The sequence below is a fragment of the Anabrus simplex genome, chromosome 1, assembly GCF_040414725.1.
Source record: "Anabrus simplex isolate iqAnaSimp1 chromosome 1, ASM4041472v1, whole genome shotgun sequence".
Taxonomy (NCBI): domain Eukaryota; kingdom Metazoa; phylum Arthropoda; class Insecta; order Orthoptera; family Tettigoniidae; genus Anabrus; species Anabrus simplex.
The window spans coordinates 257,628,240-258,781,672 of NC_090265.1; the positions used below are offsets into that span (position 1 = coordinate 257,628,240).

Here is a 1,153,433-nt window from a genome sequence, read left to right on the forward strand (position 1 = left end):
CTGACTCGGAATTCTGACACACAATGATTCGGCTTAGCACATCTGGAACAGACGTTAGCAATTCCTAATCTTCTGAAATCAGGTCAGATTCTTCCACTAGAGTGAGATCATTGACCATATCGGATACTTTGATTCGGTGAATGTGTGTTGCAGGGATGGTCAGGGCTCGACGAATGGTTACTCTTGCTACAACTCGGGGTCGGAGAACGAAACAGGTAACGAAAACTGTAATCTCGCCAGGAACGGCGATCCGAGCCAGCAGTAACCTTATATGTATCGCTGTTTTTGAATTCAGATGCTGACGAAGAGGCTTGTCTGGTTAATTCCCTACTTTCGATTCTAGACGTTCCCAATAATGTTGCCTGAGCTAGTATTTCATCAAAAGTGGTGACATTAGGTTGCAGTAGCTGTTTTCCTAACCGATTGACCCGTAAACCTCTTATGAACTGGGCTCTTAGAAACGGATCCGAAATTGAAAGTGTACGTTGACATTGACACTTGACTGTGAATTCGCACTCACCCAAATCGTGTTCAAGTGTTGCGATGGACAGTTCTGATAGACATTTAGAAATAATGCTGGGAAACAACGGCACTTTGCTTGGGAACAAGCATTTGGGTGAACAGTTTAACCAGATCTGTAAATTACTGAGTTCTAATCGATTTTCGGGGCTTAGAAGCGCAGAGAGACTGTTGTAATGCATAGAACGTATAGAGATGCATATCATCTGTGCTTTCTTTGCTTCATCTGGAATATTTTTCATCGCTACGTAATTCTCCAATCTCTCCATATAGCAGGCAAATTTTTCCTTCCGAGAATCAAAACAAAATTTTCAAATGGTTCTATGCTTGAACAGTTACCGGAATGCGAGACTTCTCTTCCTCATTCTCTTTGGTATGCTGTTATAACCTGAGTAAGCAAGGTTTGTTGCCTTCGGTTGAATGCATCTAATAGTTTAACAAATTGTTCTGCATCCATTTTCCTGTGCATAACAAAGTCGTTGGCGTCAAAACAGCGGTATATATTTTCGGTGGTCGATTGAAAGTACCGGTACTGTGTGGGATATCAGCAATACTTATTTATATTTTCGGTAATTTTTTTACAACCCTCACCAGGTTAAATAACATAATAATCTTGGCTGACGGTGGGGTGAATATACTGTGCCATTGGTTGAAGATTACGCCAATGAAACGTTGCTCCCATAATTCAAGACAGTGAGAAGTTATGACATGGCCAACTTACGCGGTATAAAAAGACCTAAAACAATGAGGCAATGTTACCGACAAGATAATCATCCTTGTAGTCCGGAGTAAGAATGGAAAGAATAAGCATATGAAATTAATAATAGTAATAACATCTCGCTGTCTTGAATTATGGGAGTAACGTTTCATAGGGCAAATATTCAGCCAACGGCAAAGTCCATTCGTGCCACCACCAGCCATTATTTAATATGAATAACAAAGACAAATAACAACATGTTTAAATAGTTGAGAGGTACGATGCAGTAATTACGGATGTCAACACTGCAAAGCATAGATTGCGCTACTTATAATTTAATGTGAATATGAAAGACAAAAAATAACATGTTGAAATGGTTCAGAGCTAGCGGTACAATAATTACAGATCTCGTCGCTGTAAAGCATAGCTTATGCTGTTGTCACTCTTGGAATTCATACGACCTAAATAATGGAAACAGAATTATACGTACACAAGAGAAGCAGATGCATTTGCAAGTGGTCTAGACGGTAACGTAAAATTCGACACAGTAAGGCGTATATTGTGCTGATATTAAAAGGTCTAAAACCGCTTCGCGGCCCTAACCTGGGAGCTTATGCCCCCACACCCACTTTGCTTGATCACAGTCCAATGGGTTTGCCATTAGCCGGATCTAAACAATCCAGACAAATAGTTTTGTCACTAGCTGGACCTAACCTACCCAGACCAGTGGTTTTGTCACTAGCCGGACCTAACCTATCCAGTGAAATGAATTTCTGACTAGCCGGGCCTCTGAAAAGTAACACTAATGGACAAGGGTAGACGAATGCTGAAAAATCATTTCATACACACACATAAACAAAGTTTAACGTAGGCCTACATAGGAGGAGGGAAGGAAGGAAGATTTATATCAAAATTTAGCATACCGTTACACCGTTTGGTTTATTAATGTCCCCGCGGTGACTTCCTCTATTGCGCCGCGTTGGAGGATTTATTAAATATACACCTGTTTAAACATTGCTCCGGCTACGAAATTCATAACATAGGGTCAAGAATCATACCTAGATTTTGTATTATATCATTTATGGATAATTTACATGAAAATGGGGATATCATGTATGAACACGAGCAATAACAATAAGGTGCATTTTCGTTTCTCAGGGTAAATTACTTCCATTATATTCCCATATACTCTAGATAAGTCGTAGGTTCCGTTGAAGAGTAGCTATATGTTCAATCAGTCATTCAGTTTTCATATATTTAGGTAATTGCCTGATAAACGCTTAGTATTCGGCATAAACAAATTCAATTGATCCATTAACTGTCTTATTACTACGTATTATAAGTTACTTTAAGAATAGAAACGCAATAGTAATACAATATCTAGTTTATTAACATGCTAATATATTATAAAGTGGAATATCAATGCATCTATCGGCAATAAAGAAAAGAAAGTCGTACGAAATCACAAAAATCATTCTTAAATTCTTGACTTCTGAGATAAACACAGTTGAAAATCTTTAAATTACCATTATATTTGTTTACATTTACGTTAACCTTCAATAATATTTCATATTTTCAGTATTTAAGTTGATTTATGGGGAAAGGATGGGACCAAAAACTTTATTCATCAAGGGGGAGTGGAATATCTTCCTGTTATTACTGTTTGGGACTGTCTTTGGGGCATCATTTGGGTTTTCATCTTTCCTTTTGGTCTATTTGTCTGAATTTATTTGGATACTTGTTTGGATTCTCACTTCTGACTCATCACGTCACGAGATAAGTATTACTTTGTTTAAATCTGGGTTCAAAAACACCAACACAGTTATTAACATTCCTATCATAGCCAAATTGAGTAAATTAAAACTGTACACCATCATATGTACATAATAACCAAATATCCTTACTACAGAGTGCCATAGATATAATAGTAAATCAGTCTAACCTGCGAAAAATCGTGTCATGTTAATTCCTAATCATATGCCAATGTATTTACTTATATTCTAAAATATCTCTTCGCTGTGCCAAGATTTTGCCAAAGAAAACCGTTCTTCATATTAGTGTTGACGCGCTGAACTTCAAATATATATATATGCGAGACTCCATTTTATTCTTGTATATTTATATTACGTAACGTATAATAAACAAGTAACCCATCAATACCTTCAGCTTGAAAGTCACTACGAAACATATTATGTTTGGCTCAAGTCATACACTCAACTTAACATGGCCTAAATCCTTCACTTGCAGTGCTAATTCTAATATAAATATTATATGTAACACAGGAACTCGCAATTCAATCAGCTATCCCTTACTCATGCGACGAACAGAAAACGTATCTCCTCATACTAACAACATCTTGCCATACTATTATTCCATTTCCTTTATATCCCTCCATATTAAAAAAAACATATTCATTTAACTCCATTTAAATAACCTCTGTGTTACGGTAGAAATACTTAATAGCCTGAATATTCTTTCACACACTGCAACTCCGTAATATTTCAACATTTCCTTACAATACAATTATCGTACTGGCCATGTCTGCAACTCATATTGACCTCAAATATTAGGTTACGTCTCGTATCTCGCATGCATTTTCTATAACCACAACTGGTTTAACGTTTCTCGGTCTGCTCGTATTGATTAGCACTACACATGCATATGTGCTCAATATGATCTTGTTTCCATTAACCTAAAATTATCTCATAAGCACCATAGTTATACTGCAGAAAATGGCACATATCATCGGTTAATAATTGGCATTTATACTCTAGTATCCGTTCATTGGCACTAAATCTCTTACTTTTAGCACTCCTGCACTCATACGAAATATTCTTCATCAACTAATTTCAAATTCAATACGATGCAACTCATAATACTTATCTCGTAACGGGTTTTTGCTGCTGGATTTCTCCTGGTCTAGGACATCTTGGAACAGGCAGCCCTTGCAGTCCAAAGATTACGTCATCTGCGGCATCAGCTGCGAATCTTGGCTTGAGCTATTTTCATCTTCAGCGATCAATCCATCTGTTTAGGCTGACTCCATCTTGTCACCAGTTCTCATGAAATGACAAAACAACAAATACATGGTAAAATGCATATTTCACTGGTGAATAGTAGGTTATTCAATACGTATTAATTGCCTTGTGATTCTCGTATTAGTCGTAAATATCTTTCTTAATTTGATAATTTCTTTAACTCGGCCTATTTTTGTTAATTCTTTAGCCTAAACAGATATTGTTTCCCACTTGGAAACAATAAATTATGTCTTCCTTCGCATAAATTGGCCGCTATAATATTGATTTCGGCAATGTTCGACTCGGCTGTAGTCTCTTTTTGCTTCTGTATTTAGCTGTTGCAATAATAAATATTTTTCTTCAAATCTTCGTTTTTTCCTGCCGATATCTGCAGTTAAAGTCTTCAACGATGTCTGTATACTATTACTTTAATATTTAATGTTGCGCTAATCCTTTTCTTCTCCTTCAGTAGGTTGTGCTGATCCTCTTCAACTTGTAACGTTTCTCAAGGTAGTCAAGAATCGGTTCCATTCAAATTTTTTTTATGGTCCACCATTATTTAATCTTGAGACCATTCTCTTTGCGACCGGTCGATATTGATTTACTATATCTCTACTCTGTGCATTTGCACATTGCCTGAAGCTATTGTACGCCATATTTGTCCACTGTTTCCATGACATTTACGGCCGCTAATGTAACGTAATGGTACACCGTATTGGAGAGCATCTAAAGAATAATTCGTTCCCTCGAAGATCAGTACATCCGACATAGCAACCTCCGTACGGAACAACATCCATTTTTAACAATACCTTGTGGATTATCATAGCAATGAAGAGTTTATTTATGACTGCAGCAATTAACCACGAATAAATTAAACAGCCCGAACAAAGTTGGTACTAGGAACTAATTACGTCACATCAGTTGGTACCAGTCGCCAAGAACGTATTTATTTATTTATTTATTTATTTATTTATTTATTTATTTATTTATTTATTTATTTATTTATTTATTTATTTATTTATTTATTTATTTATTTATTTTGTTTTATATGGCGTGGCGCATGCTTCGAAGGCTGCTGTTATGCCAAACCATCTTCTATGTGCTATATTGTACAAACTACAGAGTATTAAAATTTCTAATTACATATAATTACATTATAAAATGAAACTTAAATAATAGTTATAAAAAAGGTAAATTTCTGAGAGTTACTATAAAAACACTAAATACCATACTAATTTCTTAAGTCTATGTAATATTTATCACATATTTTTAAATACATTTCTACTAAGTATGTCTCTAATTACAGCCGGAAGGGAATTCCAGGAGCGTATGGTTTCAGGTATGAATGAGTTGTCGTAATCGGTCATGCGGTAATCAATATATCAATCAATACTGATCTGCACCAGGGCAGTCGCCAAGGTGGCAGATTTCCTATGTGTTGTTTTCCTAGCCTTTTCTTAAATGATTTCAAAGAAATTGGAAATTCATTGAACATCTCCCTTGGTAAGTTATTCCAATCCCTCACTCCCCTTCCTATAAACGAATATTTGCCCCAGTCTGTCCTCTTGAATTCCAACTTTATCTTCATATTGTGACCTTTCCTACTTTTATAAACGCCACACAAACTTATTCGTCTACTAATATCATTCCACGCCATCTCTCTGCTGACAGCTCGAAACATACCATTTAGTCAGGCAGCTCGTCTTCTTTCTCCCAATTCTTCACAGCCAAAACTTTTCAACATTTTTGTAACGCTAATCTTTTGTCGGAAATCGCACAGAACAAATCGAGCTGCTTTTCTTTGGATTTTTCCACTTCTTGAATCAGGTAATCCTGGTGAGAGTCCAATAAAGTGGAGCCTTACTGAGGTCTTACCAGAGATTTATATGTCCTCTCCTTTACATCCTTACTACAACCCCTAAACACCCTTATAACCATGCGCAGAGATCTGCACCCTTTATTTACAATCCCATTTACGTGATTACCCCCAGTGAAGATCTTTCCTTATATTAACACCTAGATACTTACAATGATCCCCAAAAGGAACTTTCATCCCATCAACGCAGTAATTAAAGCTGAGAGGACTTCTCCTATTTGTGAAACTCATAACCTGAGTTTTAACCCCGTTTATCAACATACCTTTGTTTGCTGTCCATCTCACAACATTATCGAGGTCACGTAGCAGTGGCTCACACTCTTGTAACTTATTTATTACTCTATACAAAAAAACATCATCCGCAAAATGCCTTAACTCTGATTCCACTCCTTTGCTCATATCATTTATATATATAAGAAAATATAAAGGACCAATAATACTGCCTTGCGGAATTCCCCGCTTAATTATTACAGGGTCAGATAAAGCTTCGCCCACTCTAATTCTCTGAGATCTATTTTCTAGAAATATAGCGACCCATTCAGTCACCCTTTTGTCTACTCCAATTGAACTCATTCTTGCCAGTAGTCTCCCATGATCTACCCTATCAAATGGTTTAGACAGGTCAATCGCGATACAGTCCATTTGACCTCATGAATCCAAAGATATCTGCTATATCTTGCTGAAATCCTACAAGTTAAGCTTCAGTGGAATAACCTTTCCTAAAACCGAACTTCCTTCTGTCGAACCCGTTATTAATTTCACAAACATGTCTAATATAATCAGAAAGAATGCCTTCCCGAACCTTACATACAACTCATGTCAAACTTACTGGCCTGTAATTTTCAGCTTTATATCTACCACCCATTCCAATATACACAGGGGCTACTATAGCAACTCTCCATTCATCTCGCATAACTCCTTCAAACAAACAATAATCAAATAAGTACTTCAGATATGGTACTATATCCCAACCCATTGTCTTTAGTATATCCCCAGAAATCTTATCAATTCCAGCTGCTTTTCTAGTTTTCAACTTTTGTATTTCATTGTAAATGCCATTGTTATCATATGTAAATTTTAATACATCTTTAGCATTAACCTCCTCCTCTATCTGACAATATCCTTGTAATCAACAATCTTTACATACTGCTGACTGAATACTTCTGCCTTTTGAAGATCCTCACATACACACTCCCCTTGTTCATTAATTATTCCTGGAATGTCCTTTTGGAACCTGCTTCTGCCGTAAAATACCTATACATACCCTTCCATTTTCACTAAAATTTGCATGACTCCCAATTATGCTTGCCATCATGTTATTCTTAGCTGCCTTTTTGCTAGATTCAATTTCCTAGTAAGTTCCTTCAATTTCTCCTTACTTCTGCAGCCATTTCTAACTCTATTTCTTTCCTACCTTCACCTCCTTCTTAGTCTCTTTATTTCTCTATTATAATAAGGTGGGTCTTCACAATTCCTTACCACCTTTAAAGGTACAAACCTGTTTTCACATTCCTCAACAATTCCTTTAAACACATTCTACATTCTGTTTACATTTTTATTTACCGTTTTTCACCGACCTTAGTTACTTTTTAGAAACTGCCTCATGCCTGCTTTAACAGCCAATGGTACTGCCTAATATTCCTATTTTTAAGACCTTCCTTTCTAACACATTTATTTTTAACTACGACAAGAACAGCTTCATGATCATTAATACATCTATTACTTCAGTTTCTCTATAGGGCTCATCTGGTTTACCAGCACCACATCCAGGATATTTTTCCCTCTGGTTGGTTCCATCACTTTCTGAATCACCTGTCCTTCCCATATTAACTTATTTGGCTTTTGTTGGTCATGCTTCCTGTCGTTCGCATTCCCTTCCCAATTGACATCTGGTAAATTCAGGTCTCCCGCTACAATCACATTCCTTTCCATGTCGTTTCCCCCATAGCTGATTATCTTATCAAATAAGTCTGAATCCGTGTCAGCACTACCCTTTCTCGGTCTGTACACTCCAAATATACCAAGTTGCCTATTGTCTTTAGAAATGAGCCTCACACCTAGAATCTCATGTGTGTCATCTTTAACTTTTTCGTAGCTTACAAATTATTCTTTCACCTGGATGAATACTCCCCCTCCCGCCATTCCTATCTCTACGATACACACTCCAATTCCGTGAGAAAATTTCTGCATCCATTATATCATTTCTCAGCCATGATTCAACTCATATTACAATATCTGGTAAATATATATCTATTAAATAATTCTATTCCTTTCTTTACAACAATTCTAAAGTTCAACACTAACATTTTTATGTCATCCCTACTTGATTTCCAGCTCCCTGTTCCCTTATCACCGCTCCCTAGGCTACACCGTTTCCCTGAAAGTACCTCCCTATTACCCTTCCAAACAAATTTCCTAACTTATACGTACCAACGCGGTTTAAGTGAAGGCCATCTGAGCGCTCCTAAACACCCATTAGGATCTAGAAATTTCACTCCCAATTTCCCACATACCCACTCCATAGTCTCATTTAAATCCCCAATCCCCCTCCGGTCAGTATCCCTCTTACACAGCATTCCACTTATAATAATCTCCGCTTCCTTACACTTCGTCCGTGCTGCATTTACCAGATCCCACACATCTCCAACTATGTTGGTACTTATATCAGCTTGCCTTACGTTGTTGGTACCAACGTGAAACACTACCACCTTCTTCTTCCCCCTCCCCCCTCCCTTCTACTTTCCTCAACATCTGCCTCAACCTAATTCCTGGATAACACTCTACCCTGGTTCCCTTTCCTCCACACACTTTCCCCACATGTCTAACGATGGAATCCCCCATGACCAGAGCCTCAACCCTACCCACCTCATTTGGTCCCGTCCCCTCCTGATCAGCCCTATCTTCTCTCACTGCTGCAGAAGCTACTTTCTCCTCCCTTTTCTCCTTCCCCTGACCCTGTTCCACCTGTCTTTTCCTAACTTCTACTCTACATTTTTCTTTCCTACCTCTTCCCTGTCCCCTACTTCCACACATCTCAGCAACAGTTCCCTGTTCCTCATCTTCCCTTTGTTGTTCTACCTGGTGTGACTCGTACCGATTTCACACAGACACCTGTCCTGAATTTTGATTCTGAATAGAGCCCTTAGCCTGCAGCCCCCTTTCCTTCCCCTTTCCTTCCCCTTACTCTTGTACACCTACTGTAACCTGCACATTGTTTGAGGGAGTCCTATCTTCCTTCCTGCCTTCTGTGAGAATCCTAATTATCTCCCTCAAACTCTCCAACTCCTCCCTCATACCCCTCAGTTCCTCGCAAACCCACAGTTCCTACACCATTCCCTTAGCCATTTTTAAGGAAAAAATAACAATAAAAGAATAAATAACTTATTTGCAACAAATAAATGAACGGAGGGATATTTGTCAGAGGTAGTATTCAAAGATCACACGACAATAAGGTAATTAATATACGACTACATTACAATACTACTTAGCCTATTCTATTTTTATCTCCAACCCCTAACAGGATAAAAACTGCTGTTAATTACTGAATACCGACAGGAATACACAAGAACTACATAATTCCAAACTGCAATGAAGCCTATCCTAATTACAAAAACAGAATTTAAGTAAGAGTTTCTACGGATAACTCTGCTACACCGGTACTACACAAATATTTTACAATAATAAAATAAGCACACTAAATTCTAATAGGATATTGCTCGTATACTACTGTACAGTACACTACAATACTTTTTAAACTACGTTCAGACGTATCCTAATTGGGAAGTTCAGCAGGGAAGAGGTTTCTGTCCTTGTAGGTATACTGTTTTGGGATGACAAGTTTTTAAGATCCATTCTCAGATAATTTGGTGTGTCTGTACGGAGAATGTTGTGAACAAGCGAAACAGAGTGAAGGTTTCTTCCCCTCCGCCAAACATAACCACGACAGCTGTTCAAGACAAGGTGATATATGACAATACCTGGGCATATTTAATACAAAACGGACGCATGTATTATAAGCCCGCTGAAGTTTAGCGTTAAGTGTGGTGTTTAGGTTGTTGTATATTACGTCACCATAATCGAAGATGGGTAGAATTAAACTTTGAACAAATAACTTTCTCGGATTTAGTGGTAGGTGATCCCGTAGACGTTTAAGGTAGTGCAAAGAAAATAATATTCGTTGGCAAATTTTCGTCGTGTGCTCCGTCCAGTTTAACTACTTCTAAGAAATAAGACCAAGGTTTTTTACAGTTTCGTTTATTTATATTGGTGTTGCGTGGAATACGATTTGAGGAATGTTAACACTTTTCAGTTTAGTATGATTATTTTTGGATGCTATTATGAATTATTTTAGTCCAGTCTTTTATATTTTCCAGTTCATCATTTAGTTTGTTAATGTCTTGTTGGATGTCTTTCGGGTTTGTATATATAGTTGAATGTCATCTGCGTAGAAATGGTATTTACACGTTTTATATGTTCTGGTAGGTCATTTAAGTACAGTAAAACTAGCAGTGGCGCTAGAACACTGCCCTGAACTACGCCACCTTCAGTTTGTTGCCAGTGTGATACTTTCGTATCTGCTGACACGCACTGCTGCCACACAATTAAATAAGTGTGCAGCCACGTCAGTGCGCTTGAAGAAAATATTTGTGCTTGTAGCTTAGCTAATAATATTTCCCTGTCCACACAGTCAAATGCTTTACTTAGGTCTAAAAGTACAAGGATAATCATTTGTCCGTTGTCCTTTCCTACTTGAATGTCATTTGTAACTTTTAGTAGTGCTGTGGTAGTGCTGTGGTTAGGTCTAAATCCTGACTGGTATTTGTCGAGTATATTGCCTTTGTTAAGATAATTTGTTATCTGCTTGTGAACGACATTTTCTAATATTTTACTAAGACAAGGAAGTATGCAAATTGGTCGAAAGTCTTCGGGTTTTGTTGGATTATCGATTTTTCTTATCTGTCGTATTATGGCAGTTTTCCATATATTGGGAAAGATTCCTGTAGTGAGTGAGGTATTTATTATGTGTGAAATTGTTGGGAGAGCAATTTCAGAGAGTCTTTTAATTAATGTCAAATTTATTCCGTCACATCCAGTAGCCTCTGACTTTATTTTATGAATTGCTTCTCTGGCGTCATTAAGAGTTACCTGTAAAAAAAACTCTTCTCCATCGTGCTTTCTTTTCGTATGTAGTCTGTCGATTGTTTCCCTTTTAGTTTGTTCGTCTGCATGTGAACTTTGTGAGCAGAAATATGTATTTAATTCGTCTAATGGCAAGTCAGTGTTGTTTTCGTCGGTTTTATTTTTTGTCAAACCAATGTTCCGAAGAATTTTCCAAACATTGTCAGATTTTTTTATTTTTTTAAGATTTCATGTGTATGGCGTATCTTAGCATTCCTGATGGTCTGAGTTGTTGTGTTACGCAATTTTTTATACTTTTCGAAATTGTCTGCGGTTGGATTATTTCTATAACATTTGTAAGCTGCATTTCTTTCCTCCATTTTTTCCGTATGTCTTGCGTCAGCCAAGGTGATGGTTTTAGTTTCACTCGTGCTGTCCGTATGGGGGCATGTTTGTCATACAGTCCTAAAAGTAGTTCGTTAAACAAGGTTATTTTGTCGTTAATGTCATGTACAAGCTGTATGTTGTGCCACGGTGTTTTGAATACGTCCTCAATGAACGCCTCTTCGTTTAGGTTTTTGAAGTCTCGATAAGAAATTAAATTAAGCTCATATTTTGGGCATTTTAGTGAGTAATTTGCGTAAATAAAGTCATGTTGGGAAAGTCCTGGAGCTGCCCGTTGTCCGTAAGTCTGCATTCTATCAGTATTGTTTGTAATAATTAAATCCAGTAGTGTATGGGAAGTAGCTGTGTTGTGTGTAGAATTTAGAGTAAGGATCGTCATATTGAGTGAGGTAAGCATGCTTTTGATTCGTCTAGATTCAGCAGAGTCACATTTTATCATGTCAGAAATAAAGTCACCCATTAAAATAGCATGCTCACACCTGGATAATAGATCCTGTAGTGCTTCCTCCAGGTCTTCGATATATCTCGTCTTCGGTGCACGATACACAACACCTAGTAAACACTTACCACTGCGAATTTGTTATTCATTAAATAGAAACTCCGGCCCGTTGTGAAATTCGCTTGGTGTTTTGCGTATTTCTTTGAATTCCATATCGTTGCGCAGATAATTCCCTACGCCTCCCCCACCTTTTCCTACTCCATCGTTTCTTATCAGCGTGTAACCCTCCATATGTACTAGTGAAGACGGGATACTTGGTTTCAACCACAACTCAGATATTAATATGGCATGGAAGTTGTTGTTAGAGAATATGTCTGAAAATTCCGTGAAATGGGAAAGAAGGCTCTGTGTGTTCACGTGGCTCATCTGCAGAGATCCTGGGGGTACAGGAGGAATGTCGCTGGGGCAGCCAGCAGTGGTTTGGGAAGGGGTGGTTGTAGTTTGAGTGGTCTGCGTTTGGGGAGGGGAAATTTGCAGGCTATAATTAGAGACATTTGTTTCCTTTAATCTCAGAAAAGCCAACTTAATAGTTTCTAAATGCTAACTGAACTAGTTCCCTGGAATTTATTTAAGCCTAATCTAAGTTATCAATTCAATTTAACAGATATTTACAAATCTAGATATTTTCCTATTGAATTACAGTTTTCGCCTAGTTTTAGCTTAGGCCCATGATTAACTAATGCTGTTTAGTTCTTGGCGATTTGTGACCCGAATTATCCTGTCACTTTCTTTCACTCTCATTGTCCCGTCCTTCGACCACGTATTTTTCACGCCGTACTTCGAAATCGCCTCCTGGAGAAGCTGTAGTCTCAGGGGAGTGAGACTTCTCAGATAGTTTTTTTGTGCCCTTCAGTTTTTCTTTTTTGTGAACATTGCGTTCCTCTACCGATAGGACACAAACTTCACTATTATTGGTCTCGGACGACCGTCGTCTCTTTTCCTTACCCTGTGTGACCTATCAATGTCTTCTAGACTGAGATCGACCCAATTTCCTCGGCGATATTTAAAATTATGTTGTCCGTGTTCCCATGTGCAGACTCTGCTGCACCGAACACTCGCAAGCACTGGCGCCTCGTGTACTGTTCCAGATCATCGGTCTTCTCCTGTAACTGGGACTCTAGTCTCTTTGTGATTTTGTCCCTATCTTAGAGAGCACTCCGAAAGTCTTCAATTACCTTAGTATTGAAGTCTATACACTCTTGCAATTGTTCTACCGCTACCTTTGTCACTTGCTCCTGTATTAGGTTGGTAAGCGTGCTCAAGGGGTCCTTGCTACACAGCGCGCATCCTGGACGGCTTGCTTCACAAAGTTCTTCATCGGCACCTGCTCCACTTTGCGCTTCATGATATTTTTGTCTGCTGGTAGATGTTAATCACACATATCACGTCACTAACACTTCTGCATCCGCACAACAGTGCTAGGAAAACGTTTCAGCGTCACAAATCGTTTACACTGCAAAATTACACTTTCAAACTGAACGTTAATCAGGAGCCTTGCCTTGCCCGACTATGCACTGTCCGCCATCTTAGAAATCTTACTTCTCCAATGACAAATGAATATTAAACAGCGGTTCATGTGCTGGTGAGTGTTAGAGAAAGTTGTACATTAATTAACTTGGATATGCATCTGCTGCACATCATGGTGTATATATTCATTATAATGAAAGTCCCTATAAGAAGAAAAGTTCTCTCCAGAGAGTATACATCTGTCGATCTGTGTGTCCTAACGCTGATGATACCAGCGCACTCGATGGTTCGACAATACACTACAGGAAGATAACTAACTCAGAAAGAAAATAAATAGAAGGTTTTGAAATGTGGTGTTATATAAGAATGCTGACGGTGAGATGGGTTGATCGAATCACAAATGAAGAGCTATTCAATCGAACTGGTGAGAGGAAAACAATTTGGCGAAATTTGACCAGAAGAAGAGACAGAATGATACGGCACATCTTAGGACACCTGTTGGAGTTTGATGGAAGTGTAGGTGGTAAGAATGACAGGTATAGACTGAGTTATGAATATACCAAATAAATTAGAGTAGATGTAGTAGCAACGTAGAAATGAAAATGTTAGCACAGGATAGGGTGGCATGGAGCACTGCATCAAACTAGTCTATGGACTGATGACCCAACAACAACATAAGAAAAGAACTGGAATTAGAGATGAGGCTATTTGCGGATACTGTTTTACTGTATAGAGTAGTAAATGACTTCGAGGATTGTGAGCGACTACAGGTGGAACTTGATATTATTGTTAGATGAACAGTAGACAATGGTATGTTGGTAAACAGGATGAAAAGTGAAGTTGTAAGTTTCACGAACAGGATAAATCCTCTCAGTTTTATTTACCTTGTTGATGGGATGATAGTACCACATGGCGATAACTGTGAGTACCTACAGTAGGTGTTAATGTAAGGAATTGGGGCAATTATATTAACGAGGTTGTTAAAGATTATGGGGGTATTTAGTGGCTGTAGTAAGGATTTAAAATAGAGAAAATATAAGTTTCTGGTAAGACACCAATTAGAGTATGGGTCCAATGTATGAGATCCACAGCAGCATTACTTAATATGAGAAATGGGAATACCGTAACTCAAAGGAAAGCTCCAAGATTTGTTCTGGGTGACTTTCGGCAAAGGAGTAGTGTTACGAAAATGTTGCAAACTTTGGGCTGGGAAGACTCGGTATGTTCGGAGCTGTGAGTGGAGAGATGGCATGGGATGACCTCAGTACACAAATAAGCTTGAGCAGAGATCAAAATATGAAGAAAATGTTAGAATTCAAGAGGACGAATTGGGGAAAATATTAATTTATAGGACGAGGAGTACGGAGTTGGAATAACTTATCAAGGGAAATGTTCGAAAAGTTTCCAAGTTCTTTGAAAATGTTTAAAAACAGGTGAATCTGCCACCTGGGTGACAGCCCTAAATGCAGATCATTGATGATCAGAGGCATATCCAGGCTTCCGTAAATGGAGGGATTAACTTTTTAAAAACACACACCACAGAGCAAAAACAACAATTAATTGGGATATTTTACTTCCGTAGCCATGAAATTTCCCAAGTTAATTTTAAGGAAATTATTATAGTATAGTAAACGTTAGTTAAGGTAATTTACTGATATATTTCACCAAAAGTTCCATTAAATAATTTTTAAAGAACTACATCCCCTTTACTGTGTTCAGTTAGGCATTAACCGTTCACTCATTAAACACCATTTAAAATAGTATTCTGGTTAAATTGAAATAAGTTTGTAAGGTCAATGACGAAGAGGATATTTTTTGTTCTCCTAACATGCACGATGAATAAATAAGATTCAAGGCAATTTAACTAGAATACTATACTAAATAGTTTATACAGATCAATACAGAAATAAACACCGCATATTATGGTCAAATTTGCACAGAAAATAGTTACATGTTTTGAACCAGGTTCTGGTTCTTTCCTCGCAACCTGGTTTTTGGCACTTTTATCAGACTTTAAAATTCACTATCACTGGCATTTTCGCTGATCGTGATTTCCTTACATTAGCTAGGTTATAGCAACTGGTACGTTTCTCTTCTTCATAGGTGGTTGTTTCTCATTATAATCTTCAGCATCACCTAGATGCTCCTCTTTATCAGAATAGATCATGGACTCGCCAAGAGTGTTTAAATTTCCTAATTTGCTAAATTAATTTTCTGGGCATATTATTCTGAATCGGATAGTTTTAAAACTGTAACCATCCATTAGCCAAGACCAAGTTCAAGAGAATGAAATATTCTCCTGATTTTCCACTTTACGGTTCAAGTCCTCAAAGGGCAATGCGACAGCATTCTTCCAGATAAATCAACATCACCCATATTTCTTTTCTACGATGCTACAATAGTTGGTCTGTCGACTTCTATACACACTGGCGGAAAATAATATCCAAACACCAAGAAGGGGCTCTGAGAGATTAACGAACATTGGTAGGTGTACTTATACATCTAAAAGATGACGTTGATTCAAATTTTTCGCAAATCACATTAGCGTGGTGCTAGTAGCGGCCTCATGACGTTGGATATCAGGTTTTCTTTAAATATGGGCAGTACTGTGCGAGAGCTATAGCTACCTGTCAGATTGGACAGAGTGACTGTCAGTAGGTCAAGAATGCTTTTATGACGATGAAGAGGCCAGTATCAACAGCTCACTGCGATGGAACGAGGCCGTATACTAGGGCTACCTGAAGGTGAATTTTCTTTCCGCGCTATACAGAACGACTTGGCAGGAATGTCTCCACTGTGTATGCGTGCTGGCAGCAGTAGTCACGAGAAGGTACGCTCGCAAGAAGACCGGCTTCCGAACGTCCCCACGACACCACGGAGAGGGATGACCGCCGTATACGGCGTATGGTTGTGGCGCAGTGGACTGCGTCTACAGCAGCCATTCGAGCGGCAGTTGACACCACATTGACGCAACAAACTGTTCCAAATCGGTTACCTGAAGGACAACTACGATCCAGATGCCGTGCGGCATGCATTCCACTTACCCCAAACAACCGCTGCCTGTGACTTCACTGAGTCAAGCAAGAGTTCACTGGAGGATGGAGTGGAGGTCCGTTGTGTTTAATAACGAAAGCTGGTTCTGCCTTGGTGCCAGTGATGGCCGTGTGTTGGTCAGAAGGAGACAATGAGAGCGCCTGCATTACACCTGTCTGCGGCGTCGACACACTGGACCTACACCGGCAATTATAGTCTGGGGAGCAATTTCCTATGACAGCAGAAGCACTCTCGTGGTTTTCCCACGTAACCTGACTGCAAATGTGTACGCCCGTCTGGTGATTCGACCTGTTATGCTGCCATTCATAAACAGCATAGCCGGGGGTGTTTTCTAACAGGATAATGCACGCCTCCATACCGCTGTTGTAACCCAGCATACTCTACAGCGTGTGGACATGTTGCCTTGGCTTTCCCCATCCCCTGATCCGACCTGAGTCGAGTACGTATGGAAAATCATTGGACGACAACTCCAGCGTCATCCACAACCGGCATTAACCGTCCCTGTAATGACCGACCAAGTGCAACAGACGTGGTACTCCATCCCATAAGTTGACATCCGGTACCTGTATGACACAATGCATGTACGTTTGCATGCCTGTATTCAACAGTCAGGCGATTACATCGGTTATTCCTGGACCAGCATGGCACATTTACGATGGCTTTTCTCGCGCGGATATTAACGTGTAGTCTTGTACCTTTAATCAAATATGTTACCTCGGCATGCGTATATATTGCCAACATTTCCATATCCTACATTCCTTATTTCATGGAGTTTGGATATTTTTTCTGCCAGTGCATTCTTTTCTACCTTACAGTACCTTCAGTACTTGTCAATTGGGTGAGTGCCTTTTGCAGAAGACATCATAAATATCCCCTTTTTGTCAAACCACTAGACCACAGCTATTCTGTAGTCGTGCCTAACACGTATGTCACAAGATCCTCTTCCTTGTTTCTTTAAGTCTTTGTCGTATTTCAGCTGGGCCTCCTTAGGCACCCGTCTGCAATAATACAGTCCATGCTTTAGCAGCTTGTCCACCAGTGTTACATTTGTATAATACCTGTCATGAAATATAGTGTATCCAGTTGTTATACTTTCTATTTGGAGAACTGCATCTTCTACCAGCCTACATCCGTGTTCTATATATTCAGGGAATGCCGTATGTCCCTGATAAAAAATTATATCGAACACACCACCATTTGGATTTTTCTAGTATGAAAATCTTACCGGGCTGGGTTCCTTGGGAACATACTGTTTCAAACTAAACACTATTGAAAGAGGAACCATCATTTCATTCCCAGATAGTTCTGCCTTCTGTCATGCCGTAGACAACACCTTCTTTTCCTCTCAATCATAAGCATTATTTTCCACAACCTGTCCTGTTTCCTTTCTTCCAGAGGTATGTCAACATCAAAAACGAATTCAAGGAAGCTGTTACGAGACATGTTATCACTAACAATAGCAACTCTCCATCATTGATCCCAGTATATCCTGAGAATAAGATATTGTAAACATGTCAATACCATACTTAAGCCACAAATAAATCATTTCCGTAATAGTGACTTCAAGTAATCGAGTAATCGTCCATATTATAACCTCCCAATGGTCTCTGTATCACAGATAGGGGAACCACTGAAAGTTATGAGAACGAGGAAATCAACGGAAAATATACGGAGGTATACGTCCAGTCATCATACGTCCAACTATGTCTGTATACCGAGATATATCGCTCATTTGAACAGAAATATTGATGGAGATGGGATAAATGCGTAAATTCATCAGCTCGGAACCCCTTGGTTTTCGGATAATTATGTCCAGAAGCGTATTATCTAGTTTTCAAGCAAAAACCAGTAAATGAAAAGATCACATATCAACGGGAGAATAAAGCAACTCTTTATATGCGACATTCAGGTCCAGCAATGACATATACGGCGGAGGCCATGCAATGGTTTGAATGATGCAAATTCGGTGATCAAGAAGGCGTTCATGAAATAATCGATTGTACATATTGAACCCTTTGGTCCACCCTGAAGGATACCTACCTTCGTTACCTATCAGCAAAAATTTCATGAGCTCCGTCTCTTGGTCGTATAGGGTTCTTCGTCACTTGCTGAGGTAGAAGGTAGGGTTCAGTAATTCTAATCTATCTACTCAAATGAAAGGTCTGTTTAAAATATTCCTATTTATTCAAGTAATTCCTGAACCATTTATGATTGAACTCAATCGTGTCCACTGGACACCACAATCATTTTTACATAGAAGGTCAGAACACTGGTAATAATAATAATAATAATAATAATAATAATAATAATAATAATCGTATGGCCTCAGCTACCGTATGCAGACATTTAAATTTGACGCCATCTGGCAGTCTGCTCGTCAATTTCAACGTTCCGTTTTACTCTAGGCTCATTAGATGGCAGACAGAGTAAACCGGATCTCTCTTGGGCGTCTATGGCTGAGGTTTTAATTAATTTTGTCCGGTAAATACCAAATGTATCACCAGAGATCTTTTACATACCGACATCGTACGACATGGAGTGTCGAGTGGGCTCTTTTCCGCCCTTCAAATATCCGACAACCTCTGCCGGGTTTGAACCCGTTATCTTTGGATACGGAGGCCGACACTCTACCACTGGTCCACAGAGGCAGCTAGAACACTGGTGTGAGCCTTTGACGTAACTGCCTGATGGGTATCCTTACTAGAAACCATTGTCTCAATTATTAATTAAAGAAAGGAAAGTTTGGAAATCCTTAAATTCGGCTTCCATATGAGACTACATATACCATCATAGTGATTCTTTATGGTCCAGCCCTCGTAACACGAACTCTGGATTCTGGGTATAATTAAGGCAGTCCAATCGGTGTGTGCTACACAGTGGTTATACGGCATGGACCCTTAATTGAATCGATGTGACCTGCGACTATGTCATGGACCGACATCTAAACTTCTAAGTTACTTTAAAGTCATTGTGGTTGATGACCGCAAGGAAAATGATGCTACAGTGGCATATGGCCCTAATCTAAGTCACTGAGGTTGGTGACCCCTTGACCATCCAAGTTTCTAAGCTGAAGGCTAAACACAATTAAGTTACATCGGTTGATGACCAAAGTTTCCACTTTACTATCCCCAGCACATTTACTGCTCAATCAATCAAAGTCAAGTCAAATAATGCAACAACAACAATGCTCACAATACTTTGTGGCAGTAAAATCCATTACCTTCGGATATGTCCCCTTAATCGTTACGTTAACATTTACATATACCCCAGAAAATAAACTACAATTTCCAGAATGCATCTTCAAGTTATTCGATTGATTTAAAGTTATTTCAAAATACGGTCTTCACTGAATTTAATAATTAAAGAAATTTAAATGATTTAATGAAATCTTAAAGAACAACAAAGTCTATTTCCACGGACGAATGGTTTCTTCACAGGTCCCTACACAAGTCTTGACGTAATTCTTTTAATCATGTTGGATGTTTATCTGTTGATTCCTGTAGCTGGAAAAGAACTATTACATCATTCATGTCCAGTTTGATATCTTGTTCCATGACATCACACCTTAAGTCTAATTTAACCCTAACCATTATTAACACTTGGATAACCCTAATAATTACGTACAAAACAAAAGTAACTCGCCGTATAATGTAAGCCAATTACGATGTCATATCTCGTCATAACATTTCATAAAGTTTGCGCACCCCTCACAAACAAAACAATCATCAATCCCACCGCTCTATATTTTGGACAACCCTGAAAGTGGCTAACCTTACTTATTATACTCTAAGTTCATGGTCTCAAATGTACATTACGATCTCAGTATCCAACAACTCGCACGTTACTCCCGGATGAAAATTTCAACTAGATTCCGTAATTATTTATCTCCGTTACCAAGAATGCAATCTCCATCCTACACGTAAACCACTACACGTTCCGTTATATAAAACTTTACCCCCTCGATCAGCTGGCGGTCTCGGCACAAATGACCCTCCTCTGTCTGTCAGTCTCGATATGAAACATCTGTTCATCTTGCCTGACTGACCTCAAAGAATGAAATATTTAACTTCGCAAAAAGACTAATTACAAATACAATATATTCTGACAACCAAATATGCACATAGATTTACTTTTATAAGTCCCACAATAATTGTACACGTCGCAAATTAATACCGGCGTGGATTCTCGTATTCTGCTTTCCATTCCCAACATTATAAAATTTTCCTCGGTCTCCCACAAGTCCCGGCTTCATCGACAGGTTTCTAAACACCTGATTCACAAATCCTATCTCGACTCACACGACAAAACTAACCTCTGTTTCCCAAACTCAACGACTATCACTGACAAAAGAACTGGAATAAAATTCCTTACTAGAATCCACGACGTCTAATAACGCTCAATGCTTTAATAATGAATAACTTTGCATAAAATGATATCGTATTTTAATAACTGGATTTTCACGAAAATGACTGACAAATTTCCTGATATTATTGTCACTCAGACACGTTTTAAATTTACATAGAATACATTACACTCATGACAAATTCACCGACATGCGTTACTCAACACTACGTACAGCGCTTCCATCCGATTGGAAATGGGTAAACACGGATCCCTTTTGCACTAACTCCATCCTAATTCCAACTGAAAATTTTACGTCGAATGAACATCTTAATTTGACATCACAAAATATAGGTAATAAACACATGAAAATGACGATCTACATTGGACGTGATATCACTTCGAATCCCTATTTAATAACGTTTTACAACATCATACGGCACTCGCAAGACTTCAAAAATTTATCCAAGTGGAAAATAAAACAAGTGACCCTTTTTTGTCGTATTCTAACATTTACAAAAACCACATAGGGGCGACCAACTGCGTCGTATATACCCCCTTCAAATACATATAAGTTAGACATCATGAAACAAGATATAGTAGGCGCTAAGATGGCAAGTCGCATACCTTAACTCACGCCAGCATTCATCTTAGGGCTCACCTGTGACCCTGGCTTTTTATTCAGCCATTTTTACATTTCTGGCTGTACAAATCATTTTATCTGCCGGTTTCCTGGAAGATAAAGCATATAAAAAAGAAAATGCCCTTCACTTGTCGTTCTTGTTGATCGTACACGACGGATTGTAATTATTCCCCGCGCACGAATTACTTTCTTTACCACACACAATTTATACAAATTTCTTCGGTACCTCGACCATCCTTTTTGTACAATTACTTCCGCTCAAAAAAACTATCTCCACATGGAGTCAAGACCCCAGCCACATCGGCTAAAATCTGTTGGTTGGACTTAGTCTACTTTTGTCGTTCGATTTTACAGAGCAGTTCAATCCTCTGTCTTCAGCCTCGTGATACAAAATGCAGGGGTTTCAACATGACGCCCCTCCTATATTTATAGAAACTACCCCCCTCTCTCCAGGCATTTTCCCTTGCCGCCAAGAAAATTTCCGTAACTTTTCTGACTTAACTGAACTGTAATTAAAAGAGTTTTGAAGGTAACCACATACTTGCTACATTGCTGGCGGTAGTGTTCATGGGCATTTAAAATTTATACCTGTTAAATTAGCTGGATAAATGACCTCATTTGATAGGCACTATATTTTTGTAGACTTAGCGTGGGTACGCCATACACACGCGCTCTTCTGAAATAACCCACCAAAATGGCTCAGCAGTCTCAAACTTTCTTCTGTATCCTTCCACGTACGACACGTGCGGATGACGTCACATATCCCAGAGCGTGGGACGGAAAGTAGCTATCCCCTTGCCACGTGTCACTCCCGTGATATCGAGAAATCGAACTTCTTATTCCAATTGAAAATTTAATACATAATATTCTTAGGGCACATAGGTCATGGGTTCAATATTAAGAAGATAAAGAGATAATAATAGTTTTATTGGAGCTAAATGGCCATGTAAGCAAGTACATTAATTTTAACTTTTCCAAGCCACATGTGTCTCATTCTTCTGAACAGAACTTAATAAACGATTTTCCTCTATTAGGACATGTTAAGTCGTGGTATCTATCACATTCACGATCGCACAATTTACATACGCATCCGAATTCAGGTTAATGAAATATTTTGGTTCTGAAAATCTTAAAGTGAAAACCATGAACAGCCAATCTAGTCACAATATGTCTTAATTCGTAGTTCGCTTCCATCCATACCCGCGTTGTCATAACATCCGTTGCATAGAACTCTAACCAAATGTTTTCACTTTTCTGATTCAGTTCGGTAAGTAGTCGATCGTAATTTGTCGTGAATGGTAGAGACATCTTGAAGCGTAACTCTTCGATCAGGAAAGATTCCCTCGTCAGAAAATACACAAGTCGAGACAGTGTATATTTCTAAAGCCCCAGAGGTCTCTTTAAGTATGCGGCTTTTACTTCCTCTATTCGTCGTAGACTATTAATGTTTAGGTATTCCCAGACGAGTTGTAGACCATAGGTGATTATAGGCACAACTTTAATATTAAAGAGCTATACCGCTGCTTTAACTGACATCTTACGTAAACCTTTGATTTCGTTCACTGCTTTAAATGCTAAGATTGTCCTGTTCTCTATGTGTTTTGTGTAAACATCACCTCTGGTTTTGAATATGTCTCCCAAATATTTGAAATGACTAACCCTTGTTAGTTCTCTACCATTGTAAACAACTCTATCAGTCACTGCTGGTCTTTCCCCTTTTCTGAAAAACATGTAGACGGTCTTTTGGTCATTTATCCTGAAATCGATTTCATGTGCCCATGCTGCCAAAAGATCAAAAACTCTTTCAGGTTCTCCAGTCGTTCTGCAGCGAGAACCATATCATCTGCATACACATATAGCTTTACACCATTTTTGATGCACTGTGTGACATCCGAAGTGATTATTTAGAACACAAGAGGACTTAGTGGATCTCCTTGTAGTACACCATTGGTCTGTGCTATTGCATCTGATATTGATATGTTATCCTGAATAAACACAGAATTGTTGGAGAGAATGTCTTTGATTATAACTGGCAAGTAGTGACTCTTGCCAATTAATTGTTCCAACTTTGCCAGGAGTATGTTCGTAGTGAGCATATAGAAAGCTTTAAAAAGTCAACAAAGATTGCGTGGAGCTTCCCGCCTGGTACTCTTAGTGCTTTCTCAATATCTTGTTGCAAACATTCCACTCTTTGCAAGGTAGATCTACCTCTTCTAAAGCCAAACTGTTGCTCTGGTATATGTTGATCCACAAGTGTTGTTAGCCTATTAGTGAGAATTTTGGTCATTACCTTAAAACGAGTGCATCCGAGTGCAATACCTCTGTATGTGTCTGGATCTCCCATGTCGCCTTTGCCATTGTATATCATTTTGATGTAGGATCTTCTCCAACTATCTGGTATTCTACCTCTCCTAAGACATTCGTTCATCAAATAAGACCACGTTTCCTTTAAAACTGGGATCACCGTTTTTAAATGTTCGTAGTAAATCTGAGCAGGTCCACAAGCCCTTCCATTACCCATGTTGTGTATAGCGTCCCCGATATTCATTACTGTTATAGGCAAAAAGTCCTTTACACCTTCTGATTGTGTCTGTAGTGGTCGAGTATTTTTTACCTGTAGCACATGACACATATGCTTTTCCCAGGTTTCTATTAGTATGTCTCTAGGGAATTTTAGTTTCTTGGGTTCAATATTTTACAAGGATATCGTTGAGTTACTTCTATCTTCTTTATATCTAGCATTTCTTGGTACTCTTTCTTCTTTTGTTTTATTAGCTGCTTATAGAGCCTACGAGAAAGTGGGTATAATTCAAAGTTTTCTGAGGACGGATAATTCAGGGAAATGTGTAATTTATTCAGTGTTTCTTTCCTAGCAATATAGCAGTTTGAGTTGAACTAGGGCTTTGTTTTCCGTTTGTATGGATCTATATACTGTATAGCCTCCTGCATTTGGCGTTCTAATTCTAGAACAGTTTCGTCCAACATACCATCACTGATCAGTTCCTGTACTGTGTCAAAATTTGCTACTTGTATTTTGGCAAAGTCAAGTGTCCTTGTGTGGTAGAGTGCTGGAATTTTCTTTCTTCCATCATGTCATAAAAGATTAAAGTTTGTTACTATTGGCAAATGTTTTCTAATAGCAATATGTATGACCTGTTGGTGTGTTGGATGGATGTTTTGCATGTTCGTAAATGCAAGATATATTGTACTCCTCCCGTTATAAGCTACGTATGTAAATTGATTTCGCTGGTTGATTAATTGCAAACCTTCTTCTTCCAAATATTCCAACACGCTTAGTTTTAAAATCTGGCTTGTCAATTCTACAATTCATATCACGAGCAAGTAACAATGATTCATCTGGGTCTATCTTGTTTAAGATAGTACATAATCCTTCTATTATGTCATTCACTGAAGAGTGTGGTTGGTAGTATAGGCATGCTATGGAAACGCTTTTAGTTCTTATAAACATGATAGGCTCTGAAGAGTGTATTACTTGAAAAGGTGAGAAATCGCATTTTAAGAGGCACGTGATTCCACCTTTTGGTCTGCCTACATGTTCCTGGGAGGTCAAATTATGGATTGTATACATACCTTTTGTGGACCATTCATATGTTAGCATTGTCTCAGTTAAAACAGCAAAATCGTAAGTCTGGAAGAAGTTATCAGGGAGCATATTGCTTGCATTTGTCAGGCCTTCTATATTCCAAGGGGCTGCATGGCCGAGGCGGTGAAAGCGTACTCGGTTCACCCGCAAGGACGTGGGTTCGAATCCCCGCCAGGAAGTCGTAAAACTTAAGAAATGAGATTTCCAATTCCGGAGGTGCATATGGCCCTGAGGTTCACTCAGCCTACACCGAAAATGAGTACCAGGTTAATTCCTGGGAGCAAAGGTGGCCGGGCGTAGAGCTAACTACTCTACCCTATCAAGTGCCGAGGTTACGAGTAGTGGAAGCCTTTACCTTCCACCAGGCCTTCGTGGGCTGTACGGAGATGACTTTGCTTTGCTTTGCTTTTTTATATATTCCAAAGTAATGTCCTAATTTGCATCTGTGTCGTGCATCCTCTGCATTGGTTTCCAATATTTGCAACATAATAACTGTTAGTCAAGATTTATTCCCTCGGTTCTCCTTCTCTGAAACTGATATTGTCGTACGAGCACACCTTTAGGCCAGAAAGCGGGCGAGCTTGTTCGTTCTAGTTCATCGAACCACATTCCAATTTTAAAAGCTCTTAAATAGCCTTTACTTTGCAGTTCATCACACTGTACTTCACCTGTTATACCTTGTTTCTGCATATGCCTTTTATGTTTATCATTTGTGGTATCCCGATGTAACTTTACTACGTACAGCCAGGCACGCCTTTCTCCTGCTTGTAATTCTGTACTTGAAGGGTCCATTGTGCCCACAACGGCAATACTGTTCTCCCTGACTCCTTGTTGTCTTCTAGTTACACCTTTGTATCCCTTTCTAAATTCAATTTTATATTTGCCATGAACTTTCTCTGCTGTGAATTTACACTACATTCTTCAATCTCAAATTTCTCTGTGTTGTTCTGCTTCTTACTTTCCCGCCTTTCTCTAAAGACTGAGGAGTGAGAATTGTTGGGAGCTTCAAGGCTTCTCTGCTGTAGGATTACGGATTCATCATATAACTTCGCAGTTTCCTTCACTGTAGTCAGTAGCTGTGCTTGTTCTAACTGACTTTCTAGAATAAGAGACATTTTCTGCATCAAACTTTCAGCGACATCATTCATTTCTTCTTTTAGCTCCTTACAAGACAAGATATAAAGCTAATGGTTAAGCGTGTTCCTTTGCGTAAATTCTCCGTTAAGGGAGTAATCTTGTCACAGAAGTCAATCCTCAAATGTCAAAAACGGATGGAAAAGAAATTGCAGACCAGCGATTTGTTAAGAAATATGAAAACGCGAACCAATGTTATTAGTGAAATATTAAAATAGGATTTTGTTTTATATGATCAATGATATGATAACTATAGAGAATGAAGGTCGTGTAAAAACTGAAACTGCTACACGTTAAGAACGAAGCTGATCTAAGTTATACGAATTGAGAAATTATTGTATGAGAATAAGGAAAGAACATTGCATTATTATAAAATCTAGCGATTAACATAAGCGAACAAGGCGAGTGTAATAGATTAACAGTGGAATATTGTGCGTGTTATATATTATTGTACTAATTCCAATTGTACAAGTTTCATGTGAGAATGTCTACGAAGGTGAAAGATTGTCAGCGTGATGCTTCAGTTAAGACAATCATGCCGGCTTAATCAGGATTGGTGTCCTGACAGGCCTGGAATTATGAGAGATGGAAATAATATCTGATTTTCGAGCAACTGAGAAGATGGAGATTATCTACAAGAATCCGTCAACGATAAGTACCCCGAAATATTGTATTTCTTCTAGTCTATCATGCAGAATGCATTGTAGTAGTGTAGATTTTCTTAATGTTGTCATAAGGTGACATGGTTGAGGGACAACGTTAGTAACATAATGTGATCGTCATAAATATTTCATAATGTCCGTGAATAGTGGTTAATTTCCTGATATGGAGATCTTGAAGCTATAGATCCCCGTGCAATATTCAACTGGTAATAGGCACGCAATCTTGTTAATTATTTCGGATTTTCTAAAGATTGCCCGTGTGTTCAAGGGATATTGTCTTCGTAACTGAGGTGACATACTAGTTACTGTGTGGACAATTCTTGTGAAATGATAAGAAATGGTTAATATATGTCGAAGCTGAGGTTTTCTTACAGGATAATTTTCGTGTGACGTGTATGATTTAATGAGATATGATTATGTTTACCAGGTTAATGTTAAGATGGTTCTGACGTATTTGGTTATGAGATAGATTCTTCGGACATGTGCTTCTATATTTAGGATGGATAATTATGAAGAGCATGGTGCACATATAAGGTGATAAAGAATCGTGAATGATAGGATCGTCGATAGAAGGTTATGGAGATATATGCGGTTGTTGTAATAGTAGGGTTCGTTGAAAATAAGCATTACGGAAATGTAGTGTAATTTTCGAGAATTTCAATGAATTTAAGGTTGATAATAGTTAAACAAGATGTTCATCATGTGAAGTTTTGAATGGTACTGAAAGACGAGTACTAAGAGTGGATGATAGTGTTTAAAATGATATTCCAAAGACTATGAGTATTGAAATGTGTGAACAGTTGTCAGAATTAAAGTATGAAGGCTTTCACGGCCGGTGTCAATATAATAAAAAAATTCCGGGCTATTATGCCGTGGTCCACTCCTCTCGCTTCTCCCAGACATTTCGACTACTGCTGCGGTAGTCATCTGCCAGTCGCCAGCGGGATACAGGAGAGCGTATCTACACGACGCCACAGAAGATGACTACCGCAGCAGTAGCCGAAACGTCTGCGAGAAGCGAGAGGAGTGAAGCACGGCATAATAGCCCGGAAGATTTTTGTTATAGTTGTCAGAATGTTAATCCATGGCACGCTAAGCATGCGACTGTTACCCATTTATATGGATGATCATTGTTAAAAGATCTTTGATACAAAACAACACCAACGTGAAATAATGAGATGTTTCATATTTAAACGATGTTTTTGTCACCTGAAGCAGTGCAGACTTATATTTATTTTGAGTAGTTGCTTTGTAGTATTTGCATTTCGTAGGCAACAGTATATCTTCATACTTTTTAGGAGAATCTTCGGATGAGGCCAGATACTGTGGGATCGGTTCAAAATCTTCTGATCTCTTAATAATGTTAGAAGCTAGATGCTGTATATTTAGGTGCGGCATAACGTAGGATGCCAGGAGTGTGCTTTTTCTGCCATATGATTGAATAAATTTGTTGGATTTAGCTACAGTATCTCTGAATAGCATACGATTACATTATTAAGAAGCGACAACGTTGGACATAGGTTATTATGGGTAACTCAAGTTGTCAAATTGATAATTAATTCAGGCGATGAATTATGATATTGATGGAATATGGGAGGACAAGTTCTTAGATTAATGAGTGACAAATATGAGTGAATAAATTAAATGTTTATTATTTCATTATTAGCGGACAGTAAAAAAGTAATATAATAATATAAATTTTCTTGATAATTAAGCTCAAGATTCGAATTGGATTTATAAACTATAGAAATTGGAGAAGTTGGTTCAATCGCCAATATATTATTAATTTTATGATGAGCAAAACCAACAAAGCATATAATATTAATTTAATGTTCTTATTTTCTATTAATGTTGTCATGTCAAACATTATTATTGTTATCTTCTTTTACGAATGTTTAATTAAATAGGGATATCCTTCCAAAGAAACTAAAATTCTCGATATTCTCATTTTTTCCTAATTTAAGATTTAGCATAGTCTTTCAAAGTTAAGTGGAATAGATTCTCGTTATATTAATAAGAGCCTGATGTTAAATAGAAATGGATTGTAACCATGCCTGTGAGCGTAATCTCATGAAACTCCGTTGACACCAGCCGAGGCGCATCTACATTATTTCGAACAATAAGTGAAACCACCCACGAACGGTTACAGAGTTTATCATATTTTTGGCGACCAACGAGCAGGCCATGAGCATATTTTCTTACGTCCACCGGGGTAACAAGAATACAGACATTTACGATGTCCGAAATTAAGGCTTCAGTACAATTATTTGACGCAATGAAAGGCTCGTATGTATTCTTCGAAATCATGCGAAACATGAAGAGTGGAGATTATATTTAAACAGTAAGGCTTAATTCCAATCCTACGAGAGATTGTAAGGATATACCAATAGCTTGCACTTTGCTGGTTACGAATTAAAAATTTGTTAAATTTGGAATGTCTGCAAATTCATTCCTTTATGTTTGTCGTCTCTGTTGTCGTTCATTTCGATATAGATTTCAGGCCTAGAGGGACCTAAACATTCAAGTGGTTGAATTGTGTATTTGTACTTGGAGGAACTAGATCGAATAGTTGTGCGAGGGTGATCAACACTGACATTTGAGGAATTACCAAAACGTATAGGTTGCATAGGCAATTTAGAGAGTATAGTTATTACGTTTAGTCAGTGGATAGACAAGACGAATATGGCATCACTAGCTCAGGTTAAAGTATTGTTAGAGGAGTTAGCAGGAAGAATGACAAAAGTGCAAGAATCACAAGAGGCGACCACAAAGAAAATTCGTGAAGCTCAAGAAAGGATACAAGAAGCCACCACGAAGGAAATTCATGAAGCTCAAGAAATGATATAAGAGGTTACTAGAAGGAAAATCCAGGAAAGCCAAGAGCTAATTCACAGCAAGTTGCTTGTAACGCAGAATACGCTCAGGATATAAGAAGTCACCATGAAGGAAATTCGTGAAGCTCAAGAAAGAATACCGGAAGATGCGTGAAAAGGGAATCAAGAAATGCGAGAGGCCACTAGAAAGGAAATCCAGGAAAGCCAAGAGCGCATTCAGAACAGGCTGCTTGAAACGCAGAATACACTCAGGATAGAAATGCAAGAAGGAATTAAGAGTGTAATACAGGAACATTTACGCGAGATTACCGAGGTAGTTCAGCAAAATTTGAAGGCGATGCAGGAGGAAGTAGCTTCATTAGGATCGAGGATATCTGAAGTGCAGGGAGACATGAAGAATTTAAGAGAAGTAAATACGGCCATTAGCGAAAAAAGGACATTCATGAGAGATCCATCTAGTTAAAGGCCGAATTTAGATTGAATGTTAATGACCTCCAAACGCAGGTAGATCAAGAAATAAAAGAACTCCCATTCGGAAGTCGGAAGGCCGAAGTTAAAGAAACTGTCACTATTTATGTTGATGACATAGTACCGGTAACAGCGGCATTTGAACATCATGTGGTTAAGTTGGAACAATTACTAGCCAATCTAGATGAAGTGGAAATTCTGCAACCAGAGATTTTATTCGTTGGATACATAATTGATGGAACCGGTATAAAACCTAATCCCTTCAAAATTCAAGCTATTTGCGAATGTCCCAAACCAAAAAGGATTAAGTATGTTCGGCAACTTTTGGGAATGACGCAATCAGTTGTTAACCATTGCTCGGGTTACATTGCAGCAGTAGCACCTTTGCAAGACCTATTGAAAAACCAGAAGTCGATGGCATTAGAATGAGCATTATGATTACGATTTCATTAAAGCAAAGAGTTTAACGGCTAATAATATCAAGTTAGGATACCAAAATTTCAACCTAAAATTTATCATACAATCGGATGCTTTATTGATGGGAGTTGGAGCTGCTTTGTATCAGGAGGACGAAAATATAAATGGTGAATAGATTTACTTAGCGTTCGTAAGTCGAAAACTGCATTCTCATGAAATGAAGTACACTACAACGGAACTAGGAATGATAGCGATTATTTCTGCACTTCAGCAATGGAGAAAATGATTTATAGAAGAAAATGAAAATCCATAGCCTGTTTCCAGTCATTAGACCAGATCGGGAATGGAATTAATGAAGCCCCACATAGCGGCGAGGATAGGAAGTGTGCCGGCTGCCAAAGCCAGTCGCACTCCTCTGGGGCAATGATTAATGAATGACAGATGAAATGAAATGACCTTGATACTGGAGAGTGTTGCTGGAATGAATTATAAGAAAACCTGTCCCGCCTCCGCTTTGTCCAGCACAAATCTCACATGGAGTAACCGAGATTTGAACCACGGAATCCAACGGTGAGAGGCTGGCACGTAGCCGCCTGAGCAAATAAGGTTCGAATCCGATATTAATAATAATAAATGATCATAAAGACTTGACCTTAGTGTTAAAGTCATCATTGTCAAGTGAGAGAATATCAAGGTGGGCTCTGTACGCACAGCAATTTGATCACCAGATAGCCTGAGTCAAAATCCGATGGAGGACACACGAGAAGTCATTATGATACAGATGAGTATTGAGGACGAAGGATGTCTTGAGGATTTAAATCGCTTATCGGACTTGCAGCTTGAAGATCAATCCTTAAAAACAATAAGAGAATGTTGTCAAGAAAGAAACGCCAATAGTAACCGTGAAAATTAAGAATTTGATATACCAAAGGCTGATTACGTTTTGTAACAGCAACCTACTATATAAGTTTGTAGACAAAGAGAAAACGAAATTAAGGGTGGTAGTTCCACGTAACTTAGGATTGCAAGCTCATTTGGTACATGCATCGTATTATCAGTCATGGTGGAGTAGAAAGGTTGATTGCGACCATCCGAGAGACATTTACGTGGGTTGTATTCCGTAGGACCATAAGTAAAATCATTAAAACCTGTGATACGTGACAACGCGTAAAGCAAAATGCTACTCACTTGTACCAACAACCAATCACTGTAATACCAGAAAAACCCCGAGACATATTTGCAATAGATTTGTATGGAGTGCTACCAGTCGGCAAACGTGGGAATATTTTTATTCATGTTGTTCTAGATATTATGTCAAAATTCATGTCATTACAACCCATCAGAAAGACGAATTCAAAAATGATTATTAGAAGTTTGGAGAGGAGTATATTATCTCAGATGGGCAAGCCGAACTGTATTCTAACTGATCATTAGACCTGGGATTTTAGGCTCTAAAAAATAGTTTTAGGCACCTAAAATAGGCTTTTAAAGCAAGTAAATAGGCACTTAAAATATGTTTTTAAAATGTGTGGATGGGCAGGAAATAGACTTTAAATACTGCACCCTACGGGTCAGGGTGACCACAGTATTTTTCCCAACTAGTCAGTTACATATCTCAGGGTATTCATGCCTCCAGAAAAATGGTTAATTTTTCTATGTTTTGGTTTAACGTGCGTTCAAAGAGAAAATAATGACACCATATGCGGTCCAGCATTACGTAATTCAACGCTCAGTAGTGGATTTGCGTACGCAAACTTCAGTCAACCTTTCGACAAACACATCTGCTTAACGAGAACCTTACTCACTAAGTATAACTACAGACTATCATTACAAATGAAAACTCATTCCATTCTATAAAAAATCAATCAAGAAACACATTTATTAAATTATCAACACTTGCGAAAGAAATGGTCAATGTCAAATATTGCTCATGATCTTCCAATTGTCAACCTAATAAAAAATATTCTAATTCCTAAATCAAATATTCTAAGTCAGCGCTGGCTTATTCCTAAACTAAGTTTTCATATCTTAACATTCTGGGTCGCGTATTCCTGAAATGTTGTTGCTTTGTTTCATCTTCCTATTAAAATTTACATCTGGTCATTTAAGTATATAGTATATCATAGACTTCTGATCACGGTCAAAATTCGGTATATCAGTAAATTATTCCATCACTCACGGTGATAATTATACACCCTCATCAAAAATACAATCATTACATTGTTCAAATTATCGTGGAAATGAACTGAATATGAATAAAAGTGTTCTGAATACTAATATCAGTGACCTAAGTTACATTGAAAATTATCTGAGTTCGTTGGTGCAGACTACAGTGAAGAAAATGAAATATTGAATGACGCACTAAGCTTCTCGGTCCAATTGCCACTTAAGTATGGCTCCTAGCTAAATATTCGCTCTAATAATATTTCAGATTAACAAAGCATCGATGATATCCTACGTAAATCTCAAATAATTTCCCTACTCTAGCTATATAATTTCTTATGTAACGTATTCCAGTTCAATATGCACGTAGCCAATAAGCATTTTTCATATATGGATGTGCAAGTGCCTACATTAAGATATTTCAACACTACGCTACCATACTAGTTACATCCTAGTTTGATCTTCCACGCCATTAACATTCATTCAGAATACGACACAGTCATGCATTCATATACCCATCACCGGTTGTTATAATAGTCAAACCACTTTCACACTTCATTAAAATATGCGTAATTTTATTGTCCATACCATGCTATAGTTCCTCCCTGGGGCATACTTATAATCCGTATTCGCTTTACTTGTGCTCCTATATCGCACATTATATATATATATATATATATATATATATATATATATATATATGTTTTACTGCCTGTTAATCTGCGCAATAATACATTTAAAGTATCATGTATACTTCATTATTTCATTACTAACCTTCGTTTCAACCCATATTTAATTCATTTAACATCTATAATTATCGCGTTTAACCTCCAATATTAATTAAACACAAGATACGTATCACTCCAATAGCGCAGTATTCGTTCCTCAAAACGCATTTTGTCATACAATTTAACATATAACCCCAAATTCAGTATCTATTTTTTTAATATAATAACACAGCAAAGAGTATGGTAATTTAACTTAACCAATTCAAACATGCGCCCTCTGTGACGTAAACTGGGTTTGACTGGTATTACATCATTCATGGATCTTTCTAACTAACCGGGATTCTATGAAACATATGTTACACTACGTCGCACTTTTAAATCGTATTATCACTTCCTTGGATAAGATGATATAGTAAATACGTTACCAATCTGTCACGAGATATCGTCTTAAATATTTCACACTGCACTTTCTTGTATTCACTGCACACTTAATTATCTCACGTTTAGGCTATTCAGATCTATTGCATATACTGGTAATATTCTACATAAGAAATTATACTACTTAATACTATTACTTAGCTCGCCATTCAATATCTCGGGCCTTAGTTGCTCTTCGGTCTGGTCACAGGCCTTGGATTGAGAACTGGGCAGGTTCTCCATCACTGGTATCTCGGGTAGAGTGACCTCCTCCACACGGGTCGGGTGGTTTTAACTGCCAGGATGACATCTCCCTCCAGGTTGGTCTATGCCTATTTAGAAAGCAATTATCTGTTCAGGAACACAGTAGACAATATCCATCGATACTGAAAAATGTGAATTCATCATGGTTCTGCGAAGTATATATATATTTTTTTATAATGATTGCCTCTTTATTTAGGCTATCGTTGCTATTATTTCCACTTAATATAGCTCAATTTCAAGCTCTCGCGACTCAATCAACTTCTTGTTTCCGAACGATTTTGCGTCTAAGTATTTTGACGACCTTTTCGAAATTTCTGGATTTTATTTCTTCTTTACTGTATTTCAACGTTTATCTCTTCGTTTTCTTCAATATTACCAACCTCTGAGCTTAAAATTCACGTGAGATACTGCAAATCTTGCTTATTTTTTAGAGCGATGTTCAGGAAGTATTATCCTTACGAGATCAATTTTTTTAAGTCAGTTTTTATAATAATCCGATTGACCCTTCTTATTTTTTAAAACAATTCTATCGATTCTACACAATTGTACACCGCCTTCATAGTGGTAGGTTTAAGTTAGTCATGGCCTTCTGACATATATAAGTATCGATATCCTACTACACATTTCTTTGCCTTGGCTGGCCTCTATCTTCCGTAGGGGCCATTTTGTAATACGTCCAGTAAATGTATCGGGTACATTTTATTCCCCCAGCACAGATTAAATATATTGCTTGCGATATATTTATTCTCTTGAACTATGATCGACAAATGTGACGATGCATTTCTGCTATTTCTCCATGGTTCTTTGATCAATTAATGGATTTTATTTCTCTATGGAATCGTATCGATTATTCTGTTATTATAACTGATGTTGTTTAGCTTCTCCAAGCCTATCTCTTTGCATATCAGCTGATTCACCAATATATTTATTCTGGACTTGATTCGTACTTCCGTGGGTCTTATGTTATGGTTTCTCCAGCTCTGTTTTCTGGGAAATATAGCTTCATGTTACTTGCATTGTGAACGATTTTGTATTTCCCGTTCATGCTTACAATAAGATACGCGTTATTTCCGTAAGCTTGCTCAATTCTGTACGGTCCTTCATGTAAGTGATTGAACTTAGCGCATATTTTGGCTGGTGCGTTCGTTACTGGTGCCTTTTTAATCAAAACGAGATCGTTTTTCTTAAACGGTGCGCGAAATCTCTTATATCGTAACCTTCTTAGCCTCTTCTCAGACTGTTGTTTTAGCCTCTCTTGGACCATTTTATTGATCTGCTGGATGTCTGGTTTCTCTTCAAGTGATATGTTTATTATACTGTCCCATGTTCTCCGTGATTCTTTATTGTGATGCACACGGTTTGGTATCTGAGCAATTGATTCATTTACGGTGTTATTTGGGCATTCCTCTATTATCTCTATTACATCAATCCATTTCCAGTGACAATGATTGCAGTATATCCTACAGAATTTTGCTATCTCCTTCATGTATCGCTCCACTGGATTTGCCGACGGATGCCGTACTGAACATAATACGTGTTTTATGCCCATACTTTTCATCTTTTCTCGGGCTTGCCCATTTGAGGAAATACCTTCTCCACTAGTCTGTGTAGAACTTGCTTTGTATTTGCCCGTTGTACTGGCTGTAGTGATATATACTTTGAAAAGGTGTCAATTACTACCAATATGTATTTGTTTCCCTTTTTGGCTGTCGGTAATTTTCCAAAAATGTCAATTGCATATTGAAACCGTACAGTGTCCGGTACAGCTCCATGGGAATGATATGGGCTTTTCTACTCCATTAAAATTACTCCTAAAGGTCGCGTCATAGGTAGCAGTATGGGCGAAGGGGATCGAGCGGCGTCCTGCCAGAATGGAACCCGCGAAAAGAGCACTTGCCAGACAATGGAAAGACAAAGGAACAGCCAAGCCCTCGCGGAAATACGCTCTCAACGTGCAGAGAGAGATAGAAAGGGGACGCGATGCTGGAGTAGTCAGATACGCCCCGAGGTGGGGCCTAGCTTCCCAGAGTTCCAAACGAACATAAGGAACTTCCGGTTTTTTATGCACATGTCACGGGTGCCAACGTCGCGTAAAACGGGGCGATATTTTAATCCAGACATAGGAAAATTATGTGAGACACACCATTGAATAGAGCGGAATTTTCTGCGTTCTCCAGACTAAAAATATGTAATAACTTATGCAGGGGAAGAAATGAGGTCACCAGCTGTCAAGATGTAACATATCGCTAACACATGTGGATATAGCGGCGTCACCCACGCCAAGAATCGCGCTTAGGAGATAGCTCCACCCCCCAGAGGACGCTATGAATTAATCAAAGGCGGGAAGCAAATCACATAAAAACTGCTGATCGGAGATCCGGCACGCCTGGCTCAAATGAAAGAGGAGACAGAGGGCTACAAGATGCACTATTCAAATATCGTCAATTCTTGGTACGAAAGGAGCTCTTGTTCTTAATGAACCGTGAACGTTGACGCCCCCGAGCTTCCGGCGGGTAAGATAATATAAGCCGGGCAGGCCATTGTAGAGACAGTTGTTCTTTCACGGGTCGTGAGACGGACACTGCGTCCCGCGGTGCTCCAGTTACAGTCAGAAACCCTTGTACAAAAGCCTTTGTGTAGTGAACGGGAGGCCAAACGAGCCTAGGTGAATCGTTTCTGTGCTGCGTGTCAAACTAGTAAAAACCGCGAGCATAATTTTCGAACAAGTATTAGAATTCGGCTGAGAAACTGCCGGTTGAATGAGTCAGTGAAATTCATAATTAGGTGTCACCCAAAGTGTTACTTCGAATCAGGGGCTCGAGTCTCGTGAGCCACCCGATTCTTACTGTGAACGCGCTCGCCGTGGTTTGAAAGGCCGTCTTATTCGTGGGTGTAAACTCTGAAATAGAGGACGTGTGACGAGTGTAAAAGTGTTACCCAATTGGATTACTGTAAGATTTCAGCTGTGACGAGTTCCCCAGGATGTCGGACTTGTATGGACCAGGGATGAAGGACTGCACGCCCGCCACCTGCCGAGTGGTCATGGAGTACTAAGAACTTCACCATGGGTCTCCCGTGGCGGAAGAGACAACGGCCACCAAACAGATGAGTGATGTCCAAATTTAATTTCTAAGCATGACATAACCCGGGGATAGGATTAGCGTTCTTTTGTAAATATCAAATGTTGTAAGTTAATGCATGTCCTATATGGAATTTTTATTGATTTTTATAATGTTGAAGTAAAAATTCAAGGGGCTAAATTCCCGGACGACTCATATTTCTTTCTTAATGATTAGCTTATCGTGAGGGTTATATTTTTAGTAAAATGTAGAATGTCCTAGCAAATATGGGAACAAGGTTAGGAGAATATTCGAGTTTCCCGTAGGGGCGGTTGGAAAAATAGTGTTGGCAAGCAGGGAAACATGTCGAAATATTGGTAGTCACTGTCCCACGAGGTTGTCAAATATGCCAGGGAAACTCATGGGTCAGTCAGATAATGCATGCCTAGCTTACAGATATAATCCGTGCATGTACATCAAGAATGAAGAAAATCCCGACCGGGAGAGGTACATATTGTGTGATTTAGATAAGTGTGAGGAACCATGTGCAAGTCTCCCGTGATTTTTGATTAATTGGCCATAATGGTTTGGAGTGTTTTCTTTTAATCTATAGCCGGGGTAAGGCCCAGAGGCGGGAGCCCTTAATCTTTGGTCAGAAGGTTCAAATATAAGTGTATTGATGTGGTATGAACGAGGAGCCATGAGAGCCAGAGGCCCAAGGGAAGAAGATACGCGATATGAGACGTAGCGAGAAGGCCGAATAGGGATTTACGATGAGATGATTGAGAAGTGATCGTGCCCCAGTCTCAGTGATAATAATGAGAAGGGAGTGAATAAAAAGAGAATTTATGGGAATTCCACGATAATATAAATAAGCAAATGAAATGGGCCAAGGATGTGTCCCCGAGACGAGAAGGGGAACGTTTGAGGGAGAGAAGAATTTGAATGGCCGGGCGAAGTGAATGGCCGGCCTTCCTTGTTGTGAGTGTCTAGCTCTCGCCTTCGTGACAAAAGGGTCCCGTATCCCATTGTGAGGGCTTGGAGCCCGGGTCTGCTCGCGTTCTTTTGTTTGGGTTAAATGGCTTAGCTAAGAATACTTGTGTAATGATAATATCACGGTAACTTCTTTTAAAGGTATTTAATAAATGAGTAGGGATCTCCCCAGATATCCGGCGATATGAGATTGTAACTATTCTAGGGATCTACAGAAACCCACAGTACCTCTCGGTCGGGAGTCGGCCAGTTCGACTCCGGATTACTTGGCGCCCTTGAGCGAGCTGCTCCAAGCTTGCGCTCTGGGCCGGAGACAGTGATAACCATGTTGTTTCTTTTCTAGGAATGGTTCTCCTGTGTGCATGAAGTGTATATATCCATATATCTGTGTATGTTTCGTAATTATGTGCACATATTTTTGAGTTCAAACAGAACCTATGTGCACATTGTGTGGTCTTGGTGATAGATGAGTAGTCCGGGGTTTAGCAAAAATGGTATTTGTGTTTGTTTGTGCATTATGCAAATGTGTCTTTTAATATGATATTATGTAGTGTAGGCCCCGGTTATGTTCGTGCTTAGAACAGCTAGTAATATTTGTGAATAAGGACATCAGGTCATCCCACGGTGTGATAGACAGAATAATGTACAAAATTTCATGAACGGTATGAATTAATGAGGACAAATGAACGATAGCAAGTCGCAAAACCTCAATCATGCCGTTATGCAGGCGACGCCCATGGGCGATTCGTATTTTTAAAGTGATTATTATTTTCTTTTCCTCCCATATGTGGAGAGTCATTGTATAGAGAGCTGTATCAACTTCTTTTAATTGTCATGTTTTGATTAAATTCATATTCGTAACCCCTATTTTATGATTCTTGTCATTTGTAGCAGTGTTAAGCAGTATCCAATAGGCATTTGAACCCAGAGATCCTACTTTCATATTATAGACATAAGACTCCATCTTAAGTATTTGTTGTTTTTGTTTTTCTTGAACGTACCACTTCCCCAAGTGCTCAGGCTGCCGGGCCGGCACAGAAAGTAGGAAGGGGAGCGGTCCGAAGCTCGTTAAGCAATTCGACCCGCTCTTCAATCCAATCTCATCCGTGGGTGTTTACCCCGTTACGTGGAGGCATTCTTATGCGTGGGTCATCCATTCGACGCCCGGTAGGGTGTATACTTGGCGCCCAACGTGGGGCATTGTTTATAGTTTACGCTGGAGCATTTTGAGTAATAGATAGGCCGCCCACAGGGAGGATAGTGTGCGATGATGGAGTCAAATTGCCAGGTTCGTGCCACAATCTGATTACATTTGGTATCGAACGGGTTGGCAATTATTTGGAATGGAGTACCCGCCACGTAACCGAACGGATGGAGACGTTAAGCACATGTCCGAAGTGCTAAGATTCATAATTATAGATTGGATACTGCAAGGGTTGTTCAGATTGTGTGATACTCAGCAGGACTGTAATGGTCATCGTACGGGCGTGCGTAAGTCACGACTCGTGATGATAACTCACACAAGATCAGCCATGAAAGGGAGCGACGTGAATAATAAATAGGATAGGAAAATGACAAGAACAGAAAAATCATGTGTCCAGTTTAAGTGGAAATCCGCATGAGTGTCGCTCATAAAAGTAAAATGGATACCCGTGACAGACTATGAAGCTGTCATTTCTTTGGGAGACAACGTTATGGTTCTCTCAGTGTGAGGTTAAAACGGCCGGCAAAATTCTTCAAATTTCGCCAGTTACGGGTATCGGCCAAAGATTGTGCGCTGAAGTAACAACATTTGGCAGATATAAATATTTTTTCGAGAGGGCTTTAGACGCCGCGGATAGAGCAGGGTACCTCAACCCAGGCTCTAATTTTTGCGCAGTGACAGATGCGATGTTGCCAGTTTGAGACGGGTAATCGTCTGCTAACGTCATCTTACCAATCTCAAGGTGATAACATCCATTTGTGACTGGGGTATGCCATGTTTCCGGCATACGTAAAATCGAGCCCACGGTAGGCCGCGCGCGTGACCGGAAAACTTATTCCAGGATAAAAGGGCTAACGTAGAATCAGTATTATTATTGTTATTATTATTGTCAAATGATATGACGAAATTTCCTATACAATGAATTATGACATTAATATGGTAGGGGGCGTGACACAAGCCGTTTGTAGGCCCAGTTTGGATTGATTTGTTGGAATTTCGAGTAAAGTTAGGTCACGCTGAAATTTGTATTAAATATTTGAATGTATCTATGCTTTCTGTCGATCACCGGTGGTCAATTTTCTGCCCACGGGAGATCCGCTTTCTCCAAAATTGAATTTAATATGGACATGGAGGCCATGAGGGAAATGATGTGCCAGTTATTGGCAGAACGCAAGGAAGACAGGGAACTTTTAAAGGAACGGTTAGAGGTAATGACGGAACGATTAAATCAGCAGGCGGCAGACGTTAAAGCGGATGTTAAAGCGGAGTTCGAGAAGCAGGGAGAACTTTTAAAGGAACATTTCGAAGAACAATTAGGCAAGCAGGCGGCACTTATGAAAGAACAATTAGACACGCAGGCAGAGCTTTGCCAGGCTCAGGCGGCTACGAATAAGGCTTCGTTAGACGAGCTCGCAGAGGATATGAGACTAGGTCGTGAACGTAGCGACGAAAACGCCGCGAGGCTGGAGGCAAAGATGACCGAGGCGATAGAGGGGAAGTTAGAGGACGTCATCCAGCAAATGAAGCAAGTGGAGATTCGGGTGACAAAGAAGATCGACCTGACGGACACCAGGGTAAGCGCGTGCGAGGAAGAGATGGAGAAGGTGAGCACCCGCGTAGAGGATGTTGCAAGAGACGTGCAGGATACAAAAGCGGAAGTCCGAGAACTAAGGACGCAGACGACGGAGTCCCTCAACAAAGTGGCAAATGAACTCAGGAACAGCATAGCCCGAGTGCAGGATATTGCGACAACCCAATTCAAGGAGGTCCAGACGCAGATGTACGATGAGGTCGAGAAGCTACGGAAGGAGATGACCGAAGAAATGGGAGTCAGGCGAATTTGTAAGGTTTCTACAGAACATATAGTGAAAGCAGAGGGGAACGACGGAGTAGAGAAGGTGGCCACTAAAAGGGATACCGAAATAAATGCATCCGAGACCCAATGTGACGCCGAGATGGATGAAACTGACATACGGCGACCATCAGGCTTGGAGATGAGTGACATGGATGGCGGAGTGTACTCAAGAGTGGAAGAGATAATGGAGATAAAAGGTGACGTCGCGATAAGCCATATGGAGGCGAGAGAAGAAGTAGAAACTGAATTGGTAGGAGCAGGAACAGCGAGAATGGCTAAGGACATAGGAGCGTCAGTTGAAGATACTGGGGAGTCGAACTCAGGACTAGAAGATATGGAGTCACGCGTACATCAGGCAGGGATCGAACCCAAACCAGAAGACTTAGTGGAAAGAGATGCGACCCCAGATGTCGAAAGGAAGTGCGAGATGGAAAGGTCAAAGAATGAAGCCAGGGAGTGTGGCTCGCTAATGGACGTAGCAGTAGCCGTGGAACAGAGGGACACGAACTGCTGGGAGCAGGTAGAGAACTCTAAAGAAGAAAGGAAGCCATTGGGTCATCGGGGAGCAGAGCTGAAAGAAGGGTGCGAGCTATACTTAAGTACCCAGGCCATTGTGAGTGGACAAGAGGCGACAGGCGTATCCCTAGCTTATAATGAAAGAAAGGTCGCTAATGTAAATGTAATGGGAGAAGTAAGTACGAGCGCTAATTCTCGTACGGAGCTCAGTGAACAGGTGATGGAGAACAAACAGTTTCAACCAGCTGGAGAATCGAACTGGGTATCTCAGCCCAGAAGAAGGAAGAAGAATGTATTAGGTCGACGTAAAAGACGATACCGCTACAAGTACGGATGGTTCACTAGACGGAGGAAATTGCTGTCAGGAAGAGAGGAACGACGCTACGGAAGGACCATGAGATCGCGACCCGTGCAGCGTACCTTACGTAATAATAGATCTCGGAAGAAGGAGGACCGGTGCAGCTACGGGAGCGTTAGCACAGGAAAGAAGAAAGAAGGGAAGAGTTGTGAACCTCATCCTAAGAAATGCAGAGGCAGGGGCATCCAATTAGACCCCCACGTCTCAGATTACGATCCCGGAGGGCGAAGAGAGGATCTACAGGATTGATAGCGAATTGTGGTCGCATGTGGAACTGTATATTATGTAAATAAATTTCACCATAGGTGTGAGCAATTTTTTTTTTTCTTCGCCACATATTTTTAAGGGGGCACGAATATATTATTAATTATGCATCAGATGAGACCAAGTTGGAATCAGCGGAAGCCCAGGAAGAGCAAAGCTGAACTTGTGGGAAGACAACGGTGCAAGATGTCCAGGCATAGGCCGAGAAGAGTCTGACAGCGAGGAATTATTACCATAGTTTACGGAACCCTACGGTGGAACCTAGAGAATAACACTTACGAAGTACGGCCAATGGACGGAAGAACAGAGACCACATACGACGCTGCGGATAACCAAATTTTACCACGCACCAGGACAACACCCTGAAGAAGGTCCGGAGGAAGAAGAACCAGGAGAAGCCGAGGATGACGAGGACAACCCGGATCCAATGGAAGAAATGGAAGCCGATGAAGAAGATGATGCCGTGAATCACATTGTTTTGGAAGAAGGGAGCGAGTCCGAGGCATCAGCCTGTGAAGATTGTCCAGAATGTTTTGAGAGGACCGGTCTTAGGAACGCTTTAATTAATCTATGCTACCAGATACAACTGGAGAACACAGAGTTGACCGAGAAGGTCCACCAGTTACGCGACCATCACCAATGACTACTTTCCGAGCCAGTTAAAAGGGAAAGAAAAATCCCGAGTTCGTGATTTTTCTTTGATGAAGTAGGAGGAGAATGAAACCGTACAGTGTCCGGTACAGCTCCATGGGAATGATATGGGCTTTTCTACTCCATTAAAATTACTCCTAAAGGTCGCGTCATAGGTAGCAGTATGGGCGAAGGGGATCGAGCGGCGTCCTGCCAGAATGGAACCCGCGAAAAGAGCACTTGCCAGACAATGGAAAGACAAAGGAACAGCCAAGCCCTCGCGGAAATACGCTCTCAACGTGCAGAGAGAGATAGAAAGGGGACGCGATGCTGGAGTAGTCAGATACGCCCCGAGGTGGGGCCTAGCTTCCCAGAGTTCCAAACGAACATAAGGAACTTCCGGTTTTTTATGCACATGTCACGGGTGCCAACGTCGCGTAAAACGGGGCGATATTTTAATCCAGACATAGGAAAATTATGTGAGACACACCATTGAATAGAGCGGAATTTTCTGCGTTCTCCAGACTAAAAATATGTAATAACTTATGCAGGGGAAGAAATGAGGTCACCAGCTGTCAAGATGTAACATATCGCTAACACATGTGGATATAGCGGCGTCACCCACGCCAAGAATCGCGCTTAGGAGATAGCTCCACCCCCCAGAGGACGCTATGAATTAATCAAAGGCGGGAAGCAAATCACATAAAAACTGCTGATCGGAGATCCGGCACGCCTGGCTCAAATGAAAGAGGAGACAGAGGGCTACAAGATGCACTATTCAAATATCGTCAATTCTTGGTACGAAAGGAGCTCTTGTTCTTAATGAACCGTGAACGTTGACGCCCCCGAGCTTCCGGCGGGTAAGATAATATAAGCCGGGCAGGCCATTGTAGAGACAGTTGTTCTTTCACGGGTCGTGAGACGGACACTGCGTCCCGCGGTGCTCCAGTTACAGTCAGAAACCCTTGTACAAAAGCCTTTGTGTAGTGAACGGGAGGCCAAACGAGCCTAGGTGAATCGTTTCTGTGCTGCGTGTCAAACTAGTAAAAACCGCGAGCATAATTTTCGAACAAGTATTAGAATTCGGCTGAGAAACTGCCGGTTGAATGAGTCAGTGAAATTCATAATTAGGTGTCACCCAAAGTGTTACTTCGAATCAGGGGCTCGAGTCTCGTGAGCCACCCGATTCTTACTGTGAACGCGCTCGCCGTGGTTTGAAAGGCCGTCTTATTCGTGGGTGTAAACTCTGAAATAGAGGACGTGTGACGAGTGTAAAAGTGTTACCCAATTGGATTACTGTAAGATTTCAGCTGTGACGAGTTCCCCAGGATGTCGGACTTGTATGGACCAGGGATGAAGGACTGCACGCCCGCCACCTGCCGAGTGGTCATGGAGTACTAAGAACTTCACCATGGGTCTCCCGTGGCGGAAGAGACAACGGCCACCAAACAGATGAGTGATGTCCAAATTTAATTTCTAAGCATGACATAACCCGGGGATAGGATTAGCGTTCTTTTGTAAATATCAAATGTTGTAAGTTAATGCATGTCCTATATGGAATTTTTATTGATTTTTATAATGTTGAAGTAAAAATTCAAGGGGCTAAATTCCCGGACGACTCATATTTCTTTCTTAATGATTAGCTTATCGTGAGGGTTATATTTTTAGTAAAATGTAGAATGTCCTAGCAAATATGGGAACAAGGTTAGGAGAATATTCGAGTTTCCCGTAGGGGCGGTTGGAAAAATAGTGTTGGCAAGCAGGGAAACATGTCGAAATATTGGTAGTCACTGTCCCACGAGGTTGTCAAATATGCCAGGGAAACTCATGGGTCAGTCAGATAATGCATGCCTAGCTTACAGATATAATCCGTGCATGTACATCAAGAATGAAGAAAATCCCGACCGGGAGAGGTACATATTGTGTGATTTAGATAAGTGTGAGGAACCATGTGCAAGTCTCCCGTGATTTTTGATTAATTGGCCATAATGGTTTGGAGTGTTTTCTTTTAATCTATAGCCGGGGTAAGGCCCAGAGGCGGGAGCCCTTAATCTTTGGTCAGAAGGTTCAAATATAAGTGTATTGATGTGGTATGAACGAGGAGCCATGAGAGCCAGAGGCCCAAGGGAAGAAGATACGCGATATGAGACGTAGCGAGAAGGCCGAATAGGGATTTACGATGAGATGATTGAGAAGTGATCGTGCCCCAGTCTCAGTGATAATAATGAGAAGGGAGTGAATAAAAAGAGAATTTATGGGAATTCCACGATAATATAAATAAGCAAATGAAATGGGCCAAGGATGTGTCCCCGAGACGAGAAGGGGAACGTTTGAGGGAGAGAAGAATTTGAATGGCCGGGCGAAGTGAATGGCCGGCCTTCCTTGTTGTGAGTGTCTAGCTCTCGCCTTCGTGACAAAAGGGTCCCGTATCCCATTGTGAGGGCTTGGAGCCCGGGTCTGCTCGCGTTCTTTTGTTTGGGTTAAATGGCTTAGCTAAGAATACTTGTGTAATGATAATATCACGGTAACTTCTTTTAAAGGTATTTAATAAATGAGTAGGGATCTCCCCAGATATCCGGCGATATGAGATTGTAACTATTCTAGGGATCTACAGAAACCCACAGTACCTCTCGGTCGGGAGTCGGCCAGTTCGACTCCGGATTACTTGGCGCCCTTGAGCGAGCTGCTCCAAGCTTGCGCTCTGGGCCGGAGACAGTGATAACCATGTTGTTTCTTTTCTAGGAATGGTTCTCCTGTGTGCATGAAGTGTATATATCCATATATCTGTGTATGTTTCGTAATTATGTGCACATATTTTTGAGTTCAAACAGAACCTATGTGCACATTGTGTGGTCTTGGTGATAGATGAGTAGTCCGGGGTTTAGCAAAAATGGTATTTGTGTTTGTTTGTGCATTATGCAAATGTGTCTTTTAATATGATATTATGTAGTGTAGGCCCCGGTTATGTTCGTGCTTAGAACAGCTAGTAATATTTGTGAATAAGGACATCAGGTCATCCCACGGTGTGATAGACAGAATAATGTACAAAATTTCATGAACGGTATGAATTAATGAGGACAAATGAACGATAGCAAGTCGCAAAACCTCAATCATGCCGTTATGCAGGCGACGCCCATGGGCGATTCGTATTTTTAAAGTGATTATTATTTTCTTTTCCTCCCATATGTGGAGAGTCATTGTATAGAGAGCTGTATCAACTTCTTTTAATTGTCATGTTTTGATTAAATTCATATTCGTAACCCCTATTTTATGATTCTTGTCATTTGTAGCAGTGTTAAGCAGTATCCAATAGGCATTTGAACCCAGAGATCCTACTTTCATATTATAGACATAAGACTCCATCTTAAGTATTTGTTGTTTTTGTTTTTCTTGAACGTACCACTTCCCCAAGTGCTCAGGCTGCCGGGCCGGCACAGAAAGTAGGAAGGGGAGCGGTCCGAAGCTCGTTAAGCAATTCGACCCGCTCTTCAATCCAATCTCATCCGTGGGTGTTTACCCCGTTACGTGGAGGCATTCTTATGCGTGGGTCATCCATTCGACGCCCGGTAGGGTGTAATATATTTCTCTTACTTTAGATGGCAATATGGCGATAGGTTGGTTACTAGTGATAAAATTGTTATGTTTAACCCGCTGACAAATATCACAGGTTTTAATTGTGCTTCTGACTGATTTCCTCAGCCCTGTCCATGTGAATTTTTCTGATAACGTTCCAATGACTTTATCGATTCCTGCATGTCCTGTTATTTTATGTACGTGCCAAATTAATTCACATTGCAGTGCTCGTGGTACTACTATTCTTTTTTTACGCGTGGTCTCATCCACGACCTTTGTTAATATGCCGTTCAACATCTTATATTTATTTTCTATCAATGGTTCCCTCTCATCAGCCATTAACTTGTCCATGATGATCTTTAACTTTTCATCCATTTTCTGATATTCAGCAAGGTCTTCCAGTTTTGTTAGCAACTCCTCGTCTTGACTATCTAACGTTAACTGTAAAATATTCTCCTCGTGGTCTGCTGGATTTCTGCTCAATGCATCGGCTAATACATTTTCTTTCCCGCTGCAGTGTTCAATTCTGATGTTAAATTGCTGTGTATAAAGCATCCACCTAACTACTCTTTCACTGGTCATCATTGCTTTTAACCCAAAAGTTAGTGCCTTGTGATCCGTTCTGATGATCACGGGGTATCCATAAATAATCCGTCTCCATTGCTGCAGTGCATGTATTATGGCAAGGAGTTCGAGCTCCGTCGTTGTATAATGTAGCTCGTGTTTTCGCAGTTTTCTGCTCGTAAAGGCTAAGTACGTTCGTTTTTTATTCTCCTCTGCCTCTTGGTATAAACATGCTCCAACACCAATGTTTGACGCGTCTGCCTGGACAATAAAATCTTTTTCGAAATCAGGGTACCCTAGTTTGATACTTTGCCTAAGCAATTCTTTCATTCTTATGAATGCGTTTTCAGTTTCTTCGTTCCATTTACAGCGGTTATTTGCCTTTAAGAGTTTCTGGAGCGGTGCAGCTATCTCTGTATAACCTCTACAGTGGTCTAAAAAGAACCCAGTCATTCCTAGGAATTGTCTTATGTGCTTCACTTTAGAAGGACGTGGGAAATCACAAATTGCTTTGATCTTTACGGGTTTGGCTTAACTCCTTCGCCGTCTATTATATGTCCAAGGAAAAGCACTTGATTTTGGCAAAATTTTGATTTCGCTAGGTTAATTTTAAATCCGGTTTTCTGCAGGTTACTCAACAATTTTTCTAATTTTTCGCAGTGTTCCTCGAAAGTTGTACTGCCAAATACTAGATCATCAACATAACAGTTGACAAATCCTTTTACATCATCTGTTAGGTTCTTATCTAAGGCCCTTATCAAAACAGCAGAACTATTCTTCAGACCAAAGGGTAATCTGCAGTAGGCGTACGTTTGGTTATCAAACATAAACCCTGTTAGTATCCTTGACTTTTCTTCCAGCACGATGTGATGGAAGGACGATGTACAATCTAAGCTTGAGAAATACTGCAGACCTCTAATTTTTTTTATTATATCCTTAATCCTTGGGACCTTATTGTACTCTGGGATAAGGCTTTCATTGAGGACCCTGGCGTCCACACACGGTCTGAGTTTTCCGTTGCTTTTCTTTACTATTACCAGCGGATTTAAGTAAGGTGTGGTTGTCTTTACTATTATTCCGTCAGCCATCATCTCCTGAATAATTTTTCTTACTTCTGTTAAATACCTTTCTGGTACATCGTATAACTTTCCCTTATATGGCGTCCAGTCGTTAACTAATATTTTGTATTTAAAGTTGGGTATTTGACCCGGTTTATTGTCGAAAACCTCGACATGCCTTTTCAAAATTTCAAAGATCTTCCGCTTTTCTGTGGATGATATTGTAGTTACGGCCATAGTTTTCCAAATTTCAGTTTTCTCTTCCTCCTCCTCTTCGATAGCCATTATCTCTTCGAACCTTTCAATCAGTTCTAAATCTATCTCTTGTTCATATATGTCTTTATTTTGATCTCGGCCTTCCATGATTTCAGGATCAATTTTCTCCACCATAATCTTCAAGTGTTCCCTTTCTTCCGTAATGTTGTTAAGTTGTATGGTTTCCATAGATTGCGTTCCACCACTTTCTGTTACTGGGAACCGGACTTCTCGTTTTTCCATATCAATGGTCATTCGAGTCGTTAACATGAAATCTATACCAAAGATGATATTATATTTTATCCTCTTCATAATCATAAATGGATGTTCAAATTTGTGCTTTCCTATCATGACTGTAACATATGCTTGCAGCTTGCAGTCAACAGATTTATCTGGGATTATTCCTCTTATTTTAATTCCTGATACAGGGATTGTAGGTATGTAGATTCTTTTAGTAAGCTCTTGGAAAAACGTTGATGCCATTACACTAATACTTGCTCCAGAGTCCACCAAGCAATGCAACTTTATGTCGGCCACTGTTACTACAATTACGGGTAAACTAAATTTTGTTCTTTCTTTGCCTCGATCATTTTCGTCAAGCAGATCACCAGGTCGAATATCCCAGTGGTCTACTTGCGCAATTATCCAACTACGAATTTTGTCGAATCTACCATTTCTTTCGCTATATGATATCTCCTCACTTCTCAGTTGGAAATCGGCGTGTTTTTTCTTTCAGGTGGCTCCGAATTTCCTACAAATTCAGGAGTATTTGGATTGAGTCTCCCCTCTTCTGCTTTCCTTCGTTTATATGACTGCAATTCGAGGCTCTCCGCTCCCTCGATGTCTCCATTTATATCTTTGTCTTTTATTGCTTCTTCCCATCTGTTCTTATTTCCTCTTTCCTCTCGTAGTTGTTGTATATACCTTCGGTTTTCTTCGTTCCTGCGATAATTATTCTGTCCTTTCCGGTTATTAAACCATGTTCTGTTTCTAAAATGCTGTTGGTTCCTACTGCCTCGAAATCTTGGATTATTCGTATAATGTGGATTATGTCTACTACTATTCTGTCCATATTCTGCATTAGAATTTCCACTGCCTTGGCAACAACATCTCTTTCTGCCCGTCTCTCTTTGTTCGCCATGGTCCTCTGGTCTATTCATTGACTTATGATTTTCCCTATGGTTCGTTTCCTCGGGACTAATGATGTTTATTGCTTCTTCTTGGGCCGTATTCCGTATATTTTTATTCAATGGATATAAGAATGTCATATCGATCTGCCTTAGCTTCCTCTCCATATCGACTGCGGTTTCAACATCTGAGGCTGCTAATAATCTCTGCACCTCCGGTGGGAATTGTCTTTGAATAGCTTTTATGGCCTTTAGCTCGCTTGGTGCTGAGTCTAAGTCCTGAAACCAATGAAACTGAAAAGAAAAATAGTCGCTGTATCGGGTTTGACCCGTTGACGAAAACTTTCTTGCGTAAAGTTCGATTCTTAGTTGTTGTTGAATTTATGGACCCCAAAATTTTCTTAGGAATGCTGCCTTAAATTCCTCATAGCTGTGGAAAGAATATTTAAAAGCTTGGAACCAGATGTTCGGGTTTCCGTCTAGATGTTTTTCTATCACGCGCAGCTTCTTATCCTCTTGAATTCTACCTTCGCGAAAATGTTCCTCAATATCTCTGAGAAATTGCTTGGGTGATATTTTTGACGTGTTGTCAAAATGCTTTGGGCGATCGTCGTAAGTTTTTATGACGTTTATTATGGTTGGACTTTCATTCTGACTGCTTCCATTTACTAAGTCTATGCTCTGCCTACTTGGATCCAGTGTTCTTGACGGTGTGGTCTCCCTCTCATTAATCTGAATTTCTATCGCTTTTTGCCTTTCGCTATAATTTGAAATAACGGATTTCGTTGTCTGGTTTTCTATCCTAATTTCTTGCATCTCCTTCCTAATCTGCCTTAATTCCTCTTCCGCCTTCTCCATCTTCTGGTCCGTTTCATTCTTATCGCTCTCGATCCTCTCTTTTAATTCATTAATTTTACCGGCCACCGTGCCAGCAGCCTGATCGAATTTCTCCTCCAATTCGTGATGTCTGACCTTCAATCCTTCCATGCCGCTTGTTATTTCCCTCAATTCGTCCCATTTCTTCTCATTACTGATTTTTAGTTCTCGGAGATTGTTGGTCAGTTTGCTAATCTCCTCATCCTTCAACTTCTTGATGATTTCCTGGCTTTCTGTAACCTGTCCTTTAATTTTGTCCATTTCTTCGTGTATCTGCTTGTTTTTATTTTCCATACTCTGAGTCATTTCGGTTAGCCTATTCTGTATTTCCAACCGAGTTCTTGTGGTGTCTTCCTTTATTTCCTCCTGTTTCCTTCTGAGTTCTTCTGTCAATTCTCTCAGTTTATCCTCTTGCTTTCTATTCAGCTCTTGCAATAATTCTTGCTGTTCCTCTTTCCTCTCTTCACGTTGCTTTTGTTGCCACTCTTCCTGCTCCTTTCTTCTTTCTTCACATTGTTTTTGTTGCCACTCCTCCAGTCTCTCTTCTTGTTCTCTACGGAACTCTTTTAAGAATACTTGTTGTTCTTTTTTTCTCTCTGCCCGTCTCCTATCCTTCTCTTCTTCTTGTTCTTTTCTTTATCTACACGTTCTTTCTTCTCCTTCTGTCTTTCTTCCTCCTGTTTCTTTATATATTCTTGAAACCATAACGGTATTCCTTCCTGCCTTTCCTGTGCTCTTTTCATTTCTTCTTCTTGTTCCCTTCTGGTTTGCACTCTTCCATGAGTTGCCATTATCTCGTCAATTTCAGTAAATATTTCGAGTGATTTTCTAATTTCCTAACCAACACTAATTTTTATAAAGTTCTCTAATATCACACAGTATCAATAAATATGTGAAATATTTTTCAATTTCTTATACTAAGATACTCTTAAAGCTAGCAATCAAGTCTTATATACTAAATATTCACTTAGTTTCTCAAATTATTTAAAATATAGACCTTCCTGAAGATCGACATCATCCCACCAGTTGAAGTATGAGCAACTTCCCAACGAAATCAGATCACTTTCCTTTGAATTCATTTCAGAAATAGTTTCCCAAAAAGAAAAATAATTATCCACCAGGTGGTATTCATCATTCACTTACATACTAACTATTAATCCAAATATCAAGAATAAATTCAATCATATTTTAAAATAAAGAATGAAATGTGAAGACCTACAATCATTTCAATAAAAAGGATAAAATGTCCTCCTATCACTCCATCTAACAATCTACTTCTGAAAAATATTCCTACTTAAATATCATTTTCTCAATATTTAATTATTAGCTTCTCATCCGAGCCTATTTTCTTGACAAATCTCCAAGTATCTTCTTCACCAACCGCATGTTGAGCTCTTTTGCTTCCCTCAACGTTTCGCGATATCACTCTCTTTTGACCTCAGCACAGAGTGTCAAAAATAACTGGCTTATTTTTGGATGTCCATTACATTGCAGTCTTCGGTGCCTTTCTCCATCTATCTCTTTATCAACTACTACCTTTCTCTTCAAGCCCCATGTTGGTTCAGCAGTAAGTTATCGGGCTATTTTCTCGGGTCTAACTCTCAATTAAATAATCGTTCCCGCGGTGTCTTTCTCTTCTTGTGCCAGGTTGAGTGACAATTAGATAACTGGCTTATTTTTGGTGACTGATACGTTTCTTTCTCCGGTATCTTTCTCTTTAATCGCCCCACGTTGGAGCGGCAATTAAATACTGCACCCTACGGGTCAGGGTGACCACAGTATTTTTCCCAACTAGTCAGTTACATATCTCAGGGTATTCATGCCTCCAGAAAAATGGTTAATTTTTCTATGTTTTGGTTTAACGTGCGTTCAAAGAGAAAATAATGACACCATATGCGGTCCAGCATTACGTAATTCAACGCTCAGTAGTGGATTTGCGTACGCAAACTTCAGTCAACCTTTCGACAAACACATCTGCTTAACGAGAACCTTACTCACTAAGTATAACTACAGACTATCATTACAAATGAAAACTCATTCCATTCTATAAAAATCAATCAAGAAACACATTTATTAAATTATCAACACTTGCGAAAGAAATGGTCAATGTCAAATATTGCTCATGATCTTCCAATTGTCAACCTAATAAATAAATATTCTAATTCCTAAATCAAATATTCTAAGTCAGCGCTGGCTTATTCCTAAACTAAGTTTTCATATCTTAACATTCTGGGTCGCGTATTCCTGAAATGAATTGTTGCTTTGTTTCATCTTCCTATTAAAATTTACATCTGGTCATTTAAGTATATAGTATATCATAGACTTCTGATCACGGTCAAAATTCGGTATATCAGTAAATTATTCCATCACTCACGGTGATAATTATACACCCTCATCAAAAATACAATCATTACATTGTTCAAATTATCGTGGAAATGAACTGAATATGAATAAAAGTGTTCTGAATACTAATATCAGTGACCTAAGTTACATTGAAAATTATCTGAGTTCGATGGTGCAGACTACAGTGAAGAAAATGAAATATTGAATGACGCACTAAGCTTCTCGGTCCAATTGCCACTTAAGTATGGCTCCTAGCTAAATATTCGCTCTAATAATATTTCAGATTAACAAAGCATCGATGATATCCTACGTAAATCTCAAATAATTTCCCTACTCTAGCTATATAATTTCTTATGTAACGTATTCCAGTTCAATATGCACGTAGCCAATAAGCATTTTTTCATATATGGATGTGCAAGTGCCTACATTAAGATATTTCAACACTACGTTACCATACTAGTTACATCCTAGTTTGATCTTCCACGCCATTAACATTCATTCAGAATACGACACAGTCATGCATTCATATACCCATCACCGGTTGTTATAATAGTCAAACCACTTTCACACTTCATTAAAATATGCGTAATTTTATTGTCCATACCATGCTATAGTTCCTCCCTGGGGCATACTTATAATCCGTATTCGCTTTACTTGTGCTCCTATATCGCACATTATATATATATATATATATATATATATATATATATATGTTTTACTTCCTGTTAATCTGCGCAATAATACATTTAAAGTATCATGTATACTTCATTATTTCATTACTAACCTTCGTTTCAACCCATATTTAATTCATTTAACATCTATAATTATCGCGTTTAACCTCCAATATTAATTAAACACAAGATACGTATCACTCCAATAGCGCAGTATTCGTTCCTCAAAACGCATTTTGTCATACAATTTAACATATAACCCCAAATTCAGTATCTATTTTTTTAATATAATAACACAGCAAAGAGTATGGTAATTTAACTTAACCAATTCAAACATGCGCCATCTGTGACGTAAACTGGGTTTGACTGGTATTATATCATTCATGGATCTTTCTAACTAACCGGGATTCTATGAAACATATGTTACACTACGTCGCACTTTTAAATCGTATTATCACTTCCTTGGATAAGATGATATAGTAAATACGTTACCAATCTGTCACGAGATATCGTCTTAAATATTTCACACTGCACTTTCTTGTATTCACTGCACACTTAATTATCTCACGTTTAGGCTATTCAGATCTATTGCATATACTGGTAATATTCTACATAAGAAATTATACTACTTAATACTATTACTTAGCTCGCCATTCAATATCTCGGGCCTTAGTTGCTCTTCGGTCTGGTCACAGGCCTTGGATTGAGAACTGGGCAGGTTCTCCATCACTGGTATCTCGGGTAGAGTGACCTCCTCCACACGGGTCGGGTGGTTTTAACTGCCAGGATGACATCTCCCTCCAGGTTGGTCTATGCCTATTTAGAAAGCAATTATCTGTTCAGGAACACAGTAGACAATATCCATCGATACTGAAAAATGTGAATTCATCATGGTTCTGCGAAGTATATATATATTTTTATAATGATTGCCTCTTTATTTAGGCTATCGTTGCTATTATTTCCACTTAATATAGCTCAATTTCAAGCTCTCGCGACTCAATCAACTTCTTGTTTCCGAACGATTTTGCGTCCAAGTATTTTGACGACCTTTTCGAAATTTCTGGATTTTATTTCTTCTTTACTGTATTTCAACGTTTATCTCTTCGTTTTCTTCAATATTACCGACCTCTGAGCTTAAAATTCTCGTTAGATACAGCAAATCTTGCTTATTTTTTAGAGCGATGTTCAGGAAGTCTTATCCTTACGAGATCAATTTTTTTAAGTCAGTTTTTATAATAATCCGATTGACCCTTCTTATTTTTTTAAAACAATTCCATCGATTCTACACCATTGTACACCGCCTTCATAGTGGTAGGTTTAAGTTAGTCATGGCCTTCTGACATACACTGACTGACAGAGCAAATGCAACACCAAGAAGGAGTGGTCAGAACTTTATGCCAATTGCAGGGTAGGCTGACGTCACTGAGGTATGCTCATGATGTGAAATGCGCCGCTGTGCTGCGCACGTAGCGAACGATAAATGGGACACGGCGTTGGCGAATGGCCCACTTCGTACCGTGATTTCTCAGCCGACAGTCATTGTAGAACGTGTTGTCGTGTGCCACAGGACACGTGTATAGCTAAGAATGCCAGGCCGCCGTCAACGGAGGCATTTTCAGCAGACAGACGCCTTTACGAGGGGTATGGTGATCGGGCTGAGAAGGGCAGGTTGGTCGCTTCGTCAAATCGCAGCCGATACCCATAGGGATGTGTCCACGGTGCAGCGCCTGTGGCGAAGATGGTTGGTGCAGGGACATGCGGCACGTGCGAGGGGTCCAGGCGCAGCCCGAGTGACGTCAGCACGCGAGGATCGGCGCATCCGCCGCCAAGCGGTGGCAGCCCCGCACGCCACGTCAACCGCCGTTCTTCAGCATGTGCAAGACACCCTGGCTGTTCCAATATCGACCAGAACAATTTCCCGTCGATTGGTTGAAGGAGACCTGCACTTCCGGCGACCGCTCAGAAGACTACCATTGACTCCACAGCATAGACGTGCACGCCTGGCATGGTGCCGGGCTAGAGCGACTTGGATGAGGGAATGGCGGAACATCGTGTTCTCCGATGAGTCACGCTTCTGTTCTGTCAGTGATAGTCACCGCAGACGAGTGTGGCGTCGGCGTGGAGAAAGGTCAAATCCGGCAGTAACTGTGGAGCGCCCTACCGCTAGACAACGCGGCATCATGGTTTGGGGCGCTATTGCGTATGATTCCACGTCACCTCTAGTGCGTATTCAAGGCACGTTAAATGCCCACCGCTACGTGCAGCATGTGCTGCGGCCGGTGGCACTCCCGTACCTTCAGAGGCTGCGCAATGCTCTGTTTCAGCAGGATATTGCCCGCCCACACACTGCTCGCATCTCCCAACAGGCTCTACGAGGTGTACAGATGCTTCCGTGGCCAGCGTACTCTCCGGATCTCTCACCAATCGAACACGTGTGGGATCTCATTGGACGCCGTTTGCAAACTCTGCCCCAGCCCCGTACGGACGACCAACTGTGGCAAATGGTTGACAGAGAATGGTGAACCATCCCTCAGGACACGATCCGCACTCTTATTGACTCTGTACCTTGACGTGTTTCTGCGTGCATCGCCGCTCGCGGTGGTCCTACATCCTACTGAGTCGATGCCGTGCGCATTGTGTAACCTGCGTATCGGTTTGAAATAAACATCAATTATTCGTCCATGCCGACTCTGTTTTTTCCCCAACTTTCATCCCTTTCGAACCACTCCTCCTTGGTGTTGCATTGTCACTGTCAGTCAGTGTATATAAGTATCGATATCCTACCACACACTTCTTTGCCTTGGCTGGCCTCTATCTTCCGTAGGCGCCATTTTGTAATACGTCCAGTAAATGCATCGGGTACAAAAATATTACAATATACACTTAAACTGTAACGTGATACTTTCTTTACTTTAACAAGTGTAGATTCCCTATTCTTAACCGAATAACTGCAAAATTAAGACAGAATAAAAAAGACATTTAAACAATATTAAAAAGTCATGTGTAAAAAAGAGTTATGGATTATGTGATATATCATTATCAGTACTGATCTAAAACCTTAATACTAAAATCACTGTACACAATTGCAGCACTGTAGGCATCCAATAACGGTGTAAACGCGAATGGAGTATGTGTTTATTATTTGTGAGGAACATTCCTACAGTACTTTCATTCGTAGTTTGCTTTACAGTACATAACAATAATGTTATCGAAATTTTCCACAGTCAGGCTGTGTCTTTTGTCTGTTAAAATCATTTTGAAAGCCGAAAAAGAGCGCTCCACACTCACAGATGTTAGAGGGGCATAGGAAAATTTACCCACATTTTTCAATTCAATTTCACTTGGTAAGTCTACCTTTTCCCCATCCATTACCTGATGTACCCTTTTCAGCACTGAAAAACCTAGGTTCTTCTGCAGTACACTAGACCACTTGTCTCTTATTTTATCCCCTACGTTGCCCCTAGCACTTTATGTTATTCTCAGCTTCCTCAATTACAGAAAATTGCTGTTTGAGACGGTTTCCGTTTTCCTCCATTTTTGTAATGGTGACTGGAGGAAATGAAAAATTTGCCTCAATATAGGCAATGTCTCTCTGATCACTGGAACAATCATTTAACAGCTCTTTGACAGACGACAAACATGCAGAGTTGTCCGTTAAAGGCAAATTGTCTATCACAGTCATGATTTCCTCAAGATGTTCTGCAATATACAGGGCAGCTTCCATCCAGGAACCCCAACGGGTAATGATTGGCTGTAGTGGAAGGGGAATAGAGGGAAGTTTCCCTCTAAAGATGGCTATTCTTGATGGAGCCTTACAGAACACTTTCTTTATTGTTGAAATGAGAGTACTTACTGCAGGAAACTCGGCCCTAACTGTTTCTGCGACTCTATGAAAGGCATGGGCCATGCAAGTAACATGAATTAAAGAAGGATAGAAAGTTTTGAGGAGAGGTGCAGTGGCAATCATGTAGGGAGCAGCATCGGAGACAAGGAGAAGGACTTTAGAATCATCAGCACTCCCAGGATACAACAATTGCAACCCCTTGTTGATGAAGTATGTAATGCTTTGACTATTGACTTTCTCAAGCTGTTTAGAGCAAAGAAGGTGAGCGGTAGATGCCTGATTGGGTTCCAGTTTCCTTACTATAAGGTTAGCAATGTACCTGCCCACAGAGTCAGTGGTTTCGTCCACACACAACCATATGCAAGACTCCCCAATATCCACCCTGACTGACAAAATTACCTCATTGTAACAAATATCTAAGTAGTTTTTATTTAATGTAGATGCTGGTGGGATGTGCTGCTTGGTGTATTTCTGTAAAAAATCTCTGAAAACCAGATTATGCATAGCATTTCAGGGGATATATGCTGCAACTAGGGCTCTACACATATCAGCATAGAAACCATTATGGGTTATAGAAGATACGGTATAGTTTGTGTGAGGAGAGTCTGTCTAATGTTACGTTTCATGGCTGCTTTCGCTTTGTGACTGGCAGTATCTGCATGCTGCTTAAGGTGGCATTTTTTCCCACGTGAAATCTAAACCACAATAAAGTGATGCCAATTAGAGATCAAGATGAGGAATAGAAAAGGTGAGCTATTGAATAAAATTTGTAATTTTGAACTATTTAAATTAAGCCATTAATACTCTAAAGTTAATTAAGAACAAGAACACTACAGTCCCCGAAGGGCGTCGGCTTTCAATAACGGTTGCTGCCCAGCTCATGGCCTGCAGACATTGGGTTGCGTGTGGTCAGCACGAAACATCCCTCAGCCGTATTGCCTTGCCTCCGTGACCCCTGCCCACTGTAGCTTCTCAAATCTCCTCACGACGCTGGGTCAACACCGTTCCAGACCTCATAGATTTCTGAATTACTGCCAGTACTGGAAATCGAACCCAGGTCGCCTGGACTAGGTCTCTACAATTAATTAGAGGAGCCAATATCAAAACCTTAGTTTTAGATTAACATGAAATTTAAGATATATACACATACCTGTTTATTGCACTACTGGTAGAAAATAATCTTGCCATCAAAAGTCTCCCTAGAAATTGTACAAGCCATTGTAATCTTAAGATGATTTCGTTTTAGGCATGATGCACTATATTCACTTAAACAGATGTTCTTTCACTGGCGACTTGACACAGTATGTCCCTTCATACTATCTGCTCCTTGTTCTTCCTAGATAATCCTCCCCCTCCACCCTTCACTCAGCATTCCTTTGGTGACAGTTGTCTGGGAAGAGCACATTTCTGTGAAAAACCCACTCTCTGCTGTTTTGCTCATTCCAGGGATATCCATTGTGTGATTGTAAAAATTACAGAAGTTAAATTTTATTTTAAATGTAGAAAACAGGCATTTTTAGGCACTAAAATAGTAAAATAGGCTCTAAAGGTCCAAATAGGCATTTTAGGGCACTATAAAACTCTATTAATGTAAGGGATTTATCATGAAACGTCAACATATTTAAAAAAATCATGTTATTTCGTAAGGAACAAAATAGGCATTTGCCTTAAAATCCCAGGTCTACTGATCATGGAACACAATTCACATCGAGGGAATTTTCGGAGCATTGGAGTGAATGGGAATACAACACAGATTTAGTTCAATAGGTCATCAGGAATCAAACGCTGTCGAAAGGGTCATGCGTGAACTATCAAAGTATTGTAGAATTTTCTGTTCGGAACGTCATTGGACGTGCGTCACATTTTTGCTAACGATCACCGAATGTATAAATGGTACCTGCCATGGGTCGATAGGAAATTTTCCAAGCGTGGTTCACATAAATAAGTATCCAAAGCGCCCGTGGAATGACATTAATGTTAGACCCATAGAAGAGTTACCCGATGTTGAAGAGAATATACGACAAGCTCGGTTGTGTATGGAAAAACAATTAGAAAGACGACTCAAAAAGTTGAGGCACAAGAGGTTTCGCAAACCACTGGAAATTGGCTCTTTTGTGCTGGCAAAGAAACCAGCAACATCAAATCCTGTGGCTAGATTTTACTCGAAGTACGCTCGCCTATACATTGGGCCATTTAATATTATATAGACCTTAGATAACAACGCTTAAGGAAACCAAAGCCAAGACTCAGGCAATGTCTGTACATTCAACGCTTCTAATCTAAAACAATATCACATTCCCATTACCAGTGAAGAAGAAGTTAATGTTATTTTAGGAGACGATGATGTAAATTATTATTTAAGTGCATATACGTCCATAAAGGAATAAAAGATTACTGTCAGATGCATCGTAAGGGATATCTGAAAATAAGGAGAATGTGGGATGTATTTTAGAATGTGCTGTAATAGCACATAACGATCAGGCCGACAATGAATCCCGAGTTACTGGGAAATTTAATATCGAATACATGGACTGGTGCCTCCAGAAAGAACAAAAGTTTGCAAAAGATGTGCATTTAAGGAGAAATTGCTCACGTCGTTCGAAATTTCTTTCCAAGCAAGGGGAGAATATAACCTTTCAGTGGTCTCCGGATCAGAGATAGAGGAACCACTGAAGGTTATGAGAACGAGGTAATCAACGGAAATTATAAGGAAGTATATGTCCAGGTGTTATACGTCCAGACACTTACATCCAGCTGTTATACGTCCAGTCATCATACATCCAGCTCTGTCTGTAGGCTGAAATAACTCGCTCATTTGAACAGAGATGTTGATGGAAACGTGATGAATGCAAAAAAATCATAAGCTCAGAACTCCGTGGTTTTCGAATAATTATGTCCAAAAGCTTATTGTCTAGTATTCAAGCGGAAACCAGTAAATGAAAAGATCGCATATCAGCGGGAGAATAAACAACTCTTTATATGCGGCATTCAGGTCCAGCAATGGCATATACGGTGGAGGCCATGGAATGGTTTAAATGATGCAAATTCAGTGATCAAGAAGGCATGTATGAAAATATCGATTGTACATATTAAGAAGATAAAGCGAATGGTTAAGCGTGTTCCTTTGCGTAAAATCTCGGTTAAGGGAGTAATCTTACACCAGACGTTATTCCTCAAATGTCAAAAATGGATGGAAAAGAAATTGCAGACCAGTGATTTGTTAAGAATTATGAAAACACGAACCAATCTTATTATTGAAATATTAAAATAGGATTTTGTTTTATATGAACAATGATATAGAAAATATAGAGAATGAAGGTCGTATAAAAAGAGAAACTACTACACGTTAAGAAGGAAGCTGATCTAAATTATAAGAATTTAGGAATTATTGTATGAGAATAAGGAAAGAATTGTATTAACATAAAATCTAGCGTTTAACATAAGGGAACAAGGCGAGTGTCATAGATTAACTCTGGAATATTGTGTGCGTTATATAATATTGCACTAATTCCAATAGAGATGTAGGCGGAGAAAGTTCGCGCCAGATAGTGCCCTTATATTACCGGGTAAGCGCAAGGCGATCGTCTTAAGTTTCTCCCAGTCAGCTGCGAGAAATGTACAGATTGTGACCGAGTTTTTGCTAAGATAAAGCCGATTATGTCTTCTCTAATTTTACTCCAAGGCTATATTAATTAATTGTACAGGTATATTCCCTAGTATATTATGGACGATTTTCAGCGTTTAAGCGTTAAACAGCTGCAAAATGAGCTACGGACGAGAGGCGCTAAAACTAGCGGGAGGAAGGAAGAATCAGTACAGCGGTAATTACAAAATTCTAACACGATTTATTATCTAATTAATGAATAGGAGTCAGCATGCCTTTTCCTAAAGATTACAATTACTTTAATATTGTAGCCTACACTGATAAATATACCTCCACAAGACGTAAATCATAAATAGAGATTTAAATACGCACTTGCTCGACTTGCTTACAGACTTCAATTCACGTATATTTTTATGTTGATGGCATACATGAAACTGCAGAAACTGCCTTGTCGACCACCAAAGGCACGTGAAATTCTTGAGTTTCCCTGTACCGGTTCCTTTGAAGAATTGACCATCAGCCATAAGGTGAAGATCACTATCACAAATATGCATTAAATGGATTATTTTGTATTTAGAAAATCGAAAATAGATGGAGCACATCCTTCTTACTACAAATCATTGTGTGATGCTGAAATAAAGACTTTCAGTGAAAAGTTTGTTTTGTTTATAAATTGTTTATTTAAATCGGGTGAAATTTGAAATTCTAATATGCAGTGCTGTGAAATCCGAGTACACAAAACATAAGACCTATAATGTGAAGCTTACTGTAGGAGAACCTAGTAACATTATAGGAGGGGAATGTGAAAGTGTTGCTGGAGCAGATCCCAAGGCATGTTGTAAGCATATTACTGCTGTAAGCTATGCATTAAAGCACTTCTCCAAGACTATTCAGTGTTCAGAAACATGCACCCAAAATTTACAAATTTTTCACCATCCCCTTCCAAACGGTTGAGGCTGGTTAGCCCTATGAAAGTAGAATTTTTGCCCTTGGAACAAGTTTTCCAGGCACCCTGCCATGACGTTAGGCCATTGTCAGGAGTTAATCAGCCTGGATATGAGAAATATATTGAAGGAATTATGAAAAGTTCCCAACATAACATTTCTTTTGTTTTGCTCTCAAAAAAGAACAGACCAGCTGCTTTGATGTCATTCATGACCACCATTATGGTGTGGATCTACGTGCAACACAAGCTGAATATCTTGCAAGAGTCAATGATGAGGAAAGGAAGAAAATTGAGGAAAATACTAGACCACAATCCCAGCAAAGTCTATGGATCAGAGAGAGGAAATATCGTTTGACAGCAAGTAATTTTGGGAAAATCTGTCACTCAAAGACTCCTAACGCCCTAGCAAAATCCTTATTCAAGGGAAGTTTGTTTTGCTCCAGTGAAATGAAATGGGTACTTCAAATGGAAGGCTCAGCAAGGGACAGGTATTCTCAGCTAACAGACCATGTAGTCCAAAAGTGTGGCCACATTATTAATCCTACCTGATATTATCTGGCAGCATCTTGTGATGGATTAATTGGACAGGATAGAGTCTTGGAACTTAAAGGGTTGCCAAATAATAAAAATGAAGCTATTTCAATCAAATGTGTTCCATACTTGGGAGAGAACAGTGGTGCAGTGATACTCAAGAAAAATCACAAGCTTTACTTCCAAGTGCAAGGCCAGCTGTTTGTTGCAGGCAGACATTATTGTAGCTTTCTTGTGTACACTGCTGTTGACATGCTAGTGTTGGAAATAGAGAGAGATGACATTTTCATTCATGAAATCCTGGCATAATTAGACAAGTTTTACCATGAACATTTTGTTCCAGTCATCCTAACCTGAAATGGCATAACGTAGAACATACAGATGTTATCCTCCCTGAAAGGCAAATTTTACTGACATGCAATTTGGACTGCGTTATTTTGTAAGTTTTAGCAAGTGCTATAGCCCGTTCTATGTGTATTTTTAGAGGCTATCCTCCTTGTTTCAATGTTTTCTGATGGAGTAAACTGCCTTTTGCCTTTCAGAAATGGTGGGATATTTAATGTTACACCTTGCGCATAACAGATCCTGAATGTTGAACTCCCTATCTGCCATAACTGAATCTCCATTTTCCAAGAGATCCAAAATTCCTGATCTGATAAATAACTGCCTATCTGATATTGCTCCACAATATACATCAAGTATGAAACTTATGAAACCAGATGATTTTATACCTATTAATACCTTTGTTGTTTTTGCATTTTTGTATGTAGAAAATGTAGCTTGCTGTGCTGTAGGGTTCTTAGGTTTTGCTATTATAATCTCAGTTGCATCAGTTATTACTCTAGTCGAGGGGTATTTCTGTCTAAAAGTAAGGGGGCTGTTATCAAGGACAGTTTCTCTATCAGGCCATATGTTCAACTCTTTAAATTGGCAGTACTGCACCCGTCATGCCGGGCTCAGCTCGGCCGGTGAGCGAAGATCTCCAGGGTGTAGACCGTTCGCCTATCGGCTGTGCGAAAATTTTAAAGTGCAGGGATAGATGATGAACTAGTGGCAAATGAGAGAAAGCTAAATAGGTTTTACACATTTATTATAACGACTGCTCTTCTTAAACTGTACAATAATTTACAAAATCTAGGTATTTTGTTTATATGATTTGTCTTCTTTTATGTCGTAATCACATAGACACTTCATCGAAAAACGGAACAGCAAATGGCTGAATCTGCAAATATAATATTTATATTTTTAGTGGAAAATTAATTAAATAATTAATAATAATTAATTTGAGATGATCTCTCCCATTGATAATTTAATAACTTGAAAATAAACTTCCTTCCTTCATAGATTTGATTTTAAACAAGTTTGAAAATGATCATTTTCATTCCTCTTTGAAAATTAAATAAAAAATTTTCTCCCATGTAATTATAGTTAAATCGTCTTCCTTGATCTTTAAAGTAATTAATCAACTCTATTTTATAATTATTTAGTAGTTGATTCTCACATAATAGCTTGGAACTTGACCTTATGTCAATGTATGTTTATCCATTAATTGAAATAATTAATTAATTAACGTTTACAATTTTTGATTTTGTGAGTTCAATCCACTGACATGGCCTATACTTATTCATGTGTATTCGTCAAATAAGATCCCATTCTTCCTTAAAAACGAATAAAATTCACTAAAGGTTTAAATTCAATCAAATGGTGAAGCACTAAAGTTGGCGTAAAATAGGCCAAAAATTCCACGAAACAACGAAGAGCATCATCACAAATATGGATTGGAAACTTATATTAAGCAAAATACAGTCAAATCACACACACTACACTCACACAAAGATACACGGAAATATTATATACATATTTACACGAACGCTAGCCCTTGACTATTAATTTTCATGTTTAGACAAAGTTAGGAAAATTATTCTCATGATGACACTATCGTGGTGACCTCCTCTCATCAACTGGAAATGTGACAGAGCAATGATTATCACTTTATTAAAGAACATGGTTATACGACGATGCTCAGAGAAAATTTACGAACACAAAATCATCCAAAAATCATCGATAAAATTGCTTAAACATAGGCCAGAATTAACATTCCGCGCACGCGGTTCATGAGCTACGATATTTATTTTTACTTCTCCACTATAATTGTGATTCTCGATTAATCTGCACTCACAACGAAGAAATTACGTCAAGCAACATATTTTCTTCTTAAATTGACTCACTAATGGATACACAGCGCAACTGCTGAATTCAATAATATCCATCTACCAGTCAACTAATTATCACAGCACATCAAATATATAAAAAATTGTATCGGTCAGATACTGCCATTTCCCAGGCCTAAATTACTATAAATGAGCGCACATCAACCATATTCAATAATAACTAATATTATGCTCATGACCTTAGGTATTCTTTTACGCGATAATTTAGTTAATTTATTTTTATTATTATTATTATTATCATCCCTGGCCGCGCAAGATCATACGTGCGGAAGCTACTGCACAATAATATTTCAGATGACTCTATTGCACACAAAATTCAACCATACGTCGCATAATTGAAGAATGAACTCTGACATAATAGAATCCACGAAATTACTGTCCCATTTGATCTCATATTAAGTCTAAAAATACTCAAATAGTCCTAGTTTAACGTTGAGGTCATTTTACATTTATTTCTCCTGCCACAATGAACTCGGGACAGTTGAAACACTTCTCGAAGACATTCACTCAAACAAACTAATAGGTTCAAATACTCACACATCCTCAATCTACTATCACCAAGAAAGAAGAGATGGAAAAATTCTAACTAATAGAGAATTTCTAAACAAATAAGTAGAGGCTATGTCATTACAATTATATTACAAAAGGAAAGAAAGAATAACAAAGTTTAAATATTACTTGGTGGTGACTGTCGGTTGTAGAACTCGGGCTGATGACCTAGTACATTACCACATTACGCACCATCGACCCTGGTCACGACCGCCTGGACTGCCTTACATTTTACTCGTGCATTGGAGACATGCTGGCGCGCTGGAAATCACACCATTCACCAAGAAAGAAGACTGGCATCCTGACTTGAACTCGAACCGGTGATCTCTTCTGTGGAATTTCTTGTGAAGCTGAAACTGAAAATCACGTCTGAGACAAGGTCCAAAACTCACACCGATGTTTGATAAGATGGAAAGGAAACTTAACTTTTAAGATCTGTTGAATTATAGGTGGAATCCGTAAATATCTGAACTGCTGTTGCAACAAGTTGTTGGCTCTGAATGACGAAGTTCCCTCAGCAAGCGAAGTGCGTCTTCTTCCGTCCGTAGTTGAAGCTAGAGTAATTCTCCTCACGACGTGTTCAGAGGTAGAAATTTCTGAGTAAATTTTCCCTAGGAAAATCCATAATTCACTGTCTTAAGACAGGGGTGCGTCTTCTCCTTATAAGCGATTGGTTAATTTATTAACTTCGCACCAAATTAATCGCTTGATTGGCTGCCATAGTCAGACGTCATGCACCTTCACTAATATCGATCGAGCACTTGACACACATTCTGCCTGGTCACGTGGCATTCACGGCTGATTTGAAGGTTATTTGGCTAGCTGTATCTGCGCTCTCCCCTCGTTTGCCCTTGAGTGGAATTCCCTGACACCTGGCGTATCTCGCTCAGCCGACTCGATGTGATAAAACTCCATTCCTGGTTCACGAAATAATGTTTCAACATACAGTAGAAATAAAATATTTTCCAATAAATGATTTTTACCAATTTTGAAGGGGACAGTACATGAAATTAATCCAAACATTAATAATATTCTCCCAACAGTAGTTTTATGGATTCCGAAGTTAAGGTCTAGTTCCTGGTCAGATTTGTTGGTCCTTAGCTTCATAACTGTCAAGAAGGAACACAGTCTAGCTTCAAGAGGGAATATCTGTAAATTGTATCTGTTTTATCCCAAAACAGAAAACACCAAATTTAAATGTTGGACGTCTACAGCCCCTGTATAAAGCATCAGGATTATTCATTAATGCCCAACAACCAAATTACCTGTAGTATTTGTCTGAGAACTGATGTTTTGAAAATGGGAGTCACAGATGTTATATTTACTTGTTCGGGTATATTCACGATTTCTTCCCGTAGTTCATTGGGGATGATTTCTACAGATTCCGATATTGTAGGCCTATCGTGGTAATCCGGCAATTTTCTGGAGTATGGCCTCTTCCTTCTTTTTGTTGTATTCGTGGTCCACGGAAAAAGCGATGGAACAGCGCCCGGTGGTTGTTATCGAAATGCCTAATCACTTTTTAGGTAGAAAATATGAATTATTTCCGTTCGTAAGTCGCACTAACCCAACAAAGTTTTCATGAAGTCTCCGGGTTGAAAATGATGGGAAGACACTTTAATATTTTCGGTCAGATTCTTCTCACCAAAATATATCCTTCTAATAGCATGTAACCATTTCTTCCTCATTTATTTATTTTGTGGAAACTGATGAAACGAAAACGAGCTTCCCTGATTTTTTACAAAGAGGAACACTGCAATAGCTCGGCATAGTCACGAAAATAAATATTTAAACAACTTAAATTCGTCGATATTAGCGGCCATGAGTACACAGGAGACAAATGAAGAGCGCCTTGCGCTTACCCAGTACAACAGCAGTGCGCTCTATCGGTGCTAGTTCTATACATCCCTATTGTACAAGTTTCAGGTCAGAATGTCTACGAAGCTGAAGGATTGTCAGTGTGATACTTCAATTAAGACAATCATGTAGGCTTGATCGGGATTAGTGTCGTGACAGGCCTGGAATCATGTGGGATTGGTTATGAGATCGTTTCTTCGGACATGTGCTTCTATATTTTTGGATGGATAATTATGAAGTGCATGGTGCACATGTAAGGTGATAAAGAATCGTGAATCATAGGATCGTCGATAATGATGAAAAGCAAGAAAGGACTTTTACTGCAGACTTCGTAAGAACGGCAATCTTTATCTAATCAATCAGCTGCTGAAATAAGGCTAAATAATTACTACTACAGTTACTAGGACTGCTACTACCACAGTCAGATAATAATAATAATAATAATAATAATAATAATAATAATAATAATAATAATAATAATAATGATAATAATAATAATAATAATGGCGCATGGTCTCAGCATAGGTCAGGTGCAAGTCTTTCGAGTAGATGCCCTATACACGACCTGCGTGTCCGTGAGGATAGGACCCAACCTAAGATGGCACAAATACCCAACACCCAAACAAGAGGAAGTTACAATCTCCAACTTGGCAAGGAATTGAACCTGGAACCCCTTCGACCAACGGCTGGCATGTACACCTACCCACCTACCTACCTATCTACTGTGGACCGTTCAAAACTGGCTAGAAACTGCTAGGAGCTGAATCCGGGCCCCTTAGACTATAGAATAAAGTATAAAAGGCATGTACCCATAGCAGAGATCAATTAAAAATGAACGAGATTTATTAACATACGTTTGGTTAAAGAATTAAAATGTGTGTACAAAGCAAGCAGAATGAGGAGATACATGTGCGGTAAGCGGATACTCACATATCGACAGCTTACTTCTAAAACCTCGTATCTGGCAATGCTCTTTCTACCCATTATTTTCCTTAAGGCTGGTCACTCCTCCCAGCCACATATTGATATGCAGCCCATCAGAACACTTTTCGTTGTGTTTATTTTACTATGCTGATGTGTAAAGGAAATTGAACCTTAAATGCATTATACTGTAGGAGTGCGTAAATACGTGATGCAGACAACATCCCTACTATACGGTATGGTAATTGCAACGAAATTTCTCTCTATAGAGGCTGTTATTTACAAGCAGGGTGGAAATATTAGTAGCAATAGTCCAATATCGGGAAAAATGTCTTCATTACTTACAGCTAATATTTATGTCATTATTTACCTTTCTATTTTCTTCCGGATGAGACGTTGTCCAATTATTTCTCCATGGTGATATTTCTGCTCTTAATTCAGCACTTGTTGTTGTGGAATCTGCTTTATACATGTTTACTGCTTTAATAATTCCGTTTATTGAAAAATAAAAATTACTGGGAATAAGCCCTTCTAAAGCTTATCACAAAGACGTTATTCTAACTGCCTTATTAAGAGGTACACAGAGGGCAAGAATACCACATTCCTGAAGTATTCCTCAAGATCCTTTGTTGAGATATTCATTCTTTGAGTTTGCTTGCCACAAATATAAGGGAGACGGATCTATTTCACTCGTTGCAGCAGCCAAATCACTTGATGGAATAAAATGCCTTTACATTTTTCGTCGGTAAGTTTTCTCATTATATTCAACCTTCCTATTACGGCGCCATTGTAAGACAATACACATGAAAAATATTGTTTAGGTTCTTGAAATAACTTGCTTAGTTTCACAGTGGGGCCGATTATCTACATCTTAAGCCTCTTTAAACAACAAACTTCATAATTAATTTGACAGTGTGGGCCAAACAGTGAGCAGCTGTTTCCATACCAATGATGATTTCACTTCTTCTCAAAGCCGCGCCTAAGGCAACAGCTTTACTTGACGACTCACTCTGTAGATCTTCTTCTATTTGTTGAAAAAGTATTACAATATGTAACATTAGTTCCTGAAATGGAATGAAGCTGCCATGTCTTTCTAACCAATGAGTAGAACAAAATGGTTTTAACTTGGTCTTTTTTTTACTTACTGATTACACGTTTACTAATAATTCATTGAAGAGCAGGCATTCTTTTCGCAGAAGCAGAAACAAACTTTGTAACTGATGAAATAATCACTACCATATTCCTGAATGGCCTAATAACACAGCCTTTTGTAATGCACAAGCTCAGTTGCTGGATGAAGCAGTATTGGTAAAATGCCAGAGGATACTCATTCAAAATCAGTGCTTGGATTGCAATATGTTTACCTGACATATTTGATCTGACATCAAAACCCTGAGCCCGAATATATTGAAAGTTTAATAACTTACAAGTCTGTGTAACTCAGCGACAATGCTTTTTTTTACGTCCACTCCAGTCCTCAAGGGAGCAAACTGTACAATGTATGTTCATTAACAGCCGTATCATTCTTCGCTGTAGGCAAGTCACTTAAATTTGTCTAAACATTCCCTCCTGAATTTGCGTGTCTGCTTGCCCTCCAAATCTCTAGCGAGCGAAGAATTAGCTGGAAGTTGCCATGTTTCAGTCAAGGAATGTAATGTTACAAATTCATGCAATGTCTTCCCAACAGCATGAGCAATATCATGAGTAATAATCTTCGAGGATCCCCTGAAATTTGAAGACGTGCCATACCATTTATTGTAACATTTTATTGGCAGTAAAAGGGCTGCTTGTATGAAATAATTAAATTCAGAGTTTATAAAAAGAAACAACCAAAAAAGGCAGTTCTATATTATGTATATCCACTCATGAACGATATTGTGGGTATAAAACGTAAATACGTACCGGTACTCACAATGAAAAAATATGTATCAGTGACTTGACAAAACATATTACTATTTTATTTGATGAGAAGTGTGGCTAATATTAGTATTATATTTTTTTCAGAAATGTGGCATATCGCAATTTTCTGATAAAGTATTTAAATGTCTGATACATAATAATTGGTATTAATAAATTAAAATATATATGTATGTTGGGTATTCAGCCCAAAGGCTGGTTTGATCCTCCACAGTTTCACCAACAGCTGTCATAGATAGCCTAGGCATCACTGTAGAGGCGAACTAGGGAAATGAGGAGGTAGTTTCCCGTTGCTTTCCTCACCGAGCCAGAAGTTGCTATTACATATCAGTCTGCCAAGCCCACTGAAATTCGTGCACCAACCGACCCTATGAGTGATATTTTCACATCATTCATAATAGGGACTGGCTGCATAAGGAATGGTATTACTAGCATCACTCATACCTCGGTCACTTTCATATTGTCAAAGCCAAGGGTGAGACTGAGACAGGTCAATGAAAGTAACAAATTTCTTCTAGCCCATACCAGAAGACATAGTGCATTGCAAACAATACGTCTTACCTGCAAAGGCAAAAAATATTTATAGTAGGCCTATACTAGCGTGCCCGTGAATTGTACGGGTTGTAAGGTAGTGATAGTAAGTAACCTAAAATCAATTTTGGGTCAATTTTTTTAACTAATAAGTATCTAAAACATTAATTCAAAATAAGAATTGCCCATCTCGAAAGTGGAACACGGGATTTCTGCTTGATAGACTCTAAAACCACTACCCACGAAAGACGCATGCAAAGTTATGCAAGCCACCGATACCAACTGCGTACTCCCCTATTTTGGTCATGTATCACTTAGTATAGTAGTCTTTCAAATATTACATTTCAGTAATTTTATTACTCAGTTTTATAGTAAAGTTTTGCTCATCACTGACTAACGGCTTAGCGCTATTTGAAATGTTATTTTCTAGAGAACATAACACTAGTTTGATTAGACCTACCTCTTTTCCTGTAACAATCTCAACATAATTTGAGATACGGTAGTGGAAATGTTAGTTGTTTCGACTAAAGTACTAGGAGCATTTATCCACGGATAATTCTTATTTTTCAGTAGTAATCAATAATGCCAACGCCAGTATAATAAGCCTTTATCTGCAGACATTTTATATGTTTTATATTATGCTTCACATTCTATCCTTTTAAACTATCATAAAATTGAAACACCGGGCGAGTTGGCCGTGCGATTAGGAGCGCGCAGCTGTGAGCTGCATCCGGGAGATAGTGGGTTCGAACCCCACTGTCGGCAGCCCTGAAGACTGTTTTCCGTGGTTTCCCATTTTCACACCAGGTAAATGCTGGGACTGTACCTTAATTAAGGCCACGGCCGCTTCCTTCCAACTCCTAGCCCTTTCCTATTCCATCGTCGCCATCAAAGCTATCTGTGTCGGTGCGACGTAAATTACGTTAGTTACTTATTGCGTAGAAAATAGTATACTTTCGGCTAATATTTCAAGTATTTCTTGTGAAGTAAAACTAGTTTAGAAACATATTCACTATGAGTGTTAATGCACGGCAATCCACAAGCTTGTCGTGACATGTTGTGAAGCCCTGGACTCGGCAGTCGCTGAGGTAAACGGCATATGCCAGCATGCAGCCTATTGTTGCCAGTCCTCCATTCACTGTTAGGATGAGTTGAACATTTTTTTGCTGTTTGCTTTACGTCGCACCGACATAGATAGGTTTTATGGCGACGATGGGACAAGAAAGGCCTAGGAATGGGAAGAAAACGGCCGTGGTCTTAATTAACGTACAGTCTCGGCATTTTCCTGGGGTGAAAATGGGAAACCACGGGAAACCATCTTTAGGGCTGCCGACAGTGGGGCTTGAACCCACTATCTCCCGGATGCGAGCTCACAGCTACGCGCCCCTAACCGCACGGCCAACTCGCAGACAATGCAAAAATACAACTATTAAGTATAATTTCATTAAACAAAAACAACTTTGTAAGCTTTTATATGTAACCTGATTTAGGGGAGGGGGCTAAAGCCCCGCTTAGTCTCTCCCTGGATCCGCCTCTTTTGATGATTGAGAATGGTAATGAAGTAACATGAAAATTATGGCTTGAATTTGACCTCTAAAATGGCAACAATATACCGCTGCCTGTCATAAAAATGAAGTGTGACAACTCCCTCTGAATCACATGTTAACAGACACGGTGTACATGTTCTCCTGCAGCGCTGCCTTTGATAAAAGTCCAAATACGCGCTTTTTGTCGGCTTAATGTGGAAGTGTGTAAACAGTTTGTGGTCTTTTTTCGGTAGTTTTATACGTTCTTCAGTTTTAAACATGCAAAATATCTAGTGTTAACTTTTCGTGAACTAAAAAGTGAAAAAGATAAATAAGCATTTGAGAAGTAGGACGTATACTTTGGCATATGCATCAATTTACTAACGCATGTGAACTTGCCTACAACTTGCTATGTCCGGGGATGCAAGTCGGGTTACGATAAACATTCAAATGAAAAAGACATTTTTCACATCCAAAATATCCCACTCTTTTCTCAAAGTCAAAGTGATCTGCCCTTAAGTGATAGTACCCTTCATATAATTTTTCAGTCAGATTAGAGCCATGGCAAAAGCTGTTGTCAAAGAGATTGTCAAAATCATAAGTACAGCTCAGGAAAAAATTACAGCAAACTTACCTTTGATCAGCCACTATCATCAAGTTGGGAAGATGAACAAATAGTTCCTTTCACCAGTTCAAAAACGAATGTCATTCATCACTTCTGTGGGGATACTGTTAAACATGCAAGCGAAGTGACAGATTTTACAGCATGTATTGGATCTCTGCAAAACAATACAGATGAGTCCGGCTCCATGGTTAAATGGTTAGCGCGCTGGCCTTTGGTCACAGGGCTCCCGGGTTCGATTCCCGGCAGGGAATTAACCAGAATTGGTTAATTTCGCTGGCATGGGGCTGGGTGTATGCGTCGTCTTTTCATCCTCATTCCGACGCGCAGGTCGCCTACGGAAGTCATATCAAAATACCTGCATCTGGCGGGCCAACTTGCCCTCGAACACACCCGGCACTAAAAGCCATACGCCATTTTCTTTAATACGGTGGAGGCAAAAGGCAGTCCGTCTTCAGTCCTAACAAGTCTTACCAGTATATAATAACTCACCCAACTATCCCATTTACCCATCGAATTAATTATTTATGTTTTCTCATGTAGAGGAATTTGTAAGAAATTTTAGTGAACAAGAAGCGTTATGGGGAGAAATATTTCAAGAATGCCTGGATAGTTTACTTCCAATGACTGTTTCTCATGGACTTGGGTGCTGTACTGAATATTGCTCAGTACTTGGTGCCAAAATTAATTTTCCATTACAATACGATGCCGATTTTATTTCCGAATAAAAGAAGTAAGGAAAGAATTGCAAGCTCGTACAACCGCAAAACATACCCGGAAAATATCAAAGGTGTCCAGTTAACTGACTGATGGGGTGAAGAACTGGCAAGATTCATTAAGCTAAGCATGTTAATATATTTTTAAGTAGTTATGTAGGAATTAAATGTGTATGTCATACCGGTACGTAACAATCATGTGGGTGCCTGCAGAGTTATAATACGTTTATATTACGTGGCATGTACACTAACAGTTGAACATGGGTTTTTACGATTATAATTGATAATTGCAACTGAGTTTGATTTCGGGATCAATTAATGAAAGATCACTTAGGTCTATAGACACATACACGTTTGAGATATTCGTTAAGATACTGACGAACGAATTTCAGAAGTAATGTCCTTAAATCATTACTAAATGCAAAATATTTCCTATGTACTTTTTACCTATTAGTTTCAAAACAAGGAACACTATATCTTAATTTGAACGAAACACAGATCGCACATAAACACAGTCATCGGTCAGTAAACAGAATACTCAGTCCTTAAACATCACAATAATTAACACACGGTTTTAAATCATTTATTTAAACGATAAATTCCTAAATAAGTCACATCAGATCTCATTTAGAATCACATGCTCGGAGACAGCTGATTACCTTCTATCTACACCAGCGCCGCGTAGTGTAGGAACATATCAAACAGCAGAAGTCATCACACTGCATTTCTATTCGTCCTGGTGTGCGTGTGGGTGAGTGCGTAACTTCCTTGCTATCTTGTTTTCTGGGCCTGTATGGAGAATTCATAATTTCACTCCGGACCACAAGATAGCAGCCTAAGGAGTTTCGTGAGTGAACATGTGATATTATTTTCCAGTTCCGTTTTGAGTTAAATATATTTTAATGTGAAATGTTGGTAAGGGAATGTATTAAATCACCGAGTTGAACTAAATTATTCATTTTCTAGCCTAAACATTACCGATGATGTGTTGGTAGATAGACAAGCAATGTGTGGGAAATAAAATATTTACTGTTATAAATTGTTATTTTAGTACCAAATTATTCGAGAACATTTCTTATTATAGATGTTTTTTTATCGACGTTTGTACACGGTAGTTCACCATCTACATTTGGGTGTTTAATTTTTCTGAGCGTGTTCGATATGCTCCCTTCGTTTGTTTTCGTAAACTGCATCATGGATCCGTAAAAGCTCTCGGTTCGTCGCTAGGAATTATGGGTCTAAGGGACGGCAACCATATTTTCTGACATTAACGTATGTGAAAATATTGTGGAGGGAAAATGAGTGTAGTGTCGTTATGTGTTATCCTTCTCCTTTGAGACGAATTTGGATGAAATTTACACCTTTGATTTTTTATTGACCGGAGTGTTCATTTTTTTAGTGCCACGTAGGAAAGAAGGCGATTGAAAACAGTAGTGAGATAGTGCAGGTGTTGACCAGTTTACGAGTTGTGTTGATGACATTGATATCAAAACAACAGTGTAATACCTGGATAGGTTCCGAAAGTGGTGCTCGGTGTTAGTGTAATGTCAAGACGGAAGTATTCCCATACAGGAGATACATATGTATCGAATACGTCATGCAGGTTAGTTTTCGTGCGTATTTACGCCGGAGCGAAATGAATGTTTATTTTATTATATTGTGGTATTGAAAGTGTTACAGTCCTTTTGGCAGTTCATTGGGTGGTATAATATAAATTGAAGGACTTTTTAAAGTCTTGTGGTCTGTGTTTGTTATTGATAAACATGACGTCCCTTCGCAAATTCAATTAATTCAGAGAAGTTATATATTTGTGCTTGGATGTTTCTTCACATTTATCTTTTTATTGTTCTCTCGGTTGAGGTATTTTTGTGGGTATATTTAGATTGATAAATTGTATGAATTTACTTAGAATAATTGAGTTTTGTTGCAGATTTATTTTAACCTGGCTGTTTGATCTTTTTTTTTTTTTGCAGAGATTAATGGTGTGCGTATGTGTGTCTCATGTGCCAGTGATGGTGGTGGCCCTTTTATGGATAACATTATCGGACGATGGCTGGCAAGCCTGAGCCTCCTCACATCCATCACCAACAGCATCAGCAACAACAACCACAACCAAGTGTTCAAAATGTTGTAGTTTATGTGTCGAATGATAACTTTGCCCAAGCGTATGCAACAGCTGTTAATCATCAAAATGTTGCTTCATACCAAAGTCAACAAGCCCAGCAAAATTGTGGTCCAACACCTGCATTTACTAATACATCACAATCATTGGCCTCCTTAGTGGTACCAGGTAAAAGTGTTAATAAGCCTGTGACTAAATCACAAGATTTTGCTACCAATAACCTAGTTGGAAATGTTACACCACAGGCTGGATTCTATGCAAATAGTGCATCAGGTGTGCCGCAGACTAATGGTTTCCACCATTGTCATAGTCCTAATGTCATTAATAATATAGCATATAACAACAGTGCTGGTCATAGTGGTAGTGTTTTGAATCAAGGTTTTGGTGCAGCTTCCATTAAAAACCTAGTGAATATTGGAGGGCATGGAATAGGGCAGCAGCAGGCTGTGTGCTCTAATAATATTGAATCATCAGTGGTTGGAAATGGTAGTGATCTCTGTAATGGTTACACTCTCAGCTCACAGCAAGCCCAAGTTCATACTCAGCAACGAGTTTCTGTGTCGTGTGCTCAGTCATTCTTCAGTGGGTCAGAACAGAAGACTACAACACACAGTGATGCTGGGAATGGCACTGTCCCTCTTTCGACCAATAATTATATTGCTGCTCAGAGTGGAGATGGAAACTTTGTGGCTGTGATGGGTGGGGACACAGCCTCTGGTGGTTCCGTTGTCTTCCCGCGGTGTGACTCGGTGCGGTCTGAGACAGCCGAGTCAAGTTGCAGTAGTTTGAGTTCTGCAGACAGTCAGCCCGATCCCAGTTCCAACTCATTGCCGTTGCTCTTGCCACCTCCAGGTGCTAGCCATCAGAGTACTCCTGTAAACCAACATCATGTAACAGCAAGTGGAAATGCGGGTTCAGTGCATCAAAATTCCGGTAGTTCTGGTGTAAATAATTCAGTGATGGTGAATAATAATAATAATAGTAATAATAGTAGTAGTAGTAGTAATAATAATAATAATAATAATAATAATAGCAGTGTAAACATTCAATCTAATCAGCAGTCTGCGAGCTTAGTGAGAACATCTAGTGGTGCCGTATCTTTGTCTCAGCAACAGTTAGGAAATATAGTGCTGGCAATGACGGTGAACAATAATCAACAGATACCTGTGCCAACAGTGAACGCATCTCCAGTAAATCCACCAGTGACTGTATCATCAGCTCCTTCAATTCATCTAGCAACCATTACAGTGCCATTTGGCTGGAAACGACTGAATATTAATGGTGCAGTCGTCTATATCAGGTAAGCTTGAGAAAATGATACAGTTTAGTAATAAGGTTTTTACTGAAAGGTAAAATTTTACTAACGTGCAAAAGAGGTTGGGTCTGGTTATAGTGACTAAATTAATACAGTGTGGCCCAAACTGTGCGGCTGCCATGTTCGTCCCAACCACTCCAACAGTTGATTGTATCACGGCAAGCTTAGAGGCAAAGAAAATATGAATTTATTAAAAGGAAACACACTGAACCTATGATTATAATTTCTTTTACATATTTATTACTTTACAAAACAGGAAAATATTGAGGAAGAAATTCAGTATCTGCACCTTAAATTTTAGAGCATTAGTACAAATCTTATGTGGAATAGTTTGTAGAGGAGAGATAGCAAGGAATTCCACCACGTACCCTACAAAGTGAGCTTTTCTCCTGCCATATCCAGGAATGGAGTACAACCTGTGGTTTAAATGCCTACACTTTTTCTCTCAATATTATGAGTGTGCACTGGCGGTCTGTTGCTTGGCATTACCCTCCTATTTCCCCTGTTGACATGACCACTGTTCCTACTACTAATAAATTGAATGTAGTGGTTAACATGAAGGTGCACGAATCTTTCGTGTTCCAGGCAGTCTGTAAGCCTTCCAACAATCAGATATAATGATTGTGCCTGGCAACACCCACTCTTTAATAACTGTGAGCAATGTCTCCTTATCCCTGTTGTCCACAGGGACAACAAGAAACCATTTCTATGGTTGTCTTGCTCCACCCTTCAAAGTAACCACCATCCTGCAGTACACCTCCCTCTATTGTATTTCGGCTTTCCAAACTTATTTTCATCAATATCAGTTATGTCAGTCAGGACCACCTATCTTTTTCTTATTACACCAATCAAGGAAAGTTGCTTGAGAAAAACTCAACTCCAGCTTGATAGTAGAGTCCAGCGGTTTATATGCAAAATACACACCACATAACTGAAAAGTAACCTGTTTCAAACAAGAACACCTTTGAATCAACAAAGAAAGTATTTTTCCGTGCACTCTCATACCAACGGCATCGGCATATTTTGAATTCTTACTACTTTGCCTTTCCAACAACACCTAAAAACAGTGTGATTGCTATTGTTATTCAGATTTAATTTTACATCTTGAGCACACTTTTCACACACCCTCTTACTTGAAAACTGAACAAAATCATTGAATATCTCCTCATAATTAAATACAAAACTGTGAATGTTAATAACGCACCCACCACACTAAGCCATATCAATATCCAACATAGGTAAGGAAAAAAACAATTGACAGTCATTGACAGGCACGTCACTGCACTGCACTCTTGATCCCGAGAACTTACCTACCCAGAACAAATTATTCATTTGTCATTACCTACATGTAGCGAACAGGTATACCATTATCAGCGTTTTGCCACTGTCCAATATAGAACGTGCTGCTATCTCCCTACAAGATGCTAGGGAACAGCCGCTTTATGGTCCTAACCTGGTGGCGTCCCCTTTGCTTGATCACAATCCAATGGTTTTATCACTAACTGGACTTATTCAATCCAGACCAATGGTTTTGTCACTAACTGGACCTAACCAATTCAGACTAATGGTTTGGTCACTAGCCGGACCTACCCAATCCAGACCAATGGCTTTGCCTCTAACCCAAATGATAAATTAATTCAGCTTTTCACCACTGTCCAACATAGAATGCACTGCTATCGTCCTATGGAATGCTACAGGCTCATTAACCGGACCTAACCAGCCCTATTGGTTTTATCACTAGTCGGACCTAGCCAATTATTCAGACCAGTGGCTTTGTCACTAAACTGAATGATTAATTAATACATCTTTTTGCCACTGTCCAACATAGAATGCACTACTATTGTCCTACGTAATGCTAGAGGCCTTATTGTCATTAACTGGGCGTAACCAACCCAGAACATTGGTTTTGTCACTAGCCGGACCTAACCTGTCCAGACCAATGGCTTTGTCACTAACCTGAATGATTAATTAATTCATCTTTTTGCCACTGTCCAACATAGAATGTGCTATTGCCCCACAGAATGCTAGACCTAACAGCCGCCTTGTGCCCTATCCTGGGGCTTTACAGACCCCCCGCCGGCCCCGTGGTGTAGGGGTAGCGTGCCTGCCTCTCACCCGGAGGCCCGAGTTCGATTCCTGGCCAGGTCAGGTATTTTTCCCTTGATCTGAGGGCTGGTTCGAGGTCCACTCAGCCTACGTGATTATAATTGAGGAGCTATCTGACGGTGAGATAGCGGCCCCAGTCTAGAAAGCCACGAATAACGGCCAAGTAGTGCCGTTTGGTTTGATTCTTACATGCCCCCCAGACCCACTTTACTTGATCACAGTCAGTAGAGTTTTGTCATTAACCAGACCTAACCTATCCAGACTAATGGTTTTTTCATACTCCACCAGTAAGCAAAACTTCCTAACTCAGCACAATCCTTTTAGAAGATATCTCGAGGTCAAAAGTGTGCATGTAGTGCTAATACATCATCATACCTGCCAACTTTCCCGATTTAGGCGTGAGACTCCCGATTTTCGACAGTTTTACCCGCCTCCCGATTATTCTATTATTTCTCCCGATTCTAGCTTATTTCTTATGAACTTCAAACATTTGTTTTCAAATCCCGCCATTTCACCTTTGTGCGCCAGTGGCCGGAAGTCCTTCGCTTATTAGCCTCTTTCAAATGAAATATTGACGTTTATTAATGCGAGAAATGCGCACGAATGTGCAATGTTTATTGAAACCTGTTCATAGTGACGCGTACATCCATTGTCAGTCTCTTATTCTCGCATGCTATATTCGTCTTCATTCACACCACTCTAGTCGATTCTACAGATTAGTCGCTAGATTTGGAGTATTTTTTAGTAATTTAGTGACTGAATTTCAAAGATAGCAACTAGCGAGATTGTAGAAGCCATTTGGAGATAATTCTGGCGAATTTAATTTATTACTTGATAAAAATAGCATCGCGCTTCGCATAATAATGTAATATATTGATCTATGGATTTGATTAGTAATGGCATATAAGTGCATGACTGATTCACATATGTGGAGCATTAGTTCATACTGTTTTCGGAAAGCTTATCAAGATGGTGAGGGAATAGAGAGACCGGGTGAGTGGTTTCCCCTTTTCACACCAGGCAAATACTGGGGCTATATTAAGCCACGGCCGCTTTCTTCCCACTCCTATCGCATCTTCGCCATAAGAACTATCTGTGTCGGTGCCACGTAAAGCCAGTTGTAAAAAAGAAGGGGGGGGGGATAGAGATGTGGAATTTTTAGTCTTGTGGCCTCGAATAGCAAAAGTCGGGTTTTGAGACATTAAGTGTTGTAATACACCATAGTACTCCTGTATTGTGCAAGACATGTAGAATAAGCAGTTTTGACCGATTGTATATGCTGATTTTTCCTGATTTTCATATCAAAACCTCCTGATTTTTGGTTGTGTAAAGTTGGCAGGTATGCATAATTTTGATTGAGTTAAATTACAGATGTCCAGTTATGTTGCTTGCCATGGTTAGCAGTTGCATTAATAGGAAAAGGAAATGGGTAACATTTGGGTGAAGATTTTGGCTAACTCTGAGGATGAAGGAGAAGTAGCGAAGACAACACATGTGTTCGTCTTCTAGGAGGTGTGGCCTGAGACGTTGCGCACTCAGAGGCCACTCCCAACTCCATTTATTCGGGAACTGATTAAGATGTTTCTATGGTTAAATATTCTGGCTATACTGGCTTTTCCTAATCAAGGAAACAATTAACTAACTGTAATTTAATTGCGATGAAGTGTGCACAATGTAATCCCACCCCAATATATGGCATTTAATTGTTTGAGCAGCGCTGATAATAACTTCATAGGAGCGATTTTCCAAACGCCCTTGCGCCTCTGATAATCATAATTACTTAATGCCAGGTTGTTTTTACTTCGGTTTTCGAGGTTAACAGTTATTATTTTTAGTAGTAGTATTTAACAGGGCCTATATTGGCGAAAATAAGGGTCATGCTTTCTTACAGTGGTTGAGCGCGATGCCATATGATAATGAAGTCATAGTCGAGACCGCTAACACTTCAGCCAGTCCTCGGACACAAGAATTAGCGTACAAAAAAAAAAAAAAAAAAAAAAAAACTGGAGAATTTGACCCTCAATGAGTTGACAACACATTACGTCTGTTGCCTTGAAGGAGGCGTGTGCTTCCTCCCTTCATTCCCTTCTCCCTTCATTGTCGAGCCAGTGGGATGTGTGGGCAGGCGGGGAAGAGAGTACCTTCCCCGTTGCGTGTGTTTTGTTCATGCTAGATATCCTCGTACTTCAGTTTTCTCCACCTCCCCTCACTCTTCAGATATGTGCATGTGTTAACGCGTCTGATGGATGTGACTAATGAGAGAGAGTGTAAGCAGGTACTGGGTGGTTCTGAGGGCTGTACTGATTTCTTGCCTGAAATGAATATTTCTGACCACGAGATACTAAAGATTTTGAGTGTACCACTAGTTGTTTTAGCTCAAGAGTTAGTAGTCTTGTGCATTGCACTTTACGTTTACCACAAGAAGGAAACAAAGGACAGTGCAATTGCGCCTAGATGTCTGCGCTGAAAAAGTGGTGCAATAACTTAACTAATGCTAGTGATGACACTAGCAGACACATAATAATACCCAAGTTCTCTATTAGGTTGATAACATGTTGTTTACATAAATTGCATGAGCTTATAACTGATTCTGCTGTAGGCTACATATAAACATACATACAAACTGTATGTAGCCTACATAAGTTATATGAGAAGACGTTTTAATTAGAATAGATGACAGCGCAAGTTCACAAATTATTCAATACCAGATAACGTTGAATGGAAAGAAGTCTCTCGGACATCTGGCTTTCCTAATCATTAGGTGATGACATGGTGATTCACAGCGATTGAAATAGGTCTCTTTTTCTGCAGGCTACATATAAACATACATACAAACTGTATGTAGCCTACATAAGTTATATGAGAAGATGTTTTATTTAGAATAGATGACAGTGCAAGTTCACAAATTATTCAATACCAGATAACGTTGAATGGAAAGAAGTCACTCGGACATCTGGCTTTCCTAATCATTAGGTGATGACGTGATTCACAGCGATTGAAATAGGTCTCTTTTTCTGCAGGCTACATATAAACATACATACAAACTGTATGTAGCCTACATAAGTTATATGAGAAGATGTTTTATTTAGAATAGATGACAGTGCAAGTTCACAAATTATTCAATACCAGATAACGTTGAATGGAAAGAAGTCTCTCGGACATCTGGCTTTCCTAATCATTAGGTGATGACAGGGTGATTCACAGCGATTGAAATAGGTCTCGTTTTCTGTTATTGCACAAGCGTTCGTGGAGTTAATTTCTTCAGTACCTGTATACTGTGTAATTCAGGGAGACGGGCGACTTCTCCATGTGGTGATTAGATGGATTATGTTCATCTGCTCGTATATGGGTTAATTTATTGTGTATTATTCTCTTATGTGCCCCAATCTTCTGTTACACTCTTTGCCTGTGCAAGTGTGGTGGAATATTTGTAGTCGCCACTGAGGTGTGTGATTAAACTGAAATTGAAGATGAAAGTTATCTATAAAGTGTTCGGAGTGACAATTAGAAAGGAGTATCTCAAATTACTGGAGGTGGCAAATTCTCCCAGAAATATTAAAAGTGAGTGTCCAATGTTATTAACTATTTGCATGTACATACCATTTTAAGTCACGCAAAGTTAAGCAGGTACATTTTACAAAATTCTACAATATTCACATTGATTTACCACACTATTTTGTGTCTTCCACATTATGTAGATTCAAAAGAATACTGGTCACCTTAGTGTATCAAGCAAAATTTAAATTATTGATGCATGTGCTGCCTCAGATCTGCTGCAAAATGTAGTTATACTTTTCTTTCTTCTCAAATCCTTTTTTAGTCTAAATACAATGTACCTCATTATGAATGTGTTCAACAAATCATGACAGTCAGGTATCGGAATTGCAGAAATTCCGTTCCTCACTTTACATAGGCCTCTGCTAAAAACCTTTTTATGTCAATAGGCAATACATCATTATAGTTAGAAAACAATTCTTCCATTTCAGATACAAACTGAAATTTAAGCTCATTTACAAACCATGATATGCTGTCTTTGAAACAGTTAACACTTACCCCTCGAATTAAAGTTCTCTCTGTTGTCTCTACTACTCATATTTTAAATGTGAATTTTTATGTTATATGACCTGTATTCATCTTCTGCGATTTTGGAGATGGCACTTGCTTTTAGCTACACTGGAACAAATAAAAGCAATATGTGCATTTTAAGACAAATTATTTTGTATTTTTATTATTATTACTATCATTATCACATACAGATTGGTTTAGTTAATTTCACTGAACAGCTTATCGGTAAAAAGCAATTGCTGAACTCTATTCAGTCTCTGGTTCCATACCTTGTGGTAGTTTGTAGGCTGAAACCGCTGTAAACGGCAATTTCTTGAAACCGGGATCTGATCATTTATAATTGTGCCAGCCGTCAGCATCGGGCACATGTTGGGTTACGGTACACAAGCCGACCATCGCCAGTTCACGTTTAGGCATTGTGAAATGCTATTAGATATATTCATTAGGGTACAAGGAACGAGCAGAGGTGCGAAAATACTGTGGTTTTGTGTGTTATCTGACATATACAACATTGAACAGTACACTATATATGACTAGAAGAGCACATGGCAACCATGTTTGTTTACTATCACTTGAGCTTTCCTGTGCGTGAGTGGACGGCTGATGGCTACACTGCCACCTAAATAATAGATTTTTGACTGAATGTCAAATAGTATCTGGATTTTACAAAGTTCCATGCTGAATCAAACGATGGCAGTAGAGTATAGCATCATGTATTTTGTTGGCTAAGAGACGATAGATGAGCGGTGGGGGGTACAACGTCATGTCGGGTTTCGCCCGACATGTGACCGGAACAGGAATATCGTAATGTCGGGCCTCACCCGACAGACGAGTGGTAAGGGTTAATTTAAGGTAAGCCAGAGGGCTCTAAAGTACTGGTATCTAAGCTCTTTAAACATTTCTCACAGTCCTTGGAATTCTTCTTAATGCTCTTAATTAGATAACCTAACAAACAATACAGAAAATTCTTTTCACTGAAGGTCAAGCTTGGGCTCATTTTGCTGAAATGGTGAGGTATTTCAGGTTCTAGCACTTGCACTTTCTGCTGACACTAATTACTTAGCGCAATCAACAAAACTTGTTAGAGCCTCCCTATCATCTTCTTCATAGCTTCCTTTTCTCACATCCTTCATATATTGAGAGAGAATGATCAGCTTTAAGTTCAGTTTGAACTGTAATGCTGTAGGAATGGGTTGCTTGGCCCTTACAAACTAAAAATATTCTCTTATGAGTCTTGTGTGAATCTGGAAGTTAGAACAAAATGATACTGATAGTCATTCAGTAACACAGGCTGCAACTCAAGTATGGATTTTGTGCAGAGAGTAATTCCAGTTTGTACAGATTACCAGGGACCTCTCAGTCCTATTTTAATATTGGAAAAGATATCCACAAAACGGTTGAGGAAGGAAGTTGCATCAGAATCGTCTTTGCTGAATGCCATGGTTATGCTACAAGAAGTCGTAAGTGCAAACCTTTTTTCAGTCAAGTCTACGAACCAAGCAGTAATGGAAAATTCTGGACGATCTAATTCTTCAGCCAGAAACTTCAGAGCTCTACTGTCAGAATGGCTTATCACCTTGGTTGAAGTTGACACATGCATCTTGTTGAAGTGAGATGGTTACTGAGTAACTTTCAGTGCTAACTTAAAATTGAATTCCTGTTGGTATGCAATTATTTTTTAAATAATTTTTTTTTTTTGCTATTTGTTTTACGTCGCACTGACGCAGATAGGTCTTTTGGCGACGATGGGATAGGAAATGCCTAGGAAGTGGAAGGAAACGGCCGTGGCCTTAATTAAGGTACAGCCCCGGCATTTGCCTGGTGTGAAAATGGGAAACCACGGAAAACCGTCTTCAGGGCTGCCGACGGTGGGGCTCGAACCCACTATCTCCCGATTACTGGATACTGGCCGCACTTAAGCGACTGCAGCTATCGAGCTCGGTGGTATGCAATTAGTTCCTCTACATGGGATACCTCAACTTGAACAGAGTGTAGGCCAAATTCTTAAACAATTGATGGTGGGATCACTGTGTTATTACCGAGCATAACTTTAATATTCTTGAAAAGGTGAAGAGGATCTGGAATGACATAGATATTCTTGTTTTCGTCGCAAGGATGAAGGAAATAATTAACTCGTGTCCTCTGACGTCCTGCAGTTACAGACACTCCTTCAAAATCCTTGATTTGGTGCACCCATATCTGACACAACTGCCAAAATATTAAGACCCTTTTCTTCCATACACAGTGCCATCTGTACTGTCTCCAATGAAAAGTATGCAATTGTCTGTTTCCATGTAGGCCAACTTAATAATCCACCCAACATAAACACTAAAACATATGTACCTTGCCCATTGTGACCAGGTAAGGTGCCTTTCAGTGAATACATTGCATGAATTGCCATATTCATTCCCTGGTGTAATGAACATTTCATCCATTAATAGAGCACATTGTTTTTCATGACTGTTAAGGAGATCAGACTTTATTTTGAGGAACTTAATAACACGCTTTAGAATGCCAGGCTGAAAAGGAATATTCTGAACTTTCCTACGAAAGGTTTTTATGAAAGGAAGCAGCTAATTTTGTTCTTAAAGCTCTTTGTAGCCTCTATTTCCACACGAAAATTTAATTTGAGAGAGTTTTTCATTGTCACTCCACTCGTCCTGCATATTTCTTTTTTGGACTGCATGGTTTTCGGGTGATGGGAGGCTTCTTTCTTTTCAGAGGCTCTCAGTGAGAGAAATTGTGGGATCGGCATTATGTCTTTTTCCCGTCCTCTCGTACTTTACCCTGCATGTACGGCTCAAACTGTGCCTAGTGAAATAAAATAACATGCCGGTCATTCCAAAAACTACATTGTGAGTACTTTAAAAAAAAGTATTGTGGACTTCCTTCACATAAATGTGATGCATCAGTAGGAGACCACCCTTTAATTTAAAAAGTGGGATCTTATAAATCTTACCTTGTATTACATGTAGGAGGAATATAACTGTTCAGTGCCACTGATGGGGACGTACTAGTGTAACTTGCCCTTAATAATATATTTATTTTTATAGTAAAACAATATAAAACAGAGGACATTTTCCAAACAAACCCAAGACCAATTACAATATTTCAGACCTAATATCAAAACCAAATTGGTGGACATCATATAGGGATCAGTGGCTGACTGTTCAGGGTTAGGGGCATTATCTACAGTAACTAGCTTCATTTTGGTGCAAAACCTTTGCACATTAGATTACTTTCCTCCATGAACTTGAAGATTAATGTCAAAAACATGTTCTTTGTAGACAGTAATGGAAATGATACACAATAAAAAGAGGAGGTTACTAATGAATACATTAGTTAGGTTAAGTCATTATTTTACCATTGTTTAAAATATTAGTAATACAACACTGATGTTAAAAAACATGTAAATACCACATACAGTAGATGTTATGTAACAAACAGCTTTGCCTAATTGAGCAGTTACAAAATGTATTACTAAGACAGAATTGCCAGAAAATTCAAAGTAGGCTAAGTTAATGTGAACTTATAGGCACATCTCTATCAATCCACTGTTTAGATATTAAATTCAGAAATAACTACCCTCATATAGCTTCTCTAATGTCACAATTTTATGATAAATGCTCGTAGCTACAGCAATTTTCTTTCTCTTGATAGCTGTGGGATACAAGGCTTTTCTTGTCAAATTTAGAGCAAGTTTTTTTTTCTTTCTTTACATCGCACCGATACAGATATGTCTTACGGCGACGATGGGATAGGAAAGGCCTAGGACTTGGAAGGAAGCGGCCGTGGCCTTAATTAAGGTACAGCCCCGGCATTTGCCTGGTGTCAAAATGGGAAACCACGGAAAACCATCTTCAGGGCTGCCGGCTGGGGCTCGAACCCACTATCTCCCGATTACTGGATACTGGCCGCACTTAAGCGACTGCAGCTATCAAGCTTGGTACAGCAAGTTTTAATGACATATATATTGTTCTGAACCAAGTTTTATTTTCCTACCTCTCGTTACATCCATGTCACTATCAATATCTATAGCATCCTTTTAAAGAATTTACCAGCATAAAAATCCTATCATGGTTGGGAACATGTTCATCATTGTAATTTGAAAGATGACTCACCAAATTCTCCAGCTTACTCCACCTGTTAAACTTAAGATTCCCTATTTCTTCACACTGCAACATCTACTTAAATTTCTCGGTAGGCAGCCACTTCTTCTCTTCAATACGCTATGTAAAAATAACCATAAAATACATACAATACTTTTATGTTAGCCTACACCTCTCACATTATACAGTGTTAAAAACTTATTATGGACTGCATATATACTTCAATAACGCTATTGAAATAACACTTCTTATCCTCTATGAACAATGTAAACGTGGTGGTGATGATGATGATGATGATGATAGAAACACTCGTAATCAAGTAGGTTTATCTTCCAGATAGGATGCCTCTTCATCTATGTGTTCGGAGGTGACTATACAGTCCAATGCGGGAGTTACACAATTTGCCACAGTGATGACAGGTAGTCCCACGTGGAGCAGTCATGTTGTTTCTGTTTCTCCTCAGCACTTCTCTTTCTTTTCAACGTTGCCTGTAGCCATTCACTGTATGTCAGTGGTTTTCTTCAAAAGATAGTGTGCCATGATGGACTAGTGATTTCCAGGATGAACGGTCAAGGGTTAAGTTCTCCCAGTTATCAACATCAGTGTTACATCTCTTCAATTTAGCCTTGATTACATCTTTAAATAGCTTCCCCTGACCGCCTACACAGCATTTACCTACTGATAGCTCAGAGTAAAACACTTGTTTGGAATGCGATTATTGGGCATGCGAGCTACATGCCCTGTCCATTGTAGCTGGCATATTAAAGCCATCAATTCTATACTGGTGGTGTGTGCCTTTTCAAGAACGCTGATATTATTGTGTGCCTGTCTTGCCAAGTTATTTGCAGTATTCTCCTCAAGCAACGCTGATGATATTCTTCCAGCTTCTTAAGGTGTCGACTGTAGCATGTCCAGGACTTAGATCTGTAGAGTAAGGTTGGAACTACAACAGAATTGTACACAAGAATCTTTGTTGCGATATTCACATCATGATTGTCAAAAATTCGAGATCTTAACTTAGCAAAGAATGCTCCTGCTTGGTTAATTCTGTGTTGGATTTCTGAATCTATATTTGCGCTTGATTAGAGGGTGCTGTCAAGGTATGGGAAGGTGTTTACAACATGAAGGCTCACTCCATCAATTGTGATATTGATATCTCTTGAATCTTCCCCAGGGGCTGGTTGGTATAGGATCTGTGTTTTGCTGGTATTTAGTTTGAGTCTAATCTTGTACGCAGCGGAAAAAGCATTCAGGATTATCACAAGCTCTCCTTGTGTCTGAGCTACGACAGCATTATCATCAGCGTACTGTAACTCAACTAATGCTGCAGAGAATGTCAGAGTTCCTGCCTTTAAACGGCTCAAATTAAAAAGTTTACCATGTGCTGACCACGTGCCCCTTACGACTATCTTCGAATTCTACACCTCTACCACTACACAATATTAATAACTCGTTTAAGACTGCAAATACACTGTATACTTCAATAACACCATTAAAATAACTTCTCTTATCCTCTATATACGATGTAATCATAAGCTTGTCCAAACAACACATACCTTACGACCAACCACAAATTCTACCATTTTCCCAACAATTGATAGTTGCGACTTAAAAACCCACTAGCAGAAAAAGAAATAAATTGATAGTAACATTAAGATCTGAGATGTTATAGTTGGTCTTGCTTAGCCGTTATCTCCTCATTTCAAGTACCGTACTGGTATCCTGTTGTCATTCTCGTTACTTTTACTGTTACTTCTAACTTACGAAGTTTTTATGATATGAAGGTGATAGCCGACATATTGACAGTCCGTAGCGTGGAGAAAGACCCATCTTTCAGCAAAGCAATGTAAAGATAGTTTCGTCCAATAGTATGGCAGCTGCTTGTTTGCAGTAGCAAATTGGATGAATTTTGAAGATAATGATACCAAGCACATACCTGGAGAATTTAAAATAACTCCAATTCAAAGCGTTTTATGGTGCTCTCGAATTTGCCCTGTTAGAAATTCGGATTCAGTTAGGAAAGACAATTTACTAAGACAAATTTTTCATGTTGGAAATCTCTGCACAGGCCGACATACAGTGAGTCACCTTAATATTCAGACACCATATTACATGTGACACTCTGAACATTATGTTTGTATTTTTTTGATACATACAGAAAAGAAAGTTTGGCAATACAAAACCCCAATGTTTCCAATATGGTTACATAATAATGCAAGTGTCTCAGAACAAAAATGACACGTAGGCCTAGACTTAAAATAAGTCATCACTTTATCACATAACAAAACCACTTTAATATTCAGACACAAGGATCATAATGACCGAAACTGTATCGTAACATGGAACTCAAATCAATCTAGCACTTGGTGGCATTGTCACGGCTTTCAGTCGTTGTAGCATAGAACAAACTAACTTTTCCGTGTCCTTAGGGCTAATATTAGCCCATTCTTGTATCAGTTTTCGTTGCAGTTCCTTCTTTGACGTTATTCTGGATTTCTTCACTCTCTTGTCAAGTTCAGTCCATAAATTCTCAATGGGATTGAGATCCGGGATCTGGGGTGGAGTTTCATGCACCTTTAGGCAATTCAACAACAGCCACATTCGGACATTCCACACTTTATGCTTGGGATCATTATCTTGATAGAAATGAAAAATGTCCCTTATCCCAAGCTTTGCTTCACTTTGGTGTAAATTCTGCTTCAGGATGGCTAGATACCGTTTATGGTTCTTTGTATGTTCAATAAACGACATTTCACCTACTCCAGCAGACGAAAAGCACGCCCATACCATTGCATTCCCGCCTCCATATTTGACAGTTGGTTGCAAATGTTTCAGTTTTAATTCGTCATTCGGTTTGCACCAAGCCATTCTCCTTCCACCCGATCCATAAATATTAAATTTTCTCTCATCACAAAATAACACAAGTTTCCACCATTCTGTGTCCTTGTGTACATATTGCAAGGCAAACTTCAGTCTTTTACTTCGGTTCACTTCACTGATAAATGGCTTCTCCTCGACACCCTCCCGTTAAATCTGGCCTTTCTAAGAGTCCTGAGCACAGTTTCAGGGTGCACTGATTTACCAGCTTCCTCTTCTAATTCCCTTGCAAGTTGTGGCACATTCAGTTTAGGATCGTTCCCTATTTTTCTTAAGAGAAGTCTCTCTCCACGACCAGTTAGCTTTTTCAGTTGACGCGTTTTGCGGTATAGGCGCAATCCTGTCTTCTTCTTTAAATCGCCGTACAATGTCATTGGTAGTACTCTTATGAGTACGTACACAACATTTGCGCAATATCTCTGCAACTACGCTCCTTTGCATCGTGGAAAATAACCAGTTGGCGCTGTTCAAACGCGTTTCTGCAGTGAAGTTCAGGGAAACGTATCCTACTCCTTACGTTTCTCCCTTGCTGCAATTGGGTAATAAATTGGGTGCAAATGGAGTAACGACCACGTGTCCGAATAATAAAGTGATGTGTAGTATCTCATGATTTCCTTTTCTGTCACCATCAGAATACTTCCACCAATTCGCCTGACATTTAATTTTGTTGTGATACGTGGGGTAAATATTCATGAATTGTTGGACATGTGTTTGTTGTATATACATTTGTTTGCGAACGCATTATGTCAGGAAATATTCCATTATCTGTGTTGTCCGAATATTAAGGTGACCCACTGTACGTTCACCACGCTCGGCACGTCAATCAACATAGATCGCTGCTATGTTCACATAAACCATGTGTAGTATCCTGGACCTTTAAATATTAAATACATAGGATACTTTTTTAAGAATGCTCATTTTTATTAGCATAGGCTATATAAGCAGTCTTGATCTCTAATAATCCAACAAACATCCGAAGATCCAAAACCAAAGTATTGCCATTAGACGAATCGGTACATCAGTTGTCTTCATGATCGATATACTGTACATCATCTTTCCCCCACTTGAATATATATATTTTTTTAATTATAACACTCATATTTCCTCGAGCCATTTAACTTTCTTTCTGTCCCTCTTAGGTCGTTCAGTAGTGCTAGTAGGGACTAGGGGGTTGCACCTCCGCAGAAACAGAGGCAGGCATGGCGGTGATGGCCAGAGTGGTCGGAGAATTCATAACAGTAGAAGGAGGCTCTCCGTCCTTTGAACTAAGCGTTGGAGAAAAAAGTTCATCAGTTGTTGTTCTTGGTATCACTGAAGTCGATGTAAGGTCTGTTGGGTTCCTATCAACATGGAGCGAACCATTATAGTTCATCAGAGAATGTGCTGTATGAGAAGATAAGTCATCTTGGATGTGTTCATCATCCTCTGAAGTTTCAGCTATGTCCGATCTTTGATCCTTTGATCCTGACTGAGTTCCATCATATGAAACAACTTGTTCCTGTTGTTTGTCATGAACCTTGTTCGTTGTTGGAGAAGGTAGGAGTAAATCTAGTGTACTTCTCAAAGTGCATCCCATAAGAGCTCGTGCCAGTGACACTCCTGTTGTCACATGAGGAGCATTACAAAAATCCAATAAAAGCCCTTGAAGACATAATTCCAATTTCTCCACAGAATATTGTACAACACAGCTTGTAAAGCTCTTTTTGTAGTCTTCACAGATTTTTCAGCCGCACCATTCGTTTTTGGGGGAAATGGCGCGCCACAGTTGCAAATTACCATTCAGTAAAAAAAAAATAATAAAAAAATAGCGCCTTCAAACGCGGAGTAATTGTCAGCTACTAGAACTTCTGGTAGACCAAATCTGGCAAATTCTTGATGCAGTAGCTTAATGGTAGTTGAAACTGTCATTGACAGGGCCTGGAATACCTCTAACCACGTTGAATGACTGTCGGTGATCGCCTAAAAATATTGTCCAAGGAAAGGTCCGAGATAATGAATGTGGAATCTTTGCCATGGTCATTGTGGTCATTCCCTGGCACCATGGAACACCTAGGAGGCTTATCACAATTGGCATTATGGTACATGAATCATGAATTTTTTACAATGTCAATTCCTGAGTGTAAATTTGGCCACCATACATATGAGCGAGCTGAAGCTTTGAACTTAAAAATTCCCATGTGGGAAGCATGAATATCTTTTAAAACTTTATCTCTTAAAGTGGAAGGTATTATAACCCTCTACCCGCCAAAATAATGTATCTTTGTCAGCATGTAGCTCATATTTTATTCTAAAATATGGTAATAAGTCATCGGGTTTTAAAGGCCACCCAATCTTAAGGAAGTCATTATTTTTTGAATGACCGTATCTTTTCTTGTAGGCCTACAATTTAAACCATGTATATTATGTTAAAGGTAATTCTTCCTTTTCCTCAAAAACATGGACCGGGCGAGTTGGCCGTGCGGTTAGGAGCGTGCAGCAGTGAGCTCGCATCCGGGAGATAGTGGGTTCGAACCCCACTGTCGGCAGCCCTGAATATGGTTTTCCGTGGTTTCCCATTTTCACACCAGGCAAATGCTGGGGCTGTACCTAAATTAAGGCCACGACCGCTTCCTTCCCATTCCTAGGCATTTCCTGTCCCATCGTCGCCATAAGACTTATCTGTGTCGGTGCGACGTAAAGCAAATAGCAAAAACATGGTGGATAGCAAAGTCAGTGTCATCATCGACTTGACTATGACAGAGAAGCGGAACACGTGACAACCAGTCTGATTGCAAATAATGGCTGGTTGTCATTAACTAATATCCATTTCGCCCATATAAATATAAATGATAATGCAGCCGCCTCTTTATGGAGTGGGAAGTACCCCTCCTTTGCTTTAGTCAGGGTGCAACTAGCAAAAGCTAATGGTTTTTCAATTCCATCTATTTTCTGAGAAATAACCGCTCCCAGTTGGCGGTCAGAACCGTCGACCACAAAACGGATAGGAAAGTTAGGGGTCTTAACAATGTCCTTAAATGTTAGCGAATGCTGCATTACATCGCACATCCCAGTTCCTACATTTCCCGTTTTTAAGCTCCTTATACAGTAGTTGCAAAACGGAAGCAATGGATGGTAAAAACTTACTCAAAAATTTGTTAATCCTAAAAAGCCTTGAAGTTCCTTATCATTCTTAGGAACAGAGGCCTCAGTAATAGCTTTAACCTTCTCATCAGTAGTATGCAAGCCCTTAGAAGCACTTCGGAAACCAAAGTATTCTAGTGACTTACAGCCAATTGCACACTTTTTAATGGATAAAGAGAGACCTGCATCGCAGCTCGTTTCTTTACTCCAGGCAACGAATTAGCACTGATACATACATCATCTGTTAAGGCTGTTACCCCCTGCAATCCCTTCAAGAGGTCGTTTATTTTCTGGAATTTAGAAGGTGTATTAGTTACACCAGATGGTAATCTTTCTTATCCTTTATGCGTTGTTATTGTCACTAAATCTCTTGACGCCTCATCTAATTCACATTGTTGATAAGCTTGGGATAAATCAAACTTGCCATAATATTTATTTCCACCTATCGCTTGAAATAGATTCTCGATTCTGGGTAGAGGATGATGGTCCATCTTTAAATAAGGGTAAATTGTTAACTTGTAATCCCCACATATTCTAATATAACCGCCCCTTTTTTCTAAACCGGAACGATCGGAGACTCATCGGGACTATAATCAACAGGCTGCCGTATGCCTTCTTTGACGAGCCTATAGATTTCTAAATTAACAATGTATTGCAACGCATAGGGGGCATTCCTGGCTTTTATAAATCTAGGTTGGGCTTCTGGCATCAACTCTAGATTTATTTTTCCCTTAGTAAATTTTCCGAATTTATCAGTAAACACGTCAGAATAGAGCACACTTAGCACTTTCATGATCGAATATTCGTTGTCTTGAAAAAACGCTTGATCACTATCGGGTCGGGCTATAGAAAAACCTAGGTTTTCAAACGATTAGCACCCCATTAAAAGTGGGCCTGTGGAGTCCACTACATACAGGGTCATATCGGTGTATGTTACATCATTGTAAACCACAGTAACCGTTGCTCATCCCAACGGAGCTGATTTATTGCTAAAGTAAGTTACGAACATTTTATCGCATGCTTCTAGTACTAAGCCATTTGAAAAATGTTCCTGAAATACTGAAGTCGGTATTATTGTTGATGATGTTTGTTGTTTAAAGGGGCCTAACATCTAAGGTCGTCGGCCCCGGTGTTATTGTACTGTTACAACCCGTATCAATGTCAAATTGTACGTGTACATTGTTCACAAGCAAGGCAACCTAATAATAATAATAATGATGGTATAATGTGGTCTGATATCGGCCTATTACGTGTGTAATAATGTTATTTGCTTTACGTCCCACTAACTACTTTTACGGAGACGCCAAGGTGCCGGAATTTAGTCCTGCAGAAGTTCTTTTACGTGCCATTAAATCTACCGACACGAGGCTGACGTATTTGAGCACCTTAAAAAACCACCGGTCTGAGCCAGGATCGAACCTGCCAGGTTGGGGTCAGAAGGCCAGCGCCTCAACCGTTTGAGCCACTCAGCCCGGCAGTCAACCTTGTAACTCCCACTTAAAGTTAACGCCTGAATGAAATAGACCTTCATTATCTAAATCATCCGTAACGAAATGGGACTTCTCTGTCTTATAAAAGTTATTTTCTTTGGGGTTGTGATTTATATTGACTTTGACATTAGGTTTGACAGTTGTTGACTTGGTAGCAGTTCATACATTCACAATATACCCCTTAACATGACTTTTTTTTTTTTTTTTTTTTTTTTTTTTTTACAAATATAATCTTTATATCTACTAAAACGAGTTGTATGATTTTTGCCCCCACAAACACGAGAAGTAGTTTTATTAGGGAAGTTGTTTGACTGGTAGGTGCCCTTAGGCTTCATATAATTTACATGTTCACTTTTCGATCCATCGAGAACATTGCGGTCTTTCAACAATTCTTTAGAATTAGCCAAGGTTACTAAACTCTCAACGGTAGCTTTCTCGCCATCCTTCTGATGAAGCTTATCACATATAGGACCTTGACCTAAACACATAACAAACCTACCTTTAATAATAAATTACAAATTACTTTTGTCAAACTTACAGTTTGCCTTACATGAAATTAACTTCATCGTAAAGCCCGCATTGACACAAGCAACTACTTGTGCAATTCTTGATCATACACTCCACCTTTACAAAGGTTGCACAAGTAGTTACAGTTTTCCGTCAATGACCTAATCCTTGCCAACCACAGATTTACAACTCATTAAGTTCTCTTATTGCATAATCAAATTTAAACATAGCGGGGGGGGGGGGGGGGGAACAGATTGAGCTGGTAAATAAATGTCTATCAAACAAAGCTACTAGCTCACCGTATGATTTCGTCTTGGGTAAGTCTGGAACTGTAAGGTTAGCGATCAACCTAATATGCCTTCTCATTGGGCGAATTGGGAAATGGAGCTCTCATGTGCATGTTGCTCGTTATTTCATTCGATGTAAAGAAATTCTCCATTCGTGCCTTAAAATTTTTCCATCATATTTTGACGAAAACTCACGAAACTGTCCATCCATGGAACTCATATTTGTAAGTTTTATGCCGTCCTTTTTACCTATGAAACGCTACTTTTATTTCGTACGTCATTTAGCACAGATGGATCCCATAATAATCCTCGTCGCCAATTTGTAGTATCCTGGACTCTTCAATATTAAATGCATATGATACGTTATTGAGATTATTGCTCAATTACATTAACATATATAAACGATCTTGATTTCTAATAATCTGACATACTGGAGATTAGAGGGACCCCGGGGTTGTCAAAACATCGAGAAGTAATAAGTGAGGTGGACAGTCATAAGGTTATCCAAAAAGGCAACCTAGTCGAGGCTGGAGCTTCTAATGCATAGTGCTACTTTGCCCGTGGTCTGTGTGAAAAGACAATCAAAACCATGGTTCAATGAAGTTTGTTACATGCCCCGTTGGTCCACACTGGAAGCTCTACACTTAGCACTAAACCTTCCAACTGTTGAGCATTTACAAGTTTATGCCAAAATGAGGAAGGGGTACAAATATATCATAAAAGAAACAAAGGAAGTCTACCAGGAACAGGAAAAACGACGTCTCGTTGAGGAGTCGGAACGGGACCCATACAGAACACTCAGTCCAAGGCAACCTAAATACCCTAGAAACATTCCAGTGGAAGTTTGGGAGAATCATCTTATTACTGTTCCACAAAAGGAAGATACCCGCCCATTAGATAACGAAGCAAGGAACTCTGAAATCATGGAAGATCTAGAACTTATCACAGTTGAGGAAGTGTCGTACGAAATAAAAGTAGCAATAAGGCCCCTGGCCCTGATCGTATTTACAATGAGCAACTCAAAAGTGCGCTGCTAGTGCTTTAAACAAGCCATTGCTTCAACCCTAAATGGATGTATTCAACAGGTAACGTACCCTTATCATTGGGCGAGGTCTACTGTTAGAATGCTCTATAAGGGAAAGGGAAATACGGAAGACCCAAATGCATGTGGAGGTATAGCTATAGATTGCACCAGTTGAAGACTTTAACAAAGCTCCTTTGTCAAGGTATGATTAGAGAAGTCGATGCCAGACTCCTGGAGGCACAGTTTGGATTTCGGAGGGGATCAACAGTACTTGCTACACAGTGTCTTCAAAATTATATAGAAGCTGCTTTAGCAGTCCCAAGAGGAAATTTATATGGCATTTTCATAGATTTTTCCAAAGCGTTCGAGACAATTAACAGGAAGATCCTGTTAGAGAAATTAGGACAATTGATAGGGAATAACAGTTGCATAACAAGCCTCATTAAAAACATACTGGCTTCAAATTACATAGTGATAAATGACGGAATAACATCTGACCCTATAGAGCAATCCACTGGTGTCTTACATGATGATCTTTTGAGGCCGTTGTTTATCATTGCGACTGCGGATGTTGCAGAAATTTTTCCACAAGTAATTTTGTATACATGTGCAGATGGGTGTTGGCTTCAAGATCAGAGCAAAAGCTGCAAGTAACTTTCGACCCCTTGATGTTATGAGCGGAAAAGAATGAGCTTCGTCTAAACGAAGAACAGAAGTCACGATGCGTTTAGGAAGGCCGGAAGCGCAAGGGACGGACCCCTGAGAATTGTAAACAGCTTCAAGTACCTGAGCGTTACCTTTACAGATTTCTGGCAAGAATTTTACACTGCACATTAGAGATCGAGTAAATGCAGCAATCAAGGGAAGGAATGACATCCGTCACCCAAACAGACACTCCCTAAAGACAGCTCTGAAATTGTTTCAGCTGAAGGCAACGCGTTGCAGCATACGGCCTCGAAATCGTCTGGCCATATCTAAAGAAGAAACACTTAGCGCTATTAGGAAAAGCTGAAGCGACTTTCTTGAAGTTATTTGTGTTTCAAAGTACACACTCTCACGACTGGTTTACGAGCTGGCAAGGAAACTATTCTACATAGAGGAACGTCGTCTCCAAATGCCCGTACAGTCCACTCCAAGATACGAACAACAATTGCAAGAACTACAATTAAAAAAGAACACATGGAGATACTTTTATGCCACTGATGCAATGATTTATAAAGACTGGATGCGCAAAGGGTACGACTTATGGCTTATAGTCATTAGGTTCGTTGTCCATGGTTTTCATTGAAAAGTGTGTGAAACAAAACGGTTCCATGAGCCAGGTCTGGACTGTGTATGTGATCCTTGTGGAAATCTTTTTGAAGGATACCACGCAATGTACTGCATACTCCGGTGTGAATCCTGGAAGAAATTCTGTTCTGACGAGTGTTAGTGAAATTTAATATTTTATTATTCTGTGTTATATTGGAATTGTAATAATATTGTGTGTAATTCTTTATTCATAATGCACATTGGCTGCAATAATCCATTTTTATGCCCCTTTAAACAACAAACATCATCATAATCCAACAAACATCCAAAACCAAAATCAGAGTTCTCCGCAGAAATGTTCGTCAGCCGGGTGGCAGGAATAAGTAGCCTGCCGGGGAATATTACATAAAAAATGAAAATGATAATGTATTCCCCTCAGGGCATTAACAGCAAAATTGAACTATTTTAGTGTTATTGCGACCAAGACACGATAGGGTAGTTTTGAATTAGCGTTCTACTGCTCGTTTATAATCACATAGCACATGGGCTTACAACTCTGTTGCTGTGGAATGCCCTACGGATTTGTGACGTCATGTGAAATGGAGTCCTCGCTTGCGATTCCACGCCATCCAGACACCGCTCGCGCATGACACTACGTCGCCCATTAAAGAGGTCCTATGGAGAACACTGAAAGTATTGCCATTTGATGAATCGATACATCGGTCGCCTTCATGTTTGATATACTAGCTGGTCTATGAATAATCATATTATGCTAGTTTTTACAAACATGTCTTCAGGTCTGTATTTTGAAATAAAACATAGTCGTGTGACAGGTCCATCTGAGATTTTTTTGTGCAAAATTACATGAAATTCTACCCTGTAGTTTAGACGTGATGCCGTTTCGGAATAATATTAATTATTGTCTTTACGTCCCATTAACTACTTATGCGGTTTTCGGAGACGCCGAGGTGCCGGAATTTTGTCCCGCAGCAGTTCTTTTACGTACCAGTAAACCTACCGACACGATGCTGTCGTATTTGAGCACCTTCAAATACCACCGGATTGAGCCAGAATCGAGCCTGCCAAGTTGGGGTCAGAAGGCCAGCGCCTCAAATGTCTGAGCCACTCAGCCTGGCTTTTGGAAGACATATTTCATTTATATATATTATATATATATATATACATACATACATACATACATACATACATACATACTAGCATGTACCCGCGGCTGTGCCCGCGTTTATTAATTCAACTGTTTTATATAATAAAAACTAGTTTTTCCTTAAATAGACTTTCCGGTTGAACTATATTAGTGTCCTTCCAAATGGAGCTGAGATATATAGTGCGTTTGCCTTTCCAACTCTTGAACAAACCACGTACAGTTGGCAATGGGAGAAGCACCCTTTTCGAAGATGGAGTCCTACACAACTTTAAGAAATTGTTCTTGTGCCTTGTTGATGTTCATAGCGAAACTGAAACAAACGGGGAACTGCAGACTACACTTGAACTGTATATCCAAGAAATTATTCGAATCCGAGGAATGAATATTACTTTGCTCGCGGCATGCCCAATCATGAGAATGGCTTCAATAATATTAGTTTCAGAGTCGTGTTCATTGCAGAGGGCAGGATTCTTATTCTTAAGAAGGATAATCGGTGCCACAATCGTTCGCTCTAAGATGTTGGAGGGTACTCCAGGTTACTCCAAGTCTTTCAAAAGCTCTGCTGTGTAGGCGATAGACTTGTAACTTTGTAGAACATCGGGTAATTCTTGTAAAAGTTGCTTGTTGATGACGTTGACAGCTTCACTTCTTGAAGTACGAATTGCTCTTTGACATAGCCATGCGTAACTGGTGAAATGCTTTGGTCACGAATGTTAAAAATTTCAGATCTCTGCGTGTTTATTATAATATAATCTTCTTTACTATAGCCTATGTTTTCTCTAAATAATAAAACATGAGATTGGGATAGTTGAAAGAAAACATGGTAACCGGATAATTTTTGTGAGTATTGCTTATTGATGAGGTTGACAGCTTCATGTCTTGGTGCAAGAATTGCTCTTAGACACAGCCATGCGTCTTAGGTGAAAACTTGTGCCCACCTATGACAAACATTTCAGATTTGCCGTAGATTTGGCTGGGCATCGCACACATGCACACAGACAGAGAGACATCATGGACCGAAGGAAAATGGCTTCCTATTCCACGGACTTAAAATGGGATCTTGACTGATGTATGTATTATTCCTTGTTCATTCTTATCGTCTGTCTTATGCCCCTTGCTCTACGCGGTTTGGGTATGAAGTGAGATGAATCTTCGTAGCGCGTTTTTACGACCGGGTATCTTTAATGCCGTCAACCTAATGAGATGAAATGAATGGCATGATATTTGATGGTAAGAATGGGATGAAACCCGGCGCCGGCACATAGCCCACTTCTCTCGAATAGCTCAAGACTTTACGTCCCCATCCGACGGACGAATTACCATCAACAGCATCATATGCCCTCACTCCGTATAAGACCAAAAACAACTTCCTACGCCATGGACGTAAAATGGCTCCTTGAATTGTGTTCTCTACGTACCTTATGTACGTTGCCTAGCGACAGTGACTCTGTGCATATAATCTTGGTGACAGTACGTTGGATTGTCATATTCCAATACACGTTTTCCGATGGTTTTTCGTTCATAACTCACCAACGAAAGCGAAAATGAAAATTCCGGCTTCGAGGTGCATTCGGACCCCTTCCATCTACCTATGTTCAAAATTTCAGATCTCTGCGTGCTGTAGATTTCGGTGGGCATCGCGCACAGGCAGACACACAGATAAACACTTCCTTTTATTATTAATATACAGTATATATATACCGCTTTTTCCACACCTGTGGGGTCGCGGGTGCGAACTGTATAGCACATGTACATTCGTCCTGTTTTACGGCCGGATGCCCTTCCCGACGCCAACACTCTGTGGAGGAATGTAATCACCAGGGCCCGGATTTTGTTGACCTAAAATGTTTAACAAATGACCTATAAAATGACTGCATAAAATGACCCGAAAACTTAAAAAAATGCCTTAAAAATTGAATGAAATTGACATAATTTCATCATTGCAAGTGATAAATATCATTATGGATCCGTATTGAAAATACTATATTGCATGCTAATTAGTTTATTAATAATATCACCTATTCAATATATTTAGGTAATATTATCAGTAAACTAATTAGCATCCTACAGTATAATTTCATCACACAAAAAATGCAAACAGACCACTGTACGTCATTGTATATTGAAATGATTTTAATAGGTACCTAACATAATTTAATTATTATTTGACAAATACGAATTATTTGCACACAAATACTGGTTATTTCAGTCTATTGTTTGGCACTCCAAGTTCAGTTTTTTTTTTTTTAAGGAAAATAACACTTCATGGTATGTGGAACTTTAAGGCTGCAACCTCTGAAGAACAAAAAAAAAAAGAAATTCGCCGTTAGGTAGTCGAATTATTTTTCGGATTAGAGGTAATAAGAAAAATGTACACTTAAAATACATGACAGGCTATACAAACCTACCTCACTCCGCGTTAGAGTAGATGTTTGTGACCATTCATAGATTCTCACAGGAAAAAGAACGACGATTGTTGACCAGCACGTTTTTGTACTTTGAAAATCTCCTTTCAACATCTACGGATGCTATTGGAGCATACTTGAAGTGCACTAAATCACTGAATGTAAGTTCTGCCAATAATGCTGAAATCTTCACCTGCCAAAATCCGATAGATGGAGCACAATACATTAAAACCCGAGTTCTTGTCAAGAACACGTTTCAGTTTGTCTGACACTGCCACACCAGAATCGCCACGATTGTATTTAAATTCGTCTGTAACTGTTGTGACTAAATTGATTATTTTTTCTAGAGCCAGGCCTTTCTCCTGAAGACGTGTAATAATTGACGACAAGAACTGAAATATGCTTTGATGCATGCTAGTTTTCTCTCCATTTGCGTATCCGAAAACAATTCTTGAACCATCTGAATGGCTTTGGCACCTTGTACGTCTAAGGAATCTATTACATGCTTCACTGTCTGAAAGTTGTCACAATAGTAAATACAGGCGTCGATCCAGGTATCCCACCGTGTGATGCAAGGCTGCGGTGGTAATGGACTCTCGGGTGCTTGGGATCTGAAGAGTTCCCTGCGTGCTGGAGCCTTAGTAAATACATTCTTAGTTAGGGACACAAGCTTGTCAGCTTCAGGGAAATTTGATCTGACTTCTACGGCCACTCTGTGAAAAGCGTGAGCTAGACAGGTTACATGCACCATTTTTTAGTAAAATGCTCTGATTGCATTGGTAGCTTTAACTACTGTATGTAAGGCGCTGCATCAGTCGCAAAGAGCAAAACATCATCATACCTTACACCCTCAGGCCATAGTAGTCCCATCGATTTATCGAAGAGGCGACATATTGCAGAATGCTTCACAGATTGCAAAACCGGTCGTGAGCAAAAATATTTTTCCAGGCCTATCTACTTCTAACGTACGCACGATAACATTGGCAATGGAACAGTCCTGTACATCACTGGTTTCATCGATTGAAACTAATATTTTGTTTCCACAAACTATTTATCTGATATTCCTTACTGTGTCTTCATAGCATAGGGATACATAGTTCTTTCTCAGGGTAGACTCATCCGGAATTACACGACCCGTATACCTTTCTAAGAAATATCTCAGTTTAATATTTGTTCAGTTTCCAGAGTGGAATGTTCGAAGAAACCAAAGCTTCGCACAAATCTTTACAAACACAGAGGAAGTACCGCCATCGGAGGATGACTGTGAGAGTAACAGTTGAGAAACTTTTCGTTTGCTACTATTTTGGACTCCATGTACTTGCTTCTTTCGACCGATATGTTGCTGAACGGTAAATCTCCTATCTCCTGCCACTGTCACTTGACTTATTTTGCAGAAAAGAATTTTACCATCGGATGAAAAGATATCCTCGACATATTCCGAAATTATTTGAAACGGACAGCCCTAGATGGCTTCAACTTAGGTATTTTAAATACACTCGAAAAACAATCGTGGATATCGAAGTAAATTATTGTACACGCAGTGAATAAGACTTTTGTAAATGGCATGTATCTTAGTGTTATCCAAGAAACAGAATGGGGAGGTCCCCATACGTTGTTTCCAGTGTAAAGTGCGAGTTGCGGAGTTGTGATGATAACGGCAGGCTCACTTCAATACTGTCATTCACAATCGAGTTGGGAAGTTTTCATTACAATAGAAGGCTTCCTTGTCTGCTGAGCGGTCACAGTCGATTTGAGTATCTTTCGTTATAATGGCAGGTCCCCTTTCCCAGACACAAATCCACTTACCACACGTATGGTTGCACTGAGGTACTTAACCAGACTGGCATTACTGGGCCAACTGTTGTCTGTTTTCCTACCCCCTCGATTTCAATATCGCTTCCGGATAAGCTGCAAGCGTAGGTGTGTCTTCTGGAATGTGGATATTCCAAGAAATAAGGGTTGAACAAAGTTGTGAAGATTCTCATGTCTTCGTATTCATCCTCAATTTCACTTTCGTTAATATCCAGTACCATACGCAAAAAATGCATCTTAAACCATTAAGAATGTGAGAAAATGACTCAAAACGTATAACATACTAGCAAATGCACCCGTGCTTCGCTACAGTATTCTACATTATATACGGATATCGAAGTAAACTACTGTACACGCAGTGAATAAGATTTTTGTAAATTGCACGAATCTTAGTGTTATCCAAGAAACAGAATGGGGAAGTCCCCATACGTTGTTTCCAATGTAAAGTGCGAGTTGCGGAGTTGTGATAATAACGGCAGGCTCACTTGAATACTGTCATTCACAATCGAGTTGGGAAGTTTTCATTACAATAGAAGGCCTCCTTGTCTGCTGAGCGGTCACAGTCAATTTGAGGATCTTTCGTCACAATGGCAGGTCCCCTTTCCTATATCCAGACACAATCGGGTAGGAGAGGTTTGAAGAAAATTGCATGCTCCCATGCCTTCTGCCAGTAAATCGAGAAGGGAATTATTGATAAGTGGTAGGCCCTCCTTATTAATGTCAGTTACACGCGAGTTGGAGAAGGACCCCATTCCTACTGCCAATCAAAGTCGATATGAGGAGTATTGGTTACGATAGCAGACGCCCTACTGCTGACAGTCACTATCGATTTGTAAAGTATTAATTATAATGGCAGACACACCTCTTCTAGATCGCTACAAATTGGCTTCAGTGAATATACATAGATCGACATACGAAAGTATTGCAGACCTTCATTTACAAATTAACTACTGCTAAACGGTACGTTATATCGACAGACGGATTGCATTATAAGTCGCCTCTTTGAGCGCTCTCAATAGTTGATCCTATGACATCTCTATTTTTCGGTTAGATTGAGAAACTTTGAATAGGGAGAAATTTGGGTAAGGTTTTCACACTGCATTACTTTTCGAATACTTACGTGACAGCTAGAAACATAGAATTTGGCTCACATATGGCTACTGGAAGGGCCAGTGTTCGTGCAGATTTCGATGATACTGTCTTTTCTATAAGTGACTCAGACTATGAATTATACGTGTAAAAACTGCATAATTTACGTACAATCGAGAAACAAAGCCAAATCCAAAGTATAAGGGATAGAGAGACGACAAAATGTCATAGGACCAAAGTTGTAGATCACTCCAAATTGAACTGTGCCATCCGTTTTTGTGATACGACTTACTGTTTAGCCACGAAATACATCGAAACGAAGGTCTGCACCGTCATCATATTTCGATATTTTCCGGGAGTAAAAAGTGAAAATGTTAAACATCTTGGAATTTGTGCTTCGGTTACAGGCTTAGGCCTAAACTTGTAATTTTGCCAAATTTCAAATTTCTAGGTCGTCTGGCAGATTGTGCCGCCATCTTGATTTTGGGATGAGGGGTAAAAATAAGGACTTTCAGGAAACGATATCTAAAATATATGCAGATGGTCATTATTACACCTGAAAGGGATAACTGTACGAAAATTTCGCCAAAATAGTCAATGTACAGACATACGGTCGTTACGATTTTATTTGTATATAAGTGTCGTAATAAAACTATTTCAACCCCACTTTCACTTCTTTTCAAGCCCCTTTAAGTGGATTTTCCGAAAACAAAAAAGACGTTTTTCTTTATTTTTAAAGGAGCTTCCAAATACCAACTTTCATGCCTATAAAGACTTCAGTTTTTGAGATATAAGTATCCAAATTAAGGGTATTCAACCCTTTTTTCACCTTCACTTAAGGGAATTTTCCGAAAACAAAAAAATACGCGTTTCTTTATTTTTGAAGTAGATTCCAAGTACCAAGTTTTACGTCCGTAAACTGTTAATTTTTTGAGCTATAGATGTACTCATTTAAACAGTTCATCCCCCTTTTCGTCCACTTAGCGACGGAATATCCAAAAATCCTCTCTTAGTGAGCACCTACGCTGTAATATAAATGTATCCACAAAATTTAATTTCTTTATGTCGAGTAGTTTTGGCTGGGCGTTGATAAGTCGGAGTTAGCCTTTTATATAGAGAGACTCGCTTTCGCTCGTTGGATGTTCCGCCCCCAAACCCCCAATTCCTCTACATTAGAAGTGGTCATTTTGAAAATTACTGTGACGAACCGGTACGTCGCACAGTGTGTCGAATCCCATATCTAGGTTGAAAAAATTCACGTCTTCCTGGCAGTTATTAGCTGAGTTGATAAGAGATGTCGGAGAGAACCGAACCTTGTGTTTCTAGGGAGTTCAACGAAGTTTGTCTTCTGTGGCTCATGGAATAGTGAAAAGAGATATGTGTTCTCACTTTTATGCGTAATATAAGCGTTCTGCACTAAATTATTTACAATGCGTTGTAAAAGGAAGCGGTTGTAGAAAATTAGATTGTTTTTAGGATTTGCTCGAAAAAAATGGCAATGTACAAAATGGACGTAAAATCTGAAAATGCAGCTCTGTCTAAGGCATACGGGATCTAGATACGACTAAATGTCACAGGACCGAAGTTGTACATCTATTCATGATGGGTTCCGAATGTCTTGTCCATTTGGCGAAACGACTTACCGTTTAAAAAAAAAAAAAAAAACACTCGAAACGGTTGTCTGCACAGTCATGAAAATTGCCTCCACATTTCGATAATTTTTGGAGGTAAAAAGTTAAACATTGGAACTTTTCGGAATTTCTCCCTCGGTTGCAGGTCAAGAGCTATAACTGTGCCAAATTTTAATTTTCTGGCGCACTGCAACGTATCGTCCACCATTTAGTTTAGGGAAGGGAGGTAAAGAAATTGAACATTTGGAACTTTTCCATAGGTTTCAGCCTAATAGCTATCACATAGACAAATGTCAAGTTTCTACCTCATCTGGAAGTGGTCATTTTTTAATGTCAGTCAGCCGTACGATTTTATATAATATAGATAACCGTTGAAGATGTGCACGTTTATAAATGCAGGCCTTCATTTAGAAATTTATTGTGGCGGAACGGTTGGTCGTATCGGCAAACGGATTGCGGCATCAGACGGCCCCTTTCGTACCCTACATTTTTGGTCCTAAAACATTTTATATCTCGGCTATTTATGGTGTAGATACGGGTAAAGGTTTCGATCTAGGTCAAATTTCGTACGTTTGTCACAAGTTGAGAAATTATTTTGCCATCTTACCAGACAGCTACAGTCTTGAAACTTGGTAGGAGTATCAACCACGAAACGATCTGTAATTTTGGTTCTTTGACGTTTTGTTGTATCGTTTTTTCACCTTAGATTGCTTTGGAAACATAGATAAGGCTGAAATTTTAGTTTTTTCCACATATCCCTTCCGTTTTCCCATAGCTACATGACGGCAGGAATAATGAAAGTCGTTTTGCGTATGACCAATGGACGTGGCATGGGGCCTGCTGAATTTCGTGATCCTGTCTGTCTTATAAGTGTTTCAAGCAGTAAAATAATATATATGGAAAATAAACAAAATTGACCCCAAATCGGAAAATGAAGTTCGATCTAAGGTAGATGGACTCGAGATACCACAAAAAGTCATAAGACTAAAGTTGTAGATCTCTTCATTCCAGGGATTAAAAGTGCCATCCATTGTTTAGTAGGAATTACAGTTTAGGCACAAAATATCTCGAAAGGAACGTCTGCACCGGCATGAAAATTGCCTCAATATTTCGATATTTTTGTGGGGTAAACATTGGAACTTTTTATAATTTCTCCGTCGGTTACAGGGTAACAGGTGTAATTTTGTCAAATTTCAATTTTCTAGGATACCCGAAATTTGAGTCCGTCATTTTGTTTCAATATGAAACTTTAAACTTTTTGGAATTTTTCCGTGGGTTACAGCGTAATAGCTATCAGATTGCCGAATTTCATGTCCCTAGCTCATCTGGAAGTGGGTAAACATTAATGTCAATGAATGAGTGAGTGAGTGAGTTAGCCTTCTGGCTTTATATAATAGGGATAGATTACATAGACTCGCCTTTGCTCGTTGGGAACCCCCAGTTGCTCTTCGTTAGGAGTGGGTAATAACTCGTGTCATTCTACTGATTATATTCTATATTTTTCACAGTTTCTTAAATATTTTACACATCTAATACGTAGCTACATTCTTCAAACTGGGCAGACCTATCAAAGTTGGTCCTATGACATGAAGGTACATCTCGAACACGGCATGTTGAATTGCTATTTCCAAATAACAGGAATAAGAATGAAACTCCTATCAATAAAGGTACTTTATAAAACATGTTGGCGTCTTCCCATCCTTCTATATACGACGGCATTTATTACCTGATGACTATCATGATATAGCGTAAGCTGCTGTCGCCTAGCGAGAATTCGTCCATCAAATCGATCCAATCTTGGCGCGGCTTTGTAATTTAATAAAATTGCATAAAATTACTCACAATAATAAAAAAACTACCTATCCGATTTCGTTCAAATCACTTCATAAACCCTCTCAGAAGTAATAAGAACAAAGTGAAATTTTCAGCGAAATCGGTCGAGTAGTTTCCGAGTCTATTAATCTCAAATATACCATCATCCAATTTGATATATATATATAGAAGATACTAATATATTCCATAAAATAACACAATTATGACGCGAAAAGCGAGAAAATGGCCCAAAAATAAAATACTTAGAAAAATGACGGGAAAAAAACGTAATAAATATCCATTTCTGTAATATGGCGGCCATGAACAGGATTTGTATATAAGTTAGCAATGTCTGTGTTGAACCACTTAAAAGATTACATGTCATCAGAATCCTCGCCCTGGTAATCACTATTGCATGTTCCTATGGTGGTTGGTAGTGTGGTGTGTTGTCTGAATTTGAAGAGGAGAGTGTTGGGAAAAACACAAACAGTCAGTCCCCGAGCCAGAAGAATTAATCTGTATCCTTTTTTTGGGCCATGATTACTTCCCAAATTTCTCTACGATTCCTTTAACACCTGCTTTGTAAAAGGAGAGACGTCGGGTTTTACATTCCAGATCGCTTTTCTGTGGACAGTTTCTTTTACATTCCTTTTCTCTGTCTTTTTGTTTTCTACTTGTGGACAATATGAATAACCCTTGTTTCTTTCCAGTTGATTTCCCCTTAAAGCAGTAACCACCACCGCCACTATCCACTTGATTCCAATTATTTTCATTCTCACAAGAGGTTGGCTCAATCGTAAGTTATCAGTACTTTTTGATAGTCGTTCAAAACTAAACGAATGGTATTGCTTGTATTTGATATTTCATCATATTTAATTTTTACTATTATTAAAATATAATTCACCTCCCGTGTAGATAAAAACCCTGTGGACACCCTCAACAAACATCAAATATATAGGTTTAGTTGTTTCTAAGAAGTGTGCTTGCAAGGAACAATACAATAAGATGTTTTTTCTTTTTTTCTTTCAGTGACTGTGCAAATACTACAAACAGGAGTTTGTTCAGTTTGATTATATCAAGTATATAACAAGTGGCGGCTCACATTGCCCCTATTCTTCTTGAAAACCAAACTGATCTTTGCCCAGTTTTATAATCTCAATTCGGGCCGATGACCTCGATGTTAGGTCCCTTTAAACAACAAGCATCATCATCATCATATAATCTCTATTCATCTATATAGATGATTTGGGCAGAAATGATTCCTATTAGAAACGCACCACACGTGTCTTTATGTACAGTGCATAACAGTCTTGTTTGTACACCAACTTATTGCAACGAAATACAATTAGTGTGTTGTTTTTTATTGCCCATATCGTAATAGATACACTAATAATGTCAATAATAATTTAAAAAATCAGATCTGCGATCTTACAATTTAACACAAATACAAACAGTGTAATAAAACCGGGCGTTTCATCGTGCAACAATCGTGTTTGTACACTTACGGAAGAAAATGAAAAGTTCGCTCAAAAACACTTGTTGCCTTGGATTTAATACCCCAATGAGTATCCTCTGGCCTTGAGAACTGCCTTGCACCTTCGCTGCATGGAATGAATCAGTTTTTCACATCTTTCTGGGTCGGTTTTACCCCATTCTTCGTTAACTATACTTCTTAACTGCTCAAGTGATTGAAGTTTCCTTGCATGCACCCTTATTTTTAGATCGACCCACAAATGTTCTCTGGGGTTAAGGTCAGGGGATTGGGCAGGAGTTCGCAGTTGCGTTGGTACGTTCCATATCAGCCACTGCCTACAAATATCAGGTGTGTGCTTGGGGTGTGCTGAAAGATGTAGCGAGTCCCCAACCCCATTTTTACTGCACTCTGTTTGACATTGTTCTTTAAAATGTTTAAATAACATCATCTGTCCATGATGCCATTGACGATTTTAATATTTCCCACTCCACAAGACGACATGCACCCCCAAATCATAATTGATCCATCTCCATGTTTTACATTGGGTAGCGTATTTGCAGGATCATTGGCTGTACTTTTCTCCATACATAACTGTTTCCGTCCGAACCGTATAGAGATATTTTGGTCTCATCTGACCGAATAACTTCGTTCCAGAACGTCCAGTTCTTGTTTTCTTACTCTGCAAAATTTCATTCTAGCTTTTAAATTTGTTTTCTAGTAACAAACGGCCTTTTCCGTGTTTGCCTACCGTGATAGTCGTATTTCCACAATACCCTACGAATTGTCTGACTTGACATTTTCTTCTTCGTACTTCCTTCCAGCATTACGCGGATCTTAGGCGCACTTAATTCTGCATTCTATTTTACTTGTTTCACAGTATAACTTTCATCTTTGCTTTTCTTGGCAAATTCTTTGTGGTTCCTCTATATCTGAATTTGTTCAACACACAGTGTATTGTGGAATACGGTTTATTTACTTTGTGTCCAGTTTCACGCAGAGAATACCCTTGCAATCCAAGAGATACAATTACATTTTTAGTTCATCACTTAACTCTGTTCTTTTATTCATTATGTTACTCACGGCCTGGTGCACTAACTGCGAAACTATACACACTAGCACAGCACAGATACACACCAGCGAACTAGGAGTGTTCCCGAGCGAATACGAGGTAGTAAACGTGTACAAACAAGACTGTTGCAAGCAAATAGGCCACTACAGAACATATTTCACTCCTATTCTTTTAAAATGATGTACCGAGACTTTTGATCGCTCACATAAAGTTCTCAACACCTTGTCCAATAACTCATCCAAGTCTCGTATATTGGTTATATACTATTTAGAAATTATAAAGACATTATATCAGCTAAATGGGGTGTACAAACGAGGCTGTTATGCACTGTATGTATTATATGGGAACATCAAAATACTACTCAAAATACGGTGATATTCTCCCGTCTCATTTGACTAGATGAAGAACTTTAATTATGGCAGCTCCTTCCAGTGCATCTAGTAATTATGAGGGTGTATTATCATGTTCAGGTGCTTTGCTCCTTTTTTTTTATATCTTTCAATGCTTTATCAAATATTAAATTCCGTCTTATAATGTGTCAAGTTGACAGTCATTGGTTCCCTTCCTTAATACTTCTGACCTGCGTTCCTAAACTACTGTAGCACATTTTTTGTATTGTATTCTTTGCTTTGTAGCACTTAGCTTGTGAGTTCCAGGTGGGAGATTCGGTTTGACTCCGGAGGGTTATCACATTTTCAACTTTCCCGGTTTAGATATAATATTCCATATTGCCAGATATTATATTGACATTAACGTCTAAGCTGGTTTTAATACTGTAAATGTACTGTAGTCTCAGACCCAGCTAATTTTTCTTAAGAATGTTCCATAGTGTCGGCTTTTCATGCTCTGCTCGTGTGTGATTTTGCTCTTCTTGTACGTGATGTATAGAAACGGGTCGAGCGGAGATAAAATTAGATTGACCTAAATATTGCGAAGCTCTGGTTGATCAATATGACAAGCCAGGTTAAACGTTTTTTTTATAGTTTTGTACCTTTCTCCTAAGAATTCAATAGGAGACAAACCCAGCTTCTCATTTTTATGGTGCTGAGCAGTTGCTGGCTGGCTCTTGTTAACTAGAGACTAGTCTTCAGAATTTGAATGCCTGTCTCTTAGGATCGGAAGTTGATGGACTCTGATATGGAGAGCATGTTGAACCGAGAGGTTGGGATCAGTTTCATATTTATCTGTTATGTGTATTTCATACATTCGTCGCAAAATATGTGAAATTTTTGAAATGAAAATTCACGCCCCCGCGATTTGAATTCTATGAAAAATTAGAAGTTCCGAGGCGTGAAACAAAGTCTTTTCATAGCCATGGCTATTGAGTTCGATCTGCCATAGAACAGGGAAGCTGTATTGTTCGGAGTCAGAGGCTTTGACAGTAGCTACTCTGAGCGTGATTTTTCCCATACTGACCACACTTTACTGTCATTTTGCGGATAGTTACTGACATTTATCCGGATTGTCCTGATATTGGGTTCGCAGATTTGTCTAGCGATTCGAAGGTGCTGAAATACCCGAACCTCATCGGTTTAAATGTACTGTGTGGGATACAATTGTGGGCATCTCGGCGTTTTCGCAGACCGTAAAAACAGGTAGTGCGACGTAAAAAAACCCGCCAGGTTTGAAGGTTTACGCCTAAGGAGAGTTACATCATTGGTTCATATAAACGCCCTGGCTGGAGAAGGTTAAAGGTTTCTGAGACCCAGGAAATGATCGGTAGTTACTATAAATCAGAAGAAAAACAATTGTTTCTTTAAAAATTTACATGAAATATTTTCCTAACACGCGCAGGACCATATAATTTGTATAATGGGATGTTAAATTAATGTTTTTGACAGGGAGCTCTAAAGGACGTTATATCGCGCACTTCGTTTGTTACGCCGACCATTATTGGGAGTCTGTTTGCCAATTGTATGGACTTTTTGACTAGATGTGACCTAAAAGTAATGACATTTAAAAGAAATACATACGCTTCACTCGCAGAAGTCCAACCCCATGCAATGTTTCTGCGGAGACGTTAGGAATGGCCTCGTGTGCGGAGATGTATTGTTTGATGAACCTCTTCCTTTTCTCCTTCCTGCAGTCTTTTACGTCATGCAAGTCAGTCAGTCGTGCTATTACGTTGCAAAATAAGCAGGTTATGCGGTTTGGATTTCAGTTTGCATTTAAAAAATGCGATACCGGTATGGGAGTTGTAATTTGATCGTTGTTTCTAATTGAAAAGGGAAAGAAATGCTAGGGAGGATCGGAAAACTAATAGACAAAGCTGAAAATAGAAAATAGGGATGCCTAACAAGAAGAATTTAAAAAGCACTAACTTTATTTTATTACGTGTTATATGTTCGTTAACGAACTCTAGCCTTTTTCCATAGGCCTACTTGATCTTGTGTTAGAATGTCTGTAGTCACCTGAACAGAAGGCCTGTTTTTCCTGCGAAGGGCCTATGTGAGGTACATCAAACTTTGTCTATCCATTTCCCTTTCGAGATCCTCTAACCTTCCGAAACGATTCAGACTTCTAATATTCCATGCTTCAACTGGCAAAATGTCTGCATTCATCTTCCTGTTGATCGCTCCCTCTCGTACGAATGTTGGCTGTTTTATCTCCGGAATATTTTACCCAGGAGGAAGCCATCTTCATTACATTATTCATTCAGATAGAACTGCAAGTTCTTGGGAGTTAGTTACAGCTGTAGTTTGCCGTTGCTTTCAGCCTGTAGTAGTATCAACATAGTTGGGCCATGTTAAATTTTATTACAAAGCCAGTCATCCAGACTATCGCCCTTACAACCTCCAAAAGGCTGCCACCCTTCTTTCAATGATCCATTCTTTAATCTGTTCTCTCGACGGATAGGCTACCCATGCAACATTTTTGCACTTACGACTCTGCTGCTTACTTCATTGGGATCCACAAGCCTCTCCACGAAGGCAAAGTCGCTTGGTTCATATAGAAGGGTGAAACAAAATATTGCACTTAAGGTCGCCAATTTCAGTGTCCCTTTATTATACCAGCCAATGAAAACTTACCATTCAAATCTATTTCCACTTCATTTCTTAACTCCAGCAACCTGGACAGTACACTCCCGCGACTCAGCCAGTATACTTCAGAATGCGGCAGTCAAAGAGGAATATTGAACTCCAGCTTCAGGACAGAAAACCGCTAGTCTGGAGGTTTTCCCAAGAGAATGAGCTTTTAAGCTTTTAATTCGTGCACTAATACCAGAATACTGTTCAACCATTGCTGCTGACCCGTCTGCTCAAATCAACTCAATACTTCCATTCTAAACCTTCGGAATTAAATTATATGTTCAAATGAAAATCCACAGCCTCTTTCCAGTTATTCGACTGGGTCAGGAATGGAATAAATGAAGGCCCCATCTAGCGGCGAGGATAGGAATTCTGCCGGCTGTCGAAGCGTGTCGCACTCTTGTGGGACAATGATTAATGACTGACAGATGAAATAAAATGATATTGGAGAGTTGCTGGAATGAAAGATGACAAGGAAAATCGGTGGAGCCGGGATTTGAACCACGGAACCTAAGATTAAAAATTCCCTTTGCATTAGTATTGGCAAATTCAAGACAATACAGCATTTAATCTGTGTTCGACGTAGTTGTGTGGTTTATAAATCTAACACACGATCGGCATAGCACGGCCAACAATATCAGTGGATTCATCTGTCACTTTTGCAAACCACAGAGTTGAACTTTTATTTCATTGAGACATTGTATTGTCTGTCATGCTGATGGTGTCGTTAGGTAGTGGAAGATATATTTTACTTTCTTTCCCTGTGAGTCTTCAAACAACTCACAACTTGTATTGAACATGGCTTGATCCACCTAACGTGAATAATTCCTCCTCGTTTTTAGCCCTTTTCGTATGGCTATGAGTGAGGACTTTAAAAAAAAAAAAGCAGCACAAGTAGAAGAACCTTCCATGAGCACTTTCTGATCATGTAAGGATTTTCGTTTTCATTCAGTAATGCCAGGTGGTTTATTACTAAAACTAGCAAGGTAACCGTGCTTCGCTACGGTTTTAAACTGAAACTTATTATTCAAAGTTTTACATTTAGGCGAGTCTACTGTCAGTTGAGCCTGCAAACTACGCCCTCAGTTCGTACGTCAAACGGAAGTATTTGAATGTTTTAAACCCTATCGTATTTAACATCCAGGATGTAAAAACGACCAACCTGTGAAATTTTGATTTTGTACGTCGAACAGTAATGGATGAATGAATACTTTTTAAGGTGAATGTTTATAAATATTTCTTAACACACTAGCTGATGTACCCATGCTTCGCTACGGAATTTTACATTGTATACAGAATTTTAGGTTAGGTAGTGTACACGTTGTGAGCAAGATTGTATGAAATTGCATAGCTCTTAGCGTCGCCCTAGAAACATCTTTTCTCGTATGAAAATTGAGTTCGGGAATTTTCACTGTAATGGTAGACCCGCTTGCATACCATCAGTCACAATCAGGTTGGGGAGCTTTTACTCACTTTCGCCTTTTTACATCCTCAGAAAGACTGTCTTAGTGGTTTTCCCAACTGGAATGAACATACATTACAATATCAATCGGAATGGCGCAATAAAAACCTATGATTTCATGTGAAATACTCGATCGAATGCAAAACCACACATTTTCTCACTTTTAACGAACAGGACTGCGCTGCCGATCTAACAGTTCCAACTCCTAGAGCTGGAATGACCAAGGTGCAGACTGCCGTGGGCCGTGAGCACTCTTCGTCTCTTTTCGATGGGGAGAGGGTCGAATAGTGGCGACTCCCAGGGCAAAAACTATGCCCTTTTACTAATCTCTTTCCTAGGAGTACCGATGAGTTGAAAAGTATCAATTCACTACACTGGCGGCGGATAAATCTATCTGACTTGTAGGTAAATTTTTCCTCCAAGCCAGAGGAGAAACCGCCTCTTCACTGCTAATTTGGAATAAAATGAATGTAGAATTTAATAAAAATGAAGAGGAAGAAGCTTTTCTTAAGAAAAGGCTATTTTCAGGGTTGAATTTTGAGTTATTTTGTGAATTGTGCTGCTATAATTTGGAATAGCACTAATTGTTGTTCTAGACCATGCCATGCTACTACTACTACTACTATACTAAGTGAGCCTGCTCCATCAAAACAGCGCGTCAGAATAGGGATCGAATAGCTAGAATACTATGATATACCACTGTGTGTTACGTACCATCTGTATCAGAAAATGGCATAGTTGCCGCTGCTGGATCCGCAGTCGTTCCATCGCTGTATGTAGACGACTTAGCTCTACATTACAGCTCCGGAAGGGTGGCGTTTGCTGAGAGACAGCTACAGCAAGCTATTAACCGAGCCGACAGATGGGTCCTGCAACATGGTTTTCGATTTTCAGTAGCGAAAACATCAGTTGTACACTTCTGTCGACGTCGGCCAGTGCATCCCGAACCAGAGCTCCGCTTGCGAAACAGTGTCTTACCAGTGGTTGACATCTGCAGATTCCTGGGTCTCCATTTTGATAAGAGACTTACGTGGCAGCCCCACATCCGTCTGTTGAAGGCTGCCTGCATGAAGAGACTTAACATGCTTAAGTTTCTCAGTGGCACTTCGTGGGGGGCTGACCGTGCGGTACTGCTACGATTTTACACGGCGACGGTCCTCTCCCGAATTGACTATGGAAGTGCGGCTTATGGCTCAGCATCATAGTGGAGTAAGGCTGGCAACGGGTGCTTTCCGTACTAGCCCCATTCCCAGCCTACTCGCTGAAGCGGAGTTCCACCTTTACGGATAAGGAGGCAGCAGTTACTCCTCACGTACGCTGCCAAAATTCGTGAAATGCCGCTACATCCAAGCTATCAATGCATCTATCGTACCGAATACCATCTGCGGTGCCAAGACCGGCCGAATGCCACACGGCCGGTTGGGTTTCGGATTGATAGCTTGTGTCATGATTTGAATATTGATATCGGTGGTTGTCTTGAACGAACACTTAGCGAGGTACCTCCGTGGTTGGTTCCGCGACCGGATATACGTCTAGATCTGCTCCGTGGACCCAAGGTGAACACGGATTCCTCCGTTTATCGGAGGTATTTCCAGGAATTCGTTCACCAATATCCGGTTACGAGACATATCTTCACGGATGGTTCCAAAATCGGAGATAATGTTGGTTGCTCTTTCGTCATTGATGATATAAGCACGAAGATCTCGCTTCCTAAAGTATGTAGCGTGTATACTGCAGAGCTTTACGCCATCTTAGAGGCTCTGCAGTTTGCACTGCGTGACGAAAGAAGCCACTTTCTTATGTGTACCGATTCGTTAAGCTCTTTGCAGTCTATTGAAACCTGTTTCTCGCAACACCCACTGGTACAGCAGATACATGACCTTCTAGCCAGGTTAAGGGATGCTGGCTCCAGAATCACTTTCGCGTGGCTTCCAAGCCACGTTGGGATTGCGGGAAACGAACTTGCGGATGAAGCTGCAAAGGAAGCTTTACTTTTACCTCCAAGACCGGTCAGTGTACCTGCTAAGGATATTTGTTCTCAGCTACGTTGAACCATCTTGGCGTCCTGTGAATCGGAGTGGCTAAGATATCCGAACTCCCAACAAGCTGAGAGCAATTAAGAAGACAACTACCGTGTGGCAGTCTTCTTTCTGACCTTCACGGAGAGAGGCAATAGTATTGTGCAGGCCGAGGATAGGTCATTTACGATCTATGCACTCTTATCTCCTAAAGAGGGAAGACCCCCAGTGTGTTCTTGTGGTGCCGCTATCACCGTGGCCCACATCCTCACAGAGTGCGCCGATCTCTCTGGCCTGCAGGAAACACTCGAACGCATACTGGCCGATGACGCGACTACTGTTGATCTCGTCATCTGCTTTATGTGCGACAGTGGACTTAAGGGTATATAAATGACAAGAGTACTGTTACTCAGGGAACGTACGTTCCCTTTTGATTCGTTAGTAATCTTTTCGGCCTATTTGTATAATTGTTTGTTTTATTTTATACTGCGTTTCCAAATTCCTTTGTTGAATAAATAATTTTGTTTTATATTTTAAATTTCTTTTCCACTAATTTGTTCAGAGAGGACGATTACCTCGTTGTACTTCCGCTTAAAACAAAAATCACCATCACCATCACCACCACCACCACCACTGAACCTGTCAATGGGACGAGATTTACTGCTCCCACAAAGCCTTGTACGCGTTTACCTGCTCGATTGGATTTACTGGAGTGCTAGACTAACTACATGCAGTTTTCTTTCTGTTTTGACCCTGTACCGTTCGGAAGTCAGGCTTGGAATATTGGCATATCACTTCCCGCGTGCGTGTCTAGAACACCTAACCTTCTGTTACTGTTCTTCATCCAGTATGGTAAATCTTCAAAATTGGCCTAGGAAACATTTTGTTTGTACTTCGAGTTCGCCCCTTTTCACTTGGCCTTCCTTATTTCTGTGTTATAATTGCGTTAAATAAATCAAATATCGAGTTTTCGTTCATAAATTTCATACATAGTAGTCGGAAACAACGTAAACCGGGTATTTGAGGGTTGGTCATACTGATAAATAATTTGAAAAAATCGATGTCTTGCACCGTTCTCATTTTATCAGCTCCTGAAGTTAGCTAATCATGTCGCTTCGCGGGCGAATTCAAATGGATTTTGCGAGGCAGTGTTGCTAAATCTGCAAGTGGCATAAGACCGGCTTGAGAGTGCCACTCGAAGAAAAAACCTTGCTAGGGGAGGGTTTTGAACACAGACCTGCGAGCTAACAGCAATTGTTTTACCTTCGTACCCCCGAAATACGAATACTGTATATTGCGAGTGTATAAAAATTACCAAATGATTGTTGCTGAATGCGAAATCATATTAACAATAATAATAGTCATCATCATCTTCCACAGCATAGCCAGCTTGCGCAGGGTCCCTGCATACATAGAGGCATGAACGAGTTGTGGCCGGGGATTTAAGGTCGCATGCTCTTCCTGACACCATAGGATTTTCAACTGAAAATTCCACTCCAGCCACCCCGGAAATCAAACCACGGTCGCCTGGATGACAGGCAAGCCGCTACTCCATCCTGTTCCCCAATAATAACAATAATGTATTGTATATACATCGTCGGTGGGCAAGTGAAACTGCGTAACTCCTTCGGAATAAACTTTAGTGAAGAAGCACAAAACTGAACGGCGAGCAATGGACGAAGAATTGTTCATGCCATTTTCAGTGCTTAATAATAGCCCAATTATTCGACTGAGTCGTCTTCTGCTGTACGGCCAAAAAAAATTTCATATCCAGGGATATCGTTCCCAATGCCTTTCTCGGCATTAAAATAACGGACAGTTTGGTTACATATCGCACATAATGGGATCTGAGTATTCCACAACTACGAACTGAACAACAAGAGGATTGACTTAAGAAGCGAAAATTCCTGTATAGAGATGGGTCATGTGAGTCTCCACATCCTAACATTTAAAAGTTTGTGAAGAAAGGTACAAACTGATACAATTATATTGTGGTTGATGGTGATTTCTCGGCATTGGTAGCTGCTAGGCGATCGGTCATTTACGGAAATGTTCGTTAAGCAGCTGAGTGGCTTGCGTACAGTAGACATAAACCAAGTAAACAGAAGACTTGGTGTTCACCGGGTAACCTGAATGGTGAGAAAGAGATTGACCATGTTGCAATCTGTAGAAGACGAATAAAAGAGATTATGAACGTTAAAGTTCAGAGAGGTGCAAGTTTAAGATGAATTTAAGTCCTCTTAAGAAGATTCCGACCATCTATATATATAAAATAAGAGTTTTGTCTGTACATTGCTCAGAATTTGAAAAGAATGGTATTTCTGTATCGGTCATGTCCATAGTAACAAGAAAATGTACTTTTTTACTTTTCCGTAATTTCTGTCTGTCTGTCTGTCTGTCTGTCTGTCTGTCTGTCTGTAGGCCTATGTATGTACACGCATCACGAGAAAACGGCTGAAGAGAATTTAATGAAAATCGGTATGTAAAGTTGGGGGATGAGCCGCTACAATCTAGGCTATAAATAATTTTATTCACGCCGAGTGAAATGGTAGTTTAGGGGAAGGCCTTAAATTTAATTCTCGAATATGTATATTATTAGCGGTCCTATCGATAAATACTGTATAACTAAGGTTATATGGAATTAAATTTCCAATCAATTATGTCTTATACATTTTTACCGTACCGGCTCTGATAACACAGATATTAATGAATTTGTAGTTTTGATGCTAAGTCCATATCAACGCCTAGCCACGAGAAAATGGGTTAACAGAATTTAATGAAAACCGCTATATAGAGTCGGGAAATAAGAAACTACAGTCTAGGCTGTAAATAATTTTATTCGCCCGAGATGAAATGGTAGTTTAGGGGAAGGCGCCTAAAATTTAATTTGTAAATACCGGTACCTATGTTACTGGTGCTATCGAAAAGTACTACATAACAAATGTTATAGACAATACAATTTCCGATCATTTATGTTTCATTCAATTTTACTGTACCGACTATGATAAGAGTGGTATTTCAGAAGGCCTACAATATCGAAAGCGCATAACACTGATCAACAATAACTTTGCATTGACCATTGTTTGTTGTGATGTTCTTCGTTTCTTATGGTCCCGCTCAACTCCGATAGATGGGATTACTACTACGTACCGAGTATAACAGCCCGACTGAACATTGGCGGGAAATAGCTGGGGAGTTGGAAAACTTTCTTCTCTAGCATGCCATTCCTCTGGTTCATGTAGCCTCCGTGGCTCAGACGGCAGCGCGTCGGCCTCTCACCGCTGGTAACCGTGATTCAAATCCATGTGAGATTTGTGCTGGACAAAGCGGAGGCGGGACATGTTTTTTTTCCCGGGTACTCCGGTTTTCCCTGTCATCTTTCATTCCAGCAACACTCTCCAATATCAGTTCATAGCATCTATCAGTCATTAATGTATCACTGGGAGTGGCGACCCCATCGTACTAACAGCCTATATATATGCTTCATTTATTACATCCCTGACCCGGCCAATGATTGGAAAACAGGTTGTAGGTTTTCATTTTCATTTTCATTTTCCTCTGGTTCATACATTTTCTGATACTGCAGGTTCGTAACACACTGGTTCATCAAAGTATTCCAGTTATTCGATCCCTACTCTGACGCGATGTTTTGAATGAGCTGTATGCACACTTACGGCAGAGGCTCACTTAGTAGTAGTAGTAGTAGTAGTAGTAGTAGTAGTAGTAGTAGTAGTAGTATGACCTGGTCTAGAATTACTATTTAAGCCTGTTTCAAATTATAGCACCACAATTCACTAAATAACTCAAAAGTCAACCCTGAAAAGATCAAATCCATGTGAGATTTGTGCTGGACAAAGCGGAGGCGGGACATTTTTTTTTCCCGGGTACTCCGGTTTTCCCTGTCATCTTTCATTCCAGCAACACTCTCCAATATCATTTCATAGCATCTATCAGTCATTAATGTATCACTGGGAGTGGCGACCCCATCGTACTAACAGCCTATATATATGCTTCATTTATTACATCCCTGACCCGGCCAATGATTGGAAAACAGGTTGTAGGTTTTCATTTTCATTTTCATTTTCCTCTGGTTCATACATTTTCTGATACTGCAGGTTCGTAACACACTGGTTCATCATAGTATTCCAGTTATTCGATCCCTACTCTGACGCGATGTTTTGAATGAGCTGTATGCACACTTACGGCAGAGGCTCACTTAGTAGTAGTAGTAGTAGTAGTAGTAGTAGTAGTAGTAGTAGTAGTATGACCTGGTCTAGAATTACTATTTAAGCCTGTTTCAAATTATAGCACCACAATTCACTAAATAACTCAAAAGTCAACCCTGAAAAGAGAAGTTTATTCAGAAAAGCTTCTTCCTCTTCACTTTTATTAAATTCTACATTCATTTAATTCCAAATTAGCAGTGAAGAGGGGGCTTCTCCTCTGTCTTGGAGGAAAAAATTGCCTCCAAATCATATAGGTTTTTCCGTTGCCATTGTAGTGAATTGAGATTTTCCGACTCCGGGTACTACTCGGAAACAGATTAGTAAAAAGGCATAGTTTTTGCCCTGCGACTCCCCACTATTCGCCTCCACCCCCCCCCCCCCCCAAACTCCCTCCGCACCGCAGAAAAAAGACGAAGAGTGTTCGTGGATCAGAACTGTCTGCGACTTGGTCATTCCAGCTCTGGAATTCCAGCATAGTACTGTTCGTTAAAAGTGAGAAAGTGTGTGGTCCTTCATTTGATGACCGAGCTCGATAGCTGCAGTCACTTAAGTGCGGCCAGTATCCAGTATTCGGGAGATAGTAGGTTCGAACCCCACTGTCGGCAGCCCTGAAAATGGTTTTTCGTGGTTTCCCATTTTCACACCAGGCAAATGCTGGGGCTGTACCTTAATTAAGGCCACGGCCGCTTCCTTCCCACTCCTAGCCCTTTCCTGTCCCATCGTCGCCACAAGACCTATCTGTGTCGGTGTGACGTAAAGCAACTAGCAAAAAAAAAATCATTTCATGGAGTTTTTCATATGAAAGTATTGCTTTTAATCGCGCCATTCCTACTGACGTCATTGCAATGACCTATGTTCATTTCAGTTGGAAAAACCACTAAGACAGTCTTTCTGGGGATGTAAAATGGCTGGTGGAGAGTGAGTGTCTCCCATTGTAATGAAAACTCTCCAACCTGGTGGTGACGATGGTAGGCAAGCGGGCTTATCATTACAATGAAAATTCCCTAACACAGTCTTCATATGAGAAAAGACGTTTGGTGACTTCCCCGTCGCGTTTCTAGGGTAACGTTAAGAGCTATGCAATTTTATACAATCTTGCTCACAATGTGTACACTACCTAGCCTAGAATTCTATATACAGTGTAGAATTCCGTAGCGAAGCACGGGTACATCAACTAGTTGGAAATAAAATTCGGAGATATGATGTGACGAAACTTAAGATTAGTCAAGAAGTACGGAGCAGTATCACCAGAACATGACCTTTGAATCTTAAGAATTGGATTGACATCGCATCTAAGATCCAACAGGTAGCTAACGCTACAGTCCTGGCAGCTCCTAAACAAAAACGTCAATGGTGGAACGAAACTGTGATAATACATGAGCTCGGAGAACTGATGCCAGGAGAAAATGAAATTCGACCAAGGATCAGAACATTTTGATACATTCCGCGATGCGCGGCAAGCTGCAGCCCGAGTGTTTCGATATGCAAGGCGATCATATGAGAAACAACAGATGGGACAGATCGATCAGGACTTCCGGAAGAACAACGCCAGGGACTTTTATCAAACCTTTAAATCTAATCTGAAAGGTTATCAAGCCCCTAGTCTATGCTTTAGGCTGCTCGTCCACTGGAAGCGACTATGCGCGAGTACGGGATGAGGCGATTACGTGCGTACTAGCGCGACTGATCCCACTGCATAGAGTTAAACCGTTAAACGAAACCGCGTCCACAGCTAGCGACCTCGAGCGGCCAACTTCACGCGACTACAAGCGACAAGCGACTGATCCCCCTCGAATTGGATTTGTCGCTTGTAGTACAGTACACTACGGTTCCTACAAGCACTTGGTTGTCTCCCGTCGTCATGTAAAACATTCTTCTTCTTCTTCTTCTTCTTCTTCTTATTATTATTATTAAAACACCCTGTCTGTCTGTTAGGTCATCAGCCCAGAGGCTGGTTGGATCCTCAAATAGGAAACCGCATAAACCAATGGCAGCACCAAAATGAGGCGTACTAGGCAAGACGAGGAGTGAGGTAGTTTGCCATTGCATTCCTCATTGGGTCAGAAAGTGCTATTGCAGCTCGACTGACCCTATGAGCAACACCTTTCATAACACTCAGATGCACTAGTCGTGCTCTGAATGTCATTACTCAGCACCACCCATACCCCAGCAGCTTCCATATTGTCACAGCCATGGATGAGACTGGGACTTCGGTGGAAGCTACACTTTACTCTGGCCTGTGCCTAAAACACCCTATGAAAGATAAACACTATCATTTTTGAAATATACAACGCAAGCTATGGGTGAATGTTACAGAACAAATGGGTATTGATAATGGTATTGTGTCAACCCCTCATTATTGTTATTGTTCTCTTGACGTGGGGTGGGGTATGAAGTGAGATGAATTTACATGGCGTGTTTTACGCTAGATCCCTTCCTGACGCCAACCTCAGTTGAGGAGCTAACGAAAATGACATGATGGTGATGAATGGAACTCTGTAAGGAAGTGGAAGGAATCGGTTGTGGCGTATGAATAGGAATTGTCCCGCCATTTGCCTGGAAATGATACAGGGGAAACCACAGGAAACCATTCTTAGGACGCCCGGTGGTGGGGTCGAACCCACGCCCCTCCCGAATGCACAGCTTGGCTCCACAGCCTTAGAGCGTTAAGACGCGTGACCACGCTGCTCAGTGAGTGTTGATAATGGCAAGTAGTAGTTATATTAAATGGTTATTTATACTATATTTATAATTTCAGTAAGATGCTGTAATTGATCCACATCACCGTAGCTCTTCTGCTGAACAAACGAATTGAGGCTTCCAACAATTAACAACAAACGGCATAAGCAACGGAAAACGAACGATTAAAAAAATGAAAAGTTCCTTGAAATAAAGAGAGAAAAAGTACAGTTGCTTGTCGAAAGTGCCGTTAAAGACTGCAGCGATTACTAATTTTTGATAAGCCTCCTTCCGTATATGAGGAAGTTTCCTGATAAACTGGCTGTGAGAAATGAGCTCCAGCACGTTTTAAATAAGGACATGGATTACGTCGAATTTCTCTGCACATGCCGTCTCCGCATAAATACACACGATCCCCGTCATCCTCAACCATCAAACCAAAACCAGAAACAAGCCCACCCAACGACACCCTAGAAAACTGGAACCGGCCCTATGGATGGTGGGCTTACGACAATTGTTTGGTAACTGTTCAGGTGTGTCGTAACAAACACAATGTTAAAGTGATGTGTGTTGCGGAGTTCCAACGAGCGTTTCTTGAGGATTACAACATTTAACAAAGAGGAAAATGGTTGAATATAACACAATTTTTCAAAATTTTACCATTCATAAAATTAAAAAAGGAAAATGGTTGAAAATAACACGACTTTTACAAAATCTTACAGTTTGCTTTACATCGCACCTCACGGACATGTCTTCTGGCGACGATGGGATAGGAAAGGGCTAGGAGTGGAAAGAAAGTGGCCGTGCTTTTAAATACAACCCCAGGATTTGCCTGGTGTGAAAATGGGAAACCATGAAAAAACCATCTTCAGGGCTGCCGGGCTTCGAACAAAACACAACGTGTAGAGACTGTTGAAACTAGAAATAAAGATTTTATATTTCTGTTTAACTCTTCTTACGTGGATCTTACTGACGGATGTGTACCTTCCTTATTTTTGTATGTTGCACTGGGTGTCCGGACATTTCGTACCACTTGATTTTTGAGGACATTTCGTACCACCTAGGTCGTTATCTACCTGTGAACTGTTTTCCCGTAATCTCCAAATATTTACGCCAGGATAATCCGTACCACTTGTCAAATTGGAATTCCATTTCCTTGCCAGCGGGTTGAATTTCACTTTAGAATTCAGAAACAAAAATAATTTAAAACATTTACTACAGAAAACTTCTATATTATATCAATAATTAAAAAGCAAACCAAACCCCATAGCACTACAGCCCTTGAAGGGCCTTGGCCTACCAAGCGACCGTTGCTCAGCCCGAAGGCCTGCATATTACGAGGTGTCGTGTGGTCAGCACGACGAATCCTCTCGGCCGTTATACTTGGCTTTCGAGACCGGGGCCGCTATCTCACCGTCAGATAGCTCCTCAATTCTAATCACGTAGGCTGAGTGGACCTCGAACCAGCCCTCAGGTCCAGGTAAAAATCCCTGACCTGGCCGGGAATCGAACCCGGGGCCTCCGGGTAAGTGGCAGGCACGCTACCCCAGCACCACGGAGCCGGCATTATATCAATAATTGCCCTTTAAAATATACTTATCACTTATGTTTAAATAAATATTATCATAAGAAAGTCGATTTTTAAGTACCGTATAAATTCTGATACAAACTAATAGAATAGAAATATACATCGTGTTCGGGCGCAATGTGCCTGACGAGCATAAGGATGGATAATATTATTATTATTGTGGATATTTATAAACAACTACATTATTTCATTATCAAGTAAGTAAAATAAAATATTCTGATGAACTGGCAGTTATGGGCTTGAAGGTCACGCGGAAACAAGAAACTACTGAAAGGTGGAGGTAGCTAGGTCCCCGCGAATGACGAATACGAGATAAGAATTAACACTCGTGCTAGTCACATCAGTTGGGCCCGACGGAAGATTAACATCGGTAGTGGTCACACCGTGCGGAGGCTTCTGCGCCAGTAGTGGACAATGGATAGCCTATATACTATTGAACACATTCATTAGGATATCGTTTTTACTTCGCAATACTTCCCACTCTTTCAAGTGGTACGGAATGTACTCTCCTAAATATTTTAAAGTCATTAGCTGGAAGTTCGCAGGTAATCAGCCGGTCAAGTGGTACGAAATGTCCGTGGTACGAAATGTCCTAGAACCGTTGCACTGATGTCTTAAATTACATACTTATTTCGATCTTTGATTCTTTTAAAATTCAAAGCTGTTAAAAAAGGCATTCATATCGCTTATTATCGATTCTCAGTTAAGCGTTTCAATGACGTTGTTTTCTCCTTGAAGTGTGGCATTTTGGCTATTATTGGTCTATTGGATTCAAATGTACAGTGGTTTCTGGATGTTATTGGACCCATCCGACAATAATCAAAGAACTTCGTACAAATCATCGAACAGATGGTGGAATCCTCCATTGGCTTCCTTTTAGCCAGTCAAGGAAGACAAGTGGAGGTTTTTTTTGGGGGGGGGGGAGGGTTAGATCCCCTCCTCCCGCCGTGGATGTTTTACAAAAGAAAATAAACGGAAACTGACAAACAAGTGAAAGTCGACTCAAAGTGTTGGCCCTTTTGAACATTCAGATACATAATTGTAAAACCAACAGATTTCTTGAATCTATTTTCTAAGAAGCCTCGAAAGTTGCATTTTAGATTGTAATCTGAACATACCATTTGCTGTACAACTGTTGACCTTGATCGTATTGTTCTTGTTCTGTATTTTAATGTAAGATTTTGTAGTGTACTGCAATCTGAATTTCAACATAGTTCACTTGTATTTGTGTCCTTATAATGACTAGTCATGCATGCGCACACCACACACTCACAAGGACCTTCATTATGTTCTGTGATGATTTTGTAACTATAAACACTCCCACCCCCCCACTCTCCACCCGCCCATCGGTTGATCTTAGCTACGCTACTGGCTAGTGTTAACTACTACTATTCCTGAAATGTTTTCATTCCTCCCCTGAAGGAGGAGTCGGGTCTCTTAGGCGGTGACGCCGTCTCTCAGGCCGGGAGATTTGTTCGGTGAAGGAGATGTTCGGAGAATATGAGGGTTGGCGGCCGTGGCCTGTACTAGGAACTCTCCGGCATTCTCGTTAGTACAGGAGAATGGAAAACCACGGAAAACCATTCTTAGGACAGCCGACGGTTGGAGCTAGCCGTGAGGTCCAGCCCTGTCCCGAATCCCGAATACAGAGGCGTAGAGCCACGGTAGAGCCATGGCCACCCCTTCTCTGCTCGGTTGCCCGGTCAGAGTACAGAGCTGTTGGACCACGGACTAGCTGTGGCCACGTATGGGCAGAGACCCACTCTGCATCTGCCTACCTAGTGTTAACACCGATGTCTTCTTTTGTGATTTTTCCTTGGACGCCACATCAGGTAGTAAATCTCCAAAAAGGAAACTAAAGCCTTAGCATCCATCTCACAGAATATTTAATGATCTTATTAACTTGACAACGCCTATTACAGAAACTCACACAGACCTGTACGGAGTGCAGACATCAACTGACAGCCGCGCGTAGTCGCCTGCATTGGACGACCCCAATCACGTGTATTCGCATAAATCGAAGTCGTCTCTAGTCGCCTCATCTCGTAATCGCGTGTAGTCGCTCCCAGTGGACAAGCAGCCTTAGATATGCTATTGGAAGGCTAGGCTGTACAACAGGGAAAATTACAACATTTTGGCTCAATAGTACTTCAAGTTGCTCAACGTGATGAGCCAACGCAAAGACTATCCATCTCCCCTTCTATTCAAGGCCTGTCCAAGTCTCAGCTACCTTTTAAGATGGAAATTAAGCATATCATAGACAGTCTGAAAAATAATAAAGCAGGTGGGGAAGATTCCATAGTGGCGGAACTATTGAAGCTAGTCGAATTAGGAGAACTAGTCTGTCTCTTTCAGGAAATTTGAAAAACGGGTACTCTACCAGTTGAATGGCAGTCAGCACTAATCCATCCTCCTCACCATAAAAAAGAAGAACGTTACAAAGCTATATCGATAGTGCCTGTTCCTTACAAGATTCTTTCCAAAGCACTCCTTAACAGAATCGAAATTCATATTGATAAACCGATTGGCGTATACCAGACTGGTTTCCGAAAGGGCCGTTTCTGTCCAGAATGAATTCTCAATCTGAAGAACATCATCAGATACAAGATAATTGGGAGGTTGCAATATGTGGCCATATATCCGGACTTCAGAAAAGCATGCGACTCGGTTGACGGACAGTCGTTATTGAATGTTCTGGAAGAGTTTGGGGTGGATGCTACATCCAGAAACTTGATTAAACAAACTCTCACCAACACAGTATTAAAGGTGAAATTCAAGAATGAAATCTCAGAGCTCTTTGAACTAAAATCTTGGGTCAGACAAGGTGATGATAAATAAAAATGTAAACAGTCTATGGGATGGGTTTAAAGCAATTGTTGATGAGTGTGAAAACAGATATGTACCTTTAAAAGTGATAGGGAATAATATGAACCCATTATATTATAACTGGGAAATAGAAGATTAAATTCAGCGACAAAATCAGCTAAGGATAACATGATGGCAAACATAACTGGTAGCCACATGAATTTTAGGGAGCAATGGAAGGACATGTATGGGTACTTTAAGGCAGAAACAGGTTCCAGGAATGACATTCCTGGGATCATTAATGAACAAGGGGAGTGTATTTGCAAGGCAGAAGTATTCAGTCGTAAAGGTAGCTTTTGATAAAATTTCTGGGGATATATTAAATACTATGGGTTGGGATATAGTATCATATCTGAAATACGTATTTGATTAGGCTACTGGTTGCATGAAGGAGCTGTACCAAATGAATGGAGAGTTGCTAAAATAACCCCATTGTACGAGGGAAAGGGTGACAAACATAAAGCAGAAAATTGCAGGCTAGTCAGCTTGACATGTGTAGTATGTAAGCTCTGGGAAAGCATTATTTCTGATTATATTAGACACGTTTGCGAAATTACTAACTGGTTTGTTAGAATGCAGTTCGGGTTTAGAAAAGGTTATTCCAGTGAAGCTCAACTTGTAGGATTCCAGCAAGATATAGCAGATATTTTAGATTCGGGAGGTCAAATGGATTGTATCGCTATTGACCTATCCAAGGGTAGATCATGGGAGATTACTGACAAAAATGAGGGCAGTTGGACTAGACAAAAGAGTGGTTGAATAGGTGACTACATTTCAAGAAAATAGAACTCAGGGAATTAGAGTAGGATAAATGTTATCTGATCCCGTAATGATTAAGAAAGGGATCCTGCAGGGCAGTATTTTTGGAACTTTCTGTTTTGTTGTATATATATAAATGATATGAGTAAAAATCTGGAATCACAAATAAGAATAGAATAGTAAATTAGTTGCAGGATTGTGGCCGACTGCAGGGGGACAGCAGACAATGGTAGGAATGTAAATGGGATGAAAAGTCAAGTTGTAAGTTTCACCGAGAGGCGAAGTCCTCTCAGTGTTAATTATTGTGTTGATGGGGTGATAGTACCTTATGGGGAACAATGTAAGTACCTAGGTGTTAATATAAGGAATGACCTTCATTGGGGTGATCATATTAACGAAGTAGTTACCTAAGGTTACAGTACTATAACACCATCCGCAAATGTCGAGATGCTCGACTATGTGGTATGTTCCGAGCTGTCAGTGGTAAGTTGGCGTGGAATGCCATGAGTAGAAGAATAAGCTTGTGTTGAGCGTTTTAAAATAGAAAAGATCATAATGTGAAGATACAGTTGGAATTCAAGAGGACAGATTGGGGCAAATATTCATAGGACGAGGAGTAAGGGATTGGAGTAAATTAGCAAGGGAAATGTTTGATAAATTTCCGAGTTCGTTCAAAATATTTAAGAAAAAGCTAGATAAGCAAATATAAATAAATGTAAATATTAGGTAAACAGTTGAAGGGAATCTGCCACCTGGACAACCGTCCTAAATGCAGTTCATTGATGACTGATAGATTGATGAACTTTCTCCACTTCTTTTCAGTTGTATCTTGGCAAAGGTAATTCGAGAATGGAGAAAATCGCTGAACAGAGAATAAGGAGATGAAGATCTGTTTCGATTAGGTCCCAAACACAAAAGTGTATGTTGACTCTCTGGCTTTCGCTGATGGCTTAGCCATATTTGCCAGCAACATCAGTTCAGCAATCAGGAATATAAACCGTCTTAAGAAAACAGCAGAGGAAGTAAGACTACAAATCTTCTTTGAGAAAACGAATAAGACGTACATCAATAATGGTCCAGAATGGATGTTAACATACCATGGAGAGATTGGAAGAGTCAAGAAGTTTAAGTACCGGGGTGGAGTAGTCCAGGAGAATGGTCTAGAACAAGAATCTGCCAGTATCCGCATCCGAAAATTAGAGCGAGCGTTCCAATTGACTAAAAGCATGTATATCAAGAAGATGCTGAGTTTCGGAGCCAAATTAAGATTTACAGCACTGCTGTTAGACCAGAAGGCTTATATGCTTTGGTGACCTTGTTCGTGAATATAAAAGAACAAGTCAATCTGATACTTAAAAGAGACCGCAGGCTACTACGGAAGATCTTGGGCAAGGGATGGGTTGACGGGCAGGTTCGACTGAAATTCAATAAAGAAGTGTACAGCAAGATGGAACCGATAACAACAGCAATTAGCATGAGATGGTTGTTGTTTTATGGGCATATCTTCCCTATCGATATTGACCGGCTCACAAAGAAAATCTGGAATTTTCTCAAGCCAAAGGCATCTAAATTGAGATGGTTCCAAGAGTGTGAGAAGATCTGAGAGAGGTGGGCATTACAGAGGATAAAATCAATGGCAGGAATAGTTTCAGTAGGATGGTGAAAAGCTATCAGGGTTTTGTGGTGGAGACAGAACCCAGAAGACGGAGAGGCCCTTCACTAGAGGAGCGGAAGAAAGCGCTGATCGATGGGCTCAAGAGATGTTGGCAGGATGTCAAATTCGGCAGACGAACAAGACACAGACAGTGAAAATGAGATTAGGTTATTAACACACGGTCCATAGAGGCTCAATTCGAAAAATATATCCTGAATAAGAGAACACGCTTTATCATACTACATATTTTGACCGTACAATTTGTGATGCTAGATTAGTACGTACATTCTAGAATCTTTGTTGGCAACGCTGTCTGTACAATGAATTCAAATTTCTCCTATTGTTGTTTGGAATCAACAGCTTGTTCTATTTCTTCTTAGATATCAATATTGTATTTGACAAAGCATAATTCGGGTTTTACATAGACTGATACAATGTTTAAAGTATAAGAATATACCAAAAGTTCCCATCTTTCAGACTGGAGAAACGGTACAATATTTTCACTGTGTCATAAAAGGACCTAATTACTTGAATCCCGCATACAGTATCAGATTTTAATTATGCACTGCATAATGCCCATATTTTGCACTTCTTTACCTTTCTTCAATTCTCGTTTTGACACCTTTGGATACGCATGACATAATGGCACATCCGTCATACCCCTGACACGTCATTTAGTTAATAAGAATTCCTTCTCTGTTCCTAATGCAGTTTGATCTTGTATTTCGCAAAAATCTAAGAATTTTTAATTGATTTTCACGTCACAAGGCTTTCTGGTTACATAATGTGAAACCAGATACGGTAACGTATCTAAATATATGAGTTACTTGATTTCTCTCTGTTATGTCCCGGGTTGTATAACTTATGTATTGATAGAAAAGAAATGGGAAGCTTTAACGTAATTAACCATTTCTTTTCAGCTGCAGGGGATAGAACATGTATTAACTTATATTTAATTGAACGGCTTAAGTACTTTTGAGTGTATTTTGATTTATTTATGGGATCACGTAACACAGGATCGTAATGATACCATACCATTCATGTCATCAGTAAAAGTCCTAGGCGTTACTTTCGATGATGACATGTCATGGAAAACGCATATTACGAACATCACCCAGAAAACGTTCTCTGCCTTGCACTTGCTGCGCGTTTATAAATACTTATTTCCTGCAAACTTTAAAAAATTCTGGTAGAAGCTCTGGTTTTCCCTCATTTCGTCTATTGTGGCGCGCTTTATAGAGACGCTCGGCGCAAGTTATTGAGCAGATTACAACGTGATCAGAATGCATGTGTGAAATACGTCTGTATCCTGCGGTAATATGACCATGTGAATCCTTCATATAACTATCTATCTTGGCCCCAATTAGAAATCCATCCCACTGTGCATACTCTATGCCATCTCCATAAAAATCCTTCATTCTTCACAGCTATTTTACCTTACTTTGTATTCCGAATACCTCTCATCCTATCACGGTGTTAACACTAGATCTTTCGGGAGATAGTAGTTTCGAACCCCACTGTCGGCAGCCCTGAAGATGGTTTTCCGTGGTTTCCCATTTTCGCACCGGGCAGATACTGGGGCTGTACTTTAATTAACGCCACGGCCGCTTCGTTCCCACTCCTAGCCCTTCCCTGTCCCATCGTCGCCATAAAACCTATCTGTGTCGGTGCGACGTAAACCAACTAGCAAAAAAAAAAAAAAAAAACCACTAGATCTACTAATAATTCCATCCTTGCTTTACCTACCCATAGAACTGTCATTTACGATAATTCATTCACAGTAAATGTCTGCTGTTAGTGGAACCTCCTTCCCAAAGGTATCAGAGGGTTAAAAGTTATTTGCACTTTCAAACAAGCACTTTAGAGACATTTTATGCACCAAAAAAGAACATATGTAAATTTGATGCTGCTACTCACAACCATTCTATTGTTATGGATGCCCTGGTAGAAGATTAGTTAAACATTGTTAATCGTTCAATTTTTCAAATGTAATTAAATGTTATGCACTACCTCTCTTATTTTTTTTAATATAGGATATGTTTTAAGAATTTTTCCTCTTATTAGATTTAATTTATTTCAACTTAGTTTAATTACGTCACTCCTCAGTTTTGTATTATTAATTTAATTTGTATTTAACCTAATCATTGGAATGTAATACAATGTAATACATGTATATTTCAGTGCCGGGTTAGATGGAAGAGAAGGCCTTAATCTTGTCGCGTAAAATAAAACACTACTAATTACTTTGCGAGCAGTTCGACGATTGCTAAAATGTTTTCACTGTTTGATTTTCCAGTTTCTTCCTTATGTCCCCGAAAAGCTGATTTATTGGATGCCAGTGTTAATGTTACATTCACGATACGCCCAAGGGCCTGTTTCCGTATGTTCTCACTTTTCTTTAGTTCTGAATCCATACTTCCACCAACTGTTTTTTCTTACGCTACGAATTAAAAACATGTGCGTTCAAATGTGCGTAACGAAAAAGAAAATCGTTTTATGTTGCACTATACTTTCAGTTAAGCATCTCCAATCTCAGACCCCTTCCCTCCAAGCCAAAGGCGTTTTCTGTCCTTCAAAGAGCCAGCTTGGTTTGCAGTGAACGAAATCATTTTCAGATGAATAACACAACCATTCTCTCCAAATTCTTTGCCCTGTCAATGTGAACTTTTCAAAATATTTAGTGGAAAAGCGTCTGTTATCCTGTTTATCAGCTTTCAGGAGAGAATCCACAGGCTGATACAGGTTTTGTCTAACAAAGAACTGTTGAGTTTCATTGTCTACATCTAAATCACAATCTGCACGATCATGTGAATACTCACAGATTTTGACATGCCTAATTATATTTATGGCGATTTTGTCACAATCTTCTTTTTCACTTTCACATACTGCTGTCATTACTGCTATCTATTTCTAGATAACTTTTCACATTAGAAGTGCACTCATCTGTTACACAGGAGCGCGCAGCTGTGAGCTCGCATCCGGGAGATAGTGGGTTCGAACTCCACTGTCGGCAGCCCTGAAGATAGTTTTCCTTGGTTTCCCGATGGCGCTTGTCTTTGGCAGACCTAAGCAGTTCCTGGATTTTCTTCGTCGGCCTGTATATGGTTTTGTTTGTTCTCTTTTCAATCCATTTAATCCGTAGCATCGATTACAACACAGAAAAATGTACGAATATTAAATCAAAAACTCTTCAAATAAAGTTTGAAAAATATCACACCTCACAATTCTCCGTGCAAACACGAGCTTGTTTGAAACTGAGTTGACTGATTGTTACCACAATTTATTATTAGCATTATATATTGTCGTCGAGTAAATGTGTGACAGAAGTTAAATGTTCAGCAACTTTTTTGTATTATACGATCACAGCATTATTGTTTTGAAATAATTTGGTGCAGCTTTCTTATGAGGAGCGTGCCTCGATGTTACGAGAGACGGGGAGGATTGTTTACGACTGTGCTTTGTTACACTCAACACAATTACTGCTGCTAGATACAACCACATGTTAATTCCTCTATGTACAAATTGTAAAAACAATTTCCATTGATTTCGCGAAACCGCCTTCATCTGGCCTGGCCATTTCCGTGCAGAGTGGTATTAGGCTAGATATATAATATTTTATTTTTTGCGAGGAATCTTCGGGGCCGCTTGAAAGCCCTGGCCCTCTGCGTTGCAGGCTCTGCAGGCCCTAACTTTACCCCCTGTCACCACTCTATCGTTCTGATACACTAGTATTCCTTTAAACTGCGGTTTCTTCTGTTTAAACATCCATGTCACCAGACATCCTTGATATTCCCTTACCTCTAATTCGTCTCAATGAACTTGCCGTAAGCATGATGAATAGAATATCTAGTGTGATCACTCCGCTCTCTTTAACATTGTTGTTGGTGGCCCCGCTGGAGTATGGCGCTGCTGTCGCAACGAACCAGCTGCAACAACACGTGCGCCAAATTGTCGATGAAGGTAATATCGTGCATTCGTGCGTGAAGTACTGGTATTAATATCTGTGCAGTGCTTTGTGTGTGCAATCAACTAGTTTTCTAATATTTCGAGAAAATGTGGTACTGTTTCGATTCTGGTTATAAATCGAGTTACGGATTTTTTATACCGCCAAAAGAAAATCTTTTGCAAAGTGGACGAGAGTTATTCGGCGGAAAGATAAGCAATTGTCAACCAAAAGCAGAATATGACACCTGCATTTTTCAACAGATTTAATTAACTTATAAAGGTTGTGAACGGTAAAAACGCCGAACTTCCTCGTGTGAGGTGGAAATTAAAACCAGGAGCGGTGCCTCATATTTTTTCCAAAATTTACCGAAATATCTATCCATTGAGGTAAAATCGCGTAAGACACCCAGTAGGAAAAGGAATGAAGATAGTATCAAGAGGATTAAGGTACGAACATACCGAAGATGCATCGCAGCTCGCGGTCGCGGTTTACATCGCGGTCGATGCCTCGATGTCACCTCCTGGTAACACAAACACACAGTTTTAAATGGAACAGTTCATGTCAAAAGATGCTCGCTTCCATTCACCATCGCGATTTACCAGGAGGTCTAGCGCGATGACAAGAAAGTTTTTGTTTCCATCGCTGTAGAACGGATGGCATCGATGCAGCTTGCTCCTGATTGGCTTGTCTGGATTGAGATCACGTGATATATCCCCCCCCCCCCGCTCTACTGTGCCGTTGATCCGGGTGTTCACAGAGCCCGCGTGTGTATTCGTGCGGTATAGGTATTTACTTCACAGTATCAATCCCGACTCGTTGGCTGAACGGCCAGCGTACTGGCCTTCGGTTCAGAGGGTCCCGGGTTCGATTCCCGGCCGGGTCGGGAATTTTAACCTTAATTGGTTAATTCCAATGGCACGGGGGCTGGGTGTATGTGTTGTCTTCATCATCATTTCATCCTCATCACGACGCGCAGGTCGCCTACGGGAGTCAGATAGAAAGACCTGCACCTGGCGAGCCGAACCCGTCCTGGGATATCCTGGCACTTTAAATGCCATACGACATTTCATTTCATTACAGTATCAATTTTTGATTCCACATTGTTGTATATGTATTGGAACGTCTCAAGGGACATTCTCATGTATGAATGGAATCTGTCTGCGTGGTGTTTCAATTCTTCAAATAAGTTGTGATATTCCCCCAGCGCCTGCCTTCTTTTATTTATAGGATGAGCATTCCACTGGCGGGTTTACTGATTTGAAAGTAGCCACCATCGTGTGCTTATGCACAATGAATCACTATCTCCACTGTCACTTGAATATGTACTCTATACCTGTAAAAGCTCAGTAGTAGAGAATAAATTTTCTTTAACTTGAACGCGGAGATCTAAAGATAACGTCCACTCACTGTAAACACATCTCAGAACACTGAAGGGTAAACCTCCCCGGTATGTTCACCCTCCATCGACCGCGACGTAAACCGCGACCGCGAGCTGCGATGCATCTTCGGTATGTTCGTACCCTTAGGAACAAGAATCACGATGTGAGTGAAACAGTGATGGCAACAGTGAGCGGTAAGGTTCAAGGTCTGCCTAGTTGTAGTCAAATTTACGGCCAGTCTATAGTTCTCTTGCCGATGGCCAAAAACCAATAGTTTCTTTCAGAAGGCGACTAAAGGACGCAACTCGTAACTTAATGCGAGCTAAATGTCTCTTTCCTCGATCAAAGCTAGGATTAATTTCCTACAGGGGCAGATTAAGAACACGGAATGTTTGTTTTATGTGCTCTGTTTAAAAAGTTTTTAAAAGTATGTAAAACACAGTGTTGCTTTCACTTTGCGTAATGCTCCTTTTTATCTCGTATGTACTCGTATTAAAGTCCAAAGATATTTCCTCGTGGGGACTGAAAATATTATTTACAACTCCCTAACAATATTACTCATAAGTAGAGCTCGGATATTTAGGAAAAGTCATAACTTTTTCTTTGCCTCTATTTCCTTGCCTGATTGGATTTTGGTGCAAATCAGGTGATTATCGTCACAATTAAGTGCTTTTTATTTGTCATATAAATGCACATTTTGGCTATTTTTGTCATAAGGTCATATTTTGAGCTATTTTCGCAGATGCGTCATATTTCGGTCATATTTTGGCGGCTTGACGACAGCTGTAGCTGTGCAAAATCATCTTTAACGTACCGAATCCGAAGTAGTGTTCATAAAACTGCTTCTCGGTATCACATCTGCAGTTAATACAAGCGGAATACGGTGCCTCTTCTACCAAGATTGGGTAGGAATTGTTTTGGAACAGTTTGTCAGAAAGTCTGGCATATATACAGTATATAGTCGAACTTTGGAATTATATCGAGCGCAATTACTCGTTTAGAAACTGCTAGCTCAGAAATTCATGCAAGTATTGAAATCCAGTACAACAATCACATGGAATAGTTGGCGAGAGTGTAAAATGGAATTTTTAAAACACTCTCGCCATCTATTTTCGAGTTATATTTTGTAATTTTTACGTCATATTTCGTCACGTTTGAGGTGATATTTGCTTGCTTATTTGGGCTAGTTTTAGGTCTTAAACATCCGAGCCCTACTCATAAGTCTAAACAATTGGGTGTTGTATTTGGTTATTTGCGTATCAGAGTAACCCCCACTATAAACCGTGTAGTATTTGTGATTTTCTCTGCGAGAACACGCTTGAAGTTGGTAAGTGATCTGCACGGCCGACTTGATGCGTCGCTCTAGGTTTATAAAAATTGCCGTGACTGCTAAGTAGCTCTATGTATTCCTAGATGTCCAAGTATCTGTAGTTAGACACTGGGATCCATATTATAAAATATGTTGATGAACGAGTGGAATATACACTTCAGATGCTGCCGGAATGAGAGATTAGGAAACAGTCCTTCTATCATGCAATACGTAAACAGAGTTTAATCTAGCACTTTCTTTGTGTCTCGCCGACACAGTCTGATCTTACGGTGACAATGGGATAGGATAGGGTAGGACTAAGACGGAAACGACCATAGCCTTACGGGGACCCGGAATGCCCTATCCCTAAAATGCTCATTTATCAATGTTGCTGTACCTTTTCTTAAAAACTATCCATGACAGATGTATGAAATTTTTGTGTGTTTAGGAGATGGACCTTGACTAGTTACTGAAGCGTACATAATTAAAAATGTGCCTCAGATTTAGTAAATATACACAGTTTACATAACATAATTTTCATTAAGGCGACTAGACATTTGAAATCAAACAATTAAAGACCTTTAGTACACGTAGAACACTTGAATAAACAAACTGTGAAAGTTTCAGGCTCCCACATTTAGTAGAAGTTGAGAAACGGTACATTAAGTAATAAATAAATTAAACTGGGAAATCCGCCTTCAAAATTAGAATGTCAAAATAAGTCTCTCCCATAACATGGGTCATCCTTCCCCACATCAAACCGTTCGAGTAGTTTTCTTTTCGTAGCTCTGTTGTTTCCTGGCCTCCTTGGTTAAACTCTGTGGGCATGATGTTAACAGTTCGACACCCGATACCCACTCCTAGTTTTTTCAAAACTTTACTTCTTGTTACACTTTCTGCAATGAATGTTGCCACTGCATCAAATACTCCGAAGTGAAGGGTATAGATACCCACAAACAATATCTTGGGAATCCGACTCCAGATGACAATGTTTAAACTCTCGTTTGGGTTTTGTGTCCGTGTTTGCCGATATTTTTTCAGCAGATCAGGGTGTCCTAAGTCTCAGAAAACCTGCTTTATTATTTTCGTCACAGCTAGAAGTAGATACTGTAGATGGTTGTACTTTTTCACTGTTATAAAATCACAGATTTCATTACAGAAGTATTACGAGTATTTTAACTCCGTCCTCCATGATGGCTAATAGCCGACTACTTTTCATGCATTATTTATTTTAAATTAAAAAAACACTTCCACTTATCGTTGAAAAGTGATATATTTACCATTTTAAAGATGGGATTCCAAAGTTATTTTTAGATTTAAAATACGAAAATTGATTTTGTGTCCCTACATCTCAATTCCGGGTCTTCTTAACTGAGGAGTATAATTTTCTTGTTGTGAAAATGGGAACCCACCGAAAACCATCTTCAAGACTGCCGGGAGTGGGATTCGAACCAACCATCTCCCGAATACAAGCTCACGGCTACGTGACCCAAACCATGTAACCAACTCGTTCTGTAAATCCAGTATAACAGGCTCCGAAATATTCGTCATAGAAAGAAGGTTGGGAATATGCTGCAAACAACTGTGTAAGTGGCTTCTTTTTCTGGACCCATATCACTCTTTTCTTTTGTACTGGTAAATTATGACACTGATCCCCAACGTCCGGGAGACTGGGCAAGGCATATATAAGAAGAAAGAGAAGAAGCAGTTGCTGCAATGCCTCACAGGTTGCAGTGGATGACGAAGTTTCAGGAGGCACAGATACACGTGATGGTACTTGCGATGGCTTTTCAGGACCGGACATTTGAGCACCATATACATTATCAGAACGACATGAACCGGTACATTTTTTAAGTTATTGTTTATATATATTCTTTTTTTGATGGTTCATGTGTGGGTTACTGTGGTCACGTCCTAGTTCGTGAACCACGGACAACGGCTGAGTGGCCTAGTAAATGATCCTGAGAGTCGGGATACCAGTTGCTGCGGAATGGGAGTGGGCATCTCGGACATATTCTGAGTCATGGCGGCTAGGACTATACAATCCACCGGTGGTCCCTAACCGTTAGAGGAGAGATCCTCACTTGGACTATGTGTAAGTAGGGTAGCATCCTGCTTCATGAATTTACCGAGCTCAGAACATTTTAAGCAAGCCTATGGAGTAACGGAGTCCCACTCCCATTTGACAGGCGAGGGACTCATGGAAACAACTTGGCGAATGAAATGGAATTCGATGGGGAGCTATAAATATTAATGGGGCTTATGGAAGAAAGAAAGTAGAACTGGCTGAGTCAGCAAAGAGGATGCATCGGGATGTGCTAGGAGTAAGTGATATTCGGGTAAGGGGAGATAACGAGAAGGAGATAGGAGATTATAAAGTGTACTTGGGTGTTAAAGGGAAGGGCAGAGTCAGGGGTAGGGGCTCTTCATCAAGAATACTATTAAAGTTTCTGTTAGGCACGTAAACGAGCGAATTATGTGGGTAGATTTTGCAGTTAGCACGAGAATACGAGAATTGTCTCAGTGTATTCACCATGTGAGGGAGCAGATGAGTATGGAATTGGCAAGATTTATTAAACATTGAGTGACATGTAGTCAGTGTCAACAGCAAGTATAGGATAGTGCTAATGGACGATTTCAATGCAAGAGTTGGAAATAGAACTGAAGGATACGAAAGGGTGGTTGGTAAATGTGGGGAAGATAAGGAAGCTAATAGGAATGGGAAGCGTCTGCTGGACTTCTGTGCTAGTGTGGGTTTAGCAGTTATAAATACATTCTTCAAGCATAAGGCTATTCACCGGTACACATGGGAGGGTAGGGGGTACCAGATCCATAATAGACTATATTTTAACCGACTTCGGTTTCAAGAAATTTGTAAGAAATGTGCGGGTTTTTCGGAGATTTTTTTAAGAAACAGATCCCTATCTGATCTGTAGTGAACTAAGTATCCCTAGGCCTAGGATAGAGAAAGTGAAATCTGTCTGCAAACGAATAAGGGTAGAAAATCTCTAGGACGAGGAAATTAGACTGAAGTACATGGATATAATTAGTGAGAAGTTCCAAACAGTGGACAGTAAGCAGGTTCAGGATATAGGAAGAGGGTGGCATACAGGGATGCTACTTCCTCAAGTGTAATTTCACCAACATCATTTTCCTCCTCCTCATGAGCTCCGTTGTTCGCGACACCACTATATTTCCTTTTACGTTGAGAAGATTTTCAAAATATTCCCTCCGCCTGTCCAGTGATTCCCTGGGATCTGTTATGAGTTCACCTGAATTACCCAAAACACGGTTCATTTTCAGTGATTCCCTGGGATCTAGTTCACCTGAATTACCCAAAACACGGTTCATTTCCTTTTTCCCTTCCTTGCTAAGATTCTATGTTACTGTCCACAAAGGTTTCCCTGCTGCTTGACCTAGCCTGTCCAGGTTATTACCAAAATCTTCCCATGACTTCTTTCTGGATTCAACAACTATTTGTTTCGCTCTGTTTCTTTCATCTATGTACACTTCCCTGTCTGCATCAGCCCTTGTTTGGAGCCATTTCTGATAAGCCTTCTTTTTACGTTTACAAGCTGCTCTCATTTCATCATTCCAGCAAGATGTTCGCTTTTTCCCATCTTTACACACGGTTGTTCCTAGGCATTCCCTGGATGTTTCTACTACAGCATCCGTGTATGGCACCCTTTCTCTTTCTGTATCCTGAATCTGCTTACCGTCCATTGTTTGAAACTTTTCACTAATCATATCTATGTACTTCTGTCTGATTTTATCGTCGTGTAGATTTCTACCGTTATTCGTCTGCAGACAGATTTCACTTTTGCTATCCTAGGCCTAGATATACTTACTTCACTACAGATCAGATAGTGGCCCATATCATAAAAAAATCTCCGGAAAATCCGCACATTCCTAACAGATTTCCTGAATTCAAAGTCGGTTAAGATATAGTCTGTTATAGATCCGGTGCCCCTACCCTCCCATGTGAAGCGGTGGATTTATGCTTGAAGAATGTATCTGTAACTGCTAATCCCGTACTAGCACAGAGGTTCAGCAAACGCTCTCCATATTAGCTTACATATCTTCCGCGCATTTATCAATTACGCTTTCGTATCCTCATCCTCTCGTCCTAATTCCTCCAACTGCCCATCCCTTTTTAACACCCGTCAAGTACACTTTATAATCTGATATATATCCCTCGTTATCTCCCCTTACCCGAATATAATTTACTCCTAACACATCCGGATGCATCCTCTTTGCTGATTCAGCTAGTACTACTTTCTTTCTTCCATAAACCCCATTAATATTGATCGCTCCCCATCGAATTCCATTTCGTTCGCCAAGTTGTTTCCAGTGGGTCCCTCGCCTGTCAAATTGGAGTGGGACTGTTACTTTCACAGGTTCGAGGCATGCTTAAAATGTTCTGGGCTGCTAGGTGAAAATTTTGTGAAGCAGTATGATACCCTTACTTACACTAGTTCCAGCGAAGGAGGACCTTTCCTCTAATGGCTTAGGGAATATTATCATTAATCTATTCTCGTAATTGAAACTCTTCGTCTGGCATTGCCGAGTAGAACATGTGTCACATAGGTTTAACTGCTTGGCTAAAGGGACATGTGCTCTTTAATATGAATATCAGGGAACATGCTTTGAGATAGATTAAATAAGCTGTGTGGTGGTGGGTTTTTATGTATTTATATTTTTGATTTATGTTTTTACTGACCGCAGTGTGTCGAAGCCCAACATAGAATTGGCTTTGAAACGTTAGACAAATTGGATGTGGAGTGGATTTGGATTTGCTTTTCGGATTGATAGAAAGTATACCCGGAAGGATACAAAAATGTATTACTACAAAGGGTTGAGTAGCCAGTTAATGAAAGTGCTGAGGTTTCCGTGCCTAATGCAAACTATGAAACCCATGCTCTGCTCGTGAACAGACATTCGTTTAATTATCTGTGATGATTAGTGGGTATTGCATAATTGCATACACAGTATGTTACATTTACATGTTTCTCGTTTGTATTAAATACTATGACTCTATGATTAATGCATAGATGATAGCAAACTTAGGCCTTTCATATTTGTTTCTGTTAGACTAGGCTTATTTTACTTTCTTGCATGTCGCCGACCTCAGTTAGTCGCTATCTCCCATTCGTACTGTTTTATATATATATATATATTAGACCATTTCTGCCGAACAAACTTCCGATTCCTGACGTCGTATTAAATGTGTGGTAAATGAAGTGATGTTAAGCATTTCATGTTCTTGCATGTATTTATTCATATCTGAAAACCTATTTTTCCCTATTTTCGTTACAAATGGAAGGTTTTAAAATTGATTTGCTACAACAAATGTATATACTGGATTTGTAAATCTAAAATTTTGCAAAGGATCTCCTCTGCTTGAAATACAGTTCTGCTAGTTCCTGAATCAGAAAGATAATGGCTATCTTTTATTGTTACTGAATATCGTGAAGAAACTGCAAGATACAAAGCTACAAACCTCAGAACTCTTAACAGAAACAGGCTTTAGATATGGCTATAGCTAATAACAGGATAATTTACAACAGGAATAATGTTGGTTTTCAAAAATCATAGAAATATAATGATTGTCTCAGAAGCCTCCATAAAGCGCATCCGATTTGTTTTATTGCTACTAAATAAATAACAAATAAATAAACAAATCAGTCGTTGGAAGCTATCAAGTATGCAACCTTACCACATCCCAGGCAACGGGCTATTCAAAAAATTCCTAAGTGGGATTCCAACCTCCTACCTCGAGCACTGTCCACTATCACATATCTCCCCGCCTGTTTGCCGTGTGAGCTACTGCGACACTTGACCTACGGCGCCCACTTTCCAGCCTATACAGTATCGTGCTCCCGGTCTGTGCATCCACCTCCTGTTTTAAAGTACGTGTTCTGCTTATCTGCATTCGTTTTACGGGTTCATTCGAGGTATCCATAATGAATTAATAGTGGCGCTCACGATTCCCACTGTCTTCTAGCCCCGTAAACACACATCTCGTTATATTACCCCGGTTTAGGGAGAGGGACCGATGTCTTTCAGTATTGTAGTAAATGTGAAGGGATGCGTAAAAGTGGATCCGCAAGGGGCTGGTGGACCACCCGGTATACAGTAAGTATAGGGAAAGTCAACATGGAGAAGAAAAGGTGTAAAGGACGGCTGAGGGCAAGAGGTGAAGAAATTCTTCACACCGTCGACGATCATCAGTGTGGACCTCGTGAAAAAGCGTAGAAGCAGATTCGAGAGGCAAATAAGAAATCAGGAGAAAAAACGACTCCACTCTCACAGATTTACGTGCAGGAGTTGGGTGATCTGCACAATAGGGGCTACGACTTTGTCACTGATATGCCAGCCCAAGATAAAAAAAAAAAAAAGAGCAATGCGTCGGCAATGAAATCTGTGCATGCGGACTTCATGCAGAGCCAGAAACAAATGATCAGATAATTCTTAATGAAGAAGTGTTAACGATGAATAATAGCAGCCCGCTTCGTTGAGCTGATACCTTAATAGTAGTAAAGCTTGATGTGAATCAGGATTTTCAAACACATAATTCACTGTCGACCAAAATAATCTGTGTACTCGAGTTTGGAGATTATTATTTATTTATTTTTTTGCTACTTGCTTTACGTCGCACCGACACAGATAGGTTTTATGGCGACGATGGAACAGGAGAGGGCTAGGAATGGGAAGGAAGCGGCCGTGGCCTTAATTAAGGTACAGCCCCAGCATTTGCCTGGTGTGAAAATGGGAAACCACGGAAAACCATTTTCAGGGCTGCCGACAGTGGGGTTCGAACCTACTATTTCCCGAATACTGGACACTGGCCGCACTTAAGCGACTGAAGCTATCGAGCTCGGTGGAGATTATTCATTAAATAACCAATAGGCATAAAGAAAATTGAATAACGTCATTTAATTTCCTCGTTTAATTTTACGTTAGGTCTTATAGGTTTGGAATTTTTAACACGTTGACTGCCAGGACACATAGCAAGAAATGTCCCGGTGGCCAAAGCATTTTTTTCTACTATGCATGTAGTAAATAAGCAGTAAAGAAAAATTCGAAGTGATATTTCACTTAAGTGTTAAATGTACGTACGAAATACAATAAAAATTCTCAGCACCCCGAGGTACCGCCGTGGCCCCACAGAAAAGTTCACTGCATGATTTTGCCTAGACGGCCAGAGCGGTACAGTCTAGCGGTACCAGAAGCTTGCATCGCTTGGTAGTACACATTGTAGATAACAGAGCGTGCCACGATTTGTTTACTAGCGCATAGAACTACAATCGCAAGGCACTTATTCTTTTACAGTAGGGTGTGTGTGAAATACTTGCGAGATATTTCTAAGGAATTTTACCAGTGAACGGAGAGGTTATAAAAATGAAACCGTTTTCTTCTCGAACTCGGAAGATAATGACGCTAGCCCTTCAGTATGAGATCTCTGGTAAGTAGTGTCCATGTCAAACTGATCTATTGCGTTTTGCAACACAAAAAACTCTTCACCAAATTAAATTTGAAATATATTTATTTCCTGTTTACTCCTCGCCAAATGCTCAACGGTAATGTAAAATTTTGCTATGTTGTCAAGGAATTTTGTCAATTTAGAAAATACAAATACACTCATTTTTACGCTATATTTATTGCGATAAGCTTAGAAATCAGCTCAGGTATGGGTGCAACAATTTGGAAGGAATCGGTGTGGCCTATTGATTAGGTAAGCATAAGCTTGGGGTGAAAATGGGAAATCACAGAAATCCATAACCAGGTTTCCCGACAGTAGTATTCACGCCCACGATCTCCAAAATATTGAGCTTGTGAGTTAGCTAATCCGGCATACCTAAGCGCATGGCTAAACTGATTGGACAAATACTCAAATATCGCCAATAAAAGGAGGTTGGATTATTAAAAAAACAAAGACTATATTTTGGAAACCAAGCACGCCAGGATTTGCTCCGAGGCCATGGCGGTACGCTAGCATAGCGAATTCAACGGCTCAGCGGTCCGCCGGCCCGGCAGGGAAAGTCAGATAGCAACACCTGTCAGCGGTACTTTGTACCGCCGTGACCTCGTGAGACACACACTCAGCGGTACAATGTACCGCTCTGGCAGCCAACGAGTTAATTTTTATTTTAATATTTTTTATCGCAGGTGAAACGCAAAAAGGTGTCCGTTTTTAAACGTATTTCAACCATGCGTTAAATTTAAGATGATATTGTTTGTCAAAAACCCGTTATCTGGTTGAATCCAAATTTCAACACACACCAGGCGGCTCGCGAGCGCCGCACTTTCTACTTATAAATGTCCCGCATGCTCTAACGATGAATGGGATGTCTGCTAACTGATTTCCACACTACTGCCAGCAGGCAGGTTACGTCAGAATGTGAAGAGATAACAACCGGATGGTCGCTTGCAGCATGTTCCTCAGCGCTACCCGTCTAATGCAACTTCTTGTAATAGTAAGCCTCGTTTTCGACCGCATAGTACTAGGCGATGTATGGTACAGCAGCACTACATTTGTTGTATAATATCGGCAATGGCTAATGTGTTCAGAAACGATGATTACACAGACATAATTTTAATCTATGGAGAACCTGGTCGGAATGCAGCCGAAACTCGCAGACGGCATGCACTGGAGTTTTCAAACAGATGTGTGCCTTCTATATACGTATTTCGTTGAACAGAGTTGCAGTTAAGGGCTAAGGGATCATTCGAGGCACATATCAGCAGGAACAGACCCGTTCGTGACAATGCTGACATGTAGAATTAACTGCAATACTCTGAACTCAGTCCTTCACGCGGTAAGTTGAACTTCACCTAACTGTGGTGATAAAATATAATAATAATAATAATAATAATAATAATAATAATAATAATACAAACCATTATTGTTACAACGTACACATGTCTAATGTTACATAGGGCAGAGATGAACTTTGGATGAGCTAGGAGTATCCTGAATGTGTCCGGCTCCATGGCTAAATCGTTAGCATGCTGGCCTTCGATTCAGCGCGTCCCGGGTTCGATTCTCGGTAGGATTGGGGATTTAACCTTAATTGGTTGATTCCGATGGCTCGTGGGGAGGGGGGGTGTTGTGTTGTGTTGTCTTAAGCAGTGGAAATCATCCTAGGTAGGGCTCCATCCTTACAGACGCGCAGGTCGCCTATACAGCGTCAACTAGAAGGACCTGCACCAGGGCTCTCCACAGGCCACATGCCATTATTAAATCCCGGAAGTCAACACAGAGGATTCTGAAGGACAGAATGGGACCCATGTAAGGTGCATCTACATCAGCAACTCTAAGGAGACTATTTTGATCGCAGAAGAACATATTGCCGAAGAATGGCCGCGGCATTACAGCGAGATACACATTTTATCCGGAATATCCTGTGGCGCGATGGAGATTACTTTTCGAATAATTCCATCAACACTCAATCTCTATTATTTGGCTCCAGCTAACCCCCACTGTTACTGATTGTTCTAGCTAAACAAGCCTTCAGTAACAAGAAACAGCTTTTGACAAGCAGGAACATTAACATTAAAATTAGAAAAGAATTTGTCAAAATGTTTGTGTGGAGTGTTTTGTTATATGGTTGCGAAACATGGGTCTTAGCAAAACAGGATTTAAAACGCCTGGAAGCAATGGAAATGTGGATATGGAGGAGGATGCTGAAAATTAGTTGGACAGAGAAAAAGTCAAACAATAGGGTCCTTAAGGAAATAAACGAAACAAGGGAATTGATCAACACTGTAGAAAAGAGGAAAACCAAATTCCTTGGCCACACACTTCGACATAACACATTCCTCACGACTCTGATGGAAGGAAAAGTTCTGGGTAAGAAGGGAAGAGGAAGACCGAGGAAGAAGTATCTGGATTCCGTGATGGACAGGCTGAATTTGAAAAAATATGTTGATCTGAAACGCTCAGCAGATGAGAGACAAATGTGGTTGTAGCGACAAGGCCTTGCCTTTAGGATATGAATGAATGAACCCCCACTGGGTTCGAACATACCGTATGCACTTATGCAGCTCCAGCGGGGGGGGGGGGCAGTGGCGGACATTGCGGGTAGGCTAGGTATTCGGCACCTACCCAGCAAAGGAATATATTGAAACTAATTAAATGTATATGAAAAGTAACATTACTTAATAAAATCCTCAAATATATTTACCACTTTCAGTGGACGTTGAAATCTTAATTTCCATTTCGTTTTGGCCAGTGTTATGTACCGATTTCGCATGGGTGTTATCAAATGCGTGGTCCGCACAATAAGCGGTCGCTGTGATCGCTTACACAATTCCTCCGCTCGGCTGTGAAGAGAGTTGTGCTCCTTCCTCTGAGGTGCTGTAGGCGCCGCATACGGGCCCCGCAACGAGCATTGTGTTCCCCTTCATACCAAGTACATTACATGGGCTGGCGCATGCGTTTTGATTTGTGTACGTAGCAACTTGCCGTGATATGTTCTCTGGTAGATGCTATTGGAAGCGCTTTTGGTGGCAAGGTGACTGTGGTTATAGCGTTTATTTCAACAGAGTGAGGGATAATTAGGTCGATATTGCTTGATTATGACAGAATATTGTTGTAGCCTATCACTGACGATTATTTTTACACATATTTCGGCCCTCGTTCCTTTAATAAAACTGAAAATGTCCAATTATTAAACAATGAATGGAAAAGTGTTCAACACTTTGGTATCATTTTTGTTTTCATTTATTTTTCAATGGTAATTACTGTTATTACTTTCATACCTATACACTTCTAATTCAGAGTGGACTAAGAATTTAAATCCGGGCGAGTTGGCCGTGCGGTCAGGGGCGCGCGGCTGTGAGCTTGCATACGGGAGATAGTGGGTTCGAATCCCACTGTCGGCAGCCCTGAAAATGGTTTTCCGTGGTTTCCCATTTTCACACCAGGCAAATGCTGGGGCTGTACCTTAATTCAGGCCACGACCGCTTCCTTCCAACTCCTTGGCCTTTCCTGTCCCATCGTCGCCATAAGACGTATCTGTGTCGGTGCTACGTAAAGCCACTAGCAAAAAAAAAAAAAATTAAATACTGACACCAGTAGTTTGGCCAGTGATGGAACGTAAAGAAATTAAATGTATCTTACGTATGCACAAAAGTTCAGGGGACCAAATGTTTATTCTTGCTTACAGGGCGAGAATGGGAGGAGGTTATAAAATACTACAAATTAATATACTTGAATAATACTTGAACGGTCGTTAAGTAGCATGGAAACATGAAGAACCTTCCCTGCAGAAGGTACCGCACGCACGGGGTGGGGTTAATGTGTGGTGCGGTATTCTGGGAGACATCATCATTGGGCCTGCTTTTATAGCCCCCAGGCTCACCGGCAGGCGTTATATGGAATTTTTAGAGAACGTGTCTCTAGAAAACCTAGAAGATATTCCACTGCAGCTAGTACTGTAACATTGGCTCCAGCATGATGGTTTTCCACCGCACTAGCCTACTTTCGAATCATCAGGGAACATTTTGATGCACGAAGATGGTGAATCGTCGACTAGTGTGGTGCCTGGAGGAAAGGGGACTTTTGTCCGAGTACCAATGCGGTTTTCGAGCCGCTCGCTCGACTACTGACCACTTGGTATGCCTGGAACGTTCTATCCAGGACGCTTTTTTCCGAAAACAACATTTGGTGGCTGTTTTCTTTGACTTAGAAAAGGTATATGACACCACATGGCGATATGGCATCCTATCAGTCCAGCATCAACGGAATTTGGAATTTCGTAGGTAACTTGCCGGTATTTATTGCGGTTTTTTTTTTGTCCCTCTGTCTATTCTGTGTCCGAATAGGGAGGGTATATTTGCAATACCACATTCAAGAAAATGGAGTCTCACAGGGATCGGTTCTCAGTGTCACTCTGTGCGCGATTGCCGTGAACGGTATTGCCGCTGCTGCTGGTTCAGCATTAATACCGGCGCTATATGTAGACGATTTTTCGCTGCATTATAGCTCGCAAAATATGACCGTCGCCGAGCGACAATTACAGCGAGCAATTAGGAGAATGGAACAGTGGTCCTTAGAACATTGCTTTCGGTTTTCAACCGGAAAGACCTCTGTTGTGCACTCTTACCGGAAGCGCACTCTTCACTCTCATCCTAAACTCTATTTAGAGAATGTCGCCCTTCCCGTAGTTGACACCGATTTCTTGGGTTCCTTTTCGATAGCAAATTATCGTGGGAGCCACACGCACGGCAGTTAAAAGCGAAATGCGCTAAGAAGCTTAACATCTTGAAGTTTCTTAGCGGCACTACTTTGGGGGGTGGGAGGGGCAGATCGCACGGTGCTCCTACGATTTTATAGGACACGTATTTTATCCAGATTAGACTACGGCAGTGCAGCATATGGATCAGCAAGGCAAGGCGTCCTAGCCAAACAGAATAGCATTCACCACAGCGGAGTTAGATTGGCAAACGGAGCTTTTCGTACAAGCCCCATTGCTAGCCTGCTCGCTGAATCTGGTGTGCCGCCTTTACACCTGAGACGCTAGAAAATGCTTCTGTCCTATGCTGCAAATTTGCGACAGATGCCACTTCCCCAAACTATCCTTGCGTATTCCGCAATGGAAACCGTCGGCTGTACGCTGCCTACCCTCGAGCAACGCAGCCGTTTCAGATACGCTTGGATAGCAGTCACAGATTTTATTTGATGTACCTTCGGTTCCTTCTCTTGTCAGACGACCAAGTAGGATACCTCTTTGGATAATACAACGACCTGAAATCATTCTAGATTTGCACACCGGCACGAAGGAACACACGGACCCTTCCATTTTTTGGAGACTTGCCTCCGTTGTTGGCCGGTACCCTGATACGGTTGTTGTTTTCACGGATGGCTTACGCTAGATTAGCTAAGTGTTCTTGTAAGGTCTCAGAAAAAATATCATCATCATCTAGATAATGGTACAGATATTCAAATTTAATGTTGGAGAAGACCCTATCTAGCAGCCTAGTAAGAACAGCCGCGCCAGTGGGGAGCCCGAAAGGCACGCGGTTGTATTCATGCAGGTTCCAGTCGGTAGCGAAAGCAGTCAGATGTTTCGATACTTCCGCCAGAGGTATCTGATTATATGCTTGGTTAAGATTCAGGATAGTGAAAAACTTAGCCTTACGAAACCAAGAAAAACATGAATGCAAGTTAGGAAGGGGTACTGATTGTAATACAATCTTACGATTTAACGCCTGAGTGGCTTAGACGGTTGATGCGCTGGCCTTCTAACCCCCAACTTTGCAGGTTCGATCGTGGCTCAGTCCGGTGATATTTGAAGGTGCTCAAATACGTCAGCCTCGTGTCGGTAGATTTACTGGCACGTAGAAGAACTTCTGCGGGACAAAATTCCGGCACCTCGGCGTCTTCGTAAACCGTAAAAGTACTTAGTGGTAGACGTAATATAGAATAGCATTATTATTATTATTATTATTATTATTATGATTATTATTATTACGTTGGTCGAGTCATGTCATGGCAACTATTTTTTTCTTGCGAACAGGAAACAACACGGAAAATCTAAGATATGCATTTGGAAACTTACGGTATGTACTTGCGTATGATGCCACTAGATGGTGTATGTAAACAACAATGTAGGTCTAAGCATGCCCCCAAGTTCAGTGTGTGAGTGAGAGCGTCACAAAATGGAAGTCAACGATCAGGAGCAACGATCATATATTAAAATAGCAATTCTCCGCGGCAGAAATGCACGCCAATGCCATGCAGAGCTGCGGGAAGCATTAGGTGTTCATGACATGCCCTATAGAACAGTGGCGAGGTGGGAGGACATCGTAACAGCTTTTCGGAGAGAGGTGTCACACGTTAGCGATACACATGCAGCGAATGGTATTCAGCGCATGCCCCACCGCTGGCAACGCACAGTGAAAACCTTGAGTGATTATTTTGAAGGTCTGTAACCAGTGGAGACCTGTCCTTTGTCTTGTGTATTTGCTGTCTGTGCCATAATAAGATAATGTTTATCAATGATCTGTGTTCTGTCACTTTCCTACGAAAATCTCTTGAAGTAAGAATTTGTCTTCAGGCACTATGCATAAGTACATGCCCTATATTTCCAAATGCATATCTTAGATTTCCCGTGTTGTCTCCTGTTCGCGAGAGAAAAAAATTGCCATGGCATATGACTCGACCCTCGTATTATTATTATTATTATTATTATTAATAATAATAATAATAATAATAATAATAATAATAATAATAAATTACTGGCCTAATGCCGCCTTGGTTTCGGCAACAAAAAAATGGGTGAAGAATACGCTCACTTTGAATGTCGAATGATACCATCTTTCAACATTTGATCTATAATTTCCTTGAGGGCCTTCATTTTAGATGGATATAGCCTATATGGAGGAAATCGTATAGGAACCGAATCCGTAACCTCGATCTTGTATTCATTTAAATCAGTGACACCAAGAGTTTCCGAAAACACGTCGGGAAATGACTGACATAATTTAGGAATACTATTTGCCTGATCCTTAGGTGGATGGCTAAGGTCTAATGACATCTCGCTTTGGGTAGGCGAAATCATAGAAGACGATGCAGAACTACATTTAAAAAGGGTATATTGGGGTATAGTGCGCATTGGTATCACCCAAATATCACTATAAAATTTGTCACAAATGGAACATAATAATTGCTTTTACACATATCAAGTGAAAAATCCCTGGCAAATTAAGAAATATTTGATTTTTGGAGAATATTATGTATACGTACTTTACCACTTTACAAGTACATTTGGTGTTGCGCTCACAGTGACACACGTATGTCTTTTGTCTTACACTTTCAACGATTTCGTGTGTGATATCTGTGTTCACTGAAGTTCTTTGCTTTCGTTTCATTGCTTCACTTGTCAAACATCATCATTTCGTGAATTATATCGCGATATGCAATATTTAATATAGGCGACAAAATGGTATGACCAATGTACATAAGAAAAATTCAGCAGTGGACTAGTGATTTATTGGTCCTGGGATCGAGCTACTTTCGTTCGAACCGAAATAAAAATATTTATTGGTCCAGGGATCATGCTATTTTTCGGTTGACCTCCATTTTGCTGTTTGAACTGGCCGCTCTAGTCATATGGACAAAGATAATGAGAATCTACAGACATAGCACTCCCATTCCACGGTGCTAGCCCTGGACCTGAAGAAAGTAACAAAAGACGGCACCAGCAGCGCAGTACGTCATAAACTAGTCCTGTCTATAAGCCTTAAGTATGTTTTCATATTTCTCAAATAACGACGGTATTTCTTAATTTGCCAGGAATTTTTCACTTGATATGTGTAAAAGCAATTATTATGTTCCATTTGTGACAAATTTTACAGTGATATTTGGGTGATACCAATGCGCATCGTACCCGTATATTGAAATTACTCTTAAATTTGATTGTGCCGGATTTACCTTGAAGATCGAGAACAAGACCGGAATATGACATGAAATCTGTCCCGAATATCACGGGACATGACAAGTTTTTAGCCACATACAGCTAAAACTTCCATGTAAATTTGGGTGGTTCCCTAGCGATTCGCAGTGTATCTGCATATCTCGCTCCTTCCGCGGACACTGCCATAGCCTCCAGGTCAGAGAACGTTTGCGGGCGGGAAGCAAAATATAGGTTACGATGTGTAAGGTGGAGAAATCCCTTCAATAATTGTCTGTACTGTTTGGCCTTCAGAATAATGCAAGGCAAACACTCTGGGGTAAAATTTAATGTCTGTATGAAGTCTGCTAGATTTTCATCTAGCCTTTGGACTCGGAAGTAATGTTGTTGAATTAAAGATGACAAGGCCCTAGCAGGGATAAAATTTTCTTACAGATAAGCGTGAAAAGTTTCGATGGAAATTCTTTCCGTTGTGGCCTTGACGATTTTATCCGAGAGGACACCAACATAGTAGGGGTAAATAATCTGTAATATTTGTGAATGCGAGAGGGCAAACACCTAGGGCATGGTCCTGTGAAATTCTACAAGAAATCTTAGGAATGCTATAACATCATTAGTAGAATTAAGCGATAATTTCGAAATCTCTTTAAGCAACACATGGCTAAAGGGTGAGGTAATCTACTAAAGCCCGGTGGTATGACCGGAAAGGGCGTCAGAGGTTGAGGAGTTTCGAAAGCGGCATAACTGATAAAAAATAAAAAACGAGGAAGTTGTTGTGGATTACTAATGGGGTTTACGACTCGTTCGGATGGGGCAGAAGCTTGTTGTGGGTCAATCGATTCCCCACTCTCAGAAGACTTGTTAGCGTCCTATTCTGTATGGACATTTAATGGGACAGCGTAGTCACTCTTTCCACTCCCAGACCAGGATAACAATTGATTAACTTTATTAGACAAATCGGATATATGTTGAGCCAGGGAGTTTGCCGTACTGGAATGTTCATCATTGAGTTTCAGAGACAATAGATCCCCCACTCTATTGTAAAAATGAAATAACCTAGCTTGAACCCGTTTAAATTGGTTACGAGGGGGTTGACCTCTCTTAAAAAAACTGAGAACAGAGGCAAGTTCAGTAATATTAGCGGTGATTGTGGATAGAGCGTCACCAGTTTTTCTTTCCATACACAGAGATACTAATAGTCTAGATGCGTCTGTTGCAACCGTGCCACCAGACTGGACCTTTCTAATTGATAGTTCATAAATTAGTTCTTCCTTGAGCAAATACCAAGGAACAAGGACCTCTCTAGCACCATACTTCTTCTTCTTCTTCTTCTTCATAAGATGCCGTCTCCAAGCGGAGGTTGGCGATCCACGTAACTAGCTCTGATCTTGACAGTGCAGAATGGAATTCCACTTCTGAAGTACTGCAGTGCCATCTTCGAAGGTCTTTCAGTCATGAATTTCTTCTTCTCCCAACAGATCTCTTCCCCTGTATCTTTCCTTCGATAATAAGCTGTAATAACTGATACCTCTCACCTCTCGTGATATGTCCTAGATATTGTGTTTTGCTCTGTTTCATGGTGAGCAGTAGTTCTTTTTGCTTTTTCATCCGACTAAGGACCTCGACATTTGAGATTTTCATCACCCAAGATATCTGCAAGAGACGGCGATACAGGTACATTTCAAAGGCATCAATACGTTTTTCTATGATTGGATTCAGAGTCCAGCTTTCACATCCATATAGAACAGAAAATATCGCACACTGAGAATAACACGGCCACAACTCAACAAAGGTAAATTTTACAGGAGAGAGATTTGAAAGTTTACTTCTTGTATATAAAATCAGATTATTCATAAATCAAAGTAACTGTTTATTACAATTACTTCGGTATATACACTTTTTACTTTGGTATACGTATGCTTTGATTTATGCAATTGTATGTGAGATAATCTAATTTTTATTAATAAAATTTGCACTTGTGGCTTTATAATACCAGCAAAGTAGAAGATTCACTAACATTATTTCGAAATTGTAATGGAAAGTATGAATACCAACTTGCATATAATTATCACAAGCACACTTTATTCTGCAACATATACTACATAATAACTTAACCAAAACCAATTTTATTGTATTCAAAGTACAATCATTTTGTCAATATAATTCTACAGCTCCTCACATTAGTAATCAGCTTCCGTAAGATACTCTTGTTTGTCCTCTTCATTTTGATCATGAGCTTGTAGGCTATGAAAGAACTGATGATGAACTCTAGAATAACACCAGTTGAACACAAGTCGACGAGGTCCTTAAGCTTGCTCAAAGATATTTTAGGTGGACATGAATAAGCCTGTTCCAGAAGAGGTAATCTTCGACGTCCTCGCAGTTTTCCTCTTACGTGTATTGTTTTAAAGTCCTTTCTTGTTTCGATGATTTTGAGGGAATTCCAGTTCACTTTCTGGCCATCTTCGTTGACTGTGAAATTCTTACCTATATTCTTCACCAGTTGTTTAAAATCTTTAATGTCCTCCGTCGCAAGCTCTCTTACAATGTGTAGGGCTTTCCTTCTTTCTTAGCTAACTGTATCAGAGGCACCCACTGCGTTGGTGTATAAATTGGCCCTGATTTCAAACTCCTTGCTTTCTGCTTCTCGATTGTAGAATGCATACTATTTCCTTCGTTCTGTGTATGTCCAGCTATCAAATATTTATGGGTAATTTGTGGAATACTAAGGGTCTGTACAGCAAAGAGGTACAAAGATGCTATAAATTTATTCTTATTTTGTCCACCAGCATTATCTGAATAAAATACAACACGTTGATTCTGGCAGTGTTCTTATAGAAAAGTTAAAACACAAGTTCCAATTTCATTGACTCCACGGTTAGCTATTGATTCGCTCCAAAAGAAACAGTACCCTTCCTTCTTTCCGATATCATAAACAGTAAAATTATAACAATTCAACTTTCTCTTATAGTACAAAACCGAAATATCACCACATGGTGCTTGAAGGACTGCCTGTAAATCGAAGCATGATAAAGTCAATGACCCTTCCTTAGCAAGAACACTATCTTTGGACTTATCTTCTCTACTTAGAAGTTTGTTTCTGCATTGATCTTCAGATAATTCTCGTTTCTGTTCATTTTCTTCATCACTGGCATTTTTGTAACTTTCACAGAGGGCACACTGATCTTTCTTTGGCACAAAAAAAGAAAGATTGAAGTCTGTATTGAAAATTACCCTATATAAACTGAGCTCCACTGAAGGAAGTCCGCTTTTGGTTTGATTTTCCAGATACAGTCGGTACATCTCAGCAACTGTTAAGCTCCCATCTAGATACTCTTTATTTGTTTGAGCTCGAAGATAATGAGACTGTTCTGGGGAACGAGCGTGTATGGTTTCTAACCTGTTCCTTCAACGCCTCCTCAACTTTATGCTTTGTGTGTTTTCCGCGTTTCTCCTTCTCTAAAACTCCATATTTGTCAACTTTATTCCAGCAGTTCCTTATGAACTTATCTCCTACATCATCCTACATCATTTTCATTTTGGGTGATGACACAACTTATCAAATGACAATTTGCTTGTCAACGCCGGTCGCATCCGGCACGGTTACAGATTATGCGGTCGCTAGTGGCACGGGTCGCATGCGGCACGGTCGCATCTGGCACGCCACCATGTAAACAGTCATGATATCTTGTCAAGATTACTGGGTCATAATTTATAGGAATGAATATACAGTGTAATATGTACTTTTAAATAAAATGTAAATCCCACTCTGCGTTATAATTTTTAGTGATTCCTTCATTCCCTTGACTGAGTAGTAGTACGCTAGACAGTTTTGAAACTGCATAAATTAAACTATAACCGCTTCCATGAAATTACACCGATGGAATGGCATGTCTAAGTATGTAAATATTTAATATATTGGTGCATTTAATGTTGTGTCAATTAAGTCGCGGGTTTGTTAAACTTGAAGTTCACCGGGCGAGTTGACCGTGCTGTTACGGGCGCGCAGCTGTGAGCTTACATCCGGGAGATAGTGGGATCGAATCCCACTATCAGCAGTCCTGAAGATGGTTTTCCGTGGTTTTCCATTTCTACACCAGGAAAATGCTGGGGCTGTACCTTAATGAAGCCACGGCCGCTTCCTTCTAACTCCTACGCCTTTCCTATTACATCGTCGCCGTAAGACCTATGTGTGTCCGTGCGACATAAAGCCAGTAGCAAAAAAAAAAAAAAAAGAACAACAACTTTGAAGTCTATTACGACCATGGATTTACTGATCGTTATGTCTTACTGTAAAAACATGTATTCAGCTGAGCTAAACACTGTTAAAATAAGATTAAAATGTCCGTACCTGAGAGTGAGTGCACGTTTCTCAGCTTGGCTGATGAGCTTCTTGTACCGATTGCACGGGGGTTTCAAAATTTTACTTTTTATAAGTTCGAGAATATAACTAAACAAACACTCAGTCTGAAATACTTCCTGAACTTTGTCTCATCACTTAAAAGTTGCATGTTAATTTAAATGTTATAGCATCCTTACTCATAGTGCGATGCAAATATACTGTTGACTTTCCTTTTTTTCGGGCCGAGATACCACATTAATAATATTTCTTCTTCTCCTTCTTCAATTAAGTGTCAAGGAAAGACCTGCCACTAACGAAATCGCCCGTGCTCTGGTCCATTTCTGACGGACTGGACTGCGCGACTGGCGACTGGAGTCGTGTCTAAGAAAACACTCCACGTACCCGTCGCTTGCGGCTGCTGTCGCCAACGTGTATGGCGACCCAAGTCGATGCGGCTCTGACCGCTGTGGCGGCTACAGTCGCACCTTTTAGTGAACGCGCGTACGCATCCAGGCGGGCCAAGCCACTTCACGACCGAGAACAGGCCATACTCCGATAATGGCCGGTTTTGGATTCTACTGCATTAACTTACAGATCCCTCGCTAGCTTAGGTAGTTGCACGTTACGCAGAGCCACGCATTCACTGTGCCTATCGATAGAGCCCTGCACGGATGCGGATATCCGCTAAGTTTGTATCTTGGTGGATACAAACTGTATGGCAGTGCGGAAAATTTTGCTGATACTTTCTAAATAATGACGTTTATTGATTTTCACTCAGGTATACTCTTGTTTTTGCTTGTGATTAGGCGACCCTTGACAGTGGTATGGGAGAATGGTGATATATAAAGAGCCTTGAGACGATAAGGCCGTAAATCTGACCTTAGCCTAACTGGCTCCTGTCCGCAATTAATGGAAGGAAGGAACAAAGGTCAGTACGTCGGTAGTTGTCGCAAGAGAAAATCTGTCATAAACCTGTGTATTATGTTAACAATTTCAATACCTTGGGTGTAATTTACTGTAGTTAAATATTTACAATATCCGCGGATAACAATTCTTGGATGCGGATAACCATTTGCGGGTGCGGATGAAGGAAGTGCGGATGCGGATATTATTTTGTATATCCGCGTAGGGCTCTACCTATCGACATAGTACGGGATGGAAGCTACAAGGTAGTAGCCAAGATTATAAATGAGGACCGTGGGTTTGGGGGCGCGCAGCTGTGAGCGTTCCATTTGGGAGTTAGTGGGTTCGAACTCCACTAGCTCTGAACATGGTTTTTCCATGGCTTCCCATTCACACCAAGCAAATGCTGGGGCTGTACCTTAATTAAGGCCACGGCCGCTTCCTTCCCACTCCTAGCCCTTTACTATCTCGTCGTCGCCATGAGAACTATCTGAGTCGGTGCGACGTAAAGTCAATTGTAAAAATATATATTGAGGGGGGAGGGGAGTGTGTTCCATGTTGGGAAAGCTTTCGGGTAGGAATTTGTAAGATTTTTGCGCTCTTCTTCATATTTAATTTTCTGTATATATGTTGCAACATATTTCTCATAGTTATATTCGGACCACAAATAGTCCTTCATTTACTATCAGCTTGTATTCTTCACAGTAGTTCTCTGAACATTATACAGCACACTAAGTCATAAAGTATGTTTATATCAGATGTCTTTTCATAACATTCCAGATGATGGCTGACAGTATGACTAGTGATTGTTGGTTGATCACTCGCACCGTAAGGCGAAAAAGGGGCGGGGGGGACGATTTGTATGCTTCCTGTAATAACTCCAATAGTTTTTAAAAATATATCGCTAAAGTGCTAGTATTATCTTGTACAGCACCTCTTGTCAGCGATCTATAACGTTTCAGGACGCGGGAGGAAGTCATACACAGTGACTCACAGTGAAAGTTGTACACCGACCCTTGGATATGAAATTTGAGTGTGTTTGTGAATAAACGCGTTTACAACCATTATACAACATATACAAAAAGCAAATATCTTCTCTAAATAATTTACAAATTTACTACAAAAAGACGCATGTTTAGGTCAGGTTTTACACCTCAATGAAAATGATAGTCTGTATTTTCTGTCGATGAAGGTCATCTGTGGACGGTTAGTACCTAGTGTGACGGCCACCTTTCCTTTTTCATCTCTTTATCGGTATAGATCGAACCAACCTTTCTCAATAAGAATCTTATCCCATTTCGTCTGAAGGACAATTTTGAGGTCATTCCAATTAACACACTGCACATATTTTCAATGACATTGGTGTCTGGAGACTGGAGGGGTATCGAATGCGTGCGGCGAATTATAGAGTTAACCACATGCGTTGTCCTGGTAGATCGTGAAACAGTCCCACAGAAATTACGTGTATCTTTATAGTCCTTAAAAGTTGGATATGTATTGAATTATTAAGTTATGTTACCAGTGATTTTTTATTTATAGGGAGTATTAATTTCCAATCAGATATCAGTTCGTACTGAGTGTATTCAAGTGCTACGGTTGGTAGCAATCAACCATTCAGTCAGTAAACGGTAACAAGCTAGTATCGGTTTTTGTTCGTTGTCGATATTGGCTATTTTTGATAAAGTCATTATCATTGAGACTGTTCCGAAAATAAAAGCAATTGCTATTTTGCGTACATACCACAATTTCCAGTTTTAAACTTAAAAGTGACGTGAATAGCTGCCGACCTGACCAGTAAAATGTGACACGTTGAATCTTAGAATTACGGCCGTGTTAAATACTGCGCCTTGTATTTTTCGAAGTACACTGGTATTGTGTCTGATCTAAGATCCAAAACTCTCCAAGATGATGTCTCTTTGATAACCTTGTAGTGAGCAGCCAGTGAGAGAGAGAGAGAGAGAGAGAGAGAGAGTGACTGGAAGAAAAGAGATGCAGCATATACTTTATAGAGAGCGTGGCAAGTCCAGAGAGAGAGAGAGAATAAAACTGGTCTGAAAGGTTACTCATGGCTATAATAACGCCCATGTCGTCTTATAAATCTCTTACATGCTTTACTTCCAGTGCTACATTTTCGTTAAAGGAATGTAAGCACCAGCACTTGAGAACCGGTTTGCGTGCGCCTGAAAGCTTCTTATTTATTTCATAAAATGCTTGGTTTTAATCTAGTTTGGTCTCTAGAAATGCATTAGAATTACTTGTGTGGGGTCTATGGAGAAATTATTTCACTAAAGCTCCAAATGCTACTAAGCTATCAATGGAAGTTTTTTTTTTGTAATCTGTTTGCGATCTTTAGAGATCATTGAAGAAAAGACTAGGTAAACACCTGATATGGAATCTGCCACCTGAGCGACAGCCGTAAATGCGGATCAGTGGTGAGTGATTTGTAAATCAATTGCCTCCACCGACAGAAGACAATGGGCTATTTCTTGCCTTGAAACATGTGACGCAGTATGGTGTGTTTATGAAGACAGTTTTTTTTTTTTTTTTTTTTGCTAGGGGCTTTACGTCGCACCGACACAGATAGGTCTTATGGCGACGATGGGATAGGAAAGGCCTAGGAGTTGGAAGGAAGCGGCCGTGGCCTTAATTAAGGTACAGCCCCAGCATTTGCCTAGTGTGAAAATGGGAAACCACGGAAAACCATCTTCAGGGCTGGCGATAGTGGGATTCGAACCTACTATCTCCCGGATGCAAGCTCACAGCCGTTCGCCTCTACGCGCACGGCCAACTCGCCCGGTGAAGACAGTTTAACGCTACGGCCAGGGATGTATAGAGATCAAGTTAGTGGCTAAACATACCACCGTCATATGTGGAAATAAATCATTTTAAGGTATTTCTGGAAGCATTGTGTACTTGCTGGCTTTAGATGATAGATATGAATTGGAAAGAGCACAACTTCTTGAATACTTCCTTTCCTTTTTCTACCTTCCCCTCCCTCTGTCTGTCTATCTCTCGGACGCAGACACACATATGTTTAATGCACGTTGGTAGTGAGTCGTGAAGACATTCGTATGTTTACTCTTTTTTTACAACTCCCATGACGTCTTTCGTACTCACATTTCTGACACTAAAGAGCCCTGCTGAACCGGGGGGGGGGGGGGGGGGCGGAAGGGAGTAGACAGTAGAGGAAGTTGTGACCAGTTCTACATGGAAACGATCAACAGAGTAGCCTATAGCAAAGCAAAGCCATGCTCATGCAGGCCATGAAGGCCTTTGGAGGAGTAGAAGGTATCGGCTTCCACTATTCTTTACCTCGGCAGTAACAAGTGGGATAGAGTGGATAGCTCTGTACCCGGCTAGCGTTACTCCCAGTAATTAACCTGGCAGCCCCTAACCGTCTTACTAATAAAAAGTCCTTATACAGTTGTTTAACACTTGTATAGTTATACAGTGAACAAACCCTGTATAAGCGTTTTATATTTTTCTTACTAATAAACGTGGTATACGGATTGCATTACTATACAGCACGTATACACTCGTTCCAAGGCGTAGGAATCTCTTCCTGCAGTTCACTGGCGTTTTTCGCACGTTCACCGCCTTTATGATCGCTTCTGCTGTTTATCTACGAGCAAAACTTTCCGGAAAGTCGCGCGGTAGCACGGCATATCGAAAAGGCAGTGGCAACACAAGGTGAGACAGCTGGAAATTGGCTTATACTGATATCAACATTTATTCAGCTTGCTTGTGTAATGAACGCCAAAAAATAAATGGAAAAGCTTAAAAAAAAAGATCAATAGCTCCTAAGTGGGATAGTACGGAAAACGTAAGCAATTGTAATTGAATCGGCAAGTTGAAAAGTGTACACATTCCAAAATCCTTACTTTTCAGGAGAAAGGAAAACCTGTTTTGTAGCTAAAAGAAAGGTTTGATCAAAAAAGTTTCTATTAGGCATTTATATTTCTGCGTATTCAAGTACAAAGTATGGAAATTATATTACGTACAGTTTTCAAGTTATACCATTTTTTATGTCGAGGAATATGTCCCTTTAAAGGGTACTCAAATTTGATAAAGATCTTTGTATAGGCAGATAATGTACCAGGTGGCTCGCGGACGCCGTACTTTCTACTTATAAATGTCCCGCATGCATAAGTGATGTGTGGGGTGTCTACCAACTGATTTTAACAGGGGAACTACTGCCAGCGGGCAGGTTACGTCAGAATATGAAGAGATAAGAAACAGAGTCACACTCGCAGCATGTTACTCAGCGTTGGCGGTCGAATGCACCCCTTGCATTAGTAAACATCGTTTTCGACCGCATAGTTCTAGGCTGGTGTATGGTACAGCCGCACTATATTTACTGTCTGCTTATCGCCAATGGCTAGTGTGATCAGCAGCGGTGAATACATAGATATTATTTTAAACTGGACAACCTGGTCGGAATGCAACAGAAGCTCCAAACAGACGTACGACTTCTACACACATATTTCGCCGAACAGTATTCGTTTTTGTTCCATGCAATCATCTCTTTTATCGAGTTGAATGTCTACACGTGTCTAAATTAATAAGTGATTAAATTTCATTTTCTGCATCTTTGGCGAGTTAACAAACAGTAGCGGCGATTAGGGGTTGGGACGTGAAGGGAAAGTCGCCCCCGCCCCTCGCCACTTTGTGGAGTAAACATTACATATTCACTTTAGCCACCTGGAACTAGGAATTATTATTATTTGTTTTGCTAATTGCTTTACGTCGCACCGACACAGATAGGTCTTATGGCGACGATAGGATAGGAAAGGCCTTGGAGTTGGAAGGAAGCGGCCGTGGGCTTAATTAAGGTACAGCATCAGCATTTGCGTGGTGTGAAAATAGGAAACCACGGAAAACCATCTTCAGGGCTGCCCACAGTGGGATTCGAATTCACGATCTCCCGGATGCAAGCTCAGCGAATTATTTGTAAAAGAAACGTTATCTGTACAAGCCTTTGTGTCTTATCTGCTAATTCTTTCCTTTATTTTCCTTAATTATTAACATAATTTTTGGCGGAAATAAGCACCACATGCCGTTCGTCGCGGCTAACCGATTTGTATAGCGCTACGGCAAGTAGTGGAGACTTTGCATGTGCTGTGGGGAAGGGTAGTAGGGGTACAATGTTTTTGGCAAGGTCTTGGACACTGAATTATAATTCACCGGTATGCCGCACGCATTCGTCAGCCTGGCAGCCTCTTCAGTGTCTGTTAGTTAGTGTGTATTAAAATACTAAATAACTTTTAATTGCATGCCGCGCTGCTGCGAGCTCGCACCCGGGAGATAGTGGTTTCGAATCCCTCTGTGGGCAGCCCTGAAGATGGTTTTCCGTGGTTTCCCATTTTCACACCACGCAAATGCTGTTGCTGTACCTTAATTAAGGCCACGGCCGCTTCCTTCCAACTCCTAGGCCCTTCCTATCCCATCGTCGCCATAAGACCTATCTGTGTCGGTGCGACGCAAAGCAGTTAGCAAAACAAATAATAATAATTCCTAGTTCCAGGTGGCTAAAGTGAATATGTAATATTTACTCCACAAAGTGGCGAAGGGCGGGGGCGACTTTCCCTTCACGCCCCACCCCCTAATCGCCGCTACTGTTTGTTAACACGCCAAAGATGCAGAAAAGAAAATTTAATCACTAGTTAATTTATACATGTGTAGACATTCCACTCGATAAAAGAGCTGCTTGTATGAAACAAAAACGATACTGTTCGGTGAAATACTTGTGTGGAAGGCATACGTCTGTTTGAAGCTTCGGTTTCATTCCGACCGGGTTGTCCAGATTAAAATAATGTCCATGTATTCGTCGCTGCTGAACACACTAGCCATTGGCGATAAGCAGACAGTAAATATAGTGCGGCTGTACCATACACCAGCCTAGAACTATGCGGTCGAAAACGATGTTTACTAATGCAAGGGGTGCATTCGACCGCCAGCGCTGAGTAACATGCTGCGAGTGTGACTCTGTTTCTTATCTCTTCATATTCTGACGTAACCTGCCCGCTGGCAGTAGTTCCCCTGTTAAAATCAGTTGGTAGACACCCCACACATCACTTATGCATGCGGGACATTTATAAGTACAAAGTACGACGTCCGTGAGCCACCTGGTATAATAAACTCGCAATTTCAAGAGTCTATTAAGCAGTAACACATTATTACACGAAAATACGCCCAGCCATCATTTCTTTTATACTGTAGTTATTCATTGTCATTCCGTGAGACAGCTGGAAATGGGTTTATATTGATATCAACATTTCTTCAGCTTGGTTGTGTAATGAACGCCAAAAAAGAAATGGAAAAGCTTAAGAAAAGATCAAAAGCTTCTATCTGGGATAGTACGGAAAACGTAAGCAATTGTAATTGAATCGGCGAGTTGAAAAGGGCACGGTACACATTCCAAAATCCTTACTTTTCAGGAGAAAGGAAAAACTGTTTTGTAGCTTAAAAGAAAGGTTTGATAAAAAAAAGTTTCTATTAGGCATTTATACATCATATTTCTGCGTATTCAACTACAAAGTATGGAAATCATATTACAAACGGTTTTCAAGTTATACCACTTTTTATATCGAGGAATATGTCCCTTTTTAGGGTACTCAAATTTGATAAAAATCTTTGTAGATGCAGATAATGTATAACAAACTCGCAATTTCAAGAGTCTATTAAGCAGTAACACATTATGACACAAAAATACGCCGTCATTCATTGCCATTCCGTTTTCTTTAAAGTGTTTTACTTTACGGACATGTCTAGCCTCCATAACCTCTGAATGGTGTATGTCTTCTATGTTGAAAATACCGTGAAGATCATCAACGTTATCGTCCATTCTTTCAATGTGTGTTCAATGTTAAATGAGTAAGTCGAATATTTCACCACGATAATATTACTGTAGACAATAAATGCCACGAAAATAAACTGCTCACTCGTTTCTTTTTCTGCTACTCGCTGCTATACAGTGCTTATACAAGGGTCCTGGTCTGTATAAGCAATTCAGTGAATAACTATAACAGATGTATACACAGGAGGCTTATGCGCGGTTTATTAGTAACGAATTTCACATAAACGGCGTATAAACCGTGTATAAAAGTTATACACCGTTTGTTATTAAGACGGTAAGCCTATAATGAACATATATGCAAATTATGCATTATCTGCAGTAGGCCTATACGTTTCGGCACTTTTAAAATCAGTTAAGATTATTGTATCTTTTATACAGTTATTCTTGTGTGGTGAAACCGAGTCCAAAAATGGATATAATTAATTACAATATTACTGTAGTGCTGATATTAATAATGTTGGCATTCTTGATTCAATTCACCTTACCTTGAAATAATTCGATTCTACGCAAAATTTCAATCTTCACTGGTCACTCAGTTTTGCTTCCAATATAAATACAACCCGTCAAAGAACCGTGACTTATCGACATTCCGCCGGATAGCCATGATCGTTAAAGGCGTCAAGTCTATGTTGTCCGACACCGTGGTTAGTCGGTTCGAGTCCCGTTGGTGGAAACAATTTCACCATCAGAATGTTGGCCGGCAGAATAGGAGAGATATACAATTTCTATTCATTGTATTGCGTGCTAAGAGCCTGGATTCAATTCCAACCTCTCCGCAGTATTCATGTGGAGTGAAGGTATATGACGCTGTTCATAGAGATGGCAATGTTAAACCCCGAGTAGACTCCGTAGTGTTATTTGACAGGCGTGGGCTATGTGCCGGGTTTCACCCTGTTCCTACCTTATCATAATCATCCCACATCCAAACGCGCAGGCCACCAATGGGTGTCAATAGAAATACCTGCACCAGACGAACCGAACATGTCCTCGGATACTCTCAGCGCAGAAAGCCATACGATAAATAAATGAGTACGTATACTATAATTTCTCCGTATTTTCGTTAAATCGGAATCTGAATTACTGTTGAATTAATTATTAAAAATACCGTACGAGTTGGCCGTGCGGTTAGGGGCGCGCGGCTGTGAGCTTGCATCTGGGAGATAGTGGGTTCGAATCCCACTGGCGGCAGCCCTGAAGATGGTTTTCCGTGGTTTCCCATTTTCACACCAGGCAAGTGCTGGGGTTGTACCTTAAGGCCACCGCCACTTCCAACTCCTAGGCCTTTCCTATCCCATCGTCGCCATAATACCTATCTGTGTCGGTGCGACGTAAAGCCACTAGCAAGAAAGAAATTAAATTACTGTTAAATTAGGTTGCAGAGGATAAACTTTGTCACGTTTGAAGTTGGAGTTTAGCCTAGAGTATTTTGTACTGTTACGATTTATTTTGTAAATGGTTCAGCATTCAATTCCAAATATTCCGGTACTGGAGAGTGAGAGAGATCCATCGTAGACCTATAAATCGCTCCATGAACGAAACATGTCCAACCCGAGCAATATCGGCGTAGATTTCGAGCAACTGGGGCATCCCACGGTACGCGCCAAATAACTGATAATCGTTTGCGTGCGATTGGCTATATTACTGCAGTAACTGTTCCATTGGCCCCACAAAACCGTTGCGTAAGACAGGCGTGATGTCGGTAAATATTACACTCGATCCACGAAATGGCACACTTACTTGTGCCAGGCTCCTCACTTTCATCTATCCTATCCGACCTCCCTTGGTCAACTCTTGTTCTTTTCCGACCCCGACGCTATTAGGTTTGCGAGGGCTAGGGAGTCTTTCATTTTCATGCCCTTCGCAGCCCTCGTCTTCCTTTGGCCGATACCCTCATTTTTCGAAGTGTCGGTCCCCTTCCATTTTCCCCTCTGATTAGTGTTATATAGAGGATGGTTGCCTAGTTGTACTTCCTCTTAAAACAATAATCACCACCACCACCACCACGAAATGGCATAGTGATGAATCGTGCTTTTGTCTAGGCCACAATGATAGTCGGGAGTCTTGTCTAGCGACGTTTTGTGGGGACGGGTTGAATCGGATGATCTTAGAGGCAGATGGAGTCAACCGGGCAGTGTGGTCTGCGGAGCTATTGGTTTAAGTTTCAAATCGTAATCGGTAATCGTTGAGGGCAGTTCGACTGCTCGATAGTATGTTGACTGGTTGTTCAATCCTTTGGTTCTCTCCCTTGGCGAACGTAGCAAATGGAATGTTTCAGCGGCTATGTGTTCGAGGCGTACAGTCTGTTCGTGGTTGATGTCCACAGTACTTCGCAAAAACACGACGGTCCGTGGGTGAGACATACAGCGATTTTCGGGTTCAAATAAGAAACAAGATAACGAGAAAAACCAGAATTAACATTTCCTAAGGACGCTGCGGACGATGGGAAAGGTTATTCCTTACCTTTCTAAGGACCGTCAGACAAAGCACAGTTAAAATTTATATCTTCATGATATAGGCGTAAAATGCAAGTGTTCATTTGGAAACATTGAATTTTTTCCTCGTATGGATACCGTTATGGTTGACTATACTTTACCGTACTGTAAGGAACTTTTTATTGTTATACTTGGCCGTTGGATCGGTGGGTATAAGATAGAATCGTCGAAACAACTTCCCTTCACAGACTGGCTATGTCTGTAAACTAATTTTTCTACATAGTAGATCAATCGTGCGAAACACGGGAACAGGAACGTACCAGCAAACCACATGGCTTTCTTACATGAAATGTTCAAAATTGTGATAGTACATATATCACACCCCCGAATTATATGTAGAAGTTAGAGATATTATTATTAGTATTATTATTATTATTATCAGTATTTCATTTGTATGTTTTGTCATTTATATTGGTAAGCTGGAAGATATCCACATATGTAGGTATGAGTAATTTGTTTTGCACGAGTGGGAAAACATTGCTGTAATAACTCTGGTAATTTGAATGAGTCATCTGGTTACCCCAGTGTGTGTTGTGATGTACTTGTGTCAGGAAATTCCATTTGTCATGTATATATCCCAGCCTGATGAGATGAGCTTGTTGTTGTACCAGGGAAAGTTTGGTGATTCATGAAAACTCCCCAGAGTTTGTTATTGTCTTGGGAGAAAGGAGAAGTTCAGGGCTTGGTCTTGATTTGAGATCACTCATGATTGGCTGGCAAGCACCAATCCAGACGTCTCATCTGAGAGGAGGGGGATGTTGATGTCTATAAAGGTTGGTCATACGGCGGCAACCAGATGATTGTATGAAAGATGATTGTATGAGAAACATTGTAAGGGTGATTGTGAAGGTGATTGTATAGGAACGAGAAGGAAGATAACTACAACTACAACTGACGGACTGTACGGGAAGGAAGTGGTGCTGAGACACGGTACTGGATTGACATGGCTGCAATGGACTGGACTTCAAACGTTCGTGGAGCGTAGTATTGTGACTGTTTGTGGAGAGTGCTTGCGCATTAAGTATTGCAGCACTTGTGGCGGCCTAGCATTATATGTTGGTGAAAGCTATCTCAGACTTTCCATAAATTTATATGTTGAGGATCGACAGACGTGTGTATATATCTTTACAAGTGTTAAAATATGTGAACACAGTAGTACAAGGTACAGTATCTGTGTGAAGTGATAACTGCCGATTATGAGAATCGGTAAGTCGAATTGATATAGAGACAGTGAAGGGTATTTATCTTCATACATGTACATTGTTCATCGGACTATCTGCAAATGGTAACTTAGTTCTCACTTTCGTTTTCCCACGGTTTTCATTATTGTTGTTGTTGTAAATATGGAGTCTTCCAGCAATATTTTATGTGTGTATTATATGTATAATGTTGTATGTTGATGAGGTGCTCATGCACGGAATTTGTTCAGAATATAGTTAGCTAATTTAGAATCAGTGTTATTGATAAACCTAGGTGCAGTTCCTACCTAATTAGTCGTTTTCAGGAGGTTGGGTAAGGCCTGCAGCAGATGTACCAGTACGCAGCATTATGTACACGCCCTGGGATATAAAGTTTATCATGCTCTTATCTAAATTCGAGGGATCCATTCTGGTGAACTCTGGCGCCCATACTACGGACATTTTGGTTAATTATGCTTATTAATTTTATTAAGTTTTTGAGTAATTTTATTTATATATTTTTATTCATGATTTTAGTTATTATTATTATTCATCAAAAAATAAGTTACAATTGGCTTCCCAACGTGTGGCTGAATGATTGGTACATCTGTTAGGCTTATAAGCGTAGGTGCACTTGTCAGGTGTGGATGGAATTCTACAAACTATGTCAGTGAAGTGTTTTATATGTACGTGATATGTATGTTGGAGTATGAAGAAATGTTATAGCGAGTCGAGTATTATAAAATTGAGAAGTAGAGAGGTTGTTAAAGTTGCTGGTACTAAGAATCAGGAGAAGAGAAGGCAAAAGAATTCCACCACATTGAGTTTATCTAATTTAAGTGAGAGTGGCAAAATGGCTGATAGTAGGAAGGATCTATTGGCAACGATGGGTGAGGAACCGAGCAATCCGTCTCAAACTCAGAATTTAGGGGATTTAGAGGAGGCTTCCATTCGTAGTTTGCTACAGTTGATTCTTATCCAAAATAAAGAGTTCAAGGATGAATTAAATGTTGTTAACAATAAGATTGATAATCAAAGTGTTGAATTAAATAGTAAGAGTGATGAAGTGTCCAGTAAGATTGATAGTCAAAGTAAGGAGTTAAATTCAGTGAGTGTTGAATTGTCCAGTAAGATTGATGGTCAGAGTAGAGAGTTGAAGAGTGAATTGAGTTTTTTAAGCAATGAAATATACAGTATTAATAGTGAATTAAATTCAGTTAGTACGGAATTGTCCAGTAAGATTGAGAATCAAAGTAAGGAGTTAAATTTAGTGAGTGTTGAATTGTCTAGTAAAATTGATAGTTTAAGTAGTGCTGTGAATGGTAGAATAGATGAATTGAACCAGAAGTTTGACCATCAAAGCAGGGAAATTCAGGAAGTCAATAATAAGGTAGAAACTCAACGCTTGGAACTGACCGAGAAAATCGAATGCCGATTTAATGTAGTTAGGAAGGAATTTGTTGAAAACAGCAAGGAATGCGACAAGAGAATAAAAATAGTGGAAGATAAAGTCGAAGAAATAGATAGAATTAAAACCAGCCAGAATGTTTTAGTGAAGCGAATAGATGAAAAGACTGAGAAATTGGAGAAAGACCTCAAGTCAGTAGAAGGAAATGCCAAAATGGTAGTTGAAGAAGGAATTAAAGCATGTCATGTAAAGTTAAGGCAGGAGATCAGTCAAATCCAAGTAGGTAGCAGCATATGTAATAGGTACGTATCTTGTACGAAGGACTCTGAATTACCCAAGTTTAATGGTCGGCAGTTTAATCCGATGGAATTCTTGAAAACGGTGGAGAAACGGTTTTCCAAGAATCTTGACGATGGTTTGATTGATTGGAGTATGGTTGATGAGCTGTTGGATGTTGCATTTGTTGGAGAAGCGAGATCTTGGTTTCAAGTTTACAGACAGGGTATTTCGAGTTTGGAGGAATTTAGGGAGAAATTTAGTTCTAAATTTTGGAGTGAAGCTATTCAGGGAAGGGAAAGAGATCGCGTGCTATTTGGCAAATATAGACCTCAGGAAGGTGTATCTATGACGGAGTATTTCTTGGCGCATGTTCTGATCAGCCAGAATATTGAAGGTCTAGCATCGGAGAGAGATACAGTCCGCCAGATGTTGAGGCATTTTCCTGGGAAGGTCGGATTAGCTGCATGTATGCAGAATATTGTTACGATTAAGGAATTAGAGCAGCTGTTAGAGAGGTTTGATGCTTTGGAAGGGCAGGGGAGGACTAGGCAAAGTGAAGGTAGAAATTACGGGGATAATGGGAGACAAGGTAATCAGGTAGCGGGAGATAGGAATAATCAGAATTTCAGTCATTCTAGGCAAGGGAATCAGGGTGGTAATTCCGGAAGGGAAAACAGACACTCTAACCAAGGAGGTAATCACCAGGAATATTTTGGCAGAAGACCTAATCAAGGGGAATCAGAAAGTAGGGGGCGTACGGATCAAAGACCTCCAGATCAAGTGCCGAGACATAATAATGAACAGTCCACGTCAAGTAATTTAAACCGGAATCGGACTTCTTAGTTGGGTCAGATAGGCAGTCCGATACCGAAATTCCTATTCACGCGATGAAACAGGTAAGTTACGAGGTAGACGTGAAAGAGGAATTATTGTATGACCATGTGTTTTGTGATTTTGAGAATAGGGGGTGTGATGAAGGTAAGAAAGCTGTGTCGGATGACTTACTTTGTGCTAGTGGTGATGGTAATAGCAGTGTTGCGATCGATAATCTTGTGGAAGTTTCTGAAATTGAAAGTGAAGTTTTTTGTGAAGTTGATGAAGGTTGTTTTGTAAGTGAAGAGTGTTCACGGAGTATACATCATGAGGATGTTTTTGTTGATTTAAGTGTACGTGAGGAGAGTAAAGTTAGGTCCATTTTGGGTGAAAATGGTGACTTTGAGATTAATGAAACTTCTGATAAGAGAGTCGAAAGTAGCAGTGTTGTTGGCATGAAGGTGGTGCAAGTAGAAGCTGATATGGAAGGTGGTGAAGATGACTTGATTGTTGGGTCATTAAGTAGTAATGACAGCAATTTCGAAGTGTATTATGGTAAGAATTTTAGTAATAGAGTGAGCGTGTGTGAGAATGGAAGTGTGCGTGAGATGAAAGAAAGTCTATCCAAGCGGGTGTGTAATGTTTTATTTAATACTGAGAGATGTGTGAATGATTGGAATGACGTGCTGAGTGATATCGATGTGGAATGTGTGAAAAAGTATGTGATATGTTTGCTTGCATTAATTATGGTTTTGTGGAAGAGTCAACGTAGTGAGATTCCCGCGCATTTCAGAAATAGGGATTTCTTGGTTCTGAATGTTCCGAATGAAAGTTTGTATAATTCTTGTGTGACTGGCTGGTATGAATGTTTGTGTGTGAGATAGAGTGTATTCTAGAAGTAGTTAGTTTTATTGCGGTACGCATTCCTCGCTTATCGATGCCAATGTTAAGTTTATGTATAGTTTTTTTCAATTCAATCAGGGTCCGTATACTGTGGACAGTAGAATAGGCAAGTGTGCTTATAGGCTCCTAACCGCTGAAAATAAGGTCCTTGGGACATTTAATATCTATAGCCTTCGCAGATATAAGAGATAGGATCTGCACCATGGATGTGTATATTATCAATTATGAGTTATGTGTACAGTAGCAAGAAGGGATTGTGTTCAATGCTATATGAAACAATCAGAGTTGTGTGTATATAGCCATATTATTATTATTATTATTATTGTTTGGACAAATTGTATTTCGTGTGTGCGAATACAATGCAGTAGACGCAATGTATATATCATTATTACAGTAAATTATGTGTTCAGTTATGCCATTATAAGGTTATGTATGAAGTTCTGTTTTATGGTGAATCATAATATGTGATATCATCGATTCACCAAGGGGGCGTTATGTGATAGTACATATATCACACCCCCGAATTATATGTAGAAGTTAGAGATATTATTATTAGTATTATTATTATTATTATCAGTATTTCATTTGTATGTTTTGTCATTTATATTGGTAAGCTGGAAGATATCCACATATGTAGGTATGAGTAATTTGTTTTGCACGAGTGGGAAAACATTGCTGTAATAACTCTGGTAATTTGAATGAGTCATCTGGTTACCCCAGTGTGTGTTGTGATGTACTTGTGTCAGGAAATTCCATTTGTCATGTATATATCCCAGCCTGATGAGATGAGCTTGTTGTTGTACCAGGGAAAGTTTGGTGATTCATGAAAACTCCCCAGAGTTTGTTATTGTCTTGGGAGAAAGGAGAAGTTCAGGGCTTGGTCTTGATTTGAGATCACTCATGATTGGCTGGCAAGCACCAATCCAGACGTCTCATCTGAGAGGAGGGGGATGTTGATGTCTATAAAGGTTGGTCATACGGCGGCAACCAGATGATTGTATGAAAGATGATTGTATGAGAAACATTGTAAGGGTGATTGTGAAGGTGATTGTATAGGAACGAGAAGGAAGATAACTACAACTACAACTGACGGACTGTACGGGAAGGAAGTGGTGCTGAGACACGGTACTGGATTGACATGGCTGCAATGGACTGGACTTCAAACGTTCGTGGAGCGTAGTATTGTGACTGTTTGTGGAGAGTGCTTGCGCATTAAGTATTGCAGCACTTGTGGCGGCCTAGCATTATATGTTGGTGAAAGCTATCTCAGACTTTCCATAAATTTATATGTTGAGGATCGACAGACGTGTGTATATATCTTTACAAGTGTTAAAATATGTGAACACAGTAGTACAAGGTACAGTATCTGTGTGAAGTGATAACTGCCGATTATGAGAATCGGTAAGTCGAATTGATATAGAGACAGTGAAGGGTATTTATCTTCATACATGTACATTGTTCATCGGACTATCTGCAAATGGTAACTTAGTTCTCACTTTCGTTTTCCCACGGTTTTCATTATTGTTGTTGTTGTAAATATGGAGTCTTCCAGCAATATTTTATGTGTGTATTATATGTATAATGTTGTATGTTGATGAGGTGCTCATGCACGGAATTTGTTCAGAATATAGTTAGCTAATTTAGAATCAGTGTTATTGATAAACCTAGGTGCAGTTCCTACCTAATTAGTCGTTTTCAGGAGGTTGGGTAAGGCCTGCAGCAGATGTACCAGTACGCAGCATTATGTACACGCCCTGGGATATAAAGTTTATCATGCTCTTATCTAAATTCGAGGGATCCATTCTGGTGAACTCTGGCGCCCATACTACGGACATTTTGGTTAATTATGCTTATTAATTTTATTAAGTTTTTGAGTAATTTTATTTATATATTATTATTTATATTTATTAATAGTCATCAACTTATTACAAAATGCCCTCCGTCAGCATTGATAAAAGTATCAACCCACCGTTGCATTGAGTCCCGAGTGCGCGGGTTGATGCATGTATTGCACCCGTCCCGGGCTCAGCAGGGCTTTATTTAAACAACTTAGCTTCACAAATAAATATTTGAATGACAATATGTTGGATGAAGAACTTTGGAAGTAAATCCCGAACATCGAAGTCCCATCCTCCCTACTTTCACTGTCTCAACGGCTTCGCTCAGGAGGATACGAGTCAATGGACTGTTCGATATAAAATGGGCACGTAATTTAAATATATTGAAAGAAAGGTGTTCTATAACATGAGAGGAATAAACTATACTACGGAAATGAGAAAAATGTTTGTTCCCAAATCAAAACATAAATTTAATGAATGATAGTAACAGAGAGAAAAAAATCAACACGCGCGAGAAAATGCCATATTATCAAATTACAAGAAAATAATTTATGTGGACAATGCCTGCCTGTATGTCCGTCAGTTCATTTTACTTCTGCATTAATCATTTTGGCATTTCCAAATCACTTGCTGACACGCACATCTGTAAATCACACGTCACACTCCATAAGGTGTATTCCTTTACCAACTGTCGGTATCCGCTGATATTCGTTATATTAGTGCATAAAGAAACACATAATACATACAAAAATGGCATTTCTCGTGAGGAAACAATATTCTGTTACAATAATTATCATTGTATTGAGGTGTTGTCAGTACAGTTCCGTAACCATGAAAATCATTGTCGCTGCTTATCGCACGCCATATTTACTCAACTACATTAATCATCTATATCAAGACCGCCTATACGTGTTTCTCCGGGACATTTGTCTTATCCTACTATATTACAAAGCGGATCCATCAACGTTGGTTGGTTCCCTGTAAATCTCCGTAAATCACCATAGAGTAAAATGCACCTGAATATAAACACACGAAGAATGAACAATCACCTGCAAATACATCAATATCCATTACACTACACTACACACATAATAAATGCACTCTGAAATTGTGACCCTTTCAGGTCTCATGGTGTTGATCAAGGTCGTCGATCCTGCACGGTATCGAACCCGTGTTCGTTGGACTTCGAGGTGCGAGTCTGAAAGTCCTATCCGATCTCATTTAAATATAAAATTGGGGAGGATCACGTCATCTATCGCATCGTAGAATCTACAACACTGGCTGTATTATACTATTGGCATGTGAATAATTAATACAGTGTCAAAGAGAGAAAGAATTGACAGACGATCAGTCCCACTGCAAAGCTCGACATTCCTTTCCGTCCTGAGGGTCATAAATCTTCTAATAGGTAGCCAGTTCAGCCAGTTGGGCGAAATACTTTCACTTGTTCCCCAAATACACGTACGGAACTCTTGTCACACATTTTTTCGTCCTGTTCTAGACGTGTAATTATTCATGGCTACAAATTATTAATTTCTCACTGTTTCACATATATTTAGCCCTCTTCATTACATCGTTATGGTCGTGATTATTCTTATCCTCATTTTTTCAATCTATCATTTTAAACATTGTCACACATACCGTCCCGCCTCTCCTTTACACACCGGTATCTCAAATTCACATTATTTATGTATTAAGAAGATTCTATTCAACAGGGAAGTTAAGTAATACCACTTTACTCGCGTAATATCTAAATCATGGGTTTGCACCTCGAGCCAATATATTCTTCAATGGTTAGCATCCTTAAATTAAGGGAGGTAGTTTGAACACATGCATTACCTTGTGAAGCACTAAAATAAGATATGCTTGAAATATTGTGAAGATCCATATCGACTAATGAAATGAATGAATTACAACATCTGTTGAAGTAGCAATTCCACCCTTAAAATATGCTTCACACACAAATAAACACAATGGGCTCTTATGTACTAATTCATGCAAGAAAATTCACAGAATAAAATCACAAAGAAAAACCCAAATAAATTAATCCAGAGCTTCCCCATTGAAACACGCATATGGCATTCACCTACACATGATAAAATTACATATTAGAAAAAGTGATATTTACAAATTTTACATTTTTATGCGGTTACTCTGAATCTCATGCTTGGTAAAATGGAGTGTACTCAACGTTTCTGCGTGTAGCCGTGATGTCATTCAGGGGTACACCTCGGGATTTAAGCTTCCATCACTGAAGCCTCGCTAGTTGAGAGTCCTTGGTTCAGCATCTTGGGGTCGCGTACATGACGTCTTGATCTGCAATCTCCTGCGACGGAAGTTCCGGATCGTCCCTGAAGATTGCAGGCACAAAGGCGCGTTTCTAGTCGGTTCCACTCCTGGGTTCGACAGACATTCACATATATGTGGACAAAGCAAAACTGGTTAATGAAATACTGTCTGCTTGTATTCAAATACCGTAATATAGCTAGACCCACTCATTGACTGAAATGGACTACCCGAGTAGCGGTTATAGTCCTTGAAGATCGCTACTCATTTTCCCAGTGCCGTTATTCTCAGATGAGCATCACTTGTCTAATCACATATCACTCCCTGTCTAACCTAGCACTATCTATTGTCTCGAATGACATTTCTTGCTACTGCATGTGCCTTAATGATGGCAAGTTAATTATTCTTAGACTATAGTCACATCTCACCACGTTTGAGCGATAATCGTAAGTTTTACCCGCTCCCTGTTAGTCATGTGAGCCGCTGCTAACTTTAATAATCTACGTTCCCTTACTGTATCTATATGGGAGTTCATGGGTTAAAACACTGTTAATAGACTCCGCCTTCTGACCTAAATGTTCTTTGCGCTTGGCGTGGCTGTTCTCTTCTCTCTCTGCGAAAGGAGAGCGCGATTCCAAGGTTCCGCTGTACTGAGCTCTCTTCCTCTCTGTACGCGTAACTAGACCTTCGCCTTTCGAGCTGGCGCAACGTCACTCGTATCCCGGACTGGGCGAAAACAATGCTAATTACGACCAAATATGTCGTAGAATGACACGGGAAACGGCATATGTTATTTGTTGGGCCTCATGACATGCCTATTAGCATGGTGGTGAACGATTATAGTATCAGTGCCAACGGAGGGCATTTTCAGCATTTCATGTAAGAAAGAGTTCATGTGGTGTGCTGGTTTGTTCTGTTCCTGCGTGTTTCCCATGATTAATCTATTATGTAGGGTTGTAGAAAATGAGTTATAATAGGGAAAGAAAGCGTTTCCGGACCCATGTCCATGTCTAAATTAGGAACGAATTTGTCAAAATGTTTGTGTGGAGTGTTTTGTTGTATGGTTGCGAAACATGGATCTTAAGAAATAGGATATAAAACGCCTGGAAGCAATGGAAATGTGGATATGGAGGAGAATGCTGAAAATAAGTTGGACAGGGAAATAGACAATAGGATCCTTAAGGAAATAGATGAAACAGGGAATTGATCAAGACTGTAGAAAAGAGGAAAGCCAAATTCCTTCGCCACACACTTCGACATAACACATCCCTCACGACTATGCTAGAAGGAAAAGTTCTGGGTAAGAAGGGAAGAGGAAGGTCGAGAAAGAAGTATCTGGATTCCGTGATGGACAGGCTGAGTTTAAAAAAATATGTTGACCTGAAACGCTCAGTAGAGGAGAGACAAATGTGGTTGCAGCGACATGGCCTTGCCTTTAGAGTATGAATGAAATTAACGAAAATATCTTGTCAGTTTCAAAAACAAACTAAACAAATAAACCTAAAAATGGTCATATTTGGGTCATTCTCCAAAAAAAAGGGCAGATTTGTATCCCAACTGGTTTTGTGGTGTAAAATATGTTTTTATGAATTATAAAATAGTATTGTAAGTTAGTTTGAAATAAGATCTATTTTGGTCTCATATCTTTTTTTTTTTCAATAAAGGTTTTAATTTTTAAAAATTTTGGAGCACAGTGTGTGAGATCTCGCCTCTGTGTCATGTCTCCACGCCTGACTTCGCATTTTGATCATCTCATCTATATATATAAAAGCAAGTCGGGCTGGAGCGATGTATATATAAATATTTAAAAATGAAAAAAGACGTGAATTAATGAGGCACTTCCAGAAATCTCAGAAATTTGAAACTTGGTACGGGGGAAACTGATGACCCCAGGATCCCTAGAAAAATCGGAAATTCTCAAAATTCCCTGAAGGGGGCACGCTGGGGGGGCTCAAATTTTGGGCTCAGCATAAGAACACAGTCGTATAGTATATCCAAAACGATAACCTATAGGTGTATACACTGACTCGTCGCCATAAGACCTATCTGTGTCGGTGCGACGTAAAGCCCCTAGCAAAAAAAATATACACTGACTGACAGAGCAAATGCAACACCAAGAAGGAGTGGTTCGAAAGGGATGAAAGTTGGGGAAAAAACAGAGACGGCACGGACGAATAATTGATGTTTATTTCAAACCGATATGCAGGTTACACAATGCGCACGGCATCGACTCAGTAGGATGTAGGACCACCGCGAGCGGCGATGCACGCAGAAACACGTCGAGGTACAGAGTCAGTAAGAGTGCGGATGGTGTCCTGAGGGATGGTTCTCCATTCTCTGTCAACCGTTTGCCACAGTTGGTCGTCCGTACGAGGCTGGGGCAGAGTTTGCAAACGGTGTCCAATGAGATCCCACACGTGTTCGATTGGTGAGAGATCCGGAGAGTACGCTGGCCACGGAAGCATCTGTACACCTCGTAGAGCCTGTTGGGAGATGCGAGCAGTGTGTGGGCGGGCATTATCCTGCTGAAACAGAGCATTGGGCAGCCCCTGAAGGTACGGGAGTGCCACCGGCCGCAGCACATGCTGCACGTAGCGGTGGGCATTTAACGTGCCTTGAATACGCACTAGAGGTGACGTGGAATCATACGCAATAGCGCCCCAAACCATGATGCCGCGTTGTCTAGCGGTAGGGCGCTCCAGAGTTACTGCCGGATTTGCCCTTTCTCCACGCCGACGCCACACTCGTCTGCGGTGACTATCACTGACAGAAGAGAAGCGTTGACTCATCCAAGTCGCTCTAGCCCGGCACCATGCCAGGCGTGCACGTCTATGCTGTGGAGTCAATGGTAGTCTTCTGAGCGGACGCCGGGAGTGCAGGCCTCCTTCAACCAATCGACGGGAAATTGTTCTGGTCGATATTGGAACAGCCAGGGTGTCTTGCACATGCTGAAGAATGGCGGTTGACGTGGCGTGCGGGGCTGCCACCGCTTGGCGGCGGATGTGCCGATCCTCGCGTGCTGACGTCACTCGGGCTGCGCCTGGACCCCTCGCACGTGCCACATGTCCCTGCGCCAACCATCTTCGCCACAGGCGCTGCACCGTGGACACATCCCTATGGGTATCGGCTGCGATTTGACGAAGCGACCAACCTGCCCTTCTCAGCCCGATCACCATACCCCTCGTAAAGTCGTCTGTCTGCTGGAAATGCCTCCGTTGACGGCGGCCTGGCATTCTTAGCTATACACGTGTCCTGTGGCACACGACAACACGTTCTACAATGACTGTCGGCTGAGAAATCACGGTACGGAGTGGGCCATTCGCCAACGCCGTGTCCCATTTATCGTTCGCTACGTGCGCAGCACAGCGGCGCATTTCACATCATGAGCATACCTCAGTGACGTCAGTCTACCCTGCAATTGGCATAAAGTTCTGACCACTCCTTCTTGGTGTTGCATTTGCTCTGTCAGTCAGTGTATTTCATTGTTTGACACACTTATAAGAATGATAGGATCATCACGTTGGGTGCGCACATTGGCACGATTAAGAGACATATGTGTACCAAATTTCATGATTCTAGCTTATACATTAGGCAAAAAATAATGTTAAATGTTAAAAATGCACCCAAATTTCACCCTATTCAAAATTTGAACTCAATTTACCCCCTTAATATGGGAGATACGAGGATATGGTTTAGAAACACACACGTAGAGCGATAAACGAGGCGTCTGATGGCGCAAAGCGTTTCTTAATATCATAAACCGTTTAGGAGATATGAATCTCGAAGTGGAAGTCTGCACTTTTCAACGTGCTCATGCTTATCCGTCATCTATATATATAAAAGCAAGTCGGGCTGGAGCGATGAAAAAATGAACAAAGACGTGAATTAATGAGGCACTTCCAGAAATCTCAGAAATTTGAAACTTGGTAGGGGGAAACTGATGACCCCAGGATCCCTAGAAAAATCGGAAATTCTCAAAATTCCCTGAAGGGGGCACGCTGGGGGGGCTCAAAGTTTGGCCTCAGCATAAGAACACAGTCGTATAGTATATCCAAAACGATAACCTATAGGTTTCGTGGGCTTAAAAAGTTTCGGGAATTTCCTCATTTTTATCCCCCATCCCCCAAATCAAGATGGCGGCACAACCTGCCAGACGAGGTAGACAATTGAAATTTGGTGAAATTATAGCTTTTGGTCCCTAACCGACGGGAAAATTCCAAGATGTTCAAATTTTTCACTTTTTACCCCCCAAGATATCGAAATATGGAGGCAATTTTAATGACTGTGCAGACATTCCTTTTGAGCTATTTTTTGGCTAAACGGTAAGTCGTATCACAAAACGGATGGCACAATGTCCCTTCAATTCGGAGTGATCTACAACTTTGTTCCTGTGACATTTTGTCGTATCTCTCTCTCCCTTATACGTTAAATTTGGCCGTTTTTCTGGATTGTTCGTAAATTTGGTGATTTTACAAGTATATTTCATTGTTTGACACACTTATAAGAATGATAGGATCATCACGTTAAGTGCGCACATTGGCATGATTAAGAGACATATGTGTACCAAATTTCATGATTCTAGCTTATACGTACAGTAAGTAGGCAAAAAGTAATGTAAAATGTTAAAAATGCACCCAAATTTCACCCTATTCAAAATTTGAACTCAATTTACCCCATTAATATGGGAGATACGGGGATATGGTTTAGAAAGAAACACGTAGAGCGATAAACGAGGCGTCTGATGGCGCAAACCGTTTCTTAATATCATAAACCGTTTAGGAGATATGAATCTCGAAGTGGAAGTCTGCACTTTTCAACGTGCTCATGCTTATCCGTCATCTATATAAATACAATCGTAACGACCGTGTGTCTGTACATTGATTATTTTGGCGAAATTTCCGTGCAGTTATCCGTTTCAGGTGTAATAATGACCATCTGCATCATTTTTAGCTTTGGTATCTGTTTGTTTGTTTGTCTGTTTGTCTGTCTTTCTATAACTTGAAAACTACTGGATATATTTCCACCAAACTTCATATTTAGAATCCACCTGTCCTTGGGTAGGTTTTAGCGCAAATATCGTTTCTAAATCCCTGAACTGAGTGGGGATTTTTACGAAACCGAAACCGTGAGATTGCACTCCCTCAAAGTATACACAACCGAACTTAATGGAAATCAACCTGCCTTATTGAAAATTAATTTCTAAACCTTTTTTTCTCATCTGCATCATTTCGATAACAGGATTTAGTAAGGGATATATCATTAACGGACCGTTTTTCGGGACAAATCCCAGCGGACTAATCGCAAGAGCGGGTGCGTGTAAAGCGTACTTCTTACAACTTGGAAACTAACAAGATATTTGAACCAATGTTTATATATAGCATCCATCTGTCCAAGGGTAGGTTTTCTTGGTGTCAGTTAGTTAGTTAGTTAGTTAGTTAGTTAGTTAGTTTGTTTCTTTGTTTGTTCGTTTGTTTGTTTGTTTGTTTGTTTGTTGGTCTGTTTGTCTTTCTCTAACTTGAAAACTACTGGATATATTTCCACCAAACTTCATATTTAGAATCCACCTGTCCTTGGGGAGGTTTTAGGGCAAATATTGTTTCTAAATCCCTGAACTAATTGGGGGTTTATACGAAACCGAAACCGTGATTTTGCACTCCCTCAAAATACACACAACCAAACTTAATGGAAATCTACCTGCCGTAATGGAAATTAATTTCTAAACCTTTTCTTGTCATGTGCATCATTTCAATCACTTACAGGAAAGATAGTGTGATCAAACTCTACACGAACATTGGCCCACCCAGTACCCATATGTGAGCCAAATGCTATGTCACATAATTATCCGAAAAGTAATGCAATGTAAGATATTCTTACACAAATTTCAACCTATTCAACGTTTCTGATTCAATCTGACCCATGAATAGATTAGATGCGAGAAAATATCATAGGACCAGCCATTTAGATCGCTAAATACTGCGCCTTACGGTACAATCCTTTGTGGATATGACGTACCGTTTAGCAGCAGTTAATCTGTAAATGAAGGTCTGCAATATTGTAAACATTCATATACTTTCGTATGTCCATCTGTATATATTCATTGATGTCGATTTGTAGCGATCGAGAAAGGATGTGTCTGCTATTGTAATCAGTACTCCCTACACCGACTTTGACAGCTGGCAGTAGGAATGGGGTCCTTCTCCAACTCCTGTGTAACTGGCATTAGTAAGGAGGGCCTACCATTTTAATGAATAATTCACTTTTCGATTTGTCTTGCAGAAGGCAAGGGATCATGCAGTTTTGTTCGAAAGTCCCCTACCCTATTGTGTTTGGCTCTAGGCCAGGGTGCCCGCCATTATAAACAAATGTTCCAATCTAAAATTTGACTAGCATTAGGCATAGTGGCCTGCTATTTTCATGGAAACTCGCTAATTCTGTGTGACTGGCAGTAAGCTGGCTGGCAGCAGTAAAAAGGGACTGTCATTATAATGATAACTGCACAACCCAATTTTGACTGGTGGTAGGGAAGTTGCCTGCTATTATAATAAAAACTCCTCAACTGTAACCTGTCTGAAAGTAGGAAATGGGTCTGCCATTGTAACTAAAACTCCCCAAATCGATTGTGACCGCGCAGTAGGCAATGGGGCCTGCAATTATAATGTAAACTTGCCAACTCGATTGTGAATGGCAGTAGGCAAGTGAGCCTGCCGTTTATCATCACAACTCCGCAACCCTCACTTTACATTGGAAACAACGTATGGGGACCTCCCCATGCTATTTCTCGGATAAAGCTAAGAGACATGCAATTTTAAAACAATCTCATTTGCTGCACGCAAAGTATTTACGTCGATATCCGTATACAATGTAGAATACTGTAGCGAAGCACGGGTACATTTGCTAGTAATTTGATAAATTTTAGTTTCCAAGCCGTTTCGATTTTATAATAAGAAGTAGTAGCTGAAAAATTAATGAACACTTGAAAAACATTTGTATTATTTTATAAATAAGACTTTTTTCACAGAATATTATTGTCCGTAAGTGAAGTTCCACCTCTATGAAAAATGAAAAAGAACTTCAATAATACTCCCACAGTTAGCACTGTAGGCTTCCTAGCTACATTCGACGAAACTATTGGCAGATGTCTGAAGCCAAGTTGTGCATGTGCTTTTCGCGGTGTTGTTTTCATTGTATGAAAATGCTCGTGGAGATTTGGTAATTGGACTTTCTCACCTTTGAAGCATGCTCTTGAAGAAAAAGTGTTATGACTTTTTTTTTACAAGTTGCTTAACATCGCATCGACACAAATAGGTCTTATAGGGACGACGGGATAGGTAAGGGCTAAGAGTGGGAACGAAGCGGCCGTGGCCTTAACTTAGTTAAGGTACAGCCCCAGCATTTGCCGGGTGTGAAAATAAGAAATCACGGAGAACCATTTTCAGGGCTACCGACAGTGGGGTTCGAACCCACTATCTCCCGAATGCAAGCTTACAGCTGCGTGTCCCTAACCGTACAGCCAACTCGCTCGGTGATAATTTAATTATACTACAAATTATAATCATAAGTAATACATAGTCTAACTCTAAAAGTGAAATTTCCTTACCTCATATGTTCTCAAGTAGTTCAAGAAAGAAGATAAAAATCTCACCTCCGTTACTGTTATCCTTGAGTGCTATTCACGGGGATGAGAACAAGTAACGGAGTTTGTAATGCAGTATTCTGCTTTATAGTATTGTGCCATGTGGATTTCTCTTTAGAACACACAGCCTAATTGGTCATCTATATAATGAAACTGGAAAGTATATTTTCGTAACATTAGGCTTTATTTTTGCGGTACTGGTAATAATGGCTGTGAACAAAAAAAAAAAAAAAAAAAAAAAAAAAAAAAAAAAAAAATCGAAGAAAAATTAAAGCTTCAAGTTCTTCAAATGTAAATCAGGAGGAATCAATGCGTAATGTAAGGAAATCAATAATGATCCTGTCAGATGAGAAAGCTAAACAAAAGGAAAGGGAGCGATACCATGCAAGGAAAGAAGCCAGGAAAAAACTTACATGGAACATTATTCAACGTGAGCAGAGGGAGATTAGGAAATACTGGCAAGGAAGAAGTATGAGATGATATGAATCGGGGGAAAAAAAAAAAAGAATGAGAAAATTAATGGAATGCTAGAGGAAAGTACACCACCACCTAGCCCCCCAACCTGGTCCAAGTGGAAACAACAGGGTAGCTCTTGGAATAAAGAAACTGCATAAATACTGAACTAAAAAGTAAAATTAAGGTATTACATGAGAAGATCATCTTGATTTAAATCACTCTAAATAATCGCACTCTGATGCCATCTATTGGAGATGAGTGGGGGCAGAGGAGACAGAGCACATCACAACAAACAATAGTCAATGTAATGTTATTGTTGATCAGTTTTTATGGGCTTTGGTATTGAAGGCCTTCATATTTAGTTTTCTTCTGACTCTGTGATATGAGGGTATCCAATGTAGAGGGAGTCCTTTCTCCTTCCATGATGTTCCTTCACGGTTTATTCTCACTTTGTTAGTCATCTTTGCTATTGTCCTTGTCGATGGGCTGATGACCACGGGGTTCGCACTTGATATATCGATTCTAAAAGTTTATTCGGCCATTTTCTCGTGGCTTTTCGTTGATATGGACGAAGCACAAAACTCTAAATTCATGAATATTTTTATCATCATAGCCGGTACGGTAAAATTGTATTCGATATTGATCAAAAATTTAATTTTCTGTAGGTTTATGTAGGTATTTATCGATAGGACCACGATTAACATATACAGGGTGTTTCTAAATTCCCATTGCGGACTTAGAGGGCTTGCAGTGGGGACCAAGACGGTTAAATTTATCATAGGAACTTGTGTCCGGAAACGTACAGTCTTCCCGCTATCTGCCAAAGACCACCACAGCACACGTTTACGGCTCCCACATTTCCGGCTCTGTGTTCGACACCTACTGCTTGTCGTCTGGGTCCAATTACAGGTGGGGTTCGATGTGACGACCACCGACGTCAACACAGACACGATACCTACGTATCATGTTCTCGTACACACGGTTACCAATCCCCGGTCCCCCAACATCCGCCGCAGCCATAACCCGCACCAGTAGGTCTTCCGCGGATTCCACAGGGGTCTCGTAAATCAAGTTTTCATGTGACCCCACAGTCAGTAGTCTAGCGGTGTCACGTCGGGTGAACGTGCGGGCCAAGCAATCTGCCCACTACGACCTATCCACTATTGCACAAATCTTTGGTACTGTACGTACATCTTACTGCTGTGTACGTAGTAAATTATTACTGCTGCACTGTAATATGAACGAAGATCACAAGCACAACAGCAGGTACAACACGTATCCGTGTAGATCACACACACAACTGAATGGCATGGAATGTCAACAAACCTGTAGGGGAGTGAGACATCACGTGATCGTTCAGTGACGTACGTAGTCTAGTCAGTAACGTGTACAATGCAGGAGATTTGAACATGCGCTATGGTGGTTTGTTTACGGGTAACGGGAAGACTATGTTAAACTTAACCGTCTTGCTTCCCACTGCAAGCCCTGGAAGTCTGTAAAGGGAATATAGAAACACCCTGTATATTTGAGAATTAATTTTTAGGCCTTCCCTTAAGCTACCATTTCAACGGCGTAAATAAAATGATTTATGGCTTGGATTGTATACCGCCATCAGCGAGAAAACCAGTCATGCTATAAATATGAGCACGTGTTCATGTTAACATTTATTGGGTGATGCTATCGTAGAACGCCTCGGCGGAGACATCAAAATAGTTCGTTAGCCGGATCATAGCATAATGCACAATGTCCAAAATATAATTTCTCAAATAATTTCAGTCAGACTACTATGCAAGAACCGATTGATTGTCATTAATATAAGCACGTAATTCAATCTGAAGAATGCCGGGTACCCAAGCCCTCATGCTTGACCCGTCATGTTGAATCTCTAGCCTCTGACATCGTCCGTTCGCACCTTATCGGGTCTTTAACCACAGTGACATCGTCCTTTCGCGAAGACGCGATGGAAACTTCACCTCCATAGAGATGGCGTGGAGCGTGGTAAAAGGATACGTTGTGCTTAATAATGAAACTCGTAAAAGTCAGAATATTAACAAGACTATGATGACTGTAACAGCTGTAATATGGCGTGCCTTTTATCACGTGATGACGGAAGAGCTGAGATTCTGGGAATTGGACGGTCTGTGCGATATAACTGTCCATCGTCTCGTCATTAATTCGAATGATACGAGCACTGCCTTCGTAATGATCAGGCCGTACTGTAACTTCTGTGACGTCACGCAAAGAAGCGGTCGGCTAGGTCCGTCCGACCCGCGCAATGCATGCACATATCGTTGTAATGCGATATAATTTGTCTTTTAGTTACGAAATATTAACGATTGGTTGCATTAATATAACAGATGAAAACAATAACACTGTGATCTTTCGAAATAAAGTGAATAAGGCCGACATAATTTTAGGAAAATTTGGTTTAGAACGTGATAAAAACAGTCAAAGCGTAACGATTGCCTTACTTGTCAACGCACTCAACAAATCATATTTTTCATTGATAAAAGCATGGAGACAACGAACGTACAAAAATAAAATGTGTAATAATAAAAGGCATTACCTCCATAACTTTAGATGTCCATAAATACGGCAGCTTTCCTGGTTTTCTTCTTGGAACTTCCGGCACTATCCTTCCAAGATCGTTTGGAGGCACTTTCTTCCACACAAACATTTGTTTGAATTTTACTGTAGTTATTTAGCAATACAATCGCCCAAATGGTAACACACCGGCCAGCAAGATATACTAATGTTTTCCCACATTCACATACAATTGTAGAGGAACTAAGTTGCATTGCTTCTAGTACCAGATGGTTAAGCACAGATTTTGGGTCCTCAGAATACAAAAATAACATTTTGTAACTATCAGAAACAAGAACTTCAAAAATTGTATACACCTGAATTCCAATTTCAAGTGAGAAACTAGATGGATACTTTAACCCTCCACGATTTAAATGGTTTAAATAACTCACTTCAGGGGGTAAATCACAAATTAAGTCTGAAGCTGTAATTAGAGTTGTCTTACACAACAAGCATTCACATCTGAGAGAGACTTTAAAGCTAACATAGCCAGCAAGAAATATTATTATTTCTAAAGTAGAGGATTCCATCTCAATTTCCTCACTTTCATTTATGACATGGTCATATTCAGCAGGCAAAAGGAATTCATTGGATAAGTCCTGGTCTGAAGCTGCATTAATATCTTTGATCATCTCAGAAACATTGAAAATTGTTTGCCTAGACTTTAACTTCAGTAAATTTGTAACTTTTATTTTTCTCTCAGATTCTATTATCTGCTGAACTGAAACATTGTAGTTGCACCCACTCATCTGCCTATATTTTCCAAATCTTTGCTCCAAGTCATCAGTTTGAAAAGTGCCTAACATTACATAATGCAACTTCAGATCATTCAGAGGGTATTTACATAGTTCGAGCAAGGTCTCAGTGGAATGTAACAAAGCTGAAAATGTCTCCTTACTGAGCTTTCCACAACTTTTGGGAAAGTCAATGATAACAATATCATTCCAGCTTTTGAGCCAGGAGCAAAAGGAATACAAATACTGAACACTTTCCTGACCCATGTTTCTAATAGGCTCAGCATACTTCTCTCTCAAACGAATCCCTTTCTCGGGATGCTTCACATTAACAATCATCCACCACTTCCTGATAATTTGCAACCACTCTTTCGTACCCTCTGTATCCTGGATAGTAGACATTGCAGCAGTTGTTTTATCATCAAAAAGCGCTACGGCATAATTAACATTTTGTCGTTCAAAACTGTTTGGATAGCACACTCGATAGGAAAGTCCTGGGGCATGCTTTACAAGATGAAGTTTCTGGTACTGATAAATTCTTCTGACATCCTGAAATTTACACAACTGAATGGTGTTAACATCGTTCATTGATGGGTAGATGAAAGTACTGTCCCTCTCGTTTAACCAATTGTTTCTTAAATTCTTCAACAGATGAACTGTATCAAATAGTAAAAAGCACTTCTTCTGACTGTCACAGGGGTTAAAGATAAATGGGTGGATCACACTATCATTACTTAATATTTTGTAACATTTAACATTAACCTTAGCATTGTCTGCAATAATAGCAACAACCTCATAGCCTGCTTCATGAAGTGTGCGTAAGACATTCATTACTGACTGATAGAGAAAATCAGCATCCATATTTTTTACTGGCAGTAAAGCTACTACGTCTTTCTGTTTTGACAAAATAGATTTAATCACAAAAGTCTGAACAGTAGTTGCTGATGTAAGATCCAATGAATTCCTTGCCATGCCAACAATTTTGTTGCCTTTGTATGTAATTTTTGGTTTAACATATATCTCATCTAACAACAGACATACCAGTTTTTCATGCGCTTCCAGGGCATCACATTTTACTTTCAGATACTTCTTAAGTGAATCATTAACATCAGAACTAATGCTAGAGCATGTTTTGAGTTATGTATATCATTTTATTGGTTCTTGTATGCACTTTTAATTGGTATACATAACTCATAACAGGCCGTTTTTGAGTTATGACGTTGTATTAAATGAGCGAATCTTAATTACACTTTTATATTCTAACTAGCAAATGTATCCGTGCTTCGCTACGGTGTTCTATATTGTATACGGATTTCTACGTAAATTTACACGCAGTAAGAAAGATTATATTAAATTGCACGTCTCTTAGCGTTATCCGAGAAACACCACGGGGAGCACCCCATATGTTGTTTCCAATGTGGATGACCGTTGGGGAGTTTTGATGATAATGGCAGGCCATGTTTCCTACTGCCATTCACAGTCAAGTTCGAGAGTTTCTACTATAACGACAGGCTCACTTGCCTACTACCATTCACAATGGAGATGGGGAGTTTCCATTATAAAGACATGCTCCTTTTCCTAATGCCATTCACAATCGAAATGAGGGGGGAACTGATTAAAATCAAGAAATGCAGCTGTATCTAACGTATAAGGGATCGAGTTTGGTCGAGATATATCCAGCCGCTTCGCCGTGATAGTGGAACAGACGGACAAACGGACAGAGACGGAAGCTAAAAACCACTGATACGGTCTTGAGTTTACCTAAAACGGATAAATATCTGAAACATTGGTAAAATTACAGACATCGGACCCCCTACAACTTTATTTACATAGATACCACACGATTTCAAACATTTTGTCAGTGTTGCTAAAACTTCTAAGTTTTTACATCAGGAAGCAAGGAAAGTTTCATGGAAAGGCAACTCCCAAACGTACCAGTGTATTCAAGAATTAAATCCTTGATCCAGAATAATAAGTACATTGGAACAGAATGTGAGTCAAGTCCCGAGTTCTTCGGGGTTGACACTAATGTTGTGAGAAATTGACCACTCCTATACAATTACACCCTCAGACAACACCCTCACACAGTAGTACATGTAGCTTACTCCTATGGGGTGTACCGGGAAATGGAGCTACAGATCTGGCGAGCGGAACATGTTCTCGGACACTCCCAGCACTAAGTCATGCGCAAAAAAATAAAATTTGGAAACATTGAAGGTAATCATAGGAAATGGTAGCGATTATTAATAGGGGCCGTATTTTTTTGTAATAGTGATACGCACGAATTTTTTCATATCTTCTTGTCTATGTATGACTTTATATTTACTTAAAGTACCGTATTTTAGCAAAACGAACTCGCGAAATATCGCGAAATCAGATTTATTGCGCAAATGATCACGAAATATGCCCCACTTGGTACGAAAGATGCAAAATAGTACCGGTAAAGCTCTCCAATAAACGTTGAAATGCTTCTGAGAACTTGACTGTTGTAGTTTCCTTCTCAGTTGCCTGATAGGCTGCGTATTCTCTACACAAACGCACACAAAGCGATGAGCACTGTGTATCGGAAGTATGTGCATTCATTTCCGCGATCTCTTAAGGCAATCAATAAAAATCGGTATATGTTATCGATTACAGCAAATGGCGTTGCGGTCGTAGCAAGATACAGGAGTGCGCATTATACTCTTTGGCAGTGAGAGTTCGCTACTGGCAAATGTATAAAAGTATAAAATTGCCGAAAACTGAAGTCACAACAGTTTTTTTTGTTTTGTTTTTTTCCCCGAGGGCCGAGGAATACAACAGCGGGGCGTTCTATCTATTTGATGCTGCAAGAAAGATTCCAATCTGTAAGTACTCTAATGTTCATATTACGTGGAAATGAAAAGACACGAGCGATAAATACTGCAGAGAATCAAAAACACACGAAAAGAAGATGAATGAAGCAAATGAACATAATTTTAAGCGGCAAATAATAATCGGCGATATTGTACACATTGCAAGTTTACCGGCGGACTTGAGGGAAATAAAATACCTCTCCCGGACCAAACAACCCGCCCTTGTGGGTGGGGGACGCAGACGAAGAATACACCCTGTCGTAAGAGGCGACTAAAAGGGGCGACCAAAGGATGATAAAATTAGAACCATGATACTACTGGTAATTAGTATTGTGACTTGCCCCTTTTAGGAGAACAATAATTGAACGAGAAATGCAACCATGCAAGCTAAGGGCGCCAATCTTTAAGTTGATGACTTAAAGATAAAAATTTATAATCAAGCTTGGACGGACTCTCATCACAGGGATGGGGTGATAGTGCACTAATCATTAAGCAGGAGAATTAGAAATCAAAAGGCTAATTAAGGCAGATTGATTAAAGTGAACTAGGAAAATACTATTTATTATATTGAATATAAATGACGACGGTTTGACGAGAACTGAATTTAAAATAGGAAATGAATTTAACAAAAAATTGAATGACTCTACTTCGCGAAAACTTGCAACATTTTTAACTCGCTTGCTCACCATGTAGTCTTGTTCTGCTTTTCCTTGGAAAGCTTCCATCCTTGTAGCTGGAACATCACCGGTCGTCTTTGAGATATCTTCATCTGCAGCTAAGTACCATTCCTGCCTTGCAAATTGCATCAACCACTAATTGGATGATGGCTTTGAAACTATCACTCCCTGTTATGCTCTATCCCATATATTGGAGGTGAGCCCTAAATCATAGTTAGAAAAACCTCCTTGGGTTATGTGGAGAGGATACTCAATTAACAATCCTTCCAACTTTACTGAAAATGTGCACTGAAGTTTCATTTCTATCTAGTTTAATGCTACCAATTGGCTTAGACTGGTATAAACTGGTCTAATACAGAGCTGTTCGTACTTCCTGATGAGAGTGGCTATACACCCATCATTCAGAAATTCCTAAGTACCACGTCGTGGTAACGAAGTAATGAATGTAGAAGTGATAAACTATCACACTAGTCCACTATGGTACAACAACCATAAGACAAGTTATCAGACCTCAAGCGATATACAAGATAGAAGAAGATCTAGAATCATGCCAAGAGCTCCAACACGCCCTTTTATAACCTTTTCTGGCTCTCATTACAGGTCGCTACACGTGGTCCAATCAGTTGACACGTCTCTCCCCACTCCAGATATTAAAGTTGATGGGTCCCAACCATGATATCAACTGTTCTTCTATTAGCCCTTTCACTCAGTATCCATGGCAACATGACGCTCCTTTGAAAATATAGGCGGTGATCAGTTTGAATTATTCTGGTCGAAATACAGTAGCTGTCGTTACAACGCTTGAACACGTGCTCGCTTTTCCCAGAATTTGATGTCTAAATTTGTCCTTCCTTCTTCCTCAGTGATGTGGCAAGATAGAGGAAAATCTACTGCAAGTTAAATTTAAACGAATGTCGCAAGAATCTAAGTTAATATTAGGATATTCAGCCCTCGTTTACAAGTCGTAGTTACAAAGTAATGAAATGATAGTGAGCAAATGATCAAACATGAATTATAATAAAATTACATACCAAGATAAATATCATGACGTTAAATTCCTGAATTAATTACACATAATAAAATTAACATAATTACACTGTGACGTCTGGAACGTTACAGTATCACCACGCGGCGAACACCATGGGTCGCTTATACTTGCGCGTAGTACCACTATGTTAGATACACAATAGGTTTGGATGCAAATTCACTGTGGTTGGTTTCCGACGTCTAATGTGGTCAACGAAAGGGGCTTCTGTGCTTGCACAAAGATACTGTCTGACTGTGCGGCAACTCCTCATCCTGATAACGTTTAAACCACGCGTAGTTTGTACTTTGTAGACAAGTAATTCGAAATGTAAAAAAAAAATGTGGGGTATGTATGAATTCATATTAATTCATTTCAGGGTATCAGTGATTTATATACCGGTATTTTCTATAATATTTTTTTATATATTTAGTTGTTCTAAGATATAATAACAATTTAATACATTACAAGAGTTCACCTTAAAACCCCTAATCACAAAATTAGTCAGATTTACCCCATACTATAAGGAAGATATCACAAGAAACATCAATAAGTATGACAATTTATTTCACGAAATACCTACCGAAATAATATCGGTTTTAACACCGGCATGAATAGTTTTATTTAACCAAAAATAAGGCCCTTATTTATTCAGATACTTTGAAGTTTCGTGAGATCATGTTACATAATCAACCCCATTCCAGTATATACAGCATGAAAGGTAACTGGTGCACCAAATTAACACTATAGATCTTGGAGAGAGGATCACAATACAGCAATTTGCAGGCCTCTTGCTTTCACCGTTACGTAAGACTTGGGAGAAGGGAGACGAGCTGCTCGGCTAAGCGGTATGTTCCGAGCTGTGAGCGGAGATATGGCGTGGAATGACATTAGTAGACGAGTAAGTCTGAGTGGTGCTTCTAAAAGTAGGAAATATCACAATATGAAGATGAAGTTGGAATTCAAGAGGACAAATTGAAGCAAATATTCGTTTTGGTTTATAAGAAAGGGAGTTAGTGATTGGAATAATTTCTTTCTTTCTTTCTTTCTTAATCCGTTTACACTCCAGGGTTGGTTTTTCCCTCGGCCTCAGAGAGGGGTCCTACCTCAAGGGCAGTGTCCTGGAGCATAAGACTTTGAGTCGGGGGGTACGACTGGGAAAGATGACCAGTACCTCGCCCAGATGGCCTCACCTGCTATGCTGAATAGGGGCGTTGTGAGGGGATGGGAAGATTGGAACGGATAGACAAGGAAGAGGGAAGGAAGCGGCCGTGGCCTTAAGTTAGGTACCATCCCGGCATTCGCCTGAAGGAGAAGTGGGGAAACCACGGAAAATGACTTCGAGGATGGCTGAGGATGTAATCGAACACCCCTCTACTCAGTTGATCTCCCGAGGCTTGGCGGACCCCGTTACAGTCCTCGTACCACTTTTCAAATTACGTGGCTGAGCCGGGAATCGAACTCGGGTCTTCGGGGGTGGCAGCTAATCAATAACCACTACACCACAGAGGCGGACTTGGAATAATTTACGAAGGCAAATGTTCGATTAATTTCCAAATTCTCTGAAATTATTTAAGAAAAGACTTGGTAAACAACCGATAGGCAATCCCACATCGGCGATTCCCTAAATACACAACAGAGGTGGACTGACAGATTGACAAATTGTTCGCATGCGTCACGATGCTTAATCCACTCGGTCACTAGCGGAACGATACCAGTGTGGTCGCATCCGGCACGGCGCTTCTGGCACGTAACCGTGTGTACACGAAGACAGCTACAAAATATTTGTCCAGAAATCAATCTTGAATATTTCTGTTATTCTCTCACAAGTGAGAAGTGACATGCAGACCAATGTGAACTTCTGAGTTCATTTACTGTGTGTGAATGAAATATTTACGTCGCACCGACACAGATATGCCATTCATATGGTGGTATACCCGATCGAAGTTAAGTGGTCCGAACTACACGGATCTCCCCTACATATATCTTGGAAGTTGGTATGCGATTGTAAGATGTCGCCTTTCCTGCCATTTTTTCGGTCGATTAACCTTTAATAATAATGTTATTAATTTTACGGCCCACTAATTACTTTTATGACTTCGGGAGACGTCGAGGTACCGGAATTTTGTCCTGCGGGAGGTTTTTACATGTCGGAAAATCTGTCGACATGGGGATGATGTATTTGAGCACCTTCAAATACCGCAGTGCTGAGTCAGCACTCTACTGTCTTAGCCGTTCTTTGTTTGTTTGTTTGTTTGTTTGTTTGCTTTGTTGTGCTTGGGTGTTGTAGCGTGTTGTAACGGTTTTTTTTTTCTTTTTCGTTTTAGGTAAGGCGTTGCACTTTGGATCTAATTGTCGAGCTAATGTAAGTCAACTATCTACAATATATTTCACGTTAACTGGGTATTCTGCAAGTAACAGTGATGTACTTTGTTTCCTACCTGCTGCTCAATTCTTCGTCATTTCTTTATGGGTATCTCCAAGACATGTAGCCTGTATAATTTTAATCTTAAAACGTGCTAACTAATATGTTGCTACATTAATTGTTGTTTGTAAATGAATATTTCGTTGTTATGCTATTGTAAGATGTCGCCTTTTCTGCCTTTTTCAGTCGATTAACCTTTGATAATAATGGTATTAAGTTTACGTCCCAAGACGCGACATAAGTACTCTTATTATTTAGATAACCTGTTCATTATGATGTATATGCCGTTCACATGAAAAAGAAATACATTTCATTACACGTACGTGAGAATGACTGCAAAATTTCCCGTTTCCCATGACAGCGTTGTGGTATTCCATTAGGAATGTTGTTATCTTTGGGCGGGGGGGGGGGGGCGGGGGAATAGACGATTCTAACAGTGTTCCATCTCTCTATACCTAAAACCGTGCATTTTGCGAAATTGACGCAATATACTACTGACAGAGATGAACAAAATTGTCGATTTTTGTAGAGATTTCAGTAGAAAAATGGAGATCTGCAGTGGAGAGCAGAGGCATGAGGCCAAGTGGAACCAAGACAGAATACTTGTCATGCGGTGCAGAAGTACATTTACAGGGGAAGATCGTACTGGTGGCAGAATCATTCATATATCTGGATTCAGTTATTCAGAATGATGGAGAAACCACAGAAGAGATTAATCGGAGGGTTCAGTCTGCTAAGAACAACTGGAGAGCGGCAATTGGAGTTCTGTGGGACAAGAGAATGCCATCGAACCTCACAGACTTAGTCTATAAGAGCCCTCTCCGCCCAATATAACTGTATATTTCAGGAACAGTTCGTATGTCCAAAGCCTTCGAAAGGAAACGCGTTGCGCATGCATACTGAGAGGCTAAACAAAGCAAGAAATTAAAGAAATTGAACGGTACTCTTGTAAGTGAGAAAGGTCCGTGAGTCACAATTACTCTGGTATGGGGCCATGTTATGAGGTGAGATCATGGGTATATGGGGAAGAGATTGCTCTCCACGTGGAGAGAGAAAAAGAGGTAGGCCACGAACACGATGGAGGGATACTATCAGCTCCGATGTGAAGATGGGCCTTGATGAATTGCTAATCGACCGAGTGGCATGGAGAAAAAAAAAATCCACATTAGCGACCCAACCATGCGAAGTCTTAAGCCTCCCAAAACGCTGGAGAGCTTCCTATTTCGGCCACTTCTTGTGAAATGGCAAGTACAGACCGATACAGCTTATCAGAGAAGGCAAGATAGAAGGGAAGCGCGGACGTGGGTGGAGAAGATATCCTAGACGCGGAACCTCCGTCAGTAATGAAATGGCGTATGGCTTTCAGTGCCGGGATGTGTCCGAGGACTTCGGCTCGCCAGATGCAGGTCTTTTGATTTAACTCCCGTAGGCGACCTGCGCGTCGTGATGAGGATGAAATGGTGATGAAGACGACACATACACCCAGTCCCCGTCCCAGGGGAATTAACCAATTATGGTTAAAATTCCCGACCCTGCGGGGAATCGAACCGGGGACCCCTGTGACCAAAGGCCAGCACGCTAACTATTTAGCCTTGGTGCCGGACGCCTCCGTCAGTGGTTTGACGTCGACGATTTGGCACCTATACAGGAAACTAAAATTAGGAAAAATTACTCCAATATCGTCGCCAACTTAACTGTGAAGAAACGGCGCCAGAAGAAGTAGGCAACTCGGCATTCTACGTCCTTTAACATTAATCAAAATGGGAGGTCTCATTCCTTGCAAGAATGAGGGTATCGTCAAGAGAAAGGGAAGGGCTCAAAAAAAGAAGTCTGTTACCGTCGGGTTCGGCTGTGAACAAGAATTGACCAGGGGTGGTCGGAAAGGAGATATGAACGTGGGGAACATGGCATGATTATAAATATCCGTAATCTAAACAACAGTATCATTTCAGGTGGAAAATTCACACGAGGATTGATTGCATCTGTGAGAGTTTCTTGGTGTTGGTGGAGTTCACGGATTGGTTTGCACCATCATCTTCCATCCGAGAGGGCCCTTGGCCTTGATATCTTTCTCAGGAACTTCCTTTCTTGTACTTCGAGGGCTCTTAGTGTGACCTTCTTAATTGGATACAGGCACTCTGCTGCGTAGAGGATTGATGGTCTGACTACTGTATTGTAGTGTCTTAGTTTGACATTCATCAGTAGATGTTTTGAGATGTACAGTTTTCTGCAGGCATAGTGTGCCTTGTCTAGTTTGATTCTCCTCCGTTCAAGAGCAACCGTTTCATTAAGGTCTTTTGAAATTCGCTCTCCAAGGTACTTTGCAGTTTTGGCTTTCTTGATATGCTTGGTATCACTTAACACTTATCTTCTTCTTCTTCTTCTTCTTCTTCTTATTATTATTATTATTATTATTATTATTATTATTATTATTATTATTATTCACACGTATTCCTCTCAAGTTAAATCTATCTTACGATAACTCCAACATAATTCTTCTTCCATATTTGTACGAAGATCCTGTTCTCTTATTCCATTAACTTCCATTAACGTTGATTCTCACTCGTCGAAGCGTAACATAATCTAACTCAAATCATTGTCGAATTGCCTATGCCAATTCTAGATGCTATATCCCGAATGCAACCTATAAATCCACGTTGTTCATTGTGCTTTTTAAAAATTAAATATATTCTCATCAAACGAGAGCCTCCGTGGCTCAGGCGGCAACGCGCCGGCCTCTCACCGCTGGATATCGTGGTTCAAATCCCGGTCACTCCCTGTGAGATTTGTGCTGGACAAAGCGGAGGCGGGACAGGTTTTTCTCCGGGTACTCCGGTTTTCCCTGTCATCTTTCATTCCGGCATCACTCTCCAATATTATTTCATTTCATCTCTCAGTCATTAATCATTGCCCCAGAGGAGTGCGACAGGCTTCGGCAACCGACACAATTCCTATATATATGTACAGTCTCGTTCGCTGGGCTGAGTGACTGACGGTTAAGGCGCTGGCTTTCTGAGCCTAAGTTGGTTGGTTCGATCGTGATTCAGACCGTTGGAATTTGAAGAACCGTGCGGTTAGAATCGCGCAGCTGTGAGCATACATTCGGGAATTATATGTCCAAATCCCACTGTCGGCAGCCCTGAAGATGGTTTTCCGTGGTTTTCCATTTTTACACCACGCACATGCTGGGGCTGTACCTTAATTAAGGCCACGACTACTACTTTCCCAATCGTAGTCCTTTCCCATCCTCCCGTCGCTGAAAACCTTCGATGTGTTTGTGCGACGTTAAACAAGTATATATGTAGGCCTATGTATAAAAAGGTATTCGGAGGTGCTCAAATGCGGTAGATACCGGCATGTAGGAAAGAACTCCCGCGGGACAAAATTCCTCTGCGTCTTCTAAAACCGTAATGTAGTTAGTGGAACGTAAAACGGTAACATTATTAGACAATCTTATAAAAGAAAGAACGCATAGTATTTTACAAGTTCCTCGGTGATACACTTTTCTCACAAACAATTACTTGAACCTGTATGTTTGTTGTGGGTATCCGCAGGATCTCTATCTAAATGAGAGGTGGATTAATTATGTTTTGATAATAAGTAAGTCTGATAATATACTAAATTCGGGGAACACCTTCTTTAAATTGAGCTACTGTGCATCCTTACATTATTCGAGGTTAACTGAATTATATCAAGCTTTGTCATATAATAGTAATATTACATTAAACTATCAGCTCCCTCTCTGTAGCAATGGGGGAGTGTCGACCTCTGGATACCAAGATTGCGGGTATGACCCCGGCAGAGGTAGTTGGATTTTTGAAGGGGGAAAAAAAACAACCATTCGACACTGTCATAGTACTATGTCGGCATGTCAAATATCTCTCTGGTGACATATGTTGTGTTTATCCGTCTCAAAATGATTTGAAGCTAAGTTGTGGATTGCCCAACGTGGGATCTGTTTCTTTGCCATCTGGTAGTGAACGTAATGCCGAAATTAGCACACCGCCTACCTAAATGGCGTCAATTCATATTATCCGCTCACGTTAGATGAGGCTGTACGTTGTTATTATTATTATTATTATTATTATTATTATTATTATTATTATTATTATTATTATTATTATTAAACTTGCATTTACCAAAACCATCACCGTTGCAGGCTACGAGGGTTCTCGGGAGTGATAAGATAAATATTTGTTTTAAGCTTTCTTTTCCATAGCATTGAAGTATCCTGAAAGTGGTATTGCTCGATTTCCTTCATCTCGATGCGAGTTTCTGGATAGTTCGAATATGTTGGCCCGGCCCGCGTTGTCGCCAATCCTAATCGTAATTTCTTTAATTTAATCATGGAATGGTACATACTAATTTACACGTCGGTACATGCACCTAGGTTATCAGTCATTAATAATATGCTCGAAGTCATGAGTCTATTGACCATGTTATCCTTAGCTCCTTGCATGAAACGGCATGAAGTGGAAACTGAAGTTACAGATATTGCTGTAATGAGAGTCAACTCAAGACATAAGCAGTCCCTTTGATGTTAGCCAGACGTCTGGTCAGTGAAAAGGCTTCCGCAGCGGTAAATAGTTCCTGCGTTTGTTGCTTGTTGCTGCAGTCAGGAGCTTCCGTCAGTTTGGTTGGATATTCTGGTGAACTGACTTGACCAGTTAAACATTTTTGCGCTGTAAAAATATAGAAAATACTAGCAGTTACCCGCGGCTCCGCTCGCGTCGGTTACGTAATTTGATAAAAGTAATTGTTCCTCAGCACTGTACTAAGACATCTGAAAATCCCTGAAGTATAAAAACTCACAGAAAAATAGAGTTTCATTTAGCCCAGAAACTTGGTACATCACGTTTGAGGTATTGTCTTTTGGGGCTAAGACGACCATGCGACACAGAACTACATGTGAGAAACAGTTTTGTCTCAAGTCGAAAAAATACACGTTTCTTTGTTTTTAAAGGAGATTGCAAATGCCAGTTTCCATGTCTGTAACACTTTCATTTTTTGAGATATAAGTATCCTCATAAAAAATTATTCAACTCACTTTTTAACTTCCTTTCACCCCCCGTAATTGCCTTTTCCGAAAACAAAAACGTACCTGTTCCTGTATTTATAAAGGACTTTCCAAATAACAAGTTTCTTGTCTCTCACATGTTAAGTTCTTGACATATACTGTAGAATTACCGGTACTTATATTAAAAATTCGCCCACTTTTTCAATTCATTTCAGCCCCTTAAATGGATTTTCCGAAAGCAAAAAAATATGTTTCATTATTTTTAAAGGAGGTTCCAAATACCAGTTTTTACGTCTGTAACACCTTCAGTTTTTGAGATATAAGTATTCTCATGAAAATAATTCAAATTCTTTTTCACTTCTTCCCCCCTCCCCCCTTCTGCCCATTAAGTGAACTTTCCGAAAACAAAATGTACGTGTTTCTTTATTTTTAAAGGAAATTCAAAAGACCAACTATCACGTCTGTGACAGCTTCAGTTGCGAAGATATAAGTATCCTCATGCACGGAATTAAACTCCTTTACTTACTTTCAAACCCCCTTAAGTCGATTTTCAAAAAATAAAAAACCTTGATTCTTTATTTTTAAAGGAGATTCCAAATACCAATTTTCACGTCTGTAACCTTCAGTTTTTGAGATATAAGTTTCTCCATAAAAGAATTCAACGTTTTTCACTTCCTTTCACATTCCCCCTTAAGTGAATTTTCCGAAAGCAAAAAGTTCGTGTTTATTTATAAAGGATCTTCCAAATACCATTTGTCACGACTGTAACATCTTCAGTTTTTTAAGATATATTTATCCTCATGAAAATAATTCAACTCCTCGCCCCCCCCCCCCCTCCCAAGTTGATTTTTCACGAAAAATGCGCGATACTTTAAAAGATATTCCACGTACCTGTTTTAACGTCAGTAATATCTTTAGATTTTTTGATTTAAGTACCCTCATACAAATAATTCATTTATTTTTCAATTCTTTCACCCCTGTAAGTGGATTTTCCGAAAACAAAGGATTCCGTGTTTATTTTTAAAGGAGATTCCAAATACCAGTTTTCACTTCTGCAACATCTTTAGGATTTGAGATATAAGCATCCTCATACAAAGAATTAAACTCATTTTTCAATTCCTTCGACCCCATTAAGTAGATTTTCTGAGAAAAAGAAATACGTATTTCTTTATTTTTAAATAAGACTCCTAATAAAAAAAATCAACCACCTTTTCAGTCCTTTTTACCCACCCCCCTTATGTGGTTTGTTCCTAAAAAAATACATGTTTTATTTTTAAAAGATTAAACATACCAATTTTCACATCTGTAACATGTTAAGTTTTTGAGATGTTCTGTAGATATGCCCTTTTAAAAATGCGCCCCTTTTTTCAGTTTTCCTTAAGTGGATTTTTCGAAAACAAATTATCTTTCTTTACTTTTACTGGAGATTCCAAGTACCAGTTTTCAAGTTTGTAACATGTTAAGTGTCTGAGATATATTGTAGGCCTAGATATACATTTTTTAAAATTCCACCCCGTTTGTCACTCCCGTTCACCCCCTATTTATTGGATTTTAAGAAAATACGTGTTTCTTTATTTTTAAAGATGATTCCAAATACCAGTTTTCATGTCTGTAACATCTTCAGTTTTGGAGATATAAGTATCCTCATAAAAAGTATTCAACCGGTTTTCCCTCTTTCTTCAACCCCTTTAATGGGATTTTGCGAAAACAAAAAAAAACACGTGTTTCTTTAAAAGAAGATTCCAAATGCCAAGTTTTACGTCTGTAAACTTATAAGTTTTTGAGATATCCTCATTCAAAAATTTCACCCCCTTAGCCACGGATACCCGAAAATCCTTCGTTAGTGAGCACCTACACCCTAATATGTGTATCCTCAAAATTTCATTTCTTTATGTCCAGTAGTTTTGGCTCGGCATTGATGAATCAGTCAGTCAGTCAGGAAATGCTAATATATATATATACTAGCTGATGTACCCGTGCTTCGCTACGGAATTCTACACTGTATACAGAATTATTGTAAGTAGTGTGCACGATGCGAGTAAGATTGCATAAAATTGCATAGCTCTTAACGTTACCCGAGAAACGCGACGGGATTCTCTATAAGTCTTTTGTCTTTTCTCATGTGAAGACTGTTGCCTACTATCAGTCACAATCAAGTTGGCGAGTTTTCATCATGATGGCAGACCCACTTGTCTAATGCCAGTCAGAATCGAGTTGAGCACTTTTTCATTATAAGGGCAGACACTCACTCTCCACCTGCCTTTTTAAATCCTTAGGAAGACTGTCTTAGTGGTTTTCCCAACTGAAATGAACATAGGTCATTACAATGACGTCAGTAGGAATGACGCGATTAAAATCAATGCTTTCATATGAAATACTCGATCAAATGTAAAACCACCTATTTCTCACTTTTAACGAACAGACCTACGCTGCCGATCTAAAAGTCCAAAGTTCCAGAGCTGGAATGACCCAAGCCGCAGACAGCCGTGATCCGTGAACACTCTTCTCCTTTTTTCGGCGGGGAGAGGGGGGAGTCGAATAGTGGAGAGTCCCAGGGCAGAAAACTATGCCCTGTTACTAATCTGTTTCCTAGGAGTACCCGATGAGTCGGAAAAACTTCAATTCACTACACTGGCGGCGGAAAAATCTGACTTGAAGGCAAATTTTTCCTCCAAGCCAGAGGACAAACCCCCTCTTCACTGCTAATTTGGAATAAAATTAATGTAAAATTTAATAAAATTGGAAAGGAAGAAGCTTTTGTTAAGAAACGGCTCTTTGCAGGCTTGAATGTTGAGTTATTTAGTAAATTGTGTTGCTATAATTCGGTATAGGTTTAAATTGTAATTCTCGACCAGGTACTACTACTACTACTACTACTACTACTACTACTACTAAGAGCCTCTGCCTTAAGTTTGCACACTGCTCATTCAAAACAGCGCGTCAGAGTAGGGATCGATTATCTGAAACACTATCATGAACCGATGTGTTACATACCAGCAGTATCAGAAAATGTATGAACCAGAGGAATGGCATGCTAAAGAAAGTTTTCTAACTCCCCAGCTATTTCCCGCCAGTATTCAGTCAGGCTGTTTTACTTTGTACGCAGCAGTAATCACATCTATCGGAGTTGATTGGCAGCATAAGAGACAAAGAACATCACAATAAACAATGGTCAACGTAATGTTATTGTTGATCAATGTTATGCGCTTTCGGTATTGTAGGCCTTCAGTAAGTTTCCTTCCGACTCTGAAATACCACTTTTAAAATAGCTGGTACGGTAAAACTGAATAAAACATAAATGATCGGAAATTGTATTCTCTATAACTTTTGTTATGTAGTACTTTTCGATAGGACCAATAAAATAGGTATTTAAAAATTACATTTTAGGCGCCTTCCCCTAAACTACAATTTCATCCAGGGTGAATAAATTTGTTTATAGCTTAGACTGTAGTTTATTCCCCGACTCTACATACCGATTTTCTTTAAATTCTGTTAACCCATTTTCTCGTGGCTCTTCGTTGATATGGACTTTGCAACAAAAATACAATTCATGAATATATCTAGCATGCTTGGGCAAAAGAGTATAAGTCAAAAAATTGCCAAAATGAGATAAGTCCAGATTTTGTGAGGCAGAGTCGTCACACAGCTATGGTAAGACAAACGGAGTAAAAGAGTACAAGTCATTTCTCTCCTTGATTACGATTGTTGGATATAATTCTGTGCACATATTGATGCATTAACAACACCAAATAACAATTCCGGTTATTTTTGTTGTTCATTACAGTGTTTAAAATTATCAGAAGGATTAGTTCAGCTGTGACTTGCTGCGGCAAATAAAGTAGTTTTTCCTGCTGTATGGATGGATGTTGTGTGATGCAACATGGTATCAAGAGCTAAGAAGATACTGGAGTTGGTATCTGTTCCTTTTTTAATTTTACAAATTCTTCGCCTTACATTATATGTTTAGTGACAGAATGTTGGTTGTTCTTGTCACTTCAGTTCAACATGAATCCAGTGGAGTTTTCACACCTGAACTCAGAGAAGTCGGTTCATGGTCTTCCTCGGAACTTAACTATGAACAGATGGAAATAGCAGAAGAAGTTGAGAAGCTCCTGAACAGTGACAGTGACGAACAGTGTGTCATAGAATTCAGTTCACTGACTTCGACCACTCCTAAAAAATGCCAGCAACTTTTGTACAGAACTGGTTAAAAATTCTAATGAAAATCACAGTGAAATATCCGACTTCGACGATTCTAATCGTGACAAGACCTATATACACCCGAAAGCAGTGATTCAGGCAGTCCGCAAAACGAAGGCACTTCTAGCTCGCAAATTCATACAAAAAGTGAGAAATCGTGTTGCAGTGTTTTCCAGAATGCTCAGAGCTGAGAGAAAATTGAGTAGAAATACAGGAAAAGAATATGTAACCGCAAAGGGTAATGTTATAACAGCTAAGATTTCAAAGCCACTTAAGAACTGTCGGATGAAGTGCAAGAAGTTTCTGGAGGCGATCCACAGGGAGAAACTTATCAGGGAAGAGCTGTTTGATGAATTTTGGTCTTTGGGTGACAGAAACAAAAGAGCTAATTACATCGCTCAACTCGTAGAAACGAAACAGCCAGCTACATCGCGGAAACGCACAAAGGATCCATATAGACAAAAAAACTAGGAAAGCGACTCACCTGTTTCATTTCAGAGTTGATGGTGAGAGATTTAAGGTTTGTAGAGACTGCTTCATGCGGACACTTGATGTGTCACAAATGTTCGTTACAGTTGTTATCGCAAATCAAAAGGCTAGTGTGTCCGGTGCAATCCAACCAGATCGGAGGGGGCGACACCCACCAGCTAACAAACACGATGACAGTAAATTAAAAGAAGTTTAGCAGTACATCTCATCTTTCCCAGCGTACGAATCGCACTACACGAGGCGGAAAACCAGTCGTCTATATCTACCACCCCAACCTAAATATGCAAATAATGTATAAGTTGTATTGTGAGAACACATGGGACCCTGTATCCCGTCCAATATACGAAAAAGAGTTCCATAAAATGAAAATTTCTTTCAAGAAACCCATAGTAGACACGTGCCACAAATGTGATGTTTTAAACACACACAAAAAAGACTTGAGGAAGACCAAGAAGAGAAATTAAAACTGGAAGATGAACTTGCACTTCATCATAAAGGAGATGCACCTTATTTAGCAAAGGACGAAGACCGTACAGCCCGGTGCTGCTCGTTCAATATGCAACAGTGTTTACCAACACCATTTCTTCAGACATCTGTTTCTTTTTATAAACGACGATTGTGGATCTTTAATCTCACTATGTACGAAACAAGCAAGAAAGATGTAACATGCTGCTTGTGGAACGAGACTGAGGGAGGACGAGGGGCAAATCAGGTGGCAACCTGCACTTATGAACAATTTATAGGCCTTCCATCAGAGGTTAAGAAGGTTACCATGTACTCGGACACATGCAGGGGGCAAAATAAGAACTCTCTTGTTTCCGCTATGTTTTTCTGTGCACTGAACGATAACAAAAACTTAGAATTGATAGATCATAAATTCATGGTTAGTGCCATAGCCACTTAGGTTGTGATGTTGACCACGGGCTCATAGAGAAGCAGAAGAAGAGCCTGCAATTTCCTATCTATCATCGCCATGACTGGAGCCAGCTGATACGTTCTGTGGGAGAGAATGAAGTTTCAGGTCATTGAACTTTCCCACAAAGACTTTCTGGATTTTGGAGGCCTGTAAAGAACTTCATTTATGCACTGCAAAAAGGATACTGATGGTATAATCCTTTCAGCTTGTGTAATGTAAAGTGGATAGGCTACGCTATACCAGGGATTGGGGTGTAGTTTACCTACTTCAGAACTACACTGAAAAAAGAGGACTCGTTTAGAACTTTGGACCTCAAAAGAAGAGGGCGCATAGAAGTGCTTAGACAAGTAGGTGCTACAACGGCAAACTTCCCACTTCTAAGGAGAAGAGAAAGGCCATTTTAGACTTGCTTCCTCTTATTCTAAGTACTTTCCATCGGTTCTATAAAGATATGCAAACATCCAATATTAGACATTTATCCAGATGGGGAAGAAACGAGGATGAAGTAGCTAGAAACAAACATTATGCAGTAATACAGTGATAGCTGATGAAGGAAAGCCAGTTTATAGATCGAGTTCGCATCATGTTAGTGCTTTTAATTCCGTGACACTTTTTATATCTCTTGCTTGAAATTAGTGCAATTTCATAATTTTTATATATAGGCCTACAATTTTATGTACTTTTAGCTATTCTGAACCTGAAAACATGAATGGTCCAAACTAGTATAACTGAGAAACTGTAGGTAGTAAAACTAGTATAAGTCAACAGTTTTCTAGAATGTTTCATTGAAATCAATCTTCATTTATTTTACAGCATTTAGACTAAGAACCTAACATGTTTAAACACTTACATACTTTGGAGTAGGTATAGTACTTGAATAAAGAAAATAAAATGCTTCTACTGTAGTTACATTTTTTGACTTATACTCTTTTGCCCGAGCATGCTAGATATGTTATCATAACCGGTACGGTAAAAATATATAAGACATAACTGATCGGAAATTTAATTCTATATAACTTTAGTTATGCAGTATTTATCGATAGGACCACTAATAGTATAACTATTTGAGAATTAAATTTTAGGCCTTCCACTAAACTACCATTTCACTCAGTGTGAATAAAATGATTTATAGCCTAGATTGTAGAGGCTAATCCCCCGACTTTATATACCGATTTACATGAAATTCTCTTCAGCCGTTTTCTCGTGATGCGTTTACATACATACATACAGACAGACAGACAGACAGACAGAAATTACGGAAAAGTAAAAAGTGCATTTCCTTATTACTGTGGACACGACTGATACAGAAATACCATTATTTTCAAATTCTGAGCAATGTACAGACAAAACTCTTATTTTATATATAGCCTATAGATTTCACAAGTTGTATGTTATTCGGGTTCGTTACCATACATTTCATACATAGATGGCTGCGAATAATTATTGTTCTCGGTGGTGTATGTAGCAAAACAAATAATTATGTAACATGAGTTTGATAACTTACTGCATTGTGTACTTTTAAGCTCTGTTCGAGTTCATTCCATTGCTGTTTAGTTCACATAATTTTTACGGCGTTGAAGATGGATCCAAGAAAACTGCTGGCAGTACTGGTTGCAGCAGCATGCTCAATGTTCATAATGGCTGTCAGTCGTGGGTAACACGTGGGTGATGCTGTGACGCTTGAATCACAAGGGAAATACTTTAAAGTTAATAAAAGTGTGTGTGTGGGGGGGGGATTGAGTACGAAGTCTAAACAAATTGTTATGAACGTTTGCAGTAGCCTACGAGAAGAAAATCCGCTGTGGACTGTTGAAGAAGTGGTGGGAAAAAAAAAAAAAAAAAAAATGTGCAGCTGACCGGCGTTACTACGTACAGTGTTTACAGAGCTCGCGCGGAATTTAAAGGAATTCGTATGTTTTCTTGTGGTACCATATCGCATATGCCTGTGGTTGTTTTACATGTCGTGAGGGTTTCTGACGATACGTCTCCTTAAAGTCGCTGAAAATTTAGTTTTGAGAAAGTGTCTGAATTATGTAAACAAGCAATCAAGGCAATAAGGAAAGTGAAACAGAACGTAACTCAACTAAGCTGCATGCCAGATTTATGTGAGAGAAAACGTTTGTTCGTTTGACTGTTCGTCATTAGACCTGTGTCAGCTCAGTTCGAACTATGCACTCGCCGTAAGTAAAGCAGGAAGGACCTTAACACGGTATGAGTATAGGATCCTTAGCGTACTCCAAATAATAATAATAATAATAATAATAATTGAGTAAGCGCTAGACATAACTCCTCGGAAGACACTGGGGTGGGGGGGCCTCAACCCCGACACGGCGCGTCCCATATGGCTGATAGGGGATGCTCCTGTAGATATGCAGGACAGGTGTGAATAAGGCCAAGCCAAATAAGCACCCGCGGATCAACTGAGGCAAAAAGGACTGCAGTCAACGGTCTCGACGGCGGAAGAGGATATTTCCCAACGGCTGAGAGAGCGGAAGAACTGGCTCTTTGGCTTACAACCGAAGTTCTAACCACGGACTCCTAAGTAATCGTAAATGATAATTTAGCCGGAAGACACCAAGAGGCACCTCTCGATCTTAACCATCGAGTTGTAACCTTGTGATCATACCAGTATGATCACCCCCTGCATGTATCTTCAACTTGCAACATTGGCATGATGGATAACACGTTATCACAGCAACTACCCCAGGCTCTGGACACACCTAGTCCGGTTTCTCCCGATCATCGGATTCTGGGGGATCGGGAGCATCATGCAGAGAAGAGTCGGAGCTTCTCAAAATCTCTTCGTCCCAAGAAAAAGACCTTCTTAGGTACAATTAATGTCAACACCCTACTGAAAACAGGCAAGCTTAAACAGCTAACGGACACCCTGGATAAGTTCGATATTCAAATCATAGCACTCCAGGAAACGCGCTACCAGGATGAAAACCATTTTGACTCTGAAGAGTACAGGATATTTAAGGGTAAACCTGCCATAAGAATCCATGGGAACTTAACACAACTTGGAACAGCTTTTGCGGTACGAAAAACTATCATCAGTTCTGTACTTGACTTTACATCCCCATCTGAAAGAATCTCAGTACTTACTGTGAAATCTGGCAATAAAGCTTACTCCTTGGTCAATGCCCACGCTCCCACAAACACTGACAATAAAAAAAACCCAGAGAAAGTGGAAGCCTTCTGGGAACTCTTAGAAGAAACCACTAGCAAGATTCCAAAGCACCACGTGAAAATCTTAGTAGGTGATTTTAATGCACAGGTTGGCAGAGAGAGGAAACACAAATGGATTGTTGGTCATCACTCGGCACATTGGAGAACGAACAAGAATGGAGAACGTCTTATAGACTTCTGTAAAACATTTGTCTTAAAACTAATGTCTACGCATTTTGCGAGACCCCCACATAAGAAGAAAACGTGGAAATCACCAAACCCGTTATTGGGCGAATTCCAGATCGATCACGTCGCAATCTCCAGAAAGAATATGTGTGAGATCCAAAATGTTAGAGTACGGAAGGGATTTGTCGACTCGGACCACTACCTAACACAAATCAAAGTGAGATTCCAACCCAACAGATGCAGACCTAAACACAAAAGATCTCTAAGAGTTGATCCAGAATGTCTTCGACAGAACGCCACGACCTTTCTACAAGACATACGAGACCAGGACCCCAAGGACTGGCCAGGCCTTCGTAAAACACTTCAGACATCAGCCATGAAATTAGGGCAGCCTCCAAGGAAACGCAAACATAGGTGGTGGAACACGACCTGTGATAAAGCCATTGATGAACGGATGAAAGCATGGAATCAGTGGAATGGACATCAAACAACTAAGAGATGGGAGACCTTCCTAAAAGTTCAGAAAATCTCCTCAAAAATAATCCGCAGGGAGAAACGAGCCTATGACAAAAATAGACTCATGGAAATCGAACAAGATTTCCTTAGAAAAACTCCAGGAATTTCTACAAGACCTTCCGTGAGAATTTATCTAGCTATCAACCACCATCTTTATGTTTCCGTCGAGCAAATGGAACATTAGAAACGAACACCAAAGAGAACTGCACTATTCTAGCTGACTACTTCCGAGACCTCCTCAATTGTAATCCTCCAAAGGAAAGACTGAACTTTGAAAAGCCCATGCCCAACCCCGATTCACAGCCACCGACAATACAGGAAACAGCAGAGATTATACGATCGCTTAAAAATAATAAAGCTCCTGGAGAGGACGGCATCACTGCGGAGATGTGTAAACTTGGAGATGATCTTGTAAGCAAAATTCATGCAATCCTAGTAGAAATATGGGAAACGGAAATGATTCCACAGGATTGGAAGTGTGCATTAATACACCCATTGCACAAGAAAGGTGACAAGGCAGATCCAAACAACTATAGAGGCATATCTCTACTGCCAATCGCATACAAAATCCTTTCCAAAGCTCTCTTGAACCGGTTAGAAGAACAGACAGATCATCTGATTGGCGAGTACCAAGCGGGTTTCAGGAAAGGTCGATCATGTGCAGAACAAATATGGAACTTGAAGACGATATTAAGGATTCGCCGAAGTGCCAGCACGATCGTCACCTTTGTGGATTTTAAGAAGGCGTATGACTCTGTGGACAGACAGACAGTATTTGATACCCTAGAAGAACTCAGAGTGGACAAGAAGACCAGAGCACTTATCCAGCAGACCCTCACAAGTACGACCTCTAAAGTGAAATTCCTTGGAGAAATCTCTGAGCCTTTTGAAATATGTACGGGCGTTCGTCAAGGTGACAGCATCTCCCCTATTCTGTTTAACTTAGTTCTAGACAAAGTTATTAGAGAGTGGGAAAAGGATATCAAGGGTGTGAACATCGGAAATTTGGGAAGCAAGGTCAATGTGAAATGTTTAGCATTTGCTGATGATCTCGCAATCATTACTAAGACCAAGGATGAAACAAGGTATGCCATACAGAGACTACACAATATAGCATCAAAGGCAGGCCTCCAGATATCCTACGAGAAAACCAAGTACATGGAAAATCTACGTCAAAATAGCAAAAGAACTCCGCTAGAGATGGAAAACGGCACAATTTCACAGGTGCCCTCCTTCAAATACCTTGGAGAAATTATACTACCATCAGGATTAGACAGTAGTGCCAATGTAGAAAGAAACACCAAACTACATAAGGCATACAGACTGACGTGGAATTACTACAACAAAAGAGTCATATCGCGTAATGCAAAATTACGACACTACAAGACAGTTGTATTGCCCGAAGCTTTATATGCCTCAGAAACCATATGCTTAGGTGGTCACTCTAAAATTACAGAAATTGAAAAGCAGGAGCGGAAAATTCTCAGGAAAATTTATGGTCCTACGAGAGAAAATGGAATGTGGATTAAGAGGAAAACAGCGGACCTCTACTCCTTCACCGACAGGTTTACTGATGCTGTACGGAAAAGGCGCCTTAATTTCTATGGCCATATCTACAGAATGAACAGCGACAGACTAACTAAAAGATTATTCAAAGTAATCAACTCAAAGAAAGTCAAAATAAAATGGCTAGAAGAAACTAAGGCGGACCTCCAAGAAATAAATATTACAGACGACATCATGGAAAATCGTGGAGCTTTTAGAACCAAAGTAGCTAATCATAAATTTAGGGAGAAACCAAAAAAGACAACTGGTAGGAAGTGGTCGACAGAACGCAAGATGCAACACAGTGCATTCATGAAGAGATTTTGGGAGGATAAGAAGGCACAAACCATCAAACCAACTATCAAGTTCAAACGCGCTCTATGAATGGGCATAACGAAGGAAGAATAATAATAATAATAATAATAATAATAATAATTTGTACGTTATTTTCGTAACTGCCCTCTATCTGCAGAAATGTTGTCATGGGGGGGGGGGGGGATCATGAGTTCGTTTTTACCTTCCGAATGACGATTCTACAATATTTACAACATTCCTGGAAACACTGTATTTTGCAATCCCACTCACAGGTGGGTTTTCAGCTTGTTGAACTGTGAGAAACTGCCACTGACAGTCGTTGCACGAGAGCGGAATCGTATACTTATGTTGTCCTACTTTTCGTTGTAAGGGCCTTAATAATAAGCTGGTTGTGGCGGAGAAGGAGAACCGTTACGGGAAGGAGGAACAGGGGACGTGCTCATATGCGGAAGGATACTGTTCCTCAGCTCTTGAGTTGACTTTAAGTATAGCTGATGTACCCGTGCTTCGCTACGGGATTCTCCGAAAGACTGTCGTAGTGGTTTTCCCAACTGAAGTCAACATAGGTCATTACTAGGGCCCGGATTCATATGCACTAAAAACTCTAAACATACGTATGCACATATGCACTAAAAATGTTAGAAATATGCACTAAAAATAAAAAAAATATTCTTACCAAACGCATTAGTAAATTTTAATTCGGTGTTAAATTGATAAACATGTTTCATTCCTTGCAAAATGATGCATGGCAGTAGGTTATCAACAGTTTTTCAATGTTTTCAGGAGTCAAAGACTCTGTTGTCGAACAGAATTAATTTATACGCTGAAAATGATCGTTCTACATCGACGGACGTAAGTGGGCAATACTAACCTTGTACACTGGCCCTGACTGCTCGGAATATTCTTCCGACAAAGACTAACTGATTCCACTTATGTAGTTGCTTATGGAATGAATCTTATTTAGTCCTGGATTTGAGTCCAAAACCGCACTGAGTTTCCTTTTTAACTTTTTCTCCAGTTTCAACAGGAACGCCATTTAAAAACCTAATGGTGTTTTCAATTAACTGAAGGGATTCGTGTAGGGGTGTACCGAGAGTTTCTAGGCCCTTAATTGCCTTCGAAAGACGAATAATGCACATGGATGAAACTGATATCTTTATGTAGAGTTTCAGATTCAAATGCGCACTTTGCATCACGAACACGCGCAGTATGACTAGCATCAATGCTTTTAACTACATCTTTCACTTGATTAAAGGTCTCCTGGTAGAACGATACTGAGGATAACCAAGTACCCCACCTTGTGAGAAAAGTTTCCGGTAGAAGAGAAACCTGAGGGAGATGAGTTCTGTACAACTGTATACGAGCCAGTGCTTTTAGGAACTACTTTTTCCCACTTGAAATTCATTTGTTGACAGGTGAAAAGAGGGTGCGTATCTCTTCTGCAATACGATGCAATCCATGGGCCAAACATGTGACATGGATGAGATTTGGAAAAGAAAAGAAAAAAGAAAAAAAAATTGAAGAGACTGACCAGCTTTCAGCATATACGAAGCTGCATCTGTGACTAAAAGGCGCACTTTTGTAACGATCACTCTCCGATTCACTAGGCCACAGAAGTTGCAAGGAATCTTACAACAATAGCGTGGTTGAATTTTTTTCTAGCGCTTTGCATGAAAGTAAATGCGGTTCATTCCTTGCCGGTTCGCCGGGTTCGTCTGGACATAATTTACTCTCTATGAAGTTCGCAATGTATCGACCATACGAATCGGTTGTTTCATCTACCGATATCCAGACACAGTTCCCTCCTGTCAGATCGTATCGAATCCACGATAGAAGCGTGCACTGAAATTAAATAGTTCTTCCTAAGGGCATCCTTTGACTAGCACAATGCTTCTCAAGAAACGAGCGTAGATGTGGATTATTAAATTTATGCAACGGAATGTTGCTGCATACAAAAACTTTACTAATATAAGCGAAAATGTTCAGAAATCGTAGATAATCGATCATACATACGAGAAAAATACATCTGTATATGCACTAACGTTCAAAATACGCATTTGCATATGCGCATATGCATTTTTAAAATATCCGGGCCCTAGTCATTACTCATTACAATGACGTCAGTAAGAATGTTACGATTGAAAGCAATGTTATCATATAAAATATTCTTATCAGTGAAAAACCACACATCTTCTCAATTTTATTCCATTAAATTTGTACACTGCTCATTCCAATCAGTGCCTCAACGTAAGGATTGAATAGCTAGAATGCTATGATGAACCAGTGTGTTACTTACCAGAAGTATCAGAAAATTTATGAACCAGGGGAATGGCATGCTAAAGAAGGGAGAGACCGACCTCGAGAGCTGCAGTCGCGTAATTGCGGCCAGTATCCAGTATTCTGGAGATAGTGGGTTCGAGCCGCACCATCGGCAGCCCTCAATATAGTTTTTCGTGATTTCCCATTTACACACCAGGCAAATGGACTGTATCTTAATTAAGGCTACAGCCGCTTCCTTCCCACTCCTAGCCCTTTCCTGCCCCATCGTCGCCATCAGACGTATCTGCGTCGGTGCAACGTAAAGCAACTTGAAAAAAAAAAGAAGAGGAGAGGGATCTGACTCCCCAGTTACATTCCGCCAATATTCAGGCTGGCTGTTATACTCGGTACGCAGCAGCAACTCCATCTATCGCAGAAGAATGACAGCAGAAGTCAAAGCACATCACAACAAACCATGGCCAATGTAATGTTATTGTTGATCAATTTTATTTCTCTATTGTACGTCTTCACATTTAGTTTTCTTCCGGCTCTGCGATATAACGTAGACTGCTGTTCCTTATTCCCCGACTTTACATACCAATTTTCATGAAATTCTGTTTACCCATTTTCTCGTGACTCGGCGCTGATATGGACTTAGCAACAAAAATCCAAATTCATGAATATCTGTTATAACCGGTACTGTAAAAATGTATGACATGAATAATCGGAAATTTAATAATACTATATAACTTTAGAAGTCCAAATGGTCCGACACCGTTGTTAGCCGGTTTGAGTCCCGTTGGTCTGGTGGTATACAATTTCTAATCACTAGATTGCGTGCCAAAAGCCTGGATTAAATTCCAAACCTCTCAGCAGTGCTCGTATGGAGTGAGGGCATATGACGCTGTTCATGGTGATTCGTCCGTCGGATGGGGACGTTAATCCTTGAGCAGACCCCTTGGTGCTATTCGACAGGAGTAGGCTATGTGCCGGCACCGGGTTTCACCCTCTCCCTACTGTCATATCACGTCATTCATTTCATATCATTAACTCCTCTGATTAGGTTGACGTCAGGAAGGGCATTCGGTCATAAAAACCCGCCACGACAGATTCATCTCACCTCTTACCCGACCTCGTAGAGAAACGGGACAAGGGTTGGATATAATAAAAATCTTCCGGACTATTATGCCGTGGTCCACTCCTCTCGCTTCTTCCAGACGTTTCGACTACTGCTGCGGTAGTCATCTTCTGTGGCGTCGTGTAGATACTGTAAACTTCCTAACTGTGTGACTAATTTTACAAACATTATATATAAATCTGGATTTAACTTGAAAAATCTGAATATCTGCATTTAAAATGGAAATTATGAAAATTAACATTCATTAGATAAAATACACACTCGTCGGACCTTGTACTCACACTTACTTGTTACCTGCTTACTTACACATACGTTATTTGAAGGGCGCCAGCTGCCACTCAGTGCAGCAATAATAGAATGGGACTCTTGACTATCTCTAGGGTGTGGGGTAATAAGCTTACTTTTGACAACATACCATATAAGTTCTGGGAAAAGGAGATTGGCGTTCGGTTTCCGCATTAATTTTGAGGTTAAGATATTTTACTGTTAATGAAATAAAACTATGAATTCGTTTGATAGAACAATATATTCTTTAAATAATATATCAAAAAATAGTGAGTCTTGTTGCGATAAAACAGATGAGAATATGAAATTATGACATTGCAACTGAAAGAAACTAGGCATGAATTTGAATTCTTCTTGACCGGACATTTAACAATTTATACGAAATATTTCCCTCACTGATTCACTTGACTGTACCTTCAACACTTTTAGTGTAATTACGACGTATTCCTTTGATCTGGTGTTTACTGTAGATGTGTCACGCCTAACTTGGTGATACATCCTTGTGACTGCTTCTTCTCCATATCATCTGACTTCTTTGTAAGTCAATATGGTATTACCTCTTGGTAGGTCCAGGGTTGCCCTCTCTGACTTCATGGTAAGCCCTTGCGTCCGTGTCTTCCACTAAGTGACGGACCAACCAACTTTTGGCCTCACTCTCTCAATGACCAATAATTAATGGCTCACTGAGTCTTCACCATCTCTCGTTCACACTGGTTGACTGACCAACTAAGGCCTCTTGATCTAGTAGACTTCTTCACTGTACTGCATCCGTATAACTAATGACTGACGCTACAATGTGCATCCACCTTATATAGACGTTGGTTGACACAGCTACGTAATCTCCAGAAATAACAATGACATACTCCCACCTACGCGACAGATATTACATACAGTGGTGAAATAGCCCGGAGCGGGTGACTCTCTGAGCGCATATTCTAAATAAATACGATGACATAGCCATGGAGTGGCGATGACTTGGCAGAATCGCCAGTGGTATAGCAATATAACAACGTCACTTCCAATCTCTGATATATACAACAATTCTCACTGTACAGGTGTTTAATGATAATCTACACATACGTATATATGCATATATCTAAGTACAATCTTGCAAGCAACAGGCAATTGCAAAATCGAATTGAATAAAAGGGATAATTACAATAATAGTAACAATATCACAGATAACATAATAATACGGACATAATAATAATAATAATAATAATAATAATAATAATAATAATAATAATAATAATAAAATACAGATAAAATCATACAATAATAAAAATACAGATATCATCTTGTAACGGGATTTGGACCGTTACAATACGCTCTCCTGTATCCCGCTGGCATTTTTATTATATTGACACCGGCCGTGAAAGCCTTCATACTTGAAGGGTTGGATAGACAACACTCTTAGGCCTTTCCCTAAACTGCCATTTCACTCAGCGTGAATAAAATGATTTATGGCGTAGAATGTAGCGACTTATTTCCCGACTTCACATGCCGATATTCATTAAATTCTCGTCAGCCGTTTTCTCGTAATGCGCGTACATACATACATACATACATACATACATACATACATACATACATACATACATACATTGACAGAAATTAAGGAAAATTAAAAAGTGCATTTCCTTGTTACTGTGGACACGACCGGTGCAGAAATACCATTCTTTTTCAATTCTGAGCAATGTACAGACACAACTCTTATTTTACTGTACATGGTAATCCGTATCTCGTTTTAGTACAGAAGGGAGAGCTGCCAGTTTTTTAAATGCTGCAATCCAGTTAATTAGTCGTAACGCATGTATTTGCGAACTCGCCATGCTGTGAAATTTTGTGAATTTCCGTGTGATCTACAATATTTTCATGTGATCAATTGACAATAGACGATAGGAAAAAATCAATATCTTACCTGAAGCTGCCTCTAGTTATGTACGCCACGGACCTACTACGCTGGCGTAGCAGGGCCAGATGTGATACTCCCACGTGGTGCGTCTCAGGTGGCGGATAGGAAGGTCCTAACCGGCTTGCCAGCGGACTTGAGCGATATAAAATAGCTCTCGCGGACCAAACACACAACCTCCTGTGGGTGAGAGGCGCAGACGGAGAATACATCCACGGTATCCATGCCTGTCGTAAGAGGCGACTAAAAGGGGCGACCAAGGGACGATCGAATTAGAACCATGAGACTACTTATAATTAGTACCATCTCGCGGGGAACACCATGGGTCGCCTTTACCTGCGAGTAGTACCACTATGTTATACGTTATGTACACAATAGGTTTGTGACTAGTTGTAACAGAGTGTGAATCAGGATGGGATTTACGGTACCCGTGATTAGTACCACTACATACGGTATACCACGGGCTTATGTTGCGTGTGATTAGTACCATTGTGTGAGAAACACCACGGGTCTGGGCGTTGCCTGTCATTAGTACCACTGTATGAGCGACACCGTGGGTCTGCGTCGCCTATGTGAGCAACGCCATGGGGTAGTACGTGTCCCTGTGGTTAGAACACTATAGGTTTGCGTTGCCTGTGTGGCGCCGCAATGTAAGAAACACCGTAGGTCTGCGTTACATGGGCGTATTACATTACCTGTGAGTAGTACCATAATGTGTGGAATACTGCGAGTCTATGCTATTTTTTATTAGTACCGCAACATGGCAAATGCCATGGTTCTACTTTAATAGCGATAAGTACCATTATGAGGGGCCGACGACCTGGATTTTGGACCTCTTTAGACAACAAGCATCATCAATTCAGGATTGTGCTTTAGAAGCAGTCCCTTAGCCAGTTTTGCGATAGTTTCTGGGAATGTGGGGCATTGCGGGTCGGATTGTTTTAAATTCATATTCGCCCACTCATTCTTCGTCATCACGTTTTGAATTCTGGTCAGTGGATGATTTTGGACTTTTAAATTGTCATTACATTTCGCCTCATTTCGTACAATTAGGGGTAGAGCGTCCGTGGTTCGGGCGGCAGCACGCCGGCGTCTCACCGCTGGGTTCCGTGGTTCAAATCCCGGTCGCTCCATGTCAGATTTGTGCTGGACAAAGTGGAGGCGGGGCATTTTTTCTCCGGGTACGCCGGTTTTCCCTGTCATATTTCATTCCAGCACCACTCTTCAATATTTCATTTCATCTGCCATTCATTCATCATTGCCCAAGAGGAACGCGACAGGCTTCGGCAACTGGCACAGTGCCTATCCTCGCCGCTGGATGGGAGCTTCATTCGCTCCATTCCTGACCCAGTCGAATAACTGGAAACAGGCTATGGATTTTCATTTTTCGTACCATTAGGAACCGATGACCTAGATGTTAGGCCCCTTTAAACAACAAGCATCATCATCATCATGTTTATTTACGTCGTTTCGGTACAGCGTTTCACAGAAAAAATGTAAATTTTACTTTACTGTTTGAATAAAAGTAAACCCTTTCGCATACAGGGGAAGTATTAATTAAATTGAGTCTTAAATGTTCAGCTTTCAAGTACCTGTACAGTATTTCGTAAGAATGGTGAACGCCGTGCTCGATGCACGAGGTAGTTCAAACTCGTGACCCTATCAGTAGGCTCTGGAGTACTGCTACTCGACCACCCGGGCTGATCTACTAGAAGTACAGCATCGGCTTGGAAGAGAGCAGTGACCGCCGCGCCTTAACATGGCCTTGAGAGCTAGCAAATGTTAACTACTGCAAAGTGAAAGTATAGATTCCATGTAGTCTCGCAAAGCAGATGGGAGATCAACGCACACAAAGAACGAAGTGATTTAAGAGTCGTTAAAATTCTTGAAAGAAAACTAGCGAGTGATCCAGAGAGAACAAAACAAATGAAAACAAATAATTCATAAATCATGATACGCTACGAAACAAAGCCCTGACAACTACGTAGTGTAGGTTCAACATAATTGAATAGCATAGTAGAACCCCGTTTGTCCGGATCCCGTTATTTGGGATATCCAATTTATCCGGACTGATTATGTAGATATTTGTACATTAAACTCCCTCTTAAAAATTTAATCTAAGGTGATTTCGTTGACAAAACGGCAATTCTTTATTTTTAGAAAAATATTCTGAAATTATTTTCAGTCATTATGTAAATGAATAATTTTACAATTAAATATTTTGGTTTTGTCGATAAAATCCTCTTGACCTAAAGCATTCGTTTTAAAAGTACTACTTTGTTATGGTTTCTATAAAAATTGATGCTTATAGTGAACCTGAATACCGAGCGAATGACTGCGCCGTTTGGGTCACATAGCTGTCGACTTGCATTCGGGAGATACTGGGTTCGAACTCCACTATCGGCAGCCCTGAAGATGGTCTTACGTGGTTTCCCATTTTTACACCACGCGATTGCTGGGGCTGTACCTTAATTAAGGTCTCGGTCGTTTCTTTCTCACTCCTAGCCCTTCCCTATCCTATCATCCCCATAAGACCTATCTTTGTCGGTGCAACCTAAAACAAATTGAAACAAAAATGTGAACCTGAACTTGCTTTGAAAGAAATACTTCCCTTTCGAGGAAAGTAATCTCTTGGTCCGTGGGTGTAGGCAAGGGCTCCTCTTCCCCACGGCTTTATTAATTGAGAATTTATAGTATGTTTGGCGTATTTGTATTTTATATATTTATTAGGTATCCATTTTTTTGTTTTTATTGTTAATAATGTTGTAAATGTATACAAACTGTGCAATAAAATATATATACACTCCACTTATGTCTAACGATTTTTCCTGATTATTTGGATTTTCGGCCATCCGAATCTTTCCCGGTCCCATTTGAGCCGGATAAACGAGGTTCTTCTGTACCCACAGACCTCATGTGAACAGTAAGTTGATACTTCAGCATCATTATTATTGTATCAGATGACAAAGTTTACCGTTAATCGTGTGTTCATAATGACATTGAACTAGAAATGTTGATTCCTATCGAGATCTCAATTTTTTTAAAGGTTCATAAAATGTACACAGCAAGTGGACAGTAGGTGTTAGTCAATTTACAGCGATAATGTAAAACTTCACGTTAATAGTTTCAGGGAAGGCCATGGTACATCAGGCTTTCCCTAATCGTCAAATACATGTCAGAATCATTAAATTTAAACTGTAGTTACTCCAGTTGGTGGGGCAGGCTAGTGTCGAATTTTTTTTCGTTTAATGATAGAAGCTTGAAATTTGGTGTGTAGTAAGAACCTGTTCTGACGATCGTTTTTTATCTATAGGGCCATCACATATTGGCCTCATGGCCTAATTGGCAGCTATTTTCAAAATGGCCGACCGAAATTACTGATTTGCCAAGATCTCGGCCTCTGATCGGCATGTAACCCTGATCTTGGTGTCTAAACGTACCGGTTTTGGACAAAGAATACATATGAAAACCTACAGCATGTTTTCCAGTCAATGGGATGAATGAAGCCCCCAACTTGCGGCGAGGATAGGAATTGTGCCGGCTGCCGAGGCCTGTCGCACTCCTCTGGGGCAATGATTAATGACTGTCAGATGAAATAAAATGGTAGTGGAGAGTGTTGCTGGAATGAAAGATGACAGGGAAAACCGGAGTACCCGAAGAAAAGCCTGTCCCATCTCCGCTTTGTCCAGCACAAATCTCACATGGAGTGACCGGGATTTGAACCACGGTATCCAGCGGGGATAGGCCGGCGCGCTGCCGCCTGAGCCCCGGAGGCTCCAAGTAATACAATGGATTTAAATTAAAATTCCAGAAAAGCTGAATGCGGTATTCATCCTATACTGACATACTTGCAATAGTCATAACTATGGCCCGGATTTTTAGGTTTTAAACTATTTTATTCCTTGCAGGCTAACTGCATTATTTTAACTTATCCATTTCATTACCATTGGAGTAAATTACTCGAATCTTATTGTACCGGGAGGTACACCTCAACTCCGCTCATTCAAAAGAAGCGCCTTAATGAACTCTATCTAGCCAACAAAACGTGAAACTGCTACGGCATGAAGTTGGGACATTAATCAGAAGATGTCACTGTTGAATAATTGAATAATTAAATAATTGAGAAATTTGGCATTTCTAAGTTTCCTAAACTGATTACATTTATTTTGTTTTGTTTTGCTGTACACCAAGAAGTTTGGACGTTTCTCAATAGATGTCATTACAAAATCTGAGGTCATGCCCTCTAGTGCAAGGTAAAAGAATCTGTTATTGAAAGGAATTTTGTGTTTATGGGTTTTCTCAAGTAAATTGACTTTCATTTTTTTAATATATATTTCAAGGTTTGCAACACTTCCTTCTCATTCCGTCAGTTTTGAATCTAGCCAATAGGAATTTTCTGCAATTATTTTTCAGCCTATCACAGGCTTCTCGTTGGTTTTTTTTTTGTTTTTTTGTTTTTTTTTTTGTGTAACTTTGATTCGGCCAATAAAATCGAGAGGGTGTATCCCGATTAGTCCAGAACCCTCTAGAACCGTCCCCTCGCGTATATAAGCCGCGGCCTTTCCGGCTACCTTGTCTCTTCATGGCCGTATTTCTGAGAGTGCGCCTCATTCTTCGCCAGGCAGACCAGCAGTCAAGGTAATGACCACCAGACTTATTTTTCTGTAGCTACCTCCGCAAACTTATACGAGGGGAAGGTTCAAATTTCTACTAATTATGTAACCTCTGTTTTCTAAAATGTAAACCTCATTTCAGCTAATGTAAAATTTCATAAATTCTTAAAACTGTAAATCGGGGATAGTGAGTGCGTTACCCTCTCGAGTTCCCCTTCAACTAGGTTTGAGGTGACTACGACCTTGTAATTTGTTTTTCTTTTCTGTAACGCATTAAATTAACTTTCATTCGAGTCACCTCAGTAGCTTGGGATTAGCCTGTGCATCATCGGGCCGAGAACCTAGACAAACCACCATATGTACAAAACAACGGAGTCATCGTCATTTTAAAAGGATTTTGTACTGAAGTGCAATATTATCATGTACCATATTTCATTTAATATTAATCTATGTAGGTGTTACAGTGTGTTTTAAAGTTGTTTCTAGTTATTGTGTTTGCCTGATTTGACTCGGTAGCTGATGATGGAACATGTTTAGTGCCGAAACTAGTACCTCATGTAAACGACATGTGATTGATTCACATTAATAAATGTCTGTGTATTGAATAGGAGGACCCCTATTAATTAATTTCAATTATTACAGGTAGCGTATCATAATAAATTATGCAGCATTTTATTCAGCGCATTGCAAATAATTTTGAGACAAAATTTTCTAAAGGTCATTTTTTTAATTGTTTTGCTTTCTTACTCTACTACCATCGTAAACTTCTACAGTCTCCATTACATAACCATTCGGTATACTGATTATCCATGTTGTATACATGAATAACTGATCTCTGTTTGCAAGCATTACAGAATGTTTATGCTTTTGATTTTAAGATCATGTCAAGTCAACTTGAGTATTTTACATAACACAATATGGCATTGATTCACTATATACAATGAGTGGCGAAACGTTACGGGGAGGGGTGTCCCATTAGAAAATGTGCCGTGTTTGACCCCTGAGCGTTGCAGCTAGCTGCAGAATAGTGCTCAGTGTGGTAAGTCATGAAGGGCAGGATATAACGCACTTTGCACACCCGAAGTCGGGCCTAAGTCAATTTAACACATGATACACAACTCTATAACTTCATAGCCATCCACAGTATGATATAACGAACTGTACACGCGCAAGCAGCTCGGTCTCTTCTCTTCGATGCCACTATTAACTCAGTTCACATAATTTCTTGACTTACGCACTTTACACATCCACCCGCCAATTATCTTTTTTTTACAATTGTAGGATTTATGTATATCTTGAAAACTGTACTCCTTTTTCTGTAATATTGTGCACCTTGCCCTTTGCTTTTATAACTTTTAGTGTGTAAATAGTTGTTGGCTATATTTCAGTAGTTCTACGTAGTCGAAATTTGCGAGTGGTTGGTTGCCTTTTATATAAGTTAGTTATTTATCAATCTTAATTCCGTTGGTGGTAAAGTGTAAGACACGGGCAGCTGTCGGTTATTTTGCCAGGATAAATTATCTATCTATCTATCTATCTATCTATCTATCTATCTATCTATCTATCTGTCATTGTTGGCTTCACTCTGTGCGTACCTGCAGCATTCGCACAAAACTGAACGGTCACGCAGTCTTTCTTCTTTGTAGATCCCTCTGAACGATATTGCACTTGTTAGGGCGAGAGTTTTTGTAGGACGTCACCTCGTAAGCACCCGCACAACAACCCTGCACAGAATATTTGATGGAAAGACTCGCATAGTAAACCAGCAAGACATAATCACCTTCCTGCCTCCTCCGTAGTCTAAGACTCTCATTTTCAATTAATTTGCTAAATTCACTGCCTTTCTTTGAAATGGTAAGCCAACGGAACAAACACAGTAATCCGCAATGTCAATTTTCTTATTCTTAGTAGCATTGGCCGTGAAATGCATGAAACTTCTAATCTCTTCAAGTGAAAACCACTCAAAGTACACAGTCCAAATTTTCACTGCGAGACTGATGAGTTTTGCTATTTCTACTGCCTCTCTCGATTCTGAATTAACCACGAAATTTGAATCTCTTGATTTTTGATGGCGTGAAATGGTGAACTTCCAACATAATATTTTTCATTAATTGTCCCCTACTAACCTCTTTTTTCATTTTATCGAGCAATTCTAGCTTTTGCTTAAGTGTCAGGACATTTCTTGTATGCTTCGCGCACTTACCCATCTTGCTGCAATTTTGCACTTGGGTACACAAACCATACGCATGCACTAAATTTTATTCCACGCCTACTGTTAGCGACTGGTGTATCGACAGTATACATCACTTAAGCCGAACTGTCTGCTATTGAATAGCATACTTGATTCTATTAATAATGTCAGAAACAATAATAACCATCGAACATAGTAGCTCATCCGCGCAGGAGTGACTCGAAATTTTCGATTCCCGTGGACTTTTTTTTTTTTGTCACAAGTGAAATTGCCGTTGTTTTCAGATTGCCGATTAATTGGGCAGATAAAAGGGATTCGGTTGTACCTGACGTACTGTAATGTGATGTTGGCTGGTTGTATGGGATTGTAGTTCACTCTCACCTCCTGTGCTGAAGATTACGGGGTCGATTCTCAGTGGAATCGGTCTGCATATAACAGTTTTAAATTCGAGAGATCTCTTTTATTAGATGAATTAGAACGTTAAAGAAATTGTTCTCAGTTCGTAAGACGTGTAATAAGTGAATGAACGATAAACTCATAGCATTTTAACTTTTTATTTCGGCTCCATGGCTAAATGGTTAGCGTGCTGGCCTTTGGTCACAGGGTCCCGGGTTCGATTCCCGGCAGAGTCGGGAAGTTTAACCATCATTGGTTAATTTCGCTGACACGGGGGCTGGGTGTATGAGTCGTCTTCGGCATTTCATCCCCCATCACGATGCGCAGGTCGCCTACGGGAGTCAAATCAGAAGACCTGCACCTGGCGAGCCGAACTTGCCCTCGGACACTCGCGGCATTAAAAGCCATACGCCATTTCATTTCATTGCAAAATTAGCTGTTTTACTCGTTTGACGGGTTAGCTTTTGTGCAACTATACCAGTTATGTTATCTGGCGGAGGTGAGTGGCAGCAGAAAATACAGAGCAAAGCAAAGTCACCTCCGTACAGGCCATGAATGCCCTTGGAGGAGTGAAAGAAGGCTTCCACCATTGTTAACCTTGGCACGTGATGGGTTAGAGTGGTTAGCTCTACGCCCGGCCGCCTTTGCCCCCAAGAATTAACCTGGTACTCATTTTTGGTGTAGGCTGAGTGAACCTCAGGGCCATATGCACCTCCGGAAGTGGAAATCTCGTTTCTTAAATTTTACGACTTCCTGGCGGTGATTCGAATCCACGTCCTTCCGGGCGAACCGAGCACGCCTTTACCGCCTCGGCCAGGCAGCCCTTGGAAGTACAGAGCACACGTCAATAATAGTCGATTAGTAATGTTGATCGTAGAGGTTTAGGACATTGTAAACCATCACCCCCCCCCCCCCCCCCCTTGTACGCTAAAGTGTGTCAAAACATCTAATGACCAGTGTAATTGTGGTGGCTATATTAGTGTGTGCCGATTTCGGGCGAATTTTCTGGAACGCGTGTTTTAATACGTGAGAGTGTAATTTTCTTCAGAACCGCTTAGTTACAAAGGAAATGCATATGGCCCTTTGTGTGTAAAAAAAAATAAAAATTGAATACCCGTGCTAAGCCATATTTTGTGATAAGACTAACCGTTTGCCTATTATTTTGGTTTTGAGTGGATAAAACATGCGCAAGTTCAGTAAATACCTACAGTACATATTAATGGCAACAATTTTGAAATGTCGTTAATCGTTGAAAAATCACAATAGGCCTGTCTTTGAATTAAATATGAGATACATCCGTACCAGCTTTCGTAGTTTTGGCGTATTTGAACGGGAAAGAAACAGACACCATTTCATTTTTATTACATACTAGCTGATGTGCCCGTGCTTCGCTACGGAATTCTAAATTTTATACAGAATTCTACGTTAGGTAGTGTAAACCTTGTGAGCAAGATTGTATTAAGTTGCATAGCTCTTAACGTTGCCGTAGAAACACGACGGGCAAGTCACCAACGTCTTTTCTCATATCAAGACTGGGTTAGGGAATTTTCATTGTAATGGTAGGCCAGCTTGCCTACCGTCAGTCACAATCAGGTTGGGGAGTTTTCATTATAATGGCAGACACTCTCCGCCTGCCTTTATAGATTTTCAGAAAGACTCTCTCAGTGGTTTTCCCAACTGAAATGAACATGGGTCATTACAATGAAGTCGGTAGGAATGGCGCGATTAAAAGCAATGCCTTCATATGAAATACTCAATCAAATGAAAAACCACACATTTTTTGACTTTTAACGAACAGTACTATGCTGCCGAACTAACAGTCCAAAGCTACAGAGCTGGAATGACCAAGACGCAGACATCCGTGATCCGTGTACAATCGTCGTCCTTTTTTTCGGCGGGGGGGGGGGGGCGGTGGTGTTCAAATAGTGGGTAGTCCCAGGGCAAAAACTACGCCCGTTTACTTATCGGCTTCCTGGGAGTACCCGATGAGTCGGAAAATCTCAATTCACTACACAGGCGAGGGAAAGAACAACTTGACGTGGGGGCAATTTTTCCTCCAAGCCAGAGAAGAAATCACATCTTCGCTGCTAATTTGGAATAAAATTGATGTAGATTTAATGAAAGTGAAGAAGCTTTTCCTACGAAACGGTTCTTTTCAAGGTTGAATTTTGAGTTATTTAGTGAATTCTGGTACTATAATTTGGAATAGGGCTAAATTGTAATTCCAGACCAGTTCATACAACTACTCCTAGTACTACTAACTGAGCCTCTGACTTAAGTGCGCATTCTGCTCATTCAGCGCGTCAGAGTAGGTATCGAATAGCTGGCATACTATGATGAACCAGTGTGTTACGTACCAGCAATATCAGAAAATGTATGAACCAGAGGATTGGCATGCTAAAGAAGAAATTTATCTAACTTCTCAGCTATTTCCCGCCAATATTCAGTTAGGCTGTTATACTCGGTACGCAGCAGTAATCCCATCTATCGGAGTTGAATGTCAGCATAAGAGACAAAGAACATTACAACAAACAACGGTCAGTGTAATGTTATTGTTGATCTATGTTACGCGCATTCGATATTGTAGGCCGTCACATTATTAATTGTCTTCTGGTTCTGAAATACCACTCTTATCATAGTCGATACGGTAAAACTGAATAAAACATAAATGATCGGAAATTATATTCTCTATAACTTTTGTCATGTAGTACTTTTCCATAGGACCAAGAACATAGGTATTTAAAAATTAAATTTTAGGTGCCTTCCCCTAAACTACCATTTCACCCAGGGTGAATAACATTGTTTATAGCTTAAACTGTAGTTTCTTATTCCCCGACTCTATATACCGATTTTCATTAAATTCTGTTTACCCATTTTGTCGGGGCTCGGCGTTGATATGGACTTAGCAACAAAAATCCAAATTCATGATTATCTCTGTTATAGCCGGTACGGTAAAAATGCATAAGACGTAAATGATCAGAAATTTAAAGTTATGTAGTATTTATCGATATGACCACTAATAATATAAATATTTGAGAAATAAATTTTAGGCCTTCCCCTAAACTACAATTTCACTCAGCGTGAATAAAATAATTTATAGCCTAGATTGTAGCCTCTACGTACCGATTTTTATTAAATTCTCTTCAGCCGTTTTCTCGCGATGCTTGTACATACATACAGACAGACAGCCAGCCAGTAATTACGGAAAAGTAAAAACTGCATTTTCTTGTTACTGTGAACATGATCGATACATAAATACCTTTCTTTTCAAATTCTGAGCAATGTACAGACAAAACTCTTAGTTTTTATATATAGACTAGCTGATATACCCGTGCTTTGCTACGGAATTCTACATTGTATACAGAATTCTAGGTTGGGTAGTGTACACGTTGTGAGCAAGATGTATTAAATTGCATAGCTCTTAACGTTACCGTAGAAACGCGATGAAGTAGTTACCAAACGTCGCTTCTCATATGAAGACTGGGTTGCCTACCATCAGTCACGATCAAGTTGGGGAGCATAATAATGGCAGACACTCAGTCTCCACCTGCATTTTTACATCCTCAGAAAGACTGTCTTAGGAATTTTCCCAACTGAAATGAACATAGGTCATTACAATGACGTCAGTAGGAATGGCACGATTAAAAGAAATGTTTTCATATGAAAAACTCGATCAAATGAAAAACCACGCATTTTCTCATTTAACGAACAGTACTACGCTTCCGATGTAACAATCCAAATTTTCAGAGCTGGAATCTCAATTCACTACATTGGCGGCGGAAGGAACTATCTGACTTCCTCCAAGCCAAAGGAGAAAGCCCCTCTCCACTGCTAATTTGAAATAAAATGAATGGAGATTTAATAAAAGTGAAGCGGAAGAAGCTTTTCTTAAGAAACGGCTCTTTTCAGGGTTGAGTTTTGAATTATTTAGTGAATTGTGGTGCTATAATTTGGAATAGGCTCAGATTATAATTCGAGACCAGGTCATACTACTACTACTACTACTACTACTACTACTACTACTACTACCACCACCACCACCACCACCACCACCACCACCACCACCACCACCACCACCACCACCACCACTACTACTACTAAGTGACCCTCTGCCTTAAATGTGCACACTGTTGATTCAAAACAGCCCGTCAGAGTATGGATCGAATAGCTGGAATACTATGATGAACCAGTGTGTTACGTACCAGCAGTATCAGTAAAAGCATGAACCAAGGGAATGGAATGCTAAAGAAGAAAGCTTTTTAACTCCGCAGCTATTTCCCGCCAATATTCAGTAAGGCTGTTATACTCGGTACGCAGCAGTAATCCCATCTATCGGAGTTGAGTGGCAGCATAAGACAAATAACATCACCACAAACAATGGTCAATATAATGTTATTGTTGATGAATGTTATGCGCTTTCAATATTGTAGGCCTTCACATTTAGTTTTCTTCCGACTCTGAAATACCACTCTTATCATAGTCGGTACGGTAAAACTGAATAAAACATAAATGATCGGAAATTGTATTCTCCCTAACTTTTGTTATTCAATACTTTTCGATAGGAGCAATAACATACTGTAGGTATTTAAAAATTAAATTTAAGGTGCCTTCCCCTAAACTACAATTTCATTCAGGTTGAATAAAATTATTTATAGCTTAGACTGTAGTTTCTTATTCCCCGACTCTATTACCGATTTTCATGAAATTCTGTTAACACATTTTCTCCTGGCTCGGCGTTGATACGGATTTAGCAACAAACATACAAATTCATGAATATCTCTGTTATCATAGCCGGTACAGTAAACAAGTATGAGACATTAATGATCGGAAATTGAATTCTCTATAACTTTAGTTATGCAATATTTATCGGTAGGACCTCTAATAATATAAATATTTGAAAATTAAATTTCCGGCCTTCCCCTAAACTACCATTTCACTCAGCGTGAATAAATTGATTTATAGCCTAGATTGTAGTGGTTCATCCCCCGACTTTACATACCGATTTTCATTAAATTATCTTCAGCCGTTTTCTCATGATGCGTGTTGTAGGATACACATACTTACATACATACATACATACATACATACAGACAGACAGACAGACAGACAGACAGATATTACGGAAAAGTAAAAAGTGTATTTCCTTGTTACTGTAGACATGACCGATACAGAAATACCATTCTTTTCAAATTCTGAGTAATGTACAGACTAAACTCTTATTTTATATATGTAGATAATGTCGTAGATAATATATTTTCAGGTGAATGTTTTGAAATAAAAGGTAGTTAGTCATGGCAGTTTATACTGGGGACGTTTTAGTAAATTTTCATGAAATTCCGCCCAGCTGCTTAGACGTGATGTAATTTCGAAAGCCAGACTGGTATACGCCATTTCATGTTTATATAGAGAGATATGCTAAAATGATTCTGTTCCCGATGAGAGCTCCGTGGGGGCAGAAGAATTACACATTTGCATTAGCGTACGCTAATGAATTACCACTCAGGTACAAGGTCGGAATTTGAGCTTTTTTGTAGGACTAATGCCAGATTCTGTACATCGTTCCATTGATGTCATCTCCGTATTGGCCATGAAGGCCCTTGTAGTGGAAGGTAAAGACTTCCTCCAATTCGATTATTTTTATGTGAGGAAAGAGGATATTTTATGTACAATAACTCTTGTTCCCGTCTTTTATGGTTTTAACATACCTTTGAGAATACAGTGCAGTACCGTATATGCTAATAAATGGCAAAGGATTGAAGATGTTCACATCGAATATTGGAAGTTGAACCTGTTGAAGAGGAGCAACCGTTTGTATTGAACTCTTCAGCTTGTCGAGTTTCTAAGATATTTGCATATTATTTCCGCTTTTCTTTCATTTTTATATTGCCATTTTCCTTCTTCGAAAAGAAGCTTGTGACATTATGCCGCCTAGAAAGATATATTAGACTCTGTCTTAAGGTCATGGCCTATACCGTCTCAGTCCTAGCCTTACCCTATCCCAGCGTCGTCGATAAACTGTATTTATGTGACTTTAAGCCGTTAGGGAAGAAAAATTAAGTAACGAGATAATCTTCGCTTTGTTGACTTGCTATCGATGGCAACACGGGTGAAACTATAAAACACTTTTATGAATGAAATAAGATATAAATTTTATTCTTAGCTTTATAGGTCATATCTCATTGGTTTGTTACGTTTATGGAGATACTTAACAGTGATTGAGGAATAGTCTATTGAAGAAATCTGTTAGAGATCACGTATGACATTTTAACGATCCTTGTTTACGGCATTCTTACCTGCCGGTCGGAATATCGTGCGTGATATTCGTTTAACGTGGTGTATTTATGTAACACTTTTAGAAATGCAGACCTATGTGGCTGTTACAGTTTACCATCTTGAATGCTCTAAGGAAAAAGCTTTCTGCTATCCATGTTATATTTTTGTTCACTTCTCAAGCATATGGGCACTGATCCGTAGATGAAACTGCGTTCAGTAAAGCATATCTATCTATCTATCTATCTATCTATATATGTGAGTTTTATCTGTACATTGCTCAGAATTTAAAAAGGATGGTATTTCTGTATCAGTCGTGTCCACAGTAACAAGGAAATGCACCTTTTAATTTTCTGTAATGTCTGTCTGTCTGTCTGTCTGTCTGTCTGTCTGTCTGTCTGTCTGTCTGTCTGTCTGTCTGTCTGTCTGTCTGTCTGTCTGTCTGTCTGTCTGTCTGTCTGTCTGTCTGTCTGTCTGTCTGTCTGTACACGCATGACGAGGAAACGGCTGAATAGACTTTTCTGAAAATCGGTATGCAAAGCCTGGGAATAAGTCGCTACAATCTAGGCCATAAATAATTTTATTCACCCTGAGTGAAATGTTGGTTTAGGGGAAGGACTAAAATTTAATTATCAAATATTTATGTTATTAGTGGTCGTATCTTAAGGAAAATCGGTATGCAAAGTCGCTATAATCTAGGCTATAAATAATTATATTCACACTAACTGAAATGGTAGTTTAGGGGAAAGCCGAAAATTTAATTGTCAAATATTTATATTATTAATGGTTGTATCTAAACGAAAATCGGTAGGCGAAGTCGGAGAATAAGTCGCTATAATCTAGGTCATAAATAATTTTACCATTTAATTCCACGTGACCAATTTTCATACGAGGATACCACACACCTGAACTTTACTCGGCCATCGGCGTGTGTTCTTTTGCCCTGACATTGTAGTACCATGTGACTTGTATTGAGCACCCTCGTTGGACGCTTGCTTCTGAGCCCCATGGCGAGGAGATGGTTCTGGATGGTATGGTTGCTCGCACGTTGTTGTCCAGATTCGAATTGACTAGTGATCTGCTGTACTGTAGCTCGTATGATCCGAACCACCCGGCTGCGACCCGGTTTTGTCCGAATCCGCGTACTCACGGCACACTTAATTGATACGGCGGTCCTTGGAAAGCTCAGTGCCTGCACGACTTCGGAGGTGGAGCGGCCCATACGGCTAGTGCCTATAATATACTCGCGATCAAATGCGCTGAGATCTCTTGTCTTACACTGAAGTCAACTGTTACTCATACAGCCCGATGAAGTCGCTGTTACATGTCACGCATGTGTACATTAGGAATACAAGAGAGGTCTATCACAATTTCAGTCGGATAATTTTACTCGAAATTTTAGCTGAAGATGATATCCCAGCATCCATATGCCATATACCGGTGTGATATTAGCACAGTTGCGCTGTTCACTGGGTGTCTTCCCCTTTGGGTCGGGGTAGTAGAATACATCCACGGTATCCACTGTTTGTCGTAAGAGGCGACCGAAAGAGGCCCAGAGGCTCTTAACTTGGGAGCGTGGGTTGGCAACAATTGTGCCCTTAACTGAGTCCTAGCAGTGCTTCCACTTATGCCAGGCTCTTCACTTTCGTCTATCCTATCTGACTTTCCTTCATCAAGGCTTGTTCTTTTCCTACCCCGACGGTATTAGCTCTGCGAGGCCTAGGGAGTATTTCATTTTCACGCCCTTCGTGGCCCTTGTCTTTCTTTGGCCGGCATCTTCATTTTACATTTTACATTTTCCCCTCTGATTAGTGTTAATGGAATTTTACGTGGAGTCAAATATGCAGGGCATTATAATATATTATTACAATGCGCGATAGGATAGGATGCGATGTCAAGCTGAGTCAGGTAACAGCGTTCGTCATTGAAGAAGGAATCTTGAGTAATGAAAACAAAGGAAAGGGAGACAGTAAGAATGGTCGAGGACACACGAGGGAAATTCATTATATATAAGTTCAATTGTCAAACTTACAAGAATACAAAAATGAAGTTGAATCCTATATATACATACAACATTCAGTTACGGCACATGAAAAATAAACTCGCATTTGATGATTAAAATTTGGCCATACAGGATCGAATAGAATGGAAGAAAGGGTCTAAAGTCCTTTCAAGTATAGTTACTAATTGAGCACTATCGATCTGATTTAATGCAGGATGACCCAGTTAATACAAGCACGTATATACAATTTCTTTATATGATTATTTATAATATCCAACACTTTACTCGTTAGATCATTCAAATCCTCCTTTTCGTTCTCCGGAATGCCTTATATGAAAATATTTTTCCTCTTTGCGTCCTGGCTAGTCATTTTCTGTTGCCACTTTAATTTATCCATTTCTCCTTCAATCACCTTCATTTTCGATTTCAATAATTATATTTCCCTAGAGTTTTTCACCACCTTTTCTGTCATAATTCTTATCTCTTCTTTTATACAGTCTTTCATTTCTGTCATATCATTTCTCAACTCGCGAATTAGCTCCCTCCTTTGCTTAATCTGGTAAGCATCTCTATTTCCCTAATATTTTCTATGTCCTCCCAGCTCAATGATCCAGTTCACTTCTACGCCTCCTATTATCAGAAGAATTGCTACAACTGCTGCCACCATCATAGTTCCCTCGAGCCCAGATTTTCGTAGGTGCACCTTCTCTTGGCGTACACACACACACTTCACTCGCCCGTGCCATCGACCTATAGCCGCGCGATATTGTTCTACAGCAATATTCATACTTCTCACTCAGCACTCACTGAACAATACAACCTCTCGCTTCGCTAGCTCGATTACAACTGAAGCACGTATATACACTGGTGAAAAATTAAATCCCAACACCAAGACTACAGTATAGTTCTTTAGAGCAGAGGTGCTCACGCTGGGCATTTCATCACGCGGGCACACATTATAATGTCGGGCGCACATTGCGACGCAGGCGAAGCGACTAAAGCAGTGCAGAGCAGATTTTTGTAATCCACACAATCGATTGCACCATCGCAAGTTGACAGACAGTGCAGGACAGAGCAGGGCAGGCCGGTTCTGCACCTACTCCCGCCTACCACACGCAGTCTTCGAAACGCAGTTGCAACGTTTCAGTTTTCTTTTGAATGTGTAAAATATAGGAAAATAAAACCATGCCTATTAATATCGAGTGCAGTAAAAAATGCAGACGAATATTTAAACGAAATAGGTTTTTCATGCGATTATAGTGCCTGTCTTTATGCTGTACTCTAACATTTCGTTGAAAATGGTGCGGGGAAAGCTCTGTAGTCACAATCGAACGGTACTCCTTTGCCGTATCGAATGTGTTCGCTCTCTCGATTCATTGTGAGGTACACGTAAGCTGCGCACAATTACGCCAAAGTTGTTCATAAAATACCCGTGCTTATCTACGGTTTTTAACTGAAAGTTTTTATTCAAAGTTTTACATTTTTGTGCGTCCACTGTCGGCTGAGCCTGTGAAATACACTTTCAGTTCGTACGTCAAACGGTTTTGGAAGAATTATTTATTTTCTGACATAACACTCCAGTACAGAAGAATTGGAATGTTTTAAACGCTATCTTATTTAACATTTAGGACGTAAAAGCGACCGACCTGTGAAATTTTGTACTGTGAACAATAATGGAGCAATGAATGCTTTTTTTTTAGGGGGTGAATGTTTTAAAAATATTTATTAACATCTAGGATATAGAAGACCATCTTTCATGTAAAATTTTAAGTTAGTGTCTGAAACGGTTTCGGAGGAATGGATATTGTGTTTTTGAGAGCCAATCACCAACTAAATTTCGTAGGGGAGAAATATTTTGAACTGGACGATATTTTACACTTAGGACATAATTTTGTACGTCAAACGTTAAGACATATAAGAAGAACCTTCTCGTAAAATTACAGCTGTGTACATTAATATATACATACATACATACATACATACATACATCTTCAGTGTAGACTGTTATGGCTTTCAGCGTTCAGTCCGCAAGCCTGTGTGAATCTACTAATTGCCGCCACAATCCTCTATTTGTAACTAGTTCTATGGCCTCGTTTTATTCTATACCTCTTATCCTTAAATCGTTAGAAACTGAGTCTAACCATCGTTGACTTCGTCTCCCTCTACTTCTTTTACCCTCCATATTCCCCCTGTGAGTGGGGGCGGTAGAATAACACCCACGGTATCCCCTGCCTGTCGTAAGAGGCGACTAAAAGGGGCCCCAGGGGCTCTGAACCTTGGAGCGTGGGTTGGTGATTACGGGACCCTTAGCTGAGTCCTGACATTGCTTCCACTTGTGCCAGGCTCCTTACTTTCATCTATCCTATCCGAGCTCTCTTAGTCAACTCTTGTTATTTTCCGACCCCGACGCTATTAGGTTTGCGAGGGCTAGGGAGTCTTTCATTTTCACGCCCTTCGTGGCCCTTGTCTTCCTTTGGCCAATTTCTTCATTTTTCGAAGAGTCGGGTCCCTTTTTTCCTCTGATTAGTGTTATATAGAGGATGGTTGCCTAGTTGTACTTCCTCTTAAAACAATAATCACCACCACCACCTTACCCTCCATAACAGGCTCCATTATTCACCTAGGCAACCTACCCTTATTTATTCGCATCACATGACCCCACTACCGAAGTCCGGTTATGCATACAACTTAATCTATCGAGCTCATTCCTAGCTTATCCTTTAGTCCTATCTCCTCATTCCAAATACCCTTTGTTCCCGCCTTTTTGTACCAGCAGTCATTATCCTTATTTTCATGTCTGCTACTTTCAACTTATGAATAAGATAACCTGAGTTCACCCAATTTTCATTCCCGTAAAGCAATGTTGATCTGAAAACAGACCGATGTAAAGATGGTTTCGGCCGGGAAGTCATCCTTCGTACAGAATATTGTTGATGGCAACAGCATTAGCTCACTGCATTAGCTTTGCTGCACCTGGATTCAGTCTCACTATACTGCCATCCTGGAAGAACACACATCCTAAATACTTGAAATTATCTACCTGTTCCAGCTTTGTATCCGCCGATTTAACATTCAATTTTCTTGGATTTCTTACCTATCGACATCAATTTAGACTTTGAAAGGCTAATTTTCATACCATACTCTTTGCATGTATTCTGAAATTCCAAGATAGACTGCAGGCTTTCGGCACAATCTGCCAGACCAAGTCGTCAGCATAGGCCGCCAGACTGCTTACTACATTTTCACCTAACTGAATTCCTCCCCGCCACTTTATATCTTTCAGCAGATGATCCGTGTAAACTATGAACAACAAAGGTGAAAGATTACAACCTTGTCTAACCCCTGTAATTACCTTGAACTAAGAACTCGGTCTAAGATCAATTCTCACTACAGCCCAATTGTTAACATATTTGCCTTCGATTGGTTTTAATAATCTTCCCTTAATCCCATAGACCCCCAGTACGGCAAACGTCTTTTCCTTCGGTACTCTTTCATATGCTTTCTCTAGATCCTCAAAAAAAAAAAAAAAAATAATAACTGTCTACTTCCCTCGTAGCATTTTTCAGTTACCTGGCGCATACTGAAAATCTGATCCTGACAGCCCCACTCTAGTATGAAAACACACTGGTTTTCATCCAACTTCTCTCAACCACTGATAGTATCCCCCCTTCCAAAATCCAGTGACCACCTTGCCTGGTATACTGATTAACGAGATATCTCGATAGTTGTTGCAATCATTCATGTTCCCTTGCTTATAAATAGGCGCAATTACTGCTTTTGTCCAATCAGAAGGTTCCTTACTAACACTCCACGCTAATCGTACTCTATGAAGCCATTTTATCTCTGCCTACAGCTAAAAACCATACCAACTATTATTATTATTATTATTATTATTATTATTATTATTAATATCAACCAATCATCATATTTATCGTTATTAATACTTATTTCCCATAACAGCCCAGATAAGGATCGCTAAAGCGAAACCGGCACTGGGATAATAAGCAAATCACAGGATATTTGGGCTTTCACTACAGTATATTTCACCATTTTAGGTTAACTTAATCTGTTCCTGCTGGTGTCCGGTTGGCCATTTTTGTTCTGTACTTAACATCTCTTCAACACGTACTACATGTACGTAACACGACCTAATAGGTTGAATGTCTGTTTCAATTACGCGGTCGTGAAAATTCAATAATCATTGACTTGTCCCACATCGGGCGACTTGCACGCACTCTACAGTGTTATTTTTTAAGATGGCTATCCCATTCATGTATGCCAATAGTCATGAGATTCCTGATTGTGGTGTTTGAAGACCCTCGGCAGTAGTTGTTTCAGAAGGGACGGGAGATGTTCCAGCAATCGTTAGGAGGAGCTACCAGCTAGTTTCTATAAATCTTGCGCCTCTCCAAGTAGAGATTCATTTGACCGACACCTTGGAGACGGGCATTATCTCCCACCAAAGTGGATTCTATTCCTATCATAATCATCATCATCATCATCATCATCATCATCATCATCATCATCGTCGTCATAATTTTCCAACTCCATTTTCCCGGATGTGGTGTACAAGCGTTCGCCACCTCCTCCTGTCTGCATCTGCATACATCTTCTTTTCCACATTTAATTTTATTGTCTCTCCAGCGTTTCCTTAGCCTGCCCCATGGTTTTCTTCTTTAGACAGTAAAATGCTTTCGCTGTTCATTTTCATAACGTGCCCATACCACTGAAGTCTAAGCTTCTTTGTTATACTGGTATTAGGGACCTCAATCCCAGGTACCTTTAAATTTACTTCATTATTTTGTCCTTTCTAGTAGTTGATTAGTAGTTTTAATGAATCTCATTTCTGTTGTCTGAATTCCTCTATAGGTAAGTCATTGATAAGTCGAGTACATGCCTCTAAACCATGTGTGAGAAGTGATACGAAGTAGATGTTGTACATGGTTGTTTTTACTTTTTGTTATATTTTGCAGTCCCAGAGTAAGTTTCTGACTCGATTGTAAAAGGTTGATGCTTTCTGTGTCCTGCTGAGTATTTCGTTCTTGGCAGTGTTGTCTTTCAAGATTGTGCTTCTGAGGTACTTGAAGTGAGAAACTGGTTCTAATTTGGTTCCTTCCAAAAAGAGATTTGAATTTGTTCTTTCCCTGTTGGTCGTTTTTACGGACGTTTATTCCATTATGCTTTACAGATCGGCTATGGATAGAATTTACTGCGTGTGAATCCACAGTCTGAAGATCCGCAGGCCGACACAGTTTTCCTGATCAATGTAGGGAGCTAAAGCATTGATACACAACGAGTTTTACTGGTCTCTTAACAGCATTCTGGGAACTTATTGCGAGTAATATAACATGTGCTGTCACCTACGCGGAAACTGTGTGCTTGCCGGTTCAAATAGCTGTGATATGGCGACTATGAAATGTCAATGACAATATGAAATACAACCAGCTAATTTGCAAAACCATTAGGCCTCTAAATCACTACTTATTGCAGTAATAGGAGAAGTACGTTAAGATTTCAAGCGCAATAATTTCCTACGATCGTTTTAATGGAAGATTTCGTGGTAAGATCACCTACTCATAGTTACCTTGGTTCGTTCTACCAAGAACTGCAAAGTCGACGTTCGATTTCAGGAACAACGACTTTCGTTTTCTATTATTTTCCCTTGCTCCTAGTTAATACCACGGTAGTGCTTTATTGGCAATCCCTTAGCATCGTCCCCATCTTTGGCAATAATCTCAGTTGCATATTATAAAAGTGTTGAACGAAAGCGCAGGATTTCGTGCGCCTAAGTTAATGGGACTGATGATGTAAGAGGTCACTATTAAATTAACAATCAGCAACAAAGTAACAGCCACAAGTAGATCATTGCTGTTGAATGCACGGAACTGGAGCAGACATTTCGCTCCTGTTTGTGCTAGGTTACTGCCAGAAGGAGGTGGAAAGATAGCGCTTTGGACCCCATGAGGTTTACGGCGCACAATACGTTCTGTCTTAATAAGTAATAAAATAACGGTCATTAAGTTGCCCGCGGACTCGTGGCTTGTCAGGGTCACGTAAGTGCAGGAGGTTGTACCAGAAATTTTACATTTTTATACTATGCAATTTTTTCCTCTCTCTCTCTCTCTCTCTCTCTCTCTCTCTCGTTTCCGCTAAATAATATGACCTAGTTACATAATGTTATTTGGCCCTAATTTATGACAGTCGACAGAGCATTGATGTTCGGCTCATCACGTAACTTAATGATAATGGTAGTGGTTTACGTCCCCCTAACTACTTTTGCGGTTTTCGGTGATCTCGAAGTGCCGGATATTTGTCGCGCGGGAGTTCTTCTACATGCCAGTAAATCTACCGGCACAGGGCTGACGTATTTGAGCCCCTTCAAATGCCACCGGACTGAGCCAGGATCAAACCTGCCAACTTTGAAAGTCAGCGCCTTAACCGTCTGAGCTACTCAGCCCGACATTTAACGTAACTTACTGGACATTAAGAGTTCTACAATTTATGAATAGTGTTGTACGCAGAACAGTTTTCTTGCAGTGGATAAATCTGTACGTCTTATATAACTTATAGTAGCCCCTGTGTATAAAGGAAAGGGTGATAGACATAAAGCTGAAAATTACAGGCCAGTCAGTTTGACATGCATTGCATGTAAGCTTTGGGAAAACATTATTTCTGATTATATTAGACATGTTTGCGAAATTAATAACTAGTTCGATAGAAGGCAGTTCGGGTTTAGGAAAGGTTATTCCACCGATGCTCAACTTGTAGGATTCCAGGAAGATATAGCAGATATCCTGGATTCAGGAGGTGAAATGGATTGTGTCGCGATTGACCTATCTAAGGCATTTGATAGGTAGATCGTGGGAGACTACTGACAAAAATAAGTGCAATTGGACTAGACAAAAAAAAATAAATAGAAAATAAAACTCAGAGAATTAGAGTAGGCGAATCTTTATCTGACCCTGTAACAATTACGAGGGGAATTCCTCAAGGCAGTATTATTGGACCGTAGTTTTTTCTTATATATCAATGATATGATATAAGTAAAGAAGTGGAATCAGGGATAAGGCTTTTTGCAGATGATATTCTGTACAGAGTAATAAATAAGTTACACGATTGTGAGCAACTGAAAAATGACTTCGATAATGTGTTAATGTAAGAAAAGATCTTCGTTGGGGTAATCACATAAATATGATAGTAAATAAAGAGTACAGATCTCTGCACATGGTTAGGAGAATGAGGGTGTTTAGTGGTTATAGTAATGATGCAAAGGAGAGGGCTAATACATCTCTGGTAAGACCCCAACTAGAGTAATGGTTCCAGTGTATGGGACCCTCACCAGGTTTACTTAATTCAAGAACTGGAGAAAATCCAAAGAAAAACAGTTCGATTTGTTCTGGGTTAAAAAATGTTGCAAAGTTTGGGCTGGGAAGACTTGGGAGAAAGGAGACGAGCTGCTCGACTAAGTGGTGTGTTCCGAGCTGTCAGTGGAGAGATGCCGTGGAATAACATCAGTAGACGGAATAAGTTTGAGTGGTGTCTTTAAAAGTAGGAAATATCACAATATGAAGATAAAGCTGGAATTCAAGAGGACAAATTGGGGCAAATATTCATTTATAGGTTGGGAAGTTAGGGATTGGAATAATTTACCAAGGGAGATGTTCAGTAAATTTCCATTTGCTTTGCAGTCATTTAAGAAAAGGCTAGGAAAACAACAGGTAGGGAATCTGCCATCTGGGCGACTGCCCTAAATGCAGATCAGTAGTGATATATTGAAAAATATATACGAAGAAATGTCTTAACAGATATGGATGAAAACTAGTATGTAAAGTCGGGGAATTAGGCGCTACAGTTTGGGCTATAAATAATTGTATTTATGTTGGGTAAATGGTAGTTTAGTGGAATACCTAAAAAGTAATTCTCAGACATCTACGCTGTTGGTGGTTCTATCGATAAACTAAATAACAAAAGTTATAGAGAACTAGCTGAAACCCGTCAAGACATGATGGTCATTAGGGTAAATATTTATTGAAGGACTTCCTTATATAGGCTACGACATTCTTTTTTTTACGTCGCATCGAACCAGGTAGGTCTTATGGTGACAGTGGGATAGGAAATGGCTAGAATCGGGAAGGAAGCAACCGTGACCTTAATTAACCCTTTCTTGACCACTATATATAAAATATTTTTTGTTGAATATTGTTAAATTTAAGGTTAATACACTCTAAATGAAACATACTACATAGCATTTTACAAAAAGGACAAATACACCATAACAAAAAAAGAATGGGACTCAGAAGTCCCGTTGGGACAGTCACAAAACCCACTATTGACCACAACATAGATGTATATGTTGAGACAAGATATACATTAACTATTTACAATTATTATTTAAATAGGAAGCACATGATTTGTGATGAATTATTAAATAAGTATAAAGTAACTATTTAACTAATATTTACAACTGAAAATACAAAATGTGAAATAGGCCTAGGCTTCCTGTAAAAATTTATGCATTCTAACTTATGACATCAAGGTACAGGACACATTTACAACTGAAAAATACTAATATGCACTGTCACTCTTAACTTATTTCTGCTTCATGGTACAGGGCAAAGCAGTTTTATGTGTCATTGCAGCACAAATGAACTTTTACAAATCTTACAAACTGAGTAAGGCCTAGACTAAACTTTCTGTAGGCTGTACACTTCACATCTTCCTCGATTCAGTGAAAATGCAGGCCAATGACACCCACTATTTCCTAGCCTTACATCATTGGACACTGAATAGGCACTTTTCCCTCTTTTAGGTTGGGGTGCATCAGTTGGCATGGGTCTTTGGCTGGATCTCTTCCTTCCAACATTCTTTTTTTGTCACCAGTCCTTGGGCAACAGCTCTTCTGAATTGCAGGACTGTTAACTTTTGGTACATCTGGTTATGTGTGATGAAGGCATTGACAAGAATTATGTCAAATATTCCCCAAAACCACCTTTGCCACCACTTTCTTGACTTTCTATCAACATAGTACAGGGCACGCAGATGATCAGCTTTGTCAGCACCTCCCATATCTGCATTGTAGTCTTTTCTTTTACTACAATGGGGCACTTTACCTCTATTTTAGTGCCATCATTTCTTGTTCTTTGCACAACAGATGTTCATATACAGGAATCACCGTCGAAGGGGGATTTCTTCTCCATCCTGTGTTGGGCTCAGGAAGTTTAGCTTTATTTCTTGCAGTCTTACTTTCAATTGATGGACCATCTTCAGCATTTGCTTCAAAAACATTGCACAGTTCATCATAGTCATCACCATTTTCAGGATTAACACCTAAAAATGAAACAAATATCCTATTTATAACAGCCTCCAAACCATTCTAGTTGCTATCTTATAATTATTAGGCCTAACACTACAAATGAAAAGTAGTCCTACTCAGGAATAGAACTATTCAGACATCACTGTGTATTTGTCTGTTGATGTAACTAATAGGGAAAATCAATCAATCAATCAATCAATAAATACTAGTATCTGTTCTGTAACGTTGTCAGTGACTAACATAACCCCATAAAAGTAATGAAAATTTTATTTGAGCAAAATACCATTCAAATATCATTGTATATTTTTATTTATTTGTATTTGTGTTAGGCCATTGATGGGAAAATAAATAAATACTTACAGTCAGCAACTTCCAATTCTGCATCAAATACACTGGTAAAATTATCAGCTGTTTCTTCTTTGTCACTGTCTTCCAAATCGGTTAAGTTTCCTTCATCCACTGGAATATCTTCACATAAGACAGAAATAAGTTCATCTTCACTTAATTCTTTTGTCTTAGGCCTAAACATTTTCAACATTTCACTCGAATTCTAACTAACACAACGTGTATAATTCTTACCGCCCTCCAACAACACTAAGGCATGGAACAAAACACTCACGACACGAGTGTCACTAGCTGCCCATCGGGACTTGCAAGTCCCTTTTAGAAATATGTGAATATTTACGATATTACATATTAGAAGCCTTGTGCAGTAATAGAAATATATTCCCAAATATGCATGCTTCATAAATATAATCTCATAAGTTTATTTATACTGTCACACAAGGCAATAAATAATTTGAAAACTGATTACACTTTTCTCTACGGTTGCCTAGTTACAACAGCTAAGATATAACCGTTTACCTGCCATCTGTTGACCAGTAATAACACTACAAGTATATTGCTTCCTGCTCAGAAGTGGGACTAGCAAGTCCCAATAGTCAAGTGCCATCGAAACTCTGCAAATAAAATGTGAATGCACTTTTATAAGGGCGGGACTTGTAAGTCCCAATGGTCAAGAAGGGGTTAAGGCACAACCTGGTGTGAAGATGGGAAACCACGGAAAACCATCCTCAGGCCTTTCCTATCCCATCGTCGCCATAAGACCTATCTGTGTTGGCGTGACGTAAAGAAACTAGCAGAAAAAGGGGGGGGGGGGTGGGCAAGGTGACGAAGTAAACTTGTCCACCTCTCACCGCAGTCCGTAACTCGTAACCTAGCAACATTCTGTCAGTTGAGATAGTGCAGTTTTCAGACATTGAGGTAGCTACAGCAGCCTACAGTGGGTCAGAAAAGTATTCACCGCATTGCAATGCAAGTAGTTACGGAGGTTGAAGGAAAACAAATGTGACAAGTTATGGCCAAAGACATGTTTATCGTCCACATTGAGAGGAACACAAACGAAACGTGGCAGATTTAGAAAGGAAACATACGCAGTACATAAGACGCAAACAACATACTAGCAATGTTACCTCAACTGCAATAATTTCTGAACCGTATTTGTGACCCTGGTAACGTTCCTAGTACGTCATGGGACGTCGTTTTCGCTTAATAATTCCCTGGAGTCTTCGAGGAATGGATTGCGCAATTTCGCGCGTTATTTTTCTGCCATTCTTCCATCAATACACGCACTAAGTCACTTTTGCAACAGATACGATGTTTTCGAATGTTTTCTTCGACAATATGCCATAAATTCTCGATGGGATTTATGTCCGGCGATTGGGGAGCGGTCACCATCCAACGTGGGGTGTTATACAACAACCACAGCTTCGTGTTGTGCGCGGTGTGTTTGGGATCATTGTTCTGAGTGAAGATGTAATCATTTGGAAGACTAACTGCTGCAGGCAAGTGGGCCTTTAAGATGTTAGTATAGCATATGTGGTCCATACCATCAATGGAACACAAATCTCCCACACCGCTGGCACTCATGCTGCCCCACACCATCACAAGGCAATTGGCCAACAAGAAATTTGATGGTAGTAAGCCAATTAAGAATGAAGATGACAACCTTCTTACCTCCGAGGAAGAGCAGATGAAGAGATGGAGAGAATATTTTACGGAAGTCCTTAACCGGATTACAGAAACTGAGGAACCAGAGCAGGAGGATGAAGAGATACCAAAAGACTGAAGGATCAGCAGTGAGCCACCAACAAAACAAAAATAGTAAAAGCTATCAAACACCTGAATGGCAAAGCTCCAGGACTATATAATGTTATACCTGAAGCTCTCAAAACAAATCCAGAGGTATCTGCAGATTTATTGCTTCCACTGATTTCTGCTATCTGGGTTTCCCAGAAGAATGGAACAAAGTGCTGCTTATCAAACTTCCGAAGAGAGGGGACCTGTCAAGGAGAATGGAACAAAGTGCTGGTTATCAAACTTCCGAAGAGAGGGGACCTGTCAGTTTGCGACAACTGGCGTGGTATCACACTGTTCTCTGTGCCCAACAAAGTTCTTTCACGAGTCATTCTCGACAGGATCAAAGTGTATGTGGGCAGTAAGCTGAGAAAAGAGCAGGCTGGGTTCCGAAAAGGCCACTCCTGTGCCAGTCAGATCAATACCTCATGGATAATTGCAGAGCAATCAGCAGAATACCAGTCATCTTTGTATTTGCTCTTTATTGACTTTGAGAAGGCCTTCGGCAGCATTTTTTGGACTAAGATCTGGAGAGCAATGAAAATCTTCCGCATTCCCAAGATGATCATTAGTCTGATTAAGTGCATGTATGATAAATATACATGCCAGGTGGAACATAAAGGACGTTTGATGGAACCTGTTAGGTCATCAGCCCAGAGGCTGGTTGGATCCTCAAATAGCACCACCAAAGGTTATGCGGTTATAAGGAAACCCCAAAAACCAATGGCAGCACCAAAATGAGGCGTACTAGGCAAGATGAGGAGTGAGGTAGTTTGCCATTGCTTTCCTCATTTGACGGAACCAATTGACATTACGACTGGTGTGAAACAGAGGTGTCTACTTTCACCCATACTGTTCTTTATGACTTGATGTCATGAGAAGCGCAATGAATCGCCGATTGGGAATCCAGTGGAATCTTACTCAACGACTGGAAGACTTAGACTTTGCCGATGACCTATGCTTACTTGCTCATAGTTGTAAAGAATGAAAATTAAGCTTAAAGACCTGGAAATTGAGGCACAGAAAGTTGGACTTCGGATTAACATGAAGAAGACGAAGGAAATGCGATTGAGAAACCGAAATGACACTCCGTTCCAATTGGATGGGCATGTTAGAGTGAATAGCTTTTGCTACCTAGGAAGCATTGTAACGGTGAACGGAGGGGAAGATGAAGATGTGACCAGCCGTTTGAACTATGCTAAGGGTGCGTTCGCAACACTCTGTCCTATATGGAGGTTTAAAGAACTCAGTATGAGAACAAAACTGCGGATTTTCAATAGCAATGTTAAGTTGCATGTGAAACCTGGAAAGTGACCAAATCTTTGACACGGAAGATGCGGACATTTGTGGACAAATACAGACATCTTAGGGATATACTGGCTAGAAGTGATGTCATATGAGGAGTACGCACCAATTACCGATTGAACAGCAGATTAAGAAAAGATAGTGGCAGTGGATTGGCCATATACTGCGTACACCTGATGACAGCGCAGTAAAACAAGCTCTCGAGTGGAATCACCAGGGGCAGGAGAGGAGAGGAAGACTTAGATGACATGTGGGAGATCAGTAGAGATAGAGAGTGAGCAGCTTGGGTATACATTGAGAAAGCTGAAACACATGTCACATCACAGAACCAGATGGCGAAACCTTGTCGCGGCCCTATGCTCCTCTACAGGAGTTTAAGGATTTAAGTCAAGTATGAGGTGAAGCGTGGGTTATGATAGGTAATCAGTTGTCGTTATACTGTCGAAGTACGATTAATAGCAGTATTGGGCCCTGACCCCAAGTGACCAAATTGAGCTCGTCAAGCAAAGGGAGACTATTTTAGGAACCGGTTGATGTTATGTGTAAATCAGTATTGTGATTTCATCATACCTAAAATTAACTACAGTAAATAATAGTAAACTATCGGTAAATAACTTATGGTCAAAATAAGCAATAGCCCCTTTACTTATTCCATTCTGCCGAGACCCAAGTCTACCGCGACCTTATGCTAGTTAGGGAACATTGGTACTTCTGTGTTGTTGCCAGTGGTTTGCACGTCTATGTTACTGAAAAGGCAGTTCATCAACAGAATACACAAGGCAGTTAGCTCAAGACCAATTTTTTTGTAGAACTTGATTGACGAGGTCTGAAGTATCCATATTTGTTTATTTGTGGGAGCACACATGAATACCCCTTGTGGTTGGCCGCGGTTGATGGAATTAAATAACTTTTTCATCGATATTTAACGTGTAGCTGAGATTGATAGCAATCAACAATGCTGTAATGGGAGTATGTCGAACACGTATCTCTCGCTCTCTATCATATGAGTTTCTATAAATATTCCAATTATAGTTTCTGACACTTGCCACCCAATTACAGTTTCTTACCCTTGCCATTGTTATGCCACTCTTAACCAGCCTCCTGGCAGGCTTTTCATGTTGTGAAGCATATGTAGCAAAGCTGAAGTCCGAGTTGATTCTTGGTATCCTGCAGTGACGGTTCGTGACATTTTATTCTGGCAGAGCTGTGCCCCATCTCTTCCTCCTCCCCAGTCAATTCAGTTTTCGCTGACCAGCACCGCGATATTTTTTAGCATAATAATAATAATAATAATAATAATAATAATAATAATAATAATAATAATAATAATAATAATAATAATAATCCGATGACATGTCCCGGGCATGACGTTAAACTGCGTCCACAAACCGAGTGACCACCGGTATAAGTGGTCCTCCTCTACCAAGTGCCAACGGCCTCTTCGGAGGGCGGATGAGCGGGTAGAGGTTCAGGGAACTCTCTTGCCCTTGGGGTGGGAAACTGCCCCTAAAGGCGGAAGAGCCACTAGATGGCCAACGGCATAGGATAATAAAAAATCCAGTAGCGTCTGTTCACCTATTTGGTGCGGCAACTGGTCAGCGTCTGTACTCCGAGTTGGAGCGGCTGCCTCAGAAAACCTTCAGGAACTCACCCACCTGATTGTACTCCGATCCCTCGGGATCAACCCAATCGCTTGAGAACAAGCACACCATGATTCGTGCAAGTAAGAACAACATTACTCCAGGTGGTAACCAATCCACCCGCCAACTGAAAATGAAGGCGGCAACCGGCCACTCGGATTCTGGAGGAGCCGGGCTGACACGAAAGAGAGAGTCGGAGCTCTCTGGCAAACTTCCCACTAAATCGCCCTTCTACATCGGCACGCTAAACGTAAACACACTCCTACAAGTAGGAAAACTTCTCAGATTAACATCAGAATTAGATCAGCAAAAAATCCAGCTACTCGCAGTACAAGAGACCAGACTGACTGAGTCGGAGACGTCAGAATATGGTAACTACCGCATTTTCAAGAGCAAAACTACACGAACAGTAGGAAAAGCCACACCAATGTTAGGCATGGCCTTTTTCGTACACAAAAAGATCGTGAACTCCGTAGAAGAGATCATACCCATAAACAACAGACTAATGACCTTACGACTTCGCTGTGCAAATCGCCACTACACCTTTGTAAATGCCCACGCACCCACCAACGACTGCAAAGATCAGAAACAAACAGAAAACTTCTGGAACAAACTTGAAACCACACTCATCAAAATACCTGAAAAAGACACCATCATTCTCCTCGGCGATTTCAACGGTGAAATTGGTAAAGAAAAGTGCTACAGAAAAACCGCAGGAAGATTCTCAGCACACGAAAATACCAACAAAAATGGCAAATGCCTCATCGAGCTCTGTCAACAACACGACTTGAAAATTATGTCAACATCCCTACGGAAAAACCCAATAAGCTCTTCACATGGGAATCATCCAACACCTGCTGCGGCAAACACCAGATCGATCATGTCGCCATCTCCTTCCCAGCACAAAAAGAAGTACACAACGTTCAAGTCCGCAGAGGAGCCAACATTGACTCGGACCATCATCTAACAAGAATCAAAGTGAAATTTACCCCAAAACGCTTCTACCAGAAATCCAAGGCAAACAAAAAATTGGACACAGCACAAATAAAAACATCAAATCCCAGGGAAACATGGGAAAAATTCCATCCAAAACTTGGAACGAATTCCACGAAAAAATCATGAAGAGTGCATCAGAGCAAATCCCACTACAGAAAAAGAGCAGACACCCGTTTTGGAACACCGAATGTGACCAAGCCATATTGAATAGAAAAAACGCAAACCATGAGGTTCATCAGCAACCGTACACCTGAAAACGAAGAAACATTCCGCGAAGTCCGCAGACAGACCTCTAAACTCATCAGACAAACCAGGAGGAAATACCTGGAGGACCAACTGAAGTCGGCTGAACAGGACTTCCGCAACTACAACACCAGAGATTTTTACAGCGTCTTCCGCAACAGATTAAATGGGTACACGCCCAAGAATCTCTGCTTCAGAAAACAAAACGGAAAATTGGCACTCACAGATGACGAAAACACCAAGGAACTCGCGAGCTACTTTGAGTCACTACTCAACTGCCCAGAACCAACGGAGAGGTTTCCACAAACCCCACCCGAACCCAAACCCAAACTCATCCCCACCTACACAAGAGGAAATACACCGACACATATAACGACTGAAAAACAACAAGGCATCCGGAGACGACGGCATCATAGCAGAGCTTCTTAAACATCTAGGAAAGAATTCTCTCCAAGGACTCACACAAATCATACAAGAAATTTGGACAACGGAAAAACTACCAGAAAATTGGACAAACGCCCTCCTCGTTCCACTTCACAAAAAAGGTGACCGAACAGATGTGGACAATTACAGGGGAATTTCCCTGGTGCAAGTCACACACAAAATCCTCTCTGCAGTCATCCTCCAAAGAACACAGGAACAACTAGAACCACTCATAGGCGAATACCAAGCGGGCTTCAGGCCCCACATCCTGTGCAGAACAGATACTCAACCTGAAAACCATCTTGAAACTACGACACACAAGAAACCAACCCACAATCTGCACCTTCGTGGACTTCCAGAAAGCATACGACTCCATTGGCCGGCAATCTCTCTTCCAAACACTGAGTGAGTACGGACTGGACAACAAGACTCAAAAAATCATCAGACTAACTCTCACCAACACAACCTCCCAAGTAAAATTCATGGGAAATATATCTGAAAAATTTCAGATAAAAACCGGTGTCCGACAAGGAGATGGACCTTCCCCACTACTCTTTAACATAGCCCTGGACAAAATCATGAGAGAATGGGAACAAGCTATAAAAGCTCGAGGAAATTGGCAACCATTAAGTATGACAAGAAGACATGTAAAAATCTCCTGTCTCGCTTTCGCAGATGATCTCGCGATCCTTGCAACAAACTAACAACAAGCAATCAGCCAAATCGAAACTCTCAAGAAATGCTCAGAAAAATTCGGCCTACAAATCTCCTTCTCAAAAACCAAGGTCATGTGCAACCACTGCAGCCTCCAGAATTTGAACACGAAATTTGGCACAATCGAAAAAGTGAGTTCCGATATCTTGGAGAAATTATAGTACCAACAGGAAAAGAACAGAAGGCCCTCGAGGTCCGCATCCAGAAAATGAAGAGAGCCCTCGGCCGAACGCAAAACATTTACAACAAAAAATGCCTTTCAATCTTCACCAAAATTCGACATTACAACACTGTGATCAAACCTGAAATACTATACGCGAGTGAAACACTGGATCTCCACAGGAAAACAGTACTCGAAGACATCCTGAAAGAGGAACGTAAAATCATCAGAAAAATTCTCGGCCCAAAACTGACTGACGAAGGATATAGACTGCAATCTGGTACAAAAACCGAGGAGCTCTCAAACCTTGCGGCCGACATCAGAAAAAGACGTTTGAAATTTTACGGACACATCAAACGCCTTCCAGAAAACAGACTGACAAGAATCTTACTTGAGGCAAAAGAAAACATCAAAACAAATAGGTGGACAACGGAAATCCGCCAAGACCTGGAAAAATCAGGAATCAAAGTGGCCGACATCGCTAACCGAACCTGCTACAGAACGAAAATCAACAAGTGGGAAGTAGAGTCAGAGAGAAACCACAAGAAGAAGACAGGAGCTAAGTGGACAGAAGAACGAAGAACCACGATGAAAGAAAAACTGAAGACTGCCTGGCAAATAAGGAAATGTACAACTTCTAAGTGAGCTTTGCGTGATCAGTTTTCTGGTCTTTTTCGCGTCTAAAAATAATAATAATAATAATCCGATGACATTGACAATAGAAATCGGCTTCTGAGACAGAACGATCACGAAGCGAAAATCAGATAACATCGAAACAACCTCGAAAATTACTTGGGTTGTCGGATGTATCGGTCTGAACGCTAGTTTAAACTGGCCACAGAACTTAATAGCATTTATTATCTTGCTAAGAGTGCAGGATCAACGACATTCATTGCCAAACAAGAATAACAAAAGAACGCATTCCTTATTGCACAGACAGTCAGCATGCTTATAACGTGACGGACTGAATTTCCTAGTTTATGCATTTTCGTTCTTATAACCCTTCTGTTCTTGGGCAATATTTAAATTCGGCCGAGGAGGCCCTAACTCCCTTAATTCTAGCCGATGTTCGAAACTTAAATTCCCGTCACTACTTAAAATGCTACTGACAGAATTCCTCTTCTTTGTTTTCTTAAATTAAGACTGTAACATTTACTGTAGTTTTCAACTAGACAGATAAACACTAATCACACGAATGAAGATATTAACACGAGACTTAAATACTGAAAGTAGAATTTACACGGCTATTTAAACTAGAATGGTGCCGTAGTTTTATATATTGAATACTTGCACTACACTACAATGGCACTTAAATACACACATTACCAGGCTAACAGCTACTGCAATCACGTCTACTATGGCACTGCACTGTTCCACTGATCACAAACGACAATAGCGACATTGGCGAAAACAAATAAACAGTGTAATCCCGAGTTTCACTCGTCTTGCTCAAATCTCAAAGGATGATGACTTATTTAACAATATGACCAACCTACAAATGGTGCCGTCATCTTATGGTGTCATTTTAAATATTTATTGTACCTTCTCAGTAGAACTGAGTTGTTTCATTAGTACGTATATGGAATTCATTGTTTTGTAAAATGTTTTGGAATTAATCTCTAACAAGAGTTAATGTAAGACGTGGGTGGAAAAAGCCTAGGTGCATTGTAAAGTGGTTGGCGATGTTTCTGCGGGCTCTTTCGGGTAGACCCAGGGTAGACCATACACCCGCCTGCACTCTTCCTTCCCCTGGCATGCCCATATCATCGTTCCAGGCTCCTCCCGTAGCCCGACTGTCTCAACACTAACGAGGAAACATCGTGCTTGCTGAACGGCTCCACAGTCTGAAAGCCTTTACGATATCTTTGAAATTAGAAAAGCGAAATTTTTATAACTGAATAGCACACCACCATAATTCAACTTTGCTACATTTGTACATCCCTTTTTGTAATCTGTCACAGAGTGAAATTATGTGAAGTGTTTTTGAATAGGTGACGGGCGGCGCCCGAAAGCCCTTCATGCACGAACCGTCAGTGGTATCTTGTTATGCTAGACTCCTCCTGTCTTTTTTTGGTGTGTGGCTCTTTGGTGATTTACGGTTAGAAGAGCTATTGTAATAGCAATGCGAAAGTATGTCACATAAAACATCATCACCGAATCCTGGAATGGTATTTTATAAACATTCTTAGAGTGCATTTGTTAGTTTCAGCATTAATATAATCACTTCACTCATTAGAACAGTACTTATGACCAAGAATCCTAAACTTTCGAGTGGGACGACTGTACAAACTAAGAACTCTTGATGCCGAACAGATCTATTCCTAAGTACCGATAGAAACTGTGTCACTTCTCTCCTCGCCTGTTAATTGTCGGTTGGTTGCACAGTTGTTGGGCGGATGCACGTGCTGTATAATTTTTGAAAGTATAATTACGCATGACCTTCTTGTGGTTAACTCCGTATCATTACCTGAGAATCCATGTTCTGAGAAATGACGTGGTTCCGGAAGTTGTTGGCTTGAAATTGTCATCCGTTAGAAATCCTCGTGGGAGAGAGTATTTTGTGATTATTATTATTATTATTATTATTATTATTATTATTATTATTATTATTTTCATCCCACTAACATCTTTTATGATTTTCGGAGTCGCCAAGGTGCTAGAATTTCTCTGTACGTTATTTGATGTATTTGAGCACCTTCAAATACCGTCTGATTGAGATGGATCGAACTCGCCATCTTGGGCTAGGAAACCAGTCTACCGTTTAACCTACTCAGCCCAGTATAATTAATAGCATATATTTGAACATAGCTTTATTATCAAAGAGGGAGGTAGTAATGTAAAATAATCTATAATAATTATTGTTTATGCATTTCGAAGGTTTATACTTGTATATGACTATTTTGGGTTTATCAAGCAGATTAAATGCTTAAGTTTTCGCCTGTTGCTATTGCTTGATGGGTGCAGTATTTCTCTCTCTCTCTCTCTCTCTCTCTCTCTCTCTCTCTCTCTCTCTCTCCACAGACCAGAACAAAGTGTAGCTTCAAATGCGATCCATGTCTCATTTGTGGCTGACAGTATGGGTGCTGCTGAGGTGTGGGCGGTGCTGAATGACTTCCAGAGCACGCCTAGTCCGTCTGAGTGTTATGAAAGGTGCTACTTATAGGGTCGGTCATGCTGCAGTACCACTTTCTGGCCCAGTGACGAAAGCTTTGGGTTCGAACCCCACTGTCGGCAGCCCTGAAGGTGGTTTTCCGTGCTTTCTCATTTTCACACCAAGCAAATGCTGGGACTGTACTTTACTCAAGGCCACGGCCGCTTCTTTTCCACTCCTAGCCCTTTCCTGTCACATCGTCGCGATAAGACCTACGTTGCGACATAGAACAACGTGTAAAAATTAAAATAAACCGAAAGCTGTACAAACTAGCTCACTCCTCCTCATGCCTTTTACGCCTCATTTTGATGCCACCGTCGTTTTTAAAGGCTTCCCCGTATAACTTTAGATGGTACTGTTTGAGAATAAACAGCCTCTGAACTGAATGGGTTAACGGAGAGATGGATTTCATTTCAATTATGTTAAAGATTGTATACCCCTCCAGTATTAAAACAGCTATTCCTTTACTTCCTTGATTTTTCAAGCAGATTAAATGCTGAAGTATGTTTCAGTCCCATAAATGTGGGGACGTGGAATGCATCCACAGTATATCCTAGGTCCTATTTCCTAAAATGTATAATCTTACATATGACAGAAAATTGCCGGACAGGTTTGCACATTGGCAATTTTGTGTTTGATAAAAATGTACAAGTTAACAATGTCAATTTTGTACATTTGTACACAATTTGCACAACCGATTTCTGCTTCATAAATAAGCTGACATACAATACCTACAATATTATGAAATTGATATGCCATGTTTTTAACATATTTAAACATTTGCAGAATAGTTACTGCTCTCGTAGCCAGAAATGAGGTTGGTATTCAACATCTTATTACTCTAGCTGAGAACCGCCTTTCACTTCTTGGTCTAGCCATTAACCCTCATAAGTGCAAATTGATCTGCATTAAAGATGGTAACGTAACACCAATGGGTATGGTATCTACCAATATCTCTATCACAACATCTATAAACGATTCACAAGAACGCATCAGATACTTGGAAATTAATTTTCATGATATTGTTTTTGATGAATGTGGAATCATCAAAAAGTTAACAAAGAATATATCAAAACTATGTTCCTCTCCTCTACTAAAATCAGACCAGACGATTTCAATCATGAACCAGCATGTCTGGCCCAGCATCTTATATCGTGTTCAATGTACGCCATTAATAAAATCCAAACGTCTTTTTAGAGGACATTGATAAGATTGTCAAAGGATTAGCTAAAGAACTCGTTGGCCTTCCTCATTATCCTGATGGAATTTTATACGTTCCCAAAAAGTATCTAGGCCTAGCGCTGATGAGGGCCACCAGGAAAGTCTTCATTCAGCACATTAACATTATTTAATAACTTGCTACACGTCAGTGGCGCTCATTTGCACTTCCACAAACATTTTCCTGCGGAAAAGACTTCAACCCTATCTAACCTAAACAACTTGCCAACCGAGGCCATTGATTGGACTGGTAGACGCATACGGAAGGAACTTCGAAATGATACCTTTAAGACCTGGACAAGGCATACCGTGAGGGGCAAGGGAGTCGGTCTGTACTCAGAGGTCCCTCAACTAATTCATGTGTGAACAATAGGAAGGGGGTTTCATGCTCCGAAGATGCCATTCAACATTACAGCGGTTCGCGCAATACCGGGTCGATGTACCAGCACAACCCACTACCTTTTTGCAGACTGCAGCGGGATTGAAACTCTTGGACACGTGCTGGGTTCATGCCCCAAAGGTGAATTGCTGGTGAACGAGACACATCACAAAGTGAGAAGTGCTTTAGCGTGGTCCTTGAGATCGTTAAGATAGGATACGCATTAAGTACTGCTCTCTGAATCCTCTAAAGGATCTTTTAGATGAGCGGATATTGTCACAATAAACCGGCGCACCGGGAAAGCTATTGTATTAGATCCATCAATTATCTTTGAAAGGGATCAACGTCAGGCATCTGAAGTCATGCTCCATTGAAAAATTGTTGTGTTAAAGGACTACTGTTTGGCAGTAGGGGTGCTGTGCCGCTGCTGACCTGGAAATATATGAAAAGCCTCGGATTGCCTTTAACTTGTCTAAATGACATCGGCTTGAACATTATTAAGGGCTCACTTAAAATTCTTCCTCACCATTTGTACTTCACGTGATAGGAAGTCAGTCATATTACTTTATTTTATTTATTTAGCATATGGCATAAAATTTACATATATACAATTGAATATAATACAATAACAAGAAAACATTATTTCAAATCAAAATGTTCAGTTCTTCCATCCACTCTAATACTGCTTCTGATGCAATCAAGAAATCAGCCCAGCTACACGAGTAGGCAGGTAGTTTGCATCTGCCGACGATGTGAGGCATTTTTTTTGCCGTGGGGCACCGCAGTCGCATTCCGGTGACGTTAAGCAGTTCCACTTGTGTAGTAAGTCCGTGCATCTTCCAAGGCCCGTCCGAACTCGGAGGCCTGCGCGGTAGATGGAATCCACTAGCAATTTGCGCACCAGAAAACATGTTGTGAAGGGACAAATCTGTTGAAGATTCCCAGCGGTCTTTCCAAACTTCCAAAGTGGTAAAGTTGTTGCGAGCCATGTCAGCAACATCAATAATGCAAGTAATTGTGTTCTTGTTTCAGGATCCATGTGGTCACTTTCTAAGCTGATATCTCTCTTGAAGAATAAAAATGAAAATCCACAGCCCGTTTCCAGTCATTGGACCGGGTCAGGGATCGAATACATAATAAAAATAAATAAAAAAATAGGTAGGCCTGATCATTCACCTGTATAGTCTGTAATGTGTATGTAACTTAGCAATTTATTTTGGTGAATGCAGATTCTCTTCTTGATGTTGAACACTAAGGGGGCTGTCACACAGGCTCGATCGAACGACTGCGATCAACCGACAAAGAAAACAAACCTACAGAGGGCAGTGGCACCAGTCACACAGCATCGATCGTCAGCGATCAACTACGAGCGATGAAGATCGACTGGTTTGTGAAAACAAACGTGTCCGTTTTTCAGTCGCAGTCGTTCGATGATGGCGGACGCAACATAGTCATCTGTTGATGAAATCGAAATATTAATTTTCTTAGTGTATGAAAACAAAGTGGTGTATAATCCTAGACTCCCTGGATATAGTAATAGGGAGACCGTGAATTTTGTATGGCATTCTATAGCGTCGAGAACTGGGACAAAAACTGGTAAGTAATTATTATATTTTTACGATTATCTTATGAATAGTGTTATCTTAGATTATTTATTGATAAAATATATTATACGGAATGGATTGGTAAAAAAAGTTATACTAGGAGAACTAGTAATTATCATTCTTGTAACTTAATTGAAGAAATGTTGGGAAAACATAAGCAGTGCTTTCCTAACCTCCATCTCGTACCGGTACCTAATGAAATGAATAGGCCTACCATTGTTCGCTTTAATGACAAATAAGTGTAGGCCTATGCCATAAGTAGGCCTACTACATGTATATGTCACAATATTCTGATTCATTGTTTCAGGAAAAAGTTGTGCCAAAACAAGGCAAATTCTGAAGGCTGGATATCGAACTTGGAGAGATAACATCCTCCCTCTCCTCCCAGGTTCTGCTGTACAGAAAACATAAAATGGGTCTACTTCAATGCTCTTAACTTTCTGGAACTCTTCATTGCTGGAAAAAGGTACAATTCTGTAATATTTATTTTTAAAAGTAGGCCTACACTACAGACCAGTGTTATAGTTGTGAAAGAGTGAGGGGAAGATTCAGTCTGTAGGCCATAAGTTCCACCCATCTGTTCATTAATTTATCAGATATAACTGAAAGTAATATAATATAATCCAACCTAACAATCATCTTACTAAAATAATTATTGAAAGTAACAATTTCTTAAGCAGAAGGCTTGTGTCCAGACTAAAATATAGCTCCAATTTAGAAGAATTGCATTAATATGTTGTTCATTTTTTTCAGTTCTGTAACAAACACATCTATGGAAGTGGCACCTGATGTGTGAGAGCCTTTTCACCAAGCTGAAATAGAGGAGGAGGAAGCAGAAATAATTTGTGTTGGAGGGGTCTTACTCCTACAGATCAGAAATTACTGAAGGGACTTCAACTTCCAGTCCAGTGGCTTCTGCTTCCACAAACAGCTCTGCCAGCAGTTAAAAATAAAAGAAACAGAAATGTGAAAGTGGCAGTGACAGTGATGTGTTAAGTGAATATTTAGAAAAGATACTGAAAACTGAAAAGAAAATGTAATCAGTGTTATTTTTAGTGTCTTTGTGATGACATGGAAAGAATGAGTGTACTAGGTCGAAGGGTTTTCAAAGTTAAAATTCAGGAACTGTTGTATACAGTGTTATATCAAGAAAGAATCAAATAAAATTTATGTTCTTGAGAAATGTTCTACTTTTTTAATTAAATCAGTTTTTGTTATAGCCTACTTATCTATCAATATTTATTTGAATCCTCAGTGAGTTATGTGTATTAGCACCTGATGGGAAAGAACCTTAACTCCAGTTTTTTAAAATTATTAGCATTATTACAACATCTTAATTTGTATATTTTATGTGGTAGAACATGTATGGTTTACAAGGAAAGGAGTATTTTGAAATACATGCAGTAGGTCCCTTCTGTGTGTATGTAGTAAGCAGTTGTACAGCACAGGTGGTCTGAAACCAGACCGGTGTATTGATAGTTCTATCCAAGAGCTGACTTCCTTCTTTTGGTACCTATACTGTTGATCACAACTGCAAACTCATTGCATTAGGTATGTACAGCACAGGTGGTCTGAAACCAGACCAGTGTAAAGACATGAGTAGTTTTGTCCAGGAGCTGACTGTCTTCTTACAGAATACTGTTGAACACAACTGCAAGCTCATTGCATTGGGTTTACTGCATCTATATTCAATGTTGCCTACTATACTGCCATCCTGGAAGAATACACATCCTAAATACCTATTTGAAATTATCTACCTGTTCCAATTTTGTATTCTCAACCTGACATTCAGTTCTACTACTCTTCCCTACTGCCATCACTTTAGAATTGAAACAACTAATTTTCATGTCATATTCATTGCATCCTTTTTGAAGTTGCAAGATATTAAATTGCACAGTTTCAATAGACCAAGTCGTTTGCATAGGACAAAATTCTTACTAGAGTTATACCTGACAGAATCCCTCCCTGCCACCTTATACCTTTGTAACTTAGGTAGCCTTTATCTCCTCATTCCAAGTACTCTCCTGCCATTGGTACCTGTCTGCACCAGCAATCGCTACTTTCATGTCTGTTACCGTACTTATAATTTATTAATAACATATAGGCCTACAGGGGGCATCAAGGTAGACCGATTATTTTATTTCTTGTGCTGTAGATCCATATAAACAATGAAAAACAAAGATGAAAAATTCATTTGTAACTATTTTGACAGGTGTTTCTACCAAAGTTTTGTAGATTTTAATCTACAACATAAAAAAAACTGTATTTTGTGGGATGTGATATTAAGGGGATATGATGGCAGAACATGTACATATTTATAAAAAGCATATCCATATGACAGTTACATGCTTGTAATAAAAGGTTGAGTAGATTAATTACCCTGTAAGTCAATCCAAGATCTTAAAAGACCCATACACCCTACTCTGTCAAACATTAATTTATATAATTGGTATTTACAAACAGTTTTGACAGGCAATGTAAGATATAGCAAAATTAAATCATTTACCACCTGAGCAACAGGCCTAAATAACATTTTACTGTAGATGGCAATAGTATTTAGTTGTTAGAAAGGCACACTCTTCACTTCTAAAAATAGAAGGCAAGGTGCTTGTTATTAGCACCTATTATTTTTTGCAGTGTTTGGTTCTCATTTTGGGTTAAATTGAAGGCAAAGTTTTCATTTTCCTTGAACTGATTCATAAGGAAAGTATTTCAGGATGGATAGATAGGCTTGGTATTGTTCATATCAGTAAAGAAGTTACATATGAACAATACACAGAAAGGCAAAATCAACATTGAGGTAAGAAAGAGAGTCCTACCAGACCTTTGCGGAAAAAGTTGTTACTCTGTACCAAGGAGTTTACCAGTAACTTGGATGGAAGTGCAGGATTTATATTAATTGGTTTATTATTGTCAAGTGAGCAATTAGAGCAGCTTGCCAGTGCGAAGTTTGGGGGGACAGTACTTTATGCTTAGTGATGAGGGTAATAAACAAGACCTTGTGTGTAATTTACATGTAGTTGTGACAAGTATCAGTCTATTACACTGCCAACTTATTAGAACAATATTCCAGAAGCTTTTCCTATAGTTATTAAGCTAGTGTAGAGCACTAGCCTCACCTGAACTCCTCAAGAAATGTACACATATGTGAATACACAGAACCCCAAAGAGAATTTACTTTGGAAGAGATGTCCATAGACAACCTTTCTTCACAGCCATTTGGTAAAATTAGCTGCTTTTGAAGCTGCTGTAGTCTTCAATGATATAAATTAAGACAGGATTGTCATTCTTGCAAAGTTTGGATATGGACCTAGATTCTTTGAACAAAACACAGTAGGCCTACAGAAATTCAGCAACATCTTTGTCATGAAAGCAATATGATACTATTCTGAACATGGCACATTAACAAAGAAGAGGAGAGGCAACAAGAGATTTGCAGAGGATCACGAGGGAGAGAAACAGTGTAAGGAACTCCAATACTTTTATCATTTTCACAATATTCAGAGCATATGTGCATTTTTTTTCTTTCAAAATTATTTACAGGATTGTAATGAAACTTGACACATTATTTCTACATTAGGTAATGTAAATTTTGACTGGAAGCATTTCTTGATATGTCTATTGTTTTGGTAGGTGGGATCTTACCAAGTGGTATGGAAAAAAAAAGCTGTTAACCTCCATCTAATAAACACCTCAAAATATCATTTGAAAAGACAGTAATTATGCTCCAAGATCCAGCATCATTAAAGCAAATAAGCATAAATGGTATTAGTCTTATATTTGAAGTACAATGAGCCACTGTTGTGAGGCTTTTGTTGGAACTTTGACCCTGTCAAGAATTCTGGCTGTAGTGCTCTATGAATGGCATCACATATAATAGGAACAAATCCACTGATGTATTGTGAGCAATCCTAAATCTGTATGAGTCACCAATGTCCAGAAACCTGTAGGCCTAAATAAATATATTTCCACTGGTCATTGTAGCACCTTCAAATTATGAATTCAAATTGATGTAGGCTACATAACCGTTTTCAGTCCTTTTTTATCAATACTTTATTAGAATCCTACAGAATGCAAAGAAATGTACCTGCCACTAATCCTTTATTTGATCTTATTTTGCCACGGACATACAGTAGTTGTTTCGGAGGTGAACATCACTTCTGACTTTAAACCTAAAAAAATCGTTGTGAAAATTGAATTTAACGATAGTGTCAGCCTTTCCTCAGAACTTATACTTTTCCTGTGATTTGTTTGCCTGATATTTATTAGTGACTACATTTTTTCCTCTAATTCCTTATACCGTAATTATTGATGAACATTCGGTACTAGTTCCTGAATTTTTCTTCGTCATTCCACAACGAAGGCACACTTTGGTGGAATTCTCCATGGCTCTTTACCTTGTCCACTGCGATCGTCTGGTTCTTTCCTTTCTCCTAATATATTCATAGGTTAGAATCATATTTCCACCCGAATTATCGCTTTCACAACACATTCTTTTTCTCCCGTGAATATGAATACGTCTGTAGCCTGTACGGTACTGGGCGGGAATATCAGCTGTTTCCGTGCAGTCGATGCCTCTCGATCGATGAGCAGTGTAACAAGGTAAATAAATTTAGTCGTTAGTACTCGATGCCAGTTGGTCGCTCTTGATCGTTCGATGCCCTGTGTGACAGCGGGCTAATGCTTGCGGCAGTGAAAGAAATGAAGAAATAGAAATGAGATCGCGCTGCATTTTTAGAGAAATTTCGCGTTAGCAATATAACATCTGAATATTCTGTGTTATAAATTCAATACGACAGTATGAGAAGGTACCGATGGCCTTTGCCTTCTCTGCATTGCTACAAAAAGTACATATATATTCTCTCGAACCTAGTTAAATACCACAATCTTATCAAAATTACTCCACATTCTGGTAGACTGATTATGTAGATTGAATTTAGGTCTGTTAGCTTTTACCGCATATTTTTATGTAATCTGTCTGTCCCTATTTCTTGATGGATGCAGTATTGTTTACATCTACGACTTAACGCTGGCCAGAGCAAAATGTGGATTCCGCCAGAGTCTGGCTGTGACAACATGGCAGCTGCCAAGGTATGCCTCCCCAGTGGGTGGGGTGGTAGAATACACCGACGGTATCCCCTGCTTGTCGTAAGAAGCGTCTAAAAGGTGAACCAGGGGTTCTCAGTTTGGGAGTGTGGGTTGGCGACCACGGTTCCTCAAGTTCAGCCAGGCATTGCTTGTGCTTATTTGTGCCATTAATAGATATATTTCCTGTCTGACCTCTCTTGATACCGGGCAAGTAGCTGCGCTGTTTGGATCTCGTAGCCATTCGCTTGCATTCGATATATATTGGGTGCGAACCCCACTGTCGGCAGCCCTGAAGGAGGTTTCCCGTGGTTTCCCATTTTTCGCACCAGACAAATGCTGGTGCTGTACCTTAATTAAGGGCAAGGTCTCTTCCTTCCCGTTTCTAACACTTTCCTATCCCATCTTTGCCATAAGGCCTATCCGTGTTGCTGCGACGTAAAGCAAATTGTAAAAATAATAAAAAAGCTCTCTTGGTCAAATATTGTTCTTTTTCGATCCCGATGGTATTGCGTTTTCGAGGCCTAGCGGATAATTCATTTGCATATTCTTCATGGTATTTCCCCTTTTGCCGACGCCTTCATTCTTCGAAGTGTCCGAACTGTTCCATTTCTTTCCTTCTGATTATATTACGAGTGGATGGTGCCCTGTTATACTTCCTCTTACGACAGTAATTACCACCACCTGCTGAGGTATGGGTGGTGCTGAGCAAAATGACATTCGGAGCACGACCAGTTATGGAAGTTGCTATTGTTAGGGCTGGTCGTACTGCAGTAGGACTTCCTGGCCTAGTGAGAAAAAATCTTGGCAAACAACCTCACTTCTCATCAATGCTTTTTACACCGCACTGTAACGCCACCATCGGCTTTTTGCTTCCCATAGGTGCATAAGCTCTGGCCGTGCTATTTGAGGATCGAACCAGCCTTCAGGCTGAAGGCTTAACATACAGACAACATCCTATCATTTGTGCATCGCATTCACTCATTAACATCGTACTTCAGAGCCCCTCTAAAGTGTAACAATAAACTTCAGGTTTAACATAAAATTGTCCCATTTATGAAACAGAAAATTGTCATGAATTATTCACAAATTTGTCGCATCTGTCGAGTTTTTTGAAATAGAGTCCTTTTGTGTTGAGAGTAAACTAAAAGGAGTAATACCTGGGGATGGGAGGAGCTTTGCTGGGGTGAGTGAGTTGGAGACTACAGTATCCGCAGCTGAGTCTTTCAATACTTCCACTTGTTAGGTTCCTGCTTTCCATAATTTCTGGCCGACTTTCCTTTGTCAACTCGTGTTTTCTTCGTACCCCGACCGTATTAGGTGTTTTAGGCCAAAGGAGTCTTCCCTTTTCACGCCCTCCGTGGCCTTCATGGCCTTTCGGTTTCTATTGCCCGTTTCTTCAATCTTCGGAAGATCAGAACTTTTCGATCCTCTTTTCCTCTGATTACTTTTTGCGGTGTTGCCTAGTTATACTTTCCTTTAAAATCACCACCACGTTCTATTGCCTTGTCATGATCACAGCCCCGTATAATTCTCCGTGGTGCGTGCAATTCTACATAGGCCCTCCGCACACGGGTCGACTGTTTAGCAACGGGAGTTTGCAGCCGGTTTGCAATCGATTGATGTTCTCCATCCGCACACGACCGCGACTGAATCTGTCGATAGTTTCATAGTAAAGTCTTCCGTGGAGTACTCAGAGAGATTATAATTATATATAACTTCACTCTTTTCCACCTCTTCAACTAATTTTATATTCCACGTCTGATCATTCATTTTCGAATATCGACAAACAGCACTTCAAAATGTCAAGAATATATATTACAATTGGCTTTGTGTGGCACCGACACATATAGGTCGTGTGGCGACGATGGGATAGGTGTGGGAAGGAAGCGGCCGTGGCCTCAATTAAGGTTCAGCCCCAGCATTTGCCTCGTGTAAAAATGGGAAGCCACGGAAGACCATCTTCAGGACTGCCGACAGTGGGGTTCGAACCCACTATCTGCCGGATGCAAGCTAGTAGCTGCGTGCCGCTAACCCCACGGCCAACTCACCCGGTTGTCAAAAGTATAACCTATAACAACACTGCAATAACACGTCTTCAACAGTTCTACAATGCAACCATGTAAATGAAGCCGTTTCACGAATCTGCAGATACGATCACATGTGACCAGTTGGAAACTGATTTCAGACTGGTCCTGTTTCTGTCGACCCTTCCTACACGTGAAGCATCACCAAACAGTTCGTTGTGCAGTGGGTATCAAACTCGCGTTGCAAAACAGGTGACCCTTGTGCTGATGGCCTTGAGCTTTACCGAACGAATTGGGTACGTGGTATGGCTGTGTGTAGCAGTAAGTTAGCTTTCAGGAGATGATGGGTTCGAATTCTAGCGTTGGCAGCCTTGAGGATGATTGCCCATGTTTTCCCAACTTTATACCATGCTAATATTGAGGCTGCACTTTGATGAAGACCACAGCCGCTACCTCCCCAGTCCTTCTATTACCATATTCCGATCCTTGCTTCGGCGAAAACCGATGTGTTAGTGCGACGTTAAACCATTATTCTATCGTCATTGAGAGAAGCGAACGTAAACAAAGAGAACCATGTATCCATTCACGGTCTTCACGTTAATTGGAGAATGACCGGGCTACTTTCGAACACATGGCAAGAGCCACGTATGGTTGTCTAGGAACTGGCATTACCTTGCTTGATTACCGCGATTACATCAGACTTCTCGGTTACCACTGACGATGTGAACATGTAGATGAAACGCAACGATCATCTGGATTACGAAGCAAATTATATTCGCTGTTCGCGAGGAATAAACAACAAGCAAATGACATATCACACCTGGATATTGAACATCTCAGGAAAGAAATGCATTTCGGAAGGTTGGTGGATTTGAGGTTATGCTCAAAATATAAATACGTAATAAATCATTTACAGCAGCATATATAAGGAAAATTTCACACTGTTAATATTTCAAAAAATTGAATTCTAGAAGGGAGATATAGTTTTGAGAAGGCAATAGTGGAAAAAAAAAAAATGAAAAAAGTACGTTACCTATTTAGAATCTGATGAAGGACGATCTCCTTCCAATTCAGATTCATCTCCCTCCTCTTTCTCGCTGCTGCTCATATCATTCGGATTAATGACAAGACGGTGGACAGTGATACTGCACAGACCATCCGATTCACAGAATCTCAGCTCTTCCGTCACTACGTGATAAAAGGCACTCCACATTTCAACTGTTCCACTCACCAGAGCCTCGTTATGTCGTGACTTTTGCGAGTTTTATTACTACGCGCAACATGTCCGTTTACTACGAACCACACCAACTCATTGGAGGGAAAGGAGGTAAAGCTTTCGTCGAGCCTTTGCGAACGGACGATGTCATTGTAATTAAAGATCCAATACGGCGCGAACGGAGGATGTTATAGAGACTAGAGATATAGGCGTACTGTGTGACACTAATGTCCAGTGAACACATTTTGCACACGATTCCGAACCCTACCGACGGGTTATATCGTCCGCTCGCAAAACACGACTCCTTGAAATGAAATGAAATGAAATATCGTATGGCTTTTAGTGCCGGGATATCCCAGGACGGGTTCGGCTCGCCAGGTGCAGGTCTTTCTATTTGAAACCCGTAGGTGACCTGCGCGTCGTGATGAGGAAGAAATGATGATGACAACACATACACCCAGCCCCCGTGCCATTGGAATTAACCAATTAAGGTTAAAATCCCCGACCCGGCCGGGAATCGAACCCGGGACCCTCTGAACCGAAGGCCAGTACGCTGACCGTTCAGCCAACGAGTCGGACGACTCCTTGAAATCATGTAGTGACGTCCTTTGACCCTTGAAATCATGTAGTGACGTCCTTTGACCATGTAGCTATGTTAATGTGTCGTGTCTCGTGACCAAGTGTGACGAAGAGGGGAATCAATACAAAGCACTAGGTAACAGTGCAGTAATTAATGCCTTAAGCACCGAACCGGATGTTGTATGTACTCTATTCTCGTCGTACTACCAGCATGTTTCCAGCAGTGTAGCGTAGCGTGGCGGATGTGGTCAGGCCTTAGCTTAAGAATCGACGGAATGTGCCAGCGGCGGTTCGAATCCTGCATCGTTCAAATATTTTTGCATCGATATGATGTTTGAGTACGTAAACATAGGCCCACGCTTGCCACATTCAAACAGTAGAACGACGCTGTTATTCATCTTGTGCCCTGCACTTACTCCGCTGGTTAGGGCCTCAATGTACTCTCTGCTGTCATCCGGCATGTTTTTCACAGAGGAATGCGTTGATATGCTCCTCATTTATGGGGAAGCAACACAAAACCACAAAACGGTGCGAGGCTCTACGTCTGTACCAGGAACGATATCCCGACAGGCGACACCCGGCTGCTACGACATTCCGCCGTGTTGAAAGACGCCTAAAGGCTAGTACACACCAAGCGACAAAGTTGCGGAACACGTGCATCGCGACGAGTTCCAGGGATGTCCTACGACATTTTTTCCGTGTTTGGGACTGTCGCGATACAAAAGTTGCATGTCGCAGGTCTCCCATTCGAAATGGGATACATGATACAAATGTTGCGCAGCACGATGTAGTCTGGACGTGTCGCGAGACAAAGACCCGAGACACGCCGATGCCAGTGTTGGTGTTGTGTTTCGTGTTCTGTTGTTTTGCGATGGAAACTACTCTAAAAATCATTGAGGATTTACGCACCCTCCCTTGTCTTTGAGATGTTATGTCTACCGAGTGTAAGAACAGAGACAAAAGGAGGGAAGCAATATGGAGTCTCTGGCTAAAAAGTTCACTATGTCCATTCACGAAATGAAGAAAAAGATTCACAACATTAAAAGCACATAAAGCAATTTCTTGCGCCATTTCGTGCCGATTCCTTTGGTGCAACTGGGTCTATAGATGTGGACGCGGGACATTGTATCGCAACAGTCTAGGGACAGTGTCTCGCAACTGTCCTCATACAATGTCCCGCGACTTTGTCGCTAGGTGTGTACTAACCTTTTAAGGACAACAGGCGTGATTTCCAAGCAGCCGTCAGTCCGCGATAGGCCCGTTTCATCGGGTGGAACAGGAGACAGCTAGTAATAATCCACACATCAGTACAAGGGCGAGTGCACGACAGGTGAACACCAACCAGCCGTCCGTCTGGAGAATACTGTATGAACATAAATTTCACCCATACCATCTTGAGCTACACCAAGAGCTCCATAGGCAGGAATTCGAAGCTCGAACGAAGTTCTGTCGGTGGTTATTAGGCAGGCTGGACAATGATGCAGCATTAGTATCGCATATCTTGTTCCCAGACGAATCGCGCTTCACAATAATGGGAACGTCAATCGCCACATCATGCAGTATTGGAGTCCAGACAATCCTCACTAGGTGCGACAGGTGGCCCATCAAGTACGATGGGGACTGAATGTTTGGGGGATCGCTTGATTTGACCCTATTTTTTTGAGGGCCATTGGACAGGCCCACGCTGCCTGCACTTTCTGCGTCAGGAACTCCCGCTGCTGCTAGAGGATGTGACCTTGCACGATCGTTTGATGATGTGGTTGCAGCAGGATGGAGCTCCACCACATTCGACTTTGCCGGTTCTTAACCATCTGAACGAGGAACTGCCTAGGAAATGGATAGGACGAGGAGGCCCTGTTTCGTGGCCCGCCAGATCACCGGATTTAACGCTATTATTCTTGTGGAGACATTTCAAGAACGTCGTTTATATTCAAGCGCCAGAAACCCCGACCAGCTCCGGCAACTCATCACGGACGTCTGCCGAGTAATTACACCTGGAATGTTTCAGCGCGCAAGACGATCTATTGGACACTGGGCCCGAATGTGCATAAACCAAAACGGTCATCATATCGAGTATTAGCTGTAGTAAAACATTGTCAGGGCAGTTGCGTTCCTATTATTTCCGGTCCGTATGTGTCCGACCTGCTAACTGATCGCCCCTTCTTAGAGCCACAAACACATTCATTCACAAACAATTTGCATGGAAGCGGGTATTGAAGTTACATTACGTGCGGTACGTATTAAACAAATATTAAAATATGGAATTTTCGCCCCGGACTCGAACCTCCCACCTACACCCAAGCCCTCTCCGCCGCGCCTTTACCAACTACGCTACTGTTCCGTACGGCACACTGTGCAGCTTATAGCATGTATTAGGTTTACTGTGGTAACAGTATCAATTTAACGTTGTTTCTATTTGTTTTACGTCGCACCGACACAGATAGGTCTTATGGCGACGATGTGACAGGAAAGGCCTAGGAATGGGAAGGAAGCGGCTATGGCCTTATTTAACTTACAGCCCCAGCATTTGCCTGGGATGAAAATGGGAAACCGCGGATAACCATCTTCAGGGCTGCCGACAGTGGGGTTCGAACCCACTATCTTCCGGATGCAGCCTCATAGCTGCGCGCTCCTAACCGCACGGCCAACTCGCCCGTTAATTTAATGTTTAGCTGGCGTGTCGGTTTCTTCTGACCTATAGAGCGTTCCAACCTTAAATTGCAGTATAGCGTAGATGGAGCGCGCTGTTGCGAAATCGACTCGTGAAGATCACGCTCGAGTGTGACTCAAACAGGGCGTCACAGTTTCACATTTTTCGTTTGTAATTTTGTAATTTTAAGTTCATTCATTAATTAATTAATATTTGTAGGATGGTAAAATAAATACAACATACCTTAAACACTGGCGTTGCTCTCAGACATTGGACGTACACCTTCTAACATTTCTGCAAGGCCTGATGTTCCCGCTTTGGATGAAACGGGTTCGGGATATGAACTTGAGGATGATCCGGACGATGAAGAAAGTCGTATTAAAAACTTTTCATCGTGGACATCGTCCTGTAATTCGTCTGCTTTCCACAAAACTCTTTCATTTTTCTTTACTTCGTTCACGTAATTTTCCCAATTGTCTTATATTTTTATGGCATAAAACTTTTAGTTCAGCATTTAGAACAAAACCATGTTCATTACCCACGTGGACTTAGGCAAATCACGGTCCTCGGCTTTTCGGTGTCGTAAGTCCCGAACTCACCCCTTCAAAAGCGGCCTGCCGTGCACTTTTCACTGTCGTATCCTTCCATGCCCAATATTTACCCACGATTCATCTGTGTAAATTATAGCTTTATTTTGTGCTCTTAAACGTTTTATCTCCCTGAGATATCTGTGCCTCCAATTAATAATTTCATCGGTTTCAGTGAAAGCTGCTTTATTACCCCGTCTTAAATTACGGAAGCCTATATCATGTAAGAAGCGATTCAACGGAGTTTTGGAAAATCGTGGCAAAGAATCTTTTCCATTTACGCGACTCAAAATCACGTTCAATGTCGGTGGTATGTTAGCAAATAAAAGAGTGAACCACCCGACGCATCCACTTCTAACAATTTCATTTTATTTAATTTTTCTGTCGTCCTTCTCTTTTTTTTCGAGAGAGAGTTCGCAAAGGACCATGTGTGTGTTCCTTCCTTATAGCACAGATTGTTCTTTCGGAACAACCTGTAGCTTTAGCTGTTTCACAGATTGCGCTGCTCATATTCATAGTCTTTAAAAAATAATCCAGGACACTCATTATAATATTGCGTTCTTTTCCCCTGAGTTTACCTACGGAACGTTTCTTTTTAATTTGACGATCCATTATACATCTTTCTGCACTTTTTCTTCGAACTAAGAACTATACATACGAGCACGAACTGACAACTACACAGACTACACAAACACAATCCATTGTCCTCAAGAACTATACATTTATCACTGATCTTATCCGGCTCCATGGCTAAATGGTTAGCGTGCTGGCCTTTGGTCCAGAGGGCCCCGGGTTCGATTCCCAGCCGGGTCGGGGATTTTAACCTTCATTGGTTAATTCCAATGGCTCGGGGGCTGGGTGTGTGTGTGTGTGTGTGTGTGTGCCGTTTTCAGCATTAGAATTCATCACAGGTAGGGGGCCCATTCTTATAGACGCGCAGGTCGCCTATGGGGAGTCAACACTGGAAAGACCTGCACTCGGCCTCTTCGGAGGCCAAACACCATTAAATATTATATATATATCACTGATCTTTATTTAATCAATCTTATAATACTGATTAAATGAACACCACTGCACACGGCTGCCAGTATATTTAAAAGCTCAGCCAGCCGAGTCACTCGTGAAACGTAAACAAAACGAGACGTTCTCCCTGTCATAAATTAAAAGATAACGAGATAGGGACTTGAGGAATGATTTAAAAATAACTTCCATATTCGAAGAGTGTTTGCTTTGCTTTAACCACGCCATGATCCTTCCGCACATTTTCTTCGAAATTAGATCCCCACGCACGAGCACGAACTCACGAACCACACAAACGAAATACACTTTCCCTCAAGAATTGTACATATGTCACTGATATGTATTTAATCACTATTATACATACTACTGACGAAATGAGCACTGTACTGCATGCGACTGTCTGGAAATGTTAAAAGCGCATGTTTGGGAGATGACTACCGGTACTTCAGCCAGCCAGACAGACAGCCAGCCGAGTCACGCGCGAAACCAAAATTCAAGGAGATATTCTTCCTGTCACAAATTAATAACTAAGCAAGATAGGAACTTCGGGATTGTTTTAAAAACAACTTCCATATCCGAAAACCATTTGCCTCGCTTTGACCCCCCATGCAAATTCAACAGGAAAGACGCTGGCCAGCGACTGACTTTTTCGTGCCTGCACATAAAATTTCCTGAACATGACTGAAAATAAACGCATATACTGCATTTTCTTATCATTTAAATTTAAAAATAAACTTATCTACATCGAGCTGAAATGTTTCTTTACCAGCAGTGAAAAAATTAGGAAAATAATGAATATAAAATAGGAGTTATGGCATGATAAGTTCTATGCAATGAAGATTTTGCATTTGGCGAAACTTTCCATTATATTACCATTTTCACACTAAATTATTTTTTTACATTTTTTTTTGTTAACGGCATCAAATGCGCCTTGAAATTCTGTACATAACACGATATTCAGCCATTTTAACCGATAACATTCTCATTCACGGATATTTGGCAAACCCGCTGCGTTAGAGTAGGACAGCGCTACCCGCAAAACATGGGAGAAGGAAAGAGACGGAATTATCCCATTACTGCTGTACTGCAATTTAAGGTTGGAACGCTCTATAGAAGGAACACTCATGCCTTCCAGTGTTTCACACGAGTATAATTGCATGGCGTCCTATCATGGTGAGGCGGTAAATAGCAAGATATCCGGTTGTATTTTCTGAACATACCAGCAGGGCAGACGTTTTCAGGACGGAATGAATATTACTGTTTGCGTAAAACTATATGGGAAGGGTTGGCTCAAACACAGTGTATATAAATATACTCATGTTCATGAAAACAGAACGCTCTGAAGGACTAGAGATAGGAAGTTCATATTCACAGGAGATGTTCATTATAGTATGTTCTGCAGAAACGATTAGCATTTGTCACCTACGTTCAGCATGTGTCCTGTTGCTTAGTAGGCACTGGATTCTCCATGAGCACTGATAACTTGTTCCATGCGTGATGGCATCGACGCGTATAAGGCGCGAATGGCGTTCTGGGTATAGCCATCCATGCTGCATTCACCTGGTTCCACAGTTCATCTTTGGTGGTTGGCATTGGATCACTACGCCGCACCCGTCGTTTCACCATATCCCACGCATTTTCGATTTGCGACAAGTCCGGGGATCAGGCGGGCCAGGCCAACAGTCTGAGATCCTGTGACAACAGGAAGACACGTGCTCGTGCAGCAACGTGTGATCGCGCATTGTCCTGCTGAAATATGGCGTCTGGGGTGTCGTGCAGAAAGGGTATGGCTACGCGTCGCAGGATGCCATTCACGTATGTCAAACTGGTCACAATGCCCTGGGCACGAACCGACTGTGATTTGTAGTTGTACCCAATAGCACCTCACACCATAGGGCCTTGAGTTGGCGCTGTATGTCTTGTGCGAATGCAGTCAATGTGATGCCTCTCCCCCCTGTCTGCGGCAAACCAAAATGCGGCCTTCATTTTCAAACAAACAGAACCTTTATTCGTCCGAAAACACTATCTGCTGCCATTCCTGTCCCCAGTGACGTCGTTCCATACACCATTGCAGTCTAGCATGTTTATGCACATTAGTCAAAGGTAAGCGGAGAAGTGGACGACGCGTCGGTAACACAGACCGTAATAAACGGCGACGGGCTGTCACTCCTGATAGTGTACGATGTGTTATACTGTTCCACTGTTGCGCCAGAGCCGAGGAGGACGCAGATCTGTCCAGCAATGGCATTCGGTGAGGTGTCGATCTTCTCGGGGGGTGGTCTGGGTGGAGTGACCAGACCCATCTCTTCGTGTTGTATGGCCTTCTGTGAACCATTCTGTACACACCCGACACTGCCGACACACTTCGTCCCTCACGAACAGCAATTTCCCGGATGGATGCATCACGTTCTCTCATGCCAATAATGCGCCCTCTTTCAAACTCACTCATTTGACGGTACAGTCCTCGCATACGTCTGCGAGGCATCCTGCACGTCTGCTCAAGTCACACTTATCCATTACCTTCGGTTCATAGGGACTACGAGAGGGCCGCAGGCACATTTTACCAGTCGGTGGTTATGCGCCGAGATATCGATGTGGACCTTGAACCCGAGGGCCGACATGGTTCAAATTCTAATATGTCTAAAGAACATACTATTGCGCATGTCCTGTGAATATGAACTTCCTATCTCTATAGTCTTTCAAGGTGTTCTGGCTCTTATGATCATGAGTGCATATCTGCGATGTGGCTGGAGGTTATCGCCAAGATCAGAAATGTGTTGTGGAATTTAGATAACTATCGTTCTCAATGTACTTCGTTAAATCTTTCTACAAATTATTTAATCTACAGTTACGTCTCCTCATCAGTTCATTTTTATTTAGTGCAAGTGCAAGTATCGATTCAATGATTCCGTAGTAAAGGTCTAGCTAACTATAGCTTTGTTCCTTTATTATACGAACTTTAAGTATCTGTTTTGATCTTTACGTATTTTGTATGGATTTTTTTAAATTGCCTCACAATGATGCATATTGCAGAGATTATAACATATATATATATATATATATATATATATATATATATATATATATTTCTAGTCCTAAACATTAAAAATAAGTGTCCTAGAACATGACGTAAGTTCATAACTGCATTTGTCTAACCAAAATATTGTTCTATAAGTTCAGAAATAAACAGTTGCATAACATCGACGTGATCCGGATCCATGTTATTCTTTCACAGTTTTCGAATAACAGCACTTTTATTGTCCAAAATTTAACATCGGCGGCTAGAGTTTTTGGGCTTAGTGTACGTGTAACAAGTTTAATGAAAGAATTTCACTTACTTAAGCCAAGAGCAGGTGTCTCCGATTTCAATACAGACAATAGCTGATGGTCTGCGTGCAGTTTACAGGTACACTGGAAAATATTAGAATGACGTCCGAATTCGTCAGCATGCTAGTCACACTTGATAAATAACTCGTTATATTTATTTTGTTAAGAAAGAAGTCATGTTTTTTCAGTGTAGACTCAGTTAATAGAACTTAAGAACTTTTCACTCTTTCGAAACTAATTATAACACATAACACTCATACCTGTATAAATATATCACAAAAACCAGTAATTACATGTTTTGTTCTGTAACATCCTCAGGTGCTATCAAATCACTTTTTTCTAGTGACTTAACGTCGCACTAACACATTGAACGTTTTCGGCGGTGCAACTGTGGAAAAGGACTAGGAGTGGTAAGAAAGCAACCATTGCCGTAATTAAGGTACAGTCCCAGCATCATCCTAGTGTGAAAATGGGAAACCACGGAAAGCCATGTTCAGGGCTGCCGACGGTGGGATTCAAGCCCTCCATCCCCCGAATGTAAGCTCACAGCTAGGTGACCCTAACCGTACGTCTAACTCGCTCGGTCAAATCGCTTTTAACCATGCGTATATACTGTTTGTACAATATTATGTTGCGCTCCTAGTGTGAGGGCACGGCTGGTCTTTCCGTGTATTGCTCTCTTTGTCTAGTTTCGCGTGCGCGCTTTCTGGGAGGTACAATGAGAATGTTCCGCTTCAGCCGAGTCCTACTGTGAGAAACTTGTAAATAGGCAGTAGTGTCGAACAGATTGTGTTTGTGTGTGCATTTAGTTGGTTATCCTGAAATAAATTAGAACGATAAAACAGATGGTGTTTTATTTGTAATGGTTTTGCTTACTTTGCGTTAACTTTTCAGTGATTATGAACCTATGATGTTATGAACAAGTAAGACAAAATTATGAGTGTAGAAGTCCACTGGTTCCTTAGTAACTTTGCGAAAGGTTTTTGTACTTAAGCTGCTAACCGCCGTTTACCTCCAGCGACTACCGTTGGACTGAGGTCAATAACCATGCTCCCGTAGAGTTTTAGGCCCTCTTCACAGGCATCTACTCAAAATAAACTCTAGTAGTCTGGATACCAGGAGACTGGGCGTCTGGGCTACCCAAGTTGCCCGTTCTCTACACACGGCCTACGGGGTTTCGAGTAGCGGCGAAGTGATATAGTCGTGAACGGATGGAAAGCACGTCAGAATAGAAAAATAACCCGGTAGCGGATCAAGCAACTTGAATTATAAATTGTATCATTCCATAGCGCCAATGGCATGCAGTGATGCATTACTCCTATCGAAACTGGATATGCTGGTAGGAATAGTGATGGAGGAATATTTCGTGCATCAGCTATGAAGGCACTGGATTACAAATCGAGGACCGAACATACCATTGCCTTCGCCATTACCACATGATTTAAGTGACTATGACTTCCCTTACTACTTCGTAGGGCTGCCGAACTACGGGAAGAGTGATTGATATTATACACTCCGTGTGCATTCTTCATAACTTTGTACGTAAAATAGAAGGTCTGCTATATACTCCACAACCATTCGAATCACACCAACATCACCAAAATACCACATGCTCTGGCTACTCGTAATGTAGTGAGAACTTATTTAGCCAACTACTTTCTTACTCTTCGCGCTTTTCTTCCGTGGCAGCGGAAATGTTGTACATACTCTACATACTTTCATCATATTGATTTTTATGTAATCCATTACGTGAGCACTTAAGGAATGAGTCTGGAATAAAGCATTGCACTAAAACTGACACTATAGTTCCATTTTTTTCTTGTTTACAATTTTATCTTTCTATTAAAGAAATAATCGTGTGTGAGTTAAACTACTTTGGCCACCTCACTCTAAGCTCTGTTAGTGACATCTCGTCTAAGTACCCTTTGATTTTGTAATTGAACAGCCCAGGATGCTTTTCAACTTCGCTCACTGATTTCAGGTTAAAATGTTGCTATCCCATTTCGTTCGAGTCGCGCTACTAAAGAGACTAAAGTAGCGAGGAGATCAGCATGCTTCGTCGCCGATACTGGGGTCGGTTCGGTCTTCTGGTCTCTCTGACTCCAGTTGCGCCATGTGAGTGCTGCCATTGAAATACACAAGCGGCGTTGCCTGGTCGCCCAGTTTCATGGTATCTAAGTTACTCCAGTTTATTTTGAGTTGCTTCGTGTGAAGAGGGCCTTGCTGTGCACGGGGTTGAGGGGAAGTCAGTAGGCAATGTGTCTGTTCTGCGGAGAGAAGAGGGGAAGTGCTATTTGGTTAGATTATATTGTATTATGTCGCAGTCTTACCTAGACAGTCAGCAGGTGTAGACGTGTTGAGTCGGGTGTGCCGTTAAAGCGGGAGTGGAGTGCGAGCGGTGCGTGGAAGAAGGAAGACGGGAGTGAAGAGGAGGATGATTGGTGTAGATCAATATCGGGCAGTTATCGGAAGTTGGCAGGGGCGAGGGAAGAAGGAAACAGCCAGGAGTGAAGGAGGTGAAGTGGAATCAAAATTGAAGGGTGAGATGATAGTGGTGGCAACGGTGATTATGCTTTTGCTATACTATTGCTTCATCATGTACCATTAGAGACCGATGACCTAGATGGTAGGCCCCTTTAAACATCATCATCATGAGATAAAATTTACTAATAAATTAAATAGTATCTTATTTGCCATTATTTTTAGTGATAAATAATCACTTTCTAAAACGTCTCGAGTGGCGAGGACGCTGTCTAAATTCAGAAAATTTTGTACAGTTAAAATATCCTAACCCTCTTTCCAGAAGTATAGCGCCTCCAGCGGGACTCATTAAGCGTTAATGAAAATATTATTTAAACTTGTTCTGAGAATTAATTTAGTAGCGCGAAGAGGAGAAATTTTTTTCACAAGTGTGTGATCGTTAAAGTTGATTTGATAGGCTTTTTTGCGATGCGTATATTTATGTTTCTTTAATGTGTAATGATTTGCTTTTATTTTAAACTCATGATTTGGAAAAGTTTGTTGTTGTTAAGGTTACATTTCCTGATGTGTTGTTCGTTCTAATGCCTACTTTTTAGGCGGTTTTTTAATATTAGCTATTTTGTACTTGTTCATATTCACGTAGTTGAGGGGTGTATTTTTCTTTTGTGTTTTTGTGTGTTTTCTGTTTCTTTTTGTTTTGTTGTTTAATAATCAATCCTCTGTGTCAGAAGGGCTTCAGACACGCCATTATCTAAGATTGACAGAAGATAAGTTTAGCGTTCACTTTTTTCCTAAAATGAACTTGTACCGGTACACTCATTGATGTTGTTCTTCGGGACAGCTATTCCATTGGCCACACCTAGAGAAAAAAATACAGGCCGTGAGATTTGGGTTACGGGCGGTCAACTTGTGTGTACCACAACCACCAGTACATCATCCTGGGAAATGTCCCTGTACCCAATCGCGGATATGGATTGCAAGACGTTGGGCAGCAGTATCTTTAATGAACCAAATATGAACAGTGTACTTTCATTGAGAGATTGCTGGTCATACATAATTTGGTAGCATTTTGAAATATTACCTTAATTTTGTATTTACGTATTTATTTATTTATTTATTTATTTATTTATTTATTTATTTATTTATTTATTTATTTATTTTCCTCAGAAACAAATTGAAGTTTTTGAGTTTAATTCGCACCCCAGTAACGACAATTGTGCCTTTTCGGAATGCCACCAACATTGAGACACTACCTCTTCGGACTACAACATACTATTGTTACGGATAAAACTCTATCTATTTCATTACTCTCGTTTATTTCAGGATGACCTAATAAATGCACACACACATATTTAAACACACGATTCTAACCAGTTATGAATGGCCACACTTACTAATTACACGTCTATTCATAAGTCTCTGTACCCTATGGCGCAGCAAGGGTCCAGCCCGTTCCTTTGTCTGGGACAATAATCCTTACTTTCACTTTCCCCAAGTCCAGCCACCTCCTACTGCAGCTGTGCGTAGACCGCTGGATTTGAACACAATGCCACTGGCTACACAACACACGATGACTGTTCGTTGGTACGATTCCACAGACAGTCCAGTAATTCACACAGTCACATGCAGTTAACAACTAAACAGCTCAACAGTATTCAGCAGCGAACATTAACACAGGTCCATTTACCTTCACACTCGCGATAGTGGCTTGCCTCGCTCTGACTCAGGCCACAGAAGTACACGGACACACAGTACAATCTTGCGTTCTGTCGTCTCCAGTTCACGCACTCACTGGTCTCTCAGACACCACAATAGCAGCTCGCTCGCTCTTTCATACTTCGGGAGGACACTAGCGACAGTCGACACCTCTGTCGCCCTCAGCCCAGCCACCGTACAGTGAGCCACCGAACCCCAACACACTGATTCTACCTCGAAGCCCAACTGTCACGCTAAAGTCCAGTGCTGACTGACTGCAGCAGCAGCAGCAGCCTTTCTCACTGGCGCAGGCGGGGTCTTGCACCATGAGGATTTTAGCCCTTCGACCTGTATAGGGCCTTGAGTGCTTTTTCTTAGTGGAGATCTTCTCTTCTTCGGTGACATGGCGTTGTTGATTGATGGCTAGTGTAGCGTATATTAAGTCTTCATTGGTCAGAATATGACCTTGGGGTGCAGGGTCTGATTAGGGCTTGTAATGACATGAGTTGATTTTCTTGGCTTGGCAGGTTAATGTCGGAGGATTTGATTGCTTGGCATGGCGGGTGCTTGGAATGAGAGGACAGGAGATAGAAGGTTTAGCAGTGAAAAGAGGAGGGTGGCATTGTCTTGGCGTGGCGGAGGGGTGGTGGGGATTTGAGTTAGGAGCGAGGAAGGTTTATTGTTGGTGTGTAAGTGTTGGGCATGTTTATAGTGTGCTCTAATTGCCTTCTTGAAAAATGGGTAGCCAGGGAACGAAGCGGCATGACTACCTTGGCAGTTGGCACACTTCGCCTGGTCCTTTGGTACCTTACAATCTGTGTGGCGGTGGTCACCACCACACCTATTGCAGCGGGTAGCTTCTGTGCATGTAGCAGCGGTGTGATTTAGTTTAAGGCAGTTATAGCACATAGGCCTAATGACTATTGAGGAGTGTGCGTGCGTGGGAGGGCGGGGCGGGGCGTGAGGCAGTGTATCTGGGTGGTGTAGACTTGGGAGCAGATTTTTTACGTCTGCCCTTGGTCTGTGTGCTTGGAATTAGGTTATCAGGCCCAGAACCAGTATCTGTTTGTGTGGGTGGAGGGTTGGTTTGAACTTGGATGGACTTGGTAGGTGGTGGGGGTGGGGGGAAGCGGGTTGGTTTGGGCTTCGGAGTGGCGAGTGACGGTGGTTATGGATTCTTTAGGTCTGGTTTGAGTGGGGGAGGGGGATGGGTTTTCATTACTTATGGAGTTATTTTCAGGATTGACTATGATTGGGGGTGGAATATCGGAATGCTTTAGTATATTGAGGATGGTCTGTAGAGACTTGTTACGGATTGGAGTGATGAGGAGGTGGTTGTTTTGGGTCTCCTCAATGACGGCTATATGCTTGCTAATAATAGGTTGGATGGTTTGGATGACAGTTTGGCGGGTGACAGGGACGGGTCCGGGGTTCGTAAGCGGAATGATGAGGAAGTTACATTTGGTGGCGATGGGGAATGGAGTGTTTTTGCTGGTGTAATGGAAGGGATGTTCGAAGGGATGCTCTTCTTCAGTTTCTTCATTTTCTTCTTGTTGGATGGATGAAGAGGAGGGGATACCGTTGCTGGAGAGGAGATCAGACAGTTTAGAACAGGCTGCGGGGTTCCTAGCGAAAATGTATATAAAGTTGTCGGGATCTTCTGAAATGCTGTGCAGGGTGGTTGCAATTTTCTGTCGGTGGACGTGTAGGGAAAATCGGGTTTTAGGGTTTGGGGTATGAGCAACTAGGTAGTTTTCTTCGCAGGGGGGACAGGATTTATTGAAGGTGATGGTGAGAGGTCGGTGGAAATTAGAATATGGGCCCCAGCTACTTAATCCACTGGGGGTGTCCATATTACAGGGTGGAGGTGCTTGGCAGGGTAGGATGAGCGTTGGAAGAGAAAGGGTCAAACTCCGTCGAGGACCAGCGTCTGAAAAGGCGCACTCAGTGGGTACCAGTCGTGTCAGGTATAGTTATACGGATCATGCCGGGACAAGACACAAGCAGATACGCACTGAGCGCTAGACAGATAGCTTTCCTCTTTGGCTCCGTAGTGTGCCCGCACAATGGCAGGCTGGCTGGGCTGGAGGTGCTTGGCAGGTAGTCTACGGGCTTCAGGCTCAGAGGCTGTCAGCGAGCAGGCAGGATACTTGGCGGGCGAAGCGGGCGAGCTGGCGGCTTGGCAGGTAGTCTACGTAGAGCTGAGTCAGGGGCTGGCAGCGGGCAGGCAGGATGCTTGACGGGCTGTGTTGGCGAGCTGGCGGTTAACAGGTAGCTGGCTCGGTGACGTGGCTCTCCTTGGTGTGTTCACAGTGAACGCTTGGCTGAGAGTGATGAATGGTGACTGACTGTCCATGCCATGCCATCCCCATGTTCGATGCATTGAGCCGTAGGCTCAATGCGAGAACTTTTGGCCCATCGACCTTATTGGTCTTGAGTGCCATGTCATTCAAATGATCCCATTTCGTTAGTTTGGTTGTGGGATTGGGATACGTGAAATCTTGTGCTCAATCATTGGCCAGAATATGACCGGGCGCACTTACAATCATGTGCGCTGTGAGTGCTTTGAGCAATTAGATGACGGTGCGGAGGAGGCGAAACAAACATACGGGTGGCGGTCACCCATCCAATGAGTGGTCACGCCCGATGTTGCGTAACTGTCTGTAACAGCTTCTGTTCCAGTGCTTTTGAGGGAGAGGAAGCAGAGGTGTTATTTGCTTTTAGAAGAAGTATTTAGTCAATAGCAAGAGGAGTTGCAAGGCAATTGCCTGGGAGAGAGGAACGTACTGGGATGTGCTGGGTTTAGTACGTGGTTGGCTGGGCTGGCCGATTCTGGGTAGTGAGGAGTAGTAACAATAGCTGGAGTAAGTTGTTGGGATCTTGGGTTAGATTAGGTGGCGGTGGGGTTCGGGGTACTGGGTTTACCATGGGCGCTTGTCTGAGGTGGCGCTGCTGTCGGTAATGTTTCTTGATGGCCTCCTTTAGATAGGGACAGCCGGGATACGAAGCCGCATGCTTGCCTTGGCAGTTTGCGCATTTAGGCTGTTCTCGTGGCACCTTGCAGACGGAGTGATGATGAAAACCACCACATCTGTTACAGCGTGTTGATCCTGTGCAGCTAGCTGCAGAATGGTATAGGTGGAGGCAGTTGTAGCATTGGGTGACCAGGGTGGACCGGGGAGGTAACTGGGTGTCTGGTGCTGAGTCGGGTATGTGGGTAGGTTGTGATCGTAGTTGAGGCCGCGGAGGATGGTTTCTCCGCCTCCTCCTGGTCTGAGTGAATATGTCTTGCGTAGCTGGAGCCTGGTTTGGTGACGATAGTTCGGCCTCATTCCTGGCTTCATTCTCTGCTGGGCTGCTTGCCGGCATGAGGGGGGAGGGGTAGGAGTGACAGATGAGAGTGGCAGTGGGTTTGCTTGTTCCGTGGCGGTTGAGATATTAGGGGTGGTTTGAACATTCTGGTTGCGGGTTTTAGGTTTTGGAGTAGGCTTGGTTTGGGTATATTTTGTTGTTCTTGGATGGTTGGTTTGGGGCCTGGTCTGGGTGCCAGTTTCAACGGTTGAGATGATTGAGGGTGACTGTTCACGTTGATTGGATGAGTTGGTAACAGGGTTGATTTTGATTGGGGAGGGGATGCCGGTATGCAGGAGTTTGTTAAGGATGGTTGGTATGGATTTATTTCCTACTGGAGTGATGATCAGGTGGTGGTTGTGGGTTTCTTCTATAATGGCTATATGTCGGCTGATTATTGGCTGGATTGCTTCGATGACCATTTTGCGAGTGAGCGGGACGGGTCCTGGGTTCGAGAGCGGTATGATGAGGAAGTTGCATTTCTGGGCTATGGGAAATTGGGTGTTTTTTCTGGTGTAGTGGAAGGGATGTTCAAACGAACAGTCTTCTTCTTCGCGTTGAACTTCGTCCACTTCCTTTGGAGTAGCTGGTGAGTGGGATACGTCTTCTTCTTCTTCCTCCTCTTCTGCCACTTTGCTTGGAGGTGTTGTTGGAATGGAACTGAACGGAAGAGTGGAAGGGTAGCTGGGAGAGGTTTGCATGAGAATGTGAGATATTTTGTGTTTCTGTAGGATTTTGAGGAGTGATTGGTTGTCGGAAGGGCTATTGGGTATGAGGTAAATGCAATGGTTTGGCGTTTCGACTACACTATGGATTAGGTGGGTTAGCTGGTACAGGGATGAGGCTATTTGTTGTCTGTGGCGCTGTAGTAGAAATTGAACCGACTGTCGCTGACTGTAGCGCAGGCGCAGCCTTAGGGCTTCACGTACTTTGATTGGCGGAGGGATACGGATATAGTTAAATTCGTTGTAGGGGTCAGTCAGGTTGAAAGTAGCGGTGAGGGGAGAGCTGAAGGTGGTGTTGGAGTATGGGCCCCAGCTACTCGATCCACTGAGGTTGTCCATATTCCTGGGTGGTAGGTCTGTCATGGTTCAGGAGGTATGGGGTAAGGAGAAAAAACACTGGAACGGTCAAACTCTTTTGAGGACCGGCTAGTTACTTGGCGCGACTCAGTGAGTTCTGTCGGCTCAGGTATAGATAACGTATCTCAACGTGACAAGAGCCGAGCAGGGGACTACACTGAGCGCTACTGACAAATTGCTGTCTTCTCTGTTTGCCCGCACAGTGGCAGGCTGACGGCTGGACTGGACTTCCGGACGGCCGAGCTACTGGTATGGATATGCGGGACCGCAGAATGGTGGCTCCAGGACGGTATCCGGAAGATCGGACCGCGCTGTAAATTCCAAGATGGCGGCCGTTGCCGGTCGACCCTCGGTGTGGCTGGCGGCGAGCGAGCCGGGGCTCGCACTTACAGGCAGTCCGGTGGAGCGCTCCAAGCGGCTGGGTGGCAGTACTAGAGTACCGCAGATGAGCAGGTTGGCGGGAGACGTGGGCGACCTAGCGGCTGGCAGGGTGCTCGGTCGAATCAGTGCTCCGTCTTGGCTGGCTGGGCTGGTGCTCTCGGCTGAAGTGTCTGCTGTGTCAGTGTCAGTGACTGACTGTCCGTGGCTAGCCTCCCTTTTTATACTCCATGTGATTTGAGCCAGAAATTTCGCGATGTCACTGAAGGCAGAACATTCCCGTTGAATCTCCAAGAAACTAAGGTAAACCGGCCGACGAGAATACACGGAAAGGCCGGCCCCACCTTCCAAGCCGGCTGGGAGATCCCAGGTCGTGTGAATCACCAGCCCCTCCCTGGAAGTACCGAAAGGAGCTACCACGGGGTTGGCACGTAACACTATCATATAGTTCACGCCAGTCATCATGCCATCCTAGAAGAAACGATTTGTTTTTAAACCTGTACCAAAGACTTCAATATTACTTATCAGCAGTACTAGCTGCCGTATTTGAGGCTCGGGTACGATTCGCGGTATTGCTAGAAATTTAAGATTGGCAAGAGGACGGGCACGTGATTAAAAAATTCCATGCATACAGCTCTCCTCCTAAAAAAAGCTGCACCACCTCGGGAGGAGTCACGAATTTACAGTCCTCAGGAAACAATGACTGGCTATGATATCCTATCCATGGCTTCCAGAAATATGTTTCTTCAGAACAGCTGCAACTGTGTAACATGGTTGGTAGTTATTGCTGTTTTAAGAGTAAGTGCGCTTAAGAACACGGCATTGTGCCGATGCATCTAGTTTCCAATAGTGTTTTATCTAAAGTTGTTTTACCGAGCACGATAGCTGCAGTCGCTTAAGTGCGGCCAGTATCCAGTATTCGGGAGATAGTGGGTTCGAACCCCACTGTCGGCAGCCCTGAAGATGGTTTTCCGTGTTTCCCATTTTCACACCAGGTAAATGCCGGGGCTGTACCTTAATTAAGGCCACGGCCGCTTCCTTCCCAGTCCTAGCCCTTTCCCGTCCCATCGTCGCCATAAGACCTATCTGTGTCGGTGCGACGTAAAACAAATAGCAAAAAAAAAAAAAAAAAGTTGTTAGAACCTTCATAAACATACTTTAGACTCCTCAGCACCTTGAATGAGTTTCTTGTCTCTTTGATGTGAAGTAAATCCCGGCACACAAACACTAACCTATGAACAAAAGTCAATTTTAGGTGACAAGTGAAAGCGGGGTAGTAAAGAAAAAGTCAACCTAAGTGGTTGAAACGCGTTGCCATGTAGAGTGTTTCTACGTACTAACAAAACATCACTGCATAACCATCATGTCCACTGAAAATATCTCCGATAATATGCGGAACTCAGTGATGCCTTTAAAACATTTTTCACGTCGTTATTGTTTCCGACAAAAAAAAAAAAAAAATTAATAAATACTGTAAATAACAACATTCCGTGTGAAAATCGACGTCGTCACCGGCGCAGAAGCTCGGTTGGACATACAGCGTATCGGCAATCTCATTCCTCCTCAGTTATCAGTGGAAAATACGTACTTGACCGAAGCGCGCACGAGTCAAATTTTGTTTTATTTGTCAACATTTGATTTACCTTGTTTCCGCAGCTCGTTCACTCTACTTCCACTACTAGTGCGCAACAGAAATCTGAAATCTATTATTAACTTGACACTTAATCATTATATTTCAGAAATGTTTTGCTCTTCTGAAATTTGCGGCTAGGATGTCGATACTACCAGACATCTTAAATCTTACTTGCTTGTCGTGTTCGTAATTCAACCTCATTTTATGTGCGGTTTATAGTGAAGTTTCCTTAATGGGCTACTACTACTGTTCTTATTTGCTTTTGTGATACAGATATTGCTAGTCCTTATTCTTTAGCTCCAGGACTCACAGATGTCGTCGATTTTGTCATTTTATTTGAAGAAAATATAACCTTCTGATCTTGTGAACTGTTTCAGCCACTTTAGTACCATAGTATGTTGTTTAGTTCGGATTGTTAACGCGATTCTTACGTTCATTGCTATAAGTTAATTATATGTACACTAATAAATATTTCCTTTCTTTACAGGTGAGAGAATCAGTACTCGATGGAAAATGGTGGAAATATACTGTGAGTTGAAGTCACAACTTGATAACGGTTTTATTTTTATTGAACATTAACATAAGGGGATCTAAACGAAATTGTATTGGTTAATCAATGTTTAGACTATTCGAATTCGACCAAAGTTCTGCTGAGGAATTGCAAAATAAATTACCGTTCGAGGCATAATTATTTATTTATTACAACTGTCGTGGTATTCTCTTAAATGGAATGTATCTGCATTGTAAATTATTTTTGTGGTAACTGTTTCTAGATGACAAAGATGACTCCTAAATTGAATTGTTAACCGAGTATGTTATTTGTTTAACTGCGTGTCCAGTATATTTGTATATACCGGACTTCATTATGCATTTTGTCTAATGCGCAGAGCATTTCTGTTTACTGTAGTTTCAGACAATATTACTTAAATACATTAATTTCACTAAGTAGAATTATTAACAGAAGATCATGTTGTTTGTTTGCCTGCATGTCCAGTATATTTGTATACGCTTGTCTTCCTTACACATTTTCTCTAATGCGTAGAATCTTTACTGTAGTTTCGTTACTAATAATAATATTATTTAAATGCACTGATTAGAATGTGAAAGCTAATACTATTTATACTTAAGATGCTTTGTTTATCTGCGAGACAGACTCGTTTGCTTTTTGTTCTTTTCTGCCAGTTTCTTTCTGTTGTTGAAGCCCTATGTATGTATTATAATATTTACTGTCTATTGTAATTGAAGTTAACCTCTGTAGGAGGCAGTGTTGAAATAAATAAATAACCAGGTTACTTGGTCGCCGGCTTCCCGCGAAGTCGACATATTTCAGCGAAATTTTTGTTAGGGAAATTAACATTCTGGAAGTTTCAATTACTGATAAATCTGTATTTCTCGCTACACGTTAGTCACGTCAAACACCAAGCTCACTTGCGTTCCTTCAATTTGAGAGGCAGTTCAATTTGAATCCTCCTTCGAGCTATATTCTTTCTACTAAAAATATTATTTACGGCTAACGACCTATATATTCAATTTAAATGCTGGTATATAATGATCTGTTGATACGATTTGTCCCACACCATGGAATATTTCAACTTTTAGGTGGGTTGTGCGTTATTTTAAGTACCGAAGTATCTTTCACGTCCATAACTCGGATAATATGAACTATTCAGTGTACTTCTAGCACTTAAAGCAATAGATTTTGAAACTGTTAATCCTGTCGTGTAAAGTCCACGAAAGCGAAACAAAATAAAAGAAGAATGATTTCAGAGTGAAATTGTGTTCCCTGTGTGAGAAATTCTCTCACTACCATGCAGAAATGAATGATCACCTTCATGGTGCTTCGTCATCTTTGTAGGACTTTTTGAAGTATGCTGTAGAATTACTTACAAAGGAATTGTTTGAGTTAAACCTGACAGGTTTCAATGAAACTTGCGTGAAGGATCAATTAACATATTCTAAATTTAATGGCAATACTCTGTGGTAGTGCCATCATTAATTGCTGAAATGTAGCTGAGAGTATTTGGCTGATGATGATGACATCGTGGAAAATGACATTGCATATGCACTGTAGTAATATACTGATAAGTTCTGTTTTAAAGTTATTAAGTACTGTATACAGAAAATGATACTTTTAAAATCACAAACATATTGTATTAGAGTTTTAATACTTCTATATCGTTTATAATGGAAGCTGAAATATTATGTAGTATGAAAGTTTCCAATTTGTTTCTTCTTTTTTTACATTTTTGCTTTATATCGCACCGACACAGGTCTGATGGCAACGAGGGGATAGGAAAGGGCTAGGTGTGGGAAGGAAGTAACCGTGGCCTTCATTAAGGTACAGCCCCAGTATTTGCAAGGTGTTAAAATGGGAAACCACGGAAAACCATCTTCAGGGCTGCTGACAGTGGGATTCGAATCCACTATCTCCCGAATTCAAGCTGACAGGTACGTGAACCTAACTACGCAGCCACTTGCTCGGTAGTAATCATTTTATGTGTAAATGTACATGCTATTAATATATATATTTTAATAGCATAAACCAGGAAACAGATTTCTGTTCAGAATCTTTTTCAGTTTTTGTCATGCCATGGACAGCTTGTAACAATGGGATTTGTGCAGTGATCATTGTCAGCAGATACGTGTTCGTCCCTCCCCTGTGAACCGTGTGACCTTAATCGTGGACGGGAGGCTTGTGCGTGACAATGAAGCAGATATCCGAGCCGTAGGTGCAACCGTATCGGGTGGGTATCTGTTGAGAGCCAGACGAACAAATAGTTCATCGAAAAGGGGGAGGGTGTAGCAGCTTTTGGTTAAGTTAGAAGGGCGATAGTCTGGATGATTACGTGATATGACTTTGTAATAATATTTAAATTGTTAAGCTATGTTGATACTGCTACACGGCTGAAACCAACGGGAAACTACAGCCGTAACTAACTCTCGAGAACATGCAGCTCTCTCTATATGAATTAATGTTGTGCTGATGATTGCTTCCTCGCGTGTAAAATATTCCGGAAGAAAATAGTCCCCCATTCGGATCTCTGGGACTACACGAGAAGGGTCTATTATCAGGAAGATAAATACCGACATTCTGCGAGCCGGAGCGTGGAATGTTGTGGTAGGTAAGAAAATCTGAAAAGGGAAATTGATAGCAAGATTAGATGTACTGTAGTTGGTGTAAATGAAGTACGTTGGCAGGGAGAGAAGTCAAGGCAGAATGATGGCAGGAACATATTCAACAAATAATGTATCAAGGAAAAGGAGATGATTGTGTTCTAGAAGAACAAGAGGCTACTGATGCTGATTAAATGGGAGACCCATTTTGAGGTCAGAATTCGACAGAGCTCTGAGAGGCCTAAATAGGAACAAGGCACTTGGAATTGATCACGTACCCTCAGAATTACTGGCGGCCTTATGAGAAACCGGCATGGCGAGGTTATTTCGTTTTATGTGTAAGATGTGTAGTGCAGGAGAAGTGCCTACCAGTTCTTGACAGAACTAGCTGCAGTACCCGTCGTTGACGGGACAATCATATAGCATGAACAAAGTTACCTAACTCCCCACCTCCTTTCCACCAATATTCAGACATGTTTTACTCGGGATACAGCAGTAATCCATCCTATCCTATCTATCGGAGATGAGTGGCAGCCAAATGACATCAATCATATCACAACAATGGTGAATGTAACGCTATTCTTGACCAGTTTTATGAGCTTTCGATATTTTAGGCCTTCACATTTATTTTTATTCCAATTCTGGGATATTAAGTAGGGCAAATAATGTTTCCTACATTCATGACCTCCTCTTGTTTTATTCTTCATTCTTTATTCTCTTGCGACTTTTTCTGATTTTTAAACATAATCATCTTAACAATTTTCCTTGTTGATACGGGCAGATGACCACGCGGTTTTACACCTTAAGACAATCATGACAAAACCATCCCCAGTTAACACGAGTAAACCATATTTCCATGTTAGCAATGCTCGGCAACAAAAATCGAAATTCATGGATAGCGTCTATCTCTGTTATCATAGCCGGTACAGTAAAAAGTGTAACTCATTAATGATCGAAAATTTAATTCTATATTACTTTATTTATGTAGTATTTATCGATAAGACCACTAATAACATATACAGGGTTATTCACCTAACATGTTACACGGAAAAAACTTCTAAACCATTAAAGATATCAGCATTCTGTTTTCATATTCGTAAATGGTACGCAGGGTGTTGTAAAGTAATGTGCTGCTTAGTCTCATGGGGTGATTAACAACTGAGATATTGATACTAACTCCATATTTTTAAATGGAACGGCATAAATTCATACAGCTGATTTAAAAGTTCGTCTGCGTACAAGTTCAAATATGTATTTTCAGAATCGGACAATTACTTTTTGAGATATAAGTAAGAACAGCATGTGCTGTTTTGCATGCCGCATTAGACGGCGTGAAGTCGGGCAAGGACATATTAAGGCGCAAGCAGTTTCCTGGGAGTGAGTTCAGCCACAGAATGGATACCAGGCATGTAAGCACTTCGCACACATGTGATGGGTTTGCAAAGTGTGTATTACAGACGAACACATGGCAGGACAGAAAGGGTTGATGTGTTTAAAAGGAATAAAATAAGTACTTTGCCTTTAAAGGGGCATAACGAAAGCTATAATTGTCACTGGTTTTAGTGCACAGTTCATACTACTCTGTGAGTTGAGAAATAAACATAACACAAAACACCGGAAGACCTCCTAGAAAAGCAAATGGTCAGAGCTGATCGTGGTGAGATGGCAGCAACACTATTATTTATGTTTTATTTTACACGCATTAATCTCCGCAGAGCTCCAGCGCGACTGTAGTAGCGTGCATTCGGGAGAGCGTAGGTTCGAGTCCTGTATCGCCTAACCTGAAAGTGATTTTAATGGTGTCCCATGTTTAACACCAGGCAAATACCGTATAGGTACCTTTGTGATAGGCCACGCCCGACTTCCTTTCCAAATCCTTCCCATTCCCATCCGTGAGAAAAAACGCTAAACTGAGCGCAACTTATTACATGTCAAAACAAAACAATGCAACTTGAATCTCCCTTCCCCGTTGTGTGTTCGCCAGTCATACAATAACGTTGCACACCCAGGGTATGTTACGGTACATCACATTATGTTTACAGTACATGCCTGGTATCCGTTCTTTGGCTGGAATCAAGGCCAGGAAGCAGCTTGCGCCTCAATATGTCCTTGCCCGACTTCACGCCGTCTGATTCGGTAGCAAAACCGCGCATGCTGTTCTTACTTATATCTCAAAAAGTAATTGTCCGATTTTGAAAATACTTATATATTTTAACTTGTACGCAGTTGATATTTTAGGCCAGCTGTGTGAATTTGTGCCATTCTATTTAAAATATGGAGTTAGTATCAATATCTCGGTTATTAATCACCCATTGAGAGTAAGTAGCACGTTATTTTACAAGGCCCAGGGTACCATTTACGAATATGAAAACAGAACGCCGATATATTTAACGGTTTAGAAGTTATTTCTGTGTAACATGTTTGGTGAATAACCCTGTATATTTGAGAATTAAATTTTAGACCTTCCCCTAAACTACCATTATACAATTAATGTAGATTCTAGATTGTAATGCCTCATTCCTCGAGTTTACATACCAAGTTTCATTAAAATTCTTTTCAGCCATTTTCCCGTGATGCCCGTGCTTACATACATACATACATACATACATACATACTACATAATTATATACATACAGAGATGGCGGAAAATTTTAAAGTGCATTTCCTTGTTACTGTGGACACGACCGATAGAGAAATACCATTCTTTTTAAATTCTGAACAATATACAGACAAAACTCTTTATATATATATATACCTGTTCCGACGAAAGTAGCTGCTGACGAGTGTGAAATACCGCACGCATTGTTTAGTATCTCGCGCTTGCAAAATTTTAACGCGTATTATTTACGTAAGTGTCTTCCAAGCCACGTAGATTTAGCGGGAAATGAGTTGGCTGACCAGGTTGCCAAGGAGCTAGTCACATTGCCCCCGTTACCGTACAGTGTTCCTGCCAGTGATGTGTACGTTCTCAGCTGAGACATTGTTAATGTCCTACTGGGAGGATGTGTGGCAAGGCACCTCTCTTTCCAATTAGCTGAGAACGATTAAAGGAGCGCAAGGCTTGTATGGAAGACTTCGCTTCGGGTAGTCCGTAGTACATATCATTACGGAGTGCGCGGATCTTGCTGATCTACAACGTAGTCTAAAATTTCGGACGACCATTTCATTCATTCTACGAAACGTCGAGCAGACACTGTACCTGGTCATCCGTTTTATGAGGGATAGTGGCCTGTTTTATCGTTTTTAAAAGTGAAGTTCTTGGTTATATGTTTTCACTTCTTTTATTTTTTACTATGTTTTATTATGTTTTTAGCTCTTAATTTGAATATGTATGACCTTACTTTGAAGTCAGCGCCGTATTACACTTTAATTTACGTTTTAATCATTTTATAGAAAATAAGTCTTGCGAATTAGATCCACTGACTTTTTTTAAGTTCATAAGCATTCCCGTTATCATTTTAAAAATCCTAGTCACTGGATTAAGTTTATATTTTATTCTGTCATTTCAATTAGTTTCATCTTTTACCGCTCGTGGTCGATTACCTATTTGTTATACCCCTTTAAACATTATCATATTTACATAGAATGCAAAGGCAAGTTGAAGCTGAGTTGAGAGATTATTTTGGCCTCAGAAGAAATGTTGGAACACGTGAAGCAATTCTGACTTTATGTATGATCTTAGAGGATCGAATTAAGGACAATCCCACGTATATGACATTCGTAGATCTACAGTATAAAAGGCGTTCGATGAAGTTGATTGGACCGAGCTATTTGATATTCTGAAGGTGATCGGAATCAGATACCGAGAAAGACTGATTGATTTTTGTACAGATTTTACATAATACAATGTGTATTTTACAAAAAATAGTGTGCAGTGATAGGAATCGAGGGCTATGAAAGAAGCAGCAGTCCATAAAGAAGTGAGTCAAGGATGCAGTTTGTACCCTCCCCCTTTTTCAGTGTTTATATAGAACAGGCGATAAAAGAAATTAAAGAGGAATTTCGAAAGGATATAACAATCCAAGGAGAGGAAATCAAAACTGAGATTTACCTATGATATTGTTATTTTATTTGAGTCTGCAGAAGATCTATTTAGACCACCTGTGGGTGGGGGACGCAGACGAAGAATACACCCACGGTATCCCCTGCCTGTCGTAAGAGGCGACTGAAAGGGGCGACCATGGGATGATTATATTAGAACCATGAAACTCCTTGTGATTAGTACCACCACGCGGGGAACACCATGGGTCGCTTTTACTTGCGCGTAGTACCACTATGTTAGGTACCACATAGGTTTGTGATTAGTAGGAAACGAGAGCGCGACGGCTTTTGCAGTACCTGTGATTAGTAGCCCTATATGAACGACACTATGGGATGACGGAACCCATGGTTCTGGCTTGCCTATGATTAGTACCCACCATATGAGGAACACCTTGGGATAGTACGAGTCCCTGTGGTTAATACACTTAGGTGATGAACACCATAGGTTTGTGTTGCCTGTCAATGGCGCCGCAATGTGCGAAACACAGTAGGTCTGTAATACATGTGTGAATTTCATCACCTGTGAGTAGTACCAAAATGTGTGGAATACCGCGAGTCTACGCTACTCTTACAGTGCATGAAGTCAGTCGCGAATTATTGATAGTGTTGACGAAAGAATCAAGAAAACGTAAATGGGTGAGAGACTGGAGAGAAAGGAGGGGTCAGCTTGGAGCCTCCAACAGACTAATGCAAGAACTTTCTGCAGAAGATCCGAAAGCGTACCACAATGTTCTAAGAATGAGCCCTCGCAAATTCGATAACTTGCTTGAAATGATTACACCACTTATTGTAAAGCAAAATACGAAATTGCGTATGGCGATCTCATGCAGGACAAAACTGGAAATAACACTACGATGCTTGGCAAGTGGTGACAGCCTAATGCCTGCTCTGTATGCGTCTTTTAGTTTTTTAATCTTCTTCTTGACCTCATCTAGCGTAACCGTAAATCCCAACTCGTTTCATTCACTGATAATTTTAAAATAAGCACTGTCTCTACGATCTCCTTTCATGTAATCACAAGTCGAAACATCCCACAGGGCCTCATACTTCCGTAAAACCTCTAGAAATGGTATTATCTGAACACCTGACCACTTTATATTACTCATTTTAAATGATAACACTGGAAAGTACATTTATAAGGTGTTTTAAGCTAAAACTTCTCGCTACTGTGCACTTCCTATATCAGCGATTACGCTGTCACACAAAGCGATGAGTCGCTGCGTGATGATCACGTGACTAGCTAGCAGCGAGAAAAGTTAAACATGTCCAACTATTCTCGCAGCGATTTTCCTTCTCGCTGGGCTTACGGCGAGTAGCGACATTTTTAATCGCACTGAACGATTTAAACAGCGAGTACTCGTTGCTAGCTGACTCGCTGCTATAAAATCGCCAAGTGTGACCTAGCCTTTAATTAGTACCGCAACATGACAACTACCATGGTTCTACTTTTCTAGCGATAAGTACCATCATGAGGGACCGATGAGTTGGATTTTGGACTCCTTTCGACCACAAGCATCATCGATTCAGAATCGTGCTATAGAAGCAGTCCCTTGGCCAGTAATACTATTGTTTTACGCCAGCTTCTGTGCATGTGAGGCACTGTGGGTCGGTTCCACTGATCGTTTCAACTTCATATCCATCCATCCATCCATCCATCCATCCATCCATCCATCCATCCATCCATCCATCCATCCATCCATCCATCCATCCATCCATCCATCGTCCTCACGTTTTGAATAGTGGTCAGTAGAGGATTTTGCGTTTTAATTTGTCATTTCGTCTCATTTCGTACCATTAGGGGCCGATGACTTAGATGTTACGCCCCTTTAAACAACAAGCATCAATCAATTATCAGATCTATTTAGAGAAATTGTTGAATGGTATAGTCAGAGTCTTGGGAAAGGCGTACAAGATGAACGTAAGTCCAAAACAAAAGTAATGGAGTTTAGTCAAACGAAGTCAGGTGATGCAGGGAATATTAGATTAGGAAATGAAGTCATTAAAGTAGTAGATGAATAGTGTTTTTTGGGTACTAAAATAACTTTCTTAAGAAAAGTAATTTGCTCACTTAGAACAGTGATAGGGGAGATTTTTGAAGACTTTCGTCTGGAGCATGGCATTGTACGAATGTGAAACATGGACGCTAAGTAGCTCAGAAAGGAAGAGAATAGGAACTTTATAAATGTGGTGTTACAGCGGAATGCTGTAGATGAGATGGATAGATCGAATCACAGTGTGACATACAGATTATAGTAGATATAGGATGTAGTAGTTACGTAGAAATAAAAATGTTAGCACAGGTTAGGGTGGCATGGAGAGCTGCATCAAACCAGTCTGTGGATTGATGACTCAAACAACAATAGCAACAACTACCAGTTCGTCTAGCAGTTGACTATGTTGAACTTTGTATATCTCTCTTTGCTCTTTTTACTTCTTTCCCGCCTGTGACGAAGGACAGTCAGTAATGATAAGGGCTTATTTATTCTGTCTATATCGCAGAAAGGCTAATTACTTCAGTTTCTATAAAGTAGCCGTTCTTACCATCTGGAAATGATTGTAAGAAAAAGGAGTGTTTCTTTCCTGTGGAGCCGAATTAAAAATGAGGAAATTAATCCTGGTAAGATTAACGGAGGGTGAACTGTCTGTCCAAATTAATGATTGTTGTAACAAGTCTTGTATCGGCATTGATGAGAGATGCAGACGATTAGCCTGGGGTAGCTCTTCAAAAGAATTATATATTAGCGGACATTGTAATGTTATAATAATTTTGATATAAAACAACTTTCGTGTTGTGCATAGTAGGGATGTGACTGCATGCTAGATTGTTACCCTTTTCTAAACTAACATCGATTCACGAAAACGAAAGAAAGCTCATATCACTGCGAGGGCACATCCATGTGTTTTTCAGCATACACTTGTTTGGCTGTTTGTTTTTTTCCAGCACGGCAAAAGGTGGCCTTAGAGGAGGACGAAATAGTCCACTGTAAGGGGAAATTAAAACGCAGCGAGTGAATATAGAAAGGACTAGTCGCCTGAAAGAGGAAGGGCGATGGCGGGTAGACGGAGGTTAGTTATACATTATAGTTGATCCAGTTGAGAGAGTGCGAGTCGGTGAAGGGGAGAATTTAAGAGAGTGTTATTGAAGGAGGACGGGAGAGGGGCATACACAGCGGAAGGGTTGACCGCACGATTCTCCACTTGTGTTTTGCGTTGAGCATTGATCGACCCGTCTCACCGCACACACACACACACACACACACACACACACACACACATAACAAAATCACTCCATTGCTACTACGTGTGGAACTGTATTGTGCTACGCATGGCGCGTGGTCTCACTACAAGTTGCTGGTAAACCTCCCATTATCGCTCTCAGCAGGAGATAAATCAACAATTCCTCAATAGACGGTTTAGTTACAATCGTAGAATAAGGCTCTATAGCAGTGGTTATTTTTCATTTCACGTATCACCGTCGGTCTAATTATAAGACGTACAGACTAAAGGAGGGGAGTGGGACAGTAAAGGGCAATACCATAAAATTGACTGGTTTATTTAAAATGTAAATATTGAAAATACGTAATTACTGCCTTTAAATTTTTCAAAAACATGAATGTGCAATCAGAATCCTTGGCAATCACGCCTTCCAAACATGTATAATTTATAAAAATTAAACACCGCTGTAAAATAATGTAATAGCTTGCTTTGTATTTTTCAAGAGACAACTATCTTCCTTCCAGGCATGTGATGCTGCTTTCCATCAATTTTTATAATGTTGCAGTTCATATGTTGTAACTGTTACTCTGAAGTAGGGACTCAAGTGAGCATTGTTATTCGATTATTTCCGTTACTGTTTTTATATGCCTTTGCTGGCGAGATGTAGTGTTTACAGTGCACTATGTCTTCTGGTATGGGCTATATCAAATTTGTTACTTTCATTTACCTGTCTGTCTCATCCTTGGCTTTGACAATATGAAACTAACTGAGGTACGAGTGATGCTAGTAATACCATTGCTTATGCAGCCAGTCCCTGTTATGAATGGTGTGAAGATATCGCTCACGGGTCGGTTGGTGCATGCATTTCAGTGGGCTTGGCAGACTGATATGTAATAGCAGCGGCTGGCTCGGTGAGGAAAGCAACGGGAAACTACCTCACTCCTCATTTCCCTAGTGCGCCTCTTCAGTGACGCCTAGGCTATTTATGACAGCTGTTGGCGGAGCTGCAGAGGATCAAACCAGCCTTCGGGCTGTTTTTATTGCCTTATAGAAGACTGTATCATATCGATATGTTGATTCGAAAAATGCTGTCATATTGAACGCCGCTTTTCGTATATTTCAATTAGACTTCACAAGCAGTAATTTCTAGAAATTGCGTACGTTATCAGTAGCACTTGCTTTCAAGTAAATGTCGCAGCGCAACTTTACTACTACTACTACTACTACTTCTTTTACTTTATTGAGGGTCTCCAATTCTGATATGTAGTTCGTCCACGCATTCACTTCTTACTTTCTTAAATGGAAATACCCGGAAAGTAACGTTTTCTGACTGATAGAACTACAGGTCTACTTTGAAATTTCGTGCGCAATTCATCTACTGCATTGCAGAACTCTCGAAACTGGAAAATGTGGTACCTACCTATGCACTCGTCTTCCATGCAACTGAAATTCTTTAATCATTCAGGATTTGCAAGTAAGTCAAATTTTCTACACTCTGGCGGTTAACTGCATACCTGTCTGCTGAAGGTCAGTTGTAGATAGTCATCTGTTCACTAGCTCGCATGAGGGGGTCATAACAACGATGAAAAATATAAACACGATACAGACCACCGAGGGCTACCTACCTCTTATGACTTGCTGATTTACTGCTAGACTGCAGTCGAAGCTTTGGGCATCCCTGGTCTACTGCGTCTGTTATGCGGATATTGCATACCCAGCGGTTCCATACGTACCATTTGCACTTACACCAGGAGCTCCATGGTCATGATTTCGAAGCACGGGTGGCGTTCTCTCAGTGGTCCTTGCAGCAAGTGGTCACGGATCTTGCCTCTCTAGCGACCATCTTATTTACGGACGAAGCGCGGTTCCACAACAGTGGAACCGTCAATCGCCATAATGTGCATTACTGGAGTGTGGATAATCCCCATTGGATAAGACAGGCAGCTTTTCAGGCACAGTGGGGCGTGAACGTATGGCGTGGCATCGTGCGTGATCACCTCATCGGTCCTCATTTCTTTGAGGGACCTCAGGCGGGAGAACGCTGTCTGAGGTTTCTCCATGATGAACTACCACCGGTCTTGGAACATGTGCCATTCCTTGACCACTGCAGGTTGTGGTTTCAACATGGCGGAGCTTCACCGCATGCGGTGGTAGTCGTCCGCAACCATATCCATGTGACGTATCCTGATGTATGGATAGGAAGGGGAGGGCCTGTCCCCTGGCCTTCCAGATCGCCCGATCTTACGTCCCTGTATTTTTGTTTGTTTGGGACCATGTAAAACAACTGGTGTATACAGATGAGCCGAGCAGTCAGGCCACCTCAGACAGCTCATCACCGAGGTATGCCGATTTGTTACGCCAGAGATGTTGCGACGTGCCAGACGGTCCTTACAACGTCGCGCGCAGCTCTGTATCGACCACGGAGATCATCAGTTTGAGCAAGTGTTGCGTTAAAAGACGTAGGTAACTTATTTATATCGTGTCAGAAGCCTCTTCCAACCCAGCTCCATACCATATGCCACCATACAAATGGCCCTTTTCAGGGCCAAATAAAGAAATCAGTCTGTGGAAACTATTATTTGCAACCTTGCCACATATCACCCAGCTGGCTGTGAAAAGAAAAGCGCTTGCATGGTATTTGAACCTTCGAGCACCGTCCACTATCACACTCCCACCCCGCCGCTGTCAGGTGAGCTGTTATGAGGCTTGACTTGCAGCGCGCAGTTCTCAGCTTATACAATACCTGTTCCTGGTCTATGCGTGCACCTCCTGTTGTAAGATACATATTCTTCGTATCGGTATTCGTTTAACGGTTTCCTTCGGGGTACTCACAATGAATTAATAGTGGCGCTCACGATTCCTGCTGGATTTTAGGTCGTAGTTACACTTCTCGTTATAATACCACGGTTTAGGGAGAGGTACCAATGTATTTCAGGATAGTAGTAAACGTGGCGGAATGCGTAAAACTAAATCACAAGGGGCTGGTGACCACCCGATATTGTTCTTGGGAATCGTTCGTTTGCTATATGTACAGTGTGCGGCTTTGTCTCTTGTTTCATCCTGGCTCAGTCCGGTGGTATTTGGAGGTGCTCAGATACGTCAGCCTCGTCGGTAAATTTACTGGCATGTAAGAGAACTCTTGCAAGACTAAATTCCTGCACTTCAGCGTCTCTGAAAACTGTAAAAGTAGTTAAGGGGACGTAAAAATCAATAACATTATTACTGTTGTTTTGTTTTTTGGGTCGATGACCTAGATGCTGGTCCCTTTAAAACAGCAAACACCAGCATGTCTCTTGTTGTCCTTACTTTCAGTACCTTGGTCCACGCTAATATTGTACCTAGTGCACGCTACCGTTAAAAAAAGTATTTTGCCTTCAGATTTATCGATCAGCTAGCATTTTGACGAGAATACGCTTTGCTGCCGTTTAGGTCTCGGCACTATTGCATATTACATGCAATTAATTACAGATTAATTACAGGCTCCGCTAATAGTATTCTTACGATGGCTGTGGCACTCACTGGTACATATCTGCCAACTTTTACGGTTTGTCCGTAAAATTTATGGACAGGCAGTGTGTTTTACGGTTTTACGGATCAACTATATTATTTTACGATTTTACGCATCACAATCTTCCTTTTAAAATTCGCGCCAAAACAAGCTTCCGCAAGCCGCCGATACAAGCTGTGTGACCAGCGAATATTCGATACATCGCTCTGATTTATATTCATTCGATTGTTACAGTCTTCGACTGAGAATACGAGGTGCATCCTGTATCCCAGTTGATCGATATCGATTTGTTTGTGGTGATAGAGACTGAGTCTTGGATAACCGTTCGCTTGTTCTTTGCATTGATTCGTTCGATAATAACCTTTACCATTCTGTATAAAAGGTAGTTCTTTTGTTCTTCACCACGATTTAACAAGCATAGGTCATGTTGAAGTTACGAAAAAACATGTGAATTATGTACGTCGGATAATTTTCTTCATATTTATTGCAACGTATTATGAAGCTGAGGTTATGTAGTTGTGGAGTAACGTGAATTGTGATTGTTACTTATTTTGTCTTATGATCGTTGTTTATCCGTAATCATGAGTAAATCTACGGAAAAACAAAACAAAACATTATAATCACGTGTTTACGGAAACCTATTCTTTGTGTTTCCCATGTACACTGACTTAGCAAATGTCATGGGATAGTCACCTAATAGCGTGTGGGGCCTCCTCTGGCCCTGCGAACTGCAGTGAGACGCCGTGGAAGTGAGTCGACAAGTCCCTGGTAGTCCTGTGGACGCAGCTGACACCAAATCGTTTGCAGAGCGGCCGCCAAGCTGGTCTGTTCGTGGGTGCAGGATCCATGGCACGGAGCCTAGGCATCTGAAATAAACAATAATGTTGATTTTTTTTCAGGAGTCACGCAACCATCAACATCATGCACACCGCAGCCTCCACCAACTAAGAAAAGGCGGATCAATTTGCTTAAACAGCAAGAGAAATTGTGTGAGACGGCAAATAAATTACTGAATGTTACAGAAGAAGAGTGGGAAGTTACAGGGAAATCTGTAGGGTTCCAGCTGAAAGACCTTGATAAAAGACAGCGAGCCATAGCACACAAATTAATTTCGGACGCAATATTCTGTGCTACACTAGGAAAATTATCTGAAGATTCCTCCATCTCCTTACCGTCCAGAAATTTGTCTAATTGTTCTAATACGCCCATACATTCACTTCCATCTCCATATCTCATGTCACCTCCTATGTCACAGGAATCATTTTCAGGTCCTATTACATCACCTGCACCCCAACAAAATGTGTACTACCAGTCAATCCTTGCACTGCCAGTCACCATTTCTAGCTAAGATTGTGTATGAACTCAAGGTAAAGACAATAGACTATAATATAGTTTAGATGAATTTAGTTTATAATTTTAGGTTAGTTTTCTCGTTTTTTCTACTCATAGTTTCAGAAATGAATACTCTTACATTAAAGAAATATATATTATATTTTATATATTTTCTTCTGTTGATTTATTTTGGAGAAGTTTCCTGTCATTTTGTGTAAAAGAAAAAATGAAACGAGAGATGACGCTGTGAGTGAACTCCAAAGCCAGTTTACGGCTCTTCAGATAGACGACTTATCCAGTGTTGTAAGTAACCAAGCTGTTGAATATCCGTGGAGCTAATGGACATCATAAATATGACAGGATCTCTAGGTCCATTTTGTCTGTTCTTACCATATCACATAATAAAGCAGAGTGTGAACGAATTTTTAGCCTGATTAAGAAGAACAGGACTCAGTTCAGGTCATCGATGTCCAATGGAACTCTGGAAGCCATTTCCATTTTGAAGACCGTAAGTTCTGAAGCAAACACATATTCTATTGACTTTCTGAAGAAAGCAAAGCAAGCCACAACTTTAGCTGTTAAATCAGAATGAAGATGTGCGTGTGATGGTGTAAATAATTTAAATAACTTGTGTTCATATAATTATGGGCAGCAACGTACGCTTTACTTCAAAGTTTTAATTAGTCGTGCGCGTTAAGCAATTATATTGTGTAAGTAGATTTCATTGAAGCATTTTAAAGATATTTGTGTTAGTTTAATTGAGGTGAAATATTTTGTCCATTACAATGTCATCGGTTGCATGTAGTGTTTTATATTAATGCTGTTGAATTCGTAATTATCTGAAGTGAAGAAAATACATCAATTTTGTCGTGTTTTACCGTCTTTTGGTGCATTGGATTCCCGTGTACTTTGACGTACGAGGGGATTTTTCTGATAGGTCATTTGGAAAGTTGGCAGGTATGCTGGTAGCAGGCACTGCACAATTTATGCTATGATCCTGAGCTGCACCTGCCGGAAGCTGCTATTGTCTGAAAGCCTCGTAGGTGGGATTTATTTATTTATTTATTTATTTATTTATTTATTTATTTATTTATTTATTTATTTATTTATTTATTTATTTATTTATTTATTTATTTATTTATTTTGCTAGCTTCTATTCTTCTCTCCGTCTATGTTACTTATCATTGGTTTGGTTTCTCAACCAGCGTTGAATGTAGCCACTATATTATAATCTCACTCTTGTATATGTTTCTATTTATAGGTGGTAATAATCCCTTTTGCGGGAAGTAATACGCTTCGTCTCTCTCGCGCTCGCTGCTTTATCAGAGCGATGGTATCAGCTCAGTAGACAGCTCCATGATTGATTCACACTTCTCCCGAATAGTTGACGTGTAAATGGACTCCCTCTCTCGTTCCTTCTACGCCATGCTGTAAAGCCGCTCCACATGCTATCTATAGATGGTCTGAATTTCATTAGGGTACTTGTGCGTCAGGTTCACATTGTGGCTTCTTTTTCTAATCTGATAACTTTCTGGGATCATAGTTACACTGCTTTGAGTAACTTCAGCTTGCTCCCTCTATGAATATGTAGTAATGTGTCTGCATCCGGATCCCAAGATAGCGGGTTCAAACCCGGCGGAGGATTTTAGAAGGGCGGAAAAATGTCCATTCGACACTCCATGTCTTACGATGTCGGCATGTAAAAGATCTCTGGTGACACATTTGGTGTTCACCCGACAAAATTAATTAAAACTGAGCCATAGACACCCAAGAGAGATTCGCTTTACGCTTCTTTCTAGTAGGCCTAGAGTGAAACGAAACGTCGAAATTGATGAAGTAAGGAGCCAGATGGCGTCAAATTAAAATGCCTCCACACGGTAGGTGAGGCCATTATTATTATTATTATTATTATTATTATTATTATTATTATTATTATTATTATTATTATTATTATTTGCGTATGGGCCCGATGGATCACGCAAAGCTCTAACGATTCTGTTTTCTGAGTTGCCAAACAGCTCTCATCCTTTCTCCGTGGATCATTTTTTCGTTCTTCTGTCCACTTTGCTCCAGTCTTCTTTTTCACTTCGTTCTCTGATTGCACTTTCCATCCATTAATTTTTTTCCATTATTATTATTATTATTATTATTATTATTATTATTATTATTATTATTATTATTATTATTATTGCCGATAAATTTACAGTGCGGAATGGCCGCTCGTGTTAACGCGCAACGGCTATGGAACCAAGGTCGGCTGTCCTGAGAATTGTTTTCTGTGGTTTCCCATTTTCACTTCTAGGCAAATGCTGGGTAATTCCTATTCATAGGCCACAGCTGATTCCTTCCACCTGCTTACCCAACTTAATTCATCATTCATTTCATCGTCATTTGCTCCTCAACTGAGGTTGGCGACAGAAAGGCCATCCGGCCGTAAGGGAAGGCCAAAGAATTTCATTTCCTCATATCCGACCCTATATCAGGAAACGGGACTAAGGGGTAGACGTGCATTATTGCTGATGAATTTCACCATTCTTTCTACCGACAGTCGAATTTGATGACGATACCAGTTCTTGGATTTGGAGGATATGAATTCTCCAAAAATTGAGCATCCGATGCGAAATCAGAAGGTTGTGGGTTCAGTTCCCATCGGTGTCCGAATGGCCAATTTTGTTCTATACTGAACATCTCTTCGGTATATACTCGACACGACCTAATAAGCTGAACGTCTGTTTCAAAAATATAAACCAATTGACTTCTTCAAGATCACTAAATCATCATCCTCGAAGACATAACAACAACCAAAAACATGAAGCCAGAAGGCGTATCTATTCCGTCTAATTCCTGATTTTCCTGTAGGCTAGTCTTCCTCATCATGCTGCTCTATAGCACATTTTCTGTTATCTAAAACAGTGCTTCCCGAAGTGTGCGCCGTGACGCCCTAGAGAGGAGTAGCTTCCTCACTGGGGCGTCGCAGCATTTTTCAAGGCAATGTAATGCAGTCTTGGTGGAGCTCAGTATCTCAGCCAGTAACTGACTTTACTAAAGCGTCTACTCGATGCGTTCTGCAGTGAATTGTTCTAGAAGCATTTCGAATTTTCTCGGTACCCTGTGTTTGTAGATAAATAATAGTCAATCGGTGTAGTTTAAAAAAATCCTTAATTATGGGAAGCTGGGTTTTTAGCGGTCGTTGTGTTAAAGATTAATGAAAGAGTAACGAGTAAAAATCGATGTACAGAAGAAAACGAGGATGTCTGTGTTTAGTTTGATTCCAATATTAAAAAAAAAAAAAAGGGCAGTGATAAACAGTTTCGAACCAACGCTCTAAAACTTAGTAGTGTTGCCTTTCTCTTCTCTTCAACCAAGAGTTAGGCGGGCTTGCAAATTTCTTCTTTTTGGGGCCAAACTCTTCACTTTATTTTATTCTCTTCCTGCCTTAATATCGTCGATGAATTCCTGCCTTGACTCCCTCCTGTATTACGTTCTTCATCCCTCCAGCAAGGTCGTGAACCATCTTGAATGTCGCAGTAGGTGACCAACCATACCATTTCTTCTTTTTGCAGTTGTTTTAAGCAGATTCCTCCCCTCGCCTACTCGAAGTAATACTTACTCGTTAGTCACTCTCTCGGTGGTACCTTCAACACGCTTCTCCAGCACCACATCTCGTTTCTGTTCGTTTGTTCTTAAAGTTCAACACGGTACGTAGAATACAAGGTAGGGATCACGAGAGAGGTGCGCAGTAGCAAAGCAGACCTGTGACGTTAGGGTACGGCCATAGTGCACCGCTTCCCGCTTCCTGCTTTATCGCGGCGAGCGAGCGGGAAAGAAAAGATAGTGAAAACTGATTGGGGCGGCCATAGTGCACCCGCCTACCTGCGTTAACCAGCTCAAACCGCTTCTACCCGCTTTAACAGGAAATATTTTTTATTTCTTTTCCCCGCTTGAACCGCTTTACCGCCCAACACGCCCGGTCAGTCTGCTGTTTATCTTCCGACTGCGCACGTTGTTCGCACTCTTGCTTTTATAAAATAGAGGCGGATAAAGATATTTTAATCTCCAAAGTATTTATGAAAAGTGTAATTTGGGACAAAAGGTTGCAAGCCCATGCCAACGTTGTTGACAAAGCATGGAAGGAAAGAGCTGCTGAAATGGGTGTTGAAGACGGTACGTGAGAAATAGACAGTACTTTTATTATTATTATTATTATTATTATTATTATTATTATTATTATTATTATTATTATTATTATTATTATTATTATTATTTATTATCAACAAAAATTAAATCATTATTATATCAAACAACTACATTAGTAGTCACTAAACATTACTGCATTTCCCAGTAATGTGTTTTCAGATATTTCCTGTTGAATAGTTTTGAACGGGACTTCAGATGATCAGCGAGTTATTAACAGTGTAAAACTAAGTAAATAATCAATCGATAAACTTATAATTCTGTTTGTTTTCTCAGATGGGGTTCTGCGGAAAATGTGGAAGTATCTGAGAGAACAATTCGCCATAGAAATGGGAAAGTTCCCTCCCTGTCGTTCAGGTGATGCTGGCGGTCATCCAGAATTCAAATGGCCATATTCTAAATCACTGACGTTTTAAGTGGGCACCAAGAACTACATCGAGCAACTTGGAAAACAGTAAAACTCTAGCTCATCAGGAAAATGAGCATTCTGAAATGGTTGCTCACACTGCAGCTGGGTGTGGAGAGTATTCAGGAAGTGGAAAAAAAACGCACAGCTCAGGAAACACAGCAGGATGAAACCATAGGCTTGCCAAAAAAAAAAAAAAAAAAAAAAGGAAGCGAGACGAACTAAGTTCAAAATATAACCAGAAAATGATACTGATTGAGAAAAAAAGGCTTCTTTGTTGGAACGCGTCATACAAGAACGCAGATGTGACCGATGTGACGACAATGATGATGCATTGTTCTTTCGAAATGTTTTGGCTTATGTAAGCAAAATACGGCACTATTAGAAACTGCAACTCAGAAATAGAATTCAGCAATTAGTTGACGAGTTCGTTTATCCGAATTTCCAGGATATTTCACACATTCCCAGCCCTAATTCCAGTCATGGTGGTACTTCATACTCAAATGAACAGACCGTTCAGACCGCACTTCATGGTGATGCATTTGAGACATTGTGCAACTGTTAGGTGAATTTGTGTTACGTTAAAAAGTGTAATGCTAAACATTTTCATTAATATTTACTTCGTATTCATTCTCTAATAAAATTAGTTTTGAAAAAGTGTACTTTTAACGCTTCCGCCATTAATTTATCGTTGAAATTAAATGTTTTTATTTTGTTTTATAAGACGATTTACGTCGCACCGACACAGATAGGTCTTATGGCGACAATGGCACAGGAAAGGTCTAGGAGTGAGAAGGAAGCGGCCGTGGCCTTCATTAAGCTACAGCTCCAGCATTTGCCTGATGTAAAAAGGGGTAACCACGGAAAACCATCTTCAGGGCTGTCGACAGTGGGGTTCGAACCCACTATCTCCCGAATACTGGATACTGGTCGCACGTAAGCGACTGCAGCTATCGAGCTCGGTAATTAAATGTTTATAGCCTAACTATTGTTATAAAATCCTGTTCAAAATTACCACATTATCTCATTTTCCCTTTTGTATAAATAAAACAATCAAAACTAATACCGGTAATTCAAAACTACTTTCCTCAAAGTTACCGTAAGACGTTCTTCTGGAAGAATTTTCTGTTGGTGAAAGTTGCACCTTCCTTTTCTTATCCGGTATTCGATTTTGTTCAAGATGTAGTCTGTTCATCCATTCGGAAATATTCGTAAAATTTCTCGGGGTGAGCTTTCAGCTGAGGTAACAAAGTACGTTATTCCCCTACTTTAAGGCGAGTTCTGTTCATTTCGTACCGCGCGAGTTGGCCGTGCGGTTAGGGGCGCGCGGCTGTGAGCTTGCATCCTTAAATAAGGCTACGGCCTCTTCCTCCCAACTCCTAGGCCTTTCCTATCCCATCGTCGCCATAAGACCTATTTGTGTCGGTGTAACGTAAAGCCACTAGCAAACAAATGTTCATTTCGTGGACGTTTGTAATTCTTTCTTGTTTAATTTTATGGTAAATAACATCTGTTGTCAACAACATACAGATTAGATCCTCGCGTGACACCTCTATCTTGCCTACTGACAGATGCTTCCGGCCTTCCGCGAGCGGTGCACTATAACCACCACCAGCTAGAATCGCGCGGGTTCACCTCGCTGCTTGCAACTGGCGCGGTTTACGCGACAAAGCGAGAAGCGGGAAGCGGTGCACTATGGACGTACCCTTACGCAGGACCCTCGCGTTGAACCTGCTCTGAATGAGGTAGAGGTAGTTCGAATAAGAATCGCTGTGCACGCAGAAGTTAGGTGCTAATAATATATCTGTAGTGTATAAGAAACCGTGTGTGTTTATTTTATGTGATAAAACGTATAAATCAGTAACAGTGTACACTTTTCAGTATGGTTTGTCATGCGAGTGCAGGCTGCGTAAAACATAGCAGGCACGCGAAGGAGCGAAACATACACTTTCAAGTATTCAGTGAAGCCACTGGCCTAAATAAATGGTGACAGAAGTAATCAAGACATTATCGAAAGCTATCTTTCTCAGCTTCGAGGGTTCGGAAGACTTCATGACCTTCCTCTTCCGATAGTTGTGACGCAAAAGGTGAAATCATTGCTTCTTTACCTAAATGCTTCCGAGGCGATAAGATAAGACATTCCAACTGTTCTCCGGAAGATTGTGAAACATTACGTCCAAATATGTTACATGCTGCTGATGAACTCGATTAAAACTCTTGATATCGGGGTCTGTCACAAGGCGTCCCCGGGTTCAATTCCCGGCCGATTCAGGGGTTTTTAATTGTAAATGATTAATATTCCTGGCCAGGGGACTGGGTGTTTGTGTCGTCCTTAACCTTCCTTTCCTCACATTCAACACTCTACACTTCCGCAATTACACTTACCCGCAGGTCCCTATCATACGGTGAATGTAGTGGCAAAATATCTACAGAGGTCGACGCTACGAACAAATATCATTTTAAAAAATGCCAGCGTTAACCCACAACATTCTATTCTTTACTGAAGGATGAACAAGGGTTCGTTAAAGCCCTTTAAGAGCTAGTAAAACAGCTCGAGGACAGTCGCGAAACCAAGGATCGTGATGAGTTGCTTGAAGACTTCACTGGCCATATAGCTTTTAGGGTAAAGAAGAAGAACCTCGATATAGAAAACAGGTCAACATACAAGGGGTGGAAATTAGATTTCAGAAACGTCTAGAGACAGTTTGATGCAGCCTACAGAGAGATGGTACACCACAGTAGTGCAGATGGAAAGAGAGTTCAAATTTTACCACAGGAAAGAACTGAAAGAGGGTTTTAACATCATCACAAACCTTACGGATATCCTGAAGAAGAAATTCCCCGAAATATATGAACTTACAAGTTGCTTCGTGAGAAGCCGTTCTTTTAATCGAATGGGCGCTTTAAACAAAAGTAAGAAAGTCATTCAAGAGACCGGCTTTCGCTTAATACAATACAAATAAAGAATAAATGCAAAGAAATTCCACCGATGCTATAGGTAAGTGTGGGTTTTTTTGCTATTGGCTTTACGTCGCACCGACGTCTTATGGCGATGATGGGACAGGAAAAGGCTAGGATTGGGAAGGAAGCGGCCGTGGCCTTAATTAAGGTATAGCCCCAGCATTTGCCTGGTGTTAAAATGGGGAACCACGGAAAACCATCTTCAGGGCTGCCGACAGTGAGATTCGAACCCTCTATCTCCCGAATACAGGATACTGGCCGCACTTGAGCGACTGCAGCTATCGAGATTTGTGATATTCTTTTTTTTTTATATGAGCATTATTCTTTGTCTATAACATACCTGCTATTTTTTTATGAAAGGCAATTTATTATGTTGTATATGAAACCAGTGTTAAGAATGTTAATATACAGGCTCATTAGTTTATATAGCCTAGCTAATATTAACGTGGAATTTGTTAGTTCCTGGCACTTTGAGGAGAACCTTTACTGTACTGTTTGTGTTGTGGACAGTTTCCTAAGATGTGTATAGTTTCCCAATATTGCTTGTAACAACGGACATATTCCTTGCAGTCATCAAGCTTTAATGTTCGACTCTGTTACAATTAGAGCCCCCTGATTATTGTTATCATAGGTAACATGAACATATGGAATGGCCAATCCACTGCGATCACAGTCATAGCATTGTTACAAACTTTTATACAGATCGAAATACTTAAGAAACGCTGCTTGAATCACATAATAGTGAATTGGAATGCCTTTTCTGAGGTGATGTTAAAATATCAATGAAGTTTTCTTATCTCTAACTTGTGGCTAAAACAGAATAGCTCACAGCTGTGTATTAGCCTACCACATACTGAAGACAAGGCGCTGAGGGTTCACGATGACGTCATCGACGGCCAAGCCTGGCGGGGAGACCTGCGCGTGATCCCTACCTCTTACTCTACCTACCTTGGAAGTTCAAGTTTTGGAGGCGTAAGTGGCTAAGTCTCTAGCTAAACTTTTGACAAGTCGATTTCTACTTTTGAGCGACACATTTCCGTACCGGCATATACTTGTCCGTACCATTGCCTTGTCCGTTGTCATAGACCTCTCCAGGTACTTGCAAGAAACACGGTAATCTGCATCAGTTGTTCTCCTTCTAGCCATACTTGTGCGATCTGTTCATCTCTCGATCACCTCTAGATTTTCGTTTCTTCCGTTTTTTTCTCCACGTTGCAGTTAAGCGGCTTATAGGGTGAAGTAGAGGTGGACAGTGTTGAAGACAAGTACTGGCTGCCACCAACTGCCCGTTAACTTACCCCGTCTATAGGGATACTTTACGATTCATCGCCAACTTTTATACGGCTCGTGAGGTGGACGGTACCTGTCTCGTGACCTATTGACGGCCAGTTTCTTTCCTGTTTAAACATCCACGTGGAGCCAAAGAACAGTGATTTTCCATCAGTTAGTTGTTCGCTGCTGTTGTGGAAGATTTTCTTCCTGTACGTTCAACATGAGTTCCAGAAGACCGAGAAGAAAGATCCAGAGAAAAAGAAACTGCGAAATGGAGCTCTGACGATACGGTATAGTGGTGTTTCTGGAACTTTAGGTAATCCTAATATCAATGCTAATGACTACAAACTGTCACCACTGGCTAGATAAACCAGTTTAACTTCGAGATTTTGACGAGCTGGTATGGTGTCGTCCCATTTGCGATCAGTCCCATTTGCCATCACTCTTATCAGTGACATACAAACAGGTTGCTGTGAGGGAATTCCCTACTGAAGGACTGGTACAGGAAGATATCCCTCAAGTAACTGGCCAAACTACATACTAGGATTCTTACGAATCGTATGTTGAAACTCATTAAATTACGTATATTAACCGTTTGAGAGTGATGCGTTAATGTTGGGATTGACAGAGAATAAACAGGACTCAAATGAACCTTTTATTTAGAGTTACTAGATGGTTGTGGGTGCAAAGGGGGTTAAAGGAGTTTTAAGAAGTGGGACAAAAGATGGACGTATTAAAACCGTTGAATTTTACATTTTCCAATTTCAAAAGGAAGGATTTTGCTGTAACACTTTGCTTCTTCGATAGTGCTACCTTTTTTGAAGCAATTGTAGATCATCTCAAACTTAACAGTTCACCTACACTTTCTTATACAATAGGGGATACTATTAAATTACTGCTTAAATCATGCTCAAACTGGTCAAACATCATACTGAAACGTTAAGTAAGCAGCTGCTCAAAATATAATTAGCCTACTTTCATCTATCTGTATTTATGTCTACGCCTTAGTCTCGTTTCTTAATACCGGGTGGAGATTAGATCAATTTATACGGGATGTTTGTACGGCCGGACGCCTTTCCTGGCACCACACTCAGTTAAGGAGCTAATGAAGATGAAATGTGTTATGGTGAATGAAATTAGGTAAATTAGGTAAGGGGTGGGAAGACTCAGCTCTGGCCTATGAATAGGAACTGTATCGGCATTTGTCTGGAAGTGAAAATATTAAACCACAGAAAACCATTCTGAGAACAGCCGACGGTGGGGTTCGAACCCACACGTTTCCCGAATGCAGAGCTTGGCTCCATTGCCATAGCGCGTTAAAACGCGCGGCCACTCGCCTTTCACCTATATAAATAAAATTATTTTTTGTCTGTACGCTCGGATTAGATGTACAAGATTCTAGAACTTAATGTTAAGAAACTATTTAGATTAAAATAAGTTGAAGATATGATAATTCTATGATCATAGCGCGAAAAGATGAGATAGCATTCGGGAAATAGTGGACTGAGAATCGCCGTGGGCCAGCGAGGAAACGCGCTATCGTGAGTGCGACGATAAATGGACCTGTGTTAATGTTCATCGTTGTGAGGATCGTCCTGCTGTTGGGTACTGTTGAGCTGTTTAGTCGTTCACTGCATGGGGCTGTGCGAAGTACTGGACTGCCATTGGAATCAAACCGACGAACAGTCCTCGTTTGTTGTATAGCCAGTGGCACTGTGTTCAAATCCAGCTGTCTACGCACAGTGGCTGTAGGTGGTGACTGGACTTGGGGGAAAGTGAAAGTAAGGATTAGTGTCCCAGGTAAAGGAACGGGCTGGACCCTTGCTGCACCATAAGGTAGAGCACAGCCATCTTGATATATAGAGGCTTGCTACCAATAGTTCTGACGTCACGCGTAAAGTGTTCAGTCTCCGTCGTCGCGTGTAATTCCTATATTGCTGATACGATACTTTTTCTCGCAATGTGACAAAGGAAATGCAATAATAAGCCTATAAACACATAACATCGAAGAAACACTATCAAAAGAATACATACGAATATACAGATATATGCACTCATTGTAGTAACTTATATTACATATTGTAAAATGTTTGGCTGAAGCAAACGATTCCAACTGAGGTGCTCCCACGGCCCCGGCCGGCCCCGGCAGCAGCCCCCGGCGCTGTCCTGTAGCACCTAGAGCTGGTGGGGGAAGGAGGGGAAGTGGCAGAGGCAGAACAACAGGTTGTCAAGTCAGCGCGTAGCTTACGAAAACAATATTGTTTATGACCTATGACAATTCTGTGAGCACAAACACACAAGTTATTCTGCACATACATTGCATTTGCCTTAATGTACATTTAGCGTTTAAGTCGATTGCTGACATCGTTTTGCGACAACTAATTTACCAATATTGGGTACAATCGATTTGTCAGTAGAAATTCGAAGTACAGCTTCTAAGACAGCATCAGACAGAGAAGTCCTAGTTCTACATTGATTTAAATTCAGACTTGAAAACATCTGTTCCCATGCATAAGTTGTACCAAACATTGACGTACTTTTTAAGTCTGGGAAATTCTTGTGGATGAACACCTTTGTGAAAGGAAATTAAATCACCGCTGTAGTGGTAGTACCTGTCCTTTAGGATTGTGTCGCACTGTAGTTTTTTTTTTTTTTTTTTTTTTGCTATTTGCTTTACGTCGCACCGACACAGATATGTCTTACGGCGACGATGGGATAGGAAAGGCCTAGGAATTGGAAGGAAGCGGCCGTGGCCTTAAGTAAGGTACAGCCCCGGCATTTGCAGAGCTGTGACGTTACGCAGGACCCTCGCGTTGAACCTGCTCTGAATGAGGTAGAGGTAGTTCGAATTCAAATTCATGCCTAGTTTCTTTCAGTTGCAATGTCATAATTTCGTATTCTCATCTGTTTTATCGCAACAAGACTCACTATTTTTTATATATTATTTAAAGAATATATTTTGTTCTATCAAACGAATTCATAGTTTTATTTAAATGACAGTAAAATATCTTAACCTCAAAATTAATGGGGAAACCGAACGCCAATCTCCTTTTCCCAGAACTTAATGGTATGTTGTCAAAAGTAAGCTTATTACCCCACACCCTAGAGATAGTCAAGAGTCTCATTCTATTATTGCTGCACTGAGTGGCAGCTGGCGCCCTTCAAATAAGGTATGTGTAAGTAAGCAGGTAACAAGTAAGTGTGAGTACAAGGTTCGACAATTATGTATTTTATTTAATGAATATTAATTTTCATAATTTTCATGTTAAATGCAGATATTCAGATTTTTCAATATAAATTCAGATTAATATGTTTCAAAAGTCAGTCAGCGACTTAGGAAAGTCTCAGTGGGACAGGGAGATAAAATAATTATCTAGTGACACATCTAAATCTAATTCTAACCAGTTCTTAATATTACAAACCCAAAAACGAAAACAAATTCCCTAAATTACATGTAAAACAATTCCTAATGACTAATGAGTAAGTTATTACTTACCTCTGAAGTACTTGGCAATTCCGATTTTAACTTAGCAATTCGTTCGGTTCTTGCTGCGCCAACAGTGCCATCGTAGGTTGAAGCATACTTATTGTGGTAGTATCGTCGAACGGTTGAAGACTTTACGCTTAAAATGACATGGAAAATTAAATATTGAGCTTTCCCTTCGGTATTGACAACATACGAATCCACCCATGAAGGACATTTTTAACGAAGGAGAAACCAACTGCTCCGCTGTCTGTTCTATCGAATAGATTCTATTGAGAATGGCACACACACACACACACACACACACACACACACACACACACACACACACACATGATGAGAATGAATGTACTGTCTCTTACGCCCGAATGCACCGACCACTGCTTGGGGTAGGTGTGCAAGGAGGGGAACGGTGCTGCTGAGTGCAGCGCTGGTGCGCCCCAGCACTAGTGATGGGCTGCGAATGGACTCGCGAAGAATCGAGTCTGGGACCGTAAAACTCGAGGTACTCGAGTCCGCACTTGAGGCTGAGGACGCTGGTAGCGTTATCTGCGAGCTGTGTATGGAAACAGCACAATGCATAATATTGTAGGTAGGCCAAGGATAAGTATTGGTTCTGTTTCCCAATAATGCACAGTGATGAAATGTACAAACTAATGTTGCGATGCGGTAATAAACATCACTTTAAAAAGAAGTGTGTACACAGTCACCCTTTGAAACAGTCGATAATCCCAAAGTATACAAACAGTACCTGACCGAAAAAATTAGTACGATATTATATGGCACGACAAAATACCGGAGGTGGAAACAATATAATTATGTTATTCTTGGATACCTCATCAATTGCCCAGAGCATTCCTTCAATCAACTGAACGTTGTGGGCGTTCAATTAGGGCATGCATTTTTCTACTGCACAACAAGATATACAGCCGAACATGTACATTATGCCATATTTACATGAATCTACAGACCTACACAACCAAACCTTATTGTAACGTAAACTAAGGAACGTGTGGACACAGGTGCTTATGTACCACAGTATCTACGGCTCCATGGTTAAATGGTTAGCGTGCTGGCCTTTGGTAACAGGGGTCCCGGGTTCGATACGCGACAGGGTCGCGAATTTTAACCATCATTGGCTAATTTTGTTGGTGTGTGTGTTGTCTTCATAATCATTTCATCCTCATTACGACGCGCAGGTCGCCTACGGGGATCGAATCGAAAGACGTGCATCTGGCGAGCCGAACATGTCCTCGGATACTCCCGGCACTAAACGCCATACGCCATTTCATTTTGCCAGCGCACAGTGTGAAATTTTAGAGATCAGGCAGGACAAAAGTACATTTTCGACTAATATATTTCTATTATAAAGGGCATTATTTTATCTTCTTGACTTCCTTTGGCCAGTACCTTAATTTTTCGACGTTTCGGATCCCTTCCACTTTTTCTCCCTGATTCGTGTTATATAGTTGTATATAGTATATAGTATATAGTTGGGCGATATAATGCAAAAATGCAAACTCATGTCCTCATCCCGAGGTGGTGCAGCTCCTTTCAGGAAAACCCCCATTGCAGGTGAGCTGCATGTACCATTTCAACCACATACCAGCCCTTTTGACATTCTAAAATTTCTGGCGGTACCGGGAATCGAACTCTGGTGCCCAAGGATGGCAATTAATAACCGTTACGCTACAGAGGCGCTGTAATGACAGAGCCCAACTAAATGTAGACTATTGCTGAAAATACATCTTTTATTGATGCGTTTTCATACAGTTATCACTTGGAAACACGAACGAACACCTCTAATAACGTTGAAATAACGACAACGTGCTACCAAACCACCACGAAAACAAGACTTGTACCTCCATACCAGTGCACTAAACGGCTGACGTCATCACTATGGAACTGTCATGTGTAGCACGCCGGAACTTCGAGTTGGCCGTGGGTAGAGAGATTTGTAAATAGACTGGTAATTAGTAAGTGTGGCCATTAATAGCTAGTTAGAATTGTTTGTATATGTGCGTGTGTGCATTTATTGGGTCATCCTGAAATAATTTAGAGTAATGAAACAGGTGGAGTTTTATTCGTAACAATATTATAATGTTTGAATTTTTAAGGCCGACGCCTCTACTTTTGTTCAGGCCACAAATATATTTTTGTTGAGAATAAAATATTTTATTCTTTGTATTTGAAGCCAAAATGTCACAATAAATATGATTGTCTTAGCATAATGAATTCATGAATCTGGTGTTAATTACTAAAAGTCATATCTTCTTCTTCTTCTTCTTCTCTCTCTGTGTGTGTGTGTTTTTTAAAGACATTTCAAGCAGTACCTTATGAATGCCAGTTCAACTCGTTACCGCTACGTCATGATACACGTAGAACTTGTCTATTATTAATACAGATATCAGGCCATGACAGACCATGGTCCAACAACATGTAAGATTGCCTGTCTCCGAATAGCAGTGAAGGGACCCGAAGAGGGCTTTACGTTCAAGAGAGGGCTTTTTATTACACAACTGTACAAGTCTGTTTTCTCTATAATTTTTCGGAGACTTAATATAACATCTCGTGTTTATCGTGTTTTTTTTTCTCCTCCGAAAGCCAAGTTGATCTTCCTGCCTTTAAACTTCGTAAATCTAATCTTCATCACAATAGAAATCGGGCTTCAGATGCACTCTATCCCTTTTCCTTTATGCTGTAACGAACAAACAAAAATTAAACTGAACTCGACTTAGGCTATTATTTATCCTGTCCGGTGTAAAAAACAAACAAAAAACTGGTGTTATGGATTTGGTGGAGGTGCATATCAGCTGTAGCCTTGGACATAATACTTTAAAAAAATTGAGCTTTACTTGCTTACTGTTTTCATTAAAGATTCCCTATACATTTTCTGTCGTGTTTTGACACACACTAGATAAAATATATATTCCTCTCACCCACCACACAAGCCGTCTTGTATGATCCGGAAACATTGAAACAGGAAACGTAGAGTTGAAATTAATTGAAAAGAGATACTGAATCTTCTTTTACTCGCTCCTAACATCGTGTACAATTATGCACTGTAATTTGCCAATATTTATCAGACTGTAATATTAATTTATAAGATATGACTTTTTATTTTCAATTACGAGATGTATGCACCATAAATGTATGCTCGCTCTGTAAATGCTGGCCGCATGATCTGCCGAGGTCTAACGCCAATATATCAATTAAACAAAAACCATCGTGTATCTTTCTAAGGCTATGTAGTGCAGCGGAATGCATTAGCGCAGATTTGTGGAATGAAGCAATTCTTTTAGTACTCGTAGTGCACTGTTGCATATAACGAAGCCCATTTTAAGTAGCCATGTATGTGTATGAACTGTTAAACCTTCTCTACCAGTGTGTGTCTGAGGGATTGTGTGCTCAGGTTGTTGGTTAAAGCAACCTTCCCTCTTGGTGCTTTTCTTTTCAGTATTCCTGATTTGAAATAGCATAATTGTGTTTGCAGAAATGGATACAAACAGGAGCATCCTATCAGTTTATATTAGAAATACAAATTGTTCTGTTTCAGTTCGATGAGTTGAACTTCTCGTAGCAGTCGTCTATTTTTTATTGTAGTATAATTATTTGTTAGTTCGTGAGATGGATTATCTCTAGACTGCCTGATGCCATTCAGTTTTTATAAAATTAATATGTCTTCATAACAACATCTTAGAATTAAAAATTATACAACTACTTTGTATGCTTGACCCATGAACTTTTGAGGAATAATGTCTTCACCGTCTTTGCTTTATATATTCCCTTTCTATTGGACTGTTAGAAATAAAAGGACGACAAACAAGCAGCGTAAAAGCAGTGACCTACCGACCAGGCGAATCAATAATACGGCATTCAGCAAGCTCTACGTCTCTCTCCCTCCTGCCCGCTAACCCTATCCCCTACCTAATTGATCTCGCTGTAGTTGCAAGCCAGGCATCGAGCTGCGCCGCTCCGCTGCTGTATGAGTTACACTGGGGGAGAGAACCAGAGTCGGCTACTCTGTAATCTGCCTTTACCTTGGCCACGCCCGGTCCATCCTTTATTCAGTTGCGTATTATGGTTGAGAAATTGTCTCTAACTGCTGTAGGCATTATATATATACAGGATTATTCATCAAATATGTTACGCCAAAATAACTTCTAATTCATTGAATATGTCGATATTTTGTTCTGATATTCTTAAATAATATTAAGAGGCTTGTAAAACATTGTGCTTAATTTTTCCGTGGAACTATTAGGATCGACACCAACTTGTTTTTTAATAGAACGATAGTATTTTTGACACGCATAAAAATTACTTTGAAATGTCAATAATTATTCTTGTGTCCGGTTCCATGGCTAAATGGTTAACGGGCTGGCCTTTGGTCACAGGGGTCCTGGGTTCGATTCCCGGCAGGGTCGGGAATTTTAACCATCACTGGTTAATTCCGCTGGCACAGGGGCTGGGTGAATGTGACGTCTTGATCATCATTTCATTCTCATCACGGGCGTCAAATCAAAAGATCTGCACCTGGCGAGCCGAACATGGCCTCGGACACCCCCGGCACTAAAAGCCATATGCCATTTCATTTCTAGTGACTCAGAGCGGGCACTGTTCGCTGGCGCAAAGTGTTTCCATGTGATCACAGTCGAACAGCTAGTACAGTACGTACATGTTTGCGTCGTAAATGCAATGTGATATATCCTTTGGGTATGGTAGTGTTTATGAAGAGCGAACTAAAGGTGAGATGGGGAGTTTAATTTTTTTAAATAATAAAATAATTGTGATGGTTAGTTTCATCATGACATATTCTGCAATATTGACGGAAACTCTTCGGTCTGCGGCATCATCTCTCGAGAAAAGACTGCAAATGTGCATTCCCGTTGATCGTCAACATTTCGAGCACATAATAAAATATAATGAGTGTAAGAAGTATTCAAACATTAACGAGTTGTACTAAAATGGCTATATATCTCCTGTAATATATCCGTAATTTTAGCCACTATATAATATAAATATTCCTTTAAGTGTCTAGATGATATTTTACGGATAACTAAGCAGTTATATCACCCTGCCAGTGCAACAAGAAAAGTATTCGAACAGTAGAATTATATGCACGCTTCTCGGCACTTCACTCCCTTCAGTACGGGTTTTGTCAACGCGACAAGTGTTACACACGTATCCTTGTATCTGTCTGATTTCAGTTGCTACGCTGTTAGCATGCTGTAGAGAACATCCCTTTAAAATTAATCGGAAGGCGAAAGAAACGACTTTGGAAGAAAGAAAGGATATTATTAGGTTTCACAACCAATGCATATAATTGCGAGATATTTCTGGTCTTGTAACAATCCAACAGGTTCGATAAACGAAAATACAAAATTTGCCACGAAGTGGACTTCCAAGAAAATTAAGTGACGCTAATTACCGAGCTGTTCTAAGAAAAATCAAATGATATCCGAAAACTAGTGCACCCACTATCGCAGCGGAGCTGAAACAAGATTTCACCATAGATGTATGTTACGGTACGGTTCGCGATTTCCTTAGAAAGAGCGGACTACCATGGACGAGTTGCCAGTAGAAATTATTACGCCAGTGAAATCAACAGGAAGAAGAGGTTGCAGTTCGCAAATCATATGTACACACCTCCGTGGACCTGTGGAATATGATTATTTTTACCGATGACAGCAAATTGAATGTAGCCTATTTTTGTTTCTGATGGTGGATGTAAAGTGTGAAGAAAGAAGAACACAAAACTGAAGAAGCAAAACCTCTCTCTTAAAGTAAAACATACCCCCTGTGGGTGGGGGACGCAGATGAAGAATACACCTACGGTATCCCTTGCCTGTCGTAAGAGGCGACTAAAAGGGGCCTAAGGGGCTCTCAACTTGGGAGTGTGGGTTGGCGACCACGGGGCCCTTAGCTGAGTCCTGGCATTGCTTTCACTTACTTGCCCCAGGCTCCTCACTTTCGTCTATCCTGTCCGAGCACCAAGGGTCGCCTTTACTTGCTGGTATACCACTATATTAGGTACACCAGAGGTTTGTGGTTAGTAGTAGCAGAGAGTGGTTCACTGTGGGTTTCCAATACCCGTAATTATCATTGTGAGAAACACCACTATATGAGCGACACCGTCGGTCTGCGTTGCCTGTGCGACGTACAATACTTGTGAGTTGTACCATCATGTGTGGAATACCGTGAGCCTACGCTACTTTTGATAGTACCCCAACATGACAAATACCATGGTTCTACTTTACGAGCGATGAGTACTATTATGAGGGGCCGTTGACCTGGATTTTGGACCTCTTTAGCCAACAAGCCTCCTCGATTCAGGATTGTGCATTAGTAGTGGTCCCTTAGTCAGTAATACTATTTTTTATGTTTGTGGGTCGGATGCACTGCTTGTTTTTTCATTCATTCTTCATGACATTTTTCATAGTCAGTGGATGCCGGCCCCGTGGTGTAGGGGTAGCGTGCCTGCCTCTTACATGGAGGCCCCGGGTTCGATTCCCGGCCAGGTCAGGGATTTTTACCTGGACCTGAGGGCTGGTTCGAGGTCCACTCAGCCTACGTGATTAGAATTGAGGAGCTATCTGACTGTGAGATCGCGACCCCGGTCTAAAAAGCCAAGAATAACGGCCTAGAGGAATCGTCGTGCTGACCAAACGGTACCTCGTAATCTGCAGGCCTTCGGGCTGAGCAGCGGTCGCTTGGTAGGCCAAGGCCCTTCAAGGGCTGTAGTGCCATGGGGTTTGGTTTGGTTTGGATGATTTTGAATTTTGAATTTGTCATTACATTTCGTACCATTAGGGGCCGATGATCTAGATGTTAGGCCCCTTTAAACAACAAGCATCATCATCATCAAAATAAAACACGGTGGAGGCTCCGTAATGGTGTGGGGGTGTACGAGTGCTGCAGGTGTGGCAGCCCGGCATTTCTTTGAAGGAAACATGGACCACCAGTACTATATTCATTTATTGAAGCTTCATCTCGTCCCTATTGCAGAGAAAATGGAGCTTATACACAATTTTGTATTCATGTAGAATAACGATTCCAACTACACAGCTTGAAATACAAGTATGTGGATCCTTTACAACGCACCCAAGTACTTCCAATCTCCCCCGCAGTCTCCAGATGTAAATACCATTCAACATCTGTGGAGTTACCTTGAGGAAAGAATTGGTACTTGACACATTTCTTCCAAAGCAGATCTGAAACGACACTCGCAGAAAAATAGAAGATCATTCCCGCTGCTACGGCGTCTAATTTGACGAATTCAATGCTTGTATAATTCCTGGCCATTATCCAATACAAAGGCTATCCCACTAAGTACTAAACATATGACGTCATTGCCATGTGGATTTAAGAGACTGAAATTTCCTGTAAACTGAGACTGTTCGAATACTTACTGGTTGCATCCGGGAGATAATAGGTTCGAATCCCACTATCGGCAGCCCTGAAAATGGTTTTCCGTGGTTTCCCATTTTCACACCAGGCAAATGCTGGGGCTGTACCTTAATTAAGGCCACGGCCGCTTCCTTCCAACTCCTAGGCCTTTCCTATCCCATCGTCGCCATAAGACCTATCTGTGTCGATGCGACGTAAAGCCCCTAGCAAAAAAAATACTTACTGTGCCAGTGTTTTGAAAGCATTTTAAAAGTTTTCGTTATTTTTGTAATTAATTTCATTTAATTTCTCTAATTGTAGAATTTTGCGTATGAAGGAACGTTTGTGTACGTATTTGCTACAAATATGTACATAACCAGGAATATACGGTATTATAGTATTTTTGTTCAAAGTTGTTAGTGTTCCAATACTGTTAACGCTATGTGTAGAAATAATGTAAGAATCTTCGATTGAAGAGGTCCTTTTAAAACACTAATTGATTTTTTTTTCTGCTTGTTTAACGTCGCACTAACGCATTGGAGATCTTCGGTGAAGAGGGATGAGAAGGGAGGATTGGGAAGGTAGTGGCCGTGGCCTTAATTAAGATACAACCCCAACATTTGTGTGCTGTGAAAATGGGAACCCACGCAAAATCATCTTCAGGGCTGCCGATGGTGGAATTCGAACCCACTATCTCCCGAATGCAAGCTCACAGCTGCACGGCCAACTCTCTCGGTAAATAATTCATTTCTATCCATTGTTTTTGTGATAATTCCATTTATAGTCAACCAACTATTAACCTCGTACCGAAAATCAGCATATCACATAAATAAAATATCTCGTTGCCTACAAAATTCCTAAATGCAAAACGTCCTATTAGTGTTGTAAGCGTTAAACAGACTATATTATGTTCCCGTGCCCATTTCACTTCCATCATTACCAATGAAGTTTAATTCTGGCATTATTAATTTGCATTTATTTATTTATTTATTTATTTATTTATTTATTTATTTATTTATTTATTTATTTATTTATTTATAATCTTCCAAGTAAACTTTATTTCGCGATTATCGGGGAAGCAGATAAATGGAGACACAAATGCATTTATTGACATCTGCATCACGGTGTAATAAAAATTATTTCCTATTCTCTAAATCTGCTTATTTCATCGCACAAGGTTTACTTTGTAGACTACTCACCATTACATATCAATTACTTTTTACCATTAACCCCTGTGGGTGGGGGGGCGCAGATGAAGAATACACCCACGGTATCCCCTGCCTGTCGTAAGAGGCGACTAAAAGGGGCGACCAACGGATGATCAAATTAGAACTATGATACTGCTTGTAATTAGTACCACCACGCAGGAAACACCGTGAGTCGCCTTTACTTGCGCGTAGTACCACTATGTTAGGTGCACAATAGGTTTGTGATCAGTAGCAACAGTGTGTGCTCAGGATGCATTTTACAGTACCTGTGATTCGTACCACTATATGAGCGATGCAATGGGTGAGCGACACCATGGTTCTGCCTATGATTAGTATCTACTAAGTGAGAAACACCACGGGATAGTGCGAGTCCCTGTGGTTAGTCCACTTATGTAAAGAACACCATAGGTTTGCGTTGAAAGGAAATGGCGAATGGCTTTTAGTGCTGGGAGTGCCCAAGGACAAGTTCGGCTCGCCAGACGGTCTTTTTGATTTGACGCCCGTAGGCTACCCGCGCTTCGTGATGAGGATGAAATGATGATGAAGACGACACATACACCTAGCCCCAGTGCCAGCGGAATTAACCAGTCATGGTTAAAATTCCCGACCCTGCCGGGAATCGAACCCGGGACCCCTGTGGCCAAAGGCCAGCACGCTAACCATTTAGCCATGGAGCCGGACAGGTTTGCTTTGCCTGTATAGCTTTGCGTTGCGTATAAATAGCGACACAACATAGCGCATTACATTACCTGTGCGTAGTACCATAATCTGTGGAATACCGCGAGTCTATGCTACTTTTGATTTTTGATTAGTACCGCAACATGACAAATACCATGGTTCTACTTTCCTAGCGATAAGTACCATTATGAGGGGCCGATGACCTGGATTTTGGACCCGTGTAGTCTACAAGCATCATCGAATCAGTACTGTGCCTATAGAAGCAGTCCCTTGGTCGGTAATACTATTGTTTAACGCTAGTTTCTGGGAATATAGGGCATTGCGGGTTGGATCCACCGATTGCTTTAAATTCATATCCATCCACTTATTATTCGTCCTCGCGTTTTGAATTCCGGTCAGTAGAGGATTATGGATTTTTAATTGTCCTTACATTTCGTCCCATTAGGGACCGATGACCTAGATGTTAGGCCCCTTTAAACAACAAGCATCATCATCATCATCATCATACCACTTCCCGGGTACCTTAAAAATACTATTCCCCCCCCCCCCCCCCCTTCGCAAAAAGAAAGTTGCAGGTTTTTGTTGGATGAACTGCCCGTTGGTCCTTGTGCAGTCCTCCAGCGAAGCAAGGCGTTTACCATTCAGATAATGCTGCAGAGGTGGAAATGGATAATAATCTAATGGAGCTATATTAGGACAGTAGGGCAACCTCTGACTAGTCGCAAGAGACACGTGTCGTCTTCACTGTTTGTTAATTCTGGCCGTTTCTCTTCAATGGCTTCTTTCAGATGATCCAGCTGAGAACAAAACAGTGAATTGATGGTCTGTCCATTAGGAAGCAGTTCGTAGTAGAGAATGTGTTTCTAACCCCACAAAATGCAAAGTAGTACTTTTCTGTGACGGAGATTTGGTTTAGCAACTGTGAGTGCAGGTTTACTTTTCGCCATTACCTTTTCCTTTCAAAGTTGCCATATATGATCCATTTCTCATTACCCGTCACCAGACGTTTCAGAAATGGATCATATTCATTGCATCTTAGTAAGACCCCCTGCAAGTGGGGGACGCACATGTAGAATACACCCGCGGTATCCCCTGCCTGTCGTAAGAGGCGACTAAAAGGGGCGACCTAAGCGCGGAGATGGATTGCGGTTTGGTACAATGTGTTTGGACCTCCTGTGGATGGGAGGGGCTGAATACATTCACAGGTAATCCCTGCCTGTCGTAGAAGACGATTAAAAGGTTCATGTGGCCATGGTCCCCTTATTTTTTTTCTTTCTTGAGAGAGTTGTAGACTATTTCAAAATTTTTGATGTGCGTGCTGCTGGGAGATTGGCCTCTTACCTGTGCGGTTACGCCCAAAAGCCCGCATTTGTGACCACCCAGGGATCTTGCGGCTGGGAGCGTCATGTACCCTAGCAGTAGTATCCGCCTGGCAACACAGGTCCCCGCACAGCCGAATGCCAGAAGGACGTATTATTATTATTTATTATTTATTATTTTTTCTCTATATTTAGTGCTCTGTACACGCTATGGGGTACATGCTATGCGGGTGACTGGAGGAAGGGAGTCCTAGTGCTCATTGCCTCAGTCATCCCGTATTAGGCATCGTCCAACATCGTACCCCGGGCAGGTGGGTATTGCCTTGGTAGCTTGGTTCGGCTACAGAGACCCCTGATCGAAGTGGGTGGCATTCGGGGAGGATGATTTCGGGCATGGCTTCGAAACGAAGTCGCCCATCCCAAGGTGGTCCCCCACCAAAGTCTTTAACTTTTGCTTCCCTGAGAGGTTCAACTCCCTGGGTACCTGCGCAGCGTGAAGGAATAGGATCCAGCTTCCTTAGGTTTCTGGTAGCTACCAGAACGGATGGGCATGATTTTAAGCTGGTAAAATCGATCCTTTTTAGTAGACACATTGAAGGCGTTTACGGCGAACTTGAGGATCTCAAGAAAATGCGCAACGGTAGTTTACTTTTGAAGACTCGTACAGCACTGCAAGCCGATCTGTTGTGATCTGAACTTTGGCCCATCAGCATGTTTAAGAATCCATCGAGGAGGAGCCTCGACGGATTTCTGTTTCAACAAAGTAAGAATAATGGGAAAATGGTCACTGTCACACTGTCGTGTGTATTCCACCGAAACAGCGGAACCAACGCTCGGCTGTATAGACTTAAGTCTCTGCGAGAGTATGTGTCGTAACGTACACTGAAATGAGTTGGATCCCCTGTGTTCAAAATACATAAATCCAGCTCTGTTACTAATGTTTCCAACTCCCTTCCCCTGGGGCAAGGCGTTTCAGAGCCCTATATTGGAGTGATGAACGTTAACATCGCCCAATAAAAGGAAGCAAGGAGGAAGCTGATCTATAAGATCAGTGACATCATTTATGTTAAGAGGCTGGCTTGGCGGAAAATAAACGTTACACACTGTTGTTATGACAGGCAGCGGTATCCGCACCGCAACTGCTCCCAGTGGGTTTCTTAGAGGAACTTCTTCGCTATAGGCATCAGAAGGAACAAAAATACCCACGCCACCGGACGCCCGGTGAGCATAATATCGTTCTGTCGATTATAGTCTGAAATTTCTCAAGACCGTATGATGACCTGGTCTGAAGTAGGTCTCCTGAATACAGGCTATACTCGCCGCGAACTGACTAATGTGCTGACGCAGCTCAGCAGTATGCCTGTCATAACCGTTGCAATTCCACTGCAACAGTGCCAAAGTGTGGACTATAAAAGGAGTGTTAGGTTGTGAACGAAAAGATGCTCATGAACCTAAACACTATCAACATCTACATCCGTAGATGTACAGTAGATGACAGCTCGACGTCCATCCCGTCATCGACAGACGGCGGGGTGGACGCCCAGAACTTCGACGCTTTCGGGGGGCGGAAAGTTCCCCTGTGTAGGTTTTGGAGCAGGAGCACCTGCTGGCGCAGACTCATGCCCTCCTGATTTCCCTTTCGCAGCGGAAGTGCGGGAGTGCCCGGTAGGGGCGTTCTTCTTCGCCGCCTTCTTTTCGAGTTTAGACGGGCTGGGAGATGATTTCCCAGCCCTGGTCGACGATGCCGTCTCCACCGGCTGGGACACGGCTTTCGCCGACCTCTTAGGAAGGGGGAGACTTAGCCTTCCCTCGCCCCGCCTTGCTGTGCCGGCTTAGAACTGCCAGCCGGCACAGACTTCTGGTTGGTCGAATGTGGAGTGGACCTCCACTTCGAGCTTTTACTCTTTGCGGCTTTGCTCTGAGGAGCAACAGTCGCCGTGGGCGCAGCGATCATCACGGGTAACGATGTCGGCCTCCGGATCCCAAGATAGCGGGTTCAAACCCGGCAGAGGTAGTCGGATTTTTGAAGGGCGGGAAAAAGTCCATTCGACACTCCATGTCGTACGATGTCGGCATGTAAAAGATCTCTGGTGACACATTTGGTGTTTACCCGACAAAATTCATTAAATCTCAGCCATAGACGCCCAAGAGAGTTTCGGTTTACTCGGTCTGCCATCTAGTGGGCCTAGAGTAAAACGGAACGTCGAAATTGACGAGCAGACAGCCAGATGGCGTCAAATTGAAATGTCTGCACACGGTAGCTGAGGCCATACGATTATCATCATTATTTCGACGAGACCAGGCGGACTGTAGAGGGCGATATAACTTATGTAACGCAAGTTATCCTTGCTGCTGCTGAAGAGTCTATTCCCTCCTTCTCAGGGACTCCTCGCCGAAAACTCGTTCCTTGGTGGAACGAAGAAATTGCAGCAGCTGTCTAAGAACCCCGTCGCGGACATAAACGTTATCGTGGGCAGCCCACTGTGCCCAACTGGGTAACATTTAAAAGACTCCGCGTTAAGGTGCGAGTTCTTATTTGCCAAAGTAAGAAAGATTCGTGGGAGGGATGTGTGTCGTCTATGACGTCACATACTCCATCATCTCAAGTGTGGACTAAACTGTGACTTATTTCGGGTATCCGAGGTTCATCTTCTGTACCGGGAATTTCCATTGCAGTCAGTATCGTCACTGAACCACTCTCGATTGCTAACCATCTAGCTAGCCATTTCGCGGATGTGTCAGGCTCCGGGAATTACCATCGTGATCTCCTCGCTCTGAAGCGGGAGGCAGAACGTCTTCACGTCAGTTTTGCCACTGAAGCTTCAGAGGACTATAATGTGCCCTTTACGGTGTGGGAACTCCGCAGCGCCTTGGCGCTTTGCAAGAACACGTCCCCCGGGCCAGACATTGTCCATAACCAGATGTTGAAACACTTTAGTGAGGATAGTCTATTATATCTCTTGCGCGTGTTCAACCGAATCTGAATAGAGGGTGAGTTTCCGTCTCAGTGACGAGAGGGCATAGTCATTCCTGTCCTAGTGTCCAGTAATCGGGAGATAGTGGCTTCGAGCCCCACTGTCGGCAGCCCTGAAGATGGTTTTCTGTGGTTTCTCATTTTCACACCAGGCAAATGCTGGAGCTGTACCTTAATTAAGGCCACGGCCGCTTCCTTCCACTTCCTAGGCCTTTCCTATCCCATTGTCGCCATAAGACCTATCTGTGTCGATGCGGCGTAAAGCAAAATAGCAATGGCATTCCTGTCCTCAAGCCTGACAAAAATCCCAAGTATGCAGGAAGCTATAGAGCTATTTGTCTCACAAACTGCTTGTGTAAGCTATTTAAAAGGATGGTAAATCGCCGACTTGTGTGATGTCTGGAGAAACGCGGACTTTTGTCCGAGTACCAATGTGGTTTTCGAGCCGCTTGCTCGACCACTGTCCACCTGGTATGCCTGGAGAGTTCTATCCAGGATGTTCTCCGCAATCAGCATTTGGTGGCTGTTTTCTTTGACTTCGGAAAGGCCTAAGACACCACATGGCGATATGCTTTCCCCTCAGTCCTGCATCAATGGAGATTCCGAGGTAACTTGCCGGTAGTTATTGGGATTTTTTTGTCCCTTCGTCTATTCCGTATTCGAAGTGGGAGGGCATATTCGCAATACCACGTTCGAGGAAATGGAGTCCCACCGAGATCGGTCCTTAGTGTCACTCTGTTTGCGATTGCCGTAAACGGTATTGTCGCTGCTGGTTCAGCAGTAATACCGTCGCTATATGTGGATGATTTTGCTCTCCACTATAGCTCGCGTAATATGGCAGTCGCAGAGCGACAATTACAACAAGGTACTAGGAGAGTGGAACAGTGGGCCTTAGAACATGGCTTTCGGTTTTCCACCGCAAAGTCCTCTGTTGTCCACTTTTGTCGGCATCGTACTCTTCACCCACAACCTGGGCTTTATTTAGGCAATGTCGTTCTTTCCGTTGTTGACACCGATTTCTTGGTCTCCTTTTTCAATAACAATTATCGTGGGAGCCACACGTGCGGCAGTTAAAAGTGCAGTGCACTAAGAAGCTGAATATCTTGGAAGTTTCTTAGCAGCACTAATTGGGCATATCTTTCCCGGCTAGACTACGGCAGTGCAGCATATGGCTCAGTAAGACCAAACGTCGTTGCGAAGCTGAGCAGCATCCACCACAGCGGGTTTAGGTCGGCGGAGGTAGTTTTTCGTACAAGCCCCATTGCTAGCCTGCTCGCTGAGTCTGGTGTGCCGCCTTTACACCTGAGGCGCCAGCAAATGCTCCTATCGTATGCTGCAAATTTGCGACAGTTGCCACTTTACCCAAGCTATCCTTGCGTATTCAACAAAGGAAACCGTTGGCTGTACGCTGCTTGTCCTCGAGCAACGCAGTCGGTTGGAATGCGCTTGGATGGCCGTCACAGATGGTTTCACGTACCTTCGGTTCCTTGCCTTGTCAGACAACCAAGTGGGGTACCTCTGTGGGTAGTACGGCGACCTGAAATAATCCTGGGTCTGCACACTGGCCCGAAGGAAAATACGGACCGTTCGATTTATCGGAGGCTCTTCCTGTCCGTTGTTGGCCGGTATCCAGGTTCACTTGTCGTTTATACGGATGGCTCGAGAACAGACACGAAAGTGAGTTGTGCGCTCGTTGTCGACAGTGATAGGTTTCTTTTTACTCTCCCGAAAACTTGGTAGTGTGTTCACGGCGGAGCTCTATGCAATCTGTGAAGCTCTGCGGTACGCACTGTCCGATGAGCGCAGACACTTTTTTCTGTGTACTGACTCCTTGAGCTCGCTGCAGTCTATTGACACATGTTTCCCTCGGCACTCTCTGGTGCAGCGGATCCAGAACCTGCTGGCCGGGTGTTCGGATGCCGGCACCGGAATCACGTTTCTGCCCCCGTTGCCTTACAAGGTTGCAGCAAGTGATAATCGCTGTCAGCTGAGACATCTGGTTATGTCCCATTGGGAGTTGGAGTGACAGGCCACCCCTCTTCCAAATAAGCTGGAAGCGTTAAAAGGTACAACAAAGGTATGGAGGACTTCCCTTCGGGCTTCTCGGAGGGAAGCAGTGATATTATGTCGTCTTCGGATCGACCACGGTATCCTGAAGCACTCCCATTTATTGAAAGGAGAACCCCCTCTAGTGTGTACTTGCGGCGATTATGTTACCGTGGTACACATCCTTACGGAGTGCGTGGACCTGCTCGGTCTGCACCGTAGCCTAAAACTCCCGAGTACCATCTCCCTCATCCTGCGCGATGACGAGCAGTCATCAGACCTCGTCATCCTTTTTATGAGGGATAGTGGTCTTTTTTATCGCGTTTAATAATGTACTTTGTCTTAGTGTATTTGTGTTAACTGCGCTTCTATCCCTTTGACTCTATTTTAGTTCGTGTTTGCGTATTTTAATGTGTTATTTTAATTTATGACATGAATTTTATATATATATCTGTATTTCCAGGCAATGCCTTATTCCATTATCACTTTTATTAGTACATAAGGCATTGCGATTTAGATCCACCGATTGTTTTAATCTCATAATCATTTTCATCACCATTTATTTTAAGCTGTAGTCAGTGGATGATATTTTACTTATCTCATGTTCATTTCGTACCATTAGGGGCCGATGACCTTAGATGTTAGGCCGCTTTAAACAACAATCATCATCATCAGCAGCATCATCTTAATAAGGAGTCACAAATGGACACGCGCTGTACCAAATTCCATTCACTGAATTTATGTGGGACCTAAACATCGCATCAAATTGTGTAACCAAGCATCTTCAGATGTTTCCTCACATTACGAGACAATGTATTCACCACTTCAGCTGTTTCTCCAGATGTCACCATTGGGGTACTTTCAGCCGACTCTTTGAGTCTTTCTTCGTATGTAACAATGAGTCTTTCGGTACGAGGGATTTCCTTTAAGGAGCGAATTCCAGTTCGCATCCCAGAAAGACATTTCTGACATGTTCGATCGGTTACCGCATCTTTACAGTAAATAGCCCATATCTTCCTCCGAACGGTTTTGTCCTGATAATAATGAAAGTGTGTCAGAAATACTAATTTTAACTTTCCATGTAAACAAATATTATTATTTTGTCGATGGTGATATTTAAGTATCATGCTATTTGATTTTACATGAAGAGATCCACGGCATAGGCGCAGGAACTACTGACCATGACACGAAATTCCTTTAACGTCTTTTGCAGATAGGCGGAAAACTCGCAGGCCAAACATTGTGATGTTACTTCTCATCATTTTCGTTCAGGGATTGAAAATGCATATTTTCCTTTAAAGAGTATCGAATTTAATGATTTGCTACTTTTCTATACGGAAAATGGCCTCCCCTCAGATGGAAATATGAATGGGATTCTTTGAGCTGACCTTTGCCAGGATTACGTCCGCGGGGGTAGTGCCAATATCTCGAAGACGGTTGGTTTTAGGGCCATAGAACGTGGCTTCCGAAATTTTTTCCTCGCATAGTGAGGCTTAAAATTAGTTTTGTCTCATCCTTGTCTCGATATTTCGCATATAATAGTCGAGGCCAAACGGCCTACATCTAGGGAATGGAGATGGATGTCAAAATTTGTTGTAGATAGTGTTACCCGCAGGGTCCTACAAGGTAAGTATCAAAATTTGGTTCAGTTGATGAAACGGTGTATATTTGTATAAAGGACAGACAGGCAGACATTGTGCTTTATGTATTGCCTATAGGTTATTTAACTCTGGCAGTATTTGAACAAGTTTTTAATATATTTTGCAATAGATTTCATAATTTTGATCCGAGTGCGTTCAGACTACACCTGTTAATCATAACAGTCATTTAATGAATAGAAAACATATCACTTCTTGTTATTGTGTCTGCTGTTATGGTTGCGCTATCAGCAAACTAGCAAAGAGTATGAGAAACATTCCCTCCTCTAATAGAATACTCCGTGATTAATACCATGTAAGTTGCAGTAGTACGAACTTATATGCTAGTCACAGAAATTACTGTAGTTCCGTTAAAAAGACAGAGTTGGTATCCATATCTCCGTTACCAGTAACCCCACAGAAAAATTCAGCACAATATTTTACGAATCTTTTAATGCCACCCCCTGTGGGTGGGTGACGCTGGTGAAGAATACACCCACGGTATACCCTGCCTGTCGGAAGAGGCGACTAAAAGGGGCTACCGGGGACGAATGATTTTGGACCATGAGATTACCTCTGATATTACTATCACGGTAGCCTCCGTGGCTCGGACGGCAGCGCGTCGGCCTCTCACCGCTGGATACCGTGGTTCCAATCCCGGTCGCTCCGTGTGAGATTTGTGCTGGACAAAGCGAAGGCGGGACATGTTTTTCTCCGGGTACTCCGGTTTTCCCTGTCTTCTTTCATTCCAGCAACACTCTCCATTCTCATTTCATAGCATCTATCAGTTATTAATAAATCACTTTGGGAGTGGCGACCCCGTCGTACTAATAGCCTATATCTGCTTCATTCATTCCATCCCTGACCCGGTCATTGACTGGAAAACAAGTTGTAGGTTTTCATTTTCATTACTATCACGCGAGGAACACCGTGGGTCTGAGATTAGTATCACCGGAGAGTGGATCACTATGGGTTTACAGTACCCGTGATTAGTACCTCTATATGCGGAACACCGTGGATTTACGTTACCTGTGATTAGTACCACTATGTGAGGAACACCACAGGTCTGGGAGAAGCCTGTGGTCAGTACCACTATGTGAAGAACACCATGGGTCTGCGTTACCTGTGATTAGTTCCACTATATGTGCGACACCGTGGGTCTACGTTGCCTGTGATCAGTACCAGTATGCGAGGAACACAGTGAGTCTAGGTTACTTGTGATTAGTACCGCTATATGAGGAACACCATACTTCTACTTTACCAGCCATTAGTACCATAAGTGGCAGGTGACCTGGATTTTGTACCCGTGTAGACAACAAGCATAATCGATTTGGTATTTTGCTTTGAAGGCAGTCTCTTGTTCGGTTTATACCACTGTATTAAGTTATTTTATGGGAAGTTTGGGCATTGCGGGTCGGATTCACTGATTGTTTTAAGTTCATAATAATTGCTCAACGTCGTCTTTTTGAATTCTGACCGAACTCGATAGCTGCAGTCGCTTAAGTGTGGTCAGTATCCAGTATTCGAGAGATAGTGGGTTCGAACACCACTGTCGGCAGCCCTGAAGATGGTTTTCCGTGGTTTCCCATTTTCACACCAGGCAAATACCGGGGCTGTACCTTAACTGAGGCCACGGCCCACGGCCGCTTCCTTCTCACTCCTAACCCTTTCCAGTCCCATCGTCGCCATAAGACCTATCTGTGTCGTTGCGACGTAAAGCAAATAGCAAAAGAAAAAAAAAAGTTTTTTTATTCTGGGTAGTGGATGGATTTTGGAATTATTTTAACTTTCAATATTGTGAGTTGGATCCGCTGATTATTTTAAAATCATATTCATTCATTCATTCTTCATCTTCATGTTTTGAATTCTGGTCAGTGATTGAATTTTGGAATTTTAATTGCCTTTGCATTTCGTCTCATCTCGTATCATTAGGGGCCGATGACCTATATGTTTGACCCTTTAAACAACGAGCATCATCGTCCTTTTAATGTCATTTAAGAATATGAAAACAGAATATTGATATCTTTAATGGATTGGAAGTTATTTCAGTGCAGCATCTTAGGTGAATAACTCCGTATAGTACTTACTTGAATTGCAGGATAGTGTAACTGGCATGAAAAAAGTTTTGATCTGTAAAATATTGAACACGAAAAGAGATAACACATGCCAAACACAGTGATAAACCATAGATAATACACTATAGTGTCCGACTCGTTGGCTGAATGGTCAGCATACTGGCGTTCGGTTTAGAGGGTCCCGGGTTCGATTCCCGGCCAGGTTGGGGATTTTAAACATCATTGGATAATTCTAGTGGCCCGGCGGCTGGGTCTTTGTGCTGCCCCTAACATCCCTACAACTCACACACCACATATAACACTATCCTTCACCACAATAACACGCAGTTACCTACACATGGCAGATGCCGTTCACCCTCATCGGAGGGTCTGCCTTACAAGGGCTGCACTTGGCTAGAAATTGCCACACGAAGTTATTATTATTATTATTATTATTATTATTATTATTATTATTATTATTATTATTATTATACACTATAGTGTATGGTATTTGGCCATAGTGTGTATAATTAAATACGCCCATGTAGTAGTATTTCTTTATTTTGATAAGGCCAACTAAGGACCAGGATATCAACTTCTTCTTCTTCTTCTTCTTCTTCTTCTTCATCATCATCTTATTATTATTATTATTATTATTATTATTATTATTATTATTATTATTATTATTATTATTATTATTATTATTATTATTATTGTTGTACCGGGAGGTACACCTCAACGCCGCGCATTCAAAATTAGCGCCTAAATGAACTCCTCTATTGAACTAAAGTGGAAACTACCACAACAGGAACTTAGAACTTTACTCAGAAGATGTCACCACAGAAATATTATGTAATTTTGTTATTGTGAAGTTTCCTAAACTGATGAATTTCTCCTTGTTTTATTTGCCATTCATCAAGAAGTTGGTGGACATTCTCCCATAGATGGCACTACAAAAATTTATGATCATGACCTTTGATGCAAAGTTAAAGAACCTGTAATTTAAAGAAGTTTTGTATTTCTAGGTTTTTGTAACTGATTGATGTTCATTTATTTCTGGGTTGGCAATATTTACCTTTTCTTTCCGCCAGTTTTGAATCTAGTCAATCCCTAATATCTGTATTTAATTTTCAACCTATCAGAGGCTTCTTGTTCGATTCTGAGTGTAACTTTGAAATTGACCATTTAAATTGAGAGGATGTGGCCGGTTTAGTCTTGAATGATATCGAATCTTCCCTTAGGATTTATAAACTGCGGATCTTCACGTTTCTTGGCCAATCGATCGACATCTATCTGAGTGCGTGTGTGTGTTAAGCAGGAGGCGGGCGGCCTCTTTCGTGGGCGGCTAGAACGTCTACAAGGTAATGGCCACATAACTTTATTCCTTCTTGCTAACTCCGCAGTTTAACCCGAGGGAAAGGTCCAACTCTGTAGTATGTAACAACTTTTCTAAAATGTAACTTTCTTCCGGCTAATGTAAAAACTTACCTTTAACTGTAAATCGGGGATAGAGAGTGATGTACCCTATCGAGCTCCCCTTCATCTTGGTTTGGGGTGACTACGTTTTTCTCTAACTGTTTTTCCTACTGTAATGTGTTAATGTAATTCTATACGAGTCACCTCAGTAGTTTTGGAATAGCTCCGGTTTCATCGGCCTAGAGCCCTTAGGGGTTTTTAGTGTTCATATCTAGGAGTGCAAGTATACGCCTCCATTCATTTTGTGTTCGGGCCATTAATTTAATCTGTTATTCTTATTCCACGAAGGTCCAGTAGGTTGGGTATTTAATACCCCTGTAAAAATAAGTTCCATTTGTAAATGGTGGTTTGAGAGACCCGAGATTGATGTAATGGTGCCTTGAGAGGCCAGTAATTGTAATTTGATGCTGCCTTAAGTAGGCTTGGAAAACTGAGAGCCTGTTAGCTCTTTTTCAAGTTTTGTAATAGTAGAGAGTGCCTCTGGAAGGCTAGATATTTATATTTTGGAGAGCAAGTACTCGTGAATTAGGGGATTTCTGCCCTTGAATAATTTGTGCTCTTTTGTAAATTTGAGCTAGGAGCTCAGGAAATGCAAAGCAAGGGGCTTGAAACCCAGGATCTGTGAAGACCACTTATCTTGTCTTTTCCTAGATTTGTTTTAAGATTATCACTGTACCTGATGTTTTATTGTTATGAAAAATTGTTAAGTTTGAAGTTCTGAAAATATAACCTTCAATTTATGTTTTCAATTAATTTTGATATTGTAGTTAGACCCATTCAAGCCCGCACTTTCTTTCATCACCTCTGCTTTCCACAGATACCCCGGAACAATTATTATTATTATTATTATTATTATTATTATTATTAACATCTTAGTTGTGTCTTTTAGCGTTGTCAGCAAGTTCTTCTGTAAATTCAGTCAATTCAGTCTGCGCCTACATAATCTTTTATATGGAATCAAGATAGTTGAACTAGCTCTGTGGTCCCGTTTAGGTTCACCACCCCCCTTACCTTTAAATCATAAAAAACGTAGTCTAAATATTGTCCTGGCCATCTGACCCCAACTTGGCTGGTTCTATCCTAGATCAGTCTGGTGGTATTCGAAGGTGCTCAAATGCGACAGCCTTATGTCGATAGATTTACTGGCACGTAATAGAACTCCTGCGGGAAAAAATTCTGGCACCTCCCCGTCTCCGGAAACCGTAACAATAGTGTGACATAAAGCCAGTAACATTATTACTAAATCTTGCCCTCATGCGTTCACCTTCACCCATATAGTTCATTCCTGTCCTCTTTGTTGTGAATGACTTCCTGCCATTATTCGCAATTGTGTGTATGAGCAGTCATTCTCGCTACTTTCATGTCTGTTACTTTTAGCTTATGGATAATATATCCTGAATCCACCCGGCGTTCACGTCCGTACAGCATAGTCTGTTTGAAAACTGTGAAGTAAACTTTTCGTCCGATAGCTTTCTGATTTCTTAAGGAAATGCCGTTTATTCAACTGCGAGCTCGGTGCATTAACTTTGCTACTACTCGTACTTGATACGATTTCACTTACTTTACTTTAGGTTTCTTTCCAACTGAAATCACTTTAATCTTGGAAGCGTTAATTTTTTATATAGCCTACTCGTTGCATATCTTTTTAAGCTCCAAGGTATTAAGATTTGAGCACAGTCTGCTATTAAGACCAAGTCATCGACACAGGCTAAACTGTTCACTATATTTACCCAATTGAATCCCTCCCTGCCGTATTTTATTCTGTATGTTAACTGTGAACAGTGAAGGTGAAATATCAGACACTTTTGTCTGACCTCCTTAACGAGGCATGACGCGCTGTTTTGAATGAGCAGTGTGCACACTTTAAGCGGAGGCTCTTCTAGTAGTAGTAGTAGTAGTAGTAGTAGTAGTATGACCTGGTCTAGAATTAAAATTTAGGCCTATTTCAAATTATAGCACCTCAATACACTATATAACTCAACATTCAACCCTGAAAAGCGCCGTTTCTTAAGAAAAGCTCCTTCCCCCTTCACTTGTATTGAATTCTACATACATTTTATTCCAAATTAGTAGTGAAGAGGGGGTTTCTCCTCTGGCTTTGAGGAAGAATTTACTCCCAAGTCAGATAGATTTTTCTGCCGCCATTGTAGTTTATTGAGATTTTCCGACTCATCGGGTACTCCAAGGAAACTGATCAGTAAAATGGCATAGTTTTTGCCCTGGGAATCTCTCCACTATTCGACCTCCACCCCCGCCGAAAAAAGACGAAGAGTGTTCACGGATCACGGTTGTCTGTGGCTTGGTCATTCCAGCTCTGGAACTTTGGACTGTTAGATCGGCAATATAGTACTGTTCGTTAAAAGTGAGAAAATGTGTGGTTTTCATTTGATCAAGTATTTCATATGAAAGCATTGCTTTTACTCGCGCCATTCCTACTGACGTCAATGCAATGGCCCGTGTTCATTTCACATGGGAAAACCACTAAGACAGTATTTCTGAGGATGTAAAAAGGCAGTGGATAGTGAGTGTCTGACATTATAATGAAAACTCCCCAACCTGATTGTGACTGTTGGTTGGCAAGTAGGCCTACCATTACAATGAAAACTCCGTAACCCAGTCTATATATGAGAAAATACGTTTGATGAATTCCCCGTCGCGTTTCTAGGGTAACGTTAAGAGCTGTGCAGTTGAATACAGTCTTGCTCAGAACGTGTACACTATCTAACCTAGAATTCTGTATACAATGTAGAATTCCGTAGCGAAGTACGGGTACATCAGCTAGTAATAAAATAAATACTCGATGCTTGCAATCCTTCCTTTTTCCTTGCTGATGGAAGGGAGCAGTTGCTGCCTTCGTTCAGAATATATTTTCATTCCGCCTTCCCACTATTTTTCACTATTTCAGGTCGGTTTGCATCTGTTCTTCGTCAAGACTTCTTCTGGTACCGTTTTTTCCCAGAAAATTGAAAACCATCATGCAGTAATTCTTCCCGTTTTACAGCTCTAGTACCAAGGTTGCCGTATTATGGATGTCGAATTACTGTTGGAGGTTCCGCCCTAAGATAATATCCGCCCACTTCCACGTTTCCCTTCTTTCTTGGTGTCTATGATCCGATGTATCAGGCTGTATCTGTCATTTCGGAGTATCATCTCATTGTTAACGTGGTCTGCCCATGGGATCTTCAACATTCTGTGATACATCTGCATGTCAAAAGCTCTCAGCCCGTTCATTGAAGAAGCCTTTCCTGTCCATCCTTCGATACCTTGAATTAGCACCTATACATATAACGCTTCACGACAAGCCAACGAGTTACGAATCGGCGGTCACGGTTGCTCTGTGATTATGACACTGGGGTTTATTTACCATCCTCTTTGCGCTTAATATTCGTTCACATACTATCTGTCTTAAGGGGTACCAGTAATATGAAATTTTGCTTGCAAAAAGGCTCTTCAGCGCGTCAGGAAATTATTGCCACGGATAGTACGCAATTAAGCGTTCTTCAGTTCTAGAACATAGAGCATAGAACACGAGCGTTTAACCAACTGTGCTCCAAAATCAGACAAATGTTGTTTTAGTGAGTATAGATTACAGGTAAAACACCATCAACACCGTACTCCGAAATGACAGATACAGCCTGATACAACTACAGTAATCATAAAAAGCAAGAAAGGAGGGAAACGTTGAAGTGGGCGGAGATTATCCCGGGGGCGAAACTTCCAACAGTAATTCGACATCCATGATGTCTTCACAAATGTTTCTTTCTTACTGGCGAGTTTGGAACACTGAAATTTACATAGGTCAGTCACATTCCGGCATGCATTGCGATGCAACCAGACAAAGAGTATACACGCGTAAATATGGTTTCATTGTTTGCGCACTGTGCTCCCCGAGAAGAGTTTGAAATGATGGACATCCTAATTCATGCAGATTCATAACTTTACATGTTTAAAGTCACGCAACCATTCCTTCTTTTCACAGTCTTTCAGAAAACATAAAATAGAGGGAAATTTGATTGATCCACCTTTTTTCAATACATATGTTGTGAACAATCTTTCAGAGACATTAGATCTGCTCCTGACAAATAAGCGTTCATGGTCGTAGGTAGAAAGCGATAAGGGATACCTTTTTCTTCCCACTGCAGTCCTAAATTATTTGTAATCCATTGCGTTTGCTGTTTTTCTTCATCTGTTTGCAAACAGTAAGTTAAAGGTGGGCTAATAAAAATAATAACAACAATAATAATTGTTCCAGGATTTCCTTGGAACGCAGAGGTGAAAGAAGGTGCTGGGGTGAAATGGGTCTAACTACCAAATCAAAATTAATTTAAGACTTAAACTGAAGGTTATATTTTTAGAACTTCAAACATAACAATTTTTCATGACAATATTACAGGTACAAGTAGCAATCATTAAATAAGATGGTGAAAATCCAAGATTAGTGGTTTTAACATATCCTGGGCTTCAAGCCCTCGCTTTACTTTTTCTGAGCTCCTAGCTCAAATTTACAAACAGCACAAATTTGTACATGGGCAGAAATCCCCCAATTCAACGAGCACTTGCTACCAAAATTACAACATCTAGCCTTCAAGAGGCATTCATAAACCTTACAAAACTTTTGAAAAAGAGCGAACAGGCTCTGTTTTCCACGCCTACTCGAGGCAACCTCAGTTTACAATTACAGGCCTCTCAAGGCACTATTTACAAATGGAACTTATTTTTACAGGGGTATTAAATATCTAATCTGCTGGGCCTTCGTGGGATAAGAATAACAGGATAAATTAATGGCCCGAACACAAAATGAATGGAGGCGTATATTTGCACTCCTAGATATGAACACTTAAAACCTAAGGGGCACTAGGCCGATGAAACAGGGGCTATTCCCAAACTACTGAGGTGACTCTTATAAGGGTAAATTAATGCGTTACGGAAAGGAAGAAAAACAGTTACAAAACGTAGTCACCTCAAACCAAGATGAATGGGAGCTCGAGAGGGTACATCACTCTCTATCCCCCATTTACAGTTAAAGATTTTATGTTTTTACATTAGCCGACAGAAAGTTACCTTTTTAGGAAAGTAGGTTACATAGTTAACGATTTGGACCTTTCCCTCGCGTTAAACTGCGGAGTTAGAGAGAAAGAAACATGTAATTATGTGGCCATACCTTGTAGCAGTTCTAGCTGCCGACAAAAAGGCCGCCCGCCTCCTGCTTAACACACACACTCAGAATCAATTAGCCAAGAGACGTGAAAAGCCGCAGTTTATAAACCCCCAGGGAAGGTTCGAGATCATTCAGGAATAAACCAGACACACCCTCTCACTTTAATTGGTCCAATTCAAAGTTGCACTTCAGGATCGAACAAGAAGCCAGTGATTGGTAGAAAATTAATTACAGAAATTACGGATTGGCTAGATTCAAGAAAATATTGCCAACCCGAAAATAAATGAACATCAATCATTAAAAAACTTCTGAATACCAAACTTCTTCAAATCATAAGTTCTTTCACTTCACACCAGGGTGCATGATCATAGTATTTTTGTAGTGTCATCTGTGGAAAAATGTCCAAACTTCTTGATGAATGGCAAACAAAACAAGGAGAAATTCACTCAGGTTAGGCAACTACGTAATAACAAAATTACATAATATTTTAGAGATGACATCTTCTGATTAAATTTCTAAGTTGGTGTAGTTTCAGTTTCACTGTTTTACCAATTGAGGAGTTCATTTAGGCGCAGAATTTGAATGCGCGGCGTTGGGGTGTACCTCCCGGTACAGTCATAATAATAATAATAATAATAATAATGCACGACTAGAAGGTGCCCTGACAAGTTTAGGGAACGTCGCGGAAATACGAGGTTATCTAAAAAGGAGATGAAAAAAGATATTCAACAAGTCATCAGAACCTGTTTCATTGATATGAAAACCGTTCTATACGTTAGGAATGATGAAAGTGAGAATATCCGAAACGAGGTTAGGAAAAGTCAAATTGTTGACATACAAAGAGAAGACAACTCATCTACAGGAAAAGTAGCGCCATCTGTCAAGATCATGGAGCAACAAACTAATGGCAATCAACGTCTATCGACTTCTGATTGTCACCTGTCTCAGACGCAATATTCAGCTAATTCAACTAACTCGATACAGATGACATCACCTATGCAATACATAAACACAATCAAAGAAAATGACGACATAACATGCATAAAAAAGGACGTACAATTTATAATGGACTTTATATCAAACTAGCTGTAGTACCCGGCGTTGCCTGGATAGTTTTTGATTGTTTACTTCAGTACTATTTGTATTAAGTGTGAAGTGAATGCTTATTGAATTCTCTTTGAGGTGTTGATTTACGACCCGTTATGTAGTTTTAGAGTTATTTAGATGTATATGATTTCAAGCATTAGATTATTTAATTTTCGAGTAAAACTTTGTCTTTGTGGAAGCTAGAATTGACTGGGAAGTATTTGATTCTTTAAAAAAAAAAAGTAATAAGTGTATGTATTTACCCGTCGCACTATACATATGATGTTCACGATTTCAACTGTCATTGAGACTGTCACAATCGGCCTAGTGCATTCAACACTAATCTCGGTCATTTTATACTATATACTTTTAAGCCCTTCTCAGCTCCTGTCTCAACGGAAATTGAACGTGGACTTAAACGGTATCAAGAGCGTCACAGTTCGTATCAGAGACACATAAACAATGGATTTTGACATTAATATCGGTTATTTTCCATTAGTTTTGCACGTCAACCCCTCTCTTTCCCCACCCCCAGCGGAGGCTGTGATTTTTCAACTCCATAGTATGTTTTCTAAGATGGTAAGTCATATGTGTACCAAGTTTCGTTGACAGCAATTCTGGAACATACCCACATACAGTACATGCATAATATATTTATTTTCACCGTTTCTCAACCTCCATACTGATTGCGGCTGAAGTACGACTTAACAATCCAGAGTGTCACAGTTCAATTCTCTGACCTCGTAAAGAATGTATTTGACATTAATATCAGTTAAATTCGTTTATTTTTATATTTCACCATCTCCCCTAAGACTTCTAGGGGTGTTTTGCCCCAACAGTATTTTTTTTCAGATAGTAAGTCATACGTGTACCAATTTTATATGAGGGATATGCTGGATAAAAAACAAACACATCCGTGATTTCGGTCATTTTCCATGCCGATAGGGGCTGAACAACGACATTCCGAGTGTCATTATTCACCTCAGCGACCTCGAAAACTATGGACTGTACTACTGCTTTCGTAATATACAGGCCGTACTGTAGAAAGCGCGCCAAGCGCTGATCGATTGAGGCGAGCTAAGTGAATGTTACAAGTTGTACTTGTGAATGTCATCCATGAGGATTGGGGGCATTCTTAGGATAATTGTGACCGTAGAGAGATAAAAATTTATATTTAAGTATATTGCATGTTTTTTTTCTTTAAATCCCATCAGGATTTACGTAAACAGCTGTTATTAAGATAATGAGTCGTCATAGTTTAGGTTAGGCATGGTATCTTCACGTGGTAGATAATGTAAATTCGAGGGACGTAATACTTCTCGTGTAATTTATTCATTTAATTGTTATCGTATAACACGTTTTTGTGGAAATGTAATGTGGTACAAATTTAAATACAGTGTGCGAAAGTTCGCATTTGCCACAACGCTGAGAACTTGTGCGTACCACGGCGAAAATACAACTATACAAGTAAATAGACATTAATATTTTAATTTTCTTCGTATGGGGGCAGGTAACCTTTATGAAAAATGAAAATCCCAACCGAAAAAATACCTATTACGAAGAAAAAATGTTTGCATAGAAGAAAGGGTCTCAAGGAAGTATTCGAAGGATACTGCCAGAAGTGTCAACAACAACAAAAAAAAAACAAGAAAGCTACTGATTTGTGGCCATCTAGAGGTATAGAAGTAAAATATATTATTGCACGTTTGTTGTCTCCATATTTGTATTAATGCATAATAATTATTTGTTGGGTACATTGACTAGTAAAACACTGAAGCTTTGACCGCGTAGATCGCACTTCAAACCTATTTGTCCTAAAATTATATAGACCTGACTTACGACTTATGATGCGATTACAGGTTTTAGTGATATCACCTGTAATATTAATACATTTGTAAATATTTCATAATTATAAAAGGTACAGACGCATCGCGTCTTTGCATTACACGGGTCGGACGGAGGAAACAGTTCGCCTCTTTGTCTGACGTCATCGGAGGTACAGTACGGCCTGTACATCACGAAGGCAGTGACTGTACATGAATATTTGTCGTTATCTATATTTTTTATTTCACCCGTCTTTCTGTGTTTTTATAATTCGCCCTCGCCCCTAGGGGTGCTAGGTGTATCGGACCCCAACAGTAATGTTTTCTATATAGTAAGTCATTTGTATACCAAGTTTGGTTAAGAGGTATGCTAGAACATACACACATACGTCTTTAAACTCTGTTCCTTTAGACATTTTCTTTTCTTTACCAGTTCTCACCCGCCTGCCGATCAGGACTGAACTTTACCTCAAACGGCATCCAGAGTGTCACAGTTTATCTCAGCGATCCCGAAAACTATGGATTAGACACAGATATCGTTCGTTTTCGGTTAATGTTTACGTTTCACCTCTACTTCTTTTCACCGCTATGCGATAGGAGGCAGAACTTGGACTTCTAAAGAATTCGGAACGTTATTATTCACCTCAGGCTGAACGGTCAGCGTACTGGCCTTCGGTTCAGATGGTCCGGGGTTCGATTACCGGCCGGGTCGGGGATTTTAACCTTAATTGGTTAATTCCAACGGCACGGAGGCTGGGTGTATGTGTTGTCTTCATCATCATTTCATCCTACGCCTACGGGCGTCAAATAGACCTGCACCTGGCGAGCCGAACCCGTCCTGGGATATCCCGGCACTAAAAGCCATACGACATTTCATTTTCAGCGACCCCGAAAAGAATGGATTGGACACTATTTTCGATTATTCCTACATCTCACCGTCTCGTAGGTGTGCTAGGGTTGTCACACCTTCACGCACTTTGTCTCCTGATAATAAGTCATAAGTGACCAAGTTTGTTTGAAATCGTTCCCGTAGTCCCGAAAGGTATGGATTCAACACTAATATTGGTCGTTTTTAGTCATAATTGTATTTCGTCCCCTTAACTAAGGCTTCTAGCGGTGTGTTTCCCCCAGAGTAATGTTTTTTTGCAGATAGTAGGTAATATTTGTACCAAGTTCAGCTGACAGTTATATCGGAACGTACACACAAACATCCTTAATTTCGGTCATTTGGATATTTTCTTTCCTTCACTCCTCACCCGCCTGCCAATTGGGGATCAACTTGGACTTAAACGACAACCGGAGTGTCACTATTCATTTCAGTGACCCCGAAAACTTTGGATGTGGCCCTATATTTGATTATTGTTATATCTCACCCTCTCCAACACCTGCCCCTAAGGGTGCTAATTTGTCATAACTCCATGCAGTTTATCTCCTGACAGTAAGTCATAAGAGTACCAGGTTTTGTTCGAATCGCTCCAGTAGTCCGGAAAACTATTATTGTTCGCTTTTAGTTACGTATATAAATCACCCTTACTCTAGAGGTTCCAAGGGTGTCTTATCCTAAACAATACTTTCTCCAGATAGTAAGTCACACTTGTATAAATTTTGGTTCCATTATTTCGGTCACTTTAACAATTTCCCTTTTACCCCTTCTCCTCTATGCCAAAGGGGGATGAAACAGGATTTATAAAAAATCCGGAGTGTCATTATTAATCTATTAATTCTGTGCCCATGAAAACTACAGATTCGACACTATTTTTGATTACTTTTATATATCACTCTCCCCTCTTTCCCACCTCGAAGGGGCTGAACTTGGACTTTTAAAAATCCGGAGTGTCACTATTCACCTCAGTGACCCCGAAAAGTATGGATTCGACAATATTTTCGATTATTTTTATATCTCCCCCACCCTCAACCCCCACCACAAATTTTAAAAAATCCGGAGTGTTACTATTCATCTCAGTGACCCCCAAAACTGTGAATTCGACACTATTTTAGATCATGTTTGTATCTCACTCCCCCCTAACCCCCCACCATATTGGGGGATGAACATGGAATTTTAAATTCACAATTCATCTCAGCGACACCGAAAACTTGATTCGATACTGTTTTCGATTAATTTTTATATCTCAAACCCCCTCACCCCCTACCATAAAGGGGTGTGAATTTGAACGGAATAAAATCCTGAGTGCCGCTAATAATCTGAGCCACCCCAAAAATGTGGATTCGACACTAATTTGATTACTTTTATATATCACTCCCCTCATCATCCCTCGTCCCCCAACCCAAAGGGGGCTGAACTTGGACTTTTAAGAAATCTGGAATGCCACTATTCATCTCAGGGACCCCGAAAACTATGGATTTGACACTATTTTCGATTATTTTTGTATATCTCTCCTCCCTGCCCCTCCCCACCCCCTCGAAGGGAGCTGAACTTGGTTTATAAAATTCTGGAGTGTCGCTTTTGATATCAGCGACCCCGAAAAGTATGGATTCGACACTACTTTCGATGATTTTTATATTTCACCCCCCTCGCCCCCTGCCCCTAATGGTACCTGGGGTGTCTAACCCCCACGTGGTTTTTCTCATGATACTAAAAAATCCAGAGTGCCGCTATTCATCTCAGCGACCCCGAAAAATGTGGATTCGACACTATTTTCGACTTTTTATGCATCACTACCCCCACGTCCCTCACCCTGAAGGGGGCTAAACTTGGACTTAAAAAAATTCTGGAGTGTCACTATTCATCTCAGCGACCATAAAAAGTATGGATTCGACTCTATTTTCGAATATTTTATAATTCACCCCTCGCCCCCCCCCCACCCGTATGGGTATATGGAGTGTCTTACCTCAACGCGGTTTGTCAAAAGAAATCGGGAGTGTCACTATTCATTTCATCGACCCCGAAAAGGATGGATTCGACTCTATTTTCTATTTTGATATATCACTCCCCCCTCGCCCCCATCCAAAAGAGGGCTGAATTGGGACTTTAAAAATTCCGGAGTATCACTCCGAACAGTATGGATTTGACACTATTTTCGAATATTTTTGTATGTCACCCCTTTCGCTCCCCACCCCACCCCCCCTAAGGGTACTTGGAGTGTCTTACCCCCACGCGGTTTGTCTCCTGATACTAAGTCGTAAGTGTACCAAGTTTGGTGTAAATCGCTCCAGTGGTTTTTTTTTCTATTTGTTTTACATCACATCGACACAGATATGTCTTATTGCGACGATGGGACAGGAAAGGCCTAGGAATGGCCTTAGTTAAGGTACAGCCCCAGCATTTGCCTGGTGTAAAAATGGGAAACCACGGAAAACCATCTTCAGGGCTGGCGACAGTGGGATTCGATCCAGTGGTTAAGGAGGAGATGTAATACATAATACATACATACATACATACATACAATGACATTCTTGACAGTTTCGATCATTGCGCAGTCCGGTGGTATTTTGAAGGTTCTCAAATACGTCACTCGTGTCGGTAGATTTACTGGCATGTAAAATAACACCTGCGGGGTAAAATTCCGGCACCTCGGCGTCTCCGAAACCGTGAAAGTAGTTAGTGGGACGTAAAGCTATTATTATTAATATTATTATTTTCTATTAGAGTCAAATTATTACCAAGCTAAACTCATGGAGGCTGTAAAACAACGCCTGACGTTTTGATCTTTTTAGTGTTCAAACTGAACTACTAATTATTTTATCCATATGTTCATAATGTTAAAAATCTGATTGTCTTTTTCCGTACATTATAAGCTGAAGATGACCCATACGGTCTATACATGTCCTTGAGTCGTTATGTGTGTACAAACCATTTCATGTCATGCGGTAAAGGTGCATATCTGATTATATTGAATAGAGTCTTTCTTCTGAATTTTCAGTTATATATAATTAAGTCAATGCGGAACTAAAGATGAAATATATCACCTGTTATATATTAATGTATGCGAATAAGCCCATTAGGACTACGCAATGTACTTACAAGGAAGGGTACCAAACTCTTGTCGCGCACATTTTGAATGTATTTAGTGTGCTGCATACGTTCCAACTTTTACGTTTTATCCGTAAAATTTACGGAAATTGCAGCATTTTACGGTTTTACGGATGGACGGTCTCATTTTACGACTTCGCGGACAAAAATTTGAAACGTTAACATTCGATAATCACTCCACTTCCGTACAATCGATTGTTTGAGTGGGTCGAAGGCAAGTCCACGATAGTCGATAACTCATTCTTTGATATGATTGGTATTTTTAATCGTGTGATGTTTGTGTCGTTATTGGAATTGAATTTAAGGCCGGGATAACAGTTCTTCCGTGTGAATCTTAGGTGTCGACAGGCTCTGCTCCGTAAATTCTTTGTTCCGCTCCGTTCGCTTGTTGTGATTTAACCCATATTATTTGATCACGTGAGTGTTGTTCTTTATTCACGAAGTTGGCGTTCCTTGAATCTTTTGGCCTTTTAAGGTTATGGCGTGATCGAATTTTGTGGTATAACTTCGTGCTTCACAGTTTCCTCTATTCGTTGGACTAATTACATTCGTTCTACTGACTGGGTATACCGCTATTAGCGAAGCCCATTAAATTATAAAGAAGAAGAATTACATTCGTTCCACGTGTGTGTATGTTTTTTACCATGTACATATTCTTTGTTCACTAGGTTGGCGTTGTGTTCATTTAATGGTTTAAGACTTTGTGTGCTTTGACATGTTTTAATGAAGTGTTTGACTGCCTTGAGTGTTTGTTATAATTTTATGTGACGTTCAGTGATCCAGGTTCTAGATATCGAGACATTTGTTCTCGGACATTTTCATACGCGGTATTCCTATTGTAGATTATCATGAATAAATCCAACAAGAAACGGTATTTCCAGACATTTAAAGAATCATATTCTGTTGATTTGCCGTGCATACTAAAATCAAGAAGGAGCAAAATTTGCCGTCTCCTATTTTCCCCGTTTTGTTTTTTGTTTTACTGGGCCCAAGATTTTCTTAGGATTTTCCTTTCCTTCACTTCCAGTTTCTCTGTTAGTCCCTTAGGATGCATTGCAAGGCACTCTGCAGAGTTCAAGGCCCCTGGACGGATGACAGTGTGGTAATGTCTTAACTTAGCATTTATAGACATGGATTTCTTGTTGTAAATATCCTTTGTTCTCGAAAGCTGCCTTATTATTAGTCTCATATCGCACCAGTAAGGACTGATGGCCTAGACGTTAGGCCCTTTAAACAACCAGCGCCATCTTCATAACTAATTAACTACAAATTTTCATAAACCAGGATTTGTTATTATTGAAAAACCATCTACACCATCTCTTCATTTCTTCACTTTTCTATTCAATCTCCGTTTCTTTCTGTACATTTTCCCTACCGTTCTGAAATCTTGTATCTGTCCTTGGGTAAGAGCTTCGTTGTAGTAGCCTGCAGAGACTGATGCATTGCTTTCTGTATGTTCTCCATCGGCTCGTAGCGGTGGCCTCTCCTGTGCTCGTTCATGAAATTGAAACGATAAGTTCCCAAGGGGGATCTGTAGACAAGGTGCAGCAGAATTTTCCACCCATTTCCCCAAATTTCTTCTTGGTGAACTGAGTAGAGTGAGGGCGCGCATTATCGTGTTGAGGGATGATTTTCTTCCTGGTTGTTAGACGCGTGATACTAGACGCAGCTTTCTAAATTCTTTGAATATAGCATCGATCATTTACCGCTTTCCCAGGTTCGAGAAATTCAACTAGAATGCACCGCACAGCGTCCCAGAGGACAGTGGCCATATTTTTTCCCAGTAGACTGCACTGTCTTCGCTTTACATTTTTTTTAAGTTAGTGAATTCTGATCATGCTATTCCAAGCTCTGCTGTCTTTTTCATCATTTGCTTCCAAGGCTCGTTAAAAAATAATGTACTTCGTTTTTGGTACCTCTGAAAATGACCTTGTGTGTGGGTGCTCTTTTTTTTTTCGTCAGTGAATGTTGGATCGAGCAGTTACAGACTTTTGAATAGCCCTACCTTGCAATAACTTCCTGAGTTGTACTGCATGCTACAAGTTTTGCTTCCAATAATTTCCATCAGTGACCTCTACGAGGCTGATATTGGATTTTCGTATTTTTATCTTAGAAATGTTTCATAGATCTAACACTGCTTATGGCTAGAGCCCTGCACGGATGCGGATATCCGCGAAATTAGTGTCTTGGCGGATTCAAACTGTATGGCAGTGCTGATAATTTTGCTGATAATTTATAAATAAGGATGTTTATTGATTTTCACTCAGGTATACATTTACTTTTGCTTGTGGTTAGGCGACCATTGACATTGGTATGGGAGATTGGTGATATATAAAGCCGTAGATCTGACCTCAGCCTAACTGGCTCCTGTCCGCAATTGGTGGAAGGAAGGAACAGAGGTCAATACGTCCGTAGTTGTCGCAAGGGAAAATCCCTCATAAACCTGTGACTGTAGGGGTTCTGGTGCCAGGTGTCAGGTGTCAGGCCTATTATATTATGTTAACAGATCTATCTGTTTCAATATCTTGGCTGTAATATACTGTAGGCAAACATTTATAATGTCCGAGGATAACCATTTGCGGATGCAGATAACCATTCGCGGACGCGGGTGCGAATGAATGAAGTGCGGATGCGGATATTATTTTGTATATCCGCGCAGGGGTCTACTCATGGCTATGCTCATATCTCCATATGCATGGTGAAGTCTGTGGTGAATTTCAACAGTAGGGATTTTCTCTATGCCAAGGAATTCAATGACACCACGTAGCAGAAACGAAACGGTATCGTCAGTCATGCTCACGTGATCGAAGCTAACGACATACCTCACAGTAGATGCCCCAAATGCGCTGTGTAAAGTGTGTAGATGATATATTTGTTATTGATAAAAAAAATACATGTTTGCTCGTTAAAATTTCACCATGACCTCCATAGGCTGTAAATATGAATATACGACCCTAACGTAGATGACTTACTATCCGCTAGGTTTCTCTCCGCTGTCAAACTATGATGAAGCTATCACCGATGACATACTGAAGAATTTTGTTAAGATTTATGTTACCGATTCCAAAAGAGCCTCTCTTTCCTAACACAGAAGCTTCTTGTGAACTTCTGATAGACGATGTAACCTTTGCATCAAAGAAAGTGAAGAAGCAAATAAAGGAACTCAGTTATTTTTGTATTTAAAATTTTTATATTTTTCATATGCGTTATTGTTAGTCCCTTCCTCTTATTAAATACTGGGTATAGTTCTTGGTAGCATTAAATTGACGTTTAACTAATCAGTGGATGAACACTCATCCTCGTATTTTGCCATACATTTTTTTAAAGAATTAAAATATCGAGCGAGTGGCTGCGCGATTTGAGTCACGTACCTTTGCACTTGCATTCGAGAGATAGTGGGTTCGAAACCCACTGTCGGCAGCCCTGAAGATGGTTTTCTGTGGTTTCCCATTTTTACACCAGATAAATGCTGGAGCTGTACCTTAATTAAGGCCACGGCCGCTTCCTTTCCATTCCTAGGCCTTTCCTATCCCATCGTCGCCATAAGACATATCTGTGTCGGTGCGACGTAAAGCAAATAGCAACAAAAAAAAAAAAACAACGTCACGCCCTTCGTGGCCCTTGCCTTTCTTCGTCCGTTACTTCATTTTTCGAAGTGACGGATCCCTTCTTTCTTCTTCTTTTTTCTCTCTCTACTCCCTGTGGTTGGGAGACGCAGACGAAAAATACACCCACGGTATACCCTGCCTGCCGTGAGAGGCGACTAAAAGGGGCGACCAAGGGATGACTGTCTTAGAACCATGAAACTACTTTTGATTAGTACCATCACGCGGGGAACACCATGCGTCGCCTTTACTTGCGAGTTGTTGTGTCACTATATTAGGTACACAATAGGTTTGTGATTAGTAGCAGCAGTGTGTGTGTGTGTGGGGGGGGGGGCGTCTTATCCCCTGATTGTTTTAAATTCATGTCCATCAATTCGTTCCTCATCATCACGTTTTGAATTCTGGTCAGTGGATGAATTTTGTATTTTTAAATTGTCATCTCATTTCATACCGTAAGGGCCGATGACCTAGATGTTAGGCCCCTCTAAACAACAATCATCATCATCATCATCATCATCAAACTTGACAGTTAACTTACACTTTCTTATACAATAGGGGACACTATTAAATTACTGCTTAAATAATGCTCAAACTGTTCGATTATTCATACTGACACGGTAAGTCAGCTGCTAAAAATATGTGTAATTAGCCTACTTTCATCTGTCTCTATGTATGTCTACCACTTAGTCTCGTTTCTTGATACTGGGAAGGGATAAGATGAGATTAATTTCTACGGGATGTTTCTACGGCCGGATGCCCTTCCTGGCACCAACCTCAGTTGAAGAGCTAATGAAGATGTAATGTGTTATGGTGAATGAAATTGGGTAAGGGGTGGGAGGACACAGCTTTGGCCTACGGATAGAAACTGTACCGGCATTTACCTGGAAGTGAAGATATTAAACCACAGAAAACCATTCGGAGAACAGCCGACGGTGGGGTTCGAACCCACGCGTTTCCCGAATGCAGAACTTGGCTCCATAGCCGTAGCGCGTTAAAACGCACAGCCACTCAGCCTACTTTCACCTACATAAATAAAATTATAATTTTTGTCTATACGCTTGGATTAGATGTACAAGGTTCCAGAACTTAATGTTAAGAAAATGTTTAGATTAAAATAAGTTGAAAAAAGTGATAATTCTATAATGATGGCGCGAAAAGATGAGATTACATTCGGGAAATAGTGGGTTCGAATACCATTATCGGTAGCCCTGAAGATGGTTTTCCGTGGTTCGCTATTTCCACAACAAGCAAATGCTGAGGCTGTACCTTAAGGCCACGCCGCTTCCTTCCCACTCCTAGCCATGTCCTATCCTATTGTCGCCATAAGACATATCTGCGTCGGTGCGACGTAAAAAAAAAGCCTTCAAGAGAGAGGTTCTGCGGAGTACCCCCTAATTAGCTATCCCCGTGCTGTATGGACGTTGGAAAACCCTGGTAGGCTGCTGATAATTTTACAGTGGTCGCAAATGGGACACGAACTGGTCTTTTTCACATTCTTGTTTCCCACTCTAATTGAGAGTGATCGCAAATGGGACAACTTTTGCTGTGATCGCAAATGGGACACAACCGTACACTACTGCTTGTAGATACGTTGGACAGTCCGCTGGGAAATACCAACAAATCCACCAACTGAATGTGTGCTCGCTTGCAGTTCCAGTATTATTAAAGTCTTTGGTTCCAGTAGTGTTGCGCAACGGATGTGCTAGCGATGTTTATAAGCATGAAGAAGGCGAATATATGAAATCTATTCATTCTCATTCATCGTTAGTGTTTAATTATTATTATTATTATTATTATTATTATTATTATTATTATTATTATTATTATCCACCTCTGTGGTGTAGTGTTTAGTGTGATTAGCTGCCACTCGCGGTGGGCCGGGTTCGATTCCCGGTTCTGCCACGGAATTTGAAACGTGGTATGAGGGCTGGAACGGGGTCCACTCAGCCTCGGGAGGTCAACTGAGTAGAGGGGGGTTCAATTCCCTCCTCAGCCATCCTCGATTTGGTTTTCCGTGGATTCCCACTTCTCCTCCAGGCAAATGCCGGAATGGCACCTAACGTAAGGCCACGACCGCTTCCTTCTCTCTCCCTTCCCATCGTCCTATCCCCCCCCCCCACAAGGCCCCTGTTCAGCATAGCAAGTGAGGCTGCCCCGGCGAGGTACTGGTGTTCCTCCCCGACCACCGGGCGAGTTGGCCATGCGATTAGGGGCGCACAGCTGTGAGCTTGCATCCGGGAGATAGTGAATTCGAGCCACACTGTCGGCAGCCCAGAAGGTGGTTTTCCCCATTTTCACACCAGGCAAGTGCTGGGGCTGTACCTTAATTAAGGCCATGGCCGCTTTCTTCCCACTCCCAGGCCTTTCCTATCCCATCGTCGCCATAAGACCTATCTGTGTCGGTGCGTCGTAAAACAAATTGTAAAAAATAAAATAATAAATAAGTATCCACGACCCAAAGTCTCCCGCTCCAGGAGGTAGAGGTGGGATTTCTCACTGAGTCTGAGGGTAAAACCAACCCTGGAGGGTAAACGGAAAGAATTATTATTATTATTATTATTATTATTATTATTATTATTATTATTATTATTATTATTATTATTATTGTACGTCCCAATAATCACTTCTGTGTTTTTACTGTGACGTCGAGGTGCCGGCTTTTTGTCCCACAGGAGTTCTTTAATAAGCCGGTAAACCTGCCGACATGAGACTGTCGCATTTGAACACCTTCAAGTACCACCGAGCAAAGTCAAAATTGAAACCGCAAACTTCAGCTCAGAAGGCCAGCGCTCTACCGTCAACTTCTCAGTCGAGTGCAGCATATAACAATTCCAATCAGTTCTTACTCTTCAGTAATAAATGAGCTACGAGTATCGTATATAATACATGTTTACAGTACATGAAATGCAATATAATTAGTACTTAAACATGCTTACTATTAATAATATTGTAAATGCATTTGCAAGGGTATAATGTAATGGCAATATTCAGTCTACATTATTCTATCCGCCTGCACCTATTGCAAACTGAATTTCAGCAGATAAAAGTCTGTTATTTATAGCATAACAAATAATGCGCAATCTTGAAACGACTGCCGCATTTGAATGACAAACGTGGGAAAACACATGCATCTGTGGAATTAGTACTGAAACCTAAATTGTAATTCCACCCAAGATCACCGTTACAACATTGCCCAATTTAAAGCATTTGAATTTTCCGCCAGTGAATTCAATCGGAGGACTACCGTAGGTCTCCGGAGGAAGAGCGAAAACAACTGCTCCACTCCGCTCCTACCGTTCCCAATAGGGTTCTCTATAGAGCCTTAGTTCCCAGCTCTAGGTCAGGTTACGTAGCAAACATACGTCACAGTGAAGCGAAAGAGCGAACACACTTGGCAGGGAAGTGGAGCGGTGTCGTTCGATTGCGATTGCTCTCCTTCACTGCTCAGCAAAATATTGACTTGGGTACAGTATTAAAAATTTTAAAGAACGCTATCATCGCAAGAAAACCGACCTTTTCCACATATTCCGGTTTGATTTATACTGCGCTTGATATTAACAGTGAAATTTTTCTTACATTTATATAGGCCTATTCAAAGAAAACTGACACATTATAATTTCTGTGTTACAATTTACAAAGATACAGGGTTTAAGCGTATGGATGGGAATGACAGTATTTCCATAATAAAGTAAAATTCCTGTTATTCATTCAGACTAATAAATTTACATAATTTCAACGAGTTTAATGCTCGATTTTGCACAGTGTTGTAGTGTTATGTGAGTTTCCCTGTTCATTGAATTTCTAAAAATAGTATTTAAAACGTATCAGGCGTCCGATGATAATAGCTAGCCTCTAAATGGCGAGGGAGGTTCATCACCAGTGAGGACATAGATATTTAACTATCTAATATTAAAGTACAACAATGTAAATGCATCTCCCAAATAGATGTATGTCTTCAAAAACAGTGGAACATCGATACCTCGAATCACCTCGGGAGCTAGATTTTATTTCGAGTTATCGAAATTTCGAGATATAGAGAATGCCGATCTTGAACATGTATAGCTCATAATTGAATCATTATTTTTAACAGTATTTATAATATACAAACTATTTTACGCCATCACTTTAATTATAACCTTTATTGTAGTAACTTTTTAGAAGACAGGATACAGTACATACAGTAGTGAAACAAGGAACATACCTCGGTTAACACCTTTCGATTAAATCCGTTAGTCTCTTCTGTTTGTTACTGTTAAACTTTCCTCCCTTCGCGTTGAAACTTCTCGTCAATACCACGCAGCCAAGATTGGTAAATGGAGCTTGTCATCTGCGACTTCGGGGGTTGCTTTCGTAGGTGGCTGGTAATTAATTCACATCCGAGACACGTCGAAGCTTCGCCGATTTTCCGATCATCAGGGGTTTTAGATTTTCGGTTCCCGTCATATTAGGTCCCACCATCATTGTAAACCTTTCTTTGCTTGTTAACTGTTCCTCACAAACAACAAATGCCGTATTCCACAGTTAGTGTTGCACAAAAATTCCGAGTATTTTTTGCTTCAAGGAAGGAAATGTTTGCTTCGAGAAACTGAGAAATTCATGTAACCGAATTTCGAGTAATAGAGAAATAAGTACACGTGAAGAATAGGACGAATGGCCGGGAAATTTTAATTGCTTCGAGATACTAAAAATTCGATTAGGAGGTTCGAGATACCGAGGTTCGATTGTAAATGAAAGAAATTGAAAAGGCGTATGGCTTTTCGTGTCGGGAGTGTCCGAGGACATGTTCGGCTCGCCATGTGCAGGTCTTTCGATTTGACTCCCGTAGGCGACCTGCGCGTCGTGATGGGGATTAAATAGTGATGAAAACGGTACATACACCCTGCGCCGTCCCAGCAGAATTAACCAATAATGGTTCAAATTTCCGACCCTGCCGGGAATTGCTTGTTAACTGTTCCTCACAAACCACAAATGCCGTTTTGCACAGTTAGTGTTGCACAAAATTCGAGTTACAGAGTATTTTTTGCTTCAAGGGAGGAAATGTTTGCTTCGAGAAATGAGTAATTCGTGTAACCGAATTTCGAGTGATAGAGAAATAAATACACGTGAAGAATAGGACAAATGGCCGGGAAATTTAAGTTACTTCGAAGTACTGAAAATTCTATTAACGGAGGTTCGATATAAAGAGGTTTGACTGTAAATGAAAAAAATTGAAAAGGCGTATGGCTTATAGTGTCGGGAGTGTCCGAGGACACTCCGAGGATGAAATGACGATGAAAACGGCACATACACCCAGCGCCGTCCCAGCGGAATTAACCAATAATGGTTAAAATTTCCGACCTTGTCGGGAATTGAACCTGGTATTCCTGTGACGAAAGGCCAGCACGCTAACCATTTAGCCATGGAGCCAGACTTCAAATAAATAACCTAACTGATGTTATTCCCGGTAAGCATGATTGCATTGTTGGTGAGTTTATCAGATAATTTAAACCCAAGCGACTACAAGCCACAGCTTATCCACCTTATCTCCGGATTATACTGAGTGGTCAAAAGTCGCGGGAAGGGGTGTCCCCTTAGAAAATGTGCCGTGTATGACCCCTGAGGTAGAATTTCTCAACATTTGTGTCTTTTGTTAACTTATAATAATTAGGGAATTTTGAAAGGATCCGCTTTGAGAATATTATTGTTGTGTTGTGAGTGATTAATAATTAAGCTTCAGGATCCAGAATTTTACCCACTTTCGGGTTAGATCGAGCCACTTCGTGGTTTCACGGACAACTGTCTTAAAAAAACGCAGTAGATCAAACTATTTTATTAACGATTTATGGGTTAAACTTTTGAATTTTATTTTGTTGGTGTTCGTAATAATAATCTGCATTAATAATTTATGGACAGACTTTAGCCTCTTTTGCTGTTGTTGCTTGCAAACTATATGTGAGTTCATGAGTAATTGCAACGCGTTGGTTCCCAGTCATGAACCATTAGTAATGGATTTTCTTCAGAATTTAACAGTAATTAGTGAATATGTCATTGAGGAGTTGCTTGGTTGATGATTTTATTTAATTTTACTTTTAATTAAGATTTTATGGCCACAGATTTTCTTTCATTTAATAGTCTAAGTCCTCTCTATTCACCTTAACCAACGTAATGTGGTAGAACCGTTCACTCCAGTAGTTGTAGATATCCGTATGTGCTCTCCGAATCCATCCTTTTTACCTTTAGCTGGCCGCTAGGGTGCAATATTCACATACAGTATCTTCCCAGAAATTTGGAAAAATTTGGGTTGAAGACGGAGATCAGAACCAAGAACAGAACACAACAGAATCAACCTCGCCAGGCTGAATGACTCAGGCGGTAGAGTGATGGTCGTGATCAAGCTGATGGGATTGATTCCATCTCAGTCTGGAAGTATTTGAAGATGCTCGTATACACATGCCTCATGTCGTTAGATTTACTGGCGCATAAAAGAACTCCTTCAGAACGACACATTTCGGCCCGTCGATGTCTCGGAAAATTGCAAAAGTAATGGTATGTAAAGCACACAGCTTTAAGAATGCAAGCCAGAAACAACTTAAGTGCTCTTACGTGCCTTACTTTCCTGGTGTTGACAATCTCGGATAAAGTGAATGTCCATAAACCGTATTGGACATATTTCAAAATGAGATACACGGGACGCATTTATTACTGAACCCTTAAACAGATTCCGCGTTTGCCAAGCACGTATACAGGGCACGAATATGAAAATATTAACATTATGTTGTAAGTTCTCCACAGTCAGCTCTAAGGGGCTCATCCTTAACACTTAAGAACAAAATAATAATAATAATAATAATAATAATAATAATAATAATAATAAACTAATAATAATAATCATCATCATCATGATCTCTCAAACACACAGTACACACAGAACACCCAAAATTGCCTTTCTGACCGTAATGTTGGTAACGTATCCAAAAGTCAAGCGTTCCTTCTCCAGAAATTAGCTACAGAGTACGGCCGATCAGAAGCAATCAAAAGCGCTTCAGTGGGCTAATTCATTTACCGTCGGAAGCATTCGTAAACTCGTTTAAAGGACAGGGCTCACTGATAGGAGCAGCGCAGTCAAACCTGGTATGTCTGAAAGACTTGGACGAAAGATAAGGAAGCCATGGTGTACACGTAACTCCACCAGAGCCATAAACATCAGTCCCGTAACACATTCTGCCCCGTTGTGTTTCAAGACGCTAATATAAATGTCCTTTGTTCAATAGACAGATTATCCTAAAGCCACTTTAGGCTCTCAGTGGATGTGTATGTGCTTCTAAAATTAGTTTGTACTCCGAAAAGTAATTGGGCACCCATGATGGTTGGTAATTTGTTAAGGTATGTCAGTTGACTTGTGTGGCCGACATATCGTCGTTGCGCCTAGAAAAACCGCCGTGTGATAATATTTCAGCTTAGAACTCGGACCAAAAAAGTTTTGTCATCTAAGGTTCAGTACTACATGAACTACATAAACGAATTCTCGTTGTAGGTGATATATGTGCTGCGGGTCAGTATTTCTCCTCTCAACGTCGTCATTTCGCGGGTCTTCGAGGCGCAACGACGATATGCTTCAGGACATATGAGAACCAGTTGACAAGATGGCATAAGGTACAGCGCTATCGAACGATAAGGGCAAGATTGTGGCCTGTGTCAGAGCGATTGCAGGTAGAGCTGGGAACGGAGCAGTTGCTCCTATGATTGCAATCGGTAGTGCGAGTGCAGCGCTCTCTCCGGTATTCTCCGGTAGTAAACTGTTGCTTGGAAACCAATCGGTGTTTTCGGTGGGCGAGCGGAGGACGGAGGAACAGTACTGAATGTGTACTGCTTTGCATTCCCAGTAGTGGAGCGCATCGGATGTGGTAGCGACGTAGTAAATACTGCTTTGTTAGTGTGAAGAAGGCGAATATATGAAATATATACATTCTCATTTATCATTAGTGTTTAATAATATATATCCGATAAAAGTCCATTCAAATAGAATACACCTTTTTCAATATATTTCCTTTGAACTATGAACAGTGTCCATCCCCGCGGTGTAGGAGGCAACGCGTCCGCCTGTCACCCGGCGACCCTGGGTTCGATTCACAGCCGGCTTAGGGTATTTTTAATTGTAATGATTAATATCCCTGGCCTGGGGACTGGGTGTTTTTGACGTCCTTAATCTTCCTTTCCTCACACACAACATTCCACACTACCGCCATTCCAATTACACGCAGGTTCATACAATATAGTGCCAGTAGGGGCAAAAGATCCGCATGGATCGAAGCCCCGAACAAATAGCATTTCTATGAAAATGACCAGTGTTGAAAAACAAAGCGAGAAGCGGGACTCGAACTAGCGATTACGTAGCTTGAACGCTACCCACTCGACCACCGCCGTTTCGTATTCGTGACCCCAACGCACCGGTACATATTCGACGCGAAAATTTCTCTTGCGATTTTCTCGAGAACGCCTTAGTAGTATGCCTTACTACTTGCACATTATGTTGTCCTAATGGACTACTAAATGTGTACAAAGTTTGAATGTAGTCCGTGATCCGAACGTCGTGGCCTCCCCTTGTAAGTGTATTGTATCTGTATACAGTCTGTGCTTATTAAATTTGCGTCTATATTTCCTCTGCTTGTTGTGTTTTGTAGATAATGCAAAGTACATTAGAAAATAATTTGGTATTAGTTTGATATTTAATCCCATTTTTAGATGGTATTCATGTTTTAGAATATAGGAATTTAATACATTTTTACAGAGATTTGTACCACAAATGCCACGAAGACCGTCTGATGCATGGCATTTCCTTGAAATTACTGATGATAAACATCAGCAAAATGCAAATTTTGCGGCCGCATTTACGCGACGGGTGGTAGTGCATCAAATTTGTGGGATAATATCAAGAGGCATCACAAGGATGAAATGAGCAGGTCGGCTTCAGCAGCAGAAAACAACATTGGTGTATTAAGCGAGACAGTTATGTTAGAAAAGGGCATTGAATAGACGGGTGAAATACCTTTACGTTGTCATACCAATAACGTGTTTAAACGTGCCGCTACATTACATTCACTCGATACAACCGGGTGATGACGTCACAACAACTGCTCCGCTCCGTCCCAACCACTAGCCAGCGCTCTACCGTCTGAACTACTCAGCCCGGTACAGCATATAAACAATTCCAATCAGTTCTTTCTCTTCAGTAATAAATGAGCTACGAGTATAATTTATGTAAGAGCATCGTATATAGCACCTGTTCACATGCAATGGAATATAATTATTACTTAAACAACTGTTACAATATTGTAAATGCATTTACAAGGGCATGATATATGGCAATATTCAGTCTACATTATTCTATCCACCTGCGCCTATTGCAAACAATTTCTTCTTCTTCTTCTTTTATCTGTTTACCCTCCAGAGTCGGTTTATCACTCGGACTCAGCGAGGGATCCCACCTCTACCGCCTCAAGGGCAGTGTCTGGAGCTTTACACTGTGGGTCGGGGATGAAACTGGGGAGGATGCTCAGTACCTCAGCAGGCGGCCTCACCTGCTATGCTGAACAGGGGCCTTGCGGGGGGATGGGAAGATTGGAAGGGATAGACAAAGAGGAGGGAAGGAAGCGGCTGTGGCCTTAAGTTAGGTACCATCCCGGCATTTGCCTGGAGGAGAACTGGGAAACCACGGAAAACCACGACCAGGATGGCTGAGGGGGTAATCGAACCCACCTCTACTCAGATGACCTACCGAGGCTGGGTGGACCCCGTTCCAGCCCTCGCACCACTTTTCAAATTTCGTGGCAGAGCCAGGAATCGAACCCGGGCCTCCGGGGGGTGGCAGCTAATCACACTAACCACTACACCACAGAGGCGGACACAGACTGAATTTCAACAGATCAAAATCTGTTATTCATAGCGTAAGAAATAATGAGGCAATCTTGAAACGGCTGCAGCATTTGCATGATAAACGTAGAAAACTCATGCACCTGTGGACTTACAGTAGTACTGAAACCTAAATTGTAATTTCACCCAAGATCACCGTTACTACATTGCCCACATTAAAGCATTTGAATTTTCCGCCAGTGAATTCAATCGGAGGATAGCCGGAGGTTCCCAGAGGAAGAGCGAAAACAATTGCTCCGCTCCGCTCCTACCGTTCTCAGCTCTAGCCGTCTTCGGCTTAGCTATGTCATGTTCCACAGTATCATCATCTAAGATTACATCGGTTCGTCATTGGACATGGAGCTGGGAAACGGGGCAGTTGCTCCTATGATTGCAATCGGTAGTGCGAGTGCAGCGCTCCCTCCGGTATTATCTGGTAGTAAACTGTTGCTTGGAAACCAATCGGTGTTTTCGGTGGCCGAGCGGAGGACGGAGCAACAGTACTGAATGTGTGCTAGCTTGCAGTTCCAGTAGTGGTGCGCAACGGATGTGCTAGCGACATAGTAAATACTGCTTTATAAGTATGATGAAGGCGAATATATGAAATATACAGATTCTAATTTATCGTTCGTGCAGGCGCGGCTCCATAATACGATCTGCAGAGCTGCAGAACCACCACAATGAAAGATATACAGTAATGTAATATATAGTGATTAGCGATCCCATCCTTCATATTGAGTATGTATATCGAGCCAAAGATCGATACCCACCACTGATCTCTATACATGGATCGCTGATGGCAGGTCTCCGCTGCAGGAGAAAGTACGCCAAGTTGAGCGCGCGGTTCGCCATGTTGGCGTACCCAACCTAGAGCTCTCCTTATGGGGAAGCAATGATAATATAGTCAATTTTAAGTCGCAATTAATGGCGCATTGGAATAATTAAAAATATAGAGACATGTTCACTTAAAGCATAAGGACATTGGGATCACTGACACGTCATTCCGAGCTCAGTAAATCTCCGGGATAGCAATAAACATGAGTGTATAGTAACGGCCGACAAATATTAACTTAGGTGCTGAATACATGCAATTAGCGATCGGTAACACAATACGAGTGAAAATCAGTTTCTGGAAACATTGCTGTAAATTGTATACGTGTATGCCACGAAATAATGCATTCTAAAAATGATGTGTTTTTTTTTTTTTGCTATGGGCTTTACGTCGCACCGACACAGATAGGTCTTATGGCGACGATGGGATAAGAAAGGCCTAGAAGTTGGAAGGAAGCGGCCGTGGCCTTAATTAAGGTACAGTCCCAGCATTTGCCTGGTGTGAAAATGGGAAACCACGAAAAACCATTTTCAGGGCTGCCGATAGAGGGATTCGAACCTACTATCTCCCGGATGCAAGCTCACAGCCGCGCGCCTCTACCCACACGGCCAACTCGCCCGGTTAAAATGATGTACCTATAAACGTAGCTCACTATACAGGCCTAGATTCGATATATCGTAATGGGTGCTTGATAATGAATTTCTGTTTCCTGTTTCCATGAAATAACGCGCATATTACCAAATTAAAATATCATTGAAGCAAATGTACACATTTATAAAACCAGCAAATATTCAAAACTTGTCAATACATCACTTTTTTTTTTTTTGCTAGTGGCTTTACGTCGCACCGACACAGATAGGTCTTATGGCGACGAGGGGATAGGAAAGGCCTAGGAACTGGAAGGAAGCGGCCGTGGCCTTAATTAAGGTACAACCCCAGCATTTGCCTGGTGTGAAAATGGGAAACCACGGAAAACCATTTTCAGGGCTGCCGATAGTGGGATCCGAACCTACTATCTCCCGGATGCAAGCTCACAGCCGCGCGCCTCTACGCGCACGGCCAACTCGCCCGGTTAAAATGATGTACCTATAAACGTAGCTCACTATACAGGCCTAGATTCGATATATCGTAATGGGTGCTTGATAATGAATTTCTGTTTCCTGTTTCCATGAAATAACGCGCATATTATCAAATTAAAATATCATTGAAGCAAATGTACACATTTATAAAACCAGCAAATATTCAAAACTTGTCAATATATCACTTTTTTTTTTTTTTGCTAGTGGCTTTACGTCGCACCGACACAGATAGGTCTTATGGCGACGAGGGGATAGGAAAGGCCTAGGAATTGGAAGGAAGCGGCCGTGGCCTTAATTAAGGTACAACCCCAGCATTTGCCTGGTGTGAAAATGGGAAACCACGGAAAACCATTTTCAGGGCTGCCGATAGTGGGATTCGAACCTACAATCTCCCGGATGCAAGCTCACAGCCGCGCGCCTCTACGCGCACGGCCAACTCGCCCGGTAATATATCACATTACCTGCAGCTTAATTTACTATTACAGACCTCTTTAATTAAATTCAGCTAGCAAAGCGATATTGATAGTCATCATCAGAAATATGTAACACCAGTTAAAAGTCCCAAATACCACGAATAGTATAATGGGATAGCCCCAAACACCCACCACACTTTCCCTTCTCCCACCACTCCAGTGTCTGAAACCCATAATTATCACTGATGTAAATAAGGTCTAGAATTCCTCCAGACTTAATTTTCTAAGATTGTTATAAGGCCACGTCCATTATTTCATCGAAACCGTCAGTTTAATTATGAGAAATAAAAAAAAATATAAGTAAATCTTTACTTGCAGTTAATGTTCAGTAAAATTGAAAACAGTTGACTGTACATCACTGTCCATTTCTATCAAAACAGTCTTCCTCTAAGTGATCCGAGCAGAGAACAGCTGTTTTAGAAGGCTCCCAATTCTCCCGCCTGATACTCCTAATCGATGATCTTAGATGTTCGGGTCTTGAGAAAGGAAACCTACAAAAATTTATTGCCATTTTGCTCCCAGAATATGCGAAATAAGATACAATAAACCTAAAACTCAAAACACTACCCTAGGAAGATTCTTGTGTACAGTATAAAACTCCCCGATGAAATGATTTCTCCTTCTCCTGATCGGTTCTGTTTGTACATCCATAAGCTGAACACTGCGGTATGTTAATACCCCGTAGAATGTTTCTTCATTCATATTTCAGATAAACACGTACATATTTAAATTGAATCTTGTAATCCACAAGTATACTACAAGGCAACGAACCTAGATTCGTAAAATACACTACTATTTACATTGCAATAACACAGCACAGAACACTCGTGGAACTACAATCAAGAGGCCTGGCGTCACTGAACTAGGCATAAACAAAGCAAGCGCGCTCCTCGTGGTCTATTGCACCATGCGCTCGCTGCCATCTTACTACGCCAGTCATCTTCTATTCGGCTTACTGCTACCCAAGCTACCAGCCATCCAGGTATAGAGATCAGTGATACCCACACAGCTGCTGGTGATCTGGCAACGCTGTTTAGATCTGTGAACGACAGAATATTAGGAGAGCGCACTTAACTACAGCTTTCTTCCGGTAGGTGGCTAAGAGTCGCCCATAAGGTTCTGTATGAACTGCACGCCTTGCAGTACGTCTGGCCTATTCCCGTGACCATAGAGTTAGTAAATAATACACTTGACAGCGCCACCATCCGTAAGAGAATCGCTGCAGCGAGTGAGCCTGTTGAAATCTCAGCTGTTTGGGAAAAGCTTCCTCCATTGTACTCACCAGTGTAAATAGAGAACTTTTAAACTTTTAAAACTGTGTGGATATTGATATGGTTTAAAATTCTTACATGTCAACATTCTCACATACTACAGTAGAGTTGTGATGCTTCTGTTCAGTAGAAAGAAAGCCCAAAAAGTTTAAATACAGGATAAATGTGTGATAAAAGAGGATGGTTGTGATTAAATAACACAAAATCAATTTATTGTCCATGTTAAGTCTTCAAACAACGTACCTTATGATTGGGGTATGCATATTTTTCTATCATTTGTGTAAATGACCAAGACTTCAGCAAAATTCTCTCCAACGACCGAAAACATTCTCTCTCGTACGAAGCGAATGAGCGAGTTCTTAGGCTTACAAGTAATCATGACTATGTTTCTCCGTAATGGTAGTGAATTCTTCCGAGTTAGGTAGTCATGAAAATGAAAACAGAAACGCTAGTACCATCAGATGATGTTCCACCTCCATTAAGAAAGCCGGCTGCCAAAGATGTATGCAGGTCTCGGAACCTTTGTAAATATGAATGTGTCGATAAGTCAATTTTTTTTTTGATAAGTGGACAGGGGGGTGGCTTTATTTTTTGTAAATTTTTATTGTTTTTTTTTGTACAAGTTAGTTATTTATATTTATATTCGGTACATTTTCGAGAACTTCACACTGATAGGACATGGAGAAAAGCGTTTCCGCGGGATTGGAGGACGTAGTCAAACGAGCTCAGCTGACACTTCCTGTATACAATACGAATTTAGATTTGTCTATTACACTTACTGCAAAGGACTGGGCGTCACAGAGCAGAACCACCAACATTATTTAGCACGAGCCGCCACTGCGTTCGTGTTTCATTTGTCGATTACGTTTGTAACATTTTGCTTTGTCTTGCCGTCTTATGGCGACGATGTGATAGGAACGGCTAAGGAGAACAATTTCTAGGCGTGAACATGGAAAATGACGTAGAACCATCTTCAGGGCTGCCGACAGTGGGGTTCAAACCCACTGTCATCTGGGAGATAGTGGGTTCGAATCCCACTATCGGCAGCTCTGAAGATGGTTTTCCGTGGTTTCCAACTGCCCCTCCAGGCAAATGCCGGGATGGTATCTAAGTGAAGGCCACGGCCGCTTCCTTCCCCCTCCCAGGCCTTCCCTACCCCATCGTCGCCATAAGACCTATCTGTGGCGGTGCGACGTAAAACAAAACAAAAAACGTATCCCCGACCCAAAGTCTCACACTCCAGTACACTCTCCTTGAGGCGATATAGGTGGGATCCCTCTCTGCGTCCGAGGGAACACCCAACCCTGGAGGGTAAACTGATAGAAAGATTATTATTATTATTATTATTATTATTATTATTATTATTATTATTATTATTATTATTATTATTATTATTATTATTATTATTATTATTATTATTATTATTATTATCGTACTCCCATAACCACTTCTGTGGTCTTGTGTGACGCTAAGATGCCGGCATTTTGTCCCAAAGGAGTTCTTTCATGTGCCGGTACACCTGCCGACATCAGACTCTCGTATGTGGCCACCTTCAAGTATCGCCGAGCAAAGTCGGAATTGAAACCGCAAGCTTGAGCTCAGAAGGCTCTACCGTCTGAACTACTTAGCCCAGCAGATAACCAGTTCCAAACAGTTCGTACTTTTCAGTAAAAATTGAAATGGCGTATGACTCTTAGTGCCGGGAGTGTCCGAGGACAAGTTCGGCTCGCCAGATGCAGGTCTTTTGATTAGATTCCCGTAGGCGACCTACGCGTTGTTATGAGGATGAAATGATGATGAAGACGACTCATACACCCAGTTTCAGTACCAGAGAAATTAACCAATTACGGTTAAAAGTCCCGACCCTGCCGGGAATCGAACCCGGGACCCCTGTGACCAAAGGCCAGCACGCTAACGATGTAGCCATGGAGCCGGACGCACTCTTCCGTAATAAATGAGCTACGAGTATAATTAATGTAAGAGCATCGTATATAATACATGTTTACATGCAATGGAATATAATTATTACTTAAACTTTTTTACTATTAATAATATTGTAAATGCATTTGCAAGGGTATAATGTATGGCAATATTCAGTCTACATTATTCTATCCGCCTGCACCTATTGCAGACTGAATGTCAGCTGATCAAAATCTGTTATTCATACCGTAACAAATAATGCGGCGATCTTGAAACGACTACAGCATTTGAATGACAAACGTAGGGGAACACATGCATCTGTGGAATTAGTAATGAAATCTAAATTGTAATTCCTCCTATGATCACCGTTACAACATTGTCCATATTAAAGCATTTGAATTTTCCGCCAGTGAATTCAATCGGAGGACTACTGGAGGTCTCCGGAGGACGAGCGAAAACAACTGCTCCACTCCGCTCCTACCGTTCCCAGCTCTAATTGCAGGCCCTTGAGTGACTCGGATGGTTGAGACGTTGGCCTTCTGACCCCAACTTGGCAGGTTCGATCCTGGCTCAGTCCGGTGGTATTTGAAGGTGCTCAAATACGTCAGTCTCGTGGTGTTATTATTATTATTATTATTATTATTATTATTATTATTATTATTATTATTATTATTATTATTAAATCAACAGTAGCATTCATCGTGCGTGACTGGATGGTAAGTGGGTATTGTTCCAATGGTGCACGTTCTGGGCGACCTAAAATTTTGACTGACTGAAGTCGCGGAACCTAGAAACATGAAATTGTCAAAAACAGGGCACAACCAATGGCTACTATCGGACAATCAATCAGTCAGTCGATCAATCTATCTAATCAATCACCACTAATCTGCATTTAGGGCAGTCAACCAGGTGCCAAATTCCCCATCTGTTGTTTAACTAGTCTCTTCTTAGGTAATTGCAAAGATTTTGGACGTTTATTGAACACCTCCTTTGGAAGTTTTTCCAATCCGGAACTCCCCTTCCTAAAAACGAATATTCGCCGCAATTTGTCTTCTTGAATTCCAACTTTGTCTTCATATTGTGATCTTTCCTCCTTTTAAAAACACCACGGAAACTTATTCGTCTGCTAATGTCATTCCACGTCATCTCTCCACTGATAGCTTAGAACATACCACTTAGTCGAGTAGATTGTCTCCTTTCTCCCAAGTCTTCCCAGTCCAAACTTGGCAACATTTTCGCATTTTTGTCGGAAACCACCCAGAACAAATCGAGCTGCTTTTCGTCGGATTTTTTCCAGTTCTCGAATCAATTTAATCCTGATGGGGGTCCCATACACTGTCTTGGGGTCTCACCATAGACTTATACACCCTCTCCTTTACATCCTTACTACAATCCTTTAATACTCTTATCACCATGTGCAGAGATCTGCACCTTTTATTTACAATCCGTTTTTTATGTTTACCCCAATGGAGATCTTTCCTTTTATTAACACCTAGGTACTTACAGTGATCCCTATAAGAAGCTTTCATCCCATCAACGCAGTATGAAATGGCGTATGGCTTTTAGTGGCGGGAGTGTCCGAGGACATGTTCGGCTCGCCAGATGCAGGTCTTTCGATATGACGCTCGTAGGCGACCTGCGCGTTGTGATGAGGATGAAAGGATGATGACGACACATATACCCAGCCCCCGTTCCAGAGAAATTAACCAGTGTTTATTAAAATTCCCGACCCTTCCAGGAATCGACATCAACGCAGTAATTAAAACTGAGAGGACTTTTCCTGTTAATGAAACAACCTGACTTGTAGCTCCGTTTATCATTGTACCATTGCCTGTTGTCCATCTCATAACATTCTTCAGGTCTTTTTGCAGTTGCTCACAATCTTGTAACTTATTTATTACTCAGTACAGAATAACATCATTCGCTAAAAGCCTTATTTTTGATTCCAGTTCTTTACTGGTATCATTTATTCATTTAAATATATAAGAGAACGTTAAATGTCCGCAAAACTTCGACAGTGGAAGTTCCATTCATCTGGCCCTTTCTATCGTACTCCATTCGAAAGACGATAATTAAGGTCGCCTTGCCACAACCAGCACAGACGGTCTTTACACTCAATCCCCTCTCGAGATAACAGATCGCACCTTTTGCAGGTGTGAGCAATTCCAAGACGTCGCGGTACGGTGGCGGCATCGATTATTACCTTTAAATACTGCTCTAAAATGACTTTTGGCATGACATTGTATGTATGTATGTATTTGTTTTACTCGTGGGTTATTGTTACTCAACACTTCCTAAAAGTACCTACAAGATGGCAGCACGAAAGTTTCCTGAAGGGTTTTCAGTATCAGTCGCGTTTTCGTTCATTTCCTCCGTCGTTTCGTCCTTGTTACCATGTTGTTCATTTGCTGTATGCCTATGCGTGAAACCCAGTGTGATTGAGAAGTTGTATATAGTGAACTTTATGAGCGTTTACGACTTCATCATAATGCATAAATGTAAATGCAGATTTACTGAAGAAATCGCCAAAAAGTCCCCTTTAGAAGGGAATATATGAATTTGAGGCCGAATATAAAGTGTGTAGTGCTGGAACTTTCGTCTCATTCACTAATAAAGGTAAGCACATTTTTCGAACGGTTTATTTCTAGTGTTTTTGAACTGATTTTTTCTGGGTCGTGAGGATACCTAGATTTGAAACATCACACTGGCACGTAGAAAAATAAATGTGTGTGGTAGTTCTGTTGACTCTTCCCGGGTATATAAAAGAAGTATATAAAAATGACATGGAACGATACCTGAAATAGCGTAGATGCGAGTGCTTGCCAGGGCCCCACCAATTCGCCCATAGAAGTATTCTTACTTCTAGAGAAGAATTAAAACTGATACTGTGTTAATGTGAGATTTGCGACCATTTTCTGTGTTGCTTTTGGTCGGCTTGGTTCAGCTGTCACGAAGACCAGTTTTCTACTGTCTTCGATAGAGCTCACATCATGTGGTTCCGCAAGGCTGCCACCTTCGTTAAAAATAAGAAAACTGCTATGTTTCAAATTGCCATCGCGTGCGACCGTAACCTTATTTTTTGTAGTAATTGAGAGGACTCCAGGGGTTGCTAGAAGCCTGCTGGGGGCTTACACCCCCGACCCCGTGTGCTTGCTTCCCCAGTTCAATGGTCTTGTCACTAGCCGGATCTAACCATTACACACTAGTTCCTAAATTGGCAGCTTTATGAAGCGCGCTGTGACGTCGTCCAAGTCACGCCATATTTGATCTCTGACCTATAATTCGCGAAGAGTCAACGGAATCTTTACCGAAACCTACAACACTGTAGTTCAACCTGTAAGTTTAATTAAGATGTTTGTTCTGCACAATCGACATCACATCTAGCACATCGTGTCTTACCTGGAAGGGAAGCACTAGCTTTTTATAGTCAGACATCATTTTATATGTTCTTGAGTAGACTCTACACTAACGTTAACCAAGAACCAAGATATTTAACATGAGATCAACTGAATGCAGTGTGAATAACGTTATCGCACCACATGGTTTTGATGCGACTCTCGAATATTTAAATGGAATTTCTTGTTTTGGTGTGTCCACAGATGGAAACGAACACGAGAATGTATTTTTTTCCGTTTCCCATTCGGTATTGTTATTCTTATAGATAAGTGGCATAACAAAATTGACTGAATTTAAATCAACTCCTAATCAAATCTCTGAAACCATAGCAGGTTATGTTTTAAGTACACTGGAAAAATTGGGCTTTTCGAGCAGGTGTACATGAAATTGCTGAAATGTAGTGTGTATTATCTTAGAAATACACTACGTGATCAAAATTTTTCGGACGCCCCTATTTAATGTGTAATCGAACCCTAAATGTTACGAGAAGTGGACCTTCCAGTATAAAAGGAGGTGAATGTGTTGTCAGTAGAGAAGTAGTAACAGCAGAATAGGTCAGAAGAATTCTGTAACTTTGAACGTGGACTAGTCATTGGATGTCACCTGAGTAACACATCCATCGGGGACATTTTAACCCTTCTAAAGCTGTCCAAGTCGACTGTTGGTGATGTATTTGTGAAGTGGAAACGCGAAGAAACGATCGCAGCTAAACCAAAACCAGGCAGACCTCATTTAAGGACGGACAGAGACCGTCGAGCATTGCGGAGGGTAGTTGTTAAAAATCGCAAGAAATTAGCAGAGGGAATCACTCGTGAGTTGCAAGTGCTATCAGTAGTCCAGCCAGCATAATGACTGTGCTTTGAGAGTTAAAATGAATGGGGTACAGTGGTCGAGCTGCTGTTCAGAAGCCAAACAATTCTGTAGTCATTGCTAAGCGACGCTTGCGGTGGTGTGAAGAACGACGTCACTGGACAGTGGATGACTGGAAACGAGTGATTTGGAGTGATAAGTCACGCTATACCCTGTGGCAATCCGATGGAAGGGTTTGGGTTTGGCGAGTATCTGGAGAACATTACCTGTAATCCTCTATAGTGCCTACAGTGAAGTACGGAGGAGGTGGTATGATGGTATCGGGGGTATTTTTCGTGGTTGAGGTGTGGTCCCCTTATTTCGCTTCAGAAAATTCTAAATGCGGAAGGATATGAATACATTTTAAACCATTGTGATATGCGTACAGTAGAGGACCAATTCGGAGACGATGATTGTTTGTATCAGCATGACAATGCGCCCTGCCATAAAGCTGCTTCTGTGAGGCAATGGTTTGTGAACAGTAATATTCCTGAAATGGTCTGGCCTGCCCAGAGTCCCGCCCTGAACCCAGTAGAACACCTTTGGGGTGAGTTACAGCGTCGATTTCTCTCCATACTGCGGCTACCCACGTTACTACCTTGGTTGATTTCGGCTCTTGAGGAAGAATAGGCTGTGATTCCTCCGCAGACAGACACCTCATTGAACATGGCCCCAACAGAGTTAAGCCGTCATAAAGGCGAGTGTCCACTAATAGGGAACGTGGCACGGGTAAAGTCTAAGTGCAAGGTGTCCGGATACTTTTGATCAGTTAGTGAAAATAGTTATTTTTCTGTGTATGCAGTTATAACAGAAGAGCTGAAATCCTTCTCTCAGTAATTTGAAATTAATTATAAACAATTACTATGTCCCAGTCTAGACCATCTAAGATTCTAATTCAGTTTCTTGAGAACAGGTTAGGTGAAGTTTATCTTTGGGATTTGGATTGCAAATTTAAAAAATTACAGAGATAATGCCCATTGTTCAAATTTGAGTTATTCTCAGCTATGTTCATGGGGATGTAGAAAATAGATTTCAATGTTCCTTTGTGTACTTCAGAGCTGAAGATATATTGAGGCAGACAAGAAATGAGGAACTTCTGAAAGAAGTACAACAGTTGTTGGAGTAAGCTATGTCACTGTACCAATCATGTATGCGGTACTTGCGAAAATGGACTCGGAGTTTTGATGAATTTGATTTTTTAAGTTGCTTGACTTCTGTGACGTTGAAAAGCTCATGACAAATCTGTGCATGAATACCTTTCAGTTTAAAAAAATGAAGGAAATCGACCGGATAGAATGGCCGTACTGACTGACTTTAGTTTTCATCAAACTCAGTCATGGCTCAGTCATGTGAAATTAATGGGTAGGTAAATAAATGTTCTCCAGCGACCATGAGTTGAGCTCTGCGCGGATATACGAAATATTATCCGCATCCGCACTTCCTTCACCCGCATCCGCGAGTGGTTATCCGCATCCGCGAATATCGTAAATATTTAACTACAGTATATTACACCCAAGGTATTGAAACGGATAAATCTGTTAACATAATACAAGAGGCCTGGTACCTGGCACCGGAACCCCTAGTCACAGGTTTGTAAGGGATGTCCTCTTGTGACAACTACAGACGAATTGACCTTTGTTCCTTCTTTCCATTAACTGCGGGCAGGAGCCAGTTAGGCTTAGGCCGGATTTACGGCTTTATGGTGTCAAGGCTCTTTATATATCACCATTATGTAATATTATGTTAACAAAACACTTGAAAATAAATCACACAAAAGTTGAAAGTGCACTCATAACTTTCCTCAGAATTAACCAATTTGAATAGTTAAGAGCTGAAATGAAAGATCTTGATCCACTGAGTGTTCTTAGGTCAAAACGAACTCCGTACCTCAATTAGAGCCAAAGATATGATAGCTTCAAAGAGACAAAAAATTGAAAAAATCAAATAATTTGAGGAAGGCGAAAGGTTAGAGGTCCACTCAGCCTACGTGATTAGAATTGAGGAGCTATCTGACGGTGAGATAGCGGCCCCGCTTTAGAAAGCCAAGAATAACAGCCGAGAGGATTCGATGTGCTGACCACACGACACCTCGTAATCTGCAGGCTTTCGGGCTGAGCAGCGGTCGCTTGGTAGGCCAAGGCCCTTCAAGGGCTGTAGTGCCATGGGTTTTGGTTTGGTTTCCTGCATCTAAGCAACATTTGTTGGAATTTTATCTAATAATCTGCTTTCATTTCTGTTCATGTCAAAATCTGCGAAAATATTTTTTTACGCAGTTCTCCGAGATGTCTTCACCATCTCCACTCTGAAACCCAGGGTCACCAACATAACGCAAGAAGATTTACATTGTTTCTTCATTTGTAAGTGCACCACCTCTCGTTTCTTTGGAGTACCCAAGGACATGCTCCGCTAACCATTCAGCATGCTCCCTGAAAATCCACAGCCTGTTTCCAATCATCTGACCGGGTCAGGAATGGAATGAAAGAAGCGGTGAGGATAGGAATCGTGTCGGCTGCCAAAGCCTGTCGCACTCCTCTGGGGCAATGATTAATGACTGACAGATGAAATGTAATGATACTGGAGAGTGTTGCTGGAATGAAAGATGAGAGGAAAAACTGGAGTACCCGGAGAAAAACCTGGCCCGCCTGCGCTTTGTCCAGCACACATCCCACATAGAGTGGCCGAGAGTTGAAGCACGGAACCCAAAGGTGACAGGCCGGCGCGCTGCCGTCTGAGCCACGGAGGCTCTTCAGCATGCTCCTTACTGGACCTTTATAACACTCTGTAATCAAGTTGAGATGATCCTCTGCGAAGTTTATATAATTTTCTTTTCCGATTAACCACCACCATTACCTCTGCCATGCTATTGAACTTGACACTATTATTTGGAGTCACCTACTGAGAGCTCAAGGAAACATGAGCAGGCGCTTACCGGTAAGAGTGCCTGTTTTATCTTTATTCACCAGAAATCTGGAGCGCCCACTCTGCTACTCGAGCGACTGGAGTGTGTGCTCAAGGTCACAGGTCTGCTGTGAGTGATTGCTTCCGACAGGCGATTTTTATTCACCTCATTGCGAGTGCCTGCTCTAAATTCGCGAGTAAAGAGTGCGTGCTCATTTTTATTCACACCACCCATTATTTCCGCTTTAGTCCGTTCAGAAGGTGACCTCGAGAATAGGAAGCGCAAGGACTTGTGTTATGACCAGGGTTAGGATTTTAGGTGCAAATTTCAGATGAAAAAAGGAAGTAAAATAGTGCTCAAATAAGGTTTTAAAAAAGGGACCAACAGGTGCTGGTTTATTCAAGTAATTCAACGATTTCTCTTTCCTCTCTTCTAGTTATTGAATTACAAACAAGTACATCAAATTATTACTCATCAAAAGAAGGAAAAAACGTGTGAAGCTGTTATACTTCAAGACATTAAGCATCTCTACATTGTTAAAAGTCTGTTTCTATTAGGGGATAGAATGCCTTTGTAGTTGCTAAAGCTTCTTTCGGCATCCACAAAAGCCAGTGGGGCAAACCTTGTATTCACTCGGAATGGCAACTCTACAGATGTGGCGAATTCCTCAATGTCTGTATTCTTCTGAAGACTAGACTCAAGTTTGTCTTTGCCGCAAAGCCATCTAACTGCTCCCTCACGGAAGTAAAAATATCCTATTGTTTTTTCTTTTCCAGAACATGTTCTTCTAATCGTTTAATAACTGCAGTCAGATACTTGTAACTATGGACACGATATAGTTTTATCTGCAAATTATGTATTTTCTCCGGTAACAGAAGTTGCTGTGCCTTGGAAATTGCACCTGCGTCGGCTGGATCCAAAGAGAGCACAAACTCTATAATTTTGTCAAAATTCTCATACAACATAGCAGCACACTTAAACCACGATCCCCAGCGAGTAATGACCGGGAAATTTGGAAGGGGCAGGCCAGTGTTTTCCTTGTAGGCTACAATACGACTCGGATCATTCAGTAGAATCTTCTTCAGGGCAGAGATGAATTGATTTGCGATGTCGTATTCCTTCTTTATGGATTCACAAACCCTGTAAGGGCATGAACCAAACATGTCACATGCTTCAACTTAGGAAATAAAGTTTTCCATTGGTTAACAGCTGAAACCATGTATGGAGCTTGGTCCGTAACCACAAGAAGTTTTTCAAACTCGATACCATTAGGCCAGAGTTTTTGGCAGAAGTCCATAATTGATTGCATTATTGTACTGCCATTGGCTTTCTGCAGCTCATACATTTTTAACAACATGGCCTTAACGTTCTCCCCTGCTCAGGGGAAAACTAAAGTGTTCAAAACATATCGTTCCATTGAATATGTGGTTTCATCCACAATGATTTCCACATCGCAGTCAGACAATTTCTCATTGATTCTTTGTATGGTTTCTTAGTAAACAGGCTCCATGTAGTTTTTTTCTTAATGTACTCTCATCGGGCATTGACATCCTTGTGTATTTTTCAAGAAATCCCTTGAAGGCTGAATGGTTCGCCTTACTGAGTGGAATTCCTGCTTGTGTAAGAGCTGCACACAAATCAGTGTTTAATTCCTTCACATTTTGGTTTTTTGAAGAACTCTGTTGAAACGCATTTCGTAATAGAGGTTGCCGCAATTTGTTTGCTTGAAGAGTCTTATTCATTTGATGCTTAGAACTGGAAATGTGTTGTTTGATGCGATCTCGCTGGTGTTTTCATCTAACAAAATTCTTGATTCACAAATGTACATCGCATAACCGTTCCATCTGTGTCTATGAAATCATTGAATTCCTGAGCCAGTGCAATAAACCGGGCACAGGACATCTTTGGCATGGTAAAATTTAGTAGTACACTCGTTTAGTAATGTAACGAAGTGCTAACACCAGTTCACTTGCTAACTCAATACTGCTGTCACACGACTCGCTCCTGCGCTCGCTTGCTATCCACAGTCTCTTATAACATGCGACAGTTACCAGAATGTTCTCATTCATGCTGGAACCGCAGTCTCAGCGATTTCTAGTGCTTCGAGCAGAACCCTGTCTCAATTGTCAATTGCATTATTGCGGGCTACATTATAGCAGTAAAGCGAAAGAAAAAGGTTTTGTCGAACACACAATTATTTTCCATTGTTGCAGGTATGTTTTCAACTCCCGCGCGGTGTTTGCTGAAAGAGGTAACTTACTATTCGCATGTACTCAGCAAGCTGAGGAGACTTTAATTGAAAGTTAAATATTTGATATTGATTAGAAATCTTCTAGAATAAATTGGGTATTCGGGAGATAGTAGGTTCGAACCCCACTGTCGGCAGCTCTGAAGATGGTTTTCCGTGGTTTCCCATTTTCACACCAGATAAATGTACCTTAATTAAGGCCACGGCCGCTTCCTTCCCACTACTAGCCCTTCCCTGTCCCATCGTCGCGATAAGACCTATCTGTGTCGATGCGACGTAAAGCAAAAAAAAAAAAAAAAAGAGAGAGAAAATAATACATTGGGGTTTAACTTCAAAGAAAAAAGGGGAAAAGGGGGATTATTGGCATGGTTCGGGGAAAAAGGGATAAAGGTACCAAGAAAAGGTGCGTGAAAATGCTTTTCGCAAATAGAAACACAATTTCACACTGTGATGTCTTCTCGAACAGCTTTGATTTACCCTAACAAGAAAAGTGCGACCTAAAAATCCGAACCCTGGTTATGACCTTCGCCCAGTGACGTTTTGCCTGTGTATCATGCCCACCCCCCATCACCTCCAGTCGGGTTCCGAGTAATGTTCCTGAGTTCCCGCGAGTACTCGCACTCAGCCGAGCTGAATTGAAACCAGCTGTTCTATAGGAATACTAGTGTTCATACTATTTGGTGATGTCAAAGGATATTATTCTCGTGCTCTGTTTTTTTTTTTTTTTTAAGTTTATTTAGTTCTGTGATTAGTTCTAAGTTTCTTAATCGACCTGCCATCTTCGAATGATTTTTTTTCTTTTTAGGAATTGATTGGGCAATTAATTACATTATAACTTGGCGCATCAACTCGCGGTCTAATGGGACATGCGTTTGTGTGTATTGTTATAATAAAAGTTGTTATAATAAAAACAATCCTTTTTTTCACAGTTCATGTCCTCTTTCTTGCCTCTAGTTACCTGTATTCCTACTTACATTGTGCTTGTAACTTATTCACTCTCTTTTACTTTGTAGTGCTTCTGATTCGAATGAATGAATGAATGAAAGAATTATTAAAGATCGATTCGTTATTATGATTTCTTTTTTTGCCTGTGGCTTTACGTCGCGCCGACACAGATAGGACTTATGGCGACGATGGGATAGGAAAGGCCTAGGATTTGGAAGGAAGCGGCCGTGGCCTTAATTAAGGTACAGCCTCAGCATGTGCCTGGTGTGAAAATGGGAAACTACCGAAAACCATCTTTAGGGCTGCCGACAGTGGGATTCGAACTCACTATCTCCCTGATGCAAGCTCACAGCCGCGCGCCCCTAACCGCACGGCCAACTCTCCCGGTTTATTATATCATGTGTCATACTCTACTGCCATCTACTGCATATACAATTTCCACTAACGTACTAATGTATACTGCAGTAGTAGTAGTAGTAGTAGTAGTAGTAGTAGTAGTAGTAGTAGTAGTGGTAGTAGTAGTACTTGTTGAGCGCTTTGAAATGTCCATAGCAGTAGCGTAGCCTGGATTTTTTTTTTGGGGGGGGGGAGGGTGCATTAAGGTAGTTCTTCATCCAGAATTTTTTGTTGATAGGTGTCCAAACTTCCAGAGTATAGGCGATATAGAATACTTAAAAAGGAAATGAGTGTCCTTGGATCCAAGTATGAGTGGTGGATTCGTGCGGATTCCGGAAGCTAATAATATGATACATTATTCTATATAAAATGCTTAATAAAAGTACATTCGTTAAAACTCCTGGGGTGTCTGGACTCCTTGGACGACACGCCCCCCTCCCCCCCTCCCCCCTCCCCCGCCAACCTCTGCTATTCCCATCTCAACATAACTGCAGCTTTCATATATTCCGAGTACAAGTGAAATGAATGCAAGAATATATACTTTGAGTAAAGATGCAATATTCTGGTTAAGAATAAACACGGTAATTTTATTATAATAATGGCCATGTGATAAACTATAATGAAGTGACATTTTTACAAATAATGCGGCAAAGAAGTACACACACAATATATATATATAACTAGCTGATGTACCCGTGCTTCGCTACGGGATTCTCAGAAAGACTGACTTGGTGGTTTTCCTAACTTAATCCAACATAGGTCATTACAAAAACGTCAGTAGGAATGTAGCGATTGAAAGCAATGTTATCATATAAAATACTCGATCAAATGAAACACCGCAAACTTTCTCACTTTCAACGAACAGTACTACGGTGCCGATCTAAGAGTCCGAAGTTCCAGAGCTGGAATAACCAGTTCGCAGACTGCCGTGAACACTCCTCTGTCATTATTCCGTTAAACATGCACACTACTCATTCCAATCAGTGCCTCCGAGTAGGGATTGAATAGCTCGAATACTTTGATGAACCAATGTGTTACATGCCAGATATATCAGAAAATGTATGAACCAGAGGAATGGCATGCTACTTCCCGCCAATATACAGGCAGGCTGTTTCAGTCGGTACGACCAGGAGAGTTGGCCGTGTGGTTAGGGGCGCGCAGCTGTGAGATTGATATGTATAGATTTATCTATACGACCACTAATGACATAAATAACTTATTTGAGAATTACATTTCAGGCCTTCCCCTAAACTACCATTTCACTCAGCGTGAATAAAATAATTTATAGCCTAGAGTGTAGTGGATCATCACCCGACATTACATGACGATTTTCATTAAATTCTCTTCAGCCGTTTCCTCTTGATGCGTGTACATACATACATATAGACGGACAGACAGAAATTACGGGAAAGTAAAAAAATGCATTTCCTTGTTACTGTAGACATGACAGATACAGAAATACCATTCATTTCAAATTCTGAGCAATGTACAGGCAAAACACTTATTTTATATATAGATTACATTTCAGGCCTTCCCCTAAACTACCATTTCACTCAGTGTGAATTACATTATTGATAGCCTAGATTATAGTGACCTATTCCCAGACTTTGCATACCAATTTTCGAGAAGATACGACCACTAATACAATAAATGTTTGACAATTAAATTTTAGGCCTTCCCCTAAACTACCATTTTTCTCAGCGTGTATAGCCTATATTGTAGCGACTTATTTCCAATGTTTGTCTACTGATTTTCATTAAGGCACGACCACTAATAACATAAATATTTGAGAATTAAATTTCAGGCCTTCCCCTGAACTATCATTTCACTCAGCGTGATCAAAATAATTTATAGCCTAGATTGTAGCGGTTAATCACCCGACTTTACATTCCGATTTTCATTAAATTCTCTTCAGCCGTTTTCTCGTGATGCGTGTACAGACAGACAGACAGACAGACAGACAGACAGACAGACAGACAGACAGACAGACAGACAGACAGACAGACAGACAGACAGACAGACAGAAATTACGGAAAAGTAAAAAACGCATTTTCTTGCTACTGTGAACAAGACCGATACAGAAATACCATTATTTTCAAATTATAAGCAATGTACAGACAAAACTCTTATTTTTTATACAAGGTGAAGCGAAATTCGCGCACTCAGGCGTCGCAGCGCGACTGCTCACATGCCAGCAATAAAAAAATGTCTCTCACAAAAGTTCGTCCTTCGAGTATATCCGGCAGAAAAAGGGCGTTGAAGAGTGGCAATCTGGCAACACTGTAACCACATGTAGGGTAACTACCTCTGTCAGCACGTACTCTTTGTGCTGTACAGTTGGTGCAGTGGTTACAGTTTTGGGTTAGCATTCAGGAGGTCGAGGGGTCGATCCTGGGTTGAAGCGTATTTTTTTAATTTCATAAATGTAGTCCAGGTGGTATGGTATCTGGCAACTTAATCGTCAACAGCCATTGCAGCGGGTCCTCTAGAAACCCTTTGCACTTACATACTACGATCCTACAAATGGACGAACAATCGTTTCCTTTGGTCAGCTTTGAAAGACGTCCTTTCCACGTCGTGGGCGTGAATTTATTCGCACAAATTCATATACTAAATGCGAAACCTGCTACCGTCCTCCAACGATCTCATAGATTAGTAGCAACTGTTATTCTTGCCTCGTTCAAGTCCATTGTATTTCGTAAGGGCTTACGTTACCAGTAGGCCTAGCAAGGTATTTGTTGTGTTCAGCGTTACAAAATGTTGTAGATGTAGGATACATGAGACCTAAGGTACGGTGTCTTGCGCCTTAACCCAGGATCGAACCCTCTACCACCTGCATGCCAACCCAAAACCCTATCCAATGCACCAACTGCTCAGCACGGATATATGATGCTGACAGAGGTACTTACCGTACATGTGGTTACAGTGTTGCCAGATTGCCACTATTCAACGTCCTTTCTCTGCCTGATATACTCGCAGGACGAACTTTTGTGAAAGACATTTTTTATTGCTGGCATGTAGGGAGTCGCACTGCGACGCCCGAGTGCGCGAATTTCGCTTCATTCTGTATATAGATTACATTTCAGGCCTTCCCCTAAACTACCATTTCACTCAGTGTGAATAACATTATTGATAGCCTAGATTATAGCGACCTATTCCCCGACTTTGCATACTAATTTTCGTGAAGATAAGACCACTAATACAATAAATATTTGACAATTAAATTTTAGGCCTTCCCATAAACTACCATTATTCTCAGCGTGTATAGCCTATATTGTGGCGACTTATTTCCCACCTTTGTCTACCGATTTTCATTAAGACACGACCACTAATTACATAAATATTTGAGAATTAAATTTCAGGCCTTCCCTAAACTACTATTTCGCTCAGCGCGATTAAAATAATTTATAGCCTAGATAGTAGCGGTTCAACACCCGACTGTACATTCCGATTTTCATTAAATTCTCTTCAGCCGTTTTCTCGTGATGCGTGTACAGACAGACAGACAGACAGACAGACAGACAGACAGACAGACAGAAATTACGGAAAAGTAAAAACTGCATTTTCTTGTTACTGTGAACATGAACGATACAGAAACGCCATTCTTTTCAAATTCTGAGCAATGTGCAAACTCTTATTTTATATATAGATTACATTTCAGGCCTTCCCCTAAACTACCATTTCACTCAATGTGAATAACATTATTGATAGCCTAGATTATAGCGACCTATTCCCCGACTTCGCACACCAATTTTCGTGAAGATACGACCACTAATACAATAAATATTTGACAATTAAATTTTAGGCCTACCCCTAAACTACCATGTTTCTCAGCGTGTATAGCGTATATTGTAGCGACTTATTTCACATGTTTGTCTACCGATTTTCATTAAGACACGACCACTAATAACAAATATTTGAGAATTAAATTTCAGGCTTCCCCTAAACTACCATTTCACTCAGCGTGATTAAAATAATTTATAGCCTAGATTGTAGCGGTTCATCACCCGACTTTACATTCCGGTTTTCATTAAATTCTCTTCAACCGTTTTCTCGTGATGCGTGTACATACATACAGACAGATAGACAGACAGACAGACAGACAGACAGACAGACAGAAAGAAATTACGGAAATGTAAAAAATGCATTTTCTTGTTATTGTGAACATGACCGATACAAAAATAGCATTCTTTTCAAATTCTGAGCAATGTACAGACAAAACTCTTATTTTATATACAGTGGTGGTCAAAATAATAGAGCCACCTGGCAAAGGTTTGGAAGAAAGTGCAAATTTATTACTAGACATGTTTGTACTATGATGGAAACAAAATTTTACGTTGTACAGGAACCATTACAACAGAGTCACATTGTACCACAGTCAGTTATATAGATAACACAACTCAAACTAATCACTAATATTCAAAAGAATACCAGACCACAGGGTCAAAAAAATAGAGCCGATTGACACAAATATTTTGTACTTGATCTCATTCTTGTGAAATTTACAGGAACAGTCATTTTTGCATAGGAGTGCATTAGTACTTCGTGGGATAACACTTATTTTTGAGGATTTCCCTGCACCTCTTACCCATAGAGTCGACTAAATGCCTGCATTCGTCGCTGCTGATAATATACCAGGCTCTCTGGATTTCTTCCCAAAATTTATCTAAAGATGTAGCTTTTGAGTGGTCAATTCTTTTATCTACGATCTCCCATAAGATCTCAATGGGTGATGCGTCAGGGGACTGAGGTAGCCACTCTAATACTTCGATATGGTGATCTTGAAAAAACTGCCTTATGATCCTTGCAGTATGGTTTGGATCGTTATCGTGCTGAAATTTCCATTTCAGCAGCATTTCCTCTTCAGCATAAGGCAGCATCACATTTGCCAAGATGTCTTTGTATATTTGTGCGTTCATTATGCCGTTGATACGGTGTATTGGACCAACGCCGTACCATGAAAAACTTCCGCATACCGTAACACTTCCGCCACCGTATTTCACAGTTTTTAAAGTGTACTTGGGATTAAATTCCTGGTTTGGTGGGCGGCGCACATAGACTTTTCCATCTAAGGCAAACCTATTATACTTGGATTCATCGGACCAAAGGATGTTCTTCCACCAAATATTAGGTTTTTGTTCATTTCTCCGGGCGAAGGCCAACCTTTTCTCAACATTAGCTTTTGAAACATGTGGCTTCTGTCTCGCAATGCGCCAATTCAATTTTGTGCATCTCAGTCGTCTTTGAATCGTTGAGTTTGATGGTTGAACATCATTTTTGTCGCTAAACAAAATGGCTTCCAGTCGTGGTGTTGACAAAAATGGGTTTTTCTTTACTTCCCTAGTGATGAGTCTGTCTACGCGAGGAGTAGTTACTCGATGTTGCCTCCTGTTCTCCACCGGTGGCTTTGTTTGTTTTGCCAGTGTAATGGCGTTCTGGACTTGTTTTCGCGAAAAGTGTAAATCTTTGGATATTTCATTCATGGACATCCCACTTTTGAACATCCGGAACATTACTATATGCTCATCATCACTTGTATGCTTTGCTCTGCCCATCTAGAAGAATGTAAACAAAACCAAACGTTAATTTACATACGAAATAATATTGAGTGGAGGTTTGTTGACAAATAATATCGCTAGCCCCCAAAACGACTGCAAAAAATCAATTTGAACGGGACTTCTGTAAATCGGCTCTATTATTTTGACCCATAAGATTCTTACCTTTATGCCTCTTTTCGCACGTTTAGCTCAAACGCTTCCTTTCGCACGACTACAGATAGCAGCGACGTCTTCCCTGATGTTGTCTAAAACGGACTGACAACACGGCACTGGTGGAGATTTTGTGAGCTAATATATATCCTAGTTCTTAATCCCGTCAATGGAGGTGGCTCTATTATTTTGACCGCCACTGTATATAGATGTAAGGGGTATGGGTATAGATATTTTGTTAGTTGGTAAATAAAAATACACGTCACAACATATGCTAGGTAGGGTTTACCTTGTCCTATTAGTTTCCCTCGCAAGCCTGGAATACTGAATATAGTATTCTAAAGTTACAGTTTTGTGACGCTAATATCCGTATGTATATTTTTTATTAATGTGCCAGAAACCAACGACATGAAGCTGTTGCCATTTCAGCACCGTTTTAAGGGCCACCGACCCACAGTGGGTAATTTCTAGCATCCAGCCGGCCAAAAATAATATTTTCAACCCTTGTCTTCGGTGCGCATTTTCTGTGAGTCGTGTTTATAAGAATCTTAGCTACAGTAATTAAGTATTGAAAAGTCGCACTGTCTGATTATCTAATCTCACTGAAGGCCTAAAGTGGCTCTCCTCCGTTAGGGCATCATATTCTGGCGAGGCGAGCGCGCAGTTATTATGCGAGGGCTCAGTAAGGACGTCAGAACTAAATATTTCTTTAGTTTGCAATTACATTACATTACATTACATTAGATGAAGGTATGCATTTTATATAGTATGTAGCATTTTCTGAAAGTTACTATGTTTTTGTCCGAAATATGCACTTAAAATTCAGGTACAGGGTGTCCAAGAGCTATCTAATTATATAAATTTGAGCTGACTTTCAAAATGGATTGCCTTTGATTTCCGCAGTGAAAGTATTTGGAGGAGTTATCTATACTTTAAGGAATAGAAAACTGTGACTTTTTGCTGCGACCAGGCGCGACCATGAGAGTAATTAATTTTTTTCAGAAGCCATGTACTCTGTAACCCGGAGGTCGATTTTCGAGCTGTTGAGGGACAGCAGGGAATATAAGCGGAACGAAGATATTGCGAATGTTGTAATTGAACATGTAGGTTTAGAGGATTGTTCCGAGGATATATCCAACTCAATAAGGAAGTTTGTCAGTATTTTGTGTGCTAAAATTAGATCACGCCGGACAAAATATAGTAGAAAAAGGGACAAATTGCTGAAGTACAATAAAATTGGTTCAACCAGAGAATCAGCCTTGCAGAAGGACGTGCATCACAGCAATGTCAGGATGAGCCTGCTCATTCCATGTTAAGCAAACAGTATTGCTCTTATGACAACAGGGTTGCCATATAAAACGGCTTTTCTCAACGCCATCACGGGAAAACGACAGCACATACATTTGTGAAATTAGGTATTTAAGTTTAAGACAAAAAGGTGAAGAAATTAAGCTACAAATTATTTTTATGAACTAAAGGGGACACGGGGTTTACAGGGGCCACTTTTGGTTGTACAGAATCAGAGGAAAACTACGGCACATAAGAAACCTCAGCACTGAAATATAAGGCAAATTGAGGTAGAAAATAGACAAATAATAATATGGGCTCGAGGAACGAGGGATGTATTTAATTGCATTTAATAAATGTATCCAGACAATAAAAGCTAGAAGAAAGATGCAATAAATAAATACTGCAGATGACTATAAGAGATCACAGTATTAATATTAAAGAAATAAATCGTACACGTAGGCTTATCGCAAACTCTCATTCAACACAATACAATTACGCACTGATTTAAAGCCTAAAATACACACGCAATACATAAATACTGTAGATGACTTCACTACAGAAGTGAGCTGCCAGCGGTGCACAGGGCGGTTGAACACGAGTTACATTTCACTGTGGTGGAAGGAAAGGACTGCAGTGCATTGTCTTACTATCAGTCTTATCAAAGGTGCTAGATATGTGGCGCGTCCCCCAAAGGGTTGAATAATATTCCTGAAGTGAATGAAAGAGTAATTAACCCAACACCACTTAAGTTTTGGGTTATGACCACTTCATGCATGGATTCGAAGTTTCGAATGCTTTTTACATATAGCGTACAGACTTGACGTAAGAAAGAAAGAGCCGAGGAGAAGAAACTGGTTGAAGAAAGAAGAATATACAGGTTCGGTTCAGGGAGGAAACGGGTCTATTGGTTGATATCCGAAGCAAAGTGCTGGCAATACCAATGATGGAAACGGCTAGAATATTCTTCAGAGAGGCTTCCACTTCTGCGGATATTACTGGAGTAGATCTAAATTTAATGAACCATCTACGTGTCATCTTAGAAACTCTTTCGTGTGGGTATGCCTTTGATAAAGTGGCATTTGGAATGTACTAAAGGAAACTATACAATTGTAATTACAAAAATACAAATCGTACTACATGCCTGTAACTTTACACAAACTCTTGGTTCATGGAGATGAGGAAATTAGGCACTGTATTATACCTATTGGACAACTCTCCGTGGAAGCCCGAGAGACCAGGAATAAAGATAATAGTAAACCTTCCAGAAAGGACACAGATACTGACCTTTTCCATAGGCTGCTTATATCATCGGACCCTTACATTACCAGATTAAGGAAATCAGGGAGGAGGAAGTTGATTCCGCTTTCACGAGAAGTGCTCAACTGATGTTACTGCATCTAATAACTAAGTACATGTATTTCTAGATCTTTTTTAAACATTCTAAACAGCATGTCCCACTATTAACATCTATTTAATTCCTTAAAGCTATAACGAAAAATGATTAAAATTACAAAGATTACTAATTCTATTCCTGGCGTAGTAATTTGTTCTTTGTACTTGATTGACCGCACACTTAATTATCTCCAATAATAGCAGTTACATACTAAGTTTCATGTAAATCGGTCCATTAGTTTCCGAGATACGATTTTTGGCCGACTAGATTCCTGAAATTACGCACTGTGCGACCCAAGCCGGCATTTGAACCTGCGAACTCGGGCTCAGAAGGACAGCGACTCATCCAACTGAGCCACATGCAAAGGAGACGTTTGTGATTATTATTATTATTATTATTATTATTATTATTATTATTATTATTATTATTATTATTATAAGTAGATGCAGTTAGTATTTTTACAAAGGTTTCATGAGGAACATTTGTTAAGACGTACATTTTCCAACTGTCCTAAATGCACGAGAGCGGACGGAAGAACTAGTTGGAAGATAAAGGGCCATTGCCTACCAAGCGACCGCTGTTCAGCCCGAAGGCCTGCAGATTACGAGGTGTCGTGTGGTCAGTACGACGAGTCCTCTCCGCCGTTATTCTTGGCTTTCTAGACCGGGGCCGCCATCTCACCGTCAGATAGCTCCTCAATTATAAGCACGTGGGCTGAGTCGAATAAAGAAATTAAATCACTGCCTTATAAGGCAGTCATATTTCTGGCATCTATATTTTCGGCCTGTCTGAAAACGGGATACTTCCCTGGAGCTTGGAAGACGGGGAAAATGGTCGTCATTCCAAAACCAGGGAAGGACAGACTTTTCCCGCAAAATTACCGCTCGATTGCCTTGCTATCGCATATTTCAAAAATATTCGAGAGACTTCTTCTTACACGCTTCAATGGTACTTGGGCCCGCGCAAGATAATGCGACCGGAACAGTCTGGCTTCTGGTCCAGGCGCTGCGCCTGGTCCAGTGCGTTACAAGATCGTTCATTATGCGCCGTAGTGTGCCAGCAGTATTTTTTGACGTAGAAAAAGCTTTCAACACTGTCTGGCACGAAAATTTAATTGTTAAACTGCTGGAAATATACAGAGTTCCAGCCTATTTGGTCAAAATTATACGGTAAGGTAAGGGTTATTCTGCCCGAAGGCAGGTCCGAACCACCGCAGAGGTGTTCCTGAGCTGGAGTTTACGTGCGGTAGGGTGGCCAGTTCCTTTCCGCTCCTCCATTCCCTTACCCCCCACCAACAGCGCTTGGCAACCCATCCAACTCCTGACCACGCCCAATGTTGCTTAACTTCGGAGATCTCACGGGATCCGGTGTTTCAACAAGGCTACGACCGTTGGCAAAATTATACAATCTTACTTAACAAACAGGAGTTTTTATGTTTCCTGCGAGGGGGAGAAATCGACCCCAAGGGCCCTCCGAGCCGGATTAGCCTAAGGGGGAGTGCTTTCCCCGATTTTATACGGCGTATAACGATCTTCCCACCTTTCAAGGTGTAGAGGTCCGGCAATATGCTGACGACATAGCCATTTATACCTCACAGAAGAGAAATGACTGCCGTCAGAGCGCTGCAGAAGTGGATATCACTGTTCTGGAAGTGGTGCTTAAAGAACAAGGTAAAAATTAATCCTGCTAAAACACAGGCAGTTATTGTTTTCACCAAGCGCCTTCCTTAACTTGGTCATCTGACTATTAACAATGCCGCACTGTCCTGGTCTAGTAAAATTAAATAGACAGTCGACCGAGGTTTAACGTGGAAACAGAATATAGAACAGGCCTTACAGCGAGCCGAGGCACGGGTGGCCGCCCTGAGACCTCTGCTGTATAATAGGTACATCTCTAAGAGCGTAAAGAGAAATATTTAGCATGTGTCGGGCCCATCCTGCTTTACCGCTGTGAGGCCTGGTGCTATATTTCGAAAACCCACATGCTAAAACTACAACGTTTTCAAAACAAAACCCTCCGTCGAATGTTAAAAGCACCTATTCTGAGATCTAATAAGAGGATGCGAACCGAACTTCGTATTCCACTTATTAGATTACAGATAACTTAAATGAAATAGTTAAAATGACCAAGTCTAGATAGAATCCTCGTAAATCATTCTGTCGACCCAGGCATCGTACTCTTAAAACAGGTCGTAAGGACCAAGAAGGCGAATACCAGTCTCAAACATCGCGGCCCTTGGCTAACTTACGACCTGTTCTAACTGGTCACCTCCCCATTTTTCGGCCAAATTTGATACAGTATAACTACCTAAATTCTAAAAATTCTAAATTAATCCCCCCTAAAAGGCCAGTTTGTTAAGAAGGGAGTCTCTCCGCCTCCTCTAATTCTTCATCTCCCAAAATTTACTCCGATCAGATTATTAGAATTTTAAGAGAGTAGCGATGTGAGGAAAATCTTTTTCTTCACGACAGATCGCTTTACCCTCGCCAGTGCACATGATTTTCCGACTCATCGGCATGTCGCGGAAACAGATGAGTAGAGGTTCATACTTTTCGCCTCGGGACTCTCATGTACTCGCTCTTAACACACACACAAAAAGTACCTCGAACCAGCCCTCGGATCCAGGTAAAAATATCTGACCTGGCTGGGAATCGAACCCGGGGCCTCCGGTGAGAGACAGGCACGCTTCCCGTACACCGCGGGGCCGGCTGTTTACTTATAGGTGTTCTTATTTTAGAATTTGACTTGCATCCTGCGTTCGATTCCCGGCACTGACAAAGTTAAGAAAGGCATGGGATGGGGAAGATACAGCTGTGTTTGTGGATGGCAGTAGAGTTAGCCACGAGTCTCCCGTAATCGAAATAACTACGACCTGGAAGGTAGCCACCTTCACGGGGCGTAGTACCAAAGTGTTTTTTTTTTATTTTTTTATTTTTTAAGAAGACAAATTAAATGAAGATTCTACTTCCTCACAAACGAAGAACGATATTATCAATTTTACGAACAGTTTCAATAATGCAGCCGTTTTATGTTACGAGTACAGACGTTATGATTTCGATTGTTGGATATAATTACATGGTAACAATCAAAACCATCAATATCTACTAAAGATCAGTCACCGCACTCGGTAGGACCGGCTTTCTCTTCATATCCACCGGGCGAGTTGGCCGTGCGGTTATGGGCGCACAGCTGTGAGTTTGCATCCGGGAGATAGTGGGTTCGAACCCCACTGTCGGCAGCCCTAAATAAGGTTTTCCGTGGTTTCCCGTTTTCACACCAGGCAAATGCTTGGACTGTATCTTAATTAAGGCCACGGCCGCTTCCTTCCCACTCCTAGCCCTTTCCTTTCCCATCTTGGTCATATGACCTACGGTGCTATGTAAAGCAAATTATAAATAAAAAAATTAAAAAATCTTTTCACAACCTCATCCAAGGAAAAGTTGTATCCACGCTACTGGCCTGGACTTATACCCCACCCACTGAAATTATTTTGTGGGTACGCCACTGCATCCATTCACCATTTAAGGTACAAGGTAAGCTCGAAGAATGGTTGAATCCCCAAAATACACCACCGTAAAGGATGCGTGATGAAGGCGAAGCATGTTTGAATATTTATACGAGTGTATTTCGAGATGCTATTCCTACTATTGAACATTTGTCTGATATTGATGATAAAGTTATTGGTACTAACTTGCTTACTGCTTATGCCTCACAGGATGCAATGACTGCTGCTAACAAATTATGTTGGTTTTATAAAAGGAAAGCTAAATTATGGAGGGGGCACGTACTCGGTGTTGTAGTGATTAAATCTGAAGAGAGTGCATTAAAATTGAATATGTTTGGTAATGCAACGCTATACTTTATAAAGTTTACTTACTAAGATCTACATCAAAGGCCCTTTTTAGGACCACTATATCTTAAAAGCTACTGAAGCACTTTAAATACTTTTCTTGCATAGGCATTTGCCTGTACACACGCCAATTTAGAGAGAGAGAGAGAGAGAGAGAGCGCGCGCAAGTGGTGCCTGCCCTTTTACCACTCTCTCTAGATTAGGATGTTCAGAATTGTTCATAATTTGTAAATCGCTTAACAGGTTTAGAACTCTTATTGAAGGGATCACTTCTTGCAAGGGTGAGTGGCAATATAGGCATTGTGACATCGTCCTTTTGTTTGAATGTGTTCTGTCGTCTTTCCTCCGGACCTCCTTTGGAGAAAACGTTCTTTCCTAGCACGACAGTATGAGGTTCCCTAGGTCTAGGAGTTGCACATTTCACTCCTTCTTTGACTCTTTCTTGCCTATATCTCTGTTCTTGAGCATTAGAAAAGAACAAACAAATCTCGTGCAGTTGTGAGAACTTCCTGCAGCGTCTCATGAAACGTACGGTTTTTACACCCTTTCAACCCGTGTCCTTCAGAAGAGAAATAAAAGCAACGCTGCAGACCATGACGTCCCCTGGAGGAGTGGATGGTACATGTTTCCTCTATCCGTACCCATGCCCGGTCGCCTTTGCTCTCAGGAATAAAAACTGGACGGACCTACTCAGTTTTAGTGTAGACTGAGTAATCCTCTCCGCTGTATTCCTTTCCAGGAGAGAAAATATCGCTTCTAAATTTTTCAACTTCCTGATGGGGAATCGAAATCACGTACGTTTTTCCAGTGAACTGAGTACTCCTTTACATCTTCGGCTAGGCAGCGCAGCCGATGTAGCCTATTATATATAAATATACTTTCGTTTATATCCTTCAGAATTTTGTTTCATTCTTCGTTTGTGTATCTGATTAGGTATAAAAAAGTGGGAGCATTATTAGCATAGTGGATTAGCTGTTGGCTTTTCACGTAAATGGTTGAGGTTCGAATTCCGGTCGATTTTGGCTTATAATTTCACCTGAAAAGTCACGAGACGTCGAAAGTAGGTTTGGTTCCATTTTTGTTCGTCCGTATATTATACATCAGGAAAACAACTTTATAGAATTTATCCAGCCTTGAACATCCAGCTAAAACCAGATTGAGCTTGGAAGATTCCAGCTATCCCGGAAATATCTGAGATAAGCTGAAGATGGTTTTATTAGGTGTACAAAAGTCGAAAGTAGGTTTGGTTCCATTTTTGTCCGTCCGTCTGTTATATTTTAGGAACATAACTTTATAGAATTTCTCGAAACTTTTAAGTTCAGTGATAGTGGAGTTGTATATTAGGCTATATATTATTATTAGTACCCATTGGTGTAGCGGTATTCCGGGAACAAAGGGAGAAAATGGTCACATTTCTCACTAATTAGCTTTGTCGAAAAACTGTACGTATCAAAAGTTTGCATAATATCCTATATTTTGTCTTTCAAGCGTTTTTACCATTTGAGGAATAATATTAGCGATAGTCGCAATAGTTACATTTTTTCCAATTATATCTCCAAAGGGCTCTTTTAGTTCATTCTAATACTTGTAGCTAACAAAAGTTATTGAAATGCAGTTTCCAGTATTTTATGTCCCATCCATTTGTATATTAGCAATGGTGACGGATATAGTAATGGACCCAGATTTCTAATGCTTAGTCCACCAATGACGAGTGTTGCTGAAATGGAAATATGAACCCGTCAGCGACGGGCAGTGCAATTATTATTATTATTATTATTATTATTATTATTATTATTATTATTATTATTATTATTATTATTATTATAATATTAGCCCACCTCGTTCCCGTGATCGTTAAGGCGTAGGTCTATACGATCTGACACCATGATTAGCCGGTTCGAGTCCCGTTGGTCGAAAAAAAACATTTCACCATCAGAATGTTGGCCGGTAGGGTAGTGGAGCTGGTGTTATACAATTCCTAATCAATAGATTGCGTGCCAAAAGCCTGGATTCAATTCCAAACCTCTCGGCACTGCTTATATGGAGTGAGGGCATATGACGTTGCTGATGGGTAATTCGTCCGTCGGATGGAGACGTAAAGCGGCGAGCAGACCCGTTGGTGCTATTCGACAGGAACAGCTATGTGCCGGCACCGGGTTTTACCCTCTCCCTTCCTACTATCATTTATCGCGTCATTCATTTCATCTCATTAACTTTTCTGATGAGGTTGACTTCAGGAAGGGCATCCGGTCGTAAAAACTCGCTATAAAGATTAATCTCACTTCATACCCAACCCCGTGGAGAAACGGGACGGACGTATTGTACATATACAGGGTGAAGCGTAATTCGCGCACTCGGGCGTCGCAGCGCGACTCCTCACATGCCAGCAATAAAAAAAATGTCTCTTACAAAATTTCGTCTTGCGAGTATATCCGGCAGAAAAACGACGTTGAAGAGTAGCAATCTGGCAACACTGTAACCACATGTAGGGTAACTACCTCTGTCAGCAGAAGTTAGTCATACTGTACACTTGGTGCAGTGGATAGCGTTTCGGGTTAGCATGCAGGAGGTCGAGTGGTCGATCCTGGGTTGAGGCGTATGTTTTTTCTTTCGTAAGTGTAGTCCAGGTAGTATGGTATCTGGCATATTAATCGTCAACAGCGAATGCAGTGGGCCCTCTAGAAACCATTTGCACTTACATACTACGATCCTAGAAATGGACGAACAATCGTTTTCATTGGTCAGCTTTGAAAGGCGCCCTTTCCACGTCGTGGGCGTGAATTTATTCGCACCACTTCATCTACTAGATGTGAAACCTGTTTGTTTCAGCTGTCTGTTTCTTATTAGTCTAACCAGGTATTTGTTGTTTCAGCGTTACAAAATGTTGTAAATGTAGGATACATGCGACCTCAGAAACGGTGTCTTACTGTATTACAGTAGGTAATGTCAGATGGAAATTAGCAAATAAAAAATGCGCCTCAACCCAGGATCGAACCATCGACCTCCTGCATGCCAACCAAAAACTCTACCCACTGCACCAACTGTACAACACGACGAAATCGTGCTGACAGCGGCAGTTACCCTACATATGGTTACAGTGTTGCCAGATTGATACTCTTCAACGTCCGTTTTCTACCGGATATACTCGCAAGACGAAATTTTGTAAGAGACATTTTTTTATTGCTGGCATGTGAGGAGTCGCGCTGTGACGCCCGAGTGCGCGAATTACGCTTCACCCTGTATACATACATTTTTATTTGTGTAGCTCAGTTGGATGAACATGCCTTTCGTGTAGGATCGTGTAGCGTTTAGGCGTGTTAATTGTGTGTTTACTGCGCGATAGAAAGCCCATTTCAAGTTAAAACATCAGCACTCTGGCATTCCTTAAGATCATTTGTAGCAAGCAGTGACCATTATTTAACCGAACTATTAAGGTGCTATCCGGTGGCGACCTCTCGGGCTAAGGAAAAGTGTGTATGCCTATAAGGCTAGAAAATAAGGCTAAAGGTCATGATAGACAAGATAGTGCATTTTCAAAATGTGTCTTGTTATGACCTTCGTTGTTCAGCTTGAGAGATGTCAGACTGACAAGTAAACGCCATTAGAACGTCAGTAGAATATTATTTTCTAGATTCCGTTCCAGCAAGACCTGTCGGGGTGTTACCTCCGTATTTAGTGTAGAAGTAACTTTCCTTCGCACCATGGAACAGTGAAGTGGCAACCAATAACTGTGTAATTTACACGCCCACTAGAGTATTTAAACTATCCGTTATGGTGGACAGTGACGGCAGTCATTGATGTACTGTGCCCGTGTTTACATCGTAGTTCCTTTACGATACTTGTGTACTAAACGTTGACTGTTACTGATGTACAAGGCTGAGAGTGGCTGAAGAGAAATTGTTGTGAGAAGAACCGTGACCTCGAAACGAGAGAGAGTAGCACCTTTGTATTGTTTGGGGAAGCGTCCTGTGTGTGGTTCGTAGCGTCTTTCCGGACTGACAGCTTATAAGAATTAAATGTCAGATAGAATGACGTTTCGAGTATGAAACATGACCTTGGGCTTCGTAGTAGTGACATTCGTCTGTGGACGCTTATGATGATGCATATGGTCATGTAGGTACGTTTTGTCTTTTCGTCTCAACTTTGGTGTAAAACCTGATAATCACTCCATCAGTCCAAATGCATGAATAATAATAATAATAATAATAATAATAATAATGTTTACGTCTCACTAACTTCACTTACTGTTTTCGGAAGCTCATCTGGTTTCCATGATCGTTAAGACATCAAGTCGTTATGGTCTGACACCGTGGTTAGCTGGTTCGAGTCCCGTTGGCTAGCAGGGTAGGAAAGGTGGTGATATATAATTTGTAATCACTAGATTGCTTGCAAAATGCCCGGATTCAATTCCAAACCTCGCCGCAATGCTGATATTGAGTGAGGGCATTTGACGCTCTTGATGGCGATTCGTCCGTCGAATGGGGATGTGAAGCCTTGAGCAGACCCCTTGGCGCTATTCGATGGGAGTAGGCATGTGTCAACGCCGTATTTCTGCGCCATTATTACTGTCATAGTCACCACTCATCCAGATGCGCAGGTCTCCCATCAGTGTCAGCTAGAAAGACCTGTACCAGACTTCAGGCTTATTTGAAATATACACATCCCCTTCCTGTTTTCGGAGACGGCGAGGTGCTGGAACTCGGTTCTTTCACGTGCTGGCAAATCTGTCGACCTGAAGCTGGTGTACTTGAGGATCATCAAGTACGACCGAAATGAGGCGGGATCGAACCCGCCAACTTTGACTCAGAAGGCCAGTGCTCTGCCATCGGAACCACTCAGCCCAGCCATGTGTAAGAAATGAAGTGTTAGGTGTCGATAAGTCAGTCTTGCGAAACATATGCACCCCCTTATCTAGCAATTCATGAATTACACCGTTTCGTTCCTTTCACTGTATGAAGAAGGATAGTTGTACTCAAATGTGCCTGCTTTAATTAATCATCATCATGATTATTTTACACTAACACCCAGCCTACAGTAGAATTGAAGGTTCTGGTTTGGAGAAAAATTAGGCTTTGAATCATGTCGGTGGAAATATTTTAAACTGTAAGATCCTAGCATGGATATTTTGGAAACTATTAACCTTTTAGAACATATTGACAAGGAACTTTCCGAAAATGCAACTGACGTTTAGCTGTTGGACTTCAAAACTTGAACCTATGTTAAAATATTCATCTAATAGTCATCGAATAAGGCGGCACGAGATTTCAAGTTAAGGGGCTGATAAATGCAAATTAATCAAACTAGTCAAAAAAGCCAATAATATGACCGAGAAAGTCCTCACACTGGCCACAAACACTCCAATATCTGAAGGCAATATGGGTGAATAATACCCGCCTTGATCTAATAGGCTGCGCTGATCGCGTTTTTTCTAAGATCTTTGTATATAACAACGTGATGGTTTTCAGGTCACTGTTAACACCCTGTATCTTCCTTCTTTAGGAGCAGTCCGATAATATATATATACATATACACTGACTGAGCAAATGACATGGGATAGCGGAGCACTGTTGTCTGCGCACCACACGCCCCCTGTGTCAGCGGCAGTTGCATAGGAGACCTTGTGAGCAGTGGCTGTGCATGTGACAGGTGTAACATGGAACGTCGTCGTGAGCTGACACCGTTCGAACAGGGTATGGTGGTCGGTGCCCGACGGATGGGAAGTGCGATTTCGGAAGTGGTGCGGGAATTCGGCTTCACACGATCAACCGTGTCCAGGGTGTATCGTGAATGGTTGAATGCGGGTGTCACCGTCCACAACAGACGAACGACCGGTCGTCCAGCCACCCTCGATGACCGTGACCGGCGACATCTGAGACGGATTGTCAGTAGTGACATACGGGCAACCGTGCAACAAATCACGGCTCAGTTCAACACAGGCCGTGCTAGAGACTTCTCCCAGTGGACAATCCGTAGGAACATGGGTTCTATGGGGTATGGGAGCCGGCGCCGCACACGAGTGCCACTGTTAACCCAACGTCACCGGGCGAGTTGGCCGTGCGCGTAGAGGCGTGCGGCTGTGAGCTTGCATCCGGGAGATAGTAGGTTCGAATCCCACTATCGGCAGCCCTGAAAATGGTTTTCCGTGGTTTCCCATTTTCACACCAGGCAAATGCTGGGGCTGTACCTTAATTAAGGCCACGGCCGCTTCCTTCCAACTCCTAGGCCTTTCCTATCCCATCGTCGCCATAAGACCTATCTGTGTCGGCGCGACGTAAAGCCCCTAGCAAAAAAAAAAAAAAAACCCAACGTCATCGGGCACAACGACGCGCATTTGTCGCCACTCACCAGGGATGGACACTGGAACAATGGCGTAACGTGATATGGCCGGACGAATCACGATTTCAATTGCACCTTGCCGATGGGAGGCACCGTGTATGGCGCAGACCACATGAAGCGATGGATCGCGCCTGCCTCGAAGGTGTGGTCCAGGGCGCTGATGACTCTGTTATGGACTGGGGTGCATTTTCCTGGTATGGAATGGACCCCCCTAGTTGTTCTGGAAGAGACTTTGAACGGTACGCGGTATGTTTAGCTGCTCAGAGACCATCTCCACCCATTTTTGGCCTTCCAGCGCCCAGACGGTTCTGCGGTGTTTCAAGATGATAACGCGCCGCTATGAACCGTATCGAGCATATCTAGGATGTCCTGGAACGCAGGCTCCGTGCCATGGATCCTGCACCCACGAACAGACCAGCATTGGCGTCCGCTCTGCAAACGATTTGGTGTCAGCTGCGTCCAGAGGACTACCAGGGACTTGTCGACTCACTCCCATGGCGTCTCTCTGAAGTTCGCAGGGCCAGAGGAGGCCCCACACGCTGTTAGGTGACTATCCCATGACATTTGCTAAGTCAGTGTAAATGAAAAGCTACGGATCATTTACAGAAACATATTCAGGACTATTCCTGTTACAGATGATTTATTAGGTAACGAATTTACATTTTAGGCTTTAGGTATCATTTTAAAAAGAAAGAATAATAGAGGGATTCAAAACATACTTTTATTGAGAATTTGACAGTCTAGCGGTTCAAGATCGATTGACCAAAACCAAACCCCATGGCACTACAGCCCTTGAAGGGCCTTGGCCTACCAAGCGACCGCTGCTCAGCCCGAAGGCCTGCAGATTACGAGGTGTCGTGTGGTCAGCACGACGAATCCTCTCGGCCGTTATTATTGGCTTTCTAGACCGGGGCCGCTATCTCACCGTCAGATAGCTCCTCAATTCTAATCACGTAGGCTGAGTGGACCACGAACCAGACCTCAGGTCCAGGTAAAAATCCCTGACCTGGCCGGGAATCGAACCCGGGGCCTCCGGGTGAGAGGCAGACACGCTAACCCTACACCACGGGGCCGGCAAGATCGATTGACACAGGGTAGCAAACCAAGAAAAACAGTATTATAGAAACTGAAGAGAGAGAAAACAGTGGCAGATTAGTTTAAATAAAGATGTTTTGAATTCCATTGAAGGACACAGTTCTTCAATCCGGAACATTTTTTTAAGTAATTAGGGATATTGACATCCAACGAAAAGCGTTGCGTTGAAAGATAGTGGGCGAAACATTTATGATTTACCAGGAATCTCTTAGTCTGAATGACGTATATTTCGTCAATTTTTAAGAACCCAAGCTTGCTCATTGTTTTGCATATCGGACGGAAATGTACATTGTATTTTCAAACTGGTTCTTTATAGTCTCGGAACAAGACTAGTCGCATTATATACGTTTTCTCTGCTTTAAAAATAAAAGTTTGAAATGCGCTTGACCTTGAGAGTACCGTTAGGAAAATTAGTGACGCATCTGCCAACATTTTGAGTGACATTCTGCTGTCGGTCACGGGTAATTGTTCCACTGTTCTGTTGGCGTGTGGGTTGTATTGCGGCACAATGATTTCGTTTTACCTTTAGATTTATTGTGGGTGGGTGACTATTGAAATGGAAAGCCATTTGACTTAAGCGTAAGATTGCGCATTTTCAAATTTGCCGAATACGTTTTTATCGTGTACCCGAAATAAATCTCAGTTTATTAAGGTACCGAACACATTCGTAGGAGATTTCTTCATAGTTGTTCTGTATTTCGTAACGGTCAGTAATAATTAAGGATTACTGTAGTGATTTTACTGCAGCATCCGGTTTTTTTTGTTTGTTAGATCTATCACTTCCCAGCCAGTAGATCGTTTTCATCCTACCTGTTGATGTTGACTGTCAAAACTGCGCTATCTAATTAACGTAGGAATTGAAAATCCACGTTAGTAAAAAGGTCTGTGATTCTATGATATAGTCTAGCCAAATTTAAGGGAGAAATACGAATTTCCATTCCAGAAATAATATTGTTTAAATATTTAAAGTATCTTCTTCAGATTGGATACATTTCTGGCGTTCATGTATGGAGACATGCTCCGGATATAAACCCAGTCTTCTTCTTTTGCTACCGCTTTTCCCACACCTGTGGGGTTGCGGATGCGAACTGCGTAGCACATGGTGATTTGGCTCTCTTTTACGGCCGGATGCCCTTCCTGACGCCAACCCTATTTCTGTGGTGGTTGGTAGTGTGGTATGTTGTCTGAATATCATGATGAGAGTGTTGGGACGAACGAACACATACACCCAGTCCCCGAGCCAGAAGAATTAATCAGAAGCGATTAAAACCCCCGACCCGGCCGGAAATCGAACCCGGGGCCCTCTGAACCGAAGGCCAGTACGCTGACCATTCAGCCAACGAGTCGGACGGATATAAACCCAGAGTATCATGTAATATTCACCGTTTTCGATAATGAATATTGAACGCAAGATAATTAATGTTTCGGATGTCTTATAAATATTAAGTTTATATGAGGTCTGTGATACCATTTATGTACTGTATTTTACATTGTTATGCCAACTGAGGAACACGATTGCACTTGTTTAGCTGATGTTGTTTTCCTCTTTTCCCGAAATCTTATCTCCCTGCATTTTTTCTTGCGTTTTTTCTACAGGTTTTATTGGTTCTAGTTTTAGATTTGTCTGCAGATTGGTGGTTATCGATTAGTGTTCATTAGAATGAAAGGTTTATAACGGCTTTTTGGAGGACCTTTCGATTTCTTATTGTACAGTGATTATTAAAGGAATTCATGACAGTACTGTCGGTTTTGAATGCAGTACACACAAACACACGTACACACACACACACACACACACACACACACACGCACAGAGAGAGAGAGAGAGAGAGAGAGAGAGAGAGAGAGAGAGAGAGACCCTCCCTTATGTTTTGGGATCTTGCCTGTGTGAAACCACAGACATTACAATATTCGGTTCTTAATATCAAATTCCCTCAGAAAGAGAAGTTATCGAGTCGCCGAAGTATTCGGACTTGCCGATAATGGTGACTTGATACCACAGTCTACAAGGAATCAAACTGTGTAGGATATATGATAGACCGCACTGTTCGTTTCGAAACCTCATCCGACTGGGCAGAAGACATCGACATGGAAAATGACTTATCTGTGAACATCTGACTATACTGGCCTTGCTATGAAGACGAATGTTGACTGAGAGACATTAAAGAGTTATGATTATCATAGGAGCTCGAGGGACTATTCCTAGATTCACCGCAGGTTTTTGGAAGAAGTTGAAGTTATACTTCATACAGTTACTACCTATGCCACTGTTAGCTTTACGAGATTCGATTTCATTACTTAGAAATCATTATTTTCAATTATAATTCAGTATTTTAATGACAAAAATAATGTAATGAAACGGAGTGAATTGTCCGCGTGGTTATGTTCGAATCCCACCGTGGCAAAGTAGCTGGGAAAAATTCTAAAAACTAAAATAACCCTTAATTTTATTGCTTTATGAGAGGTTGTAGTAATAAAACACAATTTTGACCAAATATACAATATTTATTGGATTTAAAGCATTAAACTGCATTCTCACCTTTGAAAAACTGCAGATAGCCCATGACAAAAATACAATGTAGTACCCATTTACTTACAAAAACAAAATACAGACTCACAATCAATTATGACTTTCGAACCATACCTGAAAAGGGGCTTTGCGAGGAATTGAGGACTTTGCGCAACTTTGCGCAATACTTCCTTTTTGATTTGGGAACTGAAAGATACTGGCTTTAATATATCTATATAATTGCAACGTCAAATGAGGTTAAATACTAGTTTCAAACCGTAGATGAACTTAAAAACTGACTAATAAACTAAATGAAAATTACTTGCCGTTTCAAAAGACTCGACAGGTCGACAGAAGATCATTTTTAGACAAACACACACTATAAGTAAAAAGGTGTAGGTAACATTCATTGTTTAAACTGCGCTCAAAATGATACGTGGCAGTTCCAAGTTTTAGCCAGTTAGAACGTTCAGTTTCGCAACCTCTCTGACCTTGAGGGCAATAGACCTCGGTTCTCAGACACACTGGACATTTTACTTTCAGGATATAACATGCAGCAATAAGTTGCGCGTTGTTGGAAAATTGCTTTTTTTTTTTAATACCGAGATTGCCAAAATAACACTGTGCGTCGGCAGTCCTGAAGAGGTTTTTCCGTGGTTTCCAATTTTCACAACAGTAAAATGCTGAGGCTGTACCTTAATTAAGGCCACGGTCGCTACCTTCCCAATCCTCCCCCTTTCCTATCCTTGCGTCACCGAAAACCTTCGATATATTAGCGTGACTTTAAACTACTAGCAAAAAAAATAAATGTAAACAACGAACTACCACAAAGAAGCATATTAGGATTTTCTGGAAGGCAATGGAAGCTTGTGTGTCGTATAAATGCTGCAGTTTTTATGTTTTTGAGGATCATTTCCTTCAGAAGGTCTTCGTTAACAGTACGAGACACCGATTAAATACGAAGTTGTTCCAGAACATCTTGAACTCGTTTTGTTTATAATGTCAGTAATTCATTGTTGCCGGTAACAAGTGGTACTTTTGTGGAGAATGCAAGTGTGTGAAATTTCAACGTCACAAGCAGGGTTTGTAAATTATGATGCAACTCTGTCACTATTGAGTTGTGCTGGAGAGGTGGAGTTTGGAGAAACTACAGTCTGCTGTGCATGAAGGCCAGTATCGTTGTTTGTCTTCACCCATTAAGTTATTTATGAATAGGTACGGAATGCTATCAAAGCTCCCCGGCATGCAGTGGAATGTTGAGGATAAGGTTATGAACGTGATTCACTGTGTACTCTGAGCTTAAATAAGGGAGATGGTGGGTTCGAATCCCCCCGTTGACAGCTCTGAAAATGGTTTTCCGTGTTTTACCATTTTCACACCTGGCAAATGCTGGGTCTGTACCTTAATCAAGGCCACGGCCATTACCTTCCCAGTTCTAGCCATTTCCCATCCTTCCGTCGCCGAAAACCACCTATTTGTTTGTGCGACGTTAAACAAGTAGAAAAAAAAACAGATTTTTGGGATAGTATGTTCTACGGCCAAGGCTTCTGGTGTCTGAAAATATTGATCTGCATTTTAAGTACGAATTTCTCCGATGTAATAGTCAAAAGTGGGTAAGGGGACGAGAGACCTACTTGTGGTTAGTACCGCTACATGAGGGACACCATGGTTCTACTTTACCAGCGATGAATACCATTGTGAGCGGTCGGTGACCTGGATTTTGTACCCCTTTAGACAACAAGCATCATCGATTTAGGATTTTGGTTTGGAAGCAGTCCCTTGTTCAGTTAATACTCTTGCATTACGTTATTTTATGGGAAGGTGGGGCACTGCGGGTCGGATTCACTGATTGTTTGAAGTTCATAATTATTGTTCATCGTCGTCTTTTTGAATTCTAGTCAGTGCGTGGTTGGATTTTGGAATTATTTTAACTTTCAATTATGTGAGTTGGATTCGGTGATTATTTTAAATTCATTCATTCATTCGTTCATTCATTCATTCGTCCTTCGTCATCTTTTGAATTCTGGTCAGTGGATGCCTCTTTGAATTTTAATTGTCATTGCGTGGTTCATGTTTGTGATGGTTTATGTTTGTGGGTTACTGTAGTCACGTCCTAGTTCGTGAGCCATGGGCAACGGCTGAGTGGCCTAGTAAGTGGTCCTGCGAGTCGGGATACCAGTTGCTATGGGATGGGAGTGGGCATCTCGGACATATTCTGAGTCGTGGCCCTCCTTGTGCTCAGGCGGCTAGGACTATACAATTCACCGGTGGTCCATAACCCGTTAGAGGAGAGATCCTCACTTGGACTATGTACAAGTAGTGCAGCATCCTGCTTCATGAATTTACCGAGCTCAGAGCACTTTAAGCAAGCCTCGGACCTATGGGAGTAATGGAGTCCCACTCCCATTTGACAGGCGAGGGACTCCTTGGAAACAACTTGGCGAACAAAATGGAATTCGATGGGGAGCTATCAATATTAATGGGGCTTATGGAAGAAAGAAGGTAGAACTTGCTGAGTCAGCAAAGAGGATGCATCTGGATGTGCTAGGAGTAAGTGATATTCGGGTAAGGGGAGATAAGGAGGAAGAGATAGGAGATTATAAAGTGTACTTGACGGGTGTTAGAAAGAGAAAGGGCAGAGTCTGGGGTAGGGCTCTTTATCAGGAATACCATTGCACGCAACATAGTTTCGGTTAGGCACGTAAATGAGCGAATGATGTGGGTAGATTTGTCAGTGGGAGGAATTAGGACAAGAATTGTGTCCGTGTATTCACTATGTGAGGGTGCAGATGAGGATGAAGTTGACAAGTTTTATGAAGCATTGAGTGACATCGTGGTCAGGGTCAACAGCAAGGATAGAATAGTGCTAATGGGCGATTTCAATGCGAGAATTGGGAATAGAACTGAAGGATACGAAAGGGTGATTGGTAAATGTGGGGAAGATATGGAAGCTAATGGGAATGGGAAGCGTTTGCTGGACCTTTGTGCTAGTATGGGTTTAGCTGTTACGAATACCTTCTTCAAGCATAAGGCTATTCATCGCTACACATGGGAGGCTAGGGGTACCAGATCCATAATAGACTATATCTTAACACACTTTGAATTCAGGAAATCTTTTAGGAATGTACGAGTTTTTCGGGGATTTTTCGATGATACAGACCATTATCTGATCTGTTAGTGAACTAAGTATCTCTAGGCCTAGGGTAGAGAAGGAGAAATCTGTCTGCAAACGAATAAGGGTAGAAAATCTCCAGGACGAGGAAATTAGACAGAGGGTACATGGATATTAGTGAGAAGTTTCGAACAGTAGACAGTAAGCAGGTTCAGGATATAGAAAGTGAATGGGTGGCATACAGGGATGCTGTAGTAGAAACAGCAAGGGAATGCCTAGGAACAACTGTGTGTAAAGATGGGAAAAGGCGAACATCTTGGTGGAATGATGAAGTGAGAGCAGCCTGTAAACGTAAAAAGAAGGCTTATCAGAAATGGCTCCAAACAAGGGCCGATGCAGACAGGAATTGGTACGTAGATGAAAGAAACAGAGCGAAACAAATAGTTGTTGAATCCAAAAAGAAGTCATGGGAAGATTTTGGTAATCACCTGGAAAGGCTAGGTCAAGCAGCAGGGAAACCTTTCTGGACAGTAATAAAGAATCTTAGGAAGGGAGGGAAAAAGGAAATGAACAGTGTTTTGAGTAATTCAGGTGAACTCATAATAGATCCCAGGGAATCACTGGAGAGGTGGAGGGAATATTTTGAACATCTTCTCAATGTAAAACCAAATCATCCTGGTGGTGTTGCAAACAGCCAAGCTCATGGGGAGGAGGAAAATGATGTTGGTGAAATTATGCTTGAGGAAGTGGAAAGGATAGTAAATAAACTCCATTGTCATAAGGCAGCAGGAATAGATGAAATTAGACCTGAAATGTTGAAGTATAGTGGGAAGGCAGGGATGAAATGGCTTCATAGGGTAGTAAAATTAGCGTGGAGTGTTGGTAAGGTACCTTCAGATTGGACAAAAGCAGTAATTGCACCTATCTATAAGCAAGGGAACAGGAAGGATTGCAACAACTATCGAGGTATCTCATCAGGCAAAGTAATCACAGGCATCTTGGAAAGGAGGGTGCGATCAGTCGTTGAGAGGAAGTTGGATGAAAACCAGTATGGTTTCAGACCACAGAGAGGCTGTCAGGATCAGATTTTCAGTATGCGCACGGTAATTGAAAAATGCTACGAGAGGAATAGGCAGTTGTGTTTATGTTTCGTAGATGTAGAGAAAGCATATGACAGGGTACGGAGGGAAAAGATATTCACTATACTGGGGGACTGTGGAATTAAAGGTAGATTATTAAAATCAATCAAAGGCATTTATGTTGATAATTGGGCTTCAGTGAGAATTGATGGTAGAATGAGTTCTTGGTTCAGGGTACTTACAGGAGTTAGACAAGGCTGTAATCTTTCACCTTTGCTGTTTGTAGTTTACATGGATCATATGCTGAAAGGTATAAAATGGCAGGGAGGGATTCAGTTAGGTGGAAATGTAGTAAGCAGTTTGGCCTATGCTGTCGACTTGGTCTTAATGGCAGACTGTGCCGAAAGCCTGCAGTCTAACATCTTGGAACTTGAAAGTAGGTGCAATGAGTATGGTATGAAAATTAGCCTCTCGAAGACTAAATTGATGTCAGTAGGTAAGAAATTCAAGAGAATTGAATGTCAGATTGGTGATACAAAGCTAGAACAGGTCGATAATTTCAAGTATTTAGGTTGTGTGTTTTCCCAGGATGGTAATATAGTAAGAGAGGTTGAATCAAGGTGTAGTAAAGCTAATGCAGTCAGCTCGCAGTTGCGATCAGCAGTATTCTATAAGAAGGAAGTCAGCTCCCATACGAAACTATCTTTACATCGGTCTGTTTTCAGACCAACTTTGCTTTACGGGAGCGAAAGCTGGGTGGACTCAGGATATCTTATTCATAAGTTAGAAGTAACAGACATGAAAGTAGCAAGAATGATTGCTGGTATAAGCAGGTGGGAACAATGGCAGGAGGGAACTGGGAATGAGGAGATAAAGGCTAATTTAGGAATGAACTCGATGGATGAAGCTGTACGCATAAACCGGCTTCGGTGGTGCGGTCATGTGAGGCGAATGGAGGAGGATAGGTTACCTAGGAGAATAATGGACTCTGTTATGGAGGGTAAGAGAAGTAGAGGGAGACCAAGACGACGATGGTTAGACTCTGTTTCTAACGATTTAAAGATACGAGGTATAGAACTAAATGAGGCCACAACACTAGTTGCAAATCGAGGATTGTGGCGACGTTTAGTAAATTCTCAGGGGCTTGCAGACTGAACGCTGAAAGGCATAACAGTCTATAATGATAATGTATGTGTGTGTGTGTGTATGTATGTATGTATGTATGTATGTATGTATGTATGTACATTTCATCTCATCTTGTACCATTAGGGGCCGATGACCTAGATGCTAGGCCCCTTTAAACAACAAGCATCATCATAATCTCAATGATGAACGTTTGAATGAATCATATCTAATTAATAAAATACAATACCCATCTACCCCATTTGTGATTGAGAATAAAGTAAACAAATGAAACCTTTGAACCACGAGAACGCAGTGAATACAACATTCTTAAGAGAGCTACTCTGGCACATTTCAGTCCTCTGTCCTCATATTTAGAGATCAAAGAGGAGTCCCCCGCCCCCGGTTTGTAATTCGAAGGACCGACTAAAATATCATTATTTGTATTGCGGTGTTTTTCTCTTCTTTTTTGAATGCAATATTTCAACTAAAGTTGACTCCATGATAGATTCTCGTTATTGTTCCCTTGATATCCTATACTGTATAATGTTGTTGTTACTAGTGGTATTGTGTTCATGGTTAGTAAGAGAGTCATGCCGAAGAAACGAGTTCATAGAAGTTCACTCAAAAGGGTAAATGATAAAGTTTTGAGTGAATCAGAAATTAGTAAAATAAAATGTCCATATACCTCACTTGTGATTGAGAATAAATTAAAGAAATTAAAATTTCTTTGTGGGCTTCTCAGATCCCCATTAGTACTGCACGAAAAAAACCCCTTGGTATTTCTAGGATTACGAAATGTGATGAAAAATTTAAGTTTCCCCTTTTTTATTCCGTATTTTTCTTCTATTATCTCTTTTCTTTTGGGGCCGACGACCTTCGATGTTAGGCCCCTTTAAACAACAAGCATCATCATCATTTCTTTTATTTTCTTTATTTTTCTCCCCGTTCATGAGGGGTGCTGGGCAACCCCACAAAAGTTGTGGGGGGTGCTCGAGCACCATAGCACCCCCACAGTCAGCGCCCCTGACATAAACCATCACACACACACAGCAATTGCACAGGTTCTGAACTCACAGGTACTCGAGACTAATGGCCATATATGTCCCTAACATCTCGTATGAACAACAGGAACTCCCTTTAACAATATATTCTGCTGTGGATATATTGCGACTTACACCCACTACATTCAAAATATAAAATTGAATTAAAATGAAAAAAAAATATTAAAATATTCATGAAATAAAATACTTAATCGTCGGACTATGTACTCACAGTTCTTACCTGATTACTTACACATACAATATTTATGGGCGCCAGCTACAACTCAATGCAGCAATAATAGAATGAGAGTCTTGAATATCTCTAGGGTGTGAGTAATAAGCTTACTTAGGTTGTAGGAAAAGGAGCTTTAAATTTTGTCATTGCCGGTCTGAGTGGCTCAGACGGTTGAGGCGCTGGCCTTCTGACCCCAACTTGGCAGCTTCGATCCTGGCTCAGTCCGGTGATATTTGAAGATGCTCAAATACGTCAGCCTTGTGTCGGTAGAGTTACTGGCACATAAAAAATCTCCTGTGGGACTAAATCCGGCACCTCGGCGTCTCCGAAAACCGTAAAAGAGTAGTTAGTGGGACGTAAAGCAAGTAACATTATTATTAAATTTTGTCATTAGTTAAACTTGTTGCGATAAAACAGATAATATAAAATTATGACATTACAATTGAAAGAAACTAGGCATTAAATTTGAATTCCTCTTGACCTGACATTTAAAAGTTGTACACGAAATTTATCCCTCACTGGTTCACATAACAGTACCTTCATCACTTTGAGTGTAATTACGTATTCCTTTGAGTTGGGGTCGTCTGTAGGTATCTCAAGCCTAACTTGGTGTATCATTTTTGTTTCACTGACGAGATATAGCATGGCTTGAAATTAGATTCACACTTGACAGTCAACTTTACAAGTAATTCACTGATAACTGTTTGTCTGAATTACGACGACTCAATATTCGGCTGTCACCAGACTGACACAAAAACTCGACCGAACAGATATACGAAACACACTCCGAACATTCAATCCATATGGTGACTGACGACTAAGTATCCATGTGACTGCTGCTTCCCCATCTCATTGACTGACTACTACCATCTCAGTAGTACTCCGTATGACAAGGCTCTGTATCCAACTGACTTCATGGCAAGTGTCTCCATTCAAATGACTGACTGACCATCTGTGGCCTCACTCTCCAAATGACTGCCGCTATAATATACAGCTCATATATATATGGCCTTAAGTTGACACCCACACGTAATCTCCAAAAATAGCAATGATGTCACACCCACCCAATTCAAAATGTTGCAGGTTGTGAAAAAGCCTAAGGTGACTAGGTGTTTCCCTGAATATGAGCTCATCGCTAAATGCACACAATGACAGAGCGATGGCTCGACAGTAATGCTAGCATACAGGTAGATGCTGCACACAGGAAAATCAAGGAAACCTTTGGAGAAAGGAAATCTAGGTGCATGAATATTAAGAGCTCAGATGGAACGCCACTTCTAGGGAAAGAAGACAAAGCAGAAAGATGGCAGGAACATATCCAACAGTTGTATCAAGGTAACGATGTAGATAATTTCGTTCTGGAACATGAAGAGGCTGTTGATGCTGATGAAATGGGAGACCCAATTTTGAGGTCAGAGTTTGACAGAGCTGTGAGTGACCTAAATAGGAACAAGGCACCTGGAATTGATGATATTCCCTCTGAATTACTGACTGCCTTAGGAGAAACCAGCATGGTAAGGTTATTTCATTTAGTGTGCAAGATGTATGAGACAGGAGAAGTCCCATCCGATTTTCGGCAGAATGTTGTTATACCTATTCCCAAGAAAGCCGGTGCTGACAGGTGTGAAAACTACCGCACCATTAGTTTAGTATCTCATGCCTGCAAAATTTTAACACGTATTATTTACAGAAGAATGGAAAAACAAGTTGAAGCTGAGTTGGGGGAAGATCAATTTGGCTTCAGAAGAAATGTAGGAACACGTGAAGCAATCCTGACTTTACGTCTGATCTTAGAGGATCGAATCAAGAAGGACAAGCCCACGTACATGGCATTCGTAGATCTAGAAAAGGCATTCGATAATGTTGATTGGACCAGGCTATTTATGATTCTGAAGATGATAGGGATCAGATACCGAGAACGAAGAATTATCTACAACCTGTATAAAAATCAGTCTGCAGTGATAAGAATCGAGGGCTTTGAAAAAGAAGCAGCAATCCAGAAAGGAGTGAGGCAAGGCTGCAGTTTGTCCCCTCTCCTTTTCAATGTTTACATAGAACAGGCAGTAAAGGAAATCAAAGAGAAATTTGGAAAGGGAATCACAGTCCAAGGAGAGGAAATCAAAACCTTGAGATTTTCCGATGATATTATTATTTTATCTGAGACTGCAGAAGATCTCGAGAAGTTGCTGAATGGTATGGATGAAGTCTTAGGTAAGGAGTACAAGATGAAAATAAATAAGTCCAAAACAAAAGTAATGGAGTGCAGTCGAACGAAGGCAGGTGATGTAGGAAATATTAGATTAGGAAACGAAGTCTTAAAGGAAGTAGATAAATATTGTTACTTGGGTAGTAAAATAACCAACGATGGCAGAAGTAAGGAGGACATAAAATGCAGACTAGCACAAGCAAGGAAGAGCTTTCTTAAGAAAAGAAATTTGCTCACTTCAAACATTGATATCGGAATTAGAAAGATGTTTTTGAAGACTTTTGTGTGGAGCGTGGCATTGTATGGAAGTGAAACATGGACGATAACTAGCTCAGAAAGAAAGAGAATAGAAGCTTTTGAAATGTGGTGTTACAGAAGAATGCTGAAGGTGAGATGGATAGATCGAATCACGAATGAAGAGATACTGAATCGAATTGGTGAGAGGAGATCGATTTGGCTACATTTGACGAGAAGAAGAGATAGAATGATAGGACACATCTTAAGACACCCAGGACTTGTTCAGTTGGTTTTTGAAGGAAGTGTAGGTGGCAAGAACGGTAGGGGTAGACCAAGGTATGAATATGACAAACAGATTAGAGCAGATGTAGGATGCAATAGTTACGTAGAAATGAAAAGGTTAGCACGGGATAGGGTGGCATGGAGCGCTGCATCAAACCAGTCTATGGACTGATGACTCAACAACATTGCAACATACATATCCACGTCTGATATTAGGTAGCAAGCCTCACTTTACATGTCTTTAATGCTAGTCTACACACACACATATATACATAACAAATTAACTACAATCAAGCAAGCGGTAATCAATTACTACATAGCGAAATCAGATTACAGAATTGAATTAAATATTATTGAAAAAATGAAATGGCGTATGGCTTTGCCGGGAGTGTCCGAGGACAAGTTCGGCTCGCCAGATGCAGGTCTTTTGATTTGACCCGGCGCGTCATGATGAGGATGAAATTATGATGAAGACGACACATACGCCCAGCCCCCGTGCCAGCGAAATTAACCAGTTATGGTTAAAATTCCCGACTCTGCCGGAATCGAACCCGGGACCCCTGTGGCCAAAGACCAGCAATAATAAGAGTACAGATATAATAATAATAATAATAATAATAATAATAATAATACAGATATAATCTTGTAACGGGATTTGAACCGTTACAATATATTTAACTTCATAAATATCCCTGTTTCAGTGTAAGTTGCTATGAAAACAGTCATTCACCTCTATAGTCATAGGATATCACACTTGAGAGTTGTGTACTTCGTGTAATTTTCTGGTTGTGGACAGGTTGAAATTTGCTTCCGGTATTATTGTTGCTTTCATTAGACGTACACGTACCAGGTTACAGAATCCCGAAGATTCTGTATTTCCGTTTACATTTGTTTATGATCAGGCCAAATAAAACTGCTTGTCCCATTCTTGATAACTAGCTATCTTTTTTTAATTGCTAGGTATGTAGGATATGTTTTGATACTCTCGCATATTCTTCTATATTTAATTGTAACAGATGATGAACTGCTAGAAATTTGTGTTTATGAGCTTGGTAAAGTTTAATTATGACATTAAATTAATATATTTGTATTGCTCATGCTTCTTAAATTGTCATGTGAAATATATTACATCCTGTTTTTTATCTCTTATTTTTAATTTTGTTTCAGGTAAATTGAAGTAACATCAACCGATGTCAGTGATAAGTGTGTAGAGGCTGTCGAGAGAAAGGTATGATTTTCTGTTATAGTATATATTCGTAGTTGATTTTTGGAGTTTCAGCTATTGTACCTGTACAAAAATTGTTTAAAACGCGGCAGAATTAGTTGAGTCTTTATATATGTATATATTTAGAAATAAGCGAGTTACACTACTTTCAATAACGACACTGAAATGTTTGCTGTGTAAAGGCGTAGTGTTCATAAATTCCAAAAACAGGTGGGCACAAATCCAAAGCAAAGAAACTTTGTTTTACGTGACTGTTGAGATTGTGATCATACCATGGTACATCCAGTATAACGTGGAATCCAAACCATCGGAGCATTCGTTTTTCGATTTCAAATGCATCTTACGTTGGCTGAGATTAGCTGCAGCCGCCTTGTTGAGAAGCCGGTGACCATGCGATTCTATCACGCCCCCAGGTACAAATAATAATAATAATAATAATAATAATAATAATAATAATAATAATAATAATAATAATAATCGTATTTTTTCCATTTTCACACCAGGCAGATGCTGGGGCTGTACCTTCAAATCGACATTGATCTGCATTTAGGGCAGTCGTCCAGGTGTCAGATTCCCTATCTGTTGTTTTCCTAGCCTTTCCTTAAATGATTGCTAGGAATTTGGAAATGGCGGTCGCTACCGCCCCACTCCTAGCCCTTTCCTATCTCATCGTCGCCATAAGACCTATCTGTGTCGGTGCGACGTAAAACAAATTGAAAAGTTATTGGTTTTACTGCCACTGCCACTTTTATGGTTTTCGGAGACGCCGAGGTGACGGAAGTTTGTCCCGCAGGACTTCTTTTACGTTCCAGTAAATGTACCGTTCACGAGGATGACAGCACCTTCAAATACCACCGGACTGAGCCAGGGTCGAACCTGCGAAGTTGGATTCAGAAGGCCAGCGCTCTATCATCTGAACTATTCAGACCGGTCCAGGCACAAATCCATTGTACAGCCATCAGTTAATTGACTTCTTGGAATTTCTCACTTCAGCTCCAGAAATTGTCTTTTCATGGTTGCGACCACTTCCTTCCGTTTGATGCTCATACCAGTGCAGACATCAAAACAGTCCAGGCTATCCGACGAGTTTCACACACATTAACTGTACAAGACCAAAGATGATTATGTCTCTAAGTATTTTTAGAAAATCATCAACTACAATCTGATCAAGACAAACTGCACATAACCCCAGATCAAGGCACGTTCTATGAGAATTGGTTTCACTTAGGGAGAAGGCAAATTGCTTGGCATGGTATTGAATACAGTATGTATTTCCATTTCGGGTGAGAATTATTTCCCTGACTGTATGTTGCGATTGTTGTACGTAAAGATGTTTGTAAACTGAAGAGAATTTCGATGACATTCGTAATACTAAATCGTTCTATAAACCCACTTAAAGCATTTGAAGACTTGTTGGGTTGGAGGCTAAGCTACACTGGGTAAAATAATTATTCATACATACAGTATATGGTTTCAAATTGTACACAAACGAGAATTATCGGTAAGCGATTTATACTAACACTACGGATGCACTAAATTTTAAAATCCGAATTTCCCTTCAGGCAAACATATGAAAACAAATTATTTGACAAACCTCTTTTTGACTCAGGCTGAAATGTCTTTCTTTCTTTCTTTCTTTCTTTCTTTCTTTCTTTCTTTCTTTCTTATTTTTGTTCTTCTTCAATCCTTCGATTTCAAATTCTATCTGTGTCAATAATATGTTCAGTAAATAATGTATAAAATATGTATATAATTGTAACACAGATCAAATGTTTGCCATTTCACGTGCTATTAAATAATATCAAAAAAGTAACAAATAACAATGTTCCCCTTACAGTGGCCCAAGAGCCACTGGTTTGGCTGACGGCCCGTCTAACCAAACGGGTAGGAATAGAAATAACATGGTTCGTTCGCACTACTGTTTGACGTGATTAACTGTGACGTACATTGGGTGTACGCACTATATTCTCTTGTTTATAACAAAGTATTGTTCAAGGACACACACACACACACACACACACACACACACACACACACACACACACACACACAGAGTAATGTGTTTATATACTACTAGATCGCAGTCGTATATAGTATGTAAACGTCGCTGACAGACGGCTGAAAACAAATCATTCATTGTGTATCCCGAATGACAGTGAGTATTAGTGCCTGGAGCTATGGTGTACAGGAATGGGACGTCGATCGGGTGACTGTTGTGAAAGTGAAAATCGTTTCCTTATTGCAACAGGGACTTCGTTGCCGAAACATTGCTAAAAATAACCCTGAACCTCTCGCATGCTACTGTCCAGTATGTTTTGAACAAATACAAAGGAATAAGATGTACGGCGAATGTGCGAAGGTCTGGGCGTCCTCGAGCTATAACGACTGAGCCGCGATAAGTACGAGTAGTACAACAAGCGCGCAAGAACTCGGGCGTGAGTGCTCGAATGCTTGATGAAGACGTCGCAACAGCAACAGGCAAGGAAGTGACACTTCAAACCACAAGGAGTTACATTCACGAAGCTGGATTAAAAGGTAGAGTTGCAAGAAAAAAAAGAAAAACTCATTAACCAGCGCACTAGGGTGAAAAGATTGGAGAATGCTCGCGTATATCTCAAACATATGGAATACCTGATGAGAGCAGTTCAACCTCTTTGGATCTGATGGGCGAAGGCATGTGTGGTGTAAATCAAATCAAGAATTTGACCCAATCGTAAGACCATTGTACCAACAGTCAAGCATGGCGGTGGTTATGTCATGGTGTGAGGACGCATAAGCAACTACCTCGGGGTGGGAGAACTGGTGGTGATTGAGTAATGTAATATGACTGCTATAACGTATGTGAACATATTCCGTGATAATTTGCTGGCCAATGTTGGAAATCAAATCTTGAAGTCTCGTTTGTTTTTCAACAAGACAACGATCCCATGTATACGGGTCGTATAACAAAAGAATGGCTGCTGTATAATGTTCGTGAGCGCTGGCCTACTGAGTCCAACTTGGCAGGTTCGATCATGGCAAGGTCCGGTGGTATTTGAAGGCGCTCCTCGGCGTCTCCGAAAACCGTAAAAGTAGTTACTGGAACGTAAAACCAGTGGTATTATTATTATTATTATTATTATTATTATTATTATTATTATTATTATTATTATTATTATTATTATTATTATTATTATTTAGAGATGTTCAGAAAATGCTACGATGTGCTGATTGTTAAATTGTTTGTGTTTAAGGAGAGTATTTCAACATTTATGAATATTAATTTTGCGGACAGAATATTATATTCGTTTTGTTTTGTTGTAAAGACGTGTAATTTTTATCCGTAGGTGGTTCTTCACACTTCATTAAAAAATATAATTCATGTACTAGGGCATGAAGTATTTATGTTTTTATTAAAGATAACAAACATGTGACAAGCCACACATGCAGTGTATGAATACTTATTTTACGTGTTGACTTACTGTTCTGTTTTGTTTTCAACACATACCATTTTGTAGAACTGGGAGGAATACTGATAATGGAGTAATTATAGTCTGGATTATGTCTATAAATCCACACAATACCCTTCAGTGATTAAAGCAAAAATGAAAAGTGTACCTGTATATAATAATTGGTATTTACGATAAGAATATCGCACAGAGTTTTATCAACGTCGGAGGGAAATTAATTTAAACTAAAATGTAAAGAGTTATTGGATTTATTTATTTATTTATTTATTTATTTATTTATTTATTTATTTATTTATTTATTTATTTATTTATTTATTTGCGAGAGTTGATGCGGTTTTATTCCTAATTTTACATAGTTACAGTATCTATGTGGCTGCGTAAAGTGACAGTCGTGTAAAGCAAGCCATTACAACATTTTTGAGTGTCGTAATGTTTCGGATGTTGAAGTAGATAAATGGTAAATGGATCGCGCTCACACCGTTTTTGCCACACGGCGTTGTACTGACTGTAAAACGATCGTAACTTTCGGGAAGGCTTTATTGTCTGAAAAATATCTGCAATTAGAAATATAATTCTTCAGTATAATTCAACTAGTTCACACGTTTGAAATTAACATTGAGTGGAACAAATATATCTGCAGTTCTGGAGATGATTTTGACGTCTGGTAGGCCTATTGTGTGTGGAACTTTGCCGAAGAATTTCACTGCGTGATAACATGATAACTCATACTTCAAACTTAGCTCCAGAACTTTGACTGATTCGAATAAATTATTATTATTATTATTATTATTATTATTATTATTATTATTATTATTATTATTATTATTATTATTATTATTATTATTATTATTATTATTATTTTCATCATCGTACTTCCATATTGGTTAGATGAGGTATTATTTTCTTAAACGTTCCCTCTATACCATACTTGGGAACAGACAGGCATATGATGCCCAGACTGTTCTTCGTCCCATGGCGCACGTGCGAGTGAACTGCTCGGTGATTGCGTTACTGAGTTCTCAGCCCCACCACCTGGCTTACAGGCGAAGAGTCTTGAGCATTCTACACAGCCGAGTTGTTTAGATAATTGGTGGTAGGTAAGGAGCAAGGTCACAAGAACCAGGCCAGACTGGGTGGGTGAAGTAGAAAGAGATTCCGTATATGTTTCATGCTGAGAAATGACCGAGACACAATTGGAAAAGTTGAACTAGGCTATGTACTTCGGAAGTAGTTCAAGGACAAGGAAGGTGCGTTTTCACATTCTATCGATGGCGGCATAAGAGCCTTGATATCATCGAATTGCGCCCACGCTGGTCGACTGATTAGCATGCTAGCTTCTTTTACCCAGGATTGAGAGGGCGATGCCGGACGAGGTCGATGGATTTTTTAAAAATCAGGAAATCCGTAGCTTTCTATGTCACTCTTGTCGGGGTGTAAAATAACAGTGATGAACCCAGTAAATGTTTCTTTGGCTAAATTATCCGATCATTTTAATCGTCTGCATGGAGCTTCGATTTCGCAGGAGCGTTCACTGTACCTGTAATTGAGAACGGGCCGGGCTGAGTGGCTCAGACGGTTACGGCGCTGGCTTTCTAACCCCAACTTGGCAGGTTCGATCCTGGCTCAGTCGGGTGGTATTTGAAGGTGCTCAGATACGACAGCCCCGTGTCGGTAGATTTACTGGCACGTAAAAGAACTCCTGCGGGACTAAATTCCGGCACCTCGGCGTCTCCGAAGACCTTAAAAAGTAGTTAGTGGGACGTAAAACAAATAACATTATTATTATTAATTGAGAACGGAATGACGAAATTGACACTCCTGTTGTCCAGGTGGCGCCGACCAAGTCGACTCGACCGCGTTTCCTCAGCTGAGACCATGTGACATTATTATTATTATTATTATTATTATTATTATTATTATTATTATTATTATTATTTGCGTATGGACCCTGTTGGATCACGCATTACATTTATGATTCGCCTTTCTAACAGACCATATTGCTTTCATTCTTTCACTGTGTGCCTCTTTTGCTCAGCGCATTCCTTGAGGACTTCAATCTGTTTGATCGCTGAAATATCACTGTCTGTTAGTATCGCTAGGTCGTCTGCGAAAGCTAAACAACTGACCTTTATGTCATCGTTCTTTCGTCCAAGTTGAATGGGTTTCCAGTGCTTCTGAGCTTCCAGTTCCTTCTCCCATTCTCGAATGACTTTGTCTAGAGCAAGGTTGAAAAGCAGTGGTGGCAACTCGTCACCCTGTCGTATGCCGGTCCTAATCGCAAAGGGCTCCGATACTTCACCCATGAATGTCACTTTTGACTTCGTGTCCGTGAGTGTTTCCTTGGTGAGCCTTAATGTCTTTGGATCAAGTCTTTGTTCTTCTAATATGTTAAATAGAGACTGTCGATCGACCGAATCGTACGCTTTCTTGAAGTCGACAGATCTACAAATAATCGGAGAGCTTCGGGTTGCTCTATATTTCAATATCGTCTTCAAGTTAAAATTTTGTTCAACACAGGGCCGTCCAGGTGGGAAACCGGCTTGATATTCTCCAATTTTGTGTTCAAGCTGTTCTTGTACTCTTTGAAGAAGACACGCGGAAAGAATCTTGTAGGTGACTTGAACGAAAGAAATCCTTCTGTAGTTATTTACATCCGTTCTGTCACCTTTCTTGTGTAACGGATGGATAAGTGCACATTTCCATTCTTCAGGTAGCTTTTATTTTTCCAGATGTCCATGATTATTAGTGTGAGATCCTCAAGTGTATTTGGGCCTATGATCTTTACGAGTTCTGCAACTATACCATCTTCTCCAGACGCCCTATTATTTTTGAGTCTGAAGATGTGTGTCTGGATTTCTTCTTTGGTAGGTGGTGGAGATTCAGGGTTTTTCGTGTACAGGAGTTTCTTTGGACCATCGTAATGTTGGCTCCTGGCAATTGAGTAATTCAGAGAAATATCGAGCCAACTCCTTACAATTATCCTGGTTAGACAGCGCGAGTTTTCCATCTTGTTTTCGAAAGCATAAATTCTGTGGGGTGTACGCTCGGATTCTTCCTGCGAAAGTCCTGTAGGTCTCGCATATTGTGATCTCGGAAACCTTTTTCTATAGATTCCAATTGGTCCTTCATGTATCTCCTCTTCGTTTGTCTGATTACTTTTGACACTTCCTTATCTGAAGATAGTGTTGTTAAGTCTCGGGTGACTCCTTACAGCTATGTTTCTGAAAAGCTCTCTTTCGCTTTTCCAGTGCTTCTTCACATTCAGAGTCCCACCAAGGGTATTTCGTATTCTTCTTCTGTGGAATCGTCTCTTTAGCCCTCGTAATGATCTTGCCATGGAACTGTTGCCAGGTGTCTTCCTTTTCCCATTCTTCTTTTTTGTTAGTTTCGTGTCTAACTTCTGAAGATGAGATTTCTCGTAATGGATTCTTTTCGGGGTAAATTTCACTTTGATACGCACTAAATAGTTGTCAGAATCAATATTAGCTCCTCTTCGAACTTAAACATCATGAATTTCTTTCTGTACAGGATGTGTGATGGCCACATGGTCGACCTGATATTCTCCAAGTGATTGTTAAGGTGATCTCCAGGTCTTGTGTTTTCGAGGAAGAAAACATGATAATCTTAAAGCTTACTGATTTAACAATAATTGGAATGTTCATCAAATTCCACTGTCGAAGACACAGAACAAATAATGACCCTTTCACTAGTCAAAACTGAAAATAATGTAATCATGGCAGGAGACTTTAATTGTAGACTAGATAAGCCAAACTTCTTCACCGAGCTCGATAGCTGCAGTCGCTTAAGTGCGGCCAGTATCCAGTATTCGGGAGATAGTGGGTTCGAACCCCACTGTCGGTAGCCCTGAAGATTGTTTTCCGTGGTTTCCTATTTTCACACTAGGCAATGCCGGGGCTGTACCTTAATAAAGGCCACGGCCGCCTCCTTCTCACTCCTAGCCCCTTCCTGTCCCATCGTTACCATAAGACCTATCTGTGTCGATGCGACGTAAAAAAAAAAGCCAAACTTCAAAACAACACTGATGCTAGAGGAAGGGTACACCATCATCAACAAGGCAGAAGAAATAACCTATATTGCTTACAACGCTACAAGTACTATAGACTTAGTCTTCTGCAGAGGAAATAATATATGTACCATAAAACAACTTGGTGTACCGAAGTCAGCAAACACCCCACTGTCAAAACGTGTACCAATACGTACCAGCTTCGTCCTTATGGCAAGTAATGTTATTAAACGACCAGCTTCAGACTCACACAAACTCTCAAGAAGGTTAAATGTATCTGACTTAATCAATAACAAACAGGCTTTAGATGTCGCAAAAAGATACTTGACAGAAAATAACATTAACCTTGCTATGAGTACCATTCGAGATACTTTGAATGCTGCAACGATGCCAGTCAGTAAGAGTAAACCCTGGTTCGATACAGAATGCTACCAATCCCGGAGAGAAACATTAGATGCCTTGCATTTAGCTAACATCAACTCCAGTAAAGTTCTGTTGGAAGAATACGCGAGGAAGAGAAAAGAATACAAGAAACTTCTAAAGCGTAAGAAGTCACACTTTATCGAAAAGGAAGTGGTGTTAGAGGCAGAGGAAGCCCGCAAAGACCCTTTCATTGCTCTTAAAAGAAGACCAATTACAACACCTGGTGAGATCCCGATGGACAAGTGGGAGGATCATTTCACACGAATCTTGAATTCCGAACAAACAGATACTCCACCCGATACAAGACAATCATTCGAGATAGAGAAGATGTCCTTATTCACAGCAAACGAAATAGAATCGGCAATAAAGAAGACAAAAGACAATAAAGCTGCAGGCCCAGATATGATTTACAATGAGGTGCTAAAAGATACGGCAGATGTACTAATCGAAATTTGGACGGAACTAGTCAACAAATGTTTAACCACAAGTGAGATTCCAGAAGAATGGAGAAAATCTGTAATAAAAGTACTCTGTAAGGTAAAAGGTGACTCTAAGGATCCAAATTCGTATCATGGAGTAGCTTACTTCTCCATACGTCGAAACCAGTCACTGAACCAACTCTGCCACTTTTCTTCGGTTACATTTTCAAACTCTTGATCCCATGCTGCCAGAAGCTCCTCGTAGGATGCAAAACGCCGCCCTTTCAGCTTAATCTTCACTTCTGGGAAGAGTGCGAAGTCACATGGGGCAGGATCAGGACTGTATGGAGGGTGATCAAGCACAGTCAACCCTGATCTGGCAAAAAATCCATTGTTACATTAGCACGATGTGCTGGAGCATTGTCGTGATGCAAGAGCCAAATGTTGAGTAGTGACCTTGGACGGAGCTGCTTGAGAGCCTGGATGCCCTGAGGCAGACAAGTCTCACTGTACCACTTCGCAGTATCTGTCCGTTGTGTTTCTAGCACAACCCGAGTCAGGATGTCCCGTTTAGTGAAGAACACTGTAATCATCCTTTTCTTCACTGACCTTGACATTCGCACAGTCACAGGAGTACACTCATCTTCAAACAGCCACACCTGTTCTGGGATTTTGTTGAGACATCGTAATAAAAATATCAAGTTTCGTCACCTGTAACGATGCTATTGACTCTGCGCGAAGTCCCATTTTCAAACTGTTTTAGCATTTCTTGGCACCATTTCACTCGATGTGCCCTTTGTTCCTCTGAAAGTGAATGGGGCACCCGAAGAGAACAAATCTTTCTAACATGGAGATGGTCGTGTAGAATTGAATGAATAGCTGGTTCAGGGATGTGAAGGGTCTCTTCTACCTGCCGATATGTCAACCGCCTCTCTTGCTGCAACATTTTCCTCACAGCTTCAATGTTTTCCTCAGTCACTGATTCAGGCGGTCGCCCAGAACGAGGTTCGTCTGCAACCCCAAAATTTCCCCTCTGGAACTCTTTGTACCATCGGGAAATTGTTGTCCGATGTGGACAGTCTTTCCCCAGCACAAGAGCCATTTCCTCCAGGCACTGGTCAACAGTTAATCCACGAGCAAGATTGTAGCGGATAATTGCGCGATATTCACCTTTAGACCACACTGACATCTTAACATGCTTTCAATCCCACTGCTTGGTAACAACTGGTGTGAAGGTCGCGCCTTTCTGTCTTCTAGACCGGTTTTCACCCCTCGTTTCATCCCTCGCCATAACAGGGGTGTCCAGCCAACCGTTTTTGCGTATTGCAAAACTTTCCAAGTGCCCTTTGTACCCTACAGACTTCATGTAATTCATTTCGGCTCCACATAAAGGAGAGAGCTACAGCTGTTATCAGAGGGATATACACTATTAAGACTGACTTTGCAAACAACATTAACGCTATTCAACGCAAAAATCTCCCCGATACTAACATATGGCAGAGAATTGATTTGGGATAAATTATATTAACTGATTTAACTACACTGGAAAAAATAAAAGCAGCTTACCTGAAAAGAGTGTTGGGAGTCGCAAGAACAGCATATTCTCGTCTAGTTTATGAATTGGCAAGAGAACAATTCTATTTAGCAGATCTACGGCTGAATATACCACTACCTGCTACTAATCTTGCAACTAAAGTGATTGAGAGGAGAAAACAAAAAAAACGTGCAGAAATATCCCAAGACTTCTACGGTACTGACGCAAATATTTACAGGAGATGGACAAACGAAAACCAACCAACCCAAAAGAGAGTTGCCACCTCTTCCTATTCGTTTATCTGTTATACTTTTGAAAATACGGTAATTACCATAATCTAGTGTGTTTTCATCTGTAAGTCGTGTTTCCTGAAGAGCTAGTATCTGTATCCTTTGTCGATCTAGTTCTGAGGTTAAGGTGTGTAGTTTGCCTGGTTGTAGTAATGTGTTAATATTGAAGGTCCCGATGTATGTGGGTTTCTTTGATGGTAGTTTGCCAGAGAACTCCGACTTTCTCTGTAATCGTGGTAGCCCAGGTCCCCCAGATTACAAAAACCTGCTTGCCGTCCATGGACGGGTGGATTGGTTACCACCTGGGGTAATTCTGTAATTACTCTCACGAATCAAAATTGGTTGTAATCAAGGATTAGTCCAGTGTTTCCACTGAGAGTTTAGGACCGGGGATTGCTAGTTCCTGGAATGTAATTTGTACAGCCGTACCTACTAGGCAAACAGACGCTGACCACTTTGCCGCTCGATCCATGTAAGACATTATTATTATTATTATTATTATTATTATTATTATACGTGATTGTGCTGCCTGGTAAATTCCCAGGCTTAAACACCCGATACCAAACGCTTTTTCATGAGTTACTATTCTAGAACTGATTGGAGGCTGCGTACCGTACTGTGTTCGCCGCTCGCATTTTATGCTCAAAGTTTCGGCGTCGAATCCTTGTACAGCCGTTTTTCATTGAAGGGTGCTGAAAACCACGAGGCTCATATTATTCGATTTATGGGGAAGGATAATTTAAAAAAAACCTCTCCAGGGCATATTCTGACATACTGACGACTTCTTTTTTTAAACTACACTCATGCTCATAAATTAAGAATAATTGCATATTGTGGTGCCACACAACGTGGCACTACACGAAACCGGCGCTAATAGCATAGGCACATAGTGAACACAAACGAAACATATCTGCAAGTCCACGGTATTGGTGATAAGTTGAGAAAACCGTCCCAAAACACATGTGCTACAAAACGCCACTGTTTCATGTGCATGTACCCCGACGTCAATATGGGATATGATCACCGTGCACACGTACACAGGCCGTACAACGGGTTGGCATACTCTGGATCATGTGATTGAGCAGCTGCTGGGGTATAGTCTCCCATTCTTGCACCAGTGCCTGTCGGAGCTCCTGAAGTGTCCTAGGGGTTTGAAGACGTGCAGCGATACGTCGACCGAAAGCATCCCAGACGTGCTCAATGGGGTTTAGGTCTGGAGAACAGGCAGGCCACTCCATTGGCCAGATATCTTCTGTTTCACGGTACTCCCCCACGATGGCAGCTCGGTGGGGCCGTGCGTTATGATCAATCAGGAGGAAGGTGAGACCCACTGCACCCCTGAGAAGGCGGACATACTGGTGCAAAATGACGTCCCGATACACCTGACCTGTTACAGTTCCTCTGTCAAAGACTTGCAGGGGTGTACGTGCACCAATCATAATCCCACCCCACACCATCAAACCACTACCTCCATACAGGTCCCTTTCAAGGACATTACGGGGTTGGTATCTGGTTCCTGGTTCACGCCAGATGAGAACCCGGCGAGAATCACTATTCAGACTATACCTGGACTCGTCCGTGAACATAACCTGGGACCACTGTTCCAATGACCATGTACTGTGTTCTTGACACCAGGCTTTACGGGCTCTCCTGTGAACAGGGGTCAGTGGAATGCACCTTGCAGGTCTCCGGGCGAATAAACCATATCTGTTCAGTCATCTGTAGACTGTGTGTCTGGAGACAAGTGTTCCAGTGGCTGTGGCAAGGTCCCGAGCAAGGCTACCTGCAGTACTCCGTGGCCGTCTGCGGGCAGTGATGGTGAGATATGGGTCTTCTTGTGGTGTTGTACACTGCGGACGTCCCGTACTGTAGCGCCTGGACATGTTTCCTGTCTGCTGGAATCGTTGCCGTAATCTTGAGATCACACTTTGTGGAACACGGAGGGCCCGTGTTACGACCTATTGTGTTTGACCAGCTTCCAGTCGCCCTATTATTCTACCCCTTTTAACGTCATCAATATGTGTTCGTTGAGCCATTTTCACCACACGGTCACCATTAGCACGTCTGAAAACGTCTGCACACTTACTCGCTGCACCGTACTCTGACATGCACCAACACACCTCTGCGTATTTGGACAGCTGCCAGCGCCACCGTGTGACGACCGCAGGTCAAATGCACCCCGAGGTGATTTAAAACTGCAAACCGCCCACCATAGCGTTGTTTCACCATGTATCAGCATTATCCTTAATTTCTGAGCATGAGTGTAGTAATTCGATATCGTATTAAAGCGTGGAAGGTTTTCGGGACGTAAGGATGGAAAAGAGCTAGGATTGGGAAGGTAGCGCCGTGGTTTTAAGGTACAGCCCCAGCATTTTCCTATTGAGAAAATGGGAAACCACGGAAAACCATCTTCGGAGCTGCCGACAGTTAGAGTCGAACCTACTATCTCCCGAATGCAAGCTTACAGCTACGCGACCATAACCACACGGTCAACTCAACTTGGTACTGAAGACTTTTAAACTCTTAACAGTCGAAGGGTCGTTATAAAGTTGATGGTTCATTCTTGTCTACCACGATACACTAATGGCATTCTGCACTTGTAAAGGGATAACGGATGCAAATTTCCCTAAATATCTAATGTAGAATGAGCATTTTATGGGGTGAATAAGTAAGACGATTTCTTTGTTTAAACCGTTGACGTGTAGTAAACTTATTGTATCCAGACTGTACCTAGTAGTTTCCGAAAAATATTTGTCTTCCCATTTCTTGGGATATGTAACAATATTCAGTATTCAAAAAAAGAAATTAGGTCGCCCTTTTTATATGTTAATACATCCGCAATATTCGCATACATGTTGATATGAACGCAGATACGCAATGTAAACAAACATTTGCAGCGAAGTATTGAAAGGAAGAGAGTTCTTAGAACACTCACTACACGACGTAATTGCACAACGTGTCATACGCAAAGTGGTCCCTAACCATACAAAAAAAATGGACACTTAATAAAGCATCTTACCAAGGAGCATTGCCACTCCTCGCATTGATAAGAGCTTCACAACGCCTTCTCATGGTTCTGATCAGACGCGTGCGTTCAGTTGAGGCAGACGTTCCCCGTCTTCGAAAAGGGCGTCTTCAAGGGCTTGTAGTGTTTGGTGTGGTATATTTCTCGCTCAGATGTGTTCGACTAGTTGGTCCCAGATTTGTTTGATCTTATTGAAGTCGCCACTCCATTCGTTGTATGTAGTGCTCTTGTAGGAATCTCCGAATGATATTGGCATCAGGCACTGTAGCGTTATCATGCATGAATAATGCGTATTCTCAAAGTTGCTTCACGTGAGGAATCGCATGTGGCACTAAGAACTTATCAGTATACCGTCGAGTAGTTAAGGTTCCATTGCGAATGTTCAGGAGGTCGGTTTTCATGTTAAAACTTATGCCTGTCCACACTACAACAGATCCTCTTCCGTAAGTAACGGTAGATTGTACAGCTGCTGGATGAAATCGCTCTCCAAGTCTTTTCCAGACTCGCAGGCGACCATCTGAACGCTATAACGCGAAATGTGATTCATTCAAGAACAGCACAGGATGCCAGTGCAGATGATCTCTAGCAAACCGCAGTCTCATGCCACGATGTCGTCTGTTCAGTGCAGGTATTTGAGCGGGTCGCCGGGATTTTACATTTGCCTCTCGAAGCCTGTTTCTGACTGGTCACCATCTCCTACTCCGGAAACCTGCTTTAGGTTCACCTGTAGTGCTTGTGTTGTAACTTGGCGGTGTCGGAGATCTTGTGGTTGTTTTCCTTTAGCGGCCAGTGCCAGGACGCCTGGCAACACGCCCAATCTAGCATTCTGGCAATATTCCTCTGCGGGCAGCTTTCTTGAAGCGGTGTAAATGCACGAGTGGCTTCATTTGTCGACAACTGCTTCCGTCGTTGCCTGCCTTGGTCCGTACAATTAGTCATTATTTGTTAACACTCCACTCCACACAGACCAACCTTTGGTCACACGTAGGTTTGAAGTACTCATACCGTTCAGCTGACACTGTCACCTCCCAGACATTCGGAAGATGATGGTAGAGCCCTCTGTTATGTAAATAGGACATCCCACTATGCATTCGTACTATGTAGTTAGCGCCATCTAAAGACGTGACCATTTTTTTTAATGAGCAGTGGAGTTCACCAGATACAAATTTTACAACATTTTAATGTTTATTAAAATTGATATCGTGACGTCTGTTCTATGTTTTTGTCTGTATTTCTTAATTCCTCTTTCCCCTCTTCACCGACTTAGTTTTTATCTCGAACCTAGACCCTGGTGGCCTAGTTTGTGCCTCCGAATTAGGTCAAGGGATCACTGTGTGTGTGTGTGTGTGTGTGTGTGTGTGTGTGTGTGTGTGTGTGTGTGTGTTCCTGAGAGACCAAAGGCGAAAACTATGCCCCTTTACTCATCTGTTTCCGAGAAATGCCGACGAGTCGGAAAAATCTCTGGTTTTGCCCTGGCGGGGGAAAAAACGATCTGGCTGAGAGGCGGTATTCACATCCCGTCAGAGAAGAAATCCCCTCTTCGCTGAGGTATGGGGTTTATTTTTGAGTCGGAGAGCTATTTACGGAGTGGGGGGGTGGGGGAGAAGCTTCCCTTCTTAATAAATGGCCCCTTTCGGGTGTAAAATTTTGAGTTTAATTTAGTGTGAGAGAAGTCCGAAACAATTCCTATTTCATGTTAAAACAGGTCGTAAGCGAGCCAAGGAACACGATGTTTGAAACATGTGTTCGGCCTCTTGGTCCTTACGACCCGTTTTAGGAGTAAGATATCTGGGTCGGTTGGATGGCTTAGGAGGATTCTGGCGTTGGTCATCTTTACTGTTTTATTAATCTGAGATCTAACAGACGGAATACGAAGTTCTCTTCCTATCTTCCTGTTATATTACAGTACTGTAGGGTGATCAAGCCCTGTTTGCTCTTCACTAGCCAACGGCATGCGAACTATTTATAATGCAATCTATCAGAACAGTTTTCTATTTATTTTTCCTATGGTTACGTGTAAAGGAAAACGAACCGTAACAGTACCATACTGTAGAGATGTATGTTTGCATGACGTATTTACGCACTCCTACCGTATTCTATATGAGGTTCAGTTTTCTATATAAATACGCAATCGAAAATAAACACGACGAAAATGGTTCTGATTGGCTGCATATCCATGTGGGGTTGGAGGCGTGACTTGTCTTAAAGAAAATAATGGATGGGAAGAGCATCGTGAGATAGGGGGTATTGTTTCTTAAGCGACGATATTGGTTACGCCGTTGGCCATATCTTGGATTGCATGTGTGTTGAGTGTTTAGCCTGACGGCTGGGGACACTCAATAGCTCCACTCAGCTGTAATAGATGGCTTAGGCGTCACTGCAGAGGCGTATTAGGGAAATGAGTTATTTAGTTTCCCGTTGCTTTACTTCTTTTTATTAGACCTATTTGTTTTACATCTACCGACACAGACAGGTCTTATGGCGACGATGGGGTAGGAGAGACCTATGAGTGGGAAGGAAGCGGCCCTGGCCTTAATTAAGGTACAGCCCCACCATTTGCCTGGTGTGAAAATGGGAAAAAACAGAAAACCATCTTCAGCGCTGTCGGCAGGGGTTCGAATCCACTATCTCACGGATGCAAGCTTACAGCTACGCGCCCCTAACCGCACGGCCAACTCGCCCGGTGTTGCTTTCCTTAGCAAGCCAGAAGTTGTTATAACAAATCAGTCTGTCAAGCCCAACCAACTCTGAGAGCGACATTTTTACACCAATCATAACAAAGACTGGTTGCATAAAGAATGACGCTGCTAGAATCGCTCATACCTCGGTCACTTTCATATTGCCAAAGCGAGTGATGAGACTGAGGCAGATCAATGAAAGTAACAAATTAGGCATACAAAAATTGAAAAATCGAAGGAGTTGGCCGTGCGGTTAGGGTCGTGTAGCTGTGAGCTTGCTGTTGGGAGGTGGAGGATTCGAATCCCACCGTCGGCAGCCCTGGAGATGGTTTTCCGTGGTGTCCCATTTTCACACCAGGCGAATGCTAGGGGTCACGGCCGCTACCTTTCCAATCCTGGTCCTTTTCCATCCTTGCGACGCCGAAAACCTCCAGTGTGTTAGTGCATCGTTAAACCGCGAGAAGAGAATAATCGAAAGTTGTTTCGTTTGCTTTTGTTTCCGTTACTGTAGGCATAAACACTGATGAATAATTTTACGAAACATTATTTAACTTGAGGGGTATTTACAGTATCTCCGTTAGTACGGAGTGAAGTACAGTTAAGAGAAAGATCCCGTAATTAATTCTCAGATGTTTTCGTTACTGTTGGCCCTTTCGAGTACATTAAAAAACAAGCAGTAAACAAAACAATTCTATTTTTTATCAAATAGCTTTTTTATTTGGCGGTAGATGGGAGATATGTATACTTTGTAAGATTCAGTCTTTTTTATTGCTTTATACGGGTTTTATCCATAAATTCGAGTGTTTACTTTAAATCTAGGTTATCAACGTATATTTTAAAGGTAAATTACTGTGTGGCATTGGTGGAGGAGGGGGTTTGGTGACAACAGAGGTTGGAGTAGAGGTATTCTGAACCATTTTACTGAGTGGAAGAATGGTGGAAGTGAGATATGGGCAGAACGCGTTCGATGTAGGAGTCTGTTTACGTTTTAACCGTTATTTAATTTGGTTAATTAGGATTGCTACAAGTTTATACTTAGATTACTGGCTTGAATAATTGTACGAACTCTGAAGTTATTTGGTCTCATTCTTCGAGAACGATTGATGCTGATTTGAATTCCTCATAAGAAGAACCGAAAATCATCTTCAGTGGAAGCAGTTTAATAACACAAATGAATATCTTGGCTGAACTGAACAACGCTCCATCAGCCCTCTGGGAGTGAATTGTGAATCCAATTAAGAACTCTGTGAGGAATATCAGAGGTTGTTCAGCAGTCGATAAGGTGACGAAACTGAGGCCTATATACAGTGTGTAGTCATTTTGAATATTGGATTTAAAGGATAGCAACAAAGTATCACAATTCCAGAAAATAACCAATTCTGAATACACTAAGATCTTATTTATTTATTTATTTATTTATTTATTTAGAAATCAGATATAGGTAACTTACGAAGTACTCCATTTTACACAGCTTATTTATAACAATATCCAATATTAACAATACCGTAATTTTCCATAACTATGGTCCACTTTTAGTATAGTTATCCCTTTTATTCAAAAAATGCTACATTGCAATGCAACCAAAAGAATTCATATCTCTGTAACTTAGCATTGATAAGATAACAATACACAATTTTTTAAATATTATATTTAAAATGTATTAATAATTAAATACCGTACAAAATGTGGACTCGAGTTAGTTGTGCTTCGAAGTGCCCAACATTGTTTTTTCTCCTTGGAACGTATTTTCCTTATCTCCAGTGATTTAATGTTTTCATGTTCAATCATATTTATTTAATTATAAGTACAGAATACAGCATTTTTGGAACATAGCAATACCTTTGTCAGCCACAGTGAAAATTTAATTCTTTCACAGAATACAGATTTCTGTTCCAAGTTGCTTTTGTTGGGGAATCTATTTTACACTTTGCACAAAGTTTATCCTAACAACACAAAATGGACATATTCAAAGAGTTGATGCATTTGAATATGTCCATGTTGTGTATCCAGTATCCAGTAATCGGGAGATAGTGGGTTCGAGCCCCACTGTCGGCAGCCCTGAAGATGGTTTTCTGTGGTTTCCCATTTTCACACCAGGCAAATGCTGGGGCTGTACCTTAATTAAGTCCACGGCCGCTTCCTTCCACTTCCTAGGGCCTCTCCTATCCCATCGTCGCCATAAGACCTATCTGTGTCAGTGCGACGTAAAGCAAAATAGCAAAAAAAAAACGGTCGATAGCGTTCCAGACAAAAATCAGGCACTACACAGATGTAATTACCTAAACCAGAGATATTATGGATCAGAATTGTTAACGTTGAACAATAGAGGTAAACAATAGGGAGTGAAAAAAAAGAAAGGAACATACTTAGGAGGAAAAGTTTGGGACCCCAAAAGAATAAAGATATTTGGATGAAGAGAAACAAATTAAGACCTCTACCGTATTTGGATGAAGAGAAACAAATTAAGACCTCTACCGCAATATAGAGGCAATAACAAACAATTAAAAGACGAAGACTATAATGGGATCTACAAAATCTACAAAAATTGAAGTTCACAGGTGACATAGTAACTTGCTTACTTATTTCCGGCGACTTAACACTTCTGCGGATTTTTCGCTGTTGCAAATTCGACGTCAACCTCGGGGAGTGTTATCGGATAACAGAGGCAGGTGATGAGCCAGCGTATGAAGAAGTTCTGGGAAGAAAAGACTAAAATAGTACTATAGTTTTAGGTTCTAAAGATCTATAATTGGCCAAATCCTTAAATAACAAATTAAAAAGTTTGTACTCTAGTACGTCCTCTTTCTTCGACCAGGTCCAATAATTTTCTTAGCTACACATACAACTGACTGTTGCTCCACTAATCGAAACGTTGATCATTTTACAAGGCCAGTAAATTTACCTTAATTTACAGTGACAAAATTTTTGATTCTTGGTGAATGTTCACTTTCTACGAATCTTCTGGTTCTTCGAGATTAGAATCTATGGCTAGTCTACAACTGACCGGTGCTCGAACTTCTCTTCATGATTTAGGTTATTTCCATTTCAATGACCTGACATTGAAAATTATAACTTCTTCAAAATGTTAAACAAAAGTAGTAAACACTAAAACATCATTAGTGAGGTTTTGATGTAATTGTAATGTTATGTAAACACTGGACTCTAGTTTTGTTTGAAGTTACCATTTTAAACATTAACAGCCACATGTACAGTCCATTTTAATAATTTCTTATAAGCATCCACTAATATATATCATTAAGAATATAATATTCCTTTCTAAAATTGTTCCTTACTTTGCTCTCAATGCACAAACGAAGTTTGCAGAGGTGTCACCTCACAGCGAAATTGCTTTCTACAAATAAAGCTATCTCCGGCTGTCGCTTCTTCCTTGGTAGTAAATTACTTCCTCCGAAGAGGGCACCACTAACAAAGCTTCCATGTACAACGCAGAAAAAACATGTCAAAAAGAGTACTAAGGACCATAGTTGCACGCGTAGACTATAGTTATGGGAAATTATGACAAATGAATTTTGACAAAGAGGGAACTAGATAGTAACAGGTTATTTAGAAGTTAACTAACAAGGAAAGAAATACACTGACTGACAGAGCAAATGCAACACCAAGAAGGAGTGGTCAGAAATTTATGCCAATTGCAGGGTAGACTGACGTCACTGAGGTATGCTCATGATGTGAAATGCGCCGCTGTGCTGCGCACGTAGCGAACGATAAATGGGACACGGCGTTGGCGAATGGCCCACTTCGTACCGTGATTTCCCAGCCGACAGTCATTGTAGAACGTGTTGTCGTGTGCCACAGGACACGTGTATAGCTAAGAATGCCAGGCCGCCGTCAACGGAGGCATTTCCAGCAGACAGACGACTTTACGAGGGGTATGGTGATCGGGCTGAGAAGGGCAGGTTGGTCGCTTCGTCCACGGTGCAGCGCCTGTGGCGAAGATGGTTGGCGCAGGGACATGTGGCACGTGCGAGGGGTCCAGGCGCAGCCCGAGTGACGTCAGCACGCGAGGATCGGCGCATCCGCCGCCAAGCGGTGGCAGCCCCGCACGCCACGTCAACCGCCATTCTTCAGCATGTGCAAGACACCCTGGCTGTTCCAATATCGACCAGAACAATTTCCCGTCGATTGGTTGAAGGAGGCCTGCACTCCCGGCGTCCGCTCAGAAGACTACCATTGACTCCACAGCATAGACGTGCACGCCTGGCATGGTGCCGGGCTAGAGCGACTTGGATGAGGGAATGGCGGAACGTCGTGTTCTCCGATGAGTCACACTTCTCTTCTGTCAGTGATAGTCACCGCAGACGAGTGTGGCGTCGGCGTGGAGAAAGGTCAAATCCGGCAGTAACTGTGGAGCGCCCTACCGCTAGACAACGCGGCATCATGGTTTGGGGCACTATTGCGTATGATTCCACGTCACGTCTAGTGCGTATTCAAGGCACGTTAAATGCCCACCGCTACGTGCAGCATGTGCTGCGGCCGGTGGCACTCCCGTACTTTCAGGGGCTGCCCAATGCTCTGTTTCAGCAGGATAATGCCCGCCCACACACTGCTCGCATCTCCCAACAGGCTCTACGAGGTGTACAGATGCTTCCGTGGCCAGCGTACTCTCCGGATCTCTCACCAATCGAACACGTGTGGGATCTCATTGGACGCCGTTTGCAAACTCTGCCCCAGCCTCGTACGGACGACCAACTGTGGCAAATGGTTGCCAGAGAATGGAGAACCATCCCTCAGGACACCATCCGCACTCTTATTGACTCTGTACCTCGACGTGTTTCTGCGTGCATCGCCGCTCGCGGTGGTCCTACATCCTACTGAGTCGATGCCGTGCGCATTGTGTAACCTGCATATCGGTTTGAAATAAACATCAATTATTCGTCCGTGCCGTCTCTGTTTTTCCCCAACTTTCATCCCTTTCCCTCCTTGGTGTTGCATTGTCACTGTCAGTCAGTGTATATATAATCATGTACGTATCACTGGTAACGTTCTGACCATTTTGTTATCAAAGAATCCGAAACGTACTCCTTTGCTACATATTTCAGTTTGGATTTGAAGAGATGATAGCGAATGAACATGTAAATTTCATGCTGGGCATTCGCTGTTGTGGGAAGACGGTAGAATTTTTGGTGTACCAGGTGTATGCATAAGTTTTTGCTGGTTTTTGTGGTAAAGAAAACGCGTAATTTTCAGCGGAAATTCGTTTTTTGTTTATTCAAAATATTGACCATCCACTTCTACACACTTCACCAATCTTTCAGGTGAGTTATGAACACAATGCCAGAAAAACTCCCTGTCTTTTGCGGCTAACCATTCATCGAGCCATTTTCCAACTTCCTCGAAGTTGCTGAAGTGCTGTTCTGCTAGCGTGTGCCCCATTGATGCGAAGAGATGATAGATGGCGCCAGGTCGGGGCAGTACGGCGGGTGCGGAAGGATATCCCATCCAAGCGATTTCAAGGTGCTGCTGAGATTTTGATGTGTGATACGGCGCGTTGTCGTGTAACAAAATAGTTTTGCCATGTCTTCTGGCCCATTCCGGTCGTTTTCCGATCAATGCGTGATTTAATTTAATCATTTGTTGGCGATAGCTTTGTGCATTAAGGGTTTCGCCGGGTTTCAAGAGTTCATAATACACAATACCGCTCTGGTCCCACCAGACACACAGCATGATCTTCTTGCCGAAGCTATTTGGCCTTGATGTTGAAGATCCGGCTTTGCCAGGTGACAGCGACGATTTTCTCCGCTTCGGATTTTCAAAATAAATCCATTTTCCGTCACCTGTTACAATTCAGTACAGAAATGATTTTCTGTCGTGGCGTTGAAGCAGTATTTCACAAGTGACTTGGCGATTTTCCATTTGCCGTTCATTCAAATCGTGTGGGATCCATTTACCGAGTTTATTAAACGTCCCCATTGCTCGTAAACGTCTGCTGATTATTTCTTGTGACACCTTTAATAATTGTGCCAATTGCTGTTGAGTTTTGAGTCCAAAGCGCGCAGTCTTTCTCATTGAAACACCACGTTTAAATTGTCGAAACCATGGCTCACATATTCTAATCGATAGAGCGTGTTCACCGTATGTTTTTACCAGCAAACTATGGCTTTCCACAGCCTTTTTCTTTTGATTAAATAAGAAAAGCAACGCGTGCCGCAAATGGGTTTTTTTTTTTTTTTCAGGCGACATGATCACTGAACGATACACAGCAGACGCTTGTGTTTGGCGGACTCACCTTGTTTGTGTTGGTAGGTTAATATCAGACGAACATATTGACGTGTCAAATTCATACACTGTGTACTCTTCGCTGACGCCATCTCTTAGTGAAACCGGAAAAGACTTATGCATACCCCTGGAAGTTGGAGTGTTACCGCGCATAGAGAATGGAATAGTAGTCTATTTCGTATCCTACGTGAATGAACATGTAACGGGAAACGAGGTTACAAAGGAGTGAATTTAAGAGCACCATTAACAATTTTGTGAAGAAAGCAGAGATCTGTGTACTGCAGACATTTTCAGGTCCAAGATATTGAAATATGACAGAATTAGTTTGGTACTCACCTGCCTCACTTTGGGGTTGTGGAATTTCATAATCTAAGGAAAGAATGAGAACACAAGGTTAATTGTATTGACATTTATGGGGGCAGTTGATGACCAGATGGAGAGCAGAGAGAAATGATAGAACATAACAGCAGAAGTATAATTTAAAAGCACGTGAACCATGTTACTGACACTGCCGCGGTGGGGAGGTTTGCGCGTTTCAATGAAGCAGATAGCCGACCCATAGGTGCTACCATATCGGATGGGTATCTGCCAAGAGACCAGACTAATGAATGTTTCATGTAAATAGAGGTAGCAGTCTTTCGGAAGCCGCAATGGCGGCAGTCTAGATGATTGACTGATATGGCCTTGTAATAATATTTAACATGGCTTAGCTGTGTTGATACTGCTACATGGCTGAAAGCAACGGGAAACTGTACCTGTGAGTAACTCCCTATAACATACAGCTTTCTCTGTATGAATGCTGTACTGATGATGGCTTCCTCCCGGGTAAAATATTCCGGAGGTGAAAAAATCCCTCATTCGGATCTCCGAGTGGGAACTACATGGGAGGGGGCAATCATCAGGAAGATGAATACTGACATTCAGCGAGTCGGAGCGTGGAATGTTAGAAGTTATCGTTGTGGTAGTTTAGATGATCTGAAAAGGGAAATGGATAGACTAAAGATAGATCTAGTGGGCATAAGTGAAGTACGCTGGCAGGAAGAACAAGATTTTTGATCAGACGACTACCTAATTACTACATAAAATCAAACCTGGGAAACGCAGGAGAGTTGATTTGATAACGAATAAGAAAATAGAATGGCGGGCAAACTATTACGAACAGCATAGTGAACGAGTTATTGTCAAGATAGATACCAAGCTAAAGCCCACCACAATACGCAGGTCTATACGCCCACTAGATCAGCAGATGAGGAAAAATCGAATTAATATGTAAAGAGATAGAAGAATTAATATGCCGGGCTGACTGGCTATGGCGGTTAAGGCGCTGGCCTTCTGACCCCAACTTTGCAGGTTCGATCCTGGCTTATTGCGGTGGTATTTGAAGGTGCTCAGATATGTCAGCCTCTTGTCGCTAGATTTACTGACACGTAAAAAAACGCCTATAGGACAAAATTCCGGCAGCTCGGCTTCTCCCAAAATCGTCAAAAGTAATTAATGGGACGTAAAAACATTATTGTTAAATTTAGTACAATACGTTAAATAAGACGGGATCTAACTGTGATGAGAGACTGGAATGCAGTAGTAGGCCAAGGAGGAGAAGGTAATGCCTTGCCGAACCTCGCAGCAGAAAGCCAGGGGTAAGAACAGAAATTGCTTTTTGCTAGCAGTGGATCGTGTAAAAACCTACTATTAGGACAGTATGTTGTATTGAAAAGGCGTGAGTCAGAATTGCTTCACGTTTTCCCACATTTCGTCTGACCTGGCGAGTTGGCAGTGCGGTTAGGGCTGCGCAGCTCTGAGCTTGCATCCGGGAGATAGTTGGTTCGAATCCCACTGTCGGCGCAGCCCTGAAGATGGTTTTCCGTGGTTTCCCATTTTCACACCAGACAAATGCTGGGGCTGTTAATTAAGGCCACGGCTGCTTCCTTCCCACTCCTAGCCCTTTCCTATTTTTCTGCATTGTTTTCCTAGAAGTGGTTTTCCGTTTGAGCTCTTCATAATCGTACACCTACTTTTCCTTTCTCCAGCGGTTTCATTGATTTTCCTGTATGCAGCATCTACCTTTCCTACAACCATAGACTCATAAACATCCTTGTTCTTCTCTTTCTGCCGTTGTTCCTTAGCTGTCCTGCAGTATCTATTTACTTCGTTCTTTCATTGCCTGTATTCTTTTTTTTTTTCCTCTTCATTTTGTGCATTCTTGCACTTTCTCCTTTCTATAATCAGGTCTAATATCTCCTGAGTTATCCACTGATTCTTGCATGACCTTGCCTTCGTGTTGATATTTCTTCGTCAGCCCTACCGATCTCATTCTCCATACGATTGTCTACTCTTCATCTATTGTGTTTCCTTCAACTTTTTAATTTAGTCCTTGTACAACATGTTCCTTGAAAGAATCTCTGACTCGATTTTGCTTCAACTTGTCTGGATCCTTGCATTCCTTCCTTCTTCAGCTTAAGATGGCATTTCATAACCACCAAGTTCTGGTTAGGGTCCACTCTGCTCCTGGAAGATCTTGCAATCCAGCACTTGGTTTCTGAATCTCTGCCTAATCATAATGAAGTCTATTTGATACCTTCCTGTGTCTCCAGGTCTCGTCCACGTATACAGCCGTCGTTTGTGGCGTTTGAACCAAGTGTTAGTAAGTTGCAGAATTCAATCAGCCGACTTCCTGTTTCATTCCTTTCTCCCAGTCCGAATTCGCCTAGGGCATTAACTACCGAAAAGAAGACCTTTACACATCGCAGTAACATGGAAAGCATGACAAGATTGAGAGCTTTACAATAACACCACGAGATGTCGTGGTGGTCAAAGCGAACTTCAAATTTTGCTAGCTTCGCATACGTGCCACCTCTGACTTACTCTTTGGTTGTTCGTAAGTTGTTCTGTACCCAATCTGATTGTTCTGGGGGGCTTTGTGCTGCCTGATTTTCCTGGTGAGGAGTCTCAGTTTGATCTTTGAGAGGTAGATCGGAATCCAGGTTGGTGCCTCTCATTACTTTCATGTTTTGTATTTTCCTTTGGGACTTTTTCTCGAGGTAGCCGCATGGTCTGTTTGGAACTCACCCCTATAGTCATCATCATTATCATCATCATCATTTTCCAGCTCCAGTTTCCTGGGTGTGCTGTATAAGCGCTTGCCACTTCTTCCTGTCAAAGTATAGTTACTGTTCCTCTATGTCCTCCCATTTGGCATTCCTCTTGCTGACCTCCGATTTCCCTGTGTCTATCCATCTATTCCTCTGTCTCCCAACTGGCCTCTCCCCTTTCCTTTCTGTCAAAGTAATTCCTTGCTGTTCTTGTTCCGTCCATCCTCAGAACATGTCCAGAGTTTTTTTCCTAAAAACTCTGTAGCTTGCGTTTTCCTAAAAAAAACTCGGTAACAGGTATTTTGATGCCAGCCTCCTTCCTGTTTGCTTCATTTCTAGTCTTGTAATTCCTAGTCTCTGGTTCATTGTTCTGATGAATTTCATTTCTGTTGACTGGATTTCACTATTTGCCTTGTTATGCAGCGTGCATAACGCGAGCCCATAATACATATTATGTAGGAATTGGAATGAAGTAGGTATAAAACATGGTCAGTTTTGCTTTCTGGGGTATTTTATCATCCCAGAGTAGAGTACTCACTTGAAAATAGATTTGAGAAGCTTTCTGAGTCCTATTAAATATTTCTTGGTTTAGTGTGTTATCTTTTGAAATGATACTTCCAAGGCATTTGAAGTTAGAAACAGGCTACAATAGAGTTCCCTCCAGGAAAATGTTTGAATCTGTGCCTTTCCTGCTGATAGTCATTTCAACAGTTTTTGTTTTACTAATGGTTAGTCCATATTCTTTAAAGTTGCCATTCCAAATATTTAGATTCTCCTGTACTTCTACTTCATTTTTTCCCCAGATCAAAACAGCATCTGAAAATATTAGAGTTAGGCTCCTTGCAATGGTAGTTGATGGACTTTATGATCCAATCCATAACGATGGTGACAAGGCACTTCCCTGCTGGACACCTTTTGGTTTCAAACCAATCTGATCTTCCATCCCCTACTTGGATACAGCTTAAGCAGTTTTGATAGAGCATCTTTACTTTATTGATCAGGGGGTTAGGCACACGTTTGCCTCCTAGGTATTCCCAGATTATCTCTCCAGGCACACTGTCGTAGGCCTTCTCGATATCCATAAACATCATATTCCCAGTGCTTCTCTTTTAGCATTCTGACGCAAATATCAGGTGTGTAGTGCTTCGGTTCTTCCTGAAACCGCGTTGTTCCTCCTCCAATAACGGCTCAACTATATTCCTGATTTTTCTTTCAGTTATCTTCTCCAGAAGTTTAAGCGAGTGAGAAAGTAGAGTGATACCCCTATCATTTTTGCATTTCTTCCTGCCTCCCTTTTTATATATGGGGACAATGGTACCTTTCATCCAGTCCTCTGGTATCCTGTTCTCCTTCCAGATGACAGAGTGTACTCTATACAACCATTATATCCCTTGTGATTCAGCTGCCTTTATCATGTTGCAGTGAGGTCATCAAATCCTGCGGACTTACCATTTCTCATGTTCTTCAGCTAGCCATGTTAGCTGGTGTTGTGCTCCATCATTTGCACTTAAATTGCAGTCTTCAGTGATATCATTTTGAAGACTTTCTCCATTTAATAAAGTATTGAAGTAGTTCTTCATTTCTTCTCTGATGCCTTGATCTGTCTTCTCCAGGTTCCCATCATCTGTTTCCAGTGCATACCATACTCACTTCTTCCGTTCTTGACTACTTTATAAAGCAACTTCCTATTACTTTCGCCGCCTTCTGTTAACCTGGTAGTGAACTCATCCCAGCACATTTCCTTTTCTTTAATCAGTTGCTTCACAAATAGTTTCTTGTTCCGGTACTCCTGTGCCAAATACTGAAGTTCATCTTCTTGGTGGACCGATTTCTGTTTTTCGTTTATGTAGCCTCTTCTTTGCTGCATTTCTTTCTTTCACAGTAGTTTTCACCCTCGCATTTCACTATGGTGTTCCTTTCTTCCTGCATACTGCACTTGTCTTTCCACACAGTGATTCGGCTTCTGAAACCAGGGTGTTCTTGAATGACAGTCACTCTTCCCCTGCTCCTCTTTTTTCATTTTTTGGTAATTTGGCTGAGATCTTTCTTTGGTATTCTTCTTTCTTCCCACCTTCTCCTAGCAACCAGATCTTTATCTGTGGCATTTTCTTACGCTTCACATTCTGCAGAAGGACGTTCCTAATGTGCGCAACCAAAAGCCCGTGATCACCATCGAGACTTTCACTTGAAATATCCTTAACACTAGTGATGAACTGGCTATCACATCCATCAGTTATTGTGTAGTCTATCACTGTCCTCTGCTTCCCATCCCAACTGTAGCCGGTGATTTTATGGCTGTCTCTCTTCTGAAACCAAGAGTTTTGTATGCTCAGGTTATTCCGTGCACAGCAGTCTATCAGGTTTTCTCCCTCCTGATTTCTGCCACCATAGCCAATGATGTCTTCGCAGCCTTGCCTATCTATCCCAACTTAGCCATTCAGGTCTCCCACAGTTGTGATGTTGTCTTCCTTTATTAGCTCCTCTAGATCTACAAGGGACTGATCTTTTTTTCATCTGCAGGGCAGCCTGCCTATGGGGCATACATATACTTGGAAAAAGGTACGGAATACCTGGCCAACATGCAATTACATTTTAATGATTCTGTCACTCACATAACTGATGTCCGCCTGCACATCAACATCTTTGTGGAGAACGAAAGCAACTAAATTTCTAGCTTCATTAGGATTCCCACTCCAGTACAGTCTGTAACCATTTCGTAAGGTTTTCTTTCCTGGACCTCTCCATTTCATCTCTCACAACCCTAAAATCTGTCCAACCGGGCGAGTTGGCCGTGCGGTTAGGAGCCTGCAGCTGTGAGTTCGCATCCGGGAGATAGTGGGTTCGAACCCCACTGTCGGCAGCCCTGAAGACGGTTTTCCGTAGTTTACCATTTTCACACCAGTCAAATGCTGGGGCTGTACCTTAATTCAGGCCACGGCCGCTTCCTTCCCATTCCTAGCCCTTTCCTGTCCCATCGTCGCCATAAGACCTATTTGTGTCGGTGCGACGTAAAGCAAATAGCAAAAAATAAAATTAAAAAAATCTGTCCACGAGGTCTACAATTTCTTCGCATTTGCCAGTAAGGGTGAGGATATTGAGGGTTCCAATTCTGAACTGTTTCTTCCTGTGTAATGTCGGTCTCTTCCTGCATCTCCGATTAGCTTGGGGTTGGCCGTCATAAGTTCGTGAGTTGCATGAAGAGTTGTCGTGTATGATAATTTTAATACTTTTACATCCGAGGCTTGTTTTGGTTTTGAAAGCAACGAACTCCTCAACTTTGTTCAACTGACTTGCTAGGCCTAACACTGTAGAGGATTTTCTGTCGGGGTAATCTCCCTTAGCCTTTGGCAGTCCCCTGCCACATCTGCAAGGCAGCAGCGTTTTGGTGAATTTGTGTGTCATATCCTACACGAAGACTTCACCAATCCTGCTAAGGGAGAACTCCTCTGCCCTTAGCCGTTGGTTCTCCCTTAATTTGTCGGGTTTGGTACTGGCCGCCCAACCCTGGGCCAGACAGTCGCAGGTAGTACTGTCTACTGTCATATGCGGTAGCAGGGTGTTCCTGACCTGACCTGTTTCACCCCGATAATGTTGGGAGAAGTCCAGGCCTTCCAAAATGTGTCCGTTCTTCCCGGATTCCTCCTGTTGTCCTGAATGATTGCGGCGTGCACATTGCCCTTGTTAGCGCACTTGAGAGAGATGATCGGTACTAGATTGCTTGAGGAGGTAAAATCACTGATTAAGTCGAGTATCTTGCGATTGACTATAAATCCCGTACCTAAGTGGGGTATGTTCTGTATTACCCGCTGGCCCACTTTTTCTTTGAGGATTCGGTGAACGTTGTTTCCTGTCCTGCTGTATTGTTAGTGTGCCGATCAGATAATTGTTTACCCACTTTGAGCAATGAGTAGTACTTCTTCTTCTTCTTCCTGGCCTCTTTTCCAATTTATTTGTGTCGGTACGTGTGTGAATTCTGTTACGTTTTACGGCTGGATGCCCTTCCTGACTCCAGCCCTATATGAATGGATGTAATCTCTATTGCGTGTTTTCGTGGTGGTTGGTAGTGTGTGTAGATGAAGATTTACATTGAGGCGAACACAAACACCCAGTCCCCGAGCCATAGAAAAAAATGAACGATACACAGTTAACATTTCAGACCCGGCCGGAAATAAAACCCAGGAACTTTTGAACCGAACGCCACGACGCTAACGATTCAGCCAAGGAGCCAGGCAGCCATTATTATTATTATTATTATTATTATTATTATTATATTTCTACTAGGTTTATGAAATTTGGAAGCAAATCTGTCGGATTAACATATGGTGGTAATTTTTAGAAATGTTGTCTAGTTCCGGGTTACATAGAGAGGTGGTGGCCAGATTGTTAAAAGGAAATGTCCTTAAATAGGTTTATTTCATCGTTGGAACTCTGACAGATGAATGAATCAATATTTTACTGCCAGTTATATTCATATTCTTTTGAAGTAAACTGTTTCTATTTACAAAGGAAATTTGTAGTTTAACGTGATTGTTGTAGTCGTGATCATATTCACAGATTCTTTGTTCTTCGAAGATATCAGAATTGTCGCTATATTATTTTTCTTTTTCCTTTCCCGCTAGATGTACAGATGTTCGGTGGAAGCTTAACTCCGTAAAACTCATTTCTTCGTGTCATTATGTCTACTAAGGTAATTTTGCGTTGTTCTAAAATGATGTGTCATTTTAAGCTAACGCCTTTGATTTTTTAAAGGGCATGTGTACAAGGCTTTTGAGACATTCTGTTTGTTATAGGTATCTTCTACAAGAAGTTCGGTAATCAATTCTTTTGTTAACAAAAGTCCTGGTATTGATGTACTGCATAGAAGTACTGTACCGTACAGTGTTATTGATCTCACGGCTTTTGGATGTAGCTTGTGTAATTTGAAATATGTGGTAAGGCCATATGACATTGTAGGCTGTGCTTGTACGTAGCTTGTCGGCACGTGGGCGCGCGTGAGCTGCTGGCTGGCCCGAACCGAACTTCAAGGAACCAGCTTTCTCCTTGTTTGGGCAAACGGGCCATGCAGCAGGCGCGAGATGTTCTCAGTGCTGCTGAGCGAACTAGGTGTGGCTGCCTTCCACAACAGCGGTGAATTACAGAATAGTCGTGTAGTGTTCCGTAAACAGAAGCGAATCTCCCCTGCTTATCGTTCATAATAATTGGACCGAGGATTTATATGTAGCAAATTATCCAATATATGCGAGCAACTTTGCAATAAGAACCTCTAAAATATTCACGAAAACCGGAACCTAAAAATTTTGGCGCTTAGATATGAATTACAATTTAAAAGTAAACAATGCATGAAATTGTTTCGCGCAGTTTTAAACGATAATGTTTAATTGCTGTGTAATATAGGAATAAAAGCCCGGGAAATATATAATGAGATATTGAAATAATTGTAATCATATTGTTACTGTGAAAAAAAAAAAGAATTTTCTACATTTATTGGAATATTTTTATGAACTTTTGCCATAGTTCAAATGACAGCACAAGAGTGTTTCGATTTCGAAGGAACGCCGTTTTTTTGCAAATACAAGCCTGTATGCTGAATACGAACGTTAAGCATCACAGCTTGTAATAGGTACAAACTTAAAAAGAGGAACATTTGAGAGTTCCCCAATATTTAATTCGAGTCCCTCTGCTCCTTCAGTACACATGCCACTTTCTATATATACGCTCAACCGCACAAAAATTGGCCGGCAAAGTAATATTTAATTTGATACATCCTCGATACGCGAGGATATTTGTAAACTGTGAATAGCTGGTGGAATAGTACTACCTGCACAATATGTTCATCGCATTTCAAACAAGAGTGTTTTGAAAGAAAGTCATCAGTATTTTGAAAGAAAGTTATCGTCTACGACGGCCAATTTTTGTGCGGTCGAGTGTACATCAACCTTGAATTTCTCCGGCACACCTTTCTCAACATTTTACGAAATCTTTATAGGTGCTGAGATTACCTTACCTTCCACATGTGTCACCGCAGTCATAAAATCCCTAAAAGACAGACCCCTAATATCGTATTTTTTATTATGGACACTCGAGTTTAGGCGTTAATTACAAATTAACCAACATGTCTATTTCAAAACGAGTTATACCAATATCTTCCTTGTTTAATTCTGCATTAGAGCGTATAAGACAAATTGTTTTTAAAATTATTTTTTATTTGGGGTTGTAAATATTGTCCGGGTTTTTGGCTTCTTCTCTAGGAACCGCGCACTTAAAAATATACAAATGAAAAACTACTTGCCTGATGGTAATGAGATTTTTATATGTTGTAGCCACATGTATTCGTAGTATAATACCCAAGTTACAATTTTTTCAACGACCCCAAAAATAGTTCTTATCATTTTTCTAAAGCAACATTTTCTCAGCCCAGGATAAACGTATAACAGGAAACTTGGGCTTGTTTTGAAGCACTCTGGTCGTGGTTATAAAAAACTACAAACATTGTAACCGTACAGTGTGATACTGAATTTATGAAGAGTATTATTGATGGGAAGTTGTATGTGCGCTGGACCGTGCGATTAACAGCAGACGGGGTGGTGAAATCGGGTACAGGGTTGCCGCATACACTCGCCCCAGGCAGTTGTGAAATGGAATGCCCTGACCTCTTATTTGTCCGCATGTTATTTTTAATCTGCCTGTGTTCTGCATATTAGCCACATCACTTCTCGATACCTCCGAGACTACCGTTGTCAGAGGGCGAACTTGCAGTGGTTTTGCTTGCTATTTGTTTCCTTCAAAGTGAGGGGGAAACGTAGGGGACACAGGTTCCCTGTGTACCAGAAAGTGGCAGATTGTCTTGGGCTATCGCTGTCGTCAGTGAAGAGAGAGTAGAAGACGCTTCAAAGCAGAATGATAGAAATATGTCATCTAGGTCAAGAAAGAAGCAGTGTTTGAGGTCGGTGCCTTCGAAAATCCAACTCGATAATTTTACTTTGGCCACAATACGAAGAAATATAAGCGATTTTTACATGAATAAGGCATTCCCCACAATTAAAAGCCTGAAACTGTTGGAATATATGGGAGGTTTTACTGATATGTTAATTTCTATGCTTTTTGAATCTCTGGACACAATGTAAAAAATACGCTAATAAAATGGAAGACTACCACTGGGAGAAAGATGGATCGTCTGAAAATGTCCCTCATGTCGAGTCAGTCATAATTAACATGAATGATAGCAGTTACGGTTCGTGGGAACATACTGATTTTTCAGACGAAGAATATTGACAGGATTAAATATTGTAAAGATATGCAAATAATGTAAATAATAATGCAAATAACCCTTGTAAAAACTGCACAGTGTGATATTACTAAATTAGGAATCCAATCACTTTTAAACCTGCTATTGAACGCCCAAAAGTCATGAGAAAAGGTGATGGGAAGTGGAATTTTTACGAGGAAATAAAATGAAAGGTTTTTGGCGAAACATCTCTCCTAGCTTAGTCTGACATTGTTTCTCGCACCTTCAAATTTCCTATTCGACCTCCTTCTATGAACACTTATTCTCTTCCGACTGTGAGTGTGTTTTGATTGTGATGTCTTACTTACTTACTTACTTACTTACTTACTTACTTACTTACTTACTTACTTACTTACTTATTTACTAATGTCATGTCGATAAAGACCGGGAGCGGGCATCTGACGAGTTAGGATTCGGTTGGTACTACTGTGACTTACTTGACTTAATTCCTCTCGTTCCCACTGGAACATAGGGCATCCGTGAAACGTCTCCATTGTGGTCGTCGACTTGCCGATGCTTTCTTTCCAAGTCTTCCCCGCTTCAAGAGCCCCCTCCTCTACAGTCCTCTTCCAGGTCTTCCTAGGACGACCTCTCCTCGCACCATGCGGATTCCATTCCATTGCTGTGCGTTCTATAGATCCCGCTGGCTTTCTCAAAGTATGACCTATCCATTTCCATTTCCTCCTCTTGATTTCCACTGCGACTGGAACTTGGTTTGTTGTTCTGGTATTACTGTATTTAGTGATTATTAGATAGAGGAGCGTGTTGGCAACATGATTTGTAGAGTTTAGGGGTAGGGTTGTCATATTCATAGACGTAAACATTTCAGTCAGTCATTTTGTTTTGGTAGATTTGTTGTCAAATCAGTTATGTTATTGAGGTTCTTTCCAATGACGATAAATTTTACCTGTTCACGTTTGCTGAGTTGAATAAAGGCCGTCATTGGATTTTTAAAATGTTTTATTTATTTCGTATAGGGCACCTGAGCCATGGCTCATATAGATGCAATACATATCTGATATACATGTAGCAGAATTAGGAGAGAATAAACATGAGAATAAACGTAAAGTGAGTTAAACTCATTATAGAGGTACGATACATTTAACGTGTAGGCCTACATATTACATAGTCAAGATATCTCAGATGTTCATAGCATGTCATGTAAATATTTTACAAGTTTCTGTTTAAATACAGTAAATGACGCAGCTTGTCGTATATGTTCAGGAAGTGAATTAATTATGCATATGTACTGAGTAGTACTATACAGATTTGTTGCCATATTTAGTTGAGTTAATTAATTCAGTGTGAATTTTATTGATACCTCTTGTATTGTATGAATGTATGTCAGAATTTGTCACACAAAGTATTGGAGTGAGCCAGATTATTTATTAGTTTATAGACCATCACAGCTGAAACTTTCTGACGTAAAGCCTCAAGTGGAAAAACATTACAATGTTTGTATAGATAGCTGTTGGTGTCAATGTAGGCAGCTTAAACAGGATTTTTAAATGCTCTCTTGTGTAGGTTTTCAAAACATTGTCTTTTCAGATATAATAATAATAATAATAATAATAATAATAATAATAATAATAATAATAATAATGTGTATGTTGGGTAGTCAGCCCGAAGGCTGGTTTGATCCTCTGTAGCTCCGCCAACAGCTGTCATAAACAGCCTAGGCGTCACTGAAGAGGCGTACTAGGGAAATGAGGAGCGAGGTAGTTTCCCGTTGCTTTCCTCACCGAGCCAGCCATTGCTATTACATATCAGTCTGCCAAGCCCACTGAAATGCATGCACCAACCGACCCTATGAGCGATATTTTCACACCATACATAACAGGGACTGGCTGCATAATAATAATCTATCTATATAAATAAAATTGTTCGTGTCTGTTTGTTTGTCTGTCTGTTTGTTCCACCATCACGTCGAAACGGCTGGATAGACCTCAACCAAACTTCATATTTAGAGTATACTCCTCCCGGGGAAGGTTTCGATATGCATATCATTTTAAAATCTTTGAATACACGGGGGGTTTATAGGAAAACCAGAATGGTTTTTCCACCATCACGTCAAAACGGCTGGATAGATCTCAACCAAACTTTATATTTAGAGTATACTCCTCCCGGGGAAGGTTTCGATATGCATATCATTTTAAAATCTTTGAATACACCGGGGGTTTATAGGAAAACCAGAATGGTTTTTCCACCATCACGTCGAAACGGCTGGGTAGATCTCAACCAAACTTCATATTTAGAGTATACTCCTCCCGGGGAAGGTTTCGATATGCATATCATTTTAAAATCTTTGAATACACGGGGGGTTTATAGGAAAACCAGAATGATTTTTCCACCATCACGTCGAAACGGCTGGATAGATCTCAACCAAACTTCATATTTAGAGTATACTCATCCCGGGGAAGGTTTCGATATGCATATCATTTTAAAATCTTTGAATACACTGAGGGTTTATAGGAAAACCAGAATGGTTTTTCCACCATCACGTCGAAACGGCTGGGTAGATCTCAACCAAACTTCATATTTAGAGTATACTCCTCCCGGGGAAGGTTTCGATATGCATATCATTTTAAAATCTTTGAATACACGGGGGTTTATAGGAAAACCAGAATGGTTTTTCCACCATCACGATCGAAACGGCTGGATAGATCTCAACCAAATTTCATATTTAGAGTATACTCATCCCGGGGAAGGTTTCGATATGCATATCATTTTAAAATCTTTGAATACAGGGGGGTTTATAGGAAAACCAGAATGGTTTTTCCACCATCACGTCGAAACGGCTCGATTGATCTCAACTAAACTTCATATTTAGAGTATACTCCTCCCGGGGAATGTTTCGATATGCATATCATTTTAAAATCTTTGAATACACGGGGGGTTTATAGGGAAACCAGAATGGTTTTTCCACCGTCACGTCGAAACGGCTGGATAGATCTCAAACAAACTTCATATTTAGAGTATAATCCTCCCGGAGAAGGTTTCGATATGCATATCATTTTAAAATCTTTGAATACAGGGGGGTTTATAGGAAAACCAGAATGGTTTTTCCACCATCACGTCGAAACGGCTCGATAGATCTCAACCAAATTTCATATTTAGAGTATACTCATCCCGGGGAAGGTTTCGATATGCATATCATTTTAAAATCTTTGAATACACAGGGGGTTTATAGGAAAACCAGAATGGTTTTTCCACCATCACGTCGAAACGGCTGGTTAGATCTCAACCAAACTTCATATTTAGAGTATACTCCTCCCGGGGAAGGTTTCGATGTGCATATCATTTTAAAATTTTTGAATACACGGGGGTTTATAGGAAAACCAGAATGGTTTTTCCACCATCACGTCGAAACGGCTCGATAGATCTCAACTAAACTTCATATTTAGAGTATACTCCTCCCGGAGAAGGTATCGATATGCATATCATTTTAAAATCTTTGAATACACGGGGGGTTTATAGGGAAACCAGAATGGTTTTTCCACCGTCACGTCGAAACGGCTGGATAGATCTCAAGCAAACTTCATATTTAGAGTATACTCCTCCCGGGGAAGGTTCGATATACATATCATTTTAAAATCTTTGAATACACGGGGGGTTTATAGGAAAACCAGAATAGTTTTTCCACCATCACGTCGAAACGGCTGGGTAGATCTCAACCAAACTTCATATTTAGAGTATACTCCTCCCGGGGAAGGTTTCGATATGCATATCATTTTAAAATCTTTGAATACACGGGTGTTTATAGGAAAACCAGAATGGTTTTTCCACCATCACGTCGAAACGGCTGGATAGATCTCAACCAAATTTCATATTTAGAGTATACTCATCCCGGGGAAGGTTTCGATATGCATATCATTTTAAAATCTTTGAATAGACGGGGGTTTATAGGAAAACCAGAATGGTTTTTCCACCATCACGTCGAAACGGCTCGATAGATCTCAAATAAACTTCATATTTTGAGTATACTCCTCCCGGGGAAGGTTTCGATATGCATATCATTTTAAAATCTTTGAATACACGGGGGTTTATAGGGAAACCAGAATGGTTTTTCCACCATCACGTCGAAACGGCTGGATAGATCTCAACCAAATTTCATATTTAGAGTATACTCATCCCGGGGAAGGTTTCGATATGCATATCATTTTAAAATCTTTGAATACACGGGGGGTTTATAGGAAAGCCAGAATGGTTTTTCCACCATCACGTCGAAACGGCTGGATAGATCTCAACCAAACTTCATATTTAGAGTATAATCCTCCCGGGGAAGGTTTCGATATGCATATCATTTTAAAATCTTTGAATACAGGGAGGTTTATAGGAAAACCAGAATGGTTTTTCCACCATCACGTCGAAACGGCTGGATAGATCTCAACCAAATTTCATATTTAGAGTATACTCATCCCGGGGAAGGTTTCGATAAGCATATCATTTTAAAATCTTTGAATACACGGGGGGTTTATAGGAAAGCCAGAATGGTTTTTCCACCATCACGTCGAAACGGCTGGATAGATCTCAACCAAACTTCATATTTAGAGTATAATCCTCCCGGGGAAGGTTTCGATATGCATATCATTTTAAAATCTTTGAATACAGGGAGGTTTATAGGAAAACCAGAATGGTTTTTCCACCATCACGTCGAAACGGCTGGATAGATCTCAACCAAATTTCATATTTAGAGTATACTCATCCCGGGGAAGGTTTCGATATGCATATCAGTTTAAAATCTTTGAATAGACGGGGGTTTATAGGAAAACCAGAATGGTTTTTCCACCATCACGTCGAAACGGCTCGATAGATCTCAACTAAACTTCATATTTAGAGTATACGCATCCCTGGGAAGGTTTCAATATGCATATCATTTTAAAATCTTTGAATAGACGGGGGGTTTATAGGAAAACCAGAATGGTTTTCCTCCATTTTCTCTTATACTATTGATTTTCTGTAAGCTTCGTTTACCGTACGTGAAACGTCTCTTCATTATAAACAACTTTCGTTATGTTCATAATTTACCTTACTCTTTACATGAGGGAGAAATTTACAATTTTCTGCTGGTACCATGCTCTGCATTGAGTGACCGACAGACAGACAACGAACCTACAGGTTACCATGGCAACGTCTCTGACTGCATGCCAGCAGGGAAGTAACGTATTGCCATTTTCCTCATCATGCTTTTAAATTCGTGGTTGTTCCTTAGGTAGAAGGCAAGAGAGGCGTCAATCGGCCTATCTGCGGGATATTGGCGGAATATCTTTGGGTGTTATAACCGCCTTCGAATAGATTAAGTAATAACACCATTAGTCATCTTCTTATTATTTGTTTACCTAGGAATCAATGGACCTAAATTTCTCCTCTCTTACCGCTTTATTATATCCATAACTCACACTAGCATAATTTATTGAGGGGCATTTGATTTTCCAATACATTAACTTGGCATTTACATATTTGTCGTTATCCGGCTGTCCTCAGTTATAATCCATTTTCTATTACTTTCAACTTTCTTAACTGTATTATTTTCTTCCTTAATTACGCCGTATGTACGCGAGTGCTACAAACTACTGGATGTATTTCCACCAATACTCATATTTAGAATACACCTGTCCTTGATAGGTTTTAGGACAAATTGTTTCTAAATCCCTGAACTGACTGGGGGTTTATACGAAACCGAAACAGTGATTTTGCACTTCCACAAAATATACACAACCAACGTTAATTTAAATCTACCTGCCTTGGTAGAAATTAATTTCTAAACCTTTTTTCTCATGTGCATCATTTCGATACGAGGATTAATAAGGGAGATATCATTAACGGACCGTTTTTTTGTACAAGTCCCATCGGACTTAACTCACGAGCGGGTGCGTGTAAAGCGTATTCCTTACAACTTGAAAACTACTGAAGACATTCGAACCAAAATTCATATTTAACATCCACCTGTCCAAAGGTAGGTTTTAAACGTAAATAACATTTCATGTTCCGGAATGGACTGGCGGTTTATAGGGAACCGAAATGGTGATTTTACTCTTCCACAATATATACAGAACAAGACCAACCTGACTGGAAATCGACCAAACGTGATGGAATTCCACCTCTAAACCTTTTTTTTCATGTGCATTTTTTCGTCAGGAGGATTAATAAGGGAGATATCATGAATGGTCAGTTTTGCAGGTTAAGTCCAGCGGACATAGCCAAAAAGGTGTTTTACATGGAGCAGATTCCTTATCTATATAAATCAAATCGTAACGACTGTGTGCCTCTACACTGACTATTTTGGCGAAATTTTCGTACAGCTTTCCGTTTAAGGGGTAATAATGACCATCTGCATAATTTTTGGTTTAGTTTCCTGAAAGTCCTAATTTTTACCCGCCTCGCCCAAAATCCAGATTGCGGCATAATCTGCCAGAAGAAAAAGAAGATAATTGAAATTTGACAAAATTATACGTTTTAGCCTGTAACGAACGGAAAACATCCAAGATCATTAAATTTTTCACTTTTTATCCCCGAGGAATATCGAAATATGCAGGCAATTTTAATGATGGTGCAGACCTTCGGAAATTCCTATCACATAACAGATTGCACAATCTCCGTTCAATTTGGAATGATCTACAACCTTGGTCTTATGACTTTTTGCCGTATCTGTATCCCTTTTGCGTTTGATTTTTCTCTATTAATGGATGTTAAGTCAATTTGGAATTTTCACATGCATAATTCATACCTTCGATTACTTATATGAAATACAGAATCATCAAACTCTTCACGAAAATTGGCCCACCCAGTAGCCATATATGAGCCAAATGCTATGTATGTAGCTGTCACATAATTATCCGAAAATTAATGTAATGTGAGATAATCTTACAAGAACGTTACCCTGTTCCACGTTTCTAACTCAATCTGACCCAAGAAGAGATGACATATCACAGGACCAGCCATTTAGGCCACTAAATCCGGCGTGTCTTATGGTATAATCCTTTGTCGATATGACGTACGTTTAGTAGCAGTTAATCTGTAAATGAAGGTCTTCAATATTGTAAACACGCATATATGTCGATCTATATATATTCACTGATGTCGATTTGTAGCGATCGAGAAAGGGTGGGTCTGCTATTGTAATCAGTACTCCCCACACCGACTTTGACTGGCAGTATGAAAGGGTTCCTTCTCCAACTCCTGTGTAACTGTCATTAGTAAGGAAGGTCTACAATTGTAATGAATAGTTCACTTCTCGATTTGACTTGCAGAAGGCAAGTGAGCATGCAGTTTTGTTTAAAACTCCCCTACCCGATTGTGTTTGGCAGTAGGCAAGGGTGCCCGCCATTATAAAGAAATGTCCTCATCTAAAATGTGACTGGCATTAGGCATAGTGGCCTGCTATTTTGATGGAAACTCACGAACTTGGTGTGACTGGCAGTAAGCTGGCTGGCAGTAGGAAAATGGGCCTGGCATTATAATGATAACTGCACAACTCAATTTCGAGTGATAGTAGGGTAATTGCCTGCCATTATAATAAAAACTGTAATCTGTGTGGAAGTAGGAAAGGGGGGCTGCCATTTTAACGAAAACTCCCCAAATCGATTCTGTCCGCATAGTAGGCAATGGGGCCTGCAGTTATAATGTAAACTTCCCAACTCGATTGTGAATGGCAGTAGGCAAGTGAGCCTGCCGTTATATCACAAATCCATAACAAACACTTTACATTGGAAACAACGTACGGGGACCTCCCCATGCTCTTTCTCGGATAACGCTAAGAGACATGCAATTTTAAAGCAATCTTATTTACTGCATGCACACTATTTACTTCGATATTCGAATACAATGTAGAATACCGTAGCGAAGCACGGGTACATTCGCTAGTAATAATAATAATAATAATAATAATAATACCGTCCACAATCGGTCCCTGAAGATTATGTTCCGTAGTTTCCCATTTTCACACCTGGCATATGCTGGGGCTGTACCTTACTTAACGGCACGGCTGCTACCTTCCCGTTCGTAGCCTTTCCCCGTCCTTGCGTCGACGAAAACCTTCGATGTGTTAGTGCGACGTCAAACCACTAGGAAAAAGGAAACACCGTGGTGTGATGTGTGACCTCCGGGGAGGCCTAGTACTATCTAGCTGAATCTCATGGGCGACCTGCGCGTCTGGGTGTATAAGATTCGTGTTGCTATGTTAATTTGGATGCAGCCCTCCGTAGGCAGAACTTCCGTATAAGATGGGTGGAGTCTTCCATTTTGAAGCACTGCGTGTGTTTGTAATGAATGAATGTGTATTCTGTGTATAAGCATCGCCGTCTGCTATAAGCATACCAGGCGGCAGTGGTATAAGTTGCAGAGGCAGTATAAGCAAACAATCCACGAAGCACTGAATTTAATCATTCTTGGTTGGAATCCCACAACCCGGTCGGTAATCGAACCCAGGAACCCTCGGACCAAAGGCCAACTCAATATATCTCATCTATAGAGCCGACCGAACAGCTTTTCAGATGTGTCTACATTCGATGGTGGTTGAGAACGGAAAGGTTGCAACTAAAAATAAATTTAAAAAAAGCATTTTTGAGATTTTACCATGAATGAATAGCTTATTTCGACCTCTACAACCTCCGACAGTTTTACGACGAAAAATCTAATGCCAGGAAGCACGTCTAACGGTTTTCAGTGTTCTGACATTGGTCGCTTTGCTTATGGGGGTTGTGCTGTAGATAGAGGTCGTAATGAATGCTTGAAAGTAGGCAGCATTCACCTTCACAGTTTTTACCCCTTTACATATCGGTAACTTCCCTCCATAACAGAATCCGGTGACAACCATAAAAACAGTGTCCTGGCAGTGGGGAACGAAGTTATGTCTCCGTTGGCATCGGTGTTACGGTAAGTAATCGAATGTGACCTCTGGCAATCGTCCATTGTGCCCACAGTCTTTATTTTGACCTCATCAGGTGTCTTTGTTGAAGTTATCTACAGTTGGTCCTGCATTCGGCATTGTGGCGTGGGATTATGTTGTGTACACGAGCCATGCGGAACGCACCGCAGCCCGAGACGTTTAGGGATGGGCCCGTTCGTGCTGGAAGGAGCGAGATTCACCTAATTCACATGTTTTCGATCACAGTAATTTTACCGACGATCAGACCATTCTTGAAACACTATTTTCCTATTCGACCATACGAGAAATAACCATCGAAAAGGGTCGTGATGTTCCCTTACCAATAAAGGTTAATTTTCAGCGCCATTGTACAGCAAGACAATGCTCATTATCTTTCTTGATGCTGAAAGGATCATTCATAAAGAATGCCTACCAGAAGGCACGACACTGAATGCGGCCACCTACGTGATTATCTTGGATTTCCTGAAGAGGATCAGACGTGTGCGTCCCCAAGTATCCCGCAAATGGGTCCTGGTGGCTGCTACACGATAATGCAGGTCCCCATACCGCCATAACCTTGCAGCAGTTCCAGGCACGTAAGGGGGTTGTTGTGCTCCATAACCCCCACCTATTCACTGGATGTGACCCGTGGCGATTATTGCCTTTCCCGTCGCTTGAAGAAACACGTAAAAGGACAGCGGTTTTCGGACATTGCTGACATTCAACGCAATGTGAACACTGAACTCAATCGCACCCCACAATCCATTTCTGGTAGCTGATAGCATTGTGTCTGTTCTGATGTGCGTAGTTGGAATTTTATTAGAGACTTGAAATAGGAGGTTGGTGTCCACATACTTCATACAGGTACTATAGCAGCATTTTCATGAAAATGTGGGGATGGAGAAATACTAGAAGAGCAATTTTTATGATGACTCTAACCCACCTGTCATCCAAGTGCATGCGTACTGCTATATGAGTGTTTTAACGAACTGAGCTACCCTGATTTGTATGCAGTAGATTCTCCACTGTATGAGAGACAGTGGAAAAGCGCTCCATATTTCCATACATTTGAACAAGCTATAGTATGTGACAGCTGTGGCCTGGAAAAGAGAGAATCGTAAGCCTTCCCGTGTAGTTTATTCGTTTCACCGGGCGAGCACTACGGTACCACTCAATCTAACTGTATCCACATTCCAAACCGTCATTAGAGGCATGCTCTCCGCAGCGAAGTGAACAGGGAGCCAGTCTAACGAAGGCAACTCGAAGATATACTGTACAAACTTCATAAAATACAACATCGTAGCAGATTATCAAGATCTGCTAGGGTAGCTGAAACTGCGCTGAGTTTAATGCGTTATTGGTCTAGTGCACTCAGGAATAAATTTTGTGACTGCTTGCAACAAGTAAATAATGATGAGAGTTAAATAAATAAATAAAAGGGATGATATATTGCATGTCCACTGAGAGTAAGATTTTTATGGACAAATTATGAAAATCTGACTTAAGACTAAAAAAAGAGGAAAACGGGCGAGTTGCCCGTGCGGTTTGAGTCGCGCAGCTGTGAGCTTGCATCCGGGAGATAGTGGGTTCGAATCTCGCTGCCGGCAGCTCTAAAGATTGTTTTCCGTGGTTTCCCATTTTCACACCACACAAATGCTGGGGCTGTACCTTAATTAACGCCACGGCCGCTTCCTTCCAACTCCTAGGCCTCCCCTATCCCATCGTCGCCGTAAGACCTATCTGTGTCGCTCTTGTAGTTTCAAGATCTTGTTTGTTTCCCCTTGCATAAAGAATGCAGGCGCTGACACGGTAGCTGTGTGTTGTTCATGTATTTATTATTGTGTGGCCATGGTAGGATTGGAGTATTTCCGTTGCGTGTGTGCAAGCGCTGCGTGCAGCGTATTGACGAAGGTTGTTACCTGTGAGCTATTGATCAAACAATTCCGTGTCCTCATTTTTCAGCATTCATTGGGATGACTTGTCAACTCTGGCGAATTCCCCCCTACAACTCCGTTGTTTCTTAATTATTTAACCAGATCTTGACGGTATGTTTTCTTTCCTCTGCAACTATGCTTTGTAAGAAAGTAGTTCATGATCCCGCAAATCGGTAGTGAAACCTATTCTAGAATTGTCATTTTCATTGATTTTACGCTCATAAACAGTTCTGTACTCCTCTTACGGTATAGATCTGCGGAGTCTCTGTATCGTAAATTCATTCCATGTATTTGACAACTCTGTGGATCATATGGTACTTCGCTGTCCCGATTATGAATAGATACATTTATCCACTATGAGAAATACATTCATTTGAAGCCTTAAAGCGTTAGCAGCCTTAATTGTATTGAATCAGATTATTATTATTATTTTAGGAAGGCTCGGCTTGTGCCGGTAACATAATGGGCTGACTCGGCCTAAGCAAGGAGTCACCCTCTTGATTATGAAACTACAGGTACATATATGTACAAATATTTACAGCAGAAATAATTACAACATATACATTTATACAATAAATACAAACAACTTCAGATCTTCTTCTTCGTCTTCTTATTATTATTTAAAAAACTTTAGTTACGAATTTCGCGCGTGCACAGTTCTCGATTTAAAAATATATCTTTAGTGTCGCAGCGAATGCATTAGTCCACTGTTTTTTATATCTACTACCATACTGATCTTCGCCCATTATGGTTTCTTTGTGTTGGAATGAGAGCGTGCGGTGTGTTGTCTGCTTGCTAGCTTGCTCTCCGTGCTCATTGAAATCGACGTCCTTGAATCTGAAGTATTGCTCATTGTGTGTGCTTTTGCATCCAGGCTGACTAGCTGAGCAGCTTCGACCTGCATTGCTAAGAAATGGCTCTTTAAAGTACTGTTATACTGTCGGTGTGGACGCGATGTCCATAACACATGTGGATGCTCTTTATAGTTGTGGGAACTCTTTTTAAATGTAATAATCGTTTGTACCTTACAGAACGCGTTGCTCATTCGGGAGCGGACCTCTATTTGTACAATTCAGTACGGGATTATTTACTGTGCCGAGTGCTTCCCTCTAATATTGCTTAAATAGTGAAATAGAGTGAGGTTTAGATACCTAGGAACCTGGATGGCAGAGATGTATATTTATTCCGTAACATGCACGAAACAGTTGCGCATCAGAACTCTGTAATGGATTCGTAATCTGGACATGTTATGCCAGGAAGGTATCACCTCATAAATTCATTATTTATTTTAGTCCAGCTTCATGGACCGGAAGCTGTTAATTTGAAACGCAGATCTGTGGTGTTGCAACAATCTCATTTCAGAAGTTGGGGTAGGGAACGATTAGAGATTGTTGCTTGCAGTCGAACTTGATTCCTTCAGCACTTGGCGTGCCAATACCACCGTGCTTCCTTGTGAGTGTGAAATTAATCTCTCCTTGTTGCTAAAGGTGACGACGTGTAATTTTTAGGAAAATCCAGGCAAATAACAGGATAATACGCACTTCCCTGGCCACCTTCCACATCTCATGCCAAAATAATCACAGTTAATCATACTATCACAGATCGCACAGTACCAGACGTTATGGGGATATTTTTCATACAATAATGCGAGGCTTATGAGTATTGACAAAAGCGATCTAGCAAAAATTAATGTTAATTACAACATTACTGCACCGACGATAATAAGACCTATCTGTGTCGGTGCGATGTAAAAGCCACTAGCAATTTAAAAAAAAAAAGGAAAAAAAGGGTAATAATAATTTCTCAAATGTTGGTCGAAGTATGTTACTGTACGTAACGGTTGGGCAGCTGGTGATTAAATTCCAGTATGAATGTATTATTTACTGTTTTGATGATTATAATGATGATTGTTGTTTAAAGGGGCCTAGGTCATCGGCCCTATTTATTATTTTACCACTGCACTTGTAATCTAATGTATGCTTATCGTGTCCATTGATCATTCCTACAATCTGAACATCTTTACTTGAGAGATATAGACGATTATTTATAAATAAGCGTAACCGTAGTAATATACAGTAATTATTATTCTATACTTTATGAAGCATTTTGATTATGAAATACATGACGGTATTGTACATCTCGACCAGTGCATAGAAATTTTTCGAAATGGAAAACCTACGTTCCTGTAGTTAGAATTCTATGAAAATCTATTGATTACGCGTTTGTCACAATTTTCGTGCTTGCTTTATTGGTTGGGGCTTTCTGTGATGTAGAGTATGCATCGGGAAACAGTGATATTTCTAAGGTATATCTAATCTCACGTGGTTAAACGAACGCTCGACAGAAGTAATTTCGCTTCATATTTTAAAGAAATATTTGAACCTTCTTCGGTTATGGCAATATAATAAATTATTGTATAAATTCTGTTTTTGTTTTGTTTTTTTGTTTATGGAACTATCTGACTGAGAAATGCCATGTATAAATGAACATATATTTCCTTCTTCGAGTATAATACATCATTTAATGGCAGATAGATTTCTTTTTTTTTTTTTCTTCGCTAATAACTGGAATGTAGCCATAATTTATTCCTGTACTTAGGTGACTGTTGCTGTCGTTGAACATGTTCAGTTCTACTTCAGTGACATTTACGCACTCACGCAGACGCAAGCTTGTGTTTTTGTGCACGCAATGCTTCCGGTTCACTTCGCGTGTGAGGGCAAGGGGCTGTGGTGGCTCATTGCGACCAACCTTTGATCGTGTTAGTTTTATATCTACTTGCATACACCCTAGCGTTGTATGAGTACAGTGTTGGGGAGTGCAAGAAATCAATGTTTAAGGAGAGGGGAGTCGTTTACCCGTTCGAAAAATCAATGTACGTCGCAGTTATTGTGTTTTGTAACTAAGAACAAGTAGTTCATTAGACCCACCTCGCATGTTTGTTATTTTGTGTTAAAGGGATTTCTGTACCGATGTTCGCAATTAATTGGGGCTGAAATTATAAAATTATCCCAGTGATTTGAAATAGTATTTTTCTTGGAGCAGCGGGGGCAAAGTTGTGAGTTGTAACTTATCGGAAGAACGGTGCTAGTTTAAAAATTGTTTCATGTTCATGGTGGAGGATTTTTCTTGAAGCGAAAGCGAGTAAACTTATGAGATATACTGTAAATGATAATCGGAAGAACGGCACCAGTTCAAAAATTGCTTCATATTCATATTGGAGGATATTTAATAGTCTATTTTCTTAAAACCTTGGGGCATTCATTCTGAGGCGGTAAATTACAATTCACTAGTGTGGAGGTAACGTTATTACTACTAGGTGTACTGAAACTATTTAACCCATTTAATTACTGTCCTTGCTTCGGTTAGAGGGTGTGCTGTTCCATCAGTGTAATGCCCGTCTGCATGCCTAGTCAGCATGTTTTAAAGATTTTTTCAACACTTTTAGCATGATCTCATGACATCGGTTGGATATTGTGTGTGTGTGTGTGTGTGTGTGTGTGTGTGTGTGTGTGTGTGTGCGCTCAGTCCTCGGCCCGAAGGCTGGTTGGATCCTCAACAGCTCCAACATTGGCTGTCTTAGATGGCCTAGGTATCACTGAAGAGGCGTATTAGGGAAATGAGGAGTGATGTAGTTTCCAGTTGCTTTCCTCACTGAGCCAGATGTTGCTGTTACATACCAGTCTGCCTAGCCCACTGAAACACATTTCACCAACCGACCCTACGAGCAATAGTTTCACACCATACATAGCAGGGACTGGCTGCATAAGGAATGGTATTACTAGTATGGCTCATACCGCAATCACTTTCATATTATCAAAGCTAAGGTTAAGACTGAGGCAGATCAGTGAAAACAAAATCGCTCTGGCCCATACCAGAAGACATAGTGCACTGTAAACACTAGGTCTCTCCAGGAAAGGCATGGTTGGATATTACCCAGCTCATTCTGATAGACATCTTACAGCTCTATTAAAGAGTACTATTTGCTGACTAAGATTATCCGCTTGAGAGATAACAGACATATGTAGAGGTTCAAGGAGACTGTAAAGTAACACAATTTCCTCTTTCTGACAAATTACTTTATTAAAAGGCTGGAAGGCTATAATTGAATACTCTAATGTGCTCTAAATGGCCGGATATACATCCTAGTGTTGAGAAGATATCGCTCATAAACCACAACTGCATAGGTCATAGATGACGTTTCAACACAGATATCTCAGTACTCTGATTGCAGTGAAGCTAAGGCCCTCTTCACAAGGAACAACTCAGAAGATATTGGAGTAGCTTGAATACCAAGAAACTGGTTGACCAAGCAGCGCCACTTATGTATTTCATTGGCAGCACTCACATGGCGCAACTCGAGTCGGAGAGACCGGAAGACCGAATCGACCCGAGTATCCGCGACGCAGCATGCTGATCTCGCTACTCCACTCTCTCGAGTAGCGCGACTCGGACGAAATTGGAGAGCAAGTTTCTAACTGCAAATTCGTGAGGGAAGTTGAAAAGCATCCTGTGCTGTATACTGAAATTACAAAATGAAAGGGTACTCAGGACGAGATGTCACTAACAGAGTACTATTCACTGGTAAGCACACGATATTTAAGAAAAACAAGTGTAAACAAGAAACAAAAAGAAAGAGAAACTATAGTCTCCGTACGTTAATGAGAGAAATGCACCGCTGCGCTGCGCGTGGCGAACATTGTAAGTCATCGTGTGTTGCCGCGCAATCTGCTGTAGTCTCCCCGTGTGTCGCAGTGGCCGACAGTCTGACTTCAGAGTGTTTTATATGACAGCTATCGGTCTAATTCTTCCAATCTTGCAGAAACTGGTCATATTTACAAGAAAAGACTTCGCAGAAACGAACAATAGAGTAAACAATAGTTTTGGCCTATCTTTAATACGATAACATGTTAGCGAAGGTAAATGCTGCTCGGGTGGCGATTAATTGTTCCCGTGAATGCTCTCCGTGAGAGAAATGTAAGCATATTTCAATTAATTATGCCTTTGCGGGCAGGACGTAGTGTTTACAGTGCACTATGTCTTCCTGTATGGGCTAGAGCAATATTGTTACTTTCATTGATCTTTCTCAGCTTTATTCTTGGCTTTGACAAGATGAGCGTGACCACGGTAGCTAGAAGAGAGACGGTAGGTGTCACGAGACGGATGCGCAGTGGACTGCCGCGGTCGTGACGTCACTGGCCCGTCCCTCCCATTACACTACGCATTGTTTGGCGCGCTAATATCAGTATCTTTGGTGTCAGTGATGTCATTCAAGCACTCAAGCAAGATATCTTTGTAGACTTAGTACAGTACCAGAAAATTGGAGACTTAAAATTCATTCATAAAATAACCGAACAACATTTACTAGTAACTGGTAGTGAACGACAAAACGTAAGAAAAGCTGCTGATCTTCTCTCTGGCACTTTGGCTAAGGCTATATCGTATGTTTTATATGACCACCCCGTGCCCACAACATTTACCCAGAGAATAAAGTCTCTATTACTGAACAAAAGTACATACGTCATAATTAAAACTGCAACAGGGAAGAGTGTGAAACATTAACTGTAGATGTCCTCGACCGAGTAGACTGTGCTGTTACAAATGACACCATAGAATCAGTCGAAACTAACTTGGAAATTTATGCTTCAGAGTATGAATACTTTAATTGTATAGTTGACTCATTAATAGATCACTTTACTGAGCAGCACAATCTCGAAGATTGCTTACATAATGAAAATAAGGACTTACTGAAAATGTTGGCGGGGTATATTGCATACCGTGTTACGAAAAAAGGAATCCCCACTAGCTTAATATACGGAGGAAAAACTGGAAAATGTATTAATAGCCTATTAGGAACAATGACTGGATCTCGGTTTTGTCTAAAGGAGGCCTAATGAATGCGTCTCCCCAGAGGTTCGACACTGTTTGCGAACTAGAAAAAGATTTTCAAAGATTCCACGGAAATGGTCTATGGAAGTGCCCAAGAGTGATGAGGGAACTGATAAATATCATCAGACCTAAGTATAGTGAAGTCGAAGACTTCGCTGTTACGTGTTTTGCGAGAACTCGTTCATTTATTAGAATGAAAGAATGAAAGAACTGAATAAAAAGAGAGCACTCAAGAGGTCAGTGAATGAATGACGCTGCACGGAAAAAAATCGAAGAAAATGAACACAATTAAGTCCTGAAAGTTAACCCTAAAGTAGTAGTAATGTTATTTTTGTTATAAAGATTTATTACTATTATTATTATTATTATTATTATTATTATTATTGATTTTTGTTGGTAATAAAAAAGCGATAATGTTAGTACAGTACTTACTATTTTCAGAAAAAGTAACAACATGCAGTATTTAATCATGTGTATTTTATTTAGACTTTTTCGGTTAGTATCATTTCTTGAGTGTTAAGCTTTGGTTTATTTAATCTGTACGTGTATAGCGTATTTACGTTAAATTCTTTCAAGTAATTGGGAACTGTAAATACTAACATTTCCGGTGTATTGAAGCATTTAAAAATGATTTTTGAACTGTTCTGGGTTTTAAAGTAGGTCTGCAATATTTACGAAAGCACAAAAAAAAAAAAAAAAAAATGTTTTAGGTAACATCTTAGTGGTTTTCGTGTGAAAAGATCTTATTACAACGTAAACGAACTTGTGATACGGAAGGTAAGCCGGGCGCTCCGCACACTGATTTGTAGTAAGTTACAGCGCCTGGCAGACGGTCCACAGTCCGCTGTCGTCACACGCTCCTGGCCGGCTGCGCGTGACACCGTCTCTCTTCTAGCTACTGTGAACGTGACTGAGGTATGAGTGATGCTAGTAATGTCATTCCTTATGCAGCCAGTTCCTGCTATGAATGGTGTGAAAATGTTGCTCTTAGGGTCAGTTGGTGCATGCATTTCAGTGGGCTTGGCAGACTGATATGTAATAGCAACTTCTGGCTCGGCGAGGAAAGCAACGGGAAACTACCTCACTCCTCATTTCCCTAGTACGCCTCTTCAGTGTTGCCTAGGCCATTTATGACAGCTGATGGCGGAGCTGTTGAGGATCCAACCAGCCTTCGGGCTGAGGACTAAACATACATACATTCAATTAATTATGCAGTTCACTCAGAACTATCAACCCTGTGAATGTTTTGTTAAGAAGGAAGCCCATTGCCGTCTCAGTTAAATGTAACTTAAAAGCTTTTCAGTCTGATGAACACACAAGTTCAATATATTACACTATAATATACCTGTAAAAACACCCTATTGAACAAGGAAATACACACTACAAGGAACGAAATGTCATTCCTTGTTTAATAGTGTGTTTTACAGGAATATTATAGTGTATTCTTAATATTTATATTGAGCTTGCGTGTTCGACGGACTGGAAAGCTTTTAAGTTACAACCCTGTGAATGATCTATGTTTTCCGTTGTTTGTCTTTCCTATTTCTGCGGAGCATTGAGCATTTCGTTTGGCGACAGATAGCTAATTCGTCGTCTTTTTTGAAATCAAATTAAGTTAGAACTGCGCTCAGATAGGAAAGATAAAAGTGAGGAGCTTGGCACAAGGAAGTGGAAGGAATGTCAGGTGCACCGACGAATTTCATTGGTTGCCGCAAGCAGAGTGTTGCATGAAAGATATTTCTATCTCTATTTTCAAACCAATATTGGATGTATTGGAAAAAAAAAAAAATGTCCCTCACTAAATACTGATCATATGAGTTACGAATGTTTTGAAATCGGCAGTAGAGGATAAATTTAGGCTTGTTAACTATTCAGATAAGAATATGACCAATGGTGTTATTACTTAGGAATAAAGAGGCAAGGCAGAACCAAGAAATTAAGAAAACGGAAATAGAAGGGAAATTCAGTAACAATTATATCAAATACCAGAAAACACCTTGCAGTGTGAAATAATGTGTTGTACTCAGCTGTACCGTTCAAATATTAACTTTCACGCTTAGCACTATTCGAAGAGGACTGTAACCTCTAACGGTATTCTTCAAATATCCCGCAGAATAGTGCTTGACGCCCCTCTCGCCCTCTACCAAACAAACAACCGCGAGTTTACTGGAATAAATGACGAACATAGCATTACGTTACTTCCTGCTGTCAAGCACACTGAGACGTTTCCATGGCAACCGATATACTCGCTGGCTACCGATATACTCGCTGTGACTCGCTGTTAGTATGTGAGCGTGTCCGTCACTCGCAGCAGAACATAAAACCCGTAAAAAAAGAGTAATTTTCTCCGTCATTTGAAGAGTGAGTGGAATTATGTAGAGAGCGCAATATTTAAAATGAAGGGACATTTCACATATAGTCAACGAATTTTATAGAAAATAGTTTTAAGAGAAAATGTTGAAGGAAAAAAACTTGTTGTGGTCTTCCTATAAACTCCCGGTCTGTTCACTGATTTTTAAATCATATGCATACCAAAATCCGCTCTTGGTTGAGCTCTAAATATGAAGTTTGGTTATGATCTCTCCAGCCGTTTCCCCGTGATGGTGGAACGAAGAAACCCGAAAGATAAAAACCACTGGTACGGTCTAGACTAAACCTGAAATGGATAGATATCTCAGAAAATGGCAAAATAAACGAAATTACAGACAGCGGACCCCCTACAACTTTATTTATGTAGACATAAAATAAAAGTTTTTCTATACATTGGTCATAAATTAAAACAGAAAGGTATTTCTGTATATTTCATGTTCACAGTAAAAAAGAAATGCAATTTCTCATTTTCCGCCATCTCTGTATGTATGTATGTGTGTATGTACTGTATGTATGTATGTATGTATTCACGCGCATCGCGAGAAACCCCCTATGGGTGAGGGACGCAGACGACGAATACACGCACGGTATCCCCTGCCTGTCGTAAGAGGCGACTAAAAGGGGCGACCAAGGGATGATATTAGAACCATGAAACTACTTGTGATTAGTACCATTACGCGAGGAATACCTTTATTCCTTTATTTGTGAGTAGTACCGCTATGTTAAGTACACAATAGGTTTGTGATTAGTAACAACACCGGGGAAGTCTGTAAGGGTTTTCCAGTACTTGTGATTAGTACCCTTGTGAGAAACACCACGGGTCTGGGCGTTGCCTGCCACATGTCACCCCATACTATCACACTATTTCATGGCTGAAACCTGACAAACGACGAACGTATCATATACTGATACAGACATACAGACTGCTCTCTGAAGACAGACCACTATACATTTCATCCCAGCTTACGTATTTGTCCTCCTTTCACAGCAGTAATACCCGCTCTGGTTCCTCCCTTTCTGTTCCTGTTCACCGCTCCTCTATGTACAACAGTTCCTTTGTTGTGGCGGGTTCTAGACTTTGGAATTCCCTGCCTGTCAGTGTCAGAATTTCCACCTCATTACTTAAATTTAAGACTGCTTGCCGAGACTACCTGCTGGATGCAGCTGACTAACTTGTATGACTGGAATGAATGAATGATCGAATGAATGTGAGTTAGAAAAGTGTAATGTATTTTTGTGTAGGTTTTTATTTACTATATAATATGTACTCAAACTCTGCTCTCAGTGATGTATTACTACAGTGGTTAAGTGTAAGAGAGGGCCAAGAGCCCTAACTTCGCCACCTACAAAGGCATAATAAAAATAAAATATGAGGAACACCACGGGAATACCGGCGCCCGCGATTAGTACACCTATGTGAGGAACACTATAGGTTTGCGTTGCCTATGAGTGGCGCCATTATGTAAGAACCACCACAGGTCTGCGTTACCTGTGCGAAGTACAATACTTGTGAGTAGTACTATGCTGTGTGGAACACCGTGAGTCTTTTGATTAGTACCGCAACATTACAAATACCATGGTTCTACTTTACTAGCGATAAGTACCATTATGAGGGGCCGCTGACCTGGATTTTGGACCCTTTGAGGCAACACGCATCCTCGATTCAGGATTGTGCCTTAGAAGCCGTCCCTTGGTCAGTAATACTATTGTTTATGACAGTTTCTACGTCGGATCCACTAATTGTTTTAAATTCATATCCATCCATTCATTCTTCATCATCACGTTTTTTTATTCTGGTCAGTGGATGATTTTGAACTTTTGAATTATCATTACATTTCGTATCATCTCGTACTATTGCGGGGCCGATGACCTAGATGTTAGGGCCCTTTAAACAACAATCATCATCATCATCGCATTGCGAAAAAGTGGTTGAATAAAATGTAATGAAAATCGATATGTAAAATCGGGCAATGAAGCACTGCAATCTAGGCTATAAATAATTTTATTCACGCTGGCTGAAATGGTAGTTTAGGGAAGGCCTAAAATGTAACTCTCAAATATCTATGTTATTAATTGTCCTTTCGATAAATACTACATAGCAAAAGTTATAGAGAATACAATTTACGACAATTTGTCTTACACAGTTTTACTGTACTGGCTATGATAACAGAGATATTAATGAATTACTTCATAAGCTTAGCAGTATTATTTGGAGGTAATAGCTGATGCGCCACAAAACTTGTGTACCTACATAGTCTTCGTTTTAATGAAAATACCCGTATTGCAGTAACGTCTTGATTTCAAACTAACCCCCTGTGGGTGGGGGACGCAGACGAAGAATACACCCACGGTATCCTCTGCCTGTCGTAAGAGGCGACTAAAAGGAGCGACTAAAGGATGATCAAATTAGAACCATGACACTATTTGTGATTAGTACCACCACACGGGGAACACCATGGGTCGCCTTTACTTGCGCGTAGTACCACTATGTTGGGTACCAAATAGGTTTGTGATTAGTAGCAAACGTGGGTACGACGGCTTTTACAGTACCTGTGATTAGTAACACTATATGAGGAACCCCACGGGATAGCACGGATCCCTGTGGTTAGTACACTTAGGTGATGAACACCATAGGTTTGCGTTGCCTGTCAAGGGCGCCGCAATGTGCGAAACACATTAGGTCTGTAATACAGGTGCGAATTTCATTACCTGTGAGTCGTACCATAATGTGTGGAATACCGGGAGTCTACGCTACTCTTGATTAGTACCGCAACATGGGATATGCCCATGGTTCTACTTTTCTAGCGATAAATACCATTATCAGGGCCGATGACCTGGATTTTGAACCCGTTTCGAGAACGAGCATATTCTAATCGATTCAGCATCGTGCTGTAGAAGCAGTCCCTTGGTCCGTACTACTCTTGCGAGCTTCTGTGCATGTGAGGCACTGTGGGTCGGATCCACTGATCGTTGACCCATGCTTAAGTGGCATGTTCACGAAAGTGACGTTTCTCGTATGCAAATGGCTTCTTACGGCTTCTATTCCAATGACTTATGTATTTCTGGTAATGTACTAGAGAGGGCAGCACCCTCAGTTGTAAACCCAGAAGATCGTTCATTTTACGAGAGGAGTAGTATTATCTCTTTGAAGCGACTCTTGGCCCTGTTTATGTGAGAGGTAATAACAATGGAGGCCGCCCAGATCGAAGTAGCCTTTCTATATTTTAAATGGGTTTTTAATATATTCAAACTTAGCCCATACATACATGTTACATTTTATTTTGACCATTGATATTACAGGTATGTTGATCTTTGTTTTCGTTTTTGTTATTGTGATGATTCATAACTTTCCATTCGTAGCAGATTGACATGCATCTTTTCTGCTCCGCTGCATGGAACTGCCGTGTGTGTGTGGTTGTTGTTGTGATCATGATATGTTGGTAACTGGATCTCAGATTGATTCTATTTGTGTGCACTGCGTTCTATGGTACTTCACCATCAGATGTGTTTATGCCCTCAGTCTCGACTTAAAGTTACATTCTTGTCGTACGAAGCGTGTGACCTGATGGATTTGAGCACGGGTGACTTTCAATCCCGTAGAAAAATTGTTTGCGTGGTGCACGTTGCTGCTCTGTATATGCGAGACCTGTTGTGTGTGGCCATGTGAGTCACGCTATATAAATTTATTTTGACATTAGTAACTGGAACGACCGTTCATTTTGCTTCCTGATACCTTCATAGTTGTGAATGCTTGTATGTGTGTTGCTGAGCGAGGGGAGAGGAAAGATGGTACGTCGATCGGCCCCACTTACATTTTTAGTCTGGTGTCTGTACCTTATGTTTGTTCTCGGTACAGTTTTCTTTATTCTTGCCATGTCTCTGTCTTGGGCGTTTGCTAGCCCGGGAGGCCGCCACGTTTTCTTTCATATATTTAGGCTATGTACATGCCTGTGATACTCTTTGATTTTATTATTATTCGCTTAGTGCAGAGATGTCTCTCTCTGTCCCATGCCGATTTCTGCTTTTGATTTTTACCTGCTCGTTTTTATTCTCTTTGACGCGTAGGTCTTTGACTGCTATGGGTATTGTTGAGTGGATAATGGAGTGAGAAGAGTCGTGTTATGAATGAGACGTATCTCGTAAAAAGGACGAGCTAAATTGGGCCGTGATAATGATAATAAAATTGGCATATGATGTAATGAAGGTATTTCTGAGACGGTGAGCTTGTTATTATATCTGTTTGGGTCTTGAAATAATAGTAATGCTGCGCTCACGCGTCGATGTGATGACATTCATTCGGGAAGGTACGTTTATGTAAATATCCACTTGGTATCTTTTCGTAATTATTGGCTTCCTTTTTCTCTTGTAATTTTTTTAAATGTTATCTTTTCAATAAACCCTCGTTTAATTTATTCTGTATTTCATTGACAGTAGTATTTGATTCATATCCTTGTTCATCAACAATGAGGGTCATTTCCAGCTCAAGGCTGTGTTCTCGTGGCCTTTCGTAGTCGCGGTCCACGCCTCATTTTTCCGAGTGTGTGTGTTACGTTTGGTGTTATATTTATATACATTATCGCTGAGGGAATTAGGGTTTGGTACATCGTTTTAAATTCATATCAGTTCACCCATTCATTCTTCGTCCTCACGCCTTGAATTCTGGTCAGTGGAGGATTTTGGACTTTTAATTTGTCATCTCATTTTGTCTCGTTTCGTACCATTAGGGGCCGATGACCTCGATGTTAGGCCTCTTTAAACAACAAACATCAATCAGTCATCACGATTTCAAACTAAGAAAATATGCCTAAAAGAGTTTTTGATTTAATTCTTGTTTGAAGTATAAGATCTGAACCTCATTGAATATAACCCACTTGATAAAGGTAAATTATTTTGAAATGTCAATTCTTACACATTTTCCTCTTTTATATGGAATGGCTGCCGTGTTATCTTATTAATCTTTTATGGGGATCTTTGCATTCTGCTAATCGGAAAAGAAAAGTTAATATGCAGATTCTAATCAAAATGTCGATGTTGTAAAAGTTGTAAGCACTTTATTCATACGTTTCCTTCAATAGAAAATGTTTAAAAACAGAATTTTTAAAAAATGATCGTGTGATGTTCCCAAGTGTATAAATGAGGCATCAATCTCCAGAATGCAGGTGATGTCGGCGTCCTGGCCAGGCGCTAATTGTTTGACTGCTCTTCGTTGGTAATTCACACCGATCGCTGAAAACAAACAAGATGTGTGTGCGCGCGCGCGCGCTATCTCTTTCTCTCTCTCTCACACACACGCACACACATTATTTACCGTGTGTTCGTTAACCAGTTACTCGAATGTTAATTAATTATATCCATTACCTTTGTGTATCATATGCTGCTTGGTTGTTCGCTTGCTGTTGTGTTAATATAGTACACCCAAGAAAGGGTACAGGTGCTAGTTTTCATGCGGCAATACCAAGGTATGTGTTACGTGAGACTCTTCAAATATATGAGGGGGGGGGGGAATCAAATATAAACGGGATTGTATTATTTAAATTCATTTATTGAAAAACACGAGGCAATTACAATTCATTTTTCCACATAGTTTCCTTCTTTGGAAATGCATTTGTCCCAGCGTATGGACAGCTTTATGATGTCCTCATTGTATAAAGAAACAGGGTCTTGTCACCAGCCAGTTGCGCACGAAGTCTTCCACGCTCATCTTCAAATCGTTTCCCTACTAGAGCGTTTTTAAGGGGTCCGAACAAATGGAAATCGCAGGGCGGTAAGTCCGGGCTGTAAGGAGGATGATTCAAGTGTAGTCCATTGCATTTCCTGTACCTTGGAGACAGAGCTGCAGTATGGGGCCGCGCATTGTCGTGGAGGAGGATGGCCTGTCGAATCGGTTGGTCTCGTCTTTTGCGGCGATATGCAACCCTCGCCTTGTTCAACAGCTCGCATTTGTAAGCAGCATTGATTGTGCGTCGCTCATGCAAAAAATCAATCAGCAAGGCTTTCACTGGTGCTGCCTCCCCTTTCCTCCGTCACTCCTTACTGGCTTGCTTGGATTTGGGAGTGTAGTGGTGGACGCATGTTTCGTCGCAGGTGACGCTCCGACTCAAAAATTCATCACCTTCTTCCGCAAACCTTGCTGTAAGCCTCTGACAGACCTCCACACGTCTCAACTTCAGATTTTCGGTCAAAAGGCGAGGGACCCATCTGGAACACGCTTTACGGAATTGTAGGTCGTTTTTGATGATTGCTTGACATCTCCGATAACTGATTCCGACTTGTTTTGTAATTTCTGATACTCCCGCCCGTCGATCGTCGTCAGTAATGTCTAACCGCACGAATGTTTTCGTCTGTAATGCTGGTCCGAGGACGGCGATCGTGTTGCTGAGTTTCCACACGTTCTCGTCCTTCCGTGAACTTTTTATACCAGGCAAACACACGCGTCCTTGACAATGTTTGATCACCGAACTGTGCAGTCAATCTCTGGCAAATTTCCGCCACTGTAACTCCTTCACGAGCAAGAAAGTTTATAATTATGCGTTGCGCAATGGGAGGGGTGCACATGTTGCTCCGACATCGTGGGCGTTATTGATGTAACGGCGGGAGATATCTAATAGCACGCTCTCCCCACTCCTAATGGTCCCGCCTGTATATCTTGCAGGTATATTACCAAATTTGTGACTGTCGAACTTGTGCTTTTTCACATCCTATATTAACGAATTTTCATAATAAAACATGGATTTTTGTCCTTATATTATTAAGCTTTTTCCTATCAATTTGTGCACGACTGCCTAAATTTACATGTTGTATAGACTGTGTGAATCCGCAGGATATCTCAGTCTTGTGAGTTTTTAGACTTTTTAAAAGAGATATTTCTTCTTTCTTTCCTTGTTTTCATTTTTTAATGAATTTTAGGACGACACACACACACACACACATATCCAGTCCCCGAGCCAGTGGAAATAACGAATTAAGATTATAATCCACGACCCGGTGGGGAGCCGAACCCGGGGCCCCTTGAACCAAAGGCCAGCACGCTAACCATTTAGCCATGGATCCGGACAAAGTCTTGTTACTACCATTTTAATTCAAAGCAACAGTCGCCAGAATGTTCATTTCGACTAAACCATTCAGCCGATTATCACAAGGAATGTCTAAAAAAGAACCACAGAAGGGGACACTATATGTGAGCAATGAAATAATGACGTCGAACGTCAGTAATGACTCTGAGTGCAAGTATTGGCATAATACACTCAGCGATAACAAAAACCCGACACTTCTGTTGATGATAATGTATGTATGTATGTATGTATGTATGTATGTATGTATGTATGTATGTATGTATGTATGTATGTATGTACAGCTCATGCAAATAGACAAGAATACTCACGTGCACGGGAAGGAATAGCGGGGTTGGGGGGAAAACGATGTGGTGGAAGGGGCAAGCGTGGTAAGGAACGCTATTTAAAACGGGATCAGTATGAGGTAGTAAATTGAGTATTAGTCTCTCCCTGAGACACTTTTCATAATTTGTGAAATCCATATCATTGTGATAATCCTTTGTTTTCTGGCCAGTTTTACATCTTACGAAAGCATTCGGTAAAAAAAAGAAAGGTCTTCCCGCCAGCATGAATGATAATTCAGTTTACTTTCGAAACAGGTTAAACAGGCCGTGCAGTTAATTGTCAATACGTCCGTATGGTGCCGTGTGAGACAGTTGGACGACACCCATTCCCGTACATTTGGACACTTCTTAACTAAGCTGTTCGTTTGGTCCTGATGTTGCTTTAATCCTTTGTTTTCTTCCACTTGAATCCCAGAATGCGGAAGAATTTTACGAGTGTGTTAATACTTCTTCAAAACTGATTAGTCTGTAATTTTCCATGAATATTCTTTGAAGTGGGAATTCTTTTATCTGTAATATACTGATTATGTACTACGTGACGAACGACTTGCTCATTACAGTTGTCTGAAGTCTCTTTGTAAGCTATTCTGGGCCTTTACTAGTGACGTGTTGAAATGACCAGGATTCGTCTTGTTTACAGGATTCTCCTCTGTTTGCATGAGCTGTATGTATGTTAATTCTTTAGTCTCCTCCGTCAGCTTTCATAGATTGCCTAGATGTAACTGACGAGGCGTACTAGGGAAATAACGAGTTGAGTAGTTTCCCGTTACTTTCTTCTCCAAGCCAGACGATGCTGTTTCATATCAGTCTGGCAAGTCCTCTAAATTGCATACACCAACAACCTACACTATGTATGCGCAGTACTTTCGCACCATTCCGAACAGGGACTGACTTTACGGAGATAAGTGTTACTAGCATCGCTCAAACCTCAGTAATTTCCACACTCAAAACCAAAACCAAGAATGATACCTAGACAAAAAATTGAAAGTAACAAACTTGATCTGGTCTATACCAGAAGACACAGTCATTGCATCTCATCAGGGATGGATCTGGGTAGAGTATATTATACTGCGATGTACCTATATCGTTGTTAGCGTAGTTACTTGGTGCTAATCTTTAAATAAAATAAAAAATAAAAAACGACCTCGATAGCTGCAGTCGCTTAAGTGCGCACAGTAGGCTATCCAGTAATCGGGAGATAGTGGGTTCGAACCCTACTGTTGGCAGCCCTGAAAATGTTTTTCCGCGGTTTCCCATTTTCATGCTGTACCTTAATTGAGGCCACGACCGATTCTTTCTGACTCCTAGCCTTTCCTGTCCCATTGTCGCCATAAGACCTCTGTCGGTGCGACGTAAAACAACTTGTAAAAGAACAGTTTGACGTGTTGTATTATAAGGAAGAAGTGGATAGTCACTTTTAGAAAACAAAAAGCAAACAAACAAAAAAAGGCGTTACTCAAAGGTGCGACTTGAGACATAGCCCTCAACAGTGACGGACACAGAGTTCGTGTGCGAGGTACAAATCAAATTTACCAGCTATAGTAGTCTGGATATTCTCTTAACATTCGTTGATACACGATACTGTTTGAGCCAAAACTATTCGTAGAAGGTCAGTAGCAAGTTGATTAATAGTAGCTAGAGGTGGCTGAGGATACATCGCGTCGAATTATTACTATTCCCCCATTGCTATGAACATGCTCCTTTTCATGACGCGGTCACCTAATGTATTGTAGTTGAATTATTTGGAGAAGGAAAAGAACCAATTTGAACATTGTTACATGAATTATTTGGAGAAGGAAAAGAACCAATTTGAACATTGTCACACTTCTGAAAAGTTTCCATTTGGGGATGATGTAGCAATGGTATCAGCAGAGACGTTAATGGTAATCGCACATTCATTAACAATTGGGCATAACAGGTGATACGTAACCAATAGAAGAAGAAGTGTTATCTCTTCTCTCTCAGTAGCATGTATTGAATACGGATCGGGTTGGCATTCTTCGCTACGCAGCGCTCCAGTCGACTTTGGCCGCATGATCTCCACGTGTGTTTATGTGCGATATCTGAAGTTTTTTAATCGGTTGGAGTGTTTTGGTGGTGCTCTGTGCAAACTTTTGATATACAAGTGCTTACTCTATTAATTCATAGTATTAATACCTGAAGGGCTATTGTAGGAAGCATTAAGTGAAAGGGAAATGAATTTCTTGCCGTGAGCTGAGGTTATCTTCGTGTGATCATTTTCTTGATCTTTAATGCAAGTAAATAGCACTTTAGGCCTGCTATTTTCCTGAGTGCTTAGTGTGAGTAGTGAAGATGCCTTTCTGTTTTTTAGCAGGATGCAGATCAGGCTATAGGGATTGTAAAGAGGTAAAGCGGTTTTTCAAACTCCCTGAAGATAAGGAACATTTTTTCTAGTGGAAAAGGGCCATACCAAGGAAGGAAAGGGAACTTACTGAAAAGTCCAACATCTGTGATGCTCACTTTTCAGAATATTTAATTGTTAAATTCGACAAATTTGTGATAAAAGGATAGGAAGTACTTCTCCCATGAACCAACTGGCGATTGAAAGACTATTCTGTTCCACATATATTTCCTAATTTGCCTGTGTATTTGTCTAGTACTGCAACTAAAAGGAAATCCACCCCCCTCCCAAATAAAATCTTCTGATAATCTTCTGCCAAAGACACCCCGCAAATGTTCGAAATTTCTTGATTCTGAATCCCCTTGCGATACCAGCAATATCCAGTTCACCAACACGCCTAAATCCGATGATTCTAAATCTGAAGTGTTACAATTAAAACAATAATTACCTTTCAGTTATTTAGCACTAGAATGGCAAAAACCTTATATATATATATATATATTTTTTTTTTAATAGAGAAACTGGCATTCCAGGTTTTGAAGACAGTGAAGCGACTGAAAGATTTACTCAGCTGTTGAATGATATGTCTGACCCTTTAAATTCCACCACACCATTATTTGCTTTGAGGAAAGAATCGCAACACCATCAAATTTTACTAGACATGTCTTCTGTAAGTAATTCAGGTAGTACTTTTGCTTCCAACAGAACATTGTAATCATTGAGAGTTACTATTCAGAGTTCACTGTAAATTGCTGTTTTTTTGTGGAGCCAAGGTTTAAACTGTGTATTGACAGAAAAATTTAATCAGGATCCACTAAAGAGACATTTTAGCATCATGCGATCACTGAACTGTAATGGCCATCCTTCGACAGTTATTTTTTGCACTTACACATGTTGCAATCTATCAATGTTCCAGTAAAAAAATGTTCTATCAAAGGGAGGAAATTGTGAACTAAAGACGTAACCCTCCTTAACATCATATGTCAACCAGATCAGGATTCTGGAAAAAAAGACTGAGAAGTAAAATGTATGTATGTATGTATGTAATGTATGTATGTATGTATGTATGTATGTATGTATGTATGTACACTGACTGACAGAGCAAATGCAACACCAAGAAGGAGTGGTTCGAAAGGGATGAAAGTTGGGGGAAAAAACAGAGACGGCACGAATAATTGATGTTTATTTCAAACCGATATGCAGGTTACACAATGCGCACGGCATCGACTCAGTAGGATGTAGGATCACCGCGAGCGGCGATGCACGCAGAAACACGTCGAGGTACAGAGTCAATAAGAGTGCGGATGGTGTCCTGAGGGATGGTTCTCCATTCTCTGTCAACCATTTGCCACAGTTGGTCGTCCGTACGAGGCTGGGGCAGAGTTTGCAAACGGCGTCCAATGAGATCCCACACGTGTTCGATTGGTGAGAGATCCGGAGAGTACGCTGGCCACGGAAGCATCTGTACACCTCGTAGAGCCTGTTGGGAGATGCGAGCAGTGTGTGGGCGGGCATTATCCTGCTGAAACAGAGCATTGGGCAGCCCCTGAAGGTACGGGAGTGCCACCGGCCGCAGCACATGCTGCACGTAGTGGTGGGCATTTAACGTGCCTTGAATACGCACTAGAGGTGACGTGGAATCATACGCAATAGCGCCCCAAACCATGATGCCGCGTTGTCTAGCGGTAGGGCGCTCCACAGTTACTGCCGGATTTGACCTTTCTCCACGCCGACGCCACACTCGTCTGCGGTGACTATCACTGACAGAAGAGAAGCGTGACTCATCGGAGAACACGACGTTCCGCCATTCCCTCATCCAAGTCGCTCTAGCCCGGCACCATGCCAGGCGTGCACGTCTATGCTGTGGAGTCAATGGTAGTCTTCTGAGCGGACGCCGGGAGTGCAGGCCTCCTTCAACCAATCGACGGGAAATTGTTCTGGTCGATATTGGAACAGCCAGGGTGTCTTGCACATGCTGAAGAATGGCGGTTGACGTGGCGTGCGGGGCTGCCACCGCTTGGCGGCGGATGCGCCGATCCTCGCGTGCTGACGTCACTCGGGCTGCGCCTGGACCCCTCGCACGTGCCACATGTCCCTGCGCCAACCATCTTCGCCACAGGCGCTGCACCGTGGAAACATCCCTATGGGTATCGGCTGCGATTTGACGAAGCGAGCAATCTGCCCTTCTCAGCCCGATCACCATACCCCTCGTAAAGTCGTCTGTCTGCTGGAAATGCCTCCGTTGACGGCGGCCTGGCATTCTTAGCTATACACGTGTCCTGTGGCACACGACAACACGTTCTACAATGACTGTCGGCTGAGAAATCACGGTACGAAGTGGGCCATTCGCCAACGCCGTGTCCCATTTATCGTTCGCTACGTGCGCAGCACAGCGGCGCATTTCACATCATGAGCATACCTCAGTAACGTCAGTCTACCCTGCAATTGGCATACAGTTCTGACCACTCCTTCTTGGTGTTGCATTTGCTCTGTCAGTCAGTGTATGTATGTATGTATGTTGGGTATTCAGCCCGAAGGCTGGTTTGATCCTCTGCAGCTCCGCCAACAGCTGTCATAAATAGCCTAGGCGTCACTGAAGAGGCATAGTAGAGAAATGAGGAGTGAGGTAGTTTCCCGTTGCTTCCCTCACCGAGCCAGCCGTTGCTGTTACATATCAGTCTGCCAAGCCCACTGAAATGCGTGCACCAACCGACCCTATGAGCGATATTTTCACACCATTAATAACAGGGACTGGCTGCATAAGCAATGGTATTACTAGCATCACTCATACCTCAGTCACTTTCATATTGTCAAAGCCAACGATGAGACTGGGACAGATCAATGAAAGTAACAAATTTGATATAGCCCATACCAGAAGACATAGTGCACTGTAAATACTACATCTTGCCAGCAAAGGCATAGAAGGAAAATAAGGACATAAAACATCGGTGTTGGGAAGTTTAGAGGAAAATAATGTTTTTGAAAGTGGTTGTGAAAGTCTTTCAGTACAGGGAGAAATTTACCCATCATTGTCTTTGCTAGTGTTAAAACATCTTTGGTTTACAATTTAGCTGGTTATGTTGTACACCAGGTCCCCAGAATTCTGAAGTGTGCTTCCTGTGTTGATGTTATTGAGGCATTAGCAGTAACAACTAATTCTTTTGTCCTCTTTACAAACTTACGGGGCTATAGCTCTCAACTGGGGCAAAACTATTTGTGCCACTCTTCAGAGGCATTATTTAATGCCTTGCTTCAGGCAGAAGAGACAATAAGTGCTCGTCTCTCATCTCCCTCTGCTTTCTGGGGCGACTTGTTTTATGATTGCTTGGAGAACATGGAGAACATTGCAATTCAACCTTCAGGCTTGGGGTGCAGTGAACAACATGGCATGGAGATTGTACCAAAACTGATCTTTCACTTCATGAAGTGTCGTTTCTACTTCACGATGAAGGAACTCCGGAAGGAACTGAGATCAGGGAAAATGTCAACATCTACCAGGAAATTTTATTTAAGTTATCGAACTAAAGGTAAGAATTAAAAGAAAGAATATGACTCCCCAGTTTTTCTTACGCATGTTATTCTCTCACAAGTTTATAGAAGTTGGCCGTGTGGTTAGGAGCGCCCAGCTGTGAGCTCGCACCCGGGAGATAGTGGGCTCGAACCCCACTCTCGGCAGCCCTGAAGATGGTTTTCCGTGGTTTCCCATTTTCATACCAGGCAATTGCTGGGGCTGTACCTTAATTAAGACCACGGCCGCTTCCTTTCCATTCCTAGGACTTTCCTGTACCATCGTCGCCATAGGACCTATCTGTGTCGGTGCGACGTAAAGCAACTAGCAAAAAAAATTTATACATTTTTCCTATTTTGCATGATGGTGAGTTTATGCTGCACTTAAGGTAAGGTTGGCCTACATAATCTTGTGATGTAGTATTTTGTTCGTGTCTTGTTGATTTGCATCCAGTTTCCTATAATTTCTTACATGCTTTAACATTATCGTTATTGTAACAGTATTGTGTTGTTTTGCTTCATGAAACGGAATGCCTGTGTTATTGTTCTTATTTATCAAGTTAATTCCATCAGCACGTATACTTAGGAGCCAGTTCCCTTAAGAACAAACTTGCCCTACAGATTTGATAATTTGTTTTCAAGTCACGAGAGGGTAATACTTGTTGAACTTCTTTTACTATTAATTTGAAACTGTTATCATCATCATCATCATCATCGTCATCATCATCTCAATTCTCTGATTTGTTTGAGACCTGTATGCAGTGTTATTGCTGTCCCTGAATTATTGAACTATATATTTTTTTCTCTAATGAACGTAGATTAATTAATATATGTGACTGCTTAAGTGTATGTGTGTGTTGATACGTTGTAATAATTATTTCACCGAGCTCGATAGCTGCAGTCGCTTAAGTGCGGCCAGTATCCAGTAATCGGGAGATCGTGGGTTCGAGCCCCACTGTCGCCAGCCCTGAAGATGGTTTTCCGTGGTTTCCCATTTTCACACCAGGCAAATGCCGGGGCTGTACCTTAATTAAGGCCACGGCCGCTTCCTTCCACTTCCTAGGCCTTTCCCGTCCCATCGTCGCCATAAGACATATCTGTGTCGGTGCGACGTAAAGCAAAAAAAAAAAAAAAAATTATTTCAGGTTGGTAATATTTGCTTACCGGTTTCAAAAAGGTTGTGTTTGGCCTTCTTTTAGATGACGATTTTATCTTGAATGTATGTTACCATGTGTGTCTGACGAAAATACCATTGTCAAAACTAAACTATAGGGCACAATAAAGTTAAGTGGAAATGTCGAACTTATTAGCGCCTTAGAGGATCTCTTACGGTATTTTAACATGTAAAACAGGTCGCAAGGGTTTATAAGTCTCGTAAGCGCTGGTGCTAACTTGAAGCCAAGATTGGAGCCAGCGCTGCGCAGTGGCGGACCAGGCGGACTACGTCAGTGATATCACTTCTTCTTCTTCTTTTCGTTATGTGACTGTATGAAAGAATGTTTGGCTATTCGGTTTATGTATAGGTTTAAAAAACTACTCCTTTCACTTGTCGTATAGTGCTCCTTTGATTAGCTTTTATTCTTTTAATTCCTCGAAGGTTTTAGATTTGGAGGCCTATGAAGTCGTTCCTTTCCACACGTCTTCCTGACCTGGCATTCTTTGGGCATCTTTCACTGCCACTTTCGATTAATATTTAGTTTATTAATCTGTTGTGTTGCTCCATTAAACTGCGATCATCATTACTACACCATTCCTATATGTGCGAGAATGTTCGTTGTTCGCATGTTGGTTACGTGAAATTGCTGCTACTTAATTAGATAACTTGATAAGTGTATTTTCTTGCATTTAAATTAAGAGCAATTGAAAACACAGATAAGTAAATATAAACTGAAGTGTCTTCTTGTAAATGTTCTTCGAAAAAATGGTTAATTTTGATGTGCCACAGTTCTGTGGTAGAACTGGAAATGAAGATCATGCTTTGAATGAGAGTTTGCGTCGCCAATCTGGAAATCTTTGCACGTTAGAGTGCCAGCCACTTTGACAAGTTGCCATGAACTCTATTTTTGGGTCGGAATCCCTCGTCGTTCTTGCCAGTTGCCTGTAACCTATTGGTAAATATGTGAGAATAGTACCTTTATCAAGGTCACGACTGCCTATTGCACCCCCCCCCCCACCTTACACACGCACACACACACACACACACCATTGCCGTCTGCACACACAGTCCAAAGGGCTGATAACTACGATATCTTAAGCCTCATGAATGAAACTACAGAGACAGAGTATATATCTACAGTTGCCTGGTCAGGCTCTCCCGTCAGAATTCGGTCCCGCAGGAGTTCTTGCACGTGCTGCTCAATGTACCGACGTGAGGCTGGCGTATTTGATTACCTTCAAATACCATTGGACTGAGCTGAGATCAAGCCCGCCAATTTGAGTTCAGAAGACCAGAACTCCACAGTGCGAGCTTTTCAGCCCGGAAAAAATAGAACAGATATACACCGAGTGGCCAAAAGTCATGGGAAGGCACTGAATGTGTTGTTGATAACGAGTTGCTCCTCCGCGAGCCCTCAGAACAGCAGCAATAAGGCGAGGCATCGACTCTACAAGGTGTTGGAATCGTTCTGGAGGGATCTGGACCCACACATCTTGCACTGCTACCGACAATTGAGGGGTCAACGCAACAGTGGTCTAAGCCACTTTTTTTAAAAAATAGGGAAACAGCAAGTCCCAAGTTATACAGTCGTAGTTTTTCTTGGAATTTGGAAATCGCACTTTTTTGGTAGTGTTGTATTCCATGATGTTTCGTTAACTTAACCACAATGTTATAAAGTCTTTTGTTAAGTAGTTTTAGAAATATTTAAGTTTTTATGAGGAACCTGCAACTCTTTTTTTTTTGTTAGGGACTTTACGTCGCACCGACACAGATAGGTCTTATGGCGACGATGGGATAGGAAAGGCCTAGGAGTTGGAAGGAAGCGGCCGTGGCCTTAATTAAGGTACAGCCCCAGCATTTGCCTGGTGTGAAAATGGGAAACCACGGAAAACCATCTTCAGGGCTGCCGATAGTGGGATTCGAACCTACTATCTCCCGGATGAAAGCTCACAGCCGCGTGCCTCTACGCGCACGGCCAACTCGCCCGGTGCAACTCTTTTAGACCGCTGTTGCACTGACATTTAATTGTACATGAGAAAAAAGAAAAAAAACTCCAAGAACATCAGAGTTTCCTACCAAAGCCGAAGATGAAAAACTGGAAAGGCATGGACGGAAGAACGAAAGGAGCAACACCGTATACGAATGAAGGAGTACTGGACCAACATTAAAGCTCAAGGGAAACAGTAGAAATGACGTGGTCCTTAGTTGGCCGAAACGAAACAAGAAGAGAAATGTCCTTAGTTGGCCGAAACGAAACAAGAAGAGAAATGTAATGTAATGAATCATATTTTCATCCTAATAGTTCTTTTACAAGTTTTAATATGAATTTAAAGTGACTACACAGTACAGAAAGTGGTTTCTGTCAGTAAAATATTAAGATTATAAACTTATCATTACAAGCAAGAGCTTTCAGTTCTGTATACTTTTCAGTATGTTTTTTGCAAGATAACACAGTTGGCCTACTATACATGATCAGGAATATAAAAAATGTCTTCACTATCATCCTCCACAATGTGTTGTATATTTTCATCTTCTTCCGCTCTATTTTGAGATACCCCCTATTGTAAAAAGAATGGTGAATGGGTGGAACATATTTCAAAAGGTCATTAATATCTTTAAGTTACTTTGGGTTTATTGGCCTTGGGTTGGAATATGTTAGTATTAGCTGAACATGTTTTAGTTCAAGGGTGTTTTTATTCTTTCTTTTTTGTCCTGTAACGATATTTACATATGCACCTTGCTCTATACAGTCTGAATAACAATACCTGATACAGTATTTCCATGATTGTTCAACAGAGACTTTCAGCATTGAAATGCGACTGAAAGCAACAGGTTCTTTATCCTCAATAAACTTACGATTAGTAACTTTATCAGTTAAATGCTTTGAACTTACAAAATCAACCTGTTGCATTTCATTTACATGAAACTTTCTTTTACCTGTCCTAGTATTTTTTATAAGATCTACCCACCCAGCAGGTGTATAACATATATTTCCACTCTGAGTCCAAAGTCCCTATCACAGGGTAGGTAGCTATGACCTGATACTAGATACTTGTGAACTATTTCCTTAACATATTGTTTGTGAATAATTTATAACCAAAAACACCCTAAGGATATATTCGTATTTTGAGCGAAACAGTTATCAGAATACACGATTAATTTATCAGTATTTCGAAGATTGTTGGAAGTATATTTAATTAAACATTACAGTATATTATTTCATCAGTACCCCGTCCTGCAATATGTTCTGGCCATTCATACATACATGTGCACATCATCTGAGGTACAATCATGCACACAAAAGTTATAAGTCCACAGTTGTCTCTTGTAGAAAACTTCACTAGTGTGTAGATGGGGAGTATGCAGAGCTTTTTGTAAATCGAATGCTATCACTTTCACAGAACCGTGGTCTTCAGAATAAGCTGTATCAGTCTTTAGATTATTATATGCCTGTTGCGCTTTTTATTGATGCAAATCTCTTTTTGGAATTTCGCTTTTTCAACATCTTCCGCATCTGAAAGTTTTATGCGCAGTGAATCACACACCTTGCATGTATCAGTAGATGGTGAGGAAAAAGGGAGATTGAATTTTATATTTAAAATATCCCTGTAAATATACTCACTAACAATATCTTCAGAATTATGTTCCTGTTTCATCCAAGTAACGAAGTTTATACATCATAGCTGCATTAAGACCTTCAGGTAAATATTTTCTGTTTGGAGCAGAAACTCTAAAGTAATGACTTGCACGCAACGGAAAACTATTAATATGATTTACAACTAAATTGGACTGATCGTCACTAGTTTTATTGGTTCTATTTACGTGTCTTCCACGACCATCTTGTTGTGGCGTTCCCTCAGTCTGTTTCTTTGAAACTGCCCTCGAAAGTCTACCATTACTGATTCCACGCAAAGATATGAATGCCTGTTTGCAAACTCTTTCATCACTACCATCTAACGAAATATAATACTTACGGGTGTGTTGTCTGCTGCTCTCATTTCCACTTGCACCGTATCTTTTCTTCACTAGGTTTACTTTCACACACCCACTAATATACGCATTTTGTAAACTAAAGTTACACATATTCCGAAACTTTTTGAACACTGTTTCTCGTTGTTCTTCACTGAAACATGCGTAACACTTACGTTCACAATCACATGGTAGGCCTTGTTTACGTTTGTGGACTTTCTTACCTGTTCTCCCTACATATTCTTCTCCTGTGTTTTTTCCCTCTTCCTTATATTCCTGTCCCAATAATTTATGCACCTTGACCTTTTCCTTCCACGGTTTTCCACTGTTTGTTCGTTATTTTCATTGCTCGAGACATCACTCTCGCCCTGAACGTCAGCCATACTTGATGCTATTACACGTGATCCAGATACTGACCTCTCATTGCCTGGTTGAGGTTGGACCAATGTTGCACTCAAACAAAACGGAATTTTGTTCGAGGGAAGAATTTAGTGGCTTCTAAATAATGTGTATGGGGTGATATTGGTCTATGCCACATGATAGAAAGGTAGTTTACCTCGCTAGACAACAGATGGCGCCAATATCTCATTTTCTGTATTGGAGAGAGGTTAGACCATTGTTGTGCTGACCCCCTCATGGTCTTGTGTAGTGGGTGCGGGGTTACTGGAGCGTACACCAGCATCGACAGCATTTCATAAATGCTCGATTGGATTAAGATCTTGGGATCTGGAGGGCCAATCCATGGTCGTAACTTCACTGGAGTGCTTCTCCAACCACTTGCGTGCCGCCACAAAGCGGTGGCATGTCGCATTGTCCTGATGAAACATGACATATCCATCAGGGTACTATAGGCTCAGAAGGGGATACAGATCGTCTGAAGGAATGTCCACATAACGTGCACCTGTCAGCGCTCCGTGCAGCCGGACAGTAAGGCCTAATTGCGACCATGTGAACGCCGCCCAGACCAGGACTGAGCCACCTCCCGCCTGGGCACAACCTTGTTGACACTTAGGATCCATAACTTCATGGAGCATACGCCACACTCTCACGCGCCCATAAGCTCGATACAACTGGAACCGGGATTCATCGGACCATACCACACACCGCCAATGTTCCACGGTCCATTGCCGATGTTCGCGGGCGCATGCACGTCGTTGAGCTCTGTGTCGAGGTGTCAACAAAAGGGACACGAGTTGGTCGTCGGCTGGTGAAACCCATGCGGTGCCGTTGCCTCCTTACAGTTCTAGTAGAAATGGGTTCCTGACTCCCAGCATTGAACTGGGCGGTGATCTGACTCACAGTAGCCCGTCAAGCGCCCAATGCGGTTCTGCGGAGGCGACGTGATGTCCGTTCGTTAAACGCGTATGGTCTTCCCGTGCGGTTATTTACGCGCGTGGTAACATCCTCTCCGCGATATTGAAGATCCACCCTCGACACTGTTGACCTCGTAAACCGGAATCCGCATGTAATCACCACAATGCTATGACCCATACGCCGTGTGCCGATAATCATCCCACGTTCAAAGTCTGTTAACCCGCGACGTGTTGCCATCTTCACGATACTGGTGTCTGTGACAGACTGCTCAGCTACGCCGCAGCTAGCCTCAACGCTCAAGGGTCATACACGGAACATTTTGTAATGGAACATGGAAACTGTTCAGAGGAAGAAGGAAATATTTATGATTTCTTGAATTCAGTACACTTTTGTAGACATTGGAACATGGGTGCTAGTTTCTTTTGTATGTTACTATTTCAGGGGAACTGTATTTACTGTATTTAGTTTTTTTTTACCTCGTATCTCGGTAGCATCTCTATTTAGACGTACTAAATTTAGTTATCTTGATCAGCAGCTTGCCGCGACATGGTGGCAAGTTTATTTGATGTTTTGTTAGCATTGTTTGCTGTATTCTTTCTATAAAATCCTGCGTTTAACTTGGTTGACTTTATACAGTATTGGGTCCTTTTCATACTTCATTTCCAAGTACTACCTTCGTCATATTTGTTTTTTGCCAAGTATTAGGGCCATTGCTTTCAGCGATACGTTAATATCTGTACACAATTCCAGTTGTTCTCCATATCGTGTGTAGATAAGTTTTTTTTTTTTTTTTTTTTTTTTTTAATAACATAACTTGTGGTTAATGTTAAGAGTTGTTCGGTGATCTGAATTTCGTGCTGAAATAATGTCTCCTTGATCTGCCCTATGTTAGTACTGCTCCTGAGAAGAGATCGAGATTGTCTCCTTGATCTGCCCAGTGTTAGTACTGCTCCTGAGAAGAGATCGAGATTGTCGGATCGCCGTAGTTATAGGCCGAGTGTTGAACACGGCAGTTGAGCGGGTTGCGGTAGTGGTATGTCAGGCGTGACATATATCATGCCTTGAGCTACCGTAGGATCCGAGAATGTAATACGAATAGTTGTGGTGAAAGCTGGAAACTTTCCACTCTCCCTTATGACAATTGATGTTCAATGCAATGAGTTATGTTCTGTACTTAACATCTCTTCAATATATACTGAATATGACCTAATACTGTACTTTGAAAGTTTATTTCAAATATTAAGAAGGAAGTTTGTCGGAGTGAGTAGCTCAGGCGATGAGCGCTGACCTTCTGAGTTTAAGTTGGCGGGTTCGATATGATAGTAAAGCACAATCAACATTCCCTAGTGAATTTCGACCCTCACTAACAAGCTCCGATGAAGGTTGATGCCATCAAGACAGCACTGTGTCCTGCTGCCAGATTACTTCTTTTCAGATTTTCATTGCGCCCGGTTGTTTTGAATTTGCTGGTTTACAAGTTGATAATTTTGGACATTTTTCTGAAAATGTTAGGAATAATATAGTAGTACATATTCTAATTACGCTTCTAAGATCTAGACAAAATGTTATTTTGAGAATAAAGTTATTAAAACGACGAATATTTCATTTTCACGACCGCATTTTTGTTCTGTACTTAACATCTCTTCAATATATACTGAATATGACCTAATACTGTACTTTGAAAGTTTATTTCAAATATTAAGAAGGAAGTTTGTCGGAGTGAGTAGCTCAGGCGATGAGCGCTGACCTTCTGAGTTTAAGTTGGCGGGTTCGATCCCTGCCCTGTCTCGTGGTATTTGAAACTGCTCTAATATGCTAGCGTCGTGTCGGTAGATTTACTGGAACGTTAAAGAACGCCTGTGGAACAAAATTCTGGCAACTCTTGTGTCTCCGAAAACCGTGAAAGTAGTTGGTGGAACGTAAAAACATTTATTATTATTATTATTATTATTATTATTATTATTATTATTATTATTATTATTATTATTATTATTATTATTCACATCGTATCAGCCAACTTTAGACCACGTCGTTTCAACTGGCTACTTCTGACTTTGATGCCTGCCCAAAACCTCCGCATGCGTTATCGGTGTCGTTCTTTCCTCTCCTGCATCCATGCCTTTCCACTTTTTAATTTTTGGCTTGTCTCAGAAACCCTGAAACGCTTGAAGTTTCTTCTTAAATGGAACACGCTCCTGGATGAACTAAGGCCCTTTGGTTTTTCTTCTACTGAAAGAAGGTAATGATGCGTTTGGTCAGTCTTGTTGGGTACATTCATGCCCTATGCCCTTAAAGGATAATTCTTCTTTTTCGGATGGCATCGGTAATCTTCTCTACGTGGATGTATAGTTCGTCGTTATGCCGTCTTCTGTACTCTCCATTGTCTTTAACGGGTCCCAAGGTCCTTCTAAAAACTTCCTTGGGCCGATGACCTCGATATTAGGCCCCTCTAAACAACAAGCAAAAACTTCCTTTCTTTGGCCTCCAGTTTCTCAATCAGGGCTTTTTTGTCCGTTGCAAGACATTCTGAAGCGTATAAGACCTCTGCACGGATGACACTGCAGTAATACCTCAGCTTTGCTTTGAAATATATGGACCTTTTGTTGTAAATACTTTGGGTTAAATGGTACGCCATTTCCATTTCGTTCATCCTTAATATACAGGCTTCTTTCTCTGACACGTTTGGTTTTATTAATTCTCCCAGATACTTGTCTACTCGTATCATTTTGTCTTGTCTCTGGATGCCAGCTTGATATTAGTTTTAAAAAAATGATTTTCTCAAAAGAGATGTGTAGGCCTGCCTTCACTGCTTGTGTTTTAAGAAGAAAAACGTGTTCCATGGCTGTGTTTAAGAAATCGGAAAAAATTGAAAGATCATCTGCAAAGGCTATGCAATCAACATCAAAATTTTGGCTTTTGCACCCTAGCTTGACTCCGATTTGAACTCCTTGATTATTCAATTCTTTGCGCCATTCTCGGACGACCTTTTCAAGGACACAGTTGAAGAGTAGAGGTGATAGTCCATATCATTGCCTAACTCCTGTCTTGATTTTTCAAAGGCATCTGTAATCTCTCCCCTGAACTTCTATTTTGAAGTGCTGTTGGTCAATGTTTGTTGGATGATTGTTCTGGTTTCGTTGTCTAGGCTAAATTCCTTTAAAATTCCGATCAGGGTGTTACGATCTATCGAGTCATATGCCTTTTTGAAATCTATGAATGTCACCTCAAATTCTTTCACCAGTTGCTATGGAATGGGAGTGGGCATCTCGGACATATTCTGAGTCGTGGCCCTCCTTGTGCTCAGGCGGCCAGGACTATACAATTCACCAGTGGTCCATAAATTGTTAGAGGAGAGATCCTCACTTGGACTATGTGCAAGTAGGGTAGCATCCTGATTCATAAATTTACCGAGCTCAGAACATTTTAGGCAAGCCTCGGACTTATGGGAGTAATGGAGTCCCACTCCCATTTGACAGGCGAGGGACTCCTTGGAAACAACTTGGCGAACGAAATGGAATTCGATGGGGAGCTATCAATATTAATGGAGCTTATGGAAGAAAGAAGGTAGAACTGGCTGAGTCAGCAAAGAGGATGCGTCTGGATGTGCTAGGAGTAAGTGATATTCGGGTAATGGGAGATAACGAGGAAGAGATAGGAGATTATAAAGTGTACTTGACGGGTGTTAGAAAGGGAAGGGCAGAGTCTGGGGTAGGGCTCTTTATCAGGAATACCATTGCATGCAACATAGTTTCTGTTAGGCACGTAAGTGAGCGAATGATGTGGGTAGATTTGTCAGTTGGAGGAATGAGGACAAGAATTGTGTCCGTGTATTCACTATGCGAGGGTGCAGATGAGGATGAAGTTGACAAGTTTTATGAAGCATTAAGTGACATCGTGGTTAGGGTCAACAGCAAGGATAGAATAGTGCTAATGGGCGATTTCAATGCGAGAGTTGGGAATAGAACTGAAGGATACGAAAGGGTGATTGGTAAATGTGGGGAAGATATGGAAGCTAATGGGAATGGGAAGCGTTTGCTGGACTTCTGTGCTAGTATGGGTTTAGCTGTTACGAATACATTCTTCAGGCATAAGGCTATTCACCGCTACACATGGGAGGCTAGGGGTACCAGATCCATAATAGACTATATCTTAACAGACTTTGAATTCAAGAAATCTTTTAGGAATGTACGAGTTTTTCGGGGATTTTTCGACGATACAGACCATTATCTGATCTGTAGTGAACTAAGTATCTCTAGGCCTAGGGTAGAGAAAGTGAAATCTGTCTGCAAACGAATAAGGGTAGAAAATCTCCAGGTTGAGGAAATTAGACAGAAGTACATGGATATGATTAGTGAGAAGTTTCGAACAGTAGACAGTAAGCAGGTTCAGGATATAGAAAGTGAATGGGTGGCATACAGGGATGCTGTAGTAGAAACAGCAAGGGAATGCCTAGGAACAACTGTGTGTAAAGATGGGAAAAGGCGAACATCTTGGTGGAATGATGAAGTGAGAGCAGCCTGTAAACGTAAAAAGGCTTATCAGAAATGGCTCCAAACAAGGGCCGAGGCAGACAGGGATTTGTACGTAGATGAAAGAAACAGAGCGAAACAAATAGTTGTTGAATCCAAAAAGAAGTCATGAGAAGATTTTGGTAATAACCTGGAAAGGCTAGGTCAAGCAGCAGGGAAACCTTTCTGGACAGTAATAAAGAATCTTAGGAAGGGAGGGAAAAAGGAAATGAACAGTGTTTTGAGTAATTCAGGTGAACTCATATTAGATCCCAGGGAATCACTGGAGAGGTGGAGGGAATATTTTGAACATCTTCTCAATGTAAAAGGAAATCATCATGGTGGTGTTGCAAACAGTCAAGCTCATGGGGAGGAGGAAAATGATGTTGGTGAAATTATGCTTGAGGAGGTGGAAAGGATAGTAAATAAACTCCATTGTCATAAGGCAGCAGGAATAGATGAAATTAGACCTGAAATGGTGAAGTATAGTGGGAAGGCAGGGATGAAATGGCTTCATAGAGTAGTCAAATTAGCGTGGAGTGTTGGTAAGGTGCCTTCAGATTGGACAAAAGCAGTAATTGCACCTATCTATAAGCAAGGGAACAGGAAGGATTGCAACAACTATCGAGGTATCTCATTGATTAGTATACCAGGCAAAATATTCACAGGCATCTTGGAAGGGAGGGTGCGGTCAGTCGTTGAGAGGAAGTTGGATGAAAACCAGTGTGGTTTCAGACCACAGAGAGGCTGTCAGGATCAGATTTTCAGTATGCGCCAGGTAATTGAAAAATGCTACGAGAGGAATAGGCAGTTGTGTTTATGTTTCGTAGATCTAGAGAAAGCATATGACAGGGTACCGAGGGAAAAGATGTTCGCTATACTGGGGGACTATGGAATTAAAGGTAGATTATTAAAATCAATCAAAGGCATTTATGTTGACAATTGGGCTTCAGTGAGAATTGATGGTAGAATGAGTTCTTGGTTCAGGGTACTTACAGGAGTTAGACAAGGCTGTAATCTTTCACCTTTGCTGTTTGTAGTTTACATGGATCATATGCTGAAAGGTATAAAATGGCAGGGAGGGATTCAGTTAGGTGGAAATGTAGTAAGCAGCCTGGCCTATGCTGACGACTTGGTCTTAATGGCAGACTGTGCCGAAAGCCTGCAGTCTAACATCTTGGAACTTGAAAATAGGTGCATAGAGTATGGTATGAAAATTAGCCTCTCAAAGACTAAATTGATGTCAGTAGGTAAGAAATCCAACAGAATTGAATGTCAGATTGGTGATACAAAACTAGAACAGGTCGATAATTTCAAGTATTTAGGTTGTGTGTTTTCCCAGGATGGTAATATAGTAAGTGAGATTGAATCAAGGTGTAGTAAAGCTAATGCAGTGAGCTCGCAATTGCGATCAGCAGTATTCTGTAAGAAGGAAGTCAGCTCCCAGACAAAACTATCTTTACATCGGTCTGTTTTATGCTTTATGGGAGCGAAAGCTGGGTGGATTCAGGATATCTTATTCATACGTTAGAAGTAACAGACATGAAAGTAGCAAGAATGTTTGCTGGTACCAACGGGTGGGAACAATGGCAGGAGGGAACTCGGAATGAGGAGATAAAGGCTAATTTAGGAATGAACTCGATGGATGAAGCTGTATGCATAAACCGGCTTCGGTGGTGGGGTCATGTGAGGCGAATGGAGGAGGATAGGTTACCTAGGAGAATAATGGACTCTGTTATGGAGGGTAAGAGAAGTAGAGGGAGACCAAGACGACGATGGTTAGACTCGGTTTCTAACGATTTAAAGATAAGAGGTATAGAACTAAATGAGGCCACAACACTAGTTGCAAATCGAGGATTGTGGCGACGTTTAGTAAATTCTCAGAGGCTTGCAGACTGAACGCTGAGAGGCATAACAGTCTATAATGATAATGTATGTATGTATGTATTGAGTTTCAAATATTTTTAAGGATGGATTTGAGGTTCAAGATTTGTTCGATGCAAGAAAGCTCTTTCCTGAAACCACCTTGATAATTCACTGATTTGTGTGGTTCTAGTTGTTCTGACTTCATTTGAAGGGCTTTCGACAGAATCTTGTACGTTATTAACAGGGTAGATATACTACGCTAGTTACTAACGTCTGTTTTATCGCCTTTCTTTTGAAGGGGGTGAATAAAAGCTGAAGTCCAGCCATTCGGATTTATCTTTGTTTGCCAAATCTCGCAGATAATTTCCGTTAGTACGACGTACGTGAAGTAAAATGAGTTATTAAGATTCTTATTGCATGCAAATGAATGTCTGTGTTTAACCCTTTATAGGGCAAAAGACTGGGGGCCTAAAAATATTTTATGATTAATTTGTACTTGAAATATATGTATGACTAGGAATGTACAACCAGTTTATGGATTTACACCTTATTTCGTAAAATACGGCGTGGGAAATTATTATTCAACTGACCGTTCCAGATATGTAATGTTTGTGTGTGGGCAGTGGGATAATAATTTCCCACTTTAAAATATTTGTAACAGTGCCCTCATTACGTATTAATTACTTTATTGACATTAATATAATACAATAATATAACAAACTACATGGTATATGCAACAAAATGACAACGAAATCTCTCAATCCTAATTTACTTTGGTTGTAGAAAAATTTGAAAATACTGTCTATGATTTGTGAAATGGTTCAAGGCATGATTTACGTAACGCAACATTACATTTCATGTTACTGCGTTTCTCGTTCTGCTTGGCACTACACTGTGCAAAGCGACGATATGTTTTTATTAGCTCAGGTAGATAGATGGCTGCCGATATCTGATAATCTCACCGTATTTTTTATCGTTGCTTGTCCATCAGACCTGTTTCTCTTCCTTCCATGCCCGTTCGCTGGGGTAGCCAGGGCATTTCTTGCTCGAAAATGACTGTATCAGTTCATTTACAAGTTGTGACCTAATCTTCAGAAATGACGTACCTTTTGTCTTCTTCTCTTTCATTTCCGCTTTGTACACTGTGCATGAAATTGACAATCATACTGTCCAGGAAGTAATAAAAATCTTCAGCCACCATCTTCTTGACTTCTTGACCTGCCAATAAAAGATAAGATGAACCTATATAACACCATGTATAGGAATTCTAAACATAATGGGTTGTGTTGTTTGAACATTGCTTTTGCTTACCAGAATATTGGACATGGTCTTCAGCATCGGAGTCTCCACCTTCCTCCGAGTCCACAGCTTGTTCTTCCGATATTTAATCCAGCCAGGCTTCAATCGTTGCTTCCATATTCAGAGCAGTAGTAATCATCCTAAAATTAGTTCCAGAATAATACTGTATTACAATTATTTCCATTATTATTATTATTATTATTATTATTATTATTATTATTATTATTATTATTATTATTATTATTATTATTATTACAAAGCTACTATTAGAGGAAACATACTTCACCTATGTTTATGATATGAAACCACTTATTAGGAGGACTAAATAGCACAAATGCAGTCCAACCAAAATTAGGCCTAGATCTTACATAAAACCCAAGTTCTGACAAAGTGCAAATGACTATAACATCTTTGCCTATCGTCGTAAGGGGATACTTAGTTTTAAAATAATGAACTGTAGTAAGTTTGAAAAAATTGTAACTTATTTTGAAATAGCATCTTACTAAGTTACAGAGAAACTATGAAATTATCGTTGATTCTGTTATTAGTATTCTGAATGACACAACAGATGGATCATTATTATATTCGTGTCACAAATAGATTTGCTCCTTGAACAAAAGATGATAAACTGTATCTCTGAAGTATATACTAACCTTTGGAAATTTTCTGTCTTCAGTATTCCACACCTTCTTCCTACAAACACCGTTTCACTGCAGCTGAACACAATGAGACTGCCACTGTACGCACGCGAGTAACCACTGGGATATATACTTCCCACCTAGTGATCTAGGTGGCAGTAGCGATCAAGTTATTAAAATTGAAATGAAACTGTGCAGTCCTCTTATGCTAGCAAGTGGAACTGCATGCTCTGAAACAGCTGGGAAGATAATTTCCCTAAAACTGTTACGTATATACGAGTTGGGAAGATAATATTCCAAAGACCTATAAAGAGTTAACTGTTTGATATTCATTGATCGACAGCTCCAGGGGTTCATAGCTTGGGAGCGTGGGTTGCCGACCACAGGGCCCTTGGCTGAGTCCTGGTATTGCTTCCACTCATGTCAGGCTCCTCACTTTCATCTATACTATCCGACCTCCCTTGGCCAGCTTTTGTTTTTTTACGGGCCTCAACGGTGTTAGGTTTCTGAGGCGTAGCGACTCTTTCACTTTTACGCTTTTCCTGGTCCTTGTCCTTCTTGGGCCAATACCTCCCTGTTTTCGAAGGGTCGGACCCCTTCCATTTTTTCCCTCTGATCAGTGTTAATAGAGGATGGTTGCCAAGTTGTACTTCCATTAGCACCAACACCATCATTGGTCAACATGGTATGATGAGAATATTTGAAAAGAATATCCGTGTTTGTGGTATTAAAAGCAAGTTCAGATCCATTTGAATTTGTGTGAGCCTTGTTTCCAAAGTCAGAAAAAGAAAAACTTACGAAGCCTGTTGCAAGACTGAAATTCGCCAGTCGGGTGGTAGAAAACGTATACACAAAATTATTGATAATTTGAAAATTGCGGCATACAGGGATGCTGTAGTAGAAACAGCAAGGGAATGCCTAGGAACAACTGTGTGTAAAGATGGGAAAAGGCGAACATCGTGGTGGAATGAAGAAGTGAGAGCAGCTTGTATATGTAAAAAGAAGGCTTATCAGAAATGGCTCCAAACAAGGGCCGAGGCAGACAGGGATTTGTATGTAGATGAAAGAAACAGAGCAAAACAAATAGTTGTTGAATCCAAAAGGAAGTCATGGGAAGATTTTGGTAACAACCTGGAAAGGCTAGGTCAACCAGCAGGGGAAACCTTTCTGGGCAGTAGTAAAGAATCTTAGGAAGGGAGGGAAAAAGGAAATGAACAGTGTTTTGAGTAATTCAGGTGAACTCATAATAGATCACAGGGACTCACTGGACAGGTGGAGGGAATGTTGTGAACAGCCAAGCTCATGTGGAGGAGGAAAATGATGTTGGTGAAATTATGCTTGAGGAAGTGGAAAGGATGGTAAATAAACTCCATTGTCATAAGGCAGCAGGAATAGATGAAATTAGACCTGAAATGGTGAAGTATAGTGAGAAGGCAGGGATGAAATGGCTTCATAGAGTAGTAAAATTAGCATGGAGTGTTGGTAAGGTACCTTCAGATTGGGCAAAAGCAGTAATTGCACCTATTTATAAGCAAGGGAACAGGAGGGATTGCAACAACTATCGAGGTATCTCATTGATTAGTATACCAGGCAAAGTAGTCACTGGCATCTTGGAAGGGAGGATGCGATCAGTCGTTGAGAGGAAGTTGGATGAAAACTACAGAGAGGCTGTCAGGATCAGATTTTCAGTATGCGCCAGGTAATTGAAAAATGCTACGAGAGGAATAGGCAGTTGTGTTTATGTTTCGTAGATCTAGAGAAAGCATATGACAGGGTACCGAGGGAAAAGATGTTCGCCATATTGGGGGACTATGGAATTAAAGGTCGATTATTAAAATTAATCAAAGGCATAGGCGTTAGACAAGGCTGTAATCTTTCACCTTTGCTGTTCGTAGTTTACATGGATCATCTGCTGAAAGGTATAAAATGGCAGGGAGGGATTCAGTTGGGTGGAAATGTAGTAAGCAGTCTGGCCTATGCTGACGACTTGGTCTTATGGCAGATTGTGCCGAAAGCCTGCAGTCTAATATCTTGAAACTTGAAAATAGGGCAATGAGTATGGTATGAAAATTAGCCTCTCGAAGACTAAATTGATGTCAGTAGGTAATAAATTCAACAGAATTGAATGTCAGATTGGGGATAAAAAAACTAGAACAGGTCGATAATTTCAAGTATTTAGGTTGTGTGTTCTCCCAGGATGGTAATATAGTAAGTGAGATTGAATCAAGGTGTCGTAAAGCTAATGCAGTGAGCTCGCAGTTGCGATCAGCAGTATTCTGTAAGAAGGAAGTGAGCTCCCAGACGAAACTATCTTTACATCGGTCTGTTTTCAGACCAACTTTGCTTTACGGGAAGCGAAAGCTGGGTGGACTCAGGATATCTTATTCATAAGTTCGAAGTAACAGACATGAAAGTAGCAAGAATGATTGCTGGTACAAACAGGTGGGAACAGTGGCAGGAGGGTACTCGGAATAAGGAGATAAAGGTTAATTTAGGAATGAACTCGATAGATGAAGCTGTGCGCATAAACCGTCTTCGGTGGTGGGGTCATGTGAGGCGAATGGAGGAAGATAGGTTACCTAGGAGAATAATGGACTCTGTTGTGGAGGGTAAGAGAAGTAGAGGTAGACCAAGACGACGATGGTTAGACTCGGTTTCTAACGATTTAAAGATAAGAGGTATAGAACTAAATGAGGCCACAACACTAGTTTCAAATCGAGGATTGTGGCGACGTTTAGTAAATTCACAGAGGCTTGCAGACTGAACGCTGAAAGGCATAACAGTCTATAATGATAATGTATGTATGTATGTATGTATTTATGTATGTATGTATGTATGTAAAATGTATTTACTATTTTTAGAATATTACGCGAAAAGCCAGAACATTCTCAGCCGAGGTGGAGTGTTGAACGAGCTAATCAAGATGTGGAAAATTTGTTAACTGTGTTAATCCAGGCACGATAAAATACCTACCCCCGTTGGTAGGGGACACAGATGAATACACCCGTGGTATCCTCTGTCTGTCGTAAGAGGCGACTAAAAGGTGCGACCTAGGCGCGGATATGGATGCGGTTTAATATCATGTGTTGAACCTCTTGTGGAAGGGAGGGGCTAAATACATTCACAGGTAATCTCTGCCAATCGTAGAAGTCGACCAAAAGGGTCATGTGGCCATGGTCCCCTCTTTATTTATTTTTTATTGCTTTTTGAGGGTTACTTGTAGACCGATTCAAAATTTTTGATGTAAGTGCTGCTCGGAGATGGGCCTCTTACGCTTGCAATTACGCCCGAAAGCCCGCATTTGTGACCATCCAGGGATCAGCGGGTGGGAGCGTCATGTACCCTTGCAGTAGTATCCCCCTGACAACACAGGTCCCCGCACAGCCGAAGCCAGAAGGATATATTATTATTGTTTTTTTCTATATATTTAGTGCTCTGTACACGCCGTGGGATACATGCTATTGCGGGTGACTGGAGGAAGGGAGTCCTAGTGCTCATTGTCTCAGTCATTCTGTATTAGACATCGTCCAACATCGGACCCCGGGCAGTACCGGCTGTGACCAGGTGGGTATTTCCTTGGCTGCTTGGTTCGGCTACAGAGACCCCTGATAGGAGTGGGTGGCATTCGGGGAGAATGATTTCGGGCATGGCTTCGAAACGTCATCGACCTGCCCAGGGTGGTCCCCACCAAAGTCTTTAACTTTTGAATCCTTGAGGGGATCAACCCCCTGGGAACATGCGCAGCGTGATGGAATGGGATCCAACTTTCCTAGGTCTTAGGTTTCTGGTTGCTACCAGAACCGACGGGCATGATTTAAACTGGTAAAATCGATCCTTTTTTAGTAGGCACACTGAAGGCGTCTACGGCGAACTTGAAGATCTGAAGAAAATGCGCAAGGGTAGTTTGCTTTTGAAGACTCGTACAGCACTGCAAGCCGATCAGTTGCTTAAGTGCGACCACTTTGGCGAAATCCCCGTCAGAGTGGAGGAGCACAAATCCTTGAATCTGGTTCGTGGAGTCATCTTCCACCGCGACCTTATTTTGAACACTGACGAGGAGTTGATGGAAGACATGAAGAACCGTAGCGTGACACACGTCCGGCGTGTTATACGCAAAGTCAACGATGAAGACGTTAGCACTGGTGCCTTCATTGTCTCTTTCAAGTTGTCAGTGTTACAAGACAGAGTCAAGATAACAAATTATCGTTGCGATGTGAGGCCGTAAATCTCGCCTCCCATGCGATTCTATCAATGCCGGAGATTCGGACATACGGTATATTGTTGTTCGAATCACTCTGTGTGTGGTACATGTGGAAGAGTAGCCCACGGCGCGGAGGAATACACAACTCCGTACAGTTGCACTAACTGCTCTGGTCTTCATTCTCCTCGAGATCCTCCCCCCACCCCCACCCCCAAGAGGTCGGTGAAAGCCATGTCCAAGCCGGCGGAGGCGGCATCGTTGACCAGGGCTGGGAAAGTATCTCCCAGGCCGTCTAAAACACTAAAAGATGTTGGAGAAGAGGCCTATACTTCTCCTGCGAAGTGGAAATCATACCCTCCATGTGGGGGGTATGAGTCTGCGCCAGCAGGTACGCTTGCTCCAAAACCTGCGCGCTCCCCTCGTAGGGGGACTTCCCGCCGTCTGTCGATGACGGGATGGACGTTGAGCTGTCGTCTACATCTACGGATATAGATGTTGATATTGATACTGTTTAGGTTTAAGAGCATCTTGTCGCATATAACCTAACACACTTTCTTTTTTTCCACACTATGGCACTGTTACAATGGAATTATAACGGTTATGACAGGCATCTTGCTGAGCTGCGTCAGTTCATTAGTGAGTTCGCGCCGAGTATAGTCTGTATTCAGGAGACAAACTTCAGGCCAGGTCATCATACGGTCTTGAGAAATTTCAGACTATACTCGACAGAACGATATTATGCTCACCGGATTATTACAGAAAACACATCACCAGTAATAATGTCAAATTAGAATTGATTAAAGTACAAAGCGCCGTACAGCAAATAAAAGAGAAGTATATGAAACCAGAGGAGAAAACTAGTCATGGATGACAGATGAAATACTGAACCTAATGGAGAAAAGAAGTCAATAAAGGAAAACCTGCAGAATACAGAAAAATAAATGTAGACATCAGAAGAAAGATCAGGGAGGCAAAAGAAAAAGGAAAAGTGGAGCAATGTGAGATTGAATTATATCAAAGTAGGTATGACAGCTTCAATGTACACAGGAAAGTAACAGAAGTAACAGGGAAATACAGCAATGGCACTGGTGGAAAGTTGATAGATGAAGCCGGAAACTTGATGGTGGATTTAGAAGACAAGAAAAAGATCTGGAAAAAATATATAGAAGATTTATTTCATGACACTAGATGTGCTTTTACACAATATACAAATGAAATAAGTGGCACAGATATATTAGAAGAAGAAGAAGAAGCAGAAGAAGAAGTTCAAACAGCCATCAATCAGATAAAGGACGGAAAGGCAGTGGAACCACATAAAGTAGTAGCAGAGTTCTTGAAACTGATGGATGAACATCATGTAAAATGGTAGACGAAAATTTTCAACCAAATTTATGTATGCAGGAATATTCCATCGGAATGGCTCAAATCAGAGTTCATCACCTTGCCAAAAGACAGCCAAACGCAAACCACTGTGGAGATTACCGCACGATAAGCTTGATGATTCATTTCTTGAAAGTGTTCTTGAGAGTGTTACACAGAAGAATATACAGACTGTGTTAAGATCAGATAGCCCCTAATCAAATTGGGTTTGTTAAAGCAGTAGGTACGGGAGAAGCCTTGTTCAGTGTGCAGGTACTCTTTCATAGATGTAGAGATGTAAATAAGAATGTATTTGCTTGTTTAATAGACTATCAGAAAGCCTTTGACTGTGTAAAGCATAAAAAATTGATGGAGATTTTGAAAAATATTGGAATGGAGGAAAGAGATTTGCAAATCATCAAGACGCTGTACCAAACAGCGGTGTTGCGTGTTGAAGGAGAACACACCGAAGCAGTCAAAATCCTGAGAGGAGTGAGGCACGGATGTATCTTGTCACCTATACTATTTAATTTGTATTCAGAATACATATTTAGAGAAGCCTTGAAAGATATAGAAGAAGAAATTTTGATAAATGGAGTGAGATTAAACAACATCCGGAATGTTGATGATACAATTGTATTTGCTGATACTATCCAAGCGCTACATGGATAGAATTGTAAGAGTCAGCAGCCAATACGGACTTGAAATAAACATCGCAAAGACAAAACTCATGTTTATAAGTAAGGAAAATATTTCCGGATTAAACTTGGATATAAATCAAAAGAGTATCGAAAGGGTAAAACAATATTCATACCTTGGAACCATAATACATAAAGACTGGGATTGCTCGCAAGAAGTCAAGGTACGCATTGGAAAAGCAAGAAGTGTGTTCCAGAAAATGAATAATGTGTTTAAAAGCCACAATCCAACGTTAGGAACTAAAATCAGACTTTTTTTTTTTTTTTGCTACGGGCTTTACGTCGCTCCGACACAGATAGGTCATATGGCGACGATAGGGTAGGAAAGGCCTAGGAGTTGGAAGGAAGCGGCCGTGGCCTTAATTAAGGTACAGCCCTAGCATTTGCCTGGTGTGAAAATGGGAAACCACGGAAAACCATCTTCAGGACTGCCGACAGTGGGATTCTAACCCACGATCTCCCGGATGCAAGCTCACAACCGCGCGCCTCTACGCGCACGGTAAAATCAGACTTCTGCACTGTTATGTACTTTCTGTTCTTTTATGTGGTGCAGAGACATGGGCCATAAATAAAAACACAGAGAAGAAGCTGGAAGCCTTTGAAACATGGCTTTATAGGCGGATCCTGAGAATATCTTGGACCCAAAGAATGACAAACGTGGAAGTAATGAGAAGGATGAGCACAACACCTCACTTGATCAAGATAGTGAAATGCCGAAAGCTGCAGTGTCTGGGACTTATCATGGGCAACACAGATAGATACAACCTACTCCAAAAAATACTCCATGGGAAAATCAGCAGCAGAAGAGGTCCTGGAAGAAGACGAATATCTTGGCTTGACAATCTTAGAGGCTGGTGCAATATGTCATCAGCTGAACTGTTCCACGCTGCCACAAACAAGACAAAAATGGCCATCAAGATCGCCAACATCCGAAACGGATATGCATCGAGAGAAGAAGACGACGATACCTATAGCGAAGAGGATCCTCCTAGAACCCTACTGGTAGCAGTTGCGGTGCGGGTACTGCTGCCTGTCATAGCAACAGTGTAACGTTTATTTTCCACCCGGCCAGCCCCTTAACAAATTATGTCACTGACCTTATAGATCAGTTTCCACCTCCCTTCCTCTTATTTGGAGATTTCAGCGCTCATCACCCCATATGGGGCTCGGAGACGCCTTGCCCCAACGGAAGAGAACTGGAAACATTAGTAACAGAGCTGGATTTATGTATTTTGAACACATGGATCCAACTCAATTTAGTGTACGTTACGGCACATATTCTCGTATAGACTTTAGTCTATGCAGCCAAACGTTGATTCCGCTGTTTTGGTGGAATACTCACGATGATCTGTACGACTGACCATTTTCCCATTATCCTTACTTTGCTGAAACAAAAATCTGTCGAGGCTCCTCCTCGATGGATTCTTAAACATGCTGATGGGCCAAAGTTCACATCACTAGCTGTCTTTAAGGACGAGAGCACGCGGACCGTAGACGACAAAATAACTTACATAACACAAGTTATTCTTGCTGCTGCTGAGGAGTCCATTCCTTCATTTTCAGGGACTCCTCACCGAAAACTCGTTCCTTGGTGAAAAGAAGAAATTGCAGCAGCTATCAAAGAACGCCGTCCCCCTCATAAACGTTATCGTAGGCAGCCTACTGTGGCCAACTTGGTAACATTAAAAAACTCCGCGCTAAGGCGCGAGTTCTTATTCGACAAAGTAAGAAAGCTTCGTGGGAGAGATGTGTGTCGTCAATGACGTCACATACACCATCATCTCAAGTGTGGAATAAACTTCGACGTATTTCGGGTATCCAAGGATCATCTTCTGTACTGGGAATTTCCATTGCAGGCAGTATCGTCACTGAACCACTCTCGATTGCTAACCATCTACCTAATCATTTCGCGGATGTATCTGGCTCCGGGAATTACCATCGTCATTTCCTCACTCGGAAGCCGGAGGCAGAACGTCATAACCTTAGTTTTGCCACACAAGCTTCAGAGGACTATAACGTGCCCTTTACACAGTTGGAACTCCGCAGCCCCTTAGCGCTTTGTAAGGACACGTCTCCTGGACCAGACAATGTCCATAACCAGATATTGAAACACTTTAGTAAGGAAGGTCTATTATATCTTCTTCGTGTGTTCAACCGAATCTTGTTAGAGGGTGAGTTTCCGTCTCAGTTGCGAGAGGGCATAGTCATTCCTGTCCTTAAGCCTGATAATAATCCTAAGTATGCAGAAAGTTACGGACCTATTTGTCTTACAAACTGCCTGTGTAAGCTATTTGAGAGGATGGTAAATCGCCGACTTGTGTGGGGTCTGGAGAAACAAGGACTTTTGTCCGAGTAAAATGAAATAAAATGGCGTATGGCTTTTAGTGCCGGGAGTGTCCGAGGACAAGTTCGGCTCGCCAGTTTCAGGTCTTTTGAATTGATTCCCGTAGGCGATCTGCGCGTCGCGATGAGGATGAAATGATGATGAAGACGACACATACACCCAGCCCCCGTGCCAGGGAAATTAACCAATTAAGGTTTAAATTCCTTACCCTGCCGGGAATCGAACCCGGGACCCCTGTGACCAAAGGCCAGCACGCTAACCATTTAGCCATGGAGCCAGACTTTGTCCGAGTACCAGTGTGGTTTTCGAGCCGCTCGCTCGACCACTGACCACTTGGTACGCCTGGAGAGTTCTACCCAGGTTGCGTTCCTCGGCAAACAGCTTTTGGTGTGTTTTCCTTGACTTAGGAAAGGCCTATGACAGGACATGGCGATATGGTACCCTTTCAGTCCTGCATCAATGGAGATGCCGAGGTCACTTGCCGGTATTTATTGCGAATTGTTTGTCCCTCCGTCTATTCCGTGTCCGAGTAGAGACGGCATATTCACAACACCACGTTCAAGAAAATGGAGTCCTACAGGAATCGGTTCTTAGTGTCACTCTGTTCGCGATTGCCATAAACGGTATTGTCGCTGCTGCTGGTTGAGCAGTAATATCGTCGCTGTATATGGACGATTTCGCTCTGCACTATAGCTCGCGTAATATGGCAGTCGCAGAGCGACAATTACAGCAGGATATTAGGAGAGTGGAACAGTCGACCTTGTCCGCTTTTGCCGGCAACTCACTCTTAACTCGTATCCTGAGCTTTATTTAGGAAATGTCGCTCTTCCCGTAGTTGATACCGATTTCCTGGGCTCCTTTTCGATAGCAAATAATCGTGGAAGCCATACGTGCGGAAGTTAAAAGTGCAATGCACCAGGAAGCTGAATATCTTGAAGTTTCTTAGCAGCACTAATTTTTTTTGGGGGGGGGGGGTGACTGCTCGGTGCTCCTACGATTTCATAGGGCACACATTTTATCCAGATTAGATTACGGCAGTGCAGCATATGGCTCAGCAAGACGAAGCGTCCTTGCGATACTAAACAGCATCCCCCACAGTGGGGTTAGGTTGGCGACGGGAGCTTTTTGAAGAAGCCCCATTGCTAGACTGCTCGTTGAAACTGGTGTGCCGACTTTACACCTGAGGCGCCAGCAAATGCTTCTGTCGTATGCTGCAAATATGCGACAGATGCCACTTCACCCAAGCTATCCTTGCGTATTCAACAATGGACACCGTCGGCTGTACGCTGCTTGTCCTCGAGCAACGCGGCCGGTTGGAATACGCTTGGGTAGCAGTCACAGATTGTTTGATGTACCTTCGGTTCCTTGCCTTGTCAGACAATTAAGTGGGGTATCTCCGTGGATAATACGATGACCTGAAATAATCGTGGATCTGCACACTGGCCCGAAGGAAAACACGGACCCATCAATTTATCGGAGGCTCTTCCTGTCCGTTGTTGGCCGGTGTCCAGGTTCAGTCGTTTACACGGATGGTTCGAGAACAGACACGAAGGTGGGCTGTGTGTTCGTTGTCGACGCTAATAGGTTTCTTTTTTTGCTCTCCCGGAAGCCCGTAGTGTGTACACAGTGGAGCTCTATGCTATCTGTGAAGCTCTGCGGTACGCACTGTCCGATGAGCGCCGACACTTGCTTCTGTGTACTGATTCCTTGGGCTCGCTACAGTCTATTGATACATGTTTCCTTCTGCACCCTCTGGTGCAGTGGATCCAAGATCTGCTGGCCGGATGTTCGGATGCCGGCACCAGAATCGCGTTTGTATGGCTCCCAAGCCACATGGGTGTAGAGGGGAACGAGTTAGCAGATAAGACTGCCAAGGAGACAGTTTCACTGCCCCCGTTGCCTTACAACGTTCCGGCAAGTGATATTCTCTCTTTCTGAGACATTTGGTTATGTTCCATTGGGAGATGGAGTGGCAGGTTACTCCACTTCCAAATAAGCTGAGAGCGATTAAAGGTACAACGAAGGTGTGGAGGACCTCACTTCGGGCTTCTCGGTGGGAAGCAGTGGTATTATGTCGTCTTCGGATCGGCCACGGTATACTAACGCCCTGCAATTTATTGAAAGGAGAACCCTCTCCGGTGTGTACTTGCGGCGATGATGTTACCGTGGTACACATCCTGACGGAGTGCGTGGACCTGGTCGATCTGCGCCGTAGGCTATCACTCCCGAGTACCATCTGCCTCATCCTGCGAGATGAGCAGCAGTCAGCAGACCTCGTCATCCATTTTATGAGCGATAGTGGTCTTTTTTTATCGTGTGCAATAATGTCCTTTGTCTTAGTGTATTTGTGTTAACTGCGCTTTTATCCCATTGACTCTATTTTAGTTCGTGTTTGCGTATTCCATGTGTTAGTTTAACTTCTAACTTGAATTATACCAGGTGGCTCCCGAACGCCGTACTTTCTACTTACAAATGTCCCGCATGCACAAATGATGAATGGGATGTCTACCAACTGATTTTCACAGGGGTACTACTGCCAGCGGGTAGGTTACGTCAGAATATGAAGAAATAAGAACCAGCCTGTCGCTCGCATCATGTTACTCAGCTTTACAGGTCTAATGCACCCCTTGCAATAGTTAAACATCGTTTTCCACCGCATATTTCTAGGTTGGTGTATGCTACAGCCGAACTGTATTTGCTGTCGACATATCGGCAATGGATAGTGTGTTCAGCAGCGACAAATACACGGACATTATTTTAATCTGGACAACCTGGTCGGAATGCAGCCGAAGCTCCAAACAGACGTAGGCCAATGCCCCCTACACACGTATTTCACCGAACAGTATTAGTTTTTGTTTCATACAGGCAACTCTATTATCGAGTGGAATTTCCACACGTTTATAAATTAATATGTTAATAAATTTCCGTTTCTGCATCTTTGGCGTGTTTACAAACAGTAGCGGTGATTAGGGGGTGGGGCGAGGAGGGACAGTGGCACCTCCCCCCACTTTTTGGAGTAAACATAACATTTTTTTCCACTTTAGCCAGCTGAAAGTACGAATTATTTTTTAAAAAAAGCTATTTGTACAAGCCTTGTTGACTTATTTGCTAGTTCATTCTTTTACTTTTTAATTATTAACGGAATTATTGGCGGAAATGCGCACAAAAAGCCGTTCGTCGCCCCGTAACGAATTGTATAGCGCTACGGCAGGTAGTGGAGAATTTGCATGTGCTGTGAGGAAGGGTAGTAGGGGTACATCTTTTTTTGACAAGGTCGTGGACATTGAGTTATAATTCACCCGCCTGCCGCGCGCATCCGTCAGTCTGGCAGCCTCATTTAGTGTCTGTTAGTTTCTTAGTGTGTATTCAAAGACTAAATGATTTTTGATTGCATAATCATGCCGTACTTCTATTATATGCACCGGGCGAGCAGGCCGTGGGGTTAGTGGCGCGCAGCTGTGAGCTTGCACGCTGGAGATAGTGGTTTCGAGAATCCTACTGTCGGCACGTCTGAAGATGGTTTTCCGTGGTTTCCCATTTTCACACCAGGCAAGTGCTAGGGCTGTACCTTAATTAAGGCCACGGCCTCTTCCTTTCTACGCGTAGCCCTTTCCTGTTTCATCGTTGCCATAAGTCCTATCTGTGTCGCTGCGTCGTAAAGTCAATTGTAAAAAAAAAATATTTAATTGTAATTTCAACGGAAGATAATACCAACTTTACTTTCACCGGACTAAATTATTTCGTGTGTATTATGTTATTTATTATGTAAATGTAATTAACCTGCCCCGTGGTTTATTTGTAATCATACTTTTTTGAGATTGTGATTAAATGCTTTATACAAAAAATTTCACCAGGTTTCACAAACAAACCAGGGACAGGTTAAATAAATTTACTTAATAAATAACATATCACAAAACAAATAATTTAGCCCAGTGAAAGGAACGTTGGTATTATCTCCCGTTGAAATTACAATCACATTTGAATTTATTTTACAATTGGCTTACGTCCGCCTCTGTGATGTAGTGGTTAGTGTGATTAGCTGCCACTCCCGGAGGCCCGGGTTCGATTCCCGGCTCTGCTACGATGTTTTGAAAAGTCATACGAGGGCTGGAACGGGATCTACTCAGTCTCGGGAGATCGACTGGGTAGAGGTGGGTTCGATTCCCACCTCAGCCCTCCTCGAATTGGTTTTCCGTGGTTTCCCCACTTCTCCTCCAGGCAAACGCCGGGATGGTCCGTAACTTAAGGCCACGGCCGCTTCCTTCCCTCTTAGTTGTCTAACCCTTCCAAACTTCCCATCCCCCCACCAAGGCCCCTGTTCAGCATAGCAGGTGAGGCCGCCTGGGCGAGGTACTGGTCATCCTCCCCAGTTGTATACCGACCCAATGTCTCACCCTCCAGGACACTGACCTTGAGGCAGTAGAGGTGGGATCCCTCGCTCAGTCCGAGTAGAAATCTACTTTGGAGGTTGAGCAGATTAAGAAGAAGAATTGGCTTTACATCGCACCGACACAGATACGACTTATGGCGACGATGAAACAGGAAAGGGCTACGCGTGGAAAGGAAGAGGCCGTGGCCTTAATTAAGGTACAGCCCTAGCACTTGCCTGGTGTGAAAATGGGAAACCACGGAAAACCATCTTCAGACGTGCCGACAGTAGGATTCTCGAAACCACTATCTCCCGCGTGCAAGCTCACAGCTGCGCGCCACTAACCCCACGGCCTGCTCGCCCGGTGCATATAATAGAAGTACGGCATGATTATGCAATCAAAAATCATTTAGTCTTTGAATACACACTAAGAAACTAACAGACACTAAATGAGGCTGCCAGACTGACGGATGCGCGCGGCAGGCGGGTGAATTATAACTCAGTGTCCACGACCTTGTCAAAAAATATGTACCCCTACTACCCTTCCTCACAGCACATGCAAAGTCTCCAGTACTTGCCGCAGCGCTATACAAATCGGTTAGCCGCGACGAACGGCAATTTGTGCGTATTTCCGACAATAATTATGTTAATAATTAAAAAATAAAGGAAATAATTAGCAGATAAGACAACAAGGCTTGTACAAATAGCTTTTTTTTAAAAAAAATAATTCGTAGTTCCAGCTGGCTAAAGTGGAAAAAATGTTATGTTTACTCCAAAAAGTGGGGGGAGGATGCCACTGTCCCTCCTCGCCCCACTCCCTAATCACCGCTACTGTTTGTAAACACGCCAAAGATGCAGAAACGGAAATTTATTAACATATTAATTTATACACTGTAGACATTCCACTCGATAATAGAGTTGCCTGTATGAAACAAAAGCTAATACTGTTCGGTGAAATACGTGTGTAGGGGGCATTGGCCTACGTCTGTTTGGAGCTTCGGCTGCATTCCGACCAGGTTGTCCAGATTAAAATGATGTTTGTGTATTTATCGCTGCTGAACACACTATCCATTGCCGATATGCTGACAGCAAATATAGTGTGGCTGTAGCATACACCAACCTAGAAATATGCGGTGGAAAACGATGTTTACTGTTGCAAGGGGTGCATTAGACCTGCAGCGCTGAGTAACATATATATACATATATATACTTGCAGGCAATTCCTTATTCCATTATCACCTCTATTTTCTAGACTTTTATTAGAAAATAAGGCAATGCGAATTAGATCCACTGATTGTTTTATAGTCAGTGGATACATTTTAAAATTTTAATTATCATATCTTGTTGTCCGTCTCGTACCATTAGGGGCCGATGACCTTAGATGTTAGGCCCATTTAAACAGTAAGCATCATCATCATCATCAGCAGCAGCAATAGAATACCTAACTAGAGTTGAGGATTAGGTATATTCACTACTATTTCATGAAGGATTGTGCTTTCCAAAATACAGTCCAGATACCATACAATGATTCAGTGTTTGATTACCCTCCCAAGCTTGCTTTTGCATCATCAAGCGTGCAAATATTTTTTTTTTTTTTTTTTTGCTAGGGGCTTTACGTCGCACCGACACAGATAGGTCTTATGGCGACGATGGGATAGGAAAGGCTGGGGAGTTGGAAGGAAGCGGCCGTGGCCTTAATTAAGGTACAGCCCCAGCATTTGCCTGGTGTGAAAATGGGAAACCACGGAAAACCATTTTCAGGGCTGCCGATAGTGGGATTCGAACCTACTATCTCCCGGATGCAAGCTCACAGCCGCGCGCCTCTACGCGCACGGCCAACTCGCCCGGTTGCAAATATTTTAAACAAGCGCTTAACTTTGAAGAATTACATTTCAATAAATTGTTTAGCTTTATTGACCTTTGAAGAAATAAAATGTAACTTCACATGAAGAGGAAAGAAAGCAAGTTCGGAGTTGTATGTGATATTAGGACCGGGAACATAATCACGGGACCTCCATTTTTACGTGCAGTGTTAACCATAGAAACGTGATTTTTCATTTCGAAAATTTCACATGCACTGGCCAGGATTCGAACGGCAACCACCTTGGGAAGAAAGCAGCAACATTGTCACTGGACGATCACATCTTTCCAAGAAAAGAGCTTTTAGAACTAACTGCTCGCATTATTATTACCTCAGAAGAAGCAACTAAACAACAACCCATTTGAAGAAGTGAGTGGAAATATCAGGGATGAATATAGCGCTCGTCGGCAAGAAGAGTGGCACTAGTCAAAAACGATTATTTTGGGTAAAACACAAGTAAACATTGACAACATAAAATTAAATGTGAAATTCATTTTTTCGTTCAAATTAATTATGCTATAATATAGAATTGGCTCCACGTGATTCATTTTTAAGAATGGTTTATCAGACTAGCTTCAAGTTTTACCGGTCGCTAAGACCGCGGTCGCTTGTGCCACGTAGCCAGAAATACAACTAATTGATGAATTAAATACTGACAGTACCACATCCAAGTAAGTTTTCTGGTTATTTTGTTTATTATTTGAAACACACATTTTTGGATCTTAGGAGTACAACTTTAGTTCAAAAGAAATCACACCGTTTCAATAAATTGTTTGGTTACCTATTTAGGTTACACACGAATATTTAAACAAGCACTTACACACTAATATTTAAACAAGCACTTGAGATTTTTTTCATTTTCGTTGAGTTTATATTAATTTTTGCTTTTATATATTAGTTATAACTAGCTGATGTGCCCGTGCTTCGCTACGGAATTATCAGAAAAACTGTCTTTGTGGTTTTCCCAACTGAAGACAAATAGATCATTACAGTGACGTCAGTAGGGATATATCGATTGAAAGCATACAGAATAGGGGATAAAATGAAAAACCGCACATTTTCTCACCTTTAATGAACAGTACTACGCTGCCTATCGAACAGTCCAAAGTTCCACTGCTGGAATGACCAGGCCGCAGACAGCCGCGAACACTCTTCTGTCATTATTCCGTTAAATGTACGCACTGCTCATTCTAATCAGTGTCTCAGAGTAAGGATTGAATAACTGAAATGTTATGATGAACCAGTGTGTTACGTACCAGCAGTATCAGAAAGTTTATGGACCAGAAGAATGGTATGTTAAAGAAGAAGGTTATTTAAATCTCCAGCTGTTTTCCGCCAATATTCAGCGGGCTTTTCTACTCGGTACGCAGCAATAATCCCATCTATATGAGATGAGTTGCGACAAAAGACACAAAGCACATCACAACAAACAATGCTCAATGTTATGTTATTGTTGATCAGTTTTATGAGCTTTCTGTATTCTAGGCCATCACATTTAGTTTTCTTCCGACTTTGTGACATTAGGGCATGTTACAAAATAATTTATAGCGTAGACTGTGGTTCCTTATTCCCCGACTTTATATACCGATTTTCATTAAAATCGATCCATTTTCTCGTGACTGGGCGCTGATACGGACTTAGCAACAAAAATCCAAATTCATGAATATATCTGTTATCATAGCCGATAGCGTAAAAATGTATAAGAATGAAATGATCCGACATTTAATACTATATACATTAGTTATGTAGTATTTTTCGATAGGACCACTAATAACATAAATATTTGAGAATTAAATTTTACACTACCTTATCGCTCAGCGTGAATAAAATTATGGCCTAGGTTATAGCGACTTATTGCCCGACTTTACATACTGATTTTCATTAAATTACCTTCAGCCGTTTTCTCGTGATGCGTGTACATACATACATACATACAGAAATTACGGAAAATTAAAAAGTGCATTTCCTTGTTACTGTGGACACGACCGATGCAGAAACACAATTCTTTTCAAATTCTGAGCAATGCGCATACAAAACTCAGCAGCCCTTTCCAATACCATTTGCTGCAGCCCAACTAACGTGCACATGGTCGTAGGGGAGCTATTCCTCTGCAGGCGTACTGTATGGTACTGTTGTTCAGTGAACACGTTTTGCACATGATTCTGAAACCCTAGCGAAATATTACATCATCCGTTCGCAAAACATAACGATTTGAAATCATGTAGCAGCGTCCTTTTACCATGTAACTATGTTAATAATGTGCCGTGCCTCGTGACCGGGTGAAGCGAAGAGGGGAAATCAGTGCAAAAAACCAGGTAACAGTGCAGTAATTAATGTCCTAAACACCGAACCGGATGGCATATGTACTCTGCTCTCGTCGTACTACCAGCATGTTTCCAGCAGTGTAGCGTAGCGAATGTGGTTGGGCGTTCGCCTAGCAATCGACGGAATGTGCCAGCGGCGGTTCGAATCCTGGATCGTTCAAATATTTTTGCATCGGTGTGATGTTTCAACACAGGCCCACGTTTGCCACATTCAAACAGTAGAATGACGCTGGTATTTATCTTGTGCCGTGCGCGTACTCCGGTGGCTAGGGTCTGAAAGTACTGTAATCCTTGCTGTCAATCGACATTTTCCCCCAGAGGAATACGTTAACATGCTCCTCATTTATGGGGAAGCAAGACAAAACGCGTGCGAGGCACTACGTCTGTACCAGGAATGGTATTCCGACAGGCGACACCGGGCTGCTACGATATTCCGCCGTGTTGAAAGACGCCTAAGGACAACAGACGTGATTTTCAAGCAGCCACCAGTCCGCGATAGGCCAGTTACATCGGGTGAAACAGAACGGGCCGTTCTGGAGGCAGCCCGTAATAATCCACATATCAGTACAAGGACGATTGCACGACAGGTGAACACCAGCCAGCCGTCCGTGCACGATCGTTTGCACATTCGACTTTGCCCGTTCGTAACCATCTGCGAATACTGTATGAACATAAATTTCACCCAAACCATCTTGAGGTACACCAAGAGCTCCTTGGGTGGGATTTCGAAGCTCGAATGGAGTTCTGTCGGTGGCTATTAGGCAGGCTGGACAATGATGCAGTATTCGTATCGCATTTATCTTGTACTCGGATGAATCGCACTTCCACAATAATGGGAACGTCAATCGCCACAACATGCACTATTGGAGTCCGGACAATCATGTGAGTGTTTCATGGCGTCGTCATACGACGCACGTAAACACTACCTGTACAATCAGGCGGACGTATAATACTGTTTTAATACCAGGGTAAACTTTGTGTCCTGCCATTGCATCGTACTGCATTTAGCTTTTACCCTTAATTTTTGCACATCGGCGTGGTATTAATACCCTTCCGTTGTAGTTAAATTGAACACTCCTGAATTTTAAATGCCCTATTTCAGTGTTGGGAAGTAATTGACTAAAAGTAATCGAATTACTTGTAACGAATACTTTCTTGGTAATGTTTACTCGTAATTTACTTCTTAAAATAAAATTGTAATCGTTACATTCTATAGATCGCATGGAAGGAGAAGCAGCACTCACTCACAGAAATAACGAACGAATTCATTAACACACTCAGCAACCTCAATAAACTTTTCACGAACGTAGCAACTGCCATCTCTGAAACGTGGGTAAGAACAAACTAAGCATCACGACATGGAATGCTAATGGTATCATCGACCCCGCTAAACCCACAGAACTCCTGCAATATATCACAGACAATGGCATAGAAATAATACTCCTCCAAGGGACTAAACTAAGCCCCCGAAGAAGGTGTAGTCTCCTCAGATATAATATTTATAGAACAGATCCAGATGGAAAAGGAGGAGGAACACTTATTGCAATTAAACGTAAACTATCACACCATCATGCTCGTATCTACCTCCCTGACATGTAAACCATTGAAGCCACGGCTATTCAAATCGACGACAAAATAACACCACCACTCCAATCATTTCAGCCTACTTACCGCCAAAGAAACGACTCATTACACAAGACATCGATTTAATCCTCACATACCCACAAGTATTCATAGCTGGCGACTTAAATTCAAAACACACAGATTGGAACAGTAAGACAATTAACAATAACGGAAACATACTACCTAACCACTATCTCAACCAAAACTACTTCGTAACTGCCTCTCTTGAACCCACCTTTTACTGCAACCGTAATAATACACTGCACGCTGTCACAAATGACAGAGCACTACTACAAAACATTCTTTACAACTATACCATAGACGCCATGCCAGCCCTCAGATCAGATCATCGACCTGTACTTATACAATTCGGAGGTCATATTCAACACAGACACGATCATAAATTTATTAACACTGCTTTAATAGATTGGCATGAGTATAACCACCAACTAGACTCTCTCTACGAAGTAAATGCATTCCCAGAACCCACATCAGATCGTCACAGCTATCACCACCTTCACAAATATAATACTAACAGCTGCCAGGGCCAGCACACAATACAAACCACTACCAGATCATATTATTAAAATAATTCATGATAAAAATAAAGCCAGGACTGTAACGCACTAAATCCTTACAAGATATAAGAGCATTTAACCGCCTTCATGCTAAAAGTAAAAGAGAAATAATAAATTATCGGAATCAACAATGGAACTCTAAATTAGCTAAAATAAATACGAAAAACGAAAACCTTAATAATCTTTGGCGATGAGCTACAATTTTTACTAAACCCTACTAAACAAACCTAATTGTAACTCTGCCACCTCAATAAAGATAAAGCGCAAACTCTCTCCTCCACATTAAAAGAATATTTCAAACCTAACGATCATCTAATTAATCACCAACATGACCACCAAATTAAAGTAACAACTGAAAATTTCTTAAGAACCCCCACACACTCGCCAATCCCCACATTTAATCCTGAAGAAATTAAAAGTATACTTACTAGGTTTATTAGAACCCGGCGATGATATAGTCCTTAATGCATTACTTAAACATTAAAATTCCAAAATGGTTAATCAATTAATATTTAACAGTATGCTAAAATTAGAATACTTTCCACAAGAGTGGATTTCTTTAGAACTATAGACCCATTAGTCTACTCAGCATGATCTCAATTTTTTTTTGGAGAGAGATTCCTGTTTCTTAGGATAGTCATTATAATAAATAATAAATTAATCAGTGAACAACACGGTTTTCGGCAAGGGCACTCTACTACGCATCAACTATTCAGTCACCGAATACATCACACATGGCTTGCAGCATAAACAAAATATTCGCACTACAGCTGTATTTTTTCGATTATAAACAAGCTTTTGACAGAGTTGACCATTCAAGCCTAATATATAAATTAATCAAACTTAAAATTCACCCAACACATATTAAAATCACAAGTCAGTATTTAACCAGCCGCAAATTGTATATATCCGTTAACGGAGTAAAATCTGTTCTAGTGAACATACACGCGGACGTAGTCCAAGGTAGTATACTGGGTCCGATTTTATTTCTAGCATAATGATATCCCCCTCACAAACAACACTATTACCGCTGTATATGCTGATGACACCGCCATCCTTGCCAAAAGCCGCAACCCAGATACGGCAACACAAAACATACAACACCTCACACTGCTGGAACCCTGGCTCACAAAATGGAAAATAGCTGTCAACACTAACAAAACTAAAGCCATATTCACTACGTTCGACCTACACAACAACTCACTCTACACAGCCAACACATACAATGGACACCGACACATACATATTTAGGGGTCACGCACGATGCCCGACTCACATTAAAACCGCACATACAGAATACAATACAGAACGCCAAAGGTATTACACTAACATTATATCCACTTATACACAAAAGCAGTACTTTATCACAGAAAAGCATTCAAATCATAATTCGTCAGACCTACACTAACTTACGCCATCGCAGCAATAGGAACCATTTCTAAAAGTAACTTCCGAAAACTACAGGCAGTACAGAACAGGCTTCTACGTCTTGGAGTTAAATTACAAAACCATACGCACTACAGAAATACACGACCGAACCTACTAGACTATGCAGTCAATCTCACTAACAAATTTTACACACAAACGCAAAACCGTACCAACCCACTTACTAAACAATTAGGCAGTTACGACCCTGATCCACATGACAAACTCAAACGACATACTCATTCTAAAAGACATACTCTGAAACATATAACACCCTCCCAGAAATCACTTTTAACACTCCATCAAAATTGAATATACTACATCAACTGTACTACAAACGTTTTTACATCCTCTGCTCCTCCTCAGCTATTTTGCTCTTAATTTCATTCCCCAAACGCCTTGACGAACATGCTGCGGATACTAAATAACATCTGCTAATCTTATTAAGTACCGCCAAATCGCTAATAAATACCCAGTCACCAACCTGAAGTGTCTTTGGGTGTGGTCAGTAATTGAAACGATTATCCAACAATGCTACCACATATTAGCATAATAATAATAATAATAATAATAATAATAATAATAATAATAATAATGACTGCGTCAACCACACCGTTTGAATTCGTGAACGTTTGTCTTGATCCATAAAAAGGTACATAATAATCAAACCTTTTCTCCATAAAATAATAAATTAATTAACTAATACATCAATTTAATTCAATCTTAATATAACTAACTTTTTCTCACTAATACCAACCTAAAATCATTAAATAATTAAATACTACAATTACTACTCTAATAATCAGTCATCCTATATTAAAAGACTGGGTGTGGAGCAGTTTACTGCACCGGTACCAGTAAATAATTCAAAACTCCCCCACCCCTGCGGGGGAGGCTTAGATTGATTATGGATGATAAGGAGGAGGAGGACCAGCGTTTTGTCTCGGGGCGAATCGGCTAAAGTCGACACAACTCTGCTCGTTGTAGTTCAATTGAATACTCCTGAATTTTAAATGCCCTATTTCATTGTTGGGAAGTAATTGAGTAAAAGTAATCGAATTACTTCTAACGAATACTTTCTTGATAATTTTTACTCGTAATTTACTTCTTAAAATAAAATTGTAATCGTTACAATCTATAAATCGTGTGGAAGGAGAAACGGGGTGGAGGGTTGTGATAAAACTTTTCAGTTCTACTACAGTAGAACCTGTAGCTCCTACACTACTTCCAAAGACATCAGACTTTACCGTACAATACCCATCACTGCTGGGAATGTTCTCAAAATTAAACACAGGTCTTCCTGCAGAGATGTAGCAGGGCCTCTCAAATGCCCAAAATCTCACGCGTGCATAAACAAGGCGCAGATGGTCTCTGCACGATGCATTGGCCCGACTCGGCTCAGCTCAAACCAGCGTCTTGTCTCGGGGTGACTCGGCTAAGCTCGGCTCTAGTCGGCTCAACTCTGCTCGGATGGTGGAGCGCTGCAGAGCAAGTGAGAAAGGGGGAAACAGGCGGAGCGAGAGGCAGGCGTAGGGAAAGAGAGATACAGAGCTGTAGTGGTGGGGACGGAGCGGTGCGGAGCAGTTGTGACGTCATCACCCGGTTGTACCGAGTGAATGTAATGTGGCGGCACGTTTAAATACGTTATTGGTATGGCAACCTAAATTCATTGCCCTTTTCTGTTTTGTTAAATACAGCAATGTTGTTTTCTGCTGGAGAAGCCGACGTACTCATTCCATCCTTGTGATGCCTCTTGATATGGTCCCACAAATTTGATACGCCACCGCCCGTCGCGCAAATGCGGCCGAAAAATTTGCTTTTTGCTGATTTTTATCATCATTAATTTCAAAGAACTGCCATGCAACAGACAGTCTTCGTGGCATTTGTGGTACAAATGTCTGTAAAAATTTATTCAGTATTCCAAAACATGAATACCATGTAAAATGGGAATGAATATCAAACGAATACCATATTATTATTATTATTATTATTATTATTATTATTATTATTATTATTATTATTTAGCGTATGGCTTATACAGACATAATCAGTAATATACATATATACATATTTACAGATGAGAAACAAAGCAACTTGTGCTTCGCAATTGAATGTCTAATTCTTCGATCCAGCGTGCAGCATCCGGGGTTAGCAGCAGGAAGTCATCCTCATCACCGTGATAGGCTCGAATCCTACATTCCCTGACGATATGACGAACAGTCTGGTGTGGAGCTCCGCAGTCACAGTCTGGATTAGGTAGCTTTTTCCACTTATGGAGAGCGGCTATGCACCGACCATGTCCTGTTCTGATTCTGTTCAGGGCAGTCCAGGTCTTGCGTGGTAGGTGGGATCCACTTGGAAGTCTGGGACCTGAGAAGAAGGTATGAAGGCGCACATCCGTTGCTGCTTCCCATCTACTTTTCCACTCATCCAGAGATTTAAAATCCTTAGCATCCATGTTAGAGGCATCACGCAGAGTTGGATGGCGTGATTTTAGTCTGTTAAGATTCAGAAGTGGCAGGTCACTATTCACGGGTAGACTAGGATTTCTTGAGATCTTGTGAAATTCCGTCATAAGGACATTAGATCGGCGTAGATCAGGTGGCATTATACCAGTTAGCAGTGGAAGCCAATGAACTGGAGTAGATGTGATTGCGCCAGATATGATACGCATTGTGGTATTAAGCTGGGTGTCAACAAGCCTTGTATGATGACTGTTCATCCAAACAGGTGCACAATACTCGGCACTTGAATACACCAAACTCAGGGCTGAAGTTCACAAAGTGGTTGCTGAAGATCCCCAGGTAGCTCCACACAGTTTATGAAGGATGTTATTTCGAGACTTCAACTTTTGTGCTAAGTTCAGGAGGTGTTGTTTGAAGGATAGTGTACGGTCCAAGATGACACCAAGGTATTTTGGGTTCCAGTTATGACGAAGAATTCTCCCTCTGAAACTAATATTCAGTTTCACGTTCGCCAAACGATTATTTAAATGAAAGCAAGACACTTCTGTTTTACTCGCACTGGGTTGGAGTCTCCAGATTCTGAAGTAATTTTCCAGTAAAGACAGGTCTTTGGTTAGAATCTCTTCAGTCGTCTCCATTACCTGATCTTGTACAACTAGAGCCAAGTCGTCGGCATAGCAGAATTTTCTGATATGCTTTGCATTATCTACAAAACACAACAAGCGGAGGAAATATAGAGCCAAATTAAGAAGCACAGACTGAATACTGGTGCAATAACCTTACACGGGGAGGCCACGACGTTCGGATCACGGAACATTTCAAACATTGTACACATTTAGTAGTCCATTAGGATAAGATAATGTGCAAGTAGTAAGGTGTACTACTAAGGCGTTCTCGAGAACATCGCAAGATAAATTTTCGCGTCCAATATGTACCGGGTGCGTTGGATCATCAGCATGAAACGGTGGTGGCCGAGTGGTTAGCGTCCAAGCTTTGTAATAGTTGGTTCGCTGGATCGAGTCCCGCTTGTCGTTTTGTTTTTGTTTCTTTTTTCTTTCATATATATTAGAGTTCAAAGGTAATATAATCAAAAACGGGTGTATTTGCATGAACTTTTATTGGATTTCCAATGTTTTTGACTCTTTGCTAATGTTTATCGTTACAAAAATGTCTTTCTTTCTTGTTTCGTAATCTTTTTACCCTGCAGGGTCGGTTTTCCCTCGGACTCAGCTAGGGACCCCACCTCTACCGCCTCAAGAGCAGTGTCTTGGAGCGCGAGATTTTGGGTCGGGGATACAACTGGGAAAGATGACCAGCACCTCGTCCAGGCGGCCTCACCTGCTATGCTGAACAGGGGCCGTATGGAGGCATGGGAAGATTGGAAGGGATAGGCAAGGAAGAGAGAAGGAAGCGGCCGTGGCCTTACGTTGGGTAGGGGCCTACATCCCGGCATTTGCCCGGAGGAGATATGCGAAACCACGAAAAATGACTTCAAGGTTGGCTGAGGAGGGAATCGGACCCCCCCCTCTACTCAGTTGACCTCCCGAGGCTCAGTGAACCCCATTCCAGCCCTCGTACCACTTTACAAATTTTGTGGCAGAGTCGGGAATCAAACCCGGGCCTCCGAGGGTGGCAGCTAATCACACTAAACACTCCACCACAGAGGCGGGTTACAAAAATATATTATCTATAATTATCAACAAGTACCTCCTCTGCGAACCATGTGACCTTGCCGCGGTGAGGAGGCTTGCGTGTCCCCATGATGCAGATAGCCGAGCCGCAGGTGCAACCATATCGGATGGGTATCTGTTGAGAGACCAGACTAACGAATGGTTCATCGAAAGGGGGGTAGCAGCCTTTCGGTAGTTGCAAGGGCGGCAGTCTAGATGATTGACTGATACGGCCTTGTAATAATACTCAACATGGCTTAGCTGTGTTGACACTGCTACACGGCTGAAAGCAACGGGAAAATACAGCCGTAACTACCTCCCGAGGACATGCAGCTCTCTCTGTATGAATGATGTACTGATGATGGCTTCCTCCCGGGTAAAATAATCCGGAGGTAAACTAGTCCCCCATTCGGATCTCCGGGTGGGGACTACACGAAAGAGGGCGATGATCAGGAAGATGGATACTGACATTCTGCGAGCCGGAGCGTGGAATGTTAGAAGTTTGAATCGTTGTGGTAGGTTAGAGAATCTGAAAGGGGAGATGGATAGGCTAAAGTTAGATGTAGTTGGTGTAAGTGAAGTACGTTGGCAGGAAGAACAAGATTTTTGGTCAGGCAACTACCGAATTATCAACACAAAATCAAACAGGGAAATGCAGGAGTTGCTTTAATAATGAATAAGAAAATGGGGCAGCGGGTAAGCTACTACGACCAGCATAGTGAAAGAATTATTGTCGTCAAGATAGACGCCAAACCAATGCCCACCACAATAGTGCAGGTCTATATGCCTACTAGTTCAGCGGATGATGAAGAAATCGAAAGAATATATGAGGAGATAGAATATTTAATACAATATGTAAAAGGTGACGAGAGTCTAATTGTGATGGGAGACTGGAATGCAGTAGTAGGCCAAGGAAGAGAAGGTAGTACAGTAGGAGAATTTGGATTGGGACAACCAAAAAAAAAAAGAAGTCGGCTGGTTGAATTCTGCACTGATCATAATTTAGTCCTTGCCAATACTTGGTCCAAACACCACAAACGACGGCTGTATACGTGGACGAGACCTGGAGACACTGGAAGGTATCAAATAGACTTCATTATGATTAGGCAGACATTCATAAACCAGGTGTTGGATTGCAAAACTTTCCCAGGAGCAGACGTGGACTCTGACCACAACTTGTTGGTCATGAAATGCCATCTGAAGTTGAAGAAATTGAAGAAAGGAAAGAATGCAAAAAGATGGGATCTAGACAAGTTGAAAGAAAAGAGTGTGAGGGATTGTTTCAAGGAACATGTTGCACAAGGACTAAATGAAAAGGCTGAGGGAAACACAATAGAGGAAGAGCGGAGATTCATGAAAAGTGAAGTCAGTAGGGCTGCTGAAGAAATGTTAGGAAAGAAGAAAAGATCAACTAAGAATCAGTGGATAACTCAGGAGATACTAGACCTGATTGATGAACGACGAAAATACAAAAATTCTAGAAATGAAGAGGGCAGAAAAGAATACAGGCGATTAAAGAATCAAGTGGATAGAAAGTACAAGGTAGCTAAAGAAGAATGGCTGAAGGAGAAGTGCAAGGATGTCGAAGGCTGTATGGTCCTGGGAAAGGTAGATGCTGCATACAGGAAAATCAAGGAAACCTTTGGAGAAAGGAAATCTAGGTGTATGAATATTAAGAGCTCAGATGGAAAGCCACTTCTAGGGAAAGAAGACAAAGCAGAAAGATGGCAGGAGCATTTCCAACAGTTGTATCAAGGTAACGATGTAGATAATTTGGTTCTGGAACATGAAGAGGCTGTTGATGCTGAAGAAATGGGAGACCCAGTTTTGAGGTCAGAGTTTGACAGAGCTGTGAGTGACCTAAATAGGAACAAGGCACCTGGAATTGATGATATTCCCTCTGAATTACTGTTTGCCTTAGGAGAAATTAACATGGTAAGGTTATTTCATTTAGTGTGCAGGATGTATGAGACAGGAGAAGTCCCATCCGATTTTCGGCAGAATGTTGTTATACCTATTCCCAAGAAAGCCGGTGCTGACAGGTGTGAAAACTACCGCACCATTAGTTTAGTATCTCATGCCTGCAAAATTTTAACACATATTATTTACAGAAGAATGGAGAAACAAGTTGAAGCTGAGTTGGGAGAAGATCAATTTGGCTTCAGAAGAAATGTAGGAACACGTGAAGCAATCCTGACTTTACGTCTGATCTTAGAGGATCGAATCAAGAAGGACAAGCCCACGTACATGGCATTCGTAGATCTAGAAAAGGCATTCGATAATATTGATTGGACCAAGCTATTTATGATTCTGAAGATGATAGGGATCAGATACCGAGAACGAAGAATTATCTACAATCTGTATAAAAATCAGTCTGCAGTGATAAGAATCGAGGGCTTTGAAAAAGAAGCAGCAATCCAGAAAGGAGTGAGGCAAGGCTGCAGTTTGTCCCCTCTCCTTTTCAATGTTTACATAGAACAGGCAGTAAAGGAAATCAAAGAGAAATTTGGAAAGGGAATCACAGTGCAAGGAGAGGAAATCAAAACCTTGAGATTTGCCGATGATATTGTCGTTCTATCTGAGACTGCAGAAGATCTCGAGAAGTTGCTGAATGGTATGGATGAAGTCATGGGTAGGGAGTACAAGATGAAAATAAATAAGTCCAAAACAAAAGTAATGGAGTGCAGTCGAACGAAGGCAGGTGATGTAGGAAATATTAGATTAGGAAACGAAGTATTAAAGGAAGTAGATTAATATTGTTACTTGGGTAGTAAAATAACTAACGATGGCAGAAGTAAGGAGGACATAAAATGCAGACTAGCACAAGCAAGGAAGAGCTTTCTTAAGAAAAGAAATTTGCTCACTTCAAACATTGATATCGGAATTAGAAAGCTGTTTTTGAAGACTTTCGTGTGGAGCGTGGCATTGTGTGGAAGTGAAACATGGACGGTAACTAGCTCAGAAAGAAAGAGAATAGAAGCTTTTGAAATGTGGTGTTACAGAAGAATGCTGAAGGTGAGATGGATAGATCGAATCACGAATGAAGAGATACTGAATCGAATTGGTGAGAGGAGATCGATTTGGCTAAATTTGACGAGAAGGAGAGATAGAATGATAGGACACATCTTAAGACACCCAGGACTTGTTCAGTTGGTTTTTGAAGGAAGTGTAGGTGGTAAGAACGGTAGGGGTAGACCAAGGAATGAATATGACAAACAGATTAGAGCAAATGTAGGATGCAATAGTTACGTAGAAATGAAAAGGTTAGCACAGGATAGGGTGGCATGGAAGGCTGCATCAAACCAGTCTATGGACTGATGACTCAACACACATCAACAAGTAAAGGACCAAATGCATAAAGTTTTCGTGAAAATGTATGCCTGGCGCGATTTGCGAAATCCCTCATACCTGGCAGTGAAATCGGGTAAGGTACCCGGAACTGCTTTGCACCTGGACGCTCTGATCTGCAATATATATGAAAGAAGCGATGAGCGGGACTCGATCCAGTGATCCAGAGATTACGGAGCTTGAACGCTAATCAAACGACCATCGCCATCTCGCGCTCGTGACCGCATCGCACCGGTACATATTCGACGCGAAAATTCTCTTGCGTTTTTCTCGAAAACGCCTCAGTATTACGCCTTACTATTTGAACATTATCTTGTCCTAATGGACTACTGAAAGTGTACAAAGCTTGAAGATAATCCGTCATCCGAACGTCGTGGTCTTTGCTTGTTAAACATGTGTCGCGCGCTACACTGTGTTCTGGTCCTCCGCGAGTACTTGCAGTTGTAAGCGGGGGGGGACCGGTGGTGCGCTCTACCGCTACAACCGGATTACTCATCGGTTATTACTCGCTCCGCTCTCAGCTCTAGAGCTATTGCTCAACATCGGGGAGTGGGGCTCTGCACTCTGGTCACCAGCGAAGTCGTCTTAATCACCTTGCGCCCCGCAGTGCACCGGTGCATGCACCCTGAGAGGCCCTGATGTAGCATACTTTGTCCCAAGAAGGTCGACGCTTTGCGATGAGAATTTTAAGGACTAATTATTTTTAAAATTAAATGACATTATCTGAATCGCTAAAAGTCACTAAAATAAAATTATGGATAAAAGATCATTTCAAAGTTCCAAGGTATCATGTTCAATCTAACCTAACGTCTCTCTACTAAAAGGAGAATTCAACACAAGATGGAGTCATACTTTTCCTTGAAAACTTTTGTATCATGTGAAAAAATATCGGTGATTTCCGTAAGACTTGCGTTGTGTGAAATAATTGTAATTTTACTGATTACTTGTTGAAAAAGTAATTTGTAATTATAACTGAGTAAAACATTTCTTAGGTGTCTGTAATTCAACCAATTTTGTATTTTCTTTCTTGAATTTTTCCATCACTCTCTATGGCTGATTTGGCGGTAGACCAGTGACTATTATTTCCATGCATTGTAGGTGGTAAATAAACTATTTTCAATGTTCCAATGTAGAAAACGCATGTGACGAATCGGTGTGTAAACGCGCTGCATTTTAATCATATCTGTTGTAAAAAGGCTGTTTCGTCTTGATGAATTCACTTTGTACATTAGTTTCCTCTGTGGATTTTTTTTTGTGTGTGTGTACAAGTTGCTTTTCGTTGCGGCGACACAGATAGGTCTTATTGTGACGATGGGATAGGAGTTGGAAAGAAGCGTCCGTGGCCTTAAGGTACAGTCCCAGCATTTGCCTGGTGTGAACATGGGAAACTACGGTAAACCATCTTCAGAGCTGCCGACAGTGGGGTTCGAACCCACATTTCCCGAATGCAAGATTAGAGCTGCACAACCCTAACTGCACAACCCTAACTGCACGTCCAGCTCGCTCGGTGAATCCAAATTTGGGGAGTCAGTGTTTTCATCTTGAATCATGACAACTTTCAACGATCATTGCGAGTGTTAATTCTCCTCAGATTTTCACTCATTTTAGGAAAATATTCGGGTTGTGGTGCTAGGATGTTACTGCAGTCTCTAGAAACGAATGATTTATTTCTTATACTGGAATAATCCATTTATATTGTATTCTTAGGTGATAAACGAAACAGCGCTATTTTAATCATTGACCTGAATCAGATTTGAAGTCACTACACTTTGTCACAATAGAGTTAGTAGTCATTTGTTAAATTCCTGTACGTTTCAGTATGTGAGGGGCACAGACCGATCAGCGTTGCCCGGGAGCTAATGGGCAGGACAGGGAAGGGACGTTGTCAAGTGAATTTTAATAGACCTACACGTTTTCATTTTTCTGACATTATAGCTATTGGTCCTCCACAAAGGGGCAACGATGTAAGAATTGTCGAATTGTTGAGACAAGTGTGCGACGTGATGAAGGGTGATGCGAGGTGAAGAGTGGCTGGAGCAGGTACAGCCAGACAGAGCTAGCTTACATTCAAGTGCCTGCCAATCGATAGGGGAGCTTTGCAGTAGCTTAACCTTTTACCTTTTATGCGTCTCTCCGGAGTGAGAGAGAACGACAGGGCATGTTGACTTCCATATGGCATGCGTTCCGTGAGTTAGTTCGCATAATGTGTTAGCGATCATAAACGCGAACCGAAGGAATTCTAATACAAGAAAAAATATGCTGGGTTTTTTTTCGATGTACTTATTCCCTTGATTCCTCTTTTCTCACCCGTTTATTTCAGACATATCAGTTTCACGAAAGGGAAACAGCCTTGTTGATATCTGAGCAGTTTGCCTGTTTTGAAAGTTGTAGAATATGCTTTTAACTACATTTTGTAGGCCTATTTTGTGTTGCTAAATTGTACTCAAGATCCATGAAGTACTTATTAATGTCAATGAAAAACAACAACATATATTTGTGTGTGTGTGTGTGTGTGTGTGTGTGTGTGTGAGAGAGAGAGAGAGAGAGAGAGAGAGAGAGAGAGAGAGAGAGAGACTTGAAGAAATGTGAACATCAAAATTAAGGCAACATGAGTATTAGTACCCCCTATCTTTATCCACTTGCCATGCATTTATCCGCAGTTTCTTCCCCAGGCTTAGGAATACCCTATAAGTTATTTCCCGTAATTTCTGACGGTGAATCATTGTATAATTGTCAGACTCCTTGGCTGAGTGGTAATGGGCTAGCGTTCGGTGTGAAGAAACCCAGCGTCGATTCCTGGCTGGGCTGTGGGATTTTAACCACGAATGTTTTCTGATAGATGAAGGACTGTGTGCAGTGTGCCCTTCCATACAATTCGCACTCCACACATTCCTCCAATTCAGTTACACGCAATACCTCGCAGACGCCGCCCACCCTCTACGTAGAGTCTACCTCGGGCTGCGCCTAGACTATAATAACCACACAAAGTATTATTATTATTATTATTATTATTATTATTATTATTATTATTATTATTATTATCATCTTGTTTTTGCCAACTAAGGACCACGTCATTTGAACTGTTTTCCCTCTTCTGTATCCTTTAACTTTTGACCAGTACCCGTGCATACATGTTCGGTGTTCTTTCCTCTCCTCGATCCACACCTTTAGGGGCCTACTGTCTTCAGTTTTGGTTTTTCTTGGAAAGGTTTGTGTTATTGTAGTGAAATGAAATGGCGTATGGCTTTTAGTGCCGGGACGTCCCAGGACGGGTTCGGCTCGCCAGGTGCAGGTCTTTTGATTTGGCACCCGTCTTTTGATTTGGCACCCGTAAGCGACCTGCGCGTCATGAGGATGAAATGATGATGAAGACAACACATACACCCAGCCCCCGTGCCAAGGAAATTAACCAAGGATGGTTAAAATTCCCCACACTACCGGGAATCGAACCCGGGACCCCTGTGACCAAAGGCCAGCAGCCAAGGAGCCGGACTGTCATTGTAGTAGGAATCCTCTTCTAAATATATTCGTGTGTGATTCCCATTTCTTACAGGTTCCTCTGTACTTCGAAAAGTAGAAAATACGTGAACATCAAAATCTCCCTGTGCACAATCGGGTGCTTGGTTTTAAATCACTAATTTAAACGTGACTTCGTTAAAAATATAATGACATGTCAAGGCGTGCTATTTGAATAGCTTCCTACACTTTGTGGTATTTGTAGATTTCGGGATATTAGTTGTGAATGGACCTCTCTACGATGTTCCATTAACATTCGGATAGGTTCATGTCGAACAGATGTGTTGGTCGCACAATTTACCTTCGAACTGAACTTCTTCCAACGAAGGAGTGAAGCTTGCATAAACAAACATTTCGTATCACTCCGCAAGGTTCATGCATCTCAACTTCATCCTCTTTACGTAAATATGAACATAAAATCAAAATTGACGGATATAGACGCTTTGCCGGAACATATTTGAGATAAGAAACATTATCTTTGCTATAAAATATATTTGCCAGGAAACTTAACAAGTAGGCCTACTTACGTGACATGTATTTCATTAATCGGATCTTGCAAGAACGGAGGATTTTCGTCACTTGCATTGCTAGAATCCTCTCTGAATACTGTATATAACAATTCTTTCAACTACAGTATCTATGATACCTTCCAGGTCCCACATCGTTTCTTCGTGCAGCACGTGCTGTAGAGAAGAACGCCACTGATCAGCTGTCACCTCACGAAATGCTATGTCAAGATGTTAACGTTTGACACGAAGTTTGAAAATAGTGTTTAGGCTGGCAGCATAACGTCTGATTTGGCTATATACAATCTTTATTGGGTTTAATTCACAGTGATTCGGCGCCAGTCGGAGTACAGTGTGACCCGCTTGCTCGGCGAAGTCATCTATTACATATTTCACGAACCGAAGCCTGTGAGTCTTCACCAATCCCAGCAATTATCACTTTCTTCGAGATGGCCTTCATTTAAACCGCAGTTGTACGTTTAAGTTAGGCAATTTGGTTAGAAGTGTTATAGGAAGGTACATTTAGGGAAACAGGGTGGTCTAGGGAGCGGTGATATGGGTACAGGGATCTGAACTGTAGCAGTATTGTAAAGAAAGGAATATTGTAATAGGAGTTTAATCATGGCTGAGAAATTATATAATGGATGCAGAAATTTTATCGTGGAACTGGCGTGTGTATCGTAGATAGGATAGGAATGGTAAGAGGGAAAGTATTCAATCTGATGAAAGAAGAGTTTGTAGGCTACGAAAACATTAAAGATGACAAACATGGAATGGTAGGTGTAAGGCTCATTTCTAAAGATAATAGGCAACTTGATGACTTTGGAGTGTACAGACCGGAGGTGCTCACGCTGTTTATTTCGTCCCGCGGGTGCACAGCATTGTAAGCAGGCGGGCAGGTAGGCTATGAGCGTGTATTATTCAGGCACCGTGACGTTGTGGTTACGTCACTGGCCGTGAAAGTCAGTGCCGGGCGAAGGTCTACCAGTCGCTCTTGATCACTACGGCGATACCCGAGTGAGAAATGAAGGCAGAAAATAATGAAAGAAAGAGGGCCTCGCGGAATCTGAGTGCAAAGAGAACGGTCGTCGTTGTTTTTTCTGCCTTTTTTTGTTGTTGTTGCAGTCATTAGACCTTGCCAAATACTTAGGCTTACTATGTGGGCAGTCTGTTATATCAAAGAGATATAATATAGAACGCCATTACAAAACTACATATCGACAAAATTGGAGTCTTCAACACTACAGACAGCTGATGCAAGTACAGGAAAGCTTCATACATCTGATGATAGACAGTACTTACTCAGAGGTGCTAGTACGCAACCCGAAGTACCAGGTGAATCACACCCTCGGGTAGTTTACCTCCCGCGTAGCTGTCACCTAGTTTACCAGCAGGTGGTTGAATCGGCCCGTAGTAGTGCAAGGTATTAAGGTAAGGAAGCATAGTTAGTTCTTAAACTGTATGATTCAGAACTAGTGTGTAATTGCTAACACGTGGTTAGAAATCCTTTCCGTCGTCGTCGTGTTCTCAATTCCTATAAGTGTACTTTGAATGTTAGATTTATATTCATTCGGAATTTCTTGTTTATGAACATGCCCTGAGTAGCTCAGACGGAGTACTAGCCTTCTGAGCTTATTTGGTGATTTCGATCCAGGCTCAGTCCAGTGGTAATTTTATGTACGTCAGCTTCGTATTGTATACTGTATTTACTGGCACGTAAGACAAATGCGGGCCAAAATTTTGGGATGTCCGCATCACTAAAACTCATAAAAATTGTTAATGGTTCGTAAAACCAGTGACATTAATTATAATGGTTTTCGTGTGTATATGCAATTCATTGTTTATGCTTCCGTCGAACAGATTATCTTTAGTAATATAACGAGAGCTCCAGAATGTATTCAGAGAGAACTTGGGGGTCGAGTTATATTTATTTTGACTATTTTCAGCGAGTAACTACAAAATTAAATTAGTGATAATAAAAATGCAAAAATACATAACATATAAAATACACCTATACGGAGAGCAATAATTTCAACACGGAAATATTGCTTTTTTGGCATTTAAGTTATTTGGACCACAGTCTCTCAGTGTGTCGACTGTCGGTTTTATCAGAAAAACGCAGTTACACCCTGTTGGTTGTGTGGTGTGTGGTCAAATGTATTTTATTGGAGGTGTCCGAGTGCGTTATTCTGATGAATGTATGTACGTGGGTGCGAAATACATGAAAGTGATAAAATAGTGAATATAGCAGCTGTTGATTGGTTGTAGTGACCGATATTTTTAAACCCAATTGATCATTGGAGCCTTAAGCTAAATAGTCATTGGAAACCATATCCTTCTAACTGAAATTAATCGCTGATTATTAACATGCAGTGTGAAGTGTTACTTTACATCCATTTTTAGATAATGCTGGTAGTATCCGGGAGTGCGTTTGCTGACGAGACTTAGTATTTACGGTGCTCTATGTCATTTGATGTGGGCTAGAACAAATTTGTTTCTTTCACTGGCTTGTCTCATTGTCATCCGTGGCTTTGACAGTACGAAAGTGACTGAGTTGTAGGCGATATTAGTAATGCCATTCCTTACGTACTCAGTCCCTGTAATGAGCGACGTGAAAATATCGCTCATAGGGTCGATTGGTGCGAGCATTTAGTGGTCTTGGCAAACTGATATGTAATAGTAACTTCAGGCTCAGTGGGGAAAGTGGCGAGAAACTACCTCACTCTTCATTTCACTAGTACGTATTTTCGGTGACGCCTAGGCTATCTATAGCAGCCGTTGCTTACGCTATTATAGAAGGCTGGGAAATACAAGGCCTCGCTGGTCGTGAATGCTTCCCGCTCGGGCTTGCGAAACGCATCGTTTTGCCGCTAGGTGCGCGCTTCTTAGGCATAAAATTGCGTGGGCGAGGTACTCATTCAAACATTCACGAGCATGTCAAGACTTATTTTTGTATTTTATGAGCTTTCTTGTGCTAGTGCAGGCGATTATAATTGAGTGATTGAAATTAATGACCGTATTTACGTAATGTGAACATCGGATAAACTTAAATAACATGGTGTACTGTGGTGTTTCTTACTGCAAATCAAAGATCTCAAAAGGGTGTGATATTTCATTTCATAGATTTCCGAAAGACGAGGAACTTAAAACTAAGTGGTTTTTGGCAATTTCTCGTCAGGGAAATAGACCGGGATCTGTGTCGAAACCTAGTGTACATTCCACTGTTTGCAGTAGGCATTTTAAGGACTCAGATTACAGTGTGAGCACAGCACTAAAAATCCTACTTCCGAACGTCATTCGATCCGTATGTCAAGATTTTCCCGGACACAAACAAACACAATCACATACAGGAAGGCCGCTTAAGAGGAAGGCTTTAGAAGTGGGAAATGAAGCTAAACCCTACAAGAAAATTGAACCTCATGTGGAACTAAGCACACGTACAGCCAGTGAAGAGAATGAACCTCCACCTGTACTTATCAATGAACTATTATATAAAACCATAGCCACACAGTTTATTAAACATAAACTATACTGCACTAAATTAGGTTTGAAACTGAAAAGAAGAGCCAGGAAATGTAGGAAACAAAGAGCATTTACAGCAAAGCAGAAACATATTATTACAACTTTAAAAGAAAGGGTGCATCAACTCAAAAATGAAAAAAAATAAACATGGACTTGACAGTCAACTAAATAAAATTACAGGACTAGCTGAACAAGGTGATTTGAAAGCAAATTTCTTGATTTATCAGATTCAGGCTTTTCGTAAACAAAAGTGTGAATTCAGAGAGAACACTATAGAGGTCTGCATTTTACTGTCCCAACAGGTCTTCTACAGGCTACATGTTCCTAAGATCTCTTAATATTTTGCACCTACCACACCAAAAAACTTTAAAAACTGACATTGGCCATTCCAGAGGAGAGACAGGAATTACTTCTTTGGTACGAGCGCGTCTGGTTACAGAAAAGAAATCGTTACAGAATGATAATGGAGAGTTAGGTTCTCTCATCATAGATGAGATGGCAATAAAATCAAAGCTGGTCTACGACAGTAATTTGGATATGCTTCTTGGAATGACTGATGTAGGGAGAGATGCTGTCGGTATTGAAGATAAGCTTGCTAATAAATTGCTCTGCATTCTCTTCAAAGGTCTTTCCACACATTACAGGATTCCTGTATCATATTATTTTACACACAGCCTGACAGGAGATGCCCCAGCCAAATTAACACGCGAGGCCTTACAGGTTGTAGAAGACTGTGGATTCCAAGTCGTCCGAATTGTGACAGACAATTGTCAAGTGAATGTTGCCATGTTTCATTCCTTATGTGGAAAGGAGGCAGATCTTGTACATCAACTTCAGCACCCATTAGATCCCAGCAGGCCTATTTTTTATTTTATTTAGTTTTGACCCTAGCCATATATTAAAAAATGTATGATCACAACACCTGAGCAGAAATTTTAAAGTAAATGGGAATATGATAACTGCAGAACATGTGAAAAAGCTGTATCACCTTCAAACACGATTGGTAGTGAAACCTGTGCGGAAATTAACTAGGAGAGTAGTATACCCTACAAATCTGGAAAAGATGAATGTTGCAAGGGCTAAAGTAATATTCTCGACAGACACTATTGCTGGCCTAAGGAGTTTAGAGAAGAAATTGGTGACAGGAACAGCTTCAATGAAACCATAAATTTTCTTGAAATGTTTCAAACATGGCATGATATTCATGATATCTGCAACACTACACATGCCATTACTTCCAGAAATTCTAATAAATTTATTATCAGCAGTCTTGATGATGATAGACTCTCCTGGTTGACCAATGACTTTATTTCATACGTTGAAGCAGTTCAAGCAAATTCAGACAAATCCAACAGATTCACAAGAGAAACATTTCAAGCTTTAGTGCTCACAACTCTTATCAACAGCTGCATGCATCTAGTATCTGTTATCCATAAACTTCCATTATCTCTTAACCAGAAACTTCACAAGTGATGACATTGAACTCTTTTTAGTCATTTAAGGCAAATGGGAGGATTCAGTGACATGTTGGACACAAGATCATGTCTTTACGCTGTGGAAGCAACACTACAGACTGGCATCATTGCAACTTCTAATCATGGCAATATGGAACTTAGGAATGGTAGCAAATCTGATTTGCCTCCATTAATAAACAAGGAAAAAGAGTCAGAAGTGCAAGTGAATGGAAGCATTGAAATTCCAAACATTCCCCCCCCCCCTCCCCCTCATGGTCTACAAATTCTGGACAAAACAGTTCAAGGTAGGCCTACTGAACTTCTGTTCACATAAGCCAGTAGAGTAGGAAAATATAGGGTCATAAAAATTCATGTAATTCATTTAACAAACATTTTAAAAGTGCTTGCATATGATTTGATCCTTAACTCAGCAGTGATGATTACTTTTTTCTGTTTTCAGAATCTGTAGTTACTCTGTCATCAAATTTCACTGGCAATGCTAGTTGGATATTTGATACATGTAGCAGAAGAAGAAACTAGCTGTGACAGTTGTCTACACATAATATCCTTACCTGCAACTGATGGTCCTGCAGTATGCTTAATCCGTTTTCAAGACAGGGGAGGGTTAAGGTACCCTAACGCTTACTTCAGGTCTTTGATACAGATGTGTTACGATTTTGTTATTGTAGCAGTACACTATCTCCCAAGAAAACACTATCTACCGATCTGTATCCACTACCTGAAAGATAGGTTTTTAAGGGAACTCATGTGCAGGACCTGCAATAACGAAACATTGCCACTATTGTTGCTGCAAATGTTACTCAAGCCCTTATTGGACAATATTGCAAGGAATATTTCATCAAAGTGCCAAAATATTCGAATCTGGACCGAAAACCTTTGAACAGAAAAGTGTTAAAGTTAAGTTAGGCTAGGCAGTGATGTAAGATTCAAATGGTGACTCTGAACTGGAGACCCATTACAAATACTACATTTTAAGTAATAGCTTTTACGTGAGTGTAAACTGACTGTATATTTCCCAAACGCTTAAAACACCTTTGTAAATATGTATAAATTCGTGTTGACTGTGGGTCCATACTACGACGACTCATAACCTCAAGGTACTGATGTAAATAAGTTTCCAACAGAACACGTTAATATCATATTGACGGGATTATTTGCACTACAACAAAAATGGATCACGAGCAACATTCAAAACACGTGGTTTCTCCGTAAGTATCATAATTGGCTTTATATTAGCGAATTTCCACAAGCACACTTGCCACAAAATCCATCCTGAGCATAGGAAAACATTCAAAACTTGTGTCTAAGAAAGGCGATCTTAGTGGGAGAACTGAAAACCAAATTCAGTGACCCCACTTCTCATGGCTCATTTCCCAGCCTTGTATAATAGCGTAAGCAACGGTAGCAGCTGGCGATGGAGCTGTGGAGGGTCCAACCAGCGCCCGGGCTGAGTAATCAACATGCCATAATCAGGACTTGTCTTATACCCCTAAGCAAATAAATTGTGAGCCATTTATCCGGACATGCTCTACATTGAACCTTATATCTAGTTGTGTAGAGAAGATACCAATATATAGTAAATTTGAAGCATTCATTTCACCGACCAAGTTGGCTGCGCCGTTCAGGTAGCGCTGCTTTGACATTGCATTCGGGAGATACTAGGTCTGAATCCCACCGGCGGCAGCCCTGAAAATTGTTTTCCGTTGATTTCCATTTTACACCAGACTGTACCTTAATTAAGGCTACACCGCTGTCTCCCCAGTCATTAACCTTTCACATCCTTGCGCCGCCAAAAACATTCTGAGTTAGTGCGACTTTAAATCATTTGCAAAGAAAATAAAAGGAAAAAATGTTAAAAAATAAACCCATTAAGTTTCATGTTCTGATACCTAAATTTATTAATCTGCAGTGGTAGAAGAAAGAAATTCAAGAGATACGTTAATTTTTTTACTATTCACAATATGTATTTTGAATTATAGCGAATAATATAAAGAAAAATGTTATTCATGATACAGAAACAAAACAACATTCGCGCTGTGCTGATTTTTCTCTATTTTCTTTGTAATAACTTTATTATTTACTAGTAAATGTAGTCACTGTCCGGAAACCTATTTTTGTGATATTTTTGATAGAATAACAGCAATTATGTCGGTTAGGTGAGGGATGGATTCGCTGAAAATTAAAGTAAATTACATTACATTCTTGACATATGCTTGAAGTTGGAATGCGAGGGAAGTAAAAACCATGTTCAGGATGGTCTTCCTGCTTGAGAATGTGAGCTATAGATCTCTGAACGGTACAGCCTTCTATTCTTATTGTGGAGTGTCTCTTAACATGTTGAACTACAAAGCGTTAAATACGGAAATTTGAGTACGGAATAGTTTTTATTTGTTTTCAAACGGAACCACTGTTTGATTATCGTTTGTGTCTGGCAAGCTTACGTTGAAACTGATGTGCGGAAAGGTACATTTTATGAGTGTGTGACTGTACGTCCTGTGTTCAAGCTGGAGTGAGCTTCTGCTATTACCTCCAGTTTAATTACACCTTTTGGCTATTTGTTCGTGTTTTAGGACATGTGTATATGTTGATGACAATTTACATGCTAATGATGGCCAGATGGCAGTGTCTTCGGACGCGATGCACAGATAATGGTGTGTTCACGCACACTGACCACAGTTCCTCCTCTCTTGAATATGCTGATGCATTTTCTACTTTGCTACTTCAGCGTACAGGACGACCTACATTAGAACTGTTATTACATACATGCATGCATATATTCATTATCATTACAGACCGTTATGCCTTTCAGCTTTCAGTCTGCAAGCCTCTGTGTATTTGCTAAATGTCGCCACAATCCTCTATTTTCGACTAGTGGTGTGGTCTCATTTAGTTCTATATCTCTTATCTTTAGATCGTTAGAAACTGAGTCTTACCATCGTCGCCTTGGTCTCCCTCTGTTTCTCTCTTACCCTCCATAACCGATTCCATTATTCTCCTAGGTAACCTATCCTCCTCCATTATTAATACTATGAAAAACGTGTTTTTTCTGGACATAGTAATTTATTTGGTCTTTTCAAACCAAACTTATTTTGAATTCCTTATATTGTTCGTATATTATCCTCAATTAATTGCTTTTCATTTAGAGGAAGTCTCCATGAATGCGGTTTACCTGGTAGTTTTACATATACGTGGGATATTTGTTTAGAATGCATCCATTATTTCCACTCCGTGGTACCGGTACATTGCAAGCTTGCTTTTGATTTATGTTAATAAAGCTCTCTCTCTCTTTCGTCAGCTTATCGCAGTTATCTGTGGGGTCGCGGGAGCCACCCAGGCTCATTTTGCTTTTGGCCGGGATTTAAGGCCGGATGCCCTTCCTGACGTCACTTGATTTTCGAGATGAAAATCTTGACCTAGTACCGACCGGGATTCGAACCTCGGCCTTCCGGTTGGGAAAATCAGCAGCTAAGCCACTGAGCTAATCAGCCCCCCCCCCCCCCGCGCTTCTATGTTAAGATGCTTTTAAAAAAAAGAAAATCTAGTTAAATAATATCTATTTTGAACTGAAGTTCATAAAGTAGGATCTCTCTGTAAGTTGATGGCTGCGTAGGAGTTGCAAACCCCGAAAGTTTATAAAATTAAATGGAAATCGTCTCGGAACATATTTAAGTTCTGATAAAAATGCAGGGCACTGCGCTGCATTCATTGAGCCACGAAGAATTCATAGCTAGGCATAGGTGAAATTTTGAAATTTCGAATTTATAGAGGGGAATGCCCAGATCCATTTCGATGAGATAGTGCATTATTCTCGTATTAGCTAGAGCAATTTTGTTACTTTCATTCGTCTGTCTCAGCCTCATCCTCAACTTTGACAATATGAAACTAACTGCGATATGAGCAACACTAGTAATGCCGTTCTTTTCGCAGCCAGTCCTATTGTGAATGGGTGCGAAAATGTCGCTTAGAGGGTCAATTGGTGCGTGCATTTCGCTGGGCTTGAGAGCCTGATATAGCCTATAACAGCATCTTCCGGCTCAGCAAGAAAGCAACGAGAAACTACTCCACTTTCCATTTCCCTACAGTACGCCTTTCAGTAACGCCTAGGCTCTTAGTGACAGCTCATAGTGGAGCTGTTACCGGTCCAACCAGCCTCTGGGCTGACGACTCAGTATACCGGGTATGCTGGAAGAAGTTGACTTGTAGAGGTAAACAAGGAAGTCTTGAAAGCAAATGCAACATGGATTTGTGTAAAAAGGAACAGAGCAGATCATTCTAGAATTTTCCTGAAAATGCCATGAGGTCTTAGGTAGGCTGTAATCTATGTCAATTATTTGAGTGTGCTAGTAATCCGAGGGGGGGAAAAAAAAGTAAGCGTTTATAGCTCATTGAAATATGCCGTACATTATGGCTTGAAAGTGAATGAATAAGGTGATGATGATGATGATAATAATAATAATAATAATAATAATAATAATAATAACCCCTAGTTACAGAGATTTGTCATTATTTCTGTGCCTCAGAGCTAAACCAACGTAAGTCTCGTTTTAGTAATTGTGGTCGTGCGGTTAGGAGCGCCATAGCTGTAAGCTCGCATCCGGGAGATTGTGGGTTCGAATCCCACTGTCGGCAGTCCTGAAGACGGTTTTATGTAGTTTCCCACTTTCACACCAGGTAAATGTTGGGGCTGTACCTTTAGGCCACGGTCGCTTCCTTCCCATTCCTAGGCCTGTCCTATCCCATCGTCGCCATAAAACCTATCTGTGTCAGTGCGACGTAAAGCAAAAAAGTAATTGTGCAGGAGAGAGGAAAAATGTCAGTTGTGGAACATTTTTGCTGCATTGTGACTTAGGCAATGAATGTTCATCGTTGTTCGTGATATATTTTGTGTAATTGTTATCACTGAACACGTCCATTAATATAATTTACACTTAAAATGGTTCATTATTATTATTATTATTATTATTATTATTATTATTATTATTATTATTATTATTATTATTTTGCCATTAAAGTGAAATGACAGTGGACTCTAAGTTAATTTCGATACGGTACTCCGGACTTACAGTGTGAAGTATTATGAAAACATTAAATAAATACAATGTGGAATAACTACAGCCTAGCATTAATACTTAATAACGTTTAACATTGTGACGAAAAGGTGGCTCAGGCGGCAGCGCGCCTGCCTCTCACCGCTGGACTCCGTGGTTCAAATCCCGGTCACTCCATGTGATATTTGTGCTGAACAAATCGCAGGCGGGAAAGTGTGTTCTTTCTTTCTTTTTTTCGGGTACTCTGGTTTACCTTGTCATCTTCCATTCCAGCAACACTCTTCCATATCATTTCGTTTCATCTTGTAGTCATTAATCGTAGCTCCAGACGAGTGGGACAGGCTTCGGCAGCCGGCACAGTTCATATCCTCGCCGCTTCATTCATTCCATTCCTGACCCGGTTGAAACTGGAAATAGGCTGTAGATTTTCATTGTAATGAACAGGGCTTCTCAAACATCATCTTCAACTTCGTCTTCATGAGGTACATTTCTGTACTGGGAACGATCATTCTCTGCAATCCACTGCAGAAGTCTCATTAAATCTTTATATTTCAACCAGCTGATTTTTTCATGTTTTGTCTCAGTTGGATATTCAATGACAAATATACCGCCTTCCGAATGTTTCGTTGCATATCAGTAGACTGAAATTCTTTCGTGAAGTCTGTTGTGTAAAATAATATCCCATATGCATCCTTTCTTTCTTGCAACCATACCACTGAAGATATTTTGAAAGGTATCTGACACCTTCACTGTTCTTTTCTTGTGATATGAATGGGGAGGCATGGCTGCCCATCAAAGAGCTGAAATTTCTGAAGTCTTCCAAATTCATATGTTTCACCCTGGCAGGTGCCTTCTTGGTACATTTTGAAATTACATCTACCCAGTCATTGCAGGTGAAGATGTGCTAGTTGGCAGATGCTTCTTGGCTCTCTTTGTAATGCTGTGGGTTTCTCAACCTTTATACTATAAGTGTGACTTCTGAGAAGAAACTTATGGTTTATGTCTTTGAGTTTAGGACTGCAGTTAAGAAGCCACAAGTAAATTAAGCACATCGTAAGATTGCGGTTTTATCCTGCACAGTTATCTGTCCATATGGTCGGAACTTCTATTTAACAATTCCTAATAGGGCCTACAGTATTATTGCAAAAGCAGAAGGAGGAAGTGCGGGAGAAGGAACAATATCGTTAAAAAAAAGATTCAGTTAGTCCTGTAAGGGTCCCTGTCTAGGGTACAGGTGAAGACTGGTCAACCACTTCTGAGGCGGACGAGGACGGTTGATACCATCTCAGCGGTAAGGAAGGTGGAAGAACCATTTTTGGTCTCCACAGGCCGGGAAGGCAAGCAATCTTAGAGAGTAAACCCTGAAATCAAACTTACAGGAGCTCACTACGTCGGTAGTAACATGATTAGGATGCAACGGCCCTAACCCATCCAACACAGTTTTCAACTGAAGCATGGGGGACAAACATTCGGGAATGATACCCAATCCACTGTCACCTCGGGTGACGTTAGTGGGCTTTCGGATTCTGCGGAGCCCACGTCATACTGAATATCAACTCGCGGCTCAAGATGGGCAAATTGAATCATTTAACAGACGCTTTGACACACCACAAGATACTGCTTGCAGCAATACAGGAGACCAGGTATGCAGATGCGCATGCCTTTGATTCACAGGATTATCGCATTCCTAAAGGAGAATGAGAAATGGTCCACCCTTGGGGACTGATTTTATTATAAACCATAATTATACTGGATTCAGTTATAGACTTCAGCTCACCTAGTAGCTGAGTGTCTCTTCTAATCGTTCGGTGGACGAACAAGGTCTACACGGTAGTAAATGTTAACGCACTCAGCAATGAGGACAATAAGTGTAACCCTAAAAAATACAGACAAGTTTTGGGAAGAACTAGAGGACATCATCAGCAAGATCCCAGAGCACCACACAATCGTCCTAGTTGACGATTTTAACACCCAGTTAGGGAAAGATAGCAAGTTTAGACACATTGTGGGAGAGTACCCAGCCCACTTACGGATCAGCACGAATGGAGAGCGCCTAGTGAGAGTCGGTAAGCTTTCAACTTGATAATGAAGTCAACGACCTTCAAGCAACTACCAAGGAAGCAAAAGATTTCGACATCACCCAACAGCCTCTGGGAATAATTTCAGAGAGACCATAGCTAGGGTCGCGCAGCTGTGAGCTTACATTCGGGAGATAGTAGGTTCGAACCCCACTTTCGGCAGCCCTGAAGATGGTTTTCCGTGGTTTCCCATTTTCGCACCAGGCAGATGCTGGTGCTGTACCTTAATTAGGCCACGACCCCCTTCCTTCCCTCTCGTAGGCCTTTCGTATCCCATCATCACCATAAGACTTATCTGTGTCGGTGCGACGTAAAGCAAATAATAATAAATTAAAAAAAAACATATACCTATCTCAAGGAAGTCACATAGGAGATCCAGAACCTAAGTGTATTAAGAGGAGCAAATTTGGACTCAGATCACTATCTCTATCTCTCCAAAATAAAGCTAAGATTCCTAGATTCCTACCTAGGAATATTAAGAAAGCCAAGTCACTCAAGGTTACTGGGTTTTATTTAGAGAAACATTCAACTCTGCAAGCAGTTCACAGAGAAATTGGAAGCACTTGAATGTAGAAGTTGGGATGAACTGAAGGAATTAAAACAGAAGATGTCTGGTGGGCAAATTTAATACCTGCGAGGAAGCTTTGACGCGGAGACAGCCTGGCTAAAGTTGAACTCACAGAAGACGCAGTACAATAGGGATACGTTCTTAGAGCAACGAAAGTTAACTGCCAGGATCATCAGACCTAGTTGTCTGTTCACGTCATTTCACAAAGAACCAGCTCATATAGTTGGATGGAGACTTCAAGAGGAACAACTGCAGAAACTTTTAACCCACCCAGTCTCCACTTCAGAGGACCAGAGAGGAAGATAGCTCATAATGATATAGATAACTACCACCCTGTAGCAAAGTACTTTGAGAATCTCTTTAACTGTGAATCGCCTGATACATTCTTCGTTTATCAAGACATCAAGCAACCAAACTGTCAACCACCGACCAAAGAAGAAGTAATTCAGTCCTTAGAAACCAATAAAGAATCGGAAGAAGACTCAATAGTAGCCGAACTATGGAGGTAGGTTGAAGATAGGTCTGTCAACAATTACACGGAGATTCTCCAAACATTAGGGAGACTGAAATATTACCTAGCGACTGTACTTCTGCTTTGATTTCTCCCTTGCACAAGAAAGGAGACTTGACCGACATGAGCAATTATTGAGGAATCTTACTGGTACCTGGGTACTCGATTTTCTCCAAGGCCTTATTAAACAGAGCCGAACCCCAATTAGATCCACAACTAGGGATCTACCAAGGCGAATTCAGAAAAGGGCGCTCTTGTACTGAACAATTACTCAACCTGAAGTCAGTGCTACGTCAGGTAAAAATGGCTGGTAAGAATATATGATCATCTTTGTCGACTTTAAGAAGGCATATGCGTCAGTTGACAGACCTACTCGCATGAAAACCCTGTAGGAACTAGGGCTGGACCAGAAGACCCATAACCTTAGCCAGCAGACTTTAAATAACTCCAGGTCACATGTGAAGTTCAGAGGAACGCTCTCACAAAGTTTTGATGTCAAGACTGGGGTAAGACAGGGAGGCGGCGTTTCCCATCTCCTCTTTAACTGTGAAATGGGAACGGTTATAAGAGAATGGCGAAAGGAGTTAACTAGACAGGAGATACCATGTGGCATATCTCTGGGACACAAGCGCAGTGGAGTGAATGTTGATTGCGTGGCATTCGCTGTCGACCTAGCACTTCTGTCTAATTCAATAGAAACTCGGTGAGACAACTCACAGTTCTCAGACAACAAGCAGCAAAGGTAGAGCTGCACTTTTCACATGAGAAAACACAGTACATCACGAATATCAGTGAATCTCCTTGTACACTGCATCTGAAGCAAGGAAAACCAACGGGGGTATCCGGGGGACCGAGCAAATTGGCCATGCGGTTAGGGGCGCGCAGCTGTGAGCTTACATTCGGGAGATAGTGGGTTTGAACCCTACTGTCGGCAGCCCTGAAGATAGTTTTCCGTGGTTACTCATTTTCACACCAGGCAAATGCTGGGGTTGTACCTTAATTAAGGCCACGACCGCTTCCTTCCCACTCCGAATAATCCTTTCCTGTCCCATCGTTACCATAAAACCTATCTGTGTCGGTGCTACGTAAACTAAATTGTAAAAACAAAATAATAATAATAAAAAAAACCAAGTAGGTCCTACCTGGGAGAATGGCTGGAACCCAATCTCTCCGAAGGAGTAGCATTATCAACTCGAGTTAATAAGCTAAAACTGGCATACAACTGACCAAGAGCACGTACAATAAAATGTCTCTCTCCCGTAACATAAAATGGAGCACTACCAGACAGTCATCTGTCCTGAAGCCTTATATGCTTCAGAATGTCAAATATTCAGAAGGAAGGGACTCACGGAGAAGCTCGAAATCCAGGAAAGAAAAATATTGAAGATATTAGGACCAGTCGAGGAAGCAAACGGATACGAAAGGTGACCGAACCAAATACTCTGAAAAAATCACGGCCGTGGCCAAAAAGAAACGTCTAGCATTTTATGGACCCGTCTACAGAATGCATCATGCCTGGTTGACCAACCAGCTTCTTCTTTACTGGCAAAAGAGGAAGACCAAGTCACATGGTTGGTGGAAGTAAACAAAGATCTCCAGGAACTGGGAGGAACAGAGAGAGAGCCCGGACGTCTCTCGGAAGGATGCTTAAACAAATGAGGTTCCAGGACACACCACTAGGAAGGCGCAACACAGCCAGAGGATGCGCATTTTAAAGGTCAAACATGAAAACCCATCCCAAACGCAAACGTTGAATATCGTGGTCCTTATTCGCCCTGTACGAAATAACAATAATAAAAATAATAACTTACGTCCTAATACCTTCTTTTACGGTTTATGGAGACACCGGGATGCCAGTATTTTCTCCTGCAGGATTTCTTCATTTGCTTGAAAATTTACCGACACAAGGCTGTCGTATTTAAGCACCTTCAAATACCACCGCACTGAGCCGGAATCGAGCCACTCTGCCCGCCGGAACGAATATTTTGAAAATATATTGAACGTACATGGTTCTCTCTGTCAAAGTCTCAAATTGTGGAATTCAACTGGAAACTGAACCATGAATGAGAGAATAGTGTCCTTGAATTATCTCCATGGATATGTAGAATTGCGCGGAGCGGACTGGCCGCGCATCTCACCTCATCCCCGGCCTCGTTCCAAGAATGGGGGCTGAGGGGCAGACATACAGTACATAATAGTAAGGGTTGATGCAATCTAGCTAGATATAGAACAGTTCTCTTTGGGAGTGACTTCAGACTGAATGAATTACAAAATTGCACTCATTTCCTACTATAGCAACAGGAGTCTCGACCCGTGGCTAATTGATTAGCACGATGACCTTTTGTCCAAGAAGTCCCGGGTTCTACTTCAGGCCGGGTTGAGGAATCTAACCATTATTAATTTCCTCTGAATCGGAGACTGGGTTTTGGGTGTTTAGTGCCGTCGTCATCATTAGATTTCACTGTAGGTAGGATGTCATCCTTATAGGCACATGCATAGGTTTCCAGTGGGTGTCAACTCGAATGACCTACACTCAACAGGCCTCTCCAAAACCACGTAGACGTCAAGAATTGAGAAGATTATACCATGCGAATGTAAGCATTTTAATGAAATTTTGAAGAAGGCATCGTTATGATTAAGTACTGGAGTTAATCTTTTGACTGTCTTACTGACAATGCGTAGAGGGATTACTCTGCTTACACAGGTTCAAAATGAGGCCATTGAACGAGTTAGACGGTATTTTGGTTTCAAGGTATTTACTAGAGTCTCGTAATGTAGACATCTTTTTTAGTCCACGTTCATTTTATTCATTGACACTGGGGAGTTCAAGGTGTAAATTAGTCAGATTTTTAAACGCGCTGTTAAATGCCTTGGAAGTTTGAGGAACCGGAATGGCGTTCACTCATTGTTAAGTACTGTAACACAGAGTAGACACATGGGTTAAAATTCTGATTTTTGTCATAGTTTTTCATTCACCCCACGTTATTACCACAATCACAACCACCACAATCGTCGTCGTCGTCATCAGCTACAACAACAGGTAAAAATATGAATATAGGTACATTAGATTCTCGCAAGCATAGCCTTGCCATAAAGGCATTTGGAGCAGTGGAATGTAAAAGCCTCCACTATCCGTAACCAAGACATTAAATAGGATCGAGTAGTTAGCCCTATGGCCGGCCGTCTTTGCCCTCGGAAATTACCCTCGGAAATGCCCATTTTTGGTGTAGGCTGAGTGGACCCCAGTTACATGTGCCGTTCCAGAAGTGGAAATATCGTGTTCAAATTTCTATTTCCTTACAGGGAATCGAGCACACGTCCTTCCGGGCACGTCTTTACATCCTCGGCTACGCAGCCACTTGGGATTCTCACAAGCGATAGTGAATATAGACTATTTGATGATAATTCGTTCGTCGACTTGTTTTGCTTTCATTTAAAGATATTTTTAATCAGGGTGTCCTATTTCCTCACATTGAACTTCTGCATCTCCTGTAATTTTACAGTCAGCCCTACACGGGATGTCGTCGCTAATAATTTCATGTGGCTATAACAGGGGTGTGTGGCGTCAGCTGTGTTTGCGCATTTTTTTAAAAAAATATTGAAAGCCTCTATAGTAGCTTCGCAGGGATTGCTGATTTCTTATTGTGTCAGAGCGATACATTATTAGTATTATTGCTCCTGGTGGCCATGATCGTTAAGGCGTTAAGTCTATATGGTCAAACCAAACCAAACCCCATGGCACTACAGCCCTTGAAGGGCCTTGGCCTACCAAGCGACCGCTGCTCAGCCCGAAGGCCTGCAGATTGCGAGGTCTGACACCATAATTAGCTGGTTTGAGTCCTATTGGTGGAAAATAAATCACCGGAATATCGGCCGACAGGGTATGAGAGGTAATGCTATACAATTTCTAATCACTAGATTGCGTGCCAAAAGCCCGGATTCAATTCCACCCCCCACCCTCACTCCCTCCTATCGGTGAGGCATTCAGACGAAGAATACACCCACGGTATCCCCTGCCTGTCGTAAGAGGCGACTAAAACGGGCGACCAAGGGGTGATTGTATTAGAACCATGAAACTACTTGTGATTAGTACCACCACGCGGGGTACACCATGGGTCGCTACTTGCGCGTAGTACCACTATGTTCGGTACCAAATAGGTTTGTGATTAGTAGCAAAAGAGTACGTTGCCGGCATTTACAGTACCTGTGATAGGTAACACTATATGAGCGATACCATGGGATGAGTGACACCATGGTTCTGGCTTGCCTATGATCAGTACCCACTATATGAGGAACACTAAGGAATAGTGCGAGTCCCTGTGGTTAGTACACTTGCGCGATGAACGCCATAGGTTTGCGTTGCCTGTAAATGGCGCCGCAATGTGCGAAACCCCATAGGTCTGTATTATATGTGCGAATTTCATTACCTGTGAGTAGTACCATAATGTGTGGAATACCGCGAGTCTACGCTACTTTTGATTAGTACCGCAGCATGACAAATACCATGGTTCTACTTTCCTAGCGATAAGTACCATTATGAGGGGCCGATGACTTGGGTTTTGGACCCCTTTGGACTAAAAGCATCATCGATTCAATACTACGCTATTGACGCAGTCCCTTGGTCAGTAATATTATTATTTCACGTCAGTTCTGTGAATGCGAGATATTACGTGTCTGATCCACTGATTGTTTTAAATTCGTATTCATCCATTCATTCTTCGTTCTCACGTTTTGAATTCTGGTCAGTGGAGGATTTTGAACTTTTAATTTGTCACTCCATTTCGTCTCATTTCGTACCTTAGGGGCCGATGACCTAGATGTTAGGCCCCTTTAAACAACAAGCATCATCATCATCATCATCATCATCATGATCAGTTCCAAACCCCTCCGCGGTGCTCATATCGCGCTCTCGATGATAATTCATCCATCGAATGGAGACGTTAAACCTTGGGCAGACCCCTTAGTTTTACATAAATAAGCGATGTGCCGACACCAGGTTTCACCCTTTTCGTACCTCATCATCTCGCTTTCAGACGCGCAGGTCGGCCGTGGGAGTCACATAGTAAGACCTGCACCAAGAGAGGTGAGCATGCCCGAGGACACTCCCGTTGCTAAAAGCATCCCAATCTGTTTTTTTTTTTCATTAAACCAATTTTTTTCCTCTGAAATCAAGCTCGTGCTGTAATGCAACTGGTTCGGCAGACACAAGAGGAAAGGTAATGAAGAATAGCTGTTGTTAGTGAACGGAACTTTGTGCTGCTTGAATATACAGTATCTGGCGATTATAATCGATGTCTCCACCGTAGTTCAGGTCTGTATAAAGAGAGCTTCTGCCTGGTCGATGCGGTAAAGGCGTGCTCGGTTCACCCGGAAGGACGTGGGTTCGATTCTCCGTCAGGAAGTAGAAAAATTTAAACAACGAGATTTCCACTTTTGGAGGTGCATATTGTCCTGAAGTTCACTCAGCCTATACCAAAAATGAGTACCAGGTTAATTCCTGGGGGCAAAGGCGGCCGGGCGTAGAGATAACCACTTTACCCCATCAAGTGCCGAGGTTACGGTTAGTTGAAGCCTTTACCTTCCACCCCTCCAAGGGCCTCCATTGCCTGTAGGGGTATCCTTTTTTTTTTTACTTTGGCAAACTGTCATACAATGTTTTATAAAATGTGTTTCATCAGGAAAGCACGGCCACAGCCTGGATGGAGAATGGAGGATGAATTCTAACTCCTCCCTCTAGATTAGCCATCGTTACACTATTATAACTTTCTTCACCTTATCGCAGCTATTTCTGGGACCACTGGAACCGTCCAGGTTCATTTTCGTTTTGGCCGTGGGTTTCAAGGCTGGTTGCCCTTCCTGTCGCCGCGTGATTTTTGAGATGATTTCAGGATCGACCAGAATTCAAACGTCAGTCTTCCGGGTGGGAAGCCAGCAGCGAAGCCTCTGAGCTAATCGTACCTTTTTACACTATTATAACAACAATACAAATTACTTGACAGTCGGCCTCGTGATCTTATGGTAGCGAGCTTGTCTCCTGCCCTGAGGCCTCGGGTTTGATTCCCAGCCATATTTGGGATTTTGATTGCTGGCTCGAGTCCACTGAGCCTGCGCGAGAACAATTGAGGAGCTATCCGATGGTGAAATTTCAACCCCGGTCTAGAAAGCCAAGAATAACGGCCGAGAATATTCGTTACGCTGATCATGTCACCGCGTAATTTGCAGGTCTTCGGGATGAACAGTGGTAGGCCGTAGTGTAAAAGTTCTTTATATTTCTTAAGAAGAATAAAAAGAATGTCAGCAGTCAGTAGATTCACGATAAGACAAGGCGGATGATATATATACTAGCTCTCGAATTTAAATTCACAGCAAAGGGTACGGAATTTCTGCACAGACAGTGATGGCATAATTGTTATTTCAACAAACAGTACATTTGATTGTTAGGAAGAAGCGACCACGTCATACCAGTAGCACGCAATGACAGCTGTCACCTAGTAACTGCTAAGGCACCAAATCTGTTGTGTTCTTTTTTCTTTCTTTCTTTCTTTCTTTCTTTCTTTCTTTCTTTCTTTCTTTCTTATATCAGCCTATAATTGCGGGAGAACAAGATTTCAGATAAGTTTATTAGATAATTTATTGCATAGCAAATTCGATCATGATTTCATATTCACAAAAACTGACCAAAATACCACTATCCCCTTTTGAAAGACTGTACTACTTCCACAAAACTCTATCATCGACAGGTTGTCGTCCTGTTCTCTGGATTTGGATAGCTGATTGAAACACGATTGGAATCTGTGACATTTGAATGAGTTTAAATGTGAAAACTCCGTATCGTTCTCTTCGGCGCTCGTACAAGAACTGCTATGAGATGAAATTCGTACACACCGGAATATCTTGAAATCCATAGCAATAGAAGAGACGTCAAAAGTATAAAATTATCCAAAGTCGATTAAGGCCTACTGGCCATGTTTCTTCTTGGTATAAAGATGTGATGATGCAGTAGGTCTACTGCGTTTTCTTTGCTTTTTGAAAGAGATTTTTTCCGTTTGAATTAAGCCCAGCCTTACTTCTCCATGATCGAGCTTGTGAGAATATTACCTCCGACCTGATACAGTGGCTGCTTGCCAAGTTAAGAAACAGTTTAATTATAGATTCAAATTAGCAACTTATAAAATAGAATGAATGTCAAGCTTTCTTTTTTCTGCTCGTATTGTGGAGAAGATAGAACAACGACATTGTAAATAAATGTAACCTAACCTGTATGCCCATGCAGAACTACCTCAGTGAACCTATTCATAGTTAGATATCTGTTTTCGGTAATGTTGTGGTTATAATTTACAGTAAACTACGAGAGCATCTTTTTTAAATTGCGTACCTTACTTTATCGGCTTATGATTAGAGAATTGGCTGTCGTATTTCATCTGTACAAGCCAACATTCTTCCCGGAAATAGACTCCATAAAAATAAACCGCGTCCTTGCCTGCGCAGAGAGCAATAACTTGTATACGGGGCCCTAGTTGGTTTCTTCTCTGCAATACATGCATTGCTGTAACATGGTAACTGTATAACGGTGCCCGGCTCAGTGTACTTGTATTGTTACTGTCCTGCCAATAACTTAGTACTGCGATTCAGTCTTTGCATTGCTTAGATTTCCACTATTGCTAGTGGTGTGTCGAGGTAAACGTAGACTGCTAAATATTTCAAATTCGTCATGTGCTAGAATTTTATGACCTAGCTTTCACGTTGGCATGAAATGAGTCCATGGAAATGTTTACTTGTAAAATTATATAATCGAATCCATATAGCTTTTTCCATTTGCGATCTTTGTATGCCTTTCCAGAACAATGATTTGTTGTGATCTATAACACAGAATCGGCGATATTGGTAATGGATTCTGAGATCAGCATTTATTTACTTCATCAACTAAAGTATATTGTTGTTTTTCTTAAATCCTGTTGGTTACAATATTGTTAGGCGCTACTCCACGTGGTAACTGGTACAAGACGAATGGATCATTTTAACAAGGTAAAGCGCCCACACATTTTGAACAATTTCGACGAAAGTACGAGTCCAATAAAATACAGAATGGAGCGAGAAAATCGGAGAAGAAATCACTCTTTTCAGCCATCTAAGACCCCATAATTAACAACATTGATATACTCGGAGACAATACTCGATACTAGTCAGCGCACCAGTGCCTATAATGATGATGATACCGAGCGAATTGGCCGTGCGGTTGGGGTCGCGTAGCTGAAGTTTGCATTCGGGGGGATAGAATCCCACCTTCGGCAACCCTGAAGATGGTTTTCAGTAGTTTCCCATTTTTACGTCAGGCAAATGCTGGAGCTGTACCTTAATTAAAACCACGGCAGCTACCTTCCCGGTCCTAGCCCTTTCCCTTCCCTGCGTCACCGAAAACCTTTGATGTGTTAGTGCGACGTTGAACCACTAGGAAAAGAAAGAGAAAACATGATAAAGATATCTTTACTATTTATGTAGTAATTAATCGTTGTAAAGCTACAGAGTTTACCTTGTGACGAATGCGTTAAATTCGTACTTCCTTCTTCAGTTATCGTTACCCTCAAATAATAGTCTTGAACGTAATTTTTGAGGCTGGTAATCCCATTAAAATGTCAATAACCACCATCACCACCTTCATTTGAGTCGGGGAGTACTATTTATTATATTATTATTATTATTATTATTATTATTATTATTATTATTATAACACTTTTACACGATACTGCGATAGTTCAGTGCGCCACATCCGTACAGATACAAGGGTGATACACGTGATGTTCACATATTTACACATCATACATACATTTACAGAACAGTGTGCACGTAAATGAATTCGTTATTTGCAGGAGTGGACGTTTCATTTCCGGAGCATGAAATAGCATTGCATTCTGTTCAGCTGAAGGAAAGTTAGACCCAGATTTTTGTCTGCGTAATTGGCTTATGAGCATTCAGTGCAGCGATAAATTGGATCAGAACGTATCATTTTGAGATTCCTGTGAATTTTCATTTCGATTGGTAATTTTACTTGTTCAAGACATTTTGGTAAGTGATGCAGTCTGGGGGCATACCTTGGAGTATGCCAGTGTTATAGAAGATTTTCGTGCTCTCATCCAGTACGACAATGTGTTGTCTGTAGTACTGTATGGTGTATCAGTAAATTTCGCGGGAAGCATTTTTCAAGAAATGACAAATACATGCACTCAACTAAGACATGCACTAGTTGTTTGCAATCCATTTTCTAATCGCTTAATTTTGCTACCTGCTAATGTCTCCTTGTTTCGTAATGATATGGTCTTGAAAGACAAGCATGAAGCTTTTTTTTTCTCTCACATACACTTTATAGCGGTGTTTACTAGTTCGGTCCCATGGTAAAAAAAAATATCTATCCGGGCGAGTTGGCCGTGCGGTTAGGAGCGCGCAACTGTGAGCGCGCAACTGTGAGCTCGCATCCAGGAGATAGTGGGTTCGAAACCCACTGTCGGCAGCCCTGAAGATGGTTTTCCGTCGTTTCCCATTTTCACACCAGGGAAATGCTGGGGCTGTACCTTAATTCAGGCCACGGCCGCTTCCTTCCCATTCATAGGCCTTCCCTGTCCCATCGTCGCCATAAGACCTATCTGTGTCGGTGCGACGTAAAGCAAATAGCAAAAAAAGAAAAAGAATATAGGCCTACTCGTTTGGTCCATTGCCAAGCAGTAATACTAGTTCGAATCCGAATCGAAAATACAACAGTACTGGTTGGAAGTGTACATTTTCCTTCCATGCAGGCTTAGGAGTAAGGCAGGGACGGGTAAACTACAAAATTGCCTGCCCCTTCAATAAGACATGGCTAAAAATGTTGGTTATCATGTACACTGCACTCTATAAACCTCATTCTAAACTTCTTAAACTTCAGAATAATCAGTGATACTAGGAGCTAATCAATCCACCCATGTTCACATATTTAATTAACATTTATACACTAAAGAAAGCATAGTCAATTTGTGCTGTCAGTTTTATGTTTTTTGGGGGGAAGAAATCTGTAGGACAGGTTTAAGAATTTTTTTAATTGCCGTAGAACCGAGCGAATGGATTCGGGAGATAGTGGGTTCGAAATCCATTGTCGACTGCTCTGAAAAGATAGTATTTCGTGGTTTATCATTTTCACACCAGGAAAATGCTGGGACTGTACCTCAATTTTGGCCATGGTCGCTTCCTTCGCGATCCTGGCTCTTTCCTGTCCCATCGTCGCCATAAGAGTGTTGATGCAACGTAAAATAAATTGTATACATACATTGCAGGACAAAGAAAAAATGCAACATCCTCAAAAATCATTTTATTCACAGCAATGCGACAGGAGTATATGATTACAAATTCAGACCAAAATGAAACACACATGTCACAGTAAAGGATGTCCAAACAGTCGCATCAATACACAGTGTACCCCTCTCTGGCGGTAATGCAGGCGTATATTCGCGCATGCAAACGATCATAAAGGTGCCGAATGGCATCCTGCGGTAGATTGTCCTAAACATCTTGCACCTTTTGACGCGATTCGGCATTGGTTCTATGTATACACACACACACACACACACACACACACACACACACACACACACACACGCATTCATACACCGTCCGTACAAACATATTCTACCATTTTTTTATCTGATGTATTGTTCTTTCTTTAATTGGTTTGGTCTTTTTGTTGCTGGACTTCTCATTTGTATGTGTCAATTTTAAATTTGTTTTAGAACGTCTATTAACTGAAAGATGTTACGGCGAGTGGCGTAAAATAAGTCATTTAAGTTTGCATGAAAAGATTTACAACTGTTTGTTGTTCTTTTTGTTATAGGTATGAATTGTGCGTATAATTTTGGCGCGAAAGTAGCATCAAGCTTGATGTTCTCCTCTAGCATATAATCGGTAAATTGCCTGCACCTATTGAGGCTCATAAGGTTTTCTGCGAAACATTCGTCCATATCTGGTGGCGGCAGGAATGGAAAGCCGGAAAAACACTTAAGAAATTCTCCAATTTTTGAAATGTTATTATATTCTGTTGTCAAGTATAGTTCCTGTGTACATCAGCACCTACATTGTCCTGTATGAAATCTTCCCATTCAATGTGATGTCATTGGCCATTTCGAACTCTACGTTCGCTCTTTTCGGGGAAAGTTATTTAAATACCAGTAATAATGTTATTGGGTTTACGTCCCACTAACTACTTTTACGATTTTTCGAGACGCTGAGGTGCCGGAATTTAGTCCCGCGGGAGTTCTTTTACGTGCCAGTAAATCTACCGACACGAGGCTGACGTATTTGAGCACCTTCAAATACTGCTGGGCTGAGCTGGGATCGAACCTGCCAAGTTGGGATCAGAAGACCAGCGCCTCAACCGTCTGAGCCACTTAGTCGGATGGAAAAAATTTAAACCCAGATTATTGCATTCAGTCACTGTCGGCATAACTATCTACAGTCTTTCCTGTTAACAGACAGAAAGCAAGTAGCAAGTAATGGGGATTAAGAAAACCATGCACTATGAAAAGTTGATGAAACGTCGTAGGACTACTCTTCAAAGGTATCATCGACGAATATTTTATTCGCACTGCATAACATTTCAGAATTCGTTCTGTAGAAAAAAATTCACTGTTAATGAGGAAATCTTTTCATTACGATTAATTTCAATCACTTTCTCCTGCAAAGCATCATGAGCTTTGGCAAAATATATAGATATACTGTCGCACTAGGTACTGACTGGAGTGCGATGGTACTACGTACGTACACTCCATAAAAGCATGTCTACACCTACATAGTTCGAGCCGAATTAGTACTGTAGCTTTCTGAAGCTCGGACCGAATTAGTTCTCTATATTATTTGTGTTTTGGACGGGACCGAACTAGTATGCAGCCCTTCATAGAACGTAAGGATGGCGTGCGATGCTCACGTTATCATGCAATCGGTGAACTAATTCGTTTGCATATCGTCCAAACAATTTTCTGTTCATATCGAATTACTGTTTACTCAAGTGGGAACCGTAGCTATGAATCTGTGGCGTATTATAATTTAATGCTGTGAAATCACTGTAGTACGAAGGAAGATTTCGTGATGTTCTTTGCTCTCTGTAAATAGATCTAGGTGATTAACTGGGTATTGTATATAACTTGTAATATTGTATGGACTCTACCTCTTCCACAACAGTACAAATATATCTCTTTTCTAGATGATTTCAGGTGGTACATGTGAGTCGTGATGTCTTTATTTATTTATTTATTTATTTATTTATTTATTTATTTATTTATTTATTTATTTATTTATTTATTCGGGTGAGGTCTTTCGTTGTGCCTCATCATTTCGTACTTAACAATGTTTTATTCCATTGTGAAGTACGCTTCTGTTAGCTCTCACTGCAGTTACTTAAATATTTAGTTTCAACAGTTCGTTCACGTTTTCTGCCGGCAATATTATATTAGTTAGTTCCCATCAGCTCAAGGTATATGAATAAGAGTGTGTATTACATGACATTGCAGGGTACTGATTTTCCCCCCCTCTTGTTCCAGTCCCAGTAACACGGCGCTTAGTTCATTGGAGCACCTCAAGGAGTACCTGCAGACACAGGGCACCTGCAAATGCGGCCTCGAGTGTCCTTTACGCTGCGACTCTGTCTTCAGTTTCGATCCTAAGGTAAAGTAACACATAAACCTTATAATTATATTTCATTGGGACGAGAAAAGTGACATTATTACTAAAGAACGCTATTGTAAAAAAAATCGTGATAAATGTAATTAATTTGCTCTCCTCTAACGTTCGGAATCATCAGATTATTCTTCGTGCATGAAATTAAACTGGTTCCACTTTCGAGTGTAGAGGTCATCCCATGTATTGACTAACACACTTAAAAACATCCTGAATAATCTCAATAACTATTCTTGAGCAGTTGCATAATTCGGCGGTGGGATTATTCCCAGGTGACAACATGAATTCCGCGATTTTCAAGATACTACTGCAACGCAATATACTATATTCGATCGATTATTTACTTAGAGCATTTAAAATTTCACTCGTAAAATTGTGTATAAAATAATTTTTGTCAGGTGTATATTATTTATGTTTTAATTGTTTTATCAACAGTTGGTGCATGTTCAGATGATTTTTAAACGGATTCAATAGGATCACTTCAAAAGATCGCCAACCTTTCTTACTGAAGTGTTCAGTAAGAATTTTTCATTGTAGAATTCATATATTAAAATCCACATCGGCTGATCATGCAGTTAATTAATAATTTCATTAGAGCGGAGAAAATATGTTTAATATACCTATACATTATTCCATGACATAAAAGAACCATCCCTGTGCAGGCCATGGAGATCCGTGGAGGAGTGAAGGATAAAGGCTTTCTCTATTCGTAATCATGGCACTATTTTGTTTTGTTGGTGGTTTTAAGAACCCTAGATTTTTGTATTACTCCAGAACTGAACGTGCCGCTTTTGAATTTCTCGTTCCTTACGAGGAATCGAACACACATCCTTCCGGTTAAATCAAGCACAACCTTTTTGCCTTGGCGAGGTGACCTAGTAATAGCTTTATTACATAAAATAATTTCCGATTCCCCGTACATTTCTGTTACACTTATAAGATTTAACATTTTGATAATAAATGACTAAACAATAAGAAAGAAGACCTAATCCATCCCATCCTAATTAAATTCTAATTAGATCATTAGGTATTTTTGATATTTTGTGTTTTTATTCTTCTAAGGGTTCATTACATGAAAGCATACTCCATTTGAATTACTCTGCTCATTCTTTTGTTCAGTAGACACAGATCATTGACATCGTCAGTTTCCCTCCTGTGAAAAAATTCCTTCATCCCTCATCAATAATTGTTGAGATCCAATCAGATGCCTCATACATCGAAAATGAACTGTTGGTTTCGCAAAACAAAGTTTCTATAACAGAGCAAGAACTATTTCTCGGCCGTGTTATTGATTCTAGGTTGCAGCCAGCACACTGACTTACATAAAATACAGACGGAGCAAGTGACATTCCGTAGATGGTGGGTTCGAACCCCACTGTTGACAGTCCTGAAGGTGGTTTTCCGTGGTTTCCCATTTTCACACCAGGCAAATGCTGGGCTTGATCCCGTAAATAAGGCTACGGTCGCTTCTTTCGCACTCTTAGCGCTTTTCCAAGGTGCTAGAATAAAAGGTACCGGGCGAGTTGGCCGTACGCGTAGAGGCGCGCGGCTGTGAGCTTGCATCCGGGAGATAGTAGGTTCGAATCCCACTATCGGCAGCCCTGAAAATGGTTTTCCGTGGTTTCCCATTTTCACACCAGGCAAATGCTGGGGCTGTACCTTAATTAAGGCCACGGCCGCTTCCTTCCAACTCCCAGGCCTTTCCTATCCCATCGTCGCCATAAGACCTATCTGTGTCGGCGCGACATAAAGCCCCTAGCAAAAAAAAAAAAAAAAAAGAATAAAGGTAGGTATAACGGGAGAGATGCGCAGTAGCAAAGCGGAGCTGTGACGTCACGCAGGACCCTCGCGCTGAAGCTGCCCTGACCGAGGTAGAGGTAGTTCGAATAAGAATTGCTGTGCACGCAGAAGCTAGGAGGTAATAAATAATAATTGACGAAAGTAACATAACTGTGGCGTAAAAGAAACCATGTGTATTTACATTACGTGATAACACGTAAAAAGCAGTAATACTGTACACTTTTCAGTATGGTTTGTTGCGCCATTGCAGGCTGCACAAATCATAGCAGGCGCGCAGAGGAACCAAACATACACTTCCATTTACTCCCTAAAACATGACCTAAATAAACGTTGGCAGCAAGAAGTAATCGAGACATTATTGGAAGCTATCTTTCTCAGCTTCGAGGACTCGGAAGATTTTATGACCATCCTCTTCTGACAGCTGTGACGCAAAGGGTAAAATCATTGCTTCTCAGCCTCATTGCTTCCGAGATGCTAAGAAGTTTCAACTGTTCTCCAGCAGATTGCGAAACATTATGTACAAATACACTGCTGTGCGAAACTTAAGGACGAGATAGATAAAGCAACATAACATATCAACTACTCGAAGGAAATGAATGAAAGTGAGGTAACATGTTGCCAGAAGCCTCCCATACGTGCATAGAAACCTGGCGTGAGAACAGCGCGACTATAACGCCAAATGGGTCTGGCCCCAGAAAACGAGGCAGTTGTAGGAACGGGACAAGACTGTGTGAGTTGAATCAGCGAGCTGTTACGGTGCACTGTGGTGGTGTTATTCAGTAAAACATGGTCCGGAGACATCTGGATGGCTTCACACGGGGAAGAATCATCGGAAAACTGGAAGAAGGACGAAGTGTGACGAGTGTAGCCCAGGAGTTTGGTATTGCTCACAGCATTGTTTCGCGTGCATGGAGAGCATTCCGAACCACAGACACTGCTGCCCGAAGGAGAGGAGGGGTTCGACCACAGTCAACTAAAGCAGCAGATGACCGCTACACTGTGCAACGGGCAAGAAGAGACTCACCTCAAACAGCGGCTGCAATTGCAACCACATTTAACAGGATTGCAAGGCACCAAATCTCACACTCTACAGTGGCACGGCGAGTGCCTGGGTATGGTCTGTTTGCCCGACGACCATTACGTTGTGTTCCGCTGACACCCGCACATCAGCGGCACCGTTTGTGATGGTGCCAAGAGCATCCGGTCTGGACGGACGAGGAGTAGCGTCACATGCTCTTCTCAGATGATAGCAGGTTCAATCTGAATAGTGATTCTAGAGTTCTAGACGTTTCAGCGTACTGGCCTTCGGTTCAGAGGATCTCGGGTTCGATTCCCGGCCGGGTGGGGATTTTAATCGCTTCTGATTAATTCTTCTGGCTCGGGGATTGGATGTATGTGTCCGTCACAACATTCAAACAACATACCACGCTACCAACCACCACAGAAATATGCAATAATGATTACATCTCTCCATATATGGTTTGCGTCAGGAAGGGCATCCGGCCGTATAACTGGGACAAATCCACATGTTCGACGCAGTTCGCACCCGTGACCCCACAGGTGTGGGAAAAGTGGTAGGAAAATAAGAAGTGATTCTAGACGTTCCCTCATCTGGCGAGAGGTGGGAACACGTAATGCACCTAGGAATATTGTTGAACATGATAATTTTTGTGGTCCAAGTGTTATGGTGTGGGGAGGCATAATGTTGCATGGGCGTACCTACCTCCAAATCTTTGAATGGGATACATTCGCCGGTCAACTTTGTTGTGACTGTACCCCTCCATGTGCGTCTTTTCAGGGGTGTATTTAGCCGTGACTTCATTTTTATGGATGGCAATGCACGACCGCATCGAAGAGCGCAGGTGGAGGAGCTCTTGGAACGAGAGGATATTCGGCGAATGGACTGGCCTGCCCGTTCCCCCGAATTATATCCCATCGAGCACATGTGGAACATGTTGGGGAGACGTATTGCAGCACGTCCACATGCACTAACGACCATCCAGCAGTTGTCAACCGCGCTGGTAGAGAAATGGAACGTCCTGCCACAAGGCCTCCTTACCAATCTTGTGGCCAGCAAGAGAACACGTTGCAGAGCATGTATCGCTGTCCATGGTGATCACATACCCTTTGAAGAACCATGTCCCGTCTTTTGTGTTGTCCAGGGGACCATCATGAGTCGCAGTGAATTACATGCAGTTTAATGTCTATGTATAAAAGTGTCATTTCTGCTCGTCTCATCGCATATTCATTTTAATCGCCTACCGTACCATACTCTAGCAGTTTTTCCTATGTATGGTTCAAGATTCATCGTGCTATGTTAGTTGGCAGTGCCACAACATGCGAAGGTTACTCTCGTTCTTAAGTTTTGCACAGCAGTGTATTTTATCATATGCTATTGATGAAGTCGATATAAACTTGAATATCGTGTGCCATTCTAAGGCCAGCGTTGAGCCCACAACATCCTATTCTTTACTGGGGGATGAACAAGGGCTCGTTAAAGCCATTGAAGAGTTAGTGGAACAGCTGGAGGACAGTCGTGAAACCAAGGATCGTGATGATTTGCGTAAGACTTCGCTGGCTATATAGCTTTTAGGGTAAAGAAGCGATTACGGAGAGAAAACATGTCAACCTACAACAGGGGTGAAATTGAATTTAGGTCTAGAGACAGTTTGATGAAGCCTACAGAGAGATAGTACAACATGGTAGTGCAGATGAAAGGAAAAAAAAAGGGCTGAAAGAGGGGTCTAACGTCATCACAAACCTTACTGGTATCTTGAAGAAGAAATGTCCTGAAATATTAATGAATTTGCAAGTTGCTTCGTGAGAAGCCGTTCTTTTATTCGAATGAACGCTTTAAGCAATATTATACTGTATATGAAACCAGTGCTAAGTGTTAATATACAGGCTCATTAAGAGTTAGGTGTTGGGAACATTAATATATGGAATGACCATTCCACTGCGATCACAGTCTTAGCATTGTTAAACCTTTTATACAGACCGTCTAAATACTGTATTTCAGAAAAGCTACCTGATTCGCGTTTCAGTTGAAACAGATCGAATACGATGTGAATCAAGGAGCGTTTCTGAAATATTTAGACAGTCAGGAAACAGATCATATACAGTGTGAATCAGGCAGCGTTTCTGAAATATTTAAACGGTCATGAAACTGAGATCAAATACAATGTGAATCAGACAGTGTTTCTGCAATATTTAGACGGTCTGTATAAATATTCACATTGTATTTGATCTCATATTATTACCCTTATGTAATATTGGAATGTCTTTTCTGAGATGAGTTTAAAATATCAATAAAGTTCTCTTATGTCTAATTTGTGGCTAAAAAAAAATCACTCACAGCTGTGTATTGCCTCATACAAAGGACAAAGCGGGGCCGATGACCTAGATGTTAGGTCCCTTTAAACAACAAGCATCATCATCATCATCATCATCATCATCAAGGACAAAGCGCCGAGATGATCAGGGTCCGATGACGTCGCTGACGGCTAAGCGTAATGGGGAGACCTGCGCGTGATACCTACATCTTACTCTTAACTATCCTGACCACTGATCTCTATACATGGATGGCTGGTAGCTTGGGTAGCAGTAAGCCGAATAGAAGATGACTGGGGTAGTAAGATGGCAGCGAGCGCACGGTGCAGTAGACCACGAGGAACGCGCTTGCTTTGTTTATGCTTAGTTCAGTGACGCCAGGCCTACTGATTGTAGTTCCACGGGTGTTCTGTGCTGTGTTATTGCAATACCCCACTCATTTACAAAGGAATTAAGATGAAATACATCAATGAAAAATCACTAGTTTAGATACCGGTATTTCACTCGCTGAATTGAAACCACATGTTACTTCTGCATATTAGTGAAATGTAAATAAACAAGGGAGCCATGCTTGTACTACTACGATTAGCACAAATACGAATCCTAAATGTAAATAATACAAATACATACTATATTTAAACTATACATGTGTGGCAGATATAAATTGAGTACTATTTCGGAGAGGTACAACATTTTCTCCTTCAGTTCAAATTACAATATTTCCTAACATAACGTAATTGTATTGATTACGTAGTAAACAGGTGACTGTCAGCATGCTGAAGTGTACTTCTACGGCAAATATGCCGCGAAATACTTGAATATCCAGCGAACAACACACAGTAAACTATCATTATGCCGTTACAGGAGAATTGACTGTGTTTCTGGGCTTTTAAATGTCCTGCGGGCTCATATTAAATGGCTTTTACAAGCTTTAAACAAGCCGGAATTACTAAAATAAAAACATTTTCTGAAAGAGGAAGGATAGGACTATTTTTGTACGAACAAAAAAACAGAGTTTTTGGCTCAAAATACGAAAAATTCAGTCATACCTCCCCTTCACAATACATAATTTTGTGGCATACATGTATAAAATTTACAGCAATGTTTCCAGAAACTGTTTTTTCACTCGTATTGTATTACCGATCGTTAATTGCATGTATTTAGCACCTAAGTTAATATTTGTCGGCCGTTATTATACACTCATTTTTATTGCTATCCCGGAGATTTACTGACCTCGGAATGATGTGTCTGTGTTCCCAATGACCTTATGCTTTTAGTGAACATGTCCCTATATTTTTAATTATTCCAATGCGCCATTAATTGCGATTTAAAATTGATTATATTATCGTTGCTTCCCCATAAGGAAAGCTCTAGCATGGGTACACCAATATGGCGGACCGCGCGCTCAACTTGGCGTACTTTCTCCTGCAGCGGAGAGCTGCCATCAGCGATCGATGTATAGAGACAGTGATCTGACCCTTTTCTTTCCCTTCGTCGCCGTAAAACCTATCCCTGCTATCCTATATCTCATGGCTGGCCAAAACTAGGCTCGCGAGCCACATGCGGCTCTTGAGTCAGTCTCGTGCGGCTCTTGACACCAACCTTAGAGTAAAATTAAATGATAGAATTAATGGAATCTAACGACATCTCGTGCCTGGCGGCAGTCAGTAGCGATGTGCGGCTTAACGCTATTAGCGATGCAGGTAAGTGGTGTGAGACGGGAGGTGAAGATAGTTCCGGGACCTTCCGTTAGATAGTGCTTTGAGCGGGTGAGTGTGTCAGTGAGTCGGTGTCGTGAGGTGAAGCCGGTCGCGTTCACGTATAGGCAGTAGCGAGTGCTGATATTAGGGTATCACATCGTTCGTAATAACACACGTTACTGATACTCTTTACATATTCCTTGAGCGATATCTACATCTCAACCCCCTGATTTGTGTTATCCCCTCCTCAAAACTATCTCCTTTAGTTGTTGATTTATATTATATGTTCTTCCCAATTGTAGATCCGGTCATGTTCGTAATGTAGCAAGACGCCAAGATGGATCACTTCGGCGTGAGGAATTAGTACCTGGTGTCCACGTGCTTACTCCTAGTTTTATTCTCCCTTATACCCACACTATGTAGATTTTCCCTTCTGCTAGTGATCATCATGTTAACGTACTTTCTGCATAGTTGCATTAATCCCTCATATTAATGTGTGATCCTTAAGTTTCCAGTTTTTCACAGATATGCAAATAGTGAGATAAAGTTTTCTTAATCATCATAGTGTCGTGAAGTGTTTCATTCTCAAAGTATTGGAACTGGGTGTTAGTCAAATACCTAGTCCAACCAAATATCAAGAAGAAGAAGAAGAAGAAGAAGAAGAAGAGTGCTGATACTTTTCTGTGTGCAGTTGTGTGCTGTTTCAGTACAGTTGTGGCCTGGTGTCCGAACAGTTGCTAAGAAGTGTAAGATGCGTAAATATGAAGAGGAGAATCAAGCTTTTAATATCGGCTGGGAGGAAGAATTCGTTTTTGTAGAAAGAAATGGTAAGTTAATGAGTCTTTAGTGTCGAATAACTTGGTCACAGTTCAAGACCAGTAATCTAAAACGCCAACATGACACTAACCACAGCGGTTTCAACAAAGATTTTCCTGTTGGCTCTCAGTTAAAGAAAACCAAACTGAAATCACTAAAGGAAAAACTTCATGGTCATAGTAGGGTTATGTCAACTTTTACCAAGGAAGCAGATTTGACAACCGAAGCTGGCTTCATCTTGGCTTTTAATATTGCAAAAGCAAAAAGCTTTACACAGAGGGGGAGTTCATAAAGAACATGGCACAAGTTATTTCTGTTTCAGAACCCGAAAATAAGAAACTGCGAAAACTTTTCAACGAAATGCCCGCTGCTAGACACACAATAGAGAGATGAGTTTCTGTTATTAGTGCGAATATTTCAAATAATTTACAAAAAAAATCTAAGCGAGTGCTCAGCAGTAAGTCTGGCTCTGGACGAGTCTACTGATATCAAAGATAAAACACAACTAGCCATATTTGTGAGGTATGTGTCAAAGGACATACAGGCGGTGGAAGAACTTTTAGACCTGGTTCTTTGAAGGATACTGCTCGTAGTTGTGACATTACAGAAACCCTGGATGGTGTTTTACAGAAAAACTCAGTGCCTGTCGGTATTATTGTCAGCATTGCTACCGATGGTGCACCATCTATGACTGGCATGAAACAAGGGCTTATTGGGCTTTTAAATGCCGACACATTATTTCCTGATTTGCTACCTGTACATTGTATTATTTACAGAGAACATTTAGCAGCAAACTATTTTCAGTACCCGCATGCAGGTAGTTCTAAAAATTGTGAACTGTATTCGCTCATATGCCAAAACACACTGACAGTTCAGATCTTTTATAGAATATATGAACAATGATGAGCTTCCTGGTTAAGTATCTTGGTACTGCTTAGTAAGATGGCTATCAGTACACAATGTTCTTGGCCAATTTTTTGAATTACTTGATCCAATCAAACAGTTTATGGAAGAAAAAGGAAAATCATTCCCTGAACTTAATGGCCCCCAGTGGTTGTTAGATTTGGCTATTTTTTTACAGATGTGGTCCAGTATTGAAAAATGCTAAACATATATTTACAAGAAAGAGAAAAGCTTATTTCTGATTTGGCCCAGACTGTATTTATCTTTTGTAGCAAGTTAAAGCTTTTTGGGAAAGACCTTCAGACCAAACATTTTCTCACTTCAAATGTTTGAAGAAAATTACTGAAAGCCTTCCCGACTTTCAGGTGGAAACTGAAGATTACTGCTGAAGAAATCAATGGCAGATTTAATGATTTGAGATCACTTAAACCTTCATTTTCATTCCTGGAAAATCCTTTTTCTGTTGATGTTGTGGGCGATGGCTGTCCTGTTTCATCACCAATAACAAACAATACAGCAGCGGTAGGGTTGGAGCTACTAGAACTGCAAGAGGACGAAGGACTAAAAGGAATCGAAGTGGCGTTTCTACCATAGAATTTTGGAAGAATGTTCCTGAAGAAAAGTACCCACTAACAAAAGAGTGTGCCAAGAGACTTATCTCAATCTGTGGGACTACAGTACTTACGTGTGTGTGAATCACTGTAAACAACGCTTAAATTTATTAAATCTAAATATCGATCTGAACTAACTGATGTACATTTAAGTGAACTTATGCAAACTGCGCTTACCAATTATCAGCCAGATTTTAAAAAACTAACAGCAAAAATGAACATTCGAAAAAGCACTTCTCAAAAGTAAAATCTCATTCCTTGATGTGTACCTGAACAATAATGTTCTGTGTAGTGTTTAATATAAATGTTCCTTCATTTGTTATAAAATGAAAAACGTGTCTTCATTTTATAAACCATTTTCTAAGCATGCTCCCAATTTTGTCTCCTAAATTTTCGGCTCCCAGAATTAAGGTTAGTGGCCACCCCTGCATATCACATCATTCATTTCATATCGTTAACTCCTCTGATGAGGTTGACGTCAGGAAAGGCATCCGGCAGTAAAAAAAAATAATTGTAATGGGAAGCTTTCTTGCTTACCACCAGTCACCAACAAGTTGGGGAGTTTTCATTATGATGGCAGACACTCACTCTCAACCTGCCTTTTTACATCCTCAGTGGTTTTCCCAGCTGAAATCAACATAGGTCATTACAATTACGCCAGTAGGAATGTCGCGATTAAAAGCAATGCTATCATACGAAGCGCTGGACCAAATGAAAACCACACATTTTCTCACTTTAAACTAACAGTAATACGCTGCCGATCTCAGTCTAAAGTTCCAGAGCTGGAATGACAAGGCCGCAGATAGCCGTTAATTGTACCAGCTCCATACCGCCCTTGACAATCGGATCCACGTACTGTAATCGGAGTAGTTGCACATCTCGACACGTGGCGCTGGCGGCCTAACTATTTGCGGTAGAAATTCATACTTCTTTATTGATTGCCGATTTATCGTAATTTAGAGGTATGGAGAATGTTACATAGGTTAATGATGTTAAAATGACTTATCGTAAAGGTTACTTTCGTTGATATTGGTCAAAATAATGTCGTGAAATGAAACTGCGGAGAGATGGAGTAGTCCAGCTGTCGTTCTGATATTGACTATGATTGACGATTTATCGTAATCTAGGGAAAGAAGGAGTATGTTACATTGACTAATACTGTAAAAATGATTAATCCCAAAGGCTACGTTCGTTGATACTTGTCAAAATAACGTTGTGAAATGAAACTCCGGAGAGATGGAATAGTCCAACTGACGTTCCTTAACTGTGAGAAATAATAGTAATCCCTTTTATTATCCATAGCATTTAGATACATTGCGGAACTTACTACAACACTTTTGTCTTCTGATGTTAATCTTGAGATTAAGAGTCATTATCAGTTAGAGTTTTAAAATTCTAAGTGCTGCTGTCAGGAAGGAGGCTGGATAAAACATAAAGGTCTTACTTTTTTCTATATTCGGTGTACGGATAACATAAATATTTTTACTCAGACATGCATAAATTTTAATTTCAATGTATATAGTTTCAGTTTACACTTCATTCATACCTTGCACTAGAATTTTAAATACCGGGCGAGTTGGTTGTGCGGTTAGGGGCGCGCAGCTGTGGGCTTGCATCCGGGAGATAGTGAGTTCAAACCCCACTGTCGGCAGCCCTGAAGATGGTTTTCCGTGGTTTCTGTTTTCACACCAAGCTGTATCTTGATTAAGGCCACGGCCGATTCCTTCCCACTCCTATCCCACCGTCGCCATAAGACCTATCTGTGTCAGTGCGACGTAAAACACATTACAAAAAAAGAAGAATTTTAAATACAAATTCAGTGAGAGAAAAGTATTTTGAGTAAATACTTTGTAAACTATTCATTGCACAGGTAACACTTCTTACATTGGCCTTACTGTCATAACAATAGTGGCTTCTACTTATCAGTGTTTAAATGTTAAATTTCAAATTATCTTTGATAAAAATATGCTGTGTTGCTGTCATGTGGCAAGAATGACTCCGCCGAAAGGATTATTCAATGAAAGTAAATTTAGGGGTAATAAATACCCGATTAGCGTGATTATCTGCCACCTTCGGAGGCCCGGGTTCGATTCCCGGCTCTGCCACGTAATTTGAATACGAGGGCTGGAACGGGATGCACTCAGCCTCGGTAGGTCAACTGAGTGGAGGAGAAATCGATTCCCACCTCAGCCATCCTCGGAAGTGGCTTTCCATAGTTTCCCACTTCTCCAGGCAAATGCGGGGATGGTACCTTACTTAAGGCCACGGCCGCTTCCTTCCCTCTTCCTTGTCTATCCCTTCCAATCTTTCCATCCTCAACAAAAGGCCCATGTTCAGAATAGCAGTTGCGGCCGCCTGGGCGAAGTACTGGTCGTCCTTCCCAGTTGTATTCCCTGACCCGAAGTCTCACGCATCAGGATACTGCCCTTGAGATGATAGAGGTGCGATGCCCCGCTGAGTCTGAGGGAAAAACCCAACCCTGGAGGGGTAAACATTTTAAGAAAGAAGATAAATACCCGAAATAGAAACGGAAAATTGTGATGAAAGTGCTAAACTGCTTTGAGCCACTCCGTAGTTTTCTCCTGGTCTACAGAGAATTCGTGAAGTGATAGTGTCCCTTTGCTCCTTTTTTTCCTGTTCGAAGTGCAAAAAGGCACACAGCTATACATATTCGAATATTTCCAAACCCATTTAAAGAAAAGTAAACCACTCCACAATAAAAATAAAAAAAAGAATTAGCGCCTAAATTTAAATTCTTGTTTAGGACGAAGTTACGGCGAGAAATCACTTTGAGCCACTCATTACATGTGTTCTTGTTTGCAAAAAAGTTATGTTCGAAGTACAAAAAGGCGCACAATAATATCACATATTCCAAGATTTGTAAACACAGTTTAGAAAAACAAATCACCACACTACACAGTGAAAAAAAAAAAAAAAAAACTGATTAGCGCGTAACTGTCAGCTCTCAATATCAAGCCAACAAACAACTCATTGCGAACACATTGCCAACAATTACGACAGCAAAACAATATAAATAAAACTGGAAATGCGGTCATTTGCGGTATACAGCTTTCTGTCAGTGACTAGGAGGCCAGCGCTCCGGCGGCATTATGGTGAAACTTTCCAATTACAGATTTATGCTGGGCTTCATAAGCGATTGTCAAGGTCGGTATAAGGAGCGCAGCGAGGGATCCAGTCGGCTTTGATTGTACACACTGCGTATTCCAATCAGCGCCTCAGAGTAGGGATCGAATAGCTGGAATACTATGATGGAGCAGTGTGTTACGTACCAGCAGTATCAGAAAATGTATGAACCAGAGGAATGGAATGCTAAAAAAGAAAGTTATCTAACTCCCCGGCTATTTCCCGCCAGTGTTCAGGCAGGCTGTTATACTCGGTACGCAACAGTAATCGCATCTATCGGATATGGGTGGCAGCAGAAGAGACAAAGAACATCACAACGAACAGTGGTCAATGTAATGTTATTGTTGATAAATTTCATGATCTTTCGATATTGTAGGCATACACATTTAATTTTCTTCCGACTCTGAAATACCATTCTTATCATAGTCGGTACCGTTAAACTGAATAAAACATAAATGATCGGAAAGTGTATTCCCTATAATTTTTGTTATGTAGTATTGTTCGATAGGACCAATAACATAAGTATTTAAAAAATAAATTTTGGGCTCCTTTCCCTAAACTACCATTTCATCCAGGGTGAAAAAATGTATAGCCTAGACTGTAGTTTCTTATTCCCCGACTCTACAGACCGATTTTCATTAAATTATATTTACTCATTTTCTCGTGGCTCGACGTTGATATGGACTTAACAGCACAAATTGAAATTCGATACGGTAAAAATGTATAAGACATAAATGATAGGAAGTTTAATTCTATATATAAATGTAGTTGTGTAGTATTTATCGATAAGACCCCTAATAAGATAAATATTTGAAAATTAAATTGTAGGACTTCCTCTAAACTACCATTTCACTCAGCATGAATAAAATGATTCATAGCCTAGATTGTAGTGGCTATTTCCCCAACTTTGTATACCGATTTTCATTCAATTCTATTCAGCCCTTTTCTCGTGATGCTAGTACATACATACATACATACATACATACATACATACATACATACATACATACATACATACATACATACATACATACTGTACATACATACATACAGAGATGACGGAAAATTAAAAAGTGCATTTCCTTGTTGCTGTATGCACGTCCGATACTGAAATGGCATTCTTTTTAAATTCTGAGCAATGTACAGACAAAACTCTTATTTTATATATGTAGGTTTAGATTTAATTACATATTTTGTGAATAAAACATACTGAATTACATTTTGCTATGCTATTTACTACAATTTTATGTACATATTTCGCACTTAGATATTAGGTCTACACAAAAATCCGGGCTGCATTAATCATCGTCATCATCATCGTGATGTTACTGAAGTTAAAGCTCACACATCGTGCACTCATTCATTTATGACGTTATGTAACTAGTTACGCTCTTGTAAATTGATTAGTTTTGTAGATAAATATTCGGATAAAACGTATTATTCTAGTAATTACGACATTGTGAATTGGATCCACTGATTGTTTTTTTTTTTTTCACGATCATTTCAGGTTTTAGTCAGTGGATACATTTTACGTTTTAATTTGCATTTCGTTGAACCTCGTACCATTAGGGGCCGATGACCTAGCTTTTAGGCCCCTTTAAACAACAAGCATCCTCCTCCTCCTCCTCCTCCTCCTCCTCCTCCTCCTCCTCCTCCTCCTCCTCCTCCTCCTCCTCCTCCTCCTCCTCGGTCTGGTTGCATTCCAACAATAGCATTGAAATCTCCCATGAGTATTACATTATCTGATTCCTTTGTCAGATTGCGTATTTCATCAGTGTTCTCATACATTTCTCCTATTTCTTCATCCGAGCTGTTTGTTGTTGGAATATACACTTGAACAATAACCAGATTCCTGCAATTTGTTTTAATTGTACCAAGAATCCTCTAATTAACGAGATAGGTGTTCATTGCATTTCTTGCCCAGTTATGTCTAATTACTGTCAATTACTGCTCCACGTGTACTAACACAATTGATCATCCTAAAGTCATCACTGTAGAAATCACCATTTCGTGGCCATCTTATTTCAAACAGAATATCTAGTTCTACCAGTCATGACAGTTTTAACTTCATCCATTTTCCTGCTTCCAACAGCGTTCTCACATTCCATGTTCCAATCTTCATTGACTCGATATTGCGAGGATTTCGTTTAATGACGCCCTATGAAATCTCGTTCCTTCCCCTGCCGGATTTTGGGTTCCGTGCCTCATGTTCGTAAACGATACATTCTGCTGTGACAATATCATGGTTGCTTAACTTAAGATTGTGTAGTGCAGTGGTTTTCTGTTGCTTTCTGCACCTAATTGAGGCCGCCCCTAACATGGAGAATTTTTTTTTTTTGCTAGGGGCTTTACGTCGCACCGACACAGATAGGTCTTATGGCGACGATGGGATAGGAAAGGCCTAGGAGTTGGAAGGAAGCGGCCGTGGCCTTAATTAAGGTACAGCCCCAGCATTTGCCTGGTGTGAAAAATGGGAAACCACGGAAAACCATTTTCAGGGCTGCCGATAGTGGGATTCGAACCTACTATCTCCCGGATGCAAGCTCACAGCCGCGCGCCTCTACGCGCACGGCCAACTCGCCCGGTAACATGGAGAAAAGACCCTACAAGAATTTTTTTTGTGGTTTACTCCAGTAGGTTCTTCCGCTCTCTCAGCCGTTGGGAGTAAGATTCCTCTTCCGCCTTTAAGGGCGTTGACCAGATTTCACCTGTAACCATGGCAAGGGGCCCTTACAAGGCGCTACCAGCCGGGCCAACTGGACCAACGTTTTTTAAAGAGGTGTTACACCTCTGTCACTCACCATTTGTCCTGACTTGTGACAAGCAGAGCCTGGCTTCCAGATTGGTGGGGTTACATAGTACTTACTCCTTGAAAAATTCCCTCCAAGACTCAAGCAATCATTATTGGCTCTTAAAAATTGTTGACTACACTACGAGTGGAAACTATTCTCCGAGTTATATCGGTACTGAATGGCAGAGTAATACCATTAACCAAACTGTTAGAAATCTTGGAATGACAAAGAACATAATTTTAAAAATTGGCTGAATATATTAAAAGTGTTTGCAAAAGTGCTTCATTCTGCCAAGCCCACTGATATGCATGCACCAACCGACCCTATGAACGACATTTCATACCATTTATAACAGGAACTGGCTGCATAAGCCATGTAATGTGAGAGCCACTCTTACGATCACTAGTGCTTCCAATCCTAGACTGCTGTGAGGATATTCTTGTAGATATTCTTGCGCTTAATTCCTGTGTTCGATTTATTTACAATCTGATTTATGATACACATGTCATCTGTAACTTAACACAAAACATGCCCACTGTCGGGGCAAATTGTAACTTATAAAAAATATACTTGCTCTGCTAATGAGGGTTAATTTTAACATAATAATAATAATAATAATAATAATAATAATAATAATAATAATAATAATAATAATAATAATAATAATAATAATAATAATAATTCTTGTACCCCGTTGTTTAGTATTCAGCCCGAAGGCTTGTTTGATCCTCAACAGCTCCGCCATCAGCTGTTACAGATGGCCTAGGCGTCACTGAAGAGGCGTACTAGGGAAATGAGGAATGAAGTAGTTTTTCCGTTGCTTTCCTCACGGAGCCAGAAGTTGCTGTTACATATCAGTCTGCCAAGCCCACTGATGTGCATGCACCAACCGACCCTATGAAAGACATTTCATACAATTTATAACAAGAACTGGCTGCATAAGCCTTGGCGGTACTAGCATCGCTTATACTTCAGTCACTTTCATGTTGTCAAAACCAAGGATGAGACTGAGACAGATCAGTGAAAGTAAAAATTTTGTTCTAGCCCACACCAGAAGAGACAGTGCACACAATAAGCACCAAGTATCAACAGCAAATGCATTCTTGTACGACAACTGACTGTAATGATCACTCGGCGACTTCCAAATAAATAATAAGAATAATTATTTATAATTTGCCGAAAATGCAGGTAAATGGGCACGATATGTTACCATACGATCCCTCAATTTAGATATTAATAACAATAATAAATGTTAGAGCAAAAACGATTCCTTTCAGGTCGTGTTCTTTAAAGCTGCAAAACTGGTACTCTGTTGACTGGGCCTTACCTGATACCCCCCTGCAAACGTTAGAAAATTGTAGGATCATGCTAACAAGGCTACCATAAATACAGTAACTTTAACTCTTTGACTGTAGTGTAGGCCTACGTTCTTTTTATCAATTAGAATTTACATTTTCCCATTTTCACACAAGGCAAATGCTGGGGCTGTACCTTAATTAAGGCCACGGCCGCTTCCTTCCAACTCCTAGGACTTTCTTATCCCATCGTCGACATAAGACCTATCTGTGTCGGTGCGACGCAAAGTCACTAGAAAAAAAAAGTTTTATAAGTCATCCTCCTGGACTGGTATAGGTCACTTTAAATTGTCGCGAGTTTGTCGGTGTTGCTGTTCCCGGGCGTCATTCCTGAAGTTAGTTCTTCCGCTTACGTGTTTAATGCATCTTCATAGTGCACACGTCAGTAACCACTGTGGTTGTCCAGTATTCTCCGTAAAACACAACATAACAATCCCCATCTTAACGTTTAGTTGCTTTATGACCATAGAAATATTCTCCACCTGAAACTAGGAATCAGAATTAGATTATGTTCCAAGTTCCACTACGTGCCCTAGCTGTTCTACAAGCGAATACTACAGTAAGTCTGCCCCGTCACTGCCTTCCGCAGATGATGACATAAGCGGGTCATGAACGTGTATTGGTTGTTCGCTACGTCATTACGAAACGTCTAGATCAGGGGTTTCCAAATGGCGGCCCGCGAGAGCACTGTAAGAAATAATGTGAAGAAAAGTCACAAAAATATTTATTAGCTCGTTCAAAATATTAATTTTTATACACCCTATAGACTCTCAGAACTAATTATTCTTTAATACTAGTTCCTCTTTTCAAGTATTCACTTGTTTTCAACAGATTATTTTTGATTTTAAAACATTTAAAATCCAAATTTCAAGTAATAATGTTATTATTTTTGAGTCCCACTGACTACTTTTGATTTTTTTCGGAGACGCTGAGGTGTCGAAATTTTGTCCCACAGGAGTTCTTTTACGTGCCAGTAAATCTACCGACACTAGGCTGACCTTCAAATACCACCGGACTGAGCCAGAATCGAACCCGCCAAGCTGGGGTCAGAAGGCCAGAGCCTCAACCGTCTCAGCCCGGCTCCAAATTTCACTCTTTTATGCAATTTTAAAATAATGTTTTAAGCAATTAAAATGATCAAACCCTCATTTCAATTGAACTATGCATATTATTTCATAACGGAGAAGCACTATTTGCAAAATTTTACGAAAATTGGCCTACTCAAGTGCGACCCGCGATCATGACTAAGGTTTCCAAAATGACCGTCGAGCCCTTACAAATTGAAAACCCCTGGTCTAGATGTTCACTCTTCCTACTTCCTTTACTAAGATTTCCATAATGTTACGTAACTCACTGGCTAAACATTTAATCCGCCTATAATAAGAAATACAGTGTCATACAGGTCTTTAAGACACGTTAAACTGTCTTCCTGTATCGACAGTTTACAAACATACGGTGTGTGACCTTCATCCACCTCTCCGACATGAGGTCGCTGCATTCCCAAAGCAGTTCAAGGGATAACTATGACACTGTCTACACTCGCTATGCACGCTATCACAACTTGGCTTCATTTGAACCTCGTTCCGGGTTCATTATTAAGGAATGTAATAACATTTGTTTTAATTCTGCTAAATGATATGTATTGATTCTTTGAAGAACGAAACGTGTCTTTACGCTCTACTCGTGTTCTGAATGTTTTATCTTTACGTCGCACCGACACAGATAGGTCTTATGGCGACGATGGGACAGGAAAGGCCTAGGAATGGGAAGAAAGTGGCCGTGGCCTTAATTAAGGTACAGCCCCAGCATTTGCCTGGTGTGAAAATGCGGAAACCAAGGAAAACCATCTTTAGGGCTTCCGACAGTGGAGTTCGAACCCACTATCTCCCGGATGCGAGCTCACAGCTATTTCATTTATGACAGCTGAAATATGGTTCCATTTCTCTGACGGAAGGCATTCGCGGGAAAAATTAATCGTCTCCCGAGCAGTATTAACCTATGCTAACATGATATCGTATTAGAAATAGGCCAAAACTATTATTTTTCTCTGAAGACAGCATTGCTGAATGTGTACATGAACATTAATCTTGTTTCACCTCTACTAACACATAAATTACTACGTTCCCTATCCGACTCGTTGGCTGAACGGTCAGCGTACTGGCCTTCGGTTCAGAGGGTCCTGGGTTCGATTCTCGGCAGGGTCGGGGATTTTAACCTTAATTGGTTAATTCCAATGGCACGGGGGCTGGGTGTATGTGTTGTCTTCATCATCATTTCATCCTCATCACGACGCCTATGGACGTCAAATAGAAAGACCTGCACGTTCTTTTGTAATCACTTTTATAATTCATAGCATTTAGATGCATAGCAGAACTTACCGCAACACTTTTGTCTTCTGATGTTAATCTTGAGATTAAGAGTCATTATTCAGTTAGAGTTTTAAAATTCTTCAAGTGCTGCTGTCAGGAAGGAGGCTGGATAAAACATAAAGGTCTTACTTTTTTCTATATTCGGTGTATGGATAACATAAATATTTTTACTTAAACATGCATAAATTTTATTTTCAGTATATATATAGTTTCAGTTTACATTTCATTCATACCTTGCACTAGAATTTTAAATACCGGGCGAGTTGGTTGTGCGGTTAGGGGCGCGCAGCTGTGGGCTTGCATCCGGGAGATAGTGAGTTCAAACCCCACTGTCGGCAGCCCTGAAGACGGTTTTCCGTGGTTTCTGTTTTCACACCAAGCTGTATCTTGATTAAGGCCACGGCCGATTACTTCCCACTCTTATCCCACCGTCGCCATAAGACCTATCTGTGTCAGTGCGACGTAAAACACATTACAAAAAAAGAAGAATTTTAAATACAAATTCAGTGAGAGAAAAGTATTTTGAGTAAATACTTTGTAAACTATTCATTGCACAGGTAACACTTCTTACATTGGCCTTACTGTCATAACAATAGTGGCTTCTACTTATCAGTGTTTAAATGTTAAATTTCAAATTATCTTTGATAAAAATATGTTGTGTTGCTGTCATGTGGCAAGAATTACTCCGCCTAAAGGATTATTCAATGAAAGTAAATTTAGGGGTAATAAATACCCGATTAGCGTGATTATCTGCCACCTTCGGAGGCCCTGGTTCGATTCCCGGCTCTGCCACGTAATTTGAATACGAGGGCTGGAACGGGATGCACTCAGCCTCGGTAGGTCAACTGAGTGGAGGAGAAATCGATTCCCACCTCAGCCATCCTCGGAAGTGGCTTTCCATAGTTTCCCACTTCTCCAGGCAAATGCGGGGATGATACCTTACTTAAGGCCACGGCCGCTTCCTTCCCTCTTCCTTGTCTATCCCTTCCAATCTTTCCATCCTCAACAAAAGGCCCATGTTCAGAATAGCAGTTGCGGCCGCCTGGGCGAGGTACTGGTCGTCCTTCCCAGTTGTATTCCCTGACCCGAAGTCTCACGCACCAGGACTCTGCCCTTGAGATGGTAGAGGTGCGATGCCCCGCTGAGTCTGAGGGAAAAACCAACCCTGGAGGGGTAAACATTTTAAGAAAGAAGATAAATACCCGAAATAGAAACGGAAAATTGTGGTGAAAGTGCTAAACTGCTTTGAGCCACTCCGTAGTTTTGTCCTGGTCTACAGAGAATTCGTGAAATGATAGTGTCCCTTTGCTCTTTTTTTCCTGTTCGAAGTGCAAAAGGGCACACAGCAATACATATTCGAATATTTCCAAACCCATTTAAAGAAAAGTAAATCACTGCGCAATAAAAAAAAAAAAGAATTAGCGCCTAAATTTAAATTCTTGTTTAGGACGAAGTTACGGCGAGAAATCACTTTGAGCCACTCATTACATGTGTGAGACATCTATCGGTAGTGTTTCCGTGCATCCCTATTGTTCTGCATAAGAAGTTCTACAGAGAAAGTCCGCTGCAGCTTATATTTGTAACGCAGCCAACTATCAGGTCGGATTAACACGTTGCCAGTAGCTGGCATTCTAGCTGAGACGTTGACTGGTCCGCAGCAACTGGAATTTCAGCTTACTTGGCGCTTTACCTTCTGTACGTTGTCATCTACTGGAACAAACCGCATATTGTGCGGGCGTAGCGCATCGTGGTGGGTTGTATTTTAATGTTAACAAATCACCTTCATTGCTATCTTACAGATTATTTTGGGATATTTAGATCATGGTTGTATTGTCAAAATTTAATTTGAACTCCAGGTTTTAACGGGGCACGAGACAATTTTTTCAACTATTCATACCGGTACCTGCTTAGAATGAAAGAAAGCACTGTTATGCGCGTCATATTTTCGTTATTTATGTCATTTGTAAATTAAATCAATCTATTGAAATCATATTACCTTCAAAATTGAATTCTGAACACATGTAAGTAACTTTCAATCAGTCCTACAATTATTTCAATCAATCGCTACTGATCTGCATTTAGGGCAGTCGCCCAGGTGGCAAATTCCCTATCTGCTGTTTCCCTAGCATTTTCTTAAATGATTTCAAAGAAATTGGAAATTTATTGAGCATCTCCCTTGGTAAGTTATTCCAGTCCCTAACACCGTATAAACGAATATTTGCCCCAATTTGTCCTCTTGAATTCCAACTTTATCTTCATATTGTGATCTTTCCTACTTTTAAAGACACCACTCAAACTTATTCGTCTACTAATGTCATTCCACACCACCTTTCCACTGACAGCTCGGAACATACCACTTGGTCGAGCAGCTCGTTTTCTTTCACCCAAGTTTTCCCAGCACAAACTTTGCAACAATTTTGTAACGCTACTCTTTTGTCGGAAATCGCCCAGAAAAAATCGGGCTGCTTTTCTTTGGATTTTTTCCAGTTCTTGAATCAAGTAATCCTGCTGAGGGTCCGTACTCTATTTGGGGTCTTACCAGGGACTTGTATGCCCTCTCCTTTACATCCTTACTACAACCCTTAAACACCCTCATGACCATGTGCAGAGATCTGTACCCTTTATTTACAAATCCCATTTACGTGATTACCCCAATGGAGATCTTTCCTTATATTAACACCTAGGTACTTAACAGTGATCCCCACAAGGAACTTTCACCCCATCAACGCAGTAATTAAAACTGAGAGGACTTCTCCTATTTGTGAAACTCACAACCTGACTTTTAACCCCGTTTTATCATCATACCATTGCCTGTTGTCCATCTCAAGGCATTATCGAAGTCCGCGAAAAGCCTTATTCTGATTCCACTTTTTTAGTCATATTATTTATATATTAAGAAAACAGTCTAGCTTGAGCAACCGAGGAGTGAAGTCGCGTGGTGCAGTGCGTGCTGTTAACATGATCGGTATTGAGCAGTACCGGGCGGCGATTGGGAAATGGCAGGTGATGCAGAGGAAGGAGACCAAGAATGGACGGGTGTTAAGAAAAGAAGAAGTAAAAATGGGTGAAGTGGTGCTGGTAGCGACAGTAATAGCGGTGCTGCTGGTTATTGGAGGGGGGGGGGGGGTGGAATTAAACCCAGCTCCAAATACCAGCGGAAAATTCAGCATGGAGGATTTGGCAGCCCTTAAGGTGGTAGTGAGCGAAGTAATACAGGAAAATTGTCAATGGGATAAGGTACAGGAAATAAAGGACATGATGGAAGAGCAGAGAAAGGAGATAGGGAACATGAAGAAATGGCTAGAAACGAAGACTGAGGAATCGAACAGGAGAGTGGGCAACAATGAGAAGGAAATAGAGTTATTAAGAGGGAAAGTGAAACATCTGGAAGAGGAGGTGATGATGATGAAGAGAGAAGCGGAGTAGTACAGGTAGGAGAGAATGAAGCCATATTTATATATGGTGTGGAATAAGGTGAGAGGGAAGGCATGATTGATCTGATATCCACGGTGGTAGAGATCATGCGGGATAGGATGAAGATAAGATGATGATGATGATGCTTGTTGTTTAAAGGGGCCTAACATCGAAGTCTTCGGCCCAGGATGAAGATAAAATTCAGTGAAGTGGACATAGAGGATGTGGAGAGAGTGGGACATACTAAAGGACGGAGGCCAATTAGGGTAAAATTTTTATCAACCCTAATGGCAGAAATTGTGATAAGAAACGGTAACAATTTACAGGGCCAGAAAGTAGGGGTGAAAAGAGACATGGGAAAGGAAGGAAGTGAAATTATGAATATTCTGAACAGACACCTGTGGAGAGCGAGACAACAGGGACTAAACGCCCGAATAAGAGGTCAGAGGTTGGTGGTGACAAACGGAACCTGGGTTAGGGAGCACTCAGTGGTGAAGCTGAAGGAGACGGACGAACGCGTTAGTTCCGAGGGAGGGGAGATGACAGGGCAAGATAGAGGGAAGGAAGAAGTAACAACGAGGGGTAGAGCCGAGGAAGGAGAGGAGATCAACTGAGGTGAGAATGGACAGTGCAGTGTGGATACAGAAGATCAGAACAGTGAAGGAGTGAGTGAGGGTGAGCAGCAAGAAACGGCGAGAGCAGCGTGCAGTTGTTTAGTGAGCAAGAAAGGACATGAGAAGAGTGAACGACAGGAAGGTAAAGCTGTTATGAGCAAAGGAAGAAGTAGGAGTTTAAAAGACCTTTGGGGTAAAGTATGTAAAGGGCTGGATGATACGGAGGGCATGGAACAGAATAGGTTGGTAAAAGGAGGAGGAATGGAGATAGGAGATGAGGGGGCGAGAACTACAAGGAGTAAGATTAGGGGAGGAAACGTAGAAGGGAGGGAGGGAAAGTTATAACTACATTGGAAGATATGATGTGTGAATATTGAGGGACTAATGAGCAAATTAGGAAATAAGAAAGTTCGGGAAGTAATAGAAAGTTTCGATGTTGTGGCACTCTTGGAGACGTGACTGGAAACAGGGAGGAAATCTCATGGAAGGCGTTTGTTATTAAATATAAATAGAAGAAAGAGGACTAATGGACGCGCCCCAGGAGGGATGATAGTACTAATTAGGGAAGAAATTAGTGAACTGGTGGAGGATATAGAGACAGATATGAAAACAGATATGAAAGAAACCATATAGTTGAGATTGAATATAGAATGGGTAAAGGGAAGGGTGAAAAAAATAAATCTATCTTTCGTATATTGACATCCTAGTAGTTCACCATATGCAAATAAGTATCTTTTTGAAGAGCTATTGGTGGATATTAGTATGATCAGAGAGAAGTTTGCAGGAGAAGAGGATATGTTGTTATTCGGAGATTGGAACGCGAGAATAGGGGAACAGAACCCAGTATATAGTAGGGTGGATGGAAGGTGTATGCTGAAAAGTAGAAGTAGTGAGGATGAAATTATAAACAGTTATGGGGAGAAGCTCCTAGAGATGTGCGCTTCGGGAAATTTGTATACTCTGAATGGATAGATGGACGGTGACAGTACGGAGAAATTGACCTATGTTACCGAGAAGGGAAATAGTGTGATAGATATGGCTTTAAGCTCGGAAGGAGTGTTGGAGGATATTGTAAGGATGGAAGTAGGAGACTGGATTCAATCACACCATTTCCCAGTGTGGGTTATGTTTAAAAAGAGGGAAGAGAAGCATATAAGGAAGGAGGTTGAGACGAAGGATAAACTAGGGAGTGGATATAACAAGTATAAATGGTCAGAGAAAGTGGGACGGGATTGGGATAGGGTAGCAACGGAGGAATTACAATTTCTGAAATATGGTTGGGAAGGTGCGCTAGAGGAGAATAATATTGATAAAGCCGTGTAATTGCTGCTGCATCCAATAAAGATGATAGCACAGAAGGTAGAATGTAGAGGGAGGAAAAAGAAAGAGGGTGAAGAATGGTTTAATTGAGAGTGTGAAGGAATGCGGAGGAGGGTGCTGGGTGTGTTAGGAGAGTATAGAAAGAAAGGTGGGAGTGCAGAAAGGGAGGTTTTCTGTAAGTTGAGGAAGGAGTATAAAAAGAAAATTTGTGAGGTAAAAAAAGGCGTGGTTAGAGGAACAAACTGAAGCCATGAATAAAGATTGTAAGACTAACAACATTGAACAAGTTAGGAAAAGGATTAATATAATAATTATGTGTGGAAGGAGTATAGAGAGAACGAGCATTGAGGAAGTTCAGTGGGTGAGGTATTTTGGCGAATTACTCGGGGGAAAGGGGGAAGAACGGTGGAGAGAGACGGGGGAAGTAATTAGAGGAATAGGAGCGTGGCAAATTATGAACTGGACAAGGAAATAACAAGGGAAGAAACCTTGAGAGTGATAAGAAGAATTAGGGACAAGTCGGCGGGGGGATGTAATGTGATCAGTAACAAGTTTTGGAAAGAAATTAGCAAAAATGTGACAATGATAGAGGGCATAGTTAAACTATTCAATAAGATCTATGTTGGGGGGAAGTACCCGAAGGAATGGGAAATAGGAATTGTATGTCCAATATATAAGGGAAAGGGTAGTACGAACGGTTTGAACAATTATAGAGGAATATCTTTGTTAGACTCCTTAAGTAAAATTCACACAGGGTTGTTGGCGAACAGGTTAAGTGAATGGGCCGAAAGAAATGAAATATTGACAGATTACCAAGGGGGATTGAGAAAAAAAGAAAAGAACAGTGGATAATATAATGATAGTAAAGAGTCTTAGAGAAGTATAGGAGCCTGTCTAGAAGTAACGTATATATGGCAGCAATCGATTTTGAAAAAGAGTTAGATAAGGTTGGAGAAATTGGGTAGGTTGGGGGTTTCGGAAAAGATGATGAGGGCAGTGGAGGGAATATATAGAGTGGTCAGGTTTTGTTTACAATTGGGAGACGATAGATTGAGCATACCCTTAGAGTCTAAGGTGGGTTTAAAGCAAGGGTGTAAATTATCGCCAATATTGTTTATTTTATTTATTAACGATATCTTGGATGGGCATGGGGCTAGCAATTGGGCCGTGCCGGTAATTAATGGGTGGGAGGTAACTGGATTGATTTTTTGCTGATGATGTGATATTGATGACTCTAACTTCAGGGGGGACGCAGAAAGCTTTAAATGCAGTGTCGGTTTTAGCGAAGAAATGGGACTTGAGAATTAATGGGAATAAATCTAAAATGCTAGAAGCCCAGGTAAACAAAGGAAGAGGGGAGGACGGGAAATGGGTCCTGCAGGGAGAAAGGTTGGAACAAGTAAGGAAGTTGGAATATTTAGGAGTCATTATTAACTATAAAGGAACTTGGAACGATCAGATTAGTAGGGCGAAAAGCAGAGTTTTGGCAGCCCTAGCCTCAGTCAAAAACTTGCTAGCTAAATATCCGGGTATCAGTTATAAAACCTTGAGGTTAGTGTTAAGATTGGTGATTTTCGGTAGGGTATTGTATGGCGCGGAAGTATGGGGGTTGGATGAAAAAAGAGGTGAATTAAGACGAATTCTTAGTAATTTCGGTAAGATGGTGATGGGGCTGCCTCTATGCACAGCTAATGCAAGGGCGGAATTAATATGTGGGGAGGTTTTGGAATCTGAGTGTGTGAAAAGAATAGTTAGATATTGGATGAATTTAAAAAGACAGGAAGGGGAAGGGTATTATAGGCCGCGTATGAACAACAACGGAAGAGCGTATATAAGGGAGGCTGGTTAGAAAAAATTAAGGGATATTTGGAGATGATAGCTTTGGGGTACATGTGGGAAGAGGTGTGGACGAAGACAGAAGCTAGAGGGATGAAGGTGCTGTCAAGGAGGATTAAAGATATGTATAGGCAGAAATTATTGGCTGAAGGTAGAGTAAGAAGTTCTCTTAGTGTTATTAATAAAGTAGAAGAAGTAACGGGGATAAATATTAGATACGTTGGGAGGTTAAACAGGAGAGGCTGGATATGGTGGTTAAAGGGGCTTGAGTTTGTTTGATTTGAGTTTGTTAGGTAATTTCAGCAGTAAGTGAAGTGCTGGTGATGTGTACATAGTGAAGAATGTAGGGATGGTTAAAAGGTAGAGTTAAGTCGGTATGTATACTGTACTTTGTGGGGCAGAGAACAACGATTTTCACTTACTAGGTAATTGTGAAGAAACAAGTAAGATCAGAAATAGTCTATTGAGTGCCAAACCTTGGAAAATGTTCGGAGTAGGGGACGAGCGGAGTATTATAAGGTGGATTATTAAGGAATGGGAAGACGGAGGAGAATTGAACAGGTATATATGTGCCGTTAAAAATGCATGTGTGAGAAAAATGGAAGGAGGAGATTCATAGGATTATAGTGGTGAGTATAGCTTGGAGGGAATAAGGCGGTATGTGTTTGGAATGGGGAGGGGTGTTTATAACGTTTATGGCGGTCTTGTTTAACAGTATCCAGTGATTTGAGTTTGTTAGGTAATTTCAGCAGTAAGTGAAGTGCTGGTGATGTCTACATAGTGAAGAATGTAGAATTCGAGCCTGGACGTGAAGTAAGACCGAGTGACAGCGATGGACATTCAGATTGCGAAATAATTAAGTAAATGATATGGTATGTGCGAAATGTAGAGGCCTTACCGATTGCGAGATTGCAAGACAGTATGCGATTGTTGTCATTTGGTGTACTTTAAATCCTGGGTTAATGGGTTAAGGAACAAGGAATGCGAAGTAAGCAACTGTGTATACTAGAGCTGAATCTGTTGTAACGTAATGTCAGCGGTTTTGTTTTTCAGAATGGTGAATGCAAGGTCAGGGTAGGGCTAGATTAGTTGTTTTGTAGGTAGAGTTTTGTTTATTATTATTATTATTATTATTATTATTATTATTATTATTAATAGGATTATTGCTTTGTTAACATGTATCTGGGCTGGAAGCCTGTTATGTTCATTAATAAATACCAATACTACTAATACTAATATATATAAGAAAACATGAAGGTCCAATAATACTTCTTGAGGAATTCCCCTCTTAATTGTTACAGGGTCAGATAAAGCTTCTTGTTGGAATCCTACAAGTTGAGCATCAGTGGAATAACCTTTCCTAAACCCGAACGGCCTTCTATCGAACCAATTATTAATTTCGCAAACATGTCTAATATAATCAGAAAGAATGCTTTCCCAAAGCTTACCTTCAGTGTATGTCAAACTGACTGGCCTGTAATTTTCAGCTTTATGTCTATCAACCTTTCCTTTCCACACAGGGGCTACTATAGCAACTCTCCATTCATTTGGTATAGCTCCTTCATGGAAACAATAATCAAATAAGTACTTCAGATATTGTACTATATCCCATCCCATTGTCTTTAGTATATCCCCCAAAATCTTATCAATTCTAGGCTTTTTTCTAGTTTTTCACTTTTGTATCTTATTTTAAATGTCATTGTTATCAATTTTTTTCTTGGCAATTGTGAAGTCAACTCTCAGTCTTTCACCTTAACTTCATCATTAACACAACAGAGCATACGTATTATTCTTTTAACCCGAAACTTTGCAACATGAACGACTTGATAAATTGCGGGCAACTGACCAATAAAGAGATTCTCGATTGTCACAGGAAAGAATAAGAATACCTTCACAAAGACAAATTCACTGCCCAGGCTCAAGCACATTCTCAGTGGACCCAGTAGTTGATAGTGAAGAAGCTGTTCATTACCCTACAGAATTTCTATAAATTCTTTACATCCTTCCGGCTTGCTATCGTACACGCTGATTTTGTAAGTGGGGGTGCCTATTATGTTGTTACGCAATAAACACCCGCCAAAGGTATGCAGTTGGGCGCGATTGGCAGTGAAAACTTTGATGGTGGTGATTATTGTTTTAAGAGGAAGTACAACTAGGCAACCATCCTCTATATAACACTAATCAGAGCGGAAAATGGAAGGGATCCGATACTTCGAAAAATGAAGATATCGGCCAAAGGAAGACAAGGGCCACGAAGGGCGTGAAAATGAAAGACTCCCTAGCCCTCGCAAACCTAATAGCGTCGGGGTCGGAAAAGAACAAGAGTTGACCAAGGGAGGTCGGATAGGACTGATGAAAGTGAGGAGCCTGACACAAGTGGAAGCAATGCCATGACTCAGCTGAGGGCCCCGTGGTCGCCAACCCACGCTCCAAAGTTCAGAGCCCCTGGGGCCCCTTTTAGTCGCCTCTTACGACAGGCAGGGGATACCGTGGATGTTATTCTACCGCCCCCACCCACAGGGGGATGAAAACTTTGAAAAACTGTTAGATTGAAGCTACGATTTTTACTGGCTGTGGCACAGGAGATACGGTCGCGATACCAAGAATCTCTGTGATTCCTTCAGATTTGGTTTTTTGCCGGGCTGAGTGGTTGAGACAGTTGAGACGCTGGCCTTCTGACCCCAACTTGGCAGGTTCGATCTTGGCTCTGTCTGGTGGTATTTGAAGGTGCTCAAATACGTCAGTCTCATGTCGGTAAGTTTAGTGCCACGGAAAAGAACTCCTGCGGGACAAAATTCCGGCACCTCGGCGTCTCCGAAAACCGTAAAAGTAGTTAATGGGACGTAAAGCAAATGACATTATTATATTAGATTTGTTTTATTATTACTGCAAACGAGTCCAATTCCCGATAAGTCTGTTTTCGCATGACAATAAACAGAGCTCACGGTCAGACTCTTACCGTGGATGGAGTTACCGTGGCCGTTTCGCTTGTTGCATCAAAACGAAATATTTTCGTGTTCACTATTGGAGGAAAAGTGACTAAGTGGTCGAGTGTTATAATTTTATAAGTCTTTGGTTAAACGTAGCCTATCCCCTTAAATGCATAACTTCTCCCATGCAAAGCCGGGGCGGGTAGCTAGTATAGGTTATAGTGATGCTGATTTGTTAGTACCCTCTCATTGTTTACACCTTTGTTCGTAAACACTTCCATTATGTTACAAAAATGTTTCATTTTAGTTCAGATTTTACATAGGTTTGGGGCATTATTAAATGCCGATTGCAGCAAAACTATTGGGACTGTATATAGGCAGGCGTGTTGCATGGAGTCGACATGTCAACCACGTAACAAAATTCGACAATATAAATCGCATGCCATTGTCCTTTCCGGTTCCTTGTATACTATTAAATGTCTTATTATCCTCTCATAGTATGCAGCTTGCATTTTGTCTTCGTCATTTCTGGCTCGGATAACCCATTTTTCGTGATTTTAATCCAGTTTGTCCTTGCTCTGAGATTCCATTTTCCCTGCAATTAAATCTCGTTTCCTACCTTTTGTGTCTGTTGCCATTGCTCGTCTCGTGCGCTCGATAGTTTGTGTCTTCAGGGATTCTGCGCAAGAGTTCGTCGCGTGTGCCGCTCCGCTTCCTCTTCGCCCTAACCTCGTAGCTCTCAACTATTCCTTGCCTGTGTAACTTTTAAAATGCTTGAGATATTTACGCAGCTTAACAAAATTTTCTTCCGTTGCTGAAAGGTCACAAGGCGCCAGCTATCCTCTGTCCGTTGCTGTACACTCTGTATACGGCCGACCTAGATAGATATTTCAACCAAACACTAAGGTCCCTCAGTATGCAGACGATAAGTGCATCTGTGCGTACTAGTGCTTCTGGGTTCTTCGATTATGGCTGGACGATGCAGCAGGGGCCCTGTACGCTTGGGCTTCTGAAAATGGGCATTTATCTCTCGACATTTATATCTTCAGTGATAATATTTACCAAGAAAGAACAATCAATTACATCTTTCATCCGGCCTGGCCCACGTTCATTTCAGGTTCAGACGGCAGCAACACTATTGGGACTGTATCTGGACAGGCGTGTTCATGGAATCGACGAGTGAACCACGTAACAACAAAGTTCGAAAGTGTGCTCAATGTTCCTCGAGCACATGGTGGAGAACGGACCCGTGTACCGTGTTAACACTCTGTCAAGCTCTTCTTCGACCAGTCCTGGATTACGGAAGCGTTTTCTTCGACCACGTACCACAATATGTTCTTCGTAAACTTGGTGTCCTTACGTATCGAGAAATCCAGCTCGATTTGGATGAACTGTTCACCCACGAACAATTTTTTACTCGAAGCCGCAGAAATACCACTTCCAGTCACACGACAGATGTTATGAAATACCATTTTTGCTGCCATCTATGCCAATCACCCTCTTTCTAAAAAAAAATGTACCCTCAATAGATGAATGAATTTGCATTATTCTTTAAATCGTCGAACTCCAATACTGGTGACGAGTTATCATAAGCTACGGTACTTTTTTCCCCTTGTACTCCGACAACTCAGTGCCTGGTTTCAGCTAAAAGTGCGAGCTCACATCATCCCCACAGAACACTCTCTATATCTGATGTAGTGAATTCAGCACTGAATATTATGGACACCACAGTCAAGGCACTTTTACAGATAGCTTGGTCAGATTTCACGTAGATCTGTACCGACCGCTCCAAAACTTCAGATGGAGTAGGATAGGCTTACGACTGCCCATTATCAGTAGCTACTGAACAACGCTCCCTCCGTGAGCCAAATTTCATCCATAGAGCGGAAATTCTAGCAATTCAAGCAGCTATATATGTTGCCTCACAACACAAGAAAATTCTCATCATAACAAAATGCCCCTGTGTACTGCGGTTAAAACTCCCTGACTGGACCATAAAGACCAATAAATACATTTTTGAAACGCAGAACTTCAAGGAATACAAATTATTTTTTGTGGAAATTGCAGAAATTGAATATAACGAAACAATAACCTAGACTTCCTAGCCAAAGTATAACCGAAGCTCAACCCCCTAGCCACCCCACTTTCTTATACCCTCACCATATCAGTATGAAGGCTCGTGAGAAATTCAGATATATTATTAACTTTGTGCCATATATTGGAATAGCGAGAAAGTAAGCAATAATAATAATAATAATATGAATAATAATAATAATAATAATAATAATAATAATAATAATAATAACGATAACTTACAAAACCTTTCTTTCATTACAGATTTATATTCTTCCTTAAAACAGAAATGAATAGAGACATTTAGCGGTTAAAGCTGTATCAATTAATTGCATGTTACTAGTTAATATTTTGCCGTTAATTGTTAATGTATATTCAGCCGTATACCACTTTTATTGATATCTGGGAGATATTGTTTGACCGTACGCTGTTGGAAATGCAATCTTGCAAAGTTTACTTGTAGATACTGTCTGTTTTATCTTCTTATACGAAATGTGATGATAGGATTTCTGCATTTTTTTGCTTCAAACAGTGGCTTACGACCTAGTGAAGTTATTTTCCGTTTCTACAATCCTTATTTAGAGAAGTGTACGTAATCAGATAATAACGCGTTGGCACTAGATCAAATCACTCGGCTTTGAAACATACTCATCTTGTTATGTTATAAAACAAAACAAATCCCATGGTGCAGTAGCCCCGAAGGACCCTGGCCTACCAAGCGGCCGCTGCTCATCCCGAAGGCTTGCAGATTACGAGGGGGCTGTGGTCAGCAGAACGAATCTCCTCGGCCGTTAACTCTTGGCTTTCAACACCTGATGATTTGTGACGTAACATAAGATTCAAATAAGTAGAATTCAGATATATTATTAACTTTGTGCCATATATTAGAATAGTGAGAAAATAAGCAATATTAATAATAATAATAATAATAATAATAATAATAATAATAATAATAATGAAGCCCCCCGCTCGAATGACTGCAAACAGGCTCTGGATTTTCATTTTCAATAATAATGATGATAACAACTACAACAACAACAACCAATAAGCAGAGTTCGGGAAGCGTGTAAAAATCCAAAGGATTCAAAATTAATGTGTGAAAAGAATCGATAACAAGATCAATAACATATTTGGAATAGATAAACTACAAACAAGAAGTAAGTGGACCGATATACTAGCGTAGCAACAAGAACCTCAAGACTTGAGAAAGGTATAAAATATCAATAACTTGAAATGGCCACAAAACATTGATTACAATTAAGACATTTCCGATAAAATGAGATACCCAATTACACAATATAAATCACCTAGAAAGAAGACGAACCCTATACTTTGGAAGGAAAGCGAGATTACAGGCAGTGACGAGAAACGGGACCTTGCCGAGCAAAGTAAGAAGACGGAATATTTATAAAAGTATCACCACATCAAGAATGAGTCTGTAACGCACTGACGGAGAATATTGCCCGTAATGTTCCAACAGTCGAACATCGTGGTGCTTCAGTTCGAAAACTAGTTATATGAACTAATCATATACACAAATACACAAAGTTACGAGAATATATGGCGGCTTGAATAGAAGCGAAACCTGGCCAGAGAGAAGGCGTAAGGCGTAGTTTCATACAGCCTGACAAGCGCCCGATCCAGAAAGGTTCTGGGAAACCAAGTCGCAACAAAGTCACCAAGCAAACTGCCCTGGGTGCGGGATGATAATGTGGCGTGACCAGCACGCAGTACGGCGACATGTCGAGTTCTCTACGCAAGACTGGACAGAGGCGTGCGGCGTTCAGTAACATGACAGGCAGTAGGGCGAGGTGTTGGTAGTATTGCGGCGATGCAGAAGTCAACGACAAAGGTAAATGAAGTAGCATGTAGACTTTTGGGCAAATGTTACATACTATAACGGAAAATATATGTAAATTTCCTTCCTAACCCTTTTCAGTACATGTGTATTCCAAATGGATCTAAGATGGCCGAAATTGCATTCGGCCAGGAAATGTCTGTCTCTGTGCTGTAATTTGGATCGCAGAAGCACTGGAAGGAGTGTCGCCAAATACGGTTCGTCGGTGCTTTCACAAAGCCAAGTTTGTCTCACACCCTGACGAAGGAATTATAATAAACGAAAGTACTGATGTTCTTCAACACGATGTCGAACAGTGCAATTATGGCAATCACTTTACAACCGTCAATACGGAATGAGATTTATAACATGCGATAATTACGGTAATGTCAGTGCAGAAGATTGCGTAGCAATTGATCTAGAAGTTTAGACAGAGGCGGCGTTAGAAAATGTCGGAGAGCTCGTTACCCATCACCTCCGAGAAAAGAAAACGAAATAAAGCATGTCGTGTGTATTTAAAAAGTGTAGACCCTATGTACCGCACTACTATGCACTGTGAAGGTTCTAAGCAACAACAGATCTGTGTTAATGCTGATGAACTAGTGTGGGATATCTGTGTGTGATTAGGGTCATTATTGTGTCTACTATCTCACAAAATCATATACATCTACTGCGGGTTGTCTTACGAAGGTATGTAGGTACTTATGATATTTATTTATTTTTGATGATGATGATGCTTGTTGTTTAAAGGGGCCTAACATCTAAGGTCATCGGCCCCTATTTTGTTTTTAATACATCTTTATGAAACGGAATCCTGCATACAGCGGAAATAATTTCCGGTCCCCTTGGATTTCCGTTGAGGACAGGTTTTACTGTATTATACGGTTTAGGTCATTTGGAGTCAATGCAGCACATTTTGATTGTGCCTAAATTTGGCTAATTTGGGTAGATGCCTATTTTGGTCATATATGCCTAATTTCTTCCCGTTTTATGTTTTCGGGCTTTTTTCTCACATTTTAACAAATGTAGCATCATGAAAATACGAGGATTGCGCAAAAGTCATGGCAACTATTTTTTTTCTTGTAGATATGTGAACGGATCACAAACGTATATGTGTCATGTGGAAGTTCTGCAGGCATAGTGTGTATGCAGACCAACAGATGGCTTTGTGATAGCTGGTAGTAGCGCAGCGAGGGCTGTGAAATCAGTCAGTTGGTGAGTGTCGTGCGAGATGGAAGTAACCCGTGTTGAGCAGCGCTCTTACATCAAAATAGCCATTCTCCGAGGGAGAATTGCGATGGAATGTCACAGTGAATTAGTGGGAGCCCTTGGGAATAATGTTCTATCATACCGTACAGTAGCACGGTGGGTAGGAAAGTTGCAGCAAAGACGTGTGTCAACCAGTGATGAGCAACGTTCGGGACGACCTGTCAAGTGTGCGGACCGACGTGGCACGTGCCGTCATCGAGCAGCTCCTGGATGAAGACAGACGATGGACGCTACTGCAGTTAGAGAGGGCATGTGGCATCGAGCAACGCACCGACCACAGGATATTGCATAATGAGCTGCAACTGCGCAAAATCGCATCGCGGTGGGCACCGCTTGCACCGACGGAAGTTCGAAGATGGGTGCGCTATGCAATATGTTCCGACCACCTTGCACGCTGGCAACAGGACGACGATCATTTCTTGTCAGGAATAATCGCCATCGATGAATTTTGGGCCAGGACATACCAACCAAAACTGAAACGTCAGTCCGCGGAGTGGCAACATGCTGGATCACCAAGGAGGCAGAAGGTCCGTCAGAATCCTTCCCCAGTCAAATTGGTGATCGTCGCGTATGACGTCAGGTGTGTCATTGTTTGCCACTTTGTTCCACATGGCAGAACGGTGACCGCACAGTACTACAGGGACTTCCTGGTGCGACAGGTACGACGTGGCGTTCGGGAGAAACGTCCGGATCTTGTGGACAGTGCAATAATCCTGCACGACAATGCAAAACTACATAAAACAGAGTGTGTAGGGCAGCTACTGCGACGTTGGGGATGGGAAGAATTGGAGCACGCACAATACTCTCCCGACATTTCGCCCTGCGACTTTGATCTCATTCGAAAGATTAAGGACCCACTACGTGGTAGGCGGTTTGCAACACGAGGGGACATTGTTAATGCTGTGCGCCAACAGGTGACCCGATTCACACATGGTGCGGCAAATGCTGAGGCAGATGGTATTCAGCGCCTCCCACATCGTTGGCAGCGTGTGGTGTCAGTAGCAGGGGACTATATTAAGGGTCTTTAGGCCCAGGTTTGTCATGTCAACTTTATATGTACTGTGTTGTCATTCTTTTGCACCGGGAAGGCCATATTGCCCTGAATACTGCCGTAATAAATTAGTGTTACGATATTTCAGTGCTAATCATTGTCCACACATGTAGTTAACACCTTGTCCTTTCGTCTGTATATGTCACATTTTCCAACCGGACTGGTATCTTCAAGAAAAATAGTTGCCATGACTTTTGCCCCAACCCTCGTAAATTAAAATAGAAATAAATGAATACTGAGCGCCTGCTCAAGATCATTCTCCTTTGTGGCTGAAGGGTGTAGAATAACTGCAAGATACTTAGTATAGTAATTTCAGCACAACAGCAACAAGACCATTACGTCAATAACGTGCTCTAGCAGCTTTTCAAGAAACCAGTATCAGAACGGCTGACAAAAGATTGTCGAGGAGCAACAAGCTAGCAGTAAAATATGAGAGCTGTAAATAAGGTAGTGGCAGTATTGATAAAATTCAATGTTAATGAACTAAAAAATTCAGTTGCGTTACATTCCTTCAATGTAGTTACCCGCAAATGTCGGGAAGCCGTTGGGGACCATTGGCAAGGCGTTCTCTGGTGTTGATGACAGCGACCAGGCGTCCTACTGTGCGGAGTACACATGCCTCTACGGATAATTCCCGGACAGTCCATCGATGGTCTGTGGAAACGAGACCACTCACGATGTCAATCTGATCTTGAGGAATGGACGGCCGACCTGTGCGGTGCAAATCCGCAGTCTCATTCCGACCCGCATGAAACGCCTTGATCCATTGTGCAAGCGTCCTATACTGTAATGCATTCTCGCCACAGGCTTCACGTAATCCTCGATAACATCCTGATGCATTTTTGCCACGGGTAACTTCGATTTTAATCCACGAACGCTGACCACCTTTTGGAAACATGCTTTAGAACGGTGAAGTCAACAGTCTTCAATTCAACGCCACACAGCAACGACATTCCCAACTGTATCCCCGTGAAATTCACACTGCACATCGACAAGAGCACCACCTGACCGCTCCCATATCCTATTTGCGCATGTCCGATCTCCTGCGAGTGTCTGGACTACGTTGCCACTACTTTATTTACAGCCCTCGTGTTTTAGTAGTTTCTCTAAAAGAAGAGTTCATTATGCAAAGATCAAGGGCAACAGACCTACAGCAGTGGGTTAACAACTATCTCAACTTTACCATGGATTGGATTTCTGTTTTCTGCCAATTGTGCTGAAAGCAAGTAAGTTGTGATTTCTTGTGGTTATTACAAGGCCATTCATACGAATATCGAGGTTGATTGTGTGGATGGGGTATATATAGGGTAGTTAAAAAAATCTCTGTTTGCAATTCAATAATTGCGAAATAAAATGACTTACACTTACTAATCTCATGCGGAAGTATAATGCAACGGTTATGTTTGTCATGGCTAGGTGACACTGGCAATTCGCCGCATGCGCGAGTGGTGGTGGCCAGAGCTGCGGACGGCAGTCGAGTAGCGACAATGGCCGCGGTAAGGTTGTCACTTGCTGAACATACGGCTTGTTGAAGTGGTACTGGAAGTACGAGAACACTTAGGAGGTACAAAGGCGGCGGCAGGAGAAGTGCGGAACACCTCCACCAACACGACGCGTCGTACAATTACCCGTATTCGTGATAAGTTCGAAGCTGACGGAACGGTGCATGACGTGCACAAGGCAAGATCCGGCCGTTACATTTCGCAAGTGGAACATCAGCCTCATCTTAAATGCCACTTACTTATACCCAAATCACTATCATCTTTCTATTACAAAAAACGATTCTCACACTCCAACACTGTTTCAGATATCTTGGAGAGATCTGGGCTCGTGTGTTCAGTGGAGCCCTACGCCACTTCATCCAGCGCTCTGACACTGCTGTCTGGTAACAAAATCACGTTGCATATCGAGAATGTATGAATTTAATATTACTTAATAATAATAATTTCGTGTGGCAATTTCTAGCCGGGTGCAGCCCTTGTGAGGCAGACTCTCCGATGAGGGTGGGCGGCATCTGCCATGTGTAGGTAACTGCGTGTTATTGTGGTGGAGGAAAGTGTTATGTATGGTGTATGTTGCAGTGATGTTGGGGAGAGCACAAATACCCTGCCCCCGAGCTAGTGGAATTAACCAATGAAGGTTAAAATCCCCGACCCGGCCGGGAATCGAACCCTGGACCCTCTGAACCGAAGGACACCACGCTGACCATTTAGCCAACGAGTCGGACATATTACTTAATGCATGCCGAGGATCATGCACCCTCCACCCATGACCATTAACTTGTTAAATAAGACAGCGGGGGCACAGTTTTAAAGACTTCGAAGTCGTCAATTCTGGGGGAATCCGCTAAATGTAAAATCCCATAAGAACTCGCAGTACACTCTTAACTCTGGACGCGCAATAGCTGTTCGTGGTCGGCCGGGTCTAAGAGAGAAAAATGGAAGAAAATTACTGTTTGTGATGTGGAGAATTAATGGAGGAGACGCACTTGTTGAGAATGTGCAGGGAAACACAATCACTTAGGATCAAATAACTGGGTAGTGGTTGTAAAGCAAAAATAAAAACAGAGGAAGAATTTTATAAATTATAAAGTTGTTAAACATAGAATGGATCGCACCTGGTAGGACAGCAAAATTTTTCGAGATATTAAAACGCGTGTGGCAAAAGATAATCAAAGAAACCAAGCACAAAGTTAACTTTTAGTGTTATGGTTGTATTGTTGTTGTCATTGGTGTTTCCATTGAGGTAGCTATGTTGATTGCATGTGACCTCGCTTAGGTTGCAATAGATTAAGGGCCGAATTCATAGTCAGCACTTTGTATAAGTGGGACCCTTAAGTAATAAGGGATCACTTAAAGTATTCACTTATATGAGTTTACGTTTCATAGACAGCACTTATAGAGCACACTCATTGATACAGTAAGTATCACTGGAGATGTGGCAATGCTGTATATTATGCCCAAGCTTCCTGGATCGTGCAGTTCTGGCTACCGAATAGTGGGATGATCTATTGTGTTTTGTTTATCGATGGACATCGCGCGTAAGCAAAAAAAAAAAAAAAAGTGTAAGTTCTGCACAGGTATGACCTGCATTTTTCTGAGAAACAACCCAACCAATGTAGGTATATTGTTCGTTGTATCCACAGGGTTTATACCTACAGGTACATTCGATATGAATTATATGTTGATGGTAATTACATTTTCTTGATAACAAATGCGAGGAAGGATGCAATAATTATTCTGAATGTGTATATATTCTTTGTTAAGGGGTATTTTATGGAATATCGGTGATATAGATCAATTTGTATGTAGGCAACGCTTTTCATAGAGCGCCTACATTCATGGACGTAAGTTTGAGATTACAGCCCACTACGTCCTTACACTCGGGGAACTGCTGCTGCGAATAGGAGTTGGCCCTCCGGTTAACCTCCGGAGTTCCGTAACTGCTTTGCTTCCGTCGGTAGTACCGGAGATCACCGGTGGAGCGTTGTATTCGTGTTATGCGATTCAATCACAGGAGGAACGCCTCCTCTTCATAGCGGTTTTCGCGTAGTGCGAGTCTGTGTTCCTAATATATAATCTGTGTAGTCTTTGGAAAATTGTATGTTAAATCAGGGCAAGTATCAGGAAGAGCACAATCAAATGTGTTTTCGAAGCCAGGATTGATAGGCCCTCGCCTTTAGAAATCTATCGTTGGATTAGTAACGAACTCAGATTTAACAGAGACCATGTGATTGCAATACAATTAAATAACGAGGAAAAGTGCTGTTTACGTGAAACTAGTATCTGTGATTCTTTATGAAAACCTAGCACATCACGAAGGAGAGAAAACTTTTCGTTTAGCTAATGGTGCACGGCGGTGCCTCTAAAGTAACGATTACGGCAGCGGACACTTTAACTAAAAGAGTACATGTGTTCAACCTCCCTCTAGAAATAAGCAATGGTCGTCTTGCATGTTTTTTTTTTTTTTTTTTTTTTTTTTTTTTTTTTTTTTTTTACATATGAAGTAGTCAAGGACATCCATGAACAACGGTGAAATGAAGCCTACGAATTCGCCGATGTAAGTAATGGCATACGAATTGTAAAAATAGGAACCAAGTACCCTATCCCGTCTCAGTTTATGATAATTGATTATAGAATTCTACTATCGTACGAAGAACAATCAAAATCATGTTTCTATTGCAAAGAAACAACACACCTCCAAATAGCGAAAGCCCGTCCGCTCTGAGTGGGTAACAAATATATAGCTCTGCAGTGGCCGAGTCTGATGGAAGCAGTACACTAAGCAACACAACAGATGCAGAAGTCGGAGCTCTCTCGCCTGAATACCCAACCGCATTAGAGAGTATTACTCACACTCAGCATAAACAACACCATGACTTGAAAAGAAACCTCCAAACCAGCTGACACCATAGAGGACACATTTTTACCTCGTAGTGCGGGAGAAGCAATCATGGCACTTTGCAGTGATAACTTTGAGAACGGGGAAAACATGCAGACACTACAGGAAACTGTAGACCAGGCGGCACCCGAAGAGAACCCAGTAAGAATGAAACACAGTAAATTGAACCATGACACGAAAAACATGGTCTGAGGAAATGGAAATTCAGGAAGACACCCATATAACAGCAGGAGACAGTCAGTTAACACAACATAATACAAACCCAGATTTTAAAAACCATCCTATCACAGACAAAAGACAAACGGAGTCAGCGTCTTTGCGCAGTGAAGACATGGAGTTTACACCAGATTCAGAAAATTCTCCAATTTCTGGCCCTGTAATTGATTCTAACACAACAGGACCGAGTGTTTGTGAAAGTGCAGTGACCTCGCTAGCAGGTGACAAGACTACCCCGAATACGACAGGCGGTAACAAGTAGGCTACTCTCATAACTTACAGATGAAAGTTGTGAACAGATACGTTGCACGTGACGAATCAAAACTATACAGCACCCAAAATCGTAGTACTTCACACGTAGTCGGCTTAAGTAACAGAAAGTATGAGTGTTTGAGTGAAAGTGTATTGACCAGATCAGCTTAATCATACACTCCTAGCAGGATTGGTTTTACTACAATTACTTTGATTATCCCCATGTTTCTGCAGATGAATCTCCTACGTTGTGTCACCACCTTCAATGTAGATAGCGTCAAAGGCCTGACCACGCGAGCTCTCCTTCAGGATTTCCTCTGGCTTCATGATATAGATACCTTATTTCTTCAAGAAGTTAATGATCCAAATTTAGAATGGTTGTTGTGATAAGCGTATAAGATAAATGGTCCATCACTTCGAGGTACGGCTATAATATATAGAGCAGGATTAACTGTTTCTGAAGCGGTGTTTCATCCCAATGCTAGAATTATTGCTGTGAAATGTGAGGGCACTCTTTTTATTAGTGTTATGCTCCGTCAGGTTCCCAAAGGTGTCTTGACAGAGAACGATTATTTGAAGATGACATCAGATATTTTGTGCAGGGCCCTATTAATAACATCGTTTTGGCCAGTGAATTTAACTGTGTTTTATTCCACGCGATCAAACTGTACATTTCAATAACTGTCGCAGCCTAAAAAATCTTGATGGATTACACTTACATGGCGTGTGTGAACGTAAACATGGAACAGACGTCCAATTTACATTCTACCGGGCAGGGTTAGCTTGCAGAATCGATAGGGCATATGTATCACGAGAGATGATTAAGAGGCTACAGAGTTCTGAGGTTATACATGTGTCATTCAGTGACCACCATGCTCTCAAGATCTGTTACTCAACAACAGTACGACCACACCTCTACATGGGTATGGATACTGGGAACTTAATGCGTCCCTCTTGTACGACCAAGATGTCCAAAATGATTTTCGAACACTATGGATGTAATTGCGTAGTAAACGATCTAAATACCATTTCCACCTGACATGCTGCACTGATACTGTTAAACGAGAAATTAAACGATTTTTTCAAAAGATTTCCAAACAACGGGCAAAGAAAAAAAATAGATTGGACTTTTATTATGAAGTTTTATACCAGCTTCAACGACAGCAAGCCAGTGGAGAGAATGCCACTAGTGAAATGAAAGAAATCAAATAGATAATCATTATTATTCAAGAGAATCATTGGAAAGGGGCATTCATCCGTGCAAATATACTGTCAGTATTTGAAGAAGAGCGTTCATCACTATTTCACATTTTGACTGAAAAACGTAAAGGAAAGAGGATAGCAATTACTAAACTGCGCGATGAGCATGGTCACATAAAGTTGGGTATGAAGGACGTATTCCAGATTGGTGCAGACTACTTAACACTCTTCAATGACGACCGACACTTTAATCAGCACTTTTACAGCATCCTATAGCAAGGTCTATCAATATTGAGTAAAGAAGATGGGTCAAGTTTGATTGCAGATATTTCCCAAGCACAGCGCCATCGCTCTCCAGGACCAGATGGAATAATTTATGATTTCTACAAAAGAATGTGGAAAATAATAGGGGAGGACCTGTTGAAAATGTACCAAGAGATGCTAACGCTACACATCCTAACGGAAGATTTCACGTCCGGAATCATACATACATACATACATACATACATAGGCTAAATACATACATCATCATTATAGACCGTTATGCCTTTCATCATTCAGTCTCCAAGCCTCTATGAATTTACTAAACGCCGCCACAATCCTCTATTTGCAACTAGTGCTGTGACCTCATTTACTTCTGTATCTCTTATCTTTAAATCGTTAGAAACGGAGTCTGAGTCTAACCATCGTCGTCTAGGTCTCCCTCTACTTCTCTTATCCTCCATAAGAGAGTCCATTATTATCCTCTCTTCGCCTCGCATGACCCCCCCACCGAAGCCGGTTTATGCGTACAGCTTCATCCACGGAGTTCATTAGTTAATTCCTAACTTAGCCTTTATCTCCTCGTTCCGAATACCCTCCTGCCATTGCCCCCACCTGTTTATACCAGCAATCATTCTTGCTACTTTCATGTCTGTTACTTCGAACTTACGAATGAGATATCCTGAGCCCTCGCAGCTTTCTCTCCCGTAAAGCAAAGTTGGCCTGAAAACAGACCGATAATAAAGATAGTTTAGTCCGGGAGCCGACTTCCTTCTTACAGAATACTGTTGATCGCAACTGCGAGCTCACTGCATTTGTTTTACTGCACCCTGACTCAATCTCACTTACTATATTACCATCCTGGGAGGAACCAAATCCTACATACTTGAAATTATCTACCTTTTCCAGTTCTGTATCACCAATCTGACATTCAATTCTGTTGAATTTCTTACCTACTGACATCAATTTAGTCTTCGAAAGGCTAATGTTCATACCATACTAATTGCACCTATTTTCAAGTTCCAAGATATTAGACTGCAGGCTTTCGGCACAATGAGCCATTAAGACCAGGTCGTCATCATAGGTCAGATTGCTTACTACATTTCCAGCTAACTGAATCCCTCCGTGCCACTTTATACCTTTCAACAATCCATGTAAACTACGAGCAACGAAGGCGAAAGATTACAGCCTTGTCTAACCCTTGTAAGTACCCTGAACCAAGAACTCTCTACCATCAATTTTCATTGCAGCCCAATTGTCAACATAAATGCCTTTGATTGATGTTAATAATCTACACCACCCTTAATCCCATAGTCCCCCTGTATGGTTAACATCTTTTCCCTCGGTACCCTGTCATATGCTTTCTCTAGATCTACGAAACATAAACACAACTGTCTATTCCTCTCGGAGCATTTTTCAGTTACCTCTCGCACACTGAAAATCTGATCCTGGCAGCCCCTCTGTGGTGTGAAAACACACTGGTTTTCATCCAACGTTCTTTCAACCACTGATCGTACCTTCCCTTCCAAGATGCCAGTGAATACTTTGCCTGTTATATCAATGAGATACCTCGATAGTTGTTGCAAACCTTCCTGTTCCATTGCTTATAAATAGATGCAGTTACTGCTTTTGTCCAATCTGAAGGCACCTTACCAACACCCCATGCTAAATTTATTACTCTATGAAGCCATGTCATCCCTGCCTTTCCACTATACTTAACCATTTCAGGTTTAATTTCATCTATCCCTGCTGCTTTATGAGAATGGAGTTTGTTTACCATCCTTTCCACTTCCTCAAGCGTAATTTCACCAACGGCATTTTCCTCCTCCCCATGAGCTCGGTTGTTCGCGACACCACCATGAAGATTTCCTTTTACGTTGAGAAATATTCCCTCCACCTGTCCAGTGGTTCCCTGGGATCTATTATGAGTTCACCGGAATTACCCAAAACATTGTTCATTTGCTTTTCCCTCCCTTCCTTTCTTTATTACTGTCCAGAAAAGTTTCCCCGCTGCTTGACCTAGCTTTTCCATGTTATCAACATCTTACCACGACTTTTTCTTGGATTCAACAATTATTTGTTTCGCTCTATTTCTTTCATCTACGTACAATTCCCTGTCTGCATCAGCCCTTGTTTGGAGACATTTCTGATAATCATTTTTACGTTTACAAGCTCCTCTTACTTCATTCCACCAAGATGTTCGCTTTTCCCCATCTTTATACACAGTTTTTCCTAGGCATTCGCTTGCTACTTCCACTACAGCATCCCTGTATGCCACCCATTCTCTTTGTATATCCTGAAACTGCTTCTTGCCCACAGTTTGGAAATTATCACTATTCGTATTCACTGTTCGAAACTTCCCACTACTCATATCCATGTACTTCTAATTTCCTCTTCCTGGAGATTTTCTGCCCTTATTCGTTTGCAGACAGATTTCACTTTCTCTATCCTAGGCCTAGGGATACTTATTTCACTACAGATCGGATAGTGGCCTGTCTCATCGAAAAATCCGCAATAAACCCGTACATTTCTAACAGTTTTACTGAATTCGAAGTCGGTTAAGATATAGTCTATTATGAATCTGGTACCCCTACCCTCCGATGTTTAGCGGTGAATAGCCTTATGCTAGAAGAATGTATTCGTAACTGCTAAACCCATACTACCATTGAAGTACAAGAAGTGCTTCTCTTTCTTATTAGCGTCCATATCTTCCCTACATTTACGATTCACTCTTTCGTATCCTTCAGTTCTGTATCCAACTCGCGCATTGAAATCGCACATTAGCACTATCCCATCCTTGCTGTTGACCCTGTCTACGATGCCACTCAATGCTTCATAAAACTTGTCAATATCATACTCGTCTGCTCCCTTACATGGTGAATACACTGAGACAATTCTCGTCCTAATTCCTCCAACTGCCAAATCACCAACATCATTCGCTCATTTACGTGCCTAACAGAAACTGTTGCATGCAATAGTATTCCTGATGAACAGTCCTACCCCATTCTCTGCCCTTCCCTTCTTAAAACCCGTCAAGTACACTTTATAATCTCTTATCTCTTCCACGTTACATTCCCTTACCCGAATATCACTTACTCCTAGTCCATCCATATGCATCCTCTTTGCTGACTCAGCCAGTTGTACTTTCTTTCTTTCTTTCTTTCTTTCTTTCTTTCTTTCTTTCTTTCTTTCTTTCTTTCATAAGCTCCATTAATATAGATAGTTCAGATCGAATTCCATTTCGTTCGCCTTTCCAAGGAGTCCCTCGCCTGTCAAATGGAAGTGGGACTTCGTTGCTCCCATAGGTCCGAGGCTTGCTTAAAATGTTCTGAGCTCGGTAAATTCGTGAAGCAGGATGCTACCCTATTTACACATAGTCCAAGTGAGGATCTCTCCTCTAACGGGTTAGGAACCGCCGGTGTATTGTATAGTCCTAGCCGTCTGCTTTTTTTTTTTTTTTTGCTAGGGGCTTTACGTCGCACCGACACAGATAGGTCTTATGTCGACGATGGGATAGGAAAGGCCTAGGAGTTGGAAGGAAGCGGCCGTGGCCTTAATTAAGGTACAGCCCCAGCATTTGACTGGTGTGAAAATGGGAAACCACGGAAAACCACGGAAAACCATTTTCAGCGCTGCCGATAGTGGGATTCGAATCTACTATCTCCCGGATGCAAGCTCACAGCCGCGCGCCTCTACGCGCACGGCCAACTCGCCCGGTCCTAGCCGCCTGAGCACAAGGAGTGTCATGACTCAGAATATGTCGTAGATGCCCACTCCCATTCCGTAGCAACTGGTATCTCGACTCTTAGGATCGCTTACTAGGCCACTCAGCCGCTGCCCATGGTTCACGGGCTAGGACGTGACTACAGTAGCCCACACCATGAACCATTCACGTCCGGAATAATTAGTTTAGTTCCCAAAACCACAATACCTCTGATGGAAGACTTAAGGCCGATCACCTTGTTAAATACAGATCATAAGATATTTACTAAAATAATAGTACGTGGAATAAAACTGTAGTTGAAACAGATCGGACAATGGCAATCGTGTGGGGCATCAGGTCAAAATATCATCTCCAATCTGTTAGTGCTAAGAAATATAATACTGTTACACAACAAAGCCTCATGAAAGCTTCCTCCAACGACACTTGTAAGTTTGTACTTCCATAACGCCTTTGGCAGAATAAAACATCCGTATCTGTGGTCCACAATGCAAACTTTTGCCTTTCCATGTAAATTGACTGAGTGCATTAAGGGACTGTATAGAACAGACACCTCAAGGATAATTACAAATTAACATCTAACTGTGAAAATACCTATACGGAATCTCTTCGTCAAGGGTATCCCCTCTCTATGCTTCTGTTCATCGTAGCGCTGGAACAATTTCTTCACCGAATAAATCAGTGTATATCTGGCCTGACACTCACTGCACAAAAGTGACAGTACGAGCGTATGCTGACGACGTTTGTATTATCCCAACAGAACCATTTGACGAAGAGCGAACTTAAATATAATTCATGAATTTGAGGAAGATTCAGGATCGAAGGTAAATAAGAAAAAGTCCGGAATGCTGCTTCTTGGCCGATATTAATCAACTGCGCCTAATAGATCACTGCCCATTGCAACTGAGTTGAAGATCTTAGGAATTGTTTTCCAACATAATTTTAAAGATATGCTAACTGAGAATTGGACGTCGATAACTAATAAAGTTAGAAACACCTTATTGCAGCAGCATACTAGGTCTCCGAATTTGATCCAAAAATACGGCATATTAATGTGTTTGCTTTATTCAAAATATGGTACTTTGCTCAAGTTCTACCTGCAACAAAACAAATAACTCTGGGTATAGAACTTTGTATAGGCCACTATCTGTGGAGAGGTTCTCAGTATAGGGTGAGACGTGATCAACTGTACTTGCCGACTACATATGGAAGACTAAACCTAATTTGTGTAGACCTAAAATGTAAGGCTCTACTGGGAAGGACGATACTTAAATCACTATCAGGGTTGCAAACTCGAACAGAACTGACGTTTCTTCAACCTCCTGAGCCTGATGTACGTGGTGGACATAGGCACATACATCCTGCTTTCTGTACCATCATTGGTATACTTGACAGTCTCCCGTAGGACCGGAAAGAAAGAAAAGAATTTCACTCGACATAGAATTTCTACACTTACCTGCTGAAAGGATTACAGAGGCCAGTAACGATTGAACAAAAATTCTCTCAAAGGAAGTGAATATGGTGTGGTCAGATGCTAACAACAAACTAGTACCAACACAATGGATATCATCAGTCTACTCAGTAATTAACGACGTCGTTCCAACAGCAACAAAGCGCTTTCTTCACAACTTGTCTGATAATAAGTGTGGACACGGCGGCGAGTTCGATACCACAATGCACCGAGTAACATCTTGTCGAGAAGACCTGTCTGGACATGGACTGTTAATACAGTGCGGAAGATACATGGGGATCTGTCTTCGTTATCGAATGAGCAGTTAAGGATTGGAGAATTTCGACTGGCGGAAAGATCAAAAGTGAATGCTGTAAATTGGTTGATAGCGGCGGCAGTGCATTGGAATTTTAACGTCATACGATAGGAGTGGATGGGCGTTGGTGGACTTTATAAGCTCAATCAAGACTGCTCGTTGGGATATGGCAAAAAAAAACTGCACTATTGAGGAATTCGCGAAACATTTATTTCATTTTTAAATAATGTTTTTTAAATGTATTTTACATGGTGATAATGAGAACTGATAACTCTGAGATGACTTTGTATTTTTTCAAAAGATGTGTATTCTAAGAGGAAACAGCTCCACCATCAGATGTTAGCAAGATGTCACTAAAAGTTTTTAAAAGTACAAAAAGAAAAGCAACAGAGTTTTAAAGGACGTAATGATGTGCCTTTCGGTGGAAACATCATGGTATTGGGAGGCGATTTTACACAAGTACTACCGGTTGTGCCTCATGTGTCGCGAGCTACGACAGTTCAGAATTTGACATAATTGTCTGCTCTGTGTTCAGTTTAAAAAAAATAATCCACTCTTTGCAAGAACATCCGCGCCAAGCCTGAAGAGTGTGAATTTGCAAACTTTTCCCGGTATAATCTGTCGGTGAATGTTTTCTTGTTCAGGTATTTTCTAATTTTTAAATCATAACTCTGTTTTAACTGACTGGGCTTAACAGTTATAGATTAACCGAGTAGAAATTGAAGATAATTTTTTTTAATTACTTCTTTCTTCTGCTCACTATAGCGACCTCTCTTGCAGGAATGTGGGAACTTACTGGCAGAAGGCATTTCAGCATGTGTTCTTGTAGTTAACTCTCAACGTGATGTCAATACCTTTCGACTGAGGTATTGGAGAATGTCGTATCAAGAACTACCCCATATGAATGTACTTTCCTCTATTCGAGTGGCCAAGTAAGGAACATAATATTGGGACAGCAATACGTTGCTTTGGTATCTGTATTTTCCGAGTTCATTATGAGCAGACAGTGGTAAAGTGAATGGCGATAAACTTTCATGATCTGAATATAAGCTTTGTTATTATATTCCTTTTTCCCACAGTGTGCGTAATTGCGATTGTGTTTCTTTTAATGATGCTAACTACTACTTCTAGGAACAGCAATTGAACCTAGACCGACAGTCGTGGTATCATTAGAAAGATGCATGGTGAATGTCAACAAACAGTTAAACATTTTAATGTTATCCCAGCCATTTTCTTTGAGTCATGTGTATGCTCCACTTTAAATGACGGGTATTCCTGCAACGCGGTTCGTCATCAGAAATCCCTGTTGTATGAACGATGGTATCGCTAAATGTGTGGATAAGCCAATGAAGAGGCAGGGACCACGTCATTAGCAATATGTTGTGATGACGTGAACTGCGGCCGTGATGCATTGTAATCGCGAATTAGTTAAGCGAGGCGCGCGGTTCGCTGAACCGAGACAGCACACATCCACGTAGATGTGTCAGCAGGCCTGTTTGGTTTGACTGAAGTTCCATAATTTTAATAGGATTTTTGTTGTATAGTACCATTTTCACTTTCCGTGTTGTTTCGGGGCTCATTCCGTGCACACCAGTGCTTTTCCGTGTATTCATTTGGAGTTAAGTTATTTATTCTCTGGTGATACATATTCATATGCCACCGTTCAGTAACAGACTTATTGCAAATGAAACAGTCTGGCATATTGATTGATTTCATTGAGAGAATTCACTTTGGGTGGATGATGAAAACAAGCTATTCGTTATGCATTGTTAGATTGAGTTTCACATTATATTACAGTCGTTTTACCTATCACCACTTTCTGTTTGATCCTTCATCCGTCAGACTAATTTATACGTGACTTATTTGCGTATCTCCTTGACGTCCTACTTGAGTAAAGTTTGAAATAAACTAAAAATGAGAACAATTTGATGGTGAAGAATGCAAGCATACTATATCAAAATCGTCAAATTTACAAATGAAAAAAAAAAAAATTCTTAAATTGTATACTATGGCAGGTGGGTTAGAAATGTAATCTATCTTTTTTTGTTTAGGTTGCACCAACACAGTTCGGTCTTATGGCGATGATGGTCAGGAAAGGGCTAGGAGTGGGAAGGAATCGACCGTGGCCTCAATTAAGGTACAGTCCCAGCATTTACATGGTGTGTACATGGGAAACCACGGAAAACCATTTTTAGGGGTGTCGACAGTGGGGTTCGAACCCACTATCTCCCGAATGCAAGCTGGCAGCCGGAATATATAATCTTACAAGATAATATTGAGAGATAAGTTTACAAAGGATGTTTATGCAACAGATTCAAACATAAACATAATTATCTTCATGTAAAAATGTCAGAAATTGACGTAGGAGGTTTGCATTCTGTACCATTGAATTGATATAAACGAAATGTATTTACTATTGAGTCTTGCATATTGTGTGTTCAAACTGCGAATTGCAGAAGACGTATACGCACGCACATTAATGGTGTCTCGACATAAACAATCAACACTGCCCCACTCCAGTACTGAAAAGGAGGGGAGAGAGTAAAGGGATAGTGTTGAAGGCCACGCCAGTACTGAAAAGGAGGGGAAGGGAGTGAACAGGTAGTGCTGAATACACGGTGTTTGTATTCCGGCGTTATACTGTAACATTGTAATAAGATGGCTCCTATCCTGTCACAGGTGAATCGAGGCCGTATTATTGACATGTGGGAGGTTCACGTGGTCCCCCAAGCAATAGCACAAGCAGTCTTAAGACAGTTTGGAGATTGAAAGAAATATGGCAAGAACGAGGTAAAGGATTGGTAGACCCGATATAACGCAGCTACAAAATATTCCTTAGTATAAAATTCTTTTCGGTTAAAAACCTCCTTTACCTCTTTAATACTTAACAGAGTAGGGTACTTTTTAATTTTTTTATGTTAAAATGCTATTTGTTCGGGGCGTTGACATACAGAGTTCTTTTGCCCCTACTTGCACAATATATGAACCTGCATGTAATTAGAATTGCGGAAGTGTTGAGTGTTGAATGTGAGAAACGTTAAGGACGACACAAATACGCAGTCCCCAGGCGAGGGATATAATCATCTACAATTAAAACTCCCTATCCCGGCCGGGAATCGAACCCGGGGCGGCCGGACGCGTTGCCCCGTACACCGCGGGGCCGGACGAGTAGGTAACCTAATGCTGTACTTCAATACATCCGCCACTGTGCCCATTTCGATCACAACGAAGTCTTGTAGCGGGCTGTCTGCATGCAGTCCATGCAGCAATGCGTTAAGCAAGAAGGTGAGTCATTGTGCCTTCGACACTACCCCTTCACTCCCTTCCCCCATGTTTTGTACTGGATTGGCCTTCAGCACTACCCCTTCACTCTCTCCCCTTCTTTTCAGTACTGGAGTGGGGCAGTGTTGATTGTTTATATCGAGACACCATTAATGTGCACGTCTATACATTCGCACCGAGTTAGAAGGCACGCCTTCCATGATGAAACATGGTTGCTATATCCAGTCACATATTGGCTATCTTCAGTGTGAGCTTTCTTCTTTCCTGCCTCTCTCCGTACTCATTTAGTGTTGATATCCTCGTTGTTTTGTCCTATAAAATAGCCATCACTTGTACTAATTCCCTGAAAAGACTGAGATAGCATAGAATAAACTGTCCCGAAGTATTGTGAATATGCACCCGTTTAATAAAATATCCCGCGCTCGAATCCTGCCTATTACGCTCCATTCGTGGAGTACTTTCTATTCATTTCTCAGTAACGCTTTGAAAGAAACCAAAATTTTCGGTACTTGTTCTAGCTATGGTGATTAATCTATAAAATATTCCACCATTCGCTTGGTGATTTTGCAAAGTATTGCTACCGTTACCTGCGCTCTTTAAACCTGTACCCTTGTACTAGAGAACAGTGCTGTGACCGCTGTGCTGTTCGTCTTCTCTTTCACACTTTCCTATTCGTTAGTTCTGGAAAATTTTGCTTGCCAGTCTCATGTTGTGCTTCGTGTTTTGAATTATGTCCTTGATTAAAATAAGTGTTAAACTCACTGCAGAAATTCTTGTATTCGATGAGCTCATAGAAAATCATGCCGGTGCCACAATCGAATCAGTTGAACCGTTCCCACGCGGCAAGATGCCTGTGATACAGTATATGAGTGCTTCCCATGATATGTCAGTGAGTGTAAATTCACAATTAAATTGTATAGAAACTATTATTCATTGTTCGGGTTCGTGTGCGAGGCAGACTACGGTTAATGAGGTTCCTCCTCCCCACTTCCCCCTCGTAAGAATTAGGTGTAGTCATGATATCATTAATAGGTTTAATATTATATAACCTAAATAGTGTATATATACTGTAATGGTTCGTGGTGTGGGTTACTATAGTCACGTCCTAGTTCGTGAACCATGGGCAACGGCTGAATGGCCTAGTAAGTGGTCCTTAAGAGTGCGCGGATACCAGTTGCTGTGGATTGGGAGTAGGCATCTCATATTGTGAGCCGTGGCCTTCCTTGTGTTCTTTTTAGGGGGGGGGGGGGGGGGGTGCGAAGTCCGCTTCCCCCGCGTGACAATCGACTCAATCTACATTGCCTCCGACATGTTATCAATTTCTAAGTAGAAAACAGATAGCAGGGAAGAGTGAGAAAGGTACTACAGGAGTACCTGCCTGTTTGCACGTCAGACGTGTTACCAGGCAAGGTTTGTGTTGGTAAGGTGGCGTTAAGGTGTGGTATTAAGGGTCAGGGGAAAACCGCATAGGCAAGACAAAGAGCGTACATGTAAAACCTGACATCTTTTGTTAACACATGCAAGGATGTGGGCTGGAAAAGTACAGATGTTGTGTTAGTTGGGAATATGTGTCATGTAGTCATAACCGTTTTCCTTTTGTTTGTCAATTATTATGGGAATCAGTCCTTGTCACTGCCGGCTGCGGCTCTGGTCCACTAGTGTCTGGGCATTGGGCCATAGGTTGGTCCCTTTGTCCTGCAGCCAGCGGTCCCTGGTGCCAAGTCTCCTTTAAGGAGAAGGGAAATTCAGCCAAGCCTTACTTAATGTAAGGGGCTTCTTATTTTTCGCCTGATGACTTCCGTTCTTGCGGTGTTGGTGGCACACACTTGTCACTGCAATTTGTAACTATATACATTTATGTACACTTATACACATTTAAATCTCAATAGAGTGCGGGATGCTCTTCCGCTGTCGTGTCCTGTAAAATAGTGTAAAACAATGTAAACAATAACTGGAAAGTTATACTGTACAACAATGGAACTAAAGAAGTAAATGGCCGGGCTAGTTGGCCGTGCGCGTAGAGGCGCGCGGCTGTGAGCTTGCATCCGGGAGATAGTAGGTTCGAATCCCACTATCGGCAGCCCTGAAGATGGTTTTCCGTGGTTTCCCATTTTCACACCAGGCAAATGCTGGGGCTGTACCTTAATTAAGGCCACGGCCGCTTCCTTCCAACTCCTAGGCCTTTCCTATCCCATCGTCGCCATAAGACCTATCTGTGTCGGTGCGACGTAAAGCCCCTAGCAAAAAAAAAAAAAAACAAGGAAGTAAATGGAATGGTTAGTTTCTTCTAGAGGTGGGCTTTCTGTCCATTCCCTTGTCACTGGCGGGGGGCGGATGTGGATTGAGTCGTCTCTTGTCATATGGGTGTGTTGCCTTCTTCATGTGAATTTCTTTTCCCAATCGTTCCTCGCTTGCTGCCCTGTGGTGGTTAGAGCTGTAACATAGTAAACATAATAGACATGTTCATATACAGAAGTGTTTGCAGTGTGTGGGACGTGTACGAAATGTTGAGTGGGTGTCAGCTTATGACAGGGGGGGGGGGGGGGGGTGTTTGGGACCTCCGGCCTCTTAACCCTGTGGCTGAACAGAATGTGTTTCGGAGTGGGTATTTAGTGTACAGATCGACGTCGTGACGTCCTATTCCACTGATTAGTGGGTTGATCTTATTACCCCATGGCTTCGTGTACATTCGGAGTGTTTGTTTACGTATGTGATGCCTTATCGAGCTGACTTTCGCAATTTCGCGTAGGTGGCGTATGGGTGTGGCATATGGGAGTCTAGCCGCTGCTCGAATGCATTTATTTTGTATTAGTTCCAGCTTATCCAAGCTTGTCATAGCAGTGTGGCCCTATGCGGGCGCTGCGTACGTGATTATTGGCGTAATTAAGGCCTTGTACATGTTGGTTGCTACTCTCGTGTTAATACTGAATTTTGTATTCAGTATAGGATAGAGCTGTATTAGTCGTATGTGTGTTTTTCGCTGGATGGCTTTAATGTGATGTAGCATGGTTAGCTTCCTATCTGGGACTACTCCTAGGTATTTGGCTTCGTCGTGCCATGCCATATCTTGATTAAATGGCTTGAGCGGTTTGATATTGGCTGGCCTGTGTGTGCGTCTGTTCTTTCTAGTGAACAACACAGCTTGGCATTTGTCAACATTGACTTGTAGCTTCTTTTGGGTGCACGCTAGCTGAGGGTGTTGTACTGTGATGCCAGTGTCGTCAGCGTAGAGGTGCGTGGTAGTGAGTTCCGCTGTTGGCATGACGTTAGTAAATAGGGCGAACAGGTTTGGGCCAATTAGTGACCCTTGGGCTACGACCGCCCTAATCGTTCGCATGCTTGACAGTGTGTTGTGAACGCCTACTTGGAACTCTCGGCCCTCCAGGTATGACTTAATTAGTCTTATGTACCCTGGGTGGATTTTTTTTTTTAATTTATTTGGCATTTGGTCCGTAAGACCATGCTGCCAGCTCTGTACATTTAGAAAACAGGAAAGTCAAATAGCAACATCTTTACAACATGGGACCGTTCATGGCATTATGACTAATTGGTGATGGAAAGCCACGGTACAGGAACTTTGGTTGGATGACAACAGTTTAACTACAGACTACAGAACAAACGTATCACAATGTTAAATTAGCTTCACTTAAAAATTTGGCTATTGCTTGATATATACGGATGTCATAGCTGCTGAACAACGACGAAACGGAAGTCGGAAGTGGAACTTTCAGTTGTATAAGCGTTTGATATAAGTTGGTCACTTGTGGTTTGTATCTAGTGCATCCTAAAATTGTGTGGTTGAGGTCTGCTTCTTGATTGGATTTCGTAGTCTGTTAGTTTCGCTAATAGGCCTTCGTGCTACCCTTTATCAAATGCCTTTTGGATATCAAGGAATACCTTGTCTGTGTCCCTCCGCTTGTTCAGTCCGATGTTCGCTTGTTCGATGACCCGGGTTAGCGGTTGTGGGGCGGAGGGGCCGGTTCTAAAACCGAATTGTTAGTTTCGGATGAGTCCTTTTTCATTGATATGTGCTATTAGCCTTTTCAGCAGTACTTTCTCGAATGCTTTGTTCAGGGCATCCAGGAGGTTGATGGGTCGCTAGTTATTTGGGTCACCGAGCTCGATAGCTGCAGTCGCTTAAGTGCGGCCAGTATCCAGTATTCGGGAGATAGTATGTTCGAACCCCACTGTCGGCAGCCCTGAAAATGGTTTTTCGTGGTTTCCCATTTTCACACCAGGCAAATGCTGGGGCTGTACCTTAATTAAGGCCACGGCCGCTTCCTTCCCACTCCTAGCCCTTCCCTGTCCCATCGTTGCCGTAACACTTATCTGTGTCGGTGCGACGTAAAGCAACTAGAAAAAAAAAGTTATTTGGGTCAGATTTGTCCTTGCCTGGTTTCCCAAACACAAGGATCCTCGCCTTTTTCCCACTGCTCTGGATAATATTGCAATTGTAGCATTGCATTATATGCCTTGGTGAGTAGTGTGAGGGCTCTCTGAGTTAGTTTTTTTAGTATTATGTTTTGGATCTCGTCTGGGCCGGGTGCTTTCTTCGGGTTAAGGTGATCTATTATCCACTTAATTTCGTGTATACACCCTGTGACAATAAAGTTCGGTGAATGAAGTCAGAACGGTCGATCCGGCAACACTGGCGACACACAACGCTGCACCTGCGTAGCAGCAGGTTTTGACAACCTGCTCTCAACGTTGTTCAGTTGAGCATCGTGTGTGTGTGTGCCGTGTAAGACCTGTTTGACACAATGTGTGTTTAGTGCGTTGGTTCTGAACGGCGAACAGGAACATGAACGACCAAAAGCTCAATGTACGATTTTGTTTTAAGCTTGGCAAGACACCGAAAGAAATGCATGCGATGCTGGTACGTGTTTATGAAGATCAAGCACTGTCCTTGAAGTGTGTGTACGAGTGGTTTGCCCGTTTTCGATGAGGCTGAGAAAGTGTTTCTCTTAACCCCAGTAGCGGAAGACCGGTGACCGCCGTCAGTGACGAAAACATTGAGAAGGTGAGGACATTAATCACGAACGATCGGCGATTAACTGTAGCGGATGAACTCCAGATTAACCATGAATCCGTGCGACAAATCGTTACCCAGTAGTTAGGGAAGAGGAAGACGTGTTCTCATCTTGTGCCACATCACTTGACTGACGATCAATTTAGAGGCACGTTTAGAGTCTTCACAGGATTTTGTCGAAACGGCGGATGCGACATCAAATTTCTTGAACGGTATTGTCACTGAGGATGAAACCTGGTGTCTCAGGTACGACCTTGAAACGAAACGGCAAAGCATGGAATGGCGTTCTCGGGGATCCCCTCGTCGGAAAAAGGTCAGAGCCGAAAAGTTACGCATCAGAATTATGCTTACCGAGCTCTATAGCTGCAGCCGCTTAATTGCGGCCAGTATCCAGTATTCGGGAGATAGTGGGTTCGATCCCCACTGTCGGCAGCCCTGAGGATGGTTTTCCGTGGTTTCCCATTTTCGCACCAGGCAAATGCTGGGGTTGTACCTTAATTAAGGTCACGGCCGCTTCCTTCCCACTCCTAGGCCTTTCCTATCCCATCGTCGCCATAAGACCTATCTGTGTCGGTGCGACGTAAACAATTAGCAAAACTATGCTTATCATATCATTAGCACACTAGAAGTGTGGCGTCCACTGCATTATCCAAAGGATTCGTCATGGCACTGATGTTCTTCAGAGCTGTTGTGCCTGGTAACGGTGTCCCAAAGTTTTGCTGTACTGTAGTAACGATACTGTACCAGCTGGATAACTTTTCCGGAGATTCATATTGTATGTGTGTTTCTGTATATAATATATAATATATAATATATAATAATTCTTCTGTAACCGTTCGTGGGCGCGTAATAAAGGGTTCGAAATAATGTAGGTATGTCTCGGCTGGTATCAACGAAGTTTCACTGGATTCCACTCACGGGCATGGACATTCGACGAGTATTGGTTACAATTCATTTCTGCTTAACATCAGGCTCTTATTGATATAGCGAGATTCCATCGTACATAACTATGTAAGGCTATTCTAATTCTTAATTTAAAAATGAAACTATCGAGAATTCTAGATCTTGGAAGGATATCCCAATTTAATTAAATAATTCCTGAATGAAATATAAACGATAATAATAATTAACATAATAACATGATTGGAAAATAAGAAAATAGAATAAAATATTGAGAGCTTTGTTGGTTTTGATCATTAATAACGTGTTGGCGATTGAAACTAACTTAACTCAAAATCTCAATAATTTTAAATCCAATATGGAACTTGCTGAAGACTTGATCATCAAGACAATTTAAATTATTCCATTATTCCATTAAAATAAGAAATATTTAATTTATTAACTCATATCTGTTACTCATTAACCCAAGATCTTGTCCTCTCATACTCTATCGATATCGTAATTCATCGCATAAATTATCTATCTGACAACTTGAGTATGCCATAATAACCTATATCCAACGTAATCGCCTGCTGAAAACATAATAATGTGCATTTCAGAGAAATTGTAGTTAATACCAACCAATAAACCCAATTACACGGAAGGAACAACACACTCCTGGAACCCTGTGCTCTGCTGCACTTAAATACACAACATCTAGCTACTAACATCATTAAGAAATAAGATGACTTGGAAAACGATCCCTCAGCATCTGGCCTCATCCGTAGATTTTCCTGAAAAGTATGATCTACTCTACTGTCTACGAAATTCAAATACTACAAAGCAACTACTCAAAAATAACACTGGTCATACACTGCTTCATGTTTACTGAATACAACTGAAGATCTAAACGAGTCTGCTCAATCCACAAGGTTGAGATTATGGAGAACTAGAAATCCTCAACTTGCTGGTTGGATGATGCCAATTGAACATCTCCCTCTAGGACACGAGGAACATTGGTCTACTTGGAAATCGTTGAACAGGCTTCGCACTGGGGTTGGTAGACCAAGAATCAATATGATGAAGTGGGGCTTTCCTGGCACATCCAGGCTATGTGAATGTGGTGAAGACCAAACCACAGCCCATTTCATGAACTGTAGTAAGTGTCCTTTAAGTTGCACAATGGAGGCTGCAACACCTAATGCCCGTGATTTGGCAAAATTCTGGGCAAACACTACATGATATGTATGTTATTAAGTACTATTATGTTATGTATACTTCTGATACGAATAAATAAATGTGACAATAACATTGGTTTAAATATGAGACAACTCATTACTTTCATATTGATGTCGTCTTGTATCGAAGGTCCTCTAACAATGATCATCCACTTAAGTGTGTAAAATTCACCTCCTTACCGTGCCATGGCTTAACATTTTGACGACTGTTTACACTTTCAGATACTTATAATCTTCGGAATGTTATTTGAAAACACTATCATCAAATCTTACGCTTGTCTACTTTCAGTATCACTTCAGACTTCGCATGATGAACATCCTACTTAATTATTCTCAGCATTAAATTCATTGAAATTCTCGAAGATTACATTTCCGTAATGCTTATTTCCAACGAACCATGCTGTTATAACAACCGCATTTATCACCATTATCATTATATCGACGATCCTATCATTCACAATTATGTATCACTTTATATGCGCACCATGCCTATCCATAATTATCCATCCAAAATATACAAGCACTTATATCTGAAGAAACTAATCTCATAACCAAATACGTGTCAGAATCATCTTAATGTTAACATGGCAAACGTAATCGTCATTCACAAAATCACACGTGTAACATGAAAATTATCCTATAAGAAGATCTCAAATCGACACACATCATTTCTAGTCACCTCAACAAGAATTATCCACGCAATAACTAGTATGTCACCTCAACTACGAAGACAGTATCTTCTGAACACACGGACAATCTTTAGAAAATCCCGGAAATTACCACGATTGCGTGCCTATCACAAGTTGAGTATTATACGGAAATCTATAGTTTTAATATCTCCTTATTAAGAAATTAACTACTATTCACGGACATTATGAAACATTTGCGACGATCACACTGTGTTACTCAAGTTGTATCTTAATCATGTCACCTTATGACAATATAAAGAAAATCTACACTACTACATTGCATTCTAATGATAGAATAGAGAAAGGACAATATTTTGGGGTACTTATCATTGACGGATTCTTGTAGATCAGCACCATTTTCTCGGTTGCTCGAACTTCAGATACTTCATTCCACATATTTCCAGGCCCGTCAGGACTCTAATCCTGACTTAAGCCTGCATAGTTGTTTTGATTGAAATATTACAATGACAATCTTGCATCCTCGTAGACATTCTGACCTGAAACTTGTACAATTGGAATTAATACATTATACAACACACACAAATATTCCAGCGTTGATTTATAACACTCGCCTTATTTTTTCCTTATGTTAAACGCTAGATCTTATATTACTACAATTCTTTCCGTATTCTCATACAACAACTCTTCAAATTTTTATTATTTTAGATCAGCCTCCTTCTTAACGTGCGTGGCACTTTTTTTACTCGATCTTCATCTCTATTTTACCATATCATTGTTCATATAAAACAAAATCCTGTTTTAATATTTCAATAATAACGTTGGTTCGCGTTTTTATAATTCTTAACAAATTGCTGGTCTGTAATTTTCTTTCCATGTGTTTTTGACATTTGAGGAATGATTTCTGTGACAAGATCACTCTTAATCACGCTTTCTACCTCTACAAAAGAAAACCCACACCTGAAAATAAAGCCCAATTTCAGAAATATAGAGCAATCGCTCGAAAAGAAATTAAACTCAGCAAAAAGAATTCATGGCTATCATTTGTCTCCTCGCTAAGTTCCTAAACCTCACAAAAGGAAATGTGGAATAAACGTCAAAGAATAAATGGCAAATATAATCACTTCTACATTACTTCCCTCAGAAACTCGGTTGATGGAACCTTCATAAACAAACCTCAAAACATCGCTGATAAATTAGCTGACACATTTACCGAGATCTGTAGTGACAAAAATTATGATCCCGAATTTCTCCATACAAAGAAATCCAGTGAATCCGTTGATCTAAGGAAAGCCATCTCTGACACAAACTATAATCTAAACGATGCTTTTCAACTACAGGAAATAATTACTGAACTTGACAAATGTGGCAAATCTAGTCCTGGCCCAGATACGGTCCCTTATGAATTTGTAAAACAGCTTCCACTAAGTGCAATAAATTATCTGCTGGCCATTTTCAACCACATATGGAGCTCTAAAGCATTTCCTGATCAATGGCGAAATGCCATTGTAGTTCCAATACCCAAACCAGGGAAAGACAACTCAATTGCAGAAAATTATCGCCCCATTGCTTTAACTAATGCGATGTGTAAACTCATGGAGAAAATAGTCTACGAAAGATTACGCTGGTATCTCGAGCACATAAATTTCTTCAATAATGTGCAAAACGGGTTCCGTAAAGCACACTCCACAGCAGACACTTTGATAAGTCTGGAATCTGAAATACAGGAACGTTCCTCAATAACCAGCACCTAATAGCAGTCAGTTTAGATATTAATAAGGCATATGACCTGGTATGGAAAGACTATGTAATCAAAGTACTAATGACACATAATATATCTGGAAATATCCTATATTTCATTTATAATTTTCTCCAAATGCGCCGAATTCAAGTTAGAGCAAATGGAATGCTGTCAAAGGAAGTAGTAATCAACAGTGGAGTCCCACAAGGATCAGTTATCAGTGTAACACTCCTGTTTCTTGTGGCAATTAATGGTATGGTCTCTAACATCCACTCACCAGTTAAGTGTTGCCTTTTTGCTGACGATTTGCTAATCTTCTGCCCAGGTAAAACATTACGACGACTCAACTCCTATTACAAGAATCAATTGTAAAAATTCAAAACTAGACTAAAACCACGGGATTCAAATTTTCTAAAACTAAAACAAAATGTATTATCTTCTCCAAAAATAAACATGCCATCGCTAACCCTGAATTATATATGGAAGACCATAAAATTGAATCAGTTAAAACTATTAAAATTCTAGGACTTCTATTTGATAACAAGCTCACCTGAACCCCATACCTTAAAAAAATCTTAAAGGCGAGTGTCAAAGAAGAATGAATATCATGAAAATTCTCGCAGCAAAAAACTGGGGAGCAGACTACCATGTCCTAATGAACACATACAGAGCCACAATCAGAGCCAAACTGGATTATGGCAGTATAGTATATTGTTCTGCCAGACCATCTACTCTTAAGATCCTTGATACCATCCAATCTTCAGCTCTTCGAATTGCCCTAGGAGCCCACCGCACCAGCCCCATAGCTAGTATAGAGATTGAAGCCAACGAACCACCACTTGAAATCAGACGTAAACAGCTGAGTTTGACATACGCACTCAGATAGCTGGGACAAGTAACCAACACTTGAAAAAACACATTTCAAAGAGACATAAAGGAAAACTAACTGGATCTCAACCCCAACCCTTTAACATCAGAATATCCAATCTTCTCAAAGAAATAAATTTCAGCCTTCCACCCATTTTATTTCCACACAACTCACTAGATACCCCTCCATGGAAAGCTCATTTGCCTCCAGTCAACTGGGAATTGAACAACAATCTTAAAGCTCAAACTGACACAGCAAAATCCCAACAGTTATTTGTAATATATACTAATCATATAGTGCAATTATTACTGATGGATCAAAATTCAATGACAGAAATGGTTGTGCAGTGAAATATAAAGACTATAGTAAGCTATACAGATTACCAGATCTTTTCACAGTTTTTACAGGTGAACTGTATGCTCTTAAACAGGCCATGATTCATATTTCAAAAGCAAGCTACAATAACTCATTCATAATATTATCTGATTCCAAAAGTGCATTAAATTCAATACAAAATCCATCAACAACACACCTCCTTGTTAAAGAAGTTCAAATGCTGTACCACAAGATCAAGATTGCAGGAAAAAATGTTATTTTTATGTGGATACCATCTCACAGAGGAATACCAGGCAATGAATCAGCTGATCAAGCAGCAAAAGAAGCTACTAGTCTTCCAATCAACGGCCGTCAAATTGCCACGCCACATTCTGATATCGTCGCTTATATCAAAATCAAACTACACGAACAATGGAAAATGAACTGGCTTAAAACTTCCACTAGCAACCTCCAAAAAATTAAAATTATATCTACGAGAACAAATCCTCTCCAAAACCTCACCAGACATGAACAAGTCTTAATCTCCCGACTAAGGATAGGACATACGAAGATCACCCACAACTATCTCCTAGAAAAGAAACAACCTCCCACCTACAGCAAATGTAACTGCTCTCTCACTGCCAAGCATATCATCTCAGAATGTCGACTGTATGACCATTGGCGCCAACCCCACAGCATACCTAAGGAAATGGAACTGACACTGTCTTCTCCAGCGCTGAGTCTTCAAGTCGTCAACTTCCTCAAAGACACTGGCTTGCACTCCAAAATCTAATTACATTATACTTATTTTTTTCTTTACATTTTTATAATTACATTATTATTATTATTATTATTATTATTATTATTATTATTATTATTATTATTATTATTATTATTCTGTAATCATATGTAAGAGTCGCGATAAGACCTTGGAGTTAAAGCGACTATAAACAACCCTAATAAAAAAATTTTAAAAAAAAGGATCACTCTCTTAATTGAGAATTCGTGGAAAGGAACACGCTTAACCATTCGCTTTATCTTCTTAACTTGTACAATCGATTAGTTCATAAACGCTTTCTTGATCACTGAACTTGCATCATTCAAACCATTCCATGGCCTCCGCTGTACAAGTCATTGCAGGATCTGAATGTCACATACAGTATAAAGATTTACTTTATTCTCTCCCGCTGATATGTGATCTTTCATTTACCGGTTTCCGCTTGGACACTAGATAATGCGTTTCTAGATATAATTATCCGAAAACCGCGGGGTTCTGAGCTTATGAATTTACGCATTCATCCTATTTCCATCAACATTTACTATTCAAACGAGCGAGATATCTCGGCCTAGAGACATAGCTGGACGTACAGGTGACTGGACGTGTAATGGCTGGATGTATACTTCCGTATAATTTCCGTTGACTTCTTCGTTATCATAACCTTCAATGGTTCTCTATCTCTGATCCGGAGACCATTGGAAGGTTATAGTATGTGTGTTTCTGTGTGATGTTTCCTAACTTTTTTCTTCTGCAGAGAAGTGATAGAGGTGTACAGTATATTTCTCTCTGGAATTCCTTAAGCATTGCAGTCAGCACATGAACAGGTGGATGTGATTCATTACGTTATCTCTTAAAATGTCCTGTGGATAGACTCAGCCCCATTTGTCGTTTGGTGATCGCTTGAAGGACAACTAGCCCATAACACCGGTGGAAATTTGGCGTCATCCGTGATATAGTTTTCGAATACATACTCGACGAAAACATTCTTTTTGGGGATTATAAGAAATTATGCTGTGCAATTCAGTAAACCCATCACCTACAGTAATCTGGAGGCAAATACTGCAAACCAAAGAAATATTTTACATGTTGTCCTAATTCTGAGCTTTTATTCATGCATTCACGTTTCAGCCCGATGTTTACAATTTTCCGGAGCGAGACCTGTCCCAAATGAAAGCTGCAACATTTAAGACGCGCGTTCGGAAACACATTTCTTACAGCAGTTAGAGTTGCTAATTCAAAGTCTAAAATTATACATGCAGGGTTAAAATTGTTTTTACCTAACTGACGAATGCCGTTCCATATGGTTTCGTACGCTTCAACAGTTTCGGGTAAAAGTAAACAAAAATATAAGTTGAATGTATCCGGCATTTGTGTATGAGTGAATGGTATACAGTGCATCCGATAAAAATGCTTTGGGCTCACATAAAATGTACCATCTGCTAATATGGTTTTAGAATTATTGCATTAAAAATTCCATTTTTTTTTTTCACACGTAAAGAATACCATTTTGTTATTAAGATCTACCGAACAAAATTTCTCATGTCTGTTACTTAAAATATTTAACTCGTGTAATTGTATTTGTAAGCCTCCGTGGCTCAGACGGCAGCGCGTCGGCCTCTCACCGCTGGATACCGTGGTTCAAATCCCGGTCACTCCATGTGAGATTTGTGCTGGACAAAGCGGAGGCGGGACAGGTTTTTCTCCGGGTACTCCGGTTTTCCCTGTCATCTTTCATTCCAGCAACACTCTCCATTATCATTTCGTAGCATATATCATTCATTAATAATCACTTTGGGAGTGGCGACCCCATCGTACTATTAGCCTATATCTGCTTCATTCATTCCATCCCTGACCCGGTCAATAACTGGAAAACAGGTTGTAGGTTTTCATTTTTCAATTGTATATGTGTCTCGTCATTAGAACGAGGTGAAAGTGGTAGTAATTTCCTTCGTTCTCTGTACATTGATATACGAATACGGTTAATGTTTCCTTTGTGAATATGATTTGCATTTGACTTACAGAGTTCCATACGAATAATTTTACGTGGTTATGTAGTCAGGTCCTCTGCAGCTATGCCTTTACAGCTATTTCTAATTATATGATTTTCGATACACTGTTTGCTTTCACTTTCATGCGTATGTTCCATCTCCTGTAAACACAACTTCATTAGCACGTGAGTTACGCTGTAATGTAGCTACATAGTTTTTAACAGTGCACCGCCACGATATACAGTATATCCAGTACTCATTACACGTTGTCTACGGCATTTAAAATTATTCCAGACTACGCATTGCACTCCACGGTTGGTCGTTGTTTTCGCAAGCTCCATGCCGGCATTAGTACTGACACACTGAATAACGTCTACGTATAATGTTACACTGGCAATATCTACTGTTCAGCAGTACTGCCACACCAGCACCATATAGGCTGTGTTCGTAATACTGCTCATCAATGCTGCCACACCAGTATCACATGGGCGTGTTAAAGTCAGAAATTAAAAGACAGCTTGATAAAATTTTGATAGACTCAATCTTCCTTTTTACGAACTATTTATATGCCATAGTTTGAGTTTAGAGACATGTAGTCACTTTGACTGTGTGATTAATTTGTCAAATTCATTAGCGGTACAGTAACCTGAATTTTTGCTGTACTGTAACCTGCATTTTTTCGGTTATGTCACAGTATCCCACGGTTAGTTTTCCGCAAATGGCATGCACCCAAGCATGGATATGAGGAACGGATTAGAGTAGATTTGGAATGCAGTAGCTACGTAGAACTGAAAATATTAGCCCAGGGCAGGATGACATGGAGAGCTGGATCAAATCCAAACAAAAACACCCACCATCAGAAATTTCTCAGTAATACAGATTTATCTGTCTCGTTCTATATACAGTAGTACTTGGTACTTTTGATTAAAGATGTTTCATATCGCAAATGTGAATGATCAATCATGTAATAATGTTGAGGATGTGATAGGATATTAATTGTATAATGCTTTGTCCGCAGGTCATCTTATCTCAGTGGAATTTAGCGAATTCTTTGTTACAGCGAATAGCCAATAGTTTGGCTTTGCATCTGCATGTTTTACTAATATGCAGGCACCATGGTTTATGGATTTAATAACATGGATTTTGTGGGTAAATTAATTGCTTCTCCTAATTATTTATGCTAAATTTACCCTCTTACTTAGGTTATAGACTTGGAAAGATGTTCTTACAAGTTCCAGCGATTCGGCGAAACTTTCCAAAGCCTCTTTTTCTGTACTTCGTCTCGTGTCACCAAAAGCTTTTACGCTGTTCGACGCATTGTGCGAAAAGCGAGAGCATGCACAGCAACCCTCCACACGGTCGACACGAGACAACGCAAGGTACAGCAGATACAGCTCGCTATAAATACACCTGAGGAACAGGGGAGAACGTAATCTTGCTATCAGACCTCATTGTTTCAGCATACAAAAACGTTTAATTTCGTGGACTGTTGTACAACGAGCAACGAAACAGAACCTGGATGTTCACATTTCGAAGAAGGTTACTGAGATGGTATTTTCTAATAGTTTTACAAGTGGATTTATTAGCTCACTTTGCGGGCAAGAGGGACAGAGTGATATAACCACCACCACCACCACCATCTTCAATACACGTTCTTGCCTCGCGTGTTTTGTAGAAGAGTAGGTAAACTTTCCAACACACACAGTGATTGACTGAATATTTACTGTCCTCAAGGATAAGACCGGACGAAAGGAAGAGAAGCAGTGTATCAATGGTTTCTATCGACAAAGGATGCAAGTTACTGTAGTAGTAGTAGTAGTAGTACACCTTTATTTTTCTCCCGATCTTACAGTTTACAGAACCTAATCGATCTTAACGGAGAAAAATAACAATCCTCAATTGGAAAAAGAAAAAAAAAACATGCAAAAACTACGACAATTTCAGCAAGGACAAAAAACCAGGAAACCTAGATGTCATATACAATACATTGTTAAGAGTACAATGATATCCCCCATTGGTGGGCATAGCAGCATGAAATAAGAATACAAGGGAAAGTTAGTCCACTGACCTCTCTGCCAGCTGAATTTAAAAATAAAATTAAAGGGGCAATTAAAAATAAAATTAAAAGGGCAATTACAAATAAATTTAAAAGGGAAAAATACGACAACCCCATGTTAAAACCACCTCACTCCCTGGATATGTGATGGCATGTGTCACCCGCCTGAACTAGCAACTATATGCAAGTTACTGTCACTGAAAGCTGAAGACTACCAGATCGACTACTGAAAACAATTCGTTTTTGTAAATATTGTCTGTTGCTGAATATTGTTCTGTTGGCGCTGATATTCTGGCTTCAGATTTATTGACGCGCGCGAATTGGCCGTGCGGTTAGGGGCGCGCAGCTGTGAGCTTGCATTCGGGAGATAGTGGGTTCGAACTCCACTGTCGGCAGCCCTGAAAATGGTTTTCCGTGGTTTCCTATTTTCACAGTAGGCAAATGTTGTACCTCAATTAAGGCCACGGCTGCTTCCTTCCCATTCCTAGGCCTTTCCTGTCCAATTGTCGCCATAAGACCTGTGTCGGTGCGACGTAAAGCAAATAAAAAATAAACTAATCCACATTTTTGTTTTTTCCCCTCAATTTCGGGGGGTTGCGGAGAAATTTTCGGTGGGAAGTTAAAAACTCGGATTCAGCGATTCAAAATCATAAGGTAAGCCAATTTCCAGAACTACCATGCATTTTTCCAGGTACATTCCAACAAACCTTGATGAGTTTCGATCAATTTACGTACTTCCGTATCTTAGTAAAATATTTTTTAAAAGTAGTTCACAGCCAAATTACAAATTACCGTAACAAACACGAGGTACTAGACAAATATCAATCAGGATTTAGATCTAACCACAGCACCACCACAACTGTACTAAAAGTTACAAATGATATTCAAGTAGAAATGGACATGGAACAGATGGCTATACTCGTACTGTTACTGGCTTTACGTCCCACTAACCACTTTTACGGTTTTCGGAGTCGCCGAGGTGCCGGAATTTAGTCCCGGAGGACTTCTTTTACATGGCAGGAAATCTACCGACACGAGCCTGATGTATTTGAACATCTTCAAATACCACTGGACTGAGCCAGGATGGAATCTGCCAAGTTGGGGTCAGAAAGCTAGTGCCTCAACTGTCTGATCCACTCAGCCCGGCATAAACGTAGTACATTAAATTTAGCTTACCCTTTTTTCTGCGAAGTAATGAATTCCATGTTGTGTACTGCTCGATGACACCAAGCAGAATGACTGAGTAAAGATCAGTGTTATACGAAGTTTGGAACTTAAATAGTTTGCAACTATTTAATTACAACGGATACAAAAGAGTTAGCAACCTTTACTGTCCTTCAGTGTAGTCACCAGCATTGTGTATTATCCGTTGCCAGCGATGTGGAACTTGTAGTATACATTTAGCAGAGCCTGTTCTGTTGATGGTGCGAATGGAGCGGTCTACTGCCTGTCGAATCTCTAAAAACAGTTCTGAGCTCACGAATCGTCTGGTTACGATCACTGTCCAGTAACGTGGCAAGAGCATGCACTACTTCTTCACTGACGCTCGTAGCACGACCTGCCCGATGAATGTCCGCCACAGTTTGCCGACCATCGTTGAAGGCTTTTACCCAACGTGCCACTGTTCTGTAAGGCAGTGCAGATTTCCCGCAAGCCTCTTGAAGACCTTGATGACACTGTCGTGCTGTACGACCTCTGGCACATTCAATCTTGATCCAACTCCGTTGTTCCTGTTTGGAAAACATAGTGACAACGTTACGTTAGACCGCTAGCTCACAAGTGACTGTGTTTCTCTCGCTTGTGCGCACGCAGGCGATGTGGGAATGCCGAGTCCATTTGCTCTGAGGTAAGGTAGGTATGTAACCAACGCGTGCTATCAGTGACAATATTAAATTCCGTTGCATAGCGTCTCCACAGCAGTGTTGACACAATTTAAGTTCCAACCCTCGTACTTCGAGAATTTGGTCTGCGGTAGGATGATATTTCCTGTTAACAATACATGGGATATCTCATTCTAAAAGTGGGAGGACAAACACGTGTTTGAAGGGCAGCGTGAGTCACCGCGCACCTCATCCCTCCTGCGGTCATCGCAGGCATAGAGTTATATAGTAAATAATACACTAGAGCAGGGTCAGCCAACTGCGTGTACGTGTGATGTCAGGTAACACGTCACACACTCTGCTCGGGCAGCGATACGAGGTACTTAGTACTGTAACTGAGAAGTGAAGGCTAGAGGGACGAGGGGAATCACAACGTCATTCCTAGGGGGAGGCCCAAGGGCTGCAGGTAGTACAATGCGGTTATGTGTAGTACATATTTCTCTCCACATAATTTATTGTAACGTAACTTTGTTATGAATTAACATAAAATTTATAAAGCTACTTTATTTCTACATATACAAACTAAAGTAGCTTTTTCCGGTGAATCTTCGGAATTGATATTGAACACAAGATTGCTGTGTTTTACAATATCACCCACTGTAAAAAAATAGTGCTAATAGTGACAAACAGCACAGTTTTACAACAAAAATAGTACAGAGAGTAATCTGTAAACTCAAAACATACGTTTTATCTCATGATATCGATACTCAGTTGCCACTCGTGGGTTTCCTGGATTTTTGTAATCTTGTTTCGTTTACTAGTTTTGCAATATTTGGAGTTAATGTTTGAGGAAACACTATGTTTAAGAGCACACTTCAAATCGTGATCTGACAACTGGCTTCAATGTTTTGGTTTTGTTGATTTAAAATAGAAAAGTTTCGTTCACAGGCATATGTGGAACCGAAAATACTCAACATTCTCGCTGCAAACCTATGCAATCGGGGAAACCTTTTTTTAAATATTATGAGTCCAACTACTCCAGAATTGCGCCCTAACATAGAAGGTGCACCATCTGTTGCTATTGAAATTAGTTTGTTCCATGGCAAAGAAACATTTTCAACAACACTTACAATGCACTTTAAAATGTCGATGCCTTTCGTGGTATTCTTCATAGGCACTAAATCCAGTATTTCCTCCCAAATTGTAAAGTTTTTGTAACCCCTCGTATGAAAACGGCTAGCCTGGCCATGTCAGAAATATTTGTGCCCTCGTCAATTGCTAAGGAGTATGCCCGGAAGCTTTTTGTCAGTTCTAATAATTGTAGGTGGACATCATCAGATAGGTCTTGAATTTTTGTCGACACTGTGTGCGCGGACAAGCTGGTAACTTCGAACTCTTGAATGATATTTAGACAAAACTCCTCACCTGCCAGAATTAAACATTCCTTTACGAACCCACCACCACTGAACGGTTTTTAAGTTTCTTTGCAATTAAATATGAAATTTAATAACTCAGTCGAACTGCTGACTCAGACTCACTGATCGAATGCTCGACATGGTTATTTAATTTACCTTTTAGTTCTGTAATTACACGTACCCTTTCCTCGTCTTGATACTGATCATAATCTGCAGCGTGATGCAAATTGTAGTGGCGTTGTAAATTATATATTTTTACATACTGTAGCTCTTTTCTACAAACTAAACATTTAGCTGTAGCAATCCTATCATTTTCAACAAATAAATATAGATCTTCCCATAAAGATAAAAAGATCGGAGGCGTAGATAGCTTCTCGCACCGTGATGTTCCCGGTTCGTCCATACTTATGTACTGTACCACTAAAGCCGCGTATACACTTGAGCATTCGCCCCGAATGAGCATGCATTGCCGATGCGGGAGCGCACAAGCACGACTCGCATGCCAATCTGTTGAGCAAGTTTCCACTGTGTTCGGACCTCGTGCGGACCGAAAACACTGTGTGTGTTGAGGTGTGGTATATTGTTATACCTGACCTGAGGCTACAGTGGTGAGTCGAAAATTGATCTCGCCAGTTATTGGTATTTATTGCATTCCTTGAAAACAAAAAGGAGAAAGCGGTGGTGGCAAAGAAAACTGTACGAAGAGAGATGATTTTAAGGTATTGTAATAGAACTCGTCCTTGGTGTTCCACAGAACGGGATACTTGTGGTAGTACCCCAGGAGGATAAGAGAATTATCCTGGGACAATTCCATTTCAACTTGAAATTACTTTCACACTCTTCCTTCCCTTCACTTGCACGACCGAGATCGCGTATGCATAGGCGGAAGCAGTCGGCTCATACTGTTCGGGCTACCCCACTCGTCATCAACCGTCCACACTGAGCTCGAACAGAGCACGTGCTCACTTTGAGGTACCGGCAACATTCGGATCGGGCTGAGGCATGCGGATCCATTCGGTTCGCCCTTTATTCATCTGAGCAAAACTGGGCAAACGCATGCTCATTCGGGGCGAATGCTCAAGTGTATACGCAGCTTAACACTATACGGCTGAGGATACTGATAGGTATGTCAAAATCATTAAAAAAACCTTTTTTTTCGGAATTTGATCTTAGATTTAACAATTTGGAATGTCTGGAAACTTATATTCAACTTTTAACCACGCCATTTTCAGGTGTTGCAGATAACGTTTATCTGGACCTACAGTTAGAGTTATTAGATTTACAGTGTGATAGAGAACTAAGAGATAAATTTTTAAATAAGAAGGATTTGTGTGGCTTGTTTTGAAAAGCGTCTATAATAGCCGTAGCCATCAGCATGTATGGCACTTCACGTGTTTACTACAAAGCGAGGCTGTCTCTTCGTCTCCAGTCTACGACAGCGGCTCCCCACCTTCTGCGCTCTTACGTCACATGGTCTCTCCGACGTCACACGGTCTCTCTTACATCACACGCCAGCCGGTTGGCCGACCCTGCACGGTTACTAGACTAGACGGTAGGGGTCACGCGCAGGCTTGCTTTGGCTGGTGACGTCATCCGATCCCCACTGCCGGGCTTGGAGTGAACACGACCCATTGTAATTGTGCGTTTCTATTAATGATTTGCTTGTTTTTATTTAACCACTTGCTAAATATTTTTCAGTTTTGTCAAATATAATTGCCAGTTGTTATGTGTAGGTAATTATGTTGTAATTTATTTCAGTATTTTTCAGAATATTACAAGTAATATAATAACACTGTGCTTAACACGAATTATTCCAGTAGCTTTCTCACTAATAAATTATCTTTCGCCTCGCAAATAAAGTATTTACGGTTCGGTTTTCGTATTTTCTATCCATCCAGTGATTTTAGAACGATTTTATACGTAGTTTTATTTCTAAAACTAGTTACAAAAATTAAGGAAACATGACCAATCGCGCGGGATGCTTTTTACCGTTGTTTTGGTGGATTGTTGGTGTTTAGTAGTATTAAAAACATCTAATATTATATTTATGTATAAGTTACTATTTATAAATGTGTATTGGCCGGTGGAATGTTGGTAAAAATCCCCTGAAGAAACGTCAACCTCATCCGCTATATTAGGGGTCACAATTTTTTGGTGGGGAAAGAGGTTTCCACAGGCTTAGGCCATACAGAAATGTGGTGCGGAGAAAACTCTCAGTCAGAAAATGCGATCAAATATTCAATATTTAAAAACACCTAATGAATACTCCTAATTATTATGGTAGTAAAACTGTATACATATTTACATTATATAGGTTCCACACAAAATATTTACACCAGATTTTTTCCTGGTTGTTTTATATTACTTCAAAATCAGTCTATCAAACAACTCTTGATTTTTTTCACACTTCTTCTTTTTTCATTAGGAGTTCGTTTACACCACTTGCAAGAATTCATGTGCCTATGTTTGTTTATGTTTTTCATCCTTATGAACGTTCTGGTTCTAACGAAACACAAAACAACGAAATCTTCAAGGTCAGGATGTTTTTGTTTTTTTCTTTTTCCTTTAAAAACCTAAAATTTCCTGGACATTTCTTAATGTAGTTTCCATGGATGGCACTTTTTTTTTTTCATTTCCTTCTTCTTAATCTGTTTACCCTCCAGGGTTGGTTTTTCCCTCGGACTCAGCAAGGGATCCCACTTCTACCAGCTCAAGGGCAGTGTCCTGGAACGTGATAAATTGGGTCGGTTGATAAAATTGGGGAGAATGACCAGTACCTCGCCCAGGCGGCCTCACCTGCTATGCTGAACAGGGACCTTGTGGGGGGATGGGAAGATTGGTAGGGATAGACAAGGAAGAGGTAAGGAGGCGGCCGTGGCCTAAGTTAGGTACCATCCCGGCATTTGCCTGGAGGAGAAGAGGGAAACCACGGAAAACCACTTTCAGGATGGCTGAGGTGGGAATCGGACCCACCTGTACTCAGTTGACCTCCAGAGGCTGAGTGGACCCCGTTCCAGCCCTCATACCACTTTTCAAATTTCGTGACAGAGCTGGGAATCGAACCCGGGCCTCCGGGGGTGGCAGGTATTCACACTAACCACTACACCACAGAGGCGGACTGATGTTTACTTTTGTTATCTAATTCCTTCCTCAAGATTGCATTATTAACATTTTCTGCTTCAATTGGCGCCTGTGATTGTAAAACTTGTCATATCTCCTTACGATGATTTCGCCTTTGTGCCCTTATTTCACGATCTTTACAGAACTGACTCGCTAAATCATTACTACTCAGTGGCAAATTTAAATATCAGGCCGTATATCACGTCAAATTTTAAAGTTTCACTGTTCTTTGGGAAACGATGCAATTTAATGTCTAAATCCTTCTGATGTCTATCGTGGTTAGAGCAACCAGCGGCAGCACAACACATCATGGCACAGCACAGCACAGAAAAATTAAACTCTTACACCGTTGAGAAGGTAAACTCCATCACTAGACTAACGGTGTTCTGCTTCGTTTAGCGAACATGGGGAACGCGTGACGTCAGGAGGCGTGGCTTGCTATTGCGCACCCAACTGATGACCCCTACCGTCTAGTCTAGTAACCGTGGTCTAACTCTATGGTTGCAGGCACCTGCTGTCCCGAGCCGTGAATTGTGAGACTCATTAGAATGTTAATTTAGCTACTAGTTTGTAGTCGCGAGTTTTGATAATATTTTCTACTAATTTTGGTCCGTGAGTTTTGAGACTCGTGAATTTTGAGACGTAACCACAACATTCACCTTCTCTGTACACCAAGTTATTTGAGAACAAATCTTAAATTCTTGTCCTCCCCAAATAGCGTCCCTGCAAGGTCAGAAACCTCTTCCCGGCTATGTTTCACAATCTACCGTACGCAAGTTTTGGTAACTCATTCATACCTACAGCCGTACGCTGCTGGAATTCCCTTCCCGCTGTAATTTAGAGATATCCCTTGTAGAAATGTATTTTAAAAGAGATGTTATAAATGGTCCATAGAATTAAGAAATTAGTACATAATTTAACTTGTAATGTTATAGTATCTATGAAGAATATTTCCTTCGCTTAGAATGGTTTCTTTTAGCTATATTTTAATTTAGTTTATACCTAATTAGATATAGAATTAAGAGTTCGGTGTAGTTATACCGTACATGTGGTTTGGCATAATAGCAGGCTTTATAGTCTGAGCCACGCCATATAAACAAACATGTCAGTAATAATAATCTAAAGATATGACAATCTCGTTTATGTCTTTTTAGTATGGAGACGACTTGCATATACCAAAAGGACGACGAAGAGGTAGAATCTGTTAATCCTGGTTCTCTGTTAACTTCTAATCGTCTCTGAGAATGCGACCTTGGTTGGTATGACCTTCCTGGAGTTAGGTGAAGGCTTTTGGAGTGACGTCAAAATACACAATTAGGAAACGAACGACAAGAAACATGCTCTCATAGTATTGCGTAACTGTTAACATTTATAAAGGTGTATCCAATATCTTAGCTATATTGTATTCGTCATATCGTCGGACTCATTGGCTGAATGGTCAGCGTTGAGGCCTTCCGTTCAGAGGGTCCCGAGTTAGATTCCCGGCTGGGTCGTGGATTTTAATCGTGTCTCATTAATTTTTCTTGCCCGGTGACTGGGTGTTTGTGTTTGTCCCAACACTTTCATCTTGATATTTAGAGAACACACTACCGTACCAACCACCACAGAAACATGCAATAGTAATTACATCCCTCCATATAGGGTTGACGTCAGGAAGGGCATCCGACCATAAAACATGGCCAAATCCACATGTGCGAGGCAGTTCGCACCCGCTACCCCACAGATGTGAGAAACGCGGAGGAAGAAAAAGTATTCGTCATATCATTTCTTTTATTGTTTAATTTTTCTGTATGACCTTTTCCTGGGAATGTTTTGCGTACTTTGTTTACTGAAGGATTTAGGTCGACGTACAATCATACTATGTAGCCAGCTACCAGCAAAGACTTTACTAGTCGAAAAGCTAAATTCTGGGAGATCTTCGAAGATAGCAATTTCTATTGGTCGTTGTCTGTACGTACAAAGCTAATCGCTTATTAATTGGCTAATAATGAGTGAAATGGTGTGGTTATCACTTCTCTTAATTTGAAGTGGTTGGTGATTTTTATTTTTGCTAAGTGTGTACCGTCGAAGTAACACAGGTTTTCAGAGACCATAAGATAAGAGAGCGCTAGGATTGCGGATATATTAACCGTGATCTTAATTAAGGTTCGGCCTCGACATTTGCCTAGTGTGAAAGCGGGAAACAACGGAAATTCACTCACGGAAATCTCACTCGTAGCGATGTGGTTCGAACTCGCCACATCCTGTATTTGAGAATTTTTAACGCACTTACAAGGTATTGAATACATTGTGAAATTACGAAATAACAAACATAAAATAAAGTGCGATCAGTCGCTTGCTTTTTTGGTGTTATACGTCTTGCTTCGCTTAGTTTTCGTTGCCAAGTATTAGCACACAGTTGTTTTCAAGCACTAGAAATTCAGTTCGTTTGTCCTTAAAAATACGAATCCCTTCTGTAAAGTATACTTACCATTTCGTCATTCATTATAATCTAAAGTATAATTCCAAAGTACACTTTTCGGTAAAAAAATGCGTGTGGCCTTACGTTGATAGGTTCTAAACCTACGGGTGGGTGACACGTTACGTTATGTAGTACAGTCAACGTAAATCAGTGGTCCGTGATATTTTTTTAATGTCGCATTCCCCCTTCCCCCGTTATTCTCCCTTGTTTCCGTCGCACTATTCGTATTTTTCACATAACCTGATTCACGAAATCTGCCGTTTGGGTCCATCTAAGTAAGTAATTAATAATAATATAATGGGAGATATGATAGCGCAGTGGCTTTGTTGCTGCTATCGCACGCGGAAGTACCTGTGGCACGGTTTTAGGATTTTCACATTAAAAGTCACACGGCCCCAAGTAATCTGAGAATATTGGTATAATCTTCTTTCGATTCGACCATCTAAGGACCACGCCATTTCAGCTGTTTCTTGCTGCATCGAGCTTTAACATCCTCCCAGTACTTCCGCAATAGTGCTCGATGCCGTTGCTCCTTTCTTCAGTCCACTTCTTGCCTATTGGAAGCTTAGGTTTTTCTTGGAAACATCGGTGTCTTGTTAGTTTCTGTTTAAGGGGGGCACATTCCCAGATATCGTTGTCTGTAATTTTCACTTCTTGTAAATCTTTGTCCACCTCAGTGAACCAAGCTCCCTTGGTTTTCTTTTCGAGAAAGTAGGTGAAAATCCTGTCAATCGTATTGGGTTCATTCTTGTTATATGGCAGTATAAGGCAATTCTCCGTTTCCTCATGGTGTCAGTTATTTTTTCCACATGGGTGTAAAGTTCGTAGTTGTGTCGTCTCCTATATTCCCCGTTTTCTTTTACTGGGCCCAAGATTTTCTTAGAATTTTCCTTTCCTTCACTTCCAGTTTCTTTACTAGTCCCTTCCGATGTATTGCAAGGCACTGCAGCGTACAAGGCCTCTGGACGGATGACTTTATGGTAACTTTGTATTTGTAGATATGGATTTCTTGTTGTAAATGGCCTTTGTTATACGATATGCCATTTCCATTTTCTTGATTCGTGACTCGAAGGCTGCCTTCTCAGATTGGGGTCTATCCACTCACTCAAAAATTTGAACGCTTTCGTTTGCTTGATTTTCTTCTGTCCTACATCTAGCTCTGTGGGAGCTTGTTTAATATTAGTGATGGATGCTGTTCACTCAAAGGAAATCTTAAGACCCGCTTTTTCTGTTTGAAACTGCAGTTCATTAATTTGCGCTGCGGCTGCATCTAGGGATTCCGAAAAAAATGCGAGGTCATCTGCGAATGCTAAGCAGTCAACTATCAAGTTCTAAAGCCCAATCTGACCCCATTTTCAGTCCTGTTAACCTTCATTACTTTTCGCCACTCTCGGATGACCTTTTCGAGCACGCAGTTGAAGAGCAAAGGTCCATTTCCCTGTCTTACTCCAGTCCTGATTTCGAAGGGCTCTGAAATTTCTCCCCTGAATTTTACTTTGGAAATAGTGTTGCTTAAGGTTTTCTGAATAATTGCTCTTGTTTTGCAGTCCAGTCCCAGTTCTTTTAGTATTTCAAATAGGGTGGGCCGAGAGTGAAGCAGAGCTTGATGTCCAATCATTAGAGAGTTCCTCCTTTTCCCAACTCCCACTGATTACTTATGTTAGCTTATCGATAGCTACGTCGCTAGCATGCTTCCATAATTCGGCGATAATCGAATCCCCGCTTCGTGCCTTGTTTTTAAGCGACTGAATGATCTGCATAACTTCTTTTGTTGGTGGTGTAGAATTCGGCTTTATATTGTCTTCAAATGAGAATTCTCGGCTTTCAGAGTTGGCCGTGCGGTTAGGGGCGCGCGGCTTTGAGCTTGCATCCGGGAGATCGCCGCTTCGAATCCCGCTGTCGGCAGTCCTGAAGATGATTTTCCGTGGTTTCCCATTTTCACACCAGGCGTATGCTGGGGCTGTGCCTTAAGTCTACGGTCACTTCCTTTCAACTCCTAGGCTTTTCCTACCCCATCGTTGCCATAAGACCTGTCTGTTTCGGTGCGACGTAAAGCCACTAGGAAAAAAAAATTCAACTAATTTTTCACCCCACCTCCCCCCCCCCGGCCTTAACTGGATTTCCCGAAAACAAAAAAAAATACGGATTTCTTTACTTTGACAGGAGATTCCAAATACCAATTTTCACGTGTGTAACCTGTTACACTTCTGAGTTATACAGTATATATTTGTTTCCTTTACAATTGGATTTGCGTCGCACCGACACAGACCTCATGGCGATGATGGGATAGGAAAGGCCTAGGAGTGGGGAAGAAGCGACCATGGCCTTAGTTAAGGTGAAGCCCCAGCATTTGTCTGGTGTGAAAATGGGAAACCACGGAAAACCATCTTCATGGCTGCGAACAGTGAGGTTCGAACCCACTATCTCCCGGATGCAAGCTTACAGCTGCGCGCCCCTAACCGCACGGTCAACTCGCCCCGTACTGTAGATATTGCCTTTTTTAAAAAAAAATCACCCCTTTTGTCACTCCTGTTCACCTCCCATTAATTGGATTTTTTTTAAACAGGAAAATACGTATTTCTTTATTTTTAAAGGGGATTCCAAATATCTATTTTCATGTCTGTAACTTCTTCAGTTTTTGAGATATAATTATCGTCATAAAAGGTATTCAACTCTTCACCTTTTTTCACTCTCTCTAATTGGATTTTCCGAAAAAAACGTTTCTTTATTTTTAAAGGAGATTCCAAATACCAGTTTTTACGTCTGTAAACTTTTAAGGTTTTGGGATATAGATATACTCATTTAAAAAATCACCTCCCCCTTTTCACCCCCTTAGCGACGGAATATCCAAAAATCCTCCCTTAGTGAGCACCTACACACTAATATAAATGTATCCCCTAAATTTTATTCTTTTATGTCCAGTAGTTTTGGCTCGGCGATGATGAATCAGTCAGTCAGTCAGTCAGTCAGTCAGTCAGTCAGTCAGTCAGTCAGTCAGGACATGTTACTTTATAAATATAGATGTACTCTGCAGAAATAACAGGGTTTCAGCTCACCTTGCAGAAGGCGAGATATGTTCCGCGCGCTCTAGGTGCTTCATTCGGAACATTTTGCCCTATGATTCACCTATGATTTAGAAGAAACAAAACTCAGAAAACTCCGCCGTTTTCGAAATAATTTTTCAAGGGACATTTCATCCTTGCTAATTTAAAATATAAGCTATAACATGTTCTAGGAGTAACTATTGCCGTAGAAAAACCTTGCTTCCCAGTTAAAATCATAATATAGAAAAAGGGTCTCTTATATTCAAATTATAGTGTCCCTAAACTTTTTGGCCCTGATCAAACATTCGTACTGCAATATTGTCCTCGCGTTTTCTTCACAAGGTGACCAATTTCTACCTTTCTTGAACTAATTGGGACTTTTATCGAAAAAGTTTACTAGACCTGGAAATGGTGAATATTTTCTTTTTTTCCACAGTTAATTGACAAACTGAGTTTCCTTCCAAAACCCTTTATGTTGTAGTAAGTATTGAGGACAGTCAACGAAATGCCTTAAAGAGAGAGAGAGACAGAAGTTTGAAGAAGACATCTACCGGTACTGTAAAATAAATAATTAAACTAGGTACAAGCCATCCGCAAGAAATAACGTGTAAAAATCATGGATTTCGTCTACAAATAATAGGACATCCTGTCTTAATTCAAAGAGCACCTTACCCGGTAGGAGCCAGCGAACTTCAGAATGAAGGAAAAGTTGCTCATATTTGTTGTTAATGTTATCGAAAAGGAGTGGAAATAGTGTGGCATTGTCTTGATAAAGTTTATTATCTAATGGTTTCATAAGAAAAATATTTTCCACCTAATCGATATCTTATTTTATTTTGCCTTGGGCAATTTATATCATTAAAAATAACAGTGCATGTTTGGATCGCTTTGCGATCATTATCTGCTGCATACACAAAAGCATAGATAAAAAAGCATTAAAGCAAGCACATAATTAATTCTTTGGTGATTTTAAAACCAATGTTAGTACAGGACGTATGGGTTGGAGGGTTTGGGGAGGGGGTAGTGTGGCGGCTGGTTAGGGACGGTTGTTACGAGGAAGTTAATTTAAAATAAGTTAAAAACTTCTATCTTATTGAGCTAAAATGTCTTTAGTATCTATTTAAGTCCCAAAGGCGTAATTAAAATCACTTATTATTTTAATACTAGAAGTTGGTGTTGTGATCTTGAAGAAATGTTTTTTAACTAAAATGTACTTCTTCTTCCTTTGAATTCCAATCATCTCCCTAGTCGCTTTGTACTGTGCTGGAAAAATATGTAGAAAAGGTTGATCCACTTGTCTTGTCCTTTTCCAAGTTCAAAAGGTGGATTCACTGTTGGTTTGAGTTAAGAGTTGTATTCACATGCAGTACATGTCAGGTTGTACGATTACACAAGGTCGAGAATAGTAGATACAGACCCACACCCGTAACTACGGGGAGTAAAGAAAGTGAATCGGACAGGGATCGTACAACAATCTATCCAACCTGACATGTATGTGAATACAACTCTTAACTCAAACCATCAGTGAATCCACCTTTTGAACTTAGAAAAGGACAAAACAAGTGGATCAAGCTTTTCTATATATTTTTCCAGCACAGTACAAAGCGACTAGGGAGAAGATTAGAATTCAATGGAAGAAGAAGAAGAAGAAGAAGCACATTTTAGTTAAAGCACATTTCTTCAAGATCACAACACCAACTTCTAGTATTAAAATAATAAGTGATTTTAATTTCGCCTTTGGGACTTAAATAGATACTAAAGACATATTAGCTCAATAAGGTAGACGTTTTTAACTTATTTTAAATTAACTTCCTCGTAACAACCGTCCCTTACCCGCCGTAACACCACCCCCTCCCCCTTCTTTCCAACCCATACGTCCTGTACTAACATTAGTTTTAAAATAAACAAAGATTTAATTATGTGCTTGTTTTAATACTTTTTTATCTATGCTTTTGTGTATGCAACTGATGATGTTGGCAAAGCGATCGAAATATGTACTGTTATTTTTAATGATAAAAATAGCCCAAGGCAAAAAATAAATAAGATATCGATTAGGTGGAAAATATTTTTCTTACGAAACCATTAGATTATATCATCGATACGGCTATGAAGTGGATAGTTTATAATAAAGTTTATTATTTTAATACATCTTAGAATTTAGATCGCCACCTTCTGATTTTAGTTACTTTGCCTATCGGCCTATCGGCGAGCGCAAGTGTTTCATTCGAACAAGAACCTGCATGTCTTCTACAATCAATTTGCTCTTGCGTGGATTCGTTGAGAATAAAAGTATGTTCTACAGGTGGGCGTGTCGACAGTGTATTGAATGACATATCTTAATGAATAGTATAGCTAAACTCGTACCTGACGTTACAGATCGAAGTATTGTGCTTCGTTTGAAACATCTAATACCTCATCTATTTGAAGTGCACTTTCCTTTATTCTTTCTGTTACCTTTTAACGTCGCGCTAACTCACATAGGTTTATGGCGTTACAGAGATAGGAAGGGGCTACGAGCGGCAAAATAGCGGCCGTAATATTTATTAGGTTCATCACGCCACATTCCTGTTGTAAAAATGGAAAAACATTTTCAGGGCTTCGACCTTATCATCCTTCAAGCTAGACAACTAGAGCCGCATAGGGAACACAATCCGTCTCCTTTTATTCTGCTGATAAGTTCAGACTCTGCATCAGTAGTTGACGTGGTGATTTCTAGCGTTTTGAAATAAATTTCTCATTTTTATCTGTACGTATAGCATTTTGTAGTGTTTGTACGTTTTAATTTAACGTTTTGAAGAAAGACGTTAAATCTTAGTTCACTTCTTCAGCTTATGTTAGCTATTTTTGGGGTCGTTGAAGCCACCATGGTTCATTTTGTTTTGGTCGGGGCTTTAAGGCCGGATGCCCTTCGTGACGCCATGTGATTTTTGAGATGAAATCTCAACCCAGGTTCGACCGGGATTCGAACCTCGACCTTCTTGGTGGGAAGCCAGTAGGTAAGCCACTGAGCTAAGCACGCCGCTCCTTGATCTCAATCCAGGATTTTTATTTTTTATTTATTTTTTGCTAGTGGTTTAATGTCACTCAGACACATTCAATGTCTTCGGCAATGCAGCGATGGGAAAGAGCTAGGATTAGAAAAGTAGCAATATTTGCCTCGTGTGAAAATGGGAAACCACGGAAAACCATTTTCAGGTCTACCGACGGTGGGATTCTACCCACGATCTTGTGGTTGAGCATTTGACAGACTTACTAACTCCACTGTTAAACGGCACTTTGTGGTTATCCTGACACTTGACTTGAATATGATTTTGTTATTACTGCTATCAATTTGATCATTATGCATTAAACAGACCTTCCAGTCTTTTAATAGTTAATGGGCGTCAGCTACTAGCAAAAGTAAAGATTTGATAGAGGATGGCTCGTTATATTTCTCAAAGGTGTGGGGTAATATGCTTGCTGGACAACATGCCATTATACAGGTTTCGGAAAAGGGTAAAGTGGTTTGATTCCCACCTTGAATTTAGGACTACTTGCTTTACAATGAGCTAGCACCGGCCTGCGAAAATTTTCCGGCGATAGTAATTGTATGTGATATACGTTACATTTGTCTGGACCCACGCTGTAGGGGGTAAAGGTGCGTTTTCTAAGGTGCGACTGTAGCCGCCACGGCGGCCAGAGCCGCAAGACTGGAGTCGCCATATACGTTGGCGACAGCAGCCGCAAGCGACGGGCACGTGGGGTGTTTTCTTAGACACGACTCCAGCCGCTAGTCGCGCAGTCCAGTCCGTCAGAAATGGACGAGAGCACGGGCGATTTCGTTAGTGGCAGGGATTTCCTTGACATTTTAATGGAGGAGGAAGAAGAAGAAGAATAAGAAGAAGAAGAAGAACTGTCAATGTGGTATCTCGGCCCGAAAAGAAGGAAAGTCAACAGTATATTTGAATCGCACTGAGGAAGGACGCTATAACAATTTAATTAACAGGCATCTGTTAAGTGATGAGACATAGTTCAGGAAGTATTTCAGACTGAGTGTTTAGTTATGTTCTCTAACTTTTAAAAAGTGAAATTTTGCTGATGATGCTTGTTGTTTAAAGGGGCCTAACATCGAGGTCATCGGCCCCATGAAATTTTGAAAACCCTGTGCAATCGGTACAAGAAGCCTATCGACCCAGCTGAGAAACTTGCACTCACTCTCAGGTACGGATATTCTAATCTTATTTTAACAGTGTTTAGCTCAGCTGAATAAGTGTTTTTACAGTAAGACATAACGATCAGTAAATCTGTGGTCGTAATAGACTTCAAGATTTTTTTTTGTTTTTTTTTTTTGTTTGCTAGTGGCTTTATGTCGCACCGACACACATACGTCCTGTGGCGACGATGGCATAGGAAAGGCCTAGGAGCTAGAAGGAAGCGGCCGTGGCTTCATTAAGGTACAGCCCCAGCATTTGCCTGGTGTAAAAATGGAAAATCACGGAAAACCATCTTCAGGACTGCCGATAGTGGGATTCGGTCCCACTATCTCCCGAATGCAAGCTCACAGCTGCGCGCCCCTAACAGCACAGTCAACTGGCCCGGTAAACTTCAAGTTTAACAAACCGCAACTGAATTGAGTGACACAACATTAATTGCACCAATATGTCAATTATTTGCATACGATTCCATCGGTGTAATCTAGGGAATGAAGGAATCAATAAAAACGCATAAAAATGATAATGCAGTGTGGGATTTGCATTTTATTTAAAAGTACTTATTACACTGTATATTCATTCCTATAAATTATGACCCAGTAATCTTGTCAAGATATGAAGACTGTTTACATCTGAGCACGGCTCGGCTTTTATCAGCCCTTGATTGACAGAGGAGAGTACTTGCGGAGGAGGTGTTGAGCAACTGTCACTTCCGTCGGAGCGACTGCGGCCGCCAGCACTGCTCACCGCACCAGTGTGACGGCTCAAGCCGTAATCGCAGCGAGTCGCAGACCAAATTCAATCTGCGCATGCGCGGAGATGGAAGACTTCTGTCGCCGTGCGGCTACAATCGCACCTTGGTAAACGCACCTTAACGCGTCCGCCTGTCACCCGGCGGTCCCGGGTTCGATTCTCGGCCGGGTCAGGGGTTTTAATTGTAAATGATTACTATCCCTGGCCTGGGGACTGGGTGTTTGTGTCGTCCTTAAGGTTCCTTTCCTCACATTTAACACACTACACCAGGGCCTCTCAGGGTGCATGCACTGTGCACGGTGCAAAAGACGACTTCGCTTGGTTGACCAGAGTGCAGACCCCCACTCCTCGATTTGGAGCAATAGCGCTGTCTCTCTCTTTCCCCTCGCCTGTCTCGCTCGCTCCCCCTGTCTCCCTCTTCCTCACTTGCTCCTTAGGCTCCAAATCCGAGCCGAGTTGCACCGAGTTGAGCCGATCTTAGCCGAGTAGCTCAGAGACGAAGCGTTGGTCCGAGCCGAGCGGGACCGATGCACAGTGCATGGAGCTTTTGCGCCTCGATTTGCACGCGTGAGATTTTGGGTGTTTGAGAGGCCTGCTCTACACTTCCGCAATTACACTTACACGCAGGTTCCTATCATATGGTGAAAGTATGGCAAAAGTTCTGCAGAGGTCGACACCACGAACAAATATCAATAAAAAAATACGTATTATGTAAAAGATAATACCAGTTGTTTCGTGTCACGTACAGATTTGTCACAAGTCCGTATCATGTTTATGCTAATGGAGCTTCGATGTTGTAAATGAGGTTTGGATTATTGGTTGTATGTAATGCAGATATGGACATGTCTGAGAGAAAATGTTCTATGTGCTCCGTTTTGGAGGGGAGTAGGTAATCATAAGGAAACACCGGAAGAACAATTTAGAACAGTTGCAGTTCGCGCATGCGCAATGTCAGACAAGGTCAAAACGCCAAGATCGTGTTTCTCCGTAGTCTGAGAGGAGAATCTGAGAACGTGTGTGACACACGCCTTTGTTTACAAGGTACAACGTGCACTTGAAGTCGATTGAGTGAATAAGTGAGTTAGTGTTAAAATGGCAAGTGGCAGTTTGGAGGCGAATATCTGTGAACAATCCCAACTCTTTACATATGTGGCCAGTATACAATTAAGGACCAGAAGCGAAATATTACGCCATTTATAAAAAAATCTGTACTTGGCATATTTAAACATGAAGTTAGCTGATCACGACACGAATTTCGCACCCCATATTGTGTGTAAAACGTGTGTAGAAAACCTGCGGCAATGGTACAATGGGTTGTTGCCGTCATTGCCGTTCGGAATCCCAATGGTTTGGCGGGAACAAAGAAATCATTTTGACGAATGTTATTTTTGTGTATGTAGTGTCCGGGTTCAATACGAAAACAAAAAGCACATTGTGTATCCCTGCCTTCCATCCGCCATAACCCCCGTACCACATGGACCCGATATTCCCTTTCATTTAAAGTTAATAGATTCGTCCTACCAGTTCTGACTTGTCCGGCTCCATGGCTAAATGGTTAGCGTGCTGGCCTTTTGTCACAGGAGTCCCGGGTTCGATTCCCGGCAAGGTCGGGAATTTTAACCATCATTGGCTAATTTCTCTGGCACGGGGACTGTGTGTATGTGTCGTCTCCATCTCCATTTCATCTTCATCATAACGCGTAGGTCGCCTAAGGGTGTCGAATCGAAAGATCTGCACCTGGCGAGCCGAACATGTCCTCGGGCACTCCGGCGCTGAAAGCCATACGACATTTCATTGCATCTGCCATAACCCCCGTACCACATGGACCCGATATTCCTGTCCCAAAACTACCATCGCAATTACCAGAAAGTGTGCCTTCGTCATCTTCAAGTGTGGAGGATGGTGATGATGTACGGGATGTTAAGGATAAAACTCCACGTCTTTATAATCATTGATTTAAATGATTTGATGCGTGGCCTAGGCCTCACTAAAGAAAAGAGTGAATTTTTAGGATCAAGATAAAAGAGAGCAATGTTTTGCTTCCTGGGACAAATTCATATTGTTACAGAAATCGGGAAGAAGAATTCGGCAGTTTTTTGTTCACGATGATGAACTTGTGTTTTTCTGTGTTATCCCTGGCGTGATTCGTCGTTTTGGAATTATTTACCAAGCAAAGGACTGGCGTCTATTTATTGATACCGGTACCAGTAAAAGAAGTCTCAAAGGTGGTGTTCTATGGAAACAAACTTGCTTCAGTGCCAGTCGCCCATTCAACATCTCTTCGTGGAAACTATCATAATTTGTGTGTTGCAGAAACTGAACTACAATGAACACAGATGGTTACTGTGCTGTGATTTAAAAGTGTGCGGCATCATATTAGAGCAGCAAGGAGAATATACAAAGTTCCCGTGTTCGCTGTGTGAGGGGGGACTCTCGGGACAGGGATCGTCACTGGTTAGTGTCTGAGTGGCCCAAGAGGAAACGGTTCGTGTCTGGAGAAAAAACATTGTAAATCGCCCATTAATTGATCCTCAAAGTGTGTTATTGCCCCTTTACATATTAAATTGGGAATTATGAAGCAGTACGTGAAGAGTTTGGATAGAGGCAGTCCCTGCTTTCGGTACCTCTGTCAGAAATTTCCAGGACTGTCGGATGCCAAAATTAAGGAAGGTAATTTGACGGCCCCGAAATTCGGAAGCTTAGGAAGGATCCGACATTCAGTACGACGATGAACGAAATACAGCTTCAGGCACGGGAATCATTCAAGGATGTTTGTAGCAAATTCCTGGGTAATGTTAAAGATGTCAACTACCAACAGATTGTGGAAATCTTGCTGTACAGCTTCCAGAAATTGGGTTGCTGCATGAGCTTAAAATTACATTTCCTGCACAGTCATCTAGATTATTTTCCTGCAAATTTAGGAGCGTTCAGTGAGGAACATGGCGAGCTGTTCCATCAGGATCTAAAAGAAATGGAACGAAGGTATCACGGGCGATGGGACGGGTGTCTAGTGCGAGATAACACTACCGAGGAACACAAACGCAAATCAACACAGCGTTCATTCACATCAAAGTGCAGCAAACAATAGTATTCTTGTAGTGAGATTCATACATTCTAGCAATGAACATGTTACTTTTTGTATGAAAATGAAAATCCACAGCCTATTTCCAGTCATTTGACCGGGTCAGGAATGGAATGAATGAAGCCCCATCTAGCGGCGAGGATACGAATTTAGCCGGCTGCCGAAGCCTGACGCATTCCTCTGGAGCAATGATTAATGACTGGGAGATGAAATGAAATGCTATAAGAGTGTGTTGCTGGAATGAAAGATGACAGGGAAAACCGGAGTACCTGGAGAAAAATCTGTCCGGGGATCTGGCGGGCCATTCTAAGGTTGTGATGTCGTGGAGAGCTTCTCTGGATATGCGTGCATTATGAACCCGGGTATTGTCCTGCTGAAACATCCCATTAGCAATGTTCGCCATCATAGGGACAACCACTGTATCGAGTACCCTATCAACGTACTGTCGAGCAGTCATAGTGCCCTCAACAAGCACTAATTGTGTTTTCACATTAAAGCCAATAGCTCCCCAGACCATAATGCTTGGTGTTGGCCCTGTGTGCCTCTCGACAATAATATCTGGGCGGCTCCTCTCCCCGGTACGTCGGCGCACACGATTCCGGCGATCACTGCGGGCAAGACAGAAGCGCGATTCATCACTAAAGACGACTCTATGCCATTCGTCGACTCACGTCGATCTTTCTCGACACCAGGCTAGCCTTACACGTCGCTGTTGTGGGGTCAATGGAACACCTTCTGCAGGGACACGGGCTCGTAAGCCAGCTGCACGCAGGCGATTACTAACTGTTTGTTATGTAACGTGGAATGCCACAGCTGCTCGAATTTGCGCTGCTGTTGCATGGGGTTCCATCCGGGCCATCCGAATGATGCGGCGATCCTCTCTCACAGTTGTCTGTCGCGCTGGGCCTGTGCCAGGTCTACGAGTGTAGGTACCTTCATTTGACCACTGCTGCCATACACGTGTACAACGTAGATGCATGTCGGCCAACACGTGCAGCGACAGTGCTTAGGGATAATCCAGCCTTACACAGCCCAATTATCCGAGCCCTCGCAAACGGCGACAGTTGTTGATAGCGTGCTCTTCTCTGTCGTCGAGGCATGTTTGACGGGGAACACTTCACTGCACAGACTGCAAGGCAACTACGCTACACCAGAGTCCGTATACTGGAGTTGATTCCTCCGCGACCAATCACGTGGGGAGACCTGTAGCAACAATCCAATGGGTCTGAAACTTTGATCGTTTACATACCTCGTTCCATATCTTGAAAATCAACACAGACGACCAATGCCTTAATGGTGTTGCAATCTACATTTTCTTAAGTGTATATAGTCTAAAGCACAATGTAGAAAAGAAATATTGATGCGAAATCAGAATAATCCAAAAGAAAATATGCGGAGTGAAGTAATGTTGGAGAAAATAATAGAATATAGCTGAACATTTTGTTGTTATTCGTGTTCTCATATCCAAAACCCCGTGGTGATATAACCCTGATGGACCTTAAGTCTATGAAGTTACCGCTGCTCAGCCCAGTGTTTCCAGATCTACAGATAAACAAATCGGTAGATTGTACGTAAAAATGTCGGGAGTTTTAATGAAAATTTCTTCAGTTTCTTGGGCACTGAAATGTTGTAATAATTAAATTAAAGAACGCAATAGTCATGTGAAGTTATTACGAGAAAAATATACAATTTCACTCACCCGTACTCTCTGGCCTCCCTATTTTTCTTCTTCTTCTCCTCCCCACTCTTCCTGTATATGTAGTTATTCATTAGGCGTAGAAGTTGTGTGTTAATTTTGAAGTCATAGCAGGATACAGATCTTTGCGAGTCGGGAATGCAGTCAAGCATGAGTTTTGAGTTCAATAAAAGGGGAGAGGTTACTTAATTCGAGCCTAAAATGAATGCGAGGAAGTACCTAACGAGTGATGTGATCGATAAAACGTCACGCAGTGAGACGAGGAAAGAGTTTTTCGGCACAAATATATTATGTAGGGGCTACCATTAATCATTATTATTTATTTTCTCTAAATGTGGATTAGAATAAATTTCGGGAGATTTTCTGTTTTTTTTTCTTTGGGTTTTCTTGTGTGTTGTAAGGAAGTCGGGAGATCTCCTGAAATTTCGGGAGACCTGGCAACACTGACTCAGCCTGAATGCTTGCAGATTACGACGTGACGTTTAGTCAGTGCAACGAAGCCTCTCCATTTTTGTCTACACAAGTGATCAGCCAATTCAATCAGTCAGTCAGTCAATCAATAGGCTACTGATCTGAATTTCGGACAGTCGCCCAGGTGGCATATTCCCTATCTGTTGTTTTCCTAGCCTTTTCTTAAATGATTTCAAAGAAATATTTATTGAACATCTCCTTTGGTAAGTTGTTACAATCCTTAACTCCCCTTCCCATAATCGAATATTTGCTCCAATTTGCCTTCTTGAATTCAGACTTTATTTTCATATTGTGATCTTTCCTACTTTTAAAGACACCGCTCAAACTTATTCGTCTATTAATGTCATTCCACACCATTTCTCCGTTGACAGCTCGGAACATAGCACTTAGTGGACCAGCTCGTCTTCTTTCTCCCAAGTCTTCCCAGCCCAAACTTTGCAACATTTTTGTTACGCTACTCTTTTGTCGGAAATCACCCAGAAAAAATCGAGCTGCTTTTCTTCGGATTTTTTCTTGAATCAATTAATCCTGGTGAGGGTCCCATATACTGGAACCATGCTCTAGTTGGGTTCTTACCAAAGACTTATGTGCCCTCTCCTTTACATACAACAACCCCTAAATACCCACGTAACTATGTGCAGAGATCTGTACCTTTTATTTACAATCTCATTTATGTGATTACCCCAATGAAGATCTTTCCTTATATTAACACCTAGGTACTTACAGTGATCCCCATTAGTGATGGGACATTCGATTCGATTCCGTTCACGTTACTGAATCGATACACTGATCCGATTCACGGAACATTAGAGTCACCGCTCCTACTGCATCTGTGTAGTGTGTAATGCTAAGACAGCAGCAACAGCATTCATTGTTCGCTGTTGTCATCTGGTCTTCATACTATGAACTCCTTTCTTAGAAAAAATGCCAATCTCTCTAATACATCGAAGGTTTCCGGCGACGCAGGATGGAAAAGATCCTGGATTAGGAAGGTAGCAGCCATGGCCTTAATTAAGGTACAGTTCCAGGATTTTCTGGTGTAAAAGTGGGGAAACTGCGGAAAACCATCTTAACGGCTGCCGACGGTGGGATTCGAACCCACCATCCTCCGAATGCAAGCGCATAGCTACGCAATACTGACCGCACATCCAACTCGCTAAGTCATTTTTGAAAATATGTACTGTATTTTTCTATCAGCAGAGGATTTTTTAAAATCAGCATATTTTGTGTAGGCTACCCGAGATATACAGCAGCCCACCGGTTTTCTGATTCAACATACTGTTGGTTAAGTTATTGCGTCAGTCGGCTCACTTACTGTTCACATATTATTGAAGTCTTGTGCAGCGATGCGACACGAACTGAGACAATACTGAGCCGTTCTTCCCAATATAAAACGGGTACTTTTGAGTGGCCATGAGCATGACTCATAGTTATAGGGCTGGCTAGAGTCGAGTTTAATTAATTGTCAAATGTCAACTAAGTTATAATACTAAGATTCATTAAACTAATAAATAGTATAACCTAATAGCCAACTTACTTACTAGCTACTTTAGAACGCCGGGCTGAGTGGCTCAGACGGTTAAGGCGCTGGCCTTCTAACCCCAACTTAGCAGGTTCGATCCTGGCACAGTCCGGTGGTATTTGAAGGTGCTCAAATACGACAGCCTCGTGTCGGTAGATTTACTGGCACGTGAAAGAACTCCTGCGGGACTAAATTCCGGCACATCTGCGTCTCCGAAGACCGTAAAAAGTAGTTAGTGGGACGTAAAGCAAATAACATTATTATTATTATTATTATTATTATTATTATTATTATTATTATTATTATTATTATTTGACTACCTTTTTAACACCGAAAATAAATCCATCTATTATTTAAACCTACCTGTAAGAAGAGGACAGTGAATGCAAGTGGGTATTATTTTCAAATGAGCTGAGCTCGGGAGTCCATTTAGCGTACGATTATTTCAGTGTACCATGGCTTTGTATGTATTGCTTCAGAGGAAGCCCGGCTCTCCGCCAGTGTCCACTGTACAGTGTGCCGATAAGGAGCCGTGTGTATCTTGTGTCTCACTGAGCCGTGCTCGTTCATGATTCTTTCGGTGTGCTATGGCTCACTGTATGTCTCGCTGCAGCGGAAGCTCGGCTCCTCACCCCGCCAGTGTCCAGTGAGCCGATAAGAAGCCGTGTGTATCTTGTGTCTCACTGAGCCGCGCTCGTTCACGATTCTTTCGATGTGCCATGATTCACTGTCTCGCTGCAGCGGAAGCTCGGCTCCCCGCCAACGTCCACTCAGCGCTGTCCGCTGGGAGTAAGCTGAATCGTGTGCCGTGAGCTCGCCGTTCCTGTGAATCGATTCACTCGGACACTTGAATGAATCAATACACTGCTTCGAATCATGCATTCAGTAGCCAACACTAATCCCCATAAGGAACTTTCATCCCATGAACGCAGTAATTAAAACTGAGAAGACTTTTCCTGTTTGCGAAACTCACAACGTGACTTTTAACCCCATTTGTCATCATACCATTGCCTGCTGTCCATTTCACCACATTATCGAGGTCATTTTGGAGTTGCTCACAATCTTGTAAGTTATTTATTACTCTATATAGAATAACATCATCTGCAAACAACCTTATCTCTGATTCCACTTCTTTACTCATGTCATTTATATAATAAAACATTAAGGTCCAGTAAAACTGCTTTGAGGAATTCCCCTCTTAATTTTTACAGGGTCAGATAAAGTTTCACCTACTCTAATTCTCCGAGATCTCTTTTCTAGAAATATAGTAACCCATTCAGTCACTCTTTTGTCTAGTCCAGTTGCACTCATTTTTGACAGTAGTCTCCCATGATCCACCCTATCACATGTTTTGGACAGGACAGTCGCGATACAGGCCATTTGACCTCCTGAATCCAAGATATCTGCTATATCTTGCTGGAATCCTACAAGTTGAGCTCCAGTGGAATAACCTTTCCTAAACCCGAACTTCCTTCTATCGAACCAGAATTTCGCAATCATGTCTAATATAATCTGAAAGAATGCCTTCCCAAAGCTTACATGCAACGCATGTCAAACTGGTCTGTAATGTTCAGCTTTATGTTTATCACCCTTTCCTTTATACACAGGGGCTGCTATAGCAATTCGCCATCCATTTGGTATAGCTCCTTCATGCAGACAATAATCAAATAAGAACTTCAGATATGGTACTATATCCCAACCCATTGTCTTTAGTATATCCCCCGAAATCTTATAAATTCCAGCCGCTTTTCTGTTTTCAACATTTGTATCTTATTGTAAATGCCATTGTTATCATATTCAATTTTTAATACTTCTCTACATTAGTCACCTCTTATATCTGGACATTATCCTTGTAACCAACAATCTTTACATACTGCTGACTGAATACTTCTGCCTCTTGATGATCCTTACGTACTCCCCTTGTTCATTATTGATTCCTGGAATGTCCTTTCTGGAGCCTGTTTCTGCCTTAAAGTACCTAGACAAACCCTTCCATTTTTCACTAAAATTTGTATGCCTGCTAATTATGCTTGTCATCGTGTTATCCGTGTTATCCTTAGCTGACTCCTTTGCTAGATTCAGTTTCCTAATAAGTTCCTTCAATTTCTCATTACTTTCACAGCCATATCTAACTCTATTCTTTTCCAATCTGCACCTCCTTCTTAGTCTCTTTATTTCTCTAATAAGGTGGGTCTTTACCATTCCTTACCACCTTTAAAGGCACAAACCTGTTTTCAGCAAGCACCAAACTCTTCATCTGTGCCGATAACAGCGACAGCTACTCGGGGATCATCCTTTGAAGAAGTAGAAGGAAAGCTGACTTCAGCGATGGATGAACTCTCCAAGTACCATGATGCCAAACATCTGAAGCCGAACCCCTGTAGAAGATAAGTTTTTTAGGTTTCATCTACGAAGCAAAGGAGCGCGCTGACAGGTGAAGATCACATGGCGAGGGGAATGACTTAAACATTGCCCAACACCAGTCTAGATAGGTGTCACACTAGACGGCGTTCTAACGTACAGGCAGCAATGTCTGAACACGAAACAGAATGTCAGTGCTCGCAATGGCATACATAAGAAGCTGATCGGCAGCACCTGGGGAGCCAGCCCGCACATCCCGAGGACTTCAGTACTTACGTTGTGTGTGTCAGCCGCTGAGTGTGCCGCTCCTGTGGGGAACGCTTCAGTACATGCTAAGCAGGTTGATACTGCGATCAATGATACTGCAAGGATAATCCCGGGACGCCTAAAACCAACGCCAGTGCAGAAACTGTACTCAATTGTTTGGAATAGCCCCACCCAACATCCGGAGGGCCAGTGCTGCAGACGCCGAGAGAACAAAGCAGGAGAGTGATCATCGACATCCACTCGATGGTCATCAAGATGAAAGGTATCGCCTCAGATCCCGCAAGAAATTCCTTGTTAGGACCCTGCCGCTGGAGGGAACACCAGAGACAACTCGTCTTAACAAATGGACGAGCGCACTGCCACAGACATGTCCCCAAAGGAACACCTAGCTCCTGGCGCCGATCTACCTTAGCCTGTATGGAGATCCCTCAACTGCTTAAGAGTGGGCGCCTCTCGATGCAAGACCAACCTGAATAAATTGGGATCCTTCCAGCAAACGCAGACACCTCGTGTAAATGTGGTGCTGAATAAGACCCAAGCCACCTACTTATCTGTCCCCTCCTGGACAACCCATGCACATCACAAGATGTTTTAGAGGAAACAACAATGCCATTGCAGCTGCAGTTTTTTGGAAATGCCGACCGGGCACGGAAATGAAACGGATGACTGTTGGATCTTATGTCGCAGTACCGTACGAAATCTAAAGAATAGTGCGTTGATCTGAGTTTATAATCCACTAGCTATCGTATGTCCTATGTGCGGCAGGTCGGTCATGTAAGTGGTTCAGGTAAATGGAGAAAAGTACTGCAGTCTGATTTGCAATTGGAGGGAAAGTATGCTGGAATACTGCAGCTAAAATCAACGCTGTCGAATAATATTAGATATGTAAAGAGACACAGATTCTCACTTGTCACGAATAGTCCCGTTGTACGCTTGCGATATACCAATGTTGTTGTTTGAGTCATCAGTCCATAGACTGGTTTGATGCAGCTCTCCATGCCACCCTATCCTGTGCTAACCTTTTCATTTCTACATAACTATTGCATCCTACATCTGCTCTAATCTGCTTGTCATATTCATACCTTGTCTACCCCTACCGTTCTTACCACGTACACTTCCTTCAAAAACCAACTGAACAAGTCCGGGGTGTCTTAAGATGTGTCCTATCATTCTATCTCTTCTTCTCGTCAAATTTAGCCAAATCGATCTCCTCTCACCAATTCGATTCAGTATCTCTTCATTCGTGATTCGATCTATCCATCTCACCTTCAGCATTCTTCTGTAACACCACATTTCAAAAGCTTCTATTCTCTTTCTTTCTGAGCTAGTTATCGTCCATGTTTCACTTCCATACAATGCCACGCTCCACACGAAAGTCTTCAAAAACATCTTTCTAATTCCAATATCAATGTTTGAAGTGAGCAAATTTCTTTTCTTAAGAAAGCTCTTCCTTGCTTGTGCTAGTCTGCATTTTATGTCCTCCTTACTTCTGCCATCGTTAGTTATTTTACTACCCAAGTAACAATATTCATTTACTTCCTTTAAGACTTCATTTCCTAATTTAATATTTCCTGCATCACCTGCCTTCGTTCGACTACACTCCATTACTTTTGTTTTGGACTTATTTATTTTCATCTTGTACTCCTTACCCACGACTTCATCCATACCATTCAGCAACTTCTCGAGGTCTTCTGCAGTCTCAGATAAAATAACAATATCATCGGCAAATCTCAAGGTTTTGATTTCCTCTCCTTGGACTGTGATTCCCTTTCCAAATTTCTCCTTGATTTCCTTTACTGCCTGTTCTATGTAAACATTGAAAAGGAGAGGGGACAAACTGCAGCCTTGCCTCACTCCTTTCTGGATTGCTGCTTCTTTTTCAAAGCCCTCGATTCTTATCACTGCAGACTGATTTTTATACAGATTGTAGATAATTCTTCGTTCTCGGTATCTGATCCCTATCATCTTCAGAATCATAAATAGCTTGGCCCAATCAACATTATCGAATGCCTTTTCTAGATCTACGAATGCCATGTACGTGGGCTTGTCCTTCTTGATTCGATCCTCTAAGATCAGACGTAAAGTCAGGATTGCTTCACGTGTTCCTACATTTCTTCTGAAGCCAAATTGATCTTCTCCCAACTCAGCTTCAACTCGTTTTTCCATTCTTCTGTAAATAATACGTGTTAAAATTTTGCAGGCATGAGATACTAAACTAATGGTGCGGTAGTTTTCACACCTGTCAGCACCGGCTTTCTTAGGAATAGGTATAACAACATTCTTCCGAAAATCGGATGGGACTTCTCCTGTCTCATACATCTTGCACACTAAATGAAATAACCTTGCCATGCTGGTTTGTCCTAAGGCAGTCAGTAGTTCAGAGGGAATATCATCAATTCCAGGTGCCTTGTTCCTATTTAGGTCACTCACAGCTCTGTCAAACTCTGACCTCAAAACTGGGTCTCCCATTTCTTCAGCATCAACAGCCTCTTCATGTTCTAGAACCAAATTATCTACATCTTTACCTTTATACAACTGTTGGATATGCTCCTGCCATCTTTCTGCTTTTTCTTCTTTCCCTAGAAGTGGCTTTCCATCTGAGCTCTTAATATTCATACACCTAGATTTCCTTTCTCCAAAGGTTTCCTTGATTTTCCTGTATGCAGCATCTACCTTTCCCAGGACCATACAGCCTTCGACATCCTTGCACTTCTCCTTCAGCCATTCTTCCTAAGCTACCTTGCACTTTCTATCCACTTGATTCTTTAATCGCCTGTATTCTTTTCTGTCCTCTTCGTTTCTAGCATTCTTGTATTTTCGTCGTTCATCAATCAGGTCTAGTATCTCCTGAGTTATCCACTGATTCTTAGTTGATCTTTTTTTCCTTCCTAACATTTCTTCAGCAGCTCTGCTGACTTCATTTTTCATGAATCTCCATTCTTCCTCTATAGTGTTTCCTTCAGCCTTTTCATTTAGTCCTTTTGCAACATGTTCCTTGAAACAATCCCTCACACTCTTTTCTTTCAACTTGTCTAGATCCCATCTTTTTGCATTCTTTCCTTTCTTCAATTTCTTCAACTTCAGATGGCATTTCATGACCAACAAGTTGTGGTCAGAGGCCACGTCTGCTCCTGGGAAAGTTTTGCAGTCCAACACCTGGTTTCTGAATCTCTGCCTAATCATAATGAAGTCTATTTGATACCTTCCAGTGTCTCCAGGTCTCATCCACGTATACAGCCGTCGTCTGTGGTGTTTGAACCAAGTATTGGCAAGGACTAAATTATGATCAGTGCAGAATTCAACCAGCTGACTTCCTCTTTCGTTCCTTTGTCCCAATCCAAATTCTCCTACTGTACTACCTTCTCTTCCTTGGCCTACCACTGCATTCCAGTCTCCCATCACAATTAGATTCTCGTCACCTTTTACATATTGTATTAAATCTTCTATCTCCTCATATATTCTTTCGATTTCTTCATCATCCGCTGAACTAGTAGGCATATAGACCTGCACTATTGTGGTGGGCATTGGTTTGGTGTCTATCTTGACGACAATAATTCTTTCACTATGCTGGTCGTAGTAGCTTACCCGCTGCCCCATTTTCTTATTCATTATTAAAGCAACTCCTGCATTTCCCCTGTTTGATTTTGTGTTGATAATTCGGTAGTCGTCTGACCAAAAATCTTGTTCTTCCTGCCAACGTACTTCACTTATACCAACTACATCTAAGTTTAGCCTATCCATTTCCCTTTTCAGATTCTCTAACCTACCACAACGATTCAAACTTCTAACATTCACGCTCCGACTCGCAGAATGTCAGTATCCATCTTCCTGATGATCGCCCCCTCTCGTGTAGTCCCCACCCGGAGATCCGAATGGGGGACTAGTTTACCTCCGGAATATTTTACCCGGGAGGAAGCCATCATCAGTACATCATTCATACAGAGGGAGCTGCATGTCCTCGGGAGGTAGTTACGGCTGTAGTTTCCCGTTGCTTTCAGCCGTGTAGCAGTATCAACACAGCTAAGCCATGTTGAGTATTATTACAAGGCCGTATCAGTCAATCATCTAGACTGCCGCCCTTGCAACTACCGAAAGGCTGCTACCCCTCTTTCGATGAACCATTCGTTAGTCTGGTCTCTCAACAGATACCCATCCGAGATGGTTGCACCTGCGGCTCGGCTATCTGCATCATTGAGACACGCAAGCCTCCCCACCGCGGCAAGGTCACATGGTTCGCAGAGGAGGGATATACCAGTACCAAGTTGAAATGAATGAAAATGAAAATCCACAGCTTGTATCCAGCTATTCGCCGGCTCAGGGATGGATGGATGGATGGATGGATGGATGGATGAATGAATGAATGAGTGAAGCCCCCATCTAGCGGCGAAGATAGGAATTGTCCCGGCTGCCGAAGCCTGTCGCACTACTCTAGGGCAATGATTAATGAATGACAGATGAAATGAAATGATATTGGAGAGTGTTGCTGGAATGAAATGTGACAGGGAAAACCGGAGTACCCGGAGAAAAACCTGCCCCGCCTCCGCTTCGTCCAGCACAAATCTCACATGGAGTGACCGAGATTTGAACCACGGAACCAAGGGGTGAGAGGCCGGCGCACTGCCGCCTTAGCCACGGAGGCTTCAGTACCAAGTTCCAGTGCTGTAATCATATGGTCACAGCGGTGAAAACTGCTCTGCCGTAGTCCGTTCAATGTGCAAACTTCCCTTTCCTATCAGCACCTTCATAGCACGAATCAAATAGCTCGAATACTATGATGGATCAATGTGTCAGATACCAGTAGTTAATATATAATATAATATCATGCAGAGGAATGGCAAGATAAATATGGAAATTACTCCCCATCAATATTTATAGAGGTTGTTCCAGTCGGTGAGGTAACTCTCCTAGATCGAACATCATCATACAGACGTTCGCATACGGTCCGCTTTGAAACAGACAATACAGTGAAGTGTCGGGGCCAGTAACACCTACTAAGATAAAGTTGTGTGAGACATGGAAGGTTCGAACTTAACATTTCCCCTCTCATTTTTACAAAGGGTTCATCGGTAAGATTAACATAGAACGTTGGAAATAAGAAATATAAAACCCTAATTTATTTCCATTATTATTGGACTATTATGGACTTGTATTGCACATACGATTGGAAATGTTAATTTCTGCGTCTTGTGTAGTGTACCATTTATCGATAGGACCAGTATTAACCAGTGGCGTATTGAGGTTTACCATGGCTATCGGTGAAGCCCTAACCTCAGATGGGAACGATGTAAATCTAGAGCACGTTGTAATGTAAGCATCTGATACATTGTTCCGTTTACAAATCTTGAACGCAATGAGATAAAACGTCGCTCGTATTTCTGAGTGCAAGGCATCGGAGAAAGATATCGCAGCCCAGGCACTCCGTCCCTCTCCCCTCGCCTCACCTCGCACGGCAAGCAACTGAACGCCGATAGAAGCGGGGACCGGGGGAATAGGTGTGCTAGGCTTCGGTCTGTCAGATCGCCACTGCCAACGGAGAGATAACTCAAAGACTCGAAGTTCTCCGGAAGTTTCCGAATTGACACATGCGTTCCTCATCGTATATTCTTCCTCGTCTCGTACTCAGATAACAGTGTGCTAGTATTCACTCACTTTTGCTCCTACATCCTTGTAGAAAGACGCCGCAGGGCTACTATTGTAGGAGCAATACAGTTTTCTTTTTATTTATTTATTTTTTATTTATTAATGTCTTTCTGTACATGGCGGGGCTCAGGCTATGAAGCCTGCTATTATGCCAAACCATATAATTATGCACCTGCATAACAATAATATACTGAACATTATAACTACTTAAAAAATAAGTTAATTATAATTTAAAGTTAATGTGAAATGTAATTTGTATGAAATGTAAAGCATCATAAAAATCATTTTAACATTTTAAAATTATAGGTAGATCTTCTAAAACGAAATGCAATCTTTCAGGTTTAGTGTTCTCTTTGGGTGGTTTGAATCGAACCTGTAATCATGGGTCGGAAACCACCACTGATCTCCCGAGAAGAAAGCTATAAACCAGTGAACGATGGGTTCTACTACTGGCAATGCTGCAAAATTCAAAATTTTAATTTAATAATAATAATGGTGCATGGCATCTGTATAGGCTTGGTGGTGAGCTAATGAGGATAAAATCAATGGTGAAGACGTTATAAACACCCAATTCCCAAGCCAGGGGAATTAAAGAGTACAAAAGGTTTGATTCTGAGAATTGAACCGGGCCCATCGGACCAAAGGTAAGCATTCTATCCATTTCGCCACAAATCCGGACTTTTAATTTGCTAAACCTTGGGCTACTCTCTTCACTGAACAGGTGTTGATTATTGACAGTAGCAGAGACCAGGGCACTAGCTTGTGAAACAGCACTGACAATACAGCAGGCTACTCTGTTGGCTATTGGCTGCAGCTCAGAACGCTTAGGGCTTGACATTCACCAAACGGACTGTTGACTGTCTAGTGGTAGCCCACGTTTTGATCCCATCATACGCCACTGGTATTAACACAGATATTTGAGAATTTTTAGACCTTCTCCATTGCTGTTTCACCCAGCGTAAATACAAATATTTGTAGCCTGGATTGTAATGTCTTCTCCGCTGACCTTAAATTACAATTTTCGTGTCTGTCTGTGTGTGTGTGTGTGTGTGTGTGTGTGTGTGTGTGTGTGTGTGTGTGTGTGTGTGTGTCCCGAGAAAACGCCTGAACCAAATCGTCACTCCTTCGTGACGTACTAGAAGGTTTTCATAAAGTCACAGATACTAGATTTATGTACACAGCATTTCCCCCCGTTATTTAACTGTATTGCAATTGACGGTTTGGTTCAGGCGTTTTCTCGGGATACATACATACATACATACTGCACCGTTCCCGCGTCCAGGCATGGATACAAGAGATCCTGACTAGCTCTAAATTTAATTGGTTCAACGACTAAGTTTTATGGGTAAGGGTTCCGTAAGAGAAAAACGTTCAGGTCGGTTAATGGTAGATTCTAACTAACGTTGAAAGACGTCTCTTACCCGTTACTAGTTAGATACCATACTCTTATTAGCTCATAGAGAAGTTGTCGTCAACTGAAGATACCACTATCTTATAACTAATACTTATTCTAGGAACACATAGAAAGAATGCTGAGGTTATACTATCTCACATTTATTTAAATATTAAGTTAGACATTATAAGAAAAATCATCTTAAATTCGACCAATGAAAACTTCTTGAAGTGAGTAATTCGTTGTTATCCCTACAGTCTGTATTATTCACCAACATCTCAGAAAAATCATATCCTCCGAACTCATCGTAAATAAACGCATTCTAGGATTCTACCATTTCATTTCATGAGTCCATTGATCTCTCAAAATTATAGAATATTAGAAGAAATATTACATAACATTTGGGAATTATAAAGAAACATATGGTTTCATTCGTAGGCAATTCACTTACGAAGTTGGGCGATAATGAATTAAACTAATATGAATGAAATTAATTATATTTACATGTGCCGTACTGGCAAGAAAATAAACATTAAAATCAAGAATATTAAGAGTGTTGGATTCATCCTTTAAGAAGAAAAAAAATTTGTATCAATTACTATTTACAATATCTCTGATTAAACCTTCTTGAGAAATAAAGAACGCTTATGGAATCATCGAGTTGGTGTTCAGATAAGAATTGGAGTTCATATTGTCTGAATATCAGTTATTCTTCGGATAAATATGAAATTCAGTTCGTTACTACCTATTCCTTACTCATAGGACTGACACATATTTCAATTTACACTAACTGTCTGTCTCGATGCAGGTGTAAAATTCTCAATAAAAACTATCTCAAAACTTTTCCTGATTTTGAATTGACAAGTACACTCACGTATGTTTCACGGTTTAAATATTCACATTCGCATGCTCAATTGCCTCTTAGTTACTCATATTTCCCTGTGTCACTCACCATAAGCTAAGCTATGTCCAGTGTAAGTCGTAATCACCCTCCAAGTAACGTTATCATAAGATTTAACTTATAAACTTAAGGTAATGTGACCTTAATTTTAGTGATGAGTATTAGTCTACGTGCGTATTTGGTTGTAAGAAACGTCCTCATACATACCCTATGAAATTATCATCACACCTACTACTAATGGAAAATCTACTTGGTCAGAAGACACTATCTTCGACTAAAAATAATCCTTATTGAATAGCTGTCACCAGTGATTAGTCTAGTAGGTTGAATATTGTTCAGAATAATGTTATACACAGTGAGAGTTTCAAAATCATCCGAAATAATTCAGTGAAGGCTTAAATATTATCATGACTACATGTATGACTCTCTAGACAATCCTAACATGGATAAAAACATTGCTCTATCAATCTCGAGATCGTATCCTAAGCTATGTGAAAATGCATAGGATTAAGAATTATCATATGGAATTGGCAAGAATTCACTGACACTCTCAGAAACATCATTTGAAAATCACATCGACTCAACTTAGAACAACTATGACTATCTTTCTCGAAGAAATAATAAATATGACCATCATAAATCACTATCATCCTTATATTATATCTATAACGCGTCAATTATTACTCACATTTCACGTATAATAAATCTCTCTATTCATCATATGCAAATCACTTCATTAAACTGCACGTCAACGTGCCGTGACATTCTTAAAATGCCCTCTTTACTTCCTATCGTCATAGTGCCAAATTTAACATCATAACTCTGAGTAATCTACTGCCTCATTCCTTCATAAACACTTCCTATATACGATCTCGCACCGAGTGACTTTAATTAAAATAGTGTACACTGGTGTTAATGTCATCTTCACACTTTACTCTTCACTGATAATAATAATAACACTAACTATTTACTCTCACATATCACTGGAAACATTACGATCGGAATATCACTTGGTGACCACGCCTACTAATGAAATTGACATTTCATATAGATGAATACCTACTTCCAATAATCTCATCTAGACGCTTATCTACGCACTGTCTTCGCACAAAACCACATATCAACATATAATTATAAAAGGTAATATTATCTTACTTACGAAAACGACTCAGATAATGGACTTAGCTTTGCTCAAGGTGGTCTCGATGTCTTCTCATCTTCGGTCATCTGAGATTCGGATCTCGTCATCTGGTTCCTCCACGAGTGATCGGGTTCATCGTAGCTCTCCACAATTGATTACTGGTCATCTGGGATGATCAACATCGTATCGCCTCATCAGGATCCAAATAGCGTTGCCTTGCTTCTTTACAGGCTCATAGTGGAATCTCGTACGTATGTAACAGAATAATAACAAAATATGTGATTCATTGCTGTCATTCTTCAACTAATATATATCTTGTGAAGCTCAAATTGTATGGATTTTGCTATGGTACAGTTAGTCCAATATGCTAGCTCCAAATCGACTAGGATAATTATTAAGTATTTATTCCAATTTGAAAAGGAACTTCTTTCCTGTATATTTTTATTGGTGCGAACGCACTCAACAGCTGAACAGTACGTATCTTTTACTATTAAGCGGTATCGGGCAAATTTATTTAAGCTCTGGGCCACTTCGTGACGTAGCTCTATTGTAATCTGGTTTATCTCCTTTTATAGTATTTTATCTTTCGCGCAGCGATTACATCTTGATAACAAGTGTTGGGCGTGTAGCCGCGAATTATATTTCCTTCCAGATTACGGTATTTACTCCAGATGAATAATCTCTTACAGTCTAGTCCTACGTCTTCTTACTGCTTTAAGGTCTGATTATATAGTGAGTGATGATCAAACTTTTGTCTTAAATAATAGGTTTAAATAATGTCCATTTGTCATTCTTTTCCTGCGCCTTCTATTTATGGTTCTTTCCATAACTGACTGATGAAAATAATTACATTTCGGCCCGTATTGTCGTTAAATGCATTTATTTTAACATTTTGATCGCAGAGACTCCATGTTTGTTCCTACAAGCTCGTATAAAGAACTGTGAAACGGCACAATACATACATACATACATACATACATACATACATACATACATACATACATACATACATACATACATACATACATCCGGATATGATGGAATTTTGAAAATAATTCTGGAGATGGCCGACACACAAATGTAATTTTTTAAACTTCTGGATGAAGTTCAGACAAAATTAATTTCGTCGGACTGAGTAGCTCAGGTGGTAGAGCGCTGGCCTTCTGAGCCCCAACATGGTCAGTTCGATCGTTACTCAGTCCAGTGGGTGCTCAAATACGTCAGCGTCGTGTCGGTAGATTTACAGGCACGTAAAAGAACTCATGCGGGACAAAGTTCCGGCACCTCGGCATCTCCGAAAACCATAAAATTTTGGTTAGCGGGACGTAAAACCAATCATATTACTAATCAGGCCATGACGAATGTTTTTAAATCTAGGAGCCAGCACTGAAACCTAGGAGGCAACCAATCTTTCTAGTACTTACATCGTTAACATACTGGCGTCGAGCCTTCTGAAAAATTAAACATGCCGAAAAATAATTCGTGCGTAACCTTGGCCGAGGTAACACGGCTAGCGGCGTGTAGGTACAGTGTGGTTATCGCGTAGTTCGAGAGTGTGTTCCTAATATATATTTTGTGTAGTCCTTGGAAAATTGTATGTACAATCATGGCAGGTATTAGGAAAAACACCATAAAATGTGTTTTCAAAGACAGGATTAATAAGCCTTCACCTTTGGATTCGTCACGAATTAAAACTTAAGAGACCAAGCGATTGCAATACAGTTAAATGACGGGGGAAATGCTGTTTACATAAATCTAGTAGCTGTGACTCTTTATGAACACCTTCTAGCACATCACGAAGGAGTGAAAACTTTTCGTTTAGCTAATGGCGGTACCACTAAAGTAACGAGGACAATTTAAATAAACGAGTACGTGTGCTCAACCTCCCTCCAGGAATAAGCACTGATCGCCTTGCACGAGTTCTCTCTACATATGGAGTAGTCAAGGACATCCAGGAAGAATGGTGGGATGAACCCTACGAATTTGCCGATGTAAGTCATGCCATACGAATTGTAAAAATAGAGCTTGAGTACCCTATCCCATCTTAGCTTATGCTGAATGATTGTAGAATTCTACTATCGTACGAAGGACAATCAAAATATTCTATTGCAAAAAGACAACACACATCGAAATAGATTGTCCCGTCCCGCGCAGTGGCCGAATCTGATGGGAGCAGTACACTAAGCAACACAACAGATGCAGAATTCGGAGCTCTCTCACCTGAATACCCAACCGTACGCCTGAATACTCAACCGTATTAGAGAGCATTACTCACACTTCGCATAAACAACACGACTTGAAAGAAACCTCCCAACTGCTGACAGCGTAGACCAGACGTCATCACGTAGTTGCTCTAGGGAGGCGGTGTTACTTGCTCCGCTCGGGACTGCTGTTTGTTACGTGACAAGACAGGCGCATTGCATACCGTGGCCGTACTGTACTTGCCGCTCGGAAATGTTACCATACGGACAACAGCTATAATAATAATAATAATAATAATAATAATAATAATAATAATAATAATAATAATGATCCGCCTCTGTGGTGTAGTGGTTAGCCTCGGTAGGTCAACTGAGTAGAGGTGGGTTCGATTCCCACCTCAGCCTTCCTCGAAGTGTTTTTCCGTGGTTTCCCACTTCTCCTCCAGCTAAATGCCGGTATGGTACCTAACTTAAGGCCACGGCCGCTTCCTTCGCTCTTCCTTGTCTATCGCTTTCAATCTTCCCATCCCCCACCAAGGCTCCTGTTCAACATAGCAGGTGAGGCCGCCTGGGTGAGGTACTGGTCATCCTCCCCAGTTGTATCTCCCGACCAAGAGTCTGAAGCTCCAGGACACTGCCCTTGAGGCGGTAGAGGTGGAATCCCTCGCTGAGTCCGAGGGGAAAACCAACCCTGGAGGGTAAACAGATTAAGAAATAATAATAATAATAATAATAATTTGGGGCATGGATCATGTAAGACGAACAAAACACAGATTGCAGAGTATAACAGGACAAGAAAATTATTCATTGACAAAGGAAATATACAGCAGTGTGTAATAATTCCTGAATAAATACATTTTCACGATTGACTGATGATTTGGGACCCGTACATTTACCGAAAGAACGTACAATTTATGTGATTTGAGCACATTCTTTGCACTCTCATTAACATATATTTCAATATTTATATGGCATTTATGATTATGAAAACAAATTAAACACGCGAAATGAAACATATCATTAGTGTACTCCTCTTTCACAGGACCTTCGGGCTCGTTAGAAAGTACTGTATCAATGTTTGGTACTATCGTTTGCGTACTGGCAAGTCACAAACCACATTTCAAGTTTTCAACGGTGAGCCTACTTATGTGATTAGATTTACAAATCTTCGTTAACGAAAACATCTGCTCACATAAGTTGATCCGAATATACTTACAATATGAGCATTAAATGTGTACAGTCTAGGAATGCAACATCTACCGGCTTGATTTGAACGGCATGTGGAGTGAGGATAAAGGCGTAAACGCACTACTGTCACCTCACGGAAGTTCACGCGTATCGTGTCACAATCTAACCTGTCCAGAAAGATGTGCTAGAGCTGGGAGCGGAGCGAGTTATACCGATGAGTATTCCGGTTGTAGCGGTAGAGCGCACCACCGATCCCCTCCGCTTACAACTGCAAATGAGGCTATTGGTATCAATAGGAGCAATCTCCACTTTTCGTTGTAAATGAGTTACTAATATCGTTGTATTGTATTAATAGCTGTCTATAAAACTATGTCGTTTGTCTTTTTCAAAAAGAACAAAATCCCATCGTTTCAGAGTACGAAAGTACAGTATGACTTTCAAACAGAACAATCTCCACCATCTGTTGGTATCAAAAGGGACAATCTCCGGAACTACCAATCAGCTCTTTCTGCTCACGCCATGTGAGTGCTGCCATATTGATTCAACTGAGTTATAAATTGAGACTGTCTTGCTTATTTTTCGGTTTTAGAGTTATACTGGACGTATTTTCGGTGGTTTGAAAGTATATGAACGTACACGAACATATTATATTTCCAAAACAAACTGTAGCTTTCTTCAGTGTGTTCTGTAATGAAATGCTGCCGCAAAACTTGACACCTGTGTCACCCACAAAAGCGAGAAAACAGACTCACGATCATAGGAAATGGAAATCAGTTGTTGCAAAAAAAGTGGCAGTAACATTCAGTCACTACATATTTTTTTACCAGGTAGAAATTCAATTGTGAAATGGACGTATATACTCTTGTATAGTCAATATCCACATGAACTGATCATAACCTTAGCGTACTTTATTATAACAGCTATCCTTCCTTAGTTTACAGACTTTTCTTCCTTCTTTTTACTGAGTATCTAATGTTAATTTTTAAATTTTATTGTACCCTATATTGAATGTATTGGTAAATGAGATTGTTTGCAAATCTAAACTGATGTGTTCTGTGCTGGTGGCCTTCCCTTTTTCAGTCTAGGTAATATTACTAATCACTTTTGTAACTCTTAAAGAAATGTACGGTACATTATAGTGACATTCTTGACCTTTCAATCTAGTGTAAAGAAAACTAGTGTAGAACAATATTCACGAAAATCTGAAAGTTAGTATCAAAAGGGACAATCTCCGAAATACAATTTAAAATACTTAATTAACCATTAATTATATGGTAGGTTTTCTTTGATTACTCGCTCACAGCCTGTCTGTTGTGTACATAAGACAAAAATCACCCAGGTAGAGTGAATAGAAATGCATTAGATAAAAATCCTCCCACTGTAGAGTGCAGGAAGGCGGAGTTTGCTCCTATTGATACCAATAGCCTCAAAAACTCGCGGAGGACCAGAGCACAGTGTAGCGCACGACACATGTTTAACAAGCGGAGACTACGACGTTCAGATCACGGATTATCTTCAAACTTTGTACACTTTTAGTAGTTCATTAGGACAAGATACCGTATTGTTCCAGTAGTAAGGCGTACTACTTAGGCGTTTTTGAGAAAATCGCAAGAAAATTTTCGCGTCGAATATGTACCGGTGCGTTGCGGTCACGAGCACGAGGTGGCGACGGTCGAGTGATTAGCGTTCAAGCTCCGTAATCGCTGAGTCATTGGATCCAGTCCCGCTCGTCGCTTTTTTGTTTTTCAACACTGGTCATGACCGTCTCTGTAGTGTAGTGGTTAGTGTGATTAGCTGCCACCCCCGTAGGCCCGGGTTCGATTCCCGACTCTGCCACGAAATTTGAAATGTGGTACGAGGGCTGGAACGGGGTCCACTCAGCATCGGGAGGTCAATTGAGTAGATGTAGGTTCAGTTCCCACCTCAGCCATCCTGGAAGTGGTTTTCCGCGATTTCTCACTTCTCCTCCAGGCAAATGCCGGGATGGTTCCTAACTTAAGCCCACGGGCGCTTCCTTCCCTCTTCCTTGTCTATCCCTTCCAGTCTTCCCATTCCTTCACAAGGCCCCTGTTCAGTATAGCAGATGAGACCACCTGCGCGAGGTACTGGTCATTCTTCCCAGTTGTATCCCCAACCCAAAGCCACGCGTTCCAGGACATTGCCCTGGAGGCGTTAGAGGTGGGTCCGCTGAGTCCGAGGGAAAAACCGACGCTGGAGGTTAAAAAGATTAAGAAATAAGAAAGAAAGGTAATTTTTGTAATGATAAACATTAGTAAAGAGTCAAATAACATTGTAAATCCAATAAAAGTTCATGCAAATACACCTTTCTTTCATTATATTACGGTTTAATTTTAGTATATATGAAATACTATGACCAGTGTTGAAAAACAAAACGACAAGCGGGACTCGATCCAGCGAACCAGCGATTACAGAGCTTGAACGCTAACCACTCCACCACCGCCGTTTCGCGCTCATGATCGCAACGCACCGGTACATATTTGACGCGAAAACTTCTCTGCGATTTTCTCGAGAACGCCTTAGTAGCACAACTTACTACTTGCACATTATGTTGTCGTAATGGATTACTAAATGTGTACAAAGTTTGAAGATACTCCGTGATCCGAACGTCGTGGCCTCCCCTTTTAAGTGTATTGTACCTGTATTCAGTCTGTGCTTCTTAATTTGCGTCTATATTTCCTCCGCTTGTTGTGTTTTGTACACAATGCAAAGTTTATTAGATAATAATTGTGGTATTAGTTTGATATTTAATTCCATTTTACATGGTATTCATGTTTTAGAATGTTTAAGGAATTGAATACGGTACATTTGTACCACAATTGCCACGAAAACCGTCGGATGCATGGCAGTTCCTTGAAATTACTTATGATAAAAATCAGCAAAGTGCAAATGTTGCGGCCCCATTTACGCGACGGGTGGTGGCGTATCAAATTTGTGGGATCAGATCAAGAGTTATCACAAGGATGAAATGAGCAGGTCGGCTTCTCCAGCAGAAAACAACATTGCTGTATTCAGCAAAACGGTTATGTTGTGGGAAAAGGGCATTGAATTTGCGTTGCCATACCAATAACGTATTTAAACGTGCCGCCACATTACATTCACTCGGTAGTTCACTCGGTACAACTGGGTGATGACTTCACAACAACTGCTCCGCACCGCTCCGTCCTCACCACTAAGATGTGCTATACCTTTGCGCTACCAGCCTTCAGTACGTACTACGTCTTGCACTTCCCCTACTTGCTCGCTAACTGGCTCCGTAGGCATTTCTATCTCCATTGACGATGCCTGGCGTAGAGGACAAGTCTTTACCTCGTAGTACGGGATAAGAAATCATGGCACTTTGTAGTCACAACTTTGAGAAGGGACGAAATATTCAGACACCACAGGAGACTGTAGATCAGGCGGCAGCCGAAGAGAGCCCAGTTAGAATGAAAAAAAATTGTAAGTAGGCCTACACCAATAACACGAAAAATATGGTCTGAGAATATGGAAATTCAGCCCGTATACGAACAGGAGACACTCAGTTATCAAAATAGAATACACACCCAGATTTTGCAAACCATCCAATCACAGACAGACAAACAAACGAAGTCAGCTTATTTGCGCAGTGAAGACATAGAGTTTACACCAGATTCAGAAAATTCCCCCATTCCTGACCCTGTAATTGATCCTAACGCAACAACAGGACCGCGTGTTATTGAAAGTGCAGTGACCTTGTTAACAGGTGACAAGACTACCCCGGCAGTAACAAGGACTCTCACAACTTACAGATGAAAGATGTCGACAAATACGTTGCACGTGACGAATCAAAACCGTACAGTACCCAAAAGCGTAGTACCTCACGCAGTCGGGTTAAATAACAGAAAGTATAGACCAGTATATGAGTGAAAGTGTATTGACCACATCAGTTTAATCACATCCTCCTACCAGGATGAATTCTACTACAATTACTTCGATTCTCCCCTTGTTTCTCCTACGTTGTGTCACCACCTTGAATGTAGACGGCTTCAAAAGTCTGACCACGCAAGCTATTCAGGGTTTTCTCAGGGTTGATGACGTAGATATCCTATGTCTTGAAGTTAATGGTCCAAACTTAGACTGGCTGTCGGGATACGAATATAAAGTAAATGTTAGTCCATCACTTCGAGGTACGGCTATAATATATATAGAACAAGACTGACTGTTTCTGAAGCGGAGTTTCATCCCAATGGTAGAATTATTGCTGCGAAATGTGAGGGCACCCTTTTATTAATGTTTATGCTCCGTCAGGTTCTCAAGGGCGTCTGGACAGAGAACGATTATTTGAAGATGACAACGGTGATTTTCGCTGTCAATTAAATCCGCGCGATCAACCTGGACATTTCAATAACTGTCGCAGCCTAAAAAAATCTTGCTGATGGATCACACTTACATGACGTACGGGAACTTAAACAAACATGGAACAGACGTCCAATATACAGTCTATCGGCCGTGTCAGCTTCCAGAATCGAAAAGAAATATATATCACGGGAGATGATAAATAGGCTACACAGTTCTGAGGTTATACCGGTGTCATTCAGTGACCATCATGCTCTCATCTTCCGTAACTCAACAACAGTACGACCACCTCTACATGGATGTGGATACTGGAAACTTAAATCGTCCCTCTTGTACGACCAAGATGTCCGAACACTATGGATGAAATTGCGTAGTAAACTCTCTAAATACCATTACCACGTGACATGGCGGACTGATACTGTTAAACCAGAAATTACCCCCTGTGGTTGGGGGACGCAGATGAAAAATACACCCACGGTATCCCCTGCATGTCGTGAGAGGCGACTAAAAGGGGCGACCAAGGGATGATTATATTAGAATCATGAAACTACTTTTAATTAGTACCATCACGCGGGGAACACCATGGGTCGCCTGTACTTGCAAGTGGTACCACTATATTAGGTACGAAATAGGTTTGTGATTAGTAGCAGCAGAGGGTGGGTCACTGTGGGTTTCAAGTACCCGTGAGTCGTACCCTTGTGATCAGCACCACGGGTGTGGGCGTTGCCTGTGTTGATTAGTACCACTATGTGAGCGGCACCGTGGGTTTGGGTTGCCTGTGCTTAGTCGGAACACCACGGGAATACCGGCGCCCGTGATTAGTACACCTAGGTGAGGAACACCGTCGGTTTGCGTTGCCTATGTTTGGCGCCATTGTGTGAGAAACACCATAGGTCTGCGTTACCTGTACGACGTCCAATACCTGTGAGTAGTACCATCATGCGTGGAACACCGTGAGTCTACGCTAACTTTTGATTAGTACTCCAACAAGACAAATACCATGGTTCTCCTTTACAAGCGATAAGTACCATTATGCGGGGCCGTTGACCTGTATTTTGGACCCCTTTAGACAATAAGCATCCTCGATTCAGGATTGTGCTTTAGAAATGGTCTCTTGATCAGTAATATTATTTTTTATGGTAGTTTTTGGGTAAGATCCACTGATTGTTTTAATTTCATATCCATCCATTCATTCTTCATGCCATTTTTTATTTTGGTTAGTGGATGATTTAAAACTTTTAATGTGTCATTTCGTTTCATTCAGGGGCCGATGACCGATGTTAGTTCCCTTAAAACAAGCATCATCATCAAACTAGAAATTAAACGTGTTTTTTTTTCAAAAGATTTCCCAACAACGGGCAAAGGAAAAGAGAAATACATAGCATTTGTATTATGAAGTTTTATACCAGCATCAACGACAGCAAGCCAGTAGAGAGAATGTCACGAAGGAAATCAAACATACGATCATAAATATTCAAGAGAATCATCTGAAAGGGGGATTCATCCGTGCAAAAGTACCCTCAGTAGTTGAAGAAGAGCGTTCATCACTATTTCACATTTTGACTGAAAGACGTAAAGGGAAGAGGAAAGCAATTACCAAACTCCGGGATGAGCATGGTCACAAAGTCGGATATGAAGGACCTCCGCCAAATTGGTGCAGACTACTACACAACATTATTCCATGACGACCCACACATTGATCAATACTTTTACAGCATCCGGCAGCACGATCTACCAACATTGAATAAAGAAGATGGGTCAAGTTTGATTGCAGATATTACCTCGGAAGAAATACTCTCTGCATTTTCCCAAGCACAGCGCCTTGTCTCTCCATGACCAGATGGAATAATTTATGAATTCTACAAAATATTGTGGGACATAATAGGGGAAGACCTGTTAAAGTGTACCAAAAGATACTAAGAGGCCACACATTCTAACGGAAAATTTCACGTCCGGTATTATTATTTTAGTTCCCAAAACCACAAGACCTCTAGGAATGGAAGACTTCAGGCCGATCACCTTGCTAAATACACTTTACAAGATATTCACTAAAATAATTGCATCTCGAATAAACCTGGAGTTGCAACAGATCATCGGACAATGGCAATCGTGTGGGGCATCAGGTCAAAATATTATCTCCAATTTGTTAGTGCTGAGAAACATAATTCTGTTAACACGACAAATCCTCATCGAACCTTCCTCCAACGACACTCGTAAGTTTGGACTTCATAAGGTCTTCGACAGAATATAACATCCGTATCTATGATCCACAATGCAAACTTTCGCCTTTCCATCTAAAATGATTGAGTGCATTAAAGGACCGTATAGAACAGCCACCTCAAGAGTCATAAATGGACATCGAAATGTGAAAATAACTATACGGAAGTCAGTTCATCAAGGATGTCCCCTCTCTATGCTTCTGTTCATCGTAGCGCTAGAACCCTTTCTTCACCGAATAAATCAGTGTATAACTGGTGTGACACTCGATGCACAGAAGGTGACAGTATGAGCGTATGCTGACGACGTTTGTATTATCCTAACAGAACCATCTGACGAAGAGCGAACTCTAAATATAATCCATGAATTTGAGGAAGATCAGGATCGAAGGTAAATAAGAAAAAGTCCGGAATGCTGCTTCTTGACCGATATTAATCAACTGCGCCTAATAGATCACTGCCCATTGCAACTGAGTTGAAGATCTTAGGAATTGTTTTCCAACAGAATTTTAAAGATATGCTAACTGAGAATTGGACGTCGATAACTAATAAAGTTAGAAACACCTTATTGCAGCAGCATACTAGGTCTCCAAATTTCATCCAAAAATATGGCATATTAATGTGTTTGCTTTATTCAAAATATGGTACTTTGCTCAAGTTCTACCTGCAACAAAACAAATAACTCAGCGTATAGAACTTTGTATAGGCCACTATCTTTGGAGAGGTTCTCTGTATGCGGTGAGACGTGATCAACTGTACTTGCCGACTACACATGAAGGACTAAACCTAATTTGTGTAGTTCTGAAATGTAAGGCTCTACTGGGAAGAACAATTCTTAAATCGCCATCAGGGTTGCAAACTCGAACAGAACTGACATTTCTTCAACCTCCTGAGCTGACGTAACAAGTGCTCGACATAGGCACATACATCCTGCTTTCCGAACCATCATTGGTATACTTGACAGTCTCCCGCAGGACCGGAAAGAAAGAAAAGAATTTTACTCGACGAAGAATTTCTACACTTACCTGCTGAAAGGATAAGAGACCAGTACCGATTGAACAAAAATTCCCTCAAAGGAAGTGAATATGGTGTGGTCAGATGCTAACAACAAACTAGTACCAACACAATGGAGATCATCAGTCTACTCAGTAATTAACGACGTCGTTCCAACAGCAACAAAGCGCTTTCGTCACAACCTGTCTGAAGATAATAAGTGTGGACATTGCGGCGAGCTCGATACTACAAAGCACGGAGTTAAATCTTGTCGGAAAGCGCGACCTGTCTGTACATGGACTGTTTATACAGTGCGGAAAATACAAGGTGGTCTGTCTTCGTTACCGAATGAGCAGTTAATGATTGGAGACTTTCAACTGGCGGAAAAATCAGAAGTGAATGCTGTAACTTGGTTGATAGCGGCGGCAGTGCATTGTAATTTGACATCATACGATAAGAGTGGGTGCGCGTCGGTGGACTTTATCAGATCAATGAAGACTGCTCGTTGGGAAATGGTAAAAAACCGCAATATAGAGAAATTTGCGAAACTTTTACTTCATTTTTAAATGTTTTTATTTTATGTATTTTGCACGGTGCTGTAATGAGAATTGACAACCATGAGATGGCTTTCTATTTTTTCAGAAGAGTCTTATTCTAATATTTGTATTTCTTTCTTTAAATTATAAAGTGCAGTTTGTGTTTTCTATTAGTCTCAACACTCTTATACATTTATACAGGTGTGCTTAAACCGTCATGTTATTTTTTATTTTTTATTGATTAATTTGAAACGTGATTTGTAATTTGTAATTTTGGAAAGGTGAATCAAAATAAAGAACTTGTAAGTGGTAAAATGTAAAGAGCAAAGTGAATATTGTCGTCAGTAACCCGAAGTTGTGTAGTTCGCATGTATGTATTAGTCTGACATGTTAAATGATTAATAACTTTTAAACTTTAAGTTATTATCTATCTACCTGTCTAAAGAATATGATACAAAGAACAACCCATACTTAACAAGACATCATTATTGTGCCTTTTGTGTCCATGCACAAGGCCAGGAGATTCGTATGCTGGCAAACTACGGAAATAAATTCTGCTAGAGTGCGTACTATTTCACTTTACAATAACTGCTCTGTTGAAATAATCAATTTGATAGCAAACAAGATTCTATTTTACCGGGCGAGTTGGTCGTGCGGTTAGGGGCGCGCAGCTGTGAGTTCGCGTCCGGAAGATAGTGGGTGTGAATCTCACTGTTGGCAGCCCTGAAGATGGCTTTCCGTGGTTTCCCATTTTTCACACCAGGCAAATGCTGGGACTGTACCTTAATTAAGGCCATGGCCGCTTCCTTCCCATTCCTAGGTCATTTCTGTCCCATCGTCGTCATAAGACCTATCTGTGTCAGTGCGACGTAAGGCAGCAAAAAAAAGAGATATTTTTATAGTAAAGAAGCATCGCAATATATTATTCGTTTCATTTACATGAGTTTGAGTTGCTTCTATATCGGGAATACTTTCTATACGAGAGGTTTCCTTGACCCCTAAACGTTCGTTCTTAACGTTAACTTTTCTTCTGTTGCTTATATAATGCGGCATCTATTATTGTTTAAAATGGTGTTAACATTAATATCAAAGCAGAAATCGCCCATCCTTGCCAAGATCCCCGCCGTTACCCAACCTAATTCCCTTGTTCAACCGAGTTCGATAAAATCGTTTTGCTTACATGCGCTGAGCCAAAAGAATTAGCTGATAAAGATTGAAATTCCCGTCCCGGCCGGGTATCGAACCTGGGATCCCTTTGGACCAGAGGCCAGCACGGTAACCAGTTAGCAGTGGAGCTGGACACTCTCTGACAAATGGGTAGGTCATATTCATTATCCTTTAATTTAATACAGGATCCTCAATAACACTATTCTAGAGAACACTTACTGCAAAGAATATTGATGTACAAGGCGCACTTGTTATTTTTACAGGATTTGGGGGGATAATTAAGTTAACTGAGTACTGAAGAGGACATTCTTTCGCGTCATACACTGACTGACAGAGCAAATACACCACCAAGGAGGAGTGGTTCGAAAGGGATGAAAGTTGGGGAAAAAACAGAGTCGGCACGGAAGAATAATTGATGTTTATTTCAAACCGATATGCAGGTTACACAATGCGCACGGCATCGACTCAGTAGGATGTAGGACCACCGCGAGCGGCGATGCACGCAGAAACACGTCGAGGTACAGAGTCAATAAGAGTGCGGATGGTGTCCTGAGGGATGGTTCTCCATTCTCTGTCAACCATTTGCCACAGTTGGTCGTCCGTACGAGGCTGGGGCAGAGTTTGCAAACGGCGTCCAATGAGATCCCACACGTGTTCGATTGGTGAGAGATCCGGAGAGTACGCTGGCCACGGAAGCATCTGTACACCTCGTAGAGCCTGTTGGGAGATGCGAGCAGTGTGTGGGCGGGCATTATCCTGCTGAAACAGAGCATTGGGCAGCCCCTGAAGGTACGGGAGTGCCACCGGCCGCAGCACATGCTGCACGTAGCGGTGGGCATTTAACGTGCCTTGAATACGCACTAGAGGTGACGTGGAATCATACGCAATAGCGCCCCAAACCATGATGCCGCGTTGTCTAGCGGTAGGGCGCTCCACAGTTACTGCCGGATTTGACCTTTCTCCACGCCGACGCCACACTCGTCTGCGGTGACTATCACTGACAGAAGAGAAGCGTGACTCATCGGAGAACACGACGTTCCACCATTCCCTCATCCAAGTCGCTCTAGCCCGGCACCATGCCAGGCGTGCACGTCTATGCTGTGGAGTCAATGGTAGTCTTCTGAGCGGACGCCGGGAGTGCAGGCCTCCTTCAACCAATCGACGGGAAATTGTTCTGGTCGATATTGGAACAGCCAGGGTGTCTTGCACATGCTGAAGAATGGCGGTTGACGTGGCGTGCGGGGCTGCCACCGCTTGGGGGCAGATGCGCCGATCCTCGCGTGCTGACGTCACTCGGGCTGCGCCTGGACCCCTCGCACGTGCCACATGTCCCTGCGCCAACCATCTTCGCCACAGGCGCTGCACCGTGGACACATCCCTATGGGTATCGGCTGCGATTTGACGAAGCGACCAACCTGCCCTTCTCAGCCCGATCACCATACCCCTCGTAAAGTCGTCTGTCTGCTGGAAATGCCTCCGTTGACGGCGGCCTGGCATTCTTAGCTATACACGTGTCCTGTGGCACACGACAACATGTTCTACAATGACTGTCGGCTGAGAAATCACGGTACGAAGTGGGCCATTCGCCAACGCCGTGTCCCATTTATCGTTCGCTACGTGCGCAGCACAGCGGCGCATTTCACATCATGAGCATACCTCAGTGACGTCAGTCTACCCTGCAATTAGCATAAAGTTCTGACCACTCCTTCTTGGTGTTGCATTTGCTCTGTCAGTCAGTGTATATGTGGTTTATTGGAAATGCGTTAATTCCAGTTACAGAAATACCCTTCCAGCTGTTCCTTTATCATTCGTTTTACATTTATCTCCTGATACATTGGTTCACTACTTCCTCTATTGATTTTTCCTTGTGATCGCTGTTAAGGCACGGCAAGTATTGGAGGTGGCTGTTTGAGGTTCACTTTTAAACTCGGAAACAAGACCCTGCATTAATTTATTGTTGCATGTATGCTAACAAAAGGAAGCCAGTTGTTGAAAGATGAATTTTAATAGATAATAGTATTGATTTAATTAACATCCCTTAAATTTTAAGAGATGCTAGGGTGTGGGGAATTTCAGTCAGTCAGTCAGTCAATCAATCAATCAATCAATCACTACTGATCTACATTTAGGGCAAGCGCCCAGGTGGCAGATACCCTATCTATTGTTTTCCCTATCTGTTATTGTTTGTTCCGCAGGAGTTTACGGTGCTGGAAGCCGGAAAAATCAAGTATGTTATTATTATTATTATTATTATTATTATTATTATTATTATTATTCATATGAATTGATTAGGGGCCGATCGTTTGTTTCCCTAATTGGGGCGGCTATAAGGTGGATTATCTCTATTATTATTATTATTATTATTATTATTATCATTATTATTATTTTGGGTTATTGTCGTGTAAAACGACACGCTATACATGGAAATTTCACGTTCCTTAAGTACTTCGCTACATTTTCTCAGAAGTAAACCTCAGTCGAAAAAGACTGTTTTAATACCCATCTCGTTTCGCTCGGTATAAACAGAAAAAAAGATATCTATTATTCCTGGCTTGAAAGCATCCGTCTAAACATTATTATTATTATTATTATTATTATTATTATTATTATTATTATTATTATTATTATTATTATTATTATTACAAGAAGGCTAACATGGTTATGATCCCAAGTATTAACAATATTTATTCTATCTTTATTTTAGTTTCGTACAAATACGACTCTTGCACATCTTTCTCCTTGATGTTATTTCTTTTTTGATAGAACCTGCGCAAGGTCATTCCGATTAGAATCGTAAATCGAACTGTTGACCTTGATGATCAACGTTGCTTGCTTCTACTCGATTTATAGCTTTATTAATTGTTTGGTACATCAAGTATTTTTCTTGGGTTTTGGAAGGAAGCTTGGCAACTTATGTTCGTGTTTTGTGATTGACCATGCTTGCTCGCGTGCTAGAGGCGAGACGCTACGTGACAAACAATTACAAGATAAATCTGCAGCCATGTGATGAATGGGTTGGTGGATGTTGCAAACCTGTGCACGCGACACTCCAGTTATGTAATTTGCCGGCGGGTTGTTGTGATGTGTGCTAACGCGTAGACCACAATCTTCCTTATTGCCTGAAGGTTTGTAGCATTCTTTTCCGTCCTTGGGAGTACAGTATTCAGGAAGCCCTTAATTCTAAAAGTACTGTGTTGTTTAATCTAAAACTTCTCGATGTAATATAATAATGTAAGGAATAATATAAACAGCCTTTGTGTAAGACAAACAATTGAAACCCCTAGAACGTGTGATATTCCTGTCACACACACAGGCGATAAAATAACAATAATATTCCACAAGGGAAGAAGTGGTCTCCAGTGATAACATGTCTTAGTCTCGCAATAATCTCTCTCTCTTTTGAAGCGTTCATGACGAAGGGGTCGGGAAAAGCTAAAGACTGCAGTTCGGAGTAATTGTTATTCAGCTCGAGTCTCAGTAATCATCAAGAAAAAATGTGTAACTCTCTAAGAGTCCTTAGTGAGCAGACCTATTAATCATTACTAGTTTTCTCCTCTTTAATATGTGGTGGTGTTGCTGCTTCGTTAGAAATCGCTCACTTATTGTTCTTCGCATTTTGGCTTTCGACAACAGTTTTCTCGTTGGAAGAGTCCTTCTGGTTTGTTTTCTCTGTGGATTCTTTCGTTTACAGATGAATGCTGTTTGTTATGAATGATCTGAGGTCATAATCTCCTTCAATTCCCCTATAAATAAGTCTTGTCTAACGCATAATGCCTCTGTGTAAAAGGCAGACACGCTATCCTTACACCACTGTTCTGGCTTATCTGCTGTTCACAATCATGAAAAGCATTTGATAAAATACCTCGAAAACTTGTGTGACAATTCTTACGGAGCCAAGAGATTTCTTAGATATATATATAGCCGTTGTCCTGTATGGTAATCGACGTTTGGTGCATCTTGTATGCTGAGGTGGTGGTGGTGATGATTGTTTTAAGAGGAAGTACAACTAGGCAACCATCCTCTATATAACACTAATCAGAGGGAAAATATGGAAGGGGTCCGACACTTCGAAAAATGAAGATATCGGCCAAAGGCAGACAAGGGCCATGAAGGGCGTGAAAATGAAGGACTCCCTAGCCCTCGCAAACCTAATAGCGTCGGGGTCGGAAAAAACAAGAGTTGACCAAGAGAGGTCGGATAGGATAGGTGAAAGTGAGGAGCCTGGCACAAGTAAGTGGAAGCAATGCCAGGACTCAGCTGAGGGCCCCGTGGTCGCCAACCCACGCTCCAAAGTTCAGAGCCCCTGATGACATCATATTAATGAATAAGAATGCAGCCGTACTACACGAGAGATTCAACCAATGGGTATCAGAATTGGAATGACATGAACTATGTGTTAGCCGTGGGGACTTCGTTGGCAGGAGGAGGACCAACCGGAAAATATGCGTAGAAGGTAGTCCAATTTGTAGAATTCCACACGTCAGGTACATCGGTTCCATTACGACGATGAATGTTCCTCTTGATGACGATGTAATTCGCCGAATAAATAGTGGTAATATAATCTTTTGCATCATTTTCATGTCTGCTCTGCGACAGCAGAAGAGCCAAACAAAGTCTACAGATCTGCTGTGCGACCTGCTATGCTGTGTGAAGTGGAATACTGGACTGCCAGAGAAGCACATGAACAACGTCTGCATACAAATGTAATGAAAATGCAAAGATGTCCAGTAGGTGTCATTCGGCTTGATAAAATCTGTAATTGGGATATAACGAACTCTTTTAAAATACCGTGTCACAGGGAAGCTCAATGAAAGCTGAGTGAGATAGAGTGGGCATATAATGAGGAGTGACGAGACATACCGTCAAGGAGACGTAAAACGTATCAAATCTTCCGAGAGGAAGAGTCATGACGGAGGGTTGTTGATTAAGCGGTTGTAGGGAATCCAGAAGAACCAATGACAGCGCCATAATGAGGCATACAAGGCATGATGAAGATTGAGATAGTTTGTCATTGCTTTTCTCACTGGACCAGACAATGCGGTTTCAGCACGATCAGCCCTATCGGTAGAACCAACCTTTCATAACATCCGAACGCTGTAGTGGTGCTCCGAATTTCATTACTCCACCACTCATGCCTCAACAGCTTCCATACTGCCACAGCCTTAAACGAGACTGAAACTTCGGTGGAAGCTATATTTTGCTCTTGCAGTACCAAGGAACAGGTGTAAAAATACCGCAAATGCAACCTGATGGACCACTATTGAGACGGATCTGCAGACAGAAAATGTATCAGCAGTTACAATCCAGGATGGAGTGATTTGCCCCTACAGTACTAGGAGACTTACAGTAAATAATTTGAGGGCTAAACGAGATAAATAATAATAATAATAATAATAATAATAATAATAAGTAATGAACGTAGGTTTTCGTGGCTCATAGTATTAACGTAAATAAATAAATGATTTCTGGATTAAAGCCACTATGTTTAATGAAGTCGAGTTTTCAGCCAAATTGCATTGGCCTTCATCAGGGCAGGTTAAATTCTGCTTCCGACAGTGAGCAAAGAAATTCAAAGAAACGTGGAAGTCATGGCCGTACTATCCACGGCCTACCCCACTAATAGGTCTCAAGGATCTTCGTGCTGTAATTCACCGCCCTCTGTCGACGGTTTCGTGAGCGTGTCCCGCTCTTCCATGGTAGTGTTATGCATGTATTTCTGCATGCACATTGTTTGGAGCCTTTCGACTCATGGGACTCCCGAGAGATATCGTTGCCAACATTGGCTAGAAAGGATTCGGCCTTGGAGGCGTTCGGGCTTAATCCCACGGTTGGTAGCTTCGCACCACCGGCCGCTCGACCGAGTGCTGTACCAAATGTCCGAACCTACGGTTCCTCTCGTACTGAGCAGGATTACTATCGCAACGCCAAGTCATCAGTAGGATAAAACTAACCTGTCTCACGACGTTCTAAACCCAGCTCACGTTCCATATTAGCGGGTGAACAATCCAACGCTTGGCGAATTCTGCTTCGCAATGATAGGGAGAGCCGACATCGAATGATCAAAAAGCGACGTCGCTATGAACGCTTGGCCGCCACAAGCCAGTTATCCCTGTGGTAACTTTTCTGACACTTCTTGCTGGAAACTCTCCAAGCCAAAAAGGATCGATAGGTCGTGCTTTCGCAGTCCCTATGCGTACTGAACATCGGGATCAAGCCAGCTTTTGCCGTTTTGCTCCACGCGAGGTTTCTGTCCTCGCTGAGCTGGCCTTAGGACATCTGCGTTATTCTTTGACAGATGTACCGCCCCAGTCAAACTCCCCGCCTGGCAGTGTCCTCGAATCGGATCACGCGAGGGAGTAATTTGCGCGGTCACGCCGCCGCACGCGCGTGCGCAGGGAAGAATCCCAGACGCACGACGATGACACGACGGACGTGGGTCCGCGAGCACGACGCATCCTTAACAGCTTGGCTCGAGAACACCGTGACGCCAGGGCTGAAAGCCGGTGACGCACGCGCTCCGCCCAACCGAGTAAGTAAAGAAACGATGAAAGTAGTGGTATATCACCGGCGATGTTGCCATCTCCTACTTATACTACACCTCTCATGTCTCCTTACAATGCCCGACTAGAGTCAAGCTCAACAGGGTCTTCTTTCCCAGCTAATTCTCCCAAGCCCGTTCCCTATGCAGAAATACATGCACAACACCACCATGGAACAGCGGGACGCGCTCACGAAACCGTCCACAGAGGGCGGTGAATTACAGCACGAAGATCCTTGAGACCTATTAGTGGGGTAAGCCGTGGATAGTACGGCCATGACTTCCACGTTTCTTTGAATTTCTTTGCTCACTGTCGGAAGCAGAATTTAACTTGCCCTGATGAAGGCCAATGCAATTTGGCTGAAAGCTCGGCTTCATTAAATAAATATGTATGTTGTATAAATAAACATAGTGGCTTTAATCCAGTAATCATTTATTTATTTACGTTAATAATAATAATAATAATAATAATAATAATAATAATAATGTTATTTGAGCCACCAGTCCATAGACTGGTTTGATGCAGATCTCCATGCCACCCTATACTATGCTGACCTTTTCATTTCTACGTAACTGCTGCATCCTACATCTGCTCTAATCTGCTTGTCATATTCATACCTTGGTCTACCCCTACCGTTCTTACCGCCTACACTTCCTTCAAAAACTAACTGCAGAAGTCCTGGGTGTCTTAAGAGGTGTCCTATCATTCTCTCTCTCCTTCTGGTCAAATTTAATAATAATAATAATAATAATAATAATAATAATAATAATAATAATAATAATAATAATAATAATAATAATAATAATCGGAATCGTATGCTCTTAGCTCCCGTATCCAGGGATCTCGAACGGGCATCGGCACATTGTGTTAATTCTTCAAGGCCATGATATCTCCTATACTCCCATTCATTGAAAATTATTTTAATGTCGTGTAGGATAATGTGCGTTCACATGTGGCCCACGTAGTGATACTTTACTTGCGTGAAATGTGCATTCAGGTGGTAGTGTGACCAGCTCGTAGACCTGACCACAATCTCATTGGGCATTTTTGTGACATGTTAGGGAGAAAATTATCACCTCCGAAGTGTTCGTGTGATCAACAATGAACTTCGTGGGATGTTGGGTGAGGAATGGGAAAGCATACCTCAAGAGAGTATTCCCTACAGTAGATCTGCAGCATGACCGTAAAGATGCAGGCTCTGATAAAAGCTGGAACGAGGAACACTCGGTATAGAAAGCGAAGCACTATGAAATAGGAAAAAGTAAATATTCATGATTTGCTTCGAAATCAGAGTACAGGAGTTGAATAATAATAATAATAATAATAATAATAATAATAATAATAATAATAATAATAATAATAATAATAATAAAATCCGCCTGCAGTTGCCACTGGGTGGATTGAGTAGTTCAGTGGTTGCTGTTGCCGGTCCCAAGTCCGGATAAAGGAGGAGGGTTGGCTTAAAGCCGTAAAATAACAGCCAGGAAACGTCTTGAGGTAATCTCTAAAGCTTAGTACGTTACCTTAGTTATATCCCTTAGACCGACGTCGATCGATCTCCCCACTATCTTCAACTTGTTAGCATGATGGACATGTCAGTTGACAAAACAATCACCCCAGGCCCTAGTACAAGTAGTAATTTATCTCGGTCATCGGATTCTGGGGGACCGAGAACATCATGCGGGAATAAATCGGAGCTTCTCAAATCTCTTCCACCGAAGCGAAAACACTTCATAGCTACTTTAAACATCAACACATTACTTAAAACTGGCAAATTAAAACAACTGACAGACATATTGGACAAATTTGCCATTGAAATTATTGCAATACAAGAAACTCGATATGCAGACGAAAATCACGTGGAATCGGAGAACTACAGAATTTATAAAGGGAAGCCAGCAATATCCTTCCCCAAATCTCCATTGCAGTTTGGCACAGCCTTTGCAGTCGAGAAAAGCCTTAACAGTTGCGTATTCAATTTCACGTCTCCTTTTGAAAGAATCTCACTCCTTTCGATGAAATCGGGAAACAAAACGTACACATTAATCAATGCCCTTGCTCCCACAAATAATCACAATTGGGAAGATCCACGTAAAGTAGATGAATTCTGGGAACTGCTGGAGGAAGTTTCAAATAAGATACCAGAACACCGTGTCAAAATACCGGTACTATTAGGAGACTTCAACCCACAAATTGGTAAAGAAAATAAATTTAGGAGCATAATAGAATTATATCCAGCACATAACAGAACATACAGAAATGGAGAAATATTAATAGACTTCTGCAAAATCAATTTAAAACTAATGTCAGCGCACTTCTTGGCCCTAACCAGACAGAAAATGACCTGGAGATCCCCCAATCAATATGTAGGCGAATCTCAAATTGATAATGTAGCCATCACTCAAGAAAGAACACCACCTAATGTACTAAATTCCCCAAACTCAGTACCCAACTCCGTTATGAACCCTTTACCTGACCAACAGCATTTTACATTCTACCCCGTTACTGCTAATAAAGTTAAAAACGTATTATATTCTATCAAATCAAAAGCCAGAGGAGTAGATGATATCCCTATAACTTTCTTACACAACATTATTGGTGCGGTTGTACCAATTATTACCCACGTTTTTAACTACTGCCTTCTCAAAAACAAAATTCACCTTGATTGTCTCGTCTTTGTAAATGACTTGGCGGCAATCCTCTCCAACAACAAAAAAGAAGCACTCCAATCCGTAGTAAAACTTCATGAAATAGCGGTAAGAACAGGTCTGCAAATTTTATATGAAAAGACAAAGTATATGAAAGGTATAAAATCAGGATTTAACAACCATCCTCTAATAACTAGATATGGGAAAATCTCCCAAGTACAGTAGATAAAATCAGATACCTAGGCGAAATTATACAACCAAACGGGATAAATCAGCAAGCAAACAAGGAAAGAATTACAAAATTACAAAAAGCATATAAAATTATCTGGAGCAGATACAACAAAAAAAATGTATATCCCAAAACGCAAAAATACGACACTACAACACAGTTGTAAAACCAGAAGCCCTTTATGCATCAGAAACTCTGATAATTGGTGGCAGATCACAAATAAAACCATCGAAAAACAGACAGGAGAATTCTCAGGGAAATTCTAGGATCTACATGCGAAAATGGTATTTGGATGAAAAGGAAATCACAGGAAATCTATCAAGAGAAAAAATCACAGACGCCATTAGAAAAAAGGTGCTTAAAATTCTATGGTCACCTGATCAGGATGTATAACAATAGGCTAAATACTAAATCTCGTAGTATCTCTAAAAAATCACAACTGGCTTACAGAAATATACAAAAATCTTTAAGAAATTGGTATAAATTAAGGAATCTTGCAAGACTGAAAAAAATTCAGGAACCTCGTAAACAAACACAAATTTGCTGATCAACCTAAAAGACCAAGGTACAGGATGGACGGAAGAACGCAAAATAAAAAAATAAAAAAAGAGGCACAGCGAAAGGATAAAGAGATTTTGGGAAGACAAGATGAAACGTTGTGCTAAATAAGTTCACACACGCGCCTTAATTGGGCATAACGATAATAACAACGAATCATTGGTGCTGTAGCTATTGGGACAGCTGAATAACACAGTTCCTAACATGCAATAACTATGGGAGACCTGTGGCAATGATTTGTGGAAATGTTGAAGACATGACATTCAAGGCAAAATTTCTGGATTTATAAGATAATTGCAGTTAATAATAATAATAATAATAATAATAATAATAATAATAATAATAATAATAATTTTCACGACCGAATTGTACTGGAAATGAAGTTCCAACTCATTAGCTTGCCCTCTGGTGTTCAGTTGGCCAATTTCGTTCTGTACTTAAAACATCTCTTAGACATGTATGTACTCCACTGGGTGTAACATTAAGGTATGGCCAGACTTACAGGGCACATTCTATACAAGTAGAACAAGAAAATATATGCACATAGGTCCGGAAATGCTATATTTCCGTATTAGAATTCATTGTCTACATATCTACATAGTACATTAATAATGGGAAGCACACAAGAGCAGAACGTACCAGCATACCACATTAAACTCTTTCTTACATGAAATGTTCAAAATACTCGTCATCGTATTGAATCCCGCATGCGCTGATGTATCCCTGGAGTATTCTTAGGTTCACCGCCATTTGACCGAAGGTAATTTAGATATGCGACTCACTTCATTGTCTTACTACACGTAGCATCAACTGGTGTTCGTTATGGACTTGGCAAGCACGTAACTGTTTAGTAGTGTTCATTTCGGACTTGGTTTCCGGTACTGTGCAATGGGAGTGTATACAAATGCGGAGTTCCTGTGTGTTTCCCACGATTAATATATTATGTAGAGTTGTACAAAATATTAAATTCGGGAGATAATGTGTTCGAACCCAATTGTCGGCAGCCCTGAAGATGGCTTTCCATGGTTTCCGATGCCACACTAGTCAAATGCTGAGGCTGTACCTTAATCAAGGCCACGGTCGCTTCCTTTCCACTCCTAGCCCTTTCCTATCCCCATCGTCGCCATAAGACCTACCTGTGTCGGTTCGACGTAAACAAAAACAAAACAAAAAATTTAAATCAACTGACCCGAAGCTTCTGCGTTAAACACACAGGAGTGGCTTCAGAGCAATGTGCCCGAATTCATCCCACAGCAGATTGGCCCAGTAGCAGCCTTGACCTTAATCCACTGTACTACAAATTGTGGACATTGCTTGATGGAATGGTATGTCAGAAGAGAGACCCCAATATCGATAGCGATCGTGGGCGAAGGCAGTGGCGAATTTTCCAGTTGATACCCTGCATAGCGCCATTGACGACTGGCCACAGAGTTCAGGTCTGTGTGAAGGCAAATGATTATCATTTTGAAAAAATGATAGGTGCTATATGTTGGCCATGGACATGAGTTAGACGTCTGTAATTCAATACAATCACTTTCACAGTATTTGTGATAAGACAAGGTAAAATACCATATATTTCAAATTTGTACTTTCGAAGAAAATCTGACTAGCACGTGCGTTTCTTTCTGTGAGGAACTGACTACCTTGTTGAGACTTCGTTTATATATTTCCTGGCCTCCCCTTAGCAATGGAATGAACATCTATGATGTTTTCTTGAAAGAATCTCTGTTTATTGAATTACTTTTTATGTAATGCATTGTTTCATAATCACGCACATTTTTGGTCTTTTTTAAAATAGAGGGGCCTGGTGCAAGTCTTTTGAACCGACGCCCTGTGTAAGCGATCTGCATGTCTTTGAGGATGGGGGCCTACTTATGATGAATTCTAATTATTAATATGGCATACACACCCTGTCCCTGAGCCAGAGGAATGAACTAATTAAGCTTAAAATCCCAGACTCGGCCGAGGGATCAAAGTCCAGCGCTCTTCACCAGCTCCTCGACTGAATGTTCAGTATACTGGGCTTTGATTGGGAGGAGCCGTAGGTTCGATTTCCGGCCATGATGAGGATTTGAACTGCGTACGGTTAATTCTTCTGGCTCGGGGACAGAGATTTTGTGTTCATCTTAATACACTTATTTATTTACAAACAACACATCACACTACCAACTACAACAATAGTAAATACTTCCTGTACATAGGGTTGGCGTCAGGGTGACCATCCGGCCGTAAAACTAGGGCAAATCCACATAAAGTGCCGACCCTAATAAATTCGGAAAAGGCCAGGAAGCAGAATCAGTTTTAACATGCTCAAGGGTCGTCAGAACATCAAACAGCTTTAATGAGGATTGTTTCTGAAGATTTTGTGCGCCTGTAAAAATATAGTAGAGGTATTTTCGCACAAAGTTCGGAGCTAGCCTCCGTTGATTATTAATAGCCTGCCATTTGTATAACCGTGTGTAACAATATTATTCGTGGTTATATTATTGTACATAACTATCGCCACTTACTTTCATGTACAAAGAAATATGAAGGAGATGTGTGTGTTACTGGCATATGTAGGTCTCCCTAGCTGTTGCATCATTAAGTTTTGTTTTGCCCAATTATTGACTAGCGGAACTGCATGACCTTGTAGAGAATTATATAATGCTTGACGCTATGCGTGGTTTGTTAACGATTGCCGTAGCTTCACTTCTACACTGTACACATTACAAGAACTATCGTATTGCCCTTCCGCCCTGATTGTTAATTCATAGGCTAGTGTCATTTCTCTGATGCATCGACCTCATCCCTTAAAATTGGGATAGCTTAGTCAACTTTTGCATGCATTCGGTTGTGCTGAAATGAAAGGGCCCTGTGTTCAGAGACTTACTGGCGTGTTGAAGAACTGACTTTCATGATATAATTTAGGCACTCATTTGTCTCTTAAATTTCATCTAGATAGTAAAAACTGTTTACTAAAAACAGCTGTGTCTAGTCCATCCGTTCTACAAGACCGATTTGATTCATTTGTTTTATTCTCTCTGGAATTACCTGCCGGTGAATCATTAAGTGCAATAATTGCAGGCGAAGGCTTACCCTAACCCGTAATACATTCTGTACTTAGCGTTTTGCTCACAGTTACTTCTTCTTCTACCACTTTTCCCACACCTTTGGGGTCGAGGGTGCGAACTGTGTAGAGCATGTGGATTTGGCCCTGTTTTACGACCGGATGCCCTTCCGGACACTAACCTTGTATGGAGGGATGTAATCGCTATTGCGTATTTCTGTGGCGGTTGGTATGTAGTGTGTTGTCGGAATATGAAGAGGAAATTGTTGGGACAAACACAAGCACCCAGTCTCAGGGCCAGAAAAAATTATCAACCAAACCAAACCACATGGCGCAACAGCCCCGAAGGACCATGGCCTACCAAGCGACCGCTGCTCAGCCCGGAGGCCTGCAGATTGCGAGGTGTCGTGTGGTCAGCACGACGGATCCTCTCGGCCGTTTTCTTGGCTTTCTAGACCGGGGCCGCCATCTCGCCATCAGATAGCTCCTCAATTGTAATCACGTAGGCTGAGTGGACCTCAAACCAGCCCTCAAATGCAGATGAAAGCCATGACCTGGCCGGGAATCGAACCCGGGGCCTTCGGGTAAGAAGCAGGCACGCTACCCCTACACTTTGGGCCGGCAGAAGAATTAATCAACGGTCATTAAATCCCTGACACATCCGGGAATCGAACCCGGAACCCTCTGAACCGAAGGCCTCAATGCTGACCATTCAGCCAATGAGTCGGACACATATGAATACTACCTGGAGAAAAATACCGTGGGAGTAAGACACATCTGGCACCCATCGGGGTGGAGTAGGGGAGGGGGGGGGTGACATGTAGGAATAATCGAAAACGACCTATATGAGTGTTAAATCCATAATTTAAGACCAAGTTCAGCCACCATCGGCATGGGGATGAGGAGGGGGTGAAAAAGAAAATGTCCAAAATGACAGAGATTATGTAGGTAGGCCTATGTATGTTCCAGCATAGCTCTCGACCAAACTTGGTACGCATATGACTTACTGTCTGGAGCAAAATACTGTAGAGGTAAGATACCCCTAGCATGGTTAGGAGTATTGGGGGGTGGGGGGGAGTGACATGAAAAAATAATCAAAAACTACCAATATTAGTGTTAGTTATCACTTATTTTTATTTTATTTGAAAGGATCAGCTACATCCCATATAATCAAGGACTAAGTTTCACGTGAAACAAAATAATCTGTATATAAAAATTCGAGTTTTGTCTGTACATTGCTCAGAATTTAAAGGGATGTATTTCTGTATTGGTCGTGCCCACAGCAACAAGGAAATGCACTTTTTAATTTTCCATAATGTCTGTCTATGTATGTATGTACGCGCATCACGAGAAAACGGCTGGAGAGAATTTAATCCGTGGTTTCCTATTTTCACACCAGGCAAATCCGGGGATGTACCTTAAGACCATGGTCGCTTCCACCCCACTCCTAGACTTTTTCTATCCCATCGTCGTCCTAGACTTATGTGTGTCGGTGCGACGTAAACAAATTGTAAAAAAATGAAAGTCCTTAAAATATCATTGTGTCACAAAGAAATCTGAAAAAATTCACTTTACGCATACTTAATAGCTAAAACAAATCCTAAAAGTAAATGTTTAAAAAAGTGTTAGTTATCACTTATTTTTATTTTATTTGAAAGGATCAGCTACATCCCATATAATCAAGGACTAAGTTTCACGTGAAACAAAATAATCTGTATATAAAAAACGATTTTATATCAGGGCACATTATCTCTCATATTTAAAACGAATGGTGTGGAGCAGCACAGATCCTCGAGTAATATTTGTGAAGACGCTCACAGTTTTAACAGGAAAAGCTAGATGGCATTGGTGTGATCTTGAACGGTCACCGAATAAATCGTTCACAAAATAAGCGCAACAAGTAGGGGTTTCGGTTCTTTCTGCACACAGAGCTACAAAGCTTTTACACATCAAACCGAACTGGTTTACACGGGTCCATTGTTTAAAACTTGGTGATCCAGCCACAAGAGTGAGCTATTGAGAGTGATATCTTGCATCATTGAATGATCGTTTATTCGATCCAAAGCTTGTATTCTTTTCGGATGAAACATGCATACATGTCGAGAGATATGCTTCCGAGGAAGACTTGAATCTCAAGTTTTAAGTGATCGTTTTTCTAGGTCCGGATGTTTCCATAACTTTTGTTTTCATATTTACGTCAGTTCAATAATCTTTCAGGGGGAACTTCTCTCTAATGCTATTTGTTTAACGACCTTTTAAGGGATACCATGATGTCGGGAGTTTTGGCTCTCCGAGGCATGTCGGAAGCCAGTGACACAAGAATTTTCACATTTAACCTGGTATCATGAGGACAGAGGGCTACCGGCTGACTACGCTAATTACCTTTGGCTGGGGGTAGGGTATACTTCAAATATATTTACTTGAAGCTCCCTTATCCGACTTCTTGAGATCAGCTCGTGTTCTCTTCCGTAATTCTTCCTTCTATTGTTAGAAAGGAGGAATGAATATCTCGAGGTACTTCCCCGGAAATGTATAAGCACCACAATTATAAGCTGGCGTATTGTGAAAACATGATCTAATGTGTGGCTCCACAAAAAGTGTAACTGAAACTTATCTGCGAAAATACTCTGTGAATTGTTTAGTTGGAAGACATTCCTGGGGAATATTTTTTTCTGTCGGGGTGCTAATTTGTGTTGAACACTCATCTCACAAGTTATATCTTGACCCCAAACACACGAGGGGCATTTACGACGCTTCTGCTCGGTATACACACTTGTAACGTTAAAGGCTGGATTTTCACAAGTGACAACTTGAACATGATTCAATTATAGCTCACGTCATTGAGTGTATAGCTTCGTTGTTTACTGTAGTGGATATAACCGATCTTATGTTATTCCTCAAAAGTCCAGGAATACCCAAGTTTGACGTGAAAAATACTGATTATTTTGTTTACACAGTTACTTCAGTTGCCGGGCAGAGTGGCTCAGACGGTTAAGGCGCTGGCCTTCTAACCCCAACTTGGCAGGTTCGATCCTGGCTCAGTCCGGTGGTATTTGAAGGTGCTCAAATACGACAGCCCCATGTCGGTAGATTTACTGGCACTTAAAAAGAACTCCTGCGGGACTAAATCCCGGCACCTCGGCGTCTCCGAAGGCCTTAAAAAGTAGTTAGTGGGACGTAAAACAAATAACATTATTATTATTATTATTATTATTATTATTATTATTTCGATTGATTGATTGATTGATTGATTGATTGATTGATTGATTGATTGATTGATTGATTGATTGATTGATTGATTGATTGATTGATAAACAATTGGAGAGTATGAAGGTAGTTTGGATGTGAGAAACAAGTTTCATCTTTGCAGGTGGCGACTAGACCTTGGACCATGCCCCCGGACGCCACCAACTCCAGTGACCTTACCAAACTGTGCAATCACAAGAGGAAACTGTTGGCCATCGCCTCGCTTGCTGGGAATGGAACGAGTCCGAGTTTTAATCATCAACACCACCACCAACAACACCAACAACAGCAGCAACAAGTAGAACAAACACCATCTTCAACCCAGCAGCAGCTTTGTAAACCAGGGACCACAGATTCACTGTCACAAGTGAAAGCTAAGAAAGGTAGGTCATACATTTTATTTACTTTAAGCAATAAATTTTGGTACCTTGTACTGATGAAATTATTGTTAGTGGATGAATGGTTAACAAGGATCGCATTGATTTGAAATTGACGCTATTTTAAAATGATGCCACTCTCTCCTGTAGTACGCCTATTGTTCATTCTCTCCTCGTTAAAGGTTTAATTCACCGAGCTCCATAGCTGCAGTCGCTTAAGTGCGGCCAGTATCCAGTATTCGGGAGATAGTGGGTTCGAACCCCACTGTCGGCAGCCCTGAAGATGGTTTTCCGTGGTTTCCCATTTTCACACCAGGCAAATGCTGGGGCTGTACCTTAATTAAGACCACGGCCACTTCTTTCCCACTCCTAGCCCTTCCCTGTCCCACCGTTGCCATAAGACCTATCTGTGTCGATGCGACGTAAAGAAACTCGCAAAAAAAAAAAAGTTTAATTGCAGTGGTGTGCACTCGTAAAGGATCGCGGTATTACGGCATCTGAAAGATGCACGAGGTGGGAGTGGCTGTGTGGCTTCATGTGGCACAAGCGAGTTTTATATGCCGAAAGTGACATTCTACTAACTTGGAAGATACAACAAAAGATGTAAGGCTTACAACAATCACTGCTATCAGATTTATCTGTTGATTTTTCACGGTGAGGTTTTAGTGTTGCATAAACATACTTCCGCCTCCTATAGACCTACCTTGATTTTCTGAATTATTTTATTTTGTATGGTTGTGTGAATTCAAACCAGAATCTATTTCCCTTGCAGGGCAAGAAATTAAATATTTTTCGAATCAAGAACATATTATTTTGAGGAATAATAATTAATGTGCCTCTTCCTATGGTAATTCGGATCTTTTTGATCGCTGTACAATGTGTCCTATTTATCTCCTACTTAAGAGTGTGCAGTCTTTCTTAAACAGCATCTTCACACCGTAGCTTGCGGAGGCTGGGGTGATTAAAAAATAACATGCTCAAGGGCGTAGTCAGGGGGAGGGGGTGTTACTGGGGGTTTAAAACCCTCCCCCGTGGGATCTTTACAAGAATAAAATAAAACAGAAACTGTCAATAAATAATAAACAAAATAAACATTCAGAGACATAATTGTAGAACCAACATATCTGTAATTCACGTACTGTATATCATTGTCCTTAAAATGACAAGTCATGCATGCACCTTCGTTATGTTCTACCATCTTGTAACTACCCCTTCCGCCCCCGCCATCGGTCGATCCTGGCTACGCTACTGAACATGCTGTTTATAGGATGAAACTGTATTGATACTGTACAGTCAAGAAATTATGTATGTGTGGCCACACGTTTTCGGTAATCAGTCATACAGTTGGTGGGAGGGCAAATATCTAGGGAGAAAAGCAGGCTTCATAAAAGTTTTCTTTCTTTCATATGCCACTATCCTAAGGGCAGCATTTAGCGATCACATATTCTTATTTTTGACATAAAACCTATTCTACAATGCTATTTTCTCATAATGATTTACAGTGGTCATTAGTTGCGTTATTATGAGACAGGCTGCGGGGACCTCATCTTGATAATCAGGTCACAGAAACTCACCACAACTGCTCATATTTATGGCTGTATAACACTTGTATACAGTATTAAGTGTTTGTTGACATTTGGTCACAATTAGTTTTAATTTTCACAAGATATTAAAATGATGTTTTTGAAAAATACTCAATTATGTAATGTTTTACGCACCTGCCTTTTAGCGACAGTGAGGTCCACCCTATTTCACCCTCATCCTCATCGCTGGGACTCGCAACGGATGAAACGTGAAAGACAACCGCTAGGGTTTGAGCTACTTACTTACTTACTTACTTACTTACTTACTTACTTACTTACTTACTTACTTACTTACTTACTTACTTACTTACTTACTTACTTATCCGGAAAACAACACTAAATTTGTCCGAGCTCAGCAGCTCTTATCCCTCTGTTCGTGCCGAATATGAGATCTTACTGAGTGCAGGTACCGTTCATCTCTTGGCGTGTGAGTAGCCTAGGGACTGGATCTCTCCGCAGTCTCATCTTGCGTCTGCAGTGCAGCCCCACTTTACACCATTACTTCGACGCTCCCGTCCTCAACCGGTTTAAGTACTTTTAGTGGCATACGGTAATTGATGCCCACTGCTCGGTTCTTCTTTAGGAAGGAAGACTTCCTGAATTGGTGCCGTTTCCTTCCAGAGCGATACATGTCGGATCTCTGGGTTGGTCTTCTGGAGCATTGGCCTCTGTATAAAACTCGTTCTGGATCTAAGGCGGGATGCAGTAACCATACAGTTGAATATTGCGTACCTGGGGTCCTTCTCAAGTTTTCCCCTGTCTACTTCCCCCGCCTCAGCATGATGCATGGCTGGAGGTGCGACACCGATCTTCTGTACTGGAGTCGGTCTCATGCAGCCAGTGATTCTGGGAGGACTTGTTCGGGGCTCTGTTTACTAGCTTGGCGTGGTGCCACATACTCCTCTGCCGGCAAGCAGAGTCCAAGGGTGATGAATGCAGGACGTGAGGGTTTGCTCCCCACGTTAAACCCGCAGGATGATGTTTCTTGAACTCTGCTTTCCCTTCAGTTCTTTGCACTGCTTCCTGAAGGTCAGGATGCGATCCAGCTTGATGCCCAGGTACCTGGCGTTTCGCAATGGGCTAGGGTAAAACCCCTCCAGATGATGTTCAACTTCAGTTGAGTCTCTCTCTTGTGAGGATGGTACGCGCAAACTGGTATTTCCCTGGGTTAGGCTTCAGATGGTTCTGATCGTAATACTTATCTTGTATGTCGAGAACACCTGCCAGCTTTTTTCTCCACCTCCGTGAATGGCCTTCCCTGGCCAACGATTGCTGTATCGTTCGCGCAGATAAATCGCCTTGCCTCTAGATGGTCTGATTGATCATTCGTATGGATGTGTAATACCGAAGACAACACGCTGCTCTGAGACAGTCCATTTTTCTGGTTTCTTCGAGTGGCTGTTTTTTTGCCTTGCAGTGTAACACAGAAACTTCTGTTCTGCAACATACTTCATATGACATTCGTTAATCGCATGTCCTTCGTAATATTGTACAGCTTGACTATGGTTTTTATGGTTCTAGATCTATGAGGGCCACACCTGTGACTAGTTTTTCTCATATCTGTCTTCGATATGCCGAGTCAGATTCAGAACTTGGCTGTGGCATAATTTTCCAGACCCGAATCCAGCTTACTCTGGAGTCACTTGATTATCAGTGCTTGCTGAAGTTCATACAAGCATCATCAATCAATCATCATTGATCTTTATTTAGGTCTGTCGCCCAGGTAGCAGATTCCCTATCAGTTGTTTACATAGTTTTTTTGTAAATTATTTCAAGGAAGTTCGAAATTTATCGAACATTTCCGTTGATGAATTGTTCCAGTAATCAATTCCTCTTCCTATGATTGAATATTTGCCCCAATTTGTCCTCTTCAATCCCATCTTTATCTTCATACTTTGATTTTTCTTACCTTCGAAAGCTACCCTGAAGTTTTTTTGTTTACTAATGTCATTCCACGCTATCTCCACTGTTAGCTCGTCTCCTTCCTCCCAAGTTTTCCCAGCCCAAAGTTGACAGCATTTTCGTAATACCATTCGTTTGTCAGAAATAACACACAAGAAATCGTGCTGTTTTCCTGTCGACATTTTCCAGTTCTCGTATCAAGTAATCGTGGTATTGGTCCCATACACCTCTAATTGAGGTCTTACCAGAAACTTACACGCAATCTTCATGACATCCTCAATGCAATTCCTAAATACTCTCATAGCCATGTGAAGAGGATTGTGATCTTTACTTACAACCTCATTAATGTGATTACCCCAAGGAAGATACGAGATATCCTTATGTTAACACTTAAGTACTTAGTGATCCCCGTCAGCACAAAGAAGGGGAGAAGGGCATTTGTTCAGGAGAGTAATGGAGGAACAGATGAGAGGAAGAAGAGGCCGCAGAAGACCAACACTAACCTTTGGATCGGAATATCAAAATGGATATGGCAGAATTCGAGCTCATCTCTGAGAATGCCCAGGATAGGGTTCTGTGAAAATATTGCTGTCGTGTCGCCGACCTCCACATAAGAGACAAGGCAAAGAACAAGAATAAGAACAATATTGGCTTTACATTCCACCGAATACTTCTACGATTTTCGGAAACACAGAGGTGACGAAATTTTGTCCCACATGAGTTCTTGTATGTTCCAGTAAACCTATCCATTTTGGCGTATTTGAGGACCTCCAAATATCATCGGACTGGTCTGAATTGAATCCGCCAACTTGAGTTCAGGAGGCCAGTGCTCTACCGTCCGAGCTATTTAGCTTAGCTCTCGAATAAGGGATTACCGAAGAAACTGAAAACAAAGTTCCTTCTCATCTTTAATAAGACGACCACCATTTTCTATTATCTAGACTCTCATTGTGTCTCCGAGGGATGAAGAAGACTGGAAAGCTACAAATACGTGGGGTGCTCCCTTTGCTCTTTTGGACTTCACAAATATTATTACTGAGAGCTTTAATGGCATGCTCCTGACGCGACTCCCAACCCTGAACCGTTAGTGCCCAAACGTGCTCAGTGGGATTGAGGTCTGGGGATTTCGTGGTGCAGTTCAGCGTTGAAAACTCTCGGAGCAAAATCCTGGTAGTGTGCGATGTTTGCACGCTGCTATTACTACGCACGAGATCAGTAGTACCCTTTGTAGGCATGATTTCCGCTGGGTAGAGGGCTCGAATGGTTGGCAGCATACACTCCTCCAAGACCTACGCCTACTCCTCCGAGTCCATTCTGAGTGAGACCTGAACATTTTCACCATTTTCAGCGATGCTCATCCACCCCGAAGGACCAAGTTAATCCTTCCACTCGTGTGTTCTGGCAACAACGTGTTCCGGAGAGTAGTTTGTGTTGTTGGGCCTCCATAGCGACATTCTTTGATTCTCGTCCGATATTTTCTTTCTCATCGCTCCAGATAACTGACTCCTGGGTTGCTGGCAGATATTGAAGGTAGAAAGCCACGCGCGATCTTTATACCTCGGCTTAAGGACTTTCTGGCGGGTCTGCGATGGTGGATACTAGGAGCATCGTGACGTTGATGAACTGTCATTGGACACACTGGCATATTGAGATGTCTTGCAATCGCTGCAGCTGGATTCTTATTGCTGGCCCTAATTGTTCCCAGGTGGTCTTGCTAGATCTTCGCAGCATTTGGCCTGTGTTGAGACCGTCTCTGCCCTCCTGAAATATCTTTATACATAGCCTCTCAGTTCTTTGTGAGTCGCCAACTGTTTCAGTAATACTTGTGATTGAGTGGCTGGATTCCCAAATTCCCACATACGCAAGAAGGTTTGGAAATGTACCTGCCTAAGTTGTTCACGACTCATCGTCTGCTAATGTCATTCCACGCCATCTCTCCACCAACAGCTCGGAACATACCCCTTACTCGAGCAGCTTTCTCCCGAATCTTCCCAGCCCAAACTATGAAACATTTTCGTAACGCTACTCTTATGTCGGAATACACCAAGATCAAATTGAGCTGTTTTTCTTTGGATATTTTCCAATTCTCTAATTCTGGTGAGGTTCCTATACACTGGAAGCATACTGTAATTGTAGTTTTACCAGATACATATGACCTCTCCTTTACATCCGTACTACAACCCATAAATATCCGCATAACTACGTGGAGAGACCTGTAACCTTTATTTACAATCCCGTTTATGTGATTACCCCAATGAAGATCTTTCCTTATATTAACACCTAGGTATTTACAGTGATCCTCACGAGGAACTTTCACCCCCATCAACTGAGAGGACCTTTCCTTTTTGTGAAATTCACAACCTGTCATTTCACCCCGTTTACAATCATACCATTGCTTGCTGTCCATGTCACAACACTGTCGAGGTCTTTTTGCAGTCGCTCACAATCTTTTAACCTATTTATTACTGTATACAGTATAACATCAACCGCAAAAAGTGTTATTTTTTATTCCAGTTCTTTACTCATATAATTTTTTAATAAAACATGAAGGTCCAATAATACTGTCTTTACTAATTCCCCTCATCATTACAGGATCAGATAATGCGATCTTTATACCCCGGCGTAAGGACTTTCTTTCTTGAACCATACTCTGATTGTGGTCTTACAATTTATAGGCGCTCTATTTATAGCCTTACTACAACGCCTAAATACCCTAGTAGTAATAAGAAGAAGAGATCTTTAACTTTTATGTACACTCCCATTTTTAACTATCCTGACCGAATAGCAAAAATAATTTTTGACCTAATTAGAAAGACAGCAGGCACTGATAAAGCTAAAACTAGAGAAATTCTATAGAGACTGAAACTGAAATCCCAGACTGCAACAAAGTCACAATTCTATCAGGCACAGCTGAAGATATCTCAACCGCTCTAGGGAAAACAAAGCATGGGTGGGCAGCATGCGTGAGATGGGATATAACCGGAATTTTTAGAATATTGCGATTCTCAAACAGTGGATTGGTTAGCCAAGTTATTCAATGATATATTACGTACTAGTAGACTTTCTTCTTTGCTTAAGAGGACAAAGTAGTCGCCCTACTGAATCCTGTGAAGAGTGGGATAAATGCAGAAGATTACAAACCATTTGTTTTCTTGAGTGTTTGCTCTAAACTGCTAGGAGAAAATAATCTGTAACAGAATCTCAGCTGTAATACTTGCTTAGTAAATAAGCAGGATATAGACATATTCGAAGCTGCTGTGACCAGGTGCTTCGCGGTAATCGTAGATCTATTGTCCGCATATGCCAGTCTGGCGCTCGGGCATGATTATGAAATTACTGCAAAATAATTCTATGTAGAACCCTTGCCTTCATGCTGAACAACATGATCTGCAACTGAACGGTTGAAATGTATCCAAGGGGTAATGTAAGTAAATCTTCGAGATTGAATGATGGATTGCCGCAGGGTTCAGTTGTTACTCCACATCTGTTCAACTTATGCAAATTTCTCAGTTCCAACATCCGGGAAGTTCGTATACGCGATGATATATCTTTGACAACCCTGGATACTGCCTTTAAAACATCCGAAGATATCATGGCTGGTGTTGTTACGGTTTGGATCATCACTCCATAGACTGGTTCGATGCAGCCCTCCATGCCGCCCTAGCCCTGTTAACCTTTCAATTTTTTCGTAACTACTACGTACATCCTACAAAATCTACTCTACATCTACGAGGGCTGTAAATAAAGTAGTGAAAATATTGAACGCAGTATTTAATGAAATAATAAGTACAGTTGTATTGCATTTCTTCATCGTAGTCGCCGGCAGAGTCTGTTACCTTTTGCCAAATGTCAGGAAGCCGTAGGGGATCGTTAGCAAAGCGTTCTCTGTTGTTGACAGTGACGGAGCGCCCTACTACGCGGAGTACAAATTCCACGTCAGGAAACAGGCGGCCTCGGAGAGGTTCCTTCAACTTCGGAAACAAGCCGAAGTCAAAAGGACTCACGTCTGGTGAGTACGGAGGGTGTTCCAAGACCTCCCGGTGCCACCGTTGCCATAAGAGCTTTACATTGTTTGCGACATAAAAACGTGCGTTGTCATGCAACACGGCAGGGCGGTCGTCTCGCCATAAACGTGGACGTTTGCGCCATATAGCCGGATGCAGATGTCGCTCCAGAAATCGGCAATATTAGTCACTGTTGATGGTTTGTTCCTTAGGTACAGCATGTGTAAGAGTAACACCTTCGTAGTCGTATGCCACAATCAGCATAAGCTTCACCCGACTGGGTTCCTGTCGAAATTTACGTGGACGTGGCGAACTTCGGAGACGCCAGTCATTCGATTGACGCTGTAATTGAGGGTCATAGACTCGTGTCCACGTCTCATCAATGGCGGTGATACGCTGCAGAAATGCGTCTCCTTCGTTGCGGTATCTGTTTAGGTGGATGCTAGCCAGTGCATTCCGGTGCTATTTCTGTACGTCGGTAAGTTGATGTGGAACCCAATGGGACGCACTTTTCCTCATGTTAAGACATTTCATCAGTATATGACACACCGTTTGTTGACTGAGACCAGCCTCCACGGATAATTCCCGGACAGCCCATTGATGATCTACGGAAATGAGATCACTCACGATGTTAAACTAATATTGTGAATGGATGGTGAAGTTGTATGCTGCAAATCCGCAGTCTTATTCCGACCCACACGAAACGCCTTGACCCATCGTGCAACCGTCATATAGGGAAACACATTCGCGCCGCAGACTTCGCGTAATCCTCGATAACATTCTGGTGCATTTTTGACACGGGCAACCTCGATTTTAATCCACCAACGCTGATCACCTTTCGAAAACGTGCTATAGGTCGGGGAAATCGACACTCTTCACTTCACCGCCACACAGCAACAACACTCCAAACTGGATGCCCGTCATATGCACCCTACACATCGACAACAGCGCAATCTGACCGCTCGCATATCGTATTTGCGCATGCTCGATCTCCTGCGAGTTTCTAGACTACGTTGCCACTACTTTATTTACAGCCCTTGTATTTACCATATTCATACCTTGGTCAACCTCTGCCGTTCTTACTACCTAGATTTCCCACGAAAACCAACTGAAGAAGTCCTGGTTGTCTTACGATAATATGCTATGTCTCTTCTTGTCAGATTTCGTCAAATTGTTCTCTTCTCACCAATTCCATTCAGTATATTTTCATTCGTTATTTTATTTACCCATCTCACTTTCAGAATTCCCTACGTTTCAACGCTTCTGTTCGCTTTCTTTCTTTCTTCTGTGTTTCACTTCCACACAGTGGCGTGCTCCAGACGAAAGTCTTCAAAAGCATCTTTCTCATTCCTATATCAGTGCTCGTAGTGAACACATTTCTCAAGAAAGCCCTTCCGATATTTTGCTAGTCTGCATTTTATATCCTACTCACTTCTGCCCTCAATAGTTATTCTGCTACCGGTACCTAAGTAACAGTGTTAATCTAAATTTAAGATCATTTCGTAATATTTCCTGCATCAGCTCTCTTCGTTCGACTGTACTCTATTACTTTTGTATTGCATTGCATCTTGTACTCCTTCTCCAAGACTGCCCCCCCCCCCCTCTAGCGACACCATGACCTTGACGTCGGTGTAGGGTGTTGTGTGGTTGTTGATCCGAAGGACTGTGGCAGCTCAGGGTTCCCAATCTGGGTTGGCCTCGGGTGTAGTGCTAGACTGATAAAGTGTCCTTCAAGTTGCCTGAGAGGTGTCTGTGCTCTTTTTTATTCATTTCTATTTCTTTTCTTTTATCCTAACCAATTTAAATTCAATTTCTATTACTGTCTAGCCAGCCTCTCCGCCTCGGGTAGTAAGGATGTATGGAGATTTACACATCCCGCAATCACAACTTTCTGGTCGTGACGAGGTGATGCAGCTACTGAGATAATAGTCGCTAGTGGACCATCTCCACGTGCTGGGCGCCTTCGGGAGTGTCCATCCCTACCACGGGATGCGGGGCTCTGCTGAAGGTTGAACCGTATTACCCTCGCTACTCTTGGGACCGGAAAACGGAACTCTCTTTTTCCCTTCCTTCTCAGAAAGCAAAGAATAGAAAGCGGTATACTCCAGTACCTTTTGATTATATAGTATCAGTGACAAACGTCTTCCTCGATTCGTGGTTGCTTCCAGGGTCGATGGTAAAAGTTATCTAGACAACTGTCCTTTTATAATTAACAAATCAGTTGAAGAAATCGTGGGTGGTGAAGTCGACGAGATGCGAAAGCTTCTGGATGGATCCGTATTCTCACCAAGACATGAACGGCTGAACAGTCCAGGCGGCTAATTGAAGCCAAATTATTCGGAAAGGTCAATTTCAAGAAGCACAAATCCCTGAAGTCCTTTTAGGGAGTTATCTTGCACGGGGATTTGGTTAAAACTTCCGTTGATACCATGATCAGATACCTAGCATTTTAGGGTGTAATCCACATGGAAAGTTTAAAGAGGTGTGTTGGTGATAAACTGTTCAATACCGGGGTTTTCATCCTGACCTTCGACGCCGAGACATTCCCCGAAGGAATAAAGGTAGCAATGTACCGATTGACTGCTCGACCTTACAGTTCAGCTCCAATTGCGTGCTACAACTACCATAAATTTGGCCGCAGCTCATTGCGATGTCAAGTGTTTGACGCCCTGCAAAATGTGTGGAGAATGCGAGCATGCTGGTGTCGACTGCACACTACCATCTGCGTGCGTCAGTTGCCCGTGTGTGCATGCTCCAGTCTCCAAGGAGTGCTCCATATTGAACCAGGAGAAGATCCAGGAGATTAACACTCTGGAAGATCAAGTCCGTGGCTATTCCGGAGTTTCCTATCTCCTTTGCTGGAAAGGTCGCGAATGTGCGGAATTCTCCAGAGAGTTTTGTAGCGACCACCGGTACAGTCCAAGCGTAAAACGACTTAGCCACAAATAGGCAAGTATAATTCAAGGACAACGACCTGAAATCATTTTAGGTTTGCACACCGGCCCGAAGAAAAACACGGACCCCTCGATTTATCAGATACTCTTCCTGTCCGTTGTTGGCCGGTAACCTGATTCGGTCGTTGTTTTCACGGATGGTTCCAGAGCAGAAGCGGGAGTAGGCTGTGTGTTCGTTGTTGGCAGTCACAAGTTTATTTTTTCTCTACCGAAAATCTGTAGTATGTACACAGCAGAACTCTGTGCCATCTGTGAAGCTCTGCGGTACACACTGTCCGATGACCGCCGGCAGTTTCTGCTGTGTACCGACTCCTTGAGCGCACTACAATCTATAGATGCATGTTTCCCTCTGCACCCGTTGGTGCAGCGGATCCAGGACCTGCTAGCCGGGTGTTCGGATGCCGGCACCGGAATTACGTTCATGTGGCTCCTACGCCACATGGGTGTAGAGGGAAACGAGTTAGCTGATAAGGCTGCCAAGGAGGCTGTTACCTTGCCCTCGTTGCCTTACAGAGTTCCAGCCAGTGATATTCGCTCTCAGCAGAGACATCTGATTATGTCCCATTGGGAGATGGGAATGGATGGCAACCCCTCTTCCAAATAAGCTGAGTGCGATAATAGGATGTGTACCTGATCTTGTTATATTTTGTTATGTTTGTTATATTTTATTATGAAAGTTTACGTTTGTTAAATAGTCTGTTGACAGTGCAAGTGAAATTTGCTCAGTGTACCTGTATCTTGTGCTTCGTGAATAAATAAATAAATAAATAAATAAATAAATAAATAAATAAATAAATAAAAAATAAAAAGGAACTACGAAGGTATGGAAGACTTCGCTTCGGGCTTCTCGGAGAGAAAGAATGGTATTATGTCGTCTTCGGATTGGCCATGGCATAGTAACGCATTCCTACCTACTGATGGGTAAACGCCCCGCGGTGTGTACTTGCGGCGGTCATCTAACCGTGGTACACATCCTTACGGAGTGCGTGGACCTGGCTGATCTGCGCCGTAGTCTACAAATCCCGGGTGCCATTTCCCTCATCCTACGAGATGACGAGCATTCAGCATACCTCGTCATTCGTTACATGAGGGATAGTGGTCTTTTTTAATGTATGTCATAATGTCTTTTGTATTAGTGTATTTTTGTTAACTACGCGTTCATCCCATTGACTCTACTTTAGTTCGTGTTTGCGTATTTTAATGAATTATATATATTTACGCAGTGGATTGGTGTCACTCGTATACTAATTCGTAACGGTTTAATAAACGGGTTTTACGGGTAGCCAACTGCGAACAATCAAAGAGATAACAAACGACAATTGAGTTCGAAGCAGGCTGGGAACAGTGAGATATCTGTGGATGGTACAAGAAAGGAGAAGTGTGATTTTAAACAAAAAATAATCAAACTACAATTTAGTGATTGGATGTAAATAGTGATAACGTGTAATTTAATTCGAATCCACCGAGCTCGATAGCTGCAGTCGCTTAAGTGCGGCCAGTATCCAGTAATCGGGAGATAGTGGGTTCGAGCCCCACTGTCGGCAGCCCCGAAGATGGTTTTCCGTGGTTTCCCATTTTCACACCAGGCAAATGGCGGGGCTGTACCTTAATTAAGGCCACGGCCGCTTCCTTCCAATCCTAGGCCTTTCCTATCCCTTCGTCGCCGTAAGACATATCTGTGTCGGTGCGACGTAAAGCAAATAGCAAAACAAAACAAAAAAAAAACAAAAAAAATTCGAATCCCCTGTCTCCCGAATACTGGCCGCACTTAAGCGACTGTAGCTGTCGAGCTCGGTCGGGGACTCTGTGTTGATTTCAATACTCATCTCTTCATCTACTTACTAAATATCACACTACCAACCAATACAAACATTCAATAGTGAATAAATACTCCATATAGGGTATGTAGGCCGATGATCTAGATGTTAGGCCAAGTAACAAGCATCATAAGCAAGCATAGGCCAGGTGTCATGAAAGACATCCGGTCGTAGAACTGGGTCAAATTCTTAAGAAGAGCAGAGTGCAGTAATCTGAGGAAAGGTCTGGAAGATATATAATATTCCCGGTTGGATGATAGTTTTGTGTGTGGGTAGAACTATTCTAAAAGACAAGCATGCTTCTATCAAGCATTTACTTCTCTATACAGTGGGTGCATTTCGTGATTAGCCTGCTTCTATGAAGCATTTACTTTTCTATACAGTGGGTGCTTTTCGTGACTGGCATATTTATAGATAGGCGGGGGGTGAGGCGGTGATGGAGTCAAAAGAGGTCACGCCGTCCCATCCTGTCTACAGGAGGGCGCATGCTCGCCCTATTTCCCAGGGCTGCTCCTTGCGTCTGCGTCAGTACACCAAGTGATTCTTGCTCTATCTCTATCCCTTTTAATGAAGTGGGCTCCATTCCTTACGTAGGTTATTCCCTGAGGAGCACTTCTCTCCTTCCACCCCTCTACTAGATCAGCTTGCCAAAGTAATTGCAGGTGTTTCTCTTCCTGCGGGAAAACTGAGAGAAAATTTGATCCGATTTGCCCATTGAATGCTTCAGAAAGACCTGGGTGTCGATATGTTTTTCATACTCCTCGCACCGTTCATAAATTCAGAATTGGTGACGTGTTCAGAAAAATGATGACGGAAAATGAGGTCGTACTCAAAACAATTTATTTCCTTTTAACAGTAACGTGCCTGATAAAATAGAAAGCCGGTCTTAAAATTGCAGGACAAAGAAAAACCCCAGGAGCTTTCAACTTTGAAATGTGGGTTGGATATTACAAAGCCCCTAGCGGGGTCTAGCATTACTTCCACTTGCTTATGCCAGTCTCCTCGCTGTCACCTTTCTGTCCGACCTCCTTTATCAACTCTTGCTCTCTTCTGACCCCGATGTTGTTAGTTTTGTAAGACCTAGACCGAGCGAGTTGGCCATGCGGTTAGGGGTGCGCAGCTGTGAGCTTGCATCCGGGAGATAGTGGGTTCGAACGCCACTGTCAGCAGCCTGGAAGCTGGTTTTCCGTGGTTTCCCATTTTCACATCACCCAAATGCTGGGGCTGTACCTTAATTAAGGCAACGGCCGCTTCCTTCCTACTTCTAGGTCTTTCCTATCCCATTGTCACCATAAGACCTATCTGTGTCGGTGCGACGTGAAGCAAATTTTTTGAAAAAGGATGTAAGACCTAGTGAGTCTTATTTTCGCCCCTTTCGTGGCTCTTCCCTTTCTTTTCCCCGATACTCTTATTCTAAGAAGTCAGTCTCCGTGGCATGAGGGCTGGCACTTTTAGCTGCCGTCCTCGGGGGCCAGAGTTCAGTTGCCGGTACTGTCAATGTTTTAAGAATGGCAGGAGAGTTGGTATGTAGTTAAAATGGTACATGCTGGTCACCTCCATTGGGGATGTACCTGAAAAGAGCTGCACGACCTCGGGGTGGGGACACGAATTGTTTATTCTTCTAGAAGTTGTACCTTTTCTATTTTTCCTGAGATTAGTGTTAAACGTGTAGTTTCACAGATATGAAGTTTTGAAGCTTCCACCTAATCAATACATATATTTATATATTATTGTTCTACAGTACCGGTTTCGACCTTGTGAAGGTCATCTTCAGCTGACAATCATAACATACAATTAAAACACAATAAGAATGTCACATGATCGTCTACATTAACTGATATAATAATTAAAACTTAACATTACTATGTACATGAATGATGTAGTCTAAGTTAAAATATATTTTTCTTACATTTATAAGGGTGTCACATAGTATCGGTAAAAACTTTGTCAATTTGCAAATGTTTTTCGTCTTAGTTTCGTCTACGTTAATCGGTATGCTAGTTAAAACTTTGCAATACTATTATGTGAGGAGGCGATATATGTTGATTGTACAATATTCTAAAATCGTAAAGTGTCCACTGTTCCACATTACTGTACAACTTATGACTAGATGAATAAAACATTTTGAAGTACAGATTAGTTCTTGCGGCATGTTGTACATTTGACTATGTTATGATATATGATCGGTAGAGATGGGGAATCTGATTCCTTTAGAAGAACCGATTCATTTGAAACGATTCACTAAAATGATTCGTTCATTTGAGTCGTTCATTTGATTCGTTCATTCGATTACCACGTGACGGAGAGCCGAAAGCGAAACCATATAGACTTTTTAGAGGAATAAATACTACACAACTGTCCGACTAATACTTTCTAAACTTAAGTAGCTACCATTTGAAGCCATACGACAATCAAATTTGAAATTTATGGTAGATATGAACATTTTTGTGGCAATGTTCCACACGTTAGTTCAGAGTAGTTAACGGGAACGGGAACCTTGAAGTAAACCTAACATTTCGCAATGAGCTGGAAGTTGAGTGTATATTACAGTGCCGTGAAATGTGTGACTTGAAACGACGTGATAATTTCTTATTTAAAAGAACTATTTTTTTCCTGTAAGGTTAGTTTAGGAGTATCTGACTTGTGAACCGGACTTTAGTTCAGGTTAAATAAAAAATAACGGAGTCGTTCTTCATAAGTTGTCATTGATTCAAAAATGGTGGATACCCGATTTGGCGATATGAATCAGAACGAACGAGGAACCAAGGAACGAGTTGCGGCTGCCATCTCTCGATTCACCTTTCGATGCACAAGCGAGTCGATTCATTTCGTTCACTGAATCATGATTCAATCGTTCAGTGTAATGATTCGTCCATTATGAATCACTCGTTCAGAATCTCCCCATCTCTAATGATCAGCCGTGTTCGTTTACTGGTGGTATAATAGTATGAGTTTCTAGAAGTAATATGAACACTTATGTTGAAATCAGGTAGTTGTCCGGTGTTTAGTGCAGGACTTCGTCGATATATAAACAAAACTTATAGTTTATGTTAAGACTGGCTGACCTTAAAATTTGATAGAATACGGTATATAAATGTAGATAAGTTGTTTTAGCGACGTGCTTCCCTTAGTCTTCATGTTATTTGATTTGTCAAATGTCAATATGTATTACTTGATTTCAACATATCTGGTGTTTTTTGGTTAGCGTGAAAGCTTCTTTCTTCACTCTGTGTTGTAGGACGTATTTTGTATTGTAGATGTTGACACTTGATGTGACGTGCTGCCGAATAGCACACACACGGTGAGAGTGTTGGCCGGCAGGGTAGGGGAGGTGGTGGTACACTATTTCTAATCACTAGATTGCGTGCCACAAGTCTGGATTAAATTCCAAACCTCTCCGCAGTGCTTATATGGAGTGAGGGCATATGACGCTGTTGTTGGTGATTCTTCTGTCGGATGGGGACTTTGAGACTTGAGCAGACACCATGCTGCTATTCGACGGGAGTAGACTATGTGCCGGCACCGGGTTTCACCCTCTACCTACGATCATATATCACTTCATTCATTTCATCGCATTAGTTCCTCTGATGAGGTGGACGCCAGGAAGAGCATCCGGTCATAAAATCCCGCCACAACAGATTCATTTCACCTCATACCCGACCCCGTAGAGAAGCGAGACAAGGGTTGGACCAACAAACAAACAGAAAAAAAAACAAATGCAAAATATAAAAATATATTTTACTTGTATAAATTGTCCAAAAAAAAAGTCTGCTAACCTTATACCAGCGGTTGGGCTACATGCTGATTTGCTCACATTTACAAGAGTTTCAAACTACACTATCGATGGAGACATGTGGAAAGCTAGAGGCCTGCGTCAGTAGATTGACTCGTGCATTAAGGACCCCTCTCGGGCCAAACTGCAGGCACTTCGACGACTCTTAAAGCCATTAACTGGTAAGGGGACGTTCAGTACACTGTATTATTATTATTATTATTATTATTATTATTATTATTATTATTATTATTATTATTATTATTATTATTATTATTATTATTATTATTCATGGTGTGGTTGGTTTACTGTAGTGACGTCCTACTTCATGAACCATGGGTAGCGGCTGAGTGGCCTAGTACGTGGTCCTGAGAGTCGCGATACCAGTTGCTATGGAATGGGAGTGGGCATCTCGGACATATTCTGAATCAAGGGCTTCCTTGTGCTCAGGCGGCTAGGACTATGCAATCCACCAGTGGTCCCTAACCTCTTAGATGAGAGATCCTCGCGGTGACTATGTGCAAGTAAGAATTTTTCATCGAGCACGCTTAGAACGTTTTAAGCAAGCCTCGGACCTGTGGGAGTAACGGAGTCCCACTCCCATTTGACAGGCGAGAGATTCCTTGGAAACAGCTTGGCGAACGATATGGAATTCTATGGAGAGCTATCAATATTATTGGGGTTTATGGAAGAAAGAACGCAGAACTGGCTGAGTCAGCAAAGAGGATGCGCCTGGATGTGTTAGGAGTTAATGATATTCAGGTAAGGGGAGATAACGAGGAAGAGATAGGATATTATAAAGTGTACTTGACGGAAGTTAAAAAGGAAAGAGCAGAGTGTGGAGTAGGACTGTTGACCAGGAATACTATTGCACGCAACATAGTTTCTGTTAGACACGTAAATAAGCGAATGATGTGGGTAGATTTGACGGTTGGATGAATTAGGACAAGAATTGTCTCCGTGTATTGACCATATGAGGGTGAAGTTAACGAGTTTTATGAAGCATTGAGTTACATCGTTATTAGGGTCAACAGCAAGGATAGAATACTGCTAATGGGCAATTTCAATGCGAGAGTTGAAAACCGAACTGAAGGATACGAAAGGTTTATTGGTAAATGTGGGGCAGATATGGAAGCTAATAGGAATGGGAGTATTTGCTGTACAACTATGCTAGTATGGGATTAGCAGTTACAAATACATTCTTCAAGCATAAGGCTATTCACCGCTACACATGGGAGGATAGGGACACAAGATCCATAATAGACTATATCATAACTAACTTTGTTGACGTTGGGATGTGGCGACCCCATCGCCCAGTGGAAACCACTGCAGTCAGCCTCTCGAGTATTGACGGGTAAATCATAGCTAGTTGGGTTTGGAGGAAATGACAACCCAAAACCGTGAACATCTTCGGTCACAATGGGATAATACCCATAAGGTTGGGCAGCTTCTTGCAAATGTGGAAAGTAACGGAATACTACCACATTATATTTCCCAGGAAATACATGGTATGGATCTTTGCGTAAATGATTCCGGAAGTAAAACTTTCCCTCAATCGGATGTCCGGGAGGGATAGCAATGAGACAAACCAAAGATAAGTTGAAGGAAGTTGAGAAAGGAAGGTCAAAGCAGGTTAGGAAGAAGGAAGGGAAGATAGGGATTGGGACATGGAATGTTCTAACAATGATACAAGGTGGCAAGCTGGAAAATGCGAAACAGGAGATGTAGAAAAACCGACTGGACGCTTTAGGAATGTGTGAAGTAAGATGGAGAAGCTGTGGTGAGGTAGACAGTGGAGACAACAGGTTGTTTTATTCAGGAAATTAAACTGGTGGTAGTTATGATAGGAAAACGGCTGGAGAACAAAGTATTGAAGGTGGACTCTATGGATGATAGATTGATGATGGTTAGATTAAAGGGTGACAAGAAGGATTTTGTTCTAATACAACTTTACATGTCAACAAGCCAACACAAGGATGAGGAAGTAGAATAGTACTATGAAATGATTGAAGAACTTATGGTAAAGGAGAAATGCCTGCATTATTGTAATGGGGGATTGTAATGTAGTGATTGGTGAAGGAAGAAAAGTAGTAGTAGTTGGAAAATTCGGGCTTGGTACAAGGAACAACTGGGGTGAAATGTTGGTTAATTTCTGCAAAAAACTCACTATGATAAGGAATACTTTGTTCGAACATCACAAGAGACGGCGTTACACGTGGACATCCAGGTTGAATGGTGGGAGGTATCGAATTGATTATATCATGATACAGAACAGGTACAGTAACTGTCTATAACGAATGCAAAAGCATACCCCGGAGCAGATATAGACTCAGACCACAACTTGGTGGTGGGAGATTTGCACGCGCGGTTGAAAAAGTCGAGAAAGGGCAAACCAAGAGAAAATTTTGACCTAGAAATTCTAAAGGAAAAAGGTAAAGACAAGGAGCTGGAAGACATATTTATGTCAAAATGGAATGGAGATTATAATGAAGAAAGTGCATATGAGACATGGAAGAGGATGAGAGAAAACCTCACAGATTCTACAGAACAAGTAGTTGGGAAAAGGACATATACAAGAATAAGGAACGACTGGGTCACAAATGCAATGCTGAGCAAGATGGAGGAAAGAAGGAAATGGAAGAATGTAGGATCAGAGGAAGGGCTACGAATGTACAGAATTAAGGAGGGAAAGAAATCAAGCAAGGAAAACATTGGATGAAACAGAGATGTGAGGATATAGAGAAAATAGAAAAGGAAGGGAAATATGAAATGATGTATAAATTAGCTTCAGAACTGGTATTTGAACGGAGGAAAAGCAGGTTCAGTATGGAAATAGAAATAAATGATGGCACATTGGTATGTAAACCTGAAAGAGTAAGGGAAATGTGGAAAGAGTGCCTATATGAATATGATCAAAGAACAAATTATATAGGAATAGAAGATGAGACAAGAGTAATAGAAGATGAAAAAGGATACAGCATTTTGGAAGGGGAGATAGAAAAAACTATGAAAGAAATTATCGCAAAGCAAGTGGGATTGGTGGATTACCGATAGAGCTTTTTAAGAGTCTTGGAAATAAAGGCGTGAGAGAGCTAACATATCTCTGTAATAAGATATATGAAAGCGGCGAATGGCCAGATGATTTTCTTTCAGTAGTAATGGTACCGATTGAAAAGAAAAGAATTAAAAGAAATGTGAAAATTTTAGAACCATCAGTCTGATCACACATGCAGCCAAAATATTACTGAGAGTACTGAAGAGAAGGCCGGCCCCGTGGTGTAGGGGTATCGTGCCTACATGTTACCCGGAGGCCCCGGGTTCGATTCCCAGCCAGATCAGGGATTTTTACCTGGACCTGAGGGCTAGTTCGAGGTCCACTCAGCCTGCGTGATTAGAAATGAGCTATCTGACGGTGAGATAGCGGCCCCGGTCTAGAAAACCAAGAATAACGGCAGAGAGGATTCGTCGTGCTGACCACGCGACACCTCGCAATCTGCAGGCCTTCGGGCTGAGCAGCGGTCGCTTAGTAGGCCCGTATCTCTGAGAAACAGTATGGCTTCATGAGAGGTAACGGAACAAGGGATGCAATTGGACTATTAAGAACATTAGGTGAGAGATACATTGAAAGAGGAAGAGAATATATGCTGTGTTCATTGACCTGGGAAAAGCTTTTGACAGAGTACAGTGGAAACATTTAATGGACATTCTAAGCAGGAACGGAGTTGACTGGAAGGAGAGAAGGCTGATCAAGAATCTGTATCTACAGCAGAAGATAAAGAGTGCAGATAGGGAATGAGATGACAGAGGAAACCACAATTGGAAGGGGAGTAAGACCAGGCTGCTGCCTCTGTATTTGGAAGAAATTATCCAGAAATGCATAAATGGAAAAAGGAGTGAAAATTGGCGGTAGCAGAATAGAATGTATTCGATTTACTGATGACATGGTACCACTGGCAGAGTGTGAACGAGCTATGATGGCGATGCTAACAGATCTAAGTGCTGTCTGTGAAGAATTTGGAATGAGAATGTATAAGAAAAAGACAAGTATGATGATATGCATGATGATGATAAGCACAAGAAAAGTGAAGACAGCCATAAAATTAGGGCAGGAAATAATAGAACAGGTGGATGCTTTCAAATACTTGGGAAGTGTAATAACAGAGGACATAAGGTGCAGTCGAGAGGTGAAAACTCGTATTGCGATTGCGAAGGAAGCATTTAATAAGAAGAGTAGACTTTTAGGTGGCAGCATGGATAGAGACTTGAGGAAGCGATTCGTGAAGTCCTTTGTATGGAGTGTAGCACTGTATGGAGCTGACACATGGTGTAAGTTTCCAAACTGCTTGACTAATTTTACAAATATTATATAAAACTGCATTTAACTTGAAAATCTGAATATCTGCATTTAAAATGGAAATTATGAAAATTAATATTCATTATATAAAATACACACTCGTCGAACCTTGTACTCACACTTACTTGTTACCTGCTTACTTACACATACGTTATTTGAAGGGCGCCAGCTGCCACTCAGTGCAGCAATAATACAATGAGACTCTTGACTATCTCTAGGGTGTGAGGTAATAAGCTTACTTTTGACAACATACCATATAAGTTCTGGGAAAAGGAGATTGGCGTTCGGTTTCCCCATTAATTTTGAGGTTAAGATATTTTACTGTCAATGAAATGAAACTATGAATTCGTTTGATAGAACAATATATATTCTTTAAATAATATATCAAAAAATAGTGAGTCTTGTTGCGATAAAACAGATGAGAATGTGAAATTATGACATTGCAACTGAAAGAAACTAGGCATGAATTTGAATTCTTCTTGACCGGACATTTAACAATTTATACGAAATATTTCCCTCACTTATTCACTTGACTGTACCTTCAACACTTTAGTGTAATTACGACGTATTCCTTTGATCTGGTGTTTACTGTAGATGTGTCACGCCTAACTTGGTGATACATCCTTGTGACTGCTTCTTCTCCATCTCATCTGACTTCTTTGTAAGTCAATATGGTATTACCTCTTGGTAGGTCCTGGGTTGCCCTCTCTGACTTCATGGTAAGCCCTTGCGTCCGTGTCTTCCACTAAGTGACGGACCAACCATTTGGTCTCACTCTCTCAATGACCAATAATGGCTCACTGAGTCTTCACCATCTCTCGTTCACACTGGTTGACTGACCAACTAAGGCCTCTTGATCTAGTAGACTACTTCACTGTACTGCATCCGTATAACTAATGACTGACGCTACAATATGCACCCACCTTATATAGACGTTGGTTGACACCACTACGTAATCTCCAGAAATAACAATGGCATACTCCCACAACGCGGCAAATATTACATACAGTGGTGAAATAGCCCTGCGGCGGCTGACTCTCTGAGTCCGTGAGCGCATTGCTAAATAAATACGATGACATAGCCATGGCGCGGCGATGACTTGGCAGAATCGCCACTAATCTTGCACAATGTCCCAACTTCACACCCAATCTCTGATATATACAACAATTCTCACTGTACAGGTATTGAGTGTTATTCTACAAATACGTATATATGCATACATCTAAGTACAATCTTGCAAGCAACAGGCAATTGCAAAATCGAATTAAATAAGACTGATAATTACAATAATAGTAACAATATCACAGATAACATAATAATAATAATAATAATAATAATAAAATAATAAAAATACAGATATCATCTTGTAACGGGATTTGAACCGTTACAATGGACACTGAGAAAAGAGGACGAAAGAAGACTGGAAGCATTTGAGATGTGGATTTGGAGGAGAATGGAAAGTATACAATGAATAGAAAAAGTAAAGTATCGAGAGGTCTTGAGAAGAGTTGGGGAAGAGAGAAATATATAAAAAGTAATCAAGAGGAGAAAGCACAGTTGAATTGGTCATTGGATGAGGAGAGATTGCTTGCTTGTAGATGCTAAGGAAGGAGTGGTAAATGGAAAAAAGACAAAGAGGACGGAGAAGATATCAGATGCTGGACAGTTTCAGGATAGAATGCCGGTATGACGAAACAACGAGGGTGGCAAGAGACAGGATTGCGTGGAGAGCTGCCATATGACCGATCACTGATGATGATGGTGATAACCGACTTTGAATTCGGGAAATCCGTCAGGATTGCGAGGGTATTCCGGGGATTTTTTTTTATACAGACCACTATATGATCTGTGGGGAACTAAGTATCTCGGCCTAGGATAGAGAAAGTGAAATCTTTCTGTAGAAGGATAAGGGAAGAAAATTTCCAGAACGAGGAAACTAGGAGTACATGGATACGACTAGTGAAAATTTCCAAACTGTGGACAGTAAGCAGGTTCAGGATATAGAAAGAGAATGAGTGGCATACAGGGATGCTGTAGTAGAAACAGCAAGGGAATGCCTAGGAACAGTTGTGTGTAAATATGGGAAAAAGCGAACATCTTGGTGGAATGATGAAGTGAGAGCAGCCTGTAAACGTAAAAAGAAGGCTTATCAGAAATGGCTCCAAACAAGTGCCGAGGCAGACAGGGAATTGTACGTAGATGAAAAAACAGAGCGAAACACATAGTTGCTGAATCGAAAATGAAGTCGTGGGAAGATTTTGGTAATAACCTGGAAAGGCTAGGTCAAGCAGCAGGGAAACCTTTCTGGACAGTAATAAAGAATCTTAGGAAGGGAGGGAAAAGGAAATGAACGGTGCTTTGGGTAAGTCAGGTGAAATAATAGATCCCAGAGAATCACTGGACAGGTGGACGGAATATTTTGAAAATCTTCTCAACGTAAAAGGAAATTTTCCTGGTGGTATCGCGAACAACCAAATTCATGAGGAGGAGGAAAGTGATGTTGGTGAAATTACTCTCGAGGAAGTGGAAAGGATGGTAAATAAACACCAGTCATAAAGCAGCAGGGATATATGAAATTAGACCTGAAATGGCGAAGTATAGTGGGAAGGTAGGGATGAAATGTCTTCAGGGAGTAGTAAGATTAGCATGGAGTGTTGGTAAGGTACCTTCAGATTGGACAAAGGCAGTAATTGCACCTATCTATAAGCAAGGGAACAGGAAGGATTGCAACAACTATCGATATATCTCATTGATTAGTATACCAGGCAAAGTGTTCACTGGCATCGTGAAAGAGAGGGTGCGATCAGTGGTTGAGAGGAAGTTGGATGAAAACCAGTGTGGTTTCAGACCACAGAGAGACTGTCAGGATCAGATTTTCATTATGCGCCAGGTAGTTGAAAAATGTTACGAGAGGAATAGACTGTTATGTCATGTTCATGTTTCGTAGATCTAGAGAAAGCATATCAGGGTACCGAGAGAAATGATGTTTGCCATACTGTGGGACTATGGAATAGAGGGTAGATTATTAAAATCAGTCAAAGACATTTATGTTGACAGTTGGGCTGCAGTGAGAATTGATGGTAGAATGAGTTCTTGGTTCAATGGCAGATTGTGCCGAAAGCCTGCAGTCTAATATCTTGGAACTTGAAAATGTGTGCATTGAGAATGGTATGAAAATTAGCCTTTCGAAGACTAAATTGATGTTGATGTCAGTAGGTGAGACATTCAACAGAATTGAATGTTAGATTGGTGATACAAAGCTGGAACAATTAGATCATTTTGAGTATTTAGGTTGTGTGTTCTGCCAGGATGGTAATATTATAGTAAGTGCGATGGAATCAGGATGTAGTAAAGCTAATGCAGTGAGCTCGCAATTGCGATCAGCAAGCCCATTGGCTCCCGCTGCTCACGGGAATAATGCCACCTGATCTGTGCAGATCGAATGCCCGCTGAAGAGAGTACTATAAAATCTGCAGAAACCCCCAACTACCCATACAAGAAGACATCCTTGCACGTAATCTTCGAATATTGAAGTCACGCCATCCACCTTTGCACGATGCTGCTAACATGGCTCGCAACGACTTCGACGCCGTGAAAGTTTGGAAAGACCGTTGGGAAACCTCAACAGACTTGTCTCTACACAACATCTTTTCTGGTGCGAAAATTGCTAGTGGATCCCATCTACCACGCCGCTTGTAACATAATTCGGACAGACCCTGGAGGATGCAGGAACTTTCTCTAAAAGCTGAACTGCTGAACGTCACCAGGATGCGACTGTGGTGCTCCTCGGCAAACCATCACTGACATCGTTGACAGCTGCAAACTACGAGCCTACTCGTGTAACTGGACTGATTTCTTCATCCCGTCAAAGGGAGTATTAGAGTGGATAGAAGGACTGGATATTTCGATATGATTTTGCTTTCTTGTTATTGTATCATATTTAATTGTATATATGTATATTTTCTGCCATACGCTAAATACAACCTGTGACAATAAAGTTCGGTGAATGAAGTCAGAACGGTCGATCCGGCAACACTGGCGACACACAATGCTGCACCTGCGCAGCAGCAGGTTTTGACCACCTGCTCAAAGCGTTGTTCAGTTGAGCATCGTGTGTGTGCCATATGAGACCTGTTTGACACAGTGCGTGTTTAGTTCGTTGGTTCTGAACTGCGAACAGGAACATGAACGACCAAAAAGTCAATATGCAGTTTTGTTTTAAACTTGGCAAGACACCGAAAGAAACGCATGCGATGCTGGTACGTCCTTGAAGTGTGTGTACGAGTGGTTCGTCCGTGTTCAAGGAGGCCGGGAAAGTGTTTCTGACAACCCCGTAGCGGAAGACCGGCGACCGCCTTTAGTGGCGAAAACATTGAGAAGGTGAGGACATTAATCACGAACGATCGGCGATTAACTGTGCGCATGATAGCGGATTAACTGCAGATTAACCGTGAATCCGTGCGACAGATCATTACCCAGAAGTTAAGGTGGAGTAAAACGTGTTCTCGTCGTGTGCCACATCACTTGACTGACGATCAGAAGCAAGCACGTTTCGAGGCTTCACCGGATTTTGTCGAAACGACGGATGCGACACCGAATTTCTTGAACTCTATTGTCACTGAGGATGAAACCTGGTGTCTCAGGTACGACCCTGAAACGAAATGGCATGGAATGGCGTTCTCCGGGATCCCCTCGTCGGAAAAAAGGTCAGAGCCGAAAAGTCACGCTCCAAACTCGCTTTGAAAGGAAAGAGATTTGACGATAGGGATAGGAGATAGGGATCTGCGCTCGGATGGCCTTCATTTAAACCGCAGTGGTACGTATAAGTTAGGGAATTTGTTTGGAAGGGTAATAGGGAGGTACATTCAGGGATATTTGGAGTGTACAGATCAGGAAAGGGTAGCACTGGCGCGGATTAGGAATTATTTGATAGGATAGTCAGCTGTGTGGGAAACGACATGGAAAGAAATGTGATTGTAGCGGGAGATCTGAATTTGCCAGATGTCAATTGGGAAGGAAATGCGAACGACAGGAAGCATGACCAACAAATGGCAAATAAGTTAATATGGGAAGGACAGCTGATTCAGAAAGTGATGGAACCAACCAGAGGGAAAAATATCCTGGATGTGGTGCTGATAAAACCAGATGAGCTCTATAGGGAAACTGAAGTAATAGATGGTATTAGTGATCATGAAGCGGTTTTTGTGGTAGTTAAAAATAAATGTGATAGAAAGGAAGGTTTTAAAAGTAGGACTATTAGGCAGTACCATATGGCTGATAAAGCAGGCATGAGGCAATTTCTAAAAAGTAATTATGATCGGTGGAAAACGGTAAATAAAAATGTAAACAGACTCTGGGGTGGGTTTAAAGAAATTGTTGAGGAATGCGAAAACAGGTTTGTACCTTTAAGGGTGGTAAGGAATGGTAAAGACCCACCTTATTATAATAGAGAAATAAAGAGACTAAGAAGGAGGTGCAGACTGGAAAGAAATAGAGTTAGAAATGGCTGTGGAAGTAAGGAGAAATTGAAGGAACTTACTAGAAAATTGAATCTAGCAAAGAAGGCAGCTAAGGATAACATGATGGCAAGCATAATTTTAGTGAAAAATGGGAGGGTATGTATAGGTATTTTAAGGCAGAAACAGGTTCCAAGAAGGACATTCCAGGAATAATTAATGAACAAGGGGAGTGTGTGAGGATCTTCAAAAGGCAGAAGTATTCAGTCAGCAGTATGTAAAGATTGTTGGTTACAAGGATGATGTCGAGATAGAGGAGGAGACTAAGGCCAAAGAAGTAATAAAATTTACATATGATGACAATGCCATTTACAACAGGATATAAAAGTTGAAAACTAGGAAAGCGGCTGGAATTGATCAGATTTCTGGGGATATACTAAAGACAATGGGTTGGGATATAGTACCATATCTGAAGTACTTATTTGATTATTGTTTGGTCGGAGGAGCTATACCAGATGAATGGAGAGTTGCTATAGTAGCCCCTGTGTATAAAGGAAAGGGCGATAGACATAAAGCTGAAAATTACAGGCAAGTAAGTTTGACATGCATTGTATGTAAGCTTTGGGAAGGCATTCTTTCTGATTATATTAGGCATGTTTGTGAAATTAATAACTGGTTCGATAGAAGGCAATTCGGTTTTAGGAAAGGTTATTCCACTGAAGCTCAACTTTTAGGATTCCAGCAAGATATAGCAGATATCTTGGATTCTGGAGGTCAAATGGACTATATCGCGATTGACCTGTCTAAAGCATTTGATAGGGTGGATCATGGGAGACTACTGGCAAAAATGAGTGCAATTGGACTAGACAAAAGAGTGACTGAATGGGTTGCTATATTTCTAGGGAAGAGATCTCAGAGAATTAGAGTAGGTGAAGCTTTATCTGACCCTGAAATAATTAAGAGGGGAATTCCTCAAGGCAGTATTATCGGACCTTTATATTTTCTTATATATATAAATGATATGAGTAAAGGAGTGGAATCGGAGGTAAGGCTTTTTGCGGATGATGTTATTCTCTATAGAGTGATAAATAAGTTTGTGAACAACTGCAACGTGACCTCGAAGATGGACAGCAGGCAATGGTATGTTGATAAACGGGGTTAAAAGTAGGTTGTGAGTTTCACAAATAGGAAAAGTCCTCTCAGTTTTAATTACTGCGTTGATGGGGTGAAAGTTCCTTTTGGGGATCATTGTAAGTATCTTGGTGTTAATATAAGGAAAGATCTTCATTGGGGTAATCACATAAATGGGATTGTAAATATAGGGTACCGATCTCTGCACATGGTTATGAGGGTGTTTAGGGTTTGTAGTAAGGATGTAAAGGAGAGGGCATATAAGTCTCTGGTAAGACCCCAACTAGAGTATAGTTCCAGTGTATGGGACTCTCACCAGGATTACCTGATTCAAGAACTGGAAAAAATCCAAAGAAAAGCAGCTCGATTTGTTCTGGGTGATTTCCGACAAAAGAGTAGCGTTACAAAAATGTTGCAATGTTTGGGTTGGGAAGAATTAAGAGAAAAAAGAAGAGCTGCTGGTATGTTCCGAGCTGTCAGCGGAGAGATGGCGTGGAATGACATTAGTAGACGAATAAGTTTGAATGGCGTTTATAAAAGTAGGAAAGATCACAATATGAAGATAAAGTTGGAATTCAAGAGGACAAACTGGGGCAAATATTCATTTATAGGAAGGGGGGTTAGGGATTGGAATAACTTACCAAGGGAGATGTTCAATAAATTTCCAATTTCTTTGAAATCATTTAGGAAAAGGCTAGGAAAGCAACAGATAGGGAATTCTGCCACCTGGGCGACTGCCCTAAACGCAGATCAGTGTTGATTGATTGATTGATTGATTGATTGATTGATTGATTGATTGATTGATTGATTGATATTCCTGACATCCAACGAAACGTGGCGAAGCTTTTGAACACCACCCCAAAGGAAGCCTTGCAAAGTTTCCAGGACATGTATTGCCGATCTCAACAGTGCATAGTTATGGGAGGGGACTATTTCGAAGGGCAGTAAGGTTACTGTCGTGCATTCTTCATCTATATTCAAAGAACAAAAGTTAGAAGTAACAGATATGAAACGGTTGGGAACAATGGCAGGAGGGTAATTGGAATGAGAAGATAAAGGCTGAGTTAGGAATGAACTCGATGGATGAAGCTGTACGCATAAACGGGCTTCGGTGTTGGGGTCATATGAGGGGAATGGAGGGGGATAGGTTACCTAGGAGAATAATGGACTCTGTTATGGAAGGTAAGAGGAACAGAGAGAGACCAAGACGACGATGGTTAGACTCAGTTTCTAAGGATTTAAAGATAAGAGGTATAGAACTAATTGCGGCCACGGCACTACTTGCAAATAGAGGATTGTGGCGAAGTTAGTGAATTCACTGATTCTTGCAGATTGAACATTGAAAGGTATATCGGTCTATAAGGATTATGCATGTAATGTATGTATGTATGTATGTATGTATTATTATTATTATTATTATTATTATTATTATTATTATTATTATTATTATTATTATTATTATTATTACTGCGTGCTGTTTACCCACACCGTATGTGTAAATTACTTACCAACATGCGTCTCTACTGTAGAAGTGCATGTTTGGGTATGGGAGATTAAATTCAACTCATTCATGACTAAAACATAATAAGTGCTATTCAAAATTATATCGAGTAAGTAATTATTAAACAAAGGATGACGACTCGGGTGTTGTCAAATTGTGTAGAGTGGCTAATAATGGTGCAGAATGTCCCGTTCTGTTCTGGGACTGGTGGTTCCATTAGCAGTTGTGGTGAGGTAATGCGCACTCCATTCTGCGCCGTCCCAACAGTTTTGCAGTATTTTTCTCTCCTTTCTTATCGTTGTAAAAAAAATCCATATGTTGTTCCCTCCCTTTCCCCTTTTTATGATCCCCACATCCGCAAGTATTGAATTCGCGTATTGTAGTTGTACAAAGCAGATATCTGTCTTAGAGTTATGTTGACAAGGCTTCATTTCACTAACATTCCCATAGGAATTTAGCCTTTATCATCGGGCAATGTAGTGACATATCTTGTGTAGCCTGTTCTCTGTCTCTCTTCCGCGCCCGCTCTGTTCGGAGAGATGTTATTGATCTGAAGCCTCTGCAGCTTGTCTGTCTGTCTGTGAAGGAATTCATTTCAAACGGATCATTCTGCTGTATGGGGGATATTGTAGGAGCTTTGTGGTAAATAAGTCTAGTGCTTCCTGTGTAAACAAGGAATTTTAAATTGCTATCGAGAATAAGACTATTAGATATTCATTTTTAAATCCACATGTGAATGCGCTGTTAGGAAGAGGGCTGAGGCATTATCCCACTGTAAAGTAATCGCCACGTAAGGCCATACACTAGAAAGTAAATATCGCCGCCCGATTCTCTTTTTTTCTCTTTTTGTAATGGCTGATCACTGCTGCCAACCTGCCTAGTTACATATTAAAATCACCAGACATAACCATAGCAAAGTAACTTAAGTGTAAGCTTCGATAATGAATGTTACCCTACCCTAGTAAATGATAAAAGTTAAGATGAAATAAATCAAGATATTCATAATTAGGTCGGTTTCCACGCTCAATGAGGATTTAAGGAAATAAACACACTTCCTCACTCAAATTAATGTTACATATTTCTGTCTTTATTTTGATGTTTGTAGGCCTACTATAACCGTATTCTTGAAAAGAGGGGCGTGTTAAACGATGCAGTTTATTTAATAAGTATTTGCAGTGTGATTTTCGAAAGTTCCAGACATTACTTAATGCCTTTCTTTTCTTTTGCGCGAACGTTTCGTTCTCTCTTCAATAACCAGTAAATGAGAGAGATTATTTGGCATATTTACAGTTTGCAGGCTGGTTATATCTTCAAGCTTATCGAGGAAACACATAGGAGCACTAATGTGCCAAACTACATGAACGGAAATTAGGTCAGCTTTCAAGCTCACTGCGGAATTTAGAATAATAATGTTTTTAGTTCTACTAACTACTTCTATGGTTTTCGTATACGCCGAGGTGCCAGAATTTCGTCCTGCAAGAGTTCTTTTATATACCGCTAGATCTAGACATGGGTCGGGCGTATTAGAGCACTTTCAAATACCGCCGGACTTGAATCCACCAACCTGAGCTAGTCATACCTTTTCTCCTTCACTCGCTTAAATTAATTTTAAACATTTCCTGCCTTTATTTTGATGTCCCTGTATTCTTAAAGGGAGGGAAGAGGGAGAGAGAGAGAGAGAATCTAAATTGTATAATTCATTGAAATTCCTGTAAGTTCAAGGACTTGCCACATAGGACATATCTGTCCTTCCTTTTAATAATAATGCTACTAGCTTTATATTCCACTAAGTACTTTTACGGTTTTCGGAGACGCTAAGATGCCGGAATCTTGTCCTGCACGAGAGTCTTTTTACGTTCCAGTAAATCTATGGACATGAGACTGATGTATTTGAGTACCTTCAAATACCACCGGAGCGAGGCAGGATCGAACCTGCCAAGTTGAGGTCAGAAGGCCAGCGCCTGAGCCGTCTGAGCCACTCAGCCCGGTGTCCTTCCTTTTGCTTGGATGTTGTCTTCTTCTTTCTTCAATAAGCCGTAGGGGATGGGGAGCATTTTAAACATATTTTCAGCTTGCAAGTTGGTATTTCAAGCTTACAACATTAGGGAAACCCAGGAAATGTACAGGGACACTAATGAGTCAAACAACATTACCAGATTTTTACACACACACACACACACACACACACACACACACACACACACACACACACACACACATATATATATATTGGCTTAAATCATAAGAAGACAGGTTGTAATGCAAGAATGGGATAAGAAAGAGGGCTAGGACTTAAAAATGAAAAGCGGTCGTTGCCTTAATAAAGGTACAGCGACAGCATTAGCCTGAAATGAAAACGAAGGAAACAAAAAAAACTTCAAACCTGCCGACTGTGGGGTTCGAATCCACCATCTCCTGAAAGGAAGCTCACAGCAATGTGATCGAACTGCACATCCAGTTCACTCAGTTTCTTATGACGCGTAATAGGCCTACCGCATTGGCTTGCTCTCTCCCAAATTACACATTTTCGACTTTACCATAGGGCGACCCACTTACTTGTATATGGATTTTCAGTTCTTCAGTTATACATGTATGTAAGAAAATTGTGTACCTTAATAAAATATACTTCCCTAGTTGGTTGTCTGATTGGTGCACGTATAACAAATATATTTGGGAAGAAATACTTTTATTTTATATTTATTTACATCATAAAGAAGTCATGTTGTCATAGCAATAACGATATGCAACGAAGTAAATGAATCCAAAGAGATAAGTATAATTTACTATGTTAAATATTAGTTTATTTACATGTTAAGGGATATGTAATAATAATAATAATAATAATAATATTAATAACAAAAGTGTGCAATAAGGAAATAAGGTAAAAGTAAATAAATATAATTAAATTTAAATATAATTTACAACATCAAGCCAACGGCCGTAGCCGTGTTGAAACACCGGATCCCGTGAGATCTCCGAAGTTAAGCAACATTGGGCGTGGTCAGGAGTTGGATGGGTTGCCACGCGCTGTTGGTGGGGGGTAAGGGAATGGAGGAGCGGAAAGGAACTGGCCACCCTACCGCACGTAAACTCCGGCTCAGGAACACCTCTGCGGAGGTTCGGACCTGCCTTCAGGCAGAACAACCCTTACCTTACCTACAACATCAAGAGCCATTCCATGTCATTGAATTACAAAGCAGGGGTATGAATAAACAAACATAACAAACATGAGTACTAGTATTTAAAAATCAAAAAGCAAAGTCATCTCCGTACAAACCATGAAGGCCATTGGAAGGGTGGAAGGTAAAGGCTTCCACTATCCATAACGTTGGCACTTGGTGAGGTAGAGTGGCTAGCTCTACGCACGACCGCCTTTGCCCCAGGAGTTAACCTGGTACTCATTTATCATACGCACAACATTCCTTCCAAATTACGTTAAACCCCTGTCACTCATGTTATGCCTGCTAGGGTGGTGAACACATAAATAAGAATGCCAATGAAAGTATTTTCCTCTGGACCTTCATGCCGGACAGATGTTTTGTTTGAAAACAATTTTTTTCACTATAATATGATTTGTGTATAGAGCGAGACCGCTACGCAGCGTGCGTCTCATAGCTATCGAGATGGAATTGGTAATGTACTGTGTATCTCTACAGCCTATAAGACTTTTTACAATTACCTCTCAAGTGACATTTCAGCTGAGTGACAGCGCTAAAAAGACTATGGACTCGAGATTGGCATTCCTGAAGATGGTTTTCTGCACATTCCCATTTTCACGTATCAGTGCGACAGTAAACAAATAGCAGTATATATAACTGATCTATTTCATTTCGTTATCGATAGCTTGTAATCTGTTGAAACTGATGCCCAAGCCTCGGATTTTTTCTCCTGAGACTTGTTTTGCTATTTGTTTTACTATCTCCCGGATGCGAGCTCACATCTGCGCGCTTCTAACCTCACGGCCAACTCGCCCGGTCTGAGACTTTTAAAGAGGACAGTCCGCATATCATAATGAAGAAAGACTGTAAAATTATTAACATAAACGCTCTGTTATAGGAAAGTAAGGATCATGATGAATATGGAGCTGAGAAATTTTAAAGCTGTGAACGTAGATCAAGCATAGCAAATCAAGGGGCGACTAGATTGGGTGGAACTTTAATAACTGGTTTGTGAAAGGAAGCATAACTTAAGAAGGCCATAACCATGGCTAGTGACAAGAACATGACAGAATATGAGGTACGTCCAACTAGTGACCAAACTATTGGTCTGGATTGGCAAGGTCCGCCTACTAACAAGACCAATGGGTTTCGTTACGTCTGGCTAGTGACGAGGCAATTGGGCTAGTTTGGGTAGGTCCAGCTAGTGACAAGACCATTTTTATTTTTATTTTTACCGATATTTTCTTTTTTCCCCTCATTCTTTCCTTGTTTTCGTTTCATTTTCTGCTTAAGGACGACACACACACCCAGTCTTCGAGCCAACGAAAATAACCAATTAAGGTTAAAATCCCCGACCCGGCCGGAAATCGAACCCGGGGCTCCTTGAACCAAAGGCCAGCACGCTAACCGTTCAGCCATGGAGCCGGACTTATAATGAAGACTCGAACCTGGATACTCAGTATTATGAACTGAGCGCGTTGGCCATTACGCTACGAGAAAGCTGGGGATTGGGATAGACGCAAGCAAAGGGGGTCTGGAGGCGTACGCCGCCAGCAGGCCTGTAGCATCCCCTGGACAGTATTGGCTTGCGACAAAACCATAGTATTCTACCGAAAACCACTGATAGCAACAAGTTAGGTTGTGATCCACCGGAAACAAATTATAATGACCGGTTAGGTTGTGATCCACCGAAAACCACTGATTGTCGCAGTGTTAGGTTTGGTTCGACAGGATTTGTACTTGACCGACTGTTGTAATTGAAACCATTGTCATGACGACTGAATGCAATAAACATAAAAGTGAATCACTTGGTCTATAAAGTTTTCATCCAGTAGATACGCCAGGAACTGGCGAACCAACACCGTACATACAAAGTTTGCAGGAATCAACAAAACAGGATATTAATTCATGGTACTCACTGTTTTTTAAAGAAGAAATATCCAGTCAACAATAGCTGCAGTGAACTTGGCTGTTCACTATTATTGTCCGGCTCCATGGCTAAATGGTTAGCGTGCTGGCCTTTGCTCACAGGGTCCCGGGTTCAATTCCCGGCAGGGTCGGGAATTTCAACCACCCTTGGTTAATTTCTCTGGCACGGGGGCTGGGTGTATGTGTCGCTTTCATCATCATTCCACTATTATTGTGTAAAAAAGCAACTTAGTAGTTTTGACAAGCACAGTATCCCATCATACACATACACACAGACAGCATGTTCAACAGCGACTCATGAACGATGACGGGCAGGATGTCCAACCTCACTAATCTATTTCCACTTTAAAAATTGTATTTGTCCTCTACTGTGATTTTGCAAATTTTGCTGCATATTTATGTGACTGAAATGAAGGTGGATAAAACTACATGGTCTCCTTTTTATAGGATGAATGTATCGTGGAAATGAAACTCATAATTTGGGTTTCATGCACTTTATAGTTTCTCTAATATATGTTGATATGTTGTGTACGGGTCGTTCCAAAGTAAGCTTCTACCTGTATAAATTGATTCGTAGTTTTGTGATTACTGCGTTATGATTTAAAAGAAATGCATACGTAGTTTAACAGGCGTACAATGTTTACATGGTGCATTGCCAGCACGGTGCTGTCTCCCTCTCTCTCTCTCCCTCGCCCGCTTCTCCTTACATTGCGCCACAGCAGTTCAAAATTACTTCACTCCGACTGGACATTGACGACCCCCACCTGCACATCTATCTATACCGCCCTGTAACTCGTAGATACATTCAGGATAGGATGTAATACTCAAGGATTTTACATATTTCATTGTGCTCTTTCGGATGGTGTATAAATTGGTTTCAAGTTTTTTAACATTGATTGATCGTTCCTTGTTAGTACACCTAGACTGCGGTACCAGCATAAAATAGCTTTGTTTAGAAAAAAATTAGCATTTCCCCACAATTTTCTAATGTAACTTCATTATATCCGAAAGAACAGAGCAATCAGAAATGTATTATTTCCCAGCAAAGTTATAAAATGCTTAATGGCTCTTACAATGGTACAGCTAACTCCTCAGCTTCTCCTTTTCTTTCCTCTTCATCCTCTGATTCACTGCTTCCATGATGAATGACTAGTTCCTCCACTTCAGGAAATCATCTCACCTCATTATTGTAGAACTTCTTCTCAGTGTGTTTCTCGTCATTTCTCCACATCTCTGCTGTCACCTGTAGGATATGTTGAAGTATCACAACCTGACAAGTATATGATAAACTCCACTTGCCTCTAATAAATAACATTTCCACTTGGCCTACCTGATCAAGAGATTCTTTCCATACAGCTCTAGCTCGGTCCAATCCATGGCCAGGTCTTGATGCCACTGTTTTGTTATAATACTGCTTTGCCACAGACCATACTAATTCGATGGCATTGAAAAATGAGTGGTATGGAGGAAGTCGTAGGACAGTATGGCCTTCATTGTGCAGCTTTTCGTCAACAATGTACCTGGTTTTAAAAAACAGAGATAGTGTTATGCATACTCGTACATGCAAATAAACAACATTATCTAAACTTATGTTCAGATGCTTCTGTATCTCTTTAAGTGAGTTCGATTCATATAACAAAACCTTTGCAGCTCATCTTTTGTAGTATTTTGTTGTGGAGAAACCCCATTCTGCCTCAGCCATGATTATAAATTATAGGAAAAATAAAATTCTGTAACACCATTAAATATCATTCAGTAGAAGAAAATATTCAATGTAGTATAATTACCACTAATTGATCCTTCCTCCATTTCGTTGTTGGTTGATGCTCCACAAGCTTACAGTGATATGCTGCATTATCCGTTACAATAACACAGGGTCCTATATTTATTAATCCTACGATTAATTGTGTTTCCACCCACATTTGAAATTTCTCATTGTTTATAGCACCATGATAATCTTGATTTCTCTTCAGGTTTGTGGCAAATACCAAATCAGCACCTGTAACAATTTTAAGTTTTAGAATGAAGTTATTTCTTCTAAAATATTCCCTAAAAGTATGAGATCACCCTCTTCAGGGATATTAATTGATAAAAGTTGTGATTTCTGTTAAATGATAGAAAAAGATGTATGATTTTAAGTGAAACTAACCACGATGTAGCAAAGTCACCTGATGATGAAGTCAATGAATTACTACTTACACTACTTTATCCTAACATCTGTCATGAATGTATTTCCATTAGTAGGCCTATATCTAGATAAGAAGTCCACGATCACTTGTATTAATGATATAACTATAAACACTAATTTTAATACCTTAGAACAAATGTAATTGCTGCGTACACTGAACCTATGTCAGGCACTAAGAAATAAGAAGCTTGCAATGTGTTCAACAGTCAGGTATTATGCACTGATTCAGGTGGAGATTGTCGAATACAGAACAAGCGTAATAAATAGGCCTACAATACAAGTAATTTACTGATACAAATATCCAGTAATCACTATCACTATCAGCCATATTCAATCGTTTTTACGATGTGGCCTCTTTAAGTCCGAAGCAAGGTAGGTTTTAATGAGGTCTCTCCATCTGGGACGGTCTTGAGTGATGTTCTGCCAATTGATCCCAGTAATCTTACGGATGTCTTTATCCCATCTGTCCGGTGGTCTTCCCCTAGGTCTCAGATGATCTTTCGGACTCCACTCAAGCACAAGCTTTGTCCACCTACCATCAGTTCTCCGAGCAACATGGCCTGCCCACTGCCATTTTAGGGTAAACACCCTTTCTTAAATGTCACTGATCTTTGTGACTGACCTGATGTAATCTGCTCTCTTCCTGTCTTTCTTGGTGCTAGCATGAATCGTTCCATAGCTCTTTGGGTTGTTCTGAGTTTTTTCTTAACAAACTCGCTCTATGTCCAGGTTTCACAACCGTAAATCAGTACAGGGAGGACACTCTGGTCAAAGACTATCTTCTTCAGGTGGGTTGGCATGTTGGATTTGAAGATTGAAGAATTTCTTCCGTAAGCTTACCATCCTAGTTTGATACGTCGGAAGATTTCCGGTCTTAAGTCCCCTTTCATGTTTACAAGCTGCCCAAGATAGACAAACTCATTGACCTGTTGTAATGTGGAGTTTCCCACATGCAGCTTTCCTGCTGGGGCCCATTTGTTGAGCATTACTTTGGTTTTAGAAAGTTTCATGGATAGTCCTACTTTTTGACAGGCTGAGACAAGATCTTGTATTAGACTTTGTAGTTCATCGATGTCGTTGGCCAAAAGTGTAATGTCGTCTGCAAACCTTAAATTATTCAGCCTTTTCCCATTGATTTTGATCCCTGTACTTTGCCAGTTGATTTTTGACATGGCCATTTCTAATACTGCTAAGAACAGCGTGGGAGATATGGGGTCGCCTTGCTTTACACCTCTTTGAATGGGAAAATCCGTGGTTGGCACCTTAACGTTCACGAAGGCTGAAGAGGTTTCGTAGATATACTGGAGTACTCTTATGTAGGCAGCATCGACGCCGTGTTCGGCTAAGGCTTGCATAACAGCAGCGTGGCTCACCGAGTCAAAAGCCTTTTCAAAGTCCACAAAGGCTAGACAGAGCGGCATTTGATATTCATTACTTCTGCTGATAACTTCACGAAGGGTGAGTATGTGGTCGATTGTTCCAAAACCTCGGCGGAAACCCTGCTTGTTCAATTGGCTGGGCAAAATCAAGCGTTGAACTGATTCTATTTGTCAGTACCCTGGTGAAAACCTTGTAAAGGACAGAAAGCAAGCTAATAGGACGATAGTTTCTGATGTCATGTATGTTCCCCTTTTTGTGCAGGAGAATTATCATTGCTCTGTTCCAAGATGGAGGGATGAATGCATTGCATAGACAAGAAGTGAATATTTTTGCCAAGTGGCTTAAAGTTTCATCACCAGCAAGTTTGAGAACGCTAACTGAAAGGTTATCGCTGCCTGCGACTGATTCTTTTTTCATACTGTTTATAGCATGTCTGATCTCAGATGGGAGAACTTCCGGGACTTGGGAAATGTTGGATAAGTCAGGCAAAGACAGTTTATCATCAGCCTTCTCGTACAACTTGCTATAAAAGTTCCTGATGAACTCAAGAAGTCCTTCCCTATCAGTAATTCGTCCGTTGTCCCCATCTAATGCAATTAATTGCTTCTTACCGATCTGTAGCTTCCTTTTAGCAGACTTCAAACTTGTTTTTTCAGATAAGCAAGTTCTTAGAGTATCTTCATTGAATTTCTTTAAGTCGCTTTTAATTCTCTTTCTTATGGTTTTGTACAGCTCAGAGTAATGTATTTTGTCACAGACTGAATTTTCATTTCTCTCCTCTTAAGCAGGTTCCTGGTATCGTCACTGAGTTTCTTATCCCGAGTGTTATTCTTATTCAACCCTCCAATTACTTCAGCCGTATCCATTAGCATTTTTGCCAGATTTTCACCAGTTGTTTCATGTAGGCTTTGTTGAAGGGCTTGATGGAATTTCTCTTTATTTTCTTCTAGATGTTTAAGATTTGTTTCTTTTTCTCCCGCACTAGTTTAAGTCGATGTTCTCTAATGTTTAACTCGGCTCTAGCCCTTACTAGTCGGTGGTCACTGCCAGTATTGAATCTGTAATATAATATGAAAATACACTGGAGAAGTTTTGATTGAAGTACCTCTCTAAAGTTAATCGTTGGCCTAAAGTGAATACCTGCAGGTATTTTTAATAACCAAAAGATCCCTTAACAGTGGAGAAGTCAAAATCAAGAACCTCATATAGGCCTAGAACCCAGTGAGCTGTAAGTTATAATGCCACTTCCGATATAATGCCAGTCAATTTCAGTCAATCAGTGACTACTGATCTGCACTTAGGACAGCCGCTCAAGTGGCAGATGTACTTTACCTCCTTTTTTTTCAATAATTGCAAAGAATTTGGAAATTTATTGAACATTTCCCTTGGAAAATTATTCCAATCCCTAACTCCCTTCTTAAAAAAATATTTGCCCCAATTTTCATCCTTAACTTTATCATTGTACTGTGATCTTACCTACTTTTAAAACACCACTGAAATTTATTCGTCTACCAATGTCATTCCACACCACCTCTCCACCGACAACTCGGAACATACCACTTAGTTTAGCAACTTGTCTCCTTTCTTCCAGGTCTTCCCAGCCCAAACTCGACAACATTTTTGTAACGCTACACTTTTGTCAGAAATCACCCAGAACAAACCGTGCTTCTTTCTTTTGAACTTTTCTACTTCTCGAATCAAGTAATCCAAGTGAAGATCCCATACACTGGAACTAAACTCAAGTTGGGGTCTTACCAGAGACATATGTGCTCTCCTTTTTACATCCGTACTAAAACCCCTAAATACCCTCATAACTAGGTAAAGAGAGATCAGCTCACTATATTAAAATGAAGTAAAATAAAGTAAGAACATACCAGGTATAAAGCCATCTTTCGTTCCAGCATGAACAATAACCAGTCTTCCTCCCACAGACATAGGTCGACGAATTACTCCTTGAGTATCATGTCCAGGTTTGTGAGATTTATTCCAGGAGTATGTGGGTGACCCTGAAAGAGAAATGCACATTTGAAACCAAAGACACCTGATGAAGATAAATTCTATGTTTATATAAAATATAATATATATTCACCATTCATAAAAATCCAAGTCTCATCCAAGAAAACAACAGGTTTTCTTTTCTCACTGTCCTTATTCCGCATGTATTCACTCAGAAAACAGGATCTCTTAAAACAAATGCCTTCATTTTCTCTAACATACGCATAGGGATCCCCTTTACTCCACACAAATCCCATGGCCTTCGAAATTCTTCTTAATGATGTTTCTGAGCCCTTGTACAAATACGTGTCATAATTTGCTTTCATGTGGTCGAAAACCTTCCTTACAGGTACAACTTCTCCTGTGGGGAGAAAAAAAAGTGTTACAAGGGGCTCAAAAGAGCTTTATGTCGATACATGCACAAAACATTTCTGGGAGGTTATCTCACCTGCGTGCCAATTTCTATAAATAATGCTGCAATAGATTCCTTGTGAAGTTACCTGTATGTGGTTTATGTAATTTATCATAAACAAACCTTGCTATCGCTTCCTTAGAAAAACTGTCTCTGCCGGTCACTGGATGTTCACGCTTCCGGCGTTTACGTGGAGTAGAAAATTCAACTCCTTTCTTGAAATTTCCTATTACTTTTCAGACTGAACTGAAACCACGCTGTAAGAATACACACAAGGAAATATATTACATACACATATGCCGTAAGTCAGTATGAATACACAAAGGTTAAGTCTACTAACCGTATCAAAGTCGAGCCAAGACAAGACATGGTATACATTTCTTGGCCTGATTTTTGTAAAGGACGTAACGTTGCTCTCCTTTTCGGAGGAGTTCTTGCAGATTTTTCTTGCTTCTTAGACATCCCAATCAAATTCTGTACGTAAGTATGGGACGAAATAGGACCGTAATTAATAAAATAATGTGTTCATCATTTCACACAAACTATGTTATCAGATGCATTATTTGAACATGCCACAATTCTACTTACCTGGTATTAGCCAAATAGATTTACAATCCCACAGAAAAAGAAAATATGCTTTAAATATTCTCGCAAATGTATCATTAGTGACTTAAACAATAGTGCAGTGGCAATACGTAATTCAGGCAACAACCATGACTGAACGTTGCCAACGTGGCAGCTGAACGGTATCTGTAAGAGGTCGTATCGGCAAGTAGGGTCCCTAAACTGTATGGTTAGCGATACTGCAAAGAAAACCAACAGCAAGAAAAGTAATTATAAATCACTACCTTAACATTACAGCGGATAAAGCGTAAGGTTGCACCCTTAGTGTATGGGCTTACGTGCCCAGGAGTATACATGCAGATCACAGCCCATTTGCTGCAATGTAGTTTATGCCTATTCAGTTGCACAACAGAAGACCTGGTTAAAGCGAAGCCAAATGCACTTGATGTCGCAAGGTTTTGGGCTCACATAGTTTAATTTGGCTCTTCATCACGGAATAATTTATATTATGTTTTATGTTAATGTTCTTTACTCATATTTAATTTAAAACTTATGTATGCTTCTGACACGATATAAATAAATGGTTGGGCGATCTCGTTCACATCGTCCCCGTCGTGTTGACCGATAAAAAGTACTTTTTTTGTTATTTTGCTTTGCGTCGCACCGACACAGATATGTCTTATGGCGACGATGGGATAGGAATGGGAAGGAATCGGCCGTGGCCTTAATTAAGGTACAGCCCCAGCATTTGCCTGGTGTGAAAATGGGAAACCACGGAAAACCATCTTCAGGGCTGCCGACAGTGGAGTTCGAACCCACTATCTCCCGATTACTGGATACTGGCCGCGCTTAAGCGACTGCAGCTATCGAGCTCGGTACAAAGTACTTTATCTGAAGTCGAAATATAATCTTGATGCGCGTGATTCTCACTAGTGCATCACATTTAGATGCACATCTCTCTCAATTGAACTCCAAGTTCAGTTCAGTTCGAAGTCCAGCAAGTTATTCACTTTCATATGGCTAAATGGTTAGCGTGCTGGCCTTTGGTCAGATGGGTCCCGGGTTCGATTCTCGGCAGGGTGGGGAATATATATATAAGAACATGTACTGACTGACTGACGGATTCATCATCGCCGAGCCAAAACTACTGGACATAAAGAAATTAAATTTGGAGGATACATTTATATTACGATGTAGGTGCTCGCTAAGGAAGGATTTTCGGATATTCCGTCGCTAAGGGGGTGAATTTTTAAAATGAATGTATGTACACTGCTGTTTGGAGAAATTGAAACATTCAGAAGCAATGGTCTGAAACACGCCAAAATCAGAGAATGACTAGAACAGCGGAACCATAATAAGTGATTTAAATTTCAGAGAGATGGCGTGCACCTGGGCCCAGCAGTGCCCTCCTGTGTGTGACCTGTCAGGTCAGTGTTACGTAACGCTCAGTCGGTGCGGAGCCGTCATACGAAGTCGAAACGTGCAACCGAGTGCCACTATGCTTCGCTGACACCACAGGGTCGAATATCAGCATGCGAGTGTGTTCGAACGGGGCAGAATGATAGGGCTCCGGAAGGTGGGCCTGTCGTTCCGTGACACTGCGGCTCGTTCAGGACACGCAGCTTCAACGGTGAGGCGTATGTGGAACCAGTGGAGAGAAGAGGGCCGTACACAGCGCCGACAGGGTACTGGGCGACACAGTGTGACCACAGCGCTGAGATGACCGACTTCTTGTCAGCTTGGCCGTAACGGACAGAACAGTATCGTCCACGGTGCTAGTTCGACGTTGGAGCACTGCAATGGTTGTGGACATGTCTGCATCGACGATTCGAGGTCGTCTTCTGAGGGCTGGACTGGTGGCACATATGCCATTCAGTCGGCTTCCATTGATCAGCAACCACCAACTCCGCAGACTGCAATGGGCAGGTGAACACCGACACTGGCGTGCTGTGTGGCAAAATGTACTGCTTTCGGATGAGTCCCGCTTCAACTTGTCCGACAGTGATGGCTACATACGCGTTAGACGCCGCCGTGGTGAACGCAGTTGGGCAGATTGTATTGTTGAGTGACATAGCGGACAAACGCCAGGTGTGATGGTTCGGGGCGCCATTGCCTATAACATGCGATCTCACCTGCTACATTCTGAGGGCAATCTGAACAGCTACCGCTACATCAGGGAGGTTTTACAGCCCGAGGCACTGCCCCTCCTGTAGGACATTCCACACGCCATATTCCAGCAGGACAATGCCCGGCCGCATGTGGCGAGGAATGTTCAAGACTTCTTCGAAGAACGACGGATACCACTGCTTCTCTGGTCTGCCTGTTCGTCTGACAGATCGCCCATCGGATATGTCTGGAATATGTTCGGTCGGCAGCTTGTTCGTTCATGTCCTCCTGCAGCCACTGTTGATGATTTGTGGACGCGCCTACAAACCGCATGACAGAGTATTTTCCAGCAGCATATTCAGGCTCTCTTACATTCCATGCCACGACGTTTAGCGGCTCTGATTGTTACGCGTGGTGGTGCTAAGCCGTACTGTAGTTTCACAGTTACCGTGCATGTACGGGTCTGTAATTGTAATCATTTGTGTATTGTCATGTCCCTAATCTGTGGAAAAAATTGCATTGTGATTACAGCTCTCGGTCTTGGTGTTTCACTTTCTCCAAACAGCAGTGTATATCTCAAAACTTTAAAAGTTTACAGATGTAAAATTTGGTATTTAGAATCTCCTTTAAAAAAACGCGTATTTTTTTATTTTCGGAAAATCCCAATAGGAGGGGTGAAAAAGGGTGAAATGGGGTTGAATGCCTTTAATGAGGATATATCTCAGAAACTGAACACCTGAAAATTGGTATTTGGGATCTCCTTTAAAAATAAAGAAAGACGTATTTTTTGTTTTTGGAAAATCCAATTAGTGGGGGTTAAACAGGAGTGACAAATTGGGGTGAATTTTTAGAAAGACTATATCTACAGTATATCTCAGAAACGTAATATGTTACAGACGTAAAAATTTGTATTTGGAACCTCCTGCAAAAGTAAAGAAACATAGGTGATTTGTTTTCGGAAACTCCACTTATGGGGAACTAAAAAGGGGGTGAAATTTTGAAATGAGCATGTCTACAGTACAAAGGATACTAGGAAAGTTTTGCATTACGCGAAAACCGTTGGCTGGACACCCCTATTATGGTGAGGGATGAAAAGAGGGGTGAAAACCGGTCTAGAAGACAGCAAGGCGCGACCTTCACACCAGTTGTTACCAAGCAATGGGATTGAAAGCAAGTTAAGATGTCAGTGTGGTCTAAAGGTGAATATCGCTCAATTATCCGCTACAATTTTGCTCGTGGAATAAATGTTGACTAGTGCCTGGAGGAAGTGACTGTCGACATCGGACAACAATTTTCCACTGGTACAAAGAGTTCCAGAGGGGAAATTTTGAGTTTGAGGACGATCCTCGTTCTGGGCGACCGTCTGAATCGGTGACTGAGCAACAACATTGAAGCTGTGAGGAAAATGTTGCAGCAAGAGAGGTGGTCGACATATCGGCAGGTAGAAGAGACCCTCGACATCCCTGCACCAGCTATTCATTCAAATCTACACGACCATCTCCATGTTAGAAAGGTTTGTTCCCTTTGGGTCCCCCATTCGCTTTCAGAGGAACAAAGGGCACGTCGAGTGAAATGGTGCCGAAAAATGCTAAAACAGTTTGAAAATGGACTTCGCGTAACGTCAATAGCATCGTTACAGGTGACGAAACTTGGCTTTATTATTACGATGTCCCAACAAAATCCCAGAACAAGGTGTGGCTGTTTGAAGATGAGGGTACTCCTGTGACTGTGCGAATGTCAAGGTCAGTGAAGAAAAGGATGATTGCAGTATTCTTCACTAAATGGGGCATCCCGACTCGGGGTGTGCTAGAAACGCAAAGGACAGTTACTGCGAAGTGGTACAGTGAGACTTGTCTGCCTCAGGTCATCCAGGCTCTCAAGCAGCTCCGTCCAAGGTCACGGCTCAACACTTGGCTCTTGCATCACGACAATGCTCCCGCACATCGTGCTAATGTGACAATGGATTTTCTTGCTAGATCAGGGTTGACTGTGCTTGATCACCCTCCATACAGTCCTGATCTTGTCCCATGTGACTTCGCACTCTTCCCAGAAGTGAAGATTAAGCTGAAAGGGCGGCGTTTTGCATCCGACGAGGAGCTTCTGGCAGCATGGGATCAAGAGTGTGAAAATGTAACCGAAGAAAAGTGGCAGAGTTGGTTCAGTGACTAGTTTCGATGTATGGAGAAGTGTATTGAGTGTGGTGGAAATTATTTTGAAAAAGTCTAAAGCGTTCACTAACATTGCAAAACTTCCTAGTGCCCTTTGTATTTGGGCTATTTTTAGATTTTAAACATCCGAACCCTGATCATTAATAAGGCACCGAAAGTTGTTAATTTACGTGATATAATCACATTTTTGATATATACGAAGATGCTAAAATTGTAGGCTATATAAATATTACACACATTAACCAAATATTAAACGAAGAATCAAATTCTGATTTGTTGAAGATACATAAATTTACATTAGGATTACTCTCGTTGACAAAACAAAGATGCAATGAAATAACTTAAAAGCCTTCCGGTAAGCACTTGTGTACATCCTGGACATCTTGGTTTCGTTTCTTCTATAAAAGAAAGTTGCCTAAAAGCGACCAATATATGTTTCCACTGATTTCGTGAGCCCTGCTGACGTTTGCTGGCAATAATTCGGTCAGTGTTATGCTTGATGGTGTTGGCGGACACTATTTTCATTACTGCATTGAGATGAATGTCTGTTAGCCAAACATTCGGAGTTGTGGGAAGCGTAAAAGGATAGGTGTTCTATAAAAGTCAGTAATTTCCCTTTCTTTGTACTCTTGGTTCAGCCGCGCGTCACATATAAACTCTAAAGTTCCAGTTGAAAATTCTGAGGTGCATCTTCTTGTTGAACACAAAACGGTACGGAAAAGAACTGCAACTTTTCCTCTATTACCATCCTATCAAACACGTCGATGAGATAGCTTAAAATCTCAGTATGTCTGTGCAGTTCAAACTTAGTACCTGTATTCAAGGATCCCATAATTGGTAGAAATTGCGCTGTGCGATCTGTTTCTTCCACAAGGCTAACTTCATTTTAAAGGCTTCTATGGCCTATTTCATGTCAGTTATCAAATTATCCCTTCCCCGCTATCGACGATTTAAACCATTAAGATGTTCGCTAATATCTACCAAAAATGCCGAGTCACTAATCCACCGAACATCTTGGAGTTGAGAACATTCCTTGCCTGTCTAATCTACGAAATCGGCAATATGGTCTCGCAATTCAAAACCTTTGAAGAGTTTTTCTCATGCTTAACCACCGTACTTCGCAGTAGTATGGGATATGTGGTATTTATGTTCACATTCATACATCATTAGAACGTGATCAACTACGTCAGCCCTGTGTCGGTAGATTTACTGGCACGTAAAAGAACTTCTGCAGGACTGAATTCCAGCACCTTGAAGTCTCCGAAAACCGTAGTTAGTAGTTTTTTTTTTTTTTTTTTTTTGCTAGTTGCTTTACGTCGCGCCGACACAGGTCTTATGGCGGCGATGGGACAGGAAAGGCCAATGAATGGGAAGGAAGCGGCTGTGGCCTTAATTAAGGTACAGCCCCAGCATTTGCCTGGTGTGAAAATGGGAAACCACGGAAAACCATCTTCAGGGCTGCCGACAGTGGGGTTCGAACCGATTATCTCCCGAATACTGGATACTAGCCGCACTTAAGCGACTGCAGCTATCGAGCTCGGTGTAGTTAGTAGTTAGTGAGACGTAAAATCAATAACATTATTATTAAATGTAACTTAAAAGCTTTTGAGTCTGTCGAACACGCAAATTCAATATAAATATTACAATATAACATACCTGTAAAAACACACACTATTAAACAAGAAATAAAATACACACTATTAAACAAAGAATGACATCTTTCGTTCTTAAAAAACATTATCAGATTCTATTAAGTCATACTCAATAGATGCAAATATTTGTGTATTTCTGTCCAGTCACCTAGGGATTTGAAATTTGCAACTTAATGAAGTCCTGCTTTGTCCCCGCTCCATCATATAGTGCAAGGCGTTTGAAAAACCGTTGCTCTTTCATTGGCTCGAATCCAACCGGCTGCCAGTCCGCTGAACCTCCATTGCGTCATCCTTCTCCCACCCTGGTCAGGTCAATGATACGCTGCATTTCCCCTTCAGGCGCTTTACCCGCAGTATTCCCTTGGCATTAACATTATTGTTGCTATCATTATTATTTCTTATTATAATTCTGTATAAAACTATGCAGGAGTTCTTAGTGAGCATTGAATGGTCTGTCTGTCTATTATACTGGTAATTATTATTATTATTATTATTATTGGTACGGGGCTACCCGTGGACCAGCAGAGGTGAAAGAAGGTGCCGGGGTGAATGGGTCTAACTACAAATTCAGGAATGGATTTAAAACTTTAACAAAGGTTATATTTCTTTGGAATTTCAAAACTCAACAACAAAATTTTAATAACTTTTCAGTTAGTGAAATAACAGTGACATTTCAGGTACCATGACAAAAGTTTATACAAGGCAAGAACATCCAAAATTTAGTGACTGTTTAGTAATCCGGGCTTCCAGCCCCTCGCTTCACAATTCGTGAGCACACAGCTCAAAATTTACAAAGACACAAATTTAGACAAGGGCCGAAATTCCTCACTGCAGTGCAGCACTAGTTCCGTACTCATAATATCAAGCCTCCCGGAGGCACTCTTACAACACAAGAGAGGAGCTGACCTGCTCTCAGTTTTCCACGCCTATACAAGGCGACACCAAAAATATCTTACACCTTTTGGCCTTCCATGGCCCAACTTACAAATTGAAACAGGGGTATATCATACCCAACCTATAGGGCCTTCGTGTAAAAGCAATAACAGTTAACTAAATGACTGCGCGACCTGGCTGCCCTGTGTAATAAGGCTCTAAAAGTCTCGAGTGGTGATGACGGTGCGTAAATTCAGATAATTAACTTCAGATAAGAATATCTTAACCCACATTCCAGACCTTTAAGTCAGAGATTACCTCCTGTGGGATTCATTAGGCGCTACTGCAAAAAGTGTTAATGTTGTCCAGATGTTAATTAAGTAGGGCGAATAGGGAGGGAATTTTAAACACCACCGGACATCATTTACACATTTTGCATTAGCGCGTAATGAATCCCACAGTAGGTAATCTCTGACTTACATGTCTGAAACGTGGACTAGGATATTCTTATACACTGACTGACAGAGCAAATGCAACACCAAGAAGGAGTGGTCAGAACTTTATGCTAATTGCAGGGTAGACTGACGTCACTGAGGTATGCTCATGATGTGAAATGCGTCGCTGTGCTGCGCACGTAGCGAACGATAGATGGGACACGGCGTTGGCGAATGGCCCACTTCGTACCGTGATTTCTCAGCCGACAGTCATTGTAGAACGTGTTGTCGTGTGCCACAGGACACGTGTATAGCTAAGAATGCCAGGCCGCCGTCAACGGAGGCATTTCCAGCAGACAGACGACTTTACGAGGGGTATGGTGATCGGGCTGAGAAGGGCAGGTTGGTCGCTTCGTGCAAATCGCAGCCGATACCCATAGGGATGTGTCCACGGTGCAGCGCCTGTGGCGAAGATGGTTGGCGCAGGGACATGTGGCACGTGCGAGGGGTCCAGGCGCAGCCCGAGTGACGTCAGCACGCGAGGATCGGCGCATCCGCCGCCAAGCGGTGGCAGCCCCGCACGCCACGTCAACCGCCATTCTTCAGCATGTGCAAGACACCCTGGCTGTTCCAATATCGACCAGAACAATTTCCCGTCGATTGGTTGAAGGAGGCCTGCACTCCCGGCGTCCGCTCAGAAGACTACCATTGACTCCACAGCATAGACGTGCACGCCTGGCATGGTGCCGGGCTAGAGCGACTTGGATGAGGGAATGGCGGAACGTCGTGTTCTCCGATGAGTCACGCTTCTCTTCTGTCAGTGATAGTCACCGCAGACGAGTGTGGCGTCGGCGTGGAGAAAGGTCAAATCCGGCAGTAACTGTGGAGCGCCCTACCGCTAGACAACGCGGCATCATGGTTTGGGGCGCTATTGCGTATGATTCCACGTCACCTCTAGTGCGTATTCAAGGCACGTTAAATGCCCACCGCTACGTGCAGCATGTGCTGCGGCCGGTGGCACTCCCGTACCTTCAGGGGCTGCCCAATGCTCTGTTTCAGCAGGATAATGCCCGCCCACACACTGCTCGCATCTCCCAACAGGCTCTACGAGGTGTACAGATGCTTCCGTGGCCAGCGTACTCTCCGGATCTCTCACCAATCGAACACGTGTGGGATCTCATTGGACGCCGTTTGCAAACTCTGCCCCAGCCTCGTACGGACGACCAACTGTGGCAAATGGTTGACAGAGAATGGAGAACCATCCCTCAGGACACCATCCGCACTCTTATTGACTCTGTACCTCGACGTGTTTCTGCGTGCATCGCCGCTCGCGGTGGTCCTACATCCTACTGAGTCGATGCCGTGCGCATTGTGTAACCTGCATATCCGTTTGAAATAACCATCAATTATTCGTCCGTGCCGTCTCTGTTTTTTCCCCAACTTTCATCCCTTTCGAACCACTCCTTCTTGGTGTTGCATTTGCTCTGTCAGTCAGTGTATGTAGTAAATTCTTTGAATTCTTGTTCGCTACTCGAGACGATATTTTTTTATTATCGTTTATCACTAAAAATAACAAATAGGAACTCTCTAATTAAAAAATTAATAATAATAATAATAATAATATTATTAACATTACCAGTATAATAGGCGGACAGACCATTCAATGCTCATTAAGAACTCTTGCATAGCTTTTAAAACGAATTGTAGTACGAGAAATAATAATAATAATAATAATAATAATAATACCAACAACAATGTTAATACTAAGGGAATATTAGGGGTAAAGCACCTGGAGGCAAAGTGCAACGTGTCATTGACCTAACGGTGGAGGGTGGGGGGGTGCGTGACGAAATGGAGGGTAAGCGGACTGGCAGCCGGTTGGGTTCGAGCGCATGAAAGAGTAATGGTTTTTCAAACGCCTCACATTGTATGTTGGAGTGGAGACAAACCAGACTTTCATTGTCCCAAATTTCAAATATTGAGCGTAACTTGTTAAAATCTGATGTTTTTAAGAACGAAACATGTCATTCTTGATTCTTTGTTTAATAGAGTGTATTGTATTCCCTTTTAATGGTGTTATTTACAGGTATGTTATAATCTAATATTTATATTGAACTTGTATGTTCGACACACTGAAAAGCTTTTGAGTTAAAAGGGCAGAATCTGAAAGACATTTGGGCTAAGAAGGGGGGGATCCCGTACAGGTAAAGGGAAATAAATGGGAAGGAAAGGTGCTAGGGGGCAATATATAGCTCTCCTCATGGACGTATAGTCCAAATTGAGTAGACAGTAAATTCAGGAAGTAAAACAGGAAGTGTGACTGATAACAGAAAAGCTAAATAACTAGAATGGAGGGTTGGCTTTCTTAATATAGAAGGCTTATTAAGTAAATTGAGGAATGTCCTCTCTGCCCATTTTCATGCTCAGAGCAAGATTTAATGCTTGCTGATTACAAAGCCCTAGGTGTGGCTCAGTTTTGGAAAAAACACCATCTAGATGTACAGTAAATTTGGTCAATTTCCTTTGTCCGTTAATTTTTGTAAATAGTTTAATTATTACTTCATTTTTAACTGTATGATTAAGTATGCTTCTGACACGAGTAAATAAATAATAAAAATGTTCTGGCTACTGTCTAACTATTTATCTATTACTCCAGGGTTACAACCACTCCTTCCTAGTCACTACCGCTAGGCTGTGGAATACCCTTCCTGCCAAAATTAGAGATTTGCATTCTTGGAAATGTTACATGGGTTGCCAAAATGACTTACTGAGAGCTTCCAGCTGACTTGTATGATTTATAATGGGAATGCATGAATGAGCATATCTTCCTAAATAGAAATATATTTGCTAGTTATGTTTTTACTACATTTTCTTTTATTATTACTATTGTTATTTTTATAATTGTTGTATTATTCATTTATATTGTCATTCTGTAATTATTTTTGTTACTACCTCCATGTTTGCTTATAGTAAACTTTCTTCAGCCACCCAGGCTTTTTTTTTTGGGTCGGAAATCTAAGGCCATGTGCCCTTCCTGACGCCAAGTGATTTCTGAGTTGAAATATCAATCCAGGATCATCAGGGACTCGAACCTCAGCCCTTCGGGTGGAAGGCAAGCAGCTAAACCACTGAGCTAATCACGCTCCCCATATTTGCTATTAATACCACTATAATTTTTAAATGTTTTCATAGTTTTCATTTTTAATATTTCTCTTACCTATCTGTATACAAACAAACCCCCTGGCACTACAGCCCTTGAAGGGCCTTGGCCTACCAAGCGACTGCTGCTCAGCCCGAAGGCCTGCAGATTACGAAGTGTCATGTGGTCAGCACGACGAATCCTCTCTGTCGTTATTCTTGGCTTTCTAGACCGGGGCCGCTATCTCATCGCCAGATAGCTCCTCAATTCTAATCACGTAGGTTGAGTGGACCTCGTAAAAATTCCTGACCTGGCCGGGAATCGAACCCTGGCCTCCGGGTAAGAGGCAGGCACGCTTCCCCTACACCACGGGGCCGGCTTACATATCTGTATACTTTTAATATTTTGGTTAAGTGTAAGAGAGGGCCTTGACCCCTACCTTCCCCACCAATCAAGATTAAATTACTTACGTACTTACTTACTTGTTCACGCGCTACGGGTATGGAACCAAGCTCTGCATTCCGGACACGCGTGTGTTCGAACCTCATCGCCGGCTGTTCTGAAAATGGTTTTCTGTTGTTTCCCACTTCCAGGCAAATGCCGGGACAGTTCCTATTCATTGGCCACAACTGATTCGTTCCACCTCCTTACCCAAATTCATTCACTATCATTCGTTTCATCTTCTTTAACTCCCCTACTGAGGATGTCAGGAAGTGTATCCGGCCGTAAAACATGCCATATAAATTCATCTCGTCTCATCCCCGACTCAGTAGCAAGAAACGGGACTAACGGGTGGACTTACTACTTCACACGCTTTTAAGCGGAAGGAATTTTCCATATTTCGAGTTGAGTGGCTTCACGAGAAGATCCAACCAACCTTAGGTTTAGAAGAAAAGCGTGAAGTATGTCTAACTGGAATATGAATTTATGGGACCGTGCCTATCCAAAATGCCATTCGGTAATATAAGGAAGAAGTAAATCGATACAGAGGTTGGACGTCATAATTTATCTTACTACAAACTCTGCTTATGAAAATTTCGGATACACATCCTCTTGTCATGTAAATGAATAAGAGATTTAGCTATGGTGTTACTGCTGTCTGCAAGTTGTCTGATCATGCGAACGTAGTGACAGCTGGGACAAACTTCCTTACGGCTAGGTAATAGAAAATTTACTAATTCTACTAATTTAATAATCCCTTTTTTGCATGAAGGTCGCATAAACTTACCGAGTTTCTTTATTTGTTTTTGCTCTTTCTCTCTACTTTATATCATATATGATATTTATCAGACTTACGTAAATAAATATGAAGATACAATATAATGATGATTGTGTCAGGATGGTGATACCATGCTTCTGTCATCTGGTTGTAACAAATATTTAGACAGTCATAATTTCCTCTTTGCTATGTAACACACCCCATGTTCACTTTGACTGTATTGTCTTCCTCTCATTGTGGATAGTATTCTCCAGAGTAAGGTTATGGAATATCAGGTTTTGTTCTTTCATCCTCTCTTTCCGACCTGTACATTCAATTTTTTAAGAGTGTGTGATTGAGTTATTTTCACCTCTCTCATGTCAATCATGTCAAGACGTTTTAATTTGAGCTTCGGAGAGGAAAACTAATAAACCAATCAGTCTCGAGTATGAATATATTTTTGTGTTGTAAATTCCATGTTACAATTGGCGTTAGTCCTGCACGTAGTGTGTTCTGTGTGGCTAGCGGTGCTGGCAGGTGAGGCGATGCCGCAGAGCAGTGCTATGGCGTGATTCAAACCATTAGTCTAGAGATTGGGCTTAGATTAGCGCCCAGATGACGTGGCCAACGCTCTAATAATAATAAAAAGAGAGGTGGCATAGTTTGTGTGTGATCGTATCACGATACCGTAAGCGTGGGTTCTCTAGTTAAGGGAAATGTCCACTAGTTTCGTAGTAGCTCACCTACTCATTATTATAAAAGAAAGTAACTATCCTTTAATACCACTGAAACGATGTTCATAAACCTGTAGAAATTCATACCGTGTCTCTATATTTATTCGTCACTGAAAGCTTGTATTTCGTCCTCGCACTGAGCATACTTCTTGTTACGCACAGGGAGTTTCCGGTCGTATATCTTTTACTGGCTGTTGACGTGGCGTGGAGCACATAAATGGTTACATTTATACTTGGGACCTGGGTAAACAGGCCGCATGGTCGGTTACTTGCAGCCTTGCTAATTAAGTTGTTGAGGATCTCTCTTATTTTACTGTATATCATCGAAATCGATGGGCTACTGCTAGTTTGTCCGAAGAGTTCTGAGCATTTTTGTTACAGGTGAATGTAGACATTTTACATTTAAGAGAAAGACTTTATTCATCAACATTCTTTCTTTCTTTCTTTCTTTCTTTCTTTCTTTCTTTCTTTCTTTCTGGAAGTAAGGTTACTTGATTTAATCTTTCTGACAATTTATTAATTCATTTACATTTAATTCGACTGGCGGTTTGTCCGTTCTGAAATCACCAAAGTGTAATAGTGTAATAATTCTACAGGAACTGAAGCAGGAGGAAGTCGGATGGTGCAACATCCATTCAGTGGTGTGGTGGTAAAATGTTTCATAAAACTTTGTGCAACATTCTGTGGATGGCCCTCGCGGTGTCCTGGTGGAGCGTAACATCATTTTTCACTTGTACTGATTTCTTCTCTCGAATATTTCGGTGTTATTTACCCAGCTGACGTTGTACCTGTCGTCTGATTGTACAGTAGTAGCTAACAGTAAAGAATGCTGTTGAAATCCCGTCAGACATGGCTACATCACTTCGGAGTTTGTATCCGATTTTTTTATTTTTTATTTTCTATCACGTTTCGTTTCAGGTAAAAATTCCAGTCACCGAGCTCGATAGCTGCAGTCGCTTAAGTGTGGCCAGTATCCAGTATTCGGGAGATAGTAGGTTCGAACCCCACTGTCGGCAGCCCAGAAAATGGTTTTCCGTGGTTTCCCATTTTCACACCAGGCAAATGCTGGGGTTGTACCTTAATTAAGGCCACGGCCGCTTCCTTCCCACTCCTAGCCCTTTCCTGTTCCATCGTCGCCGTAAGACCTATCTGTGTCGGTGCGACGTAAAACAACTAGCTTTCCATTCACAAAATTCCAGTCATGGTGGTGTTCCTGGAAAGAATGTGTGATATCAGTTCTACACAATTACTATTTTTGTGACGTTTCAGAGACCGATAGCTCTCGGAGTGTTTTGACTTACTGTTGACTTCGTTGTGTATCTTTATGGGATCGTAGTCTACAGCTTCCAAAGTGATTCATGTAGAATGAACTGGAATCTCTAGCTTAGAATTTCGCAGAGTGTCTCCGAACTAGTGATACACCAAGTGCACTCTCTTGTTATATTTCAACATTTCGTACTTTCGTGCTTTATGTTTCCTGTTTATAGAAGAAGAACATCGTATGCCGAAAATTTAAAAAAAGTGGTTTATTCAGTAAGAACACTCGGTTTCTTCTGATCAGGCACGTTGCAAGTAAAGTTGGTTAGGTGCTCGTCTTTTGTACTTAACGCGGAGGGGAGGCTGGGCAGCAAGAAGTCAAGTAATATCTATGAAATGTAAGGAGTAGTGTTAAAAGATTAAATGAGATATTAACTACACTATAAGAAAAGTGAAAAATCAGTGTAGAGGATAAACTGAATTAGTGATATGATAACTCATCACGGAACACATAGTGAAAGGAGGATATACACATGTCATATATGTCAAGTTTGTTTCCATCTCTTGGCACAGGCCAGAGCAAAGTGCAGCTTCCACTGAAGTCCCAGTCTCATCCGTGGCTGTGACAATATGGAAGCTGCTGGGGTGTGGGTGGTGCTGAGTAATGACATTCAGAGCACAACCAGTGCGTCTGAATGTTATGAAAGGCATTGACCATAGGGTTAGTTGTGCTACAATAGCACTGTCTAGCCCAGTGAGGAAAGCAATGGCCTAGTGCGCCTCATTTTGGTACTACCATTGGTTTTTGTGGTTTTCCTATAACTGCAGAGCCTTTGGTGATGCTATTTGAGGATCCAACCAGCCTCTGGGCTGATGACTTAACAGACAGATATATGTCAAGAGAATTTCAACAATCCGGAGAAGCAGCTATGGAAGAATGCAAGTTTACGCTTTCACCAAGAAGAGACAAACCCTCCCTGGGAAAAAAAGTGTACACGTGTCAATAATGTAACAGTGCGTTTTCGCGAATTGTTGATTCGGAAACAGCACAATTGCATCCACTCGGGAGTGAGACTACACAAGTGTACAATATGCAGTAATACGTTTTCATGAAACAAACTCGAGATTAACCAATATAATAATGTTTTTCAGGACCTGCTCACCTGATAAGTTAAACTGAGCACTGTCCCTGCATTGCTGGAGGTCATAGTCCTTAGGGGATTCACACGGCTAATTTATTTATTTATTTATTTATTTATATTGGCTGAAATTCCGTCTATTCCTGGGGATTTACTATCACATTGTTTGTTGATTACACGTTGAACTTCAAGTGTAAAAGGGGAATCATTTATCGTGTCTGGTGCAGTGTTTGTGGAATTTCTGGCATATTTCTGAAAATGATTATCTTGTGATTCTGCGGGGAAGAATTTCTCCAAAAAGTATCTTTGCTGTTTTTTGAATGGTTGTTGTGAATCCACGCGCTGTTTGTAAGATTGTGATAGTATTATTATTATTATTTTCAGCATACATCTTATATGTATCTTGATGTTTACGAACGGAGAAATGCGTGAAGAAACAAGTCACAAACAGACAATGATAATTAAAGAATTGATATTGACCAGGTATATGCAGTACTTATCCTATTTCATCCCACACCCTATCTTTCTTCCTTACATTCTTATGATCTTCATTACTCATCTCGTAAAGCATTGGATGTTTCTTAATGCATTCTATCAGCAGTTCAGTCGCCATTGAACGCGGGACGCGGGAAAACATTGCATGCAGCGAACTGAAAATGGTTCGCTGCAGTCCCGCCATGTTGGTGGGAGAGTGACACTCCGGTGTGAGTGGATTCATATCCCGCTGTAGTCATAATAGTTCGCAACCGGATCGCTCCCGTTCCGTGTCCAGCATTTTGTGGACAAACCTTTAAGACTTTGGGAAAACTGCAGAGGCAGTCTTTCTGAGGATGTAAAAAGACGAATGAGTGTCTGCAATTATAATGAACACTATCGAACTCGATTGTGATTGGCAGTGGACAAGGGGGCCTGTCATTATAATGAAAACTCGTCAACTCGATTGTGACTGGTAGTAGGCAAGAGGTGCTGCCATTACAATGAAAATGCTGTAATCCTGTCTTAACATAAACAATGTACGGCGTCTTCCCCGTCGTATTTCTGTGGTACCGCTAAGGGCTATGCGCTGTAATAAAAACTCACAACGTATACTCTACTTCAGCTAGAATTCTGTACACATTGTAGAATTCCGTAGAGAAGCACGGGCACATCAGCTTGTTCTCTATAAAGATGGCAGTAACTACACATTTGAAGTAGGAGACACTCCTAATAAAAGTGACATCTATTGGTAGGCTCGAAACTACACAGGGGACGATGACCTATATGTTAGGCCCTTTAAACAGCAAGCATAAGCATCATCATCATTATCAAAACTACATAGTACAAAAAACGGTTTAAGACTTGCGTAACGCTAGGGACAGGCCTACTTAAGTCATTAATTTTAATTACTATATTTGCTTCAATAATAGTCGAAAATTTCGTACGAGATATTTTTTTAGCCATTCATCGCTTTGTAACTAACAGAATGCCAGTAAACTATCCTGAGGAAGAGACAAACCTAGTCGGTAGTACTAACCCCACTTATACTACTTATTTATGCAATGATGAATCTGTTCTGTAATGCAAATAAGACTATGTATCCTTTGTCCGCCTCACACAATACCAACCATCTGTAGCGGAAATGTTTTCTCATTCTCCCCTCGTCTTGTTCGCTAAAAATGTTAGCCCACTTCCACCTTGTCTTAGCTCTATTACCACCTCGCTTCCGTTTTAGAAATGTGGCTTGAGATGTAATTAAATGTAATCTCGTTCATCATTAACAGTACCACCATCTGTGTCATTGAATATTCGGGGAAAGTGCTAATTCAGCCTTCAATATTGCCAAATTACAATGTGATATCTTGAAAATCTGCGGTTTTTGTTTGTTTTTGTGTTCTAGAACTCGCTAAGAGGATAATTATCAGAAGAAAGTTTTTTTTTTTTTTGAGTGACTCATTATAAGATGTTACGAGCTCAGATGTGTAAGAACCGGATGGTGGTACTGCCTTCATATTTTTTGCTGTCCACCGAAGCAGGAAATATTCTGGTGCTACGTAAGAAGACACTCGAGGATTTTAAAGTAACTTTGACAGAGGATTTTTTTTTTTTTTTTGGCCCAGGCATTTTTCAGATACAGCTGTATGTGTTTGCTGTGAATGAGGAGTGTTTTCGTATAATATATTCAATTGTCATTGTAATGTAGCCTAATTGTAGTGATCTGATTTTGGTTATTTACTTTTTATTCTATATCCTTACAGTTTTTTTATCACACTAAAGTTTGCTACACAAGGAAAAAGGTGACAAATTGTATGTTAAAACTTGGATGCTCAATCCACAGTGAATAATCTCGTGTTGTTAATTCTGCAGAAATTAGGTTAAACGTAATTTCGTAGAAAAAGATGTGGTGAACAGTTTGACCTATGCTGGCGACTTGGTTTTATGACAGCCTAGCTCATGTACCATGCTTCGCTCTTGAATTCTTCATTGTATACATAATTCTAGGTTAAGTAGTGTACTCGTTGTAAGATTGTATTAAATTGCATAGCTCTTAACGTTACCCCAGAAACGCGACGGTGAAGTTACCGTAGAGTGGTTAGCCCTACGCCCGGCCGCCTTTGTCCCCAGGAATTAACCTGGTACTCATTTTTGGCGTAGGCTGAGTGAACCTCAGGGCCATATGCACCTCCGGAAGTGGAAATCTCGTTTCTTAAATTTTACGACATCCTGACGGGGATTCGAACCCACGTCCTTCCGAGCGAACCGAGCACGCCTTTACCGCCACGGCCAGGCAGCGCCTAACTGAAATCAACACAGGTCATTACAATGACGTCACGATTAAAAGCAATGTTATCATGAAAACACGATCAAATTCAAAACCTCACAATTTCTCGCTTTTAAGGGAACTTCACCGAACAGAACTATGCTGTACAGCTGGAATGACCAGACTACTACTACTACTACTACGTTTCCATTCCTCCCCTGAAGAGGGAGGCGGGCCTCTTAGACGGTAACGCCGTCTCTCAGGCCGTGAAATTTGTTACTGTGAAGGTGAGGGGGTTGGCGGCCGTGGCCTGTACTAGGAACTGTCCCGACATTCGCCTTAGTGCAGGAGAATGGAAAACCACGTAAAACCATTCTCAGGACAGCCGACGGTTGGGGCCAGCCGTGAGGTCCAGCCCTGTCCCGTCTCCCGAATGCAGAGGCGTAGAGCCACGGTAGAGCCGGGCCACTCCTCCTCTGCTCGGTTGGCCGGTCAGAGTGCAGAGCTGTTGGACCACGAACCAGCCGTGGCCACTTGAGGGCCGCAGACAGCCGTGAAGTGTGCACACTGCTCATTCCAATCAGCGCCTCAGAATAGGGATCGAATAACTGGAATACTATGATGGACCAGTGTGTTATGTGCCAGCAGTATCAGAAAATGTATGAACCAAGAAAGTACGCAACAGTAATTCCATCTAGCGGGGATGAGTGGCAGCAGAAGAGACAAAGAACATCACAATAGACAGTGGTCAATGTAATGTTATTGTTGATCAATTTTATGAGCTTTCGATGTTGTAGGCCTCCACATTTAGTTTTCTTCCGACTCTGAAATAACACTCTTATAGTCGCTACGGTTAAACTGAATAAAGCATACATTATCGGAAACTGTATTATCTATAACTTTTCGATAGGAAAAATGACATAGGTATTTAAAAAATAAATATTAGGCGCCTTCCCCTAAACTACCACTTCATCCAGGTTGAATAAAATTATTTATAGCCTAGACTGTAGTTTCTTATTCCCCGACTCTACATACCGATTTTCATTAAATTCTGCTAACCCATTTTCTCTTGGCTCGGCGTTGATATGGACTTAGCAACAAAATTACAAATTCATGAATATCTCTGTTATCATACCCACTACAGTAAAAATGTATAAGATCGTAAAATAAATTCTGTATAATTTTAGTTATTTAATATTTATCGATAGGACCACTAATGACATAACTATTTGAAGATTACATTTTAGGCCTTCCCCTAAACTACCATTTTACTCAGCGTGAAAAAAATGATTTCAAGCCTAGATTGTAGTGCCTCATTTCCCGACTTTACATACTCATTTTCATTTAATTCTCTTTAGCCATTTTCCCGTGATGCGCGTACATATAACATACTGACAGACAGACAGAGATGGCGGAAAATTAAAAGGTACATGTCCTTGTTACGGTAGACACGACCGGTACAGACATACCATTCTTTTTAATTTTTTTTTTGCTAGGGGCTTTACGTCGCACTGACACAGATAGGTCTTATGGCGACGATGGGATAGGAAAGGCCTAGGCGTTGGAAGGAAGCGGCCGTGGCCTTAATTAAGGTACGGCCCCAGCATTTGCCTGGTGTGAAAATGGGAAACCACGGAAAACCATTTTCAGGGCTGCCGATAGTGGGATTCGAACCTACTATCTCCCTGATGCAAGCTCACAGCCGCGCGCCTCTACGCGCACGGCCAACTCGCCCGGTCTTTTTAAATTCTGAGCAATGTACAGACAAGACTCTTATTTTATGTAGTGTATGGATATATAGACTGCGTTGAAAGCCTGCATTCTGATACTGTATCCTGGAACTTGCGAAGATACACAGCGGGTCTGGTATGAAAATCGCCAGTTCCAAGCCTAAGGAATGTTGGTTGGGAAGAATCCTAAGAGAATTTAATCCCAGCTGGGAAAATACGAAACTGGAATGGGGCGGATCATTTAATGTGCTTCGGTTGTGCATTCCTTCAGGGTGGTAAGTGAAATCGAATCAAGATGTAACAGAGCTAATGCTGTGAGGGCACATTTGCGTTCAGCAGCATTCTGTAAGACAAGAGTGAGCTGTTAGACGAAATTATATTTAGATCGATTTATTTTCAGACCGGCTTTGCTGTATGGGAATGAAAGATGGGTCGACTCACGATATCTTATTTATGCATTGGAAGTAATAGACATGAAACTAGCGAGATTGATTGCTTGTGCAGACAGATGAATGAATTCGATGAATGAAGTTGTGTGTATGAATCGCACAGGCTGAAGGCAAAAGAAATAGAGGCAGACCAAGGAACCGATGGGTTGGTTCAACTTTCAATTAAGGCAGGAAATAAGCAACCGTATGTTTTCTTTTTCAGGTAGTTTATAAATTTATTTATTCAAAATTAGTCTCGACAGACTGAAGAAGCCAACAGTTATACATTGTATGTATGCATACATGTATTGTACCAGGAAATGATAGTGGGTTTTGGGCATGAGAAAGATCTCAGGTAGTGGACGGTGTTTTTGGAGCCGATACAGAGAAGGATAGAATCGCAGGGCGAATAATAGATGGTTATATCTTTTTCTATAAAATTTATTAATAATATCAGTAGGTAGATCACCCTGCAATCTTGTTGTAGAACTCGAATCTATCATCAATATTTGTCAAAATCAAAGACTTATATCGTGATCTTCTTGAAGTCAGTTTAAACATAAATATCACTCCTTCATGGGACATTAATATCCTACAGTCTTTTTAAATCTCGTGAGAACATAAGATATCAGTTTTGCACCTAGAGTCTTTCTAAGTTTTAAATCACAGAAAAATGAACACACACATTTATTTAAAAAATTGAGTAAAATATTTAAACTCTTGAGTGTCTCTCAGTTTGGATTGTAAGAAATGATAATAAAGCACTTGAAAACCCTAAAGTTTATCTGTGTAACGTGAATTTGAATAAATTATTAACTTTGAAATAAAATTATCACAGAATGTGAACTTCTTTGATATGACGAGAAAATTATGGAATACTTTTCACACGAAGCACTGATAATATCACTGTATTGGATTAACTGTTTGGTAAATGTCAGTCAGTTTGTAGTTACTCACTCAGATAGAAATAAATGTTGATGTTGGAGGCTCTGCGTCTGGAACATTCCGCGGAGTGCGGAAGAAGACTCGAACTCGGCGATGTGCCGTGAAAGAGACCACGTCGACGTCCCTCGATGGGTACCATAGATGAAGGAATGATGTTCGATGTAGCTGGATGTAATATTTCGCCAAGGTTTTCGTCACTCTTGGAGGTGATATTAGCACACGGAAAGTTCAATTGGCACTATTTAATTCAGTAATCACGGAGATTATTACCACTCACTGTCGTGATACACAGTTCTGTTTTAACTCTAATTTTACGATATTAAATTAATATTTACAGTCCTTGTGACACAAAACACAGTTCATAATCGTCACTGATTACGTCTGAAATTATGATTGCGAAGTAATAAGCGCAGTTCAAACACTTCAAAATGTAATTTGCAATAGTTTTTATCACAGTCTCTGAACAATTGTTGTTGGCAGATTAAGGTGATTTTATAGTCACGTTTATATAACACTAGTCTGAATTATTTAATATAACTATAAAAAGTTCTTAATGTTCCCTTAGTTTATTATAGTGTTGATCGAAAGATCGAGAAAGTTCACTAGGAAAAATAACAAAGTCTTGTCCTGTTATGGAGTAAATGTTAAGAAAATAAGGTTACACACAGTTCGCTGTTATACTGTCTTAAAAGAATATGTCCTAGAATGGTTAAAATTGTCGTAAATTATGATTTCCGTTTTGCCACACGCGATAATTTAAGATATTGTCATAGTTCACAATTACACGAAATTAGTAAAGTGTACCAGTCCGTAAAATATCAATAACTTGAATTCTCACTTCGAATTATGGTCTTATTCAGTCAATAATTTCACAAATGTTATATTACGGAAACGTCTAGAATTTTACCGTCATCGTGGCGTATTGGAACTTCACTTACGGTACTAGTTCAACGGCGTTCGATCATGGCCATAACCACGTCCTCGCGAATCGCGACGGAGCATACTTTCTTCACTGACGAGACTGCACTGACAGACTGTACTCGCCACACAGGTCAGACTGCTTTCTCCCTGGCCTTGGCCCAGTGACATATATATACACGCCAGGTGGGCGGCGCTATGAATCAGCTGACGGAGGGGTGTTCATTCTTCCCAAACTTTAAATCGTTATATTTCGAAAACTACTGGATGGATTGACTTGGAAGTTGCAGGGCATTACTTCTATAATGTTAGCTATAGTTTAGTGTTGGACTCATTTTAATCGGTCCAGGCGTTAAAAAGTTAATGAAAAAAACGTCTAGAAATATCTGTAGGGGAAGTAAGCAGTAAGCGGCGGTGACGTCACCTGACCTTGCTTGACTTGCTCGTGAAGTGTGGTAGGTACTAGAACATTCTTTCACATCGCTGCTCACGTATCGGAATGGAATTGTATGCTGGAAATAAAGTTTTTAATTTATATGTGCCAGGACCTATGTATGTATGCAATACTTTTTAAAAATAACTAACTTATTTCGAAGCAGATTCTGTTTGTTTTATGCCTTGATGCAGTAAAAGCTCAGAAACATGAATATCTGATGTGCATAACATTCAATATTTCCGAAGGAAATCAGAATAACGACAGCCACAGGTTCAGTACTTGGAGAGTGCAGTTGAGAGAAAAATCTGGCAAAAGAAGGTGAAGCAACTCTGTATGTCAACAGCTAGCTCATGTAGCCTGAATCGAGCAGGGCAGTTCCCAGCTGGCAAATGAAGCCTGTTGACTACATTACATTTCTCGAAAAGTACTTGTCCGATTTTCAAAATAACCACGGTGCTGACTTTGTAAAGGAGGGCTGAAGTGGCTAGAATACTGCACTTTACAACTTCAACTTCGATAAAAAGAGAAAAATGATGGCACGTATAACTAAACAATGGTTTATAGATTGTACATAAGTGTCCCGCATTTACTAATGATGAAAGGGGATGCCTAAAAGCTGGTTTTCAAAGGAGCGCTACGGCGTACTACAGTATATTTAGGATGTGAAACAAATAGCAGTCTACTACATACAGTACGTTCTGTAACAGGGTACATTTGTAAACACACCAAAGATATGGAAAATAAAGTTTAATGACTCATTAATTTATACACGTACAGACATTCCACTCTACCAAAGAGTTGCTTGTATATGCCTTGAACGATCCATTAGCTCTTAATTGCAACTGTGTTCAGCGAAATATGTGTGTAGAAGGCAGACGGCTATTTGGAAACTTCCTGCGCATATCGTATACGAGCTTCGGCTGCATTTCGACCAGATTCTCCATAGATCAAAATTATGTCTGTGCATTCGTCGTTGAAGAACGCACCAGCCATTCTCCATATATTGACAGCAACTGTAGGACTGCTGTACCAAATACCAGCTTAATGCTATGCGTCCGACCGGGCGAGTTGGCCGTGCGGTTAGGAGCGCGCCGTTGTGAGCTTGCATCCAGGAGATAGTGGGTTCGAGTGCCACTGTCGGCAGCCCTGACAATGGTTTTCCGTGTGGTTTCCCATTTTCACACCAGGCTGTACATTAATTGAGGCCACGGCCGCTTCTTTCCCGTTTCTAGGCCTTTCCTATCCCATCGTCGCCATAAGACCTACCTGTGTCGGTGCAACATAAAGCCAGTTCTAAAAATAAAAAAGCTATGCGTTCGAAAACGAGGCTTACTAACGCAAGGACCGCATTAGACGGATAGCTCTGAGAACATACAGCGAGCAGCCGTCCGGTTATCTCTTCGTATTCTGGCGTAACCTGCCTGCAGCCAGTAACTGTAAAAATCAGTTATTAGACATCCTATTCGTGGTTACTATATGCGGGACACTTATAGAAAGTACGGCGCTGGCGGACCGTCTGGTGTAGGTCTATACAGGGTTATTCAGCTATGTTGCCTACCTCAAATAACTCGTGAACCATTCGAGATATCGACATTCTGTTCTCACTTCGCCAGCTGGAGGCTGCTCTGTTCGATTCACTCTATGTATGGAACATGAGCTAGTTGTTGACATAGAGAGTTGTTTCACCTTCTTCTGACAAGTATTCTCTCTACTCTGCTAAAAAATACACTATGATAAAGTGTATGATTTAACACCTTTAATATCGCCGTAGGTAACAGGTAAAGGAAAATCAGATATGCGACGGGTTTCCTATCCGACTTCCCGTAGTCAAACCATGTTATTTTCTGATCCCGACAATATTAGGTTTGCGAAGTCCCGGGAGTCTTTCATTTTCGCGGCCTTCGTGGCCGTTCTCTTTCTTTTGTTTACTCTTCGAAGGTCCGGCTCCATGGTTAAATGGTTAGCGTGCTGACCTTTGGTCCTAAGGGTCCCGGGTTCGATTCCCGGCCGGGTCGGGGATTTTAACCTTGATTGGTTGATTCCGATGGCTTGGGGGCTGGGTGTTTGTGTGTTTTCATAATTATAATTCATCAGAGGTAGGGCCACATCCTCATAGACCCACAGGTCGCCTATACGGCGTCAACTCAAAAGACCTGCACCAGGCCTCTTCGGAGGCCACACGCCATTATTACTCTTCGAAGAATCGGACCACGTCTTCTTTCCCCCTTTTGATTAGCGTTAAGAAGGGGGGATTGCCAGGTTGTACTAGCTGTGCTGCTTCTTCAAATAATACTACCTCCATTACTTCAAACTAGGTATTTCTTTCTGTTTGTTAATTAATGTTTCTCCTTTCTCTGCTAATTCTTCGAGAACTTGGTGGGAATGTATTGCGATCCGTGTCACGCATACCGATTTAGCCCAGTTTTATGGGGAGATGTCCTTCCTGACGTCAATCATGTATGGTTTCCTTTTTTCCTATTGTTACCGCTAACTCAGGTGCGTTTTCGGTGATGATGGATTAGGAAAGGACTAGGACTGGGAAGGCAGAGGTCGTGGCCTTAATTAAAGTGAAAATGGTAAACCACGGAGAACCGCCTTCAGGACTGCCGATAGTGGGGGTTCGAACCTACCATCTTCCGAATGCAAGCTAACAGCTAAACTCCCCACAGCGCAGCTAGCTCGTTCGGTCCTGTGTGGTTTAATGTCACGTCAGGATAATAATGTAGCCTTATAGAACCCGTCGCATATCCGTTTTTAATTTACCTATTACATACGGCGATATTAAAGATGTTAAATCATACATTTTATAATCGTATATTTAGTACAGTTAAGAGAAAACATGTCTGTAAGAAGAAGTTGAAGCAACGCTGTATGTCAGCAGCTAGCTCATGTAGTGTGAATCGAGCAGGGCAGCTGGCAAATGAAGCACGTTTGACTGCATTACATTTCTCGAGAAGTACTTGACCGATTTTCAAAATAATCACGGCGCTGATTGATAGTGTTTGTAGGTGTTCCATTTATGAAAAAGAAGTTAATACCATTAAGCCTATCTCAGAAGATAATGACGTCATGAAAAAGTAAGTACAGTGGGATACTAACGTCTACATACACCTCCATTTTGTAGCATGTTGTGTACAAACCTGGATGCACAGAGGTGTACGTGCAACTCTTATTATGTCTGCGTCCACGTCCACAACAACATAAAACCAAGGTCGTCAGACCAGTATCGTGCACGACAAGCGTGATAGATGAAACAGTGTGTGTTTACTGCGGTACAGAAGTCAACATACATTTCGAGTCTGTCGTCAGTTGTAGCAGAGATGTTGCAGTGAACATAGTGAAAGCTGTGCGGTTTGTTGATACAGTAGGCGTGTGTTGCAATACAGAATTCGATCGCGTAACATGGACACAAAAAGAACTGAAATACCAGTGGAGGTGAGGAAAAATATCATTAAGTTAAAAGGTCTTTTCACTGCGAAAAAATGGGGAAATTGTTAAGAAGGAGCCATGCAATTGTCCAAACCGTAATAAGAAACAACTGTGATCGAGGACGTGTAGAAAACAAAGCTAGATGTGGACGACCAACAAAATTAACTAACAAGGAGCGCCGACACATCATTAGAAAAATGAATGCCGATCCCAGAATCACAGCTACGGAGTCGGTGGTAGATGTCGCAAATACTAGTGGCAATATTGTTCATTCCATCACAGTACGAAGAGTTCTGCACCATCATGAGTTTGACGTCCGACTCGCTGGCTGAACGGTCAACGTACTGGCCTTCGATTCAGAGGGTCCCGGGTTCGATTCCCGGCCGAGTCGGGGATTTTAACCTTAATTGGTTAATTCCAATGGCACGGGGGCTGGGTGTATGTGTTGTCTTCATCATCATTTCATCCTCATCACGACGCGCAGGTCGCCTACAGGAGTCAAATAGAAAGATCTCCATCTGGCGAGCCAAACCCGTCCTGGGATATCCCGGCACTAAAAGCCATACGGCATTTCATGAGTTTGACAGTAGAACAGCAAGGAAGAAACCGTTCATAAGCAATGTAAATGAACAGAAGCTCCTAGAATTTGCAACTCTGCATCGAAGTAAATATTCCATATTTTTTTAATACAGTGCTTTTCACGGATAAGAGAAACTTCGACATCTTTCAGTGTGCTGGAAAGCAGAAGGTGGAGCGAAAAAGGAATGAAAGTTTAAAGAAGAAACATCTTGTCCCTTCCGTGATCATGGTGGTGGAAATATTCTTGTGTGAGGTTGCATGTGTGGAGCTGGGGTTGGGAATTCAGTATGGATTGAGGACATTGTGGATAAATGGAAGTATCTCACCATCTTAAATGAGAATTCGAAACGATCTGCGGAGAAACTGGGACTAGGAACAAAGTGGGTGTTCAGCAAGACAATGTCCCCAAGCAAACGGCCGTCGTCATAAAATAATGGCTACTTTAAAATGTGCCAAGACAGTTTCATTCGTCTCCCCAGTCACCAGACATCAACCCAATTGAACATCTTTGGGGAGAACTAAAACGAAGGATAAAAAATACAACAGCAAAATCAAAGATGATCTGAAAGCGGCCTTAGTGAAAGAGTGGAGTAACTTTACATCTGTGGACACAAAAAAAGTTGGTGGAATCTATGCATCGACGTTTGGAAGCTGAGATCGAAGCAAAAGGCGGCAATACAAAATATTAAATCGTGCATGAAAGTGAACAACATCGCAGTGCATGTTGACTTTTGTACCTAACCGGTGTTTCATTTGTATGCTCAAGATGTCAACATATGGAACTATTATTAATTATGCAGTATATATATGTTGTTTTTCAGTTTGTAACATATCTATTTATGACACAGAAAGTGAATACATAATATTTTCTTGATTACTTTTGTCTTGAAGTGTTACTTTTATGGCGTATGTAGACTTTAGTGTCCGACTGCAAGTCGGATTATGAGCCCTATGGTACCATTCATGAACGTGAAAACAGAATGTCGATATCTTGGACTGTTCACGAGTTACAATATTTTAGGTGGACTTAGCTGAATAACCCTGTATATAAGTTTATAAAGCCGGTAAAGTTCGAAATCGAGATTCCACCACGAGACTTGTGTCCTTGAGATTTAGTCCTTTGAATGAAAGACATGCCAGACTAGATCAAATTCGAATGGCAGTGTTTGACTTTTTAGAGTATGAAATGATTTCTTTCTTAAGATGACAGAATGTTGTCATTTTTCTTTAAACGGGCTTCTTAATTGTGTCGATAAATCTATTATAGGTCATTCGCATTTATGAACTCTTAAATATTAACCGATATTGCTAGTATTCAGTCCTTCAACGTTGAGCACCAGAGGCGAACATCTAACTCGAAGTCCTGTTAAAGTTACAAGTTCTGTTCCGGCATTTGAGTGAAACTAATTATTCCGTATCATCTTTAGCCAGCATCTTAACTTCGAAGCGAATTCGTTCTACAGACAGTGTATACTACTCTCGGAGAGCAGAACTTAAAATCGTCCAGGATAAATTTACTGATAGGGGAGAAGTGTAGATGTTATTTTGGAACGGGGAGCTAGAAGCAGAATATTCATATCGATATATCAGTATTGCGCTTCGGAGTTCATTGACAAGTACATATAATAAAATTTGAGATGTTTCAGTTTTGCTATGTATTTTTCATCTCCGTTTGAAACGTTCCGTTACCCATGCGGACGATTGAACATTACTTGTCACTTGCTATTGTCCGTCTAGTAGCCACTGAGTTTTAAGCACCAAAACACAGTGTACACTCACTCACTCACTCACTCTCTCTCTCATGAACAGCAATCCCTTGTTTTGTTGGTCATTCTACTCGCTTCCCTTGTTGGCCACCCTGCATGTGTGTGGTGTGTACGGAGGGGCGCGCAGAGGAAATGGGCAGAGGCGAAGCGTAGCTTGTTGGCTATTGTTTTCCAACAGCTGCGGAAAGTAATGCCCTCCTACATGGCCACCCCTCTTATCAAAAAGTGACACCACGCATCAGATGCGCGCACATTGAAAAAATGCAGCTGTCCACTTAATTGACTCGTTTTTAAATAATGAATTGCCATGCCACTATCTCTATTAAAAGATGCATATCATAAGCTAGATACTGATGTTAACCATATTTGTTTGTGGAAAATACTGATATTTCATTTTTTCTGCTCTCTGTTCGTATTCATCTTGTGTTGCGATCCGCGTGTCATAAAAATAATTCACTCGTCACAGTAAAAGGAAATGGATGAATCTCATTTTAACTGTTAATGTTTTCCAGTTGAGTCGATATGTGCTTGGTCAGTAATTTTCTTTTATTAAAAATCCCTTTTAACTCGTATTGGAAAGTACTGTTTAGGGTGGGATCTGTTGTTGTAGAGGAGTATTTATGTCTGAAAGTACTCTCCAACCAACAACCAAATGTGAGCTCAGTTTTCGTATTTGTCGAGAAATCTTATATTTTATTTACTTGGATTTTTCTTCGTCTGAAACCGGTGCATTATATCACAGATGACATTTTTTTTTTTACTGGAGACTAAAATTATGTTTATCAGTGTTTGTCCGTTTTTAGTGAAAGGCTTCGTAAACTTATTTTACATAATACTTATTTTTCGGCTTTTTAACCCCCATTACATAATGCAACATATTTTTCGGCTTTTTAGCCCCTACTTCTCAAAGTTTGATTTCATTTGTTTTGGAACTGTACTGGACTTGGTTCCTTTACTCCCAAACTTGGCTAGCTCACTTATTATTACAAGTAGGGGATAGTGTTTGCGCCCTGGAATGTCAGAACCGCAAAATCACAACAACAACAACAACAAAAGACGAAAACACGAGCATTAGTTAATAATCAATCACCATTGATCTGCATTTAGGGCTGTCGCCAGGTGGTGGCAGATTCCCTGTCAGTTCTTGCCTAGTCTGTTGGAAATTTATCAAACAGCTCCTTGGATAAATTATTTCACTCCCTAATTCATCTTTCTATAAATATTTGCCCCAGTTTATCCTCTAGAATTCCAACTTTATCTTAAATTTATGATCTTGTTGGCATTCCTGTCAAAGGAAGGCTGTTCTTCTGGTTCTATCTTGTTCTTCCCGCCATTTATCCCAGTTACTTGTGGTCGGAACTTTTATAGACAGTGAAAGCTATTTATATTCATATTTATTGTTCTTTGTATTTTGTGGACATATTTTCCCTTTGCTACTGGTTTTTATGTGAAGTCTTGAGGTAGAAAGTGGAACCACAAATCTGTGAAAGAAGTGCCTTAGGACGGTGCTTTTTGAAGACTCATGAATACTGTTTCTTTGCCATTTCCCTTCAGCGCTGAGCATTACTGACCATGGGCTTTAACTACTTTTATTAGAACAAGTGGCGGTTATAAAAGCACGAATATACCGCTTTTTCATGAATCTAAAAAAAAGTAAGGAAGGAGTAAATGATGCTGATGAGGTGGTTGTTGTTTAAAAGGGCCTAAGATCTAGGTCATCGGCCTCTAATTCTATCTGAACTGTCAGCAACCGAAGGCGTTGGAAACTGTGGCCATTATCAGAGCCGTGACCGTTTGTTGAATGGGAGTGATTAACATAAGTTATGCACCAAAATTGAATTGGCCGGTACAAAGCTTCAGTTATTTTCTATACCCATCCATATCGGTTTTTCCACACTTACTCGTGGAAAATGCTGATTTGTACCTTATTACGAATCGTGGGGTTCCCATGCCAATCTTATATCCAAAGGTGACAAATAATTTCTTCACAGACCATGCAGCCAGCCATTGTAGCTGAACAAATTAAGACGCGCTTATTCTGACTAGAAGGCCAGCAATGCATGGTGAAATTTTAGGCGATGGTGACTTCAGTACCTGTCGTGGATATTGTTTTCTCCCCTCCGGATAAATGCAGAGTGAATTCTCTTCACAATCCTGGGACCCCTATTCCATTTCTGCCCCGAAGCATCAGAATTCCGCAGTTTCTCAAATACATAAACATGGGTTAGTGGGCGAAACTCACACATACATTCATATTGAACAGATGACCAAAAATATCCCTAGCCCTTCAGGTATTTCACAGGTATTTGAGATTGTTAATCAGACATGTTCTTAACTCTGAAAATGGCGTACTCGGGTGATAGGCTAACTACCTTTCGAAGTATGGATATAAGAGAGGACACGTTGAGTTCACATTGCTTTCGAACTATTATCCGTACGTGGGGTCGCACTTTTTGTTTCTACGTAGTGTAACGGCTAGCCCTATTGGCCCGGGTTCGATCCTCCAGTTCTGTCAGAGATTTATGTTTGGCAGGAGGGTTGTTACCGTGGTGTAGGGGTAGTGTGCCTGCCTCTTACCCGGAGGCCGCGTGTTCGATTCCCGGCCAGGTCAGGGATTTTTACCTGGACCTGAGGGCTGGTTCGAGGTACACTCAGCCTACGTGATTAGAATTGAGGAGCTATCTGACGGTGAGGTAGCGGGCCCGGTCTAGAAAGCCAAGAATAACGGCCGAGAGGATTCGTTGTGCTGACCACACGACACCTCGTAATCTGCAGGCCTTCGGGCTGAGCAGCGGTCGCTTGGTAAACCAAGGCCCTTCAAGGGCTGTAGTGCCATGGGGTTTGGTTTGGTTTTAGGAGCGTTGTTATGTGTTTAAAAACCTAACCTGAGGAATACGAGACACGAGTTTACTTGCTTCAAAAGTCTCTTCGTCTGTGTAACGTGCTTCTTGTACGACAATTATGGATGTCTGATTTTCATGTATGGCTTTGGTGAGAGTATTTATTTATTTATTTATTTATTTATTTATTTATTTATTTATTTATTTATTTATTTATTTAGCATATGATTTTTGTGCCGGTAGTGTCTGAGGACATGCTCGGCTCGCCTGGCGGAGGTCTTTCTTTTTTGACGGCCATGAGCGATTTGCGCTTCTGCATGTGAGATGATGATGATGATGAAGGGAGAGGGTGAAATCCGGTGTCGGCACATACCCTACTCCTGTCGAACAACACCAGGGGATCAGTTCATGGCTTAACGTCCCCATCCGACGGATGAATCAACATCAGTAGCGTCGTATGTCCTCACTGCTTATGGACATTGCGGGGAGAGGTCTGGAATTAAATCCAGACTTTTGGGAGACAATTTTAGTGATTGGAAATTGTATACGATCACCTCTCCTACCCTGCCGTCCAACATTCTGATGGTGATTTTTTTTCCACCAGCGGGACTCAAACCGGCTAACTACGGTATCAGAGCATATGGCCTTGGCGCCATAGCCACTTTTCGTCGCCATCTATGAAATAATCGATATCATTCAATAATCAATCGACAGATGATAGACTCTTCCACATGGTACAGTGTAGCTACTAGTAAGTGCGTTTGTTTGTTTGTTTGTGTGTGTGTTTTTTTTTTCAGCCCGAAGGCTGTTGGGATCCTGAACAGCTCCCCCATCAGCTCTCATAGATGACCTAGTTGTCACTGAAGATTCGTACTAGGAAATAGAAGAGTGAAGTAGTTTCCCATTGCTTTCGTCACCTCGCCAGAAGTTGCTATTACTTATCAATCTGCCAAGCTCACTGAAATACACACACCAACCGACCCAATGAGCGACATTTTCACACAATTCATAATAGGGACTGGCTGCATAGGGAATGATATTACTAATACTGCCCATACCTTTCACTTTCATTTTGTCAAAGCCAAGGATGAGACTGAGACACATAGGCCAATGAAAGTAGCAAATTTGTTCTAACCTGAGGACTGAATATGCACATACATACTAGAAGAAACAGTGCACTGTAAGCACTAGTCTCGCCAGCAAAGGCGGGACAAGTAACTATAGTATCGCCAAGTTCCACTTTCCGTAATTGTTATTTTGAAGAACGCAAACTTAAAATTCAACATAGTACAAAATAAAATGTGTTCATTATGAAAGGAAATGTGCTGCTCGAAAGAACAAAAACAAAATCCTTCGTCTCTCGGAATACATTGTAGAAATTTTTCACGAAGTACTTTCCGTTTTTCTCCTATGCTTGGTCTTAAGTCTTGAAATGTGTTAAACTGCGGGTAGAATAATCCGACGTACGGGAATAACGTTTTTCACGGTTATATTTGTATAATGTTTGTATGTTAGTCCCGTGTCCGAAAACGGGATCGGGAATGGTATGTTTTAACGACCCGATGCCCTTCCTGACGCCAACCTCAGTTGAGCTAATGAAGATGAAATAAGTGATGGAGAAATTGGGTAAAGTGGTGGAAGGAATCGGCTGTGACCTATATATAGGAACTGTCTCGGCATTTTCCTGGAAGTGGAAATGGGAAACAACATAAAACCATTGACAGGGTAGCCGACGATGGAGTTCGAACCTACTCGTCTCTAGATTGCAGAGCTTGGCTCTATAGCCCTTGCGCATTAACACGCGCGGTCACTCCGCTCCGTCTGTTTATATTATGTATTGGCAATAAATAAGCCAGATTACTTTAAGTTTCGGTACATTTCTGAATTCGTCCTGGCATCTTATCCTTTTTATTTTTACTTCTGGAAACTTATTTGACGCTTGTTGAACTGCGTGTATTAGTTGAGCGTTGATAATCTCCTTAATTTAATTTGTATCGTAATCATACTCTTCTCTTGGTCAGAATATTAAAGGATGTACTATTGTTGCTTGATGGTCTATAAACGCTGTCCGAACGATGAAACATTTCTCATTGTTTGGCATTCAGTGTGTTGCAATGCGGAGTCAAAGAGTATGCGTGCCTTAATTCCTCATATCTTGCATTACTCGTTTCGTAAAATTATTTCATTCAGCACATGCAGAATATTGCATACAGGCAGCTCGCTAATGCTCAAGTCGAGAAGCGAGTCCCCTCGAACTGAGGTACTTGTTTGTAGAGGACTTTTAGTCCTTAGGATATTCTTAAGCAGATCTCTCCAAATCATTCAGTATCTGACTTTTTAACACAACATTTACGGTACTACGGTAGTTCCTTAAGAACGAGTTAGAATCAATTCTCAGCATTGTTGGTTTCAAAGAGAAGCGTTTAGACTTCAAACGAGGTGTATTCGATTTTCACCGGGTTGGCCGTGCGGTTAGGAGCGCGCAACTGTGAGCTCGCATCCGGGAGATAGTGGGTTCGAACCCCACTGTCGGCAGCCCTGAAGATGGTTTTCTGTGGTTTCCCATTTTCACACCAGCCAAATGCTGGGGCTGTGCCTTAAATAAGGCCATTCCTAGGCCTTTCCTGTCCCATCGTCGCCATAAGACCTATCTATGTCGGTGTGACGTAAGACAAATAGCATTCGATTTTCATCTTAGGGTAGCATTTTAAATTTCAAAATATAGTGCTTTCGTCGAAATTAAGTCTCGAGTACATGTAAACACTGAATGTCTGGTAATCCAAATTGAAATTGTAGCATCATTTTTGTTACCTGTTCGTCGCTGTGAATGATTAATCTTATAAGCCCCTTGGTGACCATGGTCGTTAAGACGTCAGGTCTGTATGGCCTGTTACCTGGTTAATCGGTTCGAATCCCGTTTGTGGGATAAATGTAACCATAGAATGGTGACCAGCAGAGTAGGAGAGATGGTGGGCGCTATGCAATTTGCATTCAGTAGATTGCGTGCCAAAAGCCTGGATTCAGTTACAAACCTATCCGCCGTGTTTATATGGAGTGGGAGCATATGACATTCCTGATGGCGATTCATTCGTCAGAGAAGACATTAACCCTTGAGCAGACTCCTTGGTGTTATTCGCTAAGAGTAGGCTAATGTGTTGACACCGGGTTTCACCCTCTCCCTACCTCATCATCATTCCATATCCAGACGCGCAGGTCGCCCATGGATGTCAAATAGAAAGCCCTGCACTGGCGAGCCGAGCATGTCCTCGGACAATTCTGGCACTAAAAGTCGTACGATACATAAATAACATTTATATGTACCGAATTACTTTTGTAATTTATAATATCATAGGTCGTATCTTACATTTTTGGCTATATACGACTGCCTGCAGCGTGTCAAATATAGACGTTGCAGGATTGTTTTCTTATGTAGACCATGGACTTGTCTTTGATCAGTCATTGTTCACCTTAAAGTAGAATACTGTTACTCGCTAGCAGCATGTGGGAGTGGGGTTTGGAGCAGTACTGTTGTTACACGGATGGATGCGCGGCCTGCGTGCTTGAGAGTGAATGACCGAACATGCCGCAAGATGCTGGATGCTGGGTCAGCGACCCACCGTGGCCCTCTCTTTACATACATTCTCAAAAGTATGTGGATACAGTCACTGTGTTAAAAAAAAACAAAAAAACTAAGAGGGTATGTTCTTATCGTAGTATTTCTGAATGGATTTACAAAGCCGGTTGACTAACACTGGATCCGTAATAAGTCCAAGAAGTTTATACATTTAATCGTTCTAAATTACGCCCAAGATTAACAAAATGTACGTTAACATTTTAAAAATATGCACTAAAATGTGAAAAAATACTCTCAAAACTAAACATTTCTGATGGGAACTCTCTCAAAATTACTTGTAAACTCTACATTTTATGCATATCCAAAATAACGGACCAACCATTGCATTATCACTATACTGTGGTTTGATTTCTCGAAGACATTTTCAAGTCCTGATTTATACTTTATCACAAACGATGCAACAGGTCCTGAAATACAAACTTGGCTTCTATTTTGACATGAAATGATGTTGTGCTTTGCAAAAGTCTCTCTCTAAATCGCATGCCACATTTGGAACATATTTCATCTAAACTTAGAGACGACCAGCATCAGGGCCCAATCAGTTTGTTTAGTTGGTGAAGCCTCTACATTTTCTGTCAGGAAATGTTATTTTATAAGTTCAGTAGAGTTCTTCAACAATTTCAGCACTAAATGTTGATGACATGCACATTAAATTGCACCGATGAATACAAGTTATTCTCGAAGGCCATCTTTGCTCAACACTTCTTGTGCTTCTTTCATAGAGAGGCTACCTCAGGATGAAGATTAACTATCACTTTTACTAACTGAAAATTGACAGCCGCAGCTTTGAGTCACGTCATCATCTTGTTATAACTGGCGAAGGTTATCATCACCCGTATCCAAGATAAAAATTACCTGGAGCGCTCAGGAATATTCACTGGACTGAAAATATCAGAGCAGGCGAATAAGGCGGGTGTGGAAGAACCTCCCATCCCCACCGTTGTAAGCGACGACCATTCCTCCTGCTTGTTGACTTCCATTTTGTGGACGCTCTCACTGAACTTGGGGGCATGCTTAACCCACACCATCTAGTGGCATCATACGCTAGTATATTTTAGATTTTCCGTGTTTTCTCCTGTTCGCGAGAAGAAAAAAATGTTGCCATGACTTATGACTCGATCTACGTATTTAAAAAAGGAAAAATGGTAGATTGGTCTATAACGCATTTTGTTGCCATCCGTGTTTCGGTAGAGCAGTGGAACGATTGTCCGACTACCGTGCTGAAGTATAGGCCTATGGTTTTGATCTGATCTTTTTCGTACCGAGTGTTTGTGCCTGTATCTGTATACTGAGTAGAACAACACTAATTCTGTATTATTTATTTATTTATTTATTTATTTATTTATTTATTTATTTATTTATTTATTTATTTATTTATTTATTTATTTATTGTTGTTCGCTACTCGGCCAACTAGAAGCCACCATAAGTTTCGTTATACTGTACATTCTAACGTTTATTCATTTTTTGTTTGATCCATCTGGTTTTCATTAGATCGCTGTGTCGAGCACGGCGTTCATCCGAACGAGTTGTCCATTTTTTATCTCGCAAAGTCACGATGCTTGTTCTGAAAAGGTCTCCTTTGTGTGCGTCTTCTGATCGTAAGCCCATTTCTTCGAGGTCTTTTTTGACGTTAACATACGTACCAGGGAATTGTTGTTTTCGATTTTGAGTCAGAATTGTTCAAAAATGCGTTTTGTCCATCGAGAGTCCTCCATCTGTCGTAGGTCTCCGTAGAAACGAGTTCTGCTTTTGCGCATTGTGTCCGTAATCTTTTCTATTTAAAAGTAGATGGATTTTCTTATGTAGATATCGTTTTTGTAGTTGTGGAAAATCTCTGTGCTCTGACTTAGCGAACGCACATTTTTGAGAAAGGATAAGGCATTCTGTCGCATAGAGAACTACCGGTTTGATAGTTTTATTTATTTATAGAGAAGCTCCTTTCATAATATGTTCTCCTACGACAGATGGACAGTCCTCCCTTCACCAAGGCACACGGGCGTATAGAAGTGGGGGGGGGGGGCAGGGGGCCTGCCCCCCCCCCTACGAAAGATGTATAAGCCTTGAAGAACCGGACCAAAATGATGGGAATTTTCGATCGTTGTTGAGATACCGAGCCAACAGTGGAGATAATATTCTTAAAGACTAATTAACGACCAGTGGTGGGAAGACGATGTACACAAGTTCTTTCATTCAAAACGAACTTATTAACACATTCGGTCACTTAATGCAATCAAAAATTGTAGAAAATGTCAGAAAGTCTGTTTTTATTCGATTTTAGGAGATGAAAACACTGGCATCAGCCAAATCAAACCGTTTTCTCTCTGTGTACGTTATGCAGAGGAACAAACTTTCAAAGTCAGAGATGATGTTCTGACATTCGTCCCCGTTTATGACGTCACTGGAGCAGGTTTGGCCAACACAATATTGGAGACCTTGTCAACATTAGGGCTTGACCTAAACAAAATGAGAGACCAAGGGTACGATGGTGCTGCCACGATGAGCGGGCAATTCGGAGGAGTACAAGCTTCCATCAGAGAAAAGCTACCGTTGGCCCTGTATACACATTGTTCTTCACACACTCTAAATTTATGTTTGTCAGATGCGAAAAAAGTACCCTCTATAAGAAACTGTATGGGTGTCATAAAAGAAGTCTGTGGATTCTTTCATATATCAGCCAAAAGAAACGAAATATTGAAATCAATAATTTCTGAATGTTGTCCAGAACAAAAGAAACAGAAACTTATTTCAATGGGTAGAAAGGCACGACTCTGTAATTTTATTTAAAGACTTTTCGGAGCCTTTCTCTCCCTTTGCAATATAGAAGAGAAATAAAGTGATTCAGCATCTAAGGTCCATTTGCATTTCTTATTAATCTTTTTGTTTTGAGCTGGATGCTATCAACCATGCATAACTTACCTGAGCAGCAAAACAACAATATAGATCTTCCACAGGCCTTGACTAACGTCATGAGTGTCTTCCACCTTCTATCGGAGGAGAGAGCAAATGCTGATGACTCATTTAAAGCTTTGTATAATCAAGCAAAGTCATTCGCTGCCAAACTTGACATTAAAGAAGATATTCCAAGAATTTGCTGCCTTCAAACAGCACGTAGCAACGTCCCTTACACCACTGAAGAAGAATACTATTGAGTAGCTGTTTGTGCCATACCTGGACGATTTTTGTAACTCACTAAAAGAACGCTTTGAATCTCACAAGGAAATAGTTGCATCCTTACAAAACATCCTTCCACAATTGTGTATCGTAACAGATTTCGGTTCACTGGAGGCTGCTTTTAGTTTCTACGAAGAAGATCTGTCACATAAAGAGATTGTGCAAAGTGAGTTTATGTTGTGGAAAGAAAAGTGGAGTCAGGAAAATCCTTCAAATTTCCAAAAATGGCTGTAAGTTCTCTAGAAAAATGTGACAAGACTTTCTTCCCCAACATTTATACCCTTCTCAAATTACTCGCAGTTCTTCCTGTTTCTATCGCAACCGTAGAAAGAACTTTCTCTAGCCTAAGGAGACTGAAGACTTACTTAAGGAACAGCACATCTGAAAGCAGGCTTAACGGGCTTGCTTTACTCTCTATCCACAGAGACATTATAGTTAGTGACGAAGAAGTTCTTGATAAGTTTGCAAGTGTACCAAGAAACCTGGACTTCGTTTTGTAACCATTGGTGTACTCTCTGTATGTATGTATGTATGTATGTATGTATGTATGTATGTATGTATGTATTCATGTGTGTGTGTGTATGTATGTATGAATCAGCCCAAATCAATGTTTCCTTTTTCCCTTCTAAAGTGTTTGAAATCGTCTGACCTCTTAAAATTACTTAACCTAACCTTACATCAATCTTGCCCCCCCCCCCCAAATATATTCTATATTCGCCACTGCCAAGGCATTTAAAGTTATGAGAACGGCTTATTGTGTTTAGTTGGGTCGTGTTGTCTTTGATGTTTGACATTGCTGTTGTTGAGTCATCAGTCCATAGACTGGTTTGATGCAGCTTTCCATGCCACCCTATCCTGTGCTAACCTTTTCATTTCTACGTAACTACTGCATCCTACATCTGCTCTAATCTGCTTGTCATATTCATACCTTGGTCAACCCCTACCGTTCTTACCACCTACACTTCCTTCAAAAACCAACTGAACAAGTCCTGGGTGTCTTAAGATGTGTCCTATCATTCTATCTCTTCTTCTCGTCAAATTTAGCCAAATCGATCTCCTCTCACCAATTCGATTCAGTATCTCTTCATTCGTGATTCGATCTATCCATCTCACCTTCAGCATTCTTCTGTAACACCACATTTCAAAAGCTTCTATTCTCTTTCTTTCTGAACTAGTTATCGCCCATGTTTCACTTCCATACAATGCCACGCTCCACACGAAAATCTTCAAAAACATCTTTCTAATTCCTATATCAATGTTTGAAGTGAGCAAATTTCTTTTCTTAAGAAAGCTCTTCCTTGCTTGTGCTAGTCTGCATTTTATGTCCTCCTTACTTCTGCCATCGTTAGTTATTTTACTACCCAAGTAACAATATTCATCTACTTCCTTTAAGACTTCATTTCCTAATCTAATATTTCCTACATCACCTGCCTTCGTTCGACTGCACTCCATTACTTTTGTTTTGGACTTATTTATTTTCATCTTGTACTCCTTACCTAAGACTTCATCCATACCATTCAGCAACTTCTCGAGATCTTCTGCAGTCTCAGATAAAATAACAATATCATCGGCAAATCTCAAGGTTTTGATTTCCTCTCCTTGGACTGTGATTCCCTTTCCAAATTTCTCTTTGATTTCCTTTACTGCCTGTTCTATATAAACATTGAAAAGGAGAGGGGACAAACTGCAGCCTTGCCTCACTCCTTTCTGGATTGCTGCTTCTTTTACAAAGCCCTCAGTTCTTATCACTGCAGACTGATTTTTATACAAATTGTAGATGATTCTTCGTTCTCGGTATCTGATCCCTATCATCTTCAGAATCATAAATAGCTTGGTCCAATCAACATTATCGAATGCCTTTTCTAGATCTACGAATGCCATGTACGTGGGCTTGTCCTTCTTGATTCGATCCTCTAAGATCAGACGTAAAGTCAGGATTGCTTCACGTGTTCCTACATTTCTTCTGAAGCCAAATTGATCTTCTCCCAACTCAGCTTCAACTTGTTTTTCCATTCTTCTGTAAATAATACGTGTTAAAATTTTGCAGGCATGAGATACTAAACTAATGGTGCGGTAGTTTTCACACCTGTCAGCACCGGCTTTCTTAGGAATAGGTATAACAACATTCTTCCGAAAATCGGATGGGACTTCTCCTGTCTCATACATCTTGCACACTAAATGAAATAACCTTGCCATGCTGGTTTCTCCTAAGGCAGTTAGTAATTCAGAGGGAATGTCATCAATTCCAGGTGCCTTGTTCCTATTTAGGTCACTCACAGCTCTGTCAAACTCTGACCTCAAAATTGGGTCTCCCATTTCATCAGTATCAACAGCCTCTTCATGTTCCAGAACCAAATTATCTACATCTTTACCTTGATACAACTGTTGGATATGTTCCTGCCATCTTTCTGCTTTGTCTTCTTTCCCTAGAAGTGGCTTTCCATCTGAGCTCTTAATGTTCATACACCTAGATTTCTTTTCTCCAAAAGTTTCCTTGATTTTCCTGTATGCAGCATCTACCTTTCCCAGGACCACACAGCCTTCGACATCCTTGCACTTCTCCTTCAGCCATTCTTCCTTAGCTACCTTGCACTTTCTATCCACTTGATTCTTTAATCGCCTGTATTCTTTTCTGCCCTCTTCATTTCTAGCATTCTTGTATTTTCGTCGTTCATCAATCAGGTCTAGTATTTCCTGAGTTATCCACTGATTCTTTGTTGATCTTTTCTTCCTTCCTAACATTTCTTCAGCAGCCCTACTGACTTCATTTTTCATGACTCTCCACTCTTCTTCTATAGTGTTTCCTTCAGCCTTTTCATTTAGCCCTTGTGCAACATGTTCCTTGAAACAATCCCTCACACTCTTTTCTTTCAACTTGTCTAGATCCCATCTTTTTGCATTCTTTCCTTTCTTCAATTTCTTCAACTTCAGATGGCATTTCATGACCAACAAGTTGTGGTCAGAGTCCACGTCTGCTCCTGGGAAAGTTTTGCAGTCCAACACCTGGTTTCTGAATCTCTGCCTAATCATAATGAAGTCTATTTGATACCTTCCAGTGTCTCCAGGTCTCGTCCACGTATACAGCCGTCGTTTGTGGTGTTTGAACCAAGTATTGGCAAGGACTAAATTATGATCTGCAGAATTCAACCAGCCGACTTCCTCTCTCGTTCCTTTGTCCCAATCCAAATTCTCCTACTGTACTACCTTCTCTTCCTTGGCCTACTACTGCATTCCAGTCTCCCATCACAATTAGACTCTCGTCACCTTTTACATATTGTATTAAATATTCTATCTCCTCATATATTCTTTCTTCTTCATCATCCGCTGAACTAGTAGGCATATAGACCTGCACTATTGTGGTGGGCATTGGTTTGGTGTCTATCTTGACGACAATAATTCTTTCACTATGCTGGTCATAGTAGCTTACCCGCTGCCCTATTTTCTTATTCATTATTAAACCAACTCCTGCATTTCCCCTGTTTGATTTTGTGTTGATAATTCGGTAGTTGCCTGACCAAAAATCTTGTTCTTCCTGCCAACGTACTTCACTTACACGAACTACATCTAACTTTAGCCTATCCATCTCCCCTTTCAGATTCTCTAACCTACCACAACGATTCAAACTTCTAACATTCCACGCTCCGACTCGCAGAATGTCAGTATCCATCTTCCTGATGATCGCCCTCTCTCGTGTAGTCCCCACCCGGAGATCCGAATGGGGGACTAGTTTATCTCCGGAATATTTTACCCGGGAGGAAGCCATCATCAGTACATCATTCATACAGAGAGAGCTGCATGTCCTCGGGAGGTAGTTACGGCTGTAGTTTCCCGTTGCTTTCAGCCGTGTAGCAGTGTCAACACAGCTAAGCCATGTTGAGTATTATTACAAGGCCGTATCAGTCAATCATCTAGACTGCCGCCCTTGCAACTACCGAAAGGCTGCTACCCCCCTTTCGATGAACCATTCGTTAGTCTGGTCTCTGAACAGATACCCATCCGATATGGTTGCACCTGCGGCTCGGTTATCTGCATCATTGGGACACGCAAGCCTCCCCACCGCGGCAAGGTCACATGGTTCGCAGAGGAGGGTTTGACATTATTGACGTCTTTTCAAAGGATATTTGCAGCCTGTTTGTTCTGCTTCTTCTTTTAGCACATTGATTTCTGCTGTCATTATTGTTATGTTATCTGCGAAACTAAGCAGTCGATTTCCACTTCGTTCTTCTTCGTCCCGGTCCTTAAGGTTTGAAGTTTCTATCTTGTATCTGACGCCATTCCTGTATTAAGTTTTCCAGCACGCATTCGAACAAATGTGGCGAGAGTCAACCTCCCTGGCTAACTCCTATATAATCTCAAAGGGTTCAGAGAAGTACCGTTGGAATTTAATTTGGATTGTGTGTTAGTCAGAGTTGCCTGTATTACTGCTAGCAATTTTTTTTTTTTAAATTTACAATTTTGCTTTACATCGCACCGGCACAGATGTGTCTTATGGCGACGGTGTATTAGGAAGGCTAGGAGTGCGAAGGAAACGGCCGTGGCCTTAATTAAGGTACAGCCCCAGCATTTGCCTGGTGTGAAAATGTGAAGCAACGGAAAACCATCTTCAGGGCTGCCGACCGTGGGGTTCGAACACTCGATCTCCCGAATGCAAGCTCGCAGATGCGTGACCCAATTCGCATGGGCAATTCGCTCGATACCGCGAACAGTTTTTAATCGACTCCCACTTATTATTATTATTATTATTATTATTATTATTATTATTATTATTATTATTATTATTATTATTATTATTATTATTATTATGCAGTTATATGAAGCAACACATCGCGGTCATTGGAGTCTTATGCTTTTCTGAAGTCTACAAAATACGTACACACGTATGGTCGGCCTCTCAGCATATGATATTGTCGTTTTAATATTGTGATTTGCTCTGCTGTTGATCGACCTTTCGAAAATCTTAAGTAGGCTATTCTCCAATCGAGCGCTCAGCTTGCCGTTCTAGTCGTTCTAGGACGGATAACGATAGAATCTTGTATTCTACGAGGGGAAATAAGATATCACTATAGTTATTTACATCTTTGATATGTCCTTTCTTATGTAAAGAATGGATTAAAGCTACCTTCCAGTACTGGGGTAGTTGTTCTTTATCCCATATGTCAGTAATGGTCTTATGGACTGCCTTGCTTCTTCTGTTCCACTATCATTTTGTCTTCACCAAAGGCCTTGTTGATTTTCAGTCTCCCCATGTGGCGTTTGATCTCATCGCGATCCGGAGGAGAAGACGGCAGGTGTTGGTTGGTATGTGATCTGTGGGTTCTGAAGGGGTTAACCGTTTTTTGTTTTTTTGTTTTACAATTTTGAAGGTTTTCTTTGAATGGGGTCGCCACTCCCAAAGTGATTTATTAATGACTGATAGATGCTATGAAATGAAAATGGAGAGTGTTGCTGGAATGAAAGATGACAGGAGAAACCGGAGAAAAACCTGTCTCGCCTACGCTTTGTCCAGCACAAATCTCACATGGAGCGACCGGGATTTGAACCACGGTATCCAGCGGTGAGAGGCCGACGCGCTGCCGTCTGAGCCACGGAGGCTCTTTCGCAGTTTTCTTTGTATGATATTACTCGAGTCCATCTATCCTTTGAAAGCAGAGGGTGGGTGGGGGACTTGTACCTTGTATCGTCGTTTTAAAACTCCTGTAATATTCTCGGGACTCGCTTCGTTGGAAGTCTTGTTCAATCTCGTTCATTTGTTCCTTTTCGTACTTGCGTTTATCATTGTTTATCTTCGTCGTTTGCGACCGTTGGGTTTTGCAGGTGTTCCTGTCTTCGCCACTTTTGGACGTGTAGTACATTTTCCAGGTATGTAGACGATCCGGCATGGCTTTCCCCGCAGCTTTCTTCCCACCAGGCATGTTCCTTCCTCTTTTTAACTTTGGTGCTTTTTTCTTTTTTTGCAGCTTGAACCATCTGCCCCTTTGTACTCCTGAAGTCCAAGTCCGCTGATCGGGCGAGTTCTTTGAATTCATTTTCTGTGAATTTTCAGGTTGGATCTGTTCCCATTTAAATGGATGGGTCTGAACTTAACTCAGAGTTCTCCCTAGGACCTTTTTAATGGGCGCATCGCCCTGCCGTTTTTATAGACCGCCCGGCTAGCATAACCTGGATATGTGCTAGTTACGTAATATTAGTACATATTTCAGTCCAAATTAATTTAATTACATTATTTATTATGCCTTTGTAGGTGGCGAAGTTGGCCCTCTTGGCCCTCTCTTACACTTAAACGAAACACTTAACAAAACTAACCAAAACACTTACACTTAACTAAAATGTAAATACTGTAGAACTGTTTACTGAAATTATACATGATTACTGTGGGTATAATTGCATCAATTACATTAGAGTTTAAAATGCGTTACTTGACTAGCACGTAGTGTTGTGCACGAGCGGTGTGTGAATTAGTATGGAATCGCTTGTGAGCATTCAATTCCTCATGATGTCACAAACTGGTATGGCACTCCACAGCAACCGAGTAGTAAGCCCCAGTGTTACATCATTATAAATGGACAGTAGAACACTAGAAATTCAGAATACTCTGTTATGTCTTGTTCATGATAATAACACTAAAATAGTTTAATTTTTCAGATAATGTTTACCTGTTTGGTGGTATTGTTAATGCCCTCTGTGGATCAGTGCTAGATGGTCGGGCTCCAGATCCCAAGACCCCCTGCGGGTGAGGGACGCACTTGTAGAATACACCCGCGGTATCTCCTGCCTGTCGTAAGAGGCGACTACAAGGGGCGACCAAGGGATGCTGGTATTAGAACCATGAAACACTATTGATTAGTACCATCACGCGGGGAACACCATGGGTTGCATGTGCTTGCTAGTAGTATCACTAAATTGGTACGAAATAGGTTTGTGATTAGTTGCAGTAAAAAGCCTGGCCTGGTGGATTCCAGTACCCGTGCGTTGTACCCATGTGAGCAACACCGCGGGTCTGGGTGCAGTCTGTGAGTTGTACCGCTATATGAGTGGCACCGTGGGTCAGCGTTGCCTGTGATTTGCACCCATTATGTGAGGAACACCACGGGAATACCGGCGCCCGTGACTAGTACACCTAGGTGAGGAACCTTACCAGTTTGCATTGGCTATGAGTGGCGCCATTGTGTGAGAAACACCATAGGTCTGCGCTCCCTGTATGAATTGCAATACTTGTGAGTAGTACCATCATGTGTGGACCACCGTGATTCTTTGCTACTTTTGATCAGTACCCCAAAATGACAAATACCATGGTTCTACTTTACTCGCGACATGGTACCATTCTGTGGGGCCTTAGACATGAATTTAGCACCCATTCAGACATCAAGCATCATTGTGCTTTATAAATGGTCCCTTGGTCAGTAATACTCTAATTAACTACCTTCTTTTTGAGTCTGATCCACTGTTTTTGTTTGTTTGTTTTTGTTTTTTTGTAGGGTTCATGTCCATCCATTCATTCTTCATGACATTTTTTTTCATTTTATTTTGGCCAGTGGATAAATTGAATTTTTTGTTATTTCATTTCGTACCATTAGGGGCCGATGACCTCGATGTTAGGCCCCTTTAAACAACAAGCATCATCATCATCACCAGATCCCAAGATAGCGGGTTCAAACCCGACAGAGATAGTTGGTGGCAAATGTGAGTACAGCCTGAGTTGGGACTGGCAGTCTGTTGGAGTATCCGTCTGTGGGAGCTGAGGACTCGTTCGGTACCCTTGTCATTGAGTGTGTGTGTGTTTGTCTCTTGGGCCAGCTTTTGAAAGGGAATTTTGAGCGTTCTGGTACAGCATGGAAGAGAACACTGGAATGTTGGTATGGGGCTGGGAATAGTGTTCTATTGGAGTGTGTATACAGCGTATACCATCTTGGTATGTGAGACTGTCGTGCGCGGGCTGCGAACTGTGGACTGTGACAGCACCAACGAGTATGACTCAGTGACACTGTAGTGCGAGTGACCGGAACCTGTGTGTTTTAGTGTAAATAAACACTGAAAATGAGAGAGAGTGCGTACTGTGTAAGGGTGTGTCATGAGTGCAGTTGTGAACTCAGTAATCCTGTGTGTTAATGTGTAGATTTAGCAAGTGTTATAATACATTTTAGAAGTTAAACCCTATCAGATTCTGTCTTTATTTATTTACCCTGCTAGCTCATTACAATACTACATTATTGAATGAAATGATAATTTGAAGGTCAAAATCTAGGATGTTTAATATGTATAAGGAGGTATTTGGCCTCTCCTCTGATGCCATTAAGCTGCATTCTTCCTATGGATACAGTTTAGACCCTACTATCAGATTCAAGAGCCAATCTGAAGAAGTTGATGTAGGAAAACAAGTCTTGTCTATGGACCTACTATTAGATACTTTCAAGGAACATATTATCTGAAGTCTGTCATAGGAGTCTGGGAGGCATTCCCTAAATTCTTCGCTGATTTCTGTAAAAGGTTTGTAGGAGTACTGTATATCATTTAATAATTTATTCAGTTAATTTTCACCAATAGCTGTTTGTGTGCGACTTCAGTATGTACAATTTTTTATATTTGCGACCATGACCTAGTTCGACAATTTATTCGTAACATTTTTTGTTTACATCTGACTTTTGACCAGTTTGATGGATTCTTTTGAAATTAAGATTCTTGTGTAGTACCGGGCAAAACTTCTTTGATACACCATGAATTTCTGATGACAATGGTATTTAATGTGTATTTTGTAAAATGCTACTTGGACCTTCCAACTGTGCTGTGATGTTGGGTTCATTTGAAGAGTGGTCATAGATTTACTGATGTTTTCTATCATATGAGCCAAAACTTGTATGATTTGCTGATGGCAGTTTCTGCATTTCAGTAATTGAACACTGTTTCTTTTCACTGATGTCCACCTCCGTAGCACAACAATTAGCTGTTGTTAGCTGCTGTCCTCGGGGGCCCGGGTTTGATTCCCGGTACTGCCAGAAATTTAGGAATAGCAGGAGGGGCTGGTATGCAGTTGAAATTCTACATGCAGCTCATCTCCATTGGGGGTGTGCCTGAAAAGAGCTGTACCACCTTGGGATGAGGACACAAATTTACTTACCGTACTTATTTCACTGAAGGCTGTATTTTGTGGATTGTACTGTAGCCTTGAACACAATCCTCACCAAGATAAAACAGCTTGAGGATGTCTAGTTGGAATTAGCTTTTGAAAGTTTGTATCTCTTACAGGTGGCTTAAAAAATACTTCTTTCTGTTCCAGTAAATGTAATCCATTGCCTGACGAGACAAGAATGTTTGAAAAAATGAAAATGAACATAACATTGTGATTAAGAAAATATGTACCTGCATCATTTAGATTCTTTATCCATTGTGTAATGAGCTTTGTAAGTCCATATTCATAAAGCCCCCCAGTAACTGGATGAGCATGCCTGTGACAGCCCCCCTGATGTCCATACGTGAAAGAAATCTGCGACCTTTCAGCTTCTTCAGTGCAAGAAACGTTTCAGTGTTCACACAGACACAGAGCAAAAGATCCAGAGTGTAAGAAAATTTTGACACAGTTTCCATTGTCAGACAATGCATCACAGCGCTTGTTCTTGGTTGCTCGATTCAAACACTGTGGTATTGCAAAATAATGTTCCATAGTCTGCCCACATTCAGTGAATTTGATGATTAAAAGTATGCATACATCAAAAGTCAATATAATTGACATTTTCATATAGAGATATCTATCGTGTTCCTCTTTGTAAGTGGAGACCCATGTTGCTTCCACTGCAGGCCTTGATATCATGTCCGTTTTGTAATGACAGCACAAGATTTCATTGGTGGCAATAATGCAGTAGAAAGACACAGGTGAATACTGTGTCTACTGTGTGATATTTCATTTCCTTGCTGAGAACCTTGGAAAACAGTTGTGCACAGAACAGTTGTTGGTTCAGAGGTTCATGAAAAATTGTATGCGCCAAATATCAGCAGTATAGTTCTTTCAATTTTCTCATTAATGACCGGCGATCAAATGTTCAGCAGCAAACCCCCCACCTCCACCGAAGTAACCAGATTTATGACTGTCTACAGTCACCTCTGCTGTGACCAATAACAGATGGCTCGTGACCAATGGCATGCTTGCTTTGTCATTGGCAGTCTACATGGAGTACTTCAAAAGCAGGCTGGTACTGGAGCCAGCTCACTTGTCAGACCTCCAGTGTTGCACATCTGCACGTAGTTCTGTTCAGTCTCGCTACTTGCTCTCAGTGGCTATATAGTTAAAACAAAGAGTTGCCATTGCTGTGTCTCAAGTTGGGGAAGTCCTGGCATTCTGCTGACAAGGAATTTAAACACAGCTGGCCAGCTAGGTTTCAAAAGCCTGTCAATTGTTTAAGAGAAAAGTGAAGAAACCATATTTCACGGTTGGTATTATTAGATAATTGCATCAACTTTTGTAATTATATCTGATGTTATGGCACAATTGCTTTTTACTAGTCTTGGGTCATCTCTGTAGCTGGTAAGGCTTTCTTAGAAGTGTTTTCATCAGTTCCACAGTGGTAATACATGTTTTATCTTGTAAATATCCTTGTGTTGTGGTGCACCTTCAGCAATCAGAAACTCCATTGCGATACTGACTGGTGTTTTAACTCGTGCTAATTCTGGAATCATTGTGCCTTCTCACTGAGCTATGTGCAGAATAGTGGTGCAGGGGCTATTGCATCATTCACATGGCTGTTACATCACTGGACAAAATAGTTATTCTAGGGAAGGGACAGCTCACTTTCATTTGACTCATCCTTATACAAGGTCACATTCTTGTGCCCTTCTCTGGCTAAATTAATGATAATGAATCATTGACATCTCTTCTAATTTGTTATTTAAAGTAAAATGTTACATCTATATGTAGTATACTTTTGGTACTTTATTTTAAACAGAAGCTGCTGGGCTACGCCGTAAGAAGAGAAAGGTGACTGGAGGAGCTTATACAGGGGTGTCAGTTTCACAACTACTAGCACAACGAGAACGTGCAAAAGATCCTCCAAGAACATCACCTCAGGTGAGTAGATATTTTACGTATTTGTTCATTATCATATTTCTTTTGTTTTAAGAGTAATTATTGTAACTGCATATTAATTGTATTGGATGGAATGCTAGCATGTAACTGAGAAGCATATGCTTAGATGGATGCTGGGACTTCCACAGCTAGACCGTGTTAATAACAAAGATGTCAGATCCCAGAAAAAAATAAGAAAAGCTGGATTGAAGTGATACAGGTACGTGGCCAGAGCTGATGCAGAATCTATTGCTAAACAGGCACTTACATTCAGCCCAGATGGACACCATCCTCCAAACTGACCTAGAAAGCAGGTGGATGGACTGCCTGGGAGAGGGCTTGTGAACCATAGATGTTCATACTACTGACTTCGAAGACTGGGTGAAATGCAAGGTGGGAAGAATGCAAAGAAGGAGAAGAAGATAACTCTATATTTATTAGCAGCCTGCCTGTAAAGTCACTTTCGATTTACCCAGAAGGCCATGGGCTTTACTAGTCTTCTCTGAGAGGAAGTCGAGAAATTTTGAAACAAGACGTCCACCTCTGGAGAAGGGACACCCAGGTTGCACACTCAACTTATAAAAGAAATGAATGTCAGTTAATTCCTGCAGATCGTAGGTGCTTGGGCTTCGGACAACATTGACAACATATAGCAGTGATCTTTATCTCAGACTCCGCTACGTATCTTGTGTGTTTTAATGGAATACATTAAAAATATTGATTGCATTATTTAGATAGCAAATGATGTAGTAAGTTCATCTCCTACAGTTTTTCTTATTATGTGCTATAGCAAATATGTTTAGAGATTTCTGGAATATAATGTGCCAAAATGATTCTTATTGTTTAATTATAATAATATAATACCAAATTTAGTCTATTAAATTAATTCAAGTCTATTAGTTTAACTAGCTGATGTACCCGTGCTATGCTATGGAATTCTACATTGTATACAGAATTCTAGGTTAGGTAGTGTACACATTGTGAACAAGATTGTATTAAATTGCATAGCTCTTAACGTTACCCTAGAAACGCCACAGGGAAGTCACCAAACATCTTTTCTCATATGAAGACTGGGTTAGGGAATTCTCATTTTAATGGTAGGTCCACTTGCCTACTGTCAGTCACAATCAGGTTGGCAGACACTCTCCACCTGTCATTTTACATCCTTGGAAAGACTGTCTTAGTGGTTTTCCCAAGTGAAATGAACATAGGTCATTACAATGACATCATTAGGAATGGCACGATTAAAAGCAATGCTTTCATATGAAATACTCGATCAAATGTAAAACCACTCATTTTCTCACTTTTAACAAACAGTACTACACTAATACCAATATAAATGGTCCGTTATTGGACATTATAAATTTTCCAGCTAACTCATTCCTGGTTGCCAGCATTTCGCCCCCATGTGCTAGGTTGGGCTCATCAGTTGGTACCTAGCACACCCACCAATTACTGCTTTTGTCCAATCTGAAGGTACCTTACCAACACTCCACGCTAATTTGACTACTCTATGAAGCCATTTCATCCCTGCCTTCCCACTATACTTCACCATTTCAGGTCTAATTTCATCTATTCCTGCTGCCTTATGCCAATGGAGTTTATTTACCATCCTTTCCACTTCCTCAAGCATAATTTCACCAACATCATTTTCCTCCTCCTCCCCATGAGCTTGGCTGTTCACAACACCACCAGGATGATTTCTTTTTACATTGAGAAGATGTTCAAAATATTCCCTCCACCTCTCCAGTGATTCCCTGGGATCTAATATGAGTTCACCTGAATTACTCAAAACACTGTTCATTTCCTTTTTCCCTCCCTTCCTAAGATTCTTTATTACTGTCCAGAAAGGTTTCCCTGTTGCTTGACCTAGCCTTTGCAGGTTGTTACCAAAATCTTCCCATGACTTCTTCTTGGATTCAACAACTATTTGTTTCGCTCTGTTTCTTTCATCTACATACAACTCCCTGTCTACCTCGGCCCTTGTTTGGAGCCATTTCTGATAAGCCTTCTTTTTACGTTTACAAGCTGCTCTCACTTCATCATTCCACCAAGATGTTCGCCTTTTCCCATCTTTACACACAGTTGTTCCTAGGCATTCCCTTGCTGTTTCTACTACAGCATCCCTGTATGCCACCCATTCACTTTCTACTGTATATCCTGAACCTCGTTACTGTCTACTGTTCGAAACTTCTCACTAATCATATCCATGTATTTTCTCGTCCTGGAGATTTTCTACCCTTATTCGTTTGCAGAGAGATTTCACTTTCTCTACCTTAGGCCTAGAGATACTTAGTTCACTACAGATCAGATAGTGGTCTGTATCATCGAAAAATCCCCGGAAAACTCGTACATTTCTAACAGATTTCCTGAATTCTAAGTCTGTTAAGATATAGTCTATTATGGATCTGGTACCCCTAGCCTCCCATGTGTAGCGGTGAATAGCCTTATGCTTGAAGAATGTATTCGTAACAGCTAAACCCATACTAGCATGGAACTCCAGCAAACGCTTTCCATTCCCATTAGCTTCCATATCTTCCCCACATTTACCAATCACTCTTTCGTATCCTTTAGTTCTATTCCCAGCTCTCGCATTGAAATTGCCCATTAGCACTGTTCTATCCTTGCTGTTGACCCTGACCACGATGTCACTCAATGCTTCATAAAACTTGTCAACTTCATCCACATCTGCACCCTCACAGGGTGAATACACGGACACAATTCTAGTCTTAATTCCTCCAACTGACAAATCTACCCACATCATTCGCTCATTTACGTGCCTAACAGAAACTATGTTCCGTGCAATGGTATTCCTGATAAAGAGCCCTACCCCAGTCTCTGCCCTTCCCTTTCTAATACCCGTCAAGTACACTTTATAATCTCTTATCTCTTCCTCATTATCTCCCCTTACCCGAATATCACTTACTCCTAGCACATCCAGATGAATCCTCTTTGCTGACTCAGCCAGTTCTACCTTCTTTCTTCCATAAGCCCCATTAACATTGATAGCTCCTCATCGAATTCCATTTCGTTCGCCAAGTTGTTTCCAAGGAGTCCCTCGCCTGTCAAATGGGAGTGGGACTCCGTTACTCTCATAGGTCCGGGGCTTGCTTAAGATGTTCTGAGCTCGGTCAATTCATGAAGCAGGATGCTTCCCTACTTGCACATAGTCCAAGTGAGGATCTCTCCTCTAACGGGTTATCACAAATTTCCTTTCATCAAGATTCTCAGCCTAGATATATCAATAAAATAAAAATTACTGATCATGATAATTCACAGCAAGAAAATCATAATGTCCATTTAGCTTATGGCTCCAATGACTGAGCCGTTTTAAGAAAATTAAGAACTTCAAACAATTAACAGCTGTCTTTAACACAATTTTATTGTTTTTATGTTCTTTGATTTTATTTACATTAATATCAGTTTATACAAATAATAAAATAAATATCTGAAATAAATACATTTTAAAATAAATTTATATAAATTTTTGAAAATAGTGCACATAATAATTCAGTATTACATTCAACTATAGACCGCACAATCAACGCGACGTAACTGTGTTATTCTGATCAGGCCAACAAGTACACATCTTGGAGGACTGCAGCCCAAAGGGTTAAATGCAAATATAACATACACTAATGTTCATAAAAAACAGAACACCTTGAGAGACTGGAGTTAGGAAGTTCATATTCACAGGACATGTTCATTAGTATGTTCTGCAGATACGATTAACATTTCAGTCATCTAGGTTCAGCATGTGTCCTGTTGTGTAGGCACTGGGTCCTCCATGGGCACTGATAAGTTGTTCCATGTGTGATGGCATCAACACGTGTAAGGAGTATAGCCATCCATGCTGCATTCACCTGGTTCCACAGTTCATCTTTGGTGGTTGGCATTGGATCACAGCGCGACACCCGTCATTTCACCATATCCCGCACATTTTTTATTTGCGACAAGTCCGGTGATCAGGCGGGCCAGGGCAACAGTCTGACATCTGGTGAGAACAAGAAGGCACGTGTTCGTGCAGCAACATGTGGCTGCGCATTGTTATGTGAAATATGGCATCTGGAGTGTCGTGCAGAAATGTGATGTATCCACAAAGACGCACACAAAATGCTGTCAGTTGGTACACTTATTTATTTATACACATTAATGATATAGATGGTGATTCCCATAGAGAATCTGAAATATTTGTCCCAAATGAGTAAATCTATAATACCAATATAAATGGTCCGTTATTGGACATTATAAATTTTCCAGCTAACTCAATTTCTAATGTCCAATAATGGACCATTCATATTGGTATTACACATTAACATGCAGAACACTTCACTCCGAAAAAATCAACAAACCACCATTTTTAACAACTGCTTATCACTAAGCTCATGAGACTGTAACCTTGAAACAGTTGACTGCTTACATTAGCATGTCGGCCTTAAACACAACACAACTCCTGTTAAACAATAACTCCTGTTCACCATCGAGACCGTCTCTTTATATAGGTTGCCTGGTCAGGCTTCTAGAAGGATATGTCATAACATATCTTCTAGTAATTTCTACAGTGCTTAAAGCCTGGAGATAATGTAAGGAATGTTCTATATAGTTCTCATCTTTCCTAGTGATATTCTAGATGTTATAATGTGTTGCATAATGGATTACACATCATATATACAGGTAATAATAAATTATATACTGTTAATTACAGGTTCTTACATTAACTAAACTCATATAAATGTATGTACTCAGCACATGTTTCATGACATAACCTCACAAATAATGCGATCGTAAATAATACTGATACTAATACTAATAAGTGGACATGGGCGCCCGCAGGATCTTTTCCAGGGGGGGGCACATTAACAATTTTCTTGAATATAAAAACCAATATAACATCAGCAACATTAAATTCTTTACAGAAACTTCCAGTTATAACATATGCTAGATGACTGTCAGTAATTTCAGTTTATGAAATAATCTGGTATGATATTAAACAATTGAACATCAACATCTTTAGAATTCCAGGGGGGGGGGCAAGTGCCCCCCCTTGCCCCCCCTTGCGGGCGCCCATGTAAGTGGATGTACATCACAATAATAATAATAATAATAATAATAATAATAATAATAATAATAATAATAATAATAATTCGAGCTCAATTGGGGCATTATTTAACTATGGGTTAAAGGATATTGTTTTCAAGTTATATCCATCTATTACACTCGTGTCAAAGGGTATGGCTATGGGTTGCAGACTGTCATTCACGTAGGTCAAACTGGTCACGGTGCCTTGGACACGGATCAACTGTGATTTGTGGTTGTACCCAATAGCACCCCACACCATAAGGCCTTGAGTTGGCACTGTATGTCTTGTGCGAATGCAGTCAATGTGATACTTCTCCCTCTGTCTGCGGTGAACCAAAATGCGGCCATTATTTTCAAACAAATAGAACCTGGATTCATCCGAAAACACCATCTGCTGCCATTCCTATCCCCAGTGACGTCGTTCCATGCTCCATTGCAGTCTAGCATGTTTATGCACATTAGTCAAAGGTAGGCGGAGAAGTGGACGACACGCGGGTAACCCAGACTGTAATAAATGGCGACGGACTATCACTCCTGATAGTGTACGATGTGTAACACTGTTCCACTGTTGCGCCAGAGCCGAGGAGGATGTAGATCTGTCCTGCAGTGCCATTCAGATGAGGCATCGATTTTCTCGGGGGGGGGGGTCTCGGTGGTGTGACCAGACCCATCTCTTCATGTTGTATGGCCTTCTGTGAACATTTCTGTACACACCCATTGCACTGCCGACACATTTCGTCCCACACGAGCAGGAATTTCGTGGATGGATGCATCGCATTCTCTCATGCCAATAATGTGTCCTCTTTCAAACTCACTCGTTTGACGGTATGATTCGCATACATCTGTGAGGTATGTCTGCTCAAGTCACACTGATCCATTACCTTCGGTTTATAGCGACAACGAGAGCCGCAGGCACATTTTACCAGTTGTGGTTGTGCGCCGAGATATTGATGTGGACCTTGAACCTGAGGGTCAACATGGTTCAAATGCTAATCATTTCTTCAGAACATACTAATTCACATGTCCTATGAATATAAACTTCCTGTCTCTAGTCTTTCAAAGGTGTTTTGCTTTTTATGAACATCAGTGTATTTCCATACTGAAAGTTTTGCTCTCTGTATAGTATATGACTACCTGTATATTTATTATTTATGCACTTTTGTTATCATTACTTATTCAATTTTGTAGTTATTTGCCAAATAACATAATCAGAATAAATACATCTTGAGTTTTCTGTAGATAAATCTGGAACTCTCATTGTGCTACCACAGATAATATTTTGTTTCACTATTCTGTTAGAAGTTCTAATGCAAAATGAACGATATATTTCAGCTTTTCAGTATTTTTGTTCCATTAAAAAAATGTATTTATGTGTAAAGGATGCTCACATCCTGCTCATGACACCCTCATTTCATTCATACATTTTATCCTGAGTATTTGTAATCTAGGAAAAGTTAAGCATAAGGGAAGTTACTTCAAAATTTATGATTTATATATTTTTCTTAATTAGTGCCTTAATAGAATCCATGACAAGTTACAGTGGATTGAGGGATGTTGACTGTAATGGAATCCCATCTGGTAAGCCTTATCATTCCTTATTCTCAGATAATTAACGCATTTGCATTCATTATATTTCTGAACATGGAGTGGCACAATGGAGTCCACAGTCATGGCAGTCCAATATTGGTGTGGAAGGCAACGGAAAATCACTACATTACACTTTTCCCAGGACAATCGTTTGGCTGCAAACGCTACCTAGGCCCCTAGTACGGGTGCCGCATCAATGGGAAAGAGGTGTTAAGAATCTCCCGGTCAGTCATTGAATGCTCAGAGAGCACTTAAGATGGGAACATGGAATATCCAAAATATTTACGAAGGGAAACTGTAGAACACAACGAAAGGGATGATGAGACTCGGTCCTTGGTATCAGTAACATTCAATGTGCCCAGAATGGAATGCAGGTATTGGGACATGGGTACTGTCTATGTCTCCAGAGAAAACAGCAACAGCCAGTGCAATGGTGTGACCTTCCTTGTCTCAAAAGAAGTGCATCCAGCATTAGTTGGCTTTGTGCCTGTCTTGGATAAGTTTGCTCCCCTGCAAGTTCAGGCGATTCCTTTCAGCATCATATTCATTCAAGTACATGCACCAGCATTCTGTTCGAAAGATGAAGAACTGGACCAATTTTACATTGACATGAACATTGTTCTTATGGAAAACATGAATGCCAAAGTTGGAGTGGGAAGAGATGGGGAAACTGCTGACGAGTTCAGGCTTGGAATTAAGAATTAGCTGTGTGATTAATTTGTGCAGTTTTGGAAGGAACATGAACTCATCATGATGAACACACATTTCAAGTTTCCGGAGCTGCGCCTGTGTACCTGGAAATTTCTTGTAGATACCCCAGAGCATATAATAAGGAATCCAATAGACTACATCACCGTCCCTTAGAAGTTCAAAACTCTGTGAAGACCTACCCAGGCAATGATTTTCTGTTGGATTACTGCCTTTTGGTAGTTCAGATTCAAATTCTCTTAAAAGTGAAAAACAAGGAAGAGTACATTCAGGTTGGTCCACCAAAAGCTAAGACCTGACCCTGAATGGAAGCACTGACGTGCCACATGGAGGAGGAAAAGGTTGAACACATGTCAGTTGAACATATTCCTGTAGAAAAGGCATGGAATCACCCCTGAACTCCACTGACTGAAACAGCAATGTCAAGAGTCTGTGAAGAGAGCTTTCAATCAAATCAGTGCTGGATGACCTGCAATATGTTCAGCCTTATGAAGCAGAGGTAGCAATATAACAACAAAGATAAATGCAAGTATGATGATGCAGCAGGCAGAGGTAGAGAGTTAAGCTGCACAGTGTGTTGAAATCATGAGCCACCAAAGTGGAACAATGCCTTCCATCTCCAGGAAAAGGTGAAGGAGGCTACAGGAGGGCATGGTAAGCTTGTAGATCAGGGTGGAAACATAGTGATTGATGCAGACTAACAGCTACAAGTATGGAAGCATGACATGGAGGAGCTCTTGAAAGGACACAAGGCTGGGTAACCAGGGTATCTGCAAGGTGGAAAACGGCCCTAGGATCATCATTAATCTAATGAGTCACGCGGTGAAGTTTCTCCCTCGTATACTTTATGCTAGGATTCATGGGAGGATAGAAGCAGTCATTAGCGATGCTCAGTTTGGTTTTTGAAACAGACTTGGAATGCAAGAGACACTCTTGAACATTCAGATCTTGGTTCGTGCTAGTTGCTTTACGTCGCGCCGACACAGATAGGTCTTATGGCGACGATGGGACAGGGAAGGGCTGGGAGTGGGAAGGAAGTGGCCGTGGCATTAATTAAGGTACAGCCCCAGCATTTGCCTGGTGTGAAAATGGGAAACCGCGGAAAACCATTTTCAGGGCTGCCGACAGTGGGGTTCGAACCTACTATCTCCCGAATACTGGATACTGGCCGCACTTAAGCGACTGCAGCTATCGAGCTTGGTAGATCTTGGTTCAGTGCTGCTGCTACTGTAAGTTAACTATAATGCCTTTCTCTGACTTGTTGACCTTGAAAAGGCATTTGGCAAAGTGTGGCATGAGAATATAATTGAGGCTTAGACAAGAAAGCTCTGCGATTTATAACAAATCTCTACTGGCAGCAGAGAGCCAGTGACAGATTCGGGGATTGCATGACAGGAGAGATTGAAATAAAAGAGGGGAATGAAACAAGGTGTGTACTGTTGAATTTGTTCTACTGTTGTTACTCTGAGCACATATTCTGAATAGCCCTCAGTGATATCGGAGACTACATCATCTTCAACAGAGTGCCGATCAACCACATTCAATATACACATGACATGTTGATTGATGATAGTCAGGGAGAACTACAGAGACTACTGGATCTTTTTGTGATGGTGTGTGAGGGTTTGTGTTGAGGCTGAATATCAGCAAGTCCAAATATATGATTGTGGCCAAGCAACCAGTGATAGATTGAGGCATGTTAGTGGCAGGAAGACCTTCCTTCAGTCAGTGAGGATCGGGACCAATCCCTGGAAATAGGCAAGAACTACGTTCTTCAAGCTCGAGACAGTCGTCAACTTGCTATGTCTTTTCAGTGCTTCTTTACTGAATCATGGACACTGAACGTCGAAAAAACTTGAGGCATTTGAGATGTGGTGTTATTGCAGTGTGTTCTGGATCAGGTGGGTAGATCGGATGCGAAATGAAGACGTTTTGACATGGATGCGAAAGGGTTGGTAGATTATCAACCCCATCAAGACCTGGAAATTCACCTACTTTGATCAGGTAATGCAACATTTTGAGAAGTATAGTCTTCTCCAACTCATCCTGAAACTTACATCAGTGGTTTGGCCTCTCCTCAACAGATCTCTTCAGATCAGCCATCAGCAGGATTACTTAGCGCATAATTACCAACGTTCTCTTACAGACATGGTACTTCTAACTTGGAGAAAAACTTAGGATCTAACAGTATGTTTGCTAGCTCATCTGTTTCTGGCTTCATTAGCTCTGTTATGATTTTATGGATTTCCCTTCTAAAAGCAAAGAATCTTACCAAATACAAGAGTTGGAACTTTAATAGTGGCAACTATTTAATTACAACTGGTGCAAAAGAGATACATGTTACTAAGTTTTACTGTCCTTCAGAGTAGTCACCAGCATTGTGTACAACCCATTGCCAGCGGTGTGGAAGTCGTAGGATACCTTTAACAGCACCTGTTGTGTTGATGGTTCGAATGGAGCGGTGTACTACCTGACAAATCTCCGGAACAGTTCTGAAGCGAATACCATGAAGTGGTTCCTTTAATCTTAGGAGTCAAGTCAAAGTCACAAGGGCTCAAGTCTGGCGAGTATGGTGGATGGTACAGCAATTCTCAGCCCCATCGACGGAACAAATCAGCCATAGTCTGCGCTGCATGTGGCTGAGCATTGTCATGCAAAATGATCGGTGAGTTCTGCAGAAAGTGTCGCCACTTCTTTCTCAAAGCTGGTCGCAGGTTGTGTTCCAAAAACGAACAGTAATACTGTGCATTGATGGTTTGCTGTTGAGGAACATAATGCGTTAGAATAACACCATCACACTTGTACATGAGAAAAACCATAACTTTCACATTGCTGGGGTTCTGACGAACGTTCGATCTTCGTGGTGACCCGTAATGGCGCCATTCAGTTGAGTTTGAGTTCCAGTTGTGGCTCGTACGACTTGGCCCATGTCTCATCCAGGTAATGATATGAAAGAAAGTCTCTCCTTAACACTTGTAGCGCTCCAAGTGGTTACTAGTAGCATTGTATCGTAACCGTTTCTGCACATCCATCAAATCATGCGGAACCCATCATGATGCTGTTTTTCTCATGCCCAGGCAATCCTACAGAATGTGAAGCACAGTCGTACTCGCTAATTTGGTGGCTTGGGCCAGCTCATGAATCGTATGGTATCAATCAGTGTCGAGTAACGCGGCAAGAGCATGCACGTCTTCTTCACTGATGCTAGGACGACCCAGCCGACACAAGTCTGCCACATTTTGGCGTGTCTCGCTGAAGGCTTTTACCCACCGTGGTACTGTTCTGCAAGGCAATGCAGATTCCCTGCAAGCCACTTGAAGATCTTGATGGTTATTATCCATGAAATGCCTTCTGATGAATGCAATGAATCAAAAGGTAGTACCACTTTTTACAGAAGACCAGCCTGTCCATATTTATAACAGTTTGTAGGTTGGACACCATTAGTAACAGTAGTGCATTTGTAAAACCCACCATATTGTTATATTGCACTTTACACTCACTATCTGATAAGTGTATCTGCTAGTTATCCCATGTAGAGAACGCAATAGTGTAGTTGGACTGAGAATGAACAAATAATCATTGTACATCTGCCTGATTTGTGCTTTTATTCAGGTACAGTGAAAAGTATTAACATTTTTTTCCATACATACTCGCAGCAATCTCAAATATCCTTCTGTCTGTTCACCACATCCACTGCTTTTCAGTCTGTCTCACACTTCTTGAGCACCAGTGGTTATAATAGATAAATATAATAATGCCTTTTGTGGCCTTAGAGTATTGATGAATAAGAAGATGATCCTCAGCCTAAGTCTTCTAATTTAGCTCAAATACCAAAATCTTCTTGTCATAGACTACTGGTTGCACTTAAAAGTGGCAATATATTGACATTGTAATCCAAGATTTACTATTTGGAATGTGGGTACTGTTACTTAGCAAAGAGAATGGGAAGAGTTCATCTTGTCTGAGCTATACTATAACAGAAGATTCTTCTATTGAACATAGAACTGCCAATACAGTAACTTTGACCTCTCAATTAAATATAGGGTGTTTCATGAAAAGTTGCGACCTGAAATATTTTCTAGACAAAGAATGTTATTAAAAACTTATTGCAGAAGTGTGGTTTCTTCCTAGAGAGCAGCCAAAGTGAGCAAATGCATATACTCCAGTAACTGTGGAAGGAAGCTAGTCTACAGAACTTATTTTCAGCTAATGATACAAAACATACTCCAGTTTATCTGTTAATTGTGCATGGTTATAGGTCACTAGTTAATGTCATTCACACACTAATTATGTTGTCTACCAATACTTATGTTGGTAATATCTCTAATATTTGGTTTAGGAAACTGAAAATTTCCATGTTCAGTGGCATTGCTGTGTACTCTCTCATAAAAGAGGAAAGGGGTGAAAGTATGCAGTTCCAGGAAAAAAGGCTGGTCATGTATCTCCTTATGTACAATAATCCACCTAAAATTAGAAACTTTTATGTGATTATTTAGATTTTGTAGCTGTTGTGCTTTATGTGACAGATGAGATTTCCTTTTATTTCATTGATCAGCATCATCTCATCACTTATATACTGTAGTATGTGAACAAAAGAAATACTAAATGTAGGTTTCTGACTCAGCCCCATGACTAGGATCCTAAATTGATTCCTGAGTAAACTAGTCTCATGCAAAAAGTTATTTGAAATTAGACATTGCATTGATGTGTTTTTCTAGGCAAGAGTACTTTGACATAAATTGAGAAACAGAATAATGTGTTAACAGTTAAGTATTATTTTTAAAGAAAAAATTTACTCATTGAAATTTACTATAAGAATTGAAATGTACATCCAAAATGTTATATAATTTACTGAAAAGTAAAGCAAGAAACTGAAATTTTTTCCAAACAACTATTAAGATTCTACATTAAAAACTGCATTCTTGTCTGTAGTGATGAAAGGTGAGGATGTAGAAGTTGTGTTCATTGTGATGATAATGTCTAAGATACTCGCTTGAGACAACCAAAATTCTTGCAGGAAGCATAAAGTTTGAAGTTGAAAAATGTTACTGCCAATACAATAATGAATACATATATAGGCCTATATGCAAGAGCAATGGGATGTGAAAAAAGAAAGGTAACAAGGCATGTGTTCAAGTTAAAATAATGTTAACGCTAATAATTAGTACCAGGTACGTGCATAAATGTTTTAATACACAACATTTTTCATTAAAAAAAATCTTTGTAGTCTAAAATATATAAATTATTTATACAGTGTTGCTATATCTTGCATGAGATAAAATAAGTTTTTCAGAATAAAGTGATAATGTATTTTTAGTACAATTTAAGTGAGAAGAATAAATATTTACCACACAGTTGCAAGGAAACATAAAAAATATATTTAAAAAAACAGGTTTATTATTAGCTGCAATGCACTTTTACCAGCAAATAGCTCCCATTTTGACAATATTGATATCAACTAAATAACAGTCAAATTTTTCCTGTAATCCGCCGATGTTTAAAAAAAAAAAATCAAGTAAATAATATTACATCACTCTTGGGACTAGTTTCAGGCACTTAGTGGCCATCTTCAGACAAATAAAAATTAAACAGATCATGTGATAGATAAAACATATGTATACAAGACAAAAACAATGTTGCAGGAATAATTATAACATTAAAATTCATATAATAATGAAAATTATGGTTGTGACCTTCCTGTCATATTATGTCTCTGAGTTGAGTTAGGACCTCAGGCAAAGAGTGAAATGTGCAGTACCGGTATATCTAATGATTGATGTAGAACAAATACTGACATGCTGGTGGAAGCAGGCAGGTCATATGAACAAAGGAGTGGATAGGGAACAAGCACTCCTTATTTCTTATATTGAGACCAATATACGGTACCTATAAATAACGAAATGGAAAAGGGATCTTACTGTCAGTTACAGTTCAGTTCATATTCTTGTTTAAAGTTTTAAAATATTGTAAATTAAATATGTATACTTATAATATTCAATGCTATCTGTAACTGAATCATCTTCTTATTTTGGCTTGATATTTGTTACAGCGCTGGAATGGACCTATTATGCCTGCCGTAAATCAGCAGCATCCTGGCCTCCCTCACACAAATCGTCCAGTTTTTCCTCCTTCAGTAATGGGATTTTCTGATTCCATACAACAACAACAACAACAGCAGCAGCAGCACCACCAGCAGCAGCACTTCATGCGTTGCCCTGTTCCTAATACTGGACCTACCTCTTCTGGTTTAATACTACATTCCAATCCCAGTGCTTCAGTCCAGCAGCAGCAGCAGCAGCAGCAGCAACAACAACAACAACAACAACAACAGCTGCAGCAACAACAGCAGCAGCAACACATGGGAATGGGCGGACCTTCACTTGAACATGGTGCTATTCAAGTGCAGTGTTCTGTTGGTGGTAATGCTATAGTTGCAAACAGTAGTGGTTTGTTGGTACAGAGTGGAATGTTAAGTCAGCAGCAGCAATATCAACAAAGGTTACTTCCTCCTCAAAGTTCTGTGGATAATTCTAAAGTGCAAATACAACAACAGCAACAGCAGCAACAGCAGCAACAGCAGCAGCAACCACAACAGCAGCAGCATCACATGGTGTACCCAAGTGGGCAAAATCCACAAGATATACAATTGCTGAGAATGCATCAATTGTATGGACATCAATCACAGGGCCAGAATCAATATCAGACTCAACCTACACGATTGGAAGACCAAAATAAGGTTTTTGTGCAGCAACAACAGAATCAGAGAGCTCAATTTATTCCTATATCATGTGCTAGTGGTATGCCTCAGGGAATTGTGTTTGATGCGTATGGCAATCGATCTCAACAAGTTATGGTATCACAGCATCAGAATTTAATCCACATGCAACAGCAACATCAGCAACAGCAGATTCTTGGAGGAGGAAATCACCAAATGATCTTAACAGCATCTCCTGGTGGCAGTATGATGATGCATACTCAGAGGACACCTCCATGGCAAAATCGTGCTAACAGTAGCACAGCGGGGAATACTTCTTCTAATAACATGATGACTGTGCAGCAGCAGCAGCAGCAGCAGCAGCAGCAGCAACAACATTCGCCAACTGTTACACCTACACCTCAACCTGGTTCCAATAATAATGGTGGGTATGACCGTGTTCCACCTCTTCACCACCATACACCATCGTCCCCTATGTGGGCAGAAGATGCTTCTCGTAAGAAGCAGAAGTGTGTTGGGAAAGGAAGTGCAGCATCGAAGAAGCAGAGGACGTTTAACAATATGTTAGAACATCACCAGCATCATCATCATCGAGTGAATAATGTTGCTGCACAGGGACCAGAAATGGTTGCACCATGTCCAAACATCGATGTGCGTCAAATCCCCCCTGAACACAATCAGCCACCTCCTTCACATTCAAATAATGCTAGTGTGAACAGTTTCCAAGGTGCATCACAAAGTAATACAATTCCATCATTCATGGAGGACCCCAGTGGCTACCTAGCACAACAAACTGCTTTACTGAATAGTACTATATCTAGGCAGACTGGAGTGGGTGGTGCTGGATTTGTATGTCACAGTCCCACAGTTGTACGGAGTCAAAGCATGACAGATCAACAGTCAGCACAACAACAACAACAACAACAACAACAACAACAACCCACACCACCCATTAGTGGTCCACAACCTGGAATTGTATTTAGTTGTTCATCACCAGCAACAGTTGTGGGAGTACCTCTTCCTAGCAATGTTCTTCTACCTAACCCTAAGGGAAATTATAATCCCAGGAATGCTCCTCAGAATACAGTGGCTATGGTATCACAGCAAGGTGTACAGCCCTCACAATGCTCTACAGGATACAATATGCATCCCACTCAGCTGCATCTTCCTGACAGCAGTGCAATGACTGATATGACTTCTAGTATTCATGGCTGTCAAGGTTGTGCTGCCAGTGCTGGACCTATGATATCAGAAAGTATGTTGTATCAACAGCAGCAGCATCAGCAGCAGTTACCCCACACATCTTTACAAGATCATACGCCCAATAGGCCGCAACATCATCACAGTAATGAATACAAGCAGTTCCAGCATCACGAACCTGTTACTACAACTCCAGTTACTCCATCTCCAGAAGAAAATCCTGTGACATCATCCACTTTTACTGACCGTACTGGAGGCCAGCAACAACAGCAGCATCAACAACAGCAGCAGCAACAAACAAATAGTGGAGTGAGTGACCCACGTGGACCAATTCAAGGAGGAACTATCAGTACTAGTAATGGTTCTCCTGTTGTTGAGAACTATAATGTAAACACTACCTTGATGCCCCAACCCGAAGCATCACCAACATCATCATCTTCCCTCCCTACTCCATCATGCAGACCAACACTACCTGATGCTACGTCCACTTCTAACAATGTACTGATATCTTCATCATCCTTATCATCCTCATCTTCTACATCATCATCTCCTTTCACTGTGCCTAATGTTAGTCCTCCTTATTCTTATTCTGGTTCTGGACCATATCAACAAGCTTCTCAAAGGAATGATATAAACAGTGTAACATGTTCCTCACCAAGTGCCGTAGCAAAACAACAGGATCGGAGCACCCCTACGAGCAATGGAAGGCCTGGCAGTGAGGGCTATTGTCCTCATTTGCATGAACAGAGACTTGTTTCAGGATCGTCTAAATATGGTAACACTGTACATTCTTCAACAATGGTGACAACAATGGCTAGTGGTCATACTGTTAGCAGTAATACAATCACATCTGTTCTTGCAGGGAGAAATAATACAACTACCGTATCCACCCCATCTTCTTCATCTAATACTCCTCCTTCATCTGCAATGTCTGTTACTGCTCCACTTCCCATTTATACAAGCCAAGCAACTGGCATGATGACAGTTCCTCATCCACAACAAACTCATCATTCGCAGCAAACGTTGTCGATGACTGTCTCCAGTAATCATCAGCACCAGAATCTTCAGCAACAACAATTGGCAGTGTCAAAATCACCATTGGAAATGGTACAAAGTGTTGTCAGCAGTATACAGGTACCTCAGAGCATGATGAATAATGCTGCAATCCAGCATGCTCAACAACAATCTCCTCAGGCCATTCTGAAGCAGTCTGGTACACAAGGTTTACCCCCTGGGCATATTTTGGTATCAAGTGGTGGTCAGTTGATTGTAGCTAATGCTGGTAATGTCATGGCTACTGGACCTGGAGGTATCATGGCTCCTCCACCTCAGCCAATGCCTCAACAAACAATGGGTAAATTAACACCAAATCATGGATCCTCTTCATCAGGACCAGGAGGAACTGTTGCTACAATGCCTCCTATGTCAGTGTCACCAATGGTTACAAGTGTAACAGCCGCTGTCACTCAGATGATTCCTGCTGTCGGGGTGGCACAGCAGGTGCTTGGCCAGCCAACAGTGCTAGTGAATGCGTTGCCTGCACCTTTACTTATCCAACCTGGTGTAATGACGATGGATGGTATGCAGAATGCCATGCAGATTCCTCACCTTGCTGTTGCCACTGGAAATATGATCCATCATCATCATCACCACCACCAAGCACAGGCCCATCAACAACATCAGCAAACATCTGGAGGACAGTTAATTGATTCTGTCGGACAAGAGCATGGGTCTAGGACAATGTCAAGTGGTCCAGGCTTGTACCAAAGACCTAGTCCACAACATCAAGGACATCAACATCCACTTCTTTCACCTGAATCTTCTCATCACTCAGCAGTGACTGCTGGCAAGAAAAAAGGCAGTAAGAAGCGAAAAGTTTCTCCTCAAACTGTTGCATCTATGCTGCACATTGCATCTCAACAGAATTCTCCTGCAGGGCTTATGGTTCAGCAACAACAACAGCAGCAACAACAACAGAATCAACAACAGCAGCACCAACCAAGTTTCCCTCAGCAAAGTTTTACTGTCTCCGGTCATCCACAAAGTATAACTGCTGGCCCAATGCTGCAAGCTCTAACTATTGTACCAGGAAAGCCAGGTGGACCAGCACAGATTTTAATGAATGGACAACCTGGTACAGCCACAGCAACAGGACATTTTGGGACTCAACAGCTAATAGCAACTTCTGCGACATCACAGCCCACTCAACAAATTAATCTCCTTCAGCCTGTTAATTTGTTAAATGGTGCTACTGGTATGGTTCAGAATTTTCCAACTTTCCAACAGTTTATTGTACCTGGTCTGGGAGGTATGGTAATGGCTACTACAGCAGATGGAACTGCAACTCTTCTTCCGGATGCCAATCTTGGTGTACAGCTGCAGCTTCAGAATGTGAATGGACAGAATGTGTTGACACCAGTTCAAAGTCATCCTGGAGGAACTACTGTGTTTGGTCATCCAGCTGCTGCAGGTCAGAGTATACTGGCTGCAGGGCCAGCTGGTATGGTGATACGAACACCTGTTTCAGCAGCCAGTGGCAAGATGGGTACACATGCTGGTGCTCCAGGTGGTGGTGGAGGTGGCACTCAATTTTTAACAACAAGTTCACCAAACCAATTTCTTGTCAATGGTGCTGCTGCATTTGGAGGCCAGTTAAGTCCATTAGTCGCTAATGTTAGTCCTAATCATTCAGTGTCTTTTACTACAGCTCCACCAGGTACGAGACCTGGTGCTTCTGGAGCACCTACCCACCATCCACAACAAGAATTCATTCAGTGTGGACAGATGGGCCAGACACTGATGGTGCCCTGTTCAGTTGCAACATCTTCTGCACAGAATCATCAGAATACTACTGTTGTACAACAGAATACTACTATTGTGCAACAGCAGACTACTATGGTTTCAAATAATCAACAAATTGTTACAGGACCTCATTCTTTTGTGCCTGGTAATAATAGCAATAATGGTAACAATATTACAGCCAGTTTAAATGTGAATCAGAACTACATTGTGAACACTAGTGCTAATAGTGGCAGTAGCGGTTCTTGTCCAGAAAAATTGCAGCACCCTGTTATGCAGAATATGAGCCAAACAAATTCATCTTCTCGGCACACAATTAGTTCACAGCCTTCTCAAACACACGTTCCACCTATGATGAAGCATTCAGTTTCTACACAAACAGCTGTAAATCAAAGTGTACAGGCAACTTCTTCTGCTTCAATGATTCCTGGGGCTCTAGTCGTGACTACCAATAACACCTTTTGTCAGACATCAACTACAGGCAGCTGTACTGGTAGCCCTCCAGATACAACTACACACAGTCCCATCGATCCCAGTGGAGGGTTAGATAGTAGTCATCTGCAAAGTCCTACAGCTGATACTACTACTCATTCCACTGGTGTTGGTAGTACTGATGATGGTCTTTCATCTCCTTCACCGTCTTCATGTCCTGTTACGGGATCGTGTGGTGAGTCGGTGCATAGACAACAGGTGTCGTCCATGACCCCATCCCAGACAGCAATGCCGATGGTGCACTGTGTTTCCAGTAGTAATGAGCGAGATCCTGATCGACCAGAGTTTGAATGGGGAAGTGCTGTGACAAGTGGGAAGGGTGTTTTCGTTGGTCCTATGCCGCCTGATAGCTTTTGTGGTGGTGGATCGAGTCCTCATCGCTACTTGACGGGAAGTGGGGATGCTATGTTGTTTGTGGGACAGAATAAGACATCTAATTTGGCCACTAGTGTGTACATGGACTCAGATACATTGCTGAAGCAGCCACAAGAAGCAGTGGTTAGTTCGAGGCAAGTGTTCGAATATGGAAGTGGTGATGAGACACGAGTGACTAGGACTGGTATGGGTATGGTGGCTGTTGAACGTGTTACAAAAAGGAAACACAGTGACACGTTGGTGGTAGAGACCTTACCTCGGGATATCCACTGTTTAGAAGAGGAAGAAGAAGGTATGTGTTGCATTATTTTTCTTCTTAAGCATGTCTGTAGTATTAGAATAGTCTAACATACAGTCACTATAATTGAAATAATGGAATTCTTTTGGAATACTGTAGAATTGAATTTTGTTTTGGGGATTCTTTATTGTCAAGGTAGTTCCTTACATCTTTGACTTTAAAACTTGCTGGTCAAGGAACAGCAGGCCTACTTGGTATAGTTTGCTAGGATACTTATATGACGATTAGCCTAAAAGAAACCACATCAAGGGACCTTCATTAGCAGTTTATCTTATGGCATTATCATTAGGGGTATACAAACAGTAGCATTACCTTTTGTTGAAGATTGGAATTATTTTTGCAAGAAATTGATTTTATTTTTCAGCTTGTCAAAACTTTCCCTGTAACCTGACATTGTTCAAAAAACTCATCAATATTGTTATTAAAACTAAGAAACACAAGATATATCTAATTTGTAAATATATACAGAGTGAACCCGAACTCCACCAAGAAACTTTTGGTGGTTGTTCAGGGATACCTTGTGAGTATATTGGTATAAGGGGCCCATGGTCTCCAGTACCTTGTTACAGAGTAATGCATTTTGTTCTGTTTATTGCCCCCAACTAGCTTTGTATCTGTATAGCACTGACAATAATAATGTTATTTCTTTTCCGTCTGTCCTAAATGCTAGTTCTTGACAGACGTTCGGGTCTTGTACAATATAAACTTCATCATAGTCCATATTGACAAATGTTCACATTAATAAGCAATTAAAATGAAGGTCCACCTATTCAATACCATTTAATATGATGTCAAATCACTTACACATTGGACCCAGTTTCGACCCCATTATGGATCATCCTCAGCCATGGACTAAAATTAACAATATATAGTGCAAATACAATCAAATTAACACTTTAAAAATGTTATGTACATATTACAGATTATTTTACAAAAAGAGGTGAAAAATATCTCAGTCTATAATACTTTAGTTAGTGAATTTGAAGTCCACTAGTTGTCATGTGTGACATTGCCATTGGTATTAAACTAAAATGAACAGTCCTAATAAGTAACTTCTGTACATGTACAATTAAAATATTAAAATTGGCCCTGAGCTATTACTGGTGTTGAAAATTAAAATGGCCTTCATGTGTGCTTAGTTGGTAAAAGACTGCCCTGCTGAGTAACATGAATCGATGAGAGTAGTGTCAAATGCAACACAGCTATCTTTAAATAAGTATACACACAATAAATAGACTTAGACTTGAGATGGTATGATTAAATTATTTGATACAAGAGACCTTGCAAAACCAAAAGGACTTGAGTTAAAATCGCAATTAACGAGCTGTTTGTCAATAAGGTTCGTGCTGAGCAAATATGGTTGAAAAGAGAAAAAACTGGAATAAATGCGCAAGATAAAAAGGAATAAGTAGCTAAACAGAGTTGTATGAGATTTACCCCTTCACAATGTCAAACTATGTCAAACAAACAACAATTGAATGGATGAAAACCATAACGGTATAAGTAGCATTTTGGTCATTCAGAGGAAAAGGCATTTAAACATCTTCAACACTCATATAAAGCATGCTATTGTAGTTATACCACCCATCACTGGAGCGCAGAATATTATCGCTATCACTTGTATCCCTTTGCTGGTGAAAGAATACATCCTCCTGGAGTTACATCCTGCAATTAACACTTGTTTTTAAAATGTCACTTATACCGTTATGGTTTTCGTCCATTCAATTGATCAAGCAGAGGGAGACGTGTATCAGATGGAACGAAAGGGGGTTTTAGTTGGAGGGGAGGGGATACGTGGCTACAGTGTAAGTCTGGGTGGATGGGTGAGATGGAATGGATAATACCATCTCATTGGATTCATTGTGAACCCTCGGGCCCATCATGGGCTTATCCAGGTGGATGAAATAATTTTCCATCATGTTGACTGAAGCACCCTAATTGGCTACTTTTTTTCCAAATCTTGTCCAATGGATGTAAATTCATGATCTAAATCGTGCATATGCTGACTCATAGCAGAGAATATTTTCTAGCACTGACATGTTCCAAATAGCGTGTCGAAAAACTTCTACCCATTTGATCAATGTATGAGACACTATGTTTGATTTTACACATATGATTATACTTCTTTAAAATATTAGAGGATTGGTATATATCAGGGGTGGCCACTAACCTTAATTCTGGGAGCCGCAAATTTAGAAGACAAAATTGGGAGCATGTTTAGAAAATGGTTTATAAAATGAAGACATGTTTTTCATTTTATAACAAATGAAGGAACATTTATTTTATACACTACACAGAACATTATTGTTTAGGTACACATCAGGGAATGAGATTTTACTTCTGAGAAGTGCTTTTTCAAATGTTCATTTTTGCTGTTTTTTAAAATCTGGCTGATAATTGGTAAGCACAGTTTGCATAAGTTCACTTAAATGTACATCAGTTAGTTCAGATCGATATTTAGATTTAATGAATTTAAGCGTTGTTTACAGTGATTCACACACACGTAAGTAGTCCCAAAGATTGAGATAAGTCTCTTGGCACACTCTTTTGTTAGTGGGTATTTTTCTTTAGGAACATTCTTCCAAAATTCTATGGTAGAAACGCCACTTTGACTCCTTTTAGTCCTTCGTCCTCTTGCAGTTCTAGTAGCTCCAACCCTACCGCTGCTGTATTGTTTGTTATTGGTGATGAAACAGGACAGCTATCGCCCACAACATCAACAGAAAAAGGATTTTCCAGGAATGAAAATGAAGGTTTAAGTGATCTCAAATCATTAAATCTGCCATTGATTTCTTCAGCATTAATCTTCAGTTTCCACCTGAAAGTCGGGAAGGCTTTCAGTAATTTTCTTCAAACATTTGAAGTGAGAAAATGTTTTAGTCTGAAGGTCTTTCCCAAAAAGCTTTAACTTGTTACAAAAGATAAATACAGTCTGGGCCAAATCAGAACTAAGCTTTTCTCTTCCTTGTAAAGATATGTTTAGCATTTTTCAATACTGGTCCACATCTGTAAAAAATAGCCAAATCTAGCAACCACTGGGGGCCATTAAGTTCAGGGAATGATTTTCCTTTTTCTTCCATAAACTGTTTGATTGGATCAAGTAATTCAAAAGATTGGCCAATAACATTGTGTACTGATAGCCATCTTACTAAGCAGTACCAAGATACTTAATCAGGAAGCTCATCATTGTTCATATGTTCTATAAAAGATTTGAACTGTCAGTGTGTTTTGGCATATGAGCGAATACAGTTCACAATTTTTAGAACCACCTGTATAATATGCGGGTACTGAAAATAGTTTGCTGCTAAATGTTCTCTGTGAATAATACAATGTACAGGTAGCAAATCAGGAAATAATGTGTCGGCATTTAAAAGCCCAATAAGCCCTTGTTTCATGCCAGTCATAGATGGTGCACCATCGGTAGCAATGCTGACTATAGTACTGATAGGCACTGAGTTTTTCTGTAAAACACCATCCAGGGTTTCTTTAATGTCACAACCACGAGTAGTATCCTTCAAAGTAACCACCACCTGTAAGTCCTTAGACACATACCTCACAAAATATGGCTAGTTGTGTTTTGTCTTTGATATCAGTAGACTTGTCCAGAGCCAGACTTACTGCTGAACACTCGCTTAGATTTTTTTTTGTAAATTATTTAAAATATCCGCACTAATAACAGAAACTCATCTCTCTATTGTGTGTCTAGCAGCGGGCATTTCGTTGGTCAGTTTTCGCAGTTTCTTATTTTCGGGTTCTGAAACAGAAATAACTTGTGCCATGTTCTTCTTAATAAACTCTCCCTCTGTGTAAAGCTTTTTGCTTTTGCAATATTAAAAGCCAAGATGAAGCCAGCTTTGGTTGTCAAATCTGCTTCCTTGATAAAAATTGACATAACCCTACTCTGACCATGAAGTTTTTCCTTTAGTGATTTCATTTTTTTTTTTTTTTTTTTAACAGAGCCAACATGAAAATCTGTGAACTGTGACAAAGTTATTTGGCACAAAAGACACATTGGCTTACCGTTTCTTTCTACAAAAGCGAATTCTTCCTCCCAGCCGGTATTTAAAGCTTGATTCTCCTTTTCATATTTATGCTTCTTAGACAGCATCGCAACTGTTCGGACACCAGGCCACAACTGTACTGAAACAGAACACAACTGCACACAGAAAAGTATCGGCACTCGCTACTGCCTATACGTGAATGCGACCAGCTTCACCTCACGACACTGGCTCACTGACACACACTCCCGCTCAAAGCACTATCTAACGGAAGGCTCTGAAACTATCTTCACCTCCTGTCTCTCACCACTTACCTACAGCGCTAATAACGTTAAGCCGCACATCGCTGTTACTGACTGCCGCCAGCCACGAGATGTTGTTAGATTCCATTAATTCTATCATTTAATTTTACTCTAAGGTTGGTGTCAAGAGCCGCATGTGGCTCGCGAGCCTCGTTGTGGCCAGCCATGGTATATATTATCACTGTCAAAAGTAAAAATAGAGGTAGTTATTTTGCTGCTTTTCTCTAGATAGGGTAGACGAAGGACGATGTTTCACTTTGTATACTATTTTTTCAATAAAATGCCTATTGTATCCATTCTTTTTAGGAATATTACGAATGGTATTTAATTCCTTCATCAGATGATTTTTGGGTAGGGGAATGGTGTAGGCTCTATTGACCATGCTAAAGTAGGCTGCCCCTTTATGGGCCCAAGGATACAACGAATCCACTGAGATGTTTATTAACCATTTCACCTCATCCATCCACCCAGCCTTAAACTGCAGCCATATCTCCCCTCCCCTCCAACTAACCCTCGTTTTCGTTCCTTCTGATTCACGTCTCTCTCTGCTTGATCAATTGTTTTTTGTTCCTAGGTATGTGTGCATAGTTTGACATCGTGAAGGGGTAAGTCTCATACAACTTTGTTTAGCTACTTGTTCCTTTTCATCATGTGCGTTTATTCCAGTTTTCTTCTCTTTTCAGACCTATTTGCTTAGCATGAACCTTATTGACAAACAGCTCGTCAATTACGATTTTAATCATTATAAAATATCAAAGCCATTGTACTAAACAGTGCTGATGATAGCATTTATTATTATTATTATTATTATTATTATTATTATTATTATTATTATGTGCGTGTGGACCCAATGGATCACGCAAAGCTCTAACGATTCTGTTTTCTGAGTTGCCAAACAGCTCTCATCCTTTCTCCGTGGATCCTTTTTCGTTCTTCTGTCCACTTGCTCCAGTCTTCTTTTTCACTTCGTTCTCTGGTTGCACTTTCCATCCATTAATTTTTTTCCTATAAAGGTTTCTGTCCGCGGTGTCATTTGGGTTTATCTGGGCTTTTTCCAGATCCTTCTTCACTTCTAGTACCCATGGAATATTTTTTAGATGTTCTATGTAAGTGAGAATCTTGTGTGTCAGTCTACTTGCCGGCAATCTGTGGACGTGCCCATAGAATTTCAGACGTCTTTTGCGGATGTCTGCTGCAATGTTGGAATGCTCTTCTGTCTCTTTGCGTGACCTCAGTCTATATCCATCTTCCGTTTTTCGGGGGCCGAGAATTTTCCTCAGGATTCTTCTTTCTTCTTTTAAAATGTTTTCTAGGTCACCTTTCCCGTTTAGTGTAAGGGTCTCGCTGGCATATAAGACTTCGGGCTTTATTACTGTATTATAGTGTCTGATCTTTGCATGGCGGGACAAGCACTTTTTATTGTATATGTTGTGAACCCTACCGTAGGCTTTCCGAAATTTTTGTTGGCGAATTTTCTGAGCAGCCTTCTCACCTCCCGTTGGTTCAAGTATTTCTCCCAAGTACTTGAAGTGTGGTACTCGGTTGATTTGCCCATGTGTCGTGTTCAAATTTTGGATGTCAAATTTTGAGCAGAAGAACTTGGTCTTTTCAAAGGAAATTTGTAGGCCAATCTTTCCAGCACATTCGCTAAGGGTTTCAATTTGTTTAACGGCTGTGAATACATCATCTGTAAGTATGGCCAGGTCATCTGCAAAAGCGAGGCATGATATCTCAATACCGTCTTTGGGTTGTCCTAGTCGTATGGGGCGCCAGTATCCCATGTCTTTCAATACCTTTTCCTTTCCTAATGGATCACGCAAAGCTCTAACAATTCTGTTTTCTGAGTTGCCAAACAGCTCTCATCCTTTCTCCGTGGATCCTTTTTCGTTTTTCTGTCCACTATGCTCCAGTCTTCTTCTTCACTTCATTCTCTGATTGCACTTTCCATCCATTAATTTTTTTCCTATAGAGGTTTCTGTCCACGGTGTCATTTGAGTTCATCTGGGCTTTCTTCAGATCCTTCTCAACTTCCAGTATCCATGGAATATTTTTTAGATGTTCTATGTAGGTGAGAATCTTGTGTGTCAGTCTACATGCCGGCAGTCTGCGGATGTGTCCATAAAATTTCACCTCATCCATCCGCCCAGTCTTCAATTGCAGCCATATCTCCCCTCCCCTCCAACTAACCCTCGTTTTTTCCTTCCGATTATTAATCACAAACAGTCGTATCAGCAAAAGCCTCTGTGGCTCAGGCGGCAGAGCATCAGCCTCTCACCGCTGGATTCTGTGGTTCAAATCGCAGTCACTCCATGCGATATTTGTGCTGGACAAAGCAGAGGCGGGGCAGGTTTTTCTCTAGGTACTTCGGTTTTCCCTGTCATCTTTCATACCAGCAACACTCTCCAATATCATTTCATTTTATCTGTCAGTCATTCATCATTACCCCAGAGGAGTGCAACAGGCTTCGGCAGCCGGCACAATTCCTATCCTCGCCGCATGACATTCTTGACCTGGTCACTGACTGGAAAATAGGTTGTAGGTTTTCATTTTCGTACCAGCACACTATTAATTTTATAAAATCCAAAACTGGTTTTTGGACTCTTAAGGTTCATTATCAGTGCTGTGTCATCAAAAGAGTTAAAGTAAGTTTGAAAAAGTTAAAATGGAGCCCTGTTGAGATCAACAATAAAATAAGAAAAAGAGCGAAAGAGTATAAGTGTGTGCAAACAATATGTATAAACTTACACGGTTGGATTTAAAAAAATAATAGTGTACTGATATGACTGACTGTGATTAATAATAAGTATGATTTTGACTCAAGTCCTTTTGGTTTTGCAAGGTCTCTTCTATCAGATAATTTAATCGTACCATCTTGAGTCGACTCGTGTGTATACTTGTTTAATGATAGTTGTGTTGGTTTTGACACAACTCTCACCGATTCATGTTACTCAGCAGGGTAGACTTTTACCAACTATACACACAAGAAGGCCATTTTAATTTTCAACACCAATGTAACAGCTCAAGTCCAATTTTAATATTTTACTTGTACATGTAAAGAGGTTACTTATTAGGACTGTTCATTTTAGATTAATACCAATGGCAATGTTGCACATGACAACCAGTGGACTTTAAATTCACTAATTGAAGTATTATAGACTGAGAGTTTTTTGCCTCATTTTGTAAAATAATTTGTAATACTTTATGTACATAATATTTTTAAAGTGTTAATTTGATTGTATTTGCACTATATATTGTCAATTTTAGTCCATGGCTGAAGATGACCCGTAATGGGGTCGAAACCAATTCCATTGTATAAGTGATTTGACATCATATTAATTGGTATTGAATAGGTGTACTTCACTTCAATTTCTTATTAATGTAGACATTGGGGTGTTGAAATTTTGTCCTGTAAGGGAACAGTTCTGTATTTGTTATATACTGTACAGTATACAGACAGAACAGATTAAACACACCGTGATAAAAGTGTACGTGTTTAGTCTGAGGATTGTTGTATTACTTTGCGTTTTGTATTGAACATTTTGGTTATTGCATATTAAAGGCTTTGTATTACCCTGTGTTTTGTATTGTATGTTTTGGTTATTGCATATTACGGTCTTTTTCACTGTTGTGAAGGTATTTTCACAGAAACAAGGATAATTGGGGTAACAAACCAAGTAAATCATAACTACATTATTACTCTGTAACGAGCCACCAGAGATCATGAGTCTTTTTAACCAAATGCTCAGATGGTATCCCTGAACAAGCTTTGGAATTTTTTCGGTGGAGTTCAGGTTCATCCTGTATGTATATATTTTTTAAACAGTAATTCAGGTGTCATTTTCATCAGATGAAAGAAAAAAAATTGCTATTTGTGGTCAGGTTGTAGTCTTTCTGGTTTGTTCCATGATCAATTAGAACTATATTATATGAGGAGAAAAATCTCTCAGAATCTATATTGGGATGTTGGAACATGGAATCAGTATTATTTCAAGGCAACCTACTGCAAACTCTTGACATTCAGGTTTTAATCATGTCCACAGAACCATCCAGAAACATAATTAGCTCTGTCTCCTTTGAATGACACACTCAGATGTTGAAGAATGACTTTTGACAATGGTGCAATGATCTAGTGTACTTCTTGCAACGGGAATTTATTGGATCCAAACAAATATGCTTTCTTCAAATTTTGCTATGCTACAGTCAAAAGGTATCAGAGTCAGCTTTTCAGATTTGATTTTGTTGCTGTTACTTTTGAGCGTTCACTAATCCTTTTAGTGCCAGGATTACTGTGCGCAATTCATTGATTTTTTAATAATAGCTGAAGGCATGGAGGAACATGCAATTATGGAGTTGACTCAACTCTCACAAATTCATGTTACTCAGCAGGGCAGACTTTTACCAACTAAGCACACAAGGCCATTTTAATTTTCAACACCAGTGTAACAGCTCAGGTCCAATTTTAATATTTTAATTGTACATGTACAGTTGTAATGACTGAGGATTCAGAAAAAATTATGTATTACCTTTTCTTTGTATGCAAGTTATGAAACTGTTAAAAATAATACTAACTTCTGAAAAAAAAAAATGAAAAAAAAATTGAGACTCGCTTATCCATACATATTTTAGAAGAATTCCATTATTTATGGTTGCTAAATTTCTGTTATAATTTACAGTGTACCTCTGTAGTAGCTTTTTGATTACATAGTTACATTTAAGTGCCCATATGCTATCCTCCATGTATAATTAGTGAGTCATTACATTAAATGTTGATGCGTAATAACATTCTTAGTCAATGAATGTTGATATCCTGGGATGCATTGTAGTAAATACCTCCACTACTGATATTTTTGTGAAACAGTTTATAGAAAGAATTGTGAAACGGTAATGAAGCTGTAAACTTGCATTTACAGGGATGAAGGGTTTGAACCCTACTACTTGCAGGCCTGAAGAGGGTGTTTTGGCTTTAAGTAACAGAGGTTGATTAACTGACAAAATTAGGGAGTGAGAGGCATTTGAATGACTCTTGTGGATGCATTAACATATACACTGATGAGCAATTGATTTAGAGATAGCTGCTCTTTTTGCAAAATGGCATTGTGGTTGACTTGGCAAATATAATACTGCAGCATGGTATATGAATGCATTGTCACCAAACCTTGTACTGACTCTGTGAATAACAAGTGAGCACGGGATGGGTAAGATGTAAGATCTTGGTGTGTTTGATCCCAGCCAGATTGTCGGTGCCATATGTATGGGCTATTCAATCTCCGAAGTCATGCAGGCAATAGGCTTTCCATGGACCACCGTGTTCAGAGTGTACCATGAGTATTAGGTTTGGGAAAAACCACCATTGCCAGGGTTAACTACCGCGTAGTACGTGTTGATGACGGGTTACCATTGACTGACTTGTAACAGAGTACTAGCAAATTCAGTGCTGGATAATAACGAAATGTGAACAGCCATACCATCCAGGATTACTTCCTCGCAATGAGGAACGGAAGCCACTCGGGTACCACTGCTCACCACGTATCACAAGGTACAAAGAATTGCATTGGCACAAGAACACTACCATTGAACTCTCAAAGCATAGAGAAAAATAGCCTGGACAAATGAGATGTGCTATAAATTTGTACACACCGATAGCAGGGTACTCACGCGTCACAAAGCACTCAAGGCAATGTATTTGTCTTGTCAGCAGAGTACAGTTCAGGCCATAGGTGGTTGAATCATTGTATAGGAACTGTTCACATGGGATGAAATGGGACCCCTTCTACTGTCGTCCCCATTTTTTTCATCTCCAGCACACTGCAGGAGACCTGTACGTTCAGTAAGACAGTGCACCATCCAGTCGCTCACGAATTGTGGTCAATTGATTCGATGAATACTCCATAAATCTGAAGATGATTGCCTGATCCCTAAAGGTCACATGACCTCAATCATATTGAACACATCTAGGATGCTATCGAGAGATGTGTGCGCGGTTAACCCTACTTCAAAAAATCTGTGTACGTTATGGAATCTTGTGGGGAGCCTGTGTCACACCGCATTGTTATTATCATCAGGAAAAAAGGGGGTCCTACTCGCAACTAGCCAGGTATCTCTAATTCAGTTGCTCATCAGTGTACGTGAATACAATATGGGTTTAGAGAAAAAATTGTAAATGGAACTTTGATGGATGGTAAAGCTGGATGACAATTTTTTACAGGACAAAACTAATTGGCACTTAAGAAATGAGAAAAGATCAAGATACTGATCTCATTGATTTGTTTCTTAAAACTGCAGTCACCACTGTCCATTCAATTAGTGCTGGAAAAGTCAAGGAATAATAATGAACGGAAAATGTTTATAGTGTAGGATGTTATCTTCCATTCTATAATCCAAAATTAAACGTAGTCACCTCTTGTTGTTTCTATCCAGTATTGATTAAAAGATTCTGGAAAATCCACTGATTTATAACATACAGTAGAGTAATGCCAATATAATGGTCCGAACTAACTGGGACCGGAGTCTGTTCGGATTATGAAATTTTCGGATTAAGCGGAAATATTTTCTGATAATAATGTTATTGTTTTTACGTCCTGCTAACTACTTTTACGGTTTCTGGAGACGCCTAGGTGCCGGGATTTTCTCCCGCAGGAGTTCTTTTGCGTGGCAGTAAATCTACTTACACGAGGCTGACGTATTGGAATACCTTCAAATACCACCGGATTGAGCCACGATTGAACCTGCCAAGTTGGGGTCAGAAGGCCAGCGCCTCAACCGTCTGAGGAAAATAGTTTCTACAATACAGTGCAGTACATACTGTAATTTGAAATGTCGATTTTTTAGCAGTTACATTAATAAAATACTGTTTAAAATTACAGTAGGGTACTTAAGAACCTGTAGAGGAGAAAGCGACTAAAACTAGGTTAAAACTTGTCTCCTAAAACTGCTAAAATACGGTAACGGGCTACACTTTTGCATTGTGCCTGGAATGCGAAGAGCTGCATGTTGTTTATTTAATAGTTCTGCCGCTCTCTCAGTAGTAGTGGTTTAACACTGCATCTGCGAGGAGGTTCCAATCACTACGGCAAAAGAAACTAACAGACTTTGTAAAGATAAACGACCAGTGATTGATGGTTTATGATGTGTAACAATGTTTACATTAAATATGACTAATAAAATGCAAGTAAATCTTCATTCTATACTATGTCCTTTCATTTCAATAAGGAGAATTTTTAAAAACATTGAATATTTCAGTTCGGATTAACAGGGTTCGGATTAACGGGAGACTAGTGTATTTGTTTTCTCTTGTGAGAAAGTTAGTGAAGAATGAACCTTGTGATTTTCATGGTGCGGTATCTCTGTCTTTCAATAGAGCCCATTTAATTGGCATGTAAATAAACAGCTTTTAAAATGAAATAAAAATTTACTGTTCAATCCATCATACTAATTATGATAAAGAGTGAAAGGAATGTACTTGTAATGATAATACTGAAATAATATGTGAATAAGAAAATATCATTGATCAACAAATTAAAATAAATTGCTAGTGACGACACCATGTTCCTCAAAACCACTTTTCATGTTGACAAATGATAGCCATGGTAAACTGATCTCATTATAGAGTTAAGATTGTGTACAGTTTTATGCATTGTCCTTGAGAATATCATCACATTCACAGTGCAGAAATAACAGCCACCATTGTGGTTTTCAGTTTATTTACATTATTTTATTTATTTAGCTTATGGCTTTTAGTATTGGGAGTGTCTGAGGACATATTCAGCTCTCCTGGTGCTAGTCTTTTTCAGTTTATGTCAAATCATGAGAATGGCAAAGGGCATCAAACTGATGTAGCATGAGATCCAGTCTCCTAATCCTGGCAAGCAAGGTTTACATGTAACATTGACTACCTAGCTGTGAAAGAGTCGGATGATAAAAACATCTTCGAGGCATGTTATATGACTTATTACAAAGCTTTTTACCAATACTTTCTAGTAGTTATCTTGGTAAATGATAATAACTATTAGAAAAGTAAGGCCTACAGAATTTATTTGATGTATTCCTATCTAACGAGAGTTAATGAATATGACAAAAATGCTTACTAGTGCGAAGAACACAATTAATGCAGCTATATCTCTCCCTTTATCTGGAGCTAGTTAGAGTACCTGAAGTGGTAATATAACATGTGCTGTTTTCTTTGATTAGAACCTGAACTGTATTCCATCACAAAACCATGCATATTATCATCACACATGATTCTCTAGTCATTATAAGACCGCAGCATCTGATGCATGATGAAGTGTTTATCTCGAATATGATAAAAGTTCACATATGCTGTTCAGTACGTCGGTAAATGTGCATCAGACATGGCAGTATTGCAGTGACTCTTGTGTTGATTGAAGAATTACATAAATGTAAATAGCATCATCTATAGGGCCTATATGTAACTGAAAATACAGTATTGTCAACATATTTCAAATTGATGCATTCACCTCTGCTTTGTATAGCGGTGAGGGTTATTATTTTTTTTTTTTTTTTGGAAATGAAATCCCATTGTTTAATGACAAGTTTAATTAATATGATTTTTAATGATATACATTGTGATTGCTGCAATATAAATAAAATTACATTTCTGCCGAGTAACAATAGGTTCTGATGCATGGATGACTGGTTCACTAGTTATCAATACCAGTTGGTAGTATTTAAGCTTCAGACACCAAATAAAATTTACAGTTGTCTATCTTATTTTAATTACCTCTTTCTTATGAAAGCGATTTTCTTATGCTTGTGCAAAAAAATCATAAGCCAATAGATTTGCTGTGCAAATGTCTTCCACATATTGTTTCAATTTAAACTGTTATTGAAAATAAAAGACCTAAAGATTGTATGTATATAAACATAATCAAGTAATCAAGTATTAAAAATGAAACCACTTTTTCCTTTGCAGAAATCAAAAATGATCATAAATATGTCTCTCTGTTATGGCCATCCATCAACAGCTGCTAATTTCAGATGACTACCAACCATAAGATATATTTACATCAAAACTGCTTATCACTGCCTGTTTTCACATTTCATACAGTAGTTAAGGTATTTTTACAGTGCATCTGTATTTTAAATGTATGTTTTTAACCATTTTATAGTAAGTCAGTAAATAGAGTATATTTACATTTTTTTCTCTCTCTCTCTTTCTGGTTACCATTTGCAATAGAATTGTGCTGCAGAATGATATTCCAAACTCTGATTGTGTTTTTACTGGTATTACTTGATTATTTTGTATCATATCTTGTTTATTTATTTTGTATGTGGTTTCTGACTAGTATCTTTTCTATGTTGCATGTCTATTTGTGTGGTATTGCATGTGCTAGATTGCTTTGTTGCTAGACTTTGAATTGCACATATCATATAGCTTGAGAATTGGAATCCTTTAGGGTGATAATAACAATGCCTATTATTGGCAACACTATATCTTTATAATATTGTGTCTGTTGTGCTGAGCATGTTGGTTTATTGGCATAGGAGTTAAACTCTAATCTAGTTTCCTGTGGTTTATTGGGGTACTACTGCATACTTCTGGTTGTAGTAAATTAATTATGGTTTGAAATTTCACTTTAATTTTTTGATAGTTATAGTGATGTGAAAAGCATTTTTTATTTTTATAGAGTGACCCAAAAGTCCATTACCATTTGATGAGGCAATATTTCATAGAATGTTGGAGGTAGAGAGGTAATAACTGACGCACATGATTGGCATGAAATGGGGTTTTATTGACACCAAAATAAAGTACACAAGAAGTTGCAAGTCTACTGTGATCATCTGACCTCATTAGGGATGCTAAAAGACAACATCCCACGGCAATTTCCCACCATACCTACGGATATGCTGTACAGTGCCATTCACAACATTGTCCATCGACTACTGGTATTGTTGGTGAATGAGGGCAGACATGTTGAGCATTTGTTATAAAGAACATTGTCTCTGCTAAACCTTGATTGTTATGCTAATTATTGCTTGTGTATTGTATGAAGTGCCATCTGTTGGCCATTTTGTATACTTTATTTTGGTGTCAATAAAACCCCATGCCATGCTATTCTTGTGTATCAGTTACCTCTCTACTCCAATATTCCATGAAGTATTGCCTCGTCAAATGTTAACGGACTTTTGGGTCACCTTGTATTATTACTAAGTGGAATCTATAAAAAAAGCTAGCATAGTTTATTATTCACTTGATCAAATTATAGCCTTCCAAATATATGCCATGTATATTCTTTGTTTTTCTTAATAAGTTGTATGAAGTTTTTACACACTATTTATGTATAGGTTTCCTCTAGAATACTAGTTCAGACTCCACTTATGCCTCTATTTCTGGAGTAAGTTTGAAACCACCTGCCCTTTGATGTATGTTACTATTACATTTTAGATAACTGAGAATTTTAAGATAGAGCCTCAACATTTCATTTTAATTAGAGGATTTAAATTCATCAACAGTTACAACAGGAGGCATCTACATTATTTGTGCCTGAAGCAAGAAGTTACACTGTGAGTTGTTTTGGTGATGGAAAGTTCATGGGTGTTCAGGAAAGCATCTTACTGTCTAATGCAGGGCCTCTCAAACGCCCAAAATCTCACGCGCGCAAACCGAGGCGCAAGAGCTCCGTGCACTGTGCAGCGGTGCCGCTCGGCGTGGTTTGGACCAGCGCTTTGTCTCTGGGCTACTCGGCTCAGCTCGGCTCTACTCGGCGCAACTCAGCTCGGATTTGGAGCGCTACGAAGCAAGTGCGTTAGAGGGGGACAGGGGGAGCGAGTGAGACAGGCGTGAGGAAAGAGAGAGTAAGCGCTATTGCTCCAGATAGAGGAGTGGGGGGTCTGCACTCTGGTCAACGAAGTGAAGTCGTCTTTTGCACCGTGCACAGTGCATGCACCAAGCGCATGCACCCTGAGAGGCCCTGGTCTAATGCATTACTGATTCATCATTTGAAGTTAAAATTTAATGTTAAAGTACATCTGTGCAGAGAAATACCTGATGCAAGGGCTATGTAAAGGGTTAGGACTGTCTGTAAGGTTTAGTTTACTGAGCAAGTCGCGGTGCAGTTTGAGTCACGTACCTAGCAGCTTGCATTTGGGAGATAGTGGGTTCGAACCCCACTGCCGGCAGCCCTGAAGAAAACTCTGTGGTTTCCCCATTTTCACACCAAGCAAATGCCAGGACTGAACCTTAATTAAGATTCATTTTGTTAAAGGAAATTAAAATAATGTACTGTAGTTGATAAAACATACTTTGCAACTTTTCTTTAACAGATAACTGTCTCTTAAATACCATACTTTTTCTGTGTCTCGAAGAAAGGTGCCACATTAGCAGATATGGGCTCTCATTATTTTGCTTTCTGGTAACACATTTAGCATTTACTTGACAATATTAACTAAAAAATTTAGCCACAAATCACCCAGGATAGTATCAGTTTCTTTGCCATCTAGTAGAGTAAAAAGGCAATGTCAAAATTGACATACATGCAGCCTAAATGGTGTCAAATCTAAATGTCTACAACATCGCAGATGAAGCCACATGATTATTATTTTTATTATTGTACATTTTACTGTCATTGGCGTATGCAACCACTGTTGTTATGGGAACCATTTTCCCAGCAGGCAGCTATACAGGATGAGTCTTCTCTATGGCAAAAGTCAAGAAGTTGACTGGGGTGATGATAAAGAGGATAGGAAGTCAAGAAATATGGCCCAGTATACTACTACTGTTTGTTAATTAGAGTTTATCAAAGTTGGAAGAGAATGCACATTGCGTTCTGTTGCCTCTGGCAAGCAAAACGGGTCTGCTTAACACGTGTGTGCTGACGGAAGTCAATTTGAACAACTGATGTGACGTTTCTCGCCCAGCCCAGCATAAACCCCTGTTGTACAAAAAGGTCTCTTATATACCTACTATTCACATTTAGCTTAAATTGAGTATGTTATGAACATGGCCTGGATTTTGATGACATGTCATCTTACAGATTGCTAACTTACATGTAAATACTGATCATGGACCCCAGTTACAGAAAAGTGTATTTATTGTATTTTTTTGTCATTGTTTGCTATTTTTTACTTTCAGGTATTTTTTTTCAACTTTGCCTCAATATTTTGTAATTTTCAGCAATTCGTTGCATTAAATTCTTGATTTGTAAGTAATTTTTCTTTGCTTGTGTTATTTAGTCATTCTTTCGCATTTACATTTGGTAATCAACATATGTGAGGCATATGATGTTAGGATCATCTTGCTACCCGCATGTGACTGTAGATGACACTAACTGCAACTGTCTGGCCGAGGGTGAAGCACCATTACCAAACTTGACACCCAATGGGGAAACCAGTGGCTATGGGCAGAAGAGTCCTCTCTTTGGAGGCCAGGTGAAGCCTTTGTGTATTAAATGACACAAATTCACCAGAAAGAAGAACATGGCTAACGGTTTAGATGGCAGAGGAGGACCCGAGTCCCAATGGCAGATAAAACGGAAGAACCTGTCAGCAACATCCATACTTCAGTGATGCAGTTGCAAAAGGCATCTGTGCTGCCTGATTAGCAGTCTAAAGGTACTCCTGGCAGTAGGTATAAAATGCCTCTGGGAGTGGTAACCCCACCGTAATAATATTTATATGAGTATGGTACTTCTAAACTTGTCTTGGAAAAGGTCAGGATGTACTCTGCAAGTGATGCACAGTTTCCTGGGCACTGGGGGAACTGTGGAAAATGGGTGACCAGTAGCCAACATCATGAACCTTATGACCCTGACAGGAAAGGCAGAAGAAGTGGTAGATTTTATGGAGAAATAGGGTATAGAAATGATGGGGTTGAGCAAAGTTAAGTGGAAGTTGAAAGGAAGGAAGAGAATGAGGGAATGATATACACCATACTGCAATGGTGGCCAAAGGGCAAAAATGGAGTAGGCCTGATAATTTCAAAACAGCTGGAGGAGTACGTGGATAAAGAGTACATCAGCGACAGGAAAATTAAAATTAGACTGAGAATGAAGAATGAAGTGAAGGCCTTCATACAAGTGTATGCACCACAGACAGCGAACAGAGGTGAGGATATTGGAGAATTCCTGGAGAAACTAGAAAAACAAATAACTGATGTGCAAGTGATTATAATGGGAGACTTAAATGCACAGGTGGGAAATGAAAGACAAGGAAGGGAAGAAGTAATTGGACCAAATGAATGTGGGAAAAGAATGACGAAGGAGAGAAACTAGTTGTTTTGTTAGAGAAATGGAATGATTGTGGGCAACGTGAAGAATTTCTGGGGAGACTGAAAGAACGATTCTAGTTATTGAAAGGAAATGTGGAAGATGAATGGTCCAACTTTAAAAATGCATTTGTGAATGGAGTAGAGAGTGCCTGTGATAGAACATGGACAAGATTGAAAGAAAAGGAGACACCATGGTAGAATGGGAAGATGAGAGAAGCAGTGAAAGAAAGAAGAAAGCAAAAGAAAGTATCTTGATAATAAAAGGAAGAAAATAAAAGTTGGGAAGAATTTATGCAAAAGGTGGAAATGGATAGAGATTGAACTAAAAGAATGCTGTATGAATTTTACGAAGTAATAGGAAAAAAAGAGTTTATACAAAGCTGATGCAAGGGGAAGGTGGAGAGTTGATAACACATCCAGAAGAATTAAATAGAAAATTGATGAAGTATTTTGATATGCTGCAAAATGTGAGAAATTGTGCAGAGGTGATGGTAAGTAATGTGGTGTGATTACTCAATGGTAGATGGTGATACAGTATAACAATGTTAGAGGTGGAATTAGTAGTCTGTAAAATGAAAATGGGAAGGCACAAGGGATGGATGAAATTAGTGTGGAAACGATGCAAGCTGCTGGACTACAATGGGTATATAGATTGTTGAAGTGAATATGGAAACAGAAACATGTGCCAGAAGACTGGGGCGAAAGGAATAATAATACCAGTCTTTAAGAAGAGGGACAAATAGTGTGTTATGACTATAGAGGAATCACACTCTTAAGTGGCAATCATGCAATTCATAGATCTATCAAAGGCATAGGATAATGGTCCCAGGGAGAAGATTCTGGAAACCATGGTCAAAAGGAGACTAGGTACATAAACTGTGTCAGTAGTGTGCAGACTCCAGTTAGAAAGATGGAATGGTTTAGAAGTGAAACTGGTCTAGGGCAGGGGAGTGTGCTGACACCTCTTTTGTTGCTGATGGTTATGGACTAAATTGTAAGGGAGACAAAAGAAGCCTATGGGAATAGGGAGATGAAGTTATTACTATTATTTAATTTCATTTCCGGGTTGAACCGTGTTGTACTTGTCTGCACATCAAGTACAGTTTGCCGACGTTTCGAATACATTGCAGTATTCATTGTCAAGGCGACTGAAATACTCCTACTCGATCCAAAGTAATTAGTCTCCCAGGCAGAAATTACACTACTAGAGTGGCCCTGATCTTGGCCTTTTATATCCTAGCCTTTCTGGCTGACGTAAGCCCTGGCTGTCTCGTGAGTATTCTGGAAAGTGTGTGTCACAGCCAGGTAGTGGTGGCTTGCCCGCACTGTTATGTAATGGAGTTGCGGCCCGTGTGTTTATGTTGTGGTCTGTATGTCTTAACTATGAATGATAGGCATCCAAGAATTACTTATTTTATATCCTTCTTCTAAATTTATGTTGTTCGGACGTTTCTTGATTTCGATAGCCTCGCGGATTTTCCTTTCCAGATTCCAAGGGATAGCTGCTAGGATCTTGGTCTTGTCAAATGATATTCCGTGCCTAGTTTCGTAGGAATGCTTGGCTACCGCTGAAATATCTGTGTTTTGGCTCTTGGTGTGACGGATATGTTCTTTTAGGCGGGTGGAGATCAGACGTTTTGTCTCACCTACGTAACAAGCTCCACAGCTACATTCAATGTGATATACTCCAGGGGCCTGTAATTCTGTTGTGTCTTTTACTGGTGGTAGATAATGGGCTAGCTTCCGGTGAGGTTTATAGATAGTTTTTATGTTGTATTTGTCCAGTATCTTGCTGATCCTGTCTAGTGTTTTTAATGTATGGCAGTATCGCTGTTTTCGGGCGGGTCAGTTCTTCTTTCCCATTGTTTTCTCCTGCGGCGGCCTTTTCTTTGTTCTCTTCTGATTTTTTAAGGACTCGTCTGATGTTATTGAGCGAGTAGCCATTTTTCCTGAGAGTTCTCGTGAGGTGTTCTTTCTCTTCCTCGAGGTGCTCTGCATCAGATATAGCGTATATCTACCGGTGTATAGCAAATACCGGCATGGAATTTTCTACATATCGACTACGTAGAATAAGAAACTAGTTTGGAGAGATATAAAGAGTCAAAGACGTTTTATTGTTGATTTATAGTTGTCGATAACGTTTATTTTTAGGATGAGAAAAATATTTTCGCACTTTCTCTCTCAATATCTACTTTGAAAAAATAATACAATACAAAAGAATATACGTAATTATGTATAATGTATTTCTAAATACAATTCTATAGAATAACTAATTTGAACGAGAAAAATAAAAACATACAAAATAAAAATTCAAACATATGTCACTAATAAAAACAAGACAATTTTACTCACCGATAAAATTCGCGTGTATGTATCGATGTTTGGCAAATACTGACAACAAATTTTCTACGTGCGGACAACACAGTATTAAAATAATTCTGAATTATTAAATAAGTAAAAAATTAGTAGTTGATATTATAGTTTTTGTTTTCAGAAAAAATAGTTTCTCGTTTTCGGTTGTGGTATACATTAGAAAAAAATTACAATACAACAGAATTTACGAAATTAAGAAATGCATGGCACTAAAGCCGTGATTTGCTTTGACCTACTAAGCGACCGCTGCTCAGTTCGGTACCTGCACTTTACGAGGTGAATCATGGTCAGTGAGACAGCTCCTCTCAGTAATTATTCTTGGTTTTCCAGACCAGGGTCCTCTCAACCTCAGATATCTCCTCAATTGCAATCACTTAGGGTCACTTAGATTGAGTGAACCTCAAACCAACCCTCAGGACCAGGCGAAAATTCTTGACCTGGGCGGGAATCGAACCCATGACCTCCGGGTGAGAGGCAGGCACGCCACACTTGGCCCGCGGAGACCGGCATTTAGGTAATGATAGAAGACTATATGTGACTATAAGGTTTAGCAGAGAGTAAGTGAAAAGTAAATTGAAGTGTGATATGGGCGGAGAATCAGACGGTAGGGCATGTTTAGGTCCAAGAACTTCCTTGAAGGAGACAGGAGGTTGAGGAATGTTGTCGGGTTCATTGGGACAAATTTCCACAAAATGTTCTCCAGAGACATCATCATCATCATATTCGTTATCACTAGTTTCATCTACCACCATATTCAGAGTAGCTTTAGTGCTGTTAGACACAATTAAACGTCTCTTCTTTAGCTGCGGTGATTCCGCGGACGTGTCCGGTATAATTTCGTCGCTGCTCTCTGAACTAAATTCCCTATCGCTATCCGATAAATCATCAGCGTTAACTTCGCACTGTTCTAAATACTGCATTAATTTATTGTCATCAATACCTGCTGAAAAATTATCACGTGAATAACATGCCATTTTCCTGTCACAAATCCACTCACTGCAAGGAGCAATCTCTTACTGACCGGTATTTGTATTTGTAAACACAGGAAACGACTCTTGTGAAAGGTATAACACCCTCTTAGAACTGTCAAAGCAAGGCCAGGCACACAATAACGTGTAGCCCCTTTACTACAGGTTGTAACAAAAGTATGCACTTCACTATAGGTTGCCTCAAAATTACGTATATCACAGAATTTTAAGCCGGCCGATATAATCGGCTCTGGCAACTTCCGACTGGATTGTTGACGGCCGACCAGATCGGCTCTGGCAATTTAAAGGGCGGATGCTCGCACTACCGCCTGGCACCAAGAGAGTTAAAGCCATATCCCAAAGCTAGGGACAAGCAACTGAGTGACTAGTTAAATACACACCAGGGAGCTAGGACATGTATGCTTGAAGCACAACCTGTTGCATAGACAGTTATTCTAGAAACCATGACATTACAGTGCAGTACTGAATTAAGAAGCAGTTTGACAACTCGTAAAGAAACTGCTATAGGGGTATCCATGTTTGTTTATTTAAACAAGCGAGCATTTTCATTGACTAGCAACTACCGACTTGAGAGCTATGAACCATGTAGCTTTGGATCATGACTTCAGATATCACATCTAGCTATTTAATCAACTCTTTAGTTCACTTCAGCCATAAATGTAGCTTTGGGACATGACCTTAGCAGCATACAGTTGTATTAAAAATATGGTTGCGAATTGTACTATACACCCTGGCTTTGTTATCTTCCTTATCACCTCCTGAATTGCCTTGCTTTTTGCCTTAGAGGAGAGACTCACCTTGTATACAATGCAATATAAAAAGAAAGACCTCAACTAAATGTAAAGATATTCCTTAATCTGTGATTTTATGACGGACTCAGATTTCTGGATTTGAGAATTAAGAAAAAAAAGCTTGGCTTATATTCAGGTAAATACAATATCATGAGAAAGAGGTAAATGCTCCATCTCTGCTAGGATTTAATGGCTCTCTTTATTAAGACCTACTCCCATGATCACTGTTGATATACTGCTGGCAGTTGGTGAAATTATGCAATTTCAATGGATGAGACTACAACTAGATTAAAAACAGAAAGGCTGTAGTCTTCCTGTACGATAACGTAAGGACTCACATGCCTTCAACTTCCATAAGTTGTTACTAGGTTGGTTGGAATGTTGCCAATTTTACTGGACATTGCCATCTGATTTTCTCAGTTCTGTTCCTGTATAATTCTTTTACCTTGAAAATCATTTCAGTGCTTTCAGTACATTCAAAGAGCACATTAATAGCTGATTTGCATCCAGTTTAGCTCACTTCTATGTGTATGGAATTTGAAAAATGATGCAAACAACTTATTCCATTTTATTACTGTTTCCATTAAATTTTTCTATTTAGTAGCAATTAAGATCTAGTTCTTTTGAGTCATCGAAAACCTGAACGGAGCGACGTGGATGAAGCACTGCTTAAGTGGTTTAAGCAACAGAGAAGCTACAATGTACCCATACAGAAGAATTAAAAGATGAAGAATTTGTCACAGCATTAGTTTCGGCAAAGTGAGCAATGTATAGTGTGAATGCTGAAACAACCCAAGAATGGCTTACTACCATGTGACTTAACTTGCGCAAAGTATATGCCGATTGTGACATCTTTAATGCAGACGAGACTGGCATTTTCTGTAGATTGACACCGGACAAAACTCTGAAATACAAAGATAAAAAATGTGTTGGTGGCAAGCTATCTAGAGAGCAAATAGCAGTTCTGGTTTTGTGCCAATGCAGACAGAATTAAAAAGAGAAAGCTGTCTGTGATTTGCAAATCAAAAAATCCTAGATGCTTTAGGCATGTAAAATATCTGCCGGTATACTACAGTGCTAATAAAAATATCCTGGATGACTTCCGCATTGTTTGAAGCTGAAATGAGGCATTGGAATCAAGAGCTTGGAATTCAGAAAAAAGAAAGATCCTGGTTCTTGTTGACAGCTGTCCAGCACACCCTGTAATCTCAGGTCTGGAGACATTAAGCTTGTTTTCCTTCCTGCAAATACAACAATCATATTGCAGCCCATGGATTAAAAGGTAATTAGGAGTCTGAAATATCACTTATCATAAGCTGATATTGTTGAAAATGATTGAGTGCATCAAGAAAAAGCAGGATTATTCTATTACACTGATAGACGCAATCAGATGCATTACAATAGCATGGAAACGGTGCAACTTCTCCACTCGCATTTACAATAAATATGAAATTGAGTTAAAATGAAAAAATTATTAATTCATGAAAAACAATACTCAATTGTCAGACTATGTACTAACACTTAGTTCTTACCTGATTACTTATACAGTATTTGATGGGCGCCAGCTAAAACTCAATGCAGCAATAAGAGAATGAGAGTCTTGAATATTTCTAGGGTGTGAGGTAATAAGCTTACGTAGACAGCTTAACATATAGGTTCTAGGAAAAGGAGATTGTCATTTTGTTTCCCCATTAAATTTGCTGTTATCTAATTCTACCATTGAAATAAAGCGATACATTAATTTAATATTGAACAAACTATATTCTTTAAATTATGTCTAAAATAGTAAGACTTGCTGCGATAATTTACATTATAATATAAAACTATGACATTACAACTGAAAGAAACTAGGCATTAAATTTGAAATCCTATTGGGCCGATGACCTTTGATGTTAGGCCCCTTTAAACAACAAGCATCATCATCATCATCATCATGAAATCCTATTGACAGGACATTTAAAAATTGTACAAGAAATTTATCCCTCACTAGTTCACGAACAGTACCTTCAACACTTTGAGTGTTATTACGAAGTTTTCCTTTGAATTGTTATCCTGTAGGTATTTCAAGCCTACTTTGGTGACATTTCCTTTTTGTTTTACTGACAAGATATAGCATGGCTTGAAATTAGATTCTCACTCCAAACATTTAATCCATATGGTGACTGGCGACTAAGTATCCATGTAACTGCTGCTTCTCCATCCAGATGACTGACTACTACCATCTCAGTAGTACTCCGTATGGCAAGGCTCAGTATCCCACTGACTTCATGGCAAGTCTCTCCATTCACCTCCTTCCAACCAACTGCTTCCAACTAAGTGAACTCTCCGATTGAGGCCTCTCCTTCTAAAATGACTCCTCACTACTGTCTCACTACAATGCTCCTTGGCAAGTGTTTCCATCCATATGAATGATTACTACCATCTTAGTAGTACTCCGTATGGCAAGGCTCTGTATCTAACTAACTTCATGGCAAGTCTCCCTGTTTAACTCCTTCATCCAAATGACTGACTCTATAATATACGGTCAGCTTATATAGCCATTAGTTGACACACCTACGCAATCTCCAAAAATAGCAATGATGATACTCCCACCCGGCTACAAATGTTGCAGGTTGTTGTGAAAAAGCCTAAGGCGGCTGTAGGTATATCGCTAAATGCACACAGTGACAGAGCGATGACTCGGCAGTTACGCTAGCTGTGTAGCAATGTCAAAAGTTATTTCACACAATTTTATCTATATCTGATATTATGGAGCAACTCTTACCGTACATGTCTTTAATGCTAATCTACATACACATATATACATAACAAATTAACTACAATCACGCAAGCAATAATCAATTACTACATAGCGAAATCAGATTACAGAATTGACTTGATGCAGTCATCATCATTGAGGCACAGTGATCCGTCTGTTCTCTGGAGGTATAAAGTTTGGGGTGTGAACTGGGTCGTCAGTTGTTTTAGACCCATGGCGGTCTAACGAATGCGATGAGGCTATAGAAGCCAGGCAACTAGCATGGCTCAAATGGAACCATCATAAAAACGAAGCCAACCTACAAGCCTTTATTACACAAAGAAAGAACACCTCCAGCGTCATAAGAGGGGCAAAAAGGAAATACAACAAAGAACTGATTAAACAAGCCAAGGAGGATTTTGGAAGAAACAACTCTAGAGACTTATACAAAGGTCTAAAACAACAGACGACCCAGTTCGCACCCCAAACTTTACACCTCCAGAGAACAGACGGATCACTGTGCCTCAATGATGATGACTGCATCAAGACCCTAGCTGATTATTTCCAAGGACTTTTGAATGCTGAAGAACCTGCGCAATGCCTCACACTTAGAGAACCAGCTAACCCAGACACCAAAGACATCCCTACTCCCACCTATGAAGAAGTAAAAGAGACCATTCAACTTCTCAAGAACAACAAAGCCCCTGGAGAAGACGGAATAGTAGCAGAAATGTTGAAACACACTGGTGAGAAAACATTCAGGCACATACACAAAATAATCTTGGACATATGGGCTAAAGAGAGGCTCCCATATGATCCACAATAAGGGAAGCAAAACAGATCCCAGCAACTATAGAGGAATATCACTCCTTTCAGTATTGTAAAAAGTCTTTTCCAAGATTCTGGAATGGCATATAACAAGACAAGGGGCTGCCTGGCCGAGGCAGTAAAGGCTTGCTCGGTTCGCCCGGAAGGATGTGGGTTCGAATCCCCGTCAGGAAGTCGTAAAATTTAAGAAACGAGATTTCCACTTTTGGAGGTGCATATGGCCCTGAGGTTCACTCAGCCTACACCAAAAATGAGTACCAGGTTAATTCCTGGGGGCAAAGGCAGCCGGACATAGAGCTAACCACTCTACCCCATCAAGTGCCGAGGTTACGAATAGTGGAAGCCTTTACCTTCCACCACTCCAAGGGCCTACAAGGCCTGTACGGAGATACATTGCTTTGCTATATAACAAGACAACTGGATAAAGAATTAGGAGAATATGAAGCAGGGTTCAGAACTGCAAGGTCTTGTGCTGAACAGATACAAAATCTGAAGACCATCCTTAAATATAGCAAGAAAAGATGCCGACAGTGGGTAGCTATCTTTGTCAACTTTCAGAAGGCATATGACTCCATGGATAGAATCACACTCTTCAACACCTTAATAGAACTGGGACTAAACGAAAAAATTAATAGGTTGGTGCAAGCCACCCTGCACAACACCACTTCCAAAGTTAAGTTTAGAGGTCAATTATCAGAGAGCTTCACAATCAAAACAGGGCTGAGGCAAGGAGATGGTATCTCATGCATATTATTTAACTGTGTCCTGGAAAAGATCATAAGATAATTGACCAGGTCATTACCTGAAAACACCGGATTAAGGATGGGGTTTAAAGCAGACAACTTGAAGATTCCATTCCTGGCCTTTGCTGATGACCTCACTTTATTAGCAAACGACATGCATGAGGCCACTATGCAGCTTCAAACACTGCACTCTATAGCAGCTAAAGCGGGTCTCTTGATCAACATTGGAAAGACCGAGTTTATCACCAACATCAAAGATGCCCCTACAACAATCGGAGTCAGTGATACAAAGCATATCAAGAGAGCTAAAAATGTGAAGTATCTCGAAGAGTGGATATCAGAGGACCTAAGCGAAACGATGGGTCTTGAACAAAGGAAAATCAAATTAGACAAGGCCTACCTTGCCTGCAGAAAACTGTATGCCTCCAAGAATTTATCAAAGAATGTAAAACTGAGACACTATAATGCAGTAGTCAGACCATCAGTCCTCTATGCAGCAGAATGCCTATCCCTACCTAAAAAGACCCCACTGAGAGCCCTGGAAGTGCAAGAACGGAAATTCCTGAGAAGAATAATAGGGCCAAGGATCCTACCAGATGGAAGGTGATGGTACAAACCCAACAATGAGTTCTACCAGCATCAAGAAAACCTCATAGATGCCATCAGAAGAAAACGTCTGACTTTCTATGGATATCTACACAGAATGGATCCTAATAGATTATCCTGTAAGTGGATTCTCCTAGACCAAGCAAGTGGACAAAGATCTTGCAGAGCTTCATATTAATCAAGCCACCATAACTGACAGGAATGTATACCGTTTAATGGTCAAAACTAAACCTTTCCTAACATCCCTTACATCAGCTAGTCACAAAGAAGCCGGGAATTGGTCAGAGGAGCGCAGGAAATAATTCAGCGAGAAAATGAAGGAATACTGGGCCAACAGGAAGGCTCAAGAGGCCACTAAGAACACAATCCCGTACGCCAAAAGGGACAGACGACGACAAAAACACAGCTAGAACACAAGCACCGTGGTCCACAGATGTCCTAAACGCAAAGAAAAAAATATAGATACAGTAATAATAGTAATAATAATAATAATAATAATAATAACAATAATAATAATAATAATAATAAGGTAAGGGTGTATTCTGCCCAAAGATAGGTCTAAACCTCCTCAGAGGTGTGCCTGAGCCGGAGTTTACGTACGGTAGGGTGGCCAGTTCCTTTCTGCTCCTCCATTCCCTTACCCTCCACCAACAGTGCGTGGCAATCCATCCAAATCTTGACCACGCCCAATGGCTCTTAACTTCGGAGATCTCATGAGATCCAGTGTTTCAACACGGCTAAGGCTAAGGCCGTTGGGATTTGAACCGTTACAACGGATCACTACCATAACTATAAAGAACTCTTTCTACCATGCTGGAATCTCATCAACCGAAGAAATAAATGCGATGACAGTAATAATCTACCATTATCTGCCTTTCTGCAAGAAACCAACTATGATATGCTCAATCAGTGTGACTATGTAACAAATGCAACAATAGATGATGACCTAGTTACAATCAAAGTGCAGACTGAGGACGAAATTGTAAGTGAAGTGAAGAATAATGGGCACAGCGACTATGAAGTGGAAGAAGAAGAAATGACTAAAGTGCCTGCTGTCCCTACAGTGAGTGGCGCTTTAGAAGAATTGTGAACATGTTCTATGAAGCTAGGAGAAGGAGCAGTGAAATTACTAATGAAATAATGAACACAGAACATAATTTAGAAAGTGTGAATTGGGCAGGTAGGAACAGAGCAAAATGACTGATTACTTCACTCCTAAGTAAATAAGTTTGGTGAGTACTGGACAAACTGTTCTAATACAGAATACAGTACTGCATTTATTATTATACATGTATTTTATTATGTTCATGGCGTATGCTTAAAAGGTGAATACATAAATCTAAAATAAGCCTAATGAAGTTTATGTTACTGTATTTTTCATTTTCCACTTTACTAGACTAATAATACAATGTTGTTTTACCCAAGTTCTATTATAGTTCTCTGTATTACTCTTTATCTAAATCTGTAATTTGACAGTAGATGTTGAAGATACTTTGGTCCTGGCTTGCAGTCTGCTAACATTAAATAATCTGCTATTACATCTGTTTGCTATTTCCATACCTTGCGGAAGTCCTCCCTCAACAAAATGCAGTATAGTCCTCACAGATATATAGATCAAATGTAGAGCAATTTCACCTCACTCATTGTGATTTTAAAGGTCTCACCTGATTTGTTGCTATTAATAATAGAAGCACTTGTGATATCATGCTGCAGTTGAAATATTTTTATGTATTTTGACAAGAACACGACTGAAGCTAGGACCCTCCAAAGAACTTCTCAGTTTCTAGAGTCATATTCTCTCACAAGATCTATAAATGCCATGTAAGGAGGTTGGTTTTGCATTTTGGAATTTTTGAATACTGTTTACTGTATGTCTGGAAGTGAACACCATTGTGATTGTTTCTTGGTTGGGTCTAAAACCTCACTAGGTTTTTGGTAGGTGGTGGCACATAGTTTGATTGTGTTCTTGCTAGAAAAGAAAATTCCACCAACAAAAAGTAATAATATCTCTGAACAGTTGCTGCCGTAAGACTTGTCACCTCTCTTGAAGATAGTGACAATTAAAGCATTTAGTAGTCCAAAGTTTGGCAGGAAGCATATGCATATATTCAGCTATGTTGAGCAAAAATTCTGCTGCTTTGTTGTTCTTGAGCTGTCCAATGGCTACTATTTAGGTTCACCTAAATGTTATTTTATTGTCTGTTGAGAAATTTTAGCAGAGATACTCTCATCAGTGTGTAAATTCCCTTTTGAGAGTTCCTTAAAGTGTTCTCTTCAAAAGAGATTAATGGAAGATCTTTGAGAAGCTGAGTGCTCTCTTTAGATTGCAGGAGATTTAAACCTTGGGTTGATGGGTTATAAGCAAGTTTGATGGTGTTACTTTTGCCTGAATTCTGCATTTCAAGTTATTCCTTTTTTGTCCACCATTGATTCTTCAATGTCCAAATTGTTATCTGTACTTCAACTTTGACTTCTTGGTATTATAGATTTCTTGGTCTATCAGGCTTTGAATTTCCTGTCATTTTCTTTGCAATATTTAGACCGATTTCTGCATAGTTGAAGTGTTAAAATGCCATCTCAGATCATACGCTATGTGTCTGGGGGAATTTATACAATAAATTGTAGGAACATAATAAGCTTGGGGTTTGTGCCATAAACAAAGTACATACATGGTTTGCTTGAGAGCTACTACAACGTGTGCAAGGCTCACATCAACTGATTCTTGGCTGAATGGTCAGTGTAGTTCTCTTCAATTCAGAGGCCCACTGGTTCGATTGCCAGCCGGGTCAGAGATTTTAACCTTAAATGGTTAATCCCCTTGGCTCGGGGACTGGATGTTAGTACTGTCCCCTACATTTTGCAACTCATACACCACACGTAACATTGTCCTTCACTAAAAAAATACACAGTTCATCTTTGTCGACTGGGCAAGTTGGCCGTGCGGTTAGTGGTGCACGGCTGTGAGTTTGCATCCAGGAGATAGTGGGTTCCAACCCCACTGTCTTCAGCCCTGAAGATAGTTTTCCATGGTTTTTCATTTTCACCACTAGGCAAATGCTGGGGCTGTACCTTAATTAAGGCCACGACTGCTTCCTTTCTAATCCTAGGCCTTTGCTATCCCTTCATTGCCATAAGATCTATCTGTGTCGGTGTGACGTAAAGCAATTGCAAAAAAAAAAAAAGAAAAATCATCATCGTCGGAGGGTCTGCCCTACGGGACTGTACCAGGCTAGCAATATCCAAAAAGAATATATTGTGTAATGATGTATCATGTATACTGTAGTACTTCCAGTACAAAAAAAATTATGAAGATCATAGTGGTAAGTATAGGCAGGTCTACCATTTCCCTATGAATTCACCAGCAAACACTTTCCTACTATCACACAGTATTCCACTGCAACCTTATACTTATCAATAAAAATGGTTCTAATGTAAGGCCAACAACTAGTTTCTCTCACTTGAGCTAGATCTGAGAGGTTTTTTTTTTTACGCCGCACCAGACGCAGATAGGTCTTATGATGATGACGGGATAGGGAAGGGCTAGGATTGTGAAGGAAGCAACTGTGGCCTTAATTAAGCTACAATTGCCAAATTTGCCTGGTGTGAAAATGGGAAACCTTGGAAAACCACCTTCAGGAATGCCGACAGTGGGGTTCGAACCTACTGACTCTCGAATGCTACGTTCTAATGTTATTCTCGTTTGGCAAGTTATTAATTTGGACTAAATCAGTTATTATCAGGCTTGGACCTTGTGAGCAGGCTCTTATGTCTTCTTCCATTTGAAGTATAAACTAGGGTCTTGTTTGATCTTCTTGGTGTGTAGTGCCAGTTATATGAATTACATTACTGGTACTCTGGTAAGAAAGCTAACATGAGTGATATATATATGGAGTAAATATGAAACAGATGGAGAGCAGCAACAGGAATATGTACACGTGGATAGAGTGCACATAAAAGGAAGACATTGTTTTTTAATTTTTTAAATTATTATTATTAAGAAATACATCGCAAATGAGAAATATCCCAATGGCAATGGTCATTTACAGTAGTGTAATAATAAAGTAAAGTTAACATAATTATCCATCAACAGGCAAACAAACAACAAGAGTACAACAAGCAATTCCATGGAAAGAAAATATTACAAGAAATACGTCCTAGTTCGTGAACCATGGGCAACGGCTGAGTGGCCTAGTAAGTGGTCCTGAGAGTCGGGATACCAGTTGCTATGGAATGGGAGTGGGCATCGCGGACATATTCTGAGTCGTGGCCCTCCTTGTGCTCAGGCGGCTAGGACTATACAATTTACCGGTGGTCCATAACCCGTTAGAGGAGAGATCCTCACTTGGACTATGTGCAAGTAGGGCAGCATCCTGCTTCATGAATTTACCGAGCTCAGAACACTTTAAGCAAGCCTCGGACCTATGGGAGTAATGGAGTCCCACTCCCATTTGACAGGCGAGGGACTCCCTGGAAACAACTTGGCGAATGAAATGGAATTCGATGGGGAGTTATCAATATTAATGGGGCTTATGGAAGAAAGAAAGTAGAACTGGCTGAGTCAGCAAAGAGGATGCATCTGGATGTGCTAGGAGTAAGTGATATTCGGGTAAGGGGAGATAATGAGGAAGAGATAGGAGATTATAAAGTGTACTTGACGAGTGTTAGAAAGAGAAGGGCAGAGTCTGGGGTAGGGTTCTTTATCAGGAATACCATTGCACACAACATAGTTTCTGTTAGGCACGTAAATGAGCGAATGATGTGGGTAGATTTGTCAGTGGGAGGAATTAAGACAAGAATTGTGTCCGTGTATTCACCATGTGAAGGTGCAGATGAGGATGAAGTTGACAAGTTTTATGAAGCATTGAGTGACATCGTGGTCAGGGTCAACAGCAAGGATAGAATAGTGCTAATGGGCGATTTCAATGCGAGAGCTGGGAATAGAACTGAAGGATACGAAAGGGTGATTGGTAAATGTGGGGAAGATATGGAAGCTAATGGGAATGGGAAGCGTTTGCTGGACATCTGTACTAGTATGGGTTTAGCTGTTACGAATACATTCTTCAAGCATAAGGCTATTCACCGCTACACATGGGAGGATAGGAGTACCAGATCCACAATAGACTATATCTTAACAGACTTTGAATTCAGGAAATCTGTTAGGAATGTAAGAGTTTTTCGGGGATTTTTCGATGATACACACTATCTGATCTGTAGTGAACTAAGTATCTCTAGGCCTAAGGTAGAGAAAGTGAAATCTGTCTGCAAACGAATAAGGGTAGAAAATCTCCAGGATGAGGAAATTAGAAGTTCATGGATATAATTAGTGAGAAGTTTCGAACAGTAGACAGTAAGCAGGTTCAGGATATAGAAAGTGAATGGGTGGCATACAGGGATGCTGTAATAGAAACAGCAAGGGAATGCCTAGGAACATCTGTGTGTAAAGATGGGAAAAGGCGAACATCTTGGTGGAATGATGAAGTGAGAGCAGCCTGTAAACGTAAAAAGAAGGCTTATCAGAAATGGCTCCAAACAAGGGCCGAGGCAGACAGGGATTGGTACGTAGATGAAAGAAACAGAGCGAAACAAATAGTTGTTGAATCCAAAAAGAAGTCATGGGAAGATTTTGGTAATAACCTGGAAAGGCTAGGTCAAGCAGCAGGGAAACCTTTCTGGACAGTAATAAAAAATCTTAGGAAGGGTGGGAAAAAGGAAATGAACAGTGTTTTGAGTAATTCAGGTGAACTCATAATAGATCCCAGGGAATCACTGGAGAGGTGGAGGGAATATTTTGAACGTCTTCTCAATGTAAAAGGAAATCATCATGGTGGTGTTGCAAACAGCCAAGCTCATCAGGAGGAGGAAAATGATGTTGGTGAAATTATGCTTGAGGAAGTGGAAAGGATAGTAAATAAACTCCATTGTCATAAGGCAGCAGGAATAGATGAAATTAGACCTGAAATGGTGAAGTATAGTGGGAAGGCAGGGATGAAATGGCTTCATAGACTAGTAAAATTTGCGTGGAGTGTTGGTAAGGTACCTTCAGATTGGACAAAAGCAGTAATTGCACCTATCTACAAGCAAGGAAACAGGAAGGATTGCAAAAACTATCGAGGTATCTCATTGATTAGGTTTTTTTTTTTTTTTTTTGCTATGGGCTTTACGTCGCACCGACATAGATAGGTCTTATGGCGACGATGGGATAGGAAAGGCCTAGGAGTTGTAAGGAAGCAGCCGTGGCCTTAATTAAGGTACAGCCCCAGCATTTGCCTGGTGTGAAAATGGGAAACCACGGAAAACCATTTTCAGGGCTGCCGATAGTGGGATTCGAACCTACTATCTCCCGGATGCAAGCTCACAGCCGCGCGCCTCTACATGCACGGCCAACTCGCCCGGTCATTGATTAGTATACCAGGCGAAGTAGTCACAGGCATCTTGGAAGGGAGGGTGCGATCAGTCGTTGAGAGGAAGTTGGATGAAAACCAGTGTGGTTTCAGACCACAGAGAGGCTGTCAGGATCAGATTTTCAGTATGCGCCAGGTAATTGAAAAATGCTGCGAGAGGAATAGGCAGTTGTGTTTATGTTTCGTAGATCTAGAGAAAGCATAACAGGGTACCGAGGGAAAAGATTTTCGCCATACTGGGGGACTATGGAATTAAAGGTAGATTATTAAAATCAATCAAAGGCATTTATGTTGACAATTGGGCTTCAGTGAGAATTGATGGTAGGATGAGTTCTTGGTTCAGGGTACTTACAGGAGTTAGACAAGGCTGTAATCTTTCACCTTTGCTGTTCATAGTTTACATGGATCATCTGCTGAAAGGTACAAAATGGCAGGGAGGGATTCAGTTAGGTGGAAATGTAGTAAGCAGTTTGGCCTATGCTGACGACTTGGTCTTAATGGCAGACTGTGCCGAAAGCCTGCAGTCTAATATCTTGGAACTTGAAAATAGGTGCAATGTGTATGGTATGAAAATTAGCCTCTCGAAGACTAAATTGATGTCAGTAGGTAAGAAATTCAGCAGAATTGAATGTCAGATTGGTGATACGAAGCTAGAACAGGTCGATAATTTCAAGTATTTAGGTTGTGTGTTCTCCCAGGATGGTAATATAGTAAGTGAGATTGAATCAAGTTGTAGTAAAGCTAATGCAGTGAGCTCGCAGTTGCGATCAACAGTATTCTGTAAGAAGGAAGTCAGCTCCCAGACGAAACTATCTTTACATCAGTGTGTTTTCAGACCAACTTTGCTTTACAGGAGCGAAAGCTGGGTGGACTCAGGATATCTTATTCATAAGTTAGAAGTAACAGACATGAAAGTAGCAAGAATGATTGCTGGTACAAACAGGTGGGAACAATGGCAGGAGGGTACTCGAAATGAGGAGATAAAGGCTAATTTAGGAATGAACTCGATGGATGAAGCTGTACGCATAAACCGGCTTTGGTGGTGGGGTCATGTGAGACGAATGGAGGAGGATAGGTTACCTAGGAGAATAATGGACTCTGTTGTGGAAGGTAAGAGAAGTAGAGGGATACCAAGACGACGATGGTTAGACTCGGTTTCTAACGATTTAAAGATAAGAGGTATAGAACTAAATGAGGCCACAACACTAGTTGCAAATCGAGGATTGTGGCGACGTTTAGTAAATTCTCAGGGGCTTGCAGACTGAACGCTGAAAGGCATAACAGTCTATAATGATAATGTATGTATGTATACTACTAGTTTAACATTCTAAATCCATCACCATCATATACACACATACAACTTGAGTATTTCCAGTGCTTAACACTACAGTTTACAATACTATAGGTTGAGCTTACTACTAGCTTAACATTATAAGTGATAATAAAGTGTTAAATCATAATTACCCTGCAATAACAACAGCAACAACAACAATAACAAGAGTACAACAAGCAATTCCATGGAAAGAAAATACTATAAGAAATATTACTAGTTTTTTCTTCTGCAGCGAATGACAAAGGTTGCAGCCAGAAATTGTGGGACTATGTCTTCCCTTTTTATGTGTAATCTCTCCATGCAGAATTACTCACATTGTGGATGAAGGAATGTGAAGCATTTCAACATTACCATACTCCCTTACTGTGCCAGTAATATTAAAAAATGGTAGAGATTTGCCATTGGAAATATTATTTAAATTTGTTGTTGTTATTGTTATTATTATTATTATTATTATTGTTGTTGTTGTTATTGTTATTGTTGTGATTTCTTCTGAGGAAGATATTTGTGAAACATCAACTTTACCAGCAAGTTTTCTCATTTCATACTTCATAAACCCAAAATACTATCATTTCTAGTATTTCAGCTTCTCAAATCACAAATCAGAACAATGTCTATTTTTGTGGTATTGACTTGTTTTCATCTGGTTCTTGGCTGAATGGTCAGCGTAGTGACCTCCAGTTCATAGGACCCTGGGTTTGATATCCGGTTGGATCGGGGATTTTAGCTGCATTCTTTTAATACCTCTAAGGTGGGGATTGGGTGTTAGTGATAGTCATCATACAAATCTTCATTTACATACAGCACATCACACTAACAACCAACACAGAAATACATGGGCCATTTGTGCTAACTTTTTCCACATACAAAGGCATAAAGTAAATAAAATAAACAATAGTGAATACAACATCCTCCATTTAAAGTTGGTGTCAAAAAGGACATCCAGGCGTAAAACTAGGCTCAATCTGCACAGGTGCTGAACCCAGATAATTGGAATAAGGCCCAGGAAAGAAAAAAAAAAAAATTGTCTTTGGAGCACATTTCTGAACTCAGGGTAATTTCTTCAACATTTCCCTAAAATTGTCCAATCATTGTAAAGCACTGTGGAGACAGCTTTATGTGAAAGATTGTTAAATGTAAACACAGCATGTATCTCCTTGTACATATTTGTTCCTTCCTGATTTGTTTCCTGTTTTGTAAATAATGTGATCATTATGTGCATTATTTTTTATCTGACTTTGGTGGCATGTCTTGCAGCCTGTGTTTATGAGTTTTAAAGCTTTTTAGTCCTTATTAAAATAGCAAAATTTATTTTGGTATATTAGAATTGCACTTGACAAACATGTCTTAAAAGCATGATTTATTACTTACTGAGGAATGGGAATATGCTATTTTATAAACAAAAACTGCTTTAGACAGTTTTAAGAATTACTTTGCTGATTAGGCTGCTAATGGTTTTATGTTTCTTTTCTATGAAGTACTCCTGTAGAAAATAATATGTTTTGTCTGATAAAAATCAAATCACTCCTACATCAGGAAGTGATTGAATAGGAAATATTTCCTACAGTTTCATTCACCAGGAACATGACCTATGCATGAACAAAATCAGACTTCTTATTCTCAGAAATATGAGACAGTAGCCTGACCTCAGATACATTTGTGTATAAGTCAGACTGAGCAGTAAATAAGCACTAATTTTTCAAGCTTTGAGGTAAGTTATTCTAACTGATCCACCAGACTGGCTTGAGAAAATCTCGTTTTCAAAATGTCACCCTGGGTTAATGATTATTATTGTCATTCTCGTGGTACATAAACAATTTCTCTCTGTAGTAATACATATTCATGTACATTCCATAATTTTTAACACTAGAAGGCCCGGTATTACACGTCTACCTAAAAGGACCATACAGGTTGGAATTAATTCAATTTTATAGGTTTAAAGGTCTAATTAATAAATTGCACTAGAATGTCACTTTTATTGCTGGGAGTGTCCGAGGACATATTTGGCTCATCTGGTGCAGGTCTTCCTATTTGACAACCATGGGCAACCTGCTCATCTGGATGTGGGATGTTGATAATGAGGTAAGGAGAGGGTTGAAACCCGGTGTCAACACGTAGCCTACTCCTGTTGAATATGACCAATGGATCTGCTCAAATCTTTATGTCTCCATCTGATGGATGAGTCACCATTAACAGTGCCATATGTCCCCACTCCGTATGAACACTACAAAGAGGTTTGGAATTGAATCCAGGCTTGTGGCATACAATCTAGTGATTAGAAATTGTATACCACCACCTTTCCTACTCTGCCGGCCAACATTCTGATGGTGAAAATTTTTCCGACCAACAAGGCTTGAACCGGCTATCCATGGTGTCAGACCACATAGACTTGACGCCTTAACGATCATGGCCACCATGCGGGCTATAAGAATAATGTACTTTTTGTATCTGGAACTTGGGTGGTGGACTCCACAAGAAATTCCAGTGGAATTTGACTTCAGCTTGCTATGGGAGGATATAACTTCCTTGGTGACTCTGAATAACTGTGGGCTGATCGCACGGTCCTCATACCGGCGACGCATCTTTCAAATGTCTGCCTTATCAACTGTCGATGGTAGGTTCTGCGCCTACCATGGTTGTGACGGGTAACGGGGAATCAGGGTTTGATTCCGGAGAGGGAGCCTGAGAAACGGCTACCACATCCAAGGAAGGCAGCAGGCGTGCAAATTACCCACTCCCGGCACGGGGAGGTAGTGACAAAAAATAATGATACAGGACTCCTTTAAAGAGTATCCATTGGAGGACAAGTCTGGCGCCAGCAGCCGCGGTAATTCCAGCTCCGGTAGCGTATATTAAAGTTGTTGCCTTCTTCCTGTCCTGCTTAAACTCCCCCCCCCCCCCCCCCCTCTCTCACCATTTTCACCATCATCTGACTCAGATGATTCTTTTAGATGGGATGCAGAAGGGGCATAATCAACATTTCCTACAGCAGTCATTTTATTACAGTTATTTTCTTCACCTTCAGACTCTATATCTAGTGTAAACAATAAATAATGCAATAATTCAACATCTAATTGAAAATGTTTATATGCTGTGGTAATATTAAATGCTGAATTTCACTGAACAGCAGATTTTTTTTTTTGCTAGTTGTTTTACGTCGCACCGACACAGATAGGTCTTACGGCGACGATGGGACAGGAAAGGGCTAGGAGTGGGAAGGAAGCGGCCGTGGCCTTAATTAAGGTACAGCCCCAGCATTTGCCTGGTGTGAAAATGGGAAACCACGGAAAACCATTTTCAGGGCTGCCGACAGTGGGGTTCGAACCTACTATCTCCCGAATACTGGATACTGGCCGCACTTAAGCGACTGCAGCTATCGAGCTCGGTGAACAGCAGATTTACATAGCTCGACTGTGATATACATTTCCACACACAATGAAGTAAGGCTGATGGAAGGCAGCTGTGATAGGGAAATAATGTACAGATGGCATGAAATATCATTGTTTGCAGCTAGGGACATGCGGCATGACTGTTATTAGTGTTGCGTTCTCCTGGGTTGCATACGTCGAAGTTTTGAGACATCTAACTCTCAAAATGTGCACTGGTTATTATGATCAGCGGGGTTCCCTTTAGATAACTTTAATAACTCTCTCCATAGATTCAATATAAGTTTGAATGTTTGAGGGAACGCTAATTGCTGTAGTTCATTAAAAGTTCTTAAATGTGCCTGTTAGGTCATCAGCCCAGAGGCTGGCTGGATCCTCAAATAGCATCACCAAAGGCTATGCAGTTATAGGAAAACTTACAAAAACCAATGGCAGTACCAAAATGAGGCGTACTAGGCAAGACGAGGAGCGAGGTAGTTTGCCATTGCTTTCCTCACTGGACCAGACAGTGCTGTTCAGTTGCACCCATACCCCAGCAGCTTCCATATTGTCACAGTGCCAAGAGATGGATGCAGAAGTATTGTATCCATCAAGAAATGACAGCAGGCAGTTTGTTAAATACAGGAGATTTAAAATAAAATCATGATTTATTTGGCAATCCAACATTATTATTGGTCAAAATAGCTGGTACAGTCTTTCTAGTGTTAAAGAATATTCAACATTTTAGGTAATAATAATAAATAATTTTGTGTGGCTATTTCTAGCTGAGTGCAGCCCTTGTAAGGCAGGCCCTTCAATGAGGGTGAGCGGCATCTGCCATGTGTAGGTAACTGCATGTTATTGTGGTGGAGGATAGTGTTATGTGTGGTGTGTGAGGGGATAGCACAAACACCCAGCCCCCGGGCCATTGGAATTAACCAATGAAGGTCAAAATTCTCTACCCAGCCAGGAATTGAACATTTTAGGTGAAAATACAAACCTCCAATTGTTTTTAATGAGGCATTTTTATAAGACAAGAAGCACTATTTCCATTTCACCAAATACTTCTCTCTCTCTCTCACACACACACACACACACACACACGCACGCACACGCACGCACACGCACGCACACCCCCCATCCTACGGTACCTCCCCAAAGGGAGAGTAGGATGGAAGAAGTTTGTTTTCGAATTGATGCACGTTGTGCTCCTCTTCCATTAGTGTAATATTAATTTAATGATTACATGAGAACAGAAGAAATATTCCACATATTAATACTGGTATACTGATATATGAATGATTAAAAGGTTTTTGAGTAATATGAAGGAAAACATCAGTATTTTGTGAAACCTACATGAGTTGCAATGAAAGCTGCTATGCAGTGTGGCATTGAATAAAAGAGACGTAGGATATCTTTCTAGGGAATTGCCTGCTAGGCTGCTTGTGTGAGAGTCCACAGTTCATTGATACTGATTCCTGGAGGATTTTGACTGATTAGTTGTTGACCAAAATATTTCATACCTGTTCAATAGGCAAAGGTAGGCCACAAAGAGCCATACCTACTGTGCTTTGAACCTTGGACATTTCTGACAACATGTGCTCGGGCGTTGTTGTATGTCTTACTAGTATGTAGTGTCAGGTGTGTGCTAAAGGAAGGGTATGACTTACACCTCTACGACTTCCCTGATCTATCAGTTGCTTGCGAGATTACCCTCAATATGCAGTAGCTGAGATTGTGAATGATAGCTACTCAATCATGCCCAGCATTTGGCCAATATGGCACTGGACAGTGCATCGTGGATGATACCTCTAATTACTATATTGTCCAATGCATATGCAGCCATCGGCCATCATTTTAAGTCTCAAGCAGTCGCGTGCGCTGCGATCAAGAGGTGGGCTACCACTAGGTTACTCCTTTTCGATAGTTGGTTTAGTGAACGTCGAGCCTTAAGTGTTTTGTGCCACCGGAGTAGCTTGCTGTGTTGTCAATGCTGGTTCAAAACTTACTGCCCTGGCCTCTGCTACTGCCACTCAACACCTCATCAGTGGAAATGGTAGCTTCAGGTTACAATTTAAAGTCCGGCTTCATGGCTAAATGGGTAGAATGTTTGCCTTTGGTTCGATAGCCCCGGTTCAATTCTCGGAATCAACCTCCTCGTACTCGTTAATTCCCCTTGCTTTGGAAATGGGTGTTTATGACGTCTTTGCCATTCATTTCATCTTCATTGGTCACTACCAAGCCTTTCCAGAGGCTATGCACCATATTATTATTATTATTATTATTATTATTATTATTATTATTATCATCATCATCATCATCATCAAATGAACATGTGGATTTTTACAGCATTACAAGCGGTCATACACGTCGTTCACTGGTTTATTAGCTTTCTTGGTAGATCAGTGGTGGTGTCCGACCCATGATCACGGGTTCGATTCCAAACAACAAAAGAGAATATTAAACGTGAAAGATTACATTTCATTTTAGCAGATCTGCATATAAAAATAAAACGATATTACTCCTATAACAGCAGACATTGCAGTGTCTTCCTACAAGGATGTAGAAGATAGGAGTGAAATACTAGCATTATCTATATAATTAAGTCAGAATTATGAGGTGATAAGGAACACATGGTTGCTCTCTCTCCCTGGTTAGCAGTGGCGATCTGACAAACCGAAGCTTTGCATACCTATCCCCTCGGTCCCCTCACCTCTCTGATATACAGCAGCAAGCCGCGCGAGGTGAGTCGAGGGGAGAGAGACATACCGCCAGGGCTGCAATGTCGGTCTCCGCAGCCTTGCACTCAGAATTACGAGTAACATTTTTCCTCATTGCTTTCAAGTTTTGTAAATGGAACGATGTGCCAGATGCTTACATTATAATGTGCTTTATGATTTCCATTGTCTCGTTTGATGTTTGGACTTCACCGATAGCCTTGGTATCCCTCGGTATACGCCACTGGTCTCAAGTTAAAGTAAGTCCACTTGTATGTAACAAATTTACCATGTGCAGGAATAGCAAACTTGTACCACTCAACCAGTTATATCTGCAGTTCATTGCTTCATTATGGTACCCATTTTGGTTACATTTAGAACATTTAACACTAACTTTTTGTGATGATTTGTTTACGTGTATTGTGAGTGGAAGTTACGAACTTAAAGAGGCATTTAATTGTTTTTACACAATGTAAATATGTCAGCTTTGTGCATTAGATGTTTATCTGAAAGGTACTCATTTTGGAAAGTATGTAGGTATTTAGGTACAGAAATAAGTATTATAATGGTTATAGCCTCACCATGCCAACTTGCTATGGGCTGGGGGCGTCACCGTATCGGGCCACCCGCTTATACTTCGACCGCGCCAGTCACAAACAAGGCCTAAGTGCTAGACCGGCCACCTCTCACTTCCGTTCATGGTAGCGCTGTATAGGACTATGGAAATTACAAGACGATTAACCTGGAGTCTTCTATCTCGCGAGGTTCCTGGATACATTCAGCATCCGGACTGTTCTGGAAGGACTGGCGCAGATATATAAGACAGGAGTGACTTGCCGCAATGGGAGTTGGTGTAGTTCAGTCGTGAGCTCAGTCAGTGAGTGACTGCCAGTACTGTGAAGTGCATGAGCTGCCGTGATTGTCGGACTAGCGTGCTACAGTACGGACTGATGGCGAAGGAGAGAACATGTAGTCGGGCGACGTGGGACCTTGTGTGTGAATGTAGAACTGTGTAGTGTGCGGCCACTTTTGAAATACAGTGTACACTGCTCTGGGTGCAAGTGCGTGTGACATGTGACTTTGTGACCCAACTATTTAGCTTGTGAGAATAATCTGTAGTATGAGAACAAGCGAGAGACTAAGGGAGACAGAGAGAGAAAGAGAGAGAGCGTGCGAATTGTGTGTGTGTTTTGAGCGAAAGTTTGTGTAGTCCTGTGTAGTTTAGTGCTTAGTTAACAAATCTTAGTATAGAAGCTACCAGTCTAGTGTTAAAGTGTTCATTTATCTTACTACCCCGCCAACTCGTCACAGTATTTTAATGCATGTCAGTTATACATAAAACTGTAACATTTTATGAACTTGCTTGTTTACCCCAAAATTTGCAGAATTTTTTTTGATACATCTGCAAAAACTCTTACCATCTTTTCCATTCTCTTCTGCATTAATAACTCTCCATAAGCCCATGCAGAATTCTTTATTTCCCATTAACATTGTCATCCTTTTCTCACGTGAGTCTCTTCCAACTTTTCTTCAGCTACCACTATCTCCTTTTACTTTCCTGATAATTCCTTTCACTGTTCCATTCTTGCCATGATTTCTTCTTTTCTCCCATTGCTTCCTTCATCTTCTCATTCCATGATGGTGTCTCCTTTCTAAACTTTAACCATTCCACTTTTCCCTGTGTGGGTAGGAGTGGTAGAATACATCCATGGTATCCCCTGCTTGTCATAAGAGGTGACTAAAAGGAGGACCAGGGCCTCAGAACTTGGGACCAAGGCTTGGCGACCACGGTATCCCTAGTTGAGCCTGCTATTACTTCCACTTTTATTTGTCAGTCTCCTCGCTTTCATGTTCCCTATTTGACCTACCTTCGTCAACTCTTGTCCTTTTCCGACCTTGATGTTTTTAGGTTGGCGAGGCATAGGGAGTCTTTCATTTTCACGCCCTTCGTGATCCTTCCCTTTCTTTTGGCGATATCTTCGTTCTTCGAAGTGTCGGACTTTTCCCATTTTTACTCTGATTAGTGTTAATAGAGAATGGTTGCCTAGTTGTACTTTCTCTTAAAACTGTAATCACCACAACAACCACTCCTCTTCCACACTTTCTAATTCTGTGTCTGGAATGTTTTCACGATCTCCTGAAAATGCTCCTGCACTTTTTTTAATCCTTTCAATTACATACATTTATCTTCTTCTCTCTTGTCTCCTTTAGTCTTCCCATTTCTCCCACTTTCATCGTTTCTACCACTACTTAGATGGTCTCCATCAAATGTTTCTCCTGGAAAAGCTGTTACATCCAGTAACTGCCTGCAGTTTTATTTTACAACCAGAAAGTAATCAATTATTACTGTCTTTGTCTCACTCTAACCATAATTATCTTGTAATTTTCATACTGTTCATCTTTCTAAACCACATATTGCCATGATCAAACCATTTATTTCACAAACATTTTTCACCTTCGTAATTTCTTTTTCTATATCCATCTACCTCTACCTTCCTAAGTTTTTAGTTACCCGCGTGTGCATTTATGTCACCCATCACTATCACATCAGTAAAAATTCTCTTTCCGGTTTTTGTAGGAATTCCTTAATATCATATTCGCCGTTTGCAGTCTGGGGTGTGTGCAATTGCAGTCCAAGTCCTTCATTCCATTTTGCATTCTCATCCAAACTTTGATTATCCTATCACTTATGCAATGCATCATTTCCACATAGTTTTCAAGGGTTCATTTAATTATCACCCCTACTCCATTTCTTGCCTTTTCTGCACTGCTCGAATAGTGCAGCTTTCCTGATCAGTGTCATCATCTTGTTGGTAATCCCCATTTTTATGGTGATGTTTTCCGGTTGCCCACTTTTCACACTTTTGTATGTCACCTGCAGGGTCTGCCTTAACCTTTTCCAGGGCTGGTTTCGTTGTACCATCTTAAGTATAGGCTGTTATTTTGATGACATTGCTACTCTCAAAGCCATTTTAGAGCTGTTGCCTGCGATTTCTTCAGGCCGCTTGTAACATGGAGAATAGACGTCTTCTGTAGTCGCTCCATTGGAGGACAGGTGTCACAACTGATCTTGGAACCAATACCAGCTAGAACACACTGGGCTAGGGTGTCCTTGTATAGGGAGAGTCGCCACTCCCTGAAATAGGGCTGCACTGCCTCTGAAAGAGAGTCCTCTATCTGCTAATAAACTTAATAACAATAGTTATCAATAGTACAACATGAACAGTCAGTTATTCTCCACTTTTAAACAATAAAGAACAATAGCTCACTACCACATCATCAGTCCTTCCATGTTTGACTAATAAACAGTAAACTCATCCAAAAGCACGTGTTGCTAATCTGCATGCACTGTGTTTGTTCACCACCCTGTTGTTGCCCAAGATATCAAGGATCAAGGGAGTCTGCCACAAAGAAGTGTGTATGAAACCAGGTCTTTCTGAAGCAGACATTGTCAACCAGCAGAAGGAGATAATTCCACATCTGTTACAATCCTCCACCACTGTGTGAACTCTTACGGTAAAGCTGTATAATCCTTCACTGCCATGCCCACAAGATATCTGTCATCCTTTAATATTGTGATGATTTGTGATCTACTATTGGATGTTTGGCATGCCCAGTTGTCATCAGTCCATTGTTTCCACATTTGCATCACTGTTATGATGTTATGTCCCATTCAAGGACAAATGTTGTAGTATGAAAATCCATCTATTGTTCATCCTCATTTACATTCTGCTGTTTATTTATACTTCCGGTCTAGAAAGTCAAGAATAACAGCCGAGAGGATTCGTCATGCTGATCACATGACACCTCATAATCTGCAGGCCTTCAGGTTGAGCAGCAGTCGCTTGGTAGGCCATGGCCCTTTGGGGCTGTTGTGCCATTGGGTGAGGGGTTGTTTATTTATACTGTGCCCTTTTAGCACAGCGAGGCATGGTTTCCCTTGAAGAAAGGTTTACAGCCTATTGAATCTGGTACACTAATTGCTTGGCTCCTCAAGAGCCTTCATATTTATAAGCCAAACTTGACAGCCTAGAGGGCACTGCTGGATCTAGGAAAGCAAATTTACTTTGCAATTCTAATCACTTGCTTGTCATATGCTGCTTTGCATTTACTGTAAGTTTCACATGCTATTCAAGCTTGGTTTATGGTGTGGCGATTTTCATATACAGTACATGAGTTTATTCAATTAGTTTTAGGCAGTAGGAGAAAGGACATTTTACTATGCTGTCAGCAACAATATGTAAAACTTGAAACTTTCTCAGCATTAGTGAATGTTCCAATATGAAAGTTATTAGGTATGAATGTGAGGGAGAAGATGATGTAATTTTAAATACCTCTTTTTTGTGGAAAATAGTGTATGAAGAGTGTGATTAGAAACAAACTTTCACATTAAATGCTTTGATCTTACCTTTCGAAATAACACTGGAAGTCAGTCTTATCTAAAACATCATTCTAATTTAAATGAATTGGCTAATATGAACAAAACTTTTCAAGATGATGTTTTATGGTTAATGGTATCACAACTGGGAAGAAAGGAGTGAGGGGGTAAAGGGTGCATGCATGTTCAAGTGAAACTTGAGTGCTTGGTTCTTTCTGACAACTTCCTCTCCTTATGGATTGTCTCTTCTCCCATCCTGCATTTATTGAATGTGCACTGCAGCTGCTGCTTGGCATTGGATTGGTCATACATTCTTTTTTTTTATTTTTTTTAATTATCTTATATTATTTTTTAAGCATTTACCCAAGATAAAGGCCGGGTTTTAAAATGTCCAAATTGTTCATACTTCCTTCTTGAGTGAACTAATACCATTAACATGGTGGAGGAAGGAATATAAGAATGGGTTGCCAACTGCTTCATCTTGTTCCCAATTTAGGAAGATATATCAGGCTAAACATTCATCTTTAAATGTTGATTTGAACTATTATGTACATAACAAATCAGCTATGTATTTACTAGCATATCTTGAATTGAATCATAAACTATATATCTGGTCAGTTTTAGAATGATCATTGTTAGCTGATGAGATTGAGTGAGTTTAGAATTTGGATGAAGTTTTGGGAACCAGTTGGTAACTCAAAAGTTGACAGTTGGTATCCGTGTCGCACACAGAACCATCCCCACCTGCTGAGGCAGCTGAGGGACGTGGTACTCTCTCGGAAGGGGACCTAGTATGGGGGGCAGCACATGGTTTCCCTGCCTGGCCAGGCAAGCTGGTGGGATCAGCTCCCTCCGAACCTGCCTCTGGCAAAGTGTGGGTGCGCTGGTTTGGTGGCGATCACGCTCTCACTCAAGTGGATGTGCAGTCACTGAAGACGCTGTCGGAAGGGCTCGAGGCTCATCACCGTGCCAGGAAGAAATTTCGGAAGTGAGTTTCTGTCAAACCCATACTGCAGCCAGTTGCTAGTCTGTTCAACTTTCAGGAATGCTATAAGCTGGTATCCTACTGCCTGATTATTTATTTTTATTATTATTATTATTATTATTATTATTATTATTATTATTATTATTATTATTATTATTATCATCATCTTCATCTATCTCGGAGGTATACACAGTAGTTAACTTATTGTATGTAAAGTACTCTTAACTATGCATATTATCCAAATATTTATAAGTGCAGAGTCTCATTAGTCTACAGGTTTTAAATAATAATTATATTGCAAAAACAGCTCTAGAGTTGCCATTTTTAGTGTGTTCGCAAATTTTTAGGAAGCAGCCTATGTTCATGTATCCTTATTACATCCTCTTTTGCATTATAAAACTAGGATATATAAAATTCTACATTTTTCCAAGGAATGCAGAATGATGTAAGTAGAATGAAATCCATACCTCATGTTATATACAAATAAAGAAGAACTAATTGAGAATAGCAATTTTCGTTTAGGAGGTTGACTTGTCCTTTGTAAGGGAAAGTGGAAATTAATTTCTTTGAAAGATTGCTATACTTAGATATTCTCAAAACAGAAGTTATTTATATTGTATAAGCTATCACTATATTTTCCAGTCAACTGCTACATCAAACAAGATTGATATCTTGTGTACAGGCAGTTAAATGTGGCACTTGAGTCCCTATAAGAAACTTAATCATTAGGATAATATTGTTATGGTATTTCATACAATGATAAATCATTGGTACCTTAGAGGGAATTGTCAGCAATTCAGACAATTTATATCAGTAAAGATAAAATTATATAACTTATGGTTTTATTGGTAAAAAATGCCCAGATTTTAGGAAAGAAACATTTGCTGTACACCGAATACACGATCACGTGTCTTGTGTTAAAGCAGTCGTACAAGTAATTTCTCCTAGTCATTTGTAGAATTTCTTTAGAACACTCTGTACTTCAGACTTATAATGGCCACTCAAAAATGTGAGATGCTAGAATTTATAGATTATCACAAGAAATATCATGACAGGGCTTCAAATTTTGTTTTGTTTCCATTGCACTGATTCTTTATATTTAACTGGAAGTACACTTGATGCCTGTTTATGGTCATCATCCAATTTTCCCATATTTCACGAAAATTTTAAACGTCCAGTAGTATTTAGTATTCGTAGAAGTGGGAATATATTATTCCCTTATCTAAAATGGTGCAATACATTCCCAGTTTCGGTGGTTAATCAATTTTCTAAATACTGGAATTTTGTAAGTTATTGTATAATCTAGGCAATCACAATTATTCTTGTTCTTAAATTTTAAATGAAACCCATTAAAACTTGATGGACGATGGATGGAGTATTTATGGAAGGACTTCCTTTTATAAAACATCCGCCCATGGTTACTTTATTGCATGGATGTTTCTAAACGTCCACAAAGCATGGAACACTGGGACCTTAGTGTTTAAGCACAGTGTTGATTTTCACATTATTTTTCTTCAATGTGAGGTAAGTATTTCAGGGAACAGACAAATAATGTTCTCTCTTCTATGAATGTTTCTACATGTCCACATAATGTAGAATGTGTGAAACTTCCGTGATTCCTCATCGTAAACTTCTAAATCAATGATGTTTTATATTTAAATCCTTATTTTTCTTCAGTTTTACATTTTTACTAACCATTTTATATTATTTTCAAAGTAGTGTATGCTTTATTGTTCATTAAGTGCCTAAGATGAATAATGAAGGATCAGTCTAAATTCTGTGTTTTAACAATATTGTGATTTGGAGCATCATATATTACACCATATTTTTAAACCAGTTTTCCTGTCTCATGTCTTATTCTTTTAACATGTTAATCACCGTGTTACACAGTATGCATGTCTCAGTCCCCAAGGTATCTTAGGCCACAAGACGCATCTGCCACGTCTCGCACTGACCTCAGGTATATTTGATGAGGAACAGCAGGAAACTGAAATATCACTTAGATTATTATGAATTTTAATGGTAGTCTAGGAAGGGTAAAACAGGTTTCGCCCTGTAAGTATTTTATTTAAAAGAAAAGAAAAATTATTTTAATTACAGGCTTTTTTGCGATACATTGTACATGACTGAAAACAAACACTACAGTTCATTACCATATTGTGACAGATTGGATGCTGTTCTGTAGAAATAACTTGATACTTGATTGTAAATTATGTAAATAAGAATATAGGAATTTATTTACAAAAAATATAACTGAAAATGTGCTTGAAGAGTAATGGTATGGTGGTACATCATTGAAGCAAAAGAAATCAATTGGCCCTTGTTACACTTAATTTGGCTTATGTGAATCACAAAAACATGTCAAGCATAAAATTTTTTCACAATTCAAACATTGAAATTTCCTTCAATTGGCTTTTTCTGCGTAGTCTGGTGACCAAATTCTGTTTTTTTTTTTTTTTCATAGCAGACATTGTGCATCCTGTTTTCTTGTTCTCATCTCTTAAGAGCACTTCATCAAGTTGCTGCACTTCAGGACTTTTACTTTTGCTGACTCCATTATTTCCCCAAACCAGACCCAATAGTTGTTGAACCAGCATCTCCTGGAATGTTGTTACAGATATTTTACTCTGGGTCACGATCTTATATACAATGGATGTGCTTGTAAGTGCGGATCCTAGCATCAGATCAAAGGCAACTTTCCTATACCATTTTATTCCCCTACGTAGAGCTATGAGTAGGCCCTTTTGATAGATTATAGTCAACAATCATCGTTGGCTTTTCCACTTGCCCCCCTCTCTGTTGAACAATGGTTTTACTGTCAAAATGTGCAGTGCTCAGAAGAAGGATATCTCTTTTGTCTTTCAATTTCCTGACCACCACGCCCGTGTTACTTTCCAGGCCAGCACTCTCTCCTTTTTTCAGGGTTCTAGATGTTACTTCTTTAAGATTTTGTGTCAGTTGCTTCTGAGAGTTCCAACTAAATGTGTTTTTCGCTTTAATAATTCATGCGCCAGTTCGATACTGGTATAATAATTATCAGTAAACTAAGTATGCCCTGCATCAAGCAGTAATGTCATGAGTGACAAAACAGTTTTTGTTGGAATACTTCTGTTGGGATTGCATTCTTTGCCGCAGTAAATGCTGAACTCATACGTGTAACTATCATCAGTGCACAGCTTGAACAATTTTATCCCGAATTTATGTCTTTTGTTCTTTATGTACTGCTTGAAGGACAGCCTTCCCCTAAGAGGTATCAGTGTCTCATCAATACACACATTTTGTCCAGGAGTGTATACACTCTTGAATTTGTCTCTCAGTTTTTTTTTGTAAGAGGTGCAAGTTTACATAATCGATCTGATTCGTCAGTACATTCATTCTTACTGGAATTAATCAGATGTAACAAGAGTTTGAAATGATTGCGGGACATCACAGAAGGACTTTGTTTCTGCATATAATATTTTTTGACCAACAGTCTGTAATTCTAGGAAGCTTCACTAATCCCATTCAAATGAGAATCCCAAAACAAAAAGGTTCAATTTCTTCAGCATTCATGTCACTCCAGTTTTGTAATAGATATTTAGGGGTAATATGAGCTGACTTCTGAGCTGCATACTGATTTGTTTCAACCATGATTAAATTAATTATTTCATTGCCTGTGAAGAGTTTGAAAAAAATCATAGGGTTCTTTATTTATGTACTTATATATATAGTACGTTTGACACCAGAGTCCTTTCCTATAATCTCAAAGTTCTTTAAGTGAGTACCGCTAACAGCATGCCACGACACAGTACTGAAATCACTCTCTAAATCCTCTGAATTACTTGAATCACCCTGACACACATAATCTGCTACTACACTATCAATCACTTCACTCATGTTGACATCACTGGAAGTCTCAGGTTGTGGCCCAGATGCTGCTGTCTGTAGCTCACTGAATGAATATCAAACTCGTTCAACTATTGGTGTACCAATACCACGTTTGAGGAAAGTACGCTTCACTCTCAGAGATATTCTCTCCATTGTAGCAGGTACCAGAAGGTCCAACAGGTAAAATGTCTCCACTTTTTTTGTGTGAGGTTTCAATACTTTTCTTCTTTTGGGAGCATCTTCATCCGAAATTATATTTGATTCTTCTGAAAAATCGGTAACCGATATTTCAGTGCAGTCGTCATCAGATAAATAATTATCAATAAGCTTCTGGAGCTTTCGTTGATGACTTTTGTAATTTTCCATAAAGTGGGCGAGTGTTCCTATTACATACCAGCAATACGACTGACCAGAATGTATCATTGTTAGCAACAACACAGCAAAACTGCGCCAACGCAACTAGCGCTGTTGAGGTGGGTGGTACATGTCTCATGGCCTGGTCCATTATTTGTTCTGCTCAGGCCGCAAGAACCGTAAGTCACATCTCACAAAAAATAGGGGTAGAAAATATTAATTTCGCGTTTGTAACATTTTATATTTGTGTAAATATCATACCATTTGACCGAATTAACAAAAAAGTGTATGGGCCCAGGAACTTGCATTTTTCTTAACATTGCGGCTGTTAACATGTTAAATAAAAAACACAAACTAGAAACTTTGTTTACTCCATGCCCATTTCTAAACTAATTCTTCACCTTCAGTCACATTCCTTATTTAAATGCTTATACAAAAATACAAGCTTAGAAGCTTTGTCTACATGAAGTCTGTTTCTTAACTTTGGATGAACTATTCCAAATGTAGAAAACACATGTTCTACACCAGCGGATGATGCTCTAGCTGTTAAGAGTTGCATAACTTGGTCTATTGCCAGCTTGCCAATGACATTTTTTTTGAGATTTCCACCACTGCAAAGCAGACACACCTTGCATCACTTCATTGATGAAAATCGTTGGAATGAAGTATCAAAATTTTTCTTGATATTGCACAAGTATTGATAGAAATGAAGTTCTCGCATATTCTTCCTGGGCAAATTGGAATGCACATTCATGCTCACATCGATGTAAAACATATTCTGAGTTGTTTAATACTCAGGCTTAGACGCCCAAGAGAGTTTTGGTTTATTCTGCTATCTAGTAGGTTTAGAATAAAACAGAACATTGAAATTGATGAGCAAGCAGCCAGATGGTGTCTAATAAAAACGCTTATGTATGATAGCCAAGGCATTATTATTATTATTATTATTATTATTATTATTATTATTATTATTATTAGCGTATGGACCCTGTTGGATCACGCAGTGCTTTTATGATTCACCTTTGTGGTCTTCCATATGGCTTTCATTTTTTCTCCGTGGACTCTCTTCCGTTCTTCAGTCCATTTGGTTCCTGGTCTCCTTGGAACTTCGTTCTCTGGCTGTACTACCCATCTGTTTTCTTCTTTACATAACAGGTTTCTGTCTAATACATTCTGATATATCTATCTGGGCTTTCTCCAGGTCCTTTTTAACTTCTTGGATGCATGGTAGACTCTTCAGTTTTCAGCTGTATGTCATGATCTTGTGTGTAAGCCTTGTTGTTGGGAGTCTTTGAACATGTCCATAAAATTTCAATCTTAGTTTTCTAATATCTGCTGTCAGGTTGGACAGTTTCTCTGTTACTTTATGGGATTTCAGTCTGTATGCATCTTCTTCTTTTTCTGGACCAATAATTTTTCTCATCTTTTGTTCTTCCTTCAGAATGTTCTCTAGATCCCCTTTGCTGTTGAGTACCAGTGTTTCACTCATGTGTAAAACTTCAGGTTTGATCACAGTATTGTAGTGCCCGATCTTTGTGTTTGTGGACATGAATTTTTTCTTGTAAATATCACATGCTCTTCAATATGCTCTCTTGATTTTCTGTAGGCGAAGTTTCTGTGCTTCCTTTTCTAACCCTGTTGGTTCTACAATTTCACCATGGTATTTGAAGTGTGGAGCCCATTTTATCTGTCCATATTTTGAGTTTAGTTTCTGAATGTTGATTCTAGTACAAATGAACTTAGTTTTCTCAAATGAAGTATGTAGCCCAACTTTTTCAGCACGTTCCTTAAGGACTTCTATCTGTTTGATCTCTGATATTTCACTGTCCGCTAGTATTGCTAGGCCATTTACGAAAGCCAAGCAGCTGATCATGATGTCATCTTTTTTTTTTGTCTGAGTTGAGTTGGTTTGTAGTGGTTCTGAATTTTTAGTTCTTTCTCCCACTCTGTAATAACTTTATTCAGGACGAGATTGATAAGGAGTGGTGACAGTCCATCGCCTTGTCAAAACGCCACTTTTAACTTCAAAATGACTTTATGTTTTGCTGATGAATTTTACTTTTCATTTTGTGTCAGTGAGTGTTTGCTTGATGTGGTTTAAAGTCTTTGGGTCATGTCCCTGTTGTTCTAGGATATCAAAGAGGGACTGTTGGTCGATTGAATCGTACGTCTCGTTGAAGTCAACGAACATGCAAATGATCGGACAGTTTCTGGTTGCCTTGTATTTCAGTGTAATTCTGAAATTTATTATCTGTTCAGTGCAGGAATGTCCTGGTCAGAAGCCTGCTTGGTATTTGCCGATTTTATGTTCAAGTTGCTCTTGTGCTCCTTGAAGCAGACATGCTGAGAGGATCTTGTAAGTGAAGGAGGGAAATCCCTCTGTAGTTTTTCACATCTGACCTGTCACCTCTCTTGTGTAGTGGGTGGATGAGTGCACATTTCCAGTCTTCAGGTAGTTTTTCCATTTTCCAAATGTCTATGATGATTTGTGTGAGTTCCTCAAGCGTGTTCGGTCCTAGATTCTTTAGTAGTTCCGCTGTGATTCCATCTTCTCCAAATGTCCTGTTGTTTTTGAGTCTAAGGTCGTGTCTGTGAATTTCTTCTTTTGTTGGTGGTTGAGATTCTGGGTTTGTGTATATGGGAGTATCTTTGGGATATCTCAGTGGTAGTTCCAGACAATTGAGTAGCTCAGAGAAGTACTGAGCCAACTCTTGGAGTTATCTTGATTGGTCAAATTTGCCACTTCTTTTCTGAAGCATAACTTCTGTGTGGTGTATCCTTGGATCTTTCTTGCAAATGTCTTATAGGTCTGGTATGTTTTTTTTTTTTTTTTTTTTTTTTTTTTTCAATGGAGTCCAGGTGCTCCTTCATATGTCCTCTTTTCACTTTCACTGCCTGTCTAATGGTACAGTCAGTTTTCTGGGTTACACCAAAAGCCAGTGCTCTTGGTTTTGACACAGCATTTTACTTTTTTTGGAAGGCCAGTAACCTTTCTCTTAATGGAATCTCCAATCTTTCTCTATTTTCTTCACAAATCTTTACAAGTAGTGACTAGTTTTTAATGTAAAATTGAAGGCATTCTGTATTCCATCAACCTTCTTGAGGCAAGATTAATGATTGCCCTCCTTCCCTCCTAAATTTTATTTTGACAAAATGATTATTGCAGAAGTATTTCACAATTTCTGCTACATGTTCCTTTATATTTGAGGTGTCCTTTGTAAGATCCTGGGAGAGAAGATTCAAAATATGAGCAGAGCAGCCACATGTAATTACATCAATTTCTTCCATTTCTTTGAGAGCACTCGTAATTTTTGCCATATTGCTTGTATTGTCTCTAATAAAGCTTCTCACATTGCACTTTAATTTGCTCTCACAACTTTACACTGAATTTATTGCAAGTTCAGTTAAGCAATCGTGTGCATGGGAGTGCCCAAATGTATCAACAGTGATGAATAGATGTGTGTTCCCATTTTTACTGGACACTGTAACACACACAGTGGGCTCATTGTGCACATTTGACCATCCATCTAAACTCATATAAACTGCATTATCAAATAAATCCTGGAAACATCTCTCTCACTTTGATCGATTTCTTCAAGAAGGGGTCCAACTATTCCAGTAGGTGATGGAGGAATATAGCCAGGTTGCAACATACTTTCAAGTCTTCTGAATTCTGAACGATTAACGGAGCGGAAGGAACTGTTTGTACTATGGTCTGATGAGAAGTCGCGTGGGTGTGGGAAAAGGGGTGCGAGGGATTAATATGTCTGCTGCGCAAGCGCCTGTCTCAAGTCAGAAGGCCTGACAGTAAACATCTGTTCCGTCCGTGATGACTCTTGCGAATTGAGATGCCGTTGTGAAGCTTCAAGGTGATAGTGCAATTGTGCTTTAGTTACATATTTGCTATAAGTACTCCATAATGAACAGTTTAATTATGAACATACATCTGTTTCAGAGAGCTCACACAGTCTTCACAACTGATGTTTGTAGCTTAGAGTGTAGTATCTGTTACTCGTGCTGTACCTACAAGCTGCCGTGGCTTCTCGTGAGACGCAGATAGTAGTTCAGACAATGAAGTGACTAATCTGACATTGCTTAATTTTTAGAGATGGTCCCTCAGTGGGCAGTAGGTACATAACTAATTCTCTCTCTTTGTTTTGATGCTGAAGGTGAAACTACTGGGTCTGTCTCTTAATTTTGATCTTCATTGCCATATATTGCAGTATTATAATTTTTTCTTGATTTATCTTTTGTGCTGTTACATTTCTGAATATGTCATTTCATTCTAGCAACTAATCCCTACATTTCTAAATTGCATTATTTGCATTTAGATTTCATGCCTTTATCACTTGAATTGGGAAGTTTTTTTAAATTCTCTCCATACTGGATTGAGTTTTGGCCTGGAGTACTGATTTTAAGTTGACAGCAAATTTCTTGTTACAGTTTTACAAGCACAATACAATAAACTCAATAAAGTGATTCTTCTGTTTAGAAAATTACTACTTAACTCTATCTCAAATGAACTGGGAGACTAAGTAGACAAAAAGGCATGGGGAATGAATTGGAAAAGCCTACCTTTCCTTAAAGCATTATAAATTCTTTATATGTGTAAATTAATGTTATTTCCATATAAACGTTACATGTAAGACATCTAATGCCATTAAGCTTTTCACTTCAAAAAGCAGTTGTTTCATTTCTTAAACGATACTTGTTCATTGAAGGCAGTCGCGGGTACAACATAGCTATGTTCATTTATCTGACCCACATGCGGGAAGAGCTGTCTGTCTATTGTTGAATGTAAAGTCTGGGGATAATGTACTACAGTCTAGGTTATAAATAATTTTTATTCTTGCCGGATGAAATGGTAGTTTAGGGGAAGTTGCCTAAAATTAATTTTTTTAAATACCTATTGGCCCTATCGCAAAGTATTACGTACCGTAACAAAAGTTACAGAGAATACAAGTTCAGTCATTTATGTTTTATACAGTTTTACCATACCGACTATGATAATAGAATAATGCATTTAGACTTTTGTTGCTTAGTCCATATCACGCCGAGCATTGCTAACATGGAAATATTGTTTAATTGTGTTAACTGGCGATGGTTTTTTCATGATTGTCTTAATGTGTAAACCCGTGTGGACATTGGTCAGTATCGACAGAGAAAGTGTGAAGATGTATGTTGTATGTTGGGTATTCAGCCCGAAGGCTGGTTTGATCCTCTGCAGCTCTGCCAACAACTGTCATAAATAGCCTAGGCATCACTGAAGAGGCGTGCTAGGGAAATGAGGAGTGAGGTAGTTTCCCGTTGCTTTCCTCTATTTTGCTATTTTATGTCAGTCTGCCAAGCCCACTGAAATGCATGCACCAACTGACCCTATGAGCAATATTTTCACACCATTCATAACAGGGACTGGCTGCATAAAGAATGGTATTACTAGTATCACTCATACCTCAGTCACTTTCATATTGTCAAAGTCAAGGATGAGACTGAGACAGGTCAATGAAAGTAACAAATTTGATATAGCCCATACCAGAAGACATAGTGCACTGTAAACACTACATCTTGCCAGCAAAGGCATAGTGTGAAGATGATTATAAAGAAATGAGAAAAATCGTGAAGGAACGATCGCTTGAAGAACAAGACTAGAGGGAGTCATGAAAGAAGGAAGGATTGCTTTTACATTTGATACTCTAATATCTCAGATTCAGAATAACAATAACATTATATTGTTCATTGTTGTGGTGTGATTTGTCTCATCTGCTGCCAGTCATCTGCGTCCCAAGTAAAACAGCATGCCTTTGCACATTCTATATGATCGTCCCTTCAACGACGGGTACTGCAGCTAGTTGTGAATGCATTTCATTCTGTTGCCTTATATGCAAGAATAATAATCAACAATCAGTTGTTGAGTCAATTTCTCTGTGTTTATAGTAGGGCTGAAATCTCCTTGAAGAGGAGAACCTCAAATCTTGAGCTTATATGAAGTACATTCAGGTTGACAGGCTCACGATTTTCCTTTGGTGCATAGTTTTGTACAACTGTACATATAAGAGCATTTCAGGTAACTAATGAATTATCCTTAAATAATAGAAGAAATCATTTTAATGGTACACACTTTTTATTTTTTTTATTTTTTTTAATGAGTGACCAGCATTTGAAGTTGATGTATAGTTTGTTTTGATGTCACTTGACGTAACCTCTGTCTGTGTGTATAAATAACTAGCACGCTGCAGTGCTAGCGAAGTAACAGAAGTGAAACATGTGGAGTTTGTATCTTATTTTGTTGTTATGTTAAAGTGGAGTAGTTCAGTGCTGTATTTTAATATCTGAACACAATGCTTCAGGAGTGTTGTCTTAGCATGGGAAGGGTAGGCCTATATCTGTGCTGGTTCCCTGATCATGAAATATCAACAACTACATTCAAGTTATGGGAAAACGCAAAGTAAATCGACAAGTTTTAAAGCCTACAAATTACAGTATGGTTTGTTTTAAGCATTTCGATGTGAAAGATTTTGTATATATATATATATATACTAAGTAATGAAACAAGATATTAGGATCCACCTATTCAATACTAAATTATGTGAGAGATTATGAAGTCATCACATATTCATTTATTTATTCTCATGGTACCGGTTTTGGCAAAGTGATTGCCATCATCAGCCTAGGGAATTTCTACAAAGGCATTCAAAATTACATTAACATGTGACACTTATAGTTAATATACACTAATAACTTAAAATGGATATCCATGTAAAAGCTGAAAAATGTTATTTACAAGTGTTACATGATAGTCATTGAGCATTTACATTTTCAGGTTTTCACCTTAACAATTATATAATTAAAAATAAATTGACAGGCTAAAATTTGAGTGATTAGTTTAAAATATACACTTTGTGATAAAATATAACTTATTTTCAGTTTTTATCAGTCATTAGTAGTATGTACAAATGACATTGTTTGTGTTCATTAAACAGCTTGATTCAATTAAAAGTTCGTAGGTATTGTAGCCATATTTAGTATTAATAGGTTAATATGAAAGCAACCAAGATTCTTGATAGAAGGTAGTTCCTCAAGGAATATAAGCTGCGTAATTCTATAAAGCGCTCGGCTCGGACTTGACAAACTTAAATCCAGAATGAATGATTTAAAATATTCTTATATCCTTTTATAAATAAAATATGACTTATTTTGTCTATCAATCACTAGTAATATGGTGTATACAAATGGTAGAGAATTCCTTATATTATAAAATAATTGAGTTCATTAAAACAGGTTTGATTCAATTATATGTCCATAAGTATTGTAGCCAAATTTAGTGTTAATAAGCTTATATGAAAGCAACCGAGGTTCTTGATAGAAGGAAGTTCTTCAAAGAAATGGAAGCGGCGTAATTGTATAAAATACTAGGCTCGAACTTTGTGCTAAGATGTAAGATCGTAACAGCGGAATGGATCTTATAGAACAGATTTGTTATTACAGGTGTTGATCTGGAATGATCTCTATCTGAGACGGAACCTGCAAGAAAAATAATAATTTGTGAATTAGCGTTATGAATGAAGAAAGGGGGGGGGGGGGAGTTTTTAAATATAGAAGATTCGCCTTGGATGACAAGTTGGTGGTAGTAATGTTGAAGAGGAACTAGTAAACTGATCTTACAGGCAGCAGGCCGCTGGAGAGAGCGGGGAGGGGCGGGAGCAAACATGATTTCTTAAAATACTTATTGATGATTTTAAGGCAGAAAATGCAATGTCACTAATCAAAGTTTTTGAAATCAAAGAATTTTTGCGGTACTACTCCTGGTCAGTAAGCCTCTGACTTTGATCTTTTTTAAGATTATATGCTTGCTTGTAGAATGGTTTTGTAGGCTCATATATTCCCTTCTTCTCACAATCAGCATCATCAGGTTGACTCGTGGAGGATTTGAAGGGGATGTTTGGATCAGTTATATATCCTACATTGTTGTCTTTGTAGGCAGTCATATCATGAGTGCTTCTGTTCTCTGCCAAACCATGGTTCGCTTCATGGATGGTGAATCCAGTTGTTCTGAGGGTCTGGGCAATGGATATTCATATTCAATGATGTCTAGTGATGCATAAAGTCTCGCTGTGCTGGCAGGAACTAGGGATGTATGCAAGTGTTAGACATTACCTGCAATGGTTGTTGTCCGTGGTCTTACTGGGCACAGCATAAACTGCTGCTGCATTCCCAGTCATCTTGAGGTCATCTCTCCATTCGCTGTGTGTTAATCCTTCAAGGTGGCCGATTCAATTATTGGAAGCTGGATGTTCTTGCAAAGGGATGACTCCTTTACCTTTGTGGAGAGACTGCACCACTTCTTAAATTCCAGGTCTCTTAATATCCCCCTGATTTTCTGATAGTCTAGAAATCCATCTTTAGAATTCATCAGGTTGTCATCAGGTGATAGATTGAGTCTTGTTAGTCAAGTATTGCTTTCCTCTTTGACGTTTCTTGTACTGAAAATGTAGGGGTTTTGATATCTTTTTAGAATTTTTAGACCATTTATATGCTGCAGAAATGACTCCTATTTTGAACAGAATAGTTCCAAGTTCATTAACAATTTAACATACCAATAATTTACAAAATTGTGATTTTTTTTTTTTTTTTTTTTTTTTTTACTTAAGTTTGTATTCTTATTATGTTATATCTTCTGTTAAAGCAGCATAAATATAAAACCACTATATGCATGTGAAGGCCACTGAAATTTGCTTCTCAATGCTAGCATCAAATTGTGTATTGAAATATAGAGACAGTAGTAACAATGAAAGTAATTTTTACTAACTTAACAGTGAAAATAAGCTGCAGAAAAGTCCTTGTTTTAAAATTCTGAGTATTCTGTTTATGGGTTCTGTAACTCACATGTAAAATAAATAGAGACAAAACATTTCAGCACTAAACAGTTGACAAGGAAGATATCATGACACTCAATATTGAATGAAAAAAACATTGTTTATATGTTTGTGGCTGTGTGAAACCCTCTGAAACAAGGATCAATGCACTCCATACACATGTATCTGGATTCCATTCACGCCTTCTTCTCTCCAGCATCACACACACTGCTATACATTCTGCACATCCTTGTTGGGTTTTGCTTATTATCAGTTGGAGGAGACACCGAAGCAAAATGGTGGCCAGTAAGTCGCATTGGAGTTGCTCTTACTGATGGCAACCTTCTGCTTTTGGAGAAAATTCTTTTCTATGGTGGAAGTGCAATCATTTTCTCAATGACACCCACACAGATGTCAAGAGAATTCTTCTTTCCTCCATATTTTTTTGAAGAGGACAAAAGCATCCCATATTGTTTGTTCTAACAGATGAAAAAAGTCTTATAAAACTTTCTTCCTCTCTTCCATGGCAGTGGGTTAGTAGCACTGTCTTGATCAAACAAATTAAAAAAACACCACAGACACCTCTGTTTCATTATATGTGAACACAGATTGTGGTTTCACAACTTCTTTTTTCCCGTCCTCTGCATCTTTCCATCTCTGCACTATATTGCAGTCAGTTTACCTTGCAGGAATGCTGCAGTCTCCCTCTTCTTGAGTTTCTTGTTCCTGAAAGTTGGAAAGATATCTGCTTATTGGGACGCACAGTGCCAAACATATCATGCGATTGGTATTCAGACTGTTGGTCACAAATATCAAGTTTTGAAGCTTCCACCTAATCAATACATATCTTTATATATTATTGTTCTACAGTACCGGTTTCGACCTTGTCATCTTCAGCTGACCTTCACAAGGTCAAAACCGGTACTGTAGAACAATAATATATAAAGATATGTATTGATTAGGTGGAAGCTTCGAAACTTCATATATGTGCTCTTGTTTAAAAAGTGTAGGCACCTCTTCGTGTTCACAAATCTTCAGAATGGCAGAGTTGTTGAAAAATTGGTGTAGCTAATATACTGTAGGTGTCTTGGATCAGTACATTTGATATGTAAGTTTCTTTACAGTGCTTTGCAGTAATATCGGTGCATTAAAAATATATATCTCATCAATTGTTGTGTCCTTCCATTCCGACACATTAGCCTGTCTTGCGTTTCTGTTAGTCTCAGTCAGCAAAATGTCTATAAAATCATCATCAGTGAACTGACTAATAGAGTTCATAACATCTTCACTACATGGCTGGAAATTTACTTCATGGTTAGCCTTGAAAGGAAAATGTGGTGGAGTTGGTGGTCATGTTCCGGATGTATAAATTTCACACCACTATCTGGCACTTACCAGATGAACTTGAGGGATTACTTCTTTCTCCTCACAATTTTTTTCAGAACTATCAGACTAACTAAACTCAATGTTAAACTCTTTATCATTCTCCATTATTTCATAACACACAAAGTAGACTTAACAATAAGTAAGGAATAGCCATGAAAATGAGCTTGCTGAGTCACAAAAATCCATTAACAGAAACATCTATAGGCAAAAATAAGAACCTAAAGGAATGATTTCAACAACATCTGGTAGGAATATTGAGAAACAAGAAGCAAGGAGAATTTTTGAGCTTTAAATTAGGTACCGATCAGTAAGCAACATTCCCAAGTATAGAATCTATAAACTTGACCATATTAATGACCTATAATGGCCTTACTGCTCTGGAAAAACAGAAGATGTATCTTTCTTTTTAAAATTTTTAAAATTATATTACAGACAATTTTTAAGGGCAGTCTCAATTTTCATAATTTTGGTTGTTTGATAAGAGTGTAAGATTTATTTTTTCAATTTTCTTTGCATCTCAAGACACAGATAGGTATTATGGCAATGATAGGATAGGAAAGGGTTAGGAGTTGAAAGGAAGTAGCCGTGGCCTTAATTAAGGTACAGTCCCAATATTTGCCAGTGTGAAAATGGGAAATTACAAAAAACCGCCCCCAGGGCTGCTGACAGTGGAGTTTGAATCCACTATCTCCCAAATGCAAGCTCACAGCTGCACGGCCCTAACCACACGGTCAGTTCACTAGGTAGTGTAAGATTTTTCTATCGCTGCCATTATCAACAGACAATGCTATTAATTTAAACTCTGATGCATGTTATGAAAGTTCATCAAGCTATTATTTATAGATTTTATCTATGTAGCTTTATCAAATATTCATTTTCTGTATCAATCAATCAATCAATCAATCAATCAATCAATCAATCAATCAATCAATCACTACTGATCTGCATTTAGGGCAGTCCTTCAGGTGGCAGATTCTTTATCTGTTATTTTCCTAACCTCTTCTTAAATGATTGCAAAGAAATCGGGAATTTATTTTTGGCTATCACTTTACAAATAAAAAGTCTTTTCCATACAAAACAACCGTCTATATTAGATGGGACAATATCTGTACATGTTTCAGCCTATCTAAAGGCCATCCTCAGTAGAAGCTCAAATATTACATTTATGCTAACAAATAAAAACACTGATGAATTGTGTGGAATTGAAATACTGAACCATATCATATATGCTTCAGTTTATTTATTACAACACTGTGGCATAATTTTATTTATGTGATCAATATAGTCGCGCAGAATGAAGGAAGGAACCCTGGATGGCCATGCCATAGGCTGTGAGAACCCCGTAGCACTCCGGTATGAACAAATTCCTCTAGTTGGATCTGAGCCGCAAACCGTGATCTCGATCATGTAGACCCCATAGCTGCGTACCCACGCGAACAGCAAACTTTGGAGGGGGTGAGATTTGAATGACGGGATGCACGAAACATTTGTCACAGGTTGACAAACTTCTCTTTTCCAGGGCCGGAATCACCTGAATTTTAATGGTGTGGTTTTATACAACACAACCATAATTTAATGGACTTATTGAAAGATACTAGTCTATGATTTCAGGTAATGATGGGCAGTACAGTTCATTTTGGCATTAGTGCAAAATTTGTTACATACAGGCTAATGGACTTTAAAACTGACAGGATTATAGATTCTTTTAATTTTTCTGCCTTTACCTGTACAGTAAAGCACAGTAAACCATCCCAGCCTTCTTATTGGCATTCAAAATGAGACATTGATTGGGGCAAATATTTGTTTTTAGGAAGGGGAGTTAGGGAATGGAATAACTTACCAAGGGAGATGTTCAATAAATTCCTGATTTCTTTGCAATCATTTAAGAAGAGTCTAGGAAAATAACAGATAAAGAGTCTGCCACCTGGTCGACTGCCCTAAATGCAGATCAGTATTGATTGATTGATTGATTGATTGATTGATTGATTGATTGATTGATTGATTGATTGATTGATTGATTGATACAGAAAATTAATATTTGATAAAGCAACATAGATAAAATCTATAAATAATAGATCGATGAACTCTTTCATAACATGCTTCAGAGTTTAAATTAATAGCATTGGAGATTATTGTTATCAACTGTCTGTTGATAATGGCAGCGATAGAAAAATCTTACACTACCTAGTGAATTGACCGTGTGATTAGGGTCGTGCAGCTGTGAGCTTGCATTTGGGAGATAGTGGATTCGAACTCCACTGTCGGCAGCCCTGGTGGTGGTTTTTTGTAATTTCCCATTTTCACACTGGCAAATATTGGTACTGTACCTTAATTAAGGCCACGGCTACTTCCTTTCAACTCCTAACCCTTTCCTATCCCATCGTTGCCATAATACCTATTTGTGTCTTGCGATGTAAAGCAAATTGAAAAAATAAATCTTACAGTCTTAACAACCAAAATTATGAAAATTGAGACTGGCCTTAAAAATTGTCTGTAATAGAATTTTAAAAATAAAAAAAAAAAGAGAAAAATAGGTGGGTGGAGAAGATTAACCTGACTACGGAATCTCCAATAGTGGTTTGTATCCATGATACAGCAGCCCTGATATGAGGAATATTTTTAAATTTACACAGTAGTAATCATAGAGGTAGAAGATACTTCATTTTTTACTAAGTGTATAACATTATAAAATATTAACAGTAAAAGGTATCAAGGAGGGGACTTAATATTCTTCTTTAAGAATTAAATAACAAGAAGGAAATAAGGGGGAAAATCCAGATATAATCATGTTAGTGTCACTTGTAACGTTCTGGCCAGGTTATCAACAGAGAATTGAGAGCTTACTTCTTTACTATACATTTCAGTTTGGCTCTGAAGAGATGATAGGGAATAGAGATGTCAGTTTCATGCAAGGCTTTTGCTGTTGTGGGAAGTCGGAGTGTTGCTGGAGTGTTAGGTTCACGCGAGGAAGATGGAATGATGGTCTCTTTCAGATCATATGTGGATGAACATGTAACAGGAAATGAGGTGACAAAGATGTGCGTTTGAAAACACCATTACTAATTTCTGAAGAAAGCAGAGATCTGTGTACTGCAGGTGTTCACTCCGGTCCAAGAATTTCTTCGGTACAGTACTAAACTGTTTCACTTCTCGGCTACAGGCTTTCACAGTGTACGTAAAGAATGAGAATATGTGGTTACTGTTATTGACACATGTGGGGTGGCAGATGATGACCAAATGATGGAGCAGAAATCAACAACAGAAAGAACGTAAGAGCGTTTTAAGTCATGAATTTCAGTAACTTTTTTTTTTTTTTACTAGTGGCTTTACATCACACCGACACAGATAGGTCTTATGGCGACAATGGGATAGGAAAGGCCTAGGAGTTAGAAGGAAACTGCTGTGGCTTTAATTAAAGTACAGCCCCAGCATTTGCCTGGTATGAAAATGGGAAATCATGGAAAACCATCTTCAGGACTGCCAACAGTGGGATTCGAACCCACTATCTCCCGGATGCAAGCTCACAGCCACGCGCTCCTAACCACATGGCCAACTCACCCGGTAGTGCAGGATTTTACTTTGTTTGTATGGGAATGGAAATTTAGCTTGCTATCATGAATTATTCATGAGTTAACAGCCTTCAGTAGGGTGCTGTTTATTTTATACCAATGGGTAAGCTCGTGTTCATTTAGGCAGATTGACATTTAAATATACATTTTTCTGCAATAATTTTGAGTTTCCATCTAGTTACCCAGTCTAAGCCCAAGTCTGGAGTATTTTGAATACACTCATAATCACTGGAGTTAACTATATTTTTGAAATTTTTTTTAGATGATCTGCATATCATAGGTTATGAATTTTATTATGGTCTGTATTGACAGTTGATCACTATCAAAGGGTAGAGAAGGGTATTGAATAGTTCGACCCTTCTCTACCCTTTGATAATGATCTGCATATAGTAATATGGAACATGGGGTACTCTTTATTTCATCTGTGAGGTCATCTACAAAGAGAGATAATAGCAGAGATGAGAGAACTCCTTCTTGTGGGAATCCAGACAAGACATTCAGCCAGGAAGAGATGGAGCCTGGAAGTGCGACTTGCTGTTGGTGATTGATAATATAATTTCTAATAAGAGTTAAAAGTTTGCTATGAATATTCCTGTGACATAGTATGTATATGAGCAAATTATGGTTTATGAAGTCAAATGCTTTAGCCAGGTCAATATAAATAACATCCAATTGCGACTTGTTAGCAGTGGTGGAGGTAACTTACTGATTGAAGCTGATAAGTTTGTTTGGCATGATTTAGTCTGACAAGAAAGGGGCTGTGATATACATCAGGTGGCTGTATAAAATTCTTTCAATGACTGCTGAGAGAATAATACCAATATAATGGTCCGTTATTGGACATTATAAATTTTCCAGCTAACTCATTCTTGTTTGCCTGCGTTTCGCCCTCGTGTGCTAAGTTAGGCTCGTCAGTTGGGACTTAGCATTATATTGGTATTATATTGGTATTATAAATTTACTCATTCAGGACAAATATTTAAGGTTCCCTATGGGAATCAACATCTATATCATGCTGAGAGAATAGGCGTGATTGAAATGGGTTTGCATCAAGAGGGGTTATGCCTGTCACTGGATTTATGAATGGGTATTACGTCAGCTTGTTTCCACGTGTCAGGAAGAGATCCAGAATTAAAGCCTTGATTCAGAATGAGAGGTAGAGGGGAGTGTTAAAAATATGCAGTATTTTTTGTCAAAAACTCAACTGAATTAATCAGGGCAGTAGCTCTGGAAGCTGGAAGACACAGAAGAATGTGAAGAATATAATTACTCCATGATGGTTGCCAACTTGTGAGGAGAAGGCACAAGAGGAACTGAAAACCACCTTCTACAGTCTTACAGAAGTTGTTGCAAGACTAGAGTTGGTGTGAATAAGATGCATACTTTATTGTACATCCAAAAAGCACGAAGGACTGGTAAAAGCAGGAAAACAGTAGTGAACTACTGCAATTATAACATTTGATATCAAATTGGGATGCATTTGCAAGTCTTGATCTATTTATAAGCTATAAATTTCATGTTGCCATTGATGCTTTCACGGCCCGTACTTATAGACATAATAATTTTTTTAATTTTGTGTGGCTATTTCTAGCCGGGTGCAGCCCTTGTAAGGCAGACCCTCCGATGAGGGTGGGCGGCATCTGCCATGTGTAGGTAACTGTGTGTTATTGTGGTGGAGGATAGTGTTATGTGTGGTGTGCGAGTTGCAGGGATGTTGGGGACAGCACAAACACCCAGCCCCCAGGCCACTGGAATTAATCAATTAAGGTTAAAATCCCCGACCCGGCCGGGAATCGAACCCGGGACCCTCTGAACCGAAGGCCAGTACGCTGACCATTCAGCCAACAAGTCGGACACTTATAGACATGATATAGGTTTTTGGGCTTGTGCTGTGTCAAGAAAATAAGGTGAAATTCTTTACGTTTCTTAGAGAAAAGAATTTCACCTTATTTTCTTGACACGGCATGAACCCAAAAGCCTATGTATCATGTCTTATAAATTTCATTTTTGTTCTGTATTGAAGTGCAATTATAAGAAATAAATTGACAAGGTTATTATGTATACCTTTTCAATACAATGCTATATAATATAATATAATATAATATAATATAATATAATATAATATAATATATAATATAATATAATATAATATAATATAATATAATATAATATAATATAAAGTGCAGGCACATACAACAGTGGAATCATAACAAGTAATAAATTATAAGACAGGATTCATGTGGCATTAAACACACAAGGTTGATAATCATGGTATCTCTAGCACTTGGGTAAAACAGCAATTATTTGTAGGCTATCCCCATACAGAACTAGAGTACATGTCCAAAAGTAGTTTATCAGGATCATCTTTGGGTTCTGTAGATAAGAGATTAGGTAAGGAAGTATTATTATGTAAACTGTCAAATACAAAACATACATTTGGATGATTCACTTTGTTGAATCCTCTTTTCATGTAATTGGTCATTTTTTATTGATGTGATAGAAGGAGGCTATTATTATTAATTTGTCATTTATTTTACTTTCGATTATACCTGGACAACGCATTCCTAAGTATTTTGTGATTAATTTATCCTCTCGTCTTTATTTTATTATTTATAATGTTAAAAAGCTACAAGAGAAATAATGTATTATTTTTCATTAATCTATTTTGATGCATAAGTAATCATTTTCACTTTATGATATCTTACAAATTTTGGTATTGAACAGTATTTCCATTGTAATATTAATTATAAAGTAGTGCAGTACATTGCAATCCAGAGATAAGAATTTTTTATGTACTGTACATTGATAGTGAATACTTTCAGCTAATGAGTGATGCATTTTTTTTTTTTCAGAAGCCGTAAACTGAACAGCCAGTTAGAAAATGCAATTCAGGAGGCCATGCTGGAGTTAGATCACATGACAGAAAAGCAACAGCGACAAGCAGTTGTTGTGGGGATTGAAGCGTCTGGCCGGCCAAGACGCAGCAACCGATGACTGGTTGATGTTTGCACTGGATTCTTCAAAGTTTTATGTGTGTTAGTAATGAGACTGGTGGGAAAGTCAGATGTCAAAACTTTATCTTTATAGCAATCAGCTTACCTGTGAACAAGGATTAAATGACACTTCTGATGGGTGCTGGACCGTAACACCCTTAACTAATATTTTTTCTCTCTCCTACCATGCAGTCTCTGTTTCTCTCTCTTCTCCTGTTTGCTAAAGTGTACCCAAACATTTTCATATGTTAAATAATCTTTCAGTGTATTTTAGATCTGTTTCCATAATTCAGAACTACCATAGGATAAAACAAGTACAGCATTTGTAACTGCTGATACATTTATTTTGAAATTAGGCCTATATTATATTATAATTCCTGATTCATCGATCATTCTTGCTTATTGAAGGCAGAAAATAAGATTCAGGTTTACTTTTAAAATGTTTACTATTATGTATATTTCACTCAGATTTTAATCTCACATTTAGGGACGTTAAACAAAATTGCAGTTTCTGGATTTCTGTGTTATTTATTGATTGTATGTCACTAAATATTATATTGCAAAATAATAATGCATAGTCTTTCATAATTTAAAAAATGTTTATTGCAATCTTGTTGGTAAGAACTTGGATCGCAGTAAACTTTATACAGACTCTGTTTGTCTTCCTATAACTGTATATTAAAAGTTGTCTTGCCCACTGTTTACTTAGTAGAAACTTCAGAACTATTGTACTTTGCACAAGTTGTGAAAGCCTATGCAGAATTTTTATCCATATTATGGTTTATTATTTTTGGAATGAAGTAAATGCCTGAGTTGTGCATCGTGTTTGACTTTTTCTAACAAATTCTTGCTTAGAACCAATACTGTGAGTTGGTTATGTGATATTTGAAAGGCAGGTTATCAAGATTTCAACCCATTGTACAAATTATGTACCATTACTCCTTAGTTGTAAATAGGGCCTGCCTACCCGAGGTGGTAAAGGTGTGCTTGGTTCACCCAGAAGGACGTGAGTTTAATTCCCCATTAAGAATCAAAAGAAATTAAGAAATAAGATTTCCTCATCATTGGATTGACTGTTTCCTATAGGTTCCAAAATAGTTGGAACGCCTGTGGGTGTCCAGGGTACTTTGATGAGGTCATCGAAGGAGGAAAGTTTCGAAAACCTTCCTGAGCTTTTAGGGCAACTTGCACCGTGATGTCCTAATTGATCCACAATGCCACTGCAGATGCAGATATGCTATTTACATAGTTTGCAACCCAAGCATAAAGCTACTGCTATCTGGAAAGATGTGTTATCTATAAAAGTTCCTATATTGGTTGAAAGAATGACTGTAAGCCAAGAGCTAGCTGCCTCCTCCTGGATTGCATGAAGTCTTGCTTGATTTCCAGCTGCATCTTGAGATGAAAGCAGTGTTTTATAGATCCATTGATTATTACCCAGTTTTTCTGGATATCTAGATGTGTTGAAGAAAACTGAGATTTGTTCTGAGTTAACCATTCCTGAAGACCTTCTGGTAAATGACACAGCTCAGTTTTATCACCATGAAAAGAAACTTGTGACTTGACAAAGTCAAGAGCTTGTGGTCCTCTAATGAAATGTTTAAAACAGATTCAAGACGATTTGTCAGTAGATCATCAGCTTTTGTGAGGAGTGGAGGAAACAACCACACTGGTGTAGTCTGCATGAAGAATGTTAATGTAGGAATTGTGAAACAATGTCCAAACCAATTGTTTTACAATCATCCACGAGTTTGTTTAAGTCTGCAATGACTCGATCAGGATCATCTCTTAAAGTGCCATGATCTAAACAAAATAAATTAAGAAAACTCTGTAATTGGGAAATGACTGGATGAATTGCAAGGCTAAAAGTCAATGGGCCCAGGGGATACCCTTGTTGAGCACCTCTTTGTGAAGTTATTATTTCAGAGTGGAAAAAGCTTATCAGTGGTGAAATACCTAGCATCTTTGGGAATACGATATAAAATATGCATATTATTCTTACATGAAGCCAGTTCCTCATAAAAATAATCACTTGATGTGGTTATCATACCATCTCCTTAATTAGGTTTATTGAAATGAACTATGGACCAATGAATATGAAGACTTCTCTTATTTTTGAAAAATTTATCACAGACAGGAGGACAGTTTATTAACTCAGTGCCGCGTACCGAAGAAGTTTGCGAGTTTCCTCTTACTTTTGAAAAATTTATCACAGACAGGAGGACAGTTTATTAAGTGCCACGTACTGAAGAAGTTTGCGAGTTTCTTAGTAATGCACACGATGAACACAGCCACGAGGCAGCACTACCAATAAGATCCTCTGCATCCTCATCAGAGATGCCAGCACAAATTCCATAAATCCATGAATGACACCTTGTAATTAATTGGATGTAGCATCATGTGATTTCCTAAATGACTGGCAGTTTCCTTATTATCTTCCATTTGACACAGACAATTACAAAGAATAACTACTAACTAAAATATTGAGTATAAAACTGGAAATACCGAACAAGTTGCTGTGCGGTTAGGGTTACATAGCTGTGAACTTGCATTCAGGAGATAATGATTTCAAATCCCACCGTTGACAGTCCTGAAGATAGTTTTCCATGGTTTCCCATTTTCACACCAGGCATATGCTGGGACTGTTTCTTCATCAAGGCCACAGTTGCTTCCTTCCCACTCATAGCCACTTCCTATTCCGTTGTCGCTGTAAGACCTATCTGTGTCGATATGACATAAAGCAAAATTGTATTTTAAAAAAAACCTGGAAATACATGACATGTGTAAACAACACCTAGGTGGTGTTAATTAACAGAATGTTCCTTCCAAACATGTCTATGAAAAATTTCACAATCAACGACAGACAAGAAACTATAAACAAGATGGCTGTCACCAAATTTATTCCAAAACTTGAGAATTTAGTGAAAACATTGTCATAATACAGCTCAGCCACAAAAGACAGTACAATGAAACATGTAAAACACATTAACAAACTTTATAATCAGTCGATGAACCCTAAACATGGCACAAATTGGTTTATTTCGATAGAGATATTGCTTGACTGTAATCAGTGGTCAAATCCATAGCCTCCTACAATCGTATAGAATTAGTTTACAGATTTAATAGTCATAACATTTTTGATGACTGTAACTTGAAATAACATACATACATACATGAAGAAAATGTTTTGGGAGGAAACAAAAACAAATTCGGATGGGAGACGGATGTAAAGTTTATTTGAATCTATACTTCATGAACCATGGGAAGAAATATTTCATGAGACACCTGGATCCCTTTTATCACTGATGTCAGACAAGGAATTAAAAACTCTCTATACTTTTCATTGAATTGAAGATATACTGACTGTTAGGAAATTAAAGATAAATAATTTTGAAGAGTATTCGTAGCATTGTTACAACACATTTTCCATTCATTGTGAATGTTTCTTACTTGGGTACTTTACGATGCAGACTTTAAACATCTATTCAGATGAACATTGTGTGGATAAACTGGCAATGGATGGTAACTGTGGAATGTTATTTTTCAGTTGCTGTGTGAATTTGATCTGATTTTTTAAGAAGTGTTGTTTATTTATATCAAGGTTATTCTACCAACTCATTGACTATTCCAGCTTGTATTAAAATGACTACTTCTCTGTTGCTGGGCTGAGTAGCTCAGACGGTAGAACACTGGCTTTCTGAGCTCAAGTTGGTGGGTTCAATTCCGGCTTAGTCCATTCGTATTTGAAGGTGCTCAAATACACCAGCTTTGTGTTGGTAAATCCTCCGGCACGTAAAATAACTACTATGAGACAAAATTCCATCACCTCAGCATCTTTGAGTATTGTATAGTCAGCAGGAAGTAAAACTAGTAACATTATTACTACTGCTACTACTACTGCTGCTGCTACTTTTCTGATTGGTCTCTTTCTGCTTTCGTTAAACATACTATCATGCCATTATTAGAAACTACAGGAGGGGCCACAAAAAAGTAGCTTATGTGAGTGAGCTAGTGGATTATTTCACTTATCCACAAGTTACAACAGATGCTGAAAGTGGTCCCTGTACACGTCTATACACCTTGGGTACTTTGCAGCATGTTGGCTGATCATGTTTGCAGTTCGTCAACATTGATGCTGCAGATAGTGTTCATGATGTTTTCCTTGATTTGATCCAGGGTATGTAGGTTGTAGGCTTACACTTCTGCTTTACATTTCACCACAAATAGAAATGACATATGGACAAGTCTGGGAAACATGATAGCCATAACTCATTGCTCACAGTTCACTCTGTAAAAAGTTCATGAACTTCAGTCTTATTGAAAATAGTAGTACATTTTGTCTTCTGGTGTTACTTGGTCGTATTGTTCAACGATGTCCAGGTATACCGCAGTATCCACAGTTCATCTGAAGAAAATAGGACCCACTATTCATGTTCTGATACCACACATCAAATGCCAATTTTCTAGTTTTCTAGTTGTGGGACAGTGTTTTGTGAGTCAGGTGGGGATTTTCAGCAAATCAGTACCTTGTGTTCTGGAAATTCACATAACCTGATAAATGAAACTAAGCTTTGTCTGTCATAAAGTGCAGCAAGGCTTCAAGTGTCCACCAGGAATCATAATCATTAACCAAATACATTAATTTACACATGTAGATTTGTCAGACTCTTTCATTTACTATACAGCAGATATGTTATTCAGTACATTTTGAGGCTCGGAGATTTCAGTACTCGCCGTCACAGCATCCATGGTACACCAACTTACTGAGACAGTTTTGGGGTTGGTTTTCGCTGCCTACTTGCAATCCATTGCTGAATGTCGTAGATTACTTCAGACATCCAGACTGATAGAGACCTTGATATCTTCATGTTTGTAACAGTCAGTTCGGTACTGTTTTCAAAGCAGACACTGTATGCAATGTTAGGCTGGTGGTTTTGTTCCTGGCTACTTGTTAGCGAAGACTAAATTTCTGATGGGCCTATGCCTGCCAGACGACCACTACTGAGCCAGAAGGCCTGCGGATTATGAGGTGATGCATGGTCAGCGCAGTGAATCCACTTGGCCTTTATTCTGGGCCGCTACCTTACCATTAGTTAGCTTCACGTTGGCTGAGTAGACGTAAGATAGGTAACTGAGTAGACCTCAAATCAGTCCTCACATCCAGGTAAAAATTCTTACCTTACCATCAGATAGCTTCTCAATTATTCTCACTTCGGCTGAGTAGACCTCAAACCAGCCCTCACATCCAGGTAAAAATTTCTGACCTGGCTGGGAATCAAACCTAGGATCTCCAGTTAACATGCAAGCTCACAACCCATAGACCGTGGGGCTGGCAAGGACTCCTTTTGTTTCCTTAATTGTCCCACTTTGTACCTAGCCTTCCACAATCGTTACTGTTTATTCCAAGGAGAACACTATCTTCCTGACATGAAGTACACAGAAGAACGGAAAAGGAAGGCAAAATAATGCCGGAAGACCACACAGAATGACATCACGTCACTAGACAGTTGGATAGTCGGCAGACTGCACACAGGGTTACACCTCACTGACAGGCAGTTGGGCAGTCAGCAGACAGAAAGCAAGGGGCTATGGCTTCCTCCAAAGAATGTGGCACTGGTATTGGAGATGGACTATTTTTTGTGGCCCATTTAGGCAGCATTTACCTTCATTCTACTCACACTAAGTATGAAAGATTTCACAGGTACAGGAAGTATACTTATGACCTTGACTCTAGTAAATTTATATGAAGCTGTTTGTTATAAGGAAGCCATACTTTTCAGTTACAGACTATGAATCTCATATTAGATCTGTATTGACTTCTTACAAAATTGTACAAAATTATGTTGATATCCTCCTAGTCATTACTATAATACTTTACATCCAATTAAGACGAAACTTTACCTAGACATAGACATGTTTCGACCCGGCATATAAGGTCATCATCCTCAGTAAGATATATGTAATGAATTAAAAACAGACACACAAAATGAAATGTTAGTTAAAAAGTTTTTTCTTAAAAAGCATAATGAAATTTTAAAACTATGAGATGGTGATGGTTAAAACAGTCTTGAGCTGGAGACGTTTTTATTTCAATGTTTTTTTTTGTTCCTTGGTGTAGTTCAACTAGTATCTGTAAACTGTTGGCTTAGTTGTTATGTTCAGACATGGGCTGATACACGTAAGGTGTTAGTGAAGTTGAACCGTCTGATTTCTGATCTCTTAATTCTATTTTTATTACAATAACCAACAGCTATCACCAATAGAAAATGATTTTAAGAAGAATAACACAAGGAGTTTCTACTAGACCTTCGAAACCACACTTTCCAGATATCAAGTACCAAGTTTGTGCTTTGCAGATGAAAATGGGCAAATAAAACTTAACAATAAAGATAACTGTCAGATTTTGGCACGATATTTTGAAAAGCTTCTAAACAGTAGTGAACCAAGAGAGAGGTTAATGACAGAAGAACCCAAAGTCAAGGATCCAGATTCTAAACCACCAGACAAGTATGAGACTAAAGAGATTGTCATGTCAATGCAGAACCACAAGGCAGTGGGGGAAGATTCAGTCATGGCAGAATTGTTGAAGATGGGGAACGAACAATTATTTGAAGCCTTAAGAGAGGTTGTTTCATACAATATGGTCTGAAGAGAGAATCCCACCTGAATAGCAGATGGCCTTGATATATCCATTCACAAGAAAGGTGATAAGACTGATGTGAATAATTACAGAGGTGTTTCACTGCTGTCCGTAGCCTACAAGGGTCGTATCCAAAGTGCTGCAGAATAGAAGTGAACAACAAATTGACCAAGAAATTGGAGAATATTAGACCGGTTTCAGAAAAACAAGATCATGTGCTGAACAGATCCTGAACTTGAGAAACATAATCAGGAATAAAATGATCCAGAACAAGGATTATGTAGTAGTATTTGGAGATTTTAAGAAGGCCTATTATTCTATTGACAGGGAAACCTTAACGAGGATCTTGGAAGAATTTGGTGTGGATGACAAATCACGGAACCTGATTAAACAAACTATCAGCAACACTGTGTCAAAGGTGAAGTTCAGAGGGGAAACTTCAGATTGCTTCGAAATTAAGACAGGAGTTAGACAAGGAGATGGATTATCACCAATGTTCTTCAACTGTGTGTTGGAAAAGGTCATTAGAGAATGGGAAGGACAACTAAGAGCCTTAGAGGGAGAGAAAGAACAATTCAGGGTTGGGGCACAGAATAAAGGGGTGAACTTCAAATGCCTTGCCTTTGCAGATGATCTAGCTATCTTTGCGAATATTGTTGAAACAGCAAGTAGAAGAATCAGTATTCTTTGTGAAACTGCTATGAAGATGGACTTGCAGATCTCTTTTGAAAAAACAAAATTTATGACAAATATCAAATTAGCTCCAAAGATCATGAACACAACAGGAGGAAAGGTGGAAAAAGGCAAGAGCATCAAATATCTTGGTGAGATGATCCAGTCAAATGGCTTAGAACAGGAGGCAATCAAGGCAAGAATCAGAAAGATGGAATAAGCATACCAGTTGAAGAAGGATGTGTACAACAAGAAATCATTGTCTGAGAAAAAAACTAAGGCACTATAACACTGTGATCAAAGCAGAAGGACTATATGCTGCTGAGACCTTGGATTTAACAAGCAGAGGATTGCTGGAACAACTGGAGTAGAAAGAAAGGAAGATTCTGGGACCTATATATGTTGGTGGACAACAAAGATTAAGACCTAACAAAGAGTTATACAAAGAGACTGAGGGAATTATAGTCTATGAAGAAGAGACGGCTACAATTTTGTGGACATCTCCTACGTATCAATCAAGAAAGGCTGACTCGAAAACTCGTTTCATATTTCGAATGGAAAAAAAATTGTTCCTAGTTGGTTTATGGAGATACATGCTGATATGGAGCGAATGGGCATTAGTCATGAAGACATCCAAAACAGGAACCACTTTCGACAATTAGTTTCAGACTTCAGAGGCTTCCAAGAAGGAGAAAACAAATCTTCAAAAGTGATTTTTTTCAGAAGAAAGAAGGAAGCAGATACGCCAACAAATGAAGCTATATTCGCAGAAGATCAAAGGCAGGGGATGTAAAAGATGATCCAGGATACCGTAGTTATTACTCCGTGATCCATAGTGACCAAAGTCAAACAGAATAATAATAATGTTATTAGTTTTTACGTCCCACTTTTACAGTTTTTGGAGATGCCAAGATGCTGGAATTTTGTCCCACAGGAGGTTTTTTTACATACCCGTAAATCTACTGACATGAGACTGACATATTTGAGCACCTTCAAATACCACCATACTGAGCCAGGATCAAATCTGTTAACTTGAGCTCAGAAGGCCTGTGCTGTACCATCTGAGCTATTTCTAATAAATACAGTGTAATAACCATAAACACCAGAAATGACTATAGGGTCAGCTCATCCCCATGTTGAAGTCTCTTGGTTGAACCCCTCCATTTTATACAAAATGCTGGCAGTCCCATTTCATTCAGTCAAGCTTGTTTTAGTTTACTGAGATATGTAAGTAGTAGAAATGCTATTTTACATAAAACTGATAAAAGTTGCTTCTTTATGGTTTGTTGGTATGATTTCAGTAACATTTTAGAATTATGCCACAAATCATCATTTAAAGGGTAAAATGGTAGATACATACTGAAAGTAACTTATGTAACATTTTTCTTACTTGCTCTTCTTACTACATGGATAACTTCTGACATTTGGATGTTTGAGTGATGTTTTTAATACTGTTTTATGGAACTATGAAGAATGAACACACAAAATCAAAGCATTTTTTTTGTCCTTGTTTCTCAACCATTAGGTTGCTGCCCAGTACCCGGTCCTGACACTGATATAAACTATACTGGGCCACAAGATATTCCCTGGAACTTACCATTTTACTTTTCTAAGCATATTTCACAAATAAATATTATTAGGAGAACAATTTTCATGATTGTGTCAAAAAATGCAGATCCAGGTAATCTCTAAAATGTTACCTAAATAACATCCGTGTAGGAAATGTCATTAACCAAGCCCCTTATTTTTGAACGATACAGAAGAAATTTTTCAACATTTGGGAAGGGGAATACTCGTCTTAAAAATTGCCTCTTACTTGATTGCAACAGTAGGCGGCAAGTCCTTGTCCTAAAACTGAACGAAATGTTAAGTGACCAATTAGCTGGGAAATATAAACAAATTTTTTTTCACTTAATTTGAAGATTAAAGTATCTGGTTCTTGATAATGAATAATCTAGTGAATACTCTCTCTTTGCAAGTTCAAACTGCCATGTGTATGTCTAACTTAAGGTGTTTGTGATGCAACAACCAGTAATGCATCCAGCTAAGTTCACAGAGTGATCTCCAGGATAAGCAAAAGAAGGAGAAAACTATTAGCATACATAAGATCATATCGTACTTAATGTTTCTTTTACTCTTTGTTTTACATCACACCTATACAGACAGGTCTTAATGGTGGCAATTGGGAAGGGAGTGACTGTGATCTTAATTAAGGTACAGCCTGATGTGAAAATGGAAGAAACCATCTTCAGGGTGCCGACGGTGGGGTTTGAACCCACTATCTCTGAATGCAAGCTGACAGCTACATGACCCAAACTGCAAAGCCAACTCTCTTAGCCATGACGCTATTTAAAATGTATAGGCCCAAACTTAAAAGAATGGAAACATATTTACGAGTAAATTTGTTGGGACCAGGCCCTTGTCTTTAGAAAAAGAATTTACCGGACTGCGTTCTCTGAAAAGTTGATAACCACTTCTTTGAACATGGCATCATGTTGCTGCTTTGAGGTGATAGAGGGTGGGGTCAGTGTAGGAAAGGTCCCCATGAAAATGCTAGCAGGTGATGTTTTCCAGCCTACATGGTGATTTTTTGTCCCTGAAAGACTGTTCTGGTTCCATTTTAGAAAATTCTTACAAGTCAGTTTGTTAGTATTTTTTTATATACTGTAAATATTGCTGGATATCACAAGTTGGGATATTATGAAGTGATGAAGAAGTTGTTGCTTTACTTCAAGATCTAAGAAGGGAGATTTTGAGATGAGCTATACACTTGTTTAATATATATATTCCTCCTTTAAAGTTTGTTCACATTATTGTGATTGCTTTGGGACACAAATGGCAACCTAAGTAGTGAAGTTAAATTTTGTAATGTAAAATAAGTTAGGGTTCTGTTTTTATTTGATCATGTGAGAGGTATTTGTTTAATCTCTTTTAACATTTGAATTGTATATACCGGTATTATTTTCAGTGTTTTTCTTATTATTTATGTCTATTATGGAAATTTGAATTCTCAGAGAAAAATTGCCATCTTTCATGCCAGGTCTTCAGTTCTTTCAGAGAAGCCATTTACATTTTAAAAGCGTAATTGTGGCATAACATCAACTTATATCATGAGAATTTGGAAAGTTCAATGCATTTTACAAAGAAACATTCAGTGGCATATACATAATATTGTTCAAGACTATTTTCTTTTTATTGTAGTTACATTACTTGTGTTTGTTATATTGAGTTACATTTTGAATGATGAAACATGTGAATGTTTGGGGTATCAAACAGGACTTATTCACAATTTTTGTCTTCCCACATAGTTCAGCATGTCAAAATACCAGTGAATAATCAAATTTTAACCCAGTGCATGTCCAGCTAATGGCTAAAATGAGTGCAAATCTTAATGGACTACATGAATATCAAAGTACAGAAGCAACATATAATGGGCTTTCATAATTAATTTTAAAATAAATGAAAAACAAAGCATTAAAGAGTACATACTTGTATAGTGCAAACAGATAAGTATTTTAAAAGAATTATATATAAATACTTCATAGCAGCTATGTGTTTTATTATTTTTTATTTTGTCTCTCTGCACAAAATCTTACGTTTCTAGTCATTGTAAATGATTGTTTATATAAATATAATATATATATCTACATATATGAAATGACCAAATGGCATAAAAATAAACTAATGAGAGTAGACAATAACTATTAAAATGGTAACAGATTTGATAATAAAGAGAGAAAGGTTTGGACCACTTTTTAATAATTTTAAAATAAGGGTACAGCTCTTTCAGGGCTGGTTTTTTGTTCCCATTAACCTTCCATTTCTTCATTTCTTTTCTCTCTGGCTGTTAAAGGTGAGATCTCCTTGTGATACTCCTTTTTTCCTGCTATCCACTCTTTCTTCACCTGCAGGCAGGCACTTGGAGTTGTACTGATACAAGTACTCTTTCATTCTTTATGTGACAGTATTTCAATGTCTCTGTGACTCTTTAATGAAGAAATTTACCTGCTACAGTCATGAGTGGACCTCACTTCATCCAGAGTTTATAATTTTTTAAAATATAATTTTTATATAACGTAATAATTAGGTCATGGACAATTTTGAACCGCCTAAACAAATTTTGCCTGCTATTCTTTAATTAAATGTTTTATTTCAATGCCATAGTAAGCTTTTCTAGATAAGCTTCAGTGATTTTATTGTAAATATTGTATAGATATTTTATTATCATGTATAGTAATTGATTTATAATTATGCTTTTAAGTGGGTGTAATGGTACATTGCACATACTGGTTCTTGTTAAGGATGAATTTCGAAGGCAGGAAAAAAGCGATATTTTCTTCTTTTTAAAAATTTTATACAAGAGTTGTTGATTTTATTTCTGTATTTTGGTCTTTATAAAACATCACATATCTTGAATTGATTATTTTATTTTTAAGAAAATTCTTGAATTTTTTGTTAATATATTTATATACACTTCCCTCCATTTACAAACTATATTTATAATGTTATTTATTTAAAAACACATTTTCAATACTGTGCTTCCTCAGAGCAGTGAATATAGCTTCCAGTGTAATGCATAATATGATCTTGATTGTAACTTTTGTCTATTGATGGCAACTTTGCTTTGTATGTAACACTAATGTTAATTTATCTGCAGTATTATTTTCTTTTCTTTTATTGGTCCTTTTTTGGCCTTTCCTGAATTTTCAGCTTTCAGAGTAAATAGTACAGTTTGATAGTATGGCCAACTCAAAATTTACATGCTTCTTTAATTTTTAAAGCATTCCAGGTCTCTGTCAAAAGTATAGTATGGCCAACTCAAAATTTACATGCTCCTTTAATTTTTAAAGCATTCCAGGTCTCTTGTCAAAAGTCATATGATTGTAAAAAACTTCAGTTGAATTTGAGGTGATATATTTCTTGTGCAATATAGTAAAATGTTAATGCACGTAGAAGAATGTTAAAAGTAGAAACTTCCATGTCCATTTCAAACATTTTTCAGTTAATGTAATGTTCGTGAACTGTCCTTATTATAAAGTTCAATTTTGGAAGTTATTCTTAATGTTTCGTATTTGCATGCAGCAGTATTTCAGATGTTTGCATATTATTACAGCATATAAATTCATCTGGGCACAACTTCGAAGCTGATGAATTGAGAAAAGGAGAAGTGTGCATTTCACATCTGTACTGACTTTTTCATTGAGCAAGAACAAAATATTAATTTATAGTACCATTACTGAGTTTTTCTGAATATTAGCTCATTCGTAATAAGACCTTTGTGCCAGTTAAGATCTTGGAAATATATAAAAGTTGGCAATGCTACAGTAAAACTGATTCTTTATTCTAACATAAACTCTGTTTGCTCAAGACAGTTTCATTTGAGTATATTTCCCATTTCTCTAGCATAAATACTGTCCTCTTGCTTCTTCTGATGATTAGTAATGTACTGTACCCTCATCATTTAGAGCCAAGAATTGCTTGGACAATCAGGATGTTGTATAGGGTCTTGCAGTTAATATGAATTAGGCTAGTTATTAAGTAAGTACATATACTCTGCACCTCCTCAACAGACCCGAGCTGTGGCATGAGGAAGCACTGTAGAAATGTATTCCATGAATTCAAGAAGTGATTTGAAGATAATGTGCAAACATCTAGTAACCGTGATTAGAAAAGCCATTACCATTATATTTACAGATTTTGTTACACATTATTTATTAAAATGCACAACATTCTAACCTAATTTTCAAAAGGGGTTATGACTCAGAAATAGAATGAAGTTTGAAAGCTTCATTTTCTGTAAGATACAGATAATATTAGATAATACACCTCAGAAAGCATAAATTTGGATAATGGGGTTATTTCGAGAACACATATTGGTAGCATTTGAACTCTTAATAAATGTGTCTTTAAATCACATCTTGTAATTTATGTGATGTACGTTATCGTCTTTGAAATATAAAGCTTCCCCATTATTGTATTATAAGCAATTTATTTAAAATGAACTCAGTGACTTGTCTGCCTCAATTGTGCATAATATGTACAGTTCTGTTTTGCTGTTTTTCGTACGTAACATAAAACTATTGAAAATAGACTGCTTTACCGGTGATTATGGGGTTGAATTTTTTCAGCCAAATATTTTTAACACATGGACTTAATTGTTGTGTTTAGCTAAATGTGTTTGTAAACACTTGATAAACTAATATATTGTGTAATATGAGATTTTACACACTAAGAAGAAGAATATTATTGCAATAAGAATATGTACTGGCTGTCCCAAGTTATTTACATTAATAGGATGTTAAATATATTCTTTTTATACAGTATAAAGGAAAGGAAAAATGGAATTATCCTTTTTTTCTTTTTTGTTATACTATTATTAACGATATGTTGAAAAGAAGTCAAATGGTTAGTATCATATAGGGAAAAGAAATGCACACATACAGAGTATGTAATGTTATCTACTTGGACTAAATGTTGGAACAGAAAGACGATATGAATGCGATGAAATGAAATGACCGTTTCTGAAGAATAACGGTTACAAACTATAGAGTACCTGATTTGGTTCATCCTACATTTTGGTTCATGTAAAATAACATTCTGATGTCTATTGTTGCTGTGATGTACAATTCCTAACAGGGAATCATATTGTACATTGTATTCCAGCATTATGGATCACCTGAAGTATCAGTGGTCTTTGACTAAAAGTATGTAGTATGTATGTGTGTGGATGTGTGCAGACATGTCATAGTACAGAATGTGTCACAGTTTGTCATTTTTGGTGAAGAGCATATATCTTTGCATTTGTTTTCTTTTCAGGTTACTTGTAACTTATTTCAAATTGTTGTAAATTTTGAAAGAAGTTATAAGAGTTGTGAACTAATATTATGTTGCCTTGTAACTTGTATAGTATGCTTGTAAGTGAATGTAATGATCAAACTTGTGTTGCTCCATAAATGTGGTTATGTTTTACTCTAGTTTTCTTTTATTTACTTATTTTATAACCTAATGAAACCTTTCATGAACAAGTGGCAATGCAGTCCACTGAGCCTGTGAAATGTACTTTACTTTAACCCTACATTAGTAGATATAATGACCCACCTATTATTAGTAGACGTATGTAAAGATGATGCATCAAAGGATTCGGATAAATGCGCATGTAAATACACGCCAAAGTTATATATATATCTACAAAAAAACAATTAATGGTCACTTGTCACAGTATAAAAGGAACATCGTTTCACAGAACAGTGTACAAATCTTAGAAAATCTGCCAAATTATCCATTGAAAATGATTAAGTCGAAAGGAACCATACACTATTTTTTTTTGTAGCCTCAACAATAGAAAAGCATAAATACATTTAATGCCATAAAATATGCAAAGTAATAGTTCATAACCCACAGAATATCAGATACTTGGTTGTCATCAGCTGAATAATCAGGGTATTCCTTCTTTTGATGTTCACCACAAATGGGCTTGTTGCAGGAGCAGTATGTAGTAGTCATTCTTTTGATCCTCGAAGGGTAGAGAGCACAGTACTTCCTCTATTCCTTGTAATCTGAAGCTGAAGTCAAATTTGGCCCTTTTGCTACTCCAGGTGAGTTCTTTACGAACGTCTTCACCTTCGTTTTCATGATAGGGATGGACGCGTTTGTGTAATAATTGGAGCTGCTAGTTGCTTATGGAGTTCGAGCATATAACCCAATCTTGATAGTACCTTTTTTTCTCTAAGATGAAGTCTGAAGAAGTTGTGAGAATATATAATTAATGAGTTTTGGAAAGGAACAAACAAGTGTCAAATTAAGTCATATATGTAGAGAGAGGATATGATATCTCAAGATTGCTCCTCGTTGAGTGATGATGCCCGCCATCCTGATGAAGGTGGAAAGCAGAAGCGAGCTCGTCGGTGGCTGAGAAGAGATGGATGTAGAAGAACTGGGAATGACGAGGAGAGAGCCTGTCTGTTCAAAGATGGGAGTGTATGAAGATGAGGATATTGTCCTTGACCTTTTGAGCTTTCATGTTTTTCCTTGTCTTCTCTTATTGCTCCCTCTACCCATACTGACCTGCCATTATTTTGCTTGCACAATTATGTCTAGCTACTGTACATAGCAGCTACAGTACACTGGTCATAAGTAGATATACATAAAAATAGTGTAAGTGAAGAGAAGGTCCATTATTGGTAGACATGCTTCATTTACATGTATTGGTAGAGGTCATCATATTTACGTGTTGAGTTTCAATGGGCGAACAGTGTTATTTATTTATTTAGTGTATGGCAACACATTGAAATAAACAACAATATATAAATTATATACTAAAATAACTAGGGCGTTATTACAATTAGATATAAAACAGAGTATACAATGACAATGTATGCACTTACAATAGTGAGAGTTACGTTAATTTGCCTATCCAGTTAACAGCATCTGGAGTCAGCGTTAGAAAGTCCTTCAGATCACCCGAGTATGACGTAATAGTACCCTGCTGCACAATGCGTTGGATGGTCTGGGGAGTCTCTTCACAAACACAAGATGCATCAGAAATTTTGTTCCGTTTGTAGATACTCCATGGTTTGTACGAATCCTGTTGGCAGTTTTCCACGTACGTCGAGGCAGATCAAAACTTATTGAAAAGTTCAATAGAAGATTTTATTGCTGGATGTCTAGATTTTAACCGGCCAGATATTGCACTTGGAATGTAGTCATGAATTGGAAGGTCAGGGTGATCCAATATTTTCTTATGTTCACATACGAAAGCATCCTGTCTTCTCAGTGCAGGTGGATGAATGTGACTTAAAGTTGGAAACTAAAATGTTGGTGTAGTTTTTAGACAACCTGTGATTGTACGCATTGTATATGTCTTTTCACGAGAATTTAATCCTGCTGTAAACATGGTATGACCACGCCTCTGCAAAAGAAAGAGTTACAAGTAACAAATCTCATGTCTGTTCCATATTGAAGATAACAATAAGTAAAATGCTTTCAAGAATAAAATTTACTGTATCCACCTATTCAATACAATTCACAGTTTATAGTGATTAAATTCTACATGAATTACATACACTTTTTAGGTACATGTTTTGCCATTTAAAAAAAGAGCTGTGATTCACTGAGCGTGTAGTAGTGACCTCCACCCCGTCAATGTCTCATGTTCGGACGTACAGGGCTGTGCATCACATACGACAACAGTGTGAAGATCTGAACTTTTGAATAAACGACTAAACCTAAGCGGTTTTCCTCTTTTGTGCTTCACTACACGCGATGGTCCTACCTCTTGCTCCATTTCTCTCACTATGAATACTGACTCACTGACTGCTGCTACAAGATGCATCAGCTTATCTCCACGCTGTACAGCTTGGGACTTATCCCCACTACGAGAAGACTTCCTGTATTACACCACGCCTTGTGCCTTCATTTCTCGTTATTTAATCACTGTTTTATATAAAAAAGCATATAGGCCCCCTGTATATTTATTTTATATCCCACTAACTACTTTTATGGTTTTCGGAGATACCGAGGTGCCAGAATTTTGTCCCGCAGGATTTTTACGTGTCAGTAGATGCACCAACACGCGGCTGACATATTTAAATACTGGTACCTTTAAATACCATGGGACTGAGCCAGGATCGAACCTGCCAAGATGGGGTCAGAAAGCCAGCGCCTTAACCGTCTGAACCACTCAGCCCGGCTAAAGATTTTCTTTTTGTACAACAGCTTCCTTACAAGTGTCACATTGTAGAGAAATGGCCAACATCTTTACCACAAATCCTAAGAGATATTCAATAATAGCCTGTGACAATGGTTCATGGTGTGGGTTACTGAAGTCACGTCCTAGTTTGTGAACCATGGGCAACAGCTGAGTGACCTAGTAAGTGGTCCTGAGAGTTGGGATACCAGTTGCTATGGAATGGGAGTGGGCATCTCGGGCATATTCTGAGTCATGACCCTCCTTGTGCTCAGGCGGCTAGGGCTATACAATCCACCGGTGGTCCATAACCCGTTAAGAGGAGAGATCCTCACTTGGACTATGTGTAAGTAGGGTCCTGCTTCATGAATTTACTGAGGTCAGAACATTTTAAGCAAGCCTCGGACCTATGGGAGTAACGGAGTCCCACTCCCATTTGACAAGCGAGGGACTCCTTGGAAACAACTTGGCGAACAAAATGGAATTCGATGGGGGAAATGTTAATGGGGCTTATGGAAGAAAGAAAGTAGAACTGGCTGAGTCAGCAAAGAGGATGCACCTGGATGTGCTAGGAGTAAGTGATATTCAGGTAAGGGGAGATAACAAGGAAGAGATAGGAGATTATAAAGTGTACTTGATGGGTCACAACACTATCAACTAATATACGAAGATAGTGTTGTGACTTTGTGCATGACAGAATGTGGTGTCGTGTCTTTGTGCCTATCAAAGTGTGAAACTGACCTCCAATATTCATAAACATTGTACATGTTTTTACGGCTGATGATGACCTGGACTAAGGTCGAAACCGGTCCCATTTAAATAGGAATGTGATTACTGCATTTCTTTCTTTTAAGTATTGAATAGGTTGAACCTCCTTTTCAATTATTTAATTTTTAACATCAATAATTTCAATACGGAACAATGAAGTTTTTATCTTTAAATCCTTATAATATATCTTTAAAGATTAGAAGAGACCGAGATTGCTGTTATTCAATTACTAACACCAGTGAAGCAAAATCTTAACTTGTAACCAAATGTTGTTGTAACATTATTATCATTACTGTTATTATTAGGCCCTATGCCGCACTCCATCACAAGGGGACTAACGCCAACATATATACATGGAAAGGAAGTGAATTAGGCAGCCTTAATCATGAATTTAATTGCATTAATAAGTAGGCAACAAGTGTACATGAGCACAAGTACGCCACTTACCGGTGTATTCAAACTCCTATTCCTTCCTGATTCTTTCTTATTGAATAGGAAAAACCACACCCAAACGCTACACAGGTATTCATCATTCTGCCGCACAGTAGTTTTCCAAAAAATTACTGTAATGCGAAATGTACATAAAAACAACATAAAACAAAACTGCACGTAACATAGTAACATGCACATTTACAGTATAATAAATCTGTAGTGATGTAAGATGGCGGCAGCCGCAAGTTTCCGGCTTCACTAGCACCAATGCTACGAGATACGGAGCTGCCTGTCTGTTTACTATATGTCTGTGCTAGATCCTCTGCATAAGCAAATTTCCTGCTTACAGTATGCGGGATGTCTGTAATACCTATATAGATTGAGAAGGATTAGTGTACTATAGACTAGTCCCAGTGTAGAGTAACAGTGTTGGAGCTATTGATCCCCATATAGTACCACACAGCTTTTGAAGGATGATGTTCCTGGAATGAACTTTGGCTCTGTGGAAGACCGTTTTTCAAAAGTTCTTTGATTACTGATTTCCTTGCCCAGGATAACTTGGAAATGTCTATCACATAGCATGTTATTTAATAACTGGGCTAGAGTTCTACAGGGGATCACTCTTAAGAATTTTAAAGGAGGCCCTCTCTCCATACTGTGTCATAACCTTCTGTCAAAATCAATAAGTACTACGGACGTCTTCATACAGTCTTGAAAGCCTGCCCCGATATAAGTTGTAAGACTAAGGACTTGATCTGTACAGCTTCTCCGTGTTCGGAAACCAGCTTATTGATGTAGGATATGATCCATAATTTTGCTATTGATTCGATTTAGAATAATTCTTTCCAGTAGTTTATAGTAAGCACTGAGGAGAACTATAGGGCGATAGTTTTCTGCCTTATTTGTTTCCTTTCCCGGTTTAGGAATTGCTATTATTGTTCCCTTTAGCACTTTAGGAAAATGACCAGTCTTCAGAATATCACTAAAGAGCCTTGCTAACCATAGTTTGGCATATGGACCAGTATTCAGTAAGAATTCGTTATGTATACCATCAAACCCACAGGCTTTCCCAGAATTTATGCTTTTAAGTGCTGAACTAACCTCTTCCTGCATAAATGGTCTGAATATTCTGTATGAGTTTGGCAATAAGCTTTGACTTTTCTATGTTCCCATTTTACCATTCTTGTATGTATTTTATCTCTAGGAGATCTCGATAAAGAGATGATTCGATCAGCAACTTGGTTAGACGATATCAGGGTTTCCTTCCTCTGAACAGGTGGGCTAGCTCCAAGTGTCTTCAATAAGTTCCAGGCTATTCTACTGGAATGTTTGAAATCAAGATTTTTTGTAGTTTGCATCCATTTCTCCTGACGAGCTACATTAAGTGTTCTGAGCAGTTCCTCCCCAATTTCATTGTCACCACTTCTGAGAAATTCTTCATAAAAATCCTCACTTTCTTTATTCCAACCAGGTATATACTTTTGATGAAAATGAAATGTCGTATGGCTTTTAGTGCCGGGATATCCCAGGACGGGTTCGGCTCGCCAGGTGCAGGTCTTTCTATTTGACTCCCGTGGCCGACCTGCGCGTCGTAATGAGGATGAAATGATGATGAAGACAACACATACACCGAGTCCCCGTGCTATTGGAATTAACCAATTAAGGTTAAAATCCCCAACCCGGCCGGAAATCGAACCCGGGACCCTTTGAACCAAAGGCCAGTACGCTGACCGTTCAGCCAACGAGTCGGACTATACTTTTGATAAACTCTTGGGATATGTTTTTTCAGCTGTTGATATTACAGCGCCTACAAACTGCTTATAATTAGATGATATGGATGGTATCCATCTCAAGCATTTGTCAAGGTCTATGGCAAAATCCTGCCAATCAGTTTTCTGGAAGTTCCATCTTGGTCTAGGAAGAGATGAGATGACAGGGACCGCAGAATACCAAGTTCAAGGAGAACAGGTCTGTGCTGGTTTTTGGGGAAATCTTGAAGAACCTTTCTGTTGGCAGGAAGGGGTTGATATTCTTGGAGACAAAAATAAGCTCAGAATTGAAATCTTTGTTCCAAGCAGCTGATCGGAAGGTGGATGGATCTTTGGCATCAAAAATTAGGTGAAGGTTGTTTTCATCTGCCCAGTTGACAAGTGCTCTCCATTTATATCATTTGAGTTGTACTTCCAGTCAACATTGAAATCACCACAATAGACTGATGGATGTTGATTAACTTCCAGGACATGTGATGGCCAAAGGATTGGAGAAGGTTTGTATCAGTAAAGACGGACTGATGGGAGCATGCGTACGATTTGAGGTCACATCTACTTCACAACCGATTAGTGAACACACTTCTGGCCAGATAAGCAATAGTGATGACTGAGGGTAGTAGGGTTGCACTTATTCATAATAGACACGTCATTTTTACATGCTCTACCAATCTAGGGTTGAAGTTCATTGTAAAAATGTTACCTGATTATGATGATAAATTCATTGTGTGATTTCATTATTCACTCGTATTTTTTTCTTTTTCATTAGGCCTATTATTATTATTATTATTATTATTATTATTATTATTATATACATGCATTTGGCCCTCTAAGGAGCATGTAGACCCATTATCTTGATCTTCTTGTTCTTATCTTCCTAAAACTTCCTCATCCTTTCACTATGGGCCTGTAGTCTTTCGTGTGTCCACGCGTTTTTGATTTTCAAATTTCTTGCCGTCAGTTTCTTGGGCGCAAACGTGTGGGTGTTGATCTTTTGTCTATATGAAGTCCTTGTGGTTTCCAGTGGGTTAATGTCGACTTCTGCAAGATCTTTTTGTTTGTCTACTAGCCAGCACACTTTGGTTTGTCGTGTTCTATTGATAACGAAAAAGATTTTCTTGGTCAATCGTGAGTCATCCATTCGTGCTAAATGCCCATAGAATTTCATACGTCTTTTGTGTGCAAGTGAAGTGAATCGCTCAGTCAATGAATAGAGTTCCTCTGAGCTTTTTCACATCCAAATGCCATCTTCAAACTTGGGTCTGAATATTTTCCTCAGTATCTGTCATTCTATCTTCTCAATGTCTCTAATGTTGATGTTTAATGATGATGTTTCAGTTGCGTAGAGTGCTTCTGGAAGAAAAACAGTGTTGTAATAGACAAGAAAAATGTTCCACCGATCAATACATTTATTGTGATTTATTGTGAATGAAATTCATTCACAATAAATGTATTGATCGGTGGAACATTTTTCTTGTCTATTACATTGAATCCAATCAATACGGAATATGAAACTTATAAATAACAATAGAAAAACAGTGTTGTAGTGTCGGAGTTTGGCCTTGATAGAAAGTGATTTCTTGTTGTAAACATTCCAGGTGATTATATAGGCTTTACATAATTTTTCAGTGCGGTTTTTGTTGGCTTCTCTTATGTTGCCAGTGCTCCCGTTAACTTCACGTAAGTACTTAAACTGTTTTACTTGTTTGACGCTGCCATATTGGGTCACGAGTGGCACCAGGTTTGAGTTCTTGGAGTCCATGTACTGCGTTTTTTTGTCAGAGATATGGAGGCCAGTTTTGACAGCAATCTCATGAAGCTTCTCGATGGCATGTGTGACTTCCTCAGGAGTTCACGTAATTATTGCTAGGTTGTCAGTGAAAGTAAGGCATTTTATGTTGTTCCATTTAGCTTTTGCTCCCATATGGATTCCAGGTACTTCATTCTCACAAGTTTTGATGACCTTGTCTAGTACTAGGTTGAACAGGAGTGGGGACAGTCCATCACCTTGTCTAACACCTGTTCTAATTTCAAAAAGTTCAGAAATTTCACCCATGAATTTCACTTTAGAGGTTGTGTCCGTCAATGTTTGTTGAATTACTATGGTTGTTTTGTTGTCAACGCCATATTCGCAGAGTACTTTAAACAGGGTGTCACGATCAATGGAGTCATATGCTTTTTTTAAATCCACGAAAATGATTACTGTACAGTTTGACTGACCGATGTTGGAGAATCATCTTCAGGTTCCAGATTTGTTCCATGCATGATCGATGCGGTCGGTAGCCTGCCTGGTATTCGCCTATCTTGTGTTCTGTCTGGTGTTCCAATCTAGTAAAGAGGGCGTGCGAAAGCATTTTGTATGCAATTGGCAGGAGTGAGATGCCTCAGTAATTATTTGGATCCATCTTGTCGCTCTTTGTGTGCAGTGGGTGGATCAAGGCAGTTTTCCAGTCTGCAAATACGACTCCGCTCTCCCATATGATGGCTTGTAGTCGGTCAATCAGGAGTTCACCTCCAGTCTTGAACATCTTAGCGATTACACCATCTTCTCCTGGTACTTTATTGTTTTTGAGATTTAATATGATATGTCGTACCTCATCATGCGTAGGTGGAACTGAATCTGGGTTTGGAACAGGTATGTGGAATTGCAGTTTCTCCGTACGTGTTTCACAGTTGTGTATCTTCTCAAAGTGCTGTTTCAGGATGTAACAGTTGGCCTTTGTGCTGGTCTCCAGTGTCCCATCAGGGGCAGCTTGTAGTTGCTCAGTTCTTCCCTAAAGGTTCTGTAGAAATTCTGTTTGTGGTTTCTTTTGAAGTCGTCATCAGTTTCTTCTAATCTTTTGAGGTGGTATATGCATTTAATTCATCTGTGTATTTTGGACATTCGCTTCTGGGTTTCTGAAAATATCTTCCAATTCTCTGGCGTTTGGTGGCTGTGCCAATTTTTCCAGGCTCGAATACATGATTCTAGAGCTTTATGATAGTCAGAAGTCCACCACCTGTGTTTCCGTTTCCATTGGGGTTGGCCGGGATTTCTTGATGATTCTTGGATGGTTTCAAGAAGTGTGTCCCATGTTTGTACATTTTGTTTGTAATGATTTTTCTTCTTCTTACTTCATTTCGGCCAACTAGGGACCACGTCAGTTCAACTGTCTCCTTTTTCGAGCTTTAACTGCCACCCATTACTCCTGCATTCGTCTCTGGTGTTGTTCTTTTCTCTCTTGGCTCCATGCCTTCCCTGTCTTCAGCTTCGGCTTTTCCTGCAAATCTTTGTGCGTACGTAGTTTTTCCTTGAACAGAGCATGCTCCTGGATATCTTGAGGAGAAATTTCCATTTCTTGTAAATCTTTTTCAACTTCAGTGAACCATGCCCCTTTGGTTTTCTTATCTTGAAAGTACGTTAATGTCCATTTAGATATCCTGCCTGGGCTCATTCGTGTTACATAGCTACAAGGCAGTCCTTCTTTTTTTGAATCGTGTCACTTATCTTCTCCATGTACTTGCCTTCTGTACTTGCTGTTTTCCTTGATGGGACCTAGGATTTTTCTCAAAATCTTCCTTTCTTTAGCCTCTAGTTTTCCCATTAGACCTTTCTTGTTCATTGTAAGAGTCTCTGCCGCATACAGAGCCTCTGGTCGAATAACAGTGCAGTAATGTCTAATTTTGGCATTTAAGGATGTCGATCTCTTATTGTAGATGTCTTTAGTTAATGGTAGGCCATTTCCATTTTATTAATGTGTGACACAAAGGCTTCTTTCTCCGATAGGTTAGGCTCTGTCCATTCACCAAGGTATTTAAATTTTTCTGCCTGCTTAATTTTTCGTAGTCCGACCTCCAGTTCCCTTGGCGCTGATTTTATGTTTGACATGAAGTGCGTCTTCTCAAAGGAGATTTCAAGCCCAGCCTTCAATGCTTGAGTCTTCAGTTGGTTAAGTTGTTCTTCTGCCATATCAATGGAGTCTGAAAAGATCACTAGATCATCTGCAAAGGCTAGACAGTCGATTGTAAGATTCATATACTTGTAGCCTACCCTTACCCCATTTTCTACCCCTGAACTTTTCATTTCTTTCTGCCATTCTCAGATGACCTTTTCTAAAACACATTTGAAGAGAAGAGGTGATTGCCTGTCTCCTTATCTCACTCCTGTCCTGATTTCAAAGGCATTGGACATCTCTCCTCTGAACTTCACTTTGGAGGTGGTGTTAGTCAGGGTTTGCTGGATAATTGCTTTTGTCTTGTTACCTAAGCCAAACTCTTCAAGGATTTGCAATAGGGTGGTTTGATCAATTGAGATGTACGCTTTCCTAAAATCAACAGAGATCACCACGAATTTCCTGTTCCTGAGTTTCAGATATGAAAGGATGGACTTCAGATTCATAATCTGCTCAGTGCATGATCGTCCCTTTCTGAAACCTCCTTGGTATTCCCCGAGTTGTGGATTCTGTACAGCTTTTGAGAGGATCTTGTAAGTTATTGACAGAAGAGAGATGCCATGGTAGTTGTTCACATCTGTTATCTCCCCTTTCTTATGTAGTGGATGAATTATGGCAGACATCCATCTACTTGGGAATTTTTTGCTTTCCCAGATCTCTTGAAAAATTGCAACAAGCTTGTCGATTGCTCAATTGCCTTATCCCCTGCATGCTTCCACAGTTCAGCAATTATCACATCTTCACCCGATGCCTTGTTGTCCTTCAGCTCTTGGATGATCTTCCTGATTTCTGCCTTTTTAGGTGGGGAAGAATCTGGGTGGATGTTTGGATTTTTTTCATAAATGATTGTGGTCTCTGGAGCCTCACAGTTGAGGAGGCTTTCAGAATAACTTGCTAGAATCTGACAATTTTCTTCATCATTGTGAGCTAGTTTCCCGTTGGAATCTTTAAACTGTAGACTTGGGGGTTGTATTTGTTCAGATGGTGCTTGAAGGTTTTATAGAAGTTACGTGTGTTATTTTTCTGGAAGTCTTGCTCAATCTGCACCAACTGTTTCTTATTGAACATACGTTTCACGCTATGGATGGTTTTGATGCAGATCTTCTCGCGTTTAGGAAGTTGATCCTGTTCGGTTCATTTTTGTGGCATTTCCATTTCTGCCATGCCACCTGTCTTAGCTGCATTGCTGCATTGTATTCATTATTCCACCAAGCATGCTTTCTTGATTTCATGAGTGGGACAATCTCCTTACCTGTTCTGACTATAGCCTCTTGTAATTGTTCCCAATTCTCTGGATTTTCAGTTTACAACTTGTGGATGAATTCTTGGTTGCTCCTTAGCTTGTCCCTGTCAAATCAGTTTTTCTTGGAGGAATCTTCTTGGTATTTCTTGCAATTAGTCTAACTTTGATCTTTGAAAGGTAGTGATCTGAGCCTAAGTTGGCATTTCTCAGAACCTTTACATTCTGGATCTCTTGTTACGCTTTCTGTGCAATGGCGACATGGTCAATTTGAAATTAACCAAGTTTGGAGAAATCCAGGTCTTCTGTTTTCTGGGTAAGTGTTTGGACGCAGTTGACTTTACGACTAGATTGAATGCTCTGCATAACTCCACAAGCCTCTCTCCATTACAATTGGTTCTCCTGTGAGCTGGGTAGTTTCCAGTAATCTTTTGATATTTTCGTTCCTTGCCAAGCTGGGCATTGAAATCTCCAAGCAGAATGATGGTATGTTTGTCAGGTACCTTTGAAACCTAGCTCCTCCCAGAATACGTCTGTTCCTATGAGGTCCTTATTCGCCTGGTTGATCAGCGCATGTACGTTCACCATTGTGTAAAGTCTATTTGTACACCGAAAAGAAGGAGTAGAGACTTGGCTGTTAGGGGAGGTGAAGTCCACAATCAAACCCAAAATCTTCTGTTGACAATAAATCCTGTGCCGAAGTGTGGGATGGTTTTTACTGCATGTTTACTGGTCTTGTCTTTGAAGATTCTATAACCTTGTGACTCGAAGCAATGTTTGTGTGTGAATCTTGTTTCCTGAATTGCAGCGATCAATATCTGATATCGGGACAAGGCATCAGTGGCCTGTTTCAATTCACCGGTCTTGAGAAGGGAGTTTGCATTGAAAGTAGCAAGAAAGTTCCGGCGTTTGTGTCTGATCTTACCTGGAATCTCCAATACCTCCATGCATGTCGGCGCAAGCTCCCCAGAATCCGAAGACCTGCATGCTTCACTCGAGGGGAAGGTGGATTGGTTACCATCTGGGGTAGTAGCTTCTGCTGAACTTTCCTCCATGGTTTGGACAGTTGAAAAACTGTAGATTGGGGTCAGTGATATTTCGCACTGACCAAAATACTACCAAGGGTGTGAGCCTTGGAGGGCCTTATTATGTTTTCTGGCTAAGAACAGGCATTTCCTCCTACTCTAAATAGGTATGGTTTTCCCGCCAATACTCGGGTGGCTGATTGCAGTGGTTACCCACTGGGTGAAGAGGTATAATAATAATAATAATAATAATAATAATAATAATAATAATAATAATAATATGCTGGCCCCATGGTGTTGAGAAAGCATACCTGCCTCTTACCCAGAGGGTTTGATTCCTGGCCAGGACAGGGATTTTTACCTAAATCTGAGAGCTAATTCAAGGTCCATTCAGCCTACGTGATTACAATATTGAGAAACTATCTGAAGGTGAGATAGTGGCCCTGGACTAGAAAGCCAAGAATAACAGCAAAGGAGATTCGTCGTGCTGACCACATGACACCTCATAATCTGCAAGCCTTCAGTCTGGGCAGTGGTTGCTTGGTAGGCCATGGCCCTTCAGGCCTGTTGCACCATGGGGGTTTGGTGTTTTTATTATTATTATTAGAGTTGTCAGTTTAATTCATTAATCAAACTGATAAATCTAAAAATCCGATTAAACGATCAAATGTGTTTTACCAATTAATCAAACCGATTAAAACTGTTGTGTGATGAAGGAAAAATAACTGTTTTGCATGGCACAGAACATGTGTATTGTATTATTATTATTTGCCATTTGGTGTGATAGCCTCAGTTATTGTGTGATTGACAGGTCATGAGTAAGGTGTTGTTCATATCTTTTGTGGGGCTGATGACCTAGATTTTAGGCCCCTTTAAACAACAAGCATCATCATCATCATCATCATCATTGTCATATCTTTCTTTCAGAAAGTTAAAGCAATAATATCTCCTTACTTACTTTCTTCTCAAATGATGGTTATGCCCAGGGCCAGAACTAGGAGATTTGTCAGGGGGGGAGGCCTCTCCCGATCACCCCCCCCCTCACCCTACCACTAAAATATAATACCTCCGTAAGCTATTTTTTTATATGCGGTAGTTGAAATTACACATCATATCTATACTATTAAGTTTTATTTATGAGAAACACTTATATTAATACACTTATACATATTAATACATACATTACAGTTATATTGAAAAACACTTATATTAATACACTTATACATGATTAATACAAATAATTTGTTTGTAGTGTAACTCAATTGTAACTAAGTAAAAATTTGTTATGCATTGTACCTCAAAATTAAATTCTTCGAGCCTTCTTAGCTGCAGATGTATTGATGATGTTGTCAAAGTTGATAAGGGATGCTCGTTTGTGTTCAGTTGATATTATACTTAGATTAGAGAGTCTCTCCTGTCCCATTGTACTTCTCATGTAGTTTTTGATGATTTTGAGTTTGCTAAAACTTAATTCTCCAAATGACACTGGAACTGGCAACGTGAGAAACATTCTCAGTGCAGTAGTAATGTTAGGGTAGCCTTCTTCTAGTTTATTTTTATAAATAAGACTTAACATTTCTCTTGATGGGGCTTCCTTTAAATTTTTGTCAACTGATAAAGCGTGGTACTTGAAACTTTCTATTTCAAAATTTAATTCTTCATTGTTGAGATCAGCAGTGTAGATATTTGCCAATTCTTCTGCTTTCATTTTTAGATCTTTTGTTTGCATTTCATTAATTCGAACTCCATTCAAAAATCCAAACTTGCTGTTTATGTTGTCCAAAGCGTTAAACCTGTCACTGACTTCCGTAATCATCTGGTCAATAACCTCTAACATAGCTACTTGGTACACATTCTCAGTACTTGTAGGAACTTCATCACCACACAGCTCATCAGACTTTTTTAATTTTTTTTTTTTTTTTTTTTTCTGAGAACTCAGATGCTAGATCACTTATGCTTGCTAAGAATTTACCCTCAGTAGTGGCCTCAGATGGAGCAAACTCTTTGCAAGGCTTCAAAAGCATTAAGAGACCTTGAAGGTTCCGGGCAGCAGGTTACAGTAGGTGTACAAGAGGGAGGGGAAGGAAAGGGAGGAGTTGTAGAAGATAGGTGGTCTAATGTTCTAAGGGGAAGGAGATTGCAGGCCAAGGGCTCTATTCAGGATCAGAATTCAGGACAGGTGTCTGTGCGAAATCGGTACGAGTCACTCCAGGTAGAAGATGAGGGACAGGGAACTGTTGCTGAGATGCGTGGAAGTAGGAGGAAGGGAAAAGGTAGGAAAGGGAAATGTAGAGTAGAGGATAGGAAAAGACAGGTGGAACAGGGTCATGGGAAGGAGAAAAGGGAGGAGGAAGTAGCGTCTGCAGCTATCAGGAAAGATAGGGCTGACCAGGAGGGGAGGGGATCAAATGAGGTGGGTAGCGTTGAGGCTCTGGTCATGGGGGATTCCATCGTTAGACACGTGGGGAAAGTGTGTGGAGGAAAGGGAACCAGGGTAGAATGTTATCCAGGAATTAGGTTGAGGCAGTTGTTGAGGAAAGTAGAAGAGAGGGAGGAGGGGAAGGAGAAGGTGGTAGTGTTTCACGTTGGTACCAACAACGTAAGGCAAGCTGATACAAGTAACAACAGAGTTGGAGATGTGTGGGATCTGGTAAATGCAGCACGGGTGAAGTTTAAGAAAGCGGAGATTGTTATTAGTGGAATACTGTGTAGGAGGGATACTGACTGAAGGGTGATTGGGGATTTAAATGAGACTATGGAGTGGGTATGTGGGAAACTGGGAGTGAAATTTCTAGATCCTAATGGGTGGGTAGGAGAAAGGGATCTGCGCTCGGATGGCCTTCATTTAAACCGCAGTGGTACGTATAAGTTAGGAAATTTGTTTGGAAGGGTAATAGGGAGGTACATTCAGGGAAACGGGATGGCCTAGGGAGCGGTGATAAGGGAATAGGGAACTGGAAATCAAGTAGGGATGACATAAAATTGTTAGTGTTGAACTGTAGAAGTATTGTAAAGAAAGGAATAGAATTAAGTAATTTAATAGATATATATTTACCAGATATTGTAATAGGAGTTGAATCATGGCTGAGAAATGATATAATGGATGCAGAAATTTTCTCACGGCACTGGAGTGTGTATCGTAGAGATAGGATAGGAAAGGTGGGAGGGGGAGTTTTCATTCTGGTGAAAGAAGAATTTGTAAGCTACGAAAAAGTTAAAGATGAGACACATGAAATTCTAGGTGTAAGGCTCATTTCTAAAGATAATAGGCAACTTGATATATTTGGAGTGTACAGATCGGGAAAGGGTAGCACTGATGCGGATTCAGAATTATTTGATAGGATAGTCAGCTATGTGGGTAACGACATGGAAAGAAATGTGATTGTAGCGGGAGATCTGAATTTGCCAGATGTCAATTGGGAAGGAAATGCTAACGACAGGAAGCATGGCCAACAAATGGCAAATAAGTTAATATGGGAAGGACAGCTGATTCAGAAAGTGATGGAACCAACCAGAGGGAAAAATATTTTGGATGTGGTGCTGATAAAACCAGATGAGCCCTATAGGGAAACTGAAGTAATAGATGGTATTAGTGATCATGAAGCTGTTTTTGTGGTAGTTAAAAATAAATGTGATAGAAAGGAAGGTCTTAAAAATAGGACTGTTAGGCAGTACCATTTGGCTGATAAAGCAGGCATGAGGCAGTTTCTAAAAAGTAACTATGATCGGTGGAAAACGGTAAATAAAAATGTAAACAGACTCTGGGATAGGTTTAAAGAAATTGTTGAGGAATGCGAAAACAGGTTTGTACCTTTAAGGGTGGTAAGGAATGGTAAAGACCCACCTTATTATAATAGAGAAATAAAGAGACTAAGAAGGAGGTGCAGACTGGAAAGAAATAGAGTTAGAAATGGCTGTGGAAGTAAGGAGAAATTGAAGGAACTTACTAGAAAATTGAATCTAGCAAAGAAGGCAGCTAAGGATAACATGATGGCAAGCATAATTGGCAGTCATACAAATTTTAGTGAAAAATGGAAGGGTATGTATAGGTATTTTAAGGCAGAAACAGGTTCCAAGAAGGACATTCCAGGAATAATTAATGAACAAGGGGAGTGTGTATGTGAGGATCTTCAAAAGGCAGAAGTATTCAGTCAGCAGTATGTAAAAGTTGTTGGTTACAAGGATAATGTCGAGATAGAGGAAGAGACTAAGGCAAAAGAAGTAATAAAATTTACGTATGATAACAATGACATTTACAATAAGATACAAAAGTTGAAAACTAGAAAAGCGGCTGGAATTGATCAGATTTCTGGGGATATACTAAAGACAATGGGTTGGGATATAGTACCATATCTGAAGTACTTATTTGATTATTGTTTGGCCGAAGGAGCTATACCAGATGAATGGAGAGTTGCTATAGTAGCCCCTGTGTATAAAGGAAAGGGTGATAGACATAAAGCTGAAAATTACAGGCCAGTAAGTTTGACATGCATTGTATGTAAGCTTTGGGAAGGCATTCTTTCTGATTATATTAGACATGTTTGTGAAATTAATAACTGGTTCGATAGAAGGCAATTCGGTTTTAGGAAAGGTTATTCCACTGAAGCTCAACTTGTAGGATTCCAGCAAGATATAGCAGATATCTTGGATTCTGGAGGTCAAATGGACTGTATCGCGATTGACATGTCTAAAGCATTTGATAGGGTGGATCATGGGAGACTACTGGCAAAAATGAGTGCAATTGGACTAGACAAAAGAGTGACTGAATGGGTTGCTATATTTCTAGAAAATAGATCTCAGAGAGTTAGAGTAGGTGAAGCTTTGTCTGACCCTGTAATAGTTGAGAGGGGAGTTCCTCAGGGCAGTGTTATCGGACCTTTATGTTGTCTTATATATATAAATGATATGAGTAAAGGAGTGGAATCGGAGGTAAGGCTTTTTGCGGATGATGTTATTCTCTATAGAGTGATAAATAAGTTACAAGATTGTGAGCAACTGCAACGTGACCTCGAAAATATTGTGAGATGGACAGCAGGCAATGGTATGTTGATAAACGGGGCTAAAAGTCAGGTTGTGAGTTTTACAAATAGGAAAAGTCCTCTCAGTTTTAATTACTGCGTTGATGGGGTGAAAGTTCCTTTTGGGGATCATTGTAAGTATCTAGGTGTTAATATAAGGAAAGATCTTCACTGGGGTAATCACATAAATGGGATTGTAAATAAAGGGTACCGATCTCTGCACATGGTTATGAGGGTGTTTAGGGGTTGTAGTAAGGATGTAAAGGAGAGTGCATATAAGTCTCTGGTAAGACCCCAACTAGAGTATGGTTCCAGTGTATGGGACCCTCACCAGGATTACCTGATTCAAGAACTGGAAAAAATCCAAAGAAAAGCAGCTCGATTTGTTCTGGGTGATTTCCGACAAAAGAGTAGCGTTACAAAAATGTTGCAATGTTTGGGTTGGGAAGAATTGAGAGAAAGAAGAAGAGCTGCTCGACTAAGTGGTATGTTCCGAGCTGTCAGCAGAGAAATGGCGTGGAATGACATTAGTAGACGAATAGGTTTGAATGGCGTCTATAAAAGTAGGAAAGATCACAATATGAAGATAAAGTTGGAATTCAAGAGGACAAACTGGGGCAAATATTCATTTATAGGAAGGGGAGTTAGGGATTGGAATAACTTACCAAGGGAGATGTTCAATAAATTTCCAATTTATTTGAAATCATTTCGGAAAAGGCTAGGAAAGCAACAGATAGGGAATCTGCCACCTGGGCGACTGCCCTAAATGCAGATCAGTATTGATTGATTGATTGATTGATTGATCTACTGTTACATCTTTTATTTGCAAAAACTCAATGACATGATTGATCTTTTCGAACAAAGCATGCCAAAAACATGTGAAAACGATGAATTCAAGTTTCCTAATATTTTTCAAAAAGGAGCTGGCCTCACTCTTAGTTTGAGGTGTTGAGAGGTCATGGTTATTAAGATCCTCTAGAGCCTGCACAACTTTACCGTAATGTTTATACACAGCTTTGACCATATCTAATTTTGCAGACCATCCTGTATTGCTTTCAGGTTTCAATGTCAGTGGCACATGTTTTTGGAGAACTTCCCAGCGTGAAGTTGAAGCCGCAAAGAAAGAATATATACTATTCAAAGTTCTGAAAAAATTCTGAGCCTCAGTAGCAGCACTGGCCGCATTAGCACTAATTATATTGAGGGAGTGAGCAGCACATGAGGCAAAATATGCTAGCTCGTTCTCCTGAAGTAGTCTGGACTGAACTCCTTTATACTTCCCGGCCATATTTGCCCAATTGTGGTAGGATTGGCCTCTACAGTTCTCTAAGTTTAGTCCATCTTTGTCTAATTTTTTTTAGGATTTCTTGACTGAGACCTTCACCTGTTCTGTCACTAACTGGGGAAAAAAAACTTTCTTGTACCTCCGATGTATTTGTTTTGACGTAATGAACTACGTGAGTCATTTGCTCACTGTGACTGATATCCGGAGTGCAGTCAAATATTAAGGAATAATATTTTGCATCCAAAATGTCTTGTATTATCTTTTGCCTTATGTTATTGGCAATAATTTCAAGGAATTCATCTTGTATTTTATGTGAGAAATACGAGATTTGCCCTTTTCTTATGCCGCTAAATATGTTGTAGAAGAGGGACATTGTAATGCGATGTAAGTTCTGCTGTGTTCAAGAACTTTCCACTGGATGGGTCACTGAAATCACAGTTTTCTTTAGTTCCTCGGAATGGACTCCCTTGCTTTGCTAGGAATAGAATAGCATCGATAATGCAGCACAATACCCCTTTCCAGTGAGACTCTTCTTGATGGATCTGGTTTTGGAGTTCTGCATCAATACCTTCCTTTCCTAAACATGATTCTAAAGCTTTCCACAAACAAAAGCAAAGTTTGTGGTTGGCAAATTTTCATGTTCAGGCAATTTTTCACTGAGTTTTCTCCAATTAGTAAGTCCTTTTTCTTTAGCTAAGGAAAGCACTTGATTTGATGCTAAGTGTGAAAACACCATGCAGGGAACACAACATAGAGCTTTCCTACTTTCACTATAGCCTAACCATGATCTCTTTACTTTTTCTCCATTTTGGACAACTTTATAAAACTAATCTTTGTTTAAGTTACGACCTTCTCTGCTGCTATTACTTAAATTTGGCTCAATCAGATTTTCAAAGCTCATTTTTGTTATGTAACACCTTTCAGAATCTGAAAAACTCTGTGGCCATGAACCAGGATCCTTAAAGTCAACGGAAAACTTGGATGTTTCTTGAAGACCAGTTGTAGGGTCTTCACCAGTAGGACTGAGTTTCTTGCAAAGTTCAACATGTTGCGTGCCTTCCTCTTCCAGCTTCAACGTCATCTAAAATATTAAAAGCCGGGGTTAAAATTCAATCAGTAATATGATATGTTACAAAATGAAGTATTAAAACATTTGTTGTAAAGTCCAGCTCAAAGTGTACTAAACAATTCCATTTTCCAAACGCTGATAAACAGTAACACGAATAACCAAACAACACTCCGAACACTAATAACTAAATACTAAATGCAAATAAAATAAAACAACTGTTGGTTCGTATCAACACACGCAGGCAACAGTGTACGCAGGCTACATGTGTAGCTGTTAATAACGACAATGATGACTGCAGGCATCTGTTTAGTTTACTGTTTATTGGAAGCAGAGGGGGGCATGGGGAGAAAGGGGGTGAGGTAGATGAGAAGCTCACGCATTGCGTCAAGGTAATCGTGATTTACGAGTTTCGTTTCCGTATTGACAGGTTTGAAAAGTTTATAAAAAAAATAAACAGTATTTATAAGGTGGAAATCCTTTCCTATCTGTATATGCATCAAGGTCAGACTGTTTTCGAGTCCCTGACCCCGCTGCCGAGCGCTCAGGCTACTAATTGTTCATATCAGTAGCAGGCATAACAGTATAAGACTCACTCCAGACCTATGAATTACGTTAATTCTTGTGTCGTGTCTTATAATGAAGAAAATGTCCGACTCGTTGGCTGAATGGTCAGCATACTGACCTTTGGTTTAGAGGGTCCTGGGTTCGATTCCCGGCCGGGTCAGGGATTTTAACCTTCATTGGTTAATTCCAATGGCCCGGGGGCTGGGTATTTGTGTTGTCCCCAACATCCCTGCAACTCACAAACCACATAACACTATCCTCCACCACAATAACATGCAGTTACCTACACATGGTAGATGCCACCCACCCTCATCGGAGGGTCTGCCTCACAAGGGCTGCACACGGCTAGAAATAGCCACACAAAATTAATTAAATGAAGAAAATAACTTGGTATAATAAGTGTAATAAAGTTGATAAACTGGGCAACAAAATTAAATAAAATTAAACAATATTAATTGTGGTATTGTTATTTTGAAAAAATTAAATAACTTATTATTATTTTTTAATAAACTTTTCAAATTTTGCCACCCCCTGAAATCTGCTGCCCGGGGCATGTGCTCCCCCTGCCCTGCCCTGCCCTAGTTCCAGGCCTGAGAAAAATAAAGAGATTAAGAAGGAGGTGCAGTAAGTAAGGAGAAATTGAAGGAACTTACAAGGAAATTGATTTTAGCAAACAAGGCAGCTAAGGATAACACGATGGCAAACATAATTGGCAGTCAAACAAATTTTAGTGAAAAATGGAAGGGTATGTATAGGTACTTTAAGGCAGAAACAGGTTCCAAGAAGGACATTCCAGGAATCATTAATGAACAAGAGGATTGTGTATGTGAGGATCTTCAAAAGGCAGAAGTATTCAGTCACCAGTATGTAAAGATTGTTGGTTACAAGGATAATAATGTCCAGATAGAGGTGACTAATGCTAAAGAAGAATTAAAATTTAAATATGATAACAATGACATATACAATAAGATACAAAAGTTGAAAACTAGAAAAGCAGCTGGAATTGAGAAGATTTCTGGGGATATACTGAAGACAATGGGTTGGGATATAGTACCATATCTGAAGTACTTATTTCATTATTGTTTGCATGAAGGAGCTATACCAAATGAATGGAGAGTTGCAATAGTAGCCCCTGTGTATAAAGGAAAGGGTGATAGACATAAATCTGAAAATTACAGGCCAGTAAGTTTGACATAGAAGGCAGTTCGGGTTTAGGAAAAGTTATTCCACTGAAGCTCAACTTGTAGGATTCCAGCAAAATATAGCAGATAAATGGACTGTATTGCGATTGACCTGTTTAAAGCATTTGATAGGGTGGGTCATGGGATACTACTGGCAAAAATGAGTGCAATTGGACTAGACAAAAGAGTGACTGAATGGGTTGCTATATTTCTAGAAAATAGATCTCAGACAATTAGAGTAGGCAAAGCTTTATCTGACCCTGTAATAATTAAGAGGGGAATTCTTCAAGGCAGTATTAATGGACCTTTATCTTTTCTTGGTCTATATAAATGATATGAGTAAAGAAGTGGAATCAGAGATAAGGCTTTTTGCAGATGATGTTATTCTGTACACAGTAATAAATAAGTTACAAGATTGTGAGCAACAGCAAAATGACCTCAATAATGTTGTTAGATGGACAGCAGGCAATGGTATTGCACCGTTCCCGCGTCCAGGCATGGACACAAGAGATCCTGACTAGCTCTAAATTCAATTGGTTCAACGACTTAAGTTTTATGGGTATGGGTTCCGTAAGAGAAAAACGTTCAGGTCGGTTAATGGTAGATTCTAACTAACGTTGAAAGACGTCTCTTACCCGTTACTAGTTAGATACCATACTCTTATTAGCTCATAGAGAAGTTGTCGTCAACTGAAGATACCACTATCTTATAACTAATACTTATTCTAGGAACACATAGAAAGAATGCTGAGGTTATACTATCTCACATTTATTTAAATATTAAGTTAGACATTATAAGAAAAATCATCTTAAATTCGACCAATGAAAACTTCTTGAAGTGAGTAATTCGTTGTTATTCCTACAGTCTGTATTCTTCACCAACATCTCAGAAAAATCATATCCTCCGAACTCATCGTAAATAAATGCATTCTAGGATTCTACCATTTCATTTCATGAGTCCATTGATCTCTCAAATTATAGAATATTAGAAGAAATATTACATAACATTTGGGAATTATAAAGAAACATATAGTTTCATTCGTAGGCAATTCACTTACGAAGTTGGGCGATAATGAATTAAACTAATATGAATGAAATTAATTATATTTACATGTGCCGTACTGGCAAGAAAATAAACATTAAAATCAAGAATATTAAGAGTGTTGGATGCATCCTTTAAGAGGAAAATAAAAATAAAAATTGTATCAATTACTATTTACAATATCTCTGATTAAACTTTCTTGAGAAATAAAGAACGCTTATGGAATCATCGAGTTGGAGTTCAAATTGTCTGAATATCAGTTATTCTTCGGATAAATATGAAATTCAGTTCGTTACTACCTATTCCTTACTCATAGGACTGACACATATTTCAATTTACACTAACTGTCTGTCTCGATGCAGATGTAAAATGCTCAATGAAAACCATCTCAAAACTTCTCCTGATTTTGAATTGACAAGTACACTCACGTATGTTTCACGGTTTAAATATTCACATTCGCATGCTCAATTGCCTCTTAGTTACTCATATTTCGGTGTGTCACTCACCATAAGCTAAGCTATGTCCAGTGTAAGTCATAATCACCCTCCAAGTAACGTTATCATAAGATTTAACTCATAAACTTAAGGTAATGTGACCTTAATTTTAGTGATAAGTATTAGTCTACGTGCGTATTTGGTTGTAATAAACGTCATCATACATACCCTATGAAATTATCATCACACCTACTCCTAACGGAAAATCTACTTGGTCAGAAGACACTATCTTGGACTAAAAATAATCCTTTTTGAATAGCTATGTCACCAGTGATTAGTCTAGTAGGTTGAATATTGTTCAGAATAATGTTATACACAGTGAGAGTTTCAAAATCATTCGAAATAATTCAGTGAAGGCTTAAATATTATTATGACTACATGTATGACTCTCTAGACAATCCTAACATGGATAAAAACATTGCTCTATCGATCTCGAGATCGTATCCTAAGCTATGTGAAAATGCATAGGATTAAGAATTATCATATGGAATTGGCAAGAATTCACTGACACTCTCAGAAACATCATTTGAAAATCACATCATCTCACTTAGAACAACTATGACTATCTCTCTCGAAGAAATAATAAATATGACCATCATAAATCACTACCATCCTTATATCATATCTATAACGTGTCAATTATTACTCACATTTCACGTATAATAAATCTCTCTATTCATCATATGCAAATCACTTCATTAAACTGCACGTCAACGTGCCGTGACATTCTTAAAATGCCCTCTTTGTCTGTACATTCTCTCTCGAACCAGTTTGTTGATTTCGTTGAGATCTAAGTTAGGTTCAGTAGGTAGTTGAATAATTGCGTCCCAAGGTCTCTCAGGTTTGATATTATGGTGAATAATTTTGGGTATTTGTCCGCTGGATTCATGTATCGTGTTATTCATGCTGTCCTCTATTATTCCAATTATCTCTAACCACTTCCAGTGTTGGTTTGGACAATAGATTCGACAGAATTTCGCTATTTCCTTCATGCATCTTTCAACAGGATTGGACGCTGGATGTCTCCATTATAATGCCATCGTCTTCCATTTCCTTTATGATCTTTTTCACTTCTGGGAAGTGTTTCTCTGGAATTCCATAAAGCTTGCCTTTATAGGGTGTCCAATTGTTCACTAGTAGTTTGTATTTGAAATTTGGAATCTGTCCTGGTTTATTCTTAAATAAATCCAAGTATTCCTGTAAGATTCCATGAAGTTTTGACTTTTCGACCGAGGAAATCTTAGCATTCGCCACTACATCTGCAATGTTCGGCATGTCTTCTTCCTACTCCATAGCCATTACTTTCTCTATGCTTTCTATAATGTTTTCATCTGCCAGGAATATCTCTCCTTCCTCTGCTTGAAAGTTCGGATACCCTTCCGATGGTAAGTTTTCTTCTTCAACCAGTGTCTTCTTGTTATTTATGATCCCAATGCCGTCATTGATCTTAATTCGTTCTTGGTTTTCCCTCGTGCTTTCGTTAGATATAGGGAATCTTATTTCTTGTTTTTCCATATCGATCGTCATTCCTGTTACCGTCATGAAGTCTATTCCTAGTATAATATTATATTTAATTTTGTTCATGACGATGAATGGATGTTCAAATTGCCTGTTTCCAATATTGATTTCCAAATATGTTTGCATGTTGGATTCTACCGTTTTATCAGGTATTATTCCTCTTATTTTAATTTTCGAAACTGGGATGGTTAATAATTTCATTCTTCTACTCATATCTTGGAATAATTCCTTTGAAAGAACGCTAATGCTAGCCCCAGAATCAACTAGGCAACGTACCTTCAGCTCTCCAACTCTTGCTACGATAATAGGCAATTCATATTTTCTTTTCATATGATGTACTGTCAAATCCTTTATTAGTTCTTCCGAATTGATTTCCCATGAATGAACCTGCGTTATGAAATAACTGTGAATTTTGGAATCCAATGCGTTCTTTATATTCTCAACCTCACCTTCTAATTCGAAATCGGCACTTTTTTTTGCTTATTATCTTCTCATTTTCTCTTCTACATTCGAATTCTCTCGAGTTTGGATTGAGGATTTGTTCTTCCTGTTTCCTCTTTTTATACCTCTGTAACTCAAGACTCTCCGCTCCCTCTACATCAGCGTTGACGTCTTGATCTCTAATTGCTTTCTCCCACTTGAACTTCTCGTTTCGGTCTTCATTTACTTCGCGTATAGGTCTCCTATTATAAGTTTCATTTCCTTGGTTGTCTCTCACATTTCTTCTTCCGTAACCATATCTTCCTTTAAAATTGCCTCTTCCTCTGTTTTCTCTATATGGGTTCCTGTATCGCATGTTGGGTCTATACGCTCTATTTCCCATGTATGCTTCTTGATTGTAGGACCCTTTCCTGCAATAGCATTTTTCCTCGTTCTTCAGGGGTATTCCTATCGATGCTTTCCTGTGTGAGCACGTATTCCTAATCATTCTTTGAGGGTGTGGTGACGTAGTCATATCGATCTGTCTAAGTTGTTTCCATTTGTACTGCCGTAGTTGGATTAGCAGTAGCCAGTAGTCGTTGGACATCTGAGGGGAATTGTCGTTGTATCGTCCTGATCGCTTCAAGTTCACTGGGTGGCAAATCAAGATCTTGAAACCGGTTAAATTGATAAGCGAAGTAGTCACTAAACCCTGTTTGACCATTAGTAGCATACTTGCGAGAATACAACTCTAGACGTAAATTCTGCTGCACGTCTGAATTCCAAAATCGTTGCAAAAAAGCTGTCTTAAAATCGCTATACTCATGAAAAGTATACTTAAATGCTTGGAACCACAAGCTTGGATTAGCATCTAAATGCTTTTCCACTATTTTCAAACGTTTGGGAGAAATACTGGTTGAATTATTAAAGTGCTTCGGTCTATCATCAAACGTTTTTATGACGTTAACAATCGTAGGATAACCACTGCTTCCGTTATCCACATTTGTCTCCCCCATACTGTGGTTAGAACGTGTGACTGGTATGGATGTCACTTCTCTTTCATTCATTTGAAACTCAACCCCTCTATTTCGCTCGCTACCAGATATCATAAAAGTCTTTCCTGGTCCTTCCTCACGAATTTCTCGTAACTGAGCTTGCATTTGTCTAAGCCCTTCTTCAGATTTCGACATTCTCTGGTTTAATTCATCCTTATATTGCTCAATCTCGTCCCTTATCTCCGTTATTCTGTTCCCAATTTGGTTTGCAGCCTGGTCATACTTCTTTTCCAGACTTGTACTCGTTGTTTGCACGTCTTCACCTAATTTTCATATACTTTCCTCACATAATCTCCACTTTTCTTGGGAATCTAGGCTTAACTTCTCCATGTTGTCTGCTAAATCCTTTATTACATTCTCCTTTAAGGACTGGAGATAGTTATTGTTCCCTGTCATCTCTTTCCTAATTTCGTTTATCTCTTCTCTTATCTCCCGGTTCTTCTCCTCCATTCTTCCATTAATTTCAGCTTTCCATTCATCTATGTTATTCTTGATCTCTTCTTTCATCTCCTCCATCATTATCTTGTGTCCTTCTTCCATCCTTTCCTGATATTTACTCATCTCTTCCTTTTGTTCTTGTTGTCCTCTCCTTATTTCCTCCATCATTTCTCTATGTTTCTCTTCCTGCATCTCCCCCATTTTTTCTCCAAATCCTCCAAGAATCTTTGGTATCGTTCGTCTTGTTCTCGCTTCTCTCTCTTCCTCTCTTCTTCCTGCCTCTTCTCCTTCTCCTCTCGTTCCTGTCTCTCTTTCTTAGATTCTTCATCACGATTATCCATCTTTTCCATGATCTCCTTTAACCTTTCCTCTTGCTTTCTCATTTCTTCCTGCCTCTCTTTCTTAGCTTCTGGTCGCGTCTTCTAGTCTCTTCATCACGCTGTTCATCACGCTTTCTGTTCTCTTCCAACCTCTCTTTTTTAGCTTCTTCCATCATTTCTTTTATGGCTTGCAACATTCCCCGTTGTTCTTCTTTCTGTCTTCTTTCTTTCTCTTCCTGCTCTTTCTGATATTTCTCTTGTTTCTGTTCTTGGTCTTTTCGATACTGTTCTTGTTCTTCTCATTGTCCCTTTTGATACTCCTCAAATTGAGCTTTCAAATGGCTTAACGTCGTCATATCGATATTCAACTAGTATTCCAAATTCTAAAAATCCTGATAAACTCTATATTTTCCCTAAGTTCTCCACAACTCAAGTTCTCCAGCAGTGTTTCTACCACTACTTCAATCAACAATATATATTCAGTAAATAAACAGACAGGCTTCACTACTTGGATCTGACTCAGCTCACGATGTTGACCCAATCACACTAGGAAATATGAGGTACTTGTTCATGTGATTATGACTCCAATTCTTAACTGAAAATAATTCAAATAACCTCTTACAATCTATCTCTTATACCTAAGTTATATCTAAATAAATTAACATATTAGCAGTAATCTTTCCTTCCTTCCGATTTCTGACTGCCATCAGTCCTTTTCTGCTATTCTCTTCAGAGCAATCATCCATCTCTTCGCTCTCCTATTTTCATTATCTATACTGGGCATCTACTCGCTCTCACAGTCTAATATTTAGCTGTGTCCACTTCGATCCCATAAAATAATAATGAATAACAGTCCAGTAAAGAAATTACCGTACGACCTTTCCATCTCCATGCAATCACCTTGCTGTTACATTCAATAACTCCTCACCCATTAATTCTTAAAATATCTCCTTTATCTTGCCCAATTCTTTTAAGTAAATTCTCCCATTTTACTCTAATATTGCACCAAAGATCCGTCATTCGACTATCATCTCTATTATCTTCTTAGCAAGTTTTCCGATGTCTTCCTCATTCTTATTGATACACATGGGAATCAACCTCTTCACGGTTCTATGTCGTATTCTTTCTTTTGGAATTCCCACGACGACTTTCTCTTGAATTTCCACATGCGTGAGTATCCCAAAAATTCTACTTGGTTTGCGACCAACAGTTCCCGTGGCGTCTTTCTCCATTCGCAACACGTTCAGGTGCCATTTTCTACTTGCACCGTTCCCGCGTCCAGGCATGGACACAAGAGATCCTGACTAGCTCTAAATTCAATTGGTTCAACGACTAAGTTTTATGGGTATGGGTTCCGTAAGAGAAAAACGTTCAGGTCTGTTAATGGTAGATTCTAACTAACGTTGAAAGACGTCTCTTACCCGTTACTAGTTAGATACCATACTCTTATTAGCTCATAGAGAAGTTGTCGTCAACTGAAGATACCACTATCTTATAACTAATACTTATTCTAGGAACACATAGAAAGAATGCTGAGGTTATACTATCTCACATTTATTTAAATATTAAGTTAGACATTATAAGAAAAATCATCTTAAATTCGACCAATGAAAACTTCTTGAAGTGAGTAATTCGTTGTTATTCCTACAGTCTGTATTCTTCACCAACATCTCAGAAAAATCATATCCTCCGAACTCATCGTAAATAAATGCATTCTAGGATTCTACCATTTCATTTCATGAGTCCATTGATCTCTCAAATTATAGAATATTAGAAGAAATATTACATAACATTTGGGAATTATAAAGAAACATATAGTTTCATTCGTAGGCAATTCACTTACAAAGTTGGGCGATAATGAATTAAACTAATATGAATGAAATTAATTATATTTACATGTGCCGTACTGGCAAGAAAATAAACATTAAAATCAAGAATATTAAGAGTGTTGGATGCATCCTTTAAGAGGAAAATAAAAATAAAAATTGTATCAATTACTATTTACAATATCTCTGATTAAACTTTCTTGAGAAATAAAGAACGCTTATGGAATCATCGAGTTGGAGTTCAAATTGTCTGAATATCAGTTATTCTTCGGATAAATATGAAATTCAGTTCGTTACTACCTATTCCTTACTCATAGGACTGACACATATTTCAATTTACACTAACTGTCTGTCTCGATGCAGGTGTAAAATTCTCAATGAAAACTATCTCAAAACTTCTCCTGATTTTGAATTGACAAGTACACTCACGTATGTTTCACGGTTTAAATATTCACATTCAAATGCTCAGTTGCCTCTTAGTTACTCATATTTCCGTGTGTCACTCACCATAAGCTAAGCTATGTCCAGTGTAAGTCGTAATCACCCTCCAAGTAACGTTATCATAAGATTTAACTCATAAACTTAAGGTAATGTGACCTTAATTTTAGTGATAAGTATTAGTCTACGTGCGTATTTGGTTGTAATAAACGTCATCATACATACCCTATGAAATTATCATCACACCTACTCCTAACGGAAAATCTACTTGGTCAGAAGACACTATCTTCGACTAAAAATAATCCTTATTGAATAGCTATGTCACCAGTGATTAGTCTAGTAGGTTGAATATTGTTCAGAATAATGTTATACACAGTGAGAGTTTCAAAATCATCCGAAATAATTCAGTGAAGGCTTAAATATTATCATGACTACATGTATGACTCTCTAGACAATCCTAATGTGGATAAAAACATTGCTCTATCGATCTCGAGATCGTATCCTAAGCTATGTGAAAATGCATAGGATTAAGAATTATCATATGGAATTGGCAAGAATTCACTGACACTCTCAGAAACATTTGAAAATCACATCGTCTCACTTAGAACAACTATGACTATCTCTCTCGAAGAAATAATAAATATGACCATCATAAATCACTATCATCCTTATATCATATCTATAACGCGTCAATTATTACTCACATTTCACGTATAATAAATCTCTCTATTCATCATATGCAAATCACTTCATTAAACTGCACGTCAACGTGCCGTGACATTCTTAAAATGCCCTCTTTACTTCCTATCGTCATAGTGCCAAATTTAACATCATAACTCTGAGTAATCTACTGCCTTATTCCTTCATAAACACTTCCTATATACGATCTCGCACCGAGTGACTTTGATTAAAATAGTATACACTGGTGTTAATGTCAACTTCACACTTTATTCTTCACTGATAATAATAATAATAACACTAACTATTTACTCTCACATATCACTGGAAACATTACGATCGGAATATCACTTGGTGACCACGCCTGCGAATGAAATTGACATTTCATATAGATGAATACCTACTTCCAATAATCTCATCTAGACGTTTATCTACGCACTGTCTTCGCACAAATACACATATCAACATATAATTATAAAAGGTAATATTCTCTTACTTACGAAAACGACTCAGATAATGGACTTAGCTTTGCTCAAGGTGGTCTCGATGTCTTCTCATCTCCGGTCATCTGAGATTAGGATCTCGTCATCTGGTTCCTCCACGAGTGATCGGGTTCATCGTAGCTCTCCACAATTGATTACTGGTCATCTGGGATGATCAACATCGTATCGCCTCATCAGGATCCAAATAGCGTTGCCTTGCTTCTTTACAGGCTCATAGTGGAATCTCGTACGTATGTAACAGAATAATAACAAAATATGTGATTCATTGCTGTCATTCTTCAACTAATATATCTCTTGTGAAGCTCAAATTGTATGGATTTTGCTATGGTACAGTTAGTCCAATATGCTAGCTCCAAATCGACTAGGATAATTATTTTTATTCCAATTTGAAAAGGAACTTCTTTCCTCTATATTTTTATTGGTGCGAACGCACTCAACAGCTGATCAGTACGTATCTTTTACTATTAAGCGATATCGGGCAAATTTATTTAAGCTTTGCGCCACTTCGTGACGTAGCTCTATTGTAATCTGGTTTATCTCCTTTTATAGTATTTTATCTTTCGCGCAGCGATTAAATCTTGTTAACAAGTGTTGGGCGTGTAGCCGCGAATTATATTTCCTTCCAAAAAACGGTATTTATTCCAGATGAATAATCTCTTTCAGTCTAGTCCTACGTCTTCTTACTGCTTCAAGGTCTGATTATATAGTGAGTGATGAGCAAATTTTTGTCTTAAATAATAGGTTTAAATAATGTCCATTTGTCATTCTTTTCCTGCGCCTTCTATTTATGGTTCTTTCCATAACTGACTGATGAAAATAATTACATTTCGGCCCTATTGACGTTAAATGCATTTATTTTAACATTTTGATCGCAGAGACTCCATGTTTGTTCCTACCAGCTCGTATAAAGAACTGTGAAACGGCACAGTATGATGATAAATGGTGTTAAAAGTCAGGTTGTGAGTTTCACAAATAGGAAAAATCCTCTCAGTTTTAATTACTGCACTGATGGGGTGAAAGTTCCTTATGGGGATCACTCGAAGTACCTAGGTGTTAATATAAGGAAATATCTTCTTTGGGGTAATCACTTAAATGGGATTGTAAATAAAGGGTACAGATCCCTGCACACGATTATGAGGGTGTTTAGGGGTTGTAGTAAGGATGTAAAGGAGAGGGGATATAAGTCTCTGGTAAGACCCCAGCTAGAGTATGGTTCCAGTGTATGGGACCCTCACCAGATATACTTGATTCAAGAACTGGAAAAAATCCAAAGAAAAGCAGCTCGATTTTTTCTGGGCGATTTCTGACAAAAGAGTAGTGTTGCAAAAATGTTGCAAAGTTTGGGCTGGGAAAACTTGGGAGAAAGAGGACGAGCTGCTCTACTAAGTCACTTGTAATAAGTGGTATGTTCCAAGCTGTCAGCAGAGAGATGGCATGGAATGACATTAGTAGACGAATAAGTTTGAGTGGTGTCTTTAAAAGTAGGAAAACCGAGCTCGATGGCTGCAGTCGCTTAAGTGCGGCCAGTATCCTGTATTCGGGAGACAGTGGGTTCGAATCCCACTGTCGGCAGACCTGAAGATGGTTTTCCGTGGTTTCCCATTTTCACACCAGGCAAATGCTGGGGCTGTACCTTAATTAAGGCCACGGTCGCCTCCTTCCACTTTCTAGGCCTTTCCTATCCCATTGTCGCCATAAGACATATCTGTGTCGGTGCGATGTAAAGCAAATAGCAAAGAAATAAAAATAAAAGTAGGAAAGATCACAAATTGAAAATAAAGTTGGAATTTAAGAGGACCAATTGGGGCAAATATTTCTTTATAGGAAGGGGAGTTAGGGATTAGAATAACTTACCAAGAGAGATGTTCAATAAATTTCCAATTTCTTTAAATCATTTAAGGAAAGGCTAGGAATACAACAGATAGGGAATCTGCCACCTGGGCAACTGCCCTAAATGCAGGTTATGATTGATTGATTGATTGATTGATTGAAGACATACCAGTAAGGTACTGCTCATGGTCCTAGACTTAAATATCTTAGATGTACTGAAAAAAGCGCCGGGAATCACTGTGGAAAAGAATTTTGGAGAGAAACGTGGATGGAGTACAAGTTCTAGTCAAACTATGAAGCAAGAGAGGGAAATGAATTTTGAAACTGACGAAGATGAACAGGATTCTGGTCATGCCAGTTTGGTTTCAAGTTCGGCACCACTTGTGATGGAGATTGCAGTCTACAAGTCATTGGTGTAACTAAAATATAACTTTGCAGGCCCTCTGTAATGGTGGAAAATACATTCAGTCGAGCTTCCACATCTCACACATATAATGAAAAAATTGCTTTCCATTCCAACTACTTGAGTTCCCCGTGTGAGTGTTTTCAGTCAAGACCAACTACAAGCAGACCTTAATGCAGTTATCGATATTAGCTAAAATGGTGCCCCGATCGGTTTGTTCAAATGTAAACATGAACATGTGCGAAGCATCTGTTCAGTTCTTTCTGTTGGTTTGGTTTGATTAGGAGACGTTAGTGTAGTGATGGTTTTATTGAAATTTGGTTTTAAAACTGTGATAAATTAGGACCTGGAAAATTCTAAATTACCATGGAGGGAATTAGATATTTTTCACCAATAGAGCATGTCAAAAATGTCAAAAACATATCAGATGTAAGGCTTTTCAGGCGTTTGCTCTATTAACCAGCATTTTGTCTTAGGTCTGACACTGGACTCATCAGAGTGGGATGTGTCAGACCCTACCCACTGACGCTGGGGTGTGCCTCTTATAAGGGCTTCTGATAAGTTCACCTAAAAAAAAAAAAAAAAAAAAAAAAAAAAAAAAAAAACAAAAAAAAAAAAAAAAAATCGAGGATAATGTCAATAGAGAGGATGTGTTCCGTGTACTTGATGAGCTGTTTTTTTTGTTTTTTTTTCTGGATAAGATCAAAACTCTGTGTTGGTGCCACTCTTAGTACATTTCTCAATTACTATACTTTTTGAGGATTTTAAAAGTGAGGTTATAAAAATTGATAAAGCTGTTTATTTTATCTGTGAATGAATATTATATTCTCTTTGTTAAATTAGAGCATTACTGCATTGCTGACTGAATTGAACTGATACCGGTATACTGTCACTTACAGCAGATATTTACTTTGCCAACGATCTGGGTGTTAGTGGTTTATACGAAAATGCATATGCTACCAGAGAACTTCAAATTCATTCTCCTATTGATTATCTGAAGTGAAACAGATGTAGCAGTTTGGTGGATCATTATCAGAATCATTATTATGAGAGAATTGAAATTCACAACAAGGTTATGTTTCTAAAAATTTCATGAACTAGGTAGGCTATTATATTTAAAAGTGTATTGTAATAGAAAGGTCCTTCAAATAAATGTATTTCTAAAACAAGTACTAATTTATAGGAAGAAGAATTACGGTCTGGAATAATTTACCAAGGGTGCCCCCTACTATATCTACACCAATTAGATAAATTTCCAACTTCTTTGAAATCACGTAAGGCCGGGCTGAGTGACTCAGTCGGCTGAGGCGCTGACCTTCCGACCCCCAACTTGGCAGGTTCGATCCTGGCTCAGTCCGGTGGTATTTGAAGGTGCTCAAATACGTCAGCCTCGTGTCGGTAGATTTACTGGCACGTAAAAGAACTCCTGTGGGACTAAATTCCGGCACCTCAGCGTCTCCGAAAACCTAAAAGTAGTTAGTGGGACATAAAGCATATAACATTATTAATTATCAAATCACATAAGAAAAGACTAGGTAGACAATTGATACGTACTCTGCCACTTAGACAACAGCCCTAAATTCGGATCATTGTTGATTGACTAATTAATTGACTGAATTGATACTCATCAAATATTCCACCAGGATTGTTATTTTAGAATACAAACCTGTATTACCTATGTCCTTTACCATACTAGTTCATTGAAAATATTTATATCTTGAATTATCCACATATCGCTTATCTAAATATAGGGTATTTCTAGATGGTATTGGTCTGTTACCCAAAGTAAAGTATTCTGTTCGTTATTATTGGCAGCTTAGCAATTCAATACGATAATCAAAAGTATGAATCACAGACGTGTTTACATTGAACCGATACTTTGGCCATGGTGTTTTTGTATTAAGGTCTGATATTATTGTAGATGGTCTTCGTTCAGTGATGCTGGAAATATTGTTACTAAGAGAAGGTAGGCTCTTAGTTCTTAACATGTCAACATACCGGCATATCTGAAATCCTGGAACAAAGAGGTATGACTGTAACTGTCAACTTCACAATTGCAACATTTTGTATCATTAAACCAGCAATATTGAAATATATTAAAAATATTAAACTAACTGGCTGCCTTTTAATTTTTTATTACTTGCATGCCACCAATACAAATTAAAATGTAAAATATGAAAGAGCCATCTTCGTCAGAGTATATCGAATTATAAAATATATTATACCAGCTATTTTTCTTGAAATTATACTGTGTGAACTCGATTCAAATTTGATTAATCGATTAAAGGCATTCGGTTAACTGATCAAAATATTTAATCGATCGACAGCTCTAATTATTATTATGATCTTATTTCCATGAGCATTCTTGTGAGGGAGGAGTCTGTACAAAAGAATTGCTACTTTTCTTACTCAGTGTTAGTGCATTACATATTTATCTAATTTTTCTTGTACGTTTTTTGGATAGTCGCCCTGCAACCTGAATAAATGTTTACTTCAAACATTTTCTTTAATTTGTAGACATTAGTCCATTTTTCAATATACATTAGATTGGAACATTATCCAGCTTAAAATGTGCTGTCGTACTGGCAAACTAAGCCTTTTCTAACCCTGCAGAGTTCACTCTCAATTTTAGAATATAAAACCTTGCATTGGGTCTGTCAAACCCATCTGTGAAAGTATAGAAAAATGTGTTATATTATACATCAATAGTGCATTTATTAGAAATTCTGCTGGATATTGTGCACACTATTTTGAATTAGATGTATAATCTGAATGATTATGACAGTCATTATTATAACAAAATGTGATGTACTTTAGAACGGGAAAGTATCACATTAAATTACAATATACAGTATAACAATAGCCCATAGAAATGTGTCACTGCTCCACGTACAATCAGTGATATGCTTGGCAGTCATCCTAGCCATTAACATTGGTATTCTTCAGATATTCCCAGCACAGAATTGAAATACACTCCAAACACAGAAATTTTTAACATTTTCTGCTGAAAAACTTTTTTTTTTGGTCTCCCATGATATTCTTTAATTCTTCCATGTTTTCCTTTTCCAGGCTGCTCCTTTAAAGTAGTTGCCCACAAAACTTTCAAAGGCAATCAGAGAAAAGGTGTCACTATTGGTGAGGGAATCGCTGCATGAACAAAGTGTCCTGTATTTATATATACTATTTTTAAAATAACCAAACATAACCTTACGAGAGTAAGTCAAATGTGTACGGCTACATTCTATCTCCAATAATTATTTGGAGATAACCCACTATGTGACCATTGAGTACGGGTTCCCTGGACCTTGTCTCATCACGATGAGAAGTGTTAATTCAAAGTTTGATTCAGTAGGCAGCATACAATATGCCAAAGGAACGGGTAGACTAAAAAGTGTGGTTAATGAGGACAGCAAACAGCAATTGCAGAATGAGCTAGCCAGCTCACCCAGCAAGGACAAATCACAAAGGTATTTGCCTATCAAGTTGGGTGTTTCTCGATCAAGCATGCAAAGAATGTTGAAAGATAATCGAAACAGACTTTCAACGTATTAGGTCATGTTACGTACATGTAGTACGTGTTGAAGAGATGTTAAGTACAGAACAAAAATGGCCAGCCGGACACCAGTGGGATCCGAACCCACAACCTCCCGATTTCGTGTCGGTTGCTCTACCAATTGAGCTATGGTGGCCTAGGCCATCTTTGTTCTGTTTGGAAGGATCTGAGCTACAGGTCTGGCACTGCTGCTAGCACACTGCAGAGTGCGTTTAAGTCGCACGTTGTGGGGCATGTCAATGAATATTGAATTTTGACGACCGCATTGTAATTGAAACAGACTTTCAACGTATTAGGTCGTGTTACGTACATGTAGTATGTGTTGAAGAGATGTTAAGTACAGAACAAAAATGGCCAGCCGGACACCAGTGGGATCCGAACACACAACCTCCCGATTTCGCGTCGGTTGCTCTACCAATTGAGCTATGGTGGCCTAGGCCATCTTTGTTCTGTTTGGAAGGATCTGAGCTACAGGTCTGTCACTGCTGCTAGCACACTGTAGAGTGCGTTTAAGTCACGCGTTGTGGGGCATGTCAATGAATATTGAATTTTCACGACCGCATTGTAATCGAAACAGACTTTCAACGTATTAGGTCGTGTTACGTACATGTAGTACGTGTTGAAGAGATGTTAAGTACAGAACAAAAATGGCCAGCCGGACACCAGTGGGATCCGAACCCACAATCTCCCGATTTCGCGTCGGTTGCTCTACCAATTGAGCTATGGTGGCCAGTGGGATCCAAACCCACAACCTCCCGATTTCGCGTTGGTTGCTCTACCAACAAAGATGGCCTAGGCCACTATAGCTCAATTGGTAGAGCAACCGACGCAAAATCGGGAGGTTGTGGGTTCGGATCCCACTGGTGTCCGGCTGGCCATTTTTGTTCTGTACTTAACATCTCTTCAACACGTACTACATGTACGTAACACGACCTAATACGTTGAAAGTCTGTTTCGATTACAATGCGGTCGTGAAAATTCAATATTCATTGACATGCCCCACAACGCGCGACTTAAACGCACTCTACAGTGTGCTAGCAGCAGTGCCAGACCTGTAGCTCAGATCCTTCCAAACAGAACAAAGATGGCCTAGGCCACCATAGCTCAATTGGTAGAGCAACCGACGCGAAATCGGGAGGCTGTGGGTTCGGATCCCACTGGTGTCCGGCTGGCCATTTTTGTTCTGTACTTAACATCTCTTCAACACGTACTACATGTACGTAACACGACCTAATACGTTGAAAGTCTGTTTCGATTACAATGCGGTCGTGAAAATTCAATATTCAATGTTGAAAGATCTCTGCATCTGGTCAATGCGCTGAATGAAGATGATCCAGACGGGCATGTGAAATTTGTCGATACCTGGCTCGTAATACTTGAAGATAATCCTGAGCTGGCGCACTACATGATACGAACTAATGAAGCAAAATTTCATGTATCAGGTAGCATGAATAGTCACAATTGCATGTACTGGCATCCCACAAACCTGCAGGTGGACATTGAGATGAACAGCCAGAGCCCTGGAGTCATGGTGTGAGGTGGTGTCAGTTGTGGTACGATAAATAGTACTATTCTCTCCAAGAACATGATCTCAGCAGACAGTTAGTGTATTTAGAGTTACGAACAACACTCTTCATCCTCTAGTACTTCAACAATATGATATTGACACAACAGGGTGGAAACAGGATGATGCCCCACCCCACTATACACTCACTGTTTGGGGATGGCTGGATGAACAGTTTCTGAATCAGTGAATCAGCAGACAAGTACCTATTGAATGGCTGGCTTGATCCCCTGATGTAAGCTGTCATTTTCTTTTTACAGGTATCTGGAAGACAACGTGTACCATCATAGGATCAACATTATTACCATAACTTCATACCAAAATAATTAAGGAATTAAATTATCAAATGAGAAGGCCTGCCAAAATATAAAATATGAATTTGAATATGGTACTTACAATAATGGTTTTTTTAAAATGTTATACTGCACATGTAAATCTTATGAAACGTTTGTTTAAAGTTACTGTGTTGTTACTCTCCTGCAGCTGTTAAATAAGGTAAGTAGTATCAATAAGCATAATAATGGTAATCTGTATAACACTGTCACATAACTTTTTTGAGGAAGTTAATTGATTTATTATTAAAATGAAGTAAAATGAAGTTCTTAAAATCCTTAAAATCCTTAAAATAGCCATCCATTAGTTGCAGTGTTATGTTACATTAGAATTCTAGCTAATATACCTAATAATCAGGCCTCCGTGGCTCAGGCGGTAGCGCGCCGGCCTCTCACCGCTGGGTTCCGTAGTTCAAATCCCGATCATTCCACGTGAGATTTGTGCTGGACAAAGCAGAGATGGGACAGGTTTTTCTCCGGGTATTCCAGTTTTCCCTGTCATCTTTCATTCCAGCAACACTCTCCAATATCATTTCATTTCATCTGTCAGTCATTAATCATTGCCCCAGAGGACTGTGACAGGCTTCGGCAGCCGGCACAATTTCTATCCTCGCCGCTAGATAAGGGCTTCATTCATTCCATTCCTGATCTGGTCACTGACTGGAAACAGGTTGTGGGTTTTCATACCTCATAGTGGGGAAATCTTATCAGATGATAATTATAATCTTCATAAACATGATGAAAGTGCAGTATTAGCAATTTATGTCAATGTATAGAGTATCTAGAAAAAATGAAAGAGAGGAATGAATATTGCATTAAACAAAGAGTGTGAATGTGTAATAATTGAGGTATTAATTGGTACTCACTTCCCTGCTGATTTCTCTGAAAACATGATATGTGTGCTCTGTTATATGGCACTCATGATACTAACAGCTGTCTGATCGAGTTGGGCAGCTGTTGAGGAGGCGGCGATGTATAAGCTGGAGGGGTGTGGTTATAATTGGGAGGAGTGTGAGAGGAGTTGTTGATGTCATTCATAAACTTCTGTTCATATATCTGTAAATTTCTTTGAATAATATATTAATATTCTCTTTAATTTTGTTTATATTGTAATTAGGGTTTTGTCCTTTGATCTAGTTGTATATAATTGTCTTCTAGACTATTCATCAAGGTACCTTCCTTTGCTATGTGCAAAATAATTAAATCCTAGTTTATATCTGTGAACGATTGAGTATTTGTGGTTGAAATTCTATTATATCTATCTGCGTTAATGTGTTCCCAGTGTCTAATAAGAAAATTTCTTCCTGTTTAACTGATAGGCTATATGTTTTGAAAATATTGGTAACTTGATATATGTTGTTGTTATTGAAGTTAAAGCTAGAAAAATTATGTTATTTTTTGATAATATTTGGAGATTAGTTTTTGGTTTATTTTAAATTTTATTAATGTTTGTTGTAGCCATTATTAATTCCTATGGTATATGAAGGGGCACACAAAAATAACTGGACATAATTCGCTGTGAGCATCGCTCTTGTTGTTTGGGCTTCTCCCTTAGGTCAGTGTTAAGTAACTCCTCCTGAATTAGTATGCCAAGCGGCATGGCTTGAGACGGTTGAAATGAGCCCCTGTGACTGTTTTCGTGCAATGCGTTTTTTTGACCTCTTAGATGTTTGACTTACAGTTATAGAGCTTTTCTGACATTCCCATCACACATGACTCTTAGATTTTGGTGATTTTGTAAAATGGCTGTTATTTGAGAATAGTGTGTAATGTTGAAATGTTGTTTACTGCTCAGCAAAAGCACGTCGGATGCAGTTGATATGTTGTCTACAGCTTATAAAGAACACGCCTTGAAAAGAACTCAAGTGTTTGAGTGGTATTTGCTTTTCAAACATGTCAATCAATGTCATTCAATGCCCGGGCCGGTCTTCCACATCCAGAACTGATGAAAATGTGGGAAAAATTTGCGCGCTTGTGTACAATGTATGTATGTATATATGTACAGTAGAACCTCGATAATTCGAAATCGGTTAATTCAAAATCCCACGTAATTCGAAGAAGGTCTCGTTCCCGGAAACATGAGATACAGTTTTGCATGTTATTTAAATTGTTTAATTCGAAATACGGATAATTCGTAATTCGAAGTACATTGTCGGCCCCATTACCGAAATTCAGACATTTAATTCGAAACTGCCTTTACATTTTCAAACAATAGTATGTTACAGAGTAATTTCAACTCGAAATGTATCCGCGTCATAATAGAACGCGTGTTCCGGAACGTGGAGGGGTAGCTTTCCGCACTTACACTCACTTCGGTGGGTCTACAGTGCGCTTCATGATTGCCAAGTTGAATGAAATCGGAATTCTTTTGTATTCAACCTTTTAAGGAACACCGTAATATCACGCAACAGGCAGTGTGCGGGAAAACAGAATGCGTGAACACTGGCGATGCCGACAGTTGACGAAAAAGCGTGGCTCATATAATAAATTCTTTGGCACCGAACTATACTGTCACTGCCGATGAAACTGCATTGCTTTATTTTAATGCGAGCCCAAACGGTCTTATGGTTTTAAAAGAGAAAGTGCCAGCCGGAGAATCGTACAAGGGTCGGGGATGATGGTCATTGACTCATTGTAGTGCGTTGCAATTAGTGCTGGGGACGGACCGGAGCGGAGCGGAGCAGTTGTTGTGACGTCATCACCCGGTAGTACCGAGTGAACTACCGAGTAAATGTCCTGACGCGGGACGTTTAAACACGTTATAGGTATGGCACTGCGAAGGTATTGCATCCCCCTATTAATACCCTTCTCTCACAACATAACAACTGTAAATAACTGCATATATATTCACTATAATTGTTATATACGTAACTGCTAGGGAGTAGGAGGTAGTATGTGGAATAAATGTTAGTAATTCGTATAGTTAAATCATTCGAATAGTGAAACAAAGTATGGCGCATACCTACCGAAAGGGTTTGTATACAAGGGGATTGGAAGTTAACAGAAAAGTAATGTATTAACAATTATTTCGTAAGTTCATGTGATACGGTACACTGTTAATGAGAAGAATAACCTGAATATAAAGAATCTTATCAGAATATAATGAAAAACACTGACATAATTTCATCTACAGGATGACAAAAGTAATTTCGTAAATGAACGTTGACTGGAATGTCCTTCTTTGCAAATGTGATTACAAAACGTATCTGACAACATATTACTACACGTCCCAATGCCAAACAGCTATCAGTAGCATGCTTCTATAAATACAGTTATTATATTATATTATATTATATTATATTATATTATATTATATTATATTATATTATATTATATTATATTATATTATATTATATTATATTATATTATATTATATTATATTATATTATATTATATTATATTATATTATATTATATTATATTATATTATATTATATTATATTATATTATATTATATTATATTATATTATATTATATTATATTATATTATATTATATTATATTATATTATATTATATTATATTATATTATATTATATTATATTATATTATATTATATTATATTATATTATATTATATTATATTATATTATATTATATTATATTATATTATATTATATTTGATGCGCCACCACCCGTCACGTATGTGCGGCAACAAAATTTGCATTTTGCGTGTTTCCTATTATCAGTGATGTCAAAAAACTGCCAGGCATCCGACGGTTTTCGTGGCATTTGTGGAACAACGTTCTGTAAAAATTTCTTTAAATTCCTTTAAATGTTCTAAAAATATAACTACTATCTACGAATATGTTTAAATATCACACTAACACCACAAATATAATCTAACAGACTTTACATTATCTACAAAACATAACAAGCGTAGGAAATATATACGTACATTCGAAACACACAGATTGAATACAGGTACTTTCGTACGTGTGTTGTGCGTTACACTGTACTCAGGTCCTCCGCGAGTACTCGCAGTTGTAAGCGGAGGGGATCGGTGGTGCGCTCTACCGCTACAACCGGATTACTCATCGGTATTACTCGCTCCGTCCCCACCTCTAGTTGCAATTGCAATGCACATGGAAGCGAGAAACTTTATCCCCTCGTCATAGAAAAGTTCGATAAGCTACAATGTTCTAAGGGCGTCGGGCACTTTCCATCCCAGTACAAAGCATCTAAAAATGCAAACAGTACAGATATCCAAAAAATAATGCATTTGCACAGGGGAACCAGCATAATTTATCCTCGTCTTTGAATTGTGTGATTTTTTTTTCTTTCGTTCCGTGAGGTTATGTTCGTCAGTGATTTATCCAAGTGCATTATTTGAACATTGTAAATGCACCTTGTTGGATACATTTCAGAAATAGTTTTTCCATGGCATTGGAAAGGTTTAAACTGTGAATCGAGGTGATTGCATGTATTACCGGTAATGGGTCTTAGAATACGTTGTGACGCGGCAAGTGTTTACATTTAAGCACGAGATAAGTCCCATGGCGGGATATCGTACAAGGTTAGAGTCATAGGAAAGTTTGATTTTAAGGGCATCGGGTACTTTCTGTGTAAATACAAGGCATCTAAAATGCATACAGTAAAGTACTCCAATGAATAAAGCACTTGCACATGGGAGCCAGCATAGATTTCTCCTCGTCTTTGAATCGTGCTTTTTTTTCTTTCTTTCGTTGCGTGAGGTTATATTTGCCAGTGAGATATGCAAGTGCATTATTTGAATACCGTAAATGCACATTTTTGGATAAATTTTGGAAATATTTCTTTTTTCATGGCATTTGAAAGGTTTAAACTGTGAATCGAGGTTAACTGCATGCAGTAACGGGTCTTAGAATATTTCGTAACGCGGCTAGGGTTGGTACTTCTGAATTGCGAATTGGCGGTTAATTCGAAATCACGTAATTCGAAGTCCGATTTTTGAGCCCCAACGACTTCGAATTAACGAGGTTTTACTGTATGTATGTATGTATGAATAGCAGAGTAATTCATCCTCCACTTGTTGACTCCTTATCAAAAGGTGGCTCGTGTCGCTGGTTGCTGTGACTTGTTAGACCACATAGAAGTGGACGAAACTTTTCAACAAAATCATCTTTTTTTTTTTTTTTGCTAGTTGCTTTACGCGCACCGACACAGATAGGTCTTACGGCGACGATGGGATGGGAAAGGGCTAGGAGTTGGAAGGAAGCGGCCGTGGCCTTAATTAAGGTACAGCCCCAGCATTTGCCTGGTGTGAAAATGGGAAACCACGGAAAACCATTTTCAGGGCTGCCGACAGTGGGGTTCGAACCTACTATCTCCCGAATACTGAACAAAATCATCACCAGGAATGAATCTTAATGTTATGGGTGCAACTCTGAGACAAAGTAATGGTAGTCGCAGCGGACGGCACCCAACTTTCCTCACCCAAAAATAGCCCAGCAAGTCAAATCGGCCGTGAAGGCAATGTTGATCTGTTTTTTCGACATTTGTGGCAGTGTTCTCTCTGAGTATGTCCCTGAGCATCAAAACATTGTAAGTCTTTTACCTGAGTGTTTTGAGGCAGTTGAACGAGAGTGTTCGGTTGAAACAGCACAATTTGTGGCAGATTGGGGACCGGTTTTTCCACCATGACAATGTTCTAGCTCACACAGCCATTTCTGTGCATGAGTGTTTGGTTAAAAATTTGCATGACATGCTTCCTCACTCGCCCTACTCACCAGATCTCGCACCATGTAATTTATTTTTGTTTCCCAGGATTAAAAGGGAGCTGAAAAGGAAATATTTTGCAGACATTCTGGAAGTGAAAAGAGAATCGAAGGTGGTGCTGCAAGGCATCTGAAAGGACTAGTACGAACAGTGTTTCATGCAGTGGAAGAAAAAGTTTTAATAAATGTATTAATGTTAATGGAGAATACTTTGATGTTGACTAACATTTGTAACTCAAAAAATCTTTTTTTTTTTTAAATGGTGTCCTATAAGTTTTGGGTTCCCCTCATAGAGAGTATTTATTTTTTCTTCTATTTTTCATAGAGGGATATTGAATATACAATTGATAAGGCTATAAAAATTTGCTTTATTATGGGCAGTAACAAATAAATCATAAACATAAAAATTTTCCACCTGTTCAATACATAGTTTTATTTACCTTGAATATGGGCAGTGAGAAGAAGAGAAATTTAGGATTCATAATGATTAGTCTAGATATGACATTGTCCTTGAGTATGTATGTATGTATGTATGTATGTATGTATGTATGTATGTATGTATGTATGTATGTATGTATGTATGTATGTATTCTATAAATTTTATATGAGAGATGATCGTTATTCCTAGTTACTGTAGGATCATGAAAGTTTTAATTGCAGTTCACTTCTGTTTCTATTGTAAATTTAATATGTGGATCTAAGTTATTAAGTTGTTCTTATATTACTGCAGTGTTGTTGGTAATTTGTTGATCTAAAATAGCAAAAATGTCATTGACACATCTAGTCCATACTGTGATTTCTTCTATTTTGTTTATTATTTTATTCTTATCAGAATGATCCTATATATATATATATACATCTGCTAATATAGCTGGGCTGGGAGTCTCATGGGGCGTCTTCCTCTTCATTAACATGTCTATAAGTATGGGCCGTAAAAGCATCAATGATATATATTATTGTTAAATCGGAAATAGTTATTGGCAAGAGCAAAGTATAATATTGTTCAAAATTCATCTATTTCATGTCTACTCAAGTTTTTTATATTGTAATAAGTTGTCTTTAATCATTTTAACTGTGTCCTGAATTGGTATATTAGCAAACATATTAGTTATATTTTTGGTGGCATTACATAAATCTATGGAATTTTTAATAGAAATATTATTGTGAAAATAATAATTTGGGATATTTTATAAGTAGGGCTATTTCTATCATTGACTATGCCTAATTGGTACACTTTCTTTTTCTTTTGTGAAGTTTTGGTTGTGCTCTCTCTAGCAATGGGTAGTTTAGGATTCATAATGGTTAGTCTAGATATTTAAAGTTAAAAATAATTTTCGATTTTTATCCAACAAATCTATCAAAAACACTTCTGATCTAATCAACAAATTAAAGAATTTTAATATCCAACCAAATTTTTCTCTCCATTCTTTTGACATTGTAAACATGTACCCTAGTATTCCAATTTCCAAATTATTCCCCATAATAAACAACAACCTAAACAAATTCAGTAATGTAAGTAAACTTGAAATTCAAGACTTCATGTCTCTTTTAAAATTGGTTCTCAATAATAATAATTTTACCTTTGATAACACCATTTATCAACTCTAATTTCAATTTAAACGACATTTCTGAAAAACCCAACATCCTTTTTGACTTCCTAATTCTTCTTCTCAAAAATTCTAAATTTCACAACCCCAATTCTATTTTTCATGCCTTACAAAGTTCCTACCCACATTTTCTACCTCCAATAACCCACCCTCCTAACCCACCCTAAACTACCCCTCCTTCATCTCCCTATCTTATCCTTCCTCAACACCATTTAACTTCAATTTCTTTTATTCTTCTCTTATTCCACTATTCCTCTTCCTCTATTAATTTATTCTCTTTAAAAAAAAAAAAAATCCACCTTCATTTCAGTTCTTCTCATTCATACTCAACTCCTGCCTTGCGCCGATTTCGACTACTTCAATCATGACCTGAATTTTTTACGTTTAAAAAAATTTCGCACTGTGCATATACGTTTTCATTTGTTTCTGGTATTGCGGTTTTTATTATATATTTTTTTCTCTTCACAATTGTTTTTTTCACGTCAACTGTTCTAAGAATTCTATAGGAGCACAATTACTTATTCAATTATATTGAATTATATTTATCTATATACTTACTTTCCTGCAACCGAAGAAAATTACTGGATCATCAAGCTATTCTCCATTTTACTTTGGCGTTTGGAACCACAGTGCCTGATGTTAAATATATCACGCTGATCACCGGGAGCTGGCAAGTCACTGCAATAGATCTACTCATCTTCAACTCCTGCACTATTATGGATCTTCGTATGTGTTCGATTATGATATGACTTTGTGCCTGACAGTGTTTAAAAGCTAGCTCATTTAACCGTTCTCCGCTATTCATAAACATTATAAGACTTTGCCTAACACTGCGTGTGCCATACTGCCGCTCAGAAAATTACGCACTGTTTTCTTTTAAGCGACTTACATTTTTACTTCTTCTAAATTTGACACTGTCTACCCCCCTTCATTTTTATATCGCCTCTTCTACTGATCCAGAGTGTACTTGATCTTTCATTTCCTTTTCCTATGCATTTTTCATGTTTTAATCGGCTGATGATGACGTCGACTAGGGTCGAAACCGGTACCTCTTCTAATTATTAAATAACAATGTAATTCACTACATTTCTTATTCTTTTGTATTGAATTGGTTGAATCTCTCTATCAATTATTTCAATTTTAACTGTAGTCTAGATATGTCGTTGTCCTTGAATATGTATGTATGATTTACATGTGCAGTTTAATATAAAAAAACATTATTTTAAGAATTCAGATGTGCTTGTATTTTTTGTAATATTGAGTCTCACATTAAGGAATTGAAGATGACCCCATGATGGGATGAAACATGTATTTCCAGTGTAAAATAACATGTAATTGAAAAGTGTAATATAAATTGTATTGAATTACGTGGACCTTCTCATTTGATACTTTGATATCATAGTCAACACAGATATTAAAAAAGATGAAATTCATCAATTGTGGTACAATAAAGGAATTCAACAACATTCCTGTGGACATCTGTCAAAGAGCTTTTGATAATATGAACTGCATCTGAAAGCATGTATAGACCCAATAGACATATGGTAGACCGTGAAATGGAGCACTAACACAATTTCTGTGATCTATTCTACTGTACAGTTGTATGCAATAAATTGTGTAATTTTATTGTAACTGTGTAAATCATTTAAAAAATCATATATATAAATATGGGCTACCCTGTATAAAACTCAATGTTTGTATGTATACATATCTTGGTGTCCGGTTATAACTTGAGAACCACTCGACAGATTTGAATGCTGTTTTAGCTGTTATCTAGAGGATTTCCAGAAAAAGGTTTTCTTATATAAAATATTGAATTGTGATGAAAGGAAACTGAGGAGTGACAATTTCTGAGAAACATCTCAAAGGAAATGACACCAGGTGTCAGTGTCTAAACCAGTAAAGATAGCCACGAACTACATGCATATGAATTATAGAGTATAAAATGTATTACAAAAAATTCTGCATGACCATATACCTATCTTTAAAAGTTCGGCCACAATAACACTTTACTTTAACAATAGAAATCCTGTGCTAGGTAGGGATAAATCAATAACTACAGTAAAGATTCTTATGCACTTTTCACCATTGCCTAGAGGATCTCCCAGGGAAGGTTTCTATGTATTTAATATTGAATTATGTTGAAAGGAAACCGAGCAGTAATGGTTTATGCAGACCAACTGGAATAATATAACGCCGCTTGATACAATCCTTCGACTTATACTGCCTAAATTGTTTACGATATCTATAAACTACCCATACGCATAAGAATTGGAAACATAAAAAGTTCTACACATTTCGATATTTTAAAGGTCGCCCACAATAACAGTTTGCACGTTTTTTATCAGTAGAATCGTTGTTCTTTGTATGGAAAGAAATTTTGTGAGGCTTGGCATAGCACTGCCTAAGCCATTATAACTCAAGAACTGCTCGACAGACTTTTATGTGGTTTATGCTGTTGCTGAGAGAATCTCTTGGGAAAGGTTTTCATGCATCAAACATTGAATTATAATGGAAGGAAGCCGAGCATTAATGTTTTATGGGAAAGTATTTTAATGTGATTGCACATGGACCATATCTCAGCTTGTGATGCCTAAGCAATCTGCATGTGTAAGAATTGTTGAGCAAAAATGTTCCTACAAAAAAGTCCTGGGGACCTAATATCTATCTCTAAACGTTCGACCACAATGACAGATTTTATATTTAATAACAGTAGAAATCCTGCGCTAGAAACGGGAATAGCATTCTATAACTCAACAACTGCCGGGGAGATTTTTATACGGTTGTCACTGTTGCCTAGGGGACCTTTAGATGAAGATTTCTGTGTGTAAAATATAGAACTGTGGAAAATTCTAAATTCCCACAGAGGGAATTGGATTTTTTTTCACCAATAGAGCATGTCAAAAACATATCAGATGTAAGGCCCCTCAGGCGCTTGCTCCACTAACCAGCATTTCGTCTTAGGTCTCACACTAGACTCGTCAGAGTGGGATGTGTCAGACCCTACCCACTGACGCTGGGTGTATGCAGGTGAGCTTATCAGAAGCCTATTTAGTGGAGCAAGCGCCTGAGGGGCCTTACATCTGATATGTTTTTGACATGCTCTATTGGTGAAAAATATCTAATTCCCTCCATGGGAATTTAGAATTTTCCATTCGGAATTGCTAGGCAGGCAATAATTCCATTGTGGAGATTTATCTCCCGTATGCAGTTATCAGAATGTGCCTCATAAATAGGCTTCTGATAAGCTCACCTGCATACACCCAGCTTCAGTGGGTAGGGTCTGACACATCCCACTCTGACGAGTCTAGTGTCAGGCCTAAGACGAAACGCTGGTTAGTGGAGCAAGCGCCTGAGGGGCCTTACATCTGATATATATAGAACTGTGGTGAAAGAAAGCTGAGCAGCGACAACTTCTGAGAAACACCTAGAAGAAAGTGACACCTGGTCAAAAGAATAATTGGCTTCTGTTGCCTAAATCATTATGCTATCCAGAAACTATACAGATAAGAATTGTAGAGCATAGTCCTGGGTACCACATACCTATCTTTAAAGGTTCGACCATAATTACAGCTTTCATGTTCATTAATGGTATACGTAGGTGCTTTGAAAAGTTCTCGGAATGTTCTAGAATTATCTTACCTCAGTGGAACTGCTTTTATTTTTCAACATAGTCTCCCTGTAGACTAATGCATTTGGTCCAGCAATGTTCCAATGCCTTAATCCATCTCGAAAATGAGATTCCTCCAGGCCTGCAAAATACCTCTCCAATTCGGCTGTCAGTTCTTCCCTTGTAGAAAATCTCCGTCCACCGAGGAAAATTTTCATCTTGGGGATAGATGAAATTCTGATGGTGCCAAATCAGGTGAATAAGGTGGATGTGGCAGCAATTCGTACCCCAGTTCATGAAGTTTTGCCATGGCAATAACACTTGTGTGCGGCGGAGCATTGTCCTGATGAAAGATGACCTTTTTCCTTGCCAAACCAGGCCTTGCTTTGCGTATCATTTCCTGTAGTTGGTCTAGGAGGTTTGCATAGTATTGCCCCATAATTGTTTGGCCAGTAGGAAGATAATCTATCAGCAGAATGCCTTTGCATCCCAGAAAACTGAGGCCATGACCTTTCTGGCCGAACGCACTGCCCTTGCTTTCTTTGGTGGTGGGGAATCAGCATGTTTCCACTGCTTTGACTGCTGTTTTGTCTCTGGGGTATAGTGGTGGACCCAAGTTTCATCTGTAGTCACAAACCGGCACAAAAAATCTTGTTGGTTGCACTGAAAACGGGCCAGACTTTGTTCGGACATTTCCAATCTGGTGTGTTTATTGTCCAATGTCAAGAGCCGCGCACCCATCTTGCGGATAATTTTTTCATACCCAATTCTTTGGTTAAAATATAATATACCCATTCAGAAGACATCCCTACAGCTTCAGCAATCTCCCGCACTTTCGGTCGACGATCCTCCATGATCTTTTATGCACTTTTGCGATAAATTCTGGGGTCGTAACACTTTTTGGCTGTCCACTACGCGGATCATCATCCAAGCTCTCCCGACCAAATTTAAACTCGCTGGTCCACTTGGCAACAGTTGAAAATGAAGGAGCAGAGTCCCCTAGTGTGTTCTGAAAGTCGGCATGAATTTCCTTTGCTTTCATACCTTTCTTTACAAAGTATTTAATCACTGCTCGAATCTCAGTTTTTTCCATTGTCACAAATCACTACACGAGAACAACAGCAAAGAGTTGTCACTACCACACTCCTGCAGCTAGAGCACTGACGCGCCACGTGTTCACTCACAAAGGATGTGTGATTATTGCGCGGGAACCTTGTTGCTCTAGAACTGACATCTAGCGGTGATTCCGAGAACTTTTCAAACCGTCCTCGTAAATCCCATGCTAGGTTCTGCAAAAGCATTCTATAATTCTAGAACCGGTGGAGAGATTTTTTTATCTAGTTTTCACTGTTGCCTACAGAATCTTGCAGAGAAGGTTTCTGTGTACTAAATACTCAACTGTGATGGATAAAATTGAGCAGAAATGGTGTAAATAGACAGCATCAAAAAATTTCTTGGCTTAGGCTACCTGAGGTGTTCAATTAGAATATTGGAAGCGTAAGGAGTTTTACAAAAACAAAGTGTGGAGGATCACATATCGTCCCTGCTCTGGCAAACTAGCGAAACTGACAAACTAACGAATCTGTAGTTCTGAAGTTCTGGTTTAGACTTTGTTATTTATATACTGTCTACCCTCTGACAAAGTCTCACATCTGCAGCTCATTCTGTATGCCTAACACATAAAACCAATAATTAAATATAAAAATTGATTTGACATGAGTATTTAACGATAAAAATTTCATTGTTCCGTATTGAAATTATTGATGTTAAAAATTAAATAACTGGAGGTTCAACCTATTCAATACTCAAAAGAAAGAAACGTAGCAATCACATTTCTATTTAAATGGGACCGGTTTCGACCTTAGTCTAGGTCATCATCAGCCATAAAAAACATGTAAAATGTTTAAGAATGTTGGAGGTCAGTTTTTCACTGTTAGGCACAAAGACACGACATCACATTCTGTTCTGCACAAAGTCACAACATTAACAATCAACTTGCGAAGATCAAAAAGGCTTGAATTCGCAGACGAACAGATCTGTAGATGAAAGCCGCCAGCTCCCGGTGACTACGTGGCACACTCAAGGCCACGCGCTGCGGCCAAACACCAAAGCAGAGTGGAGAACGTTTCGAAGGTCCAGAACCTGTCATGGCTGCGGGAAGCCAAGTACGTATATAAAAATGTACGATGCCAATTAGTATAACCGAATGAGCACCCGTACTCCAGCTAAGATCTTGGAGTACGGGTGCTCATTCGGTTATACTAATTGGCATCGTACATTTTTATATACGTACTTGGCTTCCCGCAGCCGTGACAGGTTCTGGACCTTCGAAACGTTCTCCACTCTGCTTTGGTGTTTGGCCGCAGCGCGTGACCTTGAGTGTGCCACGTAGTCACCGGGAGCTGGCGGCTTTCATCTACAGATCTGTTCGTCTGCGAATTCAAGCCTTTTTGATCTTCGCAAGTTGATTGTTAATGTTGTGACTTTGTGCAGAACAGAATGTGATGTCGTGTCTTTGTGCCTAACAGTGAAAAACTGACCTCCAACATTCTTAAACATTTTACATGTTTTTTATGGCTGATGATGACCTAGACTAAGGTCGAAACCGGTCCCATTTAAATAGAAATGTGATTGCTACGTTTCTTTCTTTTGAGTATTGAATAGGTTGAACCTCCAGTTATTTAATTTTTAACATTGACATGAGTAATCACAACTTCTTTCAGCTCTCCTAACCTTTTGACAATTTTCAGATTCGTTAGTTTGCCAGAGCAGGGACGATATGTATCTTTACAAGGTCATTCAAAATAACAGTTTTTATGTTTGTTAAGAGTAGAAACCCTTAACTAGGTATGAGAAGAGTATTCATGGGACTCGGCTTAACATTGCTTAAACCTTTAAAGATATCCTCAGACTATGTGTGTAGGAATTATTCAGTATAAAATATTCTAGGAAAGATTCCACGAGACCATGAAGAAAGCCCTCAGCTAAACAGCTATGTGTTTCCACATCTTAACGCATTAGTTTGCAATTTCCATTTTTAAAACAATTATAGGAGCAGAATAATTATTTTCATGTGAGTTAAGATGAGGACACAAGCTAATACCATGTAAACACCAAATAATACCATTTAAACTTCTATATATTCAGAAATATAATAATTCATCACTGAGTGACAGATGAACAGAAACAGCTGTGTGTATTTAACATTATTCAGCAATGGAAGTATCATCTTTCAGAAGGTTTCATCTAATCTCAGACAGTCAAGGCCTACCTACCCAAGGTTTATTCTAATCCATTACACTGTAATAGCTAAAACTGGTACAGTTTCCTGTTCTACCTTCTGATTGTTTCTGTAAATCAAGGGGATACAATCTCTTAGATTCACAATCCTTGATGTCAGCAGAGCTATGGGTAAAAGCTACTAAATAAATAAAATTAACATACACTCAAAGAAATGGACTTGTTTCTTGCAACTATAACACAAAAGCTCATAGTGGGTGTATAAGAGCTAATCACTCAACAATGGCTTCTTTACTCTCTGCCACAAAAACTGGGGCCTGCCAGCATGCCGCCATGTCGAGTGGCAGACTGTTTCAGGAAGGTAATTGACATGAGGCAGTCTATAATAAAGATTGCAAATAAGTTTGTCTGGGTCTCAGAGACCCAGCATATGCTCTACAGAATTAAATAATTTGTTCACAGCTGGTACTGCGGTCTCATTTGCTTTCACCCCTCTCAGTATTCCATAATTATCCATTGTGTCACAGAATATTCTGTGCTTTCCTTACCCTGTATAGTCAATCTATCTTGCCTTCCATTCACATCATAATACTCCACGACGTAAGTTTCATTCAAGTTCATTCGTAACATAAAGTACCTTTAATCCCTTTATTGTGAATGCTGTTCTTTTGTAGTGTCATCTAGTGTGTACCAGTAATCACTCTTTCTGGTTTCATGTCTGATCCATATTGTTTTGTTATCAAGATGTGCCTCCTAATTTTGCTACCTTTTCGCAGCCTTATCAACATGATTAAATACTGATTTTGAAACTAATTTTGTACAGTTCTCTTCAAATACTGAAATAAAATCTCTTAAGTCCTTCAGCGAGTCTGTCATTGCAACCATTTGCAGAGTTAACTTTAACCCTTTGTGTACTGAATATTTAATGTTTTTTGGGGAGGGGGGCAAAAGCTTTAATACGGTTTTCTGATGTCTAGATTTAGATATACAAACATGTATGAAACTATGCAAAATATCAGTAATTTGGGCTAAAATGTAACATGGGACTTGAAAGTCCCTACAGGATTGATGGGAATATTTTCAAGGTACATTTGAATGACAAACTATTTCACTATGATGGTAGTTAAAAAGGAATTGTAATCCCAACGAGTAAATTTCATCTGACCATGATGTCCGGCTCCATGGCTGAGTGGTTAGTTTCCAGTTTCAAATCCTGGCCAGGTCGGAGATTTTAACTTCCACTTTCTCTGGCTTGGGTACTGGGTGTTTGTGCCTACTTCATCATTAGAATTTATCTTAGGTAGGGCTCAATCCTCACGGATGCACAGGTCGTCTATAGGGCATCAATTCAAGAGACTTGCACCAGGCCTCTACTGAGGCCATGCGCCATTATTATTATTATTATTATTATTTTTTTTTTTTACATCGCTATGACCTACTTAGGAGCTCAATTGAACCAGCTTAGCTGATGTGTTGGCCTTCTTCTCCTCCCAAAATCTGTTCATCCTCTCGCTGAGCTTCTTCCTTCGTTCTTCTGTCCAAGTTATAGTGGCTCTGGTGTTGGGTTTGTCTTCAAACTGGTGATTGTCAATTTTGGTTCCGAATTTACATCTGTCCTGTATAATGTCTTCCAAGATGTTGATTTCCTGGAGATTTGTTTCAATTTCACAAAGCCAGCTGTTCTTCATTTAGATGAATTCTTTTAGTTAGTCTGTCATTATTATGATTATTATTATTTCTTTCTTTCTCCATTAGGGTCTTCTAGGGACCACGAGACAATTTCAAGCTTCATCCTTTGTTGTTCCTTCTTTCTCCTCCAATACTCCTTCATCTGCTCACTATGCCTCCTTTTCCTCTCCTCAGACCATTTTGAGTCTGTTTCCTTTCCCTTGTGACCTTGGGGAATCCTTCCATTTTTAACACTTTCTTTCTAAAAATCTCTCTCTCTGTTGCTTCTTCTTCCCTTCTGTTTGGTTAACCTGTTGTCATCCATTCTGAATAAATGTCCAAAAAATATCAATCACCTCTTCTACATTGCATCTGTTTTTTCTATGTTCCGGTACATTTCATCATTACTTCTTGATTTCCAGAGTTCTGTAGTTCTTAGTGGGCCGAGTATTTTCCATACAATTTTTCTTTCCAGTACTTTTAATTTATTCAGCTTGTAGTTAAGTACTAGACATTCACTTGCTCATAGACATTCCAGTTTGACTAGTGTGTTATAGTGTTGTATTTTGAGGTTTTTAGATAATTTTTTGTTGTAGATATTTCTAGTTATATCATATGTTCTTTCCATCTTGTGTATCCTTTCTTCTACAGTGGATTTTTCCAAACCATCTTCTTGAATTTTTTCTCCCAAATATTTCAATTTCTTTACCTGCTTTATTCGACCAATTTCTGTTACCAGAAATTCTGGACCATTTTTTATATTTGTCATCAATTTGGTTTTTTCTACAGAAATTCTTAAACCTGTTCTGTTGGCTTTTTTCCAAGAGATTGACTTGTATTGCTGCATTTTTCAGGTTTCTGAAAGTATGGAAAAATCATCTGCAAATGCTAGACAGTTTATTTCAACACCTCTGTTCTTTCTTCCCTGTGTTATTGGTGATAGCTTGGGTTCTTTCAGTTTTTCATTCCAAATTCTTACTATTTTCTCCGGGACACAATTGAATATGAGTGGAGATAAACCATCACCTTGCCTTACACCGGTATTTATTCTGAATGGTACTCTCTGCACGCTCCACTGCATGCGTAGTACTACATGCACTTAACTAATCTTACATATTTGTGTGAAAAAGATTGATTACATTTTAGCATACATATTTGGTGATGGCTATTGTTCTTGACTCTTTCTCAATGCTTGAAAGTTTAGAGAGTTCACAAATTTTGCAAATGGTTTTTACTTTTTGATTAGGACAGACTTTTGCATTGGCCACTTGCCTACCATAATAACACTGTTTATTAACATTTCTTTCCCACTTTTCACTTCACTACACTCGAATATGAAGTGGTCTACTGTTTGGGGTCCTCTGTTGCAAGAACACTCGGGACTACATACAATCCTAAGCCTGTGCAGATACGATGTGATGTTTCCATGAACAGTTACTATTGTTATGTTTGGTGTTAGGTCGATTTTGGTTGTTAGTCTACCTTCAACTGTTGGAAGGAATTCCTTTGTGATTGAACCTTTTGAAGTTTCTTCTCATTTTCGCTGCCATTCGTAAATAGACTCTCTCCTGAGGTTACTCTTAACTGTGTTGATGGATAATTTGTCATAACTTGTTTCGTTTAATTTTATTGCCCCCTTTGCTAGTTTATCAGCCAGCTCATTGCCTTGTCCACCTGTATGTGCCTTAACCTATTTCAATTGTATGCTCCAATTATTTATTCTAAGTGTTGCTATAGTTTTCCTTAACCACACCCGGGCTAATGGAGTGAGTGAGACATTGATGATGATGATGATGATGATGATGATATAGTTTTCCTTATTTTCTCAATTAGGTGGTTATGGTTTTGGTAATCCACTATGGAGTCAATTGTTATTCTAGTGTCCGTGTGTATAGCAGCAGCAGCTCCTGAGGGGAACTGGCGGAGGGGCACTACTTTTTCACAAATTTACGTACTCTGACAAATAAGTTTATGTGGTGTATCCCGTAATGTGGGATTAATTTGTTCAAACAGACATTGACTCAATCCATCCGCTGTCCTGTTAATTGGATTCATGAACCCCCAGAATCTTTCATGGACGTGACCATCTAATGCATTTAAAGATAAAAATTTCATTGTTCCGTATTGAGCTGGCGGCTTTCTACTACAGATCTGTTCGTCTGCGAATTCAAGCCTTTTTGATCTTCGCATGTTGATTGTTAGTGTTGTGACTTTGTGCAGGACAGAATGTGGTGTCGTGTCTTTGTGCCTAACAGAGTGTGAAACTGACCTCCAACATTCATAAACATTTTACATGTTTTTTATGGCTGATGATGACCTAGACTAAGGTCGAAACCGGTCCCATTTAAATAGAAATGTGATTGCTACGTTTCTTTCTTTTGAGTATTGAATAGGTTGAACCTCCTTTCCAGTTATTTAATTTTTAACATCTAATGCATATCGAAAAACAAGTACCAATTGCCATTTGTTTGAAACATACGTTGTTTCATCTGCTTATATTGCAACGAATTGGGATTCCCCATTTTCTGAATAAATTTGTTCCCTACACACATTCAACATACAGTTGAGAAGTTCGTTCTGAATGGTCTTTGACGCACCTTTAAATACAGAAGCTTTGGCCAAGTGTTCTTTCATAGCAATGTCTATTTCAGCTGTAAAATGGATGAGACCTTTGAAAATTCCAGGATTTAGAGAATTTCCTGTCTCATCATTACCACGAGTGCCACTTCAAATACGCCACAGAATTTTATGTACTGAATAATCCTGCGTAATATGTGCCTATTTTTCATAACCTGATCATTGTGTTAATGGTTTGGTGATAAGCAGAATCCCGTTGAGCCACAGTATTAACTTTCCCTAGCACAGCTAATTCCATGCATGAATTTATTTGTTAGGAGGAACTTCTGCGCTTTTTAATTTTTCTTTCAAGTGTTTGAGATCTGTTACTCTGGTTTTCCCACACGTATTCTGTATTCAGCTCTGGCAGGAATCTACGTCGATATTCGCGCTCTTTATATTGTTCGACTTGTTCTAGTTGTAAATGGGGTGTTGGTCGACCGAGTGACTTTATCTCCGTCTTTTCAGTTAGGGACAGCTGAGAAAAAGGTCTGTTTAAAATATTACTCACAGAATTCATTGTTCGTAGCCTACAGGTTAATCATACCTGTGTGGTATACCTTAAGCGACTCTTCATAGGGATTCTATATATCCGCTCACAACACACGACAGATTTACTTTGAACGACACTACACTAAATATTACGAGATAGGATACTGACTAATTTCATTAGCCAGTAAAGCACGTTTATCAGACCGCAGATGACAGACTTGGAACACGAATTTGAAACGGATGTTCTGGTCGGCGCGATAAGCCTTCGCGTAGTTTCGGGATCGTAGCGGGCTGGCTTCGGCAATGACCCAATCTCCCATTCCGTGCATGTTAAAAAATAGTTCCACGCATGCGTGAACGAAAATTACCTAAGAAAGTGTCAACAGCTAAGGGCACAAGGCCAGCATGACTGGCCAGTGAAGAGCGCGCCGGAGGAAGCAAAGTACGTGTCTGATTAAAACATTGACGCACTAGCTGCATGCGGCGCCTAATATCAAACTGACTGTATCAGCATTCAAATTGCCAGTATTTATGAAACCATGCATTAACAGTTACTTAGCTGGAGGGGCACGTGCCCCTCTGCCCTTTAGAGCGAGCCGCTACTGGTGTATAGTTACCTTTTTTATATTCGTCATCCTCTACCCATGTTGTTCGTAAGGATTCTGATGCTTTTATTATAGTGAATTGCTCCGCCTGATTGTTCGAACATCTGTTGTGGAGTTTAAATTTGAGTTGGAATATAAACTGATTTGATTTGTATATAGCTACACTTGCTCCCACTCCTTCGTCACTTGTACTTCCACCCGTATAGATTTGCCATCGGGTCATCGGGTACTTTCATTGTCTTCTATTTTTTGGTCTCCTGTGCCTAGAAACACAGCCGGGTGAAGCCATTTTGCTGGTTTTTCTGGGTAATCTATTACATAATCTGCAGTTTGCCTGTTTTATATTATATAGAGCAACCACCTCTCTTGCCTGTATGTCTATGGGATTAATTCCTGTAATGACGCACTGTGCCTCGTGAGATATAGTTCGGTAGGCTTTTGCTATTCTCATAAGGATAAGTCTTTGCACTCTCACGTATTTAATTATGTTGCATTCCTTTTCCAGTGATTCTATCCAGACTGGCGCAGCATACAACAAGATTGGTAATATTGCTCCTTTATAGATTATTTCCGAAGCTTAGTGTTTTAGACCCCATCCAATTTTAGCTGACTTTGATAAAGCATTTATAAATTTAATACATTTTTCACTAACTTTATTAATGTGGTAGTTGAACGTGAAGTGGGAGTTAATTGTTATTCCTAAATATTTTCAACTTGTTCAAGACGTTTCCGATTCATATGGATATCAATTGTCTTCCTTGCTTTCCATCTCTCTGATATTAATATAACTTTTGATTTACTTTCATTGAATTGGGTTTTGTTATCTATCGACCGCTTTATAACTTTCCATAAATCCATGTTCGTGAAGTTTTCTACTTCAGTTTCAGTTCTAACTGCAATTATAAGGTCGTCAACGAATGCTATGGCTTTGACGTTCTTCCCATAGCCCAGATTGAGTAGTTTATTATACTGAATATTACAGTACCCCGGACTACAACATGAGCCTTGTGGACAACCTTTGTTAACTATTGTTTCGACTTGGATGCTGTTCAAAGTCATAAAGGCTGTTCTTTCTTTGAAGTAGGTCTTAGTAAGGTAATATAAGTTTTTCAGACACTGAACAATCTTTACGGGTTTTAAGAACACTTGGCCACCACGCGGAGTCAAAGGCTCCTTTTACATCAAGGCTAACAATTACTGTGACTTGACCATTCATAAATGCCTCTTTTATAAATTCTTTTAAGTGCCATTGCTGCATCAGTAGAGCTCTTTTGGGGTGTGAAGCCGTACTGATTTTCGTACAGTAATTTGTTGGTATAGAGGTAGTGATTTATTCTGTTTATTAATAGTTTCTCTACAATTTTCACTGCCACATTTAATAAGCTTATTGGTCTGAATATGAATGGATCCATAAGATTCTCTTTCACTGGTTTTGTAATTGGTATAATTCTCTCCTTTTTCTATCTCTTTGAAAAACATGCATTCTTCAAGCAACCGTTATATATTGATGTCATATTTTGAGGGAGACTTTCATATGTCCACCATAATATTTTGCTAGTGATTCAGTCTTCACCTGGTTTTTTTTAATGATCTATGTCTTCGATCGTGGATTTTATTTCTTCTTCTGTGAATTCCCAATCATCTGGTGTTTCCATTGGTTGTTCTATTTCTTTCCTTATTTGTCTGTGCTGCTCATTATCTTCCATTTCATTGTCTTTAGGAATGAGGTAGTTTAATATGCTCTGTAATGTTTCTCTTGTGTACTGTCTTTCCGTATTAAGAAGATTTGATAGAATTTGAGCATCTTTTAAATGTCCTGAAGCTTATTTATATACTATATTCCAAGGATTTGAAGAAGTATTACTGTAATAATCTTTCCAAGATATTATCTGTGCATTTCTGAGTTTTGCTTGATAATTAGCTTTCTCTTCAAAGTAGTGTTTTTTGCGCTGTTGTCGGAGGTCATTATCACGCATTGTTCTCTGGTATCTTCTTCTCAAAGCGTTTACTTTCTTCCTCATTATCGTAAGATCTTCGTTCCACCATGACACAGTTTTATGATTTTTATCAAGGGATTTTGCTGATTGGCTACTAACTTCGAAGGCTTTTTTACAAGCCGACATTTGGGCAATGCTAAATTTGTGTACAATGTCCTCCATATCTTCTGAATTCTTTAATTGCGCTGATAGTCTACTGTTTAGATCTTCGATGTTTTCTTCCTGCCCTGTTCCCCAGAATTTCTTTGCTGTCTCATACAATAATATTTCTTGATATAATTTGCAATCCTCTTCCCTAATTATATATTTTATACCAGTGTATCTTGTTTTTGGTTGCATTTCATTCCAGTTGTTTTGTGCTATTGAGAATTATAATACTCTGTGGTCTGAGCAGCTGTCCTCTACGCTTATCTTCCAGTTCCTAATTCCACTAAGGAGTTTAATATTGCTAATGGTCAGATCCACATTACTTTTCCCTCTACTACTTTGGAATGTAGTTAATTCACTGTATTTGTTATGTACAAACAGCTGATTGGTAATGAGGAATTCTAGATCTTTTCCCTTTTTCATTAGTGAGTATGTCGTGCCATGTTGTGGATCTGGAGTTACTGTCCATTGTAATGAGTAAGCCTTTTCCTCGTGTATATTGCAGTATGTTCTTGATTGTGCTTAGGTCATTTTCTCTTTTTTCTTGGCTGTCCAGAAACATGTTCACTGAGTAGAATTTTATGTTTCTGCAAATTATTTCTACAACTACCGTGTATTTGTAAGTTAATTCTTTGATGAGAAGAGCATCCATCTGTGGGTTTGTTACCAATGTTACTGTTCGATATCTGCCTTCACTTGCCAAAAATTTCCTGTATTTGTTCGTAATACCAGTGGTCCTTTTGTTAATGATACACGGTTCTTGTATAAATGCCATGTCAATGTCATCTTGTCCTATCCGATTCATCAAATTATCTGTTGTTGCTATTGGGTGTTGTAAGTTGATCTGTAAGCAAGAGATTGTGTTTTGAATACAGTATTTGAGTTTTTAAATCCAGTGTGGTGTTGCAAACAACCAAGCTCATGAGGAGGAGGAAAATGATGTTGGTGAAATTACGCTTGAGGAAGTGGAAGCTATGGTAAATAAACTTCATTGTCATAAAGCAGCAGGAACAGATGAAATTAGACCTGAAATGGTGAAGTATAGTGGGAAGGCAGGGATGAAATGGCTTCAAAGAGTAGTAAGATCGGCATGGAGTGTTGGTAAGGTACCTTCAGATTGTACAAAAGCAGTAATTGCACCTATCTATAAGCAAGGGAACAGGAAGGATTGCAACAACTATTTAGGTAGCTCATTGATTAGTGTACCAAGAAAAGTACTCACTGGCATCTTGGAAGGGAGAGTGCGATCAGTGGTTGAGAGGAAGTTAGATGAAAACCAGTGTGGTTTCAGACCACAGACAGGCTGTTAGGATCAGATTTTCAGTATGCGCCATGTAATTGAAAAATGCTGCGAGAGGAATAGACAGTTGTGTTTATGTTTCATAGATCTAGAGAAAGCATATGGCAGGGTACCGAGGGAAAAGATGTTCGCCATACTGGGGTACTATGGAATTAAAGGTAGATTATTAAAATCAATCAAAGGCATTTATGTTGACAATTGGGCTTCAGTGAGAATTGATGGTAGAATGAGTTCTTGGTTCAGGGTACTTACAGGGGTTAGACAAGGCTGTAATCTTTCAACTTTGCTGTTCATAGTTTACATGGATCATCTGCAGAAAGGCATAAAGTGGCAGGAAGGGATTCAGTTAGGTGGAAATGTAGTAAGCAGTCTGGCCTATGATGACGACTTGGTTTTAATGGCAGATGGTGCTGAAAGCCTGCAGTCTAATATTTTGGAACTTGAAAATAGGTGCAATGAGAATGGTATGAAAATTAGCCTTTTGAAGACTAGATTGATGTGAGTAGGTAATAAATTTAAGATAATTGAATGTAAGGTTGGTAATACAAAGCTGGAACAGGTAGATAATTTCAAGTATTTAGGTTAAGTGTTCTCCCAGGATAGTAAGTAAGTGAGATTGAATCAAGGTGTAGTAAAGCTAATGCAGTGAGCTCGCAGTTGTGATCAACAGTATTCTGTAAGAAGGAAGTCAGCTCCCAGATGAAACTATCTTTACATCGGTCTGTTTTCAGACCAACTTTGCTTTACGGGAATGAAAGCTGGGTGGACTCAGGATATCTTATTCATAAGATAGAAGTAACAGACATGAAAGTAGCGAGAATGATTGGTGGTACAAACAGGTGGGAAAATGGCAGGAGGGTAATTGGAATAAGGAGATAAAGTTTAAGTTAGGAATGAACTCGATGGATGAAGCTGTACGCATAAACCGGCTTTGGTGGTGGAGTCATGTGAGGAGAATGGAGCAGTATAAGTTACCTAGGAGAATAATGGACTCTGTTATGGAGGGAAAGAGAAGTAGAGGGAGACCAAGACGATGAGTGTTAGACTCAGTTTCTAATGATTTAAAGATAAGAGGTATAGAACTAAATGAGGCCACAGCACTAGTTGCAAATAGAGGATTGTGGCGATGTTTAGTAAATTCGCAGAGACTTGCAGACTGAACGCTGAAAGGCATAATGGTCTATAATGATAATGTATGTATGTATGTATGTATTAAATCCAGTGAATTTCTTGGTGTTGGTTCGTATATCCATATTAGTAGTCTGTATTTTGCATTTGCTTGTTAATAGCAGCTTGCAAGCTTAGGCACTTCCTGTCTAGAGATGTGTGATTGTAACACATAATTTTATTAGTGTTATATTTATTGTAGAGTTATGCATTTGTACTCTTCTCCTGAAGATGTGCATTCCTTTAAGCTATGAGGACCTGAACACAGAGGGCAAGTTATTTCACCTTTACAATCTGTATGTCGATGATTGTATTTACCACATTTAAAGCAACGATTGATTCAAAAGTAGTCTTCAATGTTACATATTGCCCATCGTATTTTCATCTTGATATTCTGTATCAATTTTCGGGTTTAGGAGTTGACTTCTAATACGAGGTTCCTTTTGTGCTTTCTAGTATTAAATATGAATTTCGGAGTGTTTCAAACCTCCTCTGATTGTAATTCTGGATTTTGTTGTAATATTACATTAGTTACATTCTCTGTTGTAATTTCTTCAGGACTGTGGTTCCTGTACTTTAGCTTCAAGTTCCTTCCTGCATTTTTCTGCTACACATATACTAACTTTCACGAAGTCTTCCTTGCTGCATGTTTCTATTAGTATTCTCTCATGTTTTAGAGTCTTGAGTCTGCTTATGCCAACTTTCATAACTATTGGATTTAAATTTGTTTTCAGAATGTTCTTAATTGTTTATGGACGATGATTTCCTTTAGTTTTAATGGTAAGCTTGAACTTACTCTCTTTCTTTCTGTCAGCAACAGCATCTGCAAAGAATTTTGTGTCTATGACACCAGGTGGACTCATCCACTCCCTGCTGGTCTTTGTTCTCTGCCGATAGACTGAGCCGCATGTTCCTCCTTGCATGTGTCTAACCTCTCCTTGACTTCATTAACTTCTCTATGCATTTCACTGTTATCATGTGTCAACACATTAACCTCTCTGTGCAGGTCACTATTTTCACATTACAACATATCTATCCTCATATTTAGATCATGAAATAGTTTTCTTATGGTACTTACAGATTTCAGAATTGTTGTCTTTGACTGCTTCTTTAGGGTTTTGCTTTTGTCCATGACAATGATAATATTTTCAAGAGAACTATCAACATCACGACTTTCCACTTCTGCCATATTATTATTATTATTATTATTATTATTATTATTATTATTATTATTATTATTATTATTATTATTATTATTATTATTATTATTATTATTATTATTATTATTATTATTATTATTATTATTATTATTATTATTATTATTATTATTATTATTATTATTATTATTATTATTATTATTATTATTATTATTATTATTATTATTATTATTATTATTATTATTATTATTATTATTATTATTATTATTATTATTATTATTATTATTATTATTATTATTATTATTATTATTATTATTATTATTATTATTATTATTATTGTTATTGTTATTGTTATTGTTATTATTATTATTATTATTATTATTATTATTATTATTATTATTATTATTATTATTGACTGGTGGGTGAACCAACGCGGTGGAATATAGAAAGTATGGACAAAGAAAAATTTCTTGCTATCCTAAGAAATGAAATTGATAGTATAACAGAACAAATATGTTGTTATAAAAGGAAAGAAGCCGCTGAGAAATGTGTTGAGCTCACTATGGAGCTTATTCGGAGAGCATGTGATCTTTCCATGACTCGTAAAACATCACAAAACAAGAAGCGTTCAGCGTACTGGTGGACCAAAGATATTGCTGATCAGAGAAGACGTTGTCTGCGACTTAGACGGAAGGCACAGAGAGCACGAGTCAGCCAAGAAGACACCTCACTTACAGCTGAGTATAAGTTGGCGAAGAAAGAATTGAGAAATGCTATCAAAAAGAGTAAAGTCGTCAAATGGTGGAAAATGGCTAAAGAAGTGGATGACGATCCATGGTGTTTAGGATACAAGATTGTTATGAAGAAACTTGGAAATTTCTCGAACCCGATCATGGACTCAAATGCAATGAAGGATATTGTGGATACATTATTCCCAGATCATCCTGAGAGGTCTGCTGATGATGATGATGATGAATTCATAGATGATGTGCCACTTTTTACACGAGAAGAATTGATGAGAGCGATTAGGTCCTTAGAAATAAAAAGGCCCCAGGACCAGATAGTATTCCAGCAGAGATATTAAAGCTGATAGCAGATTTCTGTCCACAACTACTGCTGAAAATGTACAATAGCTGCCTGCTATCGGGGGTGTTCAGTGTTCGCTGGAAAACAGCTCGGCTAGTTTTAATAAGCAAAGGAAAATCTGGAGGCTATAGGCCTTTATGTATGCTGGATACTGCTGGTAAAGGATTAGAGAAACTTTTGCAGCCAAGAATACTTTCAGCAGTTCAACTAGCTGGGGACCTCTCTGATCGTCAACATGGTTTTCGAGGAGGGCATTCGACAATCGATGCAGTATGGGAAATGTTGAATACAGCTAAAAGGGCACAAATGGGTAATCATCACTCTCGTAAAGTGACACTCCTTGTGACCCTTGATGTTAAGAACGCTTTCAACTCGATCAGTTGGAATGACATATTGGAAGCGCTTCAAAATACTTTCAAACTACCGGAGTATCTCATGCGCATAATGAGAAATTATTTGAAAGATCGTAATCTAGTATATCACAGAGAAGATGGGCAGAGAGTGAAACGACTCACAGCTGGTGCAGCACAAGGGTCCATCCTTGGCCCAAATCTGTGGAACATAGTATATGATGGATTGTTGAGGTTAGAGATGCCGGAAGACACAATGCTAGTGGGGTATGCTGATGATATAGCTGTTTTGATAGTTGCTCGAAATTTGGAGTTGGCTCAGTTTAAGCTAAATCAAGTAATGTGACGGGTGAAAGATTGGATGGCGAATCGCAGATTACAGCTTGCAGATCATAAAACAGAGATTGTTCTCTTGACAAGAAAAAGGATCACGACCATCATTCCAATGTATATTGGACAAACAGAAATTGAAACATCCAGAATCTCGGAGTGACACTTGATACCAAACTTACTTTTTGGGATCATATCAAATGGGTGACAGATAAGGCGGTGAAAACAACGATTGCGCTGAGTAGATTAATGAGCAATGTTAAAGGTCCGAAGTCTAGCAAACGACGACTTCTGATGCCGATAGTTCACTCGACACTTCTATATGGTGCTGAAGTCTGGGCTGAATCTCTGAAGATTGAAAAATACCGGCGAAGGATAGCTGCGGTACAGCGGAGATCAGCTTTGCGTATTACAAGCACATATCGCACAGTATCCGAACCTGCGATCCTTACAATAGCAGCGGTAGCACCAATTGATTTACTTGCCTTAGAGAGACAGGAAGTCTGGCGAACTCACGGAGAGCTCAGAAAGAAGCGCGCTAAGGAGCTAGCTTATAGGCAACGAATGGAGCGGTGGCAGCAGAGATGGGAGGAAGATCCTCGAGGAAAATGGACTAAGCGGCTGATACCACGCCTAGCTGATTGGGTTGCCTGAGTTCATGGCGAGGTTAACTTTTACATTACGCAACTATTGACGGGTCACGGATATTTCCGTAAATTTCTACATAGAGTAGGTAGAGCGAGCGACTCGGCGTGTATTTATTGCAATGATATAGACGATGTATTTCACACTTTTTTCATATGTTATCATTGGTCAACTCAGAGAAGATGTTTGTATACTGAGCAAGGAGAATTGACGCCAGAAACTATTGTGCAGACGATGCTACGAAACCAAGTATCATGGGATCAGATAGCAGTATATGTAGAAGGTATCCTGCGTCAGAAAAAGAGAGATATGAATGCTCATGAATGGCAGTAAGGAGAAATAAGGAAGAAGAAACCTAAGAAATTAGCACGACACCGCCCTGAAGTAATGTGAGAGCGGTTCCGGGGCGGAGATATACGTTGTGGGAAAAGGGTGTGTGGGTTTTAGTGAGTAGGAATCTCACACGCTTGTGGAGTGCGGACCCTCACAAATGTCTAATGAAAGATTTCCCACACTTCCCTCGTAAAAAAAATAAATTATTATTATTATTATTATTATTATTATTATTATTATTATTATTATTATTATTATTATTATTATTATTATTATTATTATTATTATTATTATTATTATTACTATTATTATTAAAGCAGCTGAGTGATTCAATATAGATTGCCATTCTTACAAAGTCTGCAGGAAAAAAAATCCTTTCTTGCTTTTTGGCATTATTGATCTCTACAGTAAACTCCTCCTCACTATTGGTACTAAATTCACTAGGAGTACCTATGTTTTCCAGCTCATATGCTACATCAGTTACTTTGAGGCATTTTCTGCAGGGATCTGAAAAGTAAGAAAGGATTTTTATTTCGTTGGAATGGTAATCTATGTGTATATATATATATATATATATACTCAACTGCTGAAATAAAGCTAAACAACAATTTGCCATTGGCACTGATGCTGTTTACCATGAATAGGCTGTCCAATAACCCATGGATACTAATGCAGTTACCAACTTCCAAACATAACCTCAACCACTACATGTCTTTGGAACCTGATGGGACTTTGAAGTCCCCAGTATTTTATAACACCAGAATTCCACAATGCTACGTAAAGACTAAGTTCATAGAGAAGAATTTGTAATTTCAGCTACCGGTGTTTATTTGGTGGGGAAAAAATGTTAGCTTAACATTTGAGCAGTAAAAATACTATTAAACTAAAATGTCCTTTGCACTTCAGCATTCACCAAAATGGCTTCACCACTGCTGCATAGCGCCACACATTTCAGCCAGATAGCTGCTGTATATCGTGTGTGATCAATGCTCCCATCTCTTATTACATTCCAAAACTATTTCTAAAGATGACTGAGAAGTGCCATTGGGTTTTCAGGTACTGGTAACGTGCAGTTCCTGCAATGATTTTAAAAGGCGGGACTTTAGAGACTTGTCAGTAAACAAAGGGTTAAAGGGTTAATAAATCACCAACTAATCACTTTATTCCTTTCAGAATGTGTGTCACATGTACTTTGAATATAAAGAATCTTGTTTCACTAATAAAACTTGAGACAAAATTTAAACCGTGCGGTTAGGGGCGCGCGGCTGTGAGCTTGCATTCGGGAGATAGTGGGTTTGAATCCCACTGTCGGCAGCCCTGAATATAGTCTTCCGTGGTTTCCCATTTTAACACCAGGCAAATGCTGGGGCTGTACCTGAATTAAGGCCATGGCCACCCTTCCTTCCAACTCATAGGTCTTTCCTATCCCATCATTGCCATAAGACCTATCTGTGTCGGTGCGATGTAAAGCCACTAGCAAAAAATAAATAAATAGAGTAACCAAGTGAGTTGGCTGTGCTGTGAGCTTGCATTCAGAAAATAGTGGGTTCGAGCCCCTCTTGAAGATGGTTTTGCGTGGTTTCCCATTTTCACACCAGGCAAATGCTGGGGATGTACCTTTATTAAGTCCGTGGACACTTTCTTGCCACTACTAGCCCTTTCCTATCTCATTATCACCATAAAACCTATTTGTGTCAGTGCAGGGTAAAGCAACTTGTAAAAATAAAAAAGAATCTTTTTTCATGCCCATCGTGGCCCTTATCCACTAGCATTTGGAAGAAAGTGGGTTTGAACCCCACTGTTGGCAGCTCTGAAGATTGTTTTGTGTGGTTTCCTATTTTCACTCCAGACAAATACTGGAGCTGAACTTGCGGCCACGGTTGCTTCCTTCCCAGCCCTTGCCTCTTCTATCTCATCACCACCATAAAACCTGTATGTTGAACATGTTTCCTTTACCATTCTATGATGTCCTTTCTTTAGATCCAACATATTTTTCAAATAAGAGTAAAGCTTAAAGTTTAGTCTCCTTCCAAAAGGCTAGTTTACATGACAACATTAGGTTTTACAACTAATTTCATACTGGGCGAGTTGGCCATGCTGTTAGGGGCGTACAGCTGTGAGTTTGCATCCGGGAGATAGTGGGTTCAAACCCCAGTGTTGGCAGCCCTGAAAATGGTTTTCTGTGGTTTCCCATTTTCACACCAGGCAAATCTGCCCTGATAATTTAAAGGGCCCTAACTCCAACCTTTTTCCAAATGCTTTTTTTTTTTTTTTTAGCTTTACCAAGTCAGTGTACAAGAATACACTTTTCTATGACATTAGAAAGCCCTGAATTCAAAACAGTGTTGAGTTATATTGAATTTTTTATTGGCTGTAACTCCAGTTTGAAGTAGGTTTCAATGAAAGAAGGCCCTATATAACAAAGACATATTAAAAACACCCTAAATCCACAAAGAGTTGTACTTAGGGCCTTCACTCTTCAAGTTAACCATCTTATCAAGGAATGAGGGTCTTCCTTAGTAAGACACCATTGTGGGATTTCCTGGTCCAGGAGGTAAGGCCTTCTTTCATCGGATCTGTCAATGTGACTGGCCATTTTATCAACAGCCTAGCTGGAGTGTCTGTTGACAATCCCATTATTACTTTCTTCCTTTCTCTATTGTAACACACTGAGTGCAGTTCAGTCTGTTCTCTTTTATTTATTTGCTCCATTTGTAAGTGTTATATCAATACCTCATTTTCTTCATGCAGGCTCTGCTGTCGCATTAAGACGGATAAGATAGCACTAGGGGGAGCATTACGTCATGGTTAGGGGAATTCTTTTCTGTCTTCACGCAGTGGAATCTGATGGGTCATGGCTCATTTCCACTTCAGTCAGGAAGCGTGAGTGAGGTGACAATGTGCTACTTGTAATTACAGGAGATATCATACGAAAAGGAAGTTCTATTAAAAGTATCTTTTTACATGTAAATGTTCGTCATTTGCCGGTGTGTGAAGAAGTAGTGAAGATCAAGTAAGAGCAGAGTGACAGACATCATTCTGGCATGACTGATGACACCCATCTCCAGTGAGTCATCAATAATAAATACCAAGCATTCACACGCCACTATAACAAGTGTAAATGAATGAAAGTAACACAAACAGTATGTTGTTGTTGTTGTAACAGAAACAAACATTCACCTAATAATGCTTTCTCATTTAAGCAAATAGTAACAAAGTTCTTTGTGTTGTCACACTTTGGACACAGCTGACTTTGTTTACTGATTAGGCCTACATTTGTATGAGCTGTTGCATTGTCCAGTTATTTTATATATAACTAGCTGATGTACCCGTGCTTTGCTACAGAATTCTACATTGTATACAGAACTCTGTATGTTAAGTACACCTTGTGACCAAGATTATATTATATTGCATAGCAACATTACCTCAGAAACGCGACGGGGAAGTCACCAAATGTCTTTTCTCATATGAAAACTGGGTTAGGGAATTTTCGTTATGATGGTAGGTCTGCTTGCCTACTTTTTTTGCTATTTGTTTTACGTTGCACCGACACAGATAGGTCTCATGGCGACGATGAGATAGGAAAGGCCCAGGAAGTGGAAGGAAGTGACCATGGCCTTAATTAAGGTACAGCCCCAGCATTTGCCTGGTGTGAAAATGGGAAACCACGGAAAACCATCTTCAGGGCTGCCGACAGTGGGGCTCGAACCCACTATCTCCCGATTACTGGATACTGGCCGCACTTAAGCGACTGCAGCAATCGAGCTTGGTTGCTTGCCTACTATCAGTCACAATCAGGATGGGGAGTTGTCATTATAATGGCAAATACTCACTCTCCACCTGCTTTTTTTACATTCTCAGAAAGACTGCCTTAGTGGTTTTCCCAAGTGAAATGAACATAGGTCATTACATTGACGTCAGTAGGAATGGTGCGATTAAAAGCAATATGAAATACTCAATCAAATGAAAAACCACACATTTCTCACTTTTAATGAACAGTACTACGCTGCCGATCTAACGTTCCAAAGTTCCAGAGCTGGAATGGCCAAGCCGCACAGCCTTGATCCGTGAACACTCTTCGTCTTTTTTCATCGGGGAGGGGGGGGGGGGGTCGAATAGCGGGGTTGTCCCACGAGGACAAATCTACGCCCTTTCACTATCTCTTTCCTTGGAGTACCCGATGAGTCGGGAAATCTCATTTCACTACACTGGTGGGAGAAAAATCTAACTGACTTGGAGGCAAATTTTTCCTCCAAACTAGAGGAGAAAACCCCTCTTCACTGCTAATTTGGAACAAAATGAATGTAGAATTTAATAAAAGTGAAGAGGAAGATGCTTTTCTTAAGGAACGTCCCTTTTCAGGGTTGAACTTTGAATTATTTAGTGAATTATAGTGCTATAATTTGGAACAGACCTAAATTGTAATTCTAGACCAGGTCATACTACTATTACTAAGTGAGCCTCTGCCAAATCTGCACACTGCTCATTCAAAACAGCGAATCAGAGTAGTGAGTGAATAGCTGGAATACTGATGAACCGGTGTGTTACGTACCAGCAGTATCAGACAATGTATGAACCAGAGAAATGGCATGCTAAAGAAAAAAGTTTTCTAACTCCCCAGCTCTTTCCCGCCAATATTGAGTCAGGCTGTTATACTCGGTACGCAACAGTAATCCCATCTACTGGAGTTGAGGGCACGATAAGAGGCAAAGAACATCACAACAAACAATGGTCAATGTAATGTTATTGTTGATCAATGTTATGCGCTTTCGATATTGTAGGCCTTCGCGTTTAGTTTTCTTCCGACTCTGAAATACTACTCTTATCACAGTTGGTACGGTAAAACTGAATAAAACATAAATGATTGGAAATTGTATTCTCTATAACCTTTGTTATGTAGTACTTTTCTATAGGAGCAATAACGAAGGTATTTAAAAATTAAATTTTAGGCGCCTACCCCTAAACTACCATTTCACTCAGGTTCAGTGAAATTGTTTATAGCTTAGACTACAGTTCTTTCTTGCCTGACTCTATATACCGATTTTCCTTAAATTCTGTTCACCCATTTTCTCATGGCTTGGCGTTGATGTGGACTTAGCAACAAAAATTGAAATTCATGAATATCAGTGTTATCATAGCCGGTACGGTAAAATTGTATAAGACATAAATGATCGAAAATTTAATTCTATGTAACTTTAGCTTAGGGGAAGGCCTGAAATTTAATTCCTTAAATGTTTACATTATTAATGGTCCTATCTCATTGAAAACTGGTATACAAAGTCTGAGAATAAGCCTCTATAAACTAGGCTATAAATAATTTTATTCATGCTGAATGAAATGGTAGTTTAGGGGAAGGCCTAAAATTTAATTCTCAAATATTTATATTATTCGTGGTCGTATCGATAAATACTACATAACCAAAGTTATATAAAATTAAATTTCCGACCATTTATGTCTTATACATTTTTACCCTTCCGGCTATGATAACACAGATATTCATGATTTTGTATTTTTGTTACTAAGTCCATATCGACGCCGAGCCAAGAGAAAATGGGTTTACAGAATTTAATGAAAATCAGTATATAGAGTCAGGGAATAAGAAACTACAGTCTAAGCTATAGACAATTTTATTCAACCTGAATGAAATTGTAGTTTAGGGGAAGGCGCCTAAAAATTAATTTTTAAATACCTATGTTTTTGGTCCTATCGAAAAGTACTACATAACAAAAGTTACAGAGAATACAATTTCCGATCATTTATGTTTTATTCAGTTTTACCGTACTGACTATGATGAGTGGTATTTCCGAGTCGGAAGAAAATAAAATGTGAAGGAATACAATATCGAAAGCGCATAACATTGATCAACAATAACGTTACATTGACCATTGTTTGTTGTGATGTTATTTGTCTCTGATGCTGCCTCTCAACTCCGATAGATGGGATTACTGCTGCGTAATGAGTATAATAGCCTGACTGAATATTGGCGGTAAATAGCCGGGGAGTTAGAAAACTTTGTTCTTTAGCATGTCATTCCTGTGGTTCATACATTTTCTGATACAGCTGGTACGTAACACACTGATTCTTCATAGTATTCCAGTTATTCGATTCCTATTCTGACACGCTGTTTTGAATGAGCAGTGTGTATACTTAAGACAGAGGCTGACTTAGTAGTAGTAGTAGTAGTAGTAGTAGTAGTAGTAGCAGTAGTAGTAGTAGTAGTAGTATGGCCTGGTCTAGAATAACAATTTAGGCCTATTCCAAATTATAGCACCACAATTCACTAAATAACTCCAAATTCAACCCTGAAAAGAGCCGTTTCTTAAGAAAAGCTTCTTCCTCTTCACTTTTATTAAGTTCTACATTCATTTTATTCCAAATTATCAGTGAAGAGGGGGTTTTACCTCTGCCTTGGCGGAGAAATTTGCCTCCAATTTGGATAGATTTTCCGCCGCCAGTGTAGAGAATTGATATTTTCCGATTCATCAGGTACTCATAGGAAACAGATTAGTAAAAGGGCATAGTTTTCGCCCTGGGAGTCTCCCTTTCTCCGCCGAAAAAAGAGGAAGAGTGTTCATGAAATACGGCTGTCTGCAGCTTGGTCATTCCAGCTCTGGAACTTTGGACTGTTAGATCGGCAGCGTAGTAATGTTCGTTAAAAGTGAGAAAATGTGTGGTGTTTGATTTGATTGAGTATTTCATGTGAAAGCACTGTTTTAAATGGCGCCATTCCTACTGACATCATTGTGATGTATATTCATTTCAGTTGGAAAAACCACTAAGACAGTCTTTCTGAGGATATAAAAAGGCAGGTGGAGAGTGAGCGTCTACCATTATAATGAAAACTCCCCAAACTGATTGTGACTGATGGTATGAAAGTGGGCCTAACATTACAGTGTAAAATGACCTAACTCAGTCTTCATATGAGAAAAGATGTTTGGTGACTTCCCCCTCGCATTTCTAGGGTAACATTAAGAGCTATGCAATTTAATACAATCTTGCTCACAACATGTACACTAGAATTCCGTATACAATGCAGAATTCCGTAGCGAAGCATGGGTACTTCAGCTAGTTTATATACATAGATGAACAATTAATATACGGTACCTTCAAGTGTTTATTGTTCATCTAGTCAGTTAATCTTTTACATGAATTCTGACAATCATGTATTTAATTTAAGGAACCACAATCAATGTCGGATCATGTCAATCAATACTGATCTGCATTTAGGGCAGTCGCCCAGGTGGCAGATTCCCTATCTGTTGCTTTCCTAGCCTTTTCCGAAATGATTTCAAAGAAATTGGATATTTATTGAACATCTCCCTTGGTAAGTTATTCCAATCCCTAACTCCCCTTCCTATAAATGAATATTTGCCCCAGTTTCTCCTCTTGAATTCCAACTTTATCTTCATATTGTGATCTTCCCTACTTTTATAAACGCCATTCAAACTTATTCGTCTACTAATGTCATTCCACGCCATCTCTCCGCTGACAGCTCGGAACATACCACTTATAATACCAATATAAATGGTCCGTTATTGGACATTATAAATTTTCCAGCTAACTCATTCCTGGTTGCCAGCGTTTCGCCCTCGTGTGCTAGGCTGGGCTCATCAGTTGGTACCCAGCACACCTACCAAGACGCATGGTTAGTGCATACCGTGGAGGCCACTGCGTAGGCCAATTGTAGCCACCGGCAGTGCCAATGCACTATGAGACACACTGTCTCACTACTAAAAATTGATGCCTGCTTGGCCATCAGATAATACAGATGTTGGTTCCCATAGGGAATCTGTAATATTTGTTCCGAATGAGTAAATTTCTAATACCAATATAAATGGTCCGTTATTGGACATTATAAATTTTCCAGCTAACTCATTCCTGGTTGCCAGCGTTTCGCCCTCGTGTGCTAGGCTGGGCTCATCAGTTGGTACCTAGCACACCTACCAAGACGCATGGCTAGTGCATACCGTGGAGGCCACTGCGTAGGCCAATTGTAGCCACCGGCAGTGCCAATGCACTATGAGACACACTGTCTCACTACTAAAAATTGATGCCTGCTTGGCCATCAGATAATACAGATGTTGGTTCCCATAGGGAATCTGTAATATTTGTTCCGAATGAGTAAATTTATAATACCAATATAAATGGTCCGTTATTGGACATTATAAATTTTCCAGCTAACTCATTCCTGGTTGCCAGCGTTTCGCCCTCGTGTGCTAGGCTGGGCTCATCAGTTGGTACCTAGCACACCTACCAAGACGCATGGCTGGTGCATACCGTGGAGGCCACTGCGTAGGCCAATTGTAGCCACCGGCAGTGCCAATGCACTATGAGACACACTGTCTCACTACTAAAAATTGATGCCTGCTTGGCCATCAGATAATACAGATGTTGGTTCCCATAGGGAATCTGTAATATTTGTTCCGAATGAGTAAATTTCTAATAGTTACGTCAACGCAAACAGATCCCCCTCCAGCACAAAACTTCAGTTATAACACACGTAGCAAGAAGTCTACTGTTGCAAATACTTCTAACTCATAATATTACAAGCTATCTTTGTCACCGTCAAATGGTAAGTGCATACGATTCTACTTCAATATTTTTTCAAATATCTTTTCACACAATTAACCCTACTTTTCTTGCTTCCATTTACAGATTTCACTTCTATATGCTTCTTCAACTAGAATATCTACAAACTCACAATTTACAACATTTGAACATCACTTCAAATTTTGAGATGGTCCATAGTGATCCTATTTGAAACTGTTCTTCAACTTCTATTCACCAACTTCATATCCTCAACAAAAAAGTGTTCTACAACTTCACCATATGCATCTGACTTTCGTCTTTCATCTTCAAGATCATGATTAACTTCGGATCTCTCGACTAACTTTGACTTTTATTCTCTCTTCTTTACTTTGATTATATAAGATTTTTCGCCATCGTCTAATTATAACCGCCAGACTATCAACTTTACTTTTATGCAATCTTATTACTTGTTGTATAACAATCTGTTGTTTTATCCATTGTACTTATTTTAGCAGCCTTCTAATGTTAATTTTGTTAATACTTCCACTATTGTATCTCATCACATTGTATTTTCAAACCATCATTGTTATTTTTAATGTTATTTCACTTCAAATCTCTTCAAGATTTTAAAATTCATTTCATTACTACATGTTATTTAGACGCTTATTTTTAATTTAAGGTTAAGACTATGGCTGATGATGCCTTCAGGGAAGGCGAAACATGTACCACTATTAGCTAACAAATTTATGTAAATCATCCAAGACGATTTTGTATTGATTAGGTGGTCTAATAAATAACTTAATGTTATTATTTCAATCAAATATCATCAATACGGACCAAAAATGATATTTATTACATGTAATGTCAATGCCAACCAGGCAATAGTAAAACCTAACAAGTATTTGAACCTAAAAATTAAAATAGGCAAGATTTCTAGAGATATCAAGTTTCTTAAAGATTGCTTGAAATTAGAGTTGGTACCTAAATTTCTCAAATCTTTACAAAGAAAAAGTCATCCCTATTCAAAATCTAATGCCACTCAAAAGAAAGTAAACAACATATGGTTGAAAAATGAAATTAAACTATTATACAAGAAGAAATCTCTACTAAATTTACAATTATATAGGACTCATTTGACCATCTCTCAGAAATTACCCCCACTTGAATGGAGCTCATTTTTAAGGTACACTGACCTCAATCTATCTTACGTATTAGACAAGAAACAGAAAACCCTAAACCATAAATTACTTTGTCTTCAAGAAAACAAATGTAAAACTCTTGACCAAAATACAAACAACAAAGTGTCCCCTTCCCATTTGACTAACATTCCCACTACAATCAACCTATCTAATGCAACCTTTTCTAACCAAGAATTAAATCTATTAGATAAAGGGAATCAAACATAATTGGCCTAATCACAAAAAGGCAGAAGACATCATCACTACCATCGCTGAAACCGAAACTAATATCGATAAACAAATCCCAATTGATAAACAGAATGACGTACGATATGAAGTAAAAAAGAAACTCCCAACTTTGATTAATGAGATAACATCTAATAATAACTACAATGTCTCGAAACAAATTCTAAACCTGAAATCCAAAATCCATAACAACAACGTAGTAATTACAAAAGCAGATAAGGGCAACACCATAGTAATAATGAACAAACAAGATTACATCAATAAAACTGAAACTTTTTTTTCAGACAATACCTATACCTTAATTAACAAAGATCCAACAAACAAAATACAGCGTAACTTAAAGAACCTTCTTAAAAATTCTAACTTCATTTTAAATGATCAAGATTATCAGAAATTAACTGTAATGAACCCAAAATTACCTACAGTCAGATCACTGCCCAAAATTCATAAAAATGATGTCCCCATTTGGCCTATAATTAATAGTATCAATAGTCCTATCTATAAAACCTCTCAATTCCTACACAAATTCCTAAAAAAAAACACTTCAAATTTCACAACTCCAACCCCATAAAGAACTCGATCGAACTTTGTAATTCCCTAAATAAGTTCAGTCTACAACCAAGCCACGTTTTATGTTCTTTTGACATCACCAACATGTATACTAATATCCCTATCAACAATACTATTAACATCATAAAAAACAATCTGTTGAAACATAGCACATTGAGTAAAATCGAAATTGATGAATGGTTAAAATTACTTAATTTTGTTTTAGACAACAACTATTTTACCTTCAATAAGAAAATTTACAAACAAGAAGGTCTAGTGATGGGAGACCCATTATCTGGAATACTAGCCGATATATACTTTGATAATCTCGAACATAGTAAGATTATTAATAACATCAACGGACTCTGTCTTTGGCATCGCTATGTTGATGATACCATAGCTATCATTGATAAACAAATCAACAACAGCAATAACATACTATCATTCCTCAACAACTTAGATAATAATATTAAATTCACTAAAGAAGATGATTTCAATAACTCTTTGAACTTCTTAGATATCAAAATCACACGAGCAATGAACAAATTTGACTTCCAAATATACAGAAAACCCACCTTTTCTCCAACAACCATAAAAATGATTCCTTACATCCCAACTCACATAAAAAAGCCACTTATCACAGTTTAATATATAGAGCATTAAAGATCCCTATGTCCTCTATTAATTTAAAGAAAGAATTACTATTCATCAAGGAAATAGCTAAATTCAATGGATTTAACACGAGTATGATTGATAAAATCATCAATAAAACCAAACTGAAACTAGCTACCAATTTAACTCCATTAAAACCCGTCAAACCAAAATACGCTAAATTCACGTTCACTAACCATAGCATTTACCCGATAACCAATTCATTAATGAAGCACGAAATAAAAATAGCCTACACAACAAAAAACACTAATCGTAATTTATTCTTCAATCACAACTCTATTAACATCACAAACAATAGTTACTCTGGATCAGGAATATACAGATTGAAATGCTCTATATGTAATTTTTCTTATGTTGGCCAAACTGGCCGCAGCTTCTCTACCAGATACGCCGAGCATTACAATGCCCAAAGACACAACAAATTCTCCGCAATGGCCAACCATATGAGGGACACCGGGCATAAATTCACCACAATAGAACAAGACCTCCATATCCTAAAAAGAGTCGATAAAAGCAAACTCATGACAGAATATGAAAACTTATTTATTTTCCTCGACCAACATTTTAATAAAGATAAAAATCTAAATGACACTATTGATAAAAAAAGCCCCTTGTATGAACAGATTCTTATTTTATTACGAGAATCAACTTCCCTCACCAACAAATTCTTAAAAATCTTCAACCTCACATCAATTAGAGTTCCCACCTCCCCTACAGCTAATATACCCCCCTCCCTTCCCCCCGCCGCTAGTACCTCTAATTCAAATACAACCAATAAACCCATAGCCACACCCACCGTAACATCGCTCCCTCCAATAGCCTTACACCGTTACAACACGCGCAGTAATACACTCTCTTCCTTCCCCCCCACCAATAGCAGCCCCCCTCCAATAGTTACGTCAACGCAAACAGATCCCCCTCCAGCACAAAACTTCAGTTATAACACACGTAGCAAGAAGTCTACTGTTGCAAATACTTCTAACTCATAATATTACAAGCTATCTTTGTCACCGTCAAATGGTAAGTGCATACGATTCTACTTCAATATTTTTTCAAATATCTTTTCACACAATTAACCCTACTTTTCTTGCTTCCATTTACAGATTTCACTTCTATATGCTTCTTCAACTAGAATATCTACAAACTCACAATTTACAACATTTGAACATCACTTCAAATTTTGAGATGGTCCATAGTGATCCTATTTGAAACTGTTCTTCAACTTCTATTCACCAACTTCATATCCTCAACAAAAAAGTGTTCTACAACTTCACCATATGCATCTGACTTTCGTCTTTTATCTTCAAGATCATGATTAACTTCGGATCTCTTGACTAACTTTGACTTTTATTCTCTCTTCTTTACTTTGATTATATAAGATTTTTCGCCATCGTCTAATTATAACCGCCAGACTATCAACTTTACTTTTATGCAATCTTACTACTTGTTGTATAACAATCTGTTGTTTTATCCATTGTACTTATTTTAGCAGCCTTCTAATGTTAATTTTGTTAATATTTTCACTATTGTATCTCATCACATTGTATTTTCAAACCATCATTGTTATTTTTAATGTTATTTCACTTCAAATCTCTTCAAGATTTTAAAATTCATTTCATTACTACATGTTATTTAGACGCTTATTTTTAATTTAAGGTTAAGACTATGGCTGATGATGCCTTCAGGGAAGGCGAAACATGTACCACTATTAGCTAACAAATTTATGTAAATCATCCAAGACGATTTTGTATTGATTAGGTGGTCTAATAAATAACTTAATGTTATTATTTCAATCAAATATCATCAATACGGACCAAAAATGATATTTATTACATGTAATACCATTCCTGCTCCAACATGGTTTTGCGTTTTCGATCCGTCTGTGAAAATGAGGACGTCTGCTTTATCTACAGCTCCTGAAGTATTTATGTTTATATGATTATCTCTAGGATGGTTTCTTCTTGATCTTGTTTGGATTTCAGTTCCTTTCAGTGAAGGAACTACTGCATTTGTGGGTTGACCTCTGGAGATGGCTTTGATGTCGTTATGTAAAAGAATGGCTGCATCTATGGGCATTGTGCAGGCTATTGCTTGCAAAGTATTGTTTGAAACTGTTCTGTATGCCTTTGTTGCAAATATGAGAAAATATCTTTGTATTTGTTGCAATTTCAATTTGGCTCTTTTTGATATGGAGATGCTCCATACTTCTGCGGCATACAATATGACGGGTAGAATAGCATGACTATATATCGTCATCAAATGATGATAAGACATGCCCCAAGTCACTTTGGAACATCTGACAAAGTTGTTCCGGATTTGCATTGTTTTAATGTCCAGGTATTGTGTCGTTAAGGGACTAATTCACTGAACTAGTATTAACCACAAAGATAGAACATACTATTTATTGCACACGACACAAAACATGATACATACACATGGCTACCGCCTTTATACATCCCGCTTTTGTCTTCAATGTCCCATCAGGCCTCACACACCACCGAGTCCAAGTAAACATTGATATCCTGCCAGTGTCCACCATTTTTGAGGCCAAGAACAAATAAACATAACCAAATTTTTGTAACATCCTCCCACCTTTTAATCACATGATTAAAACCACTAAATTCACAACCAAAACAAAACAAAAAGCAAAGAAAAATCTACAAACTGAGACGAGATGGGATTCGTATCTTCCTCCCACATCTTGTAGTAACCACTCGTGGAACAGTTCTGCTAGAGACAGGCACAGCAGGGCACTTCTCCTGGACCTCTTCTTCATTCTGCCACTCAGTAATGGGAGTTGCTTCCAGTGGATAGATGTTCTGCACAGGCCGGTCCAACTCACCACCACCAGTCTTCACCTTGACCACCCTGACGACATTGTCCTTCCCAGGATATACAGCAACCACTCTTCCTAAAGGCCAGTCCATTCTACGTGCTCCATCACTTCCAAGGATCACTACTTCCCCAACCTTTAACTCTTGACGAGGGTTCGTCTCACCTTTCCCCGGTTTAAGTTGTCCTAAGTACTCTATCCTGAATCTTTTACATAATTCTGTCTTCAGATGCTGCATATATCTGAATCTCTTTCCGTGGCTTATCTGATCAATGTGATCAATATCGGGCACTCCCACCCTAGGAATATCCTGAAGAAACATTGCTGGAGTCAATGCTAGTAAATCATCACTGTCTTCAGATAAGTAAGTCAACGGTCGGGAATTAATAACTGCTTCAGTGTCCATTAATACTGTCAACAGTCCCTCATAATCCAAAGAGGAACGACCTAAGATTTGTCGCAACAACTTCTTTAGCATCTGAACAATACGTTCCCAAAACCCTCCCCACCATGCAGCTGTGGGAGGATTGAATTTCCAAGCGATTCTCAGACAACTAGCTTCTACACTTACTTTCGTCCAGTCAAGATCACGGAACGCATTTTCAGCTCCCACAAAATTCCTTCCATTATCACTGTAAATAACATTTGGTCTCCCTCTCCGAGCAATAAATCTTCGTAACGCTTGAAGGAACCCTGGAGTAGACAAAGTCCTGATGAGCTCAAAGTGTACAGCTCTGTAAACAGCACATGTGAATATCACTATCCATGCCTTTTCACCCCCCGCGGAGATGTAATGGGCCAGCCAAATCCACCCCTACAATCTCAAAAACAGAATCATCTCGAATTCGATCCTCAGGCAAAGGTGCGACCTCTGTGGTAATTCCTTTCACTTGGTATCTTCTACACTTGACACAGCCAGAAATCACCTTTCTTATGGTTCTCCTACCATTGACGATCCAAAACCGCTCTCGCAAAGTAGAGAGCAGAACTTGTACTCCAGCATGAGACAATTCCAAATGTTTCTCCATAATCATCATGTGAACTAGCTTATGGTTTGCAGGTATCAGAATGGGAGTAAGGAATAATTCTTCATCCTTTCTTCTTATTAACCTTGTCTTGACCCAAAGTAACCCACTTTCATCTTCAAACACATTGAGAGATTTGAGGGACGACCGCTCCTTTTCTCCAAGCATCTCTTGCGTCACAATCTTCCATAGCCTTCTTTCAGCCATTTGCAACTCTTCCACTTCAAGTTCCTTTGAAGTGTGTCGTCCTCTCCTTCCGGCCGTGTTGTGGATGAATCACAAAATCCAAGCTGTCATCCTGACAACTTTCGTGTACTTTGAAAAATAATGAAGATACCATTTTTCTTCTGGTTTCGCAGAAACTAAAACAGTAGAAAGTCCTTTCCTTTTCTCTTCGTTGACCTTTTCTTCATCAGGCATGACATCGTCATTAGGCCACTCGGAACTGGGGCATCTCAGCCACTGAGGACCCTCCCACCATTTCGACATCAGGAGTTTGGTAGCGGAGCATCCCCTGGAGGGTAGGTCAGCCGGATTATTCACTCCACGCACATGATTCCAACTATCAGGGCTCGACAATTGTTTAATTTCCTTCACCCGGTTGGCCACAAAAGTTCCCCAGACTTTCCTCTTGATCCAGCAGAGCGCTGTTGTTGAATCCGTCCAATAATAAGTTGAAAGGTCTCCAATTCCTAAACTTGCCTTTACGGAGGAAGCAAGATGAGCTGCAATTGAACAAGCTAAGAGTTCCAACCGAGAAATAGTAGTTTTCTTCAGAGGTGCTACACGAGATTTCGCCTGTAAGAGTGTTACATTTGAATTTTGACCATCTTGTGATCGAAGGAATACAACTGCGGCATATGCTACGCCGCTCGCATCGCAAAATATGTGAAGGCTCCAAGATTCCTGTGTTTCACAAGGTGCTATTTGTCTAGGAATTTTAATATCAGGCAATACGTTCAGTTCTTGAAGCCAATTTTCAAACTTTTTCCTCATTTCGTCCTCCATTTCATCCCAGCTCATTTTCTTCTGCCAACTTTCCTGTAACAGCAACTTGGGTACTATAGAGACAGGGCAAGTAAAACCGATGGGGTCAAAGATGCTCTGGGCAGCAGCCAATACATTCCTTCTAGTGATCTTCTCACCAATCCTCGATACGTCAATTTGTTCACAAGAAAGAACATCTCTTGCTTTATTCCATCGAAGACCTAACACTGAAGTTACCTCAGAAGTGGATGAATCTCTTTCAGAAGAATTTAGCCATGTGTGCTCCCAGTTACGAAGATCGAACCGTGCTCGGCTCAGCAATGCAGTAGATTCTTCCATAAACATACATAATTCCTCCTCATTGTCCACAGAAGTGATGCAATTATCGACATAAAAGGAGTTTCTCAACTTTTCAGCTGTCCCTCGGTAGTCTGTACTATGTTTCAAGTGTAGATCTAACACTGCTTCCAGCAGAAATGGGCTGCAATTCAGTCCAAATACTACTCGGCAGTGACGAAATGCCTTTAATTCTCTTCTCTCTATATCCTTCCACCATAAGAAGCGTAACCAATCACGGTCCGTTTCTTGGACAGATATCTGAAGAAAAGCCTTTCTAATATCCGAAATCATCCCTACCCTATTCTTCCGAAACATCAAAAGAAGTGTGGGGATTTGTAGTAGCAAATTAGGTCCTTTCTCGAGGCACTCATTCAATGAAGGCGTATCCTTTGACTTGCAGGAACCATCAAAAACTGGTCTCACCTTAGTGGTAGAGTTGTCTTTAAATATTCCTCGATGTGGTAAGTAGTAACATCGATCTTTGTTTTCTTCCTCTGGAACCTCTTCAATGATGTCCTCATTTACCCACTCCTGAAACACCTTTCCGTATTCCTCAAACTTTCCTTCCTTGATCAGCCTGTTCGAAACAGAGATCAATCTCTTTTCCGCTATCTCCTTGTTGTTCCGTAGATACTGACGGCTCTCCAGCCAAGGTAACGCAACTTCATATCGGCCATCGCCATTAATTCTTACTGTATTTTGAAGTAGTTACGTGCGGCTTCTTCCATTTCTTCTCTCGATTTGTTTTCCACTGGATTAGATATGCCTATGGTATCCAAGTTCCATAAGTCAGATATCGAGGCAGATTGAATGAACAGTGAGGTTGTATATGGAGCTAGAGTGTCCTTCTCCCCTTCCTTCAGTCTGCCTGTCACTGTCCAGCCAAGCGCAGTCCTAACGGCTACCAATCCTGATTCAAGCTTATGCATTTCATCCATCAAAATATTTCTAGCAACATCAGCTCCTAGAAGAACTTCAACGTCAGTTGGATCACTTCCCACATCTGAGAGCCATATCTTTTTCTCTCTCATCTCCTTCATCCAGGGCCCAAACTTCAACTTTGGAATTTTACCACAAATTACCTTCTGCAACTTACTGCAACGTTGTACTATATGAAACATCGCAGCTGCTCACCTCTACGTTGTACACATGGTGGTCTTCTTCACAGGTCTCAGCGCCTCCAAACAACTTGATGTAGATATTGATTCCCATAGGGAACCTAAAATATTTGTCCCGAATGAGTAAATTTATAATACCAATATAATGGTCCGTTATTGGACATTATAAATTTTCCAGCTAACTCATTCTTGGTTGCCTGCGTTTCGCCCTCGTGTGCTAAGTTAGGCTCGTCAGTTGGGACTTAGCACACCACCCAAGACGCAAGGCTAGTGCATACCGTGGAGGCCACTGCATAGGCTACTTGAAGCCACCAGCAGTGCCAATGCACTATGAGAGCTATGTCTCATTTTCAAAAATTGATGCCTGCCTGGCCATCAAATGATGTAGATATTGATTCCCATAGGGAACCTAAAATATTTGTCCCGAATGAGTAAATTTATAATACCAATATATATTGGTATTCCAAACAACTTATGAATCATCGTCTCTGCTTTCAAAGGTTTGTATCTCATTTCCTCAGCCGTCTTCTTCAAGATGTAGGATCTCTGGGATCCACTGTCTATCAATGCCCGGACCTTCTTCTGTTTCCCCTTATGTGTCAGCTTGATACACAATGTTTGAAGAAACACCTCCTTTGTGGCACTCTGAATGTTCATGGAGATATTGCTCTGGTTTTCCCCACCTTCCCGAGTTCTAGGTTCAAGTTTCTCTTCAGCCCCTTTCACATTTAGTTTATGGCACATAATAACAACATGAGGGTTAGTGCACAAGGGGCATCGAATGTGTGCCTTGCAATTCTTGGCTCTGTGCCGTAACTTCAGACATGCAAAACAACAGTTTTCTTTGGCTAGCTTGTTACGCTTTTCTTCCAAGCTCATTTGTTGAGCAAGATGACATTCCTTACTCTCATGTGGTTTACTGCAAAACACACACTTTCGCTTCTTACCATCGAATTTCGCAGAGAACAATGAACTCGCAGTTGGTAGCGATGTATCTTCAGAAATTTTCCCTCTTCCCTTCTCTTGTTTTTTCCTATCGGCTAAACCGAAACCTGCCTGCGCAAAGGTAATCCTTTCTTCTCCCTCCACTTCACGTTTAAGGAAATTAAGAAGAGTCTGCAGTTTATCTTTATGTGGACTGATAAAATCTTCATTTCCTGACGATTGATTTCTGAGCCATACCCTTAAAACATCTTCAGGTAAGCACGATTCTACCAGGGGGAACAACATTGACCCATATTTATCTCTGGTTACACCTATGGATTCTAATGTTCTTAACTTGCTCTCTAGTGTATCATACAAAGCGGCTATCCCTGATTTATCTTTCTTATGGGACACATTCTGGATAACTAACCCAATAAGCTCCCTAACATAATACGCAGTCAAAAGATCTTCACGTCCAAAGCGTTCCTTCATACACTCTATAACCTTTGGATAGTTTTCGGCAGTGGCAGGGAAGCTATTTACCAGTTCTCTGGCTCGACTGTCAGGTTTGGTGCACTGAATCAGATACTGAAATTTATCTTCAGATTCTATATCACAATCATCATGGATTCTTTTAAACATGCTCCAGAATCCGAGCCAATCCTTTATTTCACCCCCAAACTTGGCTAGTTCCAACTTAGGTAGTTTTAAATTCTTTTTAGCTGTAGATGAAATATCCGATCTGTGATCTTTAACTATGCCTACATTTTCAGTACATAAATTCGTCATCTTTAACTTAACTTCGTCCAAATTGTCTCTATATGTTTCAATTGCCTCGTACTCACGGTTATAAACATCATCCTCTTGTTCCAATGTTAGTTCTAATATTTTTTCATCTAGTGGGGAAAGGTCAGCACTTAACCTCTCCAGTTTCATCAGCATCTTCTGTGCCGATTCCAGCTCAACTACTTCACTAGTTAAACTTCGCATTAGTTCGTTATACACCTTTGTAAACGACGCCCGAATTGGTTTACGTTGTTTCACTAATCTTTCCATGGTCGTGTGCCGGTATTTTTCACTGACAAAAGAAATCTTACGTACCGTATTCTATCGCAACTTTTCTTACTGTACGCGTTATTATCACGTCGGGGTCACCATATTGTGTCGTTAAGGGACTAATTCACTGAACTAGTATTAACCACAAAGATAGAACATACTATTTATTGCACACGACACAAAACATGATACATACACATGGCTACCGCCTTTATACATCCCGCTTTTGTCTTCAATGTCCCATCAGGCCTCACACACCACCGAGTCCAAGTAAACATTGATATCCTGCCAGTGTCCACCATTTTTGAGGCCAAGAACAAATAAACATAACCAAATTTTCGTAACACCAGGTATTGCATCTGCGGGTACCAGTCCATTTTGTTGTCCAGCATTACTTCCAAACACTTCATTTTTGACACAACGTTGAGATCCCAAACTGTAACTGAAGGATGACTGGTATATTCTTCCTTCTTCCTGATATGCATTGGCATTAGTGCTGACTTTTCCTTAGATATTTCAAGTTTGTGTTTTTCGTACCAATCCTGCATGATTTCGAGGGCTGTCTGAAGCGTGGAAAGGATATGAGAATGAGAAGAACCTCTGAACATGAGCATAACATCATCAACATAAATAACTATATCCAAATCAGGCTCATTTGATAGCTGTACGATTAAGTCGCTAATGATGACGTTCCACAGAGTGGGACCAGCGACTGAACCTTGGGGGCATCCTTTTGTGATGACTTTTGAGGTTGAAGTCTTTCCCAGGGTGAAGTGGGCTGTGCGATCTTGTAAGAAGTCCTTAATGATGTTAAAAATGTTTGAAGGGCAGTTTTGTTCCCGTAAGCGAGCTAGAATACTAGGGTGCCATGCATTGTCGAAAGCACCTACAAAATCTAAGCAAGAAGACAGCTTTTCAGTCCAAGTCTTTTACACTGGTGAACAAAATCTGACACTGCTTTCATGCATCTGTAGTGGATCTTCCTGCTGTGAATCCGTATTGTCATGATGGTACCTGCCTGTTGGCTTGAAGAAAGTAGTTTAACCTCTCCATAAATAGTTTTTCCAGACATTTACCAGGGATTGATAGTAAGCTGATCGCTCGGTATCCTTCTACTGACTGCAGTTTTCTTCTGTCTGCTTTAGGAATTGCTATTACATTGGCGTTTTTCTATATTTTAGGGAAGCATCCGAAATGCAAGCAATTATTGAAAATAGTTTTCCAAAAATTTGGTAGGGTATTGTGTATACTTTTAACTATTGCTTCATCAATTCCATCGGATCCTGGGCACTTTTTATCGTTAATTTTGGTTATAATATCCTCTACTTCATGGTCTGCAAATTCAAGTTCCAGTTGTGTGTTAGGAGCCCTAAAGTTCGAGTTTATCAATCTGATGTTCTGTTGCTCATCATTATCAGAATCCGAGACATCATCCAGAAATAATTTTTTGAGGAGTGCCTTTGCTGTGTCTATCTCTGATGAGGTTGAGGATCCATCTGTTAGGGTTAAAGTAGTTGAAGGCATACGTTTGGTAAAGCCTGTTTTACTACCCTTGTAAATTTTCCAAGGAGATTCTTTGATGTTCTCTGTACAGAATTGTTTCCAGGATTCACGTTTTGCTTTAATTAACTCCAATTTGTATTGATTTCTGAAGGTTTTTAATTTATTTTCATAGATAATTTTAAGTGTTTGGTTTCTGCTTTTCTTCAGTCTTCTTTTAGCTGCATTAACTTGTTTCCTGAGGGCATTTAACTGGGGAGACCACCAAGGCTTGAAATTATTTGTTGGTAAGAAAGGTGGGAAACAGATTTTATTTATTTCATTAAGTTGTTGCCATATGGATGCTAGAGTGTCTTCCAGGTGTGTTCTTGAGTTAACATTAATTCATTGCATCATCCATAGATTGCCGATTTGACTGATTTTATGTTGGAATAATTTCCACTTTCCTACTTGCGTGGCGAATTGTCTAGTGGAGTTGCTGACTTAACGAATTAAGTTTGTAGAGGAGGTGTGAGTAGATAATTTGAAGGAAATAAGGTTATGATCCGATGGAGTGTCTTCTTCACTGACGTGCCAGTTTTGTGGGCTAAATTGGTAGATGTGACAGTAATTTCAATCCAACTATCCCCCTGAGCACCAGAGAATGTAGGACCATCCTTTTCATTTACTGTGATCAGACTGTTCGCAGAAAGAAATTCCACAAGTATTCTGCCCCTAGCGTCTGTGATTGGGCTGAACCAGAGACTATATTTACAGTTGGAGTCTAGACCCCAGATAAAGTTAATTGGGTGCATGGAATTCAGGAACACTTGTATGGGTGAGAGATCTTGCTGTATTGTATCATACGGAGGCAGATATGAACTGGCTATGTAAATATCTTGATTGCCTGACAAAGCAAAGATAACATTATCAGCAGTGGAGAAACTGTGAAGTAGAATAAAATTATGTGAGATGTTGCTTTTGACGAGAACGCAGGCTCTAGGGTCGTTATCAGACGTGATGTAGTAGGATGTGTAATTTGAAGGAATAAAGCAGGGTATTCCATTTTAACAATAGGGTTCTTGGTTGAATAATATGTCAACATTGTTGTGATTTAAAAATAATGATAAATGCCCCATAGCAGCTTTGCAGTGATGAGTATTTAATTGTGCACATACAAGAGTATCCATGTTAGAAGTCAGTCTTGCTGATAATTATTGACTTTATTCTTTGAATTCTGGGGCATTCTTGGTTAAATGTCAAGCTTCTTACTGTTGTTTTGTATGAATGAATTGGCTCTGATGCAGTTTGCACAGCGTTGAATTCGTGGGTTATCACAATCTTTCCAGTGATGGTCACCGGCACATTTTGAACACTTTTACTGGTTGGAGCAGAATTTAGAAGTGTGTCCAAATCCTAAACATTTAAAGCATCTAGTGACCATTATGAAGTCTTCAACTCTGCACATGGTCCAGATTAGTTTGATTCTTTGGAGTGCAATTAATTCTCTCCTTAAATCCGGGCTCACTTCAGCAACAATATGCCTGGAGTCGTCAAATTTTGTTTTCGTAAATCTTGTTTTCAGTGTAGGTTCTTTAAGGTGAGTCAAGTTGTTCTGCTGAATGATGATGTCTTTTATTTCGGAGTCATCTATATTATTGGGGATGAATTTTAGGAGTACGGCTGGATGTTTCTTCTTCGGGTGTTCTACAGAGACTGTATTTAATTTTTTAAATTCCATTTCTAAAACTTCACAATCCGAATTATCGTTGCACTCGAGTAGCAGCTTATTGTTCACTAAATTTTTCATCCTGTGGATACCAACTTTCAGTGCCTTGGGGTTTACGATTCCTTAATCAGCTGTTTTATTTCATGTCCATTCATTTTTGGGTCGACCGGTTTTATGATGAGGGAAGCAGATGCTTGCTGGATGGGGCCGCTAAGTGTCACAGAGGGGCTGAGTAGTGGGTTTGCCTGGGCGTGATAGCTCCTCTGTCCACCGAGAGAATGCGCTAGTTGTTCACTATACAAGCGTGGAGTGCTTCTGTCTTCCGTTGTTATAACTTTCTTTATTGTGAGTTCCAAGCCCGAAAACATGCCACTAATTCTATTTAATAGATCGTTCATCTCACTCATCGATCTTATTGCCTCTTCCTTTAATGTTCTGTCCATGTTGCTTCTCGAGTTTAACGCTTGTTTCACTTTTTCTAAATGATTTAGTACGACAGTCACTAACTCACTTCCAGCTTCTTCTGCCATCTTGAATGAACTCACATTTAAGTTAAGTTTACAGAATGAAAGGAGGCATCCTTGAAAGAATCAAAAAAATTAATTATGCTATTCAAGAAAGAATGTTATATTACTTACATTTAGAAAATACTGAGTTAGAAAACAACACGTTGCGGACTAGCATAACAGCTAAGTCATACTGATACTCTATTTTGGTAAATGTGGAAATCTAGAGGAAACTCCGGCACACAAAATAAAATTCTACATAATTACGGAAGTTACATTAAGTGTGAAAAGTCAGAAACACGAGAATGCATTTAAATTAATACAAGACAATAACGGGGCGCTTACCATGAGATGCTGGAGATCCAATGCGGGACGGACGCAATACGCGTCCGCCTGCGCAGTGATCTGAATTCAAAGACGCGGAAAAATTAACTCGCACATGCGAGGAGCCAAAAACAGGAAATCGTGCGATTACAAATAACCAATAACAACACTCCAGATTGTCACATTCACCAATGAAAAATCCTAATATTTTGGCCAATAAAGAAACACTTTTATTTTGGCCAGTCACAAGGATCTTCTAGAATAATCCTTTCTGCTGAATCTGCATATTAGTGGATATTACAAAACGATAGGAAAGGGCCACTTGCACGTGGCACACCCTGCTTCACAAGTCATGTATAAAAATCCACATCCCCTTTATATAATTTGCAAAATAACATACAATTTAAAACAGGAAATTTCAATACCCAGATCTCTTTGAACATAAATCTTCTTCATAGTCCATTTTTTCATAGGCCTAAATATTAATAATTTTTAAATATTACACACCATTGGTTTTTCAAGTCTTTTTCTTGAGATTTTCTGGAATAAGAAAGCTATATACAATAATTTGCTTTGCATATAAACTCTTCAGTTCTTTAAATGTTTCTTTTGTTTACCCAAAATGATGACAAGACAAAATTTAAATAACATTACATAACAAGGATTTCTGTGGCTTCACTGATTTCTCTTCACTGCTGTTCAACAATGGTCACAAATATCTTCAGGATAGGGTTCATTAGACTGTGGGTTCTGTTCACTTCACATTGTCTGTTTGGGTAGCCATAAAAGTTTTTTTTTTACAAGTTGTTTTACGTCTCACCGTCACAGATAGATTTTATGATGACGATGGGACAGGAAAGTGCTAGGAGTGGGAAGGAAGCAGCCATGGTCTTAATTAAGATACAGCCCCAGCATTTGTATGGTGTGAAAATGGGAAACCACGGAAAACAAACTTCAGGGCTGCCGACAGTGAAGTTTGAACCCACTATCTCCCAAATACTGGATACTGTAAAGTCAAATAAATATGAAAGTTTATTTGTTCCACCTTTTCAATACATAAAAAGAATTTTAAAAAGAATTAAAACTGTAGGTTTACATGTTTCGCTCTTTAATTAAGAGCATCATCAGCCTATATCTCAAACTGAAAGGTAAATAATCAGGTACCTGATTGTAATTAAATTAAATATAAATGTGAAGATGATGTTACAAATGGTGAGCGAAATGGTTGACAATAGTTTAAAGATTAAAATATGGATAGTCGTAAAATTTATATACCCTCCTGAAAGTCCTTGTTTAAATATAGCAAATAGGTGTCCTGTGGAGGTTGAGGGCATAATGGAAAACAAATAGATCCTAAACAGATTGATTAACACATTAATGAATAAAATGTAGCTGACAATTCCAAATGCAGCATTAATACATTGCTCACTTCAAGTGAGGTCTAAGGTAAATTGCTAAGTTGAAACAAGAAGAGTAGTGGAGAAAATTTATCAGTGTTAAATATTTTGAATGTTGGGAATAAATCAGAGTGGAGTTCAGATCCAATTCTTAAAATTTATAGCATAGAGACGCTTCTGTGGTCCATTTTAAGTGAGGTTTATAATATTATGTGAAGAAATAAAATTGTAGTTCTCCAGAAGTCCGAGAGAAGAAGGGTGCTTGATGGTAAGTGGCTTGTCAAATGGTAGTTGGAAGGAGTAACTTGTGTAGAATTGAAAGAGAAATTAGGATTGAAGTCTTTTTAGTAATGTTGAAATAGGTTGGCTTAAAGAAGAGTTGAAGAGAAAATCTTTGTAATTTCATTAAATTCTTTTTATGTATTGAAAAGGTGGAACAAATAAACTTTCATATTTATTTGACTTTATTGTACATTTCAATACGGACCAAAATATGAGAATCATAACATGTAATACTGGATACTGTGTAGTGAGGGAGGAGCTCAGCTATCATACTATAATATAGCGTTACCATAACAGTCGGGGTGGTTGCGTGTTTAGACAAAAGTACAAGTAACGATAAATAATCAAAAGTACGCAGAGGAATATGCAAAGATATATGGCGATACAGTAGAGAGCTCAGCGTACTAGAATAATAATAATAATAATAAATGATGATGAGGAGTAGTATAAATCAAGGAAAATCGCGCAGTAAGGAAGAAGCTAGGCCAATAACAATGTGAAATAGAATATATATTTAACAACCATAATTTAACAACAAGATAAATAATTGCAAGTAGAAGAAAAATCTAATCGGTGTGCCACATTTACAAATAATTATCCAATGGTACATAAAAGGAAAGCCTGTTGAATAAATTGGAAGTGTACAATATACATCGAAACTGAACCCTGAAAGAGAAAAAACATGAAAGGGAGGGCGAAGGGAAGTAGGATGAGTATTAGGACGGGGAAAGGATTTTCTTCACCGGGTATTGCTGAAGTTTAGTAATAGCATAGATCTAGGATGACATCAGAAAATAATTTACAATCGTCCGTAGCACAGTGTGTGAATAGAAGCAGTCTAAGTTATGAGTTATTAAAGGAAAGCATAACCACTCAACAGAAGAAGGTATTACAGCAGGCAATAGCCCGAATGAAAGTTTTGAGTCCAAATGCAGATAAATATTATAAGTCTTGCTCACCGAGTCGCTGTAGATAGAGTCCAGATGAAATTGACATGATTACAATAAGCACAGTTTTAGTGTGTGGTCCACCACTCCGCCACGAAGCCCGACTCAACGGTGGAAAGGCGGAGTGAGCAATATATAGTAGAAAGGAAGATTCCAGAAAAAGAGCGCAGGCTACAAGCCAGTGAGTTCTAGAAACATAATGTCATGTGGTTACACAGCGCACAGGCAGAGCGAAGTGCAGCAAAGATGACGTAATCAGTCAAGTAGACGACAGGTGAGTGAGGTGCATGGTGCGGCGAGAAGGAAGTAGAAGCGAGCAGCAGTAAACGAGGTAGGAATATGTAGAGTAGATTCGGCGATCGTAATAACTGGCTGCACGTAAGCTATTGCAGCTATCGAGCTTGGTTGTGATAAAAGTTGACCTAAGATTATTATTTCGGTCGAGTAGATTTTGTTGAAAAGTTCTGTTAGAGTATTGATTCCTCTATCGTCCAGGAGTTTGAGGAGCTCTGCATGCACTTCATCAAGCCCAGGAGCCTTGCCATTCTTCACTTGACAGATGACATGGCACACCTTGTCCTTCGAAATGGCGGGACCTGTGTTTGCCTCATTCACAACATGATACCATGTTATTCAGGTGTATCATTGCTGAACAGTTCTTCTATATATGACTTCCAGACCCTGAGTTTGTCAGTGATGCCGGTCACAATGCGGTTGCTCTTTTTCACTAGAACACGATGTCCTCCCTTCTGATTTAAACCAAGGCACTCCTTTATCTTTTTATGCAGACTAAAAGTGTCATTCTTTTGCTGCTGGAGTTCTGCTCCTTGACATCTTTCTGCCATCCACTGTTCTTTGGCAGCCACAATCTTCTTCCTAATTTCTTTGTTCATTTGGTTGTATTTATGCAGCTCTCTGTTTTCTCACTTCGGCTGCTCACATCTCATTGTTCATCCATGGTTGCTTCTTGATCATTTTCTCAAAGAATAATTGTTGTTTTCCTGCATCTGTCAGAATCTTCTTCACTGCTGTCCACAAGACTTCTATCTCTCTACCAAAATTCCTCATTTTGTCAAAACCTTTGGACAGTTATGAGCCATAAATTTCATTTTTGATCCGTATTGAAGTGCAATTGCCTTTGGGTGTGGCGAGCCCATCGTAACAATATTATATATGGTTAAAGCAGATATGGTGCCTCGGAAAAGGCTAGGGCATCCCCTGCTTAAAGCGCCGCACAGCTCTTTGGGTGCTGGGAAAACTGTGAGAAGTGAGCAACCAGCACCAAACTATATCAAGATTGCGACAGTAAATGTCCTGACACTGACGGGAAAGACAGAAGAATTGGTTGACTTCATCAAAGAAAAAGATATAGCCATACTTGGACTGTGTGAAACCAAGAAAACGGGTACAGGAGAGATTCCTCTGAAAGAAGGATACAGGATTTATTACAGCGGAGGACCTGAGGCAAAAAATGGAGTGGCCATCATACTTAGAAAACAAATCCAAGAACATGAGGAATATACAAAATGCGTCAGCGATAGAATTATGGTGATGAGACTCCAGTTTGAAAATGGCATGAAAGATCTATTTCAGTTGTATGCCCCACAAATGGGTTGCATAGATGAACATCTAGTCGACTTTTTAGAGGAAGTAGAGAGACAGATAGAAGATAAGTAAGTGCTATTGATGGGAGATCTAAGTGCACAAGTTGGAATGGAAAGACAAGGGAAGGAAGATGTTGTAGGACCCTTTGGATATGGAAATGCAAATCCAAAAGGCAAGTTGTTGGTGGATTTTTGCATGAGGAACCAAACAATTGTTGGAAACATCTGGTTTAGGAAGAAGAACAGTCAGAAGATTACAAGATAAGGTTGGGGAGACAGACAAACAAAGACCATGATTGATTATATAATAATAGAGAAAGAACACCAGAGGAACCTTTTAGATGTTACAGCCATGCCTGAAAAAGTCTTTGGTGGAGATCATAGAGTTGTGATAGGAAAATTGAAGGTGGGAAAGATTGAAAAACCCCCGTTAAGAAGAGAGAAAAGAATTAACGTATGGAAGTTGAAGGAGAAACACATACAAGAAGAATTTCAAAGGGATATAATACTCTTGGTACCCAGGACAGAGATGGGGAATGTTGAAGATGAATGGAAAAGATTTAAGGAAGCACTGGTTGGATGTGCAGAAAAGGTATGTGGTAGAACATCAGGAAATGTGAAAGACAAAGAGAAATACTGGTGGAATGATAGGGTAAAGATTAAAGTGAAGGAAAAGAAAATTAAGGGTTATAAATTTCATGTTGTTGGTCCGTATTGAACTGAGAATAACATATGAGTAACAACACAGTAAAGGTTTCCACCTATTCAATACAAAATATATTCACAATATTTTAAAATTACATGGAACTAGTTTCGACCCATCTAGGGGTCATCATCAGCCACATCAAAGCAAAGATCACTCTTGACGAAATCCTAAGAACATGTTAATTTTAACAGTAAGATTATTATGGAATAACAAGTGAATGTGGTAAATGAAAAGAGATGTTAGTATGGGACAGGTGAGTAATAGCTAATAAATATACAAGGAATATACATAAGAGGTTTGGAACAAAGTATAAAAGGGGGCTTAGTGTTGTAAAACTTATATAATCATGGAAAACAGTAAGTCCTAAACCACCTCCACTCTTCCTAAGCCATATATAATTTTATATGTGTCATTTCACATTGCATTCTTCATTATAAGGACTTACTGTTTTCCATGATTATATAATTTTTACAACACTAAGCCCCTTTTATACTTTGTTTCAAACCTCTTATGTATATTCCTTGTATGTTTATTAGCTATTACTCACCTGTCCCATACTAACATCTCTTTTCATTTACCACATTCACTTGTTATTCCATAATAATCTTACTGTTAAAATTAACATGTTCTTAGGATTTCGTCAAGAGTGATCTTTGCTTTGATGTGGCTGATGATGACCCCTAGATGGGTCGAAACTAGTTCCATGTAATTTTAAAACATTGTGAATATATTTTGTATTGAATAGGTGGAAACCTGTACTGTGTTGTTACTCATATGGAAAAGAAAATGGCATGGAAAGCATGGAAAACATCTAAGACTGAAGAAAGTAGAAGAAAATATGTGGGGGGAAAAAATTTGACCAAGAAAGCAGTAGAGGAAGGAAAGAAAAAAAGCTGGGCCTTATTAACACAGAAATTGAGAGATGACATGCAGGGCAGCAAGAAATTACTGTATGGTATTTTAAGAAACAAAAAGAGAGCTCAAGTAAACACCAGCTTACCGAGCTCGATAGCTTGTACTTCATTATTTCTGGGTTATCAGCAGTACTGCATTTCAAACTTTCACTTCCATCACTCCCCATATGAATTTATTCCAAGTGTGCATGATTTCTTGCTCATCCAGAATGGGTCTGTTAGTTTTATCGAGAAGAGTGGTTGATGAAATGAAATGGCGTATGGCTTTTAGTGCCAGGAGATCCCAGGACGGGTTCAAGAGTGGTTGATGATGATTTTGGATCCTGCTATCTTCTTGACCTTGTGTAATTTGAAGTTACCATGATTTTCACTCATCTCAGTCAATTCTTTGTACCTCTCTGCCACCTTTTTTTCTTTAGCTATTTTGATTTTTCATCTAATTTCTCTCTGCATCTGCCGATAATCTTCTACATTGCCTTTTCTCATATTCTTTGTATACTTAACAGGTATGGTCAAATGTTCCACCTTTACAATACTACAAATTATTTAATTTAATTATTTAAATAACATTTAAAAAAATAATGGAACATGTTTTGTCTATCTTGTAGACATCATCAGCCAAAAAGTTTAAAGATTAAGCACAGAGGACAATTAAAAATAATATTGAACACATGAGATGATTGTTTGCCAATGTGTTGGTAGAAACTTGGTGATATGGAGCACAAAGTTTAGTTCCAGTAGAATGAAGACGATTGTCAAACGTATGTTAAACATGAGTGAGGGTTCCAGTAAAATGGTATTGAATTCATCATGTTGGTGTGATGATGTTAAGAATTCTTGATAAAAAAAGTAGGCAGAATATCTGATCATGATTTCGTAAGTGGAAAATGCAGTGAAGTGCCGTTCCCGCCTACCCAAGAAAGGCTAGCTCAGCGTGTGTAGATGTTTATGGTTGACTGGAGGCGAACAGCAATTGTCTTCATTCTACTGGAACTAAACTTTGTGCTCCATATCACCAAGTTTCTACTGACGCGTCAGCAAACTGTATGTCAACACAGCATCATCACGTTAAGAGGACTCTATTACCAATTTCGCTGAATCATCTCATGTGTTCAATATTTTAATTTTCACTTTTAACAATATCCAAGAGTTGTGTTCAGATCATTCTAGCATATTCTTCAACATTTTAACTGAAGCATTCAGCAGTCCGAATTATTTTTAATGTGTTTTTATCCTTGTCCTTTGTGCTTAATCTTTAATTTTTTGGATGATGATGTCTACAAGACAGATGAAACATGTTCCATTATTTTTTAAATGTTATTTAAATAATAAAATTTTTTTTTAAAAAGTATTGTAAAGGTGGAACATTTGACCATACCTTTTAAGTATACATATGACAATACGGGCTTTATAATGAAATTAATTTTATGCAATTATATTCTTTGTTCCTTCAACTTCAGTATCTATCTGTCATCCATCTGTCATCCATTTCTTCCTATGTTATGTCTCTCCTTTACTTAGATGTTTTCTACAAATACCAACCAACTTGTTTTTCAGCCTTTCTGCCTGGTTTTGTGCATTATCAACATTTGTGAGTATGCCATTGACTTTTTCTTGTAGATTAGTAGTTTACATTTTAACTGCCCAATTTTCAGTGATCATGATTTTCTCTCATCTAGTGTGACAGATAGAAATCTTCCATCCATCATTATCAACTGAGTTATCAGCAGTCAATTCTACAGTGATGGTCTCTCTGCCTGTTATTTCATAAATGAACACATACATTGCAGATCCTCGACTGACTCTTTATTCATCAGTGTCCAATAAAATTGGAAGAATAACACCTGAAGTTATTCGTCCATCCATAAAAGCAGGAGAAAGGAATTAAAGGATATGAAGAAAAGATAAAGAAAAATCAGAATTTTGACTGACATGCCAAAAAAGATTGAAATTGAGGCTGGAAAAACAAAGATACGAGGGGGGAATCAAATATAAACAGGATTTTTGTTCCTTTTTTTTTGGTACCTGCTTTACGTCGCACTGACACAGATAGGTCTTATGGCGACGATGGGACAGGAAAGGGCTAGGAGTGGGAAGGAAGTGGCCGTGGCCTTAATTAAGGTACAGCCCCAGCATTTGCCTGGTGTGAAAATGGGAAACCACAGAAAACCACCTTCAGGGTTCTGTTATGCTTAGGCGGGACCGTTAGGAGTGGGGAGAGAGTGCTGTTAGATATTTCCCACTGTTTCATCAGTAATGCTCATGATGTTGGAGCAAACGGTGCACCCCTTCACTGCACAACTCATAATTATAAAATTTCTTGCTCGTGAAGGAGTTACAGCGGCAGAAATTTGCCAGAGATTGACTGCACAGTTCAGTGATCAAACATTGTCAAGGAGCGTGTGTTTGCCTGGCATAAAAAGTTCAAGGAAGTACAAGAACGCGTGGAAAATCAGCAACACGATCGCCGTTCTCGGACCAGCATTATAGGAGAAAACATTCTTGCGGTGAAGACATTATTGACGAAGATTGACGTGCATGAGCGAAGCACAATCGATGCTGCTTACTACTGCGAGCTGTTGAACAAAGCGAGGGTTGCATATCACCGCAAAAGACGAGATCAATCGATTCAACAGGTCACGCTCATCCACGACAATGCGCGGCCCCTTACTGCAGCTCTGTCTGTCTCCAAGGTACAGGAAATGCACTGGACTACACTTGATCATCCCCCTTACAGCCCGGACTTATCGCTCTGTGATTTCCATTTTTCGGACTGCTTAAAGAACCTCTAGGAGGGCTACAATTTGAAAAAGACACGAGTGTGCAAGACTTCATGCACAACTGGCTGGTGACACGACCCTGTTCTTTTAACGATGAGGGCATCAAAAAGCTGGGACACTGGGACAAATGCATTTCCAAAGCAGGAAACTATGTGAAAAAATAAATTGTAATTGCCTTGTGTTATTCAATAAATGAATTTAAATAAAAAATAAAATCCCATTTATATTTGATCTCCCCTCATAGCACAAGATAAAAGTGTTTCAAATAAAAAACAAGCTCTATTAAGAAGATAGTGAGTCAAACAGTGATGAAAATGTGGATGACATTTCAGAACTTCAGGAAAGTATTGATTTTAATTATGACACAAGAGGAAGTGTTGGCTAGTGAATTACAACAGCAATTTGATTTTGAAAGCATTGGTTAAGAGAATTTACTATTATGTTTGGTGTACAGATGATAAAGGAAAAATGTAAAGAACAGTTTAAATAAAATAACTGAGAAGGATTGTAAGATCTGAAAAAAAAAAAAAAACCCGGTTAATTATTGATGGGCATACAGATTTGCTTGCTTTTTTTTTTTTTTTTGCTGTATGCAAATGACCTCCCCCTGAAGTTAGAACTAAGGAAGTCAAAAACTAAAATGTCACGTAGCAATTCCTAGTGGATTTTATTGGATTTGATTTAGGTTAAATTGCTAGAGACTGAGATTTCTAATTCTTATGATGGGGAAAGTGACTGATATTATATTATAAGAATGAGTTCCTAATTATGATATTAAGTTAATTAAGACTATGTATTTCATATGTACATAGATGACAATTTTTATGAAGTTTAGCCTATAATAATTAAAAAACTAATCTTGTCCTTTGTTCCATCCATTTCAGTCCATAGATATGTCACATTATTGTACTTAGGGATGGATTTCTTGCTCTGTATTACTTATCTCTACATGAAGAAAGATAATACATTATAGGCAGTAAAACATCATATGAACTACAGTACTAAAAAGTCTGTAAGGAGTTTAGCCCATGCTTTTTGCACATTATGTCCGTCAGAATCTGCTTCTTAGCTAGTCTGTAAGCTCTTCTTCCTGCCCTAACAGTCTTTGGTAAACTGCTGTAACATGAATATTTCACTCACTGCGACTTTAATATCAGTTTAAATCAACAGATGAGAGCCCGGGGTTTATTTTACTCTTCCTGATGAGCAAACGGTCCTTTTTTGGTGTAGTCTCGGGTTTCCGAACACAGTTGCCTTCTTTTGGCGATAAAAAAGGACCCGATTTCTTGGTATCACTTCAAAATTGAATTTACCATAGCCACACCAACACCACAATATTGAAGGTATTTGTCTTTGTGTCATGGAGGTATGCTCAGCTAATGTCAGTTTTTTAACTTTCCAGCAGGTGCATGGGTGGCAATTTGGCCACCTTTTGTAGAAAATCACGAGATTGTGCCCTTCATGGACAACTAGCCAGGATCTCCAGTTATTCTTTAATTACTCGTCTTGACACGAGCCAGCACTTTCGTACTTTTCCTGTCGGTGACAATCAGCCGCTGTTCAGTTGCTAAGTGGTGCGAGTCATTGTCGTTTGAGTCAGGTGGCCAGCCTGGCACCACACGCTCGATTGTTTTCACATTCTGTCACACCCGAATGAAACATGTAAGTAAATATATGTGTGTGTGTGTTTGTGTGTGTTTTTTTCTTTTTCTCTTATGCATAAATGTTCAAACACATTTATATTTTGAGGTTTGCTTAGTTGTCTGTTTGATTCCCTCCTTTCTCCTATTCCTTTTCTTCTTAATATTGATGTAATTGTGTCGTATTACACATTTCAGGGCACGATACAGTAATCCTGATTCTATTCTCCGAATTCTTGATGAATTGGAAGAAGAAGAAGAAGAAGAAGAAGAAGAAACAAATGAAGAAGATTTTTGGGGTGATCCTAATGAACCCGAAGTTATCAAAATGGATGGTCACAGCAGTGAAGTTGAAATGGACAGGTCTGATAATGTAAGCGATGACGACCATGGTCGTGATGACAGCACCCTATGTTTCTTCATTGGGAAAGATGGTGAGACATTATGGGCTAATAAATCCATGGAGAGGAGTTCAAAAACAAAGGCAAAGAACTTGATGAAAACTTTTCCTGGTCCTAAAGGACAAGTTCACCAGTGTAAAACTGAACTAGAATGTTTTCTCACCATAATAAATTAAAATATGGTCGATGAAATTGTTAGACACATAAATATGTTTATTGACAGAATAAAAGTGTAACATCCAGAATGTTGAGAAAGAGATTTTAGAGAAACAAAAAGATCAGAAATTTTAGCTCTTTTTGGTGCCTTGTTCTTGATAGCTGTGAAAAGAGTAAACCACTCAAACTTATCAGAATTGTTTACTACAAATGGAACTGGAATGATAATACTGTGGGCTAACTTCAGAGAACGTCGCTTTTGATTATTGTTGAGATGTCTTTGATTTGATGATGTGAATACTAGAACTGATCATACGAAAAATGACAAACTGGCCGCTATTCGGGAATTTCTCATTAACTTTGTTGCAAACTGTCAAAGTTCATATTCTCTTGGTGAGTTTGTAACTATAGATGAAATGTTAGTTGCATTTCATGGCTGCTGTAGTTTTATACAGTATATGGCCAAAAATCCCACCTCAAAGTTTATGCGATGTGCGATTCCTGAACTTTCTTTACTTATAATTTGGAAGTATACTGTGGGATGCAGAAACTGGGGCATTATGAAGTTTCAAATATGCCTTTTGATGTGGCAAAGTGGTTGAGCGAGCCAATAAAAAACACCAAATTTGACTGTTGATAATTATTTCAGTAGTTACCCCTTGGCCGAATACCTGCTGGGACAAGGACTGACCTTAGTAGGCAACCTGAAGAAATACAAACGAGAGGTTCCGCCTTGTTTGTGGCTGAAAATAGACATTTAATTCTCGGAACATACCAGTTTGGTTGCCAATACAATAAAAGCCTTGTGTCAATGGTTACTAAAAACAAGAAAGTTGTGTTAGTTCTATCAATGATGCATGATGATGTTGAAAGTGATCAGAAATCTGGGAAAACATTCCACATCATGGATTACAATGCCACCAAAGGAGGAGTGAATACAGTGGACTTGATGATTTCACAGTGCTTGACTTCCAGACAAACACAAAGGTAGCCGATGGTACTGTTTCATCTTCTTCATCGCTTCCTCGATATTGCTGGAGTAAATTTGTGCATAATGAATATATAAAGCAAACAACACAGACTACACCACTTCTAGGAGAGAATATATTTTCAAATTGACGATGGCATTCATGGAGGAAACTTGAAACACCGTGCAACGATTTGGTCTCTTCCAAAGGATTTGCTTGTTTTCTTGGAACAGTACAGGGATAATGCACCGAATGGAGGTACAACAAGTCTTTCATGGACGCGATGTATCTGTTATCATTGCAAGCCAAAAAAGAACACCCATATTCATTTACAGTGCCACAAATGTGAAAGATTTGTTTGCAAAAAGCATTCACGGCAAGAAGTTTCCTGTGATGATTGCCTCAAGAGTTGCTTGATTTCTAGGAAAGTTATTGTACTACATGACTTAAGTTCCTTTCATGCTAGTCACCATTTCCATTTTTTCTTTTTGTTTCATTGAAGAATTGTCTTTTGCTTCTTAAAACAAGTGCAAATAACTGAATTTCCTAAGTGTAGTAAATATTTCTTCTCAAGGGAATGGGAGAAAGAATGAAACAACAATTGGAGAATATCATTGCAAGATGCTATTACAATGGCAAAATTCCTGGAGACTTTACTAAAAGTAGGACAGTTACCATACCAAAGATAGGAAGTGCTACTGACTGTTCCAACTATAGAACACTAACACTGCTATTGCACGCATCCAAAATACTGCTTAATGTAATTAAGAACAGGATTAAAAAGAAAACTGAACAATATACATCACAGGATCAGTTTGGTTTTACAACAGGGAAGGGAACAATAGAAGCTCTTCTAGCATTAAGAACTATTCTAGAAAGAAGACTGAGTGTTAACAGGAAAACATACATTGCATTTGTGGATATAGAGAAAGCCTTTGACAAAGTAAACTGGAAACAACTCTTTAGGAACATGAAGAATATAGGACTGGACTGGAGGGACAGAAGACTCATTTTACTCCTGTACAAAAATCAAAGCACAACAATAAAAATCAATGGTAATGTTAAGAAAGCATCCATTAGAAGGGGAGTGAGACAAGGTTGTGCACTATCTCCATTTTTGTTCAACATGTTCATTGAGGAGGCCATATCAAAACTTAAGCAAAAAAACCAAAGGAATTAAAATTAACAGACAACAAATCCACTGTATAAGGGTTGCCGATGACACTGCATTAATTGCAGATTCAGAGAGGGAAATAAATAAAATGCTACGAGTTTTAACATCAACACTGCTAGAATCAAAATTGAAACTGAACACCTCGAAAACAAAAGTATTAGCTGTCAAGAAATCAACGAAGGAAATACCAATAAACATTAAGGTGGGTGACGAAAATGTGCAACAAGTAAGTCAATTTTGCTACTTGGGAAGCATTATCACTCAGGACAACAGGTACACCACAGAAATCAGGAGGAGGATTGCTCTAGCTAAACAAGCCTTCAGTAACAAGAAACAGCTTCTGACAAGCAGGAACATTAACATTAAAGTTAGGAAAGAATTTGCCAAAATGTTTTGTTGTATGGTTGCAAAACATGGGCCTTAGCAAAACAGGATATAAAACGCCTGGAAGCAGTGGAAATGTGGATATGGAGGAGGATGCTGAAAATTTTTTTTTTTTGCTAGTTGTTTTACATGTAATTAATCTCATAATGGAACCGTACTGAGGATAATATATTAAAATTATAAAATTCTTTTATTAACAACCACCTACTCAATACAATATAATACACTCATTGAATTATAAAATAATCATGAGGTGTCTTAAAAAATGGCTTAAATAACGGAACATGTTTCGTTCAGCATTGCGAACATCATCAGCCGTTAGTACAAAGACTAAGGTCAGGGCCCTGAACTTAAGTGATTAAAAGTGTTAAAAGAATAACAATGTCGTAATAAAAAGTAATATGATAACATCAGACTTAATTAGTAACAGTATGTACAGATCAACAGCAAGAATTTATGGTGAAATACATTGAACGATGGCAGTCTGTGGAGTTAAAAACAATCATGGGGTTGTTAAAGTAAAAAACAAAAATAGATATTGTAGACAATTAAAATATACGTCAATGTGTGAAGCGTGGATTAATTATTGACGTTGGAGTTCTTACAATTGTGCGAAAACAAAAGTTGAATTAGAGTTAATTGAACAGTACGAGTCAAATAGAACCAGTCAAAAGGCGCATGATGACGTAACCAAGGATGATATGACGTGATCACCGGTAATTGGAAATTCTGTAGGAGAGAGAATCACAATGCCAGAATTTGCAATTACCGGTGATCACGTCATATCATCCATGGTTACGTCGTCATGCGCCTTTTGACTGGTTCTATTTGACTCGTACTGTTCAATTAACTCTAATTCAACTTTTGTTTTTGTATAATTGTAAGAACTCCAACATCAATAATTAATCCACGCTTCACACATTGACGTATATTTTAATTGTCTACAATATCTATTTTTGTTTTTTACTTTAACAACCCCATGATTGTTTTTAACTCCACAGACTGCCATCGTTCAATGTATTTCACCATAAATTCTTGCTGTTGATCTGTACATACTGTTACTAATTAAGTCTAATGTTATCATATTACTTTTTATTACAACATTGTTATTCTTTTAACAATTTTAATCACTTAAGTTCAGGGCCCTGACCTTAGTCTTTGTACTAACGGCTGATGATGTTCGCAATGCCGAACGAAACATGTTCCGTTATTTAAGCCATTTTTTAAGGCACCTCATGATTATTTTATAATTCAATGAGTGTATTATATTGTATTGAGTAGGTGGTTGTTAATAAAAGAATTTTATAATTTTAATAGTTGTTTTACGTCGCACCGACACAGATAGGTCTTGCGGCGATGATAGGACAGGAAAGGGCTAGGAGTGAGAAGGAAGCGGCCATGGCCTTAATTAAGGTACAGCACTAGCATTTGCCTGGTGTGAAAATGGGAAACCACGGAAAACCATTTTCAGGACTGCCGACAGTGGGGTTCGAACCTACTATCTCCCGAATACTGGATACTGGCCGCACTTAAGCGACTGCAGCTATCGAGCTCGGTATGCTGAAAATTAGTTGGACAGAGAAAAAGTCAAACAATAGGGTCCTTAAGGAAATAGACAAAACAAGGGAATTGATCAACACTATAGAAAAGAGGAAGACAAAATTCCTTGGCCACACACTTCAACATAACACATTCCTCACGACTCTGCTGGAAGGAAAAGTTCTGGGTAAGAAGGGAAGAGGAAGGCCAAGGAAGAAATATCTGGATTCCTTGATGGACAGGCAGAATTTGAAAAAATATGTCGACCTGAAACGCCCAGCAGAGGAGAGACAAATGTGGTTGCAGCGACAAGGTCTTGCTTTTAGGATATAAATGAATGAGAAAATATTTAGCCATTAAAATGTTTTTTACTATATAAAGTTTAGTTCAAGAGTACAATTAAAAGAGCTAGATTTCTTATATTGAAAATGTTGTTCATAGAAATAAAATTCAGGAAACTCAATCGTCAAAAGTTATCAGTGTTTCATCCAGAGTGCGGCATGGGCTCATCAGTTGGATACCGCACCTTTTCCAAGACACTGGCTGGCTAGCACGCCGGTAGCGACACCACTGCAAGCCATACATGTGATAAGCACAATGCAGTGCAGACGTACTAGGGGAGAATTGCATCTCCACTTGCTATATTGCCCTCCCGAGCTAGCATGACCAAAATATGACTTCCGATTGAGATAGCTAGAAATAAAATTCAGGAAACTCAATCGTCAAAAGTTACCAGTGTTTCACCCAGAGTGCAGCATGGGCTCATCAGTTGGATACCGCACCTTTTCCAAGACACTGGCCGGCTAGCATGCCGGTAGTGACACCACGATTGAGTTTCCTGAATTTTATTTCTAGCTATCTCAATCGGAAGCCATATTTTGGCAATGTTTGTTCATTTTCATATTCTATAGCTATTACATGATATTGAGTCTCAGACAACTGAATTCTTTGTTCAGTTTATTATTCATGCCATTGTCTATTTATGGGAATGTTATCGACTATTTTTATTAAAGTCTATTGTGTGCTTTGTGGAAATTTATATGAAGTTATTCATTTCAGTTCCTGATGATTCATTGTATAAAATCGAGTACTACCGTTTATTTGAAAACCGCACGCCCTCCTGGGAGATCTAGGTTTGCGTGCCCATTGGAAGGTTAATGTTTCCATGATCAATTTGCAGTCTAATAATACAATACTGAAAATGGGTACAAACTTATCAGAGATATTCAGCTAATAAATGTATTATAAAGAACATCCAATAATATCCAGTAATATCCAATAATATCCAGTAATGTTAATAATAATGCCACCATACACCTACAATGCAATTCATTTGAAAGCATTATTATTATTTAGCAGAAATGCATGATTCTGCCAACATTAGTTATCAAGTCTTAGAAACGACTGTGTCCAGAATACTATGTATGCTACAGTATAGCTTAACATATGATTGTTTGCAAGAGCTAAAAAATTAATTTAAAAATATTTGTAAAAAGTATCCCTGGATAAAGCACTTTTATCTATATGTAATGAGTTCAATCAATCAATCAATCAATCAATCAATCAATCAATCAATCAATCAATCAATCAATCAATCAATCAATCAATCAATCAATCAATCAATCAATCTGCATTTAGGGCTGTCACCCAAGTGGCAGATTCCCTATCACTTGTTCACCCAACCTTTTCTTAAATGATTTCAAAAAAGTTAGAAATCTATTGAACATGTCCATTTGTAAATTATTCCAATCTCTAATTCCTCTTCTGATAAATGAGTATTTTCCCTCATTGTCCTCTTGAATTCCAACTTTACCTTCATATGATCCTTCCTGCTTGTATAATCTCCACTCCATCTCCTACTAATGTCACTCCACCTCTTCAGTTATAACTCGAAACATATCACTTAGTTGAGCAGCTTTCCTCCTTACACCAAAGTCTTCCCAGCTCAAAGTTTGCAATATTTTCGTAACACTACTCCTTTGTTGGAAACCACACAGAACAAATTGTGCTGCTTTCCTTTGGATCTTTTCCAGTTCTTGAATGAATTAATCCTGCTAAGGGCCCCATACACAGGTAACATACTCTAATAGGGATGTTACCAGTGACTTGTATGCCCTTTCCTATTCATCTTTACTGCAAACCCTAAATAGCCTCATAGCCATATTAAGAGATCTGTAACCCTTATCTATATATATATAAAATAACTTGTCCTGACTGACTGACTGACTGACTGACTGACTGACTGACTGATTCATCATCGCCGAGCCAACTACTGGACATAAAGAAATGAAATTTTGGGGATATTTTCATATTAAGATGCAGGTGCTCGCTAAGAGAGGATTTTTGGATATTCCGTCGCTAAGGGGGTGCAAAGGGGGGTGAAATTTTAAAATGAGCGTATCTATATCTCAAAACTTTGAAAGTTTACGGATGTAAAAACTGGTAGTTAGAATCTTCATTAAAAATAAAGAAACACGTATTTTTTTGTTTTTGGAAAATCCCAATAGGAGTGGTGAAAAGGGGTGAAAAATGGGTTGAATGTCTTTAATGAGGATACTTATATCTCAGAAATTGAAGATATATTACAGACCTGAAAATTGGTGTTTGGGATCTCCTTTAAAAATTTTGTTGTTTTTGGAAAATCCAATTAAGGGAGGGGGGGTGAAAAGGGAGTGAATTTTTAAAATGAGTGTATCTATATCTCAAAACTTTTAAGGTTTATAGATGTAAAAAATGGTATTTAGAATTTCCTTTAAAAATAAAGAAACACGTATTTTTTGTTTTCGGAAAATCCCAATAGGAAGGGTGAAAAAGGGTGAAAAAGGGGTGAATGACTTTAATGAGGCTACTTATATTTCAGAACCTGAAGATATTAGAGATCTGAAAATTGGTGTTTGGGATCTCCTTTAAAAATAAAGAAAAAGGTATTTTTTTGTTTTTGGAAAATCCAATTAATGGGGGGTGAAAAGGGGGTGAATTTTTAAAATGAGTATATCTCAAAACTTTTAAAGTTTATACATGTAAAAATTGTTATTTGGAATCTCCTTTAAAAATAAAGAAACATGTATTTTTTATTTTCTGAAAAACCCAATAGGAAGGGTGGAAAAGGGTGAAAAAGTGGTTGAATGCCTTTAATGAGGCTACTTATATTTCAGAACCTGAAGATATTACAGACCTGAAAACTGGTATTTGGGATCTACAAATTAAAGAAACACGTATTTTTTCGTTTTTGGAAAATCCAAATAATGGGGGAGGGGGTGAAGAGGGGGGTGAATCTTAAAAATGAGTGTGTCTACATCTTAAAAATTTAAAAGTTGGTATTTAGAATCCCCTTTAAAAATAAAGGAACACGTATTTTTTGTGTTCTGTAAATCCCAATAGGAGGGGTGTAAAAGGGTGAATAATGGGTTGAATGCCTTTAATGAGGATACATAAATCTCAGAAACTGAAGGTATTACAGAACTGAAAATTTGTATATGGGATCTCCTTTAAAAATAAAGAAACACGTTTTTTTTTTTGGAAAATCCAATTAATGGCAGTTAAACAGGAGTGACAAATTGGGGTGAATTTTTTGAAAGAATATATCTACAGAATATCTGAGAAACGTAAAATGTTACAGACGTAAGAAATGTGTATTTGGAATCTCCTGTAAATGTAAAGAAACATAGGTGATTTGTTTTTGGAAACTCCATTTAAGGGGAACTAAAAAGGGGTGAAATTTTAAAATGAGAATTTCTAATCTCAAAAAACTCAACACGTTACAGAAGTAAAAAAATGGTATTTTTAATCTCTATTAGAAATAAAGGAACGTGTATTTTTAGTTTTTGGAAATACCACTTGGTGGTGGTGGTGGTGGTGGTGGTGGGGGTAAAAGTGACTGAAAATGGTGCCGAATTCTTTTAATTAGGCTTCTGATATCTCAAAAATGAAGATGTTACAGACGTGAAATTTGATATTTGGAATCTGCTTTAAAAGTAATGAAACACATATTCTCGGAAAATCCAATGAAGTGGGGGGGGGGGGAGTGTGTGTGTGGAAGAAATGAAAAATTAATTGACTTAATTGTATGAGAATACATACATCTAATAAAAACTAAAGTTGTTACAGACGTGAAAATTGGTATTTGGATCTCCTTTAAAAACAAAGAAAAACGTGTTTGGGGGGGGGGGAACCATCTTGGGGGGCGGGAGAGAAAAGAAGTTGAATTCGTTTCATGAGGACACATAAATCAAAAACTGAAGAAGTTAGAGTCGTGATAATTGGTATTTAGAAGATCCTTCACTATTAAAGAAACGAGTTTGTTGCAGAAAAATTCACTTGGGGGGGGGGGGGAGTGTGAAAGATGTGAAAAAAGTGAATTATTTTTATGGGGATACTTATATCTCAAAACTGAAGGTTATAGACGTAAACATTGGAGTTTGGAATCTCTTTTAAACATAAAGAAACACGCCTTCTTTTCTTTTTAGCGGGGGGGGGGGGGGGAATGGAACAAACGACGGTGGGGTGTAAAAGGAGGTTAGACCAATTGATTTTACTGTTTATTCATTCCATTCCTGACCCTGTCGAATGACTGGAAACAGGCTGCGGATTTTCGATGTACTTATTCTGATCATAAACCGATCATTTTTAATCTTTCCTGGGTTTGTTTTCAAGAGCCATCTTTTCCTTGGGAGAACGTTCTTAGATTACAGTAGATTCTCCTGGCATATAAATAAAAATTAAAAACATTTGAAATAAACGATAGGAATGGGATTGACTGTCCAATTGTTCAACTCTATAATAAGGTCAATAACGCATGGAAGTATGTCATTCGTATCACCAGAAATCCCGCACACTTGCCTACGCGCGACAATGGTGCTGGTCACATTGTCAACAATGACAATGGCAGCAGATGTAATTTACCGCCCAGTAGCGGTCTTGCATCTTGCTGTGTGGTCCAGAATATCTAATAATAATAATAATAATACTAATAATAATAATAATAATAATATTCATGCTCTGGACCGTCGTCAAATGTGCGGACCGCGCTGGAAACAGGTCCTGGACGGGTAATGACTAAGAATGCAGTCCGGCGGCGGGTTCAGTACCGCCAAGGCACCCAAGAAGACACCATGCCGGATCTCCTGAAGGAATTGATCCTTATTAAAAATGCTTATAGGAAAAGATGGCAAAGATTTAAGGACCCAACTGACCGGGTGGAATACCTGGACCTAGCCCAGGAAGTACGAAATCGATTGCTGGAAAGAAAGATTGAAAAATGGGAGGAAACTTGCCGTAATCTATTAGAAAACGAGTCAGATCGCGAATTTTGGCGGATTCTCGCAGGAAACGAGTTGGATCGCGAATTTCGGCGGATTATATATCTAAAACAATAAGCATTCAATTATAAATTTCAGTATAATACCGTAGCGAAGCACGGGTATTTTGCTAGTTTATATATATGAAGAAACATGTCCTGACTGACTGACTGATTCATCATCGCCGAGACAAAACTACTGGACATAATGAAATGAAATTTTGAGGAAACATTTATATTATAACGTAGGTGCTCGTTAAGAGAGGATTTTTGGATATTCCGTCGCTAAGGGGGTTGAAAGGGGGGTGAATTTTTAAAATGAGTGTATCTATATCTCAAAACTTTAAAAGTTTACAGATGTAAAAACTGGCATTTAGAATCTCCTTTAAAAATACAGAAACACGTATTTTTTTGTTTTTGGAATATCCCGATAGGAGTGAAAAGGGGTGAAAAAGGGGATTGAATGCCTTTAATGAGAATACTTATATTTCAGAAACTGAAGATATTACAGGCCTGAAAATTGGTATTTAGGATCTCCTTTACAAATAAAGAAACCCGTATTTTTTGTTTTTGGAAAATCCGAATAATGGGGGTGAAAAGGGGGGTAAATTTTTAAAATGACTGTATCTATATCTCAAAACTTTAAAAGTTTACAGATGTAAAAATTGGTATTTAGAATCTCCTTTTAAAATAAAGAAACATGTATTCTTTTGTTTTTGGAAAATCCCAATAGGAGGGGTGAAAAAGTGTAAAAAGGGGTTGAATACCTTTAATGAGGATACTTCTAGCTCAGAAATGAAGATATTACAGGCCTGAAAATTGGTATTTGGAATTTCTTTTAAAAATAAAGAAACATGTACTTTTTTGAAAATCCAAATAGTGGGGGATGAAAGCGAGTGGGGTGGATTTTTAAAATTGGTTTATCTGTATCAAAAAAACTTTAAAAGTTTGAAGATGTGAAAATTGATATTTAGAATCTCCTTTATAAATTAAGGAACTGGTATTTTTTGTTTCCTGTAAATCCCAATAGGAGGGGTGAAAAGTGTGAATAAGGGGTTGAATGCCTTTAATGAGGATACGTATATCTCAGAAACTGAAGGTATTACAGACCTGAAAATTGGTATATTGGATCTCTTTTAAAATTAAAAAAAACGTATTCTTTTGTTTTTGGAAAATCCAATTAATCGAAGTTAAAGGAGGGGTGACAAATTGGGGTAAATTTTTAGAAAGATTATATCAACAGTACATCTCAGAAACGTAAAACGTTACAGACGTAAAAACTGGTTTTTGGAATCTCCTGTTAATGTAAAGATAGGTGATTTGTTTTTTTAAACTCGACTTAAGGGTAACTAAAAAGGGGGTGAAATTTTAAAATGATAATTTCTACAGTATATCTCAAAAAGCTTAACATGTTACAGAAGTGAAAAATGTTTTTTATCTCTATTAAAAGTAAAGTAACGTGTACTGTTAGTTTTCGGAAAAACCACTTGGGTGGAGGGGTAAAAGTGACTGAAAATGGGGTTGAATTCTTTTAATTATAATACTGATATCTCAAAAACTGAAGATGTTACAGACGTGAAATTTGGTATTTAGAATCCGCTTTAAAAGTAAAGAAACACGTATTTTCGAAAAATCCAATGAAAAGGCGGGGGGGGGGGGTGAAAGAATAGAAAAAATTATTGAATTAATTGTATGATGATACTTACACCTAATAAAGACTAAAGTTGTTACAGACGTGAAAATTGGTATGTAGATCTCCTTCATAAACAAAGAAAAACGCGTTTTGGTGGGGGGGAATTAATCTTGGGGAGCGGGAGTGAAAAGGGGTTGAATTCCTAACATGAGGACACATATCTTAAAAACTGAAGATTTTAGAGTCGTGATAATTGGTATTTAGAAGATCCTTTACTATTAAAGAAACAAGTATTTTTTGCCGGAAATTTCACTTAATGGGGGGTGGAGGGAGTGTGAAAGGAAGTTAAAAAAATGAATTAATTTTATGGGGATACTTATATCTCAAAACTGAAGGTAACAGACGTGAGCATTGGTATTTGGAATCTCCTTTAAACATAAAGAAACACGCATTCTTAACGGTGGTGGGATGAAAAAGAAGGTGGGACCAATTGATATTACTGTTCATAATGTACTTAAAAGGAGCCTCAGTGACTCAGGCGGTAGCACGCCGGCCTCTCACCGCAGGGTTCCATGGTTCAATCCCGGTCACTAAATGTGAGATTTGTGCTGGACAAAGCGGGGGCGGGACAGGATTTTCTCCGGGTAGTCCGGTTTTCCCCGTCATCATTCATTCCAGCAACACTCTCCAATATGATTTCATTCCTTTTGCCATTCATTAATCATTGCCCCAGAGGAGTGCGACAGGCTTCGGCAGACGGCACAGTTCCTATCATCGTCGCTAGATGGGGGTTTTATTCATTCCATTCCTGACCCGGTCGAATGACTGGAAACAGGCTGTGGATTTTCAATGTACTTATTCTGATCATAAACCGATCATTTTTAATCCTTCCTGGGTTCGTTTTCAAGAAACATCCTTTCCTTTGGAGAACGTTCTTAGATTACAGTAGATTCTTCTGGCACATAAATAAAAATTTAAACACATTTGAAATAAACTATAGGAATGAGATTGACCGTGCAATTGTTCACCTCTATAATAAGGTCAATAATGCACGGAAGTGTGTCATTCGTATCGCCAGAAGTCCCGCGTACTTACCTACGCGCGACAATGGTGCCGGTCACATTTTTAGCAATGACAATGGCAGCAGATGTAATTTACCGCCAAGTAGCGGTCTTGCATCTTGCTGTGGAGTGCAGATCATCAATAATAATAATAATAATAATAATAATAATAATAATAATAATAATAATAATAATAATAATAATAATAATAATAATGTTCTGGACCGCCGTCAAAATGTGCGGACCGCGATGGAAATGGGTCCTGGACAGGTAATGACTACAAATGCAGTCCGGCCGCGGGTTTAGGACCGCCAAGGCACCCAAGATGACACCACGCCGGATCTCCTCAAGGATTTGATTCATATTAAAAATGCTTATAGGAAAAGATGGAAAAGATTTAGGGACCCAACTGACCGGGTGGAATACCTGGACCTAGCCCGGGAAGTACGAAATCGATTGCTGGAAAGAAAGATCAAATACAGTAGAGACAATACGCGACACTGAGCGAGATATCGAGGGACAGCTATTGGAGCTCACTCTAGCGGATAGACCTGAACGGTACTGATTCTCTCATAAGAGCACGTGTATTTTTGTGTGAAGTTTTTGGTGTTATTTATGCGTTTTCAGTGAGCTGACATAATTAAATAGTAGCGTGTGTCATTCCTTGATATCTCCTCTCAACATGAGGGGAAAGGTATGTGCTGTGTTTGGCTGCAGTAATTACGAAGTAGAGAAACATGCGCGGTCGTTCTTCAGGTTCCCTCGTGACAAGAACATGTAAGTAATATTGTGTTTGCATATATATTCTTCCAGTGACAGAGATTTTTATAGTACTTCATAATCTTCTGACCTGCTCGACCCATATTTTAACTGGCATAAAATGTAATACGCATATTTTATTGTATAGTGCAGCAGTTAACCTTCAATACCGATGTGTTGTTGTAGGTGTGATCTGTGGGTTTTGAAATGTCACAGAAGTGATTTGGATAAGGTGTACAAGAAAGAAGGGACGTTACGCTTATATAAGAATTATAAGATCTGTTCAGATCATTTCAGGCCAGCGACTTTAAAAATCCTCTACTATACAGCCAAGGGTATGTTACATTTTTACTCTAATTGTACGTAAATATTACTCAAAGCATCACTATCGACAACATTTTCATACTTTTCTTTCTTTAATCCATCTTCTCAGATTAAAGCCGGAATTTTATAGTTTTTCTTTCTGTTAGTAGGCTTCATGTTAAGAGGAAAATTGTCCAGCTTTTGAATGTTAATTCATTGCATCATGTGTGTAAGGAATGTGCCGATATTTTTATTGACAAGTGTCTTAATGTGATCATACAATGTTTTTTAAATGAGAAAAAAGACAAATCCAACCGTAAAAGTTCAGGCAGGAATGCTAAAGCTAAAAAAGTAACGCATAAATGAAAGAGCAAGCCATTTCACAGCAGCCCATTTCATATCTTGTTTATGTGTCTAATTTCAGTCTTTGAATAATAACATTTTAAATAATTCTTCATTCATTTATCCAGAATTGCTTTAGCAACTTCGAAGTTAATATCTCAATACCACTTTCTTTCTAGACGTAATTTATTTATCCACTTCCGTATATACATTTCCATTGATATTTGAATTTAGCGCGATGTGTTCAGGTCAAGTCACTAGGAGCGCCACCGTCGAATTGTCTCCCATTTTAGCAAGGAGAAATCCGTAAGTGTCGCGTATTGTCTCTACTGTATTTGGAAAGATTGAAAAATGAGAGGAACTTTGCCGTAATGTCTCAGAAAAACCAACACCTCCTAGATAATAAGGCCTAACAACAGCGTAGTGACGTCACGCTACGGAGGCGATGGCAATGCAGAGAAACGCGGAACATAGTTAAACACAGACATGATTTTAATATTTTTCCAATGGAATAATTTATTTACTAACAAATAGCGTTTCCAATTTGAAGGATATTGAATTATACTGTCGTTATTACCGTATTTTAGTGACTCTGCCATTAAAGATAAACAGCAGACAGTTGTAAAACACGACAGCATTTTGCAATGTTAACTCACTTAGGCCGAATTGCTAACATCACAACAGAATGTTACAAACATATTTCAATTTAAATAGGCATTACGTGATCTTAAAAGAAAACTAGCACGTATAATATTAGCATAGGCCTAACATCTAAGCTGATGTAGCATCACTGGCAGTATATGCACATGAGCCTACAATGTTTCCTCCCTTGAAGTTCATGTATGGTTATGAGAATTTCACCTACCATCGATGTTACTAATTTGTAATTCTGTTCGAAACCTTTATGTATTCCAGAAAGTATGTAAGTTTCTAACCTAATATTGGACTACCATTCGGACTGGAGCCTACTCTTTTAAAAGTATTGACATATTGTGGCAACATTAAATTGCTACTGTCTCATAAATTTGTAAAAATCGCACGGCGCAACAGCCCTGAAGGGCTTGGCCTTGATCCTGCTCAGCCCGAAGGCCTGCAGATTACGAGGTGTCTTGGGTTCCGCAGGACGAATCCTTTCAGCCGTTATTCTTGGCTTTCTATGCCTGGGCCGCTATCTCACCGTCAGATAGCTCGCAAATGTAAACACGCAGGCTGAGTGGACCTCAAACTAGCCCTCAGATCTAGGTAAAAATCCCTGACTTGGCCTGGAATCGAACCGGGGCCTCCGCGTAAGAGGCAGGCATTATATCCCCTCACCATGGGGTAGGCCATAAATTTGTAAACATGAGGAGATATCAGACAGAAGGTTGAACAAATAACAAGAAAATCATGCACATACTCCTTTATGAACTAAGAAATATTTTAACTATGGCTATTAAATTAACTGTGGGGACATCATCCTCGGTGTCCAATTCACCAACTAGGACTAGAATTAACTTATTTATTGAATCTTTCTACACATTGTTACACTCATTCCTTGTGATGCAGCTATGATGTTTTGTAACTACAGAATATACCGCATTTGTATTAGTAATTTTGTCCACATATTCATTAGAAATATTTTTTACTTTAATAAAACCCGTTTAGAATAAAGGCCATGACTTATAAGATGATTACATATGCCATGCAGTATGGTTGCCTTGATGTATCGACGTACAGAAAAATTACTTACGTTCCCTTCATCACAGTACAACAACCATCAGGTAACAACGTGTTTATTGTACTTTTCAGCTGTGTTGAAATTCTGTGTATGAGATATGTACTATCTTCAATGGCTCTCTTTATTGCTCCTTTCTATTCTACATTTTTGCCTGGTTCTTTTAACTACTCCTCTTCCAAGACCATGATTGTCAGAGACAGCAGTGGCTTATATCTTTTCCAACTGACCATCATATTTATAGTCACATTCTGGCAGGATCAGTACCAGTTACTTCCCATAAAATATCACCGACTTTGAAATGTCTGTGGCATACCTGTAAAATAATGTATCACCGTGAGCGAAATTCGTGCATTTACAGAGTGAATCAGCCTACACCAGCAGCTCCTGCAGGTGGTATGTTTTAATGCGTATAATAATAATAATAATAATAATAATAATAATAATAATAATAATAATAATAATAATAATAATAATAATAATAATAATAATAATAATAATAATAATAATAATAATAATAATAATAATAATAATAATAATAATAATAATAATAATACCGTTGAAATAATGTATCCCATGATTGTGATCTAACATAACCTTATATCATTGAAGAGTAAATATGCCTACATATCACCAGCTGTTGCGTGTAGTTAAATACGTCATACGCCTATACTCATTATGATTGTGTGAGAATGTAATAATAATAGTTACTCACCAATGAGTTATTAGTAAATCTGTAGTCTTGTCTTGGAATTGCACGTAAACATATCTGCCGCATAACCTCGTCTTTCGTAAACTTAATGCATGCACTTCGTTATCACTGCCGGAATTCTCCTTAAAGTTGAGTACGCAACACATCAGTACTATTACGTACAAAGGTATTAGCAATTGGCACCGTCAAACGAATTAAAACTCTTCTAATTTCAGCGTTACAGGGCCAAACTCATTGCTGTGTTATTACTGAAAAGGTTCAAGCTTGCCTCCCGATTTTGACGTCACAGTATATTCCCAGAACAGTTGTGAGGCCTTATATATCTAGGAGGTGTTGGAAAAACAGTCAGATCGCAAAATTTGGAGGATTCTCTCAGAAAACGAGTCAGATCGCGAATTTCTGTGGATTATATGGGGGGCTTAGAATCATAGTGGTGTAAGTCAGTAAAATGGCTATTTTGAGTTAAGCATGTAAGAAGTTAGGAAAATGGTATAGGTATTCATTTAGTTTCATAGTGAAGTAACCGATAACTGCAATTTCTGCCGAGAGATGGTACCACTTACTGGGAGGAGTTAAGAAATATCTCACACCATTTAGAATCATAGTGAAGTAAGTCTGATTTACACCAGTATGTCACTAAACAGCTGTTTGTTTTAATGGTGATATGAGGTCATAGTATAGAGTGGAATGGCAAACAAGGAATTATCGATGAATTTCATACTTGATAGTGACGACAGTGATAAAGGCAAGGATTATATTTCTTCTGAAGATTGTGGTGACGTCTCAGGTAAGTCAATTTAGTTGATTTTCAATAATAATTGTCTTTTCGGGCATTGTAAAAGATTGTTTAGCGATCGAAGTATTTTAGGTTAGGTGACAAAATCAACTGTATTTACGGCAGTTCCTCATTATTTAGTGATTTAAAATGAGATATTATATATTTACATTGATTATTTTCATATATTTCCATTAAAATTAAAGCATTGAGGCAAAAAGCGGCCTTAAATAACCTTTTTGTAAATACTCATTTTTTTATATTCATACTAATAATAGTAAGTTCATAGGCCTATTAAAAAATTTAAGAATATGATGTGTCCTATGTTAACAACAATTCTTATTATTGTGAGTGTAATTAGGCCTATGTGTGATTGTGTGTAAAGGTGTAGGATTATTTGTTTTTGCCTTGGTAGATTTCTAACAGTGTATGCATTTTTCAGATGCAAGCTGTTCAAAAGGTAACACTCCAAAACGACTGAGTACAATAAATCCAGAGGAACAAAAGGAAGGAGACGGAGAAGATAAAATAGTTCAAGGTTGTGATCCAAAACCTGTTAAACTAAAAAAAAAGCAAACAGAAACATGAATCAAGAAGAGCTATAGCAAAGAGGTTATGTAATTTAGGAAAAACTTATATTAATGCCAAGGTAAGGTTTTCAGAAATATTGACTGTGGATGATCAAAACTATGTTTGTTGTTAGTTACTGAAGATGAAAGATGTAGACAGTTTGTAAGTTTTAGAAAAATTGGAAATTTTGGAAAGCAAAATGCATATTGATGTGGACTTATACATCAGGCTGCTATCAAGCAAAGACGTTCTGTGGATGGAAGTAAAGGGAACAGGCATCAAACTTGTATCACATAAACAAAGGCAGTGGCACAGTTCGAGTATGCAAATTTTTTTTCTTGAATACTTTTCTTGTAAGTGACGGAAGAGTTACAAGAGCCATTCAGAAAATAAGAAGTGGCCAGTCCCTTGGAGAAGATAGAAGAGGCAAACATGTAGCAGCATAGAAAATTACTCCAGAACAGAAACAAGCAGTGAAAGATCATATCAACATGTTCCCTTCCTTCGAAAGTCATTACTCAAGGAAGGATAATCCAAATCGGAAATACCTAAGTCCTGAGCTTAACATAACAAAAATGTACAACCTTTATGAAGATTGGTGTAAAGAAAATAAAACAGAACCCGTGAAAGAGTATTACTATAGACATGTTTTCAACAATGAATTCAATCTACACTTTCATCCGCCCAGAAAAGATACCTGCAAATCCTGTGATAAATACAAACGGGCAATTCATGTAGAAGAGAACCTGGAGAAAAGAGCTGAACTGGAGAGAGATCATCATCTGCATTTGCGAAAGGCCGACAAAGCTCGCAAGAGTTTGGCAGCTGATGGAGAAAATGCAAAGGAATGTGTCGATCTATATACTATCACTATAGATTTACAAAAAGCTCTCCCATTTCCCAAAATAAGTGTTTCTGAAGCCTATTACAGAAGGAACATGTATTGCTACAATTTAGGAATACATGACATGGCTAAAAATTTAGGATATACGTATGTGTGGGATGAGACCATTGCATCTAGGGGATCACAAGAGATTACATCATGTGTTGTAAAACACATTAAACTGAACCCTCATAAATGAGTAATTATATACAGTGATACGTGTACTGGACAGAACAGGAACCTGAAGGTTGCCTTGTCTCTGATGAAAATTACACAAGAGAGCAGTGTTGAAGTTATAGACCAAACGTTCATGGTTTCTGGCAATTCTTACCTACCAAACGATTCAGATTTGGTCTTATAGAACGGGCAGCTTGCAATAAAATTATGTACATGCCTGATGACTGGTACAGAGAGATACAGACTGCAAGAAAGCACAGTAGGTTTATGCTGATTAAAATACAAGAGGATGACTTCTTAAAAACTGATGTTCTTGAAAAAGCCATTACTAGACGCAAAAAGGATGTAAAAAATAGAAATGTAAACTAGTTAAAGGTTCAGTGGTTTAGGTACACAAAGGAAAACCCATTTTCCATCTTCTTTAAGTATACATTGAATGAAGACATGCCCTTTTATGAACCAAGCATCAAACCAAATAAAAAGTGCAGATCAGCTAGTTTAGGTGGCATCTTTCAAGAAAAGCTTTACAATGGGCCACGTATTATAAACCACTTAAAGAAAAGGGACATGTTAAACCTCCTCAAATACATTCCGCCTGTATATCACCCATTCTTTAGAGGCATCAAAGGTTCGCAGGATGTAGAAAACCTAGGGCCACTATCTTCTGAGGACGAGGAGGAAGGCATGGAATAGACTTGATTGATTGATGATGATGATGATTAACAGTACCATGATTTTAGAATTATAAAGTGTATGCACCCATACTGTACTATATTTTCCCACAATAAACATAAAATGGTTTATAAGAAAGTTACTCTTTTGTATACACTTAGAAACATAATGGTGTAAGTCAGTTGATATTATTTAAATGCCCCTCCAAAATATTTCTTTGTGAGTATTCTTTATAATAATCCTTTATTGTCAAGCTTTAATCTTTTATCAACCCCATAAATACTGTACAATATTTGCTTAAAGCACACAGATTTTTTAATAACGTCAAACGCAAAACATTTTTTATTTTTTTGCTAGGGGCTTTACGTCGCACTGACACAGATAGGTCTTATGGCGACGATGGGATAGGAAAGGCCTAGGCGTTGGAAGGAAGCGGCCGTGGCCTTAATTAAGGTACAGCCCCAGCATTTGCCTGGTGTGAAAATGGGAAACCACGGAAAACCATCTTCAGGGCTGCCGATAGTGGGATTCGAACCTACTATCTCCCGGATGCAAGCTCACAGCCGCGCGCCTCTACATTATTTATTTAAGAACATAAGTACCGGTAACCTGAGTTACACCACTATGTTTCCAACCCCTTCATATATAAAAAGTTTAACCATTCAATTATAAATTTCAGTATAACACCGTAGCGAAGCACGGGTATCTTGCCAGTTGTATAATATGAAAGAAAAGAAAGGGTAGAGTAAAATGAAAATATCAGGAAGGAAATCGGAGTGGAAAAGCTTTATGATAGAACGAAGAGGGGTGAATTTATATGGTTTGGACATGTTAAGAGGATGGAAGAGAGAAGGATGCCAAACTTGTTCATGGAAACTCAGATAGAAGGAGAGATGGCAAGAGGGAGATCCAGACTAAAGTAGGTGTAAACAAATAAGAATAGTATAACTAGAAAAAAACTAGAGTAGAACACAGTTAAGGAGGAACAATGATAGTTGGATAGAGGAAGATGGAAAGGTGCCATAAATATGAGGGAAATGAATGATGATGATGATGATGATGATGATGATGATGATAGATGAATGAATGAAGACACTGTACAGCTCCATAGCTAAATGGTTATCATGCTGGCCTTTAGTCGAAGGGGTCTTGGGTCTGATTCTTGGCCAGCCTTTATTAGTTAATTCCTCTGATTTGGAGGCTCTATTCTATTCTATTATTCTGTCAATTTTGAATTACCCGAGAATATTGGACAGATTGATTATAAATCATCTGACCACCTCAATCCTCACTTCAACCTTGATCTATAGTTTTAAAGATTTGCTTCCCTAAAAATAGGGGTAGGTAGCTTACCCCATAAGTTCTAATAAAAGGTATAAATCATATTGATCCTAAAAAATTAGATGTCATAAATGTCTTTAATGATAATAAATTATAAGACAAAGAAAACTTAGAAACCTTGTATCCAAATCAACCCCCAGCACCAAGGTCATCTTAGGTAGGGCTCCATCCTCAAAGACATGCAGGTTGCCTATAGAGTGTCAACTCAAAAGACATGCACCATGCCTATGTGGAGGCCATATATCATCATCATCATCATCATCATCATCATCATCATCATCATCATCATCATCATCATCATCATCATTATCATTGTACAGTTCCAGTTCCCCGGTTACTGTTAATGAGCCTCTTTCACTTCTTCCTGTCCATATACAACTTGTCACGGAGAACATCATCCACTGTACATCCTCTGTAAACTAGATCAACCTTGATCATATCCATCCATTGGGTTTTAGATCTTCCAGCAGGTCTTTTCCCCTCCACCTGTCTTTCCAAATTTATTCTGGCTGTTCTTGTAGGTTCCATCCTCATCACATGCCCGTACCACCATAGTCTGGATGTGCTGATTCTGTCATGTTTTGAGACCAAGAGTGCATTTCTTAACTTGTCCATCTTGGTCTTCTGGATGGTGGATCTAAGAAATTTCATCTGTGATGCTTGGAGTCTTGAAGAATCTCTTTTTGTGAGGGTGCGCGCTTCAATACCATAGTCAATATTGGTATGAAATAGCTGTTAAACATCATCAGTTTGGCTGGTTTTGGAATCATGTTATCCCATAAAAGGTTTTTTACTTGTTGGTAGAATTCTGATCCCTTTTGCACTCTGTTTGTAATTTCCTTTCTGACCACATTATCACTGAAGATTACACTTCAAAGGTAAGGAAAACTATCCACACACTCTTGATGGTGGTCTCTTAGTTTTTTTTGCTATTTGCTTTACGTCGCACTGACACAGATAGGTCTTATGGCGACGATGGGACGGGAAAGGCCTAGGAATGGGAAGGAAGTGGCCGTGGCCTTAATTAAGGTACAGCCCCAGCATTTGCCTGGTGTAAAAATGGGAAACCATGGAAGCTGCCGACAGTGGGGCTCGAACCCACTATCTCCCAGATGCAAGCTCACAGCTGCGCGTTCCTAACCGCATGGCCAACTTGCCCGGTAAGTCTCCTAGTTTTACACTTGCTGGACGCCCTTCTCTTTTGACTACCATCACCACTGTCTTGGGCTCGCTGATGTTGAGGTTATATTCCTGGAACTGGGATTTCCATACATTGAGTCTGGTTAGTACTTCTTCTGTTTCACCCCAAATCATGACATCATCAGCAAAGGCCACTGCATTCAGTTTCCTTGACATTCTTCATTATATTGTCCATAATAGTGATGAACAGTAGTGGGGACAGTGGACTTCCTTTCTGAACTCCACTCTTGGTTTCAAACCATGATGATTGTACACAGTTAGTACAGTCTTTGTACAACATCTGAATTTTCCTTACCAGTCCTTCAGGCACATTTATTATCCTCGGGCACTCCAAGATCTCATCTCTTATAACACTATCATAGGCCTTTTCTGTATCCAGGAATACAATGACCAGGTTCTTGCCTTTCCCCCAATACTTTTCCACCAGCATGCGGTTGTTAAAAATTTGATCCATTGTTGATCTGTTACTTCTGAATCCATATTGCTCCTCCTCTAACTGTGATTCAATGATGGTTCTCAATCTCCTTTCTATGATCTTCTATAGAATTTTTAGCCCATGAGACAGCAGGGTTATTCCTCTGTAGTTGGTGGGTTTCCGTCTGCTGTATTTCTTAAACAGGGGAATTATAATGCCCTCGCTCCAATCTGCAGGTATTTTGTTTTCTGTCCATACGGCATTTAGTACTCTGTGCAGCCATTTTATACCCCGGATGCCTGCTGCCTTTATCATGTCTCCATTCATTTAATCTGGACCAGAAGATTTTCCTTTAGGCATAGGCTTTAAGGCTGTCACAGTTTCTGTCAGGTGATGGGAGGTTCCTCATTGTAGGCTTGGATTTCTGGTTCTGTATTTTGTTCTTGAACTGGTCTGTTCAGTAAGTGGTTGAAATGGTTCTTCAGGACTTCTCTCATGTCACTTTCTGTCCTAACCAGATTTCCATTTTCATCTTCAAGTGCTTTTATGGTATTCATTGGCTTCCTTTTACCTCTGATAACACTATACAGTAGTTTCTTATTGCCTCTGCTGTCTTCCTCCAGTTTCTGAGTGAATATATTCCATGCCTTGGTCTTTTCTTCTGTAACTGTTCTTTTAACGTCTAGTTTCTTGTTTTGGTATAATTGTTCGAGGTTTCTGATCTTTGCCTCATTTCTAGTAAGATCCGGTTTATTTTTCTCCCAATTCCTTTCTTTCCGCAAGAAAATATGATTCGGTACGGTGAAGCTGGCGGAGGAGGCAACCCATTCCTCTGGGGGTAGTACTGATGGAACCCACTGTCTTGTGGAATGAGGAGGGATCCTCAAAGGCTAAGGGAGTAAACCCCGAAAGAAAATCCTCAATTACATCAGGCCTAGCAAGCCAGTAAGCAAGCTTATTTGCAGTTGCTTTCAAAATGCAAACACATCATTATCATCCATAAAGATACAAAAGATGAAAGTTAGAAAAGTAGCTAGAATTGATAAGACTTCTGGGGATATGCTAAAGGATATAGTACCAGATCTGAATTACAATTTTGATTACTGTTTGCATGAAGGAGCTATACCAAATGAATGGAAAGTTGCTACAGTAGTTTCATTGCATGACAGAAAGGGTGCTAAACATAAAGTGTATAATTACAGGCAAGTCAGCTTGTTGTGTGTTGCTTGTAAGCACTGGGAAAGCATTGTTTGTGATTATTTTAGACACGTTTGCAAAATTAATAACTGGTTTGATAGAAGGCAAAAAAAATGAGTTTAGGAAAGATTATACCAATGAGGCTCAATATGTAGGGTTCCAGCAAGATATCATCATCATCATCATCATTGGCGCGACAGCCCTTTATGGGCCTTGGCCTTCTGAAGAAGTTTTCCCCATTCTTTCCTGTTAAGTGCACAGCTCCTCCACTTCTTGATTCCAGTTATCTTTACATCCTCTCTCACCCCTTCTTCCCACCTTAAGTTTGGTCTGCCAACTTTCCTGATTCCTTCTGGCACTGCATTAAATATCTTCTTTATCATTCTGTCATCAGCATGCAGCACATGTCCTGCCCACTACAACCTTCTGATCTTTATACAGTTAACAATGTTTGGTTCGTTATATAAATTATACAATTCATGATTATATCTTTTTCTCCAGACACCATTTTCTTCCACTGGTCCAAAAATTTGCCTCAAAATCCTTCTTTCAAATATACTGAGCTGTCTTTCATCAGATTTTGAGAGTGTCCAGGTCTCAGCACCATATGTTAATACAGGCTTTACTAAAACTTTATACATCAGGACTTTAGTTTTCCTGAACAGCAACTTAGACTTCAGATGTTTTCTGAGGCCATGATAGCACTTGTTAGCAGACACTATACGTTTTTGGATTTCAGAACTAACATTGTTCTTGGAATTAACTTCTGATCCAAGGTAGGTAAAGCTACGCACAACATCAAACTTATACAAGCCAATTTCTATTAATGAAGATCCATTAGGGTAGTCTTTCTTGGTTACGGGAATGTACTTAATTTTTCCTTCATTAATCTGTAAATTCATCTTTCTTGCTGCTTTTTCAAGGCTTGTGAAAGCTTCTTTCAATGCTCTTGGTGTTCTTGCGATTAAATCAATATCATCTGCATATGCCAAAATTTGAACTGATTTATATAAGATGGTTCTCCTTGTGTTGATATTCGCATCTCTAACGACTTTCTCCAAAGCTATATTGAACAAAAGGCATGATAATGAATCTCCTTGCCTAACTCCATTCTTGGTTGTTACAACACTTGATAACATATTCTAGATCTTAATTTGATTCTGAGTATTTTCCATGGTAGCTTTCACAAGGGTAATCAATTTCTTAGGGATCTCAGACTCTTCCATTGCTACATAGAGATAACTTCTGTCGATGCTGTCATAGGCTGATCTGAAGTTAATGAAGATATAGTGTGTATCAGTTCCAAATTCTTTTACATTTTTCAAGTATCTGTCGAATCGTGAAGATCTGGTCAATAGTAGATCTTCCTTGACGAAATCCGCATTGATAGTCACCAACCACATTTTCCACGTAAGGCACCAATCTGCTAAAGAGAATATTGAAAAATATTTTATAAGCAATGGAAATCATGATATCACCTTTCTTATGTATCGGGCAGATCATACCTACGTTCCATTCATCGGGGATTGTTTCAGCTACCCATATCTTGGCCACTAGTTTGTGAAAGTGTTTAACAGCATTTCCAGTATTTTTCACAAGCTCTGATTGAATCAAATCCATTCCTGGGGCTTTGTTATTCCTTAACTTCTTAATGCCAGGCTCAACTTCCTCAATAGTAGGTATTGGTACTTCTATGTCTGATTTTCTTGTATTTACAGGAGGTAAGGTTACTTGGTTTTCACCTGGACTTTCATTCAACAGTTCGTCAAAACATTGGGCCCATCTTTCTAGTATTGCTTCCTCACTGCCCAGTATTATGCCATCTTTATCTCTACACAAACTTGTTCTAGGCTGGAAATCCTTACGACTTTTATTTAACTTCTAATATAAACCTCTCACATCATTCATCCCTTTCAGCTGTTCCATTTCTTCTAATTCCTTCCTCTCACACTGTCTCTTTTTCTTCTTGTGCAATCTCTTTTCTTCTCTTCTGGAAGTTCTATACTCTTCCACTGTTTTTTGGGTGTGCTTCCTCTGTTGCATTCTCTTGTATGCTTCATATTTTAAGGTTGCTGCTCGTGCACACTCTTCATCAAACCAATTGTTGTGCCAAACTTTCTCTTCCCTTCCTAAAACTTCATTTTCAGTTTTTAATAGTGCATCTTTAAGATTCTTCCAGATTTCATCAATACTCTCACTATTAGGCAAATCGGCCAGGGCCTCATTAAGCAAGCTAGCATATCTGAGTGCAATTTCGGGCTCCTTCAGCTGAGCATTTTTGAACTTTCTTGCATTGGATCCATGTACCTTTCTTGCATTAGATATTCGGCTTCTAATAGTTGCTACCACAAGGTAGTGGTCAGAGTCAATATTGGCCCCCTTATAACTTCTAACATCCATCAAGTTAGAGAAGTTCTTGCATCTATTAGGAGGTGTTCAATTTGGTTAAAAGTACTTCCATCTGGAGACTTCCATATCATTTTATGTATGTCCTTGTGATTAAAAGTTGTACTTCCCACTACTATATTTCTCGAGGATGCAAAATGTATAAGCCTGATTCCATTATCATTAGAAATATCATGCAAGCTATATTTTCCAACATAAGGTTTGTATTCGTCTTCCTTTCCTATTTTTGCATTCAAATCCCCGAAGATTATTTTACAGTCTGCTCTTGGGCACTCATTATAAATTTCATCCAATTCATTGTAAAATGAATCTTTATTTTCATCGCTCTTCTCTTCCGTTGGAGCATATGCACAGATAAGACTGTAATTGAAGAACTTCCCTCTAATTCTAAGTCTGCAAAATCTATGCGATTTTGCCCGAAAATCCATAATAAGATGTTTAATCTGCTTATTGACAATAAAACCAGTATGAAACATGTGATCGTTCATGTGGCAGCTATAGAATACCATGTGATTTTTCCTCTGTATCACTCCTTCACCAATTCATCTCACTTCTTGAATAGCAGTATATCTAGTCAATACTCGTCCAGCTGATCGAGCAACTTTCTTAGGTTTCCAGCTTGGTAAAGAGTTAAAACATTCCACGAACCAATTCTCAAGTCCTTTACACGTTTGCGAGGTCGTCGTTTTTTACAGATTGGGTTGTCAGCCCAACGCCAATCCCCAGCAATCTTGGAGGGCCAATGTTTTCTTTTAGGATTGTCTCCCTTAGCTGGTGGGTCCTCATTTTGAAGCGTCGGGAACTCGCTTTTTCGCCCTTATATGACTTAGCCGTGTGCACGCAGTATACCCATTGCCCAGGGGTCACGACGTGGACATGCATGTATCGGACTTGGTAGGAATAAATGGCATTTCCTGTGCTTTATTAGTACACTTCCACCAGCAAGAAGTGAACCCACAGGACCACATACTACCCCTTCAGCCCCCTCCAACAAGATATAGCAGATATTTTAGATTCAGGAGGACAAATGGACTGTATCACTATTGACCTATTCGAGGTTTTTAATAGGATAAATCATGGGGACTGCTAACAAAAATGAGGGCTATTGACTAGAAAAAAGAGTAATTGAATGGATGGATGAATGGCTAGATGTCTGATCCTGTAATGATTTAAAGGGGGGGTGTCCCATAAGGCAGTAATATTTGACTTTTATGTTTTCTTATGTATATGGGTAAATGATATGAGTAAAAAAATGGAATCACATTCCCAATGTTCACAATGTTAGTGGTATATTTAAGTAATGTATGGTGTTATGTATATCGGTGATGTGAATTTTAGCTTCCAGTGTGCTGTGATCTACCGTAAATGTATTTAAGTTGGAAACTTTCATTACTGAACCTAGCATGGAGGACTAGGTGACAGTGGGCAAAGGCGGTGTAAGTATGAACTGCAGTACAGGGATTACAGAAAGTAGTTGTAAGTGTTCAATTGAGAAACTACTTAAGGCTCCTTTCTTCTTGTTAGCTTTTAATGAGAAATTAGAAATTGTTGAAAATGGTCCACCAAAGCTAACTCTTTGTTTGAAAACAAAAACAAAGGCATTAACTTGATGTTAAATTTCAATGAGCACATATATGACTCTATACCATGGTTGTATGGCTGTAAACAATTAAGTAGAGTGTATTCTTGGCCCTGTCTGTCATTTGTAAAAGAAAGGAACATATGGAAAACTCACGGATACGGCAATTCAAATAACATAATTTATAAAGCAGATAAAAGACTAAAATGACTAACCAGTGCACTGCAGCGCTAGCAAAGTAACAGAAGTGAAAGCACACATACACATGAGTGCAGTTTGTATGTATATATCTATATATATAAAATAACTTGTCCTGACTGACTGACTGACTGACTGACTGACTGATTCATCACCGCCGAGCCAAAACTACTGGACATAATGAAATGAAATTTTGGGAATACATTCATATTAAGATGTAAGTGCTCGCTAAGAGAGGATTTTCGGATATTCCGTCGCTAAGGGGGTGAAAAGGGGGGTGAAATTTAAAAATGTTTGTGTCAATATCTCAAAACTTAAAAAGTTTACAGATGTAAAAATTAGTATTTAGAATCTCCTTTAAAAATAAGGAAACACGTATTTTTTTGTTTTCGGAAAATCAAAATAGGAGGGGTGAAAAAGGGTGAAAAATTGGTTGAGTGCCTTTAATGAGGATACGTATATCTCAGAAACTGAATATATTACAGACCTGTAAATTGGCATTTAGGATCTCCTATAAAAATAAGGAATCACGTATTTTTTGTTTTATAATCCAATTAATGGGAGGGTGAAAAGGGGGGCGAATTTTTAAAATGATTGCATCTATATCTCAAAACTTTTAAAGTTGACAGATGTAAAAATTGGTATTTAGAATCATCTTTAAAAATAAGGAAACACGTATTTTTTATTTTCCGAAAATCCCAATAGAAGGGGGGAAAGGGGGGGAAAATGGGTTGAATGTTTTTACTGAGGATACTTATATCTCAGAAACTGAAGATATTACAGACCTGAAAATTGGTATTTGGGATCACCTTCAAAAATAAAGAAACACGTATTTTTTGTTTTTGGAAAATCCATTTAATGGGGGGGGGGGGTGAAAAGGGGTGAATTTTTAAAATGAGTGTATTTTATCCCAAAACTTTTAAAGTTTATAGATGTAAAAATTGGTATTTTAGAATCATCTTTAAAAATAAAGAAACACGTATTTTTTGTTTTCGGAAAATCCCAATGGGAAGGGTGGAAAAGGGTGAAAAAAGGGTTGAATGCCTTTAATGAGGCTACTTATATTTCAGAACCTGAAGATATTATAAAGCTGAAAATTGGTATTCGGGATCTACTTTAAAAATAAAGAAGGAAGTATTTTTCGTTTTTGGAAAATCCAATTAATGGCGGTTAAACAGGCGTGACAAATTGGGGTGAATTTTTCGAAAGATTCTATCTACAGAATATCTGAGAAACGTAAAATGTTACAGGCGTAAAAGCTGGGTATTTGGAATTTCCTGTAAATGTAAAGAAACACAGGTGATTTGTTTTTGGAAACTCCCCTTAAGGGGAAGTAAAAAGGGGTGAAATTATAAAATGAGAATTTCTACAGTATATCTCAAAAAAACGTAACATGTTACAGAAGTGAAAAATAGTATTTTTACCTCTATTAAAAGTAAAGAAACGTGTATTTTTAGTTTTAGGAAATACCACTTGGGTGGGGGGGTGGGGGTGTAAAAGTGACTGAAAATGGTGTTGTTCTCTTTTAATTAGGCTACTGATATCTCAAAATGAAGATGTTACAGACGTGAAATTTGATATTTGAAATCTGCTTTGAAAGTAAAGAAACACGCATTTTCGGAAAATCCAATGATGGAGGGGGGGGGGGGTGAAATAATTGAAAAATAAATTGACTTAATTGTACGAGAATACATACATCTAAGAAAAAAAGGTTGTTACAGACCTGAAAACTGGTATTTGCATTTCCTTTAAAAACAAAGAAAAACGCGTTTTCTGGGGGTGGCCATCTTGCTGGGCGGGAGTGAAAAGGAGTTGAATTCCTTTCATGAGGACACATAAATCAAAAACTGAAGAAGTTATAGTCGTGATAATTGGTATTTAGAAGATCCTTTACTATTAAAGAAACAAGAATTTTTTTCTGGTAAATTCACTTGGGGGGGGGGGGGGGGCTGAAAGGAAGTGAAAAGAAAGATTATTCTTATGGGGATACTTATATCTCAAAACTGAAGGTAATAGCCGTGAACATTGGTGTTTGGAATCTCCTTTATACATAAAGAAACACGCCTTCTTTTAATTCTTTTTTTGGGGGGTAAATAAATTTAATTGCGGTGAGATGTAAAAGGAGGTGAGACCAATTGATATTACTGTTCATAATGTACTTACAAGGAGCCTCTGTTGCTCAGGCGGCAGCACGCCGGCCTCTCAGCTGGGTTCCGTGGTTCAAATCCCGGTCACTCCATGTGACATTCGTGCTGGACAAAACGGAGGCGGGACGGGTTTTTCTCCGGATACTCCAGTTTTCCCTGTCATCATTCATTCCAGCAACACTGGCCAATATCATTTCGATTAATTTGTCATTCATTAATCATTGCCCCAGGGGAGTGCGACAGGCTTTGGCAGCCGGCACAATTCCTATTGTCGCCGCTAGACGGGAGCTTTATTCATTCCATTCCTGACCCTGTCGTATGACTGGAAACAGGCTGTAGATTTTCGATGTACTTATTCTGATCATAAACCGATCATTTTTAATCTTTCCGGGGTTCGATTTCAACAGCCATCTTTTCCTTCGGAGAACGTTCTTAGATTACAGTAGACTCTCCTGGCATATAAATGAAAATTTAAACACATTTGAATAAGCGATAGGAATGAGATTGACAGTCAAATTGTTCACCTCTATAATAAGTTCAATAATGCACGGAAGTATGTCATTCGTATGGCCAGAAATCCCGCACACTTGCCTACGCGCGACAATGGTGCTGGTCACATTCTCAACAATGACAATGGCAGCATATGTAATTTACCGCCAGGTAACGGTCTTGCATCTTTCTGCGGGGTCCAGAACATCTAATAATAATAATAATAATAATAATAATAATAATAATAATAATAATAATAATAATAATAATAATAATAATAATAATAATAATAATGGTAATAATGATAATAATAATTTTCTGGACCGTCGTCAAATTGTGCGGACCGCGCTGGAAACGGGTCCTGGCCTGGTAATGTCTACGAATACAGTCCGGCCGCGGGTTCAGTACCGCCAAGGCACCCAAGACGACACAACGCCGGATCTCCTTCAGGAATTGATCCATACTAAAAATGGTTATAAGAAAATATGGCAAAGATTAGGGACCTAACTGACCGCGTGGAATACCTGGACCTAGCCCGGGAAGTACGAAATCGATTGCTGGAAGGAAAGATTGAAAAATGTGAGGAACTATGCCGTAACATCTCAGAAAACGAGTCAGATCGCGAATTTTGGCGGATTCTCTCAGAAAACGAGTCAGTTCGCGAATTTTGGAGGATTATATATAAAACGTTAAGCATTCAATTATAAATTTCAGTATAATACCGTAGCGAAGCACGGGTATCTTGCTAGTCTATATATATAAAATAACTTGTCCTGACTGACTGATTCATCATCGCAGAGCCAAAACTACTGGACGTAAAGAAATGAAATTTTGGGGATATATTCATATTAAGATGTAGGTGCTCGCTAAGAGAGGATTTTTGGATATTCCTTCGCTAAGGGGGTGAAAAGGGGGGTGAAATTTTAAAATGAGTGTATCTGTATCTCAAAACTTTAAAAGTTTACAGATGTAAAAATTGGTATTTAGAATCTTCTTTAAAAATAAGGAAACACGTATTTTTTGTTTTCAGAAAATCCCAATAGGAGGGGTGAAAAAGGGTGAAAAATGGGGGAAATTGGGTTGAATGCCTTTGATCAGGATACCAGTACTTATATCTCAGAAACTGAAGATATTACAGACCTGAAAATTGGTACTTTTGATCTCTTTTAAAAATAAAGAAGTATTTTTTGTTTTTGGAAAATCCAATTAATACGATGGTGAAAAGGGGGTGAATTTTTAAAATGAGTGAATCTATATCTCCAAACTTTTAAAGTTTGGGATCTCCTTTAAAAATAAAGAAACACGTATTTTTTTGTTTCTGGAAAATCCAATTAAGGAGGGGGGTGAAAAGGGGGTAATATTTTAAAATGAGTGTATCTATATCTCAAAACTTTTAAAGGTTATAGATGTGAAAATTGGTATTTAGAATCTCCTTTAAAAATAAAGACATGCGTATATTTTGTTTTCGGAAAATCCCAATAGGAAGGGTGGAAAAGGTTGAAAATTGGGTCGAATGCCTTTAATGAGTCTACTTATATTTCAGAACCTGAAGTTATTACAGACCTGAAAATTGGTATTTGGGATCCCCTTTAAAAATAAAGAAAGATGTATTTTTTTGTTTTTGGAAACTCCAATTAATGGGGGGGGAAAGGGGGTGATTTTTTAAAATCAGTATATCTATATCTCAAAACTGTTAAAGTTTATAGATGTAAAAATTGGTATTTAGTATCTCCTTTAAAAATAAAGGAACACGTATTATTTTGTTTTCGAAAAATCCCAATAGGAAGGGGTAAAAGGGTGAATAATTGGTTGAATGGCTTTAATGAGGCTACTTATATTTCAGAACCTGAAGATATTACAGACCTGAAAATTGGTATTTGGGATCTACTTTAGAAGTAAAGAAACACGTATATTTTCGTTTTTGGAAAATCAAAATATTGGGGGGTGAAAAGGGGGGTAAATTTTTTAAAATGAGTGTGTCTACAGATGTAAAAATTGGTAGTTAGAATCTCCTCTAAAAATAAAGCAACACGTATTTTTTTGTTTCCTGTAAATCCCAATAGGAGGGGTGTGAAAAGGTGAAAAATGGGCTGAATGCCTTTAATGAGGATACATATATCTCAGAAACGGAAGATATTACAGAACTGAAAATTTGTATGTGGAGTCTTCTTTAAAAATAAAGAAACACGTATTTTTTAGTTTTTGGAAAATCCAATTAATGGCAGTTAAACAGAAGTGACAAATTGGGGTGAATTTTTTGAAAGACTATATCTCCAGAATATCTTGGAAACGTAAAATGTTACAGACGTAAAAAGTGGGTGTTTGGAATCTCCTGTAAATGTAAAGAAACATAGGTGATTTGTTTTTGGAAACTCCATTTAAGGGGAACTCAAAAGGGGTGAAATTTTAAAATGAGAATTTTTAATGTATGTCTAAAAAGCCTAACATGCTACAGAAGTGAAAAATGGTATTTTTTATCTCTATTAAACATAAAGAAACGTGTATTTTTAGTTTTCGGAAATATCACTTGGGTGGAGGGGGGTGTAAAGGTTTCTAAAAATGGTGTTGAATTCTTTTAATATAGCCTACTGATATCTCAAAAATGAAGATGTTACAGACGTGAAATTTGATATTTGCAATCTGCTTTAAAAGTAAAGAAACACGTATTCTTGGAAAATCCAATGAAGGGGGGGGGGGGGGTGAAAGAATTGAAAAATTAATTGACTTAATTGTATGAGAATATATACATCTAATAAAAACTAAAGTTGTTACAGATGTGAAAATTCGTATTTGTATCTCCTTTAAAAACAAAGAAAAACGCGTTTTGGGGGGGGGGGAACCATCTTGGGGGGCGGGAGTGTAAAGGAGTTGAAATCCTTTCATGAGGACACATAAATCAAAAACTGAAGAAGTTAGAGTCGTGATAATTGGTATTTAGAAGATCCTTTACTATTAAAGAAACAAGTATTTTTTTGCGGGAAAATTCACTTAGGGGGGGGGGGGGAAGTAGTGTGAAATAAAGTGAAAAAAGTAAATTATTTTTATAGGGATACTTATATCTCAAAACTGAAGGTAATAGACGTGAACATTGGTGTTTGGAATCTCCTTTAAACATAAAGAAACACGCCTTCTTTTATTTTTTTGCGGGGGGGGGGCGGTAAATAAACTTAACGGCGGTGGGGTGTAAAAGGAGGTGAGACCAATTGATTTTACTGTTCTTAATGTACTTATAAGGATCCTCCGTTGCTCAGGCGATAGCGCGCCGGCCTCTTACAGCTGGGTTCCGTGGTTCAAATCCCGGTCACTCCATGTGACATTCGTGCTGGACAAAACGGCGGCGGGACAGGTTTTTCTCCGGATACTCCGCTTTTCCCTGTCATTATTCATCCCAGCAACATATAATAGTAATAATAATAATAATAATAATAATAATGTTCCGGACCATCGTCAAATGTGCGGACCGCGCTGGAAACGGCTCCTGGACGGGTAATGACTAAGAATGCAGTCCGGCCGCGGGTTCAGTGCCGCCAAGGCACCCAGTATGACACCACGCCGGATCTCCTGAAGGATTTTATCCATATTAAAAATGATTATAGGAAAAGATGGCAAAGATTTACGGACCCAGCTGGCCGGGAGGAATACCTGAGCCTAGCCCGGGTAGTACGAAATCGATTGCTGGAAAGGAAGATTGAAAAATGGGAGGAAATGTGCCGTATTCTAATAGAAAACGAGTCAGATCGGGAATTTTGGTGGATTCTCGCTGAAAATGAGTCAGATCGCGAATTTCGGCGGATTATATATCTAAACAATAAGCATTCAATTATAAATTTCAGTAAAATACCGTAGCGAAGCACGGGTATCTTGCTAGTATATATATAAGTATTTTAAAGTGAAGTAGTTCAGTGGTATTTTTTAATATCAAAACAAAATGCCTCAATAGTGCTCTGTTTATAAATGTAATTCAATGCATGGGAGAAGAACCTCAATGCTGTCTTTCCACCAGTTACCCGATTGTGAAAAATTGCCAACTAGATTCCAGTTATGGGAACGCAAGCAGACAAAGTTTTAAGCATTCAAAATTGGTTTGTTCTAAGCATTTTGATATGAATGATTTTGAAGAAACTTCTCTCCTAAAATGAAAGTTTATTCAGACTAAGAAATTTCAGGGATTGTTGAAAACTGTGCCTTTCCAAAGCTATACTTAAAGGGAGAAACTGTTCAACCTGCAACCTGTGTCAGTTCTCTTCCCAAGTACTTGAAGCTTTCCACAATATCAAGGTTTTGTCCCCTAATTTTTACCATTCCTTTCTCTTTCCTTTTTCCTTTAGTCAGCACCATTATCTTACTCTTTTCTATTCTGATTTTCATTCCAAAATTTTCAATAATGTCACTCAACATGTTGAGTTGCACCTGTAGGTCTTTTCTTTCTTCCTTTCTTTTGAAGTGTTTTGGCAATATCATCAATCAATCACTACTGATCTACATTTAGGGCAGTCGCCCAGGTGGCAGATTCTTTATCTGTTGTTTTCCTAGCCTTTTCTTAAATGATTGCAAAGAAATTGGAAAATTATTGAACATTTCCCTTGGTAAGTTATTCCAATCCCTAACTCCCCTTCCTATAAACGAATATTTGCCCCAATTTGTCCTCTTGAATTCCAACTTTATTTTCATATTGTGATCTTTCCTACTTTTAAAGACACCACTCAAACCTATTCGTCTACTAATGTCCTCCCGCGCCATCTCTCCACTGACAGCTCGGAACATACCATTTACTAAGTTTTACAATATTAAAATTCTCCCACCGTTTTGATACTTTTTTATTTGCCTTTTGGAAAATTTTTATTTATCAACAGTACATGTTTCGTTCCTTATTTAGGAACATCCTCAGCTGTTATTATAGCTTATGTGAATTGCTAAGATTTTAAACACATTCATTTGTAGGTGCATTGATTCACTTAAAAACTACTAAAATACCAATTAAATTAAATGATATTAAAAACAGTGTAGGGGTTAGTGTGTTAATGATATGAGAACGGATGATTACATAGTTGGTCAGCTTAATCAGACATTTTAATGTAACAAAATGAAAAAATTAAAATTTTTTTTAAACAAATATTCAAATGAATAGACATAGTTTTCAAGCTGACCAACAATGTAATCATCCGTTCTCACATCATTAACACACTAACCCCTACATTGTTTTTAATATCATTTAATTTAATTGGTATTTTAGTAGTTTTTAAGTGAATCAATGTACCTGCAAATTAACGTGTTTAAAATCTTAGCAATTCTCCTAAGCTATAATAACAGCTGAGGATGTTCCTAAATAAGGAACGAAATATGTACTGTTGATAAATAAAAATTTGCCAAAAGGCAAATAAAAGGTGTCAAAACGGTGGAAGAATTTTAATATTGTAAAACTTAGTGATTAGATTTTGATACGGAAAATGAAGCTGATTACTTGCAAAACATACCATTTAATTGAGCAGCTCATCTCCTTTCTCCCAAATATTCCCAGCCCAAACTTTGCAACATTTTTGTAACACTATTCTTTTGTCGGAAATCACCCAGAACAAATCGAGCTGCTTTTCTTTGGATTTTTTCCAGTTCTTGAATCAAGTAATCCTGGTGAGGGTCCCATACACTGGAACCATACTCTAGTTGGGGTCTTACCAGAGACTTATATGCACTCTCTCCTTTACATCCTTACTACAACCCCTAAATATCCTCATAACCATGTGCAGAGATCTGTACCCTTTATTAACAATCATATTTATGTGATTACCCTAATGAAGGTCTTTTCTTATATTAACACCTAGGTACTTACAATGATCCCCAAAAGGAACTTTCACCCCATCAACACAGTAATTAAAACTGAGAGGACTTTTCCTATTTGTGAAACTCACAACCTGACTTTTAACCCCGTTTATCATCATACCATTGTCCATCTCACAACACTATCAAGGTCACCCTGCAGCTGCTCACAATCTTGTAACTTATTTATTACTCTGTACAGAATGACATCATCTGCAAACAGCCTTATCTCTGATTCCACTTCTGTACACATATCATTGATATATATAAGAAAACATAAAGGTCCAATAATACTGCCTTGAGGAATTCCCCTCTTAATTATTACAGGGTCAGATAAAGCTTTGCCTACTCTAATTCTCTGAGTTCTATTTTCTAGAAATATAGCCACCCATTCAGTCAATCTTTTTTCTAGTCCAATTGCACTCATTTTTGCCAGTAGTCTTCTACCCTATCAAATGCCTTAGATAGGTCACTCGCAATACAGTCCATTTGGCCTCCTGAATCCAGGATATTTGCTATATCTTGCTGAAATCCTACAAGCTGAGCTTCAGTCGAATAACCTTTCCTGAACCCAAACTGCCTTCTGTCAAACCAGTTATTAATTTCGCAAACATGTCCAATATAATCAGAAAGAATGCTTTCCCAAAGCTTACATACAATGCATGTCAAACTGACTGGCCTGTAATTTTCAGCTTTATGTCTATCACCCTTTCCTTTATACACAGGGGCTACTATAGCAACTTGCCATTCATCTGGTATAGCTCCTTCAACCAAACAATAATCAAATAAGTATTTCAGATATGGTACTATATCCCAACCCATTGCCTTTAGTATATCCCCAAAAATCTTATCAATTCCAGCTGCTTTTCTAGTTTTCAACTTTTGTATCTTACTGTAAATGTCATTGTTATCATAGGTAAATTTTCATACTTCTTTAGTGTTACTCACATCCCCTATCTGGACATTATCCTTGTAACCATCAATCTTTACATACTGCTGACTGAATACTTCTGCCTTTTGAAGATCCTCGCATACACACTCCCCTTGTTCATTAATGATTCCTGGAATGTCCTTCTTTGAACCTGTTTCTGCCTTAAAGTACCTATCAATACTCTTCCATTTTTCACTAAATTTTGTATGACCACCAATTATGCTTGCCATCATGTTATCCTTAGCTGACTTCTTTGCTAGATTCAATTTCCTAGTAAGTTCCTTCAATTTCTCCTTATTTCCATAACCATTTCTAACTCTATTTCTTTCCAGTCTGCACCTCCTTCTTATTCTCTTTACTTCTCTGTTATAATATAGTGGATCCTTACCATTCCTTACCACCTTTAAAGGAACAAACCTATTTTCACATTCCTCAAAAATTGCTTTAAACCCATCCCAGAGTCTGTTTACATTTTTATTTACCATTTTCCAGTGATCATAGTTACTTTTTAAAAACTCCCTCATGCCTGTTTTATCAGCCATATGGTACTGCCTAATAGTCCTAATTTTAATACCTTCCTTTCTTTCACATTTATTTTTAACTACGACAAAAACAGCTTCGTGATCACTAATACCATCTATTACTTCGGTTTCTCTATAGAGCTCATCTGGTTTTATCAGCACCACATCCAAAATATTCTTCCCTCTAGTTGGTTCCATCACTTTCTGAATCATGTGCCCTTCCCGTATTAACTTATTTGCCATTTGTTGGTCATGCTTCCTGTCGTTCGCATTACCTTCCCAATTGACATTTGGTAAATTGAGATCACCTGCTACTATCACAATCCTTTCCATATAATTTCCAACATAGCTGATTATCTTATCAAATAATTCTGAATCAGCGTCAGCGCTACCCTTTCCCAGTCTGTACACTCCAAAGACATCACGTTACCTATTATCTTTTGAGAAGAGCCTTACACCCAGAATTTCATGTTTTTCATCCTTAACTTTTTCTTAGCTTACAAATTCTTCTTTCACCAGAGTGAATACCCCCCTCCTACCATTCCTATCCTATCTCTACGATACACACTCCAGTTCCATGAGAATATCTCTGCATCCATTATATCATTTCTCAGCCATGATTCAACTCCTATTATAATATCTGGTAAGTATATATCTATTAAATTACTTAATTCGATTCCTTTGTTTACAATGTTTCTACAGTTGAGTACTAACATTTTTATGTCATCCTTACTTGATTTCCAGTTCCCTGTTTGCTTAACACCGCTCCCTAAGCCACTGTGTTTCCCTGAATGTATCTGCCTATAACCCTTCTAAACAAGTTTCCTAACTTATATGTACCACTGCGGTTTAAGTGAAGGCCACCTGGGCGCAGATCCCTGTCTCCTACCCATCCATTAGGATCTAGAAATCTCACTCCCAGTTTCCCACATACCCACTCCATATCTTGATTTATGAATTTCATTTTCCGTATTGACATTTACCAATCTTCATAAAAGGAAAGAAAAATTCCACCTAATCAATACATTTATTTTTCTTGTAAAGTATTACAATCTAGGACCGGTTTCGACCCTTCATGGGTCATCCTCAGCTATATCAGAATTACATTTGCATTTCTATTTTATACCTCTGAAAGACTTTCATAATGTATTGTTTCATAATTTTCAGTGAAAACTTATCTAAAAAACTTACAAATTTCTAAGCATTGTGTTAAAATTAAAAATTAAAATTACAAAACTTTGTCTATTATATACATGCCCTTGGGCTGACAGAATGCATCCTTGGGTTGATTAAGCATCTATCTTAGGTATTGCTTATTCTGTTGAATCGAAACCCTTTGTACTTATGTACAATCGTGAATAGACTATCAGTAAAATTTGATAAATAAAGCTTGCGTGATAATTATATTAAAATATCATGTTACATCTTTATACCTTATTGCTGGAGTGATATTATTTTAGGCAAAATATAAATGCGTGTTGACCTCTATAAAATATTTTTACATAAACACACTATTGTACTTTAAAATCTAATCATTGTACTTTAAAGTCTAAAATGCTTATTGCTTGGATCTTGCGTTGTTATGTGGTAAAATATTATAACAATTTGTCTTATATAACATCAGATATTGGTAATGTTTAAATATGCCGTGTATGGTTGGCTTTTAAACCTAATGATTAAATGTCAGTTCCTTCTTGCGTAAAATTACAAGTTTCATATTATGTTGATTATGTAATGTATAAAACATAAATGTCTATTAAATTGAATGCTTATCATTTACTACAGAAGTTTTAAAAACACTTGAATGTCTAGTAATATAGTCAGTGTGTTTAGTGACACTGAAACGTGTTGGCCTTGATTCTTGCGTTATATTTCCATAATTTGCCTTTTTTTTTATATACCGTATGTCGAATGTTGATCTTTATAGGTTCCATTTGTAAATAACAGCACATTCCTATAACTGTGAAATGGATCAATATAAGCTTGATACGTGTTAAATTATGGAATATATGTGTGATTCAGTTCTGGCCTAACTTCTGGAGTTTTCTCCCATCAAATGCCGTAAGACTGTGGTGGTTCCTTTCCTTTTTTAAGGCTGGTAAAGTCTGTAAGCCAAAATGAATGAAGTGAGTTAGATTTCAATAGAAGTGTAATATTGTGTGAATTTGTGAAGCCTGAATTAATTTACTTACTGCTGGATGTTTGAAATGCAAGTTTCTTGGCCGTTTGACGAGTAATGTACCTCGTACTGATGGTCCTAGTGTTGTCTGTTGTGAGAGGGGCGGAGGGATAAGTAGGGGAGGTTGTTACGTGTGTATGGGCGGAGTCACTGAGGTTCGTTGTCTGCGCCGTAGCTTGTGTATGACGTCGTCTGTTGACTATTTTGACGTAGTCGTTTTTTAAGATAGGAACGATTTTATTGAACAAAATATTAGTTTTTTCAGATAACTCATTTATGTTATAATTAGGATTTGCATACTGATCTAGTGTTATATATAATTCTTCACTTATATTAAGCAAAGGACCTTTAGGTTCTACATTTAATATTTTTAAATCGTTATTTATGTCCGTAAAATTGTGCTTATATTCTTGCATATGTTGCCCTATTGCCGAGAAATGATTATGCCTAATTGCGTTTACGTGCTCATTATATCTAGTCGTGAAATTCCTGCCTGTACGCCCCACATAACTTGTTAAACAGTTGTTACATTCCATTCGGTAGACTCCTGATTGAAGATATTTGTTACTACTATTTACTGATTTGCTATTATATATGACGTGCCTATTATTTTGTGTAGTCTTAAATGCTATTTTAATGTTATGCTTCCTCAGAACATTGGTTAGTGAATATACGCCCGTATTATTGAAAGTGAAAGTTGCGTAATTTTTTCTGGGTTGATCTGTTTTCGTCAGAGTGGTGTTGGGTCGTGATTTGAACTTACGAATGATGGAATTAACCATTTCTTTTCTATAACCATTTTTTTGAGCTATTTCGTGAATTAGTTGTAGTTCATCTTTGAGATCTGCTTTTGACATCGGTATATTAAACGCTCTATAAATCATACTTTGATATGCTGCTTTTTTATGTGGATTAGGGTGATTAGAATCTATTTTTATGGTGTTTATTGTATGTGTAGGTTTCCGGTAAATTTTGAAGGTGAGATGTTTTTCGTGTCTAGTAACCGTTAGATCTAGGTAATTTAGTTGACCGTTACTCTCAGATTCCTTGGTGAATTGTATACATGTATCTATGGCATTTATTTTATCCAATATTGCATTTTCGTTGGTTGTTCTGTTGTCGATGATGACGAATACATCATCCACAAATCTGCACCAGAAAGATATTCCTTCAATTTTACTAAATGCAGTATATGCTAAGTAGTCTAAGTATATATCTGCTATTATTCCGGAGGCGGGTGATCCCATAGGTAGACCTGTTTGTTGATAAATTGTATCGTGAAATTTAAAGAAATTGTTATTGACTGCAAATTTGAGTAATATCATAAATTCCTCAATTTCCAATGTGCTTAATTTACTATAGGTTTTGAGATTAGTTCTGATTATGTTTAAGGTTTTGTCAGTGGGGATATTTGGATACATATTTGTTACATCATAGGAGGCTATGGAATGATATTTATCTAACTTAAAGTTCTTTGTTTTGTTGCAAAAATCAATGGAATTTTGTATGCTCTTATTAGCCTGAAAGGAATAGTGATTTTTTAGAAATTTCTGAATAAATTTAGAGAGATTATATGTGGGACTAGATCTATAATTTACTATGGTTCTCATAGGGGTATTTTCTTTGTGAATTTTGGGAAGAGCTTTAGCATTCGGTAACTGGGGGTTCATTATTATTAAGCTATTTGCTTCTGCTTCGGTGAGTAAAAAACGTGTGTTCTTAAGCAAGTTTTTTAGGTTTCTTTGTACTGTAATTGTGGGGTCTTTACGTATTGTGCAGAATGTGTTATTATTGAAACATTCTTTTGTTTTTTGAATGTATATATCTTTATTCATAATTACCGTTGTGTTCCCTTTGTCGGCTTTTGTTATCAGGAGATTATCACGTTTGACCTTTTCTTTTAAGCTATTAATGTGTGTTTTGTCCATTTTATTGCTATTAGATATGTTTTCTTGTATTCTGTTGATGTACTGCGGGAGTTTTCTTACAATATCGTGTCTAACTTCCTCACGTATTTCATGTGGAATTCTCTGTATGGCTAATTCTGTTTCTGCTATTGCGGTAGTAACGTTCTGTAGTATCGAGGCGTTATTCCAGTTATGTTTTGGACCTTTGCTTAAAATTTCATACTCTGCTTTACTGAATATTGTATTGTATCCGTAAAATTGAAGGAATATCTTTCTGGTGCAGATTTGTGGATGATGTATTCGTCATCATCGACAACAGAACAACAAACGAAAATGCAATATTGGATAAAATAAATGCCATAGATACATGTATACAATTCACCAAGGAATCTGAGAGTAACGGTCAACTAAATTACCTAGATCTAACGGTTACTAGACACGAAAAACATCTCACCTTCAAAATTTACCGGAAACCTACACATACAATAAACACCATAAAAATAGATTCTAATCACCCTAATCCACATAAAAAAGCAGCATATCAAAGTATGATTTATAGAGCGTTTAATATACCGATGTCAAAAGCAGATCTCAAAGATGAACTACAACTAATTCACGAAATAGCTCAAAAAAATGGTTATAGAAAAGAAATGGTTAATTCCATCATTCGTAAGTTCAAATCACGACCCAACACCACTCTGACGAAAACAGATCAACCCAGAAAAAATTACGCAACTTTCACTTTCAATAATACGGGCGTATATTCACTAACCAATGTTCTGAGGAAGCATAACATTAAAATAGCATTTAAGACTACACAAAATAATAGGCACGTCATATATAATAGCAAATCAGTAAATAGTAGTAACAAATATCTTCAATCAGGAGTCTACCGAATGGAATGTAACAACTGTTTAACAAGTTATGTGGGGCGTACAGGCAGGAATTTCACGACTAGATATAATGAGCACGTAAACGCAATTAGGCATAATCATTTCTCGGCAATAGGGCAACATATGCAAGAATATAAGCACAATTTTACGGACATAAATAACGATTTAAAAATATTAAATGTAGAACCTAAAGGTCCTTTGCTTAATATAAGTGAAGAATTATATATAACACTAGATCAGTATGCAAATCCTAATTATAACATAAATGAGTTATCTGAAAAAACTAATATTTTGTTCAATAAAATCGTTCCTATCTTAAAAAACGCCTAGGGGAAGGTGGGGAACAGTGAGACATGGGGAACAGTGAGACATTTAAAATTAACTGCTTCCAGAGAATAATTATGAAGTGATGTTTTTGTGGTAGCATTTTGAAACACACCCCATACCCATAATCCTGTTTGCAAATGGCTGCCTTTCTTGCAAGTTTGCTTTTGTGATCCATTGTGTTCTTAGGGTCAGCAAAGTATATTTTCCGTGGTGTCTTCTGTAGTACATATCTCTATTCCTGACGAGAATATATTGGAAATAATTTTCCAAATAGAAAGGGCCATCTATAGCTTTGGTTTCATGAAACATTAAATCTGTTCATGCAGGTAATTTATGGTGGAATTAGGAATGCATATGACGATGGCTGACGGGGAACAGTGCGACAAGTCTTAGCGGGTAACAATGAGACAGTGTCTCACTGTTCCCCATAAACAGAGGAGTAAATTGTAATGCAACTATTATTGAATGTCGCTTCTTAAATAATCTGTAGGCAAGAATAGGTATTCTGAACGGCTTCTGTTGTTGCAGATCTCAACAACATGCCTCGAAATCCAAAGAGAAAGACTCAGATAGGAACATTTTCAAGTGAGACGATGAGCACAGCTGTTGAGCAAGTTACAGCAGGGAGGAGTTTGAGATCTGTTGCAAAAGAACACAATTTATCATTCCAGACACTGGCTAGATATGTCAAGAAAAGGAAAGATAACCCTGACTCGAAATTACTGAATCAATCAAATTTTCACTGATAATGAAGAGGCTAGTTTTTTATCTTATTTAATAACATGCTCTAAAATGTTTCATGGTTTGCCAATAATCGAATGTCGAAAGTTAGCTTATGAAATGGCTGTTGAAAACAAAATCAAAATGCCGAAAACCTGGGAAACCAATAGGATTGCAGGAATGGAATGGATGAGAGGATTTCTTAAACGCCATCCTGAATTATCCCTCCATACACCGGAAGGATGCAGTCTGTCAAGGGCAACCTCTGTCAATAAACATAATTGTATGATCTTCTATGACAATCTTCACATTGTCTTATCCAGGACAAATAAGTTTGCTGGACGAAACCAGCAGTCACTGTCCAGAAACCACCAAAGGTGATAGCAGAAAGGGGAATCAAATAAGTCAGTAAGGTCACAAGCGGTGAGAAAGGTACACTTGTAACGGCATGCTGCATTGTGAGTGCACCTAGAAATAGTCTGCCTCCTGCTATGGTATTTCCGAGGGTACATTCTAAGGAGCACATGATCACTGGTGCTCCGCCAGGTACCCTGGGATTAGCAACACCTTCGGGATGGATGAACAGTGAATTGTTCTATCATGTTATGAAACACATAAAGTATCCCCACAGCTCAAAAGACAATCCTTCTCTCCTAATTTTTGATAACCATGAGAGGCATCTTTCTCTTGCAGTGCTAAATTTAGCTAAGTCCAATGGTGTAACTTTGCTGACAGTGCCACCTCATTCTACAAATAAGCTGCAACCATTAGATGTTGTTGTGTTTAAGCCTTTCGCTGTGGCTTATGATAGCGCAGTAGATTCATGGATGATGCAGCATCCAGGTAAAACTTTCTCAATCTATGATGTCGCGGCGTGTGTGGATGTGCTCACCAGAAGGCATTTACTCCTAGTAACATCATGTCAGCTTTCAAGAAGTGTGGTATCTTTCCGTACGATCGAGACGTTTTCAGTGAGCTTGAATTTCTGCCTTGTTCTGTTACTGACCTGCCCCAAACTACACCAGAAAACTGCAGCAACTTGATGCCTAATCCATTTTCACCAATCAAATAAGGTCACAAGCGGTGAGAAAGGTACGCTTGTAACGACATGCTGCATTGTGAGTGCACCTAGAAATAGTCTGCCTCCTGCTATGGTGTTTCCGAGGGTACATTCTAAGGAGCACATGATCACCAATAGAATTGCAGGAATTGAATGGATGAGAGGATTTCTTAAACGCCATCCTGAATTATCCCTCCATACACCGGAAGGATGCAGTTCTGGTCCATCTTCAAGGCCTGAACATGAAAATGTGGTAGATGGAAGGATACAATCTTTTGATGACAGTTCACAGCAAGAAACTAAAAGTGCATCTCGTCCACCTTCTTCTGAAAGGACTGCATTTGTAAGCCCAGAACAAATAAGAGGATAACCAAAGGCTGAGAAAAGGAAACTTAGTCAGAAAAGGCAAAAAGGAAGAAATAAGATCGCAACTGACACACCAGAGAAAAATGCAATTGAAGAACGGTGTAACAAAATGATGGCAAAGAAAACTGAACCTAGAAGAAATGAAGCCAAGAAAGTGTTAGTTCTTGATGAAGATAGCAAAGAAAAAGAAATTTCTCGATTAGATGATTCTTCAGATGATGAATCTGACGAGGATGCAGGTCCACAAATCGATCCCTCGGCATTTGGAGCACTTGAAAGGGCGTCTTCAGTAGACGATTATGTTCTGATAGAATTCAGACAAAAGAATAATAATCTTGTTTACTACAATGGCAAGATTTTAAGTGGAAAAGATGAAAGTGGAGATTTAGAAATTAGCTTTTTAAGGAGAAATAGGGCAGGGAAATTTACTATTCCAGATGTTCTTGATGTGGCTTCCGTTTCTGAAACTGACATTAAAATGATACTACCAGTGCCAAAAATGACAGGAATAACAAAGAGACAGCAGTCTTATTTTGCATTTCAGGTTGATTTTTCACTAATTGACATGCGTTGATGGTCGTTGATGAGTGTCTCACTGTTCCCCCGGTTGTGTCTCATTGTACCCCATCGGTGGGGAAGAGTGAGACAATGTGAGTGTCTTCAAATATATTATTATTTTAATTTGTTGATACAGATTAGGATATTTGTTCTGTAAGGTAACAAAGGAGTAATCTTTGAAGAACTGCATGTGCCATATTTGAAGTAAATAACTTAACTTGTTTTCCTTTTGTGATGATCCAAAATAAAAGTGTCTCACTGTTACCCACCCTCCCCTACGTCAAAATAGTCAACAGACGACGTCATACACAAGCTACGGCGCAGACAACGAACCTCAGTGACTCCGCCCATACACACGTAACAACCTCCCCTACTTATCCCTCCGCCCCTCTCACAACAGACAACACTAGAACCATCAGTACGAGGTACATTACTCGTCAAACGGCCAAGAAACTTGCATTTCAAACATCCAGCAGTAAGTAAATTAATTCAGGCTTCACAAATTCACACAATATTACACTTCTATTGAAATCTAACTCACTTCATTCATTTTGGCTTACAGACTTTACCAGCCTTAAAAAAGGAAAGGAACCACCACAGTCTTACGGCATTTGATGGGAGAAAACTCCAGAAGTTAGGCCAGAACTGAATCACACATATATTCCATAATTTAACACGTATCAAGCTTATATTGATCCATTTCACAGTTATAGGAATGTGCTGTTATTTACAAATGGAACCTATAAAGATCAACATTCGACATACGGTATATATAAAAAAAAGGCAAATTATGGAAATATAACGCAAGAATCAAGGCCAACACGTTTCAGTGTCACTAAACACACTGACTATATTACTAGACATTCAAGTGTTTTTAAAACTTCTGTAGTAAATGATAAGCATTCAATTTAATAGACATTTATGTTTTATACATTACATAATCAACATAATATGAAACTTGTAATTTTACGCAAGAAGGAACTGACATTTAATCATTAGGTTTAAAAGCCAACCATACACGGCATATTTAAACATTACCAATATCTGATGTTATATAAGACAAATTGTTATAATATTTTACCACATAACAACGCAAGATCCAAGCAATAAGTATTTTAGACTTTAAAGTACAATGATTAGATTTTAAAGTACAATAGTGTGTTTATGTAAAAATATTTTATAGAGGTCAACACGCATTTATATTTTGCCTAAAATAATATCACTCCAGCAATAAGGTATAAAGATGTAACATGATATTTTAATATAATTATCACGCAAGCTTTATTTATCAAATTTTACTGATAGTCTATTCACGATTGTACATAAGTACAAAGGGTTTCGATTCAACAGAATAAGCAATACCTAAGATAGATGCTTAATCAACCCAAGGATGCATTCTGTCAGCCCAAGGGCATGTATATAATAGACAAAGTTTTGTAATTTTAATTTTTAATTTTAACACAATGCTTAGAAATTTGTAAGTTTTTTAGATAAGTTTTCACTGAAAATTATGAAACAATACATTATGAAGGTCTTTCAGAGGTATAAAATAGAAATGCAAATGTAATTCTGATATAGCTGAGGATGACCCATGAAGGGTCGAAACTGGTCCTAGATTGTAATACTTTACAAGAAAAATAAATGTATTGATTAGGTGGAATTTTTCTTTCCTTTTATGAAGATACCCACTCCATAGTCTCATTTAAATCCCCAATCACCTTCCAGTCAGTATCCCTCCTACAGAGTATTCCACTGATAACAATCCCTGTTTCCTTAAACTTCACCCGTGCTGCATTTGCAATTGCTATTTCGTACCTATGATACATGTTATACTCCGCTAACTAATACAGTATTACTAAACAAATCACCAATAAGTCTCTTCTTATCAAAGAAAGAAAATGGAAGATGAAGATGTGGCTGGCACAAGTTAAGATTTTCAAGAAATGAAATAATACCAATATAAATGGTCTGCTATTGGACATTATAAGTTTTCCAGCTAATTCATTCCTGGTTGCCAGCGTTTTGCCCCCGTGTGCTAGGTTGGGCTCATCAGTTGGTACCTAGCACACCCATCAAGACGCAATACTAGTGCATACCGTGGAGGCCACTGCGTAGGCTACTTGGAGCCACCGGCAGTGCCAATGCATTATGAGAGACTTTGTCTCATTACCAAAAATTGATGCCCGCTTGGCCATCAGATGATATAGATGTTAATTTCCATAGGGAACCTGAAACATTTGTCCTGAATTTCCTTTAAGACTTCATTTCCTAATCTAATATTTCCTGCATCACCTGACTTTGTTCGACTTCACTCTATTAATTTTGTTTTGGATTTATTTATTTTCATTTTGTACTCCTTGGCCAAGACTCTGTCCATACCATTCAGTAATTTATGCAGATCTTTTGCAGTCAGTTAAAATAACAATATCATCAGCAAATCGCAGGGTTTTGATTTCCTCTCCTTGTATTTTGATTCCCTTTCCAAATTCCTTTTGATTTCCTTTATCAGCTTTTCTATGAAAACATTGAAAAGGAGAGGGGACAAACTGCAGGCTTGCCTCGCTGCTTTCTGGATTGCTGCCTCTTTTTAAAAGCCCTTGATTGTTATTACTGCAGACTGATTTTTGTACAGGTTGTAGATAATTCTTGTTTACAAGTAACAAGTAACTAATCTCAGTTTGTTCCATACTGAAGATACAATAAGTAAAATTCTTTCAAGAATAAAATTACTATGTCCACCTATTCAATACAATTGTATTACTATGTCCACCTATTCAATACAATGAAAGAATTTTACTTAATTCTTGTTTCTCGGTATCTGATTCCGATCACCTTCAGAATCTCAAAAATCTTGGTACAATCAATATTATCAAATGCTTTCTCCAGTTTTCTTAATGAAAAGTTTATTGACTACAGTTGTATTGATTAGGTGGTCAATACAACTTTCATTATGAAAATAAGTCACATCCATCAATACGGGCCTAATAATGAAATTAATTGATTAAATGCCTTCTCTAGATCTACAAATGCCATGTATGTGGGCTTGTCTTTCTTAATTCAGTTCTCTAAGATCAGACGTGAAGTCAGGATTTCTTCTTGTATTCCTACATTTCTTCTGAAGCCAAACTGATCTTCTCCCAACTCAGTTTCAACTTGTCTTTCAATTCTTCTGTAAATAATACATGTTAGAATATTGCAGGCATGAGATACTAAAATAATGGTATGGTAGTTTTCACACTTGTCAGCATTGGCTTTCTTGGAAATAGGTATAACAATATTCTGCTGAAAATCGGATGGCACTTCCCCTGTACCATACATCTTATAGCCTAATTGGAATAACCTCTCCATGCTGGTTTCTCCTAAGGCAGTCAGTGTAATTCTGAGGGTATGTCATCAATTCCTGGTGCCAATTCTTGCTTATGGCTCTCAAAGCTCTGTCAAATTCTGACCTGCATAAACAGCCTCTGTTTGCTCCAGAACCCTGTCATCTACTTCCTTACCTTGAAACAGCTGTTGGATATGTTCCTGTCATCATTCTGGCTTGTCTTATTTCTTTAGAAGTGGTTTTCCATCTCAGCTCTTAATATTCTTGCACCTAGTTTCTCTTTCTCCAGAAGTTTCCTTGATATTTCTGTATGCAGCATCTACCTTTTCTAGGACCACACGACCCTCAACATCTTTGCACTTCTCTTTCAGCCATTCTTTCTTAGCTGTCCCGCACTTTCTGTCAACTTCATTCTTGAATCACCTGTATTCTTTTCTGTCCTCCTAATATTTTGCATTCTTGTACTTTTGTCGTTCCTCAATCAGGTCTAGTATCTCCTGAGTTATGCCTTAATTCTTAGTTGATCCTTCTTTCATTCCTAACTTTTCTTCAGCAGCCTTGCAGATATCATTCTTCACAACTGTCCATTCTTCCTCTACTGTATTTCCTTCAGCCTTTTCATTTAGTCCTTGTGCAACATGTTCAACATATTCTTTGAAACAATCCCTCATACTCTTTTCTTACAGCTTGTCCATATCCAATTTCCTTGCATTCCTTTCTTCAATTTCTTCAACTTCAGATTGCATTTCATGACTAACAAGTTGTGGTTGGAGTCCACATCTGCTCCTGGGCAAGCCATGCAATCCAACACTTGGTTTCTCAATCTCTGCCTAATCATAATAAAGTCTATTTGATACCTTCCAGTGTCTTGAGGTCTCGTTCATATACACAGCCGTTGTTTGAACCAAGTGTTAGCAAGGACTAAATTATGATAGGTACAGAATTCAGTCAGCCAACTTCCTCTTTCCTTTCTTTGTCCCAATCTGAATTCTCCTACTGTATTACCTTCTCATTCTGGGCCTACCACTGTATTCCAGCCTCCCATCACAATTAGATTCTCATCATCTTTTACATATTGTATTAATTCTTCTCTCTCTTTATATATTCTTTTGATTTCTTCATCATCCGCTGAATTAGTAGGCATATAGACCTGCAGTATTGTGGTGGGCATTGACTTAGTGTCTATCTTGACAGCAATAATTCTTTCACTATGCTGGTCATAGTAGCTTAACCGCTGCCCTGTTTTCTTATATGATATTAAACCAACTCCTGTATTTACCCTGTTTGATTTTGTGTTGATAATTCTGTAGTCATGTGACCAAAAATTCTGCTTTTCTTGCCAACGTACTTCACTTATACCAAATACATCTAATTTCAGTCAATCCATTTCCCTTTCCAGATTCTCTAACCTACTATAATGATTCAAAGTTCTGACATTCCACTCTCTGACTTGCAGATTGTCAGTATCCATCTTCCTGATGTTTACCCCCTCTCATATTATCCCCACCTGGAGATCCGAATTGGAGACTGTTTTACCAGGAGGACGCCATCATCAGTACTTCATTCATACAGAGAGAGCTGCATGTTCTTGGGGGTTAGTTACAGCTGTAGTTTCCTGTTGCTTTCAGCCGTGTAACAGTATCAACACAGCTTTTGTCTTCAGACAAGCCATGTTAAGTATTATTACAAGACCATATCAATCAACCATCCACTGTAGACTGCTGCCCTTGCAGCTTCCAAAAGGCTGCTACCCCCCTTTCAATGAACCATTCGTTAGTCTCATCTCTCAACAGATACCCATCTGATATAGTTGCACCTATGGTTCGGCTACCTGCTTCATTGGGACATGCAAGCTTCTGCACCACGGCAAGGTCACATGGTTTATGAATCTCATATTTTGTCCCGTATTGGCTCAACACAACTAAAGTTGACATGTACTGGAAGGTGGGAATCTCCTTATAACTTAACCTTAGTTAAGGTCACATGGTTCACAGGGGAGGAGTTTGATGGCAAGCCGACTGAAAAGTCAGGTTGTAAGCTTCTTAAAGAGGAAAAGTCCTGTCAGTTATTAAACACTTTGTTGATGATGTGAATGTACCTCATGGAGATCACTGTAAACCCCAATTAGAGTAGTAGTAGTATAGTTCCATTGTATGGAACAATCACTTGGACTACTTGATTTGAGAACCGGAAAAGATCCAAAGTAAAGCAGCACGATTTGTTCTTGGTGATTTCCAATAAAAGAGAAGTGCTGTGAAAATGTTTCAAACTTTGGATGTGGAAGACTTGGGAGTTTTGAGACAAGCTGGTTGACTACACAATATGTTCTGTTGCAGGAAAGATGGGATGGAATGATATTACCAGACAAATACATATGCCTGATTGGAGTTTTGAAAATAGGAAATATCATAATATGAATATAAAGTTGAAATTCAAGAGGACAAATTGAAGCAATGTTTTTTAATTGGAAGAGGAGTTAGGTATTGGAATCATTTACCATGGGAGATTTTTCAAAACATTTTCAGCTTGTTTGCTTCTTTCTAGACCCTGTCCATTAGGCCACCTGGTGTACATCTCCGGAATATTTAGGACATCAATATTAAGAACCTGGAGCTGTTTCAACAGGTAGTTATATTTGGCTTAACTTGTGCCTTTATAATTGCAAGATACAGACTTAGCCTTTAGTTGAATGGTTCTGAAAAACAACCATTATTTAGAAACATGTTCATTCAGCAATTTCTGTATTGTCAGTGTTATGTTATTTGCTTAGAACCATCCTGTTGACACATGTATTTTAATAAGAAGTAATTCCTACAGACATGAACAATGTTCGTCCCCCATACCTCTGGTGGCTCCGAAAACTGTAAAAGTAGTTAGCGGGACGTGCTGAAAAGTCAGGTTGTAAGCTTCCTCCAGAGGAAAAGTCCTGTCAGTTATTAAACACTTTGTTTAAGAGGACAAAGTCTGTTTTATTGAAGTGGAAGTGTGGTGCAGTGTAAGGACAGAATACACAGGATTGTCCAATCAATCAATCAATCAATCAATCAATCAATCAATCAATCAATCAATCAATCAATCAATCAATCAATCAATCAATCAATCAATCAATCAATCAATCAATCAATCAATCAATCAATCAATCAATCAATCAATCAATCAATCAATCAATCAATCAATCAATCAATCAATCAATCAATCAATCAATCAATCAATCAATCAATCAATCAATCAATCAATCAATCAATCAATCAATCAATCAATCAATCAATCAATCAATCAATCAATCCCACTGGTATACATTGAAGGCTGTCGCTCTGGTGGCAGATTTGCTATCAATTGTTTACCTAGTATTAATTGGAAGAGTAATTCGGGATTGGAATAACCAAGGGGATTTTTCAAAAAAATTCCAGCTTATTTGCTTCTTTCTAGATCCTGTCCATTAGGCCTCCTGATGTGCATCTCTTAGATATTTATGACATCAATATTAAGAACGTGGAGGTGTTTCAACAGCTTAATGGGAGTTTCGTGCGATTCTTGTCTGAAACGATGCATGTACACGTGTGTAATTCACAATACTAATCGCATATATAAAACCCCGAAATTTTCCTTCCAAGCTTGTTTTACATGTTTTAGAAGGAATGTGTAACAAGCTTTAAGACAATCTGCTCTTAAGGTAAACACATTCCTTGAAGCAGAATTTATTAAACATACGATTGAAGAAGTCAAGTGGTTTAAACACTAATAAGGAAGAAATCATTACAGTAACTACCACTCTCCAAGAGTGGTACACTAATTACTTAATACAAAGATTCTTTGCGAAATTGAGCGAATTTTAATAAAGAGATTGGGTGGGCATTGCATGGACTGTTGTGTGTAATTATCAACTATTATTGTAGTGCTGTAAAATTACCAGCAATCATTCGCAATCGGAAAGCTGTAGTAAACGTTCAAAGTAACGATAATGCCTGCTTTGCATGGTCAATTGTGAGCGCTTTTCATCCAGGAAAACACGCGTGACAGAGTGCGCTCTTACTCACATTACAGCACACACGGCCTCTAATGCCGATCGCACTCCAACATTTGTCTCGAATTGAGCAATGAAATAATATATTTCTAAATGTTTATGGTGTTCAGTATGATAACGGTGATTAGGTTATGTGCGAGAAGATTGGAAGGGCACCACACTGGTGCTTCATTTTGAGACGTTTGAGGGTGGTTACGTTCGCTGCTTAATGAAGCTAGAAAACCTACATGATTCACACACACAGAGAAAGGGGATGCTGAAAACAACCGAGCAATCCCATAACATCACACAAGTGTAAAACCAAAAGTGGCACAAGGCTCAGTAAAACAGAGGGTAACTTCATACTACCTTGTGACTAGAAGGGCGGAAAATTAACAGCCGACAAGTGAAAGATGTGATTTCATTTTGAAAATCTTCCTCATGAAAAGTCGGGATTTTCTTGTGAAGACGCAGAGCAAAGTTCTCTGCGAAACGTGAAGAGTTTCACCTTGTTTTCGTAACACGGCATACTGTAAGCCCAAAAGCATATATGATGTCTACAAGTCTGGGCTGTGAAAGCATCATTGTTAATATTGTGTATCTATTTTGTGCTACTTGTATTAAAGTTTTTTTTGCTAGTTGTTTTACGTCGCACCGACACAGATAGGTCTTATGGCGACGATGGGAGAGGAAAGGGCTAGGAGTGGGAAGGAAGCGGCCGTGGCCTTAATTAAGGTACAGCCCCAGCATTTGCCTGGTGTGAAAATGGGAAACCACGGAAAACCATTTTCAGGGCTGCCGACAGTGGGGTTCGAACCTACTATCTCCCGAATACTGGATACTGGCCGCACTTTATTACAGTTTTCAATTCTTGGTAATTCATTAGTAGAGTCAAACATTGGCATGACATCCCCATCTGATTTATGTCATTCCAGTGGAAAGTAAGGTACGGTAAGGCCTATATGTAAATTTAGATCCCCGTCACCCTATGATCGACGACCTGAGAAAGAAGAGCTATCATGACAAAAGCAAAAAGTAAAGTATATTCATTTATATAACAGTGTTACATTGGCGCCCTATAAATCAATTTTTCGACTTTAAGTAAATGATCCTCGATGAGAGTTTGATTAAGAGTTCCTTTCTCAATTATTTGGGGTAATTTCGGACACTTTTAGCGATTTTTTTTGGTTATGGTCCTTATTAACGAATTTAATTTATATTATTTTAATTTCTACGTCTAGGTACATATCTAAGAGATAAAATGAACACTGGAAGAAACACGAGAACGCACATCGTCGTGTTTTAAAAAATATTAAAATGTGTCCGAAGTTACCCCATATGTTGGGGTAAATTCGGACATGCAGTGTTTTTAAGTTACCGTCCGCGATTACCTCATGTATGGGGTTATTTCGGACAGTTATTTGCGAAAAAAATATATGTGCATGATATAGCAGAATTATTCTTTATTTACATAACAAAACAAACAAAACTTTGCCGCAAAATACAATATAGTTTACTTTCTATTCAATTTAGTCATTCGTGTGGATTATTTACACAACGTCTGTATCAAAGGTGAATATTCCCCTTTTCTCTTTTGGTGCCGGTAGAATTTAGGCAATCTGGTCCTTCAGAACTGTGTCCTTATCCTCGACACTCGGAAACACAAATATTTTCTTGCTTCCCCTGTGTGACCGTAGGAATTTTACGACGACGTCCTGAGCTCCTATGTTGACCGTCATACCAACATATTGCCTATTTTTTTTCTTGCTCCCAGACTCGTAATCGTAGTTCACCACGACGAAACTTTCTAGTCCAAGTGTGGAACTGCATGGTTGGTCATCTGATAACTGTGGAACTTCTTCCTGATTTTGTACAGCAGTTTCACTGTCACGTAAGTGACCACCCACGATAGATTTTCCGGGAGGAACATTCAGTTTACGACGTCGAGATGATGCGGTAGAACCAGAGCCGTAACGAGCTTGAGATAGTACTGTCTCGAAAGTGGATAACCAAGACGATTCCTTTGCATTTGAATCTGATGTTTCTGGAAACCTTTTAAGGACTCTCTGGGGGTCAAGAGGAATTAATCCAGTGCTGCGGAAGCCACTTCTGATATTATCTGCTTTTCGCGCCTCTATCTTATCTAGCGTCTCCTTCAGAAGAGATGGGAAAGCATCTCTAGATATAGGCCCACGTGTACACTTCTTCCAGTTTGTCAGCACATCCCTCCAGGCTTTCTTAAGTGGCCCAAAAAACACACGTCTAAAGGTTGTAGAATATGTGTGCTATTTGGTGGGAGAAGGATAAAAGAAATGTTGTGCTTTTCACATTCTTGAACAACTGAGAGAGACACATGGCTCGATAAATTGTCCCCGATCATGCCTTTTGGTCCATCCAGCTGTTTCAAATACGGCAGTGCCACCGTTAAAACCAGTCTTCAAAAATCGGTAGATCGAACCATCCACTTTTGTTCCTGTTGTATCGGGTGCCAGGAGGGCCACCTTCTTGCCAGGTATCCCACAGATGCTCAGACTTGTACAAAACGTACGGGGGCAATAGTTTTCCATCCCCACTTGCACACATCATGACAGAAATACTTGTCTTGGAGAAGGCTCTCCGCAGGCTTAATCCCTCTCCTAACAATCACGTGTTTCTTCCCAGGGTCGTCACTTAAGTTGGTTTCGTCATAGTTTATGACATTTTCCGGTGGAATGTTTTCCAGAGTGGGTTGCACGTTAACGAAAAATTCGCGCACGGACTCCGAGCTAACCTCCGCACGAGCTCTCTTAATGTTCTCTGAGGGCCATTTTCCCCAAATCGAGTTAAACCTGGCATAAATTAAACCCGTTTAACTTTAGTACCTAGTTTAAACTTGCGTCCATTTTCTCCACCAATTTCTGACACTCGTTTAGTTTAAACGGGCGAGCTGTCGTTGGCGCTAACGTTGGCTGCACTGAAGGAATAGTCGAAGGCATGGTCGATTGGAATTGGCCAATCAGAGCCTAGTAATTCAATGACCGACATTTTTGTAATAATATCAGCTGTTTGTGGCGAATTAATGCTATCGTACGTAGTGAATAAAGAACAAATTCGGCGGGATATTAGCTTTACTGATAAATAAATTGTTTACATTTGTGCGAAGTGTTGTCATATAATTCTACCTATTGCTGTCTACAATTTATTGGAACGCACTTTTATTTCTTATTTTTCTCTGTCATGCTTTACCATAAACAAGTACCGTGGGCCTAATACGTGTCTTTTGATGTCTGTATTGTCTTACGGAACACACGGGAACATTTAAATATTAAAATCCTGGTCTTTCAGCAATAGGCCTACGGTATTCCTTTCTTCAGAAAATCAACATTTATGTGAATTTCAAGTAAACAAATTCCAAGCATGCTCGGGATCTATCTCCTATTAAAATCCATCCCCCTCGGCCCGAATCAATCTCCAAACCTTGGATCCAGCAGACAGACCACTGATGATGTATTACTTGATTCCGTATTCGTTTATAACATAACAAAGTTTGCGATATGTCGTACTGTATGCATAATACTCTTCTCCCTATAGCATTAATATTTCTATTGCTGGTATGCTGGCAATAGTTACGATGAAACATTCTTAACTAAAATTTATTCTGTTACAAATTTACTAGCAAACATGAAACACTTTGTTTTTCTGATCCTATAAGTATATATTCTACCGGTAGCGATTAGAAATTGTATACCACCGCCTCTCCTACCGTGCCGGTCAACATTCTGATGGTAAAAATACTTTCGACAAACTGGATTCGAACCGTCTAGTCACGGATTCGGACGATGCTGACCTAACGATTTAGCGACCACAGCCACCAGGCACCGCATGAAGAGTGGACGTATTACACAACTTATGTAGGAATATTTTTATGCTTCACATTACAGTATTCATACCACCAACAGTATTTTAAAGTATAAAATATTATAAGGAGACTGCAATTTAAGGTCTGTGGTCCCCGTTGTTGATAAGAAAAATGCCTGCTGCATCATATCTTAAAGCAACCAGAATCATTGCTTCTAGCGAAATAGCATTATTTCGTGCAGTTGACGTTTTAAATGAATCCTCCTTCGATACTAGACAATCCTTGCTGTTCGCTTATGAATTACAAATCCATCAAAAAAAACTCCGTTACATCCGATTTTCCAAGATTGTAAACTTTTGTTGGAATGTGGTTTCTTAACCTCACTTGCACATCAAAATTATTTCCTATTTAACCAAAGAGTTCAATAAATTCTCCCATTTTTCTAATGCTAATACTAGGTTATAATTTTAGTATGTTTTCTAGTAAAGTGCTGAAGTACTGGTAGTCAAAACTAACCCTTCTACAAGGAAAATCAGATACGTTAATAATGTCAAGAAGGTTGAATATAAACAGCAGTTTAAACCAACAATATAGAAGGTTTAACTTTGAACCAAGTTTAAACTTGATACAAAGTTTAAACCAATATGGAGAAAATGAATGTTAGTTTAAACTAAGACTTAAACCTGATTAAAATAAACCTAGTTTAAACTCATTTGGGGAAAACGGCCCTGAGAGACGAACGGAGAGAATGCTGGAGTGCTTCTTTAAGAAAGACCTTGCCCATTCGACGCCTGGAAGATTCTGGGTAAATCTCCTCTCCTTTCTTCCAATCCTGTCAAGGTATCCCTTTACAATATATCGAATATCACTTGAAGTGAGAGGATATCCCCAGTGTGCTGCTCGGACGATCCCGTGTATTGTTGGGAGATCAGAAGAATGCACATGCCTGGTGAGGCACGGGGCGAAGGGATTTTCACCAGCAGAGCCAGTGACGCAGTGGTTACCATAGCAACTCCACTACTAACCAGGACACTTTATATTATTTTCTACTGGCAGCTATTCGCTCTTGTCAGTTGTAATCCAGCAAACTGCAAAGTGTGAGTCAATGTTTTTATGTAGCAGATAATAACCGATCTGTCTGGGCAGAACAGGAAGTTCGTGCTTTTGCATTCTTCTCATCTCCACAAGTCCGACTCGTTGGCTGAATGGTCAGCGTACTGGCCTTCGGTTCAGAGGGTCCCGGGTTCGATTCCCGGCCGGGTCGGGGATTTTAACCTTCATTGGTTAATTCCAATGGCCCGGGGATTGGGTGTTTGTGCTGTCCCCAACATCCCTGCAACTCACACACCACACATAACACTATCCTCCACCACAAAAACACGCAGTTACCTACACATGGCAGATGCCGCCCACCCTCATCGGAGGGTCTGCCTTACAAGGGCTGCACCCGGCTAGAAATAGCCACACGAAATTATTATTATCTCCACACAGTACAAGCATTTCCTCCTCTTCAGTGTTCAGGACAGGTGGTGCTCCGATTGCTTTGGAGTTGGTGCGGTTCACCTTATTCTCCAGGGTCAATCGCGGTACCTGAAAATACTCCGCGGCTTTGCGGTAGGACATTTTTCCAGCCTTAATGGCATTTACTGCCTCATCGAGTTTACTTTTCTCGTAGTTGCAATACAACTGTCCTCCTAATCTTCTCTTGTACACACGCGGCATAGTCCGAAATTACCCCAGCCTTGTACAGATTCACAGAAAAATGTGTGTAGAACGAAGTGTTTAAAGATAAACTTCGTAGAAGCCTCACGGATACTTTCAAACACAACAGAACAAATGGTAGACAATAGTGAACAGCAGCTGGACTCTTTTAATACCTGTGTACACTAAGAAGTTCCTGTACCAATTGTCAAGGCTATAATGAAACCGACAACAACGACCATTATTAACGTGATAATTTCGTAAGTAACGCAGGATATACGCGCTAAAATTGGCGCGGGAATTCGTCTTGAATTCAAAAAATTCGAGCGCGGGAATTCTATCTTGGAAAATTCAGAGTGACCAACCGTGAAACGAAAAAGTACCGTTTTGTCCGAAATTACCTCCTGCGTCCGAAATAACCCCAAATGACGGTATATTAAAAGTAAAGGTGTGGACATCAATGTGTGCTAAATTAATGAATAGTATAACTTATGCCGTATTGCAATTAACACCCAAAAGTGGAGGTAGTATTATATGTATTACCGGTATTACAACCTGTCATCTGTTTAATAGACTGTTCACGTCTGCATGCTGTTAATAGTGAAATAAGTGTTTTTTCTTTCATTTTTGTAAAATGCAGTACGGGGTGGCAGTGCTTGTTTGTCGACGAAGAAGTAAATCCAGCCCTACTTGGTGGTCAATTACCAATATGATTCTTATAACGCCAATATCTCCGTCTCTACTATACAAGGAAAGTCATACTTTCAGTGTAACTTAGTAGTACTGAACAAATTATATGATACTTCAGGGACTGTGATATACTTGCAATTTAAAGTGCAAATATAATATTGATGTGTGTGTGTAAAATGTTGTTGCAATCTTAGAATAAACTTGGACATGGGCGGAGAAGATAATGTTGGATGCGGAACCTCCGACAGTGCTTCGACTTCCACAATATAGCAACACAGTAACCATAAAATAGAAATAATTGTTTAATGAGAGAAACAGCGAAACGTGTCTCGTTACACTATCCTTGGTAAGACACATTGGTTCCATGATGGTCATCAACCTTCTGTGAGGAGAATGCACCGGGAGCAGAAGCAGCAACAGCAGCATATTATTATTATTATTATTATTATTATTATTATTATTATTATTATTATTATTATTTTAAGGTTACAAAAACAGTATTGAATAGGTGGAAACCTTAAGCTTTTGTTTTACACTATATTGCTCTTCAATACGGATTGATATGAAATTTATTACCTATGAAACTCTATACAATACTCGCTGTCCTTTTATTTTTGAGGGAAGCCAACGATAATGCACGCACGAAAGGGAAGAATCCTCAAGCTACATATATAGACCAAGAATGAGTTAAATTCGAAACAGATCAGAAACGAATGTTTGGAATATAGGCCAACACACACAGAGAAAGGGGGTGCTGAAAACAACTGAGTAATCCCATAACATCACACAACTCTAAAACCAAAAGTGACACGAAGTTCAGTAAAACAGAGGATAACTCCATACTACCTTGTGACTAGAAGGACGGAAAATTAACAGCCAACAAGTGAAAGATGCGATTTCATTTTGAAAATCCTAGCCACAAGAAATACAATTGATAAAAGGGAAAAAGAGAAAACGGGGGTCCACACTCGTGCTTCATTTTAAGACGTTACACCCAGTAGGATAGTTACGTTCACTGCTTAACGAAGCTAGAAAACCTACATGATTCAGGAATAATTTAAGTTACTAAAATCCCTACATTAAAACCGAAGTAGGTATGGCACACATTCTAAGAGAACACTGTTATATTCTCGATGCCACTAGAATCGTCTAGAGTCACATAGTTAAGAATGAAGAAGCCTACATTACTTGTTGCTCCAGCACGCCAGCTGCCTTAAGTGAGGTGTGAACCTCAGCCGTTGATCTCACAGTTACGATAATCTTTAGCAGGTAACTAGCCCTCCCGTTTATAATGGCTGGATGGACTATGATAGAATAAAGATCATTAGGAGCAACCTTTAGAAGTGACCACACAGGAAGAGTTGGCAACCTCTAACTATTACATTTCTCAATAAATGAAAGTTCCAACATACTGTAGGTTCCTGCGTGGCATCCTCAAACAAGAATGTGCTATCTATAGGTAAGCTTCAGAAAATCATATTAGTATAGACTTCAGCATATCTCCACAAGATGTCTTTTGCTATTATTATTATTATTATTATTATTATTATTATTATTATTATTATTATTATTATTATTGTTGCCGGGCTGAGTGACTCAGACGGTTAAGGCGCTGGCCTTCTGACCCCAACTTGGCAGGTTCGATTCTGGCACAGTCCGGTCGTATTTGAAGATGCTCAAATACGTCAGCCTCGTGTCAGTAGATTTACTGGCACTAAAAGAACTCCTGCGGTACTAAATTCCGGCACCTCGGCGTCTCCGAAAACCGTAAAAATGTAGTTAGTGGGATGTGAAGCAAATAACATTATTATTATTATTAATATTATTATTATTATTATTATTATTATTATTATTATTCATGTATCTCCGCGGAGTCATGTCTGGAGTGAGATGAATCTTCGTAGTGAGTTTTTACGATCGAATGCCCTTCCTGAAGTCAACCTCATCAGAGGATTTAATGAGATGAAATCAGTGACGTGATGTAGGAAAGGAGAGGGTGAAACCTGATGCCGGCATATAGCCTACTCCTATCGAAGGCGTCTGCTCAATGCTTAACGTGCCCATCCAACGGACGAATCACCATCAACAGTGTTATACGAGAGGTTTGGAATTGAATCCAGGCTTTTAGCGCGCAATCTAGTGATTAGAATTTGTATACCACTACCGGTAGCTCTCCTACCCTGCCGGCCAACGTTCTGATGGTGACATTTGTTTCGACCAAAGGGCTCGAAACGTCTAACCACGATGTCAGACCATGTAGATCATGACCAACAGGTGGATTATTATTATTATTATTATTATTATTATTATTATTATTATTATTATTATTATTATTATTATTTCAGAATTGGCTTTACGTCGTACCGACACAGATATGTCTTACGGCGACGATGGGATAGGAAAGGCCAAGGAATGGGAAGGAAGCGGCCGTGGCCTTAATTAAGGTACAGCCCCAGCATTTACCTAGTGTAAAAATGGAAACCACGGAAGACCACATTCAGGGCTGCCGACAGTGGTGTTCGAACCAACTATCTCCCGGATGCAAGCTCACAGCTGCGCGCTCCTAACTGCACAGCCAACTTGCAGTTGATCAGTGTTCAGACGGAATGTGTGTCCAATTGTACGTCCTTTTAAAACAATCACGTAGTAGTATTTTAACGATATTTACAAATTAATATCAGAGAAGGCTCTGCATTCAGGGACGGACCCTAAAGGTATAAACACGACACATACTCGTGATTTATGAGGTAGCGCGGTGACATGCTAAATTGGTCCTTAACGGATCTACTTTAAAATCTAGTGGCAAATGAACGAGGCCGCTTTAAGATGAGCTACTTGCAATTTAATTTCCTTCTCTTATAGTCGCTTCTTCTTTTTGTCAACGTATACGTATATAATGTTATTCTTCCTGTCTCCTTAAGCCTTTTCGCTGTTATCATTTCTAGCGACATAACGTCTTGTAATCTCCGTACTCTCCTCTCCGTTCATATATTCTTCTTTTTATGGAGTTACGACTTGCTTTGCCATTTGTCTACGTCTGCAACCGGAAATGACCGAGGAGGGAACTTCTCCAGAGGGCCGTTAGATGGCAGGTGCCTTCACAAATCCTCAGGGGAAATTATCGTACGTGTTGCTGAAGGGCAAGCTTGAAGGGGATGAAAGAAGTCAGGTCGTGCTGTGGCAGTAGTTGTGGCGGGTCGATGTAGCTTCGCCACTATCCCCGAAACTTTTTCTTATCCCTGTTACTTCCCCTGATTTATCTTGCTGCCGTTACTGCTTGTAGCCGCGTGGTACCGTACAAAAAAAGACCTGTAATGATGTACAGTCTGCTGGTGTGCACGTCTGTCGGTAGTTTCGAATAGCGAGGGTGACTGAGGAAGAGAAGTAATTCGTAATCGTGATGAGAGAGCTAAAGCGTTACTTTTTACAACAGAACGAGTTTAGAAAAGAGTTGAAATTGGTTTTGCACTAGAGGGAATCATGTTTTCTTCTTCTTTGCATTCTCTTGCTGGTAACGTGCGCTGTATTGCTGTCGCAAAAGTGAAAGCTAAGGAATACATATTCTCTTTAAGTATAAAGAAAGACCTTGAAGCTAATAATAAAAAAGTTTATGTCTCTTAAGACCATGGATAGGTCTACTCACCCCGCTGGCCAGACCTTATATCGAAGATTTAGCCGTAATTCATTACCATTTCTACGGGCGTGGGTACGTAAACATCCTACGACTGAAGTACATTAATTACCTGGCAATTCATAAAATGTAATTTCCACAAAGACCAGAATACACAAAAATTAAAATTAGAATAGCATACTTCTTACTATTTACTATGCTCTGAACAAACTTCCTTTTCACATTAGCGAAGAACTACAATATTCACAGCATTATATTCTTGTCAGCTCTGCTCAACTCCACTACAAACATCGGAAATGGTAGTATGCTTCATATTATTTACAGAGATGAAAAACACAAAGCTGGGTCGAGTGGCTCAGACGGTTAAGGCGTTGGCTTTCTGAGCCCAACTTGGCAGGTGCTCAAATACGTCAGCCCCGTATCGGTAGATTTAAGGGCACGTAAAAGAACAACTTCATTTAGTTCTATACCTCTTATCTTTGAACCATTAGAAGCTGAGTCTAACCATCGTCGTCGTGGTTTCCCTCACCCCTCTGACCTTCCATAACAGAGTCCATCATTCCCCTAGTAGTGCTGGTGGTGATTATTGTTTTAAGAGGAAGTACAACTAGGCAATCATCCTCTATATAACACTAATCAGAGAGAAAATGGAACTTCGAAAAATGAAGATATAGACCAAAGAAAGAGAGTTTTTTCATCTTTCAGCAATGAAAATGCTGACGATTTTTGTGTGTCTGTGTCGTAATTTAATCAGTATACAAACTACAATGTCGAGGCATTTTATACCACTGAAAGAAATATAATAATCATTACATTTCCGTATCCACCATGGGATGAAATGAAAAATGAAATGTCGTATGGCTTTTAGTGCCGGGATATCCCAGGACGGGTTCGGCTCGCCAGGTGCAGGTCTTTCTGTTTGACTCCCGTAGGCGACCTGCGCGTCGTGATGAGGATGAAATGATGATGAAGACAACACATACACCCAGCCCCCGTGCCATTGGAATTAACCAATTAAGGTTAAAATCCCCGACCCGGCCGGGAATCGAACCCGGGACCCTCTGAGGCGAAGGCCAGTACGCTGACCGTTCAGCCAACGAGTCGGACATGGGATGAATAAAGGTCATGAATTCGTAGAATACAGTAGGAAATCACTTCACTAAACTCTTGAAATGAATACTGAATGAAGTTATCTAATTTCACACACGTATTGTAACAGTAGAATTTACTGTATTTAAGGAAAAACTAGCTGTAGTACCCGGCGTTGCCCAAATAGTTTCTGAATGTTTACCTTTAATATTTGTATTACCAGTTAGTTATGTGTGAAGTGAATATTTATAGAATTCCTTTTTTACTTGCAGATTGATATGTTGCGATCTATTATGTACTTTTAGAATTATCTAGATGTGTTTGATTTCAAGTTTTAGATTATTTAATTTTCGAGTAAAACTTGTCCGTATGGAAGCTCGAATCGACTGGGAAGTATTTGATCCTGTCAAAAAAAAAAAAAAAAAAAAAAAAGACAGAAAGTGATAACTGTATGTATTTAGCCGTCGCACTATAGATACGATGTAAAGGATTTCGACTGTCAATGAGACTGTCCCCCTCTCGCCCCCCACCTCTAAGAGATAAAAAATCTGGATTGTCACCATTCATCTCAGTGACCCCAAAGCTGTAGATTCCACAGTATTTTCGATTATTTTTATATCTCACTCCCCCTCACACCCACCTTAAAGGGGGCTGAATATGAACTTTAAACAATTCGGAGTGTTACTATTCATTTCAGCGACCACGAGAACTATGGATTCGAAACTATTCTAGATTATTCTTATACCTTAACCCCATCGCCCCCTGTCCGTAAGGGTGCTAGAGGTATCTTAGCCCCACGCGGTTTGTCTCCTGATACTAAGTCATAAGTGTACCAAATTTGGTTGAAATTGCTCTAGTGGTTTAGGAGGAGATGTAATACATACATACACACAAACAATGACATTTATATATATATATATTATTTTTATACTTCACCCCCTTTCAATCCCAGCCCAAAGGAGTCCTATGAGTGTCTTACACAACTATTTTTTCCAGATAGTAAGTCATATGTGTACCAATTTTGGTTGGCAGCTATGCCCAAATGTACATGCGTAATCTCGCTGCTGTAGAATCCTGGAGCTGACGTTGCCATGGTTACAGGCGTTCGTTACTTTATCCGATTCCTAGAGCAGGGGTAGTATGGTTCCAATAGCTCCGTAACGGTTGGTTTTAGAGCCTTAAATCATAGTTTTCGAGCCCGTAGGGCTTACAGAGTTTTTTCTTTGCGTCAAGGGGCTTAAAATGAGCTTTGTCTCATCCTTGTACGACAAATTAGATTTCGCCTATGTTAGCCTATTATTATTTTTATCTCCCACGTCGCCCCCTCAAATTGTTTACTGTAAAAAATAAAATACAGCCCATGTTACTCAATGGCAATGTAGCTTTCTATAGGTGAAGTAATTTTTAAAATCGGTTCAGTAGTTTTTGAGTCGTTACAAACAAATATACAAATTTTTCCTCTTTATAATATTAGTATAGATTCAAATCCTTCCTCACTTCTTTTCAACCCCTCCCACAACTTCAGTGAATTTTCTGAAAACGAACATTTGTGTTCTTTTATTTTTAAAGGGGATTCCAAATACCAATTTTCATGTCTGTAACATGTTGGGTTTCTGTGATATATTGTAGACTAGCAAATGTACCCGTGCTTCGCTACGGTATTCTACATTGTATTCGAATATCGAAGTAAATACTGTACATGCAGTAAATATTGTTTTAAAATGGCATGTCTCTTAGCGTTATCCGAGAAACAGCATAGGGAGGTTCCCAATATGGTGTTTCCAATGTAAAGTGCTTGTTACGGATTTGTGATGATAACGGCAGGCTCACTTGCCTACTGCCATTCACAATCGAGTTGGGAAGCTTTCATTATAATTGCAGGCCCCATCGCCTACTGCGCGGTCACAATCGATTTGGGAGTTTTCGCTACAATGGCAGGCCCCCTTTCCTACTTCCAGACAGATTCTTTTCATTAGAATGTTTGGCAACTTCCCTACTACCAGTCGAAATTGAGTTGTGCAGTTATAATTATAATGACAGGCCCCTTTTCCTACAGCCAGCCACCTTACTACCAGTCACACCAAGTTGGTGAGTTTCCATCAAAATAGCAGGCCACTATGCATAATACCAGTCACATTTTAGATGGATACATTTATTTATAAGTCAAACACAATCGGGTAGGGGAATTTTAAACAACATTGCATGCTCCCTTGCCTTCTGCAAGTCAAATCGAGAAGTGAATTATTCACTACAATGGTAGGCCATCCTTACTAATGCCAGTTACACGGGTGTTGGAGAAGGACCCCATTCCTACTGCCAGTCAAAGTCGGTGTGGGGAGTACTGTTTACAATAGCAGACACACCCTTTCTCGATAGCTACAAGACGATATCAGTGAATATATATAGATCGACATACGAAAGTATATGCATGCTTAAAATATTGCAGACCTTCATTTACAGATTGACTGCTGCAAAACGGTACGTCATATCGACAAATGATTGTACCATAAGACGTCAGATTTAGTGGCCCAAATGGCTGGTCGTATGATATCTGATCTATTCGTGGGTCAGATTGAGTTAGAAACGTTGAATAGGGTAAAAATTTTGTAAGATTATCTCACATTGCATTTCTTTTCAGATAATTATGTGACAGCTACATACATAGCATTTAGCTCACATATGGCTACTGGGTGGGCCAATTTTCGTGTAGGGTTTGATGATTCTATCTTTCTTATAAGTGATTGAAAGTGTGAATTATGCATATGAAAAGTCCAAATTTACTTAACATCGAGAAATAGACAAAAATCAAACGTAAAAGGGATACAGATACAACAAAAAGTCATAAGACTAAGGTTGTAGATCACTCCCAATTGAACGGAGATTGTGCCTTCCCGTATGTGATAGGACTTCGCGAAGATCTGCACCATCATTAAAATTGCCTCCATATTTCGATATTCTTCGGGGAAAAAAGCGAAAAATTTAAAGCTCTTGGAAATGTTCTGTCCGTTACAGGCTAAAACGTATAATTTTGCCAAATTTCTGTTTTCTTGTTCGTCTGGCAGATTATGCCGCAATGTGGATTTTGGGATAGGAGTGTTAAAATTAGGACTTTCAGGAAACTAAACCAAAAAATTATGCAGATGGTTGTTATTATTACCCCTTAAACGCGTAGCTGTGCGAACATTTCGCCAGAATAGTCAATGTACAGGCACACAGTCGTAAGGATTTTGCTTATATAGATAGATAAGAAATCTGCTCTACGTACAACACTTTTTGGTCTATGTCTGCTGGACTTACCCTGCATAACCGACCGTTCATGATATCTCCCTTATTAATCTTTCTGTCGAAAAAATGCACATGAAAAAAAGTTTTATAAATATATTTCCAACAAATTTGGTTGATTTCCAGTCAGGTTGGTCATGTACTGTATATATATTGTGGAAGAGTAAATTCACCATTTCGGTTCCCTATAAACCGCCAGTCTATTCCAGGAACAGGAAATGTTGTTGACCTTTAAAATCTACCTTTGGAAAGGTGGATGCTAAATATAAAGTTTGGTTCAAATATGTTCAATAGTTTTCAAGTTGTAAGAAATACGCTCAACACGCGCCCGTTCTGAAGTTAAGTCCGGTTAATGATATCTCCCTTATAAATCCTCTTACCGAAATGATGCACATGAGAAAAAGGTTTAAAAATTAATTTCCATTAAGGCAGGTAGATTTCTATTAGTTTGGTTGTGGATATTTTGTGGGAGTGCAAAATCACGGTTTCGGTTTCGTATAAACCCCCCTAGTCATTTCATGTATTTAGAAACAATATTTGCCCTGAAACCCACCCAAGGACAGGTGGATTCTAAATATGAATTTTGGTGGAAATATATCCAGTAGTTTCCAAATTATAGACAAACAGACAAACAGACACCAAAGCTAAAAATATGCAGATGGTCATTATTACACCCGAAACAGATAACTGTACAGAAATGTCGTCAAAATAGTCAATGTACAGACACACTCTAGAAGTGCAGACCTTTATTTCGAGAGTTACTGCTTTGAAACTGCGACATATCTGCAAACGGACCTCACCATCAGACGCCTCTTTCAGTGTTCTACATGGTTGGTCCCATGACATCTTCTCGTATCTCCTATATTTATGGGTTAGATTCAGTTAGAGTCATTGGGTGTGAATTTTTGTAGTTTTCTCATACTCCTTTATATTTGTGATACTCATGTGACAGATAGAATCATAAAATTTGGCTATCACATTGTCACTGGTCATGCCAATGTGCGTGTCGAATGTCATGATTCTATCTTTCCTATAAGTGTGCCAAATTAATGTTAACATATACGTGTGAAAGTACAAAATTAACTTGAAATCGAGAAATACAGCTCTATTTAACGTATAAGGAATAGAAATACGATAAAAAGTCATAGGAACAAAGTTGTAGATCTCTCCAAAATGAAAGGCGATTGTGCTTTCTGATTTGTGATAAGACTTACAGATTAGCCACCAATTATCCCGAAACGAAGGTGTGCACCGTCGTTAAAATTGCATCCATATTTCGATATTTTCCGGGGCCGAAAGTTATACATTTGCATAGCTTAGAATATTTCCTCAAAGGAAAGAGTGTCAAGCCTTCGGGATTAGCACTCGCATACATACGGTGTAATTAAGGAAGAAAATAATTCAGTAAAGAAAGTTGAAATTAATAGAAAATGGATTAAAACTGAGGACAGCCGGATGACGACAAATATGTAAATACCAAGTGAATGTATTGGAAAATCAAATGCCCCTCAATAAATTATGCTGGTGTGAGTTATGGAAATAAGAAAGAGGTAACAGAGGAGAAATTTAGGCGCAGGCATTCTTAGGTCAACAGATAAGATGACTAATTGTGTTATTACTTAAGCTATTCGAGGACGATTATAAAGTCCAACGATATTCCGCCAATATCCCGCAGAATGGCCGATTAACGCCCTCTCTTGCCTTCTACCCAAGGAACAACCATGAATTTGAAGGTATGATGAGGAAAATGGCAATTCGTTACTTCCCTGCTGGCAAGCAGTCAGAGACGTTGCCATGGTAACCTGTAGGTTCGTTGTCGGTCTGTCGGTCACACACGCAGACCATGATACCCGCAGAAAATAGTAAATTTCTCCGTCATTTGAATAGTAAGGTAAATTATGAACATAACGAAAGTTGTTTATAATGAAGAGACGTTTCACATACGGTCCATGGAGTTTACAGGAAATCAATAGTATAAGAGAAAATGGAGAAAAACCGTTGTAGTTTTCCTATAAACCCCCGTCTAATCAAAGATTTTAAAATGAAATGCATACAGAAACCTTCCTCGGGGTGAGTATACTCCAAATATGAAGTTTGGTTGAAATATATCCAGCCGTTTTGCCGTGATGGTGGAACAAACAAACAAACAGACACGAAAAGTAAAAAGCCACCGATTCGGTCTTGAGTTGACCTAAAACGGATAAATATCTGAAAAATTGGCAAAACAAACGGAATCACAGATGGCGGACCCCCTACAACTTTATTTATAAGATAATTTCGCTGCTGTAGAATCCTGGAGCTTACGTTGCTGTGGTTACGGCAGTTCATTACTTTATCCGATTCCTAGAGCAGGGGTAGTGTGGTGCCAATATCTCCATAACGGTTGGTATTAGGGCCTTAAAACATGGTTTGCGGGCACGTAGGGCTTACCGAGTTTTGTTCTTTGCGTCAAGGGGATTACATTGTACTTTGTCTCGTTCTTGTACGACGAATTCGATATTCTGCCTATATTAGCGTATTATTTTTATATCTACTCCCCCCCCGTGCCCCCTACCTCGAAATATTTTGAAAATAAAATACATCCCATGTTACTCACTGGAAATGTAGCTTTCTATAGGTGAAGTAATTTTTAAAATCGGTTCAGTAGTTTTTGAGTCTATCCGTTACAAACAAACACATTTTTCCTTTTTATAATATTATATATAGTATGGATATAGACAAGCGAGAAAGTAACGTATCACTGTTGTGAAGACTGTTAAGAATGCCGGCAAAACAAGATGTTACTCCACGCTTGATAACAATATTAACATAAACACGATATGGGCTTTTGGGCTTATGCCGTGTCGAGAAAGCAAGGTGAAACTTTATGTTTCGCAGAGAATTTTGCTCCGCCTCTTCAGAAGAAAATCTCGACTGTTCACGAGGAAGTCTTCTACAATAATGAGAATTTGAATTTAAGAATGCTTTACCGGTGGAGCTGTAGTGGTAGGCTCGTTCGTCACCACGTGGTTCGCTGTATGCTGGCACAGCGCTCCAAGCGGGAGCTGACGACAACATTAAGCTCCAATCATGGCCGACTTGATGCGTAGCTGTGCTCCAATTAAGATGTTCTATCATATCTTTCGGTTGTACACAGAGGTTCAGGAGGGAGTCCTGTGCAAATTTTACTCCGTATGCGAAGATACGAAAGGCTTCTTTACAACCATTCGATCTGTGCTGTGTTGTTTTACAGACTTGAAAATGCTCTACAAATTTAAATATTTGTTGACATTTAGACTTTTTTTTGCTAGTTGTTTAACGTGGCACCAACACATCGGTGACCCAAGGATGGGAAAGGACTATGATTGTAAAAGTAGCAGCTGTGAGCTTGATTATGGTACAGCCCCAGCACATGTAGACTTAATCAGGACTGTCTGGAAAACCATTTTTTCTCATGTTAGAGCAATTGGGCGTACTTACGACAGTCCTCTACCGGTGGAATTCAAGAATCGTTTGCGTCTTATAATCATTAGCGTAGTGTGGCAGATATACCCCTGAATAGTTCCTCTTCTGTAGCAATAGACGTTAACGCGGGTGATTACATCTCATGTCTTCACGGGTTTACAACATGGTAGCCTATAAAAGATGCACTCTCGATGATTAAAGGGGAAACGGAGTTGAGAACTCTTACTCTTGAAGATTTGCCTTTTACTCCTACGAGGCTCTATTCTAGGCCTACAATATTTGGCGGGTTATGTTGCTTGTAAACATCCTGGGTCATCCTTGCAGTGAAAAAATGAATATATCTCCGGATGACAGTGCCAACGGTTGGATTGTCAAACTTCTTCGAGGGGGCAGGGGTAATAATTCGATCAGATGATTGGAGTTTTGGTGTTAAAACAGTTTGAAATTGTTTTTCCCACTTTTCATAATGCCACCTTTTTTGTAGAGACCTAAAGTGATGCCACATTTGTGGAAAGGTCCTTTAGGAGAAATACGCCAGCTTACACCCTTAGGCTTTAAAGAGATATGTGAGAAACAGAACCTCCATTCGTATCCGCCATTTAAATCTGACAGACGTCATAATAAGAAGGCTTGTCCGTGGCAAGCTTCGTCTACCCCATCCCCACGCTGAATGAAACAGGTGGGGTCCTTATAAATATTTTCGCTTTCGTGTACTTTTGCCATTATTGTTGTTTATTGCATATGATGTGAGTTTAACATTACTTATTGTGTCATCTTCCATCCGTATCCAATATTTATTTATACTTGACAGTTCTGTACATTAGATCTACGTTACGATTTGATCATTTTCAATATTATGATCTGAAGGCAAAACTTTAAATGTATGAGTCTTCTTGTTCCCTCTTTCCACTTTTTTACATAGAGTTTGAAAATGTAATATTTAAAATATTATTTAGTTTTTTGTGAAGACCATTTTGTTTGATACATTTTGTCGGATATATGGACTTCCTTCCTTAACCTATTCAAAATTGTGTCAAAAGAGATTAAAACTTCATTTCCTAGACTTTAACTTGAATTATGCGCGCCTTGAACCGTGTATTTAATTCTACTGTCCAGAGCAGTCTCTCCGAGGTGACCTCAAGCGCGCGAGCTGTTTTTTTTACCGCTAGCGAGTAGCGTTAACTTATTACTCTTCTTCTTCTTCTTAATCTGTTTACCCTACAGGGTCGGTTTTTCCATCGGACTCAACGAGGGATCCCGCCTCTACCGCCTCAAGGGCAGTGTCTTGGTGCACAAGACTCTTGGTCGGGGATACAACTGGGGAGGAGGACCAGTACCTCGCCCAGGCTGCCTCACCTGCTATGCTGAACAGGGGCCTTGTGGAGGGATGGGAAGACTGGAAGGGACAGGCATGGAAGGGGGAAGGAAGCGGCCGTGGCATTTGCCTGGAAGAGAAGTGGGAAACCACGGAAGACCACCCACTTCTACTCAGTTGAACTCCCGAGGCTGAGTGGATTCCGTTCCAGCCCTCGTACCACTTTTCAAATTTTGTGGCAGAGCCGGGAATCGAACCCGGGCCTCCGGGGGTGGCAGCTAACCACTACACCACAGAGGCGGACTTACTACTCTTCTTCCGGGTGAATCGCTAACTTACGTTCAGGTCAGTGTGTTGCGTTGTCTGGTGTGTTGAGCGTTTAAGAATTGTACTTCTGTGAGCTAAGATCTGAAGAGGGACAACTTAAATATTTAATCTAAGATTGTGCTGATCAATGTATTACAGAAATGGACAAACCTAATATCGTTAATTTCTATTAAATATTAAAACAAAATGTGTGGAATTTTTCATGACCAGGATGTCTCCTATCGGTAGGATGGTTCACGTGCTATCCTCGTTTTGTGTACTGACATAATCACTTCCGCTGTGAGCGCCAATAGGACGGAGAGGTGTATTGCTGTTATGACTTTATTTACGTTTCCCTACCTGTTCGATTGTCCGGCTCCATGGCTAAATGGTTAGCGTGCTGGCCTTTGGTTACAGGGGTTCCGGATTCGAACCCGGCAGGGTCGGAAATTTTAACCATAATTGGTTAACTCCGCTGGCACGGGGGCTGGGTGTATGTGTCGTCTTCATCATTTCATACTCATCACGACGCGCATGTCGCCTACGGGTGTCAATTCAAAAGAATTGCACTTGGTAAGTCGAACTTGTCCTCGGACACTCCGGCGCTAAAAGCCATACGCCCTTCCATTCCATTACCTGTTCAACTGAGTTCGTAGGAAACACGCTTTAGTCTACGTAGAGTCATTGCAATGGAGTAGCATAGGTATTCGAATGCAGAACTTAGAGACATCGTCCTAATTTATTGTAAAAGTCGTTGCAATCAAAGACAAACAACACAGTTATATGCTCAACGCTTTCCCGATAGGATACGTCCACGCCATGGGTATTTCCATGTACAGAGCAATTCAAAATGATGGACCCGATTTCATAAATATATTCTATGAAATCTAATGAACATGTCATACTGTGAGATATGCGCAAAGAAAGGCAAACTCTCAAAGTTTAGTTGAGTTTAGATTTCATCCCACGTGGTTTCATTTTCAGCCGTTACGAGCGCGCAGGAAGCGAGTAAAGAAAATGGCTGAGGCTGGAGAGCAGAAGTCGTTCTGTGTACTTGATTACCATGAAAACAAGTCTGTGATTAGTGTTCAACGGCATTTACGCACCAGGTATGGAAGAGACCCACCTACTGGAAAAGCCACTCGTGCGTGGTATGCAGAATTCAGAGACACGGGCTGCATCTGTAAGCGAAAGTCGACTGGCCGTCCTTCGACCGGGGAAGAGACAGTGGAACGTGTTCGCGTCAGTTTCGTGCGAGTCCGCAGAAGTCCACCTACCGGGCAGCGAGGCAACTTGAACTTCTACAGGCAACTGTTTGGCGCATTCTGCGGAAACGTTTACGAATGAAACCCTACCGCTTGCAACTGGTGCAGGCCTTAAAAGATACTGATTATGCTGCTCGAGCGCCCTTCTGCGCTGATTTTCTCGCTTTAATGGAAGAGGTTCAGTTCTCCGAAAGGGTAATTTTCAGTGATGAAGCGACTTTTCACCTTTCCGGGACTGTGAACAGACACAACGTAAGGATCTGGGGAACTTCTAATCCCCATCAAGTTGTGGAACACCAATGCGATTCTCCCAAGGTGAATATGTTTTGTGCCATTTCCCATGAGAAGCTTTATGGACCCTTTTTCTTAATTGAACCTACTGTGCCAGGAAATGTTTTTCTTGATATGCTGCAACAATGGCTCCTGCCACAGCTCGAAGAGGATAGCGGCAGATTTCATCCTTCAACTGGATGGTGCCCCTCCGCATTACCATGGCAACGTTCGGAGCCATCTCAACGAGACGCTGGATAGGTCGTGCATCTCAGGAGGATCGAACTCTCTTTCGTTGGCCACCGCGCTCCCCGACTTAACCCCATGTGATTTCTTCTTATGGGGTTTCGTAAAGGATCATGTTTACGTACCACCTCTTCCACTAACATTGGACGACCTTCGTGCTTGCATCACAGCATCCATCACAGAGATTGACCACGACACACTACACAAGGTTTGGCAGGAGATGGACTATCGGCTTGATGTATGTTATGTTACACGAGGTGCTCACATAGAACACTTGTGATATGAATGAAGAAAACTTTGAGAGTTTACCGTTTTTAGCACATGTCTCACATTACGATATATTTATTAGATTTCACAGAATAAATTTATGAAATCGGATCCATCATTTTGAATGACCCTGGTAGTTTGTGTGCGGCTATGTAATACTGGCAATTTACACAACGCGACTATACAGCGTCGGGAAAGGAGATGCTCACCTGTGCAAATGGCGGTCGTGTGGGAAGTGTTAGAAGAAAATCAACGTAGGAGCACGAGACAAACTGCAACAGCAACAGGTCTTTCGCAGTCGAAGGTACATAGAATAATTAAACCTCCTGCAGTAGCTTCTATACAAACGCCATACCACATAACGTCTGAATCCTGAAGATTCACCCCGTCGGTAGTATTCTATGATTCGATATTCGATGATCGCTGTAAATAACGTACAAAATGACCCGTTTTTGAAGAATATACTTTGGGCGGATGAGTGCACTTTTCATAGTGATGGGTGCATATATCGACAGCATGAACACCATTATGCACCACGCAATCCACATTGCAGGAAAGAGGTGTATGTTCAGAACGTGTTTACAGTGAACGTACGAGGTGGTATCTTAGGAAATCGGATAACAGACCCTGAGATTATCAAAGGAAATGCCACTGGACACTTTTATGTTGGCTTTCATGAAGAGAGACTCCCTGTTCTGTTGAAAGAGGTTCCATTGGTAAGATGGTTTAATTTGTGGTACCAACACGATGGACACCCTGCATACAAATATCTTGTTGCCGCGCAGCTCTCGATCTACTGTACAAGTTAGATAGATTAGTCTGCGTGGTCTAGATGGGTGGCCTCCGCGATCTCCTGATATGACTCGAATGGACTACTTCTTATGGGGTTATGTTCGGGATCGTGTTTATCAAGATCTTCCAGTGAAAAGAAATGATCTGATTCAGAGAATTAGAGTCGCATTTGAATGAGTAACTCCAGAAACGCTTTCTCGAGTGCGAGAATCCTTCATGAGACGGATAACGATGTGTACTGAGTGCGAAGTGGCTATTTTGAACATTTAATATAAACAAATAATCAACGGAACTCTACCGTACAGGTACTACTATACTACCGTAGATAATAATAATAATAATAATAATAATAATAATAATAATAATAATAATAATAATAATAATAATAATAATAATAATAATAATAATAATAATAATAATAATTTGTTTCCTTGATATCTTGTGTAATAAATATGTTCCAAATAACGGAGAGTTGCCCTTGATTCCGAGTGTTTGCTTCAAACGAGTAGACTCAAGACTGAAACTGATTGGAACAAATAAAACTTTTTGAGTGACTGGTATGAAGAATGGCTCAATTTCCTGATTTTCAGGGTCTAGCTGTTTGACAAAAATAGTATCAGTATGCATCAGACAACCTGAAACGGCTTTGTTTCATTCAATGGGGTTTACGCCATAGTCGTAGAAATGAAATTCTCAAACGCCCAACACATTAAGGTAACCCAATACATTGACTTGTGTGTAAGTGATTCACCCTGTACATATCTTGGTAGTAAGGATGTAACAGAGAGGGCGTATAGGTAGCTGGTAAGATCCAAGGTCTATATACACAGGTCAGAAGCCGCCATTTTGGGACTCAATGTGAGTGATCCCTACAACATTTCCATGTTCAGTTTAGGCGAGTTTCGGATTTTAAAAATGTACTTAAAAACACACAAGCTGTTAAAATTAGTTTTATTTGCCTCGGATTACATGTAAATAGGTTTGCCTATAACCTGCGAATTGTGATATAATGATATGATAGCTATGGTTGATGTTTGTAGGTTACTGTAGTCACGTCCTAGTTCGTGAACCATGGGCAACGGCTGAGTGGCGTAGTAAGTGGTCCTGAGTCAATCAATCAATACTGATCTGCATTTAGGGCAGTCGCCCAGGTGGCAGATTCCCTATCTGTTGCTTTCCTAGCCTTTTCCTAAATGATTTCAAAGAAATTGGAAATTTATTGAACATCTCCCTTGGTAAGTTATTCCAATCCCTAACTCCCCTTCCTATAAATGAATATTTACCCCAGTTTGTCCTCTTGAATTCCAACTTTATCTTCATATTATGATCTTTCATACTTTTATAAACGCCATTCAAACTTATTCGTCTACTAATGTCATTCCACGCCAACTCTCCGCTGACAGCTCGGAACATACCGCTTAGTCGAGCAGCTCTTATTCTTTCTCTCAATTCTTCCCAACCCAAACATTGCAACATTTTTGTAACGCTACTCTTTTGTCGGAAATCACCCAGAACAAATCGAGCTGCTTTTCTTTGGATCTTTTCCAATTCTTGAATCAGGTAATCCTGGTGAGGGTCCCATACACTGGAACCATACTCTAGTTGGGGTCTTACCAGAGACTTATATGCCCTCTCCTTTACATCCTTACTACAACCCCTAAACACCCTCATAACCATGTGCAGAGATCTGTACCCTTTATTTACAATCCCATTTATGTGATTACCCCAATGAAGATCTTTCCTTATATTAACACCTAGATACTTACAATGATCCCCAAAAGGAACTTTCACCCCATCAACGCAGTAATTAAAACTGAGAGGACTTTTCCTATTTGTGAAACTCACAACCTGACTTTTAACCCCGTTTATCAACATACCATTGCCTGCTGTCCATCTCACAACATTTTCGAGGTCACGCTGCAGTTGCTCACAATCTTGTAACTTATTTATCACTCTATAGAGAATAACATCATCCGCAAAAAGCCTTACCTCCGATTCCACTCCTTTGCTCATATCATTTATATATATAAGAAAACATAAAGGTCCGATAACACTGCCCTGAGGAACTCCCCTCTCAACTATTACAGGGTCAGACAAAGCTTCACGTACTCTAACTCTCTGAGATCTATTTTCTAGAAATATAGCAACCCATTCAGTCACTCTTTTGTCTAGTCCAATTGCACTCATTTTTGCCAGTAGTCTCCCATGATCCACCCTATCAAATGCTATAGACAAGTCAATCGCGATACAGTCCATTTGACCTCCAGAATCCAAGATATCTGCTATATCTTGCTGGAATCCTACAAGTTGAGCTTCAGTGGAATAACCTTTCCTAAAACCGAATTGCCTTCTATCGAACCAGTTATTAATTTCGCAAACATGTCTAATATAATCAGAAAGAATGCCTTCCCAAAGCTTACATACAATGCATGTCAAACTTACTGGCCTGTAATTTTCAGCTTTATGTCTATCACCCTTTCCTTTATACACAGGGGCTACTATAGCAACTCTCCATTCATCTGGTATAGCTCCTCCGACCAAACAATAATCAAATAAGTACTTCAGATATGGTACTATATCCCAACCCATTGTCTTTAGTATATCCCCAGAAATCTGATCAATTCCAGCCGCTTTTCTAGTTTTCAACTTTGTATCTTATTGTAAATGTCATTGTTACATATGTAAATTTTATTACTTCTTTGGCCTTAGTCTCCTCCTCTATCTCGACATTTTCCTTGTAACCAACAATCTTTACATACTGCTGACTGAATACTTCTGCCTTTTGAAGATCCTCACATACACACTCCCCTTGTTCATTAATTATTCCTGGAATGTCCTTCTTGGAACCTGTTTCTGCCTTAAAATACCTATACATACCCTTCCATTTTTCACTAAAATTCGTATGACTGCCAATTATGCTTGCCATCATGTTATCCTTAGCTGCCTTCTTTGCTAGATTCAATTTTCTAGTAAGTTCCTTCAATTTCTCCTTACTTCCACAACCATTTCTAACTCTATTTCTTTCCAGTCTGCACCTCCTTCTTAGTCTCTTTATTTCTCTATTATAATAAGGTGGGTCTTTACCATTCCTTACCACCCTTAATGGTACAAACCTGTTTTCGCATTCCTCAACAATTTCTTTAAACCCATCCCAGAGTCTGTTTACATTTTTATTTACCGTTTTCCACCGATCATAATTACTTTTTAGAAACTGCCTCATGCCTGCTTTATCAGCCATATGGTACTGCCTAACAATCCTAATTTTAAGACCTTCCTTTCTATCACATTTATTTTTAACTACCACAAAAACAGCTTCATGATCACTAATACCATCTGTTACTTCAGTTTCCCTATAGAGCTCATCTGGTTTTATCAGCACGCCATCCAGGATATTTTTCCCTCTGGTTGGTTCCATCACTTTCTGAATCAGCTGTCCTTCCCATATTAACTTATTTGCCATTTGTTGGTCATGCTTCCTGTCGTTCGCATTTCCTTCCCAATTTACATCTGGCAAATTCAGATCTCCCGCTACAATCACATTTCTTTCCATGTCGTTTCCCACATAGCTGACTATCCTATCAAATAATTCCGAATCCGCGTCAGTGCTACACTTTCCCGATCTGTACACTCCAAATATATCAAGTTGCCTATTATCTTTAGAAATGAGCCTTACACCTAGAATTTCATGTGTCTCATCTTTAACTTTTTCGTAGCTTACAAATTCTTCTTTCACCAGAATGAACACTCCCCCTCCCACCCTTCCTCTCCTATCTCTACGATACACACTCCAGTGCCGTGAGAAAATTTCTGCATCCATTATATCATTTCTCAGCCATGATTCAACTCCTATTACAATATCTGGTAAATATATATCTATTAAATTACTTAATTCTATTCCTTTCCTTACAATACTTCTACAGTTCAACACTAACAATTTTATGTCATCCCTACTTGATTTCCAGTTCCCTGTTCCCTTATCACCGCTCCCTAGGCCATCCCGTTTCCCTGAATGTACCTCCCTATTACCCTTCCAAACAAATTTCCTAACTTATACGTACCACTGCGGTTTAAATGAAGGCCATCCGAGCGCAGATCCCTATCTCCTACCCACCCATTAGGATCTAGAAATTTCACTCCCAGTTTCCCACATACCCACTCCATAGTCTCATTTAAATCCCCAATCACCCTCCAGACAGTATATCTTCTACACAGTATTCCACTAATAACAATCTCCGCTTTCTTAAACTTCACCCGTGCTGCATTTACCAGATCCCACACTTCTCCAACTATGTTGGTACTTATATCAGCTTGCCTGACGTTGTTGGTACCAACGTGAAACACTACCACCTTCTCCTTCCCCTCCTCCATCTCTTCTACTTTCCTCAACATCTGCCTCAACCTAATTCCTGGATAACACTCTACCCTCGTACCCTTTCCTCCACACACTTTCCCCACGTGTCTAACGATGGAATCCCCCATGACCAGAGCCTCAACCCTACCCACCTCATTTGATCCCCTCCCCTCCTGGTCAGCCCGATCTTTCCTGATAGCTGCAGAAGCTACTTCCTCCTCCCTTTTCTTATTCCCATGACCCTGTTCCACCTGTCTTTTCCTATCCTCTACTCTACGTTTTCCTTTCCTACCTTTTCCTTTCCTCCTACTTCCACACATCTCACCAACAGTTCCCTGTCCCTCATCTTCCCTCTGTTGTTCTACCTGGAGTGACTCGTACCTATTTCGCACAGACACCTGTCCTGAATTCTGATCCTGAATAGAGCCCTTAGCCTGCAATCTCCTTCCCCTTAGAACATTAGACCACCTGTCTTCTACAACTCCTCCCTTTCCTTCCCCTCCCTCTTGTATACCTACTGTAACCTGTACATTGTTTGAGGGAGTCCTATCTTCCTTCCTGTCTTCTGTGAGAATCCTAATTATCTCCCTCAAACTTTCCAACTCCTCCCTCATACCCCTCAATGCCTCGGGATACCAGTTGCTATGGAATGGGAGTGGGCATCTCGGACATATTCTGAGTCATGGCCCTCCTTGTGCTCAGGCGGCTAGGACAATACAATTCACCGGTGGTCCATAACCCGTTAGAGGAGAGATCCTCACTTGGACTATGTGCAAGTAGGGTAGCATCCTGATTCATGAATTTACCGAGCTCGGAACATTTTAGGCAAGCCTCGGACTTATGGGAGTAATGGAGTCCCACTCCCATTTGACAGGCGAGGGACTCCTTGGAAACAACTTGGCGAACGAAATGGAATTCGATGGGGAGCTATCAATATTAATGGAGCTTATGGAAGAAAGAAGGTAGAACTGGCTGAGTCAGCAAAGAGGATGCATCTGGATGTGCTAGGAGTAAGTGATATTCGGGTAATGGGAGATAACGAGGAAGAGATAGGAGATTATAAAGTGTACTTGACGGGTGTTAGAAAGGGAAGGGCAGAGTCTTGGGTAGGGCTCTTTATCAGGAATACCATTGCATGCAACATAGTTTCTGTTAGGCACGTAAATGAGCGAATGATGTGGGTAGATTTGTCAGTTGGAGGAATTAGGACAAGAATTGTGTCCGTGTATAAGACATGTGAGGGTGCAGATGAGGATGAAGTTGACAAGTTTTATGAAGCATTGAGTGACATCGTGGTCAGGGTCAACAGCAAGGATAGAATAGTGCTAATGGGCGATTTCAATGCGAGAGTTGGGAATAGAACTGAAGGATACGAAAGGGTGATTGGTAAATGTGGGGAAGATATGCAAGCTAATGGGAATGGGAAGCGTTTGCTGGACTTCTGTGCTAGTATGGGTTTAGCTGTTACGAATACATTCTTCAAGCATAAGGCTATTCACCGCTACACATGGGAGGCTAGGGGTACCAGATCAATAATAGACTATATCTTAACAGACTTCGAATTCAGGAAATCTGTTAGGAATGCACGAGTTTTTCGGGGATTTTTCGATGATACAGACCACTATCTGATCTGTAGTGAACTAAGTATCTCTAGGCCTAGGGTAGAGCAAGTGAAATCTGTGTGCAAACGAATAAGGGTAGAAAATCTCCAGGACGAGGAAATTAGACAGAAGTACATGGATATGATTAGTGATAAGTTTCGAACAGTAGACAGTAAGCAGGTTCAGGATATAGAAAGTGAATGGTTGGCATACAGGGATGCTGTAGTAGAAACAGCAAGGGAATGGCTAGGAACAACTGTGTGTAAAGATGGGAAAGGGCGAACATCTTGGTGGAATGATGAAGTGAGAGCAGCCTGTAAACGTAAAAAGAAGGCTTATCAGAAATGGCTCCAAACAAGGGCCGAGGCAGACAGGGATTTGTACGTAGATGAAATAAACAGAGCGAAACGAATAGTTGTTGAATCCAAAAAGAAGTCATGGGAAGATTTTGGTAATAACCTGGAAAGGCTAGGTCAAGCAGCAGGGAACCTTTCTGGACAGTAATAAAGAATCTTAGGAAGGGAGGGAAAAAGGAAATGAACAGTATTTTGAGTAATTCAGGTGAACTCATAATAGATCCCAGGGAATCACTGGAGCGGTGGAGGGAATATTTTGAACATCTTCTCAATGTAAAAGGAAATCATCCGGGTGGTGTTGCAAACAGCCAAGCTCATGGGGAGGAGGCAAATGATGTTGGTGATATTATGCTTGAGGAAATGGAAAGGATGGTAAATAAACGCCATTGTCATGAGGCAGCAGGAAAGATGAAATTAGACCTAAAATGGTGAAGTATATTGGGAAGTCAGGGATGAAATGGCTTCGTAGAGTAGTAAAATTAGCGTGGAGTGTTGGTAAGGTACCTTCAGATTGGACAAAAGCAGTAATTGCACCTATCTATAAGCAAGGGAAAAGGAAGGATTGCAACAACAATCGAGGTATCTCATTGATTAGTATACCAGGCAAAGTATTCACTGGCATCTTGGAAGGGAGGGCGCGATCAGTCGTTGAGAGGAAGTTGGATGAAAACCAGTGTGGTTTCAGACCACAGAGAGGCTGTCAGGATCAGATTTGCAGTATGCGCCAGGTAATTGAAAAATGCTACGAGAGGAATAGGCAATTGTGTTTATGTTTCATAGATCTAGATAAAGCATGTGATAGGGTACCGAGGGAAAAGATGTTCACTATACTGGGTGACTATGGAATTAAAGGTAGATTATTAAAATCAATCAAAGGCATTTATGTTGACAATTGGGCTTCAGTGAGAATTGATGGTAGAATGAGTTCTTGGTTCAGGGTACTTACAGGGGTTAGACAAGGATGTAATCTCTCACCTTTGCTGTTCGTAGTTTACATGGATCATCTGCTGAAAGGTATAAAATGGCAGGGAGGGATTCAGTTAGGTGGAAATGTAGTAAGCAGTTTGGCCTATGCTGACGACTTGGTCTTAATGGTAGACTGTGCCGAAAGCCTACAGTCTAATATCTTGGAACTTGAAAATAAGTGCAATGAGTATGGTATGAAAATTAGCCCCTCGAAGACAAAATTGATGTCAGTAGGTAAGAAATTCAACAGATTTGAATGTCAGATTGGTGATACAAAGCTAGAACAGGTCGATAATTTCAAGTATTTAGGTTGTGTGTTCTCCCAGGATGGTAATATAGTGAGTGAGATTGAATCAAGGTAAGCTAATGCAGTGAGCTCGCAGTTGCGATCAGCAGTATTCTGTAAGAAGGAAGTCAGCTCCCAGACGAAACTATCTTTACATCGGTCTGTTTTCAGACCAACTTTGCTTTACGGGAGCGAAAGCTGGGTGGACTCAGGATATCTTATTCATAAGTTAGAAGTAACAGACATGAAAGTAGCAAGAATGATTGCTGGTACAAACAGGTGGGAACAATGGCAGGAGGGGACTCGGAATGAGGAGATAAAGGCTAATTTAGGAATGAACTCGATGGATGAAGCTGTACGCATAAACCGGCTTCGGTGGTGGGGTCATGTGAGGCGAATGGAGGAGGATAGGTTACCTAGGAGAATAATGGACTCCGCTTTGGAGGGTAAGAGGAGTAGAGGGAGACCAAGACGTCGATGGTTAGACTCGGTTTCTAACGATTTAAAGATAAGAGGTATAGAACTAAATGAGGCCACAACACTAGTGCAAATCGAGGATTGTGGTGACGTTTAGTAAATTCGCGGGGGCTTGCAAACTGAACGCTGAAAGGCATAACGGTCTATAATTATAATGTATGTAATGTATGTAATGATATGATAGCTATTTTGCCATCTATAAGAAATCGGGTTCCATATATTTTGAACAGTTGCAATAGAATTAAAACCAGAATATATGGCAAAATTATCAGAATATTTTTGAGCTAGTAGACCTACTTTAGGCTACCTGAGCATGAACAAAGTAATATAATGATGGACGGTTAAAATTAAATAAACGCACATAGGCCTTGGTAGGCGGGAGGAACCCAACTAAACGTGTATGGAATCTGGCCGTAAACTGCTGATACTCAGTTGATAGCCTGTTTGGTGGCATGAAACAACATTATTACAATAAATATTACAGCCAGCAATTTAAGCTACATGCCTAGTAACAGGAAAACATGCAACTAGTAGAAAACTTTGATACGTTATTGCAGTGTGTCCGCCTCCGTAGCGTAACGGTTACTGTTATTACATGCAGTCTTCGGGATCCGGGTTCGATTCCCGGTATTGCCAGAAATTTAGAATGGCAGGAGGGCTGGTATGTGGTTGAAATGGTGTATACAACTCGCCTCCATTGAGTTTATTATTATAATAAACCCCAAACCCCATCGCCCTACAGCCCTTGAAGGGCCTTGGTCTACCAAGCGACCGCTGCTCAGCCCGAAGGCCTGCAGATTACGAGGTGTCGTATGGTCAGCACGACGAATCTTCTTGGCCGTTATTCTTGGCTTTGTAGACCGGGGCCGCTATCTCACAGTCAGATAGCTCCTAAATTCTAATCACGTAGGCTGAGTGGACCTCGAACCAGCCCTCAGGTCCAGGTAAAAATCCCTGATCTGGCCGGGAATCGAACCCGGGGTCCTCCGGGTAAGAGGCAGGCACGCTACCCCTACACGACGGGGCCGGCTTTATTATTATAATAGAGTGATATAATTTTAAAAAATATCTAGCTAAACCCGGTCACGCTTCGTTGTGGCTCAGTCTGAGATGGGTAAGTAAATAAATGTATTTTAGCAAACATGAGATCAATCGCACTTTTGAACATCCGAATTAAATTATTGTTGTAATGTAACGTATTTTGCAACGACTCGACAATATGCCTTCTGATTCCAGTAGAGATTTGGCAGCGTGCATTCAATTGGCCATTTTCATCTCCGATGAACTGGAAAAGGAAGCAAAGACTAATGATCTGTGGTAAATTTGTCCCTGAATTTTAAATGTCGGCATAAAATGCTCCGCTATAACGTTAGCGCCGAATGAAGTAATCTGAAAACAGGAATTTCAATTTCTTGTTTTCGAGGAACTGATTTTAATCATCAGTAATTCTTTTCAACAAACTTTTCAGTGGTTCTTTTGGCTGCTCATGTTCAGGTAGCTTCACTTTTCCGTTGGCGCAGCACATTCCTGTGGTTTCTCCTTTAAATTTAATCGCTGTGCAATGCGGACAAACTTTGTCAATTTTTCCGATTTGAACGAATTTACATCAGGTATTGTACTGAATTTGCCTTTGCTAGCGGGACCTAGTGTTTATAGTGCACTAAGTCTTCTGGTATAGGCTAGAGCAATGTTGTTACTTTCATTGATCTGTCTCTGTCTTATTCTTAGCTTTGACATTATGAAAGTGACTGAGGTATGAGCGATGCTAGTAATGCCATTCCTTATGCTATGAATGGTGTGAAAATGTTGCTCATAGGGTCGGTTGGTTCATGCATTTCAGTGGGCTTGGCAAACTGATATGTAATAGCAACTTTTGGCTCGGTGAGGAAAGCAACGGGAAACTACCTCACTCCTCGTTTCCCTAATACGCCTCTTCAGTGATGCCTAGGCCATCTATGACAGCTGATGGCGGAGCTGTTGAGGATCCAACCATCCTTAGGGCTGATGACTGAACATACATACATTGAACTGAATATGCGGTTGGTATGAAAAAGCGATTCGGTGATGTGAAGCTCGATCATTCAGATATTGCAACTGGTTACGTCTTCGCTCTTGATCTAATTGTTCTCGGCGTTGTTGAGATGATTGTGCTGCACTTCATCTCGATTCAACTCGTAAGGCTTCAAGTCTTTCTTCAAATTAATCAATCAATCAATACTGATCTGCATTTAGGGCAGTCGCCCAGGTGGCAGATTCCCTATCTGTTGCTTTCCTAGCCTTTTCCGAAATGATTTCAAAGAAATTGGAAATTTATTGAACATCTCCCTTGGTAAGTTATTCCAATCCCTAACTCCCCTTCCTATAAATGAATATTTGCCCCAGTTTGTCCTCTTGAATTCCAACTTTATCTTCATATTGTGATATTTCCTACTTTTATAGACGCCATTCAAACCTATTCGTCTACTAATGTCATTCCACGCCATCTCTCCGCTGACAGCTCGGAACATACCACTTAGTCGAGCAGCTCTTCTTCTTTCTCTCAATTCTTCCCAACCCAAACATTGCAACATTTTTGTAACGCTACTCTTTTGTCGGAAATCACCCAGAACAAATCGAGCTGCTTTTCTTTGGATTTTTTCCAGTTCTTGAATCAGGTAATCCTGGTGAGGGTCCCATACACTGGAACCATACTCTAGTTGGGGTCTTTCCAGAGACTTATATGCACTCTCCTTTACATCCTTACTACAACCCCTAAACACCCTCATAACCATGTGCAGAGATCGGTACCCTTTAATTACAATCCCATTTATGTGATTACCCCAGTGAAGATCTTTCCTTATATTAACACCTAGATACTTACAATGATCCCCAAAAGGAACTTTCACCCCATCAACGCAGTAATTAAAACTGAGAGGACTTTTCCTATTTGTGAAACTCACAACCTGACTTTTAACCCCGTTTATCAACATACCATTGCCTGCTGTCCATCTCACAATATTTCCGAGGTCACGTTGCAGTTGCTGACAATCTTGTAACTTATTTATCACTCTATAGAGAATAACATCATCCGCAAAAAGCCTTACCTCCGATTCCACTCCTTTACTCATATCATTTATATATATAAGAAAACATAAAGGTCCGATAACACTGCCCTGAGGAACTCCCCTCTCAACTATTACAGGGTCAGACAAAGCTTCACGTACTCTAACTCTCTGAGATCTATTTTCTAGAAATATAGCAACCCATTCAGTCACTCTTTTGTCTAGTCCAGTTGCACTCATTTTTGCCAGTAGTCTCCCATGATCCTCCCTATCAAATGCTTTAGACATGTCAATCGCGATACAGTCCATTTGACCTCCAGAATCCAAGATATCTGCTATATCTTGCTGGAATCCTACAAGTTGAGCTTCAGTGGAATAACCTTTCCTAAAACCGAATTGCCTTCTATCGAACCAGTTATTAATTTCACAAACATGTCTAATATAATCAGAAAGAATGCCTTCCCAAAGCTTACATACAATGCATGTCAAACTTACTGGCCTGTAATTTTCAGCTTTATGTCTATCACCCTTTCCTTTATACACAGGAGCTACCATAGCAACTCTCCATTCATGTGGTATAGCTCCTTCGGTCAAACAATAATCAGATAAGTACTTCAGATATGGTACTATATCCCAACCCATTGTCTTTAGTATATCCCCAGAAATCTGATCAATTCCAGCCGCTTTTCTAGTTTTCAACTTTGTATCTTATTGTAAATGTCATTGTTACATATGTAAATTTTATTACTTCTTTGGCCTTAGTCTCCTCCTCTATCTCGACATTTTCCTTGTAACCAACAATCTTTACATACTGCTGACTGAATACTTCTGCCTTTTGAAGATCCTCACATACACACTCCCCTTGTTCATTAATTATTCCTGGAATGTCCTTCTTGGAACCTGTTTCTGCCTTAAAATACCTATACATACCCTTCCATTTTTCACTAAAATTCGTATGACTGCCAATTATGCTTGCCATCATGTTATCCTTAGCTTCCTTCTTTGCTAGATTTAATTTTCTAGTAAGTTCCTTCAATTTCTCCTTACTTCCACAACCATTTCTAACTCTATTTCTTTCCAGTCTGCACCTCCTTCTTAGTCTCTTTATTTCTCTATTATAATAAGGTGGGTCTTTACCATTCCTTACCACCCTTAAAGGTACAAACCTGTTTTCGCATTCCTCAACAATTTCTTTAAACCCATCCCAGAGTCTGTTTACATTTTTATTTACCGTTTTCCACCGATCGTAGTTACTTTTTAGAAACTGTCTCATACCTGCTTTATCAGCCATATGGTACTGCCTAACAGTCCTATTTTTAAGACCTTCCTTTCTATCACATTTATTTTTAACTACCACAAAAACAACTTCATGATCACTAATACCATCTATTACTTCAGTTTCCCTATAGAGCTCTTCTGGTTTTATCAGCACCACATCAAAAATATTTTCCCCTCTGGTTGGTTCCATCACTTTCTGAATCAGCTGTCCTTCCCATATTAACTTATTTGCCATTTGTTGGTCATGCTTCCTGTCGTTCGCATTTCCTTCCCAATTGACAATTCTCGCTGATCTGCCGATTCTTCTGCTCGCCTTTCAGAAGTTCTGACTCTAACACGTTCATTGTCGTCTAAACGTTCTGGATCAGTGCGGTTTGATATTCATTGGCGTTCTCTGATTGCGTGTTGAGAACGGCGGTCTATGTTCGAACGTGGGTGAGTCATTACAGATGATTAATGAATGTGGCACTATGACTTAAGACTAAGGGCTGCCGTACTATGACCAAGAACGTTTTATTATTACTTACGGATATGGAGCTCAAAGCATTAACATATTGCAACTGTATACGTCTTAGCTGTTGATCTCATTGTTCTTGGCGTTATAGAATCTATTGTTCTACTCTTCTTCTTCTCGATTCAACTCTTGAAACTCGTACCATGGCTAGTGAAAACACTGACGACGATCGACTATTTTTAGAGTTTTGCGAGCGCAGGACACATTTATTCATGTTTATTCACATTTACAATAACAGTCAATGAGTTGCCTAGTTACATGAAAGTACACCTCGATCAAGGTATGGTGGATTCCTATTTCCAAATAAAAGGCAATGAGTTGCCTAATTACATGAACCTCCTAGCATGAAAGGTCCTTCATAAAACATTACGGCGTGTTCCCATCCTCATATACTGTATACAGCAGTTCTTACCGCCCAATAAGGATATAGCGTAAGTCGTTACCGCCTAGCGACAGTCTGTCCATCAAGGTCGATCCAATCTTGGTGCGGCTTTGTAATTAAATTAATTCCGTAAAATTACCCATTATAAACAACTACCTATCCGATTACGTCCCAACCACTTGCTAAATATTCTCGTATCAGAAAGCAACGTTGTGTCAAAATTTCAAGGCAATCGACTGACTACTTTTAGAGTTTTGCGATCACAAACATACGCAGGCTGAATCTATATATAATAATAATAATAATAATAATAATAATAATAATAATAATAATAATAATAATAATAATAATAATAATATAAATTAATAAGTTATGCAAGTTTTACATTACCGTTATCAAGAAAACTGTCTAAATGTTAGATAATCTGAGAGGTAATTGATTTACATGAATTTATAAAATTATTAAAATGATTACAATAGTCCACCTCTGCGGTGCAGTGGTTAGTGTGATCAGCTGCCACCCCCGGAGGTCCGGGTACGATTCCTGGCTCCGCCACGAAATTTGAAAAGCGGTACGAGGGCTGGAATGGGGTGTATGCCATCTCGGGAGGTCGACTGAGTAGAGGGGTGTTCGATTCCCACCTCAGCCATCCTCAAAGTGGTTTTCTGTGGTTTCCTACTTCTCCTCCGGGAAAATGCCGGGATGGTACCTAGCTTAAAGCCACGACCACTTCCTTCCCTCTGCCTTGTCTGTACCTTACATTCTTCCCATCCCCCACAAGACCCCTGTTCAGAATAGCAGGTGAGGCAGCCTGGGCGAGGTCCTGGTTCTCCTCCCCAGCTGTATCAACCCGAACCAAAATCTCGCGCTCCAGGACACTTCACTTGAGGCAGTAGAGGTGTGATCCCTCGCTGATTCCGAGGGAGAAACCAACACTGGACGGTAAACCGATCCGGAAAGAAAGAAAGAAAGAAAGAAAGAAAGAAAGAAAGAAAGAAAGAAAGAAAGAAAGAAAGATTATTTCAATAAAATACTATCACAGTAAATTGACGAACGCAATTTTACACACATGTATTGAAGGCAGCCCTCTTTCGTTCGGGGCCTTCCTGACACACGAGGAATATTTGGGGTATTAGAAAAGCCGAAGAGTGGGATGGCATTCCATTTTAGCAGTTTCCTTCCATCTGCTCTCTTTTCTTCGAATTGACATTCCTGAAAACGAAGCTGCAGGAAAAGATTATAATCAAGATCATCATCATCATCATCATCATCATCATCATCATCATCATCATCATCATCATCATCATCAACAACGAATTTCCGCTCCAGCAAGCCGGGTGTGCGTGTTCACGAGCCTCTTCCAGTTCGTCCTGTCCATCTACAGCAGATGTTCTACATTTTGCTGCCAATTTACATCACGTTTGGCAAGGTGTTTGAAAATTTGCTTTTCCGAACTATCACGAGGCTTCCTTCTGGGTCTCTTACCAACAACATTCCTTTCATAGTATGCTCTTGGGGTCCTAATTGGAGCCATCCTTCTCACATGTCTATACCATCGTAATCTGCTTAATTCTAAGGTTTCCAACAGGCTTCTGTCCAATCCAAGTTGTTGCCGAATACTTTCATTCCTTATTTTGTGTCTCCTTGTCTTTTGGAAACATGACCGAAGGGACTTCATTTCAGTGGCCTGTAGGCGTTGCTGCTTTCAGTCCGTATGTTAGAATTGGTACAAGATATGTTTTGTTCAGAGTGAGCTTGTAAGCTTGGGGAAATGAGTCATCCCAAAGTAATTGACGAATTGAGTGCTAGAATTTTGATGCAGCTTGTATTCTATTGCCTGTTTCGTGGTTTATGGTATTGTCAGAAGAAACGAAGGTCCTTAAGTGTTTGAAGTTATTGATAATGTCTACTTATTCATTTTGCACTCGCAGGTGGACTGCTTCAGGATTTGGACTCATCACTAAACCGAAGGTTTTAGTTCGGTTGATGATCATTCCCATTCTTTCAAATTCTTCTTGCTAAAGATCTAGTTTAGCTTGAACTTCTGCTTCTGTGTCCCCCCATAGCATAACATCATCAGCAAATACAAGTGAATTTGTTGTCTGACCTTCATTTTCACTGCTTTTATAACCTCATCCATTATAGTAATGAAGAGAAGTGATGATAGACAACTTCCTTGTTGGACTGCGTTCTTGGTTTCAAAACAGTTTGACCTGCCTCCTTGAATTTGCACAGCTCTTTGTCTCTCGATATTGTTTTACTCGAGCTATAATCTCATCTGGCACTTCTTTACGTCTCAGACGTATATGATCATATGTCTTCTCAATATCCAAGAATACAACTATAACCGTTCTATTCTTATCCCAGTATTTTTCAAAGAGCATTCTTGGTGAAAAAGTGTGGGCTAGCGTTGATCTGTTCGCTCAAACGCCCAAAATCTCACGCGTGCAAACAGCGGTGCAGAGTTCCTGTGCACAGTGCATCGATCCCGCTCGGCTCGACTCGGACCAACGCTTCGTCTCTGGGCTACTCGGCCAAGCTCGGCTCAACTCGGCTCAACTCAGCTCGGATTTGGAGCGCTACGGAGCAAGTGAGGAATAGGGAGACAGAGGGAGCGAGCGAGACAGGCGTGGGGAAAGAGAGAGACAGCGCTATTGCTCCAAATTGAGGAGTGGGGGTCTGCACTCTGGTCAACCAAGCGAAGTCGTCTTTTGCACAGTGCATGCACCAGGCGCATGCATCCTGAGAGGCCCTGCTCTACAGTATATCCATGTTGTTCCTCCTCAAGTTTAGGTTCAACAAATTTTCTGATTTTTCTCTCTAGGATGTCTCATCTACTTTTAACCCATGAGATAGAATGGTTATGGCTCTATGGTTGTTACACTTCTTTCGGTCACCTTTTTTAAATAGTGGAATAATCACTCCTTGCCTCCAGTCACTGGGCATTTCATTTTCTTACCAAATTTTATTTAGTACTCTGTACAACCATTGTATTCCAGGTTCTCCAAGTGCTTTGATCATGTCCACACTGAACTCATCCAATCCCGCAGACTTGTTGTTTTTCATTTTACATATTGCTGTGTCCACTTCCAGCCAGGTCAAACTTCCTACATTATAATTTATAGCGTTAGAGGGCCATCTTGTGTGTTGTCAGTTGTTATACAGTCGAGTAATTGATTGAAATATCTACTGAACTCCTGATATTTCATTTTCATTTCTAGTTACCTCTCCGTTTGGAAGCTCTACTGTGTTGATAGTACTACTGTATCAACCCCCCCCCCCAATGGCACTATAGCCCTTGAAGGGCCTTGGCCTGCCAAGCGACCGCTGCTCAGCCCGAAGGCCTGCATTATCATTTCTTTTGTTTTTAACAATGCTATACAGGAGCTTCTTGTGTTTGTCTTGCCCTATTCTATTGGCAAGATTTTCTTTGCATTCCCGTTTCTTACTGTCAATTATTCTTTTGACCTGTAATATTTTTTCTCTGTAAAATGACAGTTTATTCTCGATTTCACCTTTTTTTCCTCGCACTCTCGCACGGTACAAAGCTCTTCTTGCGCCATTTCTAGCTTTTATATCCTCATTCCACCATTCTGCTTCTTTGGATTTTCTTATTTGGCTCTGCCTTCTACATACTCTATCAGCTGTTTTCACCAATACTATCCTCAGGTTATCCCATTCCTCATTTGCAGATCTCAGATCTTCTTTTGGTAACATCTTTCAAACATTTCCTCGAAACATTTCCTTCACCCTTGGTTCAGAAAGTCTCGAAATTTTTATTTTTGGTGTTCTTTTGTTTTAGACTTTAGGAGGTCTTCTCTTTGTGATATCTGCAACCAACAACCTGTGGTATCCATCCAGATGTTTACTAGGAATTACTTTGACATCATTTACAATCTTCCAAACTTCTTGGCCGGCGACTATATAATCAATCATAGTTCCATTTTGATGGTCCCAACTATATCTTGTGTACTTATGCGTGTCCCTTTTCTTGAACCAAGTGTTAATTACAGCTATATTGTTCTTCATACAAAGATCTAAAAGATGTTCGCCCTCTACCGTCCTATTCCCCATTCCACGAGGACCCAGGGAGGATCCATAGCCCAGTCTGTCTGATCCAACCTGAGCATTACACTCTCCCATTACTACTAAATTTTCACAATCCATATGTTCTTCCAAGTTGGACAGGAAGGCTTCTTTTTCTTCATTTGAACATCCTGACTGTGGAGTATAGACCTGGATTATATGATATTTGTCTCCATTCCAGTTTACTGAAACTTTAATTATTCTACCACTGGCAAATTCAGTCTGGCTACAAACATCAATATCTTTATGAAGTATAAAGCCCAGATGGAGGTGTCTTTGGTGTCTTATTCCTATTGCCTTCCATTTGATTTCACTCATCCCCAAGATAAGAACTTTTCTCCTATCCATCATACCAACTATTCCTTAAGTTTTATTTGGCAGTGTTAGATATTTAAGGTTCCAATCCGGCAACTGGGTCTTGATTTAGGTTTCGTAGCTGGTGAAACTTCAGGCTGTGAGCCGTCATACGCACCTAGCTGTTGTCGTTGTCTTGAGTTCTTCAATCCAAGGCTCGTATGTCTTGAACGCGATTGCAGTTACTCTCCAACTGACTTTCTAGGCCTAAATAACGTTAGAGCAGATTTTCTGTCAGGGTTATCTCCCTTAGCCTTTAGAAGTCCTCTGCCATATCCGCAAGGCAGCAGCTTATCTCTCGGGAATCTAAATAACTTAATCCTTTTAGATGAGTGACTTTCACAATCTGGAGCGATACAGTAACCCATTATAACTTTAATCTCATTGCACTGGATAACACGCTAACGACAGCCAGTAGAGAGCTTTGGTCCCAAAATGGCCACTGCCGCAAAAGTTCTGGGAGCGTGACCAGACCTGCGTATTGACCTTGATAAGATCCCAATTAGAACATGGTTCCAATTTATGGGACCGTTTACCGGGCGAGTTGGCCGTGCGCGTAGAGGCGCGCGGCTGTGAGCTTGCATCCGGGAGATAGTAGGTTCGAATCCCACTATCGGCAGGCCTAAAAATGGTTTTCCGTGGTTTCCCATTTTCACACCAGGCAAATGCTGGGGCTGTACCTTAATTAAGGCCATGGCCGCTTCCTTCCAACTCCTAGGCCTTTCCTATCCCATCGTCGCCATAAGACCTATCTGTGTCGGTGCGACGTAAAGCCCCTAGCAAAAAAAAAAAAAAATTGGACCGTTAAAATGACTACTTGATTCTAGAACTGAAAAAGAGCCAAAGGAAAGCAGCCAGATTTGTTTTGGGTGATTTCTGACAAAAGAGTAGTGTTACAAAAATGTTGCTAACTTTGGGTTGGGAAGACATGGAGTTCGGAATCCAGTTGCTCGACTCAATGACATATCTGTACACCAGATTGTAGATAATGTCGTTTAAATTCCCTAGCTCTGTTGATGAGATAAATATATAAGAAGGTAAGGTAAGGGAGTAAGACGCTATATAATAATAATTCTAGGGAAGCCATTATATTATATGTTGCGAAACGGTTTGAATGTGCACCGGAGAATGACATGACATGACATGAAATGCCGTATGCTATTTTAGGAACACCTTGTGAACTGTTAGTAGCAGGTCGTTTACACACGAGAGCTTTATGATAGGAGACCGACATGTGAAACGTCGTGAAAATGTATGTTGTGCCGACATTATAGCGTGCCTCTGCCGCTCTCTTTATCCTCGCCAAAACGCGTCTAGCCACATAAAGTGCTGTTTGCTCGACAGACACAATCATGACGGGTAACGATACGCTTATGACGTAACACAGCTAGCTGTTCTCCTCAAAGGAACACTAACTACAATGAAAACGTAAGACGCGCCACCTTACCCTTTATAGCTTACATCAGCGAGACCACAATCTGCACATCATAGCTTCGTCACTGGGGGAGCCGGGATCCAAAGTTAGGAAACATGTCTTGCATGTATTTACGAAGTGCAAACCGTTTCTTGTTTCATCCTGGAAACAAGAAGTTACTTACACGATTAATTTCTTTTTTTTCGACTTTCCTAATGGATATTGCCAACGGCCGTAGCCGTGTTGAAACACCGGATCCCGTGAGATCTCCAAAGTTAAGCAACATTGGGAGTGGTCAGGAGCTGTATGGGTTGCCACGCGCTGTTAGTGCGGGGTTAAGGGAATGGAGGAGCGGAAAGGAACTGGCCACCCTACCGCACGTAAACTCCGGCTCAGGAACACCTCTGAGGAGGTTCGGACCTGCCTTCGGGCAGAATAACCCTTACCTTATCATGGATATCTCAGAAATTTTTGATAATTAGCTCCTGATTACCATTTTAGGATTGTAAGAGTCAACTTCATTTACTATAAATAGAACATACAACTGAATCACTACGCCAGGGTTTCCCAACCAGCGTACCGCGGCACTTCAGTGTATGGCAAAGGTTTCGTAAAATTACCTTGACATTTCGTCATCGGGATTAAATAGCACTTACACTGATTGTACTCACTGTTCACTCATGCTCGCCATTGTCTATGCCATTATTCTGTATGCCATATAAATAGGTATTGTATATTCTGCACTATAATTTAACCTTCTTTTGATATGTAATTATTGCATAGTACGTAGTCACGAACTTCGTGATAGAAAACACCCTATCCTTCAGCTGATTCCCATTTAAACACTTGAATTCTCCTTTACTTCATTTTCTAAACAACTTACTTGAAACTCTGCACTACGTACTTGGTTATCTTTACCTCTGTATCTCTTCTCATTCTGTTAAGGATTAGACTTCTTCTTCTTCTTCTTGAAAGGTGTGGTTGGACTCATGTGTCATCGTCCAGTCACGAAGATTAGACCTCTAATGCTACTGAAGTGACGTTTAGACGTTTCCATGGTACCTGGTGGATGAGAAGTGTACTTATGTTATAGCAAGACCAAGTACAATATATCAAATCTTAATGCGGCTATCGATATTGGCTAAAATGGCACCGCGATCGGTTTGTTCAAATGTAAACACGAGCACGTGCGAAGCATCAGTTCAGTTCTTTCTGTTGGTTTGGTTTGATTAGGAAACGTTAGTGTAGTGATGTATTTATTGAAATTTGGTTTTAAAATTGCTTTGATATATTAAGACGTGTCGATCGTATTGTGTGCCTGGATGTCATCCATATTACAGCAGATGCATTCACATTCAGATCAAGTGTACTTAATGCATCGTGATGATTTCGTAGTTACAAATATTTTATTAGGGTGGGTTAAAATATTCGAGCCTAAATTTGTCAATAGAGAAGATGTTTTCCGTGTACTTCATGAGCTATTTTTTCCGGATAAAGCCAAAACTCCGTGTTGGTGCCTATCTTAGTACATTTCTCAATTACTATACGTTTTAAGGTTTTAAAAGTGAGGTTATAAAAAGTGCTAAAGCGATTTATTTTATCTTTAAATGAATATTATAATCTCTTTGTTAAATTAGAGGACAAGGTATCAACTGATATACTGTCACTTACAGTACGTATTTACGTTGCCAACGATTTGGGTGTTCAAGTACTTTATACGAAAATGCATAGTCTACCAGAGAACTTCAAAATACATTCTCCTATTGATTACCTGAAGTGAAACAGATGCAGTATAGCAGTTTGGTGAATCATTATCTGAATCATTGTTATGAGAGAATTGAAATTCGTGCCATTGTTATATTTCTAATAAATTTCTTGAACGGGGTAGGCTATTATATTTAAAAGCGTATGTTAACAGAAAGGTCATTCAAATAAATGTATTTCTAAAATACATATTGATTTGTAGGAAGAAGAATGACTGTCTGAAATATTTTACCAAGGGTGCCCCCTACTATATCTACACCAGTTCAATAAATTACTAACTGTTTGAAATCATTTAAGAAAAGACTAGGTGAACAATTGATACGTAATCTGCCGCTTGGGCGGAAGCCCTAAATTCAGATCATTGGTGATTGGTTGATTGATTTATTGATTGATCGAATGAATTGAAACGGAAACACTTTGAAACGCATCAGACATTCCCCTAGGACTGTTATTTTAAAATGCACTCCTATATTACCTATTTCCCAGACCATACTAGTTCATAGAAAATACTTATATTTTGAATTGTCCACATATTGCTTATCTAAATATAGGCTTTCTTCCCAGATAGTATTGGTCTTTCATCCAAAGTAAAGTATTCTGTTCGTTATTATTGGCAACTTAGAAATTCAATACGATAATCAGAAAGTTATGTTTATGTATCACAGGCTTGTTTACATTCAACCGATGCGTCGGCCATGTTGATCTTGTATTAAGGTCTGATACTATTGTGGATGGTCTTGGTTAAAGGCACTGTGCATGCCACTCTGGCGGCAAGGATTTTACTCATTATTGGTGGATAACAGAAATAGCGGAGTAAGAATATAAGCGCGTGCAAAGACGCCAGATATCAGATACAGCTGTGAATAAAGATTGTATCATCTTTTAATGTTATACATGTTTGTTGATTCCTACTGTAAAGAAACAAGTCATATAAAGACCCGTTACATAAGCATTTGGCAGTGAGTCTAACACATATGATTTTTTTCAGTTGAACATTTTTACTTTTATCCAGAAATAAGTATTTGAAGTTAACATTGCCCTCATAATCTACTGTTGACCTACCTTTAGAGGAAACTGGGCACTTCATTCTCTCGTGGTTAACGACAATGCCATCTGGACTACCATAAAGCCATAGTTGTGATAATTGAAAAACCACAACGGACTACTTTAGTATCACATGTTTTTCCTTCATAATTTAAATGAGCCTCTTTTTCCTTATCCTCTCCATAGTTTAAACTTTTTAAGCCAACGCCTAAATTGTGCGGATTTTGTCAACAAGGAACTAGCCAGGCTATTAAAATTTCCTATTCTAACTTTAATTCTATGTGCCTTGCTGCACTCCGATATACGAGCTTGTCTTTTCTGAAACCATTTTGAACATTCTGTCTGATTGCAAGTACTGTAGTTACAGAAATATATAGCACCCTTTATCATTAATACTCATATTATTTTCAAAGTATGACTGTTTACCCTCACCTAAAGGTCTGAAAACTAAACTAAGTATCTTGTTTTTCAAGAAATTCCATTGTTACATTTACACATTATGCTGATAATATTTATTCTCTACTGATCTTATAAATACTTAATTGTATTTTTGCATTCACGCTGACATAGGGTATTTTAAACTTTTCTCAGGAACAGGTCGCTAATTTTTTCACTTTAGAATATTTTTCTTTTGTAACCCAGGCTTGTGAGGTATCCTTCCTGGAGGACGTGTTTTCATTGTTTATGTACTGAACCAGAATGGTTCATATCATTGTCATAAAACATTGTAAATTATAGAAAGTTACGGGAAGAATGGAGTACAGTTACATGAGAGGCCGGATATGTGTCGCAATTCCGCTTGCCTAAGCTCGAAGCTAGAGTCCACGTATCAGGGTCATTTGATGGCGTAATATGGAACCAATGGAATATTCCACGCTAGAGTGAGAGGGGCATGTGATCAAGCTACTCAGATTTTAAGTTGGTAGGACTTCTGAGTAGCGAATCAGAGCACAGCACGCTCGAGGTTGTGGGGGAAAAGAAATATGGACGCCAGCATAAAAGCCCTCCAATATTGACAAAATTTCGCCAGAGGACAGTGTAGAATCAATTTCAGGCTCTTACATAGATGAGAATTTAAGGCGATATTTTCCTAATGAACTATCGCGACTAATAAATGTAGCTATATACGACGGGATATTGCACCACTGATGAGGGAATTCCCTGAGCTCCGTACCAGGAGGCCGGCGTGCAGGAAGAAGCCACGCGCTGCTCGGGAGAGACACTCTGTTGCGTGATTCGGGACGAGTCGGACGGAAGGCACATGGTGTTCGCTGTAGACTAAAATCTTAGCATTTCTCAGCCTAATAACTTTAACAATTGATAAAGCATAACTGGATCCGATGTATTTCATTTTCGCTTAGATACTGGGAGTGGAAATAGTATAGAATTTGGAGAGATTGTCTCACGATATCAACTTCTTGACGAGGCAGTAAAGACCGGAACGATATCGAGCTGCGGGACGCTTTGCAGTGCTACGTGTCGAAAATCTCAGAGTATTGCAGAGACGGAGTATTTTTACCTTGTGAATAAGTGTTTAATATGTACTTAGAAGTAAGTCATGTATATGTTTTCTGTGTACTTTAGTGTGGTAATGCGTGTGAAGCCGTGTGAAATGTTAAAGCCAGCAAGAGTGCAGAACATGGGTATCGAGAAAGGCATTGGTGCACATGTTAATGCCACCATTATGATGGAATAAACCACATCATGGGGCATACCTGAGGTCAAAGATGCTGTGAAGCTGAACATGGGACGTCACCGAACTCGATAAGTACCTCCTGATTCATTATATTTCGCCTATGCATTGTCCGCTGTTAACTTGTAAATAATTTTCTTGCATGAAAGTTTGCTTTATATTTCTTTTACTGTAGCAAGGGTAGCTAGATGTAGGGAGTAACTTTCTGTACTGATGCCTTTGGGGGTGTGATTTATGTAGAATAAGAAGCGTATGTTGGAATATGATCTTCTTTAATAATAAGATTATATGTGTGTGGAAATACGATCTTCTATAGTAATAAGCTACGCGTGTGGAAATATGATTTTTATAGCGTGTGATCTTCTGATACGATATCTGCGTGTGTGTGTAAATATCTTAAGTAATATAGATGGCAATCAGTATGCGTTTTATAGTCATGGTAATAGGATAGGATAGTTGTGGCATGCTGCATGCTATTAAGTTATCGTCGAGAGAAAATTCATTGACATCGTGAAGATACGAACCATTGGCCATCCATGCACATTACATGAAATTTTAGAGTTTATTTCATCAGTAAGTGACACGTATTTTTAAACAGTAGATGAAAATGTGCTGTGAGGGAATAGGTATTCTGTCATATAATTCAATTGAGATTTAGTGAGATTAGCTTCGAAGTAAGACCTTTAAGATACAAACGCCAGTAGCAGGAAACGAACCGATGATATTGTGGAGCGTAATATGTGAATATAGTGCCGGCAAAGTGATATAAGTGTTTCTTAATATGTTATGAATCTTGTAAGGAGAGTGCAATTAAATACGTGATGTATGGAATGAATAATGTGCATTAAAAGCGTTGAGTGCTTAAAATAATTGTTATTGTTCGCCCAGAGAGGCTCAGTTATATGAAGGATAATTTAAGAGAAACATATGGAGTCAATTAGAACGGAGAGAGATTCATTTTGTGTTGACGGGAAGATTGCCGTGTCAGTGTAATAAATAGGTATGCGTCCCGCTCGGAGATAAGATGTTCGTTTACCGGCTGGACACGTATATTAAAGGAGTTTCAAACTGCGTTGATTAGGGTCTTAAAATTAAAGGATTAATGTCATTTATTATACAATTCTGTTTGAGAGATTTAGGAACAGCACATTGAAGTTAAAATACTAGATACACTTCGTGACAGTCCATTGTAATATAGGGAATGATAGGTCACTGTAATGTTGCGATGCTGGTGGTCGGAGGATCGATGCCCGGCCAGATCAATGAACATGATTTTCTTGGTAATTATTATTTGACTGATCTTGTGTTTGTTGCATATGTGAGATGTGTTTTACTATGTATGTGGTAATGCAAATTCTGGTTTGCAGTTGCAAATTTTGCTCGATGTATGAATTCATTTCACTTGTGGTTGATCTGTTTGCGACAATATGGTTCTGTCCTATTGTCATAGATTCAGTGTAGAATAAGTTTGGTGGATTTTTCAATTTAGTGTAGGTCCTTTACTACAGAGTTTGTGTTTATTTTATGTATTAGTGAAACAGCTGATTGTGTGTATGTGAAATATTTTTCCTTTCAATGATGAATCAGAATAGTAGGTTAAATTTATTCGTGTCAGGGGGTAACTATCGATTCGGTCACGTTCCGTGTTAATTGTATATAGATGGGAGGAGGAAGCAAATATAAAAGAATGAGTTAACGAAATTTGAGAGGACTTAATAAAGTTAGGAATGATTTCATACAATTATTAAGGATTTAAAGACTAAATGATTTAACATTTGCGGAATTAATAATTTAATGATTCAACAAATTGGATGATTGAATAAATTTTAATTATTTCATATTTAATGATTTTTATTGGTGCAATGACCTCAGAATGATCATTTAATGATTTTAATTTAAGAAATTGAGTTCATGAATGATATAACAAGTGTTAGGGTTTAATAATTTCAAACAGCTTCACGATTTCATGATGGAAAATATTGTAATAATTTAAATAATTTAATAATTATAATACGGTTTTATAACTTCATAATTGAATAATTTTGAAAGTATGGAAAGTGGATACAGATTACTGAATTTATTAATAGATGGATGCATTTTTAATTTATTTCTTTTTGGATTTCAAAGGTCACTCTGACGAAAGTGATGGATGTAATGATGGTCAACTACATTATTATTATTATTATTATTATTATTATTATTAATATTATTTTTGAAATATGGTGTCAATCAAACATAATGAAAACCGGGATGAATTAGGTAAAAGGAATTAGCGGAGTAAAGTAGTGTTGGTAAATGAAAATGGGATGTAATATGAACTCAATTAAGCGATGCATTTGGATGAGTTTTGAATTCATGGATAAGATTGTTGGTTTTCATGGTCATAGTTAACATAGAAGAAACATTAATTTGATAACTTAGGTTAACGAATTCTTAACAGATGATGACCCATGGAGCGACTTAAAATAAATAATTGTGTAAAATTGAACCAAAGTTTTCATATGAGTTGACAAAGATAATGAATAACGTATCCATGTACAGTCCGAATTTTGTTTATTTGTATAGGAATTTTACTTTGCCAAAACTTAGCTTTTAATTTCAATAAATCTGTGTTTTTACTAAAAGGTTCTCATTCAGATCTTTTTATTTAATTTTATCTTCTCTTTTATCCTTCCTGCTTGATAATTCAAGGTTAGCTTGTAATATTCGAAGATGTCTCTGTGGGTAGTACCCAGTCAGCGACCCTGTGATTGTCTCATGCCGGTGCCACATTTCAAAGGCTGGTAGGGTAGAGGGTAGAATACCTAGTGCAGAATCACAGCTACAAGTCCTGCTGGACAAGGACACGTGCTCCTTAAAATACTTCGTTCACCATCACTCTAAGAAACATAATTTAATACTCAGATTAGGACAAACATTTAACGCGGAAAGAAGCAAATATGACACACTGATACATTTCAAGAACTGACCGCAAGTAATAGAGTAACAGAGGTTTCCTGTATCACGTGTGCAGTTATTTAAACAAAACTTCTGTGACATGTTTTACATGACCATCAATACAGAGATTTTCAACTTTCCAAAGATCATTTTCTGCCGAATTCCTGTTCTTTATAGGGAGAAAATCGCAAGTTTGTATATCGCACACGGATGCGGTTTAACACTCTCCTCCATTTAATTATGAATACGGGGCGCGTATTGTTGAAATGTACTTTTTTTCGTTCGCATTAGGGCGTTGCTCACTAGTACAAAAAATCATTCTGCGATATAATAAACGATAAAAACCCGTTTTTATTTTGTATTCATCTGCATTTCTTTGCCCATCTCAAAATTTTAAAAAAATGTATGCATGTATTCTTTGTCAGATCGATCAAAGTCCACAAGTTACAACATAAATACTTATAATCTGTTCTTACATACTGTTAAATTTGCTAAATATCTTTCACGACCAAGCAAACTGACCAGGTAGGAGACTAAGAAACGCTGACGAAAGGATTTATACCTGTGAGTCTTTTGCTTCCAAGATATGTGCAGGAACACAATACAGTACTCTGATAATTAGGAGACAGTATTTTCTAACGTGCCTCAAGCACAAGGAATACACCAGTCTTCGTACCCGCCCCTACATCCAGTCATTCACCCCCGCGCACCTCAAAGCCAAGAAGAACAAATGATAACGAGAAGGGATTGGAAACACCAGTTATATAGCTTTCCACTTCAGTACGGAATTGTCTTCCCAATTAGTTCTGAGCAAGAAAATGTGAAAAGTGAAAGCCCCACAAAGTGTATTTTTAATTCAGCTAGGGAATAAATTTGGAAAAGACGAGTTTTTTATAGGGAAAAATTGCAAGTAATTTATACATCGCACACGGATGCGGTTTATCACTCTCCTCCATTTAATTGCGAATAGGGGGCGGATGTTGTTGAAATGCCATTTTTTCGAGTTCGCATTAGGGCATATGGGCGTGTTTTATTTTGTAAATGGTGCAGTGTTACAGAAAGTGCGGAAAGGAAATTTGTTGTACAACAACATATTAAACAAGAAAGATGTAACTAGAGCGAAGAACAACAAGTGTTCCCAGACTTTTCGGGGATAAAGTGCTAGTACTACATCCAACAAATCATTCTACCCATATTATATACACTTTCAAGTACATTAGGAGATGATTATTACCTGTACAAACAAGATCTATGCAATGAATAGAACAGGGATATATATTACTTGCTAAACCATTGTTACAGTCACCAGAATTCAATTTGGTAATATATTTGAAGTCACCTCTTTACTTATTTTACCATTGTTACAGTCACCAGAATTCAGTGTGGTCAAATATTTTAAAGTCACCTTTTACTTATTTTATAGCATTTTCCCATAAATATAAGAACGTTTTTGATCATTTTCAGTGTTTTTTTAGGTCATCAGCACCTTCGCCCTAATTATGAATGAAACCACGCAGCGGCGCCACAATTACGATTTCCTGATGCCCGTACGGTATCTGTTGTCGTGCGTGTGTGAAATAGCGAGTGAGGTAATAGTGATGTTTTGTGTACATTCCCAAGATTTTGGTGCTGAAGTATCCGTACATTAGTGGACACGGAGTACAGATGATGTGCAAAATTTGCACACGACCACTCTCACGACGTTCTCATATCGACGAGAAGAAATCATTAGTACGCTATTCAGCGACGGGAAGACGTCATTGAAGATAAATGGAGTGACTTGGAAGTTCATTGATCCGCGAGTGGGTGGGTGAGGAGGCTTGTGGTAGCGGATGGTAGCGACAACAAAACGCTAACTTAGGAAGATACAGGGAAGATCAGACATCGAGGAAGAGGCACTCGGCACCTTACTCGCAGAGACTGAAGCTGCCCTCAATTCGCGTCCAATCCTCCAACAGCGTAAGTGATGCACTTGAACAATGAACGCCTGTCGACATTACCTACTAGACCAGAGCCTAGAATTCATGTAACCTCACAAGATAATCAAAGATACGACCGGGACGGATTCATAGGTAGGGAACTGGGGGAAATATCCACACCTCCCAAACTGTCTGATCAAAAAGAAACCAAAAACGAACAATTTAAAACCTACAGGAATTAACAAAAAAATAAAAATAAAAGGGAGCATCAGTATATAGGGTGTTATATAGGTACAAGTAACCACTGTGAATAACAACAGGTCACACATTGTGGCGTTACAAAATGGACAATAGGTAGGTCTGTCGCCGGTTCAGCACAAATGGCAAGAATTACCCCCTTCTGGTAACAGCACGAACAACTTGACCTTGATGAGTGTGTGTGTGTGTGTGTGTGTGTGAGAGAGAGAGAGAGAGAGAGAGAGATAGAGAGAGAGAGAAGAGAACGACGGGAGAAATACCACCTCAACTTCAGCGACGTAGCGAGCTAGCATCATAATTAGCCGTGCTACATGATTCTGGTTCCACTGTTTGGGAGTAAAATACATAAATTGAAGTGTACGTGTTTTTAAAAAGTTTTTATGATATGATTAGCTGTTACTACCATTGGCACATTGCAGCATGTAAAATGGTAAGGATGAAGTGCAAATTACCTATAATAATATGGCGACGGCATGATATTTTCTAAGCCATTTTTGTTTCCTACTCTTTATTAGCATTTTCGTGTTTGCCCTAGGTTTTGTATAAGCATAAAATAGAGATGTGTACTATCGACTAATAACAATCGAATTAGACGATAGGTTCAACTATCGTAACAGTCGACTGAATTCAATCGCGCTCTCGTCATTGCGACACAGTAGCGAATGACTACTTTCGGTTTATGATAGCTATCGAATTGTTTTTCGTTGCATATTTTTTCATATTAATTAATACGTTCTTCATAAATAAGACGCAACTACAACAATAATATGGAAAACAGTAGTGTATTTGGCTTTTCTCATAATAGCTAACAGCAACATAAGTTTTACTTGTTACTGTTAGTATTGTTCGAGGATATTACCTAAGTGTCGTCTCTTCACGTTTTCTGTCCAGTTAGTACCAAATAAAAAGGCCATTCGTATTATATGGGTTCATACGAGAGGCATCTCTATTTATTTAGCCCTGTGTACGGATGAGTGCGTAAATCGTCTGATAACCTGTGTAACTGTGGGATCTTTGATAGTGTTATTATCTACATAAACTAACATGTCCTGACTGACTGACTGACTGACTGATTCATCACCGCCGAGCCAAAATTACTGAACATAAAGAAATTAAATTTTGGGGATACATTTATATTACATTGTAGGTGCTCACTACGGAATGACTTTTGGATATTCCATCGCTAAGGGGTGAATTTTAAAATGAGCATATCTACATCTCAGAAACTGAACAGTTTAAAGACGTGAATATTGGTATTTGGATTCTCCTTTAGAAATAAATTCATATTTCTTATTTTCGAAAAATCTACGTAAGAAGGGTAAAAATAAGTGAAAACGCGGTTGAATCCTCTTTATGAGGATACTTACATATCAAAAACTTCAGACGTTACACACGTGAAAATTGGTACTTAGATCCCCTTTAAAAATAAAGAAACACGTACTTTTTTGTTTTCGGAAAATCCGCTTAAGAGGTGAAAATAATTGAAAATTGGGTGAATTTTTAACATGAATATATCTCCTAAACCTAACCCGATAAAGATGTGAACTGGTATTTGGATTGGTATTTGGAATGTTCTTTAAAAATAAAGAAACACATATATTTTGTTTTCGGAAAATGAAAATAAGCGAAGAAGGAGTTGAATTATGTTTATGAGGATACTTATATCTGAAAAACTGATGATGTTACAGACGTTAAAATAGGTATTTATCTTTGAAAATAAAGAAAAACATTTATTTTGTTTTCAGAAAATCCACTTAAGGGGGGTGAAAAGAATTGAAAAAGGTGCATTTTTAAAATGAGTGTATCTACAGTATATCTCAAAAACTGAAGATGATTGATACAGACGCGAACATCGGTATTTGAAATCTCCTTTAAAAATAAAGGAACATGTATTATTTTGTTTTCGAAAAATGTCATTTAACGGGGAGGGGGGTGAAAATAAGTGAAGAAGCAGTTGAATTCTTTTTATGAGGATACTTATATCTCAAAAACGGAAGATGTTACAGACGTGAAAATTGATATCTTGGAATCTCCTTTAAAAATAAAGAAACGCTTATTTGATTATTCAGTCAATAGTTCGAAGGTCTTATTTCCCGACTAGTCGAAAGTGCCCACCTCTAGCATAAACACATATACATTAAAAGGTTACTTAAGAAATCATACTTTTAGATAGACTACCTATGGGGGGCGGTTACAAGCACATGGCTGACGATGGGGTCTTTTTATGTCGGGGCTGTTAAATCGGTTTGAAGCAAAGCAAGTACTGTTTAGATGGAGCATCAAACCACTAACGCGAACCACTATACCAGAAGGTGATCAATTATTACCTAAACCAGTGTCAATTTAATTTTATGATGACGAATAGGCTTTAGTTTTAGAAAATATCTTTGATGAGGGCCTCTTAATCTCTAAATAAACTTTTCAAAACGCCGTCCCTCTCGTAATAGGTTACGTAAAGAGGGGCTACCCACGACGTCCTAGTAGCTCGTAGCATCTTCATAGCGTGCTTTCTTACCAAAAGTGACCACGGATTAATTTGGCTACGTGTTTAACAACTGCAGTCTTCATCGACGATGGTGAAGCAGAGGGCCAACACTTTGAGACCACAGGCTTAATTAAGGTACATGGTGTGAAAATAAGAAACTACGGAAAACCATTTATTGGGGTGTCAATGGTGAGGCTGGAACCCACCTTGCCCCGAAAGCAGGAGCATATATGAGATTTTCGAATAGGATAATCACGTCTCTTTGGTTCGTATTCTACATAAAACTTTTGGTCTCGTGACTTTTGATTGCACTTGTTTTTAAAAATGATTTTCCCATTATTATTTGTTCATATTTTCTTATGGGAGACGCTAAATGGCTAATACGGCTCAAGATTTAATATAGAATATAGATTAAAATTCAAATATGTCTGTTTTATGCAAATGTGAAAGTTTTAAGAGCGCTGTCAAAAATTGCTTAAACATTTTTGCAGGTTTTCATATCGAAGGATATTTTTATTAAGCTTCGAATATATTATTATTGTTTTATGGGTTTACATTTTGAACATTCACTAACAGTAGCAATTCCACTTAAGAGTACTGAAGAAGATCAAGAAAAATGCTGGGGCTGTATCTCAATTAAACCCACAGCCGCTTCCTTCCCACTCCTAGCCCTTTCCTATCTCACCTTCGCCATATGTCCTATCTGTGTCGATGTGATTTAAAGCAACTTATAAAAATGACTACTACTACTACTACTACTACTAATAATAATAATAATGAAACAAATCTCTGAGTCGTGACGTCTCTTTCTTCTTTGCATTGTTCTCCGTCTGGAGACGAGACTTCTGTGGATTGCCAGTGTAGCAGAAGGGGAGATGGCTGGGATTTGAATGGGGAAGGTGAAGGAATTAACGGTAACAACGGACTATGAGCAGCCGGGGTGGCGGAAGGAAGTAGTAATAAAGTTGGGAGGTAACAGTGGTTTCCAGCGGGCAGGTTCGCTTCCTTCATCCATGATAATCTTCCCCACTGTGCGCTCACAGAAGGCTCTAGTTTCGGGACGATATGAGGGGATCTTTTGGGGAAGTAGTCCTCATAAAACACGTAGCCTATTAAATTGATAAAACGTAGAGAACGACCTCCAAAGCACATTCTATTAGAAATTTTCTTCCAAACATGTAGTAATATTAGATCGTAACTGATTTCACTATTGAACACTAATCTAATGTACAGGATGATACATCCATTGAAACATTTTCATGGTCTGTTTCAAGAATACATTTATAACTTCTAAGAAGGAAATCTTGCTATATGGGCGAGAAACTTTCCTCGAAATCACCGTGAATACTGACTTCGTGGAAAACGGGACTATTTAACAAGCGAAGGTTGAGTGTTTAGATGCACGCCTATGTCCGGCTCCTTGGCTAAATGGTCAGCGTAGAAGCCTTCGTTTTGATTCTCGGCCGCGTCGGGGATTTTAACTGTGCCTCACTAATTCCTACGGCCCGTGGACTGGGTGTTTGTGTTTGTCTTAATACACAACTCCATCTGCACAAAACAACACATCACACTACTAACTACCACACAAACACGAAACAATGGTCACATCCTTTCACATAGGTTTGGTGTCATGAAGGGTATCCGGTCGTAAAACTGGGCCAAATCTACACATTTACCTACCTAAATAAATTGGAAATAGTCCATGGAAGAAGAAGAAGAAGAAGATATGGATCTACAGTATAGTAAATTAATGTATTCGCATACTATAGGTTTGGAACGGTAATGTAATCCTTGTACACATCACATTTGTTAAATATTATAGTTCTAATTAGACATTCAGACGCTCAAATTACAGTAATATAAGAATATGAAAAGTCCAGTACAATGAACCTACATATCTGTTTCTGGTTTATCTGTATCCAATGTATCTGATGGCACTGATGTCACTCTCGTTCCTCTCACGGTTCTCAATATTTTAAAGCAAAATCATCTCCGTATAGTTCATGAAGGCCTTTGGACGGGTGAAAGGTAAAAACTTCCATCATCCTTAACCTCGGCACTTGGTGATGTAGAGTGGTTAGCTCACGAATTCACCTGGTATTAAATTTTGGTGTAGTCACAGGCAGTGGTGGCTGGTGAAGAAACTCAGTTGTGTGCCCCTCCAAAAAAAATATTTAGAAACATATGCGGTTTTCAAGAGGCTCTCCACTGGATTTTCCATTTTGAATAAACACGCAAACAACCCCAACACATATACATATTCCTTATACAAAACTAATTAAACACACCATAACACCTGCAATGACAAAACATTCACGAACTCAGAAACATGTGGTGTGAGCGCGCAAAAAACAGAACTTCTCAATGTTATCAAAATCATTGAAATAAAACCAGCAACGTCGTAATGCAAAATTACATGTTAAGTTGTTGTAGTGAAATTTATAAACTAGACATTTTGTAATTAAAGGAAATCACAATTTTGACAACATAAAACGTACAATTTTTATAGTTCATCTATTTACAAATGTGGCTATGGAATAGGAAGTTGGGAGTATTAAAAGACCTGGTGGGAACAGCTGATGCCTTCCTCCGCAGTGTTTTGGTTTCCCGTTTGCTTTGAGTGATCCCCTCTTAAATACCACCGCTGAGTCAAGAGGGTGCCACCTGCAACGTTTTCATTTCGGTCGAAATGCAAGTGTGACCAGTGCTGCCCCTCTGTGGTCGAACGAATCGCTGTGAAGTGATGTCTTGGCTGTTGTTTCCACAGCACATTGGAAAAGTCGGGCACGCATGCGCAAAAGGCAGAGTTCCTGCTTTCTGACAAAAAGCTTACAAATTCTCACTGAGCTGTGATCTGCACAGCACCCGGCGTGGAGCTCATGACTAGTTACCTGGTTGTGTGGGGAGCTGGATGATTTTCTATTCTTTGGCTGACGTCTTTTTATTGCACTGTATTTGATTGTAGATAATATTATTAAAGTAATTTATTTTTCAAATAGACAACGTGCTGCAGCACTTCAGCATATAAGGTATGGCCGCCCTGGCTCACAGGACTCATAGGATTTTCAAAAGTCATTGTAGTTGTATATAGCTTAGAAGTGGAGCTCTCCGTGGACGCTGGACAGTAGTTTGAAATGCCGGCTTTCAAATAACATCTGTTTCATAGTCGACTTGGTAACCATATTCTTTTTCCGATTGTACAGTTCTTTATCTCAGGAAAAGTTATCTCATCCTCTCAGATCCTCTTACAAATACACATAGCTTACAAGCTCCACTGACGCGGGAAAAGTGGCTGGTGGCCTAATATAATTTCAACAAGTGTAGCGAAAGATGCTCATGAAAATGCGTTAAAGCAGAAGAGCCTCAGTGTTTGGGAAGTAGATGGCACTGTTTCACATTAAAAAATAAACAACAGAAAATCCGAGTCGAAACACGTGAACGCACCGAGGCTTATGCGTATCTTATGTGAATTGGTATTGCAATAGAAATTGCGTATATCCGAAGACGCGGTTATCGAAATCGTGTAAAATGTATCTTTATTTGGAATCTATTTATGCCCATGAAAATTGGAAGGAAATGTGATGCTTATATTGTAAACGTAGACATCATCTTTGTTTGCTCGCTCTGTAATTAACAAATTAGAATCTGGTGAATATTTATGGGGAGATTATATTAGTTATTCGTTTCACGATATTATCTCCAGAGGAATATATTTTAGACCACAAAATGCTTTTCCTTTTCATTGGAGGTTGGAGCTTTGTTATTTCAACCGGTTACGTCCACACATACAGATAATAATGAGAGGAAATGCAGAATAAAAATAAAAAATAAAATAAAATAAAATAAATTAAATAAAATAAGATAAAATAAAATAAAATAAAATAAAATAAAATAAAATAAAATAAAATAAAATCATTGTCATGCACTGTACATATTTAACATTAATATTTACGACAGTTTAAGCACTAATACTTTATTGCCACGACAGGAGGATTTTATATTTAGGGTGTTCCCAACTCCTCTCCCAATGTTTATCACCGTGTAGATCATTTGCCTAACATAATCTATTGTGGAGTTTACGCCATCGCTTTTGCTACATCCTCCACTTCAAATCAGAAATCCGTCGGGAGAACATAACGTCCATGAAGACATGGGGTATCACTTGAAAAAAAATTTGATATTCGAAGGCTGTATGCATTTTGTGTGTTAAATCAACAAATATTGTAACTGAGCCGACCTACCAACGTACTAAAACTCCACGAAGAAGACGAAAAGAGTAACCAAAGGCAAAAGTGGTAAAATAAAATATGCAGTTACAGAGACAAACAACTGAAGCTTAAACGATATGTTTGGAGAAAGATGAAGTTACGTCACAGGAAAGAGAGAGTAATGACCCTAAATTCGCAGACCTCTACGTCTAACGTAAGAATGTCAGAAGACACGGAGTAAATGATGTAGGTTAACCTGGGACGGGCAACCATGGCTCCCCTTTACGCTCTTTCAGCAGTAGGCCAGCTTCTTATAATGAACAACAAATCACCTTTCGTTAGAATAGTGATCTTGCTTGGCGCAGACTTCCGGTAGTGCCTGGCAATAATTCCTCACTGTTACAGAACAGGTATCATCTAGTCAAGTTCTAAATATTCTACTTTAATGTCCAAAATGATTTAATTTCACTGAATGGCTTCTAAAACTCGAAAACGGAGAACTAAGCCGAATGGTACTATTGAGATTCAACAAGACAGTACATACATCATACGCCTTTCAGCGCTCAGTCTGCAAGCCTGAACAGTATTTCAAGAAAATATCGTGTTAGCTTCACTTGGTTATTCTTTTCATCCAAGTCAGAGTACTATGTTTTGCAAAACAGCAATTTTTTGCCCAAAAAATGAACAAGTGACCATCATCAACCAATAGGTTCTGAATAGTTAGATAGGTGACCAAACAACGTGCATTGGCATTGACCTCATAGTGTGCGATGATGTTAATGAAGTTAATAAAGCTGGTGTGTGCAATGGAACGAGATTGAATCTACAGAAGCTAGACAAGAATATCCTTTATGCAGAAATTCAGGCGGACTCAACTTTGATCAAACGACTTTGTTACGCAAGCAGTTCATAAATAATGACTTCATAAGATGTACACATTTTCAGTTATTTCGGAATTAATACAATTGGACAGATCTAAAGCGATATACAGAATGCCAGAAAGTGCTTACATGTGACATAAAAAGCTGGTAAAGATTTTTCAAGTATGATCGTACGTCCCCTTACAAGACTTTCTCAACAAAACGATATGGTACACCACCGCTCACAAAAATCAGATCCTGCTTTGCGGTCTCACTGTACGATCTTCAGTAGATGACATAAACTACACCCTCTGACCCATGGTTGGTGCAGGAGAACTCTTGATGTCTTGAGGTAGACTTGGGGAGTGACTGGGGAATCAATATAGCGAGCGTTCTAGTTCCGACAATACACATCATAACATTAGGAGGAGAGTTCAGTTTGTCGCCAGTTTAGTTCCACTTGTGTGAACTTGACAGAAGTTCCGCGGACTCAATTCTCTGTCTGACTGCATCTAAGTAATTACTGAAGATATTGTGGGAGCCATGAGGACTCTGAGCCAGTAACGTGGAACCACGTACAAGTAGTGCTAAAGGGGGGACTGCCAGAAGTCAATAACATCCTTTTCAAAAGGAGCTGTATTGATGTCCTTAATGTTATTAAAAGTCACTCTCTATGACAAGATTACTTCATCTCAATATAAATAACCTCAATCTTTCATAATCTACCGAATATAAGAGGGCAAATTAAAAGAAAAAATAGCCTATTTAGAAGCAAAAATGTTAACCCTTTGGATCAAGTGAGTTGGCTGCGCGGTTCGAGTTGTTTGGATTTAGAAAATCAAAACTGTCCGAAACAAATCACTAGAAAATCAAAAATTCCCCAAACGCCCTGAAGGATTGGAGGAGCGGGATGGGGGTGATTGAGGGGGGGGGGGAGTTATCGAAATTGTGGTCCAGAAAGAGAGCAGCGAATGCAAGCATAAGCATTTTAACCCAGTGGGAAATTATTCTTCCAATGTTATCAAGTAAACTTTCTGAAAAGGAAATAAAGTGTATTGAAAAAAATGGAAATTTATTGAAAATCTCGCTTGGTAAGTTATTCCAATTCCTAACTCACTTCCTATAAATGAACATTTGCCCCAATTTGTCCTCTTGAATTCTAACTTTATCTTCAAAGTTCAACGATTCTTCGTCTTGACAGGAAAATTATATTCCAAGGACCATAAATTACCAGTGGCGGTCGGTGGAAACAGCAATAATAATAATAATAATAATAATAATAATAATAATAATAATAATAATAATAATAATAATAATAATAATAATTGTACCGGAGGTACACCTGCTCCGTGCATTTAAATTAAGCGCCTTTTAGAAGGCCACGTGCAACTTGTACCTTAAACTCTGTGGTAGAAGAAGTTTGAACGTTTTTTGACAGAGGTCTCTACTGTCAACCTGGTGCTCCCTCTGATGAGAGGATGGGCAATTAAATTTCAAGAGAAATTTAGTAGTCATTAGTTGGTAAAACTGAATTGTTTGTAATTTGTTTTTTGTGTTCTAAAGTTATCAACGCTTCTATCTCTTCCCGCCAACTTAATATTGTAGCCAATAGGGAATTTTGTACAGTTATTTAATTCACCAATGAGAACATTTTGATATTTATTTGATTGTCCAATGGAAATTGGGGCTGTGTCAGGGCTTCAGCCCAGATAAATCCGGAACCTTCCTCTCCGCTATAAAAGCTGGGACATTTCGGGCCATGTTGTCTTTTGATCGCTCCAATCAAGAGGTTTAGAGTGTGTTCGTTGCGGAGGCAAGGGAAGGGCTGCCTCGTCCATCGCCGGGAGGTCCTCCAGGCTCCGTGTGATCATGTAATAGTCTCTGAAAGATAGTTCGAGGGGAAAGTTTCAAATTCTTTCGTAATGTAACATCTATTTCTCAATGTAAATTCTCTAAACGAACTTAATGTAACTTAGGGAATAAAGAGTGAGGTACTCTCTTGTATTCCCCTTCAACTTGATATTGAGGTGACTATGATTTTGTAACTTTTAAAATCTATGTCGTAAGTTAAAAAAAATCCTTTCATCTAGTCACCTCCGTAGTATAGGCTTAGCCTCTGTAACTTCAGGCCATAACCCCACATAGAGTTTTAAGTATTTTCATGTGAATTTCAAGGAGTGCCAGAGTTGCCTCCCAACATTTTATTTTCTTTTTTAACTAAGACCAGGTAGAATGGGCACTTATTGCCCCTGTTAAAGTTCACTATTTTTCATTCTACTTTCCTATGTAATTTTGACTGTTGAGCGAATAAGACAATGTCTACTGTTGGCTTTTGTTAAATGTAGGCTGTGCCTTTAATAGGCTTGGAACTTGTAAATGTTGGAGAATAGTCTTCTAGAGAGTAATTGTGTGGAGCAAAGATGCTCTGTAAATTCTGGAACTTAGTCTACTAGAGGAGTTATTGAATGGAGCAGTGATTGCTCTTGTTACATTTGCAAATTGGGAGCTTTAAGCTCAGTCTGTAAAATTGTTGTCATTTGATTATCCTAGACTTTTCTAATATTGTTACTCAAGCTCTCGAGCTAAACTTTTGTACCTGATTTTTGGTTATTGTCTATCCATGTTTAAAATTTGAAAAGAAACAAAAATATAAAAAAGAAGTATAATCGCAAATGTTAAAGTTTTAAATTACTATTTAATCTTTTCTCTATCATGGCCGCACCGGAGTAGCCTGGACTCTCTTAAGGTACCCGATGGCGGGTAGACGGCGGGAGTAGATGGGACTCTCTTACGCGACAGCTGTAATCGCTCAATGCGTATCCCTGCCTATCTTAATGTGGCCAGGCAACTTCTTACACCGGCATAGCCCTAGTGTAGGCACTCCACTCACTCCACTTGCTGTATTATACGCGAACCTTTTCTTGAGCCCTGAGCTCCCTAGTGCTGAATCGGTAGACCTCGGTTGTCTTCGACATCCATATGGGTAACCTTTGAAACACAAACTATGCATCGCTGTGCGATATCTGGCGTACACTTTACGAACTAGTACTGATGTTGTTTGCACAGCAAAGCCAAACTATATAATTCATGCTAGGAACAAGATTCGCATCGAGAAATGTTATATAATGTTAAATAATGTATGTGTGACAGAGTTGTTGGCGTAAAATAATAAATGTTTAGAAAATTCATATCGATCGGTCATATTATCGATTTAATTCAGATTTCATTTCCATCCAGTTGGCAGTATAACCGGAACCGTCAGCGCTCCCTCCTTTCTCCTAACCCCGTAAAAATCGGGTTCAAGAAAAGGTTCGCGTATAGTACGAAGCTCCGCGGCCGGTGATGCTATTTTATTTTTAGTTCACGGGATTGCCGATAGAAGCGTCCTTTACGATCTGACAGCGATCTGCGAACGGTTGCCAACTGTAAAGGAAATGTCATGCGGACTGTTGCGAAATTTGTTCTCATGACAGAGCTTGGCCTGGATTTGCAATGATAGGTTACAGCTACTAAATTACTGAAATTTGTTTTAGGCTACAACCTCTAAATTAATTTTTTTCTTGCCGTGCGGGCAGTATGCGCCGAGGTGATAGTTAAGAGCCTCTCGAGAGTACAGAGCATGGCCTGGATTTGCAATGATAGGTTACAGCTATTAAATTACATTTTTTTCCAGCCGTGCGGGCAGTATGCGCCGCGGCGATAGTTAAGAGCCTGTCGAAGGGAGTGTGGCCCTCGAAGGGGGTCACTGTTCTCATGGCAGAGCTTGGCCTGGATTTGGAAAGATAGGTTACAGCTACTAAATTACATATTTTTCTTGGTGTGTTTCTTGCTGCGTTTTTATTCTGCGCGGGTTGGTAACGGAAGCAGCGAGTTACGAATTATGGGAATGACGTCATGTCGGCCAATGGCCGTGCTCTTAGCTGGCCGGCTAATGGTCGATGGCGCGTGAAAACTTTCGTTCTGTTATAAAAGTAAACATACATTTTTGGGCGGGTTGGTGAGTCCCTGGCATTGGTAATGAACACATCTCTCTTCTAACAGGATTTTAAGGTACAATTCATATATATTTCTTCGCGAAGTTGTGTGTTATATACTGGAGTGCCTATGGTAGGGCGCCACCCTTACACCTAACGCAGAATCCGCGGAATAATAATAATAATAATAATAATAATAATAATAATAATAATAATAATAATAATAATAATAATAATAATAATGGAACTAAATTCTGCCATTTGAATAATTCGTTGTAATCACATTATTGGTGACCGACTGATGGTTTCTTAGTGACCCTCAATAAGTTCAATACATACATGTATGTTTTTACTCAGTTGTTCGTTACGTTGATAGTGCGAACTTAATTGCGTTTGTATATTCACTCTCCCCAAAATAGACACACTCATTATATGGTTCATATGTTCATTTGATTTCTCATGATTTTTCATTTTGCCGCTCCAGTGCACAAGATCAGTAGCACCACCCTTTGACCAGGAAGAGTCTCATCGAAAAAGTACAAAATGAATACAGATACACGCATTTTTCTCGTCATAGCCACATAACCAATTTCTTTGTGTATACCTACACTTCAGAGTTTTAACTGCTTCACTTTCAGTTCATCATCATATGATAATGTAGAAAACGGACTCCTGAGAAGAGTGCCGACAGAATTCATAATTTGATGATAATAATAATAATAATAATAATAATAATAATAATAATAATAATAATAATACCAAGCAATGGCTGCGTGGTTTGCGTCACGTAGCTGACAGCTTATATTCGGGAGATAGTGGGTTCGAACCCCATTGTCGGCAGTCCTAAAGATGGTTTATTGGTTTCCAATTTTCACACCAGGCTAATTCATAATTTTGAAAAAAATACACTACAGACTACATATCAATGGACAATCGACAATCAAACCTACCAAATATTTAAACAGAACAAGATACTAATCAGTATTGTCTTAGTCTCTATACTTTCCCACACTTTTGAGTCATAATTTTGTGCTGTCTACATGCATGGTTACATAACTACGTTTCTACTCCCGTGAAGACATGATAGTTTTCTATATATGCATATTCAATTCAAATATGGCAAATGTTATTTATTTACTGTACAGTCTCTCTCTTCCAACTTCGGTTGACCGAGGCAGTAGAGACGAGACTTGTTTTTTCCTGAAACGTCAGTATACATTTCTGAATTTATAATATAGCTATTCGCTATTATATTTAACCATGTGTACTCTTGCTTTTTCCTCTATTTTCTGATGTTACTTGCCAAGTTTAACGTTGTAATTATTCGCACATACGACTGCATGTACCATTTCCTCATTCATCCCTTTCATTTTCTTCTCCAATACGTTTTTAAAAATTATTGATATTTTTTACAATTTCTCTGGCTTGTTTGAGTCCCCCTGCAGTTGCTCACAATCCTGCAACTCATTAACTATTCCATACAGCAGTGCCTGTCAGGGTGCATGCGTCTGGGTCATGCACTGTGCACGGTGCAAAAGACGACTTCGCTTGCTTACCCAGAGTGCAGACCCCCACTCCTCGATTTGGAACAATAGCGCTGTTTCTCTCTTTCCCCACGCCTTTCTCGCTCGCTCCCCCTGTCTCCCTCTTCCTCACTTGCTCCGTAGCGCTCCAAATCCGAGCCGAGTTGAGCCGAGTTTAGCCGAAAATAGCCTTATCTGTGATTCCAGATCTTCACTCATATCATCAAGTCAAAGAGGGTTGAATGCCAGGTCGGGATTACAAAACTAGTACTGGTGGAACATTTCAAGTACCGTACGGTATTTATAATGCGTATTTTCCCAGGATGGCAGTATACTGAGTGAAATTCAATCAAGATGCAGCAAAGCTAATGCAGTGAGCCAACAGTTGTAAACGGTATTCTGAAAATAAGTCAGATCTTGTACGAAATTGTCTTCACACCGGTCTACTTCATATCAACTTTGCTGTACGGGAGTGCAAGCTAAATGGATTCAGGATATGTTATTCATAAGTTGTAACAGGCATGAAGTTAGTGAGAGTGATTGCTTATACAAACAGGTGGGAACAATGGCAGGAGTGTACTCGTAGTGGAGAGGTTAGGATAATATTACGAATGAATTGTGTATATAAACCGGTTTCGGTGGCGGGAACGTGTGAGACGAATGTGATAGGTTACCTCGGAGAATAATGGACTCGGTCATGGATGGTAAGAGAAGCAGAGGGTTAGTCTGAATTGTTTAGTGATTTAAAAATAGGTGTGGAGCTAAAAGAAGAGGATTATGGAGGCAAATAATTAATTCACAAAGGCTTGTAGACCGAACGATCAAAGGCGTAAAAATCTTTAATGAGGTTGTGTAATAATAATAATAATAATAATAATAATAATAATAATAATAATAATAATAATAATAATAATTGTACCGGGCGGTACACCTCCACTCCGCTAATTTAAAATGTGCGCCTGGTGAAACTCCTCTGCTGGAGGAAGTCTGAACTTTATTGACAGTATTAATTTTCTACCGTCTCAGAAGATGTCACCACGTGGAAAATTTTGAGTTTTTGAACTGTGTCATTTTTGATGTGTTTTTGTTTCGCTTGAAGTAAGAAGTGTGAACTTTCTCTTCTAGAGGACACTACTGAAGATCTACAATAGTGCAACCTAGTGCGGAGTCAAAGAACTATTTTTTTGGAGAAAATTTAATTTCAAGAGTTTGTTCTTTGTTAAATTTTTTTATATCATTGTTTAAGTTGGCAATATTTACCCCTTTCTTCCCCTTGTGTTGAACCTAACCAATCCCGAATTTCTTAAATTAATTTCTATCCAATCAGATGTATCTTCCCCCAACTTGTATCTGTTGCGGGGTCCTATCCAATAAAGAGTTTGTGGGAGGGTGTTTTCTTTCCCCTAACGCCTAGAAACTTCCGCGAGAGTATTTAAACTGCTGATTTTTGGGTCTCTCGGCCACTTCTGTTCTATCTTTCAGTGTGTTAAGTACATAGCAGGGGGCGGGAAGCGCCTCTTTCTTCTCCAGCCGTTCAACACAAGGTAATGGCCGATTAATAACTTCTTTCTTTGCTAGCTCAGCAGTTTAACTTTCGGGGCGGGTTCTAAGCGTTCAGCCATGTAACCTTTTCCTAAAATGTAACTACTCCTTTCATATATTCTCTTTTAAAACGACATATTGGGATAGAGAGTGCTAACCCTCTCGAGCTCCCACTCACATTGTCTTGAGGTGAACTTATTTTCTCAACCTATTTTTCGTTAATGTAAAACAAATTGTTCTTTTCTTAAGTCACCTCTTTAGCATGGGATTAGCCCTTGTATTAACGGCCTAGTGCCAAGTAGGTCTTAATCAAAGTGTATTAGGAGTGCAAGTTCGCCTCCTCTCAAATTGTTATTTTAGAGGTCATTTAATTAACCTGCTTTTCTTTTAATAGACCTCAGTAGATTGGGTATTTTACCCCTGTGTTTATGTCCGTTGAGGACAACTTGAAGGTGGAGTTTGGTGTGGCCTGGGAGAGGCTTAAATTTTGAGAGCGAGTGGCTCTTTTGAAAATTCTGGGTTGTATGCCTCATGGAGGTTTTTCAGTGTAATTTGGAGCAAGGGCTCCTAGGTATAAATGGGGTTTTCTCCCCCTCTGTTAAAACTTGTGTTTGAGGTAAAACTGAGCTGATTGCCCAAGCATTGTGAAGTCAGGGCGCGAAGCCCAAATTCTGTAAATATTGTAACTAACCCCTTTTGAATTGCTACTTTGTACCTGCCATGCTTGTTATTTCTTTGTTTTCGAAAAGAAAATATAACCTTGTTGAATTTTAAATTAATTTTACGTCGCACTATAATTTCGTAGCTTGAAACCCATTCACACCCGCACCTTCTTTCACCTCTACCTACCACGGAAAAGTTCCGTAACAAGTGGTAGCAGAGCGTGGTTGAATGGGTCTCAATTTAGCCCCTTTTGACGGCTAAATATTGTTTGATCCGAACTCTAACTATTTTCCCAGTTGCTGGAATTTTTTGAGTTTTTCAAAATTGGTCTGTCATCATGCCCGGCCCTCGCGATGTTCTCCTTCTTAACTATTTGCGTAAGGAGGAGTTGATCTATGAATTAACTATCAGAAATGTGCAATCTGGAGGCACGGTTGCAATAGACACTAACAAGCTTAGAGAGTCCCTTGATTTGCCCATTTCCATCCCCAATTTGGGAGAGAAAGAAATTGACGACTCTCTTTCCACGATCACGGAGAATATTACTGGGCTAGCTTCTGTAGTTAGTTTTTTTGATGAAAATGATCCGTCTCCTAATCAAATTAAGCGTGTGCAAGGCAGGCTATATCATTTTTCGAATAGGGTTAACGATCTGTTGTCTCTAAAACTGAATGATGTTCAGAGGAAGGAAGCTAGTACGCTCCTGGAAAATATTTCCGAATTATCTAGTAAGGTCACTCAATTGTTAACTGGGGAAGTTCCTCCCAAATCTGATCAACCCACCATAGTAAATGCAGGTAGTGAGGAAGCGCCTCCCAAGGGAGAAGTTAATAGAATAACCGTTGCTGCTCAAACTATCCCTGCCCCACTGGACAACGAGTCTGAACGCCGTGCATCGTTGAGTAACATCCGTTCTGAATTAACTTCCTTGCCATTGAAACCTTTACCTACTATGTCACCCGGGTTTAGTAGCTTGCCTCATCCATTGGCAATGTTGCTCAGAGGTATATCTAAGTTTTCCGTTAATACCACCAGTGACGTAATTTCATTTTTAAGATTTCTAGTGGAATTTCAGGATCATGCCCTTGTTTTTTCTCTTTCTCCATGTCAAATTTTGCAAATTATCTATCCGTATGCTATTGGTATTCTCTCTGATAAAATCGTAAGAGCCATTGCCGAGCAATCATCTATTGAGGATTTCCATGCCCATTTGCTAGCTAACTTCATCCCTGCTAGGGCCAGGTCCTCCCTTATTCAGAAGTACTATTATCGTGTACAGCGCTTGGATGAAAACTTGGCTGATTTCATACAGGACATTGAGTTTTATACTAGGGTGTTTGCCCTTCATTTTCCTGAAGATCAGATTGTACAGGCTATTGTAGAGGGAATTTCACCTCCCTATAGGTCATATTTGTGTTTCGCGGCGTGCCCGCAAACTTTCTCGGAACTTGAAGCATTGGCCGTCTCAGCGGAAGGAGTTAGATACGCCGATTCTTTGCGTGTCGCGAAAGAACCCCCGCCTTCCATTAGTAATACTCGGCCTCCACCTCGCCGATCAGTCACCCCCCGTAAATGTTATGCTTGCGGGTCGCCTGACCATCTGCGCAATAAGTGTCCTCTGATCAAGTCTAGTAGGGCAAATAATGGAGCGGGTTCATCACAAGGCTGTTTTAAATGTGGGGCTTTCTCACATATCGCAAAGAATTGTCCCAATTCGAATAGCACCCCCTCCTGCTCAACTTCTGGTGTAACTTCCAACAACAATCAAAAGTGACTAGTGGCTGCGGCTGAGTCAACTAATTCTGCTTCCCAAGGCTCAGCCCCTGGCAAAAAGGTCGAGAATTCAGGGAACGATAAGCCTTCGAATACATCTTTTGAATGCCCCAAAGAGTGCCTTAGGATTGCGGCGGATACCCCCGCACCTGTTCCTTTACTTAAGATTGAGTTAAATAACGAGCCTATAACAGCTCTCTTAGATTCAGGCAGTGTTTGTTCGATTATTTCGGCTGAATGGTATTCTAAATTGAAATCGGTTTGTAAACTTCCTGATTATGTCTCATCTTCTATTCAATATGTTTCGGCTAATTCATCTCCATTAGAAATTCTAGGTTCCGTACTGGTCAAAATTCGTATTTTTAAGTTTACTTGGAAAATTAAATTGTTTGTGGCTAAGCACCTGTCTTGCCCCATCATATTGGGAGCGGACTTTATTTCTCACACTGGTCTTGTGCTCGATCTTCAGAGTAAGTCGTGCACATTCAAATTTGCGTCCAATTGTAAAATTCCCTTGTTAAAGTGTAATTCTGTGTCATGTTCATCTATTTCGCCTACCCAGGATGAGATGTTGTTAGACCTTAGACATCTACCTGAGGAGCAGGCTGATAGTATTCGCAAACTGTGTCAGTCATTTCCAGAGGTGTTCTCTGATACTCTTGGTGTTACTGACCTTATTGAATACAAAATTGAGGTCACGGATTCGATTCCTGTCCGTTTTCCACCTTATAGGCTATCTCCACCTAAAATGAAGGCTCTGAAAGAAATTATCGATCAGATGTTGAAGGATGGTATTATTAGGCCCTCTAAGTCGGCGTATTTATCGCCTATTTTTCTAGTCCCGAAACCCCAAGGAGGCTTCAGGCCTGTCATTGATTACAGGGCTCTCAATCGGAAGGTGGTGTTGCAATCTGTGCCCCTTCCTGACCTTCATTCTTGCTTTTCAGTGTTTCGTAAGGCCAAGTTCTTCACTATCTTGGACTTGAATCAGGCCTATAATCAAATTCCCCTTGCCGAAGAGTCTAAACACCTTACAGCGTTTGCCACGGACTGGAATTTATACGAATACAACCGCGTGCCTTTCGGGCTCCCCACGGGGCAGCTGTGCTCACTAGGCTACTAGATAGGGTCTTCTCCGACATCAAATTCGAGTACTTATATCACTATTTAGATGATGTCGTCGTATTTTCAGAGACTTTTGAAGAACATCTAGATCATTTGCGAGAAGTTCTCGACCGCCTTCGTAAGGCTGGGTTAACTGTTAAGTTGTCCAAGGTTGCCTTTGCTAAGCCCTCTATGTCATTCCTAGGGCATATTGTGTCACCCGATGGTGTAGCAGTCGATCATTCTAGAACACAGGCCATCCGTGATTTTAAACCTCCCAAGGACATTAAAGGTATCGCCAGGTTCATTGGTATGGTGAATTTCTTCAGGAAGTTCATTCCTAACTTTGCTAATAGAGCGGCGCCCTTAAACCTTCTTCGTAGGAAAGGCATCAAATTCGAGTGGGGACCTTCTCAACAAGCCGCTTTTGAAGACCTTAAATTAGCACTTTGTAATGCCCCTGTACTTGCTATGCCTGATTTCTCGAAGAAATTCATCGTCCAAACCGACGCGTCGTCGTCAGCAGTAGCTGCAGTCCTTCTTCAAGAGACTGAACTAGGGAGGCGACCTATCGCCTATGCCTCTAGGACCTTGTCGGCTCAAGAAGCCAAGTATTCCATCTATGAGCTCGAAGGTTTGGCAGTCTTATTCGCCTTAGAAAAGTTCCGTCTCTATCTGGAACACGTCAAATTCGACCTGGAGACAGATAATCAAGCATTAAGCTGGGTCTTAGGTAGGCCGCGTCGTACTGGTCATATAGCCCGCTGGGCTATTCGTATTTCCGCCTTCCAGTTTGATGTTAGACATATCAGAGGTACCGAAAATGTTGTTGCTGATGGACTCAGCCGTATGTTTCATAACGACGTCGAGACCCACGAACCGGTCGATAGTTCATCACCTCCCGAGTCCATACTATCTGGTGTTAATGCCATCTTAACAGATGCTCCCATGCTTTTTAGGGATATTGAGAAATACCAACGTGAAGATCCTACGCTGGCTCCGATAATGGAAACCCTTTCTTCTGGGGAACATGTTGTCCCTTATGTTCTGAGGAATGGTGTTCTATGTTGCCCATCGAGGCATGATAGGATGATGAAAGTTGTCGTTCCAGCTGTTCTTGTACCTATGATCTTCAAGTATTATCATGAGACCCCATTAGGAGGGCATCTTGGAATCTTTAAAACTCGTGAGAAGATTCGTGAAATGTTCATCTGGAAAGGTATGGACGGTGAAATCCGGGAACTTGTAAAAGCTTGTAAATCTTGTTTGCTCAGTAAACCCACCATGTCCACCAAGGTAGGCCTTTTGTCTTCGCATCAAGCGTCGCGCCCCATGGAACGTCTGTATATCGATTATGTAGGACCCTTCCCCCAGTCAAAGGGTAATGCTAACAAGTTCATCTTTGTGTGCGTAGATGGTTTTACCAGATTTTCTTGGTTATTTCCGACTAAGCTGGCTACCGCTCAGTCTACCATTACCTGCTTAAATTCTATTTTTGCTTCTTTTGGTCCGTGTCAATATATTGTATCTGATAATGCTAAGGCTTTTACATCTAATTTATTTCGTAAATTCTGTTTTGACTTATCAATCTCTCATGTAACTACTTCTGCTTATTACCCTCAACCATCTCTGGCTGAACGGGTTAACCGTAATCTCAGGTCCGCACTTATTGCCTATCATCATGAAGATCATTCCAGGTGGGACACGTCCCTGCATTGGATAGCTTTTGCTTTGAATTCGGCGGTTCATGAATCTCACAAGTTTACTCCAGCTTCTTTGATGTTCAAGTTTGTTCCCAACTCGCCGCTCTCTAACCTCTGGTCTCTGAATGACATTCTACCCGAGACAATAGATCCGGATAACATTAAAGATCTTTGGAAGAGGGCTAAAGCCAATCTTAAAGTGTCTCATGAAAAGGTTAGGGAAAGGTATGATCGTGGACGGAGACCCACCCCTTTGAAGGTAGGTGACCAGGTTATGGTCAAAAATTTTGTTCCCGCGGGCAAGCTTGCCCCCAGATTTCATGGGCCATGCATCATTCTCGATTTTCTCACACCGGTTACATTGTTAGTAAGCAATCCAGCCACCGAGAGGATATTTAGGGTTCACCTGTCCCAGGTGAAACCGGTGTAAATTTTGTGTCAACTTGCTTCATATAATTTGATAGGAATATGAAGGTTATATTTTTTTTTTTTTTTGAGTTCCACTCTTAAGGCATTCTGCTCCTTCTATTTTATTTTATAGGTAAGCATTTCTTGTAAACCTCCCCGATTGTTAAACTGCCATCCTGTCCTTACCTCGGCCATTACCACGCTCCCGTCTCCTGCTTCAGTACACACTGTGGCTTAACTTAGGCCATGGATATTTGCACGCCGCTGGCCCCTCAACCTCTCCACAAGCCTGTACCCTCAAAAAGGATGATGGTCCAACACAATTCTGCCGCCAAGCTTTAATGTTTCAGTGCCCCCGCAGCCGCGCGGCGCCGTGCAGCAACTGGAGCTGAGGACGGGCCCCCTCGGCCCCAGCGAGGACGACGTGTGCACGGCGAGCCGGAGCTCTCCTCCCGGCCAAGGCTGATGTGCGGCGCACGACCTGCTACTTGCCCGCAGCCTGTATATGTTCACCGCGGGCGCGGTGTACTTCAACACCTCTGCTCCCCCTCATAGTGCGGGCGAGCGGTATCTCAGGGTACTTGAGGGGTCCGAGCGACCTCCTTTGGACGCAAGCCGCAACGGCCGGTCTGGCCATCCCACTTCATCACCATCTACTACATGAACAGATACCATAAGTAATGACTACACTTGGGAATTCAACTGCAATATTTGGTGGACCTTGAAATTTTTTTTCTTCACTTTCAAGTATAAAAAGTTATCTTCAGAAATTCAACTTCTACAAATATAAAGACTTTACTTCATCTGCAACAACAAATTTTGAAACCAAATCAACCCCAAATTAAGAAAATCTTATAAATTTTTTGGCAATCAATCTTCATACCCACAGCATAACTTGGACCTTGTTTCAAACTGATTTCATGTGTCATCCCTGGAGGAACTTTTGGGGGGGGGGGAGGTCTGTACCGGGCGGTACACCTCCACTCCGCTAATTTAAAATGTGCGCCTGGTGAAACTCCTCTGCTGGAGGAAGTCTGAACTTTATTGACAGTATTAATTTTCTACCGTCTCAGAAGATGTCACCACGTGGAAAATTTTGAGTTTTTGAACTGTGTCATTTTTGATGTGTTTTTGTTTCGCTTGAAGTAAGAAGTGTGAACTTTCTCTTCTAGAGGACACTACTGAAGATCTACAATAGTGCAACCTAGTGCGGAGTCAAAGAACTATTTTTTTGGAGAAAATTTAATTTCAAGAGTTTGTTCTTTGTTAAATTTTTTTATATCATTGTTTAAGTTGGCAATATTTACCCCTTTCTTCCCCTTGTGTTGAACCTAACCAATCCCGAATTTCTTAAATTAATTTCTATCCAATCAGATGTATCTTCCCCCAACTTGTATCTGTTGCGGGGTCCTATCCAATAAAGAGTTTGTGGGAGGGTGTTTTCTTTCCCCTAACGCCTAGAAACTTCCGCGAGAGTATTTAAACTGCTGATTTTTGGGTCTCTCGGCCACTTCTGTTCTATCTTTCAGTGTGTTAAGTACATAGCAGGGGGCGGGAAGCGCCTCTTTCTTCTCCAGCCGTTCAACACAAGGTAATGGCCGATTAATAACTTCTTTCTTTGCTAGCTCAGCAGTTTAACTTTCGGGGCGGGTTCTAAGCGTTCAGCCATGTAACCTTTTCCTAAAATGTAACTACTCCTTTCATATATTCTCTTTTAAAACGACATATTGGGATAGAGAGTGCTAACCCTCTCGAGCTCCCACTCACATTGTCTTGAGGTGAACTTATTTTCTCAACCTATTTTTCGTTAATGTAAAACAAATTGTTCTTTTCTTAAGTCACCTCTTTAGCATGGGATTAGCCCTTGTATTAACGGCCTAGTGCCAAGTAGGTCTTAATCAAAGTGTATTAGGAGTGCAAGTTCGCCTCCTCTCAAATTGTTATTTTAGAGGTCATTTAATTAACCTGCTTTTCTTTTAATAGACCTCAGTAGATTGGGTATTTTACCCCTGTGTTTATGTCCGTTGAGGACAACTTGAAGGTGGAGTTTGGTGTGGCCTGGGAGAGGCTTAAATTTTGAGAGCGAGTGGCTCTTTTGAAAATTCTGGGTTGTATGCCTCATGGAGGTTTTTCAGTGTAATTTGGAGCAAGGGCTCCTAGGTATAAATGGGGTTTTCTCCCCCTTTGTTAAAACTTGTGTTTGAGGTAAAACTGAGCTGATTGCCCAAGCATTGTGAAGTCAGGGCGCGAAGCCCAAATTCTGTAAATATTGTAACTAACCCCTTTTGAATTGCTACTTTGTACCTGCCATGCTTGTTATTTCTTTGTTTTCGAAAAGAAAATATAACCTTGTTGAATTTTAAATTAATTTTACGTCGCACTATAATTTCGTAGCTTGAAACCCATTCACACCCGCACCTTCTTTCACCTCTACCTACCACGGAAAAGTCCGTAACAATAATAATAATAATAATAATAATAATAATAATAATAATAATAATAATAATAATAATAATAATAATAATAATAATAATAATAATAATAATCATAACATCGAGCGAGCTGGCCGTGCGATTATGGTCTTGTAGCTGTGAGCTCGTATTCGGGAGATAGTGGGTTCGAACCCCACTGTCGGCAGCCCTGAAGATGGTATTCCGTGGTTTCCCATTTTCACACCTTAATTAAGGCCACGGCCGCTTCCTTCCCACTCCTAGCCATTTCTTATCCCATCGTCGCCGTAAGACCTATCTGTGTCTGTGCGACGTTAAGCCAATTGTAAAAAAAAAAATAAAAAAAATAGGTGTGGAGCTAAAGGAAGAGGATTATGGAGGCAAATAATTAATTCACAAAGGCTTGTAGACTGAACGATGAAACGTAACAATCTTTAATGAGGTTGTATAATAATAATAATAATAATAATAATAATAATAATAATAATAATAATAATAATAATAATAATAATAATAATAATAATAATAATAATAATAATAATAATAATGATTTGGCGTAGAGTTGTGGCGACCCCATCGCCTAGTGGCAAACCACTGCAATCAGCTACCCGAGTATTGGCGGGAAAACCATAACCTTTTGGGTTAGGAGGAAATACCTACCCACAGCCACGAACATCTCAAGGCACCTCTCGATCTCAACAATCTAGTTGTATTTTCGTGATCACCACTAGTTGTATTTTCAACTTGTAACCCTAGCATGATGGAACACACGCTACCAATGCAACTACCCCAGGCTCCGGACGCAGGTCCGGTTTCTCCCGATCATCGGATTCTGGGGGATCGGGAACATCATGCTTCAGAGAAGGATCGGAGATTCTCAAAATCTCTTCGCCCCCCCCCCCCCCCACCAAAAAGGAACTTCTTTGGTACTATTAACATCAACACACTGCTGAAAACTGGAAAGCTTAAACAACTGACTGACGCCCTGGACAAATTTGATATTAAAATCCTAGCGATCCAAGAAACCAGATTTCAAGATGAGAACCACTTTGACTCTGAAAACTTCAGGATATTTAAGGGTAAACTAGCCATAAATATAAAAGGGAATTTATCAATACTTGGGACGGCCTTTGCAGTGAGGAAAACCATCTTAGATTCAGTCATCGACTTTACATCTCAGTGCTTACAGTGAAATCAAGCAACAAAGCTTATGCCTTGATAAATGCCCATGCCCCCACTAACATAGACAATAAGAAAAATCCTCAGAAAGTAGAAGACTTTTGGGAACTGCTTGAAGAAACTACTAGCAAGATCCCTAAACATCAAGTTAAAATCTTATTAGGGGATTTCAATGCACAGGTTGGCAGAGAGAAGAAATACAGATCAATCGTAGGACTTCATCCTGCACATCGGCGGACTAATAAAAATGGAGAACGTCTAATAAGCTTTTGTACACCATTCATGCTGAGACTCATGTCCACGCATTTTATGAGACCTTTACATAAAAAGAAAACTTGGAGATCACCTAACCCATTACTAGAGGAATTCCAGATTGATCATGTTGCTATTTCCGTAAAGAATATGCTTGAATAACACCAACCAGGACTACAGCAGAAAGAAAAAAATATTCCTTCCTTACGTGGCAGGTATAACTGACAGAATAGGGCGCATTCTTAAGAAGTACAATATAATTCCAGTTTTCACCGCAGACCGGAAGCTCAAATCCCTGTTTCGACCAGTCAAAGAGAAGCCACGTCTTGAAACACCGGGCGTATATGAAATTCCATGTGGTTGTGGTTGTTCATATGTTGGCATGACATAATGGCTTGTTAGCACCAGAGTGAAAGAGCACATCAGATCGGTAAAGAATGTCGCTCTTTCATCCTCCACGGAGAACGCTATAAGCCAGTCTGCCATAGCAGAACATTTCTACAGTACAGACCATGAAATCCTCTTTGACCAGGCGAAGGTCATCGCGCCTGTAAAAGACTTCTATGCTCGTCTTGTGAGGGAGGCCATAGAGATAGAGCTGCGCCCAAATAACATCAACAGGGAAGACGGCTTCAAGTTATCAAATACATGGAGACCTGTACTGCAGAAATTCATGCATAACACCACCATGGCACAGCGGGACTCACTCAAACTGTCGACAGAGGGCGTTGCATCAGTAACTTCCCTCCCAACCACCACAGCACAGCGCCACCGTCCTTGAGTCCAGTTAGTGGGGTAGGCAGTGGATAGTACGGGCATGACTACCATCTTTCTTCAGATAATTTCTTTGCTCACTGTCGGAGGCAAAACTTCACATGCCCTGATGAAGGCCAATGCAATTTGGCTGAAAGCTTGGCTTTATCATTAATATATATATATATATATATATATATATATATATAGTGGCTTTAAGCCAGTTAATTTATTTCTTTATGTTAATGCCTTGAGCCACGAAAACTTACGTTCATTAATTACGGAAGGGAGTTGTCGATTCGGATCACTACCTTACGCAAATCAAGGTTAAGTTCCAACCAAACAGATCCAGACCAAAAGGCAACCGATTTCCACGAGTGGATCCGGACTGTCTGAGGAAGAACGCTGACGTTTTCGTACGTGACATACACGATCAAGATCCTAAGGTGTGGCCAGACATTCACAACACATTACAGTCATCGGCAATGAAATTCGGACAGCCACCCAACAAACGTAAACACAGATGGTGGAACACAACCTGTGATGAAGCTATCAATGACAGAATCAAAGCATGGAATCATTGGAATGGACACCGAACAGTCGGCAGATGGCAGAATTTCCTTAAGACTCAAAAACTGACCTCAAAAACAATCCGCCGCGAAAAACGTACATACGAGAAAAATAGACTCGCAGAGAGGGAACAGGATTTCCAGAAAAACAACACTCGGAGTTTCTACAAGACATTTCGTGAGGACTTATCAGGGTACTAACCACCAGCATAACGAACCTAACGGATCACTAGAAACAAACAGTAAAGAGAACAGCAAGATACTGGCTGACTATTTTCAAAATCTACTGAACTGCGATCCACCAATTGAAAGACTACAGTTTGAAAATCCTCCACCAAACCCAGATTCACAGCCCCCAACAACTCAAGAAATAAAAGAGATAATTCAATCGCTCAAAAATAATAAAGCCCCTGGGAACGATGGCATAACTGCAGAGATGTTGAAAATAGGAGGAGATGACCTCATCATAAGAATTCATACACTCTTAACAGAGATATGGGATACCATGATGATTCCAAAGGACTGGAAGAATGCCATTATCCATCCGTTACATAAGACAGGCGATCGAGCGGACCCCAACAACTACAGAGGAATATCCCTTTTACCAATTATATACAAGGTTCTATATAAAGCTCTATTAAACAGAGTAGAACAACAAACAGATCATTTGATTGGTGAATACCAAGCAGGCTTCAGAAAAGGTAGATCGTGTTCTGAGCAAATTTGGAGCCTGAAGACGATATTAAGGACACGCCGCAGTACCACCACATTTGTCACCTTTGTGGACTTTAAGAAGGCGTATGACTCTATCGACAGACAAACTGTTGTGGATATCCTAGCAGAGCTCAGTGTGGACAAGAGGACCACAGAATTAATCCGCCAGACTCTCACAGACACAACATCTCAAGTGAAGTTTCTAGGTGAACTATCAGAGCCTTTTGAAGTGCGTACAGGAGTTCGACAAGGAGATGGCCTCTCCCCAATCCTTTTTAACTTAGTGTTAGCCAAAGTCATCAGGGAATGGGGAAAATAAATCGAAGGTATAAACATTGGTACTTGGGGACAAGGAATTAACGTGAAGTGCCTACCTTTTGCTGATGATCTAGCTATCTTTACCAAGACTAGTGAAGAAACCAGGTATGCCATAGAGAAGATACATGAGATAGCATCAAAGGCAGGCCTCCAAATATCGTACGAGAAGACTCATATCATGGCTAATGAACACTAGAATATCCAAAGATACCCACTACAGACAAATTATGGAATAATCACACAGGTCCCTTTCTTCAAATATCTAGGAGAATTCATTGTACCTTCCGGATTGTACAGGAAATTTAATTTAGAAAGAGCCACCAAACTCCTGAAAGCATACCGAATAACATGGAACCACTACAATAAAAGAGTGATGTCACGAAATGCAAAACTTCGGCATTACAAGACTGTTATTCTTCCGGAAGCCTTGTATGCCTCAGAAACCACATCCCTAGGAGGCTACTCTAAAATTGATGAAATTGGAAAACAAGAACGAAAAATTCTTAGGAAAATATATGGCCCCATTCATATAAATGGTATATGAATCAAAAAGAAAACTGTAGATTTGTATAAAGCAATCGACAAGTTAACCGATACCGTACGCAGGAGACGATTGAAATTTTATGGCCACATCTGTAGAATGGACGACACTAGATATGCAAAAAAATCTGCTTGGTATAATTAAATAAAAGAAGGTCAAAATAAGCTGGGTAGAGGAAATAAAGCAGGACTAAAAAGAAATGAACATCACAGAAGATATCATCAGGGATCGCAAGGCTTTTGGGAATCTGGTTGCAAAGCACATGTTCACGGAAAAGGCTAAACGAACCACGGGGAAGCAATGGACGGAAGAACGCAAGAAACAGCACAGCGAGTTCATGAAGAGATTTTGGGAGGAGAAGAAAGGAAAACCATCATCAAGCTAACAAGTTCCAACGCGCTCTGTAAACGGGCATAAGGAAGAAATAATAATAATAATAATAATAATAATAATAATAATAATAATAATAATAATAATAATAATAATAATAATAATAATAATAATAACAACGAGCGAGCTGGCCATGCGATTATATTCTTGTAGCTGTAAGCTCGTATTCGGGAGATGGTGGGTCCGAATCCCACCGTTGGCAGCCAAGAATATGGTTTTCAGTGGTTTCCCATTTTCACACCAGGCAAATGTCACGGCCGTTACCTTCCCAGTCCCTTCCCCATCCTTGAGTAGCCGAAATCCTTCGACGTGTTAGTACGATGTTAAACCACTAGCAAAAAAGGTAGAAATATTTTTTTAAAATAGTCCATATTTTAGGGAATATGGTAAAGGGACTGTAGGGTAATGTGGAATATGGAGGGTAAAATAATATAAACCTGCACTACTGTAAAGATGAGAGATCGACGCTAAAAACATAAAATACATTTCTATTATTTTCCCAGATGCATACTCTCAGTTATACAGCGAGAACTAAGCTAACGTCTCCAATAACAAAGAGACGAGACACTATTTAAAGAACACGAGGAAACTTGTCTTGACGAGTGCTCTGAATACTTTAAGGAGTAACACTTGTAAAGTTCTGGTGCAATTAGAGTAAGTGCTGGAAATGAAGAGACAGAAGTTATAACTTCTTATCTAAATTAGTGAGATACTTAAAAAGAAAAAAAAGTAAACTGTGTGAGTTTTACCGCGATGAATTTGAGACCGTATTCTGACTAGAGACATTTAAATAATTATTTAATTAGCGTGTAGTCAAGGGGAGCTTGCTTTTGGTGCTGTAGCGTACTACACCGAAAATAAATGAACAATGCAACCTTCTGTATTTATTAAATAATAATAATAATAATAATAATAATAATAATAATAATAATAATAATAATAATAATAATAATAATAATAATAATAATAATAATAATAATTTCTTTTACGGTTTACGGAGATCCGGAAGTGCCGGAGTTTTGTTCCGCAACAATTACTTTACGTATCGATAAATTTAGCAACTCAAGGCTGGTGTATCTGAGCACGTTCAAATACCTCTGGACTGAGCCGGGATCGAACCCACCAGTGTGGGCCTGCAAGGAAGACCTGGACCTCGTACGATTTAAACAGCACGAAAAATGCTTAGAATATAGATCGTTCATCACAGTAACAGCGTTCCAGGTCATTCACACGGAAAATAGTGTATTTTTCCTCAAGAGATATCTGAATAATCATCTATTGAGTCCTAAGGGAGGAACTAGGGTAACGCAAGGAAATAATATAATACAATATAATATAATATAATATAATATAATATAATATAATATAATATAATATAATATAATATAATATAATATAATATAATATAATATAATATAATATAATATAATATAATATAAAGGAGAATGTCCGTCCGTCTGTCAGTCCATTCTTAATACAAATCCATACCGTACCACAGATATGAACCAAATTTTGTAAACTTACCTATAGCGGCCTTGCGGTAACCCTGTTTGCAATCAATTTTAACAAACTTCTCCATTTCCTAGATTTAGGTCCTTTGGCACATTAACATAGGCTAATATAGGCGAAATAATATAGAACTTGTCGTACAGGGACGAGGCAAAGTTCATTTTAAGACTCACAATCCGAAGATCAAAACTTGGAAGTCCCCATGGGTCCGAAAACCATATATTAAGGCCATACAACTAACCGTTATGGAGATATTGGCACCACAATATCCCTGCTCTAAGAATTGGATGAAGAAATGACCGGCCGTAACCATAGCAACGTCAGCTCAACGGTTTGCCGTAGAATAGGGACCTGGTGTTCGAAGTAGGCATACGCATGAGTTTAGGCAAGACCAAGGAGGGATACCTCTTAAACATTTTAAAAACTTGTTATTTCTGGAGCATCATTGGCATGGGAGTGAGGAGGGATGCAAAATCCCAAAATAGCCGAGATTATGGATGTGAGTTCCAGCATAGCTGTCTACAAAAATTGGTGCACATATGATTTAATATGTGAACAGATACTGCGGAGTTAAGACGCTTAGCACCCCTGAGGGAAAGGGAATGAAAAAAATAAAATAAAACCACCAATATTAATGTAGGATCCATAGTTTCGGGGTCGCTGAGGTAAATTGTGACACTCCAGATGTCGTTTTCAGTTCAAATTCAGCTCTATCGCCACAGCAGGTGAGAAGGGGTGAACAAGAAAATTTCCAAAATGACCGAGATTACGGATGAATGTTCCAGCATAGCTCTCAACCAAACTTGGTACACGTATGACTTACTATTTAGAAAAGCGAAAAAAAAAAAAAAAAACGAAAATGACATATATTAGTGCCGAATCCATAATTTTCGGTGTTGCCGAGATGAAATGTGAGACTCTGGATGCAGTTTAAGTCATCGCTCAGCCCCAGTCGGAATGGAGGTTGAGAAGGGGTGAATGTCCAAAATGATCGAGATTATGGATGTATGTGCGTACATTTCAGTATACCTCCTAACCTTACTTAGTACACATATGACATACTATCTGAAAACAAATATTGTAGGCGCAGTAAACCCCTAGAATTCCTTAGGGCGGGGGTGAGGAGGGGGTGACCAATGCTAGTGTCGATATTAGTGTCGAACCCATTGTTTTCGGGATCACTGAGATGAACTGTGGCATTCTGAATGACGTTTAAGTCCAAGTTCAGCCTCAGAGGGTTCAGAAGGGCTGAAAAATAAAATGTACAAAATGGGAGAACAGTGTTGATTCTATAATTTTCGGAGTCCCTAGGCTGATTGGTCACAGTCTAACTGACAGTTGGAATCGTGTACATCATATCTATAGCGCAAAAGCATTCTCAGCACCTCGAAAACCAGTTGCATTGTCAGAGTAAATCATACTCGTTATAACACACCGTACATACAATATTATTTCGTAAATCTACGAAGGAGTTCGTAAACTATCAGTCAACGTCACAATAAAGAAATCTACAAACATTCAGCAGAGCCGGGCACTACAGTTGATATAATATAATATAATATAATATAATATAATATAATATAATATAATATAATATAATATAATATAATATAATATAATATAATATAATATAATATAATATAATATAATATAATATAATATAATATAGAGCCTCCGTGGCTCAGACGGCAGCGCGTCGACCTCTCACCGCTGGATACCGTGGTTCAAATCCCGGTCACTCCATGTGAGATTTGTACTGGACAAAGCGAAGGCGGGACAGGTTTTTCTCCGTGTACTACGGTTTTCCCTGTCATCTTTCATTCCAGCAACACTCTCCATTCTCATTTCATAGCATCTATCACTCGTTAATGTAAATCACTTTGGGAGTGGCGACCCCATCGTAATAACAGCCTATATCTGATTCCTTCATTACATCCCTGACCTGGTCAAAGACTGGAAAGCAGGTTGTAGGTTTTCATTTTGATAATATAATATAATATAATATAATATAATATAATATAATATAATATAATATAATATAATATAATATAATATAATATAATATAATCTATCTATCTATAATATTATAAAAGGAAGTGTTTGTCTGTCTGTGTGTCTGTGTGTGTGTGTCTGTGCGCGATGCCCAGCAAAATCTACAGCACGTAGAGATCTGAAATTTTGAACATAGGTAGATGGAAAGGGGTCCGAATGCACCTCGAAGCCGGAATTTTCATTTTCGCTTTCATTGGTGAGTTATGAACGAAAAACCATCGGAAAACGTGCATTGGGATATGACAATCCAACGCGCTGTCACCAAGATTAAATGCATAGAGTCGCTGTCGCTAGGCAACGTACATAAGATAGGTAGAGAACACAATATTCAAGGAGCCATTTTACGTCCAGGACGTAGGAAGCTGTTTTTGCTCTTATATGGTGGGAGGGCATATGATTCGTCCGTCGGATCGGGACGTTAAGTCTTGAGCTATTCGAGAGGAGTGGGCTATGTGCCGGCGCCGGGTTTCATCCTCTTCATTCTTGCTATCATATATCATGTCATTCATTTCTTTCAACAAGCAACTTTTACAAGAATTACCCGATGTTCTACACAGTTACAAGTCTATCGACTACACGGCAGAGCTTCGAAAGACCTGGAGTCACCTGGAGTACCCTCGACATCTTAGAGGGGACAATTGTGGCACCAATTATCCTTCTTAAGTATAAGACCTGCCCTCTGCAATGAACACGACTCTGAAACTGATGACTAATATTATTGAAGCCGTTCTTATGATTGGGCATGCCGCGAGCGAAGTAATATTCATTCCTCGGATTCGAATAATTTCTTCGGATATACAGTTTAAGTTTAGATGTCTGCAGTGTTCAAAATAAAATAAATAATGTAATAATAAAGCAAGCATAATCTTCTTCTTCTTACTATCTTACTATATATAAAAGTATGTATGTATGTATGTATGTATGTATGTATGTAAATGACACATCTCCTCCTAAACCACTGGAGCAATTTCAATCAAATTTTGAACACTTATATAATTTTTGGGGTCACTGATGTGAATAGTGGCACTTCGGATTTTTTAAAAGTCAAATTTCTGCTCCCATTTGGGTAGAGGGCGAGGGGGGGACTGATGATGGATGTATGTGTGTAAATGACATATCTCCTCCTAAACCACTGGAGCAATTTCAATCAAATTTTGAAACTTATTCTCTGCTATCTGGAGACGTGCACTGTGGGGGTAAGCCACTTCTATCCCCCTTAGGGGTGGGGGTTAGGGGGGTCAGGAAAAAAATAATCGAAAATACTGTCGAATACATAGTTTTCGGGGTCGTCGAGGTGAATTGTACACTCCGGATTTTTAGTATCAGGAGAACCACGTGGGGGTAAGACAGCCCAGGAAACCTTAGGGGCGGGGGGGGGGCAAGGTGTTAGATATACAAATTAACGAAAAAAGTATAGAATCCATACTTTTCGGGGTCGCTGAGATGAATAGTGACACTCCGGGTTTTTTGAAGTCCAAGTTCAGCCCCCTTTGGAGGGTGAGGGGGGACTGATATATAAAAATAAACGAAAATGGATGTATGTATGTATGTTTGTAAATGATACATCTCCTTCTAAACCACTGGAACAATTTCAGTCAAATTTTGAACACGTATTATTTGCTATCCGGAGACGAGCACTGTGAGGGTAAGCCACCTCTAACCCCCTTAGGAGTGGGGGGTTAGGGGGATCAGGTGAAAAATAATCGAAAATAGTGTCAAATCCGTAGTTTTTGGGGTCGCTGAGGTGAATAGTGACACTCCCAGTTTTAAAAAGTCAAATTTCTGCTCCCATTTAGGTTTGGGGCGAGGGGGGACTAATGATGGATGTATGTGTGTAAATGACACATCTCCTCCTAAACCACTGGAGCAATTTCAATCAAATTTTGAACACAAATTATTTGCTATCTGAAGATGAGCACTGTGTGGGTAAGCCACCACTAGCCCCCTTAGGGCTGGGGGTAAGGGGTTTTAGGTAAAAACATAATAGAAAATAGTGTCGAATCCATAGTTTTTGGGGTCGCTGAGGTGAATAGTGGTACTCCCGATTTTTAAAGTCAAATTTCTGCTCCCATTTGGGTGGGGGGTGGGACTGATGATGGATGTATGTGTGTAAATGACACACCTCCTCCTAAACCACTGGAGCAATAGTAAAAACATAATAGAAAATAGTGTCGAATCCGTAGTTTTGGGGTCGCGGAGGTGAATAGTGACATTCCGGATTTAAACAAAGTCAAATTTCTGCTCCTTTTTGGGTGGGGGGCGAGGGGGGACTGATATATAAAATTAAATGAAAATGGTGTCGAATACATAGTTTTCGGGGTCGTCGAGGTGAATTGTATACTCCGGATTTTTAGTATCAGGAGACAAACCACGTGGGGATAAGACAGCCCAGGAAACCTTAGGGGCGGAGGGGGGTCAAGTGGGTGGTCAGATATACAAATTAAAGAAAATAGTGTCGAATCCATACTTTTCGGGGTCTTAGGATGAATAGTGACACTCGGGATTTTTAGTATAAGGAGACAAACCACGTGGGTAATACACCCCATGAAACCTTAGGGGAAGGGGGCAAGGGGGCTCTGATACAAAAATCATCAAAAGTAGTGTCGAAAACATACTTTTCGTGGTCGCTGAGATGAATAGTCACACTCCGGAAATTTTTTAAGTCCAAGTTCAGCCCCCTTCGTGGTAGGGGGCGATGGGAGAGTGATATATGAAAATAATCGAAAAGAGTGTCGAATCCATAGTTGTCGGGGTCGCTGAGATAAATACACAAATTTCACCCTATTCAACGTTTCTAAATTATCTTGCCTTTAAATAGATGAGATACGAGGGAATATCATAGGGCCAGCCATTTAAATAGCTAAATGAGGCCAGCGTCGTCTTTTTATACAATCCGTTTTTCAATATGAATGAACCGTTTGGCAGCAGTTATTCTGTAAATGAAGGTGAACATGCATATACTTCCGTATGTCGATCTACATTTATAAATTTAAGTCGATTTGTAGCGATCTAGAAAGGGGTGTGTCTTACATTGTAATTAATACTTTATAAATCAATAGTGACTCTCAACAGGAGGGCGTCTCCTGTTGTAATTAGTACTTCCCACATCGACTTTAACTAGCAATAGGAATGGGGTAGTTCTCCAACGCCTGTGTACCATTGTAATGCATAATTCCCTCCTTGATTTGACTAGCAGAAGGCAAGGGAGCGTGCATTTTTTAAAAAACTCTTTTACCTCATTCTCTTTATCATTAGATATAGGTGCCCCCGATTATAAACAAATTTACCCATGAAAATGTGACTGACGTTACGCATAGTGAATTGCGGCAGACAAGTGGACCTGTCGTTATCATCACAACTCTGCAACTCGCACTTCACATTGGAAACAACATCTGTGGACTTCCCTATGCTTTTTCTTGGATAACGCCAAGAGACATGCAATTAAAAAAATGTATTCACTTCATGTACAGCAATTTACTTCGATATCCGTATACATTGTAGAATACCGTAGCGAAGCACGGGTACATTTGCTAGTATAATATAATATAATATAATATAATATAATATAATATAATATAATATAATATAATATAATATAATATAATATAATATAATATAATATAATATAATATAATATAATATAATATAATATAATATAATATAATATAATATAATATAATTCAATCCCTTGAGTAGATTGTTACATTACCGGGTGAATTGGCCGTGTGATCAGGAGCGCGCAGCTATGAACTCACTTCCGGGGGATAGTGCGTTCGAATCCCACTGTCGGCAGCCCTGAAGATGGTTATCCGTGGTTTCCCATTGTCACACCAGGCAAATACTGGGGCTGTACCTTAATTAAGGCCACGACCGCTTCCTTCCTACTCCTAGACATTTCCTCTTCCGTCGTCGCCATAATACCTATCTGTGTCGGTGCGACGTAAAGCAAATAGCAAAAAAATAAATAAAATGATTGTTACATTTTTTATCAACAATGTCACAAAATGCCAGTTTAAAGAAATTGAGGACCGTTTTGGCAAAACTCGCTTTATGTAGAAACCATTTCTTTCCAGAAATAACTTTTTTAATTTTACAGACAATTGAAAACTTCTTTTTTCCTTTACAAGCAGCAATGTTTATGTAGGTTTAAACATGTTTAACGACATTCCTTCCATATACATCAAGTTTATGATTGTTTACTGACAACACGGTACAGAAAAATGGTTTTCTTTCAGAAAACTCGCTTTATGTAAAAAATCACAGAAATAATATTCTTGTAAGTTTACACACAAGTTGAAACACTTTTTCCTTACAAACAACAATGCTTATGCATGTCCTTCCATATACAACCAATATTGATAATAATCTTCTACAAAAAGGTAGAGAAATGTGCTGTCTTTTACAAAACTCAGTTTGTTCTTGCCACTGTAACTTTAACGTTATTTGAATTTACACATTAAATAAACGCTTAAACAGCAATTTTCTGTTTTTTTGCTCATGCATTGGTGTCTCCTCCTTCCCATAAATTCTTCTTGAGCTGTTATGGTCTTCATACCATGCACCATGAACAGAGAATATGTCCTTGTAGAATCTTGAGGCTTCGAGATGAATGTCAAAGAAACTCATTAGCTTTTTAATACTCTTCTTCTTTTCTGCACTTGCGTGGTTTGTCTTGGGAATAATGTCAGCCCGTTTCAATACTCTGAATCAGGAAACATCCTTGTTCAAAACATCAAAGTATATTTATGATCCAGTGAAGTACGTTGTTTTAAAGGCGCATTGCAACTTACCGTTGCTTTGGCTGTATGAGTTCACCCGAGCGTCCATCATTTTGAAAGTTAAGGTAGCCTTGATGAGTTCCTTAGAAATACGTTTGAAGTCATAGGAAAAAAGCGAGTTTTGCAAACATGGTCCTCAATTACTATACGTGAAACACATTTGCTCTACTGACCTGATGGTGCTCCTATAGGTCTTCAAAGTGCAGATATGAGAACTCAAAGAAGTGGTTGAATAAAACAGAGCAATATGCACATCACTCTAAAGCCACATTTTTTTTTACATTCAACACCACTTTCGCATACAAACAGTGGAATTTCAAAGGCCACATTACATTTTTGAACGATGATATAGGCATGTTAATGTCATAATCTGCCTTTTGCCAAGCATATTGCAACATGGGATTGTACTTGAGCATTCGAGGTCAAGACGGTCCCTTGTCAGAAGATCAGCTCTTCTATCATCTGAGCCGTTCAGCCCTACTCTATATATAAGGGGACGCGGTCAGCTGTATACCTCCATGTTAAATTAATATTTTGGACGTTTATTTCAGGAACGGTTCGTACAAAGGACTTCCATAGTTTCCTCAAGTCTCTTTATAACTTTCTGCATCTTTCAAATCAGGATTCGTTTGAATTTCTATTCTTTTAAGGTTACAGATTTTAAAATTAAGTACTAGATGTTATGGGAATTTTTTTACATATACTTCTCTAGTTTCAGTACCAAATACGATGTTCAAATATGTATGTAAGTCATAAGCCTTTGTTAGAAACTCTTGTACACTCTTTTCTGGATGGACAGGAGGACAGCACATGGGATAATCAGGAAGGTATACACATTACAATTTTTGGGTCAATAGATACAGCCAAACAGACAGGGAAAAGACGTGAATAAGAATAGGATTAGGAAGATGAAGTTGGCCTACAAGCTCACACAAAACATGTACACCAAGAAGTAAATATCGATCACAATGAAACTAAGGCACTACAATAACGTTACAAGGCCAGGAGCATTGTACGGGTCTGAATATCTAACGCACAACAGGAAATAATAAGCTAAGTAGATGAAATATAGGAAAGAACATCCTCGGAAATACTGTATATTAGACTCCAGACAAGCATACGGCACCGTACCTATAGACCAATGAAGTGACAGACGAAATGAGAAAAATGTCCATAGGATAAGCGACAACATATTGACCAAGATGGACTGGAATTACACTAATAAATTCAAGACCACCAATATCTAGATGAAGGAAGTTACAAAAGACCTAGATGAACTAGACCTAAGCATGGAACATTTAAAGGATAGGGGCACATACATAGGAATAACAGATTCAAAGAATTCAAGAAACCTGAAAAACAGTAGAGGACCCTGACAGACCGACAGAGAAGGTCATAAATCGGAACATGAAGATGTTTTTGGAGCGGATGAGAGAGGAAGCAGAGAAAAGATAAACGAGGTGCACAGAAAGCTAAACGATCAAAAAATAATCTAGAACATTAAGTTGGTGTAGTTGTACAATGTAGTATGTGTAATGATTTGGCATAACTGCAGGCTTCATAGTCTGAACTACGCCACGCAAGAGAAAAATACAATTGGCTTTACGTCGCATCGACACAGATAGGTCTTATGGCGACGATGGGATAGGAAAGGTCTTGGAGTGGGAAGGAAGTGGCCGTAGCTTTAATTAAGGTACAGCCCCAACATTTGCTTGGTGTGAAAATGGGAAACGATGGAAAACCATCTTCAGGGCTGCTGACAGTGGGGTTCGAACCCACTATCTCCAGGATAAAAGCTCACAGCTGCGTGCCTCTAACTCTACGGCCAACTCGCCTGGTAAGAGAAAAATATATCGCCTGTCTAGTTGATTGTTGCCGAGCCAGATGGGGTGTCACGTGGTGACATCCTCAATCGTACTACTTGACTTCCACTAACGGGTCTGTTGCCTTTCAAGTCTGACAGCTCTTCAATTGGCTTCACGAGGCCGAATGAACTGCATTCCAGCTAGCAGTCCAAATCAAAATTCTTCGGGTGGCCGGGAATCGAGCTCGGGGCATCCGGGTAATAGACAAGTTATGCTACCACCACGAGATTGCCTAAAGAAAGGAAGGGGTAGTTGAAACCGAAAAATAAAAGATTGCAGTGCGAAGGAAGCGGCCGTGGCCTTAATTAAGGTACAGCCCAAGCATTTGTATGGTGTGAAAATGGGAAACCACGGAAAACCATATTCAGGGCTGCCAATAGTAGGGTTCGAATCCACTATCTCCCAAATGCACGCTCACAGCTGCGCGACCCCACGGCCAACTCGCTCGGTCACGAGTTCTTAATCTTAGGAGGTAGTGTAACAGAATTGTTTCCTCAGAGTTTTACTTCAAGAGATGTGCTGTACCCTGTACCTGCAGGGGGAATCTCCTCATTCGTTACCTCAGCCAAATACAGTAGAGACAATACGCGACACTTCCGGATTTAGCCTTGTTAAAATGGGAGACAAGTCACAAGTGGCGCTCCTAGTGGCTTGACCTGAAAATTCGCGCTAAATTCAAATATCAACGGAAATGTATATACGGAAATGGATAAATAAATTACGTCTAGAAGGAAAGTGTTACTAAGATATTAACTTCAATGTTGCTAAAGCAATTCTGGATACATGAATGAAGAGTTATTTAACAGGTTATTATTTAAAGACTGAAATTAGACATATAATCAAGATGTGAAATGGATTGCTGTGAAAGGGATTGATCTTTCATTTATGCATTACGTTTTTAGCTTTAGAATTCCTGCCTGAACGTTCATGCTAGATTTTTCTTTTTTCTCATTTAAAAGCATTGTATCATCATATTAAAACACTTGTCAACAAAAATATCGGCACATTCCTTACACATATGATTCAATTAATTTACATTTAAGAGCTGGACAATTTTCCTTTTAACTTGAAGTCTACTAACAGAAAGAAAATCTATAAATTTAGCCTCAAAAACATTCAAACTTTCCCTATAAGCAATACTTGCCATTACATCAGGGTAAAGCAAATTTGCATCATCATTTTTTCAACAAAAATGTATATTTCTTAAATCACACATATTTTCTTCAGTGCTTGACAACGCATTACGGCATTCCAAATGGGTAACTTGGAACACAACCAGCCACACACATATGCATATGTATTTTCCTGAATTAAATCAAACCCTCAGATCTCACCTAGAACAACACATCGGTATTGAAGGTTAACTGTTGCAGTATACAATAAAATATGCGTATTATATTTTAAGCCAGTTAAAATATTGGTCGAGCAGGTCAGAAGATTATGAAGTACTATAAAAATTTCTTTGTCACTGGAAGAATATATATGCAAACACAATATTATTTACATTTTCTTGTCACGAGAGAAAATGAAGAAAGACCGCGCATTCTTCTCTACTTCATAGTACTGCAGCCAAACACAGCACATACCTTTCCCCTTATGTTGAGAGGAGATATCAAGAAATGACACACGCTGCTATTTAATTATGTCAACTCACTGCAAACGCATAAAGAACACCAAAAACTTCACACATAAATACACGTGCTCTTATGACAGAATCAGTAGTTCTCAGGTCAATCCGCTAGAGAGAGCTCTAATAGCTGTCCCTCGATATCTCGCTGAGTGTCGCCTATTATCTCTACTGTATTTGCCTCAGCTGCTGCTGTGCGTATTGCTGGTGGGCTTCAAGATAAGACCGTGTGGGCGAGCTGTTGAGCGGAGTGGGCGTGGCCCGGAAACTTTGCCTTCAGAGAGAGATTTTTATTTTAAAGATACCATGACGTACCTATCTATGCCATGTTAGTTTTGTAAATTTTATATACTCTTTTCATGGCAACCATACAAGTTCTTACTTGTGAATGTTATAGGATTCATCAGTGGGTTGGTGGGGGGGAGTCGGCAGAGTGCATCCACGGCATCCCCTGCCCATCCCGTTGTTTGTCACGTTTTCTTTTCTTTTACCAACAACTTCATTCTTTGAAGGGTCCGACCTTTTCCATTTTTCCTCTTATTAACGTTGAGAGAGATCCGGCTCCATGGGTGAATGCTCATCGAACTGGTCTTTAGTTCAGAGATTTCCGGGTTCGATTCCCGGCCAGGGCGAGGACGTTAACTGTACAGAATATTGGATTATAATTATAATAAAATGGTGCTGATGGTTGATATACTCTAATGGTACGTTATATCATAAAGCAACATTACTTTTTAAAAGTCTATTGTTTAGTTTCATATACTCTGTCATTTGTTTTGTCTGGGTTTCAATTTATCTTGACGAAACACGCATGTGCGTTAGTATGACGCTTGCTTGTTGCTTAAAGGGGACTAATATCTAGGTCATCGGCCCGGATTAGTATGTTTTAAATAACTGTTTAACCACTGATTATGAACTTCAGTGTCCGAAGACCGGTTATGAACTAAACACTCGTGTGCTGATACGACAATTTAATTTTACTACTACTGCTGCTACTACTACTAATAATAATGTACGGCATATGGTTAATTCCTCTCGTTCGTGGACTGGGTTTTGTATTGTTCTCAATACACTTATCCTCAATCATACACAACACACTAAACTACTAACCAACACAGTAAAATGCAATAGCAAATACATCCCTCCACATAGGGTTGGCCGTAAAACTCGGAAAACTCCATATCGATTTCCGGCCCCAGATTAAGGCCAAGAAGAAGAAGAATTATTATAAAGGGCGAATGAATGTCAATTTTACTTCCTCTTTGCAATGTATGTCCAAACCTTGTCCCGTTTCTCTACGTGGTCGGGTATTATTTGAGATGAATCTATGTAACGATTTTTTATGACCGGACGTCAATCTCATCAGAGGACTTACTGAGATGAAATGAATGACGTGATGTATGATAGTAGGAAGTGAGAAGGTGAAACCCGATGCTGGCACGTAGCGTACTCCTGCCGAGTGGCACTAAGGAGTCTGTTGAAGGCTTAACGTCTCTTTCCGACGGATGAATCACCATCAACATCTTCATATGCCCTCAATCCATTTAAACCCTGCACGCAATCTAGTGATAAGGAATTGTATACAATCATAGTACACTTATTGTCATGTACGTTGTATAACATCAATAGGTTACTTTTCTGTACACTATGTAAATATATATACATCATAAAACATTGATAGACGTCTCTGTCATTAATACATAAATAAATGAAAATACCATGATTTCATATTCATAAACAGTATTCGTACAGTCCGGTTTTACTTTCATTCCCCACTGTTTTTTGTGCATATTTAGTATTTTGTTGGCAATCCTTTTTATTTTACAATGGACTCAGTCGCCTAGGCATTGAATGAACTAGTTTGGAGGTGAAGGTGGGCCATTTTCAAAGCTGGCTTTGATGAAATATTTCTTGTGCTCAGCCTCTCTTTAAGATAAGCCCACACATGTTCAGTCGGATTCAGATCTGAGGATTGGTGGTGAGGGGGGTTGTAACCATATATTTGGGTGTGTTTTATAAAATCCACAATCGTGTATCAAGGGCTGTATGCTTTGGGTCATTATCCTGCATGAATACATAATTACCCAGAAGTCCCATTTTTTCGGCACTATATGCTAGATGTTTATACAAATTTCAATACAGTATTTACGGCCCATCTTTCGATCTATGAATTCTAAGGAATCTAAGGAACCTACTCCAGCTGAGCTCATGCACCCTCAAACCATTAAAGAACCTCCACCATGCTTTACTGAGGGAAGCAGATTTTTTCTTCGAGTTCTGTGTTCGTTTTTCTCCACACCTTTTACCACGTTCTTGAAAAACAGTGAATTTACTTTCATCCGTAAATATAACTCGATCCCAGAATTCTAGAGAAGCATGTTTATAATCTGTAGCATACTGTATTTTCTTCCTATTTGCTGGGGTAATTAAAGGGTTTCGCCTAGCATTTCTACAATGATACCCATTCGTAAATAAAAACTTTTGAATTGTGGAAGCACAGATATTATGTGTTAAATCACTTCCTAGTTCAGACGTCAGTTTTGCAGCACTGATTCTAGGATTTTATTAACTTTTCTGATGATTATTCTTTTAGTTCGATGGTCTAGTTTGCGTACGTTCACATCTACGTGCAATTTTGAAAGATTTTCTTTCACCATACCTATCAATAATTCACTGAAAGATCTCTTCACAAGTTTCGATATTTCCGAGAGCGATTTACAGGAATTATGATTCTTCTCTCTTTTTCTGTTGTTTCTTTCATTTTTACCGAGCTCGATAGCTTCAGTCGCTTAAGTGCGGCCGGTATCCAGTAATCGGGAGATAGTGGGTTCGAGCCCCACTGTCGGCAGCCCTGAAGATGGTTTTTCCGTGGTTTCCCATTTTCACATCAGGCAAATGCTGGGGCTGTACCTTAACTAAGGCCACGGCCGCTTCCTTCCCACTCCTAGGCCTTTCCAATCCCATAGTCGCCATAAGACCTATCTGTGTTGGCGCGACGTAAAGCAAAATAGCAAAAAAAAAAAAAATCTTCCATTTTTGGCCCATCTTACCGATTGACTGTATCACTTATTGTTTAGAACGACTGAAGCACAACTGACCTGTACAACAGGTGACCTTTACTGCTTACGTGTGTTGCAAGGGATGTCATCAAGGACTTTGATGTGAAGATCAACCACCTCTACGAATACTGTCTATGCATCTATATTTCTAACTTATTGGATGATACGTCTGTTAAAACAAACATTTCTAAATTACTATTGTTATTTACGGTACGTATTCATATTCATGTTTCGAGGAATACCGAAATATATAGAAAGCTAGTGACATTTCTAGCAGCCTATGAACAATGCGTCAACTACAAACGACAACATTTCTTAACGTATACGTTTTCCCATGACTGTACCACCCTCTTACTCTGCTGGCCAACATTCTGATGGTGAGCATTATTTCCACCATCGGGACTCGAACCGGTTAACCACAGTGTCAGACGTTGTAGACTCGACGCCTTAACGATAATCACCTCTATTTTGTTACTTCAGCACTGAGCTTAGGTGTATGTAGAATGGTATAGTGCACCCGTTCCAGTTGTTTTGCAGGACTACTTTGAAAATTTGAATATCATGATAATTTTATGTCAAAATTTATATTATTTTACCTTCCAGTTTTCTAGCGAGCAAGGTAAAAACAGCACTGAAATTGCTAACATGCTCTGAACATCAAGATATGTCGTTATAACATGCAAGGTGACGACAACAACCTGTATCTAACTGTGTGGTGCAGTATGTGTTCAAAATGTGCACCGTCACGTCTCATACGTCACTCACAATGGTTGTGGAATACATTTATGAATACAGGTTGCTGTAAGGACACAATAACTCGTAATTCCTAGGTGGGTCATCTGATTAGATAACAGATTCTTTCAGCATTCCCTATGTGTAGGCATCTGGGGGCATGCGGTCTGGGATTTATTTAATTAATTAATTAATTTATTTATTTATTTAGTTATTTATTTATTGCCTTTGTAGGTGGCCCTCTCTTATACTTAGTGGTGCTGTAGTGGTACATCATTGGGAGCAGAGCTTAAGAGTACATAGTAATATAGAGTACTTGTCCGACTCGTTGGCTGGTGCAGGTCTTTGAAGTTGACGCTGTATAGGCGACCTGCGTGTCTGTGACGATGTGGCCCTACCTGTGATGAATTCTAATGAAGAAGACGGTACACACATCCAGCCCCGGAGCATCCGAATTAACCAATGAATGTTGAAATCCCCGACCCCGCCGGGAATCGAACCCTGACCCTCTGGACCAAAGGCCAAAACGCTGGTTATTTAGCCATGGAGCCGGGCAATTTTCTCTATGTAGTATTGTACAATTCTATATGAAGTCTTAAGCAATAATAATTACCATTAAGCACAATAATTTTTTTCCTGCAAGCCTGCAATCACTTGCACCTTTCTACTTCCAACTAAGTCACTTGCACCCCTTTTCACTTCAAAGAAGCCTACTCTGCGGCCACGGACCAAGTTTTCTGTCAAAAGTACTAATTTACTGCGCATGTGAACAAGACAATGTGCGAATCATTCAGTGACAGTCATTTCTCCATCTCAAGGGTTCCTTCTAAGTGCTGGGATTGTTGATAACAATATACCACAAAGCCCCAGACTTCGACATCATTTGACCTTCCATTAATAACCAAAAAATGATACACTCTATATTAGATAGCGACTATAAATAGCTTTCACGAGTAATAACGTACTAATCATAATGAATTTACACCGACCAGTCGTCTGCGTGGTAATTAATAGAGTAATAATTCAGAACACCTTAATAGCACACAACATTCCATTCACAAAACCTCAATTTAAACACAAAAATTACTAACAAGCTGTTAAACTCTCAATTAACTTAACTGCCCAGGTTCAAGGAGTTAAATTCTCTGTTAGCTGAAAATATGGCAGGTGAATTAGATGCAGAACTTCTGTGCCTTGAATATTTGGAATATGATATGCCTTTACCAAAAAGAGTTACAAACGGAAGAGATGATTTTCATACAGTTCATTCACTTGCTTGAACGTACGTTGACTAACGTTAGTATGTAGATTGAATTCACTACACATTTTCTGTCAAGCGTCACTATTAGCTTTGAGCACGGATCCATTAGTTTGCTTACTTTCTATAATAGGTAATTCAGTGTTTTTCCCAGAAATTTTCACCTGGCGGGTGGCAGGAATGAGCACCCGGGCGGGAAATAGTACGTAAAAAATTAATATGATCAAATTTCAGTTTATTCCCCTCAGAGCATTAACAATAATATCGGGTAGATAAACATTAACTGCAACATTGAACTATTTTAGTGTTATCACGAACTAGACATAAGAGTACGGTAATTTGAAATTCACGTGTTCTGGTGCTCATTCATCATCAGGTAACACCGTGACTTACCGCTCGGTTGCTGTGGAGTGCCATGCGGAATCTACTGTAGTGCTCGCACACGATACTATGTGATAGTCAAGCTGAGCATTTGAACTCGGATGTATTTGATGCAAATGTGCTGACAATATTGAAGATTTATCATTTAAATAAACAGTTTTGCAGTATTTACATTTTAATTTGACTCAAATATGTAATAATGTTATGAAACTAACACATATCTAGGTTATGTTAGCCGGGCGGTCTGTAAAAGTGGCTGGGTGGTGCGCCTATTAAAAAGGTCCTAGGGTGAACACTTGATATACGTATACTTGGAAATAATTTCCAAAATAAGATAAATTTGAACCACGCATTCTCTTCTCGGCTTTTTTCATATTACTCTATAGAGCAACAGAAAATTCACGGACAAGACAGAAAATTCGAATAAATGTTGACTTCACGTGCCTTGGGCCTTGGTTTACAGCTGTATTTAAACAAAAGCGCTCACAAACGATATGGTTCTGCCACTGCATTCTAGATTCTCACATATCGTGACTCTTGTGAGAGTTAACACCGTGTTAGCTAACAGTTCCCAGCAAAATAATTTTTTGATGAACGCAAGGATCTTAACATGCTGCTAAATTTTTAACGCTATTTTAACAAACAGTGTGTTAGTGTTTCTTTAACTGAAATTGAGCAAACCGGGCCATTGTATTGAAATGCTTTGTGCATTCGTCACAAATAAATCGGAAGATTTATAGAGGAAATATAAGGGGTATACAGGCAAAGGGGTCCAAGTGCAAAAAATAAATAAATAAATAAATAAATAAATAAATAAATAAATTAAATAAATAAATAAATAAATAAATAAATAAATAAAGAATAAAGAATGGCAGGTGTAAGGGTAGAACCAATCTGTTTGGTGGCAAAACAGTGCAAGTGCTAACGTTGACAGGTGCCACAATCCAGCCTGTTGCTTCAGAAGCACTTCACCAAACTGTTATTTTACCTGGAGGTAGAGAGAGACAAGTACACTTATACCTCTTTGCCTCCAAACTACTTACAATTAGCCAGCTGGAGTAAACCTGAGGATTGGGTGTACGTAACTGCAAAGGCGTAGCGCAAGTTTCATGTAGTCAGAATGGCTATTGAAGAATTCCATTTAACTAAAAATATGAATGAGTTCCTAAAACATAGTGTTGTGGCGATCAGCAAATTTCAATGGATTAATTTATAGAAGGATCCACAATTCACACGTTACTACAAGTGCTCGCTCAATGAAGATTTGGAGTGTGAAACTTATGACATGAAAAGACACAAGATTGGGCGCCTAACAACCAAAACTGTGTACCAGGTTAATTCTTGGGAGCAAAGGGGGCCGCGTGTAAGCTAACCACTCTACTCCATCAAGTGCCGAGGATACCGATAATGGAAGCCATAACCTTCCACTCCTCCAAGGACCTTCATGGCCTTTACGGAGATGACTTTGCTTCATCTTGTGTGTTGTCGCAGTTCATTGCCTTTATAGAAGAAGCCGGCATTTGTTTCACTTAGAGCAATAAGATCAGACGTGCTTCTGCGTGTAGATGTCTGATTTATAGCAATACGATTGGACGTGGTTTTGTGTTCTATCACAGCTTCAAACTGCTCATTTAACCAACTTTCATTCGTCATACACATTAATGTATGAAGGAGCTTTATTCGGCGTTGTCGCAGTTCATTGCCTCAGCCTGGTTTGATTTTCTTCTGTTAGGTCATTCCTACTATAATTATTTCCATATGGCCCTTTGACATATCATTTTGGAGTCTGTACAATATCACTTGCGAAGATATGTGCTATTTTGTCCGAAGCCTCCGTGGCTCAGGCGGCAGCTCGCAGGCCTCTCACCGCTGGGTTTCGTGGTTCAAATCCCGGTCACTTCATGTGAGATTTGTGCTCGACAAAGCGGAGGCGAGACAGGTTTTTCTCCGGGTACTCCGGATTTCCCTGTCATCTTTCATTCCAGCGAAACTCCCCAATATCATTTCATTTCATCTGTCAGTCATTAATCATTGCCACAGAGGAGCGCGACAGGCTTCGGCAGTCGGTACAATTTCTACCGTCGCCGCTAGATGTGGGCTTCATTCATTCCATTTCTGACCCAGTCAAATGACTGGAAATAGGTTGTGGATTTTCATCATGTGCTATTTTGTAAGGCGAGGGACTTCATAAAATTTGGAGCCTTTGTAATCGTAATATTAGGATGTAAAAATGCAGGTGAGTGTCTGTCATTATAATTAAAACTTCCCAACTCAATTACGATTGGCGGTAGGAAAGCGGGCCTGCCATCATAATGAAAACTGTCCAACTCGATTGTGAATGGCAGTAGACAAGGGGACCTGCCATTATAATGAAAATTTCCTAACCCGTTCCTCACACGAGACACGACGTTTGGCAACTTCCCAGTTGTGCTCCTGGGACAACGTTAAGCGTTATGCAATTTAATAGAATCTTACTTACACCGCATACACTATTTTATCTCGAATTATGTATACAATGTAGAATTGTGTTGTGAAGCACGGGTACATCGGCTGGTATATACAGTAATTTTAAAGTTGTTCATATAATATATGCTCAGTATGTTTTGATCTTCTTCTCTCTGTTAAATCATTCCTTCTTTAATTATTTATTTAAAAAATGGCCCCGTGACGTATATTTTCATGACATCCGTAAAGTCTGAAATTACACGTCAAGAAAACAATTTTACAACACCACAACACCACCCCATTCATATACGCTAGTGGCTGGACATCCACCGAGAATCACAATCGAATAATTCAATAATAATAATAATAATAATAATAATAATAATAATAATAATAATAATAATAATAATAATAATAATAATAATAATAATAATAATAATAATAATATACTTATGCTTATGGCATTCTTGCATTTGGATGGTCTGATTTCGCAAGTTGACAGCCTAATTCTCTTCCCCTCACTCTTACTATAAAGTAAGTGCTCTTAATTGACTGCTTGTTATCAGGTGTACCAGAACCTAAAAGGCACTACCTATCTTTTAGATTGAGCTGGGAGGAAGGATGAAACCCACTTTCAGGATTGACCGAAAGATAACTGGCTGGCGTTATGGCGTTGAAAAAGGAAGATACATATTTCTATTATTTCATTCATGTTAAAATGTATCATGTTCATGCTAATGGCGGAAATTTTCCCCAAACAAAGCTGATGAAATATCGGAATGATTGGATTTGTGGTGCTCGGTGGATGTCCGCCCACTACTTCATATGAACGTGGTGGAGATTGGCCGGCGTATTTCATACGTTTTGTGTTGTAAAATTGTTTTCTTGACGTGAATTTCACTGGCTGGTTACTGCTTTGTTATTGCCATGGAATCCTCGTTTGTGGAGACAATAGTTGCATTGTTTGAATGATGATTGAAAAATATTATGTTTGTTGATTTCAGTGGATTGCATTGCCGGAAAGACAAATCTATCTGGGCGTTATCAGGAATGGGATTTGATTAATGTAATTCAATAATGACATAAGGGATGAACAATTGGGCAGTGGTCGACCAACCGATAGTGTCGGAAACTGAAGGCTGTGAAAAGTACTGTATATCATTGTAGTCTATACTATCACTCTCGGTGGAAAGCGAGTATTTATTACGGCTTTCTAATAGATAGTATCAGCACGATAGTGTCACCGCTAGAATTGCAAAGCCCACCATTCATTCTCTTTGTTTTGTGTGGAGGTCTGCTTTTATGTTTGCAGTGATATTCTACTCATATTTAAATTTAGTGACTAGAAATCGAAAGCTTTCCTTACCTGTGACGAACAGTATTCCTTTTAAAAACCACTCATTCATAACTTCTTACCCAGTATAGCGAACGATATGTGAGACAAAAGTTCCTGGAGAATTATTACATTTTAAAGCCCATCTGGTGACCATAATTGTTCAGGCGTCAACTCTTCAAGGTGTGACACTGTGGTTGGACGGTTCGAGTCCCGTTGATGGAAAAAAGAAGTTCACACTTTCAGAATGTTCGCCGGCAAGGTAGGAGAGGTGATGGTATACAATTACTAATCATAAGAAAGGAGCGGATTTTTATGTTCTAAAAATGTAAAAAATATTTAATTTTTATGTGATAAAATTCCTAAAGTTCAAAAAAAGTTACAAATATTCTGCTTCAAAATTCATATAACCACTCGAGATTAAGAGGTATTGTATTAAAATATGGTGCTATCGAACGTGTTTCTACTGTCTGAAAATGTACAGTATGGTACATTCATTTCTGACGTGCCAGAGTAGGTATTATTTACAAAAAATAACTTTTTTTAAATATGGCAAAAGCAACCTATCACATTTGAAAAAAATTGTACTTGTTCGTAGTCTCTCCGTGATTGGATTGCCTTTCACTGACATTCTATAAATAAAATCCGATCGGGCTGACTAATACGAGAATGGAATACTAGCTAACTCAGTCATGGAGTGAAACAGCTTGTGCAGCAATTCAAATCACTGTGTAAACGTAACGACGTAGCCAGTGACCAGCAAGTCTTCGAACTTCCGGAAGGAAGTCCGTTAATAGCCACACTATTCAGAAATATAGCATTAGTTATATTGTTAAAAACAATACTGTAATTTTAACATGTGAATTACAGCATTATTTTATAGTACAAAAGCATTTTACATTTTATTCTTTCTTTCTTTCTTTCTTTCTTATTTTGTTTACCCTCCAGGGTCGGCTTTTTCCTCGGACTCAGCGAGGGATCCCACCTCTGCCGCCTCAAGGACAGTGTCCTGGAGCACGAAACATTGGGTCGGAGATAAAACTGGGGAAGAGGACCAGTACCTCGCCCAGGTGGCCTCACCTGCTATGCTGAACAGGGGCCTCATGGAGGAATAGAAAGATTGGAAGGGATAGACAAGGAAGAGTGAAGGAGGCGGTCGTGGCTTTAAGTTAGGTAACATCCCGGCATTTGCCTGGAGGAGAAGTGGAAAACCACTTCGAGTACGGCTGAGGTGGAAATCGAACCCACCTCTACTCATTTGATCTCCCGAGGCTAAGTGCACCCTGTTCCAGCCCTCATACCACTTTTTCAAATTTCGTGGCAGAGCCGGGAATCGAACCCCGGCCTCCGGGGGTGGCAGCTAATCACGCTAACCACTACACCACAGAGGCGAACTTTAAATTTTATTGAGTATCAAATATTGCCAATTTATGTGCTAAGTATTAATTTTAAAATATTTATTTACATGAAAAATTGTGAAAATATGTGTTTTTATGTGAAATACGATTAGGTTTTTACGCTTGGGGATTCACAATAGGAATAATCAACTTCGTAAATTGTAAATTGCAAGAAAAATACAGTATGTAATTACATAAAAAAAATCCGCTCCCTAATCATAAAGCCTGAGTTCAGTTACAAATCGTAAGCTTACACTCGTGCAATGATCTTCGTCGCTGCGAAAGAGTAATTCACTCCTTGACCAAAGATGGCGCTCACAAATAAATGAAGATCGCAAACCGCCAATAATCATGACCGCGTTGAGACACGCTTGTTAACATTTTACGCGTAATGGAATGCATTTCTTCACATTCATATTTGCAGTTATTAGGTCTTGTACATTAAATAGACATTATTGAGGTGTTTCGCTCAGCGCTTAAATTACACTGCTCAGTATTAAACGCATGTTTGGTATGAATTTATTGTACACTGCAGACTTAATAAATGTACCATCTTGCATAGCTGTTTGCATATTCACCAACGTCATAGGTACTATTTTAGGTTTAGACTAAACACCTGTTAAGGTACCATTTTAGCTTTGTTCTAATTACCTGTCAAGGTACCATACATTTTAGCTTTGAACTAAAGTCTGTTTGCAATGTACATTACTTATACTGCAGTCTAGTAGGTACTCATTCAGCTTTCCTAAACACCTGTTAAGGTACCATTTTAGCTTTGTTCTAATTATCTATTAAGGTACCATAATTTTAGCTTTGAACTAAAGTCTGTTTGCAATGTACATTACTTATACTGCAGACTAGTAGGTACTCATTCAGCTTTCCTAAACACCTGTTGTAGTGCCATTTTAGCTTCGTAGTAAAACTCTTCTCAATATAAATAACGTTTACCGCATGTTGAATACAGGAGATACCATTTTGGCTTTGTTCTAAACACCTATTTGCAATTCACACTAGTATGTACACTACACCACGTAATAAGCAGATTAAATTTAGCTACGTATCAATAATCATAAATATTAATTAATATTTAATATTGGCAGTCCATAATTTGTGCAGCTTATAAATTAAATGAATTATGATAGGATCAAAACCAAACTCCATGGCACTACAGCCCTTGAAGAGCCTTGGCCTACCAAGCGACCGCTGCTCAGCCCGAAGGCCTGCAGATTACGAGGTGTCGTGTGGTCAGCACGGCAAATCCCCTCGGCCGTTATTCTTGGCTTTCTGGACCGGGGCCGCCATCTCACCGTCTGATAGCTCCTCAATTCTAATCACGTAGGCTGAGTGGACCTCGAACCAGCCCTCAGGTCCAGGTAAAAATCTCTGACCTGGCCGGGAATCGGACCCGGGGCCTCCGCGTAAGAGGCAGGCATGCTACTCCTACACCACAGGGAATTATGATAGGGTACTATTATTTATTTATTTAAAGCCTCCGTGGCTAAGGAGGTAGCGCGCCGACTTATCACCACTGGAATCCATGGTTTAAATCCCGGTCACTCCATGTGAGGTTTGTGCTGGACAAAGCGGAGGCGGGACAGGTTTTTCTACGGGTACTACGGATTTCTCTGACATATTTCATTCCAACAACACTCTCCAATATAATTTCATTTCATCTGTCATTCATTAATCATTGCCCCAGAGGAGTGCGATAGGCTTCGGCAGCCGGCACAATTCCTATCCTGGCCGCTAGATGGGGCTTCATTCATTCTCTTCCTGACCCTGTCGAATGACTGGAAACAGGCTGTGGATTTTCATTTTTGTATTATTTATTTATTTATTTATTTATTTCATTCATCAATTAATTAGTTTATTTTCGACAATCCAGGTGTGGTAGATGGAGAAAGGGAAAGCTCCACATGCACAGAAGTAGCTCCTTAAAATTATAATCAAAGATTATAAAAGGAAAACAAGGCTAAATTCTGAAATTAATTGGTAAATTGTAAGAAGCTTAAGGAAACTGTTGAGGAATAAATTAAATAAATAAATAAATAAATAAATAAATAAATAAATAAATAAATAAATAGATAAATAAATAAATAAATAAATAAATAAATAAATAAATAAATAAATAAAATAAATAAATATGTGGCTCCGGGAATGAACCTGGGGGGAGTCCATGTGACTCCGGACAAAAGGGAGTTAAATGCGTCGTTGCCAGCCATCTGCAACGTAACATATTGGATTCAGCAAGAGAATCCTACTAGCCTCTTTCACTCCAACTCCAGCACGTAACCTGCATGAGGTGTCCCTGCTAAACTGAGCAACCCAGTGGAGGTTGGGTAACCAATCCCAGCGGAAACTGGGTCAGTGAACCGATCAGTGCTGGGGCCTTCAGGGCTTACAACCCTGATAGTTAACAAATCGTTACCTTCGGGTGACCTAACCTAATCACTTGTGTGATTGACTGTATCAAACATGAAGTACAAACTCAATGAACATAATACCTCAGGTGGTAGACAATCCACAAGTAGGTCATCGGATTCTGGGGGACCTACACCTTCATGTGACCCAGTCGGATCTAAACGAAACTTGAAATGAAATGTTACGTATCTAGCCACAATCAATATAAACTCCTTGATCAAGACCGGAAAGCTTAAGCATACACTTGATGTACTGAACGACAAGAACATCAGTATAACAGCTCTCCAAGAGACTAGGTTTCCGGATGAAGAAGCCATAGAGTCTCAAGGATATAGAATATATAAAGGGAAACCTGGTAATAGATTAATGGAAAATGTACCATTCCTTGGGAATGGGTTTTTAGTACATCATCGACTGGTTAAAGGCATACTTGACTTTTCATCACCAAACGATAGAACATCGGTGCTTTCCTTCAGATGCAAGAATAGGGGATACTCTATAATTAATTTCCACGCTCCTACCAATGACTTTAACAGGAAAAACCCAGAAATGACAAACCGGTACTGGGATGCCCTTGAGGAAACCCTAGACAAAGTACCAAATCACCATACGACTATATTGTTAGGGGATTTCAATGCCAAGATCGGTAGAAAACAGAAATACCGGAAGATTGTCGGAAGATATCCTGCCCATAAGAGAACCAACACCAATGGGGAACGCTTAATCAGTGTCTGCACCAAGTATGGATTACTTTTGATGTCTACAGCTTTCAAAAAACTTCCCAGAAAGGCAATGACATGGCGATGCCCAAATAGCATGATGGGTGAATTCCACATCGACCACGTAGCAGTAGACAAGCTGCACCACAGGGATGTTATGAATGTCAAGGTGATACGAGGAGCCAACATTGACTCAGATCACTACCTGTCTCTGGTTAAAACGAACCTGAAACCACTAATAAAGACCACGGGTATGTTAGCAAAAAATACGAAGACCCCTAGGTTTCATATCACCAAACTCAAAGAAGACAGCACTAGTTACCAAGAGAGACTGATTCATAATACCAACAGGATTAACACATCTACAAAATGGGATCAACTTAGGGATGCCATAACAGTAGCGGCTCAGGAAACAATCCCCAATAGACCTAAAGGGAACAAGCGTCCGTGGTGCTCCAGCGAATGTGATAAAGCTATAGAAGCTAGGCGGCTAGCGTGGATCAAATGGAATATACATAAGAACGAAGCTAATTTACAAGCCTTTATTGCACAAAGGAAAACTCCGTCGAGCATCATAAGATGGGTCAAGAGGAAGCACAACCAGGAACTGATTAAGCAAGCAGAGGAGGATTTTGTAAGGAACAACTCTAGAGATCTATACAAGGGCCTCAAGCAACAAACAACCCAATTCGCTTCCCCTGCCTTACACCTCCAGAGACCAGATGGATCGCTGTGTCTTAATGACAGCGATTGTACCAAGACCCTAGCTAACTACTTCAAAGAACTCTTAAATGCAGAAGAACCTATTGAACGTCTCCAAGTTACAGAACCAACTAACCCTAATACTGAGTTTATCCCTCCTCCAACCTATGAAGAAGTCAGAGATATACTTAAAGTACTCAAGAATAATAAAACTTCCGGGGAAGACGGGATAGTAGCAGAAATGCTAAAACATGCCGGAGAACACACCTTCAGGAGCATACATGAAGTAATTCTGGACATATGGACTAGTGAGAGGCTTCCAGATGATTGGACATCAGCCATTATCCATCCAATCCACAAGAAGGGAAGCAAAACAGATCCCAGTAACTATAGAGGAATATCACTCCTTGATGTTACCTATAAGATATTTTCCAAGATTCTGGAACGCCATGTAACAAGCCAGTTGGATAAAGAGTTAGGAGAATATCAAGCAGGGTTCAGAGCATCGAGGTCCGGTACCGAGCAGATACAAAATCTGAAGACCATCCTTCAATACAGCAAGTCAAGAGCACGACAATGGGTAGCTATATTTGTCGACTTGCAGAAAGCATACGACTCAGTAGACAGAATTACTCTTTATGACATTAAGAGAACTAGGACTTAACGACAAGATCAATAGGCTGGTGCAAGCCACCTTGCACAATACCACATCCAGAGTAAAGTTTAGAAGACAACTCTCGGAGAATTTCGCCATTAAAACAGGGGTGAGACAAGGAGATGGCATCTCATGTATGTTATTTAATTGCGTTCTGGAAAAGATAATCAGAGAGTGGATGAGATTTGGTAATAACCTGGAAAGGCTAGGTCAAGCAGCAGGGAAACCTTTCTGGACAGTAATAAAGAATCTTAGGAAGGTAGGGAAAAAGGAAATAAACAGTGTTTTGAGTAATTCAGGTGAACTCATAACAGATCCCAGGGAATCACTGGGGAGGTGGAGAGAATATTTTGAACATCTTCTAAATGTAAAAGGAAATCATCCTGATGGTGTTGCAAACATCCAAATTTATGGGGAAGAGGAAAATAATGTTGGTGAAATTATGCTTGAGGAAGTGGAAAGGATGGTAAATAAACTCCATTGTCATAAGGCAGCAGGAATAGATGAAATTAGACCTGAAATGGTGAAGTATAGTGGGAAGGCAGGGATGAAATGGCTTCATAGAGTAGTAAAATTAGCATGGAGTGTTGGTAAGGTACCTTCAGATTGGACAAAAGCAGTAATTGCACCTATCTATAAGCAAGGGAACAGGAAGGATTGCAACAACTATCGAGGTATCTCATTGATTAGCATACCAGGCAAAGTATTCTCTGGCATCTTGGAAGGGAGGGTGCGATCAGTCGTTGAGAGGAAGTTGGATGAAAACCACAGACCACAGAGGGGCTGTCAGGATCAGATTTTCAGTATGCGCCAGGCAATTGAAAAATGCTACGAGAGGAATAGGCAGTTGTGTTTGTGTTTCGTAGATCTAGAGAAAGCATATGAGAGGGTACCGAGGGAAAAGATGTTCACTATATTGGGGGAATATGGAATTAAAGGCAGATTATTAAAATCAATCAAAGGCATTTATGTTGACAATTGGGCTTCAGTGAGAATTGATGGTAGAATGAGTTTTTGGTTCAGGGTACTGTGACTTTCCTAATTCACTGACTAATTTTACAAACATATAAATCTGCATTTAACTTGAAAAATATTAAATATCTGCATTTAAAATGGAAATTATGAAAATTAATATTCATTAAATAAAATACACACTCGTCGAACCTTGTACTCACACTTACTTGTTACCTGCTTACTTACACATACGTTATTTGAAGGGCGCCAGCTGCCACTCAGTACAGCAATAATAGAATGAGACTCTTGACTATCTCTAGGGTGTGGGGTAATAAGCTTACTTTTGACAACATACCATATAAGTTCTGGGAAAAGGAGATTGGCGTTCGGTTTCCCCATTAATTTCGAGGTTAAGATATTTTACTTTCATTGAAATAAAACCATGAATTCGTTTGATAGAACAATATATATTCTTTAAAAAATATATCAAAAATAGCGAGTCTTGTTGCGATAAAACAGATGAGAATATGAAATTATGACATTGCAACTGAAAGAAACTAGGCATGAATTTGAATTCTTCTTGACCGGACATTTAACAATTTATACGAAATATTTCCCTCACTGATTCACTTGACTGTACCTTCAACACTTTTAGTGTAATTACGACGTATTCCTTTGATCTGGTGTTTACTGTAGATGTGTCACGCCTAACTTGGTGATACATCCTTGTGACTGCTTCTTCTCCATATCATCTGACTTCTTTGTAAGTCAATATGGTATTACCTCTTGGCAGGTCCAGGGTTGCCCTCTCTGACTTCATGGTAAGCCCTTGCGTCCGTGTCTCCAACTAAGTGACGGACCAACTAACTTTTGGCCTCGCTCTCTCAATGACCAATAATTAATGGCTCACTGAGTTTTCTCCATCTCTCGTTCACACTTGTTGACTGACCAACTAAGGCCTCTTGATCTAGTAGACTTCTTCACTGTACTGCATCCGTATAACTAATGACTGACGCTACAATATGCACCCACCTTATATAGACGTTGGTTGACACCGCTACGTAATCTCCAGAAATAACAATGACATACTCCCACCTACGCGACAGATATTACATACAGTGGTGAAATAGCCCGGAGGCGGCTGACTCCGTGAGCGCATTGCTAAATAAATACGATGACGTAGCCATGGCGCGGCGATGACTTGGCAGAATCTCCACTAATCTTGCACAATGTCCCAACGTCACATCCAATCTCTGATATATACAACAATTCTCACTGTACAGGTATTGAGTGTTATTCTACACATACGTACATATGCATACATCTAAGTACAATCTTGCAAGCAACAGGCAATTGCAAAATCGAATTAAATAAGACTGATAATTACAATAATAGTAACAATATCACAGATAACATAATAATAATACTGACATAATAATAATAATAATAATAATAATAATAATAATAATAATAATAATAATAATAATAATAATAAAATACAGATAAAATAATAAAAATACAGATATCATCTTGTAACGGGATTTGAACCGTTACAATTCGCCTCCCTCATAAATAAATCGAAGAACAAAGAATCGATTGATTTATGAACAACATAATATAAATATAACACTGACACATATAAACACTTTAAATGAGTATACAACAATAATTTTCTTTTTCAACATCCATACATTTTATAATACATCACATATATGAGAATTTTTCTCGCACATTGTCATCGCAGCTAACTGTCCAGTGTCCCATTCTCATACAATACACAAGAGCATAGCCCTTAATTTAACACACACAAATAATTTTCAATCAATATACAACATTCTTCTCCTTTTTTTTACATATCAAAATATTTTGTGAAAATTCACTTATATGAGAACTTTTCTCGCATATTGTTATCGTAGATAACTGTCCAATGTCCTCTTCTCCGTTTTTTGTCACACAGTACATGACGATGTAGCACTTATTCTTCCAATACACCAATACGACACTTGGTTCACACGCTAATTCACATATGTTAGTTTTATTTTGCCAGTTTCTTACAAAAATTAATCATCTTATTATTATCTCAACAAATCTCACGTGACGTACTTCTTTACATATATAATACTATAAACACCGACAATACCCCCTTCCTGATCTTTTAAGGAATATGCACACTTCCCGATACGGTTCACAATAGTGAAATACCCCTGATAAAAAATAACTTCAACATATTTCCCGCCTCTGCAGATGATGAAATGGAACTCCGAGTAGCACTCTGTCATTCAAAATGAATCAATTTTGCCCTTATTAACTTACATCTCTCAATAGATCACATCCTTCCTGGCAACAATAATTAAAGAATCAACACCATGACTACAAGATGGTTCAATTATTCCGTAATCCAGCATAATGTTTATTTGTTCTTAGACGTCACTAGCATTTTTAAGTTGAATGGGGTACTTACCTCCCACAAATGATGAATGGTCATGTACTACAAATTTATGTTCATATACGTGTTCTTCCTCACTTACCACTAAATACCTCTCGATGCTTACCTAACATCGAACACAATTACTCTTCCTGTAATTCACTCAAATTACCTCACGTCACTGCCTCATACCGACTATCCCGCGGATGCTGGGCGTTATAGACACGTAACACACCCAACAAAACATTTCCTCTCACTAGGAACAACTTCACTTACCTCTCATATATTTCAAAGAACACACGTTACCAACACACTTACCTCAGACCATCATAATTAACACGTACTTCTTTGCCAGTTTCCTCATAGAACAAACACACACACTACCTAAATTAAAGTCTACTCTACTTCCATAATTTGCAACCAAGTTAGCTCCTAAAACAACTGAATACACAAGTTTTGGTACAACAAGGCATAGTTGAAACTTACAATTATCTTCAATTATGATTGGTACCGCTATCATTTTATTTACTCACTTTGACTTACCCAACGGCTGTTATAAGATTACCTTCTTCACATCACAATTTCCATCATCGGAGTTACTACTTCACTACTTACATCCATCATATTCTCGGCATTACAAGTACTTACATCACTTTAACAGATCACTTCTTACGTCGAACTTACTATTACCATTAATTACTTCATTACCTATGACTCTGTCATTACTTAAATATCTCACTTAACATTACTTAGGTCACAATCACACTACTCTTAAATCTACTTTCACTACATAACTACTTATACTAAATACCTGTACAACTTCTACCTTCGGACTGTTCACTTAATTTACCCGATTCCCTGTGCGTTTGGAATACTCTTGCTCGATGACTATTCCTGAATACCATTCGCATTTAGCCTATTACTCTCTCTCTGGTGACTAAAATCCTCACGCCTTCCGTCACTTTGGCCTATAAAGTTTCCACGCCTTCCTTCTCCGGATTGCCCCTGATAACTCTGCTGAACCCTATCACTATTGAAATGTCTATTATTCGTCTGCTGATCATAATTATTCCCTCTCCAGCTATTCTGTCTATAATTCCTCACATAATTCACATCTGCACGCCTCCCATCTTCCGATTCTCTCTGGTAACTCTGCTGACCTCTGTCACTATTGACATTTCTATTATTCCTCGGCTGATCATAATTATTCCCTCTCCAGTTATTTTGTCTATTCTCATCCCAAAACTTGTCAACGAACTTCTCTTTAAATTCTCCTAAATTAGACATATCATTACGGTACACTTGAAACCAGGTTTTACTTTCACCGATGAAAGAATTAGACAAGATCTCTAATACGTATTCCCATTCGATAATATTATCCCTTAACTTATTTGCAAATCTTTTCTCAACTAATGTTACAAATTCCATAGGATTAAATTGTTTTGCAGTAAACTTAGGCAAATCTTGGTCCCTATTGTATAAACCACTCGTTACTACTATTTCCACTACTATCAAACTTTTCCTCCATTCTACAGCTGAACTCGGTAAATTTGGCCATCAGCAAATTTAGAAAATCTTGGTTCATTCCCCCCGCGATTTCCTTTTGGGTTTCAGTGTGCTTCTCAATTTCTGCACTTTCCTGAATTATCTCAGAAGCTTCCATCGTATTCACCAGTTCCCTACTCTGAATTTCACCTTGGATGTCCGCAGAAGCAATGACCTCGTCGTCACATGACTTGTTATTGTCTTCCTTGTCCATCTTTGGTTCACTAGTGATAGTACGCGATCTCAAATTAATTTCCCTCTTCAAATCCCTTGACATATCCCAAAATACAAATATATATCACAAACTTACACTCCTAACATTTACCGCTAATAATTCCGTTGGCTTACATGTGCATACTCTTCCCAAAATGAACCTATGATATGCTGTCATTCAGACCAAGTTCTGAATTTATTCGTGCACCACGTTGCGGAGCCAATTTGTGAGTTTCCTAATTCACTGACTAATTTTACAAACATATAAATCTGCATTTGACTTGAAAAATATTAAATATCTGCATTTAAAATGGAAATTATGAAAATTAATATTCATTAAATAAAATACACACTCGTCGAACCTTGTACTCACACTTACTTGTTACCTGCTTACTTACACATACGTTATTTGAAGGGCGCCAGCTGCCACTCAGTACAGCAATAATAGAATGAGACTCTTGACTATCTCTAGGGTGTGGGGTAATAAGATTACTTTTGACAACATACCATATAAGTTCTGGGAAAAGGAGATTGGCGTTCGGTTTCCCCATTAATTTCGAGGTTAAGATATTTTACTTTCATTGAAATAAAACCATGAATTCGTTTGATAGGACAATATATATTCTTTAAAAAATATATCAAAAATAGTGAGTCTTGTTGCGATAAAACAGATGAGAATATGAAATTATGACATTGCAACTGAAAGAAACTAGGCATGAATTTGAATTCTTCTTGACCGGACATTTAACAATTTATACGAAATATTTCCCTCACTGATTCACTTGACTGTACCTTCAACACTTTTAGTGTAATTACGACGTATTCCTTTGATCTGGTGTTTACTGTAGATGTGTCACGCCTAACTTGGTGATACATCCTTGTGACTGCTTCTTCTCCATATCATCTGACTTCTTTGTAAGTCAATATGGTATTACCTCTTGGCAGGTCCAGGGTTGCCCTCTCTGACTTCATGGTAAGCCCTTGCGTCCGTGTCTCCAACTAAGTGACGGACCAACTAACTTTTGGCCTCGCTCTCTCAATGACCAATAATTAATGGCTCACTGAGTTTTCTCCATCTCTCGTTCACACTTGTTGACTGACCAACTAAGGCCTCTTGATCTAGTAGACTTCTTCACTGTACTGCATCCGTATAACTAATGACTGACGCTACAATATGCACCCACCTTATATAGACGTTGGTTGACACCGCTACGTAATCTCCAGAAATAACAATGACATACTCCCACCTACGCGACAGATATTACATACAGTGGTGAAATAGCCCGGAGGCGGCTGACTCCGTGAGCGCATTGCTAAATAAATACGATGACGTAGCCATGGCGCGGCGATGACTTGGCAGAATCTCCACTAATCCTGCACAATGTCCCAACGTCACACCCAATCTCTGATATATACAACAATTCTCACTGTACAGGTATTGAGTGTTATTCTACACATACGTACATATGCATACATCTAAGTACAATCTTGCAAGCAACAGGCAATTGCAAAATCGAATTAAATAAGACTGATAATTACAATAATAGTAACAATATCACAGATAACATAATAATAATACTGACATAATAATAATAATAATAATAATAATAATAATAATAATAATAATAATAATAATAATAATAATAATAATAAAATACAGATAAAATAATAAAAATACAGATATCATCTTATAATGGGATTTGAACCGTTACAGTACTTACAGGGTTAGACAAGGCTGTAATCTTTCACCTTTGCTGTTCGTAGTTTACATGGATCATCTGGTAAAAGATATGAAATGGCAGGGAGGGATTCAGTTAGGTGGAAATGTAGTAAGCAGTTTGGCCTATGCTGACGACTTGGTCTAAATGGCAGACTGTGCCGAAAGCCTGCAGTCTAATATTTTGGAACTTGAAAATAGGTGCTATGAGTATGGTATGAAAATTAGCCTCTCGAAGACTAAATTGATGTCAGTAGGTAAGAAATTCAACAGAATTTAATGTCGGATTGGTGATACAAAGCTAGAACAGGTCGATAATTTGAAGTATTTAGGTTGTGTGTTCTCCCAGGATGGTAATATAGTAAGTGAGATCGAATCAAGGTGTAGTAAAGCTAATGCAGTGAGCTCGCAGTTGTGATCAACAGTATTCTGTAAGAAGGAAGTCAGCTCCCAGACGAAACTATCTTTACATCGGTCTGTTTTCAGACCAACTTTGCTTTACGGGAGCGAAAGCTGGGTGGACTCAGGATATCTTATTCATAAGTTAGAAGTAACAGACATGAAAGTAGCAAGAATGATTGTTGGTACAAACAGGTGGAAAGAATGGCAGGATGGTACTCGGAATGAGGAGATAAAGGCTAATTTAGGAATGAACTCGATGGATGAAGCTGTACGCATAAACCGGCTTCGGTGGAGGGGTCTTGTGAGGCGAATGGAGGAGGATAGTTTACCTAGGAGAATAATGGACTCTGCTATGGAGGGTAAGAGAAGTGGAGGGAGACCAAGACGACGATGGTTAGACTCGGTTTCTAACGATTTAAAGATAAGAGGTATAGAACTAAATGAGGCCACAACACTAGTTGCAAATCGAGGGTTGTGGCGTCGTTTAGTAAATTCTCAGAGGCTTGCAGACTGAACGCTGAAATGCATAACAGTCTATAATGATAATGTATGTAAGTATGTATGATGAGATCCAGAGAACACTGGATTACGGATGGGGATTAAAGCCGACAACCTAATGATACCATGCCTAGCCTTTGCAGACGATCTGATTTTATTGGCAAATGACATACAGGAGGCTACTACTCAGCTCCAAATACTACACTCAATAGCGGCTAAAACGGGTCTTTTGATCAACATAGGAAAGACCGAGTTTGCTACTAACATCAAAGATGCCCCTGGAAATATGAGAGTCAGTGATAATATCTACATCAAGAGATTCAAAAGTGTAAAGTACCTTGGGGAATGGTTTTTCAGAGGACCTCAGCGAAACAATGGCTCTTGAACACAGGAGACTCAAACTAGATAAGGCTTACCATGCCTGTAGAAAGCTATATGCTTCAAAAAGTCTGTCGATGAATGTCAAACTAAGACACTACATTGCAGTAATCAGACCTTCAGTCCTCTATGCCGCAGAGTGTCTATATTTAACTAAGAAGACCCCACTAAGAGCCCTCGAGGTACAAGAAAGAAAGTTCCTGAGACGGATAGTGGGACCAAGGATTTTACCAGTTGGAAGCCCATGGTATCAACCAAATCGTGAGCTATATAAACACCAAGAAAATCTCATATATGCAATCAGAAGAAGGTGACTGGCTTTTTACGGACACCTATCCAGAATGAACTCAAATAGGTTATCCCACAGGATCTTCAAGGTTGCTAACAAGGGCAAAGCTACTGGATTAGTGTGCATACAACAAGTGGAGAAGGACCTTTTGGAAGTCCATATAAATCAAAACGACATAGATGATCGGAGTAACTATCATACAAGTCTTAAAACTAAATCCTTTCTAACATCCCTCACAGAAGTTACCCACAGACCAAAGGACGAGATCAGGAAATGGTCTGAGGAACGTAAGATTGAATTTAGCCGGAAAATGAAGGACTACTGGGCCATCTGGAAAGTTCGAGGTACCAACAAGAAAACAGCTGCCAAACCAACCGCTAAGAACATTAATTGTGGCAAACAACGACGATGACATCAAGAAACAGCTAAAACACAAGCACCGTGGTCCATAGATGGTCCTAACGAAACAAATAAATATGTATTCATTAATTAAATAATTAATTTCCCTTACACACCTAACACTTAACAGACCGTTCAAGATACTTGTATTTCTCATAAGACCGAGTAGCTCAAGGGGAGGTACTACTACTACTACTACTACTACTACTAATTAGTAATGTCCTGCCAATGGTTATCAGTTTCAGAAGACGCCTAGTGCTGGATACTTCTCTTAAAGGTTCTTTTATAGCCGGGTAGTAAATAAATTAAGACAGGTTCGTGTAGTTTAAAATACCGTATCCTAAAAGTCAATTGAGTGGCAGTATTCATTCCCGCGACTTTAAACACCGGTGCAACTGACCTCGTAACCAGCGGCGCTACCTAACCTGTCCGTAGTTGTTAATTCCACCAAATATGGGGGTCATAATCTTCTATATTATTAATATATATATATATGTGTGTGTGTCCTCTATATCTACATATATAACATGCATACAGAGGGGTCCGAAAATGTATAGACACTCCAACATGAAATGTATGAACAACGTCGGCATGAAATTTGTGTTGCTAGATTTATGTAGATATTCAAGGTATGTTTGACTGATACAACTATTTTAGGTACTCAAAATGTCCGTCATTAGCATCCAGTCTGATTATGGCGTTGCACGAGCAGCGGCGTGTAAAGTATTTACAGAGTTTGCTTTACAGGCAGGCCATCTAATTTTTTTCCCACGGTGCAGAGTAGTTTGGCGGTGCACCACATCCTTCAAGGATCCCCACACAGGTAAAAGTCGAGGAGTGTTAGGAGCACTTTGCGGGGATTCAACAGCATCTCTTCGTACTATCCAGCGTCCTTGTAGCATGTCATAAAGATAGGCTTTTACGTCATCCACGCATAGCAAAAGGATGACGTGCAGCATGTTGAGGTTCACGAAGTAAGTGACCTACCGGCAGAGAAGAGTGGTCTAATTCCTCATATGAATGTGCAGATTTCTTGGAGACCAGTTTATCACTGTTATGGCGGTTCAGTACCAGTTAGGTTACATTGAACTTCATCAGACAATCGCGTGGTGAACATTGTGTCGCACCTCATTACCTTCATATCTTACTTTATTGATATCGCATTCTTTACGATGTCATAGATCAGTCAGTTGTGACTGGTTAGTATTCTCTAAGCCTAACTTGACGTTTAGTTCATCCCGATTAGACAGATGGCACCTCATGTATCGGAGGATTGCCAAAGCATTTCTTTCCAGCTTATCTTTGATTCGTGTGATCTCTGATCTGGGGACAATAATGGCTTGGATAAAATAGATGGAGACGTTAGTATACGAGATTATTTTCATCTCATATAAATAGTATTTCACAAAGATTCATACTTTACCTTGTATGGATCTCTCAATTCAGAGTCAATGAATATGATTACTTAGAATCAATGCATATGATTTCTTCATTATCCAGGTATTTATCCTTTTTATCCTTCCTTGGCTTGCCGTAGTTATGCTGGTTTTGTTTACTGAGAGATCCCTGTTCTCTGTACTATTCTTTCATTTATTTGCTACAGACTTATTTCAGTGTCCTTCCTTTTCCTTCATGTCTGCTTATTATGTTATCGTTCCTACGTTGAGCGAAAGGTAGCATCGATCGATTGTTTCGTGTGTGTGATGAGTTTGTTTGTGGGTTTTGATTAAACATCTTTATTTCTCTTCGGCTTCGACGTCTGACTTGAGCTTATATTCTGTAATATGGATTTAACGCTGATACTGCTCGATTCATGTTCGCCTTGATGTGCGATATCAATGCGTGTGATGCGGCGTGTGAGTTATTTTGGTTATGGTGTCGACTGGGTGAGCCAGGCATATTTGCGGCGACCCAGATAATTGATCTGTGCTGTCAGATCAAGCTCATAGGCCATCGATTGATTCATGTCATGCTGTTACGATTCTTATCGTAACGTGTTTTGATATTATATTATTTATTTATTTATTCTGATTCGCGTATTTGGTCTCTGAGTGTGTGTGTGTGTGTGTAGGTGTAGTAAGGCTATAGGACATGTGTTATTTTCAGCAATCTTTTGGATATTTGCTTTTATCATTATTATTATTTTATCTCGCTATTGTTTCTGGCTTGCTCAGCCGATTTACATGCTTATTTTAGGATTTTACTCTCGTTTTACTTGTTTCATTTGACTCTTATTTATTTCCGTAACTATGGCAACTCATTTTAACCTCCTTATATTCCATATTTGTTTTCTTTTCTGCCAGCATTGCTTTACTGGCATTTTAGATTTCTGGGGATACAGTCTCTATGGAGATTGTTGGGTGACATGTTTACTTTAAAAAGCCTTGACTTTATCTAAGGAGCCGTGATAATATTTTCTTGTGTGAAAGCTGCTACTTTCACCTCTTTATGGCATCTGGTCCCTAAAATAGAAATACTTTGGATCACGTTTTAATTACCACTGTCTGGTAATGATTGGATATAATTGTATCACTGTTCATGCTACCTCTGTTGCGACAGTGTAAACTTTCGTGAGATCCAGTTTGATGAGTCAAACGACTCGATTTCGATTGATATATCTTCACAACCTTTGTATGTGAGTATTCTACTCACCGTGTTTCCCCATTTTTCTTGTTCCATGCCCATAGCTTAATTTTTCTTGGTAAGCTTATTTTAATAAACCTTATTCGTTTTAATTGACCTGTGCTTTACGTTATTGTCTCTCTGTTTTGAGAAAATGCCTTTTACACTCCTCTAGTTTAAGGGGCCCGGATTCAGCTCCTGGCTGTTTCTAGCCAGTTTCGACCGATACAGAGTAAATAGGTGGGTAGGTAAGTGGTGTAACGCTCTCCATTCACTTTCTTCAGAAATCATCGAATATGTTCTCCACTTGCAAGCACAGCTTGAAAATGATGGTAAGTTTTTTGAAGGCCAGGTGTACTTACGGTACTTTGTTCGACTCTCCTGACAGTCATAAGATGGCGTAGCGTCTGTAGCCCTCTTTACAGACAACATAATAATACACTTTGTCCCCATAATTACATTCGAATTTTAAATACTTCTAAAAATAACAGCTACAGTTATACTGTATATGTCAAGATCAATACAGTGGCGTACGCAAGGGTATGATGCGGGGAAGGCGGTTACCGTGTTAAACTCTTTTAGAACCGGATGTGTTAAAGAAGATTGTTCCTAATAAAACCAGTTGTTTTGTTAAGTGATCAAGCGTAAAAGACCTAGACATATTTTGAAGTTCTCCTTTCATAAATACATAACATAGATTGAAATTAAGGTTTTGATATGATTTGTAGAACACATTTCAGAACTACGTTTTTCACAGGAAATACAAACAAATGAATAATATAACTATTTTAACAGATGTTTCGGGTTTATTCAATCGACTAATTACCTCCAGCCAGTCTTTTTAGCTAGTGCGGCCATTGGCGATGTCAGGCATTGACGACATATCGTCAGCGAGTCCTACAACGACTGAACTTGAACTTGAACACGACCTGACATAATAATAATAATAATAATAATAATAATAATAATAATAATAATAATAATAATAATAATTGCTTTCATTTGAATAAACAGTCTTATAAAGAACCACCATGACGAAATTCTGCGTACAGCTCAGAGACTACATATACAACTATTTGTCCGTACCTTGTCCCGTTGCTAATTAGCCTAATCTCAGACTGAAATTCGCAAGTTTACATGATGTCCCAGGAGAAAGGGTAATATTTTAGGATACGGTAGTTCTTAGAATATCTTCGTAGAAAAATGAGGTCCACACCAAATGGATGTCGAGTTTGAACTGCTTGAATGTAAACGCCATGTATGTCTATTTAATGTTGTTTAAGTAAAAATAATATAATCACAATAACACACCTTTTAATTTTATTACAGGTATTTGCGTAGCCGAGTGGCGATGCCTGGCCGTGGAAACGTACCCAGGTGCCTGGTTATTATATTTTGTGACATGGAATTGGCGGTAATTATTCTTTAAGGGGAGGTACAACCAGGCAGTCAACTGCTCTTAACACTAACCAGGATGAACAAAAGAAAAAGAAAAAGAAAAAGAAAAAGGAAGAGGTCTGAACCTTGGAAGAATGAAGGCATCGACAAACGAAAGCGAATGGCCCCGAAGTTAAGCAAATTGAAAAAATCCCAAGACCTTACAAAAGTAATATAATATAATATAATATAATATAATATAATATAATATAATATAATATAATATAATATAATATAATATAATATAATATAATATAATATTTGGATCACCTGAATCTGGGGAGGGAGTAATCATTTATTTTCATCCAAAATGTGTTTTGATACGTGCATTTTTTCTTTATTACTATTTATCTATTACTACATAACTATTTCAATAGTCCACCTCTGTGGTGTAGTGGTTAGTGTGATTAGCTGTCACCCCCAGAGGCCCGGGTTCGATTCCCGGCTCTGCCACGAAAATTTGAAAAGTGGTACGAGGGCTGGAACGGGGTCCACTCAGCCTCGGGAGGTCAAATGAGTAGAGGTGGGTTCGATTCCCACCTCAGCCATCCTGGAAGTGGTTTTCCGTGGTTTACCACTTCTCCTCCAGTCAAATGCTGGGATGGTACCTAACTTAAGGCCACGGCCTCTTCCTTCCCTCTTCCTTTTCTATCCTGTCCAATCTTCCCATCCCCCCGCAAGGCCTCTGTTCAGCATAGCAGGTGAGGCCGCCTGGGCGATGTACTGGCCATCCTATCCAGTTGTATTCCCCGACCCAGAGTCTGAAACTCCAGAACACTGCCCTTGAGGTGGTAGAGGTAGGATCCCTCGCTGAGTCCGAGGGAAGAACCAACCCTGGAGGGTAAACAGATTAAGAAAGAAGAAAAGAAAGAACTGTTCCAATCCAATTTATAAATTGTAGTTTTTCTTTAATGTTTATTTATTTATTTTTTATTTATTTATTTATTCATTTATTTATTTATTTATTTATTTATTTATTTATTTATTTATTTAATTTGTCTTAGACCTTAACCGAGTTATATAGTCTAGGACAAACATGTATCTTACCCTACCCAAGTTGTATCAGTGCTAACTTTTGTGTCACCAGTCTTTATAGAGTTATCCTATAATTACAACATACATTTTGAATGAATTGAATGAATGAAATAATGTATTGGTTGAATGAGTGATTTCATGAGTGAACTGTTTTAGTGCATAAATGAATGAAGAAAAACTCTTCCGACCAAGTCACGGATAGCCACCAGCTGTGGAGCGAGCATTCATTGATGAATGAATGATTGATTGAATGAAAGAAATGAACTGAATGCATGCTCTCAGCCACAAACGTAATACATGTGGCAAAACAAACAATACTGCTCTTACAAATATGCTTCAAACTTCAAACAGTACTAAATGTCATCAGAAACCTGTCTCTGCAACGAGAATAGATGCAGCAAGATGGAGCAACATCCCACAGCGCCAGGGTTCACTTACCCTTCTACAAAAACATTTTGAAGATTGTTTAATTTCCCATATCCTTATTATTCCCAATATCTCATTGCCTCAGATGCCAACGTATGGGGTACGTTGGAAGAATTCGTTCTAGGAATGTTTCCGAGTTACGGGAGAGGACAGAGTCTCTGTTCTTTGTGTTCTTGCGGCAATCTATGTTCATCATCATGTTCGAGAATCTACAGGACAGTAATGAACAGGTGTAGGATTTTGATGGCATATCTTTTAATTGGCTTGCAATAGACGTTGCTAACTTGTACAGAAATGCTGATCATAGTTCCCACAATGCAGAAATGCAAATTTATTACTGTAGGTCATTTTTGTCATTTCTTGCCATTTTATAATTTTAGGTCGTTTTCTAAAATTATGTGATTGGTAATTTTATAGAATTTATTGGACTATTTGATATTGCTTGAATCATTTTCTTACCTGTTTGGGAATTTTGAAGCATTTACGCGTGTGGTATTGGATATTATCGCAACTTTAAGTGAGGATGAATGCGGAGATTTGAGAATCTTCACAACGCTTTGTCAATCTGGGAACTAAAGAAACTTTGGAATAATCCATATTCCAGGAGAGACATCTCCAATTGTAGAAGTCTTCCTCGTGAACAGTCGAGATTTTCTTCTGAAGATGCGGAGCAAATCTCTGAGAAACGTAAAGTTTTCACCTTGTTTTCTCGGTATGACAAAAGCCCAAACGCTTATTATAATGTCTACAACTTAGATATAGGCTATACCAACTCGATCAGGAAATTGACTGTAACATTTGATTTAAAATTGATATACCGTAATGCTTTTTGCCATAATTTTATAAATCTTATTTTAAACATTTTTAGGTCATAAAAATCCTGACCCTGGTTATGAAAAGTGCGTGAGACGTGAGGGTGAAAATTTTTAACACAAGCTGTACTGACGCATATAGATACATATTGCCGTTGTCATCTTGCATGTTATGGCGTATCTTGATGTTCAGACCTTGTTCATAATTTCAGTAGTGTTTGTTTTTCCGCATATTGTACTGTTGGGATCAGAAGATAACGAAGGTTCACCATGGGAGGTCGGAGAGGAAACAACCTTTCACAATAGGCTTTACGTAGCACCGACACAGATAGGTCTTACGGCGACGACGGGAGAGAAAAGGTCTAGGAGTGGGAAGGAAGTGCCCATTGCCTTAATTAAGGTACGGCCCCAACATTTGCCTGGTGTGAAAATGGGAAACCACGGAAAACCATCTTCAGGCCTGCCGAAAGTGGGGTTGGAACCCACTATCTCCCGAATGCATGCTCACAGCTGTGCGCCCCTAACCGCACGGCCATCTCGTTAGGTTGTCGGAGAGTAAAGCTGAAAGTGAGAAGTCTGATGAGAGTTAAAATGCCATTAGCCACGAATGAAAGAACGGTGACTATCGACTGGAGTTCTAACTGAGTGAATTACTTTTGATTTTACGATTTTCAGAATATCCGGTCGATATTCCCGGAATGAATCTTATTCAGTTTGAATACCTTCTACTTCTTTTTATATTCAAATGCGTTTTCAGTTTAGTGGCGAAAGCTTGTGTGATTAATAAATGGATGGGAAGTAATTAAGGGATGAGAAAAGCATATTGTGATTTAATTCTCTTTATATCAGTATGGAGATTGGCAGTTGTAATGGGACTGGTATTACTATTGATAGTAATACGAAGATAAGTTTAATAGATTTCGTCAGAATTTTCGATCACAAGTCTACAAATGGGCGGAAGGTCTAAAACAAACATTTTCTGCTCAAACGTGGCGTGCTGATTTGCGTCTCTATCTTCTAAAATAATGTATAGAATCTCTGATCGTCGGAAAGTAACATTCTGATCGCATGAGTTCTTTTAAATATCGAACAGTCGAAAGGCAAATAATGATGCTATCAGTAACTGCGACGTGGTGGTTGTTTTGTTCAAGGGGCTGGCATACTACACCGCAATACAAAGATCGAGCGGAACGGAGCTTGCATTTAAACTCGTTGGTGCTCTCGGTTTGTCAGCAGACCTGTGAGGTAGAGGTAGTAAACTGAGTAAACATGGGGAGCGAATTAGGAAGAAGAGAGGCGAGGAAGAGACGGAGAAATACAAATATGAGACGCTTCGTTTCTCCATCACATTAACAATGATACTTGAGAATTATGACGAAGTGAATGCTGCTCACCCCAGCACGTGTCAGCGTGTGGCAGGGTGCAGATTTCAATTGGACGACTTGGGGAAGTCTCATCCCCAACACATGTACCCCCCTGCCTAATTAAAGCGGTTGAGGAAGACAAGAAGGCTAATGGTAGGGGGAAGAAGGCAGCCAGCCACTCAACGCGCGTGTCGTGTCGCTTTATTAAGTTCGTCACACACAAAACCACTTTGGTGCAGCGAACCTATTTGTCGCACATGTTCCCACAACATCACTGATTTCAACCGCGAATGGATGAGACTGACGCTGTGTGGGAGCCATTAACGTAATCTGGCTATTTACAATATTGGTTACAATTAACTCAGCTGGTGAGAGGGAGAGGACCTGAAGCTATACAGAGTGTACCAAAACTCTACGGCAAAAATTTAGGAATGGATTCCTCACATAGAGAGAAGAAAAAAGTTTATGACAACATGGGTCCGGAAACTTATACTTAGAGATTTATTCAAACTTTGTGACACAAATTAATTTTAGTAATAATTTACATGTCCTCATGCAATCATCGAATCGTCTCATCAACAGAGGTTCGTCATTAACATCTTGGCAGGCATTGTTGGTGATTCCTTTTTGGGACCCTACGTTCTTCCAAATAGGCTTACTGGACAAAAATTACACGAATGTCTTGCGTACTGCATTGCCTGATTACTTGGAAGACATGCCACTTGCATCCCGTCGACAAATGTTTTTCGTGCATGATGGTGCTCCCCCACATTTCAGTCTGCTTGCTGCCCGCAGGTACCTGAATACCCATTTTCCTGAGCGCTGGATAGGTAGAGGAGGACCGACTGCTTGGCCACCACCACGCTCTCCTGACTTGAACCCCCTGGACTTTTACCTGTGGGGACACGTTAAGTCTCCCGTGTATGCGACTCCTGTTCCTGATGCAGCAACTTTATGTGAGCGCATTGTAACAACCTCTCAGGCAGTATTCACTACACCAGGCATTTTTGATCGCGTGCGTAACTCCATGCGACGACGAGTGGAGGCTTGTATTAAAGCTGAAGGTTGTCACTTTGAAAATTTCCTCTGATACATTCTCAAAGTGTTTCAGTTGCCGTTACAGACGTACGGTGTAAATGCACAAATGATTGAATAAATCTGTAAGTATACGTCTCCGGAACCATGTTGTCATAAACTTTTTTCTTCTCTCTATGTGAGGAATCCATTTCTAAACTTTTGCCGTCGAGTTTTGGTACACCTGTATAATGGATAGCAGAGTCCTTTGTATGACTTTTGCAACACTATGAGGGGATAATTTTTTTAAAGAAACAATTTAATACAACATCCAATGAAACAAAAGTAAACACGCTAGGCCAGCGAGATAAATGGATGTGGAAAATGGATGGGCCTTGCCATAGGATCATAAACTTTGTAGCTGAGGCCTTGAAATAAGTAAACAGCTATCCTAATGATCTATTTATCACGTAATAACATTTAAAAGAGAAAAAGAAACAACAACAAGGCACTGGTAGTAAAACACAATAAAGGGAAATAAATGAAATAATATAATATGAGGTGCTTACAAGCACGAAACGCACGTAAAGAAAATAACAATTACATAAAAAACAGAACGATTTAAGAGAGAATTGCACACAAACACTTAAAAGTTGTGTTTCATTTGAAATTAATGTAGTTTGGCTCTAGATTTGTCAGTCTTCCACTTCGAAGCGGCAGTTCCTTAATAGCATGTGGTTTTATTACACCATGTGGAATCAACTATCAAAGTGAGAGGTGGATTCCGGCACGATAAATGTCGATACTTCCCTGGAGAGGATAGAAGGAAACAACTGAGAAATTCCTGCACACGAAGGTTTATTCTTTAAGTATCTAAATCGAAAGGTTGAAACCACAAGACTCCCAGTTGAGCAGAAGCTGCACAGACACACGTTCGTCCCACAGCAGACCAAAATAAGAAGTGATGTCTAGAGATGCGCGTGATTGAATACCGGAGTTGCGAAAGTCGATCTTTTCAACTTCGTATGGGAGCACTTGGCGCGTCATTTGAAAGTGAGAGTACAGAGAGTCGGCTAGGCTACGAGCCATGGTCTGCACTAGCCTATGCATAAATACGCATCTGACTGGCATGTAAGTTCAAAATGATACGAATTTAAGTTGAATGTTAATGTGATAATTAGTCATGCAAAGTTTATTCCATTTTCCTGTATATGAGAATGAATAATCCATGTGCAATAAAGTGTAATATACAAAGAACCTGCACCTTAATTTTGCGACGTCCATAGAAAATATCTAAATATTGTCACACATACCGTTGTCCATACACATACACAAGATTTATAAGGAGAGGCCACGGCTATGGGGTCACCGATTTTCGTTCAGAGTTTGGGAGGTTGATCTACTGTATGGGCCTTTAAATGTAACAGCCTGTACGTCTACCAGTTAGCGTTCCAGAACTTCAAGCAAGTATCGCAGGTTCGAGTTGGGTATAAGGATAATGTCCAGGTTGAAGTGGCGACTAATACTGAGGAATTACTGAAATATACCTATGATAATAAAGATATTTATATAGAGATACAAAATTTGTAAGGTAGAAAAGCAACTGGGAATGATAAGATTTCTGGGGATATGTTAAATGCTATGGTTTGGAATATAGAGCTGCCATATATATGAAATACTTATCTGATTACTATTTACATGAAGGATACATACCAAACGAATGGAGAGTTGCAATAGTCGTCCTAGTGAACAAGGGGAAAGGGCCATAAACATAACATGGATAATTACAGGCCAGTCAGCAGGACATGTCTTGTTTGCAAGCTCTTTGAAAACATTTTTATGATTATATAAAACACGTTTGCAAAATTACTTACTGGTTTGATAGAAGGCAGTCCGGGTTTAGGAAAGGTTATTCCAGTGAAGCTCAACTTATAGAATTGCAGTAATATACACTGACTGACAGAGCAAATGCAACACCAAGAAGGAGTGGTCAGAACTTTATGCCAATTGCAGGGTAGACTGACGTCACTGAGGTATGCTCATGATGTGAAATGCGCCGCTGTGCTGCGCACGTAGCGAACGATAAATGGGACACGGCGTTGGCGAATGGCCCACTTCGTACCGTGATTTCTCAGCCGACAGTCATTGTAGAACGTGTTCTCGTGTGCCACAGGACACGTGTATAGCTAAGAATGCCAGGCCGCCGTCAACGGAGGCATTTCCAGCAGACAGACGACTTTACGAGGGGTATGGTGATCGGGATGAGAAGGGCAGGTTGGTCGCTTCGTCAAATCGCAGCCGATACCCATAGGGTTGTGTCCATGGTGCAGCGCCTGTGGCGAAGATGGTTGGCGCAGGGACATGTGGCACGTGCGAGGGGTCCAGGCGCAGCCCGAGTGACGTCAGCACGTGAGAATCGGCGCATCCGCCGCCAAACGGTGGCAGCCCCGCACGCCACGTCAACCGCCATTCTTCAGCATGTGCAAGACACCCTGGCTGTTCCAATATCGACCAGAACAATTTCCCGTCGATTGGTTGAAGGAGGCCTGCACTCCCGGCGTCCGCTCAGAAGACTACCATTGACTCCACAGCATAGACGTGCACGCCTGGTATGGTGCCGGGCTAGAGCGACTTGGATGAGGGAATGGCGGAACGTCGTGTTCTCCGATGAGTCACGCTTCTGTTCTGTCAGTGATAGTCACCGCAGACGAGTGTGGCGTCGGCGTGGAGAAAGGTCAAATCCGGCAGTAACTGTGGAGCGCCCTACCGCTAGACAACGCGGCATCATGGTTTGGGGCGCTATTGCGTATGATTCCACGTCACCTCTAGTGCGTATTCAAGGCACGTTAAATGCCCACCGCTACGTGCAGCATGTGATGCGGCCGGTGGCACTCCCGTACCTTCAGGGGCTGCCCAATGCTCTGTTTCAGCAGGATAATGCCCGCCCACACACTGCTCGCATCTCCCAACAGGCTCTACGAGGTGTACAGATGCTTCCGTGGCCAGCGTACTCTCCGGATCTCTCACCAATCGAACACGTGTGGGATCTCATTGGACGCCGTTTGCAAACTCTGCCCCAGCCTCGTACGGACGACCAACTGTGGCAAGTGGTTGACAGAGAATGGAGAACCATCCCTCAGGACACCATCCGCACTCTTATTGACTCTGTACCTCGACGTGTTTCTGCGTGCATCGCCGCTCGCGGTGGTCCTACACCCTACTGAGTCGATGCCGTGCGCATTGTGTAACCTGCATATCGGTTTGAAATAAACATCAATTATTCGTCCGTGCCGTCTCTGTTTTTTCCCCAACTTTCATCCCTTTCGAACAACTCCTTCTTGGTGTTGCATTTGCTCTGTCAGTCAGTGTATACCAGATACTCTAGATTCAGGACGTCAAATGGGCTGCATCGCTATTGACATATTCAAGGCTTTTATTAGGGTAGATCGTGGGTGATTACGGTCGAGCTATTGGACTTGACGAAAGAGTGATTGAATGGGTAGCTAAATTTCTATAAAATAGAACTCAGAGAATTAATGCAGGTGAAGTGTTATCTGATCTTGTAATGATTAAGGCGGTGGCCCGACAAGCCAATATTTAGGAATATTTCTGTTTTCATATGTAAATGATATGAGTAAGGAAGTGTAATCACAGATAAGGCTATTTATGGGTCATGTTATACTGTATAGTAGAGGTGCTCACGCTGGGTAGTCCGTCCCGCGGGCGCCCAGCACTGTGAGTGGGCGGACTGGCGGGCGATGAGCGCAGCGTATGCTATTCAACCACAGTGACGTTGTGTTACGTCACAGGCTGTATAGGTTGGGGAAGTTCTCCCAGTCACTCTCGATCACTGCGGCGATACCCGAGTTTGAAATGGAGCCTGAAAATAATTAAAGAAATCCACGTTATTTTCATTTTACGTTGTAAGAAAGTTTATGTATGTTGACCGGATACAATAAAGAGTTAGGACTAGAACCTCAAATATTTTTATGATGTACGTAACGAATTACAATTTTCACTATTACGCTATATGAGGTGCTTTAGAAACAGTTCTAATATAATACGGAGTTAAGGTAGTTAGGGTTTAAATTATCTGATAAACTCACCAATATCCAAACATTCTTACAGGGAACAAAATTAGTGAGGTTATTTATTTGAAGGCATACTATGTTTACATTGTTGTACTTTAATCTTGGACAGTAAATATCTGTGTCCTCACTCGTGATGAAACTATCTCGCCATTTAGAGGCTAGGTATTATCACCGGACGCCTGTTAAATTTTAAATACTATTTTCAGATATTCAGTGAAAAGGGAAAGTCACTCAACACTACAACACTGTGCAAAATTATTGTAGCATTATGTAATTATATTACTTTTTGCTTAATGAATAACATAAATTTTACATTTAGAAAATGGAAATACTGTTATTCCCATCCCTGTACCTTTGTAGATCGTAACACAAAAATTATAACGTGTCAGTTTTATTTGAATGAATAAATAGACTATAAGAAAATAAAACAAACAAACTGTTTATATCGAGCGCAGTACAAATAAGACCTGAATATCGTGAATAGTGGAGGAGAGATCGGTAATCACAATCGAATTTCAATGCTCCCGACGATGGAATAGTAAAGTGCTAGTAATGGAAAGGAAGCGGCTGTGGTTGCCTTAATTAAGGTGCAGCCTCAGGATTTTCCCGGTGTGAACATGGCAAACCACGAAAAACTATCTTCAGGGCTGCCGACAGTGAGGTTCGAACCTACTATCTTCCGAATGCAAGCTCAAAACTATGCGACCCTAACCGCATGGCCATGGGGAACAGCAACAAATGCTTCTCGAAATTTGTTTCAATGGACAGACAGACAGACAGACAGACAGACAGACAGACAGACAGACAGACAGACAGACAGACAGACAGACAGACAGACAGACAGACAGACAGACAGACAGACAGACAGACAGACAGACAGACAGACAACTAGGGACTATATTTCTTACAACGTATAAGAAGAATTGGCACTTCTCCTTTACTTTGTTAGACCAAGGCTTCGGCGATATGCATGGCGAACTCGTGACAGAGAAAGATTGTATTTCAAACACTCCTGGGTAACAAGCAAAATCCTTGCCACTTGATCTTGTTTCCCTTTAGAAGGAATGGTGTGAAATGCGAGGAAGTTCACGATGGTAATGAGGCCTTGGTTTCAACATCTAAGATGGATGTGTGGCTGGAAATAAAACTAGACAGTAGTTTACCAGAGAAGTTAACGGCTGAAGAGAATTTGCACAGTTTACAAGAGAGGGACAACATTATAAAAAAAAACACTTTTATATTGATGGATTGAGATGGCTCTCTCTTTGTTGTACTTGTTATACTCCCCCTGCCATTAACTGGCAAATGTTAATGCAGTTTTTCGGAGGATATAACTGGTCAGAAGTGACACACGGACAACGTATCAAAAACCGTATTGCGCATGCTTGTACTCTGCCATAGTTAAACAAAAACCATTGGTAAAACTTCTCAGTGTTTAAGATAAATTTATTTATATACTAGCACGTAAGCCTGTCCTCGAAAGTCGGAGACGTTCTGTAATTTTAAATTTTAAATAGACTGTTCATCATATTTTGAATATAAGTTGCATTTTCTATGTTACATATCTGGCCTTGAATGGAATCAGAACAGATAGTATAGTGGCTCAGACGGTTGAGGCAGGTTCGATCCTGGCTCAGTCCGATGGTATTTGAAGGTGCTCAAATACGTCAGCATGATGTCGATAGAATTACTGGCACGTAAAAGAACCAATGTAAATGGTCCATTATTGGACATTATAAATTTTCCAGCTAACTCATTCTTGGTTGCCAGCGTTTCGCCCTCGTGTGCTAGGGTGGGCTCATCAGTTGGTACCTAGCACACATACCAATACGCTGGCTAGTGCATACAGTGGAGGCCACTGCGTAGGCTAACTGGAGCCACCGGCAGTGCCAATGCACTAAGAGACTTTGTCTCATGAGCAAAAATTGATGCCTGCTTAGTCATCAGATGATATAGATGTTGATTCCCATAGGGAATCTGAAATATTTGTCCCGAATGAGTAAATTTATAATACCAATGTAAATGGTCCATTATTGGACATTATAAATTTTCCAGCTAACTCATTCTTGGTTGCCAGCGTTTCGCCCTCGTGTGCTAGGGTGGGCTCATCAGTTGGTACCTAGCACACATACCAATACGCTGGCTAGTGCATACAGTGGAGGCCACTGCGTAGGCTAACTGGAGCCACCGGCAGTGCCAATGCACTAAGAGACTTTGTCTCATGAGCAAAAATTGATGCCTGCTTAGCCATCAGATGATATAGATGTTGATTCCCATAGGGAATCTGAAATATTTGTCCCGAATGAGTAAATTTATAATACCAATGTAAATGGTCCATTATTGGACATTATAAATTTTCCAGCTAACTCATTCTTGGTTGCCAGCGTTTCGCCCTCGTGTGCTAGGGTGGGCTCATCAGTTGGTACCTAGCACACATACCAATACGCTGGCTAGTGCATACAGTGGAGGCCACTGCGTAGGCTAACTGGAGCCACCGGCAGGCATCAATTTTTGCTCATGAGACAAAGTCTCTTAGTGCATTGGCACTGCCGGTGGCTCCAGTTAGCCTACGCAGTGGCCTCCACTGTATGCACTAGCCAGCGTATTGGTATGTGTGCTAGGTACCAACTGATGAGCCCATCCTAGCACACGAGGGCGAAACGCTGGCAACCAAGAATGAGTTAGCTGGAAAATTTATAATGTCCAATAATGGACCATTTACATTGGTATTATAAATTTACTCATTCGGGACAAATATTTCAGATTCCCTATGGGAATCAACATCTATATCATCTGATGGCTAAGCAGGCATCAATTTTTGCTCATGAGACAAAGTCTCTTAGTGCATTGGCACTGCCGGTGGCTCCAGTTAGCCTACGCAGTGGCCTCCACTGTATGCACTAGCCAGCGTATTGGTATGTGTGCTAGGTACCAACTGATGAGCCCACCCTAGCACACGAGGGCGAAACGCTGGCAACCAAGAATGAGTTAGCTGGAAAATTTATAATGTCCAATAATGGACCATTTACATTGGTATTATAAATTTACTCATTCGGGACAAATATTTCAGATTCCCTATGGGAATCAACATCTATATCACGTAAAAGAACTCCTTCGGGACTAAATTCCGGAACCTCGGCGTCTCCAAAAACCGTAAAAATAGTTATTGGGACGTTGGTAAAGTACCTAGGTGGTGGTGATTCCAAGGTAGTAATAAAAGTAAATGACTGTAAACCATATGAGGACAATGTAAAAATTGAAAAAAGACTGAGTGTGTTGGTCATGTGCAGAAGAGGTTAGGGACTAGGCTTAGGAAGCAGAAGGAAGATTTAGGTAATCAGAAAATTTCTGATGGTAAGCTCATCGTGGTCGAGGGAGGTTACCTGATGCAGACATTGATAAGCTGCAGCTGCATTTTGCGATTGGTAGTCTAAATGTTTACATGGTGGCACACAGAATGTCAATGAAAGTTTTAATCACTGTATCTGTCAGCACATTCCAAAAGCTAAATTTGTAGGATTCAGAACCCTTCAAATAGATGTATTGGATGCAGTGATATGTTGCAATGAGGGCATGATGTCAAGAAAATATGTTCTTGAAGACATGGGTATCGAGCCTGGGGCAAACATGTTGAAGGCGATGAGGGACTTTCACAGAGACCGTGTGAAAAAATCCCAAAAAGCAAGTGTAGAATTAAAAAAGAAACAGAAAAAGGAAGAGAGAAAATGAGGAGAGCCAGCAGCAGGAAGAATATGGCCCTGGAATGTTCTGAGACAGGTGTGATTGGAGCACAAACTTTGGCTGCAGTTTCCCTATAACTTTTTTGTTTGTTTTTTACATCTAGGTACACATTACTTCTAAAATACTCTACCTAGAGATATTCAATTTTGTACACATATTTATGACCGTACTGTGATATTAAAACTCTAGAATTTTTAATGTTGCTTCCAAACTGTGTTTTTTATAAACCTTTCTTTTGTTGCTAAAAGTTACAATGTTTTAAGATTAAATTTTAATTTATAACTGAAAACATAAATATTTATCAAATGTTAAAACTCTAGAGTTTCAAGAGTTTCATGCAGCTATGAATGTGTGGTGATAATTTGGAAGCAGTGGTACCAATACGTCAGTAGTAATGTGTACCAACACGACGACATGTTTCAATGAGACCTTGAAAAATGTCTTAAATGAAAAAAAAAATGCTTACAAGAAACTAGAAGTTTAAATACTATGAATTGCAATCCATTAAAATCAGCAAGGCTTTGACTTTACCTGATAAATTTGTGAATTTCTATATTTAATATTATAACAGGTATAGTGAGAAATATTATGGTAAGTTTGAGCATTATTTCAATGCCCGCTCATGTACTTCTGTCCTTTTTCCCTTGGTGTTTGATAGCTGGGATAAGTGAAAGTTCCTAGAAGTGAGAGATACCGGATAGTAAAATATTATGAGTGAAATTTTTCATTTAGCATATATTTTCCTACTGGTAACCCTTAAATATAGCCGGCCCCGTGGTGTAGGGGTAGCATGCCTGCCTCTCGCCCGGAGGCCCCGTGTTTGATTCCCGGCCAGGTGAGGGATTTTTCTCTCGACCTGAGGGCTGGTTCGAGGCCCACTCAGCTACGTGATTAGAATTGAGGAGCTATCTGACGGTGAGATGGTGGCCCAGGTCTCGAAAGCTCAGAATAACTGCCGAGAGGATGCGTCGTGCTGACCACACGGCCCCTCGTAATCTGCAGGCCCTCGGTCTGAGCAGCGGTCGCTGGGCAGGCCAAAGCACTTTCCAGAGCGTTAAGTGCCGTGGGGTTTGGTTTGGTTTTAATCCTTAAATATGTGCAAAATGTTGAAATATCTTCTTTCCTGGGGAATATTCTTCGAAATGCGTAATTGGACGTCACGGAGAAACCTATTTTCTCACGCATTTCGTTATAAATTCAGAATTTTAAAGTGACTGCAAGGTTTGGAGGGTAGTTTGTAATTATAATATTTGTTTTATATTTATCTGCAATGCTTTAAACCTTTTTATCTTGAAATTCAATATTCCTCCCTACACAAAGTTTTTATCTGCTGGTATTTGGAAAGTACTCTAATGATACGCTGTCCAGATTTTACGATAATATAATTTTGCAGGAGCGATGCATACTTACCCCGATAGCGAATAAATATGCTGCGAATGCGTTGTGGATTTGAGATTTGTTAAGTTGCTACTGGCTACTTGTGGTCAGTTTCAACGCAGAACCCAACAATTAACGACCAATAGAGGGAGGAAGGGGTTGGGGCTGATACACGGAATTTCATGTTAATTTGTGTTATTTCCGTTGGCCTTCTGATACATAACCGTCATGTTACAAGTTGCTTAATATCGTATCGATACAGATGGCTCTTATAGCGGAAAGTGAGAAGGAATCGGACGTGACCTTAATTAAGGTACAGTCCCAGCATTTGCCTGGTGTGAAAGTGGGGAAACCACGGAAAACCGTATTTAGGGTTGCCGACTGTTGGGTTCAAACATCCGTCATTTAAACACTCGTCAGTGTTGGACAGCCAACTCAACACTGTGGATAATCTCTTGGTGGTGGTTATTATTTTTAATATTTTTTTTACAAATTGTTCTACGTCGCACCAACACAGATAGATCTTATAGCTACGATGGGATAGGAAAAGCTTAGGAGTTGGCCGTGGCCTTAATTAAAGTACAGCCCCATCATTTGCCTGGCATGAAAATGGGAAAGCACGGAGAACCATCTTCAGGGCTGCCGACATTGAGGCTCGAACCCACTATCTTCCGGATGCAAGCTCACAGTTGCGCGCCCCTAACCACACGGCCAACTCGCTGGTGGTTATTATTTTAAGAGAAAGTACAGCAAGAAAGCTAACAACTCGGAGAAGAAAATACAAGAGTTTCGAAACCTTGAGAAATTTTGGGTGTCACTAATTAAAAGGGAAGGGCCGGTGATAGCGTAAATATGGAATACTCTTCAGTCATTACAAAGTGAAGGCATTTGGGATCGCAAGAGAACTAAAATTGACCAAGGAAGGTCAGTACATGTCAGTTCAAGTACTATAAGACTCGGCTAGGTATCACAGTTGCGACCGATGTCTCCAACGTGCAAAAAGAAAGCAAGCAAATTTGAAGTATTATATAGCTGTTGGTATGGTGATCATAATCATATTATCAGTTTTATGATGAATCCGCATCGCAAACATGTGATATTCCGTTTCAAAAATTCCACAAGCATTGGTCGGGATTCAAACGATGGCTACCTTGGTGAGAAACCAGACATGGTGTCACTAGGAAGGACATTTACTGTCTGATAACTATCGGCAAACTTAGGGAATATTCATTGATTGCTGTCAGTAAAATCAGGGAAATTTTACTGTCGGTAAACTTAGGGAATATTTACTGTATATTTACTGTCTGATCACTGCCGGTAAACTTAGGGAATATTTACTGTCTGATCACTGCCGGTAAACTTAGGGAATATTTACTGTCTGATCACTGCCGGTAAACTTAGGGAATATTTACTGCTGGTAAAGTCAGAATTTTTTACTGTCGGTAAACTCAGGGAATATTTACTGTCGGTAAACTTAGGGAATATTTACTGTCGGTAAACTTAGGGAATATTTAATGTCGGTAAACTTAGGCAATATTTACTGTCTCATCACTGCCGGTAAACTTAGGGAATATTTAATGTCGGTAAACTTAGGGAATATTTACTGTCGGTAAACTCAGGGAGTCCGCCTCTGTGGTGTAGTGGTTAGCGTGATTAGCTGCCACCCCCGGAGGTCCGGGTTCGATTCCCGGCTCTGCCACGTAATTTGAAAAGTGGTACGAGGGCTGGAACGGGGTCCACTCAGCCTCGGGAGGTCACCTGAGTAGAGGTGGGTTCGATTCCCACCTCAGCCATCCTGGAAGTGGTTTTCCGTGGTTTCCCACTTCTCCTCCAGGCGAATGCCGGGATGGTACCTAACTTAAGGCCACGGCCGCTTCCTTCCCTCTTCCTTGCCTATCCCTTCCAATCTTCCCATCCCTCCACAAGGCCCCTGTTCAGCATAGCAGGTGAGGCCGCCTGGGCGAGGTACCGGTCATACTCCCCAGTTGTATCCCCCCGACCAAGAGTCTGAAGCTCCAGGACACTGCCCTTTAGGAGGCGGTAGAGGTGGGATCCCTCGCTAAGTCCGAGGGAAAAACCGAACCTGGAGGGTAAACAGATGATGATGATGATGAAACTCAGGGAATATTTACTGTCGGTAAACTTAGGGAATATTTAATGTCGGTAAACTTAGGCAATATTTACTGTCTGATCACTGCCGGTAAACTTAGGGAATATTTACTGTCGGTAAACTTAGGGAATATTTAATGTCGGTAAACTTAGGCAATATTTACTGTCTGATCACTGCCGGTAAACTTAGGGAATATTTACTGTCGGTAAACTTAGGGCATATTTACTGCCGGTAAACTCAGGGAATATTTAATGTCGGTAAACTTAGGGAATATTTACTGTCTGATCACTGCCGGTAAACTTAGGGAATATTTACATCCGGTAAAGTCAGAACTGTTTTACTGTTGGTAAACTCAGGGAATATTTACTGCCGGTAAACTCAGAGAATGTCCGCCTCTGTGGTGTAGTGGTTAGTGCGATTACCTGCCACCCCTGGAGGCGCGGGTTCGATTCCCGGCTTTGCCACAAAATTTGAAAAAGTGATACGAGGGCTGGAACGGAGTCCACTCAGCCTCGGGAGGTCAACTGAGTAGAGGTGGGTTCGATTCCCTCCTCAGTCATCCTGGAAGTGGTTTTCCGTGGTTTCCCACTTCTCCTCCAGGCAAATGCCAGGGTGGTACCTAACTTAAGGCCACGGCCGCTTCCTTACCTCTTCCTTGCCTATCCCTTCCAATCTTCCCATCTCCCCGCAAGGCCACTGTTCAGCATAGCAGGTGAGGCCACCTGGGCGAGGTACTGGCCATCCTCCCTGGTTGTATCCCCGACCCAGAGTCTGAAGCTCCAGGGCATTGCCCTTGAGGCAGTAGAGGTGGTATCCCTTTCAGAGTCCGAGGAAAAAACCGACCCTGGAGGGTAAACAGATAAAGAAGAAAAAGGGAATATTTACTGTCTGATTACTATGGGTAAACTTAGATAATTTTTACTGTCTGATTTCTGTCAGATTGATAGATTGGAGAGAGTATTTACTCTGTGGTCTGTTGGTAAACATAATAATAATAATAATAATAATAATAATAATAATAATAATAATAATAATAATAATAATAATATAAATAATGTTATTTGCTTTATGTCCCACTAACTACTTTTTAAGGTCTTCGGAGACGCCGAGGTGCCGGAATTTAGTCCCGCGGGAGTTCTTTTACGTGCCAGTAAATCTACCGACACGGGGCTGTCGTATTGGAGCACCTTCAAATACCACCGGACTGAACCAGGATCGAACCTGCCAAGTTGGTGTTAGAAGGCCAGCGCCTTAACCGCCTGAGCCACTCAGCCCGACCTCTGTTGGTAAACAAAGGGAATATACAAAGTTATTCACCTAAGGTGTTACACCGACATAACTTCTAATCAGTTAAATGTATCGATGTTCTAGTTTCCTTCTTCTTGAATAGCATTGTATCCATTGTCGTAAAACAGTGTACTACGTTCTTCAGTGGGATTATTCATAACGGAGATATTCCGTTATACTATAGTAATTTCTAGCAACTAGCAGAGAAGTTCGTATTATAACAAATTCGGACATATAATTATAATTCATGGATTGGGCAATTACTTTTTGAAATATCAATAATACTTCACCTTCTGGCTCTTGTGGCTCAGGGCGGACACTCGTCTGGCCGTAACAGACGGCGTTCGCTGGGGCAAGCTTTTTGTTGTGACCCCAGCCACACAACTGCCACTCTACAGTACGTACAAGCATGTCTAGTAAATAATCTGTATCTTGGGTTTGCAACGTCTTTGTGACAGGTGATCTAAAGACGGGGTAAGAAGATTTATTTTTTCAAAAGAAATAAAATATTGGTAACGATCGGTATCATTGCACCTTGTATTGCGATATGGAGGGAAACTCTTCGTCCTGTGACATCATCTCTCCAGGAAAGACGGCAAATGTGCTTTGTTGTTGATGGTCAACATTTAAAACATGTACTAATAATAATGTTATTTGTTTTACGTCCCACTAACTACTTTTTAAGGTCTTCGGAGACGCCGAGGTGCCGGAATTTAGTCCCGCAGGAGTTCTTTTACGTGCCAGTAAATATACCGACACGGGGCTGTCGTATTTGAGCACCTTCAAATACCACCGGACTGAGCCAGGATCGAACCTGCCAAGTTAGGGTTAGAAGGCCAGCGCCTTAACCGTCTGAGCCACTCAGCCCGACCAAACTTGTACTGAAATATAAACGTTACTAATTGAGAAGCTCCTTTTCCAACACCTTCTAATTCACTTGTATCCATTGTTTTCGTAATAATTTCTCCTATAGTCAAGCAACAATTCACCACGCGCAGAGAATCAGCGCAGTGGCTTTATAGTACAAAGAAAAATCACTTTGACTACAACATCCATAAGTGCAAAACTTCCTTTAGTGCCATAAAAACTGAACAGGGCCGTCTCTGTGGTGTAGTGGTGAGCGTGATTAGCTGCCACCCCCGGAGGTCCGGGTTCGATTCCCGGCTCTGCCACGAAATTTGAAAAGTGGTACGAGGGCTGGAACGGGGTCCACTCAGCCTCGGGAGGTCAACTGAGTAGAGATGGGTTCGATTCCCACCTCAGCCATCCTGGAAGTGGTTTTCCGTGGTTTCCCACTTCTCCTCCAGGCAAATGTCGGGATGGTCCCTAACTTAAGGCCACGGCCGCTTCCTTCCCGCTTCCTTGCCTGTCCCATCCAATCTTCCCATCCCTCCACAAGGCCCCTGTTCAGCATAGCAGGTGAGGCCGCCTGGGCGAGTAACTGGTCATTCTCCCCAGTTGTATCCCCCGACCCAAAGTCTGAAGCTCCAGGACACTGCCCTTGTGGAGGGTAAACAGATTAAGAAGAAGAAGAAGAAGAAGAAGAAGAAGAAGAAAAATTGAACAGACGATACTGTATTTTTCTTCCGAGCTCGATCCATCAACAATGTTAACTCTGAAATTAATAATTTTATAGATTGATAGATTAATCATCAACAGGTTACGTATCCACTTACAGACGATTCAATAATACACTGAATACAACAAATACACCTCAAAACAATAAAAAACCGGGCGAGTTGGTCGTGCAGCTGTGAGCCTGCATCCGAGAGATAGTGGGTTCGAACTACACTGTCGGCAGCCCTGAATATGGTTTTCCGTGGTTTCCTATTTTCACACCAGCCAAATGCTCGGGCTGTACAATTAAGGCCACGGCCACTTACTTCCCATTCCTAGGCATTTCCGGTCCCATCGTTGCCATAAGACCTATCTGTGTCGGTGCGATATAAAGCAAATAGCAAAGAAAACAAAAACAGAAGAAAAACAATAAAAACGAATCATCTTAAATAATCACCATGTTTAAACTAAATCTAGAGACACTTACTTATTCATATTTACAACACCTTACATGTTTAAAAAACCGAATCTCCTAAAATGATTGCCAGATTTAAACTAGAGACATTTACATATTTATACAGAGAAGAACCAGGCAAGAACTAGGCAGATCCACTTTTTGGTCAATTTCGTTTTTTTGCTGTAAGCTATCATTAAAAAATCTCCGGTGCAAGAACTGTACTGCTCCACTGATTTGGTGCGTAGTAGGAGTGTAAAAGGAGCTGTCGGGGTTGTCTTAACTGTTTCAGCCAGCGCATGAACCCAGACAGCTCCTGGAGCTGTCTGTTTCTTGCAGTGGCTATAGCTCAATGTTCGAGTGGGGACACATTTTATAAAAGGCAGTTGTGACTGTATAACTTTTGTATACACTCTGGAAAGACAGGCAAATCATTCTGTTATATGTACGATGAAACTATCAATATCACTATCAATCAATACTGATTTGCATTTAGGGCAGTCGCCCAGGTGTCAGATTCCCTATCTGCTGTTTTCCTAGCCTTTTCCGAAATGATTTCAAAGAAATTGGAAATTTATTGAACATCTCCCTTGGTAAGTTATTCCAATCCCTAACTCCCCTTCCTATAAATGAATATTTGCCCCAATTTGTCCTCTTGAATTCCAACTTTATCTTCATATTGTGATCTTTCCGACTTTTATAAACGCCACTCAAACTCATTCGTCTACTAATATCATTCCACGCAATCTCTCCGCTGACAGCTCGGAACACACCACTTAGTTGAGCAGCTCTTCTTCTTTCTCTCAGTTCTTCCCAGCCCAAACACTGCAACATTTTTGTAACACTACTTTTTTTTGTCGGAAATCAACCAGAACAAATCGAGCTGTTTTTCTTTGGATTTTCTCCAGTTCTTGAATCAGGTAACCCTGGTGAGGGTCCCATACACTGGAACCATACTCTAGTTTGGGTCTTACCAGAGACTTATATGCCATCTCCTTTACACCCTTACTTGCAACTCCTAAACACCCTAATAACCATGTGCAGAGATCTGTACCCTTTATTTAAATCCCATTTATGTGATTACCCTTATGGACATGAAAATGAAAACCTACAGCCTGTTTTCCAGTCTTTGACCGGGTCAGGGATGTAATGAATGAACCAGATATAGGCTATTATTACAATGGGGTCGCCACTCCCAAGGTGATATTAATGACTGATAAATCCTATGAAATGATAATGGAGAGTGTTACTGGAATGAAAGATGACCCGGAGAAAAACCTGTCCCGCCTCCGCTTTGTCCAGCACAAATCTCACATGGAGTGACCGGGATTTGAACCACGGTATCCAGCGGTGAGAGGCCGACGCGCTGCCGTCTGAGCCACGGAGGCTCTCCTAATGGAGATATTTCCTTATATTAACACCTACATACTCACAATGATCCCCAAAAGGAACTTTCACCCCATCAACGCAGTAATTAAAACTGAGAGGACTATTCCTATTTGTGAAACTTACAACCTGACTTTTAACCCCGTTTGTCAACATACCATTGCCTGCTGTCCATCTCACAACTCTATCGAGGTCACGTTACAGTTGCTCACAATCTTGTAACTTATTTATTACTCTGTACAAAATATCATCTGCAAACAGCCTTATCTCTGATTCCACTTCTTTACTCATATTATTGATATATATGAGAAAACATAAAGGACCGCGCGAGTTGGCCGTGCGCTTAGAGGCGCGCGACTGTGAGCTTGCATTCGGGAGATCGCGAGTTCGAGCCCCACTGTCGGCAGCCCTGAAGATGGTTTTCCGTGGTTTCCCATTTTCACACCAGGAAAATTCTGGGGCTGTACCTTAATTAAGACCACGGCCGCTTCCTTCCAACTCCTAGGCCTTTCCTCTCCCATCGTCGCCATAAGACCTATCTGTGTCGGTGAGACGTAAAGCAACTAGCAAAGAAAAACAACAAAAAACAAACATAAAGGTCCAATAATACTGCCTGGAGGAATTCCTGTCTTAATTATTACAGT

At 40.1% G+C, this 1,153,433-nt stretch overlaps 1 protein-coding gene and 1 non-coding gene across 2 annotated transcripts; both read left to right on the forward strand.

Moving 5' to 3' along the window:
• Nucleotides 1-74,752: 74,752 nt before the first annotated feature.
• LOC136862995 (methyl-CpG-binding domain protein 5/6 homolog sba) lies at nt 74,753-850,246 on the forward strand. The gene is made up of 12 exons (XM_068225835.1): nt 74,753-75,071; nt 75,442-76,890; nt 542,464-542,587; nt 672,708-672,966; nt 761,306-761,427; nt 774,848-775,007; nt 775,077-775,849; nt 775,880-776,412; nt 776,470-778,657; nt 778,703-780,671; nt 826,193-826,448; nt 847,326-850,246. Exons 2-12 carry the CDS (start codon nt 75,518-75,520, stop codon nt 847,465-847,467), a joined length of 7,899 nt encoding a protein of 2,632 aa, XP_068081936.1. The 5' UTR covers nt 74,753-75,071; nt 75,442-75,517; the 3' UTR covers nt 847,468-850,246.
• A 47,810-nt stretch (nt 850,247-898,056) lies between these two features.
• TRNAL-CAA (transfer RNA leucine (anticodon CAA)) lies at nt 898,057-898,133 on the forward strand. Its single transcript has one exon. It is a non-coding gene; the product is annotated as a tRNA-Leu (tRNA).
• The last annotated feature ends 255,300 nt before the right edge of the window (nt 898,134-1,153,433 follow it).

Coding starts and splice junctions, on each gene's coding strand:
- LOC136862995 (XM_068225835.1), top strand. CDS start 75,518: ATGGCTGGCAAGCCTGAGCCTCCTCACATCCATCACCAACAGCATCAG. Junction 76,891..542,463: donor GGTGCAGTCGTCTATATCAG/GTAAGCTTGAGA, acceptor CTCTTGTTCCAG/TCCCAGTAACACGGCGCTTA. Junction 542,588..672,707: donor TCTTCAGTTTCGATCCTAAG/GTAAAGTAACAC, acceptor TCATCTTTGCAG/GTGGCGACTAGACCTTGGAC.